We start from the raw sequence: 1153433 nt of genomic DNA, 5'->3' as shown, positions 1-1153433 counted from the left end.
AGCTTACACTATAAAACCCCAGAAGAAAACATGGTGAATCTTTATAACCTTGAGTTTCATAGTGGATCATTAGATCTAATATGTGAAGCATGAGAAAAAAATAAAAAAAAAGATAAATTGGACTTCAGAAAAATTAAAAACATTGTACATCAAAAGCCACTATCATGAAAATAATAAGATAGCCCACAAAATGGGAGAAAACTTTTGAAAACCACACAGCTGATAAGGGTCTGGTATCCACAACATATAAAAAAAAACTTTAATAACACACAAAACAAAGATGGCCTAATTAAGAAATGGTAAAAATCTGGTTAGACATTTCTCTAAAGATGCGCAAATGATCCATAAACACATAGAAAGATGTTCAATACCGTTAGGTAAATTCTGATTGAAACCACATGATATGCTACCTTACACCCAGTAGGGAGACTATAACTTTAAAAAAAAAGGGAAAATAAAGTTCTGGTAAGGACTTTTGGAAAAATTGGAACCCTCAGACAGTGTTCGTAGGAATGTAACATGATTCAGTCATTGTGGAAAAGTTTGGTGGCTCAAAAAGTTGCCTATGACCCAGCAATGGTACTCCAAGGAATATAGCCAAGAGAAATAAAAACTTATATTCAATCAAATATTTTACACGAATGTTTATTTCAACACTATTCACAATGGCCAAAAGATGGAAACAAACCAAAGGTCCAAAAATGATAATTGGGTAAACTAAGTGTATTTTATCCATTCAGTGGAACATGACTCAAATATAAAAAAAAAAAATGTAATAGGAACATATGCCACAAAATGAATGAACCTCCAAAGCATTATTGCTAATTCAAAGAAATCAGATACAAGAGATCATATAGTGTCTCAGTCCATTCAGATGGAATGTCAGAGTAGGGAAATCCAGAGAGATAGAAAGTAAATTATTGTTTGCCATGAGTTGGAGGGGTGGTAATGGGAGGGTAATGAGAGGGACTGCTTGATGGATATGGTTTTCTTTTTTGGGTGATGAAAATTTCCCGGAGAGTGGTGATGGTTGCACAGTGTTGTAAACATTCTAAAAGCCACTGATGTGTACAATTTTAAATGTTTAAAATGTTGAACTTTATATTGTGACTTGTACCTTAATGTAAAAAAAAATCACTTGTCAGCATATTACCCTTATTTACTCGTGAGATCTGTTTCCTAGACATTCATAAGTGAGATTTGCTTGAGTTTTCTCCCCTCCTTACATAGTTTTGGTATTAAGATTATGCTAACCTCATTTTGTGAGTTGAGAAATTGTCTCTTCTATTTTTTTTCCCCACTCTCTGAAGGAAATGTGTGAATGATTGGAATTATTTTTTTTCCTTGACTGATAGATGGAATTGGTCAGAGAAGTCACTTGATCAGCGAGTTTTGTCACAAAATTTCTGACTATGGAATAATGATATTTCATGATTACAGGAAAGTTAATTTATACTTTTTGTGTCCAGTTTGGTAACTTCCATTTTTGTGTGTCTATTTTCTTACATTAAAAAAAATTGGGGCACCTGGGTGGCTCTGGCGGTTGGGCGTCCGACTTCAGCTCAGGTCATGATCTCGCGATTCGTGAGTTCGAGCCCCGCATCGGGCTCTGTGCTGACAGCTCAGAGCCTGGAGCCTGCTTCGGATTCTGTGTCTCCCTCTCTCTCTGCCCCTCCCCTGCTCACACTCTGTCTCTGTCTCTCTCAAAAATAAATGAAACGTTAAAAAAATTATTTTTTAAAAAATTAACTGTTTAAGTTCCAGTTAATTAGCATACAGTGTAATATTAGTTTCAGGTGTACAATATAGGGATTCAACACTTCCATACATCACCTGGTGTTTATCACAACAAATGCACTCCCTTAATACCCAGCATCCATTTACCCCAACCCCCAACCCACCTCCCTTCTGGTAACCCTTAGTTTGTTCCCAGTTGTTAAGTCTGTTTCTTGGTTTGCCTTTCTCTCTCCCTATTTTCCCCTTTGCTCATTTGTTTTGTTTCTTAAATTCCACTTATGAATGAAATCATATGGTATTTGTCTTTCTCTGACTGACTTATTTTGCTTAGCATAATACTCTCTAGCTCCATCCATATTGTTTCAAAGGCAATATTTTGTTCATTCATTCATTACTCAAAGACTGAGTAATATTCCATTGTATATATCCACCACCCATTCTTTATCCATTCATCAGCCGATGGACACTTGGTTTGTTTCCATAATTTGGCTATTGTTGATAATGCTGCTATAAACATCAGGATGCATGTATCCCTTCGAATTAACATTTTGGTATCTTTTGAGTAAATGCCTAGTAGTGCAATTGCTGGATCATGGGGTAGTTCTATTTTTAAATGTTTGACGAACCTCTACACTGTTTTCCACAGTGGCTGTATCAGTTTGCATTCCCACCAACAGGGTAAGAGTGTTCCCCTTTCTCCACATCCTCACGAACACCTGTTGTTTCTTGTGCTGTGGATTTTAGCCATTTTGACAGGTGCAAGGTATATTGTAGTTTTGATTTGTATTTCCCTGATGATTAATAATGCTCAGCATCTTTTCATGTATCTGTTGGCCATCTGAATGTCTTCTTTGGAGAAATGTCTATTCATGTTTTCTGCTCACTTTTTAATTGGATTATTCATTTTTTGGGTGTTGAGGTTTAGAACTTCTTCATATATTTTGTATTTTATCTATATTTTCAAATCAAGTTCACAATACTTGTAATACATTCATTTTAATAGGGAAAACTTTTTTGGTAATATCCTTTTTTTTTTCATTGCTGACATTGCTTATCTGTGTCTTATTCCTTCTTTATAGAACAACCTTCATATTTAATATCCCTTTTAAATACTTCTACTTTTTGTTTTGTTGATCCACTCCATTGTATTTGTTTTCCATGTCATTAATTTATATTTTTAATTCTATTAATCTCTTATGTTTACTTTGCATTTGTATTGCGGTTCTTTTTAAAGCTCTTAGAGATGGATATTTAGCTCATTAATTTCAATACTTCTTTTTGGATAAATACATTTAAGTCTAATTATTTCCTCTAATTACTTTTAGCTGTATCATATAAGCTTTTATTCATAATATTTTTATCACTCACTTAAACATATTTCCAAAATTTATCTTTTATATATCATTTATTTAGAATTGTGTTTTAAAATTTCCAAAAATAGAGATTCTAGGGAAGATGGCGGCATAGGAGGACGCTGGGCTCACCGCGTCCTGCTGATCACTTAGATTCCACCTACACCTGCCTAAATAACCCAGAAAACCACCAGAAGACTAGCAGAACAGAGTCTTCGGAGCCAAGCATAGATGAGAGGCCCACTGAAGAGGGTAGGAAGGGCAGAGAGGCGGTGCCCGCTGCACGGACTGGCGGGAGGGAGCCAGGGCAGAGGGACAGCCTGCCGGCCAAGCAGAGCCCCCGACTCTGGCTGGCAAAAGCGGAGGGGCCAGACGGAATGTGTTCCCACGGCAAGCAGGACTTGACATCTGGAAGGTTATAAGCTAACAGCTCTGCTCGGAAAGCAGGAAGGCTGGAGGACAATGGGAGGGAGAGTTGCTGAGCCCCGGGAGGACAGAGCTCAGCTTGGCAGGGAACAAAGATGCTCGCCAGTGCCATCTCCCTCGCCCATCCCCCAGCCAAAATCCCAAAGGGAACCAGTTCCTGCCAGGGAACTTGCTTGCTCCGCGTAAACACCCAAGGCTGTGCTTCTGATGAGCCACCCCTCCGGCAGCGGGTCTGACACCCTCCCGCTGCCACAGGGCCCCTCCTGAAGTGGATCACCAAAGGAAGAGTGAGCTGAGCCTACCCCTCCTGCCCCGGTGCACCTTGCCTACCCACCCCAGCTAATACACCAGATCCCCAGCACCACAGGCCTGGCAGTGTGCAAGTAACCCAGACGGCCAAGCCACCCCACAGTGAATCCTGCCCCTAGGAAAGGGGAAGAGAAGGCACACACCAGTCTGACTGTGGCCCCAGCAGTGGGCTGGGGCAGATATCAGGTCTGACTGTGGCCCCGCCCACCAACGCAAGTTATTCAAGACAACACAGCGGAAGTGCCCCACAGTCCCGCACCACTCCAGGGACTATCCAAAATGACAAAACGGAAGAATTCCCCTCAGAAAAACGTCCAGGAAATAACAACAGCTAACGAACTGATCAAAAAGGATTTAAACAATATAACAGAAAGTGAATTTAGAATAATAGTCATAAAATTAATCGCTGGGCTTGAAAACAGTATAGAGGACAGCAGAGAATCTCTTGCTACAGAGATCAAGGGACTAAGAAACAGCCAGGAGGAGCTAAAAAATGCTATCAATGAGTTGCAAAATAAAATGGAGACAACTACAGCTCGGATTGAAGAGGCAGAGGAGAGAATAAGTGAACTAGAAGATAAAATTGTGGAAAAAGAAGAAGCTGAGAAAAAGAGAGATAAAAAATCCAGAAGTATGAGGGGAAAATTAGAGAACTGAGTGATGCACTAAAGAGAAATAATCTACGCATAATTGGTATTCCAGAGGAGGAAGAGAGAGGGAAAGGTGCTGAAGGTGTACTTGAAGAAATAATAGCTGAGAACTTCCCTGATCTGGGGAAGGAAAAAGGCATTGAAATCCAAGAGGCACAGAGAACTCCCTTCAGATGTAACTTGAATCGATCATCTGCATGACCTATCATAGTGAAACTGGCAAAATACAAAGATAAAGAGAAAATTCTGAAAGCAGCCAGAGATAAACGTGCTCTAACACATAAAGGGAGACCAACAAGACTTGTGACCGATCTCTCTACGGAAACTTGGCAGGCCAGAAAGGAATGGCAAGAGATCTTCAATGTGCTGAACAGAAAAAAAAAAAAAAAAATATATATATATATATATATATATATATATGCAGCCAAGAATCCTTTATCCAGCAAGTCTGTCATTTAGAATAGAAGGAGAGATAAAGGTCTTCCCAAACAAACAAAAACTGAAGGAATTTGTCCCCACGAAACCAGCCCTACAAGAGATTCTAAGGGGGATCCTGTGAGACAAAGTACCAGAGACATCCCTACAAGCATGAAGCCTATGGACATCACAATGACTCTAAACCCTTATCTTTCTATAATAACACTGAATGTAAATGGACTAAATGCGCCAACCAAAAGACATAGGGTATCAGAATGGGTAAAAAAACCAACACCCATTTATTTGCTGTCTACAAGAGACTCATTTTAGACCTGAGGACACCTTCAGATTGAGAGTGAGGGGATGGAAAACTATTTATCATGCTACTGGAAGTCAAAAGAAAGCGGGAGTAGCCATACTTATATCAGACAAACTAGACTTTAAATTAAAGGCTGGAACAAGAGATGAAGAAGGGCATTATATAATAATCACAGGGTCTATCCATCAGGAAGAGCTAACAATTATAAATGTCTATGCGCCGAATACCGGAGCCCCCAAATATATAAAACAATTACTCACAAACATAAGCAACCTTATTGATAAGAATGTGGTAATTGCAGGGGACTTTAACACTCCACTTACAGAAATGGATAGATCATCTAGACACACGGTCAATAAAGAAACAAGGGCCCTGAATGATACATTGGATCAGATAGACTTGGCAGATATATTTGGAACTCTGCATCCCAAGCAACAGAATATACTTTCTTCTCGAGTGCACATGGAACATTCTCCAAGATAGATCACATACTGCGTCACAAAACAGCCCTTCATAAGTATACAAGAATTGAAATGATACCATGCATACTTTCACACCACAATGCTATGAAGCTTGAAATCAACCACAGGAAAACGTCTGGAAAACCTCCAAAAGCATGGAGGTTAAAGAACACCCTACTAAAGAATAAATGAGTCAACCAGGCAATTAGAGAAGAAATTAAAAAAATACATGGAAACAAATGAAAGTGAAAATACAACAATCCAAATGCTTTGGGATGCAGGGAAGGCAGTCCGGAGAGGAAAACACATTGCAATCCAGGCCTATCTCAAGAAACAAGAAAAATCCCAAATACAAAATCTAACAGCACACCTAATGGAAATAGAAGCAGAACAGCAAAGGCAGCCTAAACCCAGCAGAAGAAGAGAAATAATAAAGATCAGAGCAGAAATAAACAATATAGAATCTAAAAAAAAAAAACAGTATAGAATCAATATAGAGCAGATCAAAGAAACCAAGAGTTGGTTTTTTGAAAAAATAAACAAAACTGAAAAACCTCTAGCCAGGCTTCTCAGAAAGAAAAGGGAGATGACCCAAATAGGTAAAATCATGAATGAAAATGGAATTATTACAACCAATCCCTCAGAGATACAAGCAATTATCAGGGAATACTATGAAAAATTATATGCCAACAAACTGGACAACCTGGAAGAATTGGACAAATTCCTAAACACCCACACGCTTCCAAAACTCAATCAGGAGGAAATAGAAAGCTTGAACAGACCCATAACCAGCAAAGAAATTGAATCAGTCATCAAAAATCTCCCAAAAAATAAGAGTCCAGGACCAGATGGCTTCCCAGGGGTGTTCTACCGAACGTTTAAAGCAGAGATATTACCTATCCTTCTCAAGCTATTCCAAAAAATAGAAAAGGAAGGAAAACTTCCAGACTCATTCTATGAAGCCAGTATTTCTTTGATTCCTAAACCAGAGACCCAGGAAGAAAAGAGAACTTCAGGCCATATCCCTGATGAATATGGGTGCAAAGATTCTCAATAAGATACTAACAAATCGAATTCAACAGCATATAAAAAGAATTATTCACCATGATCAAGTGGGATTCATTCCTGGGATGCAGGGCTGGTTCAACTTCGCAAATCAATCAATGTGATACATCACATTAATAAAAGAAAAGATAAGAACCATACGATCCTATCAATCGAAGCAGAAAAGACATTTAACAAAATTCAGCACGCTTTCTTAATAAAAACCCTCAAGAAAGTCCGGATAGAAGGAACATACTTACAAATCATAAAAGCCATTTATGAAAAGCCCACAGCTAACATCATCCTCAACGGGGAAAAACTGAGAGCTTTTTCCTTGAGATCAGGAACACGACAGGGATGCCGACTCTCACCGCTGTTGTTTAACATAGTGTTGGAGGTTCTAGCATCAGCAATCAGACAACAAAAGAAAATCAAAGGCATCAAAATTGGCAAAGATGAAGTCAAGTTTTCACTTTTTGCAGATGACATGATACTATACATGGAAAATCTGATAGACTCCACCAAAAGTCTGCTAGAACTGATACATGAATTCAGCAAAGTTGCAGGATACAAAATCAATGTACAGAAATCAGTTGCATTCTTATACACTAACAATGAAGCAACAGAAAGACAAATAAAGAAACTGATCCCATTCACAATTGCACCAAGAAGCATAAAATACCTACGAATAAATCTAACCAAAGATATAAAAGATCTGTATGTGAAAACTATAGAAAGCTTATGGAGGAAATTGAAGAAGATATAAAGAAATGGAAAGATATTCACTGCTCATGGATTGGAAGAATAAATATTGTCAAAACGTCAATACTACCCAAAGCTATCTACACATTCAATGCAATCCCAATCAAAATTGCACCAGCATTATTTTCAAAGCTAGAACAAGCAATCCTAAAATTCATATGGAACCACAAAAGGCCCCGAATAGCCAAAGTAATTTTGAAGAAGACCAAAGCAGGAGGCATCACAATCCCAGACTTTAGCCTCTACTACAAAGCTGTCATCATCAAGACAGCATGGTATTGGCACAAAAACAGACACATAGACCAATGGAATAGAATAGAAACCCCAGAACTAGACCCACAAACGTATGGCCAACTCATCTTTGACAAAGCAGGAAAGAACATCCAATGGAGAAAAGACAGTCTCTTTAACAAATGGTGCTGGGAGAACTGGACAGCAACATGCAGAAGGTTGAAACTAGACCACTTTCTCACACCATTCACAAAAATAAACTCAAAATGGATAAAGGACCTGAATGTGAGACAGGAAACCATCAAAACCCTAGAGGAGAAAGCAGGAAAAGACCTCTCTGACCTCAGCCGTAGCAATCTTACTCGACACATCCCCAAAGGCAAGGGAATTAAAAGCAAAAGTGAATTACTGGGACCTTATGAAGATAAAAAGCTTCTGCACAGCAAAGGAAACAACCAACAAAACTAAAAGGCAAGCAACGGAATGGGAACAGATATTTGCAAATGACATATCGGACAAAGGGCTAGTATCCAAAATCTATAAAGAGCTCACCAAACTCCACACCCGAAAAACAAATAACCCAGTGAAGAAAAGGGCAGAAAACATGAATAGACACTTCTCTAAAGAAGACATCCGGATGGCCAACAGGCACATGAAAAGATGCTCAACGTCGCTCCTCATCAGGGAAATACAAATCAAAACCACACTCAGATATCACCTCACGCCAGTCAGAGTGGCCAAAATGAACGAATCAGGAAACTATAGATGCTGGAGAGGATGTGGAGAAACGGGAACCCTCTTGCAATGTTGGTGGGAATGAAAACTGGTGCAGCCACTCTGGAAAACAGTGTGGAGTTTCCTCAGAAAATTAAAAATAGACCTACCTTATGACCCAGCAATAGCACTGCTAGGAATTTACCCAAGGGATACAGGAGTACTGATGCATAGGGGCACTAGTACCCCAATGTTTATAGCAACACTCTCAACAATAGCCAAATGATGGAAAGAGCCTAAATGTCCATCAGTTGATGAATGGATAAAGAAATTGTGTTTTATATACACAATGGAGTACTACGTGGCAATGAGATAGAATAAAATATGGCCCTTTGTAGCAACGTGGAAGGAACTGGAGAGTGTGATGCTAAGTGAAATAAGCCATACAGAGAAAGACAGATACCATATGTTTTCACTCTTATGTGGATCCTGAGAAACTTAACAGAAACCCATGGGGGAGGGGAAGGAAAAAAAAAAAAGAGGTTAGAGTGGGAGAGAGCCAAAGCATAAGAGGCTCTTAAAAACTGAGAAGAAACTGAGGGTTGATGGGGGGTGCGAGGCAGGGGAGGGTGGGTAATGGGTATTGAGGAGGGCACCTTTTGTGATGAGCACTGGGTGTTGTATGGAAACCAATTTGACAATAAATTTCATATATTGAAAAAATAAATAAATAAATAAATAAATAAATAAATAAATAAATAAAATTTCCAAATATATGAATCTTCCTGGTTATTTTTTAGTTTTTGAAATTTTTTTGTTTCATTGTGATCAGAGAATATGCTCTGTATGATTTCCATTAGTTGAAATTTACTGAGACTTGCCTTATGACCAATGCAATAGTTAATTTTTGTAAATGTTCATGCTTGAAAGTAATGTGTTTTCTTCACATTTTCGAGAAGCAAGAGCAAATGGGAAGGTAACACCCCCTGTACTTCTTCTGGGCAACAAGTATTTTGGGTACAGAAGCAACAGATAACAAATATGCATAATTCTCTTTGCTTACCAGATTCAAGGGTCAGTTCATAGGGATCTACTGAGGCCAGATGTCAGACTACATAAAGGAAATTGATATTATATCTATATCTATTATTATATTCAATTGTGTAGGGGTTTGGGGCTGCATTACTGATAAATAATCAAGAGATGAAGTTCCAGTTGGTAGACCTTCAATACAAGGCAGCTAACCTTGGCTCCGAGTTCTGTGCTACCACCTAAGCATCCATGGTTACATCATCCCTCACGTAATCAAGAAGCTGGAGTTCAAGCCTTGCTTTTATAACTCTTTGATGTCTTGAACCAATGGCTTGACCGCTGACCTTAGAACTCTGCCAAGATCAATTGCTTTACAAGTTCAACTGTAATTTATTTTCATGGAACTCTGCAGAAGATCAATTGTATCTATGGACAGCCCACCTAAAGGACTCAGTTTTGAGTAAATTGACCCACATGGATCTACATACAGTAGGTCAACTCTAATTTTGCCTTCCATATTGATGTTTTTATTCCAGGTGATGATTTTATGCTCAGTCTGTGTGTTACTAAAAGGAGTTTAATGAACTCCACTATGGTAATAAATTTGTCTGTTTCCCCTTGCAGTTTTGTTCAGTATTGGATTAAAATTTTATGACTCTATGATTAAGTAAGTATAAATTAAAATTTGAATATTTTTATTAAGTCAATGTTTATTAAAAAGTGAAAAATTTTGTGTCTAGTGTTACTTTTTCATGTTAAAGTTTATTTTATTTGTGTTACTAAAGCTATTTAGGTTTCTCCTGGTTCATAGATGCACAATTTATCTTTTCTCAACTCTTTTCATTCAAAATTTCAGCCTTTTTAAGATATATCTCTTTTAAATAGCACATAGGTAGCATTTCAAAAATCTAATCTTTGCTATTTATTGCATAATTCACATTTACAGTTGACCCTAGAATTGCATGAGTCCATTCATGCAGAATTTTTAGTACAATACTGTAAGTGTATTTTCTTTTCCCTATAATTTTCTTAACAAAATTTTCTGTAACTTACTTTATTGTAAGAATACATAATATAATACATAAATATACAAAATATGTGTTAATTGATTATTTATGTTATCAGTAAGGCTTCCAATCAATAGTAGGCTATTAAAAGTTAAGTTTTGGAGGAGTCAATAATTATTCGCAGATTTCTGACTGTGCAGGGTGTTGTCGTCCTTAACATTATTCAAGGTCATTATTCAAGGTCAACTACACTGTCATTATTAATATAAACAGTAAGCATAACATTTTATAACATTTGTTCTATACATTTCAAATTTTCCATGTTTCTTATCTTCTTTGTTGACTTCTTTCTTGCATTAAATGTTTTACCACTCTTTTTCCCCTTTACAAATTTGGAGATTATATGCTATATATTTTCAGAGGTTGTCTTAGAATATTCAACACACATATTTAAATTACCTGTGTCTAGTTTAACCAATGCTTTTTAAACATCCTCCAGACAGATTAAGGATCTTAAATGATTATATTTGCCTTACTTCCAAATTCTGTTATTATGCCTATGATATCTTCATTATTTTATTTGATTCTTTAAAACACTCCACATGACATTATTTTTACTGCTTAATCCACTCAATATTTATTAAGATTTAATCATAAGTTTAGTTTTTTTCCAAATGGTTATTTATTTTTACCTCATTCATTGTGCACTTGGGATCGCATTCCTTCTGTTTCAAGCATCTTATTGATGCTTACTAACGATCTGATGTTCTCAAACCCTTTAGTTTTCTTGGTTGAAAAATGTCTTTCATTTGTCAGTTATCATAAAGACAGTTTTCCCTGCATATAAAATCCTATGTTGGCAGTTCTTTGTAAGTAAAGATATTTTTCTATTACCTGCTAGCTCCCATCAATGCTGGTATTCTATCATAAGGTTAAAATGTTTGTGGGGTTTTTTTGTTTGTTTGTTTGTTTTTTGTTTCTTGTTTGTTTTTGTTTTAATCTGTAGCTCTAGTTTCAATTTTCTGTCTTTACTGTTGTTTTTGTTTGTTTGTTTGCTTTTTTTTTGTCCGACCCTAGATGTGCCTCATTCTTTATATTTTTCCTGGTTGGAGTGGGTTGTGCTAATTGAAACTTTAGATTAATTTCTTGTATTACTTCTAGAAAACTTTGTCCCGTTGTATATTCAGATATGGCCTCTATCCAGTTCCTTCTCTACCCCAATCATTTTACCCTTGCTCCTCCATGTTTCTGAATCTTTACCCTAACTTTTTATCTCTGTGATTCATCCCTCAAGATTCTTCTGACTTATCTTCAGAAATTCTCTCTTGAGGATTATCTATTCTGCTCTTCAACCTATCCACTGGGTTTTAAATGTTGGCCATTACACTTTTCAAAAACATCAATTGGATTTTTGTTTTCAGAGTTACCTGGTCACATTTTATAGTTTCCCCCTCCCTGGGGAAATTTTCTTAAGACTTCCTTTTTTTTTCATTTCTCTAAACAGTAAACATACTTGTTTCATAACCCGTGTGTCTGCAACACTCATTCTTCTGTATATGTGTGTGTAGGTCTGTATGTGTTAATTCGCTCTATTCTCTCTCATAGCATCTTTCCTGTGTCTGCTTAGGTTTGTTTGTTTGTTTTGGTTTGGTTTTGTCCCACGTGTCCTCATTCTCAAAAGATTATTTGTGTGGATCGGGGCCTAGGATGAAAGTTCCTTCTTCTAAAATAGTATCTATAATCTATAAACTATCTGAGGCACTGAAACTAAATGGACAATTTGAGGATTCTTTTAACAAGCACCTAGTAGAACTACCACTTGGAATATTTTAAACTAAATCCTTGGCTTTATTTTTTTGGATTTTGGTTTTGTTTTGGATTTTTATTGTTTTTTGTTTGTTTGGTTGGCTGGTTGTTTTTTTGGGGGAGGTGGGGAGCACATGGGGCTAGATTGCTGTTATAAGATCTCAGAATCGCTGCTTCCCTCCTATCTGATTCTGGGTCATAGTATGTATGCTTTCTAATCCTTGTGATGTAGTGGAGGGAAGTTTACATGGGTTCATCTTTACCCTTATGTTACTGTCTCCTTGTGCCTTCAGCCTACTATGAATGGGTCTCCAGTTGGCTAACGTCCTTGAAGTGGCCTGAGGTGTTTAGCTTTTTAGTTGCTTTTGGTTGAGGTTTAGTGCAAATAACCTGCACTATATTAGTTTAAGAAATTATATTAGGTGGGCACCTAGATGGCTCAGTCAGTTAAGCATCTGACTCTGGCTCAGGTCATGGTCTCATAGCTCATGAATTTGAGCCCTGCATTGAGCTCTGTGCTGACAGCTTAGAGCCTGGAGCCTGCTTCAGATTCTGTGTCTCACCCTCTTTCCCCCCCACCCCCCATTTGTGCTCTCTCTCTCTCTCAAAAATAAACATTAAAAAATTAAAAATATATATTTTAGGAATAATATTATAACACAGCTTATTATATCCACATATTAATTTCACAAAATAATTTAACGTTAGAACTGCTATATCCTATCTATTTTATTATTTTTTTCTTTCTCATAAGGGGCATAATAGCATACCAATTTGATTATCAGTGTGAATTTAACTGGTGGAGTGTCAATGGCCCCAAACTCCCAACTATTTGGAAAAAATAAACAGACAAATGAAAAATCCTAAGTAGCTTATTTTAAGCAAACAGGAAATCAAAACCACTGCTGCAGAATTTACAAAACCTAAATTAGAACATTATATATTACAAATTATAAAAATGCTCATAATAACTACAAGCCCTCTCTAAAGAAAATAATGTTAATTTAATTTTTAAAAATCAGAGACTTCCGCTTCTGGGGACATGCACCAAATGTACTTTCTCTCTTTCCCCCACTAAGTACAACAAAGACCCATGGAATTATATATAAAACAAATAGGTAGAGAGAAAGAAGCTGGTTTTCTAGAGACCTTGGGAGTCAGGTAACCACATAACAGTGAGGTTTCTTGTTCATCCATCATCCATAATATCCTACATTGGATACTGGAGACACTGGCAACCTGGAAACCCCGTGGCACAGATAACAAAAAAAGGAAGACTTCCTTCCACCTGGAGTTTGCTCTCTGCAGCCAAAAGACCAGGAAAGGGGAAGAAAATTTTTAGACAATGAACACTCTAGCCCAGTCAAGTGTTACCCACATACAGTCACACATATACAAATGTGGCCTTCACCTTACTCATACTAGCCAAGTCAAAGGGGGAACCTAGATTCCCACCCTTGCCAAGTTGTAATGAGACACCTCTCCCGCCAGTGTCTATGGAAACTAGTTGAGGAGCCCTAAATGGTAATATTGAGGTGTGTTTCCAGGTCCTTGTAGGGGTCGTTCCAAGAGAAACCTACTGGAGCCCCAGGACTTTCACCACCACTCAGAAGTGAGACCAACCACTCTGCATTGTCAGGAGAGACCATGTGGGGATGCTGAATGTCCATCCCCACACATAACACATAACTAGTGATATCACCTTCATCCACCTCACTAAGGTGGTGTGAGAGGAAGCCAAAGAAAAGGAATGATTTATACCACCTTTCAGTGGTAACAAGGTCACACCTCAACGATGTCAGGGAAAATCATTTGGTGGGTGGTAACAAGGAGTCCATGACCTTTTGAGCCAAGAGGGAGGCACAGTGAGATGCCTGAACCCCTGCTGTCATTCAGAAGTGGTGAGGAGCCCACCTCCTGATGTCAATGGAAGCTAATTATAAAATCTGGAAATTCACCACTTGCCTGGAAACAAGGTGGAAACTCCCCTAAACGTACTTGAACGCTGACAGAGGACTCCTCCTAAAACATAATGTATTAATAGATTCCACCTTAAACAACAATGCCCCTAATGCCCAGGTTTCAGAAAAATATCACGTATTATGCCAAGAACAAGGAAGATCTTAAAGGAGAAAAGATAATGTTAAGATGCTGTCACTGAGATGACACAGACACTTGGATTATCTGACAGTATTTTAAAGCAGTCACCATCATGGGATGCCTGGGTGGGTCAGTCAGTTGAGCATCTCTTGATTTCAGCTCAGGTCATGATCTCATAGTTCATGAGTTTAAGCCCCACTTTGGGCTCTGTGCTGAGTGTGGAGCCTGCTTGAGATTCTCTCCTCTCTCTCTCTCTCTCTCTCTCTCTCTCTCTGCCACTCCCCTACTTGTGCTTTTTTTTCTGTCTCTCTCAAAATAAGTAAATAAACTTAAATAAAAAGAACGCAGCCACCATCTAATGTTGTAATGAGATGTTCCAGACATACTTGAAACAAAAGAGAATGTTTAAGTGTCAGCAAATAAATAGAAAGTTTAAAAAATACATAGAAGTTAGATCAACATAGATAGATAGATAGATATAGATATATATAGATATAAATATAGATATAGATATAGACATAGACACAAAAGTAGACATTTTAGGATTAAAAATTGAAATAACCAAAATAAAATAGCTACATAGCCTCAACAGCAAATTGTAGAGGACAGAGGAAAGAATCAGTGAACCGGAAGATAGAACAATGGCAATTACACATTCTGAAATACAAGGTGGAAATAGTCTGGAACAAATTAACAAAGCCTTAGGGATCTATGAAACTACAAGAACGATGTCAGATTCCTTCCCCCGTCCCATTTCCTCCCTTCTTTCCTCCCTCCTCTCCTCTCTCTCTTTCTCTCTGGGCGTCTCTCTTTCTTCCTTTGTTTTTTTTGAGGGAGGAGTTCTTCAGAAGAACTATGCTAGTCCAGGCTGATGAAAGTGTACTTTCCAGCACTACAAAGTCACACAGAGCCTAAACTCATGCAAACGATCCAGGGGTTACCAGGAAAGAATGACAGCAATTGGGACGAATGTAAAGAAAGATGGGAGTGGATTGTTGATTGAAGCAAAAAAAAAAAAAAAAAAAAAAAGAAACTGAAAATTCAAAACACATGCTCTTTCTGAGACTTTGAAGAAAGGACAAAAATGGGGTCCCAAGGTGTGCTGAAGGCTTAAATGGCCAAGAGGCAAGCTTAACAGGACACACAAGACACGTCTCTAATGTTTACACTTCTTTAACATCTTTCCAGTTGCTGTGTTATGAGACTGTACTTCAGTGAAGCCAGATACAAAAACTTGTAAAATCAATGCAAGGCATCAAGAGATGGAAAAGAGCCACTACAAAAGTGTAATTACCTAAATACTTGTCAGTGAGATCATCTTTGCTGCAGCAGTATTGTTCAAGGAGAGGGAAAGGGCCTTAAGAGAGTTCCACAAAACTTGTGAAAAAGGGAAAATTGAGGCTATCATGCATTTTTTTATAATCAACTAACCTCATCTAAATATAAATAAATAAATAAATAAATAAACAAACAAGTAAGTAAGTAAAAATAAGAATATTAGTCATACCATATATAAAAACACAATTCTTTTTTTTTGGAACATAAAAATGATAATTATTCATTTTAAATTTATTTGTTGAGTGCCTACTATGCACCCGTCATTATTCTAAGCACCAGGGTAACAAACAGAACATAGACATCAGCGCCATTCTCATGAGCTTTACATTATAGTGGGAGAAAGATAAAAGTAAATAAAATTAATAAAAAATCAATAAAGCAACAACAAACAAATGGAAAGTCCACTTGCAAAGAACAATAATATGTTTGCAAATTATTCTAAAAATTAGCCTTCCAAGAAGAGATTAATATATTTACTTATTTACATTTTTACCAACTAACTTCTGGGAAGGTGGCAGTGTGTTTGTTCATCCCTGAATCCCTCTCCCTCCCCAAATCTCTACATTATGAAATAATGTAACAAAGGGAGGCATCCAAACCACCCTCAAGTGAAATCCCTCTAGCTCCCCCTGAACGTTTCAGACAAGAAAGCAGGGACCAAATTTCATTATCCTTAGTCCTCAAGGAGATCCAAGCAAACAGATATTCCTAAGTAAAATTGACTTTTTTTTTTACTTGCAAGTGCCAATCAGTGAAAAATACAATGACCAGTAGTACATTTGGGTGCCACTACCTTGATTTTTGCTAAGGCATCACAGTGTTACCCATCATTGCTTTTGTATCATGATTGCAAAAGTAAACACAGTTCTTCCATGAGGTTAAAGAAAAATGAAGAAATTTGGGGGCACCTAGGTGGCTTAGTCAGTTAAGCATCCGACTCTTGGTTTCTGCTCGGGTCATGATCTCACGGTACACGAGTTTAAGCCACACATCGTGCTGTCAGTGTGGAGCCTGTTTGGGATTCTCTGTCTCCATCTCTATGGCCCTCCCCCATTGTACTCTCTTTCTCTCTCAAAATAAATAAATATACTTTAAAATGTAAGAAATTTAAATACATTACTCAACACTGTGAATATTTCAGTTTCATTTGTGCTTGGTGCCAAACATTCATATAAAACAAGATCTTCCTGGCTGCTTAGTTCGTGCCCTTACCAGATAAATACAAACAAATGGGCAAGTCCAGCCATATCTGTAGATTCACTGATTTGTAAGAGAAAAGTACGGTTCTGAAGATATTATCAAAACTCCATTCTAAAAGAAGGTAGTTCAACGTTTCCTCACAAAATCTGGCAACTATGTAACCAAAGCACTTTTTTTCCAAAATTAAAATAGATACACTTTTCTGACGAAGAGCTTTTACATTTATATTTCTACATGAATCAGTTTCAGAAGTGGAACAGTAGTGGTTTACTTGCCATCATGAAAGATGAAGACATTAACATGTTACCATTCCTTCCACCCAGTCCACCACCCACAACTCTTAGTGACAAGGGTTTTTCTCCAAAGGAAGAATTTTTACATTATTTTTATGTCACATAGCTATCATTTGAAGAATTATAGTGCTTTCATACTATGTATTATAATGTATCATAGTTGATATAAACTTGATTTCATTTTTAAATGGACAACATGTTCTCTATAAGTTATTTCACATGCAAATTCATGTTTCCTATGAATAGATTCCTTGGTCAAGCTTGAAGTGCTTGTTTATTTGTTTTCCTCCATTAAATATCAGTGGTAATAAAGCTATTGAATCTTTTCATGTCTGATGTCTTGCTTGGGATTCACACATGTGCAACAACTTAACTGCATGTGGAAGTAAATATTAACAGATATCTCTTCAAAGCTATAGATTCTATTATACTTTATTCTGGAATTTGAACACAGTTTAATTGAGTAGAAGTCTGAGAACAGCCTATTTTTCCCCCTTTGGACTTTAGTCCAATCTCAATGTTTGTAGGATTTTTTTCATTATGCTTAAAATTAAATACTTACTCAAAAATATAACCTCATACATGTTACTTATACTTATACTAGAGAATTACTAGACAATGTTAATCAACAAATTCCTTTAGCACAAAAATTTTCCTCCTACTTTATTTTGGGAAATTGCTTTGTTCATTATTATGTTTTCTGTTTGGGAAATCAAACCTTATAAATTTTACTTGCTATTGTCTGTTTTCCTTGCAATACTTTTTTTGAAATCACTAGTTCTGATATATTAAATTCTGTGATCATATTACCTGTATATGTGAATTGGTCTATTTGCTCGCATAGATACATTTTTAGTCCACATTCTGTTTGTTTGTTTGTTTGTTGGTTGGTTGGTTGGTTGGTTGGTTTTGTGAGGGGGCTGCAGGGACGAGAGAGAGGGAGAGAGAGAATCCTAAGCAGGCTTTGCTGTCAGCACAGAGCCCAACAGTAGACTGGATCCTACGAACCATGAGATGTGACCTGAACTAATCAAAAATTGGATGCTTAACCAATGAAGCCACTCAGGTGCCCCTTAGTCTACATTCTTAACATCATAACTTTTATCTATAGTTCCATAGTGTTAACACTTCTGTCATTTTCCTTTAGAAAACAAAGTAATTTTGCCTAAAGTTCTATTCTTTCCTAGAGCTGAGTTGTCCCAAACTCTGCATGTTCTCTGAAAATACCAATTTTTCCAGTTTTCTTTTTTTTTGAAGTGATTTTTACAGCTCCTGTGGTTTGTCTGTATTGTTTGTTCATCTCTGAATAAAAACATCTCTAACCAGTCTTCCTTTTTCTCTGAAAAGATTCTTCCTGGCAACTTTGTTTACCATTGTATCACGTCAGTCACCCCTGTGTGAAAAAAGGTAATGGGCAAGTTGCCACAGATTTCTAAACTCTGTAGGGCAACTATATCTCTAACCAGCCGGAAGTCCAGCATTTTCGTGGCTTAACATAACAGACATTTGTTTCCTGCCTACAAAACAATCCTGTGTTGGTGTTCCTGGTCTGAGATAATTAGGGGATCTAGACCTCTTCTGTCTGATCACTGTAGGATTCACTAGGGTCCTCCTTTTTTGTTTTCACCTGGCTAGTAGAAGGGTAAGAACAAGAGTATATGGAGAAAACCTTATCTGCTATTTAAACTGCCCTGGGGGAGAGTAACTCTTTGTACTTGTTAGCCTTTAATTGACTCAGTGATGGCCCATAGCCATACCTACAAATGGAGGAGAGGGGTTCCTGGGCAGCTTCTGTATATTTCTGTATACCAACGAGGACACATGTTGATGGACGTCTTCCACCTCTGCCTAGTCTGTCTCTCTGACCATTATCAGTGAACATCCTTCTCAGAGCTAGTACACATTCATGCCTCTCCAAAAGACAAGCCAAAGCCCCATCCAGTAGCAATACCCAGCTCAGAGTTCAGGCTCCCTGCCTTCATTTCTGGTTGTGATTTCACACATCTTGTCCCTCACCACCCAGCAGGAAAGAGTCCCATTCGGTAAACGGAAGCATAAGAAACCTCGGTTATATGCGTCCACAGTGAGCTAAGTACCTGCTGGGCAGGTGTTTGGAAAACCCCTGCCCTGCCAATGGGGGAAGGTCCTTGTTTGGATGCTGCTTCTGCTCTCTGGGAATAATGACCTTGTCCACGTTTCTCCACATGCCCTTGGCACGGCCTTCGGGGTTAAAACTCTTTGCCTCTCCTCTAGTGCTTTCTAAGGTGCCACTGGGGAGCGTGCATTCCTTGGAGGACATACAGCTCCTTCCTTGTGCCGTCTTCAAACACACCTTTCTACCTTCTGCTTCATGGTACTGATGCTGGCACTAGTCAAGCCACACTTCTGCTTTGCCCGCTGGCTCCCGCGTAGCTTCTGCCGATAGGGGCACGGAAGGAAAGCTGCTAGGCAGAAGTAGAGAGAAGAAATGTGTTCTTTCCTATCTGCACCCCAGAGATGTTTCTTCACCACAGCTGCAGGAGCGACTGGTCCTTCTTCCTTCTGAATCCCAGAGTTTGGCGTTCGTCCAACACTTGCAGGGATAGCCAGCTTGCACCTCCCTCAGAGGCACAAATATCAGCCCAGCAGTTCTCAGCATCACAGTGATGGAACCCCTTCTCGAGTCATCTAAGATTTAATACTTTCAAATTCTGCTTTGTTCCTCCAGCCCTCGGGATAATAGGTGCCTCCTGAAGTGACTGCCTCTAAAAATATCTTAGTCTTATGTCTTTTTAGCCTTTATAGTTATCTAGTTACCAAATTTATATCTGATCTGCAGTTCTTTATCTTATATTATCTCTGTTAAAATAGCTGTCATGATTTCCGACGCCTGACCAGACCATAGATGATGCCGACATTGCCACCAGCAGGGGTACTGAGAAGTGGAAACTCAAGACGAGGTTTGGGCATATCCGTTGGGTTGTATCTTTGGGTTTGAACACAACATTGGCTACTTGCCAATGGGTAATGGGAGTCTCTCTAATCCATGGAATATCATGGCCCCATGATTAACCCAAATTTCACTCATGGTTATTGTGATAAATTAGAACTAAAGAAATTGTTGGGTGACCAATGAACTGCCACTATTCATTTGTAGTAATTATCATGACTACAAGACTTTGGTATGGGACAGATTTTTATGATTATTCTGGAGCATCTATAGAGAGATTACAAGCTAAGGCAATTAGACTCTCAACTCAAGTCACAGAGAATGAAAATACTTCTAATGAAACCTTAAATTCTCTCTTTTTTCTTATAGCCACAGAGATAGTATTTCTGAAAATAAAACCAAAATTGGATTGTGTGGGTTATAGAATTATAACACAATCTGAATTCACAGACTCACCAGTCTTTCCTGTAGAAGTTAGAACTTACAACAGGGACTTCTGGGGGCACCTGAGTAGCTCAGTCAGTTGAGCATCCAACTCTTGATTTTGGCTCAGGTCATGATCCCAGGGTTGTTGGATCAAGCCCTGCATCAGGCTCCACACTGAGCATGAAGCCTGCTTAATTAAGATTCTCTCCTTCTTGCTCTCTAATAAAATAATAATTAAAAAGAGAATGGGGACTTCTGGTTGGAGTCATATGAAACTAAGAATATTGGAGCTACACCTCACTGTGGGTTTCATTGACATAGAAGGACCTTTCCCTACCCAGTGTGAGAAAACTAATCTTTTTCTTTAAAATCTTATATTAAGTTTATCTAGGGAAGATGCTTTATATAAAGATATCAATTATCCCCAAGAGCCCACCCCAACCAATCTTTGCTGCCATTGGACCCACAACTATGGTAATATATTAGCATGTTCCACATGTCAATTACAAAGTCTGATTCAGTAGGAAGTAACTTACACATTCAAAGTTTTGCAGTTTTGTTTCATTAATTTAATTAAGCAGAAACCCAAGGTATGTGTATATTGTCATTCAAAAGCTGTTAGACCAGGGAATACAGAATACAACACCAAATCAGATGTTCTTTTTTTTTTTTTTTTAATTTTTTTTTTTTAACGTTTATTTATTTTTGAGACAGAGAGAGACAGAGCATGAATGGGGGAGGGTCACAGAGAGAGGGAGACACAGAATCTGAAACAGGCTCCAGGATCTGAGCTGTCAGCACAGAGCCCGACGCGGGGCTCGAACCCACGGACCGTGAGATCATGACCTGAGCCGAAGTCGGACGCTTAACCGACCGAGCCACCCAGGTGCCCCAGATGTTCTGTTTTGTTGTTTGTTTGTTTGTTTGTGTTTTGGTTTTAGTTTTGGGTTTGGTTTTTTATAGGGGTGCACTTGTTAGAGATTTTAGGAATGTCTCCTATATTTCATTTGGTTAATTGACTGCACTTGGCTTAGCAATGACTGATATATAATGAGTTTGAGATGTCAGAACTTCCTTCTCAAACATAGAAGATCCCTAACAGCTGCATGAGATAGAAATGTCAGAGGATTTATCATATGCATTCTTTTACCTCATCCTCTAAGACACCCCAGAGACCTCAGTAAGGCATTGAAAAATCTAGTGAGGGAAAGCTCTATGGTGCTGTCCTGTCTTGGCCAGGAATGATGATGGCAAAGACCACCATTAAACTTCCTGATTTCAGTGGGAATTATAAAATCCCAGAGTATCAGAGGCCAAATCATAGTGTTTGATTATTAAAGATGAGGCAGGTACATTTATCCTAATGTTCAGCAGGTACCAAATGGTTATCAGAATATTTAGTTGCAGGATCTAGATCAGTAGCTCATTCATGATAATGTTCCTAGGAATGAAATAAATGGGTGTTTCCTTGTGTAACAGGAAAAAATCCTGTTTGGTGGCCAGAAACATGAACCGATCACCACGATGGAGAGTTGCACCTTCTCACCCTATTTTCAAATCTAAGCCAGTTTGCTTTTTTTTTTTTTAATTTTTTTAACATTTATTTATTTTTTGAGAGAGAGAGAGAGAGAGAGAGAGAGAGAGAGAGAGAGACAGGGCATGAGTGGAGGGGTAGAGAGAGAGGGAGACACAGAATCTAAAGCAGGCTCCAGGCTCTGAGCTGTCAGCACAGGGCCTGATGTAGGGGGTCAAACTCACAAGCTGTGAGATCACGACCCGAGCCGAAGTTGGATGCTTAACTGACTGAGCCACCCAGGTGCCCCCAGTTTGCAGTCTTCTTGATTGAAGGAAAGGCTCATTTCCCTTGAGTAAACACTCTGCAGTTCTGTCACTGTAAATCATCCTCCAAAACTTCTTCTGAGAAATTGATGACCAATTACTTGAAAAACTGTGTCTTGGGGGGAAGAGATATGTAGATTTTTCAGAGATTACTAGATACTAGCCCTGTGACACTAATTCCTGGGCACTGACTCCTGGCCACTGTGGTCCATGGTTTAAAACGGGGCATGTGGTGGAGTTTTAACCCAAATTCATAAGAGTGACCCACATACCTAGTAGATCTGCATATCCCTCCTGTGTCTGTGGTTATTTCCTCACTTACTGAATGTATACTTGGAATGGCTATTCTTAAATGATGGCAGGATGCTCCCATTAAATCACAGGATTTTGACACGTGGCTCAAGCTCTCTTTGATAGTCTCTTTCCTTCAGGAACAATGTAGGCTTCTGATCTATTTGCATTCTATTCTGTTCAAAATCCCAGGAACCACATTAATAGTTACCACTTAGACTAAGACAAAGTTCTCACACCCTTTTTTTTTCCTTCCTTGCCTTATTTATGGAGCTTAAATCATTTAATAGGTGCTACCATAGGGTCATCTAAAAGAAATAGGCTATAATGAGGAGGCAATACCATTAATCTAATCTGGTCCTCCAAGTTATAGTAGGAATATATTTTACCAAATATTTGCCTGTTTATTATTATAGGCCTCTAACTTTTACATGTTTTTTTTTTCTCTCTGCCTTAGGAGAGGCTATGAGAAGAAGGGACTTTGAAGCATACACTTCCCATTACCTAGGGCTCCTGGCTATGCTGTCACTGCCTGAATGAAGAGCTAGAAAGAGAGTGCCATGTCTAAAAGCCAAAGAAAGCTGTGGCCTGCAGGAGCCTACCTGTAAGGAGGGTCCAGGGGAGACCGCATGCTCTGTGGTAGCCTAGTGCGTGGGCTAGTCTAGAACCATGAAGAGACAACCCTTTCTTCCCCCACGATTCCCCCTGTCCTTTCTATTACAAGGCATGAAATTGTGCCACTCATAAAAAGAAATATTTGCAGGACCCAGCTTTTTTTTAATGACAAAACAGGAAAAAGCATGAATTTATAGTTGAGTGGTGATAGGTTGATAAGGGACACAGCTGGTAATAACACAGCGCCTCTGTTCAGGAGACACCTGCATCAGAGGGTCACATGGTAACATTCAGACAGGAAGGGGCCAGGCAAATGGACTTCGTGAAGGAGCCTCCCTTTCTCATGCTGTGTCCAGGGACTGAGAGATGGCATTTTTGTGGCAACCGCCATTTCTGGTACAGTTCAAGTTGTCCATGCATTCAGTGGCTCATGGGGAATCGAGAGAATATGAGGCTTAGAAGTTTTTTTAATTTACATTCATTCTATTGAAATACAAGATAAATCAACTGTAGGTCAGCTTGCTGGTGTTAAGGAGTTTCAGAATCCCACTGGTATCCATTCCCTGCTTTGGTGTGAGACTGTCTCATTAGTGCAAAGTTGAGAGAGGAAAAACTCAGAGTCTCTGTCTTTTCCGATTTGAAGATGGCATATATTATCCACCATGCAGCTGTCTTTGTTGCTTTTAGTCTACACTTGTGAAAGTAGCTTCCACTAGTTTATCTTCTGGATCTATGAGAGTTCCCCACTGATGCTAGAGTCCCCTGTGTACCATCCTGGACGCCAGTCTTTGAACTTCCAAACTGGGATATCAGTTATTTTCCTTAAATCTCTACACTTACTTCCTGCATATCATACTCCCTCCTAAGAAGAGGAGTTATATTTCCACTAAAGCTTAGGTCTAGTCTTCCTTATGTTTGGTCATATATCCAGATCCTTGGGCATTTCCTGTTGTAAAAGTCAGTTGAATTATGGCATTGTGACTAGGAATGATTTACTAACTTTCAATTAAGTAAATGTAATGAAAAGCTAATTGCAGGAGAGACATGTGTTAAATGCTGTTAAATCTGTATAAAGAAAAAAGTAATCCTCGATGATCTTGTAATTCACAAGGATCTATTATTAATTTTAGGGGCATGTCTTTTTAGTTCCTTTACCTGTACAAGTTTAATATATTTTAATTTATGCTAAAATAAAGTTTACCCTTTTAAAAGTAGGATATAATATTAAATCCTTGTGAATGTCGTTTGTAATGTTTGCACAGAATTTACTAATATCAGTGTGCTGTGTTTGAAGTAGTCACTCTACTACATTTGGAATTGGTATTGGATCTGATTTTTCTCTATTATGCCTAGGTTTACAAATAAGCAAAATCAAACACAAAATGGTTTCCCTAAATTTAAATTTTGTAAAAAGAGATTTAAAAAGGTCAAATTTATGGGATGCCTGGGTGGCTCATCAGTTAAGTGTCCGACTTCAGCTCAGGTCATGATCTCCTGGTTTGTGAGTTTGAGCGCCACATTGGGCTCTGTGCTGACAGTTCAGAGCCTGGAGCCTGCTTCAGACTCCGAGTCTCCCTCTCTCTGCCCCCTACCCCCCACCATTCACACTCTCTTTCTCAAAAGTAAATAAAACAAATAAAATAAAAACATTTAATAAAAACGGTCAAATTTCAAAATTGAAAATTGTGAAATATTAGGTCTTGATATATATTGATAATTGTTTTCTTTCTTTTTTAAAGTTTATTTATTTATTTTGAGAGAGAGCAAACACGAGTATGGGAGGGGCAGACAGAGAGGGAGAGAAAGAATCACAAGCCGGTTCTGTGCTATCAGCGTGGAGCCCCACACTGGGCTCTGTCTCATGACCCTGAGTCATGATCTGAGCCAAAATCAAGAGTCAGACACTTAACTGACTGGACCTCCCAGACACCCATGACAATTTTTTTCTCAAATAATTTTTCTTCTTAACAAGAATTATGATGACATCATCTTAATGAAATCATCACCAGCACCAACGCATGTTGAAGGGACATCTTGAAGGGATATTGTCAACTTTGTAATATCCTTTGTGCCTAATATCTTTCTAAAAACCTGGTGCTAGAAATTTCTACCATGTGACATTACAACTGTCTGTTTCTGAAAGTCCCCAACTGTCCCCCATATGCTTGGGGGATTATCTCTTGTCTTTTCTTTTCTTTTTTTTTTTAATTTTTTTTTAACGTTTTATTTATTTTTGAGACAGAGAGAGACAGAGCATGAATGGGGGAGGGGCAGAGAGAGAGGGAGACACAGAATCGGAAGCAGGCTCCAGGCTCTGAGCCGTCAGCCCAGAGCCCGATGCGGGGCTCGAACTCACGGACTGCGAGATCTGACCTGAGCTGAAGTCGGAGGTTTAACCGACTGAGCCACCCAGGCACCCCTCTTGTCTTTTCTTTAATGTTGATATTTTTATTTTCTCCCTCAGAAGTAACTGGGAAAATAAAACTAGTACTTCTGACATTAGGTGTTACTTGTTTTTTTTCACATGTAAAGAATCTTCTGATGTTCTTTTTATTTTATTTATTTATTTAAGTATTATTTTTTTAATACAATTTATTGTCAAATGCCTAACATACAGTGTGTAAAGTGTGCTCTTGATTTTTGGGGTAGATTCCCGTGGTTAATCGCTTACACACAACACCCAGTGCTCATTCCAACAAGTGCCCTCCTCAATGCCCATCACCCATTTTCTTCTCTACCCCACCCCCCCCATCCACCCTCAGTTTGTTCTCTGTATTTAAGAGTCTCTTAAGGTTCTTGATATTTATAGATGACAATACTTCCTATGTGAAATCTTACATAAGAATGAAAGGACTAGCTGTGTCCTGAAAAAAACGTAGAACACATGAAAATGACACTGAGTTTGGTGAGTACCCATTTACCAAGTACTTGGCAGTAATGATCGCATTCAAGTTTTAAAGTTAACTTTGAAATAGTGTTAATTCAGGTACTGCATATGCTCGTTTCACACAGATACCAACATTCAACGAACTCAACATGGTGTAATAGTCTTGACCTCCACAGTTGGCTCACACACATGCTATTCTTTCCCTAGCAATGCCTCTTGTAACCCTCAGTGACTCTCTGCTAGGGAATGATGCCACTTCTTTCAGGAATTAACCTCTAGTGCATAATGCCCCCCCATACATAAAACAAAACAAACAAAACAAAACAAAATTCTTATAGTTCTGTCAGCTGGCTAGGTGGATCCTCTTAACGTTCCTGTTGGCTTACTCTGCAGCTGCTAGAGGGTCAGTCTGGAAAGATGACCTAATTTACATATCTAAAAGTTGCTGCTGGCTGTTGGCCTGGGAGTCTTGGTTTCTTCTTCATGTGACCCCTCATACTCAATAGATTACACTGGTTTCTGTTCATGAAGGTCTTAGGACAGAATTCCAAGAAATTGAAAACACAATGTGGAAGGTCACTTAAGGTCTGGTTTCAGAAACTGTGTAACATCACTTTTGCTAAATTGTATTGGTCAAAGTAAATCACAAAACCAGCCCACATCCAAGGAGTGGGAAACCCAGTACTCCACCTCTGGATAGGAGGACTGGCCAAGTTGCATTGAAATGGCCATGCATACCAGATTGGGGAGAATTTGTGGCCATATTTTGCAATCTATTTTAGACCTTATCTGACTATAATTATTTACATTTCTCCTTCATTAAAAATTCACTCGTAGTACCCATAAGTTTCACCCAATGATGCCATTAGACTCAAAATTCAGTATCCCAGGAACTGAATCTGGCTCGTAGACAGATGAGGCTTCTTGGATATAGCTCCCTTTGATCCAGAAACCTATACACTAGAAAACTAAATTATCTACCCCATCTCTCACCTCCACAATGATGGGATGAGACAGGATAACCATCAGACATTCACATCCCAAAAAGAATAGTGGGAGAACACAGTAATCGCCAGTTTGTAGCAATTCTGAAATTCAGTCAAGCACACATATTGCTGGATCTCTCTACTCCAAGAGCCAGGTATGATCCTTTCCTTGATGAAGAGCTTTTTTCTTTTTTTTTTCTTTTTTTTTCTCTAGGAGTACTTTTCTAGTGCATTTTTTCCACTTGGTTCTTGCCTCTCCCCTCTTGAATAATCTAAGACAGTATTTTTTAAATATGAAAAATTTTAAATTTTAAATTTAAAACATGAAAAGTTTAAAGTTATGACTACATTTTTCTGCCATCCTGCTTTCTGACCATATAAATTGAGGGGAAAAGACCTCTTTTTATTTTGAACTGTCTCAGTGTGACACTATTTTCAATAATACAACTCTATTTTGAAGTATGTGGGTTTCCTAGAAATCTGGCTGTAGTTTCTTCATGCCTCAATAGTCACATCTATAATTGTTCTGGAAACAATCATTCTATTTTGGGTCATGTATGATGCTGCTGTGGGGTTACACACTATTATTTCTATTTTGTATGAACTTTTTCTTTTTCAGCTGTAAACTTTTACTAGGCATTTCTTAAATCTTTGAGAGGGCTTAATAAAGAGTTTTCGGCTTTGTTTTCAAATTTCTGTTCTTGCCTCAGGGTTAATTCTTACGTTGGGAATCTCTTCTGGGCTGACATGAAATGAAAAACAGCTTTATTTCCAATTCAAACATATGCTGGATTTCTCGATTTTTTTCTACATTCTGCTTGAGAACTAAACATTTCCTTCATAAGTTCATTTCTGTTTCACATGCCTTATAATAGCAATCCAAAAAAATTCAACCGCCACTTTCAGTAGTGTGCCTGGAAATCTCCATAGCCAGTTCCATATGCTCGTTAATTACATGTTCAATATTCCACCCTACCACAGGAGAAAATTCACCAATTGTTCTGCCACTATTGAACACCAGTGTCCCTTTCTTCAGTCTCAGAGAACAAATTCTTTACCACTCTTCCTGCCCTGATGCCCGTCCTTGTCCCACACCCAATGGCACATTTTAGGTTTCTATTCAGGCACATTTCCTGATACCAACTACTATAATGTATATACAAACACCTCAAAACTCAGTGACTTGAAACCGTGGCCATAATTTATATCTTCACAATTTTCCATTTGGTCCTAAGCTTAGCTGGGTGTCTTATCTCTGATCCATTTGGCTCAGTCCTGAATTCCTCATGATTGGCCGGAGCACAAATCTCCTATTTCAGCTGGCATGACCGGCATGGTAGGATTTGGTTGTTCCTTTCCATATTCTTGGGTCCTTTTATTCCCCAGGACCTCTCTCTCCATGTGGCTTCTTATCGTCAAGGACAGTCCTTTAAATGGCATGTGAGAGCACAAGAGAGCAAAAGCAGTAACTGCACATGCTCTTTGAGTCTCAATTTGTCTATCTGCACAATGGGACAGGGAAGCTAATAACTGTAACCTAGCTTATAGATAAAATGAAAAAGTCTGTAGAATCGTTTCTGGCATAAGGTAACTTTTAGCGGCTATAGTACGAGTAAAACTGAGAGGAAGCAAAAACAAAACTTTAGCTGATGGTTTAAATGTTTTTACAAATGTATTTTCAAGATTTTAGGGAAGCTGAGAAGTGGGGCAAGCAAACAAAGATTGGGAACATCATTCTAAAATATGAGTGGGAATAGATGTGGTATCATGGAACCCAGGAAGAAAAAGAAGCTTGTGGAAATGCAGCACAGGGAAACTGAGGGGGAGCAGGGTCATGATTCAGCAGCAGAAGAGGATGAGAGATGAAGACAAGGATCAAAAGGGTCTTGTGGTCTACTTCCTATTCAAATGTATGGGGAGCTATGGACATAGCTTACGTAGAGTAATTTCATGCATAGGTTTGTATTTTAGAACAACACTCTGCCAGCAAAAAGATATAAGTTTTAAAAGACCCTCAGAGAGAGAATCTCTATCACCTGATACCTGGTTGGATGATGCCATTTGCACGTGAGAAGAAAGAGTTGACATTTTAATGTATAAGAAAAGATTTTACACACATACTATTTCTTTTTTAATCTTTTTTAATGTTTATTTTTGAGAGAGATCGACCCAGAGAGAGACAGAGCATGAGCAGGGGAGGGGCAGAGAGAGAGGGAGACACAGAATCCGAAGCAGGCTCCAGACTCTGAGCTGTCAGCACAGAGCCCAACATGGGGCTCGAATCCACGAACTGCGAGATCATGACCTGAGCCAAAGTTGGACGCCTAACCGACTGAACGACCCAGGAGCCCCTATACATACTATTTCTTGATAACACAGTTGCCACATAAAATAAGGTGTATGTGTACACTTATGAACATGAAAGAGTTTTCTAAAAGACAATACAGACCCACAGCCATTTATGCAAAATTCTGAAGTTCATCAAGCTCAAAAATAAAAAAAAACTTTTTTGTGTGTGTGGCAACAGAAGCTCACTCTACTTGACATTTATGGCAAATTTGTACCTATGTGTAGCATTTATTATTGTTTTCCCACTTAAGTAATATTTATACTTTTGTGATTTACTTTTTAATCAGAGTGGATGTATTATAAAATATATACACACTGTATTACCATTTGAAAACACTATTTATATAATATATTTATATTTTTGTTTGTATTTATATTTATATTTATTTTTTGTGCATATTTGAATTCTGAAATACTTTTGATCCCAGAAGTTTCAGATAAAAGATTATGTATCTGTGCTACACAACTATAAGAATTTAATAGCATTATTATCCAAGTCAGAGCAAGAAAAGTAGTCAAAATATCTAATTAAATGCATTTCGAATGGAGAAAAGGAATTATTTCTATACACTTTACATTATCTCAAGCCAGATATTGTTGACTTCCAATCTGGTTGACAACACCATTATCTGCCTAACCTGATTCCATTCAATCATGACTCCAACGAAGCAGTTTGAATAAACAAGTCTGCTATGACTGTCATATCTTGTTAAAAGGAGATAAAAACACAGAGCTGGGGGAGACCACTGCATATAGTCAGGAGTCTGTAAAAGCGAGTACTCACTAGAAACCAGAAGAAGAGCCCGCAGCATTGTTCTCAAACCATCTGCTTACAAACCAACACTCCAACCCTTGCAAGATCATTATTTTATTAATTTAGAAAGATCTCTATGTATTTTCATATCATTTAAAATAGTTAGAATGTCATTAAAATGAGAAAGCAGTTTCAATGATTGTATGCCACCTCTGACTCCTCCAACATTTCAAAGGTCTCAGGAGAATGGACCTAAATTTCCTTCAACCTATTTTATATTTTCCATGGCACCTGGTACGGTGTGATTTGCAGGTTTGGCATCAGCAAACCATTACTGATTGCATTCATGTTTGGCCTTCTTCTAGACCTTCTAGGGATCAGTGAAGTCACACATGGGCTGTTAACTATTGATAATATATGATGCTCACCATATTCATCTTGACTGGCCATGGCCACATGATCATACTATCAGGTTTTTCTAAGGGCACATGAAATTTAAGGTGTCAGTGATCTCTCTCTTGATGTACCAAAATGTTGCCAATTTCCTTATTAATGTAGCATATATTGAGTCCTATAACATTCTGAGGTTTTATTTCATCACTTAAAATCTTTCTTTGGATATCTAGAATTAACTGAACATGTCTTTCAAATATAGGCAAAAATATGGGATGACAATTGCATATTATACTATCAGAGACCAGTCAAATTTGAACATCTTACGTACTTTTCTCATATGCATGACAACTTGGCTAGATAGATAGAACATTTTTGAGACATACTTTTGCTCTCAAAATCTAATTCATTGCTTTCCTGGAAATAATGTTGTAGAGAAGTCGAACATCATGGTGATGCTTCCTCTCTGAGCTTATTTTATGTGTGTGTGTGCGTGTGTGTGTGTTTGCTTCATGCTTTAAGAACTCATTAGTTAACTTGAAGTTCATTGTTTCACCAGGATATATCTGTGTCAACATCTGCTGATGTGTGCCATGATACAATATTTCCAAGAGATATATTTGAAAAAAAGTTTTCATGGTTTCATAATTTGATAAGTGGATTATACTGTATCACCCTTCCTAAAGAGCTATGGTGCACACTAACATGTCAGGCTATGAGAAATCCTGCAGTTAAGAAACCTGGTGAATCATGGCTCTATCCAACGTTCTCCGAACCCATTTAAATATTCAATCACTTGTTTCCTATCCCTTTTAGCCACACCCATGGACAAATCATTCTTTTTTTTAAATTTTTTTAATGTTTATTTATTTTTGAAACACAGAGTGTGAGCAAGAGAAGGTCCGAGAGAGACGGAGACACAGAATCTGAAGCAGGGTCCAGGCTCTGAGCTGTCAGCACAGAGCCTGATGCGGGGCTTGAACTCACAGATGGAAAGATCATGACCTGAACCAAAGTCGGATGCTTAACCGACTGAACCACCCAGGCACGCTGACAAGTCACTCTTTTAAGAAATGGTTTATAAATATTAGTACTTTTAAATACTTTTTGATACCTTGTAAACTTTTTCAATATATAAATTCCCATATTACGTTTCAGTAGAAAGGCTTTGTTATACCGCATTGTTGACTATTATTTCTATCTTGTTTTTTTTCTTATCTCTTCAAGAATATTTGACATCCATTCCTTCTCCTTTATTTCTAACATTATTTCCTCTCGGTGTGTTTCCGTAACTTTCTGAATTCATCCCCCAAGTCTCGTGAATCAGTCAAAAATCTTGGTTGTAGACAACAGAAATGAACTTTTCACAGAACACAGCAGAAAAAAGCATTTGGAGAAAGCATATTCAAATACTCAAATCGCTCCCTGTAGCAGTGAATGGGTGGCATAACTGAGTACAAAGAGTTTGTGGAAACAGATGGAGGCAAAACACAGATAGAGCCTCACCAGAAACCATCTGACTTAGACACTTGCATGGCCACCATGGTCACTGGGCACTCACCTAGGTCACTGTTGTCAATGCTCCTGGACATGCAAGAGTGTCCACTGGGGCTTTCCTCTCCAGGACCTTTGCTGCCATACTGCCGAATGCCGGACCAACTAGAAATCTCTCCCCCAGATTCCCTAACTTTTCTGTGGAACAGCATTCCATTCAAATTCTTGAGCCATGCTATCAACTTAACCACTTTCGGCCACACTATATGGCAGAGACAAAGGGGGAAATATGGACCCATCTTTAAGGGGAGCAGGGCTTTATCCTTTTCTCATGTTGAGCTATTCCCCCCACTTTAAAGGGTACTTTTTGAGTAGGCTACCAAATACACACACACACACAATAATGTCCATTATATCACGAATTTGCTTTTTGATGTGTCCTTTTTAAGGACATGTGTAATGTGCATTGTTTATAATTATGTTGATGCATATTTGATTTTATAGCATTCTTTATATTATCTAGCTTATTTGCTTTACATTTCTGCTTGCCTTTCAATTAACTTTTCACCTCACACTGCTATCCTATCTTATCTCTCATTTTGTAGAATCCATGCTCCATAAATTTGACTAAGATAACAGCAGATGCTGTTTAAAGTTTACTCCTCTTCCCTACAGTGAAGCTCTTGAAAAATATGTACTTCTGCCTTTTATTGTTGTGTTTTGTCTCTGGCATAATAGAAGATTTCCTTTGGTTTAATATGATTTTGTTTCCATCTTTATTCATCCTTTTAAAATGAGATAACTGTTAAGATTTAGTGTCTGCTCCTAAAACAAAGCAAGGATAATTATCTTTGATATGTCACATTTACATTCAGATGTCTCTTCTTGCATCTGGGGCTGGGGAGCTGATTCAGCAACCCAGGACCTGTACAAAGGACCAGAGTCACAGGAAATTGAGCAGGGGAAATTCATGACCCCTGCCAGGCACCAACTCTCATGAGGCTTATATGCTTTCTTGCTACTGTCATCTTCAGTATCACGGAATAGCCTGTAGTCTGTAAGAAGAAACTCCTGTCATTTCTCCAACCCCCAGTCAAATTTGAAATTTGTTTGGTGGCTTCCTCTCTGTGCTAACACCTGTCCCAACAGCAAAAAACAAAACAAAACAAAAAACAAACAAACAAACAAACAAAAAACAACACTATCATGCCTCCAAAGGTACCACAGGGGGCTATTCCATGCTTTGTGAATTCATGACTTACTGAATCTCAGGTTTACTGGATTATTCTGCACACATTTTCCTAGCCTCATTCTTGAAACTACCTCCTACAATTTAAAGGACAAGGACATCCCACTTTTTCTCCATCAATGGCCATAGCTGATGTCTTCTTTTAGGTGTAGTCCATTCCTTGGAACAGGGGAGGGTACAGTCTGCCTCAAGCTTGACTGGCATTAGTCCAAGTGCTGCCTGCTCACCAAGGAAGCACATTTCTACTCTGAAGAAATTAAATCCTTTGGTTCCATAGTTCACTGATCCTCTGGCTTCCATTCACTGGATCCACATGATATCCACAGATATCTCAGCCTCCATCCCAAACTCTAGAGAACTCATGGAATCCAGAGTTTTATTGCAATTACTTCTTACATACATAGAGAAGAAATTTCAGTCCTGTCCTTCTTCAAAGGTTGTGGTAACTTAATATTACCTGTCCTTAGTTTCCATTAGAGAGCAGGGTTATTTTTGTGTTCTTATTTTTTATTGCTGCAGATACAGAAGGAAGGAAAGTCATCTACTTCTACCCAAGCTTTTCCCATATCTGGATCTGTAAAAACTTTTCAGCAGTTTGTTTGGATCTCATACCAATCTATTTCCTTACTTGTAGATCAGTTGCAATTTCCCAGCCTTTGGTCCTCGACTTTACTAATTTTATATATTTTTAAAGATTTGCCATTTATTTATGTTTCAAATTTTATGCCAATTCAGAAAATTACTTTTTTACTGTTTGACTTGATTGCAATTCAGTGTAATTCATTGGGTTGACTTAGCTCAGTCTAACAGACCATTGTGACATTTTCTATTCTTTATTTTGGTTGTTCTGGTATTTTTCAAACGGACTTTACTCTTGTATATACAGATATACAGACTCTCTGTATATCCTTCCCACTTCTTGGTGAAAGTGCTAAGTATAAAAGTGACAATGGCAAAGTGCAGGCCACCTCATAAAAGCCCCTCTTCCACACATTACATTTCTACCCACCGCCATACTACCTTTATCACCTTATTTCTAGGAGTGATTTGTGGTGTGATGGGTTTTGGTTATTAACAACTATGGCTAAAGTATGGTAGAACTTTCCAAAAAGGTCCCTAATGTAAATTAAGGTATCTGATCACAGAGGAAGAATTGTAAAGACTCCATGATTTTCCTTAAGGAGTTTAACTTTCTTTTATTAGTATGCACAAAAGCAGTATCAGTAATTTGTCTAGAACTCTATACATTCTAATTCGTGCCACGTGTTCCTATACATCTGACTTTTACCCTTATTGTTTTTATTGAAGTGTAATCGATCCACAATGTTCCATTCGTTTCAGAGGTATAATAGTGATTCAACCACTCTATACATTATGCTATGCTTGCCTCAAGTGTTATGGTTGCTTAAAAGATCAAGCCTATCATACAGTCATTGCTTTATTCTGTGACCTTATTTAAAGGAACCTAGTACAAAAACACCAGGTTCATATGTTAACACTGTTGTAATATGATGTCTAGATTATCTAAATGCCCAGAGTTTTTTTTTTTTTCTGTTTGTTTGTTTGTTTGTTTGGTTTTTGGTTGAACAAAATCTTCTCTGAACAAAAATTACCTCCCCTAGAAATAAACATTTTTTTTTTCCCTAATAGAACACAATAATGAGAGAGACCCGGGAAGATGGCAGCATAGGAGGATGCTGGTCTCACCTCGTCCTGCTGATCACTTGGATTCCACCCACATCTGCCTAAATAACCCAGAAAACTTCCAGGAGCCTAGCATAATGGACTCTCTAGAGCCAAGTGTAGACAAGAGGCCTACAGAAGAGGGTATGAAGGGTGGAGAGGCTGTGCGTGCTACACGGACTGGAGGGAGGGAGACGGGGAGGTGGAAGGGCAGCCCGCCCGGCAAGGTAGAGCCCAGAGTCTGGCTTGCAAAAGCAGAGCAGCCAGACTGCGTGAGTTCTGACAGCCAGCCGGACTTAACACTTGGAATGTTATAAGTCAACAGCTCTGCTCTGAGAGCAGGAGGGCGAGAGGACACAGGGAGGGAGAGTTGCTGAGCCCCGGGAGACAGAGTTCAGCTCTGCGGGGGAACAAAGGTGTTGGCAAGTGCCATCCCCCTCTCCCATCCCCCAGCTGAAATTCCAAAGGGAACCGGTTCCCGTCACTGAGCTTCCTTGCACCGCACAAACGCCCAACACTGTGCTTCTGTGGATCTATGCCTCCCACGGGTGTGCCTCCCTCCCAGTGTTGCAGAGCCCCTCCCACAGGGGACCACAGATGGCAAAGCAAGCTAAGCTTGCCCATCCCACCCCTATGCACCTTGCAGATCTACCCCAGCTAATATGCCCTTGGCCAGATCACATTGAAGCAGCACCACAAGCCTGGCACTGTGCAAGCATCCCAGACAGGGGCCACACCACTCCACAGTGAGTCCTGCCCCTGGGAGAGGGGAAGATAAGGTACACACCAGTCTGACTGTGGCCCCAGTGGTGGGCTGGGGGCAGACTTCTGATCTGACTGCGACCCTGCCCACCAACACAAGTTACTCAAGACAGCACAGGGGAAGTGCCCTACAGTTTGGAATCACCACAGGGACTACCCAAAATGACGAAACAGAAGATTTATCCTCAAAAGAAACTCCAGGGAGTAGTGACAGCTAACTAATTGATCAAAAACTATTTAAGCAATATAACAGAACAAGAACTTACAATAATAGTCATAAAATTAATCTCTGGGCTTGAAAAAAGCATAGAGGACAGCAGAGAATCTATTGCTACAGAGATCAAGGGACTAAGAAATAGTCATGAGGAGCTAAAAAATGTTATAAATGAGGTGCAAAATAGAATGGAGGTGGCCATAGCATGGATTGAAGAGGCAGAGGAGAGAATAGGTGAATTAGAAGATAAAATTATGGTAAAAGAGGAAGCTGAGAAAAATAGAGGAAGCTGAGATTAAAAAATCCAGAAGTATGAAGGGGAGAATTAGAGAACTAAGTGATGCAATCAAACAGAACAATATCTGTATCATAGGAATTCCAGAAGAAGAAGAGAGAGAGAAAGGGGTTGAAGGTGTACTTAAACAAATCATAGATGAGAACTTCCCTGATCTGGGGAAGGAAAAAGGCATTGAAATCCAAGAGGCACAAAGAACTCCCTTCAGACGTAACTTAAATCGATCTTCTGCACAATGTATCATAGTGAAACTGACAAAATACAAGGATAAAAAGAAAATCCTGAAAGCAGTTAGGGATAAACAGGCTCTAACTTACAAAGGTAGACACATAAGAGGAGTGGCATATCTATCTACTGAAACTTGGCAGGCCAGAAAAGAATGGCAGGAAATCTTCAGTGTGATGAACAGGAAAAATATGCAGCTAAGAATCCTTTACCCAACAAGTCTGTCATTCAGAATAGAAGGAGAGATAAAGATTTTCCCAAACAAAAACTGAGGGAATTAATCACCACTAAACCAGCCCTACAAGAGACCCTAAGGGGGACTCTGTGAGTGACATGTTGCAAGGACAACAAAGTACCAGAGACACCACTACAAGCATGAAACCTACAGACATCACAATGACTCTAAACCATATCTTTCTGTAATAACACTGAATGTAAATGGACTAAATGCTCCAACCAAAAGACAGAGGGTATCAGAATGGATAAAAAAAAACTAGACCCATCTATTTTCTGTCTACAAGAGACTCATTTTAGACCTGAGGACACCTTCCGATTGAAAGTGAGGGGATGGAGAACTATCTATCATGCTACTGGAAGTCAGAAGAAAGCTGGAGTAGCCATACTTAGATCAGACAAACTAGACTTTAAATTAAAGGCTGTAACAAGAGATGAAGAAGGGTGTTGTATATTTAGAACTCTGCATCCCAAAGCAACAGAACATACTTTCTTCTTGAGTGCACATGGAACATTCTCCAAGATAGATCACATACTGTGTCACAAAACAGCCCTTCATAAGTATGAAAGAATTAAGATCATACCATGCACACTTTCAGACCACAATGCTATGAAACTTGAAAACAACCAGAGGAAAAAGTCTGGAAAACCTCCAAAAGCATGGAGGTTAAAGAACACAGTACTAAAGAATGAATGGGTCAACCAGACAATTAGAGAATAAATTTAAAAATATATGGAAACAAACGAAAATGAAATACATCAATGAATGTATTGATGGAAAATGAATACATCAATCCAAACGCTTTGGGATGCAGCAAAGGCAGTCCTAAGATCCAGGCCTATATCAAGAAATAAGAAAAATCCCAAATACAAAATCTAACAGCACACCTAGGGAAATAGAAGCAGAACAGCAAAGACACCCCAAACCCAGCAGAAGAGAAATGATAAAGATCAGAGCAGAAGTAAACAATATAAAATCTAAAAAAAAAAAAAACAGAGCAAATCAACAAAACCAAGAGTTGTTTTTTTGAAAAAATAAACAAAATTGATAAACCTCTAGACAGGCTTCTCAAAAAGAAAAGGGAGATGACCCAAATAGATAAAATCATGAATGAAAGTGGAATTATTACAACCAATCCCTCAGAAATACAAGCAATGACCAGGGAATATTATGAAAAAATTGTATGCCAACAAACTGGACAACTTGGAAGAAATAGACAAATTCCTAAGCACCCACACACTTCCAAAACTCAAACAGGAAGAAATAGAAAACTTAACCAGACCCATAACCAGCGAAGAAATTGAATCAGTTATCAAAAATCTCCCAACAAATAAGAGTCCAGGACCAGATGGCTTCCCTGGGGAATTCTACCAGATATTTAAAGCAGAGATAATACCTATCCTTCTCAAGCTGTTCCAAAAAATAGAAAGGGAAGAGAAATTTCCAGACTCATTCTATGAAGCCATCATTACTTTGATTCTCAAACCAGACAGAGACCCAGTAAAAAAAGAGAACTACAGGCCAATATCCCTGATGAATATGGATGCAAAAATTCTCAATAAGATACTAGCAATCGAATTCAACAGCATATAAAAAGAATTATTCACCATGGTCAAGTGGGATTCATTCCTGTGATGCAGGGCTGGTTCAACATTCACAAATCAATCAGTGTGATACATCACATTAATAAAAGAAAAGATAAGAACCATATGATCCTGTCAATTGATGTGGAAAAAGCATTTGACAAAATTCAGTATCCTTTCTTAATAAGAACCCTCGAGAAAGTCGGGATAGAAGGAACACATAAAAATCATAAAAGCCATTTATGAAAAGCCCACAGCTAACATCATCCTCAATGGGGAAAAACTGAGAGCTTTCCCTCTGAGATCAGGAACACAACACGGATGGCTACTCTCACCACTGTTGTTTAACATAGTGTTGGAAGTGCTAGCATCAGCAATCAGACAACAAAAGGAAATCAAAGGCATAAAAATTGGCAAAGGTGAAGTCAAGCTTTTGCTTTTTGCAGACGACATGATATTATACATGGAAAACCTGATAGATTCCACCAAAAGTCTGCTAGAACTGATACATGAATTCAGCAAAGTTGCAGGATACAAAATCAATGTACAGAAATCAGTTGCATTCTTATACACTAACAATGAAGCAACAGAAAGACAAATAAAGAAACTGATCCCATTCACAATTGCACCAAGAAGCATAAAATACCTAGGAATAAATCTAACCAAAGATGTAAAAGATCTGTATGCTGAAAACTATAGAAAGCTTATGAAGGAAATTGAAGAAGATATAAAGAAATGGAAAAGCATTCCATGTTCATGGATTGGAAGAATAAATATTGTCAAAATGTCAATACTACCCAAAGCAATCTAAACATTCAGTGCAGTCCGAATTAAAATTGCACCATCATTCTTCTCAAAGCTAGAACAAGCAATCTTAAAATTTGTATGGAACCACAAAAGACCCCAAATAGCCAAAGTAATATTGAAGAAGATGACCAAAGCAAGAGGCATCACTACCCCAGACTTTAGCCTCTACTACAAAGCTGTAATCATCAAGACATCATGGTATTGACACAAAAACAGACACATAGACCAAGGGAATAGAATAGAGACTCCAGAATTGGACCCACAAAAGTATGGCCAACTAATCTTTGAAACAGCAGGAAAGAATATCCAATGGAGAAAAGACAGTCTCTTTAACAAATAGTGCTGGGAGAACTGGACAGCAACATGCAGAAGAGTGAAACTAGACCACTTTCTTACATCATCACAAAAATAAACTCAAAATGGATCAAGGACCTGAATGTGAGACAGGAAACCATCAAAACCCTAGAGGAGAAAGCAAAAAAAAACTTCTCTGACCTCAGCCACAGCAATTTCTTACTTGACACATCTCCAAAGGCAAGGGAATTAAAAGCAAAAATGAACTATTGGGACCTCATGATGATAAAAAGTGTCTGAACTGCAAAGGAAACAATCAACAAAACTAAAAGTCAACCAATGGAATGGGAAAAGATATTTGCAAACGACATATAGGACAAAGGGCTAGTATCCAAAATCTATAAAGAACTCACCAAACTCCACACCTGAAAAACAAATAATCCAGTGAAGAAATGGGCAGAAAACATGAGTAGACACTTCTCTAAAGAAGACACCCAGATAGCCAACAGGCACTTGAAAAGATGCTCAACATCACTCCTCATCAGGAAAATACAAATCGAAACCACACTGAGATATCACCTCATGCAAGTCAGAGTGGCTAAAAGGAACAAATCAGGAGACTATAGATGCTGGAGAGGATGTGGAGAAACAGGAACCCTCTTGCACTGTTGGTGGGAATGCACGCTTGTGCAGCCACTCTGGAAAACAGTGGCTTTCCAGTGTGAAAACAGTGGAAAACAGGAAAACAGGAAAACAGGAGATTCCTCAAAAAATTAAAAATAGATCTACCCTAGGACCCAGCAAAAGCACTACTAGGTACTTACCCAAAGGATACAGGAGTGCTGATGCATAGGGGCCCTTGTACCCCAATGTTTATAGCAGCACTTTCAACAATAGCCAAATTATGGAAAAAGCCTAAATGTCCATCAACTGATGAATGGATAAAGAAATTGTGGTTTATATACACAATGAATACTACTTGCTATTGAGAAAGAATGAAATATGACCTTTTGTAGCTACGTGGATGGAACTAGAGAGTGTTATGCTAAGTGAAATAAGTCATACAGAGAAAGACAGGTACCATATGTTTTCACTCTTATGTGGATCCTGAGAAACTTAACAGAAGACCATGGTGGAGGGGAAGGAAAAAAAAAGTTAGGGAGGGAGAGAGCCAAACCATAAGAGACTCTTAAAAACTGAGAATAAACTGAGGATTGATGGGGGTGGGAGAGAGGGGAGGGTAGGTGATGGGCATCGAGGAGGGCACCTATTGGGATGAGCACTGGGTGTTATATGGAAACCAATACGATAATAAATTTCATATTGAAAAAAAAAACAAGAAAAAATAGAAAATAAAATTTGATAGAACGTATTTCCTCATCAATATAAAAATCTTGCACTTAGAGTTGTACTACTTAATAAATTATATTATATTCATCCAGTGCTTTCCAGACTTAGACACACACACACAATGTATAAATACATGAGAAAATCATAAAAAAAGAACACAATAATGATGAGGAAGAAGCAAATTCAGTAGTTGCTTTTCATGGCAAAATGGGACAAATTCCAATGATTCTAAAATTTGGCCAGATCATTCTGAACATAATTTATAATGAAAGATCACTTTAGAATCTTTTGACATTTTTGAAAATGTACAAGATGTTCTTATTCTAATAGCCACTTGTCCCTAAGGCCCCAAGCACCATTTCCACTTTAGCAGAAAGCTTCTTCCATGAATAGAGTCATTCTGAAGAAGTAATCCTTGAAAAAAAATCAACTCGTAATTCTAGGTCACATTGGGAAGAAGCAGGAGAAATAGGATGACTGGAGAAGGTCATTAACAAAGGTGTCATTTCTAGGACTTTAAGGAAAAAGAGGTTTATACATTACTTATTTGCCTGATTATTAGTGTTCATTTTAAATTGGCCAGTGAATGAATATGAGGTTTGTTATAACCTGCAGTCAAACTTCACTATACTTCATTGAGTGTGCTTGTTGGAAACTTGTTTTTTATTTTATTTTCGGTGAAGGAAAACCCCCAAGTCGGTGTAGCCATAAGCAGCGACAACACACAGGCTTCCCAGCATTAGGTATCTCTGGTGCAATTTAAAGGCAGTCCACCCTTAGCCCACTTTCTGCAAAGTTTCCAAACTAAGACAGTGGTGTCCTGAAATACACAAGGGAGTGAGGCTTACCTCACTTACTCATTTTTGTAGAAAATTAAACAGATTACTGTATTTAGGAAAATGTATATGTTCTACTAGGGTACTAGATCCTTCTTTCAGAAGGAGAATAAGTAGGGGTGTATGCTCTTGACTTTAAAAACTAAATGAATTTAGCACATAAATAGTAAAACCTTAAGGATCTAGATAAAATACTTAACATATCAAATGTTGAAAACAATTATTGAATACAGAAAAAAAAGACAACAAAACCATTGCTAAAATACTGACCATTGAAAAAATCAAAGTCGAAAATGCGTTTGGGGTCAAACGTAGTTATTAAACTAGACATATCATTGGAAACATCATTGTGATCTAGATGTGAAGAATGGGCAGAAAATCAGGAATTTCTGAGAGTGGATTTCTCATGTAGATATGGAGAAGGTGTGGAGAGAATGGTATAGGCAGCAAGGAAATAATTCTGAAGGACAGGGGTTTCCCATCCTCATCACTTTCACTGGTTTCAACAGTAAGAGTCTGCAACCTAAGCTGACATATCCTCAGAAAATGGTGCTTTAATTATGTTTTATTTTCCTATACATAAATACATTTATTCATATCAACAAATGTTTATCTTGTTAAAAAAATCCCAGGAAAATTGAAAATATTATTGGTAATAGTATAAAATTAGAAATTATCTAAATGACTGACAATAAAGATATATTACAGCATATACACTCAATGAACTATCAAGCTGCTGATTCAAGTGATTGTTCATATCTGATAATTGTATGTAAAATAATTATGTGGGATAATTATAAAGTTAAAGCAGTTGTGTTTAGATATCAAATTATGATCTTTTTTGGCTTCAAGATACTTAACCAGTAATTTAAACAAATATTTAATAAAATATGGAGTAGCAAGACACACAATGTAACACACTGAATGCATATTTTCAAATGAAAGAAGCCTAGGGGCGCTTGGGTGGCTCAGTCGGTTGAGTGTCCAACTTCGGCTCAGGTCATGACCTCACGGTCTGTGAATTCGAGCCCTGCGTGGGGCTCTGTGCCGACAGCTCAGAGCCTCGAACCTGTCTCGGATTCTGTGCCTCCGTCTCTCTGACCCTCTTCCGTTCATGCTCTGTCTCTCTCTGTCTCAAAAAAATAAAGGTTAAAAAAACATTTTTAAATGAAAGAAGCCTATATGAACAAGCTTCATGCTGTATGATTCCAACTACATGACATTCTGGAAAAGGCTAGACAATGGAGACAGTAAGAAGATCAGTGGTTGCAGGGTTTGGGACAGGGCATGGAAGGGAAGGATGAATAGGCAAAACAGAGTGGATTTTCAGGACACTGAAAATACTACGCATTATACAATAATGATGGATACATGCCATTATACATTTGTCCACACCCATAGAATATACAACACCAAGAGTGGACTGCAATGTAAATTTTCAACTTTGAGTGATTTTGATTGTGTCAGTGCGGATCCATACGTTGTAAGAAATGCACTACTCCGGCGGGGAATGCTGATGGTGAGGGAGGCTATGCATGTGTGGAAGCAAGGCATATATGAAAAGGCTTTGTGTCCTCTCTCCAATTTTGCTGTGATCCTAAAACTGCTCTAAAAAAAAAAAAAAACAAGGACTTAATTAAAAAATGTTAATACTGATTTTGTGAAAGCACATTAGTTAAAGTGATAACTCCAAGTACTGTTCCAAATAAGCCCCCAAGCCCTAGGGTTTAAACATAATGGAACATTGCAGTAATTTTAGACTATTTTTACAAATAAATAATATATTTATAAGACAGGTAGCAACCAACACCATTATGTATTTAGAGCCTAATAATAACATATTATAAGTACTCAACATATTCTATCTCCAATTTCAGTGACTTTTGCCAATATACATTATTATATGATCTTTATATATACGAAAACTAAGGATTGGAAAACTTAAGTAACTTATCCAATATCACACTAAAATTAAGTAGAAAAGTATGGACTCAAATCTATTTCTGTGACTCCAAGCTCACTTACCTTTCCACCTGGAATGTTCATGTTTTCATAAACCAGTATCTTCATGGCAACAATGAGGAAACTCAAGGTGACATTGCTCAAGGTTTTGTTCATGATGCCTTTAGAAAGAAGACAATCTATCTTCACTTTGTCCAACATTGGGAATTGTTTTCACGAAATTTCAAGCCCCCACCATGGGAAGGTCTTCATCTGATTAGCTATCACCATCCCCTGATTTACAATAGCCATTAGTTGGGGCAAGCCACTTTTGCAGGCATCCATATCCCAGTGAAGTGATTTGTCCATGGCCGTATATAATTATAGGCCAATTGGATCAGGCAGGGACCGTCCAACTGCTCCAACATTCATTTTATTATCAGCCTTGATTTGAGCTTTAATTAAATAATAATTTATTCAGTACCTCCTTCAAAGCAGCCTGCTGTGATTAATACTCATACATCACTTCAAGTGTCTATACATACTGTGGAAACTCAATAAATGGTGCTGACTAACTTCATGCCTGGCAGAAAGAGAAATACTGTTGACGCAGTTGGGGTGGAAACAAACCCAGTAGTGTGATATGTAATATTGAATCTGTTGATCTGTGTGTTAGTTAACACAGGGACACAGCCGCGTATCAGATGACAGGCAACGGTTCAAAGCCATGTAATATCAGAAGCAGCTGTATAACCTTAACTGCGGTGCCCACTGGCTTATTTCCTTGTCGTTAGAAAGATCAGTTATGGCATTTTCACAAACATAGCTAGCATTTGACACAGCAGGCTTCCCTGGGGGTTAGTTGCATGGTGATCCTGGGCTGAAGCTCCATCAGCCATTGCAAGATGGCACTCTTTTCCCTAAACACCAAATCCACACAGGAATGGCAAATGCATGCTGTTGACATTAATAACACCCTGCTGTTTATTTCTAGGGAAAGGAGTTAAGATATGTCTGCAGTGGAGGGAGTTCAGTAGCTCCATGAACTCCATCTGCATTTTCCAGATAAGAAAATAAACACCCAATTATAAATAAAACATAAATAAAACAAACGAAGGTAGTCAGATCACATGCACACCATACATACAAAGGCACAAAGCATTAACCATTATAATTGAGAAGTCTAAATGGCAATGAATATTTAAGAAGGGACTTACCTATATCAATGGGTCAAATAGATAAAAAGCCTGTGATTTATCACCAAAATGATTCTTAGGTAGAATTAAAACACATAGGATTGGATTAATATACAAAGCCATCTCGACTTGCATCTTTGTATTTCTTGCCTCTAGGAGAAATGAGGATTACATTTATATATTTACGCATATATGTTTATGTTTATGTATGTATATATATATATACACATATATATGTATATGTATGTATATATATACATATATATGTTTATGTTATGTTTATATTTATATACATATACACACATTTTAAAAAATATTTATTTAGAGAGAGAGAAAGAGAGAGCAAGTAGGGGAGGGGCAGAGAGAGAGAGAGAGAGAGAGAGGGAATCCCAAGCAGGCTCTGAGCTGCCAGCGCAGTGCCTGACATGAAGCTCAGTCTCACCAACCATGAGATCATGACCTTAGCAGAAATCAAGAGTCAGATTCATAACCAACTGAGCCACCCAGACACCCCATATTTTTTTTCTTTTTCAGAAATGGAGCCAGGCTCCTTCCTAACTAGACAGGTTTTTTAAGCTCCTGAGAAATTTATCCAGAATTGCAAAGCTGTGGAGGTCATTGTAAGCTACAGAGACTAACCAGGAAGTGTAATAATGACCACATCCTGCCAAGCTTCACGACAGAAAGGATTGTGACAAAGATGATATTTTGGAATCCACAAGCATCATTAGGTAATGTTTTACAAGTATGGGGCTTCTCCAAAAGTTGTCCTTTACCAGTATTACCCATTTTGCAAAGGAAAACGTTAGTTCACCAACTGTTTAAAGCCAAAAACCCAGAATTATTTTTTTTTTCCTTTCCTCTTCTCCTGCTTTACATCAAAACCATCAGCAAATACTATGAGTTTTATTTTCAGATTGCGTCCTCTATCTGTCAACAACCCCCTATGTTCTCTGCTACCAGCCTGATTGGAGCCTTGGTCATCTCTTGCCTGGACTGTTGGCAATAACATCTAAACTTTTCTGTTTCCAACATGGCCACCCTACATTTCTTCTCAACATATGACCTTGCACTATTCTTTTAAAACATGAATCACATTATGTGATTCTTTTGCATAAAACCCTTAAGAAATTTGATTTCATTTAGAGTAAACACAAAGACCCTATTATGTTTTAAACAACCCTAAAAGACCTGGCCCCTGCCTACCTTTCTGACTTCACTTATGTGCCCGTAACTTTCCCTTGCAATCCTATGCAGACATCTTTTATCACAGATGTTGATAAAAATGGCAAAATGATAAAATGATGACCACAACTTCATGACCTTATTGGTCATTTGTTTATAATATTTGGAGAAATGTCTACTTAAGTCCTATGCCCATTTTTATTTTGGGTTCTTTGTTTTTGCTGTTGAGTTTTAGGAGATTTTATATAACCTGGATAATAATCTTTATCATATATATGATTGAAAATATTTTCTTCCATGGATTGTTTTTTCCAATATTGACAATGCCCTTTGATGCACTTTGATGCACAAAGTTTTAATTTTGATGTGGTCTATTTATCTTTTTCTTTTCTTTTGTTGCCTATGCTTTTGGTGTCATAGCCAAGAAATCATTGCCAAGTTCAATTTTGTGAACATTTTTTCCCCATGTGTGAGTATAGGAGTTTTATATTTCTGTTTTGATCTATTTTCATCTAGGTTTTATGTGTGCCATCATGTAAGGGCTCACATTTCTTCTTTTACATGTGGATATCCAACTTTTTAAGCACCATATTTTGAAGATTGTCCTTTTCTTATTGAATGATTTTGGCACCTTTGTCAAAAATCATCTGACCATATGTGTGAGGTTTATTTCTGGTTTCCCTGTTCTATTTCATTGGTATATATGTTTTCTTATAACAGTACCACATTGTATTAACTACTGAAGCTTTCTAGTAAGTTTTGAGTTTTAGAAAGTATGAGTCCTCCAAGTTCGTTCTTTTTTTTTCCATATTTTTGGGCATATTCCAGGTCCCTTGAGATTCCATGTGTATTTTAGGATTTTTTTTCAATTTCTACAAAGAAATTGACAATGGGGTTTTGATAAAAGTTGAATTGAATCTGTAGATCACTTGGGGCAGTAATTTCATTATAACATTATTAAATCTTCCAATCTATGAGCATGGGATATCTGCTCATTTGCTTATGTCTTCTTTAATTTCTTTCAGCAATGGGTTATAGCATTCAGTGTATGTCTTTCAATGCCTTAAACTTATTCCTAAATATTTTATTCTTTTTGGTGCTATAATGAAGGGAATTGCTTTCTTAAAATTTGCTTTTCAGAATATTTATTGGTAGTGTTTAGAAACATAACAGACTTTTCTGTTTATATTTTGTATCCCACAATTTTGCTGAATCTGTTTATTAGCTCCAACAGGTCTGCTTTTGTTTTTGGTTTTGTTTTTATGGAATCCTTAGGGTTTTCCACATATGAGATGTGGTCATCTGCAAATAATTTTATTTACTTAATTCCAGTTTGGAAGTTTCTTTTTCTTTCTTTTTTCCTGCCCCCTCCCCCCAGCTAAGTGCTTTGGCTAAAACCTCCAATGCTTTCTTGAACAGAAATGGTGAAAATGGAAATCCTTGTTTTGTTCTTAAGCTTGAGGAAAGCTTTCATTTTTTCATCATTGTGCACGATAGTAGCTGTCAGTTTTTCATATATGATCTCTATTATGTCTTCTTCTATTCATAATCTGTTGAAAAATTTCATCAAGAAAAAGATGTTCAATTTTGTCATATGTTTTTTCTGTATCAGTTTAGAGTATCATGTAGCATTTTTATCTTTGTTCCAGTAATGTAGTATGTTACATCTATTGAATTCCATATGTTGACCCACCCTGCATTGAAGAAATAAATACAACTTGGCTGTCATTATAATTCTTTTAACATACCGGTAAATTGGTATGTTAACATTTTATTGTTTAAATCAATATTCTTTTTTTAAGTTTTTATTTAAATTTCAGTTTGTTAACATACAGCATAATATTAGTTTCAGGTGTGCAATACAGTGATTCAACCCTTCTGTACGATACCCAGTGCTCATCACCACAGGTGCACTCCTTAATCCCCGTCACCTATTTCACCCACCCCCCCATACACTTCCCTCTAATGAACATCAGTTTGTTCTCTATAGTTAAGAGTCTATTCTTGGTTTGTCTCTCTTTCTTTCTTTTTTTTCCCCTTTGCTTATTTGTTTTGTTTCTTAAATTCCACATATGAGTGAAATACTATGGTATTTGTCTTTCTCTGACTGACTTATTTTATTTAGCATAATATTCTCTAGTTCCATCCATGTTCTTGCAAATGCCAAGATTTCATTCACTTTATGGCTATTATTCCATTGTTTGTATGTGTGTGTGTGTATACACATACACACACATACACACGCATACACACACACACACACACACACACATACATACACACATCTTCTTTATCCATTCATCAGTCAATGGACCCTTAGGCTGTTTCCATAATTTGGCTATTGTATATAATGTTACTATAAACACCAAGGTGCATATATTCCTTTGAATTAGTATTTTTGTATCCTTTGGGTAAATACCTAGCAGTACAGTTGCTGATTGTGGGGCAGTTCTATTTTTAACTTTTGAGGAACCTCCATACTGTTTCCAGAGTGGTGGAACCAGTTTGCATTCCCATCAAGAGTACAAGAGGGTTCCCCTTTCTTCACATCCTCACCAACACCTGCTGTTTCTTGTGTTCTTGATTTTAGCCAGTCTGACAGGTGTGAGGTGTTACCTCATTGTAGTTTTGATTTGTATTTCCCTGACAATCAGTAATGACCATCTTTTCATGTGTCTGTTGGCCATTTGTATGTCTTCTTTGGAAAACTGTTTATTCATGCATTCTTCCCATTTCTAATTGGATTATTTTTGGTGGTGTTGAATTTTAGAAGTTCTTTATATATTTTGGATACTAACCCTTTATCAGATATGCCATTTGCAAATATCTCCTCCCATACGTATACTGATTTAATCTCCTTACTATTTATAGATCAATTGCAACTTTATATTTCTTTATAATTTAGTTTTGGTAGATTGTATTCTTCATATTTTTCTAGAAATATGTCCATTTCATCTTGGTTATTCAATGTCTTGGGTAAATTTGTTTATAGTATACTCTTTAAAAAAATGTTTTATTTATTTTTGAGAAAGCCCAAGCAGGGGAGGGGTGGGGAGAGAGGGAGACAGAGGATCTGAAGTAGGCTCCATGCTGACAGCAGCAAGCCCAAGGTAGGGCTTGAACTTATGAACTACGAGGTCATGACCTGAGCAGAAGTCAACCGACTGAGCCTCCCAAGTGCCCTTGTAGTATACTCTTAAAATCCCTTTTATTTCTGTAAGTTCAGTAGTTAAATATTCACTTTTATTTCTGATTTTATAAATTTGAGTCTTCTTTTTATTAGTCAGTCTAGCTAATGGTTTTTAAAATATTGTTGATATCTTCAATAAAACAACTTTGGCTGTATTGATTTTTCTCTTTTGTTTTTCTAACCTCAATTATACTTATCTTTGGTTTAAGCTATCTTATTTCTTTTATTTTGTAAGCTTTGGGTTTAGTTTGTTCTCTTTCTAGCTCATTAAGGTGTAAATTGAGTTTTAATGCATGTATTTATTTACAGGTATAAATTTCCTTGTTAGGACTACTTTCACTGCATTTCATAAATGTTGACATGCTGTATGCTGTATTTTCACTTTATTTATTTCCAGGTATGTTCTAATTTTTCTTGTGACTTTTTTTCTCAAACCAATTGGTTGTGTAAGGTATGCTATTTAATTTTCACATGTTTGTGAATTGCCCAGTTTTTTTTTTCCTGTTGCATTTAGTTTCATTCCATGAAACAAAAGATACCACGTAAGATTTAAATGTTTGAAAAAAAAATTTAAGTTGGTTTATTTATTTTCAGAGGGAGTGCGAGCGCAAGCAGGGAAGGGGCAGAGAGAGAGAAAGAGAAACCCAAGCAGGCTCCGCATCATCAGTGCAGAGCCCAATGCAGGGCTCGAACTCACAAACCCCGAGATCATTCTGTAAGTCGGATGCTTAACCAATCGAGCCACCCAGGCACCCCTGAAATTTTTTTGAGGCATGTTTTGTAGACTAATAAAAATTAGACTTCTGTTGCCTAACTTGTCTTTCAGTCTACCTGGAGAATGTTTATTGTGCACTTGAAAAAGAAAAAAGTGTATTCTATTGTTGGATGGGATATCTTATATATACTACTAAATCTACTCTGTTCATAGTCTTCAGTCCTCTATTTTCTTATTGATCTTCTCTCTAGATATTCTATCTGTGTTTGAAATTAGTGTATTGAAGGTTTTTAAAAATTTTTTTCTGTTGTATTTTATATTTGAGAGAGAGAGAGAGAGAGAGAGAGAGAGAGAGGTAGTGGGAGGGGCAGAGAGACTTAGACAGAATCCAAAGCAGGCTCCAGGCTCAGAGCTGTCAGCACAGAGCTGGACGTGGGGCTTAAACCCACAAATTATGAGATCATGACCTGAGCCAAAGTCAGGTGCTCAACCGACTGAGCCATCCAGGTGCCCCAGTGTATTGAAAATTTTTAAGCATTATTGTAGAATTCATTCTCCACTCGATTCTGTCTACTTTCACTTTATGTATTTTTGGGCCTCTGATGTCTGATGCACATATACTAATCATTGCTATATCTTCTTGATGAATTGACCATGTTTTTCTAAATAAAATGTCCTTTTATCTCTTAAAAATATTTGGCATAAGGTCTCTTTTGTCTGATATTAGTATAGCCATCACAGCTACCTTTTGGTTACTGTTTGCATGAAATATGTCTTTTCATCCTCTTATTTATTTATTTATTTATTATTATTATTATTTTTTTAATAATCCAGGTTAGTTGGCATATAGAGCAATAATGATTTCAGGAGTAGCATCCAGTGATTCATCCCCTACATAGAACACTTAATGCTCATCCTAACAAGTATCCTTAATGCCCCTTGCCCATTTAGCTCATCCCCCAACCCCAAACCTCAGTTTGTTCTCTATATATAAGAGTCTCTTACGTTTTGTCCCCCTCCCTGTTTTTATATTATTTTTGCTTCCTTTTCCTTTTGTTCATCTGTTTTGTCATCTGTTTGTATATATGAGTAAAGTCATAGGATATTTGTCTTTCTCTGACTAATACACTCTAGTTCCATCCACGCTGTTGAAAACAGCAAGATTTCATTCTTTTTTTTGATTGCTGAGTAATACTCCATCTTTTCCATTCATCTTTATCCACATCTTTATCCATTCATCTGTTGAAGGACATTTGGGCTCTTTCCATACTTTGGCTACTGTCGATAGTGCTGTTATAAACAAACAGTGGGATGCGTGTGTCTCTTCGAAATAGCACACCTGTATCCTTTGTTCATTGTCTCATTTTAAATGTATTTTACCTATCCAGGTCATTTTGACTTATTTAGATCTATAGCGATTTCTTGTAGACAACAGAGATTTGGATCATGGGTGTCTGTCTGTTCTACCAATCTGTGCATATTAATTGCAAAATTATACACTCCATTTCGAGTAATTACTGATATGGAAGGAATTACTTGTCATTTTGCTGTTTGTTTTGTGTATGTTTTACAGTTTTTGTCATTAACTACATTACTGCCTCTTTTCATGTTTAGGTTTCTTTTTCCCTTTTTTAGTAGTGATATATTTTGATTCCTTTATCATTGTATTCTGTGGATATTCTATAGATATTTGCTTTCTGGCTACGAGGATTACATTTAACATCCTGAAATCATAACAATCTATTTTGAAGTGATGACAACTTAACTTTAATTGCATACAAAACTGTAATCCTATTCAACTGTGTCCCCTACTCCTTTGTGTTATTGGTGTCACAAATTACATTTTTATCATTGTGAGTCTAATAACAGATTTATAAGTATTTTATGTACTTGTATTATAAATTCTATAACTAAAAAATGGAGTTATAAAATAAAAGTGCAACAATATTCATTTTTTATTTGCCTATGCATTTACTTTTGTCATAGATGTTTATATCTTTATATGGGTTTGAGTTAATATCTAGCCTTTCATTTCAAGCTGAAAGGATAACATAGAATTTTTATAGGTTAAGTCTAGTGCTGCTGAACGCATTCAGCTTTTGTTTATCTGGGATTACATTAATTTCTCCTTCAGTTTTGAAGGACAACTTTGCTGGATATATAATTCTCAATGACAGGTGTTTTTGTGAGTTTTTCAAATTTGTTTACTGTTTTCTTGTTTGTTTGTTTCCCCTCCAGGTCTTATTCCACTGACTATTTGCCTTCAAGGTTTCTGGTGAGCAATCGGCTGAAAACATTACTGACAATCACTTTTATGTGAATTACTTATCCGTTGGTGCTTTCAAGATTCTTTCTTTATCTTTGATGTTTGACAGTTGGATTGTAATGTGTCTTTGTGTGTGTATCTCTGAGTTTATTCTACTCTGGATTTGTTGAGTTTAGAATTGTGCCCTTCATATGATTTGAGAAGTATTAAGATATTATTTCCTCGAATATCCTTCTGGCACCTTTTCTCTCTCTTTTTCTAGTATCCCTGCAATGTGATCTATGGAAATTCACAAACCTCTTAAGTTCTCTTCACCTCTTTTTTCTTAAGTTTATTTATTTATTTTGACAGAGTGAGAGACAGAGAGAGACAGAGAGAGAGAATGGGGAAGGGGCAGAGAGAGAGAAATGGAAAGAGAGAGAATCCCAAGCAGCCTCCACACGCTGGAACCCACAAAACACGAGATCATGACCTGAGCTGAAGTCAAAGGCTTAACTGATTGAGCCACCCAGGCACCCTTAGTTCTCTTTACTTCTTTATTCTTTTTTTTTTCTTTCTTTTTTGTTCCTCAGACTTGGTAATTCCAATTGTCATCCTATTTTCATGTTTGCTGATTCCTTCTTCTGCTTGCTCTAATCTTCTTTTGAATCCTTCTTGAATAATTTCCATTTCAGTTATTTTACTTTTCCATTCCAGAACTAGTTTTTTGCTTCTTTTAATAATTTGTATCTCTTTACTGATATTCTCATTTTGTTCATAAATTTTTCCATCTTTGTCCATGTTGTCCTTTAGCTATTTGGACACCTTTAAGACAGTTATTTTGAAGTCGTTATCCATTAATTCTAGTATCTCAGTTGTTTTTTTAAGTATATTTTCCATAGGTTTATTTTGTTCCTTTATTCAAAGGATCCAAATTCTTGTTTCTTTGTATGCATTGTGATTTACGTTGAAAAGTGGATATTTGAATCAGATTCTTCCTTTTCCCAAAAGTTTGCTGGTTTAACGAATGTTGTTGGAATCAGCTTGAGATGAAAGCTTCTTGGGTTAAATATTTAGAAAAAAAATTAATTCCTACCTTACTTATATTCAAAATAAAGAGTGGATGGATTTTTTAAAAAAATTTTACTTAAGGGGGGCCTGGGTGGCTCAGTTGGTTGAGCATCCAACTTTCGCTCAGGTTATGTTCTCATGGTTTGTGGGTTTGAGCTCTGTGTCGGGTTCTGTGTGCTGACAGGTTGGAGCCTGGAGTCTGCTTCACATTCGATGTGTCCCTCTTTCTCTGCCCGTCTCCTGCTCACACTCTGTCTCTCTTTCTTAAAAATAAACAAACATTAAAAAATTTTAACTATTATGCAAAATACAGATTCATAAAATCATCAAGAAAAAATTAGTGAATTGCATTGAGCTTGTAAATAAGCAAGGTCTTTGCAAGCAAGACAAAAATGCAGAAGGTAAGATTTGATTATATAAAAAACTAAAAGAATTGAACAGCAAAAGGTACAATCAATCAATGAATCAATAAACAAATAAATAAAAGCTATATACTGGATGAAACTGCTTTCTTCTTGTAGAGCTAATAGATACTAGAAGTAATATCTCAAATTGATAAAAGTTTTGCAAATAAAAAAGAAAGGCGACAAGTAAAAAGATAAATTAATAAAGGATAAAAACTGACAATTCCACAAAATAATACAAACATAAGGCCTGAATATGTGAAAAATGCTCCATTTTACTAGTAATTAACGAAAAGAAAATTAAAAGGCAAAGTTTATCCAGATTGATAAAATTCTTCAGAGTTTGATAATATTGAGGGTTGTCATGGGGATGTGGGGTTTGAGTGGTTATTCCATAAATTGTAAGTGCAAAGTGAAAATTAGCTTAACCACTGTGGATTTTCTATATGCATAGGCTTTGCTGTAGAAATTGTATTTTTCAGATTTGATCCAGAGAAGTATTTATGCAGGTGAATATGAATATACTGTATGTTGCAGCACTGTTTGTAACGGTGTAATTGGAAACAATCTATGTGAGGACAAATTGAACAGTGTAATAAATAATAATAGAGCTATTGTTAGGAATAATAAGGAGTCATTAAAAACAATGTATAAAATCTGTATTTATTGGGGCGCCTGGGTGGCTCAGTCGGTTAAGCGGCCGACTTTGGCTCAGGTCATGATCTCGCGGTCCATGAGTTCAAGCCCCGCGTTGGGCTCTGTGCTGACAGCTCAGAGCCTGTAGCCTGTTTCAGATTCCGTGTCTCCCTCTTTCTCACCATCCCCCATTCATGCTCTGTCTCAAAAATTAATAAATGTTGAAAAATTTTTTTTTAAATCTGTATTTATTGACACAGAAAGTTAGGTAAGCTTTATGTTCAAGAAAAAAACAGAGTGATAGTGCAATACAAATACAGTAAAACCTTGGTTTGTGAGCATAATTCATTCCAGGAACATGCTTTTAATCCAAAGTACTTGTGTATCAAAGCGAATTTCAAGAACCATTGGCTCAGCTGTGATCATGTGACATTCAGCCTCACGTACTACTCGTATTGCAAGTCAGCTCTGGTTTATCAGGTAAAAATTCATTAGAAATATTTTTCATCTTGTGGAACACTCACACACGGAACAAGTTACTCGCGATCCAGGGTGTTACTGTACTAAGATTCATATGGGCTCAGAATAAAAAAGTTTGTGAAGATTGAGTCTTATTAACAGCAAGTATCCCTAAAATTCGAACAGATGAAATGGGTTTGAGTGAATAGGAAGGGAGCTGAAGGGAAATGATTATTTTTTTTTTCTGTATTATTGTTACCATAAGCATATATCCATCCTGTAATGAAAACAAATAATTATTTAACACTAATTACGATAATAAGTACAAAACAATATCATCTAATAATAGGCATTAAATGAGCATTAACAAACCATAGAGGTGGCCTCGAATTAGCAGAAAAGAAGTTCCTATAAAAGCAGAGGGGTAACATCAGAAAGCCTTTGTTCTACAAAGAGACTTTAAATCACTTTTGATTACTATGATTATTGAATACCTGTAGATGAGTATATTCTAAGTTCTTCCTTGCCTATGTCCTTGCATTTTATCAGAAGTTTCCATATGAGATTCATAATTTGTCTATGAGAGTGTGAATGTGTGCATGTGTCTGTGTTCATGAATGTAACATTGGAGCCTTAAAAAAATGCATTGCTTATTTGTCACTTATTGTTTTAAGGTATCGATCACGGAGAACCTCAAAGTATTTCCTTTTTAACCTGTGTCTCCCCACCTTACTATTGCTTGAGGCCTGCTGATATTTATTTGCAACATAAATTGTGGATATAAAACAGCAAAGGAAGGATGTTTCCTCTAGATGTGCAGCAATCGAAAAGGAAGCTTTTGATCATTTTGGAAAAACTAAAATTCTTCAGTCTCCATTAAATGTGTATCTTTCCCCCTAAGGCCTCTTACAGTGTAGTTGTAAGATTGACGACCAGTAGCTCTCCCTAGGTGTATTTATTGAATTTAGTAGTTTCATTTTGTTGCCAGAAATGTCATAATTGTGAACAACAGCAAAAGATAATAAAATATAGATAGAACCAGGCTGATCCTGTCATCTCTGGAAATGTTTTCTGTGGGCCTTAAATTTGGATCCTGACTCTATTTCAGTCTGTTCAGTGTTGATGGAACCATGAAATGCAGACCTTACTAGCCAAGGAAAATACTTGAATCATCAGGTAGGTGTGTGGCAGGCAGCCATACAGGAATTTAGACTCAATAAATCTAAAACTCCACGCAAAGGGAGAGGCAGGGAGTCTCAGAACACCATTGCCTTAGATGGCTTCTGTTCATTTTGCCAATCACCAAAGGCAAGTTCAAAGCTCTACCGCTCTTGAGAGAGCCGAACACACAAGGTTTTTCATTTATTTCAATAGATCAGGTCTGGAAGGGCTATCTGTCTCTTAAACTCAGTTTCTAACCAAAACTGCTTCTCCGTGGCTGAAAAACTCGTTGCTCACAGTAACTCCTTTCAGTTAAATGTTTTTCAAAGTACTAGCATATCAGAGCTATGCAGTATTTGGAAAGATTAATAATTTATCTTGTGTACTTTAGAGGTGGGCACACCCGCAAACAGTAGGCGTCACGTGGCTTGCCTAGAGCCATAGCAAATTGGTGGGAAACCTAAAACTGATACCCAGGATGTTTTGTCTCACAGTCCAGAGCTTTTTGGAGGAACCACACTAGTTTATCACAATTAAATGTGGAGTGCAGAAAGCATTGACAAAGAAGGGGACAAAGAAAGTTTTATATGAAACAAATGAATGAACAGAGAAGGTGGAAAGAGAAAAGGGACAAGATTGAAAACAAGGCGAAATTAGAGAAAAAAATTGAAACCAAAGTTAAATAACTCCATTATCAGGTGCTGTTAAAATAATACATAGAATATAAAGGTTCAGGCACGATTCCGTAAAAGCCATAATTCACTCCAGCAACTTGTATCAATGTTCTACTGCACTGTATGAGAAGATACCAGAAAGAACACAAAAGAATAGGACTGAGATATGATCCACCCCAGCAAGCAAGTCAGACCACAGCATTGTGTCAAATCTATGTCATCGTGTCTTTCCAAATATTCAAATTAGCTTTTATAACATAAAAAAGTAAAAATGGGGCAGAGAGAGAGAGAGCAGAATACAGAAGGAATGGAAGCTGTTTGTTTTTATAATTGCATTCATTTGGAATTTGTTCATGTAATATTAACTTAAAGTATGCAAAGCCCAGAAAATTTGGGAGATAAGCCTTTCCAGTAGGAGGAGAATTGTGCAGTCGTATGAGATGAGGACTTACTAGCCGGGATTATTGGGGATTCCATTAACATTGGCCTGAAGGTTTATGCAGTCTACATTAATGCAGTGCATTATTAAATGGAAGTCAGTTCAGAGAGGTTCTGCTGCAAATGACCAATAACGATATGTTGCCCTTTCAGCTCTAGTTTGCTGAATTGTTCTGGAAATGAACTCAGTTGGGAGGCATTCCTCTAAGTGATTTAAAAGAATGAATTTGGAAGCCTCCAATGTATGCTGACTGTGAGTAAACTGTTCTAAATCCAGAAAGGATAATTTTCTCCTTTTGAGATGATTCCTCGGTGTGGGAAACCCCATCTTCCTGCAGCCAGCCAGTGATTTCAGCACACCATCAGCACACAGCTAGGATTAGAGGTTCTATGTGGCATATTCTTTCATGTGATGTCTGTAAAATGTGAGCCAAGCTTTTCATGATGTTTTTCAAGTTTAAGGCAAAGTAGCTGAGTCAGAGGCAAGAAATGTTGTCCAAAATTATTCTCTTGAATCATTGAGCATTCTTGGTGATAACATATATTTGAGAGAAATTAGCTCAAAGTTTCTGAAGAAACAGGTAAAAACTGGTAGTTTTCAAGATCTGATTACTGTGTCCACACATGCATGCATTTGTGTCCACACCTATGTATGTTCATGCGCACATTGTGCGTGCCCATTTCTTTATACAACCCCACTCTGTAACAGTCCAAAGAAGCTAAGCAGTAGTTGGAGAAAGCACTCGTTTTTTTTTTTTTAATTTCATTAAATCTTTGCTGAAATAAAACCTTCATATGTGTACTTGCTGTTTGACTGAAACATACATGGCTCTCTAGTTTACCACATTAGTGTAAATAACTTGGAACTGATGTCTACCCTCAATCTTACCTCACCATCCAGAAGGAATATAACTGATGGACAATAAAGCTCAAGAGGACACATCTCCATTGAACCCTTCTTACTTTCCTTATAATTTGTTTTTCCTTCTCTAATCTGGTCCTACCCTGCATTTGAATGGGATTACTATTCACCTATCAATCACAGAGGACCTACTATGTACCTGTTGAGTTTTGTTTTTTGTTTGTTTGTTTGTTTTTGAGAGAGAGATGGGGCAGAGAGAGACAAAGAGAGAGAGAGAGAGCAGGAGAGGAGTGGGGGGAGAGAATCTTAAGCAGGCTCCATGCCCAGCGTGGAGCCTGACAAGGGACTCGATCTCACAACTCAGAGATCAGGAACTGAGCAAAAATCAAGACTGGGACGCTTAACTGACTGAGCCACCCAGGTACCCCTCTACTGAGCATTTGAATAACACATACTCCTTTGACTTTTTAAAGCATTTTTGAGATCTTTCTCTTGCTCTAGATAAGAAAAAAAAATCAGCTTGACCTGTGTCACACACTACCATGACTGGAAACATCTACTAACTCCCAAATCTATGGTTTCCCTAATTAATCATTAGCTCCCCAGGGGACATGGGACCTCCATTCACTATGTAGTTGCCTTAATTTAATTCATCTGAGTAATTTTGCCTAATGCTAGCCTTCTGGAAGAGAAAACCTTAGCTCTACTTTTATCTTTGTTGTTTCTGCAGAACCCATGTAGTAACACACAGAATTGCAATGGGGGGGGCGGGGGGGGGATAAACACTACGTGCATTCTGAGATTTTCTTTTGTTTGCTGTATGATAGGCACAGCTAAATTCCCTGCTGTATGTAAGGATGCTGCAGGAAAAGGCCACATCATGATGCTTCATACAGATTATTTAAAAACATTAGGCTTGGGTTGGTGTTCCTAACCCAGTTCTGAATCCTGTGGATCTCCAAAATGGGTGTTCTATCTACAACTTAGGCAAAATAATCCATCAGAGGTAAAGAGATGAACACATGTCTTGGGAGCATCTTCACCCCTACATTTAACATTCAGTGAATATACATAACTGTCTCCTACTTTAGGGATTGCATCGTGTGCAACGGTTCAGTACAGCTACATTGTTCACATGGAGGTTTCCCCCAACCCTGGGAGATGTGCTGGTCAAATTTAATTAACCAGCTGTGCTGGTCTTTTAATTTAAAAAATAAGTTTCAAAAGAACTCAACTGTTTCCACTAGTTAGTTCTGGTAGGACAGCAGTCTTGCATTTATTTGTTGTTCTCACATTAATATTTAACAATATATTTTGTGCATGATTGGCTACTATCCTACCCAAATGCAGATGATTTCAGGAATTGCACTCTTCTTCTGTTAACAAATGGATGGTTTTAACATATTTAAATAGACTTAGATATTTCTATTCATTCACTGCCCATTATTACTATTTTTAAACAAAGAATTCTGTTTATTTTTTTCATATAACAATGAAAAGCTTCTTTATGTCAAAATGCACTATAAACAAAAGAAATTAGGGAAAATCTTTGCTAGCAGGCAAAAAGTTTATATTCTTAATACAATTTTACAAATCAGTAAGAAACACATTCCTAAATTAAATGAGAAAAAGACATTAATGTGTCACACACACACACACACACACACACACACACACACACAAAGTAGAAGAGACCTAAACTATGAAGAACCACTATTTCTTACTGGAAATAGAAGAAATGCATATTAAATAGCAATGAGCATCTCTTTCTTTGTCAACTGAGTCTTTATTCAAAGGATAATGCTCGATGTTGACAGTACAAGAAGGAAAGATCTCTCATACAGGCTTTAGCAATCAATTTTAGAATGTTTTAAAACTAATTGGTTTTGGGACACCTGGGCGGCTCAGTTGATTAAGCAGCTGACTCTTGATTTCGGCTCAGGTCACAATGTCATGGTTTTGGGTTTCCAGCCCTGAGTCGGGCTCTGTACTGACGGCACTGAGCCTGCTTGGGACTCTGTCTCTCCCTCTCTCTCACTGCTCCTCCCCCCTCAAAATAAATAAACTTAAAAAAATAAAGAAAACTGATTGGTTCGGGCACCTCTTTAAAATCACATAGATTTGAAAAGTCTCTTACTTTCTTTTCCATATCAGCAGTGTTATCCAATTTTTCTACAATAAATATGTATCCTTTTAATAATTAACTCTATTCATACACATCTTAAAAAATGTATGTAATAGAAGGCAAGATAAGAATATGTTCATTGTTTTCTTTTTTATTGTGGTAAAACATACATAACATTAATTTTACCGTCTAAATCATTAAAAATATTTTTTAACGTTTATTTTTGAGAGAGAGAGAGAAAGCATGAGCTTAACTGAGCCACTCAGGCGCCCCCATCTTAATCATTTTTTAAGTAAATAGTTTGATGATATTAAATAGATTCACGTTGTCATCCAACCATCACCGCCATCCTTTCCCATAACTCTTTTCACCTGGTAAAACTGGAGCCCTGTACCTATTGAATGGTAACTATCCATTCCCCCTATATATTAAGATGTTTACTAAGTATGTGCTATGTGCCAGGCATGGTGCTAGCTACTGGATATGCAATGCGTTTAAGAAGCATCACCTTTGTTCTCATAAAACTTAAAGTCTAATAGAGGGTTCCAGCTCTGACAAGCACAAGGCATGGAGGTCATTACTCATATCCTTGTAAGAAAAAGCTAGACAGAGAATCTCTGACATGTCTTGGATCCAGCTGAAAACTATAGCTATAGCGCAAACTTCCACCTCCAGAGAGTCACAGCTAGGAACTGCTTAGGTGGCAGAGAAACTGCTGAGGAATCAACTAACGAGAACACTTGAATGGTAATTTTGTAAACTGCTGGAAGCTGAGTGTAGGAGTAGTGCTAGTGAGAAATTCCTGAGGCTACCGTCTTAGACCCCTACACTTTCACATGTTTACCTCCAGACAACCCATGTTCCCACAGTGAAAATGTAAAAAAGATTTCATCCTTTGTGTGGATATACCCCAGGAGTTTTTAGATAGAACACCAAAACATGATCTTTGAAAAAAATAATAATAGTAGTAAATCTTCTGCTTCAAGAAAGCATATTAGTAAGGGAATGACAGGGAAAGCCACAGCCTCAGGGAAATTAGTTGCAAATTCACCTTTGATAAAGGATTTGTTTCTATATCAAATGATAAATGGAAAAACCAAGCAAAGAAAAGCTGACAATATGAACTGCTAGCGAGGATGCAACAGCAGCTCTCATCTACTGCTAGTAGGAATGAAAATGGAAAATGGTACCACCACTTCGGAAGATATTTTGACACTTCCTTACAAAGCTACATGTCGACGTACTATATCATCCAGCAATTGTCTTCCTACTGATTTGTCCTTCATCTGATTTGAAGGTTTATGCCCATACCAAAAACAAACAAACAAAAAAACCTGCATGCAAGTTTTTATAGCAACTTTATTTATTATTGCCCCAATCTGGAAGCCACAAGGATGTCCTTCAGGGTTTTGGTTACTGATTCAGTCTTTTTGCTAGATATATCGTACATTCAGATTCTCTATGTCTTCATGATTCATTCTTGGTAGGTTTTGTGGTTCTAGAAACGTGTCCATTTCATCTACGCTACCCAATTTGTTGGCAAATAATTCATAATACTGTCCTATTTTTGTTTTTTACTTCTATAGACCTGGTGATAATATCCCTAATTCCACTTCTGATTTAGTAATTTGAGTCTTTTCTCTTTTTATTTGTAAATGTAACTTAAGTTTGTCAAGTTTGTTAATCTTTTCAAAGAATCATTTTTTGGTTTCCTTGATTGTCTCTACAGTTTTTCTAGTTTCTATTTTATTTACTTTTGCTCTAATATTTATTATTTCCTCCATTCTAGTATTTTGATCCTATTTTTCTACTTCCTGAAGGTGTAAAGTTAGGTTTCTAAGTTATTTTTTTTGTAATTAAATTTTTTTTAATGTTTATTTTTTGGGAGAGAGAGAGAGAGAGAGAGCGACAGAGCATGAGTCAGGGAAGGGCAGGGAGAGAAGGAGACACAGGATCTCAAACAGGCTCCAGGCTTTGAGCTGTCAGCACAGGGCTCAACGTGGGGCCTGAACTCATGAATGGCAAGATCATGACCTGAGCCTTAGATGGACACTTAACTGATTGAGCCACCCAGGCGCCCGTAAATTATTTCTTATACATTTCCTCCTTAGAACTATTTTCGCTGGCTTCAATATGTTGTTATGTTGTGTCTTATCTTCACTTGTCTTAAGGTATTTATTAATTCTTCTTATAATTTTTCTTTGATTCATTTGTTGAGTGTTTTGTATAACTTCCATATATTTGTGAGTTTTCCAGTGTTCCTACTGTTTGATTTCTAGTTTTATATGCTATTGTGATACAGAAAGATGCTATGTAAAGTATCAGTCTTTTCAAATTTATTAAAATTGATTTGGTGGCATAACATAAGGTCTATTTTAAAAAATGATCAATGTACACATGAGATAAATATGTTTGCTGCTGCTGTTTGGTGCAGTATTCTGAATGAGTCTATTATATTCAATTACCTTATAGTGTGGTTCAAGCCCTCTTTCTTTATTGATCTTTTATCTGGTAATTCTATCCATTATTGAAAGTGGGATATTCAGTGATTTTGCAGAAATGTTTGCTTCCCCATTCAGTTATGCTCAGCTTTGCTTCACATTTGTTTATACTCTAATTTGGGGTGCATATATTTTTATAATTCTTATATCTTCATGGTTACTACCCCTTTGTTCAGTATACAATGTCTTTCTTTGTCTCTTGTAAGAGACTTTTACTTAAAGTCAATTTTGTCTGATATTAATATAGAGGCGCAGCTTGCTTGTGTGCTCTCTCTCACTAATCACATGAAGTGTCTTTTTCCATTCTTTCAGTTTTAATCTACTTGTGTCTTTAGATATCAAACCAGTCTCATATGTGGGCATAATAGAGTTGGGTTTTCTTAATCCATTTCATACATCTAAATCTTTTGACTGTGGATTTTAATCCATTTACACTTAAGGTAATTACTAATAAGGAAGAAGCATACTAATATGCTTTCTCCATATTATTATTTTTTGTCTTATAACTTTTTTTATCCTTTATTTTCTTTTTTATAGTTTCTTTTGTGTACAGTTCTAGTCACAAACCTTTGTTCATCTAAGAATGTCTTAAATTATTCATAAGTTTTAAAGAAAGTTTTCCTGGATATAGAATTATTTTTTCCCCAATACTTTAAATATAATATCACACTGCCCTCAGGCCTTCAATGTTTTCTAAGAAATCTACTGATGATCTTCTTGAAGATTTCCTTTTAAGTGACAGGTTACTATTCTCTTGTTGCCTTCAAGATACTCTCTTTGTCTTTGTCTTTTGAAAGTTAGATTAAGCGTCTCAGTGTGAGTAACTTTGGGTTTATCCCATTTGGATTTCATTGAACTTTTTGGATTTTTAGATTCATATCTTTCCTTAATTTGGGGACATTTTATGCCATTATTTTTTCAAATAATCTCTCTGCCCTCCTCTCTCTCATCTCCTTGTCATGTAATAGTGTCCAATTTAGCTTCACAGCATTATCTAACTGCACCATCCAACTATATTGCCACCCACTAAATTCCTCTTGGATGGAAGTCCATGAGCTGGCATTTGTTTTACTGTGAATCTAAGTGAATAATGCTAAAGATATGAGACACAGAACAGTGTGCACTTTCTTTTTCTTTATTTATTTTTTTAACGTTTATTTATTTTTGAGACAGAGAGAGACAGCATGAACAGGGGAGGGGCAGAGAGAGAGGGAGACACAGAATCCGAAACAGGCTCCAGGCTCTGAGCTGTCAGCACAGAGTCCGATGCGGGGCTCGAACTCACGGACCCTGAGATCATGACCTGAGCCAAAGTCGGACGCTTAACCGACCAAGCCACCCAGGTGCCCGAGGACAGTGTGCATTTTCAATTAGCAGACCAAGCAGACAGTTAGGATACCCGCTGAGCAGGGGCACCAAAAGAGGTGGGGATTTTGTTATTAGTACTTCTAGGGGAAAATTCCTTTTTAAGTTTGATTTAGTCTTATTTCTACTCATTTGGGTATTCTGGGGGTGGGTTGGGGAAAGATTAGAGTATCAATCTTTTTGGCATTCATGGCGTCTATAGTTCCTTCATTGGTCTGATATGGCAATGGCAAATTGCCATTGAGATATGTAGGCAACAGACTTGAGTGATAATACAGAATAAATAAGACCTGTGTTTGGAAAAAAGTGATCTTGAAGAATATAATGACAAAGTAATACATTCCTTAGAACACCAGTTGGGAGCAAGAAAAAATTCCTGCTAGAGAAGAAAGAGATTAACTTAAAGCAGCTGGCCCAAACTGATGGCCCTAGGAATATTGTTCAAAAGGATGCTAAAGGCATATATGAAAAAAATAAAAACATGTTCATGTCAGTATGAGATACTCTGGATACAATAGAGTTATTCACATTTCTTCATTTTATTTCTTATTAAAGATACTTCTTAGAGCTTTTGATATGCTAATAACAGTCCACGTGACTAGGAAGTTGGGGTAGAGCACTCAGAATTTCCCTTGATAAAATTACCACCATACTGTTTTCCTTGGGGAATTCATCTAGCACGTCTTAAAAATGGTGTCTGCAAAGCCAAGTTTGAGAAATTTTTGGACAGATAGTGTTCTAGAAATGGAGAGCTAGTGTTACTCACTGAATCTTTTACACAAATGAGGATTCCTTTAGAAGAGAGTCTTTTCAGAGCAATTTACCATTAACTGCCTTTTCTTTCCCCAGCTTTGTTGAGATATAATTAACACATAACATTGTAAGTTTAACATGTGCAATGTGTTGATTTCATACACTTATATATTGCAAAATGATTCCCACAGTAGGGCTGTGGTTAACACCCCCCATCACCTCCCATAATTACCAATCCTTTTTGTGGTGAGAACATTTAAGTTGCTGCTCTCTTAGCTACTTTCAAGGATCTAATACAGTATTGTTAAATATAATCACGCTGCCATATATTAGTTATCCAGAACTTATTCTTCTCACACCTGAAGTCTATACCCTTTCACCAACATTGACTTCTTAAGGTATCTTTTCTAAAATTTGATACTTATTAACTGAAACATGTATTATTTCTAGCACATAATGAAGACTGGAACTATGTATTTCATTGAGACCCCTAATTGTTAGATAAGTTGTATGTTTCCTCTTGTTTACACACATTTATAAATATAAGGACCCCAGTTTATGAAAATACACGTAGTTACTGTTGGTTTATGGTAGTCATGGTTATCACTCCCTGGAGCTATACATAAATGCATTTTAAGATATTTTTGCAGAATTAGATTTCCTATTGCTGTTCCAATGTAATTGCTACCCTGTAAATATTTGGACTTCTTTTTAATTCTCTAGCATCAGTGAGTTCTTCTTCCTGAAAATATAGGAAAAGGGAAGTGAATGATCCTGGAGTCTTTTACCTGGCTTTAGGAAGGTTGCCAAACAAAAAAGCAACAGAAAACAAAACAAAACAAACAAACAAAAAAAAAACTTACTTAAAAAAACAAAACGCACACACACACACACACACACACACACACCACCACTACCACCACCATCACCACCAGCAATAACGATAAACAATATTGGTCAGGAACCACTATTAATACCTACCACATATATGTCTGTATGTTAGACATGCTGGGAATTATTCCTGAAATCCACAGAGGTCTTTCTTAACTGTCATATCTATAAAGCTGCACCTACCTCCTCTGTCATCATGCTTGTTTTTATCCTTCTTTTTTTTTCCAAAATATGTGTTAGTGCCTGAAATTTGGTTATTTGGTTTTTAAATTAATTAATTTTCTCATCTCCACTGATAGGCAAACCACAAAGACATGGATGGATGCCTTAACTTGTGTCGTTTACCACCAAGCTCCCTGTGTCTAAAACACTGTGACTGGCACAGGGTGAAAAAGAATTATAGATATATTTTTCGGGAAAGGAGAAAGAGAAACAGGAAAAGAAGAAAGAAAAAAAAAGGTGAAAGATAAAAAGGGAAATTAAAAGCAAAGGAAGGAAGGGAAAGAGAGAAGATTGAAGGGAGAAAGAGACAGACACAATGAAAGGAGAGAGAGGAAGAGGGCAAAAGTCTTCAGTGTCTCACACCTTTTTCTACACTGGTCATGCCCAGCATAGTATTTAGCACAGCATCTACCTTATATAGGCCAGTAATCTGAAAATAACCTAAAAGAAAAACTTCAATATCTCGCCCATTGCATTTGTCCCTGTATTTGGCATTCAACATGTGCCAACACTTCAAGGCTCTTTGTTGCTATAATGTCTTTTCCCTTTGCCCTCCGTTCCTTTTGCTTGCCTCTTCTTCTAGGTCCCTTTGTACCAGGTAAGCCCTAGAGAGATGGTCTTTTAACAAGTATCCCTTCTCTCTCAAAATCATGTCAGATTAATCTTCCTAAAGCACAGATCAATGCATGCCCATTCAAAAAACAAAAATTAAAAGTCTCTAATTACATAGAGAACAAGATCGAGTCTTCTCGTCCTCACATTCAAATAGATTTTCTCATGAAATTTCCCTCCAGATTTTCTAATTGATTTCTTACCAATAACCCAAACATGTGGACTCTGGACACAGACCAAAACAAACACATAAACAAACAAAAAGCCTATACTGCTAGGAATCTACCCAAGGGATACAAGAGTGCTGATGCATAGGGGCACTTGTACCCCAATGTTTATAGCAGCACTTTCAACAATAGCCCAATTACGGAATGAGCCTAAATGTCCATCAACTGATGAATGGATAAAGAAGATGTGGTTTATATATACAATGGAATACCACTTGTCAGTGAGAAAGAATGAAATCTGGCCATTTGTAGCAACGTGGGTGGAACTGGAAAGTATTATGCTAAGTGAAATAAGTCAGGAAGAGAAAGACAGATACCACATATTTTCACTCATATGTGGATCCTGAGAAAATTAACAGAAGACCATGGGGGAGAGGAGGGGGGAAAAAGTTACAGAGTGGGAAGGAGGCAAACTATAAGAGACTCTTAAGTACTGAGAACAAACTGAGGGTTGATGCGGGGTGGGAGAGAGGGGAAAGTGGGTGATGGGCATTGAGGAGGGCACTTGTTGGGATGAGCACTGGGTGTTGTTTATCTGTGTTTCCAACTTGCACATAGGAAAAAAAGTATACAAAGGTGTACCAATGTTACAGAGTGTTTGCGATAATCATGTGCTGTAGATAAAGTGCCTGGCTCTCTGGGTTCAAATCCCAGTTACTTAACCTTTGTGTGCCTCAGTTTCTCAAGTGTAAAATAGGAATAGTACCTACTTCATAAGTTTCTTCTAAAGATTGAATGGGTTTAATATTTTTTGAGACAGAGAGAGACAGAGCATGAGCAGGAGAGGGGCAGAGAGAGGGGGAGAAACAGAATCTGAAGCAGGCTCCAGGCTCTGAGCTGTCAGCACAGATCCTGGCATGGGGCTCGAACTGTGGAGTGTGAGATCATGACCTGAGCTGAAGTCAGATGCTCAACAGACTGAGCCACCCAGGCACCCCTAAATGAGTTTAAAATTTTAAAGTCCCAGGGCGCCTGGGTGACTCCCTTGGCTGAGCCTCCAACTTCGGCTCAGGTGATGATCTTGCCGTCCGTGAGTTTAAGCCCCATGTTGGGCTCTGTGCTGACAGCTCAGAGGCTGGAGGCTGCCTCAGATTCTGTGTCTCCCTCTCTCTCTGCTCATCCCCTGATCAAACTCTGTCTCTCTCTCAGAAATAAATAAAGATTTTTTAAATAATTGAATTTTAAAGTCTCTTAGAGCACACAATAGTGTTCATATATGCTGATTCATAATATACTTATACTTTTAGGCAATTCTCCCTTAAGAATAAATTTTCCATCCTCTTTTTTATTTTTTGTATAATATTAGCTGATAACCCCTCTGACAACTCTGCCAATATTTTTTTTTCACTCTTCAAGACTTCTTCTTGAAGCCTTCCCTGGTCCTTTATTGAAGCCTTGATCTACCTGACGATCCTAGTTTCTTTCTTGTTTAAGACTTTAGTGATGCATGGCTTTCTCACATTATTGTTGTTACTCTTCATTTACTAACTTAAAAAAAATAGGTACTAATTGAAAACTACCTTTTTTTAGATACTATACTTTGGCTATACAGATAAGCAACTCTTAAAAATGTAACTAAAATGAGACATCAGCAAGATAGCAGACCAGAAACTCCAGGTCCTCAATCCCCAAAGGAAACATAAAAACAAACAAACAAAAAAAAAGCTACAGAAGGGTAAAATACTTTATAGCTACCATGGAAATTAGTCAAAGATTGCAACAACCACACAAATGCTCAGTCAAGAAAAAAATACATGCAAATGATAGGAAAGTTTGTGGCAATTTCATTCACCTTTACTGCAAGCCCTCCCTCATGAGGCAAGGTAAAGAAGAAGAAACCCAGTTCCTGGTTCACTCTTGATAGGAAGGGGCAGAGAAAATTTTTTTGCAAAAGTCTAAACTTTTCATGGTGTGCCCTAAGGACTGGTTTATTTTGCCTGACTGGGAGCTAACATGAGGAAAGTCCACATAGCCCAGATTTCAGGTTGGTAAAGGCCACAGAAAGAAGTGGTTGACCCTACCATTTGTGTAAGAGTCAGGAGTTCTGAACACCTGTGGAAACCTGGCCCAGAGATTCTGGCGACAGAAATACAATAAAACCCCTAAGACATTGAGAAAGAACTGGAATTAATCTTTGGGAAATTAAGATCTTTAAAAGCCATTGTGTATATGATGGAATTTTTTTAAACGCACACACACACAACACACCATTCTAAGCAGGACATTTCAGCAAAAGAGACATGAGACCATCTCAAGCCTTCACCCAGAGTGGATCCCAATGCTCAGAAAATGCCCTATTAATTAGTGAAGTTCTATCTGCCAATCTACAAAGATTTGAAGAGGTGGCTGTTTTCCCAATTTTGAAACAAAACATCTTCAGGCATATAAACAAGCAGGAAAATATAATCCATTTAAGAAAAAAACCACAAAAATAAATCTCAGAAACCATCTCTGAAGAAACACAAGCAACAGACTTGCTAGACAAATACTATAGAACAACTTTTAATATGCTTAAATAGCTAAAGGAAAGCATTGATAAATAACCAAAGAAAATCATGAAAATGACATAGGAAGAAAATAGAAATATCGACAAAGAGGTAAATATTATTTGAGAAAAACTGTTGAAGAGAAATTATGGAGCTGAAAATCACAATAACTGAATTTTAAAATTTATGAGAAAGGAATCAAATAGGCTGAAGAAAGAACCAGCAAGCCTGGGGATAGGACAATTGAAATTAATGAGTGTGAGAACAGAAAGAAAGAAAGAAAGAAAGAAAGAAAGAAAGAAAGAAAGACCTACGTGATTGTGGGATATGATAAAGTCAACCAATATATACATTATGGTAGCAGGAGAAAAAAGAAGGAAAGGTGGGTAGGGACTATTTGAAGAAGCAATGGCTAGAAACATCCCAAATTTGAGGGAAGATATGAATCTACAAATCCAAGAAGCTCACTGAAATTCAAGTAGGATAAACCCAAAGAGACCCACACAAAATCATACTAAAATCAAACAATTTGAAAGACAAAACAGGACGGATTCTAGAAAGCGTACAAGAATAGTAACAAGTCACTTAAAAAGTGATCTTCAAGAAGGTTATCAGCAGATTTCTTACCAAAACCTTGGACGTCTTTGTCTCTTGCTACAGTTTTCGACTAAAAGTATCTTTTGTCTCATATTAGTATAGTCATCCCTGCTCTATTTTAATTAATATTTGCATGGAATTTTTTTTCATTTTTTTCAATATCAACTTATGCATGTCCTTAGATCTAAAGTTAGACAGCTTATAGTTGGATCCTGTTTTTTTATTTTATTCACTCTTCTTGTTACAGATTTTGATTAAAGAATCTAATCCACTTATATTTAAAGTAATTACTGATAGGGAACAACTTACTTTTGATATTCATTATTTGCTGTATGCATGTCTTTTAGTTTCTTGTCCTTCATTTCCTCCATAACTGCTTTCATATTTGAAAGCCTCCTATTTGGAAGCCAGAAGGCAGAGAGATAATCTATGTTAAATAGCCAAGGAAAAAATTATAAAATTAGAAATCTGTATCTGCCCAAACTGTCCTTCAAAAATGACAGAGAAATTAAGGCATTTCAAAATAAAGCTGAAGGTCTTCATTACCAGCACACCTATCCTAATAGAAATGCTAAATGTAGTCCTTCAAGTTGAAATGAAATGAAACGAGACTGCTACTCAAAGTCACATGAAAATATATAGTTCCTTGTTAAAGGTATACACACATAGATAAATATAAAAGCCAGTATAATTGTAATTTTGATTTGTAACTCCTCTTTTTATTTTATACAGAATTTTAAAAACACAAATGCATATAAAATACTATAAAATCTATGTTAATGGGTAAATATATATAACAATGTAATTTGTGACATCAGTAACATAAAGTGCAGGAGACATTGATCTGTACATGAGTAGAGATTTTATATGTAATTAAAGTTAATTTGGTATTAGGGTGCCTGGGTCCCCAAGCTCAGTCCATTGAGCATCCAACTCTTCATTTTGGCTCAGGTCATGATCTCAGAGTTTGTGGGATCGAGCCCCACATTGGATTCTCTCTCTCCCTCTTCTGCCCTTCCCCTGCTTTTGCTTTCTTACTCTCTCTTTCAAAATAAACAAACTAAAAAATTAAAGTTAATTTGGTATCAATTTAAAATAGAGGTTTAAAACTTTAAGAAAATTTTAAAAATAGAACTTTAAGATGTTATATGAAATCTCTATGGTAATCTTTATGCTGTAAAGAATGTATCTACAGACTATATTTAAAGGGAATTAAAAGAGAATCAAAATGTCACCAAAAATTTTTTTAAACAAATATGAAAGCAGTAGTAGAGGAAATGAAGGACAAGATGCGAAAAGACATGCATAGAGCAAATAATGAATATCAAAAGTCAGTCATTCCCTATCAGTAATGACTTTAAATATAAGTGGATTTGATTCTCTAATCAAAAGATGTAACTAGGAGAGTGAATAAAAAAAAAAAAAAAAAAACAGGATCCAACTATAAGCTGTCTAACTTTAGATCTAAGGACATGTATAGATTGATATTGTAAAAATTAAAAAAAAATTCCATGCAAATATTAATTAAAATAAAGCAGGGATGGCTATGCTATACTAACATGAGACAAAAGATACTTTTAGTCAAAAACTGTAGCAAGAGACAAAGACATTATATAATGATAAAGGGTAAGTTTACCAAGAAGATAAAGCAATTAAAATCATACTTGTACTAAACATTAGAATTCCAGAATGTTTGACAGAATTGAAAAGATAACTAGACAGCTCTACAGTAATAGAAAAGGACTTCAATACTCTATTTTCAATAATGGATAGACCAATAAAAACATGCTATACAGTCCTATATATAACATAATGTCATGTTTACCTGTGTTTAAAAACATACTAGAAGACTATCTGCCTAAATATTAACAAAGACTATACTTGAGTGATACAATTTTCTTTGTTTTCCAAGTTTTCTGCAGTGAATATGAATGTGTATTACTTATGAAGTGAAAAAATTGATGTTAAAAAATATAAGGATATAGAAGACTTGAACAATACTATAACCAATCAGAACTAACATCATTTGACAAAATTAAACACCCTATCTTGTTTTAAAAAACAACAACAACTCAATACACTATGCATAAAGGAAATTTCCCCAACATGATATAGGGATTTAAAAAAAATGAAACAAGAAAAAAAAAAAAAAACAGCCATCAGAGGTGAAAGATATTTTCTTTAAGATCAAGAACAATGCAAGGGTGACTGGTGACTAACCAGATCATTTAGGCAAAAAATAAATCAATTTATTAATTAAAAAACATTCAAATTGGAAAGGAGGAAGTAAAATTATCTCTCCTTGGAAACCACATAATCTTACATGCAGAAAGCTCTAAATAGTCTGCATTCAACATACACACGCACACACAAACACACACACACACACACACACACACACACACACAGCTGGTAAAAGTCATAAATGAATTCTGTGAAATTTAATACACAAAATTGAGCTGCATTTCTATACTCTAACAGTGAACAATGCAAAAATGAAATTAAGAAAACAATTACATTTACAATACCATCAACAGGAATAAAATACTTAGGAGTAAACTTAACCTAGGAAGCATATTCAATACATTGAAAACTACAAAATATTATTGAAAAATTTTTATGGAAAACACCAATAAATGGAAAGATATCTTATGTTAATAGGGTAGAACACTTAATCTTGTTAAGATATCCATAGTAGTAGCCAAATGATCACAGATTCAGTATTAAACCTATCAAAAATTATAATTTTTTTGCAGGAACAGAAATATACCTCTTAAAACTCATATAAAGTCTCAAGGAACCCTGAATAGCCAAAACCATTTTCTTTATTTTTTGTTTTTCTTTAATGCTTTTTTAATGTTTATTTACTTTTGAGGGAGACAGAGACAGAGCACCAGCGGGGCATGGACAGAGAGAGAGCGAGACACAGAATCTGAAGCAGGCTCCAGGCTCTGAGCTGTCAGCACAGAGCCTGATGCATGCCTTGAACCCACAAACCTTTTGTTTTTATTTATTTTTTGTTTTCTTAAAGTTTTTTTAATGTTTATTTAGTTTTGTAGCTGAAACCATTTTGAAAAAGAGCAAAGTTGGAGGGCTCACACCTCCTGATTTCTAAACTTACTACTAAGCTATCATCATTGAAACAGTGTGGTGCTGGCATAAAAAAAAAAAGACTTATAGACCAAAGGGATAGAAAAGATTGCCCAGATATAAAGCTTTACATTTATGGACGAATTCTTCTTATCAAGAGTTCCGAAACCATTCAATGCAGAAAGAACATCGTATTAATAAACAGTGCTGTATGATATCCATATGCAAAAGAATTAACTTGAACCTTTACCTTACACTATACACAAAAATTGATGCAAAATGGATTAAAGACGTAAATGTAAGAGCTAAAACTATAAAACCCTTAAAGTGAAACACAGGGGAAAACTTCATGACACTGGATTTGATAATAATTTCTTGGATATGACATTAAAGGCAAAGACAACAAAAGAAAAAGTACCCAAATTGGATCTTATCAAAATGTAAAACACTCGCACATCAAATGACACTATAAACTGATTAAAAAAGGCAACTTGTAGAATTTGAGAGAATACTTACAAATCACACATCTTCTATAAATCAATATCCAAAATACATAGAGAACTTCTAAAATTCAACAACAACAAAACAATTCAAAAGTGGGCAAAGAACGTGGATAGCCATTTTTCCAAAGATCAGTCGATGTCTGATAAGCACATGAGATGTTCAATATCACTAATCCTTAGGGAGATGTAAATCAAACCACAGCAAGATACAACTTCACACCCACTTGGATGGATGGCAATTGTAAGAGCACAAAAAATAAGAAAAAGTCAGTTTTGTTGAGTCTGTGTAGTAATTGGAAATCTTGCATATAGCTGGTGGGAATGCAAAATGGTGCCGCTATTATGGAAAACCATGTGGTGGGTTTTCATAAAATTAAACATGCAATTAACATATTACCTAGGAATTCCATTTCTGGGCATGTGTCTAAAATAATTAAAAGTATGGATTCAAAAAGATAGTTGTAAACCCACATTTATAGTAGCATTATTCTCAATAGCCAAAAGGTAGAAAAAAACGCAGGTGTCCATCTACATGTGAATGGGTAAACAAAATGTGGTATATAAAACAATGGAATTTTATTCAGCCTTAAAATGTAAAAAAGTTCTAATGTATTCTAAACATCAATGAACCTTAAGGATATCATGCTAAGTGAAATAAACAAACCAGAATTGTACATTAATTCCTCTTATTTGAGGTATCCGAAGTAATAAAAATCACATAGAAAGAAAGTAGAACGATGGCTGCCAGGGGCAAGAGAAAGAAGCAATGAGTTGTTAGTGCTTAAAGGGTACAGAGTTCCAGTTTGAAAAGATAAAAAAATTCTAGAGATGGAAGGTGGTGATGGTTGCAGAACAGTGTGAATGTACTTAATGCCTCTGCACAGTACATGTAAAAATAGTAAACCTAAAATCACAATCCAAAACTGCCATAAAAGAGCTTATAATCTATTGGAAATTGCAAACTCACTCACCTTCAGGGACTGGGTGATGAAAGAAAATGGAATAGTAAGGCTAATGTTATAAACAAAGAGTGGGTTTCCCACCCAATAGAATTCATTGAAACCAAAAGAACACATAAATAAAATAAGTCAGTAGATTATATTTAACTCACAAGCCTTAAATTTAAGCCTTCTAGTCTAGGCTTACATTTTTTTTCACACGACAACAGGGGCGCCTGGTGGCTCAGTTGGTTAAGCGTCTGACTTGGTTTTGGCTCAGGTCATGTGTGGGAGTTCGAGCTCCACATCGGGCTCTGTGCTGACAGTGCGGAGCCTGCTTGGGATTCTCTCTCTCCCTCTCTCTCTCTGCCTCTCCCTGGCTTGTGCTCTCCCTCTCTGTCCCTCAAAATAAATTAAAAAATAATAATAAACTTAAAAATTATTTTAAAAAACGACGACAACAACAAAAAAAGAGTTGTGAAAGATGTGTAGCTGCACAAGAAAAACTATTTACCAGCCAGGCTGGTTTCCAGCCCTGTGTCCTCCTGGATTGTCCAGTCCTGCTCTCCTCTGTATCTGATGCAGCGCAGATCAGTTTTTTGCTAGATGGTCAAGTAATATGTGTTAGATTGTCTGTATTGAATTCCATCCGGACAATCACTTCTTGGCATCCAGGCGCGATTCAATTCTTTGACAGCTCATCCTACATCTCAGCAGCTAAAGACCTAGGCTCTAAATTGACAGTTCCCCAAATCAGCCCAAAATCTTTCAATGTGAAAAAATTTCAACATAAACCCTGCTCTCCCGTGCTCCATTCTGGGTTCACATGGGCAGCTCTCTGGGGTTCATAATGTAACATAAAGAGACATTTTTTTTCGTGTTTATAGTTTAAAGGGTCACTGTGTAAAAGCAGTGAAATTAAACTCCCAGGGATACAGTTCTGGCATGAACAGAGCTGTGCCATTATCCATTCAGTTCTACCATCCTTTAAGCAGAGATTTTAAACTTACCTTTCCTATTTCTTTGTCCATTAATAAAGAAAATTATAGAACTCCCTCTATAGTTGATACTTAACTATAATGACACTTGAAATGTACTGATTAGGCCATTATAGAAAGGGCCTTAGCAATCTTGCCTTCTGTCTGTTCCAGGAGGGGAAAAAAAAAAAAAAAATCAAAGCTCTCAATGTGACAGTTGGAAATGACTAGCAAGAGCTTTCTGTCCCTTGTTCTTATTTATTTGCATTTTAGAAAAAAACCCTTTAGAGGGACAGCATGCTCTTGTATCCTTCCCACCCCACATGGCCCATCAGAATCCATATAAAATGTATTTTGTTGATTAGAATCACATCTCTCTGGGGTCTCATGCATGACTCATTCCTAGACAGAGACCCTCTTCTCTCAACCCGGTACTTCCTTACTCGCCTCATATGTGCCCATATTCTAATGCAAATAAGAAGTATTTGGACCTTGTAGACACTGCTTTACTTTGCACTGGGTTCTCTGACAGGTTTCTGGTGTCATGTACCATGCTTCCTGTATCCTTGAGGTCTAACCAGCTAATTCACAGAAATATAGTGTTTACCAATACATAGTTCCTGAAAATATAATTAAGAAGAGGAAAAAGTCCAGGAATTTAATCACTGAGTGTTTAGGATTATAGGCAGCATAGATTTGGAGAGATTTAAGGGTCCAGCCTCTTTTCCCCAGCAGACAATGTGGCTTGGATATTAGTTTTGGAGTGAGACTGTTTAGGATTAACTCCTTGAGTAAACATTTCTTTGTGACCTTGAGAATGTTGCTTTCCTTCTCAGTGCCTTATTTTCTTCATGTATAAATTAAGCTATAATAATAGTAATTAGATAAAATGATTTGTTATAAGGGACCAATGAGTAATTTACATAAAACGCTTAAAGAGATGTTTGACAGAAACGTGCTCAGTAAATTTCTAACTGCAGTAATCATACTTATTCTGAAATCAGGCAGGCATGGTTCAAATTCCAGATCTACTTCCTGCTAATTTAACTGCATAGAACTTTAATTTACTCATCTGCAAAACAGAGACAAAAAGGTTATATAGGCAGTCAATGAGACAATGTACCTAAAAATATTATTAAACTGGTGGAAATCCAATAACAAATACCTTTTGATAAGCATGATGACAATGTATTCAAAAAAAGGTTGGTATGAAGTCAATAATGAATAAATATTAGTTTTCTGTCTCTAATATTCTAACATCCCACTTTGTTAATGCCTTACATCTGTGTTAAAGATGTGACAGATAGAAGAAATAACAAATCATTTGACCCAAATTAGCTAATATGTCTTGCACTTCAAAATCAACCGATGTTTGAAATTCATGACTATAATAGTCACCATTTTCTGATCATTCTCTTCCTGCTTCACACATCATCTGGGTGCTCTGTAGAGTCTTAGAAGCTCATTATTATATAATTATTACTCCTGCCTTTCTAACGGATAAACCATAGCTCAGACAATGAACCCAGCCATGCACAGTTGTCACAGATAATATAAGGCAGAAATTGGCTTTGAAAGCAGAAGTGTCCATGCTTTTTTTGTGACACCTGTCTTAAAATGAAAGTAAATGGTCTCTTTAAATATTATAGATTTAAGTTTTATGAATTCAATATTCATTTTCAGGCCTCTTTCTATAAATTGCCCCTAAATATTGAGACTATTAAAAATAGAACTAGAACCAACTGCATTCTGAAACACAAACAGAGTATCTAGGAAGCAAAGGAGCCTATTTATATAACTGGCAACTGAGAAAAGGATTATAGAACCACCCTGAGCTGGAACAGACAGCTTTCTTGAAGCAAACAGACTGGGTGGAGGTGATAAAATGATGTCCAACAAAGGAAAATCACACTCCCTGAACACTTAAAAGAGACTCTTGCAATAGACTTCACCACCGTTCGAAACATCTGAGGGCTTAGAGAACATAGTGGCATGTATTTCTAATGTTGAGGCTTATTGATGGAGTAAATTACATATAAATTACTGAAGATCCCCCTTCATACACTAAGAAGGGCTGGGTTGTAAAAGTTTTAAATTACAGTCACAAGTGATATTTGGAAATAATTGTAATTGTTTATTTGAATTAAATTTAAAAAAATTAAAAGCTTAGGGGAACAGGATCTGGCCTGTTTTTGAATAAGCTTCAACATGGTCCTTCAAATAAAAGTTCCAGAGAAAAACAATCCGTGTTGGGTGTTTATACTTAGCAAACTCAGAGTTTAATTCTACCTCTCACCTCCTCTTTAAATTCGATCACTTTGTGAAGTCTACCCAACCCCAACATAATTCAGTTCAAACACCATTTGGTGTTGGGTCTTTTGCCAGTCATCCGCCATTCTGATTGGCAGTGAGGGTTCAGCAATGACTATGCAGACAGTATGCACTGGCAGAACCTTTCTTCTGGTAGAGACAGGCGTGAAGATTTTTCCTTGCAATTGATATTTGTTTTAGTGAAGAATGATGGAAATATTTGTAGACCAGTTCTGGAACCAGGATGGCCTGCTGAGATCACCTAGAATTCCAAATTATACTCCTAATATTCCCTTTAAAAAAAGTATATTTATTTGAGAGACATGGCGGGGGATGGAACATGCACACAAGTGGAAGAAGAGCAGAGAGAGAGGGAGAAAGAAAATCCCAAGCAGGCTCCTCACTTTCAGTACAGAGCCCAACATGGGGCTCGAATTCACCAACTGCAAGATCATGATCCTCAGGTCAGATACTTAAGCCACCCAGGCGCCCCTTTAATATTTCATTTCATCTAATGCTTAGGTCTTGGAGAAACTTAGCATAACTGAAGAACTTAATTTCTCTGATAAGCATTTGAAAATCATTATAGAATTTGTGAAACATGTTGCCAAAGTTATAGTGAAACAGGTTAACTCTGATGTCAGTGTCCCTGTCATTATAGCCTGTAAGGCATTCTTCACACTCTCATTTAATCCCCTATAGAAATGTTCCTAATTTCTATACATGTCCGGCAATGTAATGGTTTTATATTTATCCTGGTTCTGAGTTCTTTTTTTTTTCCTGCTGGATCCATTACTAATGTGTCAGCTCAAAGTTATATTCTCAATGACTTCCTTTCAATCAGCCCTGATTTTAGGCTCTCCCTTTTGATTGCCACTGAAATACTCAAAATTTATGTGATGTGAAGAGATTATATTAAAGCAATGTAAACAACTTTAAATTCAATATTACACATTTATATAGGTAAAAAAAAATCCCTCTTAGGGTGCCTGCGTGGCTCAGTCAATTAAGCATCACACTTCAGTTCAGGTCATGATCTCACAGTTGGTGAGTTCATGAGCCCTGCATCAGGCTCCACACTGATGGTGTAGAGTCTACTTGGAATTCTCTCTCCCTCTCTTTCTGCCTCTTCCCCCATTCACTCTCTCTCCCAAAATGAACTTAATAAAGAAATCACTCTCACAGGTGGTTTAAGATGGTAGAGTAAGAAGATCCTGAACTCAGCTCCTTCAGTGAACACATCAAAAACAGTTACATATGGAATAATTCACACCAAAAAGAACTTGAGAACTTGCCGAACACCTGTTCCACAGCAAAGGATCGAATGACCACACGGAGGTGGGTAGGAGAAGCAGAGAAACATTTGTGCCCCAAACTCCACCCCTGAGGAAAGGACAACCCACAATTTGTAGGGATCTCAAAACAAACAAACAAACCAACAAACATATAAATGGGGTTTCTTCTATGGAGTAACCCCACACCAGGCACCCCAAACCTCAAATCCTGCATGAGAAATAAGCCCCTGAAACATCTGGCTTTGAAAAGCTGAGGATTACATTCAAGGTAAAAACAGAGCTGTAGAGAATGAAGATTCTGCTCTTTAAGGGATTGTGTGCAGACACATTTACCTCAGGGCACAAAAAGCCCCTAGACTGTATGTAAAGGAGATTCACTTGATAAACTTAAAGCAGCTGCCAAAGGGGCAAAAGCATTTTGGGGCTGTCTCCAGGGACAGAATGCTGGCCGATGACATTTTACTGAGCTCCCTCTATGTTACCAACACTCGTGTTGGTGGGCACCATTTTTGCACCTTCACGTTATTGACCTAATAGCAGCAGGTGAATCCCCCAGTTCCCCCACCACTCGTGCGGTATTGCCAGGCATGGAGAGTGAGTAGATCCACAGCCCCCTCTGCTGTGCTTCCCCCACCCCACACCACTCATGCAGCCCTGACAGACACAGCAGATGAGAAGTCCTGCCTCCGTGTGCTGCTAGCGCAGCCTCAACAGAGCCAACACGTACACTAGCCCACACGGAGGACACCCCTTGTGCACCAGACTCAGATCGCAAGGGAGAATTGTGTTACAGGAACACACAAGTCTGAAGGAAGGAGAGTGAACACAAGAGACAACCAAGCACTACGGCAAGGTTAAATGGTAAGCTTCATCCTCTGCACAGAGCCATTGCTTCAAGACAGGGAGAGATTGTTGTTTCATATAAACACAAACACAGAAAATCAAGCAAAAAGAAGAAGTAGAGAAATATGTTTCCAATAGTACCTAGATGATAGAATAGAATGGATCAGTGACCTAGAAGACAGGGTAATGGAAATCACCCAAACAGAACAGGAACAAGAAAAAATAATAATAAAAATAAGAAGAGCTTAAGGAGTCAGTAGGATGTCATCAAGTGTATTAACATTTACATTATAGAAGTCTCAGAAGGAGAAGAGAGAAATGAGCAGAAATGTTATTTGAAAATATAACGGCCAAAAGCTTTCCTAGCCCAAGGAAGGAAACAGACATCTAGGTTCAGAAAGCACAGAGGGAGTCCTAAACAAGATGAATCCAAAGAGATCCACACCAAGACATATTATCATTAAAATGTCAAAAGCTACAGAAAGAACCTTAAAAACAGCAAGAGAAAAATAACTAATGACATACAAGAGCAACCCCGTTAAGACTATCAGCTGATTTTTCAGCAGTAACTTTGCAAGTCAAATGTATAATATATAGTATTACTTGGTCATAAAACGAATTAAGTCTTTACTTGGCTATCAAAAGGAATGAAACCTTGCCATTTGCAATAACATAGATGGAGCCAAAGTGTATCATGCTAAGCGAAACAAGTCAGTCAGAGATAGACAAATACCACAGGATTTCACTCATGTGTAGAATTTAAAAAACACAACAGATGAAGGGGGGAAGGGGGGTAGACATAGAGGGAAATAAACCATAAAATACTCTTAGAGAACAAATGGACGGTTGATGGAGGGAGGTGGATGGGATGGGTACTAAGGAGGGCACTTGTCATGATGAGCACTAGGTGTTGTATGTAAGTGATTGATTGATCATTGAATTCTGCACCTGAAACCAATATGGCACTGTATGTTAACTAATGAGAATTTAAATAAAAATCGAAAAGGCAAAATAAAGAATGTGACAATATGGATGGGCTTGGAGTATATTATACTAAGTGAAATAAGTCAAAGTAAGACAAATACCACATAATTTTACTTATATATGGAATCTATCAAACAAACAAAAACAAGCAAAACAAAACAAGAATAGAAATATACCCACAGATACAGAAAACGGACTGATGGTTTCTAGAGGCGAAGAGGTTGGTGGGTGGGCAGAATGAGTGAAGAGGTTCAAGAAGTCCAAACTTTTAGTTATAGAATTAGTCATGAGGATGTAATGTGCCAGATGGGGAATATAGGTAATAATATTATATTAATTTTGTATGTTACAAATGGTAACTAGACTTATAATGGCACTCATTTTTTAATGTCAAATCACATTGTTGTATACCTGAAACTAATAGAATATAGTATGTCAATTATACCTCAATAAAAATTTCACTCTCATTCCCCAAATTCAGACTACAGATTCTTGCATGCCCTTTACTCTTTCCATGTTTTAAACTTCTCCTTTAATCCCCGGCTCCAGTATCCAGTTTTAATCAGGTGATTTGTTCATATATGAATCTTTGTTCCTTTGTCTAGACTAGAAATAACTTAGGCTCCTAGAGCTTTATCTATTCCCCAAGCATCACTTAGTAATAAGAAAGAAAAATTCTGGGCACTAATTTCAAGATGATATATGGTTTTACTTTTCTACAGTATGTAAGTAAACAGATGATTTAACAATAAAAGTAACATATATACCTTGTCTCCCAATTGGACACTATATTCTTTGTGAATGACATTCATATTTTAAACTCCTTTGAATCCTCTATTTCATTTAATGCAGCACTCTAAACACAGTACCATGGAAGGCAGAGAATGTTCTTAATGCTAATGTTCCTTTTGGTTGTCCTTTTGCAACAGCAGAATATAGGAGGTAGAATGCTAGCTTTCAAGCTAGGTTCTTTTTTTATGTTTACTTATTTACTTTAAGAGAGGGAGAGATAGAGTCCCAAGCACAAAGCAGGCTCTGCGCTGTCAGCTCAGAGCTGGACACGGGAACTGATCTCTCAATCTGTGGGATCATGACCTGAGCCTAAATCAACAGTTAGATGCCCAACTGACTAAGCCACCCAGACACCCTAGAGCTAGGTTCTATTAACTGCTTGCTGTCTGAATTTGGGGTAAATCATTTAACTCTTCTTCTCTTTAGTGTCCCCACTGGCCAAATTCATTCCATATGGCTCAGTGATGTCGTAAGAATAAAATAAGGTAAGAAATCAAACTAAAATTATGTGTTTTTCTTTCTCTTCACTGTCTATAGTTTTGCAAAGCAAAAGAAAGTATAAAATGAAACATTTCGGGTGCTCTTCATGGTCATCAAGCAAATGTAAAGGGAAACTTTCGGTTGATTGAAAGTTTGTGTGTTATGTTTCTGTTGCCCTTCCCCCAACTTGCATTCACTTCCAGGGGACACCAATGTGTTGATCATATTTCTAGTTTCTGTAAACCTGATGCTTTAACATCTGCCCTACGTGCATATGCTGGACCCACTTGGTCTGGGACAACATGATAATATGCCTGAGTTACCCACCCTTGACTTCCTGCCTCCCTTCCAGCTCCCTTCCTCCTCAGCAGGAGCCCTCCTCCCAAGGGCATAATTTTCAAATACAAACTGACCAATCCAGAGTTCATACCCCAACCACCTCCTTTATCAGGCATTCAAACTGCAACCACTATACACCTGTACTATTCACCCCACATTCAGGTACCAGAGAAGCAGGGACAGCCAGTCCCAGTAGGCTTTAGAGCCTATTGAAGTTATTCAAATTAACCGATCCTAAGACCGCTTACCCTGCCTCACCTGTTTTTCCTGAGGAAATCACAGCTGAGGCTCTTACCTCTTCTCCCCTTTCCCTCTGCCTTATAACCAATCCTGGTAATTTCCATTTGCCCTACCCCCACCACGATATGTACTCCCCCTCTTGGTATCTATGAGTAAGCAAACTCTTTTCAATAACAATACTTTCCCGATAATTGTTCTTACTAAACCTCAATTTTGTAGGAATACACTTTATTTTAAAACATACCACCAGCATAAATCAGTGAAGTTACCAATAGGAGCATCGGATTCTTGTTGTGCCATTAAGCCAATTAGTCCAAGTTGACTTTTTCTCTTAACTGGATTTCTGAGAAAGAATTAGATCAGTCTATGACTACAGAGATATGTCACATATGAAGAACACTCAGTATTTGGTTTCTTGATTGACCTTAATATTATTATTTTTATCATTTTTGAATAAAAAATGAACACACAGACTCTACTGGAGCTCAAAAACCAATAGGACACACACACACACACACACACACACACACACACACACACACACCAGGCAAAGATGTGGGCATATGACATACTGGAGAGTTGGTAAAGGAAGAGCTTTGTTACTTCTGTCTCTTAACAACTATAGAGTCTTCTGAAAATCAAAAAGAAAAAAGAAGAAAGAAAGAAAGAAAGAAAGAAAGAAAGAAAGAAAGAGGAAGGAAGGAAGGAAGGAAGGAAGGAAGGAAGGAAGGAAAAAAGAGAGCAGTAGAACATGTTTATTCTTTAAAAGTCCATAGAACTCAACTCAACTGGCATAGTTTTGATATGAAATATGATAATAGACACATTTATACTGACTAGTGACCAATCGCCCCTGTTAAACATATTTGGAAATAAAAAAATAACTATCCAAATTGGCAATAATTGAATATTATGATACTGAGGTTGAGAATGGAACTAACTGGAAATGTAATGAATTATTTCTGTTTAATGTATTGGAGAGACATTGCAGTGCACATAATATATGTTCCATGTGTTGGAAACACCGTATCATTCATTTGTTCATCTGTGAAATATTTACTGAGAAGTTACTGTGATCTACATATACCGGATGTGATGAAGAGCCCGATTTCCTGTGTGCAGTTGTCTACGACAGAGCTGAGGGTACACTCATAGAGACAGACATATTATTACAATCCAGGGACAGCTGTACATTAAATGTCCTTAAGGAGACACCTAGGAGGGAAATTATATTAGACAGAGAGTCCTGATGGCTTTTTAAAGGAAAGGATACTTGAAGGGGGCCTTAAAGAAGTAAATGGCATTATTCTCTCTGGGACTCTTGCCACACTGAACATCTAAGCAAAAGAGACGGGCTGAGAACACAAGGAAATGAGAAGGCTAGGAATATCTTCTAGACAAATTTTCATAAAATTTCATAATCAGGATCTCAGCAACTTATTCTTCATTTTATAGACGAAGATTAACTGCGACCCTGGGAGGTTAAGTGACTTGCTAAGGGCTACGCAACTAATTAGCTCCCTAGTCAGAACCAGACTTTCTGCCTCCTAAGTCCACAGCATGTGGCAGGAGCTGAAGCCATATAGAGAAAGTAAAAGGACTATAACATAATGGTGAGGTATTTTAGGGACATGTTCTTATCCTGGAGTCTTTTTCAAGGCTTTGTGCTGCCAAATGTGTTTGGGACTAGATTCATTTCCCTGTCCCCATGTATCCTCAGAAGGTTACACTGCAATTGACCCTACTAGGGAAAGCCCACAGGTGAGAAGAAAACATCACGGCAAAGAAGTCAGCTCACCTATGAAGTCACTAAATAAAGAAAACAGAAATTTATATCAGGGTTGGAAGAATATTTTAAATAGAAACTTAGACAACAAATATCATATTGACTTATTAGTTTCTTCTCTCATTCTTTCTAGAAAATAGGTTAGCACAATAGAGGAACAGATTTTTTTTCTTTCTGTTTTTGTCTAAGGGACACACATAGGGACGGGAAGTAGAGTTTTAGTTTTGTTAGTTGTGTCTTCAAAAAGTTAAGGCAAGTGCCTTGCATAGAACATAAATTTGCACTTCTTAATAGGTCTTTTTATTAAACAGTTAAAGCAGTCACTCTGAAAACAGTAATTGAGTACTTACCAGTATGTCTTACATTGAGAAAGATCATGGTTCTTCTTCATGCGGAGCTTAATATCTCTTAAGGTTCGAGGTGGGAAAAGCCAACAAACAAAACCAGCCTATCTCTCAGCCTGTGAAATCATCCCATTCCAATCAGCCTTAGTTGGGCTTACTCTAATGGTTGCTTTAAGATTCAACTCAAGTTTCACTTTTTCTTCCTTTTCTTGGCTTGACGTTTCAAAAATGGCTCATATGTGCTTCCTCTTTGCTCTTGACATCACTCTGTATGTATTTCAATTGTAGTATTGACTGCATCATGCTGTGATCATAAGAGCCTTTCTCTCTCATTAGATTGTGTGTGTATATATATATATATATATACATACACATATACATGTGTATGTATACATATATATATATGTAAGTTTACTCATTTATTTTGAGAAAGAGAGAGAGAACATGGGGGGGGGATCAGAGAGAGAGGGAGAGAGAGAATTCAAAGTGAACTCCATGCTGTCAGCACAGAGCCCAATGCAGGTCTCAAACTCCAAAACCGTGAGATTGTGACCTGAGCCAAAGTTGGATGCTTAACTGACTAAGCCACCCAGGTGCCCAGGTCAGGGACTATATTTTATTTTACATTCTTTACATTCTGAATAAAGGAATATAGAGTGTTGTGGATGTCCAAGCAATAATTAACTGAAGAAAATTCAACACATGCCCAACAGCTGTTTATATAGGTTTATATAAGTGGAGATCATGTCATATTCATGTTGGTATCTGAGACTTCTGAGTGTGATACAGAAAAGGAAGTCATTAATTTTAATAAATAAATGTAAATGAATGGGAGGTCAACAGAGGAGGTGAGGCATTATATGTAACTAATAATAAAAAAGAAAGATGAATTCATGTTAATTAGAACAACAGCAAAGAAAGATAATAGATAATGAGAAGGCATTAACTAGACCTTGGAAGACCCTAGATTTTGGATGGAGATTGAGGAAGAGGGCAGGGATTTCAAGTGAGATATAATTTATATAAAGACATATTAGTAAGAATGAACTTAGGATATTTGAAGATAGTCAATTGGAATATTGCCATATGGGTGGGGCAAGTCTGACCAGACAACCTACTCAAGATTCACACGCCATAACTTACAGGTCCTTGATGGTATATTACAAGAAGCATTAAATAAATACAGATTAATACTCCCATTGTAATCAACCCAGCACAGTTATTGCATACTGATGCAACGGCAAGTGTCTACAACAGTCTTCACGTGACATTAATCTCTTCTAATTAAGACTAAATGGAGTACAGATTTGTTAGACGTTTCGCAATCCAAAAGATATAGCAATGTTGAAGATTAGCAGTTAATAAAATTTCTTTGGCCATATTACCTAAAAATACATAAAGTTTCATGAACATGACTTAATTGGATTCTGGTATTTTAGTCCAATCATGTAACTTCTGTTACAGTCAATTAGAGAAACTTCCCACAGCAGAAGATTTAGACATTGCCTATATGATCTGAGTAGGATATTTCCAAAGATATTAGAGATAACGTCCTCCAGAAAAGCCAGCATATATGCATTGGAACCAGATGAGTCTTCTTCCAAATACCTGTTTGCTACTTACTATTACAGAAGATACTTAACATGCTTGAGCCTGATTCTTATCTGTAAGTGCCTACCTTGTGAGACTCACGTCAAAGGTTTGCAGTCAAGATTAAAAGAAATAATCCCTATAAATTGTTGAATATAGTATCCGGAATATATTGGGTACCAGTAAATGGAATTATTTTTCATAATTCATTTGTTTTATTTGTTACAATTCAGTTACTGATTGACATTCATCTATTTATCCATTCATATGTTTATTGTGTGGCAACTATGTGTGTTTAGTTCTATTGTTATGTGCTAGTGATGTATCAGTAAATTAAACAGACAAAATAATCCCTACTCTCGTTTGCTTATTATAATCTGTTGGGGAGAGGCAGAAGAAATAACAGCCAGTGAAATAAAGAAGTGAACTTTATAGTATCTAATATAAATGGTAATTACTAGGGAAGGGAGTTAAAATAGGGAAAAGGACAGAGAGTGCCAGAGGCAGAAGAGTTACAATTTTATTTATTTATTTATTTATTTATTTATTTATGAGAGAGAGAGAGAGAGAGAGAGAGACAGGAAGAGAGGGGCAGAGAGAGAATACTAAGCAGGCTCCACACACAGCCCAGAGCCAAAAGAGGAACACAATCTCCCAAAGGTGAGAACATGACCTGAGCTGAAATCAAAAGTCTGTTGCTTAACCAACTGACCCAGCCAAGTGCCCCAAGAGTTACAATTTTAAAGAAGATAGTCAGAGAGTGACTCCCCAAAAACCGATAGTGAGCCACACTTTGTTTTTAAGTAGGTTTCACGCCTATCATGAAGCCAATGCGGGGTTTGAACTCGACCCTGAGATCAAGCTCTGAGCTGAGATCAAGAGTCAGATACTAAACTAACTGAGCCACCCAGGAACCCTAGCACACACTTTTAAAAGGATGGAAGAGGGAGACGTTCAGGCGTCAGAGAGAACATTCCAGTCAGAGAAAAAAAAACAGTGCTGTCGCCTTGAGGTGGGGTTGGCCAAACCTCATCTAAAGACCAGCAAGGAAAATGGCATTGCTGGGGCACAGAAAACTGGGGAAAACTGAAGATGACTTCAGAGAGAGAGTGGAGCCAGACATTTAAAAAATTAATGGCTTTGGCTTTACTTCTGGGTGACATAGGAATAGTGGAGGGAACTGAGCAGAGGGGTGGTGTGACCTGACCGCTGGTAGGTTTTAATAAGGTAGCTCCGGCTGCCTGTGAAAACAGACTACATGGGAACAAGAACACTAGCTGGGATCAGGGTAGGGACAATGAAGGACCAGTGCAGATCACACTCTGGATACAGTGCAGATATACTAGGCGTAGAGCCTGAAAGAAAAGGCAGTATCAAGAATGACAACAAGGTCTTTGGTCAAAACCACTAGAAGAAAGGAATTGCCAGTAGAGGTGTGCAGAAAACAGTAGAAGGGACAATCACGTCTTCTGCAGACCTCATGCCTTCCCACCCTCTGCCCCAGAATTTCAAGTTCTGCAAAGGCCATATCCTATGTCTATATTCTACCTGTGTCTCTAAGAGGTCCAGAAAAGAGTGCTCTTTCATATAGCTAGTGGTTAATAAATATTTGAATAGAAAAAAAAAACAAACTAACCTTTGTAATGGTCTCTCTGTGGCACCATACCATGTTAAACACCTCATATATGTAACATCATTTAATGTTTGATTACTAAGCAAAGCTTAAGACTCTGGATGGTCTGTCTACACATTCGACTAAAATTGCCAGTGAAACGTTTCCCAGATCTACAGAACTGGAATTTCTTGTCCCAAGCCCTAGGAATCTGAATTTTTTACAAGGACATACGATGATTTTCACACACACCCAAATTTTGGAACCACGATTTCAACCGACTGGTGAACGATTGGAAAGGATTAAAGGGGTAGAATAGATGATCCTCCATGGTATAATTGCGCTCCATTATTGCTATGGTTCTGGCCATTGTTTTATATGCATTTCAGATGTTTGAATATGGATGTATATAGAATGTATCTGCATACAGCTTATTACTTCAACAACTAAAAGAAGTAAGTTACAATCTCTTTCCAAATACACAAGAATAATACATTCTAGGTTTTATAAGGAGATTATATGCAAAGTATAAAAACCACACCTCTATTTACAGGTGAGCAAAATTAATTGGTTTACCAGGCGGCACATCTTCCTTTTAGAGGAAAAACACTTAAACCCATAAGTGTTATCTGTCCTTGATATAGCTCTATGATGATCGGTGTTTAATAGATAACATTGGTAGTTTTTTCTTTAAATAACCAAAATCTTTCACAATTTCAACGCTGAGAGCAGGCATATGTTTTCTTTTTAAAAACATTAGAATTAAGGATTAACTTTTGGGGGGAAAATAATTCGTGATAAAGAAACAGAAGGGAATTATTACTTAAATAAAATATAGAAGAGCAACTATATTTATTTTTGTTATTCAAACTGCTTTGTTAATCACTCCCTGTATACCACCCACTAGGCTCACTCATCGTTGAATCAGAAAACCATAGTCATATCCTGGCTGTAGATTTAGCCCGGCAAACAATCCAGATAGTTTTGATAAAGTTGGAAATTTAATGAAAGTCCTTCTATTATGCTCACCGATGGCAGTCTAATATTGGAAGATTGAGTACAGTTTGTGCCTGTGGCGTATTTTTCTAGAGTCAGATCAACCTCAGCAGTAATTTAAGTCCTTCCCTGTACATTATAGTTTCCACTGAACTAGGTCTTTAGCTATTCACTGAAGCAGACTTTTCTAATCTGTGTTCTAAGGGACACTGATTCCAGATAATGCCCTGGGGTCAACAGAATATAGGACATATATTTCCTCTTAGAGTACATCATATACTCTAGCAAAATAAAACATCCGAGACATCCTGCAGCAAACGAATATGGTTTTGTTTGTTTTTTTGTTTGTTTAACTCAGTGTTACCAATATTATTGTATCATGGAACCATTGGCTACCCAGCAGTGCAGTGAAATGGATTATGATGAACCACACTTGGGAAGCACTATTCTTCTTAATTTACAGGTAACTTTGACCATAAGTGTCAGAAGTATGGTTGAGTATACACAATTGCAATATCAATTCACGACTCCAGGCCATTTCCCAAATACTAATTCCCAAGACTGTAAATTCCATAAACTTATTATACTGCCTACACTCACCAATCCCACTATGTTCTAGCAACTTTGGTAGGCACTGAGGATTCAGTAGAGAACATAATCTCTCAGCAAGTCACAGCAATAGGGGAAGGGGTCACAAACAGTAAACAATCAGAGTTGTGATAAGCTTAAAGAGAATAACGCATGTGAGGACCCGTGCCTGGTGGCGGGTATATGGTCTACTGTCTTTTTCTCCCCTTTCTCTTTCCCTCAATGTTGGGAAGTATCAAGATGTGAAAAGGTGGGCAATAGACATTAAAAGCAAGTCTTGGTAAGATCTTGGTGCCAACTCTCAGAAGACTGTCTGTAGAAAATAAGAGAGAACTAAAATCCAGAGGTGGATAGAAGGGTGATGTTCAGTAGACTCAGGAGCAAAGATATGTGTGTGGCAAGGTGGTCCCAAAAAGGATGGCGGCGGGGGTCGGGGAGCAGTTTGGGGGCAGGAAGAAAGCCCCGTCATCCCCATTCTCTGCCTTCCAGTATTAGAAAAATGAGACCCCAGTCAAGGATATTAATAAGTGAAAAAAGAGAATTAATTTTGTAAAAATGTAGCAACTGAGCCAGGAAAGGCAATCTTCCAGTTACAGAAGCAAGAGAAGATCAGTGTATGATCCACATGGGCTGATCTGATATTGAGATCCTGGCTACTGACTTGCCATTTCCTAAAAGGACCTCCATCCTAAGTCAATCAGCCTCATGCCGGGGACAGAATTCCAAGTAGGGGACCAAAGGCCAGCCAAAAATCTCTAAGTCAATACTTCCAAGGCCATATTGCCGATACTGATTTGATAAACCTATCAATTCGCTCTAAGATCCATGAGTGTCAACCCTTCAGGAGTAAAGGGAAGTCAGACTGGGTCAAGAATAATGAGCCCTAACCTTTTAGACTCTATGCCTGAAGTGGGAGTGGTTAGGATTATAAAGAAAAGCCCGGAATAAGACCAGAATGTTTGACTCCCCTGGGACATCCACTTGGGGCTGCTTTCTGCCTTTTCTCTCTAGGGTCCCGGCTGTACACGTGAGCATGCGCACATGCTCTCACGCGCGAGCGCGCGCACACACACACACACACACACACACTCTGAAACCAAACCAGGACCCCGTTGCTGCTCCTTTAGATAGACCCCCATGGTAAATGTGAGCAAGTTGCCTCAGCTGCCCTAGATAGTGTCCCATGAAGGGGTTATATGGTGACTTAGTCATGTGGAGAATTATTTTTAACGTATGGATTGTTGGCAAATTGTTGTTCTACCAAAGCAGGGGACAAGACAGATCTTTCCATGTATGTCCCATTTCTCTTTCCTTTAAGACGTGTTACTGTATCAAACAAAAGTGTCCGGCAGAAAACTCTTATGTGCTAGGTTGGCAAAATAAATACCATTCGACACTGATACCTTTCTAATATTTTCTCCTCTGGTTGCTAAATGTCTAGTTCAGGTTGGAGAGGTGGGGTCTAGCTACTACCCCGACTCTCCAAATTGCTCTGCTTTGGATGTTTACTCAGGCATCTTGTCTTTGCTGACGTGTCTGTTTTAAAAATTTCCTTCTCCTTTTCCTCACTCCCAAGTGCTCATTTCTTTGGTAAGGTGTTATAGAGAAATATGGTTGATTAAAATAGTTTGTGTTAAGGTGTGAATGACTCATAACTCACTTGATACACCAATGGGTGTTGCATCTTAATGAACACCTTTCTGGAAATGATAGTGGAAGTAAAGAATTTCATATGAGAAAGGAGAAGACAGTACCTGCCTAGAATTTTCTAAACTTCAGTATTTACTACATGCGTTCATTTTTAGTCTAGGTCTTTATAGCTGATATGACATTTGAGGTAACATTAAAGGAAAAGAGAGGGGGATAGAATTTGGGTCTAGAATGATCTATATAATTGCTTCAATTCTGTTTTATTTGGGCTTCTCATAACTGGCTTTCCCAAGAAAAACTTCTGCAAGAAGCAAACATTAACAATTCCAACACAGCACTGAAACTCTAAGAAGTATAGCTAATGGAGAAGCCATACAAAAATAATGAGCTATGAGATTCAATTGTTGTCAACCTAATGCAGCATCCTTATGACAGAAACACTAATCAAGTTTAGAACATCCGGTTCATTTCCAACTTTTGTCTTAAGTAACCAAATTAGTCACCCATACAATATTAAATCTCTTGTTCATTACCCATAAAATGTTTTGCTTTATTTTTGGATAGAAGTTGCTGAAATTAAACAGAGAGTGACACATAAAGCTATAACTAGTTTTCCTGTAAACGGATGTCTTAGTATAGCATATCTTTTCTCTTTTTCAAATGCATTTGGCTTCACACACATCATAATTCCTGCAGCAAATTCAATGTTGATACTCAAAACAGAAATATTCCTGCAAGTTTTATTGTCCAATAGCATCTAGTGTAATTCTCATCTTCCCAAAGGTTCAATCTCTGCTGGAAAACGGACTACTAACTGAATCGGGTTTTCCTCTTGTTAATTTAAGCATGAGTGTGCATGTGTCTATTGGATATTTAATAGAGGATCAGAGTTAGAGCTGGGTCAGAGTCAAGACTGTGCCTCCACATCACTGAAGCTAAAATCAGGATCTGAATCTTTGGGCTATCGCTGAGTGTACTGGAGATTAAGGGAAAGGAGGTGAAGTGGCTGGAGGAGGAGAAAACTATGTTTTTGTAATAGACTTGAGATAGATGAAGGAAGTTTACAAGTCAACCTATGCTCCAAATAGAGGGCATGAGGCTGACCTGGTTAGTGCAAGTAATATAGTCAAGAGAGGGTGTCTTTTGTGCAGGGTGTCTTATGCACTGGGGACCTCATCCTGGAGAGAGGACCAGGGAACCCTACATGTCACATAGTGAGACAGAATTGCTGCTCAGAGCCTACGCTTAGTGCACCTTTGCAAGTAATATATGCAAATGGAAGGTATAAACTTGCATTGCATATCTATGATGACTTTCCAAATTTCTCTCTGAGGCTGTACTTCCTGAGAAAAGAAATGGTTGGTCATAAAGAGAACTTCCTACAAGCTATTGTCCCAGGTAGCTATTGTCTCTACCTGGAGAACAGCTATTCATTGACTTGAATGCTCATATCTTCCATATTTAGCATCTCTTGCACGTTAGAGGGTACTGTGCTGTTTCTGGTCTTTGTTTATTTGTTCCTAATGTTTCAGGCCCCTACCCAACACAGCCTTTCTTTGGTTACCTTAAGTCACCATTTAAGCTATAGCATAGTAATGTTTCTGTCCTTTTAGGAAGTACTCTGACTCTTACTAGGTGTGAGGAATTTGCTGTGGAAAAATAGCAACAACATGTACTTCATCTCTAAGAGTTTGAAAAGCAACTACTTTTAGCCCCAGATGTTGCCTTCAGCCGCCCAAACCCGCTAGTTGCTAAACAACATCATAGTCACTCAGATTTCCAGTACAGAGTGGCCAAATCTATTGACAGACCACAGCGTGTTCCATTTTGGACCCAGAAATTTAATGAGCAACATCACACACTGCCCACTGACCTCGTAAAAGCATCCAATGTCATTAGGCTTTCATTTGGCAGCCCCTACGCAGGGGAAGTTCAGCGAGCACCTCAGGCTATTGGATTGTGCTGGAAAATGTCATCCACAACTGGTAACACACCATAAAATTGGGCTAACCGCAGCTGGGCCCCACTGAACCTTAGCATCCCTTTTCATTCATCTCCAGTTGGCTTCTCAGCACACCTCTGGCAAAGGTGCTTCACTGTCCCCAGTGCTAACATCCTCCTGCTCTCCGCAGATGAAAATTTCCTAGTGCTTCCCCAAGACTCCCAAGACCTTTCTATATACCTTTTCCACTTCAAAATGATCTTTAGTCATTTTCTCCTCCCTTCAACTTTTCCTTTCTCTGCCCTCCTCTTCTCCCTGCCCCCCCACCATGCTTCCTTCCATTTTTATTTACATTTAATAAGGACCTGTTCTGTAGTTTATTAATCCCACGGTTTCTAATCTAATGCAAATTCCCTTCTGCGGCAAACTAAGTGTTCCTCTATTTCCTAAAATAGGATTAAAGATTTAAATCAGGTGGAATTTCTTCCGAGGAGTATTGTCTGAACTCTCCAGGCTGACTTGGATTCTCCCTTTCTGTGCAGCCAGAGACCACATGCTGACCCTTAGCAAACTCGACTGTAATTACCACTCACTGTTACACTGCTGGCTCCCCTCACTTGTGATCCCTTTGAAGAGAATGGTTGCCTGTGGTCGGTCTTATGCTTTTTACAGCATCAGACGCAGAGCAAGTTCTCAATAAATATGTATTGGATCACTAAAACACACACACAAACAAGCAAAACTTATTTCTGACCCCCTCTCTATGCTTGTTCATGTACAAATTATTCCCTGTCTCTGCCTGGACCATATCTGACCTTCCTACCTTCTCCTTTTCGGTAGCTTTTATATGTGCTTAATCTCCCCCTATGAGAAAGTCATTTTCTTGATCCTCCCAATAACTCAAAGTATCCTTCATCATTTGGGAGAATAACTTGTATTTGTTGTCTCCACTTTATCACCTCGAATTCACCATTCTACTCCCGTGGCTTCTCAAATTGTGGTTCCTAGGTAGACATCATTGACCTCTCCTGTGATCATGTGACATATGCAAATTCTTGGTCTCTAGTCAAGAACCAGTGGATCAGAAACCTTAGGGTGGGGCTCAATCATCTATATTTTGATAAGTTCTCCCAGCGATACCAATGCATGCTAATGTTTACAACCACTGTTTTTGAATTATTTTTCCCATACAACAAAAGACCTTGATTTTATTGTCAAATTGAATACAACTTTTTAGTTCTTTTCCTAATAGGTATTTAGAAAACATTATTAGAGCTCAATAACACATCACACACTATAAACAATGGTATATAGCTAACATAGTACCTAGAAGAAAATTTATAGGGGGGCCTGGGTGGCTCAATCGGTTAAGCTTCCGACTTTGTCTTAGGTCATGATCTCAGGGTCCGTGAGTTCCGGCCCCGCATCAGGCTCTGTGCTGACAGCTTGGAGCCTGGAGCATGCTTCAGATTCTATGTCTCCCTCTCTCTCAGCCCCTCTCCCATTCACACTCTGTCTCTCTTTCTCTCAAAAATAAGTAAACATTAAAAAAATGATTTAAAAACAAGAAGAAAAATTAAACCATTAATTGAAATTATTGAAAGATTTCTTCATAGCTTTCTCTGTAAGTATTTAGAGTGTTGTTGTTTCTAAAGATTTGAGGGGTGTTTTTACTGGTTTCTAATTTTATTTCATTTTGATCAGAACACAAGATCTATATGAATAACTGCCCTTTGTTATTTTTGATATATTTTTTTTAATTTTTTTTAATTTTTTTTTTTACTTATTTATTTTTGAAGGAGAGAGAGACAGAGCATGAGCAGGGGAGGAGCAGAGAGAGAGGGAGACATAGAATTTGAAGCAGGCTCCAGGGTCTGAGCTGCCAGCACAGAGCCCGACGCGGGGCTCGAACTCACGAGCCGTGAGATCATGACCTGAGCCAAAGTCAGACGCTCAACCGACTGAGCCACCCAGGCGCCCCTATTTTTGATATTTTTTATGACCTATACATGATCATTTTTCCTTTTGTGTTTGAAAAGAATGTGTACTCTATAAGTTGTTGGTATAGCTTTCTATATATGTTATATTAGGCTTGATGATAGGGTTGTTAAAATCTTTTATAGCCCTACTAGGTTGCTGTCATTAAATTAATTGACATAATATTGACTGACATAATATTGATTGTGGGTTTGTTCATTTGTACTTCAACTTCTGTTACTATTTGCTTTTGGTATTTTGATACTGTATTATCATGTATATATAATTTTAGAGTTTTTATATTTTAAATTATATATTTTTTAATATTTATTTATTTTTGAAAGAGACAGAGACAGAATGCGAGTGGGTTGGGGTAGAGAGAGGGAGGCACAGAATCTGTAGCAGGTTCCAGGCTCCGAGCTGTTCAGCACAGAGCCTGACCCGGGGCTAGAACTCAGGAGCTGTGAGATCATGACCTGAGCCGAAGTCAGACACTCAACCGACTGAGCCACCCAGGCGCCCCGGGAGTTTTTATATTTTATCAGTACATTATTTTTATTATTCAGTGTCCCTTGTCATCTGTAAATGTATTTTGCCTTATTATTATCACTATCGATATATTAATATTGGTTATCATTGACTTATTAGATCTTTTTTCCACCTTTTATTTGTGTGTGTGTGCTTTGGAAGAAATTGGTGACATCAATTCAGTCAACAAGTGCTTAACTTAAAACAAATATTGCATTCCAATGGAAAAAAAATAAATAAGTGGAGTTTCTTGGGGCATCTGAGTGGCTCAGTTGGTGAAGCTGTGACTCTTAGTTTCACCTCAGGTCATGATCTCCTGGTTCACAAGAGGGAGCCCCCAGTGGGGCTCTGTGCTGACAGCAGGGAGCCTGCTTGGGATTCTCTCTCTCCCTAGCTCTCTGCCCCTCCCCTATGCACATGTGCTGTCTCTCTCTCAAATAAACTTTTTTTTTTTAAAAAGAGTTTCTTTTTGGCAGACGGGATAGAAAGTGAAAAACAAGGCATTATTGTTAGAAGAGAAACAAAAGTTAAAAATAGTGAGGCAATAGGGTGCCAGGTTGGCTCACTCCGCTGAGTATCCTACTCTTAGTTTCAGGTCAGGGCATGGTCTCACTGTTGGTGGGTTTGAGCCCCGCATCTGGCACTGTGCTGACAGTGTGAGAAGTCTGCTTGGGATTCTCTCTTCTCTGTCTCTCTGCTCCTCCCCCAGTTGCACTCTCTCTCTCTCTCTCTCTCTCTCTCTCAAAATAAATAAATAAATAAATAACTTAAAAAAAGTTTTTTAAATAGTGAAGGGAGAAAAGTTTTTTTAAATAGTGTGCTAAAAATGGAAATGATGAAATAGAAAATAGCCTTGGAATGATTAAAGTAAATGCAGAAGAAAAATACAAAGAGATTAATAGAAATAAGACTATAATGGCTGTCAAGACAAGGAAGAATGGTATCCCCAGCTCCTGGCACTTCCAATGCTAAGAGCACTGAGAACTGGCCCTTGGATGTGATGATGATGATGGGGGTCCTCAGTGACCAGGGCTGCTGCTCTAGAGGAGGGGGGTGGGTGGGCAAGGCGTCAGAATGGACAGCAGTCATGGGAGAACGAACAAAGTGAAGACAGCAAGTACAGGTAAATTTTATGAGCTTTTGCACTTCTAAAATAGTGTTGAAAAATGTTTAAATCAGCCAATCATAAGAATTGACTCACTTATGAGGGAAAACACAAGTGTGGTTTACACGAAGAAAATGGAATGACATGGGAGGAGAGAAAACTGTGACCAAATAATGCTCCCAGTCAATCTTTTATTCATTGATAGAGGACGTGAAAGTTATAATCAATGTGTATGAATTTGGAAATATAAACAGTATGCATGCAACTTTCTTTAAAAGAAATAAAATCGACAAAATCCAACTGGCTGTGGTAAAAATCATATCTTACAGAGGACAAGAAGCCACACTGCCAAGTATCCAAGCAATTTTAAATGGCTGAATAAATTTATATTTAGTCAGGCTTTCCTGATATATAAAAACAATTTACTCAAGGGATACAAGAATGCTGATGCATAAGGGCACTTGTACCCCAAAGTTTATAGCAGCACTTTCAACAAAAGCCCAATTGTGGAAAGAGCCTAAATACCCATCAACTGATGAATGGATAAAGAAATTGTGGTTTATATACACAATGGAATACTACTTGGCAATGAGAAAGAATGAAATATGGCCTTTTGTAGCAAGGTGGATTGAACTGGAGAGTGTTATGTGGAGTGAAATAAGTCATACAGAGAAAGACAGATACCATGTTTTCACTCATATGTGGATCCTGAGAAACTTAACAGAACACCATGTGGGGGGGAAGGGGAAAAAAAGTTACAGAGAGGGGAGGAGGCAAACCATGAGAGACTCTTAAAAACTGAGAATAAACTGAGGGTTTATGGGGGGTGGGAGCGAGGGGAAAGTAAGTGATGGGCATTGAGGAGGGCACCTGTTGGGATGAGCACTGGGTGTTGTATGGAAACCAATTTGACAATAAATTTCATATTAAAAAAAAAAACAACATACAGATAACGCCAATAATGCCAGAAATCAGAATATGCTAGATCAGATCCATTTTATAATAGATATATTCCAATGAACTAGGAATAAAGTATAAACCAAGATAAATGGCTGAGGGATGAAAAAGCTATGACAAACAGTGAATGTGTCATCTTCTGAGATATTGAAATAGGACTGAAACCATCTGGTAATTACTCTTACAGAAAAGAATGCAGATGTTCTGAACTCTAACAGGGTTAATTTTTTTTTAATTAAGTAAAAAAAAAAAATATATATATATATATATATATATATATGGAGGTCAGAGGATGGAAGAAGTGAGAAATCTTGTGACTATTTTTTCAAGTTCTGAAGTAGGGAGAAAATCACTATACGTAACCCTGAAACATGTAGTTAATGTGAAGTCATTGTAAACATAAAATACTAATTTTTTTATAATGCTTGCAAAACATTTTAGAAATCAGTATTTCTTTCTTTGATTAAATATTTGCCTTATGTTTATCCATTTTTAAAATTCATCTTTGTTTTCTTTTGTTATTTTCAAGTTAAAATAAATTTGATGATGTATATGAAGCGGTATAATTTTATTGTTTCATAAAATTATTTCTAAATACCTATTAAGCTATGTATGAGTACTTATATATCTCTTTCAGTATATACCCATAACAAGATTTGGGGGGTGTTAATAATCATTTATGCTAGATGATGAAATTTTGTCGTTTCTTTTTTTAAATACTTTTCAATACTGTTGAGATTTTGTTGTTGTTAATAAAGAGCAGTAGCTGGCTTTATAAAATTAGGAGTGTCTTAAATTTTGTAAAAGATAATACATTTATTGTAAAATACATTTTGAAAACACAAAGAAAAGAATACAGGCCTTTTGTGTTCATTCCACCTGGCACCAAATTTACTTTCTTAGAAAATCCTTAGCTCCCCTCCGCCATCTTCAGTATGGAGCTCAGGTGATTCCCTAAGTCACAGGGAAGGCTGTCAAACCCACTTCATCTCCCCTGGTACTAACATGTGTCAATCTGCTTTGAGCTGGTAAAATTAGAATATGTATTTACTCAAGTGACTGCACAACTGCAAACTCTCTTCCACTGATTTCTTTAAAACAAAATGAGGCTCTCACCAACACAAGTCAACTACTCATGAGATAAGCTCACACTGGCAGACAAGAAAGAAGGATAATGTAAGTTTCTGAACCATTGCACTTGGGGTGATGGCGAAGAAGTAAATGTGTGTCATGTAAGCAATAGAAAATGCAGGATTGGGCAGGAGCTCAGGGCCGGCCCTATACATTCAGGAGTGTGAGAGCAGTGGACTCTTCACAAAGGTGTCCAAGTGGTGTGTGGGTGTCCGGCAGGGTGGGGAGGGTCTTCAGGGGCCACCAACATGGGCAGTTATCCCAGGATGTCCCTATTTCCTGTTAGCAGCTTGTCTTCCACAGTCACTGAAGGGCAGCACTATATTTGCATGCTAGAAAGATGATCACATCAAGACCAATTTACAGTCTTTCAGACGTCACGGAATACTGTGTGTAATTAACACATATAAATTAACGCCAGTGAAAAGCAACTGTATTTCTACCAGAGATTTTAAATATCAGGTTATTCTTTTACTTGTGGGGGTAAGAACACTGGTTTTCATGTTTTTGCTTTTCAAGCTCTGTAGATCTGTGTCAGGATAATTAAAGAAGGCATGAATACATATTCATCAGAAATCAGAATGATAGAATCAGAATTGGTGAAGCAAAAAGTTTCCCAGATGATGCTCTTATAGACCAGAATGCTACGAAAAATAATTATTAAATAACTGAGTGGTTTTGTTTGCATTTCTTTTCTCTCATCACTCCAGCTTAACATTTTTGCTATATCATTTGGGCTCCAAAAATAACAGCCAAAAATGAAACTACCATTTGGTAAACATGGACTTTAAGAGGAAAAAAGGAAACTGAATTAGATTCAAATACTGGTTCTACCATTTAACAGCTATGTGACCTTGGGAATTAAACTCACCTTTTCTGTCATACTTTCCCGCATAGCAATATGGGGCCATGCCCATCACACAGAGGGGTTGTGAGGTTGATACAGGTCCGTGTGTGCAAAGAGCTTGGAATGTAGGAAGGGCTTAATAAGTGGCAGCGACTGTTGCACTAGACTCCAGAAAAATTATATTTTGAAACTTTTGCCCCTTTAAGGGATGCAAAATTTGACATTCCAAAGTCCTTATAAATTTTCACATTTTTTATTAGCATCCTCATTTCATTAGCAGATGTACTGTTATTGGCACAGGCTGCTATTTCTTAGGTAGGAACATTTGCTTTCAGCTTAGTTGGCTGACATTCTCAGTTATATCCTAACTATGATCTCACATTCTGTCCCTGAAGTACCGAGCACTCAAAAGCACACTCATTTTTTTTTTGCATGAAACAGACATGAATATGATTGCACAGTTGTTGATGACAGAAAACAGTCATCAATACAGTTTACTCATTGAATCCAAATAAGTTATGTATACTGGACCAGACTCAGCTAGATACATCTCCCTTTCCAGCCCAAATCCTTAAAACAATATGAATAAAGAGCAAAGCCCGGATTAGACCATGTGTTCTCCCTGCTTGCAATTTCTCCTCCTCTTATACCCTGAACACCAATGGTTCTACTCAAGAATACCTTAAAAATGTTAAAAATACCCACATGTGAGGCAACTTGTTAAATGATTTGTATACATTAACATATTCAAGCCTTACAACAATTTTGAAAGTTTAGTATGTCTATTTTAAAATGAGAAAGTTGAGGCTCAAAGGGTTTATGTAATTTGCCAGATATTGTACAGCCAAAACCCAGCTGAGCTAGACCAAGTTCATGTCTTCCTGGCCCTTAGACCCAGAAGTTTTGTAGTACACAGCCCTGCACAATTATGGTTACTAAAACATGGTTGTTCCCTCATATAGGTTTCCAGTCAAATACCCATCACCGACTGCTCACTGCCTATGAGGTAAAGGTCATGTGTTTAGAATGTTAATACTCTTACCCCAACTTGGGTTCGGCTTGATTGACTTACCTGCTATATCAGAGAAGGCGACCTGCCTCTGGTAAGCCCATGTCCCTCACTCTATTAGGCCCCTGGTGTTCTAAACCCCCTCAGCAAAGAAATGTGTAAATCAAATCCATCCCAAGCCAGGATGATTGATGATTTCACAGGGAGAAGTGAAGGACTAGAGAACATGTTAGGGGGCAGTTATGAAGGACATCTTGAGAACACCCTAGAGCTATGTATTTTATTTCCTTGTTTTCCTTCTTAGGGTGAGTGCTTCCAATATTCTTTTCATCTACATTTTCATCTACAATAACTAGGGGATTTTCTTGATATGGAACTTGATGCAAGGTAGAAAACTCAATTTTTGACTCTGATGACCTTTGATTCATTTCAGATTTTCATGAAGTACACAGTGTAGGCATATGGTAGGTTGGTAGAGTGCATGGTTAAATTAAATCGTCCCTTTTATTTAGAGAATGGGATACAAAGGCAATGTCATAATTTAGACAAACCGTTTTCAACCATGGGCATACTTGCTTGGGGCTAGATGCTCCTTTAAGCCACAGTGGATGGGATGAGAAAGAGAGATGACATCCAAAAGAGACCAGACAGACATAGTCTCATTTCTAGTCAACACCCAGCTGGGTCTCCCATTCCTTCCAATTATGAACTTAATTATGGAATTTCATGAATTGACTTCATCCGAGGAACTGATGATTAGATTCAAGGGTATTTCTGCAAACTGAATTTACTTGACTCAGATGTATAAATTACATATCAGGGTGATTTTTACAATTGGGTTTTTTCCTTTCTTATGACTGAAATATTGTCTCATGTCATAGGCCCTTCCCTTTTGAAGTCATGGCCTCTGAAGATTGAATTCATAATCAAAATATTGAAGCAAAGGTAAATGGATAGTCTCTTGGTAATGGTTACTGGATCTAAGGTAAACTTTGTTGAAAAAGTTTGCCCCACAATAAGATGTACCACGATAGGGCTCAGAATATCTGGGCCACAATGATGCCCTATGTTTTTATAAATAATTACCTCTGTAATGATAACACTACTTGAGAACCATTTTGCTGGTTTTTATTTTCTTTGCAGATGACTTCTGCAAATGGCTGACTCACACTCCTGGTGAAAGGAGTCTGTGGGCGTCCACAGAGTTGCCCTGATGGAAAGAGGGTGCTGGTATGGGTAGGTATTCACTGGGAGGCTGCCCCTGGCTCTCTCCTGGACCCACTGAGAGAGTCCAGGCTTGTTCCTCTCTTTCTCCATCCTCCACAGTGGCTCCCACTTTGTGACATTGACTCTTGAACTTTGGTAATAAATTGAGAATACAGAAGAAAGCAGGCCCCTGAGCGTGTGTGAGAGCCAGGCCTGGAGGGATGTTGAGGAAAGTAGCCCAGGCGAAACCATATGCCCTGTAAACTCCATACTTGGCATGTATCTGCTTTATATAAAGGGGAAAGTAGCTGGATTTTTAAAAGCTTAAAAAACAGGATTATCTTTGTTGTTATAAAATTGTGTATCTTTTCCATGAAGAAACACAAATAAAGCACATAAGTTTGATATTGCATTCGCCTGCATAAATTTAACAAAATTAAACATTAATCCTTTATTCCTTTTTAGCCCGGTACCACATTACTGTTGCCCTTGTCTGGTACAGCCCACTTTTCCAGTGTACTTAATACGTAGTTTTGTTGTTATTGATTATTGCAAATGCATATGTTGTTTGCATACTTTCCCATTTCTATGAATAGTATATTGTTATACGGCACGTTTTCTTCAATGTTTTTATGAATCACTTAGATTTTACGCTTCATCTCTATTCCTGTGTAATGCTTTTCATTAGTGATGCTAATGTAATGCTCATAAAACTCCAAATGTTTACCTGTCTACTCTCCTGCTTCTGGCCACACACATTGCCCCCAGTTTTCAGACACTATACATAATATTGTATTTAATATTTTTGTATGTTTCTTTATGGACCCATTGATTATATATACAGGGATATACTTGAGATACATACCCAGAAGTGGAATTGCCAATTCAAAATAGATGCATATATTTAATGTAACTGTCAGTACCCAATGCAAACACTGGGCTTTCACCACCGTTCTCACATTGTTTATAACCTACTGTTCCAACAGGTATTTTAATTCTAGACAGTATTATTTCAATGGTATTATTTTAACTGTCTTGAATTTTTAACTGATTAATGCAGGTTACAGCTTTAGAAGGACTACAGCTCTGTTCTTCAAGTTAAGGTAAAGCAAAGAAGGATGATTCCAGCCAAGGGGAAGGTAGGAGCCTGCATTTGACTTGTTTTGGTTTGGAAGATAAAAAGAAGCAAAAGTCAAAGAACTAATGTAGGCAGTTGAGAGCTTAACATAGTGGCTCTTGACCCTACAATGACCAATACATCATTTTATTTTGTTTTTTTTTTTAAGTTTATTTATTTATTTTGAGAAAGAGAGAGAGAGAGCACAAGCAGGCTCTGCACCACCAGCACAGAGCGGATGTGGGGCTCAAACTCATGAACCGTGAGATCATGACCTGAACAGAAATTAATAGTCAGTTGCTTAACTGACTGGGCCACCCAGGTGATCCACCATTTTATAATAAATGTTTAATAATTCCCCTCTACTATTTGCAAGTGGAATTTATAGGTAATGTAACTTACCAACACAATATTTTCAAACTATTACTCTAAGACTAATGAAAACAAAAGGGAAGTAATTTATACTGAAATAATATGCTTTTCAACTTGCAAATGACCAGGAAGCTCTAGTAAAGAAGACATAAAGAAATAAATGCTTGCATCTGTACACAGAATGATAATGAAACCACAGCTATAGAAATTGTCTGAAACAGGTGTATTTTATTAGCAATTCAAATACTATAGCATGTTGCTCATGATGTGCTTTTCCAAAAGAGTGAACAATTCCTGGCAGCCTTCCTAGAAAAGAAAGAAAGAAAGAAAGAAAGAAAGAAAGAAAGAAAGAAAGAAAAAGAAAGAAAGAAAAAGAAAGAAAGTAAAAGCTTGCCTCAATTTACAGGTTAGTTGCATTCTTGAAAAAAAATAGTAATATTAAAACCATGAAAAAAAAACATGTTTTCTAAACGTAAAATGGATTTAGGTTCTAGGCTCAAAATCTCTAAACAGGTTTTTCCTCCTGTACAAATGTCCATTAAGTTATTTGAGAATGATGCAGAATACAGGGTAATTCCTTTTTGGGGACCCGTCCAGGTTTACTATGTTTGTCTCTGCCCCCTGAAACCACCAGCAACATCCTTCAGTAAACCAAAACATCCCCTGGATATGGAAAACTACTAGCCTGGCTAAGTGATCCTTGAAATCAAATCTAAACGTGTAATTACTATTTTAAGTGTGGTTAAATCTTCTTAACCTAACAAGTTGTTTCCCAGTTACAGTTCAAGCTAACCAAATACCAAATTCGAATTGCTAAGTCTAAATAAATCACATACACAAAACCATGATGTGTGTATAAGAATAAACAATGAAATTTGGTAAAGCCAGGGTCAATATCTCTCCCATTATCAATGATAGAAGAAATAGTTGCCAAGAATAGAGAATATAGGGTTTTTGGGGGGATTTTTTTGTTTTTGTTTTCGTTTTTTTTTTTTTTTTTAATTCAGGTTGGTTTCTAATCTGATTCTCTCACTAGGATATACAATCAATCAAGTTACATATCCTCCCTAAGCCTCTGACCTAACTTGATAGACTGGTTGTTGATATTTGGTACACAGCATTGTTGTTTAGTACAAACAAAATAATATATGCAATCCCATGCCCCAGAGCAGACAGCTAACGAAGGTCACTGTGCTTTCAATGAGGGATAACTGTTTCTGCAAATGGACCTCGTGTCATTGACTGCAGGAATTGTGTTTGCATGGCTTCCTCTCCATAAGTACACAGTAAGTTCTGTGGATTGATCCACTTCTAACTAACTATAGACAGAATCATTTAGAGTAAAATCTGCTTTAGAAATTCCAATTTGTATTCACACAAAAGAGAAAAAGAAAGATTAGTGAGAGGAGATATTTAGCAAGGAAGAAGGCCAATGAAACTCTGAGCACTGGGGTTAGGACTTTGCTCCCAGATTCATTCTGTAGCATTTTATCGGTCTTTGGAAGGCAGAGTAGCTGAGTCTCACATCGGGGGTCTAACACCTCTTGAAACACTGTACGAGAAGGATGATATTCTCTTCTTGCAAGTTGTTCTTCATTATCTAGACTGTCCACTGTGTGTGTGTCTATGTGTATGTATCTGTGTGCTCGTGTACATTTAAAGTGTATCTCTCTATTTCATTTTATGATGAGCTGTAGGTTCGCAATGTATTTGTGTCTCCGTGGATTCTGTCTTCTGTCTTCTGTGTGCTATTGAAGAGTCAGTTTTGTCGAATCATCACTCCATCTGTCACATTTCATTCATGGTATGGAGTTGGTCCTAAAGTTCAATTTTCCAAAATGCACTGTGAGAGACCACTCTTATGCAGAAACTGCCTTTTAATATTTACCCACCATGCCATTTAAGCAATTAGTGCATTTAGAGAAACGATAGCAGCTCCAGCAAGCACACGGACTCTTTGCATTCGTCTACAATCCACCGGAGCTGATGAGATGCCGTATTAATCAAGAGAGTGCCTTGCAACCAATGCCCGCTTTGGAAACCAAGGATGATAGCCAGTTTTGTCAAGCATTTCTGTAGTGGGTGGAGATCCCGAGATGAAACATGCAGGAGAATAGAAGAGTATTATAGATGGAGTATGGCGACTTTTATCTTTTAAAAGCACAGTCTGATCTTTGTTCCCTGTACCTCTTCAGCAAGACCCGATGGGATGGGGGAGTGTGGGGCGCACCCCCTCACAGGGTGGGAAAGGGGGAGGGGCACAGAGAGATGAAACCTGAAGTGGAGCCTCAAAAGCTTCTTTCCAGAGTACAGAACAAGAAGCTTCTTGCCAGGAGACAAATTTACGAATGAATCTGATGCTCTTTTATCTTGCTGGTGCTTTTCAACAGTTGAAAGTGTTTGGGGGCAGACACAGCTGTCTGCATTGAGACAGTCTGTTTGCTTTAACAGAGTACTGCATCCAAAGCTTGTCCAACGGCAAGAGTTCAGAAGATCTGCCTTCACCTGGAGCAGAAAACAACCCAGGCTCACAACTCCACTGCTGCAAGAGTATGTGACTGATTATGGGACAGAGTTTCTGAGGTGAGACCACAGAGAGCTGAAAATGGAGAGAAACAGAGGAATATGCAGAGCCTGAAATTTGGGTAAAGATGCCCTATTACCAAAGGAAATGCACTGCCATGGGGCCAGATTGGCCATGAGGGTAAAGAATAAAAATGGAATGTACTTTTGAACTGGTACATGGGAATGTCAAATTTATTTATTTATTATTTTTTTAATGTTTTTATTTATTTTTGAAGGAGAGAGAAAGAGAGACAGAGCATGAGCAGGGGAGGGGCAGAAAGAGAGGGAGACACAGAATCCAAAGCAGGCTCCAGGCTCTGAGCTGTCAGCCCAGAGCCCGACGCAGGGCTCGAACTCAGGAACCGTGAGATCCTGACCTAAGCCGAAGTCAGACGCTTGACCAACTGAGCCACCCAGGCACCCCGGAATGTCAAATTTAGAGAAATCAAGCAAGGCAAACTTGAGGACAAGGATGTTTGACAGATCTATCCAAATCATAAAGACTTGAAGGACCACTCAAAATTGAAAGGAAGAGAAGAAAATCGTAGTTTTACTCTCTACACATGGCCAGACCCTGTTTAGTGGTTCTCAAAACATGGTCTCTGGCCTGCTCTCTGCATGCTGAGTATTGTTTAGATTGACTTTTAAGATATGGAAGCAACTCAGTGAGATTAGGGAACCAGTAAAATGTAGTCATCAGGGCTAAGATTCACACCCAGATGGGTCTTACTTTAGAACATGCTTCCTGTCTGATTTTTTTTCCACACTGTTTCCCAATAAGCACTATAAATATCTGGTATGAATGCAAGGGGGAGAGAGGTATTGTATAATCAGTCAAGGAATGAGTGCTCGGTGGGGAGGTAGTAGGAGTTAGGCAAGGAGTTACAAAGGTCCAGACTGCAAGAGTTTTAGATTCTAACAACGGATTCCTCAGAATCTGTTACCCATAGCAAAAGTTTAGAGTAAGTTACCTGCAACAAACAGCTGAACACTGAGCCCAAAGCCCTTCTGGGCCATACAGTATCTCTCTGGCCCCAGTAATGATTTCCCAGCTGTGCCCTGGCCCAGCAGCAGCACTTAGGAACTTGTTACCAATGCAAACTCTGGGCCCGAGAACGAAACTCTCGTGGAGCAGAGCGGTCTTTATCTTAGTGAACTCTCCAGGAGACCGGGATGCACGCTGAAGTTCAACTACTGGACTGGAGACAAAATTGGGCTCCAAGGGAGGACAGGAGAGAGGTCATAAAGGAGGTAATTAGTAATCATGTGGATTGAAGGAGCAAGGAAAGTGCAGGGAGCAAGCCAGCCTAAAACGTGAGGCTGTAGGAAAGAAAAACAAGGAACCTACAGAAGAGCAAGGCAGGCCTTGGGGAAAACAGTTGGAGGCACATCAGTGCTGCTTTTCCTCTAGCATCTCATTTTTTGCACAATCAATGCAAAGTCCGTGTCAGAGGGTAATTTATCCACTGTTAGCGAAGCAGTTAATTGTGTTGTAATTTTCTTCTGAATAGGATATTGTACACTGATTATTTGATGTATTTACTAGAGCTTGAAATTAACAATGCCAGCGGACCGAGACTCCCTGACGTGGCTTCCAGCCCCAGCAGGGAGTGTCTTTTTGCAGGGAATACCCTCACACCCGTCTGTCAGTGGTGATGCTCCTGGAGTAGCTGTGAGAGAGAATCAGAAACAGTGAGGTTCCTAAAGTCATTAGCATTTAATTATCAGTGCTATTTGTCAAGGTCGGTAACGATCATTTTTCAGTTTATGAGTTTATTTTGCTGGTTCGTGAGGTTAGTTCTAGGAAAGAGAGCATGTCTGAATGGCCTGGCTCATTATGGAGTAAAATAAATGTAAGAGCTCCCCCTTGGATCCTTTTCTATATATTCAGGTAAGGCCACTCCCCCCCACAACACAGACCCTGGCCACACTTTTCCATTTAAAAGATGATACAAAATCAAAAGGCAATGAGATTTGGCATCATGCACATGTAGGTCTCTAGCCATTCATGAACTAGACTAGGCTCCCCTGAAGCAGTTTCCTGTTCCTTGGAGCTTCTCTTTTCTCATATATACATCGGGAATAGTGAACCCTAACATAACCATAGCTCATGGGAGTTAAACATGATACCAAATACAAACAGTATGGAATAAAATAATGGTCAGCTTTTTATTGAGCACCTACTCTACACTAAAATATGCTTAATTAGGGTTTTTTTTGTTTGTTTGTTTTTTTAAGTTTTCACCCTGGAGCTTCTCAGAGATACCATTATAATAACTCTAATAGCAGAGGAGGTAAAAATGATACCACAGCAATCCAAAGACAGAGTCTGATGTGGTCAACAAATAGCATTAAATGTGTATGAACACATTTTTTTTTGTTGTTAATTTCTATGTGAATTGTAAATGTAACTCTGGAATATAATTATATTTGTTTCTATTAAAATCTATTTTTTAATTTTTCTATTTTTTTTAATGTTTATGTATTTATTTTGAGAAACAGAGAGATCGAGAGCAAGCTGGGGAGGGGCAGGGAGAGAGGGGAACAGGGAATCCCAAGCAGGCTCAACACTGTCAGCACAGAGCCCGATGCGGGGCTCAACCCCAGGAACCTGTGAGATCATGCCGTGAGCCAGAATCAGGAGCCAGGTGCTTAACCGACTGAGCCACCCAGGCACTCCTAAAATATATTTTTTACTTAATGCAAGCAAATAAGTAATCAGAGATATGCTACCTTCACCCCCTGGCTTCAATTACAGTGAATGGCAACAAAAAGCAACTGGAAAGCAGACTTTGTCCTTCCCGCCAGTGACTGCGAAGTTCTTCCCTTGCAGTATCTTGTTCAATACTCACAGTGATCTCATGTGGTAGATTTCATTGTTATTCCCACTTTACAGTTAAAGACACTGCACATTGAGAGGTTAAGTAAACTTCTCAAGATTGTAAATGCTGAAAACGATCAGAATTTGAACCCAGGTTGTCAGCCTCCAGACCCCAGGATCCATTTCACATGCCAGTGGAGGCTTCATTCTCCTTTGATTTCTTTCTTCACCTCCACATGTTTATTTCCAAGTTATAGTTAAAATTTGGTTGTTTTTCTATTCTCTATTTCATTTACTTCAGTTCTATTGTCATTTCCTTCCTTCCGCTACCTTTGGGCTTAGTTTGTTCTTTTTCTCGTTCTTTGAGTTATAACATTGGGTTGTCTGTTTGAGATCTATCTTATTTCTTAATATAGGCATTTACAGATTTAATCTTCCCTCCTAGAATTGTTTTTGCTGCATTTGTTAATTTTGGTATGTTATTTCCATTTTCATTTGTCTCAAGATTTTTTTCTATTTCCTAATGAGCATATTGCTTAATTTCCACATATTTTTGAATTTTTTTTCATTTTTTTAAAAAAATAAAGAAAGTAGACTTTTAGCTATACTAAGGAAAAAAGAGAAGACTGAAATAAATAAAACTACAAGTGATCAATTGACTTGATACCACAAAAATACAAAGGATGATTAAAAATTATTATGAATAATTACACACCAACAAACCAGATAACCTGGAAGAAATGGATACATTCCTGGAAACATACTTGTTACTGGAGGGTGGGAGGGACTCTGGTCCTTGTCTCACGGAGTCAAAGAATGAAACTCATGGACAAGAGAGAGTGAGCCAAGTGATAGAATTTATTGAGAGAAAGTGTAAAGCTCTCAAGAGTGAGAGGGGTCCCGACTGGTTTGCCGCTGGGGATTTCTGTCCCTGGTTTTTTACTGGGACCTTATCAGCAAGTTGGTGAGACCCCACGCCTGACACCTGGCCCAGGCAGGTCCAGAACACATTGATCTCCTCTTCTTCCCCAAACTCCGCTGCCATTGCTGCTTCTTCAGCCTCCCACTCGTAGCTACACCCCACCTCCCGGAAGGTCCCTGGTCTCTCCTTGCTCAACACAACCCATTTTCTACTCAATACTGAACCTAAATCATGAAGTAATGGAAAATCTGGAAGATTAATAACAAGTGAGGAGATTAAAGCACTAATTAAAAACTTCCAAACAAAGAAAAGCCAAGAACCCGATGGCTTCACTGGTAAATTCTACCAAGCATTTATAAAAGAATTAACACCAATCCTTCTCGATTCCTCCAAAAAATGAAGAGGAGACAATATTTCCAAACTGATTTAATGAGGCCAGAGTTACCCTCAAAACAAAGCCAGTCAAGGATATAAGAAAACTACGGGTCAATATCTCTGATGCACAGTACAAAAACCCTCATCAAAATACTAGCAAACTGAACTGAACAACACATTCAAATTGTCATACACCATGATCAAGTGGAATTTATTCTTGGAATGCAACGATGATGGTTCAACACACACAAATCAATACATATTATGCACTACATTAACAAAATGAAGAGAAAAAAATCACATGATTATCTTAACAGGTGCAGAAAAAACATTTGACAACACCTAACATGATCTCATGATAAAAACTCTCAACAAATTAGGTATAGGAGGAATGTACCTCAACATAATCAAGGTCGTCTATGACAAGTCCATAGCTAACATCATTGTCAAAGGTGAGAAAGCTCAATGTTTCTCCTCTAAGATTAGGAACATGACAAATATGTTCACTGTCACCACTTCTTATTCATCATGGCACTGGAAGTCATGGCCAGAGCAATTAGATAAGAAAAATAAAATAAAATAAATAAAAAGGAAGAAGTAAAATTGGGCCTGTTTGTAGATGATGTGATCTTGTGTATAGAAAACCCTAAAGACTCTGCCAAAAAAAAAAAAAAAAAAAAAACAAAAAAAAACAGCACGTATAAACAAAGTTACTACAGTTTGAATATTTGCAGCATAAAAAATCAATATGCAAAAATCAGTTGCCCTTTTATACACTAACAAGAAAATATCCAAAAAAGAAATGTAGAAAATAATCCAATTTACAATAGTATCAAACATAAGAAACTAGAAATAAATTTAACTAAGGAGGTGAAAAATCTGTTCACTGAAAACTATAAAATACTGATGAATGAAACTGAAGATGACACAAATAAATGGAAAGATACCTTGTGTTCATGGATTGGAAAAATTAATATTGTTAAAATATCTACGCTGCCCAAAGAAACCTAAAGACTTAATGGAATCCCTATCAAAATCCCAATGGGATTTTTCACAGAAAAAATAAATGTTAAATAAAATTAAATAAAATATTAAATAAAAAGTAATATTAAAATTGATGCAGACCCTGAAAAGACCTTCAAAAGCCAAACGGATCTAGAGTATAAAGAACAAAGCTGTAGTTACCAGATTTCAAAATATACTACAAAGCTCTATTAATCCAACCAGCTTGGTGCTGGCATAGAAACAGACAAATAGACCAAAAGAACAAAGTAGAAAATGTAGAAGTATATCTATATCCCTATGGTCAATTTATTTTCAGCAAAGTTGCCAAGAACACACAATGGGTAAGGACAGTCTCTTTAATAAATGGTGTTGGGAAAACTGGATATCCACATGCAGAAGAATGCAATTGACTCTTATCCCATACCATATACAAAAATTGGCTCAAAATGCATTAAAGACTTACATATAAGACCTAAAATATTTAAAACTATTATAGTAAAACTTGGGAGAAAATCTTTTTGACATTGGAATAGGTAGTGATTTTATGGATATGACACCAAAAGCACAAGCAACAAAAGCAAAAATAGACAAATGGTATTGTATCAAACTAAAACACTTCGGCGCAGTAAAGGAAATAATCAAAAGAGTGAAGAGACAACCTAGAGAATGGGGGAAAATATTTGTAAATCATACAGCTGATAAAAATTAATACCTAGAACATATAAGGAATTCATATAACGCAATAACAATAAAAATTTTAAAAATAGGCAAAAGACCTGAATGGACATTTCTTAAATGACATAAAAATGGTCTACACATATGAAAAAATCTTGAACATCCCTAATCCTCAGAAAAATGCAAATCAAGAACCGCAATAAGAGATCACTTCATACCTGTTAGAATCCCTATTATTAAAAACATAAAAAAATAAGTGTTGGTAAAGATATTGACAAAAGGGAACCCTTGTAAACTGTTGGTGGGAATGTAAATTAGCACAGCCATTATGGAAAGTAGTATGGGGAATTTTTTAAATTTCCTTAGAAATTTAAAAAAAAAAATAGAACTTTTATGATCCATCAACACTGCTTCCAGAAGAAATGAAATCAGTATCTTGAGACATAAACAGTCCCATGTCTATTGCAACATTATACACAATAGCCAAGACATGGGATCAACCTAAGTGTCTGTCACATTTGCAACCATATGGGTGAAACCTGAGCACATTATCCTAAGTGAAACAAGCCAGGCACAGGGGAAAAGGAAGGAAGGAAGGAAGGAAGGAAGGAAGGAAGGAAGGAAGGAAGGAAGGGAGAAAGAAAGAAAGAAAGAAAGAAAGAAAGAAAGAAACCCTGCATGATATTCCTCATGTATTAAATCTAAAAAAAAAGCAATTTCACGGGCGCCTGGGGGCTCAGTCCGTTAATCATCTGACTTGGCTCGGTCCCGATCTCATAGTTCGTGAGTTTGAGACCCTCATAGGGCTCTCTGCTGTCAGCCTAGTTGGATCCTCTGCCCCCCTCTCTCTGACCCTCCCCTGCGTGCCCTCTGTCTCTCTAAAAATAAATAAATAAACAAAAAAATCTTAAAAACAATTTCATAGAAGAGAGTAGGATGGCTGTTTTCAGGGGCTGTGGGTGAGGGAAATGAGAGACGTTGGTCAAAAGATACAGTTTCTGTTATCCAAGATGAAGAAATTCTGTGGCTTTAATTTACAGCATGATGACTATAGTTTAACAATACTATATTATATACTCGAAATTTACCAAGAGAGCAGACCTTGAATGTTCTCACCACCCCCGCAAAAATTACCATGTGACGTGATAGAAAATGTTAATTAGCTTGATTGTAGTAATCATTCCACATTGTACCCATATATCAAAGTATTTTACAAAGTAAATACATACAATTTTTGTCAGTTACATCACAGTAAAAACTGGAAAATACAGTTTTTCAAAAATCTTTCCATATTCTCTATTCTCACCACTCCTGTTTTTGTTTAGGGCTGCCTCACTCTGCAATGAATTACAAGTAAGCAAGCAGTTATTATAATGTAATTATTTCTATAATTGAAGATGGTAAAATTTGCTGCAGAATTCATAACAAATGACTTGATAAGTAATAAACAGCACAATCTACCACCAAGATAAACACTGTATGTATAAAAAGGCCTTCAATAAATGTTTGCTGAATTTAATAAAAGCTTGTAAGGAAAGCAAGTGAATAAACTAATTCAGTTATCTTAGGAGAAGCCACCTTATAGAATGATTACGGTAACTGATTATAACCCAAATATGTTTTTAAAACAACTTCCTTCAGTTTAATTCTAAATGCTTTAAATTCCTTCAGTTAAATTCAAGCTGTTCATTCATTCCACTGTTTATTCATTCATTTATTCCACAAATGCATATCTGCTGCTTACAATGTTACAGAAACTATGCTGAATCCAGGAAATATAAAGAAGAATGAAGCATAGTCTTTGCCTTTCAGAAATCACAACCTGGTGAGACTCCTGATATGTGTTTAATTTTTAGGTTATCTAAAGCTGATGAGGTTATCTGTCTTTACAGCCATTCAACATAGGGCTGTTACCAATTCAGACTGACAAATAATCGAGTTAGTTAAATGAAAAGGAGTAGAAGTAGGCTTGCCAGATTTGGTGAATAAAAACAAGCGTGCAATAGATTTGAATTTCATGGAAGTAATGAATTTTCTCAGTATAAGTAGGTCCCATATAATCCCTGGGCTGTACTTACATAAAACATTGTTTTTTGCTTATCTGAAATTCAAGAGTGTCTGTGTCCTGCATTTTACCTGGCAACCCTCGTTTGGGGGCTTTTACAATCTCGTTCCCTCTTCTGGTTTTAATGGAGTTATAAAGGTGAACAGAAAAGAGCACTGCCTACCTACCCATGGTGCCCAAACCACAGAGTGGCAGCACCTAAAACAAAACTAATGAGGTTTTGAGACCCTTGTAAGAAAGGCATTTTTTTTTTCAAGGAAAATTATGTACCCTGTGAGACATATTTTCCACTCAGAGAGCACTAGTTTTCTCATTTAAGTCTGCCTGTCAGGGCATATTTTGAGTGCAGTGATATTTTTAATATCATATTTCACTCAAGGATTTCAAAGTACTTTAGAAATAATTACATTATTAATGCCTTTGTGACCCCCGTGAAGTAGCTAGGGGGCATATATTATTTATAATCACATTATGGATGGAGAAACTGAGATAAAGAAAGGCTTAGTGGTTTGATCAAGGTCATGAAATGAGTCACTCGTGAAGCCAAGCACAGAACTTACTACTGGTGAGCGTTACAGTTCTGTGCACTTAGGGTATGAGGGTTGGGGTGGGGGAAGGGATTATGGGAGATAAAATTTGGCGCGAGCTTTGAAATAGAGGATAATCACAATTACAATGAACTAGAATTATTCTTCATGTCCTTTCCCCGCCCCTGCTCATCTCTCCTGCCCTATCCTGGTGCAGTGTCATGAGGGCAGGATAGCCACATGGCAGGTGACATAGGAGATGTCACACTGAAGGATGTGACATCGTCTGTGTTGTGGTCCTCATCTTAATCAGATGAGGCAGAAATTAGAACTAAACAAAGTCAGCTTCAGTATAGTCTTGTCACTGCATGAATTGTGCAACATCTAAACTAGATGTGCATCCCTGAGAAAGACATCCAATTTCTTCCAGTTTTAGGGGCCTTATCTCTGTTATAAAGATACTGGTATCAATCTTGACACATTGTGCTATTATAAATGCCATTCATAAAAGACTGAGTGAATGGCAGCACATATTTTGACCAAATAGGCTAAAATCGAACATTCTTTTTTTACAGTTTATTTTATTATTTATTTTGAGAAACAAAGAAAGAGAGAGGGAGAGAGAGAGAGAGAGAGAGAGTGAGCATGATCAGGGGAGGGGCAGAGAGAGAGAATCCCAAGGAGGATCCAGGCTATCAGCACCTGATGCAGGGCTCGAACTCAGGAACCATCAGATCATGACCTGAACCAAAACCAAGAGTGGGAGGCTTAACCAACTGAGTCACCCAGGGGCCACTGAAATCAAATATTCTCCAGAATTTCTCCTTTTCTCTGGTTCTTGGTTTCATCAGCAATGGAAAATGATGGCATTAGGAACAGATGACCTCAGAGGTCTTCTCTGGCTTTAGGATGATCTGATTTTATGGATTGCAGCTTTGAAAAAATCACCGAGGTTCACCTTAAAACAATGCTAGGTTTATAAGCTGTCTCTTAAAACAGACTTCAATTCTGTACAATTCTGGTGCAATGATGCTACTACTGATAATCCTTGTGCAGGGTGCAGGTAACGTTCTTTTACACACATTTATATACCCTCTGATAGCTGAAGATTTATTTCCAGCATTAAATAGAACCCCCCTTTTTTTAATCTCAAAAAGCCCTGAGGTTATGGCATTTACATGCAAGCTGTGCCTGTGAAAAGCAGGGTATCTGTGCCTGAAACCAATTTCCCAGCAGGTTGGGTAACCCAGGAGCAGTCCTGGACTTTGGAGATAGACCTTCATTTGACCTTGGGCAGGATGGTTCACTTTTCTGGACCTCCCTTGGTTACTTTTATATGAGATAGATGTAATATGATCTAACTTCCAAGTTTGTTATAAGGATGAAATGTCATAGTAAAAATGTTCTCTTACACAACTTTCATTTTAATTAAATTTCCTACTAGTTGAGGTTGGAAAGCCTCATTAGGGGTACCCCCTCCCTATGCACAGGTCTTTTCAGGAAGCTCTACAATAAAGAAATAAACCAGTGTACTTTTTTAAGATTCATTCATTCATTCCATTCATCCATCTACGCATTCATTCATTCATTCATTCATAAGAATGCTTTCTCTTTTATTTAAAAACAAAGCAAGTTGTTTCAAAGGAGAGAATGTTCCTTAGATTAACTAAAATACCTTATTCTTTTTTCTTAACAATTCAACATTTGGAAACACGTGCCTATAAGATAAAGTGTCCCTTAATTTTTCTATGACAGTTGACGAATCTTCCACCCACAGTTTGAAATGTCTGCTCAATTTATAGTGATATACCAAATGAGAATAAGAGGAAAAAAAGTAGAAAATTATGCAAAATTGGTAGCAAGTGTGTATACACACACACACACACACACACACACACACACACAATTAAAAGAAAACATTGAAGTGAACCAACACATTCTTTTAATTAACTGCTGTGGAATCCCAGAATAATGAGTCGCTGTTCAAATCCCATTTCTATAATCTTACCACACTTTAATCATGCTATTTCAGCACCTACCACATTAGATAGAACTCACATCTCCCGTGGGGAATATAGCCCTGTTTACCAGGGCAGCAAAACATAAAATCACGTAAGATGACCATCTCCCACGTGGCACCATAGTCAGCTGGACCACGCTGTTTGCCCTATCTCCAGGCCACACTCTCTCCACTTGTCAGATTCCTTGCTGCGACCCCCAGGTCTATCAGTCCAGCTCCATTGGGTACCACACCCATCCACCTTAGGCTCCTTCCCACTGCTCTCCTTTCTCACTCCATGGTCAATAAACTAGTAGGACTTCTTCCACAAGAGGCTGGCTCATGCCTCTGTGCTTCTGCTTGTGCTGCTGTCTGTTCCTGCCACCCTTCCCAATGCACTTCATTTCCTTGGATGCTTCTCTACTCAGATTCTGTTGCTTCCCTAAAGACTTTCTTGTCCCCTCAGGCTAGCCTAGACACAGTTTCTGTTGTGGGCTGTGATCTCTGATGCTTCAATCAGAGCATACCTACTACCATATTCACTGCCTATGAGCTTAGGAAGGCCGTGGCTATGAGCCACCATGATTTTATTCCTGAATTCCCACAGTCTGGCGTGTAAAAGCTAAATAAATGGAATATAAGGGAAACATTGGGTAAGTAAAAGATCATATTCATTGATGTCTTCCATAGAAAAATCTATAGCCAATCTGTAGGATAAGCAGGAGCTTGTGAAGAGGTCCTGCATGAAGATCTTAGCCCAAGATAGGTAAAAGCAAGAGGATTGTGTTTGTTTGTGTGTTTGTTTGTTTTTTTAAGGTTTATTCATTTTTCAGAGACCGACAAAGCGTGAATGGGGGAGGGGTAGAGAGAGAGGGAGACACAGAATCTGAAGCAGGCTCCAGGCTCTGAGCCATCAGCACAGAGCCCAACGCAGGGCTCAAACTCTTGGACCGCGAGATCATGACCTGAGCCTAAGTCAGACGTTTAACTGACTGAGCCACCCAGGCACCCCTGTTTGTTTGTTTTTAATGTTTATTTATTTTTGAAAGACAGAGTGCGAGTGGGGGAGGGACAGAAAAAGAGGGAGACAGAATCTGAAACAGGCTCCCAGCTGTCAGTACAGAGCCCCATGTGGGACTCGAACCCACAAACTGTGAGATCATGACCTGAGCCAAAGTCTGACGCTTAATTTACTGAGCCACCCATACCACCCCAAGAGGATTGTGTTTAAATGAACAAAGAAATGTTTCTCAGGAGTCTGAGTGTAAGATATATGGAGAGTGAGTGCTTGATGTTGGAGGCAGAAGCCAGAAATATACATGGGAAAAAAGGCTATATATGTGCCATGAATTATAAGAAATCACCTGCAGTGTGGGTGTGATACATGTACCTCCCTCATAAGTAGGTTTCAAACATTTGAGAAATGCATGTAGAACACTTAGAATGGTGCCTTGCTCCAAAGAGGCAGTGCAATGGTGCTAATAATAGAAATCATTAGTATATTGTTAATTATAGAGTTTCATGAAGATGTTCTAACTCTGTGACTAAACTTTGATGATATCCTATGATAACTCTATGCTATCACTTATTAGTGATTTACTTGCCTATTGATTGAAAAAATCCACTTACCACATACATATTGAGTGCCTATGATATCGCAAGCACTCTTCTTGGTGTTTATTTTATCCTTATGCGGTAAGCTTTTGGTGACTATATTTTTTGTTGAAGTTAACTGACATACAATTTTATATTAGTTTCAGGGGTACAATATAGTTCACTTATGTATATTATGAAGTGATCACGGCTATAAGTCTAGCTACCATCTGTTACCAAAGTTGTTACAATATTAACTATATCTCCTATGTTGTACATTGTATCCCTGTGTTTTATTTATTGCATAACTGGAAGCTTGTACCTTTTAATCCCCTTCCCCTATTTTCTTCTCCATCTCCTCACCCTCATTTCCCTCTGGCAACTCTCAGTTTATTCACTATATCTGAGTCTTTCTCTGTTCTATTTTGTTTCTTCATTTGTTTGTTTCATTCTTTTTTTTCCTTAAGTTTATTTCTCTGTTTTGAGAGAGACAAAGAGAGGCAGTGGGCGAGGGGCAGAGAGAGAGAGAGAGAGAGGGAGGGAAAGAGGGAATCCCAAGCAGGCTCCACACTGTCACTACAGAGCCTGATGCAGGGCTCAAACCTCGAACCATGAGATCATGACCTGAGCCAAAACCAAGAGTCAGACACTTAACCAACTGAGCCACCCAGTTGCCCCATTCTTTTTTATGGCAGAGTAACATTCCAGTAATATTCCAGTAGTATAATATACTGGAATATATATATATATATATATGTGTGTATGTGTATGTATATGTATATACATACATACATATATACATATACATACACATACATATATATATATATTCCAGTATATTATATGTATATATATATGTATGTGTATATGTATATATACATACACATGCATACACATACATATATATATGTACATATATATATGTATATATATATATATATTCCAGTATATTATATGTATATATACATACACATACATATATATATAACCATACATATATATATGTATATATATATATATACATACACATACGTATATATATACACATACATACACATATATGTGTATATATATCTATATATATAGATATATAGATTATATTGTATATATTATAGATGTATAGATAATTTATAGCTATATATAGATAGATCTATATTATATATATATCTATAAATATCTATCTATAAGTATATATATATCTATAAATATCTATCTATAAGTATAAGTATATATCTATAAGTATAGTATATAAGTATCTATAAGTATATATATATATAATCTCACATCTTCTTTATCTATTTATCATTTGATAGCCACTAGAGAATATCCGGTACGATTAACAACTTTGTTTTCCACACATAAAGGTATTTTAGGTTAAACAAACTTCAGGTCCCTTATGAAGATTCTTTCTAAGTCTCCCAAGGGGCTCCTAGTTTTCCCAAAGGTTCAAACAGATCACTAGGACTCTCTGACATCTCCAGGGTTTTTATCAAAGAAGGATCCCAGTCTTTGCCTTTGGGTGGAAACAGGATCACACTGGATCAAAGATGTGTGGCCTCTCTTTTCTTGAATATCAATCCACAAGTTTATATTAGTAAGTGTCTACTGTGTATTGGGCAATTTCTTAAGCACAAGAGATAAAAAAGATAAATAAGGAAGAATCCTAGGCTTTCAGTTATGAAAATTCAGGCTCAGTTATGAAAATTAATCACAACATAACAATCCGAAAATGCCCATTGTATAGAAGAATAAACTACGAGAGCATATAAAAGGGGCACCTAACAGTAAGGGAAGGAGTGGGTCAGGGACATCTTGTTTGAGGAAGTGATGGCTAAATAAATTTTGAAAAAAGTCAGTGTTAATGAGATAGTAGAGGAGAAGTTTCTAGGAATGAAGAATAGTGCTTTGAAGGCAAAAGATATAAAACAGCAAAATGCACCCAAGTGATTACCCATACATATTTCAGACACGTTTAACTGTAATATACAACATTATGATATACATCTATCTATGTGTCTCATACATCTAAAAGAGGTAAAAATTCAAAAGGATATATTTTGATGCATAGAGCCCAGATTTATTATAAGTCCAAATTTCTTGATGAAGCAATTTGACTTTTATAACTTCACTTATCTCTCTAGCTTCCTATTTCTCTCTTCCCTAAAAATAGTCTTTAATTTGGGTGTAGGCATATTTTTTCTATGAGAGACCAGATAGTAAATATTTTAGTTTTTGTGAGCCAAGCAATCTCTGTTGGGACTACACAACTCCGTTGTTGCATGAAAGCAGCCATAGGCAATACATAAACATATGGGCATGGCTGTGTTCCAAGAAAACTTTTTTCATGCACTCTGATATCCGAATTTCATGTAATTTTCATGTGATATGAAATTGTATTTTCTTTTGACTTCTTTTTCAATTATTTATAAATGTAGAAAAGTTTGTTAGCTTGTAGGCCATAAAAAACAAGTAACAGGCTGGATTCCATCCTCAGAACATAGTTTATCAACTCCTGTTTCAGAAAATCATTATAACTTAGGAGGAATTATAGAGCAAATTTCGTTAGCATTTTCTCGTTGTTAGATCTGAAATCAGAATACACTGTTATTTGTTTTATGTATCTATACTAAACTTACTGTGTTTTTTTCTGACGTCATTTACAAATGTGCTATATTTTCCATGGCGAAGTAATTAAAGGTCAACTGTATATGATGACCTTGTGAGTATCACATTTGATAGGAATGGATTCAGAACCTGCGAACTGCAGATAGGAATGCCTTTGTAAAGCATTTTTACCAGGAACATGGACCATCTGTTTCCTTGGGTGATAACAGTATCTCAGTCCACAATATGGTTCCAAATGAATAATGGAGATTGGTTTTTACGGGTCAGCTTTATCTGTTTCAGCAATGATTAATAGCTCCCTGGTCCACCTTGCTTACAAAAACGGAGAAAACATGTGAAAATAATTTCGTATCTGAGTGAGATGAATCCAAATTTTGCAAATAAGATTACAGTCAACGGATGCAGATGCCACTGAGTTTAGAACTTTTCCTTAATGTGTTGTTTAAGGGAAAGAAGGTGGGGATTGGAGACTGTATGTCTTGGATTAGGGACCAGATTATTCCTTTAATGTAGCCTCTGACAAATCACCTCACATCACTGAGCCTTCGTTTTATCTCTGTGACATGAGGATACCAACACATCTCATATGCTATTTGGCTGAACATTTATTTTGCATGTATAGGATCTCAAACATGGTAACCTACATACTATTCAATAAGGTATTTAGATTTCTTTTGGCAATGATTTCTGTGTGTGTGGGGGGGGGTGTCTGTGCGTGTGTTATGCATATGACTAACTCCATTCCAATAGAACTACCCTACAATCTAGCAATAGCACTGCTAGGAATTTACCCAAGGGATACAGGAGTGCTGATGCATAGGGGCACATGTACCCCAATGTTTACAGCAGCACTTTCAACAATAGCCAAATTATGGAAAGAGCCTAAATGTCCATCAACTGATGAATGGATAAAGAAGATGTGGTTTATATACACAATGGAAAATACTTGGCAATGAGAAAGAATGAAATCCTGCCATTTGCAGCAACATGGGTGGAACTGGAGGGCATTATGCTAAGTGAAATTAGTCAGTCAGAGAAAGACAGATATATGTTTTCACTCCTATGTGGATCCTGAGAAACTTAACAGAAGACCATGGGGGAGGGGAAGGGGGAAAAAGTTATAGAGACGGAAGGAGGCAAACCATAAGAGACTCTTAAATACAGAAAACAAACTGAGGGTTGATGGGGGGTGGGGGAGAGGGGAAAATGGGTGATGGGCGTTGAGGAGGGCACTTGTTGGGATGAGCACTGGGTGTTGTATGGAAGCAATGAATCACAGGAATCTACCCCCAAAACTGAGAACACACTGTACACACTGTATAGTAGCTAACTTGACAATAATATATATACATATATATATTATATTACGTATATACATATATGTATATATTATATACATTACATATATTATATACACTTATATATATTATAATATAATTATATAATATATATTATTATATACGTATATATTAGAATATAATATATAATTATAATATATACGTATATAATTATAATATAATATATATAATATAATATATACTATATATGTGTGTGTGTATATATATATAACTAAAACATTTTAAAAAAAGCTCTTATTCCAAATTAGCTCTTGATTGAGGCCCAATGACCTCCATGTCCCTGAAACAGACTTTTTTCTTCCATTTTCCTTATTTAACTTCTCAGTACTATCATTTAAAAAAATTATTCTCCTTTGGTTTCTTGAATACCAGATTATTTTGTTTTTATTGTTACTTCTCTGATATCTCTCTCTCTTTTTGCTCTCTCTTTCTTGCTTTTCCTTTTTCCTTCAGTAAAAAGCCATTAAACAATGGACCTCTGTAAGGCTCAGTCCTAAGGCATTATTTCCTTTTACCTTGTGTTCTAACCCTAGGAGACATTTTTGCTCATGATTTCAAATATCGTCTGTACCCAGATGACTTACAACATATGCCTTTAATGCACAATTCTCTTTTGTGCTCTAGAACTAACTAAAACCTAGTGAGTACATGAGGCCTCTCTTTGATTGACTAATCTGGCATTGTATCCTTCAAACCCCAGTATGTTTCCTGTGTTTTCTATAGTGTTGTTACAGTCTTCCTGTTGCACGATATCCTTGATACCTCTTACTCTCTTATCCCACATACCTTGTCCACCATCAAGCTTTGTTAACTTTCCTCCTAAAATATTTTTATAGCAGAGTTTTCAACCTTAATACCATTGATCCTTTGGGCTGGCTAATTCTACACTATGGGGTACTATCCTATGCATTGTAGGAGGCTTGGTATTATCCCTGACCTCTATCACTTGATACTAGTTATATGACCCTCTCAAGTTCTGACAATCAAAATTACTCCAGATGTTGCCAAATGTCCTGTGTTGGGAGTATAGAGCAAATAGCTCCCCTTTGAGAATCATAATCTATCCATCCCTCTCTGTCCATCTCACTTGAATCACATAGACCAAGCTTGTATTTCCCTCGCTCTGGAGGGCAGAAATAGCCTTCTAACCAAGCACCCACATCTACTCTTTTCCTCTCCCCCTCTTCTTCTACTGTAGGAGCAGTTTCGTTTGGGAATTCACAGTGTGAGTGCTGAAGTCTGACAGCTGGGGTCTACTCTGCCACATATTCACTGGGTGAACGTGGAACAGATAATTGCTCCTTTCCTCAGTCTCCTCACTCTTACAGTGGGGATGGCAATACAAATCCTGTAGGGAAGTCATGTGCATCCAATGGGTAACAGGTGGGTAGTGCTCAGAACAGTGTCTGGCACAGGGTAAGCTCTCAAAGAATATTAGCCATAATAGAATGGTCTTTTGAAAACAAATCTATAATGACAAGTCTTTACTAAAAAATATGCTTCAATCAATTTCATGGCTCTTAAGGGAAAGAAAATAAAAGTTATTAGCATGGCCCACAGGATCGCCTGGCATTGGACCTATTTATCTCCCTTGTCTTAGGTTGCACAAAGCTTTTTCTTGATATCTTGCCCCAAATGCTTTTGATTTTTTCACGTTCTGTACATTCACGATATATGTATCATGAATCCTTCAGCTTCCAGGTCTTTGCACCTGCCATTCTTTCTGGAATATTCTTTCTTCCCCTAACCCTATACTCATTGCCTCGATAACCTCTACTCTTCTGGTTTCTGTCCAATCACCACTTCTTCAGATAAACCTTCCCCAGTCTCCCCAACTAGATCTGTTATCCTTATTTTATCAGTTGATTGTCCCTTATGCTTGCTTTTCACATTTATTAATTTTATTTTGTGTGATTCTCGGTTAAATGTGCACTTTCTCCACTAGACTATAAACTCTTTGAGAACAAAGTTTCCCTGTTATTTTTTTTTAAATTTTTTTAGTTTTACTCACTGTTAGATCCATGCCTCATGTAATTCTGGACTTACAGGCATTCAAGAAGTCTTTCATGGTGAGTAAAGTATACAGATAGTTTTATAGATGATTAAATGACTTTATAGTTATAAAATTAATGTATATTTTTATGTAGTAAAGACAGAAGTTAATTTAAGTTCTGTGAAAAAAGCAAAGACTGAGAAAAGCCTTACATGTGGGAGGTTTACCCAAAGATATGTTACCTACTTGATGGCCACCATGAGTAGCTATGGCTAGATTCTGCCAAGGAACCTGTAGAGAATGCAGCCAAGAATTGTCTACCGGTTAACAGAAAAGAGGGTTATTTATTTACCAGTTCCTATTGCCTATGTTCAAGTGTCCACTTGAGTACCAACTTCCTCACATATCCATTTTTTCTCATATACCAAGAAGCTGAATGGATGGCTTGTAGGCTTTCTATGTGACAAAATCAGAATTTGCAGGATAGAAAACAAAATAGCTAAAGAGCAAACATTGATGTCTAATCATTTTATCTCTAGTACTTCTATGAAGCCACATTTTCATATATTGATTGGCTATTTTCTTGTTGACATAACGTGTGTATGAGTCACTTCTCTTGGCTATTCGCAATTTTAGGGGGTCTTTTGTAGACTGATAAGATGATCTCTTTGTCTCACATCTTATTTTAATATAAGATAATCTGATAGTTTGTGCTTTATAAATCTTTGGTTCCTTCTCTTGTTTCCTGATACCAAGGGAACAAAATAATTAGAATGTTTTTTTTATAAAAACCTTATACAACATATATTATTTTTATGCAAATCTTTGATCCACTAAGAATTTATTTTGGTGCATCAAACAATGCAGGAGTGATTCAGATCTTCCCCTTCCTTGGCAACATTTGGTTGCCATTTTGGTGGCTATTTTGAAAAAGCCATTTTTTCAATTTTTTTTTACATTTATTTATTTTTGAGAGACAGAACATGAGTTGGGGGGGGGTGCAGAGAGAGAAAGAGACACAGAATCCCTAGCAGGCTCCAGGCTCTAAGCTGTCAGCACAGAGCCCGAAGTGGGGCTCAAACTCACAAACCATGAGATCATGACCTGAGCTGAAGTTGTACGCTTAACCGACTGACACACCCAGAGGCCCCTAAAAAGCCATTTTTATAGGTGTGTAGTGATATCTCATTGTAGTTTCAATTTGCATTTTCCTAATGACCAACAGCGTTGAACATCTTTTCAAGTGTTTATTCACCAGCTCTATATCTTCTTCAATGAAATGTCTGTGTGTGTTTGTGTGTGTGTGTGTGTGTGTGTGTGTGTGTATAATTTCCTAATTGGATTATTTGTGCATTTTTTAAAATTTCCTTTATTTTTTCATACTGTTGACTTTTGGGAGTTCTTTATACTAGTTCTTTTTTTCTTGGGTATGTAGTTTGTAAATAATTTTTTCCTACTCTTTAATCTTGCCTTTGTTCATTTAATGAGATCATTCACAGAGCAAGAATTTTTAATTTTTTGAGATCTAATTTATCACTTTTTCCTTGTATGGATCTTGCTGTCCCTGAAGTACTCTCTACATTCACTGTTTAGATTCTCATCAACCATCTCAAACTACAAACACATAGCTCATAAACACCTCTTGGTTACTATGCAGACCTAATTAGTTCTTCTTGTACTTCCCCTGTGTATCAACAATAAAAAAAAAAAGTTGATCTATAAACAATCTATACATTCATTGAGATCTGCTGTCCCTAGAAAGAAATCCATGCCATTGTTGAGCCATAGGCTTAAACAGCCCATAGCTATTTCTACTCAAGCAAGAGACATGTAGCTAGTGACAAGAAAAAGGAAAAAAAAACTGTTAGAGCTACTTATCTTAACAAGATTATAATTAACTATTAGAAATTTCATGTAAATATTGGGTGATCTAGTGAAGATAAGCTACAGACATTTAGAATAGAAAGATTATTGTTAAGATAAAATATCCAAGAAAGGAATCTATTTCATTAGACTCATAGCTTGGAATGTTGTATTCCAAAACATTCCACCATAGAGTCAAATGTGGTCTAATATGTGCATGGAATAACCACAGCATTGATTTCATATTTGATGAATACTAGAAGTTAGGGTGAACAAAAAGGAACAAAGGAAACAGAAGATTCATGTTCCCTCTCTGAGAGGAAAGATATAATCGGCAAGCACAATGTAAGGGCTGTGCCGACTCTAGGGTAGAGTTGTTACATCAGTTGCTGTTAATATCAGTTGGAAAGATAAGTACTAGATTTCAGAGAAAACAATGCAGTGAACCTTGTTAGTAATTGCAAGAGATGCATTTGAAAGAATTAAGCTGAGTTTCTCTTCAGATAGCAAAGAAAGAATAAGACCTGTGGCTGAACTTCGATTCCCTTGGAGAGAGTCGTGGGGGAAATCGCTTAAGCAAAGTTTTCAGGGGTAAAGGGCATAAGAGCAATAGCTTTGAAACTGAAATCAAGCCAGTTAGTAACTTGGCTTCATTTAGTTTAATTACATTTAATGAATATCTCTCAAATTCCAGTTACAAGCTTGGCAGTTACTAGACACTGGGACCATGAGGAAGAAAACCACAGTAAAGGTTGTTAAATAATATTTTAGTATATCAGAGGAGACAATCAGCCAAAAGTGTAAAAATCCAACTATAATGACGATGTGCAATAACAGAAATTTGTAGGGGCAAATAGCTTATATTAATTAAATGGATTGTAAGCATTACTTTTAATGAATACCGTAGCCCGGTATCTATAGTCCCTTTTCTAAATGAGAACAGAGGCTGTGTCAGTGTTACTTTCTTGATCCCACGTGCTTTTCCTGACACTTTCACAACTTTTTAAGTGTATTTATTTATTTTGAGAGAAAGAGAGAGAGGGAGAACAAGTGGGGAAAAGGGACAGAGAGAGAGGGAGAGAATCCAAGCAGGCTCTGAGCTGTCAGCGGGGGGGCTTGATTTGATGAACCATGAGATCATGACTGGCTCAGGCCTTAAGCCAAAATCAAGAGTCAGACGCTTAACCTACTGAGCCAACAGGCGGCCCTCTCACAATTCTTTCTGGTCCTGCTAACAAATATGTTCCAAACAATATTTTGTATGTGTGGTTTTCAAATGTCTTTCTGCTGTTGTCTCTTGCGTCTACTGCAATTGGGTTTTTGCCCCCAACCTCTCCATAGAAGCCGCTTCTCTCTGTCACTTCCTTTCCTGTGGACCTTTGCTTGCTCCAGCACCACTTCCAGAAAAGGATATCTCTCCTGCACTGAATTGCCTTGTATCTTTGTCAAAAATCAGCTGAGCACATTTAGGTGGGTCTATTTCTGGGTTCCCTGTTTGCTCTCGCTGACCTAGATGCCTCTCATTCTACCAATGCTATACTATCTTAATTAGTGTAGATAAATATTAACTCTTATATAAGGGTAGATTTATTTCTCGTTTTACCCTCCCTTTACGAGATTTTCTGTTTAGTTAACCTGGTGCCTTTTCATATAGATTTCATATAAATTCTAAAGCCTTTACATAGGAACACAATCAAAAATTTGGTTTTGTCTGCAAAAGAAAAACATCTTCCTGGGATTTTAGTGGGAATTGTCTTAAAGTTATAGATAATGTGGGGGAGAATTGGAATCTTTACTATGTGGAGTCTCTTAACCTATGAACATGATGTCTATCCATGTATTTATGTCTTTTATTTCTTTTATCAGCATTTCATATTTTCCAGCATACGTATCTTATACATGATTTGTTAAGGGTATACCGGGCTGTTCCACTTTCTTATAATGACTGCAAATGGTATTTTGTTTTTTAATTCTTATTTCCACATGTTGATTTTTAGTATATAGGGATGTGTCTGATTTTCGTGTACTGGTCTTGGATCCTGCGACCTAGCCAACCTCATGTATTCATTCTAGGATGTGTTTTTTTATAGATTCTTCTGGATTTTTCACGCAGACATTCAATTCATCTATAAATAGAAGTAGTTTCTTTTTTTTATCTCTTCCTTCCTAATCTGTATGCTTTTATTTTTCGTTCTCTGAATGCACTGGCTAGAAATATCAGTACTGTGTTGAATGAGAATGATGGCAGCAAGCATCCTTCCCATGTTCCCAATCTTAGAGAGAAAGCATTCAATCTCTTGGCATTAAGTAGGATGCTATCTTTAGGATTCTTGTGGGGACTCTTCAGAAAATGGAGGTAAATTCTCTCCATTCCTAATTGGTGGAGAGTTGTTGTTTATAAATAGGTTTTGAATCTTGTAAAAAAAAATTCCACATTAATTCGTATGCTCACATGATTACTCTTCTTTAGTGCGACAATTACTATATTGGCTTATGTCTGTAGTATAATTTTATATTATCTTACTTTTTGAAAGACATGTTCACTGACTATACATCGAATGTTTCTTGTCTTGGGTCAAAATTCCACACCATTGTCTTTTGGCTTCTACTATTTCTGAGTAGAAGTCAGACATCTTTATTTTTGCTCTCCTGGATGTCATATGTCCGACTCCTTGGATGATTCTTAGATTTTCGTTTTCTCTTAGATTTCTAGAAGTTCATCTCTGATGTGCCTAAGTGTGGCTAGGATTGTATTTATCTTGTTTGAAGTTTACTGCTGTTCTTGATTCTGTTGGTTTGTTTCTTTCATTGCTAAAAAAAATTATACCTTAACCCCTCTCACATCGCCTTCTAGGATTCAATTACATGTGTATGAGACCATTTAATGTTCTCCCACAAGTCTCGGATGGTCTGCTCAGTTTTCTAAAATCTATTTTGGTCTCTGCATGTCAGTTTTCTTTGTGGTGTCCGCTCTACTGTCATGTCTATCAAATGACTATTCATTTCTAATGTATGTTTTTAATCCTAAAATTTCCATGACTTCCTGTTTGTAGTTTCCTTCACGTTGCTGAAATTCCTCAGCTGATCCCATAGATCACTTTCCTTTTCCACCTGGCTTTGGTATGTATTTATCATTGTTATTTTAAGACCCTTCATTAGGCTGCCGCTTAGCAGGAAGACAGGCAATGGTCTTGTGTATGTTTGAGGAGAATGTCTACCCCCTTTACTGCTTACTCCTGAGTCTTTTCTGTACTGCGGCCCATGGGAAAAACAAAAGTGCTGATTCTTGTAGATTCACTCAGTGATCAAGGTATCTGGGAACTCTCATTCCTCATGCCAGGTCTCAGGGGGTCATTTAGTTTGATTTGAACTTGGGATTTTTCTTCCATACTCTTTTCTGATTGCCCTTTCTAGCACTGGACCAGTGATAGGGTATCCGTGGGCCTCTAGACTCCCAGGAACAGCCTAGTCCTTTTAGAAATTTAGCTCATTTATGGAATGTTTGGGAGGCTCAGTCAGTTAAGCATCCAAGTTCGGTTCACGTGATGATCTCACGGTTTGTGGGTTCCAGCCCTGTATCAGGCCCTGTGCTGACAGCTCAGAGCCTGGAACCTGCTTCGGCTTCTATGTCTCCCTCTCTCTCTGCCCCTCCCTCACTTGTACCCTGTCTTTTCTCTCAAAACTAAACTTAAAAAAATAAATAAACAAGCAAACAAAAAACCAAGTAATGTAACCAAGTAAGCAAGCCTCACAGTCAAGCCAAGTCATACAATTTATTTATGAGAATTTAAACAGACTTTTCAAAACTGTAATGAATAGAAAAGTAAAAAATCAGGAAAATGATCTTTAGTCATTTTTCCCACATTTTACATTAAACCCACAGGACAGCATGAAGTATTCTGATTCGTTGGGATAATTCCTGCCTCTGAATTTTGCTGCTGTTAATTCGATGGGCTCTGCCTCAGTGGCCTTGCCGCCTAGCTTCTGCGTGTGAGAGGTGGTGGCTAGATGTGGTTTCAGAGTTCATAGAGCTGTGGGATGGAGCTCCAAGATGTGAGCTTTAACACAAGTAAGTCCTGGTTTATAACCCCACTTCCATATGTTACTACTAATGCAGAACTTGGGTTTTGAACTTGGAACTTATTGACTGTATAGGACTAATATGAGGATTAGAAACAGCAGGTGTCAAGGATCCTGCACCCAACAGGGACTCGGCTGATGGTAGTCGATGCTGGGCTAAATGCTTTGTAAGGAGGCATATGCTTGGACATAGTCTCAGAACAGCACCTAGAGGCTAAATATGCAAAGATTCTGGCTGCAAGACTTCTCCAACTCTTGAAGGACTTCTGAGTCTCAGAGGCATGCTAGAGAGACTTTATAGCACTGAAGATGCGTGAGACTGAATGTATATTTTATTACAACAGTGAAAATATAAACTATCAACTTGGAGATGATTTTAAATATCATTTAAAAATATTTTATTCATGACTGGACAAGTATTTATACTATATATAACTATAATAATATATAAATATTAAAATATGTGTTATAAAATAAAAATTATAACAAGCTAACCTATAAATAAACATAAATATATAAATCATATAGGTCATATATAAGTATAATAACATGCAAAAGTATATATTTCTTATACATATGGTATATATTTTATATGTAATAATATATATAAGAAAAAGAAATCATGTATACATTAGCTAATATTCACTGAGTTTCTTTTCTCCAGACTCTTCTATAAATAGGAATCATTAAAGCAACCCAATTCTGGGGCGCCTGGGTGGCTCAATCAGTTAAACATCTGACTTCGGCTCAGGTCATGATCTCACGGTTCGTGGGTTCGAGCCCCATGTCAGGCTCTGTGCTGACAACTCGGAGCCTGGTGCCTGCTTCAGATTCTGTGTCTCCCTCTCTCTGCCCCACCTCTGCTCGTACTCTCCCTCTTTTTTTCAAAAAAAAAAAAAAGGAATAAATAAACATTAAAAAAACCCAAACCAGTCCTGCCTAACAAAAAGGGAGGAGGGCACACTTGGAGAGGCAGTGGAAGGCAGTGAAGAGGGGAAGAAGGCTGTGCCAAGTTCACGCACACTACACATATGCTCGAGCAAGAGAGAGGAAAAATGAATCGGATGGTGAAAACTGTGCAGCGACAGCCTCTAAATACATTTATCATTGCAATTTGACTTTATAACATACCCACGGTATGGTTTCTGTCATCATCCTTATTTTGCCTATGAGTAAACCCAAGAACAGAAAGCCGAATTATTTGTCCCAGTTCACACAACTGGCAGGTGGTGGATCCAGGTTACAAACCCACACAGCAGGACTCCACACCCTGAAAACCAAATATGCACTTAAGACTATTGACATACCTGCATTTTTATTGTTTAGAATATGCATAAGTGAAGTGATACATCTCCTCTTATGTGTCTTAATATTTCACAAACTGGGACCCGTGGGACACTTTTTCCAGGAATTTTTCACCCTTGGCCAGAGAAGCTAGAGACAGACTGAAGACTGATCACAGCATTTCTTTCTTGGAGATGGACAGTGTTTATTAACGTATTAAGGCTCTCTGTAATAAAGAAACTTCTAATAAAAATAAACCATTTGGCCTTAATAGTTAAAGAAACAAATTTATTTATGTATGGAGAGAACATAGATTTCCTTTGTGTATCTATCAAGAGCCCCTGATACGGTATTTCTTTAAAAGTACCTTGGGGAATATGGCTTGAGGTCATTCTCAAATTAGGACCCGAGGGTGAGGCCAGCAAATTTCCTTCTATGGGAAGATTTGACACACTAATTAGCTTTGTGGCACCTGGTAATATCTTCATCCACTTCAGACCTTCCTCGGCACAGTTTCTGACAGAGTCCTGATGTAGATGTAATTTTGTGTTTCCTTTTCAGTATTGGTCACACTGAGGAACTTTGATTTGCAGGCTTTGGGTATAACAGTACAGTATTTTCCACCGAGTAAACCCTGTCCCAAACATTATTTATCAATGAGAAATCTTCAGAAAAGTTTCCAAATTAAAGGTTTAAGATGTGTAATTGTTTTAAGATTCCTAGTGGAAATTTTACAAAGGAAAAGTGAAGCTTAAAATAAGTCAGCCTGGGTGGGGGTGGGGGGGAGCATGTGAGTGGCTCAGTCAGTTTAGCATCCAACTCTTGATTTCTGCTCAGGTTCTGATCTCATGGTTTGAGAGAGGGACCCCTAAGTCAAGCTCTGCATGGGATTCTCTCTCTCTCCCTCTCTTTGCCCCTCCCCTGTTTGTACTCTCTCTCTCTCTCAAAATAAATAAAATAAAACAAAAATTTTTAAAAAGCTTGCATCACCCTGTTTTCTACCTGGAAACCCACTCGGTGTTTAAGGTCACAGTCTCAGCTAAGTCAATAGTCTCCCTCTTTATCTTTTTAGCCTCTGTTGCAAATGAGGCAGAGAGAACCCCAGCGGTCGGGGGTGGGGGTGGGCAGAGTGGAGAGCAGTGAAGGGGAAACTGCATGTTTGTGCTCACTAGCCCCCTGTCCCTGTGAGAAGAGGCAAATGGATTGGAATGAGAAAACTCAGGCAGCTACAAGTTTAGAATACTGTGTTTGTCTTTGGACAGGTCACTTTACAGCTTGGTGCCTCAGGCTCCTTATCTGTAAAATGGGCTCCCCTATCTTTCTGTTTCTACGTTTAACTTGATAGCTTGTACTACAGAACCCCTTTTCTGCAAGTATACCCCAGTTCTTTCCAAAGACTTTTAGGCAGCCTACCAAAAACGTGAATAATTAAGATAAAATCTGGTTTTAAAATCAAAGAAAAATCAAAAGGAAGGAGTCCCGAGTGAAAATGAGCACGGAGAAGCCCGTGCATGCAGCAAGGACTTGCACAATTAAAGCTTAGTTCAGAATTCCCTAGAAGCTAATGCCCCACAAAAGATGAGAGGTCACAAGTGTCATGTTGTCAAAGAGCACGACTTCCTGGTGTTTAGAAACGGGAAGGCATTTTTAGTGACAGTGTGTGGAATAAACCTAGCGTAGTCTCTCTGCAAGGGAATGCACACGTTGTTCTGGCAACAGCTGGAAAGAGGAGCTTGATCCTGCATCATGGTGGACTGCCTTTCCACCTGTGTTCTTTAACAACCATCATAAAGACGTGTGCCGGATGTGATGACATCTCCGCCATTAATACACCAGATACAACTTTCAAAATGGCTATTTCTAAGAACATTGATCACAAAAGTCGGCTCTATCTTTGGTCATTATAATTTTTCAGGGTCACTGGCTGAAGCCTCTTCACTACACGCATATTAATTTGTGTTTGTGGCGCAAATAACCACAGACAGCATGGCCTCTATCAGTAAAAGCTTCTGTTTGGAGGTAAATAAACGATATGATTTTAAACACCATTGTGTACACTTAAGAGAATGTTTAAGTGACTTATATAGCTTAGCATACTCTTTATTACCTATGCTTGGTAGGAAACATGCTTTCCACACTCCCTGTTCTAGTAGGGAAGCGGACGTGCGGAGAACTTTCTAGTTGCTGGCCATGTGACTGACCCTTCACACTCCCAACTGAGGATGCTCATCTGTATTAGAAAGTCAATGGTGGCTGACTTATAAATGGAGTGATAATTAATACTGAGTTTGTTTTATTCTTTAAAAATTTTAAATGTTTATTTATTTTTGAAGGGGAGAGGGACAGAGCATGAGCAGGGGAGGGGCACAGAGAGGGAGGCACAGATTCCGAAGCAGGCTCCAGGCTCTGAGCTGTCAGCACAGAGCCCGACACGGGGCTTGAACTCACAAACCGCGAGGTCATGACCTGAGCCAAAGTCGGCCACTCAACCGACTGAGCTACTCAGGAGCCCCATGAATTTGTTTCATTCTTTTAAGAAATACTTGCCGGATGGCTACTATTCCAGGCACCAGCCTGGGCATCAAAGAAGAAATAGAAAGGACGTGGTTATTGGCTAATGATGATGGATGTGAAACCTGTAAGAGTCTTTAAATCCTATGTATTGTTGTGATTGCTCATAGACAATGCTTATGTTTTAATTAAAACATAAGGAATAACGGAGATATTAGGTCTGCAAAAGAGTAGAGGTTATGTGATTACTACCTTCCAAGCTCTTCTACTCTGCTCAGTGGTGTCTGCAAAAGTAGACGGCAAAGTCTCTGCAGCTACAATTTGCTTGAAATGTAGGAATCTGTCTGAGGGACGCCCTTGAGATTTCACTTCCTTGTAAGATATATCAGAATTGTGCATATCTCTTCATAAACAATTCATGCGGCATTGTGCTAGCTGATCAAATATATACCAAAAAATTACAGAACCTACTCCATATCCTAATTTGATGGAACTGATAGAATTCCTTTAAAATATCAATTATGAGGAGCTATGAAATTATTTTTTTACCAGAAAACTGTGCAGCGTGTACAAGGATGCAGTCTCTGGACAGACTATAATGGCAACGCGACCTCCCCTATGGATGGAAACTTTTTAAAATAATCCTTCCTTCCTCTGAGCAGACGCAGCTTTATACCAAGGCACACAGCTTGAGTAGCCAGAATGTGTCGGATACCTTTCCCCACTCACCCCGCTGGTTGGACAGCTTTGGACAGGTCCCAAAACACAGGGGAGTGTGTACGATCCTGAGTTGGTGCCACTGGAATGAATGCCAGAGTAGTAAAATATTAATTAGAAAATTAGTAGAGCGATATTAGCCTTAAGATATTCCAAGCAGAAAAGCTCCCTTTGGACTTTTTTTTTTTCCCAGGAAGACATTATGAAAGATGAAAAAGAGTAATTGCATTTTGAAGGCTAGGTATTTGCACTCGTAGAAAAAGCCATAGAGATATTTTCAGTTGGGGGGATGGAACAGAATGAACAAAAACGGCAAAGATAGGAGAGGGAAATTTGTGGGAACAGCTGGTAACAGCATTTGGTTGGAGCCATTGTATTGAGTGTGAGAATGAGGATAAGTGTGGAAATGCAGCTTGCTGCCAGCTGACAGAGGACTTTGAATACGAGAATAAAGAATTTAAACTCTCCCCTCTAGGCAGCAACAAATCATTGAGGCATTTGGAGAAAATGATTGATATAATTAAAAGGAATCATTTTGGAAAATACCAGTACAATACAAAAGAATTGTTTTCCACTTAAAAAGAAAATTAGTAATGGTTGCTACTGAGAAACGCTAAATGGCAGATCAGGTAAATAAAATCATCTCCAATTCAACTACAGTGAGGTAATGAGTGCTAATGCCTTGGTGCACTTAAATTTAGATTCATTCCATGCATATAGCGCATTTTATAATCATATAAGCATAGATGTTATAAAAATGATGTCCCGCTGTGCATATTTTAAAAATACTTTGTCATTTAACTACAGACTATGGATTTAGAGTTAATAAGGAGCACACCTTCTATTGGACTCCATAGAAGTTATACACTCACACATGTGTGAGTTCAATTTAAAGGTAAAGAATACAACTATAACTCATTTGTACACAGAAGTATGAGACCTTGAAGACTGAAGGCCCGGACACAGGCAAAACACTGTCAGAACTGGTTAAAGGCAAAGAATAAAGAAACTCCCAAATAATATTGGGTTTGAAAAATTGACAATAATTTTAGATATATAATTGAGACTTAAAAATCAAAAGAAAATTATGAACAACTTCAAATGAATACATAAGAAAACAGGTAAAAATGACAGTTTCTATCCATATATAAGATCATAAATTAACTATCCCCAAAATATAAAACCTAAACATTGTCAAAACCGTAACAGAAATTACGTCAGCACATAAAAGTTACCACAAAATATTATTTATTAGTTCAAAAATGTTTTGAACTAACAAGCAAGTGTTAGGAAACCATCAAGGGAGTAACAATTTCTACGTTGTACATTTTTTTTCAGAGAAACACACATGAATATTTGTTTAATAAATAAAGAGAAACAGCTAAGAAATTTTATAAAGATAGAATAAGATTAAAACCAAACAGAATAACAAAAGATAAAAAATATAAATGTTAAACCAACTCTTTTCCTTAAAAATGCATTAATAATAACTAATTATAAAAATATAAAACATATAATATTTCATCTATATTAGTTTATTTAATCCTTAAAAATACACTATGCGTTAAATGCTACTATTTTACATTTTATAAAGGAGAGACCTGAGTGATAAGGAGATTAACTCCTTTTGTTCATGGTCCCAACTACTTTTGATAAAACCAGGTAGTCTAGAAAATATATCTGTATTCTTATTTATTCCATTATATCTCACCTCCATATTAAATAAAATATGCTGAATCAAACACAACAGTATATTAAGAAAAATATTCTATGACCAAAAATGCTTTATCCCAAGTGTATGATGTATTTTAAGAAAGGGTAATATATTTATGTAATACATATTATTAATAGATTAGAGGAGAAAATGTAATTATATCTATACATAGTGATAAACAACTTGATTAAACCCATAGCTAACATCGAACTTAATGGCAAAAGACTAAAAGTTTTCCTTCTAAATTCAAAAACAATACAAGGATAGCCACTCTCATTCTACTTAATATTTTACTAAAGATTGTAGCCAAGACAATTATGCAAGAAAAGGGGGGGGGAAGGACATTGAGATTGGAATGAAGAAATAAAACTTTATCTATTTTCATATCACGTGATCTTGTGTATAGAAAATTCTTAGAAACATATAAAAATATATAAGGAAATTTCAATCTAATAAGTGCAGCTAGGTTTCAAGATACAATACCAATATACAAAAATTAGTTGTAATTTTATATACTAGCAATGAACAATCTGGAAATGAAATTACAAAAAAATAGGGGTAGCTGGATTGTTCAGTAGGTTAAGCATCCAACTCTTGATTTCAGCTAAGGTCATGATCTCAAGATTTCTGAGCTCTGCACTGACATTGTGGGCCTGCGTAGGATTCCCTCTCTCTCTCTCTGCCCCTCCCTACTCACACTGTCTCTCGATGTGTATGTAGAGAAATTGGAACTCTTAACTATTCCTTGTTGAAACATAAAATGGTGAAGCTCTTTATTTTTATTTTAAATTTTTATTTTTTAATGTTTATTCTTTGAGAGAGAGAGAGAAAGCATGAACAAGGGAAAGGCAGAGAGAGACACAGAGTCTGAAGCAGACTCCAGGGTCTGAGTTGTCAGCAGAGATCCTGATGTGGAGCTTGAACTCACAAACCATGAGACCATGACCTGAGCTGAAGATGGACGCTTAACCGACTGAGCCACCCAGGTGCCTTGGTGAAGCTCCTTTGTGAAGCAATTTGCCAGTTCCCCAAAAAAGTCAAATATAGAGTGAAATATACTCACCAATTCCACTACTAAGTATATATCCAAGAGAATTAAAACGTATGTTCACACACAGAAAACTTGTATATGAGTGTTCATAGCAACATCATTCGCAACAGCCCCAACTGGAAACAACACAAATGTTCATCAACTAAGAAATGGATACACAAATTGTGGTATATTCATACAATGGAACACTACCCAACCATTAAAAGAAAGAAAATATTCATATATGCTACAATGTGGATTAATTTTTTTAAGTTTATTTTGAGAGAGAGGAAGAGAGAGAAAGAGAGAATGTTTTTAAGTTTATTTATTTTGAGAGAGAGAGAGGGAGGGAGGGAGAATGAGTGGGGGAGGGGCAGAGAGAGAGGGAGACACAGAACCCGAAGCAGGCTCCAGGCTCTGAGCTGTCAGCACAGAGCCCAAACCAGGTCTTGAACTCATGAACCGTGAGATCATGACCTGAGCTGAAGTCAGATGCTTCACTGACTGAGACACCCCAAACTTATACATTATTCTAGTGAAAGAAGCCAGACACAAAAGCCACATATATAATTTCATATAAATGAATTGTCTAGAATAGGCAGATCTAAGAGACCACAATCAGACTAGTGGCCACCAGGTCTGGGGGAGGAGAGAATGAGGAGTAACTGCTAGCAGCTATGGGGCTCCTCTTTTGGAAAAATAAAAACATTCTCAGCAATAAATACTGGTGCTGATGATGGTGAATATACTAGAAACTTAAAAAGTGCAAGAGCCATACATTTTAAGAGAGTGACTGCCATTAAATGTGGATTATATATCAATAAAAAAGATGCCAAATCTAAATGTGAAGTATGAGATTCCTGATCGGACCGTGGAGCAGGAATATAAACTGCAGACATTGAGACAATGGACCAAGCTTGAAATCGGCACGTTACCCAATTTCATCAATATTAAATTTCCAGTTTTTGTGGTGATGTGGGGAGTTGCACTGAAGTACTTAGTGGGAAAGGGGTCCAATGATTGCTCTCTAATGATTCAGAAAGAGAGAATAATAAAATCGAATGGGACAAAATGTCAGCAGTTGCTGAATCTGGGTGAAGGGCATAAAGAAATTGTTGGGTTTTTTCTTGATATTTTTATATAAGTTTAGATTTATTTCAAAATAAAAATGTTTACCATATTGTAAAAAAAAGTGGGAGAAAAAGGGAAACATAAAAAGGAACACATAATTTATCTAGTAGCATACGGATAATGGTCCCTTCCGAAAAGAAGAGATGTTGAATTCAATGATTCTTTGAGGTTGTTGGAAGCTTTCTTGGCCTGCTATTAACAGGGAACTTATAACATGTCAGATTAGCTATTGAAAAAAAAAAAATGTCCACTATGTTGTTAGAAAAAAAATGACAGGCGGAGGCGCCTGCGTGGCTCAGTTAAGTGTCTCACTTCAGCTCAGGTCATCATCTCACAGTCCGTGAGTTTGAGCTCCATGTTGGGCTCTGTGCTGACAGCTCAGAGCCTGGAGCTTGGTTCAGATTCTGTGTCTCCCTCTCTCTCTGCCCCTCCCCTGCTCATGTTCTGTCTCTCTGTGTCTTGAAAATAAATAAAAACATTAAAAAAAAAAGAAGAAGAAGAAAAATGACATTGGGGGAGGGGCCAAGATGGTGGAGCAGTTTCGAAGGTTTTTTTTGCCTCTCTTGTCCCTGAAATGTAGCTGGATCAACACCAAGCCATCTTGCACACTTAGAAAAGTGATTTGAGGATTAACACAACAATCTGCACAACTTGAACCATAGAACTCAGCAGGTATGTGTGCAGAGGGGTGAACTGGAGGAGAGAGAAGCCATGGAGGGGAGGGACCTGTTTTTGCCTGAGGAGAGAGGATAGAGACAGAGGGGAGAGTACAGAAAAAGCACTCCCCCTGAAAGCAGCTGGAAAGAAGGAGAAAGAGTGGAAACACCCATAAAAGACTGAACAAGAAAGGGAGTAAGGAGAAAGGAGGAAGGAGAAAGGAGAGGGTTTCAACACGATCAAGACTCTAAAAAACAGGGGAGCGCAGAGTCTGACACTCCACAGCTTGATACCTCGCAGTGCTCCGGTGGGAAGGGTGAATCCTCAGGAGCAGACAGCAAGGTCTGAGGGATCCTCGGGCCACATGGGGAGAGGTAGTTCCCCTTCTAGGAGGACATGAGGTAGAGGCTGTGTGGCCTCCACACAGGCAAAGGTCCCAGAGGACCCTGGAGAGCAGCCACATTCACTGGTGTTGGAACAAGGACATTAAGGGTGAAGCCTGGTGCCGGATGTGTGTTGTGATTTACCATAACCCCTTAAATGCTGCTGCTATAGGATCCTGCAAATTTATTCTGGGGTGGGCTGGCACCCAGCCTCAGTCTCTGGGCATCTGCAACAAATATTCCTGGGGGTGGGCCAGCACCCAGCTATTGCTCGGTGAGACCCTTCCCCAGAAGGTCTGAGCGGGTCAAAGTCTCAGGCCCCTCAGAAGTGAGGGGTTTGGAAACATAGCCCCTTCTGAGAAAAAACTCTACAGGGAGGTGTCTCCTGGCAGGCAGATGGCTTGGTCACAGTGTAGAAGCAGGTGGTGGACTGAAGCCAGAGACGAAGGAGGGGGCCATTTTCACCCTTCCCACAATAGGCGTACATGCCTACATGCACCCCAGTAAACTAAGCAGCATCATCTGGTGGAGAATGAAGCCGATACAACAACCCTGGCCCAATGAGTCCAACTGCCCTCGAGAGGACCACCACAAATCAGCTTAGATTATAGACTATAGAGTGCTCCATGGTTTGACTTCCAGGGGACACTGGATGCAATTTCAATTGTATTTCATTCTGTTCGCTGGTCCATCTATTAAATTTGTTTTTGTTTTTCTTTTCTTTTCTTTTCTTATTCTTGAATACAGAAAGAAATTTTTTTTTAATTTCCATTTTCATAAAAATTATTTTTCTTCATTTTTCTACTATATTTCTTACTTTTTTGTAAATTTTTAAAATTCTATTTTACTTTCATCATTTGGTTTTATTCTATTTTACTGTACTCAATTTTTTAAATGGTCAATTTTTTTTCTTTTTTTTCTTTTTTTTTTTCCTTTTCTTTCCTTTTTTCCTCTATTCTATCAAGCTTCTTTCAACAACCAGACCAAAACACACCCAGGATCTAGCATTCTTTATTTGATCTTTGTGTGTTATTTTTAATTTTTTAATTTTTATTTATTTTTTAAATTTCTTAAATTATTTTTCTTCCTTCAAAATGATGAAATGAAAGGATTCACCCCAAAAGAAAGAACAGGAAGAAATGACAGCCAGGACTTAATCAACATTGATATAAGCAAGATGTCTGAACCAGAATTTAGAACCACGATAATAAGAATACTATCTGGGGTTGAAAAAAACATAGAATCCCTTCCTGCAGAGATAAAAGAAGTAAAATCTAGTCAGGATGAAAAAAAAATCCTATAACTGAACTGCAATCTTGAATAGATGTTATGGTGGAAAGGATGGATGAGGCAGAGCAGAGAATCAGCAATATAGAAGACAAACTTATGGAGAATAATGAAGCAGAAAAAAAGAGGGAAACTAAGGCAAAAGAGGACGATATAAGAATTAGAGAACTCAGTGACTCATTAAAAAGGAATAACATCCAAATCATAGGAATCCCAGAATATGAAGAGAGAGAAAAGCGTAGGTTTTTGTGAGCAAATCATATTGGAAAACTTTCCTAACCTGGAGAGGAATACAGTCATCAAAATCTAGGAAATACAGAGAACTCCCATTAGATTCAACAAAAAACGACCATCAACAAGGCACATCATAGTCAAATTCACGAAATACTTAGGCAAGGAAAGAATCATGAAAGCAGCAAGGGAGGAAAAAGTCCTTAACCTCTAAGGAAAGACAGATCACGTTCACAGCAGACCTATCCAAAGAAACTTGGCAGGCCAGAAAGGAGTGGGAGGGTATATTTAATGTGCTGAATAAGAAAAATATGCAGCCAAGAATTCTTTATCCAGCAAGACTGCCATTCAAAAAAAAGGCGAAAGATTTATGTGATCTGAAGAGAAAGCAGAGTATAAGGCTGTCATTCAAAATAGGAGAGATTAAAAATTTCCCCAAACAAAAACTAAAAGAGCTTGTGATCATCAAACCATCCCTGCAAGAAAGTTTAAGGGGGACTCCCTGAGGGGAGAAAAGGCTAAAGAAAAGAAAAAGAGAGAGAGAGAGAGACCAAAAGCGACAAAGACTAGAAAGAACCAGAAAACACCACCAGAAACTCCAACTCTACAGGCAACATAATGGCAATAAATTCATATCTTTCAGTACTCACTCTAAATGTCAATGGCCTAAACACTCCAATAAAAAGACATAGCATAACAGAATGGATAAGAAAACCAGATCCATCTATATGCTGTTTACAAAGGACCCATTTTAGACTTAAAGACATCTTCAGATTGAAAATAATGGGATGGAGAACCATGTATCATGCTAATGGTTACCAAAGGAAAGCTAGAGTAGCCATACTTTTATCAGAATATCAAGATTTTAAAATAAAGATTGTAACAAGAGATGAAGAAGGGCATTATATCATAATTAAGCAGTCTATCCACCAAGAATATCTAACAATTGTAAACATTTATACTCCAAACATGAAATTACCCAAATATATAAATCAATTCATCACAAGCATACAGAAACTTATTGATTAATAATACCATAATAGTAGGGGACTTCAACACCCCAGTTACAACAATGGACAGATCATCTAAACAGAAAATCGATGAATAAACGATGGCTTTGAATGACACACTGAACTGGATGGACTTAACAGATATATTCGGAACATTTCTTCCTAAAGGAGCCAGAAAAAAACAATCCTAAAATGTGTATGAAAAAACACAAAAGACTCCGAATAGCCAAAGCAATCTTGAAAAAGAAAACCGAACCTGGAAGCAACACATTCCTGGACTTCAAGATGTATTACAAAGTTGTAATCCTCAAGACAGTGTAGTATTGGCACAAAAGCAGACACTCAGATCCATGGACAGAATAGAGAACCCAGAAATGGATCCACAAACGTAGGGCCAACTAACATTTGACAGAGCAGGAAAGAATATCCAATGGAATAAAGACAGTCTCTTCAGCAAATGGTGCTAGGAAAACTCGACAGCAACATGCAGAAAAATTAACCTGGACCACTTTCTTACACCATACACAAAAATAAACTCAAAATGGATGGAAGACCTAAATGTAAGACAGGAAGCCCTCAAAATTCAAGAGGAGAAACCAGGCAAAAACCTGTTTGATCTTGGCCACAGCTTCTTACTCAACATGTCTCCAGAGGCAAGGGAAACAAAAGCAAAAATGAACTATTGGGACCTCATAAAGATAAAAATCTTCTGCACAGCAAAGGAAACAATTAGCGAAGCTGAAAGGCAACTGACAGAATGGGAGAAGATATTTGCAAATGACATATCAGATAAAGGGTTAGTATCCAAAATCTATAAAGAACTTATCAAACTCAACACCCAAAAAACAAATAATCCAGTGAAGAAATGGGCAAAAGACATGAATAGACACTTCTCCAAAGAAGACATCCAAATGGCAAACAGACACATGAAAAAATGCTTAACATCACTCATCATCAGGGAAATACAAATCAAAACCACAATGAGATACCACCTTGCCCCAGTCAGAATGGCTAAAATGAACAACTCAGGCAACAACAGATGTTGGTGAGGATGCGGAGAGAGAGGATCTCTTCTGCACTTCTGGTGGGAATGCAAACTGGTGCAGCCACTCTGGAAAACACTATTGAGGTTCCTCAAAAAGTTAAAAATAGAACTTCCCTACAACCCAGGAATTGCACTACTAGGTATTTATCCAAGGGATACAGATGTGCTGTTTCAAAGGGGCACATGCACCCCAATGTTTAGAGCAGTGCTATCGCCCAAATACATCGGCGGATGAATGAATAAAGAAGATGTGGTATGTATATACGATACAGTATTACTCGGCAATCAAAAAGAATGAAATCTTGCCATTTGCAACTATGTGGATGGAACTAGAGGGTATTATACTAAGCAAAATTAGTCAGAGAAAGACAAATATCACATGACTTCATTCATATGAGGAATTTAAGATACAAAATAGATGAACATAAGGGAAGAGAAACAAAAATAATATTTTAAAAAGGAGGGGGGCAAAACATAAGAGACTCATAAATATGGAGAACAAACAGGGTTGCTGGAGGGGTTGTAATTGGGGGGATGGGCTAAGTGGGTAAGGGGCATTAAGGAAGACACTTGTTGGGATGAGCACTGGGTGTTATACATAGGGGATTAATCACTGGAATCTACTCTTGTAATCATTATTGCACTATATGCTAACTAACTAACTTGGATGTAAGTTGAAAAATAAACAAAAATTAATAAATAAATAAACAATCTCAACAAGAGTAAAAAAACAGGAAAGAAAATTTTTTTTAAAATGACATTTATCTGATGGACTTATAAATTTAATTTTACTATTGGGGCATCTGGGTGGCTCAGTTGCTTAAGCATCCGATTTGGGCTCAAGTCATGATCTCAACAGTTTGTTGGTTCGAGCCCAGGGTCAGGCTCTGTGCTGACAGCTTAGAAGACTCTAAGCAGCCTGCTTTGGATTCTGTGTCTCCCACTCTCTCTGCCCCTCCCCTGCATTCATACTCTGTCTCTCTCAATCTCTCAAAACTAAATAAAAAACATTAAAAAAAATAACGTTAATTTTACTATCAATATTTGAATTGTTTACATTAGTGAAGTTTATAAAAGATGGATGATAATTTTGTGATTCAAGTGAACTTCAATCAAAATTCAAAAGAAATGAAAAGAATTATGGATTGATAAAATATCATGAATAAATATAGATACAGAGATTATATTTACATTTCCTGACTTTGCTTCATTTTACTCATTAGTAGTGTTTCTAAATCACCAAACATTAATATTTTATTTTCCAGCCTCAGTTTTGTTGCCTACCTCTATGAATTATTGCATTATTGTTGACATCACTTTAAATTTGAATTTTTCACTGCTAGGTTATCGTTGATATCCTGAATGTGAGTTTGTATTAAAGCCAAGAAAAAAAGTGCAGATGATTCAAATAGTTCATTTCTATCTACCCTCAGATGAAAATAAAAGCAAACTATCACTTTCTCCCCATTAGCTATCCCAAGATTCCTCTCCCACCGAGAAATGTCTGATGTCAGGGAAGTGGACTGACCCTGAAAGATAGGAGGGAGTGTTGCCCAGTCCTGCCCAGCCCTTTGAGGTCACCATGTGGAGTATCTATCTGGTAACATGATGGGGAGGCCTCTGTCACCTCATTCCCTCGCAGCTTTTACCTACCCTGCATACCTTGGCCTTCCCTGCTTTCCATTCTCCTCATTTCTTCCCCACCCTCTTGCTTCTGAACTTGTTTCTCCCCAAAAGCTTTAGAAGACCCCTAATAGCTCACCTTATATGCTTATAATACTTCAGGAATTGAGGTAAACATATCATTTCATCCTCACAAACATTATCTCAATTTATTCTCAGAAAAATAGGGTGAAACGAATGGGTTTCCAGGTCTGGCAAGGTGGAGTAGTCCCAATCCTCACTGGTCTTTCCCTGTACAACGAAAAAGCTCTGCACATAAAGCAACAAACAAGCATGGGAAGTGTCTGAAAAGTAAGAAGAAGAAAGCATGTGGCTTTGAGACCAGAGGACTCGAGGGACAGCATGGCAGGGGGCTCTCTGAGTTTCTTCTGACCCGCAGCGGCATGCAATCCTGACCCACCACCAAGTACAAACCAAAAAAGCTCCACGATAGCCTGCTCTCTCTCAAATGGCCAAAACAGGACAGCCCAGCATTAGGAGATGTTTTCTGGTAATATACTTTCTACTCCAGCTAAATACCAGCAGAAAAACCAGGATGCTGCCCTCCCTCCCCACTGTGAATTCATTGGGACCTAGCAAGAAGCTGATGGTTTTTCTTCCACCTCACCTCTGCTCTCCTCCCCCTTCTCCCATCCTCCCAAGCAGGCAGGGTGTTTCTCAGATGACCTCCATTTAATTTAAAGTTCCTGAAAAAAGAAATCTTCAGGCCCAGATTGTTTCCCTGAGAATTTTACCAAACGTTTAAAGAGAAATTAATATTTATACAATTACTTCTAGAAAACAGAAGAGGAGAAAACATGTCCCAACTTGTTTTTATGAGGCTAGTATTATTTTCATACCACAACCAGACTGAGACAAAACAAAAAGAAAAAAAAAAGCCTAAGATAATATCTCTCAGGAACCTAGATGCAGAAGTTTTCAATAAAATATACCAAATTCAATCCAGCCATGTCCACATAAAATTATATAACATTTCCAAGCACAATTTATTCAGTTATGAACAGTTATGCTAAAGTGATTTAACATTCAAATACCAATGTCCATAATCTACCATATATATGAACAGACTAGAGAAATCATATGTTGATATCAATTGATATAGAAGTAGTATTTTACAAAATCCAAAACCTTTTCATGTGAAAACTTTTACCGAGATGGACATAGATGGGAGCTTCTTCAGCTTAATAAATAGCATCTACAAAACCCTTTATAACCCACATTGTACTTAATAATGGAAGACTGAGTACTTTCCCTCTAAATTTGGCAACATGGCAAAGATCCACTCCCCCATTCTTACTCAACAAAGTCTGGAAGTTCTAGCTCCTGCAATGAGATAAGAAAGAAAGGGAAAAAATATGCAGACTAGAAATAAGTACATAAAACTGCCCCTATCTGCAGATGGTACAATTGTCTATTAAAAATCCAAAGGAGGGGCACGTGGGTGGCTCAGTCAGTTAAACGTCTGACTTCAGCTCAGATCATGATCTCGTGACTGGTGAGTTCAAGCCCCATGTCAAGGTCTGTGCTAACAGCTCAGAGCCTGGAGCCTGCTCAGCTTCTGTGTCTCCCTCTCTCTCTGTCCCTCTCCTGCTTGCGCTCTGTCTCTTTTTCAAAAATTAATAATCATGAAAAAAATTTAAAAATCCAAAGGAAACTAACCACCACAACAAAAACCCTGGAAGTAATGAGTCGTTCAGCAAGACCATAGGATACATGACCAACACACAGAAAGTAGTCACATTTCTATATACTAACAATGAACATGAAAACAAAAATTAATCACACAATACTATTTGTAATTGCTGCATAGCAAATTAAATATATAGTTATAAACTTAATAAAATATGTATAGAATATGTATGCTAAAAATCAGAAAGTGCTGACGGGGAAAAAAAAAAGTACATCTAAATAAACGTGACCAAGATTCAATTCTTTCCAAACTGATCATTACATTTAATGGAATTCTTATCAAAACCCCAGCAAGCATTTTGCAAAGATAAACTCACAATAAAATTTACATGGAAAGGTGTACATCCTAAAATAGCTCAAACAGACTTAAAGAAAAATATAGTGGTAAGAATCACTGTATTAATATAAGGCCTGATATATAAGTACAGATATATATCAAGTCAGAGGGTTGGTGGAAGAATGGAAAACACATAGATCAACGAACCAAAACAAGATAACCCAGAAGCAGACCCACACAAAAAGGCCGAGATGATTTGTTGTCAAAATGAAACAACAAAACAGAAACGAGAACAAAAACAAAACTAACAAAACACAATTCAATGGAGGAGAACCTTATTGGCAAATGGTATTGGAGCAGTTGGGCATCCATAAGCAAAATTTTTAAAAAGAACCTCAAATGAAACTTCACATTGTGCAAATAATTAACTCAAAATGTATCCTAAATTTAAATGTAAAATAGAAAACCATAAAACTCTTAGAAAAAAAAAAAAGAACTAGACAAATACTTAGGATCCAAAATTTTGGCAAAGACTTCTTAGACTTGACACCAGAAACTTGACCCATAAAAGTAAGAATTGAGCAACTGTAACTCATCAAACTTAAATATATTTGTTCTATAAAAGATCCTATTAACAGGGGGGGAAGAAAGGGAAGCTACAGAATGGGCTAAACTATTTGCAAATCACGTATCTGACAAAGGGCTTTTGTCTAACATGTAAAGAATTTTCAATACTGAACAGTATAGAAACAACCCAATTAGAAAATGGGCAAAAGATATGAATAGGTATTTCACCAAAGAATATATATAAATATAAAATAAGCACATGAAAAATATTCAACATCATCAATCGTGGAAATGTAAATGAACATCAAAATAAATTTTCACTACACATTTTTCACAAAGGCTGAAATTAAAAATCATTCAATACCAAGAAGATACAGGAAAACTGGATCGTTCATACATTACTGGTGGGATTATACACTGGTACAGTGATTCTGAAAACCAGTTTGTTAGTGTCTTATAAAACTGATCATGCAACCACCATAGGACCCAATTGCATAGTTGGGCCTTTATCCCCAAGAAATGAAAACTTAGGTTCACCTAAAATCCTGTCCACAATTATTCAAAGCAGATCCACTCACAATTGCCCAGAACAGAAGATGATACAGACATTATTTAATGGGAGATTGGTGAACTATCCTTGGGGCTCGACCACATCAGGGAGTACTACTCAGTAACAAACTGTTGATGCACACACCTACTTGGATAAATCTCTAGGTAACTTTCTGTGTAGGGTAAAAAAGCCAATCCCAAAAGGTTATGTATCATATGATTCATTTATAGAACATTCTTGAAATTAAAAATTAGTAGCTGCTAGGGTTCAGGGACCAGAAGACAGAGGTGGGAAGAAGTCAGATACAATGCTAAAAAAGCAACGGGAAAAATCCTCATAGCAATGGATTTGTTCTCTATCTTGACTCCATCAATGTCAATATTCCAGTTGTGATATTTTGCTACAGTGTTGCAACATGGTACCATGAGAGGAAACTTGGTGTGTTAGTTTTCTAGGGCTGCTGTAACAAAATGCCACAGACTTGATGACTTAAATAAACAACAGAAATTTATTTCCTTTCAGTACTGGAGGCTAAAAGTCTGAGATTAAGATGTCATTAGGTGTGGTTTCACCAAGGAACCTTCTTGCTCCTTGGCTTGCAGATCGCCACCTTCTCCCCATTGGTTCACATGGTCTTTCCTCTATGTCTTTGCCCTAATGTCCTCTTCTTATGAGGACACTGGTCAGATAGGATTCCGGCCCACCCTAGTGATCTCATTTTACCTTCGTTACCTATTTAACAATGCTATCTCCAAAACAGACACATTTTTGAGATACTGAGAGTTAGGGCTGCAACATTTGCATTCTGAGTGACACAACCAATCCTATAACACTGGGTAAAGGATACATGTATGTTTATGAATTATTTCTTGTATTAGTTCTTATGACTACATGTAAATTTATAATTATCTCAAAATAAATAGTATTTTTTTAACAATGTGAATCACTATTATGCCTCATTGTATTCAGAAAATAATTGGAGCCCAGAGCATTACAGTTACATTGAAGTTACAGGCATCGCAAGGTAGCAACAGGCTATAATTAATTTATTCCATTTGGTTGAGCCTTTAATAGGTATCTAAAACATACCTATTATGCCAGGTGATATTCTTGCTTTTTAAGATATAGAGATGAGTGGGGCACCTGGGTGGCTCAGGCAGTTGAGCATTTGACCTCGGGTCAGGTCATGATCTCGTGGCTTGTGGGTTCAAGCCCTGGGTCGGGCTTTGTGTTCACAGCAGGTAGCCTGGAGCCTGCTTTGGAATTTCTGTCTCCCACTCTCTGCCCCTCCCTCACTCATTCTCTCCACCACCTCCCCTCAAAAATAAACATTTAAAATTAGTAAAAAAAAAAAAAAAGTTACAGAGATGAGTAAGATCTAAGTAGCTGTGATGGTTAATTTCATGTGTCAACTGGAGTGGGCTGTAGCATGCCCAGATATGTGGCCATATGTTGTTCTAGATGTTATTGCTCTTAGATATTTGTGAAGGTATTTTTAGAGGAGATTAACATTTAACTTAGTAGACTGAATAAATCAGATTGCCCTAATGTGGGTGGTCCTCACCCAAGCAGTTGAAGGCCCGAATTAAAAATATATATATATCTGATCCTCTCCCAAGTACGAATGGATTCTTCCTGCCTGCTTGACGTCAAACTGGTATATCTCCGGTTTTGTTTTGTTTTGTTTGTTTTGTTTTGTTTGTTTTTGCCTTTGGACGCAAACTGAAACATGGACTCTTTCTGGGTCTGGACCAGATGCCTTCAGACCAGAACTGCACCATCAGATTTCCTGGGCCCCTAGCTTTCCTATCCACCCTGCAGATATTAGGACTCCCCAGCCTCCACAACTGTGAATCAATTCCTTATACTAAATCTTCTTAGACACACACACACACACACACACACACACACACACACACACATCTTCTATTGGTTCTGTTTTCCTGCAGGATCCTGACTAGTCACTACTTCAGGAGCTGTAATATTCTCTTCACATGGAAGATGTTCCCACCCTCAGTTCTCCAGGGGTCATCCCTTCATCCCTATCTTGTTTGAACACATCTAGGCAATGGAGTGCTGTAAGTTTCCCATTGAAGTTGACTGTGATGGGGCACCTGGCTGGCTCAGTCATTTAAGCATCCGACTTCAGCTCAGGTCATGATCTCATGGTCCGTGGGTTCGAGCCCAGCATCGGGCTCTGTGCTGACAGCTCAGAGCCTGAAGCCTGCTTCGGATTCTCTGTCTCCCTCTCTCTCTGTTCCCCGCCCCCCCAACTCATGATCTTTCTCTCTCTCTCTCTCTCTCAAAAATAAAAAAAAATAAACATAAAAAAATTAATTTAAAAAAGTTGGCTGCGAGTGGAACTGTGTGATGCTCTTAGAGGCTCTGAGCACCTGAGGCCCACCGTTCTCTTGGCCTTGACATGATTCCTAGAGTGTCCTACTTCCTGGCTGGAATGAATATCCCTGGAAGCATGTGATTCCAAGATAAATCCTCTCCAGTCAGAGCCTGGTTTGAATGAAGCATCCTGAGAGAACAGATACAGTGAGCATGTTTATGCTATATCCTATCACCAATACTCAGAATAGCATGTGTTTGGAAGTCATTCAATAGAGAGATAAATAATAAAGAAATGATAGATATATAGATGGATGATAGATAGATAAAATGATTGATTGATAGGGTGATAGGTTCTATTTATATTTTGAATGAAAGAGTAAATCTCTGCTTTATATAAGAAAATTTATACCTGGGATGAGTTTGTGAGTCACATTAAGTCTTGTCTAGAAGTAGGTGGGTCCAAAAGAGATTGCAGGTGGGACACATGGACTTTCTGCCATAGACTATCCTATGATAGTGTTTTCCAAAGTGATCAATGATTGTACCCACATCCAAAGCCTTCCTTCTTTAGTCAATGTTTTATGCTGGCTTTGAACTCAGGACAGTTGTCAGCCTCAAACAATTTTGGTTCCATGTGGCATAACTGCCTTGACACTTATTAGATGCTATTTTTTTTTATTAATTAAAGGTTTGCGGGGCACCTGGTGGCTCAGTCAGTTGAGCGTCCGACTTTGGCTCAGGTCATGATCTCACAGTTAGTGAGTTCGAGCCCCGCGTCATGCTCTGGACTGACAGCTCGGAGCCTGGAGCCCACTTCAGTTTCTGTGTCTCTCTCTCTCTCTCTGCCCCTTCCCTGCTCGTTCTCTGTCTGTCTCTCTCTCTCTCAAAAATAAATAAACATTAAAAATTAAATTAAAAGTTTGTTCAAGTTAATTTTTCCAGAGGTGAGTTGTCAATATTCACAGAAGTCCTACGAGGAACAAGTAGAAGAAGGGACAGGCACCCTGGTGGCACTACACCATGAAACCACATACCCTGGAGGAATATACAGACACGTAACATTTGAACAGCACACTACATCTTGCACAATGGGCTCCCATCTCCATTCCTCCATAACCATGGGGCATATCATACATCATCCCTATAACATTCTTCAACTAGGAGATGTGTTGACTTGCTTGCCGAGAGCTATGATTGCTCTCTTTGCTGTTCCAGCACTGAAAGCAGAGTAGCAGGATTCTTTGATTGGACTGAGGTAACCAGTCTCTTTAATATACATTTAAGAAATCAAGCCCACAATCTCATTTAGAAATCTCCTGAGGCAGACAACTAGTCAAGCAGATGATTCTTGCTTTTTCCTTAGCAATCAAAATTGCCATCGTTGCAACGATTGCTTGCAACAGGATGAGAAAATATCGGTATTATTTTTGCCACGATGTTGCCGTATTATTAATAATCGCTTCCTGTGCTCTGAAGCTGGACCAGACATGGGTTGTTCTGAGAAGAACATGAAATGAGAGTGGGAAGGGGAGACTGTCATTTGTTTAGAAATTTTGACAGGCCAAGGGGCGCCTGGGTGGCTCAACTGGTTAAGCATCCGACTCGGGTTCATCCGGATCACGTCATGATCTCCTGGTTCATGAGTTCAGGTTCCATGTTGAGCTCTGCACTGACAGCATGGAGACTGCTTGGGATTTCTTTCTCCCTCTCTCTGGCCCTCCCCTTCTCTCTCTCTCAAAAAAAAAAAATGAAAAATTTTTTTAAAATACTGAGGCTGTCCAGGATTGAGTCCATCAGTACTGGAGGAACAGACTAGAATTCAGAAAGCAGGAGTTGTTGCAACAGTAACTGGGGCAGCGGCAGCAGCTGGGGGGGGGTGGGGGATTCATTAACAGTAACTGTGAGTCAGAGAGTGAAGATACTGTATCTTCATTTTTTTCTTCTGTCAAAAATCATTAACCCCTATCATCTCCTCCTACTTGTTTCCCGTGTTTAAATTTCACTGTCCTGGCCCCTTAACCCAATTCAAGTTACACACTCCCTCCCTGATATAGAAAAAAAAGTAAAAAAAAGAGGAATTGGCAAATTGTTTCAAACATGCAGTTACAGGAAATAATACAACAGGTGCATACCAGGCTGATGTGACGCGTGCTTGCTTTTATTAATCATGCTTCCCATTCTTCTTTTAAAGAAACAGCAGTTGAAAGCCTCTAATTCTTGCAATTGACATCTGCCCATCCTCTCCAGGAATAGCAGGTTTCTGGAGCTGGTGTTACCATGTCTCTATATGTTTAATGATTTTACTCCACATACAAGTTTTCACAATCACTACAGTATTGTTTGGTGTGTTTTGAAACACACAGTAGTGCTAATTTTTTCTACACCACTCATCTGTATCTTCCTTTCTGTAATGTTTCAAATATATTTTCAAAGATATTTCCATATCCATCCTAAAATGCTAGGATGTAACTCCCTGGATGTCACTATTCAGAAATCTCTCTCACGACAGGAACTCGGGTCTTCCTAACGTGGCGTAAAAGACAAGGACGGGCATTATATAATTGAAATCTACCTCCTTGGCCTTGGGGCAAAGAAAGTGTCGAAAAACATTTTGTAAACGGATACACGGTCTCCCTGTATCCCACTGATATGGTTAAGTCAAAGAGTAAAGGAAGCAATGGAAGTGGGATTGCTTTAAAAGGCACAAAGTTCAGTGTAAAAAGGAGATCGTGCTTATACTCACAGTGACCAAAATAATAATAATGTTGCTGAAATCATATATCCTTACTGCACTGTGTGAAGATTGCTCCCTGCTTTCTCATGGTCTTCAGCCATGTTCTCTGTGGTGCTACAAAAGTATATCCAGGACAAGAAGCCTACCCACAATGATGCTTCCTAGCTGCACTGCATATCACCCGTTGACATTATGATTGCAGGGACAATAACCTGGTAACGCTGGCACTATTTTCTCGTACTTTAAATTAAAAACAGTTGCCGGGCACCTGGGTGGCTCAGTTCGTTAAAGCCTCTGACTCTTGATTTCTGCTCAGGTCACCATCTCAGGGTTCGTGCGGTTGGAGCCCCGCATTGGACTCTGCATAGGCAAGGGCAGAGCCTGCTTGGGATTCTCTCTCTCTCCCTCCTCTCTACCCCTCCTCTGCTCACTTTCAATTTCTCTTTGTCTCAAAATAATAAGGAAACGTTAAAATAATTTAAAATAATTAAAAATAAATAAAAACAGTGGTAGACATCACATAATTCTGTTTAAGTACAAACGTGAAATGACAATTATTACCTCTCACTTATGATTGCTTATAAATCGTATGGTATTCTCATATAATTCTCATCAACTATGAAAAAAGAAAAAAGGAAACAGTCACAAGTTGCACACTCCCTCCTGCTATGGACTCCTGAGAGCCCACATTTGCACTATCTGATTTTATAGCTGGACCATGTTTCGAGTGTTTGCAGTTTTGCGATCAACCCCTCTGCCAAGAACCTGTCTTCCCCTGGCAGACCCACCTCACTTCCCAGTGCTTACTTCTCATGCCGTGTGAGTTTTAGTTTCATTTTATCGTGATTATGGCTTTGGAATATGTGTTTCCCCTTCCCCGCAGCCCTTGTGCAAAGATCGTGCCTTCCTTGAAGTGGGTCCCTGTCTTCTCCTAGGCACCTCCCTCCGAGCTGACCCTAGAATCCGCTCCATGAAAAGCGTGCCAGTTCTACAGGTTTTGTCTCGCAGCTTCAAACCTGCAGTTTATACTCTGCCGTGTGATGCTGGGGCTGAGACTCAAAAGCACATTGCCACTTTGCTGGGTGCTTTCCGTGTGGCTCTGCCCGTGGGGAGTGCAGAGGACCCGGCAAGGTAGAGCAGGAGGAGGGCCTTGCCCCACCTCTCCACTTTCTGTTCTTTTGAGGATCATACCAGCCTTGCTTCTTCACTTTGGTGGCTGTGGTTTACACTAAGAAGACTCACTTAATTCACTTTTTAGTATTTCCAGCATTTGCAAGACTAGTGTCACGGTGTCCCCTTAGATGCCCTCCTCAGAAGTCTCATCCCCAAGGGAACCTTCAGAGACACCGACCCCAGCCGACCCCATTCTTGGATATCTGAGTTTCAGTACAGCTCCCGCTCCAGGTCTTAAATTTAAATAAGCCCAGCTTCATCTGCTTTGCACAGCCAGCCCCATGGTGGCAACTACCTCATCAAAATCTCAAAAGAGTTCTCTCTCTCCAGTTTTAATCTTTATACCTAGTAATTATAAAGAATCAAGAGTCTGCAGTGTTTGAAAAAAGACATTGATTTTATCAAAGTTCTCCACAAGATATCAGCAAACCGAAGTTAGTAGCCTATAAAAAAGAATTATAAATCATGACTAAGTAGGAATGAAATATTGACTTAATGTCTAAAAATCTATTAATATAATATACCATATCAATAGAATACAAAACAAAGACATGTGATCATTTCAATAGGTTTAGAAAAGCCATTCAACAAAATCCAGTATCTTTATATGATTAAAACTCTCAAAATCCTAGAAGAAGAAAACATCCCTAACCTGGTTAAGGGTGTGTAGAAAAAAAAAACAGCAAAAATCATACTTAATGGTGAAAGACTGGCTTTTCCGAATAAGTTTAGAAATAAGACAAGGATGTCTGCACTTATCATTTCTATTCAACACAACCACTGTAGGTTTTAGACAAACAAATTAGGCAATAAAAAGTACTTGAGAGGCATGTAGATTGAAAAAGAAGTAAAACTATCTTTATCTGCAGATGACAGAATCTTGTGTGAAGAAAATCCAAAAGCATCCACTAAGACATTATAAGAATTAATGGGTGAGTTCCATAAGGTTGCAGGACAAGGATACCAGTTTCTAGTTATGAAATAAACAAGTCAGTATAAATAAATAAGTACAGCATAAAGAATATAGTTAATGGTATCGCAATAGCCGTGTGTGTGTGTGTGTGTGTGTGTGTGTGTAGTGTCGGATGATAATACACGTGTGATGAGCACAACATAATATATATATAGTTGTTGAAACACTATATTATACACCTGAAACTAATGTAACATTGTGTGTCCACTACAATCAAATAAAATTAAAAAATTAATAAATATTTCAACCCAAACACACAAAATATGCAGATCTAAATAAGTATTCCTCCGAAGATACACAAATGGTTAGGAAGTACACGGAAAGCTTGGCTTTGTCACAAGTAGTAAGATACAACTTCACACCTACCAGGATCAAACAGTGACGCGATGACAAGTATTGGCAAGGATGTGGGGAAATAAAAACCCCCATTCACTGCTGTGGAAACACAAAATGTTGCAGCAACTTTTGCAAGTAGTTGGCAGTTCTTCAAACAACTAAATGCAGTTACCATGTGACCCAGCATGTTCACTCCTGGAGAACTCTACACCAAAGGGAGGGTCATATGTCTACACAAAACCTTTTACATGAAAGATTATACAGCAGCATAATGAATAATATCCAAAAGTTGGAAACAATTCAAATGTCTGCTGACGAATGAATGAATTTAAGAAATGTAGCCTGTCCACATGAAGGACTATTACTGGTCATGAAAAGAATGAAGTACTGGGGCATGTGGGTGGCTCAGTTGGTTAAGCATTGAACTTTGTCTCGGGTCATGATCTCACAGTTCGTGGGTTCGAGCCCCACATACAGCTCAGAGCCTGGAGTCTGCTTAGGATTCTGTGTCTCCCTCTCTCTCTCTGTACCCCCTCCCCCGTCTCTCTCAAAGATAAATAAAAAACGTTAAAAAAATTATAAAAAGAATGAAATACTGATACATGAGCCTCAAAACACTATGCTAAATGAAAGAAGCAAGCCACAAAAGACCACATACTGTATGATTCCAGTTGCATGAAATTCATGTGAAATATGAAGTCTGTAGATAAAGAAAGCACGTGAGTGGTTTGTGGGACTACAAGGGCGTGAGATAAGGAAATAATAGCTAAAGTGCACGGGGTTTCTTTTGAGGTGTTGCAAATGTTCTGAAATTTGACCGTGGTGACAGTTGAACATCTCTGTGGATATACTAAAATCATTGATTTGTACACTTTACATGGATGCAATGTATGGCATGTGGATCACATCTTGGTAAAGTGCTTAAAATATTAGCTGTGATGGGAATTGAGCAGAGGCCTAAGCAAACACAGTTACCTTACACCATTGCACATTTGGTTAGCTTATGTGGTTAGTTGGAGCTTTGGAATTCAGATGACCTTTGCAGTTCAGAAGACTCAAAAGGGGAACGTGTTGAGGGTGTCTAGGAGGTGTCATTTGGATCCACGTAAGGGTATTTGATCTTGATGATTGATAAGTAAGGGTAGAGGTTGGAGATTGAAAAACCTAACTTTTTAACCTGCCACACTTGACCCTGTTGATTGCATGGGCTCACTGGCTTGTATTGTGTGAGATGAGGGTCCCATGGTCCATTGATGTGGCCTTCAGAGGCCCGCCTGACCAGGAGCTCTTTGCAGAAGCCTGACCAGAAGGTCCTACAAACTGCCAGAGGGCAGGCTGGCTGCTGTCCCTCATCTTTTCCTTCTATTCAGAAAACCACCACTCCTATCTCTGTGGTTACCTCCCTGTCAAGTTTTAATAGACTGAAGTATTTGTGAGGTCTTGTGTGTTGAGTCTTACTTCCCCCTGGGAGTTAGATAAACAAAAATGTCCACTCTGCTTCTCTTCCCTATTTGTGTCTCCACTCCGCTGGACATTTCCATTAACTCTGACTTATAAGACATCAACTGCTTTGCTTCGGGCTTAAATTTTCCTGCAATTTCATAATATTTGGGCAGTGGCTCCATTCTGGAAACCTAACCAGTGCATAAAATGTACTCAGAGATGATTTAATCAAAGCAGTCTGTGAGTGGGAGCCAGTGGGCCCGAAGGATGGGGACTTTGTCTTAATGATTACCTCTTCAGTCCTCAGGAGAATTACTGGCTCACGGCAGCCTTTGGATGCATGTATGATGAGCAGAGCTGATATATTATCAAAGGCTTGGAAAGAAGAGTAGGTCAGGTGTTTGGGGGCAAGTGAGTAAGTGTTGACAAGATGCTCACAGGTCACATCCCAGCTGCATCATTACATGAATAAGTAAACCTGACTGTGGTATGCCTGGATATAATTACAAAACAATTCCCGGGCTAAACTTTGGTTGTGTTTACTTTTTTCTGAAACATTACAGTTACCTGCAACTGCAGGGATCCATACACGAGACATTTTACTTTGTGTTATTTCTGAATGTTAATTTCTTTTCCTATCGCAGAGTCTTAGATTGCCTAGCTATGGGCATTCTAAAAATCAATCCATCAATGAATAAAAATGCTGACATTTTTTTTACCAAAATTGCTTTTATAATTAAAGGGTGTATGTTTTGTCTCAAATGCTTCCAAACAAAGGAAATAGCTTGGGGGGTAAACTGGGACAGGGGTTGCTTTTTCTCCACCAAATAAATTAGTATAAATGAGAAATTGATAAAGTAATCCATTAAAAGTCAACTCTAAAATTCCTAATGTTCCTTGTGACTATGAATCCAAAAGTTCACAGTCCATTTTCTCAGCTCATATAAGAAGGGCGATTGAAATTACCTCGTGTAAGCTGTGACCTGCCAGGTTTTATGACTCTGTGGCTGGACAGGTAGGCTATGTAAATGGTTAGCAGTGCCTACTCCAGAATTAGACACATTTTGAGTGGAGTCCTGGATCCACTATTTACTAGCTGAATGAACTTGAGAAGTTATCTTCCTTTTCTGGGTCTCAGGAACTTCATGTGTAAGATGAAAGGAAGAACAGAACCCTTAGTAGAAAGTGATCCTATGAATTAAACAGAGAACAAATATAAAGCATTTAGCACAATCCCTGGCACACGCAAAGCATTCACGAAATGTCAGCTGTGTTTACTATCATTCCTTGGACAATGTCAAAAAGGGTAATCAATGGAGTACATAACATGACATGACTAATACAGGCTGTGAGAGCTGAAGGCATGAGTGAGCCTTTTGCCTGATCACCCTTATTTTGGTTTCAAAAATAATAATTTTGATTATGAGACATATTCATTTCACATGAAGCAAATTGCTCAAAAAACACACAAGTGCAGAGAAAATATATAGATAAAATTCTAGAGTCCCACAACTTGAAGAATGTAACTGCTAACACTTTTCAGCCTTTGTGTGTGTGTGTGTGTGTGTGTGTGTGTGTTATAGTTTCATTTTGCTCTTTTTTTAAATTTAAGACTTAATGGTTTTAGAGAACTTGTAGCTTTAGAACAGAATTGAGAGGAAGGTACAGGGATTTCCCATATACGCTTTGCCCCCACAAACGCCTCCCCTGTTATCAACATCACTTACCGGACTAGCACATTTGTTACAACTGCTGAACCTACCTTGAGACATTATAAGCTCCAAGCTCCATAGTTTACTTCAGGGTTCACTTTTGGTGTCGTATATTGTATGGGTTTGGACAAATGTATAATGTTATACATCCATCATTATGGTGTCATGTAAAGTATTTGAACTGGTCTAGATATCCTCTATGCTCTATGTGTTCATTCTCCTGTGTGGTCCCAACCCCTGGCAGACACTGGTCCTTTGTTTCTGTACTTTTTTATATTTTACAGAATATCATACAGTTGGAACCATACAGTATGTGGCCTTCTCATATTAGCTTCTTTCACTTTAAGTATGCATTTAATGTTTCTCCATGTCTTTGCATGGCTTGATAGCTCTTTTCTTCTTAGGGCTGAATGATATTGCATTGTTTGAGTGAACCACAGTTTACTTATCTATGAAAGGATAGCTTGGTTGCTTCCGAGTTTGGGCAATTATTAATAAGGTTGCTATAAACACCCATTTGTAGGTTTTTGTGCAGACATAAGTTTTCAACTCCATTAGGTAAACACCAAGGAGTGTGATTGCTAGATTGTGTGGTAAGTGTACTGAAACTTTCTACGAATGAAGATTCATTGCTTTTACCTCTTGGAAGTCCAGTCTTCTCACATCAAAATGTGGGTAGTATATGATTACAAGTTAAGGATTCATGGGGTATTTAAACGGAATAGTACACTTCAAAGATATAGTAAAATTGCTGACTCATAGGACTCTTCTAATAAATGACAGTAGTAATTATTATCCTGATTTAACGAATTATGCCCTGTCTCATCCATCAGCTGTCTCCTCCTCCCCTCCTAGGACATTTGTATTACATAATTAGTAACATCATGAGTACCTTTGCATATGAGGCCTTTTTAAAATTTGGACTTTTTCTTTAAAGCTGCAAGATTTTTTTCAAAACTCTAATTCACAGTTTGCATGTGTTAAGCCGTCATGTTATTGTCACAGTAGCAAAGACCAAACACATGTGTGGTTTTATTCTCATTGTCACATAGCAAGTACGACATCACATACAGATGTGACAAAGTATAGCCAAAAATCCAGTCCTCTTGGCTTCCAGGTATTAGCTTATTCTATTAAACTCATTCTACATAACCATGGTACAAGGGCAGATGATTTTTCATACCTTCCTGTATGACTCACAGCAGCCAAAGTGATTTAGTCTGGGGAAAATGTATTCACACATGCACCCAAACATCTCAAACCCTTGTTAATGAATGAATAATGTAAACAGTTGCCACTTTCATTCAGACTCTAAATATCTTAAGCATTGAGATGCTAGGGAAAATGCATTACTACCAACAGTGAACCACCATTTCTGGTCTTGGTCACAGGATATGACATGTTTCCTTTGTTGTGTTACGGGGTCCACTAATAGCAGAAAATAAAAGTTTAAATTAAGTCAATGAAAAAATTGAAATTAAGACAATGAAGAAAAGTTAGAAAAGTTTTCAAAAGAGCTGGAGAGTCCCCCAGGACCAGAGACATGGAGTCAAGAAAAGGAGTCCACTGGGAGAAAAAAAAATCAGGTCCTGAGAAGAAGACTCAACCTTGAGATAGACTGGTCAGAGTGAGATATTTAATTAACAGTTCTCAGTGATGGGATTTTCTACAAGGCCACATGTTGACTAGTTGGTTATTGTCTTCTGGAAAAAAAAGCCAACTTGGAATACCAAATTACATTCAAGAACTACGGAAGGAAGATTCCTGAGCGGGAGATCCCATCATATCCACTAATGTCCATTCTTCTCACGCTTAGGTTTTTTTGCCACCAAGGGATACTTTTCTGTTTACCACTATTCAATTGAATTAAGTAATAAGCTTAGTTTAAAATGCAATTCTTATCAGAATGACCATAAAAATCATGTTACTCTCATAGCTGTAGCATTTCATCTGGACATGGGGTGGGATAAGGATGGCATTGACCGTAGTATCACAAAAAAAACTGGTTATGGGGGCGCCTGGGTGGCTCAGTCGGTTAAGCGGCCGACTTCGGCTCAGGTCATGATCTCGCGGTCCATGAGTTCGAGCCCCGCGTCGGGCTCTGTGCTGACAGCTCACAGCCTGGAGCCTGTTTCAGATTCTGTGTCTCCCTCTCTCTGATCCTCCCCCGTTCATGCTCTGTCTCTCTCTGTCTCAAAAATAAATAAACGTTAAAAAAAATTTAACAAAAAAAAAACTGGTTATGTGTTTCATGCTGAATGAACATCACTTTTGTCAACCAACAAAATAAAAACACAATGATCATCCTCCCAAGATGGCTGCAAAAAATAAAATGTAACATATAAACATACCTTATGTACTGTACATATTTAAAAATATATTAACGTGCCAAGTAAATTCCTTTGGGGAAATTAAAAAAAGTGTTTTGCAAAACCTTAATAAAAAATTGTTTTTCTACCTTGAAGCCAAATTGATTTCATTTAAAACTATGTTTGTCATGGTGATAATTATTATTATAAAATATCTGAATACATATTAGATGCACCCTAGGTACTAGGCATTGCTTTAAGTATTTCACATATATTAACACAGGTGGTGTTCACATCAACCCAACAACTCCAAGAGGTAGATAATAACTTGATCTTCATTTCTCAGTTGAGAAGGTCTTAGCACATATAGGTCAAATAACTTGCCCAATATCACCTAGTTCTTGCTGGCAAATCAGAATTATAACTCAGGTGGTCAGAGAGGTGTATCCTCTTACCCATATCACCATCTGTGTCAATCAGGATGGATTAAGTTACGCTTTAATAACAGCTCATCTCCAAATGTCAATGGATTGTTTCAAGGCATATAAAAATATATCTGGTCCACAACAGACTCATTCAAGGCCTCCACCATCTTGAAATGGTAGCCACGAAAATGAGAAGAAAGTGTGATAAATATTTTAATGTCACCCAGAAGTGATGGATGTCACGTCACCTCACATTTCATTGGCCAAATCAAGCCATATGGCATACTCAACTTCAGAGCAGTGGATTATACAAATGAACCATGGTAATAACTACAATACTGGTGAAGAACCCTACTGACTCCAAAACTAGGCATCAAACACACACGCATACACAAGCATACTTGTGTTCACATGTATGTATACACACAAACCTATTGCAAAGCAGCGTGTATATTATCTCAATGTCTAGAAGCAAACTGAAAATTTCAGTAGGTCCTTTCTCTTCTTTCTTTCTTTCTCTTCTTTCTTTCTTTCTTTCTTTCTTTCTTTCTTTCTTCCCTTTTCTTTCTTCCTTTCTTTCCTCCTTCTTTTCTTTCTCTCTTTTAGAATTTGATCTTTATTGAGGATCATTTTGTGCTAGTTACTTTGAAAACTATGCGGTAAACTACTAATACAGGATGCCTTTTTTTATTGTTTTAAATACAAATTTGGACATGTAACAGGTCAAATCTCTACAGTATGAAGTGGAATTACTCTGACATCAAACTCTGATATTCTAATTAGTCTGTGACCTTTTAGCTACATCCCACTAAGGGGCACTATAAATTACTTTGTCAACAGTTGGTCTACAGATATTCAAGGATGTTAAAATAATCGATATAATCTTCATTCACATGAGAATGTCAGTCTCATTTTTTTCTTGGTCATTTACATTTACATATATTTATACATAAGTCTCATTATATATCATCTGAATGTAAACCAGGTATTAATTGCCTGGTAGCTTCAAGTTTCCATTCTGTCTTTTAACAGTTTTAAGGAGTGTCCCACTGTAGACATACCAGCAAAAATTCAGCATACCATCAAATATTTCTGGAGATTTGGGATAAGAGTGAATAGTTACAATCCACCAGGGACCTTTTTGCTCTAATTCTCTATCTTACATTTTTTTTCATCTTTCTTTTGTTTTACTTCCTAATGATAATGCTTTTACATGCAAACATAGTTACTGACCCTTTTGTATAATCACTTGCAAATAACATGCATTAGCCTCCTTGGGCCACCATAACAAAATACCACAGACTGGGCAGCTTAAACAAAATGCATTTATTTTCTCATAGTTCTGAAGCCTGTAAGTCTAAGATCAAGGCCTTGTCAGGTTTGGTGTCTCCTGAGCCCTCCTTCCTTTGCTTGCAGATAGCTGCCTTCTTATTGTATCCTCATATGGCATTTTCTCTGTGCAAGAACATTGCTGAGATCTCTTCCTCTTCTCATAAGGAAACCCCTCCCATTGATGAGGGCCCCACCGTAATGACCTCATTCAACCTCACTTACTACTTACAGGTGCTATCTCCAAATGCAGTCACACTGGGGGGTAGGCCTTCAATACATATATTTTAGAGGGGACACAGTTCAGTTCATAACATATCACTACATAAGACTCATAACATATCGCTACATAAGACATGTACAGAATAGTATAAGTATTCTATACTTGGACAGAAAACATGATGAAAATAAAGAGTCACTACATTATGGCACAATCCAAAAACTATCTTGTTTTAATGTCACTGGATTATATTTAGTTTCTTTCTTTCTTTTTTTTTTTTTTTGGCACTGTGTACACAGCTCATAAAATAAACAATATCGAAAACTAAAGCTTAGACATCAGTGTTCTAGAAAAATCTTTTGGCCATTCTTTCCCTTCAGAATCCCTTACTAGTTGCCTCCGTATGCACAGCCCTGCTATTCATCAGGGTCTCCTCCTCCCTGTCTCTCCTCAATCCAGCTGCCAGTCTTTCACTACCTCTGACCCTTCCCAAGCCCTGTATCCATCTCTGATGTGGAAACACTGAGCCCCATCTCGCTTTCAGTGTCTCTACCAGATCTTATGCTAATGAATTTTCACCTTCCAGTCACTACACAGCCTCTTAGAGCATTTCCCTAAACAAAGAACCAAATACTGAAGAAAGGACTTAGCTCCTGCCTTAGCAGAAAGAAGGGGATACAGTCAACTCTGATTTTCGATGGATCTTGAACAGTTAAAATGGTGGAGACAGTACCACTGAGGCTCAGGGCATTGTTTTAAAAATAACTTCAGAAACTCAGAGACACAAAGGAATATGTCGTATTGTGTAGAAATAAAAAGTTTCATTCCTAAGGCATATGGTTGAAGCTGATAGTTTCTCTCCTATTTGCATATGTTGCGAGTATTGAATGACTTTTACAAACACTAATGGGTTGTGACCTGCAGATTGGAAAAGACTAGCTCAAGAAGGTGAAATTAATTAACAAAAATCCAAGAACTACTCAGTGTTGGAGACAGAATTCCAACACTAGCTTGCCTAGATTGAAAGCCTGTGCAAGCGCTATTAAAAACATGAAAAGTTTAGGTCTTCTCCAGGGGATGAACAATGTATTCATGAATCTGCAGGAGTTCTCCACGGAAGCATTTCACAGAGAAGCAAAGAAAGAGTTTCCACCTTTTACCCAGAATTTCTCATGCCTGCCAGGGAGGGGGACTGACTTTTCCTTGAAATGGGAATGCAGGCTCGGTTAGGCAGTTCGCTTTGAAGATGTTTTCACAACTGCTGTTTTAAAGCATTTTTATAAAACTCAGTGCTGTCATTAGAACTGTGATCCTTGCGCAGAGGTGAGACCGTAGCTCATTAGGGTTCTGCGAGTTTTAATAAAAAGAGGAAGAAGTGCATGGTGTACTTAATGCAGTGAGTTTAACACCAGGATAAGTACCTACGGTGGATTTTTTTTCCTCTCTCCATTAGGACTGCACCAATCTTGGATTAAGTACACATGCACACACACACTCACAACTACCTCACAGCCCCTAAGATATAAAATAGTTTATTCCCAATGCTCAAGAGCCAAGTGGAAAATATGTGACAAATATTCAACATTTGTTAAAGGGAATAAGGCAGAAGTAGACTAGAAGCCAAGACTTTAGGAGGAAAATATTTCTATTTAGAAATAGCTCCTCTGCTTTGCCCATACTTCTCAAGTAAGAGCTACTTCTAGGGCCTGGCCCCCACAGTGACAGAACAGGCATTCACTTTGGGAGATAGCGAGGACAGGGACTCCAGCTTCACCCACACATCTCCCACTGCCCCATCACTGAAGTATAAAGAGCCACCCCCTGGGGTAGACATCGACCCTGCAATGGTATGCTACTTAAATCCCAATGGGTGGTCTCCCTGGGACAGCAGACTCAGGCAACATGAATTCCATTTGGCAAGAAGGGGACAAAAGAAAGGACAGGCGTGAGGACATGATGGAAAACATGTATATGTCATAACATTTTAAATGTGAACAATAGGCTTTTCTATTTTTCTTTTGTCCTTGCACAATAAAACAAGACTCACCAAGTCATGTCATAGGACTCCTCAAATGATGTTTGAAGTTACTCAATCACATCATCCCAAACCAACTAGCAAACTAGATGTGGTGAAGAACCCCCACGGTTTAAGAAAAATTTCAATCCTCGCAGATGGACCCTTGTGCACAATATAAGACAACCTGGAGAGCTTGTTAATTTCAATTTCTGTAAAAAGTCTAAACACTTTTTCTTTCTCTATTTATCTCATCTTGGGCTGTAATAAAAAGTACAGCACTCGTGTAACGTATGTTTGAACACCTTCAGCGTCACTGCAAAGATCATTCTGTCTTGAGACAAGGAGATTGCATTTCTGCACCTTGACAGAGTGAAGACTGTGTGTCAGGCATTCAGCTGGGTGAAGGAGATGCAAAGGTGAGTAAGTCCGATCTGTGTGTGAAGGGGCTCTCAGCCCAGCTCAGAAATGTGAGGGCTTGGGGAAGGCTCCCAGAAGCTGTCTCAAGAAAAGAATAGGAACCAGTCAGATATGATTGGGGGAAAAAAGACTGTTCTGAGCAGAACAAACAGCATAATTAAACATATGAAAATTTAAATCAGTACTTGCAAAGCTACAAGCAAATTTGGTGTGTAGGAACTTAAAGCTCTCTCTCTATTTCTCTCTCTCTCTCTCTCTCTCTCTCCATCTGATATAGACCATATTGGTCTCTCTATAGCTTCCACTCACTGATCCTAGCTTTACTTGTGAGGACCCATATCAATTAGGGACTTTATCATCACTATTGGCCAAAATAAAAGAAAGAAGGAGAAACAGAAGGAGAGAAAGAGAAGAAGAGAGAGGAGGAAAGAGAAGGGGGGGGTAAGGCAGAGGGAGGGAGGGAGACAGAGAGAGGAAGGAAAAAAGGAAGCAAGAAATCTCAAATTAAATAGGTCTAAAAAAGGAAAGTGAATGCTGTTAAATCTCACGGAAAAGGCAATATTTTCCATTCCTCAAATCTCCAGTCAATTTCTTACTGGTTTAATTAGCTTCATTTCCTTAATCTAACCATGCTACCAGAGCAATGTGGGATGTGCACACTATTGGAGCTTCATACATTCTCCTCCTAGAACTGTCTCCAGTGAATCCCACCTAAATCACGTGGTTGCTAATTAGGAAAGAGCGAATTCCCTGAACAAAAATCAGGGTACATTCTGGAAAGGAGAATGGATATGGGTCAGGGCGAAGTGAGGGACACAATAGGCCTCCCAGCATGTTCGAACTCCTTCTTACACATGGCAGGAATGCAAATCTTTCATGTACTTTTGAGCACTCCTTAGGGTTAAACTAACACAATGTCTTAATTAAAAAAATTTGTTAATGATTATTCATTTATTTTTGAGAGATTGAGAGAGAGAGAGAGAGAGAGAGAGAGAGAGAACAAGGATGGGAAGGGCAGAGAGAGAGGGAGACACAGAATCTGAAGCAGGCTCCAGGCTCCGAGCTGTCAGCACAGAGCCTGATGCGGGGCTTGAACTCATGAACCATGAGACTGTGACTTGAGCCAAAGCTGGACACTTAACTGCCTGAACCCCCAAGGCGCCCCTAATCCAATGTCTTTAAGTGTGCCCTACACTTCAGGTTCTCTCAACATCTTGGTGACCAGATTTAGGGAGATAAATGTACCAAAATATTTATTTTTTAGAAAAGGAGTAGTGGGAACTTCTCAGTGACTTCCCAGTGGCTCCTAGAACCACGTTCACAAGGTCTAAGGTGACCCCAAAACCCCTCCCCCATGATAAGTCTTGCCTGTAGATTCAGACTCTCCTCTGTCACAGCACAGACTATCGCCACCATTCTTCCTTGGCTGTCCAAGTCCAACTCCTCCCCTGCCATGGACCTTTGCCCACGTGCCTTTCTCTGCTTAAAAACACACCCTACTCTGCCATTTGCCTAATCACCACGTGGCTTCTCCCTGATCTTTGCATCAGGCTGCATCTCCCTGATCTTTGAGGTCTCAGATTCAATGTCCTCTCCTTAGAGAGAGACTACCTCTCTCCTTCCAGTGTAGGGTAAGTCTTTCTAGTATATGTTTCCACTGAACTCTCTCTCTCTCTCTCTCTCTCCCCCTTGCTTTCCTCTTCCATAAATTAATTGATAAGAATTGTAATTGGGGCACCTGTGTCAGTCAGTCAAGCAACCCTTGGTTTTGGCTCAGGTCATGATCTCACGGTTTTATGAGTTCAAGCCCTGCACTGGGCTCCGTGCTGGCTGTGCGAAGCCTGCTTAGGATTCTCCATCTCCTTCTGTCTCTGTGCCTCCCCCACTCTTGCTGTCTCTGTCTTCCTCAAAATAAATAAATAAATAAACTTTTTAAAAAAGAATTGTAATTACATAATAATTGTGATATCTCTCTTCCTCCCTAGAACGAAAGCCCTTTGAAAATAGGAAACTTGTCTGTTTTGTCTTTCTAGATGTGGTGTAGTGTTTCTCCGTGTCCACCGTGTAACAAATACTTGCAAATGAGTATGAGAATTTGCCAACTAATATTATTAAGAAGTATACTTTACTGAGTACTTGCTACGTGATCCTTTAGAGACAAATACTATCAACAACAGAAGGCATGAAGAAGTTAAATGACTTATCTAGGGTGGCACATTAGCCGAGCTAGAATATGAATAGTAACTCTCAGTTAGTAATTCCAGGAAAAACCCAACACCATCAGAAAACCAGAATTCTGGTTCTCTTTCCCCCAATCCGAACTTAAACCTCTCTGACTCTCACACTGCTCCAATGTACTTAACTCCTCCAGAGCCTTTGCTGGGAGAGGAAGGATGGGGTGTGGATCAGAACACTAGAAGCCCAAGTCCCAGAAAGTCTTGGCAATGAATTCACCTGTGGAAACAGTACTTCATGGTTACTTGACAGCTGGGAGCCTTGAATCTGGGGACAAAGTCCATGAGAAAGGCAGCTCCATAATCCTGTTTGGGGAAGAGAAAGACAGAGGAGGCAAGGTTCTGCAGTCTCTGGTGTTGATGGTGTAGACCACTAAAGGTATGGTGAGGTTCCAGTCCCTCAACATGGCCCACCATCATCTTTGCCAGGTCCTACACTGAGGATTTCATATCATCCCTTGGATTAAGAGATAACAGAGATTCTCTAAGATGGCCACTGGATCTCACTGGGAGGGAGAGCCCTCATGCAGCCCTGCTAGCCCCCTAATTCCACAGATCAGACAGCGCTTTTTATTTTTTACATTTTATTTTATTATTATTTGTATGTTTACTTATTATTTTTTGAGAAAGATAGTGAGCAGGGGAGGGGAAGAGAGAAACAGGGACAGAGGATCTCAAGTGGTCTCTGTGCTGACAGAAGAGAGCCCGATGTGGGGCTTGAACTCACCAACCACCAAACGAAGTCAAGCGCTTGACTGACTGAACCACTCAGGCGCCCCTTGTTATTATTTTTTTCATCACGATAAGTTACTCTTTAATCCCCGTCGCCTATTTCCCCCACCCCCCACCCACCTCCCCTCTGATAACCACGAGTTTGTTCTCTAGAGTTAAGAGGGGAACTTCTTTATTTTATTGTTTTCTTTCTTTAAGTCCGTGGATTCTGCCGGAGACAACAGAGCATAAATATGTGCGGAGGAAATTTTGAAACGTCCTCTTGCCTGCAGGAAATATAACTTCTTAGAAAAGGAAATGGTTTTGTTTGGGGAAATACCTTGATAAGCTTTGGGGAGGAAAGGGGAAGCCGGAGGGTGTGAATGTTGGCAGGAAGCAAGTAAGCATGGGAAAAGTTTAAGGGCTCTGCTTCAGCACATTGTCAGACTGGGTGCTCAGTGAGTGAGGGAAAGAGGCTGTGGGGACGCTGAGAGAGAAGCTTGTGTGCAAAGGTAGGAAAAGTAGGCATTTGGAAGCCAGCTTCCCTACAGAAAGAAGCAAGTAGGAAAAGGCAAGTGGAAGGTTGACCAGAGGAGATTTTTTTTTTTTTTTACATTTTAAAGATATTTTTTTTATTTTTTTAAATTTTTTTTTTAAATTTTATTTGTTTGTGAGATAGAGAGAGACAGAGCATGAACAGGGGAGGGTCAGAGAGAGAGGGAGACACAGAATCCGAAGCAGGCTACAGGTTCTGAGCTGTCAGCACAGAGCCCGACGCGGGGCTCGAACTCATGGACCGTGAGATCATGACCTGAGCCGAAGTCGGACGCTTAACCGACTGAGCCACCCAGGTGCCCCTTAAAGATATTTTTAAATGTTTACTTATTTTGGGGGAGAGAGAGAGAGAGAGAGAGAGAGAGAGAGAGAGAATCCCAGGCAGGCTCCACACTGTCAGTGCACAGCCCCGGTGGGGCTTGAACTCATGACTGCGAGATAATGACCTTAGCCAAACTCAAGACTCAGACGCTTAACCCCCTGAGCCACCCAGGCGGCCCCCCACAGGACATTTTAAACCAGAGGCAGCTTGACATTGAATTTGGAGAGTTTTGCACAGCTGTGGAGATATCTGTCCCCTCCTCCACACTGCCTCACCTCGAGCCCAATAAAGTCTACAGCACACACGGGTGCCACACTTTATTTTTGTTGCATTTGTCTTTTATGTCCTGTCATTTTATCTTTTATAATATATGGAGAGGGGGAGTACCTGCCTGGAGTGAGGCAGTGCAGGAAGAAGCAGCATGTACAAGAGAGCGAGACATAAAGAGATTACATTAGGAGGAAGTGGGGGAATTTGAGGCCCAGGAGTCTGTGATATGATGCCAGCTGGACTTCTAAGAAATTACGGAGAATTTAGACTTTTTCTGGCTTGGGATTGGTCCGTCTGATTCTACTTAGATGTCAAAGTACCAGGATACCCATAAGGACCTCTGTGTTACAAGTAAATTAAAATTAATGATGGTTTTATGCACTTTGCAGTTGATTTGCCTTACTTGTCTGCCCACACCAGAGATCGGTAGCCCACCAAAATCAGGTTCAGGGCTCAGAAGAGACACACTGTCTTTCACACTCTGATGTTCATGGGAAATCCTCATAACAATGAAAGCCTGCTAAGAATACAAGTGCCAGCTGAAGCATTCTCTGTCAATACGCTGATTATTGGTAACCATTTTTTAGTCTAACACACATACAGGGCAGCACGGTTAGAGGAGGAGAGGCATAAACTTTGAACCTAAGTGTGTCTGCCCCAAACTGCATTCATTGTTTACCAACTGTGTCTCCAGGTGATCTAAAAATAAATTAAAAGAACAAAATGAAAATCTTAAAAGTATCACTCGAATCACTCACTTTGAAAAGAGAGATGCGTCTTAGTCACATCCACCAGCCCAAGAGGATCCGTATCCAGTAGGCCCTTCAGACATCCCAAGGGGTTGTTTTCTTGCCAACACAGAGTCAAACACAATGAGAAAGAAAAGCAGCTTGCAAATCTTTCTTTTTTCTTTTTCTTTTGAGGAAAAAGGACGTTGGGAAATATATCCACTTCAACTTTTTTTCTACTCCCCTCTACCTTCCATCCTTGTGACCACCTTGACAAAAGTTTATCGTTGGCTGTTTGCATTGCTGAAAATAAGTGTTGTACCATGGAGCTTCAAGTTCTGTATTTTGGTAGTGAGAGGGAGGGAGGTAGGAAGGAAGGGAGGGAGGGAGGGGGGAGGAAAGGAGGGCAGGGAAGGAGGTAGGAAGGAGGGAGGGAAGAAAGAAGGGAAGAAAGAAGGAGCAGAAAGATAATACTATGGGAGCACCTGGGTGGCTCAGTCAGTTAAGCATCTGACTTCAGCTCAGGTCATGATCCCATAGCTCATGAGCTCGAGCCCCACATCCAACTTTGTGGGCTCTGCAGTGACAGTTCAGAGACTGCTTGGGATTCTCTCTCCCTCTCTCTCTCTGTCTGCCCCTCCACTACCTGTGCTTTCTTTCTCTGTCTCAAAAGAAATAAACTTAAAAAGAAATATAATACCACAGACAAAAAGCCCTTTTAATGGTAGACACTCAAATTAGCAAGAGTGTGCTACAATGCCATTGTTTACTTACTATAAACACACAGATTTCTGAAAACATTCAGATTATTGAGAATTTTCTTACTCGACAAAGTTTGAAGCCTATCTAACTTCTGCTATAAAAGCTTCTGACTGCTATGTTAAAGGGCAACTGATTCCAACCAAGAAGCTTTCGTGATAGTGCTGGTTGTGGCTCAGAACAAGAGGCATAGACGTGTGGGCATGCTACAAAGTGACTGGCATCTGGATCTACTGTAAAGACAGAATCAACAGGATATCTGATGCACTGAATGTGGAGTTGAAGGAAAAGGAGGGGTGTGGACTCAGCAGAGAGGAGAAGCGAGGACTAAACTCCCTGTGCTCTTCTGAGGCATATGTAAGTCTTGATCCTTTGTTAACTGAGAACCCAAGGTTTAAAATTGAACACAAAGAAATCATAGAATATCACAAATGGAGCGGAACATCGAGATCGTGTGTGTCTGTGCTTCTTTATTCTGCAGATATAAAAAAAGAGATCCCAGAGAGGGAAGCCAATTTCCCAGAATTCCTCATGCTCGTTTCATTCCATTTTTACAAATGCAACCTTGTACGAAGTAGTACATACACACAATGACACACACAAATCATAAGGTACAGCTGGGCAATCACACAACATGCTCACACTCAACCAATCGGCACTGAGATCGAGAACATCAACAGTACCTGAAAAGTCCCCTCAGCCCACCTCTCCCAGGTTTCTATCTTCCCTCCAAAGTAATAGGCAATTTTGCCTGCTTTGGAACTTAAAAATTTTAAATAAAAGCATACAGTATATCTTTTATTCAAAATTACTCTCTTGAGATTCATGCATATTGTAAAGTGTGACTGTAGTTCATTTACTTTCACTGTAACAGTTTGCTCCATAAACAGACAATGTATTAATCCAGTTTACTTTTAACAGACATTTGAGCTGATCTCTCTCTCCCTCTCTCTCTCTCTCTCTCTCTCTCTCTCTCAGCTACTATGGTTAGTGTTGCTATAAATATTTTTGCATATGTTGGGGAACTATTTTATTCCTTACCTAGAGTTATGTGACATTATCAATTATAACTTCATCTCCCTTCCCATAACACAATGGCTTCACAAAAACATTATTATTTGATGATCTGGCTTTAGCACATGATTCCCTAGGAAAGTTGGCATCAGCTACATTTTATGAAAACAAAATTTGTGTCCTTCTCAAAGATGTGATTTCTGCCAACTCTCTTGTTCTTAAAGATTCTCTAGAAGGTGGCAGAATGCCGTCCTTACCTCAGGATAATTGACAGCTAAAGAGTGTTTCGACACATATAAGTCTTGTAATGAGTCATTTAGTTACTCAAGCATGGCTCTAAATTAAAACAAAACAAAAAACAAAACAGAACAAACAAAAAAACAAAACAAAACAAAACAAAACATGGAAGAGTGAATGCTATTATTCCAAAGGGAGACGTTAGAAATTACAGGAATACAGAAATATAGAACAGAAATGATAGGAATAACAGTCATGTAATAACAATAATGAGGATGTGAATTATAATTATCGAAGTCAGTAGCATGGTACAGTGGGTAATAGAATGGGAGCTCCTTGGTTAGGTTAGACTCTTAACCTTCACTTTCTAGCTGTATGAACTTGTTCTACCTCAGTTTTATCATCTGTTGGATACAGAGAATAATAGCACCTATTTCAGAAGCAATTGATTAAATGAGATAACATGTGTAAAGGACCAAGAACTGTGTTCAAAATATGGAAAGCGTTAGACATGTATTAAGAGCCACTGTTATCATTCTTCCTGAGCATGTACCTACATTATCTCTAAGTCCTTTTACAACCTCTCAAGATAGCTATCACTATCCCTAAACTTACATAATGTGCCTTTTTTCTGATGTCATATTTTATTTTGTGGTCTTTGTGGTTAATTTTTTTTTTTTAAGGTATCTTGTATCCTATGTCATTAATTTGCTTTTTGGAGTGCCTCCCTTTACTGGGCACTTTCCATTTGTGTTTTCTCCATGCATCAAGTGCAAATCTAGCTAGAATTTTCTTATAGCCTGGTTTACAGATTCAGTTATGAAGGCCAATATAGGTTAAATAACTTACCCAAGGCTTTACAGCTTATTAAGTAACCAAATTGGTGTCTTCTTTTCTGCCAGTGGTCTTTTGCTATTTCTTGCTGCCCCCTGTGGCTTAATGGAAAAATTAAGTCTTCCATGAATTTGACTATTGTGAGCTGGTCTTAATACTCTGAGTTAGTTGGATATTGATGTTCTAGATCCTCATTTTTGGACCGCAGCAACAAAAAGGGCTTGCCCAAATTATCAAGCCAAATTTTGATTTCCGATTTTGGTGATTTAAAATGTCATAACTAACAGAAAACAACAACAACAAAGGAATGTATATAATGCCATGGATATTCCCTTCTTTTCTGTGCAGGATTTTTAAGCTATACTGAAGCTCATATCAGTTATAATTTAAAAATAGTTAATAGTAAACTAAGAGATTCTAATTCTGGTAAAGCTGAGTAAGTGAGACGTCAATGTGTCTCTCACTAAATGCAACCAAAATTCTGAACTGAACGTATCAAGAAACAATCTGAGGAATCCAAAAAATAAATAATAGATGAAAGATTATGGTAAAAGAAAAATGATTTTTTGAGCAATTATTGAACTAATAGTAAGTTTGCCTTTTTATTTCCTTTAGCTTTTTCCTAGCCTGGAATCAAAGACCACATGTTACTTAGAGTCTGCATGTGGCCAGAAAGAACCTCAGAAGAATCTCTCTGTGCAAGACGTGGGACAGGAAGCATTTATAGGGCAGATAAAATAAGAGAAAGCCCACTAACTTTTCATTGTTGTTCTCTCCCGAGCTGGTCCCTTGGCAATCGCACAGTGGCACGCAAGCAGAAGTAACCAGAAAGACACCTACAATTCCAAGAAAAAAGTTATTGGTGGTCTGTCTAGAGACAGCCATAGCCACAGAAAGTTCATGACAGAATAAGAAGATTATGTCCAGGTTTTGCTTTCAGAAGGTCACAACACAGATCCCCTGGTGCAAGGAAGTTTCAAGGAAATCAGAGACAACTCAAGAAGATGACCCCTTATAGTTGTGTATGAAGTCCTGAACTCCTCCTAAATCTGGGCATGCCTCAATCTATCCAACACACCAAATAGTTTGGAAACTGAACTAAAGCACTGACCACTACTCAGGTCCTGGACTGGCCATCGAGCAGTCGTATGGAAAAGACCTAAATAAAATTACTTTGATTTAAATTACTTTTATTTTCAGGTTCTGAAAACTGACCTGACATTGGCAATAGAGCCCTCAGGTATGTAAGCTGCTGAACATAACGTGGTCAATTGTCTACTAAAGCATAAAGATCAGGGCGCCTGGGTGGCTCAGTCAGTTAAGTGTCTGACTCATGGTTTCGGCTCAGGTCGTGATCTCAGTTTCATGAGTTCGAGCCCCTTGTGAGGCTCCGTGCTGCCAGTGCAGAGCCTGCTTGGGATTCTCTCTCTCTCTCTCTCTCTCCTTCTGTTTCTGCCCCTCTCCTGCTCACGCCATCTCTCTCTCTCTCTCAAAATAAATGGATAAACTTAAAAAAAAAAACATAAAGATCAACATTATCGTTAGGACTCTGAGACTCATAACATAGTATCCAAAACACACTGATGTGATGTGATCCTTAACTTCTCAACATATGACAGCACAGGAAATCTGGATTCTTGCAAAAGGAAAAAAAATAATAAATAACTAATGTTGACTCTGAGGTGACATAGATGTTGGAATTGTCAGGAAAAGACTTTGAAGCAGCCATTGTTAACATGATCTAAGAAGTAAGGTTGAGTGCTTTTGAAACAACTGAAAAGATCTAGGATCTCAGAATAAAAGGTAGAAAATAGAAAAAGAAATAAAATAGAAAATTTACAAATAAAAAACATAATAACACAAAAATAAAAAAAAGTATTGGATAGACTCAGTAGCGGATGGAGATACCAGAAGAAATAATTTACTAATTTAAGGATACATCAACAGAAATTTAAAAATATGAATAAAAGTGGTGGGGGGAGGAGAATGAAAAAATTAACAGAGCCTCAGGGACCTGTGAGATAAAACCAAAGATCTAGGGTTTATGCCATTAGAGTCCCAGAAATAGGGGATAAAAAGCAGGAAAGCAGGCTTGTAGAAAAAAAATTAAAACAATAATGTCTGAAATAAGATGACAAATATATAAATTAATTTTGTTTACTGTTTTTTTATTTATTTTTGAGACAGAGAGAGACACAGCATGAGAAGGGGAGGAGCAGAGAGAGAGGGAGACACAGAATCTGAAGCAGGCTCCAGGCTCTGAGCTGTCAGCACAGAGCCTGCTGCGGGGCTCAAACTCACAAACTCTGAGATCAGGACCTGAGCCAAAGTCGATGCTTAACCGACTGAGCCACCCAGGTGCCCCATATATATAAATTAAAAGGTGCAAAAATGTCAGTGAATCCCAAGCAGGACAAATTCAAAAATATACATCATGAGACAGCTGAATACTTTTTAAAAAAGATTTAAAAATATTTAAAAAGCTAAAGAAAAATAAAGCATTAGTTATGGGGAAAAATAATTCAAATGGTTGTGGATATCTCAAAAAAAAGCGAATAAGGTCTAAAAATAGTAAAAAAGCATTTAAAAAAACTTTTATTAATGTTTATTTATGTTTAGAGAGACAGAGCATGAGAGGGGGAGGGGCAGAGAGAGAGGGGGACACAGAATCTGAAGCAGGTCCCAGGCTCCAAGCTGTCAGTACAGAGCCCGACACAGGGCTCAAACTCACAAACCACGAGATCGTGACCTGAGCCAAAGTTGGACGCTCAACTGACTGAGCCACTCAGGCACCCAGTAAAACAACATTTTTAAAGTAGTGAAAAGAAAGAGCTGTGAATCCAGATTCTAGATCTCTCAGAAAAATAGCATTAAGGAATAAAGGGGTAATGAAGAAATTCTCCGATAAAAGAAAGGTGATAACGTTGGTCAGCAGCCGATCAGCCTTATAAGAAATGCTAAAGGAAATTGCTCAAGAGAAGAGAAATTGTACTAGATGGAAGCTTGGACCTTCCAGACTGAAGGAAGAGCTACAGACATGTAAATGGTTGGTTGCATGCACAAAGAACTAGGGTTCTCCTCTTACGTTCTGTAAAATTTATATGGCACTTGAAAGCAAAAATTACAATATTGTTGGCTATGTAGACATAATAGGAAAGGCAACTACAGCATACAAAGCGGAGGGCACAAAAACCTCTGTGCTGGTAAGGTTTTAACATTCCATCTACCCGTCACTTGAAGGAATAAACTATGAATTCAAAGTAGGCTGTGAAACATGAAGTGTGTGTATTATAATCTTGAGAGCAACTGCTAAAAAGTAAGCAGAGAGAAAGCCAAACACCTAATTGGTTAAGAAGACATAGCAAATACTATTAAAGTCATACAAAATTAGGGCACCTGGGTGGCTCCGTTGGTTAATCGTCCAACTCTTGATTCCAGCTCAGGTCATGATCTCATGGTTCATGGGATGGAGCTCTGTGTTGGGCTCTGTGCTGATAGCACGGAGCCTGCTTGGGATCCTCTCCCTCTCTTTATCCACCCCCCCTCTACTTCGCCCCTACTCAGATTCTCTCTCTCTCTCTCTCTCTCTCAAAATAAACAAACTTAAAAAGATACAAAATACGATGTAAATGGAAACCACAGAAAAACAGACAGAGGAAACAAAGAAAAAGCAAATAATGACAGCATCCACTTAAATCTAAATATGTCAAATGTTGTGTTAAATATAAATGGTCTAAACACAAAATAATATGTCCTAGTGGATAAATAAAATGAGGAAATTATACCCTGTTTCCAAGAAATCCACTACCAATGTGAGAGTAAAAGGCTAGAAAATGATACACAATGTAAACACTAATAAAAAGGAAATAGAAATGATGGGAGATAATTTCCCTGGGTGTCTTGCAATCTAGGCACTGACTGACCTTTGTTACAAAGGATTTTTTCAATAGTCAATGGTCTTGGAAGTAAGCACCGTACCTTACTCTGAACCAAAAGGCAGGTTTATCGTAGCCAATTTTAAACTTTTTTTAAAAAACTGTTTATTTATTTTTGAGAGGGAGAGAGAGAGTGTGTAAGGAGGAGAGAGGGGCAGAGAGAAAGGGGACAGAGGATCCCAAGCAGACTTTGCCCTGACAGCAAAGAGCCCTATTTGGGTCTTGAACTCACAAACCACAAGATCATGACCTGAGCCAAAATAGAATGGTTAACAAACTGAGGCACCAAGGTGAACTCCTGTCTTTTGTTTTTTTTTTTTTTTTTTCAACTTTTTTTTTAATGTCTTCCAATTTTGAAATGAGAGTGTCTCCACTCAGACTTCCTCACCTTTACCCAACCTGCTGCTTATGCATGAGTCCCCTGGTTCCCCTCACATTTCCCTGTGGGAATGGGGCCTTGGAAACCTGAATCTAATCCTCTGGATCCTGCTATTTCTGTGAGGCATAAATTGCCCTCAGGCTCTGACTCAATACCGTGTCCTCCATCAACAGTCATGGAACTGCGACAGGCTGTTAACTTGCAAGTAAAATAAAGTCTCAGACTCTCACAGCTCTTGACGTGGAGTGCCTACATTAGTATGAAACAAAGCATACTTCAGAACGAGAAAAATTCGGGATAAAGAGACATATATTACATAATGACAAAGTGCCTGTTCAGTAAGATCCGAAATGCCTAGATACGGAATAACAGAGCCTCAAAATACATGAAAAAGAATCCGTAAAACTAAAAAGGGAAAGTGGACAGGTGTGCAAGTATAGTTGCAAACACCAATATTCGTCTCTCATTAACTGTATATATTTATATATTATAGACAGATAGATAGATAAATAGGTTCATAGATAGATACAAATATATAAACTACTAGAAAAGATACATAAGAACCGGAGAACACCATCAACCATTTGGAATCTGACATTCATAGAACACTCCATATAACAGCGAAACACAAATTATTATCAAGTGTACGTGGAACCTTCACAAAGATAAACCATATCCTGGGTTATAAAATATCTTTAGTACATTTAAAAGACTCAAAGTCGTACTTCAAGTATACCGCCTGATTATAATAAAATTAAGCTGGAAACTAATAGCAGGAGGAGAAATGGAAAATCTCCAAATATTTGGAAGAAAAACAACACATGTCTCCATAATCCACCAGTCAGGAAGAGGAGTTGGGGCAGGGGGTGCAGGGTGGGGGATGTGACTGGAATCATAGAGCCTAAACAGATGATCAATTTTGTTGTACAGAAATGTAAACATTTATAACAAAAAAGGTTAGGTTAAGAACCATAGCCAGTGTAGACAAAAAGCAAAAAATATATTCATCACTGACAAATTTGTTTTTTAGCTGGTAGCTCTATCACTTTGTATGGACTTCTGAGTCTCTATAGAGCACAGTATACAGACATCACCCCACTGGAAGTGGCCAAAGGAGCGATCTTCCAGGGCTATAATGCAGCTTTAACTGATTACAAGCCGACCCAAACGCCTAAAGTAAATTGAAAATGACAATGTTAATCATCAATATATCGGTGCACTGAATACACCTGTGAAAGCACCCATTACTCTCACTGCAGAGACCTTATTTATGTATAAAGTAATAAGAATGGAGGCGCTGGAGAAAACAGAATACACTGCTTACTAGCTTCCGATCCCAAACTATTCTATAAAATCCGTGAGCCTTAGCTTCTTCATTTTAAAAATGGGGCTAATGGTAGTAACTATTTCACTGAGCTGTAGGAAAGAGAAAATTAAATCTGTATCAAATGGTTAGAACAGGGCCTGAAACAGTAAGAAGTCAATATGTGTTGGCTATTATGGTAAGCTGAATAATGCCTATCAAATATGTGCATTGCCCAATGTTAATCAAGGATATGCGACTTTTCATGGTAGAAGGGACTCTGCAGATGTGATTAGGATAAGGATCTTGAGATTATCCTGAATTGCCAGGGTGGGCCCAGTGTAAGGGCAAGGGTCCTTTCTCGTAAATGAAAGAGGGAGGTCTGAGGGCCCGAGTCAGAGAGTTCAGAAGATGCTATGGTCTTCAATATGAAGTAAAGTGCAAGCACAAAGGAATGAATGAGGTGACCCCTGGAAGCTGGAAAAAGCAAGGAAATGGATTTTCCCCTGGAGACTCCAGAAGGAGCACCGCCCACTGACTCCTTGATTTTAGCCCAGCGAGACCCGTTTCAGACTTCTGAACATCAGTACTACAAAATAATAAATTTGAGTTGTGTTTAGCCACTGTCCATGGTGGTTTGTTGCAGCATCAATAGGGAATCATATATTTATTTAAAGCAAAATAAGTTATTTCTCATTTTATTTCAATTTATACAACTGATATTTTACCACTTTCCAAATACCTTTCAAATCCTCTGTTATTTTTCTTGCAGAAAATAGACACTTTGAGATCATCCATAAAGGTGTTCTGCGTGGTGATAGAAACTCAGACTTGGAGTTGACCAAACTTGGATTCAAATCCTGACTCCCAACACGTACCAGCCCTGTGACTTGAACATATTACCTGATTTTGGGTTCCTGTTTCCTTATAACCAACACAGGGATTAAACTCTTGTCAGTCCACAGGGCTGTTATGAAAAATAATTAAGATACTGTCACAGATCATTTAGTGCACACCCTTAATTAGTAGTCATTAATGAGAATTATTAATACTAATGCTTATCCAACACCCTCACTTTCTAGATGAGAAAACTAACCCCCAGAGAAGGCAGATGTCTTGCCCGAGGCACACAGCCATTTCCTGGTATATGTCTTACAGCCCATAAGACAAGTGCAAGCTTCTCATAAAGTTGACTGTTTCTGAGTATCTGTAATTTGTCTTATTTTTCCTTTAGGAAACTTTGAGGAGACAAGCCGAGGTTGACACTAGTAGGTTGTGGATCCCCAATGTCCCCTTGTAGAAATCACTGTTCCGAGTTCTCATGGCAAATTCACATTTCTCTTTTCCAATCTCCTTTACCATATGACAAACATTCTCTTCAAATTTCAATTCAAAAACAGCTCCAAGTAAAGCTGCCTCCTTTCCCCTTGCGAAAATAAATGTCTCCTATTTTCTTCCCCTTCAAGTGTCTTCTTCTGAAGTAATGAGTCACATGTCAAATGACAACATGATACGCTCCCAGGTATGAAATCATGCTTCCTTAGACCTTTTGTGCTGACGAGGTGGTAGGAAGAACTGGGAGTGGGCCCAGTTGGACCAGGATTCGCTGCTGTTTGCCACCTGGTGGACACTTGCTATCACTGCAAAATAATTTCAAATGCTTGCTTTTAAAAGCATCTCTGATCAATAACCTTAACTCCTTGGTTATGTTTTCTGCCAGCGAGTAGAGATCTACTGATAGGAGGACAGTTATAAGTACATGTGATTTTCCTTACTTTGGGAGAAAAAAAATCTATATTCAGTAAGTAATTAGTTGCCTGGCAGTTGCAATTTCTTAGATGTTCTCAAAGAGACTCTAAATACTACCCAGTGGATCACTATCACTGAAATCTTCATTTCTTGTAACTTTAAATAAAAAATTTTTACCCATTGAGGGGCACCTGGGAGGCTCAGTTGGTTAGGCGGCTGACTTTGGCTCAGGTTATAATCTCACAGTTTGTGAGTTCGAGCCCCGCGTTGGGCTCTGTGCTGACAGCTCAGAGCCTGCAGCCTGCTTTGGACTCTGTGTCTAACCTCTCTCTCTACCCCTCCCTTGCTCACACTCTGTCTCTCTCTGTCTCAAAGGTAATAAACATTAAAAAAAATTTTTAAATGTTACCTATTGATTTTTTTAAATTATTTTATATCCTCTGGTAGAACCAGAGTGTTCAGAGTATAGATAGATATAGAGACAGAGATAGAGATAGAGATAGAGATAGAGATAGAGATAGAGATAGACACCAATCTCCTTAAAAAGCACAAACTAGCCCTGTCACCCTTGTCCTAGATCCTCTTTATGTGTCCATCCTCATTTTTCATCATTATTTTCAAACTTCATTACATGCATCCTCCATAGGTTCCAATAGCTAGAGTATACAATTTGTAATTGCCTACTACAGACTGAATGTTTGTAATTCCCCCCAAAATTCGTATCTCGAAACTTAATCCCTCATGTGATGGTATTTGGAAATGGGGTCTTTCCAATTTAATCACTATGGAGGCAATTAGGTAACAAGAGTAATCGTGAGGGGATTATTGCCCTCCTAAGAAGAGATAACCAGAGTGTTTGCTTCCTCTCTCTCTGCTGTCAGCCACATGAGACTACAGCAATGTGTCCATCTGCAAAGCAGGAGGAGGGCGCACACCAGGAGCCAAAACAGCCAGCACGTTGATCTTGGACTTCCCAGCCTTCAGAAATGTGAGAAATAAATGTCTGTTCCTTAACCAACCCAAGGGACAGTATCGTGTAAATACAGCCCCAGCCGAGTAGGACGGTTTCTGTATTGAGCCATACTCTCCCATGCTTCTCTTCCTTTGCATGTCCTAGTTCCTCTTCATGGGTGACCTTTCCCCTGCTTGTTTTAATGCCACATCTTATTTAGTCCAATATATCTTTCAACATGTAATCACTAGGCAAAACTTAACGAGCTATTTTGCACATGCTTCTTCAGACGAAGTTTTCAAAATCCAATGTAAAGTTTTACACTTACAGAACACTTTAATACAATTAAAAATGTATTGTCGTAGTCACATCAGACACCTTTTAAATGCCCAATAGCCACATGGGGCCACATCAGACAGAACAGCTCTATATAATCTGGGACAGACTCACCTTGACATGGGCATCATTTAAACAAAGATGATAGCGTCGCCATATAGAAATTTGTCAAATTGGTTTCTGTGTCAAAAGAATGATCTTATTCAATTTAAGCATTTATTGGGTACCACAGTCAATGGAGAGGCCCGACCAGAGTTGAGACAGTATCTTCTTCCTCTGTAAATCCCTTACTTTTATACCTAGCAAATTCCATGACTTTTTCCACTTAGTGGAAAAGATTTGAATCTTGCTTTTTTTGGAGGAAACAGAAAGCAGCCGCTGGTCTCCCAGTCTGGTCGAGAGGGCACCCTCAGTGTGTCCACACATCTTTCATAGCAGTACGTTATCAGTGGATTCATTGCTTTATGCTCTAATCGCCTGTTGGCTTGGCAGTTTTTCCCATGTGGTGGTGTTTTCCTTGAGGTGTAGACTAACTGCTCCTTCTCTGCATGCTCAGTGCCATAGCCACTCCTGGCACAGAGCTGTGTGCTAGTAACTGTTCAATGAATGGATATCAATCCCTTTAATAGGTCTCAGTTAGGTAACAGTTACTAAAAAGTGTCCAAAAGGATGGGATTTGAACTCAAGTCAATGGGGAGAAAATACTGCTGCCTTAACCCCATCTGAAACTTTATTTTACTTATCATGTTTGTTGAAAATACACTTTTGAGACTTTATATAATATATCATGAAGGTGTTTGTGCCACATCCCATTGAAATTCTAACCTCTTTGGAAAGGGGGGGCTGCTTTTCAAGACATAAGTTATTGTTAAATGTGCTTATTGACAGTGACAGGCAGCTGGAGGTAAGTTCTTTGGGAGCAGAACAACATGGGGAGGAGGGACTCGAAAAGACCATACAGAGAACAGAATATGAAAAAGCAAAAGTAGCAAAATAATAGAAACAAGTATAACATCACAGCTTTGCTTATCAGTATATCTTCCTCCTGCTCAAGGACCTAAAATGGATTATTTTGTTAAAATACAGACATGAATTCCATTAAATCCGAATTGAAATCCAATTTCTTCCATTTCTGAGGTCTCTGAATGAGGGAAAGTTATTCATACTCTCTGAGCTTCATCTTTCATAATGGAAAAAAGGGGGACACATTGTGTGCTTTGCAGGGTTGCTTTGGACTATGATACACACATGATGCATGCCTTACATGATGTTGGAGTCACAGCAGAAACTCAATAAATGGTACAGTATAAATCCCTTCTGCCCTGTGCTCAAGGCTGTTCATGATGTGCTCAGCAATCTATCTGATATTTATTCCAACTTCTTGCCAACAATAGATGCTAACATCCATTCCTTGTGTGTTCTTCATGCATTTGACCACCCAAACTTTCCACATGCTATTCCTATATCAAATGTGTTGAGCAGATTACTCCCAAGCTTTCCAATAAACACACAATTGTGGGTGATTTTAGAGAAAGCATGTAGGTTGGGGTGCTCATTGCATTTTGAGGTGGAAAAGAAGGGGAACATTTCCTTGTTAATTGGATTTGGGAACCCACACACTTTGCCAACTAAAATGTCTGGCTAATTATATGCACAGAAAGTTCAGAATATTCCACATTTATTGGGGGCCTTCTATGTATGAGGCTTAGAGCTGTTTTGCCCACCATCTCTGTCATTTCAGGGAGGAAAGTTAACAGTTAAAAATAGTTGTTTTTCTACAATCCCTTTCAATTTCACCTGATTTAAGTTCCGAATGCACTTAAACGGTATGTGCAGCCTCAGCACAGGGATATATCTACTGTCCAAAAGAAGTAGACTACATTCCAAGAAACTCTGACATCAACGCGCAGGAAGAAAATGTCCCCGAGGTTGAATTACAACTGCCGGATGTAAGGCTGAAGCATAGAGATCCTGCAAGGGCCCTGCTTTTTTTATTAAGAAATCTGCTGATGGAGTTTGGTTTGGCCTGAGCTTGAGCTCGGCGCTCATAATATCCTGTTCCACCTCAAAATCAAATACAAGTCAATCAAAAATTATTTTAGGCCTGCACTCTGTGCAGTTGTTAGGAAGGCATGATGCAGGTGCAGTTGAATCTGACAATGTGTCCGCCAAGCTGGCCCCATTCCCCCAGCACGGCTGAAAGGACAACTCCATGCACAACATCAACTTATCCGCATTTGGGGTATTCGTGTACTTGGGGTTGTCCACCACAATTATCAGCCTCCCAGGAGAGCCATGTGGTAATGTGGACACACTCCATTCCATCACCAGTTATGTTTATTAAATCAATAGCCCACTAGCAAAACACGTTTCCTAACTTCTATAGGGTCTTGGTTATTGTTGCTATTAGAAAAATACATTTTTTAGGATTTACTAAAAACCTTTCTAGCTTCTGAGTCAAACTTATTTTTCATAATTTTTTTTAACGTTTATTTATTTTTGAGACAGAGAGAGACAGAGCATGAATGGGGGAGGGTCAGAGAAAGGGAGACACAGAATCTGAAACAGGCTCCAGGCTCTGAGCTGTCAGCACAGAGCCTGACGTGGGGCTTGAACTCATGGACCGTGAGATCATGACCTGAGCTGAAGTCGGCGCTTAACCGACTGAGCCACCCAGGCGCCCCTTCTGAGTCAAACTTCTGACAAGTTTAACACATTTTTAAATACATTAAACAGCTGAGGAAATCATCACCTGGAGTTGCATCTCTGTCTCTCCCCCAATATACTGAGTTCATACAAAAGTACAAGAAAAACTCATTCCCCAAATTCCAATACATAAAGACACGTACTCACATGCACACGCGTGCACACCCATCCCCCCCCCCACATATTCAAATAGAAAGTATTTGAAAATCCTACATGTGGGATATTATGACAATATTGGATTCAGCTCTGAAAACTGTCCCGAGTCCCCTGTAGGAGCTTACGTGCTTTTCTAGTGCTTCCCTAGCATTCTTGCCTTTTTCTATCAAAAGCAAGACATTATATTTAATTATCATTTATTTTAGTGTAAATCTGCAGGGGCTCCTGCTTTTTGAGAGCGTGGTTACGTTTTATTCACCTGAAGTCTCCCTAGGAAAATCACACAAGATTTGGCACACAGGTTGTGCCCAAGAAATAGAAGAAAAAAATCCAAGTGAAAAAATAAACTCAAGGTTGAATAAATGTAAGAGACGTTAACTGTGCACAAAATTGTGAGGATAAGGTAATCACTGTGGGATAAAGTTAGAAAGGTCATATTAAGGAGGTGAGAATAGATTGGCTATTAAAGATTTGTGAGGAATTTATATTCATCCATTTTAACTTTAAACGGCATTTTGAGTTCCATTTTTTAATTTTTCATTTATCCATTCACTCAAACACATATATTAAGTTTCTTTTCTATACCAAATCTCATAGTGAGTCCTAGGGTTATAGTAATGAATAAGGGAGACCCTTGAGGACAGGGATATGTCATCAAGGATGTACAAGCTAAAATTGTATCTGCTGGACAATGCCATATTAATTTACATAGATTCCTATTTTAAAAAGCAAAGAAGAAAAAGTATTATCTCCAATTGCTAGGGGAAAGCACTAAGACTCAGGGAGTTTAAGGTATACATCCTATACCCGAAGAAGGTGGATTTGGTATTGAAACCCAAGACCTTCCCACCCTCAGGTTGTTTATTTTTTCTACTGCTCCAGAGTCGTCCATAAACAGGAAGTTGCGGGTAGGTACAGAAAATGAACTAAAAGGCGGCGAGAAACACGCCCTTGCTATAATAAGGTGCACAGTAGTGAGCACCACTTTTGTTTCGGGAGTGCTACATTAGGGATAGACTTATTGACCGCTCTGCGCAGCTCCCCCTGAGCAGCCAATTTAGGCGCCAATGCAGTTAAAAATAGGCTCCCTAGACATTTTCCTTTGCTCTAGCTCCAGGAGCTGACCACATTACCTCTCCTCACCCCCAATTAGTTCTCGATACAAAAGCACTTTGGCCCCCAGCCATTTCTAGAACCAGGGAAGCAGACTTCAGACCCAGCCTGAGCATAATTCCAAAAACAAGACCATAAGGGGAATGATGTGGAGTGAAGAACGTGGGCCGGATGGAGAGAGGTCATCCGACAGCATCATCCACAGTTCATTTGCCATTAATAATAAGACAGCCTGCATTCCTGGGCGTGCTTCAACCTGCTAATAGGTACTCTCTGGGGACGGTCTCATCCCTCCTCCTCCGGCTGAGTGGAGCCACTGCCGAAGTATCTATGGACTTAAACTATCCTGTGTAACAACAACGGGACCCTACAGCGTCGGAACCTCTGGACACTCCTCTGTTCCAATGGAAGGATTCTGGCTTCCTGGCCCTTCTTATCTTCACAAATGAGGGCTTTTAATATGTCATCCTAATTCTCTTCTGTTTTCCATTTAAACACTCTCTTTATTAGAAGCACAAGCAATTGATTTAATTAAAAGGTTAATGCCAGAGCAATCTAATCTTCACTCCCCACCCTTCTCATCTGATTTATCTGGGGTTGTAGCATACATGAGAAATCACACAGAAGGAAAAGGGAAAAAGCATCAGGCTAGTTTTATAACTAGATAAATCAAAGGACAGCTGGGGAGGACTTAGTGTAGTGAACACTGCACTTTGAATGGAGATTTTTAGATATGTCACTCAGCGAGACTCTCATCACAAGGCATTTTGAGCAAGTTCGTTCCCTTTCTAGGGTTCAAGTTTCTGATTCATTAAATGAGTGGGGTTTTCCAAACTTGCCTAATTATGAGGATTATATAAGGTACTTGTCAAAAATAGATTTCCAGGACCCACATCCGATGAACTAAATCTGATTCTTCAAAGAGGAAGAGGTCACCTAAGGTGTGACCTAATGGCCAGAAGAGTTCAGAACACTCTAGGCAAATGGGCCCTGCAGTCTTGTCTATCTCTGATACCTTGGCCACATCTGACTGTGATTCTAAGGTATCATTAGATTTGGGTTATAGATAGAAACAAAATCAAGGGTTCGGGTTTTTTTCCAAAGTTCCTTTGAAGGTGTTAAAGTACAACAGCCAGAAGGCGTACCCAGGGCATGATCAGCCCCATAAAAAATCAGAAGACAAACAAGTTTATTTGTATATCCTGCCCAAACTGCCCTTTATATGTCCCCACTCTGTCTCAGTTGCTCTCCCCTCTTGCTGTTATTTGGCTCAAAGGTGGCTTCTGCTTTATATAGACTACCCATTGTGTCTGCTCCAGGGACTAGCACCCCGTTCACCCAGCCATCTCTCCTTTTCTGTCTCCTACACAACTATTCTCAACTGTGTCTCACCAGACAGTATCTGCGAACCAATTAATATTTATGTGTTAATAACTAGTTTGGGCATAATGTATTTCCTCAGGCAGAGTATTTGCATTTTAACTAGATATATCACCTAAACTTGAAAGAATTATTCTCTGTTGGAATTTTGAGCAACGTGCACAATCTAGCATAGAGATATTTTGGGCCAATGGGTTGCTTCTGACACACTAAATCACATCATATCATCATGGAAGAAAGTGCATTAATGGGGCTTTATTTTTTAATACTTTGATGTGTATAGAAGATTTAGCTACTAGGCTAAACATCTCTCTGCCTCATCCACATGAAAAGGAATTTTGAAAATTTAATCAAAAATCCATTTAGCCCTTTCTGCTATTACCAACCCGGCTACTCTTTTCCCCCCATTAGAAGCATCCCTACACCTTAGCTTTTTATGACAATGAAGTCTGATTTTTCCGCAATGCAAATCTAAAGAATAAATTAGAACCTTGTGAAATATGTGCATCTTTGAAATGTTTAGAAAGGAAATATGATTGTAAGTGTCAAAACCACAGGTAGCCACATTTGAAAATGATGTGATGCACTTTTTTTTCTATAAAGCTGAATGGACACTCCTGATTTTTTAAACAATGTTTGCAACATCAAGACCAAATGCCTGAGGATTTTCCTGTGTGCAGAATAGAAAACAATTGGAAGATAACATTACTGGCAGAGATAAAATTTAAAGGAAAATATTGTCACCAGTATTCATCTTACAAAGTTCGTGTCAAACCTGACCAGGAAGGCCAAGCACAAGTGTTTTAGTTTCTGTGAAGAAATGGACAATGGTTCAGTTGCCTAGGTTCTAAACAGACTTCCTGGACTGGAATGATGGCCTGCCACCTTTAAACTCTGAGTCCCTAGGCAAGCAGATTCATTCCCCTTGCCTTAGTTTCTTTATTTATAAAGCATTAAAATATTACCTACTCAGCAGGATTTCTGTGGAGAATAAATGAAATCATGCAAACAACAAGCTTAGAATACTGCTCTGGCACTCAGTTATCATCGAATGTTAGTGACAAGTGTTATCATCATTACCCAATAGGCTTTTTCCCCAGAGGGATTATTAAGTGGGGCCAATCTTTGCAAATCCAAGCTCTTAATTCCTGTTTATCACTTTGGTCCCCATCATGACCAACGTCCTTATAACATGTTGAAAAATTAAGGAAGTCTCAAGAATCCTTTTCACCCTTATGACTTAAACTTGGCAGAATCTTGTCCTGAGCGATCTGCTCTAGAAGTCTTTCTCCAGTCTCCACCCAGGCTAGAAGGATCCTTCCTGATCTTCCCTCACCAGTGTCCTGCAATGTGAGAAGAGATGCCCCAGTGGAAGAGCAAGAAAACTGTCTCTTTGTCCCCTATAGCTTCCACCAATGAAAAGTGTGGTCCAACATATTCATTGGTGGTACATTTGTGACTTCCATTCTCCATGTATCCATTTTAACTTATCCCCCATTGATTTTTTTAATGTTTAATTACTTATTTTGAGACACACAGAGAGAGAGAGAGAGAGAGAGAGAGAGAGTGAGCGAGCAATAAAGGGGTAGAGAGTGATGGAGAGAGAGAATCCCAAGCAGGCTCCACACTCAGTGTGGGTCCCAATGATGGGCTCGATCCCACGACCCTGGGATCATGACCCAAGCCAATACCAAGAGTCAGACCCTTAACCAACTGAGTCACCCAGGCACCCTTATTTCCTATTGATTTTAATGTGAGTGAACTATGTATCACTTGAGAAGTCAATAACTACTTAGTAAGAGCCAACTTTGTGACAAGTACCATCCCGGGACTAAAGATTTATTGATGAAAAGGACAAATAGGATTCTTGATAGTCAAGAGACCAACAATATATGTTTAAAAAAAACCCGATTATTAAACAATCAAAAAAATGATAAGTGCCATGAGGAAAAAGTAGAGGTACTCTAAAATAGGAAGTTGGGAGAGGTGCCTGGGTGGCTCAGTCGGTTAAGTGGCCGACTTTAGCTCAGGTCATGATCTCACGATCCGTGAGTTCGAGCCCCAAGTCGAGCTCTGTGCTGACAGCTCAGAGCCTGGAGCCTGTTTCAGATTCTGTGTCTCCCTCTCTCTGACCCTCCCCCATTCATGCTCTGTCTCTCTCTGTCTCAAAAGTAAATAAACATTAAAAAAAATTAAAAAAAAAATTAAAAATAAATAAAATAGGAAGTTGGGAAAAAGACATATAAATTGGACATGTGAGAGATAAGTTTCAGTTGACAGGTTGAAATAAAGAGAAAAGGTATTCTATTCAGAAGAGAATATATAGGGAGGCCATGTGAAGGAGAACATAACAAGCAAAAGTGTGGTGCATGAAGGGAATGGAAGACAGAGCAAACAGAGAGAAGCAGAACCAGCTCATTTGCGGCCTGGGAGACTATGTTAAAGATTTGAATATTTCATGAAAGTGATGGAAAATCACTGAAAAGTTTTTACGAGAGTAATTAAAAGTTCAGAATTGTTTTTAAGAGATCAGTCTGGCTGCAATATAGGGGTGTCTGGCTAGGGAACAAATAGATGTGAGTTTACTGAGGATGCTCCTTTAAGTAGACATGTAAACTATTATGGTGGGTCTCGCTAAAGGGCTAGAAGAGGAGACGAAAGCAAGTCAATACTTTTTGGACATGTATAGGGATTAGAATTGATGAGATGTGTATGAGAAAGGAGATGTGGAGGGTATTCTGGAAAATTCAGGAAAAGTTGTTTTTTGTGTAGGCAACCCTGATGTAAGATAATTGGGGCATGCTGAGTTTGAGGGTCTCAAGGATATCTCAGTAGAGATGTCAGGAAGATGGCTGAATATGTGGATCTGGAGTTCAGATGAGTGGTGTTGACTTTGGATATAATTTTCAGCAATGAAACCACGGGAGTATAAGAATTCACCTAGGGAAATTGTATCCAGTGAAAAAATGAAATAATCTAAAATTGAACCTTGAGGTACTGCAAACTTGAAAGACTCAAGGGAAGAAAATAAACTATAAAGGAGCTATGAGCAAAGCGGGAGACACTGAATAATCTGTAGATGTCAAGAGGAAAGAATACCTCACAACAAGGGAATGGTAGAGTGTGAAATGCTTGTGAGAGGTCAAGTGTGCTGGGGAGTAGCAACGTTCAATGGTTCTACCATCAGGGAGCATTGGTGATCATACCTCAAGCCATTCTGATGGCTTGACATAGTTGGCATGTGACTGAGAAGTAATGATACCTAGATGGTAAATCTGGAGAATTCATCATGTTATTCGGTGAAAGGGAGGAGAAAGAATGGGAAAGTTTGATGGAGAATGGAGGTCACGGTAATGTTATATGAGGTTGTACCTTGAAAGGCTGAAGGAAGATATCTAGTATAAAGGGAAAAGAAAGAGATTGATCCATGTCTCAGAATTCCTGAGAAAGCAAAATGAACTGAGAAGTGGAGGTATTGGTTTTAAGTTGGGGAAAAACATACTGTCAAATCCTTCAGTTTACCAGGAGAGGAGAATGTACAAATACATGAAAGTCCTAACGGAAGTTTTTCTATCATTCCTTCCAGGCTTCCCACTGCGAGTTCCACTGTTGCAATTTGAACATATGTAGAGCATATGACTTGTCTGTTTGCTTCCTTAGTCTCTGAAACAAAGTAATCTGTGTCTAGAACTAGTGTAGAGACAGGTGCGTATCCCCCTGAGATCTCAGAGTTTGACTTTGGTGCCCTACCTAGATGTATTCTCAGTAGTTTCACTTAATGAAAGGTTAGAGTGTTCTCTTTTGGAAAACAGCAAACAAGAGAAAGAGTTTCTGAGAATAGCACTCTCTATTTCCTAATCCCTGTACTACATATTCTCTCTCAGAGCCAGGATAGGCTAGGGTATGCTACCAAAACAACTATCTCCATAGTTTATTTCTTGCTTTTGTTCCGTGTTTATTTCAGGCTGTAAGGGTGAAAGAAGTGGCAAGCTAACTAATGATCCACTGTCTTATCACTACACCATCTGAAAGCACAGCCTCCCAGTCTATGGGGCAGGAGACAGAAAGCTGAAAATGTGTATGTCATTTTCTGTGTGTGTCAGTCCAGCCTGGAAACCTGTTATTTCCTCCCACAGTTATAGTGGTTTGAACAAGGCCCTTGGCCCTACCTAACTAGAAGGGGGCTTGGAATTTTGGGTGAACATCACCAACTTTGCCACAATCCCCCCACTCTTCTAGTCACTAAACATTTCTTTATATCTTTTTCCACACATATAACACATTTGACTCCTTACCAAATTAAACAACCCAAAGTCTCATCCATCCAGGACATTAAACTCAAAGTCTGGGATCTCAGTTTGATGTTCTATAGTTTCATAACTTGTTTTAGACTGGAGACCTATAAAGCAAAAATACAAATCATCTAAACCTCTATACTTAAATTATACTATGGACCAGAGACAAAGTAACCACCATAAGCACCTTTATCTCCTTCAGGAAGGGAAGGAAAGAGAGACAAGCATAGATCTAAAGAAACCTGAATTTTCATTGGATGAATATTGTGAATGTCTCCTGCTTTGGATCAGGGAACATTTTTTTGGCTGTACCTGATTCTGTGCCCAAAAACTCAAAGCCCTGAGTTTGACACTCTGGAGTGTTCTTGCTTTTCCCTTCTCATTCTTGGATACATCTGAAGTCAGTATTTAGAAATCTCTTGTCTTTCTTGAGAGTTATACAGCTCTCGGAGAAAGTTGAAAGATCTAAGAATTGCTCTGAGTCTCAAAGACTTTAAAACTTAGCTCAAGTTCCCAGTTTCCTAGCAATACAATTCTCTCAAAAAAATTAGTATGTTTCTTGTGTATTTAATATAGATTAAAGTCAATGTCTATATTTGTTTATGACCCCCCACTCCCCTTTCCATTTGAGGGGGGATCTCTTAATACTAAAATAATTTATTTTAAAAGGTGTTGCTTTAATAATCCTTGCATTTGTCAGTTAATTCCCTTTTTAGGAAAGATTTTACTATGGGGCATGTCTTCATCTTTGCCCTGTGTGATCTTTTTCATTTGGGAAGTTTTATCAGCAGGTGTGAATGCCATACCTATGTGATATTTGTCAAGAAGCTGAGTTTAAATTAGTCCATGTCTTTCAAAGATTCCTCAATTTTATTTCTTAGTCTTTAGGGTCTCAAGGATATCTGCTCCTCCGATATTATAAGTATGAATTTCTGGAATCACTCTATTCTGTTTTATTTCTGCTTGACATCAGAACCATTCCTCCTGAGATGATGCTTTTCTTGTAATACCTTTCCAAATGCTCCCTGTAAACATTAGTTCCCCTGTGATATTTATTAGCTCGTATATGGATCATTAAAAATACCTCTTGACTTCTTTCCAGGCAACTAATCTCTCTTATTGTGATGCAGCTTCCATTTTCCTACCCGATTATGATCATGAAACCACAACTCTGATCCCATTTATTTTTTTAAGTATCTTCATATATAACAAGAAGAGTGTTTATGTAAGGGGTACACATTCTGTGCCAGACATGGTTTCATGTGTTGTCTCATGTAATCCTTGCAGCAATATGATAAATCATCACCCCATCCAACTTGTAAGTGTTTCAGACATAGAGAGGTTAAGCAACTTTTTCCATGTTAGATAATACTAACTGGCAGACCTAGCCTTGTGGTTATGGATTGTGTGGATTCCAAATCTCATCTCATTCCCTCCCACTCTTATCCCTGAAAGAGTTAAAATGATAGGTGCAATCCATAAACTGCAAGCAATTAAGCCAGCTGGAGTCCAGTGAATGGTTCAGATTTTACACACTATAGATAAGGTCTGTCTGAATTAAAATGTCTGAGTCCCAGGCACATTGGTGTCCTTAAGAAATCACTGCAATTTAACACATCTTCTAGACATATTTAGAATGTCAAATTTTAGGCTTTTTTTTTTTTTGCTAGCTTTTTTTTTCACTTTCTCCTTAATAGAAATCTGGCAAGGATAAGTGTGGGTGAAATAAGGGAAACCTCTTTCAAGTGAGAAACTGCCAAGGACACCACACCTCAAACTACAACCTGGTGACCACATTATCAAAAAAGCCTTAATTTAAAGAACTAGTAGAAATCACACATAGGTGTTTATTTTTTAATTTTTTTTAATGTAGCAATCTTGTCTTACTTTTTTTTCTCATTTCTTAATTCACACTGTGATACTTTTAGACTTTTTTTTTTTTTTAAACAGGCAGTGCTGTTGTTTGGAACACTCAATTCACACTCTCTCTTTTCCAGTTCTTTCACACTTCCAGAAAAACATTGCTTAAAACTGCCATTATATGTCTTAGATCTTAATGTGCTCTACCTTGTCTTTTGAATTTTAATCTCTCAGTGACTATCTTTATGAAAAATAAATGGCCCCAAATAAAAATTACAAAATAATCAACCAATCTGGGCTCACTCACAGTGTCTGAAATACAGTACACACATGTGATGTTTATAAATGAAACCAAATAATACGAGCCATGATTTTCTCAGTGATCACATCATTGAGCCATTCAGCCCTTGTTTTGCAACTAACGAGAACTGGTCATTTCAGATTTCAAAGTTTTGTTCTGGATTAAAATAATATAAATTTATAGAAAACATGGAATATTCAATAAACCAGAAAAATCCCATCACCTGAAGAAAAACACTTCCAGTTTTTATGTTCATATATTTTATAGTACTGTTTATATATAACTGCACATATGATGCATATTGAGTTTCTTCTTAACAGTACAAAATGGCATTTCTAAGATCTTCACAAGTATCATTGATGAATATCATATTCTAATCCATCATGCATTAATTTACTTAATCAATCTGCTATGGTTCTGCATTTATCTGTCCTTTATATTCTTGTGGGATAAAAACGACTCTGCCATGGGTATCTTTCTAGTGTTACTTCTTTACAATTTGTCCCCAAAATTGGGATTACGGGGTCAAAGTTTACTGATGTTTTCAAGCCTCCGAGTACACATTGTGAGGGTGTTTTCCAAAACATTTGTACAATTTTAGGGTTTCAACAGTGAAAAACTGTTAGTCACTTCACTCTAGCAAACACTGAGATTGATTAGAAAATCTTTCATTGATAACTAGTTTATAGTGAGCATATCTGGTGTATTTAGCACTTTGTTAAGTGCTGGTATTTTTAAAATGCTTACACGTACAATATCTCATTCAGGAAGACTTGCAAAAAAAAGATGGATAAGCTATTATTAGACTCTTGTGTAAGTGGAGCATTTGAGGCCAATTACAGTCAAATAAAATGCCTACGGTCAGTCAATGGAGGAGCTGAGAGTCTAGGTCACATTCTGCAACCCGCAGGCTGGTCCTTTTCTTTCTATCCCATCTGGCCTTGTCTGAATGAGTCCCTCTGTGCACTCATGCAGACAGAGTGACACTTTCCTACAGCATGAGGACAGGTGCACGGCTTCCATTTAGCTACCATTTTTTTTTTCTGTCAAACACATCCATATGATGGGTCCCACTAAATCCTTTTAGATTATGTCTAGGGCCATATTGGTATAAAAGGCTGCTAAGAGCTGAGATCACTCTTTAAATTATTGGGCCATTTACAGAAAGAGAAAACTGAGGAAGACACATGTGCCAGATTCATTATCACCCAGTACACTGGTTCATGTTCATTCACTGTCAGTAAACCTACTGTGTACGTGAAAGGAGTATAGCACAAATCCATGTGTGTGCCCTAGCGCCTGGCAGAAAGACAATCCTACTGGTTTTCTCAGTTTCCCTCTCATATTCTTTCTTCTTTGGCCACACATTGTTATTCTGAGATCAGAAATATGCAATGAAATCTCACTTCTACCTCTCACTTTTCACAGCAGGCTACCTCATTTGCAGATTGATTTTATATCATTAGCCAGTGATAATTAGAATGCTAACATTTTAATTAATGTAGTCATCATCAGTTGTTTTCTTTTGCTCTATGATATCCATTGCTACATTTTGAACTTATTTTTTAGACCACTGATGGATATAACAACACTAAAGAAAATTTTCTAAAAGGAAAAATCTCACAATGTTTATTTTAGCACATCTATTTCAATGCTTGATTATTCTATGTATTATTTGTCCATATGCATAATATGCATATATTTATTAAATTTTGAAATTATGTTGTATGAATTTCCCTTCATATGTCATGCAATTTGGGGTCCATGTTTTATCCATAATTATGGTTTGTAATGGTTGTGTGAAATTTCATTGTATGCATATACAAAGTTTGTTTGCTATACATCATATGGAATAGGGGGGTATTTATAATATTTTTTCACTCTTAAAAAGAAAGCTGTAATAAATATCCTTGTGCGTTTGTAGGATTCTAAATTGAGGAACACTTCCTCATATTAATTCTATATTGAGAAGAATCTCTCTAAGATCACTCCCAAAAAGTGACCTCAGAGGGCTACAAAGTGTGTACATTTGGCAATTCTTGATGCGTATATCACAGTTACCTTCCCAGAGGACAGTGCTATTTCTATTGATTCTTTTTCTGACAAATTTTATTTAAATTCCAGTCAGTTAACACACAGTGTAATATTAGTTTCAGGTGTAGAATTTAGTGATTCAGCCCTCCCATACAACACCCAGTGTTCATCGCAACAGGTGCACTCCTTAATCTCCATCACCTATTTCACCCATTTCCCACCCACCATGCCTCTGGTAACCGCTAGTTTGTTCTCTATAGTTGAGTCTGCTTCTTGGTTTTCCTGTCTTTTATGCCCTATATTCATATGTTTTGTCAATTTTTTCATATGAGTGAAATCATATGGATTTGTGTTTCTCTATTTCACTTAGCATAATACTCTCTAGCTATATCCACATTATTGCAAATGGTAAGATGGCATTATTTTTTATGGCTGAGTAATATTCCAGTGTGTTAGAGTGTGTGTGTGTGTGTAGTCAATGGACAGAAATGAACCCACAACTGTATGGTCAAATAATCTTGACAAAGGAGGAAAGAATATCCAATGGAAGAAAGGTAATGTCTTCAACAAACAGTGTTGGGAAAACTGGACAGCAACATGCAAAAGAATGAAACTTGACCACTTTCTTATACCATACACAAAAACAAATTCAAAATAGATTAAGGCCTAGAACTGAGACAGGAAACCATTACAATCCCATAGGAGAACAGTTCTTTCTTGATATGTCTCCTGAGGCAAAGAAAACAAAAATAAATAAATAAACTATTGAGATTTCATCAAAATATTTCTACTGATTCTTATAAAGCTTTCTGAAGCTGTAGACCATGGTTAACCCATTTTACAGTAGATTTAATTTTTTTTTAATTTTTACTTGTTTTTGTGAGAGAGACAAAGAGAGTGTGAGCAGGGGTGGGGAAGAGGCACAGAGAAAGGGAGACACAGAACTTGAAGCAGGTTCCAGGCTCAGGGCTGTCAGCACACAGCCTGATGCAGGGCTTGAACTCACAAACTGTGAGAGCATGACCTGAGCCAAAGTCGGATGCTTAACTGACGGAGCCACCCAGGTGCCCCATAGTAGAGTTTTAAAGTTGTCAGCTATCTAACATAATAAGGAAAGCCTACTGAGATATGTACTAGAGGAACACAAGTCCCTGTGTTAGGGTATGGCTTGTAGCAGATGATTCCTCTCCTCAACAAGTTCTTAATAAGGCAGGAAGATTTGATATTTGGTCTCTCTTTTCCAGTTCTAAATGGCAAAGTGGGGAAGAATCAGACTAGACTGAAGCTTTAAGTCAGGTCAGAGCTTTCGAGAGGTCCCTCGTTGTCTCCTTCCCCCACTTTCACTAGACTGATCCCCCAGGCTATTGTGACTCATAAGAGAAAGCCATCTCAAACTATATGTTTTCCTAACCTCTCACACTCTGAGCACAATGAGACTGGAGAAAGCCTGATAAGTATGTGAAGACTTCAAGGAACAATACACCCTCTTTCCATGAAGATGCTAGAACCTGGAGTAAACACCAAATCTTGCCAATTTGGTGACAACTATATACACAGTCCTTTATTTCCTAAGTGGGTTTTGAAGAAGAGATTTCTGTGGCTGTGTTTCCATTCACATATTTGTTTAAACATTCTTATATCCAGTCTATTTGGAATTCTGTAACATGTTAATTATCATGGAGTTTCGGGACAATAAGTGTTTGATTAGTCTTAGATAAAAGATCAAGTCCTAAGTCATTTCAGGTCAAAAGAATGTTTTGTGAAAACTAATGAGGGAAATCTCACTCAAAAGGACTCAGGAAGCTAGAAGAGAAAGCTGGAAGAGATAGCAGTGCCACTCAATATCAATTATGAAAAGATTGTCATTTACAGATACCAACAGAAGATTCATCAACAGGAAAGACTAATCAATCAATTGCTCCAACAGGATAAGATGTACATTGAATCTTCTACAAGAAATCCACTGATTCACTTGGTAAGAAACCATCATCTCTCTTAACTCTTGCTTTCCTCTGTGAAGTTTCATTCAAAACAACCCCTCCCAACCTCCTCCTTTTTCTCCATAAAATAACATTTCTTCCAGTGTCTGCTGGGCATGCCTATGTTTTTACCTTGGCTTGTTTTTTGCAAATTGCAATTCTCTTTCATTCCCAGCAGGAGGAAAGTTTTGCTGGTAAAATAACTCACTTGAGGTTAAAACGTGTTATGTAGTTAGAAAGAGTGAAAAGATCGGTAGGTTGTTCTTTGGAGTTTAAAATTTCTTCAAAGAAGTGAATTGATTCTTTGCAAAATCATTTTCATATTTGGTCAGTGTCTCTAGTTCTGTTGCCTTGGGAATTTAGGAAGTTAGGGAAAACATAGTTGGAATTACTTTATTTTTTGAGTAGCTTGCTGAACTAGCCAAACATTGGTGACCCTGCTCCCTTCCAGGGTAAAACTACTTTAAGCACATTTGAACGGGAGGAAACCAAAAATATGGTTACAGATAATAAAAAGTTAACACATTCAAAAAAAATTTTTTTCCTATTTCTCTAGAAACTGCTGTTGGAATTTTGATAAGGATTGAATGGATTCCATATATTGCTTTCAGTAGTATGGACAATTTAACATTAAATCTTTCAATATATAAAAATAGGATATCATACATTTGTTTGTGTTTTCTTTATTTTTATCAATGTTTTGTCGATTTCAGTATGTTAGTATTTTGCCTGCTTACTTAGGTTTATTTCTAAGTATTTTATTCTTTTTGGTGTTATTATAAATGAGGTTATTTTCCTAATTTTCTTTCCAAAAAACCCATTGTTAGTGTATAAAAAGGCAAAATGATTTTTTTTTTGTATTTTGGTTTGTAGCCTGCATCACTACTGAGTTCACTTATTAGTTCTAACCATGTTTTAAATTTTATTTATTTATGGAGTTTTCAGGGGTTTCGATATATTAGACCATGTTATCTGCAAACAGGAACAATGTTATTTCTTTTGTTCTGACTTAAACGCTTTTTATTTGTTTTTCTTGCCTACTTGCCCTGGCTGGGACTCCCTGTATTACACTAAAAAGAAGTGATGAGAGTATGCATCCTTACCTGATTCCAGATCTTAGAAGAAAAACTTTCAGTTTTTTCACTACTGAGTATGATGTTAGCTGTGGGCTTTCAAATATGGTCTTTATTATGTTGAAGTAGTTTTCTTTTATTTTAGTTTTTGACGTTTGACATGGAAGAATGTTGAATTTCATCAATTTTTTGGCATATATTTGGATAATCATGCTAGTTTTATCCTTTATTCTGTCAATGCAGTATATTGCGTGAATTGGTTTTTATATGTTGAAACATCTTTGCATCTCAGGGATAAATTCTACTTGGTCATGCTATGTGATCTTTTTATTGTGCTGTTGAATTCAGTTTCGTAGTATTTGTTGAGGACTTTTTCATCTACGTTTATTAAGATATTGGCCTGTAGCTTTCTTTTCTTGTGATGTCTTTGTTTGACTTTGGTGTCAGGTTAATACTAGCATCATAAGACAAGTTTGAAAGTATTTTTTCTTCTTCAGTTTTCTGGAAGAATTTGAGAAAGATTGCTGTTAATGCTATTTAAATGTTTGATAGAATTTATCAGTAAAGCTATCTAGTCCTGGACTTTTCTTTGTGTAAATTTTTTTAATACTGATTTAATCTCCTTACTAGTTATAGTACAATCTGTTTAAACTTTCTATTGCTTCAGAATTCCATCTGCTGGTTGAAGTTCCAATAATTTATTTATTTACTTTAAATGATCTAGTTTATTGGTATATTAGTGGTTATATTAGTCTCTTCTGATCCTTTTATGTGGCATCAAATTTAACGTCTCCTCTTTCATTTCTGATTGTATTATTTCAGTTTTCTTTTTTATTTTTATCAGTCTAGCTAAAGGTTTACTAATTTTGTTTATCGTTTCCAAAAACCAGCTCAGTTTTATTGATTTTTCTATTCTCTATTTTGTCTACTTCTTCCCTTTGCTCTCTATTTTTACTCTGAATTTTTTTTAACTTCCTTTCTTCTACACTTTTAAAATTCACAGGGAACCCAAAGGATCTTGAATAGCCAAATCAACTTGAGAAAGAACAAAACTGAAGGCATCACAATATCTGATTTCATAATATATTACAAAACTAAAGTAATTAAAATATTATGATATAGTAGGATACTGGCACAATGACAGACATATAGATCAACAGAGCAGAATAAAGAACCCAGAAGTAAGTCCACACATATATGGTAAACCGATTTTTGACAAGGATGCCAAGACTATACAATGGGGAAAAGATAAGTCTCTTCAACAAATGATGCTAAGAAAACTGGATATGCACAAGCGAAAGAAAGAAAAGAAAGAAAGAAGGAGAGAAAGAAAGAAAGAAAGAAAGAAAGAAAGAAAGAAAGAAAGAAAGAAAGAAAGAAATTAGATCCTTATTTCACACCACACACAAATTCAAATCAAAATAAAGATCTAAATGTTAGACTCTCAGAAGAAACTGTAAAATTCTTATAAGAAAACATAGCGGAAAAGCTTCATGACATTATCCTTAACAATAATTTCATGGATAGGACACCAAAATCACAGCCAACAAAATCAAAAATAGATAAGTAGGACTAAATCAAGCAAAAGCTTCTGCATAGCAAAGGAAACACTCAACAGAGTTAAACGGCTTCCTGTAGAATGGAAGAAAAGATTTTTAACTGTATATCTGATAAAGAGTTAATTTCCAATATTTATAAAAAAATTCCTACATCTCAACAGCAAAAAAATGGGTTAAAGACATGAATAGACCTTTCTCCAAAGACATACAAATAGCCAATAGATATATGCTAAGATTCTCTGTCACTATTAATCAAATTCAAATCAAAATCATAATGAGATATCATATCACACCTGTTAAGATGGCTATTATCAAAATCCCTCCAAAGACAATAATTTTGATGACGATAAAAGGATATTGGAATTCTTGTACCCTTTTAATGAAACTGTAAAATGGTATATCCTTCATGTAAAATTGTATGGAGATTCCTTAAAAACTTAAAATGGAGCTATCATATGATTTAGCAGTCCCACTTCTGAGTATTTGTCCAGAAGAACTGAAATTATGATCTTGAAGAAATATTAGTACTCATGTTAAAGTGCTATTCACAATAGCCAAGATGTGGCAATAAGCAAATGCCTATTGACGGATGAATGGATAAATACACACACACACACACACACACACACACACACTGGAATATTGTTTAGCATTTAAACAGAAAAGAAAATTCACAGTATGTAACAATATGGATGAACCTTGAGAACATTATGCTAAATAAAATAAGCCAGCCACAGAAGAACCAACTGCATGATTCCACTTCCATGAGGCATCTAAAATGGTCAAACTCAGGAGTGCCCGGGTGGCTCAGTCAGCTAAGCATCCAACTTCGGCTTAGGTCATGATCTCACGGTTCATGAGTTTGAGCCCCGTGTCAGGCTCTGTGCTGACAGCTCAGAGCCTGGAACCTGCTTCAGATTCTGTGTCTCCCTCTCTCTCTGCTCCTCCCCTTCTTGTGCTCTATCTCCCTCAAAAATAAACATTAAAATTAATTAATTAATTAATTAATTAATTAAATGGTCGAATCAGAATCAGACAGTAGAATGGTGTTTATTAGGACCTGGGAGGAGGGGAAAATAGGGAGTTGCTAATCAACGTGTATTAGGTTTCAGTTACACAAAATGAGTAACTTCTAGAGATCTTCTGTAGAACATTGTGTCTATGATTGACAGCACTGTTTTGTGCACTTAAAATTTTATTAAGTTGGTAGATCTCATTTTGAGTGTTCTTACCACAATAAAATAGAATAAAATTTAACAAATTTTACAATATTATCAGGTCATGTATTCCTATATTCTAATAGAAATATCTATAGTCTTTTCTAAGCCTAAAAGTAAAAATGGTCTACTTCAGATTACCAGTTTGCCTTCTGCATTCAAATCTCCCTTCTGAGTAATCTGAAATATAGACAACATTGACACACTTAACACTACATATAGTATTTATTCCTCTCATTGTTTCTGTATTCATCCCAGGCACATCACATTTATTCTGGTTCAAATTTTCTCCAGCACATGGCAAACAGGCTCATGACTTTGGATCTTACTTTGGTTTTGCCTGAAATTCTGCTTTTGCTTTGCTTTTGCCTGAAATTCCTCCATTGCTCCCACAACAGACAAAGTTTTGCTCATCACCTCTGGATTCAAAAAAATCTATCTTGCTGAGTTTTAGGAAGGCAGAGTCCCTTTCTTCCTGTTCTGGCTTTCGCTGGTAAATTCATCATTTAGTATATATTTAGTGGTTGTGATGTCTGCCTTACTGTCCACACGTGGGAGTGTTCTGAGGGCCTAGAACATGGCGTATTCATCTAATAGCTAGTGCAGCTCTCGTGTTGACCTAGCCCCCAGGAGGTGATCAATAAGTTTGTTGAATGTATAAACTCTAAATTGTTTGACTCCTCCTATCCACAGACCAAACCTCACAGTCAAAAGTTTAGAACTACATTAGTTATAGAACTACATCCTCAGGGCTGTAATGATACATCAAGAACATCAAACATGTCTATGGAAATTGCCCAAAAAGAAAATATGTGTCAGTGTCATGTTTTTATCACAGTCTCCAATGGTCTGGTGCTGTGCAGAATTAACTCACATAGGCAGAAATGGGTATAATTGCAAGCCATGATTGAAAGTCTTGAAAATAGACAGCAAACAGCCTGTCTTCCTAAATCCATCCATGCGGGGAAACTTGGTCTTTTGTGAAATAAACCAAAGTTATGAAAAGTCTTTAATTTCCTTCTTGGTTACAACACATTATTAAGTGATGCTATCATCTTCCCCTGTTTCCCTCTAACACATTTGGTTGGGGCTGGCTTTATTTTCTGTTTAATAGCAGAAAAAAAAATGTCATTAAGGAGATATGCAAATGGTTCAAAGATGGTGAGCTGAAGTAATTAAAACCTTCCATATGAAAAGCTTGATCAAGATTAAATTGTATATGTACTTTATTCATACATACCTTTTCCCCCAAATCGAATTTAATTTATCCAATCCTATAAACCTAAAGTTGAACACCAGCAATTCATAGACTCATGCTGCATCAAGTTCTCATTTTAATCCAATGAAAAATTGCCAGGAAACCGAGATGCGGATTTTGAAACCCATTAATCAGGTTTTTTGACAAATAAGAAGCAAAACAAAAGATGGAAATATCATTTTATATAGAATTCCAAGAATATAGTAAGAAACCAACTAAGGTTTCCTAAGAAACCAACTGAGGTTTCTCCATTCTCAATGCCGCTATGTACTGAATGCTTTCTGGGGTTGTAAAGGCAGGATGACTCTTTCCTAAACCAGGAAATAACATCATAGCAAGAAAAGATAGTTTCGTATTGGGAACTGGAGGTACAGAGTCAGTAAATTCTGAGCAATGGAATATCCTTGAGAAGCATTTGTCTAGTAAATTTAGCACCAAACTTTTGAACTTCAGCATCTATAAATCTAATCTTACCCAATCTCTAATCATTTTAGACCAAAATCACTGAGCTACAACTTTCTGCTTTTACTTTAAAATCGTCTTTAAATAAATTGCTTTCCATCTGTCTTTTTCCCATTATAAATTTTTAAGACAGACTTTATTATGCCAACTCATTTTGGCTGTATTGAAAACAAATTCTTTTTGAGGGTGAGGTATCATCATTCATATTCTGAAACTTCCTATTAACGCTTCGGAACATAAGCCAGAGTCCACCAGACACAAATTGTCAGACAAATGTCAAACACAGAAAGATTGCATTGGCCATATTCTAAGGTCTTTTTCCCCCAGGGGAATATGATCGTCTTTGATAAGTAGGATCTTGATATCCCTACGAAGCTTTGCTATGTGAGTGAAACCGAGTGGTCCCAAACAGGACTTGCTGGAAGTTAAATTGTCATATTTAATGGCACCAAACTATGAATAACAATAACCATTTCATGAGCGCTTCAAGTACTAAGCATTGCATTTCATTTGGGATTTTCACAACCACCTTGTCCTTTGGCACCATCCCGTTTTTTAAAAAAAATTTTCAATGTTTATTTTTGAGAAAGCGAGAGAGTGCACACACACGCACAAGCTGGGGAGGGACAGAGAAAGAGGGAGACAGAGGATCCAAAGCAGGTTCTGCGGTGATAGCAGATGTGGGGCTCGAACTCAAGATCGCGAGATCATGACCTGCGCTGAAGTCAGTTGCTTAACTGACTGAGCCACCCAGGCACCCTGACATTCTCCCATTTTACAGTTAAAAAGATTTTAAATAATTTGTCCTTTCTATCATATGCCTAACATGAGATGAAATCTTAATATATGTCCAACATCCTGAACATGAAATCTCAAACCCATACACTGCTATTTCTTTGATAAGGTGGTAGATACATCTAAAGTGACAACAAATGTTCAAAGGAGGAGTACACAGTATCTCCTTGCAAGTATAAATGCATCTATGAAAAGTGGCTTGACTGACATTCGAAACCAAAGAACTACAAAATAGGAAACCACGAGTCACTTCCTTCAAAAAATTAATTAAAATTCCCTCCAATACCTTTTACTATCTCCTTTACCAGATAGCAAACCCTCAACCATTTTCCTATAGTCTGACCCTTAGCTAAATCACTTGTTTATTTGGAGACCACTCGTAGTTCTGGTTGTCTTCACCCTGGGCGTTCTTCACTCAAGCTCCTCAAACACACCCTTCTCCTCCCATCTCTCTTGGCTCAACACGTAAGCTAAGTTCTCTAGGAAACTCCAGGGCCGCAGGAAGAGGTCAAGTCCTCTTCTAGGTGTGAGTCTCCACTGTGTTGGATTTGTTTCCCTTGGCATGTAATTCAATTGTAGTTAGTTGTCAGACAGGGACAAAATATAGAACTTCCTCAATTTATTATGGGGGTATGTCCTAACCAAACGATGATAAGTTGAAAATATCATAAGTAAAAAATGCATTTAATACATCTAACCTACATCATAGCTTAGCCCAGCTGAACTTACGCATGCTCAGAATACATATATCAGCCTACAGTTGGGCCAAATCATCTAACACAGAGACTGCTTTATAATAAAGTGTTGACTATCTCATATAATTTATTGGATACTGTAGTAAAGTAGGAAGCGGGGTGGTGGTGTGGGTGCAGAATGCATTGGTTATTTACCTTCATGATCTGTGGCTGACTAGGAGCTGTGGTTCACTGTCATTGCCCAACATCATGAGAAAGGATGTTACCACCTTATCTGCCTGGGGAAAATTTCCAAACTAAAAATGTGAAATACCATTTCTACTGAATATGTATCACTTTGGGATCATAATAAAGTAGAAGAAAATTGTAAATAGAACCATCTGAAGGCAGGAACTGTCTGTATATGAAATCATGAGTATCATGAGCTTTCACTGCTGTTCTCTGCCTGACACTTTCTGGATCTTTCCTTGTGTTGACACAGGTGTTGGATGAGTCAATGAAATAGAGGAACTATAGAAGATGACAGCCACAGAAAGAAAGCGAAGAGACAGAAAGAGTATGAATTATTAAGTAAATGGGGAAAAATGTTTAAAAAAATGCTAAAAGCAAAATGTATATAGGAGTTTTTTGCAATTATGCAAGGTTGTAAGTAAGCCACAATAAATACCAAAATGTAAGCATACATAAAAACATGCGGTCAATAAGCAACAGGAATTTATGGGAAGAAAATCAAAATTTCTCAACAATCTCCAAAGATCAAAAGAATAGGAACCAATGATATTTTATGTTATTATAGTTTATATAATAAATACAATTATATTTTATTTTATTCAGGGGAAGTGAAACATTGTGAACATCCAAACTCAACTCATTTAACAGAAACATGTTTAACTCAATCTAATTAGCACCAATAAATCTACATATCCACCCCTCAAGGGATTCTTTTGTTAGTCAGCTTATCCCATGGTATCTGATATATCAAAGGGTCTTGATAAAAAAGAAAAAATCTGAATGGATGAATGAACAATATCATGTCCTCCAATGTATAGTGCATCTATACCTTGAATTCTATTCTAGTGTTGCACTTTATAGACTATATCAGGGGTCAGTAAAGAGTCATCTAGTAAATAACTTAGGCTTTGCAGATCTTATAATTTCTGTGGAAACTTCTCAACTCTGCTATTGTAATGCAAAGACAGCCATAGATAACATGTAAACAAATTACTGTGGCTGTATTTTAAAAGAGAGAAAGAAAGAAAGAAAGAAAGAAAGAAAGAAAAAGAGAAAGAGAAAGGAAGCAGAGAGGGAGCAGGGAGGAAAGAAGAAAGAACTTATTGTAGACCCTAACATTTATTTATAGACCAAAAATTTTTGTAGACACTGGAATTTGCATTTCTTTGCAGCCACTAAAAAATGTAAAAAAAAAAAAATCATAGTATGTGTACTGTTCAAACACAAACAGTAGACCTGCTTTGACCTATGAGCTAAGGTTTCCCAAACACTTGCCTATATCTTTTTTTGCTTGTATGCCAATCCTTTCTTAAGTTGTATATAGCTTTAGAGCAGAGCAGGTACTATCTTTGTACCTCCACTATCTAGTTATACATTGTAGAGATTTTTTTAAATAGGATACCAAATAGAGATCTTATGTGCATTGAATCAAAACACATTCCACTTAAATGAATTGATGTAACTAACTTATTACAAACATCCGTATATTAATAATTTTGAATGGAGAATGTCTTAAGTCATACATACATATTAACTTAACCTTTAAAATAGTTTCTTTTATGATAAACAGAGGAAAATTTGTATTTAACACATAGCAAGTTTCCCTGAAATTTGAAGGCATTTATCTTCATAACTGTGCCATAATTTCCTCAAAATCACAGTTATCCCTAATTAACTGAGTATGTGCAGTTCCTCATACAGGGCTAGACTAGAGAAGACACTTAGTAGATAGTGACTGATGTGACTTATAAAGAAAATAAAGATTAAAATGGAGCAATACAGAAAAAACACAGTCAAAATGTCTGTATCACTACACATATACGAAACCCTGAAAATATTTTTTTCTAAATTGCACAGCTTCAAGTGATAACAAAACTCTAAGTTTTTCATTGAAAAAGAGATCTGGCATATTTATTTTTAATAAAAATAAAAATAATTAAGATCATGGATTTTATTCAATGTGTTTGATCATAAACTTCTATTATTATTCTTGGTCATGCATGATTTCTTAATAGACATAATATCAGAGGTGTAAGGAAAAACTTAAAGTAAGTCATCAACAGATTTGGTTTTGTTCCTTTACCCTCTCTGGCATCCTCTCTCCAGGTTCCTCCAAATGAACAATAATTCAGCAACCTACGAAGTCCCCCACACTGCTGCTTCAAATCTGCTTGGGAATTTTTTCTTCCCACTAGTCAACACACCCCCTGCTGGCTCTAGGCTAACATTCACTCCACCTTATTAAAAACGCCAGTAAAAAGCAAATTATAGACGTTTGCACCGTATTTTCGGTGCTGATTCAAATGGAAAAGGGACAAAAGGACAGAACTGCTAGGTATTAGGTTACATAATGAAATAATCCTTTGAAATCAGCTCTTTCTCCTTCCAAATAATTTATTTTCTGAAAAATACACCTTTGGAAAATGGTAAAAGGTTGTAGGGGAGCTTTCACCATAGTGGTTACCGCGGATCTTATGTTCAGATGTCAGCCTGACTTACTTAAGCACCAGATGTGCACATGGAACGGAAGAGATCATTGCTGCTCTTCATTAATTTTCTTCAACCAAGTTAGAAATAGCAAGTTGGCTTTAGAGACAGCTATTCCCTCAGAGACAGAAACACGGCAGCAGTAACCCTAAAGAATTTTTTTAATAGTAGAAACCAATTTGCCAGTCATCTCTGAGATCAAATGAGCAAGTTAAGTACACACACACACGCACACACACATACACACATATACACACACAGGACTCAGTAGATTTGTTTCATTGCCGAGCATTTGTGGCACTAGCAATGGCATGATAAACCTAAACTCTGGAATTGGAATCTCCGCGTTTCTGCTTAATAGCTTTGTGCTTTGGGCAATGTTACTCAAATTTCACAAGTCTTGGTATCCTTATCTGCCAAATGTAGCTAATGATACTTCCCTCGGAATTTTGCCATGAATTCTAAAAGAGAAAACAAAGTCACAATGCCTACTCAGGGTGATATTTAATAAATGTTCTATACTTCTCCAGAGAACCTAACTAGGAGTGGTTTAAATAATACAGATGTTTATTGTTCCACAGTAGAAGTAACTCAATATTGTAATTAATACCCATGACATGTCTCTACTTTTTGCCATGTCATTGTCCTGGCCATTCCCTCATATTCCCAAGATGTCTACTGGAGTTACAAAACTCATGCCCTCATAAGATACTGACCATGCTGCGGGGAAAGCTGCAGGGACAACAGGATTTGTATTAACACGCCTCTCCCTTTCCGAGAAGACAATCTCTCCATCCCCCTGAGTCTTATTGGTCAGAACAGGGCCACAAGGCAAAAACCAGACACTCACTCTCAATGGGAAATATAATTGTAAAGGCTTTCTCAGGTCATGATTCCTTCACCAGACTGGATTGTTGTTTTTTGTTTTGTTTTGTTTTTGTTTTTTTGTTTCTTTTGCAATCAAGGCAGAAGTTGGAAACTTACATTTGCATACACTACCTCCCCTATCTAGAAATTGTGAGGGGTGTAAGAACCTTGAAGACAGGACCAGATCAGCTCTTTTCTACGGCAACTATTTAACCAAAAGGAAATGATACATGTCTCGGCACATCATCCTTGCTCAATAAATTAATGTCAGTTGACTGAATTATTGTGTTGCCTTTGAATAATGAATTATGTATATTTCCTGTAGAATGGATGGTCTTTTCAGATATTTGCATGTATTTTTACTCTATGGATGAACTGGCAAATAAAATGCATGAGAAATCCAGTGGTTAGGGGCTGAATAAATTGTCTTCTTAAAAAAATACATTTATTCATTTTTGACAGACAGAGAGAGACAGAGCATGAGCAGAGGAGGGATGGGGAGAGAGGGAGACGCAGAATCTGAAACAGGCTCCAGGCTCTGAACTGTCAGCACAGAGCCTGACGTGGGGCTGGAACCCACAAACTGCGAGATCATCACCTGAGCCAAAGTTTGACATTTAAGCACTTGACTCACCCAGGCACCCCTAAATTGTCTTCTTTGAACTAGGGCATAATATTTAGAACTTTCCTATATAACAACAACAACAACAACAACAAACTTTTACATGTATGATTCTTTCTATTCACCATGCCCAAATACCAAAGCCAGAAATGATCACACTTCACAATTTACGGATGTAGAAGCTGAATCTCAAGAGTATTTACTCAAGGTCTCATATCTGGTAAGCTGCAAAGTCAAGGCTAATGCTTGGGGTTTCTGATCCTAAGCTCAGAATACTTTCCATTAAACTCGAAACAGGTTTGTCTTGAAACATGATATATATCACAAATGACTTCTGAGTGATTGTTGGCACCACTTCCCTCAGAAAGAGCCAGAAATAAGTAAAGAGGAGACATCCTCTTTGTGACATACGTTCTGGATGTGGCATGGCTGGAATTATACAAATATACTTACATAAATACATTCAAAATACTTTTGAATTCCTCTCAAAAACTAAATCCAAGTTTTTGAGAAATATATGGCTAGGAAAAATTAACTATAAAGATACTAACCTAAACTGCATTCCTATTGATTTTTCCATATAACTGATATCTTGATTTACAAGGTAAATAAGCATAAATGCCTTCAAAGGAGACTCTGAATTCTGGTGCAATGGATGAAGAGGGGTGAGGGGAGGGGATGGGTATACCTTTTAAAAAGTTGACAAGGCTTTTTTATATCTAATATTATCCATTCATCATTTTTTTTTACATTTTATTGACAGAGAGAGGCAGAGCATGAATGGGGAAGGGGGCAGAGGGAGAGAGAACCCCAACTAGACTCCACACTCAGTGCAGAGCCTGATGTGGGGCTTAATCCCATGCCCTAGGGGTCATGACCTGAGTGAGTCAAAATCAAGTCAGATGCTCAACCAACTGACCCACTCAGGCGCCCCTCAAATATTTTTCAAAAGCCTCCATGTATGCTGAAGACTCCAAGTTGAATGTTAACTGATAAATTACTTCTGAGAAACTACTCAGAGTGAGGAAACCCTATGAAGAGAAACAATATAAAGGAATTGAAAAAGACTTCAAGAGAGATGCGTTAGCTGAATTTGGAGTGCAATGGTGAGCAAAAAGTAGCCAATTGGGAAGAAGCAGTCCACAGAAGGAAGAAACAGTAGTATGTATCAACAGAACGACATATACCAGCTGAAAAAAACATGTGTTTCAGGTGAAGGCATATAAAGGGTTTTTCTATTCATAGGAGATCGATGTAAGAAGATGGCTAGTTTTGATGTCAAGGATGAACACGGTGGTTACAAGATTGAGTTTGACATGGAACAAGGAGACAGAAGTAGCGGGGAGAGGCTCAAGTGAATTGTTGTCAACCTTTGGCTGAGGTCCATTTGCCTTAATGGAAAAGCCAGCTCTTCTGTAAAAGTAGAATTCTGCCTTCATTACCCTAACATGTGACTTCCTGTGAGGGCAAATGCACCCGACCTAACCTGAATTCAATAACAAGCCTCATGGCAAAGAGTGACTCAAATCCATTTACCCCTAAAGAGACAACCACTTCCTTATTCCAATTGCAAGTTTTCCTTCCAGAGGAAGCAATCTTTGTCAACTTAAAAACACCCATAGCACTTATTATCTGGGCGATTTGGCACTTAAACATATGGTAATTTGTATTGTCATCTTAACTTTTTAAACATCTTACTCTCCCAAGTCATTTTTAGTTCCTCGAGAGCAGGAACTTTTTTTTTTTCTTGCCATTTCCTACACCCTACAGGTGTAGCATGGTACTGGCCACATGCTCTAAGGAGAAAAAATCAAAAACAAAAACAAAAAAAGAAAAAAAATTAAAACATTTTTTAAAAGAAGGATGAAAAGAAGAATATTAAATTAACTTGCTGCCACATCAATATTTTTAAGAACTCTATTTTTAAAGATATGAGTGGCAGCAGAAATCATCCTGCCATCTTTACAACAAACCATGAATATGTGAAACTGAAATAATCCAAAAGTACTGAGACGCACAACAGACTATGGTGACCAATGCAGAATCCTCTCTCGTACACGCCAGGTACTCATATGTCACGGTGAATTTTACCTATTAGCTCTATAAAGACAAAGGAAAAAAAGATGGATGGGTTTTCATTTTAAGGTGTCCTGTCAGTTGGGGCCATTAATTCTGTGTGATCCTTCAGATGTCAATATCTGTCTCCTCTTAGGATATCATCTGTAACATGGAGATGGTCAAACATAGCTGCTACATGCCTCACAGCAGAATTACAGAATCAAGGAGGCAAACCACCTGTTGAATATTCCAAGGCTAAGATGCCAGGGGATGAATGCTTCTTTCCCTTCCACTCTATTAAAAGGAAGGAAGTGGGAGGGCCCAAGGGAAAATCGAAGGGACATGAACACCGAATCCTGTCCACTTCATTTCTTTTTTAAGATTTCAGATATGCGTTTGTCTTGAGAAGATGTTCCGATTTATCCTTCGAAGATGCAGGCATCTGAGAGTTTCAGTGATCCATTTTTCCTCATTTCCTAGGAGCAATCAATCTGCTCTATCTATGCATCATTTTTAAGCTTCTTCAAAGCAAGGTGTTCTGCAAGTATGAGTTCTATATCAAGCAACATGGGGGTTAAGGGACGATATTCAGCTTCCACTCCAGCATTTGAAAGGTGGATTTGTCAGACTAAAAGGTTGACGAAAGAATTTCAAAAGGTAAATATCAATCTGGCTGAGAACGGTTTTAACAGTGATTAATATTCTACAGCTAATAAAAACGTGTTGGCAAAATGCCCCAGAAGATGGTATTGTTTACACTATTGTCTAAGAGGAACAGCTGTTTACCCCTGAAATGTTAACAAATCTTAGACAAATGTCTGCTGTTTCAGGCTCAAAGTTGCTCTGAGAACAGGTGTATTTGAGAGAGAGAGAGGAAAGCTACAACTGTAAATAGCACTTTAAATTAGGTGCAATTTATATACTATACGCTAGGATTGCATGTGAACATCTAAATGCAGAGTTCCAATATTTACTAATATCTAGAAGATTATTCACAGTTTGGGGGCTTCCCGTAACAAATTTCCCTAATTGCCTTTTAATATATATTTCAAGCACATTTTATTGACCCGGATAGATTCAGTTTTAAGTCACTGTAATAGGAAATGAAGCCCACATCTTTCATAATTAAAAGAAAATATTTATTTATGTAAATATTTTTTGGAGAGGTGTAGAAGATGGGATGATGTCGGGGAGCGTTAAACTCTGTGAATAAAAATCTGTACTCTCTGGGTATCATATTCCCATTTTTAAAAAGAGAGGTCTTATGGAGCAAGGGGAAATCTCACCCACTGCTAGTGGGGGAAGACATATGAATTGCTAACATCATTTTACAAAGCAATGAGAGATACCTGCTAAAGCTGAAGATAAGCATTTCATAAGATATGGAAATTCTACTCCTAAGTACATATTTGAGAAAAAGTAAGAGACGGGTATAAGAGTGCATAGTTCACATTGAGAAAAAACAAACAAGCAAACCTAGAAATAGTCTGTAGGTTCATAAGCAGAACAATTAACGACTACGTTGTGGCTTATTTATAAAATGAAATATAATACAGCAGTTAAAATGAAAGAATTAGCACTACATATATCCAAGCAAAGAAATTGGAAAAATATAATGCCGAGTAAATTGCAAGGTGCAAAATGAAACAGTATGATACCATTTATATATTGATTAAAGGCAACCAAAGTGATACCATATATTGTTTAGGGATGTAAATATGTGTGATAAATGTATAAAAACACGATGTATGAGAATGAGAATAAAAGTGTTTACCTTTAGATATGGTAGGAGATAACTGGGATTAGACAAGAATGCAAAAGCAACTTAAATTATATTTGTACTATTTTATTTCTTCTAAAAACCATCTGTTAAAGAACATACAAGGCTGGATAATGGTGCCTATTATTTTCTACACTCTCCAGTATGATTAAATTATCTACATAGGTGTTTTAGAACCTGAAATACTCAAAGGCCACAGATTGGGTGGCAGCACTTGGGACACTCAGTAGGAGAGGCAAGACCGATCAGCTTGACTTTGGGCACCAGCCCCCTCCTTACTCCTTACCCACCAGGGTAGCTTCTTGGATCACCTCAGCTTTGATGTGTTGTGACTCACCATCTCCTGGAAATGGCCGTCCTTCCACAGGTAAAGCCTGTGCCGGAGAAGTCTTCCGGTTGCCCAAGAATCTAGTAGCTGGCATAGTTATTTTCAATTAGAAGCTCAGAGACAAGAGCATCATTGTAAGTTACACGTGAAAGGACCCCCAGAATTCTCTCCTCTCTATGAAAATGATGGTGTCACAAATCGAATTGTTATTCAACTCCCTTTTAGTATTCCGAAGATGTGAGCAGAGCTCTAACCAAAAACCACAAAGTTAACCTTAGGATTCATGCAGAAGCAGCCTAGATGCTGCTGCAGGAGGGAGGATGGGGAGGGAAGGGGAGACATCAACTTCCTCTGAAGTGACTCTACCCCTAACTTGATTGTAAGCTTCACATAGGAGAAATCGTTGTAGTCCCTCATTTTGTTAAGGTTTGGCAGCTCTCTGACAGCTTCCAATAAAAACAAAATAAATTGATTTATGGTAAAGCAGGAGAGTCCCCAGATACAAACCAGAAGCCAAAGACAGAACCAGGGTTTCTCATAAGCATCCAGGAAGAAAAAGAACTACTCTTTACCTCCTCTGAAATTTAAATCCCTCAGCGGGGGTGGGGGGATAGGGTGGGGGGACGGGGCCAGGGTGGGGTGGGGTGGGGTGAGGGGGCGGGGGGTGGGAGGCTCAGATCTCCAATCTTCGGAGTCAACCGGGGCCCCCACCCTGACTCTCCCCATTACCACACATAATTTGTGTCTCCCTCTCTCGGAGACCTAAAGCCCGGAACATCTTACAGTGGTCGCCCCAAGCTCCCTGCCAACAGCATGGAGGGTGTGTGTGTGTGTGTGTGTGTGTGTGTGTGTGTGTGTGTGTATGTGGCCGCCCTGAAAGTGCGAGCTGTGGCATCCCGCGCGGGGGTCGCAGAGCAGGGGGCGCGGACCTGACATTAAGTCGCTACATCAAAAACCCCAACACCGCCCATACCCGTCGGCCTTCCTTAGTAGGAAGCAACCCCGGGGGAAATCCTTCAAAAATTCAAGTCTTCCCTCTCCCCTTAAAATAGAAAAAGAAAAGAAGAAAGAAAGAAAGAAAGAGAGAAAGAAAGAAAGAAAGGGAAAGAAGGAAAAGGAAAAAGAAAAAGAAAAAAGGCATGTCGTTAGCTCCTTGCCAAGCTTTCCACGGGAAATTCGCTCTGGCCGCTGCGTTCTGTCTTGCAACTCCCTGCAGAATCCCTAGGGCAGCGGCGTTCTAGGAAAACCTGGGGGAAAGGTCAGCGCCTCTGCTCCTCCCGGGCGGGGGCGGGGCGGGAGGGTGCGGAGGGGAGGGGAAGGGAAGGGAGGGGAGGCGAGCGCGGAGAGCGCTCGCGGGAGAGGGGCCCGCGGCCCCCGGGGCAGCCGGAGCGCACGGCCGCCGCGCGGGGCCTGGAGGACCCGCCCAGGCCGCTCTCATAGGAGGGCGCGGGGCGGGCCTGGCCGGGGGCGGTGCCGCGCGCCCGGCTCGCCTATAAGGAGCGGCCGGCCCGGGTGCGGATCCCAGCGCCGGCGGCCGAGGTGCAGCGGCCGTGCGCCCGGCTCGCCGCCTGCTGTTGCAGCGGGGCTCGGCTTTGCGCCTTTAAGGAGGGGGAGCGGAGGGCGAGGCGGGCGAGGCGGGCGAGGCGGGCGCGCACAGCGAGCGGCAGGTGCGGGCCCCGCAGCTCCAGCCGCAGCTCCAAGGCAGACCCCGCTGTGCTTTCGGTGGTGCTTCTGGACACGGGATGGAGTGAAGCAGCGAGTGGCTCTCCTTGGGGGGGCGGGAGGGGGCCAGGCGGCGCGCAGGAGAGAGGACGACAGGAGTGAGAGAGAGAGAGAGAGAGAAGGCGCAGCGGCAGCCGCGGCCGGCGCCTGCGAATTTGGGATCCGACTGGGAGGGACCGCTTCCTCGGGGGAAATGGATTCTGTACCACGGCTGACCAGCGTTCTCACTTTGCTGCTCTCCGGCTTGTGGCATGTAGGATTCACGGCGACAAATTGTGAGTACCAGGAGCTGGGAGCGGGTAGGTGAGGTGGGGAACGCGAGCGTGGGAGAAAGACACTCAAGTGTCCACGCGTGTTCAGTTGTGCCTGCCCCGAGCAGAGGGGAAGGGGGGCGGGGGTTGCTGATTGGTGTGGTTCCATCCCTCAAACCATCCCAAAAGTTAGCTCCGATGAGCCAGCCCCGCCGGGTTGCCTGCCCTTCTCCCCGAATCGCAAAGTTCCGGGGAGAAGGGAGGGATCGCCTTCCTTTAGCCTCAAGCCAGCTCCGCGTTCTACGCCTGCCTGGTGTCTAAGCAGAGCTTTTCCTGAGAAGGGCCCCGGGTTCAGATCGTAGGCACCGAGGGCTGTGAGCTCCCCGAGATACAGATGCTCCCGGCCACCGCGCTGGGTGATAGCGGTGACAGTCTCCGAATGCGGCTGCCTGGGATTTGCAGTGTGCTCACTGCCTCACGAGACGCGGCTTTCAGCTCTCCCCCAGGCAGAAAGCTTCAGCTGGGGTATCTCGCAACCGAGAGGCACCGGTTTACTGGGATTGGGAGTTTTGGCCTAAGAGTCGTGGCCCAGTGTAGTCAAACCACAAGATCAATGGCTGCCCCTGTTCCAGAAGGAAGAGCTTTTGATGCACACTCCACCCCCAAAATCTTTGTGCCAAAGAACACATAATGAGTATGCACTAAGTGTACCCTCTGTCGTCCAAGCTCTAACCTCAGCAAGTGCAGGGCATTTAATTTAATAGGCAGGAAGGCTGGACACCTGGGGATCTGCCACCTGCACTGTGTATTTAAAGAACCCAGTTCGTCAAAGTTGAATAAATCGCTGGAGCCATCAGAGGTTCAAGCTCAATTGCTCAGCTGCCTCTCTAGGCAGAGAGAGGGAAGTTTTTCCAGCTTGGGAACTCCTAAATGAGAAAGAACGCAATTAAGCCATCTGTGTTGTTTCCAAAGATGGTTTATCAAGGTTCCTTGAGTTTCTGTGCTTGCTCCCCTCTCTGCTAACCCGGCCAGGAACCTCAGAATTGCTTAAGCACGTTGGGACATAACATCGCTGTTAGAGAAAGATGGGAAGACTACTTAGTACTTGTCAATCCCCCTATATCACTCCTCACCCTCTTAGGTCCAAGAGGACCTTGGGTAAGAGGTACTCAACCCAGTGTTGCATCTCAAGGGAGGACATTTAGACAAATGTTGTTTACTGGAAATGATCCAAAGCAGAGCCAGAGTCTCTATCTGTGATTGGAAGTTTTGGAGACTCAGAATCCATAGTTATAAGGTATATGCCTTATAAAGACTTTATGAAAGTTTGTATTCTAAAGGAGGGCTAAAGAGGTCAGTCTCTCTAAAGGGAGGAAGGAGCCAGAGGGACTTAGTTTAGAAATCATTTCAGAGAATAGAAAGAAAATGGTTAGAATCTGATGTTTCTCTTTTCCCCCTCCTCCCTCTTCCCCCCCCTCCCCCTCTTCCTCCTCTTCCTTCTCCTTTTTCTTCTTTTAAGTGAAATTGTTCCCATGGTGCTTTAGAAAAACATCTAAGTGGTTTAGTTAGAGGAAGTTAGGCATGATGCTGAGTTAGCCTGTCTACCTCCTAAAACACTAGAGGTCAGTATTGTCCTAATGATGCAAAGGTGTAGCCATGAAATGGCTCTTTTTCCTTTAGCACATTTACTTCTCTGGAAATAGTGAATATTTTGAAGATCCACAAAGGTGGGGTGAGGAATAAGGGTGAAAGAGGTAGAACATACTCTGTAGGAATGTGGTTTGGGCTTCCTTATATAGCACCTTTTCTTAAGAGCAAAGGAAAAAAAATAAGTTGCAGAATGCCATTTTCTGTAAATTAATTGAATTATGGTTAATATGTTGTAATAATGCTCATGAAACCTACATGGCGTGGATTTAAGGCTCGTGCCTACTGATGCAGCAATAAAGCTAATTCTTAACATTGAAAATGGAACTTTGTGATAATGAGCTTTAGTATTTCATCAGGTGACAGTTTGATTTCCCTATTTCCAATCAACATTTCAATTGAGGGCACACTGCTTGTTAAATATTTGGGGGTCGGTGTTCTCAAAGAATGATACATGTTTTTTATCATGCCGAACAAAATGCGTTAATTCAATAGAATGGCAGCAGAAAATTGCCTCTCAAATCAGTGTATCTTGGTGGTCTTCAGAACCTGTGTTGCAGAACCTCTAAGGAAAAAAAACATTAACATTCCACAATTCTCCCAGACTTCAATTGTGCACACACTTTATCCATTAAATACAGGGCTTTGATTTACTATTTATCTACAATCCATTAGGAATTATATGCATATACTGAGGAAGATAAATCTCCTAATAGTCAATTTGTGTAAGTATATAGGTTATTTGGAGAGTTTTTTTCAAGATTTTTTTATATTTTGAAGTAGTATTTTCCCTCATTCATGACAGTAGCCCCCAAAATGGGGTATTTACCCAAGATGCTAAATGGTACCTAAGAATGCCTGTGAACTTTGTTCAAATAAAAACAACTTTTAATTGTTTACATTATTCTAATAATAATGTGTTGATATTACTAGTGTGTGTAGAATGAGTGTGTGTGTGTCTGTGTCTCTGTGTGTGTGTGCATGTTTAATTTTCTCATAATCTGACCAAAACTTGGGTGTTCATCTGTAAGAGAGAAATGAATGCTTACCCAATTATAGATTTTATAAGTTTCTAATTACACAAAATTAAAATAAAGTCAGGTTAGAAGGCCAGCTACAGAATAGATATTAGGAATCTGTGCGGAGAACATAATTACCAACCAGTAATAAAAACTCTGGAAATTCCCCCATTCCAGATTTTCAGGATATTAAGTAGCTACAACATCTCCTTTGGGTTTACCCTGAGGGAGTTAGTTAATTTCGAATGTAGCTATGATAGACCAGCGTTAAATGAAAAACCATTTTACATATAATATCAACTCCTTTGACACAAGAAGAAACGATGTGACTTGCTGGTGTTCGAGTGAAAGTAGGAGTTTGAAATGCTGACGGGTTCTAGCCCTGGTTATGCCACAGCTAACAGGTCAGACGCCTGTCCGGTTATGCAACTTTCCCTGTACTCAGGCTTGGGTATAAAACAGCTATTGAGATGCGTTTCTTCTCCCAAACAGAACAGCAGCTCAATATTTTACTGAGAAGATTCTTCAAATATTAGGTATGTTGAAAGACTATTATAATAGAACTTGCACTCAGAAGATAAAAGTAATGCATGGGATAATCACAGGGTCACTCTTCGTTCTATTTTTAACAATCGTCAGATGTTATGTGATTATGACAGCCTTAATTTTGACCCAGTAAGTCACTTTGAATGATCCTCAAGCATCTTACCTGCTGGTGCTACATACCAGGTTCAAGGAGATAACAGCCTTGAGAAAGAAATAAACAACTCTTTATTCTCTGATGATGCCATTCATCACAGATGGAACTTCATCTAAAGTATCCTAGGACGTCACTCCTATTCATAAACATCCTCAAGTAAAGAGGTGCGATAGAGTGATCCGAAGCTTCTGCGCAAGCCCAGTCGATAGGTAAAATTATAAATAAACAAAGATCAGGCTGACTTTTTCCAGCAGGAGAGTGTTTGAGGTGTACTTTTGTGGCATTTACAGTCAGCAGAAGTAAAGGAAGCACTACAAGGGTGATTTGGAAGAGTCCTAAAGATTTTCCTAAGGTTGAGAAGGCTAGGCTGATCTTTGACAATTCATGTGAACTCTCTTTCCCTTCAACCCTTAGAACCCCCATCTCCAAACCAGATTCATATTTTCACCATTGGAAAATATACCTGAAAAACTAGAAGAGCAATGTTCACACCAGGGTATTATGAGAAAATTGGTTTCCATTCGAATAACCTCACCCCAGCCCCTATTCTCATTCAAATGAATAACTCTCCTCTAAATTGACGTTTTCTTTCTTTTTCATTCCAGCTCTTCCCAATTGCCTTTTCTTTCTTTAGTAGGACCCCGTTTTCCTTTTCTACATCATTTTACTTTTCAGTGCCCCTTTGTTACAAAACAAAGCAATGTGATATCGTTTGAAATGTTCCTAAAAGCTTTCACTGGTGATCCAAAGCCCTGTAGCTTCTTTGCCAGAACTCTGCTGAAATATGGCTAGAATATAGGATGCTAATTATGCCTGCCAGTTAGGAAGATGGGGAGAGGGTCCAGTTACCACAAAGATCATAATAGAGTCATCGTTCACTCAATGAGACTTTGTCCTGAAGATTCTGTGTACTCACTTTGAGCCAGTAATAGCATTTTTAATACATTAGGGAAGCTGTCTTCATTCATCAGATCTCTGACACCTTCTGGCAGGTGTCCTTGTAGAGGTTATTGACTTATCCTAATGATCTTGGTGTATTAACTGAAGGAGTTGTATCGAATCATTATTAAGGTCCTATCTAGTCCTAATGTATTTTTGTCTTTAACTCCTGATGTTGCCTACTGGTCATTCCATTTGGATGCTTCTGTGATGGCCATGCTGAAAATTGTTAAGCAATTATATTTAGAATAACAACATAATAGGTTTTAATTCCTACTAACTACGGTGCACTTCGTATCTCTCACTTCATATGCTGTGTCCACATAATTTGGCAAGGTAGCACAGCTAGGTAGACTTTATTAAATCCAGTTTACAGATGAGTGAATCTAAGGTTAATAGAAGTTAATAATTTTCCCAGGATCATAAAACTAAGCAATGAAAAAAAAATCAGAATTTGGACCTGTGTCTATCTCCAAAGATCAGACTCTGCAAGCTATGAAATTAATTCCCGTGCATTCAGTTGGGGGCTGTATGTGAGTTGGCAAGTTGCCTTGGGATCCCTATGGTTAGGTTAGTCTCCATAGCTCTATCCATAGTAAAGGGCAGGGAGGGAGCAGTTTCCACCACAGCCAACTCCTGAGTTATACACTACAAAAAAAAGAAAAGAAAGAAAGAAAGAAAATTGGAATCTAGATTTGATGCTAGATCCCAAACATCACAATGGTCAAATATAAGAGGCCTTATATCTGGATGAGCACCAGATACTTTAGTTTTCTTTTAAAGTTTCAATAAAAAACTGGATGGAGGAACAGCATAGCCTTGATGAAGACTTGTAAGCACACACACACATACACACACACACACACACACACACGCACGCACGCTTTCCCTCTACTGGGTCAAGTGCCCCTATGTATGACTTCTCATATTTCCACAACACTTCTGTTAATCCTTGTCTCTCCACATAGGTGCACGGTTCCCCAATTATCATATTTCATTTGAATGTCTATATTCAGTACCTAAACATTGGCCGAAGGAATGGATGAGAGAATCAGTGAATGGTTTCCAACTAAGAATTTGAACAAAAATTCTTCTATGGTCCTGTTGCTAGAGTCTTTTAAAATGTATTTGGCTTGTTTTTTGTTTTTTTGTTTAACTGGCAAGTATTACTTATTGTTTTGGAAATGGTAAGAAGACCCGACCTCCGTACCGAGTTTGAGCTAATTTTATTAACTTGCTTTCGCAATTTTAATGAACATTTCCTAAAATCTTTCTTCATAGCCCAGGGTTCAGTATAAAAAGGAAAAGTTTGAATGCTATTTAACAGGATTTTAGTAGTAAGTTACTGGAAGGATTTTATTTTATTGCATACTGACCACATGACCCCCAAAACACTGCTGAGCCTCCAATGTCACCCCTCTAAGCTGTGCTTGGAAGAAACTTGAAGTGTTAATAGTTCATATATGTCACTCAATTGAAAAACTTATTGAAGAAACGTGTCCCAACTGAAGGCTCTCTTTCCTAAACTCAGGTTTTTCTAGAACCAGAGAAAGTAAGATGAATAAGAAAATATAGTCTATGATCTCAAGGAACTTTGCACACAGGCAGCCAGAAAAATAAATCTTTAATCACGTCAAAGTGATAAGTGCTAGAGCAAAGATAAGCACAACGTGTAATGTGAGAGACGAAATGCGCATCTCGAACTGACTGGGGCATCAAGGCAGGCTCTTGGAGGAAAGAGACTTAGAAGTTAAGACTTCAACAGAGTCAGATTTCACTCACTGGAGAAATGGGGTGGGGGGTTGGGGAGGTTATCACAAGCTGTTTGTATGAAGGCTTAAGAGTAAGGTTTATTTTTGGTGACTAATCGTGGGAGCAGGCTCTGGGCAAATGGACAGAAAAATTGAGAAATCAGTAAACAGGGAGGGGAGCTCATCTTTGCCATTGAAGCTGTGAAGCTTCATTGAAGGATTTTATATATGTAATTCGATAATACAGAATCAGGTATTTTTTTTTTTTATCACTGTATGAAGTGTAGACTGGACTGGGCCAACACTAGCGGCAAGAAAACTAGGTAAGAGATGATCACGGTAACTCAGGTGATAATAAATATGAGCCCAAAGAAGGAATTTTCAGAATCTGTAGAGGTCACAAAGAACCAGAAAGCAAGCAATGGCCAAGCCCATTGAAAACATAGGGATATATGAACTAGTAAACTCGCAGAAGGCACAGATTTGTGGTTAAAATGTATTCTATAACTGCTTCCATTGTTTTTGACAAATGAGAGCTATAGATGCTAGAAAAGGTGCTCTGTTCTCTGAAATGAAGTTCTTCTCTGGGAATACCAAACAACCATATTCTCAGAGCAGTATATTTCATATTTGCATGACACTCTATAGCACATGCTGTCTGTATCCATCATTCTGATGCATCTTGTAGTCTGTAAATTACGCTGGATTTTGCCAGCAGAGTGAGAACTAGTCATTAAGGAATGTGTAATTAAACCTCAGTGTTTCTGTTCTTGATCCCCTTCTGGTAGGGGAGGGGGTAAACCAGAGATCATGGCTATGATCAGTGGCCGCTCTTTGGAAAGAGAAACAAAGGGAACTTGGGTGTGCCACCTTGATTTGCTATCATTGGTAATTGATTTGCTGGCATAAATTCCATGTCTCTACATTTCTAATTGCTTTTGTGCATATTCTTGGGGGTTGATTAATGCCATCTGTTCACTGGATCAGCTGAATTGATTGAGTTTTAAAGGATGACAACAGTAATGTTGAAGAGAGGGAAAAAAACGAAAGGGAAATGCCAAAACACACACATGATGTATATTATTTTTAACTATCCACCTTTGGAAGCAGAAATATCCCTTTGAAGATGGTCCAAGGCAAATAGCAGTCTAAAGGAATTTGCCTAACAGACAGATGCTGGTAGGTGTTTGTCTAGGCCACTGTTTGCTGAATATACATGTTCACTTCTCTCCCCCTCCACCCCCTTGCCCCTTCCCTCTCTCCCTCCCTCTCACTTTCCCTTCCTCTGTTTCCCACTCCTCTCTGTCATGTGGCCATGCATTTTTGATATTACGATTGGCTCTTCCCTGAGCTCATGATTGTGTTAAGATGTGAGAAGGGGGGGAGAAAAAAAAGTCTGTTATATTCTAGCATTTCCTTGTTATAAACTACGTGGGCACAGTCACCAAATGTGAAGCCTCCCATTAAGGCCTATTCTAAGGTCAGGCCTGACAGGGATCTGCCTCCCACAGGGCATTTGGGAAAGCCCACTTGATTCCAACACCCCCTACCCATCTGTCCCCAGACAGTTCTTCCGCCAACTCCATCAGTGCCCTGAATCTGTAAATACAGGAGAAAGCCTTTCAATGCACGGAAATAATCCTTAAGACACAAAGCCCCGCTGGAGAGAAAATATAGGGATGTATATCTATGCTGATCTATACTTCATGGGGAAGAACAGACTTTTTCCTGAAGAAAAGTTAATAGAAGAGATGGTGCTGGATATCTGAAGAAGAGAATGTTCTGAGTGGGGGAGGGGCAAGGAATGGGAATGTTCAAGGTGTCTAAGAGAAGTGTTACCAACTTCCTGGTTTTGCCCAGGACCTGTGATATTCCAAGCAGGTAGGCAATGGGGCAGCAGTGAGGGAGATTGGGAGGGGTGTATGTCATAGAGTTCTGGGTTGATTTAATTCTCACTCAGCGAACATTTCCTATGGATACTAACATGGACTTTGTAGAGTTAGTACGAGGATAACGTGAATTACTCTATACAAAATGCACATGATGTGGGAATTGATAGTTAAGCCTGTTATTATAATTACGAATGAACCTCAACATGGATTCTCTCAGGATCAGTTATAATACAAATCAGGGCGAAGATGTTTCCATTCTCAGGCAAAGGCAGAAGGGCTCACACTCCCTTCATCAGGGTGAGCAGACAGCTGAGGGATTGGTAAGGCAAATAAAAACTTGTTCTCATGTTAACTCCAATGTCAAGGGGACTGTGGGGAGAATTGGTCTCCACCTGACAGAAACATGACTGTTGGGATTCCTCACGTGTTTCCCGAGCTCCTTCAGGGTATGACCACAGCTTCAGGGCCATGGCCAGTGAACCTGCTCGCTGCAAAGCTCACAAAGAGAGCCTCATGGGAGAGTGGAACAGGGATATCCATCTAGAAAAAATGAGCACATCCCTTCCAGAAAAGTGAGCAGAACTTTACAGATAATATCAGCATTATGGGGGGAAGTGACCTTGATCAGACCTTGAGAAAAACTGGTAAACCTGGGCAGGAGTCATGTGAAGTATCCCCAGTGTCCAAAGCCCTCTGTTTATAGGAGGGTCGGGCAGGAGGTCAGGAGAAGCTTCCTCCCGTGCGCTGCTGAATCCTGTATGGGGTAGATAATAGCAGATATGCTCTTGTTAACATTAAGTTATAAAGTCAGGTGCTGGTACAATGATTGGTGAATCATAAATGCTTCTTCCATTTTCAAGTGAATTATTCACTCATTCATTCATTCATTCATTCATTCAAAAAATATTTATGAAACATCTGCTGTGCATTCATTTCTGTGTGCATTCCTAAAGCCTTTGGTTCACTGACTGTCTGTGGATGGGGGGTTAGGATTGCTGTCCATGTAGTGCCAGAAACAACAACAAAACAAAACATAACAGCAAAACATAACAGTGTGTCTTCAAAACAAGGCTGTGGCACCTTGGCCTCCACTCTGTTCTTGATCAGTTTATTAAACAGCCTTTCCTGTTCCTAGATCGTGTCTCTCTGCTTTCTTGTCTTCGGTGTTCCTTCCCCTTGGCCCCAATTCACCTGCTTCTTAATGCTCCTTCCTTTTTGTCTCCCCTTGTCCCATCCCTCCCTTCCTTACGTTCTTCTACTCTTCTCTTCTTCCTTTCTCTGCTCCATCTCTATTGCTACCTTTTTTCATCCTGCCTTGTCTCAATCAACATTTAATAAATGGCTCGTTATTGTGTTTTGTGGCCAATGCTAACACTTTTCAAACTTTTCCACTGAAGTGCCACTCACCGGAAAAAAAAGAAAGAAAGAAAGAAAGAAAGAGAGAGAGAGAGAGAGAGAAAGAAAGAAAGAAAGAAAGAAAGAAAGAAAGAAAGAGCCTGAAAACCTAGGGGATCCTTGATTCTGCCCCAAGTAGCCACTGAAGCATGTAATTTCTTGAATTTTTGTCTTAAGCTCTCAGACATTTGCATTCTGTTCTGCATTATAGCCATGTTTATACTATGATGAAAAAAATATTTTCCCAAGATCGCCAATTAAAAATGGATGAGCAAAGTTGATTCACTTAACCCATGGCAGAGGGCCACATATGCCCAGAGGCACAGGCCTGAGCTTTCTGGCTCTTTCTTTCTCCCTATGTGTGCCTTCCAGGGCTCCTGTGTGACGAACAACTTCTCTGTGTCTCCTGTCATTTGGAGCAAAAGCAACTTCATTTGCCATCAACTGCGACTGGTCTGTGAAATACACATTATGCTTAATCAATAATGGGAGGTGAGAAGGGCTTATCCATTCACAGGAGGAAAAGAAAGCCACAAGCCTGCTAAGTGAACGGAAATGGAGCTGTTTGGAGGGGCTGTGGGCAAGAAGTCTGTTGAGTCTCTTCCAGGTCCGCCCTGCACCCCTGCTGCAGTAACCTGGAGATGTGCAAGCACATGCGTGAGGTTTTACCCTTGAGTGAATGAGCTCTGCCAGGTTACAGGATTGGGGTCAGCAGGGCAGATTCTTTCTGATTGGAGACAGGCTGAGCTCACCAGGATATGAAAAGAGAGATTAATGCCTCTCATTCTACAACAATCAGGAACCTTTTGACACAATCAAAAGAAATGAAACCAGCAGATTGGAATGTTGGAACACTGGAGATTAGAGATAAAGTTAAGTCACATGTTCCGGAACACGTGTTCGGAAACCTCATCCAGTGCCCGGGGTGGTACCTGATGAGGTCTCCTTCTGTTTCTCCCCACAGTCCTATGGGACAGTCATTGTCTGCTCCATCGTAGGGTGAGGATGTGCTGGCTCGGATGGTCAGATTATTTACCCAAGATCCAATAGCTAAGAGGTGGTCACACTGGGATTATAGTGCACATTTCCCCAACTGCAAAGTCTGTACTTGTTTTCACTCTACTTGCTGTTTTCTCGAACCCAATGCCAAGGCTGAGCCGTTCTTGAACTCGAGTTGATGTTCAGCCTTGCAGAGCCAGCCTTCTCTCTGACCCAGGGTGAGAAAACCCTTGTCAGGCTAGACCTACACACTCCTCCCAGTGTCCAGGTTTACCTTTTCCTAACCTTACAGGCAATCCATTCCCTACATCTAAAAGTCCTCGTGGCAAGCACCTCCTGTGCCTCTAACCGTTTGTAAAAGTTGATTGCGTTACTCATTAAAGCTTATGCCATCAACTGTCCACGGCCAGGTTCCGTGCTGTCACTACCAGCCCCATGGATTCCATGATCAGTGCCCACTGTTAGTGTCTGTTCAGTTTCAGCCTCCTTTGAGAACTTCCTCAGTCAGTGCAGTATTTCTTTTTCATCTACATCATACTGCACTGCTCCTGGGATTTGTTAGATGGATTTTCTGGGGGTTTTATTATTGTTGGTTTGTTTCTGTTGTTTAAGTTTGTGCTAATAAGAAAAACTGTATTTGTGATACTCAAGTCACAGGTTCAAATAAGGCAAAAATTGGATGGCCTTCAGATCTGTTCTGCTTCTTTGGGCTCTAGTGTTCATCCCACACACAGCCCAGAAGGTCCTTTCATCCAGTGGGTGTAGCTGGGAGGCTGCGTTTAATAAGTACATACCCAGTACCATCATTCTTCGCACAGACTGGGTGCAGTGATGAGCCCCTGCCCTCTTGTCCTTGTAGTGTCTCCTTGATGGAGGAGGTCCATGTGTGGACCTCCTTTTATCACAGCCTGCTGGAAAGCCAGGCCAGGCAATTTTCTGCTTTATTTTCCAGCTGTCTGGTGCTTCTCCCTTCCATCTGGGCTGTTGCTTGGCTCTGTTGTGAGGTCTGTCTTTGTGTGTCTCCTTTGTCCTCTTTTTCAGCTATTTTCTTGTCTCAGTGGACCTTCTTGCTTGGGTTTAGAGAGGCTAAGTGACTCATTTGATGGCCAGCACTCTCACGGTCTTGCCTCTTCTCCTCTATCAGTGACTGCTTCAGGAAAGGACACTGAGGCTTACATAGACGCTGTGTTCTAGCTCTCAGAAAGAATCAGTGTTTCAAAGAATAAGACCTTAAATATTAAAAAAAATTTTTTTTCATGTATTTATATTTGAGAGATAGAGTGAGACAAATTGAGAGTAGAGGTGGGGAAGAGAGAGAGGGAGACACAGAATCTGAAGCAGGCTCCAGGCTCCGAGCTGTCAGCGCAGAGCCTGACGCAGGGCTCGGACCCACAAACCGTGAGATCATGACCCGAGCCGAAGTCGGACACTTAACCAACTGAGCCACCCAGGCACCCCAGGCCTTAAATATTAAAATGTATTTCAAGAGCAGAAACTTTTGGCTTCCAAAATGAAATCTTACATCGAATTTCTGTATGTGAAAGAAATTCCAACGATTGCTGTTTGGGGGAAATAGGGAGAGGACATATAGAATTTCACGGCTCAGTCTACTCTTCTCTTGCTGTTTCTTTGTAGAAGTACCCTGTGAAAACTTAGCCTTAATTGCAGGAATCTCTGAGTTTACAATTTTATGAAAAAGTGATTAGGCATAGGAGAGTGTTGAGGAAGGAGGAGAATGGCAGCCTCCATGGTGGCCAACATTTGCTGGTGTGCCAGCAGCAAGGCCACCCTAGGTGCCTACCATCTGCATCTGCTTGGAACAGTTGATGATTGCTATTAAAGTTATTAAATTTTTTTTTAGTTTGTTTTTTAAAATGTTAATTTTATTTATTTTTGAGAGAGAGAGAGAGGGAGAGAAGGAAAGGGGCAGAGAGAGGGAGACACAGAATCCGATTCAGGCTCCAGGCTCTGAGCTGTCAGCACAGAGCCCAACGCGGGGCTCAAACCCACGAACCCTTGAGATCATGACCTGAGCCGAAGTCGGACGCTTGACTGACTGAGCCACCCAGGCGCCCCAAGGTTATTGACTGTTTTAAATATTATCTCTGCCCAGGTGCCTATTGTTAATACTCTTTGAAAATCTATTTTTGTCCTGATGCAATTTTATATAAGTCTTAGGACAAGAAAAGCTTATTGGCATTTACAGAATGTAAAAGATAGTAGCTTATCCAGGATGTGTCCTTTTGTTTTGATCTCCTTAGTTAATATAGTTCTTCTTATTTTAGAGAAATATTATCTTGTAAAGGCCCTTGAATTATCTACCTCCATCCCAGGTGTTCCCTTTGGACCATCTCAAAAGCAGGGATTTCATGTTAGTGTATGGTGACTAGCAAAATAACTACTTGATAGATTGAATTAAAGCATAGACAGCTTCCGTGAAACCCAAGTGCAGACAGCACCTGGATGAGGGACAGTATAGAAGTGAACCCCTGAATGTGGCAGTCAGTTCACCCATAACTGGGCGGACTGTGAATTGTAACCACAGGCTTGTGTTTGCTTATAGTGCCGTGGATTAGGAAATCACACTGACTCTAGACTTAATGCTGTACTTGCTTAGGAAAATAAACCCCCTAGCAAACTCCAAATGCTCTTGCTCTGCATCCTTAATAGAAGTTAATATAATAAATAATTTAAGATAATATATATGCATCCATATATATATGTATATGTATAATATATTTGAGTTATTATTCATTTTCTTTTGTGGTTAATGTACCAGGTAGAGTTTTACATGTGTATACACTCTATGCAACTGATTATTCTGGAAAATGTCAAAATTTATTATCCCCCAAGGTCAATATTGACTTGGGTGTCGCCTTTGTGAATATTTACCTCTGCAGATAATGAATTGAAAGGGGCATTTGGATGGAAATTAATATCTATTTATTTTCTGAAATCGAATATGTTTTGCCAGAAAGGTGGATAGATGCTGGGCAGAGGGGTGCAGACACCTCCCACTGTGGCTGCTCTGGTTCAGGGCGGTATTCAGTAAGCATCCTTTGCATTCTGATTTGATGTGGTTATTTTTTTTATGGTTCTTTCACATGGTTCTTTTACCTAATAGACAGAATGCAGATCTTCAAATATATTCAGCTTGACATTTCAGTAACATAATCGGGAGATAATGATACGTGAGCATATGGATAAGTATACATGGGATTAATGAGCACCTTGGCCTTGGAATTTATGTAGGCCAAGATGCTGTTACCTGAGAAACTCAAAGCTCCTTCAACAATGATCTAATTAAATGAAGAATAGAGGAAGAGACATAAAATTGCAAAATGGCTCCTTTGGTTTTAAGGTATCGAGTCTTTGTCTTCAAATGCCCTATGGCATGTCGTGTGTTTTGGAGATGTGATATGTATGTCTGTGTAAGCCTGTGTGTGCGTGTGTGTGTGTGTGTGTGTGTGTGTGTGCATGCACCTGTGCACGTAAAGTACTTGCTTCCGTATTAACAAAAGTTAGCACCACATGTTTTGGCACCTTCTAATATATCAAACCAGGTTGAAATTCTCTCTAAAATTTGAGTATGCGGGATGCCTGGGTGGCTCAATCACTTAAGCATCTGACTTCGGTTCAGGTCATGATCTCACAGTTGGGGAGTTTGAGCCCTGCCTCGGGTGAGATCAAACCCCACTTTTGGTGAGCACAAGCCCTGCTTTGGGTGAGCCCTGCTTCTCTCTGTCTCTCTCCCTGTCTCTCTGTCTCTGCCCCTTGTGGAATTCTTTCTTTCTCTGCCCCTTGTCTTTGCCCCTCACTCACTTGTGCCCCCCCAATAAATAAACAAACAAACAAATAAATAAATTGTGAGTCTGCAATAAAAATATTTCCTGCTGTTCTTGTCATCACTGTTTTAGCCATACGCACACACACACATACACACATTGAGTAATCTGGGTTACAAAGAACTGATAAGACATTTAAATGAAAGTGTAATTGTGGCAGGTGCTGTGTGCTGTCTTATAGGCATGGCATGTACATATGTTTCTCTGTACAAATATTCACATACATTATGTTCCTGATTTTCTCCTTTATAAACAAGACGGATTAGTTTACCTGTCATGTCAGCACATCTTCTCCAGCCGTTAATGGCCTGATAAAAGATTTGGACTTAGGAAAGAATATCATAATTAAGCACACAGACTGTAGCTTAGTAGTCAAGGGAATAGACCACTGTGCAAATTCATTAGTGAAGTTAATCCAAAAAACATCAGAGCATGTGAAACAAAATCAATTTAAGGGGAGAATGTATAACTCTATTGATGTTCTCACCCTTGTTGATACATTGTTTGGGGTAAAGATTTCTATGTTTTCTGTATAAATATCAATTTTATTGGATAATTCAATGTGACTTATTGGGTTCCTATAGCTAAGTGTTTTGTGGCTTCAATGGGAAAATGATGTCATTCTGCATATGGGGAAATAAAAACACCTCACTGGATGTCCAATGAAACTCCCATTTTACACACCTTCCAATTCTCATTCTAGATTAGAAACCAAAGCCAAGATGGCGCCTCTACTTTTGTTGTGCTAGAAAGACTTGATTCCTAGAAGAAGCCAAAGGCATTGGGAAGTTTCTTTGTCATTGTTTACATGTGCTTATGCATACATGTCTGTACAAGACACATATGTGCTCAGTGTCGATTAATTTAGTTTGTGCTTCTCTTAACAAAACAAAACAAAACAAAACAAAACAAAAACCCTGATAGTACTAGATCAGGAGTTCTCAACTGGAAGTGATTTTGCCCCAGGAAACATTTGTCAATGTCTGGAGATATTTCCAGTTGTCACCTCTGGAGGCTTGCTACTGTATCTTGTGGAGAGAGGAGCCAGGGATGTTAACTAAGCATGCAGCCGTGCACAGAAATGCACCCCCCAACAGAGAATCAGACAAGTATCTAGTCCAAATTATCACAGTAGCCAAAGGCTGAGAAACTGTAGTGAGATCTGTCAGTTATTTATGGACTATCGTGTGTTAATTGAAAAACAACAACAACAACAACAACAACAACAACAACACACACACACACACACACACACACACACACACCAAACCTTTTTCTAACATCTAGTCCTATCGCAAGATCCTTAGAATAGAAGAAGAAATATCCTGGTCCTGATTTCTCCACTTACTGGCTGTATGACTGTGCTCATCATTCCATGTTTTTCCCAAGCAAGGTTGATGGTATCTGCCCTATCAGGTATTGTGAATAACAAATGAGAGAGGGAGTGTCTTTGGAGAAGCTGCACACATATATTTTTGATATACTGATAATATATATATATATATATATATGCATATAATATTTTTTATTAAAAATATTTTATTTTTTGGAGGAATAATGGTCTGGCTATACTGTCCTGGTAGACTAGACAAACAAAGGATAGCAGGGCGATGTAGGCACAATGTGAAGAGGGACCAAGGCGACACATCCTGGACTGGGAATTGCAAGGTAAATTTCACACTATTTTTCAGTTTTTCTAGTTACCTTGTAGTTCAACTTTCAGTCTTGAACATCATCTGGTCATGCCACTAGTCAGAGTGCCATGGTGCCCCCGTGCAGTAGTGAAAATCTGTTTCATAGCAAAGCATTTTCTAATTATTTATCTTTTTTTTCTTCTTTTTATAGCCCCATGCACGCGCGCACACACACACACACACACACACACACACACACACACATATGTACACATATATATATATATACCCACATATATATGTACACATATATGTTTACATATATGTATATATTTGGGAAGTTCTGGGAAGAAAGAAAATGTGCCAAAGTGGTCTATGACTGGTGCTTCCTGACAGTCAGGAAGGGCCAGGAACCAGTCTATTCAGATGACATTTTTCTACCTCATCTAACAACTCATAGATTAGTTAGATAAGGATCCTGGCTTTGATTGCTTATCTACTCCAAGCCAATCTTCAATTTTTAAAAGCGGTTAAAGCAGAAATACAGTGTTTAATTTGTCTTCTCAATGGAAATGGGATGATTGGTCTTGGCCTCTACTGGATTTCTGCTTTTTGAAAAAGACAGGTTATAAAAGCCAGAAAGTGCAGAATTGGCAGAGACCTTTGAAATTCCGTGATGAAGCCGTAACATGTATAGCCCATGTAGATCTCTACATTCCCTAAAAGCATTCCAGACAGTTGGCAGCTCCATCCTACTTTTTTTTAAGTTTATTTATTTATTTTGAGAGAGCGAGAGATAATGAGTGGGGGAGGGACAGAGGGAGAGAGAGAATCCCAGGCAGTCCCTGTGCTGTCAGCACAGAGCCTGATGCAGGGCTGGATCCCATGAACCGTGAGATCGTGACCTGAGCTGAAATTAAGAGCTGGACACTCAATGGACTATGCCCCCTGGGCGTCCCCATCCTACACCTTATAAGCATAGAACTATGACTTCACAAGATAGCTCACTTTCCTCCACAAAAAATAAAGTTCATAGGGCATCCTTTCTCCCTTTGTGCCCAAGCCTGCACCCATGCACCACTAGAGAACTGCCCTTAGCTCTGCTCACCGGGGCACCTCACACCATGTGTTCTCCCTTGTCATCATGATTTTTCTGCGAGTCCATCAGGGTAGCACCCCCATTTGTCTTGGTCTTCTTTTATTTTTCCTACAACATGGTTCCCCCTCCTTGCCCTTCCCGCCATCACGTTCCACTATTTTGTACACATTCTACTTTGTCAACGCTGTATTTAAAATATAGTGTCCACAGGCCACCGGGGCAGCTTAGTCGGTTAAGTGGTTGACTCTTGATTTTAGCTCAGGTCATGATCTCCCAGTTTGTGAGTTCAAGCCCTACATCAGGCTCTGTGCTGACAGTGCAGAGGCTGCTTGGGATTCTCTCTCTCCTTCTCTCTCTCTCTGCCCCTCCCTTGCTCATGCTCACTCTCTCAAAATAAATAAATAAACATTAAAAAATAAATAAAATATAGTGTCCAGAATAGAACACAGTCATTCCTCCAGACTTGTCTTACTGACCTGTGGGAGCAACAGTGTGGTGACCATAAGGAAAGCCTGGGTTCCAGGGGAGTTTCAGAAAGGTTTTCCAACAACATAAAGCTTTAAGTTGAAAATGAATCAAGCTAGAAAGCGCCATATAGCTGTGTCGTGTAAAGGCCATTGGTGTCTTTTCTGCATTAACTTAATTAGCCCTCTGTTGATATAAATGGTTCTCTTCACTCTGTTCAAGGATATCTTGCAAAAGTTTTTCTTGTTGGTTTCTCCTAAACCAAGTAACCTAGAAATTTTCATCTTACCTCTATCTTTAGAGATTTCCCCGATCCAGTCTTGGGCCTCTCTTCTGTAGTCTTCATTACTATTACTTTCCTCTGAACCCTTAAAGCTGGTACTATATATATATATATATATATATATATATATATATATATACACACACACACTATATATATATATATTGTATATACTATATATATATATATAGTGTGTATATATATGCACTATATATATATATATATACACTATATATATATATTGTGTACACAATATATATATATTGTATATACAATATATACATATTGTGTGTATATATATATATATGTATATACATATATACATATATATATATATATAAAACGTCTTTAAGCTCTTAATTATATACTGCCTTTTATTGGCCTCAGTTTTGTTTCTTTTCATCCAGAATATGTCTGGTTGCAATTTATCATAAGAAATCATAGTCTCTGTTTATAGTATTAGTAGCTACCATTATTGACTGCCTACTGTATACCAGGCTTGTCATTAACATGCATCACCACTAATTGGCCCCACAACCCTATATGGTTAATGTTTACCAAGCACTATATTCTTTCCATGGAGAAGAGAATTTTAGACCCTTGCTAGGAGCTGAGATTCTAACAGCTTTTTAATATATAATTCCGGTTGACTGGAGGAAATCACATTCGTTTCCCAAAAAATTTTGGAGTACAGTTCCAAACTAGGAACTGATTTTAGCTCTTGGTGTAGACACACATTCAACTTCTGAATATAAACCATGGTCACTTTGATAGTGGCAGACAGAGTCCCACCAGCCTGGGGTTCTACCCTCCCAAAGTCATCTTTATGGAGATACCTGTATTGGTCCCTACTCAGGAGCCCCCCCACTCTGTGATTTTACTCTTGCTTAAATTTTTCTTAAAGCCCTATGGTTGTTCCTGTCTCCTGTACTGTCGTGATGATGGATGCTGTGAAATGATCACAGCATGTTTGGGGACACGTATCATTCAGGGTGACCTCATCTCTGAACCCAAGCTTTTCAACTGTAGCTTTAGCACAGTTGAAAGAAAGACACACTGCACACACACACACACACACACACACACACACACTAATTGGTTCCTGGAGAACCAATTTCATTCAAAGGTTAAGAAATGCACGTCATTTTGTTATTTAAGAAAATGGAAATGTTCTGGAGCAAGATATAAAATATCACGGAATTTTCAAATGAAACCTAAGATTTCAAACATGTCTCTGGCTTCAAAATGTGTATCCAGTCATGGTTTAAAGCCTCACTCTTCTCTGACTTATGGACTCCTCAGGAAAAAACTTGGTAAAGAATTTCTGAGTCCATTTCTGTGGGCATATGTTAAGCCTTTCGGCTTGTCCTCCAGTTGAAAATTTCTTTCTCAGGGCACCTGAGTGGCTCAGTCAGTTAAGCGTCCAACTTCGGCCCTGGTCATGAGCTCACAGTTTGTGGGTTCAAGCCCCCCATCAGGATAGGCACTCAGTGCAGAGCCTGCTTAGGATCCTCTGTCTTCCCCTCTCTCTGCCCCTCCCCTGCTCCTGTGCTCACTGTCTCCTCTCTCTCAAAAATAAATCAACATAAAAAAAAATTATTTCTCTAAATCTTTTTTCCCCTTTAAGGCAGTGACTAGATTGTGTTACAACAGAATGATGTTATAGTTGTGTGTGTCTCATTTCTCATCACCCACTGATCAAAGGACACTGTGTGGCTAATGATAACATTAACACTCACCTTTTAAATTCTAACACCAGTTTTTAAACATACCTCCGCTACTGGCTTTATGTGTAGGGGAAGAAAGTGGAATGAAAGGACATGACAGAAAGCCCATATCTTGCCCCAGCTTCCCACCCATCCTGACCTTCTCACAGAAAGTCCAGCAGGGACTGTGCATTAGCACTCTCCAGGATTTATATTTTGCATTGAAGAGGTGCCCGTGACTCCCCTGAAATCGTGGATGGACTGCTGTGTCTGTGTATGCATCTGTGCATTCTTCTTGGATAAAGGGCTTATATTTCACCTGATTTCCAAAACATGTCCGTGACCCAGAAAAGACGAAGAGAGAAAGATTTTGAGAGCCTCATTACCCTGCGTGTCCTCAGGGAGGGGAGGAGGGGAAGGTCTTACTCTAGATGCCAGGGATTGTGAATTTTATTTATGTGTGCATGAGTGAAGCATTCTTTCCCAGCTTTTGACAGGGTGGTTGTGAGCTCCTTGCCCCCCCCACCTATCCCGTGTGTGAGAAGGAGCCCCTCAATGAGGACAGCCATATAAAATCTAAAAGACAAAGACAAGAAAGAGAACCTCTGAGATTTCACAGTTTTGCCAGTGGCCAAATATGCACGTGGCAAACAAGTGGGAATTTATACAGATGAACATTTTTTATTACAAAGAAAGGAGATTTAAAAAACTTATTCAGAGCCTGTCCCTTTGTCTTTTCCAACCCCTCCCCTGCCATGCCTTCACAAAAGAGAAAAAGAAAGACAAGAACAGCTTAATGTCTAGAATTTGCAAGTCTCTGAATATCCCCCTGAAAACAGCTACCCCCCACTGAGAAATCACTGAACCTTAATCATTTTCCATGGCTTCAGAGGAAAGATGGCTGAGGTATCCATTTTTTCCTTCAAATGTCAGGTGCCCACAGCAATTAACTAATCACACTCCTACCAGGTCAAGTTACAGGGTGAGGTACATTTCATATTAGAAAAGGAGACAATTGGGTTGTTAAGGCTAAGGGAACTTTCTGGAGGGAGAGAAATGAAGAGAGTTATTTCACAATAGGCGAAATCTCCCAGGGAGTGCCTTGACATCCCCTAAGTAATCTGTGCCTTGAGCCTCAGAAGCCAGGAAATGACAGTGAGTTTGGGCTGTAGCCCTTGGGCACACATTTTTATTAGGTTCATACTGGAATGCCCTCTAAAATCTCCAACATAAGAGATTTCTTTGATACTGAAATCTCCAAAATCCCTAAGACTAAGCGTGGGAGGGCCGCTCCTTCAAATCATCCTTCCTCAGTTATCTACCAGGGCCTAAGAATTGAGTGGTATTATGTGACAGCAATATTAAGAACACAGAGGGCGAGGAAGGACTAACCTTTATGCGACACTTGGAGACCAGAAACAGTCTGCCGTTTACATCTGTTAGCACACCATCTACGTAATAACACTGCATGCCAAGTGTATGTCGAATGCGAGTTTATAGATAAGGAAACAGAGGCACAGAGAGGTAAACTCACTTGTCTGAGGTCACGTAGCTGGGAAGCGGAAATGTCAGCTCAGGCTGTCCGGCTCCAGGGCCCCAAATCTTTGCGTCAGAGATGGGCTTTATGATCCTCATTTCACGAAGGAGAAAATGAAGGTAGGTCAGGTGAATAAGCTTGCCCAAGGTTTATCACTGGTTCACACAGAGTTTGGCTTTGACCTAGGTCTGTCTGATTATACATGCATTTTCTGGTGGAACATTCCTTCATATAAACTGCTTCTTGCATATCATTATATTGGAAATCGGCCCTAGGGGGCATGTTGGTCCCTACCTCTGGTACCTGAATGCAGTCAAATAGAAAGTCTATAGCTCAGCTGGACTCTGTATAAGCCTATCACTCTGGAACCCCTGGGTCCCGTGTACATTCAAGTGCAGTCAATGCCTCCACTCTATGAGGTGTAAGATAGAAGCCTCTTATGCAGAATTGTGAAGTCTTCCACAAGCCGGCTGCTCTCCCTTTGCAGCCAATCTTGCCATGCACCGGGGGTGCATTTATCAAGCACCTATTGTGAGTACTCAGTGAGTAGTAGTGGTAAAGAGCTGCTCTGGTCTCATGACACTGTAAGGAAGACAAGATCATATGTCCTCTACGTGTCTAGGTGTAGAGGGGCTAATCCCCCACACCCCCCTGATAAAAGACAGATTAACTTCAGAAAAAAAAAAAAAAAAACAACCCTGGAAGTTGAATATCACCTGTACCTCAGGTATACATGGGAGAGACCCGGGAGAACTGAGTAACTCCCTGAAATGGCCCAAGCCTTTGCCTTAAATACTTTCTTTAGCTAAAGACAAAAGAAAAGTATTGGGGATGGGAGAGGCCAACTAGGGGGGGATTGCCAGGAAAAGCACAGTAAACAGGAGTAAGAGGGCTGCGCGGATTTAAGTCTTTGCCATCTTCATTGAGAAGAGTTTCTAGGGGTTTATTCCTTCTCCTCTTCCTGGAACAGAGGGAGACACCCTTACAAATGGAGATTTTCCTTATAAATGTAATTGTCTCTTACCAGAGGGTGACCTCTACCGGGTTTCCAGAGTTTCTCCTGTGTCTGCTGTTTCTTAAAGACACAGCTCAAGATCATCCATATGCCAAATAGACATATTTGGGGGTAGCGTATTCTGCTCCCCTTAAACACATGGAGGTAAGGATCAGAGAGGCCCATGGAGCTGTTTCTGGTGCTCTCATTATGTTCATACTGTTCCCTGGCCTTGCCTATAGTACATGCACACATAGGTCTATACGGATCTCGATCACAGCCATCCCCAGGCCTGTGCAGAAACCTTCATTTCTCTTTGTTTCTCTGAGTCATTTATACATTCTTCTGTCTATGTTACTCGTTTTCCTGGCATACGTATCCCAGAAGCTAGAGCCACTGATTACCCATCTTTGTAGTAGTGATCATCTATTCCCATTGAACTTGGACATTGGGTAAGTAAAGACCTGCTTTAAAGTCAGACAAAACTGGGGTCAAATCCTAGCTCTACCTTGGAACGTCACCTTGGGAAGACCCTGTTAACCACCCTTTCCCTATCAATAAAATGAGAATTCCTCTCCATCCCCCTCATATTTATTGGGCATGTTCCTTCCGGATACAACGCTCATATGTCATTTAGTGATTACTCTTTCCTTTTTCTCTGTATCTACTATGCTCAATAAAGAGTTTTATTGGTTCTTCCTAAGGTACCAAGAATTAAAGTCATGATACTCTTGTTTGCTTCTAATCTCTACTTAGAGGTTTGTTAGCTAGGTCGGGGCACAGGGGTCCCTGGGACATCTGGGGGGGGGGTGGGTAAACGTAAGCTTCCTTAAATTATTTGTAAAGTTATTTGCACCTACTTTTGAATTCATCACACTTTCTAGTGGGACAAGTTAAAAAATGGCAAGGTTTATTTGTGGTTTTTGATTTTAATGTTTAGTATTTTTGAAAGAGAGAAAGAGAGAGAGAGAGAGCAAACAAGGGAGAAGCAGAAAGAGAAGGGTACTGAGGATCATGACCTGAGCCCAAGTTGGATGCTTAACAGACTGAGCCACCCAGATGCCCCCAAAAATGGCACAGATAATAAGCCTTTCTCTGGTACCACCATGAGCCTCTGGGTTTGTCTTATCATTTCCTTTGAATGTCCTGCAGTGACATAGAAGGAACATAGTAGAACATTTATTGTCACCAAGAAGCCCTCCTCTTCTTGCTCTTTGGAGTAAATAAAGCCAAAGGTTCGAGAAGATAGGGTGCTTTATTTGCATCTCATGAGACAAGCAGAGGTGGTGTTAGTTCATGTATAAATCTTAAACCTAATGTTCAAAGAATGGCTCGTGTTTATTCTCAACCTGAACAGTCAAGAGTTTGGTGTGTAATACTTACCTTTCCATGTACAGAGCTGTGTGTTTCAAACCAGAATAAAATTGTCTGCTGTCTTTTCTGCTAGATAAAGCATAATAATATTTTAAAAAAATAACCAGCTTAGGGGTGCATCAAATCTGAGTTTAAATGTGGGCTCTGTTACGTTCCCTAGTCTGGGATCTCCCTGAGCTGCTTCTGCGAGGTGGTAATGATATCTACCCTTTCTGATTAAGGAGTGAGTTCACGGGGCTCCCTTTTACGTTATACTTGAGGTAGGGTGTTGAACATTCAGTAGGTGCTCACCTAGTGAGAGATATTCTTGGCTTAAAGTCTGCAGGCTTAACCACAAGGCTGCACTACCTTGCTTTGCTAGATATTATTAAAAACGACTGATTATTAAGAACACATCATTAGATTTTGTTAGTATGATCATAGAAAGGAAGCTTGTTGGAGGCCACAGTAATAAACCTGTTTCTGGGTTTTCTGGGCCCGTCCTGACAAACTCCCTAGTGCACTTGGCCTCCTTCTATCTGCCCCTGCCTTTGTGTGTCTCTCTTCTGATGTGGGGCTTTTGACACACAGGTGAGAATGTTGAGCAGTTCGGGGCTGGGGCCCCGGTTCCTCTCAGATTTTCAGGCAGAGCTCTGGACTTTGATGAAGACTACTTTTGAATGAATTTCAATTTCTCTGAAACATCAATCTCTCAAAGTGTCTGCAGCCTTGGTTACATTTGGCACACTCTTCTCGGGACCTGGCAAGTACTGAAATAAAATTTATAGGAGGAACCCGCTCAGAGACACAATCTCTCTTCAAAGTGTGTTATTTCTGAATGAGATAGGCACCAGGAGAAAATCAACAGTGCTTAATCTTAGGCATGTGGGAAGTTCTCCTGGATGCAGCATGTTAAATGTCCATGGCCAAAGCCTGAAAGAGAAGTGTGCACAAATGTTCAGTTAATCTAACATTACAGATCACTGAGGTGGGATAGGGACTGATACAACGACATGTGACAAAGTGTTTCCCGGTGACATTATAGTCTATGTGTACATCTCCAAGAGTTCGAGGCCTTAACAATTATAAAACCTAGTTTTCTTTCCATCTTCCCTCTTCTCAAAACGAACATGTGCACAAACACAGTCCTTGTAGATAAAAACGAAACGTCCCATTATCCCATTAGACCCAAAGACGTGGTAGGAAGTTTAATTGTTACTGGGTAAAGATCGGATGCAAACACCCTCCCTAGTAGAAGCTTTGGCCTTCTTCTGAGAGATCCTTCACTTTATTCCTCCAGAGTACTTGATACTGGATTTCTTTTATGTCTAAAGTAGTATGTTAACAGCAAGGGCAACTCTAGGGTGATAACCAGTTATCCAGAATATATTGAAAATCTTGTTGCCTCTAGTGCTGTGCTATACAGATCATGGACATTCTTTTTGGGTTCCTAGACTCCATTCCAACAGGTGGGTGAGGGTCCCTACACATAACACCAAGCGATTCTGAGACACCAGCAGGGCATCCAAAAATTCAACACAGATCTGACACTTCCTCCTGGAGATAGCATCAGATCCCACAGCTTAAGGGTTCAGTCCTACAAGACTGCCCTCCATGGCCCTCATAGGCCAGTTGCAAGCTTCAGACTGTTACCTGTATTTCTGACTGATAGCTACAGATTGGCAGTTCCAATGGCCTCCTCCTCAAGTTTGATTAATTTATCAGAGTGGCTCACCGAACTCAGGGAAACACATACTTAGGTTTACCAGTTTATTAAAAGATTTGAATCAACAGTCACATGAAGAGATGCATGGGGTGAGGTATGGGGAAAGGGCATGGAGCTCCCATGCTTTGTGCAGGCATACTACTCTCCACAATATCCATGTGTTCACCCAACTGGAAGCTATCCAAGCCCAATCCTCCTGAGTTTTTATGGAGGTGTCCTTGTAGAGTCATGATTGAGTGTCACTGGCCATTGGCTGATTCAACTTCCAGCCCCTCTCCCTTTCTTCGAGGTTGGAGAATTAGGACCAAAAATTCCATCGCTCTAACCACACGGTTGATCCTCCTGGCAACCAGCCCCTGCCCCTGGGTAGGGTCCAGAAGTCACCTTCACTACTAATAAAGCATACATTTCACCTTCATGGCTCTGAAATGTTTTCAAGGACCATGGATAAAAACCAAATTTATCTAAATGACCAAATATATATTTTGTATAAATCACTATATCATGGCATATCGTATGAGTCCTGATCTTAATGACCTTTCTGTTTCTTAAAGAAGCTAAACCTAATTTTATCAATAAATTATATGCTTTCAAACAGGGAATCAGGGGGTATTTAAAAGAGTATTGATTGGGGGATCATATAGATTTGAGGTTGATTTCCAACCCACATAATCTACATAAATGCTGCCAGCTCCAGTTTTTTTTTTTCTTTTGCAAAATGTATGTAATAATGTCCATCTCACAGAGCCTTGGGAAAGGTCAAGTGAGACATCCAATTTACCTGCCTGACACATAGTAGTCACTCAGAAACTCTTGGACAGTTTTGCTTTATTTTATTTTCTTATGGCATTCATTTTGCAAAAGAAGGTGGAACAAGGTTTCCTAGACTATCTGTGATGAAGGACCAGTTCCTTCTCCATCCCTCCCTCTGGCCCCATCCATCACAGATGAATCCTTTTGTAAAAACACAACAAAATGGATTACTAGAAAAGTAGAATGAAGAAAATACCAAATATATAGAAGAGACAAACCAAAGTTTTACAGTTAGATTCCACATGGATAAAACTATGCAGCCAGTTTGCTAAATAGGTGTCTAAATGCTCATGGTGAAGTTCAGCACTAATCCCATCCTGCACTGGTGGCAGAGGGTCCCCGGGCCTGCCGTGGTCTACATGTTGGTCTGTGGATCACACTTGGAGTAGCACAAACTGCAAGACAGAGGTGTTGTCCTTAATGTGATTAAAAGTGGAAATCACTGAGTTACTCTGTTTGAAGCATTTACGTCCTGCCAATATCTGCAGAAACCAATTTTCATTTGCAAGTAATAAAAAACAAAACAAAACAAAAACTTGACCCAAGGAAGTAACCATGCGTACACAGATATCAAGGACAGAAGCAGGGAAATACTCAGTGGGCAGTCACCAGGCACAAGAAATGAAGGAATTAGGGGTGCCTGGGTGGCTCAGTAAGTTATGTGTCCGACTCTTGGTTTCAGCTCAGGTCATGATCTCACGGTTCATGAGTTTGAGCCCCAGGTCAGGCTCTGCACTGTGGAAACCAAAATTTCCATTCAGTGATTATGAATAATCCCTTTGCTTTCTGGAGAGGGTAGAGATCACCAGGCCAGTGGTGTGAGCTTCCAACTCCTACCTCTTTCACTGCCTCTTCTACTTGAATTCAAATGATCTGAATGCATGTCGATTCATGTCACTCCCCTTCCTGCAGCTTCAAGACCCAGACGCCTGGTCCTGGCTGACCTCTCCGAACTCAGCTTTCCTCCCTAGCTCTGCACTAGCCTTGCATTCAGTGTTCTAATTGTTCTGAACTCTTGGCAGTTCCCTGCCCCCACCTCGCTCCTGCATTCCTTTGTGCCTTCTTTTTGTGCATGCTTTTTCCACTTGTAGCCTAGCATGGACCCCTCCTTGTCTGACTGACTTCTAGTTCTCCTTTAAGAATAACTTCGGATGTCCTCCAGAATGTCTTCCCTTGACTGCCCCTCCCTCATTCTGAGCTACATGTCCCTGCTCTGTGGGTCCCCACTTTTCTCTGCATACCTTGACCGCTGAACCAACCACATTATTCTGCAACCATCTGTTTGTCCTCATTTCTTATTCATCGACAAATGCCCAATAAATGTTTGAGAAGTGACCATAACTGAGGTAGATGTCATGATAGACCTGCATACTGATCAGTCAAAAACCAAAATTTATAGCACAGATTTGGCTGAGGCAAAACAGAACCAAAGATCATCAGATTCACCCATCAGTTAAATATATAATCAAGGCAATCTCTGTATGCAGCCCTTCTATTTCTTTGCCCTGGTTCCCCTTTGATATAACTACATTTTTAAGTCCAATTAATTGAGCACCATCAGCCACCAGGACAAAGGTCTCCACTTTGCAGTAGCAAAGAGCATGAGAGATGTCAGGCTTGGTTTAGAATACTGGGCAGAGCACCCGGTTTTGATTGGAATTTTGGCCTTGCTACTTTCAAACTCAGCAGACTGTTGGCCTTTCTGAATCTGTACTTCCTCAATAGAAAAACCACAGTAATAACCTATGTCATAGGATTATTTTCAGAGTTAAGTGGCATGATTTACATAAACACCTGGTACAGTATCAGGCATAAGAAGTGGTAGCCATTATGATTATAGGCAATGATTTATTTATATTCTGTTTAAAAGCTTGCTTTATGTTACTGTGCTATGTAATTTCTTACAGTCTAATGTATTCCCAGAAACAAGTTTAGGAGGAATAAACTCTAGAAAGCCCATCCTAACATGCCTTTATTCTTCTTAAACCCTTCCCTAGAAATTATAACAAACATCTAATCTTAGGAAGTATTTCCTAGCCTTTCCCTAATGAAGATGTTGGAGAATCTGAGGTTTTCCAAACTGTGGCACTCATGCTGAGGAACAGGGATGAAACGAGATGAAGGCAAGAAATGATGCCAAATGGCTTGCGGGAAGAAAATGGCTTCATCTTGGCATCCAAGAGTGGTATCGATGAGACAGGGGTCACGGGTACAAATACAGCTACAGATGTTTCACCTAGCTTAGAGGACCACTAAAGAGGCAAGAGGGCTAGTAAAATTCCTCCATTTGTACATAAAAAAGAAACACGTACCCTTTGCCATCCATCTCCCATGAAACTGTGCTGCTGGCTTTTTGTCTGGATGCTTGGGTTAGTTTTCTTCTTAAGCTACATATCTGGGGGGGAGAAGGGATATGGGCATTTGGAAAGTGGGAAAGGCTTTTGGTTTTTCCAGTAATGCCATGGGGTAGAAATATTAAGCAAGGTTAAAAAATATTAAAGAAATCATAGTTGATGTGGTAGAAACATTATAGTTGATTCAGTAGGGTCCTTGGTCTCCTCAGACCCTGTTCTGCAGACACCAAGACAAGGGAAACTAGATCATGCTTCAAACAGAACAAGGGTCACAGTGACTTTTCCAGTTACAACAGCTGGCAGTGGCACCATCCCACCTCCAATAGCCTGGCTGGAAGATGCTGGAAGCAAGACTCCTAAAAAAAGAAGGGGCAAAGAATACAAAAACATTAATTCAAAAGGATATATGCACCCCAATGTTTACTTCAGCAGTATTTACAATAGCCAAATTATGGAAACAAACCAAATGTCTATTCATAGGTAAATGGATATGAAGATGTGGGATGTGGTACGTATCATTCCTACATACACACACACACACACACACACACACACACACACACACACACATTTATATACATATATATATACATATATTTATATACATATATATATACATATATTTATATGTATATTTATATACATATATATATACATATATTTATATGTATATTTATATACATATATATATGTATGTGTGTGTGTGTGTGTGTGTGTGTGTGTGTATATATATATATATATATAATGGAATATTACTCAGCCATAAAAAAGAAATGAGATCTTGTCATCTGCAACAGCATGGATGGATCTAGAGAGTATAATGCTGAGTTAAATAAGTCAGAGAAAGACAAATGCCACATGATTTCACTTATATGTGGAACTTAAGAGACAAAACAAAGGAAGACAAAAAGAGACAAACCAAAAACCAGACTCAAGTATAGAGAACAAAGTGGTGGTTTCCAGAGGGGAGGTGGGTAGTGGGATGGGTGAAATTGGTGGAGTACACTTGTGACGAGCACTTGAGTAATGTATGAAATTGTCAAATCACTGTATTGTAAACCTGAAACTAATATAACACTGCATGTTACCTATGCTGGAATTAAAATTATAAAAGAAGAAGAAGGAGAAGGAGAAGGAGAAGGAGAAGAGAAGGAGAAGGAGAGGAGGATAGAAAGCCCAAGGAGGGAAGGATGCACAAAACGAAGTTAAATGCCTTGGAATTTCATTGCTGCTTGAATCCCAGAATTACTGCAGTAGATCCCAGGCTCAGGCATCTTGGTGGTCCCTGACTATTCCTTATAGCTCTGAGGGCTATGGAGACTACATAACATACTTCACCAAATCCCTTTCTTTCTTTTGGTTCATTAATCAAGTTGCTTTCCCTCATCTAGGTGAAAGGAGCACTTGACATTTCTATTTTTCTCCCTACAACTGTCCCAGAACTTATTTTTTTTTTTTATTTTCAGAAATCATTTCTGCCATTAGGACAAAGAGTAGTTCTTCTTGTATGCAAAAGGGCTCTCATTAGGAAGTGACTATTGATTGATGCTTTCCCACTGATTATGTACCTAAGAGAGTTTATAGACTGGAACCAAATATTGGGTGGGAGCATGGACTTGGAAGGCTGTCCTTCGTACCTTTGTGATGTTGGCCCAAATGGACATAATCACTACCTATGTGAAGAATGGATATAGTGTATGTAAAGTCTCTTTTCAACTCAGACAAGGAGCCAGACAATTTTTTTTTCTCCTTTCCATGACATCATGAGATACAGCTGAATATGAACACCTTTAAGCGTAAAGCGGGACACTTAGTGAAGCCAATGGTGATCTTCTGCTTTGGAAACACTTGACAAAGGATGAAGTCCAGCATCTTTAGCTAGACTGGAGATCTTTTCAGAAACTAAGAATCATCTGACTCTTTCTTAACATCCCCAACAGTGTCCCTCTCCTCCTCCTCATTTCCTTCAACACTTCCATGTTAATTCATAGCCTTTAGATAATGCTTTTCCACATTTTGTGGTTGCTCCTTCCTCTTGTATTATTTTTCCCCCTCCCCTCCACCAGTCCACATTCTGTTCAACTTTCACAGTTTACCTCAGGCCTCGCCTTTTTGTGAATCCTCCCTAGAGTGTCCTCATACAGCTATTCCTAACCAGTGGTGTGTGATCCTCCTGGTGGAACACAGAGGTTGTCTAAAGTAGACATCAGGTTTTGTCAGAAGCTTCTGAGAGTTACCTGACCATGGAAAGTGAGAGCATTCCAGATTCTTTGATCCCATTCTGAGCTGGACCATTTAAACTGCTTGGCCATGTTTCTACATGTCCTTGCTAACCCCCTACTCTATGTCCTCTAAAAGATTATTTGCATATTCATTTCATTTTATTCCAGCTCCTATTTTTACCATCAGGTCTCATTATTTTCAGCAAATGTCTCCTAAGTCAGTGAGAAAGTGGAAACACAATTTGTGTCTCCCTGGGGAGACCTTCTTGAACTCTTCCTCCCTTCCCATTTAACAACACACGTATTTGTATCCTTGATTCCTTCTCTTTCACCACTCAAATGTCTACAATCATGGCTCTGAATTCCACTCCCCCGTGACTGTAAAAATAAAACACTTCTGTGTCTCTCCTCCAACTTCATCTCCTTCTTCTCTCCTGGTTCCTTCCCTTCTGAATGGAAACATCTTTTTTTTTTCTTTCTTTATTTCTCAATTTTACATCCCTTCGTCTCATGTTACTTTTCTTTTGTTTTCAGACATGAAGTTTTAAAAACAATCACTGACATGCAGTGCCTCTTGTCTATCCCCTGTTATCCACCCTTCCACTTACTGGGCATGAGTTTTATGAAATTTCTTTCACTCAAGCTTCTAGGAAGGCAGCATGTGATCAAGGATGGGCTGCAGGCTTCCAGACAGAGCAGGGATTGAGGCTGAAGTCAATCTCCTCCTCTCACGGGCCATACGAACATGGGCAATTTATCAAGTCTCTTTTGTGGCTCAGCATCGTCCATAAAACTGAAGTGAGCCTCCTGCTATGTAGTCTTGGAGAGAAAAAAGATGATAACATCATCAAGTAGAACATAAAGGCTCTTGGACACTTTGAGTCTCTATGAATCTGACAACCCATGAGAATTTTCACACTACAGAAAGTCTGTCTCGGAATGCACTTTACTTTTGTCGTCAGTGATACTTCTTTCCTAATTTTCCTTTCTTTTTCTGGTTATTCCTTCCATAGCCCCCTCCCCACTCCCCCAGTTTTTTATCTTCTATCAAGCACCACCTTCTCCAAAAGTCTGTGGATACCTTTGTTTTCCTTGATTGTTTTGTGTTCTTAACTCATCCAGACCCTCACTTTAGCTAGCACTAACAGCGTGACAGTTACTAGATGCTCATGTCCAATGCTGATCTCCTGAACTCGGTTACATGAACTGACATCACAATCTGGAAGGAGCACAGGCAAAGAACGCCCACTCTGAGCTCATCTCTTTCCCTAATCAAGCTCACACACTGTCCTATCTTCCATCACTGCATAATAGCTCTAGTTTTCAGGAGTCATCCTTGAATCATTGCTTTTCCTTGTCCCCTACATAAATTAACGAGTGCATGTAGCACTTCTCACCTGGATTAAGGCAATAACCTACCAAGGCGTCACTCTGCCGCCTGTTTGCCTCATGTGTTTTGAGTGTCCAAACCAGTCTGCAATTTACTTTACCAGAATGGAACTTTAAGTGGATAAACATGGCCAGTTCTCCCAATTAAAAATTTTTCAGTAGTTCCTGCTCCACAGAGGATTGTGATGTTTGACGTACCAGAAGTAATACAGTCTGGAGAGATTATTTATAATGCTAATTTCTAGACTTCAACTCAGCCTCTCTGAATCAGGATTTCCTGATATTTATGGTGATATTGATGCAGAGTAAAAATTGGGAACAACTCCAGAATAAAGGCCAAATTCCACAGAATGTTATGTAAGACTGTATAATCTAGCTTCTGACCACCTCTCCACCCTCACTGTCAACCTCCTGGCCGTATCACTTGCATGTTCATCTCACGGTCTGATCCTACATACTACTCTGACTTTGCATGAGGTCACAGTCCTGCCACTCCAGGCTCACCTTCCATACTTGTTCATCCTTCTAAGATTAGCTCACATCAATCATCTCCACCCTAGCAGGGCTTCCCAGAAACTCTCTGCTCACCACCTATTCAATCCGAGGTAGAGGTCCATCTTCCATGTTCCCATAATCCAAGGCATCATTAGGTCACAATCCCTTTCCTTCTTGTGCTACCCCAAAGTCAAGGATATTTTTGGACATATCTCACTGTCATTAATTATTTATTTGCCTGTTTTTCTCACCAGCCAGAAACTTCCTAGCCCTTAAAAAAGCTCCAGGGCCTGTATTAGGTCCTAAAATATTATTTGTTAATTGGAAAATTCTGTCTCTTTAAATCACTGTGTCTACTGGCTGTCTCCAGCAGTCCTATGGGCTAAATCGTGTCTATCAATGACATTCTGAAATTCAAGTAGTAACCTTGTGTGGAAGGTTTTCATCCTCCTGTCCAGTCCTGCTACTTCTAAGCAAGTGCTTTTGCAAGCTGCTTCCTGCTGATCCAATCTGCCAGGGATATTTAATTGGCCTTGTGCCTAGTCCCCTAGCATTCTGAAAAGTAATTTATTGTCCCACCTGGGGATGGAATTATTTCTTATTTCACAGGCATTTGTTTTTAAGTTATAGAAGTAAAATTATTATCAACAAGCAATATTATTGCCAACAGTGTTATTGAAACTTTGGTTACTAATGTGTTGTTTATATGATAAGTCATGGAAATAAAATGTATTTTCAATAGTACTAATGCATTTTTTATTTATTATATTTATTCTATACTCTTACCTTAAGCAATAAAAGTTGCCCTTAGCGGTGTTATTAACATTTTCAAAAACTAATGGACTCATTAGATTTGTTTGTGTTTTAAAGTCATAACTATAAAATGAATTCACTGTTTATTAAAATGATGTATATACATCACATTCCTGTGAGCAATAAATAAAATAATGGAAAGCGTCTAATCATATGGATGTTCTCAGAAAATTATGCTTTTGATTTTTCTCCCCAAAGGGAAGCTGTGCTGCACTTAAATGAGCAGAGCCTTTCAAATTAGACTAAGTTGGGGTCCTGGTCCTGTAAGCTATTAGCATGAGATTCAGATTTTCCTTCTATAACATGGAGATATTGATATGAAATTTGTAAGAATGTGGTAGGTAGAGGCAAAAATAACCTGGACTGCTTTACTGTGATACCTGGCATATATCAGGCACTCAATAAATCCATTTCCTTTCTTTTTCTGTTTTCTATCATGGTAGGAGGCAGATTTGTTTTACACAGATCCATTAAGAAGGAGTTGAGAAGCCCCTATGCTCTGTCTCTGGCATTTCTTTGTCAGCCTTGATTATCTTCTGTCTGACGTCATTGTCAAATTATTCAATCTACATGTGACTCTGGTCTCTCGACAAGATGAAAGTTCGTCAAGGACAAGAGCCTGTGAACGCCAACACAGGGTGTGCTCAGTAATAAAAATATCCGATGAATGCAAACAAAAAAAAAAGCAGGAATAGCATTACATAAGGGAAGCAACATTATGCTTGAAAAATAATCCTCCTTCTCACAAACATGGTTTCCTTAAAATAATGAGGTTAAAAATGAAGGTGCTTCAGATCTTTTCTGATTCTAATAGTAAGTGACTTGTAAGAGACTCTTTCCGTAGTTGACTGAGGGCCATAACCTCTAAAGCCTCAACACATATGTGTAGCTTAAGAAGAGCTTTGTTTTACTGTGAGTAGGGTGGCCCCTTTACCTTTCCTGAACTTAAGCGCAGGGCAGAATTACAGGCTGAGAGATGCTGGTACCAGAAATCCCTCCACTATGAAGACATCTGTCATGATTAATCAGGCTCAGGAATTCTCAATAAGGAAAGCACGCATGAGTTTGTTTTGCTGTAAAGGCCTCCCTGGATCACATGCATTTGGGAGGCAGCTGGAGGTGGCAGCTTACCAGGGGAAGACAGATTGGGAGACCTATGAAATTATTCAGTTGCTCGTGGGAAACCCTTCCTGTAATCCACAGGCAAGCCTATTCTTACATCTGAGAAGCGGGGTTACCAAAAAGTCCTGTCAGGGGGCGCCTGGGTGGCTCAGTCGGTTGAGCGCCCGACTCTCGATCTCGGCTCAGATCATGATCTCAGGGTTCGTGAGTTCGAGCGCTGCATCAGGCCGAGGGTGTTCAGGGGGCAGAGAGAAAACCACAGATTTCGGCATTGGGCAGATTTTAGTTTGAATCCTGGCTCTGCCACCTCCTGGCGATCGGAGCTTCTGCAAGTTACGCGAATGTGGTTTTCACATCTGGATAATAGAAACAATAAGCCATACTTCACAGTTATTGTAAGGATGAAGTGTGATCAACTTCTTGCCCATGTGGTTGATAAAAAGCAAAGTCCTCACCCTCCCCATTCCCCCCTATTTCTAGGTAATCCGGTCATACGATTTCATAAATATTTAAAGGTGTTTTCTTTTTTTCAAAATTATTTCCCCCTGTAATCTCACAGAGTAGCAGACATTTTCACCATGGTCATTTTGTTCCTGTGGTTAAAACAGAAGTTCCTTGTTAACATGCAACACTCCCCTCAGGGGAGAGATAACATATTATAACATAATGGGCATTAAATTCAGATAAACATTTTGGAGGCACCTACTATGTCTCATACACTGTGTTTCTATAAATGGGCATCTGGACATCCAGTGGGCTCTTCAAAGCTTTGATCTCAGAGAAAGGAAAGTCTGGTGATAAGGGAAGTAAGGGCAGATTAGTAACACAGAGGATTCTCTAGGTGCCGACCTGAGTCAAGGCCCCCAAATCCAAAGAGACCTTGTTATCCAAGGGGTAATGAGATTTATCTTGCCTCACTGGAAGTCTTGCTGGTATGGAGGTCAGATGCTACCCTATATACCTCCAGACTGTGAGTTCATCAAGAACACGAAAAACACGAAAAACATCCTTTTCATCTTTGTAGTGCCAGTGTCTAGAAGAGAGCCTGATACAATTCTCAATAAATATTTATCAAATTAGGTCAAAGTGAGACATCTGTATAGAAGACTCCAGCGGAGATCCAAGGACCTTTATTTACTTCAGAAAATGAAAATCATAGCTGAGTGTAGTGTTCCTCAGAGACTACAGCAATAGACTTTCATCTGAAATCCCATGGATGGTGTTTATCCACTCCTTTCATAGTCTGGCTTTCTCTGATATTATTATCACTGATGTTTCTCAATGCCAGGGGCTTAAGGTCCACATTGTTCCTCTTGGAACTCAAGAGCTCTTAAATCTGAATCTCTCCTTCCTAGCCAACTTTGTTTGCCAGACTTTCTACTAGTCATTCTGGTGGCTTCATCTCCTGCTGGCTCTCATGTCTCCAGAGTTCAAGTCTGTCATGTCTTTCCTTTTCCCAAAATGGCCTTCTTCCCCTACCCCTGGCCCAGCCTCACCAGATCACCCCCACTCAGCTGCAACTGTTCTTGGAAGGCTCAGTACTTCCAAGGGAAAGCCTCCTTCTCACAGGGCACCCAACACAGCTGTCTTCTCTGTTCTCCTCCTGCACTTAACCGGCCCCATGCCATTTCACATCTTCTTAACTGATTGCTTCCCCAGTTGCTGTGTGTGCAGCAGCTGTACCTCTCCAAATAGATTAGAGAGAAGTAATGTGACTGTGGAACTGTGGAACTGTGGTGAGGAATAAGTGAGGCTACAAATGAGACAAAGATTAGCTCAATAAATGAGTTCTGAGCTTCCTCTTTCCCTTCACTCTTCACATAGAGTCTTAAAATAATCTAGATTTTGGAGATTGTTTATATCAACGTATGTCAAGCAATACGTTCTACAGCAGTGCTTTGCACGGTGTTTCACATCATAGAACACAGAAAATAAATATGTCAGCGTGGACCCTGAGGTAAAATCAAAGACTGCTCTTGGTTATAACCAACTGGCCAGAGACTTGGTCCATCCAGGCCCTGCCTTTCTGCTCAGGAATTGAGAGAATCAATGCATTGGTCCCTCTGTGACCCATTGGTGGCATACTGACCACCTGAGCACTTAGTGGCTGAGAGCAGTACCTCCCTGAGAAAGTACACCACTATTGAGAATGCTGGCTTTTACCTTAGAGTGAATGAGAGTTTTCCGCTCAGATCAATGAATCCTTGTTTTGACTTTCTAAAACAATTATAGAAATTAAGTTTAAACCCTTCCTCGTCTGAAAAATATTTTTCACATGAAAAACAAATGAGTTCCTCCCAAGGTGCTCATTCCTTTATCCTACAGTTTGAAAGCCCACAGTGACCCCAGAATCCCACAGTTACTCCCACACCCCAGAATTACTCCAGAGCTCTACAGTTCCTCCACAATCCCACAGACACTCTAGTCTCACAGCTACTCCAGCCATACCCCATGAAATTCAATTTTCAGACCTCTCACATCCCTGGCCCATTCTCCTCTCAGTGTTTACCATGCCTACTGCTTTTCCATCTTATCAGATAGCAAATTTATTGGTATAAGCAATTATTATAGCGTCCAGGAGTGTATTTGCCACTACAGTGACTTCTCTATGGTTTCCTAGAACTGTGTATACAGTGTAGAGGAATGACCAGCCTTCTACGTGAGTCCCTATCCAAGCATCACCTCACTGATAGGTGGGACCCCATTTTAATCAACTTTTTTTCTCACTGGAGTACCTATTACTGTCTCTAGTACCTAGTAGATGCTCAACAAATGCTCAAAAGACAGGGTGGTGGCCACAAATTTAGAGCTAGAAATGCAGAAAGCTCTACATTGTGTTTGAAATCCTAACGCTGAATCTGGACTAAATGGAGTAGAATGCAAAAAAAAAAAAAAAAAAAAAATAGAGGCCTCTTTCTTCTGTGGAGGTTTTTGTTTTTGTTTTTAAGAAACATACAGAAGATTCTTCTGGCATTTTTCCATGGGGGAGCCAGCATTCATATTTATATCCCCACATTGGCAGGAAGGTCTCCGGGAGGATGTATCACATTTACTCATTTGTGAATTCATCTAATTAATGACCAAAATGTGCTCTAATCTTAGTGATAAGAGATGCAAGTTGTTATGGGGGTTTTGTTTGTTTTGTTAAGCTTTTGTTTCTTTTTCTCAGTTCTACTGATTTTCTTCTATGGTTCTGTTCTGGAAAACAGATCAAGCAAAACTTGAGGCCAGTAATATCTTTTTTTTTAATTCCCCATAAAGCCTAGAAAAATGATACAGCCAAATCATGAGCTCAGAAATACTAATTCATGAACCGGTAGAAATCACACCTCATAAAGGGCCATTTAACACTGCACTTGGAGCTAGAAGATCAAGTTATATTTTCCAGATCTGTCACATCCAGTTATGTCATGTTAGACTAGTTAGTGTGCACCTCCAAGCATAACTTTCCTCTTTCTTAAATGGGAACATTGATTTAGATGTTTCTAAGATTTCTTACAACATTGGTATTCTGATTCCAAATTCTCTAATTCTGATTTAAGTGATTCCGGAGGTATTTACTGAAACATTTATGCTTAGCAAAACCAGCCACAGAATAAGAAGTTCTGGTCCTTGTTCTTACTGAATTATCATCTGGAAAGAGAAGTATAAAGTGCAAAAACATTAAATGAAAATGTTGAAAGCACTTAGACTCAGTGTGACTTATAGGACTCAATATGTAATTCTCACATTCAGCAAATATTCTTTGAGTCCTTTTATATGCAAGGTGCTACAATAAGTGCTTGGAATACAAAGAAAAAAAGGCAAAGCCTTTGCCTAGAATATAGTAATGCAAAGTTATACAAGTAATTGTTAATTTCAATATAAGCCACTTAAAATATAGCATTCATTATAAGTTTAAGATATAACAGGATTATAAAGGAGTAGGCTTTCAAGGTTGCTGCTATTGTATCCTGTAGGGTGTGATGGCTTCTTTTCAATAAAATGAACTAAATATTGAAAAAAAAATGCTTGTTTTCCATTGGCTTCAACTTAGTCTCATGCTCACTTCCAGCTACAATACAGACTTTATTTGCATAAACCATGTGCCCAGAGGAAACTTAATAGGAATCTATTAGAGGATTAGTGGCTCAATTATATATATGACTGATACAAAATGGTCTTAGCCTGGTTTGGGGGGTCCTGTGATTAACATCTGGCAGCTATGCAGTCTCCCAACAGAGTCTAGTGTCAGTTGGCTCTCCAGGGGAATTCTACCAAACATTTAAAGAAGAGGTAACACCTATCATTTTGAAGCTGTTCCAAAATACAGAAATAGAAGGAAAACATCCAAACTCATCCTATGAGGCCAGCATTACTTTGATTCCAAAACCAGACAAAGACTCCACCAAAAAGGAGAGCTACAGACAAATTTCCCCGATGAACATGGATGCAAAAATTCTCAACAAGATACTGGCAAACCAGGTCCAAGATACGTTAAAAGAATTATTCACCATGATCAAGTGGGATTTATTACTGGGCTGCATCCACAAATCAATCAATGTGGATATATCACATTAATAAAAAGAAAGGATAAGAACCGCATAATTCTCTCAGTAGATGCAGAGAAAGCATTGGACAAAATACAGCATCCTTTCTTGATAAAAACACTCAAGAACATAGGGATAGAAGGATCATATCTCACGATCATAAAGGCCATGTAGGAAAGACCCACTACTAATATCATCCTCAATAGGGAAAAACTGATGGCTTTCCCCCTTAAGGTCAGGAACACGACAGGAATGTCCACCCTCATCACTATTATTCAACATAGTGTTAGAAGTCCTAGCCTCAGCAGTCAGACAATACAAAGAAATAAAAGGCACCAAATGGGCAAGGAGGAAGTCAAACTTTCACTCTTTGCAGATGACATGATACTCTATATGGAAAATCCAAAATACTCAACCAAAAACTACAAAAACTGATCCATGAATTCAGCAAAGTTCATGCACCTGGATTGGAAGAACAAATATTGTTAAAATGTCTATACTACTCAAAGCAATCTACACGTTCATTGCAATCCCTATCAAAATAACACCAGCATTCCTCACAGAGCTAGAACAAACAATCCTGAAATTTGTATGGAACTATAAAAGGCCCCAAATAGCCAAAGCAATCCTGAAAAAGAAAACCAAAGCAGGGGGCATCACAATCCCGGACTTCAAGCTGTATCACAAAGCTGTAATCATCAAGACAGTATGGTGCTGGCACAAGGACAGATACATAGATCAATGGAACAGAATAGAGAACCCAGAAATGGACCCATAAACATATGGCCAACTTATCTTTGACAAAGCAGGAAAGAATGTTCAATGGAAAAAAGACAGTCTTTTTAGCAAATAGTGTTGGGAAAACTGGATAGTGACATGCAGAAGAATGAACCTGGGCCACTTACTTACACCATACACAAAAATAAACTCCAAATGGATGAAAGACCTAAATGTAAGACAGGAAGCCATCAAAATCCTAGAGAAGAGAACAAAGGTCAAAGGTCAAAACTTTTTGACCTTGGCCGCAGCAACTTCTTACTTGACATGTTTCCAGAGGCAAGGGAAACAAAAGCAAAAATGAACTATTTGGACTTCATTAAAATGAAAAGCTTCTGCACAGTGAAGAAAACAATCAGCAAAACTAAAAGTCGATCGATGGAATGGGAGAAGATATTTGCAAATGACATATCAGATAAAGGATTAACATCCAAAATGTATAAAGAACTTCTCAAACTCAACACACAAAACAACAAATAATCCAGTGAAGAAATGGGCAGAAGACATGAACAGACACTTTTCCAAAGAAGACATCTAGATGGCTCACAGACATGAAAAAAAGCTCAACTTCACTCATCACCAGGGAAATACAAATCAAAACCACAATGAGATGCTACCTCACACCTGTCAGAATGGCTAAAATTAACTCAGACGACAACAGATGTTGGTGAGGATGCAGAGAAAGAGGAACCCTTTGCACTGCTGGTGGGAATGCAAAGTGGTGCAGCCACTCTGGAAGACAGTATGGAGTTTCCTCAAAAAAATTTGAGGTCCCCCTCTGCAAATTTTGAGATTTCTCAAAAAAAAATCCTGTGACCCAGCAATTGCACTGCTAAGTGTTTATCCAAAGGATACAGGAGTGCTGATGTGAAGGGGCACATGCACTCTGATGTTTATAGAAGCACTATAAACAATAGCCAAAGTAGGGAAAGAGCTCAAATGTCTTATCGACTGATGAATGGATAAAGAAGATGTGGGAAATATATACAATGTAATATTACTCAGCAATCAAAAAGAATGGAGTCTCGCCGTTTTCAACAATGTGGCTCAAACTAGACTGTGTTATGCTAAGTGAAATAAGTCAGAGGAAGACAAATATCACGTGATTTCATTCATATGTGGAATTTAAGATACAAAACATGAATCTAAGGTAAGGGAACCAAAAATAATATAAAAATAGGGAGACAAACCATCAAAGACTCTTAAATACAGAGAACAAACTGAGGGTTCCTGGCAGGGTGTTGGGTGGGAGAAAGGGCTAAAGGGGTGAGGAGCATTAAGGAGGACACTTGTTGGGATGAGCACTGGGTGTTATATGGAAGTGATGAATCACTAAATTCTATTCCTGAAATTATTGTTACACTATATGTTAACTAACTTGGATTTAAATTAAAAAAAATTAATTTAATTTAAAAAATAAACAAAATCTGACAGCTATGGAACATTCACTGACTGAATATAATAGGGATAGAAGTGGGAGATGTGCAGAGGGGTGAGTCTGAGGATAGTATACCAGTCAGGGAGCTATAAAAATCATTAGGTCAAGAGATGAGAGCTTTTGTTAATATGAAAGCCATGAGGATAGGGAATAAGACCAAGTTGAGATTTTTATCCAAGAAAGAGTAAGACATAAATGGACCCAGAGAGATGTAGGTTGAGAAGAAGAAAGTATGGGGAATCCTTCACTTCCAAGCTTGATAGACCTCAAATCTCAAGAGAGAGTGATGGCTGTCAAGGTAGTAAGATACCTCTGGGCATAGGACATTCCACCCTGGGTGAATAGTTTAAGACAAACATAGCATTTCCATACAAGTGCTAGAGATTGTGTTCAGGGATGGGTGGGATTGCTCATTTGGACCTATGAGATGCAAAGCACAATCTGCCGTGTTTTCTGGAAAAGAGAACCTAGGCTCTTTCTCTTGGTGGGAATGACAATGTTGTTGACCCCACTGCTTCAGGAAAGTATCTTATAAACACCTACAAAACCAGACTTAGGATGAAGTTTATGCTTCTAGAGGAAGGGAAGTATGGAAAGATGCCACCTATCTGATGATATAATGGAGAGGTTAAACCCATTAACCTTAATTGTTCTCCCTTTGAATTTCTGGATATCTAAGATAAAATCCATCTGCATTAAGTGCATCAGAATTGAGGTTTTTACTATTTAAAAAGAATAAGATTGATGCTTTGAAAGGGCCCTAAATTGGTAATAAAGGCCAAGAATTAAGATCACTATCTGATAAAGGTCTATAGTTGGAGGGTTAATATAATTCATTTTTTTAGGTATAGTAGGAAGGATCCAGTCAAGGATCCATAGGCATTCCTTTCCCTAATTCAACATGTCCACTCAATCACAAATCCTGTCAATTTTATGACCCTCTTATGTCTTACATACTTTGCCCAGGAGGTCAGCCCAGTCCTTTTCACACCAGGATCACTACTTTGCTGCAGGCTTCTTACTGGTCTCCTACATGCATCCATTTGTAACTCCTCTGATTTATTCTCTACCATAAAACTCTGGTATTACCATTTCCTGGCTTAAAGAACATTTTCAGGAGAACTTGGGTGGCTCAACCGGTTGAATGTGCAATCTCCCAGTCATGGGATTGAGTCCCACATTGGGATTCTCTCTCTCTTTCCCTCTGTCCCTCCTCAGCTCATTCTCTCCCCTACCTCTCTCTCTCTTTCAAAGAAAAAAAAAAAAGAAAAAAAAAAGAATATTTTGAGTGGTACATCATTGCTCATTGATAAAGTCAAAGCTCCTTAAAATAGCTCATGAAGATGTCAATAATCAGGTCTACCCATCCCACATAATTATTCATCATTAGTCTGTCTCTATAACCAGATCTGGGTTTCAGCCATTCTGAGTCTCTTTGAAATCCTACCAGTGCATGTGTGTCCTCACATGCCAATCGTCCTCAGACATGATTTTCACAGGAAAAGTCAGGAATGCTATGATGTCACATCAGTCTGACTCCTAACATTCTTTGGGCTTTGGCTACAATATCAGATCTTGTGAAAGTTCTCATCTAACCCTAGTTTAGACTGCTTCCTTCTGCTAGACATTCTCGTGATCCTGTATCCACTTTATCTCATTCTAGTGTAATTGGTTTTTATTTCTCTTCATTCTTGCAGGTTCTAGTCTGTCTTGTTCACCCATGTAATACCTAGTGCCCATCTAGAGTGAGTACTCCACCCTTATTGAATCATGTGAATCAGGTGAATCATGTGACTCAGGCAGACAATCCTTAGTAAGGCGGTCAGGTTAGGGCAGGCACAGACACTGATGACAAGTAAAAGTGTGTTTTGGCAAAAGAAGAACAACTAATTACTCAATATTCTGTCCTAAGAATTGAGCAAATGACAAGCATTCAAAAAAAAAAAAATACAGGACACACTAGTGGGTTCCCTGACGCCTACCCTGAATCATGCCATTACTCCTGGCCAGTTTCACTCCAATTGTCCAGCCTGATCCCTATGTGCTGCAGAGGTAATTATTCAACCTAATTATGTGGGTACTAAGGACAGGAGATCTGCCCACAGTCAGAGGTGAGCCCAGAGTGTCAATGTGGAAATGAATGAGTCACAGAAAGCTGGGGTCAGAAGCCAGCTTGACTAATTTCAAGCTCTGTTACTTTAGTCAAGTTTCTAAATCCCCCTAAGTGTCTGTTTCCACATCTTGAAAGTGGAAAAAAAAATTAATTCTTTAAGTAGTTGTACAAATGCCAACTTTGTATGCATAACGGAAACTATAATGCACTGAAAAATGAAACTTGTCATTATAATAACACAAAGGATCCAAATTTAGAACATTAGAAGAATGGCAATAGCAACCAACAGAAATAAGAATTCAAGTGCTGAGAAAAAGCCGCTTCGTCTCATGGTTGGTGTTCTCAGTTTAACATGGTTGAGCTACAATCCACAAACTAGATGACTCATAATCAAAGGTAAAAAAAAAATCCAATTTAGTTCACAGTGTTGATGCTAATGTTAGTCTCCGTCTGGAGGTTTATCAGCTTAAAGTCCATCTGCTTTATAACACTAAAAAAGGACGATGTGTTCACAGTCTGATTTCAGTTTCAAATTGAGAAATACTTTCTGGAGCTCTCAACAGTGGATATGCTCTCGAGGTAGAATATCAAAGTAGCCGTTGCAACAGTCAGAGGAATGTCTCCCTTTTGCTGCCTCAGTGTTTCCATTTGGAAAACCTCCACTCAGCTACCATGGGAACTGTGGTGGCTGCATCTGTGACTGGGGGTGGGGGACCCCACTGGTGGGTGGATGCAGCACGAGTGACAGTGTTTCTTTTCTTCCTATTTCTTGAAGGGGGTCATGGACAATAGCCACTCTCACTAACAATGCTTGTTTTTAATCCCAATGGTTTCACTTCAGCTTTGAGAGGGAGATAAACCCAGTTGACGTTTGGAAAATTGTGACATTTTCTGAAATTTAAGGTAGACCTTTACTGTGATATTTCATCACAGTATTTCATTGAGATTAGGATTTTACTGTGATATTTCATCACAGTATTTCATTGAGATTAGGATATGTGTTTTTAGTCTAGTGGTCAGTTTTTTTCTCTTTGAAAACTTATGAAATTAGTGATGTCCACTTTAATCAATGGCATCTGAGCATTGAATGCAATTGGCATATACTCTTCTGGGTGGCCAAAACCCCTGTCATTAGGAGAAAATAAGGTCCTTTCATTGTGCTCTGGGCCCTTGGAGGAGGAGGCTTGTCACCTGGTCGGTGTCCCTAGATCCCACCTCTCTCTTACTTTTTCATCCTGAAAGGGCTTATAACTGGTACTGAACCAGTTTTTAATTAAAAAAAAATGCTTTTATTGTTTTCTCATTAATAAAAAAAATCAGGACAGTGAGCCTGGGTGGCTCGCTTGGTTAAATGCCAGACTTTTGATCTCAGCTCAGGTCATGATCTCATGGTTCATGATTTCGAGCCCTGCGTCGGGCTCTACACTGATGGCATAGAGCCTGCTTGGGATTTGGTCTCTCTTTCTTTCTGCTCTTTACCTGCTTGTGCTTGCTCTCTCTCAAAATAAATAAATAAACTTAAAAAAAACCCAGGACATTGGCAAACACAAACACAGAAGAAAATAAACACCAGAATCCCACCACCCAGAGAAAACTGTGCTCATGCCTTGGACCATATGCTTACTTAACATTTTTTATGTCCTGTTAAAATTATTTAATGGTACCTTTTTTTCTAATTTGAGAAAGAAAGAGAGCAAGGGAGAAGAGCAGAGTGAGAGGGAGAGAGAGAATCTCAAGCAGGCTCTGCACTTTGCATAGAGACCAACACGGGGCTCGATCCCATGACCCAGGGACCATGAGCTGAGCCGAAATCAGGAGTCAGATGCTCAACAGACTCAGACACCCCAGACCAAGGTTTTTAATATGCCCATATATGTGAGCATATTTCTAGTTCAACACATTTGCTTACAGTCTCATTTTAAATGGCCAAATAGTATTCCACTATGCAAATATGCTACCATTTGTACCCGACTTCCAGAATTTGAGCCATTACACTATGTTGTCACCATTCTAGTCACTGGTTCATGTAGATTATGCACACCTATAAGACAAGAGACTTTTCTTATTCGAATTTTTATTCTGGATGCCTTGCACTTGTAGGTCCTCGATAAATGCTTTTGTATTTGAATTAACTCTACAAACAAAAAGGTACTTGGGATAGTACGCAAAATCCAGGAAGATAACAATTTAGATTCTTATGGCTGCTGTAACAAATAAGCTTGAACTTGATTTTTTTTAAGCCCATTTATTTATTTTGAGAGCAAGAGCTAGAGCAGAGCATGAATGGGGGGGGGGGGGCGGGCAGAGGGAGAGAGAATTCCAAGCAGGCTCCGCACTGTCAGTGCAAGGAGACCAATGCCAGGCTGAAACCCACGAATGGTGAGATCATGACCTGAGCCGAAACCAAGAGTCTGGTATTGAAACTACTGAGCCACCCAGGCTCCCCAGAATGAACTTGATTTCTTAAAGCAATAGAAATTTATTGTGTCCCAGTTCTGCAATCCAGAAGTCTGAAATTAGTATCACTTGGCTAAAAATGAGGTGTCAGCAGGGCAAGCTGCCCCCAGAGGCTCTAGGCAAGAATCTGTTTGTTATTTGTTTGTTTGGGTTTTTGTTTCCTGCATTTTCCAGCTTCTGGAGACTGCCAGCTTTCCTTGGCTGTGGCTACACGTCTGCAGTCTCTGCCTCCGAAGTCACACTGTCTCTGCTTCTTCTTTGTGTAAAATGTCCCTATGCCTCCCTCTTATTAAGGATCAATATGGTTGCAGGGCGCCTGGGTGGCTCAGTCGGTTGAGTGTCCGACTTTGGCTCAGGTCATGATCTCACAGTTTGTGAGTTCGAGCCCCACGCCAGGCTCTGTGCTGACGCCTGCTTCAGATTCTGTGTCTCATTCTCTCTCTGCCCCTGCCCTGCTTGTGCTCTCTCTCTGTCTCTTGAAAATAAAAAAAAAATGTAAAAAAAAAATTTAAAAAGGATCAGTATGGTTGCATTAGGTCCCATCCAGATAATCCAGGATAATGTCTCCGCCTCAATACTGTTTACTTCATCACATCTGCAAGGACTCTTGTTTTTTTGGCTGTACAAGGAAAATTTACAGTTTCCAGAAATTAGGGCATGGATATCTTTTTTTCTTCTGGGGAGGATGTTTTGGTTTTTTGTTTGTTTGTTTATTTTTAGCTCACCACTAATAGTACATGTTTGGCCACAGCTTTTAATCATAGACTTCGCTTTTTTAGAAAAAAAAAAAAACCTTAATATTTGTTACGTGCTGGTTATTGTCAGTATTATTCTAAATGGTAATTCATTATGGTCAAAACATGGTTTGCTTTCCACGTTACATAGTTTATCTCATTTACTCTTCACAGCAATGCAACTTGGCAAGTTGAAACTGTGCCAAGCAGACTCAGTGGCCAAGGGGGAGAAAGTACAGTTGTTCTGTAGCTTTTAAAAATTACCTCCAAAAAAATACATAAAAAATAAAAATTACTTTCAAACCGTTGGAAACATTCTTATAGTTGGCTTTAAATGTATAGGGATATGAGAAAAATAGTCAAACTATTAAATTCCTTGGTACCCTTCAATTTGAAATATTAGAACCATAGGGAAGCAGTGTGTTTCTTATTTCTTTGCAAAAAAAAAAAAAAACCAACAACAACAACAAACAAAAAACAAAAAGCAAAAACAACTTACCAAGAACAGCTGCAGGTGTTCTCGCCTTCTTACTGCACCACTCACAGCACAGAAGCATCCTTTGTACACCTTGGTGGGTTGTCTCAGTTTAGATCAGGGCTTTTAACATTGTATTGTGTGTCCTTTCAATGTTGCAAAATATCTCTGAGGGCATCTTATTCATTCATTCATTCATTCATTCATTCATTCACTTATTTATTTATGGAAGTACAGTACAGGATGTTACATCAGGTGTAGGATAGAGTGATTCAACAAGTTTATGCCTTGTTCTGTGCTCTCCCCAAGTGCAGCTACCGTCTGTCAACATTCAAAGCTACTAGGATATCATTGATTGTATCCCCTACTCTGTGCCTTTGGTGCCTGTGACTTACTCATGCCATAACCGGACACCTGTACCTCCCGCTCCCCCTGACCCATTTTTCTCATCCCCCGCCCCCCTCTCCTCTGGGAACCATCAATTTGTTCTCTGTATTTATGGGTCTGTTTCTGCTTTTTGTTTGTTTGCTTTTTATTTTTTTATTTAAAAAAAAATAATGTTTTTATTTATTTTTGACACAGAGAGAGAGCATGAGCAGAGGAGGGGCAGAGAGAGGGGGAGACACAGAATCTGAAGCAGGCTCCAGTCTCCGAGCTGTCAGCACAGAGCCTGATGCATGGCTTGAACTCACGGAGTGTGAGATCATGACCTGAGCCAAAGTTGGACGCTCAACCTACTGAGCCACCCAGGCGCCCCTGTTTGTTTGCTTTTTAGATTCCACACATACGTGAAATCCTATGGTATTTTCTCTGACTTATTATTTCACTTAGCATAAGCCGCTGAGGTTCTCCTTAATGTGGCTTTTTCCATCATCATCTCTTCTTCTGAAACATCTTCATCTCCTTTATCGCAACCACTTTTCTCATTTATGTTGGTAAGTGTGCCTTCCCTAGAGTCCTCTGGCTTCATATCCCGTCTCTTGAAAGATGGAATGTCAGCCTTCCCAAGGTCAGCTCTTGGCTCTATGGTTCCATTCACATTCAAGTTGCGTTTCATTTCCAGTGTCACAACTTTTCATTTCTTTAAATTTTTTTTTACATTTATTTTATTTATTTTTGAGAGACGGAGCACAAGCGGGGGAGGGGCAGAGAGAGAGGGAGACACAGAATCGGAAGTAGGCTCCGAGCTGTCAGCACAGAGCCCTACGCGGGGCTCGAACTCACTAACCGGGGAGATCATGACCTGAGCCGAAGTCGGGTGCTCAACCAACTGAGCCACCCAGGCACCCCACAACTTTTCATTTTTTTACTGCGCTTGCGTTTTTGTTGCCCAGTTCCCTCTTTCAACCATCCACGTTTGTCAGATACCTCTTTCCTTGTTTCACTGGGAACAAGGAAGCAACACAATCATACTCTTGGCTGTCTGTGAGCGAAATAACATGCCCAGTGACTTGAGAGGCACAATGCGATTGGCCACTGACCCTGCTGCCCATCTGTTCTGCGCACATTAATGTTAGGACTCAGCTTTTGACTTTCTGCGATTACATACTATACTATAGTATTTCTGCACACATACTATACCATGGGAACTGAAATCTGAACCATATTGTTGGAAGACTTTGTTATTGACCCAAATGGTGGTAAGTCAAATGTGTGCAGGTCAGAAACATGCAAAGTAAGGACTGCCTCTACTCTGAAGGGGGGATATTATTTTACCCATTGCATGAAAGAAGAAATTGAGGCAGAGTAGATTAAATCCAAGGCATGAAGTGGTGAAGCCAGAGTTAAAATCCAGGTAGCCTCACTCCATTCCACAAGTTTACCTTCCCACTTTTGGGCTTCAGCCTGAGTCCCCTATCCATAGCCCTCTCAATAATCAAATAAATTCTGATTGCTAATCTTGTCATCTGTACTTTTTAGGGACAATAGTTCATTCAGTGTCTGCTCTAGTTTAGCAAGAACCCTTTCTTCTGCGACTATCAGAGCCTACAGCTCCTCCATTGTCCTGAGCAACTATGGAGTGTATATGACAGTGTCCACATTTGGTGGTTCCTCTTGTATCCTCAACCCCTGACTATGTCCATTTGTTTGAGAACTTTAAGCTTGTCCTTTTTTTCCTCCTCCTTCAGTTAACTGTACTGGACCCAATATCAACTCCCTTTCTGCCCTTGTTTCTTTTCCACAAACACCTTCCTGGTGCCTTTGATGTTTTCCCCTCACTAATTCCCACCAGCAGAAGAGAAATATATGCAACCTTCTTTTCTTTCTGGGTAGTTCCTTTGCATTTTTCCATTTTCAGGAGAGTGTGCCAACCCTCATTCTATAAACAAGGGATGGAATAAGCCTGAGCGATTGGGTCTGCAAGGAACCAAAATGGTGCACAATTGCTGAAAAGACCAGGAGATAAAGCCATCTCTTCTGTTCAGAGAGCTGACATCTACTCTTTTCATGATGCCAACTTGACCGCTGGCTGTTGTCTCTACTTACATTACCATTTTCCAGAAAGAATAACAAACTGAAGAGATGAGGGCTTAAAAAGGGGATTTTTTTCTTGTTCCAAAGTGGTGATGCTGGAGTTGGAACTAACACGATATAGAAGAAACAGCTCCAGGTCTGAGATGCACAGGCCAGCTCCCTCATCTACCCATCTCTGTGCTTAAGGAAAGGCTGAGCATTTCAGAACTTGCTCTATAAAATAAAGAAAAGCTCAAACACTCATTATTAGTGTAAGTGAAAATTAAAAGACAGTTTATGTAAAGTGTCTGGCATATATAAGGTCAAGCAAAAGTCAAGTCTTATTATGAAGACTTGGAGGTTTGGGCCACAGTGGCATGTATAAATCATGCACAGTTTTTTCATTCATTCATTTATTCATTTAGAAATTTTTTGTCATATCCCCCAATATCCGTGCTCCAATCATTTTTGTGAGCAAGATAATAGACCAATTTTTTTCTTTTAAAATATTTTATTTTTTAAAATATAATTTATTGTCAAATTGGTTTCCACACAACACCCAGTGCTCATCATAACAAGTGCCTTCCTCCCTGCCCCTAACCCACTTTCCCCTCTCCCCCACACCTCATCTACCCTTAGTTTGTTCTCAGTCCTTAAGAGTCTCTTATGGTTTGCCTCCCTCCCTCTCCCTCTCTGTAACTTTTTTTTCTTACCCTTCCCCTCCCGCATGGTCTTATGTTTCTCAAGATCCACATATGAGTGAAAACATATGGTATCTGTCTTTCTCTGCCTGGCTTATTTCACTTAGCGTAATACCCTCCAGTTCCATCCACGTTGCTGCAAATGGCCAGATTTTATTCTTTCTCATTGCCAAGTAGTATTCCATTGTATATATAAACCACAACTTCTTTATCCATTTGTCAGTTGATGGACATTGAGGCTCTTTCCATAACTGGGCTATTGTTTAAAGTGCTGCTATAAACATTGGGGTACAAGTTCCCCTATGCATCAGCACTCTTGTATCCCTTGGGTAGATTCCTAGCAATGCTCTTGCTGGGTCATAGGGTAGATCTATTTTTAATTTTTTGAGGAACCTCCACACTGTTTTCCAGAGCGGCTGCACCAGTTTGCATTCCCCCCAACAGTTCAAGAGGGTTCCCGTTTCTCCACATCCTCAGCAGCATTTATAGTCTCCTGATTTATTCATTTTAGCCACTCTGACTGGCATGAAGTGGTATCTCAGTGTGGTTTTGATTTGTATTTCCCTGATGAGGAGTGATGTTGAGCATCATTTCATATGTCTGTTGGCCATCTGGATGTCTTCTTTGGAAAAGTGTCTATTCATGTCTTCTGCTCATTTCTTCACTGTATTATTTGTTTTTCGGGTGTGGAGTTCGGTGTGTTCTTTATAGATTTTAGATACTAGCTCTTTATCTGATATGTAATTTGCAAATATCTTCCCATTCCATCAGTTGCCTTTTAGTTTTGTTGATTGTTTCCTTTGCAGTGTAGATGCTTTTTTATCTTGATGAGGTCCCAATACTTCATTTTTGCTTTTAATCCCCTTGCCTTTGGAGATGTGTCAAGTAAGACATTGCTGCAGCTAATAGACCAATTTATTAAGTATATCCTGGGTAGCATGCTTTCAAATGAGTCTGAATACAGCCCTTTCAGTTTGACAGGTGTAGTCGGAGAACTTTAATCAGAATTATAAACTTTATTTGGAAGGAGGTCCTTGGCATTAGGTTGTCCTCCGAAACCAAACTGACAAACCACAGATAATCTCCCAAAATTACACTCCAGCTCTAGTTTCCTGACATTTGTGTTGTCATAAATTAGTGGGAGACCTTGCTTGAGAATGCCTTGTGTACCTGTAACCCGATAACAGTGTCTCATGAACACACATAGGCAAGGGTATGTAGACATAGGTTCTGGTCCCTAAAAATACTTACTGCAGGAACCCCCACCTTTCGTCACCCGGAGTCAGACCCAAAACCTTGCTTTGTCTTTATTCTTTCAGCTTTGTATCTGTGTTTAGTGTTCTCCCAAATGTCATCCTGCCTTGGGTTTGGACTGGTCCTTCTCATTTTGATTAAACAGATGGATAAAAAGAGATTTTAAAGCTCTGCTATCAGCTTTAGAGAAAGCAGGCAGAGTCAAGCCAGATTCTCTCTGGCTTATACTATAACTTGGCTTGAATCAACCTTTTAGAGCGAGGTTGGCACTACTCTAAAAGGATTCAAACTGGAGCTGTAACTTCAGGGTACTTTGCCGTAAGCACAAGAATACAATGAAGGTATTTGGACATGGTTCTCCATTTCCTTACAAAGCCTATTGTAAGATTGCGTGGTGGGGGTGGGGAGGGTTAAAGGAGCAATGACAATGGTGTCAATTGTAGTATTTGTCGAGTTAGCTCAAGTAACATATGTTGACTCCAAAAATAAAATATTAGAAAACATAGAGAAAAAAATAAAAATGCTAAGCCAAACCTAGACTCTACCCATGAAAGGGTAACTACTTCTTAAATTATAATATATAGCTATCGAATTTTATTTTGTTTATGATCACATATACGTTTACTCTTGTAGATGTTATGTTTATAAACAAGATCATGGTCTCCTTATCAAACTTTAGCCTGTTATTTTTGTTGAACAATATGGTATGGACATCTTTCTACATCTGTAAACATACTTCATATTTTATGGGTTCCTAACAGTTGATTGCATATAGCCACATGGTTTCATTTGTATACATCTTATACCCTTCAGATAAACTCCTGAGGAAAAAAAACATTCTGGATTAAATTCTATAATATTATTCTAAGATGCAGAGGGTTATGGATTGGCCTGGACTCAAATTTTAATTTACTTACTAGCATTAGGACATTTGTTCTTAGTTTCAAATTACTTTGGGTTCAAACACATTGATTTTACTTTCTATACTGTGACAGAGTCTTCAACTAAGAACAATTTATATTTGATCGATGATTTGATATGTACTTGGTACTCCACTAGAGATAGAATATACTTCTGTTATGGAGTCCTCAAAACCACTATTAAATCTGTTTTGTTCCTCTTAATTCATGTTACACTGATGGTAGAGACTGAGACAAGACTTTGGGTGCAGGTAGTTTATTTGGGAGATGATCCCAGGAAGTATGAATAAAAAGGTGGAGAGAGTAATACAGAAGAGAAAGTGAAGTCACCATAAAGGGCAATGGCCTGGTAGCTTCTGTAGGCAGTGGGGACTCAATTCTGTGGGATCTCTGGGAAGGGTAGAGAATAGTTTTCTACTTTTCTGTTCTGAAAACATAAAGTTAGGGATTACACTGGTTGAAGATTGCCTCCTTGGGCATTAATTCCTCCTAACATGTAGGAGATCCAAAACCTCTGGAAAAGACACAAGGCTGGGCTTGGAGATGAGACTCCCTCAGTGTAAGTCAGCTTAGATGAGTCTGTCCACTGTGGTTGTGGTTGATAAGTAGGATAAGGGTATATGATTTCCAGCAGCAAAACATCTGCTACATTATTTCAGAAGAACACCAAGATCTCAGAGAGATTATTTGCCTGATTACTAGCCCTTAGATAGTAATTGGCAGATCCAGGCTTCAGTTTTCTTGGATCCAACACACATGTTCTTCCCATCATACCCTATTGCTTCCATAAATGATAAGCACTTTATGTTTGTATGGAAGCTCTAAACACTCTTCTCTCTTTAGTAGCAACTTGGGCATACTGCAGTGGCTTGCCCTGTGCACCATTCATCACCCTCTCAGTCTCCTATAACTTCGGCACTTGGACATAGGCTCTTCATCCTTTTTTTTTTTTCTTTTGCAACTCCTAATTTCCTACTTAGCAAGGATAGTGCACTGTGCATTTTATTTCAAGAAGTGGATTGCAATATATTGGTGAGTTGTGAAATTAGTTTCATGGGCCTTGACTAGAATTTTAAAAATGAAATAGATGAGAAAAATATTGCATGGCTTCTGTCACTTCAAAAGTGTTTCCATTGTGTGTGTGTGTGTGTGTGTGTGTGTGTGTGTGTGTGTGTGTGTGTGTTAGGTTTCCATGGAGAACTTATTTCATATAACTTGTAACTTATCCTGGATAAGAAACTTTGGAAGTCATTACTTAGATGCTTAATGATGTTGAGACGCCTGCGGTCAATTCCCAGCATCACTACACATTAGCTGGACATGTCTTAGACTTATAATTTGTAAATATTACCAACCTTAAGGGCTGTTGAGGAGAATAAATGGATTACTATATGTAAAATAGTGAGAACAGTGTCTGACACATTAAGACCAATAGGTAAATGTTGTTATTATTGCAAAGTTCAATCAATCCATAAAGTATATGTGCAATCTTTGTTCAGTATGGAACAAGGGAAATGAAAATCACCAATATTTTGAAGTGTTTGGACAGACTTATTATTGAGATAGAATTAAAATAAAAATTTCCTGCAATTTTCAATGTATTCTCTCTCCATTGTTCCTCACTGGCAAATGTTATAGCTCTATATACACAGGGTTTATTAATTTAAACCATGAATACCTTAAGAAAGTTATTGTAAACATTTTACATTAGTAAGCTAAACTCCTTTCAAATATATGTATTTTTCTGGTATCCTGGAGGATAAATAATCTGCCTAATATGTCCTATGCCATAAAGAGTCTTACAGTATAAACAAATAACTCTTAAATTGCCATAAGCTGAAACAGAATTATAGTTTCTAGCTCAGAAAGAACACTATAACCTGGGCTTCCTAACTGTAACCTTGAATGAATGTGGATGTGCTCTGTTTTTGTAATCTAGAGTAATCATTCCTGAATAGAGTGCACATTCAATTCATCTGGGAGATTACTTAAAGTCATTTCCTAGGGCACCTGGGTGGCTCAGTCATTTAAGCATCTGATTCTTGATTTCAGCTCAGATCATGATCTTTGTGAGATTAAGCTCCGTGTCAGGCTCTGTGCTGATAGCTCAGAGCCTGCTTGGGATTCTCTGTCTCCCCCTCTCTCTCTCTGCCCCTCTTCTGCTATCTCTTTCTCTGTCTGTCTCTCTCTCTCTCCCCCTCTCTCCCTCAAAATAATAAATTAAAATAAATTAAAATAAATAAAATAAAAGCAGTTTCCCAATTGCACTGGACCAATTGTGTAGGAAACTGTGAGAGAGTCCCCAAATCCGTTGTGTAAAAACTGTTCCTAGAAAGTAACATTGGATCAAAAGATATGCAATTTTGAGAATTGAATTTGCTGATTGCTCTTTCTAAGGTTGAAATAATGTCATTACAATTATTTTTACTACATCTGCCATGATTATACATTAAGCTGATTTCCATGGGTCCTCCAAAACCATCCTCAGAAAATCATGGATCCTAAGATCCTGAAATGTCAGGAAATGTTCTAAGGGATCACTTTTTCCAGATTGTCAACTGTGGTAAGAACCCTTCTTCTTCTTCCTTTTTTTTTATGTTTATTTATTTTTCAGACAGAGGGAAACAGAACCCGAGTCAGGGAGGGGCAGAGAGAGAGGGTGACACAGAATCCAAAACAGGCTCCAAGCTCTGAGCTGTCAGCACAGAGCCTGACGCGGGGCTCAAATCCATGAAACGTGAGATCATGACCTGAGCCGAAGTCAGACACTCAACGGACTGAGCCACCCAAGCACCCCAGAACCCTTCTTCTAACATCTTCAATGCATTTTGTTAGATCTGACTGAAGACTTAAACTGATACATAGGCATTGGTCTCTAGTGAATACCCACAGTAGCCTTCATAAACAGTCTTCAAAATTGTCAGTCACCGGTACACTTATTTAATTATAGTTTTCTTTTTTAAAAAATGTACTCTTAAAACTAGACATGTTTTTAATAGAGAATGTATATATCCTATTATAAGTGAAACTTTGTATTACTGGATGTACTATTTTCGTTTTTGTGATACATGTACAAAGGAGAGCATAATTAACATGAAGTATGTTAGGTCAAATAATCTGTGTGAACCACCCTTTGGGAAACACATTTTATACGTAAGAAGAAATAAGCTCTTATTTTTATTGCCGAACAGCCCTTCAAATGCATGTACCTGTTAACATTTCTCCTCTCCAGGCTGAATTTCCATAACTACTCCTCATATGAAATGATTTCCTGACTGCTCTCCATTCTATCAACCTTTTTTAGATGCTCTATGGTTTGTCAAAATAGCTTTTAAAATGTGGAAGCTTCTGTAAGGTGTTAATTTATGACTTGTCTCCGGAAAATATAAGCATTCCACTATAGCTTCCTTTTCCTGTGCCGCAAACCATAGGGACTCTCTTCCTCAAACTGTAAAGGAATCAGTGGAATTTCTTACAGTTAGAGTGAGTTTCTCTTTGTGCTTCTCTGATAGGGGATTGCATTAGTAAATGTACTTCTTTCCAAGGAGGACACGCATAAGGTAAATGTCCCACCCATCAAACATTTTAACTCACTTTTTTACATTCTGAGATGGCTATAGATTCACATGCAGTTGTAAGAAATAAAACAGAGATCCTATGTACCTTTTATCAGTTTATCACAATGGTAACATCTTGCAAAATGATACAACCTCACAATCAGGATAATGACATTAATACAATCAAAATATAGAAAATTTTTATCACCACAAGGATTACTCATATCACCCTGTTCTAGTAAATTTCCTCCCAACTTGAATTTCTCCTTACCTCCTGGCAACCACTAAAACCTGCATTCCAGTAATTTGTGTCATATCAACCGTGGCATGTAAATGAAATCATACAGTATGAACATGTTGGGATTAGCTTTTATCAATAATTCTTCCTTTTTCATTGCTGGGTAGTTTTACATGGTATGGACACACCATAGTTTATTTATTTTTTTACTATTCACCTGTGAAAGGAGGATTAGGTTATTTATGGTTTGGGGCTATTTCAAATACAGATGATATAAAAGTCATGTGTACATTTTTGTATGAACATAATTTTTTAAAACTTATTTGAGATGAATATCCTGTACAGTTGATGGGCCATATGATAGTGACATATTTACTTTTCGAAAATACTGCCAAACTCTATTCCAGATGTCTTTATCATTTATGTTCCCACCAGCAACGTATGAATGGTCCAATTTTTCCACATCCTTGAAAGCATTTGAGGTTGTCACTACTTTTTATTCTAGGCATTCTGATGGTTCGATACTGAGATCTCATTGTGTTTTTTTTTTTATTTTTTTTTTAATGTTTATTTATTTTTGAGACAGAGAGAGACAGAGCATGAACGGGGGAGGGGCAGAGAGAGAGGGAGACAGAATCGGAAGCAGGCTCCAGGCTCTGAGCCATCAGCCCAGAGCCCGACGCGGGGCTCGAACTCACAGACCGTGAGATCGTGACCTGAGCCGAAGTCGGACGCTTAACCGACTGAGCCACCCAGGCGCCCCAAAGATCTCATTGCGGTTTTAAGCTACCTTCCCCTACTGCCTAATGATGTTGAACATCTTTCATGTGCTTATTTGCTATTTGAACGTCTTGTTTGGTGAAATTTCTCTTTATGTCTTGCTCAATTGTAATTGGTTTACTCACAATTGACTTTTGAAAATTAGTGGTGTGTTCTAGATGCTATTCCTTTGTTGGGTATGTGGTTTGAAAATATTTTCTCTTATTCAGTAATTTGCTTAAAAACCACAAATGGGTCATTTTTGTAGAGCAGAAGTTTTAAATTTGGATGAAGTCAAATTTATCTTTATGAATTATGCTTTTGACGTAAAGTCCAAGAACTCTTAGTCTTAAATTTTGATGATTTTCCACATTTTTCTAGACGTTTTATAGTTTTCTGCTTACATTTAAATTTATTTATAAATAATTAAAGTGAATTTATTTATGACCTGCTTTGGGTTAATTTTTATATACCATCTGAGCATCTAATCAAGCTTAGTTTGTTTCCTTTTGTTTTTTTTTTTTTCTATGTCCAATTTCTGTAGCACTATTTGTTTCAAAAACAATCTTTTCTCCATTGAATTACTTTTGAGCCTTTGTCAAAAATCATTTGGGCATATATGTATGGGTATATTTCTGAGTTCTTTTTTTTATTCCATTGATCTATGGGTTTATGCTTCCCTAATGTCATACAGTTTTCATTGCTATAACAAGTCTTGAAATTGACTAGACTGATTCCTCCCACTTTGTTCTTTCCTTTGTGTGTGTGTGTGTGTGTGTGTGTGTTCAAAATTGTTTTGGGTATTCTGATTTCTTTGCTGTTCTATATAACTTTTAGAATAATCTTGTCCATATGTTCCACCCCCCCAAAAAAAACTTAAAACTTGCTAGTAATTTAATAGAAATTTTGATATGTGTGTGTGTGTGTGTGTATACATATGTATATATGCCATATATATGTATATATATATATGGCATATAAATAAATAAATTTGGGGAGATTTGACATCTGTGCTATGTTGAGTGTTTCAATCCATGAACACTGTATATCTGTCTCTCCATTCTATATAGACCTTTGATTCTTTCTTTCATTGTTGTTTTGTAGTTGTCAGCATAGAACTCTTGTCCATGTTTTGGTAGATTCAGATGTAACTTATAATTTTTGAGTGGTTGTTAATGGTATTGTATTTTTATTTTCATTTAAATTAATGTGTTCATTGCTAGTATATAGAAATACAGCTGATATTTTTATGTTTATTCTGTAATCTCATTGAAATCAGTTATTAATGCTAAGAGTATTTTTTTGTAGCTTCTTACCTTTTTGCACTGGCTATGATTTCCAGCATTATGTTGACCAAAATTAGTGAAAATAGACATTTTTGCTTTGTTTCCCATCTTAGGGTGAAATTATTCAGTTTTTCACCATTAGGTATGTTACCTGTAGATTTTTGTAGATGCTGTTTACAAAGCTGAGAAAGGTCCTTCTCTATTTTTATTTTCTGAGAGTTTTTATCATGAGTGATAAATTTTATTAAATGCTTTTACTTCTTTGATTGATATTATTATGTGATTTTTCTTCTTTAGCCTATTAATATGTTAGTTTATCTTGTTTGATTTTCAAATATGTAACCAGGCTCACATCCCTGAGGGTCAAACGGAAAAACCCCAATGAATAATAGAGTACAGTTGTTTTTATATATCACTGAATCCTACTTGCAAATTTTTTCCTAAAGGTTTTTGCATTTGTAATCATGAGGAAAATATATCTAAATACACATATAACAACTGTTATGTAGGGACTTCATATAAATGTTCATGTATGTCCATATAAAGTTAATATAAAATGAATAGTGAAGAGTTCCTTTCTTCTATGTTTTCCAGAAGAGATTGTATAAATTGAGGTTGATTCATTTTTAATCCCTTGAAAACTTCTCATTGAAACTCTCTAGGTTTGAAGATTTCTTCTTCAGGGGAGTTTTAAAAATTATGAATTCACATTTCTTAATAGGTATAGGATTATCCAAATAAATTATCTCATTTTGTAGAGTTGTGGTAGTTTGTTTGTTTTTAGGAAGTGACCTTTCTATAAAATTTCAAATTTATGTCATGGACGATTTAAAGAAGGTATTCCCCTATCTTTTTGATACCGGTAAGGATACCCAGGTTTGTTCCTGATACTGGTTCTTCTCTCTTTTTGTCAGTTTTGTTAGAGTGTTCTCAGCTGCATTGATCTTTTCAAAGACTTAGCTCTTTGCTTCATTGCTTTTCTCTATTTTTTTTTTTTTCAATTTCTTTGATTCCTGCTCTTTACTGTTGTTGGTAGTATTTATTTCCCTTTCTTTTTGTGCTTCCTTTACTCTATAAGTTCTTGAGTTTGGACCTTATATTATTGATTTGAACTCTTTTCTGAAGCATGTAGTTAGTCCTCTATATTTTCCTCTAAGTCATATGCCATGAATTTCAAAATGTATTTTTACTTTCACTCAGTTCAGTATGTTTTTGATTGTCTTCAAAACGTCCTTTTTGACCTTATGGAATATTCTTTAGGACTATATTGTATAGCTTCCAAGTATTGGGTGATTCTCATATTTCTTTCTGTTATTGACAACTAGTTCTATTCCATTGTGGTCAGAAAACAAGCACTATTTGATTTTAGTTCTTTTAAATTTGTTGAGGTCTGCTTTATAACGCAGTATGTAGTCTATCTTGATGAGGCTTGAAAAGAATGTTTATTTGGCTGTTGTTGATTGATGGTGTTGTGGACTTCTATAACCTTGCTGATATTCTGTCTCATTGTTCCATGAGTTATTTAGACAATGGTGTTAAAATCACCCACTATGACTGTGGTTTTGTCTATATCTCCTTTAGTTTTGATAGTATTTGCTTCACATATTTTTCAGTTCTGTTGTTTGTGACATACGTTTTTATGATGCTATATTTTCTTGGTGCATTGACCTTTTTATCATCATTTTATGTCTTTCTCATGTTGCAGCACTTTTCTTTACTCCAAAGTGTACTTTATCTGATATTAATATAGGCCTTCCTGTTTTCCTTTCCTGATTAATATTTTCATGATATATCTTTATATTTCTCTTTATAAATATCTTATATTTACATATATATATGTATATGTGTATATATATACATACAGAAAATGTATGTATATTTATATTTTCAACCTGACTATATTGCTATAGTTGTAGTAAGGTTTTGTAAACAGTTTGATGTTTGCTATAATATAGTTTGATGATGGTCTATAATCCACCCTAAGAATCTGTCTTTTAATTGGTGTATTTAAACCATTTATGTTTTATTTTAATATTAATATATTAGGGATTAACTTTTCATATTTTGTTTTCTGTGTGTTATCTCTGTTTTTCTCTTCTCTGTTTACTTTTCCATGTCTTCCTGTGGATTACTTGAACACTTTTTTAGAATTCAGTTGTGATTTATCTTAGTGCATTTGAGTATATTTCTTTATATAACTTTATTAGTGGTTGCTCTGGATATTATATTATACATAAGTAATTTATCAGAGTCTACTGGTGTTGTCATTTTATTTTACCAGAGTAAGTGAAACACAGAAATCTCACTTCCTTTTAAGTCCCTTTAGTTTCCTCAATTGGTAATATAATTATTTTAAATATTTCCTGCACATTTAGAACCACATCAGATGGTCTTATGATTTTTGCTTCAACTGTCAAAATTCAAACTAAGGTTCCCTACTCAACTTCCACTGACACCTGACTGGAGGGCCCCTCTTTACTGCTAGGTAGGAATAAGAACTCTGGCTCCCCAGGTGGATTCCACTGAAACTGTGGGTGGAAAACTGCTTCCTGCCACAGAGATAAATAATTTAGGTAACTGAGGAGGAGGAGAACCCACTAAATTGATCCATAGTTTTGCTTACTGTGTTATTTTATTTCTCCCTAATGTTCCAGTGTTCCTTCTCTTATTTTCTTTCTGTTTAGAGATCATAGCCTAGCCATTCTTTTAGGGTAGGTCTACTGGTGACAAAATATCTTCATTTTCCTTTACTCTTGGTTCTTTATTTCCTCCTCCTTCTTGAAGCATATTTTTGCTGGGTTAAGGATTATGATTAGCAGTTCTTTTCTTAAGCATGTGAAAAATGTTGGGCCACTTATTTTCTGGCCTCTGTGGTTTCTGATGAATAAAATGCTGTCACCTAAATTGTTTTTTCTTTATGGGTAAGCTGTCATTCTTCTCTGGCTCTTTCAATAATTTGTCTTTGTCTTTGGTTTTTGGAAGTTTAATTATGATATGTCTTGGTAGGGATTTCTTTGAGTCCATCCTATCTGAGGGTTACTCAGCTTTTTGAATCTGTAGATTTATGTCTTTTGTCATATTTGGGAATTTTTCATCTATTATTTCTTTGAGTTCTTTATCAGCCCCTCCTACTTTCTTCTCTTCTTCTTATACTGTGATGACACAAGTGTTAAATGTTTATTATAGACTCTAGGTCACTGAAGCTCTTTTTTTTTTTTTTTCTTTTTTGTCTGATCGGGTACATTTTACTGTTCTGTCTTCCAATTTTCTAATTCTTTCCTCTGTCTCTTTTCTTTTGCTGTTGAGGCTATCCACTGAAATTTTTTATTTCAGTATTGAGTTGTTCAGATTTAATATTTTCATTTGGTTATTTTTCTTTCTTCCATTTATTTGTTGATACTTTTTTTTTTGCTGAAGCCTTCTAAGTTTTCATTTGTTTAACATGTGTTCATTATTGATCACTGAAGCATTTTCATCATGGCTGCTTTTAAATATTTGCCAGATAATTCTGATATATAACATCTTGGTGTGGCATCTATTTTTTAAAAATTCATTTTAAGATCTTCTTAGTTCTTGGTAAAATGAGTGATTTTCAATTTAAACTTAGATGTTTTTATATTATATTATATCACTCTGGATCATTTTTAAATCTTCCATTTTAAGTGGCTTTTTGTGACACTGTTTCATCAATCAAAGGGAGGAGCACCATCTCATGTGAATGGAGAAACCAAGGTTCCCTACTCAACTTCCACTGGCAGCAGACTGGAGGGCCCCTCCTTACTGCTAGGTGGGAGTCAGAATTCTGGCTCCCCGAGTGGTCTCCACTGAAACTGTGGGTGGAAAACTGCTTCCTGCCATGGGGATAAAAGTCTTAGTTCCCTACTTGGTCTTCTTTGATACCACCCGGTGCCTCATCACAGTCTGAAGAAGATTTAAGTATAGTTTTTTCATTTAGCCTTTGCATAGGGAGAAATGGGGCCATGGTTTTTTCCTGTGGTATTTGGCCAGAGCAAAGCAGTTATTGTCTATAAGTTTTCTGACTTGCTGGGTTGCTCTTTCCCTATAGTCCTTTGCCTAAGAGAAACAACTTCTGTTGGGATGTTATTTTGTCGACCCCTATAGGCATTTCCAGCTGGCCAGCTTCTTCACCTCCATGTCTGAGATATGTGAGACAAAGAGAAATCTCAGGGCACTCACCACTGTGTCCTTCCTTTGGTCTTAGGTTTTGAGCTGGTCTTTTTTATTTTTTATCCTCTACAACTCTGAGTCTTTGTAGGATTGTTTTAATTATAATGTCCAGAATTTTCCCTTGTACTTAGTGAGAGGAGTAGGGAAAAGTATGTCTCCTCCATCTTCTTAGAAGCTGAAGACCCTCAGTCTTTGTTAAGCACAAAAGGAGAAAACAAAAATTTGTTGGATACTATACCCCAAGTATTTGACTTCGTCTCATTTCATCTTTCCCCCACCCTTTTCGTGTTCCCCAAGTATTCAGGTTCCACAAAGCTTAAGAACTCAGGTTCCACTGGCCTCCTTCAGTGCTCTAATGTCTTCAGAGTAGCAAAAGCTTTGTAAAGCAGTTTAGTAAAAATTGTTCCCAAGTGTTATAATAAGTTTGTAAAGTCAGAGGAGGAATTTTTTATTATTTTTTTTTGTAAATTTGTGGAGCTAGTATGTTTTTAAGTTCATTTATTTATTTTGAGAGAGAGAGAGAGAATGTGCAAGCAGGGGAGGGAAGAGAGAGAGGGAGAGAGAGAATCCCAAGCAGGCTCTGCACTGTCAGCCCATGAACCCACGAACTATGAGATCATGACGTGAGCAGAAAGCAAGAGTCGGGCTTAACTGACTGAGCCACCCAGGCACCCCAGCAGATGAGGAATTATTAATCAAAATGATATAATTTGAGAATAAAAACTCCAAAAGGTAATTTCATTTACCCAAAGGGGTAAATGTTTAGGTTCAAAATATAAGTTTCCTAATCTAGATCTCCTTGCTCCAGGGTGCACCTTCTGCTATAATAAAAAGACAATGAATTAATCCATTAATTCAATTATTGAATTGAGTACAGCTTAGTTGAGCTCAGCTCTAAGGAGATGATAGAGTGTTTACAAAGGCATTGGCTTCCTGGAATGTTCTGGCCCTGCCTCATTGCAGCCTTTGAGTCCATTCATGGTCATCCTTCCAATCTTAGCCTCTAGACTATGAACCATTCTGAGAGTGACGTTTGCACACATACCATTATGACAGTCGCCTCATACTGCTGTGACTCTATTTCCCACTAAGAGTGGGGTCGTTGAGAGAAAACCCAAACGTTTCATCTTTATAGTCCTAGCACCTATACTGTTCATTACGCGGTAAGGCCTGAAGACACAATATTGAGTGAAAGTATGGATAAGGCAAAGAAGGTATGATCAACCCAAACAATCATCTTGTATTTGTAAAAAAGTATTTCTTGATTATTTTATGTCATTAAAAATATCCTGCCTACACTAAAAAATAACTGGAGATGATTATAAAATTAAACAAATAATCAGTCCCATCATGCTCTAATTGGTATCTAATATTTCTCTAAAAGTTACTTTTGATGAGAATATTTGTTTCCTTCCAATAACAATTTGAATAAGAAAACTTGCAAAGCACTGCCTGAGGGTAAATTTTCTCATAGGATTATATTGATTACATTGGGTTGAAGGTAAAGCCACTGATATCCCCCATTATCTAGTAGATTCTACTTAATCAATATCAAATATTTTATTTATTAGTTCCTGTATGTTCAACAAAATCCCAAAGGCTAGAGTAATGAAAGAAGAAATGTAACATGTGGTCCTTTCTTCCATGGTATTCACGTTGCAGTTGAAATACATAGTTTCTATTGATGAAAAAATGAAGGGGGTGGGGCAAGACTGGAAATAGCACTGGGTTTTGTAGAGTGTGTAATATAAACACAGTGGTAGCCTACAAAGGAAGAATGCTTTAATTGCCTAGTATCTATTAGCCATGATTCATGGCACTTTAAATGTTAACCCTCAGAAAAAACCTTTGGAATGGATATGATCAGTCTCCTTTTATCCATATGAGAAATCGGAGACTTTGGGAAGCTGAATAACTCGCTTAATGCTATACATTAACTGAAAATGTAGGATTCAAATGAGGTTTGAAATAAAATGTGTTCTCTCCAGAACACATCAAGCCCATTGAGCTGAATAACCAGTGAGAGTGTAATGAGTAATACGTGTTTTAGAAATTAAGAGGAGAAGAATGAGCAGAATAGGGAAGAGAAGGAGTCTGTGTGGAGGGAGTGTGGACATTAAGGTGTGTAGGGTTTGAATGCATGGAGAAGAGAAGACAAGATGGAGGGCTGGCCAGAGGCACAAAGAGTTCCTCCTAACAGGGAAGACCAGACCTGGACAGAAATGCATGGGAAGTGAATGAGGCCTCCCCTGGGGTAGTCAGGTGATGAACAGAGGTCTGCAAGTTGGACGTGATGGGAGGAGAACTAGAAGGACATCGGGGACTTTTGATCAACAGACTAATGTAATGATGGTATCCTTCAGAGGCTAACCTTGCAGTTGGGGCAGAATGGATCAGAAAAAAGGCATAGTCCCAGGGAGGATGAACAACTAGGGGCAGGGACAGTTGATCCAGGCCTGGATTCAGAGGGAAGGGAGGAATCGGTGCCAAGAAGGGTTGCCCCCCAGGTCTGGGTGAGTGACTGAATGTGAGGGGAGGATCGAAATGACTTGTGTAGCTCACACCTGCCTGGATGTCAGAGCAGGCGAAGCACGCGGTAGGGAAGGAGCCTGTTGTGATGTCACCACGTAGTAGTTTGTGATCCGGGGGTGTTATTACCATTCTGAACCTCTTAATGGTTCTTTATCATTAAAATGAGAATATAAAACCCACTCCACAGGGTTCCTACCAGAATTAAGTGAAATAAAATATGTAAAGCACCTGGCCCAGAAGAGGCTCCCGACAACTGCAAGCTTATATCTTTGGATGGATGGTAGGGCCTGCCTTTCACAGGGAGAAGAAACACAGAAGAGTCGGCAGAAGATGAGTGTGACTTGGAAGCCCTGATACTTGTTTGTGGAGGGAACCACCATGTGTTTGTGGAGGGAGACACTTGATGTGGACCCTAAGGTAGATCAGGGATCCTACACATGAAGTCAGGTGACAGCCTCTGTGCCCTAAGATTCTCAGGTGAGAGCAGCATGGAGCTGTCTGTGCCTGTGATACTGCACATGGCTTCTGCTGAAAACCCAGTGTAGATCCAGTACATTCTACCCCAAATCCCCGGGGAATGTGGAGACTTGTGTTTTGCATATGGCGTGCCCATGGCTTCTGTGCCTTTTCTGCATCAATCTGGGCTGGGCTGGTGCCCTTTTGAAATTAAATGGATAATAGTCTCTATATTGCTTACGATGCCCTCTTATATTTTTTATCATATTATGCTTTCTGAACACCTCCTCCTTTTTTTGTTTTTTGTTTTTTTTTTGTTTTGTTTTTCTTCCCCACAATCTCTGGGCTTTATAATCATCCTATTGCAATGCTAGGCTATATTATACAGGGGAATAAACTAAGGTACAGCAAGGTGAAGGGATTTATTTGGGTTATAGAATTGTGGAGGAAACTGAGGACTTGAAGAAACTATAGGCATCAGCTAGCCCAGGGGTTGGCAAACTCCATAAAGGACCAGATAGTAAATACTCTAGGCTTCGTGGGCTATGTATCCTCACTGTTACCCATTCTCCTCCCCTTCCTCCTCCAATTTCTCCTTCCTTTTCTTTTTTGTGGGGGAGGCAGAGGGGCAGAGAGAGAGAGGGAGAGAGAGAGACTCCAAGCAGGTTCTGCACTGTCAGCACAGAGCCCAACATGGGGCTTGAACCCATGAACCATGAGATCATGACCTGAGCCGAAATCAAGAGCTAGATGCCCAACTGACTGAGCCACCCAGGTGCCCCTCCTTCCTTTTCTTTAATAATTATTTTAAAAACTTAAAAAAAATTAAAAGAATTCTTTGAAATCTTAAAAAATCATTCTAGCTTATAGGATGTACAAATAGTGCATGAGCCAAATTTGGCCCCAAAGCTATAGTTTGCCAACTCTGAGCTAGTTGAAACATTTAATTTTATAGGTGAGGTGACAAAGAAACACACAGGTTTAGTGAGGTGCCCAGGGGGTCACCTGGCTAGAGACTGACAGAGCTGGGCTAGACCCAAGGTCTCCTCATCAATATTTCCTTCTTACCATGGTTCAGTATCTTGGATACTTGCCAATTGTGGAAATAGTTACTTACCTATTTAAAGTCCAAGTAGGGCCACTTAAAGGGCCATTGGAGATTGGGACAACAGGCTTGTTTCTCCCCTCCTGTGCCTGTCCTCATTAATCATTTCTGTATATAATTATTCATTGCCTTAGTCCACAGAGTATTTGAAGTTGTATACAAAAGCACAAATAACCGACAATAATTAAAAAAAAATTGAAGCAATCACACGAGGCACAAAATAAAATAAGGAATAATAATGCCAAGAAAATGATTAGCAGTAGGTTGTAAATTTTGCCTTGAACGCCTAAGTACTTACTGCAGAGTGAGATTCATGTTAGTCACAAAAGCCTGTGTCCAAAAGATTAAAAAGAATCAATTGTTGGTTGCAACACACATTTTCCTAGTTTTGAGATTTGAGAAGCAATTCCCCCAGGAGCTGCACATGAAGAGTACACTATGGGACAGAGTGACCCAGGCTGCCCAACTAAGCTGGATAGAACTGTAGGAACCTGGGGGGTTGCTCAGATTCTGGGAAACCCCATTTCTTTTGTCTCCACGATTTGAGAGTAGGGATTCTCAGACTTTGACTAGCATTTTAAGAAGCCTGAATTCTAACCTCTAACCAGACATCAGTGTCAGCCCTAACTTCTAGGTCTGACAGCTGCAGGGAATAGACCTCCCTGCCCTCTGACCTCTAGCCTCACTGTAGCTCTAAGGTTTGAGATAATGAGGAGAAGGAAAGTGGGGCAGGTCGTGGCCACAAGAGCATCCTCCCACCCCTGTTGGCAGTGTGACCTAAGCCTGTCTCACTCTCCTTGTGGGCTGAAGACTCTAGGAGCCAGACCCCATCAGAAAGACCAGCTCCAAAGTGGAAGAAGAAGGATAATACAATCTGGGCCCCACCGAAGCCTTCCACATCAAAGCAATTCTTACATGGCAGAGGCTTCACTGCCACACATAGATTTCATGCAAATTACCAAACGCTCCGTACATAGTAGGTACATAATGTTACTGGATTTCTTGTCCACTCTGCCCTGATGTCCACCTCTTTCCAATGTGGCTGAGGATTTTCAATGCTTCAAGACAACATTTATGTAAGTTTTCACCTAGTCCAGTTGACGGTCCATCATGTTGCCGTCTGATGAGACGAAGGCCAGTCTTAGGTTGGTAGGACAACATGCACATCTGGAAGCATCTGAGCTCTTCCTCCTGAGTCTTTTCCATGAACACACACAGTCTCCTCCTCTTTCCCTGGCCTGCTTCCTCCTCAGGGGACGTTGGCTTATTCCTTTCTTTGTTCTGCTTTCTCAAGCTAGGTGCATGCAAAATCCCTCATCCTAACCCAAGGTACTCACCATTTCAGAGCCTCTCTGTCCTCTGAGCTCTCATTTTCTAAGCACTGCTTTACCCCATCTGCTCCTTCTTGGAACCATAGTCCTTAATTTGCCTTCCACATCTGGGTGTCTTGCAGTTTCCCTAAGAGCTACACATCAAGTTACACCGTGCAAACAGGCTGGAAATGATAATAGGGGATAGTCACTCCTTCAGTGCGTATTTGGTGAGCACATTTAGGGGTCTGGGAATACAGTGGCAAACAAGATAGGAGCTAGTGATCAGCTTATAATTGTAGACAGCACTATTCATTGAAGTATTTTCATGCTTGTACATTTAATTATCCCCCCTATTAAAGAAGGGGAGTAATGGGGATTTGACTTTAATTTACCGTGTCCACAACATACACTCACTTCTTTGGGGGTAGTCAGTATCCCTCTTTTCCCATTAAACACCTGGTCCTCCAACAGTCTTTTGTGATAATTCCTGGATATTCACAGTGTAACTTAATTTCCACACGTAGAATGGAGGGCATCATCTCTTGCCAACATAATCCTTGTCAGCAAGTGGGAAAAGGATTAGGGAAGGGAGGCCTTCCAGCACAGCAAAAATCCAGCTTATGTCAATGGCTGGATTTTACAAGATCTTCTTCATTTTGTTCATGTTTTTTATTTCATAATTATTACCACATAAGAGGCTGATTTTTTTTTAATTGAGCGGACCATGGCCTGTGGAATTAGGCAAGCCTGTGTTGAAATCCGATTCTGGTGTATTCTTGCTATGTGGTTTCAGCAAGTACCTTGACCTTTCTCCTCCTCTATGGCCTTATCTGTGACATGAGAAATAAGAATAGCTACCCTAATGCTTGTGGTAAGGAAAAGTAAATAGTCAAGCCTAGCATGGGATCACTGTTCAAGAAATGGAACCTATTATGATTACTCACTGTAGAATTCTGACTTGCATTTTGAGGGAGTGATGATTATTTAAGCGTCTGCAGCTCAGTACTGATTTGGTATCAGATGAATGCTTGATGATTCTCTGTAAATGCCTGAATATGAATGATTAGTCAGTAGATGTTCAGGTTAGTGGAGGAGAGGAAGGATTCTTTTCCTTCTAGGGGGAATGCACACCCATAGTCACGTTAAAAATGAAAGAACATTTGACATTGTAAAAGTCAAAGCCCCACAAAGCCACTGTTGGTATTTCATCTTGCGAAATGTCTAGTTTGGGCTTCACATTCTCACACTGTCTAATCTTTGTACTCTGGTATAAGATAAGGAAATAGCTCATGGGATATGGACCACAATAATAATTGCATTACATTTATATGCCAGCTCGATGGGGGTGAAAATAAAGATGTTTGTTTCAGCTCAGCATTATCGTACATGATTTGTATTACTGACATCACAGCTCCAACGTTCAAAACCAAGCTTGGAAATTTGCAGATGCCACTAAATTATGGGGAACAACAAATAATGAGGTGCAGTGCATTCTGATGGAGGAGAATTTTGCTCATTTGGGCACCTCAGGCTAGCAGAGAGCTAATGGATGGCAAATACAGTTTGGTGTAGATAAATGTTGAATAATGAGTTTTGAAACACAGACTAAAGAGAGGGAATGCCTCATGAATTAGAAGTGCTTGCATACAATGAATCAGAGAAGGCTGGTGAGTTATTAGAGGGGATGGTCTAAACTGAAAACTCTTAAGTGTTCACCCTTTGCAGAGAATAGCAGAAGTGGTCCCCAGAAGGCTGCTTTGGGCAATCGGCATTTCACAGAGTGGAGGGAGCAGGGGCTTTGAGTCAGGCCTACGTGAATTTAATGTCTGCTCCGTCATTTTAAAAACTCACACGATTTGGGACAATTCTATTCATCTAGACAAACCCTATTTCCCTCTCTGAAAATAGGAATAGTGATATCTACCAAGGCTGTTGGTATGGTGTCAGTTTCACAGTGTGCAACGTGCCTCAGCTGAGGGGGCATCCCCCACATTGGTTACAGGATAGATTTGTACCTTTATTACAGCAGTGTTCTTGCAGATGGATCCAAAGCTTTATTTTCTTAATCAATATATTATAAAGTATTCCAAATAAATGGAGGCATGGGATGTTGACAAGGGCTGCTCTTTTTCTTCCCACCGTAGGAGGGAAATGATGGGAGCCCCAAAGAGGACATAGTTCCAGGAACAAGGAGGTACACAGTGAGGGGCCAGTTTGGGAGTGAAATGTGGGCACAAGCTCTAGTGGGCACCCCTTTAGGATTGACATTGCCCACCAATAAGATGGTGGCCTCACCAGGGATTCACGTGGAACTATGGGATTTGACGGGGTAAATGAACCCATCAAGGGCCACAAGGCTAATTAGCCAGGTAGATACTACCCTCCTCCTCCACAATCCTATTGTTAAAATGCATCAGTGCAATTGCCACATTAGCTGTCTGGTCTTTCCCTGATGTGTGAGCTGCTTTTAAGGATGAGGGCAGATCTCAGTGTCCCCGTTTCCACAGGAGAGTGCCTGAACATATTGGATACAGGGTTCCTTGTTTCCGAATGAGTCATGAATGAATCTCTCTTCTGCTGCCTTCCATCGAGGAGAAAATCATATTTTGGGTTTTTTTTTTAACTTGTCATTTGTTTTCACTTTCATGTGCATCTGTTTTTCCCTCTTTATTTTTAGTTTTCTCAGCATTTATTTACTGAATGCCCACTGAACGATAGTCATTATGGTAAACATTTTTCAGTCTTTTTTATTTTATTTTTTTTAACCTTGAAACAAACTTAAACACACCAGTCCCATTCTCCAGATGGAAAAATTGAGGCTTAGATAGGAAAATAGTAACTGCCCAAGGTTGTGCAATGGGCAGAGATTCAAAGCTGAATCCACCCGTCCCAAACTGCTCTCAAACCCTACACGTTAGGATCCTTCACAGTGCTTCTCTGAGCATTTTCCCACCCTGATCTCAAAAGTTACACTGGTATTTTCCTGTTAACATCAACCTACGTGTGATTGAAGTATTTGTACCTCATTTTCTTCTATTCCATTATATCACTCCCATACATTCCCCCTATCCTGTGAGTCATTCGACTTTGACTAACTGTGTTTAGTTACCATTTGGGTTGAGATGAGTATCCTACCTAGTTGGTCTTAATTTTGACCCATTTCATATCGACCCATCAAAACACATTTGTGTGGGCCATGGGGGACCCTGACAAAAGAATGAAAAAGAATTCCCTTTGGGCAAGAGTTATGTGTGAGAAAACGGAGTTTGATTTCATCACTCTCCTGCAAAAACTTCCACTGGGTTCTTTTTACTGATTTCGTCAATTCTGTTGCATGTTAATTGGGAACCATTCCTTTGGGGGTCTAGACACCATTTCCAAGCCTATTTCTTTCATGCTCCCTAACATAAATTCCTCCGTGACCCTCACCTGTCTGTCTCCATGATTAGCCTATTCTTTTCAACCATAGGAAGCATGTACTATTTATTCCAATATGCTGTTTGGTGAACTGTATTCACTAGTCTGCATGAAATGTTTTCTTCTCTGTAACTCAAATAAGCCAGATCTTTTTATTTATCCACATTGTTTCTCTGGCTGGACTGTCATTACACTTCTCTGCTATCCAAACATGACCCATTACTACTAATAACCAGAGCATATGAAGCATGTTCATCTATGTTATCTCACGCAATTCTCACAGTATCCCTCTGAGAAAAATATGATTAAGCCTTTTTATTTTTCAGATGAGACGTGTAGAAGCTAGGTGACTGGCCCAGGGATTGCCAAACGAATGAAGGCTCTTGTTGGCTTTCTGACACATTTATTCTGATTCTGAAGTCCACCTTTTATGATTCTTTCATGCTGCCTCACCTTGGCCCCATCTGCACCATGATACCTTTGCCTCTAACCATCTGCTCCTCTAGACTTCCGCACCCCTTGATGATTAAGACAGGCGTCGTCTTCAGTCCACCAATATCGTGATTGCATGAACAACCAAAGAAGCATACAAAGTAAAACAGCATGCGTGTTTTGCAAACACACATTAAAAACAAGTCCCCTCCTCTCCTATTTTCTCTCACTCTCACCTTTTAATCACGCCCCCCTTTTAAGACGTTCTGGCAACACCAGAGCCTGTCTTGTCTTACTGTGCGAGTGGCATCTAACACACACCACCTGGCAGGGGACGATCTGGTCCTTCCTCTCCCTTTTCTCTGTGCTTTACCTAGAGGGGAGACAACATATCTCCAAATGTGGCAACTGGGGGAGGATCTGCACTTGAAGGCTTGAATAGAAGTTGAATTTACTGACTACTTACCATATGCTAGAGATGGTTCTAATGATATTCTGTGTATTGAGTCACTTAACCCCCACAGCAACTCCAAGAGGTGATGTGCTATGTGTGCCCCATCTTCCAGATGAAGAAACTAAAGCACAAGTATTAAAAAAAAAATTGTCCAGGGGCAAAGCTAGTGTGAGACTTGGAATACATAGCAAGATTGTTCTACCCCATAGTCTGGACTCTATGACTCTGTGTTTAAGATAGGCTAGAATTGGGGGAAATAAAGCAAAGCAAAACAAAACAAAACAACAACAACAACAAAAACAAGCAAGATGTCAGCTTGGAGAATGGCGTAGAGCCCTAGACAAATGGACTTTATTCCTTTGGGAAAAGTCAGGGAGGGGTAGAAAGTGTCGGGAGCCCTATGGCAGCAAAGTCCCATGTGCAAGGAAATCAAGCTTGTGTAAGCAACATTGGTCTGAGGACATTCTGAGCCAACTGTCCCATTAGCAGCACTAATAATAATACCATCCACCATTCATTGACTAATTCCTGTGACTCTCAGTGTTTCCCTACTATCTGTGAATAAAGCCCCAGAACCTTTGTGAGGCCCTCAAGAAGCTTCACAACTCAAGGCCTGCCCACTTTTTCAGACACCTCTCCCATCTTGTCCACCTTCATGCTGTAAGCTCTAATAAAAACACAGGGTTCCCCTGTACCCTAAAGTTTGAGGGCATGACTTATACTCTTCTTTTGCCTGGAAAGACCTTCATGCTCTCTGTGCCTGAACAATTGAGCCTCAATTCAGCTGTAATCCATTCCAGGATATCTCCTCTGGGCACGTAAGTTAAAGGTGAGATTTCTTTCCTCTGGCCTCTAGAGTACCAAATCCTCACATATGTACGGATCTTTACCTATTCTAAGGACCTCCTCAGTTTGTTTTATCCGTCATTAACCAAGCAGCAAGGCCCTTGAGAGCAAATCTGCCATATTCACTTTGGTGTCCTGGCATGTAGCACAGCACCTAACACATGCAACGTGTCACAGAAAGGGACGGAATTGTGTAGCAGACCCTAGTGTGGTATCTTGAATCTAGCTCTAATCACAACATGGCCTCATGAATTGGACATTACCAGGCTGACTTTACACATGAAGAAACTTAAGCTCAGAGAAACACAAAAACGTATTCAAAATTGCATCCAATGGGCAATGCATACAATAAGGAAGTGAGAGACACAGAAAGGACCCAAGCATAGCGCTGTTCAGTCTGGCATTGGTTCCCAGGTCAGCACACGGCACCACACTGACCGTCTCCACACAAGTGAGGTGACGGTTGAAGTTTGGGAAACTGAGCAAAAGAACCAAAAATCATGACAGTGAATGGAGCTGACACACAGAATAAGAGGGCAGCTTTAGAAAGGAAATACCTTGGGCCTTCCCTTGTCCTCACCCACAGCTTAACTAGAAGGGGGCGGGCCCATAGAACTTGGCCACGCCTAAATTACAGTCATAAGGAGGTGAGAGAGCCCTGGGGTGGGTCACATTAATGATATTCCTCATGAAAATGAAAATAATCGGGGCGCCTGGGTGGCTCAGTCGGTTAAGTGTCCAACTTCAGCTCAGGTCACGATCTCGCGGTCTCTGAGTTCGAGCCCCGCGTCGGGCTCTGGGCTGATGGCTCAAAGCCTGGGGCCTGCTTCCGATTCTGTGTCTCCCTCTCTCTCTGCCCCTCCCCCGTTCATGCTCTGTCTCTCTCTGTCTCGGGAATAAATAAACGTTAAAAAAAAATTAAAAAAAAAAAAAAAAGAAAATGAAAATAATCACAGCTAGCATTTCTGATCACTTACTATGACATTGATGGTTTTAAATGCTTTACATGTATGGCAGTTGTCTTTCACAATGCAGGTACCGTCTTTATTTATTAAATGAGAAAACCAAGGGAAATTAAGTAATTTACTGAAATTCACGCATGTGAAGTGAAAGAACCAGATTCCCAAACTCAGACTGTCTGACTTCAGATCTTAAACTCATGATGGGAATCCTACACTCTGTGATGAGGGTTGACCTCCAAGGAGTTGCTGACTCCAAGGTATGTCAGAATCCCAGACAAGGGCAGACAAAGGATGATACAACCAGACAAAGCTGGATGTATTTGAGGTGGATTAGGAACAATTTGCACTGGGACTTTCTAGCATCTATTGCAACTTCCTTTTAACATGCACTTTACCCTGGGTGAGAGTAGGTGCTACAGAACAAATCCAGATAAGGCATTACTCTGATTGTAGAACAGGTGCCAAAGTTTAATTTGAAAGCTTATTTAATTCATCAATTCACTCACCCCTGTCCTTATAAACCCATGGACTGGAATGTGGGACTGTGCCAATACACCCCTAATATTTGAACCAAGACAGAAGTAGCACGTCAATGTTATTATCAACATGGAGTACTTACATGACCACCTCACGCTGATCACTTATTTGAGGCCTTTTAGCAAATAGAATTAGGTTGATTTTATTAGACATGTGCTTTGGCATGGATCAGTAGTTCTGTCTCAAACCAAGCATACCTCCCTTATGCCTTATCTCTCTCACGAGCTAATGGGGTCCCTGGCAGCATATCCCTGTCAGACCACCACCAGCTCCAGAAGCACTTACTTGTGTCTTCTTGGACCCACAGCACATGTTAAAGCCAACCATGACCTCCATGTAAACTGAACCCTTTCTAAAAACCGAGGCTTACAGATCTTTGCCACCACCACCCAAGCCAGAATTAAATATCAAGGGAACAAAGTGCGCTGTACTTTTTAGAAGTCATCTTTGAGTTCACTTTTGCAAATATTAAAAACAATGCCACAGGTACAGAAACAAATCCAAATCTGCTGGGCGACTTTTCAATGAAATAAAAAGTAAGTAAACCTCTGGCTGAAACAAATGAAGAAAGTCCTGGCAAAAATTACTGAAGAATAAAATAGAGAGATTTTAATCATCCTCAGGGGATAATTATATCGTGGACTCTGGCTGAGTTGGCAGGTGACAAGAGCACAAGGCAATCAGCGAAGTGACCAGGGTCTTCATCCTGAGTCTGTCCATTCACTGGCTTCGGGGTTGCACCTCAGACAAGCCACTCGGACACTTTGGGGTCCAGTTACTCTACTGCTGCAAAGAAATGGCTAACACCAACAGAAGTCACAGAAGTGGACCTGAAAGCCTGAGAAAGCAACTGTTCTGTCTCTGCCTCTCTATTCTCATGGTGTTCATTCAAATAGGGAACTCCTTGAACTCCTCCTTGACCTCCCTACTCCTTGGTGCCAAGATGGTGTCTCCTGATGGGAGTTGATCTCTCCATTGGTGCTCTGGAAACGGGCTCTCGTTCCCTTGGGGGAAATCTAGCCTGGGAAACTCACTAAACTTCTCTGAAATGCAGACTGACTATCTATGAATTTGGGTTTAGGGGCACCTGGGTAGCTCAGTCAGTTGAGCGTTCGACTCTTGATTTCAGCTTAGATCATGATTCCAGGGTCGTGGGATCAAGCCTGGCATCTGTGGAGCCTGCTTAAGATTCTCTCTCTCTCCCTCTGCCTCCCTCCACCCCCAGTCAAATAAAAAATAAAATTAAATTAAAATATTACCTACTTCACAACTCTGTTGTGATGATAAATGAGATAAATCAGGTAAGGCACTTGAAACAGCGACTGGCATGTTCAAAGCTAACGATAAATGTTAGCTCTTGTTATGTCTGGTGCTTATTTCTCTACATATAAGAAATTTCCAGGTGTCTGTCATCTTAAATATGCATATATAATATAAATATACTATAATATATATACATATAATTTAACTATTATATATTATTATTACTAAAGTATAATCTATGAGGTTTTTTCCAGATTTCACATGTAAGTGAGATCATACAGTATTTGTCTTCCTCTGTCCAACTTACTTCACTTCGCATAGCTTGTTGTGGTAGTCATTTTATGTGTGACGTCAAGTCATTGTGCTATACAGCTCAAAGTTTTACAGTGATATATATCAATTACATCTCAATAAAACTGAAGAAAAACTTGAGTGAATCATAATAATAAATATTAAGTATATATATCTTCACTTCTTTGGACACTTATCCTCCTCTAGCTTCTAGCGACCTCATTTCTCAGCTTTCTGGTATAGCTGAACTTGTTGACCAGAGGCTCAGCATTGGCCATCTTCACTAATTTTTGTCTATTTTTTTAAAGAAAAATAAAAATATAATGAACCCCATGTAATTCTTCCTCATCTTTATCAATTATCCACTCATGTTTCATTTACCTCACCAATTGCCCGTCTTCTACATCATTTTGAAGCAAATTACTGGCATACGTAATATAATCTGTCCCCAAATGCCTGTAGGTGCCTTCGAGAGGTTTATTGATTTGATTTTAGTTTTTGAGTTTCCATTGACTCCTCTACAAGGGTACCTTTGTCCACTCCAGACATAGACGTGATGAACAGATTGGTGGACCTTTCTCAATTATCTGGGGAATATTGCTTGACCACATTTCTCAGGCATGTGACTTAGCCATTCTGTCTCAATTGCTCCCATTTTATTAAAAGTTTTGTTTTTGTTTTTAAGCAAGGTAGCTATGACTTCCACATTGTCCAATCTGATGGTAATTTTTCAGTACCAACTGTACTTGATTTTCTGAGGCCCTTGGATATTTTACGGTGAAATAAAGCTAAACTAATATTAGCATCTGAGATAAGTTAACCTGGCCTTGTTAACATTTACTTTTTAAATCTTTAAAATGGGGGAAAGTTATGTTATAAAACATCATATAACATAATTCATGGCATATAGTAAGTACTTATATGAGAAGTACTAACTATATGAGAAGTAGGATTATTAATACATTATTATGTTTTATGTGTTGTGTAAGTAACATTATCAATACTATTTAATTGCCTATTTGCTTCCATGGTCCCTCACCCTCTTTGTTTACTTCCTACCCATCATAACTTCAAGTCATTCACAGCTACAGGTTTGTCAAGGTTGTTGTATTGGCATTTGAACCTGGACCTTGTTTCCTGGTGTTCTATGAAACTCATGGTCATTGCTTTAGTTCCCATGTCCAAGTATATGGCCTGTTTGGCCTACTTCCCCTTCATCTGCTGCCCGTGGGTACTTTTCCACATGAGTAATCTCACAAGCTCCCAAACTAGACATTTTCAAATAAAATTTGTCACCTTTCACCGCAAAACATTTCTCTATGAATCCTCTTTGTAGTAACATTACCGAGACATGCATGCAACATTATTTTTTGTTAGCAGAAGAGCCAGCTAGCTACACTTGGGGAATGGGGATAAGAGAAAAACATATAGCAATACCTTGGTTTGCGAGCATAATTCATTCCAGAAACATGCTTGTGATCCAAAGTGAATTTCAAGATCCATTGGCTCGGTTGTGATCACGTGGCATTCAGTGTTATGTGCCACTCGTATTGTAAGACACCGTTCATTTATCAAGTTAAAATGTACTAGAAATGTTTTCTCATCTTGTGGAACACTCGCACAACCAGTTAGCTGCAGTCCAAGTCTTACTGTACTTGGATTTTCTTGCTCATGATCCTGTGCTCGTGAGCTCAGGTATTTCTACACTGTTTTTAATCCTTTGCCCTACCACACCAACCCTGCTTATTCTCCATTGTCACAGTCTATTGGTTTGGTTCCTCCCATAGACCCACAGCTCCTTCTCAGGGACTAAGTCCTTGGTCTTTGTAATCTCAGTGTCTAGCTCAGTGCCTGGCACACAGTTGTAAATTAATGCACATGTTTGATTATTTTTTTTTTTTATATTATTGTCTGAAGTTGAGACCCCAGGTGGGGAGACAATGGCGAAGTCTTGTATCTGTTGCTTTTATAGCTACAAAAAGCACTCATAAATGCCTGGATTAATTGCACTTTCGAGGTTTAAGTCAAAAGAGATAGTTATGGATGTATTTCATTTGGTTAAAGAAGTAACTACAAGTTTACCATCACCATCATCAACCTTCAGTGAAGGAAAAAAGAAAAAACTATATGTGCCTACTCATTTGCTCCTCGATTCTCATAAAATTTATTAAATTGTATACATTCAAACTCATCAAAGTACACATTAAATATGGTTTTTATGTATCCATTATACCTCCATAAAGCTGTTAAGAAATAAACAAAAGAATGAGAGATAAAAACTCCACTTTATATAGGAAAACTCATCAACTGCAGTGACAAATGTTCACGAAATTTCCTCTTCCTCCCAAAGAGATTTATGAACTCGAAGGAGAAATGAGATATGCATATAAATGACTATATGTGAATAGCACCCTGCGTGGAACACGAAGAGTGGCAGGAATTTTCGGGGAGCGGGCAGAGTATTGGATGTAGAAATCAGGGGCGGCTGGGCGAGTGTCTGTGAACTGGCTTTCAGCATCAGCAGGGATAGCAACGTGTAGAAATAGGCATGGTGGGAGTAAATGTGAGACTCCATGTGCAAGCAAATAAAATGAGAAAGCAGTGGATTCAGGGACACGATGTGTGTTTGCCAACAAGTGGGTATTTCGGTAACATTGAAGTAGAGGATCCATGTGGAGTGAGGTGGATGGTGACTCTAGATGCTGAGGTTGCCCAGACTGTGGATGGTTTTGAGTACCACGTGGGGGACGTGAAACTTGGAGGACTATGGGATATACACATCATGTTTGGGGAGAAGAGTGATAGATGTGGAATAAGAATATTGCATATGTATTTGCATGTGTATAAATGGTTAAATTAATGGTGGTGTTTTAGCTTTAGGAACCTGTATGTATCAAAATGCTCTACTGTATGGTAAACAGTTATCTAAGATCCGTTTAGTGTTCCCCGCCTCACCCCCAACACAGGCAGGGTACACTCCCGTTGTGTGTGGGTCGGTGGGTGGGATGGTCTGATCCTTGGTATAAATAAGAAAGATTTTAGAAGTTCTATTCAGTTTCCCATGCCTGATACAAATTCCAGTCCATTATTTTCTCATACCAAAAAAAAAAAAAAAAAAAAAGTTGCTTATCATACTGATGGCTTTACTTTGTTGGGAGTAGGGATGCTATTGTCCTTATTTTTATTTATTTTTGAAAAAAATAATACAGTGTACATTTTTAGAAATGTATATAAAGATGGACAGGTGAAAGTCTCCTGACATACCTATCCTCCCGAAAACCAGGCCCCCTCTTTGAAAGCAACCCATTTCCAGTCTTTTGTGTATGGTTCAGAGATATTTTAAAAGTATGCAAACATATATAGATGTCTCCTCCCTATCTATCTACCTATCTATTTATTTATCTATCCATCTATCTACATCCATCTATTTATTTTTAAGTAGGCTTCACACCCAGTGCAGAGCCCAATGAGAGGTTTGAACTCACCACCCTGAGATCATGACCTGAGCTGAGATCTCAAATAGGATGTTTTACCAACTGAGCCACCCAGGAGCCTCTTTCCTCCCTTTGTAACACACACATGTTGGTATAAAGATGAATTGTTTTGCATCTTCCTTTTATTACTTAGCATACCTCTGTGATCCCTTCAGATCAGCACACATAGAACTTCTTCATTCTTTTCTAAGATGCAAAGTGTTACCTCGTGTAGGTATATTCTCATTTCTTTAACCAACCTGTCTTTCACCAATAGCCATTTCGATTGCGGCTACTCATTGCCATTAAAGACAATGTTGCAGTAAATAACTCTGCACATTCCAGAGTTTGCAAATGTTTGCATACATGTATGAGAAATTTCTAGAAGTGGGGCTGTTGAGTCAAAACATATGAACACTTGTTATTTTTAGAGATAGCGCTGAATTGTCCTCTAGAGACTGTGTACTGATATATACACTCCCATCAGCAATTAAAAGAGTGGCTTTTTCCAAAAACTCTCATCAAAATAGTTTTATTAATCTTTCTGAGGTATTCAAGTTTTATTAATGAAAAATGATATCTTGGTCTAATTAATTGGCATCTTCTGCCAGCTTTGCCTTATCTGGATCCTTTAAATTTCAGTATGTCTTTTGTTCATGATTGTCATTTTCTGGATATTCAGCATTTTTTAGTATTTATCATTCACTCTTAAACACAGGAGTTGTTTTAGCACATCATCATTGCCTTGCTGTTGTTTTTGTTGCTAATTTCCCAGTGGTAGAGTTAATTGATTTTCTAGCTTTTATATTGATTCTAGTTTTGCCCTGCTGTGATCACAGAATATTGTCTGAATTATTTCTGTTTGAAAACATATTGAGAGTTTCTGAGGGGTCATTTATTGAGAATGTTCTATGGATCATCTGAAAAAAAATGTTTACTCACAGTTATCAGGTTACAGAGGTTAAAATAGATTACTATATCTGCTTTTGAAATTATATCACTGAAGGTATCTAGACACTTCTTTTTTCAACTTGATTTTTCATGGAATGAAAGAGGGGAATCATATTCCACTCTTAATTTGTTTCTATGTATTTTTCCACATGTCCCCATTTTTTTTTCTGACCCATCTGCTTGTTATAGGAAATAGGTTTACACAAATGTGAGAGAGGCTGGGGAAGCAAAGGGCAGGAGGTGAGTAGAAGGGTCACAAGGTGCCCCCACAAACCAGTCCTCCTGAAACACCAGTGCAGGGGACAGTGGGGAGGTTCAGACACCTCTGAGCAATCATCACATTCAGCCGCTAAGGTGGGACTGAAATGCGAGCTCATGGAGAACGGAAGTGGGCACCCGCAGGTGGTAAGCACCTCTGTGTGTCCATAGCTAGCCTCTGGGGACACTTGGGACCGCTGGTGGGCAACAGGGCTAGCAGTGGGGAAGAGCTGGACCTGGAGTGGGGGACAGTGAAGACAACTTGTACCATCTGTCTGTCTTTAGATCTAACCATGAAGACCTTCAGAGGACACCTTCCAATCCACCTCCCAGATCCACATCAAGTGACACTCAAAGCCATCTAGGAAAGGGAAATCCAGATAAATAATTTCTTAGCGTAACAAGGTTGGCTCAGGACAATCCAGCTCACTTTGCTCAAAATCTTATTTCTAAACTCTGAATTATTTGTTATAGGTGTGTCTCTCATACAGTATAAAATTGGGGTTTGCTTTTGTCCAATCTTGGAAGGTTTTTTTTCTTTTATAGGTGAGTTTAGCTATATAGATTTTGTTGCATGGCAGAAATGTTTTTTTGTTAGTTCATCAAAAATTTTCTGTATAATTTTATTCCTTGTGGCTTTATAAAAAGATTTCTGCAAGTAGTCTATATGTTCTTGGCTTTGCTTTAGTGACTGTGTGTGTGTGTGTGCGTGCGCACGCTCACACGTGTGCAGAGGGGATGCTTATTTTGAATAATTCTGAAGGCTAATGTTTTTGCTCTAGTGGTTGACATTAGAGGAATGATTTTCCTATATCCTTCATTGTCTCCTTCATTAAGAAAGACCTGTGGTTATGATCTGATTAAATTTATCTTTCCTCTAACTTGCACTTACCTGATCTTAGTTTTTTATGTGTTCTTTATCAGTGTTTATATTTACAACATTAAATATACTTATCCCCCCATTACTTGAAGTTTTAGTATTTAACAACAGTCCTCCTGTTGCCTTCTAACACCTTGACCTCCTAACCTTTCCCTTTTATACCATCTCTGTACTGTTGGTGTCTGTAACATAGTTTGCATTTCTGATACTATTGCTTCTCAAGCTTTGTTGTTACGTCTCAGAAAAGAAGGGGAAATGCCTGCGTCACTCTGTCATATGCACATTTGAAGCATGTGGACAATTTTTAATATGTTCAAAATAAATGCTTCCCAAATTTGATCCTTTGGATATTGAAAACAGTCTATCTGCCACACAGTCTGCTGCTTTTAGTCACACACAAGTTTGTGGAAACCCCGCAGTGGTGAACCGCCTTTTCAGCACAGATATAATAGCAATTTCCTTATACATTTCAGAAACCAAAAAGTAATCAGAAAATGTGTTTTCCACGTTGAGGTCATAAAGCTCATGCACGTGCTTTAGAGACTCCCTCTGTCTCTCACTGCAGCCGCGGTCCTCTTTATGCACTCAGAACTCTAACAAACCAGGTTATTACCGAACCCCCATCACATTAAAAGCACATAATCAGAATTTTCGAGAACTGTGTTGAGTAAACGTTGCATCCTGACAGACAGCAAGGAGATCGCAGGAAACATAGCAATATAAGGCCATCAGGACCAGCTTCATGAGTACATGCCAGTGTGTTCACACAGAGCCCTGTGCCCACGAGACTCTCTACTTGGGCACCCTTGAAATTAATAATAATTTTCACCTTTGAACTTGTGCTTTGTAAGGGATGTCCAGTGGGAAAAAGAAGCACGTGCAGGACGCTTTAAACCTTGGCTCACAGATGGATTTTGAGCTGCCAACTTCCCCACCTGCTGACGTCCCAGGCTCCCCCTCCTGGCACCCACATAGGGATGGCTGTCACCCTCCTCTCATGGCAGTGACCTTGGCACACACATGGAGCGAGTTAGGAATAAACACACATTTCATGGTGTCTTGAGGCAGGACATGACAGAGCTGGCCCTGTGCCAGGTGGGTAACATGAGGGCATGTTAGGCAGGTGACTTGGTGGAGGCAAACCTCTTACTCCCAATGCAGATACCAGCCATGTCCTGGAGCCCACGTTGTAATCCCACAGGGGTTGCCTACCTCCCATAAATTGGCGTGTAGGCCCTTGGGAAGAGACACTGGCTTTCCCACTGAGGCGGGGCCATGGCCATCTGTTGGGCAGCTGGCAGGAGGCGTAAACTGACAGCCGGTGAGCCCACAGCACCTGTGAGTCTGCACTCACTCAGCAAGTATACCTTTGCCCAGAAGAGTGTGACATTAAATAAAAAACATCATGACACATCAAAGACACTAGGAAGAAAAGAAAATATATGCGTTTGTATTTCAGCACTTTTAATGGCATTTTTTGGTCTGCGTTTTCTTCTGCGTTGTTGTTATTGTTGTTGTTTGTTTGTTTTGTTTTCAGAAAGGACCCAGAGTTTTATTTTGCAGTAGGCTTCTCAAAGCATCTAGTCAACCTGCAAGTAATTTAGGTGCAAGACAAACAGCTTTGCTAATGGTTCTAACTTTTAGGGCTTAATTCCATGCACTTAAAATAAGTGCTCAAAACTACGAGTGCAGGTTATACTTACGGAGAGGTAGGAATCAGCTTCCTGTTGTTGGCTAGCTTTGGTAAACCCAGTCATTTGCAGGCTACCTCTCCAGTCTTTGATTGATTTGCTGTCAGCTCAGTGGAAGCATCTTGGATTCCTATCAGTGTTCTCTTCCCTTTAAGATACCTGTACCTATGCATGGATTTCCCCCTTGGAGCTAAGCACGTGGCTTCCTAGTTAGGAGTGGGACCATATAGTCAAGGATAAGCAGTGTGCTGAATAGAGATTCCACTTGTCAAACTCTCTGGGGACTCTTACCGTTGATAAATCCACACGCAGGTATCTGGCACGATGCTTGGCCCTGGGAGCAGGGAGGTTCAGACAGCAAAGAACTTTGTTGTGCTTTGCAACTTCGAATTGAACCTGTAGCCAAGCACATATGCACATTAATGAAAAACAAACAAACATAACACATTCATGATGTGTTGCCAAATGAGCAACGCCATCAAAGAGCGATGGGAAACAGAAGACTTTGTGTTGAATACCTGGCATAGCTATGGCACGGTGCTAGCATTTTACATATGTGACTTCACTTGTTCCTTCTCCCCTTCCTGAGAGATGGCTACGTGTGTTCTCATGTCACAGGCAATGCAACTGAGTCTCACGTAGCTTAGGTTGTTCCCCAGGGTCATGCAAGTGGTTGGCATGCGAAGGCAGATCTAGGTGACCTCAAAGCACTCTACTTAAAGGGCGTCCTTCCCACGGACAACTGGCTTTATTTACTCGGTACATTTACCATTCAAAGAACTCTTCATCTATTACCTCATTTGATCTTCACAAAGCCCTTGATAGAGAGCTCACCACCAGAAAGGGGAGCCGAGGACAGAGAGGGGGTGAAGAACCCAAGTTCATTATCCATTCACACATGTGGCTCCTCTGATCTCCCATGATCTCTACTTGTCTGGTAAATGAATGGACTGAAAAATGACTGTATAATCAAAGTGCAATTTGTCCAGGGTGGTACTGTATGAATAATTTATGTAGCATAAATACTGCTGGATAGAGCACTTAACTAAACCCTTGATCAGATGCCTGTTATTATCTGGCTGGCAGACAATCAAAAAATGAAATGAAATTTGGGCAAATTCCATACACACTTGGGAAAGGCCACAGAGAGCAAAGGAAGAACAGGGAAAAAAAAGAGGGGGAAGTGAATGTGGATTTCTGGGGCTGCTGGAAGCCCCTTATGAAAACAGGCGAAAGCGTAGCGGCATATCTTAGAGTGAAATTATGTGTAGTGACGGTGATTACAGAGAAACCAGAAGCTCCTTTCTGGCTATGATATGGGGGTTGGGCGTCTCCTCCATTTTCTGCCCTGTGGTGACTGACTCTGACATTGTCCATGGGCTCCATAGCACCTGTACACTGATAAATAGGAAACTGTTACAGTGTATATTTGACAATTCATGGGACATAAAATTATTGATCTCTCTGAGACCCTCAAATGATTGTGCCCTCACCTTACGCTCCATGAGTGATGTGGATAACTGGCAACAGCCCTCATGAAGGGATTGCAAGAGGCCTGAAACAAAACTCAGAAATCCTGAGCATTCAAAACTCCGAAGCCCTGGACAGATGATGCATTGGCGGTGTCATAAAAATTTCTGTAACACCACATTGTCTTCTTTCTGGCCTTTGTCCCCATTAATCATAGAGTGGGTCTCCCTTCCAAGTAACAGCTTTCACTTCTGACTTTACAATTTCTCCAGACCCAGAGCTCTGAGTCACCAGCCTGTGTCTGTCCAGGGATTTTTTTCAGCACCGTGTGGTTCAGCACACCCACCGCTAAGGTGCTGGTCAGGCCCTTCCCACCTTCATCCCATCCCCAGAGACATCCTGGTGGGCGTCGACACCTGCAGTGATTTATCCCTCACTGAACATCAGAGTCCCACCTACGGGAGTTTGCTGGAATCTTGTGCCACCATGAATATGACAGTAGTATCTGATGTATCTTCCCAGGGAAACTTAAACTTCTTGAGGTCTAACAGAGCACATGTCTTTTCCATTCAGTTTTTTTGTACATAAACCTGGCTTTCCTGGTTGTCAGGCTAAAAGAATGAACCAATGCCTGTCACTGGCTGGCTTCTTTAATATTCCCAAGGATTGCCTTCCAGTTCACTCACTTAGGTTTGTCACTCTTTGATATTATTTCCCCTAGTTCTCAAAGTCATTGATTTCCCATTCTAGCTCCTAATACTGCCTTAGATTTTCCTTGAGTTGACTCTCTACCTCGACATGATGTTTAGTTCCTATCCAGGGCTATGTCTCAAACATGAAACATTGTTCTTCCTCTGATTAGAAGCCATAAAGTTCCATCTACGAGGTGTTCTGACCACCTTCCTTGCACGAAGGACCCATGTAAGCTGAGCCAGCTTCTCCTACTCCTCTTAAAGAGGGCAATTCAATTAGATATCATCCTTCTTCACAAAATAAAAAAAAATTACGTGTTACAGAGTGATTACCTGTGTAGGTACCAAGCATATCAATGGAAAAAAGAAGTGCCTCCAGCACCCAAAAAGACCTTAACTGGACTCCCCATACCACCTCTACCCTCCCCCTAAAAGGCAACCACTGCCCATACTGTTGTAGTGTCCATTTTCATAATTTTTTAAAATAGTTTTACCTCCTCAGAAGATATCTCTAAACACCAAACATTTTTAACACTATAAATAGAATCATTTAGTGTTCGACTTCTTTTGTTCAATATTATTTTCCTTTGAGATTCTTTCAAGTTGTTATTTGTAACTGTAGTTCATTAATTTCCAATAGTAATTAGGGAAAGATACACTAAGCAAGATTCCATATACAACTGACAGAATGTCTACAAGTTTTAAAAAGCCCGATAATATCAGGTGCTATGTTGCTGATACGAATGTAAATACATACAGACACTCTGGAAACCATTTGCTGTTATGTACTAAAATTTGAGAGGTGTATACCCATGTCCCGTGACTTAGCAATTCTACTCCTAGATATATATCCCCCCAGAAAGGCATGCACAATTTATATCAGGAAACATACACAAGAATGATCATAGTGGCATTATTCACTGTATCAAAAACTAGAAACACTCCAAATGAATCAAGAGTAAAAGATAAATTATTTCATTCATACAATGAATTATAATGTGTGAGGAATCTTTGAGTTTTAAAGCTTTGTTGTGTACTTTTCTGTACAGATGTTATATTTCTCACACAGGCAAAAAGGCTAAACACACACACACACACACACACACACAGGAAAAAAAAAACTTCTTTATTTAACAAATTTAAATAGAAGGAACACTCTACACCTCCTTGCTGGGTAAATTAACTATTAGGTCTGTTCAAATATTCTGCCCATTTTTCTGTTGGACTATATATATATGTATATATATAGTGGGAATTCTATTTATATTCTAGATAGAAGCCCCTGGTCTGTCATGTGTTGCAAACATCTCCTCCCATCCTATTGTTTATTTGTTCACTCTTTTAATTAAGTTCAAACAGAAGTCCTTAATTTTAATGATCTCGTTTGGCAGTGTTTATCTTTATTGTGTCTTGTATCTTAAGAAATCTTTAAGACATTCTATGATCTACAAGTTTTGATGTTTTACCTTTCACATTTATATCTGTCATCTGCTGGATTATATTTTTGTGGATGTTGTGATGTCACATTTTCTTTTATTCTTGCCAGTTGTCTCAGCACCGTTGAGAAGACTGTTTGATGTCTCCATGGCTCTACCATGTCACCTTTGCAATAAATCAAGCATCTACATGTGCAGGTCTATTTCCAGGTTTCTGAGTCTATTCCACCATTCTGTTTGTCTAACCTTGAGCCAAGATCACATTGTCCTAATTACCGTAGTTGTAATAATTCATGACAGATGAGAGAACTCCCTCCTTATTCAAGAACATCATTAGCTCTTCTTGTCTTTTGTTTTAAATTTCCATATAAATTTTGGAATCAACTTGTCAAGTTCCAAAACACAATGAGTTGGAATATTGGTCAGGATTACATTGAATCAATAGACCAGTTTGGGAGTAACTGACGTGTTCACATGAAGTCATGAGTTGACGGATTTGGTTTGTCTTTCATTCAAGTCTTATTGTTTGTATCTCCCAATAATAGAGTGTTCTACATATAAGACTGTACTTCCTATTGATTTATTCTTAGGTATTTTCTATTTTTGAGGCTGCTATAAATTGTATCTAATTTTCAAATATAATATCCTATTTGTTGCCAGTATATGTATGTACATTTCTTTTAGTAAGTTGACCTTGAATCTTCCAGCCTTGCTAACTTCATCAATCCTAATCATTCATCTATGGATTCTTTCATATTTTCTATGTATATAATTGTAACATACATGGTTAATGGTGGCTATATATTTTCCTTTCGGATGTTAATATTTAAATCGTCCCTTTGCTTGCCTGCATTGGATAGGTCCTTTAGTACAGTGTTCTGCAGAAGTAAAGAAGTAAAGATAATCTGTTCATTCCTCATCTCCAAATAATAGCTTTCAAAATGTCATCAGTAAATATGATGGCTGTTTAGATATGTTTGTAGATTCCTTTTATCAAAGATTTTCCTTTCATATATGCAATATTGTCTCTCTACGTATAACATATATAATTATCAAATGCTTTTTATGCATCTAAGATGATATTTTCAGTTTGAAAATATAATTAGCTATACTGATTTTTCTTTTTTTTAATTGTATCTTTTTAAAATTTACATCCAAATTAGTTAGCATACACTGATTAATTTTCAAATGTTAAACCAACCTTGCATTCTAAACTAAATCCAAACTGATGAGAAATATCTATATATAAATATACATTTATATATATAAAATGTAATGGCAGGATATTATGATAATAGTATATGATTATCATGGTATTATCATGTCATGACATATAAAATCAAAATTTCTATGTATCCTTTTTAGACATTGCTAATTCAGTTTTTAATATATCTTAATGTTCTGTTGAAGCATGAAAAATACACAAAAAATACAAAAATGCAATGAATCAGCACAGAATGGATCACAGAATCAACACTGCCATGTAATTAAGTTTGCTAATTTGTTTCGGATTTTACGAGGTTCATGAACACGTAGCAAGCTCTTAAACCATGGACACGAGTTACATGATTTTCAAAAATCACTTCACTTGGGAATCTCAGACTTAAAGCCAGAGGGTTGGGGTTAAAGATCTTGACATAAATATCACTGACACTCTCCTCAACTAAGAAGTAGCCAGGCTCTCACCTTCTGGGTGGAAGTGAAAAGAGAGATACATTTTGAAAACAAAACAGAGTGAGATCGGGGCAGGACCACAGGGACTCCTTAAGGTAGGAAAGATCAAGGACTCTGAAGTCAGACAGGCGTGGGCTTCCCATACACCGCACTGCTATTATTTACGAACTGTGTCACCTTGGACATTTTATTTGCCTTCTCTAAAATTCAGAGCCCTCACTGATACAGCCAAGAAATGATGACATTCTTTACGAGAGTCTCAAGGACTAAACTGCTGTAGTTTGTAAAGCACAGTGTGTAGCACACAGTGGATGCTTGATAATACTTAATTTCCCTCTCTCTGCATCTGCTTTCGGTTAACACAAATCCAAAACAATGAAGACAAATGTTAAATTATTTAAAGGCTGGTTTCCTTAGGTGTAAACAAAGAACTGACAAGAACGAAAATGGGGGAGAAGTTGTTTCCTGAAGGAAGGTTTAGACCAGACTGTATCTCAGATTGTGGTTCCTCCCTCTGCTTTTAGAACAGTGATAAAGTGGGCAGCAGGCCTTCAGACTAGAAAATGGTGAACAGGAGGCACTGCCTGGGAGGGTGTGAGTCCTCCCACCTAAGTCCCCACAGCATGAACACGTGAGCTGTGACTGTCCTCCGGGTATGCAGGAGGACAGGAGGTGACTTCTCTTCTGCCCGGGTATTGGCACAAAGGAATCTGAGAGAAGGGAAGGATCTGTGGCAGGGCCTGGGTGTCCTCAGTTTAGTTCACTGCATCCAGGCACTCAGTCCCCCGAGGTGAGCCTTGCTGTTTCTCTCCATTTTGCTGGCTCAACACAGGCTTCCTGGCTGTGCACGGAGCACCCCACATACTTGGAGTTCCCCCAAGATGGTTGTGCTCTTCTTGAAGATGAACTCTTCCTTTCTCACATTAATTTCAATGTGTAGCCCAGAACTCCTAGATATTTGGGGCTGTTTCTATTACGAATTTTGCACTTGCTATTCATACCTTTCAAGTATCTGAGTTTCTGTTAACACAGCCTTAAGGAATGGCTACTCTTCCCACACCATCCTACTCGGTCGTTCACTTCAGGGTTGTCTACAGTTAGTCCCCCGTGGAACTCGGTTCCACATTCAAGACAGCTTACTGCAACTCAACTGAAAATCTCAGGTGAAAAAAGGCAGGCCAGGACGTGTAAGAAAATGAAACATGGCTGCGATTTTAAACACAAGTCTTTGGCCTGTTTTGCCAGAGTTTCCATTTTGTTGCCCTTAAAACTCCAAGGGAGTTCTTGAATTACTTTCTCCCCTTCCCGCTTCCCCAAAGAGAGCTACAGACCAATAGTGTCAACATGATTCTCAAAGTGTTACCTCAGTTTACCTTTTCCTTACTCCCTTTTGATTTCCAGGTTTGACTTTCAGAGGATGCAAACCAAGTCAACCATTTCAGTCATCCTGGGCCAGAATTCTGAGACCTTCTCTGGCCACTTTAAAGTTTCCCCTCCCCTCAAAACTTCCTCATTCCGCTTGCCCAATTGATATTTTTTTTATCACTAGTTAGCATACTATATATTTTATTTACGGAACTTGCCTCTTCTTGTCTCCCTTACCAGAAGATAAACCCCACAGAGGCAGACATTTGACTCTATGTGTCCCCAAAGCCTAGAATAGTGCACAGCATATATAGCATGTACTCAATAAAATTTGGTCAAGATGATTATCCCAATTTATAACAAATGCATTGAAGTCTAAATTGTCGAGGATAGTTTGGGGTGAAGAGTCAGGTTGGAGGATGGGCGAAAGGAAAATTCAAACCATCTGTAATGAAGCGTACTAATTCAATGAGTACTTAACACAATACATTTTCTTTTTTTTTTTTAATGTTTATTTTATTTATTTTGGAAGAGAAAGAGTGAGAGAGAGAGAGAGAGAGAGAGAGAGAGCAGTGTTGCAGGATTTCTTACCTCAAAACCCAGGGTTCCTTGTCTCACCACTTCGAAGAATGAAGAGGTGGACACAGAATGAGCAGTAGCCAAAAGTTTATTAGAGTAGAAGATCAGAAAGGAAGAATGCTAGGACAGCTCTCTTTACAGACAAGAGACATTCGAAAGTGAACGCCCAAGATAGGAGGCAGGGGTCCTTATTTTACAAGGTTCTGGTCAGCCCTCCCTCCCTTCCCCCTTGTTCCTTCTCAGGTTCTACCCTTTTTGGCTTGATAGCTCTAGGTGCTGGTTGCCCATTCCTGATTGGTTGGTTTCCATTGTATGAGGGGTGGTCTCTGGCCATATCATTCATTGTGAGTCATGTGGTTTATGGGCTACTACTTATTTTTAGTTAGGTCTTTCATCAAATTCCAGAGGGAAATCTGATGGGGAGTAGGTGGGGTCTGTTACATTCTTAAGAGGAACCTTATGCCTACGGGGTTTGCTGTGGTCAGATGCTCCCTGCATTGTTCCAAAATATGTGTTTTTCCCCACCCAGGGACCTCAGGTCCTAACCTTTCCCTCTCTGCCTATTTTATCCTATTTTTTCCCCATTATACAAGCAGGCTCAACATGGGGCTCAAACTCACAAACTATGAGATCATGACCTGAACCGACATCAAGTGTCGAACACTTAACTGACTGGGCCACGCAGGCACCCCAACCATGCATTTGCTAATCAAATGATACTCTCATCCTAAGAAGGACTTGTTCTGGAGAAGTGAAGTTCCTTCTGTAATAGCAATTCCTTCAGGAACCCTTGCTGATCTACTCTCCTGTTCTGCATTCAAGCACAAATCTGACTAAATCACTGAGATCAGTAGTGCTCAAATGCAGATTCTGAGGCCCTGCTCCAGGGTGACCACATCAGAAAGACTGGGGGTTGGGATTCTGAGCAACAGGGGTTTTAGGGTCTCCAAGGGCTTCTGTTAGATGCTCAAGTTTGAGAACCATTGGTCTATGTCTTAAAAGAGAGAACACACTGTTTTATCTTAAAATCATTCTTTTTCTGTTCTGAGAGAAGATTTAAAAAAGGAAGACCTTGACAATGCAACATATTCACATGAATATGTATATGTGTACATGCATTAGGTACACACACACTCACATAATCATGTAAAAGCCAAATGTACATCCTCCAATGTTTTGATAATTGAAGAGCCTTCCACGCCACAATACCTGCCTCAGGTTGTCATTTGTGTAAGCTACATGTCTTGGCATTCCACTTAGGAGAGTTGACGAGTTATTCTCAGACCTGTTCCTTCTAGGGGACACCTCTGTCACTAGGCTGACTGAAGGGATAGTAAAGAGGATGCAAAAATAATAAAGCTTATTTCCCAGTAAGGAACTGACACGACAGTAAGCCAGTTTGCTTCCTAAATCATGGTGACCCAGTCTGCTTGGGGGAATTCCCTGCTTTCCAGAGAACACGGGAAGAGTGTTTCGGAGGGGGATAAGGGCAGTGGAAGGACAACGAAAAATGGCTCTGTGAAAGAGCTCATACTTCTTCATCCAAGCTGCCTATTGCATGACTTGTGGAAACTTGGTATTGACACTTTGGGGAGATAAGTGAGGTGAGGAGAATTGACGTCTGCTAAATGCCCACTATGGACCGACTGATTACACGTGCATCTTAATCTTCATAATGCCATACTGTCTAAAACTGCTTCTCCATTTTAGAGACAGAAACCAACATGTAGAGAAGCCATATAATTTGTCCAGGGATCATAGATCTAGTAAATGGGGTCATTCATTAACAGTTACCATACACTTATTGTTGGACACTCTAAGGCAGTGATTCTCAAACTTGGAACCATGTCAGGGGCTTAAAAAATACTGATTGCTAGGGTCCACGCCAAGTTCCTGATTTAATTGTTCTGTGGGCCAATCTGGGCATGGGGATATCGAAATGCTCCCAGATCACTGGACTACACAGCAGCCAGTTTGAGAACCTCTGTTCCGCGGATAGAGTACCAGCTTTAGTGGATGTCAGAGTCTGATAAAAGTGACAGCTACGACAGTTATGATACAGGGCTACAAATGGCGTGTAATAATGATGGTGGTCTGAGGGTGCCTTGGGAGCACAGAATAGATGCTCCTCCATTAGGCCACTCATCACTGCCCAGAGTCTAAGCAGACTTACAAAGCACAGAGAGACGAAGAAAGAGAAGGGACATCTGAGGCTGAAACAGAGTTAACAGTTGATGAAACAGAGTTAACATCAACTGGAGAGGGACGAGGGTGAGCTAGAGAGAACTGGAACATGAGGAAGTGACAGGAGAGGGGAAGGGGAAAAGCCAGGTCTGGGCAAGTACCTTTGAAGGACTTGAGGCGTAAGTGGTATCTTAAGAGATGGATAGAATATGAAGGGACTTTGAGGAAATGAGGTTAGACTTTGAGAAAACTAGAGTTATAGAGAGTTTAGGACTGTCTGATCTGATCAGCTCATTTTACACGTGAGGAAACTGGTGTGCAGAAAGGTTACTCAACCTGTCCCAAACCAACAACCAAATCGTGTCAGGAGCAGAACCACAATACAGATCTGGAGACTTCCAGGCAAGTTTCAATCACTGAAGTGCCATCAGGAGAAGTTACATTGAAGAAAGTAGAATGGTCCTTGTGTGTCGGAGTCAGAATACTGGTTTAACATGGGAGAAAGGTAGCCACCAGCTGAATAAAGACAAACATGTCGTTTATCGTGTTGTATGACCTCAGAAAAGTCTCTGGGCATGCATTCGCCCATCCCCTCATCTTGTTTCCAGAGATGTTCTTTTTTTAAGATAGTTGAATGTGGAAGGTCTGTGTGTTCAATCTACTTGCTGTGTCTTTGGTGTGGTATAAATGAGTAGATTTTGGAGTAGCAAAGTGATGTGAATTGATCATAGTGCCATAGTGGACTTGGGTTATTCTGGCCATTTTATGTGTTCCTAGTCGCAGCTACCTCGATCTTTCTGTCAGTGTTTCTTCACCTTGAAAGGGATGGAAGTTTTTGATATTAGTGCTCGCCCCAGGCCCCCCAGTCCCCTCCAGGCCCCCAGCCCCCAGTCCCCCCAGTTCACACACACACACACACACACACACACACACACACACAGGCGTGTGCATACACTGATGGCCTTGTTTTGAATTAAAGGAGTTTTTGTAAGCCTCCTATGAGTGTCTTAACTCAGTCTGTATTAGGCACAGACTGACCATTATAAAGCACATTTCATCAATGCAAGACATTGATGAAAAAATGCAACACTTCCTCTCCAGCTGGTTTTCTAGCACGTTTTTACATTTTCCTTCCCTGGTTCTCGTACTCATTTTCATCCCAGAAATATTTCAGAGGCTTTCTCCCTTCTCTGTATTTTGGTTTCACTGAAGTCTGCACAGTCAACACAATTGCTGCTTATGTCTGGCTTCCAGGACTTTTATCATTTTGAGGAGAGTTGCAAAACCCAAAGCACGTGCCTTTGTGGTCAAATGCTGAATTAGGCTTTGAAAGGGTCTAGGCTTGGTAAAATTCTGGCATATTTTGCGTCATGAGAAGTACCACTGGAAATGAGCTAAGGAACTCATTGTCCCCACCCCCAACCTGCCCTGAATGATCCAGTGCACCTGCATTAGGACCTGAAGCTTTCCCAACCACTGCAACCCACGTGTTGATCTTTCCCTTATATGAACATCAGCTGAGTTTTATAGTGTGTACCAAACAATTTAGCACTTAGCGCTAATTAAATGAGGTTAAATAAAATCACTTCTGTAGAAGTGCCTGCTGTGAACTGTAGTAGACAGATGCATGGTCGTATTACCACCATTAATTAGATTAATTGCCTTTTGTAGGTTCATTTTTTTCTCCTCCACTCTTTTGTCAGCTTTCTACTGGAGGTTCTATGCCAGCTAATGCATGATGGAATGAGATAAATAGCTGTGGATTTATTAAAGATGGAATTTCTTGGTGGGTCTGATCCATGGCTGCTTATAGAAGGAAGTGTCATTTCTTCCTGCCGCCATTTTCTCCTTGAAAATCCTCACCCATCCCTGCAAAGGGAACAATGCCAGCACTCTATCCAGCTATATTTAGACCGCCAGAAATGAAATAACGGTAACATGATTGATAACCTTAAGTCCAGGGAAATGATATTACTAATTAAATCGTGAAACATTAGGCAGGCTGTCAAGCACAGATATATTTAAAGCTGTAACAGCTCTTGCTTATTTTTAAAGTGTTTGCATATTGAGTGATTCTGGTAAAATTGTTTCTATTTATCAGGCCAAGTATAAAGTGCTCATTTCCATGGTATCTGCAAGCATAACATGCAATCCAAGATAAATCTGGGTCCAAGAGAGCAATGCAGACAATTGGTCAGATTCTATGAATCAGAGCTACACTCAATTTTGGAATTAGAAAAATCTAAGACTTTACAACTTCTAGAATCAAAGCATGTGGGTGAAGTAAGGTAGAAGGAAAAGATACAAGTAACCAAGCTACAATTTACCTAATGCATATGTTTTGCCAGGTTCATCCACACATTACTAACTTTACCAGTCCCATTTCACAGATGAGAAAACCCAAACACAGAGACATGAAAAGAAAGAAAAAGCAAACAATCTTCCCTGTATGGTGTAGCTAAGAAGGGGCAGATCACTCCTTGAACTCAGGGCTCTCTGAAGCCAACGTCGGAGTTCCTTCTGCGTGGTGAATTCTATTTCCTCTGAGGGATCTTCCTTCCATGCTTACTACCCTTATATCTAGTAAAACCCTTAAGCTAACATAAAACCCTGAAGACTAAGAAAAAATTCTCTCACATTAAAGAGTAGATGAAGGTATATTTCTTCTTCAGAGGTGGTCGCATTTATAAATTAAATCCTTGTAAGGGATAAATCTCTAAAGCTAGAGAGGAGTTAAGAATACTTGGTGGGCTCTGGGGTCAAGCAGGTCTTTTGTCCCCCTGGCAGGTCAGACAGGATGGTGTGACCACTAACATACTACTCCTCAACTCCAGGAGTCCTCACCCCTTCTCTAGAATGGAGTAATGATACCCACTTTGACTGTGTTTAAGAAAATTGAATGGAGGGGCACATGGGTGGCTCAGTCAGTTGGGTGCCTGACTCTTGATGTCAGCTCAGGTCATGATCTTAAGGTTGTGGGATCGAGCCTCACACGGTGCATGGACCCTGCTTGGGATTGCTTCTCTCTCTCTCTCTCTCTCTCTCTCTCTCTCTCTCTCTGTCTCAAAAATAAATAAATGAATAAATAAAATTTTAAAAAAGATTGAATGGAGATAATTGTAAGAGATCTACAAAATGAGAAAGGGAAGGGGAAAATGGAGAAAGGTCAGGACTTCCCAACATTTCCTAAATTGCATTCAGGTGAATGTTTGCTTATGCTCTACTGAAAGATGGCCTTCGATACTGCATAGTGTACAGATTTTGGCAAACATAATAAGCACATCCTGCTTCAGCACAAGGTATTAGATTGAGCATAATAAAATTGTGGTTTAAGATGAAAGGCCTGAAAATCATGTTAAATAGGATAAGGAAGCCTTAATTGAAGCTCCTGCATGATTGCTTTAAAATCTCTTTATCTTGGTTTGTTATTTTGCCTTCTGATCTGAGAGGGAAGGATGACCCCAGCTGACCTATCTTGCATTCACTGTAACAAGCTTTCAGTAACTGTTGCAAATGAGTAAACAGATACTGTTCCTAATTCCCAGTGCTGCAGAATCACAGTAAATTACATGCACCCAGGTAAAGAGAGGGACCTCATCGTCATTCCATATGGATTGTCAACTTGCCAAATTCAAGGCTATAAGCTATTGTTGTAATTAGACTTTGAAAACCTTCTTCTGATTTTCCCTTTTCTGTGACAAGGATTTGCTACTTAAAATTATAAATTGCAAATTTATTGCCAGGGTCTGGATTTGATCATCTTTCATTTCCTCCCTAAGCTCCAAGAAATTGCTTTTGTTTTCAGGGTTGAATTTGGGTGGCTTTGAAGTGCTAATTCTGATATGAGTGAACAGGGGAGGGAACAAGAAGGCAGGGCGGACCTTTGTCCTTGGGCAGCAAGGGTTGTTCCCATGCTCAAGGCCACATCTTTGGCCCCAGCTTTGGCCCCAGCTGACTCAACCTCAACATCTACTGCATTGCTATTCAGCCTTCCACTCAGCCACCTGTCCCCTCCTTTCACCCAAGCTGATTGTTTCAGGTGAAATGGTTGCCTTTTGGCCTATCCATGCGGTAACGATATACTTTTGAGTGTGAACAATATACTTTTGACTTAATCATTATGCCTGAAAAAGTTGCATAAATCAAGATCCATGTGGGCCAGCCAGGACATCTGGTCATCCCACCTTTGCTAACCTCCCCTCCGGTGTTCTCTGACCCCTTCCAGCATTAATTGTGAGCCTCATTTCTTCTTGATGTTGAATCCTTTCATTTTTTGTATGATTTTGTTTTTAAAATACTTTGACTATATATTTTATCTCACCAGCTAGGTTTCTAACTTTGGCATAGAGACACTGATCCTTTAGTGCCTAATAACGTATTATGGGATGGTCAGAGTAGACATTCAAACACTGAATGAATAAATACACATCAATTAAAACTATTTGGATGGTTTCCTTTTTTTTTTTTTTTTGTAAATGGGAAAGAAGAAAGGTGATGCTGATGTAATAGTACCAATCCCCAGAAGTATAAAAATGCCAAAAATAATGTTCCCATAAACAGTAGCAGCAGCTCCTTTTGAAGTTTGCTGTCTTTAGAAAAAATCTAAAAACTAGGGTACTGGTTGACCTGTTTTCCATTAATATGAGTGCTTGTGTTTTCATAAAGGGAGCACTGGCCTCAGGACATTACTTGACTTGGGTAATAGTCCTGGCTCTAAGGAATAGCTGTGTGGCCTTAAACGTGTTATTTCCAGCTGGTGAGGCCCCACTTCTCTAATCTCTTTATTGGGTTATTAGGCAGATCTTTTTTTTTTTTTCTTTCCTCCAATTCACAGCCATGCTCTGATGATGTATTTGACAGTACGACCATTAGGATCACATCCTATATAGGAAGTGCTTTATTGTTCATCCTATATGGGAATGTTAAAGAGTATTTCCCATACAGGACCGTTAAGTCCCCTCCACGATATTATGACATAAGTATTACTAACTCCACTGACAGATGAAGAAATGGAGACGAAGGGTTAAATAAGTTGGCCAAGTCTGTAAGTCAGTGTGTACTGAGGTCTGTACCTTCAGTCTCAGGCTCCTCGGACTCTGTAATCGGGAACTGAATTGTGTCATTGCCTCAGAAAACCCAACAATTTCCTGTTGGGTAAGTGATTGGGTGGTAATAGATTGGGAATTGATCGCAGGATTCATTCAGCTGCAGTGGCTCCATGCAGATTCAGTCCACATGAGTGTTGGTAGGTGATGCAGTTGGAAGACATTGCTTTTATTTCTCTGTTGAGGAGAGTGGGTGGTTTCTATGCAGCAACTAAATGAAAGACTTTTAGAGGGGAAACAAAAGCCCCAGTGCTATGTTATGAACACTCCTTTGCTTACATACTTTCCCTTTCCACTACACAAGTTTCAGAAGGAGACTCCTTCCTTGTGAACCCCCCATTTTAGATAAGCAAGAGCAAGGGTATTTTCATTTAGCTTTCTGTTCTGACACTGCGCCTCGAGAATAAGCATGCAGGGTGCCTGGGTGGCTCGGTCGGTTAAGCATCCGACTTCAGCTCAGGTCATGACTTCAGTCTGTGAGTTCGAGCTCCATGTCGGGCTCTGTGCTGACAGCTCAGAGCCTGGAGCCTGCTTCGGATTCTGTGTCTCCCTCTCTCTCCGCCCCTCCCCTGCTCATGGTCTGTCTCTCTCTGTCTCAAAAATAAATAAAAACATTTAAAAAAAAGAATAAGCATGTCAGTGGGAATGCAAGCTGGTACGGCTACTCTGGAAAACAGTATGGAGGTTCCTCAAAAAACTAAAAATAGAACTACCCTGAAAACGAGCAATTGCATTACTAGGCATTTATCCAAGGGATACGGATGTGCTGTTTTGAAGGGACACATGCACCCCCATGTTTATAGCAGCACTATCAACAGTAGCCAAAGTATGGAAAGAGCCCAAATATCCATCGACAGATGAATGGATAAAGAAGATGTGGTATACACACACACACACACACACACACACACACACACACACACAGAGACACAATGGAGTATTACTTGGCAATCAAAAAGAATGAAATCTTGCCATTTGCAACTACGTGGATGGAACTGGAGCGTATCATACGAAGTAAAATTAGAGAAAGACAAAAATCATATGACTTCACTCACATGAGGACTTTAAGAGACAAAACAGATGAACATAAGGGATGGGAAACAAAAATAATATAAAAACAGGGAGGGGGAAAAAACAGAAGAGATTCATAAATATGGAGAACAAACTGAGGGTGACTGGAGGAGGTGTGGGAGGGGGGATGGGCTAAATGGGGAAGGGGCACTAAGGAATCTACTCCTGAAATCATTGTTGCACTATATGCTAACTAATTTGGATGTACATTTAAAAAAATAAAAAAAATAAAACAATTTAAAAAAAAAGAATAAGCATGTCAGGGTTTTGCAGAAAGAATGGATGAAAACCAAGGGCCCGGTCCTCTCCAGGTAAGACGTCAAAGATGCATGGGCAGAAGTATCTCTGTGGTGTATTGAATGTGATCACATTCTTCACGGGACAAAAAAGGATTCCGTGGGGGTATCCTACCCTCCCTTGGCAGGATAAAGGAGAATATTTAAATGTACTATCCATGCTACACCATTAGGATAAAAAGGAGCCCATTCTCAGAGCATACCTGAGCAGGAAAGGTGTCCACGCACCAGAAGGGCATTGAAACCTCCCCCGCAGCTATAGTCAGAGGTGATTCTGCCACCAGCTGGGGTCTCAGGGAACACAAAAGCAGGGAGGCGAAGCAAGAAAGACCCCGAACAGCAGCTGCCCTGCCTGGAGTCAGACAAGAAGGACTGGGAAAGTATCTGTGATCACCAGTCAGAACCCGAAGAAAGAGGCAGGCATCCAAACCGTAAAGAGGCCACACCGTGCACCTCAAGTGCGCCCTTGTTTAGGCTGCATCACAGTTGTCTTGTTCCTGAGCGGAGGGGCCTGGGTATTTGGGCACAAGCTATTGCTTCTCCTTTACAGATGGCTGACTGTAAGAGCCCATGACCTCTCAGGCAGTGCTCACTGTAATGAAGGGGCTCGCTCACTCTCCACAAATCCTTCTGTGGGCTTCAGGAAGTGCAGCGCTTATGGTTCGTGTTATTACAGTTAGATATTTGAATACAGTGAAGCATGCCCCACGATTAGACTGCAGGTTTTCTTGCACACGTAAATATTCCCGATGGAATGTGGTCTCACTGTGAGCTGCATTTATCTGGCCACATTGCATAATATAGTTGCAAATGGGTCATGTGACTTTCCCATTCAGATAATTCTGTGAGATAAATAGAATCAACCTTATTGACCCCGTTTTATGGATCAGCGGCTTGGTTGATTATGATTGCTCCTGTTGATACCCAAATATTCAAGCCATGTGAACCTCAAGTCGTTGTGATAAAATAATGGTAGTGCTAAAATAACACCATTAACTAATATGGAATGAGCACTCAGTATGTGTCAGGCACTCGGCGAACAATCATCTCAGTCTCTCACCTGTAAATTGGAGATATAATTATGGTCCCGTCCATTTCACAGCGTTGTTGAAGATTTAGAAGCAGTAATGCACGGCCAAGTGCGTTGGCATGTTAAATACCGCTCAGTATTAAGGGTCCGTTTATCAGCCTGTCAGCTGTACGAACAGGCTCTCCGTCGCTCACTGAATCACCCTCATCTGGAACTGCTGTCAACTATGCTTTTCTCAGGCACCTCTTCTTACATTTCTCTCTTTAACGCCTTAATAATGATACCAGTACGGCAATAATAATGACAGAGATAATAATAGTGCATTTCTTTCCATTGTGGAAGCCTGTCTGGTTGACAAAGCATCTTATACATGTGATCTACGAAACATCCGTGTGAAGAGGACAGATCAGATAGCATCAGTCGCACTTTCCAGAAGAGGCAGCTGAGAGCGAGAAAGACTGGCTTTTCTAATTCACATCAGTAGCAAGGGGGAACTCACACCCGGAGTTTTGTCACCTTGCTCCACAGCTGCCTCTCCTTGAAGTGAGTGCTCCTCTTCCGAGTCCTTTTTGTCCGAAACAAAAGTTCTGGAAGAGTCCCTCCGCCTTCTTCAGACCTTCTTACATGAACAGCTACTGCCGCGCTGCTCGCTGCCGCGGGTGATGTGAGCGCCCGGACCGTCTGGAGGAGGCTCTCCTACAATGAGCATTTCTTGTGTTATTTCTGTCTGGAGTACCTGGTCACACAGATGGGGGATCCAGAGGTCACGCTGCTCTCTCTACAGGCAATGCTCTTACTGTCTTCCTCGATGGAAGATTCAGCTCAAGTGTGTCCTCTCTTTGCCATCACCCCTCATTAAGCACTGCTCTCTGGGCGTCCCTTTGGTACACAGCACCGACTTTCAGTGAAGCCCGGGCAATGCCTTCCTTCCCCCACGTAGTCACGAATTGGTCCCACTGGGTACACGGTGGGGTCCTGGAGAGGCAGAAGCACACCTTGGGCCTCTCTCTGTGTCCATACCGTAACAAGAGAGATGCCAAACCCACCATCGAGTTGTGAATGAATGGCTAGAAAAATAAGCCAATACATAAAACCCATTGCCTCTGCTAAAGGACAAAGTGTCTGTTGCTGTGGTCAAGCCTCTGTGCTCTGCCGGAACCTGAAGTGCCCAAAACAGCCCCCTCTTTTGTCATGACTCTTCAGTTGCCATTCTTCCCCACAGCATTACCAGCATAATGTGCTCATTCTTCCTATGTGTCGCCTGGACGCATTTTTAAGTGTACGTGGAGGCTAATTCTCGTTTCACTCATTTGTAGAGACCAAAGGTGAGGTGTTGTGAGAGTTTCACCTCCATGAATCGATTAATTTCTTTGGGGTTCATTCCATGGGGGGCCAAGAGTTCCCTAGCCTCCCCCTCATTCTCCTCCTGTAGTGAAAAGGAAAAAAAAAATAGGGCAATGGGACTGTCTCCATTAAAGGAAAAGAGAGGTGAGGCAATTAAAAATCACTCCCCAGACTAATTAGCACAATAGAAAAAAAATGGGTAAGTTTTCCTTGATACTTATATTAATGAACTGGGGTTCCAGACAGTAACTGTGGGGTCTATTAATAAAAATTAGTTTGGAAACAACATTGCAGTGGGTTCTTTTATATGGCAGTCTCTTCTTCAGAAAGCTTGCTGTTAGTAAAATACCCCCAGCAAGGGGTCTGGCACAATGCTATTTCTATCTCGTAAAATCCATATTGTCTACTTCTAGTCAATGAAACACACTAACTAATAAAACTCAATTGCGCATGGTCCTGGGGCCCGGAAATCATGTGGATAATTTAAACGAAAGACACAGAAATACGGATGATTGGCTGTGGCCAATATTTCTAATGAGCTGCCCCACCTAGTGTTTTAGATATACCTCTATTTCTCAGCAGTCTTTCAGAACTTGGCAACCAGAATTCCTCAACAGTCCCCCTGACCTGATCCCACCACAAAACTTCATCCTTGTGGAAGACGTGTTCTATCTACAGCAGAAAGATCATTGAGCTTCACGATCAGATACATGAGGCTTCACATTGTGATTCCATCTCGTCCCGGTGTGGGAGCTGGGATTTTATGCCAGCATCTCACCTTCTTCCTTTGTATAATTGGTATAAAAATATGTACTATAAGATTATTAGGAGAAAGGATTAAATTGAAAGGGGCAGGTACACCAGCCAGATTTGCTCAGCTCCATTTCCATTCCCATTGCTTCCCCTTTGAAGCAGAGAGGTCCTTCCTAGAAAGGCAGGAGGGGCCAGAAGTAAGAGCCTAAAAAATTCACAACCTGCATAGATGTTCTATGCAGAAGCTAATGAGTGGCCAGGATTTTAACGTCTTCTGAAGCCTTATAATTACAATTTTCTCAGAATTTCTAGCTGCGGGAGAGCAGGGCATTTCTCAAGCCAGTGCTAGTTGAGGGTCAGGTGCATATTCAGAAAATGAGATGAGTGCTGGTGGCTGATGGTTCAGCTTCCCATCAAAGCGCAGGCACAAGGAAGAGGACGTGCCTGGGCCGTCTTCTACCTCCCCAGGCCTCCTTTCCCTATGTGAAGACACGTATGCTTGATGTTCTCCTTTCCTCTGGGTTTCTATCACACATGTCTACACTGGATCAGTAAGGAGGGGCTTGAAGAGCGATAAGAAGAAAATGAATGGAAACTCCAAGGGTCCTAAACTTAACACATACCTTGCAGATATCATGGGTTTCATTCTGGAGCACCGAAATTAAGTGAATATTGAAATCAAGCAAGCCAGAGGAATTTCTTTTTGTTTCCCAGTGCAAAAGTTTTATTTATACTATAGTCTGTTAAGTGTCTAATAAGTTTATTCATTTATTAATTATGTATATAAACACAATGTATACACCTTAATTAAGAAATGCTTTCTTGCTGAAAATGCTAACCATCGTCTGAGCTCTCGGTGAGTTGTAATCATGGATCACAGATCACAATAACAAGGATGATGATAATGAAAAAGTTAGATATGTTGCAAGAATTACCAAAATGTGACATAGAGACACCAAGTGAGCAAATACTGTTGGAGAAATGGCCCCCCTAGATTTGTTTGATGAAAGATTGCCACAATCCTTCCATTTGTAAAACAAATAAAAAACCCCCCAAAAAACCCCAAAAAACCCCACCAGAAACCACGCTACCTGTGAAGCACAGTTAAGTGCAGCACAATAAAATGAGGTGTGCCTGTATATCTGTCAAAGCAATGTCTGTTTCCCTGTGAAGCTGCCAATACAAGTCCCTCTTCTGGAGACTTCAGGTGTGTGTCGCCATCTACCTATTTCCACTCCCGTTCCTTTCTCGACGCCTACAGTACACCGCCATCTAGATCTGTATCTTTACCCACATCCACATGCATGCTACCATCTTTCTCACTACCAGAAATGGGGTGTGGAGACCCAAGTTATCTTCGTTCATGTTGTTCTCTTTTGTTTCTAAATTGTTTATGCAAATGGTGATTCTTGTGTGTCTTCTCATTCGTGCTGCTTTTTGCCCTATAAACTTCATTTATTCTTATTTCATTCTCGAAAGCTAGGACAAGCACAGCCTCTTTCATAAAGATGTATTGATGGCCTTGATCTTTATTCATCGTGCAATTCTCTGAACTCCTGCATAATGTATTATTATGGCAGCCATGAACCCTAAATCTCTAAGAACTGACTCACATTAGATGAGAAGTGTTGAAATTGTGGCATTCAGATAATCTAGGGCATGTGGCCTTCATACTTGGAGACTCGGTAGCCCATTTTCAATTAAATATAGTCCACCATTTTTTAAGGGTATAGTCGTATCATGTAAGCATCTGAGACTCTCAAGGACGGGGCCATGGCTGTTCCATCATGGATAGCTCCATAGCTCTCTCTAGCTGAATCAGAGAAGCCTTATAAATGTACCCAAGACTTCATGTTTTGAACTTTCCCACTGCTGTAGCCATAGGGTGACTGGAATGGGAAGAGGAACTGATAGTGGGGGTGGTGGGGAGTGAAACAACGTGTGCTAACCATAGGGCAAAGACATGCCTGCACAGGTATGTGTGTATGTTTGTGCTAGAAACCTACAGAATCAGGATCATGCTGGAACTGGCTGGCTGGGAGCAGTGGACCTCTTCTATACATATCGCTTAGATTGACTGTCAAGTCCTCTAGGACATGTCCCTTCATGAGGAAAGCTCTGGCCATTGCAAACAACATGCCTTTCTTCCAACATGCTCTATGCTCTTTGTCATTGTATATACCATAGTGTGTCCTTTGGGGATCTCCTATCCCAACTCCTTTAGGGACTTAGGCATAGCATTCTATATGGGGGGTGACTCCTAATCTAGGCTGGATAAGATGTCCTTCCTCTAGGTTACCCTGTGTCACTTTTTTCATAAGCATGACTCATATTGTATTCTGTGTACACATTGGTCTTCTTCACCAGGCCATGAATCCCTCAAGGGTTGGATGGCTCTTTTCATCGCCACATTCCACTGCTTAGAACAGATTCCCCCTCAACATTGACATCCCATCAGTGAATGGGATGAGGGATGAATGTGTGTGAATGAATGAATAAATACATGAATAAATAAAACCACCTATTACACTTTTATGATGTTAGTTTTCCTCTGTTATTTTTTTTTTCAAATTTGCTCCTCGTGTTCATTTTAAGCAGATTTTATTTGTATGTAAATGAAAAAGAAAGGAAAGAAGGAAAAAGCTCAATTCTGGCTGGACCCACACATGGATTGATATAGAGAAAACCCCACTGAAATCTATTGACCATGAATGGTAATCTAACATAAACTCTAAGCCCATTCACTAATTAGTAGTTTTAATAGCTTAGAACCAAATTACATGAGTGAACTCCAATTCTAGAGAAATTTTTCCTCAACACCCACGCATTGAACACACACACAAAATATTGCTCTTTTGGGTGCTTCGAGACAATAATAGATGAAAATAAAACTAGTCTCTAACTTTAAGAGGCTTACCTTCTAGTAAGGAAAATTTGACTGGTATGCATATCAGTGTTTTGCCAGGTATAGAAACGTTGAAAGCTGTAGAGATCAAGATTAATTTGAACTTGCCATTGAAGAGATGGCAAAACAAGGAGAAATTGGTCACCATTCTGGGTTGAAGGAAATCACAGGATCCTGTTAAATTAGAGGGTTCTGAGCCTGGAGCCCATAAACCAGAAAGTAAGCCAAGGGAATGCCCCACCAAGGCCTTCTCTGTCCCACTTGATCCGTATTTGGAGACAATTCCGTTTTGCTGGATTTTGTGGAAAACTTCAGCAGTGAGCACAGATTTCCTCAATGAGAAAGAAAGAATTGAAAAAATGTTAGCTCAAAGAGAAATGTTAGAGATTATCCCATTGCAGCTGAGGAAGCTTTGGGCCGAAAGCTGGAGGAGTGAAGACGAGAAGCCCCATCCCCCCTGTCGATGTCAGCATCTCATGGGAGCTTGTGATCAGTGTTGGATAGAACCTAGGCACTGCCTAGAGACCAAATGTCTCTGTGTTCCCGTTCCTGTCACATCTTCATGTGTCCTTTCCTACATAACATCAAGCAAATGAGAGCACAGGGGTGAGCATATGCCAAGGTCTACTGGTTCTTAAAAACATCCGTGTCATGATTCCATATGGAGTGATTATCAAAGCTTTGTTTTCATTCAGGGTTCTTGAAACCACTCACCAGTACTGCTCTAGAGGATCTTGAGTTCTCAATGAGGTAGTATTGAAAGAACTTTTGGCCTGAAACCTATTTCATACCAAAGCCTAACTGACATGGCTTTCAGAGATAAGTAAGCATGCCATTTCATGAAGACCGTCAACTTTCTTTTTTTCACGTAAGGGTTTCTTCATGACGCGCCATGTTATCCCTCAACTGCCATCCATTGAAACTTCGGCTATTCTGGCATTGTTGGAGTGTCTGGGGCTGTAGATGGAGCCGGGTTCTACTCTCACAACCAAATTGAAGAATTAGTCCCTGAGGTCGAAATAAAACCTATTTAATTTGATTATTGACAGAAGAGTAAGTGGTGCTATTACTTTAGTCTAACCTCCTTAATAGGGCATATTTGAACCCACATGATTTGATTCTCTCCAGCTGCTTCCTTCCCCACAGCCTCTCTCTCTCTCAATCTCTGTCCCTCCCTCTCTCACATACATAACAATCTGTGCGTCAGCCCTCTAGAATTACTCGTAAGTCTACAAGAAGCTATGCTCTGCCCACCACCACCAGCCTTTGCACAGCAAATGGTTCCTCTCCAGAACACTTTTTGCCTAACCCCAACTAGCCCTTCGGGACTGCACTAAGGTGCCATATGCCGAGATGTGCTCCTTGCTCTTTCACATCTATAGCTCTTCAGACTCCCCTTCTTTCTGGAAACAAATCTGTTATGGTAATTATTTATTTACTTATTTTTTTTTTCTTATAAGACCGTAAGCCACGCCTAGGTAAAGGCCATGCTTTTTATCTTTACTCCAGAAACCCTTGCATATTTCTAACACACCAAATGGTGTAGAACAAATAATTTAACATCAACATTTTCTATTTCTACACACTGCAACGCACATGCGTACCCCCCTCACACACATGCACACATGCATGCACTGAGTACAGAGGGCTGAAAAACGCCACCGAGTGCCATCTATTCATCTTCATGCCATTGAACAAGGAATTGTTGCCCATTGAAACACACTGAAGGTAAGAGAAGTTCAAAGGATCTCCCGAAGTAGGTCCAGCCTCTGAAAAAGCAGTGGGGTGGTTTGTGCTGTGATATTGCCTTTCTTGGCATAGCCTTTACCCAACTACCCTTCACCTCTTCAGAGGAAGAAAGATGAGGTCCCCGTGTGAACACTCGGAGATAGTGCCCTTTTCACATGAGGAAAGCTTCAATTTGCTCATGTTCTCTGTTCTCTTTAGAGTGGCAAAGGAGACTCTGGTCTATAATTATCTGCTTCCTTCAGTTTCTCGTTAGTACGTGTGGTTGCTGAATAGAGATAAGTCTGTTTTTGAGAATTCTGTGCCCAATCATTGTTATTAATTATAGGGAGGATTTGATGGTTTTAAGTATATTTAATAGGATTTTGAGCTTTGGATGTCATGGGAAGAATGGAAATTTGATACATGTTGATAGTGACTGTAAATAGTACACAGCTGACTAAAATTTCCATTTCTGGTGTGTTGAATAAATAACACCTTGCAGTTCTGCAGCGATTTTTACTTTAAAGGGCCCTTCATGAGAAATGTTTTATCTTCAGAATAACCCAGTTGGAGCAGTAGGGCAGGGGTTGTCCTACCCATTAACAAAGAGAAGGGGAAACCCAGGAGGAGAGAGAAACCGGTTTTCAAAGCCAGGAAGCTGGTGCCAGCTCTCCTGACACCTGGGCAGGTGTACTTTTCACTGGCAGCTGCCACATCGGTTGGATCCTTGTTGCTAAATGTCCAAATCCTGAATGTGCCAAAATCACTCATACTGCTAAATTTTGTTCTAAAATGCATGCGCACGCACGCGCGTGCGCGTGCGCGCACACACACACACACACACACACACACACACACACACAACCCGCCTCTCCTGATGTTTCCTGAAGGAGGGATAGGACTCAGGAACATTAAAAATTATTCAAGTCAAATTCAATTCCTTTCAAATATAATGAGCTCAACCCCCTAGCCCTTTCAGGTAGGAGTCCTTCTTCTAGAAAACTACTCTAAATAGGTAGAGACATGTGAGCATATTTTGATGTTCATCTCAGAATTATGAAAGCAAATATTTGAAAATGAAGTCCAACATTAGAAGAATACTTAAATAATTTATATTGTATCCACATGCCAGAATTGTATAAAGCTGTTAAAATGCATACTTCTTAAGAATATTTCACAAAGATGGGGAATGCTTTGTGACTTAACCTTAAATAAATCAAGAATAAATAAAAATAAAATGATACATCACTAGTAAAGTCTCTTGTATCATAAACTTATGGATGATTTTTCATTTTCTTATTTGTTTTAGTTATAACATTAAAAACCTTATTTGAGTAATAAGAATTTAACAAATACTTTAAGTTCTATTTGTTCAAACAATAAACTAAATTAACGTATGCTTTCATTCATTGTGTTTTACGGAACCCCTTTTATGATATGATCAGACACTCATCTAAAGGGCTGGGGTACACTGATCCCTGCCTTGTGGAACTCACATTTGGTGATTGGGATGTGGGCGGTGCACAAGTCAGATAACTGACAATAAACGTACCCAATAAAGGCCATGGCATTTCTTTATTTGACACATATTTAATAATGTACTCTCTGTCCCAGGTGCTACTAGTACTGAATAATCAGGTGATATGAAAACGAGAAAAAATCCGGAGTTTGCCAGGGAAGGGAAAGTTGAAATTTAAAAAGGTGGTGATCAGTCAGGCTCATCAAGAGAGCGTTGAAAGAAATGAGAGCCTGTAGCCAAAGCATAATCCTATATTTGAAGCTTTGGGAACAGGTTTGTTTTCAGAATGTTTTTAAATGTGGAGAAGTAGTTCAATGCATGTACTGTATATTAGCTAGCATTCCAGTGAGGTCTAAGGCAGTACTATTAATCGAACCAGATAATATTTCTACAGGAAAATGTCTGAATATTCACACAAGGTGGAATCGATAAAAAGTATGTTCTCCCACGTTAGTTCAGGTTAGGTTTCTTCCTCTGGTGAGCTATGGGAAAAAAGGTGGTTTAATCTCAGATCCTTTGGGATTCCAGAAATGCAGATAGGGGTTGTAAAATGAAAATACACAGAGATTGTATATTATCCTTAATAGTTATTTCCATAAAAATGTACCATTTTGCTCCAGATGCCTTTCTGACAACAGTGCAGCCTTAGGGGTAGACTTGCCAATAGTTCAGATGTTAGTAGATGGAGTGAGCTACTCTGCCTGTGCTGATGAGCTGCTTAGCCCCCAGAGCACCAATGGGCCAGGCTTTGTCCCAGAGAGAATTCCTGCTTGGCAAAGAGGATTGGGCTAGCTCACCCTTGACCTTTCTCTGCTTTAAGAAGATACCACTCCATCAAGGCATAAATATATTGCATCATCTCTCGACGCCTGTCTTCAACAGTGACCAGTCCAAAGGTAGTACACTGACACAGATTCTGAAAGATGTGTGGTCAAACCCACCATTTGCATTTATGAACATGATCTTGGCACACGTAAAAGAGTCAGTAAATATGAGTTGAAGGAATGTTCGAGTAACTGAAGATGCCTGGATTCCGCCCATGCTGCTCAAGCCTTGCCCCGGCCCAGGGTGTCCCAGGTTAACTGCCTTATGTCTTCAAAGGTTATGAGCTACTTTATTACATCATTTGCTGTCTAAATCACTCCGGTAACCATGCTTTCCAAAATTTCCAGGACAGCGCATGATTTAAATATTCTCACTTAGTTTTGGTTTACATATCCCAAAAGCTAGTTTAGAAAATATTTCACCGTGGAAATGCCATGAGGCAGGAACTTGTGTTGTTTTTGTTCCCTGTTATATTGTCGGCTCCTAAAAAAAGTAGGCATTATACACAGACACACACACACACACACACACACACACGCATATATATATATATATATATATATATATATATATATATATATACACAAAATAAATGAATCTTATCAACAGTTTTTCTTGAACACATTGAATTCTTATAAAATTGTGGGCAAATATGCCATTTTTAACTTTTGTTAGTCATATATATTGTTTTCTTGGAACCCTTTAAGGCTGTAAGTGTTCCATTAAATTCTTTATTTCCAGCCGGATCATCCAACCCCCTTCAGTCTGTCTGCTCATATCTCCTACTCCACTTCACCATTCTTCCAGTAATTACATTATTTTGAGTCCTTCTATATTACATTTAATTTTGATAAATGAGTAAGGAAAGAATGTGACTGTTTAGACATTAAATTTTGATGCTTGTCATTACAAAGAAGACTTAAATGCAGGAAGGAGAGGAAATAGGAGTTTGTTATCATGCGATCCAAGGTAGTGCCTGTCACAGAGGAAACAAACCCAGAAGAATATTGACTTTATTCCAATGGTAGTGAAAATGGAGGTTGATATCACAAATGAGCCAGTTTTATGGTTGCATTATCCAGATATAGAGCTCTCATTAAGGTGTGTCAACCAAGGAGAACAGCGTGATTTTCTGCATTCCTTCTCCATTCCTTCTCCAAATAGAAGGAAAAAAAATAAGCTAGCAAAAAATACTAAACGCTTTTTAAGGTCCATTTGTGGGTTCTGAGAGCCGCACGGGATGGGTAGTGAGAATCCAAGGGAGAAATCATGGCGTCCAACCTGCCACACTCCTTCCCCTCCTGTGATCCTGACTGCAAAATGAAATCCTAGAGCTTGAACAGAATCAACAAACACTGGACAACTTACATCTGGCCAGGCCACCTGTGCATCTTTTGTGGCTGCCAAAACAATCCCCTTGTCATCCTTGAGCAGCACAGAGACAGCCTGTTGGCCCACCCAGACCAGTCCTGCTGGCAACAAGAGAGTTCCAACTTTTGACTTTCGGGCAAGTGTTACTGCTGTTCAGTAACCTCTGTCTTTGCAGTTGAAAATCCGATCTTCTGTCTCTTGTGATTACCTCTGCATTATTCCAAAAGCTCTTGGGAGTGGTGGAGTGGGAAAGAAAGTCCTTCATTCTCTTTACTACTTAAAAAAATACTGTGGACAGTAAAGGGCTCAGCGCCCAATCAAAATATCTATCTTTTTTTCTACAAGGGACTGTGAAATTTATTTCCAGTTAAAAAAATACATCTAGAAAGTATATGTTTGCTATTATATCAGAACACAAAGTTTTTGGCATCTGTAATATTTGTCATTATGTTGAATAACTGAGACTTGAAATATGGTGACCCATGGTTCTAAATGTGCCCAATATGTGAGTATCTCAGCTTCAATTTACTAATTTTATGCATTCATTTACTGCCTTAACCAGTGGAGGTTTTAGTTACCTGCCAGAGTTTCTGCTGGTAATTTATAAATTAGCTATAGATATGAATAATGAGAGCAAATACTTTAAGATATCAGATCCTGGATATTGGGTAGTTGTTATTCAGTACCCTCCCCCTCCCTCCTGGAGAGCTCTCTGTCCTTCTTTTGACACATCCAAGTCTGTTCCTTTTTTTGATGCCTATTTAACACCTACTGCTTGGTCACTTGTTAAGCTCTGTGCTGGAGATACACAAGCGAGTAACAGAGAATCAGGATGTGAGAAGTGTCCTGCAGGCAGCACATGGGGAGTTCCAAGTAGAGGACTTGACCTGGGATGGGAAGTCCTAGTTAAGATCCCAGAGTGGAGCAGAAAATGGAAGTTTCCAAGAGGAGGAAGAGCACGTATCAAGAGCCATGGAAGAGAAAGCCTGCCATTGAAAGAACTCAGGGTGATAAATAGATCATTGGGTGCAGCGTGGGGGCTAAATAGTCCATGACCCAGGGTGAGTCGGTCTGGAGCACACAATGGAAAGCCTTGTGGCTGATATCAGGGATTGAGGCTGTATCATACAAGCAGTGCCAAGCCATGGAAGATTTATAAACAGAGAAGTGACAGAAACACATTCACCCTCCTGTGTCCTCCAGGAACATCTTGCTTTACCTGCTCACGTGGTCACAGTCCCTCTCTGACCACCTTGCCGAGCACCTAAGACTTGCTCAGTGCCGCTAACCTTGCCAGGAGGACTTGGAAGTATGAGGAACCAGGTTTAAAAAATCTGTTCTGCCACTTACTGGTTGTGTGATTTCAGACATTGCATTACTAAGATGTTCTTCCTTAATTGGACCTCCTAATGGGCTACTAATTAAGTCTATGTTTCAACACTTTAAAAATGTTCTCCTCTGTTGTCGTTGTCGTATGAATTTCAATTAAATGTCTTAACTCACTGGCCTTAGGCCCTTAAGCGGATTGCCAAGATGAATTCATTTAAAACCATGTATATCTACATTTCAAGACTGCTGTGCCTGAAAGATAACACGGGACCTAACTTTATGAAGTTGTCTCATGTAGATGATGACGTCCCCTTGTCTCCGAAGCCTACATAATCTCTATCCTTTTGCCTATGTTGGCAAAGCTCGCAGACCCACGAACCAAGAACAGCTACTGTTACTTTAGCGTGCACCTGCATTGCTTGTGTTTGCACCAAAGGTACCTGTGCCCTCCGTCATAGAACGATGCATTAATTATCTGGTGGACATCAGATACTTACTGTCATTAAGGACATTACAACTTTGTAAAGGGTAGGTGAGAAGATAGGCGGGGCAGGGGAAATAAAGGCATAGGGCATCCGCTAAAAGCACGATAGCAGGTGCTTTCCGGGTGGTGATCCACTGAGTTATACTTGACCTACATGCATTGGCGGCCGATGCATTTTCTAGATGAAGACATGGAACCTGAGGGGTACAGCGACTTGCTGACTGTGCTCTGGCTTATACGAACCAATGCACACATAGGGCAGTTGTGAAGCAGGGCCTGTCTGCCGGTCCATGCTCCTGATGTGTTTCCCGGGAAGTGACACAACAGTAAAAAGTGGATACTGATTTGGCTATTGTTTACTGAATATATACTACATGTTCGGCACTGTGACTGCCTTACCACATAGGTGGTAAGTTCTATTGTTGTCAAAATGTTGCAGATGAAAAAACTTGAGACCCTGCCACGTGAAACCAATAGCCCAAGGTCTAAGAGTTGCTAAATGGAGGAGCTGGAATCATCGACCTGCCTTTTGCCAACTTCATTGTTCTTAACCAGTCCACTTAAGCACGATAATATAATCATTATATACATCGTATGGGATTAAAATTGATATATCACTCAGAGTTGATACCCGTTAATGAGGATAAGATGAGATTTTGTTGAAGGAGAGGGCAGCAGACACAGAACTAGTGGCTGGAGGGAATCCGGAAAGGCAGAGGGGAAAACGGAGAGCATTCCAAGCAAGACAACATCACAAGGCATTCAGGGCGTTGGAGAGGAACGTGACAGATTTGAGGGGCATTGAAGAGAACAGACCAGGCAGAATCTAAATTTCGGTTTTGAAAAAAATAGCTGGTAATCCTATCCTATAATAGCATATACCCCTCTGCTTGGTAATCATATTTCATATTTCTCCTCTAGTTTCCTATTAAAAGAAAGTTGGGACTCAGAGACAGGCAAATGAAAATCATCCTCATTTATCAACTTTGGTTGCCATGGAAACTATTGGTGAGGCTCTGTACAAAATCCTGCAATCAAGGTCATCTAGACCATCCCTGGGGTTAATTCCTCTTAGAATTCCAGGAGCGATTAGCCAACCTAAAACCACCCTTAGGCTGAGGCTGGAAGTTGAGGTCAGGATTACTGACAGATTTATAAAGAGTTAACCCTTCCTGTCATAATGACATGATTTAAATAACTCATACCATCCATTGATTTTTCTGAAGAAGAAAGGATAATGACATTGATCAAAAAATAGAAGAAAATAGAAAACTAGAAAGAAATACAGAGACAAAATGCGGGGAGGCCATGTACAATAAATGCTGCTTAATAAATATTTAAAATGATAGTCTCTATCATTTAGAGAGGACACAGAATGCTGGTTTAGAATGTGACCCCTGGCATCAACCCATGCTGGACTCATCCCGATTTGGCTGCTTGAGAACTGAGTGCAATGCAGCAGCTAGGTAAATTCCAGAACCTTCCATCTCATCTGAATATTTGCAATATGGCCCTCCTTAGGTAGGAATTTTGCTCACTTGTTGGCTTTCCTCATTGTGGTGTGGGCTCCCCCAAGCCCGAGTGAGCCTAGTTTGGATTCCCCTGTAACAGACTCTGAGAAAGGTGTTCAGCCACAAGGAGTTTGTTTAGGAAAGAAAGGGAACAGCTGTAGGGGGCCTGGAAGGGAGACAGAGAAGAGAAACAGGGTATCACAAAATGAGTGTGGTCAGCTAATGGAGGTGGGGAGAGGTGGTCGGAACTTAACAACACTGGAGACACTCTGAGGGGCAGTGTAGAACGCACACCTTAAATTTGTCCCTCTACAACATGAGTGGGTTCCCATCAGTCCCGGGTTGAGGAATAGTTCCAAGGAGCAATGGTGGTCTGGCACTTCTGTCCTGCCATGTGAATGACAGAGACAGTAAAGAGTCCTCCCATGGGAAGAGGAAGTCTTTGGATGATGAAAAGCAGGTGCTGCAGTGAGAAGTCTGGTGTGTTGAAGTGTTACAGGTGAGGGGTATGGGTGGGCACCTCTAACACTCGCTACTCTCCCTACGTCAGAGCAATCAGCCCTCCAGGATTTTCTCCCTAAATATCTGTCAACAGAGTGATGGGTAAGATGAATGCCTTCTCTAGCCTTGTGATTCTTTGGTTACACAATGGAATCAGATGGGGAGCTTTTAAATAATCCTAATGGCTAGGCTCCACTGTGGACCCATTAAAACAGAATCTCCGGGATGAGGCCCGAGTATCGGAATATTTAATAGCCAGGACTGAGAACCACTGCTGTTGTCCAAGTAATGTGTGAATTCTTTCTGCAAAACCCTTGGCAGGTATCCCATACAGGCCTCTTTGTGAAATACTTCATAAGGAGGAACTTTGCTACTCTCAGAAGCAAATCATTCCCTTTTTTGATAGAACTAATTGTTCCATTATTTTTTATACTTATGTTGTCCCAAACTGGCCTCTGTACCTTCCTTCCATTAGTCATCAAAGCTCTCCACTTTGGAACAGTGCAAAATAAGTCTATTCCATTTTCTACATGACTGCCCTTTAGATATTCAAAGGCGGTGATAATGCCCCAACTTGACCTTCGTTTTACACTCTGAACACTCTTAGCTCCTTCAACAACTGCTATCCAACCTCCTCTAATCATATTTGAGTTCTCCAAGTAGCACTTTTATCCTTTGGAATTCTCAAAGGAACCCATGGTCTATGTCAGCACATGAGCATAAAAAGAGAATGAAGTGTGTTGAATGAAGTGTGTGTGTGTGTGCGCATGTGTGTGCATGCACGTGTGTATAAAATGTTCTCAGTGATGGGTCCACTTAAAATATATCTACTTTAATTGGCTTATTAGGAAACAATAGGATTTTCACTCCTACTTTCCTATCTACCAGAATTTGCCTTTTCTAACCAGGATTACTTTTCTCCCTTGGTGAATTTGTTTGAACACCTCATTCCTCACATTGCTTTTCAGGATGATGTAGATAGATTTCCAACATACATAACAAGGTGGGGGAGAGGGGAAGGGTTTGCAGCGAGGTTTGTCATCAGTCCTTCGCACAAGTACTGAGTGAGCCACAGGATCCATGACCTCAAAAACAAATAAATAAATAAAATAAAAATAATAAATGTACCTCTGTGAGAAAGAGATTAAACGGCTGTGGTACTCCAGGGTAAACAATTGTTGGCTCAGTGACCGTATCTGCTACAGATTTGGAGCAAGTGTAGTGGGGCCTCCTCTGGACAGGTGCAATGGAAAAAAAAAAAAAAACTTCACTGCTCTGGAGACAGTGTGCATGCCTGGCTGCCCCCTCTAAGACACACAATACGATGCCAGCAGGCTTTGGAGAGTGCTTCTAAAAGAAAGTTTGGGGAGAAGGTAGATTTGTGCCACTTAATGTAATATGTTCTCAGAAAACACAAACAAATAGAATTGACAGATGGCTGCAATCAGCAGTCTGGATCTGTAAATAGGATTAAAGACTTGAAGACTCAAATGGCCAAGACTGAAAAGTGTCAACAGGTAGTTTGGTATACTGGCAAGCCCGAGGACAGATGGCAGGAGGACGGTAAAATCCCATGAGGACAAAAGGAGAGACTTGAATCAGAGAGACAGCACTGTGACCCCGGATCCACCACAGACCATCAGGATGACCTTCTGAGAGAGATCTTTGTTTTCCAAGCTGCAGTTTATGCATCTGTGAAAGGAAGGAAAATAACTATCATTAAGTGAATGCCCAACCATGGTCCAACAATTACTGTAGGAATGGTAGGATCTTCTGTCTGTGTCAGGCCCAGGGTAGGACCCCGTGAATGTGAGCATTTTGTCTAATTCTGAAGAGTTCATAGACCTAGAAGCCCTGGCTGGGGCAAACCCTAGCCCCAAAACGCACCCAGTAAAGTGACCCAGGGAACTCTTTTATCATCTCTGTGCCTCAGCTCCCTCTTCTGGAAAATGAGATCATAGCACACCTACCTTGCAGGGTTATTGTGAGGACTGAACGGTCTAATATGTATGCAAAGCTTATGGAGCAGAGCCTGGTACATAATAAGCATGCAAAAGACTTAGCTAGTATTTAAGGATCTGTCCCCAACTGTTCCCATTAGTTAAAAAATCTTTGAGGCTTAGTTGTTCCACATGTAAAACAGAGAAGGGGCATTAGAGTCACTGAAGATCCTGGCTCTTATTTTTGGTGACTCTCTATTTATTGCAGGACTTGGCAAGTTGCACTGGGAATACAGGTGCATGTCAGTCCTCACGGCTGGCTGCCTTCTCCCTAAGAGCAGAACCTTGGTCTTAACTTTCAATTCCAACAGGATAGACAATTGTTGGTTCTTCCTATTGATAAGGTGAATCTGAATAGCCCCTTGCAGGTGGGGAGCAAGTGTGTTTCTGGAGATGTGTTGCATATGGCCAGCAGACCATATGTTGATGACTCAAGCAGCGAGCTGCCTTCAGTGACCCCCCCCCCCAGAATCTTTCATTTCACCCTCCCTGACAAGTCTCCTTTAGGTAAGAACTTATTAGTGGTCAGTGTAGACCTGAGGAGAAAGTTTATGTGATGTGGCTCAGAGACACATATAGTTCATGGGTTTTACTGCCTGCTCTCCACAGTCCTGTCCCCTAACAGGAACAGCTGCCTTTAACATTGACAGTGCATTTGTGACATTGCGTGTCTCTCGGGATATAAAACTCACTTAAGGTAAAAAGTGTTGAACATTGTTGGTTGGTTGGTTTTTCCACTCAAATTAAAAAAAAAAAGATTTGCGTGATAACTCACTTCATTAGTTGGAGTATTGGAGCTATTCTTCTTGACCAAAGGTTCACAAACTTCTTCCGAAGTGCCAAATGGTAAATATTGTAGGCACTGCAGGCCATATGGTTTCTGTCACAACGATTCACTCTGCTGTTGTAGCAGGAAGACTATAGGCAATATGTAAATGAATGAATATGCACTGTATTCCAATAAAATTCTATTTACAAAAGTAGGCGGCAGGCCAGATTTGGCCTGCGGATCATAGTTTGCCAACCTCCATACTTAGTCAGCGAAATGGTCAGTGTGAACATTTTGTCCCTGTTTTGTCACTAACCGACTGTGAGACCATTGAGAAGTCATTGACCTTCTCTGGGTCCCGGTTTTCCTCATCTGGGAAATGAAGGCACTGGACAAGGGGACCAGTATATTTCTTTCTACACCTAATAGATGATGTTCTGTGATTCCAGTGTGACACTTCAAAGGCATAGCTGAAAACCTAGCAGACAAGGATAAAGAGGTTATGGTCGTCTTTTGAAAGCCAGCTGTCACATCTGAGCTCATTGTCAAATATCAGCAAACAACATAGCTGCCTATATGAAAGAATCAAGGATTCTAGGGAATGCACAAGGGATATCTGGAGGGATAAATACATTTGAAGAATGAGGATAGGAGAGGAAAGGAGAGTCGACCACCTATCCAGAGCTTCCCAAACACTAAACAATATTCTTGTCCTTCACAGATACTGATTATCTTGACAAATAGCCTATCATGCAGATATCACAGATATCACTCTCCTGTCTGAAGAAGCTGAGATTATGCACAGTCAGGAAATTTACACTAAGTAAATGGCAGAGCTTTGAATCACATCTGCTAATTCCCATGTTTTTACCGTGTCGGACTTTACTAAGGCAATGGAGGAAAAGGCAGATGTTGCCGCCAAGGGAGTGAAAAACCCTAAGCTAGGGTGAGCAGGGGAAGGCCAACTTGAGGGTCATTGAATTAATGGGCTGGGTCCCTCTCTTCTGCAACAATACATTCTGCAGTGGTAGATGTCACCTGCTTTAGTCCTCTTCTCTCTTTGGTTGCTCTCTTTTTTTTATTTTTCTTTTTTTTTCCTTTTTTTTTTTTAAGCTTGTGAGCAATGGACCATGGTACATAAGCAACAAACTATAAAAACTGGGCATGCAGGTGAGGAGAATCGTGGCATAATCAAATAAAACTTGCAACAGAGTTAATCTGACATGCACCTAATGATATACATAATGCAATTTTGAGGCATGGTAATTAGGTATAAATAGTGAGCTGTTGACAAAAATGGCTGTAATTAGTATTGCTCCTGCACACGCAGGCCCCATGTTCAATTTTGTATTTCTCACTTTGTTGGTTCTTTGAGATTTATAAATTATCATCATTGTTGACAGAGTTTAAAACTGGAGAAGGCGAGGCTTTGGGAATTTGTGGCCAAAAGGCCATATTTATTTGTTTTATTTTATGTGTTTGCTTATATTGTTTGTCTATATTATGCACTGCCAATTTCACAAAGGCTTTGTGGATTATCTGCAATCGCCATAGACAATGCAATAGGAAAATATACAAATTCAATGATTAACAAAAAAAAAAAAAAAAAAAAAGAGCAGGATCAGAGGAAATACCAGTGAGAAAAGGAAGTTTAGACCTTAAAAGAGGCTAAAAGTCGACTTTGTTTCTTCCGGCAATGGAGAGATGATAATAACTTTTGTGAACTGAGTGCCTAGTGCATCAATTTATTTCTAATTATCTTAACAACACTGTGAAGCAGATATTCTAATTCCAGTTTTGCATATAGGTCAGAGAGACAAAACTATATTTACTAAGTTCATTCAGCTAGTAAATTGATAGAGCTGAGATGAGAACACGGTTGGCATGAACTCAGACTCATAGTCCACTCTGCTGGGTTGGAGACCAGTTGCCCGGGGGGAGACAATGATGCGGGTGATGATGAGACTGAGATTTAGAGGAAATAAACTGCATCCAGAATAGTGAGGGAGCCAGAGAGGCCAGGAATAAGCTGCCTTGCAAGGTCAATGTACACACACGCACTAATGAACCCCTCAGGAAGAGCCCGCTTGGAGACCACTAGGACTTCGCAAGTACTCATTGTTTATACAGTGATTCATTGACCAGGGTGGATGTCAATAATTTCAAAAAAGTATCAAGCGTGTGAGTGTCAATTCAATAGCATTATTTTATGCTCATTTTAGTTTGGACCCCTTCCTTACTTTAAAGAGACTTCCAAGGGCACCTGGGTAGCTCAGTCGGTTAAATGTTCAGCTCTTGGTTTTGGCTCATGTCATGATGTCATGGTTTTTGAGTACAAGCCCCACGTTGAGCTCTGTGCTGACAGGGCAGAGCCTGCTTGGGATTCTCTCTCTCTCCCTCTCTCTGCCCCTCATCTGCTCATGTTCTTTTTCTCCCTCTCAAGATAAATAAATAAAACTTTAAAAATAAGTAAAGAGACAGCCATACCTCAAAAAAAAAATTATTGAGATTTCTGTGCTTATTGTATACGCATGGAAAAACAAAAACTAAAGCAAATGGTAACTGCCCTGCATTGAAAAGAGCTAATAGTGCCATGGCCTATGACCCCCTTCAAATTAAAATACAAAAATCATTAAACGTATCTTGATAATTACATTTTGGAAATCTTTTCAAAATTCATCCATAGAATTGGGGCACCTGGGAGGCTCAGTCGGTTTAGCCTCTGACTCTTGATTTCAGCTCAGGTCATGTCCTCACAGTTTGTGAGATCAAGTCCCTCAATGGGGCTCTTTGCTGGCAGTGTGGAACCTGCTTTAGGTTCTCTCTCTCCTTCTCTCTCTGCTCCTCCCCTGCTTGTGCAGGCTCTCTATCTGTCTCTCAGTCAGTAAATAAACCTAAAAAAATAAATAAAAGGTCATCCAAGGCATCTGGGTGGCTCAGTCGGTTGAGTGTCCAACTCTTGACTTCGGCTCAGATAATGATCTTGTGGTCATGAGATCAAGCCCTGTGTCAGGCTCTGTGCTTAGGTGAGCCTGGAGTCTGTTTAAGATTTTTTTTTCTCTCTCCCTCTTCCCTATCTCCACTCATGTTCTCTCTTTCTCTCTCTCTCTTTCTAAAATTAAAAAAAAATAATAATAATCCATAGATTTAATATATGATTGTGGGTGATTGGAAAATGTCTCAAGGTGAGATTGCATTTGAAACACATCCTTACTTATGTCTTCAGGTTTTAAGAGTTAAGAAAACAAGCAAAAAAATGGAAATGATTATTATAATTTTTTAAGTAGCAGGTGCATACATCATGTGCAGTCACTGTGAGGGTATAGCACTCCTCTCTGGAGTCACAGTGAAATCCTGTACCATTGACTTGAATAGTCTTGGGCAGATTTTTTTACTCCTCTGTACACATAGTGCACTCTAAAAATACCTACAAGTAACGTTTAAATAACATAGTGCACTTAAAGTTCACAGCACTGAGTCTGGCGTATAATAACTGCTCAATAAGTGTCAGCTCTTTTTATTCTAAATATCAAATGAAGGGAAGGATATGCCTATGTAGGTAGTAGGACACTGGAGTTGGGATATACATCATTAAAGAGAACTTCTTGTAGGGTCACCTGGATGGCTCAGTCCTTTAAGTGTTCAGCCCTTGACTTCGGCTCAGGTCATAATCTCATGGTTTGTGGGTTCGAGCCCTGCATAGGGCTCTGTGCTGACAGCGCGGAACCTGCTTGGGATTCTTTTTCTTCCTCTTTCTCTGCCCTCCCCACTTCCCATGCTCTCTCTCTCTCTCAAAACAAATAAAAAACACTAAAAACAAAGAGAACTTTTTGTAGATATAATTTTAGTTGCTCTTGATCCCCCTTCTTATAAAAGTATGATTTTTGAATGACAAGAAAAATGCTTAAACCCACATTAAGAGTAGTTAGTCCACAATGTATATTTATTTTGTACGTCATTGGCATTCCTTAATTTAATATTTATAGTGAAATTTTGAGGTTAGTCCTCTTTTAATTTGCATTTTACAAACAGTAAATCAAGACACCGACAGGCTAAGTGACTCACCAGATGGTAACTGTGGCAAGTCTGGGCTGTATGCTCACGTGGGCCAACGTAGCTAGGTGGACCGCTGATTAGTTTTACTCAAGTTGTCCATAAGGTGGATGAAACCCTCATCACTGACTTGAGAATGTTGATGCTAGTGTTAAAATTGAAGAAACTTGACTCTCAGTGTTTATTCAAAACTGTTCTACCCTCATCCATAGTTTGAAATGAAAGGAGGGAAGTAGAAATCAAAATGAAGGTAAGATAATTATCCCCCCTCCCTCCAGATTTTATCTAAAATTTAAAAAACAGAAAAATACTAATTGATCATATTTTTAAAACTAAGCTAAGAATTATTTGGTTGCCATATGACTATATGAATTAGTAACTATAATAATCATAATCATAATAATCACCAATATGCCACAGAGTGTATTTCAAAGATGCTTCCTATGCATGTCGCCATAGTTTCTGCTTCTCTGCACATCTCCTCACATTGTTAAATATCAGCAACCTGGGAGAAATTCCAAAGAGAGGGCACTTTGAAACCAAATTTTCTCTAAATTATACGTTATCTTTCAAAGTAGAAGATAAAAAATGGAGAGTTCAAGTTGCTAGTGAGAGTGGCCCTCCAAAACATTATTTAACTGACAGTTCTTGAACTATTCCTGTGACCATTATACTTTCATAATTATTGGATTTTAAATCTGGGAATGGACCACAGAACTAATTTGATACTTCCTATCCTTTTATTTTAAAAGTGGGGAAACAGAAGCATAGAAATGAGAGCGAGGGGAGCTAACGGCAGAAGCAGATCAGAATGAACACACCATGACCGCCATGTTTGATTTCAATCATACCACACCAGGCCCATTCCCTCACCCCAGGCTTCAAGGAAGACAGGGACATGTGGTTTCCAGGCCCAGGAAGCATAGGTAGGGAAGTAGTTACTCTGTTCTTATCAAGCCATCATTACAGGAAAACGTCAGAAGGAAACTATCTTAGCTGTTTACCCACAGAAAGTTTTCATTTATAGCAAATGTCAAGATGGGATCACGGTGCCTTGAGGAGTCAGGCATGGGAGTCTGCATCTTATTTGCATGAAGATACCTCAGGACAGAAATGCTGGCTGTCAGGGCTCATCATTCTACATGAATTTAAACAAGCAAACTCTATTTACCTTCCCTTCTTAAAGGTCAATAAAATCAACATTGGCTTTGCTTAAAGCTCCCATTTTGAAATCAATGTGGTTTCCTCTCTTACATCTGCACTACAGAAAAGCCACCATCTCCTATGACAGCCTTCAAGATTATACACTTCTACCCATTCTTTTGCCTTTGTTTCTTATCTCATTTTCCAACTTAAGGAAAGAAAAGAAGAACATTCTTCTTCTTCCATTTAAAAAAAACTCTTTTTTTTTAACTCCAAGTTATTTTCTCTGCATGAGTCTGAAACATTCTCTCTAACATTTCCAGCTTAATAATTTTTATTCTCTGATCTAAGGTCTACGACTTGGTTCTTTACTGACTTAGCTGGAATTCACCAGGCATTTCTTTCTTACATCCGTGTTTGGCCATCGCATTTCTTTTCAGTGGATTTCAAACCATGACTGTGTTCCTTGTGTTTGGGCTCTGAAAACATCAACATGCATGCCAGCTATTAGAGAATATACTTGGGTCCTTGAAGTCACTTAACCACTCATAAAAAGATTTATGTAGTTCATACTTATTCAGACACCATTCTAAGTGCTTAGACACAACTGTGAACATGCCAATAACTTTGCCCTCATGGAACTTACATTCCAGTGCAGGAGACAGGCATAAGCAAATAAAGAGATAATAGTATAATTTCAGATAGCTCTGTGTGATAAAAAGAGGACAAACTTAGTGCACAGATGCTATTTTAGATACTGATTTCTAATACAGCCTCCTTGAGGAAGTGATATTTGATAACTAAATTTGGGGAACATTGGGGCACCTGGGTGGCTCTGTCAGTTAAGTATCGAACGATGGTTCAGGTCATGATCTCTCAGTCCATGAGCCCCACGTCAGGCTCCCCATGTGCTGACAGCTCAGAGCCTGGAGCCTGCTTTGGATTCTGTGTCTCCCTCTCTCTCTGAACCTCCCCCCACCACCTCAGAAATGAATAAACATTAAAAAAAATTAAAGTGGGGGAACAAGGTTTGGAAGAAGAAAATGCTTCCCGGAAGAGGCATGAAACTAAGACACCCTTGGTTAATTGAAAGAACTGGGTGAATGTCCAGGTGATAAGAAAGGCAGAAAGGACAGGTGGAGAGGAAGAAGAGGGCTAGGCAGGGACAGATGATAAAGGGCCACATACATCCCTGAAAGAATTTGGATTTTATTCTTAGTGGGAAGAGCAGCTTTTGGCAGCATCAGAGCAGGGCTTTACATGACACAGTTCTGATGTTCTCAAACACACATAGGCAACACTGTGGAAGGGAGACCTTACTGGGGGAATGCCAGGTCAAAGGTTTGTCCTAAGTTGCTGGCGACTGTGTGTGGGGGGGGGGTGGTTAGTGAGCTTGTGCAGGAGAGGGCACGAGTAAGGGTGGACTGTACAGTGTGAGGTGTGGTGGAGCCAGACAAGATGGGGCTCGCCCCTGGGATTGCAATCCATGCCAACGCGGACTTAACTATCTACACACACTTGGACAAGAGCTTACCCTCAGCTGTGAAGGGTAGGGACTGTGGCCTGTTCTGCAAGGATATTATAAGCCATCATGATAGAAGACAGACAGGGCATGTTGCTTGTTATTAATGTAAGAGGCATGTTCCTCTGAGTCAACGGACCAGGATTTGAATCTCAGTTTAACTAGTCACTTAGGCATTTGCTCAGTGCGTGATGGTTTTTTTTTTTTTTTTTTTTTGCATTAGCTAAGACTTTCCCCTCCCCTGAAATATGTGTAAAACGATATCCATCTCACACAGTTGTTTTGCGAATTAAAGTCACGTGTCTGGAAGCACCTAAGGCAGCGTGGATTCAATTTAGTAGCTGGCTGATTTGGGACTGGTTGCCTTAATTTCTCTTTCCTACAGTTTCTTCTTCTATTAAATGGAAAGGCCTGATAATGTTTGCAAAGATCAAATGAGAAAATACATCTACAGGGTTTGCCAGAATGTCTGGAATATAGTTCATGTGAAAAAATGCAAGATAATATAATAATTATCATCAGCACCTTTCTCTCACCCCCCACCCCTGCCCCATGTATATGAGACAAATTTTCATGGTAAAGATCTAGTGTAAGGATGGCTTTAGAGGCACAGCCTAATGTATGTCTGTAATCCTCTTTCTGTGCCTCTGCATCACTAAAACCTGATAAGTGGCATAGCATAGGCTCAAGGACACTAGACAGAACCTGAAACTGTCCCTGTCGCTACCTACCTGCCCATGAAAGAGCCCCTTTCCATCTTAGTACCATTACACCTATTGGTGTCTTTCCTTCATTTATTCAACACACATGCAAGGGTCCATTCCGTTTCAGGGCACTAGACAATGAAAAAGATGCCAATAATAATAATAATAATAATAATCAAGAATATGTGATCTCTATCCTGGAAATACACACAGTTCAGAGCAGAAGTCCTAAAACTACTGACCCATGGGTGCCTCATGGATGGTCCATGCATAAAAAATGTTTTATTATCATTTCCATAATTTAAAGTCAGGAATGTTTCAATGTCTAAAGCCCCAGACTATTGACTTTTCCTTGTAAAAATATAAATATTTTACAACAATTATATGCAGAAGTATAGTAGCTGGGTCTTTGCACGAGGCATGGGCCCTTCGTTAAGACACAATCCCCAAAACCCCCAGTTACTTTTATATGCAGCTGCCTCGCTCATCCATATTGCCTGATGGGTGTACAGGATTGTGAGTGTGAAACCTTGGTTGACTAGGAAAGAATATGGTCTAGAGATGGAGACTCTCCAAATATCCAGGTCATAGAATTCATTCTTCCGGTTGAAACATGAATGTTAACAATCCAAACAAAAGTCTCCAAACAGCCAATTATTTGGGCTGTGATTTGCCTGCTTTGCTTCATCATCTATCGCTCCTATGGCTTAACATCTGTGAGTTTGTAAACAGGACGGGGATTGAATTACACAGACTGTTGTTTTGTTTAAAACTGATGTGCCATAATCCTGATTAAAGCATCATGTGGGAGATTTTATAAAAATAATTATATGCGGTTCTCATTAGAGCGAGTAAGAACCTAAATCACATTTAATGATCTAAAGCTTGGAACTAGTTACACTGACTTATCATGAGGTTTAAGGACAAGCAGCCCAAGGATGAAGAAATGGGCACTGTTGCCTTGCATACTTGATTGCATCTTGGACAGGCAGACAGCTTAGACCAGTTGATATTGAAGTCTTGTCTGGCTTCATTAGCCATCATTTACCTAGTTATTGCCAGTTTTCCCTTTTCCCTTGCTCTCTTATTGGCTTCCATTTTTACTTATTTTAAATGGTGGTGGTAGCTCTTACTATTGTGCCCAGAACCCAAGCTAATTAACAGAAGGCAGCAAAAGAAAGAAATCTACCATTTCCAGCCCCTGGGGTTTCTTGCCAGTCAGTGTTTGCCACCGGGAGGAATACACGTGACAACTGGGATGTGCAAGAAGAATATTTACATCGACAAAGACTACACCATCGGGAGGAATGAGGGGGTGTGCAGAATCCAAGAAATTCCTAAGCTTGAGTTCTAGCCCACTCCCTTTGTCCTTTGACAAAACTTTCTCAATTTCCTCTCCAAACCTTCCCCCAAGGTGGAGTGGGCAGGTCAAGTACTGCCCAGTTCCTATATCCTGTTCCTTTGCTTTTCTCATTTCCGTGTTATTGGCATACGACAGCGGTCTGTAACCAAGGAAGCAAGACAATGGCCCCTGGGAAGTTTAATTCTAAGCCTTTGGCTCCACGTGGTAGAATTCCAGTGGACATTTTTTATTCACCTTGTCTCTTGTATTTATGAAGATAAAAACTCTTCACTCTTCTCATTCTTTGTCCCATGATCTCCCTTAAATTCTCCAAATTAATACATTCTATTTTGTAAATTGTGTCATGTCTCTCTTTCAAAATAAAAGATTGCTAATTAATACACAGAAACATCCTCTTAATTTCTCCTCCCACCCAAAGATTTACTTTTTTTTAAGTTTGTTTGTTTATTTATTTATTTAGAGAACCAGCAGGGGGGGGGGTTGCAGAGAGAGAGAAGCAGAGAGAATCCCAAGCAGGCTCTGAGCTGTCAGTGTAGAGCCCAATGATGTGGGACTCAAACTCAGGAAACAGGAGATCATGGCCTGAGCTGAAGTCAAGAATCGGATGCTTAACCAACTGAGCCACCCAGGCGCCCCCCAAAGATTTAATTTGAAGTGAAATTCTACAGTTCATGAAAACCATACACCATTTAGAAAATTCCGCTTCTCCTCCTCAAAAATAGTTTGACAGGTGCTTCCCCCTTAATATATTGCCATATGTGACTGTGGAGTCACAATCAGGGAAATTGAAAAAGTTTCTCTTCCACTCCAGAGCCCATTTTTACTTGGAAGTTTCACTTTACTTATCACTTAGAGTTGTCAAGTTAAAAACAAAACAGTTATTTTAAAGGCTCTCACTTTTCTCAACGCTGTATAAAAAATTCCTGAAAAAATTTTTTTTTCTCAGTTTTTTTTTTAAACAGGGTAAACACAAGGTAGGAAGTTTTATGTGGTGAAACGGGCTTCATGACCAGGCAGTCTTAGTAGGATTCTGAAAGCAATCACAGAATGGTGGAGAACAGATTGTGTCTTTAAATCTCCTTTTAGGCTGGCTGCAGAGAGCCTGTCTAGCCTGGAGTTGTCAAGGGCAGCTGAGATGCTTCCACGCAGTGTCAGAGCCACTCTGCAGTGCAGGAGGACCAGCACCAAAGGATTGCCAGAGTCCAGGGAGGTCATATACACAGAGGACTCCTTGCCCCTTCCGTGTGCTGATTGCTGACATCAGAGATTTGTCGAAGGAAGAGAAGGAAAATCCCAAGTGGTGCAAGGCCAAAGCAGGCAGTCAAGACAGAGCTATGGCAAAAAGAAGGAAAGGAGGGAGCAAGGAAAGAGGAAGGATATGTGTGGAGGAAAAGAGGAAAGGGGACCAGTGAGGAGGAGAAGATTAGAAGCATATTTTAATTCTCAGCCTTTTCTGGCTGTGTGACCTGGGGCGAGGCAGTTCCTTGATGTAAAAGAGGAAGAGGTGCCCTAAATTTATAAAAAGATCATTGGTTTCCTTCATCTCTCCCTGAGAAGTGTTCTCTTTGTAAATTATTAATCATATCAAGGAGCAGAAAGCTGTTTTTTTTTTTCGTTATTAAATTGTTATTGACTATATTCCGCATGCTGTACTTTTCATTCCCATGACTTATTTATTTTATGCCTGGAGGTTTGTACCTCTTAATCCCTTTCACCCATTTTACTGACGTCCCCCACCCACCCACTTCCTTCTGGCAGCCATCAAGTCGTTCTCTGTATTCATGAGTCTGTTTCTGTTTGTTTGTTTTGTTGACCAGGGCTCCATGTTTACAGTGCACAAGATAGTATCCATGAGACTCTAATCGTTTCCTGACAGTTCATACAGAAACTAGGCAAAGAGTGTACACAGTCCCTGGGCTTTTGGAGAGCATGAGGACTGCTAAAACGTAGCTCTCAGTTTTCAAGATTTTCTCAATATAGGCTCTGTTTGTTTGGTAGTGGTCGTGACAAACATAAGCCTGTGATAAACAAACGTAGCTCAGTTTCTTGGGCAGAAAGTCCTTTTCCTACTAAACTTTCAGGTTAGGGTCGAGACAGCCGTTGGAATAAATCTGTCTGGATGTAGTAGAATCAAAGAATAAATTAGGAAACGTCTTGATTTTCTCAGATGTCTGCAAGAATATCCTGTGTGGAACTAGGCTTGACCTGAACAGAGAGAAGAGCAGGCAAAGAAGCAGCCGCTGGAGTTGTTTAGTATCACCCGTATTGTGGAAACATTATCATGGATCACCAACTGTGTCAAGTTCTCTATATAAAAAGATGGAGTATAAATAAATAAAAATAGCAATTGTTATTATCATTACCATTTAGTGATGTGTATTTCTCACCCAAAACCAAGCTGAGCATTTGTATATTAGGAAAGACTGTGAATTGGGGATACAACCCAGTGCTTTGGTGTTGAGGCAAACTTTAAAAGATCAGTCCGTTAGACCTTCTCTACCACACAAATAGCGTATGTAACATGGCTGCCCTCCTCAGCAGAGTCCAAGGAAACCTCGTCTTCCCCAAATGTCCACCTTGGAATCAATAGGCCAGCTATTCCTATACCCAGCACTGCCTCCTTCTTTTCTTCTTGGTTTTCTTTGCTGTTTTATTTACATTTGTGTCTTCTTGAGGGCAGAGGCTGGATGTTATTGATTGCACCCTTCACAGTCCTTACTCCGTGTGTGATATGGGAAGATAGCATGTGCAATGCTGAGGAGGAATGAGGGCCTCTTTTCTTTCAGTTATCGGTTTTGGTGGTTGGGGGTCCTATGGCGCTGAGCTTTGGACTGGCACAGGGAAGGTAGAGATGCAGGTCACAGCCAAGTGCGAAGCAAGCATCCACTCACACAAAGGACGCATGAACGTAACCAAAAAGATGAGTCCAATGCACCCATTAGGGAAGATTAATTGTGAGGATGATGGAAATGCGCAATCAAGACAAAGCTTCTCTTTGAAAGAAAACTTTACTGAGGGTGAAGTTTCTCTAAAGACCCTTGAGTCATTAACAGAAACTGTGGAGACTTGACATTTGTTGTGAACTTTCAAAGAACGCTGGAAAATATAGTTATTAATTTTCAGATAAATATTAACTAGTAATGCCGTGGTGCACTTCCAGCAAAACTCACTGGAAAACTTTGTTTCTAAGATCCAAGAACCCCGGCCCATTAGTGCCTCAACAATTTAAATATGGTGCCCAAATATTTCCATTTCCTTTTTATTTTTAAAGTGCAGACCAAGATGATGGTGTATTTAGAGCCCTTACTCAGACTTAGGCTCAGTATAATTCTGCAACAGATGTGAAGGGGAGGGAGTTGGGTGAAGGCTGTAGCCCCTGGTTCCAGGAGTCAGGGCCACTTGAGCTGAGGTCCAACGCTTGCCATATCACATAGATCTGGTTTGCTCTTTTCTTTATTGCAAAGATGGCAGGTAAAACCCCAGGCAGGAGTGGCACCAATGAAAGAATCTATCTATAGCCAAGGCCAAAATAGCACAACCGGACATTTAAGGGAGCCCAATTATATCTTCACATTTTGGAGGGAAAAGAGGCAGGGTGGGAAACCAGGGCAGGCACAGGCACACTGCAAGTGACACAAGGCCTGAGGACAGAATAGAGAGAATAAAGAGAGGTAGGTGGCATGTGGAGATAGTTGTGAAGAAATCTACTTGAGGACTTTACATATCTTAAATTTTTCATTTTTTTTTTCCAGAAAGGGTCGACTTCTGTTTCAGTCACTGACTTAACCTTTACTTTTCTCTCCGAGAATTACCCTGGGAGAAGCCCAGTAAGGGTTTGACTTGTCCATTTGGCATGATTTAGTACCTGAGTTAGCTTTTCAGAAATCTTGCCAATATTAGCATTGTGTGCAGACGCTTCTCAAATGAGTGGCGCCCTGGGACACCAGTGGAGATGGGACTATTAAATCACACAGCAGTGTCCTCTGTCACTCTGAAAGGCAGACAGTGGGGCAGTGGCTTTCCGATGCTGTCCTCTGGGTAAACTATGGGGTCTTGTTGTAGAGCATTTGGGGTGCACAGTGGTGAGGTGCCATGCTGCGAGCACGTAGCAGACACAGGGCAGGGTCACAGTCCGGGTGGCTCCCACTGGCCACTGTAAGCTATGCCAGTGTCTCCCGCTGCATGTGGATACCTGTGGGCTGAAGTGGACAAAGGGTTGGTAAGAAGACTGCAGGAGTGGGAACAAGGGAGGAAGTGCCCCCTGAGATAGGAGAGTACAGACGGGCATAGTGGAAAGGCAGTGCTCACAGACCTCACAGCCTGCCCCTTCCAGCTGAGTGACCTTGAATCAGTTACCCTGACCTCCCTGAACTTTAGTCCCTCACTCTTAAATAGGAAACTTGGCAGACTCATGTGCTGCCCATTCTGACCCATTAGCCATGTTCTGACCCATTAGCCATTTGATGAGCCCCTTATTTACTTTTTACCTCCTTTACCCCACCATCTAGGTGGACTTTTCCATTTCTAAGCTGCTGAGTACTGTAGTGTCAACCCCATATGGCTGTCACTCTGATGGAAAGAAAGCTATTGCTTTTTCAAAACAGGATGGAATTACAGCAGGGATATAAAATGTTGGCTTCCATCGAGTAATTTCAGATGTCGTGTTGGCTCCACTGCCTTCCACAAATGCTCTCTTTCCCTGCCCACTGGTCTAATGCTCCCTCTTCTCCTTGAGCAAGGTTAGATAGAGGCATTGCATTTAATTCATGCTATTTATTGAACACACCAATTATGCCATTCCAATTTGCCAGGTGCAAAATATCCTTGCATAGTTTTGATCACAATGGGTGCTGCCATACAAGATCTCCATCACGCCCCCCCAGCACGCAGCTAATTTGAGCTGTCCTTTAGATCTGAAAAAGGTGAAGGACTTATGACAACTTGGCTGGGCACCCACAGTCACCAAAAGGCAGAGAAATGGCGGTGTAGGCTGTCTGGCCTTAAATAGGCCCCACCAGAAATCTTGGGATCATCGCGCTAGCTAGAGCTGTCCTTGGAGGCCACGCAATACATACAGTTTCTGGTTTTATCTCAGACTCTTGACCTTCTCCTATTTCTGGTTTTGGAATTTATTGTTTCCCTGGAGTCGAGGCCTGTCTCCTAGAGCTAAGAACGAGGTGTCCTCACTGTGGTGGGCATTCAGGAGAGTAAAGGTCAAGCCATTCCTGTACATGTGGTAAATGCTGAAACAGGCCTCTCTGAGGAAAATGTCCAGAAAGGTTTTCTGTCAGCCAGACTTGGTGGAGGTTCATGTTCTTTATCAGCAAAGAACAGCACAATGACTTCACCTACCTGCGTGCAAGACAGTCTCTGTTGGCCAATTTATCAGTTCATTTGTTGTTGTGTGCTCAGAGCCTGGCCACAGCATTGACCATTGATGGCAAAATGCTTAATAACTGAGTAACTGATGATTAACAATCGTATTTACGTTTCATTATTAGGATTTGATTAAACATAGTTCACTTTTTTTTTTCTAAGCACTTGAAGTTTCTATATCCCAAGTGCTTATATTAAAAACGAATTATCTAGAAGAGGGCTGCCTTTCCCTCTCAAAACAGCAGGGAAAATGGTAGGAATTCTTGAGTAAGGGGAAATATATACACAGTGAGATGGACATTATTATTGCTATTATTTTTGTTATTAATTTGGAGTAAATTGTTAAATAGCTACTAAAATGTTTTTATATTTTTCAGATTATAAAAGTAATATGTGCTCAATTTAGAAAGTTTATAAATTACAAAAAAAAAATAGAAAACACACAACACCTATAATTGAACTGCTGAGCACTAATGCCTTAACATTTTGATTCCATGGCATTTATTTTCTCATTTTAAAAGTTCTCTCTCTCTCTCTCTCTCTCTCTCTCTCTCTCTCAGCCTTAGAATATGCGCTTGTATATGTATCACACAAATGGGAACTACATACATATACATATATGTGTGCATACACATGTGTGTTGATTAGAAGCCTACATATTTAAAATTTAGTAGACTGATTTTTTATACTTTATCTTATATTATGACCTCCTCCTCTGACATTAAATTGTCTTCCTAATTATGCTTTTAAGAAGTTTTGAACTCATAAAATCGAAAACTCACACACTTGAGTCCTTGAGGCTGAAAATTCTGTGTCCATAGGAGAGTTAGCTGTGTCCTTCCCATTCCGTTCCCAGAATCCCTCTCTTATCCAGGCTCTTCAATGGTCCCCCCATCCCTGGTCTAAAAGAATGACTGAATTTGCCAGCATGTGCTCTGCTGGACTTCAGCTCCCTAAAACAACAGTCATTCAATGAAAGATAATACCCCCGGCTTCACACCTCATTATTGGGAGACATGAATTACTTTGTGTGGCTGAATCAAGGGAAGGAAATGCCACTTTCTGAGCCTAATGGTGAAATAACTCAAAGTAGAAATCTTAGAGCTCTGAAGAAGCCTTCCTCTCAGGGGTTCTGTGGCCTCAAAACTGGGCAACACTCCTCTCTAGGAGACAGACGACTGTCTAATTTCTTCAAGGAAGGCTGCTGGGTTCTCTATCAGAGTGTGATAAGAAAATAGAGGCTCTCAAGTCAGGTGGTTCTGGATTCACATCCTGCCTCTTACACTTGCAACATGCCTCTCTATACATGTCAATTCATCCTTTTTATGTGTCATTTTCCCCTTATGTAAAAAAAAAGTGACAAAACCAGTATTCATTTTGGTGCTTGTGGGAAATAGATACATAAGGATATAAATAGGGCCTGGCATGTGGGCGTGATGTAATCAATGTTCATTCTGTGTGCACGCACACAAACACATTTCCCTTAGAACCTCATAGCAAGGAGATGTTTGGGTTAAGTACTGTAACGTCTCTGCAATGTTGGATTAAAAATCCTTCCTACTTTCTACATCAAATTTTTTGTAATGACTTACTTTTTCCTTACTGTTCCCATTCTTCAGCATCCATTCTTGTCACATCTGGCTTATTGCATACAACTGAATCACTGCCTTAAATATTGTTTCCCTTTCAATTGAATCCATTATCTGTACAGAAATTAACACCCTCAACCAACCCAAGTCTTTGTTAGGCTAAAAATCATGTTTTTAAAATTATTTCTTAGAGTCTAATTTCTTTCTTTTAAACATGACTCCTGCTTTCCACTGGATCTTCCCCGGATTCTTTTTTTCTTTCTTTCTTTCTTTCTTTCTTTCTTTCTTTCTTTCTTTCTTTCTTTCTTTCTTTCTTTCTTTCTTTCTTTCTTTCTTTCTTTCTTTCTTTCTTTCTTAATGTTTACTTTTGAGAGAGAGAGACAGAGTGTGAGCGGGGCAGGGCCAGAGAGAGAGCGGGAGCCACAACTCAGGAAGTGGGTCCCAGGCTCCGCGCTGTCAGCACAGAGCCAAACACAGGGCTCCAGCTCACAAACCGTGAGGTCATGACCTGAGCTGACGTCGGACGCTCAACTGACTGATCCCCCCAGGCGCCCCATCTTCTTGATATTATCATGCAGTTGCTGACACTAGAATCTGGACTAGCAGTCTAAGTAGAATCTTACCCCAAAATGTAGGGCTTACCTGGTGTTTCCCCCCAATACTGAAATATCCTATAGTTATTCTTGACATCTTGTTTACTATTGTAGTTTTAGTGTTCCTTGAATAGTACCATGTGGCTTGTGTTCCACTAAGACTACCAAGTCCACTGTGGTCTCAGTCCCTCAGAGGCAGTATTTATTCTCCACCTTAGGTTTGGAATGCTTTTGTTGTTGTGATTGTGGTGGTGATGATAGTTGTTTTTGTTTGTCTTAACCCCTGACGTTAAGGCAAACTTTTAAGATACCTACATTTTACTTTTTTAGAAGCTTGGTAGTTTGCTCATTATCATAGGATTGGTATAATTTAGAAATAGATCTCAGAAGCGGTAGTTTGAATAAGAAAAAAACAAGTATATATAGAAAAGCGCTCAGATTTTAGGGCTCTTCCAAGAAAGACTATGTCAAATTTAGTTCCTCACCCATCCCAGCCCCCTCTTACCCTTGCTCACACCTCTGGCCAGGCTCACTCGAAACTTTAGTCAGATATTAGGAAGGTCTACACCACAAGATCAATTTTACTTAAGGGAATGTGCGCATTCTTTTATTTCTCTTCCTTTTTTAAGATCGCAAAACAAAGATGTTAAAATCTTTCTTAGAGTGATTCCGTTACTGTCAGAGACTGCATTCTATAAACCCAGGAGTGATCAACACCCCAGATGAAGATACTTCCTGTAATTATATGAAATGTCAGTCTGCAAGTCACATGGAGGTGAAGGGGGAGTTTTATTTCAATTCACTCAATGACAGATGTCCTTCCAACTTCTAACTATTAAAATCCAAACCCTGTGGCTCTAGCAGAATTAATAGGATTTCGATGCATTCCTGATAGGTTTGACTTTTAGATTTCAACGGTTGGCCCCATGCCTGTGCTTGGCGCGGTTCATCTGCTCATTTCTGCTCCCCTAGGACCAGGCTATTTCAGAGTACACATTTCGTATTTCCATCACAACCAGTGAGGGCGTCTCTGAAAAATAAACCTGTGGTGCTTTTTTTTTTTTTTTTTGTTCTACCAATGTGATTTGGATGATTCCACAGTAAATAAAAGAGATGAAAAGACATGATTTCAGAAACATTAAGACTATAAATAAGGGGGGGAAACGTTTGGCTTCTGGTGTCTTTTCCAACAATTAATTTCATGAAAGAGTATTCCCATCGTTTACAAACAATGCATGAAAATGCACAATGGTCTTTGACAGGACTTCACAGAGCCTGCAGAGCTGAGATGATTTCCATCACAGAAAATCAATTTCCTGTAAATGGTGAAGAAGCAAAGATTTTAGGCCAACATCAGATAGGATTCTCGAGAGTCTATTTTCTGCTTGTTTTCTGGAAGCGCTCAATGGAAATTTGAAATAGATATATTGTACCTTCATTTACTTTCTCTTTTTTCTTTCCATCCTATGTAATGATACCAAAGTTCATATTTTAGGTATATTTTTAGGCCTAGTTTTCTTCCACAAAGAATGCAGTACAATTACATACATACTGGGTGTTCCCTGTTTGCAATCTAAACATATGTGCCAGTGAGAGATGGAGAAGAGATAATGGTACAGGAATAAGTCCCTGATACCACCTTCCCCCCACTCCCCATCCTCTGGTTGTCAGGAACCCTGGGCCTAAATCTATACAAATTGAAAATAAAATGGGAGCTTTAGAAATATTTAGATAAGGTTAGGGGTGCCTGGGTGGCTCAGTCGGTTGGGCGTCCGACTTCAGCTTAGGTCATGATCTCACTGTTGGTGGGTTCGAGCCCCACGTGGGGCTCTGTGCTGACAGCTCAGAGCCTGTAGCCTGCTTCGGATTCTGTGTCTCCCTCTCTCTCTGCCCCTCCCCCACTGGCACTCTGTCTCTCTCTCTCTTGAAAATAAATAAATGTTAAAAAAAAATGGAAATATTTAGATAAGGTTAAAATTGCCTATAAATTCCAGATGAGTTTTATTAGCACTTATTGTAACCAATTCCAACAACTGATAGAAATCATTTAAGAAATTACAATACTGTTTGGTCACATGTTACATGAAAACTAATACTTGGTTAATGTTTCCATTTTCTGGGCTCTGGATCTCAGGAAATGAAAATCGCCCCCCTGTTAATTCAAGAGCTGCTGTGTAAGTAACAGGAAATGCCCTCCTCTGCCAGCTCATTTCCTCTTATTGTTCATTTTCAATGGGCCCCTAAGCTACATTTTTGTGCCACCCTCTCCCCTCACTTGCATTGAGTCTGGTAAAAGCCAGCAGCTTCCACTGAAAACGAGCTGGGTCAGAGACACCCAAGAGGACTATGAACTCCCCTTCTGTAAGACAGAACGTGAAGGGCAGTTATAGAGAAGCTAGACATTTTCATCTAGCAAAGTCTAGTCATTTAGACAGATATGTTAAAGGAAAACAAAAACACATCTTTTCAAAACATTTCAATATAAATACACATATATATATATATATATTTAATTTTTTTAATGTTTATTTTTGAGAGAGAGAGAGTGTGTGTGAATGGGAGAGGGACAGTGAGACAGGAAAACACAGAATCTGAAGCAGGCTCCAGGCTCTGAGCTGTGAGCACAGAGCCTGACACGGGGCTCGAACTCACGAACCATGAGATCATGACCTGAGCCGAAGTCGGATGCTTTACCGACTGAGCCACCCAGGCACCACAATATAATTTTATATTTGATGTCATTGAAATATTAATTTTATATTTCTTTTATTTATATTTTAAGTATAATTCTATATCTTTTTATAAAGCCCTTGATGTTTCTTTGGATATCCATAGCTTGCTTTGGCAGCTCAGTGACAAATTATTGAATGAATAAAGGTAAAGTATATAAGAATTTCTGTCATCCAGAGAGTGATTTTATTATATTTTGGAGTCAAAATTCCTTCCCTTGTACAGAATCAAGCTGTGGCAATATAGGATACAATTCAGCATGCTGAGCATGATGAAGATGTTCTAGGAATACATGTTACCTACAGGCAAATAAACCTACATCCACCTGTTACTTTTCCTTCATTCTTCAGTCATTTGTTTTGAGCCAGCTACCATCTATATGTCTCAACACGTTTTCATTCTATAAGCATTAGACCTCTGATCTCAGGCGCCTGGGTGGCCTAGTTGGTTAAGCGTCAGATTTTGGCTCAGGTCATGATCTCACAGTTCGTGAATTCGAGCCCCGCATTGGTCTCTGTGCTGACAGCTTAGAGTCTGGAGCCTGTTTCAGATTCTGTGTCTCCCTCTCTCTCTGCCCCTCCCCTGCTTGTGCTCTCTCTCTCTCTCTCTCTCTCTCTCTCTCTCTCTCTCTCAAGAACAAACTTTTTAAAATATATTTAAAAAAACGAACTCTTTTATCTAGCAAACAGATCAGGTGGAGAAAAGGAGCTGGATGGATTATGTGAAGATCATCCTGAAAGAAACAAGATGAGGCCAGGTTGTGGCCCTGGCTGTGTTTGCAACTACATGTACTTGGGCAAGTTATTTCATTTTATGTGTTCTATTCCTTTTTTTGCGTAAGGAAAGGCATATATCTCCCGCCTGCGTCACATGTTTGTGTAAGAAGCAGCTAAGATTATCAATGCATTCTGAGATATAGAAAATGCTATATATTTATAAGATGGTATTATTTATACAATGGTGTTAATAGTATTATTGGGTAGTAGACCTATATTAACAAACAGATTAGGATTTTCTCTTCCACGCTTTCAATCTTGATCTCATCAGTAGCTGTTCTGGCTCTAAGATATTTTGAGATTCGAGGTTGGCTATGAGATAGACAGGCACATCGTGATTCTAAAAAGAAAGTCATTCAAAGAGCTAAGTACAGTTTTGACTTGACTTTAATGATCTATAATTTAGGGAAAGTGGATTCAAGATTATACCTTTCTAAGTGTGATTCCTTCCCAAAAGAATCAGGTTTGGGAATACACTTTTGGTCATTACATTTCCTCTCATTCTCCTATTGTGATAAAAAAGTAGGTACGTGTTTGCTCCTTATCTGCCAACGCAGTATTTATTTATAGGAGCACTGTTTATCCTCACTGGAAATCACTCTCATATTCTCCTCAAAGGAAATACAGAGAGGTAATCATCCCAAACACAGTTATGTATTCTTCGTTAAATGTAATGATTCGTGACATTATAGACAGTATCTTGTTTTGTTCTGAAAGTATTTCTAACAGGGAGATTAATTGTCCCAATTTTACAGATGAAGAAACTGAGACTCAAGAAGATAAAGTAACTTGCTGAAACTCACACAACTGTCAGGAACCTCAAACTGGACCCCAGGCTTCTTTGACTGCCGATCGCATACATCTTTGCTTCTGTTTTCTCTGGAAGCTGAAAGCTTGTACCAGTCAAAGGAAGCATGTTGACATTGACACAACAAAGTTCTGGAAACTACTTCCTCACTGACAAATCCAGGAAATAATCCTTTAGTCTCATCCCTCTGGTTCTTTAACCATGTGTTTTTACTTATGTATTTGCCAGTTACTTAAAAGTGTGTCTACCAAAATTCTCTAATGTGTTTACACTTACCAAGAATCTGCCATTGCCTCCGCATTCTTGCCTTTAAGTCATTCTTTTTCTCTAGGGTATTACCTTTTCTCTGACCTCATCTTCTGCTTGTGTCTTGAGTACCAACAAACAGCTTTGGCTGTGCTGTCTTCTCTCTTCCAGTCAGAGGCTTTCCGCCATTTTATTCCCTAGCGGCAAAATTATGTCACCTTTGCACTTCCAAATTTTCTATCTTTAAATTGTGCCTTTTTTTTCATCATGAAAACTCTGCATATTGGATGTAGAAATTCTGTTATTCATTCTCCTAAGTAGCAAAGAAGTACCCAATCAATCCCTCAGCATGGAAAACATCCCACGTTTTGCTTATTCATTTCTGTGACTTGAACTAGCCCTTCAATATTTGGCTTAGACATCACTTCTACCTGATACCTCACCAATGTCATCAGTATGCTTTAGACTTTTCTTCTTTACAGCCATTTAGTTTCTGTATTCCTAGCACTGGACATAGTGATTGGCATTTTGTAAACATCTATTAATGAAAGAATAAGTGAACATTTGAATGAATGAATGAGATATATGTCTATAAATGAGAGGTTGTTTTAAAATTCTCTATTTCTCCGATCCAATTTATAATGTCACCTCCTAAAAAACACATTGTCTGCTAATTATTTTATGGTAACCTTGAAACCCTTGAAAGATTTTCCTTCTTAACTATTTTCAATAAATGGTAAAAATGTCTATTTTCCTTTGAAATATGTTCAAGTCTTATGAAAAGTTGAAAATGAAATGTACATTCAATGTGTTGTAATCCAGTGGAATCAATTGATATTGAATTTATGTCACTGTGCTTCTGCCGGGTTGAATAGCTTCCTTTCAGAAACCATCATCCATTGCATTAATCAATCTAATCAAATAGTAAATCACACTCAATCCTTTCTCACTTGGCAAAGGTATAAAACCCAGTTAATGTATTTCGTTGCAACCCCCACATGGTCTATTTCTAATGTTTTTATGAAAGGTTGTAATGAGTTTGACTTAATTTATTCATGCATTCATTCAGTACCCAGTTTGTGTGCGCGCGCATGTGTGTGTGTGTGTAATGCACAAGGAACCTCTCAAGGGCACGATAAAACATATGCCCCCTCGGATGTGTGCCATCGATGTGGGGAGGTGGATGATAAGGGGATAATCACAACGATGTGGAGCATTCCAGAGGAAACTACATATTTGCTAACAGTGAGAAGATGCTAGTAGGGTATGGAGGAGGAGGAGGTTGAGAAAGCATTTGAGGGAGAGAGAGCAGCCCATGAAAAACAAATAGGCAAGAATGACAGAGACGTATTTGGGACTGAAAATGTATTGGCTGGATGAAAGGAACATGGGAATTGCATATCTGAGAGAAGGGAAGACAATGAGACTGGAAATACATGCAGCAACTACTTCAAAGAGGCCATACGCCCTCCCCAGCATTTTGGTGGCAGCAGGGGGGAGGCTAAGTGAAATAGGGGGGCAGTGTGATCACAATAGCACTGGGAAGCAGCACTCTCGTAGAGAGTCATCGGATAAAATACGGTTAAATTCCCGATAATGAATAATTCTTTAGTAGAAGCATATTCTAAGTATTGTGTGGGAGTATACTAACAAGGTCTTCATTGCTGATCTGAAATTCAACTTTAGTGCTTTTTTATTTTTGAAAAACAGAGAGCATGAAAGCTGGGGAGGGGCAGAGAGAGAGAGGAGACAGAAGATCCGAAGCAGGCTCTGCTCTGTCAGTGGTGAGCCCGATGCAGGGCTTGAACGCACGAATAACGAGATCGAGTTCAAAACCTGAGCTGAAGTCGGGTGCTTAACTGACAGAGCCACCTAGGCACCCCTGAAATTCAACTTTAACTGGGTACCCTGTATTTTCATGTGTTCAATCTGACAACCTTACTCTGGTGGCAGCGTGGAGAATGAATTAGTGAAGAAAAAACAAGGCAGAAAGGACAATTTGGAGGATAGATTATTCAAAATTTCAATTTACCCTTTGAGCCACAGTGGCGGTGGGAATGCATTGTGCTAGATTTCAGAATATGAGCCACCTTATGAGGGTTTCTGAGGCTCAGAGAGGCAACAGTTTGAAGAGAAGGTGGCCTTTATATCTTTAGACTTGATTCAGAAGCCTGTGGATTTTTGGAATGGGTAACTTTATTGAGCAGGGTTCATACATGATAAACTGGGGAGAGGGCAGCATGTATGCATGTCTGCCCTGAAGACAGAAGTGGCATAGATACTGTGATAATTAAACCCAGGGATACAAAGACCCACTGTCCTTACCTTGGTCTCCAGGAGACACTCTCAAACATGCACCATATTGGTGTTCGAATGATGCTTTGAACTTTTCAATCTCTTATCATACTCAGTATCTCACATCTACACCCCGTGGTCTCACAGACTGAGTCAGTTATTATTAACCCAAAGCCACAGATGAAGGAAATGCACACATGTAGAAGGACTCTATTTCAGCTCCCTTTGCTGTTCTAATTCCAGTTGAAATGCCACCTTTCCCACAAAAATTTTTATGGTTCACAGTTTACTCTCCCTGCCACGTACAATGCCAGCATTATTTTTTAAATATTTTATTTTTTTAGAGTTTATTTATTTATTTTGAGAGAGAGAGAGAGAGGTCAGGGGAGGGGCAAAGAGAGAGGGAGGGAATCCAAAGCAGACTCCACACGCTCAGCACAGAGCCTGATGCGGGGCTCGGACTCATGAACCATGAGATTATGACCTGAGCCAAAATCTAGAATTTGATGCTTAACCAAATGAGCCACCCAGGCACCCCGAGATTTTATTTTTTAAATTAACCTCTACACCCAATGTAGGGCTCGACCTTACATCTCCAAGATCAAGAGTCACATGCTCTATCGACTAAGCCAGGAAGGTGCTGCCAACATCAACATTATTAAGTCCACCACAAGGCTGTTCTCTGAGATCTTATTTTTGATTTGATCTTAATCAGATTAATTTTATTTCATCTTAAACGTTCATATTGCCAGCCACTAGACTGCATGCTGCCAAAATGCAAAGGCAAATTCTTGCATTTATGTGGAAACTTCCGTAATATCTCAGTGAGCTTTGGGCATCTAAAAGACTCTTAGTAAATGTTGCATTATCAGACTAGCATTGGCACAGCCAGAAATAAAAGTTTCTGGATTTGCAGGCTGCTTCTTTTCTGGCTCATTCTCATACCTCTTTTGTGTTCCCTCATTTGTAGAACCAGGCAGAGCTACATTTGTGAGCAGAGCAAACACAGAAACTGTGGGTCACAGTGCTATTCAGAAGACACTTCGGTGTCACCTGGGTGGCTCAGTCGGTTAAGCATCTGACTTTTGATTTCAACTCAGGTCACATGCTCTCACGGTTCAAGAGATTGAGCCCCGTATGGAGCTCTTCACTCACAGTGTGGAGCCTGCTTGGGATTCTCTCTCTCCCTCTCTCTTTGCCCTTCTCCTGCTCACTCACACGTGCTCTAAACAAACAAACAAACAAACAAACAAACAAACAAACAAAAGACACTTTATTCATCCAATAGACTTAATGCAGGACTGGGTCTGAAATGCACTAAAGGAATAGTGTCTATAAACTGCACGGGGGCGGGGGGGTACAGTTTAGTGGAGTGACAGAAGTCTACCTGGCACACACCTACCCTCCTCTACCCTCCAAAGGTGGCTTGCTCCAATTCTGGGCTCTTTTCCACCCACACTAGAGGTGTGACTTCATTCCTCCTCTGACACTGCTCAGGTTCTAGAAGTGCTGAGCTGAGAAACAGAGTGAGTGTGAGCAGGGTCTCCTCAGCACCCCAAAGGGGTCCATCCACTGACTAGTTGATTCACCCCTAACTAAAGGGCGGTCACTTTACATCTATGAATATATTCAAGCATTCGTTTTATTTGTTGGCATAAGGGCATATGTGTGTACACCTGTAAGTAAAAAATGTACAAAATATATGTACTATATATTTTAAAAAACAGTCATTTTCATCTGAAAGTGTCAATCAGAATTCCCTCGAAGACTTGTTAAAACAAACTTTCTGGATTGGCAGGTTTCTGATTCAGATAGTCCGGGTGGGGTCTGAGAATTTGCAGTTTTAACAAGTTCCCAAGTGATGCTGATTATATTAATCCAGGACCACATTTTGAGATCCGTGGGTATAAAATATATAGTCTTACATTTTTTGTTCATGTGTCTTATACATGTTGGTTTACAGATGTGTCTCTTCTGTAATTGTGTATTATGGTTATAGAGAAATGAGTAGACATATGCTTATCTATGTATTTAAATTCACACACACACATAAATATATACAAATAATATGCATATTCATAAAGTTGTTTATATGTGAATATAAATGTATATAAGTGCATATGCAAATTTATAAGCCCAAATATATAATTTTATGTCTTTGTATACGGGCACACACACAAATTTGTATATAGAAATATGGTTATAAGTACGTTTGTAGGTGATGTTTACACTGTGTATGTGCATATGTATGTCATCAATGTGTCTTTCCCTTTTACAACAAAACCCTTAGTCAGTCAAACATAAAACTTGGCATTTATGTTCAATTCATGAGAAGCCCTGGTTAAGTGTTCCAACCTGAGGCTGAGCTACCTTGATGCTTTTCATGTTAAACTTTCTGGGATGATCTTTTCAATGTCTCTGGAGTCTCTTGCACATTTGCCATATTTCACATACGAAAGTGGCGAATTAAACCAGCTGCATGTGCTTTCAGAACCACTATGGTCACCCTGTGAAGTCAAATCATTTCACTTTTATTTTTTTTTTTACCTTCCTCTCAAGAGATCGTGCAATCTTTCCAGCATTTAAGTGGCAAACTTAATGAAAAAGAAGTACAAACTCAATGTGCTGTGTGCTCCTGGGTCATGTCTCCTCCTGCTGACGGTGTCTGGTTTTGTCACAGGCAACTATAGTCTCTAGAGGAGGAGGCAGTGAGAACCACGAGTGGGGGGACTGATGCTTAGGAGGGCAGAGGTAGAAGCGAAAGAAATGAAAGCACCAGGTTTACCGGATTTCATGGGACCCTCAGTATAATAGTAGCTTCTCTCCCCTCTACCACTACCCTCCCTGCTCTAAAGTCCTTCCAGCACTATGGAAGAGAGGAACAGATGATCTGGAAGAAGAAAAGAAAATGTAGAGGGAGGAGATTTCTCTGTGCTTCACGAAAGTGATCATGCTCTGCTTATATCTAATGACACCATATTGAAATAAATATTGTCCTTAATATAGAACGCTGTGAGCTGAGGTTCAGAGTCTTTAAGTAGCATGCTCAAGGGCTCTCAACTAGAAACGGAAGAGCCAGAATTTGAACGAAGATGGGTCTGATTTCAAAGCATAGATGCAGGCATTTTGATGAGGGCTTTCCTAAAACAACCTGAAAGAGAGGCCCAGAAAATAACTCAGCATTCCTGGAAATTTATCAAACTACACTTGTCCTGATGGGAATGAGAGGAGCAGTAGGAGACCTAGTGGAATTGTGCATTTTTAGATAGGAAAATAAATCTGGGATATGAGGGATGGGCAGGCAGAGATATGTTGTGAGCTGTCATCAACAGCATTTATCAAATACAGCGTGGTGAGTTGGCCAACCTGGATCTCCTCTGGTGTGAAGTCTGAGGTTCACATGCTTTTATGGCCATAACTTTTATCAGGGTGTTTGTCCTGTGGTAAATTCACCATGAACAGTCATTGAATTAATTGCCCAATTTGAGTGGGCCTTGCTTAAAGGTAGTCTTTCCTGGCCTGTTCTCTAATGCCTGAAATTCTTTTAACAAGGGATAAGATTTTATTTCATGAAATGAGGTAATATAAATGTAAGTAATGCAGACGGAGAAAACGTTGACTCAGCACCTGAAAGTATAAATAATCAATGGGGGATCATCTTCTGAGATTATGGTTTATTAGAGAGGGGGAGAAGGTCAGTGAGTCGGAAGAGGAACAGAAATGACAAATCTAGTGGTATCGGGTAAAATGTCCTGATCTCACTAGTTTCTTGAGATCTGATCCTTTGGGGTGACTTTCAACAAAGAAAAGGTGAAGAGTGACTTTAGGAGCTGGGAGACCCTATGCACAGAAACTTTCCTGGCAGTCTGTCTATCCAGTGACATTACTCTCAGACTCTTCACTCGAGCAAAAAAGGGTATCTATCACTGGCCCCTGTAGAAACAAGAGATCCTGAAGGAGGGAAAACACTGGTAAAGAGGTTTATGAGTCGGCTGAAGCAGTGCTTCCAATGAGGCTTGGGAAGTTTGGAAATAAAACCTCTTAACAAAACCCACAGTGGATTCTCAAAATTAAATAAATTATTTGAAAGATCTGCCCTGCCCCCCACACACAGGAAGAGTAAAAAAGAAAGAGACAGACATAGGATTATTTCAACACCAGCCAGAATTAAAGAGTGGCATCTGCCATGCTTTCTGCCTTCTGCTGTCATGAAGAGAAAGATTAATCATGGCCTGAGGGATTTTACATCTGGATGCCTTAAAGTTTGGTCTAGATGATTGAATTCAAGACCATGTATAATAAGATTTCAGTATTTTGAAGATTAAGCCTTTCATGAGTTCTTCATATGTTTTCTTCCATCAAGCAGTCAAACTGAAATGAACCAAATATTTAGGAAATGCACATTATAATCATGCACACCCTCTTCATGATTAGGAATTGCCATTTTTAATTTTAATTCCTGTTATTCATACAAAAAATATTTGTTGAGCCCCTGTGTCGGGTACCCTTTTGGATGCTGGAGCTACAGCAGTAAACAAGGCAGAAATCTCTGACCTTGTAGAACTTACACTCTAGTGGAGGAAAATAAACAAAATAAATCTGCAAAATATGTAATACTCTGAACACTTTATGTTGTTGAAAACTTTTATAAAGTCCTCTCCTGGGCCTTGTTCTCCAGGAGCCATTGTTAACCTTGTGAGGAGTGGAGGCCATGCAAGCTGGAGTGGTCCTCACACATCTGCAATTGCATTGCTCTGCAATTGCCTAGTCCCCGGACCCTAAACAGGTCATTGATATACCTGAGCCTCAATTACTGCAGCTCCAGTATCATGGTTCTTATATTTACCTTGGAAGTTACTGTGAGTTTTATAGGAGAAAATATATGTGAAAGAATGTGAATATAACTGGTGATGGGGAGAGTCCTGGGTGATCTTTATTAACACACTTGTATCCCCATAATTAACTCAGAATAACCAAGGAGAAAATTTCCTTTTATCTAGAGAGACTGGTGTGTGTGTGTGTGTGTGTGTGTGTGTGCGCGCGCATGCATGTGTTTTGTCCTCTCTTGTTTTGTTTGTGTTTAGTGGACTGGCCAGAGGTTGATATCTTAAGAATTGGCAAGACGCTTGTCATTAGATTGCTAATAAATTCCAGACCACCTTGTGGGGTCACAAGAGTGCTATTCTAAATATATAAGTGATAGTGAGTTCATCTAAAGGACATAGAGGGCGAAGGGACAGGAAGCTGTCCTCAGCACATGACCTATGAATGTCAGTGCTATAGAGTAAAACAGGCACCACCTCCATATTGGGCTTTCCATTTGCTTTTTGTGCCCCCTTTGAACGTGACTTTTTTTCTTTAATTTTTTTTTACATTTATTTATTTTTGAGAGAGAGAGAGAGCACGTGCACAACCGGGGCGGGCTGGGGCGGGGGGTGGTGGGGGCAGAGAGAGAAGGAGACACAGAATTTGAAGCAGGCTCCAGGCTCCGAGCTGTCAGCACAGAGCCTGACATGGGGCTCAAACTCATAAACCTGGAGATCATGACCTGAGCCAAAGTCAGACACTTAACCGACTGAGCCACCCAGGCACCCCTGAACATGACTTTTAACCTCTTCAAGGTTCTTAGAAAAAATATGGAACACCTGGTGGCTCAGTCAGTTAAGCGTCTGACCCTTGATTTCAGCTCAGGTCATGATCTCAAGGTTCATGAGATTGAGCCCTGCATAGGGCTCCTTGTTGATGGTACAGAACCTGCTTGGGATTCTCTCAATCCCTCTCTCTCTGCCCCTCCCTGGCTCACTTGCTCCCTTCTTCGCTGTCTCTCTCTCTCTCTCTCTCTCTCTCAAATAAAAATAAACAAATAAATAATTTAAAAAAAGAAAAAAAAATACCAACTTGCCTATCTGTGGGACTTAGACTCAACGTGCCTCTCCAAAGAGAAAAAAAAAAAAAGATACAAAGGCTTCATACTTGAATTAAAAATTAAGCCTTCATATGTTTTGCTAGACCACTTTTCTTAAGTGCCCTTAAGGGTGAGCTTTCTCTCTCTTTATTCCATAATGTGTGTGTTATTTAAAGAATTTATTGCTTTGGTGATCTGCACAGGGATATGATATGAGCCACTATTAAACTAACAATTGGTAGCAATGATCTTTATGAGCAAACTTCAAGGGTAATTGGAGAAGAAGTCTAACAATACCTGTTTTATGAGTTAAACACAACAGTGGGTAGTAACCAACAAGGAAATCTCCATTAAGAAGGAGGAGAGGATGAGTGTAGTTTCAAATAACACACAATTGACAGACACCACATCTGGCCCAGTGGGACACTTATGGGATCAAATACCCCAACCTTAAATCAGATATATAACATTCTTGCAAATAATCACTCCATAGTATATAAATTAGTCAAAATGTGTATAGCAGGAGAAAAAAAAATGTCTCAATGAAGGTACTTGCACACCGAGAACAGAGACATGACAATGGCAAGTGCTCACACAATATACACTTTGGTTTTCTTCTTTTTTTTTCAATATGTACTTTTTGAAGCTGCCTCTTCTTCATTAAAACAGAAATAAGGGTGTAACAATACATGCCCATCCAATTACTAAGATCATATGATATCTAACAACTGGTATCATTGTGAATAACATTATATATAAATATTGCATGCCTCTGTGTGTTTATATATATATGTGTATTTATTTATTTATGTAAATTACATGGCTGTGAGTGCTTTGTTCTAAGTATATTCTCCAGCTTTCCTCATTTATAGTAACTATCGACTATGTGTCATTTCCCATGGCATCAATTTTTTAACCCTTCTCCTGCTCTGGGATGATACCACTCAAGGTGTTTATTTATTTTTTCCTGCAAAGGTAGATGCCTGTTCAACTATTGGATGACAGTGGTACAAGCTTGACTTCTTGTGACATATCTTATTTGAACTCAAAGAGCTGAATAGATACTTGTACTTTTTGCAGATTATGTTTTATTTTTATTGGTGGCTTTGGAGAAACATCCATGTCTTTTGAGAACAAACACCAAAACATAACTGGATTTTCTGACTAAAGGCTTGAAAATGACTCACAGTGATTCCTTTATTCTACCCATTTCCTTAGGCCAACAAATATGCATGACACAAGTTGTGTGTATATGTGTGTGTGTGTGTGTGTGTGCACACGCGTGTGGCTTTTCTGGAACGTAGGGAAAACTTCAAAGGATAAGGATTTATGAACTGCTTTTCTTGTGCATTTCAGAGTGTGTTCACCCTTTGGGTTTTTGAACCTCCATGTTCCCACATATGCTTCTTTCATTTAACAAGTTTTACTTGTATTTTTTTTTGTCCTTCAAACAAACTTATAAAAATGCTTCCAGTTCTTGAAATTCTTGAAAGTGTTCTAGTTCATGATCAATTTCAGATCCATGGCATTGGCATTAATCAGTGTAGTAAAAACGATTAAAATAGTTGTATCCCAGGGGAACCTGGGTGGCTCTGTTTTTTAAGTGTCTGACTCTTGATTTCAGTTCAAGTCATGATTTCATGGTTCATGGGATCAAGCCCTGTACTGGGCTCTGTGCTGACAGCATGGAGCCTGCTTGGGATTCGTTCTCCTCCTCTCTGCCCCTCCCCACTCACACCTGTTCTCTCTCTCTTCCTCAAAATAAATAAGTAAACATTAAAAAAATGTATGTATTCAATGTCAGCAATCTCCAAATCTTCTCTACCTTACATCACCAACTTTTACCCACATCATACTAGCCCAAGTCAGACACTGCATGGTCTCAGCTTTAGTCTACTCCACATGATTTACACACTTACGAAGGTCAATAAATGCAACTATTCTGTGATTATTCTTCTATTTAGAATAACTAAGCTCACATTAAATTGACCTTTTAAGTTTAGTTGCCTTTCCAGTTTTGATGGACCAAATGTTCTGTTTTACCAAGAGAAAAATAGTAAAAACGAGGGCAATGTGGCTGATGTCACACAACGTGGCTTGTGTAGGACAAAGCAAGAAAGCAAATTCAGGTTTCCACTTTCTGGCTTTACTAGACTAACACAGTTTTTTCTTGTTAATTTTTTTTAACTTCATTACTAATAATTTGTTCTTTATTCTTCCTTTCTTAAAAAGTGGCATAAGCGTCTGAAAGAAAGTTGTATCCGTGTACTATTTATAAAAGCCATATTTTTTAGCAAATGTTGATGGCGACCGAAATAGAAGTCTCAGGGGAAATCTGGCTTAACAAGTTACTAATGGGTAAGTGTATTTATTAATATGAAGGATAATTGTATTCAGACTGAAGAGCGGATACTCTCTGTTTGCTATGAAGTGCTTAGTGTTACGGGAATCTAGAGATTAGTCACTATTGAGAAACTAGAGTTTCTGGTCTTATTAAAATCTGGATAATTCGAGTCAGTATTCTTCATATTAACCACAGCTCGGAAAAATGGTTCTTTTGCCAAGGTTGCTTTTTCAAGTTAGAAGTGGTAATGAACATAGATTATGTGCTGCTTTAAAGGGTCACTAACCAGATTCATAAAGGCAAAAAAAAAATCCTATTCTTTTCTTTTACTTCATCCTATAACTAACAGCTCTGACTTTTTTCCTGAAGCAAAATAAACAAGGAAGAAAGATTAATTATTAATTTACAAATTGATAGCTTTAGCTCACATCTTTTATTCAGAATAAAAAACTTTGATGTATCCAGATGTATAATGTAAGGTCATGTTTACTGTTAAATCAGTATATTTTTATAGTCAAAACCAAACGCAGAACTTGTTCTATTTCTTAATACTCTAATACCGGAGTGTCCTGAAGAATAATTGTAACTCTCTATAAATAAAATTATCCAAGTCACATCCCACTTTTAGACCATTGTTGAGCTTTAAGAGACTTTATTTCTAGGTATGAATGTATGTATATCTCTTACTTTGCTATATTGGAGCAGGAATGACTCTTGTTTACAACTGAATTTTTTTTTTAATTTTTTTAACGTTTATTTTTGAGACAGAGAGAGACAGAGCATGAACAGGGGAGGAGCAGAGAGAGAGGGAGACACAGAATCTGAAACAGGCTCCAGGCTCTGAGCCGTCAGCACAGAGCCTGACGCAGGGGTGAGATCATGACCTGAGCTGAAGTCGGACGCTTAACCGACCAAGCCACCCAGGCGCCCCTGAAATTATTTTTAAATAAGCGAAAGAGATGTGAAATCTCCCAGTTAGAGTTAACCCCTCATATGTATATGTGGAATAAGAAAACAAGGAAAAAAAAACATTTGTAAGCATTGCAGTTTCCTTGGCTGTCCTAATATTTAAGGAAATATTATCTGAAGTTACTCCACATGAGATTATGATATTACTTGGAGGAGAGGTTTAGGTTGTCTTTGGGTCCACCACAGGATAGAACATACAAGATACTGGGTTTATGCCCTTTGAAGGGAACTACAAGGTGAACTAGGGGCCGAGCAAAAGGATGCAGATTCAACATTCATACATTAAGTCAACAAAGAGGCACTGAGTGTCCACACTACATGAAGTCTGTACTGGAGAACAAGGCGAAGAAAATGTAGATGCTACTTTCAAGGATTTCATCAAGAAGAGGAAAGATATAGACCCATAAATTTCCAAACATGGCAGTTGTAATAGGTTAGATGACACAGACAATCATAAAGAAGAACCTTTAAAACAGACTGGCCTGACACTGAGAGTTTGAGCCCTTTTGGGTGGGGCAGTGGATGGAAGGAGGCCCCCCTTCAACAAGCACACAGAGGGTGGTTTGGGCATGCTCTGCCCCCTCCCCTGGTCTCCAGTTAACCTGCAATGTTGCCCCCTCCCTGCTCCTACCTTCTCTCCTGGGAAAGTGGTCGCAGTGAAAGACTCTGAGCAAGCAATGCCCACTTGGGATATTGAGGAGATATTCAGGTGGAGAGCGTGGCTAGGATTTCCAGGAAGAAGAACAACTTTCCAAGGCCAGGGAGCCAGGAAAGAACTGGTCCACTCAGATAACTGAAAGTTATTTGATATGACTGGGAAAACACGGGGTAAAAATGGAAAGATCAGGCCAAAGAGCTCGAGCAGGGCCATGGTTGATGCCATAATTCATACACCAAGGATTTGACCTTTTTTTTTTTTTTTAAAGCTGTGAGGAGCCATTGATGAATGTTAATGTGAGTTACATGAAAAGACACCAAGAATAAACTGCCAATTTTTCACACATTGAGATTACAAAACCTCTTTCTTTGGGATGCTTTAATGGGCTGTCATCTTTGGGTCACTTTGGTTTTGGACATTCTGGACTTGGGTTGGTAACCTGTGATGGGGAATCTGTGATGTTCTTTCACTGCTATAAAAAATAGTTTAAGCATTGAGTAGAATACTTTCTACTGGCTCAGCATATCTACTCTCCCCCCTTGCCCTGCTCTGGACCCCAGGGACTGAGCTCATCAGTTGGTCTTCTTTCCCTCTCACTTCTGCTGGATTCTACCCCAGGAGACATGAGGAGGAGACACAAGTCTGGGGAGAGCAAGATCAGAATGTTTACTCCACAGTCCATTCCTGCCCCCTTCTACCATGCTGGCCACCTGTCCTTAGAGGAGTCTATCCCCCTTCCTCCTGTTTTCACTTCCCGCTACCCTTTGCAGATGTGCTTCTGGCCTGTCCATGTACACCTTCCACACTGTGCTCACCTCTGCCACTGTGGACCACCCATGGCGCTCCACCCTTGTGGGTGGCTTTCTCATCACTCTTCCCACACTTGCAAGGACAGTCCCTTTGTTATATTCTCTTCCATGCATTTCCAAGTGCCATCTTCTTCCTGCCAACACCCAGACTGCATAGTGACGTCTAATAACATTTCAGATGTCTAAAATGTCAAAATGGAGCTTCACAACACGCTACTTGTAAGCATCCGCAACATCTCAGTTGTAGCAACTCCATCCTACCAGCTGTCAAACTGAAAATCTCATAGTCCCCCCCCCCACCCCCGACTACCCTCTTTCTCATATAATTACCAGGAAATTGCATTGACTTTACCTTAAAAATGCAAGCTTGCCTCTTCTCACCAGCCTTTTGGATGCCATTCAGGTTCAAACCATCATGGTGTCTTCCCCAGATTAGTACCACAGTGCCTCTCATGGTCCCCTTGAAGCTACACTGGCCCCCCGATAGCTTATGCCCAATACAGTAATTATACAACTGTGTTAAAATATAGAATAGATCATGCCACTCCATAAAACCTCCAACCACTAGCTCCCCTCCCATTAAAAGTAAATGTTCAGGCACCTACAGTGGTCAAAAAGACCCACTTGCTCTGGCCCATGACTGCATGGACCCCGTTTCATTTCCTTCTCCACCACTGTCTGTCAACCCCACCCCCTACAATTTGCGGGACTTTGGTTCATCAATTTCTGTATCCACTTATCCTTCCCTTAGATATCCTCTGGGCTAGTGCCCTCAACTCTTGGTAGATGGTATGATCACAAGAATCCCCACCCTGACCACACTATTTAATACTGTGCCTCATTTCTTTCTTACCTAACACCTCTCCTCCTCCTAGTCTTGTTCTACTTTTTCCTTCTTATGTGATGTTTATCGTTTTTAAGCATTCATGTTGTATTAGTTCCCTAGGGCTGCCATAACAAATTACCAAAAAATGGGCAGCCTAAAACAGCAATTTATTGGCTCATAGTTCTGGAGGCTAAGAGTTCTAAATCCAGGTTTTGGCAATGCCCTGCTTCCTCTGAAGGCTCTAAGAGAGGATCTTTCCTTCTCTCTGCTAGTTTCTGGGAGCCTCAGGCCTTCCTTGGTTTGTGGAAATGTAATTCCAATCTCTGCCTCTGTCTTCACATGGCTGTGTCTCTGTGTCATTACGTGCATTTTTCCTATGTCTGAGTATCTATATGTCCCTTTTTTTAGAAAGACACCAGTCATATTGGATCCTCCCTAATTACCTCATCTTGATGTGATTAAATTAAATTTGCAAAGATCCAGATCTGAATAAGGTTGCATTCACAGGTACTGAGGATTATATATATGTATGTATTATGTATATGTATACATATACATATTATGTATATGCATATATCTGTATAATATATATATATATATATATGTATAGTGTGTGTGTGTGGGGGGGACATAATTCAACCTATAACATACGCTTTTCTTATTTATTATATGAATTGCTTATTGTCTATCTTCACAAGCCAAGAGTTCGTATTTTCTATAGTAGGGATCTTGACCTCCTTTGTTTCCTAATCAGAGTGTTAAGTTCCCTGATCAAGTATCTAAAGTTGTGTGGACACATAGGGGGCGCTCAACAGATATGTGTTGAATGAAGGGAAAGTCTGAATAACAGGCTGTTTTATAGGTAAATGTGAATGGAATTTTATGCAACATGGAAAAAGAAATATCTCTGAAGCTCTGGTTTGGCAACCTTAGGTTTTGAACAGCAAACACTTTGTTAAGATTTAAAAAGACACCAAACCATGAGCCTTTCACCGAGAAAGCAATACCTCACTGGACAGGTGGGGATCCACATTTTACTCTCGTGATTTATTTTCTGTATTTTACAACATGTTCATGAGATTTGAAATATTTATTTTTAAGCCAATCCCTGTTACATCTTCTGAATATCAGACCTGGGATTTGACTCTACCGCAAAGGGTTGATGTGTACCTTGGGGAGTGGAGGAGACGAGAGGGCAGGTGCAAACCTCTCTGAGAGCAGGCTTTGGCAATAAAGGGACGTGAGGTGCAGCGGGACCTTGTGTGGCGCTGGCCTCACTGCTGTCCTCCAGCTCCGGGTCATAAGTGGCCTAATGGAGCTTAGCCCGGCACCCCTCTGCCCGTAACTCGGTGCCTGTTGTGGCACGTGGATCCAAATCACCCCTCCCAGGACTGCGGGTGCATCCGGATCCCTTTGTGGGTTCCAGGGCCAGCTGTTGGAACGTCTCTTTGTTTCAAATTGATGCCCAACCCCTCCCGCATTTTCTTCCCTTCTGGGCTACTCAGGCTTTCCAGGACTTAATACATCAGCTTGCTCTTCACGCTGTCCCTGGATGATTCAGCCAGCTACAGAGGAGCAGAAGCAGGAGCAAACAGCTGTCATATATGTTAATGAATCCCAAATTGCACATAGTACAGATATAAACCAGGTCCCTCATGTACGGGCATGTCATGTCTGTCCATATTCCAGTAGGGCCTGGATTCTCTAGTCTTTTTTTATTATTTATTTATTTATTTATTTATTTTTAAAAATTTTATTATTATTATTGTTTTTTTTGAGAGAGCAGGGGAGGGGCAGAGAAGGAGGGAGAAAAAGAATCCCAAGAAGCAGGCTCCCCACTGTTAGCACAGAGCCCAACACGGGGCTTGATCCCACAAACCGTGATAACACAACCTGAGCCAGAATCAGTTTGGATGCTTTACCAACTGAACCATGCGGGCTAGATTCTCTAGTCTTGAACATGTGGTCATTTGACCAAGATGCATGCACTGGGCCTTCATACACTTCCTTTAGAGGCTGGCAAGTAATTTCAAATATTTGGAAGTAGCTCACATCAGTTACTAAACCAGTGAAAAAAATCTATCATTTGAAAGTAAAAACATGTCCATGAAAACACTTAGAATAATTATTATACATTCATAAAAATTATATAATAATATATAATATGTAATATGCCACATATATAACATTATAGATAACAGTATACATAGTATAATGACATATATAATGCAAGTCTGTATGGTTTTATATAACATATAATATTATTGGATTATAATGCTAACTCCATTATTTCATCATTAATCCTCCGAGAAAGGATTTCTTTTTAACATTAGACACACACAAAAATATTAGCAGGTGAATGCCAGGTGATAGAAGTTATTTGAAGTGTCCCAATTCAGTAAGGATTGTTGTCAAAATACATAAGGGTTCCTGCACACCAAAAATAATGCCTAAAAGGACAACCACTCCAGTAGAAATAGGCCAAATATAGATCATAGCCACTTTTAGAAGAAATAACTCAAAAAGCATAAAAAAAAACCAGATGAAAAGCTCAATCTTTTTAAAAACTCAGTAATGTAAATTTAACCCAAACGAGGCATTACTTAACATCTATCGCCCTGGCAAGAAGCAGACAGCGGAGCAAGGTCAAGGGTGGGAGTGGACAAGGTGGCAATGACAGTGTGGGCTGCTGCAAACATGCTGGGGAGCCAGCTGCTGTGGATGCCCACCCTACTATGACCCTGCATTCCTGCCCTGGGCATGTGTCCCAGAGAAAGTTTCACTCAGGTCCATGGAGGCACACTTATGAAAATCTTTGTTTTAGTGCTTTTTAGGATGTTAGGGAACATGTGGGAGGCTTGCAACCCTTGCTGCAAAAGTGGGTCGGTAGAATACGGTCAGTGAACACCCTAGAGCAGGGGTAAGTAAGCAAACTTGTTCTATAAAGGGCCTGGAGGTAAATACAGTAAAACCTTGGTTGGCGAGCATAATTTGTTCCAGAAATATCCTTGTATTCCAAAGTACTCGTGTATCAAAGCGAATTTCAAGACCATTGGCTCAGCTGTGATCATGTGACAAATTTGCATCACATACTACTCATATTGCAAGACATCGCTCTTTATCAAGTTAAAATTTATCAGAAATGTTTACTTGTCTTGCGGAACACTCACAGAACAAGTTACTTGCAATCCAAGGTTTTACTGTATTTTCAGCTTTGGGAGTCAGAGGGTCTCTCTGGCCATTGCTCAACACTGACAGTGCAACATGAAAACAGTCCTGTAGACATGACCCAAACGAATGGATATGGGTGTGCTCTAATGAAACGCCATTTACAAAAATAGGCAATGGGTTGGATTTAGCCTGGACTACAGTTTGTCCATTCCTATCTGACTAAATCTGTTTATAAAATTTGTTTTAAATATGTACACTTGGTTAAAAAAATAGCAAAAGTAAATATAATAAAAGATCCACATCAATCACATATGAATGACTCCTTGTGGGGAATGGAGAAAGGGATAAGGATGATATAAAAAAGAATAAGAGAGGTGCATGGGTGGCTCAGTTGGTTAAGTGTCAGACTCTTGATTTTGGGTCAGGTCATGATCTCATTGTTTGTGAGATCGAGCCCCACATTGGGCTAAAAGCACAGAGCCTGCCTGAGGGTCTCTGTCTCTTCCCCATTTGCGTGCACACACACACACACACACACACACACACACACACACTATCTCTCAAAATAAAATAATCATTTTAATAAAAAGAATAAGAGGCAAACCATAAGAGACTCTTGGATACTGAGAACAAACTGAGGGTTGATGGAGGGGGTGGGAAGGAGGGGAAAGTGGGTGATGGGCATTGAGGAGGGCACCTGTTGGGATGAGCCCTGGGTGTTTTATGGAAACCAATTTGACAATAAATTATATTAAAAAGAAGAAGAAAATAACTCATAGCAACAACAACAACAAAGAATAAGAGGTGAACGAGTGATGAGAATTAACGTAGAAATAAGGAATATCATTAACTCAAGATTTTGTATTTACATGTAATTTCTGTTTTTCTAAACAAGGGAAAACAAGCTACAGTTTCGAACAAGGAACTTTGATTTCCTCACGACTTCAAGAACCGGGGTACTGCTTAAGTGCAGCTGAGTGCCCGCGGTGGGCTAACATGAAATGTGGGCTGGTGTGATGTTGTACCTAACTGCGGCAGGGAATCACGGCACTTCGTGCAAAGTCATTTTTAGTGCCATTTTTTTTTTTAAATAAATGGCACTAGATAAAAATAGCAGCTTTTTTCCCCCTTGATCAGGAAATAATGATTTGAAAAATGCCCAAGGGGAGAAGAAAAGTGTCAAGCTGCATGTACAATGGCTTAAATCGTTCAAGATACTACCTCTGATAAAGAAGAAATAGGGCTCTGTCTTACAAGGAAACCCTGTCCATACAGGAGATGGAATGAAGGATTAACGTGCAACAATGGTTGAAAGCAAGGGATGGGAGTCAATTTGGGATTCATATCCTGGATCTTCCACATTCTAGCTGAATTACTTAACCTTTGTCAGTCTCTATTTCCCCATGTTAAGATAAAGATAACTTGAAGAATTGTTTTGAGACTGAGAAGCTCATTTTTAAAAATAGGATGAGCACACAGGTATTCCTCTTCTCATGGAAGATATATTAATGGTTTGTATGAGTAGTAACTCCTCATTTCTTTCTCCATGTTTCCATGCAAAGATTATATGCTTATTAACAGAGAGATGATCATTGCCACAAAAGTGTAGGGTATTTTCTGGAAGAACTACCAATGTATTGTCTTGAACCCCAAAGCATCTAAATAGAAAGCATCCCAGTTCCTGTAAAATACTCGTAAGGCATTGGCAAAAGAGATTAACTAAAAGAAAAGGCAATGCTAATGAACTCACTAACTAATTAGAAAATTAGCAAAATGCAAAGAAGCACACCATGATGGTGGAAGGTCACCCGGGGTCATACATGACTCCTCTGACTCAAAAATTATGTAACAAGATGCAGACTCTGTCCTCTGCTTTAGTCCTTTCCAGACTGCAAGACTTGGAGACAATGTTTGCTTTTCTTAAAGATTCAGCCACAGCCGATTGCCAGCGTCTTTTGGCACTGAGACAGGTAGTGACACACATCATCCACCAAGCCTCCAGTGAAATGATAGGTGGTTCGGATAAATAGGATTTATGCAAAGTCTCATGTTTCCCAATCAGTTCTAAATAATGTATATACTTTTGTTCTCACGTGAAATATTCATTTAGTCTCTAAAATTCTTTCTTATTAAATTGAGAGTTTATTAAAAGCAAGCTTGGAGATTATGTGCAAGGTGTGAATAATAAACAGTGAATACATATTCTTCATGCTCACCATCTCAATTCAGGGAAAATGACATAGTCATTGTGTGACATCGGCCTGTGGGCCCCTCTCCAGTCTTTTTCTCTTTTCTTCCACCTTTGCAAATATTCCAGATCCTGAGAAGGGCTGTATTTATTGTTCCCTTGTCTTCCTGTAGGAAGATTTTACCACCTATAGTTCTATTTTTTAATTTTTGTGATTTCAAACTTCATATGAATAGATTAAATCACTGCATCTTCTTCCAGGACTTGACTCTTCACTCAATATCATTTTTTTGTTGTTGTTGTTTCATAGATGTTTTTTACGGGCAGCTTTAGTTTACTTTCCATGTGGAATGATTTTCCTTTGTGACAGTACACAACAGTCTATCTATCCCTTCTGTTGTTAGCTGATATTTGTGTGGATTTCAGTCTTCTGCTGTGCCCTGATAAATATTTTTGCACATATCCTAATGCACTTGGAAAAACATTTGTTTCGAGTATGCACCGAGCAAGGGGATTTTGTCCTCATAAATTGTGCAGATCTTTAACTTGATTAATAATATCAAGTCATTGTCCAAAATGTTTGTACCAATTCACAAGCAACTTGTAGGCATTCTAATTGATATTTATCCTCATCAAAACTCATTGTCAAAAATTTTCTTTTGTCTCAAATGGAGGGTGTGAAATAGTATTTCATTTCCATTTTAATTTTCATTTCCATAAATATTAATGAATTCTTTTGTTAAATCTATGAGCCGTTTGAGTCTTTTTGTTTTTTAAAGATGCTTTTCAGATATATTTCATTGGACCATATGCCTTTTTAAAATTTATTTGTATGAATTATTTAGATATTCTGAATTCGAGTATTTTGTCAATTAGATGGCTGCCAAAACTACCTCCCAATCTGGGACTTGTATTTTTACTGTTTTTATGGATTTTTCTTAATGAACAGAAGTTACTGATTTTTATATAGGGGAATTAATCCTTTATTTCCTTGATAATGTGAATGTTCTCTGTTTTTAAAGAAAAGTTTTCTACCTCAAAGTCAAAACGTTCTTGTATACGGTTTTCTAAAATAGGTTTTTTAGTTTTGTCTCTTACATTTAAATCTTTAATCTGACTAGAACGTATTTTTTATGTGTGGAGTGAGAAGACATTTGTCCAATTTCATATATTTCCACATGAATAGTTTTCCAGGACCATGAATTGTAAAGTCTCTTCCTTCCCTACTGACACATAGAACCAATTGTGTAATAAATCAAGTCTCCATATATTTCAGGGGCTGTGTCAGCTTGATTGATTGATTGATTCTTGATTTACTTGTTTGTTTTTCCATCGGTAATATTCAATCTCATGTCAATACGCATCCTGCCTTAATTACTACACATTTTTAAATAATTCTTTATATATACGAAAGCATTTTCACTCATTTTATTTTTCTTATTTGGGAATATCTCAAGTCTTTAGCTCTTCTACATATATGTTAGTATCTGCTTGTCAGAGTCAAGAGGAAGAAAGGAAGGACAAGAGAGACAGGAGGGAAAGAAATTCAGATATGACATTTGAATTGATGTTTCACTAGCTTTATAGATCTCTTTAGGGAATAGCACAATTGCCAGTTTTACAATACCAAGTCTTACTAATTTCTCTCTATTTACCTGGGTCTTTTAAAATGTCTTTCAAAAGGGTTTTATAATTTTCTCACTGTTCTGTTAGATTTATTCCAAGCTGCTTGAGACTATCATAAACTTTGTTTTCAAAATCATATTTTCAATTATTTGCAGCTGGTGTGTATAAACACAATTGATTTTTGTACATTGATTTTATGTCTAGCAACTCGAACACTCTTAGTAATTCTAATAATTTTTATGCAGATTGTTGACAGTTTTCTTCTAACAATTTCTGCATAGACTGTTTATGGTTTTCTAAGAATACAGTCATATCACTGGCAGATGATAAGGGCTACTCTCCCTCTTTCTTAATGATCAAGAATTCTTTATCTTTTTCTCACCATGCTATGCTGTCTAGGCTCTGTGTAAAGTAAGAATTGTTCATCATGGGCATATCGGTCTTTTTTATGACCCTGGAGACATGCTTTCAGCAGTCGGCCACTAAGGATCATGTTTGCTCTATGTTCAGCATATATACCCTTCTATTTTAACTTGTTACAAGTTTTTGTCAAGAATAGAGGTGGAGATATGTTTATTGGATATGAATTTTGTTATTTCCCATCTATGAACTAATCATATTATTTCTCTCCTTTTATACTTTAATTTGGGAAGTCATACTGAACAATTTTCTAGCATGAACAGTCTTGTCCTGTTGACTATTGCTAAGGCCTCTGTAAGATTCGTTCTATTCGATCAAGTACCGGGCTCTTCTTAGAATTTGTTTGACGTGGCCATGCTGGTGATCTTTAACACATTCCTGGATCTGTTTAGGATTCTTACCTCAGTGGTGATGAGAGTTGCCTAGAACTTTCTTTCACTGTCTTTGTTGAGTTTCAGTAGCTTCTGTTAGTGTCCGAGAATTCGTTGTAGGGTTACTTCCTCATTTATGCTCTGGACTGATTTATGGAAGGCTGCCATGGTTGTTTCTGTGAAAATTTGGTAGAATTTCTATTAAACTCCCTGGTGCGCACACACACACACACACACACACACACACACACACACATTTCTTCTTGAGAGACCACTAATTGTGTAACATTTGCCCAAGGTATTTCCCTTTAACTAGGTTTTCAAATTTACTGCCATAATGTTGTTCAGATTATCCTCTTAATAACTGGAAAATCCCTTCTGTGCCTTCATTACACCCTATTTTCAACTCCTAGCTTCATTCAGGGGCTGCAGGCACTTCTGTCTGATCTTGAATTTCTTACTACCTGGGTCCTGAACCTCTTGTCCATCCAGACTCTGTCCTCTTGTCCACACTCTGGCTGCTCCCGGTCTGCTTGTCTAACACCTAACTGCTGACTGAAACCTGGAGTCCCCACTGCTTGGCCACCCTCTCTTAAGGAGGTACCTCTGTCCATCCTCTCCAGCAGGGCCCTCTTCGGGCTGAGTCTCCTCTGAGGCCCACAAACTCTCTGGAACCAGTCGATATGCAGTATCAACACCTTTCTCAGAATAATAGATTTCATCAGCAGGTGTAGGGAGTGACCTGATGTGTTTCATTTTCTTCTTTTCTTGGACTGAGAAGTCCAAGCACTTCATGAGTGCTGAGAGTGGACAGGCATGGCTTGGAAGGAAAACTCAGTCCAGGCTCCTATTCATTTTCCATGTTTCACTCCAATAGTGTGGAACCCTGAGGCTTATAGTGTGACCTCCCTATAGGTCACTCATCCCTGCTCCCCACCGCAGCCTGCACTACTCTGATTTCTCCTAGCACTGGTGGTGGTATCTTCCTGGAAACGGTGGACCAATGCCCAGCCTCCCCTGCCCATCCTGGCCCGTGAGTCTTGAGTACCCAGGCAACACCTGGGGATGCCTTGTGGCTCCTTTCCTCAATCCATGGCGTGAGTTTCCTCCCACAGATTTCAGAGCAGAGGCATTAAGTTCCAAGGCTGGAGCTGCTTCAGTCTTACCCCTTCTATGTTCGGCTCCACTCTCTTGCTCATACTTACCAGGGAAATAGCTCTTGTTTTTTTTAATGTTTATTCATTTTTTGAGAGAGAGAGAGAAAGAGTGAGCAAGGTGGGGGGGACATCGAGGTGGGGGGCAGAGGATCTGAAACAGGCTCTGTGTTGACAACAGAGAGCCCAACGTGGGGTTCAAACCCACGAACAGTGAGATCATGACCTGAGCCGAAGTCAGACGCTTAACTGACTGAGCCACCCAGGTGCCCCAGAAGTAAGCTCTCCTTGAAGGGCATCTTTCTCCCTGTTCTTTTTAATGTTTCCATTTTCCCACAGGATGATCTTGCACTGAATGACTGAAATCATTCGACTTGTTAGGATTCTGCACTTCCAATGGCACCCTCCTCCTGTGTCCAGGATCCACCTAAATGGACTAAGGCTCTGTCCAATCTAGACCTTCCATCCCCACCATGCTGTCTTCTTGGAGTCCTCAATCAGAGTCCTGTCTTCCAGCCATGCCAGATGTCCCAAGCTCCTATAAACCCTCTCCGGTCACTTTTTACTTTCCCTCATGCTTATGTCGCCATTGCTTAGGTGTATACTTACTCAGGACACACTGAGCACCTACAGTGTGCCCAAACTTGTGTTAAGCACTAGAGATGCATGGATAAAAAAGAAAGTTGAAGTCTTTGGTGTGGATTAAGCATGTGGCTTTGCGGACAGTCAAGTGCACAGTCACATTTCATCCTGAGAGTAGCAGTGTGGGTGAGGACAGTGGAGAAGAGCAGCCTTGCAGGGACAAGGGGATTCACAGGAAGGATTTCTACATCAAATGAGGTCAGGGTGAGACCTGAAAGTGAGAGGAGCTGAATTGAAGAAGACAATAGACAGCAGGATAATCAGGTAGCATTACTGTCATGTTTATGGTGAGAAACTCAGTAATGACCAGGAAAAGATGCTTTAACTATGTAATGTGCAAATTTGCATCTACGATATGTGATAGACTCCTAAATATGTGATAGAAAGCAAGCAGCATAATTAAAACAAAAACAAAAACAAAACAAAACAAAACAAAAAAAAACAAAAACCTGAGCAAAGAGTATAAGCAGTCAGTTCATTCAAGAGGAAATTTAAATGGTTAATAGAATATTAAAGTGACAACACTGGGGTGCCTGGATGGCTCAGTCAGTTAAGTATCTGATTCTTTATTTCAGCTCAGGTCACAGTCTCATGGTTTGTGAGTTTAAGTCCCAGGTCGGGCTCTGCTCTGACAGTGCAGAACCTGCTTGGGATTCTCTCTCTCTCTCTCTCTCTCTCTCTCTGCTCCTCTCCTGCTTATGGTCTCTCTCTCCGTCTCTCCCTCTCTCTCCACCTCCTCTCAAAATAAATAAATAAATATGTTAAAAAAAGGACAACGCCTCCCCATAATCTGGCAAATATTGTTAACCTGCTATATTACCAAAAACAAAACATCTACAACATGAAATATTGAGAGGTAGAAGGAATAAATTAAAGCCATCTTATATTCTTATATTACTGGGAGTGGGTGTGTATTGGTACAATCACTTTGAAAAAGAATGCGACAATTTTTTCTAAAAATGAAAATACATGTATATCATAGCCCAGAAACTTGACTTCTGGATACATTCACACATGCACACAGGGATGTTTATTGAAATGTTATTTGTATCACCCAAAAATAAAAAAATAAAAATAAAATAAAAACAACCTCAATTCAATAGGAAAGTGAATAACTAAAATACAGAATACTCACATGACCAAAAACAACAACAAAGCTTTAAAAGAATGGGTTAGATTTAAATGTATGGGTAGGGAGAGAGCTAAAAATCAATTTTTACTGGAAAAAAAGAAGTTGCAGAATGATTTAACACCGACTTCCAGTTTTATATAGTTACGTTTCATTCTGTTTTATAAAATTCCAAATGATCCTGGAATTTAGAAGTTTCTAAGAAAACTATGTCTTGAAAACTAACATTTCTTTTATTCTTTCCTTCCTTCCTTCCTTTTTCTTTCTTTCTTTCTTTCTTTCTTTCTTTCTTTCTTTCTTTCTTTCTTTCTTTTTCTCCTTCCTTCCTTCCTTCCTTCCTTCCTTCCTTCCTTCCTTCCTTCTATCCTTCCTCTCTTTCTTTCTCTCTTTCCTTCTTTCATTTGTTAGTTGGGGTAGCTGTGGTTGGGTACAGAGTTGGAGGCTGGTGAGTGATTTGCTGCAGGGAAATCATCAGCAGAGATTTGGGTTAAATATTCATTTACATTTTGGAATGCTTTGGCTCTTTATCATAGCCATCATTTCAAAATGAATCAAAAAAAGTCATTTGTATTACTATTTTTTATCTTCTTTTAAAAGCCAGAATATAAGCATAAAATTGTTCAATGTTATTTGCAGTGCTAAGGAAGTCAAGAAACAGCTTTATCTAAAGTTTATGAGACTTGAAGAAGGGAAAAGAGGAGATAAAATTTTGATAAATTTTTGATAACTTTTGACCAAAGTTCAGAGATACTTGCCCAATTCTATGTGAAATTTATCTTGGTCAATCTTTTAGTTTCCCTCTCTTCCGATGAATACATAGGTCCACATATTTCTTGAAACATCTTTCAGCCCATTCTCCCTCCAGAGAGGGCCTGATTGGATCTTTTTCATTAGTCATGGAAGAAAGAGTCTAGGCATATGCTTTCAAAGGGTCAGAAGCCTTTGGAAATGGGTGATGCGTTTCTCGTCCTTCTACATGACATCAGAGTGCAAAACAGTGTCTGGTACTGGTCTAGTCGTCTTTAAAGATAATTATATTGGGATGACAAATCAAAATCTTCAGGGAGAACCTTCCAAAGCCCTCTCTTAAGTATGTAAACTACTTATAAATGTAGCCAAGAAAAATACAAACATGATTAAAGTGTGCTGATTTATAATTATGAAGATGATATTAATCAATCAAATAATCAGGAGATATTCGACCATAATTGCCTTTTGAAAAAGAACGAGAATGAACAATTACTAAATCCTTGGAATAAATGAAGTCCATTACATGTTACCACATTTAATTTTCCTCAAAACAATCACAGTAAAAAAGGTTAATTATCTCATTTTATGTCAAAGAAAACAAAGGCTGGAAAGGTTAAATAAATTATTCAAGGGCTGCATCTAAAACCCTATTCCTTTTCCATGATACAGTCTTCCCCATGGGGCTCAGTGTAATGCTGGAGTACAGAAGAATTTGTAGTTTCCTCTTGAGGCTCAGCATCTCATTGGAGAGACAGTAACTATCATGTGTAGCAATGACGGGAGCCACCCATAGCCTGGTTCCAAAACAGGGAACAAGAATTCAATCAGGGTATTCAGGAATGGTGTTTGAAATTGACCCAGGAGATTAGGATTTCACATACTTGAATCTGTTCTCAAATGTCTACAAGATAGGCTTACAGAAGCAGTATTTCAGAACACATTCCATACTCCATAATATCGTTTCATCTTAGGTATCAAAATTGGCAAAGAACTGTAGACTCTGCCCATTAGTCTCATCATGAATATTGTTTTGCTTTTCCTTTGCCTCCAAAACAGTGTTTCCATAATTATGAAAAGAAACTTGTTGAAGTAGGTTTTAAAGATCTATGTTTTAACACAAAAGGGTCTGATTTGAATTCACATATTAGTATAATTATGTGTGCACCTTAAATTTCCAGAGATAGCTAGCTAATATGAAAACTATTAATATAATCGTTTAAAACTTTCTAAAACCAAGGTAGCAGAATGCATTCTGTCATTTCATTAATGTCCCTAGGATTCTGGACTGAGGCTTCTACCAATTTCCTATTCTCAATAGGACTGTTACAGTGATCACTCAAAATCGCTATTATGGCTATGCCGGATTGTGGGAGCGTCACCGAGGCCTCACGGAAGTGATTCAGTGGCCGTCCTGAGAGCATTCAGAGGAAGGCCATGATTTTTACCTGCCAGTTCCATGTCAGTATCTCTTCAGTAGCGTAAAGCTAAAGAACAAAAACTGTCATGCAGGTCTGTGAGTGCGAACCTGCTGGTCAGGTGGGGCTGGACTTTAGAGGAAAGAAAAGAGCCAGCTTTAAAAGCAGAATTTGCATGCCAGCCTTCTGATCAGGCCAGAACACAGACATAGTCTGAGAGTCCACAAGCCAAGCTGTCTAGGAAGAGCCTCAAAATCCAGGGTAAACTCCTGTGGAAGTCAGAAAGTTCAGGACGGCAAGAGTACTTCCATCTGAGGTGTCACAGAAGACAAAAATTCTAAATTTCAAGAAATTACAGCTGATTGTCTGCTGGCCCAGGAGCAGAGGCAGTAGAATGGCCTTTGCCCTAAGTCAGAAATCACTCATTTTACCTCCTCTGTGTGCCCTGTTGGCTCTGTAGACCCAGGAGACATAGTCATGTGTGTGCTCAGGATAACACTAAAGGCCAGGTAACATAATCTCTGTGGAAATTTCAGTAATGGACCTTTACCTACGCTTGGTGATTTAGTTAATGTTTGGTTTGGATATCCTCTTATAGATATTGTAATAGCACTTGGCAGAGTGTATATAAAGAACACTTGTATTTTTTCTAAACATTCCAAGGATGCAAGATTGGTCAAGAGTTTGAGCCTTTCTTCTGAGGTGCCTGGGTGGCTCAGTTGGTTAAGCGTCTGACTTTCAGCTCTGGTCATGATCTCATGGTCTGCAGGTTCAAGCCCCACTTCGGGCTCTCTACTGTCAGTGTAGAGCCCCCTTCAGATCCTCTGTTTCGCTCTTTCTCTGCCCCTAATGTACTCTCGCATGCTCTCTCCCTTAAAAATAAATAAACATTTAAAAAAAGAGAGAGAGAGAGATTGGTCAAGAGTTTGAGACAAACTGAACAGAATAGACTGAAGATTCCTCGGTCAACTTTGCAGGATGGTAATAAGATAGTTAATGCTAACAGGCACTGGACAGATCTAGGGCCAAGCCAAGCCTTGTGACCTTGGGCAAGTAACTTAAATACTCTGAAATTGTTTTCCTTATAAAACCAAGACAATAATGCCTCATTCATAATTAGTATTAGGAGGAGGCAATGAGGTAATTTATGTAAATCCCGTCACGGTTTACCATTGTCTGCATTCAGTCCGTGGTGTGTTCTCTTGTATTGCCAGCGGTTATAGCAACTGGAACAGTACACAGATGGCCTACATTGCAAGACACGTTGTGATAGGAAGGGAAACTCTGTCTATATAACTTTTCCATGCTGATAATCCTCCCTTATACTTCTCTATCATTCCTTTCTCTTCCACTATGGGGCTAGACAGCTTTGCCAAGCTCTGTCTGTGTGTTAGATAGATCCCAGAGGCCCAAGTCAGCCAGTGGGGATGGTTACATGAAATAGCAAAGTGAGAGAAAGCTGCAAGACAGAGACCACCAGTGTCGCAGGGCTTTCCTGACCTAAGTGTAGTGTCAGAGATCTGGGAGCTTGATCTTGAATCAGGATCTGTTCCAGGGAGTACCCTAGGAGATCAAAAGCAAACGCCTGGACCATAACAGGCCACAGAAACCACGAGGATGCCGGAATGGGGTGGTGTAGAATTCCAATCAGGCTCCAACTCTTTTGAAGTCACAGCAGGAGCAATGACAACAAAATACTATCCAGTCGCCACATCAGTACATATTAAACATGAACAAATGACTAGATTTTTTTCAACTTGTCAGTGTTCATATAGATTCAGTCCAAGTCTGTTTGGCAAATCTAGTATTGAGTATCAAATGGCATTCATTCACATTTTCCTGGTGCACTACATTTACTCCCCAATTAAAATTCCATTTAAACAAACCAGAATGCCTTCCTAACACATTGTACTGACTCCAAGGAACTAGACTCTGTGACCCACTTCATCAAAATACACTTGAAAAATTCTGTCTGGAGCTCTCAGACCAATGCTATGCAGTAAAGATTTTATTTTCTTCATTCTGCCTTTTCTCTTCCAAGGCTTGACTTATAACCACTTGAGATAGAGCTAAAGCTGACAGAGAAAGTGAAAATCCTCTGCCTTCTTGCCCGCAGGAAATGCTTGGCAGGAGATTTCCAGGCTGTGCTGTCATCAAAGCTAAACTTAACCTTGTTCAGGAAAAGAACCCTTCACTTTCAAACCAACTCCTTGTCAGACCCATTCAACTTGCCGAGTACAATGTTGGGGGAGAAAGGAAGGAAAAATAGCAATGAATGCATTTCAGTTTGAGGTTATTGAGTCTTGAAATGATGACTTCTCATGTTTTGCAATGACATTAAAGTTAAATGTCTTGGTTCATGGGCCCTTACCATTCCCTTCATCTCCATTAATCTTTGCTCACAGTTTTGAAATATACCACTTTCTGTCTTGAGCAATGAAATGAAATTTTCCCAGGGTTATAATTGCCTTCCAGTGTGTCTTTTCTCATGTTATTTGATTGCTAAAGATTTCCTCTAAAATGGGAGATATTTAGTGAACACAATACAATGCATTTTCCTGCTATTTTTAATCTGTTCATGCATAATTTGAAGGGTTGGGTATGGGGAAAATGGAAATTGAACTCATCTGACCGTGACAGATTTGCAAACTCTGAATACAACTCAAAACTTTATTGATGCTTTTGAATTACAGCACCAAGTACCTGGACATGTCCATAGAACATCTACAGCATTTTATGTCTTCATAGCTACAGCCAACATTTGCTTAAGAGTCACAATTGTAATTCAGGATTGAGCAAGGAGAGCATTTTACAAGGAAAAGTAGAACATGCTGAAGCATTTTGCCTGGAACAAGCTTTTTATTTTTAGCCTGTCCCCAAAAAAATCATTATCTAGAGGCCTGAAATGTCTCAAAAAATCATTATATTTGAGTGCCTGGTAGGTCGTATCATAGAGTCGAGGATCAGATGATATTTGGTATCAAATGGGTAAGCTCTCTGGACCAGAAAAACAATTGGTAGAATGGATTGTCTGTTAGAATCTACCCCTTCCTTTGTCTTCTGATGAGTACACATTCTCTAGAGAATGTTTAACAAACGGCACACCATACTTTGGTTCAGTAAATTATATCCAGTATTTTTATTGAGTTATATAAAAGATAGCACTTCCAAAATTGGAATCTGATAATCTGAGGGGCTCAGAATAATTGATATCTGTGTGCATGTAGTAAATGAAGATCTCTCTACTTCTGCAGCTTGGGTATATTTTGTATGAGTAATGGCGTACAAAATGATGGCAAAGATGGAAGGGCCAGATTTGATACTTAGCTCTGAATTCTGCCTGGTTCCCTCTCTGCCAGCGAGAAAATTCTTTTTAGAAGAGAATAAACACATAAAGTAGAGCCATCCATCATCAGTTAAAGGGAACCAGCTGGTAAGTTGGGGACCACCAATGCCAGTTTATTGGCCATCCCTGCCTAATTCCCATCTTCAAATATTAAAAACTATGCCAAGAGAGGCCTAGTCATAAATTAAGGGGGATGATCACTGGGAACTGGAAATTTTTTCACTTCAAAATGTTAGGATTCAAGTTTAGTGCATTCTCTAAACATTATTTCCTTACTCAAAAATCTATACGGGGACTTACTGGATAATTATAATGTTATAGTTACCATTGATTGAGCACTTTCTATGTTCCAAACATTATTTTCTCTGTTGGCTGTTCATAATCATCCTAAATTTGTCACAGTCCCCCTGTTGAAAACAGGCATCACCATTGGCATTTTCCAGGGAGGGAAACTGCAGCCCAGAGAAGTTAATGGATTTCCCTAAATTTACCAAGTAAGTCAGTAGAACAACCAAATACACGAGCAGGGTGATGGAACCCACAGCGGTAATGTTTTCACTCTACTTGATACTTGAACACTCATTGGACTTACACAGTTAGGCTTCTGTCTGTATTTCCTGTTCTCTGAAACTTGCTTTCTTTGCCAGTAGAATTGGGGTCGGGGAGATGCTTGAGGCTAGAATAAGTACTTTGGGGAGAATAGCTAATACCTGTGTGTCATTGATAACTATGCCCCTCACCTGTTAGATGGCCACCATTATGGCTGTCCTACTTGCCTGAGACATGTTCTCCCCAAATATCCAATAAAGAAGGTATTTGGAAATCATACACATATAGAAATAGTAATGATGATCTCATCAAAATTCTCTTCAAGTACTCAGTTTTTCTTTCACTCCTTTATGTGACTTGGGTAAAGACTTTACTGTTGCCCAGACATTTCCCATTTTTTTTTTAAATTTTTTTTAACGTTTTTTTATTTTTGAGACAGAGAGAGACAGAGCATGAACGGGGGAGGGGCAGAGAGAGAGGGAGACACAGAATCTGAAACAGGCTCCAGGCTCTGAGCGGTCAGCCCAGAGCCCGACGCGGGGCTCGAACTCATGGACCGCGAGATCGTGACCTGAGCTGAAGTCGGACGCTTAACCGACTGAGCCACCCAGGCGCCCCGACATTTCCCATTTTTGAAAGCTGTCTAGTTCCTACTCAGATTTTTAACCTGAATTTAAGACCGTCCTCCATGTATCTAAAATTCTACTTAACAAATAATTATTGATCAACTAATGTGTGATCATCGCTGTGAAAGGCAATGAAGATAGGAAGTAAGACATGGTCTCAGTTCCCAAAGAGCTTGATGTCTCATATGCAACAATATCATCAAAACAAAAACCCATCAGTGGGCTAGGTACTCATACTGAAGTGGAATATAGGGTAAAATACCCTCGGGGCGCCTGGGTGGCTTGGTCAGTTAAGTACCTGACTTCGGCTCAGGTCATGATCTCACGGTTCGTGAGTTTGAGCCCCGCGTCGGGCTCTGTGCTGACAGCTCGGAGCCTGGAGCCTGTTTCAGATTCTGTGTCTCCCTCTCTCTGACCCTCCCCCATTCATGCTCTGTCTCTCTCTGTCTCAAAAATAAATAAACGTTAAAAAAAAAATACCTTCACAGGAAGAAGCATTTCTATCTGATGAGATCCAGGCATGCTTCTGGGAGCATTTGCATTCTGTGCAGGGAACAGGATTTGATGGGTGGGGAAGAGGAAGGTGATGTGGAGGGCATACAGGACATACTAAAATATGGAAGGGCACACAGGTGTGACACGGCATGTCCAGAAAGCTGTCAAGAAATTGGCAATTCTGTGCACAGACTGACAAATAAGGAGTGCCACAAGATAAAATAACCAACAATCTGATTATGAATGGAAATAGAGAGGCAAGGAGCTGGAATTTTATTCTGAAATCACGGGACAACTATCTACCTCAGGTCAACGTGATGTTGCTTTTTTACTGAATATAGTAGTCACTACTCACTTCTCTCTGTGGACAATTAAGAATGTATCACTTGATAACATTATATGACTTTCCATGTGAGACATATATTCATGTATATATGAAATATATGTTCATATATATATGACACTATTTAGTATAGTTATCTAAAGGAAAGGTGAGGAGTGTTAACTCTCCTTTGGAAATCATTTTAACATGGCCATTCGTCTCTGTTTTGCTTGATTTAAATTTGTTAATTTTAGAAACTGATTTGTGAGCTTACGTCTCTAGAATAACAAAATAGCCAAAAATCTTGACATTCTTTATTCTTACCTCCCTTTTAATTCACCAAGCAATGATGATTTTTATATAATATACCTCAATTCCCTTACCTTGTGTCCAATGCAATTGCCATCATTTAAGTTCAGGCTCTTATTATCTCTTCTTTACTATTTCCATAGGCCTGGATTGGTTCTGTCTTTCACACTCACTGGCTTCCCCTATCCTTACTCCGTGCATGCACACACATATTTGTCCCATTCTCTATGCTGCAACTAGAATACACTTTCCAAAATACAAATTGGTGAGCCTCTCTCGTGCACAGCACGGTTCCTCGGCATTTCAAGCTTATGATCTCAAAACACAAGTAGGGCAGTCCCTATTTTTTAAATATGTGTGTTTTTTTTAATAAATCAAATATAAGGACTAGCAAGAAATCCAAATATTTTCTACAGCCTTATTCTTTGTAATGCATATATGAGCAGTACTTTATGTTCTTCTTAAGAATTCCCAGCATAATGGAACAGACAGCATGATGCCTGGCACTTTGTGCTTAAGAAATGTTATTGAATATAAGAAAAAAAGCGGTGAAACTTAGAAAGTGTGCCGTGTTTGGTCTTGGAGGAAAAGTAATGCATAAACAGAATAGCTCTTGGTACAGAATTATCCTAAGAGCCCTGAAAGGCTGGTAAAGAAACAGTGTTAAAACCATCTGGATGGGAAAAGTCTAAAATATATAATAAAGGGTACAAGAAATGTCATTTTTCAAATGCAATGACTGGAACTGGAGATGAGGAACTTGAAACTAAGGAAGAACGAATGGCAGCAAATGAAGGGAATTAACGTGTATCCAGTTATGTGCCAACCACTGGGTTAAATATTTTACATGAATTGTCTCTTTTTGTTCTCATAACAAGCCTATGTACACTTATTATCCCCATTATATATAGAGAAAGCTGAGATTAAATAACATCCCAAAGGACATATAATTAGTAAGCTGCGGAGTCAAGATCTGAATTCAGACTGGGCTGGAATCCAGTGTCTGGGCTCTTTCCAAATATACTAGTCTCCAACTGGTCCAGAAGGAACACACACACACACACACACACACACACACACACAGAGCCACATTATGATCTTGGAAGACTACTGCTCTGTGTCTGTGCTGTCATTATTTTCTCATCTACAAAGATCAATAAAGATCAATATTTGTTCACATTATCAGTACATGTTTATCCCATCCACTCATAAATGGTTGGCGTTGACCTCATTGGGTTGTGCTGTCAGCCAGCTGGCCAGTTTCCAACACAAGCCTATCTTTTTTAATCAGGCATTTTTCCTCAATTCCAATGGGCAGACTGATGACACACAGAGATGTTAGTGTTTCCTTTAGAAACTCCGTGCCTATATCCATTAAAGATGAAGAGGGTTTTACAAATGTCTATGGATTGATTGATCTACACTTTAAAATCATGGTTTCTGGAGTAACTAGAATTTCCAATGTAATTTAGAACTACTTGATGCAGGATCCTGAGCAGCTATTGGAAGTCTGGCTTCATTGTATTCAAAGAAAGAATAGATATCTACTGAAAAAGATACAGCTCTAGAAAAGACATTCTCAGCTCTGATGAATACTGAGTTGGCAGAAGCATTATCTTTATAATTCGTCAGTTGTCTTCATTCCTTCATCTTAATATTCCACCCATAATTCTTTAAGCAATGCACTTTTAAAAGTAAAAAGACATCATCTGTACTTTTAGTTTTTTAAACCTGTGGTCTTATTTTTCTCATGTTCTCAATCTTCTTCATTCTATATATCCCATTCATTCCATTTTTAGCCTTACTTAAAAACCTAATAAATTCCAAATCTGATTGACACTGTACTTTGCAATGATGTGTGCATGTGTGTGTTGTGTGTGTTGTAAGTAATGCTGATAGGTGCGTTCTGTGTAGAGTGTTGATAGGTGGGGATGGGAAGAAGGGAACAGGGGTGTATGGAAACAAAGTTGGATTTAGAAATTTTTTTAAATATGAAATTTATTGTCAAACTGGTTTCCATACAACACCCAGTGCTCATCCCAACAGGTGCCCTCCTCAATGCCCATCACCCACTTTCCCCTCCCTCCCACCCATCAACCCTCAGTTTATTCTCAGTTTTTAAGAGTCTCTTATGGTTTGGCTCCCTCCCTCTCTAACTTTTTTTCCTTCCCCTCCCCCATTGTCTTCTGTTAAGTTTCTCAGGATCCACATAAGAGTGAAAACATATGGTATCTGTCTTTCTCTGTATGACTTATTTCACTTAGTATAACACTCTCCAGTTCCATCCTTTTTTGGCTACAAAAGGCCATATTTCATTCTTTCTCATTGCCATGTAGTATTCCATTGTGTATATAAACCACAATTCCTTTATCCATCTATCAGTTGATGGACCTTTAGGCTCTTTCCATAATTTGGCTATTGTTGAAAGTGCTGCTATAAACATTGGGGTACAAGTGCCCCTATGCATCAGCACTCCTGTATCCCTTGGCACATCTCCAAAGGCAAGGGAATTAAAAGCAAAAATGAACTATTGAGACCTCATGAAGATAAAACCTTCTGCACTGCAAAGGAAACAATCAACAAAACTAAAAGGCAACCGATGGAATGGATTTAGAAATTTTTTTAAAAAATAGGTAAAATTTTATTTTTTTCAAAGATTGACTTTCCTTTATCATTTCTTCTAAATCCCTCCAAAATCCTAGTCACCACTCAGCTTCTCACATTACAGAAATTTCCAATCCCTTTTACCTTTTTTACCCACCAAAGATTTCATGCATTCTAGCTAATCCAGCTCCTCTATGAAGAACATTCATAATCCTATAGGTTTAATAACTTTAGCATACTTGAGTTTAGGCAACCACCAGACTGATTCTTTTGACGGTCGTGGTTCTTAGTCTCTGACTGAAGCTGACCTCAGCAACAGGCACTTTACTCCTGACTCTGCTGGTTGGACCTCAGCTTCTGATTCTTTTGACCAGCCCGCGACCCCATCAGTGGTACCCTGGCCTTACATTCAGCTGGAGCCTCTTATTTGCTCACAAATCTCTCTTTGTTCTTTCATCTTCATTCTGCCACCTCTGGAAGCCAAATTTAAGGCTGACATACCTAGTAGGACTTGGCGAGAAAAACATGTTGAAAATTGGTTTAGAAATGGCGATTGGATATACATGGACACGAGCAGGAACCTGGGAAGACGGTTGCAAAAATTGTAACACGGTGTTCGTAAAACCCGAAATAGGATCAAGTAGAGGGCAAGCGAGAGAAAAATAAAAAAAATAAAAGTGAGTATAAATCTGAGAAATCTTTCTTTCAACTGGTTTAATCAACAAATATTATTGAACATAGACATAGTCCCAGATACTAAATGGTAGAATAAAATAATATTCTCGGTCAACAAGATGTTTCCTATGGCTTACATTGGCCCTATATCATAGACCTTACACATGAGGGACTCAGGAAACACTTGTTCAGTTACATTAAGTCATTGATAAATTATATTTAAAGTTAAAATAGAAAAATTAAACAGCCAGTTGTGAACTCAATATTCCTAACCTGAGAATCAAAATAATAATAATAATAATAATAATAATAACCATCAGTGGCGGTATGGGAGGGAAAGGAATAATATAAGAGGAAAGCAACCTAAAAAAGCATATTTGCAGCATATTTTGAGTTTGAGCTAATTATGGGACATCCATATGGGTATGTTCTTGAAAATCCAAGAATGGCTAACCTCACACAAGACAGCCAAATGGAAGACTCCCCACTGCCAGTCTGAACGAAATTCCTGCTGTCATTTTAGGGACTGGAAGCCAATTTTCAGACTGACAATATGCAAAGAGTCACGCTGACCTTGGTTCAAAGCCCAGTATAGACATTGACCAGGGTGTGAAATGGACTAAAACCCGTGTAGCCTTCTCATCCATCCACCTCAAATGGTGGTCTCCCTCTGGCTGGGCTGCAGTGACTGCTAACAACCCAGACAGACAGCTGCACCAGAGGTGCTGGGAGAATTATGGTGGCCACCGCTGCCCTGCTGTTATACATACTGGGTTTGATTATGGTGGAGTCCTAGCAAGCCACTTATAAGTGAAGGACAGTACCTCCAAGTCAAATGTTACCTAAAATTTTAAGTAGAATTGTTTGTAAAGCTGAGAAAATATCCCAGAACCCTCTTGTGAATTCGTAGACAGGACTGGCTTCTCTTAGCCAGCTGCACCCCATCCGTCATCAATCACTATTGTAGGGCAGCAAGCGATGTGCCCAAGTCCACCGTGTTTGAGTGCTTTATAATTGCTTTAACTATCTTCAAAGCCTGGCAGACACTCTGATGTCTAGAATGTGCGCAGTGAAAGCTTGTTAAGTGGACAAATGAACGATAACCCCCGCCATTTACAGTTGAGGAATCTGAAATACAGAAAAGGAAAATGAGCGCATGCTCACAGTGAAGGTAAAAGAGGGTCCAGGATTCCTGGATCCGAAGTCAAAGGTCTTTTGCCTGGAATTGTTCATAAACATAAGGAGCTGCTTTAAAAAACATACAGATTATCTTTCAATCCAAAGTAGATGCTTGGTTTCCTCAGCTCAGGCTCTGTGTCTTTGACTTTCATCTTTATCTTCCTACAGCAAAGAGCACAACCACGCATGTTCAGCACGTAATCAAAAGGCGGATCCTGCATTAAATTGGAGATGGATGTTTAGAAGAAGGTTTAACCTTCTTTTCATGACCCATTCTAGAGAGCCATGTTTTTTGGTCTGCTCATTATGAAGTCGTTTATCTCCTAGGATTTCATGGTGGAAAATGGAGATGGGGTCAGATTCAAGAGTAATATTAGAGTAGTTATTTTTGTTGTTTACTAAGTGAAATTATAGGTAACGAGGGGAAAAATAAATGAAGTTAAAAGCGTGAGTTGTCACTTCTAAGCACCGTTGTAGGCACTATACAAAATGCATGCTTTATGCCTTTTAAACAAAGTAGGCCATTAAGTGTGCAATGCTAAGAGGAATTTTATCTCACCTATAAATACAAGTGAATCTGTTAAGCTCCAAATCCCCACGTACAGACAATTTACGGTGGTAATCAAGACGATCCTCACAATTTAACTTCAGGCCATCTGTTACTCTATTGGTATTTTAATAATAATGAATAAAAATATACGTTGACAACAAAAAGTGTTACTTAAAGTAGAATCGTCTTAAAGAGTCAATGATAATTTCTAAAAAGGTGTGTAAATATCATATTTACTCAGAATTCTCTTTTGTGCCTTTACCTTTTAATTAATGTGAGAGAAGACCTTTAGTATATAACTGTACATATATATTGAGGAACAAATTACCCCCACTTCTTCAGATTGACAGTATCAACTAAAATGCTTGACTTGAGGATCCACACAAATATTCATAAGGACACAAGTCACTTTTCTTTTTCTCTTCTTACACTTTTTTTAATGTTTTAAAAAATTTTAAAGTTTATTTATTTATTTAAGAGAGAGTGAGGGGGGCAGAGAGAGAGAGTGAATCCTAAGCAGGCTCCATGCTGTCAGCACAGAGCCCAGTGCGGGGCTGGAACTCAAGAACTGTGAGATCATGACCTGAGTCAAAGTCAGGAGTCAGACCTTTAACTGACTGAGCCACCCAGGCACCCTTCTTCTTCTGTTTTTTTTAAATCCTTCCTTTAATGTTTTCTTATCTTTTTTTCTTTTTCTTTTCTTTCTTTTTTTTTTTTTTTTTTTTTGAAAAAGAGAGAGAGAAATGAATTGGAGGTGAGGGAAGGGCAAAGAGACAGGGAGAGAGAATCTTTTTTTTTTCTTTTTGTCCTGATTCTTTATATTCTATGAAATTTTTTTCCAATATATGAAGTTTATTGTCAAATTGGTTTCCATACAACACCCAGTGCTCATCCCAAAAGGTGCCTGAGGGAGAGAGAATCTTAAGCAGGCTCCGTGTTCAGCGCAGAGGTCTATGTGGGGCTCCATCTCATGACCCTGAGATCATGACCTGAGCCAAAATCAAGAGTCCGATGCTTAACTGACTGAGCCACCCAGGCACTCCATGTTTTCTTTACTTTTTGATGTTGAAGGAAGAAATAAAAAGGCAAGGAAAATGGGGAAGAAATTAAAAATCTTTTGAAAGTTACAGGCTATTCTTTACTATTTTTCTGTTATTTAGGAGGTGGCAACTATGCCTTTCCTTTTGCACAAAGAAAGTTATTCATTAAAACAAAATGTTATGAAAAATAATATAACTAATGGTTATCAGGCTAAGGCAAAGGCGGCAGGAAACCCTGCCCTAGTGGTCGCCATCTGGGAGTGAGGAAACCTGAGTTTTGGTCCAGGCTAGTCAGTCCATCGATTAACTGAATAATCCTGAGCAGACTATAAACCTGAGGTTCTCATTGCTGAAGTGAAGGGCTTGAATTTCACAACTTCAGACGGGTCTTTGGGTTTTGCTACCCTCTTAGTCCATGAATGTATGTCTAAGTCATTTGCAAATAAGAATGAGGTTGTTCAACAGTTACACAATGCAAAGAGCTGCGTTGCTTTCCATCATACCCATAGGAGTGGATTTTTATCTGCCCAGGCATGGGGTAGGGTAAGAAGTGGCATTTCTATTATAAAGGAACATATTAAAGATGGCAATGAAGTTATTTTTTGAGGAAAAAGGGAGAATTAATAAATCGCACAAGAGTATGGGTTTGCATTTTTAAATAGCCTTTTAATTTCATCTCCTTTCCACACCAAATCTTTTAAAGACAAGCCCTATCCACAGTCTTTTTAAGAGTATATTTTGAAAATATCCTACTACGCCAATGCATCTCTAAAGTGTGGAAACTGATTTTCTGGTAAAATCATGATGGTCCATCTCAGGTTGTGTGTCCCCTTGAAAGCCTGACTTTGGTCCCTCGGTATGTTTTCCCCAAACTTCAAATCTCTCTCTCCCTACCTGAGTTTCTTCACCATCTCCACTTTCCTCATGTAAATACAGACAAACATCCAGCTCGCTTTTGTAGGAACCGACTGCTCGATTTAGCGTTGTGGAGACATACTGTCAGAAGGCTGGGATGTGAGTGGTGTCTAAAATGTAATGACAACACGAGTTTGCTTATTTAGAGCCTGCAGAAATGGTGGAGCAAATGGTGCTTTGTTTCTTTCTTTCCCAGCCATGTGTGTGGTGTGATGCTGGCCCAGTCTCTGCAAGGCTGGCAATCCACAGAGGGGGCAGACTGCCCCATGCAATGTGTCCTCACTCTCCAGCGATTCCTCACCCCTTCACTTCCCCTCCATTTCATATTCTTCTTCTCATCTGGCCTTCCGTAAACCTCCAGGGCCAAAGAGCTACCAGTGACACCAATTCTTGAGCAGGTATTGTGACAGAGACAAGATCCCAGAAATAAAATTGTTGAAATGGTTGTTCTCAATGATAGCAAATATTACAAACCATTCATACAGTGCTTCCTGTTTTCCTTCTGTGCTTTCTCCTTTAAAGGTGACTTTTCCCCATTTTTTCTCATTCTGTTTAAAATGACTCTGTGGCTAGAAATGTCAGAGAAGACTCTCTTGATTTTGCAGACAACTGAGACCCTGCTTAGTGCATTTGAATATATTACTTGGAATCACCAAGGCAAGAGAAGGAACCAATGTAGAGTGAGGAGCTCCTAGCTCTAGCTTTTCTGATGCTTTCCACTGTCCCAGACTGTCCCAAATCATGAATTAAAACATATATAAATTGTTCTCACTTATGCTAGATCCTTCTCTTCTGCTTTAAGAATAAGATTCATGTCTACAAATAATACACACTTTTGGACTTAGAATGGTTAGGTGGACAAATCTTAATTCCCAATGACCAGGGTTAATTTGATTAGAGGCCTGGTCTATTCTCAATTTAGGTGACATAGAGAAGACAGAGGGGACTACGTATTGGCTGGAGAAAAGAGGTCTTTATTCCTTTCTGATCTGAAAATTTCCCATTATTACCGCTATTAGGGGTAGAACAAAAGTTCAGCCGTGTTCTTTAAAGGCCACTATTGGGGCGCCTGGGTGGCTCAGTCGGTTAAGCGGCCGACTTCGGCTCAGATCATGATTTCGCGGTCCGTGAGGTTGAGCCCCGCGTCAGGCTCTGTGCTGACATCTCAGAGCCTGGAGCCTGTTTCAGATTCTGTGTCTCCCTTTTTCTCTGACCCTCCCCCGTTCATGCTCTGTCTCTCTCTGTCTCAAAAATAAATAAACGTTAAAAAAATTAAAAAAATAAATAAATAAGGGCCACTATTTCAATGAGCAGGATCCATGACAAGAAGTTTCCTGAAGGCTCTCCTCTGAACCTATCCTTTGACAAAGATTGTTTTTGATGGGTTTACTAATTCCCAAAGTGGAAACACTGACCCCACACAGTGAGATACAAGGAAGGTACAGTTCCAAAGAGGAAATGGCCGGTGGAAATGGCAGCTGTTTTCACAAGGCCAGTGAACTTTGGAAGCAAACCTCTCCCTGAGGCGAGCACCTTGTGAAAGGGGAGACTGCAAAGGCCTGGGGGAGACACAGCAGATCACTTACCTGGGTGTTTGTATAGTCGGGTCCCCATTTTAGTGGGTTGAGTGTAACCTTGGGTAAAATTCTCCTAAACTTCCTCATAAGTTTTATTTTTTCTTTCTTTCTTTCTTTTCTTTCTTTCTTTCTTTCTTTCTTTCTTTCTTTCTTTCTTTCTTTCTTCTCTTTCTTTCCTTCATTGCTCAATAGTCTCTGAGATACTTGAGGTCTAAGACTCAATTTTACTGCACTCAATCCCTAGTGCCTATCCAAGGTCAAACATGAAGTATATCTTTATAAATATTTATTGGACTGAATTAAATTGCAATGATTAGGTCACTTCTGTTTCTACTTAGGGGAAACATAGGGTTAGGGGCACAAAGCTCAAACATGTCATTGGTATATATTAAAAAAAAATCCTAAGAGGGGCACCTGGGTGGCTTAGTTGGTTGAGCATCCGACTTCAGCTCAGGTCACGATTTCACGGTTTGTGAGTTTGGCCCTGTGTTGGGCTCTGTGCTGATAGCTCAGAGCCTAGAGCCTGCTTCAGATTCTGTGTCTCCCTCTCTCTCTCTCTGCTCCTCCCCCTCTCATATTCTGTCTGTCTCTTTCTCTCTCAAAAAATAAACATTAAATTTTTTTTTTAAATCTTAAGAACCTAATAAAAATGGTAACACGACTTCATACATGTTATATGTTTAAAGAATACGTAAATGCTATAATAAACATTGTACTTTATCTTTAGAAAATCTTCAATTTACTTGTGGAAGTGGGTGTCAGAAGGGTTGTGAGCTATTAGAGATTAGTGGGAGGAGTGTTACCTGAAATTGGAAGATGGTCGTAACTACAGATGCAGACAGGTGTGGCTCATAGCATAGCTGTGAAGTCCGATATTGTATGGTCTTTGACGTGGGTGTGTGTCCAGGCGTGGTGTATTTCTGTGGGGTTCAGTTCCACTGGTTCCAGTTTTCTGTAGTCACCTAGTGTTTCCTGATGATGAAATAGGCATGAGCAAATGTGAGATTTGCATTATATTCAAATTGTCTCCTACTATATAAATAGTGTAACCGATCTGCGTTTCCATACAAATGTATTGGAAGTGTATATGCATCTCCCCTCACCTGCATTTTATTCCTGGAATAAAGTAGCCGTGAGCTCTGCTTTCTATTAGCAGAATGACCATAACTGCAGAGGTGTCCTTGCTGTGATTTTTATGTCATTCCTCTTTAGTGAGGATTTGGCTGTCTTTTGTGTTTGTCAAATACCTCAAAATATTTTTCAAACATTTGTGTTGGGGTAAAAAAAAAACCCTCAAAATACACTTAGCCAGTGGATTTTTTAACACATTTAACAAACAAAAATTTAATCCTTATGTCTCTCATTAATGTTCCTGTGGTGAGATGAAATAGTCCTCTCTATGAATTTTCTGGATAAAGAAGCAGCCCCATATCCAATGCACATTTAAAAATTAAAAAAAAAAAAAATCAGACCAAGTTTTCTTGAAAGCCCTTAATACATCAAGTTTACCTTTAATCTGAATGACATAAAATCATGGTTGAATAAGGTATGTCTACATTTCATGATGTCATTTTGCAATGTCCTGCAAAATCAACTGTGCACAAAGTGAAAAATTGGAAAATCATTTGGTCCTGTTGTGTGAACTAGTTCCTCCCTTGCTTCCTTCCTTCTTTCCTTCCTTCCTTCTTTCCTCCCTCCCTACTTCCCTCCCTCCCTTCCTTCACCATCCATTTCTTTCAACAAACCTTTACTGAAGGCCTATTATGTATCAGGTTATTTGCAAAGTCCCACAAAGAGTGTACCATTTGGTGTAAGGTGCAAACAAATAAATGAATTATTACAGAACATTTACATGACCAGTTTGCTATGTGAAGAGCAGAATTGTCTGCATGAGATCGCATGGTTCATTTGGAGGAACATGTCTGTGTTGTCAAGACCACATCTCTGCCCATGACCCCACCCTGTTCTACATTTGAACAGCATCAAAGAAGCCTTAGAAGGCATACCTGTCTGTGCTGTTTCGAAGGGACACATGCACCCTCATGTTTATGGCAGCACTATCAACAATAGCCAAAGTATGGAAAGAGGCCAAATGTCCCTCGGTGGATGAATGGATAAAGAAGATGTGGTACACACACACACACACACACACACACACACACACACACACGATGGAGTATTACTCAGCAATCAAAAAGAATGAAATCTTGCCATTTGCAACTACGTGGATGGAACTGGAGGGTATTATGCTGAGTGAAATTAGTCAGAAAAAGACAAATATCATATATCTTTATTCATACGAGGACTTTAAGAGACAAAACAGATGAACATAAGGGAAGGGAAACAAAAATAATATAAAAACAGGGAGGGGGACAAACTCATAAATACGGAGAACAAACTGAGGGTTATTGGAGGGGTTGTGGGAAGAGGGATGGGCTAAATGGGGAAAGGGCACTAAGGAATCTACTCCTGAAATCATTGTTGCACTTACATACTAACTAATTTGGATGTAAATTTTTAAAAATGAAAAATAAAATTTAAAAAAAAAGGAAAAAAAAAAGCAAGCATACCTGTCACATTTGGGAAGGCTGGAAAAGCTGTTATTGAAGTGAATAGCAGATTCAAGATTGTACACGATTGGGGACTATTCTCGCTTACTTTACACAATGAATTATTACAATTAGCCATTCATTTTCCAAAGATTTTCACACAAATGGGAGTGAGACATTTTAAATCATTCTGTCTAGATACAACTATGGCAGGATCCCTTAGGGATTGAAGATGGGAAAATAGGTAAACAATTGTATCCCCCCTTCAACAGTCTTCCTCCTTCTAGAATAAGCTCAATAGCCATAACTTAAGGCTTTTCTCAAGTGAATGATTAAAGGAATGGTTGATTGTTAGACTCCTGAGTGAGACAAATCAGTGAGATTTCTGGCCACACCAGTTTCTAGTGTTGCGACCTTGGACAAACTATTTAACATCTCTGAATATCAGTGTCTCCAAGTGTAAAGGAATTTATACCAGTCTTTCAGGATTGTGAGGAATGAATGAAATAACCCATGGAAACAATTGGTACTGGCCTTGTTCAGAGCATTGGTTAATTAATAATGGGGTTAATGCCATGATTCTTCCCTTTATGGGCTCTCTCTTGCTGATACAATTTGCTTTCTTTCTTTCCTATCATTATAGACAATTGTGATGACCCATTAGCATCCCTGCTCTCTCCAATGGCTTTTTCCAGTTCTTCAGACCTCGCTGGTACTCACAGCCCAGCTCAACTCAACCGAAGAGTTGGTGAGTAAGATGACTAAAACTCAAAAGGCAAATGCTAAATAAGCGTGCTGTGGGGAAATGGAATAAAAGGACATTCCTATTCACTGGGATCATGTCCAAGAGCAGTGTTGAGAAGAAGAAAGGGAAAGGGGGTTACAATGGAATTAAGCCATGTTTCCTAGTGCATAATGGATACTCAAAGTATGCTTGTTCTTGCCTCCCCAACTCACACTATTTTTCTCTGATTATCATGAGAGGCCTTTGTAAAAATAAGTTTTTAAAAAAACACTTTATTTTTATATTTCGTGTCTCTAACATGAATAGCTACCAAAATACATTATTATTGTAGCATGTATATAATAAATGTGTGAAATCTACTAAGATTTTTCCTTCAAGAACTTAAATTTTAACAACAAAAAATGTTGCTAATTTTAAAAATATATAGTACTATGAAGTAAAAGTAAGAAAATACAATACAGAAAAGTAAGTAAATAATAAAGTAAGTAAGAAAATGCAAGGCAAACCTACCAACTAATACTTGTGGTTAAATGTTGGGTGTGTATCTTTACAATGTGTGATGGAAGTACGAGCAGACACCCTTAACTGATCTCTTATGTGACATGTCTTTAACAAATTATAATGTTGGATATCTAGATAGATCTGTTTTTAGTCAGAGTTGGATGTTGACTTTTATGATGTGTATTTGAATTTGTTAACTTTTAAAAATTATTTAACATCTGGTTATCTTTGTATATTTATATATCTAGTGAATATTATAAACGTCTTCAAGTTGAGAAAAATAATTTATATGCAACTTCAAGAGGTACAGTGATCTGTTACAGCTCATATTAATTATTCTTGACTGTATCTTCTCATCGATAATATGAGGCCCATCATATTAGTAAGCTTTCCAGTGTTGGCCCATCTATACATTCTGGAATAGATTTTAATTGCTCATTGTGTTATGGATATCATTTTTAGGTGTATTTATTTATATATGAGAGAGGGAGACAGAGAGAGAGAGTGTGGGAGGGGCAGAGAGAGAGGGAGAGAGAGAATCCCAAGCAGGCTCCTCACTGTGAGCACGGAGCCTGATATAGGGCTCGAACTCACAAACCATGAGATCATGATCTGAGGCGAAACCAATAGTCAGGTGCTTAAACAACTGAGCCACCCAGGAGCCCCAAGGGTATCATTTTTATAAGTGGAGAATGATTTAACTGGTTGACATTTTAATTTATAGTTTTTAATCTTCATTAATGGTGAGAGTGCTGTGTAATTTTTGTTTGTGTATTTGATGTTTGTTTCATACTATGTTTCACAAGTATTCTGTTATAATGGGATCTGTAATTTAAGTTAGCAATTTCTATGGCTTTGTTAAGAAAAGATTTTAAGAATGCTATTCTAAAGAGAAATAGAATGACCAATCAAAAACCCAGCAGGAAAATATTAATAATTGTGTATTAACACTGCCTTTTTGCTGAACACTCTGTGCCAAGAATTTTGTAAAGCATTTCACCTATCAAGGAATTTCGTCTTCGGAAAGCTACCGTAAGATGCGTGTTATTAACATTTTAACTTCAGATGGGGTTCCTGGGTCTCAGAAAAGTTGTATAACTTGCTTAAAATCACAAAATTTGGAAGGAGAAATGCTTTGATCAAATCTAAGACATCTGAACCCAAAGTTTTGCTCCTCACCACCATGTGAGCAAACCGATTCACTAAGACAGGTTAAAGAGGGCTATGTTAGAAAGAGACTTGGAAACTAATTGGCCAGGGTTCAAGTGCTGCCCACAGCATATACTTGTAAGCCCTGTGAGTGTCTGCAAATTGCCTATCTGCTCTTGACTTCAGTTCTTTATCTGTAAAGTGGACCAGTAATGCCTGCTTTGACACATGATGCTCAGACTGCGTCAAGCCTTGCATATTAAAAAGATCCTTCTCGATGCAGGGTAGAGAGTCTGACCCGAGCAGGGAGGTCCACTTGGTAATTTCAGGAAGAAGCCAGAGTTGGAAGTTTTTAATTTGTACACCAACAGGGCATCTGGAGCCAGAGTTCTCCCCAGTTTAACCCAACTGTGAAGTGGCAGAAAGTCATTACTGCCTAGTAGCACCTCTGCAGTTTCCTGGGAACCTGTGAGTCTGGTCACAGGCCGGCTCATCCCCTGGTGGACGATATTGACAGACCAGATGTCTCTGCTCCGATTTATTGTAATTATTCTGCTCACCGGGAAATCTGGGTGCCGGAGTCCAAGGATAGCACCGGCGTGTTCAGAGAGGACATTGACCTCTCTTTCTTCTTCCAGCTAGAGTCTAAATCAGGAAGGTCATGCAGGGGCGACAGTCTCAGAATGTTGAAATGCACTGGCCTTGTCCTCCAACAAACTCCCAGGCCTGGCAGCCTCCAGTTCACTCACTGGGTCCAACCACTGCCCTCAGGGGGAAGTCAACACAGCCTCAAGGAGAGAGTGGATCACTGGTTCCCATCCAAGAGCTGTGCATTTGAATCACCTAGATAGCTTTAGAAGTAGCAATGCATGAGCTCGTAGTCCAGATACCCTGAATTAATTGTCTGGAGTGGGTGGATATCCACCCAAGTCCAAGGGTGGATATTGATAAAATAAGTAAATACAAGCTTTCCAGGTGATTCTAAAATGCAAGACTTGCAACTACTAGGTTCAGTGAATTCATAAATCAAAAATCACTCTATTAATATTTATTGAGCACCTAATATGTGCTAGGCACTCTGTTAGAACCCTGGCACATAGTTGGTAAAAATAGTCACAAATCCTATTCATAAAGAGTTTACATGGTTAATTTAAATTAGCATATCATTAATAGCTAACATTTGTTAGTGATAATATTGATATTATTACTTTTATATATGTAATATAAATAATATGTATGTGTAAATATACATATATATAGTTGGATAGGTAGAAAGTCAAATATATACGTATGGTTATGTATATATACACAAAGTCACATATAGAGAAAAGGTGATAAATACAGGGTTGGATATATATAAATATATATATCCATATATTAGGGTATATATACATATATAGTATATGTGTATATAGTATATATATGCACGCATACATAATACTTATACAGAATATATAAATGTAGTGTATATTATAATAAAACATATTATATTCATATTAAGCACAGATTTTTTCATATGAGTTTTCTAAATATAAAATTTTTAAAGTTGAGAAAACTGTAATTTTTTATTTTGATTGGAAATATTAGTATAAAGCAGTGATTTATTTTTCACCTGCTACAAATAGACTTATATGCTGTCTGTCCACCGAAACAGCCTAGAAGTAATTATATATCTCTGTCTAATGAACACCTCTTTCTATATTTCTTCCTTTAAAACTTCCCTTTTATTTTAAAAGAGGGAAGATATTCAATATACCCCAAAGTGCAAACTGTTATGCACGGTGTGAAACAGTTATACAGATATACAGATATACATGGAGATTGCAAAGAACATCTTGGTTTTCATTTGAATTCTCCATGTAGTGTTTTAAACAGCAAGTTCCCTGGCAGATGGAAATCATTGCTACTCAGCACTGTCATGATCAGGTTTGGCTCCTCCCTAAGTGGTAGGGTTGGGTGTCTACCATCATACAACTAAATCTCATATCAGCAATATACTTACTACTTACCAAGAGCCATCACTCTTCTAGGCCTTTAAGGTGCATCGCTACTACCCTCTACACAGGTGTTATTATCTTGGTTTCATAGATTAAAAAAATGCCATGGCACACAGTGGGGAAAAAAAAGAATATTAGAATAAATATGTTTAGGTAGACACAAAACTAGCTACTATCTTACAATACAATAAAATTGGGGGGTTGTATCTTCTCTACTGGAAAAATACTTATAAGTTAACATATAACTTCTCAGTATCTAAGATCTAATAATCAATCAATGAATAACAAAACCAAATAACAGGCATATTCTAGAGAATTAAAGAATCATTGAGTGGTCCTGTTGAAAACTGCCCAGGATGATATTGAAAAGACATAGCATACTCTTTTTTGATTTCCAAGTTCTGGATGATGTTTTTTCTTAACATACTCCATTTCTTCATTCCTGCCTTCATTCGTTCATTCACCTATCACAGTATTTCATGAATTCCTTCTACTCTACTGCATTCAGCCTTCTATCCATTTATCAGGAAACATCCTGGCATGTCATCCAAGATGAAATACAAGCTGTAAAATTCTTGACCTCCATGAGACTATGTCTCCCTCGTATTGAGTGCGCTCAACCATGTTCTTGTAGCTGTTCACTCTTGAGCTATTTCACAGAGGTGAACTTGGCTGCAAGTCCCGGGCACGATTTAAAACTGCTGCCTCCACTGGGATCACACACCTCTGGCGTACATTGAACATAGGTAATGAAGGACCACTTTACCTCTCATCTGGGCTCAGAACTCAAGCGCACACAGTTTTCTGACCTATACGCAGGAAGAAAGGATGCCCCACTGGTAACTTTGTCATGTTGGAAGCAGGGATCAACTCAAAAGTTGAAAAGAAGACTATAGAAAAGGCGTGCCGATGAGTGTCCTCACGCCCTAAGTAAAGCAAGTGTCGTGAGTTCTGACTAGTGACTAGTGACAAACTAATATTTCTGAGAAAAAAAAAACGCAGTCTTGGAAACAGCCTTTGCCCTTAGGTACTACTGTGGGAGCCACATTCTGGGCAACCTGCAAAACTAACAGGGAGATTGGTTGGCTAATGCCCACCATAATAGCATTCGTATTGTTATCTTATCTAGGGATGGGATTTGCCAAATCGAATTTGTGTTCTCTCCCTCCACAACATCCCTCAGCCCTTTTGTCATCCACCCATAAGGAAATAAAAATTAAAAAAGAAGAGAGAGAGAACAAATTACTTTTAAAAAAACACGACAAAATATATCAAACTGGGGGTCAGATCACCATTAACTTAGGTTACCAAGTCAATCTATATAATTGTGGCTTAGGAGGGATCTGACTTTGTCAAATGGGATTTGTTTTGTGGCAAGAAAGCTTTTGATCTGGGCTTTAAAGTCAGCTGGGCTTTGAGAAGCACTAACTGTCAGCAGGAAGCCCAGAGCTGGTGGCACGGTGTGAAGCCGCTGAACTGTGGGTTAGATGTGCTCCAAAGTGAGGGGAAGGTTTTAAGTTACTTTCTATGATTAAAAGGCAAATAACAACAGACATCTCTGGCCCCGGGAGAGGAAAGGTTTGTATTTTTCTTTCCCCGTCCCATTCCTTTCCCCATCCGCAGTTCTGCAAACCATTACCTTTGCCATTTGTTCCTTGAAATTTTAATCTCTCTTCCTCACTTGATATATTTTTGAGATGCTTGCCTGTGTAAGTTGAGATTGTGTGTTTCTAGCATGACAATTTTGTTGCCATGGAGAATCTGATTTTTTTAATGTCAGGGCCTTTCCCAGCTTCCTGGGCTCACGGACCAATGAAGAGGCTCACAACCCTTGCCCCCATTTCGCCCAGAATCCTTGCACACTTTTTATTTTCCCCTTGGGCAACACTGGTTGCAAACAGCTGAGGACCCACAAAGGCCTCTGTAAGTTGGTTTTCAATCTGTTCTCACTGGTCCTTCCATGCAGAGGAGTGGATTCGGGACAATTCAGGAATCAGGGTTCTCACAATGAGCATCTTGGCTGTCTGGGGACTTGTTCCAGATAGCTAGGTGACAATCTGAAGATCCCGTTTCACAGGCAGCACTGCAGTGCCTGCCTGCAAATGACAGCACCAGTCTCCCATATGGATTGATGGAGCCAGACATGATATGCGTATCATCTCATCTGTTTGAAAAGACAATGGGACGTACAGAAGTCTCAGTGTTTCCTCCTCTCCACTTGAAGGGTCTTTTCCTTATTTTCAGTACTTTTCCTTTCTTATGTCCTGTCCTAGCTGCCCCCCTCCCCGCCCCCCGCCCCCAGCATGGCCAACATCAAGTCCTGTGCTTCCTTTGTGAGTTTATGCTCTCCTCACTTCTCCAAGTGTGGGCTCTATGTGACAGTGCGGGCAGCACCTGGGAGCCTGTTAGAAATGCAGGATCTCAGTCTCTGTCCCCAAAACTTCTGATTAGAACCTGTGCTTTAGCAACAGTTGCATTCAGGCAGTCCAATTGTTGGGGATTCCCTATTCTAGAATATCCCTAGACTTCTGCTCCTTCAATTCTTAACCTCTGTGCCTTTTTCAATTCAGCATCTCAGAGGTGGCTGGAGAGGGGATGGGAGGAAATAAATCAAAGTTATCTAAGTTTTTATGAATATGAAACCATGCTCAAAACTAAGAAGTAGAAACTTAACCTCTATTTTTTGTCATTGTATCAGTATTCCAAAATAGTTGGTATCATTCACGTTTGTTAAGGATGAGGAAGTGGACTCAGAGAGGTCAAGTCACTGACCTAAGGATACACAGCTAATTGTTGGTAGGACCTGGACTTGAATCTAATTCTGTCTACCCAAGGTTAACTAGTATCTTTATTCATATTGATCTGAGATATTAATCTGAGTAAAGGTGGTGCTGGTGTAATAGTCACCCCTTTAGGTCACTTTGGCGTTTCAGGTGGTGTTGCCAGTGTTTTAACCACAAAAACTGGACTTTCAGGTGTCAAGAGAGAAAGAGAGACACGGACACCTGTGCCTCGTCGATGCCCCTGAAATCATACTGTGGCCTAATAGGCCAGTGGGCAAAACTAACCTTGACCTACATATTTAAACAATGCCCTAGGCCTCTTCTCTGACTAGGATAGCAATAGATCATTGAGAGGTACAGAATAGAAATCTGCTGCTGTTTAATAGGAGCCTTGGGACCCTATCGCAAATGCAGACAAATCCAATGTGATGACCCTCTCTTTATTCAGCCAGGGTAACTGAAAAACACAATGATGTTAAGAGGGGAAGGGGGGATCATATGAACACTTTTTCTCACCAATAATATAATACTTCTGAGATTATAAACATCAGCATTCGGCACAACAAAAGTGATAGATAAACCCATGCAATTGACACTTTACTCCTTCCTCTGATGGCTGGTCACTTCCTCTGAAATGCCAAGCTGAGATTATTTCTAAGCAGCACTCTGTAAAATGCTAGCTCAAGTAATCACTTATTTGATGCCACTCATACTTCACAAAGAGATAAGATCATCAGTTTGTCAGTTCGCTGCATTTAATTCGAAGCATTTTCACTTAAAAATACAGTAATGCAGTTACGGGCATGGCAATTAATAACAGATATTTGTCTAGTGGTTGACAGTTTACCACTGCATTTGCAATGAAGGTCACACCCAGGAGGAAATAATGTAGTTGAATAGCATATTGTATGCTGGATACTTTTGCTTTGTCTAACCTGGAGTAGTTGGGTAGGAGCTACTCAATTCGTTTGTTTAAAATCCATCTAGCAATCTTTCACTTAAGACATTATGGAAATGCCATTAAAAAAATGAGCCAAGGATTATTGAATCTACCATATGGAGTGAAAATGATAACATATATCCAACTCCAAGAAACCAGAAAATAGGAGTTAATATAAAAAAAGTAGTTCATCCTTCTCCAGGATTCCCAGTGGGTGCCTCTTATCCTGTGGTGGCCCCTCCCCTGGGGACCCCTTTTGAATGTCTCACACTACCCTTCTCTTACTCAGACTTGTCTATGCAATCACTTACATGCATCCGGACTAAATTAAAAAAAAAATGTTTATTTATTACTGAGAAACAGAGAGAGACAGAGCATGAGCATGGGAGGGGCAGAGAGAAGGGGAGACACATAATCTGAAGCAGGTTCCAGGCTCTGAGCTGTCAGCACAGAACCGGACCCGGGGCTAGAACTCAAAAATCAGGAGATCCTGAGATCTGAGGCCGAAGCCAGATGCTTAACCAACTGAGCCACCTAGGCGCCCCCGGACTTAATTTTTTAAATCAATGTACACATTTGCTAAAACCCCAGATTTTATAAGAGAATCCATGTCATTTGTTTTGCTAAGGACTTGCTTCTCATTAATCTCTTCCACAAAAATATCCAGAGCAATTGATACTGTCTCTGGGATATCTTTGTTAGGGTAATTTTGTGTGTGAGTACAACAGAAAACTAACTAGTTTGAAAAAAAAAAAACAAACAAACTCAGTAGCATGAAAAATTATTAAATGGTGGAAACTCGGCACATGGAGATTGAGAGGTGTCCATAGTGTTACTTCTTTTTTTCAATTTTATTTATTTATTTTGAGAGAGAGAGGGAGAGAGAGGGAGAGAGAGAGAGAGAGAGAGAGAGAGAGAGAGAGAGAGAGAGAACAAGTGGGAAAGGGGCAGAGAGAGAGGGAGAGAGAGAGAATCCTAAGTGGGCTCTGTACTTCCCCCTGAGCCTGAGGTAGGGCTCAATCCCTGTGAGATCATGACCTGAGCTGAAGTCAAGAGTTGGACCCTTAACTGACTGAGTCACCCAGGCACCCCCATACTTCTTTTTCTTGAACAGCATGATATTTACAAGGGTGTTCAATCTGTAATAGTTTATTAAGCTAAATATTTGGTTTGTGAGGCTTTCCTGTATCTGTGTTTTATTCTATATTTTTTCAAAAAAAACCCACCAGGAATAGAAATAAAATTTATTACCCTACATCAAAGGAAGCCCTCAGTGAAGACAGGCTTCAGAGCTAGTGGATTAGTTCATCAATGCCATCCTCGGCGTCTACATCCTTCTCCAGCTAATATGCCTGCCCCACATCTCAGCCAGACTTAACAGCATTCTGAGAAACAGAAATCACGGGCACCTATGGCTTGCTTTTAAGCCATCCAATTTGATTCCTCAGAACAGCGTCAGGATGAATGTCACCTCAGAACTTGTCTTAAAAAAAAATGTAGCCTGTCTAGACTTATCCTAATCCCAGATCTTCTGGACCAGAAAGTCTGGCAGAGGGACCTAAGAACCCCTGTTTTTCCAGGCTCCTCAACTGATATGGATGTGCTGAAGTTTGAGAACAATGGCGTAGAGCTAGGAGACTCTTCCTAGCCCCACGACTGCCCAGCTACTCTGCTTTCACATCACCAGCAGTTTTTCTCTGTCCAATTAGCCATAATGAGGTCATGTGTACACTCCTGGACCCAATCATAGTCAAAGGTGGTAGAATTAATTTGACTGGCTTTAGACTAATAATCTGATCCAGAGTAAGAGAATAATTGACTCTATTTGTTCCCTCTCCTCCCTCTCTCTCTCTCTCTCTTTCTCTGTCTCTCTCTCTCTCTCAAGCTGTATCTCCTACCATTTTGGTGGGTTATACTGCACATCTTCCAGTCAAAAGAGTAACTTCCTAATCAAGGGAGGAACTGATGCCAGAGTTATTTTTTTGAGCCCCAAATGAAGCTTTTGAAATAACAATGAAACACACTTGTATTTAACCATTTTGTGGCCATAGTGGTTAAACCTATGAAGAGACAAATATTATCTTGATCCTTGATTCTTGGTAAAGTGGACACGTAACTATATTATTTTTGTAGGAGGAGAGAAATTACTTGCCCAAATTCATGGAGTCAAAAGTGATGCTTTCAGCTCAAACACTGGCTTTCAAGACTAGGCACTGTCTTTCAAACAAAACTGTCCTAGGAAGCCAAAGTAAATGTAGAATGTGAGCTGTGCTAAAAACTATGCTGCTCACGAGAGAAAAGTTTTAAGTGGCAATGCCAGCAAGATGAGATCTGCAGGTTTAAATGAGTTTTGATTCCTCTTCTCCATTTTCCCTTAAAAACTCTTGGGAGAGTCATTTTTTCTCTATCTGCCTAAAAACAGGGAGCGTGTCTTATCTTGCTGCTCAATCTTTTATACTGCTTTACTCATGGATGGAACTCAATAATTATATATCCATTAAATGAGGAATAAATAATCCACTCACAGCTCCCCAGGCCAGAGCAGCCGATGAGTGGAGTTAAACTGTATTGATTTGACAAATTAAATAGAACTCAGCCTCTACCATTTTATAAGAGAAATTCTAGAACAATGCTATCCAATAGAAATTTCTGCAAGGATGGACTATCCCTTAGCTGTGCCGTCTAACATGGTAGCCCCTAGCCACACATAGCTTTTGAAATGTGGCTATTTAAGAATTGAAACTTTAATTTAAGTTAAGCTAATTTACATGTAAACAGCTACATCTGGCTATTGGGTATCACATTGAACTGTATGACTCTAGGGTCTTTTCAAGTTTTATATACAAGAACTTCTCACGTGGATGTTTTTCATGTGTATATGAATCAACTTTGGCCTGCAAGGGGCATCAATGTGAGATATCCTCCTTGGGACCGAACTCCAAATTTTCCAAGCCCCAAATGCCTTCCTGCTGCTTTCCCTCACTTCTTGTGTAACTTCTGAGCTGTGAAACGTGCAGCCAGATATACTTTTCCGATCCATGAGGACCTTAATGGCTTCACTGTCTCACAAGGGAAGTATTCACTGTAGGACGTCACAGCTGAACTGTGAGAGTAATGAGCTTTAGAACCCTTCAGAGTAATAATACAGCTCTCTCCTAGAAACACAAACAGGTATGTGACCAAGCACACTCACTGTAGCAAAGGCTGTTGAAACCCACATCTCCTGGACTTTACCACTTTCAGAACAAGGACAACATCTTAGATGAGATGAGATGGGACTTCTTGTTCAAATGATTTCTGGGGGAGTGATTTCTGGAGACAGGCTGTGAGGGAAGACAGAGGGGAAAGCTAGTAGGAAATGTGGTCTCAACTGAGGTCTAGCTTCCTTCCAATGCCAAGAGGAAGTTCTGGGCCACCATAAATATCAGCCATGTCTTGAGACAATGGGATCGGCTTTTGGAACTTTGTATCCATCCATCACTGGCTGAGATGAGAACCAGGAAGTGGTAGTTTCCCAGGCAAGAACACTTCTGTTTGGACAAGAGCAAATCTCTGGAGAAGGGGGCAGACAGTTCTAGTTGTCAGCCTGCACCCATAGCTGGGCGATGAATCCATCTACTAAGGAAGACCAGAGAGGAACCCTGAAGACATCCCCAGCATCACCACTTCCAACCCCAACATCTACACATTCTCTACTCTGCCCAAAGGGCTATCTCTCTGTGCTTTAAACACCACCCTGCCCACCCGCAGTTTCAATCAACACCTGACTGAGTTCGTGTATAAAAAACCTGTATATGGTAATGATCTGACAATAGAACCCTAAAGTGCATCCTGCACTGGTGAGATTAAGCTCCTCCACAGGAATGGCTGGCTTGCAGATGTGCCAGGGTCAGCTTTCCTCCCTTCCCTGTCTCATCTGCATCCCTCTCACCCAACTTCCTGGGGTCAGTTCCCAAATGAGCTACTTACACTCAAATCCATTCTTCATAATTGACTTCTGGTAAACCCAAACCAAGTCACACACACAGAGTCACCGCTCCCGGCATGACTCTCGAGGCAGCCTCTATCATGAATGTGTCCGAATGGAACCCAGACTCTTCCTTGCCTTTCATGAGTGTCATCTTAGGATCACTTTTGGTCTTCTCTGCAAATTGGCCTCAACAGGCCCACTCCACATTTTCCTACAAGTGTATCTGTTTTGAAACCTACAGGGTATTTGGTCAGGTTCCCACTTGCTTTTTCCCAAGAGGCTCCTTAGTCCCTAAATAAACGTCCCTGAATAGAAGTGTAGGAGGACCAACCTGTGACACCCAGGTCCTACTCCACGTGCCCAGTAGCAGAAGGGTGATGCCCAGTCTTCCCTCCAACACCCCCCGACCCCAAGCCTCATAACTTACTTCCCAGGGACGCCTGGGTGACTCAGTCGGTTAAGCGACCGACTCTTGGTTTCTGCTCAGGTCATGATCTCACCGTTCATGGGCTCGAGCTCCACATTCTATCCCATGGTCTGATCTCTCTCTCTCCTCCTCTCTCTGCCCCTTCCCGGCTTACTCTCCATCTCTCAAAATAAATAAATAAACATTAACAAGAAGAAGAAGAAGTCCCTGCCTAGCCACAGGTCCCATTCCAAACGAATGATAATGACGCTGTGCTTGCAGATGCAGGAGGCCCCCCCCCGCTGAGGGCTGTGGAGAAGTTTGCCAATGTTGTCATCACTCTTACCCATACTGAGTAATGTTAAATATTTATGAGACCATCTCTCTGCCTTATTCATTACCATCGCTGGGCAGTTTTGTCCCTGAAAACTCTTGAACCTTTGCTTACACAGGCACCAAATATTTAATAATGATGCAGCTAGTAATTCAAGCAGGCTTCCTACTCATTTGTGATGATGTGCTTGTAGTTTTTTAGGGCCTTGAGTAAATCTGGAGGAAAACACCCGCATAAGAAACCTACTCCCTCTAGGGTTTATTTTGGGGATTTTGTTTTAAATGGCCATGTGCTTCAAATAGTTTAGGTGTGAAATGCCGTGTATGTGATTATTCTACCTCTTGTTGGTCTTGTACTAAAGGGACTCACTCTCCTTTTGAAAGATAGTTGTAAACTTTTGCTGAGCAGAGACCCATTTATAATCCGTTTTGTGCCCATTTCTAGTGTGTGACCTCAATCAACTCTCATTTCCTTTGCTGAGTTAAAAGTGGCAATAAGGGTAGAAACTGAGGAATTTCTGCCTTCTACCAGTTATTCTGTCTCATGCTCCAAGCTTCTCCTAGTGTGTAAAGTGGGGAATAAGTATCATGGTGTAAAGGGCTGGGAAGGGAGCTGGCTGGGTGTCAGAAGACATGCCTCTTTGGTCTTACTTTATTTTGTTTATTTTTTTTTTAATTTTTTTAATGTTTATTTATTTTTGAGACAGAGAGAGACAGAGCATGAACAGGGGAGGGTCAGAGAGAGGGAGACACAGAATCCGAAACAGGCTCCAGGCTCCGAGCTGTCAGCCCAGAACCTGACGCGGGGCTCGAACCCACGGACTGAGAGATCATGACCTGAGCCGAAGTCGGCCGCTCAACCAACTGAGCCACCCAGGCGCCCCTCTTTGGTCTTACTTTAAACCTGTTTAGAATTCTCCATGAAGAAGAGGCATTGGTGAGACATCAGAACGTTGGGTCTCTCCCCACGATAAGCTGGTTGACTCTTTGAGGCTGCTTTATTCTCTTATAAATAGAAATTTAAAAATATATTGCTGATCGCTATGAGAATCAGGTGAGATGTTGAAAATGTGCAAAGAATTATGTTTCTAGTGATAATTGCTGTTTTGGAGAAGGAAAAGGAACAGGAGGAGGGTTCTCTGACCATCCTGTGGAGAGGCGGTGTTGCCGAATAGTTAAGAGATTGGGCTCTGGGTCCTGGTTTTGTGAGTTGGAATCCCCTGTTCTGCCACTTACTAGTCGTGTAGTCATGTGATCTTGGAAAAGCTGTCCAACCTTTCTGGCCTCAGTGTCACCACCTGTAAAATGGACACAAGCATAATAATTAACATCTATGCTGCAGAGATAACTGTGAGGATGAATGAGTCCGTGTGTGCCAAGTGCACAGGGTGGTGCTGAGCACTGAGCAAGGACCATCTGTTATCTAATAGCGGATATGAATGAACATTTCAAGGGTTTGCATAATGGGGGTGATGGGAAGGAACAATAGGCTTAACTGGGAGTGATAATAACTATTGATGCAAGAACAGAGATGGATATTTCCCAATTCACAAAGTTTCAGATTTCCTTGGCAATTTTAAGTCTCCATTTAACTACACCTGTGTCTGGTGTGAGGAATTGGGGGCCCAATGAGAGAAGGTGCCCCTCTTAAATCCAGAGGCAATTTCATGTGGTTATTTGTTGTTATTTTTGACCATCCAAAATAGCATATTAGATTTAAGCTATGTTGGTCTACTAAGTAGATAAATAAAGCAAATCTCATCTGTAAAATATTAGAATGGAAACCGTAGAAGCTGTCTCATCGAGTTTTTCACAAACCACTCAGCATGTCAGAAACACCTTTCTAAAAAACAAAACAAAACAACAACAACAAAAACAGAGTCTCAGGTTAGGCGTCTGAATACATTATCAATGAGAAGGCCCAAGGATGTATATTATCATCTTTACAAGGCCTCAAGGTGTTTCTGATGATGGAACACCTCTGAGAATTTCTCATCCAGTCTAACCTCAGGAGCAGAACTGTGCCTTGAACCAGGTCTCCGGGCTTTTGGTCCATAACCTCCTTTTCCCATCCTGTCCCCAAAAGTCGCATAATGCACAGGTAGAGTATGGGGGCTTGGGCTGTGCTAGGAATAAATTAAGATACAGCATCAAAATCATGCAGGATCTCGTATTTGAAAACGATTGGAAAATTCTAGGTGACATAAAAATGTAAAGTTACTTTTCCTTTAAAATCAAAATCTTCCTTGAAATGTGCATTAAAATCTCCTAAATTTCAACTGCAAAGATTGTGGGGATTGCGGTTAATGATCATCAATACCTTAGCCACAATTACAGGTAGCACTGCTTTAGTTAACATCTTTGACTTGCCAAACACAGGTATCTGTGTGTATGTTACACCCCCAATTTAGAGAATAATTCAGACACAGAAAGCTAGTGTGGGCTGGTGTGTCTTCAGAGTAACTGCAAATAGTATCTTCAGGGTTCTCTCATCATTTTGAAAACACATTTATTGTTTGGTGCAAGGAACAAAATGTTTGTCATAGCAACCATGGCAACCCTGGGTACTTGGCCTATTAGCTGTAATGCAGGAAACATCTTCAGCAGCAGGAAAAGAGTCCTTGGCAATTATCACCCAGATAGCGTCCCTCTGTTTTAAGAAGGTCGGCTGAAGCTTCTGGGTTTGGAACATTTTTTAACTGTTTGTGCTAATGAAGGTGAACAGCAACAATTCCCTTTTGGTTAATTTCAGAATGGCTTTGGCTCAGACAAAGTTGAAGAAATGTTTTAGCGTTAACTGTCCCTCTTTTGTTTTGGTTTGGGTTTTGGTCAGTCTTCTGTGATTGGATGCTCTGCAAGTTGACAAGGAGAATTCCTTGTCATTTAAGGCTCTGCACCATCAGCAGAGTCCGACGCGGGGCTTGAACTCATGAACTGTGAGATCATGACCTGAGCTGAAATCAAGAATCAGATGCTTAACTGACTGAACTCCCCAGACACCCTTCTCTCTTCCGTCCTTAACATACAGTCTTATCATATATGAGTATGATGATAATAATTAAAATAAATGAAGAAAAAAATCCTAAAGCACGACTAGGAAGTCTGGATAAAAGAGAAAATAGTTAAGGTTTGAGTATTTTGATTTTCAAACATAGTGATGGTCACCCAGCAAGTCACAAGTTCCATATTATACCAACAGCTGTCAAATTGTTGCATATATTCTTTATGCAATAAACCCCATAAATATGAATTATGTGAGTCTCAGTTTCTGTAAGAAAGATATGCTGATAAGAGAAAATATGTTACAGGCAAAAAGCATAAAAGGATGGAATCACTCATATTTTCATCACTCAGAAGAAATCACCATACAAATTCCTCTCCTATCACGTTTTAATACTGTTGAGATCATATAGTTTATACAGCTTTGCTTTTTTCACTTAAGAAGAAAGAGGCATCATGAAACGGACAGGAGGAGAAATTGAATGGAAATAACGAGCAGGTTCAGAATCACTTTAGACTTCTTTTGGAAATGTGAAAGATCTTCTTAAGCCTCCCTGTCAGTTGTGAGAAGTTGAAAGAAGGTCTGTACTGGGAACTGTGGACGTGTTCGTGAAGACAGAGCTGGTTGATAAAAATGTAGCTCTGGGTCTGGCATCTCAGAATCTCTGCTCAAATGCCTCCTGCTTATTTATTGATTTTCTGGGCTTTTAGAAACTTTTTTTTTCTTCTGCTACATATTAGCCTCAAAGAGCTATGATTAAACTCTGAGTGCCAGGTGTTCTAAACTTGCTGGATCTCAGTCTCCCTGACTATATTATGAGAATTGTGCTTTTTATCTCACAGGGTGTTATGCATGTATTTAAAGTAGGCTGAACTGCAATATCAAATAAATTCCAATGTGCCACCAATGTCTCAAACAGCATAGATGTTTCGTTCTTGTTCATATTATAATATAGGGCAGGCGTTTAAGTAGATAGCTGCTTTCCTCCATGTGATGATACAGGAATCCAGGCTCTTTCCAAGCTGTCATTCTGCCATCAGCTAGGGCCTTGGTGCCAACTGGATCTGTCAGTAGAAAGGGAAAGCAAGTGGGGAAGAGATTTGTTGGCTTGCAAGGGGCACATCTTCGTAGTCACATTTTTATTGGAGAGAACTATAGCCATGGATGTGGCTACAACTCTAATAGTGTAGAGAGCTGAAAAATGAAATTGAGCCTCACAACCACCACAGAAGAAGAGATAATGGATAGTAGGGAAGTCAGCCACATCTGCCACTGTATTCATGTCTTGCAAAATATATAATAAAATACATTCTACAGTAGATGCTGAGAATGTTCCTTCTCTTCCTGTTTCTGCATTTCAACGCTTAAGAGCAGTAGCTATTTGTTAGGAGAAAATCAACCCACAACCTGTAGGATGTGCCTGTGACCAAAGTAGGGCCCACCTCATGTCGTGTATCTCCTATGTCTGCATGTCCGCGCCCATCGATGAGAGGCCGTCTGCACTGGGCAGCCAGGGCTCAGGAAAGTTCTCAGTTACCAAGGAGAAGTCCCATTGACTCCTTCCGAGATAGTGAGAAAGTAGACTGGGACATTACTAAAATGATTTTCAGTGACACAGGCTGAGCTCAAAAAGGAATTTATTGATTAAACCTTCTAAATTATAATTTTAACTAACTCCCCAACTCGATGCCCTGAGCAAGGTGCCTAATAGAGGTGTTGTTTTCATCTTGTCCCCACCCAAGGCATACGCACTCTGCCATAGTTTCCACTCAGGATTCAGAAGGTCTGTGAACTCTTGGGTCAGTAAAAATGATTATTAACTTCTTTGTTCCTATGTGAAATGAAAATAAAAAACTGAGGCCATGGTCTTCCCACTAAGCAAGAGCTAATACTGATCTTCTGCAGAGTTCCAGGGTGTCAAATAATGAAATATTGGGCCCAAAGTCTTTTGTCACATGTAAGCATGTTCCTGTGTGTCAAGTACTCTGAGTCCCAAGAAGATCCAGTAACACAGCCCACTCTGATGTCCTTCTGAGATTTTGCATATGATGTTCCCTTGGCCTGGCCGATCTCTCCAATGTTTCCTCTAGTTAACCTTGTTTGCCTGCAAAACGGTTATATTTGCTTCAGGTTTAAGTTCCACCATCCCTGTCTATAGGCCTTTCCAATCACCTAGCTAGGCATTGTGTTCTCTGTGCTCCTGTTGTACCTTCTGTTTGCCTTTCATAAGGCTTCTTGTCATATCACATTGCATATTTTTGTCTGTGTGTCTTTGGTACCAAGAACACCTCAGGTGCTCGGTGAACATCGGACAAACAGATGAGGCAGGAGTCAAAGACATAGTCCATGAACTTTCATCTTTGTATCCACAGCAAAAGAAAGAAAGAAAGAAAAAGGAGCCTGGCCCATGGTAGGTGTAGAGAAAACACAGAGAGGGATGAAAGAATGAAGAAAAGAAGGAAGGAGATGACAATCAGGCGGAGGATAGAAAACATGTTACAAGGTTAAGGCAATAAGCAAATAAAAATAAATAAACAAAGCCAATTCTACTAGGAATCCAGAAAATGGAAAGTGTAATGACTGAGGAAAGACCAGAAGACTTATGGAAGGAACAGCATGGATTTGAGATGAATCTGGAAGCATGAGAGGGAGTAGAATGGAAGAGAATGGAAATTGAGGCCAGTAAGGATGAGCAGGGCACGTTTGGGGGTAAAGACATGTCAGTGGAACACCATTTCATTTCTCTGTGAGAGCTGTAAGGTGTGGCCCTGTGAGATGTTACTACAACCCACTCTCTCTGATCTTCCAGGAACTGGTGGTTGGTCCCCAGCAGATTCCAATGCTCAACAGTGGCTCCAGATGGACCTGGGAAACAGAGTGGAGATTACAGCAGTGGCCACGCAGGGCAGATATGGAAGCTCTGACTGGGTGACGAGTTACAGCCTGATGTTCAGTGACACAGGACGCAACTGGAAACAGTACAAGCAAGAAGACAGCATCTGGGTAGGACATCTTTTCTCTTCTGGTGAATAAAACTGAGATGTGGTAATGGTAACCAGTGAGCGTTTCTATCATTTTCCTATACCCAGATTGTTGGTAGCTTAGCAACTATTGAGTACCCATTCAGAAATAATTAGACCGTATATGGGTCCTATCTCCAGCATGGCTCTTGTTTGAAGGGAAATTAGGATGTCTGTTGCAAAAGTTTAGTGTTTTCCTCCTCTTCTTGTAACTTGAGTAATTCACTGACTAGGCCTCAGTTCCTTCGTCCATAAAACCAGAATGATGCTACAAGAGTCTGATTGTTAATGGCAATGTATTGATTTATTGAGTAGTATTTACTCACTTGTTTATTATGTACCAGGCCCTTTGCACACTTTGTAGTGCCCCAACTAGCTCAGTTATGTAATTTGACCGATATTGCACAATTCGTAAATCTTGGCATTAGAATCTGTAATCAGGTCTGACATTGAAACCACTGTGCTCAAAGGCCTCTATCAAGATTTAAAAGGAATGAAAATGTTTAAAAATACAAGGCAACTACAAACTGTAAACTCATTCTGTCTTTATAAACAATCAGCAGCTAGGAAGCGAAGGAGAGTTTTCTCCAAGTTGTGAAAAAGAACTTTCCTTCCCTACCGCAAGGCCCAACCTCTTGACCTTCTCCTGTTAGTGAAAGCCTGTCCCCAGATTGAGGTTAGAAAGGGAGAGCACATAGCAAGAGGTATCTGGAGGAAGCTTTAGAAACTCATGCACTGGATTAAAAAAGTGTATTCATTTGCGTTGCTTACAATTTAGGGAAAAACATCTCCAAATATTTATTTTTCTCCCAATGTGCATAAAATGTGAAGATTTGACAATTGATAGAATTATCTGTCTTTCTCATAATCTCCCTACATGTTTTTCCCGTGAAATTAATTCCAAGTTTGTTTTCAAACTGGTATTGGTCTACATTTGTCTGTGTTGGCCCTGCTTTGTTGGAAAATTTTTTTTTTCCTATTTTATGTTTATTGCTTTTTGCTAACCTCCTACTAATCAATATTGCTAATTGAAAATAATAGTAAACTGAGGATTAAGATTAGTCATGAACAGATTGCATCTTGAGAATAGTATTATTATCATCTTTATTCTGGGTTGCCTATAATATTAGGTTGAATTATTTTCAGAAAGCATGTGTTTTCTTCATTTTAAAAATAGGCTTTTGGGGACTATTCTATTTTTTCACTCAATTTTGAAGCCCTTATACAATTTTACAAGGTTTTTTTTCCTTCCTTTTGTTTTGCTTTTAGTTCGAAAGGAGAAATAATCACACCTTCCATTTTGAGGAAGTTTTAAGGTTTTATGAGGGACTACGAGATGTGGGATTATTTATTTTCTTTGGCATGTTCAATCAGAACTGGTTGTTTCTCAGAATGAATTGGAGTTTTGAGTTATTTTTGTCTAAATCTTTTTATTAAAGTGTAATCGACATGCAATATTATATTCATTTCAGGTATACGACCTACAATTCAACATTTGTGTACCTTGCAAAATGGTCACCATAATAAGTCTAGTTACTGTCTGCCACCATACAGCATTATTGTCCATATAATATTATAGTCTACATTCTCCAAGCCGCACATTACATCCCCGTGACATCTTTATTTGATATCCAGATTATTTTACTTCTTGATCTTCTTCACCCATTTTGTCCATACCCCAAGCCCCTCCCTTTTGGCAACACCAATCTTTTCTCGGTACCTCTGAGTCTAGGTTTCGTTTGTTCTGTTTGTTTGCTTTGAGTTTTAGATTCTACATGTAAGTGAAATCATGTGGTATTTGTCTTTCTATGACTGACTCATACTACTTAGCATAACTCCCTCATGGTCTGTCCATGTTGTTGCAAATGGCAAGATTTCCTTCTTTTTTTATGGCTGAGTATTATTCTTCTGTGTGTGTGTGTGTGTGTGTGTGTGTGTGTGTGTGTGTGTGTGACATCTTCTTTATCCATTCATGCACTGATGGACACTTAAGTTGTTAGCATACGTTGGCTATTGTAAATAATGCTGCAGTGAACATACGGGTGTGTGTCTTTTTTGAATTAGCATTTTCATCTTTTTTAGATAAATAGCCAGTTGTGGAATTGCTGGATCATATGGTCCTTCCTTTTTTAATTTTTTTGAGAAACCTCCATGCTATTTACTATAGTGGCTGCATCAGTTCGCATTCTCAACAACAGTGCATGAGAACTGCTTGTTCTCCACATCCTCACCAACACTTGTTATTTCTTGTCATTTTGACAATAACCATTCTGACAAGTGTAAAGTGATAGCTTATTGTGGTTTTGATTTTCATTTCCTTGATGATTAGTGATGTTAAACATCTTTTCATGTACCTGTTGGCCATCTGTATGTCTTCTTTGGAAAGATGTCCATTCAGATTTTATGCCCATGTTTCAATCAAATTATTTTTATTGTTGTTGCCACTGTTGTTGAGTTGTATGAGTTATTTATATATTTTGAATATTAGCCTGTTATCAGATATATGATTCCCAAATATCTTCTCCCTTTCGGTAGGTTGCCTTGTGGTTTTGTTAATTGTTTTCTTTGCTATACAGAAGCTTTTCAGTTTAATGTCCTATGTATTTATTTTTGTTTTGTTGCTTTTGCCTTAGAGTCAGATCCAAAAAAATATACACACAACTGGTTTCAAAGAGCTTATGTTCTATATTTTCTTCCAGGATTTTTATGGATTCAGGTATCGCATTCAAGTCTTTAATCAATTTTGAGTTAATTTTTGTGTATGCTGTAAGATAGTGGTCCAGTTTCCTTCCTTTGCCTGTAGCTGTCCAGTTTTCCCAGCACCATTTATTAAAGACATCATCATTTCTCCATTGTATGTTTTTGCTCCTTTGTCATAAATTAAGACTCTCTATTTTGTTCCAATGATCTATGTGTCTGTTTTTATGCCAATGCCATATTGTATTTTGATTACTATAAGTTTGTAGCTATGGTTTGAAATCAGGAAACATGATGCCTACAGCTTTGGTCTTCTTTGTCAAGATTGTTTTGGCTATTTGGAGTCCTTTGTGGTTCCATATAAATTTTAGAATTCTTTCTTCTACTTATATGAAAAATGTCATTGGAGTTTTGATAGGGATGGTGTTGAATCTGTAGATTGCTTTGGGAAGGATGGACATTTTAACAATAGTTATTTTTCTAATCCATAGCATGAAGTATCTTTCCATTTATTTCTGCCCTCAAAATCTTTCACTGGGGTCTTATAGTTTTAAATGTACAAATCTTTAATCTCCTATGTTAAATTTTTTACTAGGTTTTTTATTCTTTTGGATGCAATTGTAAATTGGAGTTGTTTTTTTTTTTATTTCTCTTTCTGATACTTTTACAGTGTGTAGAAACATGACAGATTTTTTCATATTGATTTTGTATTCTGTTACTTTACTGAATTCATTTTTAGTTCTAACAGGTATTTTTTTTTGGTGGAGTCTTTAGGGTTTCTTATATATAGTATCAGATCATTTGCAAATAGTGACCATTTTGCTTCCACCTGTCCAACTTACGCCTTTTATTTATTTTTCTTGTTTAATTGCTATGGCTACAATTTGCAATACTATGTTGAATAAAAGTGGGGGGAGTGGACATCCTTGTCTTATTCCTGACCTTAGAGGAAAAGGTTTCAGCTTTATACTGTTGAACATGGTATTACCTGTGGGTTTGTCACATACCTTGATTCTGTCCAGGTACATTCCCACTATACCAGTTTTTTCAGAGTTTTTATCATAAGTTGATGTTGAATTTTATCAAATGCATTTTCTACATCTATTGAGATGATCATATGATTTCTGTCACTTTTGTTAATGTGGTATATTATATTGATTGACTTGTAGTTGTTGAATCTTGTATCCCTGTAATAAATCCAGCTTGATAATGGTGTATGATCCTTTTAATGTATTGTTAAATTTGGTTTGGTAACATTTTGTTGAAGACTTTTACATCTATGCTCATTGGGGATATTGGCCTATAATTTTCTTTTTTTTTTTTAATTTTTTAAGGTTTATATATTTTTGAGAGAGAGAGAGAGAGAAGAGAGAGACAGAATATGAGCAGGGAAGGGGCAGAGAGAGAGGGAGACACAGAATCCAAAGTAGTCTCCAGGCTCCAAGCTGTCAGCACAGAGCCCAATGCAGGGCTCAAACCCACGAACTGAGAGATTGTCACCTGAGCCGAAGTCGGGCATTCAACCGACTGAGCCACCCAGGCGCCCCAGCCTACAATTTTCTTTTTTGTGTTGTCCTTGGCCAGTTTGGGTATAAGAGTAATGCTGGTTTCTTAAAATAAGTTTGGAAGCATTCCTTCCTATTTATATTTTTGGAAATTTGAGAGTAGGTATTAAATCTTTGAATGTTTGTTTGGTACAATTAACCAATGAAGCCATCTAGTTTGTTGGGAAATTTTTGATTACTGATTCAATCTCCATAATAGTAATTGGTCTATTCCAATTTTCTATTTCTCCATAATTCAGTCTTGGAAGATTCTAAGTTTCTTGGAATTTATCCATATCTACTAGGTTGTCCAGTTTGTTGGCATGTAATTGTTCATAGTAGTCTTTTGCAATCCCTTTTATTTCTGTGGCATGAGTTGTAACTTCTCTTTCATTTCCGATTTTATTTGACCCCTCCCCCCTTTTTGGTGCTGAGTGTAGCTAAAGTTTTGTCAATTTCAGTTACCTTTTAATTTCATTGATCTTTTCTATTGGTATGTTTGTTTATTTGTTTGTTTTTCATTTTTCTTTCACTTATTTCCACTCTGATCTTTATTATGTCCCTCTTTCTACTAATTTTGGGCTTTGTTTCTTCTTCTTTTTTTCTAGTTTCCTTTAGGTACAAAGTTAGGTACAAAGTTTATACCTTTAGGTACAAAGTTAGGTACAAAGTTCATTTGAGATTTCTTTGTTTCTTGAGGTAGGTCTGTCTTGCTATGAACTTCCCTCTTAGAATTGCTGTTGCCTCATCCCATATATTTTGGTATGTCATATTCCTGTTTTCATTTGCCTCCAAGTAGTTTTTTTATTTCTCTTTTGATTTCCTCTATGATCCAGTAGTCGTTCACTAACATGTTGTTTAACCTCCATGTATTTATAGTTTTTTCCAGTTTTTTTTTCTTATAATTGATTCTTAGTTTCATACCCTTGTAGTCAGAAAACATGTTTGATATGATTTCAATTTTATTGAATTTACTGAGATTTGTTTTGAGGCCTAAAATGTGACATACCCTGCAGAGTGTTCCATGAGCATTTAAGAAGAATGTGTATCCTGCTGCGTTTTGACTGGAATGTTCTATCTCTACCTGTTAAGTTAATTTGGTTTAATGTGCCAGTTAAGGCTGATGTTTCCTTATGGATTTTCTGTCCGGATACTCTATCCATTGATTTAAGTGAAGTGTTAAAGTCCCCTACTGTTATTGTACTGTTGTCAATTTCTCCTTTTTAAGCCTATTAATATTTGCTTTGTATATTTTGGTGCTCCTATGCATGCTGCATAGATATTTATATTACATTTCTTCATTTGATCCTTTTATGTACTGCCCCTCTTATTTCTTTTATCACAGTCTTTGTGATAAAAGTCTGTGATTAAAGTCTGTTTTGCCTGATTGAGTGTAGCTATACCAGCTTTGTTTTGCTTTCCACTTGCATGGAATATTTTTTCGGGTTTTTTTCATCCCTTAACTTTCGGTCAGTATTGTTTTGCCTCTGAAGTAAGTCTCTTATAGAGAGTGTATAGAGGCAGGAGGCTCACAGAGACCAATCCAAGCTCACATAATCAGGCAATGACAGTGCCAAAATATTAAATATTAAGATTTATTTCTAAATATAGGTTATTGCAAAACTGTACTTTCTATTTCTCCTTTACTATACTTGATTATTTTTTAAGCTTCACAAAATTGATTTACTCTTCTCACTTTCAGTGTGAGTTTTAATGGACCCACTGTGTACAAATAATGTTAAGTCCTATTGCTTAATTCACATGTTGCTCAAGTATGGGTAAGAAGGCAGCAATAATATCAAACTGTGTTTGCATAGGGTAGAGATGTTGCTCAAACTCTCCAAAACTATATCGGCCTTCAAGAATGTCCATCAGAGACTCAGTATTTTACCAAATACTTTACAGACATAGGCAAAATCTGACTTGTGGATAATATTCATTAGTATTTCCACCAAATTATGCTGCTGGATGAATAGATTACTTTAAGGATTTTTATTTGTTCATTTTACTTTTTATTTTAAATTTAAACTTAGAAGTAAGATTATAGATCCACTAAAATTAAGCCTGGTACACAAGATGAGCGCAATGGGAAAACAAGAGATTTTTACAAAACTCTCCAAATTGTTTTATTCAACTTTTCATAAAAAGTCAACACCTAAAAACATCAATATCAAATACTGAATTAATTAAGTATGGTGTATAATGGAAGTAAAGAATCTCTTGAAGGAGACTTTCACATGGTCTTTTGAAGATCTTCGATTTTCAGATGATATGGAGTTTGTAATGCTTTTAAAATTGAGTTAGCCAACAATGCAACTTAGTACATGCCATGGATAGCATATCAATTTACCAGTACTTGAGACTTATTTTATTTTACAAAGTTCGTTTCGGAATGGGGAGCCTGAAAATTTATCTGTCTACACAATGTACACTATCAAATATTCATGCCCTAAGAATTCAATTTGAAGACTTTCTGACCTGGTACTGAATGGAATGTTCATGAATGAGGCCACCAAGCAGCCGCTTAGAGATGAATCATGATTTATGAACAAGCCAGAGTTTCCCACTACATTAAATAATCAGGTGTGAAGGTCTCAGGGACAAACATAGCAACAATTTTAGAATCTTAGCAGATTTAAAATCTCCTCCTGGTTGGCTCATAGACAGGCCAAAGAAATGTAAATATTAAGTTTCCTAACTCTGAGCAGCAACATTAGCCTAAGATTGGTAAAATGGATAAATGTATTTGGAACAAAGGGACCTCTAATTAAATCCACACAGACCAGAATCCTGTTACCACCAGTCATTTTGAAAGATAGGTCTGTAGAAACACTCACTTTTTAAAATAGATACAGAAATTGCTGCTTCAGCTCTGGGTCCCTCTTGTATGTGTTCAAACCCTTAATAAATCTATCTGCGTTTCCCATGTACAGCATGCAAGTGTTCTAAATATGCATCCCCCCTCTACATGCATTGACATTTTCCTTTATTTTCTGATGTTTATCACTCTGAAATTTCAAAGACAGCTACTGTGCTTGTGTTTTAATACGTGGTGTCCTCTTTTTAAATCACTATCCACATGGCTCATGATTGTGAACAAGTCAATTAGGATTGTCTCCTCTTCTCACCTAAGACAGTTTTTCAATGTATTATAAAATTTCAGGCAAAATTTTACTTGTCTTGTCCTTGAGCTTTCTTTGCCCCTCCCCTCCCCCACATTTCTGGGTAGATCAGCAATGTCAAGTATATTAGGAATGGACACAAAAGCTTTATAGGAAGATTCCAAAGTATGATCTGTTTTATTTCCTTTCTAATGGCAAGTGTCATACCCATTCTGGCTACAGCAGCATATCAGGGTAACAGTTCCAGTCAATGGACTCGCAAGTATTTAATAATTATTAGTACGTTAGTACAGAGCAACAAGCGACTGCTAAGATCTTCAAGTTTAAGTTGGGCTCTGCCAGTGCATCTTGAAAGGACATTTCACTCATCTCAAAGTTAATTTCCATTGTCATAGCCCCCAGATTCCATCACCCTTTATCACATCATCCTTTATCACATGTAAAAAATGATATATATCACAAATCTGTTACCCTTTTATATCCAAGAACTTCAGTACCAGAAACCCACAGTCTATAAAAGACAAAGAAAAATCTACCTGAAGTCCCCAAAGTTATCTTACACCTGACCTGCAGGCCCCCCACTCAACCATGTTTAGTTTATAAATAAAGTATCTTTTATTGAGACATATTGAATACATTATTTGCTTTTCCTGACCACTTTTACACATATATGAAAGTGTGCATACAAACTCTTTCTGTAATTCAATTCTAAATCCCTCCTACTTAGAGATTTTAATGTCACCTAAAAACTTCAATAAGTTTTTCACTAACCCTACTGTGCTTTATTTATGAAGATGACAGAAAGTAAGAACTAGAAGCAATCTATAAGAATCCTGGAATTTCCAAATTTCCCTTTCTTCTAATTATTTGCCATTTTTTCCCTAAGTTTACTCCTCCCATTATCAATGTTAAAGCTATATTCATCTCTGTAGGTAAAAGTTATTCTACTTGTCTTTTCCAAAGATAATCTAAAGAGGCCCCCTCAGGTACTAGTTTTAGACAAGTATCTGTTATTGCTGGATTCGTCAACATTGACCACGAGGATATTAATGGTCTGTTTTACCTACATGTTCTCTTACTTGTCTCTAATCTCCATTTAATTAGGCATTCACAATCAGCCTCTGCTTAATGTAGATCATGCATTTTAAGATGGTATCATTCTAATCATTCCTCTTGCCATAACATAGGAAGGTTTACTCATGGGGGATGTAAGGGCCACAGTGATATGGACCACTGGGGGAAGACAAGAAGCTTAAAGAATTGAAGTCATTACTAAAGCAAGGAATTTTGCAGGGCTGGCACCTAAAAATGAAATAATCACAGGTTAGAATACATCCAAATGGTTGTAGTGAATTGGGTTGATTCCTTTGGGGTCTATATTCCAGGAAGCCCAATGCAATGAAGGAGCTATTCTATCTGGCACTCAATATGAGTAGTCCCTTGGCTAAGATTACCAAATATATTATCTAATACTTTCTAAATAATGTTAATGAATTTCTATTTTACAGGGGAAAAATGAAGTTTAGAAGGGCCAAGGAACCTAGTCCATATCACAGAAGTAACAAAGTGATGAACCAAGATACAAACCCAATTCTATGTGTCCATAAAGCCTAAGCACCTGAATCGCTGGATAACACCTTACTCAGTAGTTGATGGCGTAAGAATTAAGAGCCAGTATTCTCAAAGGGCTGATCTAAACTGGGCAAGGATCAGGACACATTCTGGTCCAATGGGGAAGTAGCCCACTAGGCTAAACCAAAGTGGAAAATTCAAGTCCCATCTGGGCTAAAGCAGCATGGCGAGCCTTGTGGGAAAGCTTGGTGGGTATGGTGATGTCCAGGATGTAGCCCTAGCACATTACATCTTTGTCAACTAGTTTCAGATTCTTCCTACTGGTGGCTCTGAAGTCAGTGGTGTGCTCATAATTGTTTCAGAAAGAGGTTAGAACTAGCTCACTGGCCTAAGCCTTCTGTTGATGTTTCTATAAAACAGATCATCAGAACAAGAGCTGGGAGAGACTGATGTATACGAAGCCAAAATCTGTCTCCCTCGAGCGTTTACACATTGAACCTCAGTTGTTTGTTCATGCAATGTGGGCATGAAAATGTCTACCTCCTCCTCTACAGAATGGTTTCTCAAATCTTTTATTTTTAAAAAATGTTTTAAGTTTATTCTGAGAAAGACAGAGACAGCACAAGTGGGGGAGGGACAGAAAGAGAGAGGGAGAGAGAGAATCTCAAGCAGGCTCCACACTGCCAGAGCAGAGCCCGACATGGGGCTCGAACTCATAAAACCATGAGATCATAACCTGAGCCAAACCCAAGAGTCAGACGCTTAATTGATTGAACCACCCAGGCACCCCTCAAATATTTTAACGACAACTAGACTCTTTGATTCCTTTCTGTCATGGATGCAATTTTCATTCCAGTAGGCCTGCTCAGTGATGGCCAATAATCACGTGACAGATTCCAGCTGTCTCATTAGCTCATCATTACCCACTGAAACTACTGTAAATTATTGATATTCAGGTTACAGTTTTCTTTTCTGAATATCATGTTGCCTCTTCCCAATATGTCAGGCATTTAGTTCTATATTGAAGAATCCTTTGGCCTGTATGATAAAGTGGTCTATGATTTCTTGTAGCTTTATGGTGTCTGTCTTAATATAAAGCACTTGCATATGTTAGCCAACACGTTTCTCACACAGAGGTCAATAGAAACAATGGATTATACATTTAGGTCATCAGTTCCCTGATTTCATCCTTGAGTGACTTCCAAACTCTCTGGAAGATGGCTGTCTGATCTTCATGATTCATGCACATTTATTTTGCCAATTTGGTCTAGAATATCTTGAGTATTGATCAACTGTTTGATATAGTATTTTAAGCCTACCAATTTCAGAAAACAATTTGTGAGAATCTCATTACCATCCACATATATCTTTTAAATTCTCATTATACACCAGACAGTATGCTAGGTGTTGGGCATAAAAAGGGGTGTTCAGGTCTGATTAATCCCTTCCCTGAATGTGCAGAGCCATCAAGGGGAAGTAAATGACACTGCAACAGAGCATGTGTGTTTAAGTGGCACCGATGGCCGTCCAGGAGCAAGAAACTTCAAAAAGGTGTGCTGGTCAGTAGGGAGCGCAAGGGACATAGTTGAGTCGAAAGGGCAGGGGCTGTGTTCAAGCTACTCTGGCTTCCCAGCAACTACAGAATGCTGTGTGCCTAATACTAAGTCAACAACTGTAAGAAGGGAGGAAGAGGAAGTTGTATGAAGGGAGGAACACTCACAGGGGGATAAGTGCTAGAAGCACAGTCTTAAAAGAAGTGGTATAAGATGCATCTGAGGTACGCAGAATTAATCAATTTAGATAGAATATTTCTCTGGTCAATTCTACGAGATAAACCTGGCAAGCAGAGCTAGCTCGATATTATGGGCTCCTAGTACACACATACTTTCTTGAGCTACAGACCAAGAACATAAGTCATCATGTGTTTATAACTTTGTTTTGATTTTTTGGTTGTTGTTAAATAATAAACACATATCATAAAATGCTATCAAATATATTTTTCAAGGTTTTGTTAATAGTTCTCTCCTTGGCTCTTTCTCATACATATATACATATAAGCTTTTAATGTATTTATTTTACAGTTGGCCATTAATAAAACTTCAGTATTACGCTAAGCAAAGGAAGTCAGGCAGAGAAAGACAAATATTGTAGGATTTCACTCCTAGGTGGAATTTAAGAAACACAACACTAAGGAGGGCACTAAGGAGGGCACTTGTTGGGATGAGCACTGGTTGTTCTATGTAAGTGATGAATCACTGGGTTCTACTCCAGGAACCAACAGTACACTGTATGTTAACTAACTTGAACTTAAATAAATAAATTTTTAAAAATTCAGTTAAGAAGTTAGCATGTTTAGAATTCTGCATCTGATTGAATAAAGGCCCTCAGTGCAAAAGCCAGATATCACCACATAGCAGGCCAACAGAAGCAAAGAATGAAGGGAAATGCAGAGGCTTTTGATTACAGTAGAGTCTAGTTGCACCATCGCTTGCTTGTATGACTTTGGAAATGTCACTTCATCTTTTTGTAGTGATTCTCCCCATCCATGGCAGGCATATATCTAGAAACTTCCAGGCCCTTTGCATCTATTCCTCTACACTTCCCTGCTTGGACTCTTTGTGTTAATGGGCTTCCCTGTGGGTTGCAATGAGAAAGACATGGCAATCAAGTCTGAGTTTCAGTAGGGATCCGGCTCAGAATTGACAAGGTCCTCAAAGCTTGATATTCCCTGTGAATCATCCCCATGGTTTTATCCTGAGCACTTTCCACTGACCTTGGATTATCTTATCACTAGATGAGGCTCTGCAGAAAAGGGAAGAAACAAGCGCCAATCAGCATTGTGAAAGCAACAGCTGGGCTTTACCTCAGAATCAGCAGGCTTCCCTCCAGCCCTCTGGCTCCACATGTAGCCCTTGGAAGTTCCTCGTTGATGCCCATCTGTTTTCCCTTCTTAGTGTTAGGATTGGCTGAGATGTTTCAGAGAACTTCCCAACATGGGGTCTAGCCTCTTTAAGGAGTAAATACTTTCACACATTTACACATGTGGCATTTAAACACGTCACATGGACACGGAGTCAACACACAGTCTTCAGGATTAATATTCATGTGGACACTTGCTAGGGGAGAGCAGATGTTTGCGATCTCCTACAAACTGGTTGCATTTGTAGTGGGATAGGATCCAGCAGCTGATAATCAAAGGAAGGAGGAGGCTCTGGTTAAAATTAATTCTTCTAAATCCACTGCTTTTAAATTAATCTTATTGTTTAAGTCCTCAGTTCACAGGAAGCTTGACTTTAATTGTATTTCTGATATATATAAACCAGTTAGGTTTTGGAGACATCCACCTTAGATTTGGAGAAATTGGAGTTAATATCCCAACTTTAACGTATAGCAAAGCATTAGATTTTTTATGTGAACATATTTCATTATTTTAGTGAAGTATAATGACCAAGAGGAAGAAATCCTATTAAGTACCTTTTGTTTATTTAGTCCTTTTTAAAAAATGTTTATTTATATATTTTTTGAGAGACGGGGAGAGAGAGAGAGAGAGAGAGAGAGAGAGAGAGAGAGAGAGAGAGAGAGAGAATGAGAATCCCAAGAGGGTTCCATGCTATCCTTGCAGAGCCCAATGAGGGATTTGATCTCACAAACCATGAGATCATGACCTAAGCTGGAATCAGGAGTCAGATGCTTAACCAACTGAGCCACCCAAGCACCGGCCATGTAGTCTTTAACTATCATGATTTTTTTTCTTTTCTTCCCTTAGATTATACCCATCTTTGAAGTCTGACAGCTAGAAATTCCATGACTTTGATAAATGCTTTAGTACGTACGAGGCTCAGTGTCCTCCTCTGCAAAATGGGTATATAAATGTGCTTACTTAATGTGGTCTGTGAAGGAGAGATTCTCCAAAAAAAAATGTGCCTCAAAATGTGCCACATTGCTTATGACACAGATTGCTGGGCCCCACCTGCAGAGTTTCTAATTCAGTAAATCTGGGACGGAGCTGAGAATTGCATTTGTAACAAAAATCCCAAGTAATGCAGGTGCTGTTGGGTAGGGGCCTCGCTTTGAGAAACACTCGCTTTGAGAAACTGTCAATGGGTTAATATGTGTAAACTTTACACAGTGTGAAATAAATAAAGGATAGATACAATTGCTATCACTATTGAAGGTAGGTGTGTGTGATGCACCTGGGCACCTGGTGCAGGTACCCAGAGGAAACTAGCTTTCAGTTTTCATTCTTTTGAGCTTTGTATGCAAATGGGAAGCAATCTTAGTAAGTCAGCTTTTTTTTTTTTTTTTCCAATAAACTAAATACTCAGTGGAGAAGGTAAGATCGCCTTGTGGTTGCAGGCAAAGATAGGTACCCACCCAGGCTCATTAAAAACAATTAGCTGAGAGTCCTGGTAGCAGACAGAAGAGGAGAGGAGGAACCTGGGGGAGTTACTGACGCCTAAAGAAGAGGGCTCTGGTCCAAAGTCTGAAGCCCCGAGTGCCTACTTGGCTATAGTCAGATGGAAGGATTCCAGGCCTGGCAGGGACCTCCAGCAGGCTAAGAGACTCTCAAGTGTTCTTTAAAAAGTCCAAAAGAAAGCAAGCTTCATTAAGTTTATGATTACAATGATAGCAGGTGATAGTAAAGAGAAAAAAAGCATAATACAGTCAGCACAAGTTTCAGTTCCTGTTAAGTATAATTTCTGGTTGAGTTTGCCTTCCTTTAATAGGAAAAAAGGAGAGAAAACAAGTGAAATATGAGTGTGAGCGGGAGTAAAACTTGTGTTTCGAGTCCCTGATCGATTGCAACTGTTCGTGGTGGGGGGGACCCCCCTTCCCACTGCTGGGTCACCAAAGGCATCGCTGTGGCTGTAGTGGCCATCTGGATTAGAGAAGGAGCTGAATGGTATCACTAAATTTGTCTAGACTCTAGATTTACAAGTAATTTTCCAATTTAGGGGCTCAAGAATTATTTGGAAATTAATTCACAAGTCTATATAAAAAAAGAGCAATGTTTTCCTTTCTTTTTTTTTTTTTTGCCTTGTTTTGTTTTTAAGTATTAGAAGTACAGAGAGGGTGTCCATAAAAATCAGGCTTGAATTATTGTGGCCCAAATATCCTAGGTGCTCTGTTGTGTGGGAAAGGAGATGTACTTGGAAAAAAAAAAAATTCGTACCAAAGAATCATGGGCCTCTAACATCCTGTCTTATCTGATTGTAATTTAGGATATCAAGCATCTGTTAGGCACATTCTGCATGCAGTAAATTAAGGGGACTTAAAGAGTAGGAGATAGAAATCCCTAATCAAAGGTGAGATAAATGCACAGAAAGGTACACAATAGAAGGGTGTGCACAGATTGGCATGGACATGAGAGCATGAAGTTTCTGACTTGTCAGTAGGATAAGTGCTGTGAATTTTGATCTTGCAATGGCTCTTCCACAGTGGTGAACTATCTGTCCCTGTTTATGACACACTGCAATTATCTGCAGCCCAAGTCCCACTAATGGACTGTGAAACAAAGTGGAAGCAACCGATAAGGGCCGAGCAGATAGCCAAGAACAGGTCAGTGCTCTGTTCTAAACAAGGCAGCTGCCGGTGTGGGAGCTTCTGTGAAAGGGAAGGAGTCTGAGATAGGCGAGAACAGGGGGAGTGCTGTGTAGGCAGAGAGGTCCCAGGTATACCTGCTGCATTTACCCTGAGGGGCGGGTCCTTTCTGAAGTTTCTACGTCCACACGCCCCGGCCCCCCCCCCCCCCCGTGCCCCGCACTTTTCCCCACCCATCACCAATTTCTGTGAGGCATCATGCTGTGTTTCAGACACTGCGTTTACATGTGTGTTACAGGCATGTGACAATTTAAGAGTGTATGTGCGCACACAGAGGCGGCGCCAAGCCATCGCTTGGGAGGGGCGTCCTGAGTCACCCGCAGAAACAGGTAATTTGAGGGAAGATCCTGTGCTTGCTGGCCACGCTCTGCTTGGACCCCCTCCCTCCATCCCCATGAATCCGGCTGCCCCCCTCCCCCCCCCCCCACTCATGTCCACCAATGAATAGCTGCTATTGCTGGGGGAGGTGGTGTGTGTACCTCCCTGCAGGAGGTCACAGGTGATGCCCAGGGCCTGTCTCTGAGACATCTCTGGGAGAGAAGGCTGCTCTGGACGCCCCAGTTTCTGTTTCCTCGAACCTGTTCTACTGGGTCCTCGACACACCCTTCCCTCATTCCACGCTATGTGCTGGACTTCTCTTTTTGACATGGATTTGTCACTCGGTGAATAATTTCTGAAACAAATGACACCTCGATAAATGGCCTTGTGAGTGTTGTGCAGGGGCAAGCTAAGTCATCATGTAAGAAAATGCAAAATCTTTCTTCTTATGACGTCGTAAACACGTTTCCGAAAGAACTACAGGGGCGCCTGGGTGGCTCAGTCGGTTGAGCGTCTGACTTCTGCTCAGGTCATGATCTCACAGTTTGTGGGTTTGGGCCCCACGTGCTGAGAGCTCAGAGCCTGGAGGCTGCTTCAGATTCTGTGTCTCCCTCTCTCTGTCCCCTCCCCCTGCTTGCTCGCTCTCTCTCTCTCTCTCTCAAAACTAAATAAACATTAAAAAAATATTAAAAAAAAATGAAAATAGCTACACAGTTACAAAAACTTTCCAGGTCTTTAAGTGTGCAAAATCAGTAAGAATGCTTTGTAAACTTCCCACCCCCACCCCCTGAAACTTGAAAACTTACAGATGATGTTATTTACATGTAGAGATATGAAACTGCTGTTTTATGAGTGTGTTGCTATTATTTTAGCTAGAGTTGATAAATTGCATTGATATATATGTGTATGTTTATATGCATACATATTAATATTTAAAGATATATTGCACATATATATTTGTAGATTTAAATCATATGAGTATATTTGTAGATTAAATATGTGTGTGTACATTTATCTTTAAATAAACTTAGATAAATATATGTGTTGTATATACATCTGTATATGTATGTTACATATTATATATATAAATATATATATATATATATATATATATATCTTTAAATATTAGCATGTATCACCTTGATTTCTCCATAATTATAAATTCTGGAGACTTTATGATTCTTCCAGATCTTTTACCTTTATGCCAGTTATTAGAAGATTTAGATGATTTTGCTTTATTTACTTTGTATTAAAACCTTTATGTTGGAATTAGATGTTGCAACAATAGCAACGTATAAATTATGCCAAGTTACTGTAAAGTTTCATTGCTAATTGCCCAAGTCTTATTAAACTGCAAAAAAATGGAGACATAGTACTTTAGTGACACGATGACCAAGCTGGACTCTACGTTTTGTCACAGAAGTTGCTATTAGATGAGAGGCACTATTAGATGGGATTGCAGATACAGATGCAGATATAATGATACAATATTTTTGGCCTGAAACCATCTTTTAAGCATATTAGAAACAATGGCACTAGCGACACATACGGAGTGTGTACTGTGAGCCACACTCGTGCTGACAACTTTTTATAAACACTGCAAAGGAAAGATTATCCCTACTTAAAGATGAGACCATAGGGCTCATGAAGTTAATCATCAACCCAGCCTAATGTGTGTAGCAAAGCTGAGACTTGAAAAAGGGGCATCTGTGCTCAAGGCTCATGTCCTTCCCTTCACATGACTCATTCATAACCAACAAAAGTACTACCTGCTTGTAACACCGACATGCCAGCTGCCTTAATTTAGAAAAGTAGCCAGCACTAATAATTCTTTGAAATAATCATAATTTCTGTATTTTCTCTACTCGGAATGACCCCCCGTTGAACGTGTTGCTCTATTGTTCAATGACTTATGTGATTTTTTTTATTTAAACCTGAAACCAAAAACATAAATTACTGTGTTTTGCAAATAATTGGGCACCACTTATCAGAGTTCCTACAGACTGGATATTAATAAAGAGAGTGCACTCTGAATTAATTGTCTTCCACTTGGAACTACATTTGCTTATCCAACACTAGTTACAATGCTGTCAGTAATCGAGACCGTACTCCATGGATTCAGCTAAGATGGTGATGGCAGCCAGCAGGTGGATTTTTATTTTATTTATTTATTTTTAAAGTTGTAGTATAGTTGACACCCAATGTCACATTAGTCTCATGTGTACGACATAGCGATTTGACATCTCTATATGTTATGCTGTGCTCACCACACATGTAGCCACCATCTGTCAGGGAAGGTGGATTTTTGATTCAAATTGGATCTGGATTATACTGTTTCATTTGAGTCTCTTTTGAGAGTACTTAAAAAAAAATCTCTTCCACGAACAGATTTGGAACACGAACTTTGGATTTAGGCAAATCTGAGTAGGAATGCCTGCTACTTACTAACGTTGTCAACCCTGGGCAGCATTTTACGTCTCTGAGCCTTAAAGTTCGCATCTTTATAAGTTTATAAAACCTGCCTCTGAGTGGTGCAAGAACTCATTGAGTTATCAATCCGTGCAGATCCCCAGTGTCTCTGACATCTAAGAAGCAGTCAAATTAGCCATCTTTGAGTCCTTATTTGAAACGACTTTGGTTGTTTACCAAGACTGTGTCAGCCTTCCAAAAGGCACGTATTTTTCTTCAAATGTACGGTGATAAATGCAGACAAAATAGCCCTGTTTGTGTTCCCAGTATATTTTCTAGGCCACTGGCATTTTCCAATCCCTAAGGCCACCCACAACATGCTAGGGGCCAAGAGAGGCACCTTGGAGGCTGTGAACAGTTGAGCGTTTCCCCTGTCGGTGGCTGTGCCTCTCAGCCTGGTCCCAGGGTAGATGAAGCATCTGCCATTCTTGTGCACAGACACAGGTTACTAAGTCAGGACAGAAGGTGTAAGTGGGTCTAGAAACACGGTAACCCACCTGGAGGGCCAGGGATTTAACACTGAGCAGATTTTTAGTCACTGACATTTTGTTTCATTCGGTTCCCAGGAAAATCATTTTGGCATCATTTCAAATTAAAAACTGGGCCTTGGCTGAGGATGGCGTCTTATGATAGGCATCTTGCTGAAGGCCCAGAATCTCCAGAGCCATTCATCAACATCCAGTCCCGCAGTGCTACGTAATAGCAGAGCATTGTTTGTTCATTTCAGAATGGGCTGGCTAGCCAGTCAAAACGAGTCAGTCAGAATGCTTGACTTCCAGAAGCACAAGCTTGCTTTGCAATTTGTTCTACTACTGACATAGAGTCCTTAACCTTCCCCCACTAAATAAAAATATTGTCTAACATGGGGCAAGTGGGTGGCTCAGTTGGTTAAGCAGCTGACTTCGGCTCAGGTCATGAGCTCGTGGTCTGTGAGTTGAAGCCCTGTGTCTGGCTCTGTGCTGACAGCTCAGAGCCTGGAGCCTGCTTGGGATTCTGTGCGTCCATCTCTCTGCCCCTCCTCTTGCTCGCCTCTCTCTCTCTCTCTCTCTCTCAAAAGTAAATAAACATTTAAAAAATTTAAAAAATATTGTCTAACAAAGATTTCCATGTGAGCAAACATGTTACCCAAAGTCTCAAGTAGCAACAAGTTCTGGACAAAGATGCAGACAAAGATCAGATCTAAAGAAAGGAGGGAGGGAGACATTGTGGGAAGTAACAGATTCTGGACAGGGTATAGGAATAGGGGCTCAAGAAAGATCTGGATGGTGTTGAAGGCACCAAATTCAGAACCATCTCTATCCGGTGACACTTAAAGAAACTTTCAAAAGCGGTACCAAGTAGAACAAACACAGGGTTTGGAATTAAGGAATCTATGCCTCCATGCTGTCCCTGTCCCTAATTGCCATAGGCATCTTCAGGGTCACTTAACTTCTCTGGTCCCCCAAGGGTGTATCTTATTCTAATGCATGTACCTTGTCTGGGCACTCAATAGGTGTTCAGTAAATGCTGGCTGTAATTACTATGTCACTTTCAACAAGTATTAGCTGAGTATGTATTGTGATGAGTCACAGGACTGGATTTTGGGAAAAAAATACATATAATAACTGCCCAGAAAATAAAGAAATGCCATCTGTTTGGCTGAAATGCAGGACTTGAGTTGGGCACATAGGAGAAAAGCCCGGGCAGTATATTGATACACCTCCTGGATTTGTTCAGGTAAATTTCTTGTTTACACTTGCTCACACCCACATGTTTTAATTGTGTCACCTTTCGCTCTCAAAACTGTTTTGGTTTAGATGCTAAATTATATGGGCAATGTGCTTCTAGGGCCCATTAATTCAGTGCAAGCAAATTATAATTAACACAGAAAAAAGAAGACTAAGGGAATATGGTGTCTTTTGATCAGGTGTGACCAGAGAATGGGTAGTGATATTAACTGATGTTGGATGATCCTTACGTCATGTTAATTCAGGAGATGGCCAGCAACATTTTCTTTGAGAGTTTAAAGTTAAAGCCTGATGAAAGAAATACCGTAGATAACATTTTCGTTGTAAGCCTCCAGTGGTCTTTTTTTTTTTTTTAATTAATTAATTAATTTATTTATTTATTTATTTATTTTTTTAATATATGAAATTTACTGTCAAATTGGTTTCCATACAACACCCAGTGCTCATCCCAAAAGGTGCCCTCCTCAATACCCATCACCCACCCTGCCCTCCCTCCCACCCCCCATCAACCCTCAGTTTGTTCTCAGTTTTTAACAGTCTCTAATGCTTTGGCTCTCTCCCACTCTAACCTCTTTTTTTTTTTTTTTTTTTTTCCTTCCCCTCCCCCATGGGTTTCTGTTATGTTTCTCAGGATCCACATAAGAGTGAAACCATATGGTATCTGTCTTTCTCTGTATAAGCCTCCAGTGGTCTTAAAGTTCAAGGTCTTTAAGAATCTATATGACATCAGTGTAAGCAATAATGCAGCACGTTTAGAAACCTAATTTCTTTTTTTTTTGAAACAAGAAAACATTATTTTATTTTATCTCAATTTTGATGTTTAGAAACCCTAATTTCTAAGGGGTTCCTGCAGGATGCCTGTGAGGGTAATCAAGGATGGGGCTTACCTAACTCAATTAAATTTTACTAAGGACAAAATCAGCTTATTTGGGAGAAAGATGTCTAGCAGAATGCATATCAGCCTGTAAGAGACCGATACATTTGATTTTAAAGCTTCAGAGGAATCAAGGAGTGCCTGGGTGGCTCAGTCAGTTAAGAGTCCAGCTCTTGATTTCAGACTCAGGTCATGATCTCACGGTTTGTGGGTTCGAGCCCTGCACTGGGCTTTGTGCTGACAGCATAGAGTCTGCTTGGGATTCTCTGTCTCCTTCTCTCTCTGCTCCTCCCTGCTCACACTCTCTCATTCGCTCTCTCAAAAATAATAAAATGCAATCAACATTAAAACAAGTAGAAAAAAAATTAGTAATAAAATAAAGTTTCAGAGGAATTAGGTCACTCTTCCATTCAGTGAAAGTGTATGTAGGGACTACGAGATTCAAGTATCTTCTTGCGGTCACTTTTTAACTTGCACACAGACTGGTAATGGGCTGAATGGCGCCACCCCAAATCCGCATCCACCTGGAACCTCAGAATGTGGTCTTCTTTGTAAATAAGGTCTTTGTGGATGTAAGTACTTATGGATCTTGAGGTGAGATCAGCCTGGAATTCGAGAGAGAACTGTAAATCCAATGACTGCTGTCCTTATAAAAAGAGGAGAGGACACCAGAAACACAGGGAAGGTCATATGAAGTTGAGGGTAGAGACTGGAGTCTTGCAGCTGCGAACCATGGAACACCAAGGATTGGCAGCACCTCCCCAGTAACAAGGAAGAGGCAAGAAAGGGATCTCCACTAGAGCTTTCAGGGAGAGCCCAGCCATGCTAACACTTTGATTTGGGGCTTCTGGCTTCCAGAACTATGAGATCGTGATTTGATTTTGTTTTAAGCCTCTCAGTTTGTGGGAATTTGTGTGGCAGCCCTGGAAAACTATTACGCTTCATGTATGAGATTGTGAAATGTGCTGTGACTCCACACATGTAACCCTGACCTTCTCTGCCCGAGCATGGGCCGGCCCTATGCAGAGCGGCCCTGACTCACCTGACTCACCTACAGCACCTTGCTGTTGCACAATGCTGCCACTGGTCCCAAACAGCCATACTGGCTGTGCTCTATAATCCTTTCTGTCTTGAAGCATTTACTCATAGGAGCACCATCAGCTGTAATTCTTCCTCAGTCTCCCCTCCCCATGTCCCTTCAACACATACACCTTCACTTCTGGAAATTGTCTCTCATCTTCTGAGATCCAGTGCGAATATAATCTCAGACCCATGATGACACTTCTCCTGATTCAGTCACTTCAAAGAGAAGTGATCCCTTTACACATCTGCGTTCCCTTCCCACTTTCTTGGCCCACGTCTTAGGATGTGTAGCAAGTCTTCTGTACATTGTGTTGTAATCCCTTCTGGTGTGGCTTCATGTGGGATAGTCTTGTCCAAGGAATGAAACGGCGTGAGTTTGAAAGACAGAGTCCTGTCTGATTTGTATCTCCGTCTCTGGACTTTGCCTTGCACAAGTAAATGTTCAACAGCAACATGTTGACTATTCGCCCTGGCTGCCTCATTCCAGAGTGATAAAACTGAGATGTTCTCTAAAATTACTTTTCCATCACTATAAATTTGACTTGAAAGCCATGCAATTGATGCATTTGCAAGGGATTACCTTTTGCCCATAGCTCATTAAGCCTGCGCTCAGAGAAACAGCCATCCTCAAGACCCCAAGTGAAAAAGTGGCCCGTGCAAATAGCCTGGCATAAGGACACATACCCACAACATCACTGCTCATGCAGTGACTCTGCGTGGTGGCTACAGATCTGGGGTGTGGGCGATGGATGAGTTAACTTGGAAAAGGCACCCAGAATTTGTCAGGGGGGAATAAGAAGGCACAGCACCTCATTAGTTTGTTCCCAGCAAACAATTTTCAGGAATTAGCCACGTAGTGATACTCCTAAAAAATGTTCTTTGTAAATGAACAGAACTGATATGACAGGCATTTCAAAAACAGTAATCGTTGGATTAATGACACTGCTGAAGAACGAGGGCTCATTATACCTAATTTAGGAGATTACGAATATGTTGCATAGATGAGTTACAAGGTGGCATTTGGGCAAATCGGCTGGACAAATGTGATATGACATGATAGTGCCCCTTTGGATGTTTTAGAGATACATCCAAAGGGGCACATTTTTATTTGAAGAATATAGAATAATATTGCCTATTTAAGTGTATGAGTTCAAACTGAGTTTGTAAGAAATTGGCCCTATGATGGATATACAATATTCCAGGAATATGTGATCACACTTAAAGGGACTCCACCAGATAAAAAGTCACATGTGGCAAAGAGGATTTCATGGCGGTTGCCTTCTGAGACTCACATATCTTCCTATAATAATGCAATTATTCATCAGTGGCCATTTGACATTAAACAATGTAAAGTGAGGTTTTTTTTCGGTTTTTATTTAAATTCCAGTTAGTTAACGTACAGGGCAATATCAGTTTCAGATGTACAATTTAGTGATTCCTCACTTCGGTACATCACTTGTGCCCATCACTACAAGTGCGCTCCTTCATCCCTATCACCTGTTTCACCCATACCCGCTCCCACATCCCCTCTGGTAACCATCAGTTTTTTCTCCATAGTTAAAGTCGATTTCTTGGTCTGTCTCTCTCTGTTTCTTTTTTTTTTCCCTTTCTCATCTGTTTTGTTTCCTAAGTTCCCCATCTGAGTGAAATCATATGGTATTTGTCTGATGGACTTAGTTTGCTTAGCCTCATACTCTCTAGCTCCATCCATGTCATTGCAAACGGCAAGATTCCATTCTTTGTTTGTTGTTGAGTAATATTCCATTATATGTATATATACCACATCTTCTTTATCCATCCATCAGGCGACAGATACTTGGGCTGTTTTCATAGTTTGGCTATTGTAGGTAATGCTGCCATAAACATCAGGATGCTTGTAACCTTGTGGACTAGTATTTTTTGTATCTTTGGCTAAAAACCTAGTAGTGCAATCACCAAATCATAGGGTAGTTCTATTTGTAACCTTTGGAAACCCCCCATCCTGTTTTCCAGAGTGGCTACAATGTAAAGTGATTTTAAATACATGTATCAATAGCCAGTAATACTTCCAACAAGCATAGCTTCATATGCTCCATAATACAAAACAGGTTGGATGAGACAGGTAGATTCTTAAGAGTTTAAAAGGAAATGTTCATTCATCCATGAATAGAGAAAGAGCTACATGCTGAAATTAAAACACCACGCAATGAAAAACAGAATCTCTTGCCTGCAGATCTGACTCCAGGTAAATGTAATAGATATCATACATGCTTGTACACACACACACACACACACACACACACAGAAAAATGAATACAATGTTCACATCTTAAATAATGTTGACCAGTTACAAGGTTTACTGAAGAATTATTCCCTTCCATTGTCATTTTACAATAGCTTAAGAGACATAGTCTTATTTTTTATTTACATTTTCTGTGGGAATGCATCCCTTATTTTATTTATCATTTAGTTTAGTATAATTTATATAAAAAGATATTTTAAAATAAAACTAGAATGGTCAAGGGACTCAATGTATCAGAAATTCCATTATGGCAACTTAAATTTTTTTAATGCTTATTTATTTATTTATTTTTGAGATAGAGAGAGAGAGAGAGAGAGAGAGCGAGCATGTGTGGGGGAGGGGCAGAGAGAGAGACAGACAGAAACACAGAATCTGAAGCAGGCTCTGGGCTCTGAGCTGTCAGCACAGAGCCAGACGTGGGCCCCAAACTCGTGAACTGAGAGATCATGACCTGAGCTGAAGTCAGACACGCAACATACTGAGCCGCTCAGGTGCCCCCCATTAGGTCAACTTAAACCCAGAAATAGCCGTTCTGATGATGATACACATTGATGCAAAGATTCACAGTGGCCATGTTCATTAGATAATTCAGTTAATCTAGTAACTGGAGAGGTAGTGAGCTTCCTGTGTTGGGGCTTATTTAAATACAGAGATCTCCAAAATACAGATATCCCCCCAGCAGAATCAATCACATCCATATTTCCCTGCTACTGCCTCTTAACAAGGATAGACATATCACAAACCATTCTTTTTTTTTTAAATTTTTTTTTAACATTTTTTCATTTTTGAGAGACAGAGCATGAACGGGGAAGGGGCAAAGAGAGAGGGAGACACAGAATCCGAAGCAGGCTCCAGGCTCTGAGCTGTCAGCACAGTGTCTGACGTGAGGCTCGAACTCAGGAACTGGGAGATCGTGACCTGAGCCGAAGTCAGAGGCTCAACCGGCTGAGCCACCCAGGCGCCCCTCACACACTATTCTAATAACTGTTTTGTTTGTCTCTCTCCCCAGAAGAGAGTGAGTTTTGAGAGGCTGAGACATAGGTAAGAATAGCAGTAAAGGGTGATGGCAATGATAATAGTAGCAAGTAAGAACAGCAGCAGCCATAGGTTCCTCATTTCCCCACTTCCTCTGCCCCTCCTGCCCCGTGCACACATCTGCCCCTTGCTTTCTGAGCTTGCAGTGTCCAGATCTGTGGCAATGTGGCTTTCTTCCCAAGACACGCTCCACCTGCCTACTGCCTGCCGCAGTGTTTGCCTTGTAACCAGGCCACTCTGTACTTGGGTGCTGCAGGCAGGATGCTATTTCTGCAGTGACATTTCCTTCTTTCTTGGCTGTCAAAAGCAGAGGCTGTTCAGGTACCAATCCTCATATTCTCGAATAAGAGAAAAATTGCTGTACACGTAGTTGGAAGGGTGTGGGTTGGAGGTTGGACCCAAGCAGGGTTTCGTAACTGCAAGGGTCAAGGAAGTATGGGAAGATTGGATAAGTACAGCTCTCAGTTTCATTGTGATTGCTGTGGCTGTTTACTAGTTCTTTACAAACCACCCATGTTAAGCAGAAGTAAGATAGGTGAAAATGTATATAATAGGAAAGAATTAGACGAAGAAATGAGGGAATCGTGGGGAAGAAGAGATAATGGCAGAAAAACAAAACAAACCCGACGTAAGGTTAATACAACACATTAGAGTGAATACGTAGCAGGATTCCCTATGATGGATATCATCTTGGCTAACACTGCCTTTGCGTATGAAATACAAACATCATTCTCCAAGTTGAAGAAATTAGGATAGAAATGTTAGCAATGTGTGCCCTGGTCCCCTTTTACTTCTGTCCAACCAGGTAGATACCATGCAGGCCAGTGAAAAGAGAGGCATTTTGTTGTTGTTATTGTTGTTGTTTGTTTTATTTCATTTCGGTTTATAGAGCACAGCATGGGGTTTTACCCGAAAACCTTCTGGGAAAAAGCAGCAAGTAGGAAGGTATCACCTGTCAGTGAGTGGCCTAGAATGCCTGGGCCAGGAGCAAACAAGAGCTGGAGGTGCCAGGTGGACCGTGACAGGACATGTGAGATAATGTCCTCCGTTGAGAAATTCCACCTGGATATATGCCCGTGTTCGTAAAATATACAGAACCTGAACCATATGTATTTATCTCATCTACCACTAGTGGATACATGCTCCACGGTCCCTATGGCAAAATTCAAGGACCATCTCTTCCCCCGGCCAAAAATGTGATTGGTTTCATGATCAATGTGTCTCAGCGATCCTGACCAGTTTTTCAAAGGTCATACATGATTTGGAGGCTGCTTGCTTTCCACTGACACTCTTTTGGGTATGACAAGAGCTCCCAGAGTCCTACTGAAGGAGACCTGAAGGTGACGTCAGAAAGAGCATGGCGTATATGTCCACAAAGCCTTCGCTTTGAATCTCAGCCCCCCTCCATCACCAGTGTCCTGTGCCCCTAGACCAGTTATCTACACTTCTACCCTGCCCAGTGTCCACCTCTTCTATGAAATGCAAATCACAGTGTTAGATTACTGGGGGATTAGAGGTGATGTAGAAGAGGTATCTCTCGCACAACAGGCGGTCAACAGATGGTTGATATTATTGGCTGCTTTTGCTTTGTGCTAACCCATTTTGCCATATACAGGAAGAGAATCTTTTCAATCTCTAGATGCCAGAGCAGTGAAAACCAGCCTGACCTTGGGAACTATCTGGATACTCAAACTAAACTATGGGTGTTGGTAAGAGACTTCTGAGTTGATTAACAAAATCATGTAAATATTTGAATCTATTCTTGTATATGACTGCCTAACTTGGATTCTTCCTACAATACGATACATAAATGATCCTCTGGTTGACAGTCTTTGAGTAAACTAAGTGATGCCCAACTCTGCACACACACACACACACACACACACACACACACAAACCCTGATCACCAGGCCCAGTGATCAGTATCTGAATTAGATTCCAAGACACCAGAACTATAAATATTGATCCTTTCCGAGGCAACATGAATGTGAGCAGCCAGAGAATCAGTCCCAACAAGGTTCCATGGGGAAACTCTAGAATCAGATGTCTGAGAGATACAGGACCAACACCAAGGCTTAAAGCCCAGAACCAAGGCTGAATTTAAGTTGTCCAGTGGAGATCTCAGGTTCATGGAGAATGGAGTGAAATTAGATCTGGTCCAAGGTAGGAGGGACCTAGATGATCACCTCCAACTATCCCTGGTGGTTTTATGAACTTACTCGACGTCCAGAGGCTGATCAGAGAATTACCAAACCAAAGGCTGCCCGACTCATTCCTGTTATTTTATTTGCAGGGATCACTGCACAGGAATCTCTCTATAGTACTGTTGTGTGAGTGTGTGCATAGCTAAGTGTGCCTATGTGTTTCAGCCCATGTCTATGTATTTGAGGATGCGAGAATTCCTTTCAATGAGAGACACTACTCTGTGGTGAAAGCCACGTGGAGTGTCAGTAACACCGACCCTTGAGAGATCCCAGAGTCAGAGTTGCGACCCTAAGTGGTGCCGCGAGAGGATCTAGGAGGCCTCTGGCTCAAGGTGCTTGTGCTGGGAACATGTAAATTCATTGTATTGTGAATGCAAGTTTTCAGGCAGAGGCCATGATAAGTGCTTCCAGCCTCTCTCAGTTTGTGGAGTGATCGCCATCTTGCCCCCACCTCGGCACATAAAAGACTATGAAGAAAGCTCCCACTGTGCGCACTTTGCCATCTGGAGTCCCTTAAGTGAGAACAGTGTCATTCCAGTGCTGCCCATCAATGCCTGTCTGCCTCATCTCTTAGTGTCAGTTTCACTTTCTGCGTCCAATAAGGTCCAAATGGATGGCTGGCTATGTCCCCACACTCCAGTTTGGCTAATAATGGTTCGCTGGTTACGCTAATGGGGTCATTACCCCCCTCACGTTCATGGGGTGCAAATGGCCACTTTAACATCCGTCGCTGCTGTCCTAATCCACCACCACCCTTCATACCAGCTGCTCTTAGAACCCAAGAAATTCTGTCTAAAAAGACGGCATCGTGCCCATGCTTCCCACAAGCACTCGGAGATGAAAGAGAGGGTACTGAGGACAACATGCCTGAGAGAGAGGATAGCAAGTTCGGGAAGAGAGGAGGCCCTCTGGCAAGGTTTTGAGATGCAGCAAATGAAACTAATTCATGAGTAAAGGATCCTGACACGAAATTGGAGCTGGCGGGTGCGTGTGTACAGTCTGGCTTATCTAGGTGACAGAGGGCCGCTTTGGGAGCCGGGGATCTGTCTTCTGCTCCAGGAGCTCTGGCTGGGCTACACAAAATTAATGGGCCTTCACATTTCCATTTGCGGCATGAGAATGGTAAAAAAAGAACGGATTCCGTCAGTCAGGATTTGGGTCAGTGCAAAGTCAAACAACCAAGCAGATGACCCAACAGCCACAGAGAGACAAACCACATAGTCTCAAATGTGGCCCTTGCTGACACCCTTCTTTCTGTGCCCATTACACTGCCCGTGCTGATGGGTTCAACCTCTGGAGTCCCACCGTCAGGGGACAACCCTTATTAGCTATGTGACTTTGAACTGGTGCTGAATCTCTCCAAACCTTCGTTTCTTCATCCATAAAAAGAAACAAAGTAACTGACCTCATGAGACTGATGCGATTATTAAGTCTTATCTCATGAACCTGCTATGTGGTATCTGCTCAACCAATGGCTACAGATAGTACTTTTATTTCCAGAATCGGATGGACATTTGAGAAGTTTGAAGCATTTTAAACTATGATATCCCAGCATCACCATGCCTGCTAACCAGTTAGAATTCCCTAGTCTACATGACTAGAAATGACCATTTAAACATAAAAACAAACAAACAAACAAACAAAAAAACTGAATTGACCTGTTATTAATCTAGATGAAATCAACCACTTGGCATTTAAGGATACAATATCAATTTCTTTGCAGACTTCGGAAACTGATTTTGTTCCAATTGGCTCTGGGAGAGAGTTAAATTTCACCTTACCAAAAAAAAAAAAAAAAAAAAGTCGGGCAACCCTAAGAATGATTTATGAATGGGTCTCTGATGCATAAAATCTCATTTTCTTCAGTGCATTTGTCAAAAGGTTTTCGGATGTGTGCCTTGTGTAGGACTTGGTTATTGTAATCCCCTCAGCCGCCCATGCAGGAGGCGTATTTTTACTGAAACTTTCTCTTGACAGGTTTTGGGATTATCATACTTGACTGATGTGTCGGTGTTCTTCCTTTAACTCCTGCACTATGAACTTTATAACAAGTTTTACTTCCCTACATATTAATGCTCGGGTCTTCATGTGCAGATGAACCCAAGCCATAAAACTTGGTCCCGTCGGCCAATTAGGATTCATCTGACAGGCGACACTTTGTCTTTTGTGTGCTAACCCAGCAACGGTGAAAAGACAGCATCTTGTTTGCGTTTCCAAAGATACACCCCCACAGAATAGAAATCACATACGCTTTTTGCTGGCTTAAGCATAATATGGATTTATTATATGGGGAAGATGGATGAGAGATTTTTTTTTTTTTTTTAATGTGCGGAGCAGGCTTTAAAATTATTTACTGTCCTCATTATCATTAGGAAGCAGGCGTTATCTGATCTATCTCTCCAGCTTTTTATGGTGAAACTCTATGTTAAGATTCAAAATTTTTAAGCATCACCTGTTCCTGCACAGAATATGTGCACACCGCGCTGGAAGGTGTGGCGTCTGACGGATGTCCGATTGCTTTCACAAAAGCATATTTGGAAAGTTGAGAACGTGTTTTCTAACAGAATGCAAAAATTGGGTCCTCAGCAAAGCGGATGCCGCTCAGAAGAACGTTCGCAAAGGAATGGCTGCTGAATTTATGTAGTGTGAACACTGAAAGTAAAAATTCAAATCCTCACCTTTGGGGTCATGGTGATTAATTTCCATTCCAAATGTAACTCTTCTTATAGGCAAGAAATCCAGTAAATATTCCCCTGCGACCATCAGCCCCCTGAGCTGGTGGCAGAATTAATAAAGCTGTCGGGATTTCTTTGGAATATTGCACGTCTCCCTGTATGTCACTTAATTGTGAAGTATAAATATGCATATGGCGGGTCCAGGAAGACTAAATATATTAGTCTTTAGGGCTTCAGCGCCTGTTTCTGTACTCATTTATCAATTTTGATTAAATTAGGGGAGAGCATTTTGAAACAAAAAAATACATGAAAATTATGTAGTTTTCCTGGAGAATGGCTTGCATTGTTTTTCCAACCCTAGTGTCTGGGGAGAAATATATATTTTTCGAACATGCAGCTTTGGATAATATAAAATGTTCTGTATATGAGATTATGTTCACAGCTTGGGAGAATTGGGGGAAAATGCTCCTGGCAAGCAAACTGTGTTTAAGAAGAAAAAGTAGAATACCCAGGAGCAGAGGGAAAACGTAATGCAACTTAGTTTCTGGCACTTTAAAATAGGCAGCTTCTAATACTGCCTGGCAATCCAAGGGAGGCTTTTCCGGAAGATTCTGGGTCTGCGGTAGTGGGGAGGATGGTGTCTAGATGGAGGGGAAAAGCTTCTGTTTATGTCAAGATCGAGCCCAATTCTTCAAAGCAAATGAATTGTATTTAAAAGGAGATTGGCTTGTGAACTTTTACTGGGTGAACTTGGGGCCCCACGTGCTGCCCCACACTAGTTGAATTACTCTTTCTTTTGATTGATAGATATGGGCACAGACAGGAGTAAGTCAGCATTTGGTGACTATCAATACTGTTTTCACTTTGAAACGGTCAAGAAAGAAGAAAACCTTTTAAAAAGAATAACAAGACATGTATAAGTGGATATAGTTGAGTTTTTAAAAATTTTTTAATGTTTATTAATTTTTAAGAGAGAGAGAGAGTGCAAGCAGAGGAGGGATAGAGAGACAGAGACAGAGACAGAGACAGAATCTGAAGCAGGCTCCAGCACAGAGCCCATTGCGGGGCTCAAACTCACAAGCCATGAGATCACTACCTGAGCTGAAGTCAGACATTTAACTGACTGATTCACCTAGGTGCCTCTAATTGAATTTTTTAAAGGTTTATTTATTTTTGAGAGAGAGAGAGAGAGAGAGAGAGCGAGCAGGGGAGGAGCAGAGAGAGAGGGAGACAGAATCTGAAGCAGGCTCCAGACTCTGAGCTGTCAGCACAGTGCCCGACGACGTGGAGCTCAAATTCATGAACTGGGAGATCATGACCTGAGCTCAAGTCGGATGCTTAACAAACTGAGCCACACAGGCGCCCCGGATATAATAGAATTTTATTAAAATCCAGGTATTGGGGCGCCTGGGTGGCGCAGTCGGTTAGGCGTCCGACTTCAGCCAGGTCACGATCTCGCGGTCCGTGAGTTCGAGCCCCGCGTCAGGCTCTGGGCTGATGGCTCGGAGCCTGGAGCCTGTTTCCGATTCTGTGTCTCCCTCTCTCTCTGCCCCTCCCCCATTCATGCTCTGTCTCTCTCTGTCCCAAAAATAAATAAAAAATGTTGAAAAAAAAAAAATTAAAAAAAAAAAAATAAAATCCAGGTATTGAAGTATTTTTTGTTTTGATTTGTTTGCTTTATGTTTTGTTTTTACTTCCAAGACTGAGTTTTAGTTTGGGATAGAAGATTAATAAATATTATTAACTGATCAGTTAATATATGTTCTGTGTTGTTATAAGTACTTTAAAACTAACTTCAAGCACATTGTAGGTATTATTGTCCCATTTTATAGATGAAAGAATTGTGGTCCATAGCGATTAATCAATTGCCTTCAAGCCCTGCAGTGAGGCAATATTTTCCCTGACAATAATGTGGCTTGGGGCAAAATTATAAATGCTATCATGCTGTACCATATGTGTACATGTATGAAGGCTATAAATCATATCAACAAACTGTGAATTAACTTGTGCTCTCTCCTCCTCTGTTAACAAACATACTTTCAAAACAACATGGAAGTCTAGGTTCAAATCAGAACACAAGGTACACGGCACACTCTTCCCTTCCGACTGGGCACAGCTTCTATTTCCAGAGTCTGATTGTGCTTCCCCCAATGCTCAGCTGACCCTTGCTCGTACCCACACTGGTCTTGTGGCCTGACCCATCTTGTTTGAGGAGGATGAGCCTGGGAGAGGCCTGTACAGACCCAGGAAGTGGGTTGGGGACCATTTGATCAGGGAATTCTCCGATCCCATTACCTGAGAGAATGATGGTCTAGACTAGGATGGACGCAGTGTGGGGGTGAGGGGGGTGGTGCAGTCCAGGCTCCTAGTGAGCTCACTGCCTGCACAGAGTCTGCATCTTCAGGGAGGAACCCCTGAAAAGGAACACCACAGCAGGTTCCCTAGAGACCATGGGACCTGGGACAGGGGGCCTGCCTACCTGGTCTAAAGATTTTACAGCCTGGAAGTAGGGCTTGAAATGAATTGATTCAAACTAGGATCTTGTGACTTGGAAGCTGGTATCTTATCCATTCTACCTTGCTGACTTCCTAGTGCTTTAAATGAAAAAATACAAGATAAACGTGAATCTGGCTATCTGACCATTTGAGGACTCCTTTTCACATGAACAAAATAAAAAGATTTCAAGAGTCAGGCCTCAGTGCAAAGCCTTCATGTCCCCGTGTGCCCTTGAGAAGTGGCCAGGGTCCCTCAATCAGGGCCTTCATTAAACCCAGCTAGGTTTTGTTTTTTTTTTTTTTTTTTTTTTTTCGCGTCTTCTCGAATTGGGCCTTAGGTGCACCTCAGGACCACTTATCTGTTAGTAGTGCCTCAGATAAGATATTCAGGGCTCTGCAGATTTCCCAGCTGTGTTTCCAGTGAGCGATAGGAGCATCGGGATCCTTTGTGTCTGCAATCACTGGGAAAGAGAAGCCATGATAAGCACCAGGGAGAGGGATTTTTCTCGCCTGTAGTCTGAACACAGAAAGTGATAAGAGAGGAAGGCCTCTGCAGACTGACCCCAAAAGTGAATGCAAGCCGAACAAAAGGAAGCCCTGAATATAAGAAGATAAGACAGTTGCACAATTGGTAACTGGCTGTAGAATATCCATCCATTCAAGTCACAACCATATCCTACAGCATACATTGGGGAAAAAAAAAAAAAAATATATATATATATATATATATATATATATAATAAGAAAAAGTCTCAAGGTCTCCACTATTAAAATAGGTCAGAATATCCAATCAGATTTAAAGAAAATAAGGCAAAAGCCTAAGTCCATTGGAAAATTGAAGGCATTGTTTGGTCAGATAGATAACCTACTTACTCAAACCATGTCCATAGGTATTAATGAGGAGAAGGCAGTGCTGGACTACAGGAAGTACAATGGTCCTTACATTAAAAATTTTTTTAAATATTGAATATGAATGTGAGTGAGATGTCTCTGAATAACTTGTAAAAATGAGATGTTGAATCCTGCAGGAGGGAGCCTGATGGTGATACCCCATAACGACCATAAGCTGGGTCACAGGAACACCCCACTTGGTAAGACTGTGGTTTCCGTGAAAGTACAAAATCAGTGCTTTTAGTTCAGGGATTGGCCAGGTCTGGTGTGTGGGACGTCCCAGTCTTACCCCATATGTACTCAGTGACAGCCAGAGTCACCTGTGTCCAGCAAGCGGAATATTTGAGTTCTGTGAGTCTTGAAAGAGGGGAATGAGAATGTCTGTTAACATGCATGGCTTGGCAACTTTTAAGTTTGTAAATCAAATGAGTTTGTGTCTTTTTAGACTGAGGCAAAATGTCACCGCATCAGAATTACCTATTAATGCACTGTGTCAAATACTCCTGTTCCATACAGTATTGAAGTGGCCAGATCAAAATACCAGAATCAAAATGTCAGACCTCCTTTTCCTCTAAGCATTTCTTTCACTGTTCAAATAGGCATTCTTACCACACTATATACCTGGTTTTTGGTTCCCCAGTTATGATCATCAATCCCAGAAAACAGAGCTTCTTGACTGCTGGATTATGGGAAAGACGAGGTTATTTTTACATACAGCCACTGATTCTCAGCCCTTGGAGCTAGAGGACAGGGTCTGGGGAGAGGTCCAGTCCCAGTGAGCAAGCAACCTCATCCTACACGGTACAAACAAAATCATTATGTGTTGTGATCTGAGAAGGGTTGGGAGACAGGAACAGACAGTTCTAGGAAAAGGAGAGGTGAAATTGGGTTGAATAAATTAGAGAAAATATACAGAAGAGATAGATTTTACATATGTAAGACTTGCGAAGGGCACTGAATTTAAAATTAAAGAGGGAATGGGGTGAATGGATTGCACCAGAGAAGAATAATAGGAGACACAATTGGAAAGATGCAATTAGAAAGTGGGAAGGGGGTGCCAGGGGGGCTCCGTCAGTTAAGCATCCCGCTCTTGGATTCCACTCACATCATGATCTCACTGTTTCCTAACTTTGAACCCCCACATCGGACTCTGTGCTGACAGCGTGGAGCCTGCTTTGGGATTCTTTGTCTTCCTCACTCTCTGCCCCTTCCCCACTCACTCACTCTCTCTCAAAAATAAATAAATAAGCAGTAAAAAAGAACACAGTGGGAAGGAACGAGTGGGGCTGACATTATGAAGGGGTGCTCTCAGGCTACCAGAAGAGCTGAGCCCAGTCCTGTGGTCTAAAGTGTCTGAAAGAGGGGTCTGGCAAGATGGCTAGAGGGAGAGGAGGTCTCAGGGCAAAGATGTGATGAAAATGGGGTTCAGGAAAATACACCCTTTAACTGTAGGCATACAGGAAAGATGGAAGAGAAGGAAATGGAGTCTGAGAAATCTGATAAGGGGGCCCTAAATCTATGCCTTTTCAGGTTTCATCTAAAATTTGGCATCACAAAGATACTAAAGCTGTATCTTCTATTCAATTGATTTTGTGTATTTAAAAAAAAAATAGTTTTCCGCTTGAGAATTTCATCTTCGTTTTGTTTTTAGGTTTTAATTGCATGTGCCTGTGGCATAAACTAACTCGTCTTGTCCCTCCACATTTGAGACTTTGCTATAGATAGCTATCATCAAAAATTAACAGAGATCGAGCTTATTTCTAAGATATTTTTAGTTTTCCCAATCCCTGATCTGGACTTCCGGTTCTCGTTGATTTTCTCTAGTTCAGATAAGATGGATTGCTTTGGCTTATGAAGTGAATACTTTCTCTAGCAATAAACTTTACTTTTAAATGTTATGAAAGTGAATTGAAATGGGCTTTAATAGGAACTAGCTGTAGCATATATGCACCAGACATTTTTATACAGAATGTGCTTATGGAAAGGGAATCTGAAGCCTGAAAACTTTCCAGAAACCATCTGCTCTATCCCCCACCACTTCAGGGGAGGATAGGGAAAAAAAAAAAAAAAAAGAGAGAGAGAGAGAGAGAGAGAGACAGCATGTTAAATCATAAAATTTTAGGGTAAAATAATGTATTTCTAGTTTTATCATTGCACAGAAGGGGAAGAAGAGGTGGGTGAATAAAATAAATTTTACTACACCTTCCTTGCCATATATTAGCTGTAAGCTGATAATCAAATGGCTTAAGTTCTCTGAGTCTATCTCATCTGTTAAATTAGATAATGGTATCTACCTTACAAGACTGTTGGAATGATTAAAATAGCATGGCATATGTAAAACATCAGTTCTGAGGTAGGTGTTCAATAAATTATGACCAATACACTATTATTTTATTGCTATTATTTTTATAAGAATAAATTTGAAATATGACAGCAAAGATTCATACGTTTAATTTGCGAAGTAGAGAATTCAACACATGAATCTGTCTGTCCAAAGCATGAAAGACTATCTCTAAGCTTCGGATGAGCAAATGCATGACCTTATAGGTCATGATCCTCATGATCCCTAGCTCTTGACCTTGTTCTCCAAAGGAAATGTTAAAACATACAAGGAGTGGTGATAGTCTAGATTCCGATACTTATTAGTTGTGTGTCCTTAAGAGAGTCTTTAAGATTTTTCTAGCTAAGAGATCTGTAAATATTAAATATAATAATGTACAATATACCCAGTGTAATGGCTCTCACATATTGCAGTCTGTAAACATTAGTTCCGTATCCTTGCACCTCACCTGTAATGTTAAAATGCTACCAGACTTTCCTACTCTCCAGGGTTATTTGGTGCTCAGATCTAGCAATATATTATGGGTAAGAATATACACATGAACTTAAAATTAAAAACAAGTATCAGAGATTCGTGTCCTGATATGGAACAATGGATGGGCAATGGATGCCCTGAGAAGTTGAAGAGAAAGATAGACTTCCAGATTTCCCCGTACTGAATAGACACTCTGCTTCCTCATTTAATCTATCAGTGTCTAGACTTCAGATATAAACACTTCTCTTAGCCCAATCATTGAAAGTGCTGCCCAGAACAATCCGTATGTCCTTCCCACACACAGAATAGGTATACAATGTGCTTCCATGTTGGATGCTATGTTGGCCTATGAGCCCTAAAGGACCAAATGAAATGCTCCCCACTACCGACTCCTGCCTGCCAGGCTGTGAACCCTGGTTCACCTTCCTTTGACCCGAGTTCAATGCAGTGATTTCACCAATGGACCCGAGAGGGAGACAAGTGGGGGTGCCACTTATAAAGTCTCCTTCATAATCTAAATGTGGGCCCTTTCTAATTCACTGCTTATGAAGATTAGCTCTGAAACAGACATTATTTATACCAATATTTTGGATGTTAACACGGAAGCCCCAAAAGTGTAAGTAACCTGACTAAAGTATACGTGGCAGAAGATACGGCGTCTGTGAACATATCAGTGTGATTCCAGAGTATATAGACCTGTGCTGCCCCAAAGATAAAGAACACAAGCTACCTATGCAATTTTAAATTCTCTAGTAGCTGCATTGAAAAAGCAAAATGAAGCAGTTGACGTTATTTTTAATTATATACTTTACTCAACCCAATATGCCCCAAATATTATTTCAATATATAATAATGTAAAATTATTAATCAGATCTTTTACTTTTATGCTAATGCAAAAAACGACTTAATAGTCCTTAAAACTCATTGTGTCTGTTACACCACCATGAGCACATCTTATTTTTGTTAAACTTCTTTTTTCAGATATGTCTGACATACAAAAAGTCGTACATATTTAATTATACAACTTGATGAGTTTGGAGATAAGTATACATTCATAAAACTATCACCATGACCTATGCCATAGCATATCCATCACCTCCAAAAGTTTCTTCCCACCCTCTATTTATTATTATTTTCGAGTGGGGATAGAACACTCAACATAAAATCTGCTCTCAAAAAATTTTGAGTATCCAATACAGTATTATTAAGTAAGGCTCCATTGCTGTATAGTAGACCTCTAGGAGTTGTTTATCTTACATAACTGAAAATTTGGAACCTTTGACTAAGGCTCTCCTCAGCCCCTGGCAACCATCATTTTACTCTCTGCTTCTATGAGTTTGACTATTTAAAATGCCTCATGTAAGTAGTATCATATAGTATTTGTCATTCCGTGTCTGGCTGATTTCACAGCATAATGTCCTCCAGGTTCCTCCATGTTGTCACGAATAACATGATTTCTTTCTTTTTTAAGGCTCAGTAATATTGCCTTGTATGTGTATGTCACACTTCCTTTATCTGTTCATCTGTCAATGACATTTAGGTTGCTTCCTTGTCTTGTGAATAATGCTGAAATGAATATGAGAGTACAAGTATCTCTTTGAGATCCTGATTTCAATTCCTCTTTCCAGAAATAGGAATGCTGGATCACACTGTAGTTCTATTTTTCATTGTTTGACTAACCTCTACTATTGTTTTCCACAGTAGCTGCACCAGTTTATATTCCCACCAACAGTGCACAAAGGTTCTGATTCCTCCACATCTTTGCCAACCCTTACTATATTGTGTGTTCATGTTTTCTATATCACACAACTTCCCCCTTTTTTCAAAGTTTGTCCTTAAGGCACAAGATATACACCAGATTTATCCAAGTTTGGTGCAACATTGAGTCAATTCAGTGAATCAAAATTAGCCAGACTGTTTGCCTGAATGGGTTGATTGGCCAATCCAATAACAGATCAAATACCGCAGAATCAAACAGAATCAAACACCACAAGTTTGGTCTTTCATTGGCTGAACAGAAAGTACAGTATCTCAGGGATAGAAGATGCTCATTGGCTGCCCTTTGGGACTCTTCACCTTTTTTCTAAGCCTCCGTGCCCTCTTTTCCAACTCCAGGTTGGCTTAGGGGCTAATATTTATAAGTAAGGTAAAATGAGTCCTTTTTCTTTTGCCTCCCCTTATTTTATATTAGATGCTGATGATTGAAAACGAAGACTCCTTTACACAAGGTTATGCATTATTTTATTTTTCCCTATTACATCAACTGAGACACCCACAGTCTGTGTGGGGACAGGGTATGAGTATGTGGTCTTGTCCTGTGTACTCCCTCAGGGGATCATCCAGATTCCCACTAAAGCTGATGAATTATTCTGGGCTATCTGTGCATCTGAACTTGGGAAAGGCAAGATGTGAACAACAAAAACAGGAACGCTTACAAGAGGCCATTCAAAGGGCTTATCACGCATATTTTGTATTTTTGATAATAGATATCCTAACTGGCATGAGGTGATAGCTCATTGTGGTTTTCATTTGTATTTCTGCTATGATTAACAATGTCGAACATCTTTTCATATATTGCTGGCCATTTCTATGTCTTCTCTAGAAAAATGTCTATTCAGTGTATTTACCCACGTTTTAATCAGTTTGTTTTTTTTTGCAATTGAGCTGTGAAAGTTCCCTATATATTTTGAATATTAATATTTTATTGGATATGTGGTTTGCAAACATTATCTCCCATTCTGTAGGTGGCCTTCTCGTTTTGTTGATTGTTTCCTTTGCTGTTTAGAAATTTTAAATTTGATGTAGTCACACTTGTCCATTTTTTTTTCTTTTGTTACCTGTGCTGTTAGTGTCTTATCCAAGAAATCGTCACCAAGACTAATTTCAAGAAGCTTTTCCCTTACATATTCTTCTAGGATTTTTATGGCTTCAGATCTTATGTTTAAATCTTTAATCCATTTTGAGTCAAAGTGATTGACAGATTCAATACAATCTCTATCAAAACCTCAATGTCATTTTTTACAGAATTTCTAAAAAGTTCTAAAATTCATATTGGAACCATAAAAGACCCTGATTACCCGAAGCAATTCTGAACAAGAACAAAACTAGAGGCAACATACTTCCTGATTTCAAAACATATTACAAATCTTTAGCAATCAAAACAGTATGGTAACGGCATAAAAACAGACATATTAACAAATGGAGCAGAATAGAGAGCCCAGAAATAAACCCATGCATATACAGCCAACTGATTTTCAACAAGAGTGCCAAGAATACACAATGGGGAAATGATAGTCTTTTCAATAGTTGGTGTTGGGAAAACTGAATGTCTACATGCAAAAGAATAAAATTGGACTCTTATGCCATAGCCCAAGAGTTCATTTTAATTTAAACTAATATTATATCAATTGTTCAGTGGCCACATATGAAAAGGCCAGGTAGATAATTTCGCTATTTTGTGCTACCTCTCTATCAATCTTCCCTCTTTTGACACATTCTGCATAGAGCATCTACATTACAGTTTAATTTTCTGATACTTGTGGAGGCTTTAAAGGAACCAAAAGTGAAAGGAAAAATCTTCCTTCCTTGTATTTTCCTGTGGTATTGAGTTTCTAAATATCATTTTCAGAATATGCATCTTAACTACCATTGTCTTACATGCTCCATCCTATCAGACAAAACGATATACCTGGTTATGAACTACAGACCCCAGCATGCTCACCTTGACCTAAGTTCCTACTTTCAGATAAAGCGCATAGGGATCACCAAACTGGGCCCAGATCCCACCTCATTATCTTCGTGGCTCCACCATCTCCTGGCTGTTGATGACTCATATTGATATATTTTTGTTTATTTGAATTTCTGACCCATTGTTTGATCTTAACCCCTGGTCACTTTGTGGCTGCCTTTATTCTTGACCCACTGTTTCCCTTATTTTCTGAGACAAGCACCTCTCCACCACGGTTTCTCTAACATGGCATCAGACAACTTTCTTGACCCGTGGGACTATTTTTAGTCTCGCCCATCAGCTGTAGTATTCTTGGCAATTGTTGCTTGCTCACTGGGCTTCATACCTCCACACTCTGCATGAACTGTCATTTGAAGCCTTCCCCAGTGGCCTTTCAGGGACTCCTGCTTTGCACCTGGTTGTCAGGCTTTCTCCTCACTTGAATCCTCATGTGACTCTCAGTTGCTTTGCCAAGCTTTGCTGCCAGTGGATCTATCTAACGTCTGCCAAGTGGATGGGTTTTTTTGGTTGTTGTTTCTTTCCTCTTCGTTTCAAACACTATGAGTTTTCTCAGAAATAAGCTTAGCATCCTTATTCAGCAGACTTCACACTGAAACATTCTGTACTCCTGGGAAATATTTTAAAAGCCACAGAAGCCAAACGTATATGAGAGCAACTTCTTAAGCAAGAGATTCCCAATGAATCTAGCGGGTGATAGAATGCAGTTCTGAAGTACAAGAAGCTAGGAAGGAAAAAGGAAGGAAAACTAATATTACATGCCTTAGGGCAGCTTAAACATGCTTCTGATATGAAATGGATTTAAAACGAAAGACCTCAACGGGCAAGTTTTTTTTTTTTTTTTTTTGATTTTAACTTAAAGAAAGGTTTGCTGACCGATCCAATTAAACACCTAATCAAGAAAAAAAAAATGGGTCAACCTATCTCCCAGTTGTGATGTATGAAAATATACCCCTCAATTTATTCAAATTATACCTGCATCTAGTAAATTTAAAAATACAGATCCACCAAACTTTGTACATGTTTGGATAACATGTCCGATCCAAGGAGAGGACAGTTGGGCCCAACTTCCAATATTCCAAGTTCAGTTGTGATGAAAACTACATTCCCATTGAGGGAATCTAGAAATTTTAACGAAGTCTGTAGTAGGGAATAGTTAAGCATGTGGCACACTCTTTTCCCCCAAATTCACTCATGAGAAGGGTTTCGATACTATTCTTCTCTGGGTTGGTAAGGAAAAATCTTAATTGCGGAATTGTGTTGGGTGCTACACATGTAAAGAACAATGCAGGTGAGCGAACATGCACCCAGAGGAAAAACAATAGGGCAGTGAGCACATTATAACCAAGTCACATGGAAAAGTTTGAAAAATGCTACAGATGTCCGGTCTAAAGACTACTGTTTTGGCAGGATTGAGAGGAGATGGCATGTAGCCCAGATGCTTGTGCCCAAGCACAAGAAGCCATAAATGAAGGAGGGTTAGGATACATCAGCCAGCCTGACCACCTCCTACAGGTGATGGTACAGGCACAAGATGGGGGAGTTCATTTTAATGACTTTGAAGGGCAGCTCCCACCTTGATATTCTATCATCAAATACTCCTCTCCCACAACCACATGTGAGATATAAATGTTGTTTCATGAAACACAACCAAGAGCAGACTGCTTTTGACCATGCCAGTAAAGGGGATTCCTGCTAGTGAGGAGTTTGTGCTTTGACCTGGGGCTTGTTTTTCTATAAACAATCAGCAATGCAACATGGCTATGCAAGGCGGGGTTGGCCCCAGCATGTTTTCCTGGCCTCATCTCATTAGAAGAAAGGTGGAAAACCAGGCCCTCTCTGGCCTTGGGCAAAGAAGCTTTTATTGATTGCACTTGTCATGAGGAATCTGCAGCCAAAGAAGAGAAACTGGAGGAGTCCTATAAACTGTTAACTCCTGGTCTTGCCTTGGCCGTATATTCAAAATGGACACAATGCAGAAACCAAAATGGCCCATATCCCTATTTCTATCTCTAGGAAACCCCAATATTTATTTCCTTTGTAAGTGATTGGGTACAACCAGTCTTCATTAACTTTCAGCTGCAAAAGCTTTACTACACACCACTGTGTTAAAGTAAATATTAAGGCAATCATCCATTATTACTATTATTATCACCATCATCAATAATGACCTTAGCACATCAGTTAGGAATAGGTTTATCTACTAGCAAGAATAGCTTTAATTGGATGGGGGAAGACTGTGTATGTATATGTTAGTATTTGCTTGTTTTTGCAATCAGAGATCCCATGGCAGGCAAATCAGGGTTGGTAGAGCAAATGTCAAGTAACTAGTAAGTGCATGAATCTGGATTCATGTCAGGTCAGGGCCCGTGCATTTGCAGTCATCATTGTGTTGATATACAGAAGAGGTCAGCCTCGGGACATGTATCATCCCATGCCTGACTTTGTTACCCTCCTGCCAAGTGTCCCTATGTTTCCAGCAGATGGAACAGCAATGTTCTCATTGTGTTACGCTGGCAGTGCTAATTCATCCTCTAGTGAATATTTGCAGCATCTTCACTAGATGTGATTAAAGCTAAGAAAGCTGAAGGCAATTTTAGGGCTGAGATGGCATATTTCATAAATACAGATGAAGGCGACACTTAAGTTAGATGGGATAATGAGATCATTGGATTTGTACGAAATATCCAAGATCATCAAGTTTAATAGACCCAACGCTATATTTAACGAACGGCATTGAAAATAACAAGTTTATAATAAGGTATAAGCAGATTCTACTCATTTAATTAATTCTCACCAAAGGAATCGCAAATTATTTCAAAAAGAAAAATACTGAAAAAATGTAATTCAACAAAAAAAAGTAAGGCATTTATTTCACAGAGAAGTGATCCAAACAGACTTTTAAAAACATTTACCTTCGCATAATTATTCTTTATAGTAAACTTTATATGAAATTGACCAAATCTTAACATCCCAGATGGCCAATCATGTGTTTGTTTACCTGTCCACAATCAAAACAAAGCCCTAGATAAGCAATGACTTCAACATTTTCTACAAATGAGAAAGAATTTTGAATAAACAGGCCTCAAGTGGCTGATGTAGTATCTTTTCTGAGAGATGAAACCTAGAAATTAAGATGATTTAGAATCCTGTCATTCCAAGCTATGACTTCTCATTGCAGAATAGTGACCTTTGATGAACGGCTCAAATTAGAGAGATATGTACCCATATTGAACTACGGTTGGTTTGTATCACTTGACTTTACTGATGTTTTGAGTGAGTCTTTCTTCTCTCCTTCATGCAGTCATTTTATTCTCTTCCTCTTTTAATTATGTTCCACGTCCGATATGAGGAAGTAGATACCTCCTTAGAGAATGCTTCCACTGTAATTCACCGTGGGTCTTATTTATGCCTCAGGTTATGACATACGTAAAAGTTTATTTCTATTCCTTTCTTCAGTTTTATGTTTAATACTTACTAAACGCTTGCTAGGTGTCAATAGTTTGGTGTCAGTCTTCCTAGAGAATGAAAGAGATAGGTTTTGGAAGTGCCATTGTTTGCTGTCCTAAAGCCCAGATGGAACTAATTCTTGGTTGATCATATACAAATGTTTGCAGGAATTGCCCTAGTTTATGCCTATTATCTGATCTTAACTATGTATGTTGACTTTTTTTTCATCTTCAAGTGTTTCAGTTTGGAGGGTAAACTATATGTTGATTCTGGGTAAAACCATAGGAAATGTGGTTACGTAGGTAACCACATTAGCATGTATTCCTGTGTGTATAAGTAAAGAAACCTCAGATCTCCTGATTTGACACGCTAGTGCCACTGTTCACATATGGAAAAAAAAAGAGTAAAGTTGGAAGTATCACACGCTCTGATTTCAAACTTTTTTTTACAAAGCTACAGTAATCAGAACAGTCTTGTATTGGCATAAAAACAGACACATAGATCAATATAACAGTATAGAGAACCCAGAAATAAGTCTGTGAATATATGATCAATTAATGGAAGACAAAGGAGTCAAGAATATATAATAGGGATAGGACAATGTCTTCAGTAAATGGTTCTGGGGAAACTGGACAGTCACATGTAAAACAGTGAAACTGGACCACTATCTTATACCATACACAAAAATTAACTCAAAATCAAGGTGCCTGGGTGGCTCAGTTGGTTAAGCATCTGACTCTTGGTTTTGGCTCAGGTCATGATTTCATGGTTCGTGAGTTCTAGCCCCACATCAGGATCTGTGCTGCCAGTGCTGAGCCTGCTTGGGATTCTCTTTCTCTATCCCTCTCTCCCTACCCCTCCCTGCCTCTCTCTGTCTCTCTCTCTCAAAATAAACAAAATAAAATTAAAAAAAATTAACTTGAAATGGATTAAAAACTAGAACATAAGACCTGAATCCATAAAACTCCTAGAAAAAAGCATAGGTGATAACCTCCTTGACATAGTTCTTGGCAATGACTTTATGAATCTGACACCAAAAGCAAAAAAGTGGGAATGCATTAAATTAAAAAGCTTTTAAACTAGGACAGCAAAGGAAACCATCAACAAAATAATAAAAAAAAAGCAACCTACTGAGTGGGAGATATACCGGATAAGATCCAAAGGATCTAAAAAAACTCACACATCTCAACAGCAAAAATCCAAACAATCCATTTCAAAAATGGGCAAAGGATCCAAATAGACATTTTTCCAAAGAAAACATACAGATGGTCAGCAGTAAGTGAAAAGATATTCAACATCACTAGTCATCAGGGAAATGTAAAACAATAACGACAATGAGATGTCACTTCAAACATGTCAGGATGGCTATTAGCAAAAAGACAAGAAACATCAAGTGTTGTTGAGGATGTGAAGAAAGAGAACGCTCATGCACTGTTGGTAAGAATGTAAATTAGTGCAGCCACTGTGGAAAACAGTACAGAGGTTCCTCCAAAACTAAAAATAGAACTGTCATAGGATCCACTTTCAGTATTTATCCAAAGAAAATGAAAATACCAATTCAAAAAAGGTATATGCACCTCCATGTTCATTACACCATTGTTTACGATAGTCAAGATATGAAAAAAGCCCAAGCATTCATTAATGAATGAAGGAATAAAGAAAATATGGAAGGGGCGCCTGGGTGGCTCAGTCGATTAAGTGACTGACTTTGGGTCAGGTCATGATCTCACAGTTTGTGAGTTCAAGCCCCGCGTTGGGCTCTGTGCTGACAGCTCGGAGCCTGGAGCCTGCTTCGGATTCTGTGTCCCCCCTCTCTCTGCACCTCCCATGCTCATGCTGTGTCTCTGTCTCTCAATAATAAATAAACGTTAAAACATTTTTAAAAAGAAGAAAATATGGCATGCATGCACAATGGAATGTCAATCAACCATTAAAAAAAGAATGGAAATTTGGCCATTTGCCACAACGTGGATGGAATTTGAGGGCATTATGCTAAGTGAAATACGTCAGAGAAAGGCAAATACTATATGACCTCTTATCTGTGGAATCTAAAAAATAAAAGCTCATAGATACATGAAACAGACTGGTGGTTGTAGGAGGTAGGAGTTGGGAAGTCATGATTTGACAAGCTAGTGCCATAGTTCACATATGAAATCAAGCTTCAACACCTACTAGAAAACAAAGTAACCACCTAAAATGCTCTGCGTAGTGTTAGCTTATAGAAGAGAAGTAATAATAGCTAACATTTATTGACTATATATTATGTACCAGGCTGCGCTAAGGGCCCTCAACCACCGTCTAACCTTCAGGAACAATCCTACAGGGTGGGATTGTTTATTTCCAATTTCTTTGTGAGGACATTAAGGTTCTGATCAGTGAAGACAGGTGCCAATCATAACCTCACTGGAACCGAACTAGGAGATTTAAACAGTTCTGCTTACAAATTACACAAAGCCTGTTCCCACTTGGCTGTGATGTGAACAATGAGCTAGGACAGAGGGATAGAGTCACAGCCACTGTATTTGATGAGTCTGTGTGGTTTTCCACTCTCTGCGGCATCTGTTGGATTCAAGGACTCATCCTGTCATTCACTCTTACTACATGCAATCCAACCTCCTCACTTCTATACCCCCCAACCCCTGTATATGCACATTACTTATTTGTCACCAAAAAGGAATATGCATTTAAATTTTATCCCATGACTTTCAGCCTTCTAACATTACCTTTCACTCAATATCCAAATGTATAGTTTAAACATCTATCTAGCATTTGCTTGTAGAAAATGTCACATTCCTCACCTTTATCAGAGACCTCCTATTGTGTGGGTTTCAAGACCTGATTGTTATCTTTAACTTACAACTCTCTTTTTAAGGAAGAAATTTCTTTTTTTCCCCCTGCTTCATTGAGATGTAATTGACATATAACAGTGTGTGTGTTCAAAGTATACAAATCGTTGACCTGATACACTTACATATTGCAAAATTATTACCATCATAACATTAGCTACCGACTCCATCATATCACATAATTACCATTTGTTTTTGAGTGGGGGGTGAGAACATTTAAGATCTACTCTTTTAATAACTTCCAAGTTTTTTAAATGGCCCAGCCACTTTCACTGTGATCACTGCTTGCTTCGAGTGTGACACAACACCATATAAACCAGACTGTTTATTGCATAGCACGGATTTTTTTTAATGTTTTTTGTTTTTTATTTTATATTTGAGAGAGAGAGAGAGAGAGAGAGAGAGAGCAGGGGAGGAACAGAGAGAGGAGGAAACACAGAATCCGAAACAGGCTCTAGGCTCCGAGCTGTCAGCACCGAGCCCGACGTGGGGCTCAAACTCAGGAGCAGTGAGATCATGACCTGAGCTGAAGTCAGACGCCCAACCAACTGAGCCACCCAAGCACCCCTGCATAGCACAGATTTTTACTGCACTTTGATCACAATGTAGGATGATGAAAGCATCAAAAAGACATGACACATCGAGGCCTGGATGTCACTCCCCCCATAATCATCAGCTCCTCTCCCACTTTGGGTCTCTAACAGGCCTCTCCCTTCAGAAGCCCCAGTGTCCCTGGAAAACGTCACATCTTCAAATCAAGCCCCTCCCGTTATTTGATCTTTTTTACATGGCCCTGGGTCCTAGAAAAACAACAACAACAACAACAACAACAACAACAACAACACATATTTGGATTTTAACCTGCAGTTATTAAACAGTTCTAAAGTTCTAATCAGCAGTTATTAAACAGTTTATTAACAGACTAAAATCTGTCTACAACAGAATAACCACTTCACTCCCCACCCCAGAAAAGAAAGGTGACTTTTCCTGTTATTGAACCCTGAAGGTTAACTTCCTTTGTCTAGACCCTCTCATAACTGAGCCATTTTCCTAAACAGATAAACAAGTTTTCATTTTTTATTGCTCTAGAACAAGGAAATGCTGAAACCTGCTTTTACATTAGCAATTTTCTTCTAATGATATAAATAAAATATATTAATCACTAAAAATGTGTTTATTGACCACCTGCAATTCTCCAGCAATGTGGGGAAGATTACGGGCATAACAGCATAACATATGGATCTTCAAGGAGCTTTCAAGTCCGTTGAAGAGAACAAATCCTCAAAGAATAGATAGAAAGGAGAAAGAGGCTAGCTGTTTCTCCCACACTTCCTTCTCCTACCTAGTTAGACAAAACTGGCTTGAAGGTTAAAAGGAAAGCATCTATGGGAGGAGATATGCCCTTTAAACTTTAAGTAAGTTAATTGAAGCTAATTCAATGTTTATTGCCCCACCCCCTCATCCCTCAAGTAAGTGTTGACACCCAGAAATTGTGCAAAAGGTATTTTAAATTGCTAATTGGAGAAATACGTTATGGGGCACAAAGTAGAAAAGATAGACTGGTGAAAAATAATTTAGCATGGAAAGAGTAAGGTGACTATCAAAAAGAGATACCGTTTTGTTTTGATTGCACACGGTAGTATTTAAAAGACTATCATCTCTATAAAGCTGGTGCCATCCTGTAGGTCAGCCCCAAGGAAGAGCCAGCTAATTGAGAGAACTTGGCACATGTAGATTCTCCTGGGACCAATTAGATAAGAATAGGAGAAATGAGCTTTTTCTTTCACAAACTGGTTGCAGGATTGTTGCTGACCAAGTATGGAAGCCGGATGGGACCGTTTAAGCAAGAAAGTAAAAAGTGTCTTTTACAGCCTCTCCTTCCCCAGGCTCAGGTCAAAGACCTAGGACCTTCAGTAACTAACACAGACACTTCCCTCATGCTGGCATGTAATTCCTCCCAGGTGTCCCCATGGCATCTGTCTGCAGGCAGGTTACACCTTGAGTCTCACATAAAAAAGATACTGTTACCCTTCCGTCTTTACTGAGGCTGAATCATTACTTGACTATGTTTGAAATGCAAAGATTCAGAGCAGTGTACTTTCCAGGCTTTGAAGACAGAGATGTTTCAAAAGTTAAGCAAATCATATAGAGATCCTAGGTAGAGGCCTCAGTATAGGCACTCAGTAAGGCCCAAACAAATTATTGGTGGTAAAACAGAGGGCTTTGGAATCAGGCACACTTGTGTGTGGATGCCAGCTTTTCAGTAAACTGGCTGAGTGATTTCGGTCTAATGTCTAGCTTCTAGAAGCCTCAGTGTACTTACTTCTAAAATGGAAATAATAGTAGGTTCTGAGGTTTGCAATTGATGGGTATAGAGAACCAGGTGTTTAATAAGCTATGGTCATGTGGCTGAAATAAAAATGATATAGCAACCAGGAGTTATTCTCCCTTCATTCATCATTGGAATTGTCTGTGATGGTTGGTATATGTCATGCATGCCAAAGAGCATTCACAGCCGGCCGTCTCTGACTGGTTCACGTCTCTCCAGCATATATATTCATGGCATCTAGCATCTCTCCTCGATGTTTCCCAGTTGGAGTTTTCTATTTATTCCTGCACATGGTTAAATTGTGTCCCCTTCCAGATTGTATGTAAGCTCCTTAAAGGGTAAGTGCCATTATGGTTTCATTACTTTGCAAAGGCGTGAGCATCCCTGGGGCACACCAAGATGCCTAGCTCACGTTTGGCACGTGCAGATTTTGATCAAATGAAATTTTATTTTATTTTTTATTTTTTTTAATTTTTTTACATTTGTTTGTTTTTGATAGAGAGAGACAGAGCACAAGTGGGGGGAGGGGCAGTGAGAGAAGGAGACACAGAATCCGAAGCAGGCTTCAGGCTCCGAGCTGTCAGCACAGAGCCCGATGCGGGGCTTGAACTCACAAACCATGAGATCATGACCTGAGGTGAAGTCGGACTCTTAACCAACTGAGCCACCCAGATGTCCCGATCAAATGAAATTTTAAAACCTTGCCTTCCAATTTCACAGGTGAGCAGACTAAGGCTCCAAAAGAATAATTTTCCTGAAGTAACTTAGGTTTTAAATGGAGAGCCTGTGATCCAGACCTAAAAGTGATTCTGAAGAATCCATATGTTTTCTAGGAAGGTAGACAATATTGCATTACGGTTTTTTGTTTGTTTGTTTGTTTGTTTGTTTTACAGATGAGTAAACAGAACCTTAGAGGTTGTTAAATAATTTTCCCAGGCAGATGCCTACAGATTTGGGGGCTCAAACCCAGGCTGCCAATTAGATTCCTACAGTTCCTTCCCTGTAACCTGCTTCCTGTTCATGATGAAAACTATTCTTCAGATATTGCTAGAGCCTTCCTTAACTGCCCTCTCTGCTCGCTGTGCAGGATTTGCTTGGTCCAGGCAGGAGTGATTTTTTTTTTTTTTTAACTCCCAATGACCTGGAGGAGTCAGTCCTTGCAGAGTCTTGGATTGGCAATGGTTGGGGAAGCAGGCTTCAGCTGCCTCCTGCTTGGTTGTTCTAGTTTTTGCTGGAGGGCATTTTCTCTGAATATCTTTGACAGGCGGCCAGATCTTTTTATTAGGTGAAAGTGAGCCTCGGAATCCACCACAGTGGAGTGTGGGAGGGTTATGCTGTCAGGAAGTTAAGTAGGAGAGGTTGCAAGAATTCACCAACTCAGGAGCAGGTGGTTGAGCCCTCTGCCCACAGGATTTGCTGAGGCCCGTACGTGAGTGTCACAGCTAGAATGATCCCGACAGGTATGCCTTTGGAGTCCAGTGTGGGCTCTGAGTGTCTTGAGCTCTTGTAAGCCAGGCAAGGATGCGGGCTTCAGTCAAGTACTTCAAACTCAACTTTTTCAGCCTGCCAAGTGAAATAAATTCAGGAAACAACAGGAAGCCTACTCTGTCCTGGCAATATTAATTTTTGCTGTGAACCTTTGGGTAGTCCACAAGTTCTCTGGGCAGTTGCTGTGGGCTAGCTCAGTACCTGTACTTAACCTCTGTTCCCAGTCTAGGATGAACCAGTGTTGCTGGAGTGCTAGAATTATCAAAATATTTCCTTTCCAGTTAGCAAAATACCAAAGCTATCCAAAAAGTCCCCATAACCTTGTTTCTACCCTGTCCCCTCTGCAGGAACCCCTAAGTGTTCCCTGATCCAGCCATGACTCATCTAGAAACTGGTTCCTATAGTGTGATAACTGGAGCCCTGGTGGGCAAAGATTTATTAAAAGTTTTTTAATATTGCCAACTTTATTGTCAAATTGGTTTCCATACAACACCCAGTGCTCGCCCCAACAGGTGCCCTCCTCAATGCCCATCACCCACTTTCTCCTCCCTCCCACCCCCACCAACCCGCAATTTATTCTGTTTTTAAGAGTCTCTTATGGTTTGCTTCCCTCCCTTTCTCACTTTTTTCCCTCCTTCCCCTCCCTCATGGTCTCCTGTTAAGTTTCTCAGGGTCCACATAACAGTGAAAACATATGGTATCTATCTTTCTCTGTATGACTTCTTTCACTAAGCATAACACTCTCCAGTTCCATCCACGTTGCTACAAAAGGACATATTTCATTCTTTCTCATCGCCACGCAGTATTCCATTGTGTATGTAAACCACAATTTCTTTATCCATTCATCGGTTGATGGACATTTAGGCTCTTTCCATAATTTGGCTATTGTTGAAAGTGCTGCTATAAACATTGGGGTACAAGTGCCCCTATACATCAACACTCCTGTATCCCTTGGGTAAATTCCTAGCAATGCTCTTGCTCGGCCATAGGGTAGATCTATTTTTAATTTTTTGAGGAACCTCCACACTATTTTCCAGAGTGACTGCACCAGTTTGCTAAATGTTTTAAATACTACTGTGCTTTGAAATGGCTGTGACTTACCTAGTCTCTCTGCTAGACTTGCATTCTTGAGGGCAAGAATTGTACTTTGCTCCCTTGTTTTGCCCTAACACCCCACACAGGAGTTGGGAACATCCCGTATTTTCAAAAAAAAAAAAAAAATGAAGACACTGTCAGAGCAGCTTTTGGTACAGTTTGCTATTTTAAAACAGGCTAGTGGTTCAAGTGTGAATATATACTCAATGGTGTGGCTGTGTTTTTTTCTTCCTCCAGGACCATGACTAGTTTCGGGCTGTAAGATCACAGGTGGTGTTCTCTTTGTTGCTCGCTACTCTCTGAATGCTCCTGTAATACTGGAGTCATGTAGTTCTACAAGAAGAGTTCCCCGGATAACTAGTTTTATGAACCGTGGCCACTTTGGCATCTCTCTGTCTCTCCTGGCACTCCTGGGAATATCTGGGACAGAGGATATGCTTTCTTTTCATAGAGTTATCTTAAATGAAAGGAACTCTACACTATGTAATATATACATTACCCAGTAGGAAACGAGGTTATACAGAGTCATTTAAAATTGCTGGCCGACTTTTATGTGACTTTCATCTCATCCATAGCGTTGGACTTTTGTTCTTTCTCGTCCTCATCAATGGAATCCTAGGTGCGTAACGCTTGTTAAAATCATGGCCAACGTTCCCAGTTCCCAGCACAGCATTAATTGCAGTGTGTTTGGTCACTTGGATGCCTTTCATCTGGAATAATAAAGTATGTTGTTAATATTTTTATTTAGTGGACAAATAATGTTTTTAATTTAGTGAATACTTTTGTTGACGGATCTCCCACCGTTCAGCAGGCCAATACATTGCCTTTTATTTTAACCATAATACTCCAAACTAGGTATCCCTAGTTTGGTATCCCTATCCTGGTTTTACCTAGGAGAAAACAAAAAAACAGAGTGATTAAATAACTTCCCCATCGGCCCTCCAGTTACTAATTGGTGGTTCTGGGATTCATCTCGAGTCTGCCTGGCTCCAGCCTGCAAAGGCCTTTCCTCCTGGGAGCGAGTGCCTTTCATTTCCCACGGAGTCGTGCCTTCCCGAGGACAGCCTGACTCTCCGGACCAACTCAAACTCCACAGAGCCATCCTCACAGTCACAATCTGGAACAACGGGTGTCAGATCCTGGGAACCTTAGAATTAAAGAGGCAGCTGCAAAAATTAGACGCCCAGGTGCCACTTCCAGATAGTCTGTCCGGAGGGGTCTGGAGTGGGCCTGAGCATCTGGATCTTTTTAAGTTTTCTGGCAACTGGAGGTGGGTGAGGGGACGGGCTAAATGAATGATGGGCATTAAGGAGGGCGCTCTTCGGGATGGGCACTGGGTGTCATACGTAAGAGATGAATCACTGGGCTCTACCTCTGAAACCAAGACTAACTTGAATTTAAATAAAAAAAAATACAGGAAAAAAAGAGTAAACAAACAAACAAACAAAAATGTGTGGCAGAGTCTGAACCACTGTTCTAGGGCAGTGCCCCCCCAAGGTTAGTGTGCATATGCACCCCTGGAGATTTGTTAAGGATGACCATGAATCTGGAGAACTGGCGTTGAGCCTGAGTTTCTACATTTCCAGAATGCCCCGTGACACCACTGCTGCTGGCCCAGCAGGTTGATAGCAAGGCCCCAGAATTTCCATGGTTTCTCTGTCCAGCAGGCCTCATCTTCTCTGGCTTTCTCTCCTCTTGGGAGAAATTCTCATGCCAGGGCTTTGCAATGAGTTCTCAGCCGCTGTCTTTCCACAGGCTTGGTAAGTTATGTGAAAGCTCTGGTTTTGACTGAAACAACCTGTTAGCCGACTGGATAGCGAGTGGTGAGTAATGAAGTCCGGGTCACAAGTTCAGTGCCCCAGTTCAATGCCCACAGGGATCAGTTAGCTTTTCTCCACTCCTAGCCACAGTCTCCAGGCCTGCGATCACGCACATGTGTGTGATTGGCCCTGAGGGATAGATGCTTCATCCACCATGCACAAAACACTCCCCGGAAAAGCAGCCAGTGTATGAGTCCTCCTCACAAGGAAGTCAACAGCATCATCTGGAAATAAGCATTCAACAATATTAGCTGAAACTGGGTGTTCACACATTCTAGACACTGTGCTAGACACTTTAGAATCTTCACAACCTCTACTAGGCATGTAGTCTCTTGATCCCTACTTCAGAGATGAAGAGATTAGACTCATGGTTGTAATCTTCTGATTACACACACACACACACACACACACACACACACACACACACACAAAGCAACCTGTAAGCAACCTGGAACTGCAAGGGCTCAGGCTGGCGTGCTACATGCCATAGAGTAGAAATTAGGGTAATACATTATTTCTAAACTTTTAAGGCTAGAAAGTTTAAAATTCATTCTTGATTCTTTATATTGTCCCCTCAATTTATAATGAGCGACTGCCTCACTGTTTTGTTTTTAGAGAAGTATGAATCAGACTCTCCCTGTATTTGAAAAAAAAAAACTGATTAACTCTGTCATATTGGGAGTATATTACCTACATTCAAGATGGACAGCAAGAGTATTCACAGATTTAACTACCATAATAAAGGCCCTGGTTTTTCCGATATACCTGTCTTAGGCCTTTTTGATTTGTCCTAAACTTACAAGAAATACATCTAAGTCAGGAGCCTGGGAATTTCTCCATTCAAATTTAGGTTGGATTCCTATGTGTCTGATGAGTGGGGTCTGCTTTATTTTTGTCTGTTAAAGAATCACTAATGTGGACATGGGTGTTTTGTTTTCAAGCATCAAATTCAAGAGGAAGCTGTATCTGTGTTGCTTCAGTGTGCAGAAATATATATCTTAGAAATTAATAGTGAATATTGAATGCTAATAAGTGGGAAAAGAATTATGATTCCAGCAAGGTCTAAAGACTGTATGATTTAACACTAAAGCCAAATCGCTAAAAGCGGCTGATCCTACAGCTTTTTGGTTGTAATCACTTTTCCTGTGAAGTGTGTCAGTTATACTGTTACTCTGAATGAAGCCAATCCATTAATCAACACATTTTTATTGACAACTGTGGAAACTGTCTTAAGCCCTAGGAATTGAAGCAGTCAGGCCTATGGCCTGCCCACATAGAGATTTTGTCCTTCCTGATCAATGAAAAATTTTATTTTTTTATTCTCAATTTTTTAATGTTTATTTATTTTTGACAGAGAGAGAGAGAGGGAGAGAGAGAGAGAGAGAGAGAGAGAGAGAGAGCATGAGTGGGGGAGGGGCAGAGAGAGAAGGAGACAAAGAATCTGAAACAGGCTCCAGGCTCTGAGCTGTTAGCACAGAGCCTGATATGGGGCTCGAACTCACTGACAGTGAGATCATGACCTGAGCCGAAGTCGTATGCTCAAATGACTGAGCCACCCAGGCGCCCCAAAAATTTTATTTTTTTTATTGAAGATTTGTTTGCTATCCCTAGGGAGTCTTTTATCTTGCTTTAATGGAAGACTTATAAATTCTGATAAATACTTTGCTGTGGAGCTACTATTCCTCAGGGTGTTTCAGGTGATGATAAAAAATAAAACTCATAGGTCCCTACTATTTTAACTGAAATATCTCCCTCTCTCAAACTGAAATCCCTTTGGTGATTTTCCAACCCCTCCACCTGCTTTATTTCCTTATTGGTATTTTATCACTCTCTGAGATTATTTATTAGTGCCTTTAGACACCCTACCTATCTTTTCTGCACTGGATGTAAGCCCTATGGCCACAGAAGTTTTTGTCTATAGTTTGGTGGTATGTCATTATAACCAGGAACAGGACTCAGAAAATAGGAGACACTCAACAAATATTCCTTGGAAGGATGGGTGGATGAATGAAATGAATGAATGAATATTGGCATGGATTCAGTTCAAGAAATTCCTACACTGAATGAGAGGTTACTAAAGATGGCTTTTTAGGCTTCTCCATCTAACCATAAGATTTGAGGATTTTATAATTCAGCTTCCCAATTACCATTATTAATAATCACTTATTGATCCTGTAGCATGCGATGGGGGTGGCTTTGTGGTTAATAATCCAAGGACACTGCAGTCATATCAAAATGGCATTCAGCATTGACATTCGTCTATAATTTTATGCTATGTTTCAGTATTTGAAGACTTCCGTGTAAAACAATTTTTATCATCTTTTGTACCAACTGAAGACCATTTCACTTATTACAGACACCTTCCATTTTTGCCAGGGACCCAAAATTATTATGCATTGGATTGCTTTAATAAAGATTGTTTTCAATCAAGTTGGCAACTAGGCTATTGCTAACAACAAGCTAGAGAAAGGAATGTATGACAAGTTTTCAGCTGTCTTCAGAGTAAGTGACAATAGGAATAAAATTGGTTTCACACGTTTTAAGTGCATGGCCACTTAAAGGAGTAGGTTTAAAGAGTGTGAGCAAGTATGAGTTTGTGTATACAAACTTGGCATTAGTCCCCATAATATGAAAACAATATATAATGTTTGAAGCATAAGCACATTGGTTTGGTTTTAGAAGAACTAAAAGAAAACAACACCCTTGCATTATTTAGCAATTACCATTATGAATGCCTACTATGTAGCTAGACAGTGGGCCAAGTGGGCCAGGCACTAAATATATCTATTATTTCTTTTAAAATTAACTATAGCTCTGAGAGGTAGATATATCATTACCATATCACGGATGAAACCGAGGGCCAGAGAGATTTAAAAAATAAATAAATTGTGAGAAATTGAATCCAGATTTTGAACAAGGTATGCTCACTGTACCATGGTCTTTGTATGCTGCAACACTGCCTCCTGTTGGTCTAGTCTGGAATTACATACACTAATTTATAACAAGCACGCATATATGTAAAGATTATTATACACAAAAGATTATGCATTATATATATTATGGTGGTAGGATTGTGAGTGATTGTTTACTAATTTCTATTTATTGTTATAAATGTCTACAAAGAATATAAGTTAGTTTTTAAATTTGTGTTTGAAGTATCCATTGGACTTTTTGGAGGGCATCTATAGATCTTTGGAGACTGATTTCAAAGGGGGCTAACCATGTTTACCCCAACTGTGTCTTGGGCTGCTGCAAGAAGCAGGGTATTAGCCTAGCGGACCACTGGTTAGCCTCAGCATCACATATTTGAAGATAAACTACTCATCAAGTTAAATCCAATGTGACTTCCATTTTTTAGCACTTCCTGCAACTCAATGCCTAATAGCATGCTATATTCAAATAGCATTGCACAGTTTAATGTGTTTTTCCCAGTGCGTTGAGTTTGGAAATCACTATATAAGTTATTACTACAATTATTTTCCACCTTCATCTGCCAAAGAGAGAGAAATCAATTCAGTCCACATCTTGACTGCAAGGCTGTTATAAAAGATCCATTGTCTGCACCTATTCTATACATGGATTTTTGAAATTGAAACCAGCAATGCACCATAAATTTCAGAAAAGTGATCTTCAACTGCCAGGCAGATCCCAGGACTATTTGAAACATGATTTGGGGACTTGCATTTCAATTTCCATTACTCACACGTCTTCACCTTTGCTGAGGCAGGTTCTAGGCTAAATGTTTTCACTCAATAGTTCTGTCATGTTCAGTAGGTCACTTGATGTCTATCCCAGTTTCTAGTTGGATAAAATGGGAACTATTACACCTGCAGTTCATTCATCACATCTGCATTTTGGGATTGCCACTCACCATGGTGGTGTTAGAATAACCTGTGGGTTTCTCAAGGTACTGAAGAGCAGTTATCTAAGTCAGAATGGCCCCAATTTCTGGCTCCACAACTTACTCGCTTCAGGGATTGGTAAGCCCCTGCACCTCCCTAACCCTCAGTTTCCCTATCCTTAAAGTGAGAATGACTATGGGGCGCCTGGGTGGCTCAGTCGGTTGAGCGTCCGACTTCGGGTCAGGTCATGATCTCTCAGTTTGTGAGTTCGAGCCCCGTGTCGGGCTCTGTGCTGACAGCTCAGAGCCTGGATACTGCTTCAGATTCTGTGTCTCCTCCTCTCTCTGCCCCTCCCATGCTCATGCTCTGTCTCTCTCTGTCTCTCAATAATAAATTAACATTAAAAAATATTTTTTTAAAGTGAGAATGATTATACACATGCCTCAGGGTCATTGTGAATAACAAATGAAATACTATGAGTAAAGAACTTGGCCCAATGACGATCGCAGAATGATTTCTCCATGGACGACATATGTAACTATCCAGAGACATACATGCAGGGCACCTGGGTGGGTCAGTTAGTTAAGTGTCTGACTTCAGCCAAGGTCATGATCTCATAGTTTGTGGGTTCAAGCCCCGCATTGGGCTCTGTGTTGACAGTGTGGAGCCTGGAGCCTGCTTCAGCTTCTGTGTCTCCCTCTCTCTCTGCCCCTCCCCTTCTCATGCTCTGTTTCTTTCAAAAATAAATAAACATTAATTTTTTTTTTGAAAAAGACATACATGCAAATAATTTTTAATGTAAGTTCTTGTGTTTAAGTTCTGCTATTGTTTGTTTTTGTTGATTGATATGGTAAAAATGCCTACCTCTATGTGTATTATGTATTTCTTATTGAAAATCTACAAGGAGAAAATCAAGCTGGGATCCATAATCCTATCACTGCTCCCAGCTGTCATTTTAAACTACTATTAACATTTTGGTGGTTCTTTGTTTCATTTATATTAATTCTATAAGTATTTTCATAGATAGAGTCATATAAAAATATATAAGTTTTATCTTAATCTTGTTATTATAAATACTGGCAAAATTTTGGGGCGCCTGGGTGGCTCAGTCAGTTAAGCGTCCAACTTCGGCTCAGGTTATGATCTCGCGGTCCATGAGTTCCAGCCCCGCGTTGGGCTCTGTGCTGACTGTTCAGAGCCTGGAGCCTGTTTCAGATTCTGTGTCTCCCTCTCTCTCTGACCCTCCCCCGTTCATGCTCTGTCTCTCTCTGTCTCAAAAATAAATAAACGTTAAAAAATTTTTAAAAAAAATAAATACTGGCAATTTTTAATCTATTTTCATTATATAAGTAATTATATATGTATATATATTATTTATATAGAAGCCATAAATAGAAAATTTAGAAAATTATAATTATTTATAATTCCATAGGCTACGAATAGCCACTACTAACATTTCAAGAGCTTCTCTTTTGGTCTTTTTAAATATGCATATATTTATGTTAATAATAAAATGCCAGCAATTAGAAGGCCTTCCATTACTTTTTAAGAAAGAAAAAAAAATGCTACCAAATCAACATTGACAGTGCTTTCTTATCACTAAAAACCTTTATTTTGCATATCTTTAAATGGCCCTCTTAAATTATATAGGCAGAGGTTTTTATCATGGTATCATTCTTGTACATAAATAAAGAGAAAATAGAGGGACACCTGGGTGGCTCAGTTGGTTAATCATCCAACTTTGGCTCAGGTCATGATCTCATGGTCCATGAGTTCGAGCCCCGTGTCGGGCTTTGTGCTGACAGCTCAGAGCCTGGAGCCTGCTTCAGATTCTGTGTTGCTCTCTCTCTCTGTCCCTCCCCCTCTCACATTCTCTCTCTTTCTCTCAGATCTAAATAAACAATAAAAAATAATAAAAATAACAATAATAATAAAAAGAAAATAGATACAAAATACAATTGATAAGACAGTCATGAAACTCCTGCACATTCAGAGTTTGTCTGTCTGGGTCATTATTGACACAGCCATGTCTGTGTCCAATACAACATCATCTTCTGTGCATTTTGTTCTTCCCTGTAAAGCAGCAGGCTCTCAACACCACTTTAAATAGCAATTAAACCCAATATTTTTAGTACCAACAATGCACATAACTCATGTAGTGACTAACTATGCCACTGCTCTGTTCAAATCTACACAATTGTTATGTGGCCAGCATAATTCCATGATGGCCAACCATGAGCCATTGATGGGGAGACAAGCCCCAATTTCAGGCAGGCTGCAGGTGAAAATGCACATCTGCCTTAGTACTAGGGATATTTTACCTAATATTTCTGTTACAGCTCTTTATTTAGTTTTATCTTTTTTTTCTTTTTTTTAATTTCCATTCAATATTAAATTGGGAACATTTCCCAGTTTCTTTAAAACTCATTTGACCATCATTTCTTTCAAATTATTCAACAAATGTAGAACCAAGGACCTTAGCTTTTGAGGCTTTTAGAAAATTACCACTATTGAAAACAAAACTAGCAAACAGGAATATATTAAAAATTCTCTCTACAAAAGCGAGGGAGGAATTGGACAAATTAAATGATGAACGTTGAAATGTGTACAAAATTTAATTTTAAATCTCTATAATTGCACGTTGGAATATCTTGACTTCTGGGAAGAATATTTTGATGAAGCGCCTATTTTTAATTAGATAAATTCATATTCTGTATCAGAAGGGAATGAAATTGAGAAAGCCTATGATTTCCCATAAATCTTAATCTTATGAAACATTCAAGAGAATCATAGTGGCAATTTATTTGACAAGGTTTGTTGTGTAAAATATCTATCAAAGAAAGATACAGTGAAAGGAGGCAAACACATTACATATGTAAATTATTTGGGGGCAAATATATAAACATTTTTATACAAAGAAATATTGGGATTCAGAATATCCTCCATTTAGCAAGCTTGCTCTGAATATGTCAACCATTTATGATACATAAAATATAGTTATGAAGAGAACTATAGGGAATTTTAAATTTTTTTAATGTTATAATATGGCCATATTGAAAAAAGTAAATTTTTCCAAAATATGATAATGAGGTGGTATATGCATGTAATATATGTATGTATGTAAGTGTATGTAAATATACTAGATAATTGTTATTTTTATTTGTTAGAAATAATTTAATTAGGAAAACAATTTATTTTCTTAATTTTATAAAGATTACCCGTTATTATAGATTACATTTACCTATTACATTTTATATACCATGTTATATATTAAATTTTATTTTACACTGGTTTATTATTTAGTAAGGAAATATTTAATCATTTATTTTAGGGGTGCCTGGGTGGTTCAGGAGGTTGAGCATCCGACTCTTGATTTCGGCTCAGGTCATGATTTCAGAGTCGTGAGATTGAGATCTGCCTTGAGCTCCGCACTGAGCATTTATGATTCCCTCTCTCTCTCTCTCTCTGTCTCTCCATCTGACCCTCTACCCCATTCACACTCTTCTGCTTGCTCTAAAATAAAAAATATATATATATGTATTTTAAATAAATAATATATACTAAATAATAGACTTAATAAATATTAAATGATAATATTTTCAAATATTTTAAAATCTTCTTTACTTACACCAGAAATGAATCCCTCTTCTGATGTGTAATAAGGTCTTTAACCCTTCCCATTGTAAACCACATAAGTGTTTCTATCCTTCCTATTGTACTGATTATTATACATATTAAACGGATATCTCTCCATCTGCAATCCTGATCATTTTGTTAGGATAGTTTCCACGTAATGGAATTTCTGATAATATGAACATTTTATATCTTATAATATTAACATCTTAAAATTAAATTGCATTAAAGTCTTTTGAAAGATTTAATATGTTCCCCGACTATTAAGAAATAAGTGTAAAAACACAATGCATAATTTAAAAAAAGAAATTATTTAAAATAGGCTTTAAATAACTGCAAGAATATCAATAACACTTTGCAGAGAGATCATGTCAAGCAAATAATGGGAACAGTACTTGTGAAAACTATTTAAAATAATTATATTTGTTTTCAATGAATTATATTTTTAAATCCAAGGGACTCCTGTGTTGGACATTTACCATGCCCCGGGCATTATGCATAATGCTCTAGATACCCAGGTAAATAAGACACAGACTTTGTCGTTGAGGGATTCTTCTGATGGTGGCCAAAGTGCAAGCAACGGATATAATTACCTGGAACCCTTGCAGTTGTTCCCATAACTGTTCCTGTAACAGAGCGCCTGAACGCCGTGAGCACAGGGGGTGGCCTGCCCCTTCTGCTGAAGTGTGGGGTGGCGACAGAGACAGCATACACTAGGCAGAGTTCACAAGCAACATGACAGAGGAGCTGAGTCTGGAAGGCTGAAGAGTTTGACAGCAGACGTGTAGAACAATATGGACAGAGTCCTCCCAGTAGGAAAAGAGTAGTGGGGTTGAGAAACTGATCTTTAGCATGCGTGGAGCTGAAAGAGAAGGGGGAGTGGAACACGGGAAGGGTGTCCTGGATAAAACTGGGCTAAGTCTTACCTGTTTTTCTATGGGTGCTCCCACTGTGTTATCTCATACCTTTGTGGCTGAGGCTGCCACTTGTGCCACTATTCACACAGTATATTCATTCAAGGTTTATTTACTGATACCTTATTTCCTGTGTGCTGCATAGGATTCTAATCTGCAGAAACAGTGCTGGGAGGGGCACCTGGGTGGCTCAGCTGGTTAAGCTTCCGACTGGACATCAGCTCAAGTCATGATCTCATGGTTTGTGTGTTTGAGGCCCACATTGGACTCCATGCTGACAGTGTGGAGCCTGCTTGGGATTCTTTCTCTCTCTCTCTCTCTCTCTCTCTCTCTCTCTCCCTCTCTCTCAAAATAAAAATTAAAAAAAAAAGTAATAATAATAAAGTTAAAAAAAAAGAAACAGTGCTGGGCACAGCAGATAAGCACATTGGCAATAAATGACTACAGTAATATGATAATTTAAAATAATGACAAGTTAACAAAAAAGGTAGAGTTTTAAAGATGTTTGGCTGCAGTTAGATGTGGAAATATTCTGGATGAAGAGGTCACAGAAGGCCTCTCTGAAAAGATGATATGTGTACTATAGCATAATGCTAATGAAGGGTTTAGCCTTCTTTAGTAGTACTGGAGGAAAACTAGTCCAGGCAGTAGGAATAGCAAAATAACAAGTGCAAATGTCCTGGGGCAAGGGCAGACCCGGAATGTTTGAAGAACTGGGAGAAAGTGAGTGATTGAAGTTCAGGAGCAAAATAAGAATGAGAGAGGTAGAAGAGAATGTAGAGATAAAGAATAGAATGACTCTGGAACTTGGAGATCTTGGTGATGGGTTTGAATGTTATGCTAAGTGTTATGGGCAGCTACTGGAGTTTTCTAGAGTGAAAGAATGTGATTATAAGAGCTTATTTATTTCCTTGTAATATAAAAGTTCACTCATACTGTTATTACTCTAATGTAGAGGGGAATATATGCCACATGTATGTGTCTCAAAATAATGAATCTCTTGTTTATGTTTAATATTTGAAGACGTAGCTTTGTATAAAACTAGAGTAGAGCTTCAACATGGTTCTCGATTTTTGTTTTGAGTACCTATGAAGATCATTCTGGATTTTTTTTTAATTGAGAAAAATGTTATTCTCTCTCAAGTATTGAACTCTTGAGCTCATCCTAGGCAGAGGTGGGATGAATCACCTAAACGGACTAGTGGTGTGGTGTAGAGAACATGGGCCTACCACACGAGGCCTCGGTTTCAGTCTGTAAACTTGAAGGTATAAGGGAGCCTTTCCGACAGTTTTTCTTTAAATATATTATTACTTCAGAAATGAGTTAATTTCCCCTCTGATTGTCCTTATGCCAGTGGTTACTACCATTTTGACTTTGATTGATTTTGCCTCAGCCTCTTTCAAGGAGGTAATCATCTGCACAAAATGAGCAATTAAAAGAATCCTGTAGGCGATTGAAAAGTAACTAAAATTTGTGGATAATCCTCTCCTAAGTAGCGTATTATGTTTGTATATTCGAAAAAGAAAGTCTTAAAAAATAATTATACACCTTATATCACACCTTCTCTTCTATTAATGCTTTGGTCTATTTGCTTCCTGTCTTTTCTTTATGAATGTTTTATATAACTTTATTCATATCATATAGGCTGCTATTCACTTGAGTATAATGCCAGTGCACACTTTTTATGCTGTTTGTCAAAATAATTAATGCTGGGTTCCCACAACAGAACAATACTTTTGAAATCTCAGTGGCTTAATGCTACAAAGACTTACTTCTCAAGTCACCTCACAAGTGATTGGGTGACCATCCGCCATCTTGTACCATTCCATTTAAAACAAACACCCTGTAAAGTTGCATGGTGGGGGGAAATGAGAGGGTGCATGCACAGTAGTTCTTAATTGCCCAGAAATGAAAAAACAAATTCTAACAGTGCACTGAGCTGATGTGGTTTCATGTCTAAGTACAATAGATGACATGTGGTGTTTGATGAGCACTATCTCTGTCAGCACCTACCTTTCAAACACTAAATATTTGCCCCCCTCTCATTCGCATACATTCCGACTTTGTATCTCACCACACACTGGACTTCTCATATGCCTCCTGAAGGAAGACATTTCATAGTCTCATTCGTTCACAGCATCTACTTCCAAGTCCTGATGTCTGGTAGTGTCTCCATAAAGTCTGTGTGTGTGTGTGTGTGTGTGTGTGTGTGTGTGTGTGTGTGGCTTCTCTTGGTACAAAGATCTTCGATTTAAGAAAGAAGGAAAAAAAGAATATCATCTTTTACCATCACCAACACCATTCATAGTTTATACACACCTGTACATGCAATGTGCAAAGATGGACCAGAAACAAAACAATCACAATAGACACTGCCACCCAGAGAGGAGAAAACTGGGGGAAATGACACAGAACACACGATGGACACTGCCTCATGACCTTTCTGCACAATCCTGTTCAGTAAATGCTAAAAAGTCTTCCTACCCTGGAAGACAGAGGCTTGAGTTGCTCTCTCAAATGGCTCCTTTATGGATCATCTTCTGGACTCTTCAACTCCTCTCTAGAAGGTTCTTCCTTTCCCTGGCATCAGCAAAAATGAGCATCAAGGGATATGCCCACTTTGGAGGCTATAAAGCTTTCTCATCTCACTTCCTGTTCTCAGAAAGTTGGAGCCACCAGGAAAATTTTAAGGGCCAAATACTAAAAGCCCTTTTTTGCTCCAAATCCATGATACATTTATATGTTTACATTTATATTTGCCTCAAATACTAGAAAATTTTTGATCCATCTACTTCCTCTTAGTTCTGTGTGCTAATAATCATGCCTAAAGTTCTTTCTGAAGTTTATATAATCTCTCAGAAGCCCTATTCAAAGCCTTTCTCTCTCAACTCAATGGCAAATACCGACCTGGAAAAATACTTGGGAAATGGTACATCCTTAATCTGACATTTGCCTTGATTTGTTTTATCTAACTAAGAGGTTTTGCTGGGCCTTTGTTGCTCAAAATCCTTGGGAAAAAAAAAAAGAAACATTATTTTCTTTGTGTAACTAGGAGCACTCCTGTTTTTCCAATCAGGAGGGCCTCAAATTTCTGTAATTCCCCAAGTCCTTTTGTTTCTGCATGTGAACTAGCAGATTATTTCCTGAGCCCTTCTCTTTCTTCTAAACCTGAACAAACACAGCCAATACACACTTATATCCCCATCGCCAGGCTCTCCCCTTAATCCGTAAGTCCACTGTGTATGGTTGACCCTCCAAGTCAATGGTCTCACCCGATGTGTCACCACTGCCGATCATAGATCTCCACTGTTCCCACTTCCGCTATCAGACTCTGTACTGTCCATCAGAGAATCACTAATCTTGGCCACCAACATATAATCATTTACTTAGTCTTCTTTCTTTTTCTTTCCCCTATTTGTTTCTTATGCACACTCTTCACTTCAAGGTACTGATTTCTGTATGAGACTAAGTGATTAATACTCCTCACAAAAGGCAAACTTCTGACATCTCCATGTGAAATGCAGTGCTCTTTTCCTCACACTTCAGTTGGGTGTGAATGAAGCAGGCTTCCTTCACCGTACAGCTTTGCCATCTGTGATGATGGCCAACCCCTCGCTCCACATATTACACTCTGCTTTTGCTTGTGTCTATTTGCTCGAACTAGTTTGACGGCCCCAGCATAAATTTGAGGGTGGCTAGGGAATTTAGGGAAATGCACGTAACATTTGGTTAAGTGTCCACTGCATTATTGTGAACCCGTCTATCTTTTTAAATTGCTTTCTCATGCGTGATTAAGTATGAATTTCAGGTCTGTCTTAGAAGTGAGGTGGGAAAGTCATGACTCAGTCCAGCTTACTGGATAAGAACTACTGTGTGGCTATAGACCTGCCTTTGCACTAGCTTTGTCCTCTTAGGTTTAGCACTCACAGGAATCTGCTTTCCTAATCCTCCAAAGACTATATTGGGCCCAAACATGCCTACAATTGTGAAGGCATGTAATCACAAGAAAGGTAAGTCATTCCAATGAACAATGGCGAGTGGTAGGGGAACCCATACCAGATTTGCCTTACTGTGGGGGCTAGGAAGGGTCTCCTGGAGCAAGAGGCATTTAAGTGGATGTACTAGGGATGGGTAAGTGAACCATCTGAGGGTAGGGGAGATGGAGACTGCTCCAGAGAAAGAGCAAGCAAAGAGGAAGAAGGAGCTTGAATCTTTGCTGTCATGAAAGAAGGTCAGCAGGGCTGCAAGCTGAATGCAGAGGAGACAGCGGTAGGAAGGGAAAATGGGCAGACAGCCCAAATGAAAGTCTGGTAGGCTCTGTTAAGGACTTGAGAGTTTATCGAGGACAGAAGAGTTAAGCCAACCACTGTCAGGAGCCATTCACCCCCTCTGCCTTCCTCCATCGCACTGCTGGCTGTGTTAACTTAGAAGCATGTTTGGCCTGAGGGCTGACAGCAGCTTTTTGGGACACAGGTTTTCCAGCTGGTTCTACAAAGGTAATCTGAGTGCCAAAGGACTTGACTCTCCTGCAGTTTTAACCTTGAAAAACTGGGCAGAAATGTACTTATCCATCAGGTTGAGTTACAGGAACTATATAACTCAGGCAGTCTATTCAAAACATGTTTCTGCTTTGGAGAGAAATGTACCTTCAAATATCTTTTACAGGGTATAAAAGTAAAAAAGTAAAAAAAATGCATATTTTTAAAAAACTTTTAATGTTTATTTATTTTTGAGAGAGAGATAGAGAGAGAACAAGAGCAGGGGAAGGACAGAGACAGAGGGAGACACAGAATCCGAAGCAGGCTGCAGGTACCTGACTGTCAGCACAGAGCTCCATGCAGGGCTCAAACTCAAAGAACCACGAGATCCTGACATGAGCCGAAGTCAGACATTTAACAAACTGAGCCACCCAGGCGACACCCCCCAACCCTTCCTTTTTTTTTTCTTTTTCTTTTTCTTTTGTTTTTAATGTGCTCCTCCAAAGAAGCTGCAGGATCTAAGGGCACATTGGTTTCTTTTCCAACTTGTGATTTAGCAATTATGTGATTAGGTATTGCATGTTTTACAAGGGCATCAGTCTGTTATTGCTGCTACTAAAGCTTTTGCTTTGATGATGGACTATATAACACTGGCAACTGATAGTCTCTGAATCTTTATTTTCTTTGCAGAGGCAGTGTGTAATCTCCCAAAACTGGACAGCTGTACTTGCTAAATAAAGTATTGTATCGATCACTCTCTTAAACTCTCATGCCTTTTGCAATTGGTGAACACGTACTGCACTCTTCATTTTGCTCATATTCATCACACCCGATTCTTGGCTCTTCCGTCTTTCGACCCCCCGATATATGAAGGGAAATCATTAATGAAGAATTTAAGCATAATTTGGCATTATTGGCTTTCCTGCTATAGTTCAATTTTGTTCATATTCTTTTGAAAAAATGATTTTTTTCTTTTATTACATGTATTGTCCTATTGGACTATAGTGCTCAGCTTGGCTTACGATCTTGGGTTCCACCTGACACTCGCCCACACATTATTCAGTGAAAACAAGAATGACACTCCCTCGTATCCCACTCGTTGTGAGTATTCAAAGGTCCCGTTCCCAAGAGCTTCTATTTAGACATCATTTTCCATTCCGTCCTTCCCCTTGGTGTGTTAAAAGGCCGACGGTGATAAGCCTGATTTTTGGTCTTGCTATGTTGTCTCTGATCTCTCTGGGGACTAATCTGCGTGTCCACCTTAAGTACGCCATTTCAGATTATTTGGGGGAAGACACCCACCAGAGGTGACTCCTCTGGAAAGGCAAAAACTTACCGAAGTAGGACTTTTTGCTCTTAAGGATGATGATGGTGGTGGTGGTGGTGGTGGTGGTTATGATGACAAAAAACATACTTTCTCTAGCTCTTTGCTCTGTTTTGCATTTGTGTGACCATTTCTCCATCTTTGGATTTGGCCTCTTCCCTCCATCAAAGAAGTTCTAGGCCTGAGTAAGCTAAGTATGGTGTAAGGAATACTTAGTTTAGAAGGCAATTAACTCAATATCAAATTCTTTTTTCCCCTTCGTGTACTATCCCTTGTCTCCAGATCTCTGGCCAGGATCATGCCTTCCAGTGCTTGGAGCTTTTGCCTAAGAATTGAATTCTTTGTTGCTCATTTTCTGCATTCTCACTACGTACACTTGATCTTTGCCTACAGAAAGGTACAGGTATCAATGCACTTCTTGTTTCTTTCTTCCTCAGCAAATCTATCTTCTTATATTTGACTGCAGTTCACCATGAATTATGTTTTCCACCAGTTTTCCCAGTATTGTGGCAACACCCTCCCTCCCTCTCGTGAACATTTGGGCGGTCTATTTTGTCACGTGGTTTAAGGCCTGCTTTATCATTTACCTGCATGTGGGGAAGAGGGAGGCGAGACCCAACATCACTTCCCTGAATTGATTCCAACGGGGCAGTGCCTGTTTGGACACACAGCTAGATGGTCTGGACGATATACATGTAAATGCATGTATTCGATCATGGCACAGATTTTCTAAATGGTGATTTTCAAAACTAGAAGGCTCCACCCTATAAACTCTCGTGCACATGTTTATAGCAGACAGATGAAGCAGCTGCTGGCCCATGACACCATCACAGAAGTGTCTGACCCTTCCTGTGATGCCAAAAGTAGCTGCTTTTAACACCAATCAAGACAGGTGTTCAGCTTACAAATAAACGATTGCTAAAAATACTACCTCTGCCTATGTCTATAAAACAGTGACACCTTAAAGTGAATTACAGCTTTCAGCTGGTCATGGCACTAACTGTATGAATTATCTGAAAGAAAGGAAAACTATTGCAAGGCCATCCTCTTTCGGCTTAATCGTCTTGATAGGATGAAGCGTGACCTAACTCACTCCACCAGACCATCATCATCACCATATCATCATCGTCCTCTTCCTCTTAATTTTCCTCATAAGTTCTGTTGGTGCTGAGAACTATGCTACGGGCTGGGAATAAATGGTTAACAAGACAGAAAGCCTAGTTTTATAAATTACATGTTCCAGCAACAGGGATAATTAAGGAAATAATAAAGCAAATAATTAGAAACATGAACAATTTTAATTGCTATGCTAAGAAGAAGTGTTTCATGGAGAGAGAATTCAGAACTTGAATACTTGACTGCAGCTCAAGGACCAAGAAAGGCTTCTCTGAAGCAGTGCCATTTAAGCAAAGATCCAACATATAAGAAGAAATAATGCTGGGGAGGAAAGCGGAATAGTCGGTCCAGAGAGGGAACAGTCTGTGTGAAAACCTTGAACCAAGAGGATCTCATTAAAACTGCAGAAGTTAGGGGCATTTGGATGGTTCAGTCAGTTAAGCGTCTGACTCTTGGTTTGGGCTCAGGTCATGAACTCACGGTTCGTGAGTTTGAGCCCCACATCTGGCTCTGTACCAGCAGTGCTTGGGATTCTCTCTCTCTCTGTCTCTCTCTCTGTCTCTCTCTCTGTCTCTCTCCTGCTCTCTCTTCCTCTCTCCCTCTCTCAAAATAAATAATAACATAAATAAACTTAAAAAAATAAAATTACAGAAGTTAGAGGAGCTGGAGAGGAAGGGGCCAGATCCTTTAGGTTTCTGATGGCAATGAGAAATTCTGAGAGAATTGGACAGCTATTACTAGACCTCTTTCCCATTTATAAATAACATTTTGGGGGCCCCTGGGTGGCTCAGTCAGTTAAGCGTCTGACTTTGGCTCTTGTCATGGTCTCATGGTTCATGGGTTTAAGACTCGCATCAGGCTATTTACTGACAGCTTAGAGCCTGGAGACTGCTTTGGATTCTGTGTCTCCCTCTCTCTCTCTCTCTCTCTCTGCCCCTCTCCCATTCACACTCTCTCTGTCTCTCCCAAAAATAAATAAACATTAAAAAATAAATTAATAAATCAATAAAAATAACATTCTGGGGGCACCTGGGTGGCTCAGTCACTTAAGCATCTGATTTTGGCTCAGGTCATGATCTCACAGGTCATGGGATGAGCCTTGGGTCAGGCTCTGTGCTGACAGTTCAGAGCCTAAAGCCTGCCTTGGATTCTGTGTCTTCCTCTCTCTCTCTGCCCTTCCCCTGCTCAAGCTCTGTCTCTCTCCGTCTTCCATAAATGAATAAATGTTAAAAAATAAAAATAAAAAATAAAAATAGCATTCTGGCTGCAGTGTGGAGAGTAAGGTGGAAGGATGGAAGAGCAGTTATGAGCAAATAAGGGGGACATTTTTTAATCAGTCAAAAAGTGTTGGTAGCACTCTGATCATGTCTAGCGACTTTTCAATTTGCTTTCTGAGTTTCCAAAAATATTCATGAGTCCTAGGTGTTTTCATGAAGATGACTTCAGTCACTCAGCCACTCATTCAACCTTACTTTACTGTGCATTGACCCTGTATGAGGCACTTGGGTTCAGGGAAGAAATGCAAAACACCGGCCACCAAGGAGCACCATGGGAGAGGCAGGCATGTGAATGACAGTACGCCAGGTGCCATCACAGGAGCAGGCAGGAAAACAAGGGTCACATAGGAAAAGGCACCTAACCAGCTATTGATCCAGAGAGGATATGTCGTAGACGCAGAGAACTGAAGCAAGAATCAAAATTAGCTAGATACGTCTGGTGGGTATTGACTGTTTTCTGTAAGTTGTGAGTTTGGGACTTTGAAGAGTTGAAGACAACAATCATCTTTGGGGACTTCAAGAAAAGAAGCACATCATGTTTTCGTCTGTATCCTTTATTGCTCACCCTAGTAATTACCTATATATGCCCTTGCTGAGGTTCCTGGATCTTGTTTTAATCCGGCCTCATTTTTCCCCACCCAAACACACTTTCCACTCATTTTCACCTCTGCCTCTTTCTCACATTTGTCTCTGTCTCCTTAATACCTCTTATTAGTCAGAGAACAGGAGATTGCATTTGCTAGAACCTCAACCGGAATGGTGACTAGGAGAAGGATCATGACTGGTTTATGTAGATGATAATTGAAGACAAGACCAGTTCCAGGCAACCCTGGATCCAGAAATCAAATAGTACTCTGGAGACTTGGTCTCTCTTCCTCCCCAGGGGCTCTCATTTGTTCCCACTCTCTAACTCAAGGCCACTTTCTCTAGCTCCGGTGTCTGCTGCACTCATGGGCAAAGATTTCTGCAAGGAAATGAGTTAGCCATGCTCTTTCCCAAGGTGGCGGCCTAGCAATGTGTCCAACACGGGAGAGAGTCACCTTTTCTTTTCAAGTGGTTCTACCAAAGTCCAGAAGTGAGCCCGTATGGAAATTGGTGAATTAATGACTCTAGCCAAGAGTACGACCTATGTTGGCCAGCCAGATCTCAGCCATCCATACTGCATGCATGCGTCCCTGAAAAAGGAGGAGTGACATTTGCTGCACCCAGATTGAATGGGTTAACAGTGGATGTGGTGCAGATTCTCCATGAGGGTGCTGATGTGTCAACATCAAAGTGGGAGAAAATGTGGATGGCATCCACTACACTTCTCACAGAAAACACCTGCTTACCCTGGTGTCCCAGTTTTGCTAACTTGGTTTCTCATCAGAGTCTTTTCCTCCAATGGAAGCAGGGATGAAGAAACTTTCCTCATTGAGATCACCCACATTTGTTAACATCTACAATTCTTGATGGGCATTGTCTACTACTCTGATTTTTGGCCCTAGTCTTTTATCTTTCACCTGAAATCTGTAGGATTAAGGGCTTTTGTCTTCAACCCCAGCTACTACATTTTTCTTTTGGTTGTATTCTGAATAATACTATGGGATACTCTAGTCATCCCTGAAAAGAGCAATCATTGCCCTTTGGGACCATTCTGGAAAGAATAACTTTATATACCAGGAAACAGAGACTTGAAAGGTAGTTGAAATGTAGGAGGGCACATAACTTGTGTCTTGGGCCAAAATGGCAAAAGTTGACGATGGCTAGGTGTCTGCTACAGAACAGCGGATGTTCCACTCGTATTTCCTAGGACTCCAGTGAGGAAGGGGAGACACTGGTAGGGGAAGCAAATTATGCCTTAGTAACCAGATCTCACGGTTTCTTGATACATATTGCTTTATTTCCCCATTGGTCCTCTATAGCTTTCACAGAGTCTTCTCTAAAACCTTTCTGGATGCTGGTTAGAAATGCAGAGTTTTAAACCTCAACTCAGGCCTACCAAATCAGAATCTGTAATATAGAACAGGGCTTACAGGTGATTTTACCCTTGGTTCCGATTCTGCTTCCAAACCCTTTCTGCAGGCTCTGTCCTGCTTTCTAACGTGATTCTTTATTACCTGCTCAGCTAATGACTGACTTTCTCATTTTCCATTTTCTTTGGCAAAAGTAGGCAATGCCAATGCTGCTAACTAAAATCAAAACAGATGTGCTAAGAATCTCATTGACTATTTTATGTAACTACTTGAATTACCAGAAGGCTCAAACTAAATTCATGGAAAATTAAAGCATAGGAATCTCAAGCCAGAAACTGTTTAAACAGGCTTAAAAGGTTACTGCAGGAAAAGAACAGGATCAGTTTGTTTAAGTGATAAAATAAGAACTTAAGCTGAGTCAGGGAGAGAAAACCTGCCTCTTGATCTATAGATTTATCTCCTTAATGAAGTATTAGCTGTTTTACTATTCGGGGAATTAAAAATGACCTAACGTATAAATATAAAAGCATCAAATTGGCAAACATCCCACATATTGTACTGAAAAAATCATTTTGTAGATTTGCAGGATTTGAAAACAGAGACTGTGAAGTAGGAAAAAACAACAACATATGTCTGTGAATGAGGCTGAGTTGGCTTCCAGTCCCCATGAGCCATACGCCTGCCTCAGCAAGTAACTTCGGTTCTCAGGCTTGGGCTCCTGATTTACAAAATTATCTATTTTATAATAATAATAATAATAATAATAAATTATTAATAATGAATAATAATAAATCTATAAAGAGCTGTTGTACAGATTAAATGAGACTGTTCTGTCATAGAGCCCACCATAAGCTACAGATATTCAGTAAAGGGGAGTTGGGACTATTAGGAGAAAAAAGTGGTAGAGAAGTAATGGCAGGACAAAGTCACTGCTTGGTGCTAGGGAACATTTGTCAGTCAACTTAAATTTTTTTTTTTAAAGAAGGTCATCTCTATTTTCATACTTGAGACTTACAGATGGCTTTTGGAGTAGGGAAGATAGATACTCTTCCAACTTAATAGATGCAGATGGAAAACAAGAAGCAATGAGATCAGACAACTCCTTAAGGCTCCCTGCCCTTGTATGGGAGTCACGGCTGCATGACATCTGGGGCTTTTAACCAGAGTGGTGCTTCCCAGGCTTTAGCTACTCTGCATCAGGCATCCTTTGGGGCTGTGTCCCCTGGCCTCTGCTCCTTGCCAACCGAGTTTCACACTAAGACAGTTGAGAGATGGAATGGAAATGGAGCTCTACATAGAATCCAGAGTGTTGGTTCCATAAGCAGATGTTCTTTTCTATTCAACAGATTTATCCCAAGTATGTGCAACAGTGTCTCCCACATAGTGGGCATCAGAAATATTTGTAGGGATAATCACTAAGCATGTATTTTTATATTAAAAGGTGGGTAGCCTACAGAGTCAGCCTGTGTGTGTGTGTGTGTGTGTGTGTGTGTGTACGTGTGCACGCGTGCATGGATTCACACAAGCATGAGTGCTCTCCCACACATGCTCACACAAGGGCATTTGTGATTGTGTGTCTGTGTGTTTTGGTGGGTGGGGAAGGACGGAGGAAGAAGCTGCCAAGTGATAAAGAAAACATGCAAATGTGTGGCACTTCCTACTTAGAGGGTTCATAAACTCTTTCCCTTCTATTAATAATAACCTTTATCTTTACATCCCTTCAGAAGGAAAGGTCAAGATTGGCTAGAATCATAACTTACCATTATAATTTAATTCCCTTTCTTCCTCCGCTGCCCCCTTTACTGTACTCAACCCCTCCCTTAATGAGCCCTTGGAGAGAGTGAGAAAAGAAAACAGGCCTCATCAATTTCCCTAATGACCCTTTCAAAATGCCTTTTTGTTAAACTTTTTATTTTTAGATCTTTTCAAACAATGTTCATATTAGAGGGTTGTCAAAGGCCTCGTGGGATTTATGGAAACTTTCATTAAGAAAAATAGGCAATGATTTCAAGGACAGTGTCAAATGTCATAAAAAGAGCTATTTTTAAAGTTATGGATAAGTAGACAAAGTTTCATTAAGTAGTTAACCGGATTCGCCGTGGGAGCTTGAGGGTGGCCATAGAACTCTATACTGTGACAGGCTTAGGTTTGAAGCCTGATACTTACTGGCCCCCGGGCCCTTGTGCAGGTGCCTAAATACTCTGAGGACAAAGTCATCTTGAAAGTTCCTTCACTGTTTTTTTTTTTTTTTTTTAATTTTTGGATTAAAATGAGGCACCTTTTGTAGATAAAACTCAGTACACGTCCTGGTAGTTAGAAAGACATCCAACAACCTTTGAGTTCCTTCACTCTGATGATGTTTGAGAAACTCAGGTCTTATTTGAGTTCTCCTCGAAATGTCTTCAGATGACCTTTTATTATTTTTTACCTCTTAGAATATATCTAATAAACTACCGTGCTTTGTTTTATTTTGCTACCTGTAGGAATCAGCTCAGGCCACCATAACAAAATACCTTAGACTGGATGATTTAAATTTATTTCTCACTGTCCTGGAGCATTGGAAATCCAAGATCAAGTTGTGATTCAGTTCTTGGTGAGGAATCTCCTCCTGGCTTGTAGACAGCTTGCCTTCTTGATGCATACTCACATGGTCTTTCTTTGGGGCATGTTGCTGAAGACAGAGTAAGATCTCTATTCCTTCCACTTTTTATAAGGCCATCGATCCTATCAGATTGAGATACCATCCTTATGACATCACCCAATTTCAATTACATCCTAAAAGCCTGATAGGACTTAAGGGATTAAGGCTTCAACATATGAATTTGGGGGGAACACAACTCATAAACCACAGCACCACCCAACTCCCAAACTGCAGTCCTCAGCTTCTCCAATTTTCTAATGTCCCCACAGGAAGAAGTTGCACAAGTCACCTAATGGTAATGTGTACTCAATAAAATGGTAATGTGTATTCAACGCACAATGATAATGTGTATTCAATAAAAATTTGTTAAGAACCTACTATCTGGTGGGCTCTATCCTAGGATCTGGGTTATCCTCATTAATAAGACATGCTCTCCATCTTATGAAATCTAATAGGAAAAAGGGATGCCTAAAAAATAGACACAACAGAAAATTACTGATGTGATCATAGAAATAGGTTTATGGTAATGTGGTGTACAAAGAAGGGAACTCATTTATGGCTGAAAATGAAGATTCCATGGAGTCTTGCATTATTAGTAGACAAGGATGTGGAGAGAAAATGGAAGGCAAGAAGCAGCCTAGTATGAGGAAGGCAATAAACAATCTGCAGACAATTTGGAGGGTCTAGTAGTTGGATTGGTAGTGGGTGACTCAGTGAACCATAAAACCCCCATTTCAGACAGGAACTGGTTTATAGAAAACTTTGTATGTCTTGCTGAAGAAGAACTCCTTTGCCCTTGAAGGCATTAAATACATTTTAACAATAAATTATGGTGCTTAAAATAAGAATTGGGTTGGAGATATGTGGAATTGGGACAAAAGTGGGCTTTGCAACTGAGTAAGAATATAGCATTATAATTGCTAGTGATCAGTCCTTTCATCAGGGGACTATTGAATGAGCCTGGGTTGGAAATGACAGTGAATCCGTTTGTACCATTGCATCAAGAAGCCATTTGTCACTGTTCCTCAATTAACCTTGTGCCATCATTGATACCTGAGTTACTTGGGTTTGTGCATTCAGTTCATACCAAAAATAGTCTAGTAGGAGATAATTATCTTCAATTATTATATGATTAATCACTAGTCAGGTGGCTGGGAAATACTTTCAAGTTGTTGTATGGATCAGATCATTAAATATATTTGTAAGAGAAGAGGTAAAATTTCTAGGTTCTCCCTTACCACAGTAAAAGTTTATTCAAGATGTAGTCCCTGAGTTTAATACCATTGGAATTCATTAGACATCATCAACCCCAGCCCTGATGCTGGGTTGGTACATGCGGCCAGAAGCCCACCCAAGAAAGATATGAATAGTAACCAACAGACCTAATCAAGCTCTAAGGACTCTATTTATGTTTACAGAATTGCCTAGAAACTCAAAATTCGACTTTTGCTTCTTATATCTTTCTTTCTCTATCTTGATATATTTATTTTTGTCTCTTCACTTGAAAGTACAAAATAAGTTCTGGCTCCTTTCTCCCACTCTTTCAACCATTGACACTTGTTAAGAATTTGAGTTTATGGTATTGTCTGGATCATTGCACTCATGTCCATGCTACTAACTGGGGATACTGAATACACCCCAGGTGAGCTAGCCCCAAGAGAATAATTTGGAATCCAACAAAGCTGTGGGACAGGCAGGGAGAGAGGGATGGTGGTGGTTTAGGGTGCAGGGGATACCAGAAATTCTGTTCTCCCAGATCATTTCTGTTCTCCATTCAATTGCTAATGGGTTGCCTGGGACATCAAAATTTGTACTTCCAGATAAACTTAGTATTTCCTTCATTTTGTCATCTTTGGTGATGGAGCTAAATCACAGACTTCAATTGCTTTTCTTAATAACCCAAAACATACTATATTATATTCCTTGTCCTTCAAAGTAGACTTTGATTTGTTACCCCAATGGATCCTTTCAGAAATACTGTGGATGGGTGATTTGCAGGAAAGCCAAGATGCTGTATATTTTCCAAGTACCAGATTCACAAAGAATAATGTGATAATGATGCCTTGTTTTCTCAAGCTTTCAGATGTGCAGTCCTGGAGCTGGCAGCATGCAATCTCTGACTACTTCATCTGAATTACTTAAATGGGGAATTTCTGTCTGCATTCTCTTACTGATTTTTGTGTTTCACAACCTGCAGTTTCCAAATCTTCAGGGGTAAAGAAGGCATAGCTCAAATTAGAAAGTGTCTTGCCAAAGCCCATAAGAACAGCCATTTCTCCATGATTTGCAGTGACTTGTTTGAATCTCCGTAGTGGGCCCTGAGAGACCCATATTTTGTCTTTGGGAGCAAGCGCAACACAGAGTTGATTCGTGATTTTAGCTAAGGAGCCACACTGAGGCACCAACTGACTGAATTATTTTCATGTGGATAATGTACTTGTGGGCCTCCAGCTTCCCCTAAACTGAACTCAGGATTCCCACTTTCATATTTTAAATTAACAACACCCGTGGGTTTGTTTTTCCGTTTATAAAAGTAATATGTACTCATCTTTAAAATATAATATATAGAGTGGCAATTAAAATCTCTCATAATCTCACTGTTATTTGGGTGTTTTAATGACCACCCATGTATGTATTTATCCATCCATCCATTTATCCATCCATCTGTATATTCATTCATATCCAGCTTCATTTAAGAATGTATTTAAGACAGCTTACTTTATATTATGAATATGTCCCCATCAGAGTATTGAAACGTACATCAAAAATAATGTCTCATATCTGTGACAATTTTGACTTTAAAAATATATAGAAAAAATATATGTAGGAAAAGTTAAAGGGAAATGTATCTGAATGTGTATATGGTATATGTGTATGTGTGTCAGTGATGTGCCTAATGCATACAAATGGCAACTAAGCATTTCTGTTTGGTTGGTTGGTTTTGAACTCTGCTTTGCCTGTGCTATTCTTCCTCCAATTAGAACAAAACTGGATTATGCAGAGTATATAATTTTAAAGGTGGAAAGTGAGCTCAGAGACCACCTGGCCCTGTGGTTTTCAAATCTCAAGGATTCCAAGCAGGTGCCTCAGGGCTTACCTTGGGCAACAGGGCTTCACCTCTATTGCACGGGGGTTTCCACTTCTGTTTTAAAAAAATAGTGCTATCTCACAAAATAATGTATTTAATTATTTATTTTTAATTTTTTTAACGTCTATTTATTTTTGAGACAGAGAGAGACAGAACATGAACGGGGGAGGGTCAGAGAGAGAGGGAGACACAGAATCTGACATGAGAGAATTGATGGTAAATACCTACACAATACCTAAGTGACAGGGTTGCTAAAGGACTCACATTAAAGTCTGTAAAGTCTTGTGCAAAATGTGAGGTGGCATTCTCATGGCTGTGGTAACTGGACTGCTGCACCCTACAAATCATTTTTTATAAGGGCTGCCTGGACTGGGTTGTTTGTTTTTTGCACGTTGAGTTTCATAAGTTCTTTATAGATTTTGGATACTAACCCTTTATCAGATATGTCATTTGCGAATGTCTTCTCCCATTCCACAGGGGAGGGGCAGAGAGAGGGGGAGAGAGAATCCCAGGCAGGCTCCACACTGTCAGTACAGAGCCCAATGTGGGGCTAGAACTCAGAAACTGTAAGATCATGACCCAAGCCAAAATCAAGAGTCAGGTGCTTAACCAACTGAGCCATCCAGGTGCCCCAGAAGAAGCTTTTTATCTTGATGAAGTCTCAACAGTTCATGTTTGTGAGTGATGAACCACTGAATTCTAAACCTGAAGCCAAAATTGGCCTGTGTGTTAACTAAAATTAAAAATAATAAAATAAAAAACAAAACAAAGCCTGCCTGGATAGGTTCCTCTGTCTCCAACCTCACAGTTAATAGAGTGATCTACATTACCTTTTTAAGAGGATTTTTAGAACACAGAACTGCGTCAAACAAATCTCAGCAATTAATCTTTAGAGCAGAAGAATAAACAGATATGTTTGTCTCCTTTTTCTGCTTGATCTAAAGAGAAGTTGGACCCTTATTAACATCTAAGAGAAAAATATAATTGTGAGAGAGAACAAGCACAGATACAAGCACAGGTGCCAATTTAGTGGTCATTGAAGTCACTGATTTAAAATACACACATGTGGGGCACCTGGGTGGCTCAGTCAGGTGAGCATCCAACTTTGGCTCACGTCATGATCTCACGGTCTGTGAGTTCGAGCCCCGCGTCGGGCTCTGTGCTGACAGCTCAGAGCCTGAACCCTGCTTCAGATTCTGTGTCTCCTTCTCTCTGCCCCTCCTCTGTTCGTGTTCTCTCTCTCTCTCTCTTTCTCTCTCTCTCAAAAACAAATAACCATTTAAAAAATTTAGAAAAATAAAATACACACATGCATGTATATATTTAAATTCATACACACATGTATATACATCTTTATATTTGGAGGACATGCATGTGTGCCTGTGTGTGTTATATGCCTGTGTGTGTGTTACCTACTATGTACCAGAATCTGTGTGAGGGACATGAAACTGGGAGTATGGTAGAGACAGAGAAGCAGATAACAGATTTTTTTTTTTAATCGCAATATGTGTGGTAAATTCTAGAATGGAATGTGTGCAAGTCTTCGTAGGAGACGTGACAATGAAAACTTGTCCACCAAGTGCTTCCCAGGAGACACAGCCCTGCAGCAAGACAGGCAGAAAGAACAGATACTTCACCGGAGAAAGTTAAGCAGCGGACAGTGGTTGTAGTCGGTGAACGCGGTGGATGCAAGCGTACCATGTTCAGTACTGCTGGACCCCAGAGCTGCAGGGTGGAGGGTGGGCTGTTGACAAGGGCTAACTCACCACGGCCTCTTCTGCTTTGAAAGAGTGCCACTATTTTTCTGTCAAAGTTACCATCTCAACCTTAAATAATGCTAAGCTAGAGATCACTGTTAAAATATGCCTTACGTTCAGAGAGCGTATATATTCATACCACCCATTTTTGTAAAGCCCTGAGCTAAAGGTCTGACTTACATAATCAGCAATTCCTCAAAGTGTGGATGAATCTGTCTTACATTCCGGGTACAATGCATAGACTTGCGATCAGGAAATAATGAGATAATTATATTACTTTATGCTCCACCGTCAGCCTTTATCATTTTTAAAGGATGTCTAAAATTCTATTAAGCTTAATTGTTGCAACTATTAATAACCCAAGGGAAGAGTTTGGAAAACAGCACTTACAGTTTTACTTTAGTGATTCGGCTCATGTCTGAGATAAGGATCTTTATAAAATCCCAGGACAGGCTATTTTTGTAGTGTTTCAGCTTATTCCAGTGTGAATAGCTGGCCACAGAACCACTCTGTTCCCTAAGGCAGAAAACTAGGCATCTCTCCTTCACCTTCTTCCCTCAACCCTCACTTCCAACCGGATTGTCATTTCTGTATCTTAAGTATGTCACCCTCTCTTTCTCTCAAACCTGTTGCCATTACAAGAATTTCAGAATCCACTTACCGTCATGGTCCATCATGATTCAGCTCCCCATGAAGCTCTCCTGCTTCTCCTCTACCTGAGCAGAAATTATCACTCATATCTGAAACTCCCATGACAGTTTCGGGGCTGTTTTCCACTATATCCGACTTCCCTCCTGGACTGGATATGACCTGCCTTTGGAAAGCAAAGATGCATGGCTGTTCACTTTTTTATCCTTATACTTGGCTCTTGTCACACTCCTGACACAGAAAATGATCAGCCAGCACTTGTTGAGTGAGTGACAGAACATCTATAAATGTTTTCCCGACTTGTGGTTTTATTCTTTAATTTCTGTGAATGGTTTTTCCCATTAATTAACATGCTCATTAATACATAAGGCCAACCAAAGCAGATGGCAATTCTTTGCTCTTGGGATTTTTAGGACGTTGATGTGGCAAATGGCAAAAATGTGTACAAACAACTAATTTTCAACATGACACCAACAAAATGAAGAGGTCTCATTGGTTCCCTGAGAAATGTATCAAAGACTCTTTCCTGTGGGGACTCTGCCTCCTGGTGACATGAAGGAAAGGTAGAATCTAAATTGGGCAGGTCAAGATAAGTGAATGATCTCATATTTCCATTTAGACTTTCATATGTTTGTCTTTTGTCTTTATTTTGGTGATATTGTGTTTGGTGTGTATGGGTGTCTGTGTGTGTGCACGTGCGTGCATGTTTTGGCACAGACTCCTTAAAAAGAAACAACAACAACAACAACAACAACAACAAAACAAAAACATAGCCAGGGCACCTGGGTGGCTCAGTGGGTTAAGCGTCCGACTTCAGCTCAGGTCATGATCACACAGTTCATGGCTTCAAGTCCCGTGTCCAGCTCTGGGCTGACAGCTCAGAGCCTGGAGCCTGCTTCAGAGTCTGTGTCTCCCTCTCTCTCTGCCCCTCCCCTGCTCACTCTATCCCTCCCTCCTTCTCTCAAAAATGAATAAACTTAAAAAAAAATAGTCATTTGTCTTTTCTCACTTTATCATCTCCCTCCCGTGCTTTCCTTCCATTTCCATTCCCTAGATCAACATTTCTCAGCCTCAACACTACTGACTTTTTCAGCCACATCATTCCTTGGTGGGGAGGGCTGCCCTGGGCATTATAGGATGTTTAGTGGCCCTCTGGCCTCTAACCACTAGATGCTCCCCTATACATTTCCCCCTCCAATCTGTGTCCACCAAAATTGTCTTCAGATGTTATCAAATGTCCCTGGGGTGCTGGGAGCTTGCCCTCAAGTGGAAACTTGATAGCCGATACTGAGGGTCCAATGGATATCCATCCTTTTATAACTAATTGAATCACCTTATGACCATATAATAAAGGACATGCATAGGAATTTTGGTTATTCCTTCTTTTATAAACCAAGATCCTATTATATCCCCTTCTCAGCTTCCTCTAAGCCCATAGGTAAGGCACCAAACTGCTCTTTTTTTAATGTCCATACAATCCTTCCATGGTATGGATATGTTACCATCTTTTTAGCCATTGTCTCTCTGTGAACATCCCCTGGGTTTCTATTTAGATGCAAACACACAATACTGCAATAAGCGCCTTTGCATTTACAGCCAGACCTGCTGCTGCTTCTATTTCTATGGCTTACCTTCCTTGGAGTGAGCTTTCTGCACCATTAAGTGTGTGTATGTTTAATGGAAATGGATGTTGATAGATTGATTTCCTACAAGGCTGAAACAATACGCATTCTCTCCAGCAGTGTTGAGTGGACCCACCCTTCCTCCTGCCTGCCCACCAATCAGCACTAGCTGTCAAGGCTCTACTTTTTTCCTTTCTAATAGATCTAAAGAGCTGTCCCACTGTCACCATAATGCGCATTTTCCTGACTGGCTGCTATGTTGAAGAGCCGCTTTAATTGAGTATCTAACTGGAGTAGCACGACACCAGACACCTGCGGGGCCCCACGTCACTACTCCGCTGCCCACCTCCAATTTCGAGAGCAGCTGCCTCGGACACTTCAGGGCAGACACCGACTCACCTCATCGCACATGCTTGAAGACAATGTTCTCAGTTATAAGTCTTCAGTCTTTTCATCAAATAAGGTTTCCCTGTACCCCAAATCATCATCATCCTCATCATCAAATACACGAGGATTTGGACACTTTGTTAAGCACCATTTAAGGAAGAAAAAAAGCTTCATTCATAATTGAATTTTTTTGAGTGTTTCTCATAGTTTATATTTGTGGGCATTTGTGTGTTGAGTGTGTGTGTGCCCTCCAAACACAAAACTGGACATGTGCTCACTGGTGGGCTATGCATTTCTAATGTCGCGTTAAGTACTCTCAGTTTTTAGGAATGTGCCACAATGGGCCACAAGATCACATATGAAATGGGTGACCGCAGGTTTTAGTTTAGGGGAAAACAGAATGCTCTGTGGGGGAGAATGGAGTCGCTATATTCTGGGACCCAGATGAGCAGTCATTCTGGTGCTCTGTGGAGTCTTTAAAAAAACACCTACTATAATACGGTTCCAAAGAGGATGAACTGGAGAAAAAGCAGTGCAGCAAGAAGGATATAGGGGCAATTCTGTGTGGGGGCTAAAAATTAAAGAAAGACTTAGAACTTGTTTTTCACTTTTATCATCCAACACAAGGGAAAAATATTAACTTTTCTTTGACTTTTTGAAAATATTTTTCCATTATAAAAGAACATGTGCTCATTAGAGGAAATTTGAAAAATCATTTTTAATAGACACTGTGTTTTTCAAATTAGAGTGTGCTTGGAAGTTAGGGGAAATGCCTCCCGGACTCCAGTATTATGTTGATTCTCAGCACAGATGTTCAGTATGAGTTTGTTGTTGTCGTATTTAAGGTTTTTTGGGGTTTTTTTTGTTTTTGTTTTTGTTTTTGTTTTTTTAATTTGAGAGAAAGGGAGAGAGAAAGAGAGAGTGGGGTGAGGGCAAAGAGAGAGGAGAGAATCCCAAGCAGACTTTGTGCTACCACCGATGTGGGGCTCGATCCCATGAACATGACCGTGGTCAAAATCAAGAGTCAGATGCTCAACTGACTGAGCCATCCATGTGCCACCCAGTATGAGTTTTTATGTCTTCTGGACTTTCGGAATATAAACAAACAGGAACTTGGGGCACATTCTACTGGAGCCTCTTGAATTTGACACTTCAAATTTAAAAGCTAAAATTCTTATATTGTTTTCATAAGATATTTTCCTGTTGACTTATTTTTCAAAACAAATCTCCAAAGACAACAAATTATTCTTATTTGACACATGATACATCTAGAATGTGCTAAGGCCAGTGACATATGACACATACTAGTGATTTCCACCATTTCTAGCTCTGCCAGAAGTTAGGCACATCCTTCACTAGCTAGTATTAGTCTGTTATAAGCCTGAGAGCTTACCATCTGTAGTTAGTTAGGTTAATCTGAGAAATATCACTGTAGCCAATGACCAAGACAGGAAGGTGATAGAAAGGGGTTAATAGGCAAAGAGCAAAGGAATACAAGGGTAATAAAATGATTTGGACAACCCAGATTAGGACAAAGTGAATAATAATAATAATAATCATGAAAATCAGGACAATAAGTATGTGTGCAAAATGGCTATTTAATAGAGCTGGTTTGACCTTGTCTGGGGACTCTCAGCTGAAAAATGGACCGATAGGCATTTTATTAGCTGCTTTGTTTTGCAATAATAACCTCCTTGTGCAGTTGGAACTTTCTGTGTAAAAATGTTCGTGAAGTAGGTGCTCGGATGACAAAAGCATTACTTCCTCCAGGATAACAAAACCTTGCTGGTAGAACTGCAGTCCACTTACATCCTTTTGCTGCCTCTTTAAAATTTTAGGCACTTGGGATGCCTGGGTGGCCCAGTAGGTTAAGCAGCTGACTCTTGATTTCAGCTCAGGTCATGATCCCAGGGTTCCCAAGTTTGAGTCCCGCGTCTGGCTCTGTGCTTACAGCACTGAGCCTGTTTGGGATTCTCTCTCTGCCTCTCTTTCTTTCAAAATAAGTGCATACATTAAATAAATAAATAAATAAATAAATAAATAAATAAATAAAATTCCAGGCACTCAAAATTATGCTTTCAATAAACATTAACTGAACATCTGACATGTGGCCAGGACTAGATAGTTCTTCCATACATAAAGTTACCACATATGCCCAGATGGGTCATAGACACCTTCTCAGGGGAGGCACTTGATCTGGGCACTGACGTTCCCATGGAAGTCAGGAACTTACAAAACAGATACCTTAGGCTCTTAATTCTTAGCACCTCTAGTTGTCTGACTTGATCTTAAGGCTATAAAGAAGTCCTAAAACAGAACTTCACAGAATCAAGTCAGTACCTAATTTTATATGCAGATGTGAATAAGGTCTTAGAGTCCTATGAGTCATAAAATTCAATAATACATTTCTTGGGGCGTCTGGATGGCTCAGTCGGTTGAGCTTCCCAGCTTTGACTCAGGTCATGATCTCACGGCATGTGAGTTCGAGCCCTGTGTCGGGCTCTGTGCTGACAGCTCAGAGCCTGGACCCCGCTTCGGATCCTGTGTCTCCCTCTTTCTCTGCCCCTCTCCCACTCACATTCTGTCTCTGTCTCTCTCTCTCAAAATAAATAAAAAAAAACATTTAAAAAATTATAAGAAAAAAACAATACATCTCTTGCATCAACTAAACTATCCAAGGGAATCAAGCACAGCAAAGCAGCCAGGGACAGGGATTCCATCTATAGGAGGAGATGGGCACAAATGGGCCCAGACCCTGGGGGCACCAAGACCATGGTAGAGATGGGGGCATCGTGTGTGTATAGATGTAACAGCGCTGCCACAGAATCCTCAGATCACAAGCAGAGGCAAGCTAAGTCAGGTCTGTCAACCCTGTCTCCTGGGGGGGGCTCTGAGAATTAACTAAACAGTGCTTGTCAAGATGGTGGTAATAGCTTAGGTAGGGAGGCATTACGTCATTCTTACATTACTTCATTATACCTTCAATAACTCCTTCAATTACTCAAATTGAAAGTCAAAATAAAGGGGAAACATTATGGCCTTTGTGTATGTGTGTCCATGTGTATGTGAAAGAGGGAGATGGAGAACAGAGAGCTTTGAGGTGAGTTATAGGGGTAGAAAGAGAAGGAGAAGGTATTTGTGTTGGGATCTGGAGGTCCAATTTCGGAAAAGTACTAGATAGAATCTGGACCAAGGGAAAAAAAAAAAAAAAAGACAGAGCCAGAAATGGATGCGCTAATTGACATTCATTAATCTGTTTGCCTTTTAATTTTTTTTTAATTGATCATCTAATATGTGTCAAGCACTGTGACAGACAGTGAGGATAGAAGATGAACAAAACAAGCTATGGTCCAATTCCAGAGTTCCCAGAGCCAGAGTGTATGTAAGCTGCATTGGCAATGGTTATGAAAGGTCTAGAAATTGAATTTCTAGGTCCATAGGTGTGTATGTTGGGTCCAAATGGGTCTATGGAAAGTCAAAATAAAGTCAGAGAAAATTGGGCTGGAATGAAGATGACAATAGAGAATGAGCAGATATGTGGCAAATGGAAGGCAGGACCTGGAGAGAATTCCTCAAGCGCTCATGTGTCCAGATAGTTCATTGGGTCCCCAAAGTTTGAGGGTAGGGGCAAAAGTTATAAGTCAATGTATATAACACATATAAAATGTGTTAACCCCTGGGGGTTTGAGAGTGAATGAGTTACTTCCTCTAAGGGGTGTGTAGTCCAATGAGTGAGGCAGTCCTGTCAACTGACAACCTTAAACCAACATGTTGTGTGTAACAGAAGCAAAAGCTTGTAAGAATGATTGCTGACCAGATAGAGGGGGCAGGAAAGGCGGCTTCCTGAAGACCTCAAGGGGGAGAAAGGAGAAATTAGTTCTTCACAATGGAAAGGGGGCCATTTGAAAAAATAAGTTCCCATCAGCTTCAAGGTTTTTGTGGTTCTATGACCTTAAAGGCAATTGCCTATATCTTCTAGAAATCCTTTTGAGTGGGAATAACATAAACACACAGTACAAGAAATACTGTTTTATTACAGTTCTACTCAGGATAGTTTGAACATGAATAGAAATAGAAACAGAACCATTCATTCAGTTTCAGAGTTTCCAGAAATGGGTCATGAGAAATTGAACCAGTATGATGACTAGTGATACAGAAGAAAAGAAGCAATTCGCTGTCCCATGATGGAACCCTGCAAAACTTTATCTCATCAGCGATGTGTCTATGACACAGGTTGTCTCCATGCATTATTATTTTTTTTTTTTCTTTTTGACCTGTAGTGCAACTGATTGGAAAGTATTAATCTTGGAGTCAAAAACTTTTGCTGCCTCCAAATCTGGCACTCATTAACATAATTGAAGACATTGATCAAGTCCCTTCTCCTGTCGAGCTTCTATTTCTCCATCTGTAAGATGAGAAAGGGAAATGAGAATATTTCCAAGCTTCCTTCCCAATTGCATATTTTATATTCTAACTATTCACATGTTGCAAATAAGGACGGAGATGCCTAAGTAGGGATCTGACTGCCTTAACTCAAATTTACTTAGAGTACTAGAAGAAACTGTAACTGGAAATCTTCCCTGGAAAGTGAGCTACCCTGACTGGGCCCCCTTCCCCCTCATGTCTCTCTAAAGTGGGTGGGGCAGGTTCAGGGCTTCATACAGAGAGAATAAGCATGAGCCACACCAGCCAGAGGCTTAAGATTTAAGCACAGTCACTCTGGCTCCAACAATGAGACCTGCAAGGAGTTTAAGGAGGATAAATGCAGATAACAAACAAGTAATAAATAGGATTAAATGTTTGCAGAATGTATCAGAGTGGAGTGCAGTCATGGGAGAGAGCCAAGAGAACATTAAGTTTAGACACAAGAGGGTAGGCAAGTAGGCGGGTAGGCGGAATGATGTTTCTTTGTAGAAGGCTCATCATGAAGAATTCATCCCTCCTGAGAGTGTGCATGGGGCTTAAAATTCCTGATAAGCTATGTGCATGGCCTGCACAAAATACACTTCCTTCTTGAAGCAGTACTATAATTAGGAAGTTTTCAGTATGATTTTTAGAGCAATGAACTTGCTTTTCAGCCAAGAACTAGTGGTGCGTTTTTGCAAGCGTGTGTGCGTCCGTATGATGGCTGTGGGAAGAAACCCCTAAAGTAAAGCATCAAGTTTTTCCATACATGGCCGAGCTATGTGTACTAAGCATTTACTTGACAGAGAAGAGGCTGTGAACTGATCAGAATTATACTGTGTTAGAAAGGAAGTTTATTAAAACAATGAAACACAGAGGCTCTGGAAGCAGATTCCTTGGTTAAAATCCCTGCTCTGAAATTTACTCTGAGCTGTGACCTAAGCACAAGGTACTTTAGCTTTTCTCTGCTTCCACCTTCCTCATGCATAACATGATTATTATAAAAATGTTTCACTCACAAGATGGTCCTGAGAATTAAGTGAGTATTCCATATTAAAACAAAACAAAACAAAACAAAACAAAACAAAACACGACCTTAGAGCAAGGCCTGTTTGTGTTCAAAACTGCTGAAAGTTTTCATGGGAAAAAAGTTTTCAAAACATATAAGATGCAGAGTTACAGGGAAAAGAAGGTGGGATTTTTTTTTTTCAGTTGGCTTAATTTCAGGTGCTACAATGTGTATGTTATATTTGAAGGACAAATAATGCTCTTATTTTTCTTATATCATGTATGAGACAAAGAAGTTCTGGGATTTGTTCCCTTTTGGAGTGGAAATTCCATGCGAGAACCTATAGTTTCTAAATGGCAGGTGTTGTTTTTTTAAACCAGTAGTTTTGTGCTCATTCCCCCTCCCCCAGTGAGGCTGTGAGCTACTGCCTCATCTTGGATACTGCTTATAATATCTTACTTCTTTCTCTGAATTCTAGGAGCTCATTCAAATCTTGGTCTTACCCCAGAGCTCTCTCCCCCAAATCTTCCTCTTTGTTCTTTAAATTAGTGACTTCTCCCTCCTCACCCTCCAGGACTTTCCTTCCTTTTACTGTTCCTTTTAAATGCATATAAGCATTGTCCTCTTGCAAGATTTCACCTCAAAGAAATGCAAATGGATGCAACTCTTCTCACTGCAGAGGGTGAAGAGAAGACTCTAGTCAGCAGTATCACCAGACAATAAGATTTTTGCTGAAAGGTTCTAATAGGACTGGCAGAGGCAAGTATTTCTATAACAGAAATATAAAAGGAAAGCTAGGGAGATTTAAAGGGAGAAATTTTTAATCTAGGTAATGTGAGAAGAAAAGCTTTCATGGAAAAAGTGCTGTTGAAACTGAACCCTGAGGATGGGCATGACTTGGTCTCATGGATGTGGTAGCGGGGAGACCCTCCCAGTGGGTAGAGCATCATGAGCCAGAATAGGGGTGGATGGCCCTAGAGGTTCTGTTGCCAGGAGAGCCAGTATCTTTTCTGTCTGAGACTTGTGATGCATGTGGGGGATCAAAGTCAGATAAAGCTGCAGAGAAGAGCATGATCGACTTGCTGGATGCTTTACATGGATTCCGTACCCTCTGATCATGACACGGTGTTAAGTGGTAAATTGCACCTCCGTGCACTTCCAGTGATCCGAGGGGGATCACCGGAAGTTTGAAAATCATGCCAGAGATTGCTCAGTGAGAACATGGTAGACCTCTTTGGCTCCCTCCATCCTATGCTGAATGGCCAGAAATGTTTCAATAACAAGTTACAATAGGTCTCTGACATTTTATAAGCAGGAGTGTGATGTGATTGAAGCTGTAAATGAAGATGAATCCTGTAGCAGTCTGTTGACCAGGTTGGAGAAGAGAAAGAGAAGAGGCGGGAGGCCAGTTGCAGAGAGTAATGCAGGCTTACAAGGAAAAGGCAACTTGGGCCGAAATACCTGAATACCTGAATACCTGTGGGAGAGGAAAGTGGAGGTAACTGTGTGTAACACTGCAGAGTTACAAAGGTCTTTGGATCTAAGGCAGTGTGGTTCTTTGACTTTAAGCCATTGAAGGTTTTATTGTAACTAGTAGAGTTTGAATGCACTTATCTCCTATAATATTTTAACTATGTCAGAATATATAGTTTAGTCACCTCCATTGTGGGGTCGTCAGGCAGGCTTCTAGGAAACCATTTCCTCTCTGAGTTTGCTCTATTACCGTGACCCAAATAAAAACTCAGTGGAAACCGGGACAACATTGCAGCAAGCTCATTATCAGTTGCGTGGAGGTGCAGACCTGCTGTCATTAGCATGGGGAAGGACAGATGCTAAAATCTGACTTCCCCAAAGAGGAATTACACAGCAAATTGAATAGCAGCTTAGAATTGAACAGAAGTGGAAAGAAGGGCTTATGAAAATGTCAGCATTCGTAAGTAAAATAATTTAGTGAATGTATTCACAATACGGATCTAACTCTGTCCATGCGTCCTTACATTGACATGATAACCATTATATTTCAAAGTGCTTTTCATAGCCACCGTCCCATTTACTCATCACGGTAATTGGAATAGAGAAGAGGACAAAGTGAGGACCAAAACATCGAACGACTTTGCCATGAGGCAGCAAACTTTCTTCCTGCTTCACTATGGCCTCCTTTCCTTACTGAGTTCAGTGAAATGATCCTTTACCCTTCCAGTTCTAGCTTTTCCCCCTCCCACCCACATACATTTACCTAAAATTCCCATCAACCCGAAGTAGTTACTAAAATTGAGAAGTAACAATAAAGAAAATACCAACTGGCCTGACCTTGCCATACTCTGAAGACTACGGAACAGAAGACACGCTCCAGACACATGAATCTCTTGGTTTTAAATCAACAGCTTGCCACACTAGTGGGTTGAGATCAATTCTAAATTGTACTGCAAATATTTTTCTATCATAATACTGTGTTGAAGTTTGTGAATGATTTACTTTTTAAAATAAACTAAGGTGCATTCAAGGTTATCTCAATAGTATCTCTAGAATAAATATTACTCACTTGCTTACTTGAATTCCAATGTATTTTCTTCGGTGGGGAAAAAAAAAAAAAGCATGGCATTGTAGTGAACAAAATAGAGAAATACTTAAAACTCCAACACTGGGGAAGTAACTGTCACTGATGCCACAGTATGAATCTTGAAGTTCAAAAATCATCAGCAGGGGAGTGCGTGGGTGGCTCAGTCTATTGAAAATCCGACTCTTGATTTCAGCTCAGGTCTGATCTTACAGTCATGGTATTGAGCTCCCGAGTTGGGCTCTGCTCTGAGTAAAGAACCTGACTAAGATTCTCTCCCTCTCTCTTTCTCTCTCACTTGCTCTCTCGTTCTCTCTTCCCCCACCCCCTTCCCCTGCTCTCAGTCTCTTTCTATCTCTGTCAAAAAAAAAAAAAAAAATCAGCGAGATTGTGAGCTGTGATTATTATGGTTTACTTTGGTTTCTTCTTCCTTTTAACCACAGATACATTTTTTTAGTCTGGAAGGAAGTAAATTGGAGGCTGAGAGTCAAATAATGTGTCAGTATTACACATGAGTACAAACACTACAAACATATCAATTAGCAACAACACAGCCCCTATGACTTCTACAGGAAATGCAAAGGGTTACATAGATGGACATTTTAAAAGTGCTAATTAATAACACTTTAAAATGCATAAATTCTACCAATTAGAATTTTAAAAATAAACTAAAAACAATTACTCTTTAAGACTTGCTCTCCTAATTAATATTAGATAAAGTGGAAAGCTAGGGAAGAATATCAAGACATATTTTTTTATTAAATGACAAATTTTGAAGATATTTTATTAGTGATTTCAGTACATAGATGCTCATAAATAACTGAGTGTAGCATCACTAAAATCCAGTACAATAAGATAATAAATCTGTGTTGTTTTAAGCCACTGAATTTGGGGTACTTTGTTACATCAGCAATAGGAAACTAATATGGTTGTCAAAGCTTGAATGCTTTCTTAATTTTTCTCAGCACAGCCTTTTGCTCTTTTGGGGGACAGCTGGTGGAGGATAAGGTGCAGCTTCTTTAAATGTTCCTTTTCTTGTGAAGGAGGAAGGTAAGGAGAAGCTTCTTGATGGCTGATGGTTAAGGGCTGGTCACTGACTCACAAGAGCCTCCCAGAGCAGGAGGTCAGGTCCAAGAGCAATTCTAGAAAAACAGACCAATGAAGGGAGGGCAGGGGAGGCTGAAGGAGTTGCACAGAAGAAAGCTGTGAAAGAGGGGTTGATTCCTTTGATCTCTATTCCCTGAATTAAGTATGTGTGCAGTTTTGAGGTGAGCAGGTGAACAGGGATGGCCAGAGTCTGGCTTACCATTTGTATAACTTTGCAGTGGGGGTGCCTGCTACCCTCCTCTCTCACACTTCCCTTGTGTCACAGGCCACTTAACCCAGGTTCTTCATCAGCTGCCAGTTTAAAATTAACATTGTAAATAATGCCCTTTGCTTCCATCTTCGGTACGAAGATGAATACGGTACAAAGGCGAATATGTGAGCGTGTCTGTACGTTTACATCTACACCCCAACGGACACAACTCACATACGTGTAATTTGCCCTCCGCCACCTTTAAAGTTTTTACCCATGACAGTTTACATGCTACTTCTCCTTAGCCCTTTACAGGATGGAAAATAGAGTGAAAAAGAAGTGCTGAACTGTGGCTTCAGAATTCATGGCCTATTCGTCTTCCAAATATGTTCATCATCTAGCAGATTCTCATTTTTATACCCCTAAGGATTTGAAACTGTATTTAAGTACAGGTGTGTGTGTGTGTGTGTGTGTGTGTGTGTGAATACATGACACTTTTAAAAAATGTTTTTTTTAATGTTTATTCATATCTGAGAGAGAGAGAGAGAGAGCACAAGCCGGGGGTGGGGATGGGGGAGGGCTAGCAGAGAGGGAAACACAGAATCCGAAGCAGGATCCAGGATCTGAGCTGTCAGCACAGAGCCCAACACAGGGCTCGAACTCACGAACTGTGAGATCGTGACCTGAGCTCAAGTCAGAAGCTCAACCGACTGAGCCACCCAGGCGCCCCCATGATACTTATTTTTTAATGGGAAATACATTTGTTATTAAGGTATTACTCACATAGAATAAAATTCACCCCCTTAGAGCATACTATTCAGTGCATCTTAGCCTATTCACAGCCATCACCACTAATTTCAGAAATTTTCATCACGCAAAACACAACCCCGTTCCAATTTGCAGTCACTCTCTGTCCTTCTCCCTTTCTCATATAACTCATATTTCATTTTTTAGGAGCTGCCAAACTGTTACTCCAATGACTTCACCACTTTGCATTCCCACCAATAGTGTAATTTCCCTACATCCTTGCAAACACTTGCTACTGTCTGTTTTGTTTTTAGGTTTTTTGTTTGTTTGTTTGTTTGTTTTACATTTTAGTCATCCCACTGGTATAAAGTAGAACATCATTGTGGTTTTGATTTGGATTTCTCTAATGACTATGCTGAGCATCTTTTCATGTGCTTAATAGCCATTTGTATGTCTCCTTTGGAGAAAAGTCTATTCAAATTCTTCATGCGTTTTTAAATTGAGTCCTTTGTCTTTTTACTGTTGAGTTTTAAGATTTTGTTATGAATTCTTGTACTGGACTCCTTTTAGATGCATGATTGCAAGTATTTTCTCCCATTCTATGGATTGTCTTTTCACTTTCTCATTGGTGATTTTTAACCCACACTTTAAAAAAAATCATTAAAGTCTAATTTCTCTACTTTTTTTTTTCCTTTTTTTGTCACTTTTGTTTTGGTGACATGGCAAGAAATCATTGTCTACTCCATGGTCATGAAGATTTATGCCATGTCTTTTTCTGAGAGTTTTAGAGTTTCAGCTCCTGCATTTAGGTCTTAGATCCATTTGATATACATTTTTATAGATGGTATAAAGGAGGGACCTCAATATTTTCCTCGTTTTAAAAAATTTTTATGTTTATTTATTGTTTTTGGGAGACAGAGAGAGACAGAGCACAAGCAGGGGAGGGACAGAGAGAGAGGGAGACGCAAAACTCCCAAGCAAGCTCCATGCGATCAGCACAGAGCCCGATGTGGGGCTTGAACCCAAGAACCATGAGATCATGACCTGAGCCAAAGTTGGATGCTTAACCTACTGAGCCACCCAGGCACCCCAATATTTTCTTCTGCATGTGGAATCCAGCTATCCCAGTGCCCTTTGGTGCAATGACTATTCTTTCTCCTTTGAATTGTCTCGGCATCTTTGTCAAAATTAGTGGAAGGGTTTATTACAGAACTGTTTTTTTTTTTTAAGTATATTTACTTATTTTGAGAGAGAGAGAGAGAGAGAGAGAGAGAGAGAGAGAGAGAATGCACGTGTGTTAGTGGGGGAGGAGCAGAGAGAAGGAGAGAGAGAATCCTAAGCAGCCTTCAGGCTGTCAGCAGAAAGCCCTATTCGGGGCTCAATCTCACAAACCTGTGAGATCATAATCTGAGCTGAAATCCAGAGTTGGACGCTTAACTGACTGGGCCACCCAGGCACTCCTATCACAGGACTCTTAATTCTATTCCATTAGTCTGTATTTCTTTTTTTTTTTTTTTTTTTTTTTTTTTAAATTTTTTTTTCAACATTTTTTATTTATTTTTGGGACAGAGAGAGACAGAGCATGAACGGGGGAGGGGCAGAGAGAGAGGGAGACACAGAATCGGAAACAGGCTCCAGGCTCCGAGCCATCAGCCCAGAGCCTGACGCGGGGCTCGAACTCACGGACCGCGAGATCGTGACCTGGCTGAAGTCGGACGCTTAACCGACTGCGCCACCCAGGCGCCCCTCCATTAGTCTGTATTTCTAACTGTATTCCAGGACCAGTAAACTGTCACATTTACTACAACTTTGTCGTAATTTTGCAACTGAGAAGTATGAGTTTTCCAATTTTGTTTTCCTTTTTCATGATTGTTTTGACTATTCTGGGTTCTGGGCCTCTTGTATTTTATATGAATTTTAATATCAGCTTACCTACTTCTTCAAAAAAAGAAGTTCAAACTTCAATAGGGATTGTATTGTATCTGTTGATCAACTCAGGAAGTATTACAACCTAACAATATTAATTATTTCAATCCATGAAAACAGTATTTCTTCCCACTTGTGTGGATTTTTGCTTTCAACAATGCTTTGTACTTTTCCGTATCAAATCTCATACTTCTGTTGGCATTTTTTTTCTAATTATTTTTAGTGTTTTACTATATTGTGAATCATTTTCTCAATTTCCCTTGCAGATTTTTCATTGCTAATGTATGAAAATAAAATTGGAGTTTTGTATATCGATCTTGGATACTACGCTTGCTGAACTCATGTTCTTCAGGGCTTTTCTACATATACGTTCTTTTGAGCTGCAAGTAGAGATGGTTTTACTTCCTTCTCTCCAACCTGGAAACGTTTGATTTCATTTTCTTACCTAATTGCGCTAATTAGGACCTAGAGTAAACACTGAATCAGAGTAAGGAAGTAAGGAGAGCGACATCTTTATTTTGTTCCTAAACATAGGAGAAAACCTCTCAGTCTATCACTATTAGATATAATGTTCGTTATATTTTTAGTAGATGTTCTTTTTCAATTTGAGGACATATGAGAAATTTGTAAAGGGACTTTCTCATAATAAATCTTCCTTTTTAGTTATCAAAAAGCCATGGTTATTATATTAACTTTAGAAAATGCTAACACGTATTTTGAATCAGTCATCAACATACCACCTAAACAAAACTGTCACTAACATTCACTCTGGCACACAACCAAGAGGAAAATACTAGACTTCAAGCTTTTGTTCCCTATTCTCCACTTTTGTAGATAATGTTATAACGAATGTAGTTGTGTAAGTTACTTTTTTCCCATTATTCTGGATTACTTTCTGAAAGATTTCTAGACGTTGTGCTTTAAGATCAAAGGACATAAGTATTGCATGTGCTTCAATCTCTTATTCATCTCTCTTATCTATTTTCTATCATTTGCCTGTCATCTAGCCACCTCGCCATCTGTCATCTATGTATTAAGTACCTATCTGCATATATAATTTTCTTTATAGATCTATGTATGTAAATACATATAAATTTAAAAATTTTCTTCAGGAATTCTTGTTTCAATCCATACTCCTCTAAGACGTGCATGTTTTCATTCTTTGGTAACCTGTAAACATTTGGCACTGTCTTTTCTTTTTTCTTTTAACATTTGCTGATTTAACAAATAGAGATTGTATAGGATTGTTGCTTTGAGCTGGCATCTCATGTTTAAAATGTTACTTTGAATTATATATTTCAAATGTGTGAGCCATTTGGTTTTCTTCCTTTGTGAATTGTTCATGACCTTTACACATTTATTAGGTTGTTAATGCTTTCTCTTAAATTGTTTGATCCTTGTGTATGGTAAAAGCACCAATCTTTTGGCTATCACACCTATTAAGAAGTCTGACTCTTTTTGAGTTACTAGAAATTATACTTTCAGGGGCTCCTGGCTGGCTCACTCAGTGGAGTGTGGTACTTGTGATCTTGGGGTTGTAAGTTTGAGCCCACGTTGGGTGTAGAGATGACTTAAAAATAAAATCTTAAAAAAATGTATACTTCCAACCAAGTAGCATTTCCTTCAAAATAGTCACTATGGGAAATTACACTTATTTCAGTGTTGTTTCCATTTATTACAGCACCATGAGATATTTTTATTCTGGAATGACCTTAAGATCTCTAATGCAAACCACAGAATTAACCCAGCCTTCTTTATTATTGTGAGCTCAATTCAGTGTCGCCAAATTGCTCATTCACGTATTCCCCAGACTTGATTTTGAAATGACTTCTGGCTCTTTCTAAACTAACATCCACCTTGAAAGGATAAATCTTTGTTGCTATGGGTAGCATCAAAAGGATGAGCTCTTAGTTCTAACATAAACTGGTTAGAAAGAAGAAGAGTTATAAACTCATAAGCAAGCCTAGCAGTATCAGGAACATTTAATCTCCACCCACTGTGACTACTTGGAATGCTAAAATATTCGTTATGTTTTCTGATACATTTAAATACCTATGTAAATACACGCAATTTATAGAAATACAAATGGTTTGTTCCTCTTTTAATCCCTCATCTCTTCTTGTCAGTTTTTACACCTTTACACTCATAAAATGCTGTTGTTGTTGTTTTACATTTCTTCAACACGTTTACACAAAGCGACCAACCTTTTTCACAGCTCTTAAAAAATAAATTTCAATATCTAGTGTTTGTGAGGAGACATGACTTTAGTAACTTTAACAAAGAATAAGAAGGCGTGAAATTATTTTTGCTACCTTATCTATAATTTCTGAATCCCATTAATGAAAATTCATTGAGTATATATTACATATAAGATTCTATACATTCCTACCAGATACACCTGTAACATTCCTGGGCCCCCAAAATAAACATAAAGAAGTCTTTGTGCATTCTAACAAAGTAGCTAGGCTACCTTGTAGCCCTGTCTTTCAAGGACTTCTCTTTCAGTGCTTTACCTGATATTTTAAAAATACAGACAAGCCAGGTTTTTCTGTGTCTCCCCAAAGAGGCTACTGCCCTGAATGAACATCATTAGAAATGTTTCCCTTTAAACTTTCCATTTTTCCAAAGACTTCAACTTACACTGGCTTATACTTCTCTGTATCATCCCTAGACTTCACCTTATCTGTACATCACAGATAATGCCTTTGATAGATACATTTCTCTAGAGAAGAGAACAAGTTTTCAACATCAAACCAAGAACTCATCCCTTTTGGGGGTTGGGGGACGTGTTTGCAGAAATGTCATAGAAAAGATGTTTCTTAACACCAAAGGTATTCTTTACATTGTTTCCCTAACACTTTGCAGATCCTTGAGAGTGTCCTGGTTTCAGAGATGATCCATTTCAAGGCAACCTTTTTCTTTCACCCCAGTGTAAGGGGAAAGTTAAGACAGAGGTTGTATTAGGCCAGTTCTTTCTGTTCTGTGGCTATATACTCTATCTTTACTTTAATGGTGGACACACCATTAGTCATATTCACTTTCTGTGACCGGCAGGCCTGTCACTCTGGTAGCACTCTCCTTGGTGTGATAGAAGCATCATGATCTCATCTCTAAACCCAGCTGTGGGCAGGGAGACCAATGGAAGGTGCAAAGAGTGGGTTCAAATCAGTATATTGGAAAGTCTCATCTGAATGAGTTTTCAAAGCAAAAAGTGCATGATGAAGTTGGGGGTTGGAGGGAGATAATAGGGAAAAAAAAAGATTGAGGAAGCAGAAAGAATACGAAGAGGTACAAAAGAGCTGTCTTGGAGAATAAGGAAGACGCGTTTTCTCACATCTGTTGCATAATCTGGCCAGGTGTAGTTAAGGGTCTGGGAAAATTGTATAACAATTGGTAGTCCCAAAAAGTATTTTGCTTTGGAATTAAGAGAGATTGACATGCATTCATCAAATGTCTATTATATTACTTAAAATTAATTTCGGTAACTCCATTACAGAAGCAAAGCAATAAATACGCAGCTCTAAAAGCTGATATTTACATGGAGGTGTAAATAGGTAAACAATTTAACACGGTAACTACAAAGGTAAAGCTAGGGTAGAAACACCGAGAAAGAATACTGAGCATAATCTTGGGAGTAGGGGAAGCATTCCGAGAATACGTAATACTGACCCATAATAGTAGGGTGAAGCTGCAATTCTGGAGGAAATTTCTGGACAGTGCCAGTGTATTTTTGCCTTGTGTTGTGCAAATAGGAAAGTTGCACAACAATTACCTGCTGTAGTGGCCTTTCCTCATTTCACCCAATCCATCGGAAATAAATATTGCTATCAAGATCCATTTTCCTCTGACACATGATGTTTTCTGATGGTCACTACTCTGAGAAGAAAATTATCAAGGGAGAAAGAAGGATATTAATATTAAGCAGGTATTATGTGTGCAGCACTGCCTTACCCATAGAGAGTCTTTATCACAGGACTATTCTCTCTACATGAATAGTACACCCTTCCACACATGATGAAGTGAGCCTCTCTTAGGTTAAACAGTTTACCAATGGTACGTATAGAAGGCGAGGGCTGTAGCTCTTGGTGACTCCAGTGCCTTGGAAACAGAGATGCCTTGTCTGGAGGGAGAGTCACTGGTTGGGACATCTGCCACTAACCAGTTGCTCATTCTAAGGAAGGCACTTGGTTTCTCTGAGCTTTTGTAGCTGCTTTGTAAGGCACAGATATAAACCCAAAGGTGCAGTAAATATAGAGGGATAGTGAAAGTTTTGTGGAGTTTTCTGGCATCTCTAGTGAAAACTATGATTTGATAAGCACATTTATGAACAAAAATTTAGGCTCCAGGGCCTAAATATAGGTTACATTTCTCTGTTTATAAGACAAGAGAAAAATTTTTGGTGTTGCTTCCAAGTGTAAGTAGAGCCAGCAGGATAATTGAGAGCTGGAAATACATGAATTGACCTGTCCTTCAAACAGCCCAAATCTTTGGTGAAGTTATTAAACTCATAAAATACTTAGGTAAAGGTGTTTTTTCTTTTCTTTCTTTTTTTCTTTCTTCTTCTTCTTCTTCTTCTTCTTCTTCTTCTTCTTCTTCTTCTTTTCTTTTTTTTTTTTTGATAGGAAGGAAGACCAATAAAGTGGTTAAGTTTTAGGCCCAAATCAAGGTGGGGACGAACTGAAGCAAGATATGCAGGTGTGGAACATAGGCAAAGAGAAAAAGTATGGGGAAGAAATGAACCAGAAACTTAGATGGCCACAGAACTGGGGTTGGGCCACATTGAGCTAGGTCTTTAGCCGACATCTTTCAAAATACTGTGAAAATCACAACAGGTGACAGAAAGCATATTTTCTTTAACAAAAATTTTTTTCTTAATGTTTTTATTTATTTTTGAGACAGAGAGAGACAGAGCATGAGCAGAGGAGGGGCAGAGAGAGAGGGAAACACAGATTCTGAAACAGGCTCCAGGCTCTGAGCTGTCAGCACAGAGCCCCATGCGGGGCTCAAACTCAAAGACTGTAAGATCATGACCTGAGCTGAAGTCGGACCCTCAACTGACTGAGCCACCCAGGTGCCTCAGGCATATTTTCAATGTAAGGTGACACTACTATGATAAATACAATGGGTTTGATGTGCTCTGCCTCTTTCTTGGGACTTTAGGGTATTGATATGAATTTAAGATCAGTCTTTTACGCTGTCCCAACTTTGCACAAAAAGAAAAACCAAGAAATGGGCGCCTGGGTGGCTCAGTAGGTTAAGTGTCCAACTCTTGGTTTTGGCTCAGGTTGTGGTCTCATGATTCATGAGATAGAGCCCCAAGTCAGGCTCTGCACTGACAGCGTGGAGCCTGCTGGCATGTCCTCAGGTCAGAAATGCGAAAGGTGTTTCAAACAGGAATCTAGGCAACTGCTCTGTTGCAGGCCTGCTTCGAGACAATTGCAGTATATGCCATCCTCTTCCACTACATCTCCATAACAGACTGCCCTCAGATTCCTATATGAATTTCCCCATTGCCACAGAATCCAGAATAGAAGTAGTGATATCTGTGCAAGTTTAGAAGGAGAGAAAGAATCCAGAGGTGGACACTGATTATCAGGGAGTGGTAGTCTGTGAAACTTAAAAGTATTGACAGGGTTGGAGACAAGAATACTCGAGGGGAACCTGGGTGACTCCAGTTGGTTGAGCATCAGACTTCAGCTCAGGTCACTATTTCATGATTCGGGAGTTCGAGCGCCGCATCAGGCTTGCCGCTGTCAGTGCAAAGCCCTTTCAGATCCTCTGTCGCTGCAGAGCCTGCTTTGGATCCTCTGTACCTCCCTTTCCACCACCACCCCATCCCCTGCTCTTCCCCCAGTCATACTCTCTCTCAAAAATAAATAAACATTAAAAATAAAAAAAAAGAATACTCAGAACAAGGGATTTCAATTTCCTTTATGCTTCTTTTTATCTCCATGCATCTGAGAGCCATATGTAAAGAGTGAGGACAGGTTGGATCACATTTCAGTTAAAAAGCGGTGCATTTGATAAAAGTCCATTGCAGACTGCAAGTTTGTTTAAAAGATGCAAATGATCATATGACACCCATGAGGCAGATGGAAATAATTTATTACTTGGACAAGAACGATTCATAAAACTTCATAAAAACTCAACAGGATTCAAGAAGACATGTTTGCAACGAAACAAGGACATAAGTATGAATAAGAGGCATCAAGGTGAGATGAAATAAACACGTGTCAAATAAGAAAGGATTGAAAGGAAATTAAAAAATGGCCACATAGGATTTATTGTCTTCTTCCCTGGAAGTGGTAAAGAACATAAATAACTCTGCAGATATTTAAAACATAGGTGAAGAGAAAAACAAACAAACAAACAAACAAACAAAAGAAACTTGAAAAACTAGTCCAGAGCATGAGAGAATGCTTTTGGTTCTATAGCAGTGTATAAGGACAGACAACTCCTCAAAAGACAACGATAAAAATACATTGCGAGAGGAAAGCTATTAGACCTACCATAACGAGGGAGAACCCACTTGGTTGGAGTCTCAGTAGTTCTTGGAAGAGGAAAGGCACAGAGGGATATTTTTGGAGGTCAAGAATCCGGGCTGAGTTACTTCAAGGCTGGTCTCATAAATTGGTAGCAGGCAGTTTATACCAAATCCATTTGGGTTGAAGGACACAGAGAACCAAGAACTCTGAAATGAGTCTTGATGAATGGACTGTTAGTCTTGATGAGATAACTATTTTAGTTGGTTGACAGTTTCATGTCAGGAGACAAGAGTTTTCCAGGGTAAATGGTAAGACACTTTGGCTTAGTCTCTGTCCTGTTTAATACAGGGGCAAAAAATTAAGTTGGTTTTAGTCTTCAATGAGTAATCTAGATTGTCTTTCTATTTTTTCCCCTTTGTTCTTCTATCTTGAAAAAAGTGGCCAGATGTTGCCACATGTGGAGTTTTTGTGATTAATTTTGTGTGAATATAGTCCTGCCTTTAGGTAACTACAATGGGATTGATCATCAATTTAAGAAGGTAAATGTCCATTTTGTCTGAGATAGCTCTTGTCCTATGCATGAGTTCTTTCTTCTGTAGGAAGAGTTCTCCCTAAATCAGGTCCATGTTCTGTACACTCCATATATATCATCTTTCTCCTCATCATTTTTTGTTCTTTTCTGTATAATTTGTTTTCTAAAAGAAGTGAGTGATAATTTCAAAACTTAAAAATAGACATTTAAATATATGTGTACAAAAAAGGATCAGAGGATAAATGTTCTAAAATCTTTACAAAGTCTGTTTTATTTTGGAAAATGGGCCAACTAGGTGAATTTTTTTAAAGTCTACTATTCTTACTTTCCACATCCCTTTAAGGAATAGGTATAATTTTGGCCATAGGTGGAAACCTCATTTTAATTTTATAAAGAAGCATAATAAAAGAGATACACAAGCTTTCAAGCTCTCTTTTCCTACTCTTAACTTTTTCCAGTGTCCAATTAGTGTGTGAGAGAATGTGCTGGTGGAAATGAGCGGAACAGGTCTGTGTTATAGCGGACAGCCCCACAGCAGGAACACGATTTCCGTCCCATTCAACCAACTTTTCCACAGCGGTTCTTTGTGCAGCATGATCCATCTTTGGAAGAAAACCTATGAAATTTGAGTGACTTTCCATGCACATGAACCTAGAGGTTCCATTTGCATTGCCCTCTTGGGAAGTGAGGTTCTGGCTTTCACTTTCAGGAGTGAGCTCAGTGTCACAGCAAGCAGAATAACGTCTGTACAAATTTATGGCTTTTACAGCCAGGGTCCATTTCTATTTGTCCAACTTATGAGAGCTAAACATAGAGGTGAAGCTAGGATATTTCTGTTTTTTCATTTTTTTTAATTTTAGAGATAGAGAAAGAGAGAGAGGGAGGGAGGGAGCAAGTGCGAGCAGGCGAGAGGAGCAGAGGGAGAGAGAGAATCTCAAGCAAGTTCCACGCTCAGCGTGGAGTCTGACATGGGGCTCAATCCCGCGACTCTGGGATCACAACCTGAGCCAAAATCAAGAGTCAGACACTCAACTGACTGAGCCACCCAGGCACACCAAAACTTAGATATTTCCAATTTGAATTTACTAGATACGATAAAGCATGAATATCAAAGAGGCAGGAGGGCATTTCCATGGTTGGAAAGACCCACTCTGTGAGCTTCCTTTTGCATTTGATGTACCCAATGTCAGCAAGGACAGATGTATTGCCAGGATAACGTATCTGCCAATGAACTGGAAGTAACTTTAGCTTTCCCTCATGAATTTTAATTCATTTAATTTAATTTAATTTAATTCTGTGGGTGTTAAGAGTAGGTGATAAACAATGCTTATAGATGAAACATAAACACAATTTCCTCTCTCTAAGCCTTGGTAGTATGGATAAATATATTATGACCAAATGATAGAATCGAGATTCTGTCACATGATCTGGAGACTATCTTTAGTAAAACCATTATAAAATATGATAAAATCATAACAAATTCTCTGAAGGTGTAAAAATGAAAGATAATATCTTGTTTCCATTAAAATATGTACTCACTCAATGATTTTAGCACTTTCTCTTTAGAAATATGCAGACAGATGTTGGTACATAGAAACCCAACACCTTAAATTTCACGAAGAAGAAACAGCTAAGTACTAAACAGTACCCTACGCCTACTAAGTACTGTTAGTTTCCAGAATCTTATCTCTGTTTAGTATCTCATGATAAATTCAACAAGTAGTTACAGCGTATTTTTATATCACTTGCTACTCTTCCAAAATCTAGACTTCTGTTCTGATTTCTTTAACCACTGTTTACCTCAGTTAGTCTTTGAGCTTCTCTACCATGGATGATAGCAGTGCATAAAGTCAAAAAGAAAGCTGTTGTCCATCGGGCTGTGAGGGAATAAACATGATAGCATGCTGGCCTGATACCTCTGCCTTCACCTGGCTGTCAGTTTTCATTGTTTCAGCCCTCCAGGCCCAGCCTTAGATTTGACCTTATTAAAAGTGCATGTGTATCTCCTCCGTTCAGCTCCCTCAGTGCACACTACACCTTACCGTTTAGCACTGGATTTTATGGCTGACAAGTCACTGCCCTGTCAACAAGTAATGGACTACATTTGATTTACCTGTACATATCCAATCACTGTTCAATAAGTTTTTACGACCACACCTACTGTGTGTCAGTCAGGCTTTTTGTTGGAGTTCAAGATAGAGCAGAAAACAATCCAAGAATGTGGCTTATGGTAGGGTGAAAAAGACAGATGCTAAACAAATAATACACAAATAAGTTTCGCTGATTTCAGTTGTCTGCAGGGATTATGATTGTTTGTAATGTTTCACATTGATTCCCCTATTGCTAGCTATCAATCAGGACATGTGCAGATGTAATTCCACTGTAAATCATATTTTGTCACTTCTTTCTTTATTGGCTCCCTGGACACCTCCCCCTTTGGGTTTTCCTCTTGTATCAGTAGTAGATCCTTATCATATTTGCTTATAAAGTTTTTCTTTGCTCTCTGACTGGATCTCAACTATTCTTATATTCTCAAATGTGTAGCTCCCAACAGATTCCCTCCCCTGACCTCTAGACCCATAAATCCACCTGCCTTCTCAATATCTCCCGTGTACGAACTCAGCACACCTGAAACAAATGACTTCCTCTCCAAACTTGTTCCATCCCCAGTCTTTGAAATCTTAGTAGATGGCAACTCAATCCTTCCAACAGCCCCCAAAACCTTAGCCACATCCCTACAACTCCTCTCTCTCTTTCTCACAGACACATCATAGCAATCCATCTTGTCTACCTTCAAAACCATCCCACTAACCTTCACCTCCCCATCACTACCCCATGCTCCAAGCCTCTGTCACCCTCCTTATCTCCCTGCAGTCTATTTTCCACCCAAAGGTCGGAGGCACCCCTTTATAGTTTGAGTCGGATTATGTCTCTCTTCTGCTCAATCTCAGGCAGCAGCTTCTGATTGAACTCAGAATAGTAAAAGACAAAGTCCTTGGACAGGCCTATAACGATGGATGTCATAATACACACAACTTCTTGAGCCCCCTCTGATCTTGTTCTTTTCCTCTAGCCGCCTTCCTCCTGCTAGAACACACCAGGGCCTTTGCTCTGGCTGCTTCTTATTTCCGGATCACATCTCTGATAACATATGGCTCCTTCTCTACTCCTTTAAATCTTTGCTCAGATCTCACTCTTTCAACAAATACTTCCATGATGGACCTCCTTTATGCTACTGAGTGCCTCCTTCACCTGTGCACTCTAGCTTTCCTTACTCTGCACATCTTTTTCTTTTGTCCCTAGCACCTGTACCTTTCTATCATACTGTTTCATACGCTCATGTTTCTGTCTGCCCCTCTGCTAGGACATAAGCTCCACGAGGGCATAAATCTTTTTCTGATTTGTATGTTGCTATACCCCAAGTGTGGTGAAGAATATCTGGCACTGAGAACATTCAGTGAACAACAACAACAATAAAATGGACGAAAGACTCAATACATTTAGTGATTCTTATTTTTTTCTTACAGAGGAGGAAACTGGTGCTATAATTCTGGTTAATTTTCCTCACAATACTCTGAATTCAGACAGTGACTGCATGGGTAGAATGCAATAAATAAATAAATAAATAAATAAATAAATAAATAAATAGTACAAGAGGAGAGAAAGGAAATTAATGAGAGATAATGCAGTAGAACTTCGGTTCGAAGAGTTGAGAGACACAGCAGTTATCTTCTTAAGGTCTCCCTCATCACCCTCCTTTCCTCTCACATGGTCATGGCACATGGTAGACATGCAATAATTGTTTGCTGAACTGAACTGAAATTCTAGAAGAGATATCAATTAACCACGAACAATGACCACAAAGTTGATATAGCACTAGTTAATGGTTCTTGAATGGATTTTACCATGAAATATCAGAAATCCTAAGAGATATTCCATACAATAGGAAGAATGTTAATGGGGAATCTGTGGGGAAACTATTCTGGGGAATCTTCACATGCTTTGCACTTCTCAGAAATGCGTGGTTCACGTCAATAGGTTAGGTTTTAAGGACACATTCCTTTGCTACGATAAGGAAACTAATTTAGTGAAGTTTAGCGGATTACTTTCCAAATATCTCACACCACACTGGTGCCTTAGAAGGCATGGTGTTGGAAACATTGAAAAGGATGATCTCGAATGGTCCCTTCCAATAGTAACACTATAGGGAAGTCGAACAAAAGCCAGGCTTTTGAATTTAAGCTTCGGTTTTACTACTTCTTAGAAAAGCTTTCCTGGGAAAATCCTTCTACCTTGTGAGGCTCACTTTATCAATCTGAAACATGAGGTTGATAAAGGACATCTTCACCAAATGGTTGTGGGGATTTTACGGACCAACTGACAGTCCTTGCCTTCTTCTTCCTTCTCCTCTTCCTTTCTTTCCTCCTCCTCTCCATTTAACAGTTATTTCCTTTAGTCAAATGTATTGAATTAAAAAATTAAATCAAACACAATCTAATTCAATTCCAATCTACACTGAAATTGCTAGGGCAAGACTGACAGTAGTGGCCATCTGGCAGCATTCATAGGAAAAATAATGCTGGTGAGTATCTTGTATCGCAATGTCTGCAGCCTCAGAAGAAGGAAACCAACCCTGGGCTGAAGCCCTGGTTACAGAGGAACTTTCTTTGAAGACAAGTAACAGCCTGAGCTTTGTACAATCTTACCTCTCAAGGTGTTTATTTTATTTTATTTTATTTTATTTTTTTATTTTAAAATGTTCATTTGTTTTGAGAGAGAGCACAGGAGAGGGGGAGAGAGAGGGAGAGAATCACAAGCAGGCTCCACCTTGTCAGTGCAGAGTCTGAAACAAAGCTAGATCCCACAAACTGTGAGATCACGACCAGAGCAGAAATCAAGAGGTGGTCACTCAACCGGCTGAGCCACCAGGTGCCCCTCAAAGTGTTATTTTAAAGACACATCACAACAGCATAAATCACCAGCCATTTCTTCCCCCAAGAAAATAAGGACACACTCCAATTACAAGTCTAGTTGAAATGCATGTATTCTCACCAATAAAATATTTTAGTCAGGATTATTGACTTAAAGCTATTCATTTCCGGACACTCTGGGATACTCTCCAATCCTCTGCCTTTGGAAGCTCTCTAAGGCAGATAACCTTGCCCCATTTTCAAAATGTAGAAATTGAGGTTTAAGGAGGACGAACGAATTAGTCTCAGGTCACCAAGGGTTATCAGTGGCTGAGCCAGGATTCAATCCTTCATCAATCTGCCTCCAAAGTTCATAGTCTCTAGATTTTTAATTATAGTCAACGACAAACTTGATATGAAACTTGAAAAAAAATTTGTTAGCTTCCCCCCATGGCCAACAGGAAGCCCAGAGTAAACTGAGGAGCAGGTAGGAGAAAACAAAATATGATGTTGAAATCTCTATGGCTGCAGAGAACAGAATATCCTTGGTGATATCACTAGACTACAAGTCAGTCGTTGTATATGCACAGTGTAGCCTTGCATCACCAAAAGGCTGCAGACATCTCCTTTCACTGTAGCAATAATAAGGGGATGGGATGTCTCTCATGTTTGATTCTCACCCTGTTAGTTTAATTAATTCTGAAATTATCAAAATGCTGGCAGAGGGATCAATGTCATATGCAGCATAATAATTGTTATACCTGGTGCATGTACGTGGTAGAGAACCATCACAGAGAATGTCTGGGATTACAGAAAACAAGGCAGAGTGACCTATTTAAAGGCTGTGACTAAGTACTCATTATATTTCCTCTTTACCCGATAAACATATCCAGTATTGAGGCATAGGAGTCTTTCCTTGTGACTTGGCTTTTATTAATGTTTTTACTCTCAGCATCTAGTCAGTATGTGGCACATGATAGGTTCTCAATAAATATGTGATGCTGAATGGGTCTATTAATACAATCAGCATATGCGTGCACATACCAAGGAATTAGGGCTCCAAATTAGACAGGTGTATGGGCATTGGTCATGTTCCCCGGGAAACAGACTTTGGAAGAGAGTGGTGTGTAGGAAGATTATTGGAAGGTGCATTGGAAGTCAGTAGCAGTTGAAGGGAAGGAAAAGCAGGATGGTTGGGTAGAGAGAGGCTGGGATATGATGTAAGAACTTTAACCCATCTTATGGAAGCTCTAAAGCTGGGAGAGCCCGTCGGCATTCTCCAAATCGAGAAAAGGGGGCTGAGCCTTATTCCAGTCTCCCATAGACGCTGACGAGTCTTAGGTTGTAGGCCCTAGGGAGGAGACATGAACTTGGACAAGGAGGTTCTATTCCACCAGCACAATTCCCAGGGATGGACTCAGCCAAAGGCTGTCTGGTGGCAGCATTTCCATCAGCTAAGAGAATGAGAGCCTCAGTCCTGACTGGGGATTCGGCCCACATGGCCCAGCACCCAACCCAGGTACACATGGTAGCTAAGTCAACGTCATGAATGAGTTCAGGTACTCTCATTCAATGCCCAGTCAGAAGAAATAGAAACTACAGTTGACCCTTGAGCAAGGCAAGGATTAGGGACACTGACTCCCAGGCAGTCAAAAATCCACCTTTAACTCATGACTCCCCAAAGCTTTACTAATAGCATACTGTTGACTAGATGTTTACAGATAACATAAAGTCTATTAGCTCTGGATAATTAACATAAATCAATTTATGTTATAGGTATCTTATTCTGTATTCTCACTGTAAATGAAGTTAGAAAAAAAGAAAATGTTATTAAGAAAATCATAAGGAAGCGGGGATACACTTAGAACAGGGTAGGTGTATTATTGTAAAAGAACTCAAGTGCAGGTGGGCGGGGCCAGGGGTGGGGGAGAGGTAGGGCTGCAAGGCGGGGCGTGGCCGCTGGATGGCGCTGGTCCTTAGCCCCGCCGCTTCCGCTCACCAGCCCCCGTGGCCTGCAGGCGGCGGCCGCAGCAGCCTTCTGGAGCGCGGTAAGGCTGCCCCGTCTGTCTTGAGCTGCGCTATCAGCCCCGGCCCCTGGCAGCTGAGGCCACACGTGAGTGCTGTGGCCTTTCGGAGACTGTGGGGGTCCAGTTGCAGCGCTGCTGGGGAGAGGGGGCCATGCCCGGGAGGAACCGAGGCCTGAGGCCACTCGAGTGCAGCCCAGCAGCGGGCGTGCAGAGGACGGGGAGGGGGCAGGGGCGCTGGGGCCCAGGGCTCCCTGCACTGCGCCATCCATGCCATTTGGGAATGTTCTTCTGCGTTAGCCCAGCCCCCTGCCCGTCTGCTACAGCTGCCAGACCAGACCACCCCGGTGGCACTCCCAGCGACCTGAGGGCCTGCCTGGGCCTGCGCCTGGGGCTGCTGAAGGCTGGGGCGCTAGTCCCGCGCGCGCTGGGTGGGTAGAGGGTGCCATCCCTGCACCAGTCGCCTCCATTGGATCCCTTGGAGACCAGGGTGGGCAGTTGCAAATACATGCCTTGTGACTTTTGCTGTCAACTCTAATGAACAACAACAACAACAACAAAAAAGGCAAATAGCCCATGCTTAAGTAGACCCACTGGGTCGTTCAGTGGTCAGCTGTAGTTAGAATGACTCTTTTCGGATAATTATGAGTTTCAGTTGAGGACTGTTGCTTCCCGAACAGAGGCACGTTCTTTCGGAGAGGTGAAGGCAGACAGGGTAGAGAGAAACCTTTGTGCTAGGGGCCAGAGGCCTGGTTTCTGATTCCCACCAGCCACCAGCAGCTTGAGCCCAGGCTCGCCACCAGCCCCATGGCCTCCGTTTCACATCTGAAAGCTGGGTGTTGGCATAAATTGATTTGTGAGACCCTTGGGTTTTAAACGATGCTCCATCTGAACCACAGAAAGGATTTGGCTCCCTGATGTGATGGAAAATTATAAGATTCACAAAACCTTGTAAATGCTAACTCTTATTATGGCCATTTAATGACCTTCATTCAAAGAGCAATTACTTAGGGAAAGAAATCAATTCTTGGAAGGGGACTAGCAGATAATTTCTAAATTCACTTGCTTTTCAGCACTGTGAATCTTGAGCAGATATTTTGTTCCCGTCAAACGTGTAGCACATGCGTGGTGTGGAGCACTGGTGTGGAGAATGGGGACTGTCTATGTTCTACAGTGCATGATTTTCAAATGTGTACCTATAATTCAGTTGTACGGAACAGTAGTGGATTTTTTATATAAATATTGTTGTAAATGATGGCAAAATTCCCTGTCTAGCCCATGTATTAGCCTTCTAAGCTTATGTTGAGACAAATAGTTGCAGTAATAAATACCAAGTTTGATTGGTGAAACACTGAGAATGAATATAAGAGAAACACAAAAAGATATAGCTTTAAAATTTGGCTTCTGAAACCTGATCATACTGAGATATGCAAAATAAAACTATGCTGGAGAGCATTTCACCTGTTGGTTGGCAAAAAGATCAAAATGCTTTATAACACAATGTGTTGGTGGGGGTGTAAGGAAAGCCACATTCTCACAGATGCTGGTCAGAGTGAAAATCGGTACAGCCTCTAAAGAAATCAATTTGGCAATATCCATCAAAGTTACAAATGTGCATAATCTGACCCAGCAATTTCATTTCTAGAAATTTATCTTAGAAATGCACTTGACACGGGCAAATTAATGGAATAAATTAGTTGAGATCCTTTCCTATAATACCAAAAAAATTGGGAACAAATCAAATGCCCATCAGCAGTAGAAGAGTGAGATATAATTGAGTACACAAAGACATAAAAAGAATAAAGAAGTACCTTATATACTGATATGGAAGGAAATCCAAAATATATTATTCATTGAAAAAGCATGATGTAGGGGCGCCTGGGTGGCTCAGTTGGTTAAGCAGCCGACTTCGGCTCAGGTCATGATCTCGCGGTCCGTGAGTTCGAGCCCCGCATCGGGCTCTGTGCTGACCACTCAGAGCCTGGAGCCTGTTTTGGATTCTGTGTCTCCCTCTCTCTGACCCTCCCCTGTTCATGCTGTGTCTCTCCCTGTCTCAAAAATAAATAAAACGTTAAAAAAAATTAAAAAAAAAGAAAAGAAAAAGCATGATGTAAAACATTATATAGGATAATACCACCTGTGTAATAAGAGCAAAAAATACATGTCTTTTTGGTATAGGCATCGGATACCTCTGGAAAGATACAGAAGAAATTAGACATTGTCACTTCAGGGCAAAGAAGCTGAATGGCTAACAGTGCACGCAGGGTTGGGAGAGAAATCTTTACCGAAAATTTTATCATTCAGTTACATTAAAAAAAAAAAAAAAAAAAAAAGGTTAGCCATGAGCTGAAAGAAAGCTGGTAGCTTGAAGAAAAGCTGATTTAATTAGAAAGGTATAAAGAGGGAGAAGAAAAAGGGTTGCGGAAACTTGGTGGTCCCTGCCTGGGTGGATCGGGTGGTTCCATCGGGTCTCAGGGTTTTCCCAGAGTCCTGAGGAGGGTGAGGAGAGAGCGTGATTCTTGGGGAAAGGGAACAAGCAACTTCCTGTCATCCAGTGGTTTCGGAAGTGTCCGCAACCCAGACTCTCAGTGTCTTTAAATGATTTTATGTGTTTACATAGAAAAAGATCTTGGACACTACTGAGCCTAGAAGAAAGATAACTTGAGTCAAAACCAAGAGATTCCCCTTCTAATTGCAGCAGTCAATTATATGGTTTTAGTTGTGTCATTTAATTTCATGATTCTTAACTCTTTCTAAGATTAGATGTAACTGGAGAGCTTTTAAAAAATATACCCATGTTGGAGGCTTCACTTCAAACCAATTAAAACAGAATCTCTAAAGGGACATAGGAATTGATATTTTTAGAAGAGTCCCAGGTGATTTCAAATTGGAGCCAGGGTTAAAAACCATTTTTTTTCTTCAGTTGTATAACTTGTCAAAGTGTTATTTCTAAGCATCAAATGAAATAATAAATGGGCAGTTACACATTTGTACCGCATAAAGTGTTTTAAGAAGAAAGTGAAGCTTTTAAAGAGCTTGCTGCAGTTTTCAGCACATACAAAGTGTTCAGCAAATTGTCTATATACATATATTCCATATATGTTTTTTAAAAATCTCCGTGGAACAAATGTAAGGAGGTCCTGATTACACCTGTAGCGATTATACTATATGCATATCAATTACCAGTAAAGATAGTTTCCTTGGGCTTAGTAGGAAGAGCACCAAATTAAAATCAGAGCCATCTGAGGGGTTCCTGGGTGGCTAGGTTAGTTTAACGTCTGACTTTGGCTCAGGTCATGATTTCTCAGTTCTTGAGTTCGAGCCTTGCATCGGGCTCTGTGCTGACAGCTCAGAGCCTGGAGCTGCTACAGATTCTGTGTTTTCCTCTCTCTTTGCCCCTCCCCTGCTTGCACTCTGTCTCTCTCTCCCTCAAAATAAATAAACATGTAAAAAAATTCAAAAAAAAATTAAAGTCAGAGCCATCAGGGTTCAATTGCACTCGTTATTCATTCTCGTTATTTTTTATGACTGAGTAATATTCCATTGTCTATAGACCCCATCTTCTTCATTCATCTATTGTTGGGCACTTGGTTTACTCCAATATCCTGGCAATTGTAACTAGTAGCAGTGAACATATCTTTTTGAAATAGAGTTTTCCTTTTCTTTGGGTAAAAGAAATTCCACAGTAGTGGAATTACAGGCTCATATGCGCAATTCTTTCGTTTTTGCTTTTTTCATTTTTTCCAGTTTTATTGAGAAATAATTGGCATACATCCCTGTATAGCTTAAGGTGTATAATATGGTTTGATTTGCATATATTATGAAATGGTTACTACAATAGGTTCAGCTAACATCCATCTTCTCATATAGATACAACAAAAAGAAAAGAAAATAATGTTCTTATGATGAAAACTCAGGATTTTAACAACTTTTCTATTTATATATCATACAGCGTGTTAACCACGGTCATCAGGTTGTACATCACATCCCTAGTACTTATTTACCTTGTAACTGGAAATTTGTACCTTTTGACCACCTTCCTACAATTTCCCCTCTCCCTGCCCTGCTTCTCAGGTAACCACAAATCTGTTTTTTTCGTCTATGAATTTGGTATTTTGCTTTCTGTTTTCTTAGATTCTACATATAAGTGAGACCATACAGTGTTTGTGTTTCTCTGTCTGACTGATTTCACTTAGCATAATGCTTTCAAGATCCATCCATGTTTGTGTGTGTGTGTGTGTGTGTGTGTGTGTGTGTATCTCTATCTCTATCTCTATCATCTCTATCTCTATCTCTGTCTCTATCTCTATCCCTGTATTTATATAACTCCTTTTTTTTTTTATTATTATCTATTTACTTCCACCTAGAGACCATGAGGATTTGGTTTTTACTGTTCCCTTCCAGAAACATATTTGCTTCCTATACCTTCATCCTTCTCTCCTATTTTTAATCTTGTTTTGTGTATATATATATATATATATATATATATATATATGCAGCATTTATACTATGTTGACCGCATAAATGTTACTTGTAGCCAAGCCCATGCATGTTTAGTTATTCTAGACACTTAAAAAAAATAAATGTAACCCTCACTCTCCTGCCGATGTGAGATTTTTCTTCAGTACATTCAAACACGTATAACTCCTTTTGTTTTATTTATTTATTATTTATTTTCAGGGAGAGAAAGAGAGAGCGAGAAAATGAGAGCAATGGAGGGGCAGAAAGAGAAGGAGAGAGAGAATCCTGAGCAGGCTCCACACTTGACACAGAGCCCATCACAGAGCTTGATCTCACAATGGCGAGATCACGACCGGAGCCAATATCAAGAGTCGGACACATAACCAACTGAGTCACCCAGGCATCCCTATACCACAACTTCTTTATCCATTCACCTATTGATGGGCACTAGGTTGTTTCCATGTCTTGACTCTTATAGATAAGGTTGCTATGAACATGGGTGTGCAGATATCTTTTGGAGTTAGTGTTTTCATTGCCTTTGGATATAATCCCCAAAGTGGAATTGATGGATCATATGGTACTTCTGGTTTAATTTTTTGGGGATCCTCCCTACAATTTTTCTAGTGGCTGCACCAAGTTACAGTCCCAACAGTGCAAGAGTTTCCTTTTCTCTACATTCACACTAGCATTTATTATCTCTCGTCTTTTTGATCTTCATTCTATCAGGTGTAAGATAATATCTCATTGTGGTTTTAATTTGCATTCCTCTAAGGATTAGTGACCTTGAGCATCTGTTCTTATACCTGTTGGCCTTGGATATGTCTTCTTTGGAGTAATTTCTGTTCAGTGGGCAAATCTTGAGATGGTGAAGTCCTTGAGAGAAGTCTGAACTCTTGGATATTTGGGTCATTTTAATTTCCTATTACCCACTCCAAATCAAGGGACGGGGAACTAGGGAAATAAAGTTGGATATGAAGTACAAACTGCTGGTTATGGATTTGATATTTGACATCACAATTTGATTTTTTAGAATCGTGCTTTAGATGCCCTCAGCTGGAGATTGAGCGTACCTCATGGGTATAGGAAGAATGTGTTTGCTCTGACATTTGAAATCTTATCAAAAATGTCTTAGTCTATCAATGTATGGAATGAGGGATAAAATATCTAATTAAAATAACTGTTGTATAAAATAGAGAAGTTTTTCTCAAAGTGTTCTTTTGGGGAACATTACCATAAGATCAAAGAAACTATATGCAACATGAGAGTTCCATGATAGAGTTAGTTTGGAAAATTTTGGGTTAAATATGCCAAAGGGGCTTTTGCTTTTAATCATGGAGCTTCTTATGAACTTCAGCAAGCTAATATGAACTAGGAATCCCCTCTGACAGATACAGCACATTGGTTTCATAAAGTTGTAGAACTCATACGACTGAAATACTCTGAGAAACATTGCAGTCATTGGTAAGAATAAAGTTAAAGTAGCAGTAAATGTGGGGGAAGATGTGGAAGGATATAGGGAATCATAGATATCATCTTAACTTCCTGTATATAAATACTTAACCCATGGGTAATGAAGAAATGCATGGGACGTGTCTACACCATCCCCAGTTTCAGGGCTGGATCTAAGCACAAGGATTCTGTGGTGTTAGGGAAGGCCATGATGTCCTACGTTTTCAAATAAGACTGCAAGGGAAGATTTATATTTTATTATTTAAGGGATATAGATTTTTCCTAGTTACGAGACCTGGGAGGGGCACATGGTGGTTCAGTCAGTTAAGTGTCCCACTTTAGCTCAGGTCATGATCTCACTGCTCGTGTGTTTGAGCCCCGCATCGGGCTCTGTGCTGATAGCTCAGAACCTGGAGCCTGCTTCAGATTCTATGTGTTCCTCTCTCTGCCCCTCCCTTGCTCTCTCTCCCTCTCAAAAATAAACATTGTGTATGTATGTATGTATGTATGTATTTATTTATTTATTTATTTTAAAGATCCCTGGGAAACAAGTTGCCTGGTGCCTGTTAGTAGCCAGTTTCTGACAATGAATTTAATCAACCTTGGGATGAAGCTGCATCTATGGACAGTAGCAAGGATAGTTGTAGAGAACTTAAGTTTCTGAAGATATCACAGTATTACTCAGTCAACCCTTAAGCTTCCCCTGCTTCTGGACTTACTAATTCTAACACACTGATATGTATTAAATTCTGTTTTATTTAAACCAGCTTGACTATTTATGTTAACTGGAACATCCCCAAAGAATTAATAACATGGCACTCATCAACACAGAATGGAAGAGCAACTGTGTCCAGAAGAGTTAGAATTTATTGAAAAAAGAATCGAATATGCATGTGAGAAGAATATGCTACTGTCTAGAATTCTTTAAACCTGATGGTTTGAGCACGTTTGAGGAACTTTGCAGAGATGCAAAAAACAAAGGCAGCAGAAAATTTATCCTTGAAGGGAGATGGTGTCATTCAAACTTGAGACAAAGACATGACAGTCCAAAGATAGATAACAGAATAGTCACGTATGGAATGTACCACCGTGCTGGAGTAACATCATTGTTCTTGATATTAGCTGGGAGTCTCAGCATAGAGAGAAACATTTGATAAATTTTTGATTTGCTTTATAGGCAACCTTAAACTCCTGGAATGTATTAGAAAGGATAAAGAACTATTACTTCTTATCCACAAAGGGATGTTTCTTTATAAATTAGAACAATGGAAAACTCATGAAAGCATTGAATCTCCTCTATATGAAGTATTCTAACACATTAATTTAATGGTGGCCACCATCATGATTTCCAGAAAGGAGAATTATAAAGGGAATATATTAAGAAAAGTGGGACACAGTCTGACATGAAATTGTCATTAAAAAAATCAGCATTGACCTTGACAAATGAATTGACAAGGAAGAACTAAAGTATTTGAAGTGGTGGCAAGGAGTTCACTATTAAACTGAGATTTTAACAAGGAGTCTATAAGTCATGTGAAGAAAGACATGTCATTAAGGACAAATACACAAACCTTGCACAGGATTGTAATAATACTACTTAGAAGCCTAAAGCCCATTATAATTGAGACTTTCAAAAAAGTGCAAAGAAAAACAAAATAAAACAAATATTTTCATTTATGTTGAATACATTTGGTTAAATTAGGAGCTATGTGATTTTATTTCTAAGGATATCTCTTAAATAGATGATTATAAATTTGCACAAAGATTTATGTACTAAGGTGTTTATCATAGTGTTATTTACGGTACAGTATTGAAAGAAAACTGACAATCTAATAATAGAGAGTAGGTTAAATTAATTCTAATGAATATGTAAAATGATATACTATGTATTACTAAAATTTTGATTTTGAATAATTTTAGATGTGAAATTCCTCCCATGATACCATGTTAGATGAAAAAATAGCAGAATATAGTTATATTCAGTGTAAAATCACTTGTATGTATTTTGCATATACATGTGTATATGTACACAGTAGGTAAAATATGTATCTCTGGTGGTGACATTATGGAATTTTTTATTTTATGGTGACCTTGTATTACAGGAGCTTGGCATTATTTTTAAATAAAGACAAATTCTTAAACTTTAAATATAAAGTGAGATTAAAATTAGATATAGTAAGAAATAATTGTATCTAGAAAAATAAGTTTATGTAAGCTTATATATATATATATATATATATATATATATATATATGGATTATGTTCTAATAACAATCAAATGGAAACTCAAAGTTATGTAATGTTTTATCATATATAGTTTTCTCCAGATTAAAAAGATATGAACCAACATGGTCAGTAGTATAGGAAAGTAAAATAAAAGTAAGAGAGCCCATGAATAAATTCTAGTGAATGAAATATTTATCTTTGGCAAAATCATAGAATGACTTAGTTAATAAGTGATGTGTTAGTGCCTAGTAAATGAAATAGTAATTACTGCAAGCTGGTAAGAGTTTATCAGGAGTAAGGCCTGCTCCAGTAGGCATGAGCACACCTGGTGGCAAGATCTTGGTCTCTAAATACCATTCTCCAATAATCAGAGCCAGGGATTCTTGCAGAAGTGATTGATACCAGAGCCGGGGCAGGGAGAATACAGGGTGAGCCTGGAGCATCTTGTGATGCAAAAAAGAGTAAGGGGGTGTTGAAGAAAAGGTGGGACTGTGTCATGGGGACACACAGGTCAACCTAAAAGAGCTCCCGAAGCTGGAGCAATTTGAGAACATGATACATCATCATATTAGATTATAACCCATAGACTAAACTGAGTCTGTCCTGATATAAGTAAATCATTGAATACATAAATAAAACGTGAGAGAAGGGACTGCTTTTCCTTATAGAAGAATTCTAACTGGCCAAGTAGATTGAGTGAGCAAAATAAAAAGTCACTGTGAGAGTACCGCAGTAATAAGCAGACTAGAATCATCTATGGGTGCTAAAGTTAGTGAGTAAAAGTTTGAAGAGAGACAAGATATCTGCAAAGCCTCAAACTATCTCTCTAAAAATATTAATTACAAAGGGAAAAAATTATAACTTTATAATAAAGACATCTGTAGACTCCTCCTAAACTGAGTGATCAAGGTTAGCATCACCCATAATACAGCATAGCAATATTATCATCCCCCCAGTATGATGTACTGGCAAGGGCACAGTGTCACTTCTGTGGGTTCTTGCCCCAAATACATAACCTCAATATCATCATTAAAAAAAAAATCAGCCCCAAATTGAAGGACATTCTACATGATAACTGACAGGTAAGCATTCTTTAAGTCTGAGGGTCATGGACAATGAGGGAAGAGTATGAAACTGACAGATTGCAGGGGACGAAGGGGACATGGCAGTGAAATGCATGTGGGATCCTGGATTGGATTCTGATACAGAAAAGGGACAGCAGTGGAGACCCTGGTGAAATGCAAGGGAGGACGACAGTAGAGGTAATAGAATGACCCAGTAGACTTTTCTGGTTTTGATGGTTGTGCTGTGGTTATGCAAGTTGTTAACAGCAGGGGGATCTGGCTGAGCAGTTTTTAGCTACACTCTGTATTATTTTTGCAATTTTCTTTTAAGTCTAAAATTATTTCAAAATAAGAAGTTTAGAAAAAAATAGAACAATCCAGCTTCACATGTTCTCATATATTTATATAGATAAAATTTTAAAATCTACTAAATGTTAACACTGATGAATTCAGAGATGTTGACCACATAATATGCAAAATGCTTTGGGAGAGTGTCGCCCCGAGGAATGGCCTCAATGAGGAATCACAAGGTCATTGAAGACCTTAGCCTGCTGCTCTGTATTGTAATCAGGATGCAACAGGTACCAAGCTTCCAAGTTTTTCATATAATACAAAACTGGGAAGGAGGAAAAATATAATAGAACTTGGGTCCCCAAATTCGTGAACTGGAGGAGAAAATACTACCCTTCGTTTCAAAATAATCATCCACACTGGAATGGAAGTGGAAAGATGCTGATTGTCACGAGTTCAGGTGAAGTAGGATGAGCCATAGCTGCTATTCACGTAACAAAATTGAGTTCCCTTTATTGCAAATCCATAATGAAGAATAAATAGTTTTCCTTTTCATATTATTCTCAAAGACAGAAGTAGGAACAACAATAAAAGTTAGTGGGAAGTACATGTTGGCTCATAACCAGGAAAACCCAGCAGTGGTTACTTACGAGGTGGAGTGTCGCAGATCCATGGTTAATGCCAGGTCACTTTGGGGCTGATTGGCCAAGATTCTCTGTGCTAGGATGAGTTTTTCATGATTCCTAAGAGTGTCTAAACTAAAATGTTGTGACATTAGAGTATGTACTTTGTGTATGTATGTGTAATCCAAAGTGGAATGTGCAAGCAATATTATTGTAAAGTTTGGCATTTGGGGGTAGCAGTTTGTGGTTGCATAAATGGCTTTTTGTGAGCATGCCATTCCATGTTAATCTCCAATTTCTTCTATTTTTAAAGAAGATATTTACTTTGGTGTGAGCTTCTACAAAGGGTCCAGATGGCCCAACCTTTTTTTCCTCTTAAGCTTAAGAAAGTAATGAGAAATGAATTAGAGTTCTTTGATGAGTCAAGCTTCATGCCTCCAGAGGAGTGCTAGGGAAGGCACTATCGATTTATTTTCTTCAACTCATTTCCTGTATTTAAATGGAAATATTGATACCTGTAAACAGGTTTCTCCTGAGGTTTTGGGGGATGTGAGGCTGTGTTTTGTATTTGAATCAAAGTAAGATTTAGATTTTATAGCATTAAAGTAAGAAATGTGAGGGATTAAAATAAAAGTTTCTGGGGAGAAAGAAGCTGGAAAAAATCTTTGCTAATAGCCTTAAAGCAGTCCCAGAGGCAGTCAGTACTTTCAGTGATAATGTGGTAGGCAATACTCAAGCTTACCAAGCAGGTAACTAAGTGGAGGTGGTTAGTTACATTAGGAACACTTTCTTCCATTTCAGAAATAATTATTTGATTTTGTAGAAGGATTTATTCTTCAAAAAGGGTCTCTTCTTATGTTTTTAAAGGTTAGCGTATGGGTCACTTTTCGGTTGAGAGAGAGAAGTGAAGAAGGTGGTGGGTGTAGAAATGAAAGAATTACGGAGAAAAATCATAGTCGGGGCCACCAATAATTTCTGGAAACAAAAATAAGGGTCAGGCATCCTAAGGATGATAATTCAAGTCACTGGAAAAAAAGGAAATTGATTTTGGAAAATTTTGTCATTAAAAAGAATGTAGTACCTACAAATTAAACTTTCTTTTTAGTTCCAAGAAATATAGGAATTTCTGAGCTAAATGTGTCAATGCAGTTGAAGGGAAAGCTTTCCTGTGTACCTTATGTGCACATCTTAAGTGGTGTCTGATTCAGGTGGGTCTCTTGGCTGAGCCAGGAGATAGCCAGCCTTTGGATTCACGCTCTTTGCCACTGGTGATTCTAGGAGCCAATGCTAATTCCTGGTAATGTTGTTTCAGGGTTTCTACTTCTTTGTATCACTTTTAGCACCATCACATGCCATATGATCACAAGATTTTGTAAATGGGGACTGATGCTTATTTAGAATCTTTATCAGATGGTCTAAGAGGACTGAACTGGTCTATATATACACATGGGTATGTACACATCAAAAACCTAATCCTTTAAGTTAGGACTTCATGAAGACAACATAAAGACTGAAAAAGAATGAACTCACTTTATGGAATAAACCATATATAATTTAACAATTATACACACACACACACACACACACACACACACACATACACGTATATATACATATACATATATATGTGTGTGTGTGTGTGTGTGTGTGTGTGTGTGTATATATATACATTTAGGAGGTGGCTATTTTTAGTATCTTTGCATGTGTTTTTACAGATATTTCTCTAAATATACAAGCCTAAACATATACATATGTATGTCAAGGAATACATATTTTTTAATTTTTTTCTGTCATCACGTGTACATTTGCCTGATTTTGTTTTTCAGTAGCTGCTTAACATTTCATTATATGGTCTTACCACTGTTTCCTTCATTTTTGGACAATCAGTTTGATTTCAACTAGGTTTTCATGTTTCAAATATAGTGTAGACACAGTCTTTGTAAAATTTTTTTGGCATACTTGGGTGAGAAATAGTTAGAAAGTCATTTCCTGGGAGTGGAACTGTTAAGGCAGAGGGTATAAGCATTTATATACCTATTATTATTAGTATTGTTGACCTCAGTTATTATTGACATTTGTGAACCCTTGTCATTCTCATTTTACATCTTGATAAAAAGAAACAGTGTTCCATCTCAGAAGTCTAAGGACAAGCTCACTTTGCAGATGGATTATCTTGCATTGGAGGCTTGCTTCCTCTAAAACCCTATGAAAAAAAAATCACTACTGTTAATTTTTTATTATTTTCATGAGGTCTATAAGCATGCTGGTTCTGACTTCCCTGAGAATTCTACACTCAAAACAGTGTTCTTCATCCATCCCTGAGATTCTGCTCCTGTAGATGGTAAACACAGCCTCCTGTGTAGTCTATCCTGAATATGGACCCATGGTTCGGCAAAAGGTAGATGGTATAATGTATCCCATGGAATAGCACAGTGATACTCAGGGACAGCAGATGGTCAAGTGGTTAAAATTTAAACTTGTTGTTTCTCATACTTTGGTTGTGGAAACTGCTTAACGTAACACTTAACACGTAAATCAGAATTGGAATTAGGACCTGGATTAACATATTTGTCTTATGTTTGTTTTATTTTCTTTCCTTAAGCTGGTTTTCTGTCATTATGAATGATGTGGTTTGACATGTTGGGGTTCGGAGCCAATAGCGAAGAAAGAATTCTTGAGATGTCTTTAGTGCAAAAAGGTGGTTTTATTAGAGCACAAGGACACGACCTGTGGGCAGAAAGAGCTGCATTGGGCTTGTGACCGGTGACTGATTAGATACCTTCAGGATGGGAGGGAGTTATGGATAGCTTATGTCTCTAAGGAATTTTGGAAGCAATGTTCCCAGGACCTTGAGGGGGCTAGCTATTGTTAGGAAAAGGTCATTTATTACTGTCTCATAAAAATTCAGTCATGAGGGGCGCCTGGGTGGCTCAGTCAGTTGAGCGTCTGATTGTGGCTCAGGTCATGATCTCCAGGTTCATGGATTCAAGCCCTGCATCGGGATCTGTCCTGACAGCTCAGAGCCTGGAGACTGCTTCGCATTCTGTGTCTCCCTCTCTCTCTGCCTCTCTCTCTCTGCCTCTCTCTCTCTCTCTCTCTCTCTCTCTCAAACATAAATAAACATTAAAAAAATATTCAGTCCTGAGATCCTTCACATGTATATCTGGGGGGCCAAAAGCTTGGAGTGTGATTGCTAACATACATCTTGGGGGGTAGAGGTAAAGGAACTTTCCAAAGGAATTTTTATATGTTAAAGTTGACTTACAGGATCCTGGAGGTCAGGATAATGTTAAGCTAAGATTGCCTATTGCTCTTAGCAAAGTGTCATCATGGAGATAGCTGAATTCCTAGAGGAAGGTCACTCTGACTGTTTCAAGGACTTGTCAATAGGCTGTAATTTGTAAGGAAATTTAATTTTTCTCCTTCTGCCTTTGTTTCCCACATCAATGAATACAGTCCATTTGTTTTGTATATCCAAAAATCTTATCCTATATATTGATTTATTATTGGAATTAATGCAGATTTTATATAAATTTTAAAAAGACTTGAAGATGTTTTTCCAGATATTAATAGCTATAGTTTGTTAAGACTAAGCATATGGCAAGAACTGCATTATAAACATCATCTCATTTAATCTTAAAAGTCATCTTGAAAGATAAAACTGAGGATCTAAGAAATAAGGAAAATTGTCAGAGCTGGTACATGGCTGAGCTTTAAGGTTCAAAGTCAGGTTTTTCTTCTTGCAACTCTCATACTTTTTCACTATACTGACTAATTTATATTGAGTTTGCCCTTGGGGAGATTGGAGAGTACAATATCTCCATACTGTGGTAGAGAGGAAGACAGATAAATGCTGCAATTCCCTGAAATCATAGGAGCATAGACGTCAGTTAATTTCCATCTTCATCAAATAAGCATATTCCTTCTAGGACTTGCCATACACATCATGTATTTTATCACTTAGTTACATATTTTGTGCTGCTCACGCTTCCCCTTTTCACTGGTTTATACCAACTCCTTCCAAATTTCTAATAAAAAATACCAATTTTTTTTTTGTCTCCCCTTTGAAGCAGTTTTTGAGCAAACAGCCAGTCATAACACAGACATTCTTTGGGACTCTTCCTAAATGCAAGGCACTATTGTAGACTCCGGGGATAGAACGACAATCAAAACAGAGTCCGTGTCTTCACAGAATTCATATTATTCTGGAAATAAGAAAGAAAACATACCAAAAATAAATAAGTGATTTTAAATCATGGTATGTGTTGTGCAGAAAAGGAAAATACTGATCCTCGGGAAGAGAATGATTTGGAAACCAGAGAAAGGGGTATTTCACTGGGGAAGAGAGAGTTGGAGTCTCTAGTATTTGAGCTGGTACTTAATTGTTCAAAACAGGCAGCCACAGGGGAGAAGGGTGGATCTAGGGGAAGTGAGTTCTACCCAGAAGGAATGTGAAGTGCAGAGAATCTGATGTGGAAGCTAGCTGGGTGTGTTTGGGGATGGACACAGGTCTGACGTAGCTGGGTGGTTGGAAACAAGTAGATATGGTGGCAAGAGTGGTGGAGAGCAAGGTGGACAAAAAACATGTCGGGGTCTTGCAGAACTTGGTGAAACATCTGGAGTTTGAACTTCATTCAAACTCCCATCAGGCTGCCAACACAACGTTCTACATGGGTGTGTAGTGTGACTGTGACTTGTTTTACCTGTGAGAACAACTACACCAACTTGGGGAAGATGGACAGCAGACAGAATAAGAGTGGAAGAAGTGAGACCACTTTCTTAGAAAGTCATTGCAGCAGCTCAAGAAAGCTGTGATTATGGCTTGGACAAGAGTGGAACAGTGACGAAATGAAAAAGTGATCATATTTGCTAGAGTCATTGGAAAAGGTGATGCGTTATCTCGCATATGTGAGGGAAGGATGGGAATAGGAGTGACCCCCAAGACTGAGCCTCTTAAGGGCATCTTCTGATGGTGGCGTCATTACCGACCTGAGAAAGCATCCAGTGAGAGATGATTTGTTGGCAGATGGAGAGAAGATGGAAGGTTTTGTTCCAGCTCGAAAGGTTTGAGTTGTCTATTAGCCAGCCTGAGAGATGTGGGGCAGGACCTTCAAGGAGCTGTGCTAGAGGATTAGACCTACAGACATAGAGTCACTGAGCATATCAGTGGTAGTTACAGCTATGGGCTTGAATGAAATCATCTAGGAAAAGACCTTCCTCTGGTGATGAAGAGAACGGGACACAGGACAGCAGAGCCCCGAGGTGTCCAACAGTGGGAAGCAGGAATAGCAAGAACAGGGAGCAAACTGAGACAGAGAGATAGGGAGAGTTTAGGGAAGCAAGGAGGAGGTGATGTCGAGGAAGCAATGCAGGGAAGCAGGGAAGCAGAGAAGCAGGGTGGTGGTAAAAAGGGGAAGTGGAATCTAGGTCAGCTTTCTTGTTTGCCTTATTTTTGGTACTTGTTTTGTAAGATGAGGGTCATTGAGGCATATTTACATGCACAAATGCATGATGCAGTAGGAAGAGAAAGCTAGGGCTCCTGCGTGGCTCAGTTGGTTAAGCATCCGACTTCGACTCAGGTCGCGATCTCATGGTGCATGAGTCTGAGCCCTACATCTGGAACCTGCTTCAGATTCTATGTCCCTCTCTCTCTCTCTCTCCCCTCCCCTGCTTGTGCTCTGTCTCTCTCTCAAAATAAATAAACATTAAAAAAAGAAGAAGAAAGAGAAAGCTGATGATAAGGAGTAGCTTCAGAAAGAAAGAGTGGGCAGGAGGGTTAAGAGTAGTTACCTGGTCCCATGTGCCCAGGTGGACACTTGGTTCACCTGTCTGGTCTGGACAGCAGATAACTATGCGAGCAGATTCAGACTGGGTATGGTTTTGGGGATAGGGAGATGAGCTAGTTCTAGTCTGTTTCTGTTGTGTTCTAAAAATATGAAGGAATCATCAGCCAAGTGTGGGAGTGAGGAGGGAATATTGGAGGTTTGAGAAGAGAGAAGATTGCATGAAATTATCTTCTTGGAGAGTGGGAGAGTGAGTTTACCTAGCAGTGGTTTTAAAACTCTGAACAACATATTTGAGTTTCAATTTAGTCCCCTCCCCAGCTTCACAATCTTGAAAAACCTGCTTAAATCTTTTCACCTAGTCTCTTCCATCAGTACAATTAAAATAATCTTTGGGATCTTTACATAAAAGCTCTGGGATGCCAGACATCTTCATATACACCCTTCGATTTAATCTGCAAAATGAAGAAATGACAGTTACTAGGAGATCATATATATATATATATATATATATATATATATATATGTATTGCAATGGCATTATAAACTATTAAAACATGTAACGATTAAAATACTTTGCTGCCATTGTTCTTACCCACAAATCTTAGGTCAAACTATTTGGTGCTTGATTGATTCTAAGGATTCTTTCTGGTTAATTCCAATGTCAGAAGTGTGAAAATTGAATCTGTGTTTCTTTTAAAGCAAAACAAGATATTAACACAGGAAAGACTTTTTTCTTTCCCTTTTAAAGTGTCCTTAACATTCCTCAAATTCTAGCATTTTCTTGAAATGAAGTTACATATGTATTTGGAAATGCCGAGTTTTCAAATACCCTCCTTCAACCCAGGTGCAGAGTCTCTCCCTTTGTTTTAGTACCTTCTGCAAACACACCTTCCATTAGGTTCTGGGCCTCCCGCCCCAGTTTCACATTCCTATGCCAGGGATCGCAGTGGCCCTGTGTGTTTCCCTGTCACCTTTCTTTCAAGGAGTTTAAAGCACTTGGCAAACATTATCTCTGGAGTAATGATAACAATTCTTTAGGTTTGCATAGCCCACAGCCTTCCCCGGAGCCTACTGTCTGCATTCATATTACCTGATTTACTCTTCCATTACCATCTTGAAGCCAGTGTTAGTTTTAGACGTGTAGACAGAGAAACGAAGGTCTTGAAAGTTTACAAGCGTAGTGATAGCATTGGCTTGTAATGTCCTTCTTCCTAACTCACTGTTAGGCTATTTCTAGCAGCCTTCGGAGGTCTCTCTGCACCAGGAAACCTTCCCTAATCACTGAAGCAATGATCGCCCCTGCTCCTGAACTGATTCCATCACTGCGATAACAGCCCCAAGCACGGTGCTGCAGTGGGAGGCAATGTGGTCTGGGAGAATGAAAAAAAAAACAAACAAACAAACCCCACAAATCAGAGCTTTAAGCAAACCCCATATTTTGCTAGCTGTTACATAAAATCTCAGAGCCTCCCTTTCCCTTATTTGTGGAAATTGCAGGGCTATTATGAAGGTCAAGACTAATTTATGCAAAGTGCTTCCCTAGTATGTTCGTGACCATATTTGGGCTCAATGAATTATAACTCATGAGTTATAATCGACATACATTTTATCATTTGCTAATTGTTTCACATAAATATGCTTTTATCTTCCTGATAATAAGAGGGTCCTGCAGGATATGACAGAGATCACATCGTAAGAACTGAGTTCTTCAGTTTGACTTTGCTCACGTGCCTTCATGTTTCCATATTTTCTAACCAGTGTAGTCAAGTTACACACTTCCCTCTAGATAATGTCCTAACTTGGATGTGGGTCCTACTACTTGTCATTCAGCTTTAAATTACATTTTCTTTTATTATTCCCCCTTTAATTCATCATTTACTATCAATAGATTATTGAGTTTCTACATATGTAATTTTTAACATTTCTTCTTTGGTTGTGTGTTTTTTATATTTCTTTGTGGTCTTCGAACATAGGTCTATATGTGTTTAATTCTTTGGAATCTATTCAGATCTCTTTTGTGACATCATGTAGGGTAGCTTTTTGTTGTTGTTGTTGTTGTTGTTTTGTATGGGAGATATTTATAAATATTCCAAGTATGCCAAGGAAGAATGCATATTCTCTGCTATACTGACCTTACATGGCCACATTGTATTCAATGTTGCTGGCATATAGGCATATAAAACTCAGCACTTCCTGTCACTGCTTTTTCTCCTGTGGAAATATATATGTATGTGTTGTTGTAGTGGAGAATTTGGAAGTTTACATGAGTTGACTTGGAGAGGATTGTTTTATTGTCTAATGGAACATGGAGGATAGAGAAAGGGGGTAAACTCTGGGAAATAAAGAAGGGAGGAGATATTTATTAACTATTATGTATAAGGTCCTTTATAGATGGTGTATCTTTATCCTCTTTTGGGATAAAGGCATATTATCTTCATTTTAAAGAGGAGGAAACCAGCACTTAGAAAAGGTAGGAAATTTCAGTCTGAGTTCCTCTGAATCCAAAACCTATATGGTTCCTCTATTAAATAGAAGAAACAGACATATCCAATAAGCTTTGGGTTTGTTCTTCCTCTGCTATTTAATTTCCTCAGTCTTACAACCTACAAGGAGAACAGAGCAGGTACACTTTCAGGGCCAAAGGTGCCTCCATCCATCCTTTCCTGTCCACTTGATGTTTCCTGCCTTTCCCTTCCGTGACCGCAACCCTGACAGGAGAAATAGCAGAAGACAGGGATACCATATGGACTCAAATATGGGACGCGTGTCTCACTGGCTTGACTATTTCCACAGAAGCAGCTGGTACTTAGCAAATGATTAGAAGTCACTTTGCAAATGGCAGGTAACCAACCATGGAGCAAGCGTTCCTCACCACACCCCATTTTTTGATACAAAAGACATTTTATCTGAACACAAATTGAAGATATAAATTAGTTTTGTAGATGCACAGGGATGTTCGGCTTGAAAAAATCAGCATAAAAAGGCCTGTTGGTAGGTGAAGATGGTTTTTATGTTTGTTCTCATCACAGAGGCTTTAACGAGAGAGGGATACACGTCGTCATGGACACTATGTAAATAGCGAACATGTTTCCATCATGTGTTGTACCAGCCACCATGCTAAGCACTTTGCATGCCTTGTCTCACTTTACCCTGTATCAATCCTGAGAGATAAGTGTGTTTATTATCCCTGGCTCCTGTGGTCCAACTAGGCCCCTGTTCCTCTCATCACAATTATGCTATACAAGTATTCAAGTAAATTAATGTGCAATTAATGACTGCCTCCCCCATGAGTCTATACATCTGCGGGGACAGGGTCTGTGTCTGTCTTTGGATAACTCTATTTTCGATGCTCTGTACAATGCTGGCCACATGATAAGGCACTCAAAAATAATCTTTTTTGGGGGTAAATGAATCTGCTTTTACAGACGCTTAAGTAGCAAGTAAGTGGCTGAATCAGGATCCGGTTCCAGGCCCGCCTGAGCATCGTAAGTGCTACATTAAACAAATCTGTGCTTCCTTCTTGACCAAGAATGATCATATGTATCCCTTCAAGACAAGTAAAATGTCCCTGAGAAGTGGGAAAAGTTGTCGGAGCCCTGTAGCCCAGGATAGGAGCGCATTACCCTCCCAAGTCTCCATGCCCTTCTTCAGCAGGCTGGGTGACGGTGTGTTTCTTCTCTTTTTCCTGCTCCCTTCCTTTTGGCTGCAGATTCCTACAGAACCCATCATTCACCTTGTATCTCTGTAACATCCAGGATGTGGACAGCATGTGTGTGTGTCGAGTGAATGAATGAGTGAGTGAATAAGTGAACTTCCTGAGGTGAGTTTGGGCCCTAGACTCTTCACATTGTAGGTGACCTTGGCAGTCCTCCAATCCAGTCGGCCCCCTGCAGGAGTCCCCCCTCCTGTGCCATCCCTGGAGAGCCTTGTCAGCCTGCGGGGTGGTGGTGCCTCCTCAGGCAGTCTCTCCCATTCTGGAACGGCATAACTCCCAAGAATTCCTTCCAACTTGTTCTACATCTCTAATGGAAACCCGTACATGGAAAGGTGCATCTTTCTTCAATAACAGTCTGATGGTAACTGTCCCTTCCCCTTTTTACCATCTTCCTTACCACACTCTGTGTGCTTATCTCAGTAGATCTCACCTCAGTGGCTTCGTGTTCCTCCTGTACTAATTCCCAAATATCCTCCCGCTCCTGCAAATGTCCTCTTGTGTCACGCTTGGTGGATGCGTGCCCTGGGGCCCGCAGCCCCCACCCCAAACACTCATGCTTCAGGTTTGGCCTCATAAGTAGAGCCTAACTGGAACGTCATCCCTCCACTGGGGACAGGCACCAGCTCTTTGGCTACTATGATCCCTTGCTCATTTTCTCACAATCCATTACTTTCAAGGAAGAATTCTGTTTTGTTTTGTTTTAATTTCTGGGTTTGTACTCTGAGATCAAAACAAGTAGAACGGGGGTTGATTTTGAGTTCAGTCCATAGCCCTCAGATCTTAGCCAAGGTTTCCTGAGAAAACCAAGCCTGAGGCTAAAGCTGTTTTGACAAATTCAATTCCTGGGAAGCCGGAGTGAGGGGAAGGGGGTGAGGGAATGCCATTACATCATGATAAAGGAGTGGCACTACAAGCTGGCCGCGTCTCTCAAGGCTTCCTAGTAGCCTCACAGAGCCACTGCACATCGTCGCCGTGCGCCTGAGGACCCAGTGCATGTCCTCACCGCGTGCCCAGGGAACCCAGTGCGCCTCCTAGCAGCGTGCCCGAGGACGAAGGGGAGAAATTTATCCATCAGCTTGGTGTCATAGACCAGTTCCCTCTCTGCACATTAACTCCTCACACATTCAGTTGACCATGTGTGAACACAGACTGGGCCTCTGGGGCTGGAGTGCAGAGACGTGTGGCTTGGGCTCCAGCCAAGGTGCCATCAGGCTGGGGCTGGGAGAGCAGCTGTTGCCCAAGTGATCCTGCCCTACAGCAGCCACTGCAGCCACCGGAGCTCAGGGGCCTTGCAGAGCACTGGGGGCACCTTCCGCGCTGCAGGTGTGGGGCTCCACAGGGACCTGTGATTCAACTCAGCATGCCGCAGGGGTTCTGTCCTTCCCCCTTCCCATGTTTAGTAAAAGCCTTGGCTGTTTTAAAATAAATATTTATTTTTTGAGAGAAAGAGCTTGCGTGCACACACATAAGTGGGGGAGGGGCAGAGAAAGAGGGGGACAGAGGATCTGAAGCCTGATGCGGGGCTCGAATTCCTGAACCATGAGATCATGACCTGAGCCCACATCAGATGCTCAACTGCTTAATCTCCTGAGCCACCCAGGTGCCCCCAAGCCTTGGCTTTTAAGAAGCTTAGGGAGCCAGCCTCACTCAGCCCAAGCATCCCATTTCTGGGGAGGGCATTTTTTTGAACCTTCATTCTAGGTTTAGGTACCAGAATTATGTGCTCTCAAGGTCTGTGTGTGTGTGTGTGTGTGTGTGTATCCCCTTCATCACGCATTCATTTGTGTGAGTACTAGAGTGTGTGTATCCTGGACCTGATTTCAGACCCTCGCACGGGGATTATTTGGCTGTCACCATTATCCCCACAGCCTCACCGAATGCCAGGCACACAGAAGGGCTCAGGGTTCATTCATTCACAAGCCAGTGGCTGAACTATGCCCATGAGACCTGAGAGATGAAAGGAGCCCATTTCCCCACACACGTCTTTTTTTCCAGAAATTTGATTCAGTAGAGCCAAACTCAGTGTAGGCAAATTAAAGGAGAGAGAGCTGAAAACAAAACATGACAAACAGACAAAACATCGTTTCTGGGGGGTAATGTTTGGGTGCAGAAAGGAAGTGCAAATGAAAAGTTTGAAAATCTAATAAAATGCATGGCTTAAAAAATATATATGTCCCTACAATTTGGGAGAAAAGATAGTCTGCTGGAAATATTCTTTCACTGTTCTCCTTCCCAATTCCACTCAAAATAAAATTCTACAAGTTTCTTTTTTTAATGTTGATTTATTTTTTTACTAGTAATAAGAACATAACACTTAGTGACTTTTTTACACAAAGTTTTTGACACTTTTCACAGTCCCTGGTATGGTTAATTACCCCATAGGTTATGTCTCTTGCCTTCTAAAATATGTTTTTGCTTCTATGTTTTTCACACCAGCACTAGATTTTGACAGACAAAAGGCACACATCTACTTAACAAATGAATTAATTATTCACATAATATGGATTATGGCATTAGTTGCTTTGAGACCAAAAAAACAAAACAAAACAAAACACAAAAACCAAAACCAAGGCATTTCCGCCTTTTGCAGAGACTATAGATGCAAAGAATTGTCAGACCCTTATTTCTTGTTTAAAAAAAAAAATCTAAACTGGGGCGCCTGGGTGGCTCAGTCGGTTGAGCATTCAGCTTCGGTTCAGGTCATGATCTCAGTTCATGAGTTTGAGTCCCCATGTCAGGCTCTGTGCTCGCAGCTCAGAGCCTGGAGCCTGCTTCAGATTCTGTGTCTCCCTCTTTCTCTGCCCCACCCCCACTCATGCTCTGTCTCTCTCTCTGTCTTAAAAATAAATAAAACATTAAAAAAAATTTTTAAAATCTAAACAATAACAGTAAAGACAACAAAGCATCTGTTGGTCACCGCTATGAATGTGAGCCCCGAAGTCTCATCCAGCTAAAGAATCTGAGGTATAGGTGCCCCTAAAACATGACTAAACATAACAAAAGGGACGTAAGTTTGTTTTGGTCTCCCAGGTGACAAACCATGGGTTAGTTCCTGTCCTTGGCTTCAGATAATCCTACTGCTGACCAAGTCAACTGCTAGATGCTTTGCTTATTTATTGTGTGCGTGTTCACATGTGTGATTTTAGTTCCTTATCTGCACCCTCTGGTTCACCTCTCACCTGTCTGACTTTCACAGTTTGGCAGCTGGCCCCGGTGAGTGACTTCTGACTTCCTAAATTTATTTTCTTTTTTTTTTAAGTTTATATATTTATTTTGAGAGAGCGTGTGCATGAGCAGGGGAAGAGCAGAGAGAGGGAGAGAGAGAATCCCAAGTAGGCTCTGTTCTGTCAGCACAGAGCCTGATGAGGGGCTTGATCTCAGGACTGCAGGATTACAACCTGAGCCAATGTCAAGAATCGGATGCGACTGAGCCACACGGGCACCCCCGGCTTCCTCAGCTTTGTCACATCTGTTCCCACTATGTAAGAAAGTTTCCTTTCTAACAGAAGATTCTCTCCTGAAAAGCCCACCAGTCCTTGCTTTCCTCCTTGGTTGCCCTCACTGATCCCCATCAGTTTAGGAGAGAGAAGACCATGGAGGACAAAGACCACCAGAGGTGATCATACTGAAGGGAAACATAGCAGAATATAGTTGGAGGCACCTAACTGAGTAAACTGTAACACCTGGGAAAAACTTCTTTGTCTAGCAGCTGAGGCAAAAATAATGACATGTTGGGACGCCTGGATGTCTCAGTCGGTTGAGCATCTGACTCCTGGTTTTGGCTCAGGTCATGATCTGACAGTTGCATGAGTTTGAACCCCTCCATCGGGCTCTGTGCTGATGTCATGGAACCTGCTTGGGATTCTCTGTGTCCCTCTCTCTCTGCCCCTCCCCCACTTGCGCTGTCTCTGTCTCTCAAAATAAATAAATAAACTTAAAAAAATGGTAACGTGTTGGGCTGCATCCTTTTCACCTATATTAATAGAAAATACACATTCAGCTGTGCAGTATATTATTTTTTTTCTGCGATTAACTCAAGAAGGAATTTTTTAATCACACCTGTGTAAAAAGCCATTAAATGTCATCATGGGCAGTGCATTAAGTCGTACTGTTACACAACACGCATAAAAGATGTGACAGAAATGCAGTTCAGCAGTATTTTTGCACAAGATCAGAAAAGCATAGCCACTCTCCATAAAGACAGAGAACTAGAACTGAGACCATGTCGTAAGGGTATTTCTGTAAGGAAGATATAATGAGAATTTGTGCTGGACATAAGTTCTGAGAGCTGTGGGCTTACGTGTTATCCTGCATTGTCTGGTGGAAATGTTAAATTCTGAATCCAAACCAGCATGGGTTTAGACCTTGATTCTATGAATTATCAGAGGTATGTCTTGGAGAAGTCATTTGAATTCTCTGGGTCCGAGTCTTCAAGAGATGGGTAGAAATAAATCTATCTCACAGAGACATTTTAGGGAATTAGCCAAAATAACAGATTTCTAGTGTGTGTGTGGAAAAAACATTAACATGACAGATGCATAATATTTGTTAATAATGTATGAGGAGTGAGATGTTTTGGAGACTTAAGATGATTTAAATGTTAAACTATTAACATGGTTAGGTATGCTAACAAGAATAGAAACAATAGAACTTTCAAACTGAAAGTAGACACAACTTGATCATAAAAATGGATGGATTTGATAAAGTCATCTTGCTGAATTCAACTTATTGAGCTGCTCACATCACTTCGTATCTGCCGCCACTCAGACAATAAAAAGAGAAGAAAGGGGCCCCCCTTCACTCATGGCCCTCGGGAAATTGCCACTTGCACTGGGCAAATGGTTCTGTGGCAGGTTGCCTCAGTGCTTTTCTTTGTAATCTCCGAGTCTTTTGTTTTAGCTCTGGTGTAGCAATCCCAAACAGGACCAGTGACAGTATCATTAATCCAGAGCACTTGCTGTTGTCACAAAAAAAAAAAAAAAAAAAAAAAAAAAAAAAAAGGCAAGGTGAGACCAGGCATCAGGAATGACAGCTGAAAAAGGCAAGGAGCAAGTAATCAAACGTTGCTCAGAGTGAGAAAGGTGACAGAGGACATGAATCTGGATGGAAGGCACAGAGCAAAGTGACTTCTCCCATGTCTGCTTTGTGCCCAGCAAACTTAAATGGAGGCATAAAGATATTTATCATGGGAACCTTTTAAAGGACCAATTAGCATTTACTATATACCAAGACTGCTTACTGTGAAGAAATGTTAGCAGGAACGAAGAACTATAAAAGCTGACAAGGAAAAGGTCAAATAATCTAAACAGGATAAAATGGTATATACTCAACAATTACCCCTGATGATGGAAAGAAATGGCTTTGATTGCCTTTAAAAGGAAAACAGTTAAAAGGATGCTAATCCTTTAAGCCAGTTGTCTTTACAAGTCTCTAGGAACCGGTTAGTTAAATGAAATCTCTAAATAGCTCAGTAAGTCAGTTCACAAAACCAAAATCTCTTTAATGGAGACAGAGCTCTCATGCATTTTGACAGCCACATTGGAAATTAAGACTGAGATTATATCTAACAAAGTAAAGCCATACTGAAATTTATTCATTCGATCCTGCTGTCTCTTTCAGAATCCCTACTTCCTGCTCTGAATAATTTGCTCAGATATGTTTCCTAAGTGTAATATTTGAATAACTCTTTTTGGTTCATATTTTGTTGTTTCTTACCAAAAGAAAATATGGAAGGGAGGGAGGAAGGGAAGAAGGAAGGAAGGAGGGAAGGAAGGAAGGAAAGAAAAAAAGGAAAAAAAAAACAAAACTCCAAGATGCTTTGGTCAGTTTGTTTTGGCAATTTGGGTGTCAGGTTAACTGAGAAATTATGAAAAAGGCACTTTTCAGAACTCTTCCTGAAATACATTCTGGGACACACAGACAACTGAGACTAATCTACATTGACCTCATGGCACTCCTAAAAGTGGTTTGGTTTTTTAGTTAGCTCTCTAACCGATTTCCAAATACTAGCTTATTTTGTTTTTTGCTATTTTTTCCTCCTGATCATTTCGTCTAAACACAGGAATGAGAGAACGTAGTTTAGTGGGAAGAGGGTTTTTTTTTTTTCTTTTGTCAGATCTGAGTCCACGCCTGTTTACTGTTGCACATCGTGAAGTGTGGAGACGTTGTAGTGTGGCAGTCCGAGCTCCCAGTCTGCAGAGGACACCCTGCCGCTTAGTCCCCACGTGGCATTAGCCAGACCTCCATTTTTCATGATTGCTCTGACCTCCAAATATTTCTGAGATGCTGGAAAATACTTACGTGTTCTTCAGAACTATCCTAGTTGTTACTCTTCATTTCAGTCAGGACTCAAGGCCTTTTTGCTGTATCAGGATTTACTTCCCCGGGTCTCCCAAGTGAAGACGCATTTCGCCCTAAGAATTCTCTAAATGCCAGGAAAACTCAGCTGTAGGGTTTGGACATAAGAAGAAGGCTTGGAGGGGCGCCTGGGTGGCTCAGTCGGTTGAGCGTCCTACTTCGGCTCAGGTCATGATTTCATGGTCCGTGAGTTCGAGTCCTGCGTCGGGCTGTGTGCTGACAGCTCAGAGCCTGAAGCCTACTTCGGATTCTGTGTCTCCCTCTCTCTCTGCCCCTAACCCACTCACATTCTGTCTCTGTCTCTCTCAAAAATAAATAAACCTTAAAAAAATTTTTTTAATAAAAAAAAGAAGCCTTGGAGATAAGTAAAAGAAACCTAAAACACAGTAGAACTTCAAACCGATGATCACCTATTCAAGATCCTTGACCAACTTTCTCAGCACTTCCTGGCAGACTGTCCTTCTGGGCACCTCTCTCCTTCACTCCTGGGGTATCCTTCTGTTGCAGGGACTCAGGTGGCTGCCCTGCCCCTCCAGGGTGCCTTTGACTAGACTAACCTGTGCTCCAAAACCAGGGGCACCACTCTGCCTGCTCACTCTAAGGGGCAGGACACAGTTTCTCCTGCTCTGAGTGCAAGGTCAGTGTGCATAAAAGCTACACATGTCCTTGTCCCAGGTTTCACTTCATCCAAACCAGCTTGTGGCTTTCCTTTGGCAAGAACGAGGGGACCACTGAGGTATTGTGCTTGATTTCTACAACACAATCTTGCAATCCCTTTCTATGCATGACTGAAGAAATGGGGTTCGCTTTAAACTAGCAGTCCATTGTGGATTCCAAGCACCAAAGTTTTAGAATGCTCAGAGTAAATTAGAGAACCCTCTGTAGGAGATATCTCTCATATTTTAGACATTTCTAGTACTTACTTGTTACAACCATGTGTGCTTTCTCTAGCCATTAATAAAGGAGGATAAAGGGAGGGAAACAGGAGAGACGGAAATGATATATCACAGAACCAGCACCGGGAACACAGTCCCTGGCAGAACGTGGTTTGGACCCCAGGGGTACTTTGAGCTCGTCCTGACCCTATCCTGACAAATGACATATTACCGATGAGAAGGAGAATACGGGTAGCGTACACGTAATGAGCATTGGTCGCATGTAGGCCTGCTGTGTATTTTACATGTACCATTGTCTTTTATCCTTCCAACAGCCCTGTGACGCACACACTGTCACCATCCCCATTTTACAGGGGAGGAGGCAAAGGCACAGAGAGGTAAAGTAACTAATGTATGGGGGCTCCCTTGTGATGGAGACAAGACTGCACTCCATTGGGTTGAATGTCCCCCTTCCTTTGGACTGCACCCCTGCCCCCCGAGAATCATGCATTCTGCCTGCACTCCACGAGAACGTAGTCAAACTCAGATTTAGGCTTAAAATCCCATGAAAATGTCAACACCCCTTGTCATAGCGGTTATTTACTTACAGTTTTTTACCGTGAATATTAAAATACTTTGGACATTACCCATCATACATGCTAGAGTGAAAGAGTCGGCCCCAAATTAAGTTCACTCAAGGGATGTAGACTCTAACAGAAGAAACAAACATGCCCGTTGATATAGCAAAGGGCTGAACAAAGATGGAAAGAGGGAGGGGCTGGGTGTGTGCTGCGTAAAGTCAAGCTTTAAGCACGTACACACGATACCTGGCAAGCGTGGAGGTTATCAGAGGGAATTCTATTTGAAATCCTGCACTGAATAATGTTCATTCTTTCATAGTAAAAGTCAGGTATGCACACGCATCACTATGATACAAAATAGAAAGTGTTAAGTGCCCTGACAGTTAGTAATAGCATACTGTTATAGTTCCCAGGAGAGGGAGACTGTGTGGCTCCTGAAAAGTGACTGTGTGGGTGGGGGACAGTGGAGGCTTGGACTGATGGGCAACCCAGCACTCGCATCCCAGCTCCACCATCTGGGACTCCGCAGACCTCTAAGTCTCAGTCTCCAAAATGCCTGGAAATAACGTGGGATGGGGTAAGGCCTGATGCGAGAATGCGTGCCTGGATCATAATCCACATCCAATAAGTGTGAGCTCCCCTCCCCCTTTTGCATGGGGAGTTAGGGTTTGTTTAGTAAAGGAATTAACTTTTGACATGGGCTCAACAGTAAATATGATCTAACTAAACATGTAGAACTAACAATAATAAGAGTTAATAATTATACAGGAAGAACTTTATGCCAGAACTTCATATGTCACGCAAGAACTATTCTAAGCAATATCCAAGCCATATATATGAATGTATATATTACTTATGATAATTCTGGCATGAAATAGGAGACAGGTGCGTGCGTGTTAACAAATTTACACACAGACATTCCTGCATGTTCGCGCACACACAGACACACACGCACACACACTCAACCCAACAATCCCAAGGGAATGTTCTCTTATCCTCATTTTAAACTTGGGCAAATATTAGTACAGAAAAGTTGAGTACTCATCCAAGTTCTCAAACTCAGTAAGGATTTAAACTTAGGCACATGATCCGGAGTCTGTCGTCCTAACTCTACACTGAAATGCTATGCAAAGGCATAGCACAGAGGTACCGAAACAAACTTCCATGTAATATCTGTGGCCAGTGACAGTGAATAGCCTAGTTTACAGAGCATGCAGGGATTGTGAGATAGAAGTATCAGGAAACAGAGTAAGGTCAGCTCACCATGCAGAGGAACTCAAAACGCCTGTTTGACTTGGTTCAGGCACCATCACCAATGAAATCAGACCGAGTGTAGAATTGTCAAGCTAGGTAGTCTGAAAATCGCTATTTAAATTTGAGGATGAAGCAGAGTATGAACAGCGCCTGAGTGTTGCTTGATACAGCGAGGTACAAAGACATTATCCAAGTTTAATTCTCTGCATTCAATCTGGAGTATGCAGACTTCCCTGGTATTTATACATGGCAGCAGCTGGAAGGATGGTTCATATTAGCAGTAGAAGCCACTGGTGCACATTATTGGAGAGCGGACCATCCATTTATAGTTCTAGAGAATCTTTTTTTGGAAAAAGAAAGCTTTGATATATATATAATTCCTTCTGTATGTCTTATTACTCCCATTTAATAGATAAAGAAACCAAGGTTCTGAAAATCAGAATAAGTGGCCTTTGGCTATATATGAAATAATGGTAGGAAGTGATTTTCGAGGGTGCCTCCACCCAAAGTCCAGCAGCTTCAAACTGTGTCATGCAGCCAAGGAACCAATAACTCTTCCTACAGAGGGCTCAGGGATAATACATGAAATGTGGAATGAAAATGGCATGTATTACCCCCCTCTCCCACCATGTATCAGGTGCTAGAGACACGAAATGATCAAGGTGTAGGTCCTCAAGGTGATTGCAGTCTATAGGAGACCACTCTAATGCATATGTTCCAGCCCTGCTGCTGATGTGTGGCCAAGATGGAGACTGTAGGAATAAATAAGGGGGGGGGGGTATCACCAATTTAAACAAAGAGTTTGGGAAGAGCACAACAGAGAAGATCCTGAAAGAAGGAGTTTGCAGGTGTTTTTGAGCGAACCTCAAGCAGTGCAATATGGTAGAAGGGCCCTGTAGGGAAAGAAGAAGCAGGAGATGGTTTGGAAAACAGAGGGCTTTTGTAGGGCACACTAGAAATTTCTCCTTGATTTTGAAGCTAATATACCCTCTTGTAAGACTGATGAAATGGAGTAAGACCAGAGAGAGAAAGATTATCTGGTGGCTGTTACAGTCATCCAGGGAAGACATGATGAAGGTAGTGCAGAGAAAGAAAGAAATGAACCTTCGCCAGATGTTTCCTGAGTTCTCCTTTACTCACGGCCACACCTCAGAGGTTGCAGCAAATATCCAGGTATTTTATTTCAAGTTACCAGCCATACTGTCAGCAGAAATGAAATATTTTTGCATGCAAGTTTTTCTTCCTTTCTTCCTCCTTCATTGTACTTCAAGGGTCCCTTTTAAAACTGTCAACCACAGCGAGATGTCACCTCACACCTGTTAGAATGTCCATCATTGAAAGGACAAGAGGTAACTAGTGGTGGTGAGGGTGGGGAGAAAAGGGAATCCTGGTGCGCTGTTGGTGGGATTGTAAATTGGTGCAGCCATGATGGAAAACAGTATGGAGGATCATCAAATGATTAGAAATAGAATCATCATATGGTCCATCAGTCCTGCTCTTGAAATATATCCAGAGGAAATGAAAACGCTGATATAAACAAAGATATCTGCACCCTCATGACAATGAGCTAACCCCCAGCATTATGTACAATTAGCCAAAACATGGAAACAACCTGAGGGTCCATTGGGAAATGAATGGAGAAAGAAGGTGTGGGGGAAGGGGACTGAAGGAAAGTGGTCAGAAGCTACAAATGTCCAGTTATCAGGTAAATGACTACTAGGGATGTCATCTACAACATAATGATGCCCGTAGCTAACATAGCTACGTGATGTTATAGGAAAGTTGTTGAGACTGAACCCTAAGAGTTTACATCATAAGGAGAATTCATTTCCTTTTCTTTTTATTGCATTTATATGCAATATGATGAATAATGAAACCTATTGTGGGAATCATTTCACAATCTATGTAAATCAAAACACCATTCTGTACACCTTAAACTTATACATTGATGCATGTCAATTATTTCCCAATAAAACTGAAAAAAAAAAAGGAAATTCTGATGTTTCCTAGGGTCATTGCTTGAGCTACTAAAAATTTGACAGAAAATAGCTAAAAGTCAGCTAAGAGCAGAAATGGAACAAAGGAGGAAAGGATAAGAGAAGTAGATCATGATAAACTTGGCCTATTATATGGTTTTGCCAAAGGCTGACAATGAGCTAACACCTTCTCTTCAGAATGCTGGTTTGAGATCCAAATCTCAGGAAAACGAATGAAGGAAAAAAAAAAAAAGACATGTGTTGACTGCTTCCATGCTCCTATTTCCAGAGAAATCTGCTGTCTCCTCAAAGGTTTCTATTCAGCAAGGTTAAATTATCTTTAGGAGAAAATCAGCTACATGACAGGTGAATTGGGGCTTATCAGCTGGTATAGACATTGCTATTTGGAAGTGAGCCCGTAAAGCACTGTGGAGGAAATAATGGTAAGAACATCCTAGAACCCTTTAGTCCTCACTTGGTCCTCGTAGGACCTAGCCTGTTCTCTGGCCAGTTAAATGTAAAGGACAGTGGGAACCACATCCACAGTCTTCATATAGTTTGTGAGGCGAACAATTGAACCATCACAGGCACAGAATAGAATGAAGGAAGAAATGTGGACAATGTATGTTGCCCACTCTCTCCTTGTGATACTTCTCCCTCGGGTAGTTTTTGATAGGCTGGATAGCTTAGGCTTTCTTAACTATACAGATTGAAACTTCCCTCTCTATTTGCTTCTCTGAAATGCTCTAGTCAAGGAATTAAGAGCATGAAAGTCAGCCATAATGGTAGAAGGAACTCCTATACGTAATATTGCTTCAATTCTCCCTTCAACTAATTGTCCTTCCTTGAGAAAATGTCTTAAAACTTCTATCTTTGGTTTGTCCACCAAAAGGTATGAACATGAAATTCTCTCAGGGTGATGCTTTGTGCATATTTCTACAGTGCAATATTCTTTTAAGATGTTCCATGGAAAAAAGAGCAGGGTTCCATAATGGAACAATTTAGGGGAAAAAACGTGTATCGTTCCTTTATTCAGCAAATCTTTCTGGGCCTCACATGTGATTCCAGAAGTCCCTGCTCTCTTGGAGCTCACAGTGCAAGGAGAGAGACAAAGAAGTAAAGCAAGATGAGTTTAGGAAGGAAAATAAAGCAAGATAGGAGGGTGGGTTGTACTGGGAAGGGAAAAGGAGTTGGCAAGAGCCCCTACAAAAGACTGCAGTGCACATAAACGGGCAGAAAAGCTCAACAGTCTTTCCATCTTGGTATTCATTATTCCCTTTGCCCCATGACTTTACCCTGGATGTATCGGGTAGTCTCTTTCTAGCTCTGGACCAGGTCCTTACTGTAGGGTCTCTTCGGTCTGGATCCTGTAATAGAAGACCAGGCCCTCCTGGCAACCCCCATGCTCAGTTCTCCATTTCATGAACCAGGAAGTTCAGAAAGCTTTGTCTTTCTTTTCCAGAAATCAGAAGAGGGCAAAGGAATTGTTTCTTTTTGCTTTAGTGGAGTCTGAAAAGTCTGATTTTGCTAAGTGGGTGTTTCAATCTTCTCCAGTTGTGCACCATATGGTCAAGCTGCCATACATGATGGTGTTATAGCTCTTAGCACAAGAGATGGAAATGTAAATATATGACAGTGTTGTCAACAATCACTTTATTACCCATTATACTTAACGCAGCAGAAGTCACACAAAAATTGGAACCTCTGAACAAACACAGCAATGACAATGGAGGAATTTGGTGTCTCATATAAATACATATTTTTAAACAAATATTTATCTGTACATGCATAGTGTCCTCAAGAATAATTAGGGTTCTGGATCATCCACTCTGGTAGACAAAATACCACATTTCTATTATTTAGCTGTGGGTTAATATATCTTATTTACACATTATTAGTTGATCTTACTTTATTTTCTAGTAATGTGACCTAGATCAATAATTGTCACAACGATGCTGATAGCCTAATTGTATGCATAAGGTTCCTATTGGTCTAGGGAGAGTTTTGAGCAACTTAACTTGGAAACTTCCTTTAAGTCAATGATGATTTGTTAAAGCTGTAAATGGGCAGAGGCCAGTGGCAATTTGAGAGCCCTTCCTTCAACTTCTACTTTAACATAACTTTAGCAATGCCCTCTCCTAGCGCTTGTAACTGTTGACATTCAATGAATTAATTCTCTTTGCACTTGAGATATTGATGGAATTGTTTTAATTCAAGTAGATTACAGAGGAACACACTGGTTCATCAGACTGGGGGAAGATGAGGAAATGGATATAGAATTAATCACTTTTGAAGGAGAAAGTGGAGGTAGATATCCAGATGCCACGGTCATGGTCTGTGGTATCTATGAGAAACCAGTTTTTCTGCCTAGGGATGGGTACTGGTTTCTGAGGGCACTGGTGCCTCCAGTGGGAGAGGCATTTAATTGAAGGCCTTTAATCTTCGTAAGTTACTCACTAACTTTGCTGGCAAGTCTCACTATTTCCCTCACTATCTCTGGCTTACTCTGGAATAAGCCAGAATGCATGTGATGGGTTAAGTTTGTTTGGAGACTTTATACCTGATGAGATTTGCATGCAAATAACTTTAATATGGGTAATTTAATGCTAAAGTGATCAAAGAGCGCCTGGGTGTCTCAGTCAGTTAAACGTCCGACTTCAGCTCAGGTCATGATCTCACAGTTCATAGGTTCAAGCCTTGCATCAGGCTCTGTGCTGACAGCTCAGAGCCTGGAGCTTGCTTCAGATTCTGTGCCTCCCTCTCTCTCTGCCCCTCCCCAGCTTGCACTGTCTGTCTCTCTCAAAAATAAATAAATTAATAAAAAAATAATAAAGTGGCCAGTATTATGACTTCACATAACATTCCATTTTCTCAACTGGCCACACAATAACCACAGTAACCATCCTTTCAAGCAGATGACTGACAGTTAAGGTCAGGACAGGGAGTCTAGGAGCAAAATGACAATTGGCCATTGACTGCATGAGAGCACATGTCTGGCAAAGGTTGTGTCAGGGCTGGGGTGGGAATGAGGAAGCACTCATACCTCAAGCTGGAGGGCACTTCTACTTCCAGAAACAGAGGAGGAAGCAAATATCTCTTCAGTGATACAGTCACGAACTGGAAAAAAATAAGAACATGTCATTCCTAAGAGAAGGGAACAGAACATGAGTGTGTGATGGTTACTAGCAGGGCTTGACCTGAGAACCCTACTCCACTTGTGATCAAGGTCAAGTGGGAGTGACAGTTTTTCTCTACTATTGCCCTCAATCCTTGAACTGTTCTCCTACTCTGGAGACTGTACTGGCAAAGGAGGACAGTGCCATGGATTAGTTTTCCTCTTTGCCAGCTATCAGGATCAAGCGACAGAGGTGGAGTTGTTCTTATGCAGTTATCAAATTCAGGGTGGCTTTCTAGCCCAATTAAATAATTGCTGTTATGAAATTGCAAGTAGATATACCACATCTGCTCTTATAAGGATATAATGATGTAATGGACACTTTTCCTACAAACAGGAGTAGAATAAAAAAAGAATTCAGTAGTCTGATTCTCCTTTTTATACCCCTAAAATTTGTCACTTAAGGAATATGGTCAATGATACTGTAATAGTGAGGTATGGTGACAGGTGGTAGCTACACTTGGGGTGCACGTGCCATAACTTATGAACTTGTCAGATCACTATGTTATACACCTGAAACTAATGTGATGCTGGGTATCAATTATACTCAAATAAAAAAATATATAAAAACAGCAAATAAATGGTAAGAAACAGAATTCCTGTCTCCCACCAATAGTGTCTAGTTCCTAACACTTACCTCTCATTTTCTTTTGTATAAGTGCCTATCTGAAATCCATTTCAGCACAAAGTGCTCAGCACACCTACAGAGCAGTTTGGAACTTCAAAGCCTGAATGGGTGTATCAATTTTAGTTTTAACTCCGCAGTTTGCATGTTAATTACCCTCTGCCTTATTAAATGTATCTTATTAAATAAGAAAAAAAATGTATTTCTGATTAGCTCTGGGTTGCTAGTCCTTCCTTAGCTTTAGTTTGTACTGTTTTTCTGGGAGAACCCTTTGAATGTCATTCAGAAAATGTAAGTATGATTGACAAATGCCTTGCATGGGGCTTGAGGGTATTAGTAACTCACTGCTTCAGAATATGCTCTCACACAAAGATATTTTTACACAGGAACTAGCTATTGGAATTTCTGTCTCTCTGTGAGAGTATTGTGTGGTTTGTGAGAATCTATTATGTGCAATGTCATTTGCATGTAGTATTTAATGTAAGTTTCGCCACTGCCTTGGAGATTTTATTTGCACGGTTCTCCTGGTGAGAAAACCAAGAGTCAGAAAAGTTGTGTTCCTTTGCTTATTCATTCACTCAGTGATTCAGCAACTTACTAATACCAGTGTGAGCGAAGTTAAGATGCTGTTTGAAATTCACTGATTTTGAAATAACTACAGTGCACAGATTTGGTTTGGGTTGCCAAATGCCATTTCAACATACCTTGAAGAAATACCACGTTCCGTGCACTAGACATTCCGGTTTAAAATAAGATACAGCCCATATCCCCAAAGGAACTACAGTCCTTGCGCTTTGCAAGGGACGACAGAGCGAATCAGCAAGGTGGTTAGGATTAGCACTCACAGCTCATATCCTTTCTCTCCCACTCTACTGCTTCTTTTAAAACAGACCCTTAGGCAGCATGGAGTTTGGCAGAGCACCAGACTTGAAATAGGTCTCCCTGAGAATTCCTGATATTCCCTGTCAAGGTTACGGAGGCAGAATTTGGTTGCTGCACCTGTTATTTATTGCCCACGCTGCAGTTAGGCAAATTAATGACATCTTCCCCATGGCACCTGGATGCTTGCAGTCTCGCTGCCAGTCAGAGCCATCAGTGGGTTTGGCACAATGTGATGTATTTGTTACAGCCAAGTGAGTTGCTTGGGTAGCAGCGAGCCCAGACCCGTTCACTCTCCATGGGTAAGTGCCACTGACCATCCCGTCTTAGCCTCATAGTTTGTGCCTACTCCATTAGCTGCCTAGTAAAGAATAAAAAGAGTATCAGCACTTTCATCATGAGCAAAGGGTCTTCCTTTCATAAGCCAAAACGTTGTGTAGTGACAAGGAATGAATGTGTAAGGGGAAGGAGCTGAATGCTGACTCTGAAACTCTCGTTTTCTTGTGTGTTCTCCTACATGCTCCTCCTGTGAGCCCCCTTCTAGGTAGTTGTTTTCTCTTATGAGCGCACATGAACTCACCTTCTGTGGTTGTTACACTTCTTGAACTATGGGGGATGATATGGGAGAAGAAAGATGAGCTTATGCACTATGTTCTTATATAAGGACCAAATCAATGAACAGCCTCAAGAACCATATGCATGAGGGGTTCCTGGGTGGCTCTGACTCTTGAGTCAGTAGGTTCAGCATCTGACTCTTGATTTTGGCTCAGGTCATGATCTCATGGTTCATGAGATGGAGCCCGACCGTGGGGTCTGTGCTGACAGTGTGAAACCTGTTTGAGATTCTCTCTCCCTCTTTCTCTGTCCCTCCTGCCCTCTCTCTTTCTCTCTAAAAATAAATAAATAAACATTTTTTAAAAAGAACAATATGCATGATATTTTATTATAAAATAATGCCACTTATCCCACGACAATAGTAAAAGGTTTGTGCCCAGATTCAGTATACTGTTGGTTGATGTGGGGTGAGAACCAAACAAACTTGTGAGAAACAGTATAGATACCGTTGCCCCAAATTGACCTGATTCCCAAAGCCTGCCAGTGAGGTGGGGAATCCCTTGTCGACTGGCAGCACAATTGTAAGATGTGCCGCAACTTCGGAAAGTTGAAATGTACGTGTGTGGGGGAGCGGGGGGAGGCTCCTTTAGTGAGGAAGCTGGCTAAACCTTCTTGAGGTAGACAGAGTGAACGAAAATTATATGGAGGGCCTAGCAAGTGCCTGGCGTGGAGCAGACCCTCAAACCTGGTAGCTCTTATTGTCCCACAGCCATGATTTGGTTTCAGAAACCCGATGTATATGGGCAATAATGAGAATGCAATCAGAGGGTCACCGGACTTTAATCAGAGTCTCTATAATCCAGTCTCAATTTGATAATTTCTTGATTTATAATTTATGATTCAATTTAGGCTCTCCAAAATCAAGTTGTCTCATCTTTAAAATGAAGATCATGCAGATTTTCTACCTTGTGTGGAAGTTATGTTCAGATGAATTGATGGATATTCTTTGTGGTCATTTTCTGTCTCGCATCATCGAGAAAATTGCTGATGTGATTTCCATCCTCAGAGCGTAGTTCTGCGCCTTCTAGAACTTCATATACATAGAATCGTGTAGTATGCACTCCTGATGGCTAGCTACTTTTGCCCAACACACGTATTGGAGCAGGTGTTGTTGGTTATTTTTTAGTGCTGAGTATAACATTCTGAGTTCAGATTTACTAGTTTTTTATCTTCTTGGGATGGAAATATAGATTTTTAACTTTACTTCTTCCTTCTCATGTAAAAAAAAAAAAGGCATTTGTAACCATCCATTTTCTTCTAAGGGCTGCTTTGGCTATGTTCCAGAAATGTTGATACAGTGTTCTTATCATCATTCAATTAGAACTATTTTCTAAATTCCATTTTGATTTCTTCTTTGACCTATGAGTCATTTAAAAGTGTGTTGAATAACTTCCAAACATTTGAGGGTTTCCTAAATAAGTTATTATTATGACAACTTAATTGTGGTCAGAAAACAAGCCATATGATTTTTTTTACCATATATGATAGGGTCCCTCTTAGTGAATGTCCTATGTGTGCACTTGAAAACAATGTATTTAACCTGTCATCGTTCCATGTTCTGTGAACATTAATTAGGCCAGTTTCACTGTTTGAATATTCTACATCCTTACTGGCTTCTTCCTCACACACGCTTATTCCATCAGCCCGACAATTTCTAACTTTTCACTGGAGTTTTAATCATTTTTCTTTTAATGTAATCACCAGTTTGGTAAAGTTTAAGTTTACCTTTTTTTTTTTTTCTTGTCTGTGATTTATTCCTTTGTTTCTCATTTCCTATCTTATTTTGTGTTAAACTGGGATCAGGTTTGTTGTTCTTATATTATTATTATTATCATTATTATTATTATTATTATGTTATTCCATCCTTTCTCTTTTATTGGCTTTGCGGCTATACCTTTTTGGTTTATTTTTGTGCATCTTTAACATAATTTATATAAAATTGCTAATATATCACTTTATATACAATGTGCAGCCTTGCACTAGTGTAATTCTATTTATCCTGTATCCCGTTCTATGCAGCTTTGTTGACATATGTTTTCTTCTATATATGTTATAAATCTCACAATGTGTTTTTAGTTTTCCTCTAAAGTGTGAATTGACTTTACAATTTTTAGGAAAAGAAAGAAATCTAGTCTTTTATTCTTACCCACACATTTAACCCTTTCAGTATCCTTAATTCCTTCCTGCACATTGAAAATTCTGTCTTTGGGGCACCTGGTTGGTTCAGTTGGTTAAGCGTCTAACTCTTGATTTCACATCTGGTCATGATATCACAGTTCATGACTTTGAGCCCTGCATCCAGCTCCACACTGACAGTGCAGCATGGAGCCTGCTTGGGATTCTCTCTTTCCTTCTCTCTGCCTCTCCCCTACTCATGCACTGGCATGTGCGTGTTCTCTCTCTTTCTCTCAAAAATAAACAAATTAATTAAAAAAATGGAAAATTCTATCTTGTATCAATTTCTTTAGATAGAATTACTTATGTAGCAATTCTTAGCAGTGGAGATCTATTGGTAATAAATTATCTCAGGTTTTGTTTAAATGAAACTATGTTTATTTTTTCTTCAGAGCTGGAAGCTATTTTTGCTGGGTATAGAATGTTAAGTTGAGGGGCACCTGGGTGGCTTAAGTGTTCAACTTTTGATTTTGGCTCAGGTCTCGGTCTTACAGTTCGTGAGTTTGAGCCCGGCATTGGGTTCTGCACTAATGGTGTGGAGCCTACTTTGGATTCTCTCTCTCCCTCTGTCTCTGCTCTCTTTACTCTCTCAAAATAAAGAAACTTAAAACAAAAGAATGCTAGATTAATGGTATCCTACTTTCAGCATTAGTTGGTCTCTAACATTTCTCATGAAAAGTCAGCTGTCACCCTTAATGCTGTCCAGGTATCTTTAGCAGTTGAGCTGACTTGGGGTGAGTGATAGCTTTAATGAATCTAATAGGGCTTTGGAATTCAAGCACTGGAAGAGGAAGGAGACATTTGTTTGCTTTTCTTTCTAGCCTGCAACTTCCTGCATTGATATATGATGATTACTTTTGATCTTGTCAGAAGTTGAACTAGTGAACTTGGTGAGAATTTGGCTGAAGCTTCCTTTAGACTCAGTCTGCCTCCAGCTTTAAGTATTCCCAAGTTAATGTTAGCCTCTTAGCACCAAGAGGGTCCTGGGACCATGCACTGCATACTTTGAGATCTCAAACTTTGAGACCTTGGGTCTCCTCTGGCATGAGCCTATGAGGCTACGAAACTACAAATTATATAGCTCTGGGACCGTGAGGTGTTCAGATCATGACAGAGAGACTCAGAAAGATTAAGTCGCTTGCCTAATGTTACACAATCTTTCCAAGATGTGCCCTTTTTGATGAGAATCCAAGATTCCGTCATCAGAGCACTTAGTACATGAGTTAAGGGATCCTATAAAGGATTCCAGGTTCACAAAATAAATCTTATATCTAGAATTATACAACCAGGATTTAAATGTTAGCTTAAGATATATTTGGTCTATATATTACATAGAACTCTGAAGGGGGCACCCCATTGTCCTCAGTGTAAGAAAGATTTTATTGAAAGTTTAGGTTAGATAGAGATACTATAGACCCAGGGCCTTTATGTGCCTGGGAGGTGGGTGGTAGCATCCATGAGTAAGAGGGAGTCCAGATTACTGAATGGAAACTCCCCAGTTAGGTTGTAGAAAACCATGAAATACCTTCATTCTATCCAGGACAATCAGAAACCACCAGTACCTCTCCCCAAGATATACAACATGTATGAACATATATATCAAAGAAATGTGGACAAAAACATATTAAAAATGGAAACCGAAAACTCTAAACTCTATAGGGAAAATTCCTTTCTTTTTTTTAACGTTTATTTATTTTTGAGACAGAGGGAGATAGAGCGTGAGTGGGGGAGGGGCAGAGAGAGAGGGAGACACAGAATCTCTAGGGAGATTCTCTAGGGAGAAGCAGGCTCCAGGCTCTGAGTTGTCAGCACAGAGCCCTACACGGGGCTTTAACCCACAAACTGTGAGATCATGACCTGAGCCGAAGTCGGATGCTTAACTGACTGAGCCACCCGGGTGCCCTGGGAGAGATCCTTTCTAAGTGAACAAGGGACTGAAGAAGGTTTATACCTGTACCATATGTAAAGTTGGGAGCAGGACATGTGGAAGAGCCAGCCTGCCAAGTAGAGTCATTCTTATTTGCATGAAGAAAAAATGGTACAGCCTTGCCTAAATCTGTGGCCTGGATGTTGGATTTGAATCTTGAGGAATTCCTCTCCACTAAGTCATTCCGTTACATGAGAATTTTGTTGCAGGTGTAGCTGCAAATTAGGAAGTGAATGTATCCATTCTTCAGTAAGCCACTTTGTGCTGCGTAATAGTGACGCTATCAATTGCTTCATGTCAGAGTTAGTAGCCCCTGGGTGTATTGTGTGCTGCAGAATGTCTGAGTGTTCACAGCTGTGGTGAGGATACAGACAAGGTTCAGACTGGATCTTTGAAAATGGATTCAATTCCATTGTTTACATAAGATACTTTACTTTGTGTTCATTTTGGCCACTTGACAAACTAGTGGATCTCCTTTTTATTGACATTGATGGGACATTAGCAAGTATGCTTTGTCTACAAATACTTGAATCAGAAAAGAAGGCAAATGACGATTTTTAATGAAGCAAGCAAATCCATGTGCTAGATGACATACTGTCTTAAGGATTAGGGAACCTTGGGGTGATGAGAAAGTTGTCCGGATGGCTAGTGGTGAGGGTTGCACAATGGTGTGAAAGTATTTAATGCCACTAAAACATACACTTTAAAATGGTTTCAGTGGGACGTTTATGTTACGTATATTCTACCCCAATGGGGAAAAGAGATGGGGTGTGAGACTTTGGATTCCATCTTCAGAAAAATTTTTACTCCAGAAATCCCTCATCCAAATGAAGACTAGAGGACATAATTCTGGTGCGCCCAATAGTTCCCAAACTATGTGCTCCTTTGCTTCAACTTCCTGAGAAAATGAGTTACCTAAGAGTCATAAGAGTCAGAACCCCCCTTCTCCCTCCAGTAACGATTGACATGGCGATAGTTGAAGAGTGTGGGGCTGTAGAAAAACCACAAGCTTTGGAATAGGACGACCATGGAATTGAATCTCAGACCAATTCCTAACCAATTGGATGATGTGAAGATTTCTTTTTTCTTCACCCTTTTTCTCTTTACGCTTCAGGTATTTTTTTTTAATCTGTGAAATGGTAGTAATCATAATAGAAAGTGCTTAGCATAGTTACTGGCCTCAACTGATGGTAACAGTTACTTCAATGAAAGCCTTTTCCTTCTAAGAGGAGATGGCCACTTATCTCCTCTACCACAGGAAGGGACTATGAGTATTAGAAATATTGGAACGTCATGGTATTATTTACTTTGTGAAGCTTTCAGGTGTCATGTCTAACCTTGGGGGAGAGAATTCCTCAAAGAGTAATGGATAGCATTTCTGAAAAAAAAAGGCACATAATGAATTTTCACAGGAGTCGGTTTCTATTTGACATATCTGTGAAACTGAGGATTTTCTTGGAAAGACTCAGTGGAGTAACATATGTGGATTTGCAGTGAGGTGCTTTGAGCTCGGCATGGGAAGGAGACGCAATGGTGTCACAAATCTCATGGGGCCTCCTTTTCTCTCCGCAGACCTTTGCAGGAAACATGAATGCTGACAGCGTGATGCACCATAAGTTACTGCACTCAGTGAGAGCCCGCTTCATTCGCTTTGTGCCCCTGGAATGGAATCCAAGTGGAAAGATTGGCATGAGGGTGGAGGTCTACGGATGCTCCTATAGTAAGTGTACACACGTACCCTCAACGCTGATGTGTTGTGAGTGCCGCCCCCCCCAAGGGTTACCAGCTTATCTACATTGTGATGGCAATCTCAGGTTGTTTCAAAACTCTTTCAAGCCTTTAATAACTTCTGCACATTTGAAAATGTAAAATTCAACCCAGAGCTAGAAAAAGTCTTCTTCTGTCTAGGGATGAAGCAGCTTGGTAGTGATAACGTGATAAGAGCTTAACAACAGCCCAGAGTTCAAAGTGAAGAGCTCTTGAAATGTGAGCATCATTTGTCCTTGAAGTAGAAGAGGAATTTGGGCTCCATTCTTCCCCAGAAGTGAGGTATTACAGGTATGATAAATTCACCCCTCCTTCAGCACCGTGAAGAGAAAAGGTTCTCCCTCTTCACTTGTTCTAGAAGGGTAGGAAAAGGAGCATTCCAACCTGATGTAACCCAGGGAGTGCTTCTCGCCTGGAGTTATGCTAGCCAACTATTCATCTGTGAGCTGTTCTTGAACGTAAAAGTGGCTGGCAAATAAGGAATATGGTAACCACGGGTAGAACTGGCAATCGCTCTGGAATACAGTCAGAATTACGCAGGAAATGTAATCATTCCTATAATTCTCCTCTGCAAGTTTTATATTTAAAACTAAAAGTAGGCCATCATAAATTAGTTTTCTACCTTAGCAGTGACATCTCCTGCTTATATACTAAAACCCAGTGACCCCTAATGTATGAACACATGTGATTGCTACCACTAACATGGTTCAACAGATCTTGGTTTTGGTTATAAGAGTGCCTATTGGGTTATGTGCTTGTACTGCTTTTTTGTAATATGGCCAACTGAATGCCTGTATCAGAATCATCTGGAGTGGTCCTTAAAAATGCATTTGCCTAGCCAAGTCCTGTACATACTGGATTATGATTCTGGGCGTAGGGACCCAGAAAGCTAAGTATTAACAAGCTCCCTAGGGAAGCGATGGACATAAGAGCATCTAGTAAAAATAAATTTCTGCACAGAGGGGATTTACTTGTGAAATGGCTGTCTTTATCTTGAACAAGCATTTCCAGAAAGAGTATGTTATACAACAGATACATCAACAGCACACCATTAGGCTAGAGAAACACTGCATTCCACTTCAGCCCTTGCATAACACAGCACAGAATGTCCATAAGGGCACATGCTTCCAATCCCAGGTTCTCTGGCATGCCCAGATTCCCTTGATGCCTCTTCTCTTGATAACAGGTGTTGCTACTCGGAGGTTTAATTTTAAAGCTTTTTTTAAGTAATTTTTTGTTACATTTATTTATTTATTTATTTATTTATTTATTTATTTATTTAGAGAGAGAGAATGAGGGGTGGAGGCAGAGACAGAGGAAGACAGAGAAAATCCCAACCAGGCTCCGTACCATCAGTGCAGAGCCTGATGCGGGGCTTGAACTCACGAATCATGAGATCATGGCCCGAGCTGAAACCAAGAGTTGGATGCTTAACCAACTGAGCCACCCAGATGCCCCCTTTTTTTTTAAAAGAAAACTTTTTTTTAAAGTAATTTTTTGTTAAGTTTATTTATATATTTTGAGAGAGAGAGAGAGAGAGAGTCGGAAGTTTATTTTTAAGTAAAAGGTGACACTTTCATGCTGAAGTAAAGAGGTTACCTAAGTTATGACTTCAGCCATTTATTTTGGGGTAACAATCCCATTACTGTTTAACATGTCCTCATTGTTTTCTGTCAGCCAGTCAGCTTTCCTTTGCTGTTCATGTACATCGTTCTGCATGCATACACAAAAAGACTCCTCGCATCAAGTTGAAGAGCAGACTGGAGGGTTGAAAGAGACCTTGGAGGGACGCATTCATCTTTCCCAGTGTCAGACCCCTTTGAGACTCTGATGGCAGCAAGGGACATCCCCTTAAGAAGAGCACCCACAGTGACATTTTTTCATAAGCAGATTTTTCTATAATATTAGGAGGCCCACAGATCTGCTAAAGCCCAATTCTTGACCAGGCTCACAGTCCCTGATTTGGAGGAAGGCCAGTCCTACGGGGTCTGCCCTCCAGGTAGGCTCCATGTCCACTGAGTGCATTCCCTCAAGGGATAACTTATCTTTGGGAACCTATTGTGAGTGATGGGATGTTAGCCACCTTGGGGAGCTGCTTTCACTCGGTCCTTTCCAATCATTGGTCCTGGTGCTTTTTTGCTTTCCCTTGGGGAAAAAAAGAATTCACCTCTCACTTCTTTTTTTTTTTTTTAACATTTATTTATTTTGAGGGAGAGAAAGAGATGTGGGGATGGGGGAGAGAATCCCAGCAGTCTCTGCTCTGTCAGTGCAGAGCCCGAAGTGGGCCTCGATCTCACACACAGCGAGGTCGTGGCCTGTGCTGAAATCAGGAGTCGCCTCCTTAACGACTGCCCCACCCAGACGATCCCTCATCTCTCATTTCTATCTAAAAACAAGTCTCTGTGTGTCCTCTGGATCAGAGGATGGTCCTCCCTTTCAATACCATCTCATCCTCCCTTTGACTGGGTCATTCCTGTACATAGAAGACTTTGCTCTATAAGCTATCAAAAGGAATACAACAAAAGCTGACTAGCCCTACTTAGCAGCTACTCCTTCTCTCCCTTGCTTTTCACAGAACAGCTTCTCTCCAAGGTCTGTGTGTGGTTAGCACCTCCACCCGCTCACACCCCAGCACACTGCACCTGATTCTCTGCGGTCTGGACACACGTGCTGTTCCGTTCCAGGTGTCTGCTTGGCTAGCCAGGGTCCCAGGATCCAACCAAACACTAACCTAGGAGTCGCTGGGAGGTGGTGACCATCTGCAGTCACTGGGCTTTGGGGAAAGGAGAGTATTCTTGATGTCTGGGTGGGCCAGATTCAGTCGGTCGAAAGATTTTAAGATCAGAACTGAGGTTTCCCTGAGGAAGAAGACATTCTACCTGAACAGTGTAGCTTCAGGTCCTGCCCGAGTTTCGTCCTCCCCTTCCTGACAGCCCACCCTGCAGATGAATTTCGGACTTGCCTGGGGCCCCCACACTCATGTAAGCAGTTCTGTGTAGTCTATTTGTATCTGTATCTGTATCTGTATCTGTATCTGTATCTGTATCTGTATCTGTATCTGTATCTATTTGTATCTGTATCTGTATCTGTATCTATTTATATCTGTATTTATCTATCTATCTGTCTATCTACGTATCTCTCTATCATCTAATGCAAAACACCCCACAGAAACTACTTCAGCAAAGACCACCAGTGAAGAACTCCACATCACCAAATCCAGTGGTCACTTCCCTTTTCTCACCTCACTCAACCTCTCAGTAGTATTTGGTTCAGTTACATATTTCTACCTTTTAAAAACCTGGTTTTCCCTTCTGGCTCACCAGCTACCTGTGCTCAATCTCAGGGCTCTGTCTCAGAACTTCTTTGCATCTACACCCCAAGCCCATCTGAATTTACAGAGTCCCATGAATTTAAACACTGTGGATATGCTGATCTTCTTCACATCTGTATCTCCTGGCCTGACCTCTAGAATTATATAGGCAATATGCTAGGTATGTCCTCGTGAAAGTCTAAATTGAATAGAGCAGAAATACAACTCCTGATTACCATTCCCTCAAACACCTGTTCACATCTCCCTGAACTCAGTAAATGGCACCACTGTTTGTTCACCTGCTAGAGCAAAAGCCCAGAAAGCAGTCTTGAGTCCTCCTTTCCCATAACTGGCATTCCTGTGCAACTTATTTAAGTTCACAGTAGCTGCATCAGCTCTCTCCTCCAAAACGTGCTCTGAATCCACATATTTCTGCCTTCCAGAGCTGCAGCCTCTGTCTCTTCTCCCCCAGTGTATTTAAATCACCTTCCAGCTGGAGTTCCCGCTCTATGCCCCAGTCTCCCCAAACCTATTTGGGAGGCAGTAGCCAAAGTGATTCTTATAAACATTATAGAGAATTGCATCATTCCCCTGCGTACTTCACTTAAAATAAAATTGAGACTCCTTTCCAGCAAGTAGAATTTCTTATTGGAGGTTCCTTGCCAACCTCTTCAAATTCCTTTTAGTTCTTCCAGCCCTTAGAGGCCATCTTGCTATTCCTGGAACATGCCAGGCTTTTTCTACCACAGGGCCTTTGCACTTTCTGTTCCCTAGGCACAGAACAGCTTTTCCAAGAATTTACAGAGTTACTTCCTTTAGCCAATGCAATTCCAATTCTGATGCCACCTCTTCAGAGAAGTCCACTTTTCTTAAAATGTTATTTATTTATTTTGAGAGAGAGAGGAGAGAACACATGTGCATGAGTGGGGGAGGGGCAGAGAGAGAGGGAGAGAGAGAGAATCCAAAGTAGGCTCCACTCTGTCAGTATAAAGCCCTATGTGGGGCTCAGTCTCAGGAACCATGAGATCATAGCCTGAGCAGAAATCAAGAGTCAGACGCTTAACTGACTGAGCCACCCAAGTGCCCCCAGAGAAGTCCACTTTAATTGCCCTTCTAAAGTCTCCTGCCCTACTTCCTGTGTATCAGCTGTTATCCCCTGGCTATATGCTGTGCCTTTATTTTCTTCGTGGTTTCTCTCACAAAACAGAATCTTCTTTGTTTGTTTTGCTTTACTTGTTTGTTGTTTGCCTCTCCAAAGCCCTTCACCAGAATGTAAGTGCCATGAGAATAGGCACCTTGTCTATTAAGTCTCTGGACCTAATAGGCAGAAATAGGTATTTAGGAATGAATGGATACATATATCAGTCCAGTCTCAGCATGGGCAACCGTGTAATTCACCTGAAATTACTTGCTGTTAATAACACCCATTGTAGTTTCTAGGGAACTGTTTTTCTCCCCACACCATGGGCTCATAAACCTTTTTGTCCAAAAATCCATTTGAGTATGTTGCTAAAGATTGGTGGAAAACTTACAGTTCTATAATTTCTTAAGACTTAAAGTTTTAACCATTTTGGAAATATCTGCATATTCATTCATTCATTCATTCACTCATTCACTCATTTATTCCTTCAGTTGACAACTTTATTGAGCAATTAAGATACATCACATACACCACGCATCATGCAAAGCCCTGAGGGATATAAGAAATAAACAAGACCTTTCTGTGAACTTTAATGAATCCTGTAGTTTTTTTTTTCTTTGAAGCGCTTTTGTATGATTGCATTTCATTAATTAATTCTTCAATTGTTTCTTTGACATATGTCTCCTGACTGGACTCTCTGCTTTGAAAAGGCAGTCACTGCACCTGTCAGGTACCCCCACACCCATCACAATGCTGGGTTCTTGGTATTCTTTCAGTATTTGTCAAATGATTGACATTGCTGATAGTCAGAGAGGGTGTAACAAGCATGTAAATAAAAACCTGCCACAAAATACGGCGTGTGCCTCATAGGAATCCGCAAAGGGGACCCGGGGGGAGGGGAAGAGGACAAAGTAAGCCAGTGCTACTGTTGGTATCAGAAAGATTGCAGAGATACCAGCCGCCTGAGCTAGGTCTCAGAAGTTGAGTAGTGACTTGCCCGGCAGAGGGGATCTCCAGGCAGCAGGAGGGGTGAGCACAGAGGGGAAACTGGGGGAGAGCTGCGGGATTTTGCTGCTTAGTGCACAAGAGGCAAGGGCAGGAAGGTAGGAAACAGAGCCACTTGTCTCTCTCTGCTCCCGCATTTCCCTACAGTAACTTAAAAAACTTCATCTGGCCTGCAGGAGGAAAGATATTTATAGTAAGAGATAACCCTTCCTCTTCTCTAACCTCTCCTGGGCTTCACTTCCTTCCTAATAAAGTCTAGCCTTTCCAGTTTGAAAAGCTCTCTCCTTGTTGGAGGAGTCAAAGCAGGCTACCTTTCAGTGTCTTGCAGTCATCCTTCAACATGGCAGAGTCCGCCCCAGCTGGAGGCTCTTGTTTTGTTCCCTTTTGCTTTCTTTGAGCCTCTTTCTTCTTTCTCCAAACCCGGCTTGAAAATCTCGTGCCCTGTACACTTCTGCAGACCCCAGTCACGTGATCCTCTGATTTGTCCCTCCTCTTATCTCAGCCAGCATTTCAGCAGCTGTAGTGGCCGTCTCCCTGCTTCCAGGACCTTCTGGAAAGGAGAACTGGCTCACCCTTCAAGGGCTCCTCACAGCCTTTGGCGGAGCTCAGAGTTCTCCACCCCTCTCATTTGCCATATCCCCATATTCAGCTTCCGCTGTGTGTACATGCCCGGTTCCCGGCACAGACCTGGGCTTCTCTCCAGATTGCATGTTTTCATTCTTGCAGCTGCCTTTTTCCGAAAAATCCTCTTTCTCCTTCATTAGGTTTTCTCTCTTGATTGCCCTTCACCAGCCAGATCAGATATCACCTGCTTTTGAAATCTTTTTGCCTCCTAGACCTTGCCATGTGGCCCCCTTTTAGGTTTTATGTTTCAATTCTAGGTTTCATCTTGTTAAATTAAAGTTACCTGGGGCTTCCCCACCAATCTGTCACCAATCTGTTCTATAAGGTGGAATCATGTCCTACCTCTCAGCTACCTGGGACCTAGATTGGTGTCTGACAGCTGCTGTGTGTTCCGTGAATATTTAACGTGCAATTAATTTTTAGATGTAGACGCTAGCCATCGTTGTTCATTTTTGAAAGTGTTTATTACATTTTTAAAAGCTGCAGTACTCCTTCTAATGAAGGCCTTTCCCTTACCTTTTTATTTTTATTTTTTAACGTTTATTCATTTTTTGATAGAGACAGAGCATGAGTGGGGGAGGGGCAGAGAGAGAGAGGGAGACACAGAATCCGAAGCAGGCTCCAGGCTCTGAGCTGTCATCACAGAACCTGGCACGGGGCTTGAACTCACGGACTGTGAGATCACGACCTGAGCTGAAGTCGGACACCTAACCCACTGAGCTACACAGGCGTCCCTATCTTGCCTTTTGTAAGTAATGAAATTATGAGCTTATGAGAATCTTGCTTCCACATGGGTGTCTTTCATACCTTACACTTTTTCTCGTTGAATAATTGAGATTATCCGTGGTTGCAGTTCCCAGATCGATTTGTGTTTGGAGCCTCCTTAAGGCTATTCTGGTATATTCTGTCTTAAAATCTCTAGAAGTAAAAGCATATCTCCATTTTCCCTAAGTATTTATGTTTTTAACATCTTTTCTTCTTGATCGTCTTCATTCTCTTTTATTAATTCCCCAGTGACCATCTCATTTTACTGACGTTCCCACTGCTTTCGTGTTACCAGTGCTGTCTTTTTTTGCCATGGTCATGATGAAGTTCAGAGCAATAGATTCCCTTTGTGTGCTCAGATAGGAACGGGTGAACAAATGGCCTGTTATGAAACACGTGAACCTTCCAGCAAACCTGCTGACGCCTTTGAGTCTCTTGTTTCCTCATCCTCAAATCACAGTGGTAATTACTTTAAAGACTACTGTGTCACCTTTGAGTTACTGTGTATAAACATAAAGCAGAGTATGTAGCAAACAGTTTGTGTTTAGTAACTGACAGCTAGTACTAAAGTAGGTGTGTATCCATAGAGGAACGCCCTGTATTGCCAGGACATGTTGCTTTTTGGGGAAACATTAACCAACCACATCCTCTGTCAGAGAAGGGGCCTCTCCCAGATTCAGATGCGTTCTGCTGGTGCTTCTGCTGCTGTCATGGGCTCTGGGATCTCCGCTGTCTGCCTCCTTCCGGTTCTCTCTCTCTCTCTCTCTCTCTGCCCAAGAGTAGGATCCAATGTGGTCTTCCATGGCATTCTGCCAAGACTAGAATCCAAGTTCTTCTTTTCGGATTGCTTCTGCTGAATAATTTCATGAAGTGAATAATTCCCTGGTGAACCAAGAAGATAATTTTACCGTGCTGACAGCTAATCTGAACGAGTTATAACCACTTCTTGCAGTGTGTCGAGTTCGTGATGACTATGACACATCTTCCATGTATGCATCCACACTTGCTAGATTCTCATTATGTTCTCATAAGAGTTCTTGAATACCTCCTCCATTACCATGTTTCCTCTTGTGTCACCACTGTTGTCAACTGGGGGTGCCTGGGTTTTTAAGTTTTGTGGGGATGTTTTCTCTCTCTGACCAGTGTTCAGGTTGATTAGTTTTTGGCCAAACACGTTCATGCGGTGACCCAAGTAAATAAAGGACGTGGGTCCTCCTACATCACTGAGTTGGTAGCGTAAAGATGCACACTTGAAATAAAGATGTCAGTATAGAATTGGGAAAAATAATTCATCTCCTGTAGAGACTACAAAAGAAAAAATAGGGAAATGGAGAGCACCATTCTTCGTTGTGATTAATGGCGACTCATTCTGGGAGAGGGAGCGAGTATCTTTGCTATTGGTGGCAACCATTCCATCATTCAGTTATGATTTCCATTAGAAATGCCACTGTCATCATCAACATACCCCTTCCCCACTGTCATTTAATATGCACATTACAGTACAACACGCTCCAAGCCTCGACAGTCTTTCTTTCTTTCTTTCTTTCTTTCTTTCTTTCTTTCTTTCTTTCTTTCTTTCTTTCTTTCTTTCTTTCTTTCAATATAATTTATTGTCAAACAAGCTACATACAGTGTATATATACACTGTGCTCTTGGCTTCAGGAATAGGTTCCTGTGATTCATCGCTTACCTACAACACCCAGTGCTCATCCCAACAAATGCCCTCCTCAATGCCCATCACCCATTTTCCTCACCTCCTGACCTCCCCGACCCATCAACCCTCAATTTGTTCTCTGTACTTCAGAGTCTCTTATGGTTTGCCTCCCTCTCTGTTTGTAACTATTTTGTTCCTTCCCTTCCCCCATGTCTTTCAAATAGGAAGTACTCCTCCTATGTACTGTACAAGGACAGATTGAAATTTATTATTTTTTAATGTTTATTTATTTATTTTGAGAGAGAGGGAGAGCATGAGCAAGGGAGGGACAGACAGAGGGAGAGAGAGAGAGAATCCCAAGTAGGCTCTGCACTGTCAGTGTAGAACCCAACATGGGACTCCATCCTGGGACTGTCAGATCACAGCCTGAGCCAAAATCTAGAGTGGGACACATGACTCCCAAGGTTCCCTTCCGACCGACTGAAATATATAAAGATGAAGTGTCTTTTAGATAAGTTAAGTGATTTTCATCCTGAGCCAAATATCTCTTCTGAGCTCTAAAACTACATATGCATTTGCCTGATTGATATCTCAATTTCATTATGTCATAAATAGCTCAAATTTCACATGTCCCAAAGGGAACTCTTAAAATCAACCCTCCAACCACATTCAGTTTCTTCTGCTTGTGGACCTCCTCATCTCAGTAGACAATACCAGGTGCCCAAATCAGCCGTGGAAAACATTCTTTCAATCTGCGCTCTCCCTTATTTCCCATAGCAAATCCATCAACAAGTTCTATCGGTATGACTTCCCAATCCATCCCCAATATGCCCATTTCTTTTCATCTTCACAGTCACCAGCCTCATTCAGTTACTTCTTGTGTCACCTGCATTTTTAATTCAGCAACCCACTTTCACTCTTTTTCTTTTTGTCTTTTTCTTCTTTTCCATTATCTTCACTACAGTAAGCAGGATTGTCATAGAATACAGAGTTGAGCCCCTTCCTGCTGCACACTTTTCACTGGCTTCTGCTTGCACGTAACACAACCAAAGCCCTGTGCACCCTGTGCATGAAGAACAGGCACCAGGGGACCTGGCCTTCACCTGCCTCACTGGCTTCACCGCTCTGTGGTGTCCCTCCCTACCTGGGCTGAAGCCCTAGTGACTTCTGTTCTGTGGTCTCTCATGCCATGCTGCCTCCTTCCTATCTCAGGGCCCTTGAATGGGCTGATCACTCTGTCTGGAGGGCTCCCCCTCCCCACCGCCTCTGCTTTCTTTAGCTCAACTCTTTTTTTTTTTTTAATTTTAATTTATTTTTGAGACAGAGAGAGAGAGAGAGAGAGAGAGACAGAGCATGAGTGGGGGAGGGGCAGAGAGAGAAGGAGACACTGAATCTGAAGCAGGCTCCAGGCTCTGAGCTGTCAGCACAGAGCCCCACACAGGGCTTAAACCCACGAACCATGAGATCATAACCTGAGCTCAAGTCAGATGCTTAACCGACTGACCCACCCAAGTGCCCCTTTAGCTCAACTCTTCAATTATCTCAGCTTTATTATAACTTTCTCAGAGAGGTGCCAATTGATTCCCAATTCAAATAAAGTTACCCTTCCATTTTTTTTTTTATCTTAACACATACCATTCTTTTATTTCAAAGCATCGATCTCTGCCTCAGTCTGTTTCGGTTGTTATAACAGAAAACCATAGACTGCGTAGCTTATAAACAGCAGACATTTATTTCTCACAGTTTTGGAGGTTGGAAAGTCCAAGATCAAGGCACAGCAAATTTCATGTCTGGGGAGGGCTCACTTCCTGTTTCATAGATTTCCATCTTCTCACGGTGTTCTTACATGGCAGAAAGGACAAGGGAACTCGGTGAGTCTCTTTCATAGGAACATTAATCCCATTGATCTTGTCTCCTCTCCCAAAGCCCACCTCCAAATACCATCACACTCGGGAGTAGGTTTCAACATACGAATTTTTGGGAGATACAACATTCAGCATATAGAATGAATACACGTACACACACACACACACACACACACACACACAGTAAGAGAGAAATAGAGATAGATCAATATAGATATCTAGTAGCTATTGAAATGTGTATTTCATTGTGAGCTACCTATCTCACTGTTTCAGGCTCTATAACATCAAGGAGCATATCTACTTTCATACCTAGTTCATAGCACAAAAAGAGGCTCATTTCAATTAATAGCTATTAAATTTGTTGAATGAACAACTTCCTCAAAGTGTCACAGCCAGTGGCCTTCTGAGACAGGCTTTGAACCCAGTTCTGTACTGTTCCTATATCCGTGGGCTTTTTACTATGTGTCTGAAAGCATTTAGTCGTATGACATGGGAAAATCTTACTGGAAAGCATTCTGTTCAGCTTTCTGGTACCCATATTATTGGTTTATTCCCAAAGCCCAATGTGAGCAACCTTCAGTTCCTGAGCATAGGAAGGTGTCCGGGAACAGAGTGTGGCTACTGCCCCGTCCAGTAGCTCCTTACCTCTTTGTCCCTTACCTGCATTCTCAAACCTAACTCTCCATAAAAATCACCTGGGGGATATTCTGTTTCTAAATACTAAGTCATAATCTCTGGGTAGAGAGCCCAGCATAAGCATTTTTTTTTTTTTTTTTTTTTTTTGCTGTTCCTAGGTGGTGGTCATATGGAGCCAGAGTTTAAAACCGTTTTCTCAAGCTCCTCTCCTAGCTATGAGAGTCATTTCATTCTTAGTTTACACTGTCTACATTTTCATGTCTGTGATTGCAAATCTTAAGGATTTTAAATGAAATGTAAACACTGTTATAGGCCGTATATAGTCACGTTAACACACGGGCATACTCACCACCAGAGATGCAAAGCCAGCTTTCTCACCTGCTGGTTGTATAATCCTGGACAATCTCGGGTCTTCTGTGGACGCAGCTTCCTTTTTAGTGAAAACACAGGTAATAATAGTGCTTGTTTCACATAGGCAAATTGGTTGAAACAGCATTTGGCATAAGATAAGCCTTGAAAAAGGGTTAGCTCTGATCATCATTGTCTTCGGCTGTTATTTAAGCTGGTCACCACACTTCTCCCCATTTTTCTTTTCCCAGCTTATCAGGACCACATTCCACCTGCACCTCAAAGGAAGAGTGTGAACTTTTTTACATACCAGTTCCTGAAAGGTTCCAACACCTTCATCAGGCCCATCTGGAGACTTTAGGTTAAGGGGACTTCTGTCTGGGGGCTTCTATTTGAATTCCTTTCACTATGGGAAGCTAATTTTAAAAAGTATTATAAATTCAGATAAGGCATCATGATCTGCCACACTTCCCAATCTCTTTAAAACTTACAACCATGTTAGTATACCTTAAGTTGCCTCCTTTCCACACAGAAAAAGACTTTGCCCCTACTTGGTTAATTATTGCCAAGTGGTGTCGTCTAAAATTCATCAGCCTCAGAGCTGAAGTCACATTCTCTTTCCCCAAATAAATCTCTTTGTCATCCCAGCTTCAGCTGCCCTCTTTGTTGTTCCCATCATCTGGGGCCATTTGTCATACATGGTAGAGGCTGCAAAACTGTAAATTTCATCTATGGCATGTTAAGGTCCATATCACAGGGGACTTTAAGAGGCTAGGTTTATAGCTATTTAAACCCTAGAGGAGCAGAGGACATGATGACAGCAATCAGGCCTCAGGGCTTGGAGACCCCAGTGTGAGCTTTGAATCCTGCTTTGGAAATCATAGATAGAATTTTATAGCCAGAAATACCTCCACAATCACTCATTGCAATTTCTTCAGTCTATTGATGAGGAAATCAGGGCCCAAAAGGGTCTTAAAATTGAGTTAGTCAACTTCTTCCCTTCCCTTTTTTTCTCTTTTTTTCTCATAGTTCACAGAAGAATAACAAAAAAAGAAACTCTTCTATGAAGAGACAAATATACATGTACATGTGCAGTGAGAATATATTAACTAAAAAACACTGTGGTATTCTCTCATAGGTCAGCATTTCTGATGAATCTGAAATAACAGTCATTATTGATTGAGGATCTTAAAGCTACTTCAGTAGGCAACACACATTACTCATTAGTCCCCTCTCTGCTAGGCTTTGGAGATATAGAAATATATAGGACAATAGGAACTCAGGAGTTTTAGTAGCTTAAAAAAAAAAAAAAAGCAGACATAGAGCGCCTGCGTGGCTCAATCGGTTAAGCATCTGACTTCGGCACAGGTTGTGATCTCTGGTTCATGGCGTTCAAGCCCCACGTCAGGCTCTGTGCTGACAGCTCAGAGCCTGGAGCCTGCTTCTGATTCTCTCTCTCTCTCTCTCTCTCTCTCTCTCTCTCTCTCTCTCTCTCTCCCCCTCCTCCTCTCCTGCTCATGCGCTCGCTCTCTCTCTCTCTCTCTCTCTCTCAAAAATAAAACATTAATATTTAAAAAACAAAATAAATAAAAAAGGCTGACAGATTCTTATAAACGTGGGGTTAAGGAAGCAAGGTGTTTTGTAAGGCCAGAAAAGGAGGGGAAATCCACAGCTAACCATTTTTCCTGATGAATTGATGTTTGTCTGCCTGCTCTGTGCTTTGACTGACTGTATGGCTCTGATTCCTGTGACCCTTATGCTAATGGGTATGATTTTAAAGGAGCCTTAGGAGGCGAAATGGACTGATAGTTAGATCAGCCACTTTCTGCAGCCGTGGGCTTCCTCACAAAGGCCAAGGCCTTGCCCCCTATAGTTTGTGTTACATTTACTCTCTGTTGAAATGGTCACTGGAGTGACTTCTTCACTGATGGTACTCAGCTAGAATCATTAACAAGGGGTATTCAGTTTCTCCCCCCAAATGAAACCATGGTCAATCTTTTTTAAGACAAAAATACCGGGGCCCCTGGGTGGCTCAGTCAGTTTGGCGTCCGACTCTTGGCTGTGGCTCAGGCCACGATCTCACGGTTTCATGAGTGTGAGCCCCGCCTCAGGCTCAGTGCCGGTGGTGTGGAGGCTGCTTGGGATTCCCTCTCTCTCTCTCTCTCTCTCTCTCTCTCTCTGCCCCTATCCCACTCACACTGTCCCTGTCTCTCAAAAATAAATAAACTGTAAAAAAAATAAAAGAAAAAGAAAAAAAATACCCACTAGTTTTACGGTGGGAAATTACAGCTGTTTTCTCCAATGCTGACCCTCCTACTTAAATGATGCTCATTGTTCGAACTCCCTTTCACAGGGAACGTTTGTGCATTGCGGCTGAAGGTTACTGGCGATCTGGAAGGCAAGCAGACAGTTCATAACTGTGTTATGCTATTTGCACACCAAAGGCTGCCTGCTCAGGACTGGGCTTTGCCTTGATGCCTCCTTCTGGGAACTTGTGAATAAGATTTGTGAAACAGTACCCCTTTGACAAAACCTTCTGTTAACCTGTCACGCCTGCCACTTCCCGTGGCCTGTCCTGTACCTTTTTCCTTGGGGTGACCCAGTCCTGGGCCATACTGTACTGACAACAGTTTAGTTGTCCAACGCTTCCCTTCCATCCCACATGTGTCTACTTGGGCTGAAAGTTAAACAGACTGTAATTATGCTTCCCTTTATCACCTCCTACTCCACCAGAGTGATTCATTTGCTGGGTGTTTGTGTCACTGTGTCTGTGTCCCCGGATGGAACGACCCATGTCTCAATCATCTGCATCTCATAGCTCAGCATAGTGACCAAAAAGAGTACAAAATAGGCCCAAGATCTGCCAGTGGACTTAAGAATAAACAGCCAAAGCATCTCTACTGTTTATAGAGTTCCTTAAAGTGAGTACATTATTTGGGTATAATTCTTCATAGCTCGTGAACAGTCCAGTTGAGCTACAAACTTCAAGTGTGTTCAGAGATGTCTATATGTCTAAGATATCCAAAAATCCCTGGGCGTTTTAAGAAGGCAAGTCTGACTGTCAGAGCTAAAAATTCTATCTGCTAAAGTTAGGGTTGAAATTCAAAGTTTTTTGTTTGTTTGTTTTTGTTTTTCTTGTACTCTGGCTGTTTTTTATGTTGTCTTCTTGAGATCCATTCTGTGCTTTCCCTGCTGTCTATCGTACATAGAAATGTCAGAAGTTCCGTGAGGAAAGCGCTTCTTAGGGATTGTCAGTGCTAACTTTGGAAACTGACATTGCTTTCATAGTTCATCTGAGGTTATCATTAGCTTCTGATAAGGCCTGGAAAAGTCGGGATTGGTAGAGGATCTGTGTAAGTGCGAGCCGACTGTGGAAACCTTTGTGCTTTGTGGATTGCTAGCCAAAGCCCCCGAGTCCTCGGTGCAAGCATATGGTCTGAATAATAATCATTTTTCTTATATAATGTATCATAAGATAAGCTTCAACCTGTGATTGTATTGAAAATCATGTTTGCTGTGAACAGCCAAAGAGTCTGAGTGGGACTAATTGTCTCAGGGTGAATCGATGGTGTCTCCTGTCAGCTTTGAGCTTGGGCTTCTGTGTCTATGAGAAAACAGACTCTGTGTCCTGGGCCCACACCAGCATCCTTCTCAGCTCACTTGGGGATTTGAGCTTGGAATCTTTAATTCAGTGGAGCCCTTTTTTTAGCTGGTTTGTTGACAAGCTACCAACATCCATCAAATATGCCAGAGTATGCCTCCAGAACTCTGTCTTTCTCAGAAAACAAGCTCTGACAGCTGGGTCAGCAATTATGGGCCCAGTGGGAAATCGGCCAGTGCTGGCATTTCTCAGTACCGCTGGGATGGAGGGGAGTATGTGCTGGTTTTATCTTGACCTAAAAGGACAGCTTTGTGGGCTGTAGGACCTACCTGCCCATATCCTGCACCTTTTTGGGTCCCCACATGGGCTCTCCTTCATATTCTGGAGAAATATGCCAATGTATAACCACCTTAACGGGCCACAAATTGAATGGAATTAAATTCACAGTAACGAGATCCAAAAAATTGATTTTGAGAGAGAGGAAGATTGTCCACTCTGGAAACTAAATATCTAACAGCTGTCTTCTCTGCAAGAAGAAATTGGGGAACGCCGCTGGGGAGGGGCGGGACGGGTAGCCAGGACTGAAATGTGGGCTGACCAAACAATACAGTGGAGTTTATCACTGTCTTCCTGTGCTGAACATGGGTGCTCACATGTGTTGAGGGAGGTCAACAAATTTTGAATATAAGAATGTCTTACTGAAGTGAGACCACAGAAATATACTAAGAAAGGGGGTTTGAGCTTAGTGGAGATAGGGTGGGGAAGGCATTCCACGTCTACCCTAAAAAAAGCCTCTCAGAAGTTTGTGTGGTTTCCCTGGTCCTCTTAGGAACAGCACTGCTCTGAGCGAAAGAAGAAGTACAACAGAGTGGGGACACCAGGGAAATTCATATCAACTTTTAAGGAAAAGAAAACTTCCTATTTAACATTATCTTCCTTTTCAAGTTTATTTATTTATTTTGAGAGAGAGAGAAAGAGAGAGCAGGGGAGGGGCAGAGAGAGAGAGAGGGGAGGGAGAATCCCACACACCATGAGATCAATCCCAATGTGGGGCTAGATCCCACACACCATGAGATCATTACCTGAGCCAAAAGCAAGAGTTGGACGCTTACCCACCCTGAGCCAGCCGGGAGTCCCATCCTTATCTCCCTTTTAAATTGGCATCTCCTTTCTTGTATTCACAGTCCCACACACATACATACTCTCTAGAGCATGATTCATTCTCCTTGTACAAAGTCATGTACATTCTCCTTGGACATGAGATGTAAGTTTTGTTGTATCCTCACACCCACCCATTTTTTCAGAGGAAACATTGATGGTTTCCGGGTCACACAACTTATTACCATGTGTATGCCTTTGGGCAAGGTACATAATCTTTCTGTGCTTTGTCTTCCCCATGTTACACATTGGGAAAAATGGACGTTTCAGTGCTGTTGAGAACATTAAATCAGGCAATATGTCCTAATTTGCTCCTTTTTTTCCCCTAGAGAATGGATTACTTCGTCCACAGTAAGAAATTTCTATGGGTGGCTTAGAGAGGCTGTGATAAAGGACACAAAAGATATATTTAGTTTTGTCAGTTATTTTCTTGGTGCTCTTAAAACTATATTCTGAGGTGATTACATACTTTTCCACCTGCCAGTAGGGGCCTATCTCTACCCATTAAGCACCTTGCAACACACTTCATTTTCCTTCCCTTCTCTTCTCTTCTCTTCTCTTCTCTTCTCTTCTCTTCTCTTCTCTTCTCTTCTCCCTTCCCTTCCCTTCCCTTCCCTTCCCTTCCCTTCCCTTCCCTTCCCTTCCCCTCCCCTCTCCTCCCCTCCCTCCTCTCCTCTCCTCTCCTCTCCTCTCCTCTCCTCTCCTCTCCTCTCCTCCCCTCCCCTCCCCTCCCCTCCCCTTCCCTCCCCTCCTCTCTCCTCTTCTCTCCTCTCCTCTCCTCTCCCCTCCTTTCCTTTTTTTTTCTTTTTCTTGGTATTTTTAAAAAGATTCTTCTTTCAGTTGCTTGTAAAACATGAATGAAGGTGTTCATGTCTGTAACCAGACCCCATGCCACAAATTAAATCCTGAAAGTACTGAATGAGAGAATCAGGACAAAGTGATTACAATAATAAATAAAGAGAGAAAAGCAGTGTATTACAGAATTGTTTTTCTTCACAACCACAATTTAAAAATATTTTCATTTTTCTGTAAACTTTTCTTTTTCTCTTTAACTTCCTGTTTCTTCTTCTGAGAAATGGTTGACACATTTTACGTGTGACTCCATATTTCAAAAGGTTCAGTGTGTTTGCCTGAAGTCTCTTGGATTGTCAAAGTGTCTTTCTCATTAGTCATTGGTGGCCTTGGGTGGAAAGCCTCCACTCTGCACCAGGCCAAGTCTGTCTTTCTAGAGGGGGCCTTTCGCCTCTGCACTGGCGAGCATGTGTCTGCAGGGAAAGCGCTTGTCACATCCCAGGTGGCTGAGCATGTACTTCCAGAGAAATTAACCCTCTGAGTGTGAATGGGTAGCAAAACTCTTAAAGGGTGGGGACAGGTAACATGACAGGAAGTCAAGGGACAATCGGCAGTAATACCTTTGGGCATGGTTTCCTTACTGGTCCCCTAAGTCATTTCACAGGTGTTTCTGGACAGCATAATGTCCTGGGCCCAATGCTGGGCTCTGAGTCAATGAGGTGGTTAATACACATCTGGCCCCTGCCCTCGTGGGATGCTCTGCCATGCTGGAAACAACCAAGTGTCAAATACCATTTGGGAGGTGCATTGTGAAGGAAGTATCGGGGCATTTAGGGAAAACTCGCTAATCCCTAACCCCTTATGGAATGGCCAAGCACCTGCCTGACAGCTGGAAATGAGAGCGTCAGTGAGACAGGGGTGGACCTCGTGTAAGTGCTCAGCACATGCAGAGTGGGTAAAGTCAGGTGGGGCAGGTTGGAATCCTGGCTCCGCCACTTGCTAACTTCATACTTCTGCACCTCTTTGAACCACAGTTTCTTCACTTGTAAAACTGGAACCCAAATAGTAGGTTCCTCATAGGCTGATTGAAATCAAGTTCACATAAATCTATATCTATATCTGTATCTGTATACATATAGATATAGATATAGATATAGATACAGATATAGATATAGATATAGATACAGATACAGATATAGATACAGATACAGATACAGATACAGATATACATGACATCACAGGGCTCATGACGTGTGCTCTCTACATATCCAGACTACCCCCCACGTTGCACATGCATGTACGTTGAAAGTACATTGTGCATACAGTGGAGTCAGGGTTGGGGAAGGAAGTCAAAGATGAGGTGGGAAAGCAGGAAGGCCAGATCACAGGAAGTCTCAGAGACAGAATTTAATTCTCAGTGTAAAGAGAGTTCACTGAAGGGCTTCAGTGAAGGTGATGGGTAATGTTACTTATGTTTTATGAAGATGAGAGAATGGGTCAGAGGGAAGTAGCAAATGTACAATCAGGGACGGCAGTTACAAGGCTATTTTAAGACTATGAAGGTGATGATGTAGGCTTCAATGCATACCTGCTCAGTGTGATATGACAGATACTGAATCAGCCGTGTTCTTTGGATTGTCTTCATACCATGCACAAATCTTTAGCACTGTAAGTAATGCCTTTGGATTAATGATGGATGAGATGAGGGATGTGAGATACTGACTCTTCATTTCCAGGTACAGTCTATGGAATTCTCATGACGACTTTGTAGGGTAGGCTTTGCTTAGCCCTATTGTACAGATAAGAAGACTGAAGCTCAAAGACATCACTTGAGTTGCCTCAAGTCTTCCAGCTTATAAATGGCAAGACCATAATTGAAACCCAGGACTGTTAGACTTCCAACAATATTTGTTGTTTTTGTTTCTATCAATTGCCTCTGTCTCCTTTAGGTTTCGTGGCAATAGGGAGATGTGTTTTCTTGGAGGTAACCTAGGTCATCAACACTTATATCACCAAATTAGTTACTAGATTAGCCAGACATTAGAGGGAACATAACGCAGGTCATAAATGCTGTGATGGATCAGGAGGGAGGGGAGTAGGGCCGTGGAGTGGAGAGAGTGCCTGTGTACTTCAAGCTGAGACACAGGGCACAAGGTGTGTCTGTGAAGTAATAACACACTCCATGTTTACTCATGAAAGCATTTGTCCCACACCCACAGACAATAGAGTGTTTCAGCTTTCTGTTCCCATAACGCTGGGTATACTCTCTATTAGAGCTCGTAATAACCCATACTAGTGTGGCTGTCCATAAATAGTATGTGTTGTGTCACTCAACAGCAGGCTCCTAAGGACCCAGTTTCTTACCCAGAGTCTTGTGCAGTGACAGAGGGGGACAATTAGAAGAGAATATGGATTCATAATGTATGCACCCAGCACTCATGAAGAATTGCAAATAGAGTGTGAGAAGCTGGGGCAAACTTGGCATCCCCTGGGCAGTAATCCATTGACTCAAAAAATGGAAAAATGGAATAGCACCATTTTGGGTAAGAAAGTGGAGTGTGACCCACCAGATTGGACTGGTTAGGAACTCAGGTCCCTCCAGTCATTCCAATCTTATTGATACCCCTACTACCTACCATTGATGTAACACAATGTGTCAGACATGATGGCATCACTATGTACGTATTGTCACTTTATATGTATTAGCACATTTAACTCTTACTGCAGTCTTCTCTGAAGGATGTTAAGTACCCCATTTTACAGAGGAGGAAATCAAGTCTCAGAGAGATAGAGTTGCCCAAGGTGACTCAGCTAACAAGCTATGACTATCATTGTTTAAAATCCATGACCTTATCTATGCATGGACTCATTACAACATAACTGATGACATATTGTTGTCTGTGGCCTCCATTTGCTTTGGATAGGAGTCCAGTTCAGGGGACAGGTGTAGGGGTAGCGATGGGTGGTATGGGAAGGGTCTAAGGGAGGTGGGAATTGATGAAAACCTCTGTAGCTGGAGTATTTCTTTCTAGGGTCTAAGGAGTCCTCAGCAACCTTTTGGTTTGAATCACTTTGTTCCTTAGGAATAAATTGCTAAATTGCATCTTAAAACTAATTACAGTAAAAGTATGATTTCACTTTTATTTTCATTTCATAATTTTGGCTTTACAAAGAATGTTTCTAGATCCTTGGCCAAAATAATATACTTAATTTATCATTGTGTATGCTCAAGCCGAGCATTTTAATTGCTTGATGAATAATGAAAAATTGAGTTTTTATGAGTGCTTGGTTTGAAATAAGACCAATCCCACCCCTTCCATACACCATTCACCACTGTCCCACCCACATAAGATGGTAAATAATGAATCTGTTTCAAGTTATATTAAATAGCCTTGAATTTTTTCTATTGTAAAAGTAATAAGTGTTCATTGTAAAAGTTTTTGTAATTAAAAAAAATAGGAAAACTAATGTGAAAATAACATAGAACACCTCCCAAGTAGAGTCTCTATTAACTTATTTTTAAGGACTTACTTTTTTAAAGAGTGGTTTTAGATTCACAGCAAAATTAGGTATGCAGATTTCCCACATACTGCCTGCTTCCACATATACAGATCCTCCCCTGTTGTCAGCATTCCCTGCCAGAATGGTAAATTTACTACAATTGGTGAACCTACCGTCCCCATAATCTTGCCTTTTCTAGAACATCATACTGTTGGAATCATACAGTAGCCTTTTCAGATTGGCATATTTCACTTGGTAATACACATTTAAATTTCTTTCATGTCTTTTCATGGCTTGCTAGCTCATTTCTTTTTAGTGCTGAATAATATTCCACTGTCTCGATATACCAGTTTATTTATACATCCACCTACTGAAGGACATCTTGGTGGCTTCCAAGATTTGGCAATTATGAATAAAGCTGCTATAAACATCCATGTGCAGATTTTTGCATGAACATAAGTTTTCAACTCCTTTGTGTAAATACCAAGCAGTGAGGCTGCTGGGTAGTGTGATGAGAGTATGTTTAGTTTTATAAGAAGCCACCAAATTGTCTTCCAAAGCAGCTGTACCATTTTGCATTCCTACCACAAATGAATGAGAGTTCCTGTCACTTCACATCCTCACCATCATTTCTTGTTGTCAGTGTTCAGTATCTCATTCTTGTTTTAATTTGCCTTTTCTTAATGACACATGATGTGGAGCATCTTTTCATATACTTACTTGTCATTTCTATAATTTCTTTGGGGAGGTGAGAATCCCTATTAACATTTTGACATATAATTTTCAGATATGTTTATACATATCTACAAAGTGAGTTGATTTAAATCACGATCTTTCTCTTGACTTTCTCTTCTTTGCTTTAACAATAGTAATTGGACACTTTTTATATATAAAAACTAAAATGAGAGCTATCACTGACACAGGATAAGTCAGGGATGGTAAGGGTGCCATATATTTGCCTTCCCTATACAAACAGCAAGTTTTCCTTTACCTCATATTCTTTTCCACTGAACTCAGAGGAGACCTCACAATATTTTTCAACACAGGTTCTAAGAAGACAGTACTATTCAGTTAATTGTGGAATGATAGACTGTATTTTTCTGTCTCTAACCTTGAACCTGAGATGAGGTCAAGTGGCTCCAGATATCGGAAGCAAATTGATAATGAAGATCGATCATGAGAGATTATTACTACCAGGCACCTGACACTGTAGAGCCTGATGTAGGTACTTATGGTATTCTCACCCTGTCCCCTCAAGCAAAATATGACATATCACTAATGAGGGGTTTTACTTCCAGGCTACTAATCAGTTCACTTTGATTCAGTGTGTGATGCTTGCTTATAAATGAATAATCCCCCTTGAGTCTGATTAAGTTGAGTCTAGTCTATATGCTTCCTGTTGAGATGGGACCTTCCCAATGTCAAGAACATTCCTATAACTTGGACAACAACTAAGATGGGAAGCAGGAAGAGCAATTATGAGGATATTAACTGATCTCTCTCTCTCTCTTTCTCTCTCTCTGCCCAGAGTCAGATGTCGCTGACTTTGATGGCCGAAGCTCCCTTCTCTACAGGTTCAATCAGAAGCTGATGAGCACTCTCAAAGATGTGATCTCTCTGAAATTCAAGAGCATGCAAGGAGATGGGGTCCTGTTCCATGGAGAAGGTCAACGTGGAGACCACATCACTCTGGAGCTCCAGAAGGGGAGGCTCGCCCTACACCTCAACTTGGGTAGGGTCAGGCTTTGCTCCTTTCTATGTAGAGATAGCAGGAACTCCATTTCGTAGTGGGTCACAGTTCCTTATTGCCCAGGTGTATCAGGTGAAAATTGCTGGAGCTCAGTGTAAGTGGTGTTTTCCCCTTTTACATGTCAGAGAAGAAAAAATTACCATTTTGTGAAATAGTTAAGCTGTACATAGCATTCTTTGAAACAAGATAGTATTGGCAAGTAGGGAGCTCTACAAGTTCATTGCTATCATGTATCTATGTATCTATCTATCTATCTATCATCGATGTATCTTTTTTAGTAATAGAATTTAATTTGAGCATATTTAACACACATGAACATATATATTTTTTTTAAACTGAGTTGAATCCTCAGCAGCTTTTTTTTTTAAAGTTTATTTATTTTTGAGACATAGAGAGACAGCATGAATGGGGAAGGGGCAGAGAGAGAGGGAGACACAGAATCGGAAGCAGGCTCCAGGCTCTGAGCCATCAGCCCAGACCCCGACGCAGGGCTTGAACTCATGGACTGCAAGATCGTGACCTGAGCTGAAGTCAGACGCTTAACCGACTGAGCCACCCAGGCGCCCCCATGAACATATATTTTAATGAAGCTTGCTCATAATCTATTCTGATTGGTATATTTATGACCAATCATAAATTGGTACATTTATGAAAGTTGAATCCCAAGAGAAAAATAGAGAAGACGCATTTTAATTTATTTGGTTTCTTTCTTCTTTCTCTCTCTCTCTCTCTCTCTCTCTCTCTTTTTCATTTGTTCTTTCTTTATCTTTCTGTTTTTCTGTCCTTTTTCTGGTTGAAGGGAGATAGAGGGTCATATGTATAGTGGGAAAGTCTAAGTTTCTAGGCAAACACAGTTTCCTTCAAGTGCCCTGGTTGTGCCAGGATGAGCCCTAAACTTGCCAAATACCAGTTAATTTGGTACAGAATGTCCTCCTGCCTTCTGTGCAGTGAGGACACTGGCCTCCTGCTGTGGGCTGGCACCCAGCATGGCCTCACCACAGGCAGGCCATCATTGTAATCAACTTCCTATTCCAGGGAACAAAAGAGAAGGGAACAGCCTCCTTTGTGTGCTCAAAGGTACTTCTGAAGGAAGAGTGAAACAAGTGCTGACGGCAGGGGGCAGAATTCCCAGAGGTGCAAAAGCAAACCTAAAAAGCTCGTCTGTAGAGAAAGAAACCAAAAGAAACACACACACACACACACACACACACACACAAAACAAACAAACAAAAAAAACCACGAGCCCATGCTGAAGGAACAGCAAAGTGCCATTCCTTATGAGAATGATTTCCTGCCTCTCATTCATATTTGTTAGCATTTGGGAAAGGGGTGGTTATTGTACTTGTGGACGATAATTATCACTAAGTATTCGCTATCAGAGTAAAGAAGAACAGTCATAGCAGAATTGAGTTTGTAAGTTCAAGTTGCATGGAAAGCTGGAAATAAATCTCAAGCATACTTTCACAATTAGGAGGAGAGACATAAGAATAAAAATTAGTGTGGACTCATCCCAAAAGCCAAACTATGTAAGCCTCTATTTTGAGTCATTTCTGAGTATCTTCTTACCCACCATGGTGAATATTGGCAGGGGTAACAGGGAAAACATCTGGAATCCCAAGTTCAATTTATAAAATTGACATCTAGCGCATTAGATTACATATCCACCAAAAGCATCCTTAGAAGCAGAATTTTACCCAGAAGAAAGCAGTAAGAGGATTTGCTAGTAACCTGGTTAATTGTATTAACATACATGCAAAAGCAACTCAACAATGAATTATCTGAAGGGCGGACATACACATATTCAGCAAAAGATGTATTAGTTTATTAACTGGCCTTCGATTTTGAGGAAGGGACTGTGGATGAATGGAGTGGAGCCCCTCAACTGGCCATGCCTCAGAGAGCACTGTGCGTCGTGAGTGAAGTTACAATTATTTGTCAACGCCAGAGCAGGCACCTTCTGATGACACTCAGTCTGCCAGTTGCTGCCATTCCCAATTATGTATGCCGTCCCTCTCCAATGCTCTGCTCCAGCATGCATAATCCAGTGTTGCAAACCAGTTTCACTCACAGTATTGGATGATGGAAAGGAGTAGGTGTGGTCACTCAACAGAACTGTTTTCATTGCAGACACGTGCCAGCTATTTGTTACGGGGAAAGTCACATAACCCACAAGCCTCTGTTTACTTATGTAGAATCCGGGGCTAAGGAATAACTGTCTTGTAGAGCATGGACACGAAAACCAAAAATATTATAAATTAATATTCCATGTCAGTAAGTGAACCTAATGAAGGATCCCAAAGATAAGCTCTTAATATTGCTCATTTCTTCATCAAACAATATCCAAATGCCCTGTACTCTTCTCCATGCCAACCTTCCTGAAAAGAAATGGTATATGAAATAAATAGGACCTATTCCTTGCAATGAAAAACAAGGCAAGTCTCTTTTCCCCAGATTCCACGTGCCCTGTTTTTCTAATCAGGATGGTGACAAAGTAAAACCTCATTGAGTGAATGATTCAGTAGTGAGAATATGTTCTTCATCTAGTCTGCATAGTTTGAGAATTTCTTCATCTTAGAAAATGAAATGCTGTGGATTTGATGTTCCCTGTACTTCCCTGTTTGAAGCAGCCATCTAACTTTCTTATAAATCAGTGCCAATTTGCATGTTTCTTCTCTAGAGAGACACTGCCACGTATCAGTTCCTTAGCCCTTCCTACCTCACAAATAGGCAGCAGATCTCTGGAAGCACCAAGTTAAGGGCACAGGGGATGATAACTGCTTTGATTTGCTCATAACAGACAATCTGTCATGTAGATTGCAAAAGGGCAGGACAACATTTGTTCATTGCTATAGCTCCAGAACTTAGGAAAACACCTGCCTAAAAATGAATACATTGGAAAAAGGGGGTTCCATCTAAAATAGCAGGGGCTGGCACAATGCACGTTGTTATCGTTGGGCTTGCTCACCCCAAGCCTGTGCACCTGGCTCCCTCATGTACCACTCTCTCTCCTATGATGGCGCCCTGCTATTTATAAAATCCCCACAATGTGCTAGGATCCTAGCCAATCTTCAAAGCAGCCCTGTTAGGTGAACAAACCAAATTAGCCCAATTACCCATAAGGAATATTAAGATCAAAAAGAATAAATCACTTCAGTTTACACAGTTAGCTATAAGGTATTGCCACTGTTAAAATGTATTACATCCAATCCATTTTTTCACTGTTATGTTCAGATTATAAAATATATGTCAGTTTTAGAAAATCTGAAGAAAAAATAGAAATCATTATATTTAAGAAAAAACAGTCACTTGAAATCCTACAATTCAGTCATCTCTGCTATTAATGCTTTAGTATATTTTTCAAATGTTTTTTCTTAAATATTTATATAAACATTTTACATATTATACAAAATTCATGTTCTTTCTATGTTGCCACACAGCCTCTGGAATAGAAAGAATTCGTGTTATGCATGATCATGTGTACCTCTTAATATTTTAAATTAAAGAAATGAATCAAGAATAGAAAGAAAGAAGGAAGAGATGGATGTGAGGGGGGAGGGGGGGAGAGAAAGAGAGGCAGAGAGAGAAGGAAGGAGGGAGAGAGAGGGAGAAAGAGAAAGGCAGGGAGAAGAATGAGGGAAGAAAAAGGGAGGGAGAGGGAGAGAGAAAGGAAGAAATAAAGAGGCAGAGAGGAAAGGAGAGAAGGAAGACAGGGAGGGAAAGGGAGAGAGAGAAAGAGAGACAGAAAGAGAAAGAGGCAGAGAGGGAGGGAGGGGAAGCAGGAGGGTGAGAGAAGGAATGAGGGAGGAAGAATCCAAGAATCCAAGATAGTGGGCTAAAGGATAGTGCTAGGCCAATGAAAGAGGTAGTTGTTGTTTTGTTTCTTTTTCTTGTTTTTGTTTGGTTGGTTTTTTTTTGTTTTTTTCCTTTCCCAGCTCTCATGGGCACTCCAGCAGCCTTTCCTTTAGTGACAATTCTCCAGTGTGTGTCCTTATCTAATCTGAGACTTTACAAGTCAGCAATTCAGAAGAGTGGAGGGGTTCAGCACCATGGACAGCTGCCAAGGCTCCTGCTTGGGAGTCCTGTGGGCTGTGGTTCTTTCCAAGTGATGCTCTTTCCTGGTTGATTCACATTGCCTAGTTACCTCTACTGTGACTGACTTGGACAGCTCAGTTCTATGGTGAAATTGACCTACGTCAACCCATTTAATTAATTTCTTAGGGTAAAGCAATATTTTTTTTTCCCTAAAAGTATTAATGGGAAAGAGATTTCTTCTCGTAAGGAGATTATAGAGATTCCTCTTCTCACTCTGTACACATCTCATTCACACTACCTGTGGCAGTCTGCCCTCTGCAGAATTCCATCGGCACAAACCCACACATACAGGTGGGAGAATCAAAGAGCTGAGATATTACATGACTGGGAAACTGTTGTAAGAACTAAGCAAGACATCAATAGTACATGTTGGTCATTCATCCTTACAAGAGTTCAGTGCCTTTGAACTGAGGCAGAATGTGCAATGTGCAGTAAATACAGCAGTAGTAAAGTGAGAATCCTGGAATAGCATAGACACACGTAAAGCAGTGTCCTTGGGGGAGCAACCATAGAGTTCAGAGGCCAGAGCACTTGATTGAATATTCAATTTATTGTCATATCTGGAGATGTAGGTGATAGATCTGCATATTCTCCAAAAAGTAAAATGGACATTTACTATACTGTTTTGAAATCTAGACATTTGAATAAGCCAACCCACATGCATTTATAAAATGTTTATCATGTTTCTGAGTTGGTACTGAATACCATGGAAGATGTTTTAAATGTTGCCATTTTTGAGAGCCTGCACTTATGCCATGTACCAGATACATTAAATACATATTTCATTTAAAATCACATGATAGTCCTAAAAAATATCCAAACCCATTTCCAGATGAAGGAACTGATGGTCAGTGATGTAGTCAGTTGCCCAAGATCACACAGTTGCATTATGTTAGACCTTGGATTAGAACCCTCTCCAGTCCTACCCCAATGCCCTGACATTAATAATTAAGATGCTATAAATCTTTATGAAATAATTATATATTAAATATCATGAAGTCCAAGTTCATATGTTAAATTGTGACAATGGAAGGATCAGGGTGGGAGAGAGGAGCCCAGAAAAGCATTATGGATGAACCCCAACTTACCTGGGCATTTTATTATGAAAAATAGAGGAAGACAGGTGTTTCAAAGTATCATGGGGATAAGGTGCATCCATTTTTCATAAATTTTGTCACTAATGTAGTAACAATTTGTTGAACAAGTATATTAAATCAGATTCTAAGCTAGCCACTGGGGGTTAAAAGTTCTATTTACCTGTCCCTATATTCAGGGAGTTCTTAACCTGGTAAACTAATTATTTCTATTTACATTCTACCTTTTTAATATTAATTTAAAAATATAATTATGTATTATCAAAACCATATACCATAACTGTATTAAGATAGTGTTTTTATGAGGATTTTAAGTTACAAAACAGATGAACATAAGGGAGGGGAAGCAAAAATAATATAAGAACAAGGAAGGGGACAAAAACCTGAGACTCTTAAGCATGGAGAACAGAGGGTTACTGGAGGGTTTGTGGGAGGGGGGATGGGCTAAATGGGTAAGGGGCATTAAGGAATCTACTCCTGAAATCATTGTTGCACCACATGCTAACTAACTTAGATGTCAATTTAAAAAATAAATTAAAAAAAAATTAAAAAAAAAAAGATAGTGTTTTTTAACATAGCAGCAGTCACAGAAGATGGATACACATTAGGGGTCGGACTTGAACAACCATCCCTAAATCTGGCAAGTGTTTTATTGAATGAATTTTAGAAATTTCCTAACAATTAAAGAAGTATGTTTCATTGCTTTAGTGATACATAAATATTTTCTCTGATTTGAGAGTCAAATCCCCCGGTATCATGTGGCTTACTGTTAGCTTCTTGTTTGTTTGTTTTTTGTTTTTTTTTTAATTTTTTAAATTTTTTTTTCTTTTTTTCCAGAAAGTCTCACTTGAGCACTTAGGAAAATATTCATTAGCCCTGCATCTTGCCAAACAAGGGTCTTTGTAATACTGGATAGCCTATGGAGTTGAAATTTGCCTTCTTCTAAATCTTAGTCTTCCCCCTTAGTGTTGCCCCATGTTTCTTTTCCACAACTTTTTGCTTTCCATCCATCAGACTCTTTCCTGCTAAGCTAAGCTGCATAACTTACACATGTGTATGGTGGGATGCAGAAGGTAAGAAATGAGGGTGAATGGGAGTATCTTTTTTTTTTTCCAATAAGGGTAGTAGTGAGAATATTAATGTTGGAATAAGATAGAGCTGGGTTGTAACCCTAACTCTGTGTTCTTGGGTGAGTCGTGTGTCTTCTTTGACAGAGCTTTTTGCAGGGTTTTGGTCAGGAACTATTGAAACAACATGTATAAAGTGCTCACATTATGTGAGAAGTTTATAATATAAGTGAATACCAATGTTGATAATCTGAAAAATTAAAGGTGGAAAGGTCAGTTCTGAAGGTCAGATGGAGGCAGGCATTAGAGACTTCCATACGAGTGGCCACCTATTTCCTGAACAGTAAATGAAGCCCTTTCCACTAGTGACTTTTTGCAGAAATACAATCCGAAACAAGAGTTCCCTTTCCCTTTTGCTCAGGTGATCTGAAGTTCACCAATTGTGAAAGGTGATGTGGCATCTATGTTTGAACTGCTAACATAAGACCAAGCAAGAAGATCCAAACAAAGACGACTTTGGGTGAAAACCTAGTGATAATGTGTGCCCTTAAACAGAAAATGTTAAGTCTAAGGGTGGAGAAATTGGCATGCATATCCACAGTATGTTGGCAGGGGACAAAGATGATAAATTAAATCATAAATATTTTGGAAACATTGTAAGCTTCCTGTAAAAATTGTTACCTGCTTTAGGGCCTTGAGAATATTTACATTGTTTCATTTTAAATGTATCTCAAACCACATGAAAACAAGTGGTTTTTTGTTTTTGAGTAAAAGGTTTTATTCCCTAACATGTTCCTGGCCTAAAAGGTAACTTCTGCATATTTTTGTCTTTGACCTCCACAGTTGCCCATGGGCATTTTTATCTTGCCTTAAGAAATTGGAAACTACTGAAAGCTAGTGGTCGAACCTCACTTGCCACTGAGGAAAAACTTGAAATATGTATTTCAGGATAAAGAGTTTGATAATCTCTTGAGAATTAAGTGTTTCTTAATTTCTAATAATGGGCATGTCTTGGTAAGATAGAACATTTCCTAAGACTAACATTCATCTTTCTTTATGGTAACATCTAGTGTAGGTACAATTCAAAACGTCCTTCTTGATGAATTTCAGAAATTCCCTGTTTCCCCAGTTGTTTAAACAAACTAATTTTCACTCAGTTTGTTTTAATACAAGATTTCTGAATGTTAGCGTAGCATGATTGATGGAGGTGTGGGTGAAATTCATTCACATCCTCCACTTTTTTGTTAATAAAGAAGTAACTTGTACTGCAGGGAATAGTCAGTAATTTATACATCACTTCTATATAGTTTTCAATGAACCCGGAATGCATGATAAGGAATTTGTTTGTAATGAATTTTATTATTTTTCTCATTATCAAAGATAGTTATGCCCACTCTAAAAACAGCAGAAAAAAAAAAAGAAATCAAAGCCTCTTAATATTTTAGTAAATGCATGTTTTTGTTTATTTTCACATAGTGCTTATCTGTTTCCTTTCCATACTTGTTACTTAGTCCTTATATATACTTTTCTATCCTACCTTTTTATAATTTATTTTAAGTTTTTTAAAAAATATTTATTTATTTTGGGGCACCTGGGTGGGTCAGTCGGTTGGGCATCCGACTTCAGCTCAGGTCATGATCTCATGGTCTGTGAGTTCGAGCCCCGCGTGGGGCTCTATGCTGACAGCTCAGAGCCTGGAGCCTGCTTCCTGTTCTGTGTCTCCCTCTCTCTGGCCCTTCCCTGCTCACACTGTGTCTCACTCTTTCTCTCAAAAAGAAATAAACATTAATTGTTGTTAATGTTTATTTCTTTTTGAAAGAGAGAGAAAATCCCAAGCAGGTTCTACACTGTCAGCACAGAGCCCAACATGGGGCTTGATCTCATGACCATGCAATCATGACATGAGCTGAGATCAAGAGTCAGAGGCTTAACTGACAGCCACCAGGCTTCCCCCCTGCCTTTTTATAATTTAAATCAGGAAGGTGCACACTATTTAATACCCCTTTTATTAAATGTTATTTTTTAATGTTATCAAAAAATGGCAGTTACTACTGAGTATACTTTTGAAATGATATAAATACTTTGTATGTATTATTTAGATTCATATGTAATATTCCATCTGGTGATTCTGCCTAAGTTTACTCAAAGTTGTTTTTTTTTTTTTGTCTCTTTCCAAACGATTGGACATTATCTCTAATATTTAAATTATTAGATATTTTTAAAACATTCATATTTTAATTTTAGTTTTTTTTTTTAGAAGAGACTTCCAGAAAGTAGGTTACTAAGTAAAAAGTTATGAACATTTTTTAGTTCCTAAGTATGTATTGATTTTTTTTTCAAAAGAATTGGTGGGATTTTCTTTTGCATTATTTTTGGGCAATAAATAAATTTGACCAGGTAAGTAAACAATGTAAAGAAGGAACAATGTTAATTCACCTTTGAGGGCAGGTCAACAAATTGCTATAAATATTCATGAAAATTTCATAACCTATTTTGCATGAGAAGATAAGTGTGTTAATTAAGGTTCATGTTTTCATTAGGTGCAGTAAGACAGAAGTAGCTGCCTTTTATTTAAAAAGATATACAGTGTTGTTCCTCTGAAGTTTTAAAATTATGAGCAGGATTATTGGCTGAAATAGCAAACTTGGTGCAGTAAGATTAGGGTGTGGGAGAGGAAGGCTGACTTTAATGTTGATGAGGGTATGTACTGATGGGATTACAGAAGCTACTTCCTCTTCCCAGGTGTTCTGAGGCATGACAGTGGTGGTGATGGTGGTTCCAGTGGATAGAAGTAGGTAGACTATGGTGGTAGCAGCCAACTTAGAAATTTACTCCTTGAAGTTTCAGAATTTAAAGATCCCAATATACATGCCCAGAGAACCTTGATCCAATCAGGGTAACATATCAACTCATCCAATTTAGTATTACATTTGGAAGTTGTACACCTGGTTTACTTAAAAAAAAAAATCACCTAACGATTTTAAAACAACGGATCAGGGACATATAGTTAGCCATTTAAAAAGACAAAATAGGAGTGGGGGGTGCTGGGTGGCTCAGTCAGTTGAGCTTCTGACTTTTGGTTTCAGCTCAGGTCATGATCTCATGTTTGTGAGTTCGAGCCATGCATCTGGCTCTGCACTGACACAGGGGAGCCTACTTGTCTCTCTTGCTCTCTCTCTCTCTCTCCCTCTCTCTCTCTCTGCCCTTCCCCTGCTTGCTGTCTATCTCTTAAAATAAATTAAAATACGCTTTAAAAAGATAAAATAAAGGAGGAACTCTACCTTATGTCATATGCATCGGAATAAAATTCAAATGAAATGAAGTGGAAAAAATGGGAGAATTCTTTAATGATCTCAAAATGGAAGGGCATTAAAGTATAACAAAAATACATAAAACAAGCCATAAATGAAAAAGAAAATGGTGGCTTTTTCAACCAAGAATGTCTGAATGACAAAAAAAATTTAAAAATAGAAAAAAAATTTAAAGTGAAAGCAAAAAACAAAGAACAGCAACAAGGTATTGGCACCATTCACATTACAGACAATGGACTAAATACAAATTGATAAGGAATTTGACACAAGAAATAGGCAAGAAATGTGAGGAAATAGTTCATAAAAAGGAATTAAAAATGAAAATATTTTCAAAATCATTCACTTTAAGGGAAATGTATATTAAAACTGCTCAGAAATATACTGTTTTTATCTATTAGGCAGAATTCCAAAAGCTTGAACATATTTTCTTGACAAACCTGTGCAGAAGAATCACTCTCATAACTTGCTGGTAGGAGTTTGAATTGTCACAACTTTCCTAGAGGACAATTCGACAGTACCTGTCAAAATTGCATATGTGAAAACTTTTGACCACCAGATCCTTACCTAAGAATGCATGTTACAGAAATCCAAAGTGCTGTCTACACACATCCAAAGTGCTGTCTACATACAAGGTATTTGAGAAGTTTTAAGTATCAATAATAGAGAGACTGCTTCAACATTTATTCATAGGAAACTGGTTAAAATGCATATCACATATATCATTCAATGGAATGCTATGCGGCTGCAAAAAAGAATGAGGCAGCTTTTTATATACTGATGTAAGAAAACTCCGAGGATAAATTAAGGGAAAATGAAAAGGTACACAAAAGTTGTGAACTGTATTTCATCATTAAGGTAAAACATTAATGAGGAGAAATAAAGAATATCTTTGCATATATATATGTGTGCATATGTGCGTATATAGTCTTGCATATATTGCTATATATGCATATATTTAATATGTGTATGTATTGCATTTATATAAAGTATATATGTACATATAAGTTTTATATGCATACAGAGTGCATATATATAAAGTATATATATGTGTATATATAAATAAATTGTGTGTGTGTGTGTGTGTATACACACACACTGGCTTGCATATGCCTCAGGTTTTTTGGAAGGAGAAAGAAGACATTAATAACAGCAATTCTTTATAGGACATATATGGAAGATTAGCATATGGAGGCAAGGATGGAGGAAGATTCATTACTGAATCCAGAAAGTTAAAATATATATATAGTCACTTTGACCCATTTGTAATTAAATTCACCTTGTGAAGCTGGAATAATAGTACAGAAAAAAATATTTAAATACTTTGCTTTAATCATTATCCTTGGCTTTATTAAAGAACTCAGTATATCTCCAAAACCCACCAAAAGCAGCACATAGAATAAATAAGTAGGAAGAAAGGATATGGTTCCTTTTCCTTTTTTTTTTTTTCATTCTGTGACTTGCAGTGGCATTACATTTTCAAATGTTTAATGTTTGTGACTTACTGTTTAGAAATAATTGCTACATCATGCATTTTTAATTTTTAAGAAAAAAATTGAGGCCCATACCAAAGTGAAATCTCTACTATTAATTTCACGTGGCTTATTACCTGGAACTAACTGTTTATAAGGCACACTAAGTTTCCTTCAATAGTTCATTAGCCTTTAGAAAAATTTTATTTTAAAAATAAAGGGTGTGTGTGTGTGTGTGTGTGTGTGTGTGTGTTATGGGGAGAGAGAGAAAAAGAGCAAGATAGAGAGAGAGGGAGATGTTCTCTCTCTTTCTTATCTCATGACTGGTGCCACTTTTCATGCATCTGCTCAAGAAAAAAAAAAAAAAAAACTAAACTAAAAGTCATCCCTAGGGGACTCTTCCTTTATTACTTCCCCCTCCAATATCCAAGGGAAAATATCCAAGTGAAGTTGCCACATGTTAGCTCCTTATTACACTTGGAAATGCATCCTTTATGCCTTCTCTTTTCCTAAGCCCCTGGGTCCCCCATCTGATTACTGCCAGTCTTACTTGCCTGCTGATCAAATTCTCATACAGCTGCCAAAATAATCTTTTTTTATGTAAGAGTAAGCAAACAACAACAACAAAAATTCCAAGACGCTCCTCTCTCACCCTCAATGTGATTTGAGTTCCTAATAAATTAATAAATTGCTTTCTTAGATGTTAATCTGAGTTAGTAATCTCTGATTTACTAATTCACCACATGCCCATTTCTTAAAGGTAAATGAAATGCATGGTTATGTCACACACACTAGCACACTATTCCCAGATGATATAAGCCAGGCTGGTGTGGTCATGGCACACTGCTGCGTGGACTCCCCTACCACGTTCCCCTCTATCTCCTAGCCTTGGCACGTGCTTCTCCTGGCTGTGTGGGGGTGTTCCTTCTTCCAGCCAAATCTTAAACCTGTCACTGCTCCTTTGGAGCTTCACAGCTGCTTAGCCTGCATTTGCTTGGCTCCTGGCACTAAATGCTATATACCAGCAGCATACTTTTTATCAATTTACTTATTGAGAGACTCCACATTAAGACTTTCAAGGAGGGAAATGAGCCTTTTAACTCTGTATCTCCTTTATCTCCTTTATATATCACATGCCACTATATATCACTATAGCCAGTACAGGTAGATATCAGTGCCTTTTTTCTTTTTAATGTTTATATATTTATTTTTGAGAAAGAGAGAAAGTGAGCACATGGCATGTAAGGGAAGGGCAGAGAGAGAGAGAGGGAGAAAGAGAATCCTAAGCAGGCTCTGTGCCATTAGCACAAAGCCCGATCCTGGGCTTGATCCCATGAACCATGAGATTATGATCTGAGCCGAAATCAAGAGTCAGATGCTTAATCCACTGAGCCACCCAAGTACCCTGGTATCAGTGCCTTTTTATGGAAGGAAAGGAAGAAAGGGAGGGAATAAAGAAGGGGAGAAGGAAGGAAGGAGAGAAAAAAAGAAGGAATGGAGAAGGTGAAGGGAGGAGGGAGAGAGAAAAAAATATCTTTTAATCGTTAGCATAATTTCACCAATGGCAAGAACTCAAACAATGTGGGATAATGAACAAATCAATGAAATAATGTCAGCTATGAATGCACCGCCTATCATTTTTCAATTACAATAAGTTTGATACCCACCACCACCCCCATATGAAGCAACCAAGTGTTATGAAGGAAGCAGTGCCTTGGGGCCATAATGAAGGTGGGAGTGAGCAGCCTACGGGGGAAATGGCAGCTCCTGCCCCCTTAATGCCACACTGTTGAGCATGCTGTTACAGCACTCTGGTAAAACATGACTTAGAAGAGAGGAGGAAGACATTCAGCTTTCAGTTTCTAAGGGGACCGAATAATAAAACACTCAAAACTTGAAAGTTTATATATAAGTCATAATTAATTGCATTTAACTGCTCATTTAGCTAAATCTGAGCTGTTCTAAGGAAAAATGCTGTAATCTTTTGGACAAAAGGTACTGGCAGGAACTTCCATAAAAATTGGAAGAGGGACATGGTGGGGGGCGAACAAGCCCAACTTGATGGTAAAATATACTTCTTCACTGGAATCTCTCATGGTCCCTCTCTCCTGAGGGCTCTCCTCCAAGCTCCATTTTGGTTGAATCAATGCCTATGAGCCATACTATCGTCAGAGTAAAAAGGCTCAAGTGGACCTGGATTTGAACGCTGGCTACATCCCTGGGTCATGGGTGCTTAACCTCACTGATCCTCAAGTTTCTTATTTGTGAAATTCAGGTAATAATTTTCCCTAAGAGGATTAAAGATGAAGGGTATAAGCTTCCTACTTATGTGCTGTTCGTATAATATAGTAGGCACTTGAAAATGGCAGCAGATGTGACGATTTCCTCATCGTTGCCTTTGACCGCAGACTTAACCTAACTCAGTGTGCCCATTGCCTTCCCTTCACTTCTCCAGAATCCACTTTTCCTCCAAGGCATAACTCAAGATTCGTTTTCTTCATTCAAGAGTCGTTCAAACACAACGTGTGTGTATTATCTCTAAATGTGATACCCTCTGTTTTCGATATGATCGATGACCATTAGGATATGGTTTATTTTATTATTTCATTGTTCACATTCTGCAAACGTGTCCTTTCATGTCTACAATGGGATGTTTTTATCATCTGACCCAGATTTTGTTCTTTGAATCTGTGGGCAAACCTTGTTATTCCCTTACAAGCCCAGCACGGTCCTGGGCCTGTGGAGGGAGAATCATGGTTGACCATTAGGATATAGAGCTGACATTGCTTGCAGAATGTTCCCGTACTCAAGACTGCCCTTGTGCACAGATGCCATCCCGTGTTCCTCTCTCCTTCACAGATGACAGCAAACCTCGGCTCAGCAGCAGCCCACCCTCAGCCACCCTGGGCAGTCTGCTGGATGACCAGCACTGGCACTCGGTCCTTATCGAGCGGGTTGGCAAGCAGGTGAACTTCACGGTGGACAAGAACACGCAGCATTTCCGTACCAAGGGTGAGGCTGATGCCCTAGACATCGACTATGAGGTGAGTTGACTCTCCCCGCAGGTCCCCAGGCCTCTTGCTCAATATCAGTAAAAATTGGCCAACAGAAGAGCAATGGAGAGAATTGCTCAGGCAGCCTTCAGTGGAAGAGTCCAAAGAAGGCATCTGACCCATGAGTGTGGGGTACATGCCTTGGCAGTAATGGGGCATTAGCAAATTGCGTGCATTTTAAAATCAGGAAATCTCCTTGTTCACTTTTATAGATGTGTTCTGCTTGTAGCCTTCCTGGATCACTGTGTAGTCTCGTAGTTACACTCAGCTGGACTGTTTTCAAAAATCAATTTTGAGAATAGCTAGGGAGATACAGAAATTATACTAATACAATATTATTTGTCAGTAATACCTGGATTTAAAAAAAGAAAGATAAACAAAATCCAAAGGAATCTGAAATCCACATGATATGCACTTGTTTTTAACCTTCATTCCTATGCAAACTTTTGACAGTACATGTGGACAGTTGGTTCTTTCTTGTTTTCTTATACAAGAGGCACCATGAAATGCACCAGACTTACAACACAAAGAAGATTGCACACAATTCTGCAAACTGGCAGCCAACAGTTATCCATCTTGGCTAGTAGTTCAGTTCAACAAGTATTGTGCCCCAGCTGTATACTGGACTTTGTTTTAAGCCATCAACATACAGAGATGGCTGAGACAGAGTTCCTGAGTTGGAGAAGCATACAGTCCAGTAGCAGACCCAGACCCAGAGATGAGCTGCTGTGGCATAAGGGAGTAAAACCTACCGGGGGGAGAAGTGAGGGGCATTGCAGGGATACTGGGAAGAGGGTATTTGGCTCAACCTAGGGAGACCTGGAAGGTATCTGGAAAGAGACACTTTTGAGTCTTGAAAGAAGAAGAGCACTAGCCTGATGACGAAGGTTAGAAAGGCAGGCCAGGCCAGGCATGAGATATCACAGTCCAGTATTTATCGGGTTTGAAACAATAGACAGGCAATGGTATGTTGGACCAGCTGATATTGACGCATGAGGGCCAACTGGTAGATTTTTCAGGAATTTTGTGAACTGGATGGCAAACACGGACTTTAAAAATTAAGTTAAATAAAAAAAAAATTAAGTTAAATAAACTAATAATTCACTGAAGTATTTTTAAAAGTAATGCATTCATTAATGCCTAATTATTTTACTATGTTATATCAATTTATCCATCTATCCATCTACTTACCTACCTATGCATCTATCTATATGTACTCTTGAGGTTTTTTATATCTGTTGTATTTGTGCGGTAAAAATATTGTAAATTGGGTTTGCTACAGTACATCTCTTCCCAATTTCATATTCAGTGACATCCCTTTGGTAGTTTGAAATCCACCATGGTGAGTATATTTGTGCCAGGGATTTGGGCAAATGCTATAAATTAGGGCTTGGTTTATTGTTATGTAAATTGTCCAGACCAGGGATTTGTGAACTACAGCCTGTAGGTCAAGTCTGGCTTGAAGCCTGTTTTCCTGGAGCCTGTGAGTTAAGAATAAAATTTACATTTGTAAAGGGTTGTTAAAATTTATTTTAAAAATTAAATAAAAGCGTATGTGACAGAGACTGCATGTGAACACCGATAAATGAATTCAGTGAAAAATCAACAAAAGCAGTCTATAAGAATCAATTGGTTACATGGCATTTACAATAAAGGTTATCGTATGTTATTTGCAAATTGTGTCTACATGTTTCTATCAGTAAAATAATCTCATGCTTGTGTAGGCACACACACACACACACACACACACATAACATACATGTGTGTGAGCCACACCCTGAACAGCCAGATTTTAAACCTTTATGAACATGCCACGTGAGGCAGGGTATGTTAGAGATCAAACTTAAGAATTTGGGAAGACGCAGATGATGATAAGCCATGTGACCTGTGTTAGCGAACTTAAACTATGGGGGCTAAGGGGCCTCTGAAGGACATTTTGCAGGATTGTGGCTAGTTTTATGTTTTAGACTAGTAGTTCTGAATGTCTGTTTCAGGAGTCAGCCCAATTAACATCCCTTGGGGATTTGTTAAAAATAAAATCACTCAGGTCTCACCCAGACCTGCTGATTAGAAACTCCAGAGGAAGGGCTCAGAAATCTGTTTTTAGAAATTGTCCAGGTGACTGTGATGTATGCTACCATTCGAAAACCACTGTTTTAATTTTTTTAAAGTTTATTTATTTATTCTGAGAGAGGGAGAAATGGGGGTGGGGGGGTTGGGGGAGAGAATCCCAAGGAGGCTCTATCACGTGAACCGCGAGCGCGTGACCTGAGCTAAAACCAAGAGTTGGGCTCTTAACCAACTGAGCCACCCAAGTGCCCCAGAAAATCACTGTTTCAGAGCAGTTACACTCTAGCTTAGACTTGAAGGCAGGGGATTGTTGGACAGATGGTGGGGACACTCTGTTAAAAGACAATATCTGTCACCAGTGGGGTACATTCTAGAACAGCAGAGGTGGATATGAATAATTGAAAAATTAGGAACTGACTTATTTTTTTTCAATCACCATCATGAGCTATAAGAAGGACTTCATCTTTTGATCCTAACTTTAGCTTAGCATACTGTTGATGAGATATGCCATGCATTAAATTCAAAAGAGAATTTGTCCCTTCTTGACTCAGGAAGCTACCAGATCTTTTTTTTTTTTTTTTTTTGAGTGGCTGATAACTGGAAATCTATGAATATCAATTATCTTTCTTTGCCAAATTTAAGTAATTGCAAAAAGAGAAAAGAAGAAAGAATACACACAATATTGGAAGAGATATCTTTCATGAACTTGAGGACAACAGAAAACATAAAATCATCTCTATGTCTTATCATTTCCCCAAATACTTTAATTCTCCTGGCTTGGGAGATGGTTCTAAAATTCCCCCAATTGCTTGATTTAACATTTATTTTCAAGCCTATGTCCACCTGTCTCTCCTGTGTAGAGAATCTTTATCGGATCACAGCTGAGTAGCATTAAAGTGAATGTCAGCATTTGAGGGAAATGGAATCCAGTGATGTCATTCAATTTATGGAAGTGGAACAGATTTCTTCAGGAAATACCTAAATTCCATGTTGCCTGATAAAAACTATTTCCTAGGAAAGAAATATCTTGGAGTGTTCCTTTGAAGTAAACTCTGCTTCAGAGAATTCAGGCCCCTGCTGGAGTGCCCAGCTGGCTTGCTCCAGTGACCATATAGGAAAACAGATCGACTGTAATGGCGACCTTAGACGTTGGCTATATGAGAACACGGGAATTATGTGTTGGGAGAAGTCTCTGGAATGACTGGAGCTCTACAGATTTTGCAGATTCACCTTAAAGAATATTAGGGAGAAAAAGAGCACTAGAATAGGAGTCTTGTGGTTTTTTTTTTTTTTTAATTTTTTAATGTTTATTTTTGAGAGAGAGAGAGTGAGAGAGAGAGAGAGATACACAGCATTAGCAGGGGAGGTGCAGAGACAGAGAAGACATAGAATCTGAAGCAGACTCCAGGCTCTGAGCTGTCAGCACAGAGACTGATGTGGGGTTCAAACTCACAGATTGTGTGATCATGACCTGAGCTGAAGTTGGACACTTAACTGACCGAGCCATCCAGACTCCCCAGGAGCCTTGTGTTCCAGTCACCACTTTGCCACTAATTGTGCAAACCCAGAAAATCTTAAGTTACCCAGAAGTAATATTAGCACCCTATTGGCAGGCAAAGAGATAAATAAAATATCTAAGTCTAACGTTTATTTTGTAACAGTATTGTCTATTAATTTGGATCTAGGCTATTGATATTATTTCTGCCATGGGACCCTATGTGCACATATGAGCCCTGGATACCACCAGCCAGCAGGATAACTAAAGTCAGCTCCTTGGGCTCCAGTGACCCATTGTCAGAGCACATCCTGCTGCTCTACAGTTATCCCCATTCAGATTTTATACCAAGGTTGAGTATATTATGAAAATCTATGTTCTTCTTAAAATTTTAGCATTAGGAGTTAATAATCGACAAGACAATATGCTAACTATGGTGGCCTTCCTTCCTTCACCTTAGACTACCTTGAGGATATCAACTAATGACATGATGTCTTTCCATGCGGCCCCGTGAAGACTTTTGTTTCACTAAGATGTATGAAGTTGTTTGTTTCTGCTCCTGGCTAGTGCTGAGATCTTCTGTCAAAAGAGAGAGAGAGAGAGAGTGAGAGAGAGAAGCAGAAAGTATATAGATTCTTGTTTCACTTTGGGAAACTTATGCCAGTTTACATCACTCAGCTTATATGATTTTCTCCAAACGCATGTGAGAAAGACTCTAACCATTCACTTCACTTCTGGCCTGGAACAGAAGAATTTTAGGAAAGAGATATTTTTAGGATCTTAGTAAGGGCCCGTTTCTCTGAGATTCTTATAATCCAATAATTCTTTTCCTATCAAGAGTGCTCAGTGACCCTGTTTACATAGCTGTTTTACAAGCACCAGAACTATTAAAAACATAGTTTGGAATGTATGATTTGCATTGTATCATGGCATAAATACCAAAAAGGCATTTTACAAAATAAAAAAATACATATATTTAATAAGAATATTTAGTTAAAAAAACTAGATTGAACTAAACCCTCTAAGCAGTTAAAAGCACGTATGTATGTGTATATATATATATCTTCAAGTGTAATTTTTATCAAAGTTTCAAAGAAAATAAGAGATAGCATTTTTAATCAAGAATTGTGAGAGGTTCTTTTAAGTCTGACATAAATTTCAGACACCTGGAAATAGAATATATTAAAAATATTGTCCGTATAAATGTTTTAAAAACTTCCCTGTGACCTTCCATAAAAATACATATATAATGATAGCACTCCCTCAATAACTTAGAAAGGTAGTTCAAAATTTAATTAATGGGTAAAAATCTCCCACAAATGATTTTTAATGAATAACTTAAAGAGAAATCAAGAACATGAGTATGTAAAAAATTGCTCTCAAATATATGAAAGGATATTCAACAACACCCATTAATAAAAAGGAATGCAAATTCATGCTACAAGTGATATTTTTCACTTATACTGCAGACACCAAAAACCTTATAATGTTGGCATGGGTGTGGAGTAACCAGAGCTATTTCATACATTGTTAGTGGGATGGTAATTAATATTATATCAAAGAAAGAGCAATGTCTTCAAAATTAGAACTTTATGGTCTTCAACCCAACAGTTCTGTTTCTAGCAATATATCCTACAGTCATAAGCAAATGTGTGCAATGGGACATATGTTAGGAGTTTTTATAGATTGGAAATTACCCAGAAGTCCATCAAAACAGGGTTAATTAAGAATCGTGCTAAACCCTGTAGGGAAACATCTCTGCCAGGGTGCCCTGGTGACCTCACACTATCTACGTGGTCCACACAACCAGAGCTTTGCACAACAGCTGATTTGAGGCTTGGCGGGATGCCTTATGCTCTTCCCGAAACACCAGAGGTTGGAGGCCTGCAATTAGCAGCTTCAAGGCCATTTCCCACTCACTGCACCTGCTCCGTGGGAAGCTGTCATGACAGTTTCTTGTTGCCTCTTAGGTTCTGATAAGGCATGAGGCTTTCTGCCATGTGCTCGCAGAATAGAGGTGCATCATCTAGAATTGGTGAGCTAAAGTCTAGAATAAGATCTGTAGCAATGGAGAACCGTGTAGCTTATACTGTGGTCATCTGACCCCTTTTTTATCACCTTTTTTTGGTGTGTGGGACAGGGACCATGGGGAACAGCAATGTTTGGACACTCTTGCCTTTGTTGACTCTGTAAGTTACAAACCGTCTGAATCTACAAGTGGCTCCTTTGCCTTTACAGGTGGGTCAGTCAGGTCTTGGTCTTGGGCTTGCCTTGTTTTGTGTGTGTGTGTTTGACAAAGCCGTACAGAAGCATTATGCAGCCATTAAAAAGAATGAGGCAACCCTATATATTCTGGTGGGAACCATCAACAATATGATTAGTTTTTTTTATGTAATTTTATTTATTTTTTTAATATTTATTTTTGAGAGAGAGAGTGTGAGCATGGGAGGGGCAGAGGGAGAGGGAGACACAGAATCTGAAGCAGGCTACAGGCTCTGAGCTGTCAGTATAGAGCCTGATGTGGGGCTTGAACTCAGGAGTCACGAGTCATGACCTGAGCCGAAGTCAGATGCCCCAAAATAATTTGTTAAAAGAAGAGAAAAATCATTGTGGACTACAGTGTAAACAGTATCTGTGTTTAAAATTAGAAAGAAAATATGGACTTGACAGCAGACTTCATATAGACAGAAACCTGTGGGAGAGACTAAGGAGGCAGACAAGATGGAAATTAAGAGAATGGGGTCAATGAAGATGGAAACCTTACTTTTCCCTGACTACCTTAAAAAAACGCTTTGAATTTTGTACTACATGCAGAAGTATTTTAAGGAGAAACGGAGATGATAGAAAGAATATATGACTCAAAAGGTTTCTTTTGCTACTAAACTTACAACCTCTGATTTATGTTTATTAATAGTTTTTTTCAAAGCAATTACCACTTCAGAATATGTTATTAAATTTACTTATTTTAAAGGCTTATTTAAAATTTTTTTAATGCTTATTTATTTTTGAGACAGAGAGAGACAGAGCATGAACGGGGGAGGGTCAGAGATAGGGAGACAGAGAATCTGAAGCAGGCTCCAGGCTCCAAGGTGTCAGCACAGAGCCCAACGCAGGGCTCAAACTCACGGACTGTGACATCATGACCTGAGCCGAAGTCGGATGCTTAACCAACTGAGCCACCCAGGCGCCCGTTAAAGGTTTATTTTTAAAGTTTGTTTATTTATTTTGAGGGAGAGAGAGGGAGCACATGCATGAGGGGTGGGAACAGAGAGAGAGGGAGAGAGAGAATCCCAAGAAAACTCCACACTGCTAGTGCAGAGCTTGATATGATGCAGGGCTTGATCTCACACATGGTGAGATCATGACCTGAGCCAAAACCAAGAGTTAGACGCTAAACCAACTGAGCCACCCAGGAGCCCCTAAATTTACTTATTTTAAATTGTCTCTCAACATCCCTGTCCTAGTTGTAGAATTCAAGCTTATCATAAAAGTTGACTTTTTTTTTTTAACTTTCATTTATTTATTTATTTTTAATTTTTTTTAACATTTATTTATTATTGAAATACAGAGAGAGTCAGAGTGTTGGCAGGGGAGGGGCAGAGGGAGAGGGAGACACAGAATCTGAAGCAGGCTCCAGGCTCTGAGCTGTCAGCACAGAGCCCAACACAGGGCTTGAACTCACAAACCGCAAGATCATGACCTGAGCTGAAGTCGGACGCTTAACCGACTGAGCCACCGAAGCGCCCCTCATTTATTTTTATAGAAATGTGTCTGGTCCATAATATACACTCAATAAATATGGGCTGACTAAATGAAGGAAGCTTCCTTCTGTAATTATAAAAGGTAATATTTCCTGCCCAACTTTTGTTCCGGTAAGAAGTTCCTTCTAGGTCTGCCATGTTTGAAGGCCACCACCCTTGCTTTAGCTTGACATTGCCTGAAGGACACTTCTCTTAGAACTCAGGCATGATTTGGGGCGCTTGGGTGGCTCAGTCGGTTAAGCGGCCAACTTCGGCTCAGGTCATGATTTCGCGGTCCGTGTGTTCCAGGCCCGCGTCCGGCTCTGGGCTGACAGCTCAGAGCCTGGAGCCTGCTTCGGATTCTGTGTCTCTCTCTCTCTGACCCTCCCCCGTTCATGCTCTGTCTCTCTCTGTCTCAAAAATAAATAAACGTTAAAAAAAAATTAAAAAAAAACAAAAAAAAAAAAAACTCAGGCATGATTCAAGGACTGGCCAGAAATAATGCAACTACTTATTTAGTGATCAGAATAACCACAGATCACCAAGGAAACGGTTTTCCAGATCACATGGCGGCGTAATCGATCCTTTTCTTTCTTTGGAAACTCAGTTGCAAGGCTAAAGTAGAGGGCCTATGTGGAAAAAAATAAATGAAAGAAAATAAGGGAAAAGATAATGAGTAAATGCAAAGCGGAAATAAAGAGGAGGAAAGTGGGAGGAATAAAAAAAAAAAAGAAAAGAAATACTATTTTGTGTGGTATTTTGTGATTTTGTTTTACCCCTAAAGCAGCCTTGTGAGGGAAATTATTATGGCTTATATCACAAACGTAAAACCAAGACAAGAGAGATGGATAACCCCCCCACCCCAATCACCCCCAATAACCACTGTGTAACAGTGGCTATCCCCCAATAACCACTGTGTAACAGAAATAAGACTTGAGCTCAGATCTGTGTAACTGTTCAACTGGAGACCCTTCTAGTGAACAGACATTCTCCCAAGGATGGATGATCCCTCAATATATGAGCGCAGCCTCTGGTCCTTATCCTGGCCTCTGCAGTGTACAAGACTTGAAGCCACAGTAATTGCTTCCATTTTTCTTTCTACTTTAAAATTTGAGATTGCTGTGATTCGTGGACTTGATAATTTTACGTTTCCCCACATTTTATAACTGCAAACTGGAATATAAAAACTTCTCTTCTCTTCCATGTATATTAAAAGTGAACTAATTGTGTTGAACATGGTGGAGGAAGTATTTCAATACTAGCATTAAAAAAACTCACAAAAATCTTTGTTTTCATTGACATGAGCTAAAAGAACAAATGAAAAATTCCTTCCTATTTTATTTTAACTGCTATTGGGGTGGGGGATGTAACAGGTTTCAGTTATCTGATAAGACATCTTGAGCCTGGCTGAATTATTATAACCATCGATAAAATATTATAGAATTAGCCATGCCACAGTTGAATATGTGTATAGCCCAAAAGAAGAGTACAAATGGAGGTCCACATACCATGAGTTTACATATTTAAAGGGTTACAAATAAGCTAACAAGCTGTTGAATAAAATATGTTCTAGTCTCCTGCTTTGACGAATGTAACTTACCTGGTACATCCCATATGTTCAAGCCCTGTCTACAGTGGAAACAGTTGCCCCTTGGCCACTGCTCAGACCTATGCATCCATGGTCCATCCTCAGGATGGCAGATGAGGAGAGAACCATTCAGGCCCACAAGGCACTTTCAGAACTGTTTCGGCAGGAAGCTCTGGGGTGCTGTATAAGGAAATTGTGTTTTATAAGGGTGGTAGCAGCTTTCCATAGTTGTTTCCCCTTGGCTCCCCCATGAGGCAGGATGGAACTGGGGAAAGGTCAAGTGGGGCCCACCTGGGTTCTGGCTCCACAGCAGGAGCCCGTTTTGCCTGGGTGTATGGGGGATACTGCAGTTAGGATTTTTAATGAGCTCCTTGTTTGAATGCAGAAACATACATGATTTAACCCACTGTCCAAAACCTAAGGTAAAAATATTGTTAAGTTCACTCAGACAGAACAAGTTATAAATATGTGTTGAACCAATTGGGCTGTGTCAGCACCTGACGTCTATGAGTCTGTAAAAAGATGCTTATTTAGAGACAGGAACCATAGGCTAGCAATTGACAAAAGTTGGGCCAAGAGCAGCACTAAAGATACTACTGGAAATTAAATAAATAAATAAAGGTGGCTGGAATCTAGCCGCCGGTGCAAAACATGCTTATAGATTGAGGATATAGGGTTGTTCCAGCAGAGGAAATAGGGAAAGCTGATTTATGCTGTTGAGGAAACTGATGGTTTCTGCTGCAATAATTGTACATCACCTCTTCTTTTCTCCCCCTCAGGGAGACTGCAGACATCCTACCAACAGTGTATATAACACAGTTGCCCAGGATTAAGGAGGTCCAGAGGGTATGAGATTTTCAGTTTTAAAAATGGGAAAGTTTCTGGAAAACCAGGGCAAGATGTTGACCTGAACCTGGGGCCTGATTTACTAGGAGGGCCACTCTATGGAGCCAGCAGTAGCAAAAGTGATAGGGGAGGTAGTGTGTGCAGTGGATAAGAGATGAGGTTCTGGATCAAAGTGCTTGACATTCCAACAACTCCACCTCTTGACTGTAAGGCCTCAGTCAAGACGCTAAAGCTCTGTGTGTCATCGTTTTCTTCATCATTAGTCTGGAGCAGAGAACAATACCCAACTCAAAAGTCAGAAGTAAAATAATGTAAGTAAACTCTAAGCCTAGTGCCCAATGTGCAAAATGAATCAATGCATGCCACTGTTGGTATTATTAGAACAAAAACTTATCCAAGAGAGAGTTCTGAGGCCAAATCCAACTGACACATACAGAGCAAAGTTGGGCTTGGGTTCAAAGGCAAAGCCAGAGCAAGGTAAATGTGGACCTGGAGTGTTAGGCAGGAGGCACGGACACAAACAAGGCACTTTGTATGACGAGGGGGACTGGTGAAATCAAGGCTCCCTTGTACTCAATGCAAGTCTGTGTCTGGGTCAGAGATTACTCGCTTTCTGTCCCCAGCAACACAGACATAGGGCATTTCTTGTGCAGAAATGAGGGGACACTGGGAATTTATAAAAGACTAGATTATGGAAACAATAAAGAAGAGGTAATTCTTGATGAACATGTAACCTTTTATATTCTCTAATTTGTGACCCTAAAGTAGTGACAAAAATAAGACATCATATATACCGTATGCCTTTTAAAGAGATCAAACATTCCAGAAAAGTTACAGAGTCATCAATCAAGTCAAATAGTAGAGAAAAAGCCCTAAGATGGTGACCTTGGGAAAGATTTTGGGCTGCTATTATCTCATGTGGCCAGTTTGGTATTTTTCTTTTTTTAACTATTTAAATTCAGGCTACTGTTTAAAAATCAAAAGATTTCACGGGAAAATTGGGGTTTCTGGTCTCATTTCAAATGGCAGAAACTCATAACCTTTGAGAACATTCCAAAAGTCAGTGATGGGTTCTTCCTGCATAAGGGCCACGGACTCTACCCATGGTTCACCAAGCACCAAGCCAGTAGCCATCAACTCGACCCATGGTTCACCAAGCACCAAACCAGTGCAAGTTGTAATGGTTGAAAAAGAAGACAGCTGTTTGAATCTATTTTCATCCACTCTCTGTTAAAAAGTGGACTATCAGAGCAAAAGTGAGACAAACATTCACAAACTGGAAACTTCAAAAGTACCAGAAATCTCAGTCTGACAGAAAAAGGAATCTTCCAAGCAGGAAGACTCTCAAATTTAAACTGGGCCAGGGAAAAAGCCAATAAAGAGGAGTTAACTCAATGCCATAGAAGTAACATCAAAGATTTAAAAAGAGAAGCAAACCCCAGACAAACAAGAGGACTGAGATCAAAGGAAGAGAGAGTGGCAGATTCTGGACCTCATACATTTAACATCAAAGCAGGTTTTCTTCTGGGACTCATCCAGTTGAAGCCCACCTGTGACACCAGCAAGCCCATCAGGTTACCAGATGGACTATGTTGCCCAAGACACTGAGACTGTGAGTGGAACTTTACAATCGAACCCCCGGTTTTGTTGCCCAATAAGATCAATGAAAGGCACACTATGCAATTTGGCAGGAACAAACAAGAAAAGTAAGCTAAGAAAGGGGCTAGATTGACCAAAGCAAAAGAACAATCATAAGGCAAAATCAGTTTTTAAAGTAAATCGCTAGTGCTCTTTTTTAAAAGCAATTCAACAAATATTTGTTGGATTTGTTAGGTTTGAATCCTACCTCTTGCATTAAATATTCAAAAATGAGTGAGATATTGTCTGTGTCCTTGAGAAATGTTTTTAGAGAGATGATTCCAAAACATTCAACTAATATTTATTCAGCATCCATTATATATCAGGCATCATTTCAAGTGCTTGGAATATTGGAAGATGTCAGAGAAAAAACAAAGACACTACCCTCATAATGCTTGCATTTTAGCAGGAGAATCAAACCATAAGCAGTAAATATAACAAGTAAATTACATAGTGAGTAAGATGACACATGCAAAAATATATCTAGGTAATAGATTGGAAGTTCAAAGACAGACAGAAACAGGTTACTGTTTTGAATATGTTGTTCAGGGTGGGCATCACTGAGATGGTGTTAATTGAACAAATATTTTTTAAAATGTGATTTTGTCAAAGGCTATTTGGAAAGAACTGGTTCAGGGTATCTGGTCCCCTTACACTGTAACAATTATATAGCGTTATGAGCCCATGAACTAATAGAAGCTGGTTTCCAGCTCTGCGATCCATATACTGAAGACCTTTGGGCAACATCATACAGATGATGCTCTCTGAAATATAATCTCTGTTCAGTATCATCAATATCTGCCCCAAGGTGGAATATGCCAGAGTCTGAATGGACACGAAGGATCATATCATAAGAATCCTGCACAATGAAATTAGTGAATGAAGAGGTTCATAGCGTACAGGAAGGTTTGGCTTGAAAGCAAAGATTAATTTAAGGAGACTCATTAAAGTTTAAAGGAAATATATGGGCAATTGTAAACATAATAATGATATGTGGGGCAATAAAAATAATAGTTTGTACAACACATATATTTAAGGAACTAAAAAAAAATAGAATAGAAATTCAGGAAATCAAAAAAAGAAATAAATCAAAAACAATACTTTTTAGAATGATGACTGAATTTAAAAATGTAGAACATGACCCTGAGAAGATATCCTCCCTACCTGTAGAACAAGTGATAACAGATTTTTAATTACTATTCTTATAATACTATATAATTACTAGTCTTCCTAATTTGAAAACAAATGAAAATAGTCAGTGACCATAAAATTCTAGCAAGACATATCTCTCTTTTTCTTTTTCCACTCAATATAAATGGAAATCTAGAACTGACCAATAAGCCTTTTTAAAGGAGAACACAATGTATTTAGTTCCAGTGTTCTGAAAATCTAAAAACCAGGAGGCATCTATAGGATGTTGGGGGAAAGTTAGTCTGTTTATTAATTCAAAACAAAAGTCACTCTCTTGAATTGCTATTGAATAAAATATCAATATAGATTATCACAACCTTTAGACTGAAAAATATTAAAGGAATTACTGTCCATACAGATTTCATTCAGAAATTGTTGAATCTAATGCCACAAAATGACAGTTTGGAAGAACTTCTTAACTGAGAAGTTTCTTCAGTATGAACAACACTGATAACAGTAAGCATTTATGCCAGGATCTGTTCTTAACCCTTCAGGTATAGGAAAGCTTTTAATTCTCACAACACCCAGTCACACTAAGTTGTTTATGTGACAGAAGTATCATCATTACCCTCATTTTGTATATGAGGATCACGAATCAAATAGAAGTTATGTCTTTTCCCCACGGTCCCACAGAAAGTACGAAACAGATATGGGCTTGATTCCAGCCAGAGAAGTTCCTGAAGCAGTGCCTTTAAACACTTGGCTGTGAAAAGGGAGATGAACACTGATATAATTTATAAATTTATGCAATTTCCTAACAAATTGCTACATAACATAATACCTTAAAAAGGAATTTCAAACTGGAAAAAGTAGGAAGACTGATTAATAATAATCATTATGATAGTTTAAGTAAACAAAATTAGAGCAAGTTGGGGCTGAAGAAAAAACACAAAACAAAACAATCTGTGCTTCATAGAAAGTAATCCAGGGGCACCTGCATTGCTCAGTTGGCTAAGTTTCCGATTCTTGGTTGCAGCTCCAGTCATGATCTCAAGGTTTTGGGGTTCTTCCATCAACTGATGAATGGATAAAGAAATTGTGGTTTATATACACAATGGAATACTACCTGGCAATGAGAAAGAATGAAATATGGCCCTTTGTAGCAACATGGATGGAACTGGAGAATGTTATGCTAAGTGAAATAAGCCATACAGAGAAAGACAGATACCATATGTTTTCACTCTTATGTGGATTCTGAGAAACTTAACAGAAACCCATGGGGGAGGGGAAGGGAAAAAAAAAGAGGTTAGAGTGGGAGAGAGCCAAACCATAAGAGACTTTTAAAAACTGAGAATAAACCGAGGGTTGATTGGGGGTGGGAGGGCGGGGAGGGTGGGTGATGGACATTGAGGAGGGCACCTGTTGGGATGAGGACTGGGTGTTGTATGGAAACCAATTGGACAATAAATTTCACATTTAAAAAAAATGGTTTTGTGGGTTCAAGCCCCCCATTGGGCTCTGCTCTGGTGATGTGGAGCTTGCTTGGGATTCTCTCTCTCCTTCTCTCTGTCCCTCCCCCACTTGCACTGTCTGTCTCTCTTGAAACAAATAAACTTAGAAAAGTTAAAAATTAATAAAAAGAAACTGATTCAAAGCCATTGTTTGAGAAGCTAGGTGATCTTAGTGACTGTCTTCCAAGTCAGCTTCATAAAACAGTAACCACTGCAGAGTCTATATAGCAAAAACGTGTAAGAGACAATAAAAAAAATAAGAAACAAAATAGAATAAAGCAATGTAGATAATATTTATAATTACAGCAATAAATTTAAAAATTATCTACAATTCCACAGGGGGTAAGTAGTCTCATACTGCTTTAATAAACAAACACCATACATATGTGGTTTACAAGAAACACACTTATTGTAGAAATAAACAAAAGTGTTTTTTTTTTTTTATAAAAATTTGGAATCGGGGACAAAGATACACCACATAAATTTATAGAAAAAGCAGGGTTGGAAAAAATAATACCACTGAAAGTAAAAATTAACATCAGAAGATAAAGGCTGTCATAAAATAATAATCATTATGGTCCTTATTTAAAAACACCTAGACTGGGGTGCCTGAGTGGCTCATTCTGTTGAGTGTCCAAGTGTTGATTTCATCTCAGGTCATGACCCTGTGGTTTGTGGGTTCAAACCTCATGTCAAGCTCTGCACTGACAGGGTGAAGGCTGTTTGGGATTCTCTTTCTCTCTCTTTACCCTTCCCCCGTTTATTCTCTCTCTCTCTCTCTCTCTCTCTCTCTCTAATAAATAAATAAGCAAACATTAAAAAATACCCACTTATGCTAGGCAGATGTATGTATCAAGTAAAATACCAAATACAAAAATTAAAAAAAAAACTATCTGTTCCTACTATTTAGATATTTGTTAACACTACCCTTACATGAGCTGCCCGTGTGGCAGTTCCAGGATAGATGCCCAGGAGCCAGACTAAAGGAAGTGATCATTAGTTTTCCAATTCTGCTGCCAGATGAATGAACTAATGGGCAGCATTAAAGGAGAAAAGTCAGTGTTGTGAACTTGGGTGACAGTCAATCAGATGCCAGCTGAAGTAAGCAGAATAATTTGAGAATGATCAATATTCATTTTTTGCAAATAATAGTCAAATAATTTGGCCATCTCAGGTCATGAGAGTGAACTTAGTGTGAATGGCTTGATGGACAGAAACATTGTCCAGAATAATATTTTAATTTTTATTCTCACAGTTTTGGTAAACCAGATAAAAATATGAATGTAAATGATCTGAGGAACAGAATTATTAATGCAGAATTAATAAACACATATCAAGTATAGCCTACAAGGGTTTATGAAGTATTTATATAAAATCAATACTATATGTGTAGGAAAGAATCAATATATGAAGCAAATTTTTCCATTCTAACTTACAACAAACAATAATTCAATAGTATAATTATAATCCCAAATTTTCAGCTACCTGAAAAATTTGAAAATATAAGAGGTCAAAAAATGTACACTGACACTCAAATGTGCAGAAACATCGTTTTGTTTCTTCTCCCCAACTGAATTTGACAGGCAGAAAAATCCAACCCGGATGATAAATGATAACTAGTTAATGCCTGCTTAAGACTTAGTGCACTGTGTAAGTATTGGGTTATATTGATGTTTCCTATTTCCTCTTCTTCTTCCCTTTTCCCTGGGCAGATCACTGGCCGGGGTGGGGGAGGGGGGCTGTGTAATTTCCAGCATTAGAGGCAGTATGGGCTAAAGGGTTGGTTTCTACGGTTGCTGTCCATGGTACTGGCAATGGGCTCCTGCTTTGAGGTCTGGTCACTTGGCCTCTCCCAGACCTCCAGGTCCAACCACCATCCTCAGTCCATCCATATCCCCCAGCCTGTGAGACCCTCAGCAGCCTACCTCACACTATACTAGAATAACCAGGTCGTGGTGAAGAACCCTCACACCTTTCTGTATTATTTCCCTCAGCCATTGATAGTCTGTCTCCCTTCTGGCAAAGTTTGCTCTGGGTCCCTGCTGAACTAGAGGCATCTCTAATAGACTTTAGCCATCACTGTTTTGGGAATGAGGGGTGGGGGAGATACCTCTGTGCTTTCCAAAATCCATCTTGTGATCAATATGACTGTCCCCCAGGCCTCAGCAGGTTTCAATCTTGAAGAGAATCAAAGAACAGGGCCTACACTGATTTCTAATTATACTCTTGTCTCTTGTCCCTACCAAATTTCTCCAAAAATCCCCCACCCAGGCTATAAACAGCTTTTGCTGTCCTTAGTGTGATTGGAAATTACAATTTTATAGTAGATAGTACACTCTATATTACTTGACTTCTAAAATAAATTTCTCTACCCCAAATCTTTCAAACACTAATTTTTTTTCTATTTAAAAAAGTGTTTTTTTCCTCTTTCTCTCTTTTTCAAGTATTTCCTGTAATTCTTATTTTCCTAAATCACAACTGAGTGAAGTAGAGCGTTAAAAACATTTTTACAAATTGAGGAAGGTGGCCAACATTTAAAAAAGTATCATTATATGTTTTAAATTATAAAAATGAATAAGAACTTATGTCCACACAAAAACCTGCACATGAATGTTTATAGCAGCTTTATTTGTAGTTGCCAAAACTTGGAAGCAACCAAGATGTCCTTTAGTAGGTGAATGGATAAATAAACTATGGTAGATCCAGATGGAATATATTCAGCAGTAAAGAGAAATGAGCTATCAAGCCATGAAAAGGCATGGAAGAACTTTAAATCCATATTATGAATTGAAATAACCCAATCTGTGAAGGCTACATACTGTATGATTCCAATAGTATGCCATTCTGGGAAGGGAAAAACTTCAGAGGCAGTAAAAAGATCAACGGTTGCCAAGGGTTGTAGTTGGGGGGCACGGGAGAGGGATGAATTGGCAGAGGACAGAGGTTTTTTTTAGTGCAGTGTAACTATTCTATATGATACTGTAATGGTGGATACATGGCATTATACATTTGTCCAAACCCAAAGAATGTACAACACCAAGGGTGAACTTGAGTGATCATAATGTGAGGTTCACCAGTTAAGACAAATGTACCATTCTGGTGAAGGATGTTGACAATGAAAGAGGCTATGTATGGGTGAGGACAGAGGGTAGATGGAAACCTCTGTACCTTCCTCTCAGTTCCATTGTGGACCTAAACTGCTCAGCACCCAAAAAAATGTATTTACAAAAAAATAATTAAAAATGACAAATATTCCATTTAGTTCTTACGTTATAAATTTGACTTATGGAAACAATGTAGAAAACAGAAATGGAACTTTTTTAATGTAACTGAGTCAAATTGAAAATATTTGAATACTGCAACAAATCAAGAAGGAAGATTTTATACAAGTTATCAAAGAAAGAATTGCACAAAATATTTGTGAACTGAACAATTTCATTGGTGTTTTAAGTTTTCCACAGTATTTCCCAAGATTTATGAGCCATTCTTAAATAGAGTCAAAGATAACATTCCCATAGTTTTTCTCAGAGACAAATCTAGGCTTGATCTAAATACTTGACAAAAGATGAAAATTAGAGCACAAACTGATTTACTATTTAAAGTATGAGCACGTGTATTTCAGGGCAAATGAAGCACATGTGTGGTTCAATCAAAGAGCCTATTAATTTATGATCTATTAATATAATTGAACCTATCAGAAGTTTCAATATAATACCCTGTATTCTTATTTTATGGGGATTTCTTAAAAACCAATGGATAAAACAGCATTCATTTCTCAGTTTGAATAAACAAACAAATGGGCTAATAAATGATTTATGTGTAAAATAGGAGTAGAAAGATATCTCTTTAATGTGATGTGCTGTCAGAATCAGTATAGTATATACTCAGGAAATACATAAAAATTACTGTTTTGTTTTTGCAAAGTTCTATATCATGAATTTAAGAAGTTTTTACAAAGACAGTGAAACAAGAGAAACATGTATAAAAATTGGCTCGAGGGGTACCTGGTTGGCTCAATCTGTTAAGCTCCCAACTCTTGATCTCAGCTCAGGTCATGATCTCATGGTTTGTGAGTTTGAGCCCCTTGTCGGGCTCTGTGCTGACAGCTCAGAGCCTGGAGCCCGCTTCGGATTCTGTGTCTCCCTCTCTCTCTGCCTCTCCCTCGCTCATGCTGTGTCTCTTCCTCTCTCAAAAATAAATAAACATTAAAAAATGTATTAAAAAAAAGCAACTTGTATTTTACTGGAAGAAAGTGGTAAAAACTAATAATAATGCAAAAACTAATATCTCATGTTCTTCCAAGAGACAGCCATAATTAACAGTTCAGTGCATTTCCTCCAAGTTTATACTGTAAGAACAATTTTTGTTGTTGACATCATACATTATACCCAATTATAACTTGCATTTTTCAATCAATATTATGTTCATTTGCCATTTTATCACGTGTTCAGTAAGCACCAATATTGACAACTAAGTAACCTTCTATCATACTAATTCTTTATCATTTCCTTTAAAGAAACTGTATGGCATATTTACATTATTTCCTATCTTTCATTTTTATAGAAAATAATTTGGATATAATCATGTACATAGGCTCTTTTGCTACGATGCAGACTTTTAAACTAGGTCTCCCTCCGGGTGAATTGAGGTATATTATGTTTGTCCCTTGTCTTTCATTTGGCCATACTATCTCAGATGTTTGGACAAGAGATAAATATAACGTTGTTGATTTTCTTTTATTTTTTTCACCTTCTATAAATTATTGTTTTATTTGGTATTAAAAAGGTTCAGAAAGGAAGTGAAATAGTTTTGTAAAATAAGCCCTTAAAAAGCAAGCAATTATAGTTATTTTTATGTGGGCTAATCAGTATCCTTTTAAATGTGCAATCAAGTGGCATCTATAATTATTTGAGCCACTTGGCTCACACATACAATTGAAACTACTAAAATTCACTCTCTTTTCTTTCCTACTCCTTCAGGGCTTATAACTAAGAGTTGATTTTTTTTCTCTCTCTCTCTTCATAAAGCTTAGTTTTGGAGGAATTCCAGTACCAGGAAAACCTGGAACCTTTTTAAAGAAAAACTTCCATGGATGTATTGAAAACCTTTACTACAATGGAGTAAACATAATTGACCTGGCTAAAAGACGAAAGCATCAGATCTACACGGTGGTAAGTTAACATCTTTCTCAGTGTGGTGATTTCTAACATGTTGGAGTAAGTCTTTCTTCCATCCTGAACCTCTTTATAATGTGTTTATGTTACACACTTTGAGGTCCTATCAGCCTCCCAAGTGAAACTGGGAAGCAACAGAAAATGCAGGAATCGAGTCAGTGTGAATAACGTTATGAGGAGTAACAAAGCATGAGAGGCACCTGAAGAATTCTATTTTCCTGTCCAGCTGTGGGTAGTGTTTGCAGCTTCCTCTGTGTTAACATAAATGTCTTTATTATCTCTGTGAAATGCAACAGTAGAACCGCAGATTCTGTTAACTTCTATAGCTTGAGAGTTATGTATTTCTCTACTTATCATTTGTATTAAAATTTTGAATGAGGGTTTAAACCTTTGTCTTTGAGATTTCCTCTGATGAATTTATCGTGCTAGCAAGTTATATAATTTTCTAATTAATTAACTAATATTTATCTTCCCGAATAGACTACGAGTTTTGTGAGTGTCAGACCGGTCTCTTTCTTGTTCACCACTGCATTCCCAATACTAGCAGACTGCCTTGTATATAGTAGGTGCTCAATAATGGTGTTGATATTTACAACTATATTTGTGGATTGGTTTATTTCTCTCTGTTTTTATTTCATATATTTTGTATCCCTGTTGTTTAGTACATGCACAGTTAGGATTGCTATGTCTCCCTGGCGGATTGGCCATTTTGTCATTACATAATGTTCTTCTCTGTCTGTGATTGTTTTATTTGGTCTGAAGTCTACTTTATCTGATATTAATATAAACACTCTTCAGTGTTTTTGATTAACATTTATAAGAAATGTCATTTTTTTCATTTGCATACATTTAACCAGCCTATATCACATATTTGAAGTGATTTTCTTGTAGACAGTAAATAGTACAGTTATTTTTAAATCCACTTCATCAATTTCTTTTAATTGGTGTATTTAAACCATTTACATGTAATGGTAATTATTGGTGTGTTGGTGCTCAAATGCCTGTTTTCTTTTTTGTTTTCTGTTTGTTACCTCCATTTTTTATTTCTCTTTTCTCTCCACCTTCCTGTGTTTTTCTTGAATGACTTTTAGAATTTTGTTTTGATTTATGTAGTGTTTGAATGCATCTCTGTGTATACTTTTTGCTGGTAGTTTCTTTAGGTATTATAAATATGCATCTTATGACAGTTTACTGGTATTTCACCAATTTAAGTGGAGTTTGTAAATCTTACCTACCTTTATATTCTTTTACCTTTTCCTGTTTATTATATAATTCTCTTAATTATTATTTCCTATCTATATAACTGGAATCATAATAAGTGTTATTTTGCTTCAACTGCCAAACCTAATTTAGAAATCTCAAAAGAAGAAGAAAAATCTGTTTTACTATTTTTGCTTAGTGTTGTTCTTTATTCCTTCCTGAATTTTCCAGATTTCTTCTTTTATCATCTCATTTCTATTTAAAAAATCATTTTTTGCCATTTTTCGAAGTGTATGCTCATGACAAATTCTTAGTTTTCCCTCAATCTATAATGTGTTGGTAGCTATTCCATCCTTGAAAGATATGTTCTTCGTGTATAAGACTTTGGGTTGAATGCTGTTTTCTTTCAGGCCTTGAGAATGGAGCCACTTCCTTCTGGCTTCAATGGTTTCTGGTGAAAAATCCACCATTATTAAAAAATTTTGCCCCATGGATAAGCTGTCATTTCTCTTTCAGTGCTTTCAAGATCTTTCCTTTGTCTTTAGTTTTTGCGAGTTTGACCATTATGTATTGTGTGATTTCCTTAGGTTTACCCTGTTTGGATTTCATTCTGTCTCCTGAATCGGTGGGCTCTTGTCTTTCACTAAACTTGGGAAATGTTCTGCCGTTTATTTGAGTATTTTCTAGTCCTCTATTTCTCTTCTCCTTTCTGAATGTCACAAATATGAATGCTGGATCTTTTACTACAATTCCACAGGTCCCTAATCCTCTGTTCATATTCTTTTTTTTCTTAGCTCTTTTGTCTTGTGTTCAAACTGGGTAATTTCCGTTGTCATATCTTCAAGTTCACTAATTCTTTCCTCATTCCCTTCATTCTGTTACTGCACATATTTGTTAATTATTTTTATGTCTGTTACTATATTTTTCAGTTCTAAATTTTTCGTTTGTCTTTATTTTCTGTTTCCTTGCTAAGACTTTCTGTGTTTTACTGGATATTTATATTTTATTACTTGTCTCAAATATCTAATTGTTCCTTGGAGGAGTTTTATTATAATGTCTGCTTAAAAATACCTGTCATGTAATTCTAACATTATTTTTTCTCATCTCAGTGCTGGCATCTGTTGATTGTCTTTTTCATTCAATTTAATGTCTTCCTGTTTCTTGGTGTGACAAGAGTTTTTTTTTTTTTTATTTTAACCTGGACATTTTAGAGATTATACTATGATGAATTATATTTAAACCTGCTCTATTAGCTGTCTTCCTCTGACAATATTGCAGTAGTAGAGAGGGAGATATTACCTCCACTCTGCTAGGGGAGGGTAGAGTCCAGATTTTCCGCTCAGCACCCATTGACTCTTAAGGGTAAGGTGGAGAGGGATGAAAGTTCCAGCTCTCCACTAACACTTAAGTGATAGCTCTCCCTGGCTGGGGTATGTATGAAAGCCTCATTACTATTCTTCATGGCACATCCATTAACATTACAATGTGTATGTGTGTGTGTGTGTGTGCGCCCTTCTTATTACTAGACTGTGATAAATGTCATGACTCTGCACTAAGACGTCTTCTACACCATCCCTACAGGGGATGGGTATGGTTCCTCTAACTGCTGAGTGGGGGTAGACAGTCCAAGTTCTACCCCACATGTGGTTTCAGTTGATACTACAGGTAGAGACTTGCTACTCTCTGACAAGGCTTAAAGTCCCAGCTTGCTAATCAGTCTTCTTTGACACAGCCTTGACCAGGAATTTTGACATCTTGTTGCAGCATGAATGAATGGGAATAGGGCCACAGTTTTTCTGTGGTGTTTGGCTGGCATAGAGCAGTTATTGTCTGAAGGTAATTCTGTCTTACTATGCCGTTCCTTTCCTGGTTCTTTGATTATAGAGAGCAAACTTCTAATTGGGATTCACTTTTGATCTGCACCAGTTTGTCTCTCCAGGTTGCTGACTGCTTCAGCAACAAGTCTTAGATGTAAATAAGCAAAAAACCAAAAATCTGGGGGAACTTTCACTGTTGTTCTGTGGGTCTCAAGATCCTTATGCATGCTTTCTTCTCTCAACCATTCAGAGTCTTCTTAGGTTTGTTTCATACATAATGTCTGGCAGTTTTTATTTGTACTTAGTAGGAGAAATAGAGAAAATTATACTACTCCATTTTTCCAGAAGTGGAAGTCCTTTAAACTGATACTCCTAAATCCCATGACAAGAGTAGGCCACTGTATCATAGACAGGCCAAACCTGATTCTCTTTGTGATCTGGCTAGTGGAGTATCTGGAAAACCCATAGGTCTTAAATGACCTTGATGTTTATTTTCCCCTTGATAAGTATACCTTATAATGAATATTGTATTTCATTTGGGTTTTTGGATTTTGTACAGGTAGTACATTTTATTTTTTTGTTTGTTTTTGTTTTATTTATTTTTGAGAGAACATGAGTGGGGGGTGGGGCTGAGAGAGAGGGGGACAGGGGATCTGGAGCAGGCTCTGCACTGACAGCAGTGAGCCTGATGCAGGGCTCAAACTCACAAACTGTGAGATCATGACCTGAGCCAAAGTCAGGTGCTCAACCTACTGAGCCACCCAGGTGCCCCAGTAACACATTTCCTAAAGTGGCCATTGGATTTGAGGGTATGAGATAGATTTGCTTGAAGGGAATCATAGTGGGTTAGATGTCGCCAATATTTTATTATTTTTTAATGTTTACTTATTTTTGAGAGAGAGAGACAGACAGAGTGCCAGGAGGGGAGGGGCAGGGGGAGTGGGAAACACAGAATCCAAGGCAGGCAATGGGCTCTGAGCTGTCAGCACAGAGCCTGATGTGGGGCTCGAAGCCATGAGCCATGAGATCATGACCCGAGCCGAAGTAGGACGCTTAACCGACTGAGCAACCTATGTGCCCCAAGATTGCCAGTATTTTAAAAGGCTTGGGCCAAATTTCGGACTCCTGTTGTTTTGAAGAATAAGGCTGGTGCTAAGAAGGGGTTAATCCTCTTACTCTCATTCTAAGAGATCCATTGACATTGCCTATCCATCCTTGGCTCATGCTCAGGAATCTTGACAATTATCCTACCCACATGTACTTCAGTATATCCATCTCCCAATTGACCTAAGTACTAGATTGCTGATGATATTTTTCTTGAGTCTAGTTCGGGACTTGAGCCATGTGAACACATTCATGCCCACCCCATCCCCACTAATTAAGTATTTCATAATATACCACTTCCTTTAAGTTCAATCTGCCTATTGGTAGTAAGATCACATGCTACTGGAAATTTAGTTTAGAGTAATGTCATCAACGTCAACACGTCTAAAAGGCAGGACACTACCTTCTGCTGTTCTAAGAGTTGGCAGATCATGGTGAAACACAGGCGTTTATAATAGCATGTTCAGGGGCGCCTGGGTGGCTCGGTCGGTTAAGCGTCCGACTTTGGCTCAGGTCATGATCTCACAGTCTGTGAGTTCGAGCCCCGCGTCGGGCTCTGTGCTGACAGCTCAGAGCCTGGAGCCTGTTTCAGATTCTTTGTCTCCCTCTCTCTGACCCTCCCCCGTTCATGCTCTGTCTCTCTTTGTCTCAAAAATAAATAAACGTTAAAAAAAATTAAAAAAAAAATAATAGCATGTTCAGTCCCATTGTTCATAAAAAGGTTCAAAAGTATGTGACCCTGGGTGTTATAGGTTAGTGATGAGTCACTAAATTCTATTCCTGAAACCAGTGTTACATTATATGTTAACTAACCAGAATTGAAATAAAAATTGGAAAAAAAAAGTATGCGAGCCTGAGACTTACATATAAATAACTAAAATCCTTATGGCAGTATCCAGAAAGGAAATATGCATACATATTACATGTTAGAAACATCTTTAATGATGATATATATTTAAAATTTACTGGTTACACAAAGCAAGAAAAGGAGAAATAACACAGAGGAAAAAAATGAATTGCTGAATATTGGAAGTTTTCATCATCTCCTTTTCTGGGCGAATGATTTACCAAAAACCTTAATAAATGTTGTGTTGATTTTAAACTACTTTAGCACTTACCAAGTTGCCTGAAACTTTTGTAGCGTCCTTCATTCCTGAGAGTTTAATTGGCGGTATTGTTAATACAAAGCACGAGGAAGCCATTTAGCACTAATGTAGTTGGGGAAAAAAAAATCCCAAGAAAACTGTTTTACTTTGCAGGTAGACAGCCTTTAGTTTTAACCTTCAAAATTTAAAGGGGAAATAAAACGTTATTTTTATCCAAAATTGCTTCCATCACCTTGCTTAAGTGAGAATTCACTTCATATCACTACACACACACACACACACACACACACACACACACACGTGCGCGCGCGCGCGCACACGCACCTTTATATACTTAGTCTTTTTTCCTTTAGGAATGCTGTGAGGGAAGGAATGGTTTGCATTGTTAATTACAAGCACAAACTCCTTTATTCCCCTACTCATACGTAAAGTTTTCCCCCAAAGACACAGTGTCAGCTACAGAATCAGCTTGGCTCCAGGTTACTAAGTCACTGCTGTGCTAAGTAAGGGCTTTTGAAAGGGGTGGCACTTCTGTCCTTTGCCAGTGTTCACAGACTCTCTCACAGCTAGTAAGTCTTGGAAAGTTCAGAGTTTAGCAGGAGAGTCATGGAATCAATGCATTAGGTAGCAAGGGTATGATATTACCCATAAATTATAAAATGTGATTCAAGGCTCAAGGAAGCATCTGTGTTGGCCTCATGCAGCACAGACCTCTTTAGCAAGTGGCATTCGGTGAGTATCACCATTGCAATTTGTCATTCCTTTCTGTGGGACCTGCCCACTCCCTGGAGATTTAACAGCTGTTCCATGGGGATAATTCAATTTAGTCTTTATGGCTCGATTTGACTACAAGACGATTCTCCACATCCCGAAATGCAGTAAAACTAACAGCTTAAAGTAGACATAAAAAATACCTCACTATTCTTCCTCAAATCTTTCATACTATGCTAATACAGCACCATATAATAAACAATCAGAAAGTAAATGGTCCATTGAAGTGTGTGTACAGTACCTGTAATGTGGATGATTATATACATAATATAAGAAATATATTGCCCTGCTAGTTTCCTGAAAATGATTAATTTCATACCCTCCACTTCATAAGAAATGATGCTTTTTTTGAGCTCTGCTTTCCGAGTGTTAATCCCCTCTTCTAGAGGCAAGGAGAGTAATGTGATTGTTGGGATGTTGGCTGAGGTCTAACCCACTTCACTATAGGTCTTAAAATGATTTTTTTTTCATTTAAAGGAAGAGCATAGCAGAAATGGTCTTATTATTTACTTGGTCTTTGGTAGCAGGACTATAGACATAGAATTGACTTTGGGGCTAATTGACCATGTCAATTCACTTTTGTGCCTTTGTCTACAAATAATTAAAATTAAGGAATTGAATGCATGATAGCAATAGCGAGCACATATAATGATCTCCCAACCTCATGGCTGCAATTGCTGAACAGTCACAAAACGTCTTCCACTCAGCTATCTGCTACGGAAGCCGCACAGTCTTCTGAACCCAGCACCTGCAGTAACATAATGGTTGATAGACTAGTTACATTCCTAAACACGTAGTTTTGTATTCTGTGATCCCACCAAATAACAAAAGTAGATTGGTGACAGCTTAGGTTCTATGTCCTGAATCTGACATTTAGTTTATTTCCAAACTGTATGAACCGTGAAGTGGGTTTTGAGTAAATATATTCCAATCTTATTCATGTCATTCATTTGAGAAAATTGAATGGCCATCTCTAGTCCACATTTGATCAAGTGATGGACTTCCTTGAAATGAGGCATATAAAAAAGATGTTACCCCGTGGACTTGAGTATAACAGGCATACGGATATATAATAATAGCAGGCTTTTATGAAATTTATCGTCTGTTTGTATCTACTGCCACGAAACTCACTGGAGTATGGTTGTTTATTTCTTGCAGCTCTGAATCCAAGAAAATACACTCAGAGATAAGTATAAGTGTGCACATGAGATCACACACACGCACTCACCTCTGTATATGCACGCACAGGCGTATACATGCGCCTTGACGGTAACCTTTGTCCTACCTTCCTGTGACCCAGAAGTTTATGAAAATTGCTCAGAGAAAAGTCCCTAGTGTCTGGTGAAGCCTATAATCTCTTCAGTTTGTCCCCGGGATCATGTTTCATCTCTGTGAGCATGCTCTGTGATAAATGATACTTTCCCTTGATGGAAGGAATCACTTGAAAAAGCAACTAACATATCATGTCTTCTCTCTGCACTTTCCTGCTATCTTCCACTGTCATTTGACCAGTCTGACATTCACATTACTTGCTTCTGTGTCGTATGCACCTCATACCCTGGAAAAAATATTGCTAAATTATTAGCTTCCAGAGAAGTTGCTTCCTCTCTTTTCATGGGCACATTAAAATTAGTTTCAAAGTCATATGAGGAATAATATGACTTAAAAGTTAAGAAAAAGAAACTAACAGTGGAATGGTTTTTCTCCCTGAAATTGTTCTACCTTAAATCAATGTTATGACTTGTTTTTTTCTAAGATGACTGATTTTCATGAGCTCATCTGGTAAAATCATTACATGAAGTCATTAAAATTTCTTTAGAATGTTAAAAATATACATTTCTATATATTTTTAGGGATATTTGGAATATACAGAATAAAACACACAATAAGCCAGAGAGGAAAACACTATTCTCATCTATATGTATTTTGTTTTTGTATTTTAAATGTATATTTTATAAAGCATAGGTGTTATTTTATTGACAATTTTATATCTTGCTTCTTATGGTTAATGTTTTTCTTAAAATATATTCTATATCTTTAAAATTTTTATTAAAAATTTCTCTGTATAAGCATCATTTAAACGTTAACTCACCAGAGTGTCTTTGGAGAAAACAAACATAATGAAAAAATAATTTTCTGAACATTAAAAAAAATTTTTTTTGATCTTTATTTTTGAGAGAGAGAGAGACAGAGTGTGAGTGGGGGAGGGGCACAGAGCGAGGGAGACACAGAATCCAAAGCAGGCTCCAGGCTCTGAGCTGTCAGCACTGAGCCAGATGCGGGGCTCAAACCCACAAACCGTGAGATCATGACCTGAGCTGAAGTCGGATGCCCAACGGACTGAGCCACCCAGGCACCCCATGAACACTTAGAATAGATAACCAGGAGTGAAGATTATTGGGTGAACGATTATGGATTTTTGACTCAATTGTTTAAAGTCTGTTCCAGTTTAGCCTCCACCTGCCCCCCCCCGTTTTATCCTTGTGGGTTCCACCTTATACCTTCCATTCATTTGAATATTCACTTGTATTTTAACGCTTATTCATTTTTGAGAGGCAGAGAGAAACAGAGCATGAGCGGGTAAGGGACAGAGAGAGGGAGACACAGAATCTGAAGCAGGCTCCAGGCTCTTGAGCTGTCAGCACAGAGCCTGACATGGGGCTCGAACTCATGAACTGTGAGATCATGACATGAGCTGAAGTCGATGCTCAAGGAACTGAGCTACCCAGGTGCCCCTCATTTGAATATTCAAATGAATTTAAAAGACTGTGGTTAATTTGCAACAACATGGATAGACATAGAGGGTGTAATCCTAAGTGAAATAAGTCTGTCAGAGAAAAACAATTATATGATTTCACTCATATGTAGAATTCAAGAAACAAAAGGAACAAAGAGAAAAAGAGAAAAACAACCAACCAACCAACCAAACAAAAACAAACTTAAATACAGAGAACAAACTGGTGATTGCCAGAGGGAAGATGGGTGGGGGGATGGATGAAATAGGTTAAGGGGATTAAGAGTACACCTAAATTGATGAGCACTGAGAAATGTATAGAATTATAGAATCATTATATCTTACACCAGTAACTAATGGAACACTGTTATACTTCAATAGAAAAATAAAATTAAAAAGAAGTTGGGTCTAAATGAAACTTGAAATCAACTCAGGCTCTCTTCTTCTATGCAAAACTTCTAGCTAATGAGCTGAGCATGTGTTTTAATGCTCTTTTTTTTTTTTTCCCACAACACCAGCAATGTTAGTACCTTCACTTGAAGACGTATTGTCTCAGAGAGCTGTCTTATAGATAATCATGGTGCCACAAATCACAATGCTAATGCCAGAGGAGAGGAAAGGGGGGTGACATATGGACCTGTGGTTGTGTTCACTCCTTCGTCCCTGGGACCTCTGTGAGAGACAGACAGGGACAGACATTGTTATCCACAGTTTATACTGAAAGATGCTTTTTGCCCAGGACCAGGGAAAGTCAATGATATATAGGCAATGGCTATGTCATTCACAGTCTTCTTCCTTTTCTTCTGGAAAGCACTACACCATCAGCTTTTATTCATTTTTATTATACATCTATTTTTTCCTGGGGCCTTGAATGACTTTCACGTCAAAGTGAAAAAAAAAAAAATACAAGGCTGGGCAGATTCGTGAATAGCACCACCGCTTACTTGGGAATTGAAGACCAATGAGGTGTTTCAGAAATGGCCCCTGTGTGGTTTGCTAATTGACAAATAAATCTCTCTGGGGTATCTCTTGCCATGTACGGGCATTGAGGCAGAACCCTTGCCTTTGGCCAGAGGAGGAAAGAGCCGCAGAAGCAATGTCTGGGAACAGCCTAACTCCCTTACACCGACATGGCTGTGGTCTTGGCAGGGGCTCCTCACTGGTTCCGTGGCTTTCAGCGTGTCCAGTGCCAGCGTCCCGCTTCCAGGCTCTTCCTTCCGCATTTAAGGAGGTGGCTATGAGTCTTGCACAGGGATTTTTTTGCCTCCCTCAACCCTCTGTGACCAGTGGCTCTTGTATTCCGTGATGGAAGCTTCTGTGCCTGGGTTTTGAATCTTTCATAATCAGCTGCTCCAATATATAGAAGTTTATTTCCTCCAGTTTCTCCTCAATGCTGGCTCTTTTCTAGCCAGGCCTAGATGCTTCAGTGTTTCTGGAATTCACTATGTACATACCCTGCTCTAAACCTGTTCATCCCATGTTGCTCTCATACCAGCTGAGCTCATTTTTACTTTCAGCTCTTCCCTGACCTAGCCCCAAACCAGCCATCATTTTCCAAACTCACATGTAGGGTTGACATTCTGAATCAGGATGAGCCTCAAAATATTCAGCTGCTTCTGAGAGATGGAACAGAGTACTGGAGCCCCCAGGCTGTGCCAACCACAGACCCTTGAATTGCTGCCTTGTGGGGAGGCCCAGAGAGAACTGGTAATCAGACAAGTGTAGATTTCAGGGAGCCACTTAGGAGCTTTAGGGCAGTAGACATATAGCAAATAATTAGGAAGTTTCAGAAGTTTAAAAATGGAACCACTATTAGGGTAGACCAGTGTGAACCTACTGCATTCCTGCCCTGCGTGCGTCAACCCCAGTGGGTTGTCTGTGGCTCCCTGGACCATAGGGCTAGGGAGAATCATGGATTCAAGTCCAGCCTGTATAGAAGAAGTTGCTATGATCCATAAGCAGAATCCACCATGGGTTTGGGAAAGGTGTACTGACGAATACGCTGTGACTGCTGGCCTCATCCGGCCACTCCAGATCCCACCTTCTCCTCAGAGTACCTTTCACCACTCAGCTCCATTATGCTTTCTTTGTTGCGACCCTCATACTTATACAGCATGACACAAGTCAGCATTTGATTCATCATCATCAGTCATCATTATCAAAATATAGTTTATTGAGTATCTACTGTGCTCATAGAAAATGACACTTGCCTTCAATGGGTGGGAAACTTTAAGCCTCTCTCTGCCCCAGTATGCACATACTGGGCATTGAGTCCCGTTTTAGAACTCAGAATTAGAAGCCGATGCAACTTTGCCTGTCTCTTTGTATATACTTTCTGCTCTCCTGGCCACCATTTTGATGGCCACCCTTCCTCATCTCCTCTCAGTTGCCTTAATGGTTTGGCATATATTTTTGTTTCTTTTGCCACCTTGAATACTCTAATGATTATCAGTGGTTCTCTCAATGATTCCATTCGGTTTCATAGCTTCTTGCTTTCTTGCTTTGACTACAGCTCTGATTTCCCACCTGTAAGGCCAGGTGTGCTTCTGGCCGTCATACCCCCCAACCACTGAAAATTATTGGCAGGATTCAAAAATACTTTACAAGAGTTAAGGAGGAGAAGTCACAGGGCTAGTGGGTTTAGGAAAGACTTCAGGAACGTACAAGAACTTGAGGTAGGTTTTGAGGAAAAACATCTCAGATAATTCTGAGGTGATAGGAAGGCATTTCAAGGCAGAGCCACAGAAACTCACAGTGGAATGTAGTATTTCTTGGAAACAATGTTTTATTCTAGTCTAGTTCTTTGCAAGAGTTTCTCCTTTCACTTAAGACCTTAAGTATGTTGTAAGTTTCACAAACTAAACATACCTTTCTGTGTCACTCATAGTGTTGAAATGTATATAAGGAAGGTACTGTGTGTTGAAGAAGTGTATAATCTTTGAAGGCAGTGAGATTAAATCCCAGCATCATCACATAATAACTACAGAATCTGGACCAAGTTACTTTACTTCATCATGATTCGGTGGCATCATCTACTTCATAGATGCATGGTGACTTCTGGGATATTATAAGCATTGAATCACTAATAGCTAATAATAGTGTTATAATTATTTTTATTGCTCCACTTTGCTCATCATTTCTCATTCTATGCTCCCCATGAAGACTGTAGTCCTATGACTATGTCTGTCCTGTTTGGTAAATGGCCTTCGACACGAACAACTCTAAAGATTTTAGGTCAGTGATTACTAACATTTTAGGAGACATGTACCCCTTGAAGAATATAATGAAAATTATGGGCACACTTTATTTTGCATAACATTTCTGGAGCACATACATACCCCTGAAGTCTATCTATGGACGATAAATTAGGAGCTCCAGATTGTATTTTAGGTTAGGAAAATGGTAGATAAAATCAAACCTTTTCCATGTGTTTGTAAGTTCCTAATAATCTTATGTAAATTTTCCTCATTGAATCACCACGACCTCGGTAAGAAGGGACCTGGCACTGGATCTGTTTCATGTGTGACAGCTGAGATGGCTTCTGAGAAGCTCTTTGCTTCGTGTCACAAGATTTAGAAGATATCTCTATCTGCGAAGATCTAGGTTGTTTGAAAAGGATACACACACACACACACACACACACACACACACGTATATATGTATATTATTACTATTATTACTATTTAAAAAAATGTTAGCTAGAAGGTGGTTAACTTGCTAAAATGGGCAAAAGAGGACTTAAGGATCCAGAAAGAGCAAGTTGAAAAAGATCAGGTAGTTTCTCTTGGCCCTAGGGAGAATAGACTGTGAAGGAACTAGGGACTAGGAGAGCTCCCCCTGCCTGCCTCCCAGGCTGAGATTCACACCTCTTGGAAAGGGAGGTTACCAGGGGACCAGGCAGTCTTTGGATAACAGTGAAACTTGCCAGACAGCGCAGGTCGAAGTTGCCTGTGGGAGCTGCCCCCTACGGGGAAAGTGTGAGCTGAGGGCACAGCTGGAACTCAACTGTGAGAAATCATGGGGCTCTCCAGTGACTTTCCAGTCATGGAAGACAGGAACCCGGAAAAGTCTCCCAAATGCAATCTCCTTGCAGTGGCCCTCTAGTGCCCTCTACTGACAGAGCCTAACGTTCAGGTGAGAAATGTTTACAGAGTCCAATTCCAGTGTCAAAAGCAGGCCAAAGAAGGGTGGCTTTGGAGCTGAAACTCAGAAATGGGTAACTGGCACTCTCTCTAGTCTCTTTTATTTCTTTTAAAATGCACGCTAAAAACCAGAGGCGCATCTCTGGACATCTTGAAGAGGGGGTAGGGAAGACAAAACCAGAGGCATGTGTATATTCATGGTTTCATGTCGCCTGGGCATAACCTTGGGCAAGCATAGCATGTCTCACAGGGGTTTAAGTGCAAACTCTTAAATACACGTGCAGGCTTGTGTGAGTAGGGACGTGTTAATTTATTTAACTGTGTCATTGCTTGCTGCCTCAGTAGAAAATAGTGAAACTACTCTTACTCTCTTTTATGGGTCCATGTAATCTGTTACATTGAAAGGAATTTCTCATACTCAGAAGGTTTGGGGCGTGCTGTGGGTAGACTAGAATGTGAATCACTTGAACAATTTACCCCTCTGGTGAGGATTTGACGTGCTGCAATTCTCACAAAACTTCTCACATTTCACCGAAAGGTTTTCTCATGCAACTCACCACTCTCTCTCTTTGAAACAGTTTTATTTCTTTGCCATTTGTTTCCACATTTTTCTCTAATGTCCTAGTTCAGCTCCCCATTCTGTTCCTACATCAGCCCAAGTGGTTATCCATTCTCCCCCATGGTGGTCAATTATTACTTCAGTTTCCTCCCTGATATAAGGTCCCCAGAGTACCTTGCTTCTGCCAAGGAAACAGCCCTTTGAAGGACATTCATATTTGTCCTCATTGCACCCACAGAGTCCAGTAGCTAAATAACATGTTATTTTTAAAAATAATGATAATTTAAAAGTGAAAAATAGATCGACTAGGCCTTTAAGAAAGGTGCCCGGAGATGAAGAACAAGGCCAAATGGACACGTTCAGCCTCCACGAGCCACAGTTGGTGTGTCTGATAAAAATGTCTTGTGTGACCAGATTTGGGGCTGAGGGAATGCCCTAAAACCCACTGTTTACCTCAGTGATGGATGACCCATGGTGAAAACTTAGAAGCACAGTATGATTTGGGGGAGCACTGCAGGAACACAGTGCTGAGATGCAGTGTTCAATGGTAGCTTCGCAAGGTTAATGGAAGATCAGGCAGCCCCAGAAGAAGCTCTTAGTTTTAGAGGCTCTGGTGGATGTTCGTCATTCTGTTATACACCGGCAAATACAACATTTCACACAGAAACCGTAGCAAGCACCTATCTCATATTCTTCCAGGAAACTAGAAAGCATGTGAATTTTACCAGACTTTTAACAGTGTGATGACTGGGGAAAACTGTTAAGACAATCCAGACTTTTTTTTTCCATGTTTTTACTTATAAAATTAAGTGTTTATAACCAGGGTACGGCCATTTATAGCCCAGAGGTCCAATTTTAGTGCTTCATGACCCAGATAACCCTACAACCTTATACTCCTTACAGGATGCAGTGGGGCCCACGTTTTATAAAAATGTGGGGCAATTAGGGCTGATACTGCTCTGGGAAAGCACAAGAGTCATAGTCCTCCCAGCGATGTAATTAAATGACCAGCATAGGAACCAATAAGTATCTTAGAAAATGACATTTTTTAAAAGTTTATTTATTTATTTTGAGAAAGAGAGAGCAAGCGTGGGAGAGGGACAGAGAGAGAGAGGGAGAGAGAGACAATAACAAGCAGGGTCTGTGCTGTCCACACAAAACCCAGTGTGGGGCTCAAACTCCCAAACTGTGAGATCATGACCTGAGCCAAAATCAAGAGTCGGGCACTCAACCGACTGAGCCACACAGGCACGCCTAAACAATGATATTTCATTTTCATTTTTCACAAGAGAATTTGGGGGTATAGGCCAGTGGTAGAGCATTTGGCTGCACAAGAAAATTCATGTTTACAGATTACAGGAAATTTGTAAAATATAGAAAAGCAGAAAGAAAGAAAAAGATCACCGGCATTCCCGTCAAACAAAGGCAACCATAAATACTATGCCAGTGTAGATTTTCCAGTCTTTTTTTTTTGTTGTTTATTTATTGTGAGAGAGACAGAGACAAAATGAGGGGGGGTGGGCAGAGAGAGAGGAAGAGAGAGAGAATCCCAGGCAGGCTCTGCACTGACAGTACGGAGTCTACCATGAGGCCGGAACTCATGAAACTGAGATCACGACATGAGCCAAAACCCAGAGTTGGACGCTTAATCGACTGAGCCACCCAGGCTGCCCTCCAGTCTTCTTTTTTTAAAAAGGAATATTCTTTCATATAACTTCTTTTGTTTTTCTTGTCATCAACATAGTCTGTAATGAAAATAATAACTTACTGAGCATTTAGTATGTGCCAGATACTCTGTCAACTGCTTTTCGCACTTATCTATTTTAATCCTCGAAGTCACTCTATGAAGTAGACAACTATTTGAGAGAAACAGGAGTGTTAATGATCTTAAAGTCACTTCTCAAGTTACATAGCTAGGAAGTCTCTCTCCCTGGCTTTTCTGATGCCAAATCCATGTCCATTTGCTGTGATATGTGTTATGTACGTTTTCTACCCTGCTCTAATCACTGGGTTTCTAAATTTTAGCTAAAGTAACATCACATCATGAAAATGGTGATCAACAGAAGTTGAATAACTGAATTACTTTTTTTTTTTTTTTTGTAAGAGGAGAAAGGATTCATTTGAATTCCCAGTGAGGAAGCTAGCATACTACAGGTAGTACATGCTTAATAAGTATTTGTTTAAATTTGTGCTGGGATGATTATACCAATCCAGACCATCAGGGTCTGATTAGCAGTGAGAATGTCTCCTTATTTAACACTGGAGGGTGGAAGCACCTTCTGAGGGGAGGCTGTTCCTCTGTATACCTAGTGATCTTCACATATAAGTAAGATATCATTGGCACCACCTACCTTTTAGCCACCTGAGATACAGAATTAGAAGATGACCTTCCAGGGGTGGCTCTGTTGGTTGAGTGTCCGACTTCAGCTCAGGTCATGATCTTGCAGTCTGTGGGTTCGAATCCTGCCTCGGGCTTGCTGTTATCAGCACAGAGCCTGCTTCTGCTTCGGATCTCTTGTTCCTCTCGCCTCTCTCTCTGTCTCTCTGTTTGCTCTCTCTCTCTCTCTCTCTCTCTTTCTTTCAGAAAGGGATGATCTTCGGGCTGTCTACCTCCAGTAATAATCTCTGTCCCTAATGCAGCAGCAGCAGCATGACCTAATTAGATTCACTGTATGAGTCAGGAGATGAGGCTTCTCCATCCAACCAGGTTACTAGGTAGCTGGGTAAACTCTACAGTTGATTTCTTCTTTCTGGTGCTGTGACTGAGAAACATTCTTTAGATCATCTCTAAAATACCTCTCAAGGCAAAGATTTCATTAAGGAGAGTTATTTACCAGCCCTCTCTCACTGTATGAGTTTACAAGGATTTCCATAACAAAACACCACAGATTGGCTTGGCTTAACAGAAACTGATAGTCTTAAGGTTCTGGAGAGGAGAAGGCTGAGATCAAGGTGTCAGCGGGTTCGGGTTCTCCTGAGGCCTCTCTTCTTGGCTCGCACATGGGCACCTTGTCCTCTCGTGGCCTTTCCTCTGTGTCTCCATGCAAATGGTTTTTCTGTGTGCCCAATTTCCCTCTTCTTTTATAGACACCAGTTAGATTGGTTTAGGGCCCACACTAATTGCCTCATTTTAACTTAATCACCTCTTCAAAGGTCTCATCTCCAAATACAGTCCCATTCTGAGATACTGGGGATTAGAGTCTCAACATATGAATTCTGGAGGAACAATTCAGCTCGTTACAATTGCTTCAAATGGTATTATCCTAAGACCACTGGCAATGCTTGTATCAGTTATCTATAAGCTCTTCTGCCCTCTCCACAAAACAGTAACGTTGGGATGAGAAGCCTCAGGAAGCAGTTAGGGACCCAGATCATTCCATCCTTCATGCAAGCCATACTTGCTCTGTGGCTTTTATCCTGAGGGTCCCAGTAAGCTCCTGGAACTTGAGGTATCGTGTCTACGTGCAAAGCTGCCAAACAGGAGAAAAAGCAGAGGCCAAAGGAATATCCCTGCTGGCTGAGTCAGCTCTTTTTGAGGCTTCCAGGAAGTCCCAGTTAATGCTTCTGCCCTGTCATGCCTCAAAGGCAGACTAAGTCACCTGGCCACACAGATTTGCAGAGGGAGTGGGGACATGTAGCCACCCACTGGAGCCTATTGTTGCCTCAAGTTCATTGGAGATCCACTACAGGAAAGGCAAGGAGAATGGATTTTGAGTAGGGAACTAGGGATCTCTGCCCAAATCTCTTTGAACAATAAAAGTCAGTATAGGAGAGTTCTCATATGAAAAGTGGTGCAGAATCTACTTTGGCGTCAAGGTCTATCATCACCATTATAACGGCACTCTAGATTTATGCTGTCCAATATGGTAGCCACTAGCCATGTGCGACTGTGGAGCATTCAAAATGTGGTTAGAGCAAATTGAGATGAGCTGGAAAGGTTAAAAAATATATAATCTCAATTTTAATATTGACTTCATGTTTAAATAATATGAATGTATTGAGTTAAATGACCTAATATGCAAATTAAAAATTAAGTTAATCTCTTTCATTTTACTTCTTTCTTTTTAATATAGGTAGCAGAAAATTTTAAACTACGTGTGTGGCTTGCATTATATTTCTGTTAGTGCTGATATTCACCACCCCAAATAGGAGTAATCTAGTGTCAGCTTCTAATTTTTAAAGTTACTTTTCTGGAAAACTTTTAAAATGTCTATTCAGAGACAGCAGCGATAATCAGAATTAGATACATTTCTTCTTATTTCTAAATCCTTATAGAGGAAAATGAGCAGCTGGTTTTTATGATGTATTCATTATCGACGTATGAATTTGCCTCATTTTCCAGGCCAGGTAGTGGCACTTCCCTTTCGCACGCCCTTGCTGCTTTTCAGTCTCTACCCAGGATGCCCGAAGCCCATTTGTTTCTCACCTCCGTGAATTTAGTCTAGAAAAGCACCATGTGCATGCATGTGGACTAGAAAGTTGCTTTGGTTGTGGGCCAAGTTTGTACAAGAAAGTTCACTCAAAAGGAAAAAGTGATGACATGTACACACACACACACACACACACACACACGACACCTTCTTTTGACTGTCCTGCTGTAATGACTTGTTACATGTGCCTACTTCAGTAGACATGTAACCTAAAGATTATAGTAGAAGGGACAAACAATTCTGAAATTATTCAGGTGTGGGAATCATTTGAAAAATAGTAGTCATTGGGTTTTAGCAGCTGCTTCTATCACTGCTTAGATTCCATTCTTTCAATAATCCACACTGATGCCTTTGATAGCAGCTACTAATCCACAATATTATTGTCGTGAAAACTTTCCAATAGTACTTGGACAACTATTTAACTAAAACTTCTTTTAGAAAAGTATTAATTTTGGGGCACCTGGGTGGCTCAGTTGGTTGAGTGTCCGACTTCGGCTCAGGTCATGATCTCATGGTTTGTGTGTTCGAGCCCCACGTTGGGTTCTGTGCCGACAGCTCAGAGCCTGGAGCCTGCTTCAGATTCTGTGTCTCCCTCTCTCTCTGCCCCTCCTCCACTCATTCTCTCTCTCTCTCTCTCTCTCTCTCTCTCTCTCTCTTTCTCTCTCTCTCTCTGTCAAAAATAAACATTAAAAAATTTTAAGAAAAAGAAAAAAGTATTAATTTTTCATTTCAAATAAATTTGAAATGGAGAAAAAATTAATTATGTAAATAAAAATCACCACACTTCCACAACCCAGCTGGAGTCACTATTTAGCAAAGGGGCCTCCGTTCTATATCTACATTTTTATCCAGCTATATTTTATCTGATTCATACGTGCAATTTGTATCCTGTTCATTTCTTTTGATGTTGTAGTAAAAGCAATTGTCGTGCTTACCATAAAAAATTGTTATTAGTGGTGGCAAAATAATATGTCATATGAAGATACCATACTTTACATAACTGTTCTTTTAATTTTAGAGCCAGGTTTATTATTATAAATAATGGTTGCGTAGTGTGTAAATCTTGGTTTGATTTCAGAGTGTTTCCTGAAAATAGATTTCTAGAAGTGGAAGTGTCAAAAAGGATTATTAATATTCTTAAGCTTCTTGATCCATATTTCCAAATAGCTTTGTACAATATTTGGAAATAGAAATTCAAGTGTGTTCAAGGGAGAGTTACAGCTTTGTCTTCTACCTTAAAAGTAAGAGGTTATCAGTTTAGTCATGGGTCTGTCATTCCCTTCTACTCCACAGTTCGCAAGGACCTCTCCTAGGGTTTGTTTCTAGGGGAAAAGCACCACTATTTGTAAAAACTGAAACTCAAGTCGGGGTATTCACCTTTGACACACAGAGAAGAAGCATAGAATATGGGGCCAGAAACAGAGACACACACAGGCAGAAAACTAACACTGACTCCACAGCCAAGGAGCTGAAATTGGGAGCGAGTAGTCTTGGGGTGGGGTGGAGGGCAAAAGAGAGGCAGAGTCAAGAGTGGTTGTCTGAGGCCAAAAGCAGCATGTGGCTCTCACTTGGTCCCTGTTCACTGATATGGACATGTAGCCAGATCGTGGAAAGCCAGAGAAGAGGGCCATGTGGGGAACCACTTGCCAGCACACCCACAAATGGGACATTCCTTTTAATAGTAAAGATGCTTCTCCCTGGGTATCCCCCAGATGAAACCCAAGGAACATGATTTCCATCCTTGAAGGCCTTCTTTGGCAGAAACAAAATGTTGCCTGCATAGCCTAATGCCAAGCATCTCCTCTCCCTTAAATTCCAAGAATGCATCATGACTTTCTTCCCAAGGATTGTCTTCCTCTTCTTTCTCACCATTCACACCAATCCTGTTCCCACTCCCACTTCTTCCCACCTGTCATCCAACTCAAAGGGTACTTTGTGAATCCATTTCACATACTGTCCCAGCAACCTCAACTTCTCTCTCCTGGCACCTAATCGTAGTTGCGATGACACGTTCGGTGTCCCCCACCCGGTGCGGTGTGAGCTCCAGGTGAGCAAGTTCTGAGCCTGCCTGTCTCCTGGGCTGTGTCCTTGCTACTAAGACTGAGCGTGGCCCATGCGAATGATTTAATACATCTCTCATAAACAAACAAACAAACAAACAAAGGAGCTTATCTTTGTCTAAATATAAACAAACAAACAAACAACCCTAAATTTGGCCTCTTGCTCCTCCTAAGTTTGTGAATCAGAAAGATAGCTTTAGCTAACAGAACATTCTTTCCTCTACATTTGCTGATAGCACACCAGTCAGTCCTGGGAGTTCTCAGACAAATCAAATTAGAAATGGTTGTACTCATTTGGAAAATCAAGAACTGGCTTTGAAATCTTTCCCCACAAATTAGATTGAATCAAGATCATTTTCCCCCAGCTTATAAATGCTTGATTGGCTTTGTTTGATGCCTCGTGATTGAAACTCAGCCTTGCACTGCTAGCTGTATTTTTTTGCTCACCAGGGTGTTGTGATGTCTGGATGATGATTAAAAACAAAACAAACACCCACAATGAAAATGCTTTGTAAATAACAGCTCAGCACAGTAGTATAACCCTTGGAAGTGCACATTTAGGATCCTCTAAAACCAGTTGAGGTAAGCAGAACCTCAGGATGGGTTTGCTCTATTCCCTTGAGGTCTGAACTTGGGTTTTCTGGTGGCACCTGGGTGGCTCAGTCGGTGAAGCATCCGACTCTTGATTTCAGCTCAGGTCATGATCTCCCAGTGTGTGGGTTCAAGTCCCACATTGAACTCTGTGCTGATAGCACGGAACCTGCTTGGGAGTCTCTCCCTCCCTCTCTCTCTCTCTCTGCGCCCCTCCCCCCTCATTCTCTCTCTCTCTCTCTCTCTCTCTCTCTCTCTCTCTCTCAAAATAGATAAATAAACTTTAAAAATATTGGTTTTCTGGTACATCAAGACAGCCATTCCTGACATATCATCTCAGGACCAAAGGAAGGGACATACCAGGACTTGGCTGTGACATTTGAAGAGTCCCAGTGGGAGTAGACTGGTCACCAATCTCCATCTCCCCTAGTTACTCACAAAGTCCTTTTATCTAACTACTGCTTTGTTCCCCAGACTAGAAGCAGACTCATCCTAACTTTGGTCAAGTTCTGTTCCCACCCTACCTCCATCAATGACTGCAGGTTTCTTGTCAACAGATAAAGACTGGTCTACTCTTTGAATGCTTTCTGCTTTTCCCCTCTCTTTTTCTGCAGGGGTGGACAGAGGTGGACAGAGATATTCTCAGATGAGTGACAGCTATGTGTCCCCAGGGCCAGAAGCCTTGGGTCCCATATCTGGTAGATGGTTTTCTGGTTCGCACCACCCTTCCAGCTAAAGCCAATCCCCACCGCCACCCCACCCCCACTTCAGAGGCTTGGTGAAAGTGTGTGCTTGCCCCTATGGGGGTGAGTGAACTATATGTGCCCTGGGGCAGTTCCCTGCCACCTCCATGGGGGACCATTCCAATCATCTGTCAAGGTTCAAGACCACAGCATCCCAACTGCCTCCGTTCCATTGCACATCCTGGTGGCCAGTAGATTCCAGAATAGGGCCTGGCAAGTGTCTTTCCTCTGTCCTCCTCTCCCCCATTGACTCCAGGCCAGGTGAGGGCCTTATTGTCAGGTAGTGAGCAGCATTTAGTGGGTGGAATGAAGTCCTAGAAAAGACTCAGGGAGTAGTGGCAAACAGCCTGATTGGGAATGAGTTAGAGGCCATTGGCCTTGCAGGCTCCTCTCATGCCTTGTATCTATGACTTCTTTGAGACCATAATTTAAAGCAGCAGGAGATAACTTTCTGGTGCCTTCCACAAAATAGCCAAATGGCTTGAATCACTATCACAGGCAGGAATAGAGGTCTTTGGGTAGTGAAATGTGTCAGGAAAGAAGGCACTTGCCAAATCAAGACAACTAGAAAACGATGGTGCCAGTCATCACTGGCCAAAGTTTGACTAGAAGAAAATGCCCACAACTGAAAAATGCCTATGTGCACTCCATCACTGGTGGTCCCTTTAGCCATAACCTGTGGTCTGTGCAGCCAACACAAGTAAGTAAGGAACTATCTTGAAACAAAGTGGATCCCTTAGCAGAGAGATAAGGTAAAGGCAACACCTAGGTAGAAACTCGGGCACAGTTAGCTTGGTCTACTAAGATCTGAACCATGTCATGTACGTCCATGACCTCATCTAAAATAAGCATAGGATTATGTTCAATAATACAGCTGTGAAATAGGCACAGATTAAGTCATTTGTTCATGTCTTTCTTCTCAGTTTTGTTAGCTCCTTATTCTACCTTGGTGAACCATGGCATTTTCGCCTCGTGCTGTCTGAGTCCTGGCTAAAATACCCAGTGGCCAATGGGAAAAAGACGATGACTGCATATTCAGCAATGTTTGGCAAACCAGAGACCATTAGCTCACCATTCAGCGCGTTTCAGTCTGTTCCATCTATTACACACTCACATTGAGACCTTGATGGTGTTTCCTCCACCGTGTCCATGACAGAACAGCATCTTCTGAAGTTTGTCCCTCTGTATGGACAAGAAGTGTTGTGTGTGACAGTTCATCAGATTCATTCCGTGGTCACATGACAAAGACTTAAATGTACAGACATTCCTCACTCACAGGTCATCAGGAGACCACAGTAATTATGAGATTACTGTAAGATCTCCTTTTCGACAGGCCCCTCCACCAGGGAACAAGGGTTTTAGTTGGATGGGTTTTATTTGGAATTCAGTCAGCTTTTCACTAACTTCTGATCTCGTGGTAGAATGATGGGGATTCGTTTGGAAAGGGGGTAGCTGTTCAGCACCTGTGTTCTCGCTCATTGTTTTCTTCTGATTTTCACTGTATATCCCTTGGATCAGCACCAAGCTAAGCAGGTTACATATAATTTCACCTATTTTATTATCTGCAAGAAATTTTTAAACACCATAAATCCTGGTGCAGTGAAATATTAACCCAGCATTTTCTTTGTAAAGTATTTATGGATGCTTTTTGTGTTGAGGGAACTAAGGAGAGGAATAGTCAGTCAGTTGGTTGTTATATCATGTGAAGTATGGTTTTAAAAATTGGATCTCTTCTTTAATTTTTAAAAAAAAATTTTAATGTTTATTTCTGAGAGAGAGACAGAACACGAGTGGAGGAGAGGCAGAGAGAGAGGGAGACACAGAACCGGAAGCAGGCTCCAGGCTCTGAGCTGTCAGCACAGAGCCTAAAACAGGGTGTGAACTCATGAACTGCGAGATCATGGCATAAGCCAAAATTGGACACTTAACTGACTGAGCCACCCAGATGCCCCAAAATTGGGCCTCATTTTTAAAAACATAAATAAATAAAATAAAATATTGGGCCTCTTTTTAAAAATATGAAACACAATCATTTTCTGTTTACTATTTTTGTAATATACATCATCCTCTCTGGAGGCTTGTGCTTTCTTCCCTGCAGTTAGAAAGAATTAGTAGAAGGACGAGGTGTCCTTCCTTATGCCCTGAATCATTCTAAAGAAAGGTATTTTAAAATGTAAACACTTGGCTACACTTCTCATCCAAATGACTCCTGTTCCCCCCTCTAAAGAGGACAAATGATAAGGATGTGGGTGCACTCCATCTCAGAGACCCTAGGAATGGGAAGCAGTGGGGACCTTAGAACCATCCAGGCCAAAGGTTTCAGGTTACAAAACAGAAAACTAAGACTATATAAGTGACTTACCTCAGATCACTCAAGAAAGTGGCAGACCTGGGAAAGCAGAAAAGCACCATTAGGAACAATGTTGGGCACCTTGCTCATGGCCTCATTTGATCCTAAGTCAACCCTCTACTATTATCCTGGTACAGTAGCCAAAAATAAGGATCAGACAGAATATGTGTTTTTTCCAGTAAATACTTATGACAAGAAGCCATTTCTCCCTAAATTGAACAGTTTTACTTCCTTCTCAGAATTCAATGGAAGATGTTCTGTACCCAATTACAAATGTATTAATGCGTCAAGCCTAGCCAGGTATTCAAGAGTAGCTAATTACAACAAGGCAGTGTAAGAGATGTAGCAGATGTATGGTAACACACATGTAAATATGTAGATAAATGGTATGGTACACAGACCAATGAAAGTTTGTGGAGATGGCAGCCACCTTGTGGATGGAGGGATCTAGAAGGGGCTCAGGTATGTGGCCCAAGAAGGAGGGAGTGGGAAGTTGGGTGCCGATGCCTGAGGAAGCCATTCCTGGTGGAGGGAGAAAGGCATGGAATGTGTTTAGGGGGCAGTTGCCATAGTAACTATACAAATTGATTGGATGGGTCAACTTGAGGACTTCTGTTTGCTGTCAGTGTGTCTTCACACTCTACTGGGGGTGGACGCCAGGATGGCAGGTGGCAGTCAGTCAGCAGTTAAGGGCCATCTCTGCTCTTACTTACTTGAAGTCTGTTGTTTAAGCGGAGGAGAGTAGGAGCTATGCTTGGTCTCCCTGCCCCTTCAGCCGGCACAGCACCTCCTATCAATTTGACCTACAAAATACCTGTTTGCTTTTCTCCCTCTCCCCCTTTGCCATTCTCCATGGAGCTCTCCACAAGCACTTCACTGCTGTAGTCTACTAACTGTGATTGAGAGCTTCCTGAAATATGGCTCTTGACTTCTCATCTTTGCACACAATGCACTCCACGCACTAAGGACAGCCCCCTGAGGGATGCATCTGAGGCACAATATGACTATGCATCTATCCTAGACTCTACAGCTATTTCCCCTTCACCCCCTTCCCATTGTCTTGTTTCCATAGGATCAAGTTCTAGTAGCTCAACATGGTCTAAAGGCTTACACGATTGTGTCTCTTTGTGTCCTTTCCACTTTATCTTGCCTGCTGACATGCTGGCTGTTGAACTGCAGTCAGCTGACCTTCTTGTAGGTCCCTGACTATGCCACACACCTTCCTGCCTCCGGCCTTAGCAAATGCTTTCCCTCTGTACTCAGATAACAACACTTTCCTTACTCTCCACTTAGCTTCTCCTCTGCTTCCGTAAAATCTCAATTCCAATGTCGCCTCCCTGAGGAAGCCTGTCGTAACCTTCCAGATTAGGATGGGCTTCCTTTGTGTGAGATCATGTACTGCTTCTTTGTAGCAATTAGTGATGTGGAGATTCTTCTCTGCCCTCTGGATGGAGGGCCTCCTTGGGGAGGATGAATCAATGAAAAGAGTTTGCTTTCTTCACCGAGACAAACTTGGTTCTTGGGTTTCAAGTCATGACCATCTGTAGGAGGCCCTAAAGCTGCTCATGACAGGGGACAGTGCCAGCTCTTGTTGTTTATGGTACGAAACACTGTTTTTACACAGATATGGGAAGTCTTTCTAATATGGCCTATGGACAGATCTTTAGGGTTTCAAAGTTCGGTGTTCCATCTGCAGAGATCACTCTTGTGTGAGAAAGGTGGGGTGGGAACGTCTGTGTTTTAAGGGTTTTAAAGAAAAGGCCGTGGTGGATCCTTGAGAAGAAACATAGGTATTGTTGGGGGGTCTCTAATGGACAGCTACCTGCTCTATCTTGGTTCCAGCATCTTTGGGTATCTCACCTTTTGGAGGATGGGCTTATATGAACGTGAAAGCACAGGGCACTAAGAACTGCCATCCTGGGGACAAAGTGAGGTCCTCACTCAGGGGCTCCAGCTCCCTGTTGCAGTTGTTGCCTTGGGGAGGCCTTACCACAGTCTTGACTGGCAGCGTCTGGAGGGTCACCATCCAATCAGGACATGGTGGAGTTGCCAGGAGAAATACATCAGGTACCAAGGATTTAGCCTCTTCAACATAGAGTGACTTCTTTTTTGAACAATGAAGGACACTGCAGGTCTTGTAACTTAGGGAGGGGGCAAAGGGACCCGTGGCAGTGTTACTGACTTCCTTTTAATCTCATCTACAGAGCCAGGGTTGGCCGATTTATCATGAAGATTTGGCCACAGTGCACTCCTGTGTCATGGCATGTTCCGTACTTATCAGTCAAAATGTACATTTAAGGACTAATGCAAAGGATTAAGATCACATTTACAACTTATGTGTAAGCACATTGGTTTACAGTGCTTGAGAAATCGTGAAGGGTTCTTGAATTCTCCAATGAATTCAATGTGCAGTGGAGTAGAGAGTCTGAGAAATGGAGTTTCTTTCTTGGCAGGGCGGTGGGGAGGGAGATGGAATGAAAGTTGAATTGATAGATCGAAGGGGTAGAATACAATCTGTAGACTTTTAGCCACTTTCTGTTTTGACACTGTTCTAAAGTGAATTGCCTTCCTTCATGCTGTTTCTAAATCATGGCAGGGACTCCCTCAAATGCTGCCTTGAGAAGGATTCCAAAGTCACAAATGGCATTATTGAGAAAGATGAAATAATCCATGCTGACTTCAAAAGTAGCACTTGTGCATTTAGCTGATTTTTTCTTCTTTCTCCCTACTGGGGAGATGGGGTGGGGTTTGGTATAGATGTTTCTCAACACTGTGGCATTTCTGCCAACAGCAAGCATGACCGAGACAGGATTATACGCAGAAATGGCACATGGCAGCTGTGGCATGGGGAGCTGAGCTGGAAACACGCACTTGCAGGCATTTCCATTCTACTCCCATCTCTTTCCTACTTGTTTGTTTTTGGACTTGCCGTCAGAGAACTGAGTAGGGCTGTGCTCTAAGAGCAGGGAGCTTTTGGACAGCTCAAGCAGCTGCCCCAGGGCAAGGGCAACCGAGGACAGTGTGAAGGATTGTGGAGGAGTGTGACCTGTAGTGAACCAGGGACACCTCAAAGCATTTCAGCGTTGTCCCGCTCCCCAAGCATGTCAACAGTGTTGATCACTGCACATGGCCTTACCTTAACTGGGGAGAATCCCTGAGGCATTTATCTGAATTTCTTGCTACCAGAGACTAGCCGGGACACTTGAGTGTCCTTCAAGGCTTGCTGAGTCCCCTTGCCTATTTCAGAAGCATCTGAGCTGAGGTCCATTGGACACTGAGTAGATGAAGTGAGTCTGAGGGAGGGGGGTTCCCAGACCTGTCAGATATGAATGAACTGATCAGATCAGAGGAGAATCACAGTTTCTTTAGGCCCCCATCCCCATGCCTGTGGATCCATAGAACACTCAGAGGATGGCTTGGGTTGAGCTCAACATCGGATTGTAAACCAGTGGAGGAACAGGGACATTGGTATGACCTCCTGCTCTTCTACCTTCCACCCCATCACTGCCCCCCAACTGTTCCCCTTTCTGCATAGCCTCCAACTTTGGGTACAGCCTTGCTCTGGCAAATTTGTTACCAGAGGAGGGATACTGACTTCAGGAAGAGAAAAAGAGGAGGAAAAGGACTGCTGTCTCTGAACTGTGCTAGAGGAGTGTTTGTGATTTTGCTCCTTCCAAAATGACATCTTTGCCTTGGTCAGTCGGCCATCAGTGGGGATGTTTTCATTCTTGAAAAGAAGGCCATGAGAAATTTTTAAAATGTGCAAATTCAGACAATGGATATCATGAGCAAATGGGTAGAAGTTTTAGAATGGTTGTACCTGGTACAGAGAAAGAACATATCAAAGATGGTGGCTGAAAGGAGATCCTTCCATGTCAGACAAGCAGACAAACAGAGTCCCGTTGTCCCTGCTAAGGAGGCAGGTGGCTTTTATTAAACTTCTTACCTTCCTTCATGAAGCTGGTTTGTGAATTCTTTTTTTTTTTTAACGTTTATTTATTTTTGAGACAGAGAGAGACAGAGCATGAATGGGGGAGGGTCAGAGAGAGGGAGACACAGAATCTGAAACAGGCTCCAGGCTCTGAGCTGTCAGCACAGAGCCCGACATGGGGCTCGAACTCACAGACCGCGAGATCATGACCTGAGCCGAAGTCGGCCGCTTAACCGACTGAGTCACACAGGCGCCCCGGTTTGTGAATTCTTTAAATGGAGGCAGTGTTACCGTGCAGAACACATGGATAACATGGTTGAGTGCTTAGTCTATTGCCAGGTGTGGTGGGCAGTGTGAGCCATAGGCAGTTTCTTGATGGATATCAAGGCCTTACCCTTTGACCCATTAACTAACTTCTGGAGATCTAGCTCAAAGAGGAGGAAACATCTAAACAACGACAACAAATGATTAGTGCAAGAATATGCTCATAGCGGCATGGTTGATGAGCAGACCCTCAGAAACGTGCTATTGGTAGCAGTGTTTGGAGACTGCTGCTTGCCTTCAGAAATGTAAGACTATCATTAACAGCCCTGGCTGGGATCTAGGGATGTTTTCCTGGACTATGGGGATTTGGGAGTTGAATGATTCACCTGCTCTGGTACTGGGGGCTGCCCCAGGTATCTAACCTCCCTATCTGGCCACCTTAGTGGAAAGGTGAACTCAGGCGGCCAATTAAGGCAGGGCATTCCCCCCACTTTTGGAAATCGCTGTCTTTTTTTGTGTGTAAGTGCCTGTAAGAGTGTCTTTAGAAGGCTGAACCTAGCATCATGCAAAGACAGACCATTCGCGGCCTTGAAAGGAAAGATTTGCAGGAAACGTGATGTGTCCATGACTATTTAGATGAGAATATTGTGTTATGCTACCTGAATAAGCCTGCTGCTTTGTTGTGGAGATTAGTTTGGAGCTTAAAAGAGACAAATGGTAGGGATAGAAACTAAGATGTGGTGGGCTGCTGGGTTTGCAATACAAATTCCAAATGGCTTTCATAACATAACACCTATTCACAATTTATAAGGTATCCCAGGCTCTCTTTTTATTGACCTAGCAGAAGTGATTCTGGAACATTTTTTTTATTTTCCTGTAACTGCCTGATGTAAACGCATCCTCTAATCATCCTCCAATAAACATGGACCAGTTTTCCCTCACTTAGGCAAAGGATAATCTTCTGCGTCTTCCTGGTTCTAGTCTATGCACACTTAATATTCCCCACCTCTAGTCTTCCCACCGCCCCCCGCCGCCCCGCAACCCATGCTGCTGAAAATCTTCATAGCTTGAAATCAGGTGGCTGTCACTTTATTTTTTCTAAACTTGAATGATAACTTAGCAAACATAAACTCTACCTGTTTATCTTTCTGGTCTGACTTCTTCCATGGCCCCTGGCCCTCCCTGCCCCATATAATGTTCAGAAATGACAAGTTCCCTGTAATCCCCAGGTATGCCATTTTGCTATTATATCCAAACCTTCCCACACAACGTGCCGTTTATTTGCTGAAAAGCCTGGCGGGGCACACTCACTTCTCTCCTTCCCCCACTTCCTTCCAGGAAAGCATCACCTCCCTTGTGAAACCTTTGCTTGTATAGTTATTTCTTCTACCAGGCCCCCCCTGGGACCTTTCGTGTCCTTCTTTTAGCACATCCACATTGTAACAAACTTGTTTCATGTGTATCTCTCTAAACTTTGTCCCCTGCTTGGCCCATGGTTGACTTGCGGTACATATTTATTCGGTGGATGAGTGTAATTGCTTTCCTGTCTGATTCCTTAGAAAATGTTGATGCTTACCCCTTTACCCCCCACCCCAACTGGGGTCTTTGATGGCCTTCTTGAAGATAACACTCCAGAAAACAGGAGTGGGAATAGTCTCGCAGGTACATCTGAACAAAGCCGACGTATTTCTTTCCCTTTAAGATCTTGAAGCTGAATGTGGAATGATCCTGAAATTAAGGTCAGCACCAGGTGGTTGTTTATATCAGCTGTCAGATTGCAGAATAAAAAATGGCTTTTATATGTTTGATTTTTATTGTTTTCCAGGGCAATGTCACTTTTTCCTGCTCCGAACCACAAATTGTTCCCATCACATTTGTCAACTCCAGCAGCAGTTATTTGCTGCTGCCCGGCACCCCCCAAATTGATGGGCTCTCAGTGAGTTTCCAGTTTCGAACATGGAACAAGGATGGTCTGCTTCTGTCCACAGAGCTGTCTGAGGGCTCGGGGACCCTGCTGCTGAGCCTGGAGGGTGGAACCGTGAGACTCGTGATTCAGAAAATGACAGAACGCACAGCTGAGATCCTCACAGGTACGGTGTGCTGACAGCCACTAGCTCGGTTTCTGGTTCGGCCAAGTTGACATATGTTTTGAGATTCTGACTAAAATATATAGAATCCAGCTCGGGGATGTGGGATGACCCAGTATTCACAGATTTACTCTAAGTATGAAGAGGCAACATTTTTAAAAAGTATTTTTAAGTTTTTGAAGGTTTATTTATTTTTGAGAGAGAGAGGCAGAGACACAGAGAGGCAGACAAAGGCAGAGAGAGAGGGAGTCACAGGATCCGAAGCAGGCTCCAGGCTCCGAGCTGTCAGCACAGAGTCTGATGCTAAGCTCAAACTCATGAACTGTGAGATCAAGACCTGAGCTGAAGTTCGATGCTTAACAGACTGAGCCACCCAGGTGCCCTGAAGAGGCAACATTTTTAACTTTTGTTTTCCTAAACAAAACAAAACAAAAGACCACTGAATTCAGATGTATCTATTGAACCTTTGAAAAGTCTCTTAATTCCCTTGTTCCTCGTCAGACTGGTTCCAGTCGTGGGAATAAGAATTTCTATCTAAATATGACATAATATAGACCATTTACAGAGCACTTTGCTGGGTCTGGACAGACCTGGCATCTATTATATAGAATCTTCATCATGCCTGTTCAAGGAAGGTATTTTATAGGTACTTTATAGAGGAGGAAACGAAAAGTCACAGAAGCTAAGGAACTTTCAAAATCACATGTTAATAAGTGACGGAGTTACAATTTCATCCTGAATCTGTCTGACTTTGACGGCTGCAGTTTTATTGTATACCACACACATGACCACGGACCTTTTACAGCCACCAAATTTTATTTCAAGTAAAAATTAGTGACTTTTAAGAAAAAAGTTTTTAACATAATATTTTTAAGATGTTATGTGAATACTGATACATACATCATCTAGGTACAGCAAAAAAAAATTAAGTTTATTTTATTTATTTATTTATTTAGGGGAAGGTGCAGAGAGAGAGAGAGAGAGAGAGAGAGAGAGAGAGAATTCCAAGCAGGCTCCATGCTGTCAGTGCAGAGCCCTATGTGGGGCTTGATCTTTTGAACTATAAGATCATGAACTATAAGATCATGACCTGAGCCAATACCAAAAGTCAGACATTTAACTGACTGAGCCACACAGGAGCCCCATAGGCATGGCCATATTGTTTTAAATGGTCCTCGAATTGCTGAAGTTTGGAAAGTACATATTTGGTAATATAATATAGATTCTAATATGTAGCAGTATGGAATAGATTTATGGATAAGTCATGTTTTTCCAAACTCTGACTCTTTCATTTGCTGTTTCTGCAACATGGAATGGTAGAACTTTCTCCATGTTTCTCTGTTTGTCATCTTACTGTCTCCTGTCTTTCCAGAAGCAGTACTTATAGCTTACTATGGTTAGACCACATGCCACACATTATATTAGGGGCCAAGGCCAGTTCCTAGGTCAACACATCATTTGAAAAGCCTCCCTGCTTTACAGTCTGCATCAAACACCCCTCCTCTGTGCATTCTGAGCCAATATCCATCCTGGATTACACTCTATTGCATTTTTCTTTAAATGTCTTTCTTTTCCCACTGGACTGTGAGTTTTGTTATCCAAATAAATTAGAAAAAATTGACTTAAATAGTAAAGGACATGCCTTAATACCTAAGATCAGGTCAGACTGCGGGAGAACCTCATATGCCAATAAGTGAAGAAAAAAATCCATTGAACCCCTGGAACAATGGGAGAGCCTGGGTCTGGAACTTAGATTCAAAAGGTACTTCCTTTCCTTACTGTTCTATGTCGCTGAATACACTTGGCTTTGTCTCACTTGTCAGTGAGAGTGTATTAGTTATCTATGGTTGTGTAACAAACTGGACCCAAAGGTAGTGGTTGAAAATGTTAATTGTGTGCTAATTTAAAAGAGTTGGGAATCCAGGGGCACCTTGGCTGGACAGTTCTGGCTGCAACCAAGTTGTTGGCAGGGGCTACCTTCATCTTCAACTTCAACTCTGAGTAAGTCTGCTTCCAAGCTAACGCATACAGCTGTTGGCAGGCCTCAGAAGATCCATTTCCAAGCTTATCCCCTGGCCTCTCCAGAAGGCTGCCTCATGAAATGATAACACTCTGATCCTACAATGAGTGATTCAAGAAAAAGAAAGAACTTGCGAGACAAAAGCTATTGTCTTTTTATAACCTAACCCGGGGAGTGGTGTTCCTTCACTGTTACATGCTCTGTTCAGCAGAAACAAGTAAATAAGTCTGGGCCTTGGCCGAGCCAAGGGCATTATACAAAGCTGTGGATATTAGGAGTCGGGGATCACTGGGGACCATGTCAGGGCTTGCATATTACGTGAGATGGAGAAAAAAATTTCTTACGTCAGGAGACTGCTGTGATGGTGATTAACAGAGATAATGCATCTGAAATCCTAAGCCCAGTGTTGAGAAGCTCTTTAGCAAATTTCTCTCCCTTCCCTACTGACTCAAGACCTATCGCTAGAAGGGACCTCACCGCATAGTCGTAAAAGTGGAGCCAATTTGTGCAGTCACAGGAAATACTTTTATAAAATTTATAAAATTTCCAGTAATGGAGGTGAGTTAATCACTTAGAAACATAGTATTTTTCATGTTCAGAGTTACAGAAGTTCAACTGCAACCCTCCTTATTTGAAGAAGGAAAATGTGAGCTGGTGCTAGGCTGTTCCTCTCTCTAATCGGTGAGATGTTCGAGTACAGAGACTTGTAGTCCTGAGGTCAATAACGCAGTTTTAATTTTTTTTTTAACGTTTATTTATTTTTGAGACAGAGAGAGACAGAGCATGAACAGGGGAGGAGCAGAGAGAGAGGAGGACACAGGATCCGAAACAGGCTCCAGGTCCTGAGCTGTCAGTACAGAGCCCGACGCAGGGCTCGAACTCACGGACCGCGAGATCATGACCCGAGCCGAAGTCGGACGCCTAACCGACCGAGCCACCCAAGCACCCCAATAACGCAGTTTTAATATAGTTTAGGCCCTGGCGTCACTGTGCTCTACAGCAGCCATGTGCTGCCTGTGTTATTAAGCACATGTCAGTCCATTAAAACACGTTTATGACCGAGAGAGGCTGCTGAAAGTTGTCACGTTACCCAGCTGCAGAAAGGGGGGAAAAATCATCCGTTATTTCAGACCTGTCTCTCAAAAAATGAAACGAGTAAAAGGAAGTTTGAAAAATGTGCTGACTGGGTTCCTGAAGTCTGGCTCAGAAAACTCTTGCTTTATTCTTTCCCCACGAAGAGTTTCTGAATTTTGGAAAACTGGAACTTCTTTCATTTTGAATTTGAAATGGAGTTGGGCTTGGTGTCTGCTGCACTTTATCTACCTCATCGGGGGCGTCAGGCAAAACAAAAACAACCAACAAACAAAAAGTCCAACAAAGCTAGTTTTCCTGTTCCTTCCATTTCTCAGGAAACTTATTTTCAAAGTCCTTGAGATCATAGTGGCTTTCCAAGGGATGACAGCCCCAAATGAGAAATCAGAAAGTGATGATCATTGTCCCAGTAAGGTTGGAGGCTCTCTGGGGCCACCTTGACACATGGTACCTCCTGGGAAACAGAAGCAAAGCCACTTTTGGTTAGTGGGACAGGGAATCCAGATACTTAACAATTAATTTGAGACTAGGTCAGGCGTTTCTACCATCTAAAAGAGAAGGTAACCCCCGTGGAAACGGACATGCAGAGATGTCTGGAACATTCATTTCTGTTTCCAGAGCTTCGTACAGGATGTGTGTGGCCTTTTGTTGAGGACATCCTTTCATTGTGAGTGATGTGGTTGTAGAATCAACAATCATTGTAGATGCCTTACAAGTCAGGCGTCGTGCCTGGGCCTTGTCATATGCCACAGGGCAAAACACACCCCTGAAAACTTATGAAGTGGTTATTATTTTACCAACATGGGTAGGAAGAAACTGGGAGCCAAAAAAATTAGTTCAAGTGACCAAGATGGTGTTTAACATCAGGTCTTTCCTTAGGATTCCCGAGTTCATGGTCTTTTTACGGGAACATCCATATTCATTTTATATTATCAAATGTTTAAGTAATTCAAATGTAAAACTCTACTTCAGATGAAAGATCTATAGACAAATGTTCAATAGGCTGTTATGGTAAATAGCTATTTAGTATTTAAAGTTAAGCATTTTATTTGGTCACCCTATTATTGGCAGATTCCTGGTTTAGATGAGATTGACACAAGATAATGAGTCCATCCTCTTTAAGACTTCTTACGTTTTATGGGGCACCTGGGTGGCTCAGTTGGTTAAGCAGGTGACTTCGGCTCAGGTCATGATCTCATAGTTCATGGGTTCAAGCCCCACATTGGACTCTCTGCTGGCAGCTCAGAGCCTGGAGCCTGCTTTGGATTCTGTGTCTCCCTCTCTCTCTGCCCTCCCCCACTTGCATTCTCTCTCTCTCTCTCTCTCTCTCTCTCTCTCTCTCAAAAATAAACATTAAAAAAAGAAGACTTGTATTTTAGCTATGTTTGCCTATATAATATTGTAATAGTGTAAAACAAATAATCCACATCTACATATCAACACACACATACTTCCAAGTATTCATTATGTATACATGGCATAAATGCTTAGTGCTGATTCCTTAGTAAGATTATCTAAGGACTAAGGGTAGTTAGTAGCAAGAGGTACTAATTAGAGTCTGTCTTCTCCCCAAGGCTTTGCCCTCTATTGTATAGCTTTTCCCATTCTGGTCACCTCAGTGCTCCAAACCCCACATGGAAGTCTTGGGGCTGCATTGATCCCTACCTTCAAGGGGTCCTTCTGCACAGTGAGACTTGCCATTTCTCCTTTCAGGAATCACAAGAGATATACAGGCAAATATTAAATAAATGAACAGACACCTGGATTTTCTACTTTGTTCATTTCAAACTCCCAGTTCTTTACCATGTGTCACAGTGACCACTCCATCTCTCAAGTCCACACCTGTTCATTGAGCAGTAGATACTATGTTCTATTTTTTTTTTCTTTGAGAAAAAGAAGGAGAGAGAACAAGGGGTGGGGGGAGGGGAGAGAGAGAGAGAGAGAGAGAGAGAGAGAATGAATCACAAGCAGGCTCCATGCTCAGCATGGAGCCTGGTGTAGGACTTGATCTCACAATCATGAGATCATGACCTGAGTCTAAATCAGGAGTTGTTTGCTTAACCATCTGAGCCACCTACGTGCCCCTATGTTCTATTTTTTAATGTAGGAAATAGATGCTGTTTTAAAGACTCTTAAACAGATGCTAAGAATCGAGATTGGTATTGTCCAAACTCATCTGAATTACTAAGAAAACAGGGAGTTATATAAAGGTAAAGAATGCCACCTGGTCTGTTTCTTTGGAGAATTAGGGAGGAGGATTTTGATTTTCACATGAAACATTAAATAATCTAAAGAAAAAGCTGGTACCATTGTAATTATTTTAATGTGATCTGAAATTTCAATCTTATTTGTAATTTTTGGATGGGAGAATGTTGGGGAATGAGAAGAGGAAGAAAGAGGCCATGGGGGCTTTAGTCATTAAAGTTTGAAATCTGTTTTTTTTTCCACTGTGGTGCTTCTCAAAATGTCAACTGCTCTCTGAAAAGTGAGTCTGGGCAAAGAGCTTGAACACAGACTTTAGAATTCAGGGCTCTAGTTTACCTGGGCTCTACAGTGATGCAGAATATGAGTAACTCTTATTCTGTTAGAACTCATTGTTCTGTTTTGTTAAAGGAGAGGCTTGGTCTAGAATTAGTAAAGCCTTTTCTAATCTTTTATATGAATTTCTGAAGAACAACAGATGTCAACCCTTTTCCTTATTATGAAATCATCAACCCAAGAGTCTTCTTTTGAAAATAGGGTAAATGGCCTTGATTAGGGATATGAAAGGCCAAGTCCCCAGTCAGAGGTGATGATTCTCCATTCCCAAAATTGTGATACATTTTGTGAGGTAAGAAAGGTGAACTTGACCTTTGTCATACAGTGATTTTTGTGAATTAGATGCTTGGGTTTCCCAGAAAGTTCATGCGTGTGACCCTCAGTGATGTGTATGTATAGAGTTAGGAGCCAAAGATCCCAATATGAGAAGTTGTTTTTTTTGGAAACTACCTTAAATCTAACTATAATAGTGTGTGTGTGTGTGTGTGTGTGTGTGTGTGTGTGTGTTCGTTAGGGGGCAATAAGAATGTACAGGCTCTTCAAACTGTGTTAACAGAGGAACACTTGTAGGTTCTAAAGCTATCACATGTGGAGAGAAAACAAGACAGAGACATGGCAAGGGTCTCTGAATAAGGCTTTCTCATAGTTGAATTTTTAAAAATGTATTTATTTATTCTGAGAAGGAGCAGAGAGAGAAGGAAAAAAAGAATCCCAAGTAGGCTCTGCACTGTCAACGTGCAGCCTGACTTGGGGCTCAAACTCACAAACTGTGAGGTCATGACCCGAGCCGAAATCAAGAGTCATGCACTTAACTGCCTGAGCCACCCAGGTGCCCTATAGTTGAGGGTTTTTATGGTTATGTCACTGAGAAAGTACAACAGGGACCAGTAAGGCCAAACCGTGTGAAGAGCACTTTTGCTTTTCCATTAGAGGAATAAACTATCCAGAGCTTTCCTTGGTGTCACTAGAGGTATTGAGCTCTCGGTGGAGTTTTTGGGATTACACAGTGAGTCTCGGCCATACTGAATGGAACCTGGGAAATGGAAGTGGAAGTCTCTAGACCTCAACCTAACAGCTGGGCATCACAGAATGATTGTAGCCTGGGAAGATGGAAAGTAAAAACCAGTACCCAGGCACAGAACAGAATTCTTGCACAAGAGGAGATACAACTAGCAAAGATCCACAAATCAACCAGATATCAAGGGGAATTTTTCAGTTGAGGCAAAGAGCATATTTTGAAGAGGCCCTCTCACCTCACCCCATTTAATCCCTAGGTAAAAGCAATTGTTTTCAACCATTCTGTAACTTTCATATTTCCATATAATGGCTTTGAATAGGAAGATTTCTAGAAAGAGCATTCCAAAAATACCAATTAAGCAATCCATTTTAATCAGCTATCCATTTTCCATACTTAGTAGACTTTTGGGACTGAAGATAAGGTGAAATTCTAGTGGCATAACCGAGGTCAACAGCTAGATGGGCATTTCTTTGATCGTTATTTAACATCGACTGTGTTTAAATTAAATAAGTCCTACAATTATGGTCAACACCACCCCACTTACCTTTTAGAATACATTTCAAATGGTTTCTCAAGAAACCTTGCCAAAGATGGCCAGATGCCCCATCACATAGTCTTCTAGCTCTCTCTGATGTAATATTTACCCGTGTGTGTGTGTGTGTGTGTGTGCATTATGACTAGTATAACAAAACACCATAGACTAGGTGACTTAGGAACTTATTTTTGCACAGTTCATAAGACCTTATATCTTTTTTCTTATAAGGACATCCATCATATTGGATATGGGCCTGGTCATATAACCTCATTTTTCCTCAGTTACCTCATTAAAGGTTCTCATCTCCAAATACAGACACATTCTCAGTTACTGGAAGTAAGGACCTCAGCCTGTGAATTTGGGAAAAACACCATTCAGTGCATAACAAGGTATCTCAATCATGTGTCTATTAATTGGTTATTGGTTGCTTCTCTGTCCACTAGAACATAAAGCTCCATGGGAACCAGAATACTGCCATGTCCATCACTATTTGCCCAAGGCGTAGTATAGCACCTTGCTTATCACAGGTTTTCAATAACTATTTGCCCAGTATATAAGCAACTGTCTAAATGAATAAACCAGTAAGGTTGACCTCCAAAACAATTTGGAGGGATATCATTTTAACAGTGAAAGGAGAGGTAATCGTACTTTTTTTTTTTTTTTAACAAATGTTCATGTTACCACAGTTATAAGCTGCCTACTGTGTCAAACCTGGGAATGAGCTACCCTCAGGGGAAGTGCTAATTAGACAAAGGCCAGTGGAGCTCCCAGAAGTGGAGAGATGGCTGGGAGAGCTGCATCATGCAGGATAGAAGTGCTCGCCCTGATTACTACTTGTGGCCAGATGGTTTTAGGCTACGACCCTGCAATTATCAGAGCTGCTCCCCAAATATCACCCCTTTTCATATATAGCTGTTTATATCTAGCCACCATCTGCACATCAAGTAAACATGATAACTTTGTGAACTTTGTCCTCTGCTTCAATTAAGTTGTCATTAATGCCTCTGTATTTGAGCTAAGATAATGTTGATGAGAGAATCCCATTAACAAGGGCAAAGACATAAATAGCCACAGGGCTGTGACTGTCACAACAAGCTGTCTGCCGGGCACAGAGTTCAAGTTTCCGAAGACAGAAAAGTGATGAGGTGTTCCAAGTTATGGGAAACTGAGAAATGCAATTGCCTGAGCTTCGAGATATCCTGCAAAGGTTGGGAATGTTTCCCAAAACAGTGATCTCTTGGACGTCTGCAGCTTTTTCTAGTCTGATTAATGACAGTGGGATCATTTTATTTCTTAACTGACTCTTCCTTCCTCACCATTCACTCAAAAGAGTAACTGAGGGAGCTAGGTTTTTATTATTACATCAGATATTACACTCTACTAGTCAATCCTGATCTCACTTCCTTTGCTCTTTCCTAGTTTCTGCTTTGATAATTCCCTCATATAATTTGCATTGCCTCCATTTAATTCAGGAAGGTTTTGAAGTTTCTACTCTCTGCTGGCACTGTATGTATGCTCAGACCTGAGGATTGGGGCATTGGCCACTGGGAGCCCATGGGTACAGTTGGAAGAGATGGTCTTGGGGCATTTGTGATGCAAGAGGATGTATGCTCAGGATAGTGGGGGATCATGGAGGACAGGAACCCAGATGAGTGAGAAGGGAAAGGTTTTCTAGGGGTAGGGGCAAGGACAGCTTGTTTTGAAGAATGGATAGAATTTGGCCAAACGAAGAGGGAAGGAAAGGATGTTCCAATCCAAGGAAAGAAGTAGGAGATCTAGGAGGCTAAGACTCCATGGCTGGCTCAGGATGACTGGGTCACCGAGGACAAAGGAGGACAGACAGAAGAGAAAGCAGATTCTGACAGAGACATCAGAGTTGGAGCTGTATCGTGAAGGCAATAGAGAAATTATCTGTCTCTGGAGTTGAGCTTGATTTTTACCATGTAGATTTTGGAGCTGAGCATTCAAGTCAATATCACAGAAACAAAGGCTTTACCATCAACCACAAGTATGTCACATTTCCTGCCTGACTCTAGTGGATGGCAGAACAGGATGTTTTCCTTGCATACCCTGACCAAGGAGGGTCTTCAGGATCCAGCTCACCTTGATGTATAAGCTGGGCTTTAACAACTAGGAAAGGTTTGACCTGTGATTTATGGCCCAGGCACCAGGGAAAGCCCTGCTACTGACACTTGGCAGTGGAGATTCAGCTGGTGAGATGCTCAATCAATCAGTGAGCATTTGGAGAGGGCAGAATGCTGTCCTGTTGATGCTGAGGGGGATACCAAAACAAGACTCAGACTCTGACCCCCAGGAACTCATCTCAGTGGGAGATGAGACTTACAGCTATGCATTAAGCATAATGCATGGTTCAACACAATAAATAATATGAACTAACTGCATAGATCAGATAGCAGATGTTATAGGGATTGAGATGGAGAAATCACTGTGTTGGTCTAGTCGAGGTAAACCTGCTTTGCTCATTTCTTGGTTTATTAACCTATTCACTCAATCATTCGGCACTTGTTATGTGCTCTGCACTGTGCTTGGTGCTTATGATAGAAAGTTAAAAAAAAAGAAGAATGCTTCCTTGTTCTTACAGTTGAGGAGAAGAAGCTCTAAGACAGATACTGGGGATTGGAAGGTAGGGAAATGGGCTTGGTTATTGAAAGCTGGGAGTGGAGGCACCGATTAGGTAATTGGATTCACGTAGAACATAATGAATGCACTAGCTTAGTTACAGTAGGGAGTTTGCATAGGAGTATTGGGAAATGGGATTGAGACGATAGATGGAAATTCGATTGTCAAGCTAAGCAGTTTGAGATTCATTCTCCAAGCTCCATGACCCACTGGAAGGACATGCTGTGGGGTACTCCTTAGACAGTTCAATGTAGCGGGCTGTCCAGCACCAGAAAGAAGTCGGAGGCTGGGGAAAGAGGGAGGTCGTCACAAAATTCCCCAGCTGTGGTGATAAATAATAGAATAATGGCTGAGGAAGGAATTGGAAGAAAAATATGAATTCAATCTACCATATAGGGAAGGGTTAATAAAATTTGATAATTGATGGATAAAATGTATCCAAGGAAAACAGAACTCAGGATCTAAATCATAGCATAGTGGTACTAATAATTGTAATATGCTCTTTTACGATGTGATTTACATTTTAAGACTGCTTTATTCAATTATTTATGTATTCCCTACTTTGTTCTCACAAAAAATTGAAGCTACCTTTGAACTATTAAGTTAACAGTGGACATGACAGGATGTGGGAAAATCAGCTGAATTGGGTTTTCTGGAGAAGATAAAGCCTAGAAACTTCCAAGTCAAGCTGGGTAATTCTGTCTCTATTTTACAGATGAGGAAGCAGGTGTCAAGGGATGAAGAAATCTGTCTTAATTCCTAGAAATTATAAGTGGCATGGCTTTGAGCAAGGGGTAACGGGCAAATAGAGGCATCAAGGAAATCTGTGACAAGTTATTTCCAGGGTTGGAAATAGAGTCATCAGGGATGTGCCTCTGGCCTGGGCTGAATCTCTGCATGCTGGCCTGTTGCTGTATCAGCTGATGCTTAGAGGTCCTGCGACAGCCATGATGTTCCAAAGGTTCTGTGTTCAAACCATCAGGAGAGACAGTGAAATAAGATGAAGTCTAAATGCAAATATCTATTAGGCATTTGAGGACAAGAGAAATACAGAAAGATAGGGTGGGGGTGAGAGAGAGCAGCAGGGCTCTGCAGGCTGAAAAATTAGTTAATGTGTCATTCTCAACCAAGGGAGATTCCCCACCCTTCCACCCCAGCCTCCCATTCTCCCAAACCTACCCAAGGGACTTTTGTCAATATCTGGAGATACTTGTGGTGCTGGGAGTAGGGGGGGCTGTTACTGGCATTTGGTGAGTCAGGGGTGCTGCTAAACGTCCTACATAAGGGGCGTATTACAGAATGCCCTACCCCCAACAAAGAATTATCCAGTCCAAATTATCCAGGGACAGTGTTAAAGAACTCTGCTTCTAGAAAAACCTTACTCTTCTTAAAAAAAAAAAAAAAAAAAAAAAAAAAAAGTTTAGGCCTTTTAGAATATTACTTAACTGCTCTGAGTCTCACTTCCATCAGATGTGAACTATCAGTCGCTATGAAGTTCTCATTACAAAAAGTATACAAAATGGCTTATTAAATGCTCCGTAAGATTACTTATCTGGAAAAATAGCATCGAAGTAATGGCGATTAGCTAGAATTCCACGTCCGATCTAAGTAGACGTTCTAAGAAACAGAAGTTGAAGTGTATTTTAATTCTTAGAAGCTAGAAGATCCACCAAAAGCCAGGACCAACGTTTGAACTCAGTATTGTCAAAACGGAAGTTTCCTTGTGCGAAGATGAGCTGGTCGGCCACTTTGGAGATGCTCTGGCTATAGAGTCACATATGACCCAGTGGTCAGACTCCAAGGTGCTCACTGCAAGAACTGAAAGCTTAGGTCTACACAGAGATTGGCACACATGTTCACAGAAACTTTATTTACAATACCCCTAAATGAAAACAACCCAGATGTCCATCAGCTAGTGAATGGAAAAATAAAATGTGAGATAGCCATACCATAGAGTATATAATTCAGCAATAGAAAAATATCCTGACACAAGCTACAACAAAGGATAACCTTGAAAATGTGTTAGATGACAGAAGCCAGTCATAAAAGGGAACCCGATGCACGAATTCATGTATAGGAAATGCCAAGGATGGGGAAATCCATTCAGACAGGAAGCAGAGTAGTAGGTGACTAGGGCTGGAGGTGAGGGGGGTGAGGAGATAGTGGAGGAAGTACCTATATGTTATAACATTTCTGTCGGGCGTTACAAGTGTTTTAAAATTAATTGTGATGGTTGCCTGACTGAATATACTAAAAAAATGACTTCTGCATTTTATTTTTTTCATTTTTTTAAATGTTTATTTATTTTTGAGAGGGCAAGGGGGTTGGAGGGCAGAGAGAGAGGGAGAGAGGGAATCCCGAGCAGACTCCTAACTGGTCAGCGTAGAGCCGAATGCAGGGCTCAGTCTCACAAACCCTGACATCATGACCTGAGCTGAAATCAGGAGTCAGACGTTGGACCGACTGAGCCCCCTGGGCACCTCTTGAATTGTGCATTTTAAATAAACGAATTGTATGGCATGTGAATTTTATCTCAATCAAGCTGTTCCAAAAATATGAATAAAGAAAAGCAAAGTTGAATTCAATGGCAGAAGATAGAACTTTGCAGAAGTAATTGGCCATCAGTTCCTGCAGCAGGAGCAGGGTTGGCCTAGGAGGGGTGGAGAGGGAGAGCAGGAGCTCAGCCTGGTTCTCCTGAACCCACCCCCCTCCCTTCAATTCTGACTCCACCTCTAGTAGCCACATGACCCTGGACAGCCTCTCTGGCTTTTCGTTTTAGCATCTGTAGCAGGAGGACCATGAAACTGGGCCTCCTGGACCATTGTGAGAATTAGGAATTACACATTTAAAATGCCTGGCACATCACAGGTATTCGGCACTGTTAATGTGCGTTACTAGCTGTTTTTACAATTGGCCCGTATTTCAAAAGTTCATTTGCAAGCAATGATGGAAACTGCCTTTTTTTTTCCTTCATGGAGAAAAACTGTTAAGTCTTAAGCAAGCACAGAGAAGTCTATCCAACCCTCTCTGTAAAGGAGCTCTTTTATTTATTTATTTATTTATTTATTTATTTATTTATTTATTATTTTTTATTTATTGTAAAGGAGCTTTTAGACAAGTGGCTTCAGCTGAATTCTGGGACCTGGGAGCAGTTGCTTTGTTAACAAGGAGGGCCAGAAGTGGAAAAGGATGAAAATGTTTCCTTTTCTTCTCAACTCAAACAGTTTGTTAGTCTTAAAAAATAATCATAAAAGTTGGATATTTTGTTTTTAGATACTTTGAAAATTCTGGTACTCTCTGTAAGGAAAAAAAAACAACAACACACTAATCATTCCATGTCATTCCAGTATTTTCTTTGTGGTAATTTTTGACAAAATGCATACCATAACCACATACGCTATTTAGCCTGAGTTTTCCACTTATCTGGATATCACTTGCATTCTTGGACATTATAATTTTTGATGACTACATTATATTCCGTGTTACTAAATATGCCATATTTGATTTAACTAACCCGCTATTGTTGGAAATACTGGTAGTTGTGAATTTTTGCTCTTAGAAATAATGGCCTCATAAACTCTCCTCCCCTTAAATCTTGGCTGTGATGCTTGTACTATTTCAGGATTAATTCTTCAGAAAAAAAATATGGGAAATGAGGTATGATATTTTTAGGGCTTTTTTTTTTTTTTGATGCCCTTTGGTATTTTGCCTTCCAGAAAGAAGGTACAAACTTACGTTGCCATCAGCAACATGAAATTGCCTGTTTCCCTCTTTCTACACTAACTATGTGTATTGGTTTTGTATCCGTTGCCTGTCTGGGAGGTGGCAAATATTATTTGACATCACTTTGAAGGTCAGAAAATTTATGTTTGTCATCATCCAACAATCTTTCCAGAACCCAAATCCCGCATTTTAAGCCTGGGCTCCTAAATCCTATGAATCATTAGGGGGCCACCCTAAAGTGGCCCTAATTACCCTGTTCTACCTCCAGGAGCATTTCCCCATCGAGGTGTTCCTGGCCTCAAAGGTGGTACTTTCTCATTCTCCCCTTTGAAAACTTTTCTTCTTTCAGACCTTTCCACCTCAGGGAGGTTTTGGGAGGAAAGCACTCTGACAGCATCGGTTTTACCCAATTTGTGAACAATTAATAGCACTTAAACCTGTACCTTTAAAAAAAGAATTCTTAGAAACGAAACCTTGGAGAACTTCTAGGGGTGTTATTTGGTTATAAAAATATATATTACATATATAGCCATTAACAGAATGAAGTGGGAAGGAGGGCCCAGCAGAAAGCAGATTTTTAGAAGGGAATATGTCACTTCGTTTGCCTTGGAATCTGTTCCCAACTCAGCTTCTCTAAAACCAGCCTTGTTTTTCCAGGCTTCTTTTCATCTTCCTCTTCTGAAACCTCAGATGGTGTAGTTTCCTAACCCAGGCTGCACAACCTTCCAAGGCCTGGGGCCACCCTGAAGCCTGCCTTAATTAACCCGGTGTGGAGCCCAGGGACCTGTCTTTTCAGAAGCTCCCTAGGTGCTGCCTTTTGTGTGGTCAGCCTCAGGAACCACTGTCCTCATAATTTTCCTCTGAAGAGTGAAGATTTCACACAGGGACTCGGGACCATGGAGGAAAAGATCAAAAAGATCAAACCAAAAGGAAAAGCAGACCAAAAAGGGAGGAAAAAAAAAAAAGAAGAAGAAAGAAAGAAAGGAAAAAAAAAAGACAAGCAACCATGCAAACCCTCATTAAGTGACAGTGTTGAAGAGAGCGATATGGATAGTGATGTGGGAAGGGGAGGGGACCAGGCAGCAGAACACAAAGGCCAGTGCTCTGGCCTTGCCATTCCCATGGGTCAGACCTCTTGTCTCAGGCCATTGTCATCTGTGAAATGACTAGAGGATGCATCTCTGATTAGGCAGGACACTCGGCACGCCTCCGTTCTCTTCTTACTGGAGCCCTGATGCTGAGCAGGGCGCTAGTCCCTGGTGGGGGGGGGCGCTATTTACATCCTCTAAGTTGGGTTAGTTACTGACGCCTCTTCCAGCTCAAACAGTCTATAGTTTGTCTGCAGATGCAGTCTCCTGTGTTATGCAAATGTATTTAAATCAGTATGCAAATGAGAATAAAAAGAAGTAAAGACCCACAGCTGGCCGTGCCCCCCAAATGCCCCTGCCGGAAGTCAAATGTTCATCACCAGGAAATGCGTGACACAGCCTCTACCTCATTAGCAGAGTCCCTGTGGTTAGGACCCAAACTCTGGCATTTGGGAGGAAGTACGGCCGCCAGGTTGAGCAGCCCCCAGGTTCACCCCAAGCAGATGTTCAGGGCCACAGCCAAGGCTGCCAGGAAGCTGGCTGGAAATGCAGGGGGGTCCCTTGCATCTGGCCTGTTGTGAGCAGATGGGACCCAGCTGCCTGGTGCAGTGCAGCTGGGCTCCCAACCTGGAGCTGTGCTGCTCCCTGGGCACCTTCTCCAACCCTATGAGGGCTCAGAGGCACACGCACTTCAGCAGCTATTCTGAGAAGCCCTGCAGACCTCTGCTGTGATTTTCAGTGCTTGCTTTCCAGCTGGTTTCTTAGGACCTGCTCCAGTAGGCTCTACCAAGTCTGATTTCTTTTACCTCCAGAAACAGCTTACTCTGTCCCTTGCTCTCCATTGTCACTGCTGCTACTTTGGCTGAGACCCTTATCATCTGGTCTTCTGGGGCTAGTGTAAGCAGTAGGCCCCACCCATTGTGCTCCCTGCTTTGACTCCCAGCGGTCCTCTGCCACCCCGTCTTTGCACAGTGGACCTCCAGCTAGGTCATTCCCATGCTGAAGACCCTTCATGGCCTCCCATTGTTCTAAAGCAGTGGTTTCCATTCCTGACAGCACGTTAGAATCACCCAGGGAGCTTTTAAAAAAATGCAGACGCAGGACACCTGGGTGGCTCAGTCTGTTGAGCGTCCAACTCTTGATTTCAGCTCCGATCATGATCTCAGGGTTCATGAGATCAAGCCCCACGGTGGGCTCTGTGCTGACAGCACAGAGCCTGCTTGGGATTCTCTCTCTCTCTCACTCTTTGTCTCCCTCCCTCTCTCTCTCTCTCTGTCTCCTCTCTCTGCCCCCTCCCCCCACTCTCTCTCCTTGTCTCAAAATAAATAAATAAACATTTCTTTTTTTTAAATGCAGATGCCTCGGGTCCTATCCCCAAAGGTTTTGATGGAATTGGCTTGAATAAAGCACTTTACACAATCATTTATCCAAGGAAATTGTGGAAACCCATTCCTTAGTTTTTCATGTCAGGTCCCTGGGTGAATGGATCCTTTCTCACTGGCTTTCTTCTTGTTCTCTCCCGCTTCTCATTGCAGACCCTGGCTTTTTTGTACAGGCTCTTTGACTCCTGGACTCTTGCTCTCTGAGTAGAGAACTCTTTGCACTTTTCAGAACTTCTCAAAACTGTCACCATCTCTGCTGTGAAGTCTTTCAGGGATCCTCCTATGCCATTAGTTAGGTTTTCTTTCTTCTCTGCTTCCATAGTACCACTCCACCCAAAACTGCATGCAGTGTTCTTATCTTGCCTTTTTTGTCTGTCCCACTACCCTGAACTCGAAGGACAGGATTCTTTTTTTTTTTTTTTTAATATTTATTTATTTTTGAGAAAGAGAGACAATGTGGGCAAGCTGGGGAGGAGCAGGAGAGAGGGAGACAGAAGACCTGAAGCAGGCTCCTCACTGACCATAGAGAGCCTGATGTGGGGCTTGAACTCACAAACCATGAGATCATCACCTGAGCTCAAGTTGGACGCTTAACCCACTGAGCCACCCAGGCGCCCCGCAGAGGACAGTATTGTAACACTCACTGCGTGCCTCTTCCATTTAACGGTAGCCTATAGACACCATGTGATATGTCTCTCCATCACATGGTGATGGGACTCTCCATACTTCACAAGCCAGGGACCATTTTATAGTTGCTCTTCTATCCATTTGTTTTAGCTAACATCATTGTCTGCTTATGACGCAACATGGACCGTTCTACATGCACTACCGTATTGACTACTGTATAATTATCACAACAGCCTAGAAGTCATTTCCCCCACGTTGCAGGGGAGAAAACTGAGGCAATAAGAGGAGGAAAACAACTCCGCACATAGCAAGACACAAGAAATGTCTACTGAGTGGAGACGTGTGACTGTGTGCTTTTGTCACAGACACATCTTTGTGACCAGACTGATGAATAAGACTGTGTTTCCTCGAGCAAGTACTGGGCACCAACAGAGTCTTATTAGCTGATAGATTTTTTTAGAAAGAAACTCCTCCCATCTTCATGACTAATTCCCAGTACAGTTTTCTTAGTAAGGTAGGCTGGCAGGGTAGTTATGCACCAAAGACATCTGAGGCAAAAGAACAAGATAGGAATTACCTTTTAAAAAAATTATCATTATTATTTAGAGAGAGAGAGAGAGAGAGAGAGAGAGAGAATGAGGGCACAAGTGGGGGAGGGGCAGAGGTGGAGAGAGAGAGAATCTTAAGCAGCCTCCACACTCAGCAGGGAGGCTAACACAGGGCTCGATCCCGTGACCCTGCGATCATGAACTGAGCTGAAATTGAGAGCTGGACCCTCAACCTACTGAGCGATCCAGGCACCCTTGAGAGAATTACCTTTTAATAAACACTCAGGATGCCTCCAACTGTCCTGGGACATTTCCTGCCTGATCTCAATGGATCCTCTTAACAAGGACACAGAGTAGGAATTATGATCTTTGCAGACAATAAAGCCAGACTTCAGGGAAGGTAGGAATAGCCAGTGTCACCTAATTAGTTAAGGAAAAATGTTGAGATTGAGCTAGTGTATTATGTGTCTCCAAAGGTAGACGGCCTTCGCCTGGCACATCACTAGAATCTGGCTTTCCTCATCTACTTTTCCCTTTAAAAATAGTTTATTTTTAATTAAAAATTTTTAACTTTATTTGTTTATTTTGAGGGAGAGAGGGTGTGCAAGCAGAGGAGGGGCAGAGAGGTAGAGAGAGGATTCCAAGCAGGCTCTGTGCTGCCAGCACAGAGCCCGACACAGGGCTCGAACACAGGGCTGATATCATGACCTGAGCTGAAACCAAAAGTCAGACACTGAACCTACTGTGCCACCCACATGCCCCTTACTAAAAAAGAAACATAAGGCATTTGCAGGAAAATGTGAGAAAAACAAATCACCTATAATCCTACCACACAGAGATAAAATCACCATGGGCATTTTTTTGTAAGTTTATATATTTTGAGAGACAGAGAGAGAGAGAGAATGAGCAGGGGAAGGGCAGAAAGAGAGAGGGAGAGAGAAGATCCCAAGCAGGCTCTGTGTTATCAGCACAGATCCTGACACAGGGCTCGAACTCACAAACCCTGAGACCCCGACCTGGGCGGAAATCAAGAGTCAGATGCTGAACCAACTGAGCCACCCAGGCATGGGCATTTTTAAGTTTTTCCTTTCAACCTTTTACTTTGCATTTATAGCAAGAGGTCAGTTCATTTGGCAACACCTGTAGTTGTAATATACAGACCAATTTGTGTTTTGCCCTTTTGTTTTGAACTCAAATGTATCAGACATTGTTTAGCCACTTTGAAAACAAAAAGAGAAGTGAAGTGGTAAAGAGAGGAGGGAAGGTGAGGCTTATGGGTCTGCTGGGGGTTTGGTTTAAGCAAAAGGAGACACGGGGAGGCTGCTGAGAGCACGCGTGGAGCACGGAGCTCAGCAGGTGAGGAGGATGAGCCCCGCTGGCTCCAGATCTCCCCAGTCAATCATCCCTACTGCCTTCCCTGTTTCTTTTGCAGGCAGCAGCTTGAATGATGGCTTGTGGCATTCAGTCAGCATCACCGCCAGAAGGGACCGCATCACTCTTACTCTGGATAATGATGCAGCATCCCCGGCCCAGGACACCACTCGTGTACAGATTTATTCTGGAAATAGCTACTACTTTGGAGGTAAGTTCCCCAGCTTTTGAAAAATAAAGGATGGAGGGAGAATGCAATGGACAATTATTTTGCTCTAATCATTCTTTTTTTTTTTTTTTTTTTTTTTTGGCAATTAGACCATTCACACATACACGCGCACGCGCACACACACACACACACACAGGTACCCAATCCCAAGCACAAAATAATGAGAAGCAAACTTTCTGACAGCTGTGCAGATATACACTATCTAGGTCAGTGCAGAGGGGAAAAAAAGAAAAAAAGAAAAACTTTAGCTATAAGAGCTGGTGTTATGTAACATGTCCAAAGGAGATTTTTGTAGCCATGCCAAGCTCCGTGATCACGTTGGGAAGGAGGAAGTCAGCTGAAAACTTGGAGGATGTGTACCAACAGTCAGCAGTACCTGCGAAAGGAGAAATCCAGATGGGAAGGCAGGGAAGGCACAGCCAGGATCCTCAGCCATATAGGCTACTCTGCCACTTTGCTGTCTGAATCCCCCGTCTGTTCGTTCCTTCCCGACATCCCTGGAAGCCATGCCCGTGGAGTAGGGCTCTAAAAATGGGGAAGGTCTAGACGTCCTGTGAACTTGTAGCTCCAGTGGAGCAGGCGATACAGGTCCAGCTGTCCCCATTTCCAGGTGAATCCTAGGAACATTCCCAATGACAAAGACACGGGGCATACTGGAATGGATGAAAACTACATGATGAGGAATTCACTGCCTTTTTATAGATGCATGTGCAGTTTTATTTAGTTTTTTTCCCCAAGTTATTTCTTTCATTAAAAATCTTAGTATCTATTTTTTTAGTCATGTGTTTGTATTATAGAAACAGTCTCTAGAGAGTAATGTCAAAGAGCCGTCTGACCTTGAGGAAGACCCTGATGGTCCCTGAACTTACTTATCTAGGACGTGGAGAAACAAAGCCAGACTGCTGGAGAACTTCAGCAGGGTCAGGGTTACATGCTTGCAAATAGACACACGGGCTGCACCTTTTGTAAACACGGGTGTGGGCTGGGCCTGTTCTCCGGTTGCTAATTCTTCGTCCATTAGGAAACTGAAGGGAAGTGTTTGTGTAAAATTACAAGTGCGGTCTCTCAAATAGACTTTGCAAATCACTTCTCTCATGGCACTGACACGTGGTTAAGTTTTGAAATCCAGAAGGGGCTTTGCATAAGTGCATTGTACATAACAAGGTATCCTGGAAGGGAAGCAGCATAGAGCAATACTGTTGTGGTTTGATTTTTTAAGACCCCACCAAAACCCTCTGTCCTTCACTCTAAATCCCCACGTCTGCAAGGACAACAGATTCCAACAAGAAAGGAGCTCTTCCAGTGCCTCTAAATGTCGTATGTATCTTACGCCATTTAATTCGTGCAGGAACTTTGTGAAGTAGGCGATTGTAGCCCCATTTCACAGACAGTAAGACTGGTGTTTGCTGAAATGAAATAACTTGTGTAAACGTTAGAATCAGGACCCACCCCCAGGTCTGTGTTCTCTGCAACCTGCTATGTTGGGACAGCAAAGGGATGCTAGCAAATGTAGCATAAAGGCAGCAGAAGGGTCTTGGGGACCCTAAGATACATTTCACAGACTGCATAATTCTTGCATCACATGCAGTGTCTCATCAACAAAGAGAGAAAAGCATTCTTGTATTTGTTTCTGAGGAAAATGATGTTCGATGATTACGGCATGCAGAATGCCTCAAAGACGAAATGTCTGGCTTCCCCCCAGTTAAGGGGGCGCTGGGTTTACAAGGCCGAGACTTATCTGTGATTTGAACGGCATTTAAGCAAGCGCCCCACACGTAGACCGTAAACTTAAGGGAGGTGAAAAATGAGCCTGAGCAATAATAGTCAACTTACATAAATTCTCTCTACAGTTTCAATTAGAACTTGTAGGAATCTCTCTTCGTTTTATGGTGTGCCTGTGAGCTGTTAAGCAGCTGCTGGGCATCAGCCCAGCAGTGACTGTCTATTAGAAATGGCTGAAATAATTCCCAATTATTTATGGGTTATTGCCATGTTTTCAAGCTTGCATTCCCATATGCTCTGAACCTATTAAAACCCATCGGGATGGAGCACAAGCGCTCATATACCTACATTGCCGTGTACCTGTCTTAATGAGAAGTGCCCTGATCGCAAGCTATGCTAAATCAGCGTAATGCAGTGTTTTTTTTTTAAGGAACACCCTTTAAAGAGGTACGGTGTTAACCTTTCAGTGTGCTATTACAGCCCTATAACTAGGTGCGTTTAAGCTCGTAGTTCTTTGGCATCTGCGTTTGCTTTGTGCCTCGCTTCAGAATTCCAGTTCTGTTCCTGTGTGTGTACCTTTCTCAGGAACTAAGCCTGTTAATGCCAACAATTAGCCAGACAATTACTCTGCCACCATCCTTACCCAAACCATAATTTCCTTTGAAAGTGTAATTGAGAATTGAATTGTGCATTTAGAGCGTGTTTCGAGACAGAACCCAAACTCCCAAGTAGTTATAATATGTTGCCTCTTGGGATGAGTGAAATACACCATGCGACTGGATGGTTGGATAGTTTACCGACAGGCGAAAAGAAAGAGGGACCAGGTGAATGTTACAGTATCGGTGTTCCCTTTAACGCATGTTGTTTTCTGTTCCGTACAACGATTGAGTATGCCCCGTTTTATACCAATTCTGTCCCTTTGAGAATGCTAGGATTTCCAACGAACATGTGTGCACTGCTGTGAATGAAAAAGCCCCCAAAACAATTAGACCTCCAGGTCCTCCATCAATAGGTCGCCAAAGCAATGACTGATCATTTCAGTATTCTTCCTCATTTTTTTTTCTCTGTCCCACAGGGTGCCCCGACAATCTCACCGATTCCCAATGTTTAAATCCCATTAAGGCTTTCCAAGGCTGCATGAGGCTCATCTTTATTGATAACCAGTCCAAGGACCTCATTTCAGTTCAGCAAGGTTCCCTGGGGAATTTTAGTGATTTACACATTGATCTGTGTAGCATCAAAGACAGGTAATTATTGTCTCTTCTCCTCTGTTCTCCCACCCCCTTCCCATTCTCACTGTTCTAAATATGAGTTTCTTTAAGCAAAATTCTAATCCACTGACATTAGCCACATTAGACATAATTGAGTTGCCTAATGGAAAATATTTCTGAAAGGATTTCAGGCCCAGAGAAAAATGGTTTAAATTAGTTGAGTCTCTCTTCATGTTGACTTGCAGTAAATGGGATATGCAAATTAAATCAAAATACAAATTTGTGACAGGATTAAAATTGTATGCATAAACAACATTTGATTACTTTGAAGTTAAGAGTGAAGCAAAAAGGAGGGAGGGATTACTTCGGTCTTAAGCCATTTTATTCTTTAGAGCAGGGAGCATCCTTTCTAACAGGGGCAGATGAACATCAGGCCCTCAGGGTCTAGAACAGAGGTTCGTGTGGTCCAGTGGTGAGGTGACTCCTGGGGCCACTGACCTGTGGTGTCACCTCCAAACCATGGCTTCTTTGGCGCAGAAAAGAGCAGGTTCCCCCATGGAGAGAATCAGCATTTAATACTGTGCAACCCACAGATGCGGCACAAGTTCAGTTTCTTTCTTTATTTCTTCCAGGCTCCAACTCCTCTTACATTTAAAATTTCTAGCTTCAAAGACACAATTTGGAAAATTAAAGAGGACCAGTTCTGAGTTTTCAGCCAGGCTTAGCGTGCTCTCCACGTTTTATCTCTAGCACTTACCTCCTTCATTCTTGTGGTTACAGTCATCCTCGTCGATATAACGTTCAACAAATGGGTGAATAATAGCTGTGAAGTGCTTGCCCATGTGTTGTTGTTACAGGGTCTCTGCTCACGTCCCATCATGGAATAAATGAGCCATTATGATAAAATGCAATAAATGCCCAAGTAGTGCACCCTTATTTGTGGGATGTCTGGCAGCCGCAGCTCAGCCTGGCCATGGGGAGAATGAGGTCAAGAAGGTTTTCAGGAAGGGGTGCTTAGCTAAGTCTTTTTTTTTTTTAATGTTTATTTTTAAGAGAAAGAGCAGGGGCGCCTGGGTGGCTTAGTCGGTTAAGCATCCGACTTCAGCTCAGGTCACGATCTCTCGGTCCGTGAGTTCGAGCCCCCCGTCGGGCTCTGGGCTGATGGCTCAGAGCCTGGAGCCTGCTTCTGATTCTGTGTCTCCCTCTCTCTCTGCCCCTCCCCCGTTCATGCTCTGTCGCTGTCTCAAAAATAAATAAACGTTAAAAAAAAAAAAAAAGAGAGAAAGAGCACCAGCAGGGGAGGGACAGAGGAGGCGGGGGCGGTGGACAGAGGCTCCGAATCAGGCTCTGCGCTGATAGCAGCAAGCCTGATGTGAGTCTCAAACTCACGAACCATGAGATCATGACCTGAGCCTAAGTCTGATGCTCAACAGACTGAGCCACCCACGTGCCCTGGTGCTGAGCTAAATTTTAAAGGACGAGCAGACTTGGCTGAGGTGTGATGAGGGGTGCCGGTGTACGATGGGTCCTCCGGATGTAGCATGGGGAGTGGCAGAGAAATAGGAGAGATCATGGCTTGCAAGCATTTCAACAGTTCCAAGCGCCTGTTTTCCATTGTTAAATATTGGGATGCATTTTATAATCCATGGGTCATCATCATTCAATTGGCAACATGTCTTTCTTAGCGGCATATAAACTAAGGGTATATGTTAACAATGAATAGTGCCTTAGGGTCAATAAAATATAGCTCAGTGGATATGGAAGGTCACTGTGATGGAGTACATGGTGTGCACACGGCTAGAGATTGGGGCCGTTAGGAATTATGAAGAAATTTGTGTGCCCGTGGAACGTGGCCCCGTGTGCTAAGTGACAATCAGGAAGGAAGGTATCAGATTTGCTTACTAGAAAGAGTACCCAGGAAAAAGGGAGAAGGATGGATGGACGGAGAACCAGCCTGGAGCTAGGAAGGGAACCACCCCCATCCATGGGGCACTGATGAGAAGTAACAGGTGTTTCTCCTCAGCAGCACAGCAATCAGCTCTGTAGGTTGTAGTCTCCTCGGATGCTCCGAATGACCAATATAATTTGATGGAGTTTTATGTGCATGTTTCTCTGTTAATACCACTACACATGGGATCCTCAACAAATCACACAGACTTCCTGGCTCTTCTGCTTCATTTTTTTTTTCTATTTGACCAGCTGGGTAAGTGGGTAATAAAATGTGTGCTTCATTAGAATGTGCTAGTTTAGCGATCTCAGGATAAAGGGTACTACACGGAATGGTTGCCACCCCGATAGTCTTTATTAACGATGAGGGGGAAGCATCCGACTTCATCAGCCAGCACAGCCTTTTGCAAAGTGTAGTTCAACAGAGGGAACATTCATCAATAGGGATCTCTTATGATACCTTAATTTCTAATCAAGGACGCTCTCATTATTTTCGATTACATGAAAGTCATTGCCATCTATACTGCATCATTACTTTTGTGTAATTGCAGTCTGTATAATTGTATTACATACAATTGTGTTTTGGTTAATTGTATAATAAGGGATTGTGTTTAGTTTAGTGAGTAAATGGCACGTTTTTCTTGATTTACCAGACATTGCCTCTAACAGAAGGGGATACTGTGGTAGAAGGCTTTGGTTGATTAATTATTTCCTGAACTTATATTTAAAATTTGTTGGAGAGGGGCAGAGGTTCAAAAGCAGGTGGTTCTGAGTTTTGTGTTGCATTGTTAACATGTTGATCAACTAAACTTGATTTAAGGGCAAGTGCAAAGTTTTTGTCTAGAAAGAACTTGCCATTTGGGGATGGGGTGGTGTGTGCTAGAAGAGGTGAAGGTGGAGAAGTTTGGCTGTGTTTTTGTTTTGTTGTTGTTGGGTTTTTTTTGGCTGTGTTTTTTATTATTGTTTTTTTTTTTTTAAGTTTATTTTGAGAGAGAGGATGTGGCAGGGGCATAGAAAGAGAGAGAGAGGGAATCCCAAGCAGGCTCCACACTCTCAGCACAGAGCCCACTGTGGGGTTCAAACCCACAAACTGTGAGATCATGACCTGAGCTAAAATCAAGAGTCCGATGCTTAACAGACTGAGCCATTCAGGCGCCCCTGGCTGTGTTTTTTTCTTAACTATGCTCCTGTCTGCAAAGTCCAAGGAGGGCAGCCTTTGATCTGGCCTGAGAGTCTCTTCTCTCCCTGGCCAAATTCTCTGCCCTTTCCTCGTAGGCTTTAAAGACCCAGACCTCCCCCTGGCCTTTCAGTGGTTGTCTGCCCCACCCCTCCCAGTTCCCCCTCTTCTCCCTCAAAGCTAGCTGACCTGGCTGCCCAGAAGAATCCAGCCCTCTCAGTGACCCATAAGGCTCTCAGTGCTAGTCACTCTAGGAAAACCAAGGTGGCATTCACAAACATTCCAGGATTCGAAGTGCTTCCTCCCGTGAGGGTCCCTGAAGCATGAGCAAATTCACAAAATGTTCCTGAGACCATGCCTTAGGTAACAGCTGGGAGGGTCCATTCTCATGGACTAAGGAGCCTAAACTAACAGTTTGCATTTCAGCCATCTCCATGATGGGCAAATTACCAAGTCTTCTGGCCTCTCTGGAAAAAAGGAGGCTGAGCGATTGGCCTGACCCCCAGTTCTGGCAGCAGAGACTGCTGACTTTAGGAGGTGCCATCAGTAAAATTGCCGAGTGGCTGGCAGTCCAGGGATGGACTGGGAGAAGGAGGTAGAGCACCCTTGTGGGAACCACATGTGGGACCAGAATGGAGCATTCCCAGCAAATCCCGTGCACTTTCCATAGTCTTTCTAAACCTCTAGACTAGAATGTGCATCCACTATACCTCACTTTGCGGGCTGAATCTTCAACCTCATGTTTTCCGCACCCCAGACCAATGTTCTTCAAGATCCACACTTACCTCTTGCAGTCTTCTTGGACTTAAAGGAGGAAGGACATGATATTTTAAACCACACAAAGCAAAGTCACCCCCGATAAATGCTTTGCTCCATGAACAACTTTATCATACCCTCTGGTAGTCAACCTCTTAGATAGGCATTGAGTGAATGGGTGAGGCATTCTATGGGTGAGGTATATACCCAAGTATATACTTGGGTGGCAAAAGATGTGGTAAGAACTGTGGAAGCCTGGCAGTGCAAGGGCATCAATATTCCCATTTCTCAGAGAGAGTCAACTAAGACCTAGAGACATATGTCAGTTTTTCCATGACTACAGGATTGAAGTTGTGGGTCAGAGTTGAACCCTGCCAGTGTTCTCTCCCTGACTTGCACCCAGCAGACACTAGCCTGGAAATGGCAGTTGTGGGGTGTCTGTGGCTCCTAGACAAGTGGCCCTATCTTCTGCCCCACCGTAGAAAAGTTTTTCGGGGATATTCAACATATTAAATTCTTTGTAAACGTTAGTTGCCTAATGAGATGCCATTTAGAAGGGGGCATTCAAAGTGGTGTGCAGCATCAGGGGTTGGGGGGACTGAGTGAAGTAAGTCCCGGTGATCCAGGTCAAGAAGTACCTCTTCCCAGGACTTGTTGGAAGATCCTACCGAGCCCACTCGAGGAGCTGTGTCCAGTCCTGCTGAGTCCAAAGTCCAGGGCAGAAGAAACACATCACCAAATATTGTCTTAGAATATGAAGAGGAGACAGGATCCAAGGTGTGAAGCCAAACTTAGAGGAGCAAACAGGGACACACCGTCTGGGGTGGGGTGAGTGGGTGTCGCATGGAGGGCAATTCATTAATCTCTGTGCAGGTGGCAGCAGCCTCGAGAGGTGATAGAGTGTGTTTAATTCCCAGTCACTACTTGTCAGCTTGAGATACGACACATATCATTTAACTTTATTGTGTCTGTTTCCACTTTTGCAAAACTGAGATCGTAAAATCTACCTTTGCATTGAGAGTTAAATGAGACAGTGTGAGAAACCAGGCGCTGATTTGCACGGCTAGTAAACAGTAGTAGATCGTATGTAAATGTTCGCCATGTTAACTCCCATAGCCAAAGTTTGCTAGCTCTCCAGATTCCATGGAGAGAGAAGGCTTTGGTCTCCCTCCGAAGTTCTTCCAGCCCACTGTGGCCAAGTGATTCCCATTAGTTTGTGGGGTGGATCCCCTTAGATGTACCTCATATGTGCCCTCAAGTTCCTCTGCTTAATGACTTGGATTGAGTTGTTGTTCAGAGGAGCTCTCCCTGAGGGCCACAAACAACCACCCATTCGGAAAGTGCCCATCAGTTTGGGTGCCAAGGCCGCAGTCTTTCAATTCTACCAAAACTTGATTCTCAGGGCCTGGTTGGGTAAAGAAAGCTTGTGATTGGTATGCCCTAGGGCACAGAATTTAAGGCAGTTCTTATTTCTTGGCTCATGCAACTGTAGACCCTGAATTTACACGAACCTGGGAGCAAGCGCCTCGTTATCTTGTGCGGGTGAATTTCAGCAGGATCACATCAGAATCACCAGGAGGGGTTGTTAAAACCCAAACCACTGGGCCCCACCCCTAGAGTTTCAGACATTATTGTTGTGGGCCAGGGAATGTGCATTTCTACCAAATTCCAGGGTGCTGCTGGGCTGGTCTTAGGAGCTGACTTTGAGAATCACTGTCCTAAAAGCTTCCAATCCTGGAAGTCATGGGACTGTGTAGATTCTGCACAGAAGTGGTGTAGGTGTGGGGAAGAGGGATGACTTCTGCCCCAACTGTGCCCCCAAGCAGCTGTCCTCCTGATCAGAATCTCACAGGGTCTCTGAAAAGTTCCAGCAAATCTATCTCAATGTCCAGCTCCAAAGTATTGAAATCAGTCCACAGGAGGCCCTTGGGTGTGAGCACAAATGAATCCCGTCTCCCTCCAGCTTTCCTGGTTTTTGTCTCCGAGCTCCTGCCCTGCTTCCCACTGCAAACAAAGCTTTTGAGAATACAAATGAAACCAGTCAGATCCTCAGGGCTGCCTTCGCGAAAGGATATTTTGGTGTGGAGGGAGTGTGCGTCTTAGAATAGCTGCAGTTGCCATGAAACATAACTTGTCTTTGTGTTACTTGATGTGTTACTTGAGAGACAGTTGACTTGCTGGCCCTGCTGTAAGTCAGAGCTTGGTCTTTCATTCTAGATACGCCTCACACCCTGTGGGTGGTGGTGCTGCCATTAGAATGACAGTGACCCTGCCCACCAAAAAATATGACACCGAAGCTTTCTACAGATGGAAAGAGACTGATTTCATCCGGTTTCCTGGGGTCTGGCAAAGGGTCTATGTGGTCACATGTCGCCTTGCCCCGCATCCCTTCCTCATAGAGTGATGGCACTGGGGAAGGTCCTTGGAGATCATCCACCTTTGGTTTTGCATAGGAGAAGATAGAGGTCTAGCGGAGTATGGCAAAGCCAGGTATGGAAGCAGTGCTCTTCCCATGGGGTCTTTGTTATTGCCTCCAATGGGGACTTTTTTGCTCCAGCCCTTTTAAAAATGAAACAATTGGCTTGTTCCAATGAGTGAGTCACATGTGAAATGCTGCTTTAAATGTCTTGCAGCCAAATAAGTTATGAAATGTAGCTTCTCACTCCATAACCACTTCCTTCCCCCCCCCCCCCAACACACATTCGTTTAAGAAAAGCATCTGCTAAACTCTCTGGTCAAGATTCTTACCTTCTTGGTTCAGAGTTTGGAGTGTTGTAAACACTGAGAGTGGAGAAGCATTATTTTGGATGACCTCCCATAAACAGACTTATGCTAAAAACCCACTCTGTGTGTGGGAGTCTGTTAAAAACAGTAGGCTGTATAAAAAGCTTACATTGCATGGTAATGCATATGTTTTAGTTCTTCTCTAAAACTGAAAGCCTTTCCATTGGGTGCCAGAAAAGCCATTGCAAGGGCAATGCCCACACAATCTGAGTTTCTAACTCTCAAGTGAGAAATGCTACAATATGGTGTTCTCCTTTAACTCATGGGATGGAGCCATCATCAAAACAAGAGCACTTCTGCTGTTTTTATTTATCATGCTAGTCTATTTTATGGAGGAAAAGAAAAGGTTAGAGTTTATGTAACAGTTACTGAGCAAACATTCTCTAAATACGATTTCATTTAAGCCTCTCCGCAGCTCTGCCAGCCAGAGTGGTTCTCAAAGTGTGGCTCCCAGACCGCCAGCACCTAGAGGCATGTTAGAAATGCATATTCTCAGGCCCTGTACCTTTTGATTCAGAAACCTGGGGAAGGGGAGCAAGCTGAGTTTTACAAAGCCCCTGCCACCAGGGTGATTCGGATGCACAGTCAGATTTGCGAACCGTTGGGTTGCCCTCTTACTGTTATCTTAGGGATAAAATCACCCATGCTTAGTAAGCTGCCAGAGGTCACATTCTTAGTATTTGGTGGACCTGCGATTCAAATCCAGATTTTGCTGACTTTTCGATCCACAGAAAGGTGGAGGGCCTATTGCCTAAAGGAGAGAAAAAGAAGACATGCATTCAGGTATGCAGAGCAAGTCAGGGGAATGTCACTGAGGAAATAAGATGTAGAGAACTTGATGTGTGGGCTGTGTTTAGGGAGGTCAGGCAGGGCTGTTTCAGGTGAGGTGGAGGGATTAAGCCTGGGACTCAGAACAGGTGAGGTGCTGGGCATTTGTCTCCCTGGATGGGAGAAGCTGTATTGGCATCAGTGGGTAAAATAGAACTTAAAGTCAAAGCCATAGGGAACTTGTAGCAAACAAAACAGTTTAAAATCTGAATAACAGGCCATATTAATAGCTAATCCTAAAAAATGGTTACTGTGTGCCAGAACATTGTGTGTGTGTGTGTGTGTGTGTGTGAACCCTATGAAGTGGGTAATACTGTTAACTCCATGGTACAGAACAGGATTGAGACACAGCGGCGCTAGTACCTTGTCTGGGTCACATGGCGAGTTATGTAGCAGAGCCTGGCTACAGACCAAGGGGTCTGGTTGAAGAGGTTCGACCTGTCTTTGCCTTGCACTTGACTACTTACAACTTTGTAGTTAGCAGGCATCCAACATCCTTCAGCGGGATTGCAAAGTAGAAAATGATGTGTTTTCATCTTGTGTCCTGATCTTAAAGCGGGTTGTATCGATGCAGGCAGAAAAGGGATATGGGCCACAGTGATGGACCACCAAGGATGCCTGAGGGGCTGTCATCCTTGCAGCTCATTGTCACAGCCTTGTGACAAGCACACTGAGGTTCAGAGAGATCTGAAGTCTCCACCTCTATTTCTTCAAGCTGGTTAGGGAATACAGAAGCCTCACAAGTGACTTGAAATGGCTGGCTGTCTTCACAAGGCGGATTTTGAATGGGTTTGTTAAGTGCCTTTTATCTAGAAAAGAGCGATTTACTCATCTGCTAATTGAATGAGAGTTACTCCCCATCACAGAGCTTATACCTCTTTGAAAGTCAGAGGGAAGAGGGGCATTGGGGGAATATACCACCTGGCTTGGACCTGAATAAGTGAGCTTGAATGAGTGAATCTGTGTTCTGTGCCCAACCTCATCTCTCTTATTCCTTGTTTTTACAAGAAAAGTGGATCATTGTCTTGATGAAATGGTCCTTCTCTACCTGTGCCTGCGGAAGGGCATCGGGGCACCAGTGATTCACAGAAGGCACAGAGCGCCAACGAAGCCAAAGGTGGCTCTTGATTCTGTCCCATCAGAAGGTGGTGAGACTGTTCCCTCACCAACCAGTGATCTGAAATACGGCTGCAGAAAACCAAGCCGGAACAACGAGCTGGGTGAATTATCACCAGGGCTTCTGGAAGCTGAAGGATTCATTCCAAGAGCTATAGTCATGAGGTTGAGGCGAGGGGTGCAGCTTTAGATCGCAGTAAGAAAATGTCTTTTCCAATCAGGAGGCGCTGGGAGCCTGTCTCCTGAGACATACTGGCTAAGGAATTCAGATGTTTTAGATGACATAGAAACCAAGAAAAACTTTCGATCTGGATTAAAAACGGGGGAAAAAAGCGATTTTAGATCCTCAAGTCACTTCTGGCAGCCAGTGCTTATATTTAACTGTGTGGAAAACATTTCTAAATTAATAAGAAGAAAGAGACTTTTCTTTGTTGCTCCCTTCACACAAGCATTACGTAAATAAGCCTTGCCCAGCACCCTGATAAAGGCCTTCCGTCTGTTTTTCTCATTCTCCAAAGAGTGCTCCTTTCTCCATGGCCAGTGTCCCAATCGTTTGTTTTCTTTTTCCCTCACCTATACTGATGTCCACTCATTGGGCTGCTAAGGCGAAGCCCCTGGCACCTTGGGCGCTGTTTTCCTCTAGTCCAAAACCATTCACGGGTGGCTTTTTGTAAGCACTGTTTCTGGGCACGATCGGAAAGAGCAAAAACCTTACTATCTTTTCACTTGGAGAAAAAACAGGTCTGATTTGCGACAAAATGTCCTCACCTGTTTCTGCAGCGAAACCTAAATTTAAAATCAGTTCCGTGCTATTTTTATCTTGCACCAAGATATCTCACAGGAAGCTCCCGAAACTGGATTCGGCCTCTTGGGTTTTGCTGCGGCCTGGACTTCTGAGTGCAGGGTTCGGCCTTCCCACTGCCCATCTCACATGCGCGGCCAGCATGACCACGTACCATTGCTGTAACCGTCACAAAGGGGACACTGGCTTCCCCGCTCAGCAGATGAGGAGACCGACTTTCACATGAATTTAAAAATGTACGTCACAACAGAATCAAACTCGGGATTTCAGGCAGCGGTGAAACCCCTGCTGTTTACATTTTAGCCTGACTTTGGACACAGCCAGTCACTTAACCTCTTCATGTCGCACTTCTGTCCATAGTCAAATGGGGACACTGGCTGCATCTGACCACTCTAGGGGGCTAAAGGAGAGCAACGTGATATTATTACGGCCTCCCTCTTGAACTTAGGGCAAGGATTGACTGAGGGCAAGACGATGAAAGTTCTTAAAGTGAAAAGCAAGAGAGACAGAAATGGATGGGGCTGTGTGTATCTCAGCAGGCCCGGTGTTAGAAAACCCATACACAGGTAGAAAAAGATGACACCCTTCTGAATAATTTACCTACATACATAACCCATTTTATTTTTTGGACAAGTGATGAATGTTTTCACACAGTTCAAGTTACAGATTTGAAATCTTCCCTCCAGGTTTAGCTTCGACGTGATTTACTAGGGTCTTTCTCTCCTACATTGGGATATGCTGTGGGTGGAGTGGGAGATCATCTCCACGCCTGGAAAACACAGAGGGAAGAAGCATTACAAACCTCACACTGACAGTTATGCAAAAGAATACGAACATATCAAACTTCATAGTCTTTTCTTCTATTTAAAAAAAAAATTAATGTTTATTTATTTTTGAGAGAAAGAGACAGAGCATGACGGGGAGAGGGACAGAGAGAGACAGAGGAAGACACAGAATTGGAAGCAGACTCTAGGCTCTGAGATGTCAGTACAGAGCCCGACACGGGGCTCGAACTCACAAACCATGAGATCATGACCTGAGCTGAAGTCGGACTCTCAACCGACTGAGCCACCCAGGCGCCCCCATAGTCTTGAGTCATGTGATACCTCATGTGTCCAGGACACCATTAATTTTATTATGACAAAAATGTCATCATCAGCTTGCGACCTGCTTTTATCTATGCTAAAAAAAAATTTTTCCCCCGTAACAATTAGGTAAGGGGCTATCCCTGCTTTAGAATTTAAAATAATCCCAGACAGGGGCGCCTGGGTGGCTCAGTCGGTTGAGCATCAGACTTGGACTCAGGTCATGATCTCATGGTTTGTGAGTTCGGGCCCCGCATCAGACTCTGTGCTATCATCACAGAGCCCGCTTGGGATCCCCTGTCTCCCTCTCTCTCTGTCCCTCCTCCACTTGCATGCTCTCTTTCTCTAAGATAAATAAACATTAAAATAACAATAATAATAATCCCAGACAGTGGTAAACAACTCAAGGTTTATATGTTTGACCAGATAATTCTATTGAGAATTACAGACTCACACTCTGAAATGAGAATCGTATGCATCAGCCTGGACATTTGTGTGTGCACAGATGTCAGGAGATATTCACACACACAGGATACAAAAATATGACACTATCTGGTGAGTCCTGATGTACTTCTTGGTCCTGCTTGCTGAGAGACCGCCCATACTCTGCTAATCTTCCTCTGTGACCCACACATTCATTCAGCAAATCTTTTCAGAGGGCCTACTATGTGCCAGGCTCTTTTTTGTTGTTGTTGTTTTGCCCTGGAGATCCAAGGCTGAACAGGACAGAGAGTTGCTGCTTGTCCTTCCTGGTATGCTTGGATTAGGAGTCTCTTTGTTACTATTGTGGGTCGTTCGTGCACTCCTTATTCATTCACTCATCTCCTGTATTTGGAACATCTCTGCTGGGTCACCTCCTGGATCGGAGCTAAGGATGGATGTATGTGCTGAGCATAGTAGGTCTTCATGCCCCTGATTTCAGAACGCTCCGTGGAGAGACACAGATTTTAACCCAATAATTATGGAAATGATCACATATGCTCCTCAATAAGGTGTGATTAGCATGAAGCAGATCCACAGAGTGCTAGGAGAGACTGAGAGGCAGCTGGCTTTTAAGGGGGTGGGGGTGGTTGTCAGAAAGGAGACATGTGGGTGCCATTGTCTTCAGACTCTGCAAACACAACTGTTCACTGCCAGTCTGGTTTGTAGTTTCCAATGCCTCCTACAGACCTCTGGCTGGCAATTCTGATCTCAGTGTCCTGCCTGTATGTCCTCTGCTGAAATCACTGTGTGCTGGGGGGAGGGATAGGGGGATAGGGGTGGGAAACTCAGCTTTCTTTAGTGGGAAGAAAGTTTCTGTGTTTTTAGCTGAAAACAAATTTCTCAAAATTTCCCCCAAGAAGAATGTGCTGGGAATCCTTCTGTCTTCCAGTAATAATAACATACCTTTAATTCCCCCGACCCCAAAATATGCTGTCCTGGCTGCAAGGCTAAGGGGTTTACCTTTAACCTTCTACTAGCTCATTCCTAATATCATATTAGCTGCACTTACATTTAGCAAAATAGAAAAACAAAAACAAAAACAAAAATCAGGTCCATGTCTTCCCATCCAAAATAAACCCCAGTGTAAAGGTGGTAATGATATTTCAGCTGGCAGCTTGGTAAAGCCCAAGAATCTGAACGTGACAGGAGGCATATGCATTTTAAAGGTCATTCTAATTACCATGCTTACTCATGCTAAGCTCCTACTCTGGGGTTTATTGGAGAAGAACCACATGCTGGGGGGAACTGAGACCATGTGGTTGGCAGGGACTTGAGCAAATAGTAAGGAAGGTAATACAAATTACTATTGTTTCCAGTGATATTAAATAATTCTTCAACGTCTGAGACATCTGAGAAGAAGAGGGAGGGCGGGCATTGATGGAGACGAGGGCGAATCCTCACCGTTCTGAAAGCTGTGATGCTGTGATGCCTTTTCTCGGGATCCGCATTTGACATGGTCGTACAGGGACCCATGAAAAGACGCCCTGAGGACGAGCTCCTGCCTGCATTAAATTTTCCATTTGCGACCACTTCATTCTCCCCATCATAGTGAATTCATAACACAACTTTTCTTGATGGAATTATCCTAAATGTAGAGCCACTTTTTAGATAGGGAAATAAAATAGCGGAGAACTATTCTCTTAGTGGCAGTTTGCCCCCTACCTCTCTCCTAGTTCCCGAAATACAGATTTTATTACAACTTTAGCCATGGTGAAATTCAGATTCTGCACATGTGTTTCCCCTGCCCTCTTGTAGTTGATGGAGTGAGGCATTAAAGACAAGGATCCCCACCCCCTTGCTTGCCTCTTTGGTCTCCCTTGACCGCTTCTCCCATTTCCTTCCTCTTCAACATTATCTCATCTATTAATTCATCATTCTCTTTATAAGCACTTACTGAGCATCTGCTATGTTCCCGAATACGTATAATCTCTGCCTGCGGGAAAGCTCAAGAGCAAGAAAGCCAGACAAAAAGCAGACAGGGTACACAGGGAAACTTGTGGCACGGAGGGGCATGGAGTTACATCTGAGGTGCATTGTGACAGGCAAGCAGAGCAAGCTGAGTTGAAAATAGCAGTCGAGGGGCATTTCAGTTCCAAAGTGAACCCCCTCCCTGCCCCATAGTAGCCGGTCTTATTCTAGTCCCCAGGCACCTGCTGCTATTTACTTGTGTGGAGTTTCCTTACACCGTTCCTTTTACCCCAATTCTGCCCATCTCTCACAGACTAGTTCAGATCCCACCTACCCTGTCAAGTCTCCCTTCCTATGCCTGATGTTCACCAAGACCTATGTGACCGTCCCTGGCACTTCTTTTCTCTATTACATTTAGCTCCCGATCATGACTGTCACCTGTTTTGGATCTGTATTTCACCCTCTCAGAGAAAGTTCTTGATATGCCCACTGATGCTTTCTGTTGAGGGCGCATGCTTCGCCATCATTTGTTGAATAAATTGAACCTTAACAGCATCTGCTGTTGGTGGCTGGGGATGAAATGCATGTGTAACTGACAACACTCAACACTCCTCTGGGAGTCAGATGTAGTGTCGCCTCAAGAGATGGAATGAACTTCATCATCTTTAGTATCTTTTCCCGTCCCACACCCTGGAGACCGTTGTCCAAGATTTGGGAACTGAAACCCTTCACCTCTTTCTCCTATTGAAAACTTCCCACTGTGGTTCACACCAAGCGGCACTCTATTTGAATAGCTCAAGTGCCTAATAAAAGCAGCTGGTGCCAGCTGTCATCGTTCACGTGGTGTTAAGTGCTCCTTCTGTAAGCACTAGCGAGCAAGAGTATTTTTGTTTAGCAAGGCCATCATAAAATTAGACAAGCAAACCATAGCAATGTATTTGAGCAACGTAGCCTATAAATATTACAGTGGAAGGAAGCATGCGAGCGCATTATCCTTATTACAATCTTATGCTTTTAGAAGATAAGGGGGTTAGCTCTGAAAAAGAAAAGTGTGTCTGAAGAGAAGCCAGCTCTAGAGAAACATACAGAATGTCTGCGGTGATTGTCAAAGCATGTCACCAGTCTCCTGGTAATAGGATCTGGGGAGTGCACCCCCTGGATTCAGCGAGCTCTAAACAGCCTCCTGGAGGCTCAGTTGGGAAAGCTTGTGAAATTGGCATGGTTCACCTGTTAGGAATGGGATTAAAAAAAAATGATACTGACGGGTGCCAGCGTGTCTGTAACTATGTCAGCTGTTTATCTGAAAGTGAAGTCATTGAAGAAGGATAAAGGTTTCCCGTGAGCCCAGAGAGCAGCATCGGAATCATATACAATCCATACTCTGTCACCGTCTTTATTTTTCTCTCTCTTTTTCGGAAATGCCTGGCAGAGACTTAAAAAACATTGTTATTATTCACTGGGCTGTGTCAAATTCTCTAGTGCTTTCTAACAGAGAGAGCCACTTCCAACTTTTTCCAAATGCCATCTAAAGCCTCTTTGTAAAAAAAAAAAAGTATATGGAAGTTGTATTTTTTTTCTTCTCCTATGAAATTTTCCCCTTGTTTCTATAGTATAACAGGTGTCATCTAAATTTAGTAGAATTCAGCCATGGGCCAGGTGCCATGCTAGGTTTTATCCTCTACTAATTATCTTACTCATATCTATGGAGACCTATACTAAAATGTTTAAAATAAACCATTCTCATTTTACGAAGTAGAGAACTAAGGTTTATAGGTGTTCAGTGACTTTTCCAAGATTACATAGTTAGCAAGTATTTTCATTAGAGGTTAATGGGCTCCCAAGCAACTTAGAAATAACAGAAATAATGTTGCCTTTACAAAATTAAGCTAAACATCTCATAGGATTGTCTTGAAGACACACTTAGTATCTATGCCAGGCTGAATTATACCTCAATCAATGGCATCAGACATATACCCCTTGAGTTCTTGTACTCCTGATGTCAGAGTGAAGGAGCATCATGGATCTGACTATATCTCCCTAGGAATGGATGAAGCCTATGGGATGTAATAGAAATGTTTGTGTCAGTGAGTGAATTGAATACTAATTGGGCTAGACCTTTACTGCCCACTAGAAGAACACTGTGCAGTGATGGAAACAATCTCTTTTATGTTGTCTACACCTAATCACTAGCAGCTTTTGTGCAGTTGAAGTGTGGGTGTTATGACTGAGGGAGTGAATTTTTTATTCAATTTCATTTTAATAAAGTTAGATTTAGATAAGCATGTGTGGGTAGGGTCCACCATATTGGATAATGCAGGACTAGACTCTCTGTGCCAGTCCCCATGGAGCTGTATATTTTTTTCCTAGTTCAGCAACCTGAAGATGCACCTACGGTGACCCTAAAGATGAGGTATGGGTCTCAGAATCAAGACCCGATGAGTGTATATAATGCCAGCCTTAGCAGTCCAGGCTGTGTATGACCATGGTCTATACCTTTCCATACCTCTCCTCAGAGCATTTGTATCAGAAGACAAAAGCTTATCACTCTTTGCCTTAATTTCTCCCAAGATCCTGGGCAGACAAGTGGTTTAACTATTTTTAGCTCAAAATGTCAAAAAATTTGTGTTGCTTAAGAGATATCTTTACTATATCAAGTATTCTTTTGCTGTATCTGTTGACCAGTTCAAAGTTACCTTCAAAATAAGGACATATTTTGAGCAAATATATACTTATCATCTAATTATATATCATCACTAAGGCTTTAGTTTCTAATATCTTTTACAGAAGAGAATCTTCACTTTTTTTTATTCATCTCAGGTATCATAGAACATGCTAGAATTAGTGATTGATAGCTCTCTAAAAACTTCCTTCCTGGGGCGCCTGGGTGGCTCAGTCGGCTCAGGTCATGATCTCTAAGTTCATGAGTTCGAGCCCTGCGTCAGGCTCTGTGCTGACAGCTCGGGGCCTGGAGCCTGCTTCAGATTCTGTCTCCCGTTCTCTCTGCCCCTCCCCCACTCACACTCTGTCTCTCTCAAAAAATAAATAAATAAACATTAAAATTAAAAAAAAAAAAAAAAACAAAAACCTTCCTGCCTGAATCCAAGCAATTTGGAGTAAGAAGTAGCCTGGGGGCCAGCAAAACTTGTGTGGGTTCACTCACTAATGTGGATTTGGATCATTCAATCTGTCAGACAGTACTGGCATTAAACCCAGAAATCCTTGAACTATCCTTGTTCCGATTTTAAGTTTAAATGGCTGGCCTTCTGATATTTTGTAATCCATCCATGGAGCTTACCTACAGGAAAAGGATGTGTTGGTCAATCTGGTGGGAATAGCAGGCCCTTTGTAAATTCAACTTCTCAGTGTATATCCTTAAACTGGAATTCTAGTATGCACCAGGCTCTTGTTAGATTTGCTTGCATGAGTCATAATATTGATGATTAGTGGTCCTGATCATCTGTGAAAATTGGATTTCAGTGCTTGGAGGCTGAGAGCCCTACCTTTGGATGGAATGCTTTGCAAGGTAAAGGCTACCTAATGGGGGTCTCTGTAGGCAAATGGTTGACTTCACCTGAGTCTTTGTATTAATTAACACAAATGACCTCAAATAAAGATCCATACCAGACTGCAGATGTTAACCTAGCACAATTTCCAATACTACCAATGGATTAAAGGTAATCTTAAGATTTAACCCCAACCTTATTGGAGAATAGCTTCAAATTTTAGAATGCATAAAAATCACTTAGGATGCTTTTTTAAAATGCAGATTTCTGGACTCTATAACCCCAGATATTCTGATTAAGTCCAAATGAGCTAGAGACATGGAATATGCATTTTATCAGACACCCCAGGATGTCTGTTTATCACTCTTTTAGAAATATTGTGTCAGCAGATTAAACAATGAAATTTCCTTATTGAGCTCATCATAGTACAGTTTCATCCAAATTTTCTCTACACAGTGGGGAACAACACTCTAGTTCTGCCTGATGTTAATGGTATTCTTTGAAAAATGATTTCTTTGTTCAAATAAGTTTGAGAAATGCTGGAGTAAGTAAAATTAAATGGGTTTCTTTACTGCAGGATTTCCCAGTGTGTCATGTGGTGGTGGCAGTTTGTGTGTGTGTGTGTGTGTGTGTGTGTGTGTGTGTACCATACACTTCTAAGCTATGCAAGAGGGGAATTAGTTAGAAGAAGTTCACAGCATCACAAATATATTTACCATGAAACCCTTCTTTACAGACTACTCATCCACACAAGAAACTTTTGGAAATGCTACCCTGAAGTATATAGTACGTCAGAGTAATCACCAGGAGGTGTTCAGTAGTTTAGACAAAGAGACTTCAAAAGCTGGTGTTAAAGAGAATGAGAGGATCATAAGCAGACCTTGGCCCTCCTTTTTTTTTCCTTTTTCTCAATAAAACAAACATTTTTTCTTTAAAGTGAATCCTCTACCCCCTTTTTTCCTTCTTTTTTTTATTTTTTGTTTTTTAACATTTATTTATTTTTGGGACAGAGAGAGACAGAGCATGAATGGGGGAGGGGCAGAGAGAGAGGGAGACACAGAATCGGAAGCAGGCTCCAGGGTCTGAGCCATCAGCCCAGGGCCCGAAGCGGGGCTCGAACTCACAGACCGCGAGATCGTGACCTGAGCTGAAGTCGGACACTTAACCGACCGAGCCACCCAGGTGCCCCTCCCTTTTTTCCTTCTAATTCTGATGCCTAGAACTTCTTCCTTTGATTTGTATAGACCGAGATTTACAGCCTGCCTTTTACACTTCTGTAATTTTAAATAAGCTGCTTAATATGTGATCCTCACTTTCCTAGAGATAGCGATAACTGTCTCACAGGGGTGTTTTATTGATTAGCTGAAATAATGATGTGATAGCATGGCACGAAGTCTAGCACACCAAGTGTAGCATTTATTGAAACGGTAGGGAGGTTAACATTCTTTCACGTCTATAAATATTTTGGGAAAATTCAGACAGCATAGGGTAGAGCACAGTGTATGATTTATTTCCTGAAACTCTAGAGCTGGCAAATCGGATGCAATGTTTGTACCCACCATGATGCTAGTGACGGTGGCTTTGGACGATATTCCAAGGGATTCCAAGATAGAATTTAGACTCAAAGGTGAAAGACTGCAGTGGATGAGTGGTGGTACCTACCAAAGACGTAGGAGGGAGTGAAAGCAACTTTTTTCTTAGCCATGCAGGGAAATATTAAACAGAAATGCCAGGTGGCCCCAGTCATCTAAGATCTGTCAGCATGTCATTCAATTCCAACGGAATAAAAATACAGTTGATGAACAGTGACGGGCTGAACTTTGCTGTGTGCATTATTAATTTTGAAAAGAGACAGAGTCGTCTGGGAATGAGGGTTCAGTTTTGGGATGTCATGTGTGGAGCCTCAAATGACAGAGAGGATTCTTTCTTTTTAATATTTTTTTTTAAAGTTGATTGATTTGAGAGAGACAGAGACAGCATGAAAGGGGAGGGGCAGAGAGAGAGAGGGAGAGAGAGAATCCCAAGCACACTCTGCACCACCGGCACAGAACCCAATGTGGGACTTGAACTCATGAAACTGCGAGACCATGACCTGAGCTGAAACCAAGAGTCAGACGCTTAACATTGGTGCCATCCAGGCACCCCTGACAGGATTCTCATACAAAAGCGAAAGTGAATGCAGGCTGTGTGAAGGTTAGTGTGTTAAAATGGGGACTGTGGACAGTCCTTTAGAAGCCACCTATAATTTTATGTGTCTGGGGCCTCTTGTCCTGCTGTTGTCTGGGGTCACTCCTCCTCCTGCCCTTCACGAACCCCATATTTCTGTGGGAAATGGATTCTTCTGAGGCTTCTAGCCCTCGGCCAGAGTGGACTGACCCATCAAGCTGGGCCAAATTGGCCCCCTCTGGGAGGTCCCAAACTTGACATTAGAGAGGAAAGCTCTTTTCTCATAGGGGACACCTTGGGTTGCAAAACTTGGCTATTCCCAGCAATCCTCCCTGTCACAGGGAGGAAGATGGGACAGAGGCACAGTGAGGGAAATCAACCCACAGAGCACAGCCAAGGCCAGGGTGCCATGAACGGCCTAGTTGTATCCAGGTGTGCAGGCTCAGCTTCTCTGAGGTCCAGCTGCATCCCGGCTCCCCCTGGCCGGCTTGGGGTTCAGCTCTTAACTGTGCTCTGTGGGCCTGTGTCTCCTTCTTGACCTAAGATGGCTTAAATTTTGAATATTTTCAACTAAGCTTCTCCTTAATGGAAGGCTTTTCAGCTCCCATTTTCCACATGTGTAAATTAGATAATGAAGAGTCTAAACAAGTTGAAAGGGGGAAAAATGTGTGTATAATTATCGTAGGAAGGATTCGGTATTTTCTTTCTTTCTTGTGTTCTCCACAATCTCCTCGTGCAAGGGTCATAGCATTTGAGGTCAGATCGGATTCAGAGCCTGTGCCTGGAACAGACACAAAGTCCGGGGCCAACCAAACTCTTCCCTGGCTGTGGTTGGAATGACTAGCCACCACCTGTGGTCACTAGCAGTTTACCACAAGGCAGGGCATTGCCCCTGCGGGGTTCAGGCCTCAAGGCCCAGACACATATCTTAACTAAACCAGAGCAGTGACTGCTCAGTTCCCTCCAGGAGGCCGGGTTTGCTGCAGTGGACAGGACACTGGTAAAAGTTAAATGAGCAAAGATTTAGTGTGACCTTTCTTAGCAGCTCCTGAGGTTAGCAACAGAGAATAGAAATGTCAGATCTGCATCAACAAGCCCAGTGAGCAAACTGGGCTTAGCCATGTGCAGACCAAATAAATCTCCCTCTCCATGAGCCGGGAAATACATATCTGTTACAGATAGAAAGAAAAGAAAACACACAGTCTTGGCCTGGGTCACAAACCACCTGCAAGTATACGTGAAAAGAATAATGGGTTTATTTACATGGAGTCATGTTCTGCCAGACCTTACTTGATTTTCAAAATGATTTGGAGATGATTTTTAGCTCAATTTTACTAAAGAGGAAATTAAAGCTGAGAAAAGCCTGCAAAACTTCAAATGGCACACACGCTAGAAAATGGCAGACTAGGATTTGAACTTGGAGCTCCCCAGTGTGACGTCCGGGTTGTCCAAATGCACCCTGTCTGTGAAGGAGCCCACACTGTTCCTCAGCTGGAACACAAGGGGACAGTCCCAGACCAGCCCTTCCTCATAGAAGAGTTTTCATGCTCAAAAATGAGACCTTCTGGTAGACCTCCTCATTCCCCAGCTCAGGTTTAATTTTATAGCATGACCTTTAAAGTGAAAATCAAAGAACCTTCCCAGAAGACATTCCCAAATGGATCAGCAACCTGGATACTTGGTGTCGTGATGTTCACACTCTCTCTTTGTGGGTTCCAGAGGCCGTGGTGGTGACCACAGCAGCCAGGCCAGCCTGCAAAATAAAACCTTGGAAGGAGATTCAATGAACCCAATCACGACCTGTGTCCTTCTTGTCCTGTATATAAGAGGTTTTTCTCTCTTTCTGTTTTTTGTTTTTTGGCAATGAAAATTTTTTATTTTGCCAAATAAAACCGTAGGGCTATCTATAAAAGATTAAAAGCAATATTTGAAGATCAAATTAAATATTTCTTTAAAAAAATCATTTTAATGTGTATTTATTTTTGAGAGAGAGAGACAGAGTGTGAGTGGGGGAGGGGCAGAGAGAGACAGACACAGAATCTGAAGCAGGCTCTAGGCTCTGAGCTGTCAGCACAGAGCCTGACACAGGGCTCGGACCCACGAACCGTGAGATTATGACCTGAGCCGAAGTTGGACGCATAACCGACTGAGCCACCCAGCCGCCCCTCAAATTAAATATTTCTAAACTTGGTTTATGAAACCAATGAAGCACTTTGAGGACTCGCATGTGCAGTCGTGTGTGAGCCTTGGTGTTCATTTTATGTTACTCTTTTAAAAGTTTAGAAAACCCTGATTTACATACGTAAGCAGCTGCCAAGTGATACAGGTTTTGAATACCTTTCCCTGAAATAGCTGATATTTTGCAATAAGATTTATCCAGAAGTGTTCAAAAGTAGGTATATTTTTTAAATTTCAAATTGGAGAACTGTGTCCATTCCTTATAAATACAAGAGCCAGATAAATGGGTAGTCATTGCTATTACTGTCTGTAATATGACATTATTCTGATGTCACGTTCATCCATTCACTTGTTTTTGCTCTGTTATTATGCAGTGGAAAGAGCATGTGGCTAGCAGATGTTCCCGAGCATGGCTGGGTTTAAATAGATTTAAGTGGGTTTAAGTGTAGCAATGCCCACTCTACCTTCTGGGACCTGAGCAGACCCAACGGGACCCAGCTGGTGCACTGCAGCATCCTTCCTCATCGATGATGTTAGTACATCCTTATTCCCACGAATACAGTGCAGAGAAGGCAGAAGATTGACATCGAATTCTCCAGGGCACAAAACTAGCATATAGCTAGTGTGGTGTATTAAAATCTGATACATAACACGTTGGAAAACTATAATGTGTTTTTAATGCTTATTTATTTATTCTGAGAGAGGGAGGGAGAGAGAATCCCAAGCAGGCTTCACGCTGTCAGCACAGATCCCGACATGGGGCTCGATCTCAAGAATCGTGAGATCATGACCTGAGCCAAAACCAAGAGCAGGATGCTTAACCGACTGAGTCACCCAGGTGCCCCAGAGAACTATAATGTTTCGGTTTAAAATTACACAAAATTATGGGGCACCTGGGTGGCTCAGTTGGTTGAGTGTCTGACTTCAGCTCAGGTCATGATCTCATAGTCCATGGGTTCGAGCCCTGCGTCCGCCTCTGTGCAGACAGCTCAGAGACTGGAGCCTGCTTCAGATTCTATGTCTCCCTCTTTCTCTGCCCCTCCCCTACTCGTGCTCTGTCTTTCTCGCTCTCTCTCTCTCTCAAAAATAAATAAATATTAAAAAATTAAAAAAACGAAATAATTGCAAAAAGAGCCCAAGAACTAAAAAAGGGAAAAAATAATCCTCACAACTTTGCAATCCCCTGATCCATCTCTGCAGGATGGTTATGGACTAGAACTCGAGCCTTGAGCTAGAAATCGATCCTTGGTATTCAAGGTGAGGACTAGCAGTTCTCTGGCATCTTTAGGGAGCTTATTATAAATATAGAACCTCACTCTCTACCCCAGACCTACTGTATCACATTTCAACCAAAATTTGAGAAGCACTGAGCCAGACAACAGAATTGTTCCCATTCATAGTGGGATATGAATGATGTTCTAATGTTTAAGAATGAGACCACTGTAATAATCTGGAAAACCCTCTTGCTTGCATTTCCTGACTCACTTTAACATAACAATTGATACACCATCTATATGATGGTACACAAAAGCATCCCAGTGCAAGGCACGCAGAACCATTTACCTAACTGATATGTAGTAGATGAACCCAGACCAGATTTCTCTCCCGTAAAGTCCAGAGACCGTCTGTAAATTGTGTGGTGCTTTTCCATTCTGTTGAATCACTTCTAGGCCATGGAGACAAATGGATTGATTACAGAAATTCAATTCTGCCTTATTTAGTCAGAATGACCCATGTCAGACTGATAGGGAATTCTCTTCCCTTATGATTAAACAACAACAACAACATTATTTTGTTATTGGAGAAAGCGTGTGTTGGGGGGGTGGGAGGGGTATGTATCTTTGTTTGTAAAGTGACCAGGTAGCAATGACTTGCTATTAGTTTCATGGCCTCAGCTTGCTCCTCATATTAGCAGTTTTGGAATAGATAACACTGATACATTCTTCTTGAATCGGAACATCCTCTGCTTTAAAGAACTGGCCTTTGCAGAGCACTGAGCATCTCTTGGTCATGAACCTTAGGTTTGCAGAAGAGTGGAGAGAGGACCTTCCCATTCGGCCATCAAAAGCCAGGGCAGGGAAGAGCTGTGCTGCTGTGGATGCCTGGCTCTGGGTGAAAGGTGGACAGTACTCCCGGGAGGTGCACCACCATTGCTTCCTCCATTATCCTGGGATCTTCTCAGCAACAGTTGACAATTGGCTGCCTGCTGTGAACTAGACCCTGGGAAATTTAGGAAGCTGACTTCTGACACTTTTCTTTTTATTCACTTAATTCCTTAATGTCTGCATCTGCTGTAATTACAACAAATTTCAATTATAATGAAGATCCAACTGTGGGGGTAAAATGGGATTATGGTAATTGTTAGAATGGAGAGGCATAGAAATAGGTTTCAAAAGCTTTCAGAGAAGCTATCTGACCAAAATAAGATCAATGCAGTTGGCTGCTAATTAAAGCAAACAGACAAAGGAACGCAACCTAGCTGATTTTTAATGTATGAGCTTCATTAAAAGGCTTGCATTAGTCAGCTTGCATTTTGAGGACTATTGAAATGTTTTGTTCTTTTGTCTCCAAGGAAAGCATATAGAAATTGAAACTGACCTTCAGCTGTATAAAGAAGGGATGAGAATTCTTAAAAAGGGAAGTAACTCAATGGAGCATAAATACATTCAGACTCATTTGTAGGTAACCATTTATCTGAACATTTGGGAATTTCAAAGGCCTGCCAATGGATGTCCTACTCATTTCAATCTGTTATGGGGAATGCGGAAAGGGGAAATTTCATACTGAGGACAAAATTTTTCTGTGGGTGTTTATAGACATACACTGAGTATTTTTTCAGGCTCATCTAAACAGATGAGTTCCTCTAGCTGTGTTCAGGTTGGGGATTTTTTGGGGGGATGTGCATGTATCTAACAGTGCGTGTGTTTAAATAAATAACTGTCATAGAAGGATAGCTATTCAGGGACACACACCATTGCGTGCTTATTTTCTCAGACAAAAGATGCTCTTTTTTTTAATTTTTACACGAGACTTTTAAAATTTACATGGATCAATAGAGGTCCATAATGAATGTGATCATTAGGACTCTATTACCAGGTGGGCTTTGTTCCAGAGGAACAGAGGCCTCACCCAATGAATTTTATTTTCAGAGTTTAATGAGGGAGGGGAAGGTTGGTCAGTTGGACCTGGGTTTGAGTGTCTGCTCTGCTTTAGTAAGGGACCTGGGGGGCTCACTGAGCCTCTGTAGCTTTAAGCAGAAAACAAGACTCATTCATCTGAATCTCTTCTGTTGTCCAGCTGGTCCCCTATCTGGGCTGACACTGTGTCTTGGGACAGCCTGACTCTTCTTACAGACCATTTCTTAAATGAAAAGTTTCTCTTTGCTCTTGTCTAATAGCAAAATAAAATATGAATGTAAGCTCGTGTATATATTTCTCTCCAGTTTCGTTGTAAAAGCAATGACCAAGCCGGAAATCAATAAAGAGTGGGATGGTACTTTCATTCCCACATTTAACCACTATTAGCAGATTACCATTTTGGACCATTTCCTTCTAGACCTTATTTTCTCTTTATAATGATGAGGGCCATAACAGCAGAAGCTAAACATGTTATTCTGCAGTGCAGTTTCTGTACTTAATATTATATTACACATGTAGAACTTTCCAGCATCCTTACATATAGATGTATGTATTCATTTTAATTGCCTCATAACATTCTGTAGTATGGATGTACCACCATTTCTTTAACTGTTCCCAAAATGGTGGACTGTGTTTCCATTTTTTTGAGTTGTTAATAACGGTTATAATTTTGGGGCACCTGGGTGGCTTAGTTAAATGTCTGACTTTGGCTCAGGTCATGATCTCATGGTTTGTGGGTTTGAACCCCACATCAAGCTCTGTGCTGACAGCTCAGAGCCTGGAGCCCACTTCTCTCTACCCCTTCCCTACTTACATTCTGTCTCAAAAATAAATAGATGTTAAAAAATAAAAAAAAATAATGATAATTATCTTGTATATCCTTGTGCATTTAAGAAAGTATTTCTAGGGCATTATTCCAAGAAATGGAATTGCTAAGTCAAAGCAGATACATAATTTAAATTTTGGAAATGCCACCACATCAGTCAGTGGCAACAGCCTTCACATGTTGCATCAACGCCAAAGTGTGTAACAGGCAAAGGCCAAACAGGAACAATGTGTAAAATAAGAAGAAATACTCAGAAATCATAAAAAAAATACAAAGAACCACTGTCCAATATTAAAAACAAATAATGAAAATAAAAGGGTGTAACAGTTTTTCCCTGACACTTACAAATTAAGAAAAGTAACATAAAATCCAAGGTTAGCTGGTTTTCAAGAGATACATTCACCTAAATACTATTTAAGGGAGTTTAGAACATTTGGGAGGAGAATTTGATTAACAGAATGAGCCTAAAATCTACTATTTTCACCAAAAAGTACTCACTAAAGTGACAGAGCCACACTGAAGCAGGGGAACTAGAGATAGAATTCAGCGTCCAAGTGGAAGTTGCTTTCAAGGTGAGAATCAAGGGCACCGTGTAGAGCCTGTGGATGAGCACAGTGTCCCCCATAAAGTGGGTTAGGAAGGTAAAATTGAACTCCTGTTGGATTAATCAGCCAACAACAGGTATGATGAAAGTGGGGCATGCACAAAGGAGGATTTTTTCATGCAAGTTAGACTGTTTGTAAGGTCATTTTTCTTTCAAAGAGTGATGCTAAATTTCTTAAAATTATGAATTCAAAATCTTGCTTTTTTATGGTTTTCTTTTCAACTTTGTAAATTCAGCTTCTAAAACCATATTCTACTTGTAAGTCTAGCAAGTATTAGCACTCAGGTCTAAAGCCCTTTGAATAATGCTTAAGCCCATTTATGGACTTAGTGACTTAAATACCTTCAAATGTATTAAACTACATTTATAATATGATTTATTTACTTTCCAAGTTGTTCAGTTTACTGCATTAATGCCACAAATATTTCTACAAGTTAAGCATCCAGAAAACGAACATTTAACTTTGGTGAACTCTATTTATCTTAGATGTTCTACTGAGGAAGATTTTTAAGGTCTAAGTTGGTCATCTTACACTTTTTAAATTGGTGTTTATAAGGCCAAATTAGGCCACATAGGCCAAATTTCTTTAAAATTACAAATGCAAATTCAAAGTTTTATTTCAGTCTTGCTACAAGATAAAAGACCCATCTCCGGCCAATTCAAAGATCCATTCTTGGCAGAGGCTTTATTTAGGGGCCTTTTAAATATGTCCCTTGTTAGACTGAATTAAAAAAAAATTAATGATTATTAAACTCCTGGACTTGATGCAAGACTGTTTAAGTCAGGTTCCCTGTAAGGTTGACCATCGACTGACATTGGTCTTAATCCTATTAAAATCCATGATAAATATGCTTAAGCATATTTATCAAAGTCAATTATACTAATTTCTTCCCAGCAAGATGTAGATTATATTATACAAAAGTTTCTGGCTGAGATCGGCTTTGGGACCATTTTTCTCTTTCAGTACCTTATTCCTTCTTAACCCTCAAATATTAATACTAAGATTTTGTTCATCTTAAACTTTTGATACTAAATTCAGAAATTTCTGGCATTAAAATTTGTGTGCCTAAAGAAGACACTGACTCTGCTAAATGACAGAGATAGAAACATGAGCTTTGTTGATATTAGTGGAACACCTTGAACACTGGTTATGTGTGGGTTCTCAGTCAAGGGCTCCATGACATCCTGGTGGACTGGCCATGAAGTCTATAGCCCTGAATTCAAAGGCCAACTTTGAGTCCTGAGTATATTTTCTATTTTTCTTAATAATTTTAAGAATTCAACAATTTGGTAGTGAAAAGAGATTGAAAACAAGATCAAAACCTCTTTTCCTCATGCTTTATCCCTGAATTTATAGAATTTAAGAATGAATTATATAGCATTGTACTAATTGTATAATATGTCCTTTATTCTCTACCTCGGGTTTATTTCTTCCCATTTAACACAGTTTTCACTGTCATTAAGACCTCTTTAGCTACCGAAAATATCTTGAAAAAGTCTAACCTCGCAGCTCTAAGTTTGCTAATGAGTTTCTGGAATCAGTGGGCAACTACATGAAGCCTCCCTCCCTCCCGCTCTTGGCAGAAGTGATGTCCTAATGCATGCTGAGAGTTTGCTTGTAAGGAGCTGGATCATCTTCCATTGGAGAGAAGGTGCACAGTGTTTGAGAATACAGGCTTCAGTGACAGGTAGCGTGGCTCACGTTTCTGGCTCTGTCACTTCATAGTTAGACAAGTTATTTACTCTCATCTTGTCCTACTTTCCTCATTTATAAAATGGGGAAAATGACACCATTAAAGCAACATCTCAGATATGACTGTGTGCACATCTCCAAGTTTCATTTTAAGCTTGGTAAGAGGAAGGGGGTAAGAGGAAAGCCTTCAAGAAAGCAAATCTAAATTGCCTCTTGGTGGCCGTATTTTGTAGGAGATTAGCCATGAAAACGATGTTTGGTTAAACATCATTAGGGTAGTCACAAAGCTGGTTAAAGGTCATTGCATTTTGGAATATCTGGTTAAAGGTGACAGTAATCAATGTGAGCTAGATAGGTAAATTGAATTTCCCAAACAGCCTTTTTATCTCATTAATATCTATCAGAAATTGCACACAGCTTATCAGGAATGCTAGATGTTTCCTCTCAGGAGCTCTTAAGTGGCATCATTCAAAAGTGTTCTGCTTCAGATCAATTTGGAGCCGGTTATCCCTGTAAGTACCTGGGAGATAAAATTGTTGCGACCCAACAATACAGCCCAGTAGTCACAAGTAATCAGAAGGGATTACATCATTTCTGTGCATCCATAAAGACCACTAAAGAGGATCCATTCATGGTGTGCATCAACTTCACCACCTCTTCGCTGTGTTTTTCTCCCTTCTTTAAATTGCCCTTCATCTATGACTGTGCAGAAAGCTCTCTTTACTTGTATCACTATTTCTTTACCATTAAAAAAAAAGTGAGGCTCTTGTGTCACCCCTCATCCCCACTCACCTCTTATTGTGCTTCTCAGTGTCAGGCAGGTAATAACAAACAAAAGAAGGCCAGATACACTGCAGCTAACTAAAGAGGCTTCGCTAAAAGCGGGCAGCTTCAGCTGACTGTTGCACTCCAGAAATGTCCATCCATCCATCCGACCATCCATTCATCCATTCATTCATACATGCATTCATCCAGTCAATCAAAAATCATTTATTGAGCACCTACTGTTTACTGCATTGATACTCAGTGAAGAAGAGAGAACAACTCTATGGAGCTTACTTTCCTGTGTGGAGAGATAGGCAACAAATCATAAACTGAGCGCATAAGCAGAGTATACAATGGTTTAGAAGATACAGTAAAATGGTAGACAAAAGAGGTAGGGTTGAGAGAAGGGATTGGGTATGTAGACAGAAGGGGGGTTTGCAATTTTAAATAGTATAAATGTGGGAGGCCTCTTCCATAAGGTATCATTTGAGCAGAGACAGGGAGACAGTGAGGTGTGGGTTGTGTAGGCATCCAGGGAAGAACATTCTAGACAGAGGGAATCTCAGTGAAAGACCCTGACAAAGGAGCATCCCTGGTATGCTTTAGGGACAATGAGGAGGTCAACTGGAAAGATGGAAAGCTGGCTTCTGTGGCTTGGTCAGATGTAGAAAAGGGAGAAGATTAGGGGTGAATTCAGAGAATTAATGGGTGTACAGATCAGCGGGGACTAGTAGGTCATTTGAAGGATGTTTCTTTTACCCTGAATACAGCAGGAAGCCATTAGAGAGTTTCAGTACGACCTACCTTAAGGGTTAAGAAGATCTCACTTGCACTTGTGTTGGGAATTGACAAAAGTGGAAGCTGGGAGGTCAGTTCGTTGAAGACTACAGTTGTTGAAGCGAGAAATGCTGGTGGCCCAGACCACAGCGGTGGCAATAGAGGTAATGGGAAGTGGTCAGATGCAGGACAGATTCTGGAGGCAGAACCAGAGGGCTTGCTCCTACCTTGGACCTGGACTGAGGGAAGGGATTCAAGACAGTAAGTGTCAAGTATGGGGTTGCTGTCACCTGATGGTGAAGGATATGGGTGGAAGGTGGGCTGGGGGAGAAGCAGGACATAAATTTAGACATGCAAAGTTTGACACATCTGTTAGACACCCAAGTGGAGCTGTGAAGCAGACAGCTGCATTTATGAGCACAGAGTATAAACTCAGAAGTCACTGGCATATACTTATGAGACTTGCAATGTCTATTGCTCAGTAATCTGGTTTTTGTGTACGAAAAGCCAAAAATGGGTATTAAGTATACGAAACTTTTTAAATTATAAATGAATGGACAGACTACATTTTCCGGAACTATCTTGAACCCCACTGGTTCCCTAATGCTTTTCTCAAGCCTCATCTGCTCCAGCTGGAAACTTTTTCATGGTCTCAGTGAAAGCTAAGTTGGGGAAATAACCACTCCGAACATTCTTGAGGAAAACTCCAGGCAGTCTTTTTGTTCTTCCTAATGCCAATGGAGAGAACTTGTGGTTAGCAGAAACTGTGCTGGCCAGGATGTTTGAAGCTGGGCTCTGGTTTACGTTCTCAGAAATGTCCATCTTTGGCCGTCTGACTGGCACAATCTCCCAACATCTTGACAAATTCTTTCCCTTCTTCGAAGCAGCTTCTTTGGCCTTTAAAGAGAAATGTTTTGTTCTCTTGTATATCCTTATGAACAACCTGCCACACCAGAAAACAACAGCAGTGAAGCAAGAACCATGCACTCCCACAGGCTGGGTGGTGGCCACTGGAGAGGTCCATGGACCGGTCTGGAGGACTTTTCTTCCCACTTCACCTCTGCCCTCGCTTGTCCACAGCCCCAACCAGCAATGATCTTTCTCTTTCAGAACAAGTTTTGATTCGGGGGAAAATTACAAATTGTCACTTAAATCTCATTATAATTTTTGTCCATATTCCATTTTTTCCCTCTCCTTCCATTTCTCACTCTCATCTGCCTTTCCTTCAACTCTTTCTGTCCTCACCCTTCAGCCCATGCATTCTCTGTTTTGATAAAGAAGCAAATAGCTTCCAGTGGGTCTTTCCCACTCTCTAAGTCCTTGCTGACACACATCCCTGCATTTGCTTGTTTGGGCTCCTGGACAGGACAAAGGCAAGGGTCGCGCTCATGCTGACGGCTTTCTTTGTTAAACCAGTGTGCACCAAGAGAAAGCACATCCATCCAAATCCAGTTGCCTATGAAGTATCATTAGAATTTGAGGAGATAGGAATTCAGAGTGATTATCTCCTAACAATTTGAATTGAGGGCTTTACATCTAAGATAGTGACGGTCTCTCACCCTTAGTGGGCCCTTCTCACTTTGGTAACACCTCCATTGTTCTCTTTCTGGGTCATGCCTTCAGTGCTCAGTTTATGGCAAGTAGGGAGAAAAAGAAACAAAGCACAAGTTAAAATGAACTGATTAAAGAATGTGGAAATTATACTCATAAAACTGCCCTTGTTAAATAAGCAAATTGGGGTTATGCATCTTTTATTTTGAGTGTCAGCTTTACAGATGAGTTTTTCTAATCATAGTATGCGTTGAACCAAAATGAACCAAGCTACAAACATCCATTCATTTTTTTTTCTCATTCTAGGAATATTAGATTTTTTTTCTTACCAAAGTACTCTTTTCCCTTTCAGAAATATATCATTTTTTAAAGTGACCATAAGCAATGAATTTCTATCCTACCCTTTCACTGGCAAATTGAGTTTATTAACACTGCAACATGAAGTCTGTGTGAAGCTTATTAAAGATGTGTTCAAAGTGCCCACATATTTCTTACCATTTTCCCTCAGGCCTCTCCTACTACATGCCAGACTGAATTTGGCAATCTTGAGTTTTAAAATATTTTAACGTATAGAATAGAGGGAAAACAAGGGTTTTCATTTGTTTTTGTACTCATAGAGTGATGTTTTACAAAAGGTTAAGATTCTATTAGTTGAAAGTCCTGGAATCCCAACTCAAGCCAGCCTGAATGGAATAGGGCTTTTTCTAGAATGATCTTGGGTTATCTCACAGCACCTGATACAGATTAAAACAGGCAGCCCTCAGACGTTCAGGGGTGCAGCCAAATCTTGGAATAACCAAAACCAGCCACACAAGTACTGTCAGAACTCTCGGTCTTTCTGCTGCATTCTGCACCCCAGTATTCTATCTCTGTCTCTCTCTCTCACTGCCCACAAGCTTTCTTCCTGTGGATGATAACATGGCCCCTGAGAACTTCTGAGTATTCTATAGTGTCAGACGTTAAAAGAGGCTGATGTGGACCTTCTTGATACTGAAACCAAGAGAACTATAGGATTAAGTACCTCACCACCTGGCTTTGTTCTGCTTTCCATCTTTAAAGCAATTAACTATATGCTGGGGGAAGAAGGGGAGCACGTGTGTGTGTATGTGTGTGCATGTTTGGCATTGGGACAAGGGGAGTGGAATGGAGTTGGATAGGGGTAAAGAGAGGTTGTGTAACAACTTGACAATTCCAGTGGGGAAAATGATGGAGAAAATGCCCTGCAGGAGCAGTGTGATCCAGAAGCAGGGAGGTGCTGGGATGTAAGAGAAGACAGGGGTAGGGTAGGTAGGCTTTCACAGGCTAGCCCCACAGACTCTCCATCAGGGTACACCCTGGGGCAGACATCTTTGCTTGGAATATGTGGATGTGGACACTGATGCCTCAAGTTTCTGTAACTCCCCACAACTCAAGGCTAGTGGGGGGCGGGGACTTTGGTCCATATCAGTGACAAGCCTGTTTCTTTCCCTTCGACCAAGACTAAGAGCTGGGAATGGGAATCAAGAGGAAGGATGCAATCTGGAGTAGGGAAGGGACCACTTGTTTTTGCTTATGTGTTGATTGCTTGGTTTCTGTGAACACGTTCCATAGAAAAATTACTGGTTCCTCTTTCCCCTCCCCCCTTCTGTTCTTTAAGCCACAGTTAGATACTATGGAGTTACCGATATGCTTTCCCCAGACATAAGCCCTGTCAGCACAATTGTACGTTTGCTGTGCTGAGCGGAAAATTTCTAATAATACGTCTGAACATATGCAGGAATATTAGCTTCTGGGCTTTGAAACAATCATTGCTGGAGGGTTTTCTACCTATATAGGACACTTAGGATAAATCATCTTACTTTTGCTTGCCTCACATTCTCAGAGGCTACATGATGAACCCTTTTATTGTATTAGACCACTTCTGTAACTTCCTTACTCAAACCCTCTCCCCCTTTAAATTCATGGTATTTTTTATATTTCAAGATTATTTTCAAGAGTTCCCATATTTATCACTGCTTTTACTCTTAATTATATTCATTATTAATATTGAGCATTCACCAGGTTATTTCTGTCGCAACCATTCCTGTGCTATAGAGATTTTAAGTTGCGTGTGTAAGAAGTGAAGAGAATTAATTGCCCCAAGACATCATGCAGCAAATGCCTGAGCTGGGATTCGAACTCAGATATAAGTGACCCTAAAGCCCATGATCTCTGTCCAGAAGATATGAACCTTTGCCTTCACTCCCATTAATTCAAGTGGTGCTTGAAGTCTGTCCTTCCTATCATTTTTGTGATATAATGTGTTCATTTTATTTTGTTGTGGCCATGCTTAATATCTTGAATTTTCACTTAATCCAGTCTCAGTTTGTTATAATCCTTTTTGCTAAGCATTTGCAGTAGCTTTATGATAGCCCATTAATTTTATGTACTAAAAATTCCCTAAGAAGTTTTCTAATGTTGGACATCTACATTGATTCATCATGGCTGCCTTGTGAATGATGTTAATTAGCATGCATAATCTTTATATTTTGAAATATATTCTTAAGATAGAGCCATTTAAGTATGATCGCTGGGTCAAATTATATGAATGCCTCAGAGAATTTTTAATGTGTGTGGTGAAAATGTTTTTCAGAATAGTCGTACTGTTTTCATCATAAGTAGTAAAGGCCTCATTTTAAGGGTGGGTTGGCATTTTTTGAAATGATAAAGCTTCCTTGCATGTTAAATGAGCAGGTAACATCTTTTCAAATTTCATGTGTAGTTTAAAATAGATTCCTGGCCATCACCCAGAAGAGAATCATGAGGACAGTGACCTCAATTATCTGCCCCTTTTCCCTTTCCTTTAAAAATGCAAAACCTTTCCAAAATGCAAAATTGCAATCTTTGTACATTTTGTTCGATGGTAAATGAAAAATCTTACAGATCCTGACCACTTCAAATTAACTTTAAGTTAATGGCAATTTGCCCCAATGTTGAAATGCTTCATGTAATTGCCTAAATCAGCTGTGAGCATTTCATCTCACAGTAGTGCTGGACAGACCTGTGTCTTGCAGTTAAGCCAAAGACTTGTTTTGCTGTTACTCAAGTCTGACTTAGTATAGAAATACGGAAGATCAAATTCTTCTATCAGTCCATGTAATTGGGTATCAGACATTTTTGTGTTTTCCCTTCATGTCAACTGAGTTGGTTTATTTTGTTTGCTTTTGCTTTGTTTCCTTAGGTGTTTGCCAAACTACTGTGAACATGGAGGAGGCTGCTCCCAGTCCTGGACTAGCTTCTCCTGTAACTGCAGTAACACGGGTTACAGTGGCGCCACCTGCCATAACTGTGAGTGGTTCTGACTTACCCACAGAATGGGCACACCTCCAGGAGTGCCAGTGCTGACTTCAGGATGCGCTCAGCATGGGGCAGGTTCTTTGGGTTCATTCATTCAACACGTGTTTCTTGGTGGCCATGTGGGATACATATAGGACTATAAGCCATATCCTCAGAGAGTTTGTGGCCTGCCAGGAACACAGATAGGAAATGGAATAAGTGTTGGAGGCAGAGGAGAGACCATGTGCCCTAGGCTCACCAAGGGGAGCTATTAGGTCAAGGGTGTTGTCTGGATGGGCTCGGTTAGGCTACTCGGTTAGACCTGTCAGTGGCTTAAGTAACCAGTGGTTGTGTCATGCCTGTGTTACATGCTTATGTCACATTGGCAGGGGCCCCTCTTCCACTTTGTCCTCATTCTGGGATAACTGGCGGTGCTCTGACATCCAGGAGGTTGCTGTGGCAGAGAGAAGAATGAGAAAGCATACACTGGCCGTTGAAAGTTTCCCCCTGGGAGTGGTAAACATCACGTCCACTCACATTCTATTGGCTAAGGAAAGTCACAAGGGCACACCTCAATTCAAAAGTTGCAGTCTTGCTGTGGGATCAGAGAGAACCAGCATCTAGATGATAACTTCCGATGACGGCATGTCAGTGTTAAGGAGGCTTCAAATAGAAGGCCTGAGTTGATCTTTGGTAGGAGTGTGGCAGAGAAAGAAAAGAAAAAGGAGACTGAATGTGTGAGTGGCTTGACGTGGCTGGAGAGTGCTGATAGTAAGAAGTAAGAGAGAAAGCAGGGTGAGTGAGGGAGGCTGGAGCACACAAGGAATAAGGGGCGATGAGTAAAAAAATAAATGACTAGCCGGGGCCCCGATTACTGTAATTTTATAGTCTCGTTGGGGTCACCAAACAAAAACACACGACAAAATAGAGGTTTGCCGTTTACAGAATCGTGTGTCAAACTGTGTGAAGTGAGCTGTAAGGATAATTTAGAAAGACACGATCTGAAGGTGCTGGCTATAGTTGTGGGAGATTTCATCGAAAATGTGAGCTGTGAAATTGACTTCGACGGTAGAGAGGTAGGAGGTGGAACTGTTAGAAAAATGTAAGAACCGAGCCAGGGGGCTGCTGAGGACTACGGTGAGGCCCAGCAGGGGTGGACCTCACCAGGGTTTCCTAAGTTCCTGCTGTTGCCAGGATGGCACCTAGAGATTCAGAAAGCAAATGGGAGATGCCGGCAGTGCTGAGATCAGACTCTGATGCAGGGGGCACTGTCGTCACTGTCAGCCCTGAACACCTCTCAGCCATTCGACAGCCTTTCTGTGCCTTGCAAGGTAGCATTTACCAGTCATGCCCACAGAGATGTCTAGTCACATCAGAGACGACACAGCCCAAAGGTCATCACAGATGATGTTACTATTTCTTGGATGCCTGTGGAAATGAAAAATACCACCTGGCTAAAACCCCGCCTGGCTTTATAATGAAGTATATTATTGGGGCACCTGGGTAGCTCAGTTGGTTGAGTGTCCGACTTCGACTCAAGTCATGATCCCAGGTTCATGGGATCAAACCCCACGTTAAGAGAGTAGAACGTGCTTGGCATTCTCTCTCTCTCTGTCTCTGTCTCTCTCCCTCTCCCCTTCTCTGTCTCTCTCCCCTGCTTGTGCACATGCTCCCTCTCTAAAATAGAGCTAAAAAATATTTTTTTTTATTTTAAGAATATAATGAAATATATTATTTAAAATTTTCTATTTAGAAATTTGGAACACAGTGAAGGGAACACTGGACTAAGAGAGATTAAATTTGGATTTTACCTGGCTCTTGTACTTGAATAAGCATATCATTGTGTCACTCCAAAGCTGTTTCTTCACAGACTCTATACTAATGAAATCTTGTGGGCCCTTTTAAGGCTAAAATTACATGTTTTGTTTAAGATTCCTAGTAAATACCAACCTATGAGTGTTGAGCCTAATTCCAGAGATATCATCCCTAAGTAGCCAAGAACAATGTTTACTTGCATAGACACATTGCAAGACATGTATAGTACTGTCTGGATTCTAGATTGTCACATCAGTGCCCTTGTGAGATGCTCAGTGACCACCAGAAGAGCCATCAATGTAATGGTGAGAACCTTGAAGAAAATTTAAGTCAGAGCTGCCCAAATTTTGGCAAAATCACATGACAACATTTCTATGAGTTTTCATAGCTTATTCCATTCACTTTCTCCTAATTTAACACTATGTCGAGGAGTTCATCTCTATGGATACTCTTCTCCTTTAATTTTCTCCATCTATCAGGCTAAAAATAGAATATTTCCAGCTTTTAAAAAAGTGTGAAGTTGAAAATCAATGGAGGTGAGGTGCTGATTTTTAATGGAACGCTATCCCAGCTGATGAGCAGGAGACTCAACACACAAAGCCTTAAAAATACCATTCTGTTTTTATAACACCTTCTATTCCCCTTGTTGTGAAATTGCTCAGTGCTCTATGATAGGTTGCCACACTGTTAGGCTCCTTCTTCCCTTCTGGGCACCCAGCCAGGAGAAATCAGGTCCTTGGATGGTTGTGAGGGCTGGCAAACACACCTGGTATGCCTGTGCAATTCAAGAATTTGTCATCTTCTAACTGATTTCTTCCCCTTCCCCAGTTGGGTGAGGACCATTGTTTTCAGTCAGATTTGTAAATTGAGTGAACCAAGGCATGCTTTCCTGCCTGCAAAAAGCCTGTCCTTCCCAGCCCCCTGCGCTGCCCCCCACATGGGGCATCAGAGATGAAAGTTGCCAAAATGCAGAAGACAATACATAGGCCCCTAGGCCCCTTGGCCCTCCACCACATAAGAAAACTACCAGAGGGGTAGCTGATCCCTCAAATCTCACAGGTAGCAGGCTCGGTGGTATTTGAGGACACCCTCAGATTGAAACAACCCAAGCAAGTTCACAGCCCCACTCCCATGGAAATGGCAATGTCTTTGGTGTGTTGGGGCCTGTGTTCTTGAAGCAGTTATCCACACAACATTATATACAGTCTTCAGATTTGTAAGACAGTTCGTATTACTCAAAACTGATAATTTCTTGAGTATTCTTAATCCTTTGTTTCTTCAAGCTCTTCAGGGTGTTTTAATTTTTCATTATGGTGCTTCTTAGTGAATGTAAACCAACAGGGCTGAGGACATGTAGGATTAACTTCTTTCTGTCCAGCTTTTGTGGATAAGAGAGGAGTCTGGGTAAAGGGAAGGGTATGATGGACTCTAAGAAATAGCACAATGGGAACCCAACGTGTTTAGACAGAGCGGGTTGCTGGTAAAAGTAGATCTATCATCATTCCATTTCAATTTTCCTTCCACCTTACCTGATGACACATAAAGACATTGGGCATACAAGTTACATTTCTTTTCAAATACACTTTGTTCAAAACCTTCAAGACTGTTGAAGAAGGAGGTGGTGAGCATGTGGGGAATTCCTGTCTCCAGATAGGGAAGATATGTGAGTCTCTCACTTATCCCATGAGCTGTCATTGAGCCCTATTGTGTCGTGTCTGTAAGTTGTTTTGGTTAGAAGCCGCCTTCTCTGCATTGTATTCTGTTCTCCAGAGGAATAACTGAAGGTATACCAATGTTTGCAATCCACACAACCCCTGGCAACCCAACCAATGAGCAGAGCTTTCAGACCACCAGAGTTAGTCACCCGTGTTCTTGGTTTGATGCAACGTGCAGGTTTAGAAGGTTATGTAGTTAAAGCCAAACTTCTAAACAGGTACAGTATATTTTGGTCATGCTATCCTATGAGTGCAAGTTAATATTAAAAGGAAGAGGTTTTGATTATGGGAGTTTAATGCATAATTAGTCTACCATGTAATGATAAAGTCATATGGTATTACTATCTCCATTTTATAGAGCATCACATGGCAACCCAGAAAAGTTACGTACCTTCCTCAATATCACACAGCTAGTGGAGCTGGATCTTGAATGAATGGAATCTGGCTTCAGATGCCAGACACATTTTAAGCTCTGTGTTTTATTTCCTTTCTTAAACACATAAGACATTTGCAAACCTCTCTATGTGAACTTAATGGTGAGGCATTCATGACTTCCTTCATATTGCTTGAGACACACTGGGATATTGTGATTCGTGATTGAAAATGTAGAAGACTGCGAGATGAAGATGTTTTTGCATTCTAGAATAATCGTGCAGTCATCATGGAAGAAAGTAGGGTGAATTAGCACTTGAAAGACAGCAAAAATCAAAATGAATGTAAGAAATAGGAAAGCTTATGGAAACAGGCAAGAGCCAAGACGTGATGGTAGGAATATCTATGCTGTACTTTGGAACACTGCATATATTTCCCTGGCTTCAGAAAGGAAAGATAAATAGCTCCATTCATTCCCAAAGCCCAAATGATATTCCTATAAAGCAGTTTCCCCTAGGGGAAATCTGAGCTCATTCCCATTATAACCAAACCTTTTTATGTGCTATTGCAATATCTATAAATACCACTTTAATGATTACATAATAAATAGTCCATTTAATGACTTTTATTCAAACATTGTCATCTATTTTTTTGGGGGGGGTGGAGAGGACCTGTGTTGTTTCCAAATATTTATTATTATAACCAACTGTTGTGAGCATCTGTGTGCTTAAGTAATTTTTAAATCCCTCATAGTCTGTTGTTTCCTTAGGATGTCTTAGTAGTGGTATTACTGAGTCAAAGACCATGAATAGTCTCAAGGATCTTGATTCATATTTTCAGCTTGTTTTCCTAAAGTCTGGCTACAGTTTGTACTCTGATTATTATTTTCTGACACCTTGTTTTGCCTTCTTTGCCAGAATTGTTTGCTGCAACTTAAAAAAAAAAAAAAACCTCTTCCACTTGCATTTTTACTAAAACATTTGAATATTGAAATGGAAATTATTATTGACCTTCATGGTGAGTTCCAGGTAAAGAAAACAGTTGATGTATTTATTTATTTTTATTTTTTTTAGATGACTTATACCATAAGAATAAGACTGTCTCTCTCTGTAGAATTCTACTTTGTCATGCAACAAGTACCTTTTGAAAGCCCATCTGGTGTCAGTAACTATGCATGTGATCCCTTTCACATTGAGTGGACTCAATAAGTGACACAAGGACTTACTTATCATCTTCTCTATGTCTCCTATTGAGTGGGAATGTCCTTGATCTTCTCACTATGTCTGATGACATTCACATGGTCCCTTTCCAGGGTCTCTTTACCATTTCCCAGCCTTGGCTAATCTCTTTTTGCAGTCCTTCCTGACACCTTCACAGTGCCTTTTAGCTCACTTTGCAGCTGGGCAAGAGGATGTCAGCTTTCTTCCTCTCCCAAGCCTGATATAGTGCTTCTCCCATTGGGCAGTCAATAGCCGGGTATTGATCGGGAGCATGTCAAGTTGTCTGGCTATCAGACTCTACACTAGTCATCACAGAGGGATAACGCTTCTGCTGTTTTAAGAGTAGGTAAATGGTCTGTAACCGCATGGCATTTCGTGGTTGGAGCGACAGGTTAGAGAGGGTGGGGGATTCTGGTAATAAGAGGCTTATTTAAAGGCATCGCTTATAGCTCTTAGCTCAGAGCAGCTCATATCCTAATATTATTCTGTGGGTTTCTTATCAAGATCTAAAGCAAATTCATCTTCATGCGTAACCCCAGTGCCTTCTGCAGATGTTCCCAGCTACAACTAGACACCTAAAGGAGAAGAAGAAATAAATGAATAATAGTAATAAATTGTGGAATCCACGCCCTGCTTCATTTTATGACACTAACCACAGTCTTTTGTGTCATCATTATTTTTATTTATGTTAACTCCCCTAGTGACACTGAAAACTCCTTTGGAGAAGGAACCACGTCTTGTTTATATTTGTACTAAACACAGCCAAGGAACTGGTGGCATAAAGGGCATACCGTGTAATTGGCGAGACGGAAACTTAAGTGGGAATGGGTCATTCAGTGTGCCATTAGATGGGGACTCCATAAGGACAGGGTGGTATCTAGTCTTTTCTGTATCTAGCCACTGATTTCCACCTGACACACAGTAGAAATCTGCTGTCTTCTGTGTACACGAATACATGAGGTACGAGCACGACGTAGTGATAAGTTACTGGGGCATAGGCATGGTCACTTTCTGTGCGGAGGTGAGAAAGTTTTCTCAGTAATTGACCTTTGAGCCCTGAAGCCTTACTAGGGCTCAGAGGATGAGAAGGAAGAAGAGCAAGGGGAAGGAACAATGAGCAACATGTAAAAAGGCAGAGAGACATGAGGGTCACGCAGCAAAGAGAGGTCTATCCGATGCCCAGCATGGCTAGAATCTGAAGTGCAATGGGGAAGTTGGATCGGAAGGCAATGCAGCCAGAGTAAAGGAAGGGGGCTACTTTCAGAAGGAGCTTGCTTCTCTGTTGAGCATTGAGGAGCCAGCCATGGTTTGTTGGTTTCACTTTAGTTCTCAGAAATGACTTGCTAATATTTATTTTGTTGTTGTTTGTATTTTGCTTATCGGAGTTTCTTTTTTTAAAGGGAATTATAACTCTGATGGTTTTGCAGAGCATGCACTGAAGTTGTAAGATGAAGATATGGGCAGAAGGAAGAGATACTGGATGCTCTTTACAATTGTGTGGACAGCAAATAATGAGAGTCGTGGCGAGCTAGGAAGCAGGGACCTGACTTGAAAGGCGTATCTAAAATTCGATCAAACAGACTTGAAGACAAATCGAATACAGCAGAGAGAAGGATGACTGTTAGCTTTTTAGCTTGGAAGACTTCATGAATGAAGAATATAGTGACTAAGTTCTCAGGTCTGTCTGGGCCTGACAGCCTCCTGTCAAATCCAGGCCCTACAACTTACAAGCTCTATCACCTAGGGCAATTTATATGAGCTCTGTGTGCTTTGACTTCCTTATTGGTGATATGGGACTAATAATAGTGGCCCCCTAATGGAAATATCATGAGGCTTAAGTAAAATAATCCCCCCTAAAGTATTTAACCTGGCATCTGGCAGATGCAAAGTGCCTGTTTCATGTTAGTTGCTATTTCAACAGGTAGAAGAGGAGATTTAGTGGATGCTGTTATCAGTTCAGTTTGGGGAGCAGTGTCAGTCTGGAGAGGTGCTCACCATGCTGAAGTAGCTGCAAATCCCCGAGTGAGGCCCGGGAGGAAAATCAGAATCATGAGGGGTCTAGTTGCTGAAGCCTTTTGAGTAGCTGAAGTTGCCCAGGTGTGGTAGGCCAAGGATGAAACCTACAAAGTAAATCATTTTAAAGGACTCAAGAAGGGCTACAGTGAGTCACAAGTGTGAAGGAATGGTGAGGAAAGAAGAAGGAAGACTAAGAGGAAGTGGTAACTTAAAACACAGAATTGATTATAAATGGACACGTCTGAGTGATATCCCCCATCATAGGGTGTGGTGATAGTTGAATGACCGGATGAGTGTTTAAAAAAAGAAGTTGCAGTTGGGGCACCTGGGGTGGCTCAGTCAGTTGAGCTTCTGACTCTTGATTTCGCTTCAGGTCATGATCCCAGGGTTGTGGGATCAAGCCCTGTGTCGGGCTCTGCACTGAGCATGGAGCCTGCTTGAGATTCTCTCTTTCTTCCCCTGCCCTGCTCATACTATCGCTCTAAAAACAAAACAAAACCAAATAATAACAATAATAAATGCAATAAAAAAGTTGTAGAAGAGTACAATAAGGGAAGGAAAGAAACCATTTTTCCATAGGGAATCTATGACTATAGAAGTATTGGAAAGTATTGGAATTTGCTGTTCCCAGAACATTTGTGAATTGATGACTGTCACAGGTGTTGCCAGGATCCAGGGTTCAGAACCGCTACCTGCCACTAAGAAGATTTGACTCTCCTTCAGCAGCAAAGGCCATTATCTTTGTATTCATCAGTAAAGAAGTAAGAGAAGGCACCGCTTTCTGCAGGGGCATTGCGTCTCTGTGAAAAGAGAGATTGAAGCAGGTTGAGCTGGAGGGAAAGTTCTCAAAGAATGGATGGGGAATGTACCCTAGGGCCAGACTTGGATAGGCAGGGAAGTCTTAAGAGAGTGTTTTTCCAAAGTGAGAACCAAAGGAAGGATTCTATATAAGGAGGAGCACCAAGAATGTTTGAGTTTCTCCCAAGTTACTAGCCTAGGGGTGAGGGAATGGACATTTGTTTGGTTTCAGCTTCTTTTCAGTGCCATGGATTTATTGGGGGGCTAATCTATGTCATCTCACTCTCTGAAGCCCCTTTGGTTCTTAGCTCTGACCTTGTTAGATGGTGGCAATTCTTCAAACCACTGGGTGTTCACATATGCATATTTCTCGACCAGAAAGTCTTCTTAACACTTTTTTTGCCCAAGTAACCGTGTCAAGTCTTCCCAGAAGCCTACCAGGACCTTTCCTAGATGTTGTTCCACTTTGCTCCTTTGGTACCCATTCACGTAGAATTTATTGCACTATACAAACATGCAAAGTTTGGTTCTTATTTACCTTTCCACACTGCTACTATTCTGTGCATCCCTCTTTGTATCATATCTGGCAAATATGGGTGCACAGCAGAGGATCAATGGACATAAACATCTCTTTTATGGCCAAATGCTTAAAGCCACAGAGCTAGAGGAAGTGGGATTTGAACCCAGTTCTAGATGGCTGAAAGCACTTCCTCTTCACATTACAACATCTCTAAGTGGAAGAAAGAGCACTCTTAAATATTTTATAGAACATGGCAGGATTTAATAACAAAACTGATACAAAGACTTCTTATTAGAAAGGAGGAGGAATCAAGGTTGCATAGTCACCTCGGATCAATTTTCTTCCTTTTGAACACTTCTCAGCGATTTAAGACTTTCCCACAGTCATTTCCTACATGTTAATTTGTTCTGTTTGTTCTTTCCTTCCTCTTTTCCCCATCTCTCCCTTCTTCTCCCCTTCCCGTCATTAATTGAGGCTAAGTAAAGCCAACTTCAAATACTTAGGTTGGATTGACAATGTGCAAGAAATGTAATCACCAGTTTTGGCTTTATTCCAAATCCTTAGAAACAGCAAAAGATCCCCGAATATGAAAGAATATAATTAACTGGAGATAATTTAATTGTTGATGTTGCCTTCCTTTGGAGAACCATTGGTATTTACTTTGAACACTGAGTGGGAACAATGAGCATTTATTTTTAATGTATTTCAATCAACAGAAGACTAATCACCATAGAAATATAAAGCTCTGGTATGTCCCATGAGCTGGAAGTAATCTGGACTGGATACATACATATTAAACTCAATATATGAAGACACATTTTCCATCTGTGCTTCAGCTTTGGATCCAGACATATCTAGGTTATATTTACAACTCCCTGGTCTTGGGCAAATTACTTAGCTTTTTGCAGACTCGGTTGCTTGATCTCTGAAATAATAACAGCTCATTCAAACAGCTATTGCATACACTACAGCTAAGAAACGAGAAACATCTAGCTCAATATTTGTGATTTGGCACTTCCATGTTAAATGGTATCTATTATATATTTAAAATTATGATTATGAAAATTTTGGTGTATTTTTCATATCATTTATAATACTCAGTAATTTATATGCCTGTGCTAAGTCGTTTGGCTGGGAGAACACGTCTCATGTTGTATATTGCAAAACAAAGTTTAGGTTCTGGCGCAGGTGTTGCCATTAGCAGAACTGAGAGGCACAGTGTCACTGAGAAAAGCCCAAGTGGGGGCTCAAGGGGCCAGAAGTTAGAGCTGTCTCTGCCACAGATGGCCTGAGGCAAGTCACATACTCATATAACCCATATTCCTCGGGGGTACAATGTGGATTATATACGGATTCAACGTGGTCACTAAGAAAGATTATTTTGATTTCCTCTGATAGCCGGACTCAGGATGCACGTGCTGACTTTCTGTAGTGTGTTGTTATCATACTGTACACTTACTGTTTTTCATCTTAGCCATTTTCCAGTGTTCTAGCTCAGGATATTATTTGCATGGATCACATAGCTTATCTCTTGTTGTGGTTTATAAAGCACAAAGTGCTCTTTTACACTGTTACCTCAAAAAATCCTTTAGGGGCCCTGGGTGGCTCAGTGGGTTATGTGTCTGACTTTGGCTCGGGTTGTGATCTCGTGGTTTGTGAGTTTGAGCCCTGCTTTGGGCTCTGCACTGACAGCACAGGGCTCTCTGCCCATCCCCTGTGTGTTCTCTCTCTCTCTCTCTCTCTCTCTCAAAAGAAATAAAAATAAACTTTAAAAAGAGTGAAGAAAAAGTCTTTCAAAGTAAAACAAGTTAAAATATGAGGGTATAAGGGTCACAAATGCTTAAAGCTCTTACATGTTGCCCTTGAAGCATTTGGTTGAGTTGCACTACTGTGAATTTCATTAGAAATGGAGCAACTCAAAGAGTAATCAGCGTAGTAGGTGATGAGTGAATGAGAGAGATGGCATGATCATTCATTATAGGTTATCAGTTTTACTTTAAATGATAGGGTAAAATTGTACTATATAACATGTCATAAAAAAGGAATTTCTAGCGTGCTCAGCTTGAAACTTGCCAAAATATTTTTACTATGTAATTTAGAGATAAAATTTAGAAAATATTTCTTTATCCATTAAAATTCCATAACACGATCACACTGTGACCAATGGCAAGTTATTTCACCAATTTGAGCCTCACTTGCACCATATCCCAAGGGAAAATAATAGAATCTGTTTTTTATTGCTCCTAGGATAAATTCATGAATCAATGAGCATGAAATCCCTTTGACAAGTATGATTCTAGCCCTTCCTTATATGTTCCTTCTTCTTATATATTTACATCAATTTGTTTCCACGGCAACCTTGGTGAGGGACAAGGCAGGTATTTAGAGGAAGGACCCCAATGTTCAGAGAAGTTTAGAAGGCAGAGCCCAAGGACATTCCATTATAAGACTGGAGCAGGACTAAAACCTGGATATTCTTGTTGTCTCTGAATTTATCTGTGTGTGTATCCCACAGAACTTTCCATGGCTGTATCATGTTCTAGCTAAGGTAAGTTGATAGTGGTGAAATTTTAGGGTTATTTCAAAATTCAGTTGGTGTTACCTGTATGGTAAAAGGAACTCTGAGTATATTACTTCTCTGCTTCACATTCTTCAGTGGCTCTCCATTGTCTTAATGATTAAATCCCTGCTTCCCATTTGAGTAAATATGGCTCTTCATCACCTGGAGCCCTTGTAAATCACACTTTTCAGTCATGATTCCATATGTATCCATGTTATAGTAAGTCTGATTGCTTTCACTGCTAAGCACATCAAATTCTTTTTTCTGCATTCTTTTGACCCTAGATGTTTGTTTGTTTGTTTGTTTGTTTGTTTGTTTTTAAGTAATCTCTACAGCCAACATGGGGCTTGAACCCACAACCCTGAGATCAAGAGTTGGATGCTCTACCCGCTGAGCCAGCCAGGTACCCCTGATCCTAAATGTTTCTCCTGACTTTTTCTTCCAGATAATTCTCTATTCTACCTCGATGCTCTGCTTGAGGATCACCTATTTGATCTTTCGTTAGCATTAACTTATTAAGCTCCTTGAGGACAGGCACTTGGGCTTTTCATGCCGGTGCCCTCAATACCTAGCATCGGCTCTGGAATATGGCGTATGCAAAATAAATGTTGAGAAAATGGAGTTTTTACTGTCAGCTTGTTGGCATTTCCTTCATGTGTGTTTGTATATCTTCTCCATTGAGAGGAGAAAGACAACACAATGTATGATACCCCACAAGGTCAGTTAGGCTTTCTCTTTGGTCACCATGAAGAGAAAATTCCTGTTTTTCACTTGAGTGGAGCCCTGAGGCTCTTTCTTTGAATTAGGAGCACATTTCTTATGGACCCCCACGTACAGTCCAGTCCCCCATTAGCTCCCAAACTGGCTTGTAAATCATCTTTCAGGCAGCATAGGTGTAGTCTGCATTTGAATATATTAGCGCAAAGAGGATTTTTGGGTGCGTCAGTATATGTAGAAAACATGAAAAGGAAATGAAGCTGTCCATTGTCAGAGCAGGACGTGTAACTGAGTTTATTAGTCTGTCAACGGACGAGTTGTCAGAGTCGTGTTTTGGCAGTGCAGATTTCCCACTGGCAGCTAATGTGATGAGGAAGACCTTGGCAATCATCCCCTTGCTCCTGTCTCCCTGATCCCACTGTCATGATGGCTGAAAGAGGAACCAAGTGAATCGTCTGCTGACATTTGATTTCATGGCCGTGTGTTGTCCAAATGGGCTTTCAGTGGGATAAATGTTACATAATCTGCAGTCTGCCTGGAGCTCACAGGCCATCAGTGTAAGGACCTATGCTCTACTGATTCTACCTAGGGGAAGTCTTCAGTCTGATGACATTAGCAGGGGATTGTCAAAAGAGGTAGACAAAAAATTAAATTGTGTTTTGTTTTATGGACATGAAACATGAGAAGAGAACTTTAGTTTTATGGAGATAAAGTACGAGAAGAGAAATTCATTCACTTCCAGGCTCTGGCAATTAAAAATTGGGTAACCTAGGAAAAATTACTCAAATTCTCTGAAACTTCCTTTTCTTACCTCTAAATATAGGAGTAATCATGTCTGTGTCTTAGGATTTTTTTTTTTTTTTTGATGATAAATAAGGGATCACTTTGGAGCGTCAGGTATGGTGCCTTATGTAGGAGGCTCTCTTGATTTACTTACTTTGCTTCATAAATCCTCCACACTTTTACCTTTTCTGGTCTTCAGTAGAGAGCTTTTAGATTAGTAACAGATGCTGATTTCTATGTTTGGAAAGGACCTTTCAGTACAAATATGTTATTTACATCCTTCCTCAAGTGATGCTGTAGAAACAGGGTGATCAATACCTCCTGCTATTATTGTGCCTCTCTGGTGGGTAGAAGATCTGCTTCTCTTAGAAGCTAATACCTTCTTTTAGCTTTCTCTGGTTAGTCTTTCTTATGCCTTCTATGAGCCTACCATGGACAACCTGCCGTTTTCTCTTCTTGCTTGGTGTTGAGAAGTTCCCCCAAAGAGGAGGACTTGACATGATTTTCTTCCACCTCTATCATACCTCTGTTGCCTTGAATTAAGTATGATATCAGAGGTCTCCATAGATCTTATAATCACTGGATTCAGAAAGTACTTAGGTAATAATAACAAAGGAAGGAAATTGCTTTTGCCTACATTAAGCAATGCATAGTCTACTTATTATCATCATATTATAATGACCATAGTTGATCCCCAAATCTGTGAACATAGATGATTTCCACAGTTTATATTGGTTGCTGTTATGTTAGGATTTAATTAAGTTGTTTATTTTCATTTAGTGCCAATTTGTGAAAATCTCTTCTCCTTTCAGATCACCCTTCCACACAGCATAGGCTTCTGTCAGGCATGTGTAAGTAAGTGCTCATTCCAGGTCCAACAATATCATTGTGGGTGATACCAGAGTAATTAAAGATCTTACGTCTTTTCTCAAGGACTTTGAAATTAGCAAGAATGGTGGGGGTCCTATATTATATACTCAGAAAATAGTTCAAGATCGTACATGGTCAAGGAATAAATTGAATTGAATATGGGTAAAGATAAACGTATAGACACCCGAGCAGGAGGGACCAGATGAAACATGAAGTGTGGGGGGGGGATGTTCAGTAATTCTAGAATTGAACTATACCTGGTGTGTAAGTGTGATCTGCAAGGCCAGGGAAAGCGGGGGAGGGTCAGGAATCCAGGGTGGAATTAACTTGGCTGAGTTGGAGTAAATAAGGAGACTGACTTGTATAGATTGAGGTCCTTACTAATGGAGAAGAATATTGATGATAACAAAATTGTCATCAGTCAGCAGGGTTTCAGCAGAGAAACAGAATCAGGAGGAAGTATGTATTAAGGTATATATCCACCCATCCCCCCGCCCCCTGCCAAATGGCCTGTGCTGTTGTGGGAGCTGGCCAGGCAACCCTGGAATCCCAGGGTGGCAGCTGGAGGTACCATTCACAGGGATGATTTCCTCTTCTTCAGGGAATCCCAGCTCTGCTCTCAGGCCTTTCAACTGATTGAAGCGAGTCCATCCAGATATGTTAGGATGATCTTTCTTAGTCAAAGTCAATGGATTATGGACTTTGATCACATCTTCAAAATATAGATAAGTGTTTGATTGAATAAATGGGGACTATACTCCAGCCAAGTTGACACCTAAAACTGACCAGTGCTATCTGTCAAACCATCACTGTGGAACCGATATTCATCTTGCCATATTTGGTTATACTTCCACCTAATATGTCATGCTTCTGCCTGATATGGTACAACTGTCTTGTTATAGCTGATGCCATATTGAATTGTTTAGCGTCTTTGTTTCAAGTTTATTTATTTAATCTGAGAGAGAGAGAGAGAGAGAGAGAGAAGAGAAAGCACACATACAAGCCAGAGAGGGACAGAGAGAATCCCAAGCATGCTTCACACTGTCAGCCTAGAGCCTCATGCTGGGATTGATCCCACAAATCATGAGATCGTGACCTGAACCAAAATCAAGAGTTAGATGCTTAACCAACTGAGCCACCCAGGCACCCTTAGAATTATTTAGCACCTTAATGATAACACGGGCCACAATGTTATCCCCATCAGCCCTGGTGTGTCTAAGATGCTGACCATGTTATATTTTATGCAATCAAAGCACAACCCCATATTTGTTTCCTACCCTTGCTTTACATTTTATTTAATGAAGATAATTTTTTCTGCCTTTTGTTACAATCTTGGACAAGAGTTAGATTTTCTTCTCACTTGCAGGTGATAAACATCCTTATAATGCCTTTATATCACAAAGCATAAACCCAATGCAAGATTTAAAAAGTCCCAGTTTAGGGGCACTTGGGTGGCTTAGTCATTTGCACCTCCAACTCTTGATCTTGGCTCAGGTCAAGATCTAATGGTTCATGGGATCAAGCCACAAGATGGGCTCTGTACGGACAGCACAGAGTCTGCTTGGGAATCTCTGTAAATAAATAAATATATATAAATAAACATTTTTTTTAAAGGCCCAGTTTATGCTAAGCATCAATACCTCATCTTCTATCAGAGATAGGATTTTTTTTCAAATTTTATTTTATTTATTTTGAGAGAGAGAGAGAGAGAGAGAGAGAGAAAGAGAGAGAGAGAGAGAGAGAGAGAATCCCAAGCAGGCTTTGCACTGTCAGCATGAAGCCTGACACAGGGCTTGATCTCATGAACCATGAGATCATGACCTGAGCCAACATCAAGAGTCAGATGTTTAAATAACTGAGCCACCCATGTGCCCCCAGAGATTGAATTTTAAAAAGCCTATAGCAGTTAAGGACCTGTGAGAGGGGAAGGGATGTGTGGGTAGAATTAACTGTTTCAGCATAATTCCCTGAAGATTCATTTAAGGTGTTGCCTTTTTCTTTGCTCAGTAGGAGTCCATGGAAGGACCACAGTTTGTGTTTTTGGGCAGAACAGCTGATTTTTCTGCTTCCCATCAGGCTTCTCTCTTCCATGGCAGGATCTGTCCTGTAAGTGTTTCCGGGCTTGCCTGGTGGCTTTTGGTAAGGAAACCAAGTGTCAGCCCTAACAATGAAGGAGACCCCTTCTCTTGGCCATTTATTGGTAGTGGGATCCCAATTCCAGGTTCTGCCAGGTAGTGCCAACCTCACCTGCTGTTGTTAGAGGTAGTCTCTTTCCATTCAGTGTGCTGGGAGTTGGGGGAGGATGATCCTATCTCACTGCTTCCGTGCTACATTAAGGTAAAAAAAATGCTGGATGTGGGTCACCTTCTTGGGCCAGAGGGAGGGTACAGAATCACTGTTGTGTTATCTCTTCAGTTTTGAAGTCCCAAAGCATGTCTCCCTCCTCTTTCCATATTTCAGCATCTTCCTTGGCTACTTCTTGCATTATCTCCCAGGATGGTAGTTCTAATTAGCAAGAAGATCAGAGAGAGGCAAGTCTAAGTTACCTTGTCTGAACTGGAAGTCCCTCCAAAGATTTTAAGAATGTGATTTTAAATATATAAAAATGATGCTTGAATTTTTTATTTAAATTTCAAATAGGGGGGCGCCTGGGTGGCTCGGTCGGTTAAGCGGCCGACTTCGGCTCAGGTCATGATCTCACGGTCCGTGAGTTCGAGCCCCACATCGGGCTCTGTGCTGACAGCTCAGAGCCTGGAGCCTGTTTCAGATTCTGTGTCTCACTCTCTCTCTGACCCTCCCCTGTTCATGCCCTGTCTCTCCCTGTCTCAACAATAAATAAACATTAAAAACATTTTTTTAAATAGAAATTAAAATAAAATAAAAAAATAAATTTCAAATAGGTACTATGTTTTCAGGGATACAGATCAATTCATATAAAAAAGATATTCAGTGAAACCCTGATTTTCCTGCTTATCTTCTGTCTGCCCAGACCTGCCCTGAGGCTATCATAGGTAACTTGTGTCTTCTACCTTTGATTTTCTTTATAGAAATACAAGCAAATACAAATACACGTTATACACTCTGATTTTCAAATAGTGATCTTAGAGCTCATCTTTCCATATCAGCACATAAAGAATTCTGTCATTGTTTTTTCAGTTGTTTGGGATTCACTTGTAGAGCTGTGCCATAATTCATTTCATAAAGCCTGGATTGATAGGCTTTTTTAGATTTCTTTTTCTAATCCTACACGAATAAAAGCACAATGCCTAAACTTGAACGTCTGCCATTTTACACACTTGCAAGTCTATCTGCAGGTTAGATTCCCAAAAGAGAGATTGCAGGGTCAAAGGATATGTGTGGTTTTGCTGGATGTCACCAAACTGAGTGCCCCAGGCACTGAGCCATTCAGGCATTGAGCAGCGCGTGACAGTGCCAGTTTCTGCGTGTGCAGAACTCGCTAACAGAACTCGCTAACAAAGAGCATTGCCAAAAGTTTGGATTTTTGCCAGCCTGATAATTATTTCTTAGGAAAATGGAAATCACATTTTTAAAGGCCTGGTGGTGTTTAGCAAATGATAGGAGAGACTTATGAATGTTTGGTCCTCCTCCTCCTCAGAGCCTTCAATATGCTTACTCATTGCCCCGATGCAGCGCTGGATCTCACAAACTGCGAGATCATGACCCAAGCCGAAACCAACCAAGAGTTGGACGCCGCTTAACCAGCTGAGCCACCGCAGAGGTCCTGTGCACCTGTATCTATTGATGTGTGTAAATGGGTGTGTATTTACACATATCATATCATGTCATATATGTGACCTATATCATACCATATATTTGTTACAGATGGATATTTAGTTTCTGCCTTTATGAAGTGTTTAGGGGACACAATCTGTGCATATGGAGTGCTTAAGAAGGTTAACTCTTTGGTAAAGTCTTTGCTGAATAAGTGGGATAGAAAAGATTCTAGAAATCAGAACAGTATGGGACCTCTAACGCTGGGTCACCTTTATATGAGAAGTGGGGAGGAGTAAGTCCTTACAGGATGCAGATGTTGGCACAACTGGGCGGAACTTAAGAAAAGAAGGAATTTCTGGTTTCTCATAGGCTCTCACTAAAGGATCATGGCGTGTTGATGGAGATGATAAAGGCGGGCACAGATAGCTGCCTTGGGAGCCAATAAGGAGATAGGTTGACTGGACAGACTGTGTAGGGAGGCAGTGGGCATCCAGGCTGGGCGTCTTCAGCAGTCTGGGGTGGGGATACCCTCTTTTACCCTTTCCAGTTCTTCAACATGCTTGTCTGAACAATACGGATCTCTTTGTTTCTCGATTAGTAGAGATCATCTCAGGTTTCATAATTGTAAGTTAAAATCATATTAAGGTGAGAATAAAAGTGAAAAAGGGAACAAAATTGAAGGTTGAAATAATGTCTTCATGATAAGCTTCTCCTAGCTTCCTCATTCTTCCTACTTAAAAAAAAAAAAAAACCCTCCAATCTTCTAATTAGAAGATAAAGAATAAAAGTGAGTGCACAGACTCCCTTATGTGATTCCTCCAAGAAATCAAAGCTCTTTCATCTCCGATTTTCTAGCGTGACAACATAAAACAATCTCATTAAGGACTTTGTGGAATATTGGTAAAGGTTAGACAGAGTTCAGGCAGCAGTGACTGAGAAAAAGTGTTTGACAGTTTGTACAAAGACTGGGCAACTTCAGTTAAGTTTTCCAGAAGGTGGGACTGCACAGAAGGGGAAGGGTCTCAGGCAATGATCTGTCAAGAGATGTTCCTTCACACCAGAAGACTTGGCAGGCACAGGAGACAAACAGAGACCCCAGAAGGCAAGCTTACTAGCAAAAAAAAAAAAAAAAAAAGGAAAAGGCAGATTGTAATATATGCTCATAATGGCTATCCAAGCAAGACAAAGATTGTCTCTGTTGTAACAGAGGCCATCTTCCCCAAAAGTGACTGTCATGTTGCAGTATAAATAGTACTGCAGGGAATCTATCCCAGAGTTCAAGAAAGAGGCACATTCTTAGGCTGGGGCTCTCTTACAGACCCGGAAGCAGGGCTGTAAGTTACATATTAAAACATATGGTGAAAGCTCTCTGCCTTCAATCGGCCTTAAAATGCATCTTGAAAGATTGACATACAAGCGATCTGGAAAGACTGGATTGCGGTTTCAACCCCATGCACTTTCCAGTGCCAACTGAAAGACGTGCCATCCCGAATGAGCTGGTTTTCTTTGGGTCAGAAGTCCTGGGCAGATGTCTTGTCTGTCCTTAGGTGGGCATGTGGTGAGGGAGCAGAGAGCACGTGCGCGTGGTGAGCAGCCTCATTAGGACAACACAGAAGTGGGGGCCATGGCTGCTTCCCTGGCTTTGCCCATTCTGGGAACCAGTATCTGACTCTAAGAGGTAGGCAGGTTTCCCCCATGAAGTCCCATCGGGGGCTTCTTCTCAAGGTGTCTGACAAGGACAAAAGGATAACTGAAGATTTAATCCATTCTAGAATGGGGATTACATTCAGTTTAATATGAATATTTATAAAAACTGGAAGTAGATTCAATGGATGATGAGATCAGGCTCCAGGACCCCCTTGCTGGGAGGCTGTATACACCATCTAACCAACAAGGTGACTATTTCTGCTGGCCTCTTCCTCTCTTAGGCCCCAAGGCTATTGTACTGTATTCCCTCTGTTCCTCACCGTCTGACCAGGGATGGCATCTTCTTTCCCTGGAAACCTTTGCACAGAGTTCCCACTTGGGTCTATGCAAGTGCTCAAAAAGGATTCTTTTATAGCACAACGGTATTGCTTGCCTTGGTGGGAGTCCATGGTTACTACCCCTGCGTGTTCACCATTCTGAACGCCTTTGTTCTCTCTCCTCTCCAAGCAAATCCATGCCTCCTCCTTAAAACCATCTTAGACTTTGTTTGGGAAACCTGAAGAGTTCTACCACAGTATTTCCAATATTCTACTTTATAGTTTCTGTCCACTTTAATTTCTGTTTTCCTCCTCTCACTTTGCCCCTCCTCAATTTACCAGGCACCTACAACACATCAGACAGTTTAAATGCACGTTCCCATGATCCCATTTACTCTTCAAAACAAGCCTGTGGGGTAAGCAGGATTATTATATTTTACAGAAGAGGAAATTGCAGTGCAGCGATAATTGGGTAGCTTTGCTCTCTCTGCCTCGCTCTAGTGATCTATATGGTTTTCAATTTCCTAAGACCCTGCTGCACACATTGCTCTAGTGAAGAGTGAAGTCAAAGGCAGGGTGAAGGTCCTTGGACACCAAGTGAAGCCTATGTCAAGAGTCCACAGCTCCTGCTTACTGGAGAGAAGAGCTCAGGCGCATTGCCTTGAGAGGCAGGCTGACGGCTTTGCTTACTGACCTTGGAAATAACCCACTACCGGTGCTGTGCTCAGTCTCCGTGCTCAGAGCTGGGGCAGATCAGCTTCAAAATCCCTCAAACTTATAGAATTATGAAGATCACTTTTATTTTTTTTGAGCTTATTTGTTTATTTATTTTAAGTTTATTTATTTATTTATTTTTGCAGGGGAGGGGGGAAAGGGGCAGAGAGAGAGAGAAAGAGAGACAATCCCAAGCAGGCTCCACACTGTCAGTGTGGTGCTCCATTCACGAACTGAGAGATCATGTCCTGAGAGGAAACCAACAGTCACTCAACTGACTGAGCCACCCAGGAACCCCTGAAGATTCTCTTTAAGAATTGTTTTTCGGGTCACCTGGGTGGCTCAGTTGGTTGAGGGTCCGACTTTGGCTCAGGTCATGATTTCATGGTTCGTGAGATCGAGCCCCATGTCGGGCTCTGTGCTGACAGCTGGGATCCTGGAGCCTGCTTTGGATTCTGTGTCTCCCTCTATCTCTGCCCCACCCCTGCTCACATTCTGTCTCTCTGTCTCTCAAAAATAAACATTTAAAAAAAAATTTTAAAAGAATCGATTTTCTGTATTACTTTTAGAATGAGAAAATAAATCATTTACAAATGGTAAAGATAAAAGAATGGCAACTGTCAGAAACACTTACAAATTAAAAAAATAGTATTTTTATTAATTTCCTAATACGATTTTATAGTCCTTTGCTTTACTTATACATCTTTGGGCTGTTTTTCCTTTGTCTGTTTACAGGATGCTTTTGTTTACTTATTTTTTTCACAGAAAATAAAGTGGCAAATCAGTTTCTCCTCTAATATGGTTGATCAAAATAATTTTCAAAAACTTATGCCGATCATTTAGAAAATTAGCTTTTCAGTTTTATGTTTTGTTATTGGTAATGCCACATACACTTTCAAAATGCCCATTGCTTACTTACTTTAAAGTAAAACAGCATGGCAATAGAATGGGAAATTTCAAATATCCCATTTTCTTATCTGCTTATCTGATAAATGAAACTTAGCATAATGGATGCTGAATGTTATTATTTTTTACGCATGCCTACTACTGAATATATCTATTTTTAGGACTATCTTCAGAAGTTTATAGGCAAACATTTAAACTTTGTTTTTTTCCTCCAACTTTTTTTTTTTGCTATGATAAAATACACACAATTTAAAATGTACCACCTTAGTCATGTTCAGTGGAATTAAATACATTCAGAATGTTGTGTAACTAACCCCACCGTCCATCTCTAGAGCTCTTTCCATCTTGCAAGAGTGAAACTATACAAATTAAACAATAACTCCCATTCCTGCCCCCTGTGCCACATAAACTTTTATGAACATGGTTGAAGTTGGGAGAATTCCTGTCAAGTTTCATAAATTCAATACAAGATTTAGAAGGATTTCCTACACGCTGGCTTCTGGCAGTGTGCATTTCAAACCCGGCTTCTCCATGAGGACACAGACATTGCTGGTGCTAAATGCTGCCGGGGACATTTCTATGGAGACATGGCCTCTGGTCCCGCAGGGTTGGGTGTGATGTGGGAATCTGCAGAAGCGCCAACAGACGTGTTCACAGAAGCTCCTCCCAGGTCACAGCAGCTAGTAATGACCATACGTGTAGATGGCGGCAAACCATGTGGTTATAACCCATCAATCTGCAGTCAGATGTGTATCCACACATCCCTTCCCTTACTTTGCATCTGAAAAGGTTCTGTGGCTTCTCCAGTGCCACCTGGCCTGAGACATGTGACAATAAACAGGACGAGGGGAAGAGGCAATGGTATTAACCAGTTGCAGTTAAATATTTTGCTTTAACTGATGATGATCAAAATACCCCACTTTTACAAAGTTTTGAAGTTTTGTAGGTGTCAACTTGGTTTGACTTGAACTGTATTCCCCAGAGTTTTCTTTCCTGTGTTATTTTTGAGAGAGAGAGAGAGACAGAGAGAGAAAGAGACAGAACAAGTGAGGGAGGAGCAGGCAGAGAGAGGGAGAGGCAGAATCTGAAGCAAGCCCTAGGCTCTGAGCTGTCAGCACAAAGCCCGATGTGGGGCTCGAACTCATGAACTGGGAGATCCTGACCTGACTGAAGTTGGACGCTCAACTGACTGAGCCACCCAGGCACCCCTATTTCCTGTGTAGGAAAAGAATAAATGAAAGATACAGTAAAACCTTGGTTTGCAAGCATAATTCATTCTGGAAATGTGCTTCCATTCCAAAGCACTCATATATCAAAGTGAACGTCTAGAACCATACCATTCACTCAGGTGTGATCACGTGATGTTGCGCGTCACTCACAAGTCCTGTTGTAAGACATCCCTCGTTTACCAAGTTAAAATGTATTAAAAATATCTGCTCCTCTTGCAGAACACTTGCAGAACAAGTTACTCACCATCCAAGGTTTTACTGTGCTTTTAGCAGGTTTGAATGGTGGAAGGGAGCCAGCCACTTTGTGTAGTTCACACTGTCTGTTGCTGATAGGGTGCCTCGCCATGTTTGTTTGGGGCATTGGCTGCACCGGCTCTTGCTGTACCTTCCTCTGGATCCCGCGGTAGGGTAGCCTCTCTGACTGCTGGGCCAGGCGGGTGAGTTTACCTCTGTGACAAGGAGCCCCAGGTTTTGCAAGCTACTCACACGGCTATCGCGAGAGACAACCAGAAAACTTGTGGGGTTTCCATCCATGCTGGCCTCCAGGGCACACTCAGGGGGTCCAGCTTGCCTTTGCTTCCCCACTTCACATCCCGCTTCCCTTCTCAATGCTGCCTTCAGGCTCCCACATCCAACAGAAACACCACAACCTCACAGAGACTTCTTTGCCAGCTCCCACAAATCCCGTAACAGATGCCCCCTGGTAGATCCATATAATTTCCCTATGGTCTGCTTCTCTGATTTAACCCTGACTGACACACAATGTTTACAAAAATACATAGGCATGTCAACACGTTGCTGGGACACCAGTTAAGGCTGCCAGCGCAGAGCTTGACGTGGGGGCTCGAACTCACGAAACTGAGATCATGACCTGAGCCGAAATCAAGAGTTGGTTGCTTAACCAACCGATACACCCAGGTGCCCCGCTTCAACTTTTTTAGCTTTATAAAATATATAAAAGTATAAGTAAAATATAAAAATCTGTAACCCAGGTTTCTGTCTCTGCTTCCTCTTTTGTGGTCAGGCTGTTGTTTCATGATGATTAGTATTCCGTGAACACTGTGATGATGAGAAGGATTTGGAAGCATAATCTGGTAGGGAGAATTACAACGGGTTTTCACTGAGATGCCCTGAGTGACAAAGTTAAACATCCTTAGTGACGGTAGCTCAGGGCATTTTTGTTCATGTCTTTGCGTCAAATATGCGGCCCGCACATACTAAACGACAGGCATTTCTCACAGCTTCAAAAAATAGGCATCTGCCAATTTGTACAGGAAAGCACATTCTTTACGGTGTGCAAATGCAAAGCATTAATTTATTTTACATCGTGGCCTTTACACAGAGAATTCTGGACTTGTTAACAATGATGGTAAAATATAGACAGATACATATATGCATAATTATTTCCAAGGATGCCTTCAAGCAACTTTTATTAGGATTGCCCTTATTACTCTGTCTATTTGAGGCCAGTTTTGGAAACTTACAACCGCAGTATAACTATCTCATGAGTTTTTGTTTGTTTGTAGCATTTAGAGGAGAGAACAAAGAGTTTCGAGTCAAGGAACCCATGTCGGTTGACCGGTCCCTCACCAATTGGGATGGCTTGGGGCAAAGCTGTCACACTTTTTGAGTTCATTTGCATTATCCAGAATTAGGAATGCTCGTTACCAAGCCTGGCATTCAGGAATCTCCCAGACACTGAGCTAAAGTTTTAAGGAACAAGGTAAAGGTAAGCTAATAACCAAGGTGGTAAGCCATCCCCAGATCTCCGTGGCTTAGCAAAATACAAGTTTTCTTTTTGTCTCACATCACACTGTAGTGTGGCTGATCTCTTCAGCCACGTGGGGACTCAGTCCACTTCTGTCTTATAGTTCTACTTCTTTCTAAGTCCTTGGGAACCTCCATTCAGCTGGTGGAGGAGGAAGAACCTGAGAATGACACATGGAAACTTTCTGAGGGAAGTGGGGCACATGTCTCTATGCCATTTATGCTGGAGAGACAGTAAACTAATCTCAGTAGCCTGCATATGCTGTGATGTGTTACCTCTGACTTCTTCTATTTTTAATTATTTATTATTTTGACAGAGAGAGAGAGAATAATTGGGGGAGGGGCAGAGAGAGAGAGAATTCTAAGCAGGCTCCACACTGTCAGCACAGAGCCTGACATGGGACTCGAACTCACAAACCATGAGATCATGACCTGAGCCAAAGTCTGATCCTTAACCAACTGCACCGCCCTGGGGCCTCTCCTACCACAGACTTTTAAAACAGCAAGTATGTGTTTGCTTGGAAATGTGTTATAATCTTCCAAAGTAGATTTATTAGCATGCTTTTAGATTTAAGATAATGGAAACCTAGTGTGGTAATGAGGCTATGTTTATAAGGTTCATAAGTGGAATGGCTAGGGCTTTAATGTAGAACTCCTTGGCTAAAACGACACAACAAAACCGTCTTTCTTTTTCAATGTACCCCTGACCTCTACTCACAAGGAAATTACCATTTGGTTGTAAAGTCAAGGCTTACTCCCTTGGAGTAAGCATGCACCACCCCAAGCATGATAGCAGTCTAGTTCCCGGAGCATCACCCCAACCAGAAGCAGGCAGATTAGGGGAATGTGTGCCTCCAGTCAGGCCTCAGGGAGGTGGATGTGGAAGGCTGATTTCACATTTTCATGCCTGACTGGGTTAAACAGGTTGGGGAGCCTCGCTGAGAGGCCCCACTCACCGGATGGCAATTTCAGCACCAAAGCCAAGGGCACTGAATAAGTTATGCTATCTTATCTTTCTAGATGATTTTCTAGCTGTTTGAATCAACCAGCCATTTGTACTGCTTATCTAATCTGCCCACAACGTCCCAGCCAGCTGCATTAGTGAAGTTTTGTTCTGTGCAAGATGATAGGGATGCCATGAATCAGGGGTTCTTGAACACTGAGCCCAAGGAGAGGCCAGTGGAGCCGAGTCTAGAGTTGACACTAGCCTGTCTGCAGGGCTTACGAGTTTTTGTTTGGACTGGATTTTTGTTTTATTGTGTTTTCTGTATAAATGGAGAGTAAAATATCCTCACATCTTCATATTAAATACATCTTAGGAGCTTCATTCTTTGCTTTTTTAGCTTAGAAAGAGGTAAAGTGATATGATCAGGTTAGAAGCCCCAAGCAAATGCAAAGACAAATACAGTCCATGGATGCTTTTCCAAATTTAAGCATTGCAACAAAAGCTTTCTTTGTTATGAGTAAAGCTAGTAAGTCACGATTAGGTGGATAGGTCCCTCTGGGGACCTTGGGGAACTCCCAGAGCTAGAAGGGCAGCTGCGTTTACAAAGCTAACTCTGAGTGCTCCTAGAAAGTTTGTAAATGTGTGCTGGAGACTCTGAAGTTGAAATAAGTCTCTGAGCCTCACATTTGATTTTTCATATTAAGTGTAGCTGAGTGAGAAGCAAGAACTTCTTTCTGTGAAGGGGAGAATATGTTGAGCACAGCCATGCCTGGGGGGTAGATGTCAGCTGCTGGGCTGATGGGTGGGTGAGCTCAGACAAAATCAGGGTGATCTTGAGCCTTTGTTTACATCTGTGTAAAATTGAAGCTTAGTATTAGTGTATAAGGTTAGCTCTGTTGCATGTAATGTGTGTCTACGGCTGTGCCTGACACACACCGGGCATCCTATAGTATCGAATAGTAACTATTTCTTAGTATCAAATGGTAACTGTTAGCATTATGTGACCCAGTAGTGTGTCCTTTTGTCATTTCCCTGTGCTGGATACATTTGTACCTAACATTGTTATGTTTTCCTATTAGGTGCTAGCCTAGATTTACACTGAATCTTTGTGTAATTTAAAATGGATTTTTGGATTACAGTGACAGATACATTTAGGCTTAAATCTTACCATTGTATTAAATCAACTTGTAAGCTATTTTTTTTTTCTTCAGAAGAAAATAATACTTCTTCCTATTTCTCTTTGATTGCTGATTAATTCTTTCCAAATGAAATGCCCAGATATGTGGAGTCCTAGATAAGCTGTAGAGTAGTTCTTTTCGAATTCAAACATGCATAAAAATGCCCCTGTGACATACTTAGGCCTCTTTTTACAAAGACCTACAATGGCCTCTTACTTGCTTAGACCTTCATTCTTACTCAGGAGGACTATTGCTGTGGCCTTCTCACCTGTGCCCGCACCTCGCCCCCACCCACCCAGTCTAAATTATTTTGCTCCGGCTTCCAGAGAGGTCTCTCAGAAGGGCATATCTGCCAAAAACATGTGTGGTCCTCATGAGCCCCCACAGGGAATAGCCTTGCCTTTTCATCTATATGTTTCTAAATTCACAGTCATTTGTTGAACACCTACTGGGAACCGGGCTAGCCCCTGAAAATACAGAGACATTCAAGATCCAATTCCCTCAAAATTTATCGTATAAATGGAGAGTAGAACTCAATCTACTCTCTCACCTGGCTTATAATCTGATAGCAGTGGCAATATCTTATTCATTTTTGTATCCCCAGGACTTAACTCTATACCTAACATAGGGCTAGGGTGCCATATATATTTGATAAATTTCCTGATTAATATCCTAAATTTACTATGTACACATACTCAGTCCTTCTTTCTTTAATTGTTTTAGAAGATTTATAAATCATACCAATTGGATAACTCCCATTGTCCGGATCCCTACTGTGGGCAGGGCACCATGGCAGCCCATTTCCATGTATTAGTTTATCTAATCTCATAAAAGTCTTGCAAGAAAAATAAGACTTGAGAGATGAAGCAGTTTGCCAAAGTCTGTTAAATTTTCAGTGGTGTTTGAATCCAGAGCTATTGGCCCCCGAAGGTTTTCTAGAAAGATATCAAATGACACAGTGAAAAAATTATTAACCAAGAGTAGGGTCATGTATCGAGTGAGCTGGTAATCAGTCTTGATTTACACAGATACACGATGAACATTACTCCCCAAAGAGGTGCAATATTATGAAGGAAAACAAAAGGGGAGAGAAGTAAAAAAAGTCATGCTCTCTGCCACTATTTTATAAGTACGTCTTTCAAAGTTTTGGTTTTTTGTTTTGTTTTTGTTTTTGTTGTGTTTTTTGTTTTTTGGGGTTTTTTTAGAACAAGTCTTACCAATTTTTAACTTTGCAAAAGAATTACGGTGAGATCTTGTTCAAATACTGTTTTTTTTTTTTTTTTTTCTTTATTGTTTATTTATTTTTGAGAGAGACAGAGACAGAATGCGAGTGGGTTGGGGCAGAGAGAGAGGGAGACACAGAATCCGAAGAAGGCTCCAGGCTCTGAGCTGTCAGCACAGAGCCCAACGCGGGGCTCGAACTCTCGAGCTGTGAGATCATGACCTGAGCCGAAGTCGGACGCTCAACCAACTGAACCACCCAGGCGTCCCTGTTTCTACAACACTCTGCTCAGATATTCTGATGCAGGATGGAGTCCATGAATGTGCATGGCTAGTAACCTCAGGGTGATGCCCTTCACAACTGGTTTAAGGACCACACATAGAACCACTGCGTGCCCCCTGCGGTTCCTGCTTGTACCTGCCCCCAGATTCCCACTGCTTTGCCTCCATGCCCCTGATTCGCTAGACTTAATTCAGATGTGGACTGCTAGGAAGGCTTATAGGAAGTGTGTTTACATGTTTATACTTTACATATAATGCATTATTAAGGATAATTACTCTAAGATTTGTAGATTAATTTGCTGGATCACAGAGGGTCAGGATGACAACATAACAGGCATATTAGACACAAGATTCTCTGTTTAGCAGTCGTTTTATCTTTATTTTATCTTCATTTTATCTTTATTTTAATGAAATGGATTGTGGCTTCTAAGGAGACAATGGAGTTACCGGCAGAGTGTTCGGTGGAAATAAAGCTGGGCTGAGACGTGCTCCTTTGCCTTCAGAGCTCACCAGGGGTCATCTGATGGGCGTGCTGCTGTATTTAGACACAGTGGGTCAAATGTAATAGATTTCAGGGCTCTGATGCAGTGTGTTCTGGAAGGACCTACATCTTCTGGGATCTGTTCCTGTGACCTAACACCCTGCCTTTGACTTTTTTTTCAGGTTTATCGAGGCATATTTTTGTGTCATAAATTTCACCTGAAGTGTACAGTTCAGTGGTTTTTAGTGTATTCACACAGTTGCACACCCATCATCACTACCTAATTATAGAACATTTCAACGCCCCAAAGAAACCCCATACATGTTAGCAGTCAGTTCCCATTTCCCAGCTCTCAAACACCTACCCTTGGCTGCTGGCAAGGTATATATACATTGGTATCTATACAAGGTATATACACACTTGCTGCTGGCAAGTGTGTATATATACACACTTACTTTATATATAGCCTTATGTGGACACTTTACATTTATGCAATCATGCAGTGTGCGATCTTTTGTGACTGGCAGATTTCACTTTGGTGAAATTGGTTTGAAGGTTTAACGGTTCACGTTTCATCCATGTTGTAGTATGAGTCAATGCTTAATTCTCTCCCGTTGCCTGATAGTATTCCACTGTATGGATATACTTCATTTGTTTACCCGTTCATCACTTGATGGGCATCTCAATTGTATCTGCTGTTTGGCTATTATGAATCGTGCTGCCATGAATATTCAGGCACAGGATTTTATGTGGATGTGTGTATTTGTTTCTGTAAAGTATATACCTGGGAGTAGAATTTTTTGGTCGTATCTCCCTTTTGGAAGTTTTTAATTTTGAAATGATTCACAGTAAATTGAAAAAAAATACATATCAGGTGGTGCTGTGTGCCCCTTACCCAGTTTCTTCAAATGGCAGCGTCTTGCATAAGTGCGGAACAATATCAAAATCAGGAAAACAATATCCGTAATGCACACCGAATTTATTGATTGTTCCATTTGACATACACTTCTGTGTGTGTGTGTGTGTGTGTGTGTGTGTGTGTAGTTCTGTGCAATTCTGTCATGTGTATGGATTTGTGTAATCACCACTATAACTATGATGACACTTTCATCACAGAGACCCCTCATGATGTCCCTTTATAGCCATATCCCTCTCTCATTCTCCCCATTTGTAACCGTTAGCAACCACTAATGCATTTACATCTCTACTAGCCTCCTTTCCAGTGAAATACCACAGAATCTATGCCTGTTTTCAACCTGTACCATGTGTGTACAGACTGTGGCATCGAAAGATCTATTTTCCAATTTAATTTCTTGACACATGTTTTTGAGCTAATGTCAGCAATCCAATCGGCTTTTGCATACTTTTTTTTTCTTTTCTTGTATGGTAACCAGGCAAGGACAACTCCCACAAAACTACTGCACAAGGGGTTTGCTAAATGTAACTAAATAAATGGTTGTTAAGTATTTACTTAATTACTAGAGTTAATTCGGTCTTCTTTGTGTCTGTAGGCCGTGTGTAGATCTGTAACTAAATATTCAATCATGTGGTAAATGTTAGATTGCCAGGGGCATAGAAAGAAAGGAAAGAAATAGGACTGAACCATTTTTAAGGCGTCAAAAAACATGTACTTGTCTTGTAAGCAAGTTTCTTGTCTATTTCTGTAGTTTTACAATAGGAATATAAATGGTGGGGCAGAAAAACTACAGCTTTGACCTTGGTACTTGAAAAGGTGGGATCTAAATAAAACTATTTTGCTGTCTGAATACTATCATTATCTTTAATGAGAGTGGGCATCACAAGGACATTTCAAATTGTACTTTAGGCCATAAATTAGCTGCCGGAACCAGATTCAGACTATTTTCCTTATGAAAATACTCATCCCTCTGCCCTGTCCAGCTACATTACACATCTGTTTATATTAATATAAAAATCTATTCTAAACAATCTTAACATGTCCATTCTTGTCCTTTTCATTGAAGAACACATTATCTTTGTGTATCCCCATAACGTTAGACCTTCGAGTGTAGCACATTTAGTAGTTGCTGTTTTGAGTGGAAACAAACCTTTCCCCATTGATAAAGCTTCTTGTGTTTTCCCTTCATGGCCCTGTCTTTGTCCCGACAGGAAACGGGGCGCTTCTCACATAGATGACCTCAAATGGCGATTGAGAGCCTGTACAAGACACATTGAGTCTTTGTAAATGAGTAGAGATGATCACATAATACTTCTCTTTGGCCCTGATATTGGATTAAGCCTCCATTTGGCTATTATTTGTTTTAAAATATGCTTTTGGGTTCTAATTGCTGATAATTTCTGTAAAATTTTGTTATTGATATTCATAAGTGATTCTATAGGTTTCTTTTTTGGTGTGATGTCTATTATTTTGGGGGATCACCTTTATACTATATTACAAGTCTGGGGATTTTTTTTTCTGTGCTTTAAAGATATGTAAGTAGAGTTAAGTTTATCTACTCCTTAAGATTCTCTTGAGAAACTATATGACCCTGCTGTTTTTCCCCCCCAGGGGAGCTCTTTAAAAATTTTTATTTTAGGGGTGCCTGGGTGGCTCAGTCAGTTAAGCGTCCGACTTCGGCTCAGGTCATGATCTCGTGGTAATTTTTCAAATTCAAATCCAAAAAATACCTGAAATACCTCCATATTAAAACCAAACATTAATTTTTAGAGACATTTTCAAATGTACACAAAAAATAGAATAGTACAGTTGTTAACTCTGTATCCTTTGCTCAGGTTCAGCATTCATCAATATGCTGTGATTTTTGTTGCTACTATTCCCCTTTGGTTTTTTTTTGGGGGGGGTGGAAAATTTGTTTTCTTTTTTAATTTCAATTCCATTATAATAGGCATACAGTTTTACATTAATCATTAGTTTCAGGTGTATAATATAGTGATGAAACAATTCTATACATTATTCAGTGCTCATCATGGTAAGTGTCCTCTTAATCCCCTTCCCCTATTTCACCAATCCCTCCGCCCACCTCCCCGCTGATAACCACCAGTTTGTTCTCTGTAATTAAGAGTCTGTTTGTTGAGTTGTCTTTTTTTTTTATTTGTTTGTTTTGTTTCTTAAACTCCATATGAGTGAAATCATATCATATTTGTCTTTCTCCGACTGAATTCACTTAGCATTATATTCTCTAGTTCCATCCAGGTTGTTACAAGTGGCAAAATTTCATTCTTTTTTATGGCTGAATAATATTGCACTGTGTATATATACCACATCTTCTTTATCCATTCATCTATTGATGGACACTTGGGCTGCTTCTGTAATTTGGATATTGTGAATAATGCTGCAATAAACAAAGGGGTACATGTATCTTTTCAAATTAGTGTCTGTATATTCTTTGGGTAAATACCCAGTAGTGGAATTAGTAGGTCACATAGTAGTTCTGTTTTTCATTTTCTGAGGAACTTCTGTACGGTTTTCCACAGTGGCTGCATCAGTTTGCATTCCCACCAACAGTGCACGATGGTCCCTTTTTTCTCTGCATCCTCGCCAGTACTTGTTATTTTGTATCTTTTTGATTTTAGCCATTCTGACAGGTTTGAGGTGGTAGCTCATTGTGGTACTGATTTGCATTTCCCTGATGTGAATGATGTTCATCATGTTTTCATGTGTGTGTTGGCCATCTGTATGTTTTATTCCGAGAAATGTCTCTTCATGTCTTCTGCCCATTTTTTTTAAGTTGGATTATTGAGTTTAATCAGATATGTCATTTACAAATATCTTCTCCCATTCAGTAGGTTGGCTTTTAGTTTTGTTGATTATTTCCTTTGCTGTGTAGAGGCTCTTTATTTTGATTCGGTTCTTTTAGTTTATTTTTTGCTTTTGTTTCCTTTGCCTCAGGAAACACACAGAAAAATGTTGCTACAGTCCATCTCAGAGAAATTACTGCCTGTGCTCTCTTCTAGGATTTGTATGGTTTCATTCTCATGTTTAGATCCTTAATTCAATTTGAGTTCATTTTTGTGTAAGGTGTAAGAAAGTGGTCCAGTTTCATTATTTTTCATGTAGCTATCCAGTTTTTCCAACACCATTTCTTAGAATTTTCCCATTGTGTATTCCTGTCTTCTTTGTCAAAGATTAATTAACCATATAATCACGGTCTATTTCTGCACTCTCTGTTCTATTGATCTATGTGCCTATTTTTTTGCCAGTTGCATACTGTTTTGATTGCTACACCTTTGTAATATATCTTGAAATCTGGGATTGTGATACCTCCTGTTTTGTTCTTCTTTTTCGGGATTGATTTGGTTATTTCAGGGTCCTTTATGGTTTCCTACAAATTTTAGGATTGTTTGTTCTAGTTCTGTGAAAAATGCTGTTGGCATTTTTGTAGGGATTGAATTCAATATGTAGATTGCTTTGGGTGGTGTGGATATTTTAACAATATTTGTTCTTCCAGACTGTGAGCACGGAATATCTTTGCATTTGTTTGTGTCATCTTCAGTTTCTTTCATCAGTGTTTTATAGTTTTCATAGTGCAGGTCTTTCAAATTTTCTTTTAAGTTTATTCCTAGGTGTTTTATTATTTTTGGTGCAATTGTAAATGGGATTGCTTTCTTAATTTCTCTTTCTGCTGCTTCATTATTAGTATATAGGAATACAACATGATTTCTGTGTATTGATTTTGTATCCTGTGACCTTACGAAATGCATTTATCAGTTCTGGTAGTTTTTTGGTAGAATCGTTACAGTTTTCTATATATAGTATCATATAATCTGCAAATAGTGAAAGATTTAGTTCTTCGTTACCAAGTTAGATGTCTTTTATTTATTTTTCTTGCCTGATTCCTGTGGCTGTGTTGAATAAAGTGGTGAGCGTGGACATTTTTATCTTTTTCCTGATCTTAGAGAAAAGTTCTCAGTTTTTCCCCATGGAGTATGACGTTAACTGTGCGGTTTTCATACATGGTCTTTGGCATGTTGAGGTACTTTATGTCTAACCCTACTTTTTTCAGGCTTTTTTTCCATTATAAATGATATTACACTTTGTCAAGTGCTTTTTGTACATCTGTTGAAATGGTCGTATGTTTTTTTTATCTTTTCTCTTATTGCTAAATGATGTTATCATGTTGATTGATTTACAAATATAGAACCACCCTTATATCCCAGGAATAAATCTCACTTGATTATGGTGAATGACTTTTGTAATGTGTTATTGGATTCAGTTTGCTAATATTTTGCTGAGGATTTTTGCATCGATGGCCTGTAGTTTTTTTTGTTTGTTTGGGGTGTGTGTGTGTGTGTGTGTGTGTGTGTCTTTACTGTTTTGATATCAGGGTAATTCTGGCTTCCTAGAATGCACTTTGAATCCTTTCTTCCTCTTCTATTTTTGGAATAGTTTGAAAAGAATAGGTATTAACTCTTCTTTAAATGTTAGGTAGAATTTGCCTGTGAAGCCACCATCGGTTCCTAGACTTTTGTTGGGAGTTTTTTGATAACTGATTCAGTTTCATTTCTGGTAACCAGTCTGTTCAAATTTTCTATGGGATTCAGTTTGGGGAGTTATATATTATAGTAATTTATCCATTTCTACTAGGTTGTTCAGTTTTTTGTCATCTAATTTTTCATATTATCTAATAATCCTTTATATTCCAGTGTTGTTGGTTATTATTTCTCCTCTTTCATTTCTGATTTTGTTTATTTGATTCCTCCCTCTATCTCTGTCTCTGTCTTTATCTCTCTTTTTATAGATCTAAAGACTTATTGATTTTGTTGATCTTTTCAAAGAACTAGCTCCTGGTATCATTGATCTGTTATTTTTTTAAATTATTTTCTATTTTGTTTCTTTCTCCTTTAGTTTTTATTATTTCCTTCCTTCTATGTGTTTGGGTTTTTTTCCCCCCTTGGCTCATTTAGGTGTAAGGTTAGGTTGTTTATTTGAGATTCTTCTTGCTTCTTGAGGTAGGTCTGCATTGCTATAAACTTCCCTCTTAGAACCACTTTTGCTGCATCCCGAAGATTTTGGACCATTGTGTTTTCATTTTCATTAGTCTCCATGTATTTTTTGTATTTCCTCTTTGATTTCGTTGATCCATTCATAGTTTTAATAACATGTTATTTAACTTCCATGCATTTGTGTTTTTTTCCAGATTTTTTTCTTGTGCTTAGTTTCTAGTTTCATAACATTGTGGATAGAAAAGATTCATGGTACGACTTCAGTATTTTTGAATTTGTTGAAACTTGTTTTGTGGCCTAATGTGTTACCTGTTCTGGAGAATGTTCCATGTATACTTGAGAAGAGTGTGTATTCTGCTGTTTTAGAATGGGATGTTCTGAATATGTCTGTTAGATCCATCTGGTCCAATGTGTCCTTGAAAGCAGTGTTTCCTTGTTGATTTTCTGTTTGGATAATCTATCTATTGATATAAGTGGGGTGTTAAAGTCCCTACTATTTTTGTATTACTATCTATTTCTTTCTTTAATAGTTCTTTGTGTATTTGGATGCTTTCGTGCTGGGTGCATAAATACTTACAATTGTTATATCTTCTTGTTTTATTGTTCCCTTTATGATTATATAGTGTCCTTCTTTGTCTCTTGTTACAGTCTTTGTTTTAAAGTCTATTTTGTCCAATATAAGTATTGCTACACCATCTTTCTTTTCACTTTCATTTGGATGATAAATGCTTTTTCATCCCTTCACTTCAAATTTGCATGTGTCTTTAGATCTGAAATAGGTCTCTTACAGGCAGCATCTAGCTTTTTCATATTTTTTTAATGTTTAATGAGAGAGATAAAGATAGAGAGAGGGAGTGCAAGCCAGAGAGGGGCAGAGAGGGAGACACAGAATCCAAAGCAGACTCCGGGCTTGGAACTGTCAGCACAGAGTCTGATGTGGGGCTTGAACTCACGAACCATGTGATCATGACCTGAACTGAAGTCACACTCTTAACTAACTGAGCCAACCAGGTGCCCATAGCTTGTTTATGATGGGACATTTTAAAAACAAATTTTGTACTGATGATTTCATTACAAACACCCCAGTATGTATCAGTAGCAAAGAAGATCTTTTTTAATCTTTTGAAACAAAGCCATACTACCATTATCATACCCAACATAATTAAAAATACTTTCTTCATACCATCTGATGCCAAATTTGGTTTTACTTTTTCTGATTGTCCTTTTCTTAAGTCCACACGCAGTGTTTGATTGGTATGTCTCCTGCATCATATCTCCTTTTCACTATTTATTTTTTGAAGAAACTGAATCATATGTTCCCACATTCTGGATTTATCTAATTACATCCTTAGAGTGTGGGTGAGAATGTTTCTTTACTTCTTTCTGTAAATTAGCATTCAAATCTAAGGGCTTGATTAGATTAGCTTCGGATTTTTGGCAAGTCTTATCTAGTGCTGTGTATTTCATATTATATCACATTAGAGACACCTTGATAATCACTTTTGGGGATGTTGAGATTGATCCAGGTTTGGGTATTGTTAATTTAATCTATCTACTAAAAAGTTCTCTATCAACTTATATTTTTTGTGGAATATTAAGTTACCATCAAATATATTATATGCAAGAAAGGTAGGATATGATCTTTTCTCTTTCCAAAGAATAGGACTTTATTCTCTAGCATCCTCGAGAGGTGACCAATGGACTTAAATAGATAGATCAATGACAGATAGGTAGGTAGGTAGATAGATGATAGATAGATTAAAAAACTAGTAGATTGTATATATTTAAATCTATAAATTCAGTTATGAGTCTTTTTGATGCTCACATGCTTCCATCAAATTGGGTCTTGGGGCATTTTTGACGTATTTTAATTTTTGCTAGCTTTTATGTTTTCAGGTAAAGGAGGCATTCCAGTCTCATCCTGTTCCAAACATAAACTCAGTAAAACCCTTCTTCCTTTTAGTAAGAAAGTATTCAGTGGTCCAAATGTGGAAATACATAATCAAAACAATTAAATAATGAGTTTATACTGATACCACCAACTCAAATTCAGAATTCAGAATTACATATTTTTTACATTTTATATTTTTAATTTTTATGGCAAAGTTTTAGTTTCTGATGTTATTAACAACATAATGTGCCATTAACTTTTCTTGACAGATACAATAGTTTAATAAATCAATACCAATGTTATTTAATAAGAAGGCTCTTTAATATATTTTAAGATTTTTGTTATTTTCCTTTGATTGGTATATCCTACTGTTTCCTACTCATCAAATTACCGTTTTCAATATGCTTAAATTTGTGAATTGATAATAAAGCTAAAAATAGTTTTATTGGTCACTTTTGGAGGATACTAGAGGACAAATTCAGCCTTTTGATACTGATGAATTAAAGAGGAAGCATGAAATATCACTCTTGCTTTTTTCCTACAGTCTATTTTTTGGTTAAGGAAACCTAATAATTAATGAGGGATGTTTCATTTTTATAAAGTATTCCCACTGAGAAATCAAGAAAGAATGGTAAAGTAAGATCAGCAACATACTAATTGATGTGTTTTGGGGCAAAGTCCTTGTGTTTTATGAGTTATTTGTAGTATTTATAAGTGGGAATGCTCGTTTCCAGGCTTTGCCTCAGGTATCTCCCTGTAACTGAATCAAAGTTTACAGAGAAAGTATATTAGGAATGGTAGACTAACTACAGTGGTAAACAGCCCCCACATCACAATGCCTTAGTAAAATAAAAGGGTTTTTTAATACTCCCATTACAGATCCATGTGATTCTTTTTCAGGAAGTCAAACATGGATACCGTCCACTTCTATAGCTCCTTTTCCTTTTAGGTCCTTGGGATGATTTATTTGGATTTTGTTTCACTAAGTGATCTGCTTTGGTCAAAGTTGCATCAGCAAACGTGCAGTCAAAGGCCTGACAGTTGCTTGCCATCTTGTTGATCTTGGAGCCTTTACCAGGGGAATTTGTCTGTGAGAGTATGAGAGATCAAAGCACCCCCAGAAAGCCCTGCTGACCCAGAAGCTAAGTGCAGATGCCTGGAGAACCCTCACAAGACATCCTGAGCCTGGCCAGGAACTTTTCCAGATGAGCCCTGATCTGTAGAATCATGGAATGATTATCATTTTAAGTCAGTTTTGGAGTGTTTTTTTATGTGGCAATGGATAACTGATATACTGAGAATATTGATGAAGCAAGATTAACCAAATGTAATAATGGGTGATATCAGGTTCATTTTATTACTCTGTATTCTTAACTTTTTTTTAAGATTTATTTATTTTTAAGAGATAGAGAGATAGAGTGTGAGCAGGGAAAGGGAAGAGAGAGAGAGGTAGGCACAGAATCTGAAGTAGGCTCCAAGCTCCAAGCTGCCAGCACAGAGCCTGATGCGGGGCTGGAACCGACAGACTGTGAAATCATGACTTGAGCTGAAGTCAGCCTCTTAACCAACTGAGCCACCCAGGTGTCCCTCTTTTGTCTATTTTTAAATTGGGGTATTTGTCTTTTTATTGTTGAACTTTAAGAGTGTTTTACGTATTCTGAATATGTCTCCTATTAGATACATGATTTACAAATATTTTCTCTCATTTTATGGGTTATCTTTTCACTTTCTTGATGTCCTTTGAAGCATGAAAGTTTTACATTTTGATGTTCAGTTTATCTATTTTTTCTTTTGTTGCCTGTGCTTTCGATGTCCTATCTAAGAATGCATTGCCACATCCAAGGTAATAAAGATGTACACCTGTTTTCTTCTTAGAGTTTATAGTTTTAGTTTTTACAATTTGGTCTTGATCCATTTTGAGTTAATTTTTGTATGTGATATGAAGTGGGGTCCCACTTCATTCTTTTGCACCTGGATACCTGCTTAAACCAGCATCAATTCTATTTTTTTTTAATTTTTAAAAAATGTTTTACTTATTTTTGAAAGTGAGAGAGACAGAACACAAGCAGGGGAGGGGCAGACACAGAATCTGAAATAGGTTCCAGGCTCTCAGCTGTCAACACAGAGCCCGACACAGAGCTTGAACCCACCAGCTATGAGATCATGACCTGAGCCAAAGTTGGATGCCCAACCAACTGGGCCACCCAGGCACCCCAATTACTCTGTATTCTTTACATTAATTTCAAACTTTCTGTAATGAAAAGTTACAAAGAAACTACTTAATGTCAGTATTACTTGAAACAATTTTTAGTGAATTTGTTTAAATTTCCTTTACACTGTTTTCCAGAGCAGCTGCACCAGAATGCAAACTGGTGCAGCTGCTCTGGAAAACAGTGTGGAGGTTCCTCAAAAAATTAAAAATATACCTACCCTATGACCCAGCAATAGCACTGCTAGGAATTTACCCAAGGGATGCAGGAGTGCTGATGCATAGGGGCACATGTACCCCAATGTTTACAGCAGCACTTTCAGCAATAGCCCAATTATAGAAAGAGCCTAAATGTCCATCACCTGATGAATGGATAAAGAAATTGTGGTTTATATACACAGTGGAATACTACGTGGCAATGAGAAAGAATGAAATGCCTTTTGTAGCAATGTGGATGGAACTGGAGAGTGTTATGCTAAGTGAAATAAGTCAGGCAGAGAAAGACAGATACCACATGTTTTCACTCATGTGGATCCTGAGAAACTTAACAGAAGACCAGGGGGGAGTGGAAGGGGGAAAAAAAGTTACAGAGAGCGAAGTAGGCAAACCATAAGAGACTCTTAAATACTGAGAAAAAACTGAGGGTTAATGGGGGGTCGGGGAGAGGGGAAAGTGGGTGATGGGCATTGAGGAGGGTATCTGTTGGGATGAGCACTGGGTGTAATATGGAAACCAATGTGACAATAAATTATATAAAAAAATAAATTTCCTTTAAATGTTTAGTAATTGCTCTTTTTCCTTTTTTATATTTAATTTTCAAAAATTATTTAAAATATTTGTATTGTTTCAAAATTAAAACTGTAAGTGTCCAGAAAGTTCTAGCTTTCAGCTCTGTCCCCATTCTTTCTTTCTCTCCCCTTAGGTATCCATTTATATTAGTTGTTAAGTGATTATACTGGGAGTCATTTTAGAGATTTGTTAGTGAATTAGGAGTTAAATTGGTGACAGATACATAGACAAGTAGGCAAATGAGAGAATAAGGCAATTATTAATCTCAACAAGTTACATTGGTTTCAGCAAAGGAGAATTAATCACATTATAAGATTTGCTATATGTGAATGGATGTATGTTGTCATGTCATTGCAAACAGTATCCATCGATCTAACTAAAATTACAATACAACTGTATTGGAAATTTGGGGGATGGAAAGGTGTTTGAATATGGGTGTGACGAAAAAGCTAATTCTGGGGCACCTGGGTGGCTCAGTCGGTTGAGCATCCGACTTCAGCTTAGGTCACGATCTCATGGTTTGTGGGTTGGAGCTCTGCGTCCGGCTCTGTGCTGACAGCTCGGAGCCTGGAGCCTGCTTCCGATTCTATGTGTGTCTCTCTCTCTGCCCCTCCCCCACTGGTTTTCTGTCTCTCTCTGTCTTCCAAAAATAAATTAAAAAAAAATTTTTTTTAATTCTTAAAAAAAAAGAAAAAGCCTAATTCTTATCTTTTATATTGGTAAGTGAATAAATAGCCTGTAAAAATGAAAAACAAATCAAGCAGCATCAATTTAAATGTGCTATCCAGAGATAAAATAGTCAATATCAAAATACTGGACGAAGAATTAAAAATCATCATCTCTGGTGGCGCCTGGGTAACTCAGTCTGTTAAGCGTCTGACTTCGGCTCTGGTCGTGATCTCATGGTTTGTGGGTTTGATCTCCCCATCAGGCTCTATGCTGACAGCTCAGAGCCTGGAGCCTGCTTGGGATTCTGTCTCCCTCTCTCTCGGCCCCTCCCCTGCTCACACTCTGTCTCTCTCTGTCTCTCAAAAATAAATAAACGTGTAAAAAAATGTTTTTTAGAAAGTCATCATCTCCGCGCAGAAGGGAGGCAAGACGTTGGTTTTGCCTAACAAGCCTTGTGGTTATGTTATGAGTATCTCTTCGAATCCTTACTAGTTGTATGAGGCAGGCTCTTTCTTATACCTGTAGCTCCATGAGAAAATTAATGCTTTGGGAGTTTGTTAGCCATCTACTGCTGTGTAATGAATTATAACAAAATTTGGCATCTGGAAACAGCAAACATTATTACCTCATAGTTTCCCTGGGCCCTTGGGCTTCTCTGGGTGGTTCTCGCTCAGTCTCTCACAGGGCTGCAATTAAGACGTCAGCCAGTGCTGCAGTCATCTTGTGTTTGTGGAGATCTGTTTCAGGGCTTACTCACATGGCATGCCCAAAGCCTCCAAGCTCACTCCGGGGGTCCTCTTTCCAGGGTGGCCACGGGACACAGCAGTGGACTTCCCTGACAGCGAGCGATCCCAGAACACCCAAGATGGAGGCCACTGCCTTTTTAAGTCTAGTCTTGGTAATGACAGATGCTACCTCTGTCACATTCTGTTAGAGGCACATCTGTAAGTCCAGCCCACACTTAAGGGGAGGGCATGAAATCAGGAACAAGACATGAAAGCTAAGGGTGTGGATAAGATGAGTTATCGTCAAGGTTGCCTACCACAGGAGAAGTGGCTTCTCCCAGTAAGTGGTAAGCGTTAAGTATGTAAGTCTAAGTGGTAGCCCTGTGATGCAAAACCACCCAATTCGATTCCAGGGCTCCTGTTCTTAACCGCTATGCAACCTTTGTATGTTGCCTGCATGGCATTAACCCTGAACGGGAAAACAGTACCTCCTTTGACACCACTGCCATCTTGGACGTGTGGGAGTGGCCAGAAGGGATAACTCACGTAAGAGCTGACTTTCATACGTGTGTCGCACACTCCAGTGTGTTAGGTTGGGGCAAACACGAATAAGCTGTACGTTATGCTCAGTGTGTACGATGCAAAGTAGACTCCCCACTTACCTCTGCTTCGGAAAGGGTGCATGACTGCAAGAGAGAATTATATGGGTACAAGGATAACCTTGAATTCACTCTAATTTATAAAAAGTCACACCCTCTCAAGCTTTAGAACTTTATTGGTAATGAATTACCTGAGAACCCCCTCACACTTGATCATGACAAAATGCAGCTTCGTATTTCTGGGATGGGGCATTAGTCACAGGGGCACGCTGGCTAAGGTGAGGAGTTGGTGCTATATCTTTAAAGCTGTTGAGAGCCACTGAAGTGTGTTAAGCGTGGAAGGATGACATAATTGGATATGTACCTGCTGCTCTGAGCTATGCCATCGTGTCTAAAACATCAGACGACATTCTACATTCTCATGCATGAGACGGCAGATGCTTCCTTTACACACCACCGAGTCCATTCATGTTGATGTAATGAGATTTATAAATTTCTCCTATCTGCATATTGGTCCGAGTACCCCATCTCCAGGCCCCCGTGCCTGCCTCCCTCTGTGTGCATAAACACCTTTGTGGCTACGGCCACAGCCTCTCTCTGTGCGCTTTTGATGGCACAGACTGATTGTCTCATTCAGGGTCTGTGGTCACATGGCAACCGTGCTGTTGACACATCTTAGGAACTTAGTGAGTGCTTGTTAAGTCAAAATGGACTAAACCTGACTGGACACCTGCTCTGTGTTTTCGGTACTGTGCCGAGCTCTCGTTGTGTAGAAATAAGATAGTGTTATTTTGTTAATAAAAAAAGACATGACTGTATGTATTCATTCAGTTTTTCATCCACTAATCAAACATTTTTGAAGTCCTGCTGTGCATGTGGCCTTGTGCCAGGTGCTAGAGCACAGCCTGAGACAGCACTGCCCTTCCAGCTTCTGTGACCACTGGGGAAGACAGAACAGTGTATGGTGATCCTAGCTTAGTCCACTGTGTGGGCACAGAGGAGGGGCACAGACATCAGCAGAGAAAAGGGCCACAGAGGAGTGAAGGGGAGACTTTCTGGAGGAAGTAACCTCTGAGCCGTTTGGAAGAATAAGTGAATAAATGCTCGGGTGAATGGAGGCTCAACTCCATCAGTATTGGGACACTGGTTTGTTAGGACTTGATGGGAGTGGGGAATCGAGGCTATAGAAGCGGGAGGAACCGACACTGAAAGTAGATATAGGTAGGAGGTACCAGTCCCTCCAGAGTGATGTGTAGAGCCAAGCAAAGCTTTATCTCTGCTGTCTTTGTGTCTTTCCAGCCCTCTACGAGCAATCATGTGAGGTATACAGGCACCAAGGGAACACGGCTGGTTTCTTCTACATCGATTCCGATGGCAGCGGGCCGCTGGGACCCCTCCAAGTGTACTGCAACATCACAGGTAAGGGGCAGAATCCCCACTCAGGCTTAACCAAGCTACCTGATGGTACACAGCACAGGGAAGTCCACTGGAAGGGGACCTGTGTAAATAAAAATTTAAAGAACCAACCTCAGGTGTGGGGGGCATGGTGTTTAAGTAAATAATAGCAATTAGCAGCTGGATTATCTTTCATAGGAGAGGAAGACTTAATGGTCTTAATCACATTCCGCCAAACCTAGAATTAACCAGGAAGCATTTTCTGTAGACCCTGCCAAGGACATTTTCTCTTTTAAAACTCAAAAGCAGAAAGAAAAGGAAAAAACAACTAAACAAACCAAAAGCAAACCTGAAAATCAATAGAGAACCCTGACTCAGGAAGTGGGGAAGTGTGATTCATGTCTGGCCCCGGGGATGGTGTGAATCCCGTATGCTCTCTGAGGCTCAGTTGTTCATCAGTGAAATGGGCAAAGTAGTTCCTTCCTCCCAGAGTTGAAGGTTAGACACAATCATGAGTATTGGAGGAATCAGCGAGGCTAGTTACCCAGTAGGTGCCCAACAAGAAAAGTGAATTACTTGCATTTTCCCAGCCACTCCTTCCTAAAGTGCAGAAAGACATAGTAAGAATCAATTATTGCACAGATTTAGAAACAATCTATGATCACTAACTTATTCTGCAAAATAATTCCACAAAGTCCAAACCTGATGTAATAGTTTCTTAAAAATTCAGCAGTGCAAGTACCCTCACCATCGTGAGGGTCACTCATTGGCGCATATGCGTTGTGTATGTTTGTTCCGAGCACTGGCCTTTGGAAATGACAACAGAATCATGTAATAAAGCAGAAAAGCAGGGGCTATTAAGGCTTATTGAGTCGTCAGGCCTCAGGCGTCCCTGCAACAAGGCAAGCACATTCCCTGAGCTCCTTCTGTAGCCACAGACTGGCCTTGGCACGGAGGATATACGGAGAAATTAGATACAGCCACTCTCATTTATGAGGCAGGAATATCAGGAGAAATGCCGGGCATATCACAGGTAGAAATTCAAGCAAACCATTGCAAAAATGGTGATTATGGCACTTTGCAATTTGTTCATCTGGATGCAAACGACCAAAGTTTTTCTGCAGAAGATGCTATTTACACGGATTTAGAAGCATTTCCTTGCATTTCCTTAACACTTAGTGCGTCTCTCCAACCTGCACGTATGCTAACTGCTTCCCAACTAGCCCATAATATAATTAGAAACTGTGGGACTGTTTTCTTTTCATCGTTATGGTAACCTATAGTGCTAACCTGGAGCTAGTTTTCTCCCTGGATCTTGGTTATTTTCCAATTGTAATTAACAAATGGATCTCCAGCAGTTCCTGCTAAGAGTACAGACTTTCTAGCTGAGGACATTCGAAATTAGTAAACGCCCTTTTACTGAGCCCCGTAAGTGCTTCCGATGCAAGTTGTCCCTGGTCTACACTTTACCAAAAAGTGGAGGAAGTGATTTAGCTGAAGAGTGAGGACGAGGAGAGTGGTTCCTGCTGCTGAGAGATCAGGTGTGGTCACTCAGCTCCGACCAACTTCGGGAGCTGAACTGAGAGCTTACCAATACCATCTCTTTCCCTCCTCACCATAAAAATCCGAGGTAGATATTTTTATCTCTGTCTTACATAGAAGGAGAGAGAAGATGAGAACTTCATGACTTTCTCGAGGTCATAAATACTGGAGCTAATAGTCAAGACTCAGGAAGCAAACAAAACCTTCTGGTGCAGTAATAATTTATATCACTAAAACATTAATTGGATACTTGTATTGCTTATGTTTTGCTTTACACAGTGATGTGATTTTTGTTATAAAGTAAATCAATATTAATTATAGAAAATTTAAGGAGAAAAGCAACGTATCAAGAAAATGTTGAAGTGACCCCTCAGCCACAACCCAGAGACTGCTGTTGGTACTCTATTGTTAGGATTTCCTTGGGATTTTTTTTTCTGTGAATGTGTATGTGTATTTCTTCTGTGAATGTATCTGTTTTTTAAATATATATTTTAAAATCAAGCATCAACTTTCCTTTTTGTCATTAAATATTTTGAATTTATTTTTTAATTTTTTTTTTTTAACATTTATTCATTTTTGAGAGTGAGAGAGACAGAGCATGATCAGGGGAGGGGCAGAGGGAGGGAGACACGGAATCCGAAGCAGGCTCCAGGCTCTGAGCTGTCAGCACAGGACCCAGTGAGGGGCTTGAACCCACGAAGTGTAAGATCATGACCTGAGCTGAAGTCGGACGCTTAACTGACTGAGCCACCCAGGTGCCCCTGAAATTTTTTTTTTTTTTACATTTATTTATTTTTGAGAGAGAGAGAGAGACAGAGCACGAATGGGGGAGGTGCAGAGGGCAAGGGAGACAAAGATTCCTATGCAGGCTCTAGGCTCTTAGCTGCCACCACAGAGTCTGACTCGGGGCTTGAACCCACAAACCATGAGATCATGCATGACCTGAGCCGAAGTCAGACGCTTAACCGACTGAGCCACCCAGGCGCCCCATGCCATTAAAATATTTTGAAAATAAAATATATACCTTAAGTGTAGCTTTAAATTTTTAAACTCTTCAAACTAATGCGAGTTCAGGGACACAAAGGGTGTCATTGATTCATAGGTCTCATTTACATGGAGCTCCCTGCCTCTCATTGGAAACATTTCTCTCAGGGCTTCTGTATGATGTTTTGTCCAAGAATGGCTAAAGATGAATTTTCACTTGTATTTAAAGGTTGCTATTTTGCTGATGTGATACTGAAGGAATCAGGACCTCAGAGTTGTGTTCGGGAATGGATAGGCTTGATTATCCCTGATCAGGCAATTCTTGTACATACGGTTTTTGGTTATGTGCAGTTGCAAAACATAGAGGTTTTGCTTTTGTTTTTGTTTTCTAAAAGAACTATAGAAATAAAAGCAAACCTCGGCACAAGCTGAATTCTGTAATTCTCATATTTGACATTTCTAAAAACATAAATATAATGATCACATACATTTTTTATTTATTTATACATGTTAAATGTTCTTAACTATGAGTGATTTGTAACACCTGTAAAAATGTGACAAAGGGGTCCAGAGAAGGGAGGGTCCAGGAGAAGGGAGAGAGGAAATGGACAGCGAGAACCAAGAGAACTGAACAGGGGTGGGGTAGGGTGGAGGGGAGACTCATTCTGCTTAGGATACAGTTTCTGAAAACAAAAAGTTGCTGTTCTCTGCACTTTTCAGCAGCATTACTGGGGTAACCCAGAGAGTGTAAATGACACCGGAAGGCAGGGAACCTTGTGCTAGTCAGCTGAGTGTCCCTGGCCTACTTGTCCATAAATAAGGTCTGCGATCCTAATATAAAGATCTGGGGCCAGGTGGTCTCACAGGCCTTCCTCATTTAGAATTCCATGAGAGATCATTTGAGGTTCAACCGAAAAGGGGACGTTTCTCCTAAGAAGTCTATGGATACTTGCAAACAGATGTCATGAAAGTGAAGAGGGACAGATTTTAGTCTTGGAAAACAGGAAATTCGAATCCAAAATACATCTCTCTTTACAATGTACCCTGGGCAGGGGAGGGCATGAGCTCCCTTTCCTAATGGCAAGGTGGTGCCTCACCCCTCCCGGGAGATTAAATCTGTGCATCTCACCTAGGACAGGGTGATCTTGGGGAGATGACCTCCCAGATGCTCACAGAGTAACTGCCCCGTTCACTGGATGGCAGCATGATCTCTGCACAGGGACACTATGCCAATGTATGGGAGTAACCTAAGGGGACGATTAGATTTATGTATAAAGTGGACTGTATCTGAACCTCTACACGTTTTGATCCTGTGCCTGCCGTACCTCATACTGTGTTCCAAGCCAGTTCACCACGGAGCTAGTGGGTAGGAGAGAAGGAAGGGCCACTGTTTGGATGGAATGTTGAGTGAAATCATGGATGAGGAAGATAAAGAGGAAGCTTCTGCAGGAATGCACATTTGGGCTACTTCTAACATCTCTATATATGATTTACCATTCAGTTCAGCTTAGTGTACATTTGCACATTTCAGGCACTGTGCAGATTGGCAAGGATACAAAATAGTGTCTGCATCAGCTTCTCTTGGCTGCTATAACAAATTGAGTGGCTTAAAAATACCAAGAAGTGTATGCGTCACAGTTCTGGAGGCTAGAAGTCCAAAATCAAGGTGCCATAGGGCCACACTACTTCTGAAACCTGTAGGGGAGAATCCTCCCTTGGTTCTTCTGGCTTCTTCTGGCTCACCCAACCTTTGAGCATTGCTAGCCCGTAGCAGCAGCCTTCAGTGACTGCCTCCCAGCGATTGTCACCCTGCTTCTGTGTGACATAGTCACAGGTAACTTTCTCCTCTCATGTATCCTCTTATAAACAGGATACCAGTCATATTGGATTAGGACCCCTCCTAATGGAGTATGACCTCATCTTAAGTTGATTACATTTGCAAAGAACCTATTTCCAACTGAGGTCATGCTCGCAGGTGCTGAGGGTTAGAATTTCAGGAGGACAGAATTCTACCCCTAATGGTATCATTTCAGTCTCCTTCACAGGTTAGTCATGGAGCAGACACAGTGGAAATTATAATATAAGGATAATGACAGGAAGTGTATCGTGTTCTTCCAGCCTCTTGTGGAGTGGAAGGGTTTTTGGGCAGGCAGGCAATGCATGTTTCTGATACCTGGAGGGGGAGCACTAACGGGCCGGAAGCAGAGATGAAAGAGGGCATTTCCAGGAAGAGCAAATGAATGTCAGGAACAAAGTTCAAGGGTCTCGAGCCTGCATATTTGTGGGGGTCACAAAACTCACCAAGATGAGTCACAAGTTTAGAACACTGAAAAACTAATCAAATTGCATGAATAGGAAAGGATCAGTTTTACTTGAGCAGGGATAAGCAAAAGCTGTTGCAGGTCCGTAATCTGAACGAAAGTTTCCCAGCGAGGAAATCTACTGCGTCAATTCTGGGGAAAAGAAGGAATGTTTTATTATAGACAGTTACTGAGCATGTCAGACTAGTTAAATGTCTCTGAGTGGAAGATGAACTACTTTCTGAAGACCAGCCACAGGATGTCATCCTCAGAGCATTCGTAGGTGTTAGCACTGTTCCTTTATATTGAGGACAGTGGATCTCTCAGAGGGCTTACTCAGATTAGGGACTGTTTACAAAGGTGTGATCCTACAAAAGGCAATTATGGGAAGGGGACCACAGAACAGAGCTAGTAACAGAGGGGCTGTTCCCACCCTCAGGCCCAGGGAGGTGAAGGGAGGGAGAGTTGCCGGAGTAGGAAGGAGAGCAGCATATGGAGAGGTTGAAAGAACTATGGCCTCTTGTGTGGGAATAGCCAGCAAAGAGCTTGGGGAATGGCCTCCATCTCCCCTTGGTCCTACCAGTCTGTTTCCCATGTCTCCACGGACAACCCAGCTAGAATTCAGAAGGCAAGAGCGCTTGCTGATGTAATGTTTTTCAGCAGCCTTCCTGGGCACAGAGAAGGCAGCAGAAGGAGAGAGGGTGTATTGGCAGGGCAAATGGAAAATACCCATGGTCGCCTGTTTAAGGAACTGTGTAAAGAAGGTTGGGGAAACAAATGATTAGAATTCGTCAAGGATCAAGGATGGCCATGAGGCAGAGGGCTGTCAGTGAAACCCACAAAGCATGCAAATATATGAAACATGGATTTGTTCAATAGATTCCAACCTGAAGCAGATAGGACCTCCCTTTGTGGGCCGAATGGGAGTGAGGTTAAGATGAATGAAAGAAGCACACCCTGAACAAGAGACAGAGAGAAGTAATCGACTAAAAGTTGCTAAGTCACTCAGTTGGTGAATTACTGAAGGACACAGAGAACACCAAGAGAAACCATGGCATACTAAAATGTAATGTTTGGTTAAAAAGGAGACCTGGGCCCCATGCCACTACCTACCTGGTGTTAAAATTTTCCTGGCCTGAATGGGGGTAATTTTAGCCAATGATGTGAAGTTTGTGATCATGCTTGGCTGTCTCAGTCTAATTGGGCAAGTATGTAGGAGGGCATTTAACACAACAAATAATCTAGGCAGATTCAGAACTGGTCTACTGGATGAAAATGCATGTAAGGTGGGCTTGCAGGGCGGGTTAGAAGCCATCAGGAAGTGAGAGAGTTCTGGGCACTGGGATCAGTACAAAGGAGAAGATAGGAATGGAGAAAGAGAAGGGCACAGAAAGCAGTTGCAATCAGTGAACATCTGAGGAATCTGTGCAAGAACTTGGGGTTGGAAGATAGGAGAAGGAGGCTTCTCAAATGTTTCCTTCTTCCCTCAGTGCAATGGTTAGTTTTATGTTTCAGCTTGGTTAGATCGTAGTGTCCAGATATTTGGTCAGTAATTATCATTAACATTTCTGTTAGAGTGTTTTTTTTAGATGAGTTTAAGATTTTAATCAGTGATCTGTGAATAAGACAGATTACCCACCAAAATGTGGATGGACCTCATCTGATTAGTTCAAGGCCTAAGTAGAACAGAGACTGACTTCCAACAAACAAAAAGAAACTGTGCCAACAGATGGCCGTCAGACTCCAACTGCAACTCTTTGCTGGGTCTCCAACCTTCTGGTTTACCCTGCAGACATTGAACTTACAAAGAAAGCCTCCATGATCTTGTGAGCCAATTCCTTAAAATTGATTAATTGGTTGATAGATGATAGACTTAGATATAGATATAAGTAGATATTAATACTCATATTCTATTGGCTCTGTTTCTCTGGACAACTGGACTTGAAGTACCTGTATTTTGGGTGCTCCCACTCTGTGCTCTCCTCTCATTTCTTTGTATTTCCATCCTGATGCCAACCATACTGCATCATAAACACCAGTGTTTACTTGTGTGTTCCTATGGATCTGTGAGCTCCTTAATGGAAAATGAGGGACAGAGTATGATGAATCCAGGTTCTACTTTGTGCATGCTCCAATGAGCTCATTGTAAATGGAACTCTGAGAAATTGCAGCCAAATTAAAGATTAATTTCGACCTTTTCTCTTTTTGCTTTCCCACTTCCCCTAATTTATCTTAGATTAAGGTCCTGTCCTATTAAATCAATAGCAGTCTGGAACTGTGGATACTGACTCAATGTCTGATTTAAGTGGGCTTGACTCATTTCTACCATGTGGAACATCTTCTACAAATCCAAGAGTACCTGTGCCCAACTGTTCCCCATTGCCTCCAAGACCTCCCATTGATAGCCTTCCCCAAATCCCTCCTTATCTTCAAATACGGAAATGACCAGTGGGAGTAGCACATGTGTTGGAGTCACATTGGAATTTAAATTCTAGTGCCAGCATATTCCAGCTGTGTGACCTTGGACAAGTCAGTTAGCATTTCTGGACCTTGGTTTCCTTATCAGTAAAATGGAGATACTAAAAAATGGCTGCCTTCAAAGGTTCATTTGAGGATTATAATATATATGAGAACTTCCTAGTTTCAAAAAGTAGATGGTCATGAAATAGGGTAACCAAATACCCTGGTGTAATTATTAATCATGCCCTCATTCTTCCTCACTGCTGTCCTATTATAGATGGTATCTGTATACTCCTACTAGCTGTAAAAGATAGGTGTGCACCCGTGCCAGCGATAAAGTCTGTGCTGCTCTCTGCAGGAGTCATGAGATTTCTGATGCTCGAGAAACCTGGAGGTAGCATTTCTGAGGGGAAGCTTCTAGTATTGATAAAGCAGAAATAGAAAGGTGAGGCATTCCAACAAGACTTTCTTTAGAACTTGACATTTACACTCATTCTATGTAGCTTCCATTGTGCCATGTTTAATGTTAACAGGATACCTTGTCAACATGTTAAAAGATGTTTCCCAGGCACACACAGTTTTTCCTTTGTACAGTACAATTGTATACGGATATGCAAAATTGTTTGTTTAAAACCAGTAACAAAGACGCATTGGTTTTCTCTCTTGATGAATACAATACTAATTTCATGTATCTAGACCTGCACAGCAATCATCAGCCATTGCAAGGAATTTACAAGGAATGTTTAGTCAAATCTCTAAAGCAAAACTTGTTTTTCATTCTCAAACAGCTCATAATCCATTTGCAAACCACCTTACAAGTCGCCATGTCTTATCACTCTCATTATTATGATGCTCTGTTTCTCCCTTCTTTGGCAGCAGGATCTGTTTTCATTAAAACTCATCAAAGCATGCATAATGGAATAGGTAGAGAAGCTGCAATTGAGGTCTCTCTAATATTCCTGCACATAATTGTGCACTGTGATTGCAGGTAATAGATTATCATCCAGACTGTTGACAAAAAGAAAGAAATGCATCCATTCAGTTAGGTCTAACAGTTCTTGGCCTCGCTTTGAAGTTAGAGCAATGCCAGCGAGTTTATGGTTTGTGTATGGACTGTACAAAGGTCTGTAAGTATATAGGAAATTAGGAAATAAGAGTTACCTATGACATTGTACAGAACCAACTTATGGCACATTTATCTCTCCCTGATTTGCTTAGTACATTGGTAATTTTCAGCAGCTGGATTTTACATGAAAGAGAGGTAAAATTTAGTTGTTGATGACTTGCCCATCTATAATGAAGTTCTGTCCTCGTGCCTCCTATTGGCATTCCCCTTCAGGCTTCTACCCCAAACACTCCACTTCTTACACACACATACACACACAGGCACACACACACACACACAACAAAAAAAGGAAGTATTAACTTCCCTGCCAAAGTCGTCTACAGGAACAATTGAGGCTCAGGTTCTCAAGCTTGTCTCTCATCATAAGTTAGATAGCCGTCATTACAGAAATACAGTTGCCAAAAAAATTGTCATTCAATTACAGACTTCATACAGTTGTGCTGAATATCTGCTGGCTACTGGGCTAGTTCCAGATGCAATACTGGAAAGTAACTGGAATTGGTTTTGCTTTGCAAATACGTTAATGAGGCTAGCAAGTTACAGAAACAAGATGCCAAGTATAGCCAGCAGACTTAAAGCTGTTCCTGCTAGGTGTGCTGTGTGTCTTACCAGAGGGTCCCAAGGCCTGGGACGTACACTCTCCTCTAGGACTTTGAATCACTACGCATTGCTTGTCTGCTCTGGGCCAGGCACTGAGGATATAGAAATGATTAAGAAATGTTCCCCCAGCGGTGCCTGGCTGGCTCAGTAGGTTAAATGGCCAGCTCTTGATTTCAGCCCAGGTCATGGTCTCACGGTTTGTGAAATCAAGCCCCGTGTCAGACTCTGCTCTGACACAGTGGAGCCTGCTTGGGATTCTCTCTCTCCTCTCTCTGCCCTTCCCCTGCGCGCTCTCTCTCTCTCTCAAAATATATAAATAAGCTTTTAAGAAGAATGATATGGTTTCTCAAGTCCACAAAGTTTATAATCTCATGTCCTTGTTGTACACACACACACACACACACAGACACGCACACACGCACACACGCACACATGCACACACACACGGGTGCCTGGGTGGCTCAGTCAGTAAAGTATCTGACTCTTGTTTTCGGCTCAGCTCATCATGTTACGTAGCCTGCTTGTGATTCTCTGTCTCCCTCTTTCTCTTTGCTTCTCTCTCTCTCTCAAAATAAATAAATAAAACCACCCATGTCCTCAGCCTTCCCCAGTCTGATTCATAATTCATACAACAGCTAGAGGGATCTTGTAAAAGCACAGGTCTGACCGTCGCTTCCCATCCCTGTCCCCTTCTACCTGTGCAAATCCCAAGCTCCTTATTCATGACTGCCAATCTTGAAGGGCATGGCTATGAGGGTATGTGCATTCATATGCATTAATTGAAAGTCTTACAACAATTCCTGGTGCTTCTTAAATCCTTCAGATTATTATAATTAATATCTGTTATACTTATTGTCTTGGGACCATGCGCAAGGCCCTCATTCTTTGTATCTCTCTTCCCCTCTCTGTATATAAAGGATGATGATAATAGCTTTCTGTGATTGGTGTGTACTCCGTTAAATGAGTTAACATTTAGAGAATGTCAGAGAGTGACTGACACCGAGCAGGTGGTGGAGGAAACATAGGACTTTCTCCTCTTCTTTCCCCTTTCCTTGGAAATGTGTCCACTCAGGCTCACTCATGAGTGACATATATGCCGTGGCTCACTAGCGGTTTAATCAGTTGGAATAATAGTTGCATTGTTGCTTATATTTCAGAGGGACAGTTTGCTTTTTATAAATTAAGTGTTTTCCGAAGGACTGTTTTCAGCTGATGAAACATGGCAGTTCCACGGCTTAGAGGAAGGAAACTTTTTGTAAGTGTCTCTGTCCCTGTTTGATATCTTATGCTGTCCACCAAGGTGTGGCGACTTCAGAGGGCTCCTAGGGCTTCCAGAAGGCTGGTCTCTTAGACGAAGCCAGGGAGCAGATCTGCTTGTGTCCAAGGTGAGAGCTTTAAAGTGGTCTCTCTGGGCCAGTGGCAGACGGCATAATCTCCTGCTAAATTGGGCCATTAAATAAAACTACTAAGTCATAAAGCTGTAGCATTACCCTGAAATTAAAGCATTGTCACCTTTGAATTGCCAAGAATTTTAACAAGCACTTAGAGAAATTCCTTTCACACACCCATTTAGCATGGCCAGTTGACTCTGACCACGTGGATGAGAACAGAAGGCTCAGGACAAAAGATGGGGAGGGTGATTGCAATGTGACTTTCATTCATTTATTTGCTTATTCGTTCAGTCACACACCCTCCCTTACAAACTCACACACTGCTTTATTTTATTTTATTTTATTTTATTTTATTTTATTTTATTTTATTTTATTATTTTATTTTTTAGAGTGACAGAGAGAAAGAGAGCACAAGCAGGGGAAAGGGGCAGAAGGAGAGAGAGAAAATCCCAAGCAGGCTCTACACCGTCAGTGCAGGGCTCCATCTCACAAACCCCATGAGATCACAACATGAGCTGAAATCAAGAGTTGGATGTTCAGTCAACTGAGTCATCTGGGCACCCCGGAAATAGCATTTTTAACAAATACCTGAAGATATCAGACTTTGGGAAATATCTTTACAAGGTGATTAGCATAGTGCTTTACTCTTAACATGTCCCCTTCCGTATTCATCCCCCACTTCTAGGAGGGGCCTGGTCAGTGACTAAAAGAGTAGTTCTTCTTAAGATCTGAACACAGAGCCTATCCTGACACCTTCCTGGTGGACCTTTCACAACACATTTTTATTGCAGATACCTGGTGATTCTTTCCTTTTAGTGCTGTGAGGATCAGGGCACAGTCCGGTCAACCAGTGTTTACTGAGGCTGCCTGGTACTTAGTGCTGTACAATCCACTGTGAACCACTAACCTCAATGTCCAAGGATCTCATATTTAACTTCTAGCTCTTAAAGCACTTTTATCTAGGCCATTCTATTTAAGTCATGTAATTATCTTGTAGGTACTTGACAGCCATGGTATTCCGGGCACATTAACTTCTATGAGACTCAATTTCCTCATCTGTATAATAGGGATGATCAGTTACCCTTACCTCAGTGTGCTGATGTGTACATTGCATAAAAGTAAATGAGCATTGTGCATATAAACTCAGTACAATCTGTGACAGTGTCTAAGAGCTTCTAAAATAGAAGTCATTATCAACAAGTACTGCCATCATAGCAGGATCTAGACGCCAAAGGAATTCAGAGAGAGGAGCAATCAAGAAAGGCTTCCCGGGACAAGTAGGGCTTGGGTTTGACCTTGAAAGATAGGTGTCCCTGGGCTGGACAGAGAGGGCAAAAAGAGGAAAATCAATCCTGTTGAGAGCAGCAGGGTCCCGGATGTGGGGATGTAATGAGCAGGTACCCAAGAGCCCTTGGCCTTTTTTGAGGGCTCCTGGCTCACCTGTGAATGCTGATGCAGTGCCACCATTGGGCAGGACACTTTCCTTGTCTGGAAGAGTGAAATAACAAGTGTCAGTCAAAGGTGCCTCCCCAAACGCTTGCTTTCTTTTGTTCACTTTTGCTCTGAGCCCAGGATTCCAGGGAGAGATCATGAATCAAAGTCAGTCTAGACATTCCAAACTGTAAAACAGCCAGGATGTGCTAGCAGCTTGTGATTGTACGCTCTGTGAAGTAGGGGAAGCAGAGGGTCCATTTGTCTGGGAGCCTTGTTCCTCCTTCTTGAGTCACAGGAGCACCAGTCAGCCTTGTGCTGTCAGTAGGCAAGCATTTGGATATGTTACATGTATTTGCAGAAAGAAGCTGGCAAAAGACATTGGCTGGTTAGTGGCCTGGGGGACATTTCCACATGGGTTTAACAGTGCCAGCTCTGAATGTTCTGTCCAGACCTCAGGTCTTGGGTCTTATACCTGGTTCTGTTCTTCTGGAATACCATTCCCTCACCTCCTTCTTTAGACCAGGCTCTCCTCTCTTTCTCTTATGAAGCTTCTTGACCTATAACAATTCTCATGACTCCACCTTCAATGCATGTAATAGACTAACATACACCAAATCTAGCGTGGTCGTAAAGAGCTTGGGCTTGGTTTGAATCTAACCACTGATACTTCTTAGTTTTGTCGATTTAGGTGATGTTGTTAAGTTACTCAGCTTCCCTGTTCCTGAGTTTCCTCTCTGTAATGAATAATAGAACCTATTTTTTAAGGTGGTTATGAAGTTTATATGAGATCATGAAGAGAAAGAAGAAGAAAAAAAAGTGCCTGGCATTATATACCTAATACATGATAATTGTTACTTATTTTTACTACTCTATCATCAGCAACCTTGACTCTGGTTTCTGGAGATGCAGTAATGAAAATAATAACTAATTACTTTTACAAGCACACAACACCTGATATACTGAAAGCACTCATGAAAATTAATTCAACATTATTAATAAATATGCACTTGAGAATGGATGCGCTACCATGTATGAACGGTTGAGTTTGATACTAATTTTTGCCACTTGATAATTATTTGGATAATTAGTCCTCAGCCATGTGTGTGTTGGTATAAGGGCACATGCACAAGAATTTGTCAGAGCACAGTGGAATAGCTTGGAACACTTACTACAGGGGTAGTGCTGCACAAAGCATTATCTTTTCCTCCCCAATGTGTTTATTCTAAAATGTTCAAACTTATAGAAAAGTTGAAAGAACACTAAAATGAACACCCATACGCCTTTCACCCAACTTTTCCAAGTGTTAAAATTCTGCCATACTTGCTCATTTGTGTGACCTTCACTTCTTTCTCTCTCTCTCTCTCTCTCTCTCTCTCTCTCTCTCTCTCTCTCTCCCTCTCTCTCCCCTCCCTCCCCCACATCCCTTCCTCCTGGTATAAAATGCTTCTTGGGGCACCTGGGTGGCTCAGTTGGTTCAGCATCTGACTCTTGATTTCAGCTCAGGTTATGATCTCAAGGTTCATGGGATCACGCTCCACATCAGGCTCTGTGCTGACAATGTGGAGCCTTCTTGGGATTCTTTCTCCCCATTTCTCTCTCTCCCTACCCTGCTCGTGTTCTTTCTCTCAAAATAAATAAACTTAAAAAAATGCTTCTTCTTTTTTTGTGAACTATTTGAAAGTAAGTTGTCAACATACTGATCTTTGAAACCTAAAGACTTCAGTTTATATCTTTAAGAACAAAGGTATTATCCTACATAACCTCAATACTAATATCGTACATAAGAACATAAACATTATTCCAATCAAAACTGTTCAATGTAGAGTCAGTCTTGTCCGTACAGTGTTATCTGGTTTTGTATTTCTCTTCAGGATTCAAGCAGTGTCCACATGTTTAAATTTGATGGTCATATCCTTTTAGTCCGTTTTAACTAGAAACTCCCTTCCCCCAACCCATCTCTTCTGTATGGCTTTCATTACATTAACTTTTTGTGAAGTGTACTAGCCAGTTGTTAAGAAAAATATTCCATATTTTTTTTAGATTTTTTTTCTGATAATTTCTTTATCGTTGGAATGCTTTGGCAAGAAAACCTCATGGGTGATGTCTGTCCTCTTCAGTGCATCTCATTAATAGGTACATGATGTTATTGGGGCAATTCAGCCCCAACACTGACTAACACACTCCCGCCAGATCTCTGCACTGTGAAGGTGATTTATAGTCAGTGAGTTGTCTGTGGGGTTATATGCAGATGCTGTGTGAATATCTCCTTCCTCAACGTATCCTCCCAATCCGGGAATGACCCTGACCCATATGTTATCACACTGGAATTTGTAAAATGTTGTTTTACTAATCCTATAATTCCTTCTGCATTTTCAGCTGTCATTCTGGACTCTTCTCTACAGAAGAGCTTTTTTTTTTTTTTTTCAGAATAGCTTTTTATTCCTTGCCCTGCCTCCACCTCTCTTATGTCACTCTAGACTCATCTAGACTCATAAATTATTTCATTTTAAAATGTTGTTACCATTATCATGATGTTCTTTGTGTTCCAATTTCCCCAAATGTAGCTAGTCATACTCCGGCTAATTCTGCTCCTATAGCTTTGTTACCTGCCTCCATTAATCTTGGAGTACTTCCTTGTTTCTAGCACCAGATATTCCCTTGAACTTACCCCACCTAGACCCAGACTCACTTTTTTCTCAAAAACAAAACAAAAAAAAACAAAACAAAAAAACAAACAAAAAAAAACATTGCTCCTTTTTTGTAGCAAATGGTATTTAAAAATTAGGATATATGTGTTAGGTTTTCTTATTACTTCTAGTCTATTTCAGTGGACCGAACTAGAAAATGTGCGTTGGTGTGTGTGTGTGTGTGTGTGTGTGTGTGTGTGCACATGTGCACACTTGTGTTTAAATTATGATTTCTTATGGTTATAGGCAATGCAAATACAGCACCATTAGATTTTCCCTCATCGTTCTCTCTTCTATATGGATCTCTCTTCTCTCACAGTGAGAACCTGTCTCAACAATACCAATATATTTACTCATCTGTTCTACCTGACAATATACACAAAATAGATTCAGAGTCACATCAGCCATTCACTACCAATAACAAAATAAAGTGTAGCATTTCCTGAATTTTAATTTTTTTTCTCAAAATATATTTTACCAAGGGGGTATAGCTAGACAGAATACCTCATTGAAAAGTTACTTGAATTAATATTTCCTTATTTGTGATTATTTTGTCTGTTTAATATACAGGGAGGCTTTTTGTTTCTGCTTAATGTTCAATTTTAGGTTTTCCCTCTTTTTATCCTTTTGATTTAATCCTATATTTTTATTATGCAAAATATTTGCATGTTACAAAATCTAAATATACATATTTATATGTACTTGTATTTGTATATTTACATAACATATGAATATATTTTTATATTTATATTATATATAAGATGGTTGACCAAAGATGTCTTACTCTCTCTCCTATTGTATTCACCCTCTTCTTACCCATCTTATCTAGGTCACCATTTATATTGGTTTATCCTTCCTGTGTGTATTTCTATTTCTTCTTTATTCTTGCACAAAATGTAGCATAGTCTTTGCACCTCGGTGCCTTGATCTTGTCACTTTACAGTGCTTCCTGGGACGTATCATAAATCAGTTTAGAAAGGTGTTGTGTGGTATTTATTATAACTGCATAGTATTTCACTGTGCAAATTAACTATGCTTTATTCATTCAGACACCTCGTGATAGATATGTGAATTTTTTTTTTCAATATGCTGCTCTCACAACAGATACTCTGGGCTGCAGAGCAGAATTTCAAGTATATGTCTAAACATACTTTCACATCCTGTATCATTTCCCTGCTAATTTCAAGAGCTGTCACTGAAGTCAGTAAAACCCTGGTTGTGTGGGATGTTTCATTCCATGGTAAGTGAATGCCCACTGTGGGTCAGGTATTTGGCATATAATGACTTACATGACAGTCTTTTTGCCTCGTGGAACTTACCGTGTAGCGGGTGGGGGGGGGGGAGGTTGAGTAAACAGGTCGTTAACAATGGTTGCTGAGTAAGAAGAGAGCAGGTTGGTGGTGGAGTCAGAACAGGCTTCCTCCTGGAGAAGACACTGGCACTCTGGCAATATCATTTATACTGTGATGAGCTCTGGAGCAGAGATGTCAGCTGAAAGAAAGACAAATCATTCCATGTGCCTCTTTGAGTTACTTTTTGTCAATCACCTCTAGAGCCAGAATCTAAAATCTGTGAGAGCAGAGTAAGTAGACAGTCTGAGATTTACAAAAGCCTTGTCTTCCTTTGTGACCTTGTGAAAGGAGATGTGAATGCTGCCCTTGAATATCCCTCCTCAGGACTAGGACCATGGGGAAGACTTTGCAGTCAATAGTCTCCCTTTTGGGCTCCTAACTTCAATCTTGGCTACCGAGGCGATTTTTTTATTTGATTGTTTGTTTGTTTGTTTGTTTGTGAGAGGGTGCATATGGGGGAGAGGGGCAGAGGGAGAGAGAGAATGTTAAGCAGGCTCTGTGCTCAGAGTGGAGCCCGACATGAGGCCCGATCCCATGGCCCTGGGTTCATGACCGGAGCTGAAATCAAAAGTGGGAGGCTCAACAGACTGAGCCACCCAGAAACCCCAACATTAGCCCTTCTTTAAAAAGGGATGGAAACTACTACTCATGGTGTACTTGTGTCCCAGATACTGGGCTGTATTTTCTGTGTTTATCTCATTGAATACACATCAAGTGTGAGGTAGAGATCACTTCTTGCTTGTGTTTTGAGAAATCAGAGGTCCAGAACGGTGGAAGAGAACGTCCAGCATCATTCAGCTAGTAAGTGACAGATGTAGGAACTGGATTTAGATCTATGTGAGTGCCAATTTTTCCTCAGCATGCACCAAACAGTACCTGCTACCGACATAGTCCTAGAGATTTCATAAGTAATACTAACAGCAACCAAAGGCGGCCCACCAGCCCCCCCAGGTGATTTCCCTGTGGATGGTCCTTTCTCCTGTCCCCTGCCCAGAGGGCAGGTGCAGTGGGTGTGTCCACACCCACCCCTCTGGCTCCATGCTGCCGGACTTTCAGCTTCCTTGGGACCTTTGCTCCCAGAACCAGCTGTGAATGCCTTGGGCTTAAGCATCCAGAGTGTCATTCAGCCCCCATGCCCCTCATCTTACCTTCCCAGTCCCTAAGATAATGCTCTCCACACTCCAGACATTTACTACATTTTCCTTGAAGAAGCCCATGAGCAACAAAAAAACATGATAGGATGTGTGCGTGATCTGTTTCAACTCCCCCCCCCGACTCCAAGACCGTAAAACAGATTACCCAGGTCTCTGTGATCATACCACCTATTTTAAAGCAAGACAAGAGAAAAATAACCCCCCAAAAAGGTACATAAAAAGTAAAGGCTCCAGCAAAGTAGGAGAATAAATCACAGTCAAGTATGTTGTCTGGAAGTCGTAAAGCGTGGCCTGCACAGGCAGGTGGAAGCACAGTAATGGCCAGAGCAGGGCGTCGCTACCCCCCCCGCCCTCCCCCATACCCCCCCCCCGCGCCCTGGTGTCTGTGTTCCAGCTAATGCAGGGGAGCAGGGGGCGGGTGGTGGGCAGAGCTGGGGCTGTAAACCGGTAATGCGCTCCCCTCAGCAGCAGAAGGCCAGACGCTGAAAGCAGCCGCATCTGCAGTGGTTTTAGCGCCGCACGGGTGGATTCTCGCTCAGGCAGCTGGCAGATCCACCTGAGAGGGAAGACAGCTCCTGTGGGAATCCGAGGCCGTTTAAAGGAATTGGACATTGTTTTACACCAAGTGTCCCTCTTCCCTTTACAGGTTGGGGGTGGAGGGTGCTGACCCCCTCAACACAGGTTCCCATGCTTGTCTCTGATGCTGAAATGACCCTTTCTGATGCTCCCCGAATGGCTTCATCAGAAGGTGGACTTTGATTTACCGTCTGGTACCCAGGGCCAGGCTGTGTGTCCAGCTCCGCCCTGTACGTTTTGTTCCATCCACACATCACCACTGCTCAGAGGGTCATAGCCAGTTTACAGAGGACAAGACTGAGGCTTGGGGAGGTTAAATGTCTCTGCCGTGTTCAGGAATGTAGTCCATGGCAGAGCTGGCCAGGCCCACCCATCCCAGACCCCTCACTTTTCTCCCCCACATCTGCCTCCATTAACCAGGGAAGAAGCCCCCGCCAAGCAGACATTTACTCAGCGGCCGTTGCCCGTGCTTTAAATGGAGAGATAAGGTACAAACATATGAAAAATTAAATAACTATCAATGCAGAATGACAAGAGATGTCAGTAGGCTGTGCATGCATAGATGGCAAATGAGTGGTACAGGCAGTGGCTTGAGGATTATTTGAACTGCCTTTACCCCTGGCATAGAAAATTCACTTTGTCAACATAGAGAACTGTACCAGAAGTGACCCCAGGGACCTTAATATAGACTTGCTTTATTACAATAGGAGCATAAGTGAATTGGCACACTTTTCAAAGGACTATAAACAGCTCCCCACAGTGATTTAAGTTCAATTAAGCTGGGTATTGACAATCTGTAGACTTCCCTTCCTCCCATACGTTGTGATAGAAAAATTGCACATTTTTTTGGTCCTGCAAAGAGACAGATATGTGTGTAGAATGAGGTCTCATTAATCAGAGTTATTTCGTGTCTCTCTCTCTCTCTCCTTTTTTACTTTCCTTTTGTTTGTTCTTTCTTCTCCCTGACGATCTCCATGGTAACAGATAGAACAGCTTACATCATCTATAATTACTGCTATTATTAATAATAATAATGATCATCACAATAATAATAGCAATCAGATAAAATGAGAGAAAAGATATGAAAGAAATTAAATTCTGGCTTTGTAGGTAAACAGTTTACAGCTTCTGAAATAGAGCAAGAGAAACCAGGAGGTCATGGAGAGACCCAGGATGTGCGTTCACAGAAGACTTTCTGGGGTGATGACTGGGAAGGATTTCACAAGAGAGATAATACACAATGTTTCAGAACATCACAGCATTTCTACTATGCAACCTCTTTTTCTTTTCTCTTGTCGATAATGTTGGTGGTCATATTGAATGTCTGTGTATGTTGATCTCATAACTTGAAACTGTTTTGCATTTGGACCGTTGGACCACTACACATGCATAGAAGAGCTGCTTTGGAAATGCTGGAGGAAAAAACCTGGCAGAAAACAAATGGTGATTAACTAATCTTGTCCCTTGACAACAGTTTCCTGAAATCCTGCGCAGTGCCCCATGACAGCCCAGGTTCTGGAGGTCTGAGAGTGAAAGGTTTCTGTTGCTCTCTCCATTCTCAAGGAAAACAGTGCATTCTCTGCTGGCAGGCTTCTCTAACAGCCACTCCCAAACCTGCCCCCCCGGCCCGGTCTCTGGGTAATCCCACTTACTTATAATCTGAAGAGTAAGTACCATAGCCTGAGACATTTGTCTTTCTTCTATGCACAACCCCCACCCCCACCCCTAAACGATGGTAAGCTTTTAAAGAGTTAGGCAGTGCATTATCCTTCAGGGCAGGTACTCCTGTGGCTGGCCCAGCACTACCTAGGCACATATTTGAAAATAAGAATGAATGATACACTTCATATTTTGGGAGATCTCATAGCTTTATGGGAAGACAGACTTCAAAACTAAATTCACAGTGCGGTTTGAAAAATGGCTTTGCCAGCCTGAATCACTATACTCTGTTATGTCTGTGAAATGATGCTATAGAATTTTATTCCACAAGCTTTCTTGATACCTCATGGCCTGTAACTCCTTTAGGAATAAAGGCAGGCATAATAGCTGGTGTGGGTCTGGCTCATGAGATCATTCACACTCACGCCAGTACATTGGACACCCTTAAACAACATCTCCCCATTTCCTCAAAGCTCTAGTAATTAAAATAGTAGGATGCAGCCATAAAAATAGACACATAGACCAATAGAACAGAATGGAGAGCCCAGAATTACACCCCCCATAAATGTTTTCAATTAATATTTGACAAAGGAGCCAAGAACACTCAAAGGGGAAAGAATAGTCTCTTCAACCAATGGTCCTGGGGAAACTGGACAGCCACATGCAAAAGCAAACAAACAAACAAACAAACAAAAACACTTGGGCCCGTATTTATACCACTCATAAAAATTAACTCGAAATAAATTAATGACTTAAACATAACACTTGATACCATAAAAATCCCAGAAACACAGGGAAGTTGCTCCTTGACACTGGTCTTGTCAACAGTTTTTTCAGATATGTCATCAAAAGTAGAAACAAGAAAAGCAAAAATCGACAAGTGGGACTACATCAAACTAAAAAGTTTCTGCACAGCAAAGGAAGTGTGCAACTAAATAAAAAGGGGATCTATGAAATGGGGGAAAATATTTGCAAACTAAGTATCACATAAAAAAAAGCGAATATATAATTGCTGTTACGATCCTTAATGAATGGGCTAGATTCCTGCCAGCTCAAAAATCTCTAAATGCAGTTTTCCCTGAAGCGGAGAATTTATCTTGGATAACTTAATACATGTATTCCTTTGAGCAAGTTAGAAAGATGGGGCTATGCTGCTTATCGTGGGACTGAATGGTAGTCAACAGGAAGAAATAATAGAGACTGGATTGGGTAGCCGAAAGTGGTATCAAGGGCAGTGTTTTCCAGGACCAACAAATTCCATTGACTACAGTCCAGGAAATGCAAGGGACACCAAATAAATAGAGAGACACAGGAGACGATTCCAAAGGGAAAAAGATGATTGAACAAGATGGTAATAAGTTATTAGCAGCAGCTATATGACAAGAAAATGCAGTCCATCCTACCTGCTAACCTTATTTTCCAGGTGAGCTCCCACCCTCAATTCTTTAAAGAATGAAGTCTGGATACTGGACCTCATGTTACAGAAGAGTTCTAATGTAGACGTTCTTTACTCTTCTGCATGCCATTCAGCCTGCCATGTGTTCAAGTAAAACGTGATGCCAAATCACTGGGATATGATCATGGATAAAATGACTGATACTGGTATCCCCTTTTCCAGTGTGGACATTTCCGAGGTTAACAGCTTGCCCAAGGCCTCAGTGCTGACATTTAGCGGAATGTAGTTTCTAATCAGACAGGCAGGTGTCGAAAGCCAGGCTGCTATCTTGTGGCACCTTGAAGCCCTAGATGCATCTCTAGAGACAAGAATACGTGGCCTGTGGTATGCGGTCTGGTGTGGAGGCAGACCAGTAGAGGATGATGCCTGGAGCCTGGAGGCATTCATGATGTTCTCCCAATCACAGCATTTAGAGTATATATTTCTCTGTCCCTGAGTGTAACTGGTCCTTCTTGCATTGTAGGGAAACCTCCATTGGTTTCCTTGTGTGGGAGTTCAAGTTCACAGAACTGTGAGAAAGGAGCATTTCCTAGTCCAGGTCTCTTGAAACTGGCGTGGTTTCCCCAAGGATCTGCAAAGAGAGGGCTAGTCTCAGTTTGCCCCCTACCCTCTCCTTCAGTGTCTCATGTGTCCTACTTTATGTTCTGGGAAGGAACCCAGAACTACTGGTGAACTACAGAACACAGTAAGAACTACTGTGACAGCCACCAGAGGCCGTCTCCTCCTTGATGCTATTGTTAATAATAGCAGCATCTGCTGACTGTGGGATCCTTGTGGACAGAGCTGATATATCCTTTATATAACAGGCACATACAGATTTCTGTGGGATGCTTGATAATTCAGGCACTAATGGAGCTTCTCACACAAATCCCCTCACTTTACAACCACGCTGTACAGTTGGCGTTCATTTCTGCTCTCCAGATGCTACTGATGAGGAAACTGGACTTTAGAGAAGTAATAATTTGACCAATTCTGCCTAACTAGTAAGTGTCGACCTGGTACACAAATCCAGATCTTCTAACTCCAGAGCCCAGTCTGTGTCCACTAATATCCACCAGCCTGTGACCAATTTGACCATCTTGAACATTTAGCTTCATGGGTTCAATTTCAGTTAAAGCACCTGTGGGTCTGTGAGTAGATTCCCACCTCCGCCCACCTAGAAGACAGTTCCAAATGAATCTTTCTTGTTTGAAAATCTTTAGAGCTACAGTTCACATCGACACCCCTTAGCTAAAACTGCCTATCCCCATCCTAGACCAGACATCAGGGGCATCAGGCACCAAAGCTAACTTTCATGAGTGGCATTGACCCTCGCCTTTAATATTTTGTCAAAGTGCAGGACTTAATCTACACCTGCTACCAGTGAAACTGAGGGGGGAAAATAACAGAAAGCAAGAAGAAATAGTATCCAATTACCTCCTTCTTTTCAATCTTTCTTCTTCTAACTCCCAGGGGGAACAAATAATCAGAGGACAAAGGGCATCTTTGAAAGGAAAGCCAGCTAAGAAGCTCTAGGTTTCACATAATCCTCTCTCCTCTTATAACTCATCCTGCATTTGTAGGGCTTGTGATGTCTGAGTAAATCACAGGGGGCCCTTTGGACCTCTTAATTGTTCTTTTGTATCTCCTGTATATTTGCATATATCAAAAAGTGCCAGTAGTTGAGTTATTAGAACTGCCATTCACCCTCAGGTTCCAGAAGTCAGGGTTGGCAACATTAGTGGCTTTAAGATGAAATGTTGTCTCTCTTACACATCTTCCTTTTCCATCTTGCTAAAGATAGAATGTGACTCTGGCAAAATGAGTCAGTGAGTAAATGAATAAGCAAATCAATGAATGAATGCATGAATAATCAGATGAATGGATGTGTGGGTATAAGAATCTGTGTGTATTTGGAGGGAAATCTAAATTCGTATGATTTAATGATGCTGTGTGGACCACTTCTGGCATCAGATGACACAGTGAGACTGGGGACAAGTTTATTGTCTCTCTCTAAGCCTTCATGTATCTATATCTCTATGAGTATGTTTGTGTCTGTATCTATAGCTGTACCTGTGTCTATGTCTCTCTGTCTCTCTATCTATCTGTATTTACCGTGGTGGAATGTTATATGTACCAGGGATAAGGTATGTAAAATGTCCTTACATGAAAAAGTAACACAATATCTATTATTATACATTAAACCAGGTGGTTCTTTTCTTCTTCTGAGCACCGTGGACACTTAAAAACTCTCAGTCTTTATTTCTCTGTCCATGATATTGTATTAATGAACAATCACTTTTCTCTGGTAATTATCAGTGTTTGTTTATATCGGCATGAACATTTTTTGAGTTTCATGTTAATTGTTTGTGTAACATTATTTTTACAAATTAGAATCAACATCCTATCTTTACTTTCAGTCAGAATCTAATAACCTTCATTCTAGTATGTTTTTCGAGAATTTATAGAACATGTAATCCTGCCTGTGTGAAACATTGGAGATATGTGGTTATCAGTGGGCTGGTTTTAGGGAATAGTCTGAAGATGATTTAGAACGTTTGAACAGAGTTTAATTTTTTGGCTGCAAGCACTATTTCCTTTTTTGAAGTTGGAAAATACTTTAGAGACAATGGAAACCAAATTTCTTTCTGTCCCTCTTTCTAATATACTGAAACAGAAGAGCAGAGCAGTAAAGTTACTTATCCCAAGTCACCCACGGAATTATGGTAGAAAAAGTATTAAAATTGGGGGTCTTGGTGGCCTGTGTTTTTTCTTTCCAGTTAAATATGCCAACAGCCACAATCCTGCTTCTTAGTAGTACTAATTAATAATAGTTACTTTCAGTATCAGCGCTTATCATATTGTCTATAGGTATGCCCTGGGTCATTTCTTTACTTCCTAGACCTTGATTTCCTCCTTTGTAAAACTAGGAGGTCAAAGTAGGAGGAAACCACATGATGTCTATGGTAAGTTCTTTTTCAGCTCTGAGAATCTATGAAGAGTAATGATGTTATTATGTGGGCAAGATTCTCGGATGACAAAAGCTTTTTAAGTCTTCCTATTTCCTCATTTGCTTTATTTGTGAACGTGTTCGGAATGAAATTCTATGTCCCATTGCAGTCAACGTTTTAGTGTAGGTTATTAGTACAGAATGTCTGATGGATCTCAGACCATGCCTTGCGGCTTCATATGCTGGGTTGCTATTCCGTATTAAATTCCTGCTGGTATTTCTTTCTTTCTTTCTTTCTTTCTTTCTTTCTTTCTTTCTTTCTTTCTTTCTTTCTTTCTTTCTTCTTTCTTTTTTCTACTGATAATAAAACTGAGCCCTAGAAAAGTGAAGTGACTTGTCCAAGCCTGTCATTGGTGGGGGTAGGTTTCAAATACATAAGCTCTAAAACTCAAATGTCTCTGCTCTCTCCTCACCATCCATTCTTACCTATAGGAGGTAACACACATTCTCCAAACCTGCTGTAAAGGTCCTCATCTCTGCATGTGAATTTTTATGCAAACCTCTTAAAATATTTTTTTGGTAACTAGAGGTAGCATAGAGAATTAAAGCAAAGAGGAACTTCATCTAAGTACCTTGTATGAACAGCATGGATCACATAATCTCACCCTTGTTAATCAGGTGTATTTTACAGATACCTTCTGTACGTAGGTCTTTCTATGTGCAGCAAACATTCAGTGGGATACTTGTGTTTCTGTGAGACAATTATCTATGCTAGTGTGTGTCTTGTGGGGAAGTGTGTGTCAGTACCTGGAAGCTACTGGGCTTTTTTTTTTTTTTTTGCGGTCAGACACCCTACATTCCTATTCTTGCTTGGTCATTTGCTCGAGGGTAAGCTGTTCAATTCTTCTCACTTTTCCTTCATTTATAACATGGCATTTCTAACTTCCTTCTGATTTAGGTAATGTCACTTTAAAATGAGATAATGGGCATTAAGTGCTTAGCATAAGGGGTTCCACAAGTTTAGCTCCTGTGATTATTAACCCGCATATTTTTTAAATGTTTATTTTTGAGAGAGAGAGAGAGACACACACACACAGTGCAAGCAGGAGAAGGGCAGAGAGAGAGGGAGACACAGAATTCAAAGCAGGTGCCAGGCTCTGAGCTGTCAGCACAGAGCCCGATGCGGGGCTCGAACTCACAAACCTCGAGATTATGACCTGAGCCAAAGTCAGATGCTTAACTGACTGAGCCACTCTGGCGCCCCTATTAACCCCCATATTAAATTAAGGCAGAGCTTTATGAGAAACAGAAATCCTCTGGTCATTTTTTTGTTTGTTTTTTGCACGAGTAGAGCTGTAGTGGTGATTGATTGCCCCACGTGGAGCCAAGTATCACATTGCTTGAGTGATCTCTTCCCCACCTCCTCCCCACACCTCTGGCTTTATTGAGGTATATAAGCATGATCCCTTTTTGACCTTCCTTCTGATGTCTCCTTCCTTGGGTTGTGTTTTCTGGACAGAGGACAAGATTTGGACATCAGTGCAGCACAACAACACAGAGCTGACCCGGGTGCGGGGTGCTGACCCAGAGAAGCCCTACACCATGGCCTTGGATTATGGCGGCAGCATGGAACAGCTGGAAGCCATGATTGACGGCTCGGAGCACTGTGAGCAGGAGGTAGCCTACCACTGCAGAAGGTCCCGCCTGCTCAACACGCCAGGTAAGGCTCGTCCCTGCTCCTCTGCGTGGGCCACAAGGGCTGACGACAGATAGGCTTCCCAAACACAGAATGTCGAGGACAGGGGTGTCTGCCCACGAGGGGGCTGCAGTGATGGTTGTTCACCCTGCCGCAGAAAGAAACAAGGTCGGGAGAGGACCAGGGATGGATTTCTCATCCTGTCTCTGACTCCCAGGTGTGGCCGAGAGCGAGCTTTGCAGCCTCTCACAGTTCCATCCTGATGTGCAAAAAGACAAAGAAGACCACACCCACCCTCCAACAACTGAGGGAATGAGAAGGTTCTTGAGAGCAGCAGTACTCAAAGAGAGCATTTAAACTAGACATAGAAGGTGTGGACTTGGGAAGAGATTTCTCTGGGAAAGGGAATAGCATATGAGAAAGCACGAAGGATCTCAGCACATTCACCAAAAAGCAATGAGTTCTTTCCAGGGCAAGATATGCAGAGGGACGTGGTGTTGGGCAAGGAGGCCAGCAGGACAGGCAGGGACAGTCCTATGTGTTCCCAGCTCTAGTGTTACCTGGAAAGTACAGGCCTCCATGGAAATGACTCTTTTTAAAAATAAGGTTGCTGTTAGAAAAACAACAACAACAACAACAAGCAAACAGACTTCTAGGACTCTTACCAGAACCCAAAAGGGTTTTTTTTGCAAAATGTCAGGAGGGCTTTGTCAAAGTTCATGGGTACTCTGGGAGTCCATCATTTTCTGTGACTATCAGTTTATCATCTGTTCCATGGTCTTTAAAAAAAAAAAAAAAAGAAAGAAAGAAAAGAAAAACAAAAAAGCCAAGAACTACAGGGACATAGAATATCCAAGAATGGGTGTCACAATCTGTCACCTCAAGAAACTTACAACCCCATTATGCTTAGAAGTTAGGAAGTTTGAAAGGCTGGAGAAGATTAGACAGTGGGAATGTCAACAAAGGAGAGAAGTGATAGAAGCCTAACTAAATATAACATGCCGCCTCACTGATCTAGAATCTTTAGGAAAGACGTTGTTCCACATAAGTGAATTTTCCAGATAAGTGTCACTTATCCCTTTAAGCACAAAAATGTTTTCAAAGAGTTTTTAACTATTTGAAATGAAAATCTTTCTCAAATGGATTACATGCTTCCCTGCTTTCTTAAACAGAGGGTTCTGAACATAAAATGTAACCTTTTCTTGATGACTAGAGATCATCATTGTGAAAATCAATTACCGTACTCTCCTTGGCTTCAGCCATGCTCACAGGGCCGATTGGATCTGAGGCACCGGGTGCTGGCCCTCCCCGGTGTCCTCAGATGTGCTGCTTGAGAGGCTCCGTGTTGATACGTGTTCCCATGTCTCTCTATTCTGGCTGTCAAGCCTGCACCTGTCACTCTCGGCACTATTCAGAGTACCTGTGTCTGGAGAACCAACCTACCCTCTTTTCCTTGAGTGGTTTCTAGTTTTCTGAGGATTGTGTTTGGTGGAATTTTCAGAAAAATGGGGTAATGTTCATTCTGACCATGGATTCCCTTTAGTGTATGTATCGTGTGATATCAGTTTGGTGACACCATTGCCTTTGCATGTGCTTTTTTTTTTTTTTTTCCCTAAGTCAACTGTCATCAGATCCCTGAGTATATTCAAGTGCAAGGGCATGGATTTGGGGGCACATATTGAGAGGGACTCTGCCTCTTACTACTTCGAGAAACTTGTGCACGTTGCTACCTTTCCACTAGCAATTTCAGCACCTGAGCGATTTCGTCCTGGTACTGTGCCTGGTACTTATTAGGTGTTCAACAAATGCGGGTGTCGTATTTCTTTCCTTGCTCACAGCTTCAGTCCCAGCAGAGAAGGCCCAGATTTGCACTGCCATGAGAAATAGGTTCAAAGGATGATTTTATTTCTACTTCAGTGGTATAAATTGAAGAATTATAATAATTATAACTCACGCATGCAGATAATCTCACCACCCAGAGAGACCAATGTTGCACTTAGGTATGCGTTCTTCCGGACATTTTCCCACATGCGTGTTCACAGAAACACAGTGAGAAGATACTGTCTGTGTCTTGGGGTTGAGAACGCTCATTAATCGTCTTTTGCCCCATGGCTTATGAATCAAATGAGGTACGTGAATGAGGACAATGGACATGTGCACCCAGTGTCTGCTTTTTTTTCTGGCGAGCTGGCTTGCATAAACCAGGCACTGCTTGTGGGTGGGGTAGGACTGCAGACAGAGAGCGCCTTAGAGATGTGGCCCCAACTTCACAGCCTTCAGTGCAGGGATGGATCCTGACTCAGTGGTGCTTACCTCCCAGAAATGGGCAGACAACCATGTACCATTGTGGGAACATGAATGAATCCCCAGCCAGGGCCTAGTGGACTGCTTTTGTCAGGCTGTTATAATAAAATGCCGCAGATTGGCTGTCTTATAAAAAAAAAAAAGAAAAGAGAGAGAGAGAGAGGGAGGGAGGGAGATCAGGTTCTGGGACCCGGCTTCACCTGTGGTCAAACCAGGGATGCCATTTCTGAAACACTGTGCAGACCTCACAGATCCAGAAGTTAGTAGCAAGTCAAGTAGTCTGGGTAAGTCAAGTAAGTCAAGTAGTAAGTCAAGTTAGAAGTCAAGTTAGAAGCAAGTCAAGTAGTCTGAGTAAGTCAAGTAAGTCAAGTAGTTAGTAAGTCAAGTTAGAAGTCAAGTTAGAAGCAAGTCAAGTAGTCTGGGTAAGTCAAGTAAGTCAAGTTAGAAGTAAGTCAAGTTAGAAGTAAGTCAAGTTAGAAGCAAGTCAAGTAGTCTGGGCAAGTCAAGTAAGTCAAGTAGTTAGTAAGTTAAGTTAGAAGTAAGTCAAGTTAGAAGTAAGTCAAGTAGTCTGAGGCCCTGTGATCATCAGGGTGGCTTGAATTAGGGCGAATCCCTGGGTATCTTCAAAGGGGGTGCAGCATTCTTCCTGAGGTTCAGCTGCATCCAGGGCTCATGCATACCTTCCCAGGGTGGCCCCAAGGACCCCCGCAAGGGCATTCCCAGAGCCTCTTTCTGTCTGCTCTCAGCTCTGGATTTGGCTCCAGGTGTCTAGGAGCAGCAGGGGGAGAAGGAAAAGGAAGACAGGCAGGAGAAGTTCAGGCTTGGTTCACCTCTGTGTATTTTTCATTCAGTCAGTGACTGAATCATGACACTGTCATTTTCTGGCAGTTTCCTCTGATATCCTTCCCCAGGGTTGCTGATAAGTGCCAGCCAATGAAATGTGTCATCTGTCTCTTTAACTGAAGATTTATGCTACAAACTCTCTGAAGGGCCAGAATTCCAAGCCTCAGGTGTCCATGGGAAAGGTGTCTTTGCTATTCCCATGCATCTTTGTAGTCATTTTCCCTGGGCTTCTACTTACTACCCTGGACTTTATGCAGGGCCTGCGGTCCCGTGCTACAGAGTAGTTTCCAGGACAGGAATCAGCAGCCTGACAGTGCTCAGGGCACCTTGTCACCAGGATAGGAGGTGGCCAGGAACATTGTCCCCAGGAACAAGGGCTACCCTGGTTGAGCCCAGGCCTTTCTCACTGCCAGCATCTTCCTAGGAATTTTGCCCAAGGCTGGGGTCCTGAGGGCAACATGTGATGTACATGTGAAATAAAATAGAACCCAGCTTAGGAAACACACAGAAGACACAGAAAGAAATATTGAGTCCACGATCTGGAGGATGCTTTAATACTTGGCCAGTTAGCTCTATAACCCATAAGGAAGACAAGATTGAAAGGGGCAGAGGAAGGTGATCACCTGGGGGAACCCAGTGCCCAGGTCGCTGGTGGGGATGAGGACCGAAAGCCCTGTCTATCCCAAAAAATCTCTTCCATAGTCTCCATGGCACCATGCCTTTCCTCATTAGATTCTCTCATTGGAGTTTATCTGGCGTTTGCATCTTTTTATACTTAACCCCTCTGTGGAGTGAAAGTCTATTTGGGAATATTCTCCCCAATAAAACTGTGAGCTCTCTAAGGCAGAGGTAAAAAGTCATAATTGAAACATATGAACACTGAAATGTCTAGAAAATACATAGGAAAATTGAGACTCCATTACATTGAAATTAATAGCCATAGGATATATTGAGCTGGAGTTTACTTTGGTTCTGGAAAGAAAGCATTTACCAAGCAAATCAGCCAAGCAAACAAGTTTGCCATGAGGATTAAGTTCCTCAGTAGAACTAGTTACTTAGTCCCCTAGAGTGCTTCAGAGTCCCCATTTCCCTACCTGTAATGGGCTAACATCATTCCTGTCCATCCATCCATCCATCCATCCATCCATCCATCCATCCATTCAGGCAGGCACATGAGTGGTTTCCACTTGGGGTCAATTGCTTTACCCAGCTATGTCCCAATGGATTTGAAAGTGATTAAATCTTATTTCTTTTAAACTCTTCCAAAACTTTCAATTTTGTTCTTTTCCCTTAATTAATGATATTTTAGTGAGTATGCAGCTAACTGGCTATATATATGTATACATATATACAAGTGTGTGTATATATATATATATATATATATATATATATATATAATGTTGATATATAGTTTAGATTATATATAAATATATAGTGTAGCATGTACGAATATATCATATATACACACCATACACTATAGTGTATATGCTATATAATGTATATTATGTAATTGCATACATATTATATACTTTGTGTATGTCCAAATATGTCTACAAATGCACTTGTGTGTACAAACCCTCTTGTGCATTTGTAATATTTGGTTTCAGATGTGTACAAAACAAATGATCAGACTTATAAATCTAGTTAAGGAATTGTGATAGAGAAAAGTCAAATCATGGATAGAAACAGGTAGCTTTTCAGGGTACTCTGGAGTTAACTAAACCTAAAACTCTTTGTCCCCAGTATTTGTACCAAACATGGTACAAATATTAACAGATGATTATATTTTCTTTCAAACAATAAGCATTTATTGGTTCTCTCCATTTGGTATCACATACTTTTCTGTCTGGTGGGAATGAAACACTGAAAAAACAGAGTTCCTGCCCCCATGATTGTCGCAAGTTACGAGAGAGACAGACCAAACACACACGAACACTCCCACCCCCACCCCACACATGCTCAGTTCATGAACAGCATGAAGGAGAAAAGTTGAGAAGCACAAGGATCCTGAGAGTGACCAGGCCTGGGGAGTTCTATTTCATAACAGGGTAGGAAAGCTCCCTGGACTAGGAGGGGCAACCATCAGAATCTTGGGTAAAGAGAAGGTGTGGGCCATGTGATATCTGGGACAGAAGATTCCAGGCAGAGGAACAGCAAGAGGGCCAGTGAGGCTAGTGGAGAGAGAAGGAATGGGGTGATAGGAGAATGAGGCTGGGGTATCCAGAAACCAGATCATGACAGGTCTAGGGCTACGGGTTTTATCCTGAGTGTGCAAGGAAGTCACCAGAACATTGAAGCAAAGGATTGCTCACTCTTCTTCCTATTTCAAATCCAAAGGCTAATGTCAGTTTATTTAAGTCAGGCTAAACCAGGTATCTGTAATTTGCTAAGTCCATAGACAGTTTAGGTCACTCCTTATGCCTGATGAGCTAGAAATAGCTACTAGCTCTCCGAGGACAGAAGCCTTGTCTTATATAGCCCCGATCCCCACAGTCTAGCTGAGCACTGTCAGCAAAAGTCTTAGAGGCCACCTCTGATTGCTTCTGATTCATGGCAGTACTTTTGTCCTTGTTCCCCCAATTACACTGAGTTGAGATTGCATTGGCCCCTTCACCCATTATTTTACTACTTCCCACCTACCCCCACCACATTCACAAATTCTAGAGGAGGTCTCTATGGGAGCTGGAATCCTTGTCCTTTGCATCACACCCTTCCCTACCTTTTCTTCCTCCCTCCCTTCATCCCTTCCTTCCTTTCTTCCTCCTTTCTTTCCTTCCTTCCCTCCCTCCAACATACACACACACATGTGTGCACATACATGTATAATTGGTCCCCAAATCCATAGTCCTTTTGTTAAGCCATGTCGTCACCATTCTACTTAAAACAATTTTGTCACAGAAACAGCATAATCAAGATCACAAAACTGTGGCATGACACCTGCAAAACAAAAATAGCAGGGCAGTATTTGAAATCTCTTTAACAAAAGATTATTTCTACTTTAGGTACAGCAAGAATCGTAAACAAGATCATGACTCCTGTAAGGCATACTCTTTGGTATTACCACTGCTGCTGTTGATTTTGGTTCTTGGCTACTGGGAGCCTTCTTTCTGGATGGCATTTCTAATGCATTATCTCACTTAATCCTCTCAATGGTCTTATGAAGTCTGTATTATCATTCTCATTTTTTAACAGAAGTGAGGCTGTAATAACTTAGATGGTCTGCCCGGGGTCTTATAGATACTAAATACTGGACACCAGTTCCAAATAAATGTCTTTGACTTTAACCTCCATGTACATTCCAGACTAACATGCAGCAAAAGAAGAAAGGTCTCACAGAGGGACTGAAAATAATATTTAGGTACTCACAGAAAAGGTTCATCTTCTGTTCTGATTATCAACTGTTATTTAACAAACTTAAACTTAAAACTTAGCACTTTAAAACGATGGCAACGTCCATCTTGTCCACTCATCTGCAGTTTGGGCAGGTGCCAGCAGGATTTTCCCATCTCTGCTCCACCCTGGGTCACCAGGGGCTGGGGCTGGCACTGGGTGTGTGCTGAGAGCTCACTCACTCAGTTGGCGCTAGCTGTTGGCTGAGTCCCCAGTTGGGCATGTGGTCTTTCCATGTGGCTGCTTGGCTTTCTCATAACACAATGATGGGGTCTCAGGGCAAATATCCCAAGAGAGGGAGAGGGGAAGGCTGAACCTAGATTGCATTTTCTTACCTAGTGTTGAAAGTCATGCCTTATTATTTCTGCCATTTTCTAATTATAAGATAGTCACTCACACTGGCCCACATTCAAGGGGATGTCAATTTCATTCCATCTTTTCATGGGGTGAGTGAATGGACACTCATATGTTCTTTAAAATTTCGTATAGATAGTCAACCAGCCTAAGGAACAGAGCAAATGGAAGGCAGAATCAGGAGTCAAATTCATATCTCTACAACTCTGTGTAGATGTTTGCACTCTACTGTCCTGCTGGCCAATAAGTCAGTTCTAGTTCAAGCAGGAAATGTGTCTGACTCTCCATTTTTCCCTCTTAGGGACTTTTGTTACCCTTAAAATAGCATGGCTAAAATGTGTTTATAAGAGTTTGCCATAGGTCTTTAAAAAATATAAAGAGACTATCACATGAATCAAGGCAATGCATTTTACTGTTCATGAAAGCCACCTTTCCTAATGTCCTAATAATTCACTCTTGGTGTTTTGCTAGGGACATAAAGTCAAAATTAGAGGTGGGTGGATTTTACAAAGAAGACCTACACCTTAGAGGAGCTGGAGATGTGGGTGTGTATCTAAGGGAAATAAAAAATACCCCACATCAATTCAAAAGATATGTGTCTGGTTGCAAATAAATTGCTTTCCAGACCATTGATTACTTCAGTAGTCAATGTGGATTGCTCAATAATCAACATTTAGACCCTGTATGAGATAAAGTTTTTATTTTTCTCACCACTCTATGAAATGCTGTGTTCACTTAATTTATCTTGAGTACTTACAGGAAACAGGGTTCTTTTTTTTTTTTTTTTTTTTTTAAGATGTAGTATAGTGGTGGGGTGCCTGGGTAGCTCAGTCAGTTAAGTGCCCGACTTCGGTTCAGGTCATGGTCTGGCAGTTCGTGAGTTCAAGCCCGGTGTCTGGTTCTGTGCTGACAGCTCAGAGCCTGAAGCCTGCTTCAGACTGTGTCTTTTTCTCTCTTTCTCTCCCTCCCCCACTTGCACTCTGTCTCTCTCTCTCTCAAAAATAAATAAACATTAAAAATTTTATATAAACAAAGATATAGTACAGTGGCAACAACATGAAAAGAGCATGAATTTTAGAATCATAGAAAATGGTTTTAAATTTTACTTTTTCTACTTCTTAGCTCTGAGCATGTGAGCATATTACATGGACTCTCTGAGCCTCAGTTTCTTTATCTGTAAATGTAATAAGACAGATGTTGTGTCTTGCATATAGTAAACATTCAAGATACTACTGTTATTTTAGCTAGTATTTTATCACATTTTCCAAAGAGCAAGGGGAATATTAGTTCTCCTGGCTACCAGGTGAGGGTCTCAGAATCCTATTTTATGACTGGTGAAAAAGTTGAATTTTGGGATCTGTCTCTTGTTGATTTATTATGGGCATACTGACTTCTAAACTAAAGTTTAGGTATTTGTAAATGTGGTATTTTCTTACCTAATAGCACTGTTGAAAGTGTTACAGTTAAGTCTATGCCCACCCCACTCCCACTGCCGACCACTCAAATCCATTCATCTATTTTTATTTTTTTTTTTCATTTCAATGAAGGACACCATCCAGTTTCTCAAGGCCAAAGCCTAGGACTCATTCCCTCCTTACTGTCTCTGTTCCCCATCCAGTATACATCAGCAAATATTCAAACTCATCAGTCACAGCTGACTTTGACCCCAGCCTTTTCCCTTCATTTCCACTGTTAACCGCCTACGTTCAAACTTCACCCTCTCTAGACTGGACAAATGCATCACATCCCTTCTCCTCTCCACTCCTATCCCACCCCTACCCTACCTCCCTACATTTTCTATCTCACACAGCAGACAATGTGATGATCTTCCTAAAATGAGATTATATGAAACTGGCTTTAAATCCTTCTCAGACTCCTTACCATGGCCTATAGAGCTCTGCAGGCTGAGCCCACTCCCCAGTTCATGTTCCCCCACGCCCTCCCTAAACCTTTTATTCTATTCCTTGACAAACTAGCCCTCTACATCTTAAACAGATGCACTCTCTGTTTTCTCTACTCAAAAATTTTGTTCCTCTTCCCATGATTAGATGTCAACTTAAATTTTACATACAACTGGGGTGCCTGGGTGGCTCAGTCGGTTAAGTGTCTGACTCTTGATTTTGGCTCATCATGAGCTCATGGTTCGTGATCGAGCTCTGAGTTGGGCTCTATGTCAACAGCACAGAGCTTTCTTGGGAATCTCTCTCTCTCTCTCTCTTTCTCTCTTTCTTCCCCTCCCCCACTCATACTCACTCTCTCTCTCAAGATAATAAAACATTTAAAAATTTTTACATACAACTAAAGTATATACTCTATCATTTTTTATCACTTCATCCTATTTTAATATTCTGCACAGAGGTTATTACTACCTGATATTTTCTTCCTATTTGTTTGTTTACTATCTGCCTCTGTCAGTAGAATGTGAACTCCATGAGGGAGGGATCCTTCTTTGTTTAATTCACCACTTTATGCCCCAAGTGCCTAGAACAATACCTGGCACCCAGGAAACATGGAGGGAGTAGTTGTTGAATGAATAGAATATTCCACCTCAATGAATAGTTAGTATCACTGGTGTCCATATTATGTCAGAGGACCCATGATAAAAGAAGTACATTTGGCTAAACCTGCTGCGGAGACCCTTGTAAGCAGAGAGGAGTTTGTGAGTGGGAAGGGCAAGACTGGGAGGTGGGAGCCACCATTCTGCTTCTGGCTCCAACACAGACTCTCTGTGACCTTGAACAACTTACTTACACATTTTAATGGACCTCAATTTCTCTTCTTTAACCTTAGTTGGTTATATTTGATGTTCCCTAAGTGCCCTTCCCACTGTGACACTTCATGACTCTACTAACCAACACAAAGTGAGTTAAAATGCATGTGACGGTTTATTACTTTCTTGTCACTGTAAGGAACTGGAGGAGTCAGTAAAACAAAAACAAAAACAAAAAAAAGAGGATTTTCCTAAGACTCTGAAGACAATGAAATATGATAATTTATTTATATAGTAGGTGACATTTTTCATACCCTCATGCACCTGATCTTCTCCTCAGAACATTTTTACATATGGTGATACCGATTGTGCAGGGAAGGTGCGAAACTTCCCCAAGGTCCTAACAAGAGTGGCAGGGTTAAGAATTTCTAGCCTTAGAGTAAGTATGCATGTCCTATAGTAGTTACTTTATATATAGTAAATATATAGTATTTACTGCAGTGGTTGGGAGGTGGTGTGGAAAGGGAGTGATACCAACTGCACCGATGAGGCCCGTCAGTCTGCACACACTTCGTGTCTAATGGCAGCTCAGTTTGTTATGGAGAGTCATGGCCGACCTGGCATTTTCCTCCCGCCTGGGTCCTCACTGCAACGGTGCCAGAGCGAAGGCAGCAGCGTGCCCATGAAGAATGCAGGTATCACTTGTCTTGGGCTACTGCATATCAGTCATGTGACCTTAGAATAGGTACTCAACAGCCGTCAGCCTCAGGTGCCCCATCTCGAAGAATGCAGATGACATAAATAATGCTAATTGTACTCACATCATTTCTAAGGATAAAAATAGGTGGAAACTTTATAATTGAAGTTCCTCAGTTTACCTAAGTTCATTTGAAATGACACAGGTGTCTTTCTCTACCTAACTCCCCCCGCCCTCTCACTTTTGCCGAGAGACAAGAATGAGCGCATTATAGCGGTTTTATTCCTCCATGCTTTCCTATGCACGTGTGCGCCTGCACCCCTGTGTGTGCCTGTGTGCACGTGTGTGCGTAAGTGCACGTGCAGGATCTGATGAGAAATACCAAGCAATGTGCTGGGTGCTGTGCAGATGTCAAACCATAATCTCGGTATTTCATGGTGGACATGTTTTAGGCTCTGAAGCAATAGGTAGGTAGGTAGGTAGGTAGGTAGGTAGATAAAAATAAATAACTCAGCTCCCCTGTTCTGCCACTTCTTTGCCAAGTGGCCATTGTCAGGGTATATAACCAAAGTTTCTGAGTCACCTTGTCCCATCTGCACAATGGGTAACATATTAACCCAATTTGCAGCCTTTTTCAGGGATTGCGAACATATACACAAAGGGGTTGACCACACTGACTGCTACCATTTAAGGAGCCTGTGCCCTTGTCGATAGAATTAGAGACAATATTTAGAAGTTAGAAGGATGTAAAGTGCTCCAGAAATGAACAATCAATTCCATTTAGGTGAATCTTGGAGATCTTCTGTGGTAAGGCTTTACTTTTGAGACACAGCATGGATAAGAGTCACTGTGAGGGGGAGAGGCATAGAGGGAGACCATTCTTAGGGAGTGGAGGAGAATCCTATTTAGGAGTGAAGTAGTTGATAGTGTTGCTATTTATTTCAGTGAGGAGGCAGAAAGGATGGGAAGGAGGATGGGTAGGAAGGAGGGAGGGCCTTCTATGTTGCAGATACCTTCCAACATGCTTCTGTAGATGAACTTCACTACTTCTGCTGAGTGAAGACTGGAAAGTGATACAATCGGAAGACTAGCCATGAAGCCGTAGAAACAGCTGACTGGGTCAGGAGGACACTACAGACAAAGACTAGTGAGGTCCATCTCTGCAGCCAAGGGAAGAGGTAAGAAGCATGGGGTCATAGAAATAGGAAAGGAAACAAGAGAGCGATCAGATTGCTCTTGATGAACAAAATAGACTCAAGGAATGCTGTTCAATGGGAATGTGAAAGTTTTCTAACAACTGCATTATAAACATAAAAAGAAACAGGCAAAATGAATTTTAATACTATGTTTTATTTGTGACAATATATCCAAAATAGTATCTATTCAATGTCTAATTAGGCGAAATGAATTTTAATACTATGCTTTATTTGTGACGATATATCCAAAATAGTATCTATTCAATGTTTAATTAGCAAAAGAAAATTATTACGATTTATTTTATTTTTCCCAAATCTTGAAAATCTGATGGGTATTTTGCATTTACAACACATTACAACACATTTCAAGAGCTGAATCGTTACATGTGGCTAGTGGCTACCATATTGGATAGTGCAGGTCAAAAACGTTTTCATTCGGGATAAGGCTTCCAGCGCAAAACCAATTAACAGAAAAATTGGAGTTAAGTGGCTAGAGTGTGTTTATTCTAGTAGGGAATAAAGTAGATTTTGTACTCAGTATGCTTATTTTGAGATATGGGATGGGCGGTTAGGCTAGCGGGCTGTGCTGAGGCCTGAGGTCAGGGGTCAGAAGTGGCAGGGTCACAGGTGAGCAGAGTGGGAGACATCAAGTCCATTAAATAGCACATTAGGGGAAGGGTGCTAAGGGGAAGTAGGGTGGGGGTGATAAAAGAAAGCTGTAAGCAGTGAGAATGGGGCCCTAGGGTGATGTGATAAAGGAAGCAGTGTGGGAAGCAAACAGTGCCCGAGCCCTGGAGATCCCATAAGTGCACAGCATAAAAGTTCTAAGCAACAGTCATAGAAATATTGCAGAGGGGATCTCTGCAGCCCTAAAGATGGGTTACTGTTAGGAATAATCGACTCTCATACTCTTAAAAGTTGGTATAAAGGCGAAGAAGGGGTCTAGAGTCCCTGTATCCAGATGTGGAAGTTCAGCCAACAAGAGAATCAAGGAGTACCAGGATCACTAATTATTATAACAGTAACACCCCCAGCAGTGATGGCAGCACCTGACAGATGTGTAGCATGTGGGTGTGTGCATACATGTGTATACAGATACATATGTCCATGCATGCATATTTGTGTGTGCGTGTATGCATATTTAAACACACATGCTATTTTATATTTTTTCATCGCCACTTAATAAGGTGTTATTATTCCAGATACATAAATGAGGAAATGGAGACTTCAAAGTAAAGTAACTTGCTGTAGGTCGTACATGGACCATCCAAATTCAAGTAGCTCTAACTTCAAAGGTCATACTCCTAAAAGTCAGAGACAGATATCAAGAGAAGATGAAGGAAAAGCAGAATCAAGATCCTGAGTCCAGATAACTTATTCTGTGGGCTGATTCTGCCAAATGAAGAGAGATGTGTTTACTGAAGAGAACATATCAATATAGGGTACATGTAGCTAATTATAACATGTCATGTGTATATACATATATAAAACAAATCCATGTATACATATGTATACATACACAAATACCTGTATATGATATGTATATATGCATTTTATTCAGTTTTTCTTTTCAGGCTCCTAATGATCCCCATGTAGGGGACACTTAAAATAGAGAAAAAAAGAAAAGAAACAATATTAGCATGAAGCCTAGCTTTTGAATCTAATAGCTTTAATGTGCCAGGATTTTTAATATGTATTTTTCAGTTCCTAGTATAGATGGATTGTACACCCATCTCATTTAGTCTTTATAATGTCATGAGCCATGTTTTTACTGATAAACAAATTGAGGGTCAATGAAGCTAAGTGAAGGAAGAACCACATGACCCTATCCATATCTGAACAAACACAAGTGTCTCTAATAAAACCTGTGGTGATTAACTTCAGTTTGGTGGACAAATGAAAACAACCCTTGTTTTAGTCTGCCAGGTCACCAGCTCCTCAGAAGCCAATTATACAATATTCTCTTGAACTGAATCAGGACAAGGCTGGATTTTGCCCAGTAAACTAGTATTATATATATAGCCAAGTCACTACAAAATCTCTCTGGGAAATCATTTCATAAGATGTCCCCAAGAATAGAAAACTAATTCTCTCTGTGAACACATCGCTGACAGGGAAAAGAAGTCAGATAAGAGGAAAATCAGAAATGAAGTTGCTGACACCCTAACAGACCATCTGTATATTCAGCAGAGTTTTTGGATTGAGTTTAGAGAGGATAAGACGTCACAATATTGGAGTAGGTTGCAGAAACCCACTTGGGAAGTTTAAGACAGAGACAAAGGAAAGAAGGAAGAGAGGGAATGAGAGAGGGGAGAGAAATAGAGGGACAGGGGGTGGGGGTGAGTGTCATGGAGAGAGAGAGGAGGGAGGGAGGGAGAAGAAAAATAACCCTTTGAGGAAATTGTCTCTGAATTAGAATCCTGTGTTCTGTTTACTGTGTATCTTGAACAAAGTTGAACAGATTCTCAACTTGGAGATATGATCCTAGGGCAGATAGCCCTGTGTGATCTTCCCAAGGGCCTCAAGTTATGAAGTTGAAAAGAGGAGTCCATGACAACAGACATAGACATGACAACTCTTCTAACCAGGTCCCCCTACAATGAGCTTCTTAAAGGGAGAAATGGTTATGGTGGCAATAGGAACCCTAGGATGACAATCTGTTGGTAGCTGAGAGGCACAGAAGACCTACATTTCCTCAGCGGCAGAAATGAAATAAAAAGTATTTGCCAAGTGAGACTTTTCTACCTCTGAGTGTTTAAGAATAACTACTTGGTCTTACTCATTTCTGAACACCTCTTCTAGAGCCTTGCCTGTACCTGGCACAAAGCAGGTACTCAAAATTCTTCCTTGTATGTGAAAATCATATGAGAATATGGTTTTAACAAAGTACTTGGAAAACAATAATGGCATTCCTGTATCAGACAGGATTGGCTAAATTATGCTGCAGTGGTCATAACAAAATAAAAACCAGAATTTCTCTATGGCTTAAGATAACAAGGTTTCATTTGTCATGTAGACCAGATACTCATCAGGGAGTGGTTTGGGGCCCTGCCTTCAGTCTTCTCACTCCATGACCCAGAGTCATGGAGTAGCTCCTCCTTGGGGGTTGCTGGTCACCTTGGAAGAGCAAGAGAGGGCTCTGGAGTGCCTCAACCCTGCTCTAGCCTGGAGTGACATATGTCACTTCAGCTTACAATTCATTGCCCAAAATGAAAGACATAGGGGAGGAAAAGTAATTTTTCCTCAAAACTTTTGAGTTTCTTGGCTAAGACCCCTGTGAGAAAAGACAGATGAACAAGAGAAAAACAAACAGAAGTTTATTAACATGTATATCTCATGTATACACAAGAGATGCCCAGGGAGAAATGAACAATTCAAAGAAGTGGCTTAGAACTCTAGCTTATATGACAGTGCAGCAAAGAACAGTACATCTGTGGAGACATGATAAGACAAAGGAAAACAGTTTTAGGTTTCCAAGAGCAGAGGTAAAGGCCAGTGAGTAAAATTGTTATGTAGATTCCTCTGGTGCCATCTCTAGGCTGATAGGGTCTAAAGTTGTTGGCAATTGGTTAACTTTTGTCCTCCTAAACAGAGAGAGGAGGAATAACTTCATAAATGTGTGTCCTGCTTTCAGGCAAATTTAGGGAGGACGAGGAGGTTTGTTTGTCTCTACTTCTCAGTTACCTTCAGCTCAAAATAATCCTTAGGGCAAGTGGCATATTTTGAAGTGTCATATTGTGCTAGCCTTCAAATACCTATAACCCCAAGGGGACCAGAAACTATAATGCCACCATATGCCTGCAAGATGAAGAAGCAGAAATAATTGGTGCATAGCCTCAGTGCCCATCACAGAGTTCGGGGGGGTGGGAGTGGGGTGGGGAGGGAAGAACAGGGACGAAAAGAACTGAAAACAAAGTCATACCCTAATTAGAGTTGAAATAAAAGGGCATGCTTGCAATATTGCTTTCTTCTTGTCGTCTACTACAAGATGTATTATTTTTTTTTATAATGTAGGACATACCAGAAAGAAAAGTGTATCAGATTTCTAAAATACTAAAAGCTATTTTTAAACCTACAAGTCTATTTTTAGGTCCTCACTTATGAATATATATAGCATGAATTTTAGTTTTAGCTAAGATAGAGTATTTGATTAATATCAAAATCAGCTTTACTATTTAATTAATATTACAATTTCAGTGTTAGTTCATGCTAATGTCAACATAACTTGTAGGGCTAATATTTAGAAAGTATTATTATATTCCTTTCTTTTTGAAAATCAAAGCAAACTTTCAAAATCAATTCTGTAATTAGTCACAAAGCCCTAACACACGTGTGGATAAAAATGTGTCTATATGCATGTGTTGATGTATAGATGAAAACATTATATATTTTTGACTCACACAAATCTTTTGACTCACAAAACATCACACAAAAATGTTACTTCTATGAATCCATTTGCCCCTGAAATAACATTCTTATGTGTATGTATTTGCACAAATGTATAAAACAGAACATCACCGTGTCCTGTCGATATATTTTCCCTCATGCTCTGAATGCTAGCATACTCAGTCTGGCATCTGGAGAGCCGACAAAGCAGATGGTACCGGACGCTCTTGGCCAACAGGGCTGGTGCCCCATCCTGCAAATGCCCCAAGGCGACAAGCACACCGCTGTGCCATCTTGCACTGAGTGCATCCCGGTAGCTTGGGTTACTTTCCCGCAGGGCTGCTTCTGCTGTTCCATATTTTATATTTGGGGGAGTTGTTTTGATATTTCAACACTTTCAAATGCGTTCAGGTGATGGTGCATGGACTGCAGCAAAGAACCAAAGGGAGGTTATTACTCTGGATGTTATAAGATCAACATTTTGTGACAGCTAGAAGTACTTTCTGAAAAAGATGAGGGGAACACTAAAATGACCAGGCAGTTGGGGATTGGTAGAAATCCTCTAATACCATGAAGGACTTTAGACATTGTAGCAGCTGGAGAAGATTAGCCAATAAATGAATGAAGAGAGCTAGAAGAAAAGATGTCCTGGGGTGGTCCCTGCTGCAATTTGAATGGGTCTCTGTAGGGTCTACCAAGACCATTATAGTGCTGATTGATTAGTACCAGAAAAGCAATCCTACACCCTGCTACATGAAGGATTGAAGGATGAAGTGTCTGTGCCTACTCTGAGTATTCTTTATACTACACAAGGGTGCTCTGGGTGCCACAGAAGTATGTGTCCTGCTTTTGATAACTTAAGTCCTTGGCTTCTTAGTGATACCAAGCTTCTCGCAGTTGCACGATGAGGGTATCTTTGTACCTAAGCCTGTTCAATCCCATCTGGTACTTTTTTGGTCAAAGTAAGTATAACTCCCCCCCCCCACCCAGTTACTCACCAGTGCCCTTGGGTCTTTGGGAGATATGTTCTTTCCTGCCTCAGGGCAAGTGTAATTTCATTTCTCATCCTCCATCGTGCCTGAATACACAGTTTACCTAAAGGTTAAGAATTATGAGTCTAATTAAGAGGCTGGACCAATTCCACTACATTAACATGAATAGTGCATGGAAAGCACTCCCCATGGCTTCATTTTTTAAGCTGTAACCATTTCCATGTCGCTTCGCTCTTTCCTGTTTTTTCTTCCTGCTCCACTTAATGAAAATCTAATGGTGGCAATGGTGCCTACCTTGACCAAAGAGAAAAGGTGGTAATTGTTCCCGCCTGTCTCTTTCTCATTCCCTCACTGCTAAGGGCAGTGTCCTAGAGACAGGTTTACTTTACTAATCAAAGGCACTCCATGGGAGAAGAAACCCAAAGGATGTGGGGTTGTCAAGAAAACTCCACCACAGACAAATATGATGGGACTCGTTCATCAAATGAAATCATCAAATGATAAAATGTGAACTTTTCTTGAATCCTGGAAGTGAAAGGTCATTATAATAGAGAGTCAGTTTTATAAAGGTTAAAAGTAAGTGATGGATGGTGATGTATCCTGGAATCCCCCTGGCCTTGTAACACTGCCTGCATCAGACACTCCTGCCCTGGTTCAATGGATACACAACCGTTAGGGCCTCTGAGCCAACAGTGAGAGTGTGCTTCAGTCACACGTCTGTCCAGACAATCCTCTGGTGTCAGGAGCTTCCACAGGGAGTGAGTGTAGAAGTCCCACTCTGCTGTGGGTTTCCCTTAAGACTTACCTCAGGACTCCCCTGAGGGAGGAGCTGGGGTCTGAGATCTTTTGCCACTAATTGAAAGGTTCAGGAACAACTCTTTAGCCTGGCGTGTGTTCCAGAGGTTTTGAGGGGAAGATAACAAATTGAACATATGTTAAATCATCGCTAGAAGGAAAGTAATTGCCCAGGAAACTGGATGATGTGGAGTGAGCCTTCAAAAATATGTTATTTACCAAGACTTGGCAGGCTGTAGCTTATCTTCCCTCTAGAGGTCCCTTCTTGTCCTTATTTCCTCATGTATTATCTATCTATCTATCTATCTATCTATCTATCTATCTTAACTAATCTATCATTATTTAAATATTATTTATTTTATCTCATTTCCCTCCGTGGGTCCTTTCTGATACTCAAGCTCAATGCTTGAGCTCAGGGATTCACAGAACATGAAACACAAGAAGGTTTTGTGTGGTATATGAGTGCACTTTTCAAAAGCATTATTTGTATTTTTAATTTGATGTGTGCTAGAAAAAATATATGCAATTAACATACCAACCACATGATTTCAAGGAGAGTAGTATAAGTTGAAAAGAAGTTAGTAAATTTAAGGTCAATTAGATTTTTTAAAAAGATATGAAATAAGGGGTGTCTGGATGGCTCAGTTGGTTGAGTATCTGACTTTGGCTCAGGTCATGATCTCACAGTTCATGAGTTTGAGCCCCATGGAGAACTTTGCACTGACAGCATGGAGCTTGCTTTAGATTCTCTGTCCCCCTCTCTCTGTGCCCCCCCTCTTTCTCTCTCTCTCTCTCAAAAATAAACATTAAAAAAATTAAAAAAAACATATGAAATAATAGTGCAGATAACAAACTCAAAGCTGATTCTGCTATGACAGAAGGTGGGAAGTGTTAGGATGCCTTTCCTTCCCCAGACAGTTCGATTCTGTTATATCACCTTGTCTTACTCATGCCTGGTCTTACTTCCAGATGCACCTGCCCTATGCAGTGCTGCTGGTGACATTTCTTCTTTCCCACGTCTGCTCACCTGTGAAGCCCACTCCGGTCATGTGGGCCAAGTTAGCATCTGCTATTCTTGACCTTTTTACCTGTTTCATCTAGTCACTGTATTAAGTATCCACTTTTGTTGTAAGGGGTTGCATACCTACAGCTGGTATACAAACGGTAGTCACTTTTATATGCTCAGTACATAGACCTGCATTTAGAAGATCCTGCATAATTTGTTTTGAAGACGCAATTGGTTCCTCTAGAACTCTTAGGAAAGTCACCAATGAGCTTCACAGTTGCCCAATTCTATGGGGATCCTGGAAGTTCTTCCCTTGATGTGGCAGCATTTGGCACCTTCCATTTCTTTGGAATACATGCTTCATTGACCTTGAAGATGCAACAGCCCCGTGTTTACACGTTCCTACCTGACTGTGCTTTCACTATTCTTTGCTGCTCCTTTTTTTTTTTCTAAAATGAGGGGTCATCCTTGGGCCCAGTCCCTGGCTCTCTTCTTCATTCTCCTTTGGGGTTACAATCCATTCACACAATAGAGACTCTCAAATTTAGATCTCCAACCAAGATTCCTTTTCTGAATGTATGGTGCACATACCCACATGCTGAATGGTTATGCAGTGTCCGGAAATAATTTTCTGATCTTCCTCCACATCTGCTCTCCAGCATTCTTGCCCAGCTCTGTCAGGTGCTCCACCAAGAAATCCTGGAATTATACCATGATTCCTCTTTTTCCCATACCTCAATCCTGCCTATTATGATTTAAATGTATTGGGAATGTGGGGTACCTGGATGGCTCAGTCTGTTAAGAATCCGACTCTTGGTTTCTGCTCAGGTCATGATCTCATGGTTTGTGAGTTCGAGCCCGGCATTGGGCTCCATGCTGACAGTGCAGAGCCTGCTTGGGATTCTCTCTCTCCCTCTTTCTCTCTGCCCCTCCCCTGATCGCTTTCTCTGTCTCTCTCAAAAAATAAATATGCTTAAAAAATGTACTGGGAATGTAGCCACTATCACCACCACCCTGGTCACTTCTCCAGTCCAAGATGCATCATCATCATCTCTCATTGGCTTTCTTATGATTGCTTCCTAAATGGATTTACTTGCTTCTTCTTATCACACACTTCAATTTGTTCTCAACATAGAAGTCAGTGTGCATTTCTTCCTGACACAGCAACCAGTGTCTTCCTGTCTTACTACAAGTAAGACCAGTGACCACTCAGGTCTTCCATATTTTGGACCTACTTGATTCCTTTACATTGTAAGCAACTTGTTGCTTTCTCGTTTCAATTGTAGCCATCGTAGCAGAGGTATAGTGATATCTCATTATGGTTTTAGATTTGCATTTCCTTAATAATTAATAATGCCAATCATCTTTTCATACACCCATTAGTCATCTGTATATCTGCTTTGAAAAAATGCTCACTCAAATCCTTTGCCCATTTTTTAATGTTTTTGTTTTATTTTGTTTTTGTTTTTGTTTTGTCTTTTTGGCGTTGAGTTATTAAGAGTTACTTACATGTTCTGGATACTAAACTCTTATGAGAGGTATGATTGCAAATATTTTCTCCTATTCGCTAGTCCATTTTCTTCATAGTGTCCTTTAATGTAAAGTTTCTAATGAAATCCAACTTATCTGTTCTTTTTTCTCTTATTATTTGTACTTTTGGTGTCCAGTCACTTGTTCCTCTGCCTGCAAAGTCCTTTTCTAACTTACTACATGCCTTACTACTTTACCTCTTTCAGAACTTGGCATAAATACAACTTCTTAGCTGGGCCTTCAACTATTGACCCTATTTAAAATTGTCACCCTTCGTGGCCCCAGCACTGCCTACCCCATTTTCCTGCTTTATTTTTTTCTTCATCAGCCATTTCCACACAATATGATTTACTTATTTATGCACGAATGCTTCTGGACTTATGCTAGATAAGGCAGGGATTAGTGGCTGATACTGTTGTGCCACAACCCTCACGCCTGTAGCAGAGTCCGCTACAGAGGACGGACTCACTATAGTGACTGGTGAGGGAGTACAGCCTGTCACCAGAGAGCTGCTTCTTCCTCTGCGTAAGCAATTTTATGTCTCTTCACTCACCTACCTTTGACTTCAACTGTTACTTCATCATTGATGTAATTATCAGCAAAATCATCACTATCCAGCCATATTTAGAAGGGTTCCACCTCCTCATGGTGCTAAACTAAGTATAGCTATGGAAGCATGCATCTGGGATTTTCCATGACAATCTCGATATAAAAATAAGTTTATTAGACAATGTAACCCAGTTTTGCCTCAAAAAAAAAAGTAGGCATAAGAAACAGCAATTCTGCACCACCACTGATGAGCTGAGTTTATGACCTTACATCAATGTCACAGCTTTTCTGAGCCACAGTTTCCCCATCTGTAAAAGGAGGCTATTGTGAGGAATAAGGAAAACCATTGCTCACAGTGGGAATCGTGTGCTCAATTTCATTCGCTGGGAAACTGGGCATAGAATACTTAAAATGGTAGCCATTATAAGAAGTATTAAGCTTATTAGTAATAATAACTGTGATGTCTCAGTTGAAGAATTGGAGTACTCAGTCTCAAGGCACTACATTATCTTAAAAAATTAACTTACACTCAGAATGTGCTTTCGTAATGAATTTTAGTTAGTGATTGCAGTAGTGGTGATGGCACTGATGATGTTCATTAAAATGATAAATAGTGAATTAAGAATTCACAATTCCTGATAGGGTAGTAGAAATGCAGTGTCATAAACAATGTCAAGGTATTTGTGAGTTACGCTTTTTTTTTCCTGCCTCTTTGCCTGAGTTCCTAAACATTTCAGCTAACTTAAGTTTTTTTGAAGGCCTCAACATGTCAATGTTCCTAGTAGGCTTTATTTGTTGGGACCCGCTTGTGTACAAAATAAAACATCTACCAGTGTAATAAAAGCAGAATCCATTTGTTGAATACCTACTCTGTGCTAGAGATCCAGGCTAACTTCATCATCACATGTACTGTTTTTCTGATTTTATAGAGAAGCATCTGGGGCACAGAAAAAGTGAGAAATTCCTGAAGTCAATACAACTATAAAGGGAAAGTGGAAACTTCAACTCATTTTTTTTCTGACTTCAAAGCCCTAAAATATTTTCGCAGTGATAAGGTGCTATTTTTTTACAGCTTTATTAAAATATATTTAACCTGTCATAAAATGTGCTCATTTAAAGTCTGTAATTTGTGGTTTAAGTATATTCACAGAGTTGTACACATCACCATAGTCTAACTTTAGAACATATTTTAACATCTCCAGAATAACACCCCCTGGAAATTTATGGTCATTCCCCAGTGCCTCTTTGCCCACAATGCCCCAACCCCAGGCAAATACTAATCTACTTTCTATACTCACGTATCAACCTCATCTAGATGTTTCATGTAAATGTAATCATGCACTATGTGGCTTTTTTGTAACTGGATAATTTTACTTAGCATAATGTCTCTAAAATTAGTCTATGTTATAGAATGTGTCAGTATTTAATTATTTTTTATTTCAATTAATATTCCATATGCTGGTTACTAATGTTTTGTTAATATATGGATATACCGCATTTTATTTATTCATTCATCAGTTTATGAGCATCTTAACCTGTTCCCACATTTTGGGCTATTATGAATAATGCCATTATATACGTGAAGACCAAAATAGGTTTTCCTTCCTCTTGGATTATACACATGGGAGCAGAACAAGTGGGTCATGTAGAAATTGTATGGTTAGCCCCTTGAGGAACCACCCAACCATTTTCCAAACCACTGAACCATTTTATGTATCCATCAGCTGTGTAGGGGAGTTCTGATTTCAACACATCTTTGCCAACATTTGTTATAGTCTGTCTTGCTTATTTTAGTTATTTGAGTGGGTGTGAAGTAATATGTCATTGCAGCTTTGTCATGTTTCCTAATAACTAATGTTGTTGACCACCTTGTCATATGCTTAGTGGAAACCTTTAGATCTTCTTTAGAGAAATTTCTATTTAAATTATTTACCTACCTTTACAGTCGATAATTTGTCTTTTCATTGTTGGCTTGTAAGAGTTATTCATATATTCTGGATCATAGTCTGTTATGAGATAATAGGATTTGAAACTAGTTCTCCCCTCTGTGGGATGCCTTTTACTTCTTGAAGGTGTCCTTTGATGTTTGTTTATTTATTTATTTTCCTCATTTTGATGAAGTCCAGTTTATCTACATGTTTCTTTTGTCACTCATGTTTTTGATGTCATGTGTAGGAAACAATTACTTAGTCCAAGGTCACAAAGATTTATTTCTATGTTTTCTTCTAGGATTTTTATGGTTTCAGTTTTTAAATTTAGAGATATGACCCATTTTTAGTTAACTTTTGTTTATGGCGTGAGGTAGGGAGTTGACTTCATTGTTCTACTTGTGCCATGTCAATTGAACTGGCGCCATTTCAGGTTTTCCCATTAATATTTCCCATTGCATGGTCTTTGTGTCCTTGTCAAAAATTATTTGATCATAAATATGAAGGTATAACTCTGCACTCTCAATTATATACCATTGATCTATTTTTCTGTCCTTACTCTAGTATTACACTGTTTCAATTACTATAGTGCTGTATTAGGTGGTAAAATTGAGAAATATTAGCCCTCTTAGCCTACTGAATTCTTTTCAAAATCAGTGTGGCAATTTTAGGTCCTCTGAATTTCTAAGTGGATTTTCAAATTCATGTGTTGTGTCAGTTTCTGCAATGAAAAATCTATGATTTTGATAAGGATGATGTTGATCTGTTGATTAATTTGAGAATTACTGTTACCTTAAAAATGTCTTTGGATCCATAAACTTGGAGTGTCTTTCTGTTTATTTAGATTTTCTTTAAATTACTTAAACAGTATTTTCTCATGTACAAATTGTGCAATTCTTTTGTTAATTTAATCCTAGTTTTCTTATTTTCTTTTTCTTTTTATATACCTATTTATTTTTATTATATAGTGTTTCCTTAATTTATTTTTATATTCTTCATTGCCAGTATATAAAACTACCTGTGATTCCATATATTGATCTTGTATCTTGCCACAATCTTAATTTATTCATTGCATAACTTTGTATTGGCTTCCTTAGGATTTTCTAGACATAAGATTGTGTCATCTGAAAACAGAGTGTTACTTTTTTTCTTTCTAATTTACTTGACTGTCTTTTTCTCCTTGCCTAATTGCCCTACCTGGAACCTCCAGTACAACATTGACAAGAAGTAGCCAAAGTGGAAAGACATCCTTGACTTGTTCCTGATCATAGAAGGAGAGTATTCAATCTTTTCCATTAGGTATAATGTAGCTATAGGTATTTCATAGGTACCCTTTATCAGGTTCAGAAAGTTTCCTTCTAAACCTGGTGTCTGGCTTTTTTTTCATCTTTTTAAAATTATTATTGTAAAAGCATTGAATTTTGCAAAATGCTTTGTGTGAGTTTCCTGAGATGACTATATAGTTCTTTTTTATGTTATTATTATTGTCTGTAATACTATCAATTTTCATGAACTTATCATGTTTCATAATCTTTTTATATGTTGTTGAATTTGCTTTGCTTGTATTTTGCTGGATATTTTTGCATCAGTATTCATCAATGATATTGGTCTATACATATCTTTTCTTGTGATGTCCTTGTTTGGTTTCAATATCAGAGTAATGCTGGTCTCATAGAATGGATTGGGAATTGTCCTCTTTTCTATATTTTTGTGAGAAGTTTGGGAAGGGAAGGAGTTAATTTTTCTTTAAACATATCCAGGTAAAACTCATGGATAAAGTCATCAGGACCTAGACTTATGTGTGTATGTGGTTGGGGAGGGAGGGAAGGATTGTGTTTTTTTGTTTTGTTTTGTGAAGTAATTCAGTCTCTTTATTACAAGTATTCAAATTTTATATTTCTTCATGAATCAGGTTCAATAACTTTTTTGTTTCTAAGATGTTTTCCATCTCATCTAGGTTATCTAGTCTGTTTTTACATAATTGTTCAAAGTATTCTATTATTGTCCTATGTATTGCTGTAAAGTCAGTAATGATGTATCTTCTTATATTCCCAATCGTAGTTATTATAGTCTTCTGTCTTTTTTGTGCTCAGTATAGCTAAAGTACTGTCAAATCTTTTAACCTTTTTTAATGAATCTATTGGTTTCCTTGATTTTTCTCTATTGCTTTGCTAATGTCTATTTCACTTATTTATTCTCTAATATTTAATGTTTCTTTCTTTCTACTTGATTTTGGCTTAGTTCTTTTTCTAGTATCTTAAGGTAAAAAGTAAGTTTGTTCATTTGAAATTTTTCTTTCTTCCTTTCTTTTTCTCTTTTTTTTTCTTTTTAATTTATAGGCATTTCCTATGATGGGAGCTTCCTGGTTCAACAAGTACCCCCAATATGAGGGTAAAAAAGTATACATTATAACAAAATTTACTCTCTTCTACACAAAGGAGAGACTAGGAAGGGAATGTATCTGATTTTGTCATGATCTGCTCTTCTGATTGCTCTCTGCTTGATATTTGGCTTCTCTGGGTGCCTTTGATACTCATGCTTATTTTACCCCAGTTCTGTCCACTCAGTTCCTTACCTGTTGCTTCCATAGCCCTTTGCCAGAAAAGGAGCTTCCTCAAGGACAGGAACAATGTCTGGTGATTGTCACTTTGCATCCCCATGGCTTAGATCAGGCTTGGTACATGACAGGAGCTCAGTAAACTTTCAGGAAGTAAAGTGAGCTGCGTAGACCTTTAATTTCAGAATCCCAAACATATGTCATGAAGGAACATTTGAAATCTCTGCTACAAACTCATTTCCAGCAGGAAAGCTAAGAAGGGAGGTATGCCTCCAACCCCTCCCCCATTCTCCTTATTAGAAGGATGAGTGGCCTGAGGCAAAGCCACCAAAAAAGAGGCAGGCATTGGTAAGTCACAGCAGGATGCATCTCTTTCTGGTCTCAGGGGCATTTCTGTGGTAAGCAAGACAAAAGACCCTGTTAAATGAACGGTCTCCTCAAGGAGCTGAGCTGAGCTAACAACTGGACCTACCTGCTGATGCACACCTGGGAAATGCAGTGTCAAAGACCCAGGAGTCTTATCCTTTCCTAATAGGACAAGGTTGCCATGCTGCCTCAGTTTTCTGTGGCTAATGAAAACAATCCCTAACACGGTTATCGCCTCATCCCTTTTAATTCTAAGACACTTCAAGGTTTACAAAACTCTCACCTACAGTGATCCTTATGGTATTGCCATTATGAGGGGCAGAGATCAGATACTTGTCAATTTCCACTTATAGCTAAGAAAACTGAAACTAAGGATCTTGCCCCAAATCATTAGTCAAAGTAAGTGAAAGAGCTGAGCCTAGAACATAGGTTTCTGGTCAGTGGTCCCATTTCTTTTACTGTTTCTCTTGAACTCAAAGAAAAAAGTATTTCCTTGCTAATTCCTTTGGATACATGGCTATTAACATTCTCAAGTGGTTACCATCAACTCTGTAAATAGCTCTCCCTCTCTCCATCCTGTCTTTAGTCAATGCACACACTAGTTGCCATAGTCTTTACCTTTGAAGTTTTGAAGGAGTGGAAGTTATATCTGATCCTCAGAAGGACATCTAGATAAAGAAATCTCATTTCTATCCAGGTGCCCTCAAGTTTCTTTGTCAAATTTCTCATTTAGGTGAGGGTCAGCCCAACTCTGTCCTTCAAGATTCAGCTTAGATGTCATATCCTCTAGAAACTTGTTTTGGACTCCCCAGATTAGGATAGATTCTTCTTTCCTCAGCCTTCACAGCATCCCATACTTTTCTCTGGGGAAACATTAATAATATTATTCTCTGCTGTCACTTCTTGTAATATTGGATTGACTGCTTCCCTTTAGTGATCTGAGTTTGCTGCAAGGGTAGGATGTCTAGAAAAGCTAAGAATGACTTATTCCCAGCCATATTCCTGTGCCTCACACAAAGCCTGACACATGATAGGGTGCCATAAGCATTTTCCAAATGACTAACATTGACCTTCTTCTCCCCAGCCATCTAGCTCTCCGTTCAATAGTCAACCCAGTGTGAAAACAGAGACTTCCAGGGGAAATGCATTTCAGACAAAACATTTTGGACAAAATGTTGACCATGGTCTAGTGATGATGATGCTTTTAATGGAACTGCAGATCTCTCCATTGTCTGCAAGATTGCAAGTTATTGGCTACCAAGCCCCGAGCTGAGACAGGAGAGAAAATGGAACATCATATATATACCCAATGTCTTCCTGACATTCAGTAGTTTCACTTGGATAGGCAATTTCAGTTGGTTCTGTTGCTTAGGTTAATTACTAGAATTCTGAAATGGTTGATTTTAGTTGTTCTGCCTGCAGTTTTGTTGTTTTAGAGAGAGAGTGAATTCAGCAAGGTCCTCACTCCGCCATTTTGGAAGACATGATGATTTTATAATTTTGATCTTGAAAGAGAGTATAGGCTGGGTTTGGAATGGATTGTACCTTGTTACCAACTACAGAAAAGGATGTTGGCTAACTAGTGATGCAAAAATAGGAGATAAGTCCTTTAGATACTTAATGAAACAAATTGTTTCAGTCATTCTGTAAATAACTTATAGGCAAACAACTATAGCAAGCATGAACTTCTTCATCTATTTAAAATAATTTTATGGATTTTTGTTGTTGCACTTGATGGTAGTGGTAGTGATGGCATGCGTGTGGATGTATTGTGGATGTTTGGGGTGTTCGTTTTCACTTGAGAATGCTTCGTTGAGGGTAAGATCAACATTTTCAGAACTGAAAGGCAATAATCTGGGTGTTTCCTCCGATTAATATCAATTATTCAGGAGTCTCTGTAAGCACAGTGTGACTGAATGTGAATATCTGCTTTTGTGCCTTACTCTTTCCCAAACACTGTGTAGCTGGGCACTGTAGATTGTTTGGTTGATCCATTATGGGCTCTTCAAACGGGGGAGTCCATGAAGCATCTTCCAATAATTTCACTGATTTTTTGTTTTTGTTGTTCCACTGACCACCAGAAGGGAATATTTGTGGCTTTGCTGAGCTCAAGTTCTGTAATACTAGTTTATATATGTACTACATTAGTTTTTCTATCATTTTCCTGATAACAAAGAGAAAATAGTGCTCTAGTCAATCCTCCAATATGTTAGGCAACTAACATTTATTGACTAATCACCTTACTTTATTCAGTGAGTAATCATTTTATCTACATGGTGCCACTGGGGAGGTAGTAAATTGTGAAATGCCACCTTGGACAACTCATTTTCTTTCTCTGCACAAGGCTTGGGGATTCTTCTAGCCAGATTGTACTGAAGAACGTCATGTTTCCAAAGGATAAGCTTTATCTTCCGTGAAACAGACCATTTGCAAAATTAATAGGTAAATTAGCAAAGTGTAACAGCCCATTAGACCCACTGTCATAGTTTAGAATCTGGGCTGGGGAAAGGAAGCAAAAGCTGAATGTGTAAACAGAAGTTCCCTGAAATGACAGGAACTGTCTGTCTGTGCGGAGAGTTGTGGCCACTCAAATGGAGCCCACAAACTGCTATTAACATGTGGTCCCCTCAGGGCCTCACTACACGTGCACCAGGGGCAAGCCGTTGGGCTTTAAGACCATAGCTAGCAATCTTAAATTGTGTGTTGAAAGCATTATATTGCCATAAAAGTGCCAGCACCTACTTTACTAACCATTTCTTCTTTTTTTTTTTTTTCAAAAAGTATCTATTGAATACTTGCAGTATTGAAATTTTAATAGCCCTTAGTATATACCAGGGCTTACATATGGCCACTGTGGTCTACTTGGAGAGCTTACTCTCTTATGCAGACTCGAAACTACCGCCCTCCAGACTAAAAGATGATACCAGCTAAAATCATGAATTTTGCAATCAAATAGACTGCTGTGTGACCTTGGTAACTTTTTTGACCTCTTTTTGAGGCCTACTTTCATTAGATGTAAAGTGAGGATAATATCACTTTGTGGGGTGGTTTTAATTGCAGTAATTAAAAAGGTCTGTGCCAATAATAACCGTAGGCAACTCTTATTGGATCCTTAACATGCGCCATATAGTATGTTAAGAGCTTTACGTGCACTATATCATGTAAGTCTCACAACAAAACTTATAAGGTGGGAACTAATATATGCACATCTTACATTTGTAGAGACTAAGACTGGAGACATCAAATGACTTGGCCAAGTTCACTCAGCAAGTGAGTGATGGAGGTGGATTTCAACTGTACAATGTCTGGCTCCAGGGCCTTGATCAGCCTTGACTGTTCATCATCAGACATGATTGTGTTTGTAAATAGTAGCTCTCAACCAATGCCAAGTTCCTTCTTTTGCTCTTATTACCACTTCGACCTCTCATATCTGCCATAGGGATTAAAACTCTATTTGAGTACTTTTCTAGCTAACCTCTGAGGTACACGATCTTCAAATTGGTTAATAAAGCCTCTTGATCTTCAAAATGTAAATTACTTGAGTGCTTAGGTGCACCTGGAGGAAAATCCCCCCTGGACTCTTCTTTTAATTCCAACTGCCAAAGTGCCGGGGGTTCATTTCCTTTTTGCCTCTCATAGAAATTAAAGAAGACACATTATTTCCATTTTCCTGTCTCAGATCTCGTCTTCCTCACTATTTTGGAGACTGTGCAGAATAAATACCGTAAAATGGCTCATTTCTGCTTACACTTTATTTCTTAGTACCCACATAGATCATCTCAATCACCTATAGAAATATTTGTGTCAAAGGCTAAGGCAGCTGATAAAATTTTTTGCTTGTAGGTTATGAGTCTGAGTATCCCAGCATCTCTGCATTGAAAGAAAAATAGTTACATTTGGTGTTTGTGATGATTTGAGGTAGTGAAAATATTTTTACTGCCAACAAAAGCAGTTTTATGGTGTTCAATCCTGAATCACTAAAATCTGGATTTTCAGTGGAGCAAATTGCACTGCTTACAACGGAGGTTTTTTAAAATGAGTGCTATTTATTATCTAGGCAGTGTTCATTGGCAAGTTTGTCTATATGGTTAATGCCTCTAAAGGGTTGAGAGACACCCAACACCTAAAATGTGTGTGTGTGTGCGTGTGTGTGTGTGTGTGTGTGTGTGTGTGTGTGTGTGTGTCATTGGCTATTCCTGTGAGAAGGAAGGAATGCCATAAGTGAAAATCCTGAAATGATAAGCAATATAAGGTTCAGGTTGTAATTTCTTTAAGAGTTGTCATTTTTGCTATTGTTTCCTTGTATTTTTTTATTTCTTATTCTGTAGTTAACTTTTCTTAGATTTAAGTCATCTCTGCAATTACAGCATGAAGCTCCTACAATTGTTTTTGAAAGTAACATGATATAGTGGGGCATTTGATCTGAGATTTAGACCTTAGTCCATCTAATTCCAAAGTTTATTGTCATACTACCCTAAAAAGACATCAGTGGATAGTTTCCTGCTTTGGAACAGAGACAGTGGTGTCTGGGATGGTTAGGGGGGTGGTGCAGATTCAATCCAATATTTTCTTTATAAATGGGTAATTTGTGTACAGCATTCAGCTAAGTACTGGAAGGCTGGGAGAGGTACACAGATAGTAGGCATTTAGGACTCGATTCCTTTAAGAAACTTAACATATATTTTGGGAGAGTGGGATAGAGAAGGAGGCATGACCTCAAGAAAGATTTGAAGGGTGGCATGACACTTATGTGAACTCATATGAAGCCTCCAAGCAAAATAGTCCTGTGCAAATTCATAGAACTATGAACTGAAGTGGTAGAATCCTTCATGGAAGACTGTGATTTATGGATGTATTAAAAGTTCTCCAGATAGGATTCATCTGCAGAGGGTGAGAAACTGGGACAACATGGCAGTAGAGGGAATGAGAGGAGAGAGAGAGAGAGAGAGAGAGAGAGAGAGAGAGAGAGAGAGAGGCCCAGCTTACTTGTATTCCAGACAAGCTCAGCCTTTCCAGCATGCTAATATGCCAGTCATAGAAGTAAAGTCAACAGTCCCTTCCAACATGGTACTCATGGAGACGAAGTCATCTTGGACCCTCCAACTTTAGGTGACATCTCATCACAAATATGAGAAACTCTATGTGAGACTGGAAAAAGAATTGTCCACCTGAAACCTAGTCAACCCACAGAATTGTGAAAAATAATTAACTAATTATTTAGAGCCACAAAATGTTAGGGTGACTGATGATGCAGCAATGGATAAGTGAAACAGTGGAGCTTTGAAGCTTGGATAACTTGAATAAATAGATGGGAACTACAAGCAGCAGAAGTTATGAGAAATGGTTTGGTATTTATTGATTTCTTACTATGTCTTTATAGAATTAGTTAAGATTCTAAATGAATTCTCTAACTCAGCCCTGTCCAATAGCACTCACTGCACTGGTGGAAATGTTCTCTACTTACATTCTCTTTTATGGTCGCCACTGCCACATGTGACTATGGAGCACTTGCAACGTAGTGATTGTGAATGAGGAACTGAAATTTCAATTTTAATTGATTTCACTTTAAATTTAAATACCTACATGCAGCTACAATATTGGATAATAGAGCTCTAAAGCTTTGGAAGTGGATACATTCGATGGGTAGATAATGTTAATCCCCGGCTTCTGCCATCAGTAGTTGGGTGGGTGGGAGAGGAATTAGCTAACTTGGTGGCTGTGCTCCTTCTAGGTTTGGCATCTGACCAGCTAGATGACTAGGGCCAGGGCAATATGGGAAAGAAGTGGTATAGTTACTACCAAAGCCTTGACACCAGTATATCTCAAATTGTGATACAAAATATTGGGGTGCTTGGGGCGCCTGGGTGGCTCAGTCGGTTGAGGGTCCGACTTCGGCTCAGGTCATGATCTCACAGCTTGTGGGTTCGAGCCCCGCGTCGGGCTCTGTGCTGACTGCTCAGAGCCTGGAGCCTGTTTCAGATTCTGTGTCTCCCTCTCTCTCTGACCCTCCCCCGTTCATGCTCTGTCTCTCTCTGTCTCAAAAATAAAATAAAACGTTAAAAAAATATTGGGGTGCTCGTTAACAATGGTCCACCCCAACTGTTCTGTGTGAAGGTCTTGAGCACTGTATTATAAAAAGGCTCCTGGCCGACAGAGCTACAAGTCCAGTTCCTGACCACAGCTCTTCTTTTAATGATCAATTTACCTAGATGTCTGTGTGTGGTATAACAGTTGGGCCTCCTTAAACAGTTATTATGCATTTCCTTAGATCTGTTTAACTCTCTTCAGACCTTTTAATTTTTCATTTTTTTTTTCTTTCTTTCTTTCTTTTTTTGTCTGAAATGCTTTGCTCTGGAAGTTTCAAGGTTCATGGTTTTCCTTTTCAACCAGAATTACATTTTTCTTAAGTTCCTCCCTTGAGTGCTTAGAGAATATTGATGTGAAGGGTGGTTGGTAATCATAGGAAGCAATTTCTATATTCAGAAAGGATGGAACTTCCTGTGCATGGAAACTACAGAGAAACCTGTAAGTGGCAGACAGGAAGATCCGACTGAATTACAAAACGTCTGTCATGAAAAATAGCTATTTTTCTTTAGAGCGTGTATTCTCTTCTGTAAATGTACTCGTGGTTTTGGTGAATACAGAGACACATTTGTAATTGTTAGTAACCATGTACATATAATTAGAGTATTGAAATATTAAAGGATGGCACCTATTAAAGGATGGCACTATGGCACCTCAGTAAGGCAATTTTGCCCTGTTTGTTTATACTGAGTTAGACATTGACTTATTAAAATATTTATTTAAAAATTGAGGCATTTGTTCACATAAATTTTACTAGCACTAATTCTGAGCTATTGGTGCCCAAATACATAAAACTATGTTCAAGAAAAGTGTGCTAGGTTTCCAGTATCGCATGCCCTCCAGACCTTAGTTTTTTTCTTGTTTATATTGGAGGAAACATTGCTATCTAAAAGATACTCCTTGCTGAGCTCTATGACTCTCTACCCCAAATCCTGTTCTATAAGCAATAATCTCTATAGTGTTTGTAACAACAACAAAACCTCAAATCGGCCTTTGTTTTGTTGAAATGAAATCAAGATTAAGCCTTTGATGATATTTTTGGAACTGGTGGAAGATATTTGGTGAGGGGTGGGGAGTCTGGAGCGGGTTAAGCAGTCATGTGGCATGGTGTGGTTCCTTGCTTGGAATTCTCAGCAGAGTGGATGTGAGGGGAGAGACAAGGAGAAAAATAGATTAGGAACCTGGTGTTGCTGACTTAGGGATACTGAGACCCAACCCGGGGCACTGTCTGTCAGTAGCTGGGATAGAGAATGGAGCAAATTTCAGGAAAGGTCTGTCAGCCTTGTTGACTAAGTAAGAAAATGGAGAGTGCAGGAACGTGAAGCAGACAGAATGGTCTGGGGTTCGAGAATAACTGGTAGAATTTTGGCTTCACGATAGAGGTAAATGATAATACAGTTCATTCAGAGAAGGGGGGAGACTCCCTGGGGTAACTGGAAACACTCTGAGATCATTTGGGGACACGGAGTTAGCCAGCAAGCATTATGTCTTGGGGTGTGTGAAGGAATTAAAAAGCAAAGGTGTGAAATATAACATCAGATGGACATGCTAAGCAATAATGTATTGCCAAACTGATGAAAAGTCATTAGACTTCAATAATGGCCCACATCTGAAAGTTAATTATTACAGGGTGAGTGTATGGGTGCCTCATGCAGGCAAGGTCAATTATCTTATACCTACCTAAAATGTATTATGAATAATTTACAGGTAAAAGTTGGCGGTAAAACATGTTTAAAAATAAAAGGTGGGGAAAACATTGAATCAGTGGTAATGCATTCTGATAATAGCAGGTAGATAATTATACGTAGGTAATGTTCATACTTAGGGGATAAAGAATTATTCATTAGAATGAAGATATTCAACCCTTGCCACTATCCTGCTCCTGAGAATTGTGATGTTATTACTCTTAGTACCACCATTGTTTTCATTTTGCATTTTACCACACCCAGCACAGTGGCCATTTATCAAGCATTTACTCTTTGCCCGGCTTAATGTGAACTCCCAAGGATATAATGGTAAGTAATATAAGAGCTGTGTTCCTTTGGGAGTTCAGTCTAATTGAGGAGATACATTGGTAACCAAAGAATTTTAAACAAAATAATCATTGTTGAGATGGAGGTAGTGAGGCCTGGTCCTGGAAACAGATTCCTGAGTGAGATTAGATCCAAGCAAATCTTGAAGGACTAGTGGGAATTAGCCAAGCTAAGGTGAACACAGAGGATGCTGTGGCTGGAGAGCGAGGCTGAGTCAACAGCATGAGCTCTGCAAGATGAAACAGCATGGTGCCCAGACATGTGTGCATGCATATGCGTGTGTGTGTATGTGTGGGTGTGTACATGCATGTGTGTTTATGTGTGGCATGTGCGTGTGCTTGTGTGTGTGTGTAGTGTTTGTGTGACTGGGGGAGGATGGTGGGACCAGAGGTAGCTCGTTCTTTCTAGAGTTTGTATAGGTCCAAAGGTTTTCGGTCTTGATGTCTAATCTCCATGATGTTTCTATTCTCATTTCAATTGGGTTTGCTCTGAATGCAGGACCAGAAGTTCCTATAGGAAGTAGAATTAACAGTGCTGTTTCTTTTCTCTTCCATTGGGCCTGCTTGTGCCTCACACCTGTGGGGAGTGAAGAATGCACATGCAGAACATGCTAGAAGGGGAATGTCTCCTGTCTCTCCCTTTTATTAGTCTTCCCTTTTGGAAAAATTATCTACATGAATGAATACACGTTACTTATATAATAAGAAAAATTAACGTGTGTGATAAGAAGTAACATGCTTTTAAAACATGTTTAAAAACCTGGGGCGCCTGGGTGTGGCTCAGTGGGTTAAACATCCAACTCTCGATTCAGCTCAGGTCATGATCCCAAGGTTCTTGGGTTTGAGCCCCATGCCGTGCTCTGTGCTGACAGCACAGAGCCTGCCTGGGATTCTCTTTCTTTCCCTCTGCCCCTTCCCCACTCACGTGTGCCCTCTCTCTCTCTCTCTCTCTCTCTCTCTCTCTTTTACTCTCAAAATAATAAACTCTTAAAAAAATGTTTAAAAACCTTACCTTCAGCACTCATATGAATTCTTGCTTGGAGTTTTAAAAAAACACACTACCTGCTTTGAATATATCAAGTGTCCATACAGGGTTCCTTATTGAAGTTAAAAATGCTTTAATTCTTGAAGGTCAAATTAATTCTTTGGGTTTGTTCAGAATGAGGCTTTATTCCAGCACTCTTACCGCAAGGCAACATGCTTTGTGTTTGTTATTTTTTCACATACTCTTATTCACGCAGTGGTCTTCCTCTGCACCGAAGTCTCCCAAAGCAGATTTCCCCCTCACTGAGCAGCATAAATAAACAAAAGTGTTGAAATGTGGTTTTTTCCCGAGTGGTCATCAGTTCTTGCCTGCAATACTTTAATTGCCTTCAAACAGATATCTGTGTCTTGTTTCTTGTTTCACCAATTTCTGTTGTACACTGTTGCTTAAAACTCTTACCATCCTGAAATCTTGCCTCAGATCACTTTTGCCTGCAGGGTGAACATGGGGTGTCTCTGTGTGTCACTCAAAGGCCTCTGTAACTGTGCCAGGCTGGACCCTCCAGCCTCTTCCCTCCTGTTGGTGAGCAGACCCCCTGGGCAGCCATGCCCTTCCTGCCTCCTCCCATTTCCACACTGTCCTTTCTTACTAGGACACCCAACACCTGGTCCATTGTGTCAACTTCTCCTTATTCGTTCAGATTTTGTCCTAATATTATCTCTTCCTCAAAGCCTTCCTTAGCATCTCCAGGCAGAACCCCCCCTCACTGTGCTCCCATGGTTCTTTGAGCATTCACTTTTCTAGTCTAGGATGTAGTCTGTTGCTGAAATTGTTTTCTTTTGGCACCATCTTTCTCACATCATGTGAACTTGAAAAGGGAGATATGTCTGTCTATATTTGTGTCTCTAGCATTCTAGCACAGTGACTGGCACTTACTGAAAACTGAGTCAGTATTTGAGGAATGGATTATTTCTTTCCATACAGTCAGGGGTCCTACTTTCTTCAGGTACACCGTGAACTTCTGTGACCTGTACCTCTGCGCACACCATTATCATAGGATACATTATGTGATAAATGTGCTAAGTCCTGTGGTAGGTTTTTTGTAAAGGTGGCTTCTGACAATCCCTTTCATTCCTGTACATGCTCTTCCCACAAAGAGACAGAATCTATTTCCCTTCCCCATGGGTCTAGGCTGCCTCGTCATTATGACTTGCTTTGACTATGTGATTAGTTCTGTGCCAGTTCCCTGTCTAGGCATCAGGAGGCCTAACAGTTTTTACTTTTGTGCCCCTGGAAATCTGTCTAACTTCCACGTATAGAGGTTGGAGCTGGAGTATTGAATGAAAGAGGTGATATGAGAAAAGAAAGGGACAGAAAGTCCCCAGCTGTTCCAACCACTCCAGTTGAGGCGCCAGACATGTTAGTGAAGTTTTCTGGCATGTTCCAGCCCAAGCTAAGCTCCCTAATTAATGTGGCCACAACCAATGTCACATGTAGAAAATAACAGCCCAGAAAATTGTGATAAATAACAATTTTTTGTTTTCCACAAAGACTCAACAAACTGTAGCCCATTTGGCCTACTGCTTGTTTTCTTCTGATAAAGATTTATTGAAGCACAGACATGCATATTGGTTTCTATGTTGACTGTTGGCTGCTTTTGCTACCAGGACAGAGTTGAGAGGTTGTGACAGAGACCAACTTTATGCTTTTCAAAGTTTAAAATATGTATTATCTGGCCCTTTACAGGAAAATATGGGGATCCTTCATATGTGTGTGTGTGTGTGTGTGTGTGTGTGTGTGTGTGTGTGTATGTATGCACACACACACATATATGTATAATTTTAGTATATTTTATTTATTTATATATATTTATATATGTTAATAATATAATTATATATAATATACATTATATATTATATATAATAATTATGTTTATATAATTAATATATATTTATATATATATAATTTTAGTATGCCTTTCAAAGTTTAAAATATGTATTATCTGGCCCTTTACAGGAAAATATGGGGATCCTTCATATATATGTGTGTGTGTGTGTGTGTGTGTGTGTGTGTGCACACACACACACATATATATATATAATTTTGGTATCTACAAACAACAAATATTTATCAGATTCTCAGTTTCTGAGAGTTATGAATCAAGAGTGGCCCAGCTGGCTGATTCTAGTTCAGGGTTTCTCATGAGGTTGCAAACAAATATCAGCCAGGGCGGCATCATCTGAAGGCTTAACTGAGGCTAGAGGGGATCCCTCTTTTAAGGCACTAAAAGCAGAAATATAATCAATAATAAATATACATAATAAATGCATTTTGTTCTTCTTATAATGAAAATGTCGTTTTTACTGTGTTTGGATATGATCTCATTTAGTATTCCAAATAAAAATCCCAGGAATTTTCCAGCTTCCACAGTTTAACAGTGATAACCATTTGGCATAGTTTATAAGAAGTAACAGATCACCAGAATGAGTGCTGTCAGATATCAACTGATCTCTGGAGGGGGAAGGGGTAAAAACATGTCACAGGTGATAACAAGTTAGAGGGAAGGCTGTGATGTGTAATTATTGATGAGAGCCTAGTACATGAGACTTGGTACAAAGAGAAATCAATACCTTTTTTGTTCCAGATTCTTTTCTTTTTCCCTTCCTTAGCAACACGGGAAAAGAAAATATTAACACAGAGTAAGAGAAATTAAGTAAATATATCCCCTAATTATGTGAAAGTGATGGGATTTAAGTTGCTTAAAGTATTGTTTTCTGGTATCACCAAATGGAATCCAAGAATTAACTGTTGAGAAGCCAGCACAGGAGCTGTAATGGTCTCTGGGGAATGTCCTGGCTGATGAATAGGGCCTTTCTTGGTTTAGCTTCTTTTACCAGCTCTCAGCTTTCCCTTGTGATTCCCCAGTGGGGTAATCCATCTGTTCTTTTGAAGTCAGATAGAGATTTTTTTTTTTTCCATGACACATGAATCTTTTCTGGTGAATTCTGAAATTCTTCAGAGACAGATCTAGAGTATGGAAAGAAGGCAGTATGCTGTAGTGGCAAGAGCCTGAGTTTTGGACATTCGTGGTTCCAGGTTCAAATCCTGGCTTCATCAATTACTTTCTGTGAGTGCCTGGACAGCAAGTTTTAACCTTTCTGGGCATGACTTTTCTATAAAGCATGGACAAAAGCAGAAACACAGTTGGCACAGAATACATGCATTTTTTTTTTCTTTTTATAGTGGAAACATATGATTTTTTTCTGTTCAGAGATGATCTCATTCAGTGTTCAAAATAAAAATCCCAGGAATATTGCTGCTTCCCCAGAACACTTTAACAGTGATAACCATTTGTTGAGAACATAATGCCAAAATATTGTGCCAAGTTCTGAAATTACAAAGATGAATAAGTGATAAAATCCTCTTTAATACAAGGAATCAGAGGTTTTAACTGTCCCATCTACTAGGAGACATGGTTAGACTACATTTTATTCAGTATTTACTGAAATAAGACTGTAAACAACTGACACCAATCAGGTGTTGACTGAATGCCTAATTTTAAGCACTTTACATACATTAGTTTATTTCTGAGTTTCCTATGGAGTCCATGATTGTGACATAAGTATGCCACAGTGGGCTATACTTCTGCTTCTGTGAATCATGTCCCTACTGTCGTATCAGTGCCGTAGGGCAGTCTGTTTTCAACAGAATGAAACCACTTTTTTCTTCTAGATATTTTTAAAGATTTGAGTCCAACCTATTTTAAATGATGTTAGGTGGCAAACAAAACAAAACAAACACAAGAAAACAAAGCCAAGAAATGTAACTACTGTATTTCATTTCAACTGTCTCTAACCTGCTGTGGCTGATAAAGGACTGTGAATTTTGACCATTACTGGATCTAGCTGAAGTTACTTGCCTGACCCAGGAGCAAACGGAATTTTTTATAATTACCTGTGTACAAACTTATTTGCTCATTCTGTTATGTCTAAACACTGGTTTCATTGCTGAAATGGTACACTCTATAACCTACCCCTTTGAGCCTTCAAGAAACCCTGACTTTCCCCTCCTCAGTGAACTACTCAGTGAATTTGTTTCCAAAAGAGTAATCCTTGGCCTGACAAATAGAGTTAGCACTGTAATTTTTTAAAAACTTTTGTTTTCTTTTTACAGTCCGGTAGTTTTTGTTTGATTCTTTGGTGAGACCGTAGATGAATAAGTAACTTTTCGGTAGACATTCATTAGCTTGTTAGTACAGGCTGGGATTTGAACCCAAGCAGTCTGGCTCTTGAATGCACATTCCTGGTACCTCAGTATGGTTGTCTACATGTGGTCAAACATTAAACACCAAGTTCTTTTTCATAGGAAAATGCCAAGCACTTGAGCACAGGTTTGTAATGATCTGTTAATGATATGATTTGGCAGAAGCATTGGTAAAGACATTAATATATGAAAAGATATGACTCATTCACCATAATGCATATGGAACAATAACACATAGGCACATTTTTGTGTATGTGTGTGTCCATGGTAAGTATTTAACAACAAACTCTCCAAAACAGTGCCCATATATATACATACATACATATACATATGCCTATATATGTATATGTATGTATACATATGTATTTATACATATATGTATTTATATATAACTTTGTCATAAATTTACTTATGTAAAGGCTGCCTAGTGTAAAATTTATAAATAATAAAAATAAGTATTACTCTAATTATAAATTCCATGTAGACATTTGATTCTCACAGAATGTCTATGTCGATTTTTGACAGATATTGGTATTTATAGCCACCCTATGGGTATAGTTGATGAAAAGAGTGAAGCTCCAACATGAATATTGTTAATACTTTCATATGTATTAATGAGTAAGACAAAAGTGAAATAATGGAAGCAGATGTTGAAACTTCCCTTGTTAATGATGCGGGCAACTACTCTGGTGAATCAGATAATAGTTTCCAAATACTAGGAGAACATTTCCTCAAATTTTTGTGTCGTCTAAATGTCATGGATGCAAGATAACACACTTTTAAGTTTAATCTATATTATTGTGCCTTTTCCCACACTTTCTGCAGTCTAGACAATCAATTAAACAATAAATCAAGCCCTGATTTATAGCGATTGTCAGTTTCTGTGGTGTGAACACTCACCATGGCTGATTTCATGCTACCAACATGGAGTCAACGGAAGTGGAGCTGGGAAGACATGCCCAGCAGTGCATCATTCTAGGTTTCAGTCACAGTAGACAAAAATAGCCCCAAGAACATAGATAGTTGTAAAGTGCAACGAAACAATTGAAAAATAAATAGCTTCGATTATTCCCTTTGTTTTAAATTTAATCATTAATTATAAGGTTACATACTTTATTTTCTAATCATGAGCAAGTTTCCCAAGCAGCTCATAAAATTTCTGAATATTTGCCAGTGCACTCTACTGAGTCAGCGTAGGCTGACTGCAGAACACCTCTGTGTATACCTGAAGGATTTGGATACAGGAAAAATACCATCTCGATTGTGACTTAGACTTTAACATATGCACCTAAACTATCAGGAATTTTCAAATTATCCAAAAGAGGCCAAATACCTCCTAAGCCAAGTAGGGTATAAAGAATATCTAAAGAAAGAATGTGTTCGTCAAACATGAGCTGGTAGCCTAGGAAGCAGAAATTCACATTTGGTCCAGGCAGCATAAGCCTGGCTCAAAATGCTAATGCTGAAGTCCCCACCGGAGGACTGTCCTTAGAGACAGGATGGATGGGAGCTCACATTGTCAACTGTTTTCTGGGAAGTGAAGAATGTCACTGAAGGAGAGTCGAGAACGCTCTGTACTCTTGGAGGTTCTTTGTATGTGCTTTTGCTTTTGTTAAAACAAATCTCCTAGGTAAAAATATTGCTCCCATTCTTCATGTAATGAAGCTGAGGTTGAAGAAAAGTAATTTGTCCAAAATCACTTATCTGTTAAGAGGTAGAGCCAGAATGTGAACCTGGAGAATGACTCCAAAGCTTTCATTCTTTTATCCTGAAGATTCAGCTAGAGGAAAACAACAAAAAAGTGATTTACCTCTGGTAGTAAATGCATTTCTTGGTACCATCAGGGCCTGCCTCCCAGGAAAATGTAGGTTTTAAATGACCAGCATGATTCCTATTAAAAGTGAGGAGGGGCACCTGGGTGGCACAGTCGGTTAAGCTTGTGACTCTTGAGCTTAGCTCAGGTCATGATCTCACGGTTCCTGAGTTCAAGCCCCACATGAGTCTCTGTGCTGATGATGTGGACCCTGCTTGGGATTCTGTTTCTCCTTCTCTCTGCCCCTCCCCCGCTTGTGCGTGCTTTCTCTCTCTCTCTCCCTCTTTCTCAATAAATAAATAAATAAATAAACAAACAAACAAACAAATAAAATGAGGAAATGTTACCAGTAGAAAGTTTGTTGTGTGTGGGAGTATTTGCTTTTGAGGTTCTGGTTGAGGAAGAAAGCTTTTCAAAGCGTTCTTATGCATTTGTTCAAAAACAGTGGTTCCTTTGAAAATAAATCAGAGAAGCAGGAAATTGTTATGGTTTAATGCCCCTGATCTTGTCTCTTCTTCTTGCAACTGGAGTTGCAATTCAAATTTAAAAATGCTTGGAATCTTTTCTGTCCTAGAGCAATAACTCCTTTGACTTCCCATCCCACCTCAAGTGCACTTATTTTACTTTTTCCTTCTGCCTCTCAGTAAAAAGTGGTCTTTAAATGACCAGCAAAGGGGCGCCTGGGTGGCTTGGTCGGTTAAGCGTCCGACTTCAGCTCAGGTCATGATCTCACGGTCCATGAGTTCGAGCCCCGCGTCGGGCTCTGTGCTGACCGCTCGGAGCCTGGAGCCTGCTTCCGATTCTGTGTCTCCCTCTCTCTCTGCCCCTCCCCCGTTCATGCTCTGTCTCTCTCTGTCTCAAAAATAAATAAACGTTAAAAAAAAATCTGTTAAATGACCAGCAAAAAGCTAATTCCTTTCTTGCAGGCATCCCTGCTAACCGCTTTTGAGGTACTCTGTCCTGGTCTAAATTGTTGAGTTGTATGTTCCTGAAGGGGAGCAAGGACGTTGAGTTCATTTACAAATTTCCTAAAATATTTCCTTCATCCATAAATTAATGAACTCATGAAGACAACCATAGCTCAGGCCGACTTGCTGACTTTTGAAGTATCCTAAATGAGTAAGTGACATTCTTCAATTTTTTTTTTTTAAGTTTTTATTTACGTTCCAGTTAGTTAATCTACAGTGTAATGTTAGTTTCAGGTATACAATGTAGTGATTCAACAGCTCCATGCAACATCTGGTTCTCATTACAACAAGTGCACTCCTTAATCCCCATAATCTATTTGATCCACCCCCCTACCCGCCTCCCCTCTGGTCACCATCAGTTTGTTCTCTCTATAGCCAAGTGTCTGTCTCGTGGTTTTCCTCTCTCTTTTTCCCCCCTATGATCATTTGTTTTGTTTCTTAAATTCTACATGAGTGAAATTATATGGTATTTTTTTTCCTCTGGTTTATTTTGCTTAGCATAAGATTCTTGCACTCCATCCACATTGTTGGAAATGGCCAGATTTCATTATTTTTTGATGGCTGAGTAATATTCCATTGTGTATATATGCTACATCTTCTTTATCCATTCATCAGTTGATGGACCCTTGGGACTGTTTTCATAACTTGGCTGTTATTGATAATGCTGCTATAAACATTCTTCAGTTCTTAAACCTACCCCTCTCTCTGACAGCATCACATCATTAAACACACACACACACACACACACACACTCATAGTTACAATTGCATTTTTTTTAATTTCCATATTACAATTTACTTCAACAAAATGTTACTTGATACAGCTAGTTCATCATTTATGAACAGTCTTTTCTATTGGAAATTCATGGCATTTTAGAACTTTGTGAAAAAATAAATTTTGTTCCTTTTAACCATCTCATATCATGAGGAAATATCTCAGAATGGCTAATGAATTTAAGCCACAGTTCTGCATCTACTCAATGGTGGGTCTGTTTATACATCTCAGATACCCCATTTTTTAAAGACTATTTTTTTAGAACAGTTTTAGGTTCACAGGAAAATTGGGAAGAAGGTACAAAAATTTCCCATATACCTCTTGCCTTGACACATGCATAGCCTCCCTTATTATGAACATCCCCCACCACTGCGGAACATTTTTTACAATTGATGAGCCTACACTGATGCATGATAATTACTCAAAGTCCAAACTATAAATTAGGGTTCACTCTTGGTGTTGTTAATTCTATGGATTTGGACAAATGTATAAAAATGACATGTATCGTTCATTATAGTGTCATTCAGAATATTTCCACTGCTCTATTCATCCCTCCCCAGCCCCCAACCCCTGGCAACCACTGGTCTTTTTAAGATCACCGTAGTTTTGTATTTTCCATAATGCTATATAATTGGAATCATATAGTATGTAGTCTTTTCATATTGGCTTCTTTCACTTAGTGATATGTATTTGAGGTTCCTCCATTTTTTTTCTTTTCACAGCTTGATAGCACATCTCTTTTTAATGCTGAATAATATTCCATTGTCTGGATGCAACACCGCTTATTTGTCCATTCACCTATTGAAGGACATCTTGATTGCTTCCAAGTTTTGGCAATGTATACCTGATTTTTTAATAGTCTTACTTTTTAGAATCATTATAGATTCTTAGAAAAATTGAGAAGAGTAAAACAGAGCTTCCATATACCCTGTACCTAATTTTTACTATGTATGAATATATAACATTAGTATGATAATTTGTTTTAATTGATAAATCCATATTGATTTTTAGTATTAACATAAGTCCATAGTTTATTTAGATTCCCTTAGTTTTTCCCTAACGTCTTTCTATTTCAGGATCCCATCCTGCATACCACATTACATTTACTTGTCATATCTCCGTAGACAACACTTGTCTGTGACAATTTCTCAAACTTTCCTTAGATTTGATGACCTTGACAGTTTTCAGGAGTATTGGTCAGGCATTTTGTAGGATGATGCCCTGATTTTGAAACCAATGTTAGGTCTCCATTTATTCCATACTGACTTTTTTTTTTTAATGGCAACATCAACAAGGCTTACCTTAACTGAGCAATGCTATTAAATGATTTGATGAAACAGCCCTCCCTTATGTAGAAGAAGGAGGAGAAGGAAAAGGAGGAGGAGAAAGAGGAGAAGGAGGAGGAGGAGGAAGAGGAGGAGGAAGAGGAGAAGGTGAAGGGAAAGAAGAAGAAGGAGGAGAAGAAGAAGAAGAAGAAGAAGAAGAAGGAGAATAGGAGGTTGAGGGGAAGAGGAAAGAGGAGAAGAAGAGTAGGAAGAGGGAGTAGAAGAGGAAGAAAGTAAGGAGAAGAAGAAGAAGGAAGAGGAGGAGAGGAAGAAAAAAATGTCATCTCCTTCCAGAAGCCTGGTGTGAGGTGTGCACTTCCTCCAACAGAGATTCCTTCACCCGGAGTGTTGTCTGGAGGATGCATAACCTTCCAGGCTGAGGTAGCACATTAGCCCTCTGTCATCTGTTAACAAACTAGCACGATTGCTTTGTTGTTTTTTAGCTCTCCCTACTACATACCTGATACTGTTCTATGTGTTAATCATTACAACAAGCCAATGCAGCACCAATGCAGAAGGTCCAATTAACATCCTCCTTCTGTATAAGGAAACCAAAAGATACTGCATCCACTGGGACCCCCAAGGGGAGCCAGAGAGTGGACTCTTGGAAAAGAAGAAAGCCTTTCAGTGTGCTTGAAGCCTGGAGAGAAGTGAGTGGTAAATAGTGGGACTAGCAGTATAAGCAGGGACTGCATACTAAGGACACTTTCTGGACATGCCAAGGCTGTCGAATTTCCCCCAGGAAATAGGTAATCATGAAAGGTTTCTAAAAAGGAGCATGGCATGCTCAGGTTTATTTTGTCAGGTAATGACTTTTCCTGCAGTGTGCGGAATGAGTTTGAGATGGACCAGACTAGAGTAGGGAGGCTGTTACGTAACACAGGAGAGAGAGATGGTGGTCTGCATGAAGGCAGGGATCCTTTTTCTTTTTCTTTTCAAGGAAATGAATACTTTTATTAATAAGGTCATTTTTTTTTCTTTTTATTACACATGGTAAGGGTTTGACCTCAAATACTTGTCAGGTCTGCTACTCAAATGAACTTGTAGCAGGACAACTTATGAACTTCGAAAATATTTATTCCCTGTGCAGTTTAGGGCCCAATGTAGACAGCCTTCCTTTCCTTCCCCAGCCCCTTAAGAGCCTTTGCAAATATCTCTTCCGTTTTATGCCCAGAATCCCCTGAAATGCATCAGGGCATTACATCAACTTGTACAGAATACTAAGATCGTATTTCTGTGCTAGGTTCCACGTCAAATAAAGCTGAGTTGGGTTGTCCAGACAAACTGACCAGACAGGTCACATCAGATAGTGTGCCACAGAAAAATTTAATTTTGAACAAGCTACATCTCTTTTCCTTTGGTCTCACACAGAAATTAAAGTCTCAAAATACAGACATTACCATCCTCCACCCCTTCTTCTGATTTCTGTTCTTGGAAATTTTGCTTCAGGAAGTCCTCACTCACCCTCGTTTTGCAGATACTCTTTGGAGTTGCAACTGGAAAACTCATGGATTTAATATTCCTAAAAATGTTGTAGATGCACATAGGTTGATGTATAGGGGTATTTGATCGATAGCAAATATTAATATTTTTTTCATACACTTTGCCAAACAAAAATAGAACCTTTTTGTATTTTCTTCATTTCAAATTGAATCTGAATCTGAGCAGATGTAACAAGAAGTGCAGTCTTCATGATTTTGGGGTAATCCTCCCTAGGCATAAGGGACTAGGAAAGCTCACAGAGTATTCCATAATGGAGGAAGGATGTCTACACTTCTATTTATCATGGTCAACGCTAATATTCCCATTGTGCAGGTGAGAGTTTCCATTGCTAACTCTTTGGCAATATGGGCCAAAATTTTTGTCTTTGCTAGAAGTGCTGAGGCCATCCTTGAAAAGGTCTAGCCATCCTTGAAAAACCAAGTGCTTTCTCTCTGAGCACTTCCTGGCCCTGGCCCATCATTTAGCTTGCCTGAGAGGCCCACTCTGCCTTTTTCCCATGGACAAACATCTCTCTTTCTCTCACTGTTTCTGCCTCTGTCCCTCCCAAGTATCTACAGCATGTGCCCTATGGAACACTCTGTGATGGTGGAAATTATTCCACTCTGCACTGTCCAACACTGGCTGCATATGGCTATTGATCACTTGAAATGTGGCTAGTGCCAATGAGGAACTGAATATTTAATTTTAATTAATTTAAGTTGAAGTTTAAATAGTCTCCCATGGCTGTTAGCTACAATACTGACAACTTAAGAAAGAGAAAAGGCAGTATGGCAGTTGTTTTAAGGAGCTTGTGCTTTCTGCCTTGAGATGCAAATCACCCCCAAGACAGAGAACACGGATGCATAGTCACCTTCTTTGAACAGAGAAAGATAGATACACAGCTTGCTGTCTCCATAAAGCATCTCTTCCATTCTTATGTGGTTTGGCTGCAGTGCCTATCTACAGGTTGGGAGTTCAGATTAATGACTGAAGCACCATTGGAAGACTCTCTTCAGGCCCTGTGCTGCACCCTCAGCCCACCCACTGAAAGCCTTGCTGGAATGACATAGAGCGTAAGGACATTCAAAGGAGGTGGGCCAGGTCAGCTTTAGCATCACTTCAGTCCACAGAATCAAATGAGCAGATTGTGCAATGAAATGAAATTTCTCAGATTCCCATGGCCTGTGCCAGATGTGCCCACCTCCCAGCCTCCCTCGCTCACACACCAACCCCTCTCTGTAGCATCTCTCTCTGTGCCTCGAGACACTTGCTTACAAAGCACATACACCATCCTTTTCAGGCCTATAAGAATAGCTGGTTGAGATGGCCAAGGTAGGGTAGCCATCATTGTGATCATGCCAATAAAGTCATTTCCAAGGGGCGCCTGGTTGGCTCATTCAGTTAAGCGTCCAACTTTTGCTCAGGTCATGATCCTGTGGTTCATGAGTTCGAGGCTCGCGTTGGGCTCTAGGCTGACAACTCAGAGCCTAGAGCCTGCCTCAGAGTCTTCCTCTCTCTCTGCACCTCCTCCACTCAGGCTCTGTCTCTGTCTCTTTCTCAAAAATAAACATTTAAGTCACTTCCAGGCTCTTTAGACATCCTTCTCAATTCCTATGTTTAATTTTTCATTCTCCTTTTCTTTCTTTTTATTATTGGGATATAGCTTCATACCATCAAGCTCACTATTTTAAATTTTACAAGCTTAGAATTTTCTAGAGGTGGCATAACTACCACCACTTTTTAAAAATTTTTTAATGTTTATTTTTGAGAGAGAAAGAGAGAGAGACAGAGCGTGAGCAGGGGAGTGGCAGAGAGACAGGGAGACACAGAATCCAAGCAGCTCCAGTCTCTGAGCTGTCAGCCCAGAGCCCGACATGGGGCTTGAACCCACAGATCGTGAGATCATGACCTGAGCTGAAGTCGGACACTCAACTGACTGAGACACCTAGGCACCCCTATCACCATTCTTTAATACCAGGGCAACTTAATAATGACACCCCCTACCATTAGGTTCTCTCCATTCCTCTTTCTTTCCAGTCCCTCTCAACCATTAATCCCCCATCTATATGTATTCATCCTACTGGATATTTCATATAAATAATAATGTGGGATATACTGCCTTTTGTTTATGGCTTCTTTAACTTTTTGTAATGTTTTCATGGTTCATCCACATTGTAAATATATCGATACTTCATTCCTGTTTATTGCCAAATAATATTCTACTGTATGGACATGCCACATTCATGTATCCATTCATCAGTTAATGAGCATTTGGATTATTTCCACTTTGGCACTATTACGAATAATGCTGTGATGAATAGATTTTATGTGAATGTAAGTTTTCATTTCTCTCGGGTGTATACCTAGAAGTGAAATGGCTGGATATATGGTAATCCTTTTTAAGGAATTACCAGACTATTATCCATAGGTGCTGCACCATTTTATGTTTAATCAGCAATGTTTGAATCCACATTTCAATTGGATTTGAATCCAATTTCTCCACATTCCTGCCAACAGTTGGTAGTATTTATCTTATTTTATTATATCATCCCATTCAGTGAACTGATATCTCATTGTGGTTTTGATTTGCATTTTCTTAATGACCCGTGATATTCAGCATCTTTTCATGGGAAAGCATGTGATACATTTGTTTAATTGGGTTATTTTTTTTTTGTATTTTTCTTTGTTGAGTTAGTGATAAGAGTTCTTTTTATATTCTGCTCACAGACCATTGTCAGATATATGATCTGAAAGTATTTCCTCCTGCTTTATGAGTTGTCTTCATTTTCTTGTATGATTAATTCAAAAAGAGTTTCTGTCCTATCCTTTCCAACATCTTATTGTGAACTTTGCAAATATACATACATATAAAAATTTAAAAATTGTATAGGGCACATTCATATGTATTACTTTGATTCTACAATTAATATTTTTAGTGCTTACTCATTTTTTAAATATGAAATTTATTGTCAAATTGGTTTCCATACAACACCCAGTGCTCATCTTAACAGGTGCCCTCCTTAATGCCCATCACCCACTTTCCCCTCCCTCCCACCCCCCATCAACCCTCAGGTTATTCTCAATCTTTAAGAGTCTCTTATGGTTTGCCTCCCTCCCTCTCTAACCTTTTTTCCCTTCCCTCCCCCAGGTCTTCTGTTAAGTTTCTCAGGATCCACATAAGAGTAAAAATATATGGTTTCTGTCTTTCTCTGTATGACTTATTTCACTTAGCATAACACTCTCCAGTTCCATCCACATTGCTACAAAAGGCCATATTTCATTCTTTCTCATTGCCAAGTAGTATTCCATTGTGTATGTAAACCACAATTTCTTTTTTTTTTTTTTTTTTTAACGTTTATTTATTTTTGAGACAGAGAGAGACAGAGCATGAACAGGGGAGGGTCAGAGAGAGCGAGACACAGAATCTGAAACAGGCTCCAGGCTCTGAGCTGTCAGCACAGAGCCTGACGCAGGGCTCAAACTCACGGACCACGAGATCGTGACCTGAGCTGAAGTCGGCCGCTCAACCAACTGAGCCACCCAGGCACCCCTGTAAACCACAATTTCTTTATCCATTCATCAGTTGATGGGCATTTAGGTTCTTTCCATAATTTGGCTATTATTGAAAGTGCTGCTATAAACATTGGGGTACAAGTGCCCCTATGCATCAGCAGTCCTGTATCCCTTGGGTAAATTCTTAGCAGTGCTCTTGCTGGGTCATAGGGTAGATCCATTTTTAATTTTTTGAGGAAACTCCACAGTGTTTTCCAGAGCGACTGCACCAGTTTGCATTCCCACCAACAGTGCAAGAGGGTTCCCGTTTCTCCACATCCTCTCCAGCATTTATAGTCTCCTGATTTGTTCATTTTAGCCACTCTGACTGGCATGAGGTGGTATCTCAGTGTGGATTTGATTTGTATTTCCCTGATGAATGGATAAAGGACCTGAATGTGAGACAGGAAACCATCAAAACCCTAGAGGAGAAAGCAGGGAAAACCTCTCTGACCTCAACCATGGAGATTTCTTACATGACACATCTTCCAAGGCAAGGGAATTAAAAGCAAAAATGAACTATTGGGACCTCATGAAGATAAAAAGCTTCTGCACTGCAAAGGACACAGTCAACAAAACTAAAAGGCAACTAACGGAATGGGAAAAGATATTTGCAAATGACATATCGGACAAAGGGCTAGTATCCAAAATCTATAAAGAATTCACCAAACTCCACACCCAGAAAACAAATAATCCAGGGAAGAAATGGGCAGAAAACATGCATAGACACTTCTCTAAAGAAGACATCCAGATGGCCAACAGGCACATGAAAATTTGCTCAGTGTCACTCCTCCTCAGGGAAATACAGTTAATAATTTGCTCCTTTTGCTTAATCACACGTCAGTGATGTTACCTTCATTTCCCTTCAGCCTCTCTGGACATTCCTGGTGCAACCCTGCTCTTCCTTTATAAACTTTAATACTTCTTTTTTTCAACATCTACCCAGGCATTAGACCATTCAAGACCAGGGGCAAAAGAGCCATGACATCAACAATGAAATCTAATTGTTCTGCTCCAAAATAAGGACATTTACTTTAAAAATCTGAATTTACTTTAAAGATCCTGTCAGTTGTCATAAGAATTCCATTTAGCAGGAGCACTCCCATCCTTCAGATCATTTGGAATTTAGAATTTAGAATTATGAGGCCTTCCCGCATCATAAGACCTAACGATGAGAGCCTATTAGCCCTTCCTTCCCCTTTGCCAGTGAAGGACTTCCCAGCTAGAGAGGACTGATAATGCCGCCCGCAACTCTGTGTGTACTCTAAACACTAAGGTGATCGCTTAGGGATGTGGGTTTTTTTTTTTTAAGTCTTTGTGAGTGGGAAGCTATCTCCTCCAGTGCCTTATTTTATGTCCCCGAATTTAATAGTGCCAATTCCATGGCTGTTGAGTTTACCTGCTTTATTTGCTCTAAAGAGAAACTTCAGCAGAATTTCAGAAGGGGCTGGAGAATTGCATGTCAAGCAGTGCCTGTCCTATATCAATTTTGCACTGCACCAGGGAAAGAGAACTGCGATGAAATTTCCCATTATGTAAAATCAGCTACTAAGAAGATGCGAGCAAAGTTAAGATGATTGGCAAAGGAATGGGATGCAACATTAAGGAGAGTTGGGGGCACGGTTAAAAGATTGATTTGCCCCTTCCCCCAGTCTCTCTTTCGGATCCTGCCATTTATTTCAGAGGCTATCAAAAAGCACTATTTTGAAACCCATCTGAGTTTTTGAGCATTACCATCTGACGTGCTTATTTCGACATATGAACATGAACAGATGTTTACATTATAATGTTAAATGTGCCAGCTGTTCTATGTCAGAATAAGCATCTATGCATTTTACTTAAAAGTGAAACAAAGTTTCTAAACCTCTTTCCTCTCAAACATCGAAATAAATGACACTTTCCTTCCTTTCTTCGTTTCGCTTCTCTTTTGAACAACAACAACAAAAAAGGTTTCTTGGAACATGTGCCATTTCTGGAGGTATCACAGATGTGTGCCCGATGGTATCAGCCGGTCAATGCCATGCTTTCAATATTCACGGGGTAAAAACCAAGTTTAAAAAAATTTGTCCCAGATATTTAGGCTTGAGTTTTTAAGGCTTCATCCACAGCTGTGAAAGTCTGGTTACATCGCTGTAGGCAAATGTCCATGCACTTTGATAGCTGTCACCATTTAAACAGTCTTGCCCATCAGGTTTGCTTTTTTTTTTTTTTTTTTTTTCCCCTGCTTGTGATACACAAGCCAGAAGAACAGGGATTATCCCTGTTGCATTGTGTTGTAGTTCTGTATTCTATATAAAATGAAAGATTTCAGTTTGCTTTTTAAGAAATGCGCTGGAGATAACATGATTCATAGACACAGAATAGATGGCCTGAATCTAATTCAGTGGTTACAACTGAAAGTTTTCGGGTTTTTTGTTTATTGGTTGGTTTTTTGTTGTTTTTTTTTTTTCCCCTGATTTTCTCAAAGCATTAAACAAAACCTAACAAGGGAATGTTAGGGTTATCAAGTGTGAAACTCATTATATTATTCCAGGAATATGCCAGGGGCTGTATCTGTTTTAAAAGCCTGTCCGTTGGAAAGATAAATAGAATGTTATACAATCCTTAAATGTTTTTACACAGAATGTTTTTGGTTTTTTTATGTGACCAGGAAGTATGTGCTTAATTGGTAGCACAGAGTACTTCTTATATGTTTAATGTTTCCTCAAACATTTTAAATGTTTGTCTGAGTGTAAACAGCAAAAATACCAGAGGAAAAATACCAGAATGTTTCCAGTTGTCTTCTGAAGTGGCTACAAATACCTACACAATCTAGCTGTCTCCCTCCCCATCCCCCTCTCAACACCTACTATCCCCTCCTTGCTTGCTCTTGCTCCCCAGTTAAACCAGCATGCTTGTTATTCCACCTTCTCTGGGCTTGACATCTTTGTGCCAGTTGATCCCACTGCCTAGAACCTTCTCCTCCCTGCATGCAACTGCTTAGTGGTTCATTCACGTCCTTCAAGGTTGAATCAAATGCTGCTTTTGCTGTGGAATGAATATTTATGTGCCTCCAAAATTCTTACTGAACCCTAACTCTCTGATGTGATGGCATTTGGAGGTGGGGCCTTCTGGAGGTGATTAGGTCATAAGGATGCAGCAGCTCTCATGGATAGAGATTAGTGCCCTTACAAGAAGAAACAGGAGACAGACTACCTCTCTCCTGGCCATGTGAGGACACAGCTACATACCCATCTGCTGGCTTCCCAATCTTGGATTCCAGCCTTCAGGATGGTGAGAAATGTGTGTGTGTTTCAGCCACCCACTACATAGTACTTTTGTTATAGCAGCATGAACATCAACATACTTTCTTCTAAAATGGATACCCTTGTATTTAGAACTTCCTCTGCTGCTTCTCTCCATATCCAACTCCCCTACGTGTCTTCTACTTTTGATTTTTTTGTACTTTCCACTGAATTGTATGCTATGTAATTATATCATATAATATGTGATTATACATTTTATACATTACACACACGTGTGTGTATGTATATGTATATATGCACGTATATATATATATGTGTGTGTATATATATACGTATATATACATATACATACGCACACATATATATACATCATAGAATGACATGTGTCGGGAGGGAGGGGAACTCCCCTTTCCAGAAGCTAAATTTCATTAGAAAAGGTTATGTTTGTTCTATTTAAATCTAGGGATATATCACATGTAGTTAGGACAGTGTCTGCCATATAGGAGGCACTCTCTAAATATTTGAGAGAATAAATGAATGGGGGGTGGCATTATATACAATGTAATAAGAATAGAATAATATAATTTGATAAAATGATGATTCTTTAAAAATGAAGATGTACTGCATAACAAAATGAATAGCATAAAAAGCTAAGTTAAGTTTCAAGCTGTTCAAAAGCCTAGAAACAGACAGACTTTGTAATGAGTAAAGTAACTATTAACAAAACATGCTCTTACCGCCCTGTCATCTTTCATAACATCTTTAGTTTGAAATGGACTTTCAGTTTTGGCTCTTCCTCTCCAGATGGCTGGCTTTCCCAGGTGAAGGGAAAATCTAACAGGTCATTCTGGCCAGCTGTTGTCCCTCCCACCTGCATAACAGGTACTGGGCCCAGAAGACAATAAGTATTTACAGTTGAGCTTATAACGTTCTTTGGGTTTATAATTAATAAATTGAAAATCAAATCTTTGTAGGTTTGGCCTTGAAAGTTGAGAATAGTGAAACATGGTAGTTCCAGTGCTGGGTTACTTCTCTACATCATATGAGATTTCATCACTGGTAATAAACAGACTTGACAAACATCAAGTATTCCCTTTCCAGATGTTAGAAGTAATTGTTTTTTGGTGACTTGTGGCCAATGTGGATCAGTTTAGAGAGAAAGGAAAAGATTAAAGTTTCATGTGGGTTCAACTCTTTTGCTCCTCTTAGCCACAACTGAAACTCAATGCTAATTACTAATTTCTTGATAATTTTATTTGGGGAGAATGTACATTTATGTGAAAATCTGATAATAGGTGTCTTTCTTCCCAGAGTATTATTTATCCACTGCTCATCTGTCATGCTTATTATGGCCTTTAAAGTATCCTAGAGTTGAAGAAGAAACTTATAGCCATCTAGCTACACTGAGGAGAGAGGTGGGTAGTCTCTACCCAGTGGTGATCCCAAGAGGTGACCTGGTGATGGGCACATGAGTACAGAGGTGTGAGGGAAGGGGATTTGATCCCTCCAAAAATCTCCATCAAAATATGAAAAAAATTTTGGGACACTTGGGTGGCTCAGTGAGTGAAGCATCCAACTCTTAATTTTAGCTCAGGCCATGATCTCACTGTTCTGTGCTGATAGCACCAAGCCTCTCTCTCTCTCTCTCTCTCTCTCTCTCTCTCTCTCTCTCTCTCAAAATAAATAAACATTTTTTTTAAAACAATCTGAAGTAAAGTTTCATTTTTGATATGGACAAATGTCCATTTTTTTCAAATAAGTGGGAATAAACATACTTTTAAAAAGAATTGCTCAGTTATTGAGCTGCACCGCACACTGCATATTATCTAAATAAACTCAGGGTGCAATAAATATAAATAAAGTATGAAGAAGAAAATCACCTACCCCATCATTCCTATCCTCAGCCACTTAGGATACAGATAATCCAAATGAAATAAAATACTAAAATACTATCTAAATACTAAAATAAAACTCTAAAATACTTTTAGATCATGGCCAGGAATTGCTAGCACATTCAGGAATGGGAGAAGGGAGTAGATATAGAAGCAGTGGATTTTATCCTCTATTCTGCAGCGGCTCTGCCCGTGACATCAAAGATGCCTAACATCTCATTTTCTGTTTTATAAAAATGAGCATCTCTTCCTTTATATTTCCAAAAAGATATATATTTAGGTAAAATATTGACCTAAAAACAATTTAATTGTAAAAGAGAAATCTCTCTCATCAGCCTCAAGCATTCTAAGTTTCCTTTCCATGCAAGAAAGATGATCAAAGATTATTATCCCAATTTGGATATCTTAAAGTATAAGTGAGGGTAAATGACTTTTCATTTACTAATCAATGTTGGTAGGATGAAATTCAAAATAAAAATTACATCCATAATGATGTAAATAAAAACTACTCATTTTTGTAAAGGAAATTCATATGTTAAGGAACTAGTTGGACCCATATGGTATTTTGGTAGTGGTTGTTATTGTTTGGTAAATGATCTGGGTATTTACAGTTGAGCTTATAACGTTCTTTGGGTTTATAATTAATAAATTGAAAATCAAATGGACTTTCTTCTTCACATCTGTTAATGTGTGATCAACTCAGTCAAAATGAAGAAGTCGCATTTTCTTTTTCTTTCTTTTATTTTTAACCCAGTATACTTAATATATAGTGTTATATTAGTTTCAGGCGTATAATATAATACTTCAGCCATTCTGTACATTTCTTAGTGCTCATGATGACAAGTGCACTTCTTAATCCCTATCGCCTATTTCACCCACCTCCCCACTCACCTCCTCTCTGGTAATCGTCAGTTCTCTGTATTCTGGTCTTGTTTGTCTCTTTCTTTAACTTGTTCATTTGTTTTGTTTCTTAAATTCCACATATGAGTGAAATCATATGGTATTTGCCTTCCTCTGACTTAACTTCACTTAGCATTACACCCTCTGGATCCAAAGTGCTATTACAAATTGCAAGAGGTCCTTATCTTTTTTTATGGCTGAGTAATATTCCAGTGTGTGTGTGTGTGTGTGTGTGTGTGTGTGTGTGTACCACATCTTCTTTATCCATTCATCTATTTGTGGACACTTAGGTTGCTTTCATATTTTGGGTATTGTAAATAATGCTGCAATAAACATAGGGGTGCATATATCTTTTTGAATTAGTGTTTTTGTATACTTTGGGTAAATACCCAGCAGTGGGAATTACTATATCCTATGGTAGTGCTATTTTTAATTCAAAATGAACAACTTTAATGATGGCACTGGTAACTGTGGCAACAGCAGGAATGGGGACACAGTTGCAAAGTGAAACTACCTAGACACTAACAAAAGCAGGAGTCGTCATTGCTCCTGGAGCTGAAAAGGAAATCGAGCCAGAGTAGTGTAAGAGGGCTACCAGATAAAGGCTGGATTCCGTTAAGAAGCTCAACCACTGGTAGTTCTCACAATACAGAGAAGAAACCAGAAACAAATACTCTGACCTCCCTCTCCTCTCAACTTCCTGCTGCTGCTTTCACTGCCAGCAGCCATGGACACCTGGGTAGCACAGTCTGAAGAAGCAGCTCCCAAGGCCACAAAGAAGGACAAACAAAGACAGAGAATGTACCCTGGGTGTTGGAGGTCCATGGGGAATAACTAGACTGAGAAGGATGTAAGTCGTATTGCAGTTTATTGTCATGTCAGACACTGGTATGTATGTGTCTTTCCTGGAACCAGCAGTTGGAAAGTAGCTTTCTGGGATTCCATAGACTAAGGATGTTTCAGAGTGTTCTTGCGACTACCTGATTCCTAAGAATGAGTGTGGCTCTGTGTTTATGGCGGCAGCGGATTCCCACACCGTCGCTTAGTGATCGTTAAAATTGGCGTTAATTGCTGAGTTCTCCAGGCCAGAATTGCTCAGCAGTTGACAATTGTGGTGAATCAGCAATTACTTATGTACAGTTTCTCTTTAATGTGGTCTTACCTGACTGCAGAGAAGCTGCAGAAATGAGTTCTTTCTGTTCCGCACCCTGGGCAGAGAGCCCAGCTTATGACATCCTTCTCTGAACATTAAATTGTAATGATAAGTTCCTCACCACGCACTGTGTTCAGTTTGACGGAGTGTGCAGCACAGTTTCTCTTGGGCAGAACTGTGAAGTGGGCATCTCTAGTACCACTTTTATTTGATATCTCTTCTGCCCCCAGGCTTTTGTAAAAGTGCTGCTTCCTTGGAAAAGTCCTATTGCAGTGATTCACACTGAGATCTGAGTAGAGTTAACAGCTTAAAGAAGTATTACCAGCTTCATGGGTGTGTGTGTTCATTTTAATAGAGATCACCAATGTAAGTGTCTATGGAGGTCAAGCAGCTAACATAAATGAAAACGTTACTTCTACAAAGACTCATTTTGTATAAACAAAAATACTAAGGAAAAGCTGTCTCTTTCTAAAAAATGTGAAATTATAATTGTCATCAAGTTAAAAACATGGCGTGCATAAAAATATAGAGTGAATGCATGTGGAAGGTTGTTGTAAATCATTAATAAGGAAATTGGCAGGGTAGTAAAGTCAGGTCAAAGATCACTTGAGAACACAGATTTACATAGTTAGTCAGGAAAACATGCTAAAACAAGTTAGCTTGTTAGACACAAAAGTGGTCAAAGTTTATAGGTCAACAAAACTATAAATTTTGGAGTTAGAAATCATTTTTATCTCTACTGGACAAAAATCCACAAGTTAACATGTATTGTGGTCTTAATCAATAGTAAAGAACAAGTCAAACAAAGATAAATCCTTTAAAGAAATAATTAATCCCCTAGATAATTAAATAATCTTTTAGAGAATTAAATTAAGTATTGGATGGGCCTGTTAAACAATGCTTCAACATGACCTTGAAAGGGTATTAGCCATCCTTCCGCCTTATTTCCAAGTTTCAAATAACTTTTCTTAACAAAGGAGCTTGCTGTCTTCTATTTTTCTTAAAACCACAAAACCACCCTGGTATTCTTTGGTTTCCCAATTTTGATAGATGTAAAAGAAATAGTTACTTTCCTTTTAATTATTCTATAAAATTATAAAAGTAACAGAAAGTAGGTCCAGCTATCACTGTTTTACCATCCATGGTGAATGAATAGATGGTTGCTGAAGGGCTCCCTCAGTTCCTGAAGAGGATGTGATGTGTTGGAGCTGATGGGAACAGGAATCAGAAGTCCAAGTCTATCCTTAATGGAGAAACTGGTTTGTGGGAATGCGAGCCTAGTGATGCCAGGTCTTCTGATTTTTCCAAGTGGGCCCAGAAATCTGAACTTTTCTGGGTTATATCTCTTAATTTTTAAGTGTTGGCAAATTAATTTGAAAAGTTGAAAACATGGCAGAGGTCAACAATTGCAGGCTACCTCTGCTCAGGGAGCTTCCATGTTAGAGCTTTGGTAGGGAGATTTTAGTTTATTTGATACCTTCGTACATGAGATATGATAGAAAACCAGTGAGTTTAACCAATTTAAATTTACATCTTTCAGCCTAGAATACTTAAGTCTTCTCAGTTTAACAAGAAGACTTAACATCCATTATCTGTTCATCCACCCATCCATCCATCCCATTCATCCATCCATCCATCCCATCCCATCCCATCCCATCCCATCCCATCCCATCCTATCCCATCCATCCATCTATCTATCCATCCAATCCCATCCCATCATATCATCCATCCATCCACCCATCCATCCATCCATCCATCCACCCACCCATCCATCCATCCCATCCATCCATCCACTCACCATTCATCTATTCATCCTTCCAGCCAGCCATTCATCCATCAAACATCTACTATATATAGATAGGCCAATTGCTGTGCTGAAACATGAAGATGAATATTATTCCATTTCTCTTTGAACCTTTGCAGCCAGATTTCCCACTTGTCCACTTTTGACCCTCAGCTGCCTCCTTCATCTATTTCAGAAGGCCTCCTCTTTTTAGCACTTCTCTGGAACTATGCTTTTCAGGTAAATTTGGGACCAGGCCCTTGTTAAAGAGAGCAAACATTTCTTAGTCGCTATTTAACCTGAGTTTTCTGTGGCATCTGAGCCTATTCTAATTTGTTTGAAAATCTTCCTTTTGGTATCCAGGAAAATGTTCTATACTGATTTTCTTCTTGATGCTACTGCAATTGGTCTCCTAGAGGATAAATCCTTCTTCCTTTCCCAAGTCCTCTGAGTTATCATCCCTTCACATTGCAATTCCCCTTTCTCCTATAAGACTCATTTGAGTGGCACTAACAGAACTGTTCCCTATCACCTTGCCCTCAACATCCAAATGATCACTGGCTCTTTGATAAATCATACCCTGAATATTCTCAAAACCACCTTCTTCTCCCCATCTCTATCTGCTTTCATTCAGGCTCGTCTCGTTTTGTATTAATTATAACCTTCAAGATGACTGTGGGCACGAGTAACAGAAAACACAGTGTCAAATGGTTTACACAAAAAGATTTCTTAACTCATTTACAAAGAAAATTTTATATTTTGACAGTTCCAGGATTGTGTGATCCAGCATCTCATCACAGACACGTTTCTTATAATTTTTCAATGTTTACCTCCAGCCTCATCTTCGTGATCCCCTGATGCATGTAGAAGTTCCAGCCTTTCACCAGAAAGAATAGCATCCATTAAGCAGAACAAGGCCCTCCTCGTGACCCATTTTAAGCCCCTGGCCTGATATCCTTTTACATTTTATTGGCCAGAATTGTATAATACTTCTCTGTCTAAAACAATTACGGGAAAGAAATTGAATTGCATCGATCAGTTTAAGCCAGTTGCAGTTTACTTTTCATCTGGGACCCACCTTCTTGGAGGCTTGTGTGGGATGGATACAAATAACAGCAAGAACAATACCAATAGCTAAACTTGAACATGCCAGATGTTCTTCTAAGTGTTTTCTTGCATTACTTCATTCAGTCCTCACACAACCATATTTGGTAGGTAGTATCTTCTCCATTTTTCAGAATCAAAAACTAAATCTTAGAAAGTTTAAGGGTTGGAGCACATTTGCATAGCTATCAGGATTTATACCCAAGCTGAATGATCCAGAGTTTTGCTCTGTATCCCCATATATCCCACCTAATATAGGTTTTATCAGCAGTGAGCAGAGGATCTACAGGAGGAAAAGTTGGTGCATTCGCTGCCAACAGTATTTGCTGTATTTCTGCCTCAGTGACATGCTAGTTAGGTATCTTATTTCCAGTATTATTTACCTCCTTGACTCCATCTCAAACCAGCTTCCGTCCTGTTATCATCGTGTCTTCTGAAACACAGATTTGGTCATGTTGTTCTGCTGATGTACTAATTTCTCAGTGTCTCACCATTGCCTTTAGGAGAATCCCAACTTCTTAATGAGGGTACATACGGCCCACCACTGTCTGACTCCCTATCTCTTCCCTTTAGTTTTGAAAAAACTTTTCTCCTTGAAATTTGTGCTTTAACGTTTACTAATTACAGCTCATGCCATGTTCACACCATGTTCTATTACATCCCCTTGACTTTTCACATATTCTCTCTCTCCTCCGTCCTTCCTGCCTGCCTGACTGCCTGCCTGCTGGGAATATCCTTGGGCGACTCTTTTCCAAGATTAATATGTCACCTCCTTAGGCTTTTTTTCCCCTGACATCATTTCCATTCTCAGTTTGATGAGCCTCATTTTTTGTTCCCATAACACTCCATGTATTATGACATAGTTTATTTGTCCTCCCATTTGTATCTTCCAGGGAAGGGTAAGTTCCTGGAGAGCAGTTACCATGCCTTACACATCTTTATATCCACAGTGCATCCTGGTGTACAGTAAATATTTTTAATATATTTTCTTTATTTTTCCAAGTTTTTATTTAAATTCTATTTAGTTAACATGCACGGTGATATTAGTTTCAGGTGCAGAATTTAGTGATTCATCACTTCCATACAATGCTCAATGCTCATCACAGCAAGTTCCCTTCTTAATCCCCATTATCTGTTTCACCCATCCCCCCATCCAGTTTCCCCTCTGGTAACCATTGGTTTGTTTTCTATAGTTAAGAGTGTGTTTCTTGGTTTTCCTCTCTTCTTTTCCCCTGTGTTCATTTGTTTTGTTTCTTAAATTCCACATATGAGTGGAATCTAATTATCTTTCTCTGACTGACTTATTTCACTTAGCATAATACTTTCTAGCCCCATCCATGTTGTTGCAAATGGCAACATTTCGTTCATTTTTATGACTGAGTAATATTCCATTGTATGTACGTATGTATGTATATGCCACACACACACAAACACACACACACACACACACACACACACACACGCACGCACCACATCTTTATCCATTCATCAATCAATGCACATTTGGGCTCTTTCCATAATTTGGTTATTATTGATAGTGCTGCTATAAACATCAGGGTACACATACCCCTTCAAACCTATATTTTTTAATCTTTTGGATAAATATTAGTGCAATTGGTGGATCATAGGGTAGTTCAGTTTTAACTTTTTGAGAAGAAGAAGAAGAAGAAGAAGAAGAAGAAGAAGAGAGAAAAAGGGGGGGGCAGAAAATTGGTTTGAGGAAATAATAGCTGAAAATTTCTCAACTTTGAGGAAGGAAACAGATATCCAGATCTAGGAGACACAGAGAAATCTCACTGAACAAGTGCACAGAGCTGCCCTGAAGGGGCTCAGAATGTCTTGAGTTAAGGTAGAAATTTGAATTAGGTATTTATACAGTAAGAGAAATGTGGCAATAGACCATTTTCTTAAAAACAGAACCCCATAGCATCTGAGTACAGTTACTTAATGTAACTCATCTTTAATAACACATGTTAATTTCCTTGATGAGTTGTTATACACCCTTGGTAAAATGCAAGGGTTCACCATGGAATGGGAGAAGAGAGATTTGTTTATTATTTTACACAGTGACCCTCAATTGACTCCAGATCATGGGCTAGGTGCCTGAGATATGAAAATTAAAGAAGTAAACCAAAATGAAACAAAAAGAAAGAAAACACAACAAAACCAAAATCATAAGTATTGACATTGTTCTTGCAATTCACTGGGGGTAAAGCGAAACAAGCAAATAAGTAGTAAAAGTAGGGTGTGTTCCCTTCTGTCGGTAACATCAACCTTGGGTGGTACAGAGGCCCAAGGAAGTGTCTCTAACCACCTGGGGAATGAGGGAAGGCTGTGACACTTACCAGAGAAGTCCAGCTCAATGATCAAATGTGTCTGTGAGTTAACTGTCAAGAAGGGCATTCTGGGTGGAGGAGAAGCGTGTGTATCAGCATGCCTCCTGGTGCATCACCATTTGTGTCTCCCGTGTTCCCATTGATGGCCTTAGCCCTCTGCTAAGAAACAACTCAGCCTTAGTTTTTAACTACTGTCACCTCAAGAGGTTCATGTGCCCTTTGACAACTGGCAGCTGCTGCATTAAATTTACAACCCATACAGATTTCACACTGAGTGGTTTTCTGATTGCAGCCCTTAATGTTTCATTGAGGATATTTCAAAAAGTGTTGTGAGATACTTGAGCCTTGACACCTGCAGTGACCAGTTCCAGGAGGTCCAAAACATACTGGAGTGATCATGCTAATCACTGACAATATAGAATTTATACTCACGAACTACACCAAGCTGAGAGTTGGCTACTCCAATTATGTGGAGGTTAGGGGGAGCACCGTTGGGAAGAAAATGCTAGGGCTGAATGAGTAGGTTGATGAAGTTCACCCATTTCTTTTTAGCACCTGAGATTGAGTCATCACTGGGCTTATGGCATTATTTATTATCCATTAGGGGCAGGGCAGGCATACACTTTTCATGGTCTCTAAATTACCTGCGATTTTGGCATGAAAATGATGGCGATGTCATGACATTTTTTTGATACTTTAGGACATTGTATTTATACTTAAAAACAACTATTCAAATTTATTTTAGTTTAAACAATTGATATTCGGTATTTTACAGTTTAAATAGACTTTAAGAACAATTTTTAATGCTTTTAAGTTTAGATTAAAATCTTATTCCATTTGTAAACCTAAAAGATTTTAACAATCATACCTAAAAGAACTTTGAATGAAAATTGGTTCCATTTACAAATCTTGTTAAACACCTAGAAATGTTTCAGTATGCAATTATGAATCTATTCAACCTAATTTCCTTGTTAACTAGAGTGAAGTCTGGTAACAATACAAGTTTTGATGTGAAACCATTCTTAATTGGCACCTTTTCTCAGCCTGGCCCCCAGTTCTCAAATATTGGGAAGGAATAGGAATGGTTGTCACAAATAAAGCGATCGATTTTATTGACTCCCCCCCTCCCCCACTCCTGCCCTCAAGGGCAACGCAAAGGAAAAGGATTTTTTTTTTTTTTCTGTGCTTAGACATCACCTCTGGTTCTTTTCTTTACTTCATAGCAACCTGACCACATATGAGGACTGACTAGATTTTGAGTAGAAAATAAATCTTCTGGGAAAATATAATTTAAAGGAAGCTCAGATGACTATAGTGAAAACCACAACTTCAGTTTTCAGGATTGTAAGTTTTAGGTGAGATCAAGTTTCAGATGTGTTATTTCAAAGACAAAGATACTACCTTCAGGTTGGTATCTAAAATTTACTATTATTTTTTTTCTTTGAAGTAAGTCCAAAGTAGTCATTCATTTAGGTAATTATAGACACAATATTGCTTGTGAATTTAAATTATATAGATATAGATATATCATAAATTGTAATAGGTATATTATATAGTATACTGTATATTATACTGTATACTATATTAAGATATATAGATGTAACTATCATGTATGATATGTACATTATATGTGTTATATATACTATATATATAACATGTCTAATATATTATAGACTATAGGATATGTGGTTAAGTATATGATTATATCTCTATGGGGCCATTTATATATTAAATATAAAATTATATTTTACTAGAACCACATATACATAGATTTTTGACTCTCAAAACACATCTAAGAATCCAATCTGAAAAACAGACAATCTGGAAACACTTCACTCTGTAAAGATTCGCAAAGGCATGTTCTTGACTTATAGAAAATACCTCACTGACAGTTTTGACTCCAGCACATTTTGTTAGGAACTCTTAAGACACATTAGAAAATACAAGCTCACAGAAGAGATGTAGAAAGACAGGAATATTAGAACAAGAAGGCAAGAGAGTAGAAAATTGTAATAAGACACAAAACATGTTCTTATTATTGGCCACAGAAATTCAGAGTTATGTTCAATATTTGGTCAGATACACATGGCAGCTGAACTTAGTGGGTATTTCACTGGGCAGGATGCCAACTGAGTTCCAAGCCTTCTGCCTCAACTTTTTAAGCAATTACTGTGTGTCAGGCATTGGGATAGCATGAAGGATACAAAAAAATGAGTAAGACGTTCCACATAGCTCTTCTGATATTTGGAACCTGTTACTTAGAAAACACATTTGACTGTTGAAATAAAGAATCAAAATAGCAACGTCTTGAACACAAGACACATTTATGTCTCTCACATAATGATACTTGGTTATATTCAGGCTTCTTCTTTCTCATTGATTGGCCATTCCCAAGAGTCTGAACTTCTCTGCATCATCTTGGGTATCTCACCACCATCTCCCATGAAGGCTGTAGTACAGAAGCAAGAGCATAGTTCTTTTCTTGAAAGGACATAAGTCATTTCTACTCATATACCACTAATCAGAGCTTAGTCTCATGGTTTTACCTCACTGCAAAGAAACACTGTATATTCATCCTTTATCTGGGTGACATACTTCCCTGAAAATGCCATTGTTATAGGAAAAGGAAGAATGGATATGGGGGAACAATTACCAATCTCCATTACTTTGTCTAATAGAGGAAGATGGGCATGTGAATAAATAGACAGACATATATCATGACTTCCAAGTTCCCTTCTCAATGTGTAAATCTTACAAGCTTAATTATACTCAACGTGACCTCCCGTTGTAATATACCAGAACCAATCAAAACTACAAGTTTATGACTCATCCAGAATCAGTCCTTCTGAGATGTATGTTTACATAAGTCCTGTGAGCAGTTACATTTTCAAACTCAGTTGTACTTTGACTTAGCTCTTCTTTTGTTTCTTACCTTCATGGTTGCATTGAAAAAGAAAAGTCATCTGTAGTCTTCCATTTATTCTCTATGTCTTTCTCTTGCCAATGGACATTTCTTTATTTTTTTTTAATTCTTCTCATATTCCTGTCCAGCCCCGTATACAGCCTCCAGCAAAATGGAAATGATAAAAAAAAAAAAAAAAGGTGAAGAAAATTAAAATAGCTCTAAATATTTAAAAACAGTTGGGTGGCTCAGTTGGTTAAGCATCCAACTTCTGCTCAGGTCATGATCTCACGGGCTCCTGAGTTACAGCCCCACATCAGGCTCAGTGCTGACAGCTCAGAGCCTGGAGCCTGCTTCGGATTCTGTGCCCCGCCCCCCGTCTCTGCCCCTCCTTCATTCATGCTCTCTCTTTCTCTCAAAAATAAATAAACATTAAAAAAATTACAGTAATAGGGGCGCCTGGGTGGCTCAGTTGGTTAATCATCCGACTTAGGCTCAGTCATGATCTTGCAGTTCGTAAGTTCAAGCCCCACATCAGGCTCTGTGCTGGTGCCTCGGAGCCTGGAGCCTGCTTCGCATTCTGTGTCTCCCTCTCCCTGCCCCTCCCCCACTTGCACTTTCTCTCTCTCTCTCTCTCTCTCTGTCTCAAAAATAAATAAACGTTAATTTTTTTTTAATTACAATAATAAAAAAACCCTGGTATATACAGTTCTTGCTCATGGTAATTATGCTGAATGATTGTAACTATATTCTACTTAAAAAAACTTGGACAGGTGAAACATTGATATAAAATATTACTATAATTATTTGTCTTAAAATTGCATGATAAAAAATCTACATCTATAACTTAGGGAATTTCTTCGCTGTCTGAAACTGCTGGACATATCAGGTGTAGCAGTAATGGTATTGGTAGAAACAAAAGCCCTCACTTACACGTTACCTGTAAACTCTAAACATCTTTAATAGGCCATTGTCTTACCAATGCACATTTGTTTTTTGTTTTTTTTTTTTAAATTACATAGACTGTAAACAACTTAAGAGAAATGAAAAATGTTTTATTTGTCTGTATTCTGTCCATATGTAAACAGTGATCGAACATGCTGTGTGGATAGACCCGTGCTAGATATCAGGGATGCCTCAGCGGATGGAAAATACAAACATACACACATTACTTGGAATAGGCAACTACTAGATGAAGAGTAAATAGGTATTGATTAGCTGATAGATTTTTCTGGCATAGTACCTAGTTAGGATGAGAGGAAATAAAATTAGGCTGTTGGTCTCTTTGCAATTTCCAACAACCTGTGGATAAATATTCATCTCTTGGGAAATCATTCTGCTCTAAAATAGGGCTGGTCTGGCAAAACTTCTGTGGTTTCAGTTTAAGTGTTCCTTTGCCTAATTTCTTCCTGTTCCTCATAATCACGCCCTGCTTAAATACCCTGGGTACTTATCCCCTCAACATGATTCTAAATATCTAGATGATCATCCCCCACACTTTGTTTTCATTTGGCCAAGCTCCCACTATATAATTATTTTAATCAAGAGCACCTCTCCTTTAACCATGATAGCAAGTGATGCCATTTCCAGAGCACGGTGGAAATTAAAATGGTTAGAATCCAATTTGATTTGCTGTGTGATGGTGATTCAGAGGGGGTGGAGGAGAGGAGTGTATGCTGTGTTTGCCACAATGAAGTTCAGACGCTGCATGCTGCCAGATTGGCATAATTTCTACCTATGAAAGGTTTTTTTTAAATTTCAGAATGGAATTCTGGAATTTCTGTTATTGAAACATGTAAGGGGTACTTGAGTAGTGCTGAATATTGTACATTGGTGTGTAGAATAATAGCTCCTGCCTAGAGACACTCAATATTTGGTTTAAATAGATGATAACACAGGGGGCACCTGGGTGGTCCAATCGGTTGAGCATCCAACTTTCTCTCAGGTCATGATCTCACTGTCTGTGAGTTCGACTCCCATGTCGGGCTCTGTGCTGACAGCTCATAGTCTGGAGCCTGCTTCAGATTCTGTGTCTACCTCTCTCTTTGCCTCTCTCTCTCTCTCTCTCTGTCTCTCTCTCAAAATAATAAATATTAAAAAAATTTAAATAGATGATAACACAGTTGTAAAATAAGCCATTGACTTTACACAGTGTCCCCCAAAGCCCAGTGTGCATAAGATCATCTGGGGGGCTGCTAAAATGCTAAATTTTAGGGGCACCTGGGTGGCTCAGACGGTTGAGCTTGAGGATCTGACTTCAGCTCAGGTCATGATCTTGTAGTTGATGAGTTCGAGACCTGCATCAGGCTCTGTGCTGACAGCTCAGAGCCTGGAGCCTGCTTCATATTCTGTGTCTCCCTCTCTCTTTGCCCCTCCCCTGCTCATGCTCTGTCTCTCTCTGTCTCAAAATAAATAAACATTAAAAAAATTTTAAATGTTAATTTTTAGGCCCGCTCTCCAGAAATTCTGATCAGTCAATGCGACATAAGGCTCTGGAATCTGCAATGTAAATGACTGAAAGACACTGTGCATGACTCAGTTACAGCTCAGACATAGATTGCAACTTTTACACAATATTGGGAAATCTGACATCAACAATATAAGCCACACAGGTTGAAGTGAACTGTAAAATGTAGGGAAAGGAGGGTGGAGTTTTCATAGGACATGCTCGCTTTCAAGAGGTACTGGACTAGTTCCTCTTTAACTTCATGTTTGCTAGACTGCTGGATTCAAATGCAAATATGTTCATACAGGGTTTTACAAAAGTAAGTAAGGATGGACTGTTCCACAGTAAACGTTAGACATTCTTTATGGCTGTAGATACTCAGAATTCCAAATTGCTTTGCCTGCTCCTGGAAGACAGTCTTGAAGAGTGGACATAGGTTTATCCACATAGATGTGACAGCCCTGAAATGTGGTGACATCGTCGTCTGTCCACGCAAGTTGTTTCAAACCTCTGCACCGAATAAATTAGAAGATGAACAGATGCAAAGAAGGCAGTAGTTTGATTGATCTCACCTAAATGCCCACATTTCCACTCCTGCCTCATTTATGACTAAATGAGATCAGAACATGCACACGTCAAATTAGAAAAAATATAAAAAGACAGAGTAGTTCTAAATGATTATTATTTAGTAAACATCTCCTCTGTGCCTAAGAAAACCATCCTTTTCAGATTTGATAATAAGGGAAGATGATTTTTTTCTAGTTTCACTTTATAAGCACACCCTTCCATGTAGGAAAAAAGGTGTAAAAATAAGCCCAACAAACTCTGTTTTTTAGTAGACTCTAATATCAGTGAACTTCTGTGACCTTTGTTTTTCCTGTTTGTCTTTTTTTTTTTTTTTTTTTTTTTTTTTTTTGCTTTCTCCAACTGTTCCATAATGTGTCAGGATATAAATGATGGGGGAAAGAAAAAAAAGGAGAGAGCACAAACTGTCCATTCATTGAAAAACAAACAAAAACCCAACTATTGTCTTTATAAATGTCACTCCTGCTGTTGCCCAGACAGTGTTGGTAATTATGTGTGTTGAAGGTCATCCCATTGGATGTGATGGGTTTTCATATTCTGTTTCCTTTGGGACCAAATATGTACATTTTGCTACACCCAGCATATATTACAGCAGTCACATGAGGTCAGTGATTTTAGCGAAAGGCATGGACTCATTAAACAGCAAACCAGTGACTTTACTGAACCAAGTGACCGAGTGCCCCTCAGGGAAGAGATAGAGTCCTGCTGTGGATAAGAGAGTGGGTAGATCCTGACACGGTCCAGTTCTTTTCCTATACTTTGGGTAAATTGTTTAACCTCTCTGAGTCTCGTGTCTCTAGCTATCAAATGGGCCTACTATAACTCCCTTTATAGGATATTAAAAGGATTAAATAGAATGGCATATCTAAATCTACAGTTACTAGCAAATAACACCTTTATTTTCTCACTGTCTCCTGTGAAGTGCGTGCAAATTAGGGGGATACAAAGATTTTTAATACTGTGCTTCACACAAAGAAATGTTTTACAAATGAGTGAAACCCAAGTTCCCATCTTTGAGAGAGTGCAATCTATAAGGAAATATGAGGGACAGACATAAAGAATGGCCTTACCAAGTAGTAAGCTTATCATGGGATTGGAAATGGAGGGGATATCATTTGTTCTGATAGCTGGTTATTAAAAAGGGATTTTTAAATGACATTTAATTTTAATTTCCTTTCTGAATCACAATTGCACAATCGAAGTTTGGAAAACTTCTTGCATAAAGTGATTTTAAATGGCTGCATAATAGTTCCTTATGTGATTGTGTGGCAATTTCTTTAATCATTACTCTATTGAAGGGAGTTAGATTATATCCCAATTTTTTTTATTCTGAATAATACCATGATGAACATTCTTATTAAGAATTTTTTAAAGGTCTTTAGAAGTAGATTTGTAAAACTTTAAGAATATTAAAAAATATTGTAAACTTTAAAAAATGTTCCTCTAGAAAGTTTGTCTAATATTTAGGAGAATGAATGGCTAAGATTTTCATGTGAAAAAATAAGGTTAGTGTTTGGAACCCAAGGTCTCAATGGTCAGAATTTCGGTGAAGGACGGTTTATAGATTTCTTTCCCTGAAACAAGATTTATTTGAGGAGTCATGGAGAAAGAAAAAAATGGTGGATTGTTAAGTCGGCGAGATTCTCTCAGGGATGAATTCAGGATTTTGAGTAGCCCACCCAGTGGGCATGAGATGAAAATGAGCCTCTTAGCTCAACTACAGTTCTAGATTATTTGTGAATCCAGTGTTGCCTCTGTCCCCTGATCCCAAGGTGTCTGGGTTCTCATGTTGACTCCACATGTGGAGACTAGTCTCCAAGGCTGGGCTTCTGTTCCTTCATCTGTGAGAAGAGAGTGTTGGCTGCCTGGATGTCTCATGTTGACTAATTTATTGGTTGTTTTCAGAGTTTGTATCTGAAGCATTTTAACTGCTAAATATTGTCACCAAAGCTGTTGAAAAACCCAGTGGTTTCCTCCTTTGAATATTTTCTGAAAACATGTGTTCCCATTTCCCCTCTTGAAGCTGAATTCAGTCACATCTGGTTGTTGCTCCCAATTCCTGTTCCACTCTGATGAGTTTAGAGTATACAACTGATGAAACCAGAAATAACTTAGCAGCTGATGGTATTTCAGGAAACATTTTTTTCCCCAATCCCAATTTTTTAAAGGACTCAGAAAATGAAAAGTTTTTATTTATTTATTTATTTATTTATTTATTTATTTATTTATTTTAATTATCAGGTCACTCTACTACTTTTAGAACTAGTTTTAGTAGAAACCAGATCACGGGACATGAACAGAGAAAATGTAGAGCCAGGAGGGTCATTGTCCCTGAACAAGCTTTGCTGGGAGACTTGCAAGTACAAAACACAACTATATTCAAAAATTGCAATGTCAACTTTAGATCACCTTGCCATATAGCAAAATACATTCGTTGCATTTTTCCCCCAAATGACAAAATATATCATTTTTGTGTCTCTACCCCTTTAGGTATGAAAATAGAATGCTAATTTTTTTGAAGGCTAATGATACTAGTTTACTAGATCACATTGAGAATACAATTTTTGGACCCTTATTTTTTTTTTCTTCTTTGATAGATTTTAAGGTGACAGATAACGTTTTCTTTCCTATCAAACTAAATAATACTGTCTCACAGACTGTGGAACATTTGTCTGTATCATTTCCATCTTTTCGTAACACTCACATACCTCCTGAGGAGTTTAGCTAGCAAATCCTGTTAAACACATAGAAGAGGAGAATATATTCCAATACTCACCTTTGCCTCTGCCCAGCTCCCTCTCCACGCTGGGTTGTAGACAGATCTCAGTACTCAGAAATGCCAGGCAGATCTCCAATTTATTTATCTGTAAGAATCTAATGAAGCGTGCTGAAAACAGACAAACCAAACAAAAGCAAAAGCAAAAATCACAGAAGACCTCAAAGTTAGTAGCTTATAAAATCAAATGGGCAAACTAAATTTGCCTTGCCCTTTCATGAATGCCACCACCTCCTTTAATACTTAAGGTCCATTTGAGTTACCGTCCATGTGTCAGGGATTTTAGAATTCAAATCTCTCAAAAATCAAGAGGAATCCTAAATGGTACTGGTTTCATTTGCTAGAGCTGCTATGACAAAATCCCACAATTTGGGTGGTTTAAAAACAGAAATATATTCTCTTATAGTTCTTAAGACTAAAAGCCCAAGATTAAAGTATAGGCAGGGTTGGCTTCTTATTTGGAGGCCTCCCTTTTTGGCCTGCAGATGGCCACCTTCTTGCTGTGTCCTCACATGGTCTTTCCACTGTGCACATGCGTTCACTTATGTCTTTTCAGAAGAGACTTTATAAGGGCATCAGTCATATTAGGTTAGAGTCTCACACTAACACCCTCATTTTAACTTAATCATATCCTTAAAAATCTTGAGGTGCTTGGAGTTGACCCTTCAAGTATGAACAGGTATGTGTATGGGTGGGGGACAATTCAGCCCATAACAAGTATAAAGAGTTAAAAATAATTACAGATGCCATCAATCAGTTACCAAGCTTTTCTGGGAGCCTCAAAGATCACCTCAGACCACCCGGATGGTAATCTATGGGATGTAGGTGAAGGGCCCAACTCCCCACTCCCCTCCCTTCTCCAGCTTGACTATACAAGGTGGATGATGGCTTCATTGTCTCTTCTATTCTCTAAAGCTGTTGGACCTAATTCAAAGCAGCATCACATATGACAGACTCTTGTCAGAGACTCTATTCTCAGAGTGTCTTCTATCAAACACTCACCCAGAGCCCAGCTCAGAAAAGTAGTACTGGGAGAGGAGTGGGTCTTGGGAAGGCCATGTAGTCGATCTGTTCCTTAATTTCACTCTTTAGGTGAAGCCAGTAATTTGAAGGTTAATTCTTAACTATAGTACATTGTCTTATCCACAATAGTCCCTTAGTTTTTTCCCTTTTCCCAAATGACCTCCAAGAAATTCCTCCAAGTGAAATTCAATATATGCGCTTTGTGGTAGGCATGCTATTGAGGGCATTTTTTCCAGTATATTTCTTTGTGTCCTCCTAAGAAGATCTTACATGAAAACTCACTTTCTAACTTCAATGTCCAAAAAAAAAAAAATCCTTTACCTCCATTGAGAATTGGTAACCTTTCTTTTTATGAGTAAGAAATATGTAACTGATGGTGTGTTTCTTGTCTCTTTTACTGACAAATAGAATGTTACCAAATACTTTATTTCTATAATTTCACTATTTGTTCTTATGAGGACAACCCTAATATATATTTCATCACGAATGTATTGGTCATATTCTTTTTGAAAGCCATCTGAAATCAAAGAATTGAATAGAGGCAGATAATATTGCTCTTTGTCTCAAAGAACTTAAAATATCCCTAGACTACAGAAGAAATTTACATACACACTGTTTAAAAAATAAAAGTTCTAAATGAGTGGTAGCCATCTACAGCTGGAATTGATCAAAGAAAGCTTCATGGAAGAGGTAATGTTTGTAGCAAAATTAGGCATGGGGTATTAAAAACTTTAAGATGATTCTAAGTCCGTTTAGAATCTTCTGACTGATCTCTTTGGAAATCTGCTAAGTCCACAAAAAGAGATTTGACTGTTTTTTATAATATAAATGAAACTAGATGATAATTCATAATCTAACTTAATCTAACATAATCTAAGCTATTTTCTATTATCTTCTGTCAAATTCCAAATGAAAGGCATTCTTAGACCACTAGATAGGCCTTCTCACCTCTTTGGTATACAAGAGGGAATGTTTCAGGTTCCTGGACATAGTCAGCAAGGCTCTCATGAAATCACAGTCCAGAAACTACCAGACGTGGCCTGTGAGGACATCACCTGCCCAGTCGCCTAGTGTCACTTCTGCCCCTGCTTTCTTGGTCGAAGCTCCCAAATCCACTCGGATTTAAAGGCAGGGGAGTGTCAGAGAATTTTCAGACCATCTTTGGAAACCACCACATGTACACCCATTTCTTATCTTAAAACCCTTGTCTTCAATTATTTTAATAAAACATGTACACCCATTTCATATCTCAAAACCCTTGTCTTCAAATATTTTTATAAAATACTTATATTGAACATCTAATTTAAGCTAGACAGTGGTTATTGTTCATAAGAAAACTATTTGAATCCTGTTGGATGTTCTGTGATTGTTTTCTGTTGGGGACATTAGTTTCTATCCTTGTTATATCTTCAACAAAAAATACTCTGCAACTTTCCTGATTAGGTAAAAAAAAAAAAGAGCATTAATTGCAGATGGAATGAGTCACAAGAAGTTTGACTATGTATATAAATGTAGGAGAAACCAAGTTCCTTTTTACATTTTTAGTATCTCTCAAGTTGAAATAAATCTTACAATCAGTGGCATATTTTAGTTAAACTGGTAGTATTTTTTCTTTCTTAGCAGTACATAAAATAATGCCACAACTTACCATCTATGGCAACTAACATTTGATGAAATATGATAGCTGTTATTCACAATTCCAGAATGACCAAAGACATTTAGCTCCTAGTAATACCCTCCATTTAGGGACAGTTTTTTATTTAACCAGAACAAGCCCTAGACCTTAGATCTTGCTTGAATTGTACTGTCCTAGAGACCTGTTAACCCTCAGAGGTATTTTTCCCCTTTATTAATGTGCTCATTTTTCTAATTTGATTCTAGACTTCTAAGAGCAGCCGACAATGCATTAGCTGTCTCTCTGAACTGAAAGGTCCCTTAATTGACTTGTTTCTATTGACTGAGACCCAAGAAGGCAGTCTCTGTTAATGGTGTATCCTGATGGAGACGAGGACTGGGTTTGCCAGCACTGGGGCTGAGTGCTAGATCTATAGTGTATCATGTTATATCCCCATCACTTAGTTTTTCCTTACGATAGCAACAAAATGACTTCTTGGAGAATGAAGCCCTGCATCATGTGATATGAAAAAATTCATAGCTGCCTGTGAGCAATGTTGGTACGAATTTCTTGATAATGATCCGGCCTCAAATCTTAGATCAACTATTCATTTTGGGGGAAATTTTATTGAAGTTATCATTAATGTTGTTGATACTACTATACCTTTCAAATAAGATAGTGTTTTGTGTGGTGCACTAGACAGCGTATGTGTGCACACAGATGTATGTCTACAAGTATGTTTGTAATCGTTTAAAGAACTATTGAGTGTGTAATATATACTGGGCATATGATAATGACTAATCATCCCTGCCCTGAGGCAGATTAATGCCGACCTCTGTGGCCTCATCTCTTGCTCTGTACCTTTTGTGATGTAGAAACATAGCAACTAGTACATTGTAACTCCTGAGTGAACTCTTGCCAATGTTCTCACTTTCTTATTTAGGAAATTACTTTGAATCAACATATATAGTTAATCAGTTTGTTCAACTGGTCATTTGATCTAATTTTTTCAAAGATAAAGTACTCTTTTAAATGACCTATTCCTGCTCAGAAACCAAAATTACCACTTTCATGTATTTTCTGATTGTAGAATATCTTTCAGAATAATTAAATGACCTTTGTGGTCTATCATGGAAGAGAAAATCCTTGAAGGCAGGAAACTCATAGCCTTGTTTTATTTTTTGTTACATACCCTGCAAATAACCATAAACAGGAGAGTGGTTAATAAATATTATTCAGATTTGGGGATGTGAACTAGGAGATACAGGCATGAAATCCTATTTTTATTACTATCATTATGCTGATGATCCTCTGGCCACTTCTCTCTGGTCTGCGTAATTGCAGAGCTCTTCATATTTTATTCATTAGAAGAGCTGCTCTGTGTCCATTCTTCTTACGTTGTTGCTGCCTTGCACTGTTTCCAGCACTTGCCTGGTGGGCGTGATCTGTGGGCTCCATCAACTTTCTGCCTGTGCCTTGTTCGGGCCTCTAATGAATATGAGACTTGTAGCCATCAGTTATGTTTCGAGTACAGAAATGAATGAAGAGGGGATTTTTGTTTGTTCATTAGCACTATGAAAAAGCAAACTCACTTTGTCTCCTTCATGCTCTCTTTCATGAATTTGCTCACCTATTATAATTTGAAGGGAAACTTGATTCATGTAGGTATTTACACAATGGGTCCCAGCTAGCTCTTTTTTTTTTTTTTTTTACCATAATCAGGTAATGTCTCGTAAACATCAGTGACAGAATATTACAAATAGACTTGTGATCAATTCTTCTTGTATTTGAGATTGTGTTTATGTATTTAAGATAGAAGACATTGAAAATTATTGTTGGTAGTTGGTCAAAAAGAAGGGATGGAAGAGAGAAGGAACGAAAGAAGGAAAAACAATTCTGGAGGGAGGTATATAATGGAGAGGCGAGAAGGCGGGAGGGAAGACGAAATGAGAGAAAGTAAAGGGGAGAAATGGAGGGTGAAAGGGAGAGAATGAAGGGGAAAGAGAATGAAAAAGAAAAGGAGAATCAGGAGGAAAGAAAAAATTAAACAGAGCACCTGGGCAAGAAAGGGCATGGGTGTGTGTATGGGTGTTTATTTCTAAAGGTTTGTAATTTACAGTTGAATCTGTAGTAGTTGATCAAAGGGACAGGAAATACTGAGTGCCTTACATAAACATCCTTACCCTCTGTTACAAGGTTTTCAACACACACACACACACACACACACACACACACAACCCACAAAAGATGCCACCAGCAAAAGGAATTTACAGTATGGCTGGAAAAACTCGTGCTGTAAACCACAGTGGGTTAGTTAGTGTCTTGATAAATGGTAACAGTCACTTAGAGGTCATCTATTAACATGAATGGTCACAACCACATTTTGATTAGCAATGTGACATTTACTCCTTTTCCACATCAGCACACAATTCCTGATGTACCGAATGCCTTATTTAGTCAAAGACTAGTAGATATTTGGGGAATACGTACGTGTGAATATCTGTGTGTATATTTTATATACATTCCTATAGGATCATGAGTAATAAATGTGTTTCAGGCTTTGTGAGGAAGTATTGGAAAATACTGATGGGACAGTCATGCCCACCAAACAACTTAGGAAAGAATGCACAGTTGGGAATCTAGGCTTTTTACATAGTTGTGTGTAAGTAATAGAAGAAATATCTATGAAGAAGGACAAGAAAAATACTCTGTATCTCCAAGAGCTAGGCCCATCGAAGGGTTGTGGGTGAGAAAATTATGGGTAAAAACAGCTAAGTGGATGGATGAATGGATGGGCTAATGAGTAGACAGATGGAGTAACAGAATGGATAGATGAACACCTTCATCATTTTCCATCAAAACAAATGAAAAGTGAGCCTGGGAGAGTCATTTGACCTGGAGCGGAAAGGTAGTAACTTTGTTTTGTTTTGTTTTGCTTTTTGAGCCAGAGTAGCCAAAAATTAAGAGAACTTGAACTGGTCCTTTCTAATCTTTCCAAGCTTGGAACAGAGTTTGATAAAGAAAAGGAACTGAAGTGGAATGGGCATGGGAGCTAGAGGAAGCTGGATCACTACGGGACATAATTCTCTGGTGAGCCTTCTAGGAATTCATGAGAAGATGAGCAGAGCAAATATATACTAACTGGATTTATATTAATCCAAAACAAAAGAGAAAAAAATTAGTTCATGTTTATTTCAGTGGCCTTATTCTCAGTTGCAAGTTAAACGTAATTCTTAATAGGTATTTTATTCATCCCCTCCTATCATTATATCTCTCTTTAGATGGAACTGTAAAACGTAATGCATGTGGAATTAAATCTAAAGCTAAGTGACTCATTAGTACCTAGCAGTCTGCAGTGTCATCAAACAAGAATTCTTGACAAATAACAGGAGGGTGGTATCTGAACCTTTTCGAATGAGTTTCAACCCATCTGACCGTGATTCCAAAATTTTAGTGTGTAAAATTTCAGTGCTGTCGCTTGGTGAGTGTGATAGAAATGGAGTCTTGGACTCTGCTCTCAGAGTGTTTGCGAAAAGACTGTGAGGCCTGGTTCTTAGGAGCACACCAAGTCATTCATTCGGATTAAAGTCAGACAGAAACTACACTTTGAGAAACAACCGATCAAAGATTTCTAGAAATTCTAGTCAGTGCCTATTTACATTATTAGCCTGTCGCTCCTTAGGTGGCTGTTGAGCAGTTATAAAAACTCAGGCAAATTGGCTTTCTCAGAAACAATGGTAATTATTAGAGCATTTATTTTTGCAGGTATTGTTTGTTTGATTGATTTTTAGATAAATCAAAGGTATACCAGTATAGCTGGGAAGACAATACAGTTTGGAATATCCCCAAGAGAGTTGGGGATACAAACTCAATAAAGTCCTCCAGTTTAACCAGTAAAATACTTACTTGATGTGTACTCTTATAATTTTGACTCAAGACCAATTGCTATGAAGATCTATAATACCCTTTCATTTCTAGCTATTATAGGACTAGGTTTTGTTTAATAAAGTAAAAGTAGAATTAGAATTTGGAGCCTTAAGGCTTAAATTCAAGTCTTCCTTACCTTGCGATCTTGGGAAATACCTTAATTTTTTATTACCTTCAATTTATTTGTGAAATGAGAATAAAAAATCTTCACAGAGTTGTTGGGATGTGGGCGTTGAATGACATATTATGTGAACCTTGTTTGGAAGGCTAATGGTATGGAAATCCAATTTTATTTCACTAGTTGGAAAACAGAAATAGCAGATGTCTTCACAAGAAGAATGACTTAAGAATTTTCCCCAAGAACTGTGCTTTCCACTAAACATTACCCTGCTTTTTTTCCTCTTGACTCTCCACATGTTACTTAAAATTCTACTTCAAATGTATTTCATTCTGAGTTGCATTAAAGATAATTTTTGGGGCGGCTGGGTGGCTCAGTCAGTTGAGCGTCCGACTTCAGCTCGGGTCATGATGTCACAGCTCGTGAGTTCCAGCCCCGTGTCGGGCTCTGTGCTGACAGCTCAGAGCCTGAAGCCTGCTTCTGCTTCTCTGTCTTCCTCTCTCTCTGCCCCTAACCCACTTGCATTCTGTCACTGTGTCTCTCAAAAATAAGTAAACATTAAAAAAAAAAAGATAATTTTCAACTCCCCCCCCACCCCCCCGCCCATCTACTATGCTGTGAGGTCCCTATTGGCAGGGCTCCTGTTTTGTGTTTTTGTGCTCCAACCAGACAAGTGGCTTGTCCACCGTAAGTGTTTTATGCCATTTTGTGAAATGCACAAATAAACTGGTGTGCTGACACCTTTGTATATGGTGACTTCATTCTATGCCACATTTATAGTTAGCACTTACTTCAAGGCTTGATAGGCTCTATTGCTAAAATTACAAAAATACTTAATGTCTTCAATGATGGCATAAAATGCCAAAGATGAATATACCTATATAAAGACTAAAGGCGTCACAACCATATGTATTTCTATAACAATATATTTTTGTAAAATCTATTTTTAATGGAATCTGTGGGAAATCCTTCTGTGCTAATGTTTCTTTTTCTTGGCATTTACTCATTTATTTATTCAGCAAATATGCATTTGGTTCTTGGCCCAAATCAGGCATATTCTACATTCTGAGGATACAGTCATGAACAAGAGTGAAAAGCCCTTGCTTTAATTCAGATGAGGGTTGACATATGGAGAACATGTTAAACAAACAAACAAACAAACAAAACAAACAGAAGTATGGTTTCAGGAAGTGGTAAGTACTTCTAAAAAAATAATGGAGTGATTTTGGAGCACTTTAGTGTCAGTGGGGAAGAGGCGAGATTTCATTTCAGGATCTAGTGATACAACACAAACAGCCACTGTGAAAACCCATGAGAAGACAGATCTGGGCAAGGGAGAGCAAACCAAAGACAGCATGTGTAAGGGCCCATGATAAGGTCGGTGAAGTTGGAATGGGCTGGAGCGTCTAACACAATGAGACTGAGAAGTCTGAGGGAACCAGATGTGTGTGCTCTTGGGGGCCATGGTAAGGAGTTCGGATTTTGTTCTCAGAATAGTGTAATACAGAAGGATTTTAACCAGACAGATAAGTCATCTAATATGGACTTTAAAAGCCCTTGTTTTTTGTTTTAAGAATAACTTTCAGGAGATAGAACAGTAGCGGAGTTAAGGATTTTACTTTTGAGTCTGTTGCAATCAGCTAGAAGAGCTCTCTGTGGCTTTGGCCAGAAGCTGTCATTTGCTAACTGAGTGACCTGGGGGAGGTAATTTATCCTTGGTCTAAAGCCTTTGTTTCCTCATTTGTAAAATGGGATAGAAGAATTTACCTCATAGGGTTATTGTGGAGATTGAATAAGATAGGATATAAAAAGTGTGTAAAACTGCCTGAAATATTTTAAATGCTCAATAAATGCTGGATGTTTTAAATTAAGATTACTTGGAGCGCCTGGGTGGCTCAGTTGGTTAAGCGTCCAACTTCGTCTCAGGTCATGATCTCACAGTTTGTGGGTTCAAGCCCTGTGTCGAGCTCTGTGCTGACAGCTCAGAGCCTGGAGCCTGCTTCAGAATCTGTGTCTCCCTATCTGTCTCTCTCTCCCCGTCCCCGACTCATGCTCTGTCTGTATCTCTATCAACAATAAACATTAAAAAATAAAAAAGTAGGGGGGTTCCGGAAGATGGCGGCGTAGGAGGACGCGGGGCTCACAGCGCGTCCTGCCGATCACTTAGATTCCACCTACACCTGCCTAAAGAACCCAGAAAACCGCCAGAGGATTAGCAGAAGGGAGTCTCCGGAGTCAAGCGCAGACTAGAGGCCCACGGAAGAGGGTAGGAAGGGCGGCGAGGCGGTGCGCGCTCCACGGACTGGCGGGAGGGAGCCGGGGCGGAGGGGCGGCTCGCCGGCCAAGCAGAGCCCCCCGAGTCTGGCTGGCAAAAGCGGAGGGGCCGGACAGACTGTGTTCCGCCAGCAAGCGCGACTTAGCGTCTGGGAGGTCATAAGTTAACAGCTCTGCGCGGAAAGCCGGAAGGCTGGAGGACAAAGGGAGGGAGAGCTGCTGAGCCCCCGGACGGCAGAGCTCAGCTTGGCGGGGAACAAAGGCGCCAGCGCCATCTCCCCCGCCCATCCCCCAGCCAAAATCCCAAAGGGAACCAGTTCCTGCCAGGGAACTTGCTCGCTCCGCGCAAACACCCAACTCTGTGCTTCTGCGGAGCCAAACCTCCGGCAGCGGATCTGACTCCCTCCCGCTGCCACAGGGCTCCTCCTGAAGTGGATCACCTAAGGAGAAGCGAGCTAAGCCTGCCCCTCCAGCCCCCGTGCACCTTGCCTACCCACCCCAGCTAATACGCCAGATCCCCAGCAACACAAGCCTGGCAGTGTGCAAGTAGCCCAGACGGGACACGCCACCCCACAGTGAATCCCGCCCCTAGGAGAGGGGAAGAGAAGGCACACACCAGTCTGACTGTGGCCCCAGCGGTGGGCTGGGGGCAGACATCGGGTCGGACTGCGGCCCCGCCCACTAACTCCAGTTATACACCACAGCACAGGGGAAGTGCACTGCAGGTCCTCACCACGCCAGGGACTCTCCAAAATGACCAAACGGAAGAATTCCCCTCAGAAGAATCTCCAGGAAATAACAACAGCTAATGAACTGATCAAAAAGGATTTAAATAATATAACAGAAAGTGAATTTAGAATAATAGTCATAAAATTAATCGCTGGGCTTGAAAACAGTATACAGGACAGCAGAGAATCTCTTGCCATAAAGATCGAGGGACTAAGGAACAGTCACGAGGAGTTGAAAAACGCTTTAAACGAAATGCAAAACAAAATGGAAACCACGATGGCTCGGCTTGAAGAGGCAGAGGAGAGAATAGGTGAACTAGAAGATAAAGTTATGGAGAAAGAGGAAGCTGAAAGAAAGAGAGATAAAAAAATCCAGGAGTATGAGGGGAAAATTAGAGAACTAAGTGATACACTAAAAAAAAATAATATACGCATAATTGGTATCCCAGAGGAGGAAGAGAGAGGGAAAGGTGCTGAAGGGGTACTTGAACAAATTATAGCTGAGAACTTCCCTGAACTGGGGAAGGAAAAAGGCATTGAAATCCAAGAGGCACAGAGAACTCCCTTCAGACGTAACTTGAATCGATCTTCTGCACGACATATCATAGTGAAACTGGCAAAATACAAGGATAAAGAGAAAATTCTGAAAGCAGCAAGGGATAAACGTGCCCTCACATATAAAGGGAGACCTATAAGACTCGTGACTGATCTCTCCTTTGAAACTTGGCAGGCCAGAAAGGCTTGGCACGATATCTACAGTGTGCTAAACAGAAAAAATATGCAGCCGAGAATCCTTTATCCAGCAAGTCTGTCATTTAGAATAGAAGGAGAGATAAAGGTCTTCCCAAACAAACAAAAACTGAAGGAATTTGTCACCACGAAACCAGCCCTACAAGAGATCCTAAGGGGGATCCTGTGAGACAAAGCACCAGAGACATCACTACAAGCATAAAACATACAGACATCACAATGACTCTAAACCCATATCTTTCTATAATAACACTGAATGTAAATGGATTAAATGCGCCAACTAAAAGACATAGGGTATCAGAATGGATAAAAAAACAAGACCCATCTATTTGCTGTCTACAAGAGACTCATTTTAGATCTGAGGACACCTTTAGATTGAGAGTGAGGGGATGGAGAACTATTTATCATGCTCCTGGAAGCCAAAAGAAAGCTGGAGTAGCCATACTTATATCAGACAAACTAGACTTTAAATTAAAGGCTGTAACAAGAGATGAAGAAGGGCATTATATAATAATCACAGGGTCTATCCACCAGGAAGAGCTAACTATTATAAATGTCTATGCGCCAAATACCCGAGCCCCCAGATATATAAAACAATTACTCATAAACATAAGCAACCTTATTGATAAGAATGTGGTCATTGCAGGGGACTTTAACACCCCACTTACAGAAATGGATAGATCATCTAGACACACAGTCAATAAAGAAACAAGGGCCCTGAAGGATACATTGGATCAGATGGACTTGACAGATATATTTAGAACTCTGCATCCCAAAGCAACAGAATATACTTTCTTCTCGAGTGCACATGGAACATTCTCCAAGATAGATCATATACTGGGTCACAAAACAGCCCTTCATAAGTTTACAAGAATTGAAATTATACCATGCATACTCTCAGACCACAATGCTATGAAGCTTGAAATCAACCACAGGAAAAAGTCTGGAAAACCTCCAAAAGCATGGAGGTTAAAGAACACCCTACTAACGAATGAGTGGGTCAACCAGGCAATTAGAGAAGAAATTAAAATATATATGGAAACAAACGAAAATGAAAATACAACAATCCAAACGCTTTGGGATGCAGCGAAGGCAGTCCTGAGAGGAAAATACATTGCAATTCAGGCCTATCTCAAGAAATAAGAAAAATCCCAAATACAAAATCTAACAGCACACCTAAAGGAAATAGAAGCAGAACAGCAAAGGCAGCCTAAACCCAGCAGAAGAAGAGAAATAATAAAGATCAGAGCAGAAATAAACAATATAGAATCTAAAAAAACTGTAGAGCAGATCAACGAAACCAAGAGTTGGTTTTTTGAAAAAATAAACAAAATTGACAAACCTCTAGCCAGGCTTCTCAAAAAGAAAAGGGAGATGACCCAAATAGATAAAATCATGAATGAAAATGGAATGATTACAACCAATCCCTCAGAGATACAAACAATTATCAGGGAATACTATGAAAAATTATATGCCAGCAAATTGGACAACCTGGAAGAAATGGACAAATTTCTAAACACCCACACTCTTCCAAAACTCAATCAGGAGGAAATAGAAAGCTTGAACAGACCCATAACCAGCGAAGAAATTGAATCGGTTATCAAAAATCTCCCAACAAATAAGAGTCCAGGACCAGATGGCTTCCCAGGGGAGTTCTACCAGACATTTAAAGCAGAGATAATACCTATCCTTCTCAAGCTATTCCAAGAAATAGAAAGGGAAGGAAAACTTCCAGACTCATTCTATGAAGCCAGTATTACTTTGATTCCTAAACCAGACAGAGACCCAGTAAAAAAAGAGAACTACAGGCCAATATCCCTGATGAATATGGATGCAAAAATTCTTAATAAGATACTAGCAAATCGAATTCAACAGCATATAAAAAGAATTATTCACCATGATCAAGTGGGATTCATTCCTGGGATGCAGGGCTGGTTCAACATTCGCAAATCGATCAACGTGATACATCACATTAACAAAAAAAAAGAGAAGAACCATATGATCCTGTCAATCGATGCAGAAAAGGCCTTTGACAAAATCCAGCACCCTTTCTTAATAAAAACCCTTGAGAAAGTCGGGATAGAAGGAACATACTTAAAGATCATAAAGGCCATTTATGAAAAGCCCACAGCTAACATCATCCTCAATGGGGAAAAACTGAGAGCTTTTTCCCTGAGATCAGGAACACGACAGGGATGCCCACTGTCACCACTGTTGTTTAATATAGTGCTGGAAGTTCTAGCATCAGCAATCAGACAACAAAAGGAAATCAAAGGCATCCAAATTGGCAAAGATGAAGTCAAGCTTTCGCTTTTTGCAGATGACATGATATTATACATGGAAAATCCGATAGACTCCACCAAAAGTCTGCTAGAACTGATACATGAATTCAGCAAAGTTGCAGGATACAAAATCAATGTGCAGAAATCAGTTGCATTCTTATACACTAACAATGAAGCAACAGAAAGACAAATGAAGAAACTGATCCCATTCACAATTGCACCAAGAAGCATAAAATACCTAGGAATAAATCTAACCAAAGATGTAAAAGATCTGTATGCTGAAAACTATAGAAAGCTTATGCAGGTAATTGAAGAAGATATAAAGAAATGGAAAGACATTCCCTGCTCATGGATTGGAAGAATAAATATTGTCAAAATGTCAATACTACCCAAAGCTATCTACACATTCAATGCAATCCCAATCAAAATTGCACCAGCATTCTTCTCGAAACTAGAACAAGCAATCCTAAAATTCATATGGAACCACAAAAGGCCCCGAATAGCCAAAGTAATTTTGAAGAAGACCAAAGCAGGAGGCATCACAATCCCAGACTTTAGCCTCTACTACAAAGCTGTCATCATCAAGACAGCATGGTATTGGCATAAAAACAGGCACATAGACCAATGGAATAGAATAGAAACCCCAGAACTAGACCCACAAACGTATGGCCAACTCATCTTTGACAAAGCAGGAAAGAACATCCAATGGAAAAAAGACAGTCTCTTTAACAAAGGGTGCTGGGAGAACTGGACAGCAACATGCAGAAGGCTGAAACTAGACCACTTTCTCACACCATTCACAAAAATAAACTCAAAATGGATAAAGGACCTGAATGTGAGACAGGAAACCTTCAAAACCTTAGAGGAGAAAGCAGGAAAAGACCTCTCTGACCTCAGCCGTAGCAATCTCTTACTCGGCACATCCCCAAAGGCAAGGGAATTAAAAGCAAAAGTGAATTACTGGGACCTTATGAAGATAAAAAGCTTCTGCACAGCAAAGGAAACAACCAACAAAACTAAAAGGCAGCCAACGGAATGGGAAAAGATATTTGCAAATGACACATCGGACAAAGGGCTAGTATCCAAAATCTATAAAGAGCTCATCAAACTCCACACCCGAAAAACAAATAACCCAGTGAAGAAATGGGCAGAAAACATGAATAGACACTTCTCTAAAGAAGACATCCGGATGGCCAACAGGCACATGAAAAGATGCTCAACGTCGCTCCTTATCAGGGAAATACAAATCAAAACCACACTCAGATACCACCTCACGCCAGTCAGAGTGGCCAAAATGAAGAAATCAGGAGACTATAGATGCTGGCGAGGATGTGGAGAAACGGGAACCCTCTTGCACTGTTGGTGGGAATGCAAATTGGTGCAGCCGCTCTGGAAAGCAGTGTGGAGGTTCCTCAGAAAATTAAAAACAGACCTACCCTATGACCCAGCAATAGCACTGCTAGGAATTTATCCAAGGGATACAGGAATACTGATGCATAGGGGCACCTGTACCCCAATGTTTATAGCGGCACTCTCAACAATAGCCAAATTATGGAAAGAGCCTAAATGTCCATCAACTGATGAATGGATAAAGAAATTGTGGTTTATATACACAATGGAATACTACGTGGCAATGAGAAAAAATGAAATATGGCCTTTTGTAGCAACATGGATGGAACTGGAGAGTGTGATGCTAAGTGAAATAAGCCATACAGAGAAAGACAGATACCATATGGTTTCACTCTTATGTGGATCCTGAGAAACATAACAGAAACCCATGGGGGAGGGGAAGGAAAGAAAAAAAAAAAAAAAAAGAGGTTAGAGTGGGAGAGAGCCAAAGCATAAGAGACTGTTAAAAACTGAGAACAAACTGAGGGTTGATGGGGGGTGGGAGGGAGGGCAGGGTGGGAGGGAGGGCAGGGTGGGTGATGGGTATTGAGGAGGGCACCTTTTGGGATGAGCACTGGGTGTTGTATGGAAACCAATTTGACAGTAAATTTCATATATTAAAAAAAATAAAAATAAAAATAAAAAATAAAAAAGTAAATGAAATTAGGATTACTAGTATTAAATAGGTACATTTGCTTTCGTCCCCAGGTTTTTGCAATTCTCTATTTTCTATGACTGTCTGTGGACATTAGGTGATTTACTTCTCTAACTCTGTTTCTCCTGCATTAATGTTTTTACCATATTCATCAGTATCGCTTAAGCTATGCTATGGTGATAAATATACCACACCCTAAGTCTCTGGGGCTTCACACAGTGATGGTTTGTTTCTTCTCACATTACAGTTTGATGTGGGCAGGGAAATCCTCCTCCGTCCTTCTCACCCAGAAGCTACTACTGGAAACTACTACTTTCAATTTTGTCCTATCAGAGAAATTGTGTGTTAAACCAAAGATCTTATATTCGTGCTACAGTGGTTATTTTCTTATTGGTTCCCACACACGTATCCTAACTGGTCATTTTCTCCTGCAAGGCACATATCTCCACACGTTTTTTTGTACATTGAAAAGTATAAAGTTCCATGACTATTTGTGAAGGTGAATGTTCAAAACCTGAGCCATGGAATGGTGGGCCTTAGGGACCCAGAGCTGTGAGCCCAGCTTTGCCCCCAGTTACCATATGACTTGGAACAAGTCATTAAACCTTGTGAGGACGCTTCATTGTAGCCCTAAAGATAAAATACACTACTTATTGCAAAGTATTATTATATTCTTTCACAAATCTTAAACAATATAAATATAACTTAAGTTAATCATTTTGTCTATCTGTTTGCCAAACCGGGAAGCATCCGTGTGCTCAATTCTAGAGAGATTTGTCTAGTCCTGCTTTAAATAACCCCATCAAAGTGACTTTTATCATTTGTTTTGAGAGGACTGTATCATTAATCTTTCCTGCCCACCCCCTCCCCCAGCCTTTTGTGCTCACTTCAATTTAAATAGGCAGGGAGAAGAGAGCATTGAGCAACATTATAAAAATGTTAATTCCTAATGTCACCGAGTAGCTCTTAATCACACTATTAGACATATGTTCTGATTTAATGATCCTGACCAGCAAGCAGTAAGACCAAGTTTGACTTTGATGAATGTCTACCATTATTTTCTGATATGGATGAGGTTGTTTTTCTTTCTAACTAAATGTTTCCTCAGAAATGATATTTTACTTAGAAAGAGCACATAAAATGCTTTCCTTGGTGGCCAGAATCATCTTTCCTAAATTGGTGTTGGTGTTTCGATGATTCGTATTGTGATCATAGAATGAAACATTTTGATGCAATCACTTGTAATTAATTATTTGCCCTTTCAGGGTAGGTGATGTCTTTTCTCCCTCTCTTATTTGTTGAGCCCACAATGTTCAACCACAGTCAATGAAATAAGATATCTTTGGTATGTGCAGAAACCTTATTTCAAACCGTTGCTTTCTGAGGATGCTGTAGTGAATTTTGAGTCCCCTTTTCTTTGTGTCCCGTAACTACGCAGACTCTTCTCCAGTGACACCACCCCTTTCAACACCAAGCCTCTACTCAAATGGCACGATTTTCGTGAAATGAAACCATTTCCATGAAACCTTTCTCAGGACTCCTGGACAAGGTTTATAGTTTCTTATTCTGGACCTGCCTAGGAATTTATTAACTGCCCTATTTTGGTCCTAATCTCATTGTAACTTTCATTTCTCGCAGCTGTGTACATGTCCTTCTTCCCCTAAATGTTATGAGCTCCTTTGAGGCAATGACAATCTATTAAAATTTATATCACTGGGACACATACCATGCCCTTCAAATCTTCGTACAGCATAGAATTAAGAAATAATTAAATGGAATTATATATGTGCATATATGTGTGTGTGTGTGTGTGTGTGTGTGTGTGTGTGTGTGTAAGTTTAAAATCTTGTATTGCCCTATGAGTGAAAGCTGGGACAGATGACAGTCTAGTGACTGGACATTGGAATAAATTCTCCAAAGTTCTTTGCACAATTTCTAACCAGATGCCTGGGTGGGAGACATTGAACCTAGAAGAGGTGAACTGGGACTATCACATTGGGGAAAACTTACCTAAATTGTAGGAAGACCCAAGCACCATATGTGAAGAGGGCAAAAGTAAGCATGAGAGTCAGGGTTCCATTGACAGTAATTGACATTGAGTTGGGACAGACTGGGCTTGAGTAAGGAATATGGGAGGGGAAGAAGGGCAACTGCAAAAGGGGATGAGGAGTGACTTCCTGAGCAACCGCTCAAGTGCCTCCTACAGCTACTTACATATATGGGCCAGAAGATAGATAATTAGTTGGGCCAAAATAGAATTGATGTTTCTCTTTATTTTCCTTAACCACCTATATTTCCCTTTATGTGTTTCCAACCAAATTGCAAATCCTTTGAAAATAGAGCCTTCGATCATTCTATTTACTTCCTTATAATCCCTACAGAATTTTTTGACATGGTTGATATCTAATTTGTATTATCAGTTATTGTCACAATAGTGTTATCTAGCCAGTTGCCAAAACTCAGTGGCGTACAGAATTCAGTACTTATTCTCAGCTCACGCATCTGTGCATCAGGTGGGATAAATGTACTCCGTGTGCCACATTTTGAGGCCCACACTGGAGAGGTGGTGGCAGTCTGCAGCATGTTCTCGTGGTCCTGTCAGAGAAGATCCCCAGGGGAAAGTGGAAACATTTGCATGACTCTTTTAAGGTCTAGACTCTGAACGGACACACTGCCATTTCTGCTCGTATTCAGTGGGCCAAAGTGACTAAAAAGACCCAAGTCTAACATCATCCCTGGATAGGGATGTTGACAACTCCCATGAACCCACTATACCATATATGTACTGATCGGTGTGGACATTGTTGAAACCGTAAAAGAAGAGGCAGCTAAGTCTTTCTGTTGGCACAGTGAGGTTACCAGAATTTAAGGCCATGAGCATCCTACCTGTAAACTGAGAAATAAAATAAAGAAAAGCAATAAAAACAATGACAATGGCTCAACATGGTATCACTGTCTGTATATATTTACAGAACTTTCCACCTCCTTTCTGGTTAGTTTGGCATTATGTTTAGACTGTTCGTAGTAGTGGGAAGAGCCAAATTCTCTTGGCTGTAGCTCCAGTTACCACTGAGAAGCTCATTATTTTCCCAGATGTCAAGACTTTGGTTTTAAACAATTGCAGGCTTAAAGACGACTCTCCAGTTTAAATTCCGTTCAGCAGCTCGTAGTGATTAAGTCATAGAAGTGTGCAATGAACCTGCATCATGATTTCTTTTAAATTTCCTACATTAAGAAAATCATAAATTAAACTAAGCAGGTACAGGTTGGGTTTCTGCTTAGGAATCCTATCAAACTCCTTTTGATTTTTATTTCTCCTTGAACTCTGTCTCTGTGTATATCATATAAAGTTCATGTTGGAAGAAAACTTAGCAGCAGAATGATGTGCTTATGCACTTATTAGCAAAGCTTAATACTTTTCTGATGCTGTTCATAAAGTAGGTAATACGGGCTCAAATTTCTGAGTTTAAAAGTGAGGATAACAATATTGCTCCTTGTCTACCTCCTCATATCTCTCTGTCTCTCACTTGCTCTCTGTCTCTGTCTTTATCACACACACACACACACACACACACACACACACACACACATTCACTGCCTCCCTAAACTCAAATTCTTGTTATAAGTTATTCTACGATATGAGGTTTGTGTCCATATTTCTTTGACCCAATTGTGAGAAGTATTTTCCAAGTTTATTTTGAATTGTCTTCTTGAGGATAATTAGAATAATAAGAACTTAGTGTTTTACAATGTAAATGCAAGTCAGAATACACCTAGAAATTTCTACATGAGCCCAAGAATGGAGAAAGGCTGCCAGGTCTTGGACTTCACCCCTGGCCTGATTAAGAAAGAGTCTTGCTGTACTGAAATAACGGAAGGGGAGCTTGACAGTTAAGGGTTATTATGGGCAAGCCTAAGACTACATACCCCGAGTGGTCTGCTGTGCCAATGGGGTTACATGGTGGTTTTATACAATTACCTATTTTAACTTGTTTGTCAAATACCCTAGCTGCATTGAAACGGAGAACATTTGAGTTCCCAGGAAATGGACATAAAAACAAAACAAAACAAATAAACAAACTATGAGTAAAAACCCAGAAAGATATAGAGCATTTGAAAGGAGGGTATTATGCTAAGTGAAACAAACCAGGCAGAAAAATACAGATTCCATATGTTTTCACTCATATGTGGATCTTGAGAAACTTAACAGAAGACCATGAGGGAAGGAAAGGGGGGAAAAATTACAGAGAGGGAGGGAGGCAAACCATAAGAGACTCTTAAGGACTGATAACAAAATAAGGGTAGATGGGGGGTGGGGGAGAGGGGAAAGTGGCTGATGGGCAGGGAGGAGGGCACCTGTTGGGATGAGCACTGGGTGTTGTATGGAAACCAATCTGACAATAAATTATATTTAAAAAAAAATGAAAGGAAGTCTAGCTTCAGGGCATAAACTGTGCTTTCAGTTTGTGTGCTGTCTCTAGCAAAACCAAATGCACTCGTGATGATGTTCTTGAAATTCCTGGCAGGGAAGTCCTTAAAAGGCTCCAGCAAGCAATGCTAGTATTAAATTCTTGTGGTATTATTAGTGCGTATAAATGTGTAAAAGTTAGATATATTTACTTATTGTGTTGTCTTTATTTTAGGTTATGTAAGAGATTATCCAATCACCTGTAATTTTCTTAGTTATCTCTCACTTAAATCCACCCATATGGGTTTTGCTGTAAGGTCCTAAGTTTTTTAACCATACATTATTTCCCCACATGTCAGAGCACAGTGGCATAACATAGGGATTATAATAACTTGTAGACTCTTGGACAAGAATGCTCGGGTTCAAGTCCTCATTCTGAACTTTCTGGTTGTATGGCCTCAAGACAGTCATTCAAACCTTCTTTGCCTCCGTCCCTTTGCCTGTACAGTGAAGGATAATAATACGTACCTCCTAGGATAACAGTCATGATTAAATGGGTTAATACATGTACAGCATGTTAAAAAACTGCCTGTAACCGAGTATATGCTCAGTAATGTTTCTTATTGTCATTTTTATAAGCCCCATGATAAATGACTCATCTTGGGTTTGGTGATAGTCTGCTTGATATTAACAAAGGGCAAGGGATCACCTTCTGTGTTCACTTACTGCCATACACTAAGGTCATTCACTCTATACCATAAACTTTCTCAGGAGGGTTTCTGATCATATATATATATATATATATATATATATATGAATTTTCCCAGACCTTGTTATATACACGAGGTTACATAACAATAATAAGAGGTTACATAACGATAATAATCCCAAATGCACAGAAGTAATGCAAATAAATTAAATTCTGTAGTGATTTTTGTTCTGTATGCTGCACACTAAGGACCTCACCACCTCTCCCAGCCTCAGTGCTTACTGCTGAGTTTCTAAGAGAGGGAGACACAGAATCTGAAGCAGGTTCCAGGCTCTGAGACGTCAGCATAGAGTCCAGTGTGAGGCTTGAACTCACGAACTATGAGATCATGACCTGAGTCGAAGTTGTATGCTTAACCGACTGAGCCACCCAGGTGCCCCCAGTTTAGAGTTCTGATCCATTAAGTAATACTAAGTGTGTATTTAGCTCCAGAGGAGCCATTTAGCTTATTTATACCTGTCCAATATCTTTGGAGTGACATTTCTGTGTTAGGGAAAATTCACACCGTGAGTCCTGCCTCTGTAAGGAGTCAGAATTTGCATCCCCAGTCTCCTAGCTGGGTTGCAGGGATGTCCTTGTGCTTCCCAGATCAGGCCCCTGTGTGCAGCTCTGACTGGGAAGCAGGCTCTACATGGAGCTTCTGTTCTGCTGGTTGGGGTTGAGGACCACAGAAACATCTCTCTTTGGAGGGATGGGGCCTGTTAACCTGAGATGCTTAGGGAGGAGTGGTCCTGGCACTGGCAGTGTAACATACTCAGATGCATAGGTCTCCAACTTTTAACTTTCGGGGACAGTGAGCCAGGCAGAGCTCCCTGAGCAGGCCAGTGTGCAAGGTGGTGAGCCCATTAGCCAAAAGCCCATTACTTCCTTGGTCACGGTTCTGTGGCAGTCTGGTATCTTCTTAATAAATACTCCTTGTTGGGGTGCCTGGGTGGCTCCGTCACTGGAGCGTCTGACTCTTGGTTTTGGCTCAGGTCATGATCTCAGAGTTCGTGAGTTCAAGCCCTGCATCTGGGTCCACGCAGCTGGTGTGGAGCCTGCTTGGGATCATCCTGCTTGGGATCCTCTCTCTCCCTCCCTCTCTCTCAATTTCTCTCTCTCTCTCTCAATCTCTCTCTCTCTCTAAGATAAATAAATAAACTTAAAAAAAATTGGACTTGGAACTATCAGAGTGAATTCTTAGTTTGTAGGCAAGAACCTGATTAATAAATGTTCTATTTTGCCTCTTTCCTGATATTTTTTTCTTGTTAAATGTTCCAATTAGAGTTTCCGCAAAATTTGGAAAATCATAGTTTGAAAACCTGGCGATAGATTTTAGGAAATCCCCTTATTTTACATTGATCCCACACTCCCTGATCCTTTACATTGAATGTTTGCATTGTTTGCTGGGTTCTTCTCTGGATGACCAGCCACATGTCACTTGCTCCTTCCTTGAAGTTTTGCTCAGAGAGTATTTTTTTTTATCAAGTTCTATCCTGACCACTCTCAAACTTCAGCCCACACTTTTTTTGCAGCCCACTTTTTCTAGCCTATTGTATTGTTTCCATACCTCTTGTTCCTTTCTAAATATTAAATGTATTATTATTATTATTATTATTATTATTTGTTTACTGTAATTACAATGTAAGATTGGGGGAGGGGGGCTTGTTTTCTTTGGTTGGTCGGTTTGGTTCCTCTTGAAGTGATTTATCCCAAGTGCCTAGAATAGTTCCTGGGATATCATAGATCTTCAGTAAATATTTGTTGGATGAATGTTGAGATATATCTACATATTTATAATTGTGCTTTGTTCTTTCACTTTTTAAAACACCTGGGCAGGTGAAAATAAATCGGACTTCCCCAGTGGTCAAAATGTGCAGCTAGGGTGTAGACTACCCTTCCTGACCACATCATTAGTGTCATGAATCAAGGCAAGTCCCACCTTTTTGATCCTGTTTCCTTGTTGCTTATGCTCCATTTAGTACTCCTCAGGAAAACAAACACAAAAGTGGAATATCCAGGAGGAAAACTGAGCAATGATGGTTCTGCTTTCAGATTTCTGCGTATGAGTGTGTGAGTGTGTGTGTGTTTCTCCTCTCTGTCGCATCCTTTCTTCTTGCTCATTTACAGTCATTCAGTTAAAACAATTTAAAACCTTAATACTAATTTCCAGGCATGAAGAGGGGACCCTAAGCCTCAGTTCTACAAGACGCTGATGGATTTACAACACAGCAAAGCCTTGAGCTGCTGTGGAACTTCCAGGGGCTTAAGATAACAAGTGAGCATTGGTGAAACTCCTAGGAAGCAACATAGACACCAGAAGCTATGCACAGATTGGTTGTCCAGAACTCCTACCATTAGTAATGATGCTATTAATATGATTACAACTTGGGGCGCCTGGGTGGCTCAATTGGTTGAGCGTCCGACGTGGGCACAGGTCATGATCTCGCGGTCTATGAGTTTGAGACCCGCATCGGGCTCTGTGCTGACAGCTCAGAGCCTGGAGCCTGCTTCGGATTCTGTGTCTCCATCTCTCTCTGCCCCTCCCCCACTCATGCTCATGCTCTCTCTCGCTCTCTCTCGCTCTCTCTCGCTCTCTCTCGCTCTCTGTCAAAAATAAACATTTATATACATATATACATATATGTATACATATGTATACATATACATATACATATACATATATATATATATATATATATATGATTACAACTTTTGTTTAGCTCACAAACAAAAATGATCCATGATGACATTGAACATTACTATGGGATCTGGATTCTAGATTATGGAGGAGAGGACTGAGCAGTGTCAGAAGGAGCTAGAGATGAAGAGATTTCTTCCCATTTCTTGGACCCAAAGCCACCACTGGTAAACATATCACATACACAATATTTTACCCTCGTGTTGCCGGAACTCACCCACTGGAAAAATCTCTCTAGGCCACTTGAACATGGCTTATCTAAGCTAGGACTTAGAAGCAAAGCAATTCATTTGAACTAGTGTTTAATGATTTGCAGCTGTTTGAAAGTAGGGAAAATGGATTTATACCCTTGAGAATTAGTCTTTAAAAAGAAGGTACTCGCTAACAAACATCTCTAACTGGAATTCTAGCTTAAAAGATAATAAGGGGGCTTGGGACATTATAGGCAGAGTCAGGAGTGGTATTTTGGCATGAGTTTGGTCCTTCAGGCTGACCTCCCTCTAACTCGGTAATGCTAAGACTCTTCTGCTCTTCACAGCATCTTCCTTATGTTTTTCCAATGACCTACTGATTCTTGGAAGTTCCAGATTGTCACTTCTCTCCCTGCTTGCCTCAGTGACTTTCATAAGGGTATTAGCACTGAGAGCAATTCTTGGAAAGTTGTTGCTATCTGTGCATACACGAATGGTGTGTAAATTATGTGTTTGTAAATCAGAAGTTGCATGTGCAATTGAATCTTGACTTGGCGAAATTCCCACCTAGTAACATTATCAGACAAGTATTATTCTACTTTAAAATGGTACGCCATTAAAAAATGGCCCCTCGTAAGCATTTCTTTCATTTTTTAAATAATCACATATTAACTGCTTGTTGTATGATAAACAGAAACAAAACAGCAATTTCCAAAGGAACCTGGATGTAACTCCATGAAGACAAAAATGCATAATCCATGTCTGCCTACAACCCATCACTTGGATTCTTATGATAATTATCATTTTTTGAGTAATAATTTTAATCTTCTGACATATTCCCAGTTATAAAGGAAAATTCCAACAGATTTTACTGAACTTAAAAAAAAATAAATTGCCAAAAACAAGACTCCAAAATAGTTTTCTGTTTATTATATAAACCTGAAATCAGAGTTTATATACCAGATGTATAGGTTAAATATGACATTCAGAAGGAATTATTCGGCCCACCCACACAATTGATCTTCAGAAGGTTTTATTGTTTTCCTTCTAGTCTTTGAACTTGGAATATATGACCTCTGTTTAAACAAATTAGAAGCTATGGTAATCCAGGGTACCACCATTCTTTCTTCACCTTAGTGTCCCCCTGCCCTCAGAGTCTATGAGAAACTGAGACCAATCTTGGCCCTCATGCTGTTATTTTACCTTTGGTAATTTTATAAGGAAATTAATTATTGTATCTGTAAGTTAAAAAATTTTGGTCTGAAATCTAGCCCAATTTAATTAATTGTGATACCTGCCTGATTTGAGTTTGTGACCCTGTCTCTGACCATTGTGATTAACTCGTGTCCCACTACATAAATACTTTTCATGACAGTGTTGTTTTTATCTATATCTTTATATGTATATAGATATGGGTATGGATATAGATATATAGATACAGATGTGTGTATATGGATACATAGATTTGTATGTATGTAGATAGATAGATAGATATACAGGGAGAGAGAGAAAGAAAGAAAGAAAGAAAAAGAGAGAAAGAAAAGAAGGAAGGAAGGAAGGAAGGAAGGAAGGAAGGAAGGAAGGAAGGAAGGAAAGAAAGAAAAAAAGAAAAGAAAGAAAGAAAGGAAGAAAGAAAGAAAGAAAAAGGAAAGGAAAAAAGAAAAAGAAAAAAAAGAAAAGAAACAAAGGGAGAGAAAAGGAAAGATGAGAAGAGAGGAAGTGAGAGACAGAATATATATAGTATGTGTATGTATATATGTATAGATACATATTACATATATATAAGTATATATGTATATCTATCTATCTGTCTATATATATGTATATTCTTCAAGACACTTTCGTCTCAGCTTCTGACACCCTCTGCAAACTATCTTGTCTTTCAGATGGAACACCATTTACCTGGTGGATTGGGCGGTCTAATGAAAGGCACCCTTACTGGGGAGGTGCCCCTCCTGGGGTCCAGCAGTGTGAATGTGGCCTGGATGAGAGTTGCCTGGACATTCGACACTTCTGCAATTGCGATGCTGACAAGGATGAATGGTAATGGGGATCATGATCTTTCTGCAGTTGTGGAGGAAACACATTAATTGATGCATAAAATTTCCCCCAATGGAAAAAGACATGGTTGAGAAATTCAATATAAACTAGGTCCCCCTAATGATTGTGATTGTTTGTAACTTGGAAAATTGCCAGCTCTAGTACTTTTAGGGCTATCACTGAGGTTTGTAACATAAAACATGTCACCTCATCACCACCTTCTAGTCTGAACGTTCGTTTTTTTCACAACAGAATGAACTGTAACATTAAGCTTTGCCATGTAGTTGGTGTTTCTATAATGTGTGGAATATAGCTTCTGGGAGAGAGTGGGGGAGGTAGAGATGTGTAATCATACAAACTGTGTCTTCATTCTCCCATTTTCCCACTGATGTTTCAGTCACCGGCCCACCCTCTCCTGGCCAATACAATGATAACAAAGGAAATTTATATTTATTGAACATCTACTTAATCTTCACACAAAAAAAACCCATACTAATTCCTTATAATTGTCTCACTTTTGCATCTTGAGGTTGAGGAATGTGGTTTACAGAGAAGTTGAGTAAGGTGACTGACCCACATGTATTAAGTGACGGATGCAGAATTTGAACTCAGTTATGGCTGGGGCCAGCGTCTCTCTTCCTCTCCCCTACCTTATTACTTTTGTAAGGTTAAGGCCCTTTGTCCTTCAAGTGAACTACCTGTTTTTCACTGTATTATGAAAATACAGAACATTTCCAAGACCATTTTGTTGTCACTGAATTTCAGGCATTCTTTAGTTTTGGCTTTGTAATTTTGCTTGCTTCATGAAATTCTGCTCAATTAAGAATTCCTAAGTCCAACTGCTTTTAACCCACTTAAAAAATTTTAAGTACTTTTTCTCTGGTGTTTAAATTGATAACAGCAGAGACTGTTTTGAATAAAGCTTAAGGTAGAGTCAAAATCTAAATTCAATGAGGAAAGGACCAAACACCTCCACCAGGTTCTTCTAGATGGGCCACCCTTTCAGAACGCTGTAGGGCTGCCTGGGCCCTGAGGCAAGTTACCTCAAAATCCTCACATGGGTAAAATCAAACAAAGTTGACTGGAGGTAGGATGGACTTCTCCATTCTTTGGGCCCCCACTTTACCCCACGGTGCCTTCTATCATAATGTCATGAAGACCTGCAATCAATTATAACTCATATTTTGGATAGAGACTATGTCTTTTAATATTATATCCCTCAGGATCTATCCCTTGTGCAGTAGAAACTCAGTGGTAGTTAACTGAATAAATGAATTTAGAAGACCTCTGAGGATGAGAGATGACCACAAAATGGCTCCTCCAAAGCTTGAGAGATTTTTGTGGAAAAGTTAAATGGTTTTGTTGCCAGGAAAACATAGTCAAAATGATCTGCAATCAGCAGCTTAGAATCACTCACTTTTGCATGATTCATTAATTCCCCTTCTCTATGCTTGACATCAGAAATTATAGATGTATACACCTAAATGGAAACACCTTTCTTTCATTATGTATAGTCAGAGAAGTTGATATGGGGCAGTAGAATATAAAGAGAAGGTGAAGTGTTTCTCCTAATTACCTTCAATTCACTCCCTAGTGGCTGAACTCTTTGATCTTTGCTCACTGTTTTATTTCCTGTGGTGTGGCCCTTTGCATACAGGACACTGCCTCAGTGCCTTTCCTTCCTAGGGAACAACTGACCAGGACTGGGCTTAATTTATTAAGCAATGAGGGGCAGTGGGAGAGAATGACATCATATTACTTAAAAATAGGCCACCATGTTGATATGTTTCCACACTCTCTTCTCTAGGATTTTCCACTGACTCTCTCTTTTACTCAGATTACACCCTCTTCCTTGTTTGACCTGCTCACTAGTTGACTAAGCTTTGAGCCCTTTATAAAGTGTTGACTCAACTTCATCATCTAGGCTGTACCCAGAGGAACACTTCAAAATGTCCTTTCTGTCAACTCTGGTGTCATCATACCTCTATCAACATAGAAGTTACTGCATTTTTCATATCCTTTTCCAGTTCCTTTAAAGCCAGGGGAAAAGCGCCATTATCTGCCACTTTCTGTGGCAAACAACCTTTATTAGAGGCAGCAGCATTTTATTTTAGATATAAATTTTGTTCAACAACCCACATAGCAAAGATCAAGAGAACTGATCAGACCTTTCTTTTGTAAAGATGCCTACTTCACCAAGACTAGAATAACACATTGAGTGTCTCAGGGCAAAATCCAGGTGAGATCAGGTAGTTCCTTCTGTCATTCTTATGAAGGAGCAGAGGCTGAGATTCTGATTTAACTCTTCTGGATTTCATTCCTTTGTCTTCGGACAGTCACACACTCTAATATATTGAGTCTGGAAAATACCCTGTTATAGAAGCAACTGCATGTACTATTCCATTTGACATTTACTCACATATCACCTGTTTATTGAGTGCCTAGTCTATGCCAGTCAAGCAGTCTGCTTTGCAGAGAAAGCCAAAGGCATTGTAATCTCTGCCCTTGAGGAACTCACGGAACAGTGAGGGGGAAAAATAGTTAGTTAGCAATATATGGATCTTTGTGATGAATTTGGTAATAGAGATAAGTATAGATGTGCCCAGACCCGTGGTGGATATGGGCTGGGACAAGTGGCAATTAGGTTTTGAAGGACCGAAAGAAGTTAGCTAAAGTTAGTATAGTATGGGTAGGTAGAACCTTCATATGCTCAGACAGGGAAATGTGAAATAATATAAAAATCACTACTTCTCCTACACACAAATATTTTGGTGTGATTGTTGCCCCGTTTTCATGTGGGGGATTTATAAGAGAGGAAGACAGGAAAGAAGACTAAATCCAGATCAAGAAGCTTCTTGTATTTGAAATAGTAATGAGATCCCTTTGTCTATACCAAGATTGTGGACACAGAATATCCTTTCCAATATGAACCCTGCCAGAGCCTTGTGGAAATGCATTCATCACTTATCTATTCAAGTCTATTATTTAATGCAGAAGAGAAAAGGATAAAAGCACACAGGATTGTGAAATAGTCATGTTTTTGTTTTTCTTTTTTTTAACATTCTTCCAACCACATTCTTAGCTTCCATGTGGTCAAGCTGGCTTTCCACACATCTCAAATTTTTGTTTCAGAAGAGAGTGCCCTATTAGTATCGCTGGTGTTTCAAAATGCTCCTAAGAAACCTCAAATGTATTTATCTTGTACAGTTCCCTCAAGTTTCTGCTTTTGGTAAAATTGGTCAGAAAACTGATTTGGGCTGGTGGAACATCTAGCTGATAGCATTTTGATGTATTACAACTTCTGGGTAATATTGTCGCTTAAAAATGTTACCTATCATGAACTGAAGTGTTCTTGGCATTTTATGTGCTCTATTTCATAGCATCATCCCCACAACGCTTGAGGTGGGTTTTATCATCTTTTTTGCCCAGAAAAGGAAACTGAGGCTCTGAGATGGTAACCTCAGTTCAGATCACGTGCCTAAGGGGGCAGAGTGGGATTCCTGCTGAATCCAAGGATACTCTTGGTGACTACATAAAAGGAGCCACCAATTTGAGATTTTCAGTTGTGACAGCAGGTGGGGATGCCAGAGACCTCTCCCAGGGCTTCTCCAATCACACCGTGGCAGCCTGTAGGTTTCCTTTTGCTAAAACAGGCTGCTCTGGGAGGCTCAGCCATCTTCCAGGCCTCTGGTAGTTGATAATAGTTTATTCTGTTTTAATCAACCTCTGGAACTGAATACATTGCTGCCAGACCAAGTAAAGGGGGAAAATGAGCATGTGGTGGGTGGGAGGGGAGGTGAGTCAGCCCAGAAGACAGAGGTGGATGGAGGGGAAAGAAGAACTTGACAAACACCAAAAGCACAACTCTTTCTTAGAGTAAAGGGAAGCGTCAGGTAGGCATCACGGTCAGGTGTTCTATCTCCAGGGGTTTCTGTCTCAGCCAGAGAACTAAACAGAAGGAAAAAGAAAAAAAAAAAAAAAGGAAGAGAAATGAGTAACAGTTTTACAGTCAATGATTGTAAAGGAACTTGTTTCCAACTTAGTGGTTTGACGTATAGAAATCTTGCCAATCGGGTGTTTTCTGATCCCATTACTTCAAACTGATGGACTGTGGGGAATAACGGAGGACACTGGGGGCAGTTCCAGGCTGGAGACAGCACAGGGACAGTGGGGCTGTGTGGGTGGGAAGCTGTCAGCCAAGTAGAGGGATCCAATGGGAGGAGGGATCCAATTGGAGGAGGCAGGGAGAGCCTCCTAGGGGTCCCTGTTGGTGGGGGCCCATGGCCCTAATGAGGACTTTGCTCAACCAAACAACCAGGTGGAATTGAAATGAAGCTCTGTTGCTTAACAGTAGAACATTTTTAAAAATTTATTCATAAGAAAGTATAGACATTTTTATATGATTTTCAGTAACTCTGTTCTTTGCCTTTTGTCCTTGATGTACCCTTACATAAAGCGATATGGTACAAGATAGGAAGAGAAAATGGTGTAAGGTTTAAATTCTGGTCATCTGGTCATCCAAAAAAAGGGAACCTATTATTCTGTTTCTTAAAAAAATATATATACAGGATATTTTTAGATTTTTTTTTCAGTATATGGAATCCTAAAGCTTCAAACCATTCTTTTGCCATTGATTCCACTTCTCTACCACAGAGAAATTATTTAATAAATGGTGTCAAATCCATGAATGAACAATTGAATGTGTTCCGTTGGGCATATTTTTACTTTCCGTAGGTCAGGCCATGGTCATTGTAGGATTAACTGATCTTTATTTCATTGTTAGCTGTTATCCAGCTTTTATAACCTCACAAGAAACATTCACCCAAAGTTTAGCCTAAACTTTCCGCCACACATTCATTTCCCTTCTGGCTCTCAAAGAGTAGTTGGAAGTGGCCACTGTGCTCCAAAAGTTATCTTTTTATACATTTGCCTTCAACTTTTCTCTTTGGTAACTTCACATCTAATCCAGTCCCAGGACTTTGACCTTCACAAAGACCCTTCCTGCTTTTCCCGCAAGATTTACTGAGACAGTTGCCTTCAGGAGGAGGATGCTGGATACACCCAAGGGGTTTAGGATTCTGCTGTTCCCTCACATAGGCTGTTCTGTGGTCTTGCAGACCTCCTTTCCTCAACCTTCTACCCCTGAGATTCCCAGACTTGGGACAGGAATGGTGCCTCATTCTTGGTAGTGTCCTAAGATGGTGCAGGAGTCCTGAATCCTGAGAGAAAGGAAAGGATCACCTCAGAAAACACTAAGATTCTATGTTCTTTGCTGGTTAAATTTTATTATTCATGAAACTGTTTATGAGCTGTTCTACTGCCTATTGAGTTTTGAAAGTGCGTTTGTTCCTAGCAGGCAGAAATTATGAAAGCTTTATCTGTATTTTTACTTGCACTCTATGAATTCCCACATGCATCTAGTACTATAATCAGGGCCTGTACCTCATGTTAGAGAGAAGTATGCATGGCACATGGTAGGTCCTTCATGCATTGACTGCTGAAACAAGGAATGAAATAATGAATCCATGGGGTTTCCTTTCTCCCCATCCTCTCTCCCTGGCCAAATATGCCCTGCACTTACTAGCTATTGTCTGCTGTTTAATTCATTACATTTCCACTTAAAATGTATATCTTGGGGCAACTTGCTTTGGCTTGTTTAAACTATCCCATGACTAGATTTCAGATCGTTTTTAGACAGAATGTGTCATGGTGCATCTATTCTCTCAATAGAAAGCATCACATACTCAAGAAAAGAAGGAACAGCACAAAAATGGGGGAAAAGAACCTATATCCAGAGGGTGATAATTCAAAAGTATATCACATCATTATTTTATAGAATTCTAAATGGAGTGAAATAGTTGATATCTTACCAAAGACAGCATTAGGGATTATTTTCTGTTTGTTTATTTGTTTGTTTTAGTTTAGTGCTGCCACCATCTATCATTTCTTGGGAAAATATTCAATATAAGGAATTTAAGACCTGTTGGTTCTAGAAGACAAAGCTCAGTTATAAAATACTTGTTAGTGTTTTAGACTCAGACTTTTATTACATCAGTTCTCTGTCAGGCTGTACAAATACAGTCTCTAAATTGTCTGTGGAATCGCATTACTTGGGTAATTGCAAAATTGTGAGTATCAGAAATAGAACTCGAAGTCAATATGAAGGTTAAGAGTTTGCATTTATATAGTATATTTTATATAACATTTTGATTCGGATTGTTACTGTATAACAATATATTATAATTATACTGAAAAATGCAGTGGGACTTTGGCTTCTATTTTCATTTGCATACTTATCACTAAGTGTACAGCATTACTCACCTAACAGTAGCTCTTACTCAGATCCAAATTACATGAGCTGCTTACCTCTTTTATCTGCTCTGCAAATTTGCTCACAATTGTCAGTTCTGACTCACCCAATTTAGGTTTCTATATTTAACAAAGCATAAGGGGAATATTTCTCTTGATTTTATTTTAAATTTTAGGAGCTCATTTTCATAAAATAAATCCATTCTATTATATACTGACTATAAAAACTCAAATGTTTCAGAAATATTTAAGCAAAAAAGTAGAATCTCCTTCCTCACCACCACTTGGAATCCATACTTGTGCTCTGTATATATAATCTGACACCTAAAGATAATAGTTGGGCACATAAGGTACTTCTACATATAAATATCTTCCTATGTGTATGTCATATTCACTAAATGTGAGATCATATTGGGGTGCTTGGGTGGCTCAGTCAGTTAGGCGTCTGACTTCAGCTCAGGTCATGATCTCGCAGTTCACGAGTTCAAGTCCTGCATGGGGCTCTCTGATGACTGCGCAGAGCCTGGAGCCTGCGTCAGATTCCGTCTCCCTCTCTCTCTGTCCCTCCCCCCACTCAAAAATAAATCAACATAAAACATTAAAAAAATGTGAGATCATATTAAACATATTATTCTGCAGCTCACTTTTCTCACATAAAATATGTCTTGGAGAGCTTTTACTTGGCATCATTAAATAAGCATGAAAACAAGTATATCCTGTCCATTTTAATAGCTGCAAAGTATCCATAGTATGTCTGTATCATAAGTTATTTTACCGTTCCTTTATGATAAACCTTTTCCTTGTCAGTGACTTTTCAGTCTTAGGGGGAAAAACGCTGCAGTGAACATTTTTGAGTCTTGATTTGCAAGACTCTTTGAAAATTATTATTTCTACTGCATAGACCCTTAACTTAAAATTGTCAAATTATCCACTTTTCTATTTTGGTAGGTGTGGCCAAATTGCCAAAGGGACTTAGGATGTTACCCAGACCACAAAGGGGATCAGTTCAGATCTGGACGCCCTGACTCTGGGGGACATGCTCCTCTACCTGAGGAGGAATATGCAGAACTCAGTAGAGGCAAACATGGCCACAGAGAGAGACATCAGATACAACTTCTTTTTGCTCAGAACTTGCTGGACACCTTAGCCAAGTGTGGACAGCTGTGATGGGCCCCAGGTGATAATGAGTTCCTCTCCACTTCCTTCTCTCTGCCTTGGTCATTTCTGCCATGACTGGTATTGCTTCTGAGGTCCATGGGGACCCTCTAGGCTAACTACAGATAAATCCTAGTGTTTTCTGCATTTTTCTCAAACTGTAGAGTCTTCATCATTAAGAACAGGAGGAGGAGGAGAAAAAGAGTAGGAGAGGGAAGGAGGAAGAGAGAAAATAGTTCTATCTCCTTTGTAAATCTGCCTTATAGATTTGCAGTAAAAATAGGATGAACTAATACCCATAATACACCTGGAGCACACAACTGGGGTGCCTGGGTGGTTCAGCCGGTTAAGCAGCCGGCTATTGATTTTGGCTCAGGTTGTGATCTTGTGATTCCGTAAGATTGAGCCCCACACCGAGCTCTGTGCTGACAATGTGGTGCCTGCTTTGGGGTTCTCTGTCTTCCTCTCTCTTTTTCCCTACCCTTTTCACACTCTCTCTCTCTCTCTCACTCTCTCTCTGTCTCAAAATAAATAAATATACCTTAAAAAAAAGAACACACAATTGTAGCTACCTTTGCTGGCAGCACCCTCATTTTCTGGATATAAAATGTAATTTATCTCTAAGTAACATTTTATTATGTAATGAGATGACCAAATCCTGGATTTGTCATTTAAGTAACTATACAGCCTAAATCATTTAGCCTCTCTGAGCTTCAGGTTCCAATTTTTTTTAAAGGAAAGAAAGAAAGAAAGAAAGAAAGAAAGAAAGAAAGAAAGAAAGAAAGAAAGAAAGAAAGAAAACGGGGAGGGGAGAAGGGAAAGGAAGGGAAGGGAAGCAAAGGGAAGGGAAGAGAGAGAGAGAAGAGAAGAGAAGAGAAGAGAAGAGAAGAGAAGAGAAGAGAAGAGAAGAGAAGAGAAAAAAGAAGAAGCATATCTCTGGTATCTCTGTTGAGTCCTGGCTGAGTTAGCAGTAACTTCTGCATCTAGCTGATGTGCCATGTATTTATTTCTCAAAAATTTGTTAGTCATCATTTTTATTATTTTCCCTAGTTTTCAGTGTCTTAAATAAATGGGAGGAAGCAATATTAATTTATTGAAGTTAATTTCTAAGAAAAAAATACCTACATCTATGTCATAAAATAAATAGAATTAAGTAGCACACTGGAACACTCATAGGTGAAATGAGGAAAGAACAATGAAGGCCCCTCTCCCCAAAGACAGGGCTGCCCTCTGAAAGTTCACTAGTTAAAATCATCCTGTAATGGATGGGTCTTCCCGCAACAGAAATAAACCAAGAGATTGCTTGTAAATGTGTAACCGAAGAGTTTGTGGGCTCCCAGAACTCCTGTCAAGGTGACCCCCGTGTAATCTCAGGGAATGCAGGGCTGGAAAATGATTGCAAATTAGTAAACTGAAACCTAGTCAATTGAATTGTATCTGGTGTGGAGAAAGCCTGTGTGAACGGAATGGGGATGGTCAGCCGGAGACCCACGAGGACAGCTCAAGGACTCAGGGTCAGTGCTATTATTCCAGCACGGTTCAGAGAAGATGTAGGCTAACTGTGGGAAGGAGCAGTGTCCCCATGCAAAGGAGGGAGACAAGGAGACCAGAGGAGCAGGGTGATGACAGCAAAGGTGTGCTGTTCAAATCCTGGCCTCTCCACTTGAAAATGATGCACCCTAGGAAGTTCGGTCACCTCTGTGAAGCTCCACTTCCTCTCCTGCACAAGGCAGGTGATGATTACGGCATTGTCATAAGGATGTTCTGTGGACTAAATGACAGCATGTGTGAAAATCTACTTTTATGCTCACATGGCCAGGGAAAGGCAAGAGGCAGCTCCCACGTTCACATTCAGTGATAGGAGGCACTCAGCTGAGCCCCAGAGCCAGCAGTAGGTTCTAAGAATAGCAGCCTTAAACTGGAGTAATGCCTCTGACCCCTGGGTCATTTACTTCAGAACTCACCCTCCACGGGGACGCCTGGGTGGCTCAGTCAGTTAAGCGTCCGACTTTGGCTCAGGTCATGATCCCGATGGCTTGTGAGTTCAAGCCTCACGTCAGGCTCTGTGTTGGCAGTATGGAGCCTGCTTGAGATTCTCTCACTCCCTCTCTTTCTGCCCCTCCCCTGCTCGTTCTCTCTCTCTCTCTCTCTCTCTCAAAAATAAATAAACATTAAAAAAATTTTTAGAAATAACACTCTGTAAAAGGTAATTGTGGTTTTAATAAGAATTTTATTGTACACTCAACCCTGTTAAATATTTTGGAAGTTGGACCATACCTCTAAGAGACAGAGACCTCTTATCATAACCAACCAACTTTTAAATAAGAGTAGGAATCATGGTTCACATTGCTGAGTATGTTTCTGGGAGTCTTATGGTGGAGAATGAGAGCAGGAAGACAGTAGTGAGCTTGACACCAGAAAGCCAATGTAGGTAACCATCACCAAGGCCTGGGCGAAGACCCATGAGCTCCCTCTAAATAAAACTGAGGCCTGGAGGGTGAGGATAAGGCAGTTGGATGGAGAGACATAAAGCAGGTGAGCTTGGTGGAAGTGGTTGATGAAGAATGAGGGAGGAGTGAGACAAAGAGAGAAGACCTGTGTGTGTATGGCCTCAGTCACTGGGAGAATGGGGCCGTGTCCTTCACAGGACTGAGTAACACAGACAAGTAGAGGAACAGATCCCTGGAGCAGCGACAAGTGGAGGGGGCTGGGGCATATTCGTTAGAGATGACAGTTGACATCCAAGGAAGGTGTTCGGTAGGCAGCTGAAAGACTATGTGTTCATTGTGTCTGTGACGGGAAGGAAGGCAACACTGTGAAATGCTGCCACAGAGTGGAATGAGTTGGGGGCTGACATATTCATGGAAGTTAGCAATTCAGTGAGCGGGGCTGCCATGGCATGAAAGGAGAGAAGGCTGGTTGGGGGAGAAGAGGGCCAGGAGATAAAGAGGGAGAATGCAGACAGTTCTGTGAAGAACTTTCCTGGCACTAGTGAATGCTACTTCTGTTCATATCCAGAGCAGATCAGTCAAACCAGGCCTCCAAAAATCTCCATCTGTGGTAGTGTTTTCTTAATTAATTTTATACTCATAAAATCTTGAGGGTCATGAAAATTTCCTAATAATAAGGTAATATTGGGTGGACTTTGGCTGTATTCATAATACCCAGTCCTGGTTTTGTTTTCTCCCATCTATTTGAGAAGAGCACTCTGGTTTCAAGTTTCTAGAATGTTTTAGAAGAACTATAGTTTCTGACATGTTTAAATATTTGCAAAATTGTCTTGTTTTGCCCCTCATGTTTCTTATGCTGGGAATAGAAAACAAGCCTCCAGACATGTTCTGGTCAGCATAGGGAACAGGGGAATAGATATGGCCTCCTGGTGTGGACTTGCATATGTGGCCACAGTCGATGCTTGCATTCGCTTTTTTGACAACCAAGTGAGAGCCAACCTTCAGTCTAATCCCCTATGTCATTTTTATTAGGAAGTCTTAAGAACGAAGACCAAAGGGAAATAATTGCCTTAACCAAAGTTAGGATGGAATTACTGGCAAGCATCAATACAGTTCTTCAGACTTGCAAACTTGCTCATGGGCATTTAGTTGGCCATTCTTCCCACCCAGCCATGGAAGGTGAAGGGCATTATGTCACCAGCTCAAGGGAAGGGTGTGCTGAGGGTCTTGAGACTGATGCACTCAGATTCACGCACAAGGGCTTCAAAGTTAGCTGGGGCCTTAAGGTTTTGCATAATTTTCTAGATTTTTCTACCTTATGCATAATGATATTTATTTATTTATTTATTTATTATTTATTTTACTTTGGAGTGACTGAAAGCAATAAGAATGTAAAAAGGAAACAAAAATCTCTCTTGATAGGTTGAGTTACCCAAATGACTCTACTAAAAGCAGCTTACCGAGCAGAAGTGAACTAAAATTGGCTGATGAAAAAATAAATGACAGCATGTGACTTTTCACCATATTTTACCTGTGATTCACTAAAGAAATCAGTGGCCCCTTTTTGCCTCTGCAATTCTGAATTTGGTAAAATCCCAAGATGCAGATAATAAAAGGAAGGGGAGACCACATTTCCTCTTACATGTCCTTTCATTGACCCTTGTGTGTTTCCTGAGGACCACATGTCTGTCCCTTGTACCCTTGCAGCCTCCAGAAGCTGGAGTCACTGACTGCCTTCTGCTCATTCATGCCAACCGTGAAGCTCCCTTTATTTTTCTTTAAAAAATTCTTTTTATTTCACTTTTTTAAAATTTCAAAGCTTACAGGGAATTCTAATAATTATTGAATCCCCACCTTGTGTTAGTGTGTGGTTTTATATATGTTATCTCCTTCCATTTATATAGTATCAAATTGATATTATTAAAAAAACAAATTGATATTATTATCCCCATTTTAGAGGTAAGGAAACTGAGGCCCAGAGTGACCTCACTGACATTTTATAACTAGTGTCTTGAGACACATGGATTCAACCCATAACTGTCTGGTCAAAATGGCAGTGCTTTTCCACTACAACACAATGGCTTCTGCACTTATGAGGTACTTAAGTGCCCTGTACCCTTAGGAATAGGCTCGCATATTGTTCCGAAGGAAGACAAAGTCTATAAAATGTGTGCCCTTAAGAAGGTAAGTTCAAACAAAAGAGAAAGGAAAACAAGTCAATGTGTGGAAAGAAATGTATAGCTCTAGACTCCCTACTTATCACTAGGCACCACCCTAATTTGTATCACTGGGTATCATCGTATGGTTAAAATCCACCACCAAAGCCCCCAGGTATCCTACCCATTGATGCTTTGAAATCATACCTATCACTCACAAATTGAATTAAATCCACTTTTCTTCTCCCTGTGACATTAAGAGCATGAATAAATACGCAAAATATTGTTGATACCTAGATTGCTCATAGACTGCACACAACCCTCACCTGCATTTTATTGGCCAGTGCAGTGTTGGCTCCCACCATATCCTTCCTTCCTTCCTCCCTCCCAATCACTTTCTTCCTTTCTTTCTCTCTTTCTTTCTTTCTTTCTTTCTTTCTTTCTTTCTTTCTTATAGAATTTTAAATCCTTTGTCAAGGTTTGAAAATTGAGAAGTTTTACATTAATATTCCAGTCTGACCCACTTGTTTTACATTCATGAATATCATTATTACTTGTTACTAATGGATCCACTGTCTCCTTTAGCCAGAACAACTGTTTTCGACCAGTTTTCCTCTCTCTCTCTCGAACGTATGTGTCAGGTTCCATTTATTATCTAACACAAAACTGGCTTCACTCATTTTTATTACTTATTTGGCCCTTGTAGGGAATTACTCATTTGGCCCCTGTGTCTATCATAATTCAACAACTTTGGAAAGCAACTTCCTTTTTTTTTTTTTTTTTTTTTTTTTAGTTGTCAGATTTAAAAAAAAACCCATTTTTGGTATTGTGTCTTGCATCATCAAACTTTTTTCTCTGTTATTTGGAAGAGATTTTTATCCTTAGAGTGCTATTTGTATATTACAGCACTTTAACCCAGGACATCAAATTGAGGCAGACAAGGTGTCAAGTGTGTAAGGGAGGCAGTAGTTAGCATTGATGGACAGGCTTCAGAATCAAACATTTTCACCCTGAAAATGAAAGTGGAGAGAAAATCCTAAAACAAAATGGTTTCTTCAGGGTTGCATATGTGTTTGTCTGTATTCTACTTTGACTATGTGGGATTTGCTTTGAATTCTCTGCTTGAAAAGATATTGGAGTATGAAGACTAAAATTTTATTCTGTGTCTTTGTAACATTCATAGAAATCCTTTGAAACATAAACTAAAGTCTTATGCCCGGCCCTTTGAATGGCCTCTAAATATGGTACTCAAATAGTAGAAAATGGATTAGTGCATTTCTTTACCTTTTTGGCTACTTGACCTGAAGGGTATGTGTGCAGGTGAATATTTCATTTATTTATAACCAAGATGGATTGGTAGGTTTTTCTCCAAATCTCGTGAGTTGGATGCCAAAACTTAACATTTAATTTTCTGTAGTGTTTTGTATAGTAGGCGATATTCAATACAGAATCATAGCTGGAGGTGTGAAAAAATGGATTGACTTGTCTGAGGCTGCAGTGGGTTCAGGGACAAAGATAAGAACTAAAATGAGTATTACCACCACCATTTCTGAACAGTTACCATAGCTCAGGCACCATGCTAAGTGACTATATGATCTCATTTAATTTGTTCAATAACTCTGTGGTATAGACTTTATCTCCATGTTAAAATTGAGGACTGCATGGAATCTCAGAAATAAAATGATTTGCCCAAGTTAAAACAGCTAGGAACTGGGGACTTGGGGTTCCAGAACCAATCTGTGTGCTTCTAAAACTATGTCCTTGAAGCATTACATCACATTACTGCTGCCAGGCTTCCCAGTTAAGAATTTGGGATACTGTTTTCTTGGTCTCTAAACTCAGAGATGTACATTCTATATAATGCTAATGAAATATAACATTGGTTTTGAGTGTGTTTTGAGTGTTTCGTTGACTTCTTTGTGACTACAGAGAGACAACCAGTATGAATCTGCTTCTTTGTGTTGTTGTTACTTTGCCTTGAATGTTGGTGCGTGGTGCTGGGTCTCCCAATTCCCAGGCACAGGCAAGATGATCCATCCAGTGCTTAACTGAGGTTGTATAGGTGGAGGGTCCAGCCCACTCTGTGGGGTTCTCAGACTGCCCCCATAGGATTGAGTTTGGCTTGCCATTTAAAGTTGGTAGCATGCCTGATGGATGAAGCATGGTCATGAAAAATGTCCCATCATCTTTTCTAGCAGGGAACCTGATGCTCAGATCAGTAAAATGGAACAAGACCATAACGCAGAGTTTGCCTTGCACGCTTAAAAAGGTTATTGAAGAATGTTGGTTACTATCTCAAGACTCGCTGTGGTATAAAACATTTTGTATTTTTTTTGCCCCCTGTGTTTCAGAAATTTCAGTCTTTTGTTAGTCATGAGTTTCAAATTATCATGTCAGGATGAAATACACAATATACAGGCATCTTCAAAGTCTTAAAATATATGTGTATACATATATGTTAAATTTACACCAGGCTATTTATGGCACGCTTGTTAAATTTAGATGCAGGGTAGATACCGAGCATGTGACTGAGCCTCTGCCCCTTGTGTCCTGTGAACTTAGGCAAGTTATCTGATGTCTCTGAGCCTCAGTTTCCTCATCTGTGAGGGAAAATATTGGTACCCACTGCATAAGGGTGCTGTCTGGGAAAAAAATATCCGCTGGTATGTTTCTGGCTCCAAATATTCATTCAATGCCAGTTTCTTACCTACACTTTTATTCTCTCAGTTATTAAATGGTTTGTCCTTACCATGAGTCAAAAAACACACCTTTAAAAAAGGGAAAAACAATAGCTTCATCCATTTATTTTTAACTTTTTTTTTTTTTTTTTTTTTTTGCCACAGGGTGACTAGTTAGTTCTCCAGCTGCATAATTAACAAAGACAAAGCCCAAGCCCTTAACTACCAACATCTTTAAAACATAGAGCACAATGAAAAGCAATAAACCAGTAACTATAGAGACTTGTTTTTACCTAGAGTTAAAAAAGTGATAAGAAACATCCCAAGCTGATCAGAATCTGGAGGCAGGAGGCTGAAACAAGTCCTTGGAGTGATTTCAAGTGGGATTTGTGGCCCCTATTTCAAGTCAGTTACTGAGCTACCCAATCTCTTTGTGGCAAGAGAGCTGATGTTTGATGTTACATCAGCACTGCATCGGGCAGGTGGGGTGCTGTTAGCTACAGCAAGCCACAGCAAGCTCTGTAAATTACCTGTGTTTCTGGAAAGACTTAGGGAAAATGTAAATGCCACTGGTTTTTGGAAGCTGGCCAAGGATTTTGTAATTAGCATTCCAGTCTTTTGCATATGCTTATGAGATGAAGAGCCTTCTGTCTCCCCCATCCCTGCCCCCACCCTGCTGCTACAACCACCCAAATCACCTCTGAAAAGAAGAGTCTTGGAAAAAGAGTCCCTACATAATCCACATTTTCTCCTCTTTTTTTCTTAAATTTATGTTTTGCAGGACAAATGATACTGGCTTTCTTTCCTTCAAAGACCACTTGCCTGTCACTCAGATAGTTATCACTGATACCAACAGATCAAACTCAGAAGCTGCTTGGAGAATTGGTCCCTTGCGTTGCTATGGTGACCGTGAGTACTAAATGGAAAGAAGCTTTCTCTCTTCATTACATAAGCACAAGATGTTTTTATTCCCTTATCCCTTTTCCCTGCAGTGTCCCTCAGTCTTGAAAATTATTCACATGCCCATTGCTTTTCTCTATCCCATTCCAAAACAATGAATCACGCTTAAGGATTTTTTTCATTTGCAGGGCACTTCTGGAATGCGGTATCATTTTACACAGAAGCCTCTTACCTCCACTTTCCCACCTTCCATGCGGAGTTCAGTGCTGATATTTCCTTCTTTTTCAAAACCACGGCTTTATCGGGAGTTTTCCTAGAAAACCTTGGCATTAAAGACTTCATCCGACTTGAAATAAGCTGTAAGTGCCCTCATTTATGAATTTAATGTAATGCCAACAGAAGTTCGTGTGTTATCTTCACCACTAACAACTGGTATATGTGGATACTATCAGATTAATAACTCTGGACATTTGTAAAAATAGCCATGATAATTTCTGGTTCCTTCTAATGCTCTTTGTTTCATTATTACCTATCGGTATTTAGTTGTTCTCTCTTCAAAATAGGGCATTCTTTGGGGCGCCTGGGTGGCTCAGTCGGTTAAGCGTCGTACTTCCACTCAGGTCACGGTCTCGGGATTCACCAAGTTCAAGCCCCACCCCTGGCTTTGTGCTGACAGCTCAGAGTCTGGAGCCTGCTTTGGATTCTGTGTCTCCCTCTCTCTCTACCCCTTGCCCACTCACACTCTGCCTCTCTCTCTCTCTCTCTCTCTCAAAAATAAATAAACATTAAAAATTTTTCAAAATAGGGTCGTCCTCAAATTTCCATAGGTACCTATTACAGTGTCCTTTATCTGTCCAGGGGTACTTCTTACCTTTGACTTTAACCTTCCACACCCCAAAACTTTTTCAATACAATTTCCATGGGAAGCTGAATGTGTTCTTATTGTGCATTCTATTCACATTTGGGGTCTACTTTTTTTTACTGTACTTTTGCTCTGAAAGTGATTTCCTGATTTATTTCCCACCATTAGGAGTGTGTGACTATCCAATCAGAATCCCCATTGTTTCTCTACCACTTGTACCTCCTAAATTTTACCCCAGGACGTGGCTCATTTTCTAACATCCCATCTCCTATATACAAGTTGTATTCATTAATGATCATAAAGATAAATGAAAACTAATAGAAATGCAAATGGCAAAATGTGCTAATATTGAACTCCTGTATGTTATCATGCCAATCAAAATTTCCAATACCAAAAAGAAAAGACAATGTAATACATGAAAATTTTCTAATTTTAAAGTAAAAAGGGGGAAAACATCCCTGTGTATTGCTTTGTTCCGGTAATAGTCATATTCAAATGTCTGTTCATTTGACTTTATTTCTGCAAATTTGTGGATGACTTCATCAAAACTGGTTATCTTCACATGTGCATGTTCAAAACAGTATAATCAGATTTGTCCATCTATCTTCTCTTATACTGATCAAAGGATACTTTTACTAATTTTAAATGAAAAAAAAATTTTTTTCTCATCAAGCAACAGACATGTAAATTTTAGGAAAGGTTTTAAACATAAAGATAAGCTTCATAGAGGGGCACCTCTGTCGCTTAGTTGGCTGGGCGTCTGACTCTTGGTTTCGGCTTAGGTCATGATCTCATGGTTCGTGGTTTCCAGCCCTGCGTCGGGCTCAGAGCTGTAGGTGCGGAACCTACTTGGGATTCTCTCTCTCTCTCTCTCTCCCTCTCCCTCTGCCCTTCCCCCACTCTCACTCTCCCCCTCTCTCTGAAAATAAACTTAAAAAAATTAAGTTTGGTAGATATTCAAAAAATATTTTATTTACCATAAATTCCAGGAATTGCAATTCTTTCTACGTGTTTTCTTCAGAATCAATTCTAACAGCTTTTAGATATCTCTGCAATCATTAAAAAAATCCACTAAAAATTTTGCCTGGAAAATCCATCACAGATCACTATTCTATTTGGTAAAATCTCATAGAGTTCCTAAAGGTTTGTTGTTGCTCAAGCTCTCCTGGGTGCAGTTTGTGTCCACAAGGCCTGTGATAATGTGTACTTGTGTCTTCTAACAGTAGTTTTGAGTTAAACAATGATAGCACGATAATTATAAAAATGAGAAATGAGAAGCTGAATTCTTACTTTTAAAACTAAGCACATGTGTTTAAGTCTGCATGTTCAGGAGCCAAAGGTATATCTGGAGTTCTCTGCATTAACTTCCCTCTTGAATATAATATTTATTAAGTGGTAAGTAATAAAATGTGCTATTTGAAGCTTACATATACATTATTAAAAATTCATACTAACATCAGCATTTGTTAGAACTTAGACCAAGAAAAGGTTTTTTTTTGGAGGAGGAATTTTTTTTTTTTTTTGCCTGAGATTGTTTAGAATTGCTGCTTTTGCTTGCTTTAGCTGGTTTTCCAATTTTCTATACTCAGTGACTGCCCCCCCCCAACTTACTTCTTCTAAAAGAATGGACTGTTCCCATCATCTTGCTCTTGTTATGCCCATGACTGTAACTTGCACTTGTCATTAGATGCCTCATTTTTCTGTGTCTAAATTTATTTTAATGTTTATTTATTTTTGAGAGAGAGAGGGGGAGAGAGAGAGCACAAGCGGGGGAGGGGCAGAGAGAGAGGGAGACACAGAATCTGATGCAGACTCCAGGCTCTGAGCTGTCAGCACAAAGCCCCACATGGGGCTCAAACTCACGAACCGCAAGATCATAACCTGAGCTGAAGTTGGACATTTAACCGACTGAGCCACCCAGGCGCCCCTCATTTATCTGTGTCTAAATGGATGCTTTCTGTATTTGATTAAGGCAACTGACCCATATTCGAATAATGATCTGACTGCATGAAATACCCTTGAAAGTAATGTCTTAGCAACAGAAGCTTGGAAATTTGAGAGCTTTAGGAAAAGAGCACAAGCGCTAGCTGGAGGAGATGACTGAGGTGTTTGCACCAGTCCTTTCAAATCACCAAGCAGCTAAGTGTTTCTTTTGCAGCTATAGCACAATACGTACAAGAAAAGAGATCTTCTTAATTGGTAGTTTTAACCTCCTTTTACTCCAACAATTTAGACTATTAATGGGAGGAAGCTCTTGTGGCTTTAATGTGAAAGAAGATCTCTCATATCTAACTTGGCCAGGCTCTGAAAATGTGGAGTTGAGTGCCAACCATTGCATAATATGGATATAATAACCTCAATGTAAATTTAATAAAAATCAGACCCCGAGGCCTTTTGATTCATTAAAGCAGCAGCAAATGTCATGGCATATTATCACAAGGTAATGAGCAATGATTTAGTGTTAATTACATTTCAGTGTCCAATTTGTTTGTACTTTCTGGTACTGTATTTTGTCCTTTTGGTTGTATAGAAATGTTGAAATGCAGGTGGTATTAAATTTTGTGAAAATTTTAAAATCTATTGACATGATTGTTTGCTGTACACTTTTTCACCAGGTTGAAGAGCATATATGTTTTGGAAACAAGATTTTCTATAAAAATTTTAAAGTACAAGACTTCATGATTTTCAGAATATTTCATTTTATTTTATTGTTATTATTTAAAAGGAAAAAATTGGGGGCGCCTGGGTGGCTCTGTTGGTTAAGCATCTAACTTCAGCTCAGGTCATGATTTCACAGTCCGTGAGTTCAAGCCCCGCGTTGGGCTCTGTGCTGACAGCTCAGAGCCTGGAGCCTGTTTCGGATTCTGTGTGTGTGTCTCTCTCTCTGTCCCTCCCCCGTTCATGCTCTGTCTCTCTCACTCTTAAAAATGAATAAATGTTAAAAAAAATTTTTAAATGAAAAAAATTGAAAGGAATCTTGCATTTCTTATTAATAGCTACACTCATCCTATACCTTTTCTGCAGATAGAATGTTCACCCTAAGGGGTTCATGACAAGATACTTCTACAGATCAGCTACTTATAAAGGAAATGGTCTTTAAACACATGAAGTGGCTCAGAATAGATTTCTCTTCCATCCCCAAGGAGTGTTCCTCTATAACTATCTGAACAGAAGCTTCCAAAGTTGGTAAATCCATGTTGTTCGACAGGGAACAAGAAATGTCTGTGAAATTTTCAATCCATTTCTTTCTGGGGCACTTCCAGCTAACACCTGTGAATTTTGTAGTGTTGACATTAGTCCGTATTCTAAAAGAAGCAAGACATTTTACAATGTCCTCAAGTCTTATTAGTGCATCTATTTCAAATGAGACTAAGAAAAAAAAAAATCAGCTGTTTTGGCCATTATCTCACAATGGCTGTGCCTGTGGAAATCAATATTTTGGAGTAGGTGAGGAAGAGCAGAAATGGCTGTTGAGAGTCGAGGGGGCCATATTGCTTGGAACCCCATGTGGATTCAAACTGCCATTACTCTGTTTAATTGTGAGCATGTCTGTCACCCCTTTAGGGGTTACTTGTGCAAAATGGGGTTTATGACACCCATATGCGAATCAGACATATTTGGCTGCTATTAAAAGAAAACTCAGGGGCGCCTGGGTGGTTCAGTTGGTTAAGCATCAGACGCTTGATCTCAGCTCGGGTCATGATCTCACGGTTTGTGAGTTCAAGTCCCATGCCAGGCTCTGTGTTGAAGGTGCAGAGCCTGCTTGGGATTCTGTTCCTCCCTCTCTCTGCACCTCCCCCATTCATGTTCTCTCTCTCAAAATAAATAAATAAACTTAAAAAAAAAAGAAAAAGAAAAAAGAAAACTTGATCTGAACTGGCAGATACAAGGATGGGAATTCCCTGGTACTGAAACATGCGACTAAGTCCAGAATTGGTGGGGCACTATATTTCTGGTTGGATTCATCAGTTTAATAATGCTATCTGCGGTTTAATTTATTTCTCTTCTTGCACTGACTTGTGAATATCTCCCTCAGTCTAAAGCTACTGCACCCTCACAGGAGGGCTACATTTCAACTGGTGGGAAATCACTTCTTTGCCAGCTATCCACACAATCCTGCTGATAGGCAACTCACTTGACCCCCTATGACCAATGCCTCTGGCCATGAAAGTAAAGATTGCTGAGTGGTTTTTCTAGGGCCCACCTTTACACCTGGAAGGGGGACTAGCTTTCCCTAAAGACTATAAAGGAGGAAAAATAATTTCCTTCTTAACTTTTCGGTTCTTGGTTGAGACCCCTGTAATAAAAGAGTGACAAGAGAAAACAAACGAAAGTTTATTGACAAGCGCACATCGTGTGTTCATGGGAGTTGTATAGAGAAAAATGAGTAAATCAAAGCGGTAGCTTAGAACTGCAGCTTACTGGGGTGCCTGAGGGGCTCAGTCATTTAAGCTTCCAACTCTTGATTTCAGTTCAAGTCATGATCTTGCAGTTTCATGAGTTCAAGCCCTGCATTTGGCTCTACACTAGCAGTGCAGAGTTGCTTGGGATTCTCTCTCCCTCTCTCTCTGTCCCTGCCCCCACTTGCACCGTCTCTGTCTCTCTCATATAAATAAATAAAATCAAAAAATTATAGAAAAAAAGAACTACCTTATTATATAGCATGTTCAACAGGGAATAATAAATTTATGGAGAGATAATCAGACAAAAGAAGGCAGTTTTAGGTTTCGAACAGCAGAGATTAAGACTAGTTAGTAAAGTTTGTTATGCAGAGATGTTTGGTAGGCTGATAGAGTCTACAGTTGTCTCCAAGCAATTAACTTTTCTCCTGGTAGAGAGGAAAGGAAGGACATCTTTGTCAATTTATGACCTGCCTTACGTACACAGGAGGAGAGCAAGGAGTTTTTCCTTGTCTCTGCTTCTTCTCAGTTGCCTTCACTCAAAATCAACCTGATTTTAAAGTAGCATATTTTGGGGTGGCGTATTCTGCTGGCCTTCAAGCCCATGGAAAAAGTGAGTGAGATATACATATTTCATATATGTTATCTGTATGGAAATATATCTATCTATCTATCTATCTATCTATATATATATATATAATATATGTGTGTGTGTATATATATATATGGAGATATATATGTGATATATGTGGATAAAATATGTATACATGACATACATCCATATAGATATGTAATATATATGTGTGTATGTGTGTGTATATATATATATATATATATATATATATGCATATCAGGGGGGAAGAGAGAAAGAGACTTGAGTTGTGATGTTTAGTGGTATCATATCAAGAATATTACCAAAGAGATTACCAAATAGGATGAGAATTTGAAGATGGAATCCTCAGATCTTCAGAGAATGGTAAAATTAATATTAATAGTAATTAGATTTATACATTTATATGATATAATATAATATAATATAATATAATCAGACTAAATTATTGAGTGTCTTCTCTGAATAGACACTGTACTAAAAATTTTACATTTATTACTTATTTTGCTCTCAAACACTCTTGTTGATGATCAAGATACTGCGCTATGATTTTCATTGTTCAACTCTTACTCCAATATGCAGATGAGGAAGGTGACCCTGGTTAGTAACCCGAGTCACACTGCTGCTAAGAGTCAGAATCCAGAGTCAATGTACCTCTCTGTTCCTTATTCTGCTTTGCAACACTTCCTCAATGCCCAAGAATGTTAAGACTCCAGAGAAAATAAAATTTTCTTTGTGATTTGAGACAGAAGACATTCAGGAATTCCTTGAAATTTTATGCAAAGGGTATGTGGTGTTTTCCTAGTGTTTCCATCAGATCATGTCTCCAAAAATGTTTAATGATATTTCATCTAGTTCATGTTTTTCATTTTATCAATGTATGCATGGAAGGTCAGAGAGGTGACTTCTTCTTTGTCCATAAATGGTCCCTGGGATCTCTCTCATGCCCCACATGGGGTGGGAGCTGAGTACACCAACATGGGGTTCAAGGAAGGAAGAACTTTATACAGGAGACTCTCCTTAAAAGTTTTCTTCTCATCTTCTAGAAATACTAGGTAGATACTCTCTTGCACTTATGCACTTTCCTCCACTTAACATGTCCCTTCTTTGATTCTCTCTCTCTTCCTCTCTGTCTCTCTCTGCCCCTCCCCCAGTCATGCATGAACTCTTTCTCTCTCTCAAAATAAATAAATAAAAATTAAAATAAAAAGAAAGTACTTTGTGAGCTCATTGGATTTCACTCATCTGTACATTCTCAAGGCCTAGCACAAGGCCTTAGTAAAAACTCATTGAATGCTGAGTGCTACTTTGGCTTTGTCTTCAACCAAAAGGTGAGCAAATGATGAGGGAAGATATTGGTGAGACAGGAAGGAGAAGGGAAGTCCAGGGGGTAAATTCATGCGGGAGATAAGGCTGACACAGGGCTTCTGATTTTCCCGTCTAGGACCATCGGGTGACGTCCATCCTTCCAGCAAATAAGAGCAGGCTTACGTTTGCTTCTGGTGCCCTCCTCAGAGTCACTAGTCAGTGTTGGAAGTATCACTCATTTACTTAGATTATTCTTGTTCAGATGTATCCAGGCACTTATGTTATATATTCTAGGTTTTGACCCCTCCTCCCCCCACTGAATAGGTTTGGAAGACAAATATATTTTTTTTCCATAGGAAGAGTAGGTTAAAAAATGAACTCCAGGGACACATCATCTGGATTTAATTCTTTACTCTGCCCCATCTGGGTTAGGACAACTTGTCAGCTCAGTTCCCTCGGGGGTAATATGTTACCTGTCTCATAAGACTAGAGTGAGGCTTAAAATATTAAGGAGTTCATTCATGGAAAATGCTTAGCAGAGTGTCTGGCTCATGGTAAGCACTCAATAAACAATTAGCTGTGATTATCGCATTACTGATCCCCCCCCACCCCGACCCCAGTTCTAGGGGGAATGGGTGAACAAAGTAGGTCCTAAGTACTGACCTAAATAAAATTAAATAATAATAATTTTTAAAAATTCCAAGGAAGTTAATACCTGGGTATAAACAAAAAAACAAAAAAAAAAAGATAAAAAGAAACTTACAAAACTGCATTGAATATATATGGTGTAACATTTTAATGAATGAACCTTTAGTTGGATGAGGGCTCCCTATATACAAGCCCTGGTGGTAGGTGTCCAATAAACCAAGTGTTCATCTACAGTTTGTGGACTAGTTGGGGAGACAGACCATAAACAGATCATTATACAACAGAAGGACAAATGTTGGAGCAGGGATAAGCCCAGACAGGAAGCCTAACAAGGAAGGGGGGGGTCACGGGGTGACGGCAGACACAGCAGTAGAACAAGAGCTCTGCAAAGATGTGCTGTCCACATAGAACTTAATATCCACAAGACCAGCTTTGCAGGAAGGCTTTTAGAAAAATCTTTAACATTTTTCCTCTCCAATTCTCACCAATCTTTACCTGTTTTCTGTAAAGAGAAATAAATTGAGGACCCAGTTATCTCTCAGTTAGTGTTAGTTGATCTCAAGATATACAGGGCTGTGAGGTAGTATCTGCGGCCTGAATAAGAAACAGGAAATGGCTCAAAAGGCCAACTTCACTCTTACTTAATCTTTTAATTGCTGAACCCAATTTGTTCTCTTCAATTCTGTCTACTTTAAGGCATGGGTTTATGAGCCGAGGCATTTAGCTGAGTTGTTGAGCCACGCCACTGCTATAATAGCCATAGCTATCACTTTGAGTATGTCTCGTGTGCCATGCGAGGTCCTATGAACTTCGTCAAGGTTAATTCGTAAACAACCTGACAATGAGGTACTGTTTTTATTCCCATTTTTCAAATGGGAAAATTGAGGTGTGACAAGATCGAAAACGTGCCTTAAGTCATGGTGGTTCCAGAGTCCATGCTGTCAAATCCCATTTTAGGTCCTCTACCTTACTGCCTCCCCTTTAGGTCAAGGTCCACACTGACCAGAATGCAAAACAGTTCAATCCTCGGTTACTTGCAAATTCTACCTACTGGGGGCTTCTTATAATGAGGTTCATTCTCTGGGTTTAAAGGCTGAGGAGGAAGTAGTCTGGGATGGTTATTGGACCTTTGGGATTACCTGATTACTCAGATCTGGAAGTTGATGACTTTGTCAAATATATACCCATGTCCTGCTTTAGGTGTAACGTAGAAGAGGCCAACCAAGGTGCTGAGAAGGAAGGAAAGGTCCTGCCTAGGAAGGCTTCAGTGACTTAAAGGGGACAGTCTTCTTATTGACATCAATTTATAATTTGCCTCTCCACATCCTTCAAATTTAGAAAATTCTTATGTAGTAGTGGAAAATATGAAAAGACCTACTCACTAGAGAAAAATGGAGAAGAATTCTACTTTTGGAGTCAGCTTCTTTGTACTGTGTTGTACTTCTCTGAACTTCAGTTTTCTCATTTGTAAAATGGGAATAAAAATGATGCCTTTCTCACAGGGATTCCTTTGAAAGATTCAAATGACAGAATCTTTGGGTAGTGCTTAGCATGGCACTCAGCAGAGTTCATTGTACCTGTTGTACTCCTGCTACTGCTCTTTTTTTCTCTCTTGCTCAATGGCTATGTGGCCAAACCACAACCATCATCCCCACCATCATCATCATTATCATAGGTGTTATTACCCCTGACTGACTGACCCCTGGCATGTGTGAGATGCAGAACTTTATCAAAGGGCAGAAAGGGTCATGGGAGGTGGATGGGGGCCTGTGTTTGATCCCAGGCACCACTGCTTGCAGTGACACATCCTTGAAAAAAGTATTCAAACTTTCTGAGTCTCCTTAAAAAAAAAGTCATAAGATTAGCCTAAATGATTTTAATCACATGTATGAATGAAATAACATAGAGAACACTAGACCTCCAAGGGTGTCAACCTTCTCCCAGCGGGAATGTAGCTGGCTCACGAATCCAGTATCTACAGATATCCATGAAGGGCATAGTTGAAGCCAAAATAGACCCAGAAAACCCAAAGCCCTGGTGCCAATGAATGTTTATCAGATTGGCATTTCTGTCGCTAGCCCCTGTCCTATTGGCTGAATTCTCACAGTGAGTACCAACTGGGCCAAAGAAAGAGCTTGGGACTTAGTATTTGGAAGTTTTTACTATTAACACTAAGTTCAATGTCGTAGAGATTTCAGCTGGAGGCCTCTTCACCTCATACTGACGCATAGTCATTTATACCATTCATTCAGGTTGTGTGCCGTCCATTCACTGACGACTCCCCTCAACTTTCTACCTATTTCTCTTGTTGGTTTCAGCTCCGTCTGAGATCACTTTTGCCATTGACGTTGGGAATGGCCCTGTAGAGCTCATAGTTCACTCTCCTTCTCTTCTGAATGACAACCAATGGCATTACGTCCGGGCTGAAAGGAACCTCAAGGAGACTTCACTCCAGGTGGACAGCCTCCCAAGGATGACCAGGGAGACTTCAGAGGAGGGCCACTTCCGGTTGCAGCTGAACAGCCAGCTCTTTGTAGGTAAGAGACATTTTGAGGCCCCTCTGTGCTAAAACCCTCCAAGATCTCTGCATGACCAGGCCCAAGGAAAATTACGATTTCGCTTCAGACCTAAGGAATGATTAGAATATATCCTAAAGCACTCGTAATTGTAAATTTGATTTTATAAATCCTCCTTTTCTAGCTTCATGAGCCACAGAAATAAGCGATTATGCCACCCCTTAGCAAATTTTGAGGTGGTCTCAGACTCTTTGTATCTTTCTTCCTTGTGCATGTTATCTTCAGGTGTCTGAGGAATCCTATTGTTTTTCATTCTTATGGTCAAAATCTACTCAGAGAAAAATAATATATCAGCTTCAGTAGATGTCTCTATGTCTGTGAGCCACCCTTCACCCTTCCCAGTGATACGTGACTCCTGATTACTGTTGATAATTATACAGTGAAACATGTTACAGCATCTCAGAGGGATGTGTCATCAGTCTTAGGTGGGGGAAGGGACTATTGTTTACCATGGGCTTCTTTGATACTCCCTGAAACAACATCATGAAGGTGGTTGCCTTACACTTGCACAGGAAAACAGGCCTGGTTCCCGAGCTGACATCTCACCACTGGTCAGTCCCTCCTGAGACTCACAATCAGCCTCTAGACAGGTTGTTCATCCAAACTGATCGCCACTGCTGACATCAAGGACTGGAAAGCCTCAAATGTCACTTATTGAGTCCACTCATTCATTCATTCCTTCATTCATTCCATAAATAGTCACTGAGCACTGAAAACAGGTCAGGTACCTTGTTAGATGATGGGAATTGAAAAATAAATTGTGGGATGACATTACTTTGCAAAGAGCTATGTGTGTGTGCCTCTGTGTATGTGTAAGAAAGAGAGACCGAGAGACAAAGACAGGAAGAGAATTTAGCCACATGAATCCAGGTAGGAAATGTCAGCCTCTTTGCTATAATTTAGAAATGACTTTTTGAAAGTAGGTGGAACAGGGCTTGTGAAGCTTTAAAGTACAAAATGTAGCTGTAAATATTAGGGTTATTGTAATATTATCAAAGCTAAGAAGCCGCTCTTGTATAAAACTTGAAGTTCAGATGCTTAGAACACTGATATAAATAAGTCCCAAAATGTGCTAGTCAACCCAGATTTAATTTTCTTTCCTTATTCATTTTTTAGCCAACAGTCACACTACATAGCTTTACTACTAGTAATGAAATGTCATCAGCAATCAATGGGTATTTCTTACCTCTTTCCTTACATTGGATTTTTGCAACTTTTAACTCTGACAAAAGCAGTCGCTAAAAGCACACCAGCTAAAAGAAAAAAAAGTAACAAAATATGTCATATTTTTTCTTCTCAAGAAGAATCATATTTCTTTCTTCATCTGTCATGTTTTACTGCTCTAGCAGAAGCTATGATATAAGTGATTAAAAGCATTTTTATGATTATAAGGCATTTACGTAATTAATAACCTACATGAGTGATATGCTTTACTCTTAAAATATTTTTGAAAATTTATATTGCTGCTTTAATTCTATTTAAACATCACATTTCATTTCTCTGAAGAAGTTTGCTAGTCATCAAGATTTAATGTCTTTTTTGGTGAAATCAATTCAAGTAGTTTGTAATTTTCATAAATTATATTCCATGCCAAAGTTTAATTTATCTTCAGGCAGTATTTATGAATCTTTCTGGAGGAAAGGTGTATATAAAGATGGAACAATATTTTTTATCCTTTCATGCAAATTTCATGTCATTATGAAATTATCATATGACCTGCATATGTGATAAACTTTGTGCAAGTCAAAAAGGGAAAAGACGCAGCTGTGTTTCCTGGCAGGTGTTTATCTCAAGACGTTTCAGTTGAATTGATCACAAGGGCAGGGAGTTGTAGGAGCATGTCGATGGCTCTGGAGGACATTCCTTGCTCGAGCTGAAGCCAAGGTCAGCTGTGGTGAGAGCGCCTGTTTCTGTTATGTTTCTCTCCAATAAGTTCCATCTCAGATGTTACTCTGCTTTATTGAATTTGTCTTAATGTACTTGAAGAAGGAAAAAAAAATGCACACTGTTGGAGGTCACTTTAGTCTGTTGGTTTGAATTCTGTTGTTTAGTATACAGCAGTGTGCCCATTTAGAAATGTGTCCGATGGCCAAAAATGCTGAAGTCCCAGTGTTTCTATTTTGTGTAATTCAGTGGTTCAAAAACAAAAAACAAAACCCCCCTGCTTAGCTCTAGCCATCAAAATGAAGAGTTGCATTCCCTATCATTCAGAAACCTAGAGACACCAGATATTTATATTTGCTAGGCAGAAAAAAGACATCATTGGTGGGTACTTCTTCATAGGGATAGATTGAAGGTAGCCGTACTTAAGTATTCATTTGGACATGGCTGTCTGCATACCTTTGGCCATGAAAGGATCTTTCAATCAAAACAGAGCATCAGTCAGCATTGTAATCCCTGGTATTGAGCTGTGCTCCCGAGTGCTTACTGAGTACCAGAAACAGCTTGAATTTTATAGAATAGGATGTACCTCTTTGCACTGCCCCTGTCATTGGAATGGGACAACTTAAAGTGCTCATAGATGAGTCAATGCATGCTCAATTCCTGGAATCAGTAATTTTATCTTCAGACTTTTATCACCATGATGGTTAAGGACACTGGCAGTCATGTCATCCGACCAGTCACATTTTTTGTGACAGAGCAGGAGAAACTTCATAGCACATGGATTCTGAAATGTATGCTGTGAGCATGTCATTGTCACATCGTGGAAACTCCCGGAGGTTTCACCCCTCTGCTTGCTGTTCTCTACGAATGTGCCAGTCAGTGTGCAGATGACACAAGAGGACTCCAAGAACTAGTACCTGCTGTGGAAAGTCAAATGGAGACATATGGGTGTGTACCCCAGGTCAATTGCCAATAGGCCACAGGACCTGGGTAGAAAAACACTAGCCTCGTTACGCCCGTTTGTCTTTATCTCCAGAATGAAAACAAAGGATCTGGTAACTGATCCCTCAGGATTCGAGGATATGTGATTTCCATTATTTATATTAAGAATGTAATCATCCTTATCCTCATTCTCCCCAAATCGGATATTGTGTCTTTCCAAATTTGCTGCAATTATAGAATAGACATTTCGTAAAGATATGGGCCTGTGAGGCTCATTTTCATGTGATTTTACTGCCCTTTTTTTTTTTTTTTTTTTTTGTCTTTCATGGACTTTTGTTTTGGAGTTGTTTGTTGTTGTTGTTGTTTTTAATATGAAATTTATTGTCAAATTGGTTTCCATACAACACCCAGTGCTCATCCCAACTGGTGCCCTCCTCAATGCCCATCACCCACTTTCCCCTCCCTCCCACCCCCATCAACCCTCAGTTTATTCTCAGTTTTTAAGAGTCTCTTATGGTTTGCCTCCCTCCTTCTCTAACCTTTTTTCCCTTCCCCTCCCCCAGGTCTTCTGTTATGTTCTCAGGATCCACATAAGAGTGAAAATATATGGTAACTGTCTTTCTCTGTATGACTTATTTCACTTAGCATAACACTCTCCAGTTCCATCCACGTTGCTACAAAACGCCATGTTTCATTCTTTCTCAATACCAGGTAGTATTCCATTGTGTATGTAAACCACAATTTCTTTATCTATTCATCAGTTGATGGACATTTAAGTTCTTTCCACAATTTGGCTATTGTTCAAAGTGCTGCTATAAACATTGGGGTATAAGTTCCCCTATGCATCAGCACTCCTGTATCCCTTGGGTAAATTCCTAGTAGTGCTATTGCTGGGTCATAGGGTAGATCTATTTTTAAGTTTTGAGGAACCTCCACAGTGTTTTCCAGAGCAGCTGCACCAGTTTTCATTCCCACCAACAGTGCGAGAGAGTTCCCGTTTCTCCACATCCTCTCCAGCATCTACAGTCTCCTGATTTGTTCATTTTGGCGACTCTGACTGGCGTGAGGTGATATCTGAGTGTGGTTTTGATTTGTATTTCCCTGATGAGGAGCGACTTTGAGCATCATTTCATGTGCCTGTTGGCCATCCAGATGTCTTCTTTAGAGAATTGTCTATTCATGTTTTCTGCCCATTTCTTCACTGGATTATTTGTTTTTTGGGTGTGGAGTTTGGTGAGTTCTTTATAGATTTTGGATACTAGCCCTTTGTCTGATATGCCATTTGCAAATATCTTTTCCCATTCCGTCGGTTGCCTTTTAGTTTTTGTTGATTGCTCCCTTTCATGGACTTTTGTTTTGGAGTTGTTTGTTGTTGTTGTTGTTGTTTTGCACTCAGTTGTGTATGTATGTCAAAGGAAACTGCAGTTCCCAATTTCCACCTCCTTGGGGAAAATACTAGACTGTGAAAGAAAACAAAATGATTCTTGATACATCATAAAGTCTAAAATGATCCCTAAAACTTCTGTTCCTACCTCGATGCTGGTGGGGAACTGTTTCATCCTATTTTCAGGTGAAGCATGACTGACTTGGAGGGGTCAGTGGTGAAGCCAGTCAGGAAAGAGAACAGTAACACTCAGCTCTGGCACCATGTAAGTGGGTTCTCTGTGGCAAAATGCAAGCACACACACACACACGAGCTGCCAGAGTATATGAGAAGTCACTTACGTTTATCCTCGTGAGTGCCTCAAGGGGATGGCTTTCCTGATGCAGGCCAGTAGAGTTTTCTATTTGAGAGGATATAATGTGTTGCAAAGCACAGGAGGAGGTAGATATCCCTTTCACATTAAAAAGTCACTGAAAAATTACTTTTTAGCCTACTTATTATATAACCCACTGTGCCTGGAGGATCTTACTTACCATTACGTCTGTCATTAAAAGAAATCATTGTCTTCTCAACGTCCTATACATTTCTGATTATAACATCTAATGTACCAAACAAGTTTAGTTTTTCAAAGGTAAGGAGTCCATCAGGACTCTATGCTTTGCTTCGTTGCTACATATGAAGTGCCTAGAGGAACAGCCAGTACACACAAAACAGTGATGAACTACCAGGTTCCTCATGCATTTTCCTTCCCCAATACCCCTGCTCCACAAAATCACACTCTTATAGCTTGAAAGTGTTTTGAAAGAACATTGGCTCTGTTTTTATATTCAGAGGAGTGGATGGTTAAATGACCCCTTCTGCAGAATTTTGTCTCTTCTTTAAGGTGTTCACAGTTGAATCCATTTAACCTATACCAATAGCCCATTTTAGTGTTTTTTACCCACCCCACCAAGGGTCCAGACACTTACTTGAAATGTTTACCTACAACCTCTTCTGTTTTAACTGAAACTGATTTCATCATATGCTGGTACAGACCATTGGGTTGACAATGGCCAGTAAAGTGTTTTCTTATTTGGTTTGATTGATTGATTGATTTATTGCCTTCGGTAAAATGTTATCACAAGTCTTGTCTTTTTTAAAGGAGGGTACAGTGTGGCAAACGGCATCATTTTCTCATGCAACCCAGGGAGAGAAGCCCGGAGGTTAAGACTACACAAAAACCCAACGCTAGAAGCATTCCTCTAGCAATGCCATCATCAAAGTTTATGACTAAAGAAAAAATTAGGGCAGTGTCATTTCTGTAGCGCTGGGGTGATAATCATAAAAAGAAAGTAAATCCAGATCTTTCTGGAAAATAAAGTCAGTACTCCCGGACATTCAAGGGCCCAGTCTGAGGGACAGAGGGAGGTGAGAAGTTGTTTGTGCCTTTCCCTAAGCCAAGACGCCATTGAGTTAGCAATCAGAGAAAGTCCAGGTTGGAACAAAGCAGACCCAACAAGGCATGTGGATATTGGGACCCCACCTACCACCTAGTGATCCTGTTTTGGTTTCTCCAAGGCTTTGGTGACAAAGCTGAGGATTCAAGGAAGGAGGTGAGAAGCCCTGAACAGAGTGATAGAGGGGAAGAAATGTAACCACAATCTTCAGCAAAGTGTTACACTCAGTTCTCATGTTGTTACCAAGTTCCTTCTGATCCGGGGAGGAAGGGATTTGGCTTCAAAACCACTTGTGTAGGGGAAGGTGGTTTTGCAGAAGAGATGAGAAGGGCCACATTTGGATTCAGTTTTCTCCTCCATCAGCCATGTGTCAGGCTACATGGTGAGGGTCATCTCAGGACCTATTTATGGTGCAGAGAGAGGCTTAGGAACTCGTGGTAGACCCAGGAATGTGCTGCTAAAGTCCCCTTTCAAGGATTACTTGTTGCCTGTCACAGGAATGCTGTTGGCACACATTTTTCTCGTGTCTGCCCCTTCAGGCACTGCCTCGGTTGCAGAGAAACACCGGGGCAAAGCCACATCCTTGGCAAGGAAGCCCACATGCAACGACCATTTGAGTCCAGGGTATAAAGGTTTGGCCATTTTGACCCAAGGGGGCACATCTCTGATGGGCTTTTCTAGCTCTAGTGTTCTCTGTGGGCTGCTCTAGTCTAATGTCAGGCCTGCACTGCCACTCTCGCCCTCTCTGCCCACCCCTGCTTTCCTCCCCTCCCATCCACAGGTGTGGTTCCCAAGGGCATCTTTAACATACCACTCTCCCCTTTACATCCATCCATAGCCTGCTTGCTGGAAAGCCCAACCTGAGCCAGAATCATAGAGATTTCTTGCACAAGACACACAACCACACACAACCACACACACACACTTTTTTTTTAATCATAGTAATCTTCTTAAGCAAAATGTATTCCTCATGTCTCCCCAAAATTAACCATAATATAATGCCTTCTTCCCCTTTCTTCTCTGAAACACTCTTTAAAGCTGATGGAATCCTTGGAGTCAAGTTTGCATTGTGTTCATTCATACCTTTTTTTAAAATTTTTTAAATGTTTATTTCTGAAAGACAGAGACAAAGTGTAAGCAGGGGAGGGGCAGAGAGAGCAGGAGACACAGAACTGAAAGCAGGCTCTAGGCTGTCAGCACAGAGCCAGCCCCACACGGGGCTTGAACTCCCAAACTGTGAGATCATGACCTGAGCCGAAGTCAGATGCTTAACCAACTGAGCCACCCAGACACCACAGCTACTAGCTTTATTTTAAGTCAGTTACCTTTACAGAGCCTCAGTTATTCCATCTGCCACCGGGCTTTATAATCAATACTCCACAAATCAATTGCAAAGATTAAATTTTTCTCCTACTTGGAATTCTCTATCAAGGTTTATTAATTGGGAGTTGCAAGCAAAATCATTTTAAATGGGAAATTATTTGTGGCCCCACCCCAGTGGGATAATGAGGCACTGCTTGGCCTGGAAATTTATGAGGTTTGACATTTAAAGGACACATTCAATTAGTGTAAAAGCTCCCAGGGGAGGGATCTTGCCCCACACTGGGTTTTATCCTTCCTTTGCGCAAATCAGCAAAAGTGTCCCCACATGGTAGTGTATCTGATATGTGAATGCCCCAAAAGCTGGGGTAGGGCCTTTGTAAAAGGGAAAGTTACAACTGCCGTTGTCTTAGCAACCAGCTTTCAAAGGTAAAGGAATTTTCAAAACCCAGCTTTCAAATTGTTACATGGTATCCACAAGCTTGCTCTGAGGGGTTTCCACTGGATTCACATGGCGGTTGCTATTGTTTTCCCTGTGCTCTGGTGGGCAAAGATGGGCTCATTTATCAGATCAGAGAATGTGCCCAGACAAGTCCCTCCATTTGTGATTCAATGATACTGTAAGTTTCATGAAATAAACTGAAAGCCGACCACATCCGACACCCATTTGTGGAGACATCTGAGCCGGCATGACCTTCAGAGACTGTCCTTCTCTGAGCCCCTGTTGCCAGTGAGGCAGCAGCAAAAAGCCAACCCAGTTTTGTTTTATTTTGTTTTGTTTTCAATTGAAGTAATTTTCAGTTTTTGTTTTAATTGAAGTAGTATTTTAAGGCAAGTTTGTTTTTTGTTCTGTCACATATCAGCCTTATCCTCTCTTCCTTCCTTGTCCAAAACACCTGAAGGACTAATACATTCTTCTTCTTTTTCTTTTTTTTAATGTTTATTTATTTTTGATAGAGAGAGAGAGAGACAGAATATGAGCTGGGGAGAGGTAGAGTGAGAGGCAGATACAGTATCCAAAGCGGGCTGCAGGCTCTGAGCTGTCAGCACAGAGCCCTACACGGGGCTTGAACCCATGAGCTATGAGATCATGACCTGAGCCAAAGTCGGACACTTAACCAACTGAGCCACCCAGGTGCCTGAGGACCAAGACATTCTTTATAGCAGGTTATGCACCATTTTTGCTGGATTGGGGAGAAAATGCTCACTGCAAGATGTCTGATGCCCCATTCCATCTGCCACTGTGTCCTTACTCTTTTCTCTCACTATTTCTTTTTCTTTTGGTCACAATTCATTATTATTATATATATATATTTTTTTCTGAATGTACATTCTGCTCTCAGCCCTGGGCTGGACAACAGGAGCATGAAAATAAGATTCATTTGCTATTTAAGAAGTACGGGCTTTAGGGGCACCTGGGTCCCTCAGTTGGATGGGCGTCCGACTTTGGCTTAGGTCATGATCTTGCTATTCGTGAGTTTGAGCCCCATGTTGGGCTGTGCGCTGACAGCTCAGAGCCTGGATCCTGCTTCAGATTCTGTGTATTCCCTCCTCTCTCTCTTTCTGGCCCCTCTCCCACTCATACTCTGTCTCTCTCTCTCTCTCTCTCTCTCTCTCTCTCTCAAGAATAAATAAGCATATAAATAAATAAATAAATAAATAAATAAATAAATAAAATTTTTAATAAAAGTACAGGCTTTGAATGGGGAGCAGAGGTTCCCATTAGGGAACCATTAAGGTTCCCATAGGGTGCAGTATAGGGTTGATATTCAAGGGTGAGGGCAGGGGTGGGTGGTGAGCAGAGCTAAGGGGGTGTGGCTGTCAAGTCTGATCTGGAGGCAGCTTCCAGACTGTATCCCTCATACATGTGTGTGCTGACTCCCTGCCTCTCTCCTCCTTACACTGGGGAATGAGGTTAGTAGGAGTCTTCGTACAGTCTCTAAAGGAATCGGTGCTTAGAAGGCAGCCTGGGAATCGTGTGCACAACTCGGTGTGCAGGGAACACTTCTCTCAGATTGGCCAGTCACTTGCTTATTCAGGTTTCCAGGAGTACGACTGGAGCCCAAATGTCCAAAACCTCAAAGCAGGCAGTGCTTTCCTGTCCTGTTGTTTATTTGGGTACCCGTGAGTGGCCTCTTCCTAGGGGAGCCTCAGGACTGCACATTCCCCGCTGCCATCTGCATTGCACCAGAGCCCTACTTTGAGCCCTGAAGCATCTTAAAGTATCTTAAAGCAATGGGGTCCAGTGCCATTCTGCTTCCCATTCCACTTGCCATCCCCCAAAACCTTTGTCCTCAGAGACCCTCCCTTCCCTGCCTTTCATCTTCATATCCCTCCCTGGGGAAATTAAGTTATCAAACAGGTGGGAGTTGACACTACTGGTAGGGTGAAGTTGTTGCCCTGAAGGCCAGATTTGGCTGTCTACTCACTGGGTGCTCACCTACACAATCCTGAGTAAGAAAAAGCTCTTGCCCTAGAGGAGCCCCTTTCTAGAAGTTATAGTGCAGGCCAATGGATGGATTATATTTATGTGAGTTTCCATTTCTTTTTACAATACCGCCAATATTCTGGGGTCCCTGACATCCATAGCTTTTCCTTCCCTCCAGAGCAAGCTGCATAATGGTTTTGGTCTGGTTCCATCACTTTTTGCCTCTGGGTCTATTCACCCTCTTTTTCTTTGCTACCTTCTTTTCAGCAAAGCTACCTTGTTTCCTTCCTTTTATTCCTGAAGGCCATTTAGCCTCTCTGGATACCTGCATTCCAAGAGGGAAATGTGTATGATATACATCCAGCTTGCCTCATGTTTACAAAGACTAAAAGCTCCCTATATTTATATTATTATTATTATTATTATTATTATTATTCTACTTACTATACATTGGGGGATGAAGACTTGTCCATCACAGTTTTTAAGTTCTCATAATAAGAACAACATTTTAACTGATGCTTGTAATATGTGTTAAAATATAATCTTCAAGGGGCGCCAGAGTGACTCCATCAGTTAAGCATCTGACCTTTGATTTCAGCTCAGGTCATGATCTCAGGAACCTTGGGTTTCTCTCTTTCTCTGCCCCTCTTCCATTCACGTTCTCTCTCTCTCTTTCTCTTGCTCTGTATCAAAATAAATAATCATTAAATATATACAAATAGTCTTCAAATATATAAAATCATGAGTCATGGGCAAATAGAAAATAAACTTGTGTCAGAGACTTTATTTAACTCATTTGTTAGCAAGGAAGCCAGTAAGATGTGATGGCCGGTTCAGAGAGCATCTGAAAATCTAGGATATGTATAGGCAATTTAACAACAACAAAAAAAGTTAGGATAAGGTTTTGGTGTTAAATATACAAGTGTTGCTCAAATCACGCCATCTTTGGAGTTATCTGTTCTACTGGAAAGAAATTATTTGCATCTCTACTAGATAAACATCATCCATGTTTTTTGCTTAATTTCCAAGTTACAGCTAATTTTTTTTTCTGGCAAAAGAACACACACGTTTGATGGTACGTCCCTAGTCATCACTTCCCCAAAGAAAGCTTGGGATAAGAAAAAGACCCAGAGTGATTACTGCACAAATGCATCAAAATGTCATGACAGCGTTAATAGATTGGACTTGAGAACTGGTTGGCCCTGACCTGCCATTGCTACTCTCCTATTTAGTGAATTTCAGGCTTTTTTTTTTTAATACTTTAGGATCTCCTGGTATTACTCATAAAATTGCTCTGGGTCAGGTGAAAGATTGGGGAAAATTCTGAAAGCTCATAATTATAGAGCTTTTTCTTTATCTGCTGATTTCTTTAAATGGGTGTGTGCTTTAGCTCCTGGGACCGTATTTGTTCTCAGTAAGGCCATGCTGGAGAAAACTAGCCAGTGACTGCCAGGGGCCCTAGCATACAGAAAATCCAGACATTGGTGCTAATAGGACAAGGATGTCGCCGGGCAGCCAGCTGGGAAGAATGTAGATGCTCCAGCTGATTCTAGAAAAGACCGGAAGCTCATACGGTATTTTTCATTCCATTGCCCTTGCAGGAAGGCTCCTCTTTCACGGGAACCTTTGTATCTTTTCTTTAAAGCTATTTTTGATAGTGATTTTTCATCTTCAAAAACTGGCAGAGGGGAGTACGGTGAGGCATGGCTTGGCACTCATCTTGGCAAGATGGGACGTGTTCCTGTTCGTCAAAATGGCTCCCGTGGCTACTCTAGACCCGTCGTTAGGATTATGGGAATTTTGCTGCCTCATCATCTTGATATTCCTTCAGGGGTTCCTCCAGATGATATGCAAAACCCTAATCAGCCACCTTGAACTGCAGTGGGATTTGTTCCCTATGGCTCCACATTAGCAACAGAAACAGAAGCACCATTCAAGTGCTTGCTTGTCTTTCCCCCTCCTCCTGGATGTAAATAATAACCAAAAGAGTATTTCCATAGAATGCATATTTAGCGCTCTGCCTGGGCAAAATGTTGGGCCCTGCCACCATTCTGTTAAAAAGAAAGCAAATATTTGTTTTTTAGCTGGTAGTCTTGAAGAAAAAACAACAAAAAAGCAAGCCTCTTTACTTTACAGAAAACCCAAGTAGCAAGATAAATACCTCTGACACACCCTGACCCACACTCCAGACAAAAACATGCTGATGCTGAGACAGGTTTTCCTTAATGCCCAAATACCACGTGGATTAATAAATGGCTTTCAGAGATATACACAATTCTGTAGCAAGGAGTTATATTTGAAACTTGATAGAAGATTACTTCCAAAATGACTTTTAGAAAAAGGAGAGCAACAGCATTATACATAATGTACATAATAAATGAAAAGATTTATTTTAAAGGGCACAATCAATATGCAAATACATGTTCACTGAGAATTAGCCAATAATACCTCCAAATACTCTTATTAGAGGCAACCGATATTAGCCCAGTATGAGACTTTCTAGACAGTGTTCAATGTTCTTACATACATTTAAGTACCCTGAGGAAGCACTGTACAATATTATTATTTGTGGCTATATTTACATAAACGATATATTTGTAGGTATTATACCACAGCTTTCTCACTGTTTTTTGTTTGTTTGTTTTCGTTTGCTTTTTGGCTTCAAATATGCCTCGGAGACCATAGCATGTCAATATAAATAGCATATTAAACTGCTGTCTAGTGTTTTACCTAATATTTTCAGTTTTTGCTTGTTTTGTTGCCATGTTTATTTTATATCCTTAATGCATCTGGAATTTGTTTAAGGTTTTGAGGTAGGATTGTAATTTTATTTATTTTCCAAAATAATTTCCCATCTCCATTTATTTCATGGTTCCTCTTTTTCCTAGTTACTTAGAACTCTAATGTATGTTATAATGTAAAAGCCATCTTTCTATATAAAGAGTCTGTTTCTATAATTCTTAGAAGTTTCTAGTTTCTTGGGGTGCCTGGCTGGTTCAGTCATGAAAGCATTCAACTCTTGATTTCAGGGTCAAGAGTTCCAGCCCCATGTTGGCTCTAGAGCTTACTAAAACCGAACACAAAAACAAAACCAAAAACAAAACCCAGAAATTTCTGGTTTCTGTTTTATTTACATAGATTTTTTCCCCTAAGTACTGCACAACTTACAGGGCACACACTTACAGGGCATATTTTGATACTGAATAGGAAAGGTTTCCCCTTACACATGCGTGCGTACACACACACACACACACACACACACACACACACCTACTTCACTCCTGTTTTTAATCCTGTATCTCTTCTTGTGGGGTTTTAGATTTCGCTTTTCATGTTCTATGAAAATAATTTTGGGGGCTATTGATTAGATTGTATTGTGTTAAAGAAACTAGCTATACATTACTGACTCATACTGAAGCATGTTTTGTTTCTTCAGGTATCCTTAGGAGTGAAGGTAAAATTGTATCATTTCCTTTATATACACACGTCTTGTTAATTTCAAGGTGCTTTGCTGCTTTTGTTGTTAAATAGGATTTTTTCCTAGCTATTCCGTCTTCCAGTTGGTTATCGTTGCTGTATAGAACCATGATTGATTTCGCAGGTTGATGTTTATATCCATCCACATTCTTATATTTTTAATTGTAATAATTTGTCATTATTGTTTCGAGGGGATTTTCTAGGTAGATAATTATACTATTTGTGCACATAATACACTATTTGTAATAACTATGTATGAAGCTAAATTAATTATTTTGGGGTGTAATCATCACCACTAGCTCCATGTTGGGATATTTGTTTAAAAAGGTAGAATAAGGCCAATGATAATAATGTTTCCATGGCTCTTGATACACATTGCTGAATTATTCTTGATAAGTTTTTCACAACATTCATTTCCACCAAACAAATAGGAAATACTTTCAATCTGTTGTTATGTGATTCTAAGTTAACAATCCCTTTCCCAATTTTTTGAGGAGGATCCGTATTTTATTTGAGGTCCCAGTTTGTAGTGAGGATTAAATCAGAATATGTCTGTGAAGCACAGTGCATAGAAGGTGCTGTATAAGAAGTAAGCTTTTAGTTCAACTTGACTATTGCATCGTTATTTGACCTTTTAAACATCGAGTTAGTGCCACCTGTATTGTTACATAGAGTGTCTTGATTGATTTTTGAGCAAGAAATCACTATATCTGGCCAAACTCAACCAGACACATGCCTTGTTTTTAAGAAAATCATATTTTGGAATGAAAGTTTCTCCTAGGATTTCCTTCTGGTACCAAAACTGTCAGTTGGACGGGCAGGATAAAAGCAGAAGACAAATGATGGTTAGTGTATTTGCTTTTATCCATTAGGTATATGCTAAATCCTCTGTCACTTTAGAATTTGGAATCTAGGTGGTACATGTACCTGTACTTAATTTAGCTATTGTGATTCATATAAAAAAAGCTACTCCAAGTTCAACGTCAAAAAAGTAAGAAAGAAAGGAAGAAAGGTAGAAAAACAGAAAGAGTTATTATCTTTGTGAATCCAGAGCCCAACCTGGCACATTCAGTGTTTTACCTGGAGAGGAGACCTCAACGAAGGAGTTTTGCTTGAGCGTGAGGAGGAAAGAGAACAGGCACCCACGAGAGAAACAGAGGCTGTTGCACTTGGTGCCAAAGACCAGAACAAAATTGAGATGTTAGCGATGAGCATGTATGGAGCTGACACATGGAGGTTTTCTAAGACAGGCTTAGAATGATGATAGTGACCTTTGTATGTAGTTCAAGGAAATATCATCACAATGAACATGCTTGATACCAAGGGCCAGCTGAAGAGTCTCAGGCAGAATTGCTTCTCGCTAGGCCAACAAGCTAAGCAATAGCGATAGTTATCCAGAAGGGTGAGGTGGAAGTCAAGAGAATAAATGCCTATGTGTATATTACTTGATGGAGGCGGGGGGGAACATGGTAGAGGTAAAGGTAAGAAGGTAGAAGGATCCCTTGGTTATAGGAATGACTCAAGTTGTCTAATCATTTCATTCATTTTAGGATTTTAGAGCTTTCAAGGTATGCAGGCTTTGAAGGTCAAGAGACCCCAGTCCGACACCTGGCTCTGCCACAGAAAATCTGTCTGAGGGGCCCCTGGGTGGCTCAGTCGGTTGAGTGTCCAACTTCAGCTCAGGTCATGATCTCACAGCTCATGAGTTCAAGCCCCGGGTTGGGCTCTGTGCTGACAGCTCAGAGCCTGGAGCCTGCTTTGGATTCTGTGTCTTCCTCTGTCTCTCTCTGCCCCTCCAGTGCTTGTGCTCTGTCTCTCTCTCTCTCAAAATAAATGAATGTTAAAAAACTTTTTTTAATAAAAAAAAGAAAGAAAATCTGTTTGATTCTTGACTCTGGCCAAAACAATCTCTCTGACACTAAGTTTCCTCAGCTATACAATGTGAATAATTTGAAGAATGCCTTCTTTTCCTTGGGGTATTCAATGAGTTAATTTTATCTTATTGTTTTAATTTTTTTAATTTATGTTTATTTATTTTTGAGACAGGGAGAAACAGAGCATGAGTGGGGGAGGGGCAGAGAGAGAGGAAGACACAAAATCTGAAGCAGGCTCCAGGCTCTGAGATGTCAGCACAGAGCCCAATGCAGGGCTCCATCTCATGAACTGTGAGATTATGACCTGAGTTGAAGTTGGATGTTTAACCAACTGAGCTACCCAGGCACCTCTCAATGAGTTATTTTTAAAGTTTCTAGCAGACAAGTATGTTTGAAATGTAACTTTTATTTTAAATTAGAAGCATTGTTCTGATTCGTGGTCAGCTTGCAGATTAACTACAAACCTCGAAATCATGACTTTCAGTTGCTTTAAGTATGACGCTACAGTTTTGTTGTTGTTGTTGTTTCTTGTTGTTCCAACCTTTTAGTGAACTGTAGACAAGATTCAGGTGAGTAAAGAGAAAAGTATCTTAGAGCTTAGAGCAGCAGCTTAAAAATCAAATACCTGCAAGGGCAGGGAAGGCCATATGAATGAATGAAGTGGTCCCGGAGGAGAATGTGGCCAAGTGGGGATGGGAGTCCCTGTCTTAAAGGAACTGACCACAGCGTGGCTACAGCTGACATTTGCCATGCAGGAAAGCAGGTTCATTGTTAACATCTCTTCTGATTTTTCAAAGATTTATTCGAATTTAAAATTTTTTTCTCATTTTTTAAAAAGTGACAACTAAATAAAATAACTAAATACTGGGTTTGCAGAAACTGTGTGAGGAAGGGATGTGTGTATATGAATGCAGGTGTGTGTGTATAAAGACAAGGGTGGAGTAATGGGATTGTGGAATGCATGGAGATGATAACATACCACATTATGGCAAGTACATGAAGAGATCCAAAGTCAAGACCATAGGGCATTGGGGAGCCTCTAGTAGTTCAGAAGGCCCGGTGCACTGAAGTCAGAGAAGGGAAAATGGGCCGGGGGGAGGGGGAGAGCTAGAGAGGTAAATGAAGGTTAGATCTTTCATACTGTACCATCTGTGCTAAGGAATCTGAACTTGATTCTGAGGACAATCAGTAGTCTCTGAAGAGCATTAAATAGAAATAGCCGAGTCCAAAGTAATGAATGGATGGGAAGAATCGGGACTGAGGGTACAAAGATCAGTTGGAAGGTTGTCAAAGGGAGTCATGTTGGAGTGAGGAGCATTGTACTAGGACTATGGCTCTAGGTGTATAAAGAAGCAGATGGCACTTTACGTTAACTACACTAAAATTAAAAAAAAAAAAGTAGATGGAGCCAGAGATAGCTGGGAGAGCAAATCCGCAGGGCTAGGTTGGGAGGGGGCAGGGGGAGGACTGTGTGGAAGGAGGGGGTGGGAAGATTGTGGCTACATTTCTGTATCCTATTCAAGTTTCACAGAAGGTTCACATCTACACCAATACTCTACAGGTAGCAGGCAACATCAGAAAATGGAGAGATCTAGCAACCTGACTGGGTGTGAGTGTGTGGGTGAGGGGCATCTTTCTGGAATTATTCTATTCTCAGTCTACCTATTACCTCTCCAGGAAGAGAAAAGAGAAGCCCGACCTCTAGCTTTTTACCGTTCGTAAAGAATGAAAAGCAGTCAGGTGAACCCTGAAAGTTAGTTCGTTGTGTAACTTAGTTCATAGTTCATTGTGTCATTTGTTTTGTCAGCATCTGGGAATGAAATGCTCCTCTTGTTTTAGGTCATTCTCTCTATGTTCCGTATGTCTCAACCCTCAAGGAGCACATTTCTACCAGAGAAACCACCCCAGCCACTCTTGTCTCCATTTATAAACTTGTTGACTAAGTCACACACGAGAAAATGTGCAATAGGTCTTGCATTTCCACCTCTGCTAGAAGCAAAATGCCCCTAACAAGATGTATGAAGAGTTATTCAAATCTACTGCAGAGAGTAACTACAAAATAAGGGGTGGGAGGGGGGAGGCAAAATGGTTGACTACATCAATCCTCCCCTCTTTATTCTGTACAATCTCTGGGAAAGAAATAATGAGCCTTCCTTTATGATCTGCTTGTATTTATAATTGATTTATCTTGCGGTTGAAAGGAGATTTACTCCCTCAAATTGAGACAGGCAGGAGAATGCAATTTGGGTTTGACCTCCTGGCCCTCTTTGGGTATCGCTTATCAGAACTGAAAATACAGTAGAGTTTCACCATTATTTCAGAATAAAAGACTCGATTAATCCTTTAGCAACGTTATGTCTGTCTGTGGATGCAGCCAGTGACTGCCGTACACATATTGATGTGTCTGTAGGCCTGGTGTGATTCAGGGAAGGCACAAAACCCCCTTAACCCCACGGTACCTTCCCATCATCCCCATTTCCAATTATTTCCTTGTCCAGCCTGCCAGGCTGACGGATGCCAGGAAATTTTAGGTTACCTGACTTATTTCTTCAACTTACCGCTTTGTTTCTTGCTTTAGCATCTATATTCCTCTTCTGAGATGACACATTTGGAATTCTCATCTGTATCCACCCTGGTGGGAATATATTTTTATGTGGGCATTTGCTAGACCAAGATTTAATAGGATTGTAGGACTAGAAATGAATGGGGCTCAGAAAGGAGAGTTGATGGATACAGAAAATAAATGATAAGTTGGTCCTGCTCTTATTATTATTTTTTTCTCTTTATTAGTACACTTTATAGACCTTGAAGACCTAAGTGTATCCTCCCTTTATTCATGTGTGTGGACTTGAGGCCACAGTGTTGAATTTGGACTAGAACTTTTGTTTTTAAAGGCAGTCTGGGCCTGTGTCTTCTCTGGGATCTCCCATGATTCCAAGCACCAAATAAATAAATATATCCTGATCGGGGGTGTGGAGGTGCCTGTGTGGCTCAGTCAGTTGAGCGTTTGACTTCCACTCAGGTCATGATCTTGCAGTTCAGGAGATCAAGACCTGCATCAGGCTCTGTGCTGACCACTCAGAGCCCAGAGCCTGCTTCAGTTTCTGTGTCTCCCACCCCCCTCTGCCTCTGTCTCTGCCCATCCGCCTCCCCCTGCTCATGCTCTGTCTTTCTCTCTCTCAAAAACAAATAAACATTAAAAAATTAAAAATAAATATCTCCTGATGAGATTTAGTTTAATTTCTTGGCTTATTGTCTCTCTGTTCACATTTTTCTGATATCTGAGGTTTGGGATAGTAGAGTCCTGGGTTCCCAATGGTAACAAAATCCTCTGTCACTTGGAATCTACTCCATTCTTAAATAATTTGCAAAGAGCATTGTGAATCTCTCTGATAACTTCAGGATGTACCCACAGCAGAAAAGTTGGGTTATAATCCGGTTCTGTATTCCAGAAGGAGAAATTTCTCTTCCAAATAATAATTTGGAGGTAAGTGCTAGGATAGTGCTCTCTGTCTCTCTTTATATATACACATACATATAAATGACCTACTGGTTCCAGTCATTGTAAGGGCTCAGGAGAAGGCATAGAAAAGAGTAATGATTGAGCACATACTGCATTCCATGCTCTTAACTAAGCTTTACGAAAATACACTAAACAGACTTATTATTATTTTACAGATCAAGTAGCTAAGATGAGGTCATCCAGTGGTCAGTGTGGCTAATCAGCTAGTGACCTGGAGTATGACTCCATGTCTGTGTCCCAAAGCCCGCCCTCCTTCCAGGGCTCGCATCGCACTACAGGAGCCATGCAAGACTTGTTCCCATCTTCTAACTTCATGTGCCTAACAGCTTGCTTCTCACTTTGTCCGAAGGGACAATCTCCCTTGTGCATTCTACTTCAGACAAAAGTCTGCTGGAGACGACATCAGAACACATTTTATTTCATTTGCAAGGAACATGGTGATCGAAAGTTTCTGTCTGAAACATGTAAGGTACAGGATTCCATGTGAAGCATATTATTTTTTCTCTTTCTTTCTTTCTTTTCTTTTTTTCTTTTTTTTTTTTTTTTTTTGAGTTGGGGTGAGCTTCTTCCCGGCCTGGAGAGACATGCAATGCATTTTGCACATGCTGTTTGAATTCCTAATTCTCACCTGAAGCTATAATTGAAAAGTTCAACACAGCAGGACCACAGAACGACACATAACTGTTATGAGTATCTGCTATTAAACCTAAAACATTGAATGGTATGATACCTTACTTTTTTTTTTCTTTTATTTTTTACTGCTTAGGGGGAACATCATCAAGACAGAAAGGCTTCCTAGGATGCATACGCTCATTACACTTGAATGGGCAGAAGTTGGACCTGGAGGAGAGGGCCAAGGTCACGTCTGGAGTCCGGCCGGGATGCCCGGGCCATTGTAGCACTTATGGTGGCATCTGCCACAACGGGGGCAAGTGCGTGGAGAAGTACAGTGGGTACTCGTGCGATTGCACCAATTCACCATATGAAGGGCCCTTTTGCAAAAAAGGTACAATAGGCACCTCTGTTCTTCCCGTGTTGTATTCTAGTGCCTCCAAGCCACGGTCAATTCATGCCCTCAGTCAGTTCCCAAGCGATCATTTATCTTCTTCAGTTTCACTCTGTTTAAAGACTCTGTGTAACTCCTCAGCATAATTACATATACCCATCTCACTGTGTGTTGACATTGGCAGTACAGTTGAACTGGATAGATAGTAACAGCATACCATGTCTCCTTGGCCCAGGGGCCAGCTGAGGCCTGGGAGAAGTGGACTCTCATTTCTGTTGTATCAGCCAGATTGCCAGGGGTGCACTATCCTCCCAGTTCCAGTTCCTTAGCCCACACGTGTAATCACAGAATTATAGAATCTACCCCTGGAAGTGTCTCAAGGAGGCTTAAAGTCATTTTAAAGCATTTTTTACAAATAGAGAGCTTATAGGTAAGTGAGTAGACATCTAGCATACATCTAGTAAAATCAATAGCATACATCTAGTAAAATCTCCCTATTCTGCAGATGATGTGAGTACGGTCTGAAGCTTTAAAAGCCTTGCCTGGAAACTCACATTTAGTTCATCAAGGGTCTGGGAATGAAACACAGAGATCAAAATCCCTGCCCCGGTGTCTTTCTATATCCCCTCCTAATCTTATTATTTCATTATATTGGCAAAACTAACCATGATGGATGTATATCTTGAACGAGGAGTGATGATCATGGTGTAAATTCTCTAGAAAAATTCAAGATAACTCTACAAACTATAAAATGGGATTATTCAGTATAAACACTTAGTATTTTTTCAAACACAAAGGCAAAAGATTAGGTCTCCTATCTTTGCAAGATTGTAAAGTTTATTTTATTGATGGAAAGAAAAAAGTTTGTTGAACAAATAATGTACACAATATTTCAAGAGCAGCATTTAAGCTATTAAAATGTTTCAATTACTTTGAAACACCATTTACATATAAACAATGATGGCAATTATACACAATTCTTGTCAATTCATTAAAACTCATTTCTCAAACACCTCTACCAAACAGTGCTTTATTTAGTCCAATTTCCTGTTGGAACTTAAAAACAATGGAGAAGAGAGGAGCACTCAGTGTTCTCTTTGAAGGACTCTGTAATTTAAGCTCTTCATCATTCACGCTGGCCTTCTCCCCAGTCAGATTGAATTACTTGCTTATTATTGTTGAGAACCATTGTATTTGTTGGGGTAAAAAATAATGGTACAAACTTTAGGGCCAACAGTGTGTTGGGCCCTTCCTTCATCAGCTTGACATAAAGTGGTCCCATCCCAGTAGGTATTAAATGTGCTAAGAGACACAAAGACACCACTGGATTTTCACCCTGAGTGAGGTCTCTGATTAACTTCCCCTAAAAAAAAACCTTAAATGCCACACTTAGTCTAGTCCCAGAAGAAGCAAATACAGAATAAACACCACCAGCCCTAGTTACAAAGGTATACTGGCATTGTTTTCCAGGATCTATATCCAAGTTGTATGTTTGAAAGAAAGAAAAAAAAAAAAAAAAGAACAGTGTTGTTCTATATTTCTCCAGAGACATTGGTCAGACATCTCATAGATCATATTGTTCTAAATTTAGCCTAATTTTTCATTGGCTTTTTCTTTCCCCTGAAACAACTCTGATTAAGTATCTTCTGTCCCTACCCCCATATCTTTTTGCTGCATATATTGAAATAGCCTGTGTTCTCTCCCCATTTTTTACTTTGATCTATAAGCAAAATAGACAAATATGTGCTTAGCCTTTTCAGCTTGCTTCATATTTCACAGCCCCAGACTTTCACCCCTTTCTCATAAATCTAAGGAAATGATTCCCTTTATATTCAGTACCTGCATAGTATGTAGAAGAAACCTTTTAACCTAGTCTTGTAGCCACACCAATTGCCTAGGGAAGTGTACCATTGGAGCCATTAGCTATGTGATGGTCCTGAACAAGGGTGCTTTTCTATGTTATTAACTAGTAGGGCATGTAACTTAGGGGGTGCAGATACTGGAAATATGTGGGGTGGAGTTACCAATGCCTGGGCCAGAACCATAATCCACTGATCCACTTCCTGTTTCTGATGATAGTACAAAGTAACAATAATCTTGAGATTAGTTAGTAGTTATTGACTGCAACATACATTCCTTATGGCCAGCCTAGTGGGGAGGATATTAACATCCACATTTAACATATTGAGAACATTGAAGTTCATGGAGTTTTAATGGCTTGCTAATAAATGTCAGAGCTGAAGATCCATCCAGCACTTTTTGGTTTCTTTTTTATCTTTAAAAACCCTAATTTCATTCTGTATAGGAATATAGTATTAGGATTCAAATATTATTTTCTGCTTTGTGTGTGTGTGTCTTTTTTTTAATGCTTATTTTTTGAGAGAGAGAGACAGAGACAGAGACAGAGAGACAGAGTGTGAGCTGGGGAAGGGGCAGAGAGAGGGAGACATAGAATCTGAAGCAGGCTCCAGGCTCTGAGCTGTCTGCACAGAGCCCAGTGTGGGGCTCTAACTCACAAACCGCAAGATCATGACCTGAGCTGAAGTCAACACTTAGCCAACTGAGCCACCCAGGCACCCCTCTCTCTCTTTTTAATTGAGATGTAATTTTTATACCCTAAAATCCACCGTTTTAAATTGTATAATGAAGTGATTTTTAGCATATTCACAAAGTTGCATAGCCATCACCATTATTTAATTTCAGAATATTTTTATCACCCTAAAAATAAATATTATATCCATTAGTAGCTACCTCTCATTCACCTTTCCCCACTGTCCCTAAAAAACAACTGATTTACTTATCTATCTGGACATTTTAGATAAATGGAACCACTAGCCTTTTTGTGTCTAGATTCTTTCACTTAGCATGTTTCTAAGATTCATCCATGCTGTAGCATTTTTTAGTATTTTGTTCCTTTTTTTTTTCCAAAGAGTATTTTATTCCATTATATGGATCCAACACACACACACACACACACACACACACACACACATATCTGTTCATCACTTGGTGGCCATTGGGATGTTTCCATTTATTTGGTTATTATAAATAATTCTACTAACATTCATATATATGTTTTTGTGTGGACTTATATTTTCTGTTCTCTTGGGCATATACCTAGAAGTAGAATTACTGTGTCATATGGTAAATGTATGTTTAATTTTTTGAGGAAACTGGCAAACTATTTTCAAAGTGGCTGCTCCATTTTACATTCTCACCAGCAAAGTACAAGGATTCCAATCTCTCCACATCCTCACCAACACTTGTTATTATCTGCCTTTTTAATAACAGACATGTTACTGTGAATGTGTGAAATGGTATCCCATTGTGGTTTTGACTTTCATTTCACTGATGACAAATAACACTGGACATCTTTCATGTTCTTATTGACTGTATACCTTTTTTGGTGATACATTAATTTAAATTTTTGCTTGTTTTTTGATTGAGCTATTTCTCTTTTCTTTTTTAGTTGCAGGAATTGTTTGCATATTCTGATTATAATTCTCACATTAGATATATGCTTTGTAAATATTTCCCCCATTTTCATTTTCTCCATTATACCTTGTGAAACACAAAAGTTTTTCATTTTCATACCATCCAGTTCTTCTTATTGTTTTATTTTAGTTGATTGTGTTTGGTATTATGTCTAACAAATCATTGCCTAACTGAATCTCATGAAGATTTATGTCTATGGTTTCCTCTAAGAGTTTTTATAGCTTGATCCAGTTTGAATTAATTTTTGTAGCTGGTGTAAGGCAGGGGTTCAATTTAATTCTTTTGCCCATGGATATCCAACTATTCTAACACCATTTATTGATGTGTGCTTGTCTTTAGCCCCCCTCAACCCCCACTATTGTATGAAGAATCTAGGTATAACTGTCATACTGTTGTCATTTTTTTTCCAATTAAAAAGTTAGACAATATATTTGGAAATTTACCTGGAAATATATTTGGAAATCTAGAAAAATAAAAAATCTAATTCCTCAAAGACAAGCATTAAAAAGAAAATCTGATTTTCTTCTAGCTCTTTTCTTTGCATTTAACCTAGCTGCTGTAATTCTGCATTTCATATCTACATTTTATGCCTAAATTTTCTTTATTTCGTTTTATACACATTCCTGTATAATTCATCAGTTTTAATGACTGCAGTATATTTCATCTGGTGGGGTTGCCTCTGCTCGTGTCACCCATTCTATCCCCAGAGCAATTTAGCTTAGCAACAGTGGTGCCATTCTGCAATCTGGCACTTGATCTGCCTAAATTCAGCTTCTAGCTCCTCTACAGTCTACAGTGTGTGGCATTGGTTGTGTAACTTGCCTCCCAATTCCTTGGTTTTCTCATCCAAAAAATTAGAAAATTCAAAAATCCTTTACGGAGGATTGTGGTGAACATTTTTTTTTTTAACGTTTATTTATTTTTGAGAAGAGAGAGACAGAGCATGAGCGGGAGACGAGAGAAAGAGGGAGACACAGAATCTGAAACAGGCTCCAGGCTCTGAGCTGTCAGCACAGAGCCCAATGTGGGGCTCGAACTCACAGACCGCGAGATCATGACCTGAGCTGAAGTCGGATGCCCAACCGACTGAGCCACCCAGGCGCCCCTGTGGTGAACATTTTAACGAGCACTTCACAAAGCACTTGGAATAATGCCTGGCAAATAAAGTCCTACAGAGCACTTGCTCTTATTATTGTCTTGGAATTTTAGATTGCTCCAATTTTTGCACAAAAATAAAGCTGTGATAAACACATGTATTGATTTTTTCTCCGTAATGGAATTTCAGTGAAAAAATAGTATGCATATTTAGGTACTCTTTACCAATTGCCAAAAACCTGTTGAAAAATTATTTATTATTTACCTTCCTGACATCATATCTTTCTTTTTTTTTTGCTTTTTATTACAAAAAAACCCAATTCTATATGATAATAGGGAGAAGAGTTTCAGAACCCTCATGCATCCATTATCTAGCTTCAAAAATGACCAACTCATGGCCATTTTTATTTCATCTATACACTCACATCCTCTCCTCCTCCTCCTTTATTATTTCAAAGCAAACTTCAAATATCACATCATTTTGTCTATAAATATTACAATATGTATTGCTAAAAGATAAGAGCTTATTAAAAACACAGATCCACAGGATCTTTGCAATAAGAAAAATTAAACATGTCTAATATTACGAAATATACACTCACCATTCAAATTGCCAATTTTACCATTTATTTTTAGTTGGATGTTTTGCCAAATTAATGACAGCTTGATTAATTTCTAGGTAATCACTGGCCTACTCATTACCTTTATACTCATTCTAAGTTGTGTCCCTATTATTGAGACCAACTATTGTCCATTGAGTTCCTACCATGTGTCCTGCTTTTGCACAATGTCCTTCAATTGTTCTACCCACCACAAGATTAAATCCACCCCTCTTAGTAGGTGACATTTTGAGCTGAGGTTGAGGGGGGATCCCATGAGATTGTTGGAGAAGGGGCACAGCCAGGTTCCAAGCTCCCAGTCCGTCAGACTCCACAGCTGGCTCAGAGATACATTCTCTGCAGTGCCACCCTGTTTCCCTGCTGTTTCTTATAATTCACTCAACACTTTACTCCTGGTCAGTGTGGAGCTCCTCTTTCCGGTCTGATTAGGCTACTCTGACCATAGAGACATGCAGCTCTGGGAATCACCATCTCTGTCACACACACATCAGACTCTAGGCTACCTCTCATTGTGGTTTGTTTTGTTTTGTTTGATGCATGAGCTTTCTTCTCAGAATGTAATCAGCATAGTTTTAGATGATCACATCTAGTTAAAATGTTTCTTCCAATTAGACCAGTGGTTTTGTGTGTTCAGATAAATCACTCAGGGAGCTTAAATATGATCAGGTAGCTTAAAATCTTAGACTATAAAATACAAGAAACTTAGAGAATAATAGAATCCAGTGTTTTGCTGAAGGAAGTTTTATGTTGAAAGTGACAGTATCTAAATATTAAACATTAAAATAATTAAACATTAAGAATAATTAGATCTGGGGTTAGGAGAGAAGGGAAGACAGAAATTTGGTAGGATACTTCTAGCTTAAAAATGCTTTACATTGTAATTTCCTGTCCTAAGTATAAGGAAAAAAATGAAATCTGTATATGCCCACATCTAATATGCTATTCATAACAGAATGCTCTGAATTATAGTTATATTTGAACACACACACAACATCAAATAAAAGCCATTATTCTGTTAACGAGGAGATAGTAGCTCAAAATGCAGGCCAAGCGTCCCCAAGGAAATTCACTCAAGGAAAGTGCTTGAATCAAGCTGATGATTAACCAGAATCCTCTCTGTCACAAGTCTCTGCTGCATATCTTTGTAATCAGGAGTACGGATGTTGTAACCTGAATGATAAATGCAGAACACTTTCTCTGAACCTTTAGTCAAAATGAACTGGTATTCCCAATCTGCCACCAATATGCATAAATATGCAACTTTAATTTTTTGGCACTGTTACAGACTGTTATAGAATTTTCACAAAGGTAGAACAAATTTGCAGTGAAATTAGGAAGGGAAAGCCAGGTTTGATTATGTTCTAGGTGCCACCAACTCAATCAAGAAATTTCATGGAGAATTAGGTGAATTCCACATATCATTCAGGAAAAAAAGAAACCAATCACGCCAATATGGGTTCATGTTTATTGTGCTATCTTTATGGTAAAGGTTTGCTGCAAGATCTGAGCTATGTTGTTCTAAAAGGAACCTTTCCTCTGTGCCCTGATAGTATATTACTCTATGGCAGTAACATTGAAAGAGAACTTACGAGCAGCCTTGATTGAAAGAAAAGAATATCTCAGGGCACCTGGGTGTCTCAGTCAGTGTGGCATCTGACCCTTGCTTTCGGCTCAGGTCATTATCTGAGTGAGTTTGAGCCCCGCATGGGGCTCTATGCTGACAAGGCTGAGACTGCTTGGGATTCTCTCTCTCTCCCTGTCTCTCTGCCCTTCCCCTGCTTGTGCTTTGTCTCTCTCTCTCAAAAATAAACAAATACACATGAAAATTTAAAAAAAGAAAGAAAATATTCCGGCATTGGGTTGGGTATGCAGTCAATAAACAGATAGTTTGTGAAGGAAATTGGGATGGGTTCAGGTTGAAGTCTCTTCTAATATGGAAAGTCTGTAAGTTCACACTGTAGTGGCTAACTGTTAGAAGCGCTCTACACACAGTATCTCATTTATCCACTGAGAAATATAGTTGACGTAAGTGTTACACTTCCCATCCACCAGATGCCAAAACAGTCTCCACAGGATTCACTAGCTTGCCTGGGACCACACAGCTAGTATGAAATTGATCCAGCCCAGACCTAGGGCTGAAGCCAAATCCTGTGCCAGTTCCACCAAACTAAAGTGGCAACAGTTGGAGTAAGCATATTATGGAGGGAATGTGGGTGATTTGCACATTCCTGCTAATTGAATGTCATAAATTTGTAGATGCTGCCTTTCTCCATGGTGGCGGCAGAACAACGTGCGATGCTATAGGAATTGTTTCCCATAGGAAGCCCTGTTTGCTCAAGTCTTGGCTCTTTTTGGACTCGAATGTCAATTCCTAGACATCCCAAAAAATGGAGTCCAGGGGTTGAATACCCATGCCTTTTCTACTAGTTCCATGGATTCTCTCTCTTCTGTTTCCATGGATCCTCACGTTTTATCCAACACCATAGAGGGTTACTGCAGAGCCTCCTCCAGTGTCCTATTCTCAGTAACTTAGAACCCACTCACAATCCTCCTAACACACCAGAAAAGCACTAGCTGGAACAGTTAGAACCTCAGTTTTGAAACGAGGAAGGTCGCAGTGAAATTTATCACTACGGTGCTGGCGGCAGGGACGGTTTATCTTTGCTTCTCGAGAAATCCGCCTGGCACATGGTAGTTATACCGCAAATGTATGTTAAACTGGAACTAAACTCCAGGTTGCAAATCTCAGCTCTCTTTTTTAAAGCTATGCAACCTTGTTCAAGGTGCTTAACCTCTGCAGCCTCGTGTTTCTCATTTGTAAATAAGAGTAATGACTTCTGCCACTTCGAACTTATTGTGGAAAGCGTAGTGTATAATTCAGGTAAAAAAAAAACCCTCACATAGTGCTTGTTGCTTAGCAAACAATAAACAGTTATTGCTAGCCTGAATAATCGACTAAATGTGGCAATGTGTGCGTTCCCCTCTTCTATGTTTCAGAGGTTTCTGCTGTTTTTGAGGCTGGCGCTTCAGTTACTTATATGTTTCAAGAACCCTACCCGGTGACCAAAAATATAAGCCTCTCATCCTCGGCGATTTACACAGATGCAGCTCCATCCAAGGAAAATATTGCGTTTAGCTTTGTGACAGCTCAGGTGCCCAGCCTCTTGCTCTACATCAATTCATCTTCTCAGGATTCCCTGGCCGTCCTGCTCTGCAGGAATGGTGAGTACTGACAGCATGAAGCCTGACGAAGTGTCATGTTGGGCTGAGGGACAGTGCATGCCCTCCAGAACGCTGCAGAATTTCAACTTAAATTTGGTCCCACCTGGGCAGCTTAATGCCAGAGCTCCAGCCAAAGCCTTGATTGTACTTTACCTTTATGACTTGCAATTGGTATTCAGGGCCAGTGTCAATTCATTGCTGAAGTCTCAAATGCGTTGACTTTAATTTGCCTCAACTGTGTCGCAGTAATTCTTTATTATTTATTCTGTGCTGGAGTCCATTAAGTGCAAAGGAGAAGATCATAAGCATATCTGTATTTCGGAAGGACACTCATCACATATATCGTGTCATCTTTGCTGCAGTCTCCTTTACTGGGGGCCGTTAAAACAACTGGCGTAAATGCAGGCCGTATGCCTAGAAGTCGATTGCCTAGGTCTTGGAGAGAAGTTGTAGATGTGAGTCAAAACCTTGTGGAAAACGGGGCTTGGTGCTGAGGATCAGACTTTGAAGAGAATGTACACAAAATGGAATCTGCAAAGGTTAGAAGGGTATAGGGGCTGGAACGCACTTGATGCAAGGGATGTTGAAGGACACCAAGTCTGACAGTGCTTAGGAGAAGTCAGGTTTTCTCACTACGTAATTCCAGCCAGCAATGAGCAGGACTTTTGGTCCTGGTCAAGAGCATGTGAGATCGGAATCCTAGGGGATGGAACAAGTATTAGAACTGGTCATGAGGGCAAAGATGTGGCCATCCCAGTCGTCTGATCTCAAAGAACACATTCCCATGATTAAGAAAATGTTCTTTCTCCTCTTGTAATTTGCCAATGTAATGAGAGGAGGCTGGGCTTTAGAACCATCCCTGGGATGGACTGTGCTGAGGCCATAGAAGGCCATTGGAATATGCAGCCATACTCTGACCTCTTTCGACCTTAGACCGATTTCTCTTGCTCTATTTTTTTTTTTTTGGAAGTGGGGGAGTGGTAGGAGGTCTTCTTCTTTGCTTCATCTTGCTTTCTGTCGATTTATGACACTGAAAGTAAAGAATGATGTGTGAGCCTCACACAAAGATCAAACCTGGTGGGCGAGTGAGTTGAATCAGGCCTGAAGTACATTAAGAATGACAGCGTCCCACTGACAATTTTATTCTAAGAGCAAATGCAGGGAAGAAAAAAAGAGAGAGAGAGAGCCTGGGTGGTGACTGACCACTCCAAGACTATCTGATCTTGAAGAGCCTATAAGAGAGAAAGGAACCATTATGGGTTATTAGACCTCTTATTAGTCAGCAGACCTTTGTATGATTAGAACCATTATATTAACATGTCAGTTCTTAAACTTTGCCCCCATAATGTCTCTGTGAGGTGAATAAGGCTGGCTGAGGATGCTGAGGCATAGATTAACTGATTAACTTAGGCCAGGCAGATAACTCAGGACACGGCTGAGACCAGAGGCCAGATCTCCTGATAATCAGCCCCACCATCTTTCCTCTAAGCTAGACGATCCTGCTGTGATGTGGCTAGACTACAGTAAGTTACAGAGCAGTGAGATGCAAGTTTTCTGCAAAGCATCTCTTACGTGTGGTTCCATGGCCCATTTGTACCTGCCAGGTTGTATCTGTGGATATAGACAGTGCGTAACAGGAATAAGTATATCTGACTACATAAATACTACCCCACATACTCTCCTTCTCTCTCTCCACACACACACACACACACACACACACACACACACACATTCTGGACACCATTCTAATTAATGTACACAGCTCTTAATTCTTACGATAATCCAACGTGATTGGCGGTATTAATCTCATAGTTCCAGCAACTAAGGCATACAGAGCTTAAATAACTTGCTTAAAATCTCACAGCAAGTAAGTAAAAGAGCTATAATTCAGTCTTCCCTCCTGGAGTCTGATAGCATACTTTATGTCCTTAACCATAAGCTCTAAATGAAGAGTGTTAATTTATTTTTTGAAACAATGTGCTTTAAATAAATTGAATTTATTTCATTAGGCGGGCATGCTTGAATTCTGTCTGATCACTTTTACTTGACCCTATGGGCATTTATGTTCTTTAAGTCCTGGCTAAGTGCAGAAAGCAAGGAGATACTTATGCCTTGTTTGTTTGTTTGTTTGTTTGTTTTAAGCTTAGGGCTCAGGGAGAGACTGAAAGTTCAGGCTTCAAGAGAGATGAGTGGCCAGGCAGGGACTAGTCATGGAATGCCCCCACTCTCCTCACTGCGTCAGAACTACCTCCCCCATTGCTGTAGGAACTCTTGTCACACCGCACAGTCCATGATTTAGGACCCTGGGCACTTCCTGCCATCTCCTTGTCCTACAGAGACACAGCTGAGATATGTCCCCATTCATTAATTCTTCCACCGATTCCCCACTGCACAGTATCAGGAACTGTGGAGAGCAAGAAAAATAAACAGGATGCAGTGCTGTCTAAACACCATAAGGAAAAAGAGAGACTCGAAACTGCCTTACAGTTTTTGATGGACAGTCCAGGTACATGAGGGAATGAAGTTGTCCAGATTTCTCAGGCAACCTAACTACAAGTTAGATATTGTCTAACTTTGAGGATGAATCTCCTAGGAATTCAGGGGTTATATAATAGGGCAAATGCCTTGAGCAAGAGTGAATCCCTTGCCATCAGAGGTCTTCAGACAGTAATTAAATGGCAATTTGTTGGAGAAACCATAAGAAGAATTCTGGCAGTGGATGAGGGAGAAAAAGAACCTCTGAGTTCCTTTCCAAGTCTGAGATTTTGTTATTCTCTGTTCCCTTCCTGTGTAGTCTTACATTTATATTTCTTTCTGCTGGGGCCGTGTTTGCAGCCTTTGAAATACTTCTATGAGGAATTAAAACTTGGTATTGGTACAACTTGTTCCCAGTATGCTCACGGTATCAGGCCGTTGACCTAACTTCCAGGGAGTCAAATGGGGACCCTGCTTAGTGAGGAGATAGGCATACTTATACTAAGACTTTGATAGACTTCAGTGAGAGATATAACCTCTGAAAATACTAATGGTAAGAATACCTACAGCTTATAAAAAAAAGAATTAAGTGAACAAAGACAGTAAAGGGTTAACTAGGGAAAGTCTTTCTGTGGAAAGGTTTTACAAGACTGACTCACACCTCTCTGCGATGAAGTTAAGCGTTTTCTGTTAGTACAGGTTTCTTCACCTTTCTTTGATTTAAGACACCTCTGGGAATCTGGTGGAAATCATGATGAGAAGATCATTGTTAAAAGGAGTCCTTTTTGTTCTTCCCAGGAGGAAGAAAATGCCCATGGCCGTGTCGTACAAAATGGCCCCCGTTTCAGTACTGTGAGTTAAGAAGCCAGGGAGTGGAGACAGGTGGATAAACTGTGTAAATACTGAACAAAATCCTTGGCTTGCAAATCTATTTAATATGGGTGTTCGGGCCGGAGGAGAGAAGAGCAGTGGGACTCCCAAGTCATGCTTCTGAGTCTCCCCCTGGCGGGGGTTTGGTTGGCACTTTTGGAATCCTTCCTATGCCCTTCATCATTTTTCTTGAAGTTTCGCCAACCAGAGACTTATTCAGGTTAAGCCGCTGCTGTCTTTTCAAATGAAAACACGTCCTTTTTCCTAAAGGAAGAAAAGAATTTTCATTTCTTGGATGGAAGATTAGAGAAAGAAAAGGAGGCATTTGGGTTTAGGGAGACCTTAGGAGAGTGAGGGTGTTTGTGGTCTGATGGGCTGGAGCTTTGGGCGGAAGGCCACTTCTCAGAGAAATGGCAGCTGGGAGAGAAGGAGCGGATGAAGGAGGAAAGGGTCCAGAGAAGGTAATGGGAGTGTACATTTCAATTCCACAGCATTTCACTGAAGGATGGCTGTACCTCCTGCACAGTTCTATGGAGTTCTTCAAACTTGTCATTTGATAAATATTCACAGAGCATCTATCAGGGAGCAGGCACTATTTTATGTACAGGAGAGACAGATTCAGACAGGATCCTGTTCTGCCTTTCAGGATCTAGTCTGGGGACAGAGGCACAATAAACAAAGAAAACAATGTGCCACAGATGTGGGGTAGAGTCTGTTCCAGATAGAATGAGGGAAGGAGGGTAACAAAAGGATTCTTGGAGATAGTGAGCCTTGATTTGGGCCATGAAAGAGAAGTGTTTTCTAGGCAGACATTAGATCATTGTTTAATAAAATGAGAGGTTTCTTTGACTGTTTCTCATTGTCTCCATTTTATTTCCATTGAATGTGAAACATATATATATATATATATATATATATATATATATTTTCCCCCCAATCATTTCCCCTTTCTACTCTTTCATTGCGTGTCCTTCTTGGCCCCTTGATAGTAAAAATAAAAAAATCAAATTGAGAATATGTGCTAAGTCTAAGGCCATCAATCTATGGTGAAATCATTTGAGTACAACATCTGAACAGGGCCCCAGGTCACCTTCCCCTGGTGGCTGTTCTGCTGCCCTCCGGCACCAAATGGTTTGTCTGACTTTGCCTCAGCATTTCCTTTTTATCAACTTTTTTTTTTTTAACATATACATTCATAAGGATTCACTGTCTGCATTTGTGATTGCACACACCTTGGAGGGAATAATGATGAACCTGGACACTTTACATTTTGAACAGACTGACTCAAGGGAGACAGGGATAAGGAGGAATCCAGAGAGGGAGCATCTTCAAAGTACAGACTTCAACAGCTGCTGGCCAGGGCTGGCTTGACCCTAGACTACTCTCAGCTTCTCACTGCTTTCTTGTGGAAGACTTTCAAAGTTTAGTTCTGCCTCCTACCACTCCCTTTGTGACACCAGCATATACCTGAGTACCTCAGAGTAGCAGGAACCCCAATAAACAGCCTGAGAAAAGCATACCTCCGAAAGCGTAACCATGACCACTTCTGTCTCTGGCTTATGTTAAGCAACACTTTGCTGCTTTTGAACTTCAAATTCCCAAAAGTCTTTTGATATCTGCAGGACTGTTTTGGTTGGTGCATTTCCATCATTTCTGGGCTTTCCAATAATCTCTTGCTGGGAGGACATACCAGCCGGGTCCTGCTGGGCAGCTCTCCTCCATTTCAGACTAATGTGGTTATGCCACACCATGACCTTGAGAGGGCAGTCAAGAATCCCTCCTCCTCGTGTCCTCTTAGAGGAAAGTCAAAGATATGGGCAGGCACAAATGGCATCTCTAGTATCAGACAGTTAATCCACCGACCAAGGTGTGGGTCTGAGAGGAGAAATAGAGGTATGATGAATAAAACTGGATCTAGGTCATCTTTCTTATTTTTCTTCTCTCCCTTGTTGTGGATTTCTCTCTCTCCCTCTTTTTTAAATGTTTATTAATTATTTTGAGAGTGAGATAGTATGCAAGCAGGGGAGACGGACAGACAGGGAAAGAATCTCAGTCAGGTTCTATGCTCAGCATGGAGCCCGATGAGGGCTTGATCCCGTGACCTGAACCAAAATCAAGAGTCGGGGGCTTAGCTGACTGAGCCACCCAGGCAGCCCAATGTTGTAGATTTCTTATTTTGTGGTATGCTCATAAGTCCATGAAGATTGTGTCCTTCAGAGAGCCTGGGTGGCTCGGTGGGTGAAGCGTCTGACTTCAGCTCAGGTCATGATCTCATGACTCATGCGTTTGAGCCCTACATCGGGCTCTGTGCTGACAGCTCAGAGCCTGGAGCCTGCTTTGGATTCTGTGTCTCCCTCTCTCTCTGCCCCTCTCCCACTCATGCTTTGTCTCTCTCTTTCAAAAATAAACATTAAAAAAAATTAGGAAAAAAAAAACATTGTGTGCTTCTAAAATCCATATGTTGAAGCCCCAATTCCTTGTATTTTGAGTGAGAAGGAAGTTAAGGTTAATTTAGGTTAGAAGGGGAGAGCCCCAATCTGCTATGGTTAGTGTCCTTAAAAGACGAGGCAGCAGAGTTTTCTGTCTGTCTCTGTCTCTCTCTGCCATGTGAGGACACAGTGAGAAGGTGGCCATCTGCGAACCAGGAGGAAAGTCTTCACCAGCGACCAAACTGGCTGTCACCTTGATCTTGCTGCCATCCAGAACTGTGAGAAAATACATTCCTGCTGGTTGGTCTACCTGGTCTACAGTATTTTGTTATAGCAGTTCGATCAGGCTAAGAGAAAGATCAAATGAGAAAATGTAAGAAGATGTGCTTCATAGACTGTAAAGTGCAAAACACATTGTATTTTCATATTGATAATCATAATATGAGTGATCTGCGTGCTTGGGTGGGCAGAACATGAATGTTAAAGGTGGAATTCGGATTAACAGAGATTAAAATTTCATCCGAAAAGGACATGAAAATCGCCCATTGCTTAGAGGCAGAGCGTCTAATGGTGGAGGAGGGTGACATTACTCTGAGGAAGGAGAAAGATGAGGCAGAGGGTCTCCAGCCTGCACCTTAGCTGCTGTCATTAGGTACAGGCATTTGCTTTTGATATACACAAGTATGAAAACCAAAAATAAAAAAAAAAAAAGAAAAAGAAAACTTTAAGAATGGCTTTCTCAGATACCCTCTGAACTAGATCTTTGGGGAACTTGTCTGATGTTTCTGAAATAAAGATAAACAGACAGGCAGACAGACATAAAATAACTGAAAAGCAGGACATATTCACAGGACTCACAGTATGACCAGGCCCAGCAAGATACAACTGAGGGACATAGTCAAACTCTTGGAAATGCCCACCTCACACCTTGGCTGTGGAGCTGGCTGGACGGCAAGTGCCAGCATCGAGGAAGCCAAAACAAGAAGAACAGAGCTACTGAGTCAATGCTCTAATCCCCTGCATGAAGAGCAATAATCAAAGACTAGTATGGAATTAAGGGTAACCAAAAATACAAAATGCAATTAACTCTGCAAACATTTATTTAATACCTCCTCCATTTATCTGCCAGGGCTGCCATAACAAAATACCACAGACTACGTGGTTTAATCTACAGAAATTTATTTTCTCACAGTTCTGAAGACTGGAGGTCTGAGATCAATGTACCAGCCGGGTTGGTGTCTGGCGAGAGCTGCCTCATTGAGTTGTAGGAGGCTCCTTTCTTACTGTGAGTTCACATGGCCTTTCCTTAGTATTATGTGCCTGAGAGAGAAAGGGAGTGTGCTCTGAAAAGGACACTCATCCTATTGGATCAAAGTCCCACCGTTAGAAGCTCATTTAACTGCAATGACATTCCTACAGGCTCTCTTTCCAAATACAGTCCCACTGGGGATTAGGACTTCAACTATGGAATTGAGGGGGACACATACATTCAGTTCACAACAGCTCCCATGTGCTAGATGCTGTCCAAGGTGCTCATAATAGAAGAACAAATATGGTGTCATTGAATTGGGGAGATTCTTGACATTGGGTTCCAGGTACAATTAATCTTTGTAAGGTCAGCATCCAGCAGAGTACTCAGCAAAGAGTTGGCCTTGGTATTCTTGGATTGAATTATGTCTTGCAAGTGTCGGGGACGTCCCCCAGAGTCCATGAGATGACAGTGGGGCTATTGGGGGACAGAGGACACTTCTTCTCAGTCCATCATGATCCAAGTAAATATGGGCATGAATATAAATTATTAGCATGCTTAATTCTGTTCTTACTGAGATTCCATTCTGTCACCTGTGACATACTTTTGAGAGGCAGGGTTGTTTGGGCAGTGGGGCTCTGGGGAGCTGGCATTCTTTTATTTTATTTTCTGCGGCCCTTTGAGATCTCTGTACTTTCCCAGTTTAAAAACCTTTTTAGAAATTTCCCAAGAATTGAGCAACTGTTTATTTTTTTCCAGCAAGGCTGGTTGCTTACAACTGTACTGTGAGAATCAAGAGAATTATTGTCTGGTCTTGTGCTTCATTGTTTGTAAAAAGAGAAAAGGCGTGTGCTTGGTGCCTTAGTTTCTTCATCTGTAAATTTGGGATAATTGCATTGGTCAAGGGTTGCACAGCAGTGTTGTTGAGGATTAATAAAATCCTGTAGTAAAAGGTTGGAAGGAACTCAGATTAAAGGTCTGGGGATAAATACAAAGAAGGGTTATTATAAAACAGAGCAAAGCGCTGGCTGGTGATTGAGCCACCTTGATTTTTTTAAAGCCAGGGCTGGAGAGACCGGGGAACTGGATGGTTAGCTTTTGGACTAGAACTCTAATTAGGGGCTTAAGGATTAAGAAAGTAGTTGAAGTCTGTGTGAAGAAAGCTTTTCTCAGAGAAAAGACATGTTTTTATTCTTCTTAGAGCACTTGATCTGTAAATACTTACATCTTGAGATGTGAAACAGTCAGCAGAAAGCCCAAGCTCTGGGTTTATTCAGTTCTCTGTGCAGTTAATTACCTTTTGTGAAGCAAGTAGGCCTTGGATTATCATTATTTCTCTTCATTCAGAGTTATTGGAGATGTGTTTCCACTTTAATAAGTAACTTATCCTCTCAAAGTTTAGAAATGAGGGTCCTGGAAATCCAATCCCCTATTATAAAGCTGCACTGGAGACATGGTGAGCAGGGTTTCAGCCTTATGAGGAGTCCAGTCAATTTCTAACACCACCCATTGGAGACCTTCCATGATCTCCCGGCCCAAAAGCAACTGATAGCAGCTAATTCTTGCCAAGTGCTTCATGTGTGCGAAGATGTAGTTTTAGTGATTTTAGTCTTACAATTAGTTCATTTAATCCATTTCACGACGGCTGTGGAGTTAGTACTAACATTACCCATTTTACAGATGAAGAAACTTAGGCACGGAAACATTAAGTAACTTGTCCGAGAAGACACAGCATTGAACCAGCGAGGCTGAAAATCAAACCCCGCTGGTCTCTTTTTAGCCTGTGAACTGTTCCGCTCTGTTCTGTGACCTCTCATTGTTCTGGGCACGACTCAAAATGGAACCTGCTGTTTTCTCTCTGGTGTTTGCTTTCACTTTCGTGGAGGGAGCGTGCTGTGTCAGGAATGCCATATTCACTCCCTGTGGTGCTTCCAAAACTCTGTTTAAATGATGGGCCAGACAGAAAGGATGGCACAGTAGAGACGGAGGACAGCCCCGTGGGATATTTGGAAATACACTGCTGGTGGAAGAGGTGCCAGATAGCTCCTTCTGTTTGGCAAATTGTACTTTGATGCACCTGACTTCCACAGGACTCTCTAGTGGAAACAAACAAACAAACAAATAAACCAGCATTCTTTATTGATGCCAAATTCTGTGATGTGAGTTGCCCAGTACAGCTAGAGCTCCTGCAGTAAGACCAGCCAGCTAAATTTGGCAGTCATAGTCATGTGACATAAAGAGCACATGGGTAAGTGTGTGTTTCTCGGAATAAGTGATCTTAATGTAATTAATAGGGCTCAACAGAATTTTTCTGGTTCAGGAAAATCCCGTGTAATAAATGCATGCTTTTATGTAAACATGAGGATAGATGCACAAGTTTATCGTTGTTCTCTTCTTAGACTCCTCTACAATTACATAAGCAAATTTAAAAATTAAAAAAAAAAGATAGGAACTTAAAAAGACAAAGAGAACAGAATAGAGCTTAGGATGGGTAAGAGATATGAATACATTTTTAAAAGCTGAACAGCAATGGAGGAAGAAAGCTGGCTTGGTCCAGGTCACTACGAAGGCATGGTAATGGGAAGGGGTCATGGGACAGGCTGAGGCCTGGCCGTTCTGCACACCATGGATTCTGGCATGAGGCGTGAAGTCAGGAGAAAACAAGAAGTTTTTGCAGAGAACTGTTGACCTTAAATCCAGTTTCCTTATCTGGGAAGATAAGTTCCTTGGGAAGACCAGACATTGGGTAGCATATAGAAATTGAACAAGAGTTTCTAAAGCTGAGGGTGAGATCAAGAGACAGGGTTAAAGAGAGAAATGACATGGCATTCTGTACATTTGGGGCCTCATTTGTCCCTTTTTCCAAGAGCTCTTACAGTGAAGCCTTTCTCTCTTCATGCAGGATATGAGAGGGTTTCCCTACCGAGGAACTGAACAGACCCATGAAAAATATATGTGATGGGGCACCTGCGTGGCTCCATTGATTAAACATCTGAATCTTGATTTGGGCTCAGTTCATGATATAATGATTCATGGCTTTGAACCCCACATCGGGCTTTGTGCTGACAGCATGCGGAGCTTGCTTGGGATTTTCTCTCTGTCTCTCTCTGTCCCTCTCCCTACTCACACATCTTCTCTCTCTCTCTCTCATAATAAATAAATAAAACTAATAAAATAAAAATATGTGGATAACTAGAATTTTAGGGATGTCCTCATTGAAAGGAATGATTTACCGATATGGTCACTTATCAGAGAATCCCACCTGTTGACACACTCAGCCCGTGCACATGGAATCTTCAATCCGGTATGCAGTTCTGAGTCACAATTGTGAACAGATGGCCATGACTTACCACAACCATCAGACATTTCCATAAAACCTCCAAGATGAAAAAGAAGGATCAGGTAAATAAACACAGATAAGTGGAGAAAACAGGGATAATGCAAGAGGGGGAAGAAGCATTCAAAATCTAGTATTTCAGAGAGATAGGAGAATATATAAATCCATGAAACAAGAACATGATGCTTTAAAATGAAACTGTAAAACAATAAGAAAGAACTCTCGGAAATGTAGCAAATTGTGAACATTCTAGAAATTGGAAGATAACATTTGGGAAATCTCCCAGAGAGTTGGACAAAAATACAGAAATGTGGACAATATGAAGACAAAAGAGGAAATTAGAGAGCAAAACATAATGTTCACTACGTAAAAGGAGTTACAGAAAGGGAGAATAGAGGAGGAGAGAACATTAGCAAAGATGTAGTGAAAAATACTTCATAGAATGAAAGAACTTGGCTTAAAAGTTTGCTTCCCTCTCCAGCCCAGAAGACACACACCAAAGCAAAGGCAACCCTAACTTTGCTAAAGACAGGATCAGACTCGAGCTAGCAAAGAATCTCTTAACAAAACCACTGGAAGTTTGAAGATGATGGAAAAGCATCTTCACAAGCCTAAGGGAAAATGGTGTTCAAACTGGAATGCTATACTTAGTCAAATTATTAGTCATGTGTGAGGGAGCAATGCAAACAATTTCATACATAAAAGAGAAGAGGTATTCCAAGTCATTAAGACTCCCTAAACACCTTAAGATACGGGGCACCTGGGTAGCTCAGTCGGTTAAGTGTCCGACTTTGGCTCAGGCCATTATCTCATGGCCCGTGAGTTCGAGCCCCTCATCAGGCTCTGTGCTGACAGCTCAGAGCCTGGAGCCTGCTTCAGATTCTGTGTCATCCTCTCTCTCTCTGCCCCTCCCCTGCTCACACTCTGTCTCTCTCTCCTTCAAAAATAAATATACATTAAAAAATGCTACTTGATATGCATGTGTTCGTTATCTAATGCTGTGTAAATAAAACACCCCCAAATTTAACACCTTATAACAGCAAAAATGTACCCCTTTATACAGTTCTGTGAGAGGTCAAGGAATCTGGAATTGGCTTAGTTGGATGTTCCTGACTCATGGTCTCTCATGAGGTCACACCCCTTGGCCTGCAGTAGTCCAAAGGGACTGGATAATCTGCTTCCTAGCTCCGTCTTGTCACTGTTGACAGGGGCTTTCAGTTATTTGTTCTTGACTTTTCCATAGGGCTTCACAGACAGCATGTCAGTCAAGAGAAAGTGATAAGGGATGACAAGAAGTTGAGAAAAAGAGATAAAGACAGAGAGAAAGGGAGAGAGAAATACATAAAAGAGAGAGTACCTAAGACAGAGAATGGACTCTTTTCAGAACCTGAATTCAGCAGGGACCCCTGCTGATGATGTGAGAGGAGGTCACATGAAGGTGTGACGACTAGGAGGCAGGAATCCATGGGACCATGATAGAGGCTTCCTGCTACAATGTACTTCACCCAAAGAAAGACATATTTAAAAAAGAATGGTATGGGCTCCAGGAAACGTCACCCACCACAGAACAAGCAAGGTAATTTCAGGATAACAACTATGCAGAAGTCCTAGTGACCAGCCAGTCTAGACCCATGGTTCTCAACTGGGCATATTTGCATCCCCCCAGGGGACATTTGGTGATATCTGGAGACATTCTTCATTGTCAAGATGAGAAGTGCTACTGGTATGTAGTGGATAGAAGTGAAGGATGTTGCTAAATATTTTAAAGACCGAGGACAGCCTCCCTTCCCCCGTCGCCCCCCCACCCCATCACTGCACACAAAGAATTATCTGGACCAGAATATCCGTACCTTTGAGGTTGAGAAAACCTGGTCTTGAATAAGGTATACTGACAGAGGGCTTTTGGAGAGTGGCTCTTAGAGAAAATATGTAAGTGAAAGATACCAGCAAAGGGTGATACTGACATCAGACACAAAGATGTGGACTTTGAAAACCAACCTAAGCAAAATTGTAAATTATCCAAAATCGGAGCCATATGGTAATTCCTCATCTGTCATTGTGGGAAGGCAACATATAATATTTAAATTAATAAATCAAAAAATAGCAATATATTTAATAAAATAAAGTTGAAATAAAATAACAAGAAAACCAATAGAACTAAAAGTCACTACACAGGAGGAGGAGGGCCCAGAGTAGGAAAGTGTGGGCCAGGAGTTGCTGTCTCTTGTTAAGTCTTTCTATACTATTTGACTTTTAAAAAGTATTATTTTCATAAACAGTAATTAAATGCATGAATAAATCCATTGCTTGAATGTTTTGTTAATAGAAAACTAGTTCTCCCCCCTCTAGTAAATACATGTAAGCACATATAAATATGTAAAGGATATTGGTTGAAGGCTCCTTAGATGATTATCTACACAGTTGAGTCCATGCCCCATTTCCATGTTTTCAATTAGTGAATTAAGTCCTATAATGAGTGGATGGAAGAATAAATGAGTGACTTAATTTAATTGGAAATATTCAGTATAACAAATGGTTTTACTTTTCTTAACAGTTAAGCACACTTTATTGAAATGGCCCATGCCAAGACCACTAAGAGGCGGCCTCATCGCCAGATCTCTTTCAGGCCTTACCTTCTGAGGTTTTGCTACAACATGTTATGGTGTTGGCTACCTCTTCTCGGCCTTCTGTGTGGATACTTCATCCTCAACCTGCCCTTTACACGTTGGATTTCCTGTGACAGTTCCAGCTTTTTCTTGGATGAAGGATACACTTGCACTGAGATGTCATCCATTTTCATGACTTTAGGGATTATGTAGATCTTTGCGGCTTTACAAAAATTGTCCCAGCTGCTTGAGGGGGGCATCTTTAATTGGCTATCCCGTAGACACCTGAAGCTCCACATTAACCCCACCTCCCAACACACATGCAATACACACAGACACATACTGCACACATATAGACACATACGCACACACACACAGACATGTGTACACACATACGCACACGCACACACATAAAGACACGCACATGCCTGCATGTACATACACATGCACACAGGTAGATCTTCCCTTGCATGAGTCTTCCCTTTCTCAAAGAAGTGCTCTGTATTCACCCAACCAGAGACATGCTTCACCCATGACTTCCTCTTTCCTACCCCGCTTACCCCCCTGCATCAATCACCAAGCTTTACTCAACCTTCTTGCACCACATTGTATTTAGTTCCCTGGTCTCTTATATCTGTCAACTTTGTATGCTCACACTATGGTCATCTAACCTCTGGCCACCCTAATCTCAGAATCAAATTACTGCAACAGTATCCAAATACTTCTACCAGCCTCCAGGCCTGTGTCCATTTAATTCCTTCTCTATTCTGACCAGGCTGATCTTTTTTAAAATTCAAATATATTCATGTCACTCATGTCTGATCTCTCCGACTACCCTTGGGCTAAGTTCCAAACTCTGTTTAACCCTAGGTCTTGCTTTCCTGTGAAGTTCTAATTCTTCTTATTCTCACACCCCACTGTCCCCTTTCCCCATATTGAATTATGTCCCCATGGTTGAATGCATCACGCTGTTTCACCTCTGGGTCTTTATACATCTTGTACCTTTACTTGAATCATTCTTTCCTTCCCCATCTTCTCCTCTTTGTTGGCAAATTCTCATTTCTTCGAGGCTAAGTGTAATGTCACTTCTGGGAAGCATTCTGGTTCCCTCCCAAAGACTATGTTAAGTACCCTTCTAATGGGTTTCTGCAGCAGTCTGTCACAGTCTCTGTTAACTTGTTGGATCCACAGCTATCACAGTCATTCAAGGACTCAGCACAGGCCTAGCACCATTCGGGGGCCGCTACATACTTTGCCGCTATAGATAAGATTTTCCATGTGAAATCTTGAGAGCTTTTAATGAAAACAGGGCACATTTTTTTTCAAGCAAAAGAGCCTTTTTAGAGGTATATTCTAATGGTTCATCTTCAAAAGAGTTCACTGTCATATCTTTATGGTGCACTAAAGTGCAGCTAAGAATCAAGGAGAATAAATTAAATTGGATAACGACTTTACTTAAAAGCATGAAGCTAAAATGAGCAAAAAACCTTAAGAAATAGCAGATAATAAAAATGGATTTCTCTTAGCCTCTTATCTCTAATTTTGATACATATTTTTCTTCTCAAGGTATACGAAGGGGCCAAGGAAAGGTATCGTAAAAGAGAGACAATTTGAAACAGATAAAATACTGCATTTAAAAACTGTAGATGAAAAACCAGGACCAAGTCATCAGCTCCATAATGGTACTGCTGCTGTCGGATTTTGATTGTTTGTGTCGCCATCCTTAGGTGGGGCCCCTAAAAGACAAACGAGATTAAGGATGAAATGCCTGATGGTTCAAAGAAATGAAAGCGAGACAATAAAAATCAAAGACACAGCACACGTAAATCCCCTTTGAAGGTCCCGATTTCCAGCTCTCTGTAGCAATAACTAAGTAAGCCTGGGTGTCCTGTACCATAGGCCACTGACATTTGTCAAGCTTTCCAATAAATTGGCAATGAAAGACTAAATCCGTGCAAGGTGGGAGATGAATTAGCACACAGCCAAAGTACTGGAGAAATAAGCACTGGGTTCGTAGCTGAAATATTTTTTGATAAAGTAATAATCCCCCGTAATCTCTCTCTAGCTTTAAATAACAGCCAGTCTTTGTGCCGGCAGTTTAATTTTGTTGGCTGCCCTTGTCTTACAAATATATTTAGTGGAGTCTGGAATATCATTCTGTGCTGAAAGCTGGAGCCTTTGTCATGCTGAAGCTGGGCAAAGGCAATAAATCAAGGATGAAAGTGAAAAGGAATAGAAACGGGGTATCGGAAACTTATTCCCCCAGAACGGGCGAGCTTTCTTCTCGTGCGAGCAGGTGAATTTCATCAGTTATGTCTTCCTGTTAAGTGCCTGTGTTGTAATGATATTGACTTATATCTGCATTGCACCCTGGTTGGCATTGCTCCAAAGTACTTAAGATGCATCTGTGGGAAATACACGCTGAAAATAGCATCTTGAAAATATACAACCCCCGTTCTCTTTTCTTCTTTTCCTCCTCTAAGATCATTCTTCCCAGGAAATGCCCCAAGATGGCCAACCTTAGCTGCTTCCACTCGTTTTCTCATTTGTGTCTGACCAATTAATAAATGGCTTTTTAAAGGTAAGGGACGGACCACTGTAGATTGAAAATGATTGAACCACGACTAATGTGCTTCATGATTTGCATTTGCCACATTTGGTTATTGTTGAAAATGGATTACGGAGGAAGAATGTTGAGTTGTTTATAGGATTTTTCTTTTACCTGAAGCAACACAAAGGAATAAAAGTCGCTGTGTGAGAAAGCCAGAGATCTGGGTTCTTATATTAGTTTTCAATTCTATTTCCAAGTTAGTGGCTCAGAAGAGCGCACATTTCTTATCCCACTATTTCCTTGGGCCAGGAGTGCAGCACAGTGTATCTGGTCTTCTGCTCAGAGTCTCGTAGGTGGGCTGTGGTCTTACCAGGTTCTCCACCAGGGAAAGAACTGCTTCAAGCTTCCTCAGGCTGTTGGCAGGGCTCAGTTCCTTGAGGTTTTAGGATGAAGATCCCAGTTTCTTGCTGGCTGTTCACCGCACCTTGCTCTCAGCTCCTAAAGGCACTGACAGGTCCTGGCCACATGGAACTCTCTATAGCCCTTCATAGCTTACTTCTGCAAGCCAGTAAGGGAACACCAGCAGTTACATAAATGGATGTATCGCAACATAGAATCCCAGAAAAGATATCTCATCACCTTTGCCAGCTATTTGCTAAAAGCAAATCACGGGTCCTCACCTACACTCAAGGGTTGGACATGTGGCCCATCTTGGGGTCTGCCTACCACATTTCTAGTCTTTTGGGGGGCATTAAAAACTAGGTACTTTTATATATTCACTCAAAGCAATAAGAAAGAATGACAAATGTGCATCAAACACAACTGGTGAATCTCACAAATTTAGTGTTGAAAGAAACCAAATATAAAAAAGTGTATCTCTATGATTTCAATGTTTATGAATTTTAAAAACATGAAGAAGTAATCTCTGCTAGGAGAAATCATAATAATGGTTAACTTTGGGGTGGGAATAGTGATCATCAGGGGAACTGAGGGCACTCTGCAGTGATGGAATAGTCAGTCTCCTGAACTGACGGCATTGTTGATGAATGGCTCAGTTTCATTTAGGCCCTGTGAGTGGCATCTGACCTTAGAGTCCTTCCTAGATGACAGGCTGCAGTAGAAGGCCCACCCTGTCTGCAAGTCAGGCCCTACTTCTCTCTCTCTGCCTTCTACACTGCTAAGTATTCCTTCATCATCTTATTATACATATTATACATTTGTTTGTTGCCTGTCATCAAAACCAGAACGTAAGCTCTGGCGATCACAAAGTTTGTCTTTTGTATCTCCGGCATCCAGAATGAAGCTCAGCCCGTTGTACACAGTCACTAAATTATTAGTTGATTGAATGATTGAAAGCTTAGTTAAGCTTTTACATTAGCCACATTAGCTCCCCAACATCACCACTGGGGGTTCCTGTTTTCTATTGGTAAAATTCCTAATTAATAAAATGGCAGTACGGGCCTGTTAGAACCCAGTGACTTGAGATTTGTTGGAGATTTTAATTGTCTGTCACCAGAGTTTCATCACACTTGTCTTTTTAAAAAAAATCAGTACACAGTTGATGATGCTGTTAATGGGACACTCACTTAAATCAGCATTCGACCAAGGATAGAGTTAAAGTTGACTTTAAAGTAATAGTTCGTCAGTACGATCTGATGAATCGAGATTTGTTTGAATGATTTAATCCTCCAGCTTCAAGGCTAAATTGAAAAACCAGACTAGACACTACCGAATTAAGGGAAATAAATAAAAGCAGAAATGAAGCAAGCACAGGAAGCCATAAGAGCAAAAGAGTAAATAATAATTAATAATAATAATTATTATAATAAAATAAAAAATAAATTAAATTAATTTTAAAAAGAGAAAGTAAAAAAAAAAAAAAACAATTCAGAATCAGAATGACGGACAAAAGAAGAATAGCAAGGAAAAATCCACACCACCAGTCTACATGTTCCACAAGCTTTTCTACCCGTGTTAATTCACCCCCTTAAAGCTGCATACTTATCAAGTGTCCTTTTCTTGACGTTTCTTTTCCTGGTCCCCATGCTTTTCCTATATAGGCTCTATCTTATTTATTAGGCCTCTCCTGTAGGGATGTTAGCTTGGGAGGTGTAATCACATATCAACTTAGGGCCTTAGAACAACATGACTGTTGATTTGTAAACTGATAGAATTACCCAGAAGGGAGAAGGTTCTCCCCAGTGTAGAAATGGGCAGGGTCTAGACAAAGTCCTAGAACCTCTGTTAGTGCACACCACACATCATTCACATGCCTCTGTCCTGTTACACACCTAGAGTCAAGCTGTTGCTACTATAACTTCTATTAAGACCTTAGTCCATTTGTTTGCTTACCCAGAAGGTAAACGTGATTTCAAGTGTTTGAGGCATTTTTAAAAATTGAGAATTAGAGATCTCACCCTCCTAATAATTGGGTAATTGTATCCATTTAGAATCAATATTCCAGTGCTTTGGGCTGATCTTATCATTCTTTGGGAGAATAATGATTTTCTTCTCTGGAATGATATCTAAATCAAGACCTGATTAGGAACCAGGAGGGGAATGTCTGCCCTCTCTCTCTGTTTCATCCCCAGCCCTACTCTTCACATCAGCTAGAGAAGTAAGGAGAAAACCAAAGTGAAAATGCAGGGAAGGTAGGAGAGATAGGAGGGGGAAGAGGGAGAGTGAACAAGAGACAAAGGAGAGAGAGAGAAAACCAAAGGTAGGCAATCTCATTAAAGAGGCACAGTTAGGAAAATCCCATCAGGGCTGCCCCTAAATTGCCTGGCTTCTTGTTTTCAGTCTTTGAAATCCTCCCCAGAAATATGGTGGCCCCTCAAATTTGTTCAGTAGGTTTTTATGTGCATTATGTCTTCTCATCTGTCCACGATACCCATGTTAATCTTACTGTCACAACGGACGCAACCCAAATCTTAGTGACTCACAAGGACAAATGTCCACATGATTTCTCTCTGGCTGTGGCTCAGCTTCTGTGATTTTCCTCCATGTGCCATCTCATTGGGAGGCCCAGGTTGAATCCATAGTTCTATTTGGGACTCTCTCTTCTATGTAGAGGGGCAAAGCAAGCATCCTTGTGGAAACATGCACTGCTTCCTAAAGCTTCTGCTCATAGGCACTTTGGCCAAAGCAAGTCAGATAGTCGAGCCCAATACGAACCAGGGCAACACCAGTCTCATGGCCACAGGCAAGGGTGTGTAAGTTCTTTACAGGAAATACAAATCTGTATTTGGGGACACTCATACAACCTACCTTAATACCTGAATAAGTCAGAAAGGCTGTGGGTCCACTCCATTTATAGGTAAGCAAATAGAGGCACAAAAAGCTGAAGTGGTATGTGTAGATGCATGAGACTGAGCAACAGAGCTTGGTGTAGACCTCAGGTTATCTGATCTCCAGCCCAGTGATTTGGACACCTATCTACATCTCTTTCTCCCACCAGCATTTTCTTTCATCCTAAGGTAATGCCTGTCCAACTTCAGTGGGTGTCAGAACCACCCGTGGGCCTCCTTAAAGCACGCACTGATGGGCCCCACTCTGAGAATCTCTGGTTTGTTACGTCTACAATGGGGCCTACAGAATTCTATTTTTAGCAGATTCCCAGGTGATGATGAGGGTATTGGTCTAGGGACCATACTTTGAAAACCACTGCCTTAAGGTACCATCTCCAGGACATGGTGCAATGTACAACTCCCACGTTAGATTTGTGTGTGTGTGTGTGTGTGTGTGTGTGTGTGTGTGTGTGTGTGCTTTATTTTCAAAAAGTAAGAAATGGATTGGTTTTATATTTAACAGTGCCTCCCTAAAACTTAGGAGAGTCTGAGGGTCTTTATAGTAGTATTTCTCAAGATGTGGTCCCTGGCCCAGTAGCACCAGCATTGCCTGGGAACTTCTTGAAAATGCAGCTTATTGGGGCACCTGGGTGGCTCAGTCGGTTAAGCGTCCAACTTAAGCTCAGGTCATGATATTGCGGTTCATGGGTTCGAGCCTCACATTGGGCTCTGTGCTGACAGCTCAGAGCCTAGAGCCTGCTTCTGATTCTGTGTCTTCCTCTCCCTCTGCCCCTCCCCTGTTCACACACACTCTCTCTCAAAAATAAATAAACATGAAAACAATTACAGTAAAAATTAAATTAAAAAAAGAAAAACAGAAAAGGCAGATTATTGGCTCTGCCTTAGAGGTAGTGACTCCTAACTTCTGAGTACAGGGCTGAGGCTCCTGCATTTCAACAAGTGATCCAGGTGATTTTGACATATACTCACCTTTGAGAACCATGGTTTGGCCCTACTTCTGGGGCTACACTGTAGCACCCTGAGGAAGGTCTTCCGGCGCCTGCTCTTCGAAGTGTGGATCACATGGGGCGCCTGGGTGGTTAAGCGTCTGACTTTGACTCAGGTCAAGATCTCACAGTTCACAGTCCGAGCCCCCCGTTGGGCTCTGTGATGATAGCTCGGAGACTGGAGCCTGCTTCAGATTCTGTGTATGTCTCTCTCTCTGCCCCTCCCCTGCTTGCACCCTGTCTCTCAAAAATAAACATTCAAAAACAAACAAACAACAACAACCACAAAAAGTAGGGATCACAGACCAGCATTCTCCTTATCACCAGGAACCTTGTGAGAGAAATGCAGGCTTTCAGGCCCCATTCTAGACCTACTGATTTCTCTTCATGTTCTGGGGTTTCCTCTGCCTGCAGAGGACCTGGCTTCTGTTTTATCATCCAGCCATTTCATCTGTTATAACTGATTATTTACTTGACTTTTGATTATGATTTTATTCCTGGATGGTCCTTGGTTTCATACTCTGTAGCACTGGGATTTCATAAGGCCTCCCATCCTCCTGACTAATATGGGTTCTCAGAACTTTATTTGCCTGCAGCCTCCAGTCCTCTTCTCTGCCAGGTTGGTGTGGGAGGTTTAGGCAGAGCCATCTTGGAGTGAGAGCCTCTGATTCTCCTGATTTCTATTTTTCCATTAAAATCCTTCACCTCCCTTCATTACAACATTATCTCTTTAACTCTTTTCTTCATCTTTTGAGACTAGCATTATGAGCAATTTTACCCAATCTATTAAAGAAACAATTATAGCCATACTCTTGTGTATTCATGGAACACAAATCATCTAAAGAACCAACGTGGTGGCCTTCTCATGATTTGTTCATGGAAAAACATTATATGATCAGTAGTTCCTTTGAACTGGATGCATTATTGCCATTTTTGAAAAGCATTTCTGTATCCAAAAGTTATTTAGTCTTTGCTTCAAGTTAAAAAACAAACAAACAAACAAACAAAGAAAAAGTCACAGGCTGAAGACAATGAAATCAGAGACACAGATCAACATCTCCAGTGATTTCTAGGCAAACTCTGAGTCATTTCACTTTGAATGTGTGGTGTTTATATAGCAAATGCAGATGTTGTGTTCACTTACTTCTAGAGCATTTGCTAAAAGACTTGGCTTATATGGGAAACTTTCCTGAGATATTCTGTTAAACTGTGCGTATTTTGCCTGCTGAGAGAAATTTTAAATTAAAACAAAAACAAAAATGAAAAAAAAAACAACTAGATCTTTGGCAGAAATTGAAGTAGGTGCATCTTAAGCAGAAACTTAAGGAGGATGATGTTGAATAACAAGTCAGTATAAACTCAGCCCCAACTACACCTATGTGTGCCCAGCATTGTACTGAACTGTAGGGACAGAGAGGTGCATAAAACCTTCTTTCTATCCTCAGGGGGCTTATGATCTTGCAGAATAAAAGTAACTCAAAAAAGAAAATGCAATATTTTATCATAAATCCTGTAATTGGTGCAACCAATGATTTGTCACCAATGTAAGGAAACTTCAGACAGTAAAACGGGGAGTTAATTATATAATTTTACCCTCATAACTGGGGTAGTCTGGGGTTGTTCCCAGTACACCAGTACACCAATTATATGGTCACCCTATCTACAATTGATAAGCACAGGTCTAGTGTAGGCTTGGAACCAACCTCTTCTTGGGGGATGACTCTGGAAGAGTTACCCGGACACCAGATCAAGTGCTAAAAGCTACTGGTATGCTTCATTGTCGTATTGATCTTTAGAGACCACTCATCTATTGATGAGCTGTTGTGTTTGGTGTGGGCATCACCTTCTAAAACTGACCAGCATCAAATGCTTAGTGTCCCCCTACTCACCGGCAGTCCCTAGCACTATCATTGTCCTTGCCACCTTCGCACATCCCACCTTGGCAAAGACCGTCACCACCCTAACCCTGTGCCCTCAGATTAAATGCAGAAAGAGTTGCAGAATAAGGTTTCCAAGAATCTGGGTTTAACCCTGGCTTTACAGCAAACTAGCCATGCTACTTTTTGCAAATCCATGAACTCTAATCTAGAGAAGGAAAACAAGAGTTCCTGCTCACATTGTTCTTTGGTGCCCCCATCAGACTAAAAAGTGGTATAGTATATCAAAACAGGTGGACATAGGGATCAGTCTCAGCACTGACACTCCCTAGCTGGGTGACCTTGGACAAGTCTCTGAACACATCTGAATCACAGCATCTCCATTTGTAGTAACACAACCCTAGAAGGCAGTCTATATGCCAATGGCAATGATGGGTACAGTATGTGAAGTCCCAGACAGAGTGGCTAGTGCAGAGTAAGTATTCAGTAACCAATGATGAGTTGTCATCATTACTATTACTGATGTAGTTGTTGACTGAACCATGGGGGTGGCAAAGAGTGAAGCTTCTAATGTTCTTTCAGACAAGGGACCATACCCTTTCCCAGAACCATCTGGGAGTCATCATTCCTTTTTTTTTTTTTCATCTTTGTTTGATATTTTCAATTCACTTGCTAAAATTCCAGAAACAGTTTGCTGCTCATTCCCCTGCTGCATTCCTAAGCAGGAAGTAGCATGCTTGCTGGCAGGTGTTGGCTGTTTGGCTGAAAGGAATAAACAAAAAGCTGTGATGACACAGTTTGCTCGAATGTTTTCTCCATTGTGTGCAGGGGAAGGGGGTTCGTTAGCGAGAAGCTCACTCTGAAGGGTGCCCAAGGCGGAACAGTCAGAAAAGGCATCAGTCAGTATTGGCATCTGGTAAACGTTGGCATGAGAAAACCTGTGTCGTGTCAATTATTTAAAAGATCATCTTGTCCAGAGATGGTGATTCTCATGGCAACTCCCATTGATTAGTAGTGGTGCCCTGGGAACCATTGGGAAGTTACTTGGCCCTGGCTTGAAGGAGGGCATGATTAGTGGTGTCTGCCTGGGATGGAAGGTAAAAGAGCACATGCGCTCTCTTGTGGCTGCACCTGCCCTAGTACCTGAATTGTTTGTCTGCAGGACTGTCATGTGAGCAAATGGTCTCATACTTCAGTCGCTAATTTCTCCATCTTTAATAACTCTTGTATTCCCGGATTTAGCATGTTTTTATAATAGCTCAGTGATCAAACAAAGACTTGTTTAATTCATGTTGTTCTTCCCTACCCACTCCGTTTTTTCCTTCCTTGAAAACAATACACTTCTATTCATGCAAATATTACAGCTACTTATATATTCATAACCATTGTAAAATGGGAGAATGGCCAATAAAGAAGATAATAACAAAAGTTGGAAATTATTAGATAAATGAAGATAATAATTATTTAAACCATGTACGATATATTTAGAGTTCTTGATAAAAATACTGTTTTCAGCTATGGTCTACCTACCATCTATTTTTTCTCATACAGAGCACAGGGTATATGTCATCTCTTCTGTGTCACAGTTGGCATAACAAATTTATATTCTTAAAGTAATTAGAAAATAGTGATTCATTTGCCTTTGATAGGAGTTATTTACCATATTTTTTCATACCAACCTGTTGGTATTCAGAGATGGGTATGTCAGCATTGGGAATGTTTCCAAGTTTTTTGTCACTCTAAAATCCCACTTAAGCCAACTCTCGCTCAAGAAGGGCTCTTACAGGTAACAGAGCAAAGCTATGAGGAGCCACTACAGAAATTTGATAGTGACTATAGAACAGTTCCTGGTATGTGTGTAGAACACACAGAATAAGGAGATTATAGGACTCAGAGCAGAACATCAGGGGGAGAAATGAATGCATCAGGAAGCTTCTTTCTTCTTCAAATATGAACCCTTCCCAACCAGAACAGCTTTTGAGATGGAAATACCTGGGGGGGAGGGTTATACGTTAGGGCCTGAGGGTTGCTACCCATCAGAGGTCTCCTTTTATTCTGGAATCTGGGGAAGAAGAAAGGCAATATGCTTTCTGCAGAAGACTTGCTGTCATATCTACACTTCTTGGAATGGGGTCATCAGACCACCCTCTCCAGCACATGTCACATCCAGGAACGTCTGGAATCAAATGTTATGTGTTGTGTGCAAGATTCTTCTGTGGAAAGTATGCATAGCTTTCATTAGAACCTCAAAAGCATCTTGGGAAGCCTGGGTAGCTCAGTCAGTAAGCGTCCGACTCTTGATTTTGGCTCAGGTCATGATCTTACATTTTGTGAGTTTGAGTCCTATATTGGGCTTTGCACTGACAGCGTGGATCCTGCTTGGGATTCTCTCTCTCTCCCTCTCTTTCTGCAGCCTCCTCTCAAAATAAATAAATAAACTTAAAAAATGTATCTTTAACTGTAGAAAAACAAGAACACGCAGAAAAGAGTCCTTATAAATCACATTGGCTTATTTAATAAAAAATAGTGAATTTAGGGATTTAAATCTTTCTTCTGGTTATTCTTGTATTTTAATATACTTTGGTGTTTATATCACCAAAATACTTGCATATTAATTTAGTTAACTAGTATTTGCAAATGGTATTTTTTAAAAATCTGTATTATCTGTATTTTGAGACCGCACCCAGAGATTTATGACTGTACTAAATATTAAAAGCTGAAAGAGGTACCTTAGTTTAAGAAACTTTATGATCATATTCTCACCCTGTTTAAAACCTTTTTAAGGTAATTAATCTTGTTTAATTTCATTCCCTGAGTTACTAGTGAAGTTAAATATTTTAAGTTAGTTGCATGGCTTTGCAGAATCCGTTCATGCCCCACTGATGTTCAGATCTGTTGACGGAGTGACTTAGAATTGGGAGCAGGATGCCCCCCCACGCCCCCCCCCCAAAAAAAGAAAAAGATATGTACAGAGAGAAGTAAAGAGAGAAGGAGGGGAGATGGTGAGCAGAATTTCGGGGCCCAATTTCCAGCCCCTCTGCAGACCCAGACTGCTTTTTAACTGTGGAACACAACCCAGAATTCCCTCTCCTCCCCATCCTCGGGACCAGAGATGTTATTTTAACCCAGAGGATCTCAAAGTGTGGAGTCTCTGGATCATCAGCATCAGCGTCACATGGGAATTGACTGGACATGTGAACTCTGATGTCCCACCCAGACCTACAGAATTGGAAATGTGGCCATAGGGCCCATACTTTGTGCTTTACACAAGGTAGGTGATTCTCATGTAGGTTCTCATTTGAGAAACATTACCTTAACCAGATAATAGCTCCAGAACTTCCTTGTGAGAGGACTCACCTGGGCAGTGGATCAACATACACCTTCTCAGGTCTTTTCTTGGAGATTTGATTCAGTGGGTCTGTGATGAAGCCCCAGAAATAATGATTGTTAATGAGTATGTACACGGATTCTCATCATTAGGAAGCTTTGGCTCCACCCAGCTGGCTTCCTTCCCATATCCCACGGCACATTGCCTGCTGCCCATGGGCCACGGAGATTTCCGGCAGCCTGTCCCCTCAACTCTCAGTGTCCAGGCAGGCCTGAGGCAGATGACATCTTTGGATCGGCCATCTCTGAACACCCAAGTTCGTACTCTGTGGCATGTCTACGGATGTTATGAGAAGGTCGTGACACCTTCCAGACATCACCCCAGGCCCCCGGAATAACCCACAGTAACCAAGCCCTTCTTCTCCCATCACTGAGGACCTGCGAGAGACTCAAGCCACCCAGACAGCATCTCTTCAGCCCGGCCCCCGGGCTTCTCATGGATGAAGCAGTATCTGAAGACAAAGGGAGGAAGTCAGGGAGACCATAGCCCACTTATATCCTTATTTGATTTTTACATAAAACATCACGCTTTCAGTGTTTGTTTTGTGTAATGCATTTGGTGCTTTATTGCAATTCATAGCTAAATGTGATGCATCCCTTTGTAAGGAGCTCCATGTCAGGATAATAAACACTAATGCTCACTGCCTGCTATAATAGAGGGGTTCTAAGGCAGCTGCTGCATTCTCTTGTCTGGGTCTGTAGCTGTCCTCCTTGCTGTGAGCTGTCTCAGATCAAGGCTGTCTGTGTCCGGGGAGCCCTTTAGCTTACTGTCTGTGGTTGGTTCTGGTCTTGGTGAACTGCACACTGTATGTCAGGGGTGGACGAGAAGTCCAAGGAAGACAGTCTCCAAGTCAGCTCCACCTTCTATTGCCCTACCTCTGAGGTGCACTCACAGCGGGCCACAGCTGGGCACGCCAACTTGGATGGAACAAGGAATGGTGTACTTGACACATCATGTCGGGAGTCCCGATGCCACATAGCAGTGACCGTAGAAGAACTATTTCAGGGGCACCTGGGTGACTCAGTCAGTTAAGTGTCAGACTCTTAAATTTGGCTCAGGTCATGATCTCGCGGTCTGTGAGTTCGAATCCTGCGTCCAGCTCTGCACACGCAGAGCCTGCTTGGGATTCTCTCTCTCCCTCTCTCAGAAATAAATAAATAAACTTAAAGAAAATGTTAATGTTTATTTTTTTGACACAGAGACAGACAGAGCATGAGCAGGGGAGGGGCAGAGAGAGAGGGAGACACAGAATCTGAAGCAGGCTCCAGGCTCTGAGCCATCAGCACAGACCCCAGTGCAGGGCTCGAACCCGGGAACCATGAGATCATAACCTGAGCTGAAGTCGGACTCTCAACTGACTGAGCCACCGAGGTGCCCCTAAATAAATAAACTTTAAAAAAAAGAGAACTATTTCATTTCTCAGAGACCTTTTCAATGCCATCGATTTGATAGTGATGTCTACTTATTTCTTTTAATATTGTGTTGCGAAAAAGGAAGAATTTGTAGAACACCTAAAAACATACCTGCCGTATTTTCAACAAATACAGGCTCCCTTCTTCTCTTAACTATTCCTTGGCTGTTTGCATAGTTAATTTTCCTGAGAAATGGCTTCTCTACAAGTATAATAGAAGTATTTGCTTATCATATGTTTACCAGGGACCCACTATGTGCCTTGCACTACATTTCAGACGCGGCACCAAGTGCAGTCCTATGTAGCACATAGTATTTAGTGTCATCCCAAATCGCAGATGATGGAGCTGGGACAGAGCAGTATAAATGAATTGCTTATAAAGTAAGCAAGATCCAAGATTTACATAACATACTCTGCTCTGAAATCTCTATTCTTGTTTATTTTTTTATTTAAAAATTTTTTTTGGAGAGGTGCCTGGGTGGCTCAGTCAGTTGAGCATCTGACTTTGGCTTAGGTCATGATCTCATGGTTGACAACTACGAGCCCCGCATTGGGCTCTGTGCTGACAGCTCAGAGCCTGGAGCCTGCTTCAGATTCTGTGTCTCCCTCTCTCTCTGCCCCTCCCTTGCTCACAGTCTGTCTCTTTCTGTCTCAAAAATAGGTAAACATTAAAAAAATTTAATGTTTATTTATTTTGGGGAGACAGATAGAATGGGGGATGGGCAGAGAGAGAGGAAGACACAGAATCCGAAGCGGGCTCCAGGCTGTGAGCCATCAGCACATAGCCCAATGTGGGGCTTGAACCCATGAAGCACAGGATCATGACCTGGGCTGAAGTCGGACACTTAACTGACTGAGCCACCTAGGCGCCCCTGAAATCTCTCATTGACTATTGATGACCCAGACTTTAGCTTTGAGAGGCTCTCCACCTAGAGCCTGAAGTCTGGTGTTTTTATTCAAAGCCCTCTCCACACACACACCCACACACTCACACACACACACACACACACACACACCACATTCACAAACGATGTTTCCCTTAAAAACGAATTTTAAGACAATTGACTGTGTTGTTTCATCTTGCCAGCTGTACTTTCTCTGAAGAGTGAATTTACTGAGCACAAATCCCCAGGGAGAAACGGCTAATTAAGGCACAGGCTTCCTAGCCAGCTGTTTCACACAGAGAGAGGTAGTTCATGTTTAAATATCCAGGCTGTAAAGGGGAGGTGAGGCAGCAGAAGGCCTCTGCAAGCTGCCAAGAGATATTTCTTGTTGAATGGCACTGGAAGCAGGGACTGACAGGGTGCAATCTGTAAGTAACAGGACAGCGGGCTCCCCTAAATCACGTCAAGGAAGCTCTGGGCGAAACCATAACCATGGATTCTCATGCACTATGGCATTGAAGGTGCCACTTGGATATCTCCTCAATACCTTCCTTTATTGTACTTGCTTTCAAGATATCTTTAAAACTACTTCCAATTAATACCTCCTCCGAAGGGTTATTGCGAGGATTAAGTAACATGCACACAACAGAGAACGTAATGAAGGTGACTTTTATCTATCTATTCCTATTTAGTACAAATATAACCAGACGAGGCATATGGTTTTAGAAATATTCTCCTCTAAAATTATGTTGCAGGGTCTTTCCATACAGTTATATACTAGCAGATAAATTGTGTTAGATTATAACTTGTTCATATTTTTCCTGTGGTTGAATATTTAGGTTGATTTTTCATGCTTTACTGTTTTGGTTTTTTCAATGTTAGGATGAATTACTTACCACTGAATCTTGGGGCCTCACCTGTTGCCCTGGGTAATTCCTACATGTGAAATTGCTCAATCTATATGTATGCATATATTTTAAGGTCTTAGACATACAGGGCCAAATTGTCAAGGGTGCTGCAGAACTTGGTAAAGGTCCCACGTGGCAACTCTGACTGAGCTCCCAGAATGCAGAGGGGCTTGCCTAGGAGCAAGCGTCCTCCAGGGTGGCAACATCCGGATCCACACATAGAACTAATGAGTCTAAGTTCTACCCTGTATGGCATTTAGCACTCCTCTGTCCCCGGGTATGGAGCCAGGGGTCTGGCTTCTGGAAAAATTAGTATTTGCTGAAAGTCTGTTATGCGCGGTGCAAAGCCAGAGCCTACATTAGTTTCTGTTTGCTTGTTTGTTTGTTTGTTTTCAAAATCTAACATGACATCTGCAAAATAGATGTTACTATTCTTATTTTGCTTTGGGGAACAGAGAGGTTAGGTGACTTGTTAAAGCTCACACAGTAAAACATGGCTGCCTAATTCCTTCTGTGTGACTGACCTAGCGCAGATGTACCAGGGAGCTACATCTCTTTCCAGATCACACCTGCCGGCATCGATAAGGAGGGCACTAACATCATGGCAGGCACATTGATGCTTCCACTCTCTCAGTTACAAGAGGGACACCTCCCTCCTTCCACTGATCTAACTGACAGCATGAGAGAGAGGAAGGGGAGTTGGAACACAGGTGGGTAGCCCATGGTAGGAACCTTCAGCTTTGTTCTCTGGTGAGCCCGAGAAAGATTTAAGGATAGGGAGGGTAGAAAGGGTAGAAAGGAGAATGAAGAAACAGAAAAAAAAAAATAGAGCCGTTTCCAAAGGATGATTCTTCAGAGAGAATTCTTAGCACATTTAGTCATAATGACAATCACTGCTCCTGCCTTCCAGTCCTCAAGTCAGGCTAGTGGGGTCATTTCCTGTGAGAGGGTATGCTGTAGCTTCCTGAGGTAGGGGCTGACTGAAATATGCTGTGTCCTTGGTAGCCTCTATCCACACTTTCGAGTGCTGTGCAGATGAATTCTCCCTGCATCCAGAGGGAGTATGCCTTGGGCTGTTTTGAAATTGTTTAACTCTCTTCCATGAGTGTCAGTGTATAAATACACTCTTACTCAAAGAGGCCATAATCCCTACTGAAGAGTTATTAATTATACACATACCTAGTGTTTGTATTCCAGCTTTCCCCAGGGAGCTCAAAGCACTTTGCAAATATGAATTGCAAACAATAAATAATGCCTTTGACTTCTAAGAAACCTGTCTCTGGGGGCTTAAGTTGATGCCTCCCTGAGCATTCTTACAGGAGTGAAGCCCTCCCTTCCCTAGGGCAAGAACGATCACTTCCACTCTTCTCCTGTAAGAGAATGGTGGCTGAACAGACCCAGTTTTACCAAAGTGGCACGAGGATATGTGAGGGAATGACTTTGCAATGATGTTTTGCAGGACAGATAGGGGACACTAAGTGGCTTTTGGAAGCCAATGTGGCTTTATGCTAATATGAGACCAAATCTTGATCCTGGGTACCTGTTGATATGTTTTCTGAGAGGCAGGACAGAGTAATAGTCACAGTTAGCCGGTGTTCCAGAGTTCAGACCCCAGTGCCTCTCTTCATATTACCAGTGAGGCCCCAGGTCAGTTAAATGGACTCCCAGTACCTCACTTCCTGTGTGTACAAACTGGGTATATTGATAGCATGTACTTCATGAAATTCTGGGAATTGAAGCCATATTAAGTACTTTTAGAGTATCCGCAGCATGCCGTTCATAAATGTTCGCTCGTGTCCTAATTATTATTTTGGTTATTATGCAATCCCTGAAGCTATTTTGCAAGAATTCCATATGCTAATCAATGGTGAGCATAAGGAGAGGGGGCGTGGACAAAGCATGGGCTACAATTTGACAATCCCATGTTGAGTATTGGCTCTGAAGCACCTGAATGGCTAAATCTCACTGTTGGCTAAAAGAACTCGTCTCTTGTCCTACTGAAGGGAGTTATCCAAATGAAATGTGTGCACATAGGAAGGACCTATTTATTTCATAGTTTGCTCTATTTTGAGTCCCTCACCCAGGAAAAGCAACAGAAGAATTATTTGGGCCACGTTTTGGTTTAACACAGAATCCAACTGCAGTGGAATTAGTATGTAGCAAGTGTGATATTTTAGGCACAGTTTTGTTTGCAAAACAGTAAATAAATGAGAACCACTGGTTGCTTTCTATATAAACCTGCTTCTCCTAGGAAATCATCTGTTCTGAAATTTCCCATTCACTTGGCAGAAATTTGAACTTGAGATGAGGGTCAGGTCTTTCAGAATTCTTCAAGGCTGCTGCCTACCCAGCAAATTGTACACATCCAGTTGATATCAATTGGTAATGAGACCAGCTCTCCAGGTGGCTTGTTTCAGTGCTCGCCACCATTCTTGCTTCTTTCCAATTCCCTATTGCGTAAATGGAGCTCTTAAATATGGTGCTGCATTAAATCAGCTCTTTGCAGAATCATTTTGCAACCACAAAAATGATGGAGTATTAAGCCCAAGCCAACTAAGAAGATGATGATGATGATGATGGTGATGATGGTGATAATGATGCGGCATTATTTATCTTGATCCCATATGGAATTCTTGCAAAATAGCTTCAGGGATTGCATAATAATCAAAATAATAATTAGGACACGAGCGAACATTTATGAACGGCATGCTGCAGATACTCTAAAAGTACTTAATATGGCTTCAATTCCCTGAATTTCATGAAGTACATGCTATCAATATACCCAGTTTGTACACACAGGAAGTGAGGTACTGGGAGTCCATTTAACTGACCTGGGGCCTCACTGGTAATATGAAGAGAGGCACTGGGGTCTGAACTCTGGAACACCGGCTAATTGTGACTATTACTCTGTCCTGCCTCTCAGAAGACATGTCAATAGGCACACAGGATGAAGCTTTGAACTGAGCCCCCACAGCATGGAATTCTACAATGATTCTGTCATTGGAAAGGGTATGGAACTTCTTTGAAAGAGTGTTTTTTATTCTCATACATTCTAACAAGTCTTTGAGCTGGGAAGCAATATCCCTAACTTACTATAAAGCAATATCTTATTACACATGGTTGACTGTGAATGTAATTGGGTTGCAGCCAACACAACCCCCCGTCAGTGGCTCTCAGATCGCTGTTTCCAGCCACCACTTTTCTCCAAAATTCAGTCCCCACATCTCTTGCTGTTTGTTTGCCATCTTTAACTTTATTTTTTTTAACGTTTATTTATTTTTGAGAGAGAGAGACACACACACACAGAATGTGAATGGGGGAGGGTCAGAAAGGGAGGGAGACACAGAATCTGAAGCGGGCTCCAGGCTCTGAGCTGTCAGCACAGAGCCTGACATGGGGCTCGAACCCACGAACGGTGAGGTCAGACCTGAGCCAAAGTGGGACGCTTAACCGACTGAGCCACCCAGGAGCCCCTGCCATCTTTAATTTTATATTATAACCTTAATATCCCACATAAATTATAGTAGTTAAACCTACTTTTGTTCCATTTTAAAACTTGTCTTTCTTTTCTTTCCATATTGCCTGTATTATCTAAAGCTATTAATTAATTCCTTCCTTCATGCATTCATGTTAACTACCATATGCCAGATGCGTTTGATACATGCTGAAGACACAGAAGTAAATGAGATAGACAGGAACCTCTGTCCTCCTGGATCTTGCATTTTGTTGGAAGATGTGAATACACTGCGAGAAATAGAATTACAAACCATGAAGTTTCCTGTGAGAAAATACAGGGTAGTATGAGAGCTCCTACCAAAACTGGGGGAGGGCTGCAAAGAGGGATTCCCTGAAGGAGAGAGGGTTCTCCTCAAGTAGCAAGGGTGGGTGGGGCCGGATGGTTGGGTGGGATGGATTCCAGTAGAAGAGATGGCTCCAACAGATTCTTGGGAGGGAGGATGGTGTGTGGAAGAGCTGACCGACGTCCAGTTGGCCACAGAGAACGGGGTGAGTGATGTAAGAGGGGTCAGCTGGCACAGAGCACCCCAGACCTGGAACCCTACAGTCATGGCTCTTCTCTTTGCCTGAATACACCCAACCTTTCACCAAATCCTGCTGATCTTGGTGTTACTCTCTCATAATTATCATTTCTCTTATTCAGTCTTGCCTTGATGGTACCTAAAGGCCTTTAGATGGTTTGCAGGGCTCCCATCCCTCACTGCCCTAAGTCACTGAGGCCTGGAGTTCTCTGGAATTCTTCTCAAGTATATCCTACCATATTCTTTCCGATAGAAGCTTCACTGACTCCCCAACCCCCTGCAGTGTAAACCCGGATTCATGAGGCAGTGTACACAGCCCCTTATTAGCATGTGGCATAGCCTGGATTTACATGGGGAACTGAATTTCCTGCTTTAACATTCCCTTCTCTGAACTAGAATGTATTGTCAACCATGAAGAAGTGCTTGGGCAACTCTAGAGATCTTTGCCAAATATTTGGAGACACAAATGTAGTTACTTTATTTTTCCTCCAAGCAATGCACACTTGTCTCTTTTTCAATATTTCCATAAGTGAACAAATATGTTTGATGTAGTGAAAAAAGTAACATTAGTCTTCTTTGTAAGCATAGGTCTTCTGAAACATATTCATCCTTTCACTTGGCAAGTATCTAGGCAGCCCTTACTATATGTAAGAACAGTGGAGGAAAAACAAGAAAGGTTGCAAGGATGTAAACCTCCTTTGGCCAGAGTACAGGACTACAGGAAGGGTTGGGCAGACATGGCTACCAGATTGAGATAAGGTTAGAGAATACAAGTCTTTGGACTTGACTATGTTGATAGGTAGGGAGTATTCTTCACAGTGAAGTCACACTGTCGGGCATGGTGAAGGAAGGTAAATTTGGTGTTGATACAGGAGAAAGGACTAGAGAAAAGGCAATCAGTGGGAAGGCCATGCATGGCTCAGGCATTGTAGAATGTCGGGAGGATATCCTTGAATAAGGTGGCCACCTTTCTACCTGTTAACATGCTCCTGTCGAAGTTGGGACATTTCCTCTAGGTCATGACATTTGTTTTGTTTATAAATTTAGGTTTACTTTCCATCCTCCCGAGGAAGTGTGAGCTCCATGAAAGCAGAATCCTTTGGCTGAGCAATCCCAGTACCCAGCAAAAAATAAATAAATAAATAAATAAATAAATAAATAAATAATAAAAAAAGGCACACAGTAGACATTGATTAGGCAGAAATGTAGAGGATTCACTATTAAGTACATGGCCTCTGATTTTTTTTTTCCTCAAAGGACTATTATTAATGTTTCCTCTTCTTTTTTTTTTCTTTTATCCCATAGGTATACTACATAATGTTTATCATCCCAGGAGAGTGCAGTCTCTTGTCTTTTCTCCCCAGTTCATATGTAACGCGTACATCTTTTTTGAGAGGTTAAAGCAAATAGTTAGGAAAGACACGTTATGTGTAAGCGTGCATGTATGCAAGTGCATGAGTGAGAGGGTTTGAGTGCGTTAGTATGTTGTGGGTATGCGGGTATGGGGAATGATGTTCTTTATTATTATTTCATTTCTATTGGACCTCATTTTCAGAAAGGAGGGGTTGAGAAGAAAAGCAGAAAGTATTCTGGGCTGCTACTGTAGTTTCTTCTCTGTGTCTCAGCTCAGGAGGCGGAGACCCTCCTCCAGCTTCTTATCTACCTCAAATCCATGGCGGCGTGCAAAGGGCATAGTATAGGCCTTGGGTTCAAAGCCCCATATTGCCACTGAGACTTCATTTTTAACTTCCCTGAGCTTCACTCCCCATTTGTAACAAACACGGTAACTTCAAAATTGTTGTCGTATCACAACCAAGGGAGTGGCTGGTTCCTCTTAGGGGTGGGACAGGAATCTTGGAACGGGTCTTGGGAAGGAGCCAGAGGAGTCTCTTTGAGCCCACATCCTGGGACATCCCCAAGTGCTCCTCTGTTCGCTTATCAAGTTCAACGTCACACATAAATATACAAGAACTTTCACAAGGGGAGGCACGGGATGGGCACTCCGTAAACTCCACTTTTATCCTCTTTGTGCACATACCTCAGATGCAGGTCACTGCCACCATGGCTAGGGCCCATGTTGGAATAAGAAAGAGTCGGGATCCAGGAGGGACCCCATCCTGGATAGGGCCCTCACTTCTGAGCAGATGGGACTCCCCCGTTGGAGGAAACCACCCGGCCCCCTGTCAGGAAAGACTGCCATCAGAATGTATCTGTGCCATTAAACAGGATCCTGTGGTTATGTCTTGATGACTTTGCATTGTAAAAAGTGCCTGAAGTTATTCATGAGCTAGTTACGCTGTTTGTTAATGATTTTAGAAAATGGTCTAGGAAATCATCTCTAATTGACCATCATTTATATTTTCATTTATGGAAGTGCCTGAAGCCAGCACTGACTGCTTCAGTTTCTGCATTTGGCAGGCTGCATGGGGCTGGTGGGTGCATCAGGAAAACACAAAGGCCCAGGCATGCGGGTGCCATGTGGACCATGCTACGCCTTTCACATATTTCAACTTTGGAAAAAATCATCATTCTATGCTCAACGTTTTTTTTTAAATGTTCCCTCTTCACCCTTTCTAAGTGGTGCACACAGTATTAGATGGTGAAGATACTTTTTGACCTGATTATTAAAAACAGGTTGGCTCAGCACCTTGTCATATGGATGTATTTGTGCTGCTGGGTCAAATCACCACTGGCCCCCCAGTCCCTGGACTGACATCCTTAGAAGATATATCAGAGCTGTCATCCAGAGCAGTGCTTTTGACTTTATAAATACCGTTTAGAAAAAGCAGAATTATGAGTTGAAGAAATAGTGAATGGTTTCCTGTAGGCACACAGGGTTCACATCCCCAATTTTTTTAATCTGCTCATTTTCCATGTGCATTCCTGCCTTCCATCTGATCACAGACATGTGCATCTTCCTCTTTTTCTTTTCCCAAGGTTTGCGTGTTCTTTATGATTCCAATTCAGGTGTTATCACCACTGACAAGCCGTCCCTGATTTTCCAGTTTTTTACCTGGACGTATGCATTTCCAGAATTTGTCTTCACTCTTTCATATTCATCTTCTACGGTCCTGCGTCACTCGCTAGGCTGTGCATGTCTTGGGAGAAAGGCTGTATGTCTCTTGTCTAAGCCAGTGTTCATAACACCGTTCCTGGAACAACACAGTGTGACCGTTCTGTCCACTGTATGCTGATGGAGGGCCAGCTCTGACAGAGCTCTGCCCTGGGCACCGTGGGACATGCAAACACAGGAGCATAACTTCCTCATTGGAGGCAAATAGTGGCTCTCAGTGTCATTTTAGCCAACCAGATAAGTCACAAATCGTGACCTCATATTTCTGTGAATCTGCATCGTCACTACCTGTTGTCATCAATTTTTTTTAAATGTTCAAAACTACATGTACAACTAACGGTTCCAAATATTGTAAAGTTTTTAGTGCCATGATCAAAAGCATCTATATCCAAAAGCATTGGCTCATAAAAAGTGAACATAAAATTTACAAAAGCCGCCTCATCCTGAATTCTTTAAAGACTAATTACTATGTTGAGTTCTAATGACTATTGCCTTCAAACCCCATAAATCATATACAAATAAGAGGAGAGAGTTTTTAAATGTAAGTGAACTCTAATTGGGTCTCAGCACAAAGGAAAATAGATCTTTAGTAGCTCAATGAAATCTCTAAGCACATAAAACATAGCCAGTGTTTCCCATGGAGTTTTGTGGACTGTGCCTTTTACACATGCTGTAGAGTGAATTCGGAGAACAAGCCTGAGCCAGAGGAACCTGTTTGGTTCCAGTCATCTGTATCAACTGAAAAATAGAAAAGTAAAAATAAAAAAAAAGTAAGTAAATTCCTCATTTCATCATTCGGTGTGTCTTTCTTTTGTCAAAAAAACAAAAACAAAAACAAAAACAAAAACAAAAAAAGGCTGACATCCTGTGATGCAGGCCATAGGGAAACAAAGTGTCTGGACAGAGTGCCACGGAAGAGGGGTAACTGGTCTGCATTGATTCCCAGTAATGGGACTCTGTTGCCATGCAAATGACTTTTGAGTTAAAAGTGAGACAGGTTGTGGAATATTTTGTGCAAACGTAAACAGAAGCACTGAAATAGAAGATAATTGTTACTTCTTAAGGTGCTGAGAATAGGACTGAATCAAGTAAACCAGAACCCATCACTGAACAAGCTGGAGGATTTGGTACCTGTTTATTACTTCCTCTGAGGGTTTTCAAGGTTGTTTTTGAATAAGAAATGAATTGAGCCCTAGAAAACCATCATAGCTGAGTGGATCTGGGAATGCTCAGAGCATTGCAGTTACTGACTCATGAGAAATTCTCAAATAGCAGAGAATATATATATATATTTTTTAGAATAGCTGATTCTTTTCAGTGCTAATCTCTCCTCACCTTGCCCAAGATAGAACTAGGAAGAAGAGCCTTAAGGTTTAACTTTGCCATGAAAATTCACTTTATCATTCACGGGGTTTGCAATTCTTTCAGTATAAATGTCTCCTTTTTTCCAAGTAGCTTAAAAATATAGGATTTTTTTTTAATTTAAAGACATTAAATTTAGCATTCGGTTGTGCATGCAGTGATTTGAGGACAAACTCTGGACAACTGAGTTTGGCTTCAGATTGGCCACAGATTGGTGTTTAGGTTTTCTCTAAGAAGTCTGGCTAAGTAGGATTAACATACAGATAGGCCTTCATCCCAAGGTCGTTATTTTTATATGCTGGGCTCCAAGGCAGAAGTGCAAAGCATGGCTGGTACCTTGAGGAGAAATTCAGATCACAGGTCAGAGGGAAGATCTGTGTGTAATGACTAATATCTAAATGTACCAACCGCATTAGACAAGCTACACTTTCCTTATATGTAAAATTTGTATACACGAATAGTGAACATGTCATAATTTTTGAGGTACAAAGATGAAATATGAGAAAAATCAGTTTAGACAACCCTAGAGCAAAATAGGCAACTGATGATAGTTTAATAGTACTGATTATACCTATAACAATAACTAACATTTGTAGCTATAAGGGTGATAATTATTGAAACAATCATGATCAACTCTGAAATAATTGTTTGCATTATATGTGTGTAAGATGGGTGAGATAAAAGGAATATTTTTCACTCACCACCAAACCATTCACTCATTCAGTCTATAAAAAAAATTCAATAAATATTCATCGAGCCCCCACTATATGCTAGACATTTTTTTTTTCTCAGCCCTGGGAATACCCCAGGAAAAGATACAGGTAAAACTCTGTTATCATGAAGTTTATAATTAAATGGACAGTGAAAATCACTAGGCAAATTAAAAAACACATGACTTAAGAAATGAGCAGAATAGTGACAAGTACTCTGAAAACTTAGTTATGTGGAAAACCAGGCCTTTCCACAATGTCTGACCAAAAACTATATAGGAGATATTTTTACATAGTGACTCAGAATGGGTTTGTATGACTGGAACAATATGTCTCCTTAGTATAGTGAATCATGTTCAGATTTTCTGTTCTAGACCCTTCCATTTTATTAAATCTATGCCTTTATGGAACTTGCATTCCAGTGCAGGGAAATAGGCAATAAGTAATAGATGTAACAATAAGCAAAATGCTGCAAGGTAATAAGCTCTGTGTGGAGAAGAGCAGGTTAATATCAGGAAGTCAGGAATATGTGTAAGTCAGGTGAGGGTCTCACATTTTTTAACATGGCAATCAGAGAAGAATTCTTTAAACAGGTGGTATTTAAGCAAAAAATTATAGGATTGGGGGGGGGGCAGGAGGCAGGGGAGCCATGTGTATATCCAGAGAAGAACATTCCACGCAGAGAGAATAAGGAAAGCGAAGTCCAAGACAGACATATGCTTGCTTGAGAACTTGGAAGGGAAGCATTGTGACTGGACCCCAGTGAGAAGTGATAATGGAGTAGGTGATGAGGAAAGAGAGGTAATGAAAGCCTTAGGACCCTATAACCACAACAAAGATATTGCCTTCTACACTGGGTAAGATGGGGGGGCATTTAAGGGCTTCGAGCAGGGGAGTGATTGCTCTTTTTAATTCTGATTTATAGCAACTGATCTGATTTACACTGATATATGCTTTATTTATCACAGGATTGTTCTAAATACTCTAGTAAGAGTAGTCTATATGGGAAAGCTAGAAGAGGAGTAGTTATGACTCTATTGAAATAAAATGGATAACGGAGAGAAACAAACCATAATAGACTCTTAAAAACTGAGAATAAACTGAGGGTTGATGGGGGATGGGAGGGAGGGGAGGGTGGGTGATGGGCATTGAGGTAGGCACCTGTTGGGATGAGCACTGGGTGTTGTATGGAAACCAATTTGACAATAAATTTCATATTTCAAAAAAAGAAACAATCTGGGTGAGAAATGTTGGCTGTTTGGATGAGAGTAGTAATAATGGAATCGGTGGCAAGTAAAGAAACTGATTCAGGATATATTTTGAAGGGGGTGTGTAAAACTATGTCACACCCTACTGGAAATGAGACAAGGAGAGATATCAGGAGTGGTTCCCAGATTTTTTGGCCGAGCACATAGGAGTATAGGCTTGCCGATACTTGAGGTGGAAACATATTTAGTAAAGAGGATCATGAATTCAGGCTTGGGCATATTAAAGTTTTAGGTTATTAGGCATCCAAGTACAGATGTTGAGAAGGCAATTCTAGAGAGGAGACTGCAGGTAAGGGTAGAAGACCAATTTGGAGATAGAAATTTAGAATTGTTCTACATTTAGACAGTATACTGGGCTCATAATGTCCCCCAAATTCACCCCAGAATATGATCTTATATAGAATTAGGGTTGTAGCACATATAATTAGTTAAGATCAAGTCTTGCTGGGTTAGAGTGCATCCTATATCCAATGACCAGTGTACTTATAAGAAGGAGGGATATGGATACTCAGAGATGCATGATGACACATAGAGAAAAGAAGGACATGTGACATGACAGTAGAGGCAGAGATTAAAATTATGCAGCTGCAAACCAAGGGATGCCAAAAGTTGTCAGGCCCCAACAGAAACTAGGAAGAGACAGCAAAGAGTTACTTACCCCTAGAGCCTTTAGAGGAAGTACAGAAATGCTGATGCTTTGATTTTAAATTTTAGCCTCCAGAACTATGTGTAACAACAATTCTAGGAAACCAAAAAGATAATATTGGAACCATAACACTGGATGAGATTGTCAAAGCAGTGAGCATTGGTAGAGAAAAGTTCATAGACTGAGTCCTGGGACTTCAACATTAAGAGGGCAAGGAGAAATAGAGGAATCAGCGAAAGGGAAGATGGCCAGTAAAGAAGGAAGGAAACTAGGATAGGGAATGTTTTGGAATCTAAGAGTTTTACAGAGAAGAAAGTGACTGTAGACAATATTAATGGGAGTTAAAATGGGGATTTTGAGTGGAAAATTGGATTTAACATGAAAATCATTGATGACCTTAGAAATAGAAGCTTTGGTGAAGATACAGGGCTGAAATCTGACTAGAGGGATTTTAAGAGTAAATGAGAGAGAGGAGCTGAAGATAGGAAATATAGATAAAGCCTCAGGAGATTTTTTGTAGACCAGAAGAAAACAGAGAAATATGGCAATGGCTAAAATTAAGAAAGTTGAAGATATTTCTTTTATTTCCTTCCTTCCTTCCTTCCTTCCTTCCTTCCTTCCTTCCTCCCTCCCTCCCTCCCTCCCTCTCTCCCTCTCTCCCTCCCTTCCTTCCTATCTCCCTCCCCCTTCCTTCCTTCCTTCCTTCCTTCCTTCCTTCCTTCCTTCCTCCCTCCCTCTCTCCCTCCCTTCCTTCCTATCTCCCCCTTCCTTCCTTCCTTCCTTCCTTCCTTCCTTCCTTCCATTTCCTCCCTTCCTCAGCCTCCCTTCCTCCCTCCCTCCCTCTTTCTTTCTTTCTTTCTTTCTTTCTTTCTTTCTTTCAGGAAAAATTCTAATACGAATGAAGTAGTACAGAGAATTAAAGAAAAACTGTAAAGGAAGGAGGGGTTGCCTGAGTGGTGTGTTCAAGTACATGAGAAGGATGAGAAGGAATGCATAAAATGATACTAGGTGAGATCATAGATAGTTCGTCTAAGTTAAAGAGAAGAAGGTAAAACATATGGGTTCAGAAATTGACGGGTTAGTGTATATGATGGCAGGAGGTTGTGGTACTTATTTTCTGGTTACTTTGGTTTTCTTGGCAGAGCAGGGCTATCCCCTTAGAGTAGGGAAGAAGGCAGAGGTGGAGGCCAGAGGACAGAAGAGAAGACATTAAAAAGCTGTCTGAGCTGCAGATGCACCAACTTAGTAAATGCACCGAGACAGAGAGGACGCAAGAAAGACCCACTTGAAGTTGGTGGGGTTGAATCTGAAGTGGCCTACCAGCGGTCTGCATTGTTTGTATTGTCTTCTGCCAGCTAAACCAGGCAGGAGTAGAGAAAAAGTCGGTTGCATTTTAGTAGTTAAAGTTCTGCCAAGCAAATATGTCCATTCAGTAAAGAGTGACCAAGGTAAGTAAGACCCTATAGGAGAGGATGATTTACAGTTATGGGCCATGTAGTTTCAGCTGGGTAAGGAGAGAAGAGAGGACATGAAGAGGTTGAGGAACAGTAAGTAGTTGGTGAAATTAGTCTTTCTAGGGATTATGGGAATCCAGGCATTAGAAAAAGGGAGCCAGAAAGGGAGAAGGTTGTATTCAGAAAGTAGGATGCGCGGGTGACAGTTGGTGATGGATTGAAGGAGGGTGTTTTAGCTGAGCTGGAAACAGGTATGGAGATGCACAGTTTACTTTGTAGAGACCAGATGGCTGCTGATAACTAGGGTGTGCATCATGTACGCAGGAGTGCTGGTGAAGGAACCCAACAAAACAAAGATGACTCCTAAAGCTTTGAAGTGAGCCCCCAGTGGGTGGGTGGTGCCACTGAGTGGGGCAGTGAAAATGGAAGAGAAGCTAATTGGTGAGAATGGTCTGGTTAGTAGAGACTAAAGGGTGCAGAGGAACCCACATAATTCGGGATTGATAGGGATTGATAGGGAATGGAAAAGATTCAACATGTAAAAGAGCTCCTGCTTGCAAAGTGAAATGATAAAGCAAGAAACTAACAATGCTCTGTGGACAGAAATATAAGAATGGACTCCACTGCAGGGGTCCAGTGCCTTCATGAGTTTCTCTTTTGATGTTGAAGATACCACTTTTTGTACATCAGCCCAGTCACATATGTGTCTAAAGCCCTTTATGGGACCCCTTTTTAGAAAAACAAGTCCAGGTTCTTTGCCTGGACTGTCTCTTTACTGCTCTGTTCCAAGTTCCCACTCAAGGTACAGGATATTAGTTTTTCCATCTTTCAGAATGAGAAAGCTTGGTTGGGTGCAGATCTGCTAAGATTTTCATCAGCGATGCTGGTCTACAGCTTTACTGTTCCAAGCATGGTAAAATTTAGCCACAGTGCTCTGCTTAATTTGTACAACTGCCTGAGCATATCACCTTATTTTTTTTTCCCTAGCTAATTTCTATGTTCCATCAACAAGCCTCTTTCTCTGAAAAGCTTTCTTATTACCTCAACTCTTTTAACCGTTCATCGTTTTGAATTCACAAAATACGCATTCTGTATTGTCTGCCATATCATTCACTTTTCCCTTTGTGCCACCATCCACTTTCTGTCCATCCACTCATCCATCTACCTGATCACATGCCTTTGGAGTCAGGGTGGTATAGTGGAAGGAACATATACTTTAAAGTTCTATACTCCTGAATTTGAATCTTCTTCTCCTTCTCCTTATTATTATTATTATTATTATTAATTTATGTAGCTGTTTACCTCCCTGAAAATCTATTTCCTAATCTGAGGATTTGATTTAAAAATATCAATATCGTTACTACCGGGTTAAATGTCTAAAACATAGAGGTACTTAAGAGCAAGCAAGCATGATCTTGTTTTTGCTTTAAACTGGATCAAAACCTTCTTAATGATAGAACTGTAGCATTGTAACTGTTGTTTATTTAAATTCTGACACACAGTAGGCATTGAAAAATTATTAGTTTATAATTTTGTTGCAGTGGTAATAAAATTCTCCAGAGTGGATACTTTGTTCAACAAATGCCTTCCGGGGACTTAAGACAGCAAACCCTGCTTTATACTTTGTAGACACAGGGATGAACAAGCAACTATCTCTCCTACAGGACCTTAATAAATTCAAGGAGAAAGGCAAAATAATCATGATAGATTGAGTTTGTTTGTTTGTTCATTTGTTTTATTAAAAGTGAGCACAGTGGCAATATAGTAAAATATTTTATCAGTCTTAGGAGTGAGTAGAGACCTGGGTCACCTGAGATGGGTTTTGATGAATTAGGAGGAGCTTACCAGGCAGATAAGGAGTCAGGGGTATGATTCCAACTACAGGAAAAGAAAAACACACAAAGGTAAGAAGGAGCATTATTTGGGGAGATGCTGAGTGTTCAGGTATGATTCAGATATGGGTAATATGTAGCTGATAAAGTTGGAAGGTAAAAATAAAAGGCTTTGTATGTCAGGCCAAGAAGTTGAAATACATCATATAGAATTAAGGAGGCTTGGATTTTTTTTTAATTATTCATCACTTCCGTATAATACCCAGTGCTCATCATAACAAGTGCCCTCCTTAATACTCATCATCTATTTAGCCCACCCCCCACCCACCTCCCTCTGACAACCCCTAGTTTATTTGGCTTGGAATTTTTTTTTTTTTGAGTTCTAGAGTCACATAGCAAAATATGTACTATTTCCACTCATGGCTGTGTGGAAGACAGAGAAGGAAGAATGGGAAAGTGGGAACCAGTAAAATAAAAGAAAAAGAAATGATGTTTTTGAATAACTGAGATGCAAGCATCATAACCCAAAGGCTTGGCTCAAGGCATTCAACTAGAAATTTTTTTTGGATTTTACAGGTTTGAGTTTCTACTTCATATTTTTTCTGTTTTTATGAGAAGGAAATTGTCAAGCAGGATATGAATAATAAAATGTCTTGCTAAATGGTATATGGTATCCTTTGTTGAGTATTAGAACAGCTTTGAAAATAGGCCCAACAGAGAGACACAGGGAGAAGGTCATGTGAAGATAAAGGACATCAGAGTGACGCATCTACAGGCCAAGGATTGCCAGGATTCACAGAAACTAAGAAGAGGCATGGGAGTATCCTAGCCTCGAGCCTTTGAAAAAATATTTTTAACTTCTAGCCTCCAGAACTATTGTCGAGAGAGAATAAAATGTATGTCGCTCAATAAAAAAGAAAGAGGGGGCACCTGGGTAGCTCAGCTGTTTGAGCATCCAACTCTTGATTTCAGCCCAGGTCGTGGTCCCAGGATGGTGGCATTGAACCCTGCATTGAACTCCACACTGAGCATGGAGCCTGCTTAAGATTTTCTCTCTCCCTCTGCCTCTCTCTCTCTCTCTCTCTCTCTCTCTCTCTCTCTCTCTGTCTCAAATAAAAAATAAAAAGGAAAGAAAGAAAAAAAGAAAGAAAATAGGTCCAACATCTCCCAAGGAGCACATGGCTTCTCTCTCCTCAGCCAATTACATCCACATAGATATGTACAGAGCATCTGGCATTGGTCAACTTAATGTCTATACAAATCCAACAGTAAGCTTATCAAACCTATGGGTCTATGGGTATTTGAAGTGTGGGATCCCAATGGTCAGGACTGCAGAGAAAGAGTGTTCTATGGGCTGTGTCTTATGGGATGCAGAGGACTGATACAAAGCTGTCCAGAATAGATGTGACCAAACCCTGGTACGCCAAGTTGTCACTTTGTAGAGGTTTTCCACTACACTCCTGGAAAACCAAAGAGTTCTGCTGGCCAACATGAGGTTGTGGGTTGAAGGTGGGTGGAGTGGGAGAGGACAGTGGCAGCAGCAGCCTAGAGACAGCTTCCCATTCCTACTTCAGCTCAAGAAGCTCCGTATTTTTTTTGTTTTCTATAATAGCCTTCACTATCATTTGAATGCAGTGTTCTAATTTGAAACCAATTTGAAAACGACTGGACTAGGCATATAAAGCAAATCCAGATGCTTGGGAAAGAAATAGAACCCTAAATACTAACAAGAGACAGAAGGTTCAAGACAGATGGTGGGAATTCAAACCTGAATGAATTCCCTAAAACATCAGAGACTCCGATGCAGAAGGATAAACTAGTGCAGACATCACTACATTCTAGAGGAGGCCTTCAGGAATTATCTAATTCCTTAGGCATGCAACTCTTCTATTCTCCAGATGTTCTCCCAACTCCAAGTCAAGAAATACCAGGGCAAAACAATTTCTAAGAAAAATGCATTGGTCTCTGGACTTACTGAGAATAAGTACAACCTAAATTTGTACTATTTCAGGGAAGTTATTCCTTTAGATGTAAAAAGTTTCAAGATCCCACTGAATTTTTTGACCTTCCTCCCTCCCTCCCTCCGTTCCTTCGTTTGTTCATTCGTTCGTTCGTTCCTTCCTTGCTTCCTTCCTTTCTTCCTTCCTTCTTTCCTTCTTTCAAAATTTACTGAGTATTTACCATATGCCAGGCACTGGGAAAGTAAGATATGTGCAGATCATCAAGGGGTTTATAGATTTGTAAGAGAGACAGGTGAGAGATAGATAACACAACTCAGTACCTGTTAGAATAGAGATGAACACAGGGCCTATAGGAGCAGAAGAAGGCATTGATTCCATCAAAACTCTTAAGAGGATGAGATCAATATTTGCATGGCTCTGGAAGAACTTGTTGAGGTATTTTAGATATAAACTGGAATGTTGGGGAAGCTTCAGAATACTCTGATAGACAGAGTCACTATGAGATTATTGACATCTAAGGTGGATGGTTGTAAGGCAGGTGTTGGAAAAGATGTATAAAATAGAAGCTATGTTTAAAATGGACAAATGCATCCAGAATATGTATGCAGAATCTGTACATGCGTATGTATTACCCAGACAGTGGGATGGTAAGAGTCCAAATGCCCTCAAGGAATGTGGTATTCACCATCATACCTGACACAGAATTATCTGTCACATGCTGATTTAGTTTATGGGGTTGAATTCAAGATGAAAACAGCAGGAGTCTGGAAGGACATGCCACCCAACAGCCCGCAGGTGCACAAGGTGGGCACTTCCCTACCAGAGCCTGGCTGTGGCCCTGTGTCTACACTGCACTACTACTCCTGCTCATCTCCTCTCAGCACCAAATATGCTACTGTTAGAGAGCTATTATTCATGTTTAAGGGATAAAAAAGTAAACAGTAATAGTTGAGCAGTAACATTTGGAAATATCCAATGGTCAGAGCTAAAAGGAGAGAGCAAACCAGGAAATCCAGCATTAGCTTGTAGACTTTGTGATATTGGTGGACTCTGTTGGGTAATGCTTTCATAGGCCAAACTTTTTCTTCTATTCTGGCTTAGATTATTTTACAGTCTGATTTCATATCATGTATTCTGAAATTTCATGAAGGCAATTATGAAGAAAACGAATTGTAGGAAGTAGTAGGAGTTGAAGAGAGAATAGAAAAGGAATCCCTGCTATTAAAGTTTTCACAGCCCAATTACAGAATAGACTTGTGACTGTTTTATTTTCCAACCTGGCATTGTGGTTTCTGTACACACACACACACACACACGCACACACACGCACACGAATGCACACAAATTTTGCACCTATACTCTGGATTTTCCATATGGACCCAGATGTTATAGTAATAGCATATGTAATGCCTTTTAAAAATTTTAATAATGAAAAGATTGAGACATAGGTCCCTAGAAAACAGTAACGATCAACTAAAAGACAATCTGATCATACTTTTTCATTTTATGGGTCCTATTTTTAATTATAATTTCTAATTTTTTTTCAAGGAAGCTTACAGGTTCGCTATCAGCTAAGCAAGGAAGAGACCCATGTTTTCAATATGGATGCAGAGAATTTTGCCAACCGAAGGTTGCACCACTTGAAGATTAACCGGGAGGGAAGAGAGCTTACCATTCAGGTACCTTACTTCTCTTCTCATTCAGCCAAATATGTTTTGGCTGTTCAATAAAATATTGCTTTTACCCTGAGCTAAGTGTGAAGCCAAGTCCTGGGGATAGATATCAACCACACTTGGCTCAGCCTTGGACAAACTAGACAAAAGTGAACTACGGTGAGCTCCCCACCTCCTACCAGCATCCACATCACCTGAGTTCTTGCTACAAATGCAAATTATTGGGCATTACATCAGATCTACTTAATCAGAAATGTTTTTGCAGGGGAGGTAGCAGGTGATTCTGAAGCCTAATCAGGTTTGATAACCCTGAACTTGAGTATAAGAGGAAGATGCACAGCTGAAGAGGAATCACAAGAGACTGACAAGGGCTGGGATAGAAGTGTGTACAGGTGCTTTGGGAGCATGGAAGAGAACACTAATCTCTTCTGGGTGTAAGTACCTGTTTCTTAGAGAAAGTTACTCCTAACTCTAGTTAGTTTAGAAGGCGAGGAGGAGTTGGCTAAGAGGAGAAGAGAGAAGGAGCTGGTCAGGTGGTGGGTCCATGTGAGCATCGGCAGAGATGTCCAGAACAGCACAGCATGTGGCAGGCACTCTGGAATTCCTGGGGTCTCATTATAAAGGGCAGCAGGAAGGGGAGGGCACATCACAACAGAGAACATGCAGAGTCCAGGTCATCCTGTTCAGAATCGTGTCCTCAGGTGAGCCTTTCCATCTGCCCAGCAATCCCCCTTTATTGTTTTAGTCCATCATTCTCTTGATCTCCTAGATGACAATTTTAAAACCTCCTTCTTTCTCCTTATACCCCAACAGTTACAACCCCATCTTCCCTTGTGCAAGATGACTTTCTTTTCTTCTTTCTTGTGAGAAATGTAGCATCCAGAAGAGAATACCCCCGTACACTCTCTCCACCCTATTTACCCACCTCCTGCATAGGTGACCAGGCACTCTATCTCCCTCATGTGGGTGAATATGAGCAAGCAGTGATTCTAGCTCATGCCAGACCGACCACCTGTGGGCCAGGTGTCAGATCCCACTCAAGAACATCACTCCAGCCTTCATATCTTCCCCGCCCTTGTCAACATTCCCCCGTTCTGTTGGATGGCTCCCCAAAACATAAACATGCAAAGATTGCTTGCATTAAGAACATAATTACAATAATAAATAAAATAATAATTTGCATACAACATGATAAGAAAAAACGCTCTGGAGGTCGAGGGAGACCTCTGTCTTCTCTGTCTTCTCTGACTTCATATACTGCTCCGTTTCCTCTTTCAGTCTATTGCCCATGTCCTTGGAAATGTCTACCTCCTTGGTCTTCTGAGTTTCCCTTCCTTTTTCTTAAACCTACATCACAGAAGGATTTTTCCCTGTGCTGGAGTCAAATTATACTTCTCAAGACACCAATGGCCGTACAGAATCCAGCGATCTTTTCCTGACTTGGCTTCTCGTTGGCATTTGACACGGCAATTGCCTCTGATCTTGACACGCATTCTTATTTGGCTTGTAGGACACGGCTTTCACCTGCTGTTTCTACTGCATCTGCTGGTTGCTCCTTCTTTTCTCTTTGTTTGCCCTCCCATCATCATTCAAACTGGAACATCACAGGACTCATTTTCATACTCCTCTTCTTTTCTGTCTACGCTCATTTCATGTCTAATTTCATTCAGACTGACAACTTCAAATGCACTGGGATGCTGATGAATTAATTCCAAAGGTGTATCTAGCTCTAAACCTTTCCCTGAATTCCAGATCTAGCACTGCCTGCTTGGCTATCTATTTGAGTGTCTATTGTGCATCTTGAACATTACATATTTCACACTAAGTTTCTGAGAATCTTACCCCAAACACTCACCACCCCCATAATCTTCCACATCTCAGTCCATGGTAGCTCCATGCTTGCAGTTTCCCAGTCTAAACATTATGGTGTCATCTCAGATATCTCTTCTCTCACATGCAACATCATGTTGATCAATAGCTTCTACCCTGCCCCAGCCACTCTCATCTCTTCCTTGGATTATTAGAGTTTACAGTTGCATCTTAATTGACAGATAGGCCCTTGCTTCACTTTTTGTTCCCCTGCAAGCTTTTCTCAACACAGTGGCCAGAGAGTTTGTATTAAAACTTTAGTCTTAGGCGCCTGGGTGGCTCAGTCAGTTGAACACCTGACTTCGGCTCAGGTCATGATCTTGCAATTCGTAAGTTCAAGCCCCGCGTCGGACTCTGTGCTGACAGCTCAGAGCTTGGATGGAGCCTGCTTCGGATTCTGTGTCTCCCTCTCTCTCTGCCCCTCCCCTGCTCATGCTCTGTCTCTCTCTCTGTCAAAAATAAATAAACATTAAAAAAAATTTTTAAGCTATTCTTAAGGACGCCATTTTTGATCACCTTATTTAATATGGACAACCTAGCCCCTTGACTTCTACCCTGCAGTGCTTGAACACTATCTAACATTCAGTATAATTTATTTATCTAATTTTTTGTCCTCTCTCTCTCCCCTAGAGGACAGGGATTTTTCTCTGTTTTCATTACCATAGAACTCCCACTTTGTCAAGCAGGTGCTCAATAAATATTTATAAATGAAATGAATGAATTCCATAGGGTTTAATGTACTATGTGGGGGAGATCAAATTGACCCTGTGAAGAAGGTTTCCCATAGGATTTTAGTCATGGAATATAGCATGGTTAGATTTTCATTTTCAGGGGGTTCACTGTGGTCACTGCATGGAAATATGCATTTGATTATGAGATAGAGACCAGCCAGAAAGGGATTATGAGAGCCTCAATTAGTGCAGTGGGCAGAACCACAGAGATAAAGATGTGAAAAATAACATCAGTAGCATTGTGTGCCCTTTTGGGTGTGGGCTATGGGAGAAGTCAAGGTTGACTATTAGTTTGCTTGATTGAGTAGAAGTTCAGAAATAATTGTCAAATATATGGTATGAAAACAATCCTTGAGTGATTATAATTTAATGAGTTTACCTTTAGAATTTATTCTTGAAATAGGGGGACACATCTTTGGAGAAAGTTCAGGCTGGAGCAAGATTGGAGGATCAAATGGATGGGAATAAAGATTTCTTGTGTGAATATCTTGACTGGGGTCCTGATGGAACATACGGGCACATTCTGGTGGGCATGTGTATATATGATTCCTTTTTCCTTTCTTTTTTATATTTCCTGTATTTCTTTCCACAAATGAAAGACGCAGATAGGTCAGTGGGAGGACAATAGAAGGTATTTCCTTCTCTTCTCCATCAAGAGGATCTCTACCAATCAGTTTAACAATCAACAATAAGCATGTATTGGTTGATAACATATGGTTCCCAAGACACTGAGGAAGCAGAAAAAACTAGAGCTAGACTTTGTTTGAACTTGGACTCAGTTTCTTGACGCAGGAACACAACACACCTGCCTCTCAGTCACCCCCACCCCTCTTGCCCTATCTAGATCTCTTCTTCCTCCTTGTGTGGAACTCTTCAGTGAAAACAGAAAAAGGTAGGCTCCTACTCATCACCAGTCCTGCCCTTAGGCCGTGTGAAGCAGGGTGTAGGCCTTACTCAGAACCTGTTTGAGAGAGAGGGCAGACGGGCATCACCATACTCCACCAAGCAGAGGCATCCTGTACCTAAAAACAGATTCTTCCATGCCCTCCCAGGCCCTGAGTGGCTATTCCTCCTCTTCTCTTTCTTTGTGATGCCAAGAAGGAGGTCATGGGGGCTGGGCCTGAAATGAGGAGCAAGTGCTCCTGGTGATGATTTGAGAATTATAATTTGGCTAGTGTTTTTTTAAGGTATAGGTGCCCACCAGCACGTCCTGGCAGTGGAGGTGAACTTCAGTGTTCCTATTTAAAATGCATCCATGACATTAAACGGATTAAGCCAGCTTACCAAAATGCCAGCTCAACAAGCTGTAAAGAAGGAGGTGCCAGGCGCTTTTGAAACCCAGTAGTTAGTTCCTTCCTCAGAGAGATGAAAATCTCAAGGTCAAGGTGTCGCTACAGGGAGACAAACTTGAGTGTGAATTCTTGTTCTACCACGTGCATTATGTGATCTTAGACTATAACTCACCTTTCTGAGCTTCAGTCTACTGCTGTATTAAAAAAGAAAAATAAAAACAGGCGGGGGTGGGGTTCAAATGCAACCGAGCTCAGTTTTCATAAAGATTAGATGAAAGAACATAGCTGAAAGACCAAGCATGAAGCCTGGCATGTAGGACGTACTCAGAAAAGGTTGGCTCCATTTTCATCTTTTTCCATCTCACTTAAAACTTGACAAGACCACTGGGTATCCTCAATTCTGAGATCAACAAGGCTCTGTAGTCCAGATGACAAACTTTAGACATCCCGCTGTTTTAAAGGACTACAATGCTTCACCCCTTACGACCTCACCAATTATAATGAAACACAAACACAATGCTAAACCGTAAAATGCACAAAAGGAAGCCTGATGAAATAATGCATTTCCCACTGAATCCCTCAATGATTGCAATAGCCCATATTATAACTGCTGAAACCCTAAAGTAAGTATCTGTGGGGCACCCCTCTTTTTTACGTATGTGCTTCTGTCCTGTGAGTTGGCTGTTTTTCCAATTGGTGAACCAGCAGCTGAACCAGTACTACTGCTCAGGTGCCCACATCCCATGTCAGGGCTGGAGCCCATCCCCAGCTCTCCATAGTCCACCAGGAGCCCCAGGTATCCTGTGAGCCATCTTCCTTCCTCTCTGAACCTTTACAAATACTCATCTTTTCCGAAAAACCCCTTTGATTGTCATTCACCGCCTCTCCTTCATTAGTCATCTGATTTAAGTGCTAACCACCAGGTCAGTTCCCCAAAACAGAACAGCAGGATAGGGAGGACTCACGTACTTGACCAGTGAGCTCTCCCATGTGTGACATCTGGGCATGGGCCTGTTAAGGTTTAGGGACAACTTGCATGGGAAGCTGACCCTGGGGAGCCCGGGGAGGAGGTGAGGGGCAGAAGCAAGGGCAATCTCAGCTCCACCTTCAGTGCTACGAATCTTTTCACCCTTCTCCACTCAGCTGGAAATTCCACCCACTTTAACCTCCTCTCCAACCAGGACAAGAGCACATGAGGGGAGGCCCCCTGCACCTGCTGGAGGGGGCAGTTTTAGCCAGTGGAAGAGGCAGGGGAGAGCTCTGAAGTGGGGCAGGAAGAAAACATTCCTAGAGGCAAGGACTGAATCTGAATCCATGGGTATTAATCAGACTACGGATGGGGACCGTGGGGACTAAAACCCTATGTCGTACCTAAAGGTGAAGGAGCTGCCAGGCAGTGAGAGACATCCTGGTACTGTGACCGACTCTGTCCTCATTACTTCAAGATAGAAAAGGGATCAATACAGGATGTTTATTCATTCACTCAGCAAACCTGTGTTAGGAGATACTTTGCCAGTTTCTCTAGTAGGTCCTACAGAAAACATATATCAGTAAGATGTATGAATTCTCAAAGAGGCAACAGTTTAGGGAGACAGGGAGGGAGAGAGAAGCAGATCATTATAATGCAGCACTTAATTTTTTTTTAATGTTTATTCATTTTTGAGAGACAGAGATAGACAGAGTGCAAGCAGGGGTGGGGCAGAGACACAGGGAGACACAGCATCCAAAGCAGGCTCCAGGCTCTGCGCTGTCAGCACAGAGCCCATTGTGGGGCTCGAACTCACCAGCCGTGAAATCATGACCTGAGCCGAAGTCGGATGCTTAACCGACTGAGCCACCCAGGCGCCCCAATATAATGCAACACTTTAAATGCAAAGTTAGAGGCAGAAAAAAAAAGACACCATGAGGACAGAAAAGAGTGTCAACCGATCCAGCAAAGGCATCAAGGAAACCTTCCTGGAGGAGGTAGCCTCTGGGAGCACTTAGAACAGTGTTTGGCATATAGTAGATACTCAAACATTTGTTGAATGAGTTTTGTAGAAAGCCAGAAATTAAACAAACAGTGATTGTCTACAATCCCTATCTAGAGAGGGATGGACAAGGAAAGCAAACCCCATAGAGAGTGACAGGTGGGCCACATGACAGTGGGACACTGCTTTGTGACACTGTCTGGCCCTGCCCAAGTTATGGATCTCTAGGACATCATCTCCTCAGTCTGTATAACAGGGGTAATAATGCCTATCTCACGGTATTCTAGGGAGGCATGTATTTTGAAAGCTGCTTCAATATGATGTCTCATACATACCAAGAGTTCAATAAATAGCAAATATGATTCCAGTCTAATTTCACAAATGAAATAGTAATAAAGCATGTAACTATGAGCCACAGTCACAGCCGGTGACTTCTCTCACAGTGGAAACCACTGCAGGACCTAGAGGTTCCTGGAGGAGGGTTCATTTGCGGAGGGACAGTCGTGGCCATGGAATCTGGGAGAATCGAGTACCACCCCTGGGTCAGCTGCTCCCCAAGGGAAGAGCGGGGCTGGGCACACAGCTTGAAGGGGTCTTAGTCTCCTTTTCCTTCCACATGAAACTGTAAGATAAAGAGGATCCTTTGTAGGCACAGCATCATGTGAATGTGCAGCATAGATCCTGGGAAAACTAGACCAGAAAGGCTGAGAATGTAAGAATGGATGGGTAACACTGCCTCAGAATGAGGGGCAGGGAAGGAGATGGGACTGGATTAGAAAAGGAGAGTCCCCTAAAGGATTATGGTGCAAAAAAAGTCCTGGAAATCCCAGTGGTGGCTTTTGTTCACCCCTATGAAGCGGGGTTATGAGGTCTTCCTGTTGGTAGCGACCATTCAGTGAGTGTCTCCTCCCCATGGTCTAACTTTCTGTCACCCTGAAAGATTTGCTGGGCAAAATCCTGCAGTCCACACCTGAGTGAGACCAAGTCAGAGTTATTGTAGCAAAGGGAGCAGTGGTGGCCCTAAAGACCAAATGAGGAGAAAGGGGGAATTGGGGAATAAGTGTGGGCTTTCTGTGTAATGGCAGGCGTGCACAGCACGTTCCCAAGAAGGCTTCATTTGTTTCCTTATTTGCAACAAAGAACTTGGTGAGAAAATTTCAGTGGGAAGATAAATACCTGTCAAAAGCTGTACAGAATTTCCCAGGGAGAAGACTTGTGTGAAGGCCTTTATTTAACCAAGAGGGAAGAAAAAGGTATTTTACGTGCATTGTGGGAGAATTAGCGAGACGTTTCTCATCTCTCCAGAGACAAAAATCCCAAAGAGGGGTCTGCTCAGTGTGTGTTTCCAAACTTTTTCCAGATGGGAAAGTGTTCTGCCCTTTCTGTGCAGACCTCTGCTGATGCACATTTGTCTTCTGTTTTCCTGCAGGTAGATCAGCACCTGCGACTCAGTTACAACTTTTCCCCAGAAGTCGAATTCAGGGCCAGACGGTCACTCACCTTGGGCAAAGTCACAGGTTTGTTTTCTCATCCTTTCTTTTCCAGTGGGCTTCGTTGAAATAAATGAAGAAACAAATAATTTCCATCAGGCAGGTTAGTGATTCAAATCTGGAGCCTCTGGCTCACCATAGGTAAGATCTAGAACCGAGATTTCAGGTAGGGGAGTTGCTCAAGCATATGTGGCAGGGTTGGGAGCTGGCATTTATATCTACTTTATGGAATACTGGGTAAGACAAAGTAACATAGAAATTAAGTAAGATAATGTTTACTTATGTTCTAATTAATTAATTCTCAATGTTTGTTTTTTACTTATATTTTCTTAATGTTTACTTACCAAAATTAAGGATTTGACCTACCCAATTGGTGGATTGCTCAGACGCTCAGTCCCTTTATTAATTCACCACCAACTGAAAGAGGATTGAAATCTCCTCTCATAATGGTGGATTTTCTTTTGTTTTCTACCGGAAATTCTGTGAAATTTCATCTTCTATGCCTTGAGTGTCTTTATGAGGTGCATGTAAGATTGGAATTTTTATAACTTGATGAACATTTTTTTTCATACTGAAGTGGTCTTTTTAACATTAAGTATCTCTGTGCTTAAATCTACTTTGTCTATTATTAATATAGCTGATTCACTTTTCCTTTAGTTAGTATTTGCATGGCCTGTCCCTTCTCGTGTATTTCCTTTCAATTTTTCTTTCTTTTTTTTCCCTCTTTTTATTAAACTCAAGTATGGTGAACAAATAGTATTATATCCCTTACAGGTGTGTATTCAGCAATTCTGTACCTTTCTCCGTGCTCATCAGGATAAGCATACTCTTAATTTTCCTTTTACTTTAAGCCTCTGTGTGATCTTGTGCAGAACACAAGGCTGAATTTTGTACTTTATCCAATCTGGCCAGCTTTGTGTTATAAATTGGCAAATGTAAGCTTCTCTACATTTTCGTATGGTTGGATTTGTTTCTGCTTCCTTATTTTCTGTTCATTCAACTTTTAAGGCATTTCAAACCGGAATGCATTTAACGCCAGAAATGAGTTGCTTGCGTAATGGCGGGACCCCTTCCATTGTTGGTAGATTCTTGTTGCAGTCTTTTGGAATGTCTCATCAGCCGTCCCAAGTGGATTTATGGGAAGCTGCTAACTTCATCACTGCCATCACATGCCATTTATGGGAAGCTGCTAACTTCATCACATGCCATCACTGATGAGATGCTAGAGTCCAGAGGCCACTGAGGCCCCAGTCCTGGAGTAGTCCTCCCCAGAAGGCAGGAAAAGATCTCTGAAAAGTGATGGCAGAAGACACAGCATGTAACCATGAGTTTGCTTGCCAATAGAAACAGCTGAAAAGGCATAAAAATGACGCCTTTCTCACTGCAGCCTTCCAAATCCATAAACTTATTTAATTTCCAGAGCATAATATGTGTCCAGAAACCCAAATGCAGTTGGGTGTGAGAAATGTCAATTTTAGTCTGCAAAATGGCGGTCAAAGGAGGCAGTCAACACTGACCGACTTCTAGATTGAATTTTGTTGGTTGTTTGTTTTCTCATTTTCATCCTACCTCCTGTAATAATAATTATTTTATGTAGATACTTTTTTGATTTACCGACGCAGTCACTATTTGACTTGTTCCTCACTCCTCCAACTTTCTACGTATTAACAGGTTTGATTTCCTTCTTTCTGAAGTACATCCTTATGAATTTACGTTGTAGAAGTGTCCCCTCATCTGATAAAGGACTTTATTTCACCTTTTTTTTCTGGGAAGATAATTTTGCTAGACATACAAGTCAATAATGAAGGGCATTTCCCCTCTGTTATTGAAAGAATTATTTAGGTATGTGATGGAGCCAGCTCACACAAGCTCCTAAGAGCCTGTTAGATACATCTTGTGCCCAATTTTGCATTCAGTGATGTTACAGTTCAGGCTGAAATTGGCTAAACTCAGACTGTTCATGGAAATCAGAAATGCTACAGGGCTTCTCTGCTGCTGGGGAGCAAGTTTTAAACCCTTACCAGCACATCCCTGCAGTATTCTGTCTTTTACTGTTACTGTTGAAAAGGTGGCTGTCAGTCTGTCCCACCTTTGAAAGTGCTCTGACCACCCTGAGCCCCAACACCCACAAGCTACTTTTAAGGTGATCTCTTTTATTTTGGTGTTTTGTAGTTTGATTACCTTGCATCTGGGTGTAGATTTATTATTGTTAAGTATCTCATTCAATGTGTTTGTTTCCTGTTTGTATCTGTTAGGTTCTCATGTTATCTGTGTATCTGGTTCATATGTCCTATTTACCCATATATCTATGGGTTAGTTCTCGGAAATTCTCAGCATGTGAAATTGGGCTTCGTTCTTATTCTCTCTCTTCAATTATTTTAGACCTGCACTAGATAAGTCTTTGATTTTCTATCTTCATGTTTCTTACTATACTTTTGTAATAAGTATTATTTTTTGTCTATCTTGAATTCTGGGCAGTGTATTCAATTTTATCTTTAAATTCACTAATTCTTTCTTCATCTCTCCCTAATATCTCATTAAACCCATTCAATGAAATATTTCTCATAAATTATGTCTTTATTTCAAAAAATAATGTTTTGTTCTTTTTCAAACGTATCTGTTTATTTAATCTGTTGTTCTTACTCTTTTTTTGTTCCTATATTTTTATGTCTTTAATTATTATGTTAATAACTATTGAACATAGCTCTGTTCAATAGCCAACATATATATATATACATATATATATATATATTTTTTTTTTTGCCTCTGGCAATCCCAATATCTGAAGTATGTAGGGGTCTAAATCTGTAATTGTTTTCCTATTTTTTTCATATGATTCTTATTCTCTCATGTGTGTGTGCACGTGCATGCATATTTTGTTGAAATTAATGTGCTGGAACCTTGATCAAAAATTGGGAAGCTTTCGTCCAGGCAAGATTTGTATTTTCTTCTGCCATGTGCCAGAAGGTGCTACCAATTTAGGATTATTTCAAGTCCTCACTTTTTTTTTTCCAAAAAGAGAGTGACTATAAATTTGAGCTGCAGGCCTGAATGGGAGCAAGCCTATGACTGAAGTATCAGCAGAAATGCTGTTCCTGTTAATATCATAGTAGGTCATGCTACTGTTACTTTTGTTGCTTATTTTTCAGTTGAGAGCCACAGTAGAAATGGGAAGGTTTTATGTGTATTCCCTTTGCTGTGAGGTGATATTCTTTTCTAGTCTACTTGTCACTAAAGCTTCATGTGAGAGTCTCAGGTTCAATGTCTTCACGTGGCAAAGGCTCAAAGCTTAGATTTCTGTTCTTCTCCGGGATGGTGCAGGTATTTTCCCATGATACAACCCAAATGTTGGTTTATAGCTCACCAACTTGGTTGTGTCCTCCCATCCCCCCAAAACTTAGGATTCTTCTTTGTTCCCCAAGCTCAGTGACATAGTAAAGGTATGTTTGTTGGTATTAATGAAGCAGAATTACTTTTTAGAATATCTAGTATGTTACATGTTCTATGCTCCATAAATGTATCTAGAGTCATATAATCCTCACTGCAAACAAATAAGAAGAACCTTGGGAGGAAAGAGAATTAGAGCTGAATGATGACAAAACTCAAGTTGTTTTTCGTAGCACCTGATTTGTGCAGTGGAAACTCTAGAAACATCCACGTGTTTAAACAGCATCCCCTCATTAATCTTGTCACCATGTAGGATGTTCCTGTGGTCTTCCTGTCTTTTGAATTAAACCTGTAATACATAAGACTAAAAAGGTGAAACTTCAAATAAAGGTACTAAATCATTGAGGGATACTTTCTCATTTTGTTTTGGATACTTTGTGAGGAAAGATTGGAAAGAGCTTGGTTACGGTTGAAAAATAATACTCAGTAAAGTTTCTTCATTGTGCTAAGTGTTGGACACTCCTGCCTTCTGGTCTCTCTCCCCATCCAAATTGCTATGACAGACAGGACTCCCATTTAACCTCAATGCTTCTGGCCTATGAGAAGTCTCTAGCTGGTGGTGAAGGAGAGGATGTGAACATAAGCTTCATCATTAAGTAAGGGCACTAATTGTGGCTACTCTTTGGAATTAAGCCTAATGGATCAGAAAGAGCATGGTGCAGGGATAGAGGGTATGGGTAGAGATGGTGTGGAAATGGGTAAGTGACATTGATGACAAATGAAACCCTACTCCACAGTTTTAGAAGAGCCTGGCACTCTGTTGGACATTTTCAACCCTAAAGCAAAGATGTGCAAGCATTTTTCAGAGTAGATACCCAGAGCAAACAAGGTAATAAATCTATTGCCTCAGTCTTCTTTAGTGCCACTAATAGCATTCCATTGTGATACAAGAACAAGTTTGTTTGTTGTTGTTGTTATTGTTGTTGTTGTTTTCATTTTCTATCTGTAAGAGGAAGGACCAATTGACCATTTTAGAGGATAATGATTTAGTACATAATCTGTACCTACCGTGGTGCTCCATGGTATGTGGTATATTTATACCATGATGAGCAAAACACTTTCCTGAGAATTCCTGTGATGCAAGAACTAGTCCATGAAAATAACAGATATAATTGTTGACATTAAAACCTGCATCGCAGGCGCTCACCTCTGGGAAGTCATGGAATGTTGCTAGGTTTATGCCTCCGTTTACTGACACCGTTGGACTTTTAAGGGAGACCTTTTTTTAGCTTGGGTACTATTGCATCAATGGGTTTAAGAGAAATTAACATTAAAAAAGGAAAAACAAGTGTGTATTTAAACACCTCATCCTTTTGGACAGTATCATCTCATTCTGGAAAATAGCTTCATTCTTTGGAAAATATAGAAATGCTTTCTTGAGGTTCAAATAGTGTGACTTATCTCTGTACTTCTAAGTCTCTCTCCAACTTGGCCTGGGCATGAGAGTGTGGACATTCAGACAGATTTAGGAATTCAAAAACCTTTACACTTCTCGGGGCATCTGGGTGATTCACTTGATTAAGCATCCGACTTCAGCTCAGCTTATGATCTTGTGGTTCCTGGGTTCAAGCCCCACATCAGGCTCTGTGCTGACAGCTCGGAGCCTGGACCCTGCTTCAGATTCTGTCTCCCTCTCTCTGCCCCTCCCCTGCTTGTGCTCTGTCTCTCTCTGTCTCTCAAAAATAAACAAACATTATTTTTTTTAAAAATATCTTTACACTTCTAAGAGAAACTGTCTGTTTTGGTTTTGGTTTTGTTTTAATTATTTTTTTTTCTGGTCCAGGTTTCCCCAAATTTGCTGTACCAGGATATGTCATTAAATTTGATTGTAACATTTAAAAAAACTATTTTGGGTACAAGTAATAATTAAGGAACTGTAATTATTATTTACCTTTTTAAAAAGTCTATTTTATTTTATTTTATTTTATTTTATTTTATTTTATTTTATTTTATCTCATCTTATTGTATTTTATTTTAGAGAGAGAGTGAGCAGGGACTAGGGAAAGAGGGAGAGGAAGAATCCTAAGCAGGCTCTATGCTCAGTGCAGAGCCTGGCACAGGGCTCAATCTTACAACCCTGGGATAATGACCTGAGCTGAAATCAAGAGTGAGATGCTCAACTGCCTGAACCACCCGGGTGCCCCCTGAGAAGAGCCTTCTTCACTGTACTCCAGATTTAGGAAGTAGCTCCTTTTTAAGATATGGAAAAATGTGAAAGTTTAAGTGGAAAGAAATCAAAGCACTGCCTTTAAACTGTAGCCACCAGATTCTGCATAGATAATAACAGACTTGCACTCAGGGCACGCTTATAGGATTGTTTGTTTATGCAGACAGCGTTTGCTAATACCCTGCCTATTTGCCGATTTCGAAGCGCAAAGCTCACACCTGGCAGAGACATTATTCTTGTGTTCTAATGCCTGTTTGCCCACCTAGCTTCAAAGTTCACTTGGTCCTAAGAAGCCATATAGAAATTGAAAGAATTCCTTCTTAACCTGCATAAAACTGAGCTAATCTGGAAATTGCAGGGCTAGCTGTGAGCACCTACAGATGCTTTTAGTCTATTAAAACGAAGTGGGTTTTGATTGTGTCTATAGAGCAGGGTTCTTGATGTCATCCAAATCCCTCACTTTTGAACTTTAAGTCTACTGTGTGTCTTCTGCAACATCAGACCATTGTTGAATGAATGCCCTGCTTGGTGTTATGGTAAATTTCTCTCAAGCATATTGTGGAACTGCATTATGGCTGCCATTTTTAGAAAGCAAAGCAGAATTTATGCATATAAATGAAAGGTGGGTGCTTCAAAGAACTCATTTTGGAAGACTGCATACACCTTCATTTTGTTTTGATTTCGTACAGTTGGGGCTCCTTATGACTCATCTGGTACAGTTGATATTAAAGTGAGAATCCAAATTAACAAAGTAAGAAGCTCAGCTTTTTAGGGACAAAGTGACATGTGTTTGGTCCTGCAATTGCTGTCATGTGACTGTGGGGGAGTTTTCCAATCTGTCTCCTGTGCCTCATCCATAAAATGAGGCTGATGATACTTGATTCATTGAATTCACAGAGCTGTGTACGGATTATGCGAGACCCTGTGTACAAAGCATTTGGCATTTAGCACACACTCAATAAATGTTGGTTTAAGCAGTTTAAGATTGTGGCAACATTAAAAACTGATGTTTTGTTCTGTTTTAAGACTCCGGAAAGGCAGCTATAAAGGTAACTTCCGAAAAGGCACACAGACATGTTCTGAGTGAGCAGTTTTAAACCATGGTGTTGGCCGAAGATATGAGTGTCACTCACTATCGGTTAGGGCCGTTCAAGGGCAAGTTGAGTTCATACCAGCCTAAGCGGCAGTGACAGTGGAGAATATAATAGTTGGTAAAAATGGAGGGTTCTGAGTGTAGACTTTGCTTCAGGCACAGCTGGATTCAGAAGCTCAGATGTGACCGTGATTCAGTCTTTGTCTATCTGTTTCTGGCTCCACTTTTGACTCTGGTTACATTTCTCCGGGGCTTCATTCTCAGGCATAATTTCAAGAGGAACAAAGGTAGACTCAGCAACCCTGGGCTCAAATACTACCATTTCAGCCCCTCTGGTAGAAAGAAAGCCTTTGATTTCTACAATTTCCAAAGAAAGTCCTGGATTGAATCTCAAAGGATCAATTTGTGTCAGGTGACCATCCCAGATGACTACAATGTCCAAGTCACTAGAATACACCGAGTGGCCCTTCCTGAATACAAAGCAGTCTGCTATGGCCCTAGAGGGGGTGAAGGGGTCAACACAGTATTAACCACATTTGCTGAGAATAGGGAAATGGTATCTTCTCAAAAGGAAGCCGAGGCACTCTTCCCAGAACGCGTGATGGAATGTGAGGAGGAAAAATCAACAATAATTGAATAATGCCCCTGCCTTTTTCATAGGTGCTTTCTGCTTTGTGGAAGCAGGAGAGAGGAGATTCAGTTACACAGGAAAGGCTAGAAGTTGCACACAATTTGGGTAACTGTATGGTGCTTGTGGGCATTGACAGTCCTAATGCGTCACAACAAAAAAGGTATTAACTGAGAGAGATGCTCTTTTAAGACATGCATGTTACCAGGAGGTGGGGGGGCTCAGTAGGTTCTGCGTCCCACTTTGGCGCAGGTCATGATCTCGCGGTTTGTGACTTCAAGCCCCGTGTTGAGCTCTGCCTGCTTTGGATCCTCTGTCCCCATCTCTCTTTGTGCCTCCCTACTGGTTCTCTCTCCTCTCTCAAATACATACATACATACATACATACATACATACATACATGCATACATACATAAAAACATTTAAAAAGGAAATGCATGCATGTTACCTTCCTTAGAACAAGTTTATAGCTTCCCAAGAGACTCCTTTGAGGAAGTATTCACTTTGAAGAAAGTATTCATTCCATTCATTCATTCATTCATTCATTCTGAAAGCATAGGTTTCTTAAATGTTTACTTAGTGTCTGTTCATTCCTAGTTCCTCAGTGAATAGAAAGATTGCAAACCACAATCCTTTTCTGACTTCTGAGAATGTGTGTCATTGTCTCAGACTGCATCCAGAAATTTCTTTAAGTGATAGTGTTTCTTTGAGTCATAAGATATTTCAGATTCATTAACTAATCTGATCTCCTCACGAAGTGACTGATGTGCTTTCAAGCATCCTGAAACATCAGATGGCAGTAATCATACCAATTTCTTAAATATGCACACCGTATCTTTTGTATTTTCAAGATAGCCAATATTGAATTGCAACTTGGCTATATAGAATTGGCTACTGTTTCTTTTAAAAACAATGGATGGCCTTTATTCCCCATAGAGAATTTCCACAGATGATTTCATTTCACCTCATGCAAAAGGAATGTGTGTTATCTTCTGATTTGAAATGCAATTTTATTTTGTGTTTGAAATGAATCCATGATAAGAACCCAGACCTACTCCGTGCTCTGTGCTGCTCTGCAAAAAGTCAAGTCTTTCTTGTAAGAGCAAAAATTCACTTTGAACCACATGCCCCTTTGTTACTCGTTCAATGCGATCGCTTGCTCTGTCTAAACTAGTAGGTAATAAATGAATGAAAGGAAGGTATTTAAGGCACATTGTTTCCAAAAGTAGACCTTCCTCAGCTCCGAGGAGCTGTTTCTAATCTATTTGAAAGAGGGGTGGCCCTTTCAAGGAAGTACCTTTGCCTAGCTTTGTTAGCAAAGCATGTTTCGTGGAGTCTACCAGAAGCCTCCTGACATGATTGTTATTGATAAAAGTTCAACCAATTTTTATCATACAAAACTGAGCGTTGTTAAGGACCATGCAGTTTACTAGGCCATATAGATACCCCAATCAAATTAACAGACTCTCCCTGTTGTAAAGTTCCCTCTTACTTTAAAACGCTTCCTCTTGCGGGGCGACTGGGTGGTTCAGTCGGTTAAGCATCCGACTTTGGCTTAGGTCATGATCTCGTGGTTCAGGGGTTTGAGTCCCGCATCAGGCTCTGTGCTGACAGCTTAGAGCCTGGAGCCTGCTTTGGATTCTGTGTCTCCCTCTCTCTGTGTTCCTCCCCTACCCGCTCTCTGTCTCTCTCTCAAAAATAAATAAACATTAAAAAACTTAAAAGAAATTCTTCCTCTTGCAAAGGAAAGTCCTCAGAGTGATTTTGGTTTTATTAAAGTTTTCAAGGGTTCAGAGTGTCTCTTTTAGACTATGGTAAATACTACATTTTCCTCACTAATCAATAATATACTAATTAATAATATACTAATTAATAATTATTTTTATAATTAATAATACACTCATTAATAATATACTTCTCTGTGCTTGATCTCAGTTCTTATGTTAACTCATTTTTTTTTTCCTCACAGCAACTCAAGAAGGTTGAGTTTGCTGTTTTACAGATGAGACTAAGTCACAGAGGTTAAGCGACTTGCCCCATATCACAAACTTAACAAGTGGCAGACCTGGTATTTAAAGTCAGACCCTGTGAGTCCCGATTTCACGCTCCCAATCGGTCCTTCCATATTTTGGGTTTTAAGGAATGACATGAGATATTCCAGACAGTGTTCATGTCTTCTTTTTTTTTTTTTTTTCTGTTAAGGACTCTTGAATTCAAGCCTCACATCTTTAGGTGTTGTGGGCTTAAAAGCAGAATGTAGGGGCAGGTTTTAATCATGGCGGCGGAGGAGCATATTTCTCATAAGTCAGACTTTGGGATCAGCCCTGGGTTCCAGGCATGATTCAGTGCTGACTCACTGACCTGTGCAAATTACTTAACTTTCTCAGCTTTACTTTTCTCAATTAGAGATAGGCATGTATTATGATTATACTGCCTGTTCCTATTTGAAAGATTAGGTTATAATGAAGATAAAGTGACTAGCGTGATGCTGACATAAAAAAGGTCAATAAATGTTTGCAATAATAGTAGTAATGATGACGATGATGATGATATAAGAGGCCGTGTTATCCAAACCGACACCTTTTCTCTTGAAAAATGGCTCCAGACTCTAATGTCATCCAGAGACATAAAAGAGATCTTCCAGGGAAGAGGGAAGTGTAACAAGGCTTGCATTTCAGTCTTCCTGCAGGCGGGTGGGGTGGGGTGGGGGGATCAATGAATATGGTATTCTATAACCTTGACTCTCATTGATGCTTGGTAAATAGCCAGTTCTTAGTTTCTGATGAATTCATCTTAAAAGAATTAAGAGTTAAACCCAGCCAAACCTACCCGATAGTATTCACATTTACATTCTCAGCAGTTGAGCTGAATTAGTGGATCAACTATGCTTAAAAGTTTGGGATCCAGTCTGATCGTTCAAAAGGTTGTCGCCATCTCCATCCCTCTCCCATTCGCAGTATGGGGGGACTCATGAAGTTCCCAAGACGGGACTTGATGGTTTTACTTCCTTGCTACTCTACCAGGAGGCACATATTAAGTGTTCCTTGAAGGACAAACAATGGATGATATGTATTAGTTGTATGGGCTCAGTGACTTACTGCTCAGTTTGCCGTAGCTTGATCTTGGAGGGGTATCTCCAGCCTCCCTGTACACTCTGTTTCTTCCTTAGAGTGGTGCCTGGCCGTGAGGTGGAAAATTAATAGGTTTGGAGTCAGACAGCATGGGGCTTAAGTCCTGTAACAGTCACTTATTAGCTGTGTCGCTACTAACTGCACCTCTCTGAGCCCGGTTTCCTCATCTGTAAAGTAGTAGTAATGCTTGCTGTATTGACTTGTGATGAAGATAAGAGGGAATGTGTGTAAGGGTCTGGCATATGGTGGTATTTGAAAACAGCAGCTATTGTTAATAAGATCATACAACCATCCTGCCTATTGATTTTCTTCAGCTGGTATCACTTTTCCTTGCCAATGGCACTGCTATCGACGTGTTTACCCTTGGCCTGGGGGATCTGGGACAATGTTATAAGTGTCAGTGTTGACAGGGTAATGGAGTAATGAACTCTGCAGCAGCCGCTCAGCTACCTCTCCCACGCTGCTGGGGACAGAAGCACGCACCTGGTTAGAAGCTGAAAGAGAAAAGGGCAACAGACATGCATTAGAATTCTAGATGTTGCCTCATGGAGAGGAGAGAAAGTCGGGCCACAGGGAGGGTCGTGTGGCCCTGGTTACTCATGTAGTCTCCATGGGTTTTATTTTTGGAAGATGCCATTAAGGATAATAAATGGAGTATTAAAACAGGTTAAAATAGCATGAAGTTCATTTACACTTAGGAGTGATTATGGGCTATCCACCTCTAGGAGAGATTTGCTCTGAATCCCTGCATTTTTTTCCATTTCACTTTCACAGGGATTATTCCCAACTGATCAGTGTCAGGACTTGACACCCGTAGCTAATACGCCAGTGTTCTCTACCTTAGGTTTGAGGAAGAGTCACATTGCCTGCTTCCCAGGGGGAAGGATAAATAAGTCAATTTTCCACCTAAAAAATGTCTTAAGTTGATCCCTTAAAACGAATCACTACCCGTTGGAATCTACCCAAGACTTGGATGTATGTGTTAGCTTTCCTATCTATTTCCTTGCCTTTTCCAAAATACTTCTATAGAATATAAGATTTGCACAGGGCATTCCACTCTTAAAATATTAATGTTATATAAATGTTTAGAATTCTAAAGATTACTCCCTAGCATTATTCCCGGGTAATTAATTCAATGCCCAGCTTTTGAGCACTTAATCTGTACAAGGCAAGATTTTAAGTGAAACTAAGAATATTTTAAAGAGGGGTAGCCTAGGGATCTTTGCTCCTAAAATGCTCCTAAAAATTGCTCCTACAAACACAAATCTATGTAGGTAAGATAGTTTTTTTTTTTTAATGATTACAATATGAGTAATTTTGATAAGTGTCTCGAGGATTCTTCAGGGAGAGACCATTTCCAGCTGGCCTGATTCAGAGCAGTGTCATGGAAGACATCACCCTGACTCTACCCTTGAAGCACAGAGGTGGTCTCAACAGATGGGATGCATTCTGGGAAGGAGCGGTGCGGTGTAAAACCAAATAAGGCAGCGGGAAGAAGGCAAAGATGGAGTGCTAGCAACAGGAAGTAGATGTCCGCCCTCCAAGCAGGAAAGGACAAGAGTCTGGACCAGGGGACAGCAATAAGACAGGGGAGCAGGTGCAGGTGACCTTCATGAAGTAGGAATTGGGGCATTTGGGTAATTCACTGGGTAGATGGGTAGAAGTATAAGGTGGACTGGAAAGGAGCACGAGAGGTGGGGGAGCACAGTTGTGGCATTGGCCAGTCATTGCAGAGGGAAATCAGTCCATTCTGGTGAGGCCTGAGCTCAGGCTTACTAACTTGAGGCACCCCTCACAATGGATTATAAAGCTGATACATTACATGCTCCTTTTAAGCCAGCACTCCAGGCCTGCTCAGCTGCTTCTGCATTTGTGAAATCCTGATCCTCAAGGACAGGGCAAAGAGCCACAGACTGGATTATGGTGGAAAAGTCCAGCCTGGACCCTTCTCAGTGTGGCGATATCCACATCAGTCCACTTCTGCACGAGACATCTCTCCCCATCCTGAGTTAGCTCGCCATTCACAGGCTTGTATTTCTTATCTGTGTATGTACAGTTTCCCTGGGGAAGCCTGTGGTCTTTGAAAGCAGGGACTTTTGCTATCCATATTCTTATCACACCCATGTCACAGCACATGCCTTTGTGCCGTGTTGGCTCTCCATATGTATTTTACAATACAGTTCTTTTGATCAGTATATGGCAGATAGAGTGCCTGCTTTCAATGCAGGAGGAAAACGCCTGTGTTCGTCTTCCTGATTTTATAATCTGTGCTAGGGTGAACAACCACTCTCGTCTGCGGGAGACTGGGGGATTGCTAGGGACGAGGGATTACCAGTGCTAAAACTGAAACGATCCTGGACAACCCTGGACAGTCAGTCATTCTGAGCCATGCTTAGTTGAGGGGTTTTGAATAGTTTGGTGGAACTAGATTCCAGGGTTTGGATGCCACATGAGCAATCAGGTCTCCCGTTTTTTGCAGTCCCAGCCAAGCCCAAAGGTCACCATCCCAGCAGGTGTATTATAGGCTGACCCAAGTAAGGCTGGAGAAGAAGTGACAATGAACCAATCAGCCTCCTGACTAGCACTTTACCAGCCCCTGCTGTGGTGCTGATCACGGCAGCTCTGTGTGCAGAGAGGCCTGGAGAAGGTGTGAGGTCGCTTCTGCCCTTGAAAATCCAGTGGCCTGAGTGGGGACATAAAAGTGCACACAAGCAGTAATTGCATAGCGATTAATCTCTAACTCATGGAAATTGGACTCTAAGGGCATTAGGAGCCCAGAGAAAGGAGGAATCCAAAGTAAACCATCTGTGGCCAGGATACTGTTCCCCTCCTGTCCTGGGTGGAGGGTCAGGCCCTTGTTTATGAGCATATCATTTCTAGCTATGCCGAGCAGTGGGGTCTTTCCATTAGAGGCACCTTGCAAACACATCGGTGTCAAATGCACATAGCATGAGCTGCTCTTAGTCTCCGGATGGGAAAGCTTGTGTGCATCTGACATTCCAATAGGGGCTCACCTTATCTTGGGGCCTGTGGATGTTACTTTGCCATGTAGTAGAAGGTGTGGGGGCCTTGGTTATTGCTAGAGCGGTTCTCCTGAGGTTTGAGTGGTATGTTTTTTTTTTTTTAATGCTTGTTTATTTTTTTTGAGAGAGAGACATAGCATGGGTGGAGGAGTTGCAGAGAGAGAGAGGGAGACACAGAATCCAAAGCAGGCTCCAGGCTCCGAGCTGTCAGCACAGAACCTGATGTGGGGCTCATACCCACGAACCATGAGATCATGACCTGAGCTGAAGTCAGAGGCTCAATCAACTGAGCCTCCCCTGTGCCACTGAATGGAAATTTTTATACATGGGAAGCTTAGCTCTTGCAGACTAATATGGGGTTTCAACATGGAGATTTTTTCTTATTACTCTGAGTATATTAGTCTGTGTGTGTATGTGTGTATGTGTGTGTCCCTGTGTTGTGCTTATCTCTGCGTAGTTACTTTGTCCCAAGTTGTTTTCTCTCTGTTATGTCACTTGATCTCCTTCATTGCTAGTAGAGGATTTCCTCAGAGTTCTAATGATCCCGGCCTTTCTGCCCGTATTTAAGAATGGATGGTGAGCATGTGTTGATTGGGAACCACACTGAAGGATATAGCCGGGCCTTTAATTAGAGAAACTCAACTGTGTCTTCTGGTCACTCTTCCTGGGATAGCTGTATTTCCCAGGCAAGACTTTTCCAGTCTCCTGCTGGGAAGGAAGGAGGTTCTGAAAGTCATGATGGCAAAGAATGCTGGTGGGGCTCATTATCTCTGGGGAAAATCCTCGTATTTCCTTCATTTTCTATTGAGCACCCGTGACCTCAGTTGCAGGCATTGCCCTCACCTACCTGTCATAATCCCACGGGATTGTAGCCCTTCCTTTTCTCCAAGAACAATGGGCAGTTAAAGTTCTAACTGTTTTGAACTATTTTCTCTTTCTTTAGGATTTCTGTCTTTCTGAGGGGATTGCCACAGAGTTGGCTGAGAGAGAACAGAAGGCTTTTGGATACCAAATATTCCAAATTTAGAACCCACTCCTATCAGTCAGGGTTCAGCCAGTAAGCCTAACTGTAGGAGATACTATATTGAGACTTCTCGCATAGAGTGGGTTTACAGGAGCATGGACGCTGGGCACGAGCTGGGAAGTCTGCAGGGCGGGCCCCTGGGAGGTACAGGCTGAAACGCTCAGGCATTGGTTGTACACAGTGGAATTTCTTCTTCAGCAAAGCTTAAATTGCCACTTTGCTCTTAAATCCTTGCAGCTGATTGAATCACCCCGCGCAGATTATCTTAGGTAACCAATCAACTGATTATGGATTTCATTCACAGCTAAGAAATACCTTCACAGTAACACCTGGATTAGTGTTTGAAATAGTAGATTGTAGCCTGGCCAAGTAAACATATCAATAGACCATGGTAGCACCCTCTCTTTATTTGTATTTTTTAACCGAAATAAAATTCTTCCTGGGGGCCTGGATGGCTCAGTGGGTTAAGCGGCCAACTTTGGCTCAGGTCATGATCTCAAGGTTCACGAGTTCGAGCTCTGCATCGGGCTCTGTGCTGACAGCTCGGAGGCTGGAGCCTGCTTTGGATGCTGTGTCTCCCTCTCTGTCTTCCCCTCCCCTGCTTGCATTGTCTGTCTCTCAAAAATGAATAAACGTTAATTTTTTTTAAATAAATAAAATTCTATAATATATAATTAGCCATTTTAAAGGGTACAATTCAGTAATATTTAGTATATTCACAATGTTGTGCAACCATTACTGATATACAGTTCTCAAAAATCACCATAAAGGGGACCCTAAACCAATTAGCAGTCACTCCTCATTGCCCCCTCCCCCCTGCTCTAGGCAAGCCCTAATCTGCTTTCTGTATCTATTGATTTACCTATTCAGGATATTTCACATAGTAGAATCATACAATTTACGACCTTTGGTGTCTTGCTTGCTTTGCTTGTTTTCACCTAGCACAGTTTTTGAGGCTCAGCAACATTATAATATGAATTCCTTTTCGTGATTTAATAGTATTCCATTGTATGGATATACTGCTTTTGTTTGTCTCTTTATCTGCTGATGGATATTCGGCCGTTTTCACCTTTTGGCCGCTGCAAATAGTGCTGCTGGGAACATGCGTGTACCTGTATCTACGGAATACCTGTTTTCAGTTTTCTTTGATAGATATTTAGGAGTGGAATTGCTGTCTTTGGAAAGCCATCATACCCAAGGGTTAGGCAAACAGGGGAAATTGAGGCAATCCTGAATTGTAACCAGGCCTTTAAAGAGGACTCCTGCAATGTGACCATAGACAGAAACCATGAAAGTAGGGGCGCCTGGGTGGCCCAGTCGGTTGAGCGTCCGACTTCGGCTCAGGTCATGATCTCACAGTTAGTGGGTTCGAGCCCTGCATTGGGCTCTGTGCTGACAGCTCAGAGCTTGGATGGAGCCTGCTTTGGATTCTGTGTCTACCTCTCTCTCTGCCCCTCCCCTGCTCATGCTCTGTCTCTCTCTATGTCAAAAATAAATAAACATTAAAAAAAAAAGAAACCAACAAAGGAAAAAGTGAAAAATTTTATATGGGGCAAAGGAAGATTAAAAAAAAAAAAAGATTTGCCTCTGATTTTAAAGCCTTAAATAACCCTGAAAAGAGAAATTGATATCCAAATTCTGTATTAGACATAGGATTAGCCTAATAAACGTATTTTTTTAATTAAAAAAAAAATAAAGATCACTGCTGTTTGCTTTTCTGAGGACCCTACCTGTGTGTATTTTGGAGCAGGCAAACATAGTACCATATCTTATCCTCCTAAGCCTCAAATATCAAATAATTAAAGTAAGCGCATAGGTCTTTCCCTGGGCTCTGACGCCGAAACCTCTAGAATTCTACGAGTCACATCTAGGTGATTAGCAATTGCAGCTTGCATTTTAACATGCCAGCATCATTGAAAAGCACTGAATTCAGATTTTCACCTCTTGTCCTTGGACAGCTCAGTGGTCATGAGCACTCTGTTCAGGGCTTCCACAGACACTGACAGATAGTATTTCTAGGTCTGTACCTCTCATTCGGGAGTGAGCTGTTTATTAATCATCAGGCAGGGACTTGTCCGAGGAGCCGCGTACAGTGAAGCTTGCACAGATTGTACCAACACGAGAACATGAATTCTGACATCAGACAGACCGAGCCTGAAGCTTGGCTCCAGCTTGGCTCAAATACTGGTTGCTTGAGACCCTCGCCATTTCCTTATTTTATCTAGACCTCGGGTTACCTATCTGGAAAGTAGGAATAACCATTACTATCAGAATTGTTTTGATGACAAAATAATTGTATGCGTAAGAGTATGTGTGCACAATGTATCTGCATCCACAGTGCTTAGCACACAGTGACTAGCTGATATTCCGATGCTAGAGGGAGGCACCGTTGCAGAAGGGGAATCTGAAATGGAAACACTAGGAAGAAGTCCTGTAAAATTCATGCTGGCAAGAAAACTCTGCAGATGGGAAACCCCATGCCTTGTAGCTCTCTTTTTTACATATCTTGACTCTCTGGCGGAGGTGTCCCCTCGCAAAGATGTAGTTCTGCGACACCACGAACAAAGTCGGTGATAATGGGATGAGATGTAGGCAGGTCCAGATCCTGAAAAGTCAGGACTATTTGTTTGTTTGATTTTCTATAATGTGATACAACGCCAGAGATGGTTTTAATCAGGAAGGAGATGAAATTCTTAAATACACCATTTTGTCTTCTCTATCTAGAGAGCTCTTTTCTAAGCCATGGTATTATATTTATCGTAGTGTGAGGTATTTTTGCAGTCATAGACTGAAGTGCCCCTTGTATGATATGGCTGGTGTTTATTGATCAAATTAAAATGCAAATACTCTTATCTGTTACTGCTAATGCCAATAATTGCTGGGATAAAAATGGCAGCAGGTGCTTTCTATTATCATTATTTCACACAAGGCTTTTTCCATTGACTAGGCATATGCGTTTTGCTTTTATCAAAGTATTTGAGTGGTTTAAACTAAGACAGTAGTATCTCCACTGTTATCTTCACTGTTTCCAGGATGACTGGAGTAACTACTTTAAAGAGAGTTATGTGTTGTTATTTTTAATTGAATGAGTTCCAGGCAACTATCATCTATTGATATTAGCTATTTACCCAACTTTATGTTGTGGTATCTGTAAATTTCACAAGGACAGGACTTTGGGAGCATTACTCCTAATACTCGCAGAGTGTAAGAATAATATTCCTAAAGTATAATCCTTTTTCGGATGAGTTATTTTTATCCTAATTTGAGAGATGGGGAAATTAAGGTTCAGTAAGTTGCCTGGTCCATTTTAATGCCAGCTCATTTACAGTTTCTATCACCTGAAATCATTTTGCTGAGCATTTTCTCTGGCTACTAACTCATGTTTTGCCCCTATACTAAGCAGGTCAGGCAGGCCGGGGGTTTAATGCCTGCTGCGGAAAAGTCTCAGTCAATGATAACATGAGCTAGTGTATAAATATTCCAGCTCTTTGCCACCAGTTGGGATAAATCTGATGTGAGGGTGTGTGTTCCCCTTTTTCTATTAGAGTTTTCCCAGGAGGATCAAGTTCTAGTTGGCCTCTGGTCGGGATGATAATGCACACATTCCCAGTTTCCTTCCTGCTTTTATCTTCTCCCCCAGCCTGCCACTGTTTTTCTTCACTTCCCAAATAAAGTACTGATACTCCAATGCTTTCCTTGGAGTCTCCTTTTGGGAAAATTCAAACTAGAAAGCTCAACCTCCCATTCATTAATTGGCTAAGGTGTTATGCAAGCCGGATTTGCCTGGCTCCAGGGATCATATTTATTCCACGATGCCATACAGTTTTTAACACACAGCAAATAAAATATAAACCCCATTTTACAGAGCTTGAGATCTTATTAAAAAAATTAGCACATGAAGAGTGAAGGAGTAATGAAATAGTGGAATCAAAGTAAAATATCAGCTTAAAGAGGCTAATTAGAAAACTTAGTTCTGAGGTGGTGGGCACATAATAGAGATCTGCATTGGATGGGGAATGTCCTTCTGCAGACAGGTGTATGGGATCTTAGAGGATAATATAGAAGGTAAACATGTTGGGCATTTGCTGTGTGCCAGACCATAAGCTACGAGCTTTATCTTCATTATTATATTTAATTCTGATACCAAGGAGGAGGTAGAATCTTAAGCATCTATTTCTGGGTACGAAACTATCCCATAATTCAGTAGTTTAATCCAATAACTATTTTATTTTTTTACATTTTATAATGTTTATTTTTGAGATAGGGAGATAGAGCGTGAGCAGGGGAGGGGGAGAGAGAGAGAGAAAGAGAGAGAGAGAGAGAGAGAGAGGGAGAATCTGAAGCAGGCTCCAGGCTCTGGGCTGTCATCACAGAGCCTGATGCAAGGCTTGAACTCATAGACCACGAGATCATGACCTGAGTCAAAGTCAGATGCTTAACCGACTGAACCACCCAGGCACCCCAATCCAACAACTACTTTAAAATATCTCATGATTCTGTGGGTCAGGAGTTTGGGCAGAGCTTGCCTGGTGGATTTCTTAGCTTCTTACAGAGTTAACTAGAGTCTGTGGTGATATCTGGCTAACAGCTGGGCCAGTCTGCAGGATCTGAGATGTATTTATTCCCAAGTGTGGTAGTTTGTAAGGGACATCTAGAAGACTGAGCTCAATCGAGCCCTTCTCTTCCTCCACTTAGTCTCAAGGTCTGTCCACATGATCTCCCTAACAGGGCAGTAGGGCTTCTTATATGGTAGATTGGGGCTCCAATCCCCCAAGGCAGAAGGTGCCAGTCCTCTTGAAGGTTAGTCCTGGGACTGGAAGAGGGTCATTTGCAATGTGTTCCATGGATCAAAGCAGTCACAGGTCAACTCATGTTCAGAGGGAGGGGAGAGAGCCTATGTCTCAGTGAAAGAGTGTCAACGATTGTGGCCCCTTGTAGTCTATCACGCAAAAACACTCTACTCTTCATTCCTATTTTATAAATGAATAAAGAGCCCCAAAGATATCATGTGAGTATCCTTAAGGGCACAATGTTAATAAGTAGGACAGTTGAATGTTGAACCCAGGTAGTTATGAAATCCTGTTTAACTAGATGAAAGTATAAAGACGAAAGTTCGTCTGAAGGGAGTCGAGTCACAGACAGTAAAAAGCCTACATAATATTCAATATTTATTCTTCTGTTTTTAATAGAAAATAATAGTGTTTTCCGTTTTTGTTTTAGTTTGAGGGAACAGTGTTCCCAATTATTCAGTACCTTCCCAGCCTTCTTGACTTAAAAATGTCCATGGAGATCGTCCTAGATGATGGGCGTTACTTGAGTTTTCCAAAAGGCCTAACATAGCAAGTTTTTACACTTTTGCCCTTCAGTCTCCCTACTTTGTTCTGCCTGGAAGAGACTGTTAGCTGGAGACCCTCTACTTATGTTATGAGGAAGAAGACAAAGGTTTTAATCTATGGAGTGGGAAGTACAAATGTGTAAAAAAACAAAAAATTAAAATTCTGGTAATATCTGGAGCTAAAATACTAACCCTAGACTGGTTGACATCAGATTTCTTACTAACTTGGAATAAAATAAGCTATTTTTTGAGCTACTTTTTCTTTTTCTTTCTTCCTTCCTTGCTTCTTTCCTTCTTTCCTTTTCTTTCTTTCTTTCTTTCTTTCTTTCTTTCTTTCTTTCTTTCCTTCTTTCTTTCTTTCCTGATACATGCAGTTAAATACAAATAGCTGACACTGATAATTTGTGATTTGTATTCTGTGAGTCAGAAGGAGAAAGAGGAAAGGAAATGCCACTATTTTAGCCAAACCCAAAAGCTGTGGTAGAAGAACAATGATCTAAATTACCAAGAACTGATGACTGAGGGCTGGGATGATCCTTAGTGGGTTCCTTGCCTTACAGAGAACTCTGTGGATGAAATCTTTGTTCACATCTGGGTCATGACACCAGTTTGATCTCCATTATTTTGGAGGTCACTGCATGGTGAATTCTGTAGGTTGTGGAGTAGGGAACACATTCTGTAAACTGGCATGGACAGGAGACTGCCTGTAGGATGAGGCTTCTGGACTGGGGCCGTTACCCTACTGGTGGATGCTGCACTGTAATTGTGGTCTAACTGCTCTAAGAGTTAAGCAGACTCAACCTATAACCCATACTTTGTATACACTTTGCCCGCAATTAGTATTTACTGAATTAAATTTGTGGTATGGTTTGTAGCATGCTACAAAACACACTAGTTCTGGGATTCCTCATGTAATGAAATCTCAGAAATATGCTTCTTCTTTTCATGAAGTCTTTCATGAAGATTCATTTTATTTATTTATTTATTTATTTATTTATTTATTTATTATTTTTATGTTTATTTGTTTTTGAGAGAGAGACAGAGCACGAGCAGGGGAGGGGCCAAGAGAGAGGGAGACACAGAATCCGAAGCAGGCTCCAGGCTCTGGGCTGTCAGCACAGAGCGTGATGGGGGCCTCAAACTCACAAACTGCAAGATCATGACCTAAGCTGAAGTTGGATGCTTACTGACTGAGCCACCCAGGCACCACAAGATTCATTAGAAGATACAAATATGCTTTTGGGGCACCTGGGTGGCTCAGTCGGTTAAGAGGTTGACTCTTGCTTTGGGCTCAGGTCATGATCTCATGGCTCATGGGAAGGAGCCCCACAATGCCTGGTACATGCCCTGAAGCCCTAGGAGTGTTAGCGATTACAAGAGGAAGGCAACATCATGTGCCACATGGCATGTTCACTTTGGGCATATTGTTTAACTAGTTTTTAATCTCTGTTTCCCAAGCTTTAAAATGGGTGTAATAACACAAATGATATATGGTTGTCATAAGGCACTTAAAATAGCATTTGGTACTTATTAAGTAATCTTTTCATGATGAATATGATATGGGTAGCCCTCGCTTCACACAATATAGCAGAACAGTAAAAGTGACCACACATGGTCAAAAGTTCTTAATGATTCATGAGAAATTAAAAAAAATTTTTTTTAATGTGCATCTATTTTTGAGAGAGATAGACAGACAGACAGGCAGAGTGTGAGCTGGGGGAGAGGAAGACACAGAATAAAAAGCAGACTCCAGGCCCTAAGCTGTCAGCACAGAGCCGGACGCAGGGCTCGAACACACAAGCCTCAAGATCATGACCTGAGTTCAAGTCAGACGCCAAACCGACTGAGCCACCCAGGCTCCCTGAGAAAATTTTTGATAGTCCTATAAACTTTAATTTTTTTTTCACAGCATTAAAAGTGCTCATAGGGAAATAAAAAGAATAGTAAAACTAATATTTATTTAGTATACTGTAACTTAAAATATTAGAAGCATTGAGAATTAGTGTGTTTGCTTATGAAAAACAGCAGGAGTTGTTTTCACCATGCTTGCCTTCTTGTGTGGCAAAATAGGGAGGGAGTATCTTTTCTATGTCATGGTGACCTGTCCCTAAGTTTGGATCAGCTTCTAACATTTCATCCTTTATGCTTTCAATGTCATGAAATGTCTTGGAGAGTTCCTCTCATGTGAAAGTTTCCACTGGTCCCGCTGCCTCTGGGACATTGTCGTTCTTTTTGCCGTGAACCACTTCCTTATTTGTATCGATTTATATCACCTTCGCTAATCTCGTGTGGCTGTGTACCTAGACTCTGTCAAACAGTGTGTGTCCGCGTTTCTGTGGTCAGCTGGCTCTTTTTATAAATCTATTTGCATTGAACTTGACTTTCAGTGTGATTTCTTGTGTCTTTGCTGCACTTTCATCTTTGTTGAGCAGTTCCCTCTTTTGGTCATCTATTTTTTTGTCAAATGATACATGGGCTTATTGAGAGATGATGAAGCAACCTGGCCCTGTGCTTTGCTGTCTGTGTGGGGACTGAGTAGTAGGTGGCCCCATGACAAATCACCTGTAGACTTTGAAAGAAATGATGGGACTGATCATGAATTATGATGAGGCTCTGTTAGTTACATGTCTGTTTGTGGACTGAAGAGCTGGCAGGAGAGTTTGTACTTTATGCAATTATTCCCAATTAATACACTGGGGCCACTGAAACTTGAACCGTGTTGCTTGGGGACTGGTATTATTTAAATTGTGGTAACTGAAATTCATGCCTATCAGAGCCTTACAAAGTGGAGACTTTGCAATTACCAGCTTTATTGAATAGAAATATTTAAATGAGAAAATTACCACTGTTATATAGCCACTAAAATATTAATAGGTAGGCCTGTTTTAAAAGTAGAAACGTAGAAGCACTTTAACATTCACAAAGAAATGTTCCTATGTGTGTTGCTTTCCTGTCGCTGCTGTAAGAAATTATCACGAACTTGGTGGCTTACAGCAAAGTAAGTTTGTCATATAGTTCGAAAGGTTAAGAGTGTTAAATAAGCCTTATGAGGCTGAAATTGAGCAGAGCTGTGTTTCTCTTGGGGGCTGAAGGGGAGAATCTGTTTCCTTTCCTTTTCCTTCTAGTGGCCACTGGCATTCTGTGACTTATAGCACTTGCCTCAAATTGTTGGAACTTCCTGCTTCTCTTATCACATCCCCTGCTGCTGCCCTTGACCTTCTTGTATCACTCTTATATGGACCTTTGTGATTACATTGGGTTTACCTGGATTACCAAAGATAATCTTTGCATCTCAAGACCTTATCTTAACCATATCAGGAAGCCCCTTTTCCACATAAAATGACCTATTCATGGTTCCAGAGATTAGAAGATGGATATCTTTGGGAGACTATTATTTTCTGCACCACCATTTGTCTCAAAAAGTGAACTTCAAAGCATACAGCATGATCAGCTCAATTTTTCCTGTCAGGAAAGTGAGGCCTAAAGAAACGGAGTGGGTTCTTCATGGTTAACATGTCACAAATGTTGTTTTAATGAATCCTATTTATTGAATATAAAATTCATCAATCACATATCGGGGGATAATCTAGAGATACAGTGATGAATATGTCCTCCCTCTCTCCCCCAGGTCATGAGAGCAGCATAGATGGTGTTGTTAGTTTCCCAAAAATTTCAGGTGCCAGGCCCTTGGGCTGTGCTGATCCAGTCACTCCTATGGACACACCGCCACAGGACACAGAGTTCAAGCCTGTTCTGGACCCTGTCTCTAAGGTGCTCTCTTCCCAACCCCAAACCCAGGCCTTGCCCTAGTAGACCTGAAAATGTCCCCTCCTTCTGGAGGTTTTCTGTAGCCCCACCATACCTCAATATATCTATAGTCTACTAACTGTCTAAAATTACAAAATAAACCATTTAGTACACTAAGCAAGCTATGCTGCAGGGCTTAGCTCTTAAGCTCTGGTATGTGTGTTCAAAAGACTAGTATGATGCCTGAGAGGAAAAATGTAATTGAAGAGCTAGATATTCATGCTACAGATACTTTGAATCCCTATAAATTTATTTTCCTCATTGCAGAGAAACTATAATTCCATACTACTCTGTCTTTTCCAACTCTTAAAGCTAATGTGTGCCATTTGTCTATATGATGCTTTACCACTTAATCTGATAGATGCTCAATAATTAGTATCCCCTACTGTTATTATGCGACAGCATTCCAAAGGTCGTCCTGAGTGACATATAATAGCGTCTAGTGTTATGAGGTGTCTGTTACAGGTTAGCACCAGAATAGAAAATAATTGGCACAAAAGAAAGAAAGAAAGAAAGAAAGAAAGAAAGAAAGAAAGAAAGAAAGAAAGAAAGAAAAAAGGCAGCAACAAATATCATCATCACCAATGGGGCAACTTTGCCTATGGCTGATCTCTATTCAATCCCTAAAGAATAACTCTGTTTTTCCTTATTTAGAGCAGCCAAATTTAGGTCATTCAACCTAGACATCAATATCTTTATAAAAGATGAATATATAGCACATCAAAAATAACTGCCTTTTAAATTGAATGTGTGTGTGGAGGGGGTAGGATTTTTAAAAGGTAAAACTTTTGTTTACTGAAATGACTTTGTTCTTTAATGTTATTTAAATGGCTTCTTATAGGGGCACCTGGCTGGCTCAGTCTACAGAGCATGCAACTCTTGATCTTGGAGTTGTGAGTTCAAGCCCCACTTTGGACATAGAGATTACTTAATAAATGGTTGCATATGAATATATGTATATGTATATATGTGTGTGTATGTGCAAATATATATGTATTATATTATACATTATGGTTTCGTATAAGTGTGTGTGTGTGTGTGTGTGTGTGTGTGTGTTGTGTGTATAGATACAGACAGATACAACTTGGCTTCCAGAGATTGGTTTGTATGTATGCAACTAACAGTATTGGTTGCCTACCCACCACTCACTCTGACTTCTTTCCCACTTCCTAAAAAAAATTCCAGTTTTATTCAAGCTTTCATGTTCCCTCACGACATCAAGTGCTCCTGGAAGTTTTCCTCCATTTGCAACCCCAGAGGATGCCTCCTAACTGATCTGAAGCAGTGGTTTTCAAAGTTCGGTCCAGGGGTCACTGGGAGTGGGGTTTGGGGGATCCTGGGACCATTTCAGGGAATCCGCAACATTGAAACAATCTTCATTTTTGTACTAGATATTACTGTCTTTGTTATATTCCTTTACACATGTAGAAAGGTGTTTTTCAGGGGCTACAAGATGTGTGATGACACCTCCACTCAGACAGCAAGGAGAATGTGTGCTGTGAGTTCTTGTTTTAAAGTTTCCTCAGCTTTCATTTTGAATACAGTGGATATGGATGGATATAAGACGGATAGAGATATCCAAAAATCTCCTCAGAATTTTTAAGAGTGGAAATGGGTCTTGAGACCAAAAACAAGTCTTAAGAACTTATGGTCCAAGCAAATGACTACGGTCCATTTTCATTGCCAGAAATTTGAGTAGGCATAAACACATGACACAATCTGGCCAATTAGAGGAATTCTGCAGGGTAGCTGAATAGCTGATGTGTTTCTGAGAAAGGATTCTTCATTCTTAAAAAGAAAAACAGCAAGAGGCAGCCTTTTCTTCCTTCCTTTCTCCCTTCCTTCCTTCCCTCCCTCCCTCTTCCTTTCTCTTTTTCTTTCTCTTCTTTCTTTCTTTCTTTCTTTCTTTCTTTCTTTCTTTCTTTCTTTCTTTCTTCTTCTGGATGTTGTTGGATCTGGATATGTCTGATGACCTTGGAGCTCAGCCACTTTGCTCCAGCTAGAAGTTGAGACAGCAACGGGGGGGGGGGGGGGGGCTTACCTTGCCTCTAAACACCTTGTTATTTGACATAATTACTCCCTGCGCCATTTAAATCTATAAACAACAAAAAAAGAAATAGCCATCAAAGCACTGAAGTTGCTCAGGATGGCTTTTACTTTTCTGGACGCTTGTAACTCCACAATTAGCATTTCCATATCAGAGTAGAATATATTTCTATAGGTTATTTTGGGACCCTGTTAAAAGACTTTCTGTTAGGACAGGCAGGACCCCAGTTTTGCTTATTTCCTTTAACAGAATAAACAATATAGATATAAATTAATACACATAAGTTTGGTTCTGACCCCACATCAAATAATCAGTACCCGAGGAGGAATTATTTTTGTTTCTTTGAATCCCAAAGAATGGATTTATACATCAGCTTATCCCAGTCTTAAAGTCAGAAAAGTGAGTTTTCTAAGAAAAACCAGCAGAATTGGCATTGGGGGTATGATGTCTAGAATTTTTAAATTTGGTTATGTTGCTGAGGTTTTACGGAAGTCACCCTTCTATATCCATAGAGGTGCCTTTGCATAATGCACATAACTAAACAAATCAATTTAGAAATGAAGAATATAGTTCAGCTACTAATTCAGTTCAAATAATAAATTTTTATTTTATTATTTTTTTAATGTTGATTTACTTTGAGAGAGAGGCAGAGCATGAGCAGGGGAGGGCAGAGAGAGAGGGAGACACAGAATCTGAAGCAGGCTCTGGGCTCTGAGCTGTCTGCACAGAGCTGACACGGGGCTGACACGGGCTGACATGGGGCTTGAATTCACAAACCGCAAGATCATGACCTGAGCCAAAGTCAGATGCTCAACTACTGAACCACCCAGGTACCCCAAATAATAAATTTTTAAATGGTAAAACTTTGGGGGTGCCTGGGTGGCTGACTTTGGCTCAGGTCATGATCTGACTGTTCGTGGGTTCGAGCCCTGCGTTGGGCTCTGTGCTGATAGCTTCCAGCCTGGAGCCTGCTTCAGATTCTGTGTCTTCCTCTCTCTCTGTTCCTCCCCTGCTCATTCTCTGTCTCTGTCAAATATAAATAAACGTCCATTTTTTTTTAAATGATACAACTTGTTTATTGAACTGGCCTTGTTATATTTTAGTCTTTTTGTATCATTAGCATATGTTTTTATGTATGTATGTATGTATTTTTATTTAAAGAGTCATGGGAGATCTTTATGGGACAAACCCTTTGCAATGCAGACTCATTCAATCACCCAAAATATTCATTTAATGATTTCTATGTCAAATACTATATCAGAAAATAGGTAGTTAATAGTAAGCAAGTAAGTACTGTTTCTTCATAAAACTGGGTCTGGAGTGGTGCATAAAAGGTAAACCAATAATCACACATGCATAAACATACCCATACAATTGCAAAGTTTGAGAAATGAGTTAGAAGGGAAGTCATCTGGTTTCAGTGCTGGGGAATTAGAGAGGGAGAAGAGGGCATGTGTTCCTTGGTAAGGTGTCTAAGGAAGTGTCCACTGATGAAGGGACTTTCCGGCTGAGACAAGAAAAGGAGGCTGTCATGCAGTATTTGGGACATGCTTCCTTGGCCACGTGAAAAGCAAATTCACAGGCCCTGCCTCTTAAAGCCTGCGGGGTCGTTATGAACAGGACAGACCCTGTGACGTACAGCAGCCAATCTTACACGGCCATTCTGACTCCATACAAATAGTAGTACATTTATAAAGCTCCAGGTAACAATGTGCTGAAATAATAGGGGCAATTCCATGTGCACTCCTGGCAGAGATGTATGGAATGTAAATGAACTTGGCCTGCCTCATCAAAGAGAGTTCCACATAATGTGTCCTGAGTGTGAATGTAAAAGGCAAGAAACTATATGCTGATCAATGGCCAGAGTGATGCAGTTTGAAATGTATGTAAATATCGATGATTAGGCTGCATTACTGCTCATAGTAGGAAACATACATTTTTTTTTTCATTCATTAATGCCTTTTAGTGTTTACTAAACACACACTCTATGTGCTGGGCACCGTGTCTGGGTCTGGTTAATGAGGGTGGAAATCTGTAAAAGACAGGTCTCCTGAAAGTAAGAAGCTTCCGATATTGTTGGGGGACAGACTTATAAACATGATCATGAAATAAATAAATGTCATAGAAGGTAAGCAAAATACCTGTCCCTGGCTCCTCCCTATCTTTCTAACTATCTTTTGCTTTATTTTAAGGCAGAGTTGACTTGAGTTTTCTGTGTTTTAAATGTGATGGACTTTCTCATTGTAGTCCTTATATAGGCTTTGTGTCTGTAACACTCTGCCCACCCACTCATGTGTCGTTATTGTCTATTCACCACTTAAACTTTGATTTAAATACATTTATTCTAAGCTATCTTTCCTAAATCAGTGTTTCTCAAAGAGTAGTACGTGAACCCTCCCTATCACAAGTGTCTAAGAATGTACTTTAAAAATGAAAATTCTTGGGTACCTCCACACCAGACCGACCTACGGAATGATTAGAGATCTAGAAAAAAGGCATTTTCGTGCATTTCACTGGAAATTCTTTTGCACCTTCGGTTTGCTCACCACTGTCCTAGATTGTGTCCAGGATCTTTTCTGTGCCCCCATAGCCACAATGATCTGCCCCTACCATTAAGTCTTATGGCCTGAAACCATAGGTTGTCTGATAACTTAATCCTCCAAAATGACTGAAAACTCAGAGATAAGGAAATGTCTGCTTACTAGCAGTTGTGAAATCCACGGTCTCACACAGAGCATGGTTGCCAGAGGTGGCCCATAAATAGATGAATGTTTTACAGTGATGAAGCAGATGTTACCCAGTAGTTAAGGGACAGAAAGGCCTTCTAGGCAGAGTGTATGCCTGTTCAGGCAAGACAAAGCGGTTCAGGTTGTGTGCAGCACAGATGGGGCTGGGTGGGTGGGTGTAAGTTAGCTCATGAATGGCTGTAAGGCACGCTACAGAGGGGGGTTTCTCTTCATGTTATCAACAGTCAATACCTACAGGTGTTATGTATGATGAAGTAGGGGGCAAAACAGGAGGATAAGGTCCAAGAGACCTAGGTCTGAGGCCATGGACTGGTTAATTTTCTTAGGACTTGTCCTTGATCTTATGTCTTAGTTTGCATAACTGGTAATTGAATAGAACTATTTCCCCCTTTCTCAGTTCACAAGGATGAATATTTACACAGAATATACAAAGGAACATACCATGGAAAACATAAAAGCATTAAGTAAATGTCAAGTTGTTTTTTTGTTTGTTTGTTTGTTTTTGTTTTTGTTTTTAAATACAGTTTAACATTCCACTTTAAGGATTGAAAGCTTTATCTGAGGGATACAGTTCTCGGCCTTGGAATAGTCACGGTAGTTAAATTTTCAGGCTACTTCTCTCTTGCCTGAAAGCCACAAAGGACTCTGGAGGCAAAAACTTTTCACTTGTATACTGTTCATACCTTCCATTAACATCAGCTTCCTTTATTTATATTTTATATTGGTACAACATTTTACTCTTCTAAGCCCAGGTTAGATGGGTCTGCATGGCTTGTACTTTGACACTTTAGGATTCAAAAGTCATAATGGCTTTTGACATATAGCAAATGTCATGCTACATCCTAGAGCCATGTCTATTTTTAGCAAATGGCTGATCTTTTCTTCTCCTCTTCCTTCTTCTTCTTCTTCTTCTTCTTCTTCTTCTTCTTCTTCTTCTTTTAATATCCAGAATAAACTTCCTACATAAAATTAGCCTGGATTGGCTCCACCATGATCTTAGTGTCAAACAATTTTGACCATGTGAAGTATTGTGCTTTCTGTGGCTAGAAGAAGCCACTTGCTTTAATAGAGGGGCGTAACTTTGATTTGAAGAGATGAGTGTTTCTAAATTACTGTAGAAAGTCCAGTTTAAAAACGCTTGAAGAAGTTAGTCTATAATAACTTAACCAATCAAATCATTCAGAGTTTTGGTACAACATGCATTCGGTTTGTCTGTGTGAAGTGGAAATTTAATGCAAAGACTTTACAGCAAACACATCAACATTTACGTCTTCATTCTCTCATAAAAAATGCAGTTTATTTGAGCATGCTGAGGGCCATTGAATCTAGGCAAAGGAGTCTGGAATGGATGAGTAGTAGGAAGAATAAAGATAATAAATAATAATAGCATTAATAACAATAACAATAAATGCATTTAAGGGCACCGAACTAAGAATCAGACTTTTTATATTTATTTCCAGCACAATCCACGTGCCGAGTTCTCCTTGTCACTGTTTTACGGTGGACAGAATTAAAGCTCAGAGATAAGAAACACAAGTCGTATATGCAAGTGCACAATCCACCAACAGGCACATCTCATTTCCAATCTGTGCTTTATTTCAACACACCATGCTGCTTCTACCTCAGTATTTGAGGGCAGTGGGGATAGACTGTAATGAGATTCAGAAACCATATTTCAATGATGTTTGAAGCGTGCTGAGAGGGAGAAACTAAGTCAATTTCAAACAAGACGTTCTGTAGGTTTTTTCTTTGTAAAATACCTGTGGTTCCTTCAGGTGGTGGTATGTAGTATAAGGAGACACCATGTCATTCTCCTTGAGTGGATGGCACTCTTAAGTGGGAGCAGAAAATTGTGAAAAGAGTGAGAAAGAGACCAGCAGCATTCTTCACTGGTGGGGCCTTTGTATTCTTGTTCTGTCATTTCGGAGGAGCCACATTCATGGTTGAGTTCGTCTTCTGTTTTTCATTCTGTAGCCCACACATGCTCTAGTTCCTTATGATTCTAATGCAACTGTAACCTAAAAATAATAAAATGAATTATGAAACGCATTATGTATTTAATATAACACAGAGTTCAGCAAATTCTAACGAGCAAATTCAATCAAAACGACTTGTGTTCTCCTTAGTTTTTGCAACTTATTTCTTCTTAATAATGTAAAAAAATATCTTTTTCTACCCAGGATATGTTTGGGGAGTTTTGGGAGAGGCAGCATAGCTTAGGTAAAGAATTTGGCATTTCAAATGGAAATCCAAAGCACAATACACCTCGTACCATTCAGAATGTCAAAAATTAAAAAAAAGGCAAGTAGCAAGAATTGGCGAGGATGTGGCGAAAGGGGACCCTCATGAACTGTTGGTGGGAATGTAATTTGGTGCAACCAATGTAGAAAACAGTTAAGGAGGTTCCTCAAAAAATTAAAAAAATAAAACTACCGTATGATCCAGTAATTGCCCTGCTGAGTATTTACCCAAAGAAAACAAAAATGCTAATTCAAAAGATATATGCACCCCAGTGTTTATTGCAACATTATTTACAATAACCAAGATATGGAAGCAACCCAGATGTCCATGGACAGATGAATGGATAAAGAAGATGTGGTGTATACAATAGAATATTACTCAACCATAAAAAGAATGAGATCTTGCCGTTTCCAACAAGGTGGATGGACTTAGAGGGTATTCTGCTAAGCAAAATAAGTCAGAGAAAGACAACATGTGACTTTACTTACATATGGAATCTAAAAAACACAAAACTAATGAAAAGACAAAAAAAATCAGACTCATAAATACAGAAAACAAATTGGTAGTTGCCAGAGAGGAGGGGGTGGGGGGATGGATGAAATAGCTGAAGGGCATCAAGAGGTACAAAATCCCATTTGTCAAATAGTCATGGGGAATAACCGGGAATAACATGCAGTCAATTATATGGAAATAGCATATGGTGACAGATGGTTCCTACACTTATGGTGAGTATTTTGTAATGTGTGTAATTGTCATCCCTATGTCATATACCTGAAATTATTATACTATTGTACGTCAACTAAATTTCAGCTACAAATAAAAGGAAATGACAACACAGGAAGTTCGTACTGTTGTCTCCATTTTCTGGTTGGAGAAACTAAATCTCAGAAAGGTTAACTTACCCAAAGATCTGCAGAAAGTGGTGGGGATGGAACGCAAACCAGCAGGGGGAGGTTAACTGAATGGGAAGAGTTAAAAAAATATATAGTTTGGCATTTCAAGTTATAACCTCAACTTTGGTGGGGACTCAACTTTGCCACACAATCGTTTTTATCTCTTTTAACTTTTCGGCGTGTCAGTTTCTTCACCTGTAAATTTTGGAAGAGAGTAACAAATATCTGGAAGAAACTTTGAGGGGAAAAGAAATAATACTTTACAAAGAATTATTGCATAGTTATATAATAGGTACTTAATACATGGTGAATATCGAGTCCTTGTGGCTTTTGAGGTTTTTTTTTGTTTTTGTTTTTGTTTTTCTTTGGGTTGTTTGTTTGTTTGTTTTAGCAAATGATTTTTCCTTACTGCATATTACTTAACAAGGTTATAAGAAGGAAAAATAATCCTAACTTTTTTTTTCTGTCTCCATATATGTAAAGATATGAGAAATCGTTATATCAGGCCTCACACTGGGAGTATTTTCTCCTATAAGGGATTCTTGTCCCTTTCATTTATTTTCATAAGCATCCCCAGGTTTCCATCTTTATTATCCATCTAGAATAAATGCACTTTCCTCGACATAAGACTTTGTCCAAAACATCTCTTCCTAAGGAGAGAATGTCATTTTCTGGCATTATCCCCAATCTCTCCACGTGCTGATTCTTGTACCTGGAGCATGTATTCCTAGCAGTCACTATAGTGATGTCCTCTAAAGACCTTGGGCCTGATATAAGCTTCTTTCTAACTGGGTTCTGGAAATGAGATCTGGCACTTTTGACTTAGACCCTTAAGACATAGTGACATTGACATGTCACTTTCTGCTGCTTTGAAATCCTACAAGGCAGAAACTTCATGCCAGTTTATGCTTTTCTGCTCTTGTCTTCTGCCTCTTTTGCTAAATGTTCTGATCTCTAATTGAATCCCTTGATAACTTCCACTCAGTAGTGAAAGTGCATTTGGAATTATAGCTGCGTAGATCGCATTCTAGTGACATTTGGGCAGGAGCAACTGGTCTTCATTAGAGAAAGCTTTTTGGCCTGGGAGACTATTAAATAACAATGTTTAAAAAGTCTCTTCTGAGACAAAGTCTTTTAAAGCCCGTATTATTAAGAAATAAACATATGTATGATCCTTTAATGAGTAACAAATACATACAGCTACTATAGGATGTTTTTTAGAATCTATAGGATATTTATTGGAATCTTTGGAAATCAGCAGTTTCCTCCCCTGCCCCAATGTTCTGTTACATTCACAGAAGTGTCACTTCACATCACTATTGAATTTTCATTATCATTGCCTGGACAATTCTCATGAAATCTCCGACATGCAGGGGTAGGAAGAATGGCCCACGGAGATATCCAAACCCTAATCCTCAGAACCTGTGAATGTGTTAGGTTAAGTGGCAAAGAGGAAGTAAGGTTGCAAATGCAATTAATGTTGCTAATCACCTAGCTTAAAACAGGGAGATTATTCTGGAGCATTTGGGTGAGCCCACTGCAATCACAGGGGTCCTTAAAGTGAAAGAAGAAGGCAACAGAAGCGAATTAGAAGCAGATGTAGCTGTGGAGGAAAGACGTGCACCATACCTGGCTTTGAAGATGGGGGAAGGACAATAATCTAAGGACTGGGTATCTCAGAGGGGATAGGAAAAGATGACAGATTACCCCCCTAGGACCTCTGTAAGAACTGCAGCCTTGCAGGCACCTTGATTTTAGCCTGGCAAGATCCATGTCAGACTTTTACAGAATTATAAGACAACAAATTGGTGTTATGTTAGGTTGTTTAATTTCAACTGTCTAGGTTTGTGGTAATTTGTTTTAGTGGCTACATAAAATTAATATGCATGGTTTCTTTCCTTTTTTTGGTAAGAAGGGAGGGACGATAGACTGGTGATGTGTACATGGGTGTCGAAGGCGGAGAATATAAGGGCAAAACTGGAAAAGGTATTGTTAAGGGATATTAATTTCTCTTTTTCTTCCATATTCTCATCACACCTCTTTCTGCATGCTGCCCAAAAAATTCTCACCTGGAGATACATGGAGGCACTTTTTGACCATACATGGATTTCAAATAAATTTAATCTCCAATGGGTACAGAGGGAAGCACCTGCCCTCTTCCAGAAAATAAACCGAGTATCATAATAAAATAATGATTTGAATCATCTAGGTAGGATTAAACTATTGCACCTTAAATAGAAGAAACAGCTCATGTGTATTGTAGTTGTATGTAATTGTATCATAGCAATTTGTTTAAATGATCTTAGCTAGAAGAGAGAAAGTGGCTGAGTAATCTTACTACAAATCTTGAAGAGAATAAGGCATTTGATTTTGCTGTGAATCAATGATTGCCTCTTCACCTTTCACAAAGAGTCAAAGATACTTTGGAAGACTGCTGTCGGAAAATCCGTGCTCCCCAATCAGTACCATGAACAGAACTAAGCAGGTGAAAATCTCGAATCTGGTCAGTTTATACAGACCGCTTAAAACACTGAACGTGAGAAACTTCTGGAAGTGCCACTTTGACTTCTATTCCCTCTACCTCTTTTCATTTTTTTTCCCTTGTGACACTTTTGAGTGTGATGTTGTAATGAGCATTGTAGTGTGCTTGAACTAATCCCTGGCATCCATAGATTAATGGTGATGGGGATAATGAAATAAATTTTATAAAATATTTAGAGTGTAGAACAGATTTATTAAGTCTTTGTCACAGTGCATAAAATACACAAATGAGACTTTGGAAGTTTGAAATGTTATCTCAAAGCAAAGATAGCCCTAACAGTTTCCTATGAGAGGTGGTTGATATATTGATGATAATCATGGGGATAAGGTTTGGGAAGAGGAGACAAAGAAAGACCTGGAATGGTTTCCCTTAATACAAAGAATTACAAGGCAATTTCTGGAATTTTAGACATTATTTAAAGAGGTTATGAGGCATAGTTTGAAAAAGAGAACACACACACACACACACACACACACACCAGCTTGTTTCCCATCTTGCAGAGCATCTTGGATTGGATTCTGAAGTCGCCAAAGCAAACATCATGGGTTTTGTCGGATGCCTGTCTTCAGTCCAATACAACCAGGTAGCACCCCTGAAGGCAGCCCTGCGACATGCCACCATCGCACCTGTGACTGTCCAAGGGACCCTGACAGAATCCAGCTGTGGCTCTGTGGTGGATGTGGATGTGAATGCAGTGACCACAGTGGACTCTTCATCAGGTACAGTGCAACTGCCCTCCTTTGATAGTGCTACTTTTTTTTTAAAGGAATGAAAAATATTTTTAATATTTATTTATTTTTGACAGAGAGAGAGAGAGAGAGAGAGAGAGAGACAGAGAGAGAGAAACAGAGAGACAGAGCACAAGTGGGGGAGGGTCAGAGAGACAGAAAACGAAGCAGGCTCCAGACTCTGAACTGTCAGCACAGAGCCCAATGCGGGGCTTGAACCCATGAACCGTGAGATCACGACCTGAGCCAAAGTCGGGCACTCAACAGACTGAGCCACCCAGGCGCCCCCTGATAGTACTACTTTTGATATCTTCAAGAATTTTCTAGGTTAAAGGGTAGTATTACTCAAGTCCTTATTTTATATGATCACAGGTAGTTAAGAATTATGACTGATTTCTCATGGTTGAACTTTATATATATTGAATATAATCCCACTTTTAATATGATGAGTAGTTAGAACTACATGCATATTTGTGCATATACGTGTGTATACACACACACACACACACACACACTATGTATATATACACATATGTATATATACACACTATGTGTGTGTGTGTGTGTGTGTATATACATATATATATATATATATGTATATATATACACTACAGTTTAAATGACTACCACCCACCACTCTGAGGATTAAAGAGTTTAGGGTCAGAGAGGCAGATTTGTTGTTGAACTAATATAATTCATGTGATATAATCAGCCTTCCTTAACAATAGGAAAGTCCCACAGCAGTATCACCCATATATCTTCTCTCACTTTACCACTCCCTAAAACACCTCTTCTGTCTTTCCTTAGTCACCATCATCGTGGGGAACTTAAAGCATCCCTGAGATTTGTTTTAATTTAATCAAGTGTGGTAATCAGTTGCCAAATTCGTTATTAATTATGAACAAAGAAAGCGGGTTGAGTTTTGCTGTTGCCCACTGGTCACCAAGCTTGGTGTCTTCCTGGCAGCAGTGAGGCATAACGGAAAGAAGCACAATGTGATAGGTGACTAGCCTTGATTTGAATTCTGAGTCTGCCATGGATGAACTATAGAACTCCAAACAAGTTACTAAATGACTATGATCTAATCTCCTTATCTGTGAAACGGGAAAAATAATACTCATGTTGTAGGTATTTCCTAAGGATGCAGTGATAATGATGACAGCTGTTATAGGTCTGAAAATGTCACATGCACCATATGCATACATATTGGTACCATTATCCCCTTTTAATACATTTGCAGATTTGTTATTTAAAAAATGTTTTCTGGGGGTGCCTGGGTAGCTCAGTCGGTTGAATGTCCAACTCTTATTTTCAGCTCAGGTCATGACCTCACAGTTTGTGAAATCGAACCCCACATCAGGCTGTGCTGACAGCATGGAACCTGATTGGGATTCTCTATCTCCCTCTCTCTGCCCCTCCCCCACTCATTCATTCTCTCTCTCAAAATAAATAACATTTTTAAAAATTGCTTGCTTTCCAGCTCAATGTCACCAGGCCAACAAGTGGCAGAGTAAGATTCAAACCCAGATCTACATGCCTTCAAACTTGATTGATGTTCATTTTTCTTTTACTATATATGTAAACATACATATAGTGAAATCCCCCTCCCCGACAGTGAGGGTTCCTTGGGGGTGTTAATCCTCCAGCACCCTTGTCTTTTCTGTCAATGGGCCCAGAATCCTTAGGCAGCTAAAGAAATCTCTGAAGCAGACAGAATATGCATGCTTGAAGTAAGAGGCCATTGTCATGAATAGCGATGGTCCAGCAAAGCAGAGAGGGACATCAAGGTTAATCTGGGAGGTAAACTGTAGGCAAACGCAGATATGGGTGGGTTCCACCATCTTCTGTTTTAGCCCCTACAGCTGACATAAAAGCCAATAGTCATGGAGCTATGGGGTGGAAGTTGTGTACCTCGGATGCTTTTTTGTGTGTATGTTTGTTTGGGTTCCTAAAAAAAAACCCAAAAAACTGCAAGCTTTTGGGAGCTCTCAACTGTTTGAGAGCACTTGGTCTAACCCACAGATGTGTCTTCTCAAGTCCGTATTGTTGACTGCCTTCCAGGACTCTGAGTGAGGAATGAAGTGCCATGTGTTTTACTCCTTGCAGATCCCTTTGGGAAGACAGATGAGCGGGAACCGCTCACCAATGCAGTTCGAAGTGACTCAGCCGTCATTGGAGGTAAATCATTCCTTGTTGCTGAAAGCAGAGAGGACATAAATGATTCTGTGCTTGGGAGAGATTTATTTGATTCCTTCCTTAATTATGGCCATCTAGCATCCAGAGCCCCGCATGATCTGTGAGACTGGGAGGGAGCCTTTTCAAGAATAGTCATGGGTGCTGTTTGATCAAAGGCGCCCTCTTCCCCCAGCATCTACAGTCCCATGGATGCATCCTGCTCCCGATCCATCAGGCAGCCGACTACTGAGTCAACAGCTGGGACATTTACTTAGTGACAGGCAGTGTGCACCCTGTTCATCTCATGCAGTTGTCAGTTTTCCTAAAGCACAAACACAGCACACCAATAAAACATATGGGAAGAAGCCATGTTGGGGCAGACAGATGGGTGAAAGCCCCAGACCTGTCAGCTTTCTCCAGCAAGTGATTTGGGTTGGATCTAATGAGCAGGGTGAAGCCCACAGGACTGGAGTTTCAAATCCAGCAGCACATATGGTTACAGATACAGATCTTGTCTACTCTGCTGTGAGCTTCCCTCTCCCTCCCCCCTCCCCAGCCTTTCCATTTTCTTCCTGCCTGTTGGTCTCACCCCTTTTTATCCTGCCTCAGCCTGGCTGCTTCCTCCGGTGGCTTGTTTCTTTCCGCCTTGGCCTTGCAACACAGAACGATCCCCAAACCTTGTTTAATGTTAGACACTTGTGAGAGACTAAATTCGTTGTCATCCAGGAGCCATAGCCCTAGCCGGTGCCCCCATCGCTGCCTTCTGGCAGACCAGATGAACTGATCCACACCAGATGGAGTTCTGTTAAAAGTCGGCACTATCCATTCATTTAACTTCTATTTAATGAGCCTCAGCTATGGGTCAAGCCCTGTGCTAAGTATAGGGATACGTGGATGCTTCCCTCAAAGAACTCACAGCCTGGTGCGAGAGGGGATTGGTAAGCAGAAAACAAGGGACTAGCGAGTAGTGTTCTGAGGGAGGATGTATAAATGGCTGTGGAAGCACAGAGGTGCCCCATTACAATATGACTGTGAGGAACGGACACTGTGACCTTTCCTCTTTAAGGAAGTTCTTAAAATGTCTGACCTGAGTTTCTGCTTCAGGGAAGAGAGTCCAATTTGATTTTTGTTTGGCATCAAGGAAGAATGTATTGTCTGTTTCTCTTCCAACAATTTCTCATTTGACATGTGGAGAAGAGACTTTTGTGACTGCTGACATTTCCCACCCAGTTATATGCTTCCGTGAGTCTCTAAGAGCAGGAAAGGCATCCTAGCCCCTTGGGAAAATCCCTCTAACAGTCTGTGTAAAAGAAGTAGAAACTAGTTCTGTATTTCATCTCATAAAGCTGCAGCCCGTTCTTGGGAGTCCCTCACTGCCACCCAGTTTATTCATAGGTTTGTTAACTTACGTGGCTTTACTCCGCCTGATTCTAAAATAGTCAGGGAAAATGCTGTTTAAGGGTTTAGGAATATATTTTTTTAAAGTAAGCAATCTTAATGATGGCCCCAGCTCTGATACAAATCGGTAGAAGATGTGCACTCAATATTTTTAACTCTCAAATATCCATGCTTATGTAAATCACGGCGTAGGATGTCCAAAACTAATGTTCTAAAATAAACACATTTTGCACTCTCCATTCTACTCAGAAAGAGAAACAAAACAGCAGAATACACACTTTCTTGGGAATAAGCTTATATGTGAATGTCATACATACTTCTCAAATATTTGAATGTTGGAAAAACCTACATTCATGTATAGATGCATTCTCCCGTTTAAAAGTCACCAGATTCTACATTTTCACCCTCTTTTTGCTGACTTTGCTCTTTGCATCCCGAGAGGCTTCCTGGCAAAGGGTAGGGACGAGACCTTCGAGTCAGCGAGGGCAACTTGCCGAGTAGATGCAGTAGAATCACATGCAATGAGAGCAGGCGGGAACCTGACGTAACTGGAAGAGGTCTGCCATTTCAGCTGACTCGGCGTCTCTGGAAAACAGAACATACCATCTCTGCACCGGCCCATGCCTAGCAGAGCACGGAGCAGTGGAGGAGTGCCCTGTATGTTTGGGAAGCGTCCCATTACATAGCAAATCATTTTTAGCAAAGCAAACATACACCCTAAAGGAATTTACATCAGGAGAGGGTGTATTGAGGTGTGTGATGCTTTGGGATGGTTCTCTAGGGTGCTGAAGTAGTTCTAAAATATTTCGTTGCAAGGGGACAAAGAAATTACAAGCGATTACAAATGGCACATGTGCTAATTAAAAGATTCTGTTGCATCTTTAGGCCTAAATCAGGTCTTGAAGAAATAACTAAGAAATCCTTGGCCAGGATGAGTCCATATTTATATGATGGCATTCTCTGATTTAGAATGGCTTTCTTTCTGGCTTCTTAGAAACTGAAGACTGAAGGCATTTCAGCTGGTCTTCATTTCTGGGCAAGAATCTGTTGTTCCTTGTTGGGTTAGTTTTGTTTCGTTCTACTGAGTGCCTTGCCTGCCTCGACTGAATCATCTCTTCCGAGTAGATGGTCCATGATGATTTCCTTCTCTCTTTCTTTCCTCTTTCTCAACAGGAGTGATAGCAGTGGTGATATTCATCATCTTCTCTATCATCGGCATCATGACCCGCTTCCTTTACCAGCATAAGCAGTCACACCGCACTAACCAGATGAAGGAGAAGGAATACCCAGAAAATTTGGACAGCTCCTTTAGAAATGACATTGACTTGCAAAACACAGTGAGCGAGTGTAAGCGGGAATATTTCATCTGAGAAACTGCAGGGTCACCTAATATTCTTTGGGTTGTTGTTAAATTTTTTCTCCTTTCTCCTATCTTTTCATTTTGGTCATCCTCCTTTTCTCATTTGTTTGCCAATTATGTTTGGCACACCCCTGTATCAACCACAGCATCTATCCTCTTGACCCAGCCCAGAAGACCAGGCAGCTATGGCCACTGCCTTCCTTTCCGACAGAGTTATGGTGGTGATAGTGACCACTCAACAGACTGACTTTACTCTAGACAAAGAAGAGACACATGGGTGTACATGTGCATATTTAGTTCTATACTTCCAGTTTCTAAGTAAGATGCACTCTTTAGTTTCGCAGCCGTCCAGTCTTGCATTAAACCTCAGGCTTATGTTGAACCTGAGCTCTGTGACTTAGGCATATGACAGTCACCCTTGACATCCTCCCCCATCTCAAGTTCATTCCTACCAAGGAACTCAGGGTAGAGAAAGAAAACGCTAAAAGCCTGGTTTGCTTCAGTGGCACTTTCAAAGGATTAAGAGAGGTTTGTTTTGTGTTGCTTTTCCTTACCACAGGACGCCCATTGCCCTAACCCATCACCCTTTTTCACTTTGACTCTTCTCCCCTGAGTATTTCAAATATAAAATTCCTTATAGTAGTGAGCCATTCCTTTGCTCCTTTCATGCCACTCTCTCCTGGGGCCGACACTTTAGAACTGCACACAATAGCATAAACCTAGGGGAAGCATGGAAAATAGTATCTTGAAACTAGGAGGTAAAAAGGAAAGCTGCTAGGAAGTAGATGTTCTATAACTTCAAAAATGCCTCTTCCAATTTTGTAAGAAATGTTAGCTAGGTTATTCCTGGGATTATTATACTAAGGTATATATATATATATATATATATAAATATATATATAAGTTGCTGCAACATAAAGAAATTCAAATAAAGGTCTAAAATAGTACCTGGTTCCATGAAGAGCTTTAAAAATAAAAATGAAAACAAAAAATTAAAAAAAAACCAAAACTGCACAAAAGAAGAGAAATATCAAGCAGGATTCTTCCCTTCTATCTACTCACCAACGATCTAGTGACTAAAGTGAATGAATGCAGGTGTCATGTTTTCTAGCAGACACAATGACCCACCTCTGTCCATAGAGACATTCTCTGGGAGGTTCAGGGCGTGCCGACTGGGGCATTATGGTTTCCCTGTTGAACCCTCACTGCTTATTTTGAGAGGCCCTCTTAGGTTCTACAGTGAATCACATTTTAAAGTCATCTATATTCCATGTATATAAAGGCCCCCACACACATCTTTTTGCAGGCATAGACTCTCACATGAGGTGATGTGAAGTTTCAGGGTATCTGTCCCTCCCGAAAACAAAGCATCAAAGAAACATAGTTATTCCTTCAAGAAGGCATCCCTAGCTCATCCACGAGGTGGTAGTAAGAATCCTAATGATTTTACTATGGCGATGGGTCTCACTCTGCCTCTGGGCCATCATGGAGAAAAAGAGAAGGGGAAAACAATATAAAGTCTCCGGTATGCTGAAAATACCAATATAATGATCCACAAATGTGGAAAGTCCTTGCTGATTCTCTTTACGAGACAGATTCGGTTTGGGAAACAATTACCACGTTGCAGTTTGCCAGCCTCAACAGTGAGCAGACATTCCATTTTCTTCTTAGTGTGTCTATCTCCCCTGGCGTGGCCAGGCTCACGATGAAGAACTCATTAGCTCCGTCTCATCTCAAATCCGTTTCAGGCTTTCCTTTCAGGGTCTGAGCACGTGGGCAAGGATCAGCTTGTAATCATATTTATCAACTTGAAGATGTTGTTCTAAATATACATTCTCTTCTTAAAACTATCTGCAGATTCTTAATCACATCATCATGATATCATTTTGCTAGTAAATGTATTTAAAGGATTCCAACGCTGGCATCTTTGTTTTTTTGTTTGTTTGTTTTTTGTTGTTTTTTTTTTCTTCTAGCATTTTTAATAAGATGAATGAATCATCAATAAGAGGAAAGATCTTTAAATATTATTTTCTCCTGCCCCTTCCACCCCTGTTTCCAATGTTCACTTTTGAATTGTTGATTTCCATAAAAAAAGGCTGTATAAATCAGCCTCTTGCTGATTTGGACTACGGGGACACAGTCCTTTCTCCCCTCAAATAAAAGTCACCACGAAGCACAGTAGGTTTAGCCTGAAGCGTCTCCAATAATGAAATGGAAAGGCAAAGGAAGGTGTGAGGAATAAAACTGGAACCCCTCATTCAAGTCTCTGAGAGGCAAGGACTATATTTTGCTGGCATAGCGCTGACAGAAGAAACGGAGAACTAGCAAAGGCCAACTCCGAGTATTTGCTTTCCTCATCCACTTACAAACGCTTGTAGGTAGTTCTATAGGGTGAAGATTCCGTGAAGCTCTCTTCTTGCCCCTCCCACACTGCAGAATCCACCAGCATGCCTCCCCACAAATGTAGACTGTCTATACGTACGCGCTCCGTATCACAGGCCGAGAAACCAATGCCAAGACCGTGCAATCAGCACATCACTCTTGTAAGTAAAGTCTCAGGGCTAAACCAGAATTATTTTTACAGGGTTGGATTGTTTCGTAACCCCAGAGAACACTGACTTTCACTAGATGTATATGGAAACAAGCAAGCAGCTCCCTCCAAAGCAAAACACAATTTTCACTTAGAAATAAGTGCTAACTCTGCCTGTCTTTCCTCAGTGGTACCAAACCCAGGTAGTTTTGTGCAACTGTTGAATCGCGTGAGTGTTCTGACCTTTGAGCGATTATAATCTAAAACAAATCGTCATTGAAAGCACTCTGCCCCCTCCTTAACCCCTGTTTTCTGCTTCGGTAGTCAGGTTTCCTGACTGCATGCTCTGAGAGCTGGACCACCATAATCCCCCACTGTAACCCTCGGTCCTTGATAGCTGTGGATTACAAAAATATTTCATGGAATGTGGTCGCTTTATAGCACAACCGAAAGCACCTGTGCAATTTCACATTCTAAGGGGGATACTTAATTGATATAATTTCTACCAAGCAAACCTATTTACATAAGCAACAGTATGTATGCTTACCCTAAAAAATACTTCACACCCACTGCAACATTCGCTGGGTGTATAGGTTAGACTGCCGTGGTCTCTATGAGAATTCACCTAGAGAATTAGACATTTGTCGCTTCTCTGGATAAGGGTTTATGGATAACTTAGCCTCTTCTGTTCAGTCTCAGCTGCATATGGGAGATTTATTTTAAGGATCCGGGACTGATTTTTTCAAACAGTTTCTGTTCCCTCTTGTAATCACAGACATGGCACTAAACCTGACTTCTACCTTTTGTTAGCTCCATGACCATTGCAGGGTAACAGGAGCAGGATCAGAACAAAAGAAATAGATTGTTCCCTTTCCTTATTCATCATGAAGTACATACTGAATGCCCAGTACCCCAAGGGTTGAACTAGACATTGGCTGCACAAATATAAATTATACCTTGTTCTTGCCCTTAGAGGAGCTCCAAGTCTATCGGGGCAAGAACAAGGTATAATTGTTGTAAAAGGGCTAGGCAGAGAGTGTTATAGAATACAGAGCAGAGGTCCTGCATGATTACTTTTGCAAAGCCTTGGCTAGGGACTGAAGCAGATAATTTTCTGGAAAATGTTCATAATTTTTCTTGTATATTCCACTTTCAATATGCCGCCGTGTTTCTCTTCCTCAAACCAAATATCTGTCTATGCAGATATATTTCTGTAGAGGGAAATGGACTAACTCTTTAGGAACGGCAAGAAAAGATGGTCCTTGTCTCTAAAGTACTTTGGGGAAGGCCTGATTCTTTCCATTCTTGCTTCTTTTCTGGTTGAGGGATTCTGAAGCCCCTTCTCATCAGTCAGACCTAAGCGATGGCTTGGGGGCCCTCTGTGGGGGAGGGACAGCAACCTCCACTTCCACTCCCCTCCTCCTCTCGTATCAATTCCTTCAAGGCCATGTGGTTATAACCATTTGCTCTTCCAAATGCCCCTTAACGTGTCTGCTGTCCTCTTGCCCCTCCTAAAACCCTTCTTTGTCCCCACGAACCATTTGACTCTACTTAGAAAGGTCTCTGAGAACGAGATGAAGTAGCTTCGAGTAAATAACTGACTAAAAATTGTTGTCCATCTAAGTGAGGTCTCACTTCTGTGCCCCGGGTGAGTTTTTTTTCCAATCCTGAAAGTCACACCTGTCTCTTCTCTGCAGAAAGCTCATTCACTTAGAGGAGCCGCACCGGGAGGCTACGAACAGAGTGTCTCCTCCAAGATATTCAGGGAAATAGGAATCAGGCTGTTGAAATCTTTCTTACAAAAAGCCTTGACAGTTTGTCCACCAACTTGCCCTGGCTTCCTTTGAATGCCCCCACAGCTGTAATCCATCAAGTCCACATTGCAACCCCGGCCTGCCAAGAGGAATTTGAGACAGTGTGTAGCTCTCCTCTTCATTTTTCCTTAGCCTAAAGGCTTTGACATACTTAGGCTCCTGTTGTCCTATGGGTCACAAGCGGACCAAAGGAATAAAGAGGTTTCCTTGTTCCCGCAGATGCAAAAATGGTTCATGGGAAAAGGCGAAAGCAAACCCCAAACTTTCAGAAAACATGGAGGCTGACTGAGTGCTACTTCATGTCTGTCATGCAGTTGGAAAATGTTTTCTTTAAAAGACACACAGTGTAATTGAATTACTTCCACACACTGTTCTTGGTTCTTTTCTCCGCCCTTCCTCCCACGCTCCCACCCCCACTGTTGTTGAGCCCATCCAGTTTGCAGATTTGGGTCCCTGGTGTGCATCGTTGCTTCCACAAATCCCAAACAGTTAAACCTCTTAAAGGGGGAAAAAGCAGCGTAAGCAGACACATACACAAAGATTTTGTAAATAGGGCTGATAGTCAGACTTTCTCCAGGACATCCTACATACACGGCTCTTCAGTAGGGATAGACACATCTCCTCTTGAGTTGGCGGTTGTTTGAAACCTTCGTATAAGGTTTTGATACTGAACTCTTGCTATTTTTGAGTGATTTTCTCTTATTTTGCACTATAGAGCTCTGAGAAAGAACAGAAAAGCACATTTTAGTTTTTTTTAGTGAAATATTGTACTTTGTCAGCTAGTTGTCTGTCTTTTGTAATGTTTATAGACTACAAAGTGGCTGAGTAGATGTGAGCAAGGATGAAGGCAAAGCTTGGTGTGGGTGTTTCCACCACACCTGCTGAGAACACGTTGAGGAGGAAGGGAGGATCTGCGGCAACAGTCGGTGGCCATCTCAGGTGTGGAGGGTCATTGCTCCCACCATGGAGCAGGGGCAGCAACTCTTCCCTCTTTCTTGGCTCCTAAATCAGGAGTCCCTTCAGTGCATTTGGATCCCTGTCTTACACATTAGGGAAAGAGGCAATATCATGGGCTTCACATGACGAAGCCCTTACCAACCTTGGCATGACATTTTTTTACCCTTCTCAGCCCTACTCCAACCACGTCTCCCTCCTGTCCCCAATATTTTTATTTCAACAAGATTTTCATTGTGTGCTATCACCACAGTGACCCAACCTGCCCAGGTTGAACACCCAGATACAATTTTAAGGGCAAGAAGGTGTCAAAACAACTCTTCGAATCCACTATCCCAAATCAAAAGCCCCATGGGTGGGATGCTTGAGGTCCTGAAATCAGTCTAGTGGTCCTTCTTTCCCCTTCATTGGTCCTGCCATCCATGTGGCATGCCACATTATAAGACGATGTGATACTGTCCATCCCCAACAACAGATACTGCCAGGGACCCACCATCTAACACTATTTAGGAACACTGGTTTTCTCAATCCTGACCACTGATGCAGAATACCAGAACAAAATTAGGAGAGCAGTCCTAAGCCATGACCAAAGGTGAATCTAATTGTTTTAACAATTAAATGTTGGTCTTATTTTCATTCACATCATGTTCTTCCATGCCTCAGATGCCAGCGGTAGCCTCAGAGGACATGAAAAAGGTGCTGGGCATTCAAGAGGAACATTGTATTACCCTGTAGATTCTTTGGAAGGCCCATAAGTAGAAACTTTCAGTGAAACTTTAAGGGATAATACTTAACAGGCTTCTGCCTAGTCATACTTTTCCATTATAGTCAACCCCATCCCCAAGGCTTTACATGAAATATTAACATAGTCTCTTCTATCCGAATGGCAGTGTCAACCTGTGTAACCTTGCCCTGCCTTAAATACTCATGCAAAAAATACCAAACCTTGCTTTAAAGCAGCATAGTTATAGTGTGAGAGGGTCTTATTTAGTGAGGTCCAACACGAAGACTTTTCTCCTTCTGAAGCTGGTAGTTAACATGCCTCCTGATACCATGTGCTGTCTTAAGCTGTCCCTTCCTTCAGTCAACTGGAAGAGGCAAAAGGGGTGCAGGGTTGTCACTGGGAATAGAAGGACAGGCTGAGGGGGAACCAGGAGTCTGCCTCCAGGATTTGATAGCGAAAGAGTCAGCAAACTTTTTCTGTAAAGGGCTGGATGGTTTAATTTAGGCTCTGCAAGCCAGACAGTCTGAAAGTTGCAAATACTCCCTTCTCCTGCTGTGGCAGGAAGTGGGCCATACACAGACAAAGAGGCATGGCTGTGTTCCAATAAAACTTTATTCACAGAACAGGCCACATGTCAGATTTGGCCCATGGACTGCAGCTTGCTGATCTCTATGATAGCCCATTGCCATGTCCATTTCAGATGGGAAATCTCTCTCTGGCATGCAGTGGTCCTCCTTTTTGAAGAATGAGAAAGAGTGGGGGGATTATTTTTAACAAGTAAATAATAAAATGCAAAATAACTTCCCCCCCCCAAAAAAAACTATATGTAGACTTTCTATTATGGCAAAAGCACAAAACAGGTCACCTCTCTTTGTAGATCTGCCAGAGTCTTGCTTTTTCCTTTGGATCTTCTCATTTTTGTTCCCAAAACAGAATCTCAAGTGATGTTGCCTCGTTCCAAGTCAGTTTTGTAGACCACGTAACATGTCTTAATAATACACTGTATGGGGAAAAATAAAACGTTAGCCTTAGATTTCTTTGTTTTCTATGGTTACTGTTGTACAGAAGAAAGACTTAAACTGTAAATAATGTATATTTAATAAAGAGAGAATTTTGTATGATTTTGTGTGGAAGCCAAATGTGTCTTGCTGTGTTTTCTTGGGTTAATGAAGAGTCTAACAATTAATCCCTTAGCTCTCATTCTCATCCCTTAGACCATTAACTCCAAGACAACATGACCTGTGGTGTTGCTGGAGAAACATGAAACTCCCACTCCCTGGGTTTATTGATTTCAGCGGGCCTGAAAGTGCTGTCATGGGCTGTCTCGTCACTAGGCTGAATTATACTCGCCTGCTTGCCTGGCTCAAATGCCTATGACAGCAAGCTCAGTGACTTGGTCAAAAGGCACGTTCAGGACTCTGGAACCATCCGGGTTTCATCTACCTGTATGAAACCCTAGGCCTCTCCTAAACCTTCATCCCTGCCAGCTTAACAGCAGCCACGTTGCTTATCTTGCCTTCCCCTTCTTCCCAGAGAAAACCCCAACCCCAACTGGACTTTTATGTGTTTAGGATATTAAACAATCCATAGTGATGAATTAGAACTCACTTCATATGCTGATTAAGACTTCTATGTATGGGGTAGTCAGTCAACAAACAGTCAAAAAACTGGCAAAGGTTTTAAACAGGAGACTGACACTATCAGATTTACCTTTTACAAAAATCTCATCTAACTTCTCAATGAAGAATGGGCCATGGAGAAACAAGAGGGGAGGGGGAGAGAACAGTTAGGACCCATTGCCCAGAGGGAGGTTGTTTGGACTACAGCTGTTATAGAAGAGAATATAATAGTAGAGCTGGGTCCAGAGAGAACCAAGAGGGTTTGCTTATGGACTTGGAGATTATGAGCAGAACAAAGAACCAAGAAAGATTAGAACTTGGGGCTTAGGCCACTGAATGGACAGGAGAAAATAAATAGCTTTGTCTTGGAGAACGGTGGCTGAGAAGTAGGAAGAGTGGATCCTGAGCTCAATTTGGGATTTTGTTAAGTTTAGGATTCCCATTGGGCAATAAGTGTAGGTGTCAAGCAGGTATCTGGGTATACGTCTGCAGTTCAGGAGTGTGGTCTGCTCTAGAGAGATACTTGGGAGATATTTGAATCTGTATCTGCATTTACAGATCTACACATCTGTGTGTATGTGTGTGTGAGCGTCTGATTGAGATCATCCAGACAATGAATGCAACTAGGGAATAGAGCCTGGAACGATGGTCTGTTAGAGGAGAAGGAGGCAGACATCGAGGAAGGAGGAAGACGGGGTAAGTTGGAGCCCAGAAAACAAAGTGTGTAATGAAGAGGAAGTGAACAGCTCTTAAATGCTACTGAGAAACCAAGTCAGATGAGAATAATGATCATGGGCTCTAGCAAGATCAAAGCCCTGACGACCCTTAGAACCACTTAATGAAGAAGTGGCAAGTCCATGTGATTTCGAGTCAGCTGAAGGGATGGAGAAGCTAGGGGGAAGCATGGGATAAGACTCAGAGCAATAATTTTATGGTACAAACATGGACATTGGAGCCAGGCAAGCCACTGGGGCTCAAATCCCACAAAATCCCATTCTCTACTTTTGTGACTTGAAATAGATTAACCACCATAATCCTTGGGTTTTGAAGATGTAAATTGGAAAATTAAACACAAAGACCTTTAGAGACCCTGAGTATCAAATGAAATAATACATGCAAACCACTTAGCCAAGTACATGAGCAGTGGGGCCCTTCGTAAATGCTTCCTGCCATTATTTGTCTCTTTATCCTTTCCAAATGTATTGAAAACAAGTGACACATATCACACATAATTTACTAAAGCTAGCCATAGAAAAGTTAGTCATGCTTTGCTCTGCAAGGAGGCTCAGTAATGGCTTGTAAGCGGATTGGACTAGGAAGAAGTCTTGAGTTCTAGCTGTGGCTCTGCCATAAATGAGATTTTGAAATGCCCTGTCCCTGAAAAAGTGGGGACTGATTCTAAATAATGAAACAAATCCACTATCTTAAACATTTACAATAATTCTGGATAGCAGGGAAATTGACCTATGGGCTTTTGGCCAGACACTCATGGCTTTAAATCCCAACTCTTCTAATTAGTAGCTGAGGGACAGTAAATACATAAATCCTTTCTCATCTCTGAGGTTCAATGGATTTTAAAACAATATTCATGTACTAAAAATATGTTCGTTTCCCTACGTCTTTTTCCTGAGCTGCTTTCTAGTCACAGAATATAACCAGAGAGTACCATTCAGAGTTAATGAAGGACTGTGTTAATCTTATCCACTGTGCCATATTTGTATTGGTTTAAGCCTATAAAATAAAAGAGAAGGGGCCCCTAGGTGGTTCAGTCGGTTGTCAGACTCTGGATTTTGGTTCATGATCTCACAGTTCATGGGTTCGAGCCCCTTTTCACACTCTGCATTGACAATGAGGAGGCTGCTTGGGATTCTCTCCCTCTCTGTCCGCCCCCCCCCCCATTCGTACATTCTCCCCCTCTCTCTCTCACAATAAGCAAATAAAATTGAAAGAAAGGAAAAAAAGAGAAAACAAATGACTTTGAGTTCAAACAGACATATACTGTGTTGTGGGGAGGACTAACCTCATGGTATTTTTTCCTAATACAATTTTTAAACTGTATGTGAATTGATTTCATTGTTCATGACGGTTCAAAATGAACAAATTTCCGTGGGCCTACATTTGATGGGGTCAATGAGCTCACAGCGTCTGCACATCTGAGACCGGCCAACAGGATCTGACACCAGCGAGCCGGCTGCTGAAAGCCCCGTCTGGAATGTGGGATCCATCCTTGGGGAGGAGACACCAGCGCCAGCCGATGACAGTGTTGAGCAGCGGAAGAAAAGCAAATCCACTTTAGCCGCTCGCTCTGAGGCACTCCAACTGTTCAAATAGGCCTTAGAGAATTAAAGGCTGTCTTACAGCATAACTTTCACCGAACGGAGGAGAAATGCCAGCAAGGGAGAGCGCAGGACGGTGCTCCCTGAAAAGGGCAGGTGGTCGTCCTCACGACCCCCCCCCCCCCACTCTGTGGTTTGGAGAGTGTGACAACTTGTCCACGTCTCACAGGGCCCTTTGTTGTGTGCACAGCTCTCATTTAAAAGATACTGGCTTTATGAAGAGAAATGGTATGAGTCAAATATTCTCCTAAATAGAAATGTAATAATAAAATAGTTAACAATTGTTGCACACCTGGTGTATATCAAGTACTTATACGTGCTACCCCTTTTTGTCCCAATGAAACCATCAGAGGAGGACTGTCTTTCTCATTTTGCAGAAAACTATACCTAGCATGAGTAAATTAATTTGCTAAAAGAACTGCACAGTGTTTGAGGTCACAGATGCTTGGAGTCAGTTCCCACTCTGTTATCTGTGTCACTTCAGGCCATGGTCTTACCCTACCTGTGACTCAGCTTCTCATCTGGAAAATAGGAATGGTAACACCTGTTTCCCAGAATAATATAGCTAGTTAGTGGAAGAGTGAAGATTTAAACAATATCAGCCTTAAACCACATCTAGCTGCACCGAGCTACAGCTAAAACAAATTCAAATAATGTTAATTTTGCCATTGTACAGCTACTCTGTCCCTGGCCTCTATGGCTCAATGAAACTAGAGGAAAATCTCCAACTAAACAAGATAAACCAAAAGGCCATAAAGAGAAAATCAAAGGGTTCTCTGGCTATACATGGTTACGCTGCAAAACACCAAAACTGCGCTACCAGTAGAATATGTAGGAATCATTTTGTGTCTGCAGGAAAACCTCTGTGATGTACCTGTCTCAGGGTCAATCCCCTGTGCATAGGGAGTGTAGCTGATCTTTACTCTCCAGAGGTCTAAAGAGGCAGAGCCTCTTCTTTTTTTTTTTTTTAATTTTTTTTTAACGTTTATTTATTTATTTATTTTTATTTTTATTTTTTTTAAATAAAGCATGGTAAGGAAGCTACATAGTTGAAGTGGGGGGAGAGGGATGCCGTTTTAATTAATTTTTTTCAACGTTTTTTATTTATTTTTGGGACAGAGAGAGACAGAGCATGAACGGGGGAAGGGGCAGAGAGAGAGGGAGACACAGAATCGGAAACAGGCTCCAGGCTCCGAGCCATCAGCCCAGAGCCTGACGTGGGGCTCGAACTCACAGACCGCGAGATCGTGACCTGGCTGAAGTCGGACGCTTAACCGACTGCGCCACCCAGGCGCCCCAACGTTTATTTATTGTTGAGACAGAGAGAGACAGAGCATGAACGGGGGAGGGTCAGAGAGAGGGAGACACAGAATCTGAAACAGGCTCCAGTCTCTGAGCTGTCAGCACAGAGCCCGACGCGGGGCTCGAACTCACGGACCGCGAGATCATGACCTGAGCCGTAGTCGGCCGCTCAACCGACTGAGCCACCCAGGCGCCCCGAGGCAGAGCCTCTTCTAGAAGAGAATAACATTATTCGAATGCTCACTTAAAGCTGAGCCCACAGAAAACATTTTCAGCACATAAACTTACAACCAAGTAAAATCAAGTGCCCCTTCCCAATAAACAGGCAGAGATCTTCCACCATCCATGACACCACTTTGGAATTTTGGTGGGACATTCATGTTGTGAAATATTCCGATTCCTGTGGCTCTTCCCTTTGGGTGTCTCTGAGGGAGCCGGTGAGCATCTTAAGAAAACCTGATGATGTGACATTAATAGAGAGCCTGCAGTGTGCTAGATGCTGACCTTCCTGTTTTTGCCTGTAGTTATTGAAATTATAAGGAAACGCAAAGTTAAAAATCAAATTGCCAGAAAAAAAACATCAATATCAAGCGGCCAGAAATCAAATAAAAGGGGATCAATGTCATGTGACGTGTATATAGGTTCTTTAGCATTTTATCTTGTACAAAAAGATATCTTAATTTATCACCCTTTACATTTTGTAAGATAACTTTATAGTATTAATATTATAGTGTGTAATATCAACTGTTGTATATTCTGAGACTAACCATTAATTTCCTAATTCATTCATTCAACAAATATTGATCAGCAATTTTGATGTGGATTTTGAGATGTTGGGAATAATCACATAATAAGATATAACAACTGCTCACAAAGGGCTGTACAGGGTTTACTTAGGGAGGCTAGTACATAAATGACAATCCTGTACAACAGGTGCCACAGAGAAGGGCCCAGGCACCAATTAACACACATGAGCAGGGAGCAGGCATTTGACTAAAGAAGGTGTTGTTTCAGTTGTGTCTCAAAGGTTTAGAGGATGATCACAAGTTAAGTTGAAAATGGCAAGTAAGAGAAAGGAAACAGGCACCGAGGCAAGAGTGTGTGTGCCAATTCAGGAAACCGTACATAGCTAAATATGGCTTAGAACAAGGGCTAGAAAGTTCTTATTCAAAAATTACAGGCAACTCAGTAAATATGTGGAATGGCCTTTTAGATCAAAGTCTCCTCATTGGGATGAGCAAAGCAAAAATGAAACATAGGGGGTGTGCAGAAGTAAAATAGAATTATATTTTGGTTACCTCATGTTTGAAGCAAGCATTAGATGGGATTTGATGCCAGAAGATTTCCATTGGGTCCCAACCCTCTCTTTTCTGACTGTGGACACCACTATTTTGAGCCTTGGGCATCTAATTTGAGTTGTTATGAGTAATTAACAAAAGAACTATGAAAGTATCTTTTAAAACTACAAAAGAATACAAATATTAGTTATTATTATTGCACCTCCAAACCCAGAGTGGGAGAAAATATCCATCAATTACAGCAGGGCCAGGGAGGAAATATTTTAGGCTTTAAGGGCCAGTGTCTGCCATCAACACTCAGCTCGGCTGTTTGGTACTAAAACAGCCATGGACACTGTGTAAATGAGTAGTATGGCTGGGTTTCCATAGGACTTTATATATGGAAACTGCAACTTCATAACTTTAGTTTAAATTTAAGTTTCATGTAACTTTCACATAACATGAAATGTTATTCCTCTTTTTATTGTACTCAACCATTTATAAATACAAAAAATCATGCTTAACTCACAATCTACGCAGAAACAGGCAGTTGGCCAGATTTGACCCAGAGGTCATACCCTGTAAACCCCTTAATTAGACAAACATTCACTGCATTTGAAGCCTCTCCTCTCTTAGTGTGGAAAATGGAGATATAAAATATATGCTTATTTTCTTTTGGAGACCAGTATCATGAAAATGTACACACATTTTAGAAAATAAGGCTGAGGATGTGGAGAGCTTAGAGAGATTCAAGAGATTCAACTCCAGGTGTGGGATTTAAGGGATCAATACTGCTCTTGAGTTGGTTGAATGGGAAAGGGTTGTAAAACAGAGGTTCCTTGGGCCACAGCTTGGACAGGAATGGACTGGATGACCTCAGTTTCCTGCTTACCAGTTGACATAGAAACAAGAAACAGAAGAAGCTATGAATAAGAAAACACCTATTATCTATAAAACATATAAAAATGTCAGTTATGATAACGATGATGTCTTTCCTTTGTTGTCATCTTGTTTGTTCAGTTTGAGAGACCCAAAGGAAGTTAGCAACTTTTGCAGAAGTCACAGGATATGACCAAATTACACATTTTACTTGTGATCAAATTGAATAGGCCGAGCCACTTTAAAGAGAAATAAACATTATTGTGGAGAAAGGGAGTCTTGTTTGCTCAGCATGGATGATGTTAAAGTATAATAAGATCAATAGGACAATGTTAAGCTTCCAAACCTATGTATTGTTTGTGGGTAATTCCTGCCTCCCTTGGTGAGGAATGGCAGGGCTTTGGGTGGCTGGACACTCCAGCTGGTGACCTTATGCAAAACTCCTAAAATGATGGCCTGTTTAGGATGGCATTGTAGAGATGGTGGATCAAATTCTATAATCCCATATCTCCATTTTTGTGTTGGGACAGACAATACAGACTAAATAGCTAAGCAGAAAGCATAAAGAAAAGCTATTTAAAGATTAAATTTAGGAAGGCTATAGCTAGCAAGACAATACCGAGCAAAGGGAATGGAAGGGGAAAAAAAAGATGAAAATTTACATAATTGTTCAGAAAGTTTTGTGTTCTTCTAGAAAAGAAGAGCTCTTAACAGAAAGCCATAAAAATCTTGAGGGTTTCTATGACTTTTTCACTTCTCACTTTTAGCAAAACTGGATGTGAATTTTTGAGTTGAATAACTGTCATTTCTGTTGCAAGGTCAAATCGAAGTGTTGAAAGATAAAGAAGAACCAGGAACACTGTCATATTTAAATCAGAAGAATTGAATGCCGTGCCCTTCAGGCTTTCAATGGGCTTGGCCATGGTCCCTGGCATTGACCCTAACTACCTGTTCTAAAGAAGGAAACATTCAGAAAAGAAAGAGAAAGAAAGAAAGAAAGAAAGAAAGAAAGAAAGAAAGAAGAAAGAAAGATCCTAGCGAACCATCAAATAACCCATCTGAGATATTATGGTATTAGAAAACAAGAGTCTGGAAAAAAACAAATCTTTTTAGATGAATTTAATTTATTTCAGCAAAAAAGTTACAAGAATGTGGGAATAAGATGGAAACAATAACATACAGCTATCTTCTTTTCAAGAAGGCTTTGATCAATTCTATCTCAAAAGACATTCTTCCAATAAGTGATGACAGTGCAGACCTGATTATAATATTTTGGTACAAAAATAACTGACTTTAAGAGTAATTATTTATAACTCAATTTCAACCAGGGCCATAAATATTATTTCACAATAATCAGTCCTAGAATATGTTGCATTTTACAACTTGAGATAACTCCTTTCAAGAATTGAGAGGAAGCTTACCAAATATATAGATAAATCTCTCTAAGCAGAATTATTAATAAAAAACAAATAAATATATTTCAAGATGATATTACACACTAGCCAAAGTCTACTGCTGAAAAAAACAAAAGGTGACACAATTTGACGAACCTGAGGGAATATAGCCAACACACTTATATCCAGAAAGGGGAAGGATTTGTATGGGGGAAAATAAACTGAGGTCAAAGAGGACCATACTTTTAATGTAAATAAAAGTCAAAACGAAGGACTCTTTCTCCATTGTGTATTATTCATGTATGACATAAGTGTTGGTCCCTCGGCTCTTTTCCTATTGTAACATAGGTATGGCTCTCTGATTAGGATTTTGCCTACCGATGATCTGTTTCCATCCTTACCTGTCAGTTTCTGAGCCTTTTGAAGGCAGTGACCAACCCCCACTACCCTCCCCTATACACACGAGGGAAAGTGTAGAAAGCACAAAAGGTTTTGAGCCACTCCACTCATATTATTGAATGGATCGATGGTTAAATGTCAGACTAAAATACCATGACAACTTTATGGAGAAATTTCGGACAGAGAAGTTTATGATGAGTACTCAGAAAATAATAGAAGGTATTTAAAAATGTATCCCACAAAATATTTGGGGTTTGAAGAAAACAAAAATACAGTAGAGCATAAATCTCCAAAAACCTTGAAGAAAAGAGAGTAATTTATCCTAGAAAACTTAGCTATCATCTCTACTTTCTTGTTATCAAACATGTATTGAGTTTCCTTACGTTCCGGAGTCCAGCTCCAGCAGGTCCAGAGGTTCCTAAAGAATGAACGGTGTCAGTGAAAAAGTGAAAATAAAAAATAAAATGGACACAGACAACAGCAGTGTGTTGGACTGGCCGCTTTATTGTGGCAAACGTGGCTTTATATATTAGTTAGCAATTTTTTTATAGCGCACGTCATCTATGTTTTCTGGCATTACCTAATTCTAAAAATGTTCTTATGTGTAATAACCCTTTAAGCAATAACATGGTTATTTTCTCATAACTTTCCCTCCTGCCCTTTGCTTATTGATTAATTTCTTACATTATTTTCATTGTTTCTATGTTTATCTATAATCTATAGAACATTTGCATTGTTGCTTTCATGAAAGGTCATCTATTTCTCAACATCTCAAGTGGAACAGTTACAGGGACATGACAACTAAGAAGTTGTTTCCCTGAACCATTCGTGGTTCAATACAAAAGTATTCACCTCGGTCCGAGGTGCCAGGAAGGGGCCAAGAGGGCCTTAGGAACCCATGCCTTATGCATTCTCAGAGAGACAAGGCACCTAGGAACTAATGAACCATTCTGTACTTTAACCGACTAGGTTCAATCATCATCTGGAATGCTTCCTGGGGGCCAAGTGGGTCTAGGGGTTGGAGTAACGTGCGCCCATAGATACACTCCTTTGTTACCGGAGTGGGGCTTTCAAATCCATTTGTCCCTCCTTGGCTGGGAAATATATGAGGCTATCCTTCCTTTCGGTAGAGGAGTCTTTATAGGGGGTGGCAAGGGCTAAATGTAGGGCCGCACAATTTCTTTGCAGAACCTTATTTTCTTTCCCCAATGGTTCTTTTCCCAGGGGGCCTGTTGAGGGCAATTCCCCAACAGACAATTCCCCAGGTACTTTTATTAAGGCCAAATTACATAAAAGCAGGAGTACAAGGAGCTTCACTGTTGGTGAGCCGCCCTGCAGTCCCGATCTGTCCACCGCTAGGGCCCTGTCATCAAGCTGGCTGGATAGCTGGGCTTCCAGCACTTACATTAAGTTTCATAAATGTACTTTAAATGTAACCTCATGGTAGGGGCACCTGGGTGGCTCAGTCAGTTATTCGTCCAGCTATTGATTTCAGTTTAGGTCGCGATTTCACAATTTGTGACATCGAGCCCTGCATTGGGCTCTGCACTGACAGTGAAGAGGCTGCTTGGGAGTATCTCTCTCCCTCTCTCTCTGTCCCTCCTTCTCACACGCTCTCTCTCTCCCAAAGTAAATAAATAAACGTTAAAAAAAATGTGACTTCATGGTAAGGAAAGCATTTAAAAAAGTTTCAGTTGATTATTAATAATTGATGAAGAGACAAGACTTGCATCCAATTTTTTAAATACATTCTAATAATAACATGGCAGGCTGTCACAGAAACATTAGTTATTGGGCTAACTGCTCATTGGTATAATTTTTTTTTTTTTTTTTTTTTTTTTTTTTTTTTTTTTTTTGCTGATGGTAAAAATAAGCACTAATATTAAAAACTCACATAATAACCATGCCTGCCAGGTCTTCAATAGTCTTGAGGATACAGGATGACTGAGGGTGGTCCTGGGTCTGAGGGCATTAAAATGAGGTTGACTTATGGTTATGGGTAGTTAACGCAATACCATCTGAACTGTGGTTTTCAAAAGACTTCCAATAGCTGTGCACATTATATTCTATAGCTGATTAAAACACTATAAAAACAATTGAAAGAATTACATGAGTAAATAATAGTTGAGGGGAAAAGTATATTCTCCAAATCTGGTACTTCAGTGCATATGCACAGACTGTAGAATCTTTGCCGAGAAGAAATACGATGAACTTTGTTTACCCCGTATACACCAAAGTTTTGGGGCATGGAATATTTTATTCTCAAACTCCCTCAGTAGTTCTTATTTATGAAAGTGGACAGTACACTGGCACAGGAGCCAAAATCTCAGCTGGATCCTACAGTCAAATCTATTCCTGACATATTATTTGGCCTTGAACACGACACTTGTACTCTCAGCGACACAGTCCAACGTAAAGTAAGAGAGCTGGTCCACATGTACCTCAGAGCCTTCGCAGCTCTCAAGCCTGATGATACTAACAAAGGTCTTGACATAGAGGACACTGTTTCCTCCATATTGATTTCTCACCATTAGTCTAAGTCAACCCTAAGAACACAGAGGGATAATATTAATGGAAAATGAGAGTGAGGACTGACAAAATTAGTTACCTTAAAAAAAATAGCACGGGGGCACCTGGGTGGCTCAGTTGGTTAAGTGTCAGACTTCGGCTCAGGTCATGATCTTATGGTCTGTGAGTTCAAGTCTCTCAGAGCCTGGAACCTGCTTCAGTTTCTGTGTCTCCCTCTCTATGCGTCTCCCCCGCTCATGTTGTCTCTCTCTGGCTCTCAAAAACAAATAAATGTTAAAAAAATTGTTTAAAATAAATTTTTAAAAATAGCGTAGATGAAAAATCTGAAGCGTTTTAAACTCGTGTCCTGAATGTGATAAAGAATTTGAACTCAGCTCAGTCTGAAGGGATGACCAGGGAAACTCAAGAAAGGCATATGGATAAGAATGCAAGGCTCAGGATTGTAACGTTTTGGCAGAAGACACCAAGAAATGCTTTGTGCAAGACAAGATGTCCTCCACAAGGGGAAATAACCTCCTCCAGTCCTAGTCTACCAGTACCACTATTGGTAATCTCCTAATCGCCATCTATTATCTGTGGATTAGTTAACCCTTCTTCAATTACATCTGAAAGAGGACTTCAACCACCTCCATTGTGACCTCAAACTTTCTAATAGATTAAGTTCTTCTTTCCAGGTTATCTCTGAATTCAGGCCAAAGACCCTGTAGGCACAGCATCCCCTCCTAAGAACTGGGAAGTAACGACAGCCCAGAGCCCCCAGGACCCTGCCCCATGATCCAAGACAGTGATCAATTTAACCTTCACTGCCTACCTGGAGGTGCCCACCGATATTTTACTTATATAAAGCTGGAAGTATTTGGGGCACTTTGCAGATAGTCTTTGAGAGACTATAGTCTGCTGTCTTCCCAGTGTTGGCCTCTCTGAAATAAATCCCCTTCTTTTATCACCACCACTCATTTCTCTGACTTTGGATTTTGTCAGCTCCGTGTGGCTGAATCTGGTCTGTTTGGGACCCCTACAGCCACGTGCTCCTGCACCCCTGTGCCCATCTTTATGGGCCCTGTCCCCCGTGGCCCTGTCCCCTGTGGCCCTGTCCCCGTGCTTTAATAAAATCACCTTTTTGCACCAAAGATGTCTTCAAGAATTCTTTCTTCGTCATTGGCTTCGCACCCCATGAACCCCACCATCACCCCCAAATTTTATCAAGCTTGCAGGGGTGAGCACAGAAATCTGAGAGAGGGTAATGTGTGGAGAAGCTGAGGCTTGGCATCACCAAGCCTTCCCAAGCTCTGCCTTCCTTGTTTGTTACACCTCCAGGCAGGGAATGATCTTAGTTACAAAATACCTGTATGAACCACAGAATGACTCCTTTGTCTCTTTCATTCCTCACAAATGGAAGCACAAGACATCTATGCAAGACACGTAATTGTCTTAAATGTTGCAGCCCATCTTCACATCCTTTTGTCCTAGAGAACTTCCCCACTGAGCCCATTCAAGTGAATAACATGCCCTTCCACCCTGAGAACCTCCCTCTGGCAGGGGAAAAGACAGGACACTGAGGAGATAATGGACCAGGGAAATGGACCCAAAAGAAGGAATTAAGAGAGGTAGCAGCATTCAGATGAAAATAGAGAAAGGCTTAGTCAATGTGGTGCTGTTTTCCAGTTTCAAAAATCTGAATACTCGGAAATTTGTCAACTTGATGAGACTTCATTTTAAGGGATACTCTTCTGAATGAGTAGCTCTGTGAAAGCCGGAATGAGCTGTTGGATAAGATCACTGTCCCTGTAACTTGGTTTGAAACAGATCAGAGACATTAACTGGGAAGATGAAGGTGCGTTTCTTCACAGAGAAGATGCTTTCTTGAGGCTGGAGTGATGACAGGGTTGTGATGTAATTGTTAGAGTTTACTTCACAGATTTCAGTGATCACAAATGCTAAAGAGATGTCAGGAAGCAGAAGATAGTATTAAACCTTATCAAAGAATAGATAATGGGAGCGCCTGGTTGGCTCAGTCAGTTGAGCCTCTGACTCTTGATTTCGGCTCAGGTCATGATCCCAGGGTTGTGGGATTGAGCCCTGCTTTAGGCTCTGTGCTAAACATGGCGCCTGCTTGGAATTCTCTCCCTCTCTCCCTCTGCCCCTCCCCACCACTCGCACTTGCTCTCTCTCTAAAAAAAAAAAAAAAAAAAAAGAAAAAAAAAAGGCATTAAAAAACAACAAAACAAAACAAACAAAAAATAGACAATGAACACTGCTCCTGAGGCAAGAAGCCCTCTGACTGGGCAGAATTCTCCTCAGGAGCCGTGCAGGTCCCAGCCAGGCTTGTACCATTCTGGGCTTCAGTTTCTTCCCCCTTGAAATGAAGGGAATAGACAGGATGTGTTCTGGGGTTCTCTCCCCGCAATTTATGAGTCTGTCCTCAGAACTCCATTGAGACTTGAGAAATATTTTCAGAATAGCTGGGGAAGAATCACAGGATACAAATAGAACCACCTCCCATGAAAAATAAAAAATAAAAAAACCCCAAACACATTAAAATAAAATTTCGTGCCTCTCGTGAGCAAATTCTGAAGTGAAAATAATGATCAGTTAATATTTTCTTCTAGCTAGCAGCCATAACAGTGACAACATCTATGGAGCGTAAGGTTCTAAGCGCAGAATGTCATGCATTGTCACTAATCCTCAGGGATTACTTGACATTACTTGACATCCCTGCAAGGTAAGGCCTGCCATTCCCAGTTTGCTGATGAGAAAAGCGAGTCTTCAAAAAGATTACATAACCGCTCCAATTTCTGCTCTTCTAGCCATTGTCGGAAGAGGAAGAAATCCAATATGAGGTGATTTGATTCCAAATGTTCTTCAGAGTCATCAACACCACTATATTCACCTCTTGGTCCCATCTTAAAAGGAGGGTCCCAATAGTAGAAAAAGACAAAATCCAGGGATGGGACAAAGTGACTGGTTAACATGAACTTGATGGTTAGTTCTGAAGTTAGTACACTCAGGAGTGATCCCAACATAACCAGTGAGTTAACTGGGGTTTGAATGGAAACAAAGTTTAAAATAAATTCAAATCAAACTGAATCAAAACCAATATTTGATATTTGTTGAAGGCTTAAAATGTTAAATATTGTGCTAAAACCTTTATGTTTATTGTCCCTTTGATCATCAGCTCTGTAGAATAGGCATTATTTTTTTCTTTCCTATTTTGTAGATAAGGAAGAGAGTCTTAAAGAATTTAAGAACTGAGGTCTTAGAGCAAGGACACCAGGACAGGTCTTGAATCCAAATCCCATGATTTCGACCACTGCATTTTATTCCATTCAACAACCAGGATGAAAATATATGCAAGGAGAAAGCCTGGGCTGAGCCTGGTAATATCAGGTTTAGCTCTTAATACTGAGTAAGCACACGCAGACTCAAATACCCTCAGTGTATGAGATGTGAGACTGGTAATTCATAAAGAGAGTAAACGCTTTGCTCTGGGTCAAGCATCCAGACAATATGCCCATCTCAGAATCCAGGTTAAAAACACTTGGACCTGTAAACTGGGCTGTTTTCCAAATGCAGAAGTCACTGACCTAGAAGCCAGGCAATAGCCACCTTCCAACAGTGATGGAGAAGACCTGTAGTCACAAGAGCAAACTAGCTGGTGCATTATTGAATTTTTGAACATTGGGGCTTAACCACCACCCACTTTTCTTTTTCTTCCTTCCTTTTTAAAAAATATTTATTCATTTTTGAGAGAGAGAATGCAAGTGGGAAAGTGGGGGGGGGTGGGGACGGGCAGAGGATCCAAAGTGGGCTCCAGTGCTGACAGCAGAGAGCCTGATGCAGGACTTGAACCCAAGAACTGTGAGATTGTGACCCGAGCCAAAGTCAGGCACTCAACCGACTGAGCCACCCAGGTGCCCGCCCCCTCTTTTAAACATGGAGCAAAATGGTTACTATTACCCAAGTTGTAAAAACAAGACATAACTATGCTGGGTGCTTGCTGCTCTGCCTACCCCATCCCCAGTCAAGCTCCAAATAAAGTCACAATTCAGGTATCATAGGATCAAATAATCTTGGGGTTCATATAACCTAATATATGTATTTTCAAAGGAAAAAACAGAACTCTCATGCAACTTGTTCATTCATTCCAAAATTGTTATTTACAATTTATGTGGGTTTGAGGAAGACTACTCAATTTGTCTAGATGCTCAGGCATTTCATTTATAACAGAGGGATAATAATAATCAAGCCTACAGCATGGGGTTGAGTCAAGAATTAAATGAACGAGGGGCACCTGCGTGGCTCAGTCGGTTGAGCGTCCGACTTCGGCTCATGTCATGATCTAGTGGTCCGTCAGTTCGAGCCCTACATCAGGCTCTGTGCTGACAGCTCAGATCCTGGAGCCTATTTCAGATTCTGTGTCTCCCCCCTTCTCTACCCTTTCCCTGCTCACGCTCTGTGTCTCTCTGTCTCTCAATAATAAATAAACGTTAAAAAATTAATACAAAATGAATGAACGAATAGATATCATCAAGGATAGTACCTGGGACAGAGGTTAGTAAATGCTGGTAAATTTCAGTTCACATCAAATATCTCCTTCCAAAGTCTGTTGAAGTTGGCATCTCTTTGTGAAGCACCCATGACTAAAGTCCATATGGGATTGCCTTCTCTAGCTACATATCACTCCAGAAAACTTACCACTTAATTATAAGTTAGTAAGTAGTGTATTTATATATGGGCCTTCGGCTCTTAATTCCCGAGTCATTGAAGAATGTGTACTGAAATGCCTCTAGTAACCCCCATGTCCCCACAGGGCCAACTTCAATGTTTAGGTCCTAGTAAATACCCACAGCTAACTCTTAACTGAATAATTAACTTTTAAAATCAACTAATCAACTTAAAAGCCACAGCTATTTTTAGAAGTAAAGTTGTTTGATAAGTCTTATAATTAAAATAATCATTCTCTGTTCTACCCACCTCCTTACCTGATTTTAATACCCTCAAAGAGAAGACTTGAATCTATTTCAGTTATTTCTTCTGGTACCACACCCCATTTTTCTAAACCACATGCTTATGCTGCTAATTTTGACTCTTTAGTTTAAGATATCGCTGTGCTTTCCCTGCTACAGAAGAGAAGGATTTAGCTCTTCTTCATACACTCTCTACCATCCACTCAGAAAAATTAATGCACAATTGTTGGTTACATCAATATTCAGTGTTCGTATAGTTGTGACTACATAAATATTAGCCAGCCTAAGGCAATTACTGTGTAATAATTGCATTTATTCTCTTATAAATCTTTATTTTCTCATGTTTTCACTTGCTCGATTGGCTATATGCCTATCAAAAGTTTACCATTCAACTGCCTGGAGAGTGAATTTCCTCTCAATATGCTAAAGCCCATCAGGTATGCAGTTTCATTTCATCCTTCCCTTCCGAAGCCTTTGATCTGCCTGCTCTAGTCAAGACTTTTGCTCTCAGGCCTGTTGCTGAGCTATTCTCCTGGAGTTTCCCTTCACCCTCATGTAGGAAATACAATGTACTGCACTTTATTTTGCATTATATTCCCTTTGCCTGAATACCATGACCTCCCTGCTTTTTTGGTTCTCTCTCTCAATTGGGGAAAGTGGATACTGAGAAAAAAAAATGTGACAAAGATGAAAACAAATTACTCCTTGCTTATATATAAAGTCTTAACTTCATGCTTGATAACTAGCTAGGTGAGGGACAGGTTTTTTAGCTTGAGAATATTTTCCCTGAAAAATTTGAAAATGTTACTCCAAGGCAATTTTAGCTTTGATGTAGGGACTCAAGTCTTATACCATATAAATTCCTCATTCATTATAGGATGACTGCTTATTTACACTTTCTAAAACCTTTCAAGATTTTCCCTTTGTTGCTGTTCTGAAATCCATCCATGATATTTCTGGGTGTGAGTGCTTTTCCATTCATTGTGCTTTGCCCACAGCAAGTCCCTCTAGGCTGAAGCTTGAAAAGCTCAAGTATTCTTTGATAAATTCCTCCTTTCTGACTTCTCTGTCTTTGTGAAACAAAATGATTTGGGGCATCTGGGTCTGATTCTCAATTTTTCCATCATCTCACTCTTCTTTCTGAGTTATTTTCCTCAGTTATCAGCCCTGTTTTTTGAGCTTCGAATTTCTACCATCATAACTTTGCTTTCCAAGAGTCCTCTTATATTATCTTAATGTTTCCTAATATTATAGCATCCTGTTCCTTTATTTCTTCATTTTCTACCTCCATTCATCAAAACAACTACATTACAAATATGAGTTTGAGTAAGTCTACATTGAAAGTTTGAATGAATGCAACAGTTTTGTTCAGTTTGATGTTGTAATGTCGTTTTGAGAAAGACTCATGAGTGGAACTTGCTTTCAGATAGACTGCTCTGTTTACACTAGATTTGCTGAAACATATATGTGTGAGGAAATGTTCTTCTCCAAAGGTATTACTGAGAAAACGGTAGGACCGTGGGGAGAGTGGGCTAACCAGACCCTGCTGTCCCTGGGCCTGTCTCACTGCCCTATCCTCCCCGAGAGCTGTTAACCAACCACAATTCACCCGATCTCATTAGCTGACACGTTGCTGTCACATACTCTCGAAATAAATGCAGTTCTCAAGAGTACTTACCAGTTGTCTTTACTAGAATTATTTTCTGGACTGAATTTTGTCACCGCTTCCACAAATTCATATGTTAAAGCACTATCCTTCAGTGTGACTGTTTCTGGAGTTAGGACCTTCAAAGAGATAATTAAGGTTTAAATGAGGTCATAAGGGTAGGTCCCTAATCCAATAGTACTGTGGTCCTTATTAGCAAACGAAGAGACACCAGAGAGCTCTCTCACTCTTCCTGTGAGCACTCAGGAGAGGTGATGTGCCCCTGCCATCTGCAAACCAGTAAGAGAGCACTCACCAGACACCAGCCCTGACTTCACCTCCATCTTGGATTTCTAGCCTCTAGAACAATAAGAAAATAAATGTCTGTCATTTAAGCTACCCAGTCCGTGGTATTTTTTCAGCAACCCTAACACACTAAGAAAGTCATTTGATAATCAAATCAAACTTTCACAAACTACTTTATGACTGTTCTATACTGGGTCTGTGGAATGGGGGTGAATCCAACCACTAATTTCTAGGAATTATCAGCTTGGAACGAAAGTGAGAACACCCATTCTCTATTCCTGGTGCAAAAACTTGTCTCTCTGACTTTCTCATGGTCTTAACTGAAATTCTAGAGTTACTTTAGATCCCAAATCGTCTCATTTCAGTAATTTAAAATGTTCAGAATCCGTTATTAATCAAAACTTTACTAAATTTACCTTAAAATTCCTCTCCTTTACAAGCTGCTTAATTTGAGGGGATGATGGTGATTTTTTTTGTTTGTTTGTTTGTTTCCAAATATCCTAGCATTTAAAGATCCACAAGCTGGAGTTTCCCACTCCACTAGGGGAAGACAGAAGAGGTAAGCAGCCAACATGAATCCTAAATGGACTCACTACACACATTCACTTGAACAGAATAAGTTTGGAATGGGTTGGAATTGTTCATGCTTTCTCCTGGTGTTGTGTCTCCAATGCTTGAGGTACCACACAGATTCCTATAGAAAATAAACAATGATCACATAGTGATAAAAACATGAAGACATAGAACTTCAGCTATTTCAATGTGACCAACTGGAATCCTTTTTGGATTAAATTTTTCTTCAACTTTATTGAGATAAAATCGACAAATAAAACTTGTATACATATTTAAGGTGCACAGCATGATAATTTAATATACATAAATTATGAAATGATTACCACAATCAAAGTAATTAACATATCCATCAAAAAGTGGGAACTGTGTTTCCTAAGAATATGATTTAATTCATCCATGAAATGTTATACCTATACAAACATTAGCTTTAAAATAGAAATTCATCCCTGTAATTGATCTGCCTTTTTTTTTTTTTTTGGTACTGCAATATTCACTTTATTTTATCTTTTTTTTTTTTTTTTTGGTTTTTATTGATATGATTACACAAAGTTCATTGAAAAGACATTTTTGTTGTCCATATTTCCATTTTGTCTTGATATTATTAACTTTAGTGAAATATTAATACTGAAAATAATTGTGTCTAATAAAGGACGGGATTAATTAAAAAAAAAAGGACTTGTCATGGTTATAAACTAAGCTGGTTATGCCACTGGGGGTAAATATAGAATTGTCCCTGACCTAGCAGGGGACCCAGAGATGTCTATGCCAGAGGAGCTCATGAAGGCATTCTGTCCTCTGTTTGCTTCAAGCACCAGCCTTGCCCTCTAGCCATGACATTTCCACAGCAGCGAATCTACACAGACATACCATTGCTCATGCAATTTCTTCTAACTAGAGTTTCTGTTCCCAATGTGCATCCCTCATGAATCCTTACAAGGCATTAAAGATTAGAGGTAGTTCTATCTTCTTCATGAAATCATTTTTTGTTATTACTCTAGGAGTACTGTTCAGTCCCTTATCTGAGCCCCACTGCATAACAAATAATTCTCTACTGACTCCTATATAATTTGCACATTTTTTGGTGAAATACTTCAAATATATCCTGAGATCACATTTATGATATTCTTTTTGTGAAATATTTCAATACAGGTAAAAGTACAGAAAAGTGTCAAATTCTTAAGTGCCAACCAACCAGATTTAATAAATGGTAACACTTTGTCATTTGGGTTAGATCTTTTAGTTATTATCATTTAATAATAATAATAATATTATTAAATACATAACATATAAATCATTGAAGGCCATTTTTCTTCTAATGCCCATTTCCATCCATTCATTAATTAAGGTAAATAATATTCTAAAGTTGATGTACACTTTTCTGGATGATCTTCTATACATTTGCTATACATGTGTGTGACCATAACATACATTATTTATACGCCCATATTAATATATATATATATATATATATATATATATATTAGGTAAATGTATAACATTTATAAAAATTGGTAATTTTTTTATTTTTTATTTTTTAATGAAAATAAATGGTATCATAGTGCTCATATCTTTCTACTACTTCTTTATTTCCACTTACCATTAAGCCTTTAAGCTTTATCCATTTGGATCAGATTTATCACTGAAAGCTGTTGTGTAAAATATTCTGTTCTATATGCCACAACTTACCTATTTGTGTAGTGATGGAAATATCTACAACCAATCTCTTCTCACATCTTCAAAGCATGAGAGTGCCTGCTTCTCTACATTTGTGCCAACTTTAAGAAACTGTGTTTTTGTAAACACCTGTGACTTGATGAGTGTGAAATGAAATCTTGGTATCTTAATTTGATTTGACTCTCTAATTCCTGGTAAAGTTAATTTATTGCATTGAACATCTGCTACGTGTCTATCACTGTTCTTACCTCCTGGGATGCCTCAGTGAACAAATTAAAGAAGGATCTTGCCTGGTGAAGCTGATATCTGGTGGGGGAAGGGGAGACAAAAGATAAGCAATATCAACAATACATAAGTAAATTAGTAAGCACACAAGACTCAGAAGTACACTGCCACTCTTACAGTCACAAAATGTGAAATATACTAATCAAAACTTAGGGAAAGAAAGACTTAATCAGATACACCACTTGTTATCATCCACCTGGAATGATTGAGAGAGGTTTCTCTGCCTAGTCAATTGCTTCCACACCAGATGAAACCACCTACTTAGATGTGAAAAATATTGTCTCATGACTTCAGTTGGTCTTGATACTTTGGGATTCTAGTCTTAGGTTACCTGTGAAGAACATTGTTTTTATTTGTGGATGCACAATTGTTCCAGCTACCTATTGCTATGTATCAAACCACTCCAAAAGAGTAGCTTAAACATTAGCAGCAATCTCTTTGGCTCACTAATTTGGGAGCTGACTGGACTCAGCTAAGCAACTCTGACTTGAGGTTTCCCCATTCCATTGCAGTCACATAGTGGCTGAGGCTGGAGCCATCTTGGAGGCTCCTTCTCTTGCATGCCTGGCTCCCAGGCTGGAGACTCAATCATCTGGAGTTTGGAAGAGCTGGGGCTCCCTGGGCTTCTCCATTTCTAAGAGCGCTCTCCACTTTGTTTTTCCAGATGTCTGTCTTAAAGTAGCAGTACATCTTACATGTTGGCTCAGGGCTTCTGAAGAGACTGTCCCAATAGAAACTAGAATAAGCTGTATATCCCTTTTTAAACTAGCTATGGAAGTCACTCCATGCCATTTTTTTTTTTTTTTTTTTTTTTTTGCCATTTGCTATTCACTGAGACAGTCTCACAGAGCCACTCAGGCTCAAGGAGACAGAATGTAGACTCTGTTGATAGCAAGAGCATCAAATAATTTGCAATTTTTTTAACCATTGCAGTACAAAATCATGATCACCTATCAAAACAAACATATTTTTACTTAAGCTACTCATTTTACAAAATACGTTAAAAAAAAGTTTAGAACTATCAACTACATGCACAATGAAGGCAAATAATTTAGCTGAAATTCTGTTTCTAAGAATGTTCTTAGCAAAGAGAATGTGTCCACCCTAAAATAATCACTATGAAGAGCAATATGGTGAATCATTTTACTGTCAGAGTTTTATCTCAACAGGATAAAAAAGGGAAAGAAATAGCCCAGTAAGCTACAGACTGCCTGGATAGACTTCTATGAACAAGGGCCCTTGAAAAATACATTGGGGACAAAACAACTTCAGAAAAGATGAGATCTATCAGAAAAAAAGGTACAAATATTTTACTAAAAAGATACTTCTCTACCAGAATATAATATCACATGCTTGAAAATTTCCACTGCACAAATCTCCCAAAGCAAATGATAGCAACTGGGGATATTAGCTCAAAATTTATTGAATGTCTTTGTGTAGCCCCTAGCTGAAATATAGAGATTAAAATGTTATCGGTTTTGCCTCAAAGGATTCATAGTCTACTAGGAAGTTCTTTATGCAAATGGTTACAATACAGTGTGATCAATGTTATAATGAACAAAAATGTTAAGACAAATGTTACTTAGACTTGTATCATCTCGATCTGATTTGCAAAACAAGGAAAACTTTCGATGGGAAAAGTTGCTTAAAATGCTTGTCCATTATGTAATCCTTACTCCCTACCTGCAATATTTGCATCATGGAGAATTTCTTTTTGACACATTTAGTTGTATTTTTCTTCCCAAGCCCTCTTCAGAACAATAGTGTTTGAACTAACTTCAGTGAAACAGCATGCTTGGAAACCCTTGGTAGTAATAAAACACCAAAACTCCAGGTATCAAGTTCAAGGTATTGATTTAACCACAGGGAGTGTGATTGTTGCTGAACAATTTCACAAGCCCAGAATTGGGCCAGCGTCACTGGAGGTCACCAGCAGGTGTTCTGCGGTCTCCAAAAGAGGCTCACATCGTTGACATTTAAATGGAATTTTCTTGGAAAACGTATTTCTTTGTGTCTCTCAAAGACAAGGGAAAGAGTAATGTGCCTGTTTTTGGTGAGATTATCTCTGAGTTGAAGTGATATTTTCAAAGCAAGGTCAGTCTATGGAAATTCATACTCGACTGTGGCATGACCAGGAACCATTTAAATCTAAGCAATGAGGACTCTATAGCCCCCTACACCTGCCCTTTTGTGTTGGCTTCTTAAGGACTCAAAGTTTGGAAGCTCAACTAGAACAATCACACCTTAGGTGCCTGAAGATGTACACTCTTTGAATCTTTTCTTTCTTGTCTCATTTTATTTGTTACAACATGTTGTTACGAAAAGTCCCAAACATGCAGAAAAATGGAGGGAATTTAACAGTGAACGCCCTCTACATTCTGCCATTCTCATTTTACTGTGCTCACTTTATCACATTGTTCTATCCACCTCTTTCTCCATCTATTAATTCATCCTTTTCAATATGTTTCAAAGTAAAGTAAATAAATTTGCATGCCAAATCCCAACCCATGTACATCCTCGGTTAGAGGACAGTTTTGCTCACGGTGATCTCCCTTGGAGGCAACAGTTACAATGATCAACTGCAGATATTTTATTTCATTTCTCTAGGGTTTGGCAAATGCATACACTTGAGTAATCAAACCTCTACCAATACACTAAACTTACCACCGAACATTCCCTCATGATCCCTCCAGTCATTTGTTACCACCACCACTTCAGGCAATCACAATCATGATTTCTTTTTTTTTTTAACCATAGATAGATTTGTGTATTTTAGGAATTCATATAAATGGAATCCTACAGTGTGGCGTCTTGCGTGTAGAGTTTCTTTTACTTGGCAAAATATTTTTGAGATTCATTCATATTGTACAGAGTTCTTTTCTTTTTATTGCATTATATATGTGTGTATATATATATATATATATTTTATAAATATACCACCACTTATCTATTCCTGACACAGGCTATTTCCATATTTTGCCTCCTCAGCCATACAGTTTTATGAATGTATTATTTAAGCACTTTTGTGCATATGTATTTTCATTTCTCTTGGATAAATACATGGTGTTAGAATTGCTTGGAAGGTATATTGTTAGTGCCATTTTTTATTCATATGAACACTGTAATAGAATTACTATTCCATATACCTGTTAACCTTTGTTTTTATTCATCATTAATTTTGCTGTCCTAGTGGCGGATAGTTGTATCTCGCCATAATTTCATAGTTTTATATCTGTGGTATAATAATTGTGAACAGTTTTCCCATGCTTATTGGCTTTTTTATACCTTTTTTATGAGATGCCTGTTAAAATGTTTTGCTCATTTTTTATAGGATTGGTTGTCTTTTTATTATTGAAATGTAATACAGACTTTTAAAAAATACATATTTTCACTGTTTGTGTTTTATCCATTTATTTTCTTAGTGAAAGTCTCTAGTTTGACAAAAGTCTAACTTTTTTTCATGATTCTGCTTTTTTTATTAATAGTTGCTTACATTGTGGTTAGCTTTGAAACTGCCTTAATCCCTTTGAAGCACAGTCAAACGTAAGATAAACTGGTGGAAGTAGATATCTGCTATGAGAGCGATAAGTCACTTATTCACTTTTTTTTTCAAAAGTGAAATGCAGATACCAGTTACTTTGCAGGATTACAGTGATAAACAAAACAAGATGTCTGCCCTCATCGAGCACTGGGATGGGGCAAGTATAGAGAGGAAGGCAGTTAGTGAGTGATGAGGGAGGCTATTTTAGATAAAATGGTTAGGAGATACTTCTCTGATGAATTAATAAAGACTATCATAATAACCAAAGTGCTAGAGCACATTGTGGTGTCTTTTCTATGAGCCAGACAGGCAGTCTGGCTTCACACGCTTTACTGTATCATTCTTTACACTACTCTACAAAACACTCATCAACTCACCATCCTTAGAAGTGAGCAATGCTGTTATCCTCTTTATTAAAAGAAAATGAAGAAAGAAGAAGAAGAAGAAGTAGAAGAAGGAGGAGGAGGAGGAAGAGGAGGAGGGGAAGTGAGTATGAAGTTTAAATCAACTGTATCTTGGTCTACCTGAGACTAAGGTCCAATATATATATATATATATATATATATATATATGCAAATCTACACACACACATATATGTATATATATATATATATGCAAATCTACACACACACATATATGTATATATATACATATAATTAGAAATTACTTTCTTCTAATAATTAGAAATTATTAGAAATGCATATATATACATCGACATATTATATACATGCACATATTACGTCTGTGTGTCCTGGTTAATTTTATGGGTCAGTTTGGCTGGGTCTCAATGCTCAAATATTTATGTGGTCGAACCAAATTTTCTCTTTCTGTGGATCTGGGGATGTCCCTGTGAAGGTGGTTTTTAAATGAAAGTAACATTTAAAATTGGTAGACTTTGAGTAAAACAGACTATCTTCCGTAATGTGGATACGCCTGATCCAATTATTTGAAGGCTTTGATAGAACAAAAACTGACCTCCCTGAGCAACAAAGAATTCTGCCAGCAGGCAGCCTTCGGACTTGAATTATAACATTGGCTTTTCCTTGGGTCTCTAGCCTGCAGGCCTACCCTGCAGATTTTGGACTTGCCGTGTTCCATAATTACATGAACCAATTCCGTAAAATAAATCCTTTTCTCTCTCTCTACAGATGCACGCGTAGATATAAATGAAGACATACACACACATATGGACTCTGACTAGCCATGATTAACACAATATGTATACGTACGTGTCTATGTGTGCAGAGCTCTCTCTGTATATGAGAAAACCCGATCATTGGCATATTCACGTGCATGTCTGAAAATGGACAGATCGAATTTGCTTAAGTGACCTGTTGCTCAAGGTTATTAACTATGACTTAAACTAAGCAGCATTTGAAATAAACACTCAACCAAAAACTATTCTGTGGATTATGGATAAATGTAGCTGATTGTCCATACCACGTCTAACACATCCCTCCCTAAAACTCATTAAACAGTAATACAAGACTTTTTGTTGCTGATGTTAATAAACCTACAAAGAGGATGAGAATGGTAGATAAATACAGTGATGGTAGGTATTTTGAGGCCTTGGAAAGTGCTAGCCCCAATGGGCTATTCACTGAGTCCTGAGAAAGCTGAGATGTGAGTTCCGTGGGTGGATGGGTTTGTGGGTGGATGTGGGGAATGTGGACAGAAAAGCAGTATGATTTATATGGCAGTATCTCCAATAGGCTGGTATCCCTTGAAATTGAGGTAACGGGTGAGAGGGTGAGTAAAATGAAAGATGACTGGTCAGAAATAGCTGGGAATTAGTTAGATCCCCAGATCTGATCTCCCTGAACATTGTTTCCCTGGACTGGTGTCCTCTTCTCCCCCAACCCCAATTGCAGGAGAACATTCAAACTTTTTCCCTGAGGAAGGTAAAATAAAATATCTCTACACAAGAGGAAGCTAAGATATTTGAGGGCAGGGACGCTACTTTGGAACCACAGCCATTAAAGAAATGCACACCTATTGTATGAAGACAGTCTGAATTTCAAGTGCACTCTGCTTCCAGAATGCTGGCAGACAAGCCTTTATCCCCTTGACTGGAGAATACAAGTGATTTCTTGAGGACTCTGAGCGGCCCAACTGAATGGATCAGTCCAACTCCCATCAGGGAAATCCATAGCACCTATACTCTGTGTTTACAAAAAAGTCTTACTCCTCTGCACTTCATATAAATAGGCAGTCTGAGATCATTAGGCATCTGAAGAAAGCCTCCAGCATGAAAGAGAGAGATAAGATACAAAAAAAGCAAATTTTGAACAACCTTTTCAAGAAGAGCAAGACTTCAAATAAATATCAATAAATGTCCTTAGAGAAATAAGAAAAGTCTTTGCAACTATGAAGCAAGAAAAGGAAATTAGGAGGAAAAGGAATATTCATGGGACAAAAGAACACTTAGAAATTATTCATGAAAAAACTCGATGCAAGTTTGAAACATATAATTGGATGCCTAGTGGATACAGACATCTTTCCGAAGGTAAGGCAGAATAAAAATGAAATGCATTACAGAAAATAAAGACCAAAAATAACAGATAAAACATCCAAGAGTTATAATATGTGCCTAAGATGTATTTCACAATAGTTGAGAAAAGAATCATCAACAAAATTATTGAAATCTTTGAATATGCAGGACATGAGTGTCCAGAATAAAAGAGCTCAATAAAGAGTGTTATTAGCTCAATAGATGAAAATAGATCCATGACAAGGTATATCATTAGAAAACATCTGAGCGTTGAGAACAAAGAACAAAGAGAAAAAAAATCCCCAGAGATCATTTTTTTTTTTTAAATCAAGAGTCAGTCAGAACGGCTTGAGACTTCTCTATACCAAAAACAGGGAACAATACTTTCCATTCTTAAGGAAAAAAATTATTTGTGATTTACAATTCTCTTCTAAGCTAAATCACTAACCAAATGACAACATATAATACTTTTTATTAATAAGATACAATATCTCCACAAGAGCATAATAATTATTCCTTCCAAAACAAGTTGTGGTGGAAACTAATAGAAATCAGTTTACTATGTGGCTGTGAATAGCACTTGAATTGTAAAAACGATGTAGGGGTACCTGGGTGGCTCAGTCAGTTAAGCAACTGACTTCGGCTCAGGTCACGATCTCACAGCTCCTGGGCTCGAGCCCCATGTTGGGCTGTGTGCTGACAGCTCAGAGCCTGGAGCCTGCTTCAGGTTCTGTGTCTCCCCCACTCTCTTTGCCTCTCCCCTGCTCTTGCTCTGTCTCTTTCTCTCTCAAAAATAAAAAAACATTAAAAAAAAACAACAATGTAGATACCGAGTACTCAATTGACCCCAATTACAGTACTGTTTTGTTGGCGAGGTGACAGGAAAGAAGAGATGTGAAGGGAAGAGGTTTGTGGGATGGAGGAGAGGAAGGCGAGTCAACAACAGATTGCTGTGGAAAATCAATAGGTAATACTTAAAAGTGAAAACCTAAAGTAAAAATAATAGCATGTTGTTTGGAGATATTGAGGCAAATAGGAGAAGAGTCTGACAAAGAAGTTGAGTGAGTTGGCATAGGCGGGAGGAGGAGACAAAAGGAGAGTATAATGCCATTTTTTTGGCAACAAATTATAAAGAACACCTTGAGTCTTTACTGCATTAAAATATTGAGTAAAGTAAACATTTAAAATAAATAAACAAAAATGAACCTGGTGCCAGTCTGCTTTCCCAAGCAATCTCTCAAAATTTTTAACTCTTTATTCTACAAATGGTCTCAAGAGTTCAGTGGCTATAGCGTCAAGGTTTTCTGATAGTTGTTTATTATATATCTGCCAGAGGCACACTTGGATTTTAACACTTTGGTTGTTTTTTTTCTAAGTTTACTGATTTCTATATTTGTAGTCATCTCTGCAGTCAACATGAGGCTTGAACTCACGACCCCATGATCAAGAGTCACATGTTCCTCCAACTGATTCGACCAGGCTCTGCCACTTGGGTTATTATTGATCTTCCTTACATATGAACTTCTTCCTGCAATTGCTTTTTTCCCCTCCATCTGTTTCCTTTTTACGTGGGGGATCTCATAAAAACACCACTTATTGTACAGATGGGCATTACCATTCCTTTTCCCATTTGGCAGCTATAGCCTTTGTGATGGGTCTTCAGAAGACAGGGATTGCTACTGAATGCTGGACATGAGCAGAAATGTAAATGATCAACCTCCAAGAAATTCCATACAAGAACCTGGCAAAACACCCATTTTACTTCAGTCCATTTGAAAACATTCGGGCACCGTTTAATGATCTCACCCGAGGTACTGAAGGATAGATTTGACCTCAACACCTTGTTCCCAGAATGGGGTGCATTATAACCCTCTTTGGAAGGCCCTCTTTCACCTTCCAGTTACATTTGGTATCTTCTCCTGGTCCTGTGGGGAAGCACAACAGCATCCATATATTGATTAGAACACAGTAATAATCTCCTAAACAGTTTCTTGTGTTCCCCAATTTTTCCAATGTTAAATCCAGCTTCCACATTGCCATCAGAAAGACTTCTGAAACACTAATATGATGATGTTCCTCCCTAGTGTTTAAATTCCTCCTTCAGTGTCTACCCGTTGTACTCAGAGCAAACTCCAACGTCTTTTAACAAGTATATCCTGATTTATGATTTATTTGTATATCTCAGCCTCACATCTTCTACCCCTCCCACACTTTCTCTCCTCTAACCACACTGAATCCCTTGCTATTATTATCCAGGCCTACTGAGTTTCTCATTCCTTTGTGTCATTGTATACACAGTATACCTGTCAGAATTCCAATGTATCTATGGCCAAATGTTAACAAAGTGTTGTTTCATGCACACCAAACAGGAAATATTATGGGCAGGAATTACATTTTATAATGCAAACATATATTAAGAGACAAAAGCATGGGTTTAGGGGTTTGGAAACATGTCTGATCTGGGATATGGCTTTTATTAGATGCCCAGGTTAATTTGTCCCATTCTTCTTTTCAGGCCACATGGTCCTTTGGTGTCCTGAAATACCAATAAGGCAAAAATCAAGATAATTTCAAAGAAGGAACCTGGCTGAAGAAAATGATTTCTTCCCAACCCCGGGGAAAGATATTGGAGATTCCAAAAGTCCCCATTATTCTAATGAAGAGTCCTAATTTTGCAGAAAAGTGAACGAAGGGATACCTTCCCTCTTTTGACTGCAATGAGAATGAGACCAGCAGAAAGAATAGAAACAAAAGCTAGATTAGCAAGCAGCACTGGAGGAAGTGAACATGACTTTCTCACTTAGGGGCACTGACTCCAAATGGACCAGAGAACAAGAAAACCACATGAGTATCTTCCCACGGAAATAAATACCCTCCTTACCAATAGAGTAAATGTAGGGCAGAGTATGATTGTTTCACAAAGTTCTAAACACAGCTACAGCTGAATTTTTGACTTCTCTTTCTTCCATTACAGCACAGTTTATCAAACACAATGTGTCCTCAACAATTTTTGACAGGGGGATGCAGACACATGCAAGAAAAATAAAAAAGGAATTTAGAAGAAAATGCCTAGAATCTCTCAAAGTAAATAGTGTCAGAACAAAGTTTCTCATAGTAAATTTGACTAAGAAGAGAGGAAGTGAATCACAGCACATGTTGGATAGACAAATGCAGAAGACATTATAATAAAAAAAGAAAAAGGGAAATTATAGCATGCAAAAGCCAAAAGACTCCATTATTACAAAAACAAAATCCAAGAGATAGAATAAGATATTTGTTTGTGTTTCATACCCCAGATAATTTATTACTATTACATTCACAACACTTAGAAGATCAATAAAGAAGTTGAGGACTTCAACAACACTATTAAGAAACAAAACAAGGTGCACTGGGATGGCTCAGTCGGTTAAGCACCCAACTTTGGCTCAGGTCATGGTCTCGCAGTTTGTGAATTTGAGCCCAGTGTTGGGTTCTGTGCTGACAGCTCAGAGCCTGGAGCCTGATCAGATCTTGTGTCTCCCTCTCTCTCCACCCCTCCCCCACGTACAATCTGTCTCTCTCTCTCAAAATAAATAAACACTAGAAAAAATTTAAATAATAGAAAAAATAAACAAAACAAAACTAGATCTAACACGTACATAGAACAGTTTACCCAATAACAGGAGAAAGCACATTTGTCTTAAGTGCACATGAAACATTTCCCAGAACATATGTTAGGCCACAAAACCATTCTCAATTAATTTTTAAAATTTTGAAATTAGAGTATCTTTTCCTACCACAATGAGATAAAGTCTAGAAAACAAAAACAGAAGAAAACCTGGAAAATTCACAAATATGTAAAATTAAATAAGTGCTCTTAAACAACCAGTGGTCAAAGAAAAGTCACAAGGAAAATAGAAAATATTTAGAAATAAATGAAAATAAAACTATGAGATACAGTTAAGGTAGGCTCAAGGTGACATTTATAGCTGCAATGCCTAGATTAAGAAGAGAACTACAAATCAAGAAAGACCACAATGAGGTATCATCTCACACCTGTCAGAAAGGCTAGCTAAAATGAATAACACAAGAAACAAGTTGGCAAGGATGTGGAGAAAGAAGAACCGTCTTGCACTGTTTGTGGAAATACAATTTGTGCAGCCACTCTGGAGAACAGTATGGAGGTTCCTCAAAAAACTGAAAATAGAACTACACTAAGATCTGGCATTGTTAGGTATTTACCCAAAGGATACAAAAATACAGATTTGGAAGATTACATGCACCCCAATGTTTATAGGAGCATTATCAACAATAGCCAATATGTATATATATATAAATATATTTTAAATATCTATCTATCTATCTATATCTATATATATATATCTATATCTATCTATCTATCTATCTACACACACACACACACACACACACACACACACACACACTATATTGGAATATTCTTAGCCATCAAAAAGAATGAAATCTTGCCATTTGCAATGATGTGGATGGAGCTAGAACATATTGTGCTAAGCGAAATAAGTCAGTCAGAGAAAGAGAAATACCACATGATTTCACTAATATGTGGAATTTAAGAAACAAAAGAGATGAGGGGCATCTGGGTGGCTTAGTCAGTAAGCATCTGACTCTTGATTTCATCTGAGGTCTTGATCCCATGATTTGTGAGATCAAGGCCCACTTCAAGTTCCTTGGAACCTGCTTGGGATTCTCTCTCTCTCCCTCTTTCTGTACCTCTCTCCTGCTCTCTCTCTTTGTCTGTCTCAAAACAAACAAACAAACAAACAAACAAACCAAAAAAGAAACAAAACTGATGAACATTTGGGAAGGGGGAGAAGAGAAAAGAGGTAAACAAACCCCAAGAGCCAAGAGACTCTTAATGATAGAGAACAAACTATAGGTTGATGGAGGGAGGTGGGTGGGGGATGGGCTATATGGATGATAGGTATTAAGGAGGGCACTTGTGATGAACACCAGATGTTGTATGTAAGTGATGAATCACTGAATTCTACTCCTGAAATCAATATTGCACTGTATAACTAAATAAAATTTAAATAAAGGAAAGAAAGAAAGAGAAAAAAAGAAAGAAGGAAGAAAGGAAGAAAGGAAGAGAGGAAGAGAGGAAGAGAGAAAGAAAGAATGAAAGAAAGAAAGAAAGAAAGAAAGAAAGAAAGAAAGAAAGAAGAGAAGTCTAAAATAATAACCTAACATTGCACATTGAAAAACTGGAAAAAGATGAGAGAAAAAAGCCCTCAGGCAGCTGAAAATAAATAAATTAGAATAGATTAGATTAGAGCAGAGATAAAATAGAGAATAGAAAATCAATAGAAACAATGAAACCAAAAGTTAATTTTTGAAAAAGATCAGAAAATTCATTTCCTTTTAGTTAGACTTAAAAATAAAAGTAGAAAGAAGACAATAACTAAAATAGTAAATAAAAGTGAGGCAGTTGAAAAATATAAAAAGATAATGAAAGAATACTGTGAACAATTGTACACCAACAAATTAGATAGCCTACATAACCTTGAAAAATGCAAATTGCCTAAACAGACTAAAAATGAAATTGAAAATCTCAACAGACCTATAATAAGTAAAGAGATTGAATCAGTAATTAAAACTCCCTTAGCAAAAAAAAGCCCAGGACCAGATGGCTTCACTATAGAATTCTATCAAACATAAAAAAGAAAAAAAAATTAACGCTGATCTTTGTTAAAGTCTTCCAAAAAATAGAGGAAGAAACAATTCATAATACATTCTATGAGGCCAGTATCACCCCGTTACCAAAGTCAGATAAACACATTATAAGACAATTACAAAGGAATATATCTTATGACTATAGATATAAAAATTCTCAGCACAATACTAACAAAGTAAATTCAACAGCATATTAAAGGGATTACGTACAATCTGTCATAGTTCACACAAGAAAAAATAAATGATCTGGATAGATATATATCTACTAAAGAAATTGAGTCAATAATTAATAACCTTCCAAAACAGAAAACACCAGGCCCAGATGGGTTCACTGGTGAATTCTATTAAACACTTGAAATTGTGCTTATTCTTTACAATCTCAGAAGATAGAAGCAGAGGAAATATTTCTAATTTATTATGGGAGGCCAGCAGTATCCTAATACCAAAACCAGACAAAGACATTACACAAAAGAAAACTATAGACCAATGACTCTTATGAACATAGATACCAAAATCCTCGACAAAATATTAGCAAATCAAATTCAGTAATGCATGAAAACAATTATGTATTATAATGAAGTGGGATTTATTTCATACAGGGCTGATTCAACATTTGAAAATCATTGTAATCTATCACATCAACAAGCTAAAGAAGAAACATCACATGGTCACATCGACAGATGTGGAAAAATAGTTTGACAAAATTCAACACCTATTCATGACAAAAGCTCAGAGGAAACTAGAAATAAAAGGGGCATTTTCCAACTTGATTAACATCATCAACAGAACACCTACATATAATGCAAGTAATAATGAGAAACTAGAAGCTTCCCCACTATGTTCGGGAACAAAGCAAAGATATGCCTTCTCACTATTCATTTTTAACATTATATTGGAAGTCCTAGCTAATGCAACAAGATGAAGAAAAAATAGAAATGATAGTTATACAGATTATAAAGAAAAAACAAAAGTGTATATATACGGAGATGATATGATTGTCTATGTAGAAAATTAGAAAGAATCAGCACCAGTAATAAAATCTCCTGAAACTAGTAAGTGATTATAACAAAGATGCAGAGAACAGGTTTATATACAAAAGTCAATCTTTTCTACATGCAAAAAATGAAAAATTAAAATTAATTTAAAATTTTTTTTATTTTTTTAAATGTTTAAAAATTTACATCAGTGTTTCCACATAATTAAATACTTATACCTACATCTAATAAAATGGGTAAAAGATCTATATGAGGAAAACTGCAAACCTCTGATGAAATAAATTTAAGAAAATTAAATAAATGGATAGATATTCCACATTAATGAATAGAAAGTCTCAATATTGTCGAAATACCAATACTTCCCAAAATGATGTATGGATTCAAGGCAATCCCAGTCAATATCCTAGCAAGTTGTTTTGTGGCTATTGACAAACTGATTCTAAAATTTATATGGAGATGGAAAAAACCAGAATGGCCAACATGATATTGAAGAAGAACAAGATTGGAGGAGTGACATCGCCTGATTTCAAGACTTACTGTAAAGCTACAGTAACTGAGACAGTGTGGTATTAGAGAAAGAGCAAAAACAGCAACAAAATAATAGATTAATGGCACCAAATAGAAAGCTCAGAAATACACTTACACAAGACAAAGAGCAAAGACAATATAATGGAGAAAAAATAGTCTTTTCAGCAAATGGTGCTAGGAAAACTGGGTGTTCACAGGCCAAAAACTGGGATTTAGACACATACATTACCGCCTTAACAAAAACTAAATCAAGAGGTGCCTGGGAGGCTCAGTCAGCTGAGCTTCAGACTCTTGATTTCGGCTCAGGTCATGATCTCAAGGTTTGTAACTTTGAGCCCCGCCTGGGGTCCAGCGTTGACATGGTAGAGACTACTTGGGATTCTGTCTCCCTCTCTCTCTCTCCCGCTCCTTTTCTCTCTCGAAATAAATAAAAATAAATTTAAAAAATTAAATCAAAATGGGTCATAGATCTAAATGTAAAACACAAAGGTTAAAATTCCTAGCAGGTAATTGCAGAAAATCTAGATGGCCCTTGGTTTGATGATGACTTTTGGGATGCAGCATCAAAGGCATGCTTTATGGAAAAAAAAAAGTATTTGTAACTTGGACCTCATTAAAATTAAAACTTTCTGCCTTGCAAAAAGCACTTTCAAGGGAATTAAAAACAAAAAATTCCATAGACTAGGAGAAAATGTTTTCAAAAGACATACCTGAAAAAGAACCTAGATCCAAAATATACAAAAGATTTTAAAACTCAACAATAAAAAAAGTAACAACCAGATTTTAAAAATAGGTTAAAGATCTGAATAAACACCTCACAAAAGAAGATAGACAGATGGCAAATAAAAGTATGGAAAGATGCTTAACATATGTTACTAAGGGATTTAAAAATAAAGTAACTAAGATGTACCACTACATAGCTACTAGAATGGCAAAAATTGCGAACATTGATAATACTTAATGCTGGTGAGGATGTGGAGAAACGGAAACTTTCATTAATTTCCGGTAGAAATACAAAATGGTATAGCCATTCTGAAAGACATTTTGACAGTTTCTTACAAAACTAAGCATACTCTTAGCATATTATATAGTAATCACATTCCTTAATATTTACCCAAATGAGCTGAAAACTTATGTCTCCACAAAAACTTGCACCTGGATATTTACAGTAGCTTTATTCATAACTGGCTAACTACACTTAGAAGCAACCAAGATGAACTTCACTAGGTGATGGATAAATAAACTGGTACGTTCACACAGTGAGCACACCAGTTACCACAGCAAGTAGAATCATAACGTATCTGTCCTTTTTACCTAGTTTATTTCACTTCACATACTGTCTTCAAGGTTCATCCATGTTGTAGTGTGTGCCAGATTTCTTCTTTTTTGAACCCTTGTGCATGTGGTGAGAATGTCAATTGATGCAGCCACTATGGAAAACAGGGTGGAGGTACCTCAAGAAATTAAAATAAGCACTTCCATATCATCCAGCAATTCCACTTCTGATGATTTATCTGAATAAAATGAAAACACCAACTTGAAAAGGTACATGTGCCCCCATGATTATTGCAGCATTATTTGTGACGGCCAAAATATGGACAGAACCTAATGCCCACCCATAGATGAATAAATAATGAAAATGTGAGATATATATAATGGAAGATTACTCACTCACAAAAGGAAATTAAATCTTAGCATTTATGACAACAAAAATGAAACTTGAAGGCATTATGTTATGTGAAATAAGTCAGATAACAAATGATAAATGCTATATGTTCTCACTTATATATGGAATCTAAAATAGCAACAACCAACACTGTGATAAATACTGAACTCATGGGTGTAGAGAACAGACTGATGGTTGCCCGAGGCAGAGGATGGGGGTGAATAAAATGGGTGAAAGGAGTAAAAAGGTACAAATTCCCAGTTACAAAATAAATAAGTCATGGGGCTGTAACGTATAGCATAGTGACTGCAGTTAATAATACTGTTTTGCATATTGGAGTGTAGTGGGAGAGTGGATCTTAAAAGCTCTCATCATGAGAAACAAAATTTGTAGTTATTTAAGATGATGGATTTTAACCAGACTTACTGTGGTGATCATTTTGTAATATATATGAATATCTTTATGTTGTACACCTGAAACTAATATAATATTATGTCAATCATACCTCAATAAAATAAATATATGATTTTTCCTTTATAAGGCTTAATAATTTCCATTTTATGTATATGCCATGTTTTGTTTATTCATTCATCCCTTGAATATCCTCTACCTTTTGACTATTGTCAATAATGCTGTTATAAACATGGGTGTGCAAATAAATGTTTGGGTGCCCGCTTTCAATTCTTGAGGAATATATCCAGAAGTGGAATTTCTTGATTATATGGAAATTCTGTTTTCAGTTTTTCTTGGAATAACCTCAAGTCTGTTTTCTTTTTTTTTTTTTTTTTATCGTTTATTTATTTTGAGACAGAGAGAGACAGAGCATGAACAGGGGAGGGGCAGAGAGAGAGGGAGACACAGAATCTGAAGCAGGCTCCAGGCTCTGAGCCGTCAGCACAGAGCCCAATGCAGGGCTGGAACTCACGGACGTGAGATCATGACCTGAGCCAAGGTCGGACGTTTAACCGACTGAGCCACCCAGGCGCCCCTCAAGACTGTTTCTATAGTAGCTACACCATTTTATATTCCCACAACAGTGCACAAGTTTGCCGATTTCTCTACATCCTCACCAATGTTTTTGTTTTGTTGTTTGTTTTGTTTTGTTTTGTTTTGTTTTGTTTTGTTTATAGCTAAATGATATTTGACAAGGTCACTAAATATATTCCATGGGGGAAAGAGAAATCTTTTCAATAAATGGTCCTGGGACAATTGGATTTCCACATGGAAAGAAATGAAGTTAACCCCTACCTCACACCATATACAAAAATTATCTCAAAATAGATTAACAATCTAAATATAAGAGCTAAAATCATAAAGTTCCTAGAAGAAAACATAAGGGTAAATACTTACGATTTGGGTGTTGGTAATGGATTCTTAAATATGACACTAAACATGAGCAATAACAAAAAAAGATAAATTGGACTTCATCCAATTTAAAATCTTTTGTGCATCAAAAGACATCAAAGAAGTTAAAAGACTCTACAGAATGAGAGAAAATATTTGCAAATTATATATGTCCTAAAGGCTTAATACCCATAATATAGAAAGAAATTCCCACAATTCCTCAATAATGCATGCAACCTGACTAAAAGTGGACCTCAGGCTTATATAGACATTTCTCCATACAAGATGTACTCAGAATGGCGAAATAAGCACAAAATAAGATGTTTGGCATTAGTCTTTAGGGAACTGCCAATTACAACCATGATGAGCTCTCACTACACACCTCTCCAAGTGGTGGAAGTGAAAAGTAGGGAGAAGAATAAAGTACTGTGCGATGAGACACTGGTCTCTTACACACTGTGGGGGAAATGTGAAATGGTGCAGGCTCTGTGGAAAACACATAGGAAGTCTCTTAACAACAAGCCAAAACAACCCCCCTAAAACAACCTGGGCTTTGACCACAGATAAATAGGTTTATGGTCACATGAAAACCTGTACACAAATGTTCTAACAGCTTTATTTGTGAAGTCCGAACACTGGAAAAATCCAGATGCCCTTCAATGATTGAACAGTGAAACATATTGTGGTACCTCCATACCGTGGAATACTACTCAGCAATAAGAAATGGATGATTGACCTAAGTAGCAACTTAGGTGGATTTTCAGAGAATTATGCTGATTGGGAAAAAAATAATCCAAAAGATCGCATGTTATATGAGTTCATCTATGTAGCATTCTCTCAATATCAAAATTGTAGATCTGGACAACAGGTTAGCAGTTGTCAAGGGTTACGTAAGTGGTGATGGGAGAAGGAAGCAAGCATAGATTTAAAAGGGCAGCATAAGGTATCTTTACGGTGATGAACAGTTCAGTGTGGTAACTGTATCCATATCAACGTCCTGGGCATGAAATTATACCATCGTTTTGATGTTACTGTATGGTGAAACTGGTAAATGATGTAGAGGATCTTTCTGTATTACATCTTACAACTGTGTGTAGATCTGCAGTTTCCTTAAAAATATAATCAAAAGGAAAAGAGTATCAAATCTATGAATACTTCATAATAGAACACAGGTCATAAAGAGAAAATGTATTTAAATGAGGACCTCAGAACTATAGAAATTATAATAAATGGAGTGATAGAGAGCATTAATTCCACTTCACTTTATGGGTCATTATGTTTCAGATGTTTATTTGGTAGGCAACTAAAAAACTGAACAACTAAATTAAATAGGATGTTTTACATAGACTGTGGATTGTTATCACTGAAAAGGCACGTATAAGCTATTTGTAATTTTTTGTAAATATTGGTAAATGACACTTGTTCCTCATATAATTCTTTATTATACTATGAACTTGAAACATTATTCTTTCAATTTTATTTTATTTTAAACATTTAAAATAAAATTTGAATTTTAAACATTTAAAAATTTTAAATCTTAAACAAAAATTAAAATTAAAATTTTAAACATTATTCTTTCAATCTGTCCATTAAATTTATCAGATTTATTTTATTCCTTTGTTCTGTCTCTTTTCCCTTGGTTTTGGAAGACTTTCTGGTATTTGCCTTATTTTTATGGTTTTCCTTACAACATAACATGTATCACAGAAAGTTAAGAGTTAGTGTCACCCTCCTTACCAACAACAGAGAAAACACAGTGTTTTATTTGTACACTGTGTTCTCAAACTTCAGTTCTGCCTGCTTTAAAATCCAAAATTAGTCATTATTTTTGTTTTTCAGTAGAGACCTAATTAGTTTTCCATTTATGTCTATTTATCTATTTGCTCATGAATACATCTTGTAGTCCTTTCTCTTTGTTCCAATATCCCTTTTCTGCTGAACTTGTTTCCATGAAGATCTGTGAACTGTAAACTCCCTTTGACTGCAAATAGCTTGAATTCATCATTCTGGAATGACACTTTGCAGTGCAGGGAATTCTAGATTGACAGTTGCTTTCCATCAGTACAGTGAGAATAACATTATCATTTTTCTGTTGTTTTTTTAACTGTTATCCCAACATGTAATATTGTATTATTTCACTAAGAATCTGTGAGTATGAATTTAATTTTATTTATCTTGCTCAGTACTTGGCACGCTTGTACAATCCAAGGCTTCGAGTCTTTCACGGAATCTCAAGAATTCTCAACCATTATTTCTTATACTGTATTCTCTTCATTTTCTCAAGGCACTTCTCTATCTCTTTGTGGGCATTTGATGAATTATTTTATTTTATCATCCTTCTATCCTTGATGGTCATTTATATATTACTATATCATCTCCATCCCTCAGCACTCCATTTCAAAGTGTTTTCTCATATCGATCAGCTGTGTCTACTCTTGAAACTTACCTATTAAGTTTTTAATGGAAATGATTACATTTTCCTTTCTTAGCAATCCTGGTTGGTGCACGTTAAAAGTTGCTCTATTTTATTTTTATAGTCTCTTTTTCTTTCATTTTGCTATTGACTTGCATTCTTATTTTTAGCCCTTAATAATTTCAAAGATATTTATATTGTCTTTCAAATTGTCTTATTATCTTAGGTTCTTGGGACTGTTAATCCTTCTGACTCTTTTGTTTGGTTTTCCCTCACACACAAAAAAGGAAGTGGGTTTCAGGCTTTCTTTACTGGCCCAATAAACCTGAGGATTACTTTTTCTGAAATATTACTTTACCGTGGGTTTATGTAGGTGTCTTTAGTGAGCTAGGGGCAGCGTTCACAGATCAGTTTTTGTGTTAAATTCCTAGTTTGGAGATACATTCCGTGTGTGGCATGCAAATTCTGCTTCTCTATTCACAGGTGCATAGATTTGTGTCTTCCTATCTCACAAGAGGTATTAATTTTTACTTGACAATTTCCTCCGGCCCGTACATGATGTGATTTGGTTCCTCTCTCAGGAAAAGGCAGTTACTCCAAAGTTTCTTTTGTTTAGGGTCCCTAGTCCCAAAGTTCTTTTCATATAGACCATGTGTCTTGCCCCAAAATGATGCGACATCCCTGTCCCCTGATTATGAAAACCCATGTCCTCACTGAATAGCATGCTTGGCTCTAGCACATGCCTCATCAGCATAGTGTATTGGAAACTGGAGTCACCTCAAAACAACATCAGGACTACAATAAAAGATTGGTTAGCTTTGACTTGCGTCCAAGGATATTAATTAACAAAATGTGAGAAGCTGCTGAATAGTATGTTCTCACCTGTCAGCAAAGCTTTTTGCCACATCATTAACACAAGTGTTAACAGGGAATAGCCATTGCAAAATATTTAATGGCAATTTTTGGCTGATGGACGCTGCTTTATGACTAGTTATCTTGGAAATTCACAGGGGAGTGTGGGTGATGGGTATTGAGGAGAGCACCTTTTGGGATGAGCACTGGGTGTTGTATGGAAACCAATTTGACAATAAATTTCATATTTAAAAAAAGGAAATTCACATTTGCTGCTTGACATTTTTAAAAAACTATGTGCACCTAGATTTCCAACAATAGACTTTTTTTCATTCCCTTGCAATTTGTTGTTGTTGTTCTGTTTGCATGTTCACCCAAAGCTCAATTAGGACTCATTTGCAGTTGTGTATTTTGTATTTTTTTGTATTTTTTTAAACCTTATTTTTATTTACTTTGAGAGAAAGAGAGCAAGTGGAGGAGAGGTAGACAAAGAGGGAGACAGAATCCCAAGCAGGCTCCACGCCAGCAGCACAGAGTCCGATGCAGGTGTCAAACTCACAAACATGAGATCATGACCTGAGCCCAAGTCAAGAGTTGGATGCTTAACCGACCGAGCCCCCCAGGCTCCCCGGCAGTTGTGTATTTTTTAAAAGTAAAAGAAAACTAGTCAATTTGGAGATCTTGTTCTTCCCGTGTTTTCAAAGTGATATAGGTCCTTAAATTTTTTTTAAAACCTACCAGCAGTTCCTAAAGCTTGAAGGTAAATAGGTTAATGTTAATATCAAGGTCATGACATCAAATCTTTGAGCTTTATTTCAACAATTCTGGAACGGGTAATCATATACTCAGGATACTGTGCAGATTATATTAGATGAGGCATTAACTCTTTTTAGTATACTAATTTACATTATAAATACATGTTGCAGCAAAGAATTACTATACAATAATTAGCTGGTAATCATCAATAATCATAACCGGGGTGAAAAATCGGAGATTTTTTCTACCGACATTAGAACAAGAGGATGTTTTCTTTTATTTCACTGGATAAAAAGAAAGTGACCACATTATAGTTTTGATGAATAACATTAATCTGCATAGAACATTTCCCTCTAAACCTGTGAGTCATTGTATAATGCTTTATGCTCAATTCTTCAAAACAGACATGGACCCTATAATCTCCTTATATGGCATGTGAGGGGACTGCAGCCAGAGAAGACATGAGGTCCCCCAAATCTGCTGACCAGCAGAAAAGGTGGGGCGAATGGAGGAGTCACATCACGAGGCGTTGCAGGAGGACTCTCTAGGAAAGTGTTATACATTCAATAGCGTCATCAAAGGAAAAACCAACATCCAACAGGTAGCTAGTTCTGTGTGATGAATCAGATTTCCAGTTAATAGGTAAGACTTCCAAGATCAGAAATAGAAGAAACAGCGTCAAACTCAAGGCGCTGGTGTTTCAGCATTTGAGTCTCCTTTCCGTTTCCGAGGTACCATGACTCTTGGGGAATGGTATCAAGACAAAATTAACAGTGAGGTAGATGGTACTGTGATTCCTTTAATCCTTCCAGCAACTCCACCAGGTCGGTAGCAGTGCTTCTTTCTAGGCAGAGAAACAGAGGCTTACCGTTTAAATAGCTTTCCCAGTATCACAAAGTGAAGTGTGAACGCAAATCTACACCACACTTCCAGTACACTGTGGTCAATTATCTGTCTTGGTCTAAGGGCACTAACCAGGTAGGAGATGGTTTTGTCGGAGTTTGATTGATTGATTGATTGATTGATTGATTTTTTAAGTAGGGATAACACAGGAATTAGAAAATCCAATACAGAGAAGCATGGAAATATTTCATATACTATGATAGAAATAAAACTTGCTGGGGCGCCTGGGTGGCTCAGTCCGTTGAGAGGCCGACTTTGGCTCAGGTCATGATCTCGCGGTCCGTGAGTTCAAGCCCCGCATCGGGCTCTGTGCTGATGGCTCAGAGCCTGGAGCCTGCTTCAGAATTCTGTGTCTCCCTCTCTCTCTGACCCTCCCCAGCTCTCACTTTGTCTCACTCTGTCTCTCAAAAATAAATAAATGTAAAAAAAAAAAAAAAAAGAAAAAAAAAAGAAATAAAACTTGCTAAAGCAGGAGTCAGTAATTGAGACTGATTACTTGTTCTATTCACTCTGGGGAGCAGAAAATTTACTCTGGTAGCCAAAGGCGACCTACCAAGTCCAAGCACCAATCTCTAGCAATGTTAGAAAACTCAGTACCTTGAAAAGACAGATTTTAACGTGAGTGTCTGACTTCACATCTTAGAATAAATTATTCACAGATGTCAACAATAAACCTAGTTTATTATTAGGCATCAATAAACATAGGAACATCAGTAAATATAGTTTATTAGTAAACATGAATAATGATAGGCACATAGTTCTGACACAAACTTTTAGTGCCTCCTCCTTAAGAAACAGCAGCAAATAATCCCATTTAAGTGTTCTGTGTTACAGTCTTTTTAAAGCCTCTTTTCTAATTTGTTGTATATTTATTTGGTTTCACTTTGGTCTCAGAATGGATGGCGATAAATCTTCACTCTTGTATTAAGCCTCTTATTATGATTACTTGACTGATCATTCTCGGGTTTTGTGGTAACTTCCACAGAAACTTGTTTCTGTCAATGAGAGTCTGGCAGAACGCGTAACTTAGCCCAACGTGAGCATCTCTTTTGTGTGATGATGGCTTTTCTGGCCGGTTGTAGTAAAAGTGGGAGGGATTTTTATACTCTTCATGTGCAAGCCCTTCCTACTCAGGTCAGTTCTAGAAGCAAACCCTGGTATGGGAGGGCACGTGGAGACCACAGCAATTCCTCGCTCCTTGCCTCTCTCTCTCTCTCTCTCTCTCTCTCTCTCTCTCTCTCTCTCGATTCTTATCATCACACGTCCCTGCAGCCTCACACTTTTGACAGAAACTCTGTAAGCAACATTCCCACTTCAATCAGAATCCATTGCAGTGAAATGACAATTCCAAGTAAAGCTCATCAGTCACCAAAATTTTGTTATGGCTTGATATCAAATACATTAAATAATTAAGTGGGGCTCAAAGGTTTCACTCTTAGTTCTGAACTCAAAAGAGGAAAGAGCCTCAGGTCTGACACAGGGTACAGTCTCTGCTTGATACACGCAGGGGTGGGATCACCACACTGGGGTGGCAGAATCGTACGCTACATCATGATGCTAAGATTTTTATAGAATGTAGTGTTGAAATCACTATATTTCAACTCTGCCTCTCTTTCTTGTAAGGTCACTGAATCAGACTTATAATTGCTCTGGAATTGGGAAGAGATAAGCCTTGAAAAAGTAGCAATTTATCCCCCATCCATAGAGTAATCTAAGATAGCTCTTTTGTGCCATCCTAAGTGTAAAATATTGCAGTTTACATTTTATTTATGGGAATATAAGTGTGCTGGCAATTTTCTTTGCATAAAACAGATGTGTTTTGAGGAAAATATGTATTTTTCATGTACCCATTTATAGATATATGGTTTCTCTTGGGAGCTGAAAATATTTCCTTTTTTTTTTTTCTCTCAAATCCCCTTAGTGTTAATTATCTGCTTACAGTTCTTATTTGTTTTTATAACAAAAGTGATACAGGTTCCTAAATCAGTTAAAATACTTAACTTCCCAACTTGTTAAGTGTCTCGTGTTACTAAAAAGCAAAGTTTTAAGATTCAACTTTTTATCCTCTGATCAAACACTGTCTTGGAGTAGAATTTCAGTTCTCTCATATTTCAAGATCGAAACTCTAAGTCTATTTTTAAGGCCATATACATGCAATCATTTATACATGTGTAATATGATGAATGTATGCATGTATAAAAATAGATGGAAATGTCTTCTTTTCTTCTGACAATGTTCCATCTGTGGTCTTATTTTCAAATATGTGGATCTTATGTGGACCTATGTAAGTAATTTTAAATTCCTCAAGGACATGATGAGTTGTAAGTATATAAATTTTATATGATATTCCAATTTGGCTTGGATTTTCATGTTGAGGAACTTGAAGAAATTTGGTCATCAGTACAGTCAGAACTGGTTATGGCAGTGAAAGCGGAAGTGGAATGTGTCAACTCAGTGCATTGAATTTTTCCCTCCTTGGGAATTTTATGTTCTTATTTTATCAGATACGGAGGTGCTGGGCTTTCTGTTTGGAGACTGCAGGAAGTAACTTCCCTCCTGACTCAGCACTCAGCAGGGGTCCTCACTTCTTACCTCTGGGGACTTGTTCCAAGAAAAGTCATGCTTGAGATCAGTGTCTACCTGAAGAGGGAGTACCTGGGGGTCCTTGGGGTAGGACAGAGTGCTGTCCTTCAGTTACTCAAACCCTGGACTAAACTTGTGATTGGGTTTGAACTCAGATTTTCCATGTATCATGTCAGGTTGCTCAAGTTCCTTGTTGGCTTTCTTTCCCCCTCACTTTCCTTCCCTTTTCCCCTTCTTTCTCTACTTCCTTTCTTCTCCCCTCCTTCCCGAAATACATGCATGGAGATAACACACGGACAACAAATGAGACCTGCTACCCATTCCCAGACTCTCCCTTTCTCCCCTCCAAACACCTGAAGTAAACTATTCAGACAGTCACTTTGTATATGCAAAGATACGGAGCAGAGTCTTTAATTGGAGGACACCAGCATTATTTCCTCTCCTTGTTATAGAAAGTAGTAGCTGTTAACCCTTCTGAGAGAAAAGGGCTGCTACTTTTCTCGGGATCCCAGTGGAAAGGAAAGTTAGATCATGTAAGAGCAAATGAGTATAAAGATTTAAGACCCTGTAGGGAAAATGGAATTGCAGTGCTTTTGTTTTTCTGTCTTTTATCTTAAGAAATCTTCATTGTATTCTACAGAAAGCTTTAGAAATGTCAGCTCTCCCTAGACTTGAATTACCAAAAAGCTGGCATTCTATGGAGACAGATCCGAAATAATGCGCTTCAGGAAATCACTACCCAACCCTAGCTTCCCCACAGAACACTCTGCCCTCCTATCCACACTCATCTGTAGGCAGAAGATAAAAAGCTTCATTTCTTTTTAGTGGTTGGTCTGTGGCAAATTGTATCTTAGTGTTTTAAGGGGCGATCCACAGGCAATGAATGCAGCATTTAAGTAGTCCTGGGGAGCAGGATGAGTCTTGCGTTCTGTGCACTGCATAAGGCAAGCTTTACATGGCCTGCAGAATTCCAGAGACGGGGGTTACAAATGCTGCCATTACCTTCTGATTCCAGCTGTATGGGGCTGCCTCTACTAAATGAGTTTGGACATGAATAAAGCCAGTCTATTCTCAGCTTGCCAGCCAAGCCTGCTGCTCAGCTTTTGGGTGAAATGAGGTGCTTATCTGCTCTCTTCTGTCCCTGCAGGAGCTCCTTTCACACGAATCCCGTGCGTGCATTTCCTTGTACCATTTCCGATTCTTTCTCTCAGCTCCACTCTATCTACATCCAAGGAGTCTTCACAGACTGAAAGACCTAGGATGGGATGGGAAGGAGAAAGTTCTAGAATCATAAATGGACTCCATACTGGATTTTGGGTCAGGCTGTCTCCACTGATAACAACAAACTTGACTGAACGGTGAGCCATCTCTTGTTCAGTGATTCATTGATGCAAGAACCCAAATTTCAGTTTAAGTATATTTCTGCCTGGGCAGATGAAGTGCTCACTTCTGGAAAAATTCCATAGTCAGAGCAATTTGTCTGCTCTCCTTTTCCTCTGCCAGCACCCCCCCCCCCCGCCTCCACACACACATACTGGAGCTTTTAGAAACCCCAGTGCCCGGCAATTATATCAGAATCTCTAAGGATGAAATCTTGGCATAAATATTTTTAAAGCTAAGTGATTCTATCCAGCAGACATTTTGAGACATTTTGTGTTGAAGAATTTCAGGCATTTGTGGTTACATGTGGATGTATTGTGAGGGACATAAGAAATTTGCTGAAGGAGTTGAACTCAATATTTCGACAAGTTTTTACTTCATTTAGAATAAAGCCAATATCCCCACTTTGGCAGGAGCTAGCACATTGTTAAATTCTTTACAATTTAGAATCTTGCTCTTGTCCTTGTTGACTGGAAACTGGGCTTCTTGTGTATCTACAGAAAACAGGACAGAAATGTCAAGTTATCAATATAGCATCAGTGTGTCAATGGCTCTTTTTATTGATGAGGATGTATGTGGCTCCTATGCAGGGATTGGTGAATGTGAAATTATACAAGAGAGGGGGAGATAGTTTTCTAAGAACTTTCTTCTAAGAGAAGGTGGGACTCAATAATCTAGTGCTAAAACAAAGTCCTTTATCAGGTCTAAATTGCTGATGACAGCTGGTTTATCTCTTGCTCTTGGGATGTCAGAATAAATATTGTCAGTTTTAACTATGGTAGACACATCAATTATCACCTACTTGTTCACATGACTTCTTAGGGACTCTTCCCTACAACCTTCCTTTTTATTTTTTATTTCTTCCTTTTTTCTCACAGTCGTCCTAAAGGCATGCTCATGGACCATCAGCATAGCATAGTGGGCTTCGATGGTCAGCTGACTGGATAAGAACTAATCAGACCACAATTTAAGAATCTGGAACTGACAGGGTGACTTAAGTATAACTGAGAAGACAGCTGATGACCAAACAGATATTGTGTGTGTGTTTATTTTTATTTTTATGTTTTGCTAGAGTCAGTGGCCCTAGAAGGCAAGAAGCAGACCCTACTGAAGTCACTACAAGAGTATGTAAGCAGAGAAAGCTGGTCTACAGAGAAGAGTGCTGGAGTAAAGTCACTGTGCAGAGGGAAGCAGATACACAATGCAATGCACTCCCATGAATGATGGGGGCAGGGTGGTGTATGTCCCTGACTTTTCGTTACAGTAAAACCTTGGATTGCGAGTAACTTGTTCTGTGAGTGTTCCGCAAGATGAGAGAACATTTGTAATACCTTTTAACATGAAAAACGAGCGATGTCTTGCAATAGGAGTAGTATGTGACCCTGAATGTCACATGATCACAACTGAGCCAATGGTTCTTCCCCCTCCGCCCCCTTCTCTCTCTCTTGCTGCAGGATTGTGGGTGATCATCTCCTTTGCTTGGATGCTAGGTCCCAGGCATCCAATCGCCCTCCTCTCTCTTGTCTCCCTCATACCAGCCACGAAAGTTTTCAAAGGCAAGTGCAGGTAAATTTGTGTATTTTTGTATATATTTTGTATTTTCTTCATTATTTTGTATTATATTTCAGTACTGTAATCATTTTACATGAATATTTTTGGGTCGTGTAACAAATCATCTGAGTTTCCATTATTTCTTATGGGGAAATTCGCTTTGATATACAAGTGCTTTGGAATACACTCAAGTTTCTGGAATGAATTATGCTTGCAAACCAAGGTTTTACTGTATATGATATTTTACTTACTTTGTTGGTATCCATAAGGTTGTGTACTGTTACTTTTCAGTCATCTTCTTCTATGTTTCAGTGGCACTCTGTAATTAAAAATATTAATAAAAGCATTATCCCTCAATACCCATTGTCTATATGTTACTCCCTCTCATCCTACAGATGAGTGTTAGTTTTCTGTGGCTACTCGAACAAAGTACCAGAAACATCGTGGCTTACCAGCACAGTAATTTGTTCTTTCACAATTCTGGAGCCTAAAAATCCAAAATCATAATGTTGGAGCTGTGCTCCCTCTGTAGGCTCTCAGAAAGAATCCTTCCTTGCCTCTGTTTGCTTCTCTGGTGGTTGCTGCAATCCTTGCCTTTACTTAACTTGTAAACACATTAATCCAATCTCTGTCTCCATCTTCACAGAGTGTACTCCTCTAAGTTTTTGTATGCGTCTGCTTTTTCTTCGTCTAAATCATTGTATTAGAGCCAACCCTAATCTAGTATGACCTCATTTTAACTTAAATACATCTGCAAAGACTCCAAATAAAGTTACATTCTGATGTTCCCAGTGGATGTGGATTTTGGGGAGAACATTATCCAGTCCAGTTTAATGATATAGTTTATGAAATTTCTCTTCCTTGAATCTGGACATTTTGTTTTGAAGGGCCTCACACAAGGTTCCTCATATGTTGTAGAAGTAAATGACTCTCAGACATGTTCATTCACATCACTGTACTAAGATAGAGAGGAAGGCATCAGAGGATAATAAAAAAATCGTGGTTAGTTTCTGCTTGAGGCCAAGAATATAAAGTAGAACTACTAGATCCTGGATATTAAAGATCACGAAAATAAGATAAGCTTGGGAGGATCTTCTCAGAGGTTATGAAATGGTGAATCTATAGTCTAAAAGCATCTAAGAAGCTGCAATAAATTTTCTCTGACAGAACAGAATTTAATCAGATGGTGGTGTACTGGGCAGAAATGCCCTCCACCTCGCAGATTTTTCTTTCAGTATTTAATATTCTCCACTTGGATGTGCCACTGTTCATAGACTGTCCTGATGACAGAGAGCAGGGTAAAAACATCTACCCTCCATAGTGAGACAAGGTATTTTTATGGTCACAAGCATGATGGCATATCTAATACTAGGTGGTCCCCAGCCATTTTGGCTTGAATCCCCTGGCTAGTTCTCCATCTACCTAAATTTGAAAAATCAGACAGACAATTATAGGAAAACCTCAGCAGAGCCAACTTTGCTTCTGGGGCCCATTCCTCTGTCTGATACCTGTATCCTTAATCTATATTGGTATTTGCAGCACAATTTGATGATGCTTTGTTCTTTTGCAATAATGATCTTTTTTAAAAAATAAATCCCCAACTAGACTATTTGTCTTCTCAGTGTCTTTCTGCATCTGGTCCAACCCTGAGAACTTAGTAAGCTTTCATTGACTTTCTGACTTACATACAAGGAATAGAAGGCCCTATAAGTCATTAAACATGAGGAACTTGATCAAGACATTGAATATCTCCAAATTCTTGCTCTGAGGAGTGCCAAAGGCAACACTGAATACATGGAAATAACACAGGAAGTAGTTCCAGTTCCTTTTCTACTGGACCATGTGACCTGGAGCAAACCAATTAACAACTTGACCTGAGCTTCTTTTTGAAAAACATTCCACAATAGAACACCACCTCACACCTGTCAGAATAGTTAAAATTAACACTTCGGGAAAAACCAGATGTTGGCGACGATGTGGAGAAAGGGAACCATGTTTGCACTGCCGGTGGGAATGCAAACTGGTGCATCTACTCTGGAAAACAGTATGGAGGTTCCTCAAAAAACTAAAAATTGTACTACCCTATAACCCAGCAATTGCACTACTAGGTACTTATCCAAATGATACTAAAATGCTGATTCAAAGGGACACATGCATCCCAATGTTTATAACAACACTATAACAATAGCCAAATTATGGAAAGAGCCCAAATGTCGTTGATTGATGAATGGATAAAGAAGATGTGGTATATATACACAGTGGATTATTACTCAGCTATGAAAATGAATGAAATTTTGCCATTTGCAACAACATAGCTGGAACTAGACTGCATTATGCTAAGCAAAATAAGTCAGACAGAGAAAGGCAAACATCATATGATTTCAGCCACTTATACAATTTAAGAAACACTACACACACAAACATAAGGGAAGAGAAGGAAAAATAAGATAAAAACAGAGAGGGAAACAAACCATAAAAGACTCTTAGACCGAAACTGAGGGTTGTTGGAGGGGAGGTGGATGATGGACATTAAGAAGGTCACTTGTTGGGATGAGCACTGGGTGTTATATGTAAGTGATGAATCACTGGGTTCTACTGAAACCAATACTACACTGTATGTTAACTAACTTGAATTTAAATAAGTAAGTTTTAAGGAAAGACCACAATGAAACATGATAAAATATAGTAACTTATGTATTAAAGAGTCATTATAGCTACCTATATCAAGGTTTACTATAGAAGGACCTGTGCTATTCAATTTACCCAAAATATCTCATTTAATCTTGACATTAATCCCTGGGTTATGTGCCATTATCAGAAATTTGAAGATGATAAACCTGGGATTCAAATAAGTTGAGTAGCTTGTCCAAAGTGAACAAGGCAGTGAGTAGCATATCAAGGATTCAGATGTAGTTTGTGGATTCAAAAATGTATTCTTTAGCATTCACTGCTGTCTTTATAGAGCTTGTGCTAAATGATCTCAGGAAGTTCTTTCTAGTCATAGCATCTATAATCCTCCAGCGCGATGCTGGTACAGCAAAGAGGGTTGGTTTGTGTCACATGCTTGGTAACAGTTTGCAATGGGAACCATCTATTTTTATTACCACTGTTTTCTTCAAGAAATCTGACTTCACAGATGTAGTATGTCCAGCTTCTCTCCCTTGTCCATTGTCTTCCTGCCACTGTCTATTACATTAAAGTTTATTCTCTACCTTTTTCACATGAATTCCCTCTCCCCTTTACCCCATGAGTATAAAAACAGAAGATCTCACTTAGCTGTTGGTGGGGTGTCTGTATTGTCTAGAACAAGTCAGAGAAGTATGACATTTTATGTAGCATCTTAAGAAGTAAAGAAAATAATACTCATTAAGTGCCAACTCATCAGGTATTCTGTCAGAATGCTTTTGTATGTAATCTCACCTAATTTGCAACACCAAAGGCACCAGCTGGCTTTGTGATAATGCGTCTTCTGAATGCAGCAACAATCTTAAGCAGAAACCAGAAGGGAAGGGAAGTGGCAAAGATAGTTTTGGTGACTGTTCCCATCCATAGGGAGCTCCAGCCCCCAGGACAAGTGCTCTTTTCCCAGATGGGGCACTGAAGTCCAGAGAATTTAAGCATTCTATTCAAGATCAAATAGCTATTCTGTGAGTCTGGATTCAAACCGAGTTTTTTCCAGCCCCAAACTAACCACACTGTCTCTACTCTTCCCAACCCCCTGGTCTAGTTCACTCTTGGAAGGTATTTACTCTGTGTCAGGCCCTGTCCTTCGTGCTAGAAATAGAGATGAGAAAAAACCCGTCTCTACTCTGTAATCTGATATTTGAGTGGGAAGTAATTGACAATCAACAAGGAAACTAATATATAATGAAAGGCAACTTTGTGTAACATTTGTGTGTGAAAGAGTAACAGGTCTTAGAGTGAGCAATTTAGATAAGGTTAAAGAAAAAGTATTTATTTATTTTTTGAATACAATTTATTGTCAAATTGGCTTACATACAACACCTAGTACTCATCCCATCAAGTGGCCTCCTCAATGCCCAATCACCCATTTTCCTTTTCCCCACCCCCCACCCCCATCAGTTTCTTCTCTGTATTTAAGAGTCTCTTGCCCTCCATCTCTGTTTGTAACTATTTTTTCCCCTCTTCCCTTCCCCCATGGTTGTCTGTTAAGTTTCTCAAGATCCACATATGAGTGAAAACATGATATCCACATTTCTCTGACTGACTTATTTCACTCAGAATAATACCTTCCAATTCCATCCACATTGCAGCAAACGGCATGATTTCATTCTTTTTCATTGCCAAGTAGTATTCCATTGTGTATACAAACCACATCTTCTTTATCCATTCACCAGTTGATGGACATTTAGGCTCTTTCCATAATTTGGCTATTGTTGAAAGCACTGCTATAAACATTGGGGTACATGTGCCTCTATGTATCAGCACTCCTCTATCCCTTGGGTAAATTCTTAGAAGCACTATTCCTGGGTCATAGGGTAGATCTATTTTTAATTTTTTGAGGAACCTACACACTGTTTATGAGAGTGGCTGCACCAGTTTGCATTCCCACCAATAGTGCAAAAGGGTTCCCGTTTCTCCACAACCTCGCCAACATTTGTTTTTTCCTGAGTTGTTCATTTTAGCCACTCTGACCGGTATAAGGTGGTATCTCAGTGTGGCTTTGATTTGTATTTCCCTGATGATGAGTGACATTGAGCATCTTGAAGAGAATCTATTTAAAAGGAGGTCCTTATGCTAGAAAGCAACAGACAGAATACAGCCTGGAGGACAGTGTTCTGTGGAAAGGAAGAGCAGCACAATGGCCCTGGGACACAGGAGGAAGCTGGCACGGTCAAGGCAAGTTCCCAGAGCATGGCGAGTTTCCTCTCTTGTCCATTTGTCACTGATGAGAGCTGCTATGGCTTGGGCGAGAAGGAAGCCAGTGCCTTGGACCAGCAGAAGGGTGGAAATCCCATATGGGAGTCACAGTGGCATTCATCACCCCTGAAAGGGGGCTGCCTTCTCTTCGCTGGGCAAAGGTCAGTCCTGCATGCCCAAATGAGTTCAGGCCCTCTGTCCCTGAGGGATCTCTGTAACCCACAAAGCAATTTGGTTTTGTTTTTAAATTACAGAAGTGGCCTTTCATTGCATAGATTCTAAACAAAAGTCATGAAACTACACAAGGAATTGCCACAGCGACTTGCAGAAAGTTCCAAAGGGGAAAAGAAATAAACATAAGGGCTGGAGGAAAAGAACAAGGCATTTCAGTTGACGTTAAGCTGACTTTTCTTCATTTCCCATAAGGTCACATTCAAAACTCTCTGTGCACTTGGAAGGCTTATAGTGGTTGAGGGTTTATTATGGGAAAATCATCACCTTTTCTGCTACTCCTCCAGTCGAGTCCGTGCAGTTGATGACAAGAAGGAAGACAAATGCAAAACCATCTGAGACCTTGCTCCCCTGGTAAGCATAGGTATTGGTAAATCACATTAAAAAGAAAGCATAGAGGATATATATTTAATTTTGATGAAATGATCTGCTCCTTCCTCCTCCCCTAATCTCTACTATCACTGCCTTTGCAGGAGGGTGATGGCTAAAAAATATGTGCTGGTGTTTAGGGCAACAGAACCCAGAGTATTTCAGGTAACATTTACCCCGAGGGGAGTCATATTTTTCCAGGTCTAAAAAAGTGGATGGTGTCCTGAGGGAGAGTTTGTGTTGCTGCACTGGACAGTAGTGTTTTGTTTTTATTTCTATTTCAACACAATTTCCCTGTTTAGAAGGTCATGCACACAATATATGACTTACACAACATTATTAGAAATTCCCCACCCGCCAGCCACCCCAAGGACTGGGTAACTCAGTAACCAGTAACAGTGACACATTTACTGAGTACTCAGTACATAAAGGCACTGTGCTTCTAGGGGCATCTGGGTGACTCAGTGGGTTAAGGGTCTGACTCTTGGCTTCGGTTCAGCTCATGATCTCATGGTTTGTGAGTTTGAGTCCTGCATTGGTCTCTACATTGGTAGCACGGAGCCTGCTTGGAATTCTCTCTCTCTGCCTTCCCCCAACACCCCTCTCTCTGTCCCTCAAAATAAATAAACTTTTAAAAAAGCACTGTACTTCTTTATTTAAAAATTTTTAACATTTATTTATTTTTGAGAGAGAGACTCACAGTGAGAGTGGGGGAGGGGCAGAGAGAGAAGAAGACACAGAATCCGAAGCAGGCTCCAGGCTTCAGGCTGTCAGCACAGAGCCAGATGCCAGGCTCAAACTCACAAACTGTGAGATCATGACCTGAGCTGAAGTTGGATGCTTAACTGACTGAGCCACCCAGGTGCCCCAAGAGCACTGTACTTGTTGAAGGAACATTCACTCTTACCCTATTATTATGGATTGCTAAGGTTGGGGGTGACATATAGATACAAGAAAGTGAAGGTATTATCTCAACTCATTTGTGCTGAAGAACATCTCCTCCAAGGCAAAGTCAAATCCAGCCAAGGTGGTGAAGGGGAAAGGAGGGAATCACAAATAATTGTTCAATGCACATGGCCCTCATTTTTTTTTTGTTGTTTTTTTTCCGGGAAAAATTCCATGGTTTTGGCATTTTGAGTGTTCACGATCAATTAAATGTTTTCCAGTTTCACTTTCTAAATCATCTTCTGTCCCCATATGTCTTCAGACCTCTCCCACTGTCGTAGTTCTGGGTTTGGACAGCAAAATAACCAGGACCCTCTTTCTGCCTTTAGCGACTCACCATATCCACTAATGAACAGAACATGTCTGCATGGGATACAGAACATGTGGTCTATTCCTGCTTGATGATTACCTAGCTGCCAAGAGCATATAGAGTCCAGGAGTCAAAGTGAATGTGACCCACACAAGTTCCTAAGCTGGGACAGTCACGTTCTGCTACAAACTAAAAAGCAATGGTAAGAAGGAAGTGAACAAAAAGGTCTGATAGTGTGGAGAACCCGGAAATGTGAGTAGGAGTGCAACACTGGAAGAAAAGGGGGCACGTTCAGTCAGTGATTTCAGAACAGACACTGGAGCGGCTGGGAGGGATGAGGCAGATATGCTCATGTGACACCTAGGCAGATGTTGCTGCACAGCTGAATCACCATTAGCAATTTCAACAACTCCTGACACTTGAGCTGCACCAAGAGCAATTAAACCAGAACCTCTGGGCTGGGGCCCCAGCATGCTGAACGTTCCCACTGATTACAAGGAGCAGCCAGGGCTGAGAACCTACAAAGGAAAGGGTTGGAAATGGTGGACCAACCCCACACAGGATACTGTCCAGCATCAGGCTAGCCTGTTTTCTTCTGTTCTAGCCCCCAGTCCGGAGAAACTGGCCAGATTTCCTCCCCTCCAGAAAGTGTTTCTGCCCACTCTAACTTGGGAATCCCTAATCTCTTCTAAACCTGAATTCTTCTTTGCTTCTCCTAAATACAAGCCCATCAACTCTTCTTAATGGTACACACATAGAGGACAAACAGTGATTCCTGATGGCAAGTTAACAAGTGTGCATATGCTACCAGGCTTTAGGATCTGGGAACCCAGTTCCAGGTGCTGTAAAAAAATGCTTCCTGTGCATGACTTTACTGAATCCTCACAACCATCACATAAAAAAAAAAAAAAAAGAAAACCATTGATTCCTTCTTACAGATGGGAAAACAGAAGATTCAAAAAGTTGAGTAACTTGGCAAAGATCCTTTGGCACGTCTATGGTAAAGACTGAGCATGAACCCAGGTCTATGTGATTAAAGACCATCACCTTACTACAGGATGACACAGCTGTATGGCAATGTCACATAGTATGATACTGGCCATCGCTGTTCATTATTTTCCTTTGGCATAAAGCAGTGTGGGCTTGGGACTCAGAGTCATCCATTTGAAAATTGGACCTTGTGACTTACTTCTTTATCTCTTTGAGAGTTAGTGCTCATGTATACAATGAGAATTGATTTTAATTTTTATTTATTATTTTGTTTTGAGAAAGAGAGAGAGAGAGAGCATGAGCAGGGGAGCAGCAGCAGAGAGAGAGAGAGAGAGAGAGAGAGAGAGAGAAAGAAGCCCAAGCAGGCTCCTTGCTGTCAGCACAGAGCCCAATGCGGGGCTTGAACTCATGAACCATGAGATAATGACCTAAGCTGAAATCAAGAGTCAGATACTCAACCAACTGAGCCACCCAGATGCCACTGCAGTGAGAATCTTTTTTTTTTTTTAAGGAAAAGTGCTGATAATGAAGACTAAAGGAGAAAACACATAAAATGACTATTAAAATGCAAAATTAAAATACATATTCCTAATAGGTGGGGGATGAGGGAGTGGATAGTTTGTAATTCTGAGATGCCATACACCCAAGACCCTCCGGACACGGAACTCTCTGATTTGCTTCTGTGATGCTTTGGGACATTGCCTTCCATGGGGACAGAACGGAAGTATGTACACACCTCAGTCCTCGTCCAAACAAGGGACTAGTCCCCACAGTACTTGCTCCGCTCAGTGAGGCCAGCCCAGCCCTATGTCATTTCTCACGTTTACCACTGTGGCTGCTCTGACCTGGCTTCTTCCTGCTTCCTTCTCCTGAGCCACCTTCACCATTTCCTACCTTGTTCATAAAACTGGGTTATTAAGTCTGTAAGAATTGGTTTTAAAGAATAATCTATCCTGAATGAACACTCTGGGGATTCACACCCACGGTCAAGAGCAGAGCTTCAATGTAAAATCTCTGTAACTGTCATTTTGATACTTCACAGTCTTGTATGCTGCGGAAGGGTGGAAGAGGCCACCATGCTTCATAAATCGAGGACACCTTGTCCCTGGGGTATCTATCTGTCCCTGTGCCTTGAAAGGTATAAGGCAACAAGGCAAACATGGCCTGTCTTCATATACTCAAATTTTAATGGGAAATTAATAGTGTTATTATTATTTAAAATAAACTCACACACCTATATCCCCCCACAGACATATACACAAATATACTCACAGAATTTCATTAATATTTAAGATAAAATGAGACTTCAAATATATTTGCCATTTGGAATGGGTTATTTATGATTAGGACGCCATGCTCAAACTGAGTTTATATTCAATCATCTTGGACTTCAAGAGGGCTTAGGTAGGAAAATATGAGAAGCTTTGGGAGAGGTATATAGAGGTGGAGGCTTGGTGGGCACAGAAAGAGAATGTGTCATGTTAGTTCAAATTCCAGTTCTTTGACCAGAGAGCCACATGATTTCCAGAAGTCACTTTGAACTTGAGCTTCCCACATGTGAAAAGGACCATTGTACTGGCAGTTCTGTTTGCTCTGTCTGTCTTCTTTGTCATAGCTTCTCTGCCCTGCTCTGGGTTCTGGAAGGCTGCCCCTATAGACTGCAAGCTGGGAAGGCCATGACAGAGCAGCTCAGAGAAGGAGAAGAGGGACATTGGAGGTATAAGCCTTGGCTGGGTCCAGAAACACTGTTTCCTCTTTGCCCCGTGATGATGGGGATGAGGGCTTCCCCTGCAGCCAGTCCCAGAGGCTGCTTCCTTCACCCTCACTCAGGGGTTCCCTTAACTTCACCATCTGCACATTGCCATTCATAAAGCTCTAGTAGGTTCCACAGGTCCAGAGCCATTACTTTCCTGCCCCACCATGACTAATATAATTTCAATCCCTAAAAGAGGTGGATTGCCGAGGCTATGAGCACACATGTGTGCACTTAACAAGCATCGAATAGGTTACTCTTCATTTACTTCTGGATATGGAAAGGTTACCAGGAGATCCTGTGCTAGAAGTCATGTGTGTTAGAATGTCCACACTGCTTCCAGAGGTTTAGCGTCCCAGATAGCTACCCCTGCCCACACCTGCACAGGAAAACCACATGTGTGACACCATGTTTTCCCTTACTCAAACTTTGTCACCTCAGGATTTATAGATCATCATTATAGAACCAGAGACATATTTCCTTCCTGAACCCTATACTCTCAAAGCCCCAGTTACTGAGTCAGTGGCTGGCAGTGATCACACTGGGTCATGAACAAATGTCAGAAGAGAGAAAGCCATGTGACAGAGGTTTCTGGGGACTCAGGACAAAAAGGCAAAGCATTGAACACCACAAAGGCATCTGTAGAGAGAACTGACCATCCCCGTGACCTGTGCCTCCCTGAAGCTGTGTTAATGCTAGGTGCTAATTAGGCTCCCATGATCTTTTTTCTTGCTAGTTAAAGATGTATATATTTCATGAATTTCACGTTTTAATTAATGATTTTATGTTCTATATATTACCTTGGCTTATAAATTCAAATGGGCTCTTGGAGATTCTTCAAGTGGGAAATGCATTCCATAAATGTAAGATTGTTATTAATCTTGATTATTAATATTTAATTTTAAAATGAATAATTAACCTCATTCTAATTCCACCTTTTTATGGCGTTTCTGAAACTCTTACTTTCTTTCATGTCCGACCCAGAGGTCCTCACTATTTTGAGGCTGTCATTGGCTTTGAAATGTCAAGATCTCTATCCTCTTTGCATTCAGGTTTTATCTTCATGAGGGCTCCCAGAAAGCAAGTCAAAGACACACATTAGGACTGGTATGAGCAAAACTGGAAATTGGTGAATGGATGTCAGAATAGCGAAGGTGGAAAACCTGGCTCATAAATGGGCGAGAGCAAAGTGAGGTCACAGGTCAGACCACCACCCACATCCCAGCACTGTGTGAGTGAGGGACACCACTGCCCTCATCCACTGGATACAGGCCACCACCAAAGGCACCGCCAAGACTTCTGCACTAGACATGGGCCCAGACCCCACTGATGACCTTGACACCATCCTCAGTCACCAGAGAGGCTCCTCTACAGTAGCTGCTCCTCTGTGTCACAAACTCCCAATCTGATACAATGGCACATGCATCTATCTTACTGAACCTTGGTCATCTGTCCATGCTCTGATGCAAGAGAGGCTGGAAGAACTTTGAGAGCACTTACATCTCTGGCATGACTGCACTCCAAATAGGCAGGAGTTTCCTCTGTGGGGTCTCCAAATCAGACAAATATGCTCAGTGCAGGCTCCATCTTCGTCTTCTTTACCAAGTGGTGAAATAGTGCAGCCCCACTGCCGACGCTGCATGTTTTCAAAATTACTCCCATGATTCCTTGTAAAGGAAAATTCTTTTTCTCTGTTTTTTTTTTTATTTTTTAAATTTTCTTTAATCTTTACTTATTTTAAAGGAGAGAGAGACAGAGGGTGAACAGGGGAGGAGCTAAGAGAGAGGAAGACGGAAAACCTGAAGTGGGCTGCATGCTCTGAGCTGTCAGCACAGAGCCCAACACGGGGCTCAAACTCATGAGCCATTGAGATCATGACCTGAGTCGAAGTTGGATGCATAAATGACTGAGCCACCCAGGTGCCCCTCTTTTTCTTTGTTAAGATATTTTTCCCTTTTTCCTCCTCTACTTGGGCAACACTGGGTATTTAGCAGTTTTCCAAAATTTCCCTTTCACTGTATGTGGTTAAGAATTTGGGCTTGAAGGGCTGCTTGGGTGGCTCAGTCAGTTGTGTCCAACTTTTGGTTTCAGCTCAGGTCATGATCTCGAGGTTCGTGAGTTCAGGCCCCACGATGGGCTCTAAGATGACAGTGCAGAGCCAGGTTGGGATTCTCTTTCCTTCTCTCTCTGTCTTTAGTCCTCCCCTGCTTGCTCTCTCTCTCTCTCAAAATAAGTAAATAAACTTAAAAAAAAAAGAATCTGGGTTTTAAAGCCAGATTTCCTGGCTTCAGATCTATCTATTCACTCACCAGCTTTATTCATCTCAACCATCTTGTTTGTGCTTCACATTTTTCTCCTAAAAATGAAGGTAATGATAGTAACTGTCTCATAGGTATTTCTAAGAATCCAATGTGTTAATACAGGGCTACTCAAAGTATGGTCCGTGGAGAGGACCAGTTACACAGTTTGCAGGGCTCAGTGCAAATGAAAATGAGGGGTCCTTGTTCACCAATTGTTAAGAATTTCAAGATGGTGAGAACAGAGCATTACTGTAAGCCTGTGGCTCTCTGGAGCACGTGTCCTATGCAACAGCACAAGTCACATGTCCATGAAGGGCTTTGTGCAATATTGTTAAGTTACTGCTCTAGAAAAGATGCAGAAATGAGAAGGAAGCATGTAAACATTTTTATAGTAATTTGATACCACACTTCAGAGTGTGATCGGTGGGAATGTCTTGTCGACTGTGGCAGATACTGGTTTGGATATTGTCCGACTTAAGTCCTGAGTTGCATGTGTTATGAACTGTGCATGAGTCCTGCCCAGTGTGCTGATTATCCAATTGGGGTTGATTAAAAATTAGACAATAAAAAATGGTTCTTTGTGACAGATTGTCTGAGAAGCACTAAGCTAAAAAAGACTATAAGCTTATGATGGTACCTGACACATAACTGTATGTTCAGTAAATGTTAGCTATTATCTGTGATTATTTTTAACATACATCATTTTCTTTATGGAGTGTGTGTGTGTGTATGTGTGTATGTGTGTAGGCATGAGATGCGCTTTTTCAGAATCTTTTGTTTCAACTTTTATCTATCTAATCCTGACTAATTCTTTATGACTGTCCACTTCCTACTGAAAACCTTCTAGTCCCCTTACCTGCTAACTAGGTAGTTGGCCTTCATCCGTGGCTCTCACTTCCCATTAGCATCTTTAGTGCTAATCCTTTTGCTGTATTTATCTCCTTCTCCTGAGATGTTTTCCTTCACACTTTTTCTGTTTCTAGGAGGTCCTGGAAGTTGAAGAGGGAATATTCTAATTATTTTGAACATATGCAAAGCAGCCCGTGTGACTCTTCTGGTAACAGAATTAACACTGACTTGTTTCCACTGGTCAGAGTCACACATTTCTCCTAGACTCTGCCCCACGTGACTCTTCCTTTGACTAATTTTGATCTGTACCCTTTCATGGTACGAAATAGTAACCGTGAGGGTAATCGCTTTCAGTAAGTTCTATGGGTTCTTTTAGTCAATCATCAAACATGAAGGTTGTTTTTGTCTTCAGAGCTTCCAGTTACCAAGATTAGAGGGCACAGAGTGCCCCAGAAGACTGCTGTCACTTCTGACAAAACAATTGTGATGCTAAGCCATTGTCAAAATACTACCCACCACAGGGAACTAATAATTGACCTCATTGCTCTCCAAGAGTCTTTACATACGAATGCCCATTTGTATCAAAGAGACACCCATGGAAATGATTTATATACCCTTTCAGAGGAATTTTGTTCATTTGCATTTTCTTTCTGTTTCTGTTTCCTGTTCCATGGATCTAACCATGTAATATCTGAACATGTAATAACATATAAGCATGTAAAATGAAATAACAAATATTTATTTAAAAGATGGTTGTAAAACTGTTTATAACAGAGAATACCTTGAAACAATTTAAATTCCCAACAACAAAGGGATTATAAAATATATTATGGTATAAATTTCTAACAGAATAATACATAGCCATTTTTAATACTCTTTATTGAAAAATTTTAGATACATATGAAAATGCCCATGATAGAGTATTAAGTAGAAAAAGTAGAGTGCCAAATTTTATCAGCAATAGGGCTCTGAGTTTTACTTCAATGCATTTTCTAAATGATAAGTAACTAGAATGTCTATTTTTGTAATACAATAAGTCAACTTTATTATTGTAAGAGATTTAACATTGTAGAGTTATAGTGAGCTTGGGGAACCAGGGATGGATCATTTTTGTGCCTCTCCAACTTTTCTATGCATTACAACACCAGGAGTCTCTGGAAATACTTGAAACACTATATTAAGATTTTTTTATTCTCTTATATGTGTAAAATATTTCCTCTTATTCAGTAATATATTTATGCTTCTTTAAATTAAAAAATCAAATTAGTTACCATCAGGAAAATAATTACAACAGAAAAGACCACAACCCAAATTTCCCATTTATTGCACACGCAAGTTTTCTGTTCTCCCAGCTTTCACAAAATCCATGAGTTTCGCCAATGTGAAATTTGTATCCAATTAGATGGTGCATGCATAGCATCTATTAACTTTAGCATCTTTAGATGCTTTAGAAAACATTAGCTTTGGATCTAATAGCATCTATTAACTTTTTTAATTAAAAGTTAAAAGTCTTCACCCAATGTTTTATTCAAACAAAAGTATTAATCTACAAAGATTACTCATGTTTATCCTGTGGCTTTGGGTGCCCTTTGCCATCTTGGGATGTGCCCTGGTGTAGGGACACATGCCCCTTTTTGAGGAACCAAGTCACTTTTGGAGTCCAGTTTTGAAAGATGGCATATAGAAGAGTGAACATATTTTTATTTTAATTTCTGGCTTTTCATAGTTTTCCCTAACACTAGAGAACAGAACTTGTCAGCTGGTTTGTAAGAACCATAGGAACATTTCAGGTCAGGATAAGGAGATAAAAAAACCAAAAAAAGTTCTCTTTAGAAATTAAAGAACTTGAAACAAATAAAGAATATAAAACTATAATATAAAAAGATAAAAAAATAATTAAAAATATATTAAAAGAATAAATTCCTGCGCCTCGGGTGTTTAAGCAGAGGTAGATTACATCTCTGAGAGAGGCGCTCAGTACCGGATGGAGTGTGGCTAAGACGACTTCTGAGTCTCCTTCTGAACCTGGATTTGGGTAGAGGATGCACCCTTAGCTGTTGAATGCTGACTGACACCACCAGCCATGTATGCACCACGACATTCTTCCTCATATCAACATCTTTATCTCCACTACTTTTTTCTCCTTCAAACAATTCCTCTTCCTCTGAGGATGCAGCTTTTAACACTATGTTCCATTTCCCAATATGCCACCCCACACTCCCCCATCCTCCTTTCACTGACAATTCATTCAGGCAGTAGCTGGTAGGGCCGCTGTTTGTTCCACTCCAGATAGTCACACACAGTGGTCTCTCTGGTAACTTGGTTGAGCAGTACTTGTCCGGTTTCCATCATCCACAGCACCTTGGTGTGCCCTTTCAAATGCCTTTCTTCCCCCCTACTGCCACTCATTAAGATAATTGCCTTTGTTAATTTTTATTTTAGCTACAGCATAAATTTCACTCCTTCAAAGAATGTGATGGCCTGACTGGTTTTTAATGATATTAAGGTGATTGTAATGACAAGTGCTCTCACTAGAAGAGGACGTGGGGTGAATGGTGGGGAGTAGCAGTTTCTACTTCAGTGAACAAGATCAAATAGGCTGGCCTTGAGGGAGTGACTTAGAAAAGACACTCCCGGGAAACTTCTGTGAGTAAGAGATTGGGACACAGGTTAGAAAGGCAAAGAGAAGGTCTTGGAATATAATTCCTAGGAAAGGAGACAACAGCAAGAACAAAATTTCCAGGAATTCACAAGCAGGTAAGGGAAGCAATAAGGAGCTCTGAAGTTATCAGAACTGGGTTTGTGCCCTCGCTCTATCCCTCATTTGCTGTGTAACATCGAGTTTGAGGACTAAACTCAGGGTCCGGTGGACACAAATGTCAGTGGCAGGGAGGCAACAGTTGAGAAGATGAGTCTGCAGACATCATATAGTCTTAGATTATGAAGGACTCTGGGAGTTAAATAAAATTTTAATTCCATTAATGACAGAAAATCACATCGTCAGAGGTGCCAGAGAATTTGTAAACCAGGGGAAAAAAAGAGAGAGAGAGAAAAAAGAAAAAAAAATAGAGAGAAAGAAAAAGGGGACAAATTAAAAGGTTAGTGCAACAATTTAGGGGTCTAAATAAGTTAATGACAGTGGTAGTAGCAAGAATACAGATAGATGTAGGGTCGCCTGGGTGACTTATTCTGTTAAGCGTCTGACTTCAGCTCAGGTCATGATCACACAGTTTGTGAGTTCAAGCCCCCCGATAGGCTTTGTGCTGACAGCTCAGAGCCTGGAGCCTGCTTCATATTCTGTGTCTCCCTCTCTCTCTGCCCCTCTCCCACTCACACTCTGTCTCTCTCAAAAATGAATACATGTCAAAAAAAATTTTTTAAAGAATACATATGTAACAACTTACAAGAAAGATCAATTGGATTATTATTTTCGACAAAGGTTACCCCTTGTTGTCTGGTTTAGCAACTGGAAGTGTCGATCATAACACTGGAAGAAGGTGAGCCTTTACGGAAAAAAATAAGCAATTCTCTTGAGGTCATCTTGACTCAAAGAGCTTATGTATGCCATACCGGTGAAAATGGTCTATAGATGGTCTTATTTGGATCTGGAATTCAACTGAAGGTAGCAATTGGAAGTCATTCCTTATGCAAAAACGTAGCAGGTGAGATGGCAAGTGGGATCAAGAGGCCACTGATGGTTATCATGGTGACTAATATTTCAGTGGTGCACTTTACAATATAATTTTCAATATACCATTCATTTCGTTCCACCACAATGAGTGAGATATAAATGACTAACATCATTATCTTCATTTTTCCAAGTATAACAGCAAGTTCTGAAGGTTATATGTTTTCACTTGAAAACAGCATAAATTAAGAGATTCAATGCCTTTCTGCTACCCTGACCTTGAGCTGCCCAACCACAAAAGGCAGCAAAAGACTAGAGCTAGCTGTCAGAACATCTGAACATCTGTGAAGCAAGAACACTCTTTGATGCTATAAATTATGGTTTCATTCCTCTTTTCCTATTCACACTTGAGGTCCTATAGCTATTGACTCTCTTGAATTTGAGCTCCTCTTCCATTAAGAAGATAATTTCATTTGGGGCGCCTGGGTAGCTCAGTTGGTTAAGCATCCGACTTCGGCTCAGGTCATGATCTCACAGTTCGTGAGTTCGACCCAGTGTTGGACTCTGTGCTGACACCTCGGAGCCTGGAGCCTGCTTCAGATTCTGTGTTTCCCTCTCTCTCTGCCCCATCCCCACTCATGCTCTGTCTCTCTCTGTCTTAAAATAAATAAAATAAAAAAAGAAGATAATTTAATTTACCCTATCTTATAAATATTGAGTTCCTTACATTTGGCAAAAGTTATTATCTTGACTTTGGTCTTAGGCAGAACTCACATCATCAGATTTCACCTAGCTTCCTAAGCAATGGATGGAGAACTCTAGTGCGTCCCTCCCAAAAAAAAATCAATTCTATTTAAAATGTTCTATTGATACTCTGAAGAGATTCTAAGTATAGCAGTGATTAGCCCCTTCACCCAGGAGAGCTGACAAGTTGCCATATTCCTCTCTTGTGGACAAGAGGCACAGATGAATGTTTCCTGACCAAGACTTTTGGCCCTTTGATTGAACCAGCCCCAGTCAAATGTGGACCCAATGTCAAAACAGCTGTGATAGAAGGGCAAGAGGACACTGAACAAGCATGATGACCAAGTGCTCTATCTATCTAACCAAAAAATGGGCTAGAAGGAAAATAAGTTAGCATTATAAAATCGCATGCTCACAATTTCCTAAAGACCATTAACATTTTTTTAACCTCAGAAAATTATTCATTTGAGAAATATTTATATAACACCTATGATGTTGTAGGAATTGCCTACAGCATTGGCTGTGTGCTAAAACCCTTGGGAACCCATGGTGATACAAATATCAACCAAAGCCAACACTCACCAAAAGTTTATAGGTAAGGAATAAAGAGAGGGCAATGTGGAATGCCAGGGATAGCTCTCATGACCCTTTTTTATTTCCCTTTCTTTTTCTAGCCCTAAAAAATTTTATAAATGTTTATTTATTTTTGAGAGAGAGAATGAGAGTGAGCAGGGGAAGGGCAGAGATACAGGGGGAGAGAGAATCCCAAGCAGGCTCTACACTGACAGTGGGGCTGGATCCCACAAATTATGAGATCGTGACCCAAGCAGAAATCAAGAGTTGGGAGCTTAACCAACTGAGTCATCCAGGCACCCCGATCCTGATTTTCTTCCTTCCTTCCTTCCTTCCTTCCTTTCTTTCTTTTTTTTTTTTTTTTTTTTTTTTTTTTTTGTTAAGCTACTTTCTGGAAGGTAGGAGAGAAATTTTGAGGTAATAGGAGTCTAGAGTTTAAGGAAAAACAATACAGGTTTGAAAAATAAAGCAATAAACCTATCTACTGTGCTTTGAGAAATAAATATATAGGTGACCAGGAATATCCAAAACAAAAAAGCATCCCTGGAAATGAGGGGGAGGAGAACATACTTGGCTAGTCATGAATATCCTTGGTTCTTTATTTTACCTTTTCCCCTGAATTCCATATCACATTTTCTGGTATTTCCAATTAGACCTTCATCTGCATTTCTCTTTGGATGAATTGTTTTATAATAAACTTTGCTTTTAAAATAGTGTGACCCTGGGGAACATGGGTGGCTCAGTCAGTTAAGCCTCTGACTTCAGCTCAGGTCATGATCTCATGGTTTGTGAGTGAGTTCAAGCCCCACATCTGGCTGTGTGCTGACAGCTCAGCCTGGAGCTTGTTTCAGATTCTGTGTCTCTGTCTCTTTCTCTCTCTCTCTCTCTCTCTCTCTCTCTCTCTGTCCCTCCCCCACTCACACTCTGTCTCTCTCTCTTTCGCTCTCAAAAATAGATAAACATTAAATAAAAATTTTAAAATAGTGTGACACTATGCTTTTGGTACTGTATGAGTTACTGTTTGTGTTCTGTTAGCCAGTTCTGAAAGCTAACCCTGATTTATATATTGCTTCTATGAGCAGATGTGTTCTGAGTGTCAAATGTAGACCCTGTCTCCGTTGAGGAAAGTCTTGGAAAACTTCTCCAACTGGAAATCTGTCCACCTCTGGCAATCATGGGTCAATTCACAGCCCTCATGGCAGAGATACCAATTTCTTCTCATTTATTTTAGGTTTTGTTAGTGCTCTACAAACTCTCTTTCCATGTGAATATATGCTCCAAGGACAAAATTGATGTTGCCCAGATATAGTCTAAGAGAATAAAGGGAGCTCCCATTCCGTGAGCAATCAAAGTGGGAATATGTTCTATGGGGACAAAGGGAGACCATTGAAAGCCAATTGACTGGTCCCCAATTCATAAAGAGTCATTAAGTTCTGGGCACTGAGGCTGCAGGTGATATCATTGTTTTCAATTGTTTTTCAATTAACAGTTTATTACACTTTCTCATTTTTAAACTGGTGCAGTATTTATTGCCTGGACTCTGAATCTGTCACTTAACATACGCCAAACTGCAGGAATCTGAGCAAAAGTCTCCTTTCAATTGGCTGTAACCTTCTGGAAGGCAGAGCTCAACCTTGGCCTTGATTTCCTCACCCATGGAGTCCAGTTCAGTTTCTGGCACATGTGCTCAGGAAATGAGTGAAGCATGAATGAAAGCATTTGCCAGAAGCTACTACATTTCTAGGATATTTCATTTAGTTTTCCACCTATTTCAGGAGTAATTTCCAAATTCCGCAACTTCTACTAAAATATATGCAGGCCTGATATAACTAACCCGTTGGTGAAAATTGTTATTACTATGAATCAGCTAACAGATGGAGAGCTTTTCTAGCTGGAAAGGCACAGATAACCCAGCTCCATATTAGAAAAGACTCCGCCTTGTTTTTATTTTGTTTTGTTTTTTAATGGCCAAGAACTATACCATAAAGAAATAAGTCTTTGAAAGACGAGTAGGAAAATAGACAGCCAAGGAAGAATGGGGAAGAGACATGAAACTGGAGAGTGATCTGTTTGACTTCTTATTCCGTAAAATCAAAATGAAACTGGGATAAAAGTAGAGGCATTGACATTGGCTTCAGATACTTGATAAGCAGAGTGATTGCAGAGGAAGCATCCTTGTTTTCAAGTGGAGCCACTCCTGTATGGGGACAAAAATCAGAGCAGCGAAAAGAAGGAGAGATTTGCCAGCTTTGTCCCAGCTTCTGCAATGTCGTGAATTTGTATGTTTTTGTTGATTAAACATGTTAATTTTAATCTGTGACAATAGTACACACAAGATGTTTGCTTCAGAGATGACTATCAATTGGATCTGTAAAACATGAATACTCATATATAGTACACACTAAACAATGCAGAATCAGACATCCATTCTTTACTGGTGGCTTAATACACCTAGGCGTAGATGTTTATAAGGATGTATGATTTGACTCACTTGATACCAGTTATTCTCGACCAGTGGAGAAGAAACCCCCCTCCTCAAGGGAGATCAGCATTTCAGAGGCAATATGTCAGTGAGGTGGTGTCAAATAACATAGTCAATATTGTCCTATGATTTCGTATTTAGACAATCAATATTTGTGGTCTCATAATACAAACTGTAGAGATTCTGTCCCTTAAAATCTTGATTGGCAAAACAAGGGATAAGTGTGGTGGAGAAGCACTGAAATAGGCTGATGGTTTCTTGCATGCTGAAACCATGTCTCCTAGTCATTTTTATCTCTTTTCTTCATTCTTCTTTCATGGTCCGTGCACAGTAAACCCTCTGTAGTTGTGATTTATTAAACGTAGGCTCTGCATTGCTTCCTTCCCAGGCTCTAGACGGGACAACGGTAGCTACTGCAAAGCCTCTGGCCTCAGGATGTTCACACTCTAGTGAAGAAAACAGTTAAATATACAGACAGTTGAAACCAAGTAGCCAGGCTTCATCACAGGGTGTTGGGGGAGGGGGGAGGGCGGTGGTATACGAAAACCCAGGCTTCAGTTAAACAGATACATAAAAAGCTGATAAAATACCTTGACAAGTATTCAGTAGAACAATTACTTGAGCAAATAGGTATTGGTAAAGACCACCTGTCCTCAGATATTATCTCACAAGGAGATTATGTTTATCTGGCTTCTTTGTCCCTCTTTTGCTGGAAACAAGCACTTTGTTCTCAACCTACACATTTAGCTTCTATTGAATTTATTACTGGAAATTCAGCAAAATAATTTATGAGTAAGATGTTTTCAAGTGTTTAATTGGAAAGATCTCCCCTTCTGCCTTCATTACACAGACTATAGGGGCATTATTCAGAACCCTTTCAAATAAAAATATTTCTAAATCAAATTACTTTTAAATGCAATGAGGTTTTTTTTCCCCCCTCAGTGACTTTTTTCCACATGAATAAATATCTCAATTGAGATGTAGAAAACCAGTTAAGTCTCTATTTATTTCTGCTTAGCCCCTGAGTACAGACTTCTCAGCATGAGGCTGAGAACCATAGTGTGAGGGGTTACCCCCATCACAGTAAGGAGGGGCAGTATGTTTCACTTCCTGCCCCCAGCAGAGATGCCAGTGGTCCCAGGAGTCAGGGAACTGCTTTATGCTGAAAAACAATGGTGTTTCATAAGAAAGTGATTTCCAGGAATCAGTCATTTTCTTTTGCTTCCTTTGATGACTATCAAACAGCGCAGGGGAATGGCAGCTGTCTGTCCCCAATCTCAGATTGCTTCACTATCATGAACAAAGGGGCCATGGCCATATCACTTGGCTTCTCTGAAATGTCATCACCGCCTTGGTGAGATGTTAGCCATACTTCATCTCCCGCCTAAGGTGCAATGAGCTGTGGCCTTGAAGCAAGTTCTGTCAGCTGTCTATTTAGACTAATAGCTGTAAAATGAAATAGAAATAGTACTTATTTCAAAGGATTGTGGCAATTGGATGTGTTAACATATATCACATGCATTCAATAAGTGGGATTTTTTTTAATGTTGTATTAGTACACTTATTAAATTTCTTGACCTACTAGTATGGGTCATACACTTTACATTGGTTATTTTCCATTAATATTTTATTTTCACAATGGCCTTGTGAAGTAATAGCATTCATATCACAGATGCCAAAACTGAGGCTGAAGTTTAGTGGAATCCAGTTACAGAGTATCACTCAGTGAGTGACTGAGACAGAATTTACCTGGAATTGGCATCTGAGGTTGTGTTCTATTTTGAACCCTGACTGGAATCGCTCCATACAATTCCACTTGCAGTAATAAAAAGTAAATAAAACTGTTAGCTGCTGTTGGGAAAACTTCCTTTACATGGATTAAACATGATATGGACAATGGAAGGAAGCCATATTCACATGAGTCAGCACTTTGACCAGGTCCTAAGACTGACAAAGAGACCAAGTTGGTGCCTCATATCCAAGGCGAGTATTCCTTAGTCAGGAGAATTGTTGGCTTGAGTATTTGCCTAGAATAATTCACATTATTTAAAGATCCCATCCACCTCCTATGTTTAAAAATGATCTTTATTTGTGCTAAAATGCTTGTGTGTATGTGTGAGAAATGTGCATGGTTTTCATGTGGTGTCATCTGTAAACAGGACTCTAGGCTAAGCCATGATGGTTGCATTTAGTGAGTAATGGATAATAAACCAGGAGGGAAAAGTTGACAGGGAAAAAAAAAATCCGTGAATTCATATGTACAGCCAAGTCTCTCTGTATTTAAGTGTACTCATCATACAAAATTTAAGACTTATCACATAGACAAAGTTATAATAAAAAAGGTAGAAACTACCATGTGCTGGTGTCCTACCATTAATCACCTCCTACATAGTATCTCACAGGTCCTCTACAACAAACATATAGGACAGATAATTCATTTTGCAGATGTCAAATTAAAAAAAAATTACACTAATTAAACAAAGCCATAGAACAAGTAATGGTAACAAAGACTACCATTTTTTTGAGCATTAAGCGCATGTCTGATTCTGTTTTAAGTGGGTTTTAGGTATTGGGGCCCCTGGGTGGCTCAGTAAAGCATCTAAGTTCAGCTCAGGTCATGCTCTTGCAGTTTGAGTTTGAACCCTGCGTCGGGCTGTGTGCTGACAGCTCAGAGCCTGGAGCCTGCTTCGGATTCTGTGTCTCTCTCTCTCTCTGCCCCTCCCTTGTCTCTCTCTCTCTCAAAAATAAATGAACATTAAAATGTTTTTGAAAAGTGGGGTTTAGGTATTATTCATCATCAGGTTGTTAAATATATATTTATGGCATGCCTACTATGTACCAGGAACTTTTCTAAGTCCTAGGGATATACCAGGGTGCAAAACATAAAGCCCTCCTGGAGCTCATGTTCTAATGTGTGGTGGGAGGGACGGTAAACAAATGACTATCATTTATGACATAACATTATAATATATTAATACATGGAGAGTAGTACCTCAGGAGAGTGGAACCCAGGGCTGGTGGGTTGGGAATCAAAATAGGATGAAGGATGGGGCACCTGGGTGGCTCAGTTGGTTGAGCTTCCGACTCTTGACTTCAGCTCGGGTCATGATCTCACGGTTTGTGAGTTTAAGCCCCACTTGGGGCTCTGTGCTGTGGCCTGCTTGGGTTTCTATCTCCCTTTCTCTCTGCCCCTTTGCTCTCTCTCTCAAAACATGAAAAAAAATGTAAAAAATAAGAAAAACATGGATGGAGGCGATCCCTAGAAAGTGAGTAGAATGCTCATTCATTTTGGTAGTTCATTCATTTATGCCTAGATGAAGCACTGTCAGGTTGCACTTATGTAAACCTAGTTGATGCCCATCACTACAGCAGACACCAAAATGAGCAGCTGGGGTCAAGAGCAGGAGAGGAGGTGCATGATGTCATCACAGACACTCTGTGGGCTCACGCGGAATCAGGCTGCTATATTGCTTTCACTATTCACTACAACATAGTTGTTGTGAACACATTTTAGAAATAGCCTTCCTTGGTTTGAATACTATCTTTAGAGGACTCCCCTTAGGTAAGCTATTTAAACTTGCTATAAGTCTCCTTAAGTTGTAAGTTGAAAAACATGGTAGACCATGTCTCATAAGGTTTTTGTGAGGATTAGTGATTCCCTGATCTCACTCCCTGCCACTCTTTCTCACAAATGTCTCCATGAACTCTGCCCAGTCCCTCAAGCCCATCTGATTCCAACAGCTACATTACATCTCTGTTCTGGTGGTTTGCCCCTCAGGTAGTCTCTACCTTTCACTCTTACTCTAAATTTCATTATGGCATGTTTAGCCAACTTGTTTCATGTGTTTATTCAAGGATCATCTTTTTCATTGAGGCCCTTAAGGACCTCACCCAAAGCTAGTGTCTTTCAAGATGATTCTTGTCCTTCTGAAGGTTCTCCTCTACCATCCCTTATTGTCTTCAGGCTGGTTAGCAGCATCGGGTCTCAGCACAGTGCACATTAGGACATATAGTCCAAGATCCAGAAGGATATAACTCTAAAAGGAAAAAAAAATCAGGATGCACATAATGAGATGCCAGTAGGAATCTGGGAAGATGAGTAGAAGTGGATTCTAAGGGGTTGGAGTAGGAGGTAGAGTGAAGAACAGGACCGTAAGTGTGAATAGGCAAGAATTTATTGATATAAGATTAGTGACCTCTGCTGTGGGTTAGCAGCCTGGCAAGTCAGCTAAAAGTAACCTAATGTGCTATGAGAATGGTTCCTTGAAGTTCTTTAAAAAAATTTTTTTAATGTTTACTTATTTTTAAGAGAGAGAGAGGGAGAGAAAAAGAGAGACAAAGGGTGAGTGGAGGAGGGGCAGAGAGAGAGGGAGACATAGAATCCGAGTAGGCTCCAGGCTCCAAGCTGTCAGCACGGAGCCTGATGCAGGGCTCAAACCTATGGACCATGAGATCATGACCTGAGCTGAAGTCGGATGCTTAAATGACTGAGCCACCCAGGTGCCCCTGAAGTTCTTATATAATGATAGTTAGCAGCTAAATGCCATAGAGATGGAAGGACTGCAGAGCAGGGTATTGAAGTAAAGGCCAGAAGGCTTAAGGAAGTGGGAATGTGGAATAAGTTTATTATACAAAACTAGAGAAACCATCACTTGACTGTTTTCTAGATAGGCCAATAGAGTAGACCTTTAACTAAGAGAAGTATATACTGGAGAGGAGACCTGAGCTGGCTCTCCTCTGGAGTCTGGAGCTGACAGCAGGGGATGTTACCACGGAACTGGGCTCCCCAGTAACAATGCAGATGATGAGCAGATAGTACCAATGAGAGCACTCTGTAATGGCAGAGGCAAGGTAATGACATTCAATCATCAAAAGCAACATGGAATTACCAAAATATAAGGAGAGGGTAAAGTGACACTGAGAATGTCTTGTCCCCTGGGATCTGTGGTGGTGATTAATAGATTTTGGCGGGCAATGAGACAACAGGTCAACACCCCTTTGAGAGGAAGCTGCTTCCCAGAAGGCATGTGATAGCCCTCAATGGAAGACAGGCCTGGGAGTCATCCATTGAAATGGAGACCAGAATTTTGGAAGGATGTTACCCAAATTCCTTCTGACAGAAACCTGTGGTAGTATATTTGGCTAAATTGTACCAGAGAAAAAAGAATGCCAAGACTTTTTTGGAATTTTGCTGTAGGTTTTGATATATGATTGATACCAGGGGACCAAATGCCATCAGAATGCTCCGACTAGTAAGACCCCTATTGAGGCCACTGATAAATGGTATTCTAGGCCAAGTCAACTCCCAATGGATTCATTGTTTCTTCATACCCTCCCTGCTATCATTTCCCTACCCTCCAAGTGTATAATTGAGAAAATATATTTAGTAGCTGGCAGAACCTCATTTTGGTTCCATGATAATATAGAATAAGAGCCATGAAGATAGTAAGGGTCAAGTTCCTGAAATGGTCCTTTGTGACACCCTCCTCCCTCAACAATGGTGGTAAATCAGAAGTAATAATGTACACTATAGGAATTGCAGAGATTAAAGCCACCATTAAAGATTTAAGGCTTTAAGGGACGCTGCAGTGGTTCTGTCCATTATAATCACATTCAATTAGTTTGTATGGCTTCTGCAAACAAAGATCACTCTTGGAAAATGACAGTGGTCTACCATAAACTTAGCCAAATGATAGCCACAATTGCAGCTGCATGTATGATGTGATATTTCTACTCAAACATATTAACACAGCCTCTGGTACATAGTATGTGGCTATTAATCTAGTGAACAGACTCTCCTCAAAACACATCAGTAAGGAGGAGCTGAAGAAGCTTTTCTGTCAGCTTTATTGAAGGATAATTGACGTATAGCACTGTGTGAGTTTCAGAAGTACAATGCGATGATTTGATACATGTATATATTGCCAAAGGTTTGCCACAATAAAGTTAATTAACACATACTTCACCTCACATGGTTACCGTCTCTTTGTTGTTGCTATGGTGAGAACATTAAGGCTATAGTCTCATAGCAATTTTTGAGTATAAAGTACAGCATTGTTAACTATAGCGACCATGCTATACTTTAAATTTTTGGAATTTAAATTCATTCTTGTTGCTGAAAGTTTGTATCCTTTGACAACTCCCCATTTTCCCACCCCTCAGCTTTTGGCAACCTCCATTCTACACTCTATGAGTTCAGTGATTTTGTATCCCACATGTAAGTGAGAATGTGCAGTATTTGTCTTTCTCTGTGACTTATTTCACTTAATATAATGCCCTCAAGGTCCATTCATTTGTCACAAATGGCAGGATTTCCTTTTTATGGCTGAATAATATTCTATTGTGTATATATAGCACATTTTCTTTACCCATTCATCCATTGATAGATACTTAATAGTTTCCATGTCTTGGTTATTGTGAATAATGGGCCACAAACGTGGGAATGTTGATAACTCTTTGATGTTATGATTTCATTTTCTTTGGATGTATACCTGGAAGTAAATTGCCAGATTGTATGGTAGATCTATTTTTAATTTTTGAGGAACCTACATACTATTTTCAATAGTGGCTATACTAATTGACTTTCCCTCAATGAGTGTACCAGGGTTTCCTTTTCTTCATATCTTCACCAATATTCATTGTATCTTTTCTTTGATGATACATTCTAACAGTGTAAGGTGATATTTTATTGTGGTTTTGACTTGTGTTTCCCTGATTTGTGTTTACCTAGTGATACTGAGCACTTTAATAAATGTGTTTGTCATTTGTATGTTTTCTGTGAAAAAAAATGTCTATTTAATTCCTCTGTCCATTTTTAAATAAGATTATGGGTTTTGCTATTGAGTTGCATAAAATCCTTACATATTTTGGATATTAACTCAGCAGCAGATATATGGTGTTCAAGTATTTTCTCCATTCAGTAGTTTGCATTTTCATTTTGTTGATTGTTTCTTCTACGGTACAGAAGCTTTTTAGTTTGATTTAGTCCCACATTTTTACTTATGCTTTCATTGCTTGTGTTTTGGTGTTAGGTCAAAAAGAGTCATTACCAAAACAAATGCCAAGGAGAATTTTACCTATATTTTCTTCTAGGATTTTTATAATTTTATGTCTTATGTTTAAGTCATTAATCCATTTCAATTGAATTCTTGTGTAAGATGGGAAATACTTGGGGTATTTTGTAGTTCCTTATAAATTTTCAGATTGCTTTTCTTATTTCTATAAAAAATGTCGTTGGAATTTTGATAGAGATTGCATTGAATCTATAGATAATTTTGGATAGTAAAGACATTTTAACAATATTAACTGTCCCAATTCATGAAAACATAGTATCTTTTGTTTGCTTCTGTCTTCATTAATTTCTTTCATCAGTGTCTTATGGTTTTCAGTATACATATCTTTTACTTCCTTGGTTAAATTTATTCTTAGGTATTTTATTGATTTTGATGTCCATTGTAAAGGTGATTGTTTTCTTTATTTCTTTTGCAGATAGTTCTTTTCTATAATATAGAAATGTAGTTAATTTAGAATGTTAATTTTGTAGCCAACAACTTTATGGAATTTGCTTATAGCTCTGTTTTGAGGGGAGTCTTTAGTAAGAGTTTTACTATATAAGATCATGCCATCAGCGAAAAAAAGATAATTTAACTACTTCCTCTTAGAATTGTATGTCTTTTGTTTCTTTTTCGTGCCTACTTGCTCTGGCTAGGAATTCCATTATTGTGTTCAAAAGGAATGGTGAAATTGAGTGCCCTTGTCTTGTTTCCAAACTTAGAGGGAAAAACCTTAAAATTTTCACTATTGAGTATGTTAACTGTAGGCTTGTTGTATATGACTTTTTTATGTTCAGGTATATTCCTTCTATGTTCTATTGTTGTGAGTTATTATCAGGAGAGAATGCTGAATTTTGTAAAATGCTATTTCTACATCTATTGAGGTGATCACTTGATTTTTCCTGCCATTCTATTAATGTGACATATCACATTTATTGATATACTTATATTGAAGCATCCTTTAATGCCAACGATAAAGTCCACTTGATCATGGTGTATGATCTTTTCAAAATGCTGTTGAATTCTCTTTACTAACATTTATTTTGAGAATTTTCACATCTATTGTGAAAAGAGGATATTGTATTTTAGTTTTCTTTTTTTGTTGTTGTACCCTTACCTGGTTTTGGAATCAAGATAATGCTGATCATAAAGTAGATTTAGAAGTGTCTCCTCCTCTTCAACTTTTTGAAAGAGTTTGAGAAGAATTGGCATTAATTCTTTAAATGTTTTGTAGGATTCACCCATGAAGCCATCTGGTCCTGGGCTTTTCTTTGTTGGGAGTTTTTTGATTACTGAATCAATCTTACCTGTTTTTGGTTTGTTTGGATTCCAATGTCATCATGATTCAGACTTGATAGGTTGTACTTCTAAGAATGTAACAATTTTGTTTTATAGATTGTTCAATGTGTTAGTGTATAGTGGTTCATAGCTGCCTCTTATGATCCTTTGTGTGGTATCAGTTGTAATACCTTTTCTTTATAATTTTATCTATTTTGAGTCTCAGTCTCTTTGGAGGGGCATTAAGCAAATACTAACAGAACTGGAGGAAGTAATAGACAATAATACAATAATAGTAGAAAACTTCAATACCCCAATTGCAAAAATGAATAGATCCTCCAGACAGAAAATCAATAAAGAAATGTCTCACTTGAATTATATTTTAAGCCAATGCACCTAATAGACAGATACAGAACACTCGATCCAACAGTAATTGAATAAAACATTCTCACCCTGCCTATGGAACATTATCTAGGAGAGATCATAGGTTAGATCACAAAAAAAAGTCTTAGGAAATTAAAAAAAAAAAGAAATAATACAAAATATCTTTTTTGACCACAATGGTATGAATTTATAAAGTAATAACAGGAGGAAAACTGAAAAAAAAAAAAGAAAAATATGTGGAAATTAAACAATACACTTCTGAAAAACCAATGGGTAAAAAATGAAATCAAAAGAGTAATAAAAAAAATCTCAAAACAAAGATGGAAATACAGGATTCTAAAACTTATGGGATGCAGCATAAGCCATGCTAAGAGAAAACTTTATAGTGATAAATGCCTACATTGAAAAAAAAGAAGATCTCAAATAAACAACTTAACAGTACACTAGAAGTAGGAGTTTCTAGTACCTCGAGGAACTAGAAAAAGAAGAATAAATTAAGTCCAAAGTGAGTAGAAGGAAGGAGATAACAGATCAAAGATCAAAGCAGAAATAAATTAATTAATAAATTAAATAAAGACAGGGAAAAACCAAAGAAAACAAGAAAAAAAGGAAGAATTAGTTCTTTAAAAAGGTAAATACAAGGGACAAAAAGAAGTTATAATTTATGTGGGAAGGACATCAATATTAACTCTCCCTGGACATGGTTAAATCTACTCTCTTTCACAATCTAGTCCTAAGGGATTTTGATCATTTTGATGATCTCTAGAACATCTTGCTAATCCAATATGCTGATGATATAATGTTGAAAACGATCTGATGAGTAGGGTAGCAATTACTGTTGTTGTTGTTGTTATTATTATCATCATTATCATTTATTATAGTAGTGGTGGTGGTTGAAATATTCTGACTGCTTATGTACTTGTGTTGAGGGATAAACTAAAGACATACCTTGCTGGACTGCTGATAGAGCGTTAATCAGGGTTCGTTGAGACCAAGTTTAAGAATTCAAGAGCAAATTATCATGTGGAGTAGTATAGGGAATGGTTTGCAGAACAGTGTTGTCTGACAATAAAGCAGGTTGCAGGAAGTAAGAATAGGTACAGTGGGTACTTAAGACTTTGGGCTAACCCAGGTTGGAAGCCTATTGAACTCTCCATCAGCATTTGCCTCCTTCATGGGAAGACACCTGGGTGCCTGGGTGGCTCAGGCAGTTAAGTGTCCGACTCATGATTTTGGCTCAGGTTATAATTCCACAGTTCGAATCAAGCCCCACATTGAGCTCTGTGCTGATAGTGGGGAACCGTCTTGGGATCCTCTCTCTCTCTCTCTCTCTCTCTCTGCTCCTCCCTCACTTATGTGTGCACACGTTCTCTCTCAAAATAAACAGATAAACATCTTAAAAATAATGGCAAGAGGTCAGAGCTCTGCTAGTGAAAAAATGTAGGGGTTAGTGTCTGAAAGAATCAAACATCATCCTTAGCTACCAAGACCTCCATTTTCATGACTTCCTGATGAGTTATGATATTCAGGGATGAGCAGCTCTCAGTATATATGATGCTATTCTCTTTTTCTCCTTCCAAGGTAGACTTCAATAATCAGCCATGACACCCTTTTGAAGTGTTTAGATGTGGCTTCCAGATCATTCTTCCCACCATCATCTGGGCAGCCACAGCAAATGAAGGAAGATTTTTATCTAGGAGAATCATCACAGCATTGTGATTAAGAATATAATAAATACTCTGGCAGTATTATAATGAAGCACCTACAAGAAAAATACAATACCTAGCCTAGCTCTGGTTTTTTTTTTGTTTTTGCTTTTGTTTTTAAATTCACAGATGCTATTAAAAATCAGGTAAAAAGAGATTTAAGAAAATAAAGTTTTAAAGCCTATCTATCAATCACAAGTTCTGGGTTAGTAATTAGATGCTGTTGGAATTTTAGATGAAAAGATAATGAGGAGGATGTTATTAGAAAATCTGTACAAGACATTGCGCTAAATGCCATCATATGTCAATAGTCAAACAACCTTATGAATTGGAAATCACTATTCCTAATTAAAAAGAAAAAAGAAGAAGAAGGAAGAGTGAAATAGAGATTAAATAACTTGTTGAAGGTGCACACTCAGATGAAGGTAGTCTGTGAATTCAATCACAATACTTTATCTGTAGAGAAAAAAATTAACTGGAAGATGTGTAAGTATATAATGGAATTTATTAATCATTTCTTCAATTATATTTTCAATTAAGTTTTCTTTTACAATGTGAATACAATTTATTCAATAAACAACTTCTAATAATTCTATCTAGCCATGGAAATAGGGACATGAGTACTTTTCCCTCTGGGAAATAAGTCTATCTGAACATATACCTGGACAGACAGGTATAAAAGCAGTAATTACTATAGTTTGAACAAGCTTATAATATCAGATACTTTAGAAACCAAGAGATATTGAGGGGTCATGCTGATATGCAACGAGTTTAGGGAAGGTTGATTTAACAGAATGGTGGAAGAAACAAAATGGGAAAGGAATTGGAAGCTAAGTGCAGAAGAAACATGGCATCTTGGAAACTGGAGGAGGACTTTGGAACTGGACCATGTGGGTTTTAACCCTCCCTTTCACTTACTAGTTATGCCACTATTGACATATTGTTGAATGTTTCTGAGCTTCATGTTTCTAACTATAAAATGGATATCATAATAACTAAGAGAAATTGTTGCCCAGAAAGAAGTTGCCCAGATCACAGAAATATTATTCAGTAGAGTAAGATTTGAACCCACAACCATCTAACCTCCAAGTTTATGCTTTTCCCTCTATACCACTCTCTGCTTGTCACTGGAAAGTTTGCTTTGGGGATTCCAAAATATAACACATGAAAAAAGAAAAAATGAACACACAAACTAGCTATCAACTTTGCTGAGTAACTGACATAAAACAGGAACAAAACAAATGCTGATCATTAAACCAACATTATCCCTATTTTCCTCCAGACCAAACTCAGGAATTTGCACAGAGTACACAGTGGTGGAAATTAGTGCCTATTTAGCATGGCAGCAACATAGGAAAAGGAATCTGTATGTTCTTAGTGGACAGGAAATGTATATAACCCATTCTGGGTCCCCAACCCTAGAAGAGCACCTTGTCAAGGGACAAAGTAAATAACTGGGGAAAAAATGAATACCCACATCCACGCACACTACTCCAGGTTAATGTGCACCGTGATTGTATAAAGAAATAATATTTGCAGTTTTGTTTCAAAACCTCTTTCCTGATGACAAATGACTTTCAATTGTGGAGTCTCAGGTACACTGGATATTTGTCTCCAGGGAACCTGGGCTGTCTCTTCATGGTGGTTTTTAGGGTTAGACACTAAACACCTGGGACTAATAAGTACTGAATTTCCTTCTAGCAGGAAACCCGAATAGACTAAAACGATTCATGTTTGACTAAATTATGACTTTATTGTGACCCGATTGAGTGAGAAGCTTAATAACAATGAATACTGGAAGGTAAGCCTAGTAAATTTCATAAGAAACGTGTGACTTTAAAACGCACTTTCTCAGTGATATTTTAAATCTCTGAGTTTATGCTGTTTAAATTCTTGAGACGTTATCTTTTAAAGACACCTTCAATTTCAGGGTTGGAAGCTGCCAAAGATAGCTAAAACTTTGTTGTCCCATACCATAATTACCTAAAATAATCCAAAATGGCAATCTCATTACTGCTTCATTGAACAGACTTTGGCCTTTCTAGATCACTAGGAATTTGGATCAGAGCTCTCTTTACCCAGAGAAATTTTAGTGTTTAACTCTGGACCCATGATAGCCTAAAACAACAGGGGTTACTTAAGAGGATAGGATAATATGTACGGTATTGGACCCGGGAATAGGAGACCTGAGTCTTTATGCATACTGAGAGAATATCCTCTGTTTCTCTCTGGGACAAGTTAGGAAGGAGTTTGTGGGGAAGGGATTCTCCTGCATGAAGTCAGGTCTTTCCAAAAATCAGGAGTGTGTCCGGAAGGAAAAACAAAACATTATCATAGTGATCTCATATTCTATATCAATCCAGGCAAAGAAGAGGCAAAGCTTAACACCCAGGTGTTTATGGTGTTATGGCAGATGCCATAAGCAAGTTGTGTGACTTTGGGGCCCAAGCCCAATTGAAGAGCCAGAGAGATGTTCGTAATTCTTAAATCTGCTCATTGTCTCTGTCATTTTGATCAGATTCATCATGTTTTGGGCCAAGTCACATCTTTTTTTTTAATGTTTATTATTTTGAGAGAGAGACAGATCGTGAGGAGGCGAGAAGCAGAGAGGGAGACACAGAGTCTGAAGCAAGCTTCAGACTCTGAGCTGTCAGCACAGAGCCCGATGCAGGGCTCGAACTCACAGACTGCGAGATCTTGACCTGAGCCAAAGTCAGATGCTCAACCGACTGAGCCACCCAGGGTCCCTGGGCCAAGTCACATCTTAAACATCACCAGCTACTGGCAATTATTTCAATTCTATATGTCTTTCCAACTAAACTGTTTTAGTTTTCAATAAAAAAAATTGCATTTTTTTCCTCTTTGGATACACTGCAAGAGTTCTGTAAGTTAAAAGATGCAAATCCAGATGTGAGCACTACCCACTTGCTAGGTGTCTGATTTTTGGCAAGCCACACACTTCAGTATCAGTTGATTGCTCCCGCTTTCTCTTCTCTTCTCCCCCTCCTCACCTCCTTTTCTCCTTCACTTCCTCCTCTTCAACCTCTTCCTTTGTCTACTCTTTACTTCTGTGTCCAAAATCAAGTGTGAGGATCATTATACCAGTCTTATCTGACTAGAAAATAAAGATCAGACTAAATATTGTAGATAAAATCTGGAATGGGGAACTATCTCAGACTGTTTGGGCTACTATGACAAAATACCACAGACTGGCCAACTTAAACAACAGAAATTTCTCTCTCATAGCTCTGGAGTCTGAGAAGTCCAAGACTAAGACTGATTTGGTTCCTGGTGGGAACTAACTTTCTGGCTTGCAGATGGTCAACTTCTCACTGTGTCTTCACATGACACACACACACACCACACACACACACAGAGAGAGAGAGAGAGAGAGAGAGAGAGAGAGAGAGAGAGGGAGGGAGGGAGGGAGAGGGAGGGAGAGATAGAGAGAGAGAGGGAGGTCTTGTGTCTCTTTTTCTAAGGATCAGAATTCCATCATGAGGGCTCCACTTTCATGACCTACTCACATCCCAAAGCCTCCACCTCCAAATACCATCACATTAGGAATTCAGCATATCACTTTTTTGGGGGACACAGATATTCAGTCCATAACCGGCAATAGGAACCTCCTCCGTAGAGGGGGATAAAACCTAGCAAAAAAAGAAAAAAGTCAAAATCAAGTCATTGAGGATATTAATCAATTAATTAAAGTCTTGCAACAATATGAGGACTATTTGTTTCAAAAAAAATCACTGAACCTTGGTAAGAACAAGAAGATTTGGGACACCTGGGTGGCTCAGTCAGTTAAGCATCCAATGCTTGATTTTGGCTCAGGTCATGATGTCACAGTTCATGAGATCAAGCCCTCAGCGTGGACTCTGCCTAAGATTCTCTCTCTCCCTTTCCCTCTGCCCCCTGACCTCTCTAAAAGCAAAGAAACAAACAAACAATCAGAAAGCTTTGTGTCTTTTTATTGGCTTCAGTTCTATCTTCCTCTCCCACCTCTGCAACATCCTTGATAACCAACATCCTGCAGACGCTGGAGGAATAGGCATTTAGGAGACTGGATTTAGTTGTGTTCTGTTGATTTATGAAACCCTTCCTATGTGCATTCACCTTTTAAGGCATGGCAAGGAACCAGCAGTTTTTAGTAGTGGAAACCACACGTCTAACACCTTCCCAAGAGACAGGCTGACTAGGGGGCTATTTCTATGTAAAAAACAAAAAACAAAACAAAAAAAACACCTATTAAGGATGACTCTCTGCTCTTAGGAGCTTAAAATTTTTCTCATTTAATTCAGAAGTGGGTATGTGCACGTTTTGAAAATAGGAATCATTGGAAGACTTCTCAAGAAGTGAAGGTCCTAGGTGGTGTCGGTGTCTTGACCGTGTAGATGTATGAGCCAAGGTATAGAACAGAGAAATGAAGAGGTAATGTTTAAGGACTATTTTAAATAGTCCAATTGGGTTCATGATCTCATTACGGATTTTTCTTTTTAAATTTTATACTATTTAGGTTTCACCACCGTTTGGTGCTAAAAGCCAATTCCCTTAGCTGTGTCACAATTATCACCTCTTTATGTACTTTTGAGCAATTTCTCAGTCAATATGGGTTTTTGTCACACATCTGGAGATGTAACTTTAATTAGTCTCATATTTATTCTCTTTGCTCTGCTATGAATGGAGACTTCCCCTAAGATAAGCCTTCATCACATGCACTGGAACAGAGTCTATTGCCTGCTCATATAACTTATTTCCCTTTGATGACTGCGGCTGGCACAATAATTTAATTCAGTCCTTCCTCAGAGATTCTGATCCATCCAATGGGAAATAGGACAGTTGTTGCAGGACAGTTGTTGATCCCCTATAACTCATGGGGCCACTCAATCTGCCACTCAATGCCAAGTTTGCTTGACCTTCCCTTTACATAATCCTTTTATGTCATGATTTTCCACTCACCCTTGACTCTTCATTTTTTTCTGGATCTGCACCCTGAATATCGCTCCAGAGTCATGCCTGCCCAGCCCCATATTTTCTTCTCCTGTTCTTTTGCCCACACAGGTAGGGTCAGCTATGAGTGTGTGTCACCTTTCATCCAGTGCTATTTTGTCTTTCACCTCCATGCATGTTTCCATAGGGGTTAGAATCTACTGCTCTAAACCAAGAAAAAAGCATAGTCAAAAGCACTTTACCCAATTTGTGTCTTTTTCCCTCAATTTACAGGAACAAAGTCAGACAGAGAAATTCTCTTGCAAAAGACATACTATTTTTTTCCCCAGTAAGTCTCTCATTCCAATGTACACTTTACTTCCTCACCTTTTATTAATGAAGAACCAATAGGCCCGCATATTTCCCAGCATTGTTGATATGACAAGCTTTCTCCTCTCTCTTATTTTTTTGCTGATGGTACTTGCCATGGGCATTATTGCCATCACTGCTAATCAAAGTTATTGTGCATTTTTGTTGTTCGTAGCAGTATTCTTCTAATTGGGCAGGTCACACTTCACGGAGGCTGAAATTCTTGTTAATAGTATTGCCTCTCTCAAAAAGCACTTGGCTATCAAGTATTACATCCCATTTGTGAAGATCACAGTTTAAATGGGACTGGCTGAGGGGCGCCTGGGTGGCTCAGTTGGTTAACTGTCCAACTCTTGATTTCAGTTCAGGTCATGATCTCATGGTTCATGGGATCGAGCCCCACAGCAGGTTCTGCCCTGACAGCACAGAGCCTGCTTGGGATTCTCTCTCCCTCTCTCTCACTGCCCCCCCCCCACCCTCAAAATAAGTGAACTTAAAAAAATAAATGAAACTGGATGAAAAACTATGGTTCAAAATACAGAGGGAGGCAGTGTGATAAAGTTATGTTCTGTGAGTTCCTTCTGATTTCCTACCTCCACTGCCTTGGTTCAGACTTCTTTGCCAAAGAGACTGGCCAAAGTCATCTATGTGGTCTCCCTTTTCTTATCTAATCCACTCTGATCTATCTTCCCAATTATGGAAAAACTGATTAGTGCTTAAAATATTTCTTCTGATTGTATCTTCTTTCAGGGTAAATAACTAATGAATTTTCTAGTTACATTCCATGTGTGAGAGCATACTTTGTGTTATTCCCATGCTTTTAAATTTATAGAGGCTTGTTTTATGACCTAGGGCATGACTTATTCTTGAAAATGTTTCATGTGCAATTGAGAAGTGTATATTTTCTGTTGTTTTGGATGGAATGTTCTATAGATGTCTGTTAGGACTAGGGGGTTTATAGTCTTATTCAAGTTTTCTATTACTTGTTAATCTTATTTCTAGTTTTTCTAGCCATTTTTAAAAGTAGGATGTCGAATGCTCCAATTATTATTGTTGAATTGTCTATTTCTGCCTTCATTTATGTTAGGTTTACTATGTGTACTTTGGTGCTCTGTTTTAGGTGTATATATGCTTACAATTAGTATTTCTTCCTAATGTATTTGGAGTTTTTTGTCATTATAAGAGGTCTCTTTTTAAAATTATTTTTTAATGTTTTTGTTTATTTTTGAGAGAGAAAGAGAGAGAGAGAGAGAGAGAGCAGAGGAGGGGCAGAGAGAGAGAGACACACATACAGAATTTGAACTAGGCTCCAGGCTCTGAGCTGTCAGCACAGAACTCAATGTGGGGCTCGAACTCATGAACTGCAAGATCATGACCTGAGCCAGAGTTCGACACTTAATCGACTGAGCCACCTAGGTGCCCCAAGCGGTCTCATGTTATAATACATATTTTAAAACTCTGTTTTAAATTCTGTTTTTAGTTTTAAACTCTATTGTGTTCCATATTAGTGGAGTCACTGCAGATTTTCTGTTGTTGCTGCTTGCATGATGTATGCTTTTCCACCCTTTTCTTCTCAACCTATTTGTCTGTGAGTTCAAGTCTGTCTTCTATAAACACAATATAGTTGCATCATGCTTTTTGTCTGCTTCAAGCTCTCCTATTCTCTGGTTCTTTCCTGCAAACTAGCTGGCTTACAACCTAGGCCATATCCTCATTAGATCCATAGGTCTCTTCCCAAATGCCCTCACCACAAGCTCTGCATTCTTGAGAATGCCCTTGGGTTAATACTCTCCACACTGTGTTATGAATGAAGTAAGTTCCTTTAGGAGGACATTAGGAGGTATATGATTTATGCTTCTCTTTTACCTCAAGGCAAAGTCTGGGACCAAAGGCTCTGGAGCTGGAGGTAGGGACAATGGAAATCTTCTCTGAGTGACACCCCTACTGTCTGATCTGAGTCCTCTGGGGGAGGGGAAAAGTCAACTTCCTGGCTTGCATTTTCCTGACCTGTAAGTACTGTCCCACAAGCTAGAGGAAGGGCTCTCATGGGCTCAGTATCCTCAGCATATCATGCCTCAGGCAGAACTACTGTTCCAGCAGTGTGGACTGGGCAAAATAGGGACCTCCACACTTCTCAGTTGCACTCATCTGTGAGAAGTGAGATGATTCATTTTCAGAAATACCAAATACAAGCTGTGCTGCCTAGTTAACAATAGGTTTACAACCTATTGAGAATGTGTGCGAATGTCTCCGTCTGACAATGGAGTCCCAAACCTGTAGACACTTCACTTGCTGGTTCTTCCCCTGTCCATTTCACGGGCTTATTTTTCATAGGTTTTGCAATGAGCATGCGCCAAAGAACTGAAGTCTCTGTGTCACCTCAGGAAATGTACCTTTGTTCCAATCAGACTACTTTTTGCCTTACATGGGCATAGGTGACTTCTGGGTAACCTCTGTAGTGTCAGCCAAAGAGGTCTCAGGGGAGGGACTTCACACTAGGAGGTCAATTGCCTGCTGTAACTGCCTGGAGTTTGCCTGTGCATCAGACACCTGCTCTTGCAAGAACGTTGATTAAAGCTTCACGTCACTGTGCTCTGAGTCTCCGTGTCCCTCCTTTGATTGGGTCAGCGGTCTCATTTCTCACATCACCCAAGACAATCTCAGCAACAGTCAGCTGGCAGTAGGATAAGAAATGTTGAGGTCTTGTTTCTTCCAGTAAGAAATCCCTGTGGCCAGGCCCTGAGTCGGGAGGCAGCCATGTGTTCTTGGCTGCAGTATCCTGGAGAGGAGTCTCCTCTTTCTGAGCCAAGAGCCTGGAGGGATGTAGCGGTATTGCTTTAAATACTACATACTCTTACCTCTCTTAACAAACTTTCATATATTTGCTTGAAAATATCTTTCTCCATTTGCTGTTGCCCTTAAGACCATTTCTAGAGTCTTTAAATATTTTTTTATTTGTTTGATTTTTGTTTTTGTTTTACATTTTTCAAGTTTATTTTATTTATTTTGAGAGAGACAGAGGCAGTATGAATGGAAGAGGAATAGAGAGAGAGGGAGATAGAGAATCTCAAGCAGGCTTCATGCTCTCAATGCAGAGACCGATGCGGGGCTTGAACTCACAAAACCGTGAGATCACGACCTGAGCTGAAAACAAGAGTTGGATGTTTAACTGACTGAGCCACCCAGGCACCCTTGTTTTTGTTTCGTTGTTTTTTTTAAGTAATTTTAACCAAGTTTACTTGGAGTAACCAGAGTTCCCCATGTTCTCATGCCTAAAGCTGATCTCCTGATGAATCTCAACACCTTTAATATTTGTGTAATCCATCCCTATCTTCAACCTCTTTGCATGCAAACAGAAACATCACTCAAAGTACCTGTTGATCTCTATTTGAACTACATTTTCATCTGAATCTTTTATTCTTTTAGAAAGCAGAAAATCTACTCTAGTGAGTTCTAGCAAACTCAATTACTTCAGAGTTTCTCAGTTATTTTAACTCAAAGACCCCATTCTCTGAGGTGTTTAGTCTTGTCTGCTCTCCGACAAGTCTTGTCTGATCTATAGCCCATCTCCCCACCCTGACTTCTTCTGATGCTACTCTGTCCACTCTGTTCATCCCTCCAGCAACCCAATGTCCTGATGGTGTCATAGGAGTGTTCAATATTCTCCTTCATAAATAATGAGAATTCTACTAAGAAACTAGGAAACACAACCGTTCCCTCATCCTTTTCTGGGACAATAGGAGACATGGAGCTACCACTTTGGATCCTTTCTTCCCCAGCAGATATCTTGCTTTTTCTGTTTCCAAACCACAATGGAGAGAGAAACCTCCCAAAGGCTGATATATCTCAGGATTGTATCCCAAAACAAGGTAGAGGTGACCACTGGTCTCAGATCTCCAAACTTCCTCCTTGGAGTTCTCCCTAAGGAGAAGAGGGGACAGGCACATGATTCTGTTGGAGATCCTAACAATTGCTCTATTTCACCTTCTTTTTAACTCTTCTTCGGTCCCCTGTCCCAGTGATTTCAAATCCTTTCTGAGGTGTTAACATTACATCTGGAGGTTTTTCGTTTTCAGAATCTTTCAAGTGTTAGGCATTTGTTTGTTTGTTTGTTTGTTTGTTTATTTATTTATAATGTAAAAGCTAAGTGTTTGAGGTCTCTGTTCCCTGATGTCTTAGTAATGATACTACTTGGTTTTAGCAGCCTGGACTGTGAGAAGAAAAGATAAAAAGGGTGTATATTTCAGGAGTGAGTATGCCCATTGATTAAAAAAAAAAAAAAAAAACATTTGGATAGTCATACATGTTTTTATTTCTTCTTCCTGGAATGCATTTCCCAGTCTATTGGCAAACTTATAATCACCCTATAGGATCCCAAACCCCGTAAAACATAATGCCTGCCACAGAAAATCAGATCATTTCTTTCAGGTCCCCTCATGTGTGTTTATATTCGTTGTTATATTTATTCTTTTGTATTATTTGATATTATTTTTGTCATTATTTTGACTTGTCTGCTTTCTATTTTGGGCTATGGACACTGTGAGTGCTAGTTTTGAGATTCTATTAGTATGTAATACATGTTTTATGAGTGAATCAAGGGGTGAAGACATGAAGGAAAGAATAACACATGGACAGAATAGATTTCAAGAGGGAATTGTTGGAGACAGGTGTGAGCTACTGATCTAGAGCACAGTTGGTATTTAGATTCCTCCATAGTGAGAAACATCGCAGAACCCCTGATTTCTGGCACAAATGGTTTCAGAGAAACTTAGTGCTATTCTTGGTTGGTAACAAAGGTCTATTCAGGTCAGTAGAAAGGAGTAGATTTGAATGTTTTTGGAAGTCAAGAGACAAGATTCTAGTTCTTTTCTGGCCAGTATGCTTTAGACACAGACTTCTGGTTCTCACCCATTGAGGGGAAGAATAAGAAGGCTATATTATGTGATAAACATTGTGATTAGCTTAAGATATTCACTTATACAACTTTTACAGATTTGATACTCTAAAGTATACGTTGAGACATGACTCGCTAGCATATTACCTTGTATCCTACCAAATTCCTAAAGCTAGGGAGGCAGTTTTGTCCTTCCCACCTATTTACTAAGGACTTTTTTTTTTTAATGTTTATTTATTTTTGAGTCAGAGAGAGATAGAGCATGAATGGCATGGGTCAGAGAGAGAGGGAGACAGAATCTGAAACAGACTCCAGGCTCTGAGCTGTCAGCACAGAGCCTGACGTGGGGCTCGAACCCACGAACTGCGAGATCGTGACCTGAGCTGAAGTCGGACGCTTAGCTGACTAAGCCACCCAGGCGCCCCTACTAAGGACTTCAAAAGCAAGTAATTCAAATTGCAGGATCAGTTCTACAGATTCTTTGCAGCAGCTAACCTTTGTGTCTTTCCAGACAACTTTATTTGTAGACTTAAAGGAAGGCTTTCTTTGTGCACGCAAGGAATCTGAGAAAGCAAGAGGGGTTATAGATGATTGTCACAGACTAAGTTAAACACTGGATGATTTTCATTACAGCTGTTTATGCACATCTCTTCTCTAGTGTCCAGTGATATCATTTTGGTAGCTTGAAATTGTTCATGGTGAACACATTTATGAATAGTTACAACACAGAAATCAACAAAGCTACAGATCTGTTGTTTCACTGCCCCCCACCCCTAGTTTCTTATACAACTATATGGTACAAAGAGAATTTTGGTATCTATGATAAATAAATGGAAGTACTTCTTAATTGCAATCAAATGAAACATCGTATCCTGGGATATTACAAAGTATGCTGGCCTAGGATTTCAGACCTGAGTTCTTATTCTGATTCTGCTGTATCTGTCACCTAATATGAACCATTTTATTTCCTTTGGACTATCTATCATCAGTTTTATTTATTTATTTTTTCTAAAGTTTATTTATTTTGAGAGAGTGAGCATGAGCAGGGGGTGAGGGGCTGCAGAGAGAGAAAGCAGGGCTCGAGCTCACAAACCATGAGATCATGACCTGAGCTTAAATCAAGAGTTGGACGTTTAACGACTGAGCCACCCAGCTGCCAGTTTTAAAATTACCTGATTGGACTAAATGGTGTCCTAGAAGCTTCCAGTTTTATTTATCATGACTTTGGGCTTAGAAAAAAAATATATTCTGGAGTCCACTTGCTTGATAACATATATAAAATTATTTAGTAGAAAAAAGACTGGTTAATGTCTCAAAAGAACAGATATTGGCCTATATTGATACAAGCGTATTCTCTTTAAGCATACCTAGTTATCCATATGGCAGGAGGAGTCCCCCCTGCCATGGCTTTTAATCCTTTGAATATTTATTTCAAGTTCAATATTTCACCAGCCTCTTATCTGTTTATCTTGATGCCTTTGAAAGCACTTTGGTATTCACACCCCTCTTCTAGTGTTTGTGTTCCCCGCTCTGCAGATGGCCCGAATCAATTCTGATCTGTGCTGCAATTAAAACAACAAATCATCACTTATTCTCAAATGCTAATTATCTCAGTTTTTATTATCATTCCTAATTTCTTTTTCTTACGTCCCCATGTTTGCATTGGTGTAAAGATGTGGAAGAAAATTTGGTCATTTATTCCTTATTTTTGTTTAACCACTGATGCTAAGCAATTTCTTCGTGGTTTGTTCAGGCAGGAAGACTGGCTCTAGGCAGAGTTATAGAGTGTATGAAGCTGATCTTCACTTCTCCCACTCATTCTTTTATTTTTGATAACAATGTTAATGAAAACGACAAAAAGCAATAGCTATCAGTTTTTTATTTCTTACTATGTGTAAGGCACTGTCCCATGGCAGTAAGAGAGAGAGGGGGGATCTTTCTCACCCTGCCAGGCAGTACACTCTATCCCCACCTTGATCTCCACCATTTAAGTCCCTTGAGCCCACCCCACTCAGGGAATGACCACATTCCTGCCCTTGCTACTGATTTCAGGCCTTTCCTGCTTCATAGCTTTCGAGTCCCTCAAACAACCTCCCCACCTTGCCTCAGTCCTTCTATGCCCTAATCTCAGCTGCCTTTCACTTAAAAAACAAAAACAAAAAACCAAAAAACCTACCTGACATACTAATGGAAAAAATGCTGTAAAAGACAGTTTAAATTGTTATAAGAGGCGTTTTTATCCACCAAGTAAGATCGACTAAAACTAAAAACAAAAATAAGGTAATAAAACAATAGATATTTTCCAACAGGATATCACATAGCCAAAAGGCAGCTAAATGCCCACCTTCTTGCCATAGTTTGGGTTTTCCAGAGGCATCTACTGACAGAGTTTGAAGTGTAAGGTGTTCATGGGGATCAATACTTATGAAAGGAAACATCAAATTGTAATGCAGGCTCACAAAGTTCTAGCCAACTGGTGCAAGCACTGGAGAGAATATTGGCTGATGGAATCTTTCACTTTGGGTAAAAGGGCAGGACCTGGGTATCCCTAACTTGCTCAATCAACACGTGTGGGCCACTCCAGGAAAAGCATGTCCTCAGGTGAGGCTACTCCCGTGGCTGAAGCACACCCAGAACGGTGGACAGCTGTCTCCTGATGGCACCTGCGAAGCTGGTCAGATGCCTGTCCTTAAACAGGAATCAGGCCATGTATCCCCATGTTGATCACACCTCATACACATCTTTTATTGACAATTTCCTTGGTTGGATGATAGAAAAATGAGGGTCGCTGGGTGGCTTAGTTGGTTAAGCATCAGATTTTGGCTCAGGTCGTGATCTCATGGTTCGTGAGTTCAAGCCCTGCATAAGGCTCTGTGCTAACGGCACAGAGCCCACTTCAGGTCCTCCTCTCTTTTTCTCTCTCTGACCCTTCCCCAAGATGACAGAAAATTTAGTCCATTGTGATCCAATCCATCTTCAGAAGAGTAATAATTTAAAAATTTATAAATCTCCACAAATGTTGCCATTATACAACTCTGAGAGTTTAGAATGCTTGTTTTCTCATTCTGGAATTTCTTCTCTCTTTTTTTAAGTTTATTTATTTATTTTGAGAGAGACAGAAAGAGAATGAGCAGAGGAGGGACAGAGAGGTAGAGAGAGAGGGAGAATCCCAAGCAGGCTCTGTGCAGGTCAGTGCACAGAACCTGATGCAGGGCTCAAATTGATGAAACTGTGAGATCATGACCTGAGCCAAAATCAAGAGTTGGATGCTCAACCGATCTTTTTGGAATTTCTAAAATGTACCTTCCCCATCTCTTTAAAAACCAGTAGGGAATTGAGGGTCCCAGGATACCTGTTTGAGATTGCGATGGTGGTTGATACCTTCCACTGTGGAACTCTGAAACAGCTCCCTCTTAATTTGGCTTGTCTGAGACATTTAGTTGTTTGTCTATCAATGTTGTCACTTGTCTGTAAGCCCCCCCCCCCACACACACACAAGGTTGAGGTCGTGCCTTAAATGTAAGCATTGCACAGGTATCTACTGGACATAATGGAGAGCAATTAACCGAACTACAAGCCGAAGTCACTAAAGAATGAAATCTCAAATACTTTACTTATCTGTTCCCAGTAATATTTTTACATTTTCTAATTTTCTGCAGACTTTTGGTATCGACATCGCCTCCTGAGTCCTAGGGCTTCATGGATTTCTACTAAGCACAACAGTTGGTGGCTTCAAGGGGTGCCAGGTGGTGCTGGGACAGCCATCACACCCTGAAGAAAGTCACACCAGGAAATCCAGGGCACCAACTGTGTTCCAAATTGTCCTGATATATGAGCTACTGGCAAGTAGCAAGCCATGTGAAGTGAAGCACATGGTTTTCTCCTCCAGCAAGACTTTTTTACTGTTGCCAGTAAAATAAATTGGGGTGCTGGTGGGGGTGGTGTACAGAGATACATTGGCACAGGAATGAGAAAATCCTGCTGACAGCAGTCTGATGGAAAGCAATCATAGCATCTTGCATGTGGTAGACAATTTTGAACTGTTCAAACTATACTTTCCTTGTGTCCCTGTAGTGTCACAAGCTTATATAAAGGCACGTAGTGTAGCAAGCATTTGACGGAAGAGGGAGTTGGAAGCCTGGAACACTGTAGTGTTTAATCCATGCCATTGTCCTTTATATTAGTTTGCCTACCCCTAGCACAGGCAGATGATCTCCCTTCTACACATTGTGAAGAAAGTTCTTTGATATGTAAACCTAGCATTGTTCCTGTTTCTTTTCAAGGCCAAACCTATAGGGTGAAACTCATCCCCTCGTCTACTTAATGATTTTGTTCCCACAATTACTCCCTTCTTTTAAATATTATGGTTTTCTCTTTTCTTTAGGACATTATAATCGGCTTCTGAACAGATCTTCCACTTTAAAACAAAATTTCTTCCTTAACTCATCCCTTATTTGTGAATGTGTGTGTGTGTGTGTGTGTGTGTGTGTGTGTGTATTATCCTTTATTTTGTAAAACTCCTCAAAGTCACAAAAGATAACCTCTACTTCCTCATCTCCTATCTTCTCTAAAGTCACTCCAATTACACTGTGTCTCTGCCTCTCCCAAAAAGTGTTTCTGCTTTTGTCAGGATCACTAAAGTCTCACAGTTTACCAAGTTCAGTGGTCAGTCCTCAGTTTTTATGTTATTTGATCTTTCAGCAACATTTAACCTGGATGATTATTTCATCCTTCCATAAATACATTTCTCTTATTCTGATTCCTCTTTCTTCCATTTTCCATTCTACTCCATTGAGGACTCTTGGTTTCCTTTGCTGACCTCACCTTGTCTTTGTGACTCCTAAATGTTGGCATGCCACAGGGGTAAGCTTTAATTGCAATGTCTTCTTATCTATATTGATGTCTTGGCGCATCACTTCCAGTACTATGGCTGAATGTGCTATTTACATGCTGAGGAGACTCAACTATTTCTGATAACAATAAGAAAGGCATTTCTGTAGTAAAGGACTAACATTGCACAGCAAGCATCTAATTGAAGTCATGACAATATGAAGAGCTGGAAGTAAGTTTGTCCATGATCAGACAATGTCAATGCCATCACCACCACCACCTGACTTCCAGTCACTGAAAAGAACATCAATTGTGTGAGACATTTCTATTTTACAAGGATGTTAAAGTATGAAAGAACAATGAACACTGGGATCAGTTGAAATAAGGCATATTCCTCTGCCTGTTGTACATCCTTACTTGTATGGCTAAAAGACAATTCAGATTTAGCATGCCCAAAATAAAATACATTTTTTATTTTGTTTTGTTTATTTATTTATTTTGAGGGCAGGGACAGAAAGAGAGGGAGAGAGAGAATTCCAAGCAGGCTCTGCACTATCAGCTCAGAACTGGATGTGGGGCTTGAATTCAGGAACCTAACTAAGAAATCATGACCTGAGCCTAAATCAAGAGCTGGGCGCCAACTGACTGAGCCACCTGGCTGCCCCCAAAATAGAATTCTTAATCTACCAAATCCACACATCTGCTCCTTCCCCCATTTTCTCCAGATCATTTATTACATCCATTTACCCAGTTGCTCAGGCAAGCAAAAAAAATAAGTAGAAACGAGCTATTCTTGGTTCCCCCATGTCTTCCTCACCACAAATTAAACTAATCAATGGATGTGGTCAGTTCTTCCTTTACTAGGTATCTGAATGTGCTACTTCCCACTACCTTTGTTGCTTTCCTGTTTTTGACAGCATGATCTCTTATCTAGAGAGCCCCTCCCCATGGTTCTCTCTGTTTCTACTTCTGAATGATAATTTTAAATTTCAAATGAGATCATAACCCTCCACTGGTTTACCCCACAGTTAAAATTAAAGTTTGAGTTCTTACCTTGATTGTCAAATCCTATGTGGTCTAGATCTGCCAATCTCCCCATCTCCCTTCTTGTTCTACCACAGCTAAACCAACTTTCTTGCTCTTTCTCAAATGTGACAGTCTAATTGCTTCTTCAGGGTCTAGGGTCTTTGCACTTACTGCTACCTCTACAAAAACACCCCTTAGGCAAGTCTCTATTGGTTTTATTCTAATTTTTGCAAAAATATCTTCTTGGTCACATTTTTTTTTTATTGATCATATTGATGAGGGAACATAAGGCAAGCTGACAGGTCTCAAACACCCCCTCACCCCCCCACTCCCAGGTGGGATATGTGGGATATTCCTAGGGCACTCCTGGCTGCTGAACAACAAAGGAAAAGGAGGAAAAAATGGTTAACTGATAGAGATCATGATCCTGCAGGACCTAAGTCTCCATCACCCCTCCATAGGGATGTGGGAAACAAAGGCAGAAGGAAATGGCAGATACTACTAAATTTCCTTATAAACTGCAGCCCATTGACAAATACTTGAGGCAGGCAGAGTAACTCCCTATGTCTTAATGCTAATGCTCTGCTAGAGGGTAAACAACCCTAGTTTGACACTAGCCAGGCCTCCACTATCCTGGGAGTTTAGCATATGAAAATCTCACTGGAAACTTCCCCTGGACTTTCCTCCCCACAACCCCAAAGTATAAAACCAGTCTCTCCTCATGGTCCCAGGGCAGCTCTGCCTGCCTACAGGTCCTATCCCCGTGCTTTAATGCAATCACCTTTTTGCACCAAAGACGTCTTCAATAATTCTTTGCTGTTGGCTCCAGACCCCATGAACCCCATAATCACCCCATAAAACCTCATCACCATTACATAAAATAGTGTCCTCATCACTCAATCAGTTTCTGACTCCTTTCCATGTTTTATTTTCCAGCATAATGGCTATTTTCATTTGAGGTTCTATTACATACTTCTGCTTTTATTTGTTTATTATGCTCCAAGAATGTAAGCTACACAAGTGATGGATGTAGTCTGTCTTGTTCATACCTGTATGTCTAGTTTTATCAATTTTAAAAAATCAGCTTTATTGAAGTAGAATTGATAAGAAATTATATGTATCATTATATATTTCAAAATTGTATTTAATACATTTAATTTAATTCAATAACTTTAATATTTAAATTATATTAAATAAATTATATATTATATGCATAGTGATTAATTATTAAATGTAATTGTTTATTGATTCAATAATTAATTTATTTGATACTTATTAATAATTTTAATTAACTTAATATATTGAATTAATATAAATATATTGAATTAATGTGTGTATGTATATATATATATATACATATATATATATATATATATATATGAAATGTAAAACATGATGATTTGACATACATGTATTCTGTGAAATGATTACCACAATCAGGTTAATTAACACATCCATCACCTCACCTAGTTACAAGAGCACTTAAGGTCTACTCGCTCAGCAAATGTCAAGTACCCAACATAGTATTATTGACTATAATCATCATGCTGCAACTTATATCTCCAGAGCTCATTCATCTTATAACCAAAGGCTCATTTCTTTTTTTTTTAATTTAAATTTTTTTAATATGAAATTTATTGTCAAATTGGTTTCCATACAACACCCAGTGCTCATCCCAACTGGTGCCCTCCTCAATGCCCATCACCCACTTTCCACTCCCTCCCACCCCCCATCAACCCTCAGTTTATTCTCAGTATTTAGGAGTCTATTATGGTTTGCCTCCCTCCCTCTGTAACTTTATTTTTTTCCTTCCCCTCCCCATGGTCTTCTGTTAAGTTTCTCAGGATCCACATAAGAGTGAAAATATATGGTATCTGTGTTTCTCTGTATGACTTATTTCACTTAGCATAACACTCCCCAGTTCCATCCACGTTGCTACAAAAGGCCAGATTTCATTCTTTCTCATTGCCACGTAGTATTCCATTGTGTATATAAACCACAATTTCTTTATCCATTCATCAGTTGATGGACATTTAGGCTCTTTCCATAATTAGTCTATTCTTGAAAGCATTGCTATAAACATTGGCGTACAAGTACCCCTATGCATCAGCACTCCTGTATCCCTTGGGTAAATTCCTAGCAGTGCCCTTGCTGGGTCATAGGGTAGATCTATATTTAATTTTTTGAGGAAACTCCACACTGTTTTCCAGAGTGGCTGCACCAGTTTACATTCCCACCAACAGTGCAAGAGGGTTCCCATTTCTCCACATCCTCACTAGCCTCTATAGTCTCCTGATTTGTTCATTTTAGCCACTCTTGGGTGAAGTGATATCTCAGTGTGGTTTTGATTTGTATTGCCCTGATGAGGAGTGACGTTGAGCATCTTTTCATGTGCCTCTTGGCCATCTGGATGTCTTCTTTAGAAAAGTGTCTATTCGTGTCTTCTGCCTATTTCTTTACTGGATTATTTGTTTTTCAGGTATGGAGTTTGGTGAATTCTTTATAGATTTTGGATACTAACCCTTTGCCTGATAGGTCATTTGCAAATATCTTTTCCCATTCTGTCAGTTGCCTTTTAGTTTTGTTGATTGTTTCCTTTGCAGTGCAGAAATTTTTTATCTTCATGAGGTCCCAATAGTTTATTTTTGCTTTTAATTCCCTTGTCTTTGGAGATGCGTCAAGTAAGAAATTGCTGCGGCTGAGCTCGGAGGTTTTTTCTTGCTTTTTCCTCTAGGGCTTTGATGGTTTCCTGTCTCACATTCAGGTCCTTGATCCATTTTGAGTTTACTTTTGTGAATAGTGTAAGAAAGTAGTCTAGTTTCATTCTTCTGCATGTTGCTGTTCAGTTCTCCCAGCACCATTTGTTAAAGAGACTGTCTTTTTTTCCATTGGATATTCTTTCCTGCTTTGTCAAAGATTAGTTGGCCATACGTTTGTGGGTCTAGTTCTGGGGTTTCTATTCTATTCCATTGGTGTATGTGTCTGTTTTTGTGCCAATACCATGCTGTCTTTATGATTACAGCTTTGTAGTAGAGGCTAAAGTCTGGGTTTGTGATGCCTCCCACTTTGGTCTTCTTCAATATTACTTTGGCTATTCGGGGTCCTTAGTGGTTCCATACAATTAAATTTTTTTAAATGTTTATTTATTTTTGAGAGAGATAAAGACAGAGTGCAAGTGGGGGAGGGACAGAGAGAGACAGAGAGAGGGGGAGAGAGAGACACACACACAGAATCTGAAGAGGCTACAGGCTCTGAGCTGTCAGCACAGAGCCCAACATGGGGCTTGAACTCACCAACTGCAAGTTGGATGCTTAACCCACTGAGCTACCCAGGCGCCCCCAAAGGCTCATTTCTTTTGCCAGCATTTCCCCCTCCCCCGCCATACATCAAACCTTGGTTAACATACCATTCTACTCTGTTTCTATGAGGTCAACTTTTTTTCTTTTTCTTTTTCTTTTACTTTTTCTTTTTCTTTTTCTTTTTCTTTTTCTTTCCTTTTCTTTCTTTCTTTTTTTTTTTTTTACATTTCACACATAAGTAAGATAAGACAGTATTTCAGTATTTGTCTTTTTGTGACTGTCTAATTTCACTTAGCATAATGGCATCTAGGTTCATAGCTGCAAATGGCAGAATTTCTTTCTTTCTGATGGCTGAATAATGTTTATTGAATATATATACCACATCTTCTGTATCAATTCATCCATTCATAAACACTTAGGTTGTTTCCATGTGTTAGCTATTGTGAATAATGCTGCAATGATAATGGAAGCACAGCTATCTTTTCTAGATGCTGATTTCACTTAATTGGGATGTATACCCAGAAGGGGGGTTACTGGAACATATGGTCATTCTATTTTTATTTTTTCTACTGTATTCCATAACAACTGTACCGATTTGCATTCCCACCACTAGTGAAAGGGTTCTATTTTCTTCACATCTTCATCAACGTTTGTTGCCTCTTCTTGATAAAAGCCATTCCAACAGGCATGAGATGATATGAAATTTCCTGATGGTTAGTGATGTTGAGCGACTTTCCATATACTTGTTTACATGTATTCTTTGAGAAAATCCTTATTCAAGTCTTGTTCATGTTTTTAAATTATATATATATTTGTATTATATATCAATATATAATATAATTATATATTAATATACATTATATTATAGATGGGATAATATATTATATTAATTACATGTATTAATATAATGTGTATTACATATTAATATATATTAATAATATATAATATATAATATAATGTGTATATACTATATATTAATACTATATATTAATACTATATATTAATACTATATATTAATATACATATTATATAAGTATATTATATGTATTTATAATATAATATAATTATACATATACATATAATATGTATATGTGTATAATAAATATAATATGTATATGTATATCCAATAATATACATATTGTATAGTATATATTATACAATATATATATTAATATATAATATATATTATATAATGTATATCAATACATAATACACATTATATTAATATATGCAATTAATATATATAATATATAATATAATATAATATAATACAATACAATACAATATATACCAATAATATTAATTAGTTTTATTAATGTTTATATTAATATATTAATATATTATAATATAATATTAATATTAATACTATAATAATTATATAATTATTATATATTAATTATATATTATTAATAATATAATAATAATATAATAATAATTATATAATTAATTATATAAAATTATATAATTAATTACATAATTATAATAATTACATATATTATTAATTACACATTATTAATACACATTAAATTAATATATGTAATTAATATATATAATATATAATATTAATAATAATTAATAATTCTATAATATATAGAATTCTATTTATATATATATATTTGCTATTGAGTTACATGAGCTTCTTCTATATTTTTGATAGCAATCGCTCATGAGGTACAACAATCACCTTGTTGATTGTTTTCTTGTTGTGCATAATCTTTTTAGCTTGATATAATTCCACTTGATTTTTGCTTTTGTTGCTTGTGCTTTTGGTGTCATATCTAAAAACTGTATTCCAAGACCAATGTCAAGCTTATATTTTTTTCCAGTAGTTTTATGGTTTCAAGTCTTCTCTTTAAGTTTTTAATCCATTTCAAATTAATTTATGTGAGTGGTGAAGGGTAAAAGCCCAATTTCATTCTTTTGCCTGTATATATCCAGTTTTCCCGTATACTTATTAGAGAGACTATCCTGTTCTTATTTCATGTTCTTGACACCCTTGTCAAAAATTAGTTGACTGTACATACATGGGTTTCTATCTGGGTTTACTATTCTGTTCCATTGATCTATGTGTCTGTTTTTATGCCTGCACCATATTTTGTTGATTACTATAGCTTTGTAATATAGTGTGAAGTGTGATACCTTCCAGCTTTGCTGTGCTTCCTCAGGGTTGCTTTGTAGGGTCTTTTGTGGTTTCATATGAATTGTAGGATAGATTTTTCTATTTCTGTGAAAAATGTCAATGCAATCTTGATAGGGATTTCATTGAATCTATATATTGTTTTGGGTAGTATGGATATTTTAACAATATTAATTCTTCCAGTCCATGAGTATGAGATATCTTTCCATTTATTTGTGTCTCCTTCAATAAATTTTATCAGATTCTTACAACTCACAGTGTACAGGCCCCTCATCCCATTGGTTGGACTCAGTCTTAGGCATTTAATTGTTTTTGAAACTATTATGAATGGGAGTGTTTTCTCAATTTCTCCTGATAATTTGTTGCTGGTGTATAGCAGTGTAAGTCTTTTTTGCATATTGGTTTTGTATACTTTATAGAATTGTTTATAAGTTCTAAGGATATGTATAATTTTCGGAAACAATTTTAAAGCTTCTTTTCTGATTTGGATTTTTTCCCCTTAATGTTTCTGGCTAGGAATTTCAGTACTATGTAAATAGAGTGGTAGGAGTGAACAGATTTGTCTTGTCTTGTTCCTGATCTTAGAAGACAAGTTTTCAGCTCTTCACAATGAGTATGAAGTTAACTGTGGGCTTGTTGCATATGGCCTTTATTATGTGAAAATACATCCCTTCTATGCTTAATTTGTTGAGAGTTTTAATGATAAAATGAAGTTTAATTTTGTTAAATGCTTTTTTTTTCCTGAATGCTTTTTTTTAATGTATTGATATCATCAGATGATTTTTTCCCTTCATTTTGTTGGTGGTGATCACACCTATTGATTTGTGGATGTTGAACCATCATTGCATCCAAGCGAAAAAAGAAAGCCAATTGGTTATGCTGTTATGATCCTTTTAACATGATGTTGAATCTGGTTTCCTAGTATTCTGTTGATGACTGTTGCATCTATATGTATCTGAGATACTGGGCTGTAATTTTTTTTCTTATGCCTTCCTTGCCTGACTCAGATTTCAGGGTAATGCTGATCTTCCAAAATGAGTTAGGAAGTGTTTTATCTTTTTCAAATTTTTTTGGAAGAGTTTGAGAAATATTGGTATTAATTCTTCATTAAATATTTGATACAATTCACCAGTAAAGCTATCAGTTCCTATTTTGTCAGGAGGTTTTTGTTTATTGATTCAAATTCCTTGCATATTATTAGTTTGTTTAGATTTTAAATTTATTACTGATTCAGTCTTGGAAGATTGTTAAGTTTCTAGGATTGTATCTATTTCTTCTAGGTTATCCAATTTGTTGGCATAAAACGGTTCATAATAATCTCATGATTCTTTGCATTTCTGAGTATCAGTTGTAACATTCTTCTGTCATTTCTTATTTTATTTATTTAAATCTTTCTATATTTTAGCTAGTCTAGCTAAAAATTTGTCAATTTTTTAACATTTTAATAAAGCTAGTTCTTGGTTTTGTTGACCTTTCCTATTGTTTTGCTGATTTCTATTATATTTATTTCTGCTCTGATCTTTATTATTTCTTTCATTTTGATAACTTTGGGATTAGTTTGTTCTTTTTATAGTTCTTTGAGAAACTATAGAGTTTGAGGTAAAGTTGTAAAAGTAGGTTTTTTATTTGAGGTTTTAATTTTTTTATTAATGTAGGCATTTATCTCTATAAATCTCCCTCTTAGGACTGCTTCTGTTACATCCCATAAGTTTTGGAATGTTGTGTTTTCATAGTCATTTGTTTTGGGATTTTTTTTTTCAATTTTTATTTTGATATATTATTTGGCACTTTGGTTGTTTAGTAGTATCTTGTTTATTTTCCCCATTAAAATTCTTTTTTCAGTTTTCCCCTTGTTATTTATTTGTAGTTTCATGCCATTGTGGTTGGAGAAGATATTTAGTATAATTTCAATTTTCTTAAATTTGCTGAGACTTGTTTTGTGATCTAACATGTGATAAATCCTAGACAATGTTCTCATGTGTGCTTGAGAAGAATGTGTATTATCTTGATGTTGAATGGAATGTTCTGTATATGTCTGTTATGTTCATTTGAACTAAAATGTCATTGAAGTCTATTATTTTCTTACTGTTTTTCTGTCTGAATTATCTATCCATTATTGAAAGAGGGTATTGAAATCCCCTGCCATTAGTATATTGTTGTCTGTTTCTTCCTTCATATCTGTTAATATTTGCTTAATATATTTAGGTGTGTGTGTTGGGAGCACACACATTTACAATTGTTACATCATGTTGACGAATTGACTCCCTTTTCATCATGTTATGACCTTCTTTGTCTCCTGTTACAATTTTTGGCTTAAAGTCTATTTTCTCTGCTATAAATATAGCTATTCCTGCTTCCTTTGATTTCCACTTACAAGGAATACCTTTTTCTATCCCTTCACTTTCATTGTATGTGTGTACTTCAAGTGTGTTTCTTGCAGACAGCATATAGTTAGGTCTTTTTTTTTTTTTTTTTTTTTAACAATTTAGCTACTTTATTGCTTTACATTGGAAAACGTTGTCCATTTACTTTTAAAGTGATTATTGATAGTTTTGGACTTACTGATGCCAACTTACTGTTTTCTGGCTGTTTTGTGGTCCTTTTATTCCTTTCTTATGAATTCCTTCCTTATGTCTTCCTTATGAATTGTCTTTATGTCTTCCTTATGAATTGATGACATTCCATAGTGGTATGGTTTCATTCCCTTCCTTTTATCTTTTGTGTATCTACTGTAAGTTTTTGATTTGTGGTTACCATGAGGCTTACACAAATTATTTTATAGTTGTAAAAGTTATTTTATGCTGAAAACAACTTAATTTTAATCACATAGAAAAATTACACTCTTTTATACATCCCCCACATTCTATGTTTCTGATATCACAATTTACATATTTTATATTGTGTATCCATTAATACATTTTGTAGCTGTAGTTATTTTTAATGCTTTTGTCCTTTAATCTTTATATCACAGTTTAATAATGAACACACCACCATATTTCAGTATTAGAGTATTTTTTTCTTTTTCAATTTTTTAATTTAAATTATAGTTAGTTAACATATAGAGTAATATTGATTTCAGTAGTAGAATTTAGTCACTCGTCACTTACATATAACACTCAGTGCTCCTCCGAATAATTGCCCTCCTTAATACTCATCACCCATTTAGCTCACCCCCCCACCTCCTTCCATCAACTCTGTTTTTTCTCTAACATTAAGAGTCTCATGGTTTGATTCCCTCTCTCTTAGCATTATATCTAATTAGTGATTAGAATCAAATAATCTAATTTTATTCTATACTTACCTTTACCATAGTGATTTATATTTTCAAGTGTTTAATGTTACTGATTAGTGTCCTATCATTTCAGCATGAAGAACTCCTTTTAGTATTTCTTATAAATCAGGTCTAGAACTGATGGAGTTTCTTTTTCCATTTGTCTGTGAAATTTCTATATCTCTCCACAGTTTCTGAAAGACAGCTATGCCAGGTAAAGTATTCTTGGTTGCCGGTTCTTTTCCTCTGAACATATTATCCCATTCTGTGCTGGCTAATAAGGTTTCTGCAGAGGAATCCAGTGACAGCCTTATGGAAATTCCCTACGTGTGAGGAATTATTTTCATCTTCCTGCTTTTAATATTTTTTGACAGTTTTATTATGTTTTGAGGGAGATTATCTTTTTGTTGAATCTTTTTTGAGAATTACAAGCTTCATGAGCTTGGATCTCCAAAACTCTACCCAGAATTCGAGAGTTGTAGCCATTATTTTCACTTATTTTATTGTTTTTAACTTATGTTTTTGTTTTGAAAGAGACAGAGAGAGAGAGAAAGCAAGTGGGAAAGTGGCAGAGAGAGAGGGAAAGAAAGAACCCCAGGCAGGCTGTGCTCTGTCAGCGTGGAACCCAAAACAGAGCTCAGTCCCACAAACTGTGAGATCATGACCTGAGCAGAAATCAAGAGTCGGATGCTTAATCAACTGAGCCTCCCAGACATCCCTGTCCACTTATTTTATTTTATTATTTTATTATTTTTAATTTAAAATAGGCTCTATGCCCAACATGGGGCTTGAACTTACAACTGAGATCAAGGATCACATGTTCTACTGACTGGGCCAGCCAGGCACCCCTTAGCCATTTTTTTTTTTGAGAGGGAGAAAGAGCACACATGAGTGGTCAAGGGACAGAGAGAGAGGAAGAGAGAGAGAGAGACAGAGAGAGAGACAGAGAGAGAGAGAGAGAGAGGATCCCAAGTAGGCTCAACACAGTCTTACGTGAGGGTGGGGTAGGGACTCAATCTCATAAATCATGAGATCAAGACCTGAGTTGAAATCAAGAGTCAGATACTTAACCGACTAAGACACCCAGGCACCCCAAGCATTATCTTTAAATGAGTTTTATGTGTTCTTTCTTGCTCCCTTCTTCTTCTGGGACTCCATTATATATGTAGCTTTCTTATATGGTATCTTGTAATCCACATGCTTTCTTCACACTTTGACATTATTTTTTCCCCTTTGTTTTCCCTCTATTTGGATGAGCTATCTTTGACTTCACAGTTTCTTTCTTCTGTTTGATCAAGAGTGATGTCAATGCTCTATTGTACTTTTTATTTTATTAATTGTATTCTTCGGTTCCAGGATTTCTGGTTGGATCTTTGTTATGATTTCTATCTGTTTGTTAAATTTCTTGTTTTGCTCATGTGTTGTTTTCCTGATTTTACTGAATTGTTTTTCTGTGTTTTCTTGTACCTCACTGAACTTCCTTGAAATGACTATTTTGGGCAAATTGGGCAACTATGATGGGGCAAATTGCAGATTTCCATCCCTTTCTCGTTCTCTAGAAAATTATTGTTTTCCTCTGGTGGTGTTATATTCACTTAATTTTTCATGTTTGCTGAAGTCTTGCCTTGCTTTCTTTGCATTTAAGGAAGTAGTGACCCCTTCTACTCTTTGTGGGCCTGTGTCGGGAGAGAAATACCCTCTGTCACCCTTACTGGAAAATCTGAGGTTTTCTAAAACCTTTTCTATGGTGTGCCTACTCCACATATGTTCCCTAATAAGGGAAACAATATATTAAGATTGAATGCTTCCCCTCAGTTCTGCAAAGTCAGCCTGGGTGCTGACAGCCTTCTGTATGCTTTCCCTAGAGCAGCACTAAGTTCTCAGTTCTGTGTTCTTTCTCCCTCAGCAGCCAGCCTTCTGTGCATGCTCATTAGCGGTCTGCAAAGGTTTGCAGTCATGCCCCTGGGGACACGGCACATGGAGTCAGTCACAGGGTGGGTGTGTGTGTGAATGAGGCATGTGGAGCATATGGGGTGTCTATGGGCCACTGAGGGGGAGGGAGTCTAAGCCAAGGCATCCCAAGAAGCTCATGGTGAGCTTTTCAAGGGAGTCTGCATAGTGGTTAGTGGGATTCCTATTCCTTTCATGCCCTTGGAGAACCATGGCTGTTGTTCTTCCTGCACTTCTACACTGCCCACTCTCCCTTCCCCAAGTCATACAGACACCTCAGCATCATGAACAGGACAAGAATGAAGTGGCAGCACAGCTGGGGAAGTCACATGCTCATGTCACACACCATGGTACAGTCACAGAGTGAGAAAGATTCTGCTCTGAGCTGAGCTGGTTTAGAGGAGGGATGCCCCTGGTGCAGTGAAACTGTTCTTACAGTTTTGAAAACATACTAGTTGGCATTCTTTCTCTACAGTGGGGTTCTGGAACTTAAATGGTGGGCTCACTGACTTCCACAAAGATACTCTTATCAATGGGCTATTGTCAAAGTTGGTGGTATTTGGGGGAAGACATCAGAAACTCTTCTTCTGACATTTTTCTGGTGTTGCTTCCCCACATGCTCATGTATATAACTTCTAAATTAGTGTCTGTTCTAAATTAGTATTTGCTCAATAGGTGCTTATTTAATAGATATAGAAATACTTCTTTAGTATAAAAAGAACTTGGGTCTACATTTTGGCAAGTTGCTTTCCACTTTATGATCTTTTAAACTTTGTTTCCCCACGTGGTAAGGGGAGAGAAAACCTAAATGGCAAAGTTTAGGTAAGAATTACAACAGATTGTTGATGTTAAGTAAGTACATATTGTGCAGAATGACTAACAAATGTTAGTTTTTATTTACCTTTATTTATGTGTAAGTGATGGCCTTCTTGTTATTGCTGCGAAAGGCAAGGTGAACACCATGCAAAATTAGCGGAGCCTCTTCTGTCTCGTTTTTCATAACGTTCAGTTTGGTGACCTAGGCCTCCACCTGGTCACTGGTGTCCTCTAGAGCAGCCCACCTACTTGCTGCCATTTTTTTCTCTGCCAAAGCAGGCTTCAAGCACCAGGTGAGGTCCCTGCCAGGAGCGGCAGAGGTCCGCGTCCCGTTGTGTGTCGTGACTAAGGATGGTGGCCCCTCCACCTGGGGTGCCCTGCCTCTAGTGGCTTCGGGAGCAGGCACACCAAGCATCAGCCCAGCCACAAGGCTCTCAGGAAACCTCAGACGAGGCTTGGGCTGAGAGGCCACCGTGTGCTTCTGCCTCCAGTTTGATTGATTGATTTCTAAGGTGAGGAGCATTTATTCTGCCTGTAAGCACACCATCTGCCTCCAGTTCTTACCTTTAATCTCTTCATTTATAACATGGAAGTTGGAAACTCTTTTTCCCTCTACTGTAATACAAATTGAAAATAGGACCAAATAAAATAATAAGAGTTTTGTATGCTGGTTCGTGAAATATGAGACCTTCCTCCAGCACACACACACACACACACACACACACACACACAGGAAAGGTAAAAGAAGACTGGAGACCATTTCCTTCCAGTCTTTTAGCAAACTGTCCTTTCTTCCAATAATCAAGGAGAAACAGGAATTTACCTTGCTGTTTGTTTGTTTTTAACTAGGTAATCGTAAAGGGCAAAGTTTAAGTAGCATCATGATCCAAATCATTTTCTACTGAAGCCAGAAAAGTAGGCAGAGTGTATCCTGTTCTGTTTCTCCATTGGTTGGCCCTTAAAAATGAAGAAGATAACTAAAGAAATAGCAGGATTAAAGCATGTGGATTCAGATTAAGAAATGTGTGACTTTTATTGAAAGTGTGCCAGATAAGTCTCCAAGCCCTCAAATATTTCTCAAAAAGCATCTCAGGTTGACTAAGCTCTATTATTAAAAATCGATCCGCTTTGGAGTTTGATATGTTTCCTGGGTTTAATATTACAAATTAAATTGAAATATACTCTCCCCTGCCTTATAACCAAGTATTTCATATTTATTTGGCTACACCCAAATAACCCAGGAGTAACCTTTATTATTTGGAATGAGATAAATGAATATTAGAAATTGTGTTTATTTTTACCTTTTCTTGCTTATATTTTATGGTTTATAAATAATTTTAAAATATTGTGAAATGGGGTGCCTGGGTAGTTCAGTCAGTTAAGCATCTGACTTCAACTTGGATCATGGTCTCACAGTTCATGAGATCGAGCTCCACATCAGGCTCTGTGCTGAGAGTGTGGATCCCACTTCAGATCCTCTGTCTGACTTTCTCTCTCTCTCTGCTCCTATCCTGCTCACACTCCCATTCTCTCAAAAATAAATAAATAAATAAATGCACATTACGAAATAAAATAAATAGAATATTGTAAAATGCATAAATGTGCTATTAATCCAATAACAATATATATTATATTTTATAATTAATAACTATATAAGTACATATATAGATGGAATGTGGTCAAATATTTATATCAGTTAACAAATTAAAATCTGAACTCCTTTTATTTGAATAGAATGGGATTCCTAACAGACTCTTTATTCTTTCTTCAATGCCATCACCCATATTTTATTCTACTTTACACTTAGTACAAAACTGTTTGGGGTTGCTGGAACACTTGGTATGACCTCGTATCACTCTGCATTTGTGCCCTTAGATCCTTCTCCTGCAATCCCATTTTCTTCTCATCTGCCAAATTCTCATATCAGAACTGTATCAGACCTCAGCTTCTCTGTGAAGTATTCCCTGTCTTTTTAAACATCTTTATTGAAATATAATTTAAATACCATAAAATCTACACATACAAAGTATAGAATTCAATGGTTTTAGTACATTTACAGAGCTGTACCCTCATTACTACTACATAATTCAAGAACATTTTCATCACTATGAAAAGAAATCCCAGGGGCTCCTGGGTGGCTAAATTAGTTAAGCGACTGACTTCAGCTCAGGTCATGATCTCATGGCTCCTGGGTTAGAGCCCTGTGTTGAACTCTGTGCTGACCACTCAGAGCCTGGAACCTGCTTCAGATTTTGTGTCTCTTTCTCTCTGCCTCTCCCCTGCTCATGAGCTGTCTCTCTTTCTCTCAAAAATAAATAAATACATTAAAAAAATTATTAAAAAGAAATCCTGTATCTATTAAAAGTCACTCCTCACTCTTTTGATTTGAAAACATATACAGTGGCAGTAATCAAAGCAATGTATTACGAGGTTAATGAAACTATATATAGTTCAATGAAATACAATTGAAGTTCAGAAATAAATCCTGGCGTATATAGTCAACCAATTTTCAACAAAGGTGCCAAGACAGTTAAATGGGGAAAGAATAGTCTTTTCAACAAATAATGCTGATGTTAACTGAATAGCCACAAAGAAAAGAATGAAGTTGGATCCCAACATCATATCTTACACAGAAATTAATTAAAATGGATTATAGACATAAATAGAACAGCTAAAATTATACAACTCTTAGGAGACAATATGAATGAATAGTCATGATCTTGGATGGGTAATAATTTCTTAGATAGGACCTCAGAAATGCAAACGACAAGTAGAAAAAATAGATAATTTGGACTTAGTCAAAATTAAATTTCTGTTTTGCAAATGCTATCATCAAGAAAGTGAAACAACAACCACCAGAATAGAAGAAAATATTTGAAACTCATGTATGTGACAAGAAACAAGTATCCAGGATACAAAAATAATTCTTTAATGCAAAAATAAAGATACATAACTCAATTAAAGTGTGCAAAGGATTTGAATAGATATTTTGCAAAGAAGATATAGAAATGGTCAATAAGCACCTGAAAATATATGCTACATCATTAACCATTAAGGAAATGTAAGTCATAACTGAGATACAACTCTATATCCAATTAATGTGCCTATAATCAAGAATACAACTAATAACAGGTATTGAAAAGCATGTGGAGAACCTGGGACCCTTATTCACTACTTGTGGGAATGTAAATGTTACAGTCCTTTGGGAAACTGTCTGGCTGCCCCTTGAAAGGTTATGGAACGTAGTTACCATATGACTTAATGATTCCATTTCTAGGCATGTACCCCAGAAAAATTCAAGAAAAGAAGAGAGCAAGTGGAGGAATGCTTCAAAGGATGATGTTGGGGAGTGCAAATCATATTTTCAACACCAAGACATTTTGAGCAAAGTTACTCATGAGATGATGCACCAGGAAAGGATTGTCAGTCAAAAGTCAGGCTAACTCTGCTTATGACCACTAAGCAATGTGAAGAGGTGTGATGGCTCTAGCAGATCATAGAAGGATCATGCAGAGGAGTAATATAGTCTAAATGTTATCTTATCTTATCTTATCTTATCTATCTTATCTTATCTTCATAGACACAAAAATGAGATTTGACTCTGGATTGGGGTGAGAAATTTTCCTTCTCCTTTGGGTATACTGCTGCCAGGGGGATGGTGCTCAAGGCCCGACCACGGTACCTCTGATGCCACAAATATCACAATTTAACAGCTATGCTTCTGCTTTACAAGGCTGTTGGCCAGTCACTCTTCCACTGCAAATGTCAGCTGCATCTGAGCAGAAGGAGCAAGATAACACCCTTTGTCACCATGATCCTATGATGCAGGGGCCAAAGAGGTTTTTAGCCATATTCAGGCTTTGTTGAATCTCAGCGACTTACTGGATATTGATTATCAATACTCTTTCATATCTCCACAAAATGTCGTACTCCGGGAGCAAAGAGTGTGTTCTACCAAAGAATAGCTGATGACCACTGACATATACAAAGAGCTTCAAATTCATTTGAAACACAAAATTATGGTAAAGACTTGATCTTCAGGCTCTTCTTATGAGCAGGTCTAGGAATAGTCTACTTCATTTAGCTTTAAAAACTTCTCATTGTGCTCCTCCATATCATTGGGCAATTTCAGGATCCTTATAGATACCTAGAGTAAATTCTAAAGTGTGTTTCAAGGTAGCTTTTCAGGATAAGGACAGAAACAAGTGCCGCTTTGGTGGCCGTTGAGTCTCTAGTACCACACATCATTCCTGAATTAGCTATTTTGTTAGGCTTCTCTTCTACCATGGTTTTTCCCTAGAGCCATACATTTCATACTCTCAAGCCTAGCAGCACCATCAGAGACAACCAAGTGTAAAAGTCAAACAGAAAACTTTAAAGGAAAATAATATGCCTCAAGTGACCCTGTTTTCCACATACTGAGTCTGATTTGTCTCTTAGAATTCAAGGACTTCTGGTCAAAATATGAGCTTTTTTGGAGTGTCATCATTCCTTTAATAAAGTCTAATCAGCCTGGGAAATTCCTTTTTTTTTCCTTTTTACTAATAGACTGGAAAAAAGACCTTCACCCATGAATTTACAATAACTATGCTTACATTTCTTTGTGTTTCTGCACACATATATTGGCTCCTGATATCTAGTTATGGACCATTTCTTCATGTGAGACAATAGCGAAGTTTTCCTTTAATCCTTTTCATAACTTTGACTTTCTCAATGGCCTTCCTTCTTTATTTGCCATCATTTTGTTCTCTCTTCTTTATTCGGGCTCAAATCCATTATCAGGAAAATTGGTCAAGAGTCACTTCTAGTGATTAAGTCATTGTGCTCACTCTCCAAGGGGACTGGAGTTTGTAGTTGCTTCTTAAAAACAGGGTCTCAGACTTTGTCAAAACAGTGGTGGGAAAGGACACTTGGGTGGCTCAGTCGGTTAAGCGTCCAACTTCAGCTCAGGTCATGATCTCGTGGTTTGTGAGTTTGAGTCCCGCCTCGGGCTCTGTGCTGACAGCTCAGAGCCTGGAGCCTCCTTCAGATTCTGTGCCTCCTCCTTTCTCTGCCCCTCCCCTGCTCATGCTCTGTCTCTCAATAATAAATAAACGTTAAAAAAATTAAAAAACACAACATAACACAACAAAACAAAACAATGGTGGGAAAGTTAGAGGGCCAGTGCCTCCGAACGTCCATACAGAGGACCATAATTTTTCTGCTTAATCATGATGGTGGCCTACCCCCTTGTCACAAAATATCTCACAAGGATATGTTCAATTGCCAAGCATAATATAGAGCTCTCCTGCATATAGCTGGCAAACTTAAATCAACAAAAGAATTCAAGAAAGAAAGGTAGAAGGATTTGGTTTATTTCAGACATAATGCTTGATTTCCAGTAGGCACATATGCCTGAGGACTTTAAATCTGTGGTACATGGAATAGATTTATTCTTAAGCTTGTGTCAAATAGTACTTGAAAATTTCTATTTGTTCTTCTGTTTGGAGCGTATATGTATGTTTTTGGAGTGAGTCTTGGGTGAATTTGCTCTAGTTTCAGAATCCAAATCTCATACCAGTTTTACCCAGGCATGAACACCGGCCAATTACAAAACCAAACAAGTAAAACAATAACAAGATACTTTTAAAATAACTTGTTTTCTTCTTTATTATTATTTCTGAAAAATACGATATTGAAATCTGGCTAAGGTGAATTCTTAGGTTGAAGGCGTTATGGTCCTTATTCTTGGAATTGTGCTCAGTGGAGGAAATTCCTTAACAGAAATATCCCCTTCATATTTATCTCCAGGTATTTGTACCTCACCGTGAGCTTGCCTGGTGATTGTCGAGCTCAGAAACACCACGCACTGACAGAATGATGTATGTGCTTCCCCGTGTCAGCAAAGTAGCATCTGCAGCAAACACCCAATCTGCCCGCATTTACTGTGCTTCTGACACAGACATCTCTTTCCTTTCACTTGACTCTCTCCTTTGTACAGACTCATGTTGTTTGTTTTAGATAAGCCCTGTATCAATAAGGGCCTACACACTTCGAAAAAAGGAAAACAAAACAAAATAGCAGGGGGTTTATTGAAAATGAAAGCTGGCCTCTTAAAGTAAAGGTAATCCACTTAAGAAGCATAAATATTCGGTATTGATATGGGGATCAATTGAAGCAACGAATAAAGTTATTAGGTCTGATACTGCTTATGGAGAACACAATAACAGCTAACATTTATTAAGCCACTATTGTGAGTTTAACTTTGTACCAGTAGCTTTACGTGGATTCTAAATCATCCCTGTTATCGGGTGGTTATGAAGAGCCTCCTATGCATGTGCTCCTAACCTAGATGACCCTCACCTCTTCTTGTGGAAGAATAGTCTTTAGTTTATTCATATCATGCTGTGCATGCTATCACTTATTCTGTACCTGTCGTATAGAATATATATGACACTATATAAGTATATATATAGTGTTGTATCTAATGGTCTACCCCAAATATACAAAGACAAAAATATTCTGCACTCTTTGTTAAATAGTATCTATGTACAGGCATTATGCTAAATGTTTATGCATATTGATGATGATAATATTGACCACTACATGATATATACATATGGATGATAATAATATTGGCCACTGTATGATAAACACTTTCTGTCTGCTAGAGAAGCCACCAGTTTTATGTGTGTAAAAGTTTTACAGGTAAGGAGACTGAGGTTCAGCGACATTAAATACATTATCCAAGGTCAGCTGGTAAGTTCAGGGGCTTTGAACCGAATCAGGGTTAGTCTGAGCCTATAGCATGGTCTTGTCCTACTCTGCCACAATGCATGTGTGCTTATTAACACAACGAAGTTACACATTTTATGCTAACATACACATCTGAAATAAAGGCTCTTGACAAAAGACCCGCAACTCACAGCTGACCTTTTTAAGACAGCCTTTTAAGAACTAAAATTACACATTATTTGTAGCAAAAAGAATCCTTAAAAACTACATCCGATTTAGTCACACCGTGATTAAAGTGATAGATGTGATTTGTGCTTACAAATACATTTTTTAAAATTTTTATTCAAGGAAAGTATGTTTTTCTTACCTATTTCATGTATGGGAAATATGAACCAGAATTCAGCAGCCAAAAAGATAGCAATCAAGTCTATTTGTTGGTTAAAAAAAATCCCACAATGAAACAAATAAGTGGAACTGAGTTTATTTAAAGCAAGGAAAGTAATCAGAGACCACCATTATCTATAGTCAGAAATAAAACAAAGCAAAACAAAAGACCACACACAGTTGTGGCTGCTTCAGGCACTGATGCACTAATCACTACCCTTCTGTTTTATGGACTCCGCTCCAACCAATAACTTCATTATTTATGGTTAACATGCCTGGGATAATTACAGTGGAGGCATTTAGCCCAACCATGCATATTATTACATTCCTAGTATTTCTAGGTCATGAAAAAAAAAGTGTCTTAATGAAAAGATAGAAGAAATTGAACAACCATGTTTCTTTGGTCATGGCCAACATGGGGTATGGTTAAAAGAGTATTTGTTTTGTTGTTTTCTCTCTGTCTGGACCCTTGTAGGATCCCACTCCCCATACCCAGAGACCACTGACCATTAGCAATGCAAGTCTAGCACCCCTGCTTTGAATCCTTCATTTCATATTAACTCCTGTTTCCCAGCACATTTCTTAATCCCCATGACTCTCTTCTGATTGTCTTATTCTAGCCAATGCTTTGCCATGAGTCTTGTGCCCTGACACTTGGTATTATTCTTCTGGTTAAGTTTGAAGTCTTTCTCAAACATGAGTCTTTCTTCCCCTTTCTTCTGTTACCTTTGGAATGCCCATCTGATGCCAATTAGGTATGGGTCTGGTCCATGCTAGTAGGTAAATACTTCAGGTTTTTTTCTGGGGACTTTCCAAAGAGGACCAAATAGTCTCTTTTCCCCATTATCACCCATTCTGTAGCTTTCCCATTTACCAGGCATGCAGAAGCATCTTTCCTGAGCTGACCTTCTCTGGATGATCAGTGACTCATACCTGCGTCTCTGCCTTATCTACCTTCTTACACTTTCCCCTACACTTCCTGGTGATTCAGCTCTCACAGAGAGATTTGAAAAATTATTCACAAGGGAACATGACAAAATGGCAGTGAGGTGGAAGAGATGCTTTCAGGCAAAACCACTTTCATTTCCCCTCAAATTACAATTCATTGGCATTCATCTAGTCCTAGGGTAAGGTCTGAATTAAAAGTAATCAGAGTTATTATAGATTTATCTGTAAACTTAAAATTTTTCATGAATCATATTTTAGGTATTAGGAGGAAGAGGAAGTTACAGTGCCTATATGTAGAGCTCCATACCACAAATCGTGTTCATCAATTTAGTACATTATTTTATTTAATTATCTTTTTAATTCTTTGAAAGTAATTGCTGGAATTATCTCGATTTTATAAAGAAGGGAATTAGTATTGGAAAAAAAATTGTAATTGCTTTAAGTTCACATAACAAGTAGGTGAGTGAGCAAGGATTCATGGCCTGGTTTACTTGTCTTCGAAGATGACACACCTATCTCATCACACATTTCTCAGGAAAACGATTTTAGGAGACAGTGTGTAAGTTAACAAAGTGCGTTTTTTGTTACACATGTATATTCTCCTAGCCCTCTTTCCTTTTTTACACAGAATTACCATTTATTAGGTTCCCCATTCACCCATCAATAATCTAATAACTATCTGTATCTTCAATTGATTTTAAATCATCATATGCTCTCCACTAAGAGACTGTGGGATAAGAAATTAAATGGGAAAAGATTTTTGCAAATGACATATCAGATTAAGGGTTAGTATCCAAAACCTATAAAGAATTTACCAACTCAACACTTGAAAAACAAATAATCCAGTGAAGAAATGGGCAGAAGACATGAATAGACATATTTCCAAAGAAGACACCCAGATCACCAACAGACACATGAAAAGATGCTCAACGTCACTCTTCATCAGGGAAATACAAATCAAAACCACACTAACATATCACCTCCCACCAGTCAGAGTGGCTAAAATGAACAAATCATGAAACTACAGATGCCGGTGAGGATGTGGAGAAATGGGAACCCTCTTGCACTGTTGGTGGGAATGCAAACTGGTGCAGCTGCTCTGGAAATCAGTGTGGAGGTTCCTCAAAAAATCAAAAATAGAACTACCCTATGACTCATCAATAGCACTACTAGGAATTTATCCAAGGGATACAGGAGCACTGATTAATAGAAGCACGTGTACCCCAATGTTTATAACAATGCTTTCAACAATAGCCAAATTATGGAAAGAGCCTAAATGTCCATCAACTGATGAATGCATAAAGAAGATGTGGTTCATATACACAATGGAATACTACTTGACAATGAGAAAGAATGAAATCATGCCATTTGCAGCAACGTGGATGTATCTGGAAGGTATTATGCTGAGTGAAATAAGACAGTCAGAGAAGTACAGATATCATATGTTTTCACTCATATGTGGATCTTCAGGAACTTAACAGAAGACCACAGGGGAAGGGAAGGGGAAAAAAATAGTTACAAACAGAGAGGGAGGGAGGTAAGCCATAAAAGACTCTTAAACACAGAGAACAAACTGAGGGTAGATCGGGTAGTGGGGGAGAGGGAAAAATGGGTGACGGGCATTGAGGAGGGCACTTGTTGGGATGAGCACTGGGTCTTGCATGTAAGCGATGAACCACAGGAATCTACCCCAAAACAAAGAGCTCACTTTCCACTCTATATGTTAGCCAATTTGACAATAAATTATATTAAAAAAAAATACCAATTTCTAGAGTGATCAGAAATTCAGTAGGGCAATTGTATACACCTGAAGAATCAAAATGTGCATATTAACCATCAACTGTCTGATTTTCTGTGACAAGAAGATGGGTCTGTCAATAATCCTCCAAAGTATGGTTTTTGTTTGGTTATAGATTCAGAGCATGGCTAGTGATGGTCAGGAGGCCATATTTATAGCCTGAAAAGTATTTTCCTAAGAATGATAAAGTTTTTGATTTTTGCAATATATGCAATAAAGAAGTACAAATTCAATTTTTAGTCAGCTTTTTCACTGATGTTCACATTCCTGGATTAATTAAATTGTGTTCTGATGAAAAAACAATAAAGTTTTATGTTTTTGGTTTTGCTTAAATATTATTGAGGCACCAGTGATCTCTCAATGAGAAAAAAAGAGATTTGAGAGGAGAAGGGACCAAATGTTATCCTATGTAGGTAACCATCATGAGACAAGAGAGGTTCTAGAAGAGCTGTTGTTTTTGGCAGTAGAACAAACTCAGTGTTCAGCACCAGATGGTAATGGTACCACTCTGCTTCATGAGAATTGAGGGACAGTTTAGAGTAGTGGCAGACTAAATCCTAGAAAATACCTTTTGGAATGACGAAGATAAACTGGATATGAAGAGATAGACGGAGGCCAAGAAAATGGTGGGTATGCAATTGAGGACATATCAAGAGAAGAGCTAAGGAAAAAAAACATGGTATTTAGCCTGTGACTAAGACTTAGGTCAACACGATTGCTGTCTTCAAATATTTACTGGCCTGGGTGAAAGAGAAATTGTTGGGCTCCTTTCTATTTCATAGCCACAGAGTGAAAAACTAAGACCTACAATTGGAAATTATTAGGAGGTAGATTTGGGCTTAATGGAAGACAGGACTTTCAAATAATTTAAGATGCCCTGGAATGGAATGAACTGCCTAGTGAGGCAGTGAATTCTCCGGTATTGGAAGTGTGCAATAAGAAGATACACGACCACTTATTTGGAATTTATGCATCTAGTTAGAGGGTTAATACAGATGACCTAATCTCATTTTCCGTTCTGGGAGCCCATGATTCGATATTTGGCTGTGTCTGTTCCAAGAATGTTTTAATGTGATTACTATAGCCTGAGCCAATACAATTTGGTGGATCTATGACCAACTCAGCAGCATCTTGATTTTCTTTTTTGTATTTTGTTATTTGTTATATACCTTTTTGAAGTTTATTACAGTTGGAGTCAATAAATTGACTCTCTCGTGTTGATCAGTGGCTCTAGTCCTGGCTTAGCCCCATTTTCCCACAGAAAGAGAGAGAGAGAGAGAGAGCAATCAGCCATAATGTGTATCGAGGTGAGGGCCAATCATTATCCTCAAGAGTCTTATTTTCTTGCACACAGTCCTGACTTTTCCCCCTTATTTTCTCATTTGCCATTCAAAATGTATTAAATCATAAAAATTGTTGCATAGACGGAACAGCTGAAAGATAATTAGAATCACATAGAAGGCAATTCTGAAATGGGCCTCTAGTGTTGAAAGGTTCTGAGTTTGTGGGAAGTGACCACACATGCCTACAATAAATCTTAATTTATTTAGTCAAGAATACATAACTAAATGAGACTCTACAGAGCAAGAGCAGACGGCATAATTCACTAGGCACTTTACTCACCTCTCCTGTCCAAAAGAGGCATGACACTACCACACTTTCCACACTGGTAGAGTCCTGAAAAAACATCCGAAAAGAAGCTGAATTCTTTCTAAATCCCTGTCCTTCTTACTTTGGTTCATAGCATATTTCCGGGAAAATCTATAACAACCCATATGTTGTCAGTTACGTACACATCTACAGTAAATATTAATATATTAATCTGACATTACACCTGTGATTAATTAAAACAAAGGGGAAGTACGTATAGTATTAAGAGACCCCTTGATGCTTGAAAATATTAAAGCTGCATATATGATTTACTCTACACCCGTCAAGTTTTAATTATTTCAACTGGATTCTTTTTAGATTGATTTAGTTTTGTGTTTCCTGAATTTAAGTGTTTGCTTTTATGTGCATTTTCTTATTTTCTAGATTAAATATTGTTTAGTCATCTCTTGGGTGCATTATAGATTTTCAACTTGCTTTGGGCCCCATCACTGTATTGCACTGACATGCAACTATTTCCAATATTCTATTGCCTGCTTATTTAATTTTTCTGCTGCTTATCCTCTGTTCCACATCATTAATAATAATGACAAATAAAATGCAACCAACTCTCATCCCCATGGCACCACGCAGGGAAGCCTCCTGGCTGAATAAGCTTCTATTTATCATGTAACTTTAGATCTAGACTGTTGGCCATTCTTCAATCCATTAGACAGTGCTTCAAATATAAGCCAGACTGAATTCACGATTTCCAATTATCTAATAGAACCCAGACGTTTTGGATCTTTTTTTGTTCATTGTTAATGTTAATTATAAGAAATCAGGAATGAGGCAGTTGGCTCTGTACCAATTTGCATTTTCTTCATCACAAATGCATTATGTCCTTGGAGCAAACATATTTGATTTCATGCATTTCTCTTAACAGGTCCAATGGTGGATATTAAATATTACAGATGATGAGGGTGAGGATCAGATATTATTTCTACAATTTGAAAGCAGGTGTCCCAATAGGCTTCTCATGCAAGTTTTTTAATTGCTTCTTGAATTAGAGAAATTCCTGATGCAAATAACAGAGGCTTGCGACATGCATCAGTCACAGCCTTTTAAGACAGTTTCTTGTCCCTTCTCTAACTCTTAGGGAAGGTTCATCTGTAATGTATCAATGTATTTGGTCAAAGAATATTAATTATTTATAAACTATCCAAGCCTTATGGGAGAAAGGTTTTTTTTTTTGTTTTTTGTTTTTTGCAAAATATAGTCTTATTGAGATATCTCCCTGCAAGATTGTTCTTTATTTTCTCTTCAGTTTGATAAATCAAAATGGTAGGCTTCCATGACTGACTTTTCTCTTTTCAACCTCTTTTAAAAAAACTTCCAACAATCCACCAATTTGCTTAGCAAACTATTTTTCCAGCTGGTATTTCTCTGTTCTCAGACAAAATTATAATTGATTTGAGGGATGATCTTATTTGGTTATTGCCTTTGATTATAATACCAAAATTATAATAACAATATTATATAGCTGATGATACAGACTTTTGTAAAGCTTCGAGATGCCCAGAACATGTAAATAAAACAGTAATAAATTCAACATCACTTGTTCATAACTTAAGCTCTCAACTGGGTGTTAAAGGGGGACCTTGTTTGAATTTTATGAAATATCAGAATAAATTTCATGACAGTTAAAAGATAATTATAAATCACATGTTTTATATTTTATGTAAAACTGGCCAGAACATCAGATCATAACATCTATGAATTTTTCAATGATTCTATGATTATGTGGTCTAGTCATATCAATTTGTGTCTGATTTGCTTACTCTCATAGAATATCAGAAATATGTAACTTTGCACGGGGAAATAAGAAAATAGTCCAATTCCATCTAAGACTATCAATAACTTCCATGATATCTGGAATCCTGGAGTGCAAAGGCGATAATTCTGGTCAGCTAAGTTTTCCATGTAAACAAAACTTTAAAAAAATAATGATGATCCTTTTAGTTTCCTGCAGAGTCCTATGCTTATATTTCTCTGAAATATTATGTGATATTAAAAAGTGCTCTATAATAATAATACTTATGTACAAAACATAGCAAATCTGAAAGGTCAAAAATGAAAAGGAGTTATGTATATCAGAAGCTACAACAAAGCACAACATACAAAGACATATGTTTAAATTAGAAATTTTACCTTATGGCACATTCAAGACTATCTACTTGGAGAAAGCATTTTATATGTTAATGAAAAATGAGGTCTGATAACTTAATCAAGTTTACTTACTAGATAACATTGATACGAAGGCTGAGATGTAGAGATTGTTATAGAAGGAAATAGGGAAACCTGGATGATTTTTGATGAGAGACCCAGAAAAAAAAGAGTATAGAACAATAAATCAGCTTGGGAGAGTGATGTATGACAGCCTGAGGGAGTGACCAGTAGTCACGGAGATGTTTTTGTAACATCTTTTAAATTTTAATTGTTTGGGTAGGGTTGGTGATCCCACTGAGACTTTGGGATCAAAATCTTCAAGACTTCATCAAGACTTCATCAAGACTAAATCAAGACTTCATCAAATATATGAAGACGAAAACACCAGACAAAAAGAGAAAAGGGTAAGGTGATCTTAGCACAAAAAATTACCACATTTGTTTGGTTGAAGGAAGACTGTAGTTCAAAGATGATTTTAAATTTGGGCCTATATGAGTTAAATAATGTTAGGACAAGTAGAGAGACTCAGAGGAAGTGTTACTTTTAGGTTTTGACCAAAAGTTCAATTTTACATTTGTGGAAATTATTATAATGAGGAGGTACATATGATATGAAAGCAATTATAATAAAGGACAATTATAACCAACACTAACTGTTTCTATTACAGATACTGTTGTAATGTCTTTGTTTTCATTAACTCATTAATCTCTCCATTAGTCCTAAGAGATAAATAATACCACTATCTCCATTAATAGATGACAAAACTAAAGTACTTAGAGTTAAAATAATCTCTATGACACAGCCTGTTAATGGCAAACTTGAGAATCAAACTAGAAAGTCAAACTTGTGAGCCTGCACATTTTTATCCCTGAATTACATATACAAGGCTAGGATTTATTTTTTAATTCATTTTTTTATTATTTTGAGAGAGACAGAGACAGCATGGAAAGGGGGCGGGGCAGAGAGAGAGGGAGACAGAGAATCCCAAGCAGACTCTGTGTTATTAGCACAGAGCTCAACACGAAACTTGGACTCAAGAAACCATGAGATCATGACCTGAGCTGAAACCAAGAGTGTCACACACTTAGCTGACTGAGCCACCCAGGCACTCCAAGGCTAGGATTTAAATGGGGAACTAACAGAGACAGATTAAGAGTCAGGGCTGAGGGCAAGTGAGATTCCTATGGTCCAAATTTATGGAGACATGTGCATGATCCTGAGAGAAAGAGTCTCCTTAAAATTTAATCCTTAGGAGACTTGCTCCCAAAGAATTGTGGTCCTGAGACAAAGGCTTGAAGATATTTAGCATGGACATAGACTCTACAAGATGAACAGGGTACAGGTGAGAGGAAAGATCTAGGGAGAAAATCTTGGGGTCAATGCAGAGTGGAGAAAGAGCCAGAGCAGAAGAGAATTGAAACCCTAGAAGGCGTAGGGGTGAAAGTGAGACAATTTTCAGAAGCAAAGATTGGTAAGGAGTATGTTCCTGTTACCAGGTCTGTGTTATAAACACCTCAAAAGTTAGTCATGTAAAGCATTGATTGAGTTTATAGAATTCATGGGTCAGAAATTAATACAAGGCATAGTGGGGTTAGATCCTCTTTGCTCCATGATGTTTGCAACCTCCACTGGGAAGAAGCAAAGCCTGGAGGAACTTAGAAACTAAAAGCTAGAATCACCTGAAGTCTATTTACTTGTATCTGGCAGTGGAATGGGGCTGTCAGCTGGGACATTACTTGGGCTTGTAGTCTGGAACACCATACACAGCCTTGAATTGTGGTCTGTCTTCTTTACAGTATGGTGGCTGGGCTCAAAGGGAAAACAGCCAACACAGAGAGCCAGGAAAAGCTATGTTCCTTTTATGCTCTAGCTTTGGAGGTCATATAGCATGGTTTTGTCATTTTTTGTTGGTCAGGGTAGACATAGGCCCGCCCAAAGGGAGGGAAATAGACTATCTCTTGATGGGGAGTGAAATGTCCTCAGAGAGCATGGAGGACTAGAAACATTATGGAGATTTTTGGAAGATACATAATCCGTATAATCATCCACAAAGGACGGCATGAAGTGTTGAAAAGAATGGCCAACATGGGCTATTTGGCATTTGATTTGAATTAATTTACTTCAAGATTATGATTGATAGAAGGCTCGGGCTTAATAAAATTCATTAAGTTGGGCACCTGGGTGGCTCAGTCAGTTGGGCATCCGACTTCAGCTCAGGTGATGATCTCATGGTTTGTGAGTTTGAGCCCTGCATGGGGCTCTCTGCTGTCAACTCAGAGCCTGCTTTGGATCCTCTGCTCCCCTCTATCTCTGCCCATCCCCCACTATCTCTCTCTCAAAAAACGAATAAACATTAAAAAAAAACTTAAGAAAACTTAAGTACTGGGGCGCCTGGCTCAGTTGGTTAAGCATCCAACTCTAGATTTCCACTCAGGTCATGATCTCACAGATTGTGAGTTCAAGCCCCACTTCAGGATCTGTGCTGATAGTGCAAAGCCTGCTTGGGATTTTCGCTCTTTCTCCCTCCCTCTCTCTCTCTCTCAATAAATAAATAAACTTAAAAAAAAAGAAAGTTTATTAAGTAATGTACATTGGTCACTCATTTGAGAATTCTGGTGACTAGATTTAGGAAGAAACATAAAAGCAGTTGGAAAGAAGGGCAAGAACACAGGGCTGTTTCTCGATGGTGCTCAGGAAGTCCTCAAATAGCTAAAAACGAACTTTGTGATACAAATATTAGACAGAAAGAAGAGGTGAGGGGCACCTGGGTGGCTCAGTGGGTTAAGCGTCAGGCTTCATGGTTTGTGAGTTCAAGCCCCTCATCTGGCTTTGCGCTGATAGTGCAGGGTCTTCGTGGGACTCTCTCGGCCCCTCTCCTGCCCACCTGCACACACGGGCACACAAGCTCTCTTTCTCTCAAAATAAATAAATAAAGATTTTAAAAAAAGAAAGAAAGAAGAGGTGAAGTTTTCTGGAGGAAACAAAGTTTTTTGTACACCTACAATAGACTGATAGGTGTTTCAAGTGTAATCTCATTGGATCTCTACAACAGGATAGATACATATTCTTTTCTTTTTTCTTTTTCAAAATTTTTATTTAACTTCACATTAGTTAAGGGGCACCTGGGTGGCTCAGGTGTCTAACCTGTTATCAGGTCATGATCTTAGGGTCCATGAGTTCAAACCCCGTGTTGGACTCTGTGCTGACAGCTCTGAGCCTGGAGCCTGCTTTGGATTCTGTGTCTCCCTCTCTCTCTTTCCCTTCCTCTGCTCACGCTCTGTCTCTCTTTCTTTCTCAAAAATGAATAAACTTAATTTTTTTTACATTACAGTTAGTTAACATACAGTACAATATTAGTTTCAGGTGTTGAATTTAGTGATTCATCACTTGCATACGACACCTGGTGTTCCTCCTTAACACCTATCAACTATTTAATCCACCCCTCCCCCCTCCTCCTCTGGTATTTATTTTAAAACTTATTTTATATATAGACATTCCATTGTGATAACTTTACTAATTTATAGACTAAGCAATAGAGGTGGATTTAAGGTGGGCATGCTTTTGAAGTTTGCGTTCTTTTCCAACTGATATGTGAGGTGCCTGAAGAGAACAACAGTGAGACTGGGTCTCTGTTGACAATGGCTTTCCTAAAATTATTTTGCAATAAGGTTTTCAGTTCAGCATGTCTGCTTTCTATGCCTCTGGTTCAGACTATATCTCCTTTTATTTTTCTGCTTTGATTAGTTAGTCAGAGAAAAAATTGAAAGTAAATAGCAGACCAGTGAGGTCTTCTCATGAATATTTAGAATTGGGTGAGAAGGCTAGTGTGCTTTTATTTATAGGAATAAACACTTAGAGTAAGAGATGGAAAGAAGAATGTTGAGAGGTGAAATACCTAGTGATTTCCTTCAATTTCCAGACATTGTGCTGGGAGATTGGTTCTGCAGAAATGCTTCTATGCCCTCCTTACTTTTCCAATGTCTGAGGTGTAAACAGGTAAGGTGTATCGTCCACAGAGATTCGTCTAGCTGTAGCTGAGCCACAGTTAAATTCAGGACTTTCAAACTCCAAAGCTCTCATCATGCTGCCCTTTTTGCGAAATAAAATAATTACTTCTCATGGTGACAGATGTCCAAATGAAATTTTAAAATACTCTTTTATATTTGTCAACTTGGGGCTGATGTCTTACATCTGAAAATACAGAAATCAGTTTATGAACGTTGGGAGACAACTGGCCATGGATGTCACATTTTATTATTATGTTATTATTATTATTTATTATTAATGTTATTAATAATAATATTATTATTAATATTATTTTAATATTATCATATTACCTCTTTTAGGCAGTAGTACTGGTAGCTTTCTGTGCAACTGTGTTTTCAAGAATGTTTGTGTAGGGAACTTTCTAGGAAGATGGAGACTTGGCAGGCTTGTTTACTACCCAGTATAACAAAGATCATTATCTCCCACCAGGGTAAATGTTGGGCAACTTTGCTTGCATCCTATTATAAAAGATTCGGATGTCCTGGGACACCTGGGTGGCTCAGTTGATTTAGCGTCCAACGTCAGTTCAGGTCATGATCTCACGGTTCCTGTGTCCGAGCCCTGCAAAGGGCTCTGTGCTGTGCACGGAGACTTCTTGGGATTCTCTGTCTTCCTCTCTTTCTGCTTTTCACCCATTTGTGATCTGTCTCCTCTCTCTCTCTCTCTTTCTCTCTTCCTCCCTCTCAAAATAAATAAATACACTTAAAAAATATATTCATATGCCCTAACCTCAGAGTTCCTCAGCCATAACATGAATTTACTGCATGGACAACATCTGGTTCTACTTCACCCCTGAGGATCTATGGTGGGAGCAACACAGAAAACCAAAACGGATAGGAAGCTCATGCTGTCTCCTTATGCCAGGAGTAAATGTGCTTTGTTTCTGATCTAGGAATCTTGTATCTTCTCTCAGGACACTGAGACTATGGCAGGCAAGTTTGTTAGCTTCCAAGTATAGCAAAATCATGGACCCTTCACAGGTTTTTGACAACAGATCTAATGGATGTTTTCCATTGGGAAAGAAATATTTCACTAATTTTCTTTCTTTTATAGGCATCTAAGTTTTTAAGAAAAATGTGAAGGGTATTTTGAGTAAGCGGATTCCATGGAAGGCAAGAAATAGGTCCGGAAGATAAAAAGGAATAAACATGAGGTAGGAAAAAAATAAAGGCCGCAAGTGACCATGAAAACATATTTTACAATCAAATTAAATCTCTATACATCCACTATTCTTGCAAATAATACACAGACTTTGTGTCAGATAACGAAGGAAAGAGTGACTTTAGGGAATAGCTTGACCCAATTGACAAACATAAAATTTTCCAAGGGTTTCAATTTTCCTTTTGTTCTTGCAAGAATGAATTCATTCTAGAAAATAAATATCCACTAACTCTGTAACCTAAACCTAATGACTGAATTCCACAATATGCACGTGTCACTGGAAGAAGATGGGCACGTAAGAATACCCCTCTCACTGATATGTCTTGACAAGAGAGGAAAAAGAAGCCTCCTCACATCCGTGTTTAAACATAACCGTTTCCAACAGTTAAACAGGTTGGAAAGGGACACGTTTAATTTGCACAATCTTTTCAGGTTGGAGTAAAAACAGTTCTGTGAGTACCAGGAAAAAAAAATGTGTTGTTACTCCTTTATCTGTTTTCACATTTCTATTAGAGAAAAACAGTTGGAGGCACAATGTCATGAAATAGGTATTTATATGAAGAGACGCTTTGAGTAGAACATATCCTTGATTCATACAGAAGAGAAAACATATGGTCTACTGGTCTGTGTGAACATTCTTAGATGTTTGTAGCAGTTAATAACTGAAATTCATGTGTGCTGCATCTCAAGAATATAACTGATCAGGAGATCACCTAGTAAGGAGCCCTCAATAGACATATAGCAACAGCTACGGAATATAGGTCAGGCCATCATCATGTCACCAGGGCCAGAGAAATGATCTGTTCACCATCTCTGTTCAAAGTGCTGCCCATGGGCCAGCAGGCTGGTATCATCTGACTGTGAGAAATGTTATGAATGTAGAAATGCAGGCTCCACTCGGACCCATTGAATCAGAATCTTAACAAGATCTTCAGGGGATTCACACACACAATAAATTGTGAGAACCACTGGGATAAATAGAATGGCTTGGTTCTGTCTCTCTCTCCTCTTTCTACCCTGGCCACTGTAGGGAGAGATCTTTCAAACTTGCAAATTGTATCACAGATCTTCTAACGACACGGAATTATTAGATACAGCCTAGACCCTGTGGTTTTATTCTGTATAAGATCATCTAAGATTTGGCTCCTACCTGTCTCTAACTTTGTGTCCTGTTAAGTTCCCCCAACACATGAGTGGTATCATCTTCCCAGCATGTCCAGCCCAAATAGACATGTGCATGTGCTTGCGCACACACACCTGTCCCATCATTCCAACCCGCCCTGATTACTTAGAGTGCCATGAATATGATGTGCCATTTTGTGCCCGCCCATCTTCACACAAGATAACTCTGCTGTCTGAAATGACATCTTCTTTTTGTCTCTCTGTTGGACCTCAGCTCAACTATCTAAATACATATCTTTCTTACATATCTCTCCTGCTCTTACAAACCCTTTCGACCCTCCCAAGTCCTGATTCCCATTTCCTCCCAGCCACTCAGCCCACTTCTTCTGTGACACAGCTGGCCCAATTATCTCATTTAACCCCATTCTGCCTTCAGATTATTTCTTCAACCAACCTTCTTTCAATGCCTTCTACTACAGTACCACTCATATACCCAAACAAGCGATTCTTCAAGAGGGTGTTAGCATTCCACACCCGTTTCCTGCTTATGTGCTCTGTTTATTTAGCGGGTATCATCTTGTCTACATCCTGAGCCCAAACCAGATTCATTCCAACCCCATTATTCTGATCGATTTGTTCCCCATAGCTGAAAGCCCACCTTTCTCCTTTCTGGGAAGCTAAATATTACTTGTTCTTAAAGATGCAATAAAAATTCCACCTTTTCCATAAAACAAGTGTGTCTTGAATATATTAGCCTTATAAAAATGGTAACACTTATAAAATGTGGCAGAGTATTGATCGCAAAACAACTCTCATGTAATAATATACTCTCTTAGATTTTTCCATTCTTTTGTGCGCATGTACTGTATATATAGTCACGCATATGTGCTCACGGACACACACACACACACACACACACACACACACACACATATTTTATTTTCCTGCTTTGAGATTGAAAGCCATTTGAGGTTAGGATTTGAGGAAACCATGGTCAGGATTATACTTCTCTGCATGCTCTTAACTGATCTTCCGTATTTTCTCTTAAATCCATCAGGTTATTTTTTTCCCTCTTGATCCCTTTGCCTTGGATCTAACTATCAGTGCCTCTTTCCTATACTATTAAAACCAACTTCTAATTTTCCATGTTTCTTCCAACCTCTAAACTCCTCCTCAACCCTGTCCTTGTTACTTCCTGGCCCCAAATCTTGTTGTCACTTATTATTTCCAGAATGTAGCACCAATTACTTAATAAGAAACATGAAGCCCAGTATGATGTGGTTCATGTCCTAGGCCTTGTTTCTTTTCTATGTGTGTAGCCACCATCTCAACTGCAATAACCTTGAGTTCTCAAATTAAGTCAAACAATTTTTCAAGTTTTTTTCCCTGAGATCATGTGTTCTTTGTTGTTGTTTGTGGTTTTGAAACAACCATCCTCTCTCTATTCTCCTGTGAGTGGTTTCTATTCTTCCTTCAAGATGTAGCTTAATTGTCCCTTGAGAACATTTTTTGTGCCTTGCAGGCTGTTATGTACTGTTATGTACTCTGTTCTCTGATGTCCTAATGTGTCACTGATTTTTTTTACACTCGCCATACTGTTGTGATCATTAATTTCTAGGCTACGGAGTCCTTGCCAGCTGGGAACATGTGTTCCGTTCTTAATACTGTAGAAGGCGGGGCAAAGTGTTTGCTGAATGAGTAGGTGAATGAATGAAATTCCTTTCTTACATTCTAGACTTTATTCCCCTCAGGTAAAGCATTCAGCAATCTAAGTTTTGTCTGATGCATTCCACTCTGAATGTGAAGGTAAGGGATGTTTATAGTTACCTTCTTTTTATCCGTCAGTTTGGCTGATTAAGTTTCCAAGCAGAGTTCATGAGTCAGCTTCTCTGAATACTATTTTTTCTCAATCTCTCTGTCTCTCTCTTCCCTCTCCCACCCCCACTCTCTCTCTCTCATCTACCTTCTTGTTGTCATTCTGCCATGACAAGACGGCACTGAATTTCTTGTTTGACTCAGAAAATTCTTTTCTCATTTTGTTTCATCTGTCTGCTTTCTGAACATCATATCTGAACTGTTCTCATCTTGCATTTCTCTGAATCAGTGAATCTCAAAATGTAAAAGATAAAAGTAACATCAGCAATAATTGAGTCCTAATCTTTCATTTCGAGATGAGGGAAGTTAAACACTGAAGGCGGAAGAAGATGGAAACATGCCCTAGAATTGCAGCTGGACCCACCACAGTGGCTGTGTATGGTTTGTTCTGCTGGCCACCATGTGAAACGCTTGTCTGTGTATCCGAAATCCCACCTTTCAAAGTCAGAGTGTGGGGTACCTGGGTGGCTCAGTCTGTTGAGCATCCCACTCTTGGTTTCGGCTCAGGTTGTGATCTCACAGTTCACGAGTTCGAGCCCCGCATGGGGCCTTATGCAGACAGTGCAGAGCCTGCTTGGGATTCTCTCTCTCCCTCTCTCTGTCCCTCCCCCACGCATGCTCTCTCTGTCTCTCTCAAAATAAATAAATAAACTTCAAAAAAAAAAAAAAGTCAGTTTGGAGTTTGCCTCATACTCCAGAACTGAAAATTCCACATACTTTCAATGCCTTCCTGGATGCTAGGAAGGTCAGGGCCCCAGGATCAGATGCACCCACCTTAGACTTTAAGTTGGAAACTAGTGATAGGATTAAAATAGGGCTCCCTAGTTTCTTTGATGGAGTGAGCAATTCCACTGACTGTCCCAAAGCCACAGCTGCAGTCATTTCTAGGGTAAATATTTCTGCCTGGGAAGCATTTATTATTTAGTAATAAATTAATAAATAAACATAGTATTTTTTTCTCTACTAGGTTTTTTTTATAGTTCTCTTTTTCCTTCAAATATCTTTTATCTGCCTCCCCTCCCCAATTTGGGTATACACATCTTATTTTTTTTTTAATTTTTTCATTTACTTGTTGCTATTGTTGCATTTGTTTTTCTCAAGTGTGTGTGGAATCTCTGGATTTCATTCATAGTTATGGATTAAAAGCAATGCTCAGTGGTCAGAAGATGCCATGAACTTCCTCTGCTCTTGAGAAGAAGCTAGCTGGAGGCATCGTGCTTCCTGATATCAAGCTTTATTACAAAGTTACCTTAATGAAAACAATAAGGTCGCATAAATACAGGCATATATATCAGTGGGATAGAATAGAGAGCCCAGAAATAAACCCATTCATACATATTTAGTTTATTTGTTATAATGGAATCAAGAATATACAACAAGGGAAGGATATTCTTTCCCTCAAATGGTTATTGGGAAAACTGGATATTTACATGTATTGTAATAAAACTAGACTCCTTTCTTACACCATTCACAAAAATAAATTCAAAATGGATCAAAGACTTGAATGGGAGACCTGAAACTACAAAATCCTTAGAAGAAAACACATGGGGTCAACTACCTGATATTGGTCTTGACAATGATTTTTTGGATATGACAGCAAAAGCAAATGCTACAAAAGTAAAAATAAACAAGTGGGACTACATTAAACTAGAAATCTTTCACACAACAAAGGAAAATCATCAGCAAGTGAAAAGGCAGTCTATGGAATGGGAGAAAATTTTCAGAAACCATATATCTGATAAGGGGTTAAGAACCCAAAGTATATAATGAGCTCATATAGCTCATTGGCAGAAAAATCCACACAATCTATAAGTGGGCAGAGGAACTGAATATAATTTTTCCAAAGAAGATTTAGAAATAGCCGATTCATGCATGAAAAGGTGCTCACATCATTAATCATATGGGAAATGCAAATTAATATGACTTCACACCTATTAGGATGTATACTATCAAAAAGTTAAGAGATGGCAAATGTCAGCTAGGATGTGGAGTAAATGGAACCCTGTATATTCTTGATGGGAATGTAAATGGTACAGCCACTATGGAAAACAGTATGAAATACCTTAAGGAGTTAAATAGGGAACTGCCATATGATCCAGTAACCTCACTTCTGGGTGTATATTCAAAAGAAATGAAAGCAGGATATTGAAAAGATATTTGCACTCCCAGGTTACCTCACTGTCCATCAACAGCTGAATGGATAGGGAAAATATGGCATAAACTTACAATGGAATATCATTCAACCATGAGAAAAAAGGAAATCTTGTCTTTTGCGACACCATAGTTGGAACTTGAGCTGTTATACTAAATGAAATGAGCCAGAGAAAGACAAATAGTGTATGAGCTCATTTGTTTGCAAAAATCTTAAAAAAAAAAGTCAAACTCATAGAAACAAAGTAGAAAAATAGATGAGACAGTGACAAGGACTGAGAGGCAGGGAAAATAAGGAGAGGTTGGTAAAGGGGTGCAAACTTTTAGCTATAAGATGAATATATCCTGGGGGCCCAATGTAAAATGTAGTGACTTGAGTTGATAACACTGTATTGTATAACTGAAGTTTTCTAGGAGAGTAGAACTTAAATGTTCTCACATATATACAAGAGATAAATATGTGAGGTGATGCATGTATTAATTAAGTAGATGTGGGGAATCCTATCACAATGCACACATATATAAAATCACCATGATTTACACTTTAAATTTCTTGCGATTTTATACGTCAATTATACCTCAATAATGCTGATATTTAAAAGTTAAGATACATAAGACGGCAATATATAATTTCTGGGATTCTTTTCAGCTCCTCCTTTCAAAGGAAATAAAAAAAATGTTTTCTTAAATTGGAAATCTTTTGCAACTCATGATACTTGTATCTGTTAATTCAGAGAGTAATTGTCCCTGCCAAGATGGATTGTAATAATTTCACCTTGAGTATCAAAATCCAACAGGAAGCTAAATGTCTTGGAATCAAAAGACCCAAAGACATTCAGTGTCACTGCAGCAAACATCAAATGCCACCCCAGGAAAATATTTGATCATGAGTCATAAAGATCTGTTCTGAGCCATAAATTATATTTAGAGGGAGACGGTAAACACAATTTGCTTTCAAGTTCAAGTGTGCTTTCTTCAGCACACTCATTTTCTCAGGTGTTAATATGAAGAGATGTAAATAGCCCAGGAACTACTTTTCGAAACACAAGCTATAAAATTAATGATCTCTGCCAAAGATTTCCACATTTCTCATCATGATAAACAAATTGGACATACAACAGCCTGGCTGGATGTGCCTTTGTTGGTAGAGGAGTGTGTATGGGGAGGGGGAGTATTGGGTAGTAGGTAGTGATATCACCTTTTATTAAAAAAAGGGGAAGAGGAGAAGGAAAATAAGCAAATAAGGCTTTAAAGTATATTGGTCTAAAAATGACAGGTGCTCATGAGAATACCTGAGGGACACTGGCCAAGACAATCAAACTCACAGCTTCATTGTAAGGTGAGTGTATAAAGGTTTAGTTTGAAAAACATACCATTGGTGAAATAATAGGAAGCCAAATCTAAGGGAGGTGAGGCTGTGGACCTATCAGCTCAGGACTGATTGCTCACTGTGATAGGGGACTCTCCCAGGGTAGACTCATTTACAATTTATTTCTCTCCTTTGCAATCTACCAATTGCATGGAATGACAGTGGCAGGACTGCATAGACTTTACTCAAGGCAACAGTGAGGGACCAAAGTTCTTTACAAGAATAGACAGTAAAGAAAACATATCAAAAACATATTAAAATATAAATTTAAGTTTCCATTTTCTGCAAAAAATAAAAGGCATATGTTAAATTAAAAAAGACTTAAATTTCCTAACATTTATTACATTAGGAAAGAATTCACACAAAGATAGTGTATGTATTTTAAAATACATAAAGATACACAGTGATAGATAAGATTTCTATTTTCCCGTGGGATTCAATCAAGTCTGGGTTTATTTTTATACAGGTGTCTACCATTTATTGTAGGAAAGCCATCTATAAAATAGATAAGACCTATTGGAACTATTTGTGGCCTGCATCTGGATAACTGTACGTGCATGTGAATTCTTCCGTGGCAATAAATGTGATGCAAAATAATCTCTAAAAGTGAGTAAAAGAATCAATGAATGAATGAGTGAATGAATGGCAGAAAATTATCCCAGTAAGGGATCCGCATGAATATTAATTTACTTGATGGGAAATCTAAAAGTTTCTCTGTGAAACCGAAGGGTAAAATAATTCAGTCTCTAGTGCTTGCCACATGCAAGACTTGGTTCCAAGCATCTTATGTGAATTCACTTCTCACAACTGTGAATGTAAGAGGTTAAATGATCTTCCCAAAGCCCCTTGGTTGTCAAGCTGTAGAGCCAGGCTTTGAAGCAAAGCAATTTGGTCTCTGGTCCTGGGCTCTGGAAGGATGTGCACAGTGAATGCTCAAGGAATGGTGATTATATACAGAAGGGTGCAGAGAAAATTGGAGCCCATCATGTAAATGATGCCTCCTCCCCACTGTTCACCCTCCGTAGCCTCCATGTTTAATATTCTGAATAACTATCATGTGACTGCTAAGGAATGAGCATGGTAAAAAGAGATGTATGGATAAACAGAAATTCTCTTTGACACAGATTTAATCTTGAAAAAGAGATTTAAGGTGGGTTTTGTCCAATAGATGAGCTTCTCCTAGATGGAGGGGAGATTCAGAATATTCCAATAAATTTAATTATGGAAAGAAAACAATAGCTATCAAGCATCTACCTGGTCCCAGGGGGGAGCATTAACCTTGTGAAAGCCTAAATGACTGTTATTGCTATCCTGAATTAACAAAGAAGTCATTTCATTTCTGAGAGGTTAAATAACTTGAAAAAGATTGTGAATATTGAAGAGACAGCCAGATTTGCATTAGAATACACCCAACTTCTAATTTTTATCATTGTTCATTAAGAAAAATGCTATTATTACCTATGAGCTGTCTAGTGGATAGAACCAACCTGTGTGGCAGAATCTGCACTTGGTCCGACTGCCTTGGTCAGGTGCACTTGGACAATTCTTGGCAGTCTGCCTAATATTACACAAATAAGGCTCCCTCCATGTAGGTTGGGGGAGCTCTGTGTATTTATGTTTGTGTGGGGAGAGGGGTTGGGGTGAGAGGGGAGAGGATGAGAATAGCTGGCTTCTTGTGTTCCCTCTCTGAGGTTCTTCTTCCTCCCTTCCATACTGGGTACCACAGGGAAGATATACGAACACAGATTTCATCTTACTGCTGTGGTTGTTCTGGACACTTTGCCTCAGTCACATTCTTCAGCCTTCTGTGCACTGAAATTCAGGGTACTAGAGCCTGTTGACTGTATAACCAGTGAGGGTTTGACTTCTGGTGGGGCTTGACCATCAGAAGGCACTGAGATGATATTGAGGACAAGAGATGGGGGAAACCCATAGTGTTTCTTTCCCTTATTTTTGGCTCAGGTGACATTGCTTCTGTAGCCCCATCTCCTTCCAACAAGACCACTGAGCTTACAGAGTCTGCCTAGTGACCCAGGAGCTTGGGCTCAAAGCCCCCACCTCCTCCCACTACCCCTGGCACTGTCAGTGGCTTCCAGTTATTGTTATTACGGTGGCCCACATAGCTTCTCAGATCTCTAATTCTCCCTTGGTCTCTGTTTCCCAGTTGGCTCCTGGGAACACATTTAGGACAGATATAATCTACTGTGCAGACTGGATTCTGAGTGAGGATGCTTTGCTTTGTGGCTGCTGGAGCTCCATGAAGGATATAGCTTCGCTTCCTCTTTGATGGCTACCAACGTACCCCCTAAGTTCCCACACCTGAAAGCCTACCCTCTTCAGACTGACAATTTCTGCTCAGGGTAACTGTCAGCAAACCCTCTTTTCAAAGTGGAAGTTTTCCTCAAAATGACCCAGTCAAGCTTCCATCTGTGGAACCCAAAGCCAGCCCTCTTTCAAACATTTACCTTTGCCCAAAATAATTTCAAGAGCTGCTTGCTCCCCGTCAGTCCCCTTCAGACTCTTGTACCATCCTCTCAAAAATAAAAGTCTTCAGGGATCAAGATGGCATTACTACACACTCCAAATTTCAAGGGGCAAAGGTGAAGCTTTGTGAGGTTTGTTGTGAAACTCTCCACAGGTGCATTAAGGTGAAGGGAAACCACCTCTCCTGTTCCTCAGGAGGGGTTGTGCGGGGTGAGAAGTTACAAAATACTACAAAATACCAACAATTCTTGGGAAAAACAGACATGGAAACAAAGCTAACACCTCATATCTGCCAGTCTTCTGAAAAAAAAAATCAAAGACAACTGAAAAATTGGGAAGAACATCAGAATGAAGTAGAGATAAGTAGCAACATCTTTAACAAATAGCCATATAAATTAATGTCACTTCATCAGTGGTCTAACACATTGCTTTGGCATGTGGGCATATTTGGAAATTCTTGGTCTTAGACCTTTCGTTATCATCTAAAACAAGGGACTAAGACTCTTATTCTATTATCCATCCTTCATATTTTTAAGTTAATTTATTTTATTTAAGTTTATTTATTTTGAGAGCAGGTGAGAGAGAGAGAAAGACAGAGAGAGAGAGAGATGGAGAGGGAGAGAGAGAGAATCCCAACCAGGCTCCACACTCACTGCAGAGCCCGATGAGGGGCTCAATCTCATAACCTTGAGATCATGACCTGAGCTGAAATCAAGAGTCAGACACTTGACTGACTGAGCCACCCAGGCACCCCAAGTTTATTTCTTAAGTCATACATGAACATATTATAGAATTGGTACATTCGAAAAGATACATAGTAGAAAGT

General features: G+C 39.8%; 1 protein-coding gene and 2 long non-coding RNA genes across 3 annotated transcripts; 1 reads left to right on the top strand and 2 right to left on the bottom strand.

Annotated features, from left to right (window-relative positions):
* Nucleotides 1–154056: 154056 nt before the first annotated feature.
* On the bottom strand, nt 154057–157613 carry LOC122241265. The gene is made up of 3 exons (XR_006221305.1): nt 157396–157613; nt 155017–155085; nt 154057–154120 (listed from the first exon to the last, which is right to left on the bottom strand). It is a non-coding gene; the product is annotated as an uncharacterized LOC122241265 (long non-coding RNA).
* A 56550-nt stretch (nt 157614–214163) lies between these two features.
* Nucleotides 214164–1013568, top strand: CNTNAP5 (contactin associated protein family member 5). The gene is made up of 24 exons (XM_042994206.1): nt 214164–214429; nt 396234–396338; nt 414225–414418; nt 562811–562958; nt 584934–585137; nt 599048–599232; nt 618288–618431; nt 648062–648326; nt 666967–667116; nt 669932–670103; nt 703353–703459; nt 745360–745479; nt 770625–770825; nt 865500–865656; nt 881183–881310; nt 881490–881660; nt 891448–891666; nt 910740–910979; nt 919187–919411; nt 965582–965712; nt 972998–973085; nt 1007684–1007902; nt 1010018–1010089; nt 1012658–1013568. The coding sequence occupies exons 1-24, from the start codon at nt 214348–214350 to the stop codon at nt 1012852–1012854; spliced, it is 3924 nt and encodes a 1307-aa protein (XP_042850140.1). The 5' UTR covers nt 214164–214347; the 3' UTR covers nt 1012855–1013568.
* LOC122240870 lies at nt 933657–938541 on the bottom strand. Its single transcript, XR_006220610.1, has 2 exons — nt 938196–938541; nt 933657–934113 (listed from the first exon to the last, which is right to left on the bottom strand). It is a non-coding gene; the product is annotated as an uncharacterized LOC122240870 (long non-coding RNA).
* Nucleotides 1013569–1153433: the final 139865 nt, after the last annotated feature.

This window comes from Panthera tigris, chromosome C1, assembly GCF_018350195.1.
Source record: "Panthera tigris isolate Pti1 chromosome C1, P.tigris_Pti1_mat1.1, whole genome shotgun sequence".
Lineage (NCBI taxonomy): Eukaryota > Metazoa > Chordata > Mammalia > Carnivora > Felidae > Panthera > Panthera tigris.
The sequence above is the reverse complement of the archived record's forward strand: the minus strand, read 5'-3'. Positions and strand labels throughout refer to the sequence as shown.

Bases quoted from the DNA above. Each gene is read 5' to 3' on its own strand.
- CNTNAP5 (XM_042994206.1), top strand. From the start codon at position 214,348: ATGGATTCTGTACCACGGCTGACCAGCGTTCTCACTTTGCTGCTCTCC. The intron at 745,480-770,624 runs GTAAGGGGCAGA...TTTTCTGGACAG, and splicing joins AGTGTACTGCAACATCACAG to AGGACAAGATTTGGACATCA. The intron at 1,010,090-1,012,657 runs GTAAATCATTCC...CTTTCTCAACAG, and splicing joins TGACTCAGCCGTCATTGGAG to GAGTGATAGCAGTGGTGATA.